A 978,414-nucleotide genomic window follows, 5' to 3' on the forward strand; every position below is an offset into this window, starting at 1 on the left:
CATTTGACGTAATTGAAGAACCCTAATTGACTTACAAAATCGGTTTACAGCTCGTAACGTGATATTAAATAATCGATTGTGCCTTGGGATTACTCGTAACTGAGGCTGTTATAGATGCATTTAATCCCATTAAATTACGAATTACCAAATAAATTAATCTGTTTAGACTATAGACCAGTCATGGACGTAATTTCATTTGATGGCGAAGTGAAGGTTTACGTTAATGTTTTACTTTTCATCCGACGTGAAATGGTTTTAGAACATACTTATTTTTATGCGACGAACTTCAATTTAATACCGAAGTAAAATCACTAGATACCGTCCAACTGAGAAAACAATACATGTCCATTTGCAGTTACTCACCGGTCGTAGTGCACACAGTAATTTAGTGCTGAAAACTGCAAGTAACATGAATGAAAATTTACTAAAAGTTGTCTTTTATTGTTAATTTTCGGAAGTCCATCATTATGACTCAAAATTATTGCAGTAAGTCTAAAAGAGAAAAATTCAAGCAAGGATAGTGAAGATTTATTTCTTCTTGGATATTGAGTCGTGTAGTCTGGTAGATATTGACCGACCTGATTATGGAGGCATGAAGCTCCTCTGAAACGTCTGTCGGTATCTACCAGACAATATGAAACAGCATCCGAGAACACGGCCATCTTGATACTCGCCTTCATGAGAACCTCTCTTCGGGGAGGCCCCACACCCGGATTTTGAGACTTATACTCAACTCCATTACAAAATGACAGAGTTTTCAGTTTAATATAAATAATTCATGGCTGCTTGAATTAATTTAAGACAAGCATTTGAAATCAGAGAGTTAGCGATTTTCAGGAATTCGAAAAAGTTCGACACTTTCTCAGATTGGTGTCTAGAACCCGTTCGATACTTTTCTGGTCAAATATCGAAATCTGTTAACGTGCCTAAGACTGTATGTGATAGTCTCCAGACACTTCCAAGCGAAAGGACAGTTCCTGCAAGATACGAGGCACGTTATTTGTCTTTGGAAACGGAGTCTTGAGTGAGGCACGCCCGCAGGACAGTAGGCAGAAAGTGAGGCTACGTCACAAGTGTAGTGAACTCCCAACTTGTGCCCATATCGAGCACCCACAGTTGTGGTACTTCCGAACGTAGGAAGGGCCAAGTACGCGCCATGCATGCGAAACAATTGCCCATTGTCGATGTCTAACCATGGGAGGCATGGATTCCATTTGCGATTTTGAATCCATCATTAAGGCATCTATTAGTCTGAAGGTGTTAGGGACCACGTGTGAATAGTAAGCATGCACATGTGAACGCCGAATAAGACAATGTCACATTACAAAGGCACCAAAGCTTTCCTCAGTGAAACCGAATTGTAAAACTGTAACCTTTAAGTGTGGTATTTTCAATCCGCGACCCGCGTTAATTTTTCGTAATATTATGTCTGGGATACTGGGAACGACGCATTCTTCAAGTGCCTGAACACTGCGGGTCCCAAATTTTCAGTTGGCTTGATCTCTAGACATTCGGTAGGACTCCTTGGACGAGGGATCGGCCCGTCGGAAGGCCTCTACCTGTACACAGGACAGCACAACACAGAAAAACGCGGACAAACATCCATCCAGCCAATATTATGTCAGCCTGTTTATTACAGATAGTTAATCACTGTAAGAAGACACGATTTGATAATGTCATTGAAGACGATTGTATGTTCAGGGATGTTGGCCATGTATTCTCACAGAAATTTTCCGACGTTTCAGACGTGCTTACGCGGTGACTTTATTACGCTGATTATCGAGGAAGTGAACACGTCTGAAACGTCGAAAAATTTCTACGAGACTACACGGCGAAATATTCCAGAAGACCATAATTTTTGTGTTCACCGCCATAAGAACCTTAAATCTCGCCAATATTGTTAGTTTTTGACATTTCCTCTAGCCGTGACTAATTATTCAGCTTAATGAATTGAGTCACAAGGAGAACTAGGAACTGATGATTCCTTGGAGGGGTGCGTGGATTTCGTATAATTGTTAGAATAAGCAGCGATTATTTCCTTGAACAGCATTAGCAAATTGACATTTGTAATTGAGAAGTGTAATGTTTTCTTTGATTTGCATACTGAATTAGTATTAAATATTATTTAGACGAGCTTCGACTTCGGAGGATCAAAGAACATTATTGAGTTATATGCGAACCTTTTTGCAGTAGTAAGATGTAAGTATGTTTAATAAATTGTTGCGAAACTTTATAAACTGATTTATGAAGATTTTTATTGTTGCAAGATCGGGAATTTAATGAAGGGGTGTTAGTAGGTCTTAATATTCTCATCAGTTCGAATTAGTGTACAGTGTTATGAGAAGATTTTCAATTAACAACGTTTCTGTTACATTTATTATTAGTATTGCTGTTTTACTCTATTACAAATGCTTTTAATGGGCACTGGATGTAACAAAAGATTTAGTATAAATATTTACTATTGGCTATAAAATGTGTTGTTTCTCTCTTAAGTGCAATTTGGGGGATGTGAACATTGTTGTTATTATTTCAATTATGCTACTGCTGCTGCTACTACTACTACTACTACTACTACTTTGTGAAATGGTGTTACCTTATATTAGCAACTCGTCTAGTTTACCAGGATCTCCTGATGTTATAAACATTTGAGTAGAATATTAAGACTAAAATAAACTAAAGATATTAGATAAAATAAATACCGACTTCATTTCTTGAACTTTGTAGTAGGATTTGAGAAAATAAAGTATAATCCTGTGTGATGGTTCTCATTTCATTACAAGTAAGTGCACTGTCATTACTATTAAAATTTTAGTTCCACAAAAAGAAGGCGGCTAAAAACGCGAAGGAAATTCTAAACTCACAGGATTTCCAGCCTGGTTATAAAATGTCTTGTCTGCAAGAAATTGCAGAGGAAATTGATTCTTTTTTAACTGTAAAGCTACAAAATCATTACTCTTCTTGAATACAGCTTTGAACGTAGAAAATGTGAAATTCGCTATATAAGCTTTAAACGTTCAGTTGCTCGCCATTTTACCGGCGATATGATCCACAAAGTTCATCTCTGAAAGTCAGAGGTCAGATGTTGCGCTTAGGAACAGTTTGACATTTCGCTTTGTGTTGCAGTGCCGAACCCCATTTTCTTGAATGGATGTAAAATGTCTGCTTTGCTCGTTTCTTAATGTACATCCCGTTTACTTATATTGGCTCGTGTATGCCTGACTCGTGTGTACTGAAACTACTTTGAAGGAATTGGAATGGCGAGTTGGGGGTTTCATGACTTTGTCAGTCCAGTTCATATTTTCAGGCACTATTTCTGTCACACTGGTTGTTATACTGCCCCCTCGTCTCCGATTTTTGGGAATTATAAAAGTTTATACTATAAAACACCGTGTTATTTCCCCCTTTTTTGTCTTTTAAATGTTTTTGTTGTCTCTCATTCTAATGTGTTTTATTACTAAATTCTACATTATAAGAAATGTCAGTAGCACAAACTACATTACATTAACTGTGAAGTTAAATTATATTACGCGGTTTGCTTCTGTTTAAGTTTACAAAAAGTGTGTTTTATTATACATATAGATTGACTTAAAGTTTCTGTTGCATTAGCTACAAAATTAACTTTTACGATATTTTTGTAAAAATCTGTGCCATTGTTAGTTATTAGAGTTTTGTAATGTTTACTTGAATTTATACATATTTTGTTTATAATCGCAGATTTAAAATAAATAACTTCTTCAAAGTCGAAAAATTCAAATCAGTTAATGTAATGCAATACGTTACGATTTACCGCTGTTATATAATCATAATTGTATGAAAATCCTACTCTGTAGAATTCTAATTCGCCAGAAGTTAGGTTTATTTGAACCAAAATTAAAATTTTGAAATAATCTTGTGCGGCAGTGCACCAATATAAACGGACTCAAGGACTTGTGTTGGAAATGCTAGTATGTGAGTTTATGAAGGGTATCTTCTCCTAATCACAGTCTGTGATGATTACTAAACCATTATTTTTTTTTTACTGTTGGCCTCAACTTTTAACCTCTGAGCTACGTTGTGGAGACTACATTTTGACAGCGTTTAGTTTTGTACTTAAATTTTCAGGGAAGGTAAACCTTTTATCTTCCGATTAATTTTGGTCACATCTTAATCATTTTAGTCACCACAGCAGTTTCCTGCGTTAGGATGCTGCAGTATTTCTGATCCACCCCTCCTCCACAGAAATCTGGTTGTTATGGCGACCAGGATACTCTAGCTCCGGAATCGATTCTCTCTTCGGTCCGGCCCGTTGCTATAGCAACCACTTCGTCTGCAGAATCTAGAGGCCGCCAACGCTGATGTAGATGTATTAAAGAGAGATAGAGCGTTATGATTGTGTGATACGATCATTACCATCCTGCTGATGAGTCGCGTTCTCGAATTAGATTCCAACACATGTACAGGAAGCCACATCATACTTAATTCTGTGAATGTAGATTAACATTTTATAATCTGTTGCGTAATATTCTATACGGTTTCTTATTTATTATTGTTAAAGTCTTGTTAGGCTATTTGTTTTAGTTTTGTATTTATTGTCTTTGCATTTAATACTAACAAGAGAATAGTATATGTAACAACTGTTTCTAAAAGGGAAAGGCAGAGGTGTTCTTTTGCTTAATTAAGCACTATATTGTGAAGATATATGGAGGATTGGAGGTACTGCTCTACTCATTCTTAAACTCGGCAGTAAATGACAGTGAGTGGCCAACTTCACGTTCTAGCTTGTTTACCCTCAGGGAGAAAGTGGCAGGTATCCATTAGTATCGCTTCAAAACGTAGTGTTAATCACATAATTATTGTTAGGTTGATAAAATAAACAGTGAAACCGGCGGGGCATTTACGGCGCAGAGAGAGACGAGAAAACATAAAAATTTTGGTCCTAAACCTTAAAGGAAGCTGACCGTTTCACGTATTTTGTATTAAAACGTGTTTTGTATAGGGCGTGAAGATATATAGACTGAATTAAATATTTTAAGATTTTGGATTAAAGATACTCAGATTAGGGACCAATGGCAAACGTCTATTAAAACGGTAATGAACGTTTTGGTTCCTTTAAACGCGGGTGGTGCTGCTGCTGCTCAAGAAAGGTTTTGTGAAATAATAACAGCAGTAGCAACGCTTGTAGACTTCGTGTAAGATTAAAAATGGGGTTCACGTTGCCTTAAAGTGACACGGAATACACAAAGATGGCGAACTTGTAAGAAAGGAACTCTTGATTGCGTTAAATTGAGATCAGAGAACTGGCTTTTTGCTAGTTTAAGTCAGCGCTCTGATGTAAACGCTAAAATTATTCAGCATTACTGTGTGTGAAGTATACATATGATATAGACTCGGCCATAAAAGCATGCTAAATTACATTTGATTGCTGTTACAGGGAACCTACAGCGTAATTTTATAAAATTACATGAAATTGGCACATCTCTGTAAGATAGGCACATCTGTAAATTGGTGTTCTGCGTATAAGGATTGTTAGTTTGAATGCAAAGAATTAAGTAAAAGTGTTTGTCATAGTAAGAAGCAGGGATAAGCTTGTACCTTCTGATTGTTCAAGTTTATAGTCTTTACTATTTACGTAATAAAGAGCTGGTTTATTCATATACTATAAAGACGCCGTCAGTGTGAAATTGTACCGTAGACTTAACTTGCTTTTGTTTTCATTCATTATTGTTGCCTCAAGATGAGAAGCTGACATTGAATTAACATTTTAAAATTTAACATTGGTCAATTTTGCGAGGGTAGTTTATTTTCAGTTTTTTTATCTTTGCGTTTCGATTTATCATCTTTGTGTCCTAAAAGATTTCGAGTTTGGACCTTTCAATGTTGTGTAAAGTTAGGTTTAAACAAAATATGAGATACGAGGTTTTCACTTCAGTGAAAATGTCGATGTCTGTCTTCTGGATTGGAACACCGTGTGGTTTCAACGTTTCGGAGACATATACTGTCTCCATTTTCAGGAGAGGCAGTGCGTTTATCCGAGAAGTTGGTAACTGCCTCCAAGTTTGCATGGCGTCATAACCCAGAAGACAGACCTGGACAGTATTGTAAATGTTTTGACATTTTGTTGAAAAGGTTAAGAATCCGTTCTTCCTCTGATAGTTCTGCTTCACTAAAACATGGAAATTATATATTTATTGTTTCACCTATAACACAGTACCAAAGATACAGTCTATTTGATACGATCCTGGACCAGTTCCAACCACGTTCCATCCTCACAGTGCACCTGCCTAAGACTGAACATGATTTTTATCAGTTCTTCAGAAATCACCGTCTGAGTAGACACTGTTTAATAACCACAGTCACAAGCTACTTGTTTCTTTATGGATCCATAAGATTTTTAGAGCAGGGGTAACATGTACACTAATGAAATAACATTTTTTAAGTCGACAGTAATCTACGTCACGTGAAGTTATTTCAGACACGCCAGCTCTTTATATCAGTTCATTATGTTTTCCTTCTTATACCTCTGATTCCCAAAGGGGTATTTACAAAGTACGAGTAGGAGGATTGCTAAATGAAGAGTCATTGTCTCCAAAACAAACAGAACGAGTTTCTCCTTGACACTATACTCAATCATCTACCCACTTCTCCATGTATCATGTCATTAGTCACAACCTGTACTATCGGCTTCCACTGAACGCCGAGGCAGAGTGCCTTGCACTCCTGCTTCGTATTCGGGAGGTACAGGCTTGAGACTGACTGTCCTGCGTGAGATTTTTCGTGGTTTTCCTAAGTCCTTACAGGAAAGTACAGGAATAGTACAACAGATTAATGCAAGGCAGCTTCCATCCATATCATTTCGACATCGTTATTAATTAATCATCCTAAAATTCGACGCTCTATAGTCCTATCTACTGACAGCGTCATTAAATAAACAAACAAAATACTGGCTTCCGCCTTGGCTACATATTCCCCTCTCCTCATACACGCATGCACGCAGTCTGGTCCCTTCAAATCCTCATCGAACCCCTGGATTATTGACCTCTCCCGATTTCACTTCCTTGGACGTGCGTGCTCTTTTCTTTCACTCTATCCCGTTCAATACGAAACACCGCGCAGATGCAAGAGCGATTTGCCAGCCCCCATGCGCGCTTGGCAACAGCTTCAGAAACTGTTCTTGCTTTTATGTTTCAAGGGGAAGTCCTTCCTGTAAAAATTCCACCACAACAAAAATTAAGAGTAACGTACTGTTTTATATGAAACATTAATTGTATCTGTTGTTTTATATTGATCTGAAACTTGGTCTTTTGCATTTCGTAAAGACCACACCCTGAGAATATTTGAGAGCAGGGGCCATGAGAATGTTTTGACCTCACATAGTTCATGTCGTCATACTAAATTTAGTATCAAACGAAAGATCAGTAATAAGCCATTGTTATCTGTGTTGGTTGAAAAACATGATTTTGTAACAATTAATTATTATTTTAGAAATTTATGAAAAGACCAGGTGTAACCATGCTCGGTGCAGCTGCTATAAACGGTTGATCAACCCTCTGAAGAAGAAATTCGTTTTTATAATGTATACAAATGTACTTCCTACTTCAAAGCAACCTATTAGAAATGTCAGTTGCGAAATATCGTGGAGGGAAATAATAGTTGTTACTTCTGAGAGTCAAATGAAATCACTATACTATAGGAAAAATACAGATTTACTGATTGTTAAAGCAATTGGTATATACTGTTTAATTTACCACTGTGTTTTAAAGAGTTTGAGGATGGCGGAGTATAACGAATTATACGGGAGGCCTTTATTAAAATTCGCATTTTTCTCCACGAGTGACAGAGGTCAAGATTGAGTTTAAAATCCAACCCGAAGTGTAACAATGATATGGGCGGACAAGATTGAAATCGGACACCTGAACATGTAGGGTGGACACTGTTTAAATTAGTGCGCATTTGACAGGTTCGTGACCAAGCGGCCATCTTTCTGTGCCTGTAAAATGTTGGGCTTGGTTCTTGAATATTTCGAGTTGAACGTAGGCTGACTGAAATAAATACCGAGGAAGTACTCAAAATTGACACTAGACAGTATTCAACATTGAAACCCACCTTATAAATTGTGACTGAAACGAAAGATGGTGTGATTGTATTAAAGAATGAGTGGATAAATATTATATCTACATTAATGCTTGCAGCAACATGAAGAACATTGCGCCATGGAGTAAACTTGATATCAGAATATATTATCTACAAGAAATGTGCAAAAAGTGAAATATTACGAACCCAGTTATAATCAGCTGGGATGTGAACTGCTAAGTGTCGACCTTGGGGTGGTCTTGACCCTTTAAGAGATGAGACTTATCAGGGTAAGACAACATGTTGGAAGCATCATCGAGCAGTCAGCAGGGTCACATCTGCCAGTCAGAGGTACGGTCGGCGGCTTCCAGTTGTGTTCTGTCTCTCTGTTTTACTGAACAGGTAGTATGTATGCTCGTTTGTATGTAACTGTAGCTATATGATCGCACGTGAGAACTTGTGTGGGTCAAGGAGGGATTAGTATTCTTTCACTTTACCAATGGCTACCGATTCCTTTTGGGGTAAGTGCCCTTCTTTACGTTGCAGCATATAAAAGTAATTATTTACGTCAGTGTTCTAAACAGGCAGTAGCACTAGAAATCCTCAAAAAGTGTTTGTTTATTTATTTGTGCCTTAATTTCTTCTTTGTTACTTTCTTTCTTTCTTTCCACCTTTGCTTGTTTGTTTCCTTCCTTGCATTTAATGTCCTGTGAAACTGATCACCCATCTAGCATCAAAGTCGAGAATACATGAAACTACACCTTCACGTTCCTACACACTGATATTTAGATATTTATGTACTTGTTTCTAAGCAATTGTGAAAATTCATTTCGATGTCGACTTATGCAAGAACATGACTTATTACAAGGTCACATTTATCCTAGGCTGTGTCGCTTGTTCACTTTAAAACCATTTTTATGAACTAACACAGTAATTACGACAGACTGTGACGTAAATGACAGTTTACATGCTGTTGTGAAACTGCTGTGGCATAATATAGGAATTTTAGTTTGAATGTTTAGAATTTTATTAGAATGTTTCGTGACCTGGCCCCAAAGGTCTTTATGTCGAGATTTCCACAGTTTTGTAACAAGGGACCACTCGAAACGATCATACTTGAAATCACAGTCATAATTACAGAAAAAATATAATTATAATTACGAAACCGAACGCGACTAAGTGGATGACAATATTTATTCTTATTCAGGGCTGCCCTGACAAGTTTTTTTTTGTAGATTTCCTCGTCTTTCCAGGAAAATTCCGTTCAGTTCCTTCAATTAGGTCATGACAGTTTCGTATATCCTTTCCATTTAATTAATTATTGACCGCTGTGTAGTGTACAACATAGGCCTAACTATGAAAATAAGTGTGCATATTTAGGATGAATGGGAAGGCATGGATTTGAGTGTTGTACAAAATGTGTGGGAGCTGTCATCATGGTGACTAATCCCATGTGATAACAAGTCTGGTCTTGGCCACGTCGTGCTGAAAACATTTGTCTCAGGTTTCAGTTCTGGACGGCATTTCAAGTCGCACGATCGAATCCGTAGTCAAAAGCATTTTGAATGAGTTTTAGAATCAGTAGTAAGTTCCTAGAACTGTGACGTCACCCACACGCTAAGTTGTTTGCCCATATCTGTACAATGAAGAATGCTGTCCGACTGTTTAGAAGTCCTTCCTGTGATCAACTACTGAACGAAGGAAGTTAGAAATTGTGTTCCACAGGCGTGCTTGTCTTTGCCGTAGCTTGTTCCAGTAGACTGCTATGCTAGATTGTTTTGTACTTGTGTCTGGATGACGTAGTTTATTGTCTTGTGACAGATGACAAACATCCTCTTGATTACTGGCTGGGTAGTGATTTATTACGAATGTGAATTATGTCAGATGATGGGTCAATGGTATTCAGTCTACACAATTAGCAACCCTTATTTCCTTGCAATTCAAAATAGGTCTGTTGTTTACTTCTACATAATTGACCAAAGGTTGTGTGCTTTTGTCAGGTTTTGTAATACATAAAATCGGTCTGTCAACGGCTTTGTGGTGAGTCTGTCTGTCTGTCTGTCTCTCTCTCTCGATTTAAAATGAATATGGTATTGGGGCCTATTCATTAATCGTTGTCTGGCAAATTTCATTTTGATAGACTGTGTTCAGAATTTTAGCTGCCACTGATATCGGAATATCAGTTACGTAGGCATCGACAAATTAAAATAATCCGTAAACCCAAGTCTTCTTACCAAATCTTACCAAATTTTAGGAAAAAATACCGAACGCTCAACGAAACAGATTTTTGTACACCCAGTTGGACATATTCCAGGTCTGCCCCAGGTTCATAGCACATAGAATACTTCTGATAGCTGTAATGCACGATATTGCAAATCTACTTGCTGCAAGACGTGTGTAATTATAATTTAGTAATTAAAATTAATATAGACGTGCCATTCGTGTGTGGTCATATTGATTGCGTTTCTCTCTGGAAATTCTTCCAGCACTGGACGCGGATTATCCCCGAAAACCAACCACGAAAACACAAAGGCACGTTATACCTAACCTAACCTGCCCTGCATACACGGAGTACTGACAATAGATCAAATTACCATGAAATCCCCTGCCTTTTATGAATTCTGAACGCTTGTTACCGTATACATAGGGGCCCGTTACTGCATCTTATCCTGAGCCAGTTCAGTCCACATCCTGAAATTATTTATCTAAGCTTGGATTTAATATTATCTTTCCATCCATGATTGATTCCTAAGTTAGCTTGTTCCCTTCATGTTTTCCTCTTATTTCTTACCGTCTTTCCCTTGTAAGTATTTTTGTGGGGGGGGGGGTGCCTTCTCCTTTCGTTATATATCCCACCCAACTGAGTGTATGCACCATTTTATTTTCAAATTGAATGGACGTTTAACCAAAACTCTGATTTATAATAACAGCTGTATGTTCACAGTAATACAATAGTGATATCAAAACTCTTTAGTAATTTCCGGCATACTGAATCAAGGTCGACTTGGAAAGTTTGCGGAGACTACCGTTAGTACGCGTAAATCGCACCTAACGGGGCGTGATGTCACAACTATCAAGTATCGACTTATTTTTATCTCCAACCTCCGCTCCACCACAAAAACGGTTCTGAGAACACGTTTTCACTGAATCATAATAAATGTGATTCTAAACATTTTCGATATTTGGAGCAGAAAGAAAACATTTTTACTGTTTGGCAGTCGATCTCAGCACTAAATACAGTCCACGACTGTAATCTTGAGACTTGAGAGGTGAGGAAGTGGGGTCCCTTTAACGCTATGGACTTCCTGCATTCCTTGCAAGTCTCAAGATTACAGTCGTGGACATCTTTAAACCGGAGCTCGTTACTTAACACGGCCAATCCCCGTAATACCAGTCTTAATGTTATCGTACCGTCTCTACAGTACAAAATAAAAACGATGCTAGAAGATGATTTGAAACTTTCACGGTGACTGAATTAAGGGAAGTCTTTTTGGACGATCAGCCGTGTGAGAATGGAGAATGTCTTGTCTTCTGGGCCGTAGCTCGTTGCGGTCTGGTAAAAGTTAAAAAGGGACGACCTGATGATGGAAGCAGAAGGACCTCTGAAACGTTGGTAAACTTCTACCATATTACACGGCGCTATAACCCAGAAGATAGCCATCTTCTTACTCACCGCCGTCAGAACCTCAAATCCCACGTTGGAGAAATGAGTTTGTTCCTCTTCCAATAGCACGGATCCTGACTCAATTCTCCCACGGCTGATCGCCCAAAAAGACTTCATCAACAGATTTACACATTTCTCGCGTTCGTTCCCATGCTCCGTCTCGTATGCCGTCACAAAAGTGGACGGTTTTAATGCGATCAACTGGGACCATGGGCTCCAGAGGTTCGCTGTCGGTAGAGTAGCTGTCTGTACACACCGGTAACGCTCACCCCCGAATCTTTTCAGTACGATCACAAGCCCGAGAAGTCTTGACGCATCTTGAAACGTTTTGCGACAACTTCCTTCGTAGCCTAGATCTGCTGTTTTATTATTGCCGAGACTCGTGATTCGTTATCGCCTTATCCACTGCGAAGCCTTGCAGCCACAAGAACAGGCCGGAGTGAGACCATGTGACGATGATCTGTTCGTCAGCAGCTCAGTGTCTCGAATCTGATAGAATAAATGTATCATTTGAAACGTCTGTCACTGCATACATATTTGCGTTGTCTTCTTTTTTACTTGCGTCAGTAAAGAACGGCAGTGCGATAAGTGTGACCAAGAAAGAAATATTTAAAATTTACGTGAAACTAATAAGCGAGGTGGGTGTTTAAAAAACAGTTTTATTACCGATTGTCGTTTTCCAGTGATTAATATTATTATGGATCTGAAAATTAGAAAAAGCTACTGTTGGGTTTTTACTTCAAACGGAGTCGTTTTTGGCCGTAACATATTCGACGTTTCTTATCATAAGATGGTACTCAAATCAGGTTACGTTCACTTGTTCCAACGAAAGTCTGACTTTGTTATCTTAATAATAAAAAATAATAACAAAACCAGCAGCAGCCCAGTTTTCTCTCCTATCACAAATCGTACGTCCATTTTATTCCAATACAAATTCATTCTTGGCGTTTCTGCTGTCGTAGTGACAGGTTGTGCTTTAATTGGTAATGCTGGTCTTGTAAGTCTAAGTCAGTAGATAAGTGCTTAAAACCACTATTCCGCTATACGTTATAGCGCTGTTGCCACATAAGCAACAGTTAATGTCGATCGTAGTTTTCCTAAATGTCACGTTCAACACCGCATTCAGTAACGTTAAAATTTCAACTTACTACATGGTATATTTACTTTTATTTTTGTTTAAAATATGTTCCGACGTTCAGGGGTGATCACATAGTCGCAGGCTAATAACAGTTATCACCAAGAAACGCTGAGAGCGAAATTAGACAAAGATTTTTTGTTCTCGTTCTGAGATTTGAGATTCTTTTCGTGGCGAGTATTGATGATGACTGTCTTGTGGGTTGTTACGACCGTTTCAGAAGAAAGAGAGCATTTAACTTGCTTATCAGAATACATTCTTTCACGAAATACATAAATTTACCTCTCGCATCATTATAAACACTATGGTATCTACAAATTTCCGGCCACATTGGCACTTAGCAGCCTCGGTTAGCCCACATATCTTCGCGGTTCAGGACATAATTCAGACTCCCGGCTTAGACCTACCACACTTACTTACTCTTCGTTGTAATTTCATCTGTCATCCAGCACGAAGTTTCTTAAAATGAAACTTATTTCAGTTATGAGACAGGCTGAAACTCGCCTGAATAGTATTTTAAAATGTAGTTGATAAAGAAAGCGTAATGTTTTTTCATTACAAATATAGGTGAACTGGTTAATGCCGTAAGTCATCAGTACATTCCATGGGCAAAATTCAAAATTACTGATTGTTAAATTATGTGGTATATATAGTTACCCCGGGGTTTAAAGTGTAAAAATAATTTATCTGTAATTTAGTACTTATGAGGATGATCTAGCGCAACGTTGTAAACTTCATTTTGTGTCCCATTTTTATGATGATTTTTCTAGCTTCCGGCAGCGACGAAGTGAGGTTAGGTGAATAAAACAGCAAGCGCTTTACAATTACAATGCTTATATTGCCAAGTCATTAGCTGCCGAATTTCCATGCCTAGTAGCGTCCTAGAAATTTTGTTAGAAGTCGCGAGTTATGTACTTCTCGATTGTGACAACCTTCTCTCGTTGACAGTGGTTTTTAATGGGAAACAGCTTACTCAGTTGGACACGCACAGTACTATAACACTTTTTACTGTCTGAAAACAAGTCGTCGGTTTGTGATTTTGCGTTTCTGATCTTTGTACTAGCTGCGAACAGTGTCCATTTAGATTAAAAATATAAAGTACGTCATATTTTACAATCAGTATGCACTGAAATGCGATGTCGAGAACCACTTGAATCTGAATTCGGCTTTACAAAGAAATAACGTTTTCAGGTAATCGGATGGAACCTTTTGATTCCTGAGTTCTTTATGTTGGAAGTGAAACCCCTGATAACCAGACTTCTGGAATTGTGCGACCGGAAGTGAAAACGTTACATCACACTACACGTCATTAGTGACGTCACAACCACAATGATCACGGCGTGATCGGATTGTGGCACCAATGTCTCGCATGAGTAACGACGTGTACCGCTGCTTTCAAACTCAGCGCTTCAACTGTTTTGTGTGGAAGAGGTTGGACGATGACAGCAACGTACCCAGAGTTTTGTTAAGATGGAGCTTAAGGCCGCGATATATGAGACGTAGAACATGTCAAGGGACAGCGTAACTCTTTAAAACCGAGCCGTACTATCTGATTTATCAGTCTTGACCGCTGAATTTTGTATTCATGGGTTCTTTATGATTCTTCGGTGTCAACAGGGATTATTTCCTCAAACAGAAATTACCAGTTGACCTTTGTAACGAGGAAGTGTGGTGCTGTCTTTGACGTACGGATTTATATTATAAATATTATTTAGTGTAGACTTACAACTAAAAATTGGGCTGTTTCGTTGTTCAAACCGTATGAAATTTAACAAAACAACATGAAAACTACTGTGTAATTAATAACTGAAATTTGAAAGCTAACAAACAACGTCTTTATATTAAACTTTGTTTTCCGTTTTCATGTAAATACCAACCACAATATTAAGTTGAAGAAACAGTTTCTTTATTGACCACGACAAAGATATGGAATGGCAATGCAGATCGCGATAATGAAAAGGTTACCGACCCCTGACGTACAGTATTAAAACGCAGTACAACTGATAACACCCCGCCAGAAAATATGAATAACAGTAAGTGCATAACTCCAACAATATAGTCTTTGAATTTCGTGCCATAACAGTGGATGTGGCGTCTTTTTCTAGTCACGAAGTTAGGGCAGTTGATGATGACCTGTTTTGGCCTCAAGGTTGTATGCGTTTGGTGTTCTTTTTAATGGCCGCCAAGGTCTTCGATTTTCTGCAGATCAATATGTAGCTGAATGTATACAAACGTTTTGTAGTCTGAGCGTAAAATGGGACTCGTGACACATTCGTCGCCCTCTCTCGTAACCCCGTCTCCCCTCTCTCATCGACTAAGAGCGGTCGTGTGCTTTAAGAAAACTATTTCAGGTCTGGAACGGTAGAAGTAGAATCTGATTATTGGCTCTTTGTACCCCAGTCACCAATTCTGCTGGGCGGAAGGCAGAAAACTATTTCTGCCTGTGCCCCATTTTTACGCTATACGGTCATCGAGTCGTTCAGGTGGGCTACGATTCAGTTCAAAAGAAAACGATGAATTGTGCAATGGTCCGTTTCTTGCTGCTGTGGTGAAGTTTAATAGAAAGTTTTTGTTTGTCAGATACTGATTTAGACCCATGACCTGTCTTCACATTCAAATTGGTACTTTTATTTTCTATAGATGCCCGCGCGTGTGCAGTTCATGTATTTTTAGTGCCGTTAAACACGTCCACCGCGCAGTTGGAGAATAGTTTCCTTTCTGAGCTGTCATGTGGTAAAGTTCATTACGTCTAGGATTGACAGTAATAAATCAAAATTAAATTTAGGAGGAAATTAAAGCAGATTCAGGAAATCAGTTTAGTTAAGAATCTTGAAATGGAATAGATTAAATTTAAATTTTCTGATCTCTTTGAATCCAAAGGTTAATCGCCGTGTTTACAAAAACTTGCCACTGGATCCTGTCATAAGTCAGATGAATCCAGCCCTATGGTATTTCTTGAAGATGTACTTTAATATTATCTTCCTATCCATCCTAAATCTTCCAAGTGCTTTCTTCCCTTCAGCATTTTGCCAACCAAAAATTTGTATGCATTTCTTATATTTCCCAAACGTGCTACTTGCCTTTTCCATCTCATCCACATTGATTTGATTAATCTGATAATATTGATGAAGAGTAAAAACTGCGAAACTTACGAAGATGTCTCTTAATCCTCTTTTCATGCCCTGTCTTATTTTCATTATTCTCTGCACCCTTTCCATCGTGGATATATAAATTGCATACATATTTCTTCTAACATAATTATGATCTTATACTTGACTGTTAAAGGTTTTCAACCCAACAGCCACCAGAGAGGAATGAGCGAGGAGACCTCTAAAGTAAAAACTGGTGGAGTCCACAGCCCCGAATCCGACTGCAACTCAAACCACACCAGCAACATTGTTGCTGCAGCCGACAAAAATGGCGAGACAACCACAACTTCAAGTTTCATCAGCAATGCTTCTTCACAGGATGTGGACTTCATTCAGGACAACTCTGATTATCAGTGGTTTCTTGAATATGGGTAAGGTGTTGGATATTAATTAGCTTATATACTTATAACTGCTATTGAAATGACTGTATATTAATCCTGGTATTCTCAGGGTATGAATCAGCATGACAACTGTGCAAACTTACAAGATGGGAGTGTCAACATGTCACGTCATCTAGGGACCTAACATTTTGCATTTGTTGAGTTTTCATTTTAAGAATTTGAATATTTTACAGCATTTGTGCACAAACTTTGTTTATGTTTCAGTTTTATGACAGTAACTAATGAACAAGTGGAAAATTTCAAAGTTTGTGTGGAGGTATATTATGGTTGGTCACATGAGTACGTGTACTCACACCTCATATCCAGAATCAGGCACATCTGATCTGTTGCGTCGTATGTTGTAAGGCAAACTGCAAATAAAAATAATAATTCATATTTTGTCATGTACACACAATAAATTAAATTTTATTTTAAAAAATACGACCCATTTTATTTGGGATAATTTAAATTCTAGAACTTATTGTTTCAGGAAATACAAAAACAAATATTTAATAATACGTTATTAATTTATGTGGCTATGAATTTGAGAAAAGGAAAGAAAATTAAACTCGTAACTTGTGATTATTTATCAAAGTTATCGGGACGGATCGTCCGCCACCCATCACTCACTGCACCATCACACCAGCGTTCTGTCATCTGTAGCAACATCGTATGCTTGTGATGACCTCACATATTATGATGACATGGCCAAGAACTTGGATGCAAACTTAGCTGAGGTGGACATGGAAGACTTCCGTACTGAAGATATCCATTCAATCCTCACCACATTACCAGCCATGTGCTGTGGAGAACTTCAGGTACCGGCTGTTAAATAAGTGTATTAAATGGTTAAACTGACTTGTCAAATTAACGTGTGTGTTCTGTGTATCACATGTCAACATACTATGCAGGTTTTCAGAGAAATATTCCTTCAATATTCATTGAGTGTTTATTTTGTTGAATTCCCGGCAAGTAAGGCACGTGACATTCAGACATTTCGGCTCGCTTAAAACTGTTGATGAATTTGTAACAGAATGCTGTTAGATATTAGCACATAAGCTAATTATATATGCCCAAACAAAAGAATAATACAGCGTTCAAGGCACTTCTGCAATCTGAAAGTTGTTTCAGATCTAAACTCGAGATGATGTCAGATTGTTACGTACATCAAATGTTGATTTCTAAATAAGAACTAAGTACCTCAAACGTTAGATTTTATTGAAATCTGTTAGTTATAATGAGAGTGTTGCAGACACGAGTAGCACAGATAATAATTGCTACCTTTTTTTATAAAATTACCCTGTTTCTTCGAAGATTATATTTACATTTCATACTACAATTTATTCTGATTTTGAAATCTTTTTAAATTTTTTATTACTTTGCCTTGTGGAAAATGTGTTTGAACATGTATGTTGTATCCTTGCCATAGTCCTCTGTGTTAACCAGAATTTGTTATTTGACAGTCCGAACGTGAAGGTGAGATGTTTGCGAGTGTCTCAGGTTCTATGATGACCAAGTTTGATCTCGATTCCTCCATAAGCCCTCACACCAGCTCTCAGGTATGAACCTGAATAATATCATTATCTACGTAGTTATAAATATGTAGTGTTATCTTTGAATATTACTGCCTCTTATAGGAGATTATCCGCCACGGTGGTCTAGCGGTTAGAACGCTGAGTTCGATTCCCGGCGGTGCTCACATTTACAACTTGTGTTGGGCAAGGCCGTGGTCCAGGCATCACAGAGTTTTCCTCCGGGGTTTCCCCGGTTTCTCTGTGTTATCCCAACAAATACTCCACTTTCATCGTCTCGCAAAAAGGGGGGCAAAGCAGGAGCGTTAAATGTCGTGGTCCCGATCGAACCCATGTACTGATGGGTTGTGAATCCTGCTAACCACCAATGCACACCATGTTTTATTTCTATTATAATCACACTGTTTGTGATATTTTGCACTCTGAGATTTTATTTAAATTCTGATCGTCAGTGAGCATCGCTGGTATTTCAAATGGTAGCCCAAAGGTTAACGTTTAATATAAGGAAGCAGGGGATCTGAAGCCTCATACTTGGGACTGGTGGCCAGACTTCAGTGGTTCAGCTGCTTTGATGCACAACAAACTGGACCATGCATAAGTTATGACACGTGGTCAGTAAAATTTAATTTGTACGTGATCAGTGTAGTTACTCACTGCATAGCAACCCAGCAAGTGTCTTTCTCATATTTTGTAGCAGACACACAATTTGCAGAAACATAAACACTAATTTTTTTTCATTGCTTGTAGGCTTTGGGCAATGTGATATGAAAATTTGTTAATAACTATGTACGTGTGGGTTTATAAGTTATGAAAAATAGATTATAACATTTTCTTGTATGAAGTTCAGTGGTTTACTTATTTTCATTCATGCCGACCTGGCCTCCTGTCCAGTGAGTGCCTAGGGTAAATGGCCAGAGCATGAAGTTGGCCGCTTAACTTAATATAGTGCAGTGGTTATGAATGTGTTGAGCTATTCCTCCATTCCCGCATCAATCTTTATTGCAGGGTACGAGAGGGAAAATCACATTTTACTTTTATATAGTCAAGATTTTGTTCAAAGTAATTCTGCAGAGAGAAGTCTCAAGTGGTAAAACACCATGAATATTATGAAAAATTTAATAAAGAATTGTATATACATGCTCAAAATGGATCTATTATGTTTATATGCTTTTGCTTTCTTTGATGTTTCTGATGAAACAGTAGTTTATCTCGTTGGCTATATGAGATAATGCAGTTCTATGAAAATCAATCCACGATGCTTTTCCTGCCATCACCTTCTTCTTCTACGGCTCTCTGGTCTGTATTCGGTCCATGGCCTCCTCAATTCTCCTCTTCCATTCAGTCCTCTGTTAGGCCCGTCTGTCCGAGGCTTTGATCGAGGTTTCGAAACATCTTCCTTTTTACGGTGCAAGGTTGTTCGCCTTGCGACCAACCCCCAACCTGGAGGACCAGGGTACCTGTCTTAGTCTGACCTCTCCCCCTACCAGTAGCTATGCTACCGCCAGCATAGCTCTTCGGATCATGCACGGCATACTTAATTGTTTCTCAGTATGTAGAGTATGAATTTAAAAAGTTCTCATGTATATCTCTAAAACATAACGTATAAAATACCGAAGCTACAACTGAAACGAATTGCTTTAATTGCATTTAATTATTCCTCAAAAAATGAAAGATCTTCTATCGTTATATGGAAGACACTGGAAAATGTTGACATCAGGAAACAAGCAGGTGATTTCTGCAAATTTATGTATTTTATTATGTTCTGTCACTGTAACTAGGGAGAAGAGGATTCTGCAGGCTCTACAGACACCATGTCCATCTGCAAATCAGAGCTGCTGTTCTCACCAGTGAAGGAATGTCCTCTCCCATCCACCAACTTCAGCGTTGACTCCCTGGACTGCGACCTTCTCACAGAACATGACATCATGCTCACTTGTCAGGCTAATAAAGACAACTACACCATTGCCTTTGAGGGCAGTATGACACTCTACTCTGAAGATTCAGACTACCATGAAGCAGGTATTCAGGTTCTCATAGTGGCAAGTATGCAGATATCTGTCTCCTGGGATGTTGCACCATGCAGTCTGGAAGAAGTTTGCTGATGCTTCAGACTTGCTTGCTGCCTCCATCAGGGCAATGATGCAGGCAGAAAACACCTTTTATATGTCAGTAAACTTTACCAGACTACATGATGCAGGAGACAGATATCTACATGAACATTATTCCCAAGTTGAATTCTGTGGTGTTAGAGAAGAGGGTTAAGTAAAAATAAATAAATATATCCATCTTCAGTACAGTATGTTCCTGCAAAATCTTGATATCTGCCTACTATAAGTCCACATGACATTAAATCCCAGAAGTTAGATATTACAGAATTTGTCTCATTAAAAGGATCAAGTGAAAATGGAGTTGTGTCATAAAAGAACAATACTGTCCATCTAGTGGTATAATGAGATACTTATTTATGTATATTACTGCATAAATATGCGTAATATACATATTGTTCTCCAGAAAAAAGATATAACTTAACCATCATTTCCATAATGTTACAGAACTGATTGATTGATTGATTTATCTGTATCTTGCTTATCCAGTGGTAAACTGACTTTGATACAGCTATGTACATAAAGGTAGAATTTCATTTAGTACATTTATCTAAGATGCCAAAAATATACAAATGTATCTTTATATTATATTATTATAATATTTATTTAAGAAACTCAAAAAGATCTAGATCAGTTGGATAAGGACCTCATACTTTTGTACCTTGTTAACTGTATTTAAATGTGGTGCTGTCTAAAACTCATGTCACTGTAGTCACTGTTTTCAATTGAGCACTTCAGTTAAGTAGGTAGTAGGGTAGTAGGAACATAGTAATATGTGTAATACATATGTTCAGGTACATGAATTATAGTATTCATTATATTTCCTTCAGGTGAAAGTGAGGCCACGACATCAGGGAGCAACAATTGGTCGAGTACCCGATTTGTGCATCCGGCAGGTGGACGAGGTGTGGGGGGTAGCCGTCCATTGGACACGTCGATGGCTCGCTCAGATTCCGTCTATACAACATGGAGCAAGTTAAAAAAACGTTCAAGCGAGGTGCAGCTAACACGACACCCATCCGGGAACAACAATACTACTTGCGCTGAGGGAGCATGCATTCCTAGTTTTCAGCCTGTGGATGCCACAGCCCTCAAGAGCCAAAGTATGCCCAACCTGTCACGACAACAGCGCAGGTGTCTGTTGGCTTCCGTGAGCAGTTCATCGATGGAATCAGAACCAAGAATGAGACCACATTTAGGGGGTTGTGTGAAGCTTTATGATGTTCATAACCATCATAACAGCAGCAGTCTTCTTTCAGCACACTCAGAAACCAACAGTTCACTGGATGGCGCCAGTAGCTGCAGTGGCGGAGGTGGCCGGAAGCAACATAACTTCAGTCTTGTCAAACTTTATATGAAACAGAAGAGTGTTAGTAATGAGGGAATGTTTTGTGCTATGGACCAGTCGTCTGTCAGTGAATGCTGGCCAGCTTCTAACAACAGCCAGTCAGAAGGTGAGAGTGATTCGTATAACCAAGACTCCATGCGACAGAGACCTTGTCATGTGATCAACATTGCTCCACCTGCCAGCCTTCTGAATGTTACTCGTGGCCTGCACGTTACGACGGACCATGAGAACGGTGCCCTCGGTTGTCTTAATGATTGCTGTTGTGAACTGCACGATACAGGAAACACCTGTGACAATGGTAATAAGACCAGAACGGATTATGGTACTGAAAATGGAAATGATTGTAAAACATCAATGGCTGATACTCTGGATGGAGCTACCAATAACTGGATTCGAGCAGATGATGCTACAACTGACTATTCCACGTGTTGTTTTGAAGATAGCCTGGTGGAACCGAGCAAGAAGGAGGACTCATACACTCATAGGCAGCATGAGCTTATTGAGGAAGAAGAGGAACGTGACTCAGACCAGTCAGAGTCAGTTGAGCAGTTGTCAGAGAGTGTCTCAAAGATTGAAGAATCCACTTTGGATATAAGAGCAAACAGCTGTATTAGTGATCAGCAGGAAGTACATTCTTTAAACTCTAGTCACACCAACATGTACAAGTTATTGAAACCAAAGTATAGTAGTAGCATTGCGAAGAATATGACAATGTTCAATGTAAACAACAATAACAGTATTGAGAGAGAGGACATCCAGATTCTTGGAAGGAAGAGACAGAGACAGGGAACCCAGACCAAAAGGTTGAATAGTTGTGGTAATTCCACACCTTCATTGTCTGGTGAGAGTATAAGTAACTGCAGTTCCAGTGAGGAAACAGAACCAACAAGATTACACATCTTATCACCTTCTACAAGAAAAGCTTGTAGCAGTCCAGCTACCATTGCATGTACCAAGAGCACAGCAACTCAGATACCAGTGCATCTTGTGCATCGAAGTATCCAAACTTCAGGGTATGCTGATGTTAACATGCTTAAGGCAGCTCCTTTCAAACTGCTGGAAAGTCCTATTGGAACTTCTCTAGTCAAGATCATCCTACCTAATGTGAAAACATTTCCAGGAGAAAGCAGGCTAGGAGATGAGGCAAAGAAACCTGTATATGTGTTTTATCCAAATTATACATTACCTGATTTAGCTTTCTTGAAAGAGAAACAGAAAGATTTAGATGTAGCAAAAGTATTTCTAATGCCTCAGAAATTCTCACCTCCACATACTCATGAGTCTGATAAATTGAATTCTCAGGCTAGGGCTGCAGGTAACAAGAAGATCCCAAGTACTGGTAAACCTCAGCGACCCTTCTCCTGCAATGATGTGGAGGCTCTCCGCAAGAAGGGTTTTGCTCACATCCGAGACTGGGACTCTCTAACCTTCTTGCTTCCAAGAGAATATCGTCAGATATTAGCTGAAGTTCCAGAAATTGTACATCACATGAAGGGAAAGAATGAAGATTCACTCCGACCTCTGTTTTGTGTGTCTCCTCCACTACGTCCACGCAACAAGATTTCAAGGCCAGTGAGCTGTGACTGTTCATCACTTGTAACAACTGCAGAAGTGAAACCCCTTCCAGTTGGCAGTAACACAGCAACAAATGTATCCTCATCATCTAGCACTGCAACACAACCATCATCAGGCTACCGTGGTTCCTCCACCATCCTCACAGATTCATCTTCAAATCACAATCAAAGCAATTATAATCCTCTTTTTGTATACCGTTATGACAGCGTAAGCTCGGAGTCTAGTCTTATGATGAATCAGCAGAAACCGGCAAGTGCCCAACAGCCATCATCACCTCCACTACCCAAGCGTTCAGTCTCACTCTCAAGTGGAGGAGAAGCATCAGGTCCTGAAAAACATGAAGACTCTGGTATGAATTCACCAACACCACCTAGACCACCACTCCCTCGAGGAATTCTGCGTAAATCCCTGGAAAGCAATAACGGCAATGCAGTTCATTATAATTGCAAAGCCCATAAGAATAGTGCCAACAGCAAGAGGTATAGTATGTTTGAATTAGGAGGCATGACAGAAATTTGCAGGGATAGCAAGAAAATGTTAGTGCAGAACAAGCGGCAATCTCTGCAAGATACTGACTTTTCAGAATATGCTGTGCTATCAAAGAAAACCACAGGAAACTGTAAAGCAGCTGAAGGTACATGGAGGAGAATTCCATCAGAGAAAGATGTTGATGAAATGGAAGATGAATATGATGATGAAGGAGTAGATGCTGGGACAGATACCAGCTTCGAGGAAGGTCATTTAGATTACCAGGTAAAAGTTTATTCTTACCCCACAAGTTTGTATTGACACATCACCATCCACCTCGCTTTCTTTCTTTTTAAATTCTGTTTACCTCTCTGTCTCTGTCCATGCACCTCCCTATTTATCTATGAAAGCATCTTGACTCAAATTCAAATCACAAATGAAACATTTTCATTATCTTTATACATCCAAGAATTCAATGCCACTTAATTCATCCTGATTTTCTGATTAGGAAGAAAAACCCGTTTATTTAGGGTTTTTATTTCCGGTTATATCTAATATGTTTCATCTCATGTTAACAAAATATTGCTTGTTGAAGTTCTGAGTTTTATTATTTTTTCAGGTTCGACCTCCAACACCACCCATCCCAAGGACACCTGATGTAGAAGATAGGTACTGCTTTACAAAATCAAAGCCAGAAGAGCAGCCCAGGGATGAAGATGAAGTGCTCCAGTTGGAGGAATTTTTACAGATGAGTGGTCTGTCAGCTGTCTGCTCTGCTGAGAGCCTTAAAGAATGGAATGAAGCTGACACGATAAAATTACGTCAACAAGTCAGTAAGTTCCTGTCTTGCAAACAAAGTAAAGACACATCATCCCATCAAGCAACTGGTGAACTTGATGGTAAACCTGGAAGAACTCCAAACAATACTCCAGAGCACCATACAGCCTGTGACTGCTCTAGCAGTATCAAGACAGCAGGACAAAAGAAGACTGTAAGCTTTGCTGAGAAAGTGTGTGTTCATGTCCGTGAGGCAAGTACACCAACTGAGGCTGCTAGTGATAGAGTTCTGTCGCACACTCCTCCAAACTCTCCTAATATATCAACAAATCTTGGGACACACAAAGCATATCAGGTACATAGCTTCATTATGATTGTCTAAATGTTTGTGACAAAATCCAGTGCCCTGTTATTATACTGAACATTTATCAGTCGTCGTCTTCTAGGTCGTAGCATGTCTTGCAGGTGGTTACCAGCTTTTCAGAAGAATGTATCACTTCTGTCAAGGTTAAATGAGTTGGGATCAAGATCGTCTCAAAGCCATTTTCTCACTTTTCAATTTCTCTCCTGTCCTATTTTCCACCCTACTTATATGAACATTTTACAATCCGATCCTCATTCTCTGCACCCTGCAGATTCCTTTAAAACACTGGTAAATGAACAATTTCATTGATATGAGAACTTCAAATCTCAGAAGTAATGTACTTTGTTTATTGTAGCCTCTACAGTGGCCTAATGGTAGACATTCATGATTAATGTTCAGAATTCCATGTTTGATCTCTTAGATCAGATGATGGTGATTGGTGTCTAGCTTCCAACAAAATGGTACCTTTCTGTTCGTTCTGTAAAACAGTTGCTGGAAAAATGCTGATATAATTTTCATGCTAACAGTGCAAGGCAAATCCCCCATTGGTGGATATGCCCATCCGAGAGGAAGTAGAGTTAAGTCCTGATGGATATGCCAGCCCACCATCCGAAGGAAGAAGGGTAGCCATAGTGCCAACCATTAGTGTGGCCCAGCGTCCCATTCCTGTTGACCTGTCTCAGAAAAGGGGTGAGTTATAGTTTTAAGAAAAGTAAATCTCTAGTGAATAATGGAGGGCATCTTATTGCAGAAGGATTTGCTGCTACAGGAAACAAGTTCTTCTCTAAATTTATTAACCATGCTTATGATTCTGAGTTCAGCCAAATGCACAACTTCACCTTTTCCTTTTTGATTTGATTGCCCTCATTCTGTGGTGAGGAATACAAACCATAAAGCACCTCATAATGCAGTTTTCTCCCTCCTGTTACTTCTTCTGGCTTAGATTAAAATATTCTCCTCAACATTTTATTTTCAAACACTGTCAAACTATTTTCTTCGATTTAGTGAAAGACAAAATTCTGCACCCATACAAAACAAGTAAATGTAATATTTGTCTACTGATTCATCATTCCAGACCAAAAGCTATTTCTAACAAGACAGTGTGAAGGAACATAAATTTTGATATGACACTGACTTTATTAAAACTTATATATTGTAAGATAAAATTACAGTAATATATTTTTAGGTGTTCTTCATGCTAAGGCATGTCTGTCTGCGTGTTTCTCTCATGTTATTTCTAGGAGGTAAGAAAACTGCATGACCAGGGATCATCGTTGTGCAACAGTGGAGACCTATTGTTATTCCTCTTCTTACTTATGTTACTGTTATTCCTTGGCCTTGCCTTCACAAGGCCAGACATTCCTTTTCCTCTATAAACTCATTTTAGATCATCTAGGCCTCAGGAGGGCCAGGATAGCTTCTGAGGAGCTTATTGCATTAGTACAAGAATGGCCTGCATTATGTGGCATGAAGAATGACTTTGAAATGTCAGTGTACTCCAAAGAGTACACCTTCTAAATCATGTAGTATATTGTGTCAGAATTTCCCTCATAAGTGAGAAACCAATCTTCAGACATGTGTGATTAGTGTGATAATGTAGTATGGAGCTTGGTCTACTGGGTTGTGATGCTGTGTAGACCTGTAGCTGAGTTCCAACATTTTAGAGGTGTATGTCCTTTTCATTTTCAGGCCCGAAGTGCAGCACTATGTTCCTCTCAAATGTTGGTACCGATCTACGAGACCACACAGCATCACAATCCACCTCAGAAAGGCCACCATGGACATTTTCACCACAGTGAAAACCTTAAATCTTTTATAATATTGAACTGTTGCTTACAGAGCTTGTGACTGCAGTCAGTGATGCAGTGGAACAGATAATCTGCCACTTCTCAGCAGCTCAGAACCAGGCACACCTCAACACGCTGGGAGACTCAAGTCACACCCCAGCCTGTGCCCAGTTGGCACTCGCCAAACTGTGCCCTGCTCTGTATGCTGTTCTGTGTGATGGGCTGCAACCCACTCTGAACACAGCTTTTGGTTCCATACAGAACTCAGTGTGGCAGGTTGTGGAGGCTTCAGCTCAGCAAGGTGAAATATTTGTTTATATTATCTTACGTTAAACATTACCAGCTCACATACAACACATGGTTCTCTGATGAAGGACCATCTCAGTATTAAAATTGATTAAAATTCTCCCTGGCTTTCGAAGTATGTTGATGGGGAATGGGAAATACATAAGGGCATCATGTCAGATGGGCATATCAACAAAATACTTGATTTACGGGAAACTAAATTCTTATGTCTGTTTGGTTTGAAAAATGTGCATTATTAGTGTTCATGTGCCCAAATGTAACTGTATCCCTTTGTAGAGCAGCATCAGAATTATGCCCTTCTGGCATGGCATACAGCCGATTGTTTTATGAAGATGTATATCTTCTGAGTTGTTGCACCATGTAGTCTGGAAGAAAATTACCATCGTTTCAGAGGTCCTTGCTGCCTCCATCATTGCCCTGATGATGAAGGCAACAAGGGCCTCTGAAACATCAGTAAACTTTTACCAGACAACCATCTTCAGACTCACTGCCATGAGAAACTCAAATCCTACAATTGTTTTATGCTGTTAGACCAGTTATTTCTAATTATGCAAATATGTTTATATGCCCTTTAGGCACGATGCCCTCAAAATTAATTGTTATTGTAGTAACCCTCTAATTCCTCTTAAAAGAAAAAGAAACTTATGATGTTCTAGTGCAGGTAGTTTAGTTATAGCATCTGATAATATGTATTGTCCACTCAGGTCCCATGACAAAGGCTCTTAGTGACTTGGTCCTGAGGCTGAATGGTGAAGATGTCCTTACAGAGGGTCTAATGAAGTTCAATGCATTTGTTTTTGGACTCCTGAAGTAAGTACATTTTCTCAGTATTTAACACGCTTAGAGTCAGACTTATGAGCTTTTGCAGTCCCGCAATCCCTGAAGCCTGGCCATTTTCCAAAAATAATATTTTCCATTAGAAAAGCATTATGCAGAAATTAAATTACACATGTACAAATATCATAGATTATGTTGTTCAGCATTATCTAAGAAACACTGCTCCTGTTGAGGTATGACTTATGACTAGAGTCAATTGTGTTGTGACCATTTTGTAAAGCCTATGGCAGTTTCTTATATACGCAACGTCATAATTGATGAAAACAATCTTTAAAATGTTTAACTTTATACTGTAACACATTCCAGAAAACCATCCTTCTAGTGCTGGAGTTATGCGTAAGCTAAATAAACTACAGCTTACAGAACCACAGTTTGAGTGGCCTTCAGATACTGATATATTTTTTCAGATAACTATAATATATGAGGGGCTCTTTAAATCCAAATTCATGCTGAAAAGATCCTGAGACAAATAAACTGTACTTACTTACTTAGAAGACCTGTTCTTCAGCAAGGACAATTGTCCTTGCGCAGGTCCCATAAACCGTAACTGAAATCTTTTAGTATTTAAAGTTGGATGTAGGCTTATGTCAAAAGCAACCTATGTAATGTAAACAAAATATGGATTCCAGTGACTTAACAGGTAGAAGAACTGAACAGTTTAGCTGGCTATTTTCTTTGACTTCATACCTGCAGTTCCAGATGTGTTTTAATTTTAAGAATGGACTCGCACTACATTGTCAGTTGTGAAGAGTATACTCAACATAGTTAACCCCATGTCCATATTAATGTTTTCTGAGAAAGCAGTGATCACTCGACAAACAGTTAAATCCATTTTTTAAATTTTTATAGTGGTCTCATCTTTATCATTGCTTAGGTCCTTATCAAAGTATTAATATGGCCCTGCATCCTTCACTTCTTCCATTTTTGATTTCTTAGGTAGCCCTTCCCATCGTACCAAATTCATGGAGCAGAATCCTTATTCCTTGCCATTTATTAAACTTGAAGGTTGTTACCCTGTTTAAAAAACCCACCACTATTCCCTAGTTAAATCCAGTTTACATCGTCACCCTTATTTATTTAAGATAAAATATTATTCTCTCATCTGTGGTAATATACTAGTAAGTTGATTGATGGTTCTCCAGATTAATATTGCATAAACTTGTTTTCCATAGTGTGCGCTCATTAGATGCATGGACAGGATATCTGCGTACAAGAGAAAGTGTCCTGCGCAAGCATTACACAACAGAGGGTCTCTTTTTGCTGGCAAATACTGCAGGTGCCTCTGTAAGGGCACTCACAGACCAGCTTCTTGCATCTCTTCAGCCTTTGTCTCTTCTGCCATTCAAGTTGGATCTACTGTTTGAGGTTCGGCAGTTGCACCTCAGTCTGCGACGCATGGGCTCCCTTCCTCAACCAGACGTCTCTAGCCAACAGGTATCATGTATTGTATGAACAAATAAGTGGCACAGATGACAAGTTTTAACTAACCTACAACATGGAGCAAAGCTCTTCTTAAGGAGCTGAAGATGATCAATATATTCCCCGCCTTTTATGAAACCTGAAGGTTCATTACTGTGTTTTGAAGAGCCTACCACTGGATCCTGTCCTTAGCCACATGAATTTTGTTTATTCCTTCATACCTTATTTATTGAACATATATTTTTATATTACCATCCCATTTATGTTTAGTTCTCCCAAGTAGATTCTTCCCTGCATATTTTCCAACTAAGATTTTGCATAAATACCTCTGTTCCTCCGTCTTCCGTGAAAGGGACGTCTTGAACATTTCACAGTATTCAGCTGGTAAAGAAACTCTCAGTCTTTCATGGAAGCAAAAAGCTAATTTCTCAGCATCTCCTTAAGGACAGGATATGCGTCCATTGGCACAAACATCCAAAAAATTCAACAACTGGAGATTGGTTTACCATGTTATGCCTTGGCTGGATTTCTTCATAAGATACTGAGCATGCTTGCTGGAAAATCAAAATCTTTTGTGAAGAATTCAGACCGGTTCATATAATTGTTAAAATCAATAAATCTAAAGGGTTCTCAAGGAAGGGTAGTTTTTACTTGACAGACTCTTCTGAGTACTTCCATGGCTCTGTTTTAGGGCTGTATTCTAGGGCCACTGATGACACCAGCAGTAGGCATATATGATAGAGGACATAATATTTTGTATTTCTCCTTCACAGGGTTCCTGGATTGGGTGGTTTTGGAATTGGTATATTTTAATTTCCATTTCCACATTTGCTTTAATCTTGACATTCATATGCCTTATTGGAATTGTTATTGTTAATCTTATCATTATGTCCCATTGACGTAACCCAATCTCAGGTTCTTTTGCACTTGCAGTTGTTCTGACCTAGACCGTTCAGTGAATGAGATTAGCTCATTCTGTTGGACCACACAGAGTAAACGTCCTTCCCCTTCATCACACCCGAAGACAAGAACAGATCCAGCCCTCGAAACATTGTATAATTTTATAACACCAGATGATGGACAAATCCAAAAACCCAATGGTCTGAGAAGCTAATTTTTGTATTTGCAAGAGCCAACCACTGGACCATGTCCTGAACCTCATGTATATGACTCCAAGAAGATTTTGATAATGTATTAGAAACCAAGGAAGACTTTTATGTAAACGTGTAATGTGTTATTTCATATTGGTTATTTTGCAGTCTTCCACATCATCTCCTACAAGTGGAAGACCCTGGACCCTGATGAAGATTGTACGATCGATTCAGAATAGTCTTAGTCAGTCTGGTGATGAGGAAAGCCAAGGAGGCTGGTACCATCGCAGACCAGTATCATCAGAGCTGTTGCCACAAGCTGAAGAAACAGCACACCATCCTAACTGCACTTCAGGCTCTTCAGGCAGTCCTCCTCTTCCAGATCTGCTGGACTCCTCTTCCTGTCCTCACAAACCATGGACTGGGGAGGATAAACCAAGACCTCGATCATGTGTTGATAATACAGTCCAGGGAGGAGGAGGATTCTCACTTGTAACAGACATAGCAAGTACAGTGAAGAAACGTTGGAGTGGCATACAGCTTAGCTCCAAGCTTTTCCAAGCATTTGACCGTCTAGCAGCAGAGGACACAGAGGAGGAATATTCAGACAGTCTGGAGAATAAGCCAAGAGAAAGGAAAAGACAGACATCTAGTTCATCAAACAATTCAACTAGTGACGACTATGCAGATAACATCAATAGAGATGAGTCTGCTTCACCAGCACCTATGTCGGCTGAGCAAACTGTGAAGACTAATGAGACAAACTCGGAAGAGTCTGTACCAGAAAAGAAGCCTGCTGCTGGAACTGGAGGAGGCAAGTTTAGAAGGTTGCAGATGAAGTGGGAAATGTTGAGTGGTAAAGAAGTAAGTACAAATGAGAAAGTTTCACCAGGAGGATTGACTTCACCAGGTCAGACTAGTGATAGTGCTGGTGGAAGCACCAACACCAGTGTTACCGGTAGTTGTCGATCAAAGATACCACGTCCTGTGAGTTCACCTATTAGAGCTTCAAGTATCCCTGTCCTGTCTCCTCAACAATCTACTCGCTCTAAGAAGACTGCTTCAATGCCACCTACCCCTACAAGCTCATCACAACTGAAAAGGCCAAGTAATGTCAGTGCCAAGATTAAGATCAGCCCATCAGGTATAAAAGAAAACAGTGATGGAAAAGACAGTACAGTTAGACCTCAGACTGGTAAATCTGCAAATGTAAATATTACACCCGTTGTGAAACGTCAGCCCTCGGCAGCGACACGATGCAGTAGAGTGGATCAGTTGCACAGTGAGGAGCAGGGACATGGTCCCAGGGTACATGCAACTAGACCAAGTAGCCTGCCATATAGACCAGCCAACACAACACAGGGGAACAAGAGTGGACAGGCAGCAAGTAAGACAGAGGTACAGAGGAGAGCTGCATCCTCGTCGCTTAATAGACAGAGGCATGGCGACAGTCAGGATGGGCCAAGGTAATGTGCTACTTACTTACGTTGAAGGGCTTCATGTTTTGGTAATATGAGAAGCAAATTGTGTGTATAGTGGTGCTTTGTTGGAAGCCAGGATTACTATTATACATTGTTGAAGTTCTTTAAGTGTAATTATTGTTCTGACCTTTCTTGTAATTCCTGCCAAAAGTTCTGGTCTCATTGCTTAGGAACTTCCGTAAAACTTCATTTCTTTACTATTACTAGCAAGAGTGCACATTTTGTTCTTAGGTTTTCCTGGGTTGTGATGGCATGTAGTGGTGGTTACAATCATTTTGGAAGAACATATTACCTCCATCTTCAGCATTAAACCCTTAATCCCGAAGATGAAAGTGATATATTCCTTTGAAATGTTGATAACCACCTGAAAGACTACATGGTATCACAACCCAGAAGACCACATCAGCATGATACAGCGTAAGATAAGCAACATGTTATGACTATGATATAGTTATCTACATGGCACATTTACTAAAACTCTTAATTTTTTTCTAAAACAGTTTCCAGGTTTCTATTGCCTGTGGTTTTAACTATATTGTTGCAGGTATGTTCAAACATTATATCATCGCCTACCTTCAGACAGCGGTCACTTATCGTTCAACGAAGGTGAACGACTGCGCCTCGTATTGGAAGTGGATGAGAAGTGGCTACTTTGTTGTAGGGGCAATCAGAAGGGGCTGGTTCCAAGAACAGCTGTAAATGCAGGTCTGGTACCAAGGCAAGCTGTGATTGCAATACAAGACAACATCTCAAGATTTTAATGATGATCCAGGATATGACAACACAACAGTGTCACAAAACCCAGCTTGTAAGACTGTCTAAGGCAAGAATATTATGAGGCATTTCATACCAAGAATAACTTTTATATACAAATATAATATAAATAAAATATTCCCATTCTTCAGCAGAAATGTAACTCTTATAATGGTCTCTGTCTTACTGTATAGTATACTAACAACACATTCTGCACAGTATATATATATATGTGGGTACTTCGCTTGTAACTATAGTACAACATATCTTATGTATCATGCAATGCTGATTTTGAACCATAATCTTGTGACCAGCTGACTGCTTCTTGATATGAAATGTCTCATTTGTCTGAAAGGATGCAGTTTCCTGCCCCATATTATTATATTAAGCACAAACTAAACTTTAAAGACTTTTCTTGTGAGATGATTGCAAAGTGTGATTGTGTCAGGTAAAAGTGAAAGAATTAAGGGAAGAAGATTAGCTTCTGAGTGTTGTGGCTTTATGATGTCAGGGTATTTGCAGATATTGATGAAATTAATTGCCATGCTGCTTGGTCCTGTGTTGTACTAAATACTTCTTTATTATGATGTAGAAATAATGTGTTAGATCTGTGTTCCCTGTATAAGCTAATGACAGAGAATTGATCTTAATGATAGATATTAAGTTTGCAAGTAGTAGAATAAATTCTTGCAGCTGCCAAGAAATTTTTGACCCCAAGTTACTGATATTGTGATAATCCTGTCTTAAATTTAATGATCCTCATTTCTTATGTCTTTATGTGTGTTCATTGTTCTTGTCACTTCGGGCTTGAAGCTGCTTGTATGTAATCTCTTTAACAGCTTTAGCTTTGTAAGGCGACCAGTAGTTGGCACCGTTCTGTAGCGTTTATACTGCACCTGAGCTTGCATGGGCCAGGTATATCCCGTTGATACCTTGTGGACCCCACTCCCAGCTCCCTCTCTGTATTCATTCTTGTGTAGAATTTCTTCTTTGTGTTTATTAAATTTTCCATTCAAATTTATTTTTCCAACTTGTTATTTGCTTCTAAATAAATGTTTTACAGTTATCAGGAACTGAAGATTTTTCAAAATGGAGCTCACAGCTACAAATACAAAACTTTGAATTTAATATTTAAGCACTGTTCCATGGTTCAGCACTGGATAAAATATTAATAGGAAGAACTGGAAAAGAGTAAAAATATCAGTTTCCTTGTTATTTATGTATAAAATTAACATGAAATGTGTCACAATAAATTGGAAACTAAAATGTGTTATTTTTGTTCAGGCTTGCAAAGAACAGATCATTCATTACAATTTTATATCAATTCTGCTCATGAGTTGTGCAGCTGTGCTGAATATTGCATGAAATAATTGTACAAAAATTGACAAAATTAATGTACGATAGGTGAAAAATGTAGGACGCTTATACAGCAATTTACTGATAGACATCAACATAAGATGTTCTGACAATTTGTCTGTTATGCGATTATGTTAAAGGAATGAGAGGCATTCTTGTGAAACATTATCTGCAGTAACTAAAAAAAATATGGAGTACTTGTATTTTAATACTATTTTAGAGACTGCAGGAAGTTCCTTCACAGAGTATCGTAACTAGAGCATTTATCAATTCATAGAATTAAACGGTATTTTTAATTTTCAATAAATTTAACTGAATACACACCAGTTTTGCAAGTTTGTATATGGCTGATAACTTCATATGATCTCCATAGATTTATGAAATTCTGTAATGTCAGAATATTATGACAGCTGTTAGAATTTATTCTTGTGCAAGGTTGCTAGTTCTTACCATAATGAAAAATCTTTCTTTTTTTCTACAAGTACAAATACTGGTATCATGACATGCATGTGATGCAGTAATGTATGCAATCCTCTCTGCACTCCCTAATGTTAATCTGTTCAATGTTACCAACCCAAGATAATATAAGACCAAATATGTGGGAATGAATAGCATAGTTGTTATAACAGTATGTGATATATTTATATTCTAGGGTAAAAACTCATCCCATATCCCTTGTGACGTATATGTAGGTTTTGTTTAACGTAGCAATATATAGATAATATTCCAGCAAAAGTGACAATTGACTAAGTAGGATTTTAGGTTCATGGCAGTGACTCCCAAGATGACTCTTCTGAGCGTAGCACTATGCAGTCTGGTAGAAGTTTACCAACCATCAGAGTAATGAGTCACCCTGATGATGGGGGCAGCAAGGACCTCTGAAATGTTGATAAACTTCTGCCAGACTACATGGTGCTGCAACAAGTTTTTTTTATTACTTTTTAAGTAATTTCTTTGTTAAGGTGTAGCAGTTGTTGAAAAATGTTTAATTTAAAAAATAAGATAACCTTTCAAGCTTAAATATGATTCCTTTTATATGGTATTATGGACGTTAGCACTAGTACAAGAAAGATGCAGTGAGCATGTAAAATATATTCTTAGTTTCCTTGCCTACAGATTAATTTCTGACTAATGAAGTCTGATGTGGTAAATGGTTATACTTTCATTGTTTTGACTCTTTGATTACTTATGCTGATGAGTAGAAACATCTGCCTTACTTTATTTTCAATATAGGAACTGTCTTTGTTTAGTACTCTTAAATATCAGTTTATAAAATTTGTTTAAAAATATAGGCACTGAAATAAGATATAATAATAATGGAATGTACCAATCTCATGCTGTAAACAAATTTATGCTTATCTTCACAATGATGATGATGATGATGATGACGATCAAGATCAGGTGATATGTAATTATATTCATAGACCTCAGATATAGGTAGAAGGTCAGATTGGGCACATTCCAGGTTTATGTAGAAATCCAATTGTCTTTGATACATATAAACCACAAATACTTGTTCATGCTATAAGAATGAAATTGTGAATGCTTCAAATTTATTTGAGAGTGATTGTAGGGGGTCAAACAGTGTTACTGGGCTGACCTCTCCTATCAAGAGTCTGACCACCTACCCCTCCCTGTGGCAGCAGAGAAGTTGTCACAGTTACTGAGAAATCGGTTTATTATTAAATATCTGTCGATTGTAACGTATACTTCATGTAAGCCACAGTGGGATCACTCATGTACTTAACACAGCATAGGATGCACACTTGCCAACTCTGAAAATAATTGGCAACCCTGTGAAGTCATAATCAGCATGGAGATGTACAGCCCATGCAAACCAATATTCTTAAGTCTTATTTCACGTTCAGATGCAATGTTATTCAAAATTCTAGTCATAAAGAAACATTTTCACTTTTTATTTGATTTAGTCCTCTTACATTGGGCCTTATGCAAACTGTATTTATGTCTGTGTGGATATACTGTAAAAGAATGGCGTGGTACATTGATCATTTCAGCATATAATCAGTTTATTTTAATTTTGTTTTTCCATTACACCACAAAATTTGTTTATATAATTTCAAGTAAATTTCACACTGATGTGCAAAACTTCCTCATAGGAACACTACATATGTTGCCCAACAAATTATTTTGACTTTTATCCAGTAATATTTCACAGCTATCAAATATGTAACCTAACAAAATGGGTTAGAAGACCATCTTATTGCAATTAAACTGATTTTCACTTTTTATCAGAATGTCAAAATGTGTGTGATGTATGGAGTAGTATGATTGTGTGGTATTTGAATGTATTAATTTTTCTAAGACTACATTTGTCAGGTTTGCTGGAAAATAGAATATTATAGTTGTACCTCAGTAGCATTTTGGATAGCTTCAAGTCTTATTACAGAATGAATCAGTATCCTCTGTCCATTGATAATTGCTATGCTATTTGTAGATTTAACTTCAGTTATAACAATTATAAATTAAATAAAATGTACATCTATTTTTGGGAGGGTTATCTGTGGCCTTTTTATCAGTAACAAAGTAACACATTCTCTGAAGCCTGGTATGAGCCTGGTCAAGGAGATAGGAATTCAAGTACGAAAAGCCAAAGGTAGGACTTACGCACTGTTGCATCCTTTAGAACAATGCACGAAGACTTTAAGGCTCTTGTGTATAATTGTGTCCTTGTCTTTTTAGGTATGTATGTAGCTATGTAGTTTCATTTGGTGCACAGTCCACTCTGTTACTTCGGTAAAAATTCAAGAGATGTGCATTTTGTTAATACATAAACGAGAAGTAAGTTGTAAAAAGGGGGATTTTTTAATGTCTTCAATTAGTTTAATAAATATTACCTTAGGATCTAAGGTATATTAAGTTTTGTTAAATTTTTTACTTTTTCTGCTCTATTTAATTTCTCTTTTGTAACCTCAGTGTACATACAAAATATGATTTGTGTAAATAGAAAATTGTTTATAAGGAACAAGAACCTTTATTAGGATTTCATCTACATATGTAATATGAAATGACAAGAGTCATCCACATATACAAAAACTTCTGTAGTAATGTAGTACTGTATTCAAAATATATTACTTAGGATTCCTGTGGCTTGTATTGTATGTAGATGTTGGTGTGAGAATCATTGCAGAAACTGAAAGGCATGAACAAGGTGTTGGCCTAAAAGTGAGTAAGAAATAGACACACATTAAAGTAAGTACTTTTATGAAACAAAATAAGCCAGCTTGCACCTTTGGATAAGTAATTATAATTTTATTTATGCTTTGGACTTCATCACTACATCAATAAATGTCTTTCGCAGGGAAAACAGGTGGTACCCCATGCTTGCTGTTCCATATTGTAAAGACTAGCAAACAAAAGGTTCTTTCAAGGCAGATTAGATATTACTCTTCTAATTTCTAGAAACCCTGTTGGCATTTCTATTTTAAGAACAAATAAGATCAAGAACAAAACATATTATACAGCCATTTTCTTAGCAGAATGAATTATACAGAGGACAATTCTGCACATTTCTTGTAATTATAAATAAAAGGCAAAGTCATCAGTAGGGTAGCAGGTAAGAAAGCACATACTGTCGACACTGTAAACATTTTTCAGTGACAGTACTTTGTAGCTTGCTGTCTCTGCTCCTGTGTCAGTAATGTCTTTGGTTTGTGTACTGTAAGCATTTGTTTTCATTCTACCTACTAGCTAGAAATGTAGGCAAAATGCAGAGTTTTGTCCTGGCCAATACACTAATGTGAAATGAATGTCAGATATGTTGTTTGAAAGTATATACAGATTCCCAATTGCATTTCCAGTGTCCTGTTAATGACTTCATTTCTATTGAAGGAATAGTGTGGATGAAGTATTGCTTATTTTTCTGTAAAGTGTAATGCTGAGCTTTTCAATTAACCCATATGTTAAATTTTGTACTTTAGAAAAATGAAAGGTACTTTTTTTAATATACGCACACAGTGATACATAGTGATTGTCTGAAAACTGATGGACCTTTCAGTTTCAGTATGTGTGTGGCATGTACCATTGTTAAGTTCCATACATTTGACCTTTTTGCCAGTAATTAATATATTTGAGACCAAACGACAATACATCTGATGTGTCCTTATATTTATCATAAGCATTAATATGAACAGACATGATTATCATGAATTTTAAAACTATCCTTACCATTAGTTCCTTCAGTAAGTTAATAGACTGCTGATCGCTGGTTTGTAATGAAACAACAATTTCAGAATCTCAATGAGGAATTTTATGACAAGCATTTTGTAAATGTAATATAAAAATTCTGTGTCAGCAACAATAGATTGGATCACACACAGACAATACCAGCTGTTAGCATTTGTTTGTCTAACCTTTTAAGTGCTAATTTAAAAACAAGATGGTGTAAATCTCTTTAATTTTTCACACTTACAAAACATTGAAATAAATTTGACTGTACTACATAATACAGGTAATGTATGTAGTATGGTATTAGATTGATGGACTCTGAGCATAATTTGGAATGTGTGTGGATAATATTTTTAGTTATTGCTTGTTAAAAAATCTCTGGAAATATTCAAATGGAGTTATGATAAAATACCACATTTTTAATCACATCTGTTACTTCATGTCTTAAGAAATTTATATGCTTTGTCTTTAGTGAGTGTGTAGGGAGAGGGCATGTTTTTGCAAACATAGTAATTAATATTCAGGTTCCATAAAAGGTGGATAACATGTTAACCTGAGTGACCGTTATCATCGTAGAATAACGTTTGTAAGTATCTGACATGAAACACTGATGTATAAATTCTTTGGATACTGAAGTTATTATAGACCAAGGTGGTGGATGGCCCGCTAGGTTTGTCAGGACTGTTATGTTCAAGGGCATTGAATGCTGTAAGACTTATGATACCCCTAATTTCCTTGTGAATGTAATTTTAACAATTCAGAATTGCATTCATAGTGAAATTAAGGGCAGATTCAATTCAAGGAATGCTTGCTGCCATCAGTTCAGAAACTCCTGTCTTCCCATGTGCTGTCTAGAAATGCAGAGATTGAAATAAAACAAAACAAAACAAAACAAATTTTACATGTTACAGGTGTGAAATTGAGTCTCTCACATTAAGGAAAGAACACATATTATGATTAAGAAGAGTGGACGTAGGATGGATGAAGTGATGGGAGGATGGAGAAAGCTGCATAATGAGGAACTCCATAGTTTGTACACTTCACAAAATATTATTGTGATAAATCAAGGATGAGATGGGCAGTGCATATTTTGGGGAGATGAGAAATGCATACAAAATTTTTATTGGAACGCCTGGAAGGAGAGGAAGGAACCACTTGGAATACCTAAGCGTACGTTAGAGGACAATATTAAAATGGATGTTAGGAAAACCAGGTTTGTGGGTGTGGACTGGATTCATGTACCTCAGAATAGGGACTGGTGGTGGGTTGCTGTGAATGTGGAAATTTGGTTTCATAAAATTCGGGAAATTTCTTGATTAGCTATGCATGCTATTGAAGAAGGATGCTACTCCATGGAGTTTATTTTCCATGTTCTCTATGAAAGGCCTGATGTATGGTGTGGGGCAGCATTCATTCATAATTTTTAAAGATATACTAGTCAACCACAGTTTATTCATCTTTATTCAAAATAATTTGAATTGAAAGACAAGTGTTTGCCATTGTTGATGAACATTATCATCTTCAACTTGGGGAGTAGAACCCATCATAAGTTTTAAACCCTGACTATTATTTTATCATCATCTTTGTTTCATTACTTCTATTACAGAATTATAGAACTTAAGTGCAATTTTAGAAGAGGAAACAGTTATTACTGGATCTTTATGTAAATGTAAATTAGTGTTGTAACAAAACATATTTTAAAGAAATGAAAGATACCATATTAAGCTTATGTGATTGATTTTATATTAATTCACAAGAACTGAAATTTTGGTATGGAATGAAGATTAAGCACTGTTGAATATTGCGGTAAATTTCTTATGGAAGTTCAAGAATGTTCATCCCAGATGAAAGTCATTGTCTACATGATGAAACAAAATCACTATTGTAAGGCTCTCTTAATCAATGTATAGAATTTAATACAAAGTGCAAAGCTAAGGATGGGATGAACAGTAGATCATAGAAAGACATGGACTTGATCTCCTACCCCTCTCTCACTTATTCAAGTCACTGTCTATAAGTATAAAGAAGTATTGCTCATACTGTAATAAAATACCATCGTGTTATCCAGAAAGTATGTCTAATGCCATGGGTACGGCATGCCATTTCTGTAACTTGGTGCCAACTCTAATGGAGTTTTTCCATTCTTGTCACGTACAGTAATGTCTGCTCCATTTTGTATGAGAAGATCTGCTGTTTTCTGTTGTCCAACTTTCTCAGCCCAGTGCAGTGGGGTTTGATTCTCGTCACTAGTGGCAGCATTTATATCTGCTCCTCCGTCTAATAGCAGTTGGACCAAGTCCATTGATCCCAGTGCTGCTGCTTCATGAAGTGATGTCCTGTTATCACCATTAATAACTCTGGCATTAACCGCAGCTCCTCTGTCCAGGAGAAAATGAGCTATTTCCAGCCTCTTATTATGCACAGCTGAAAATAATGGTGTGGCTCCCAGTCTATTCCTAACATCCACTGTAACTCCATTATCCAGCATCCAGTTAACTATGTTCTCATGACCATACGCTGCAGCTAAATGAATAGGGAGATCTCCAAATTGGTTTACAGATAGTGCAGTCATATTTGCTCCATACTGCACTAACAACATCACAAGCTGCAGGTTTCCTGCAATGGCAGCTCTTTGCAAAGCTGTGTATCCTTGGTTGTCCACTGTATTAGGATCTGTTCCTGCTTCCAGCCACATTTTTACCACTATGGGATCTCCATATGTGACTGCCTCTGGCATAGACCACCACCTGTAGATGCCATTGCAGTTGTTCTGCAAGAATGTTAGGAATTGCAACAGGTCCTTCTGTTCAGCTTCCTAGAAAAAAGTTGTTAAGTTAATTTAAAATTGAAATGTTCTAGTTGAATAATTAAAGCATGTAATGATCTAGCCTGCAAGTACATATGTAGAATCTTAAGATTGATAATACTTGCTGGACTTCGTCTGCAATTACCCTTGAGTAAAAGTGCTTCAAGTATGAGATATTTTGTCAAAATATTAATATAATCATTCATTGATCTGGCAAATAAGTAACTACTGACATATTTTAAAATTTACTTTTCTCAGTTTGATCTACAACAAACCTTTATTTGGAGAGGAACAAAACTGAAGTAAGACTGTGTTTTCAGCTTTCAAAAATATGAAATACTTTAATAGGCCATTTTCTTTGTTCAATGTTAGCTTGTTTAAAATTAATATGCAGCTGATTTACTGTATGAAAATATTACATGGAAATGTTATAGGTGTCATTTGAAACTGAGAAAGAATAGGAATTGAGCAGGAAGGAAAAATACAAGGAGACAGTAGAACGTTGGAGAAGGGAAGATGGACAAAAGGTTGGAAGATTGTAAAATCTTATAGAATTATCTGAATTTTATGTAAGATTTTAGATTTTCACATTGATTTTATACAGTTTTCAGAGTTTTTCTTTTGGGTTATGTTGTCATGCAATAGTGAAAAAGGTTTCCAACATTTTGGAGGAATATCCTGCCTCCATCTATAGAGTAGAAGTGATAAGACTGGAAGAGATGGTTGTAGTGAATGTTAGGCTGGGGTTGGACTGCCAGGAGACACAAATAATAATATTAATTTCAATTTAATGTGCCTGATATGCATTTGTCTCCCTTGTAATAAAGAACTTTATTTGTAAATTTTGTTGCAATGTGAAGTACACTTCTAATGTGGGAAAAAATTCACATAGAAATGAACTGTGCATATTGTCTTTGTATTTTAAATTTAAACCGTTATTTTTATTAAATTGTTATACTCAGAAAGTTGTATGTATATACTAACCAATTTCTGCTCTGCTTTCTTCAACTGCTGTTGCAAATTCTTTATTAGAGTATTATTCTCCAAGCTTGATGTAAGGTTTTGTAGTTGAATTGTCTTGTTTCTCAGTTCTGTGAGTAGGTTGGAGATGATAGTAGAACAGTTTTGTTCACTGATACTTTGATTTATCAATTTTGAATTAAGCTTTTGGATATAATTTGTTTGAGTCTTGAGTTCCATTGATAGGTTTAATGAATGTGTTACACACTTATTAAGTTTGTCTTCTAACTCATTATCCTGTAATTTTGAAGTTAGATCTTGTATCATGTTTGATTTGTTATTCAATTCCTGGAGTAAGATAGAAGAATTATCTAAACATACTTCCAATTGGTCTTCCAGTTTATCCATATTCAGTATCTGTTTTCTTTGGTTTTGCAGTTCTACTAACATAGAGGAAGAAATGTCAGAACAGTTTTGTAATTTCATATCATAATTGTTCTTATTCTCCAGTTCGAGTTCATGTATTTCTCCAGTCCTGTTTTCCAGTTCCAACTGTAATACTGTTAAAATGCTGGTGCAGTTCTGTAGCTGTACTTGACAGATTTCTTCCTCTGTTAATCTAGTTTTTAAGTAATTTATCTCACGTGTTTTGTTTTCTAACTCTGATACTTGTTTACTTCTTTCAGTGGAACAGTTTTGTAACTTGACTTGTAAAATATCCCTTTCTTTCAAGGTGGATGTTAAAAATTGTATTTCCCTTGTTTTATTATTTAATGTTAACAGACTGCAGAAAGTCTCATATGAACAGTTTTGTAGTTTTGTAGTTGTTTGGTTATGCAAGTTCAAGGTGGAGCAGTTTGTTGTTTGGTTTTTCTCATGCAGTAATTTAGAAATCTCGCCTTTCAAATTACTTATATTAGTCGTTAATTTTGAGAACTGAAATGATGAATGATTTAAACAGTTATGCAATTGCATTTCCAAAATATCTGTGTATTGTAATTTGGACATCAGTTCTTGCACCTCAATTGATTTGTTTCTTAATTCGAACTGCTGTTCTGCTTTCTCAGTGGAACAGTTTTGTAGCTGAGTTTTTAAAGTATCGCGTTCCTTCAGTAGAGATATGATGAACTGTATTTCATTTGTTTTATTATTTAATGGTAAAAACGAAGAGGATGAGTTATCAGAACATGACTGTAATTTTGTTTCCATGCCTTGTAATTTTGACACCTGTGCTGTCAAATTCTCTATTTTGTTTTTTAATTCAGAGGAGAGAATTGATGAATAAGTGGAACAGTTTTTTAATTTTATTTCAAGAATATCCCTTTCCTTCAGATTCAGTGCCAGTTGCTTTGAGTCATTTCTTAATTTTAGTAATATGGCTGAAGAGAAAGTGGAACAGTTTTCCAGTTGAGTTTCCAAAATATGCTTGCTCTCCAAGAAGGATCTGAGAATCTGTGTTTCGCTTCCATTATTACCGAACACGGACGAGTTGGGCATTAAAGTACAGGTTATGTTTTCTAACTTTGCCTCTTTATTCTCCAGTTTGAAAATCAGTTCCTGTATTTTATTTTCTTTGTTTTTAATTTCTGACAAACAGACAGCTGAAAGATTTGTGCAATTTTGTGATTGGTTTTCTAACAAAATTGCACTCTTCACTCTGGATTTCATCGTATTAATCATCCTTGTCTTTCTCTTTAGTTCCAAAAGCCTAGAAGAAGATACGTTGTTGCATGACTGAATTTGAATTCTAAGTCTATTAATTATTTCTTTTTGGTTCTTTACTTCATTTATCAGTTGTACTTCTTGTCTCATTTTGCTCTCTAAATACTTCTCCAACTGTTCTTCATGTTCCTGAAGGTTGATCATGTTTAACCTCATTTGATTGACAAGAATTTTTTGGTTTTCCATTAGTGCCATCAATATGAAATATATGCTGTTTTCACTATCAAGAAATTGTTTTCGCTGAAGATCGTGTTTTTTTCTCTCCAAATTTTCATAAGAAATATTTATTTGATCCCATGTAGGCGTTTCATATGGTATCCTATATTTAAACTTCTTGGTGTGCATTACCGGACTCTCAATTTGTGTTTCGTTCTCTGTGGAATTATACAGTTCTTTATGTAATGAATTTAGACTCATAAACCATGTGGCAAGCATTTCCAAGTTCTCCGTAGAATCATTTTCATTTTCCTCTTCATCAGTGTTAACATCTCGTGTTGACTGTACCAAGTTTTCATAATTCTGTATTAGCTGTAGGATCTGTAATACCATAAGCTGAAGATGAGGATCTGATGATAAAAACTGGCTTAATAATGCGTGGAATGAATCTGTAGACATGTAAGGTGTCAGAGTTGTGTCAGAAACTTGAAGAGGTGTGGCAAGTGATGACTCCATTATTTATAAGACTGCTGCAGGTGAAAATGTGAAATATGAAATCAGTATTTTGTAACATTGTTTTTAACAAATATAAGGTAAAAACTGTTCTGTAATAGGCATATAAACATGAAATTATATGAAGGGGGAATTTGTACAATTGTAGGATCGTGGTCTGGTGGGCCACTACCAACCACAGCTGAGCATTTGCCACGGTGATGATGATTTACTTTAGGTTCGAAAACAAGGCGACATTTTTTGATCAACTGATGAACTATCAATAATTGTTCACCAAAATGCTGTATAATGGAGTATTTTTGTGTATGTCAATGACGAATTATTCTACAACAGCCGCAGTGTGGGTTTGTTGTAAAACTTGTTCCTTGTGAATGTAATGTAAAAGAAAACAAGTACTGTCAGGTGACAGAAAATTTCAGACCGGTTTACCACGTGTTGCTCATATCACATTCCGTGAGTGGGACAAGGTTAAAGATATGGATGATATTAGAATATATTCTTTACTTAGGAAGTAGTGTTGTTTTAAATGCTAACGTGCTGTGGATAAGAACTTTCTTCGAGACCAGCCAAGAAGCCGGGTGAGACATGAAGCCCTAGAGTAACGACGAGGGAACAGCAGGAAGTTAATGGTGAAATTTTGATTTTCACGGAAAACTGAAGTGTTCGTAGGGGAAAACCTTCTTCAGTGTCACTTCGTCCGCCACTTCTCATTTGAAGTCATCAGAGACTGAACCCGGATCTCCGACGTGGGAAGCCAACGTCTAGTCGCCTGAGCTGTGGCACAGGACATGAAATTTCTGGCATAAAACTAAATGTAATATAAGTATCCATCTTAAAAAACGAGACTTAGGATACCCGGAAATTGGCAAATAAACTTAAGCACAAAATAATTTACCACGCAAAAATATTAATATGTCTGTCTTCTGGGATTTTGTGCTGTGTAGTCTGATATATGTTGACCGACGTTTCAGAGGTGCTTACTCCAACACTCATTACCCTGATCTGAAAACGGCGGCAGTAAGCTCCTCAGAAACACCGGTTATTATTTTTACAGACTGCCTCCGTGCAACATCACAGAAGACAGCCAAATTCATGTTCGTCGCCATGAAATCCGCAAGTCCCACACACTCGATCGTAACACCCGTGTTCTATCTAACTCGATCAACTTGAGAGCAGGGTCTTTCGTGAATAGTCGCCCAGGTTGTCAAGAAATGTCCCGCCATGTACAGAATTCGAAGGTTCATTACTGAATTCACAAAAGCCCGCCATTGGACCCAGCTGACATACTAAAACTATATTTATTTAAGATCCATTGAATATTTTCTCTCACGCCTTCTGCGTGTCCCGCCCATCTCATCATTCCTGACATGATCGTCCTAATACTATTTGGCGAAGATTATAGAATCCCTAATTATGTAATTTTCTCCACTTCCTCTCACTTAGTTTCGAATATTCTCTTAAGTACTGTGTGCTCAAACGCCAATCTATGATTTTTCTTTAAGAAGAGAGACCACGCCCTAGCTTAATATGGCGAGTAGAATTATGCTTATAGATGTGGGGAGTCATGTAGGTGCCTCCGCATCATATGTAGTTTCCAAAACTATTTAACTTTAGCCAATTTGAGGTGCGGGTTATATACCAAAAGTAGTCTGTCGGATTTAATCTTGGTTCGTATCGACCTCACATGAAGGTAAGTGCAACCTTTGTCTATTTTATTAAAAACAGTTCATCGGGAGATAAATTGTGCATGACATAACACTTATATTCCATAAGTACTCACACAAAACTTCTATATGTGTACAAAACTTATCTGTGAAACATTTTTAAGTCTAATATATGACGAAGTACAAGTAATTTATGTTTCAGTACTATGTTACCGTTTTTTGGCTTCACAATAATGCATATTCCGATAAATTGGCACAAGTCGAATGGAGTGTACAAAAAACTCATTTTTGTGCTGAGTTTATTCACAATACAGAAGTAGACCATAGAGCGTTTACTATCGTATAAGCATGCTTGATAAATTCAATAATTTCGGGAAAAATCGTTGGCTGCCTTTGATGTAGCGCTTCTATAAAAAACACTCACCAGCGTTTGCACTCTTTCCCCGCTGTGGGTGTTGTTACTGCAGGCTTAGTTACGCTACTGCATTAATATATAAATATGTAATTGGAACAAAAGAAGCACAGAAAACTCTCGGGGACACGAAACTGTCACTGCGACAATGTTTAGCTTATCCTTCTGCTGTGTTAATGAAGAAGGCGGGTACATGTGACTAAGGAGACTCAGTGGCTTCGAGCGATAAAGTACTGGTAGACAGGCTGTGTTTATATCCTTGCATTATGTCTCAGGGCCGTCGAGAGGTTCTTCCCCCTACGTATGAGGTTGACGATTCTGCAGTTAGACAACACAGGTGTCTAAATGCGAAATGAACATTAAAATGAATTAATATTCAAATGCACGATACATAATGTACCTGCAGCATGCAAGGCATTCACTACAAAATGTAGCATTTATAGTATAAACCATGCGCACAAACTTTTTAACGTTAGCTGGCAATTGCCTCAAGACTAACGCATCATCGCGCAGACGATTGTAGGTAATTTGCTCAGGAAAATACAAAGTATGTTTTTGGTAAAACAGAAGTCCATACAAAATTTCGTGAAAAGTATTTCTGACATTCTCAAGTTATTAGATCCTTACATGCATACTTACAGACAAATATTACCGGAGGTGACATCGAAGCCACCTTTGGACTCACCGCCCTGAAAACTTGAAACCCTACGGAAATGACAATGACGTCATCAAGACTCATGACGTAATTACGCAGATGTAGCATGTATCACATTGGTATAACCAATTGTCGACAACTGCGAAGTAATTTTGCCTAGAAGGCGCCAATTAAACAATCTTCAAGCCATTTTTTTAAATCCGTTTATCCAATTCTGGGTTATAGGCTCAATCAGTAATTTGTAAGACGACTGGTAGAAGGCAGCACGGCCTCTTCGGTTGACACATGCGATAACCAGACGGACTAACTGAAGGTACCCTTATGATGATTTTCGCTTAAGCTGAAACGTAAATAACACCTAAAAACTGTGGTTTCCTTCCGAATCTTAAAGTACATCGCATGAAATTACCACGGATCACAAACATAAGGTATTACCAACCTTTGATAACCAACTGTGATTTCCATGATAATATAATCCGTCAGATGGCTCTGATTGTGAATTGGCCGCTTGTTCTATTTTAAATTAAAGCCGTGATTATTTGCCGTTAGAAATGCTTATAGTTTAGAAGTATGAGTTAGAGGTCTTAAATATACTTTAAAATATTTATTACTCGAATGGAAGTAGAATGGACCGCAATAGCATATGTCGGTTACAAGGTATGTTTCAATGAAAGTATATTTCTATTTGACGGTTTGTATTGCCAGTGATTTAATTTGATAATAAAATGTTCTTGTTAGCTACAATATATATGTTATTAACGTTTCACACACTAGTCACCTGTCATATAGAACTGCTCCAAAAGCGAAATACATCTGCTTTAAATTAGCCATTTATGAAATTTAAAACATTTAGGTTAGAATCGATCTTTGTTTTTAGTTTAAAATAACCCTATTTAATATAGTTACAATTCTTGCCGAAAAGAAAACATGCATTGACATTAAAATGTTTCTTTTGTCTATTCGTTGGATTCCTTGACAGTGGAAACCCGTGCTTTTTATAAAATTGCGTAGTGGAAAATGTAAATAGTTTGTAGGATTGTAGCCAAGGTTAATCAAACTTAATTTCAACTAGGATTATTTAAGTCCAGTCATGTAAGTAATTTACTTTAATAATTGCATGCACACTCGATGCTTAGCTTTATGGATGATTATTCATATACGTTGCAATTTTATAAAGTACTGAATATGTTGTGGTAATATGTAAATGGCATAATGATTAATTACTGTTTGTTAAAAATTTTAGTCCAGATACAAGATATGGAATATAAAACATCAGTTTTCAGAGGTTTGCCTTTGAAAATTAAAACAGAAGCCTTGGATAACAGTGAAAACGTGCTCAAACCTACAGTGAATGTAACAACAGATATCGGTAAAGCAAAGTTGGAAAAACTGTCGTCTCTGAGAGCTGAGGTAGATAAAGCATGTAGTAACTATTTCCAGCATCGGCTTCTGTTATCTGCAGTGAAAGAGGTCGCTTGTGAAAGTGATTCTGAATTTCCACTGATTACTCAGAAAGTTCAGCAGATTATTGCATCACAGAAGGTGGCAAATATTGCAGATCTTAACTTTGGGAAGAGTGATCATCTGCATGAATCCTTGATGGTTCTTGGATTGGAAGACAGTCATAAATGTGGTTCAAGGACTGTGCTGTCTTATACTGAGAAGATTAACCTGAAGTCTGTGGTAGAGGACAAACTTCTAAGGAATTGCTCCAGAATTCAGAACTGTATATGGAAAGGAGGTAATGCTATATCAATTTACATTATGTTACATTAGAGAATTAGAGAACCATGCCAGTCAAAGATTTTATGAACTAGAATTCTTAAATGAATGTACTAATTTCAATTTAAGAACATCAGTTGTTTAGTTCGTATTGAATATGTGACTAACTTATTTGCTGTCTGTGAAAGTGTGAAGCAGATCATACAAAGTACAAGCATCCTGTTTGTGGTGCATGGGCCAACATTGATTTGTATGAATTAGTTAAAGTGTAAAAGGAAATTGCACTCTTAAGTTTAGAAGGATATATCAAATCTGATGTCATGTTTTATATTTGAATTTCTTTTCAGGAAAGGAGTTGCCACAAAAAGTAAAAATCCATAAGAATGTTGTTACTTCTGACAGATTTGAGCTAGTTAGATCAACAAGTTCACAATTTAAACAATCACATGAGAACTTAGTGGCAGTCATAAGCCTTATAAATGAACTGCTTGACATGCGGTTGACATTCTCAGAGACAGTCAGGACAGAAGCAGTTCCATGGTTTGAAGCCAAATGTGAAAGTTTGGAACTTGAAGCAAAGTAAGTGGAATTTGGATTATAGATGACTGGATTTTGTGTAAAGCATATATACAGAGATGATCAGGTTCCTTTTATTCTGAGATTTTAGGTTCTTATAGTGGTAAATTTGTTGACTGTGGTCTTTTGCGTTGCAATGTCATGTGGACTTGAAGATGGTTATCAACATTTTGGAGGAATGTATTACCTTTATCTGCATTTTATATTTTTATGTTTACTTCTTTGTTATAGCAGTTCACTCTCATTCTTCAAGGTTGTTTTGAGTTGCACTTTAATCCTTTCCACAGAGGAACACCATGAGCAAGACTCAGTACATGCAGGCCAAAAGAAGCTGAAGGGTTTTCTTTCTGGGAAACTGCTCCATGTGGTCTGCATCGTACCCTTTCATACTATCACCTAAAATTGTGCTTTGAAGAACCACTTAAGGGATCTATACCATACAGTTGATGTTTCAATCCATGTAATGGTGGATGGGACAGTAATATATTTATACGATACATGGCCTCCCCACCAAGTTATTTGTGCAATTACGGAGTTGCTTTGGTATGGCACAATAATTTTAGCTTCAAAAAATAGTTTACGCTTGAACTTAATGAACTGCATCAACCATGTTATTTTGATGACAAGAACTGTGGATATCCGGGTGCCTTCTAATTCTCTGATTATTAGTAGGATAAATGTTTGTTGGTTTCAGTGTTTTGGAGGAACATATGGCCTGCATTTTTAGGGAAAATTGGTAATCACCTTCAAGACTTCACAGCAACACAACCCAGAAGTCCATGATTGACATCTTCACTACCGTGAAAACCTAAAATCTCAGACAATGTTCCAGATGGTCACATTATAAACTCAGATTTTCTATAAATTCATTATGTATTGTAATACAGGCTGTGATTACAATGCTTCTTTTCTCTGTGGGTTCTTGTAGTGGCACTTCTGACCTTCAAGTGCTTTTGTTTTTAATATTTATGTTTCATTTCTAATGTTTACAGAATTTTGGAGCTACAAATTTTGGTTCACATGCTCAGTGAGAATCAAGATATGCCTGAAGCAATGAAAAGAATTGATGATTATTCACAAAAACTCTATGAAGAAATGAAGTCAGAACTGGAGAAACTTATGGATGATGAAAAAACATATGATAAACTTACTGGCACAGAATATGATAATGTTGTAAAAAAGTATAAACAATGCAAGCAAGAGTTAAATTACAAAACATGGGTGCTGAATGAATTGTCATGAATATGTTTATGATAGTTTATTGAATATAAAAATATAATTGTTCTCTGTAAAGTTTCCTTCCTGTGGAAATGAAAGTTCTCTAATCTGTTTTTGAATGATTGCTGCAACATTTCTCATACAGTTTGTCATTTATGTCATTTTACGTTACTGTGGTGTGGTCCCTATGACAGTACTATTAACTGCAGAAAATTGCTACAGTTTTATATATGTTAATTTACAATAGAACAGTGATGCAGAGGATGAACAGAAGAAGTGAATATGCAATCACTTTTGTTCTCTTACAATTTGTACATTTCTGAACCAGTAATATAGATACAAAGATGGCTATCTGTTGGATTGTACTGCCATGTAGTCTGGTGATGAGTCATTACCTTGATGATGAAGGCAGCAAGGTACTCTTAAATGTTGGTCAACATTTACCAGACCACACAGTGCTACAACCCAGAAGACAGTCATCTTCATACCCACTGCCATGAGAACCTCAAATCCTGCTTAATATGGATATATTTAGAGTTTGTAACTTTTTTATGATTGTATATGTATGACTTTTTCTAAATCAAAAATATGTGATTGAGTCAGCCTAGAAACAATCAACGTTTTTATATAATTTATTTTCTAGCTGCTTGTCTAGTGTTTAAGGTATCCTCACCTCATATGTCAATTTAGAAGGCAGGCTAGTGTAAAAAATAAAGAATGATAGGATAATTCTGCACATAATATGAAATATCCAATGTTTTATTTGAGTATCATGAGGAGCATCAATATCCTGTCCATAGTCATGGTGGTAGCTGTTACAATTTTTTTTGGGCGGGGGGGCCTCCCTTACTCGTAGGAATGTTGCTTGAATAAAATACAATCTAGTCACAAAAGATGTCACTAGTCGTCAAAATCCTACTCTCGTCAAGAACAATCAGGAAGTAACTGCGTTTCATCTTCTGAGGTAGTAGAAAGAAGATGCGGGCGTGTGATACTTAATCTGTGACCTGCTTCCAACCAATAGCATGAAAGAAGCACTGCTTTGCTGTGTAACACTCGTGTGAGTTTTGGGTGTAACAATTTCAAATTCCTCTGTCGAAATAAATATGATCATGAAGTGTTTTTACGAAGCAGTTTCTGTATTGTAAAACGTCTGTGTATTTTATGAACTTGGAATGCTGATCAAAAATGGAAAATACCGAGAAAGGAACTTTTATTACCCTATTCTATCTCGTTTTCAACACAATCAGTTCTATTGTAATAGTATTACTGAATAAGTGGGTGTATAAATATGTAGGTTTTCCCAATTTGACATTGACGTTTCTGCATTTTATCGTCACATTTTGTGGGTTGGTTCTTTGTCAGAAATGCAACGTCTTTACTGTGAAAAGTGTGCCTTTAAAAGATATGATACCACTGGCATTCGCTTTTTGCGGATTTGTAGTTTTTACGAATTTAAGTTTACAAAACAACACCGTCGGAACTTATCAAGTTGCTAAAGTGATGACAACACCATGTATCATCGTGATACAGATATTTTTCTACAATAAAGATTTTCCACTAAGAGTTAAACTAACACTGGTAAGTGTATGGGAGAGTTTTGTTTAATACTCTTTATGCCAAAAGTATCGAATTATTCAAATGACATGTATCTGTTGGTGTGTTGCGGTGTCAGTGTACCATAAAGTGGAATAATTAATGAAATAACAACTTCATAAGTTACAACTGCAAAATGCTGCACTGAAACTAAGTAATGCTTTGACTTCAAAAATTTCATTGTGAGGTGCACTAACACGGGAATGATTTAACTGAACAACTGTCCAATTCGTGTATATAGTCTATATGTTTGGTTCTAAAATTGGATGTAGTTCAGAGAAATGTAGATTTGCTTCATAAACATTCTGTGGCTGGTTCCAGATACCCATTACTTTGGGAGTATTTATGAACTTCTACTATGATATCCAGTTCAATATCCTTGGAACAATTTATGCTACCCTAGGAGTTATAGTCACATCTCTGTATCAAGTGGTGAGTAGTTTTGTATTTATAGTGTTGTTCATGCTTTTTGTAGAGAATTCATCAAGTCTAATACCAGCATTTCATTGGCTGCTTTTGCATTCATCATTTGAGATTAATTTTAAAAAAGGAAATAGTATAAATGAAACACTTCATCTTAATCCCTGGAAACAAATTTTGCCTTGAATCTTCCTTCAATAAATTATTTTAACTCAAATTTCGTTTTGGTCTGTATGTTAAAATTTGCACTACTGCTTTTCTTTAAATTCCTGTTTTGGAGATGTTTTCATGATCTGTTTTCCAGATTTTAATGAAAAATGTTGAAACTACTTAATGAAATCTGAAATCCACACACTGATGATCGCCAATAATTACATCTACGTGTGGACTTAACCTCCAGGGAAGGATGTTGGATAAAATTTTGTATGAAGTTGATAACAGTGATATGCCTCAATAATTACTACAGTCAGTTTTATCGCCCTTCTTGTTAATTGGTACAATAATAGACTCCTTCCACTGCTGAGGCAATTCTTCCTTATTCCAATTAGAATTAAGGAGACCATAAGATTACTGATTACAAATAAGATTTGAGGTTTTCACTGCAGCAAAAATTTATAATGTTGTCTTGTGGGATATAATGCCATGTATTATTGTATTTACCAATATTTTGTAATAATCTATGCTCAGACCCTGAAGATGAAGGTGATGGGTCTCTCCAGAACATTAACCACTAACAATGTGAAAAGGCCTCATAAGCGAGAAGGCCAAAATAAATGTTATTGAACATATTCTGTATTGTGTCTCTTGGAGGCTTTTAAGTTTAATAAATGTCTTTGTAACCTGTTACACATTTAATTTGGAAGGAATTGATTCTTAAACATATATATATATATATTTATTTTGGTTCTTAGTTGGTGAGCCAGAAACAACATGAGCTACAAATGAATGCAATGCAGCTTCTATATTATCAGGCTCCATTGTCAGCCTTAATATTACTGATGATAATACCTGTCTTTGAACCAATAAGCACCACCATCACAATACACTGGACTGCAGAAGTAGTTGTAAGTCATAAATTTGCATATATTAAGTATTATTTTATTACTTTGTAGTGATATATTGAGTTTGTGCATATATTTTTGGTGTGTTAACAGTTGTTTTTACAATTAGTAGAGGAACCATCATCATCATCATTATGAAATCATTGCCACCATCACCACCTTATGGTTTGTATTACCCTCCAAATAAATATAATTGATGTATAAAGTGAAGCTTTTGTGGCAACTGAAGTTGCTACAAGCCGCATCAGGTGGCTGAATGGTGAATGCACCACACCATGGTACTGACTGGCATTATATGACACTTGACATAACATATTTTGAGAAAATCTAGGAGAACTGACTGTAGCCTCAGGATTAGGACCATCTTGGAGGCTGGCTGTGCTGCTATATCAATGAACTGGGCCATGCTCAGTGTTGAATGGGACCTCCATCCTCTGATGCTCCTACTTAGATCCTCAAATTGATGACTGTTTGACTGCTGTTTATCACTACTGAATTTGCTGAAGCAGATGAAGTGTTTAGCTGGCCATTCACCTCCGTTTGGTGTTGGTGTTGAAAACTCATCAGAATACACTGATGCTGTTTACGGACTGTTATAGTGAGATGTATGGGCAGAGGGACAGCTTTACTTATATTCATGTGTACTTCTCTTTCTTACTTCATCTCTTTCTGTGTCTTGCAGACTTCAGGCAAACTTACAGTGTATTATTGTCATAATTCTTTTGGAGCAGTGATAAAACTATTTCAGCATTTTTGCCTCTGTTTGTTATCCATATTTTTCTGATTTCAATAGGAATAGTAATGCACATACTGTACTGTGATCAATAAAACGTATTGCATATTTAAAAATTGTTTCACATCAAGTTTGTAATTCATGCCTGTATGATTATTTAATACAAGACATGAGCTCTCATATTTGTTCCTAGCAGAATGTAATAAAACTCTTTTGCACCATGTGCAGTAGTTACACATTTGTCTCTTGTTGGTGGCTCATACCTATTGTATTTTCTTTCTGTATTATTTCAGGGTTTAGTGGCAAGTTCATGTATAACAGCATTCTTTGTTAATCTCTCTATCTATTGGATAATTGGAAACACATCACCACTTACGTATCCTTTTAAGCGACTTTTGCCTTAGACATGGATTCATTGTGCATATGTTTGGTAAGATTCGTCACTTTTATGAAACATAAACATCACATGGAGTATTCCGTACCAACTAAATTCATTTATCAAATATAAGTTTGTGTGATATGTTGATGATACCAGTAGCACATGAACCAAAGTAATGATTTTTTATTAATTGTTAAAACTTGGTGTTAATATAGATAAAGATTTGTAATATGAGATGTTTGGTGATAAACTTGCAGCAGTATTAAGGAAGTAAAACAGGTGATTCAGAGTTTTGAATAACTGTTTTAACACTTAAAATACTACTGATAAAAGTTTTGCCTCTAGCTTGACTATAAACCAGTTTATCCAGCTGTATACACATTTTTCATGTTGTATGACATTAAGCTGTCATGATGAGACAAATAACTCCTGCTTTCTTTTGAAGGTGGTCTCCTCTCACAATAAATGGTAAAGACCTTTGTTGGAAGAAGTAGGTGTATTTTTATTCACAATTAGGAAGATAAAGTCCTGGTAACAACAATGAAATGGTAAATTTGGCTTAGCACTAAAAGGTTTAATCATAAGTCCAGCCTACATGGTGTATAGTGGGACAACTTCACTCTTTTTTACTTTTGGTTTACACAAATGTTAGAATTCTTGACTCTGCAACAAGATACAACATGGTGGGCCACATCAAGTTTTGTCTCACTGTACTTGGTGGTGTTCTTCTGTTTAAAGAGCCATTCCATGTGAACCAGGGTGTTGGAATCATACTGACCGTGTTTGGAGTAACAGCTTATGCACATGTAAAGGTACAGAGCTCTTATGTAAAATCTTGAGGTGGTTTGCTGATTTATGTTTCTTATATATATGTGTGTATAATCAACTACTTATCTACTAGAATCTCAGATGTGTGTCTCTGATACTCAATGCAGGTCTCCCTTTATGCTAATTCTTATTCTGTTTGGTACATGAAGGTAAGTCTTAAGTTGTTAGGATTTTTTTAAAATGAAAGTCATAATTACAGATCATTGCGTACATAATATGCTGTCCTGAAATTTTAATTAATCCATATGTTTGTCCTGATTTCCTCCTGCTGTGCTGTCTGAATTTCTTTTTCCTGCCAAGTAAGTTAATAAAGTTTAACCCTTTAGTGGTAACCATATTTACCACCTGCTTTGACAGTTTTATGTTTTGCCCACAGATTTTATTTATTTGTGTCATATGATTCTTATAGTACACAGTAATTACAGTATTTCCATAAACAGCATTAACCATTTGATCTTTGTAATGGTTATGGTTTTTTTATATAAGGAATATATCAAGGCGATCTTCAGCTTCAAAGGTTAATGATGACATATGCATATGCAGCAGTTTGATCTAGAGCAATATGGATTGTAGATACACTGCTGTTGCTGATGTGAATATGGAAAAATAATTTGTTGTGTCTTATGTACTAGGGTCATTGAATAAAATATAAATTGTGTTAGACCTAATTTGATATATGTGTAGTAGTCTCATATTAAAAGTTTTGAAAATTAAATATGGGATGATAACATTATGATTGATCTTATGGAGGTGCAGTATGGTTGTAGTATGTTGTGAGGATGCTTCAGGACCACGTTCAGTCATAAACTTTGGTATTAGTGGAGTTAAATGTTAGGATCCTGCTACCGTAGTGTAGGTTAGTTACAAAGGCCAGAAATGACTGAGACTATAGGCATCACTGTATTACACCTGGCAACTAGGCTCTCCACACACACAGACTTGGGTTAGTCAAACATTTACATAGAAGGTGACGGCAGCAGTCATCAGCGGTGTCCTGCAACAAATTTATTTCTGAGTTCAGTCACACGCATTGGTGGACATGTCGTTGAAGGTGATTATCACGGACATTGTTGCACTATGTGGTTCCTGTCGGCTTCTTACATCCACCATCAGCTAGGGACAGTGCGAGGCAAAGCTGAACCTGGCTGCAGTAGTCTTCCGATGGGTGGTGTCCAACAGTAGAATTGAGATTGTGGAGAAGGAAGTCAGGCCAGGCCAACCTGCAAGCAGTCTTTATCCAGCGTGTCTCTGAGATCATGGAGGATAAATTAATTTTCCATAAAACAGTGTGTTTACCTGTATGTGTTTAAATACAGGAGTCATGATAGGAAACCATCAGATATTTATGGGTTTAAGATTTTGGGCTGTACAGATTGGAGCAAGAAAGTGACATGTAGGTGTCTGTTTCAAGTCATAGCCAGGTTCTGTCTACCCTGACATGCTTTTGTAGGTTTGCTACAACAAACTTTGCCATTCATATTCTTATCATGTTTTTTTCAAAACTACACAATATTTGCAATTGTTTTAAAGTGTTGAAGAAATTTACATCAGTTGGTTGATCAACTTAAATTTGTATCTTTTACGGAAATGGAGTGAATGTATTTTTATAACTGTCAAAAAGTGGTCCACAAATAAAGAAGTTCTCAAATTCTTGACCTCACTACCTATATGCATACTTTGTTATGTTTCTGAAATTTCGTAGCTCATGGTTCACTGCTTGGACATTTAAAATATATGATTATTTAGTTTTAGCCTCTTGTTATGTTATGAAGCTTAGTGTAGTGTATTGGTTATTTCTGCAGTTTAGCAGAAAGTATTTCTTTAAACTATGTGTAATCTCCGACAAATTTATCCATTTATGTGAGAGGTATTAAATGTATGTATGATTTGTTTAACATTTATTGTCCATGCATCATAGCTCATACATGATCTAGTTGGTCATGTGTTGTATGAATATGCATCTAAACCATTAACCCCAGATTTGAAATTTGGCTAGCAGCCCCATTATACAGGAATTTAAATACCATGTTCCAATGAGATAAAGGTTAAGTCCAGTTGTTCTTTGTACTCAGTGCTAAATTATTAATGCTTATGGACCTTTCCCACACAAAACTTTTCAGCACATAAAGGGCTTAGTGGCCCAGGAGATGAAGCCCATTGAACACCTCTGTTACTGTTTTAGTTGTCTATACATCGTTTTCAGCTTCAAATGTGTGCATATGCGTTTATCTCTTGTGCTGTCATTAGTTCATGTATGCACTAAGTTATGTGCATTTTGCTTTTTGATTGTCATACATTTTAATAACTAGATGGCAGTATTCATAATAACCTTTCAAAGCATGCAAAATGCATGTAAAGATAAATAAATCCCTTTCAGAAAACAGAATTCATGCTTAATAGAGGTCACAATTTATCTTCTACAACATGTCACTTCTGTTATTAGATAGGAATATTTAGTCATGTATACTTGTATTTCAGGTTTCTAAAATCAGATATTTTAATGCATATAGTCCTATTTATGAATATATTTTAAGTTTGGACTGCCTGTGGATTGATAACTGTCATGTAGATTTGGCATTGTAAGGAACATGAAATGTAACAGATTTAACACTACAACAGAAGAGGAAACTAATTTATTGGCAATGATCATTGTCCTCATTTTTGGATTTATGCTGCTTTTAGCTGAAGTTGCAAGCCTATAGTTTTATTGAAGGTGACTGTCATCTGGGTTGTTATGCCCCTATCATTAAGGCCCCATTACCCTGATGATGAAGGCAGCAAGCACCTTTGAAATACCGGTAAACTTTACCAGACTACACGGCACAACTCAGAAGACAGCCATGTTCATAATCTCTACTGGTTCTGTTATAAGAGTAATGTGATGTGTGGAATAAAAGACTTAACAGAGGTGAAACGTGGAGGGTAGATGCTACAGAACCAGTTACAATTTCTGTAACGGCTTGGGGTTCTTTAGTTGATTCAATGATACAGTTTTAAATATATTTCATCTCCATATATTAATTCTATGTTCCATGTATGCCTTTGCTTGTCACAACCTGCAGCAGCATCCTAAATGTTAGGTGCACAATCAGCATTACTGACGGCATATACTTTGAAAACTTGTACTAAACATAAACCAAACTTAATATGGAGTAGCAAGTTGTAATTTTTATTAACTAACTCAGTGGAGCAGAACCATTCTTGAGAAGGTGTTAGGGGACAGATAATCGTACTTGAGTGTCTTTTGTGGAACTTGAAGGTTATTACTTTGTTTACAAGAGACCACCACTGGACCTTGTCTTGAGCTGAAAAATCCTGCCAACTCCCTCACATCTTACTCCTTTAAGATCCAATTTAATGTTATTCTCACTTCTATGCTGGTATCTCTGAAGTGATCTCTTCATTTCTGAATTTCTTAAATTTTGTATCTGTTTCTTAACTCTTCATTTCTGCTCAGCACCAGATTCTCAGATGCTCAGTTAATTCTCTTCCTATAAGGTGATAGATCATGTTTTACACCCTTATAAAGCAGTAGGATAAAGGATTTAGAACCATTTTGTTTCAAAACACCATAAATTTAAATTCATTTCATTATATATACCATATTCCAGATTATGACCTGTGTTCATTCTTAGCCTTTAATACTTTAAATTCACCATATTTCAGGCTGGAAGTGCCCTGGGACAAGGCAGCTATTATCATCATTTAGGATGCACAAAAAAGTCATCAAAAATAGGGCTACTTTTTCAGTCACCTCCTTAGGGATGGTGTTCCTAGTGTTGTACGTGGGACTCTTCAGCCTGAAAGAAAATATTAAGTGTGCTTGTACAGGTGTGTCAGAGGAGTCATATATTTATTTAATGTAATAAATTTTAATGTACTTATGGTTTTGAACAGTTAATGTGCATAGATGAGGCTTTATCTGCCTTTAGAATTTGCTTGTTTTACATAATCTATGGACTGTTACTTTGAAAAAGATGTAATCAAGATTTTAAACACTGAGTGGTCTCATGTCTGTTGGCTTTCTGAATTCCATCTGATAATCTGCTTCAGATTCTATAAATGCTGACTTTTCTAAATGTACTAATTTATGTTGGTTCACAACAACAGTTACAGTTCTATTAATGTTTAAAATAAAGTAAAACACAAGTACATAGTTAAAGGAATGCTTGAAAGACATGTTCACTATAGTAACAGTTATTAAATCTAAGATTTGGGTTTCCCAGAATGGTGATGGTCTTTTGAAGATCGAGGCAACATTCCTCCAAAACCCTGGTAATCTGCTACAGGACTATATTGCATCATAGCCCAGAATTGACAGTTAGTTAATTCAGCATAGTTTTGACAATTCTGTAACTTTTGTGAGACATACTAGAATGTGGATAACCTCTATTCTGCTCATGCACATATTTCAGAATAGATGAATTGGGGACACAATACATTTCTTTTATTCATGGTTCTGCTCTGATATTATTTTAGGTGCATAGGAGATAAGATTATAAATTTGTTATAATTTCTACTGTAGTTATATTTGAAAAGGTACTGTCCTCTAAAAAAAAATTTGTTCCCCTGTTATTGTATGGACTTGGTGTGTGTAAATTTCACATCATATTGCCCTGCTATCCTTTTCCACAGTTCACCAATCATTCTTTCTTCTGCCTCATAATAAAAATGCTCCACTGGTTCCAAAATTATTCACAGAAAATATATGTTGAGTGGTTTTAAGTTGAATTGAAATGAAATTAACTTTATGGGGTGTAATTTTATATAATCTGAAAACAGAAGTCAGTTTATTTTTATATTTGCATGTTTCTTAGTACAGGACTTCTGAAACCATGACTCATAATCTTACACACCCCTCTGCAGAGAGTTTGAAGAACCTTTGAATGGTATTACAGACTTCTTGAAATGTCACAGTTGAGGCAAGAATGATTACTGTTCTCATGCATTGCCTGTTAGCATTTTGGTTAGCTTCTCTCCTTCTGTGATGACACTTGTTCTGACAATTGCATGCACTGAAATTGTCTAGTTCATACTGAGTCTTGGTGTGTAGAGGTTAGGGAAGTTCAGTGCCAACAGGTATTATTAATTTATGATGTTATTAATTTTACTTATTTTCTCACCCCTGAATTATATTTGTTCAACCATTTAAAATTTTCGACTTTATACTTATAGAGAAAATGTCTTAGGAAGAAGAAAGTTTTAGACTTTGGGGTTAAATATGAGAATAGTCGAGGATGTTATAAAGATGCTACAATTAGTAACCCAAGTGAAAGTAATAACAAATCAAACTGGTAAGAAGTATTTACTACTTGTTTTTTGTAGTCTTTGTGTTGATGGCAAGGAATGAATGGTGGATATTTTGTCACTTAAATCTTTTTCTACTAGCAGTATGAAACCAAGCAAATTAAAATTGCATCTAGAAATAAGTGGCTAAAAAAATTCTTTTTGTTAAAGACAAGGGTGAATTTTACAGTAAAGCTGGGAATCTAGGCACATTTCAGCAACCCACTGTTGGATAACACCGTGCTTTACGTATAACTTTTGTGAAACAGATGACAAATCTCTGGCTTCAGTTTTCAGTTTAGGTATGAAGAAATTATTGCAGATGTCAAAATGAACTTCTAATTTCTATATAAAGAGGGGAGAATGAGCTTTTAATTGAGTGAAAGTAATTCATTTATTTTTGCTTTGGAGGAAAGGTAATAGATTTTAGATTGTCATTCTGGTTATGATGCATAATATAGTTTCACAAGAAACTTGTAGTTTTCATAGTTTATTGCAACTTATTTTTTTTATTACAAATGTCAGTGACAGTAACCAAAGGACCTTGTTTTTTATTCCCAGTATACAGTTGGTAACATTAATTTTGATGCTTTTATGGTATTGCCATACTGAAACCTTACTTGTCATGTTGTGTGATGGGTGGGAAGTTAAATATACACTATGTCGACTCATTAGAACCAAAGACCTGCCTACTTTGTACAGGAGTACAAATACATTTTAAAAACTATTGTAATGTATGTAGACTAAATGAAAAAACAGGCTTATGTTATTGGAATTTTGTTTGTTTGATCAAGTGTCATAATGTATACAGTAGACCCTTATTATATGGTAGATGTTGAGGAAAGCTTCAATACCCACATTATAAGGAAAAACATGTATCTAATTTTCATACCTGTGCTCTATTCAACTCCATGGTATAACATCTATTGTAACTTAGAAATTTGTTTGTTTTAAACTGCTTAATTAAATTGTTTTAAACTGCTTAATTAAATTGTTTTACATTTTTATGCATGTCAGTAAAAGTTGCAATTCCAGGGTAAAGATGAAGTAGAGTTTTGCTGTTTACATCACATTCCTTAGGGAACAGATCAGGATGTTTGTGTTGTAGATTATAAGACATCATAGGCTTTTACTTCGTTTGTTTATGATGCGAAAGAATATACATGGTCGTTGAAGCAGTTATGTTTAAAAGAATGGTGAATTTGTTTATAAGTTTAATTGTTATTTTTATTTACATTCCAGAGATATTCCATATTTTGGAAGTGGTATTCAGCTTTGTGTGTGTACTGTATTGCATGGAGAACATAACATGTTTTTAATTGCATAACTGTAATTATCCTAATTCATACTAGAAAATAAAGAGCCAATTCTGTGATGTAATTCATTTTTGTACAATAATTGTATTCAACTTTTATACAAGAAAGTTGTTGTCATGCTAGTATTATGTTGAAGATGGTTGTCTTCTGGGTTGTTGAGCTGTGTAATGTCGCAAAAGTTTACTAACATTTCAGAGGTTCTTGCTTCCTCCGTCATCAGGGCCCCATCAATTTAAACTTCTATCAGACTTGAGGAGCACAGCAGGATGCTGTCTGAGCACATCGTTTCCATAGTAGACATTCTGCTGAGGAAAATCTTCAGTTTTATTCAAACCATTGTGGACGACCTGTCCCTAAAAATACTGTTCATAAAAGCATCCATGTGAGTGTGAGATGGTTTACATTGGACAAGTTGACAATTACGTTGAAGCCAGGTTTAGGCAGCATAATTGGGAGAAATCAGCTGTGGCTGAATGTAGCATGAACCTGAGTCACCATATCCTCATATATGACACCAATGTTTTGGCCAAGATATGCAGATGCACGGACAAGATTTTCAGGGAAGTGATACAGATCGAGCTTCAGCCTGACAGCACGGACAGAGGATGATTTCTTCTTGAACAAGTCATGGAAGCCTCTTGCATAAGACTCTGCATGTAGTTAATCTTCTGGTATAATTCTTGCATAATTAAAAAAATATTTGTGATATAACAGTCTTTTCAATAAAATACTCTTAGATTCATATTGGTCTGTGGTGTTCTTGATGTCAGATATACAGTGTGTCCACAAAGTCCCTTCGGGGTTTTGAAAAATTGAGCTAGCCGCATGCGGTTTGCGGCAGATTACAGTGAAACTCTCGAAGTTTTTTACTGACCTTAGTAGACCTCGATGTGGGCTCCCGGTAGCACGGAGAGCGTCCAGACGATATTTGAACTCTTGCCATGTTCTGTAAAACATGCCTGCTGGAATAGCCGAGATCGCATTCCTGATACGGGTATTCAGGTCATCAAGTCCGTTAACTGGTGTTCGGAACACATTGCCCTTGACATAACCCTACAGGAAAAAATCCAGTGGTGTTATGTCTGGTGAACGTGGAGGCCAAGGCATTGTTTGTCTCTGCCGATCCATCTTCCTGGAAATGTCCTGTCTAGGTAAGCGCGTACCTGCAGACCCAAATGAGGTGGAGCACCATCTTCCAGAGTGTGGCTAGCTCAATTTGTTTGCGCGCCACAATTTTTCAAAACTCCGAAGGAACTTTGTGGACACACTGTATGTTGTGTGTGTTTTCTTATGATTGTTATGTATAAAAAGGTCTACTTTCTAGGAACATTCTTATTTAGTTTCTTTGTAACTGATTTGTTTGTGGGTTTGGTCATGTTCGTTGCATTGCATACACAACTTACTTTACGCTTACTTGCTGCATGTATTAATTGACATCTGTGCATGCTTCAAAGTCTTCATATATAGTGCATTAGCAGTTATTTAATAAAATGTATATAATTATTTAAATCTCATTTTTATATCAGAGTAAATGCCATTATATAAGTTGTAGTCTTCTAGGTTATGCCATGTATCTTTATAAATGTACATAAGTAATTTATAAGAACTTGCTGCCTGTATCTTCAGAGGGGCAGCATGTACTACCAAATGTTTAGTTTTTGTCTGCTAGATTAAACAGTGCAATAAACCAGAATTCTGGAATCTGTGGAAAATTTCAAGGCCTGCAATTTTGTTAGTGTCTAAGTTTATATAACGTTGCATCTTATCTACATAATTTATTGTTTTGAATGGGAGAATATATGACTTGGGAATGATATGGAAGGAAGCAGTCGTTGCCTATTAGGTACTAGCCCAAACATTTCCTTGAAGGGGCTGAGGTAAATCACAAACTGGAGTCAGGTAGCTGGCCTCTGTACCAAGGATGTAACACGGGACCTCCTAAATTCAGAGCAGGAGTTTTAACCAAAATACTCTGATGTCTGGTAATGATAACCCAGGGCATTAAATTCTGTTGGTTTCAGATAAAATTAACTCTTTCTTAATCTTGATTCACACTTAATACCAATAAAACCATGTTGTTTAATGAATATTGATTTATGTTAATACAGAAATATTTTAGGTCATTTTTTGCTATGAATGTAGTATGCAGTTTCAATAATTAAGAACTTTTTTTGAAGATAAATGCATATTCTGTAAGTTTTAGAATGTTATGCATGTAGCTGTAAGTCCTGCATGCTTAATTATTTTCTTTCTTCATTCTGCTTTATTTTGTAGCTAAAGAAACACGATGATCAAGCGGATGTGGAAGAGCCATTAATAGTTCAAGATAATGACGAAACACCTAATTTCACGAAAACCATCTAATATGTGAGTTGTCAGATATCCTTCATTACTGGATTTTCATTGCCAGTGGAGAGTCACTTTCTTTTATTTACTTAAATAATTAAAGTAAAATAAGTTATTAAAGTTAAGCTGGTCAACTGACAGTCAGTAAACGTAGTTGTGGGTAAGATACCATAAATACAACATGAAATATGTGTTCTACAGCCAGGATCAGTATTATTATTCTTTTGGGTTTCCACGAAGTTTGTATTTTGGAAATGTTTAGCTATTTTATTGTTTTTTTCCTCAGAAGTAGACTGCTGACAGGAAACTACAGTGGTATGTGATTCTAATACGTCACTGCCGATAGTTTAGCATTGTCATTGGCAGCTTTTTTAACGCTTGATTTTATTGATCAGCAGATGTACAAATATTAAGAGACCTGGTAGATAATCTGTAGGGCTAATGGTAATGATTGGTTTTATTAAACAACCGTTGAAACTCGAGACATTTTATAGGTCACAGATTTTGGTCCAGATGATGGACACTGTCCTAAGAAATTCTTATATTTTAATGGTATTGCTGAAATACCAGGTTATTTTATTTAATTGTAGCCTACAGTAGATGCTGAAGAAAACAGATTGGTCTGTAATAATTTAATAGTCATTGATAATTATTTAGTATATATTATCATTAAATTTCAAAAGCGATATATGCAGTAGTCATTGAAAGAGCCACAAGTATACGAGCACATTTGTAATAATTACAGGTTTTTGTTAGATGGTTTTGGCAGTGAGAGTGTTCTTTCTTGTGGCCAGAGACGCGCACTAGTTTCAGTGAGCGTAGAATGCGATGTAAGTTTTGGCTTATAAGAAGTTTCAAAAACTGATATAGTCATACGTAATCAAAATATATTCTGTTCAAGTTTTGTTGAAGTGTGCTTAGAATGTGTTTGCCTTGTTTCTATATGCTATGTACTTTTTATTTTGTTTTATGCTTTAATACAGTGGTATTTAACCTTTTTTGTTCGCGTACCCCCAGATATAATTTATCTTCAACTTTGTACCCCCAAAGATGTTGGTGTATAATTCAAGTTATACGTAGTATATAATCTACATCTAAAATAAATTAAATAAATTACATTACTTATTATTCAGTGTTTATAATAAATAATTTTTTTTTTTAAGTTTCACGTACCCCCTAAGATATCTTTGCGTACCCGAGGTTGAATACCACTGCTTTAATTTATTGCTTTTTCACATTATTGTGAAAAAATATAAAATTAAGAGTGCACAATACCCATAATACGTTCTTAACCATATTGCTACAGCACTGTCAGAGACTGAAAATCATGTTCTGAGAAAAAGAGGTAGAACACTGCCAATTTCAGTCTTTCACGTAAAGTGCCTCATTCTAAGAACTTGTTTCGAATACTTTTTATTGTAAATCAATTTTAACATAATGTCTTTACATTTTGAACTATTTTTACAATATATACACACAGACACTAATATTTATTACTGTTTTTTATAAAAAATAATTACATAATTATTATAATTAAATCGCATGTAGTCTGTGATTATAATAGGGTTTTATATCTGTTTTTCAGGTAACAGTATAGTTTTCAATCCTCATCAGATTTTTAAATGTTCAGGTTTATATCTACTAACTAACTAGGTGGCTAATGGAACCCAAAGGTTCATCACCGAATTAACCATATCTGCTAAATTACTTTATTCTGAATATGGAATCTAAAGAACAATGTTAAAATTGATGTATTATTTGTGAGAAAATCAGAAAAACATGTAAGTGGTATAAGGATGTAGTCTTCACATACTGGATAGATTTAAAGGTAACGTTAACCACATTGTGGTGGTGTTATGTCATATAATCCGCTTTACATATTCAAATATTGTCTTAGAAGGTACAGATCCTTTGAAATAATTGAAGGAAGGCATTTTAATGGTTGTGTTTAAATATTTTGAGCTATATGTGTGATCTTAAAATATTAATAGTATTGTGAAGGTGTACTTTTTGGAAACATTGGCATTTGACAGTTTTTCACGCTACATCATATAGGTTTCTTTTTACTTTCGTATCCAGTACACACTATTCAGCATGGTGTGCATTAGTGCTTAGCAGGATTCACGGCCCATCAGTACATGGGTTCGATCGGGACCGCGACATTTAACGCTCCTGCTGTGACCCCCTTTTTGCGAGATGATGATGAGAGTGTAGTAATTGTTGGGATGCCACGAAGAAACCGGGGAAACCCCGGAGGAAAACTCCGTGATGCCGAGACCACGGCCTTGCCCAACACAAGTTGTAAATCTGAGCACCGTCGGGAATCGAACCCGGGACCACAGTATTACAAGCCCAGCGTTCTAACCGCGGTATATAGATCATTGTTACACTGACAGTGGAAAACCTTGGATCCGTCTGTTGTGAAAACCACAACAGACACAAATACGTAGACCTGGATGGGCCCCATAAGTTGTTCTTCCTTCAAGGTAGAAAATGAAGAACACCTAATAATAGAACAAAATTTGGAACAGTTTCTGTAGTACAAGCAAAAGTCCGTTGCATTTAAATCACTGCCTTTTGTTATGAAGGCTGATCATGACAATAGAAATGTAATTATTCTAGTCATAATTAAAATGTTTAACATTTTTATTTACTTAAAATATAGCTGTTAATTTTTATGTATGTGATAGAAATGATAAAGCATTTGAGGTTTAAACATGAAACTAAAAATATCCTCGTTTAAAGCCGCTTGTACTGGCTGCACGAAATGCTCTCGTATCTTGTTGTAATGTGGTCTTCTGGAGCACCTTCGGAGTAAGATTACTAATGTGATCCAACTAAAATTCTCTCATTGTAACGGGGTACAATATGATTTGTTAACTTCATGCCCAAATATTTTAATTTTGACAAATTTTTAAAGACTTTAGCTAGAAAATGTTTTTGTACAAAAGTAATGTAATTCACATAATATCAATAAGGGACCAAGGACTTCAAAAATGGTGAATATGGAGGACAGTTCCCTCTCCCAACATGTTTTTTCCTACTTCATATCCTACAATATTCCATTCTGGAGTTTTCTCTACCCCCCATCACCACTTTAATTCATATTCGAAACTGATTTGTATTCTTTATGGTCCATGTGTCCTGAATATTATTCAGTAACTAATATTTAAATGCAATTGTATATTGTTCTTAAAACTGATTAAAGAAATGGCTTAAATTAGTTTCAATGTACCCATACCTGTAAGTATCCGTGTATTGTTCATTTAATGTAAATCATCTGGAATTAATTTAGTCTTGTGTACCACCTCCGCAGCCTTGTCATCTGTCTCGTTACTGTACTCTTATGATATAGATTACTCCATTGTATTTTTTAAACCGACATTTTAATGAACTGTGGAAGTCATGGCCATTTCTCCACCCATTCACTTCCTGTGCATTCTTAAGAATTGCTTCCTGTTAAGGAACCGCCTATCCCTAAATCGAGTGAAGACAATGTAACATTGCTTGAGCCTTTATATCAGAAAAGTACTTCAAAAAGTGTACTTCTCTTGTTGAGGCTAGGATGCCATCATTCTTTGGACAAAATAGCTGTAGCATAGTTTGTACAGGAATGTTTATGCAATTTCTGAGGGAATTGTCAAAATACACTACGGTAACAATTAGAAATCGTCGTAATAAATGATTATATGGCCATCGAAATTAGGAATTTCAATGGATTTTTTGCGTGTCTCTAAAACTGGTTTTCACCCTTCGTGCTCCCTTTTCTTCTGTGCATTGGTATTATAATTGAGAACGAACATTTATAATAAAGAGTACATTTACTTTGAAGTGATTTTTCACTGTCACGTTTTCTTTTAACAAATCTGCCCATTTTTAGGGGCACTGTTTGAAATAATTCTCATTTAACGGAATTTGTTTCCAACAAAGGGCCCTACACTCAACTCGTTTGAGAATTGAGAGAATAAAATCTTGCTTACACATGCGTAGATATTTACTGTTCTTTGCAGACTCTGTCATCAGAGTCTACGAATTCATTTGCTGCAGGGATTGGGGCGAGGCTCGTTCATAGCCATTTTAGTAACACCACCAACAGAGCGGCTGCCTACAGTGGGCCTATTTTGGAAATGATTACGGCTTCATTTTAAATATCTCAGTATGGAGTCTTCATGTTTCCTTCCCATTCGACGCTCTATATTGGAAAGTACGTCATGTACCGACGAGTCAAATCCGCTGCCATCGTATAAACCTTTTCCAAACCTGGAGCCATATTATGTATGAGAACAATTTATTAAAATGCCAGGGCAGTTTGTTAAAATTCTGTTGCAAGCAGGATTATATGTTCCTCCACAATTTTCTTGTGCAAATTAAGTAATTGGTAGGATATTTATAGTGATTTTAGTAGAGTAATACTTAAGTCCAAGATGTCCGCTGTTACTGCAGTTGGCACGCGTCCCTCTAACTGTTCATAAGACGCGTCCTACTTCTTAATTTGACGTTCTTCGTTAAGCAACACGGTTGCTTACGGCAATAGTTATTGCCAAATACTGACGACATTAACAAAGCGTATTTTGTGATGTAAATATTTGTAATCACTAGATTATACTGGGGCGTAAGTTTGTGGATACAGTTATATATACGTACTACCTCCTGTGAAGACGGTTAATAATATTTTCTAATTTTTAAGAACCCAAAACATTTTATTACAAAAATGTTTGTAGGCTGCGGACGCAGGGTCAGACATGAAAAGATAACACCTGTAAATCTGAGATAAGACTACATTATATAAGCATATGAAGCCTTGGATGTTTACTGGGATACGTTATCGCAGTCCAGTGGAATTAGTTTGAGGAAGAACTTTCTTTTCGGATACGTTTGCAGATTTTAAAATTGTGTTTCTATTAAGGTATACGACTGTACAGATAAAAAGTAGGTATAAAATGGTATTATTTATTGCGAAAAAACAGTATTTGTAGGAATACCGATACTTAAAAAAATTCTCGACTGAAATAATGATAGCTGTAGGCTCTTAAGTGAAGTGACCTTTAAATTTTTGAAATCAGTACCAAAATGGCTCCACAAAATTTAGTGTAGGTATATCATATACCGAGTTTGATAAAAATCAGTAAGGTACTTAGGGCTCTGAAACTGACAAATGGTTGTATGAATTATTACTAAGTGCTCATAAAAAAGAAATCTCACGGCTGCCATATTGGTGCTGTTGACGATGAAGGAATTAAAAGGGCAAAGAAGGGACTTATTTTTGCCATGACGCCCATAAGGAGCTTTAGGAAAGTAGAGAAATTGGTTCAAAGGTTATAACATTCGGGACAAATGTACACATTGGAATGACAATGCCGTAAGCTTTAAATTCCTTATAAATGATAAAATAATCGAATCACTGTCGACAACGATATTTCATCTGATGGTCGTACTTTTGAAACACCAAGTGTAGTGTTAACTACACGTTTAAGACGCGTACTTACAAGTGAAGTTTCAAGCAACAGGTATGCATCTTACGTAATCAACTTGACAATCAATTTTTGCTGTATAAGTATTTTTAAGTGTGTAGTCTCTGTTCCGTCATTTTGAAAAAAATTGGACTGTGCAACATTTGTTTAAACTTTAATATCTCCGTTAATACTTACTTTCATTGATACATTTTTAAATGTAATTGAACGGGATATTTGTGCAATATATTATTATGAAGTATGATTGTCATTGTTTATTCTTTATTACAGATGGGTTTTATTGTTTGTCACGAGGTGTATAAAGTGTCTTTTTCACAATTTACATACATATACAATAATTGTGTATGATTTAAGTTGGACTGGATCTACAAGTATCCTCATTCTAATGAGATACTGACATTTAAAGTTGAATGGGATTTGAGGACTTAGTGAAACAAAGTACTAAAGTCACGAAGCCTGACCGGCAATGCCTGAGAACAAAGAGAAGTACGAAACTCGAAGTCCTTCTTCTAGAAGTTAATCGTCGCTTAGCTGATCCAGCAATTCCTCGCCTTATATGGAACAATATTGTTCAGTACCGTGTTCACAAGAGCCTATCTGTCCAGTCCACATCCTCATATGCTACTTCTTTAGGGCAAATGTAAAATATTCCTTTCCGCGTAAGGATTCCAAGTGATGTTTTCTCTTGAGGTATTTCCGACTAACATTTTATATACAGTTCTTGCTTTTGCTACGTGTTCAGTATGCCCACTTATCTTGTATTAAATTTGTCGAAATACAGAATTCGACTTATTTCACAAATGTAATAATAGTAAGGTAACTTTCATTATGTCGGCGCATATGGTGGCCTAAACACACGGCGCACACAAACCGGAAGTGACTGCGACTGCAGTGTTTTGTCATACAGCCAATCAGCTCTGTTTGTGGGGTGGTGCGGGTTGTTATGGTTACCCAGGCGGGGGAAAAGCAATATTTTGACATGGCCAACTTAACTGTTTGTAGAACAAACACTAACGAACCTTTTTGTTCGTTGTGCTAGTCCTGGTACTTCGGGTTAATAAGTTCGTTGTCGCAACAAGTGTGGCAGATCGGCAGACTCTTCTCGCGTATGAGTTACAGGTGGGATTCAGCAACAGGTAAGACGCTGTGTCTTAATTTATTTAACGATACTTCTTTTTTAAATGCGCTTCTCAGACACGCGGTTTTGAGAAATGCGTACATTTTTGTCATAAAACCTGAAGGGAAGCCACCTACCAGAAGACCTAGGCGTACATAGGTGAATAATATTAAAATAGATCTATGTGGACTGAATTCAAGTGGCTCAGGATGAAGTCAGGTTGTGGGATCTTGTGAACCTTAAATTTCACAGAAGATCAAATATTTTTATAGCTCAGCTACCATCCGCGGAAAACACTCCTTCGTATTTGAGAGTACGAAGGTTCATATCGCAGTCCGAAGTCGGCTATCGTACCTCATGGTTTTTCGTGGTTTTCTCAGTCCCTTCAGGTAAATTCTGTGAAAATTCGGGCAAATACCTTAAATTCGTTCACGACACCTTTATTACACATGCTAGATCACACTATAAACCAGCGTTATACGAATTGATATATTGAAAGTGTAATTAAAAATAAGCCGACGACTGTAAGCTTCTGAAGGAGTCAGCTCCGTGGGGTTAGCTGTTTATTTATTTGTCAGTTGTGTAATGTCGAACAATGGAATTGTGATTAATGAACTAAAAGGTTGTGGTTAACGTTATGTCTTAAGGTGCAATCTAAAAGTGTGTGTGAAGTGACAGGAAATCATAAAACGCTGACGATAGTTGTCCTCCGGGCCGATAAGAGAACTCTGAGCCAGCTGAATCTAGTACACACCCAACACACACTTCCTTTGCGATCCACTTTAATATTGTCCTTCCATCTGTCGCCTTTCAGATATTCCAACTTTAATTTCGTACGTTTTTTTTCATTTCCCCTATGTGTGCTAGATTTCCCGCTTATATTTTTCGCCTTTATTTGTTTACCATAATAATATTCGTAAGACATACAAATTACAAAGTTCTTCGTTAAGAAACTTTCTCCACTCTGCCGTTAGATCCTCTCGTTGTCTGTTCTAAAATCTCCCCTCTGTACCATTTTCTCAAACACCCTCAATCCCTTGGCATGAGAGACCGTAGTTCACATCGATGCAAAATAAAGCGTACGATAATTGTCTTGCATTTGTTTATCTTTAAGTTTTAACAGCAAACGCGAAGACAAAATAATATTAACAGTATTGTAGCAAGCATTCGCTGAATTTAATCTACTCAACTTTTTGTTAAATATGTTTCTGTTTTATTTCTGTAGTGCCCAAATATTTACAGTCTGCCAATTTTCGAAGGATTCGTTAACTAGCGTTACGTTGTAATTTTGGTAGTTCTGGTGGCAAGACATGAATACGAACTAGTTTTTCTTCTGTGCTTCTAGAGCAGTTATAGTCTACTAGCATAAAATAAGAATGCTTTTTTTTCTCGTTTCTTGATGTACGAGTGTTACGCGGTCTGCATGCGGGCAACTAATTATTCTGGTATATACTAAATAGCGCCCGTAACATTTAAATTGAATCTTGATGTAAGAACAGCATGTGTTACCTTCGTATGAATTAATTAAACGAGAATACGGGCGCTTGTTATTACAGGAGTGTTTTGTTCCAAATCAATTTCCTAAGCAAATATCGCTCACATGTCACTGAATTGAATTTAACTGGATTTTTAATACGAAGATCCTCTGGTATGAATTAAACTAGATATTACTTCAAAGTAACTTTCTGATAGACTAATATTCTGTTAAAATATAGAAGATGCTGTGGATTTCCAGCTACCTAGAAGATTAATATCGACAAGATATAAACAGAGTAAACATTATACAGTGCCAGAATTCACCATTAAATGTAGTGTCAACTGATAGTTTAATATATTTATTTCTTATATTTTCTTATCGGTGTGCTGTGTTTACTGTAGTTCTTCAGATATACCTTACTTAATTCTGATAGCTGACTGTCACAAGGAGTTGTAATATGCGAATGTTATCAGATGCGTTGTTTTAATAACGTTGCACACGTTACTTTTGTAATTAAATCCCTGGGCGTGCCGTGAGCTCATCAGGACGATGTCAAATGCAGGCGAGAGGACATTGAAACTGAACATTTGTACTGCATTCCTGCGGGCATTTGAAAATAGTTATAGAAGATGATTACAAAGAAAGTGTGATAGGGGCCCAGAGATCTTGATGTGTTGGATGCAGCTTCCGACTGCCTGTTACTTAACGCTACAAACAGAAATACTTAGACGTTAGCCGCCATATTAGTACTATTGAAACGGTCTGAAGACGTTACCACTGATTTGCATGTGGTTTATTTATCGACTTTGTTGATGAATAATGAATTAGAAAGTATGCGGAAGGAAGTGGTCTTGGACTAATTTAAGGTGTTAACGCGGCATGATCCAGAAACTTCCCATCTAATATGAAACCCGAAAGTTTATTACCGTTTTTAATGAACCTGCCACTGGACATATTCTGAGTCAGATGAATCCAATCCACATCCTCATATCCTATTTCTTTAACGTTCATTTCAGATTATAGTCCATCTGCGTCTGACTCCCAAATAGTCTCGTCACTTCAGATTTTTCAGACAAAAATCTTATTTATTTCTTATTTCTGCCATGAGGTTAAATGTCCCTTCAACATAAACACTTTAATTGTACAGCAGTACTACATTATATGGCAATGTTTAACTCTCTGGTGTCTCAAAGCACAACCCATTTAGCGGTTTGTGTATGGGTGACAAGTCCATATTGTTTATGCTTCCACACGTCCCATTTTCATTGTTCTGGTCACCTCACGAAGCAGAATTTCGCTTGAAACATGCATAGATACCGGCTGTGTTTTACCTAGTAACAACTGACTCGTACTAATTTATATATAGTGGACAACACAGGCATAATTATTGATCCTTACAGTGTGACTGGGAAATACCGGAATTATAGTCTGATGTGCGAGCATAGTTCATTCCTAAACGAAAAAAGAAAGTTCGCTTGGTATAAAACTTAAAATGAGTCTGATAAATATGTTCCCCTTTAAGGTGTATTTTGAAATAAATAGGAAACTATTTTATTAGTTCCGTCATCCTAACCGCATATAATAATAGCCTAGCAACATTCACCAATCTAAAATATGTTATTAAATTTTGTAGAATATATTTGATTCTAACCTAGTTTGGTTAATTTTAAGGACCTAAAACTAATTTTTATGTGTGTCTTTGGAGCATTGTCATATATCTTGATGAAATTTAATCTAATGACACTTATACTATATGAGTTTGAGCATGTGCAATTTGTATTCATATTAATGCACTTTAATGGCCACTTTTAATTACATATATATTCGCCACGCTCTCAGACCTGATCAACTAGGGCCTCGCTAAAAAAAATCGCGAACTATTTTGGACTTTGATATTAGCGGAATAAATGACGCGCTAATAAACTGCAATTTCTGGTACAGAGTGAAGACACATTTATTACAGTGTAATAACAACGAGTTACTCAGCTAGCTTCCTGCAATTATTCTGATAAAAAAAATGCCGGCATTCGAATGATGTCGTATTGCACTAGGTACGCTTGCACTGGATGTTGTTTGCCTGGCGTTTCTTCTGTCGTAGTAAAGCGATAGTGTTTTTCCGTTGCTATCGACAAGTTGTGTAGCAACGCCTGTTACTATCAGATATGAGGTATGGCTTTCATTTCATTTGTAGCAACGTTCAATATGTCTGGGCTGAAATAAAAATAAAGACAGACATAAGTCAATAATGTTCTGTCGGCTTACAGTGAATATTGCGTCTTGCTTCCTTATTCTCTGGCCGCTGTGTTCTAGTTTCGATTCATCTCAATTTAGTGACGAGTATAAATTAGTGGAGCTTTGCCTCCACACGTCCGTTTGACTTTATCCTTTTTTACTTTATGGTGTGGTCTCTCTCATGGAGTTAAATGAGAGTGTCTTGATTTTTAACTTGCTTGAGCGCGTTCCTGGTTTATAATGTGGCGCGAAGCATTTGGAAACAAAAACATTAGCATTTTTTACGCAGTGGCAACTTGTTGCCGACTGATCGTCTAATGATTTATTATTGTCTTCGTCGTTGTTTGTCTACTTGAGTTTCCTTTTTATTTATTTTCTTATTTTACAGTGACTTTTTAACGTTTCTGTGAATATCTGACATATTTTATGTTTTATTGAACATTTATGTTTGCATATTTTTAAACTCGTGCTTAATGCGATCAATATAAACTGGACGTCGAGCTCGTTTTATATATACGCGCGCACGCGCGTTACTGCCAGTAATATTTTGGTAAAACCATTTAAAATTATACAATATAAAATGTTTCCGCGGAAATTATTGGGCAAAGGGATTTTAAGATTTAAAAGAACAAAAGAGGTCGGCGATTGAGAATATCATATTAGTGACATTCGACATTAAAGAAGTCAGTAATTTCACATCATGAAATTATTCATTCTAACCTCACCAAACTACATTATTTTTCTAATATTTTAACACTAAGGAAAATTAAAAAAAATTGTACACTTATAAAAGTTTTATATTTCTGACCGTCACAGATTACTTTTGTTGCTGTTCAGTCAGTAAACATTTTTGTATTTCATCCAGTTGTCATGTTACTTTCTTATTTTTATTTATTTATTTATTTAGTGTTCTGTCTGACGACAGGTCCATATGAACAGGATCCTTCCATCCTTTTCTCTGACTGGGACCTGTTCATATACGTTCTTGGCAGATGATCCAGAAGTGGTTTGCCATTGCCTTCTTCTGTGTGTGAATGGAGTAATTGTTGGGATGCCACGGAGAAACCGGGGAAGCCCCCGGAGGAAAACTCCGTGTTGCCTAGACCACGGCCTTGCCCAACACAAGTTATAAACTCGGGCACCGCCGGCAATCGAACCCGAGACCCCAGGATTACAAGGCCAGCGTTCTAATCGCTAGACCACCGTGGACAATCATTTCAGTTTCCAGGGGATCTTAAGAGCATAAACAATTCAGAAATGTCTCAATATTATCGTGTTCAAACCACGGCATATGTTCTTTGCCCCTTTTGAATATAACTAAACAGAAGGCGGAGGAATACATAGCTAACTGGCTAACGAGGGCAGTACAGTACAAAAGGATGGTAGCTTCTTGTGGAGAAAAGGCACTGCGGAAGAAGGTAGGACTCATTGCTGAGATGTTCAATTGAACCTGTGATTAGATAAGGCAAATTTGAGCTTTTGCAAGTAGATAGTTAACGAGGATTGTACAAATCAGGCAGAGTTAGTTTAAAAACCCAAACACTAAGTGTGGAACAAAAATTAAGGCTAGGGATTTTATTTAGGCGTAGTTTAACTAAAATTAATGGAAACTATGGGAAGTTGAGGTTAGGTCATTAGTCAAATTGTCTTCCCATCTCCACCGTAGATTCAGTTTTTAAGTAATTTCTGGTCAGTACGTAACAAAGCTCAAGAATTTCACCAAATAGCTGTGTTGAAGGTTTAGATGGGAAGTTAAATGTGACAACAGATTTGTTCCTTGATTTAATAAATCTTTGTTAATTCAACGAGATGCTTGGCGTCTAATAGGATAGTGATTTATTATAATGAACATTGAAGATATGAAATCATATATTTTTAATTTTAATTCTAACGTTAACATGGATGAAGCCTTGGGACATTTGACCCCGTAGAATATGAAGCATTAGTCCTGACCACTCAAGAGCTACGTTCATCTAAAACATGTTATGAAATAGATCGTGTTGATGTGATTGGAATGAAATGAAATGGTCAATGATAGGCTTCAATAGCGGACTGACTTCCATGAAGTGTGACCAGTTGCTTACTTAACTGACTCATTGCAAAAGCGCAATTAAAGGGCCGTGTCATGAGCGGGCCGGGGGGCAGGGAACCTCAAAAAGCCCAGCGTAGCCACGAAAGCGTGCGTCTGTCTAGTTTTTTCAGAATACAGTAAAATTGAAGGCCGTCGCCAAGTTAAAATCGATTAAACTTGGAGTAATAAAGTGTTACAAAAGGTAATTTGATTAAATCTACTTCTTATGCAAGCTCCATCATGACTGTAACAAGACAGCGTAGAACCTTCGGTTTCACTTCGTTGAAAGTTCCCACAAGATGACCCACGAGGCTCTCATCTAGATACCAATATATTGATTTTAGAGAAAATAAGTAACAGAAAAATAGATAAAACTGCATTACGAGGGGACCGGTAATTTGTAATCTTTACAAGATAGTGTTAGAGTGATCAAATAAATGATAATGCGGTCGGTTTATGTAACACGCACGGAGATTTCGAATGCAAACAGAACTTTCTCAGTAGAAAAACCCCGAGTGAAAATACAACTTTGAAGACTTGAGCGAAATGTTAAGATAATATAGGTTAGAATTATTTTAAAGGAAAACGTTACAATATGAATGGATTCAGCTGGCTCAGGATAGAGTCCAGTGGTGGGCTGTTATGAACACGGTAAAAGGTGGGGAATTTCTTGACAAGTTGAAAGTAACTATCAGTTTCTCATTTCGGACTATCCTCAAATGAGTTACTTAATTGACTTAATACCCTCCTCTGTAGAAGCCTCTAAGTTTAAAAGCATACAAACACAACGATCTATGCAATATAAATATATTCCAAAGACGTGAAAATTTTGATGTTTATACCTTCAATCCGGTTTGAATTGTTAAATAATTTTCTTCTTTAACAATACCGCAATAGCTCAATTTTTTAATTAACATTGCATGCGGCTCATAAACGAGTATTTTAAAAATTAAGTGTTGTGTTCTACATTACGAACGTAATAATTTTACGCACTGGTAAGTTTGGTTCGTGATCATAAACAACCAGAAGTTTTCCCACACCTCAAGTACAGTCTGTGCACAAAGACCGACTTTGTCTCTATACGGACCTTGTGAATTACATCACGAAAGAGACTTGACCAGATTAAATTCAGAGAGTACTATCAACCACTTAGTTTATAATCCTTTATCTTTCCATTACCCACCAAAATTTAAATGATACAGACGTACAAAATATCGGATTACCTGTTGGTTTTATAGATATAAAATTTGTTTCTCACTCCAAGGGAAGAACAAAGATTGATGATTTTTATAAACAGGGTGCTGAGAAGGGTATTTGGACCTGATAGAAAAAAAATAGATGGACGAGACATATAGTACGCATGGTGAGATGAGAAATGCCTGAAGTAATGGGGCCATTTGAGAGACGTGGTTGTAAAATGGACTGATAATATAAACATGTATACTAAAGAAACGGTGCATGCCAATTTATAAAGACAGTTCTCTGACTTTGGACAAAGCAGTCTGAAATATCTGGACTTCATATTCAAGCTCCCTCCAGGCCTTCGGATTCGCCCTTGGAGGCAGGTATTTTTAGAATACGATAATATACGACTTCTTGTTAAAAGAAATTAGAACGTAAAGATCAGAAACGAGGATCCACAGAGTGGTCTCAGGATACAGAATTACTTTAGGAAGGAGCATTGTGAGGGCAATAAATACATTATCAAAATAAGTGAATAGAATACTTGGAGAAAAAATGCTTGAGAACTGAATTTTGAAGCTGCTGTGCCAGTATGAACTGAAAAGTAGGATGTGTCAGGGAAATTTTTCAGTCCTATTAACTGGAATAAGCTGATAAATTAATCCATGACGATGACGCGTTGAAAGAAACGGCGTAAAGCTATTTCGAGGCGTCGAACATAAACTGAGAAATTCCAAAAATTAGTAGATCCACACACTTCAGTAAGCACGCTTGCTTATGCTGGTGAGTTTCGCTGCATTTCGTCACCGAACAAATAAAGCTATAGAAAGCGTAAAAAATTATTGGAAAACCTTTGCTCTGATTTCTTCGCGTTATCACTATGAAGCAGATGCGTCCTTGTGCAGTGAAACTAAGTGAACAAAGCTATGTTTCGAAAGAAAAGCATAAAATTCGAGTGAATGCCATAGGAAATCTTTTAGGAAAGTGGACAAAATACCTTACGAAATGTCTTTGAAATTCTCCAGTACTCCCATCAGCGTTTTCACGTTTGAAAGTCAGGCAATGAATACTTCAATACAGTTAAACAGCATTGAAGTTGTATACTGCATTGGAGATTAGAATGGCCACGAACGTAATCTATGATTTAGTAAGAAACATTATGTAGGACTCCGTGGATCCATCGAAGGGCTTCTGCCGACACAGGACATCACGGAAGAACGTGATACACTGTAGTCGGAGCGAATCTGTGCGTCTTTAATACGTCACTAGCTTGTAAACGGAAGGGAAACACAAACTACCTAAACCAAAGACATTACCGACGTACAGACTGAGACAGCGAGCTACAAAGTTCTAAAACTAGCAAATGTTTACAGTACGAACGATATATGCGTTCGTATCTGCAACCGCTCTCATCTGTCTTATCCCCTTCTGACGAGTCTCGAAAAACACAAATTCGCCCTAACTACAGTGCGTAAGTTCTTTCAGCGAGTTCTGAACCAGTTTCAATGTCCGAGCGTTCAAAGCTGCTTAGACTGATCAATAACTGTGATAAGCCAGATCAATTCATTTTATTAAAATTCGGGTATTTCAAACTTTATATGAATATCGTGACGGAGGACAACCCAGCAGCTTAGAGCACGTTACCTAAAGTTTACTGAAGCTCTTAAGCTAGCCTGCAATGCAGCAAGGGGATAAATAACACACTGTGGACAAGGTTACTGATGCCTATTGATTTCTTATCATCTGGCCGCCTTCATTTTTATTGTGCGTTGTAAAGGAAGTACACTTTCTCTTCAAGGTCGCTTCCATCGCAAAACAGATCAATTCAATGAGGTTGATTCCTCTTTATATATATAACTGAGGACATAGAATAACCTTTCATTGCAGATTAGATATGCCTCTTTGTTACCAGTCCAATTACCATAGTTTCAAACCTTAGGTCATCAGGGTTTCCACATATGTATGTATATTGTTCGTAAGCCAGCGTAGGTTATTTTGTGTGGAACTAAGTAACAATTATATGTACAACACATTGAAAGATCGTATGTTGAAGCATTTCTGTTATGTTTTACTTGTATATTATTCAATTTAATACCAATACAATCTTCATAACTGTGTTATGAAACATTGGCCTATGGCGATGTGTTTCGACATGAATTATGCCAAAGATCAGGTCATTTTTCTGTGTTCTAAAGCTACATTGTACGCAGAGAAAAGTGGCCTGGTGATGACGTCAGAAATTGAACGTTGTTTGTAATCCTGTGGTTTACTTAAGGTTACAAAAAAGGTGCTTGTAACGCTTGACCTCTGTTGACCTCCTAAGACACCTGTAGATGGAAACTGTAGAAACGAAGGATCATGAATATGTAAAGCATGCAACAGTGTTATCACATCGACTCATGAAATGCTGGTGCCTTCCGTGTAAATTTCATAGAGCTTTCGCTTTCATAAAGAGAAACGAATGTAGCGTTTATATGCATTGGGTCTGTTTAAGAATTTCAAGGACAAAAATTAAGCTAATGTTGATCGGACTCCATGGACCAGAGCCTGTCTTTAGAAGATAATAGTCGCTCAGCTGAAGGTCCGCTACTGCTCATATCCCGATAAAGACGAGTGTAGTCCCCACCCTCGTATGTATTTACTTAAGGAACGTATTAATATTATCCCCCCATCAGTGACTGGGTCTACCAAATGGTCTCTTTTCTTCAGATTTTCCGACTATAATTCTGTGTGCATTTCTTATTTTTGTAATGTGTATAACGTGGATATGCGACCATATTTCTTTTGTTATGTTTTTATTTATTCATTCTTTGGTTTTGTTCTTCCCTTCATTTTTTGTATTTTAGTAATAAAACGTAATTATTCTGCATTGCATTGTCTGACCATACCGAAAAAGGTAATAGAAGAAATTTCGAACCTTTTTTTTTAAACAGCTTTGAATTCGGGAATAACCAAGTACATAACTTCACAGAGGATAAGCTAACCTGGCTGAGATTTTTCGTGATTGTCCTCAGTCTCTGCCGGGGTTACCAGCATAATATATTGGCATGTATTTTCAAATTTACATGTCATGCCTTTAGACGCTATATAACCTAGGCAGTTGAGAAAGTGTCGTTGAATGAAACATGAATAAATAAAGTATCAGGGATGACGAACCTTTTCGTTTTCTGAGCACAAATTAAAATCAAAGGCTACTTGTCAGTAAGACGTGTCAGCCATCTTAGTTGCTCAAATATTGATTGATAAGCATTTAATGAGATAAGCTTATCTAGTATTGAGCATTTTTAGGCTTTTATTAAAATTATTGACTTGTTTGTGGTTGTTTTAGAACGAAACAACTAGAACACGTATCATTTACCTGACAGTCTCTTAAATTTAATTTTATGTATTTCATAGACAATTGTAATTAGTAAGTAGTTTATTTTCTTATAGTTTATATGGGTTATGCTAATTTTAGTTGCACAAATAAACTTCTGGGTATCTTCCGCAACAGAATATAGCTTTTTATGTTTTGAATTGTAACATAAAACCTGTAATCACAACTGTCACGCGAAATTTCAGTCTATGCCAAACGCACTGTATTAAGTCCACAGTCCCTGACAAAAATGTCGAACAGAAATAAAAGTTACGTATGGACAGTGACGTTTTCAAGTTGACGTTGATCACAGTTCAGACTAAAATGAAAGAGATAACTTCTATGAAGTCACGAATAATACAAAATTGCGTTTATTCCAGTAAATTTAAAAACGTCATAACAAAATGAAATTTGATATTTGTACATAAGGAAGTCCGGAATCGGCGAACGTTGCTGGGATGAAGGTATCCGCCTACAGTTTTATCTCTGTGCTCATGCGCAGCTAGAATCTTTAATCAATATCCGAGTAGACCTAATTGAAAGGTTCATTCACAAAACTTGTTACATTCTGATTATTACTAAAATGATGTACAGTCAATTAAATTGTCAGAATTGCCGCTGCTGCCAGCACAACAAGAAAATTGACAGGCTGAAGGAATTGGCACAATCTGAATTTGTATAACACGTCTTTTACATTTTATTGTGTATAATTAAACTATCATTAATGGTGGTTTTATAACAAGGCATTATATGATTAAAAATTAATAGGCCCATCACAGAAAGACGTACAAAATTCAGAATTATTGATTGTTAAAGTAGGTAGCACTGCGCCATATTGGTCAAAATGCAGTGTAGTGTAATAACGAGTTGGCTTTAAGTTTTGAGGTCTCATGGCGATGTGAGGTTAGATTCTGGTCTTATAGGTCGTTTGATCGTGTTGTTTTCTGGTTCAGTGGAAACGCTGGCGACAGGGAACTTCTCTCATTTTAAATTAATATAAAAGTTAGAGAGCTGCAAGAAACACACTGAATTGTTTGTATTTGTGTCAGTAGATTCAGGTTACAGGGAGGCTAAGGCCCTACAAAAGGGCTGTAGTGCCAGGCATTGTCTCCAGATAGGACCCAGTGGCTGGAATTAATGAAGACGGTAGTGAATGTTGAGTTCTTATAAAATCGGGGACTTATTTAATAATTTCAGATGTGACCTTTACGAGAAGTACACTGCTCCATGAAATTAATTTACATCATCACCTAATAATAAAAGTAACCGTCGATCTGTTTAATAAATACACGTTTCTGTAGTTCTATTTATTTTATCGAACGTCGCGGCCGAGTGGTTCGGATCTCTGCTTCGTAGTCGGGAGGCCACGCTTTCATATCCCGGTTCGGACACCGGCTATGCTGTCTGAGTGTTTCCATCGTTTTATTTAGTTACTCAGACAAATTCCGGAATATTATCTGCCTTAAATTAGGCCATGACCACTTCCACATCCTTTCCAAATCATTATTCGCTTATTGTATGATTAGACGCTATATAATCTGGGGTATTTTCAACGTCGTTAAATAAATTATATATAAATGCAATTTTGGAATGCGCCGAAAAAACAATTATAATGAAGATTTTCATCTGGGGTGTGAGGAGGGTGAATGAACTAGGGTCCTGTTGACACCGCCCATTCTGCTGGTCTGCCTACATCGCAGGCGAATGGCCGGGCCAACGTCGAGCCGTCGTCAGGGGTAGGAACGACCCACGTAGCTTAGTTCATCTGCCGATGAATGTGAGACTGGTTGCATAACTACTATACTCGCATGTGGCACAATGTCGACCGTGTTTCAGTGCAAAGTGTTTCTGATATGAGCACACAATGAAGCAGTTTGGATATTCTCAGTGATAACTCTTCCTGCCATTTCTGTTGAAATTCTGCAGTGTTCAGTTGATAATAACATGATGCCTAAAAGACAACAGATTACGTCACATAGTAAGTTGTTGTTGTTGTTAAATCTATTGTTTTGTGCTGTATTACTAACTCCTTGATGTGATCATCATAACAATATTTGGTGAAGATTACACATTATAGAGCTAATCGTTATGCAGTTTTTTCTGTCCTCTTATCACTTCCTCTCTGTTAGGTCAAAATATTATCCTCAGAATTTTGTTCTTAAACACCGTCAATTTATATTTTTCCCTTTGGGTCATACACCGTCTCATGGCCACACACACAGCAAGAAACATGAAACCCTCCAAAAGTAAGTTTATTAATTGTATTGTTCTAATTTAATCAAGGTTCCTCGTTAAAAGTATCAAATTTGATACATTCCCAGTTTATTATGAGAGCTTCTTGTAAATTAGTGCAGTTCATGGTCTTTGTATGGGCATGTATTAAAAAGAGGGCGAACCTTACCGGAAATACTGTATCGTACATTGAAAATTTAGTGTTATCAACACGAAAACGTTTGGCCAATTTTTTTTCCAGAAATCTCCCCCCCCCCCCGGGGGGTGGGGGGTGGAGAAGCGACTAGACTGAATGTAGCACGTGTATTATCGGTTGTACCCAGTTCGAACACACTTCGTGTTTCTTTATACTTATTGATTTCTTCGGTGTTTTCTTTGTGTATGCGTACAGATGCCGCGAGTTTATTGTAGAATAGGCCAATACATGTCTTCTGTGTCACTGTGTAGCTATTTTGTAATTTTACTGAGAACGATTGGTTTAAAGGGGTAGTGCTGTGAGAATGTCCCATCGTAAACACACAATTTAGAGGGACCATTTTATATTTTTCGCACAAAACATACTTAGTAAAATTAACATGTGTAATCGTTAAATATGCCAGTACTCTTAGGTACGAGTAACCTTTATGAATTTAAATTTCACAGAATTTCACTTCTGATTGTTAAAAACAATAATTGCCATCTTTTATTGACTCATGCATACACAGACGGACATGTTCAAATAAAAGTCTGTATTTTATTGTAAAACAAGGAAAGCGGAATAATAGTTCTTATATTAATTGATGTGAATTACTGTGATAATTTATATTTGGCGAAGCTTGGTTTCGTTGATTTCCGCAATCTGCTCACTCGTGGCACACCCTAATTCGTCAAAGACAAGTAACGCACGCCACAAAATTTCGACTCACGAAAAGGTGGTACGAAACTATACATGGCTATAAATATAGGTCTATATATATAAATCCTTTCTCTTTAAGAATGCAGGCATACAATAACAAATAATATATGTTTAATAAAACTACCGATGATGAACCTGTGTATGTGTGTGTTTTCCGATTGTAATTTCCAAAGATAATATATTGTTTTTTTTATAATGAAACGTGCGAATATAAAATTTATTATAAAAATTCGCGGTACACTGGTGTAGAAGTAAGGTCGTTTTGAAGTGCAAAATTGCTAGTCAGACAGGAGCATTCAACACAGATAATAAATGTATTAATGCATTTGGTTTCAGGACAATGTTGTCTGGTCATAAATTTTGAAAATTGCCTATACTATTTGAAAAAACATTTGTTTGTCTAACAAAAGCGAGACAGTGGGCGGGCGAGTCGGTAAATGAATTGATGTCTTAGAGGCCTACTTATCGATCCGCACTGTGCCTCACTTCCGCTCAATACCGGCCGTCGAATATCGGTCAGTAGACTGAGTCGATCAATAGACTCGCAAGTGACGGGTTACGTACAACCGGGCTTCCTGTTCCTGTGCAACCAAAATTACTAGCTACTATTTCCTGGAAAAAAAAAAGAACAACGCTGTCCCGCTACACGCATGCAGTCGCTTCGGTGAGATGAGGGGGGGGGGGGGGGGGAGGTATAGCTCCTACTAATTCTTAACTACGGCACTAGATGGGAGTAAGTGGTCAGCGTCACGCCCCGGCCGCGCTTTACCCCCGGGAAAGGATGCTGAGTGGGCGGAAACAAGGTCAAAAATGTTTGCTACATTTCGGAGTAAAAGTTTCTAAATTTGTTATTTTCAAGTTTGTTCTCATCAGTGTTTTTGGTGACACTGTAATGTATAAAAATGCAAGCGATTTGTTTTAGTTTGTATTTGCCGGAAGTACCAGCAGAACATCTTTTGCGTGAGCAGCGACCTGGCAACTAGGGTGACCTTGACTCGAGTGTCAACGGGAGAGGTTCAAGGAGTATTTTATTGGGGCGAACCTACTTCTGATTTTGTTTTTATGTCATAGTACATGATTGTTGGACTGCTTTCCAGATGACCCGCTGTGTAATTTTTGTATCGTCCAAGTAATTCAGAATTACATACAATTTCAATAATGACTATATTCGGCCCTCATTATGAAGTAGCAGACAATAGCCTACACATAGCTGTGTGTCCTCATTACGCTGAGGGAAATCCTTCGAGCGAGCATGGGAAGCCAGATACAGCGTGAAAAGCCTGTCCAAACAACAAACGATATATTCTATTCTATGAATACAAGCAACATCGATACAATTTCGACATTACAGGTATTGTCTACTGTGTGCGTAAACTCAAGTTAACATTAAGCTCCGGCCGCGTTAACCCCCCACCCCCCACTCCGGTATCACGGTAGAACACTAATTTCATTCTATAATAAAATCATAAGGCAACATACAACGAAGATATTGGGATTTAACCCACTGAAAGCTGGCTTCTGTCTCCATGCAATCATTAAAACAGAAGGTTCGCTTAGTTGACGTGTTGTATTCTTTGACACAAACGGAATTTTAGTCAATATTGGTAGACTCTATAACTTGACACCAAATAAGTTTTACCTGTCAGCTTACAATAGTTCTTTCCTACCTCAAAACTCAAAAGATACGAACAGTCATATTCTTTATGGAGATCCTCTGTACAAAATGCCGTTGTAATCAGCCAATTATAATGGGAGATTAAACAAACACACGAACAGACATGACATTCTGACATTCTCATAATGGGTTTACTTTGTATACTGAGTGTAAAAAACGTATAACACGCATTGACAAGGCCATCAGTTGCTTTTAGTCAAATTTATCTTCACACAAGACTTAGTTACTCTTCTGCATTGCTTCCTACAACAGTGTCCTTGTCAGTCTGTAGAATACAGCGAAAGTAATCGCAAAACAGACACTAAACGAGGCTACTTCGTAATTATTATGAACTGTCATGAAGGCCTGACTATGATCACATGCCAAACGCATTAGGAGCCTGCCACTTTCGACATTCTACACGTTTCTGATTTTTGTTGTTGTATATTTCAGGAATGTACAACAGGCCACAGTCGGCAAATGCGCGCCAGGAAGCCGAAATGGTAGACAAGGCGAAACGGCAGATGACAATGGTCAAAGATCCAGTGGAGAAGCTTCGTCTTTTATGTCTGTCTCGAGGGACAACGGGTATCATGGGACTTGGCAGGTGAGCAGAACTGCCATAAGGACACAGCAACTTGAGCGCCGGCAACGGGAAAAATGTGGTTTTGAATTAGAAATTGAATTTGTATTTTATTCTTAGTGTTCTTATATTCACTCGGTAATTTTTTTCTATCGAACGTTCTGAAGCCGATATGGAGGTATTAGAAATGTTTCTTGTTGCTGGAATTTTATTGGCGGAAGGAGGAGAAATGATCTTAGATGAAGTTCCTGTCTTATTTGATCGAAAATGCTTAATGAAATGTTAGTTTAAGAAAATTTTTTGCCTAATAGTAATTATAATATCAACCGATGAATTAAGTGAGTAATTCAGGATCTTCCACTACGAAGAACTTTGTTATTTTTTACAGGTTACGCGTAATTGAGACAGAAATACAGAGGACTACAATGATTTGAGCATTTCAGTAAGATGAGTGACACAAGGAATGCAAATAAAATTCTGATTTGGAAGCTCATGAGAAACGTTCTCTAGCATGAGAGAATTGTAGATTTGTGAATAGCATTATGATAAATCCTATGGCGATGAGTTTTGTGGAGGGAACTAGCTCAGCAATTCTGTCCATTGGCGGACTGTGATATTTGCGATGTTCAAATTTTTTATTCTTCCATCAAAAGTCGATTGGTTGACTGAACAATTAATAGTTTTAAAGCTTAAACTTATGTTACTGGATATTTCCCTTCGTCTGTTGATTAAATATCACACAACGTTTATGAATTTGGTTCTGCTTCTGTCATTAAGTGAAAGCATAAATTCTAATCTTTAGGGTCTATTGGATGAAGCTAACCTTAATTCCCGATTTAAAGTATATTCAGTTGCAGCAATTACTCGTAATTACTCAAGCAGATCAGGGAATCGGGAGTTCGAGGTGCTGAGCTCTTGTTATTATTTTTATTCTGCTCCATACACGATATTTATTCTAGCCCCCACGATATATTTAAGTCTTCCTAATTTCATCAGAATATATTATAGTCTGCCAATATTTTCTAGTGCGATATTTTGTTTAGTATCGTGATCAATTTTCTTTAACACTGCTGAATAACACTAAAGGCCCGTATCTTTAGTTCCTTTGACATACGGGTAATTTACAATCTTGATAGTAAATTTTCTAATCTCATTAAAAGAGTCAGACACTACCCAGCACATTCACGTTAAAGGAACAAGATATATTTACGCCTCGTTTTCAGGAAGTGTTCAGCAGAATGGAAAGTTTGTTCATTTAGATCCGTGGTATTCAACCTGGGGTACGTGTACCTCCGGGGGTACGCGAAGACATTTTATGGGGTACGTGAAATTTAAATATATATTTATATATATATATATATATTATTTTATGATGAACACTGAATAATCAGTAATGTCATTTATTTTAGATATAGATTATATACTATGCATAACTTGAATTATACACAACAACTTTGGGGGTACAAAGTTTAAGAGAAATTATATCTGGGGGTACACGAACAAAAAAGGTTGAATACCACTGATTTAGATGAAGCACCAACGAAACCTGTAACTTACTGTTTACTTTATGCGTTGGGTCAGAATTTTTACAACTCTTACTCATGTGTTTACTTTGCGGTTTTTACGTCATTCACACACGCATACATTCACGCATCGTAAATCTTCTGTATTAAAATGCATTTAATAACGTCATTTAAATTCTGGAAATTCCTCCCGTGTTTCCTATTTCCTCATTTCAGGATATTTCGACGTATGGACGATGACGGCAACAAGGCGCTGAATCTGGAAGAATTCGCGGAAGGAATGAACGACACGGGAATGGAACTGGACGAAGGGGAGACAAAGGAACTGTTTGAGCGTTTCGACAAGGACGGGAACGGTAGCATAGACATGGACGAGTTCCTTCTAGCCATTAGGGTGAGGCGCCATGCTTTTCTTAGTTTATGAGTAAAGACAGATTTGTATAAAGTGAAGCTTTCGCGACGACCGAAGTTGATGAAAGACTCTCGGGCAATAAACCGCGTCAGGTGGCTTAATAGTGAATGAACCATTTCTTCCGCCCAAGTTTCGAGAGCAATCTCTGCTCTCATCCTCAGGATGGATAGTTCTGTTTGGTAATTAGTTAACCACTGGAGAAATGTGTGACATTTTACATGCACGTAGATCGCAGACTCTCCATGGACTAATTTTACTATGGCATTAAAAACAAATATGGCGACAGGATGAAATGTTTGGGTTATGTCTGGAAAAATTAACGTAGTTGAAATCTATATTAGAGTTAACTGTGAAAAAAGACTAACCAAAATGCATAAATACCAGTTCATGGTTACTGTTGGCCTCACCATACAGATTAAATCCTTGCATATTTATATTTTCTCCCATGTGATTTTACATATCATTTCGCAGCTGATACGGCATCGTTAAATAGTCCAAGAATTCGCCAGTAGATTTTGACCTTCGCAGACAACTTATTAGTGTCATCTTATAGGCTAATTAATGTAGCTGACTGGCGTGAAGAACCCCTTTGAAATTTTAATGTGCTCCAAAGAGTACACATTTTAAATCTTATTAGATAGGAGACTGGTAAATGAGTCCGAAATGAATGGTCACAAGTATTTCCCGAAATGGAGGTGCATTTAAATGAACTGTTGTTTGATACTGTCGTTTCTGTACCAAAATTTGTCTTCGAGCATGAAATATGTCTTGTTTTACGACTGGAATTGCAGAACGTTATCATTTCCGGGCAGATAACACCGTTTCAGACTCTCAGATCAGACTAAGAGACATGCCACAGTGGCCGCATTAAAAAAAGTTATTTATAATAATAGCGGAACGTTGACAAAAGTACCTTATTAGAACTACTTAAAATAATTATTCTGTTGGGTGTAATTACTGATATGGTAATTTTTAATGGTATAGGTTAAATACGTTTTGGATGATGAAATGTGCTCGTGAATAAGGATGTAGGTGGACGCGGTGCTGAAGTGTCCTTTCTTCCAGCACATTGATGAGAGACGAGTCATTTCACGAAGTCATTCGTGACGTCCAAACTGCTGCAATGACGCAGTAAGCAGCATGCCATCTTGGTTTGTTGAAATTCATGTATGACAAGTCTCAGTCTCCAGTACAAGATATCAGAAACCTTAATTGGGAAGACAATAGAATTTCCATCACGACGTCTTCTAATTATATGAACAACAAAATAATGAGTGCAGAGTGTCTTGTAGTCGATATAAAGCCGAGATTCTGCTGGGATAGTAAAACAAGTTCATAACAGATTCACAACAGACTTAGAACTTTTCCTGGTAGGGTAAGTTTCGGCTTAACCCGGATATTAACGTCGAGGCCGTGTGGTTAACACTCCTGCTTCGTATTCGGGAGGTCCTGGTTTCAGATATCGGCCCGGAGACCGGCTAACCGGTATTTTCGTGGGTTTTCCTCAGTCCCTCCATGGAAATGCTGGGATAGTTAAATTAAGCCTCGACCGCTTCCTTTCATATCATTTCCTATTCACTATCATAATCTCATTGGACGCTATATAGTCTGAGCTAGTGAAAAGCGTCGTTAAATAAGCTATAAATAAATAAACACTGATATTGCGCCTACTTAACCCACGTATTTATGGGCTCAGGAGTGGAGCGTTCATGTCATCTGTGTTTGCCGTGTGGAGAAGTCTGTGTTCAAACCATGAAAACTGCAATGCGAGGATGTACGAAATATAATAGTTCAAATGTTTTCAGCCTCCAATGTCCAACTCACGACTGAAAGTGATCAGTGATGCTTTTAAGAAGTTGGACAAAACTGGAGATGGAGTGATTACTATAGACGACCTCAAAGGGGTGTACTCTGTTAAGATGAATCCTCGGTACATGAGCGGGGAGGAGACAGAGGAGCAGATTCTTAACAAGTTCCTCAACAATTTCGAGAAGGACGAGATTACCAGAGATGGCAAGGTAATCTGGCCATCAGTGGCGAGAGTAATGACGGTCATAATAATTCAATTTTAACGTGCTTGACAACCGCTGAAAAGCTAATTACATTCAAGCACTAAAATAAAAAAGGCAATTAAAGACGGCAGAAAACCTAAGAGATATAAGAGAAATATGTATTAATAAAAAAACTAATATCCGTAAGCAATTTAAACCCTTGTCAAAGATATCAGTAGCCCTCGAGTGACCTAATGGTTATGCACAGACTAACAGTTTGCAAAAGAGATTAGTAACTAATTGTGCTTCTTCGTTAAATGTAGTGTTAAAATGTCTAATCTACCTAAAACGTCGTCATATTTTAGTCACATACGCTATTAAAAAATCTGGTGTAATAGACAACTGCAAATTTCCATTGAATTCTTTCGTGATTAGACGAGTCAGTAATTATAATAGCCTTCCAGGCAACAAATGCTTACTCAGTCTTGCAATGAATGAGTTTACTAAAAAAAACCAAAAGTCAATCAAGAGTGGAGGTGTAGTATTGTAAGGAATCAAACCCATTTTTAAACGTTTTGAAAATACGTAGTTAATTTTCTGGTGAAAATAGAGCTTGTAGTCCAACAGAACACCGAATTGAATTCCTTATTATTAGTGCGCTGTATCAACAGCCAGAAGGCCAATTACAGATACAGCACAGGAGACGACAAGCACAAAAATAAATATAAAAAGGTAGCGACAAAGATATTATCAAAAATTACATGAGTGCATAACACATTAATACACAAAGGCAAATTACTGCTGAATACATCAGTATATTTGTAATACTAATTTAAATAAATTAAGTAAATAATAATATTATTATTGTTATCGCGTTTTTGGCTATCTCCACGTTGTGCCAAGGTTAAAGATGCGTTGAAATTGGCCCACATTCCAGCACAACTTAGTATTTCTCTTCACTATTTGGCTTAAAACATTGTTATGTGATGCTTCCAGGTGACGCAGGAGGAATTCCTCAACTATTACGCTGGAATCAGTGCATCTATCGACAATGACACATACTTTGACTTGATGATGCGTCAGTCATACAAACTGTAATTGTCACGTGCTGCATCGTGAATCATGACCGCGTGTGGTAGAATGGTGACCCAGCGGCCAGACGGCAGCAGTCTTGGAATACATACGGCCTGATATCATGAGCAGAGGAAATTTCTACTCGAAACCAAGTATTCTCGTCATCAGGCATGCTTGTCAGGTTTCGTGGGATACGTCTCTGGTTTTATTTACCAAATGCTTACATTAAATTTCTCATCACATATTCTCGAGAGAATCGTTGAAATCGGGCTCTAAGACTTTGCGGAGTCCAGCTCTTTTAAACTCTCAGACCACCAGCTCGTTAGTTCCGAAAGCTTTGGCCTCCTGAAACCCCATGTTTTAACACGTAACACTAAAAGTCCAATTTATTTCGTTTGAATTTTAAGACTCGGAATGGGTTCTACATAGAAATGGGATGTGTTTTGTGGAATATAATACCAAGTTTCAGTGAGTCAATTTTTATTTTTGTAGTCAAGATTATCGGTAACGTCACTTTTGAAAATGTAAGAATTATTTCGACAGAAGACCTTAAAAGTTACACGTATTCATAAACTAATCTGTTGCCGAATTGCAAGAATTGACTCGAACATTTTTTAATAAAGTAAAAATTATGCAAAACGTTTAACAAAGACGCATAGCCATATTTACGTTTCATGCTGTGCCGATGCGGACCTATTGAAGTGATTTATTTGTGCAAAATATTAGTTCCGACAATATCAGCCTGTCAGAAATCAATAAATATTGGAGTATAGGTAGCCTAATAATTTGTCAATCTTTGCGTTGGTTTCAATAAAATAATAATATACAGGCTTCAAAACATCCAGATTGCGCACTTGCATATTTTGGTGATAAAATTTTTATAAAAACAAATATTAAGACAATTTCTTTTCTCGCTCACAGTAGTTTTAGGATTCCCAGTTTTATAAATATGCGTTTGTTCATGCTGATTTTATCAAAAACTTAAAAGTTGTTTAACATTGAAGAAGTCGAAATCTGGGGTAAAACACTGTGTAAAATGAAAATTAACAATTTAACTGTCAGCGTTCCTTTTTCAGTATCAATGAATTTGCGGAGAAAAATATAATCACTCCAACTTTTTCACAATAATTATCTGCATCAGAATACTGCAAATGTGCTTATACCTGACAATATTCCACTCATCTGCGAAGTTATTTAATGTTTTTTAATAGTGTTTAAGCCTTTCTTTCTCTGTTAGTAAAATATTAGTTCAAATACTGGGTCAGGCTGTCAGTCTGTTTCAGTCACGTTTAAACATGTTTAGTCTTGATATAAAATTTTTACAAACTTTTGACTGTGTAGGTTGCGCCTATTTATAGCCCAATAAAAATTTGTAATTACATAGGAAAATGAAAGGGAAATACAAAATTTATTTAACATATAAATGTTAATTAACGAAAAGACAAACATCAGAACGGTTTAACACATTTGTTTTTCAGTACTTTCTGGAATTTTACTGGTTAGGAAAACAGCTGCTCTGTTCTTGACTCTTCGAAACACGTAACTTAGTTTTAATGACATTCGGAATAATTTCTTATGTTCACCACAGATTGGATTCTCATATTTTGCAGAAAATTGTTTCACATTTCTGCCCTTCGCCCTTAGACATTCTTTACATCCTTGTTGGCCTTGTTCTGTGTTGTTACTGCCAGTCTCTGTAATCTCATCTTAATAATCTTCTACATTATAAATTTTTACTAGTCTACAACTTTTATTCCACCAAACGTCGTAGTTTTATTGTTGGTTGGATGTCCCGGGTTCAAATCTCGGCCTGCAGACCGACTATCCTGACTGAGGTTTTTCGTGGTTTTCCTCAGCACCTCTAGGATATTACCTTAAATTACGCCACTGCCGATTCCATCCATATCCGTTTCGATTTATTATTCGCCATCATCACATCAGCGAAAGCGTCTTGAAATAAACTATAAATAAACAATTAACATTTAGAATTAACGAGTTAGCCAAGGTATTTCGACGAAACAAAGAACAGAAAAGGTAGCCGACTTACTGTGCACTTATAATAACCTAACTCCAACCGTCCGGAGTTCAATTATACATCATGCTTTGCAGTTGTTGAAACCCTAAGTATATTTTTGAGTGGTTGTTAGCATTGGAGTGTTTAGTATTGGATATTCCTAAGTGTGTACTGCTTTTACATCGTCCCTTACCTCCTACAGATAGAATACGTCATAAACGACTTCGCAATATACATATTACGTATATGAAAATGTCACTTCAGTTAAAAATTTCCCTTTGTTCACAAACTAGCTGTCAAGATGGAAGTGTGGTGTATAGAATGAGATGGATGCGAAGTTTCGTAAATGTATTTGTGCTGTAAAATGAGTGTATATAAAATGAATGTTTCATCAGAGAAAATAAACGTCATTATTTAATTATGTTTTAACAGCCACTTAAAACTGTCGATCTTTCTTAAAAGGTTTAAGTTGCTGCAAGAGTTGCTTTAAATAGTTTCACCCTATAAAACTTCCAGGACTGCTTCTTGCGAAACTGATAGTCACTCAGTTAGTCAAGAAGTTATCCAACTGTTACTGACCCCGAAAGTTCCTTACCGTGTACGCATAAGCCCGTCACTGGACCATATCTTGAGCCTGATCAGATGAATTCAGTCCATACTCTCAAACACGTCTTTTATCTACGTTTACGTGTCCCAAGTGGGTTTTACGAAGGAACAATACGACTGCTGAGTTACTGTTTCCAAGAACGAGCAGGCCAAGTGACAAGTGACAGTCTAGTCACTCGCATAGAGCTGTGATTATGAAGGGGGTTGCACTGAACGTCTTCATCGAGTGGTTATCACTCCTGCTTCGTATTTGGGAGGCCCCGAGATCAAATTTCAACCCGGAAAGCGGCTATCCCGACTGAGGTTTTCGTGGTTTTCCTCAGTGCCTCCAGGCAAATGCCGGGGTAATAAATTAGGTCACGACCTCTTCCTTCCACATCATATATTTATTACTCATTATCATTATCTCGTTCGACGCTATGTAATTTGTGCTACTGAAAGCGTCGTTAAATACGCGAGTAAAGGTTTGAATAAGATTTCAGGCTCTCACGGCGGCAAATATTATGTATGGTCCTGATGATGGAGGCAGCAAGCATATATGAAATGTCTGAAAACTTCTACCGGACTACGTGGAGTAACAACGCGGAAGACAGCCATCTTTAAAAGTTTGAGAATCGCTAGTGAGAAGAGACCAGGAAAAAACCCCGGAAAAACAAATCGTCTTCGATTCGAATACGAAGAGACGAAAGAAGATGTGGTAACTACTGCACCTAAATTCAGTATATTATTTTCAAGTAACACGATATTTAATTTACATTACTAGAATTAATAATTTACTTGGAACTTCTTGTAAGACGTGTAAATACCGGTAAGTACAGAAAGGGATGATAATATTTTTGCCAATTAACACTCATTTTTTAAAGGAGTATCCACGATTCCATATAATTTCTTCTTACATGTTGATGTTTTAATTAATTTTACCTCTTCGTATACGAATTTTAAATTTAAAAGATGTTCCTTCAATGTTCTGAGTTCCTGGACGGTTTACCGTTGGACTTATTTCTGAAATTATTCGTCTTTTACTCTCACAGACGCACGCTTCATATAACGCGGATTTCTATAGTCAGAAATCTTTTAAGTGTTGCTGTTCAATTGACAAAATGTACTACAAGAATGAATATTGTGACGTAACAAAGAAATGTCATTAAACTTTCGGCTGAGTGAATACAGCATCTAAGCAAGCATGTACCGAGACGTAACTTGGGCGGGGGGTGTTGGTCGAAAAACGGCACATGTCCAATTCCCAGTAACGTCCATTTTACTGCTTACGGAAAGCAGTATAATAAAGCTTAAACCGAGTTTATTTTGTCATAAGCATTTCGTCGTTCAGTTGTTCTTTGGAACTATGAACATCGTTAAGTGCATAGACGATATTCCAAAGTGTTCCGCTATTTGCCAATGTTTCAGAGGTACATACTGCTTCCATCATCAGTAGACATACTAAAAATGATTGAGGCAGTATGTTCTTCTGAAGCGTTGGCAAATAGCTTACTGCACGCAGCAACAACCAAGAATATCATCTCAAATGTTACGTCGTTAAGTGTTAGACGAAGTGAAATGTTTCCTTTCTGTATGAGTTCTGAAAACAGTCACTTTATCATTTTATAGGGCAGTGTTGCGCAACCTTTCTCCACAAGAGTCATGGCGGCACAACAACCCCATTTTGCATATCGGGGGGGGGGGGGGGTAGATGATTTATGGCATTGATTGGCCGTGACAACTTCTTATAAATCGACCCCAACCGAAATACTTTCTATTTAACGTTCATAATTATCCATCTTTATTATTACGTCATTTATTTTAAATATTTCATTATTAAAAATAAATTAAAATATAATATTTCCCACCTTTTGATCCAAAATTTATTAACATTCAAACTTAAAGATACTTAATCATATTTTTACATGTCGATCGCAGAAAAATACATAGAGTGACAATAAAAGTAAAGAGGAGGTAATACACATGTTTCGCTGCAAAGTGGTTGTGTTGGTTTCCAATTCCATTTAGTAGATCTTGTTTGTCCTCAGTCTACCCGATCATAATGAAGGAAATTAAAACTGAGACAGAGCAGAAAACAAGGTTAAGAGTTATTTATCTCATTATGGTTATAATTATAATATGAGGGTAAAAATTTCGTGGCACACCTAGATGCCTCCGCGGCACACCAGTTGCGCATCACCGACATAGGGCATCAACCTTTACAGCATTCATGCGGGACCAGCAACTCTGAAACTATGATTCGTGCATTTGCTGCAACGGTTTTAGTAAAGGTTATTGAATTTACTGTTAATCATATCTCTTGTCATATGTTTTAGTTGTAATACTAACATAAAGAAACACTGGCTTATATTTCAGAGCAGAACATTTATTTAACGCTTTAATATTAACTGAGTAGTTTCAAATATTAAACAGGCAATTAAATGTATTAATCTGGAAACACAATCCGTTTCGCTGTCATGTCAACATGACATCGTCGTAACATTTTGCTAGTCATAATATAAATATTATTGCGCCCTAATGGCTCTTCCTAGGTAAAAAATCTGACACACGAGATTACAAACACAAGGTTTGCAAAAATGGTGTCTCTTTTTTAAAAAAATCCTATATTTTGCCAAATAATGGAGTTCTCCTACTGCTCCTGACTTATGGAACACTATACATCGAAGAGACGTATTGAATATAATAAAATGTTTGAATAATTTCGTAGACTTGGTCACGATACTGCAATATATCAGAACAATTTTATATTTAGTTTACAAGACCTATCCAGTAAAATTCTTTACTGAATACAAACAGGTAGCATATTTCGTAACTTGGATTCATCAGTTTCCATCGTCACGTTATTCTGCAAGTACCATAGTGCTTCAACACTGGGTCCCTAGCAACATCCAATTGCGATGTAAACACGTGTCACACGCCATAAGTACCATCTTTCGATACATCTCTGCACCATTGCGATCGTGTCTTATGGTAATGCTTATACGTGCAGCAATCTCATTTCCCCGGAGCTCCATCGGACAGTGGAAATTGCTGTCAAGGCCAGTAAACAACTTATCAAACGAGTTGTGGGAATCGAGATTGTTTTCCTTCTATACGCCTATATAATTGACGTCGAGAATGTTCCTCCAGTGCTGTGATTGCATTTAATGCAGATGGCGTGTTTTAATCTTCCGAATGTGAAAGATGCGAACGAAGGCGGGTAGCGCAGATTTCAGAAGATAGATACAAATGGCATCTGCTTCACGCATCAATTGACTGAATACTTTATACACTAGCTTCTTGATTGGTTCACGAGGGCACGTGATAGATGCGCAGATGCGTCCAAAACTCAGCTACCGTCGGTCACTTTTTACGTTATATATGTTTATATATTCCTCCTTTATGAACCGCATCTGTATGGAACAAGTAGATAAATGATTGGGTGTGTCTTCGACTAAACTATGCCAAATCCGGTAACTTTAAATCGTAAGGAATATTTTTTAACACCTGTCTCTCATTGTTTAAATTTGTTAGCTTTGTCTGCAATAGTTATGTAGTGGTTTTTCTGCCCGTTTTTATTATCAGTTTTACAATAAAATAAAACTGGTGTTAGTATACGCATAAAATTGGATTAATATAAACATCCAAACAAGTCAAGTTGGTAAATATTACTCAGTATCAGATTGGTACAATTTGTTTCCATCACATATTTCGGTTCAAGCGAACTATCATCGGGTGGACAGTCAATGCTAAAGGAGGAAGATATTAGTCTGAAATTTCGAAATGTTTACGAGCATTAATTGCTAACGGCAGTCTTGATTTCCGAGTGAAAGTACAGCGAGAGATAAGCCAGAACAATGTAACGGATGTGTAATGGGCGTATCCGTTCTCCACCCTACTGCTGATACATGAAACTGGCCACCTAAAGCGTGGCAGACGCTGGCGGTTGCTACATGCATCAGTCTGTAGATTAACTTATTCACATACATGCATGTTGCAAATTATAATACTCCTGTATTTATCCCTTCTCAAGAGTTTAAATAAACTTTTAGGATATACAAATAAGCTGGATAAATATATTCTGGTGGCATTATACAGATCAGGATAATTTGTTACTCTTTATCGACAAATGCACGTCGAATTACGTGGAATCTAAAGGTTCATTAGGGCCGATTATTTTTGAAAGAACCCACCACAGACCCATTTCCTGTGCCAGATGGTTCAAATTTACACTCCAGACCCTATTTGCCTTAGGTCCATTTTGATAGTATCCTCCCATCTATACCTAGGTCTTCAGACTAACCTCTTCCCTCCAGGCTTTTCAACCAGACATTTGTACGCATTTCTTATTTCTTCGTTCTCTATATGTATCCTCCTTATATGGTAAATGTTATATTAATATTTTAAGAAGATTACAAATTAAGTTTCTGATAATTTTTCTGGGTTTCAACACCGTGTAGACTCGTAGGTAAATGCCAACGTTTCGGAGAAACATATTTACTCCATCTTCAGGACCATAATCCAAGAATAGCATCATCCTCGCCGCCATGAAAACTTCAAATGTCACACACGGAGTTCCTCACTATGTAATTTTTTTTCAATTTTTCCGTAACTTCATCCCTCTTATAAACAATTATTCTCCCAATAATTTAAACATTTCGCTTTTTCAGACAGGAGACGGGAAGGCAGAAGAATTTAAAGCATTTGTGGTTACTATTCTCTAAATTTAGTCTGCTTTGAATTTCCTCGTAAATGCAATTATTTGTTAACTTCGTTACCAGATAGTCTACGTCAACTTTTCCACTGGTGACGATACATGAATATATACTTTGTTACGTTTATTTCTTATACGTACAAATGGCTTAGAGATCGAAGCAAAAAATATAACTTAGCCTTTGTGCTATGACGTCATTTGAAAACGTAGTTCAATGAAGGCCGCCATATGAATAACGAGGACTATGTAATGTGAACTTTGGCGTCAGATCGTCAGTGATGAAATATGCTCTTTGAAGTTAATTTCAATAAGCTCTTACCTTTTTTCCTTAATCATGATTATTATGTGCGTACCTAAACAAATTCACAGCCAGTCAACTATGAGTGGGATAACCGTCTCTGAAAAATAGTCTATTAAACTATTGCTTCTCCAAGAAGATAAATAATTCTGTGCCCGTTATTTTTTTACGGATAGAGTAACAAAGAAACGTTTTCCAGATCTCTTGAAACAACCCCATTTTTTAATATTTACGAATGAATTATGAGACTCTTAATTATATTTTGGAAAAATTTTGATCTGAAAGGCTTTTTATTTGTAATAGACATTGAGTTAAAATATAGCGATCCTTATTTCATAGAGACGGTCGCAGCAAAACTGATGAAAAATCAGACGGTTTTGAAATATGTACTTGATCGTAAAGTTTTATGTTGGATCGACTGTACTCGCCGCAAGCAGTGTGAACATTCTCATTGTTTTTCACATATTTGTTTTATTTGCACGGAAACCTGCGAATTCCTGCGATCAGTAATCTCGTGTGTTTGCATCCGATACGACTACAGCCTTGCGAATCAAAGCTCGCGGAAGCTTTCAGAATGCAAAGAACGCATGTAGAAACTCTGTAGTCTGGTGGGTAATGTACCGTTAGTCTTTTGTAACTAGAATCTTACGAACAAAGGAATCACTCAAATATGGTAGAGTTTCTTTTGCTGCTTTGTTGATAATATTTTATTCGTTAAGGTTCATAAATAAGCACTTCCCACTTTATGGCAATATGGTGGAGTCTGTGCCGTGTAGTTTGTGTCTAGTTTACTGACGTTTCGGAAGTGTTTGCTGCTTCTGTCATCAAAGCAATCAAAACTTTCGGTAGTTTAGTTGAACGTCCTGACCACGACGTCTTAAATAATACACAAAGTGGCGGTATAAATGAGGATTTTACACGAAATGCTACCGGAAGTATACGTCATGTTTTATGTTTATTAGGACGTGTGACTGAATTGTGGCAATAACTTGAAACACTTGAGTCAGACAGACTAATCCTCCCGGGTTCGAATCTCTGTCTGTAAATTGCTGTTCGGGCAGCGGCTATTCCAATTTTTTTCCTAGTGCCTTCAGGCTAATGCTGTACACTGCACGTCTGCTTGAAGGCATATCACTCTTACTGGAGCATGTAAACACAGCGTCTTAGAAAATGTTGTCTGATAGTCAATTATCTCACGTCTCTTCTGGATTTTGTCTCGTTTTCGGCATAAACGTGTGTATTAGGGCAAGAGACATGTAAATCCATACTGGATATACAATATTAATCTTAAATTTTAAATTAAGAAATAGTGTCAAAAACCTAGACTTAAATTAGAGTATGCTATTAAAATGGATATTCAGTTTAAACAGACTAAGGATTGTGTAAAGTCGTGGGCTTTTGTGTACACGGTGACACACGCTCATGTTCTGGAAAAGACGGAAATTGTCTTGGCCAACTGAGCAACCACTAGCTTATAAAGGAGGACCTAATTTATTCTGCTAACTTGGAGAGGTTAATTCTTTCTACCATCGTAGAAATACTTTCAAATGTAAAGAAGAACGCTGTGTTAGGCGTCTGGTTTATGTAAATATACCTTTATTCTTTTGATTCTGCATATATTAACCACAGTAATTGATTTGACCCAGTTAGTTCAGAATAAGAAAAACGAGCAATCGGTTCTAGTTGACACATTACTTTAATTCATTCGATCATATAAGCGACTGATAACAAATCTACTTTTTATCTCTACGCTGAAAGACAAACCTGAAGTCAGCATTCTTTCAAAAGTCCATCGCATTTTGGTCTTTGGACAGAAAGATTAAAAAGAGCAGAATTGTCAGACAACAACTGATGCAAACAGATTAACAGTTTATCGTTCGTGAATTTAAATAAAGATAATAAAATACTATAATTAAATGACTTAAAATATCAATAAAATAAATTTACAAGTCTGAAAATAAGAGCCCTAATAAGGAATCAAGTAAAGAGCAAAATAAACATTTTAACACAAAATTGTTACTATTAATCGTTCAAATTATAATACAAAATTAAAAATGTTTTCATGGCTCTTTCCAGTTGAGCAATCCCGACAGATGTCTCTGTACCCAGGATATTCCGCATGGAGGAGTATTCTGAGATTACTAATTTTTTACCCAGAAATTCACAATCTGTATCTTGGGCACTGTAATAACACAAACACAGCTTAGATTACATTTCGCACTGTAATGTTTGAAACACGGGGTGTGTTGCCAGATTATTTAACAGAAAATAATCAGCGAATTAAGAATTAATCCCATAATCGGACTGATACATATCTGTATATAATCACGTTTCTTATATCTTAAACAGCGAGTTGGGCAATGATGGTAGCAACTATATGAAATTACTCTTTGTCCATAAAGCAGAGTCTGTCGTGAGATGACGATAGTAAGCAGTTTTCTGTGAAAAGACTGTACGATAATTCTGTTCCTTCTGTTGAAATGAACTTAAAGCTCTGGTGTCTAATGCCTATGCTGAACACAAAAGTAGTTACCGAACATACGATAATCCTTTATTTACAGGAACTGAATGCTGTGAACATCCGTGGCAAGATCTCTCATAATTGCGTTAAAAGACGAAACACAAGATTTTTCAGACTGAGCTGTCTGAAAGCTATACTTGCCAAGTACTTGGTAATTAAGAAATGCCCTTCACCTTTCTTAGGTAAGGTATTTGAGTTTGTTGTTTTTAAGTGTCTGCCATTTAACCCTGTCATGAACAGATAAAATCGATTCACACCATCGCTTTGTGTTCCTTTATAACATTGCTAGCAGGGACATGACTTGTAGTTTCGCAACAACGCCTAATGTGAGCTGTGTTTTTGAAAATACTGTTATCTGCATTACTGAAAACGAGACATTTTAGCATACACCATAGATTATACTCTTCTGTTTCTCTTCAATACAGAATGCCTGATGAATAACACTTAATAACCGTGATTGGCGGGACACATAGCACGCAAGGGAGAGATAAGAAATGCATTACTGAATTTTAGACTGAAGAGCAGAGATGAATAGATCATAAGTGTTGATGGGAGAATAATATTAAAATGGATCTTAATGAAATGGAATACCAGAGTGTGGACTAAATTTATCGGACTCGGGATATGGTCCAGTGGCGGACTCTTGTGAACATGATAATGAATCATCGCAATCAACAAACGGTACGGAATTTCTTTAAAAGTTAAGCGACAATTAAGAACTCTGCCTTGTGAAGTAATGGCGAAGCGACAGACCCCATTCTGTCATTACATCATAAGAAGTTCCTTAATCGTGACCCAGGTTGTTTGGTGCCATAGGCATGATGACAAATTTACATGTTCATGTAATGGACACAAATTAAAGAGTCGCATGTGTGTCCTTGAAACACAACAAGGATACTGAAGTGCTTTTATCTTTATTTCGTGAAGGTCGTTATTGCAGTGATGTAACGCTGACCTTAAACCCCAAAAAACAGGTTGTTAAATTGTATCTCCCTTCTACTGGGCCCCCATTCTCATCAGACGTACGTTCCTCGAACTTCGTATACACTCGCTAACAGGACCGTGATTGGTCAGTAAACTGAGAATCTCAGATCCAGGTTAAAGAAGTCTAGATTATTTTCTTCCAGGAGGACTTAGGGACGAACCGAGCAACTTATCCGATGTCTTGTTCTTACGAGAGTAAAGTTGGCCTGGGGGTGAAATTTACCACTCATCTCCATCTAATGACAAGGATAACATTTTTCGAGATTAACTTTGCTAACCATGTGTATCTTTATCACGTGATTCTAAATGCTTGAATATTTTTTATCTTTCGTTGAAGTCTCGTAGTTTTATTTTGATAATGATGATGTAATATTAACTTCTGTTGAATATAAAATTCATATTTACGTTCAGTTTTCCGCAAAACTATAAACGTTATTTTACTAAATACGCCAAGTTTCTTACAGTCTACGAGTTTTGTGATCATGGTTTTGCCAAAACAATTGCTATGCAGGGATATGGACCTGCGATATGTTTGATATACGCAATTAGTGTTATTTTTCAGTTTATATGCCTTTTTAAAATTCAGAATTAAACAGTGAATCCTTAGTCATTTGAAGAGTTTCCTAAACGGAAAATCGATCAGTTGCAATGTTAGCGACTTAACACAGAATAACACAACACAAGAAAACGTAGACGTACATCCATGCCTTAAGTGGGATTCGACCAGGCTGTACCGGTGTTCTAGTCACTGTAATCGACGTAATCTAATGGCGTGTATCACCATTCAATTGTTTTTAATATTATTACACTTTCAGAATTTCTGACATCGACTATCCGGGGTCATGTGCCCTGTAGCTGTCTCGTGATATTGCTGTTGTTGTTGCTAACTGGACTGGAGGAAACGACACATGAAAGTATGTTTGGTTCAAAGTAGAATTAGCAAGTCCTCTCTGTTGCTTGCGTCCGTGCATTCGTGTTGCGTTATTGCTGCATCCTTGACCCTTCGAAGCCGAAGATCATTTGAATGACATATAAGAACTGAGGTCGTACCTCAAGGAAAACAACGCTTCACCGTTACAAAGACCAAATGGTACTGCTTGAGGTCCGTGGAAATATCCTCTGTTTATACTGGGAAGCATACGCGACCCATAAGCACAAAACGAGGAGTTAACTGAGTGTTAAAGCAAGTTCTGTGTTCGGTTCCACTGGGCTTTAAAGGGTTGAACTATGCAGACACACACACGATGGGAAATTCTAACAAATCGTGCAGTTACTCGTCAAAATATGGGAATTCGGATGTACAGACCCGCTAAAAGTTGGATTCATTGTATCGTTGAATTTATTCTCCAAAAACTTACGCCATGAAAGGCAGAAGGACCAACTTTTCCGAGCTGTAGCAGTTACTGTTAGTTGGGTGATCTAACAATTAAAAATTAAGGAAATAATCCAGTAAGAATAACTTTACAAGTATTGTGGCAATTTCTGAAAGGCAAGAGCTTTATGAATATGTAAGTAAATGTGTGTGTATATTTCCTCCACGAATTTAAAATATCAAATATAACTTGAAGATTCAACGCTGTCAGTACCAAAGAATTCTGTCAGTGTACGCGATCCTAGGACAGTTAACCCATTAAAGCATAGTGGTAACTATATGTACCACCTGCTTTAATGATCAGTAACTATGTATTTTGCCCAAAGAGTGTATTTATGGGCTTTGTGTGATTCTCAGAATAAACAGCGATTATACCCATCAATGACATTTATCAGTTTATCTTTGTAATGACAAAGTGTAGTATTTTCTTTGAGATACGATCTGAATTGTCAAATATTATTTAGACGAACTTCGACTTCAAAGAGCTAATTCGGTTAAAATCAGAAATAGCTTCTGCGATGTGTATTTTTATCCTTCCATTTGCAAACCTTTATTAGGGCTAACAGTTTTAAACAGTGTACATTTTTAAACCTTTGCATTGGATTGAGATGAGTGATCCGTGCCATTACCTGAGGGAAAAGGACAGTGTACCCATAGAACGGGGAAGTGGGTTGACATTAGAAGCAATCCGAACGTCGCGGTGAAGAGACAGATATTACTGCCCCTTTTCGGGAACTGAAGTCAATTGTCCAGTCTGTAACTAGCCATTTCACTGACTGACAAAACCAAGCAGTGTGGCTATTGATTGTAACTTTAGAGGAAGGCAGGGGTGACCAACCTTTCCGGATCGAGGACTAAGTTCACTCTTGCTTATCGATTCGTGGGCCGCAAGGTCATAAATTAAGTCAATTGAGCCTATAGGAACTTCGTGGCAATCTATTAAACGTGTTATCAACTTACTATTACAAACAGGTTCACATACCACTCAGTAATTTTCTCTTATAAAATCAATATTTATAGACATATTTAAACCATTTTTATTAGAGTAAAATCTGAATATCAGGTTTAATTATAGCTGTAGCAATTCGTTTACATCCCTCTAAGTGTTTAATGTAAGACACATCATTGTTCTTGATTTCTTAACTGGGCAGGAAGGACGGAATGGTAACTTTGAGACGAGAAAAAGATCTGTTTGGGGCATCCGGTAATTGTTAGGAGTATTTCAAACGCTAGCAAATACGCTGAGTTAACTTGCTCGGTTTATTGTCCTGATGTCGTACTGCATTATCAAAGAATGTGTTGCTCACGGAGAAAGCGAACTTTTCGTTGTGTTGACTTGGCCACCTGCGTCCATTCTTTGCAGCCACAGTCGAGTCGTCGGTCTACCAGACCGATAACAGCGCACTGGAAAGTTTACACTTTCTACGGGACATGTAAACTATGTAACAACCATTCCTTAGTTTCGACGCGATGATGATGCATGAAACAAAACTTTTTTTCTTCGAGGTACTTTAGACTTATTAGAGTCAGTTCTCTGTCCTGTTGATATATCTGGCTCCAGGCTAAAAGGCTATCCTAATTACTACAAACTCAAGAAACAAAAAAAGAAAGTTTTGGGAAGTCGGTACAAATTAAATTTATTAATTTTCTAAAAGAGTTACACGATATGATGTAATATTTATATAATTCGTGTACGATTTCGTGAAGGACTTGGTTCGGAAATTGAATTTATCTGCTTCCTGTCCTAACTGCTCTCAAACACAAAGCAAGTTTCTCTTGCAAAGGTCATCGTCCTAGCCTGTGAACGATACCAAGAGGCCGCTTTGTGAAGCTACGAGGTAATCTTCATCGAGTGTTCCCATGCACTCGTAAATGTTAATCACTAAATATGACATGTTAAGGGGACTTCACAAAACAATAATTGACCTAACTATAAATTACATGTTCAATAAATAATAGCCTAATGTCAAATTCAGAAGAATAATTATAAGAAATCATCTCATAAGGTGAATACATTCATCGGCAAAAATGGGATGACAGCGTCAGCCTAAAATTAAAAACATTGAGACTATGGTCGGAAGCCATTACAAGTAGAATATTCACAGACAGTAAAATAATACAAGCTCAATTGTCTCGGATGATCAATGTCATATGAAGAAGAACAAATAATAATAGTTAAGTGTCTAAAAGTAGATGAGAGGGTTATTGGATGTTGAACAAATTGTGTGTTGAGATGTGGACTGAATTGGAATTTTCTGCCCTAGGATAAGGCCCGGTGACGGGCTGTTGTAAATGTGGTAATAAACCTTCCGGTTCAGATAAGTTACGAGAAATTTCTTGATGAAATGAGAACGTCCTGTGACTGATTTCGAATGTAGTTTTCATATCATCTTCCCCGTAAATCTGGATAACACAAAGAATTTCCTTAACCTTGCCTGTCATATCACACGAAATAAAAATCTTCAAAATAACCTGATGTTCATACAATTGATGTAAAGCTTCCGGTGAGATTGCTTTGTGTTTTGACATATTTATGAGACATTTTTAACATTTTAATTTTTGACTGATGTGTTTTAACGGTTCCATAAATAAATACTCCAATCTCGATGTTAATACTGATTGTGTTCAGCCATGAGTTTTTGGAAGCTACTTGTCACACTTTTCAATAAAATGCACTGTTCTGGAACAATGGGTCTTTGGACGCAATGGCGAGAGATCGTAGTTTCACTTTGATTTCTTAGGTTATCAGTAATATTTTACACAACTTTTATTTATCCCATGCTCACCTTACCGGTAAAATAAACCTTAGCGTTTCGGTAATGAATTCCTTCATCACATATATCCTTACAGTCAGTCGTTATTGTTATCACTCACATTGTTTTATATGTTATTATGTAGTCTAATCCGACCTAAATTAATTAGCATTACGAGCAACGAAAGAAAATACAGAGGGAGCGATTCCTGGAGCCCTGAAATGGGATTTTCTACTCAGTCCATGAAACGGAAGAAGAAGAAGTAGCCTACTTGTAAAACTTCCTTACCCATTAGTTTTGTGGATAACTACGAGACTTAATTGCGCCCGTATAATTTTATCGACCTAGGTATAGAGACAAGGTTCATTCGAGCGATTAAAATCGATCTTAGAGAAATAGAGTGTGACGATGTGGACTGCATTTATCTGGCTAATGGTACAAATGACGAATGTAAGTTGGTAGTTCTTCAAGAACTTTGCTCCCTGGAATTATTTTAATGCAGATGACACAAAACAGGGCGCAGATAAACTAGAACTGCATTACTTGATGCATTTTTCTTTGAATATTATTACTGCCCACCGCATTGCTGAAAATTTGTGTCAACAATAGAGTCTACTACATTAACACAAAAATTCACTAATAATACAATTTATATCTTTTTGTAGTATTCTGCGACTTCTGATTATTACTTTTTTATCACATGTTCCCACCCTGAAATTCTAGTCGTACTTTTTATTCCCACATTAATATAGTTCCCTAATTCTTGTAGCTGATTTTTGTAGTTATGGTCTACTTATTTTATAAGCACATAAAGTACAAGATGCACTTTTAGTATTGATGCAAACATTTTTAAATAGGTGGTTATTGCTTGATATATTCATCTATTTATTCTTAACACATTTAACGAAAATGTTTCAAATACATAGGTTATGCAGTGTCTAAATGGAGAAGAGATGATTATTGAAGTGACTCAGTTGCATCCTATTATACCTCTTCTTTGACGTAGGCCTCCTGCCTTCCTCCAATGGATTTACAGCCAGAAACGTTAAGGGTAACTGACCTTCGTTTATGACAATTTAATAAAAGTATTGATCTAAAAAGAGAAGAAAACAGCAATCAATGGAATATATTTTCAGAGGAAAGTACTAATAATATTCTGGATTAAACACTTTTCGCCCAACAACATCATTCGATCGCCCTCAGTTTTATAGAAAATTTAACATAATTACTAAAGGTGGCCTTTGCTTTGCATCTCAACGGTCCTCATTCACAGTTCATTATTTTATCATTATTCAATAAGATACGTCAGCGATGCTTACTTAACCTTTGCTCTGGAAGTCATTACAACATACATTCCACACGTTCGTTACAAATTAGATCAGTTGGTACACCTACCTTTAGACGTACACCACTAGATGGCAACAGTTTTCGAGAATCATTCGATTGCAATTATTCTCGTCTATTGATCGTTTCACACTTCACTTCAGTGAACATCTGTGTGATTATCTTGTATTAAGTAATACGCATTTATAATGAAAGAAATACTCTGTAACTTTTGATTTTTACGTGTTTAATATGTTGCTACTTTATTGTACACTTTTGTAATATAAATTAATTCGCGTGATTATTTGGCGCCAATTCGTTCGAATTTCTGACCAATAAGATTCAGGTATTATGAAACGTACGAAATCAACCTCTAGAGAAACTAGAAGAAAGGCAAGTGCTGGTATGACGCAGGAAAATTTAATATCAGTGCTGAGTAGACACTGAGGTGAACAGCTTGTGTTATGAGCGCGGTGTTCGAGTGTTTGAAGTGTGTGTATTGTGAACGTGTGTAGTTTTGTTACTTGAACAGCCTACGTTGTGTTTTGTTCATTATTATTATAAGAAGACGCATTGAAAATTATTTCTGTTTATAAAAATTTGATTCTGTCTACTCTATTTAAGATCAGTCTTGTAAGGAATCTTTAAGTGAATCTTGTTGAGGAAGTTTTAATATATTCAGTGACAATGAAGTTGAGTGTAATTTCTGCAATAGTACTGATTGGTAAGATTGCACAAGATTACTCGTTACTTGTGATACTATACTTCACACATACATTTTTAAGCTCATAGTGACAGATATCAGTTGCCAGTATCATTCTCAGCAGTAACTTCTGAAGTTCAAATATAAAACAATATTCAGTAGTAAGCTCGAATAAACAACTTTCAGCTGTCGAATAAACATCATTAAAACTACATGAAAATCTGCTCGAATTACCTGCCTTTTAAATATGACGAATACAGTTTTAATTTTGTATTAAGCCCTGTGGTTATTTCAGCTGCGAATTTTCTGTATATTTTCTAGTTTTTACCTCACAGTGGCTTGTGTTTCCACAAAGGCACTTAATACATGTCAACATGGTATGGAATAATCCAATTTCTTACATATTAGGATCAAAATTTAGATTTTATTTTACTAGTTTCAGAATGCAATATAGCTTAACCTTTGCCAAGGAGGCAATGCTAAAAATAGCAGTAATACCTATTGCTTATAGGATCACAGAAACCATTAAAATTCCAATGTGAGTTCAGTTCAGGTTACAGCTTGCTACTATATCTGACTGTTTCAGGTTTCAGTTACAGTTATTGTATTAACATACATCGGTCTAGCCTACCTAACTCCATCTGCCTAATTCTTTCGCTTATTCATGTCTGAATTCCTTAACACAGCCTCTCTTTTATTTCATGGCGTAGGCTTTGTGGCATATGCCTTTCTTCTTCTTCCTCATGTTAAAAAAGAGAGTGAAACAAAAAGCCATGTTAGACACTCCAGAAGTTTATACTTTCGATATTTATTTTGGAGAGTGAAAATGTATTTCATATGCATCATGATTGCAGTGAATTGTTTTAAGATAGGCTAAAATCTGTTCTGCATGAAGGGATTGATGAAAATCACAAACCTTTTGAGGTATCATGAACTTGACAAATATGAAACTGTGGTGAGAGAAGCAAGTGGACTTTTAATGGAGAAATCTAAAACATTTTTCAATTGAAATGTGCTCTGTGGATGGTAGAAAGCTGTCCCACTATATGCCACTAGTTGGAGTTGAGTGGTCATTGTCACGCCCCAGCTACACTTTACCCCTGGGAAAGGACCCCAGTACCCATTGAACAAGAGGCTGGGTGGGCTGCAGAGCCAGTCTGGACACAGAGGCCAAAGGAAAAATCCTCTGCCTCTGTCGGGGATCAAACCCTGGTTGTCCTATCTGTATCTATTCACTGAGCTACCCTGATGGCAGCGTAAGAAATATGTTTATGCTTATTTATTGGCATTTTGAAGAAACATGAGTTCAGTAATTTCCATTAATGATGATTGTAATGACAGTTAGAAAGCCTTCTGATATTTGTCTGTACATGCTGTTTATTATCAGGCAGTATATGCACCTGTGAAGTATCTTTATTAATCAGCATGGTTGTGCTATAACTCAGACAGTCATATGGGCTTCTTATGATAAGCCTCAGGCTCATGTGCAGGGTACTCAATGTGGAATTTATGGTGGACAGAGTGGTGTTAGTGTAGGCTTCTTTTTCCTAGTTCTTCAGTTTCTCCCTCTTAGTATTATTCCATCATTGTGTTACATCCAGTTGTATCATATGGAGGATGGGCTCGTTAGCAGCAATTCCTTTTTAACAGGAACAGTAACGTATGTAACATACTGGTAGAAGGTAATTATTGGTCAATAATGGTATTCACATTTGAAACTACAGTAAGAATCAGTCATATCTTTGACTTTATTATATATTTTTATATTAATTTCTTCTGGCTTCATGAAATTCATATAAATATTATGCATTTTATGGGATTTTGCAGTTTTATGTTCTGTAAATTTCATTTTTCCATGGTATTCACTTACTGGCTAGTGTGTTAAGAATTATCACAGTGATGTAGATGTAGGGTAGGCAGTGTTTAAAATGATACAATTTTGTACATCTAGCATCGTGTCATTGTTGATCACTGGCAGGATGTTGAGTTATAGGTGCCAATAGCAAATTTATCAGGTACTGTGTGGAAAGGTTGTTTAATGTTTTAAATTTTGTTATGTCATGTGATTCTAACAGTCAGTGAGTGGTCATGGAGGATTTTGGACTCACAGACTTTATCCAGTTATGACTTAGAATTCTTAGATTTCAGAGTTTGGTCTTACTGTAATGAAGAACATGAATTAGAACTGCCATACTTTATTCAGTACAACTGAATGTCGTGGTCAAGTGGTTAAAATGCTTGCTTCATATTTGGGAAGTCCTGGGTTCAAATGTTGGCCAGGAAACCGCTATCCTGACTGAGGTGTTTGTGGTTTTCCTCAGTCTCTCCAGACAAATGCTGGGATAGTACCTAAAATTAGGTCATGACCACTTCCTTTCACATCCTTCCCAAAAAATAATCACTATTATTCTTTGATTTGATGCTATATAGTTTGAGCTACTGAAAAAATGTACTTAAATAAACTATAAATAAATAATATATTCATCACAGTGGGCAATTTTTGGTAATTCAGATGTATAACTTACAACAGCTTCATCTAGAACCTGAGAACATTGACTTCATGTAATATACTTGAATGATTACGCACCACAGTTCACTGTATGGTTAATGTTCTTCACCCACTCTTCATTTATAATTTATCAATAAACTTGTAACTTTGTTCCTCAATAAATCCTTATTATATCTCTAAGTCATTTAATATACCTTACTTAGTTATTGATCGGTAAGGTCTTATTTCTGTACTAACAAAAGTGTGGTGGCATTCTGAAGTTTCTTCTCATTAAGAAGATAATTTCCTTCATAGAGACAGATACCCCATATCATGTACACTTAAGGCATTTTATAGAAAATCTTTTGGATACAGAGCTGATTATGTTATAGGTTCACAAACTATTTTCATAATTTATCTGTCATAAAAATCTAAAATAAAAGTATGAAAACCTCTGGCATTTTAGTAAAGACATATTTATCAGGAGATCCCAGGTTTATGATCAGCTGTTGCATTTGTGATGGGGTCATACGAGGTGCGATCGGAAAGTTTCCAGACTGTGTCAATAGAGGGCGAACCGGATGTAGTACGAGCTTCTGCCTTTAGGGGGTGCGGCCTACATTCATAGTGAATCAGTGTGCCAGCCGGCATCATCGAATTAGCATTTGTTTCTTAGTTACGGGCGTTTTGGTAGTGCATTACACCAACCCTCCTGCGATTTCGGAATGGCGTGTGCATCAAATTTTGCCAAAGACTCGCCAAAACGGCTACGGAAATCTATGAAATGCTAAAGTAAGCATTTGTGGAGTCCGCAATGGGTCGTGCACAAACTTTTGTGTGGCATTCACGTTTTAAAAATGGCCGAACCTCTGTCGATGATGACGAGCGTTCTGGACGACCATCTTCGAGCACAACGCCCGAAAATGTTACGAAGATTCGGCAGGCCATTCACGAAGATCGACGTCGTACCATCAACGATTTGTGCGACATTGTTGGGATAGGCTATGGGACCTGTCAGCTGATTCTAAAGGAAGAACTCCACATGCGACGCATCATGACAACGCGCCAGCGCACACCGCCCTCAAAGTTCGGCAGTTTTTGGCCTCAAACACCATGGCCGTCATCCCGCACCCTCCTTGTTCGCCGGATTTAGCTCCGTGTGACTTCTTCCTCTTCCCAAAGATGAAAATTCAGCTAAAGGGAAGGAGATTTGAGACGATAGAAGAGATTCAGGCAGAATCGCAGATGGTGCTTGACAGGCTGACAAAGAAAGATTTCCAGGGATGCTTCCAGGCTTGGCAGCGGCGCTGGGATCGTTGTGTTCACTCCCAGGGGAACTACTTCGAGGGTGATGGATGAATTTAATACCTGAGATAAGTGTACGGGTTTTTATAGGCGCAGTCTAGAAACTTTCCGATCGCACCTCGTATATGCTGGAGAAGACCTACCTAATTGAAGATGACTGTTTGAAGTGCTGATTACTGCCTCTGTCATCAGGGCAATGCCCGAATGGCTGAGGCAGTAAGCACCTCCTGAATGTCAATAAACTTCTACTAGAGTACATGGTTCAATAACCCAGAAGACTTGTACTTGTTAACAGGAGAACCTGAACTCACTTCTCAGTTTCTCTGCACCAATCTATGTTGGTGATTATATACCTCCCAATTCAGCATTTGTGAAGACACTGACATCTTTGATCTTTGTAATTGACCTTCATATTTTGAATTATATGGTCACCACCCAATACCGCTAGGGTGTTCCGTGACCATTGCCATACCAACCAAGCTTAATAAATACTTAGAATGGACTATAACTGTTAGTGTGGTTTGTGCTGTGAATATAAAATCACATTTATTATGACTGGTTCTAGCTACATGGCATTGTAATATGAAATTTAAGCAGAGTAGGAAAACAGACTTAAAGTGAGTTTCCTATACAGAATATCCATGTATTTTTTATAATGCTAATCTTGACTTATCTACGTAGTGTGATTTGTTTGCCTAAGCAAGGCAAAGTACAGTCTATGTCACTTTGTTCATTTGACATGATCTGTTACAGTGTTCACAACTGGTGGTCTGCAGACCGCTGCTGCTCAGTGGGTTAATTTATGCTGGACTATATATAATTTTCCACAGCAACTAACTAGTTTGAAGATGACTGTATTCTGGAATGTAGTACCATATAGTCTAGTAGTTGTTTACCAGAATTTTAGGGGTGCTTGGTTGTCCACGCTGAACTTGCAAAAAAATGTTTATAAGAAGTCTTAGCAGAAGTTTGCATTCAAATTTGGTTTTATTAAAATTTTGCACATGTTAATATGTGTAATGTACTTATTTTGTGATATTGTTATATTTATAAAGCTATGTAAAATTACATATTTATTGGTTTCTTAATTGACCAGGTGTCTTTGTATTCAATGTTATATCATGGTAGCCCATTCTCCTTGAGCCTATGTCATGTAAATAGAATAGAATTTATTTACATTTTATAGATCCTTCATAGGCCCAAGCCAGGGGTGTAGTACATGTCATAGCACAGATACATTGCTTGTTTATAATGCAGATATAGATTACATAGTTATGACGGTGAGCTGCAGTATTACCACAAAAACAATTATACAAGAAGGCATAACCACTGTTGCTTACATGTGATTATAATGGCTGAGAATTTTTGGTTGAGGAGGAGTGAAATAGGAGATACTCTTTTAGTGCTGGCTTAAACTTCTTTATATCATGATTCAGACTTTTTATAGTGGGCAAAGATTAGTGAATAGCTTAATTTCATTGTAATAAACTCCTTTTTGATATTTACTGTATTTAGTGTTTGGGATGTGAAGGTGTGAAGTTTGTGAAGGTTATATATGTATCTTTACTTATATTGTGGATATCTAGGTTTGTTTGAGAATTTTCTGTTTGTCCACTACAAATGATTATAATGAGAGCAAGAATTTGCAAGATAGTGGAATAAATTAAATTTCCTAAACAATTCCCTACATGACACTCTCCCTTTAGTGCCTACCATTACTCTAATGATACTTTATTGCTGTCTTTTGAGTTTCCCTTGAAAATAATTCCATATGACATGATTGAATGGAAGTAAGCAAAGTGTACTACTTTTAAAGTTTCTGTTTTCATTCAGTGATGTGACAGTCCCCTCATAGCATGCTTAGTTTAGGCATAATGTATTGAATGTATGTTTCCCAAATGAAGTTATTGTCAGTTTGCAGACCAAGAAATTTTGTTGTCTTTTTTCCTTCAGTTATTTTTATTCTCATTCCCTATACATGTATTAATATAATTTTTGTTGTAGTACGAAATTTTCATGACATTTGCTTTGTCAGAATTTATTGCGGATTTATTGGCTTTAATTCATTTGCTCAAGCTAGCAAAGACATCTGTCATGCAAATCTGGAAACAATTTCTGAATGTGAAATAATAATAATATTAATGTTATCTGCAAAAGGTATGGGTTTAGACTGATAGTTAATGGTTGGCAGTAAATCATTGATATATATATGAGAAAAAGCAGAGGACTGAAGTTTCAGAATGTCAGATTTTGGGTTCTCATGATGATGAGTATTTAGATGACTGTCTTCTGGGGTGTTATGCCATCTGGTCTGGCAGAAATTGATAACATTTCAGAGGTGTTTACTGTCTCCGGATGATGAAGGCAGTAACCACTTCTGAAACATAAATTTTTACCAGACTACATGCACATCATCTCTGAAAACAGTAATCTTATGTGAATTTCAGTTCTTAATTTATACTGGTATTTCCTAATTCTGGAAAGAAGTTTATTCTTCTGATATAGATCAGTTAATTTTCCCCATAAGAATATATTTTCCATTGATGAAAAAGTATTTATATTGTTCTTGAATTAATATTCAGTTGGATAAATTAATTGGGTTCAATGCCACGTTTTTCTGTGGTGCTGGTTCTTCAGTAATAATTACACTTTTTTATGACATGTAGTCTGTGTGTCAACTTTTAATTATAAATTCTTTATAAAATATTTATTGATTGTTACAGTTCAGTACATTTTGATTGGATCAATAAACACACTATTTTGCTGTAATTATATAATAGCCCATGCAGGTCACATGTGTTGTAACTCTGTCAGTTGTCTCTCAGCAGTCAAAGTGCAAGTGTGTCTTTTTCACAAGTGCAGTAAGTGTTCATTGTCAAATACTTTCCGGAATCTTATTCCTACTTAACGTGCCAGAATGTGTTTAGGGATACATTTCCTGATTCTGCTATACCAAACAGATTGACAGTATCTTTTCAGGTAAACTGTTTTCATGATGCAGAAAGTTTGTAGGACAGAAAGTGTTCCATTATATCAAACATGAGAAAAAGAGTCAATGCATGCACTGCTGAATGCTGTAGCTATTTCCATCACTTACTATTAAATTGTTTTTGTTTTCTGATTTCATTCTAATTTACTTTTTTGCAAATAGAACATGTGTCCGAAATGGATTCCTTGACTTTTTGATCACTGTGCATAAGTTTCAAATAAAGTAAATTAATGCAACTCAAAGCACTACTTTCAGTTTTATTTGCATTTCTGAACTGGACCACAGTAGAAATATTTTAGTCCACTGAGGTTTTCCCTTTACTCTTAACCTTATTCTGTCTTCTGGATAGTTCACTATTCCATGTAACATCTTTTTAACGGTTTCTTAACTAATAACAATGACTTCATTTCTTTTCAAGGGAGTACGGTCTTTGCAAAAATTGGTGATTCGTCTTCACAAGCCCCAAATTTACAAGATCTCAACTTTGGTAACCTCCCAGGAAATTTGTCAGTGCCTAGCAATCTTCCTGTCAACATCAGTCATGTCCCAACTGTGGAGGAAGGTGAGAAGATATTTGAAGAGAAGTGTAAGAAGTTGGGACATCCAGAGGCTTACCAAGCTGCTCAGGTATGTACAAGAATCTTTAGAAGAATCATTTAGTATTCATTCTGTATGTTAAAATTATTTAAAAAGGACTGAATATATTCAGATTGTTAGCAACACTTTTAAATCCTTAAATACTTGTAGAAATATGCAGGGGCAGACTTCAGACTTTTGGGTTTGATATTTTCACTTTGCATTTAAATTTTAAGGATAGACTAGTTTAGATTAAAATGGATTTGCACTAACAGCCCATGCATTGTGACTGCATCATGTATCTATGATTTAACCTTGTAGTAGTCTTGCACTTTAAATGAAGTGCAGCATTTTGTTTAATGGAGCATTATGATAATAACATGGTTCCATGAAGTTAAAAAGAAAGATAGCTAACTACCCCTGGGTTACCCATTATGCAGTTTAATGCAGATGAGTAAAAGAGAAGCAACAAGAGTACTTAACTTAATTGTACAGGATATTTCTTGAACAGTGGATAGTTAATGAGGTTGAGATTTTCTGTTGTTAACCTGAAGGTTCATTGCCATCTTCACAAAATCCTATTGTGAGTCATTTCATTCCATGCCATAGCTTCACAGTCTGTTTTTTTAAGATTAAATTTGTCATCATCTTGTGCATTTATTGTTACTCCATCATCTGATCCATTTTATTTGATGTCAAGTGAAGAGTAAGGCAAGAATAGACCTGTCTTTTCACGTAGATGGAAAATTATTCTGTTGTTCTGTTTGGCAGTAGTTTGTGAGAAATACTAAATTGTAAGATAAAAGATAGCATTTTCTTTATTCTCCCATAAAGATAAATTGTTATACTGTAATATTGAAAATGACTTACTCTTTCATATTATTCAGTATGAACTTCTTTGGGACTACTTCCTTAAAATACTGTGATGATGCTTCAGTGTCAGGCCCACCCAATAATTTCCCTGTTTCTTGTTTATTTCATGAATTTGTTCTTGTACCATTTCTGTAACTTTTAATACAAGGACAGTTTAACCAAAATTTTAACTGGCATAAAAAGTTATCAAAATACATTTTCATATTTATGAATGTGTCCAGTGCATACCATTACTGGCATTTCATTTTGTATGTAGCAGGATTTTTATGTTTACTTTTAAAAAAAGATGGTTTCATAAAGCTGAAATAAAGTGAGGGGAAATTATTCCAGAGAATTAAGACAGTAAGAGGACTGCATCTGCTTTGGGAACTATATATTACACATTTTATAAGGTACTTTACAATTGGTTGGCAAGACATGTCTCCTGAATTTAGTAATGTGTTTTTGAGATTTGTACCTGGTAAAAATGTGGTTCTCCTACAGTGATTACTCATATGTTTTATTTATTTCATGATTCTTTATTTTATAGTCATTTTTCTTTTATGTTGCTGCAGGCTGGGAAAGAGGAGCTACTAGAATGTTATAATAATCTTGTAAATGTAACGGAGCTTCAAGCAGAGGTGGAGAAGGCCAAACCTTCTGGTGACCTGGATATTGTATTTCGCAAATATTGCAGGTAGATTGTATATAGCATGAATGAACTTGGGATTTAATATATGGATAGAGATGAGGTACTGGATTATCATTCCACCTAAATTAGTTGTCTTTATTTACATTATTACATTATTATTGTGTTCTTGTGTCCCTCTCTTGTGCTATATCTGTAATTAGCCTTCTGGCTGTTGAAGCAGCACTCTAATAATAAGGAATTTAAGTGAATTATATATTTTTTAAAAGTAATAGTGCTTCTAGTGCCAAATTATGGTTTTATGACATGTATTTTTATTCATTTATAGTTTATTCAAAGATGCCTTTTCAATAGCTTATACTATATGGTGTCAAATGAGGATGATAGTGAATAGTGATTTGGAAGAAAGCGATCATGACCTAATTTAAGGTATTATCACAGCATTTGCCTGGAGGGACGGAGGAAAACCACAAAATCCCAGTCAGGATTGCAGGTCTCTTAGGCTGACATTTGAATACAGGAACTCCTGAATACAAACAGGAGTTCTTTGCCTAAACATGTTACCATGAATGTTTGCATAAGACAGTGGGAAACACTCATTCTGCTGTCATAATAATTACTTCACACCTGAGTATCTTACAGAGACGAAAGCAAATTTGAAGTGTTTTCTCAAATGTAAAAATTCGAAGCCCCCCGTCACATTGTACAAGTGTGAATTATATTTTTTTGAATGTGAAACATGATTTGCATATGCTCCTCCATACAGTGTGATGTGCTCCAATATAAATATGTTTGCAATTTAATCATTAGTCTCATTTTGTATTTCAAACAGTTTAAAGATATGGGTCTCTTACTAATTGGAGTGATTTGCAAATATAAATTTGTGCTTTGGTTAAGAATTTTGAAACTGTTACATTAAGAATATGGCTGTCTTTTGGGTTGTTGCACCATGTAGCCTGGTATAAGTTTATGGACATTTCAGAGGTGTTTGATGCTCATCCTGATGACGGAGCCAGCAAGCACCTATGAAATGTCAGTAAACTTCTACCAGAGTACATGGCACAACGCCCCAGAAGACGGCCATCTTCATACTTTCTGCCATAAGAACCTGAATTCTTATCTTCATTTGTCTGTTGTCAGTATACTTTTTTCTCTTCATTTCTTTTGAGTGTGAGGTGACACCAGTCATTAAACTATGGCATTTTTAAAACACCAGAAAAAAGATAGTAAGTGTGTATGTGTAAAGAAACTTTAATTTGTTTAATTTATTTAATTGCAGAAAATCTCCACAATTGAAGCATTGTATCACCAATTTCACAGCCACTCTTGAACCATGTCTTGAAGAAAAGGAGAAGGAGAGCAAATACCTGATCCAGAACATCACTGATTCAATAATCAAGTTTGTCTGTTTTAAAGAGGGTGACCGGATTGCTTGTAAGTAATTTGTCAGTCCATTTCAGTGAAAACTTATTACAGAATTTTACCATTTTACACTGAAATTTTATTATATCAGTGTTTGTTTGCATGAGAGGACATGGTGCCAGTATGACATTCATTATACTGAAATTTTACTGAACCTGCCTTCAGTCTCTGTTAACTCACCCTGTTATCTGGTCATATGTTTAGTTTGTAACATACAGTGGTGTTATAATGCTGCACAGTTCCTTCAGCTTCACTTCAAACTCAACTGTGCTTGCTCATGGATTTTCGTAAGAGATTGCTGTTCTTGTAAGCTTGAGGGAGGGAGATTGCCTGTGTGCATGCGATTTAATGTGTTATTTCATAGCACATCCTTTTTTAAGTAATAATAGTATTTGCAAGGAATATGATACTTTACTAGCTGTGATGTCCTTTTTGTCCTATAGTGTTTATTGCTGAAGGTGGTCCAGAGTGTCTTAAAACAAATAATGAAGCTATACAGAGTTGTGTCAACAAAACAATCTCTAGGAATTTACCTACAGAGCCACTGTCACTCAACAATTTGCCATCTCTGGTCATTGAAGAAGAACAGTGCAGGTAAATTTCACTCCCCATCTTCCATTATGACCAGGATGTTATATTAATTCATTTTAAAGTTCTGTAGAATGTTGTATGGTCATAACATATTCTTGGAATAGCTTACTTTAGACCACATACCAAAGGAGCAAGGTTAGGCAAATTTGTTTTTGTAAATATTGGATCCGAAGAAATGTGATGTTTGATTTTATATTGTTAAAATGAGAAGATTAAAAATACAGTAAAGTAACTCGGCTCTTAAAACAGCTTTTACCATTGCAATTTTATGTGAAGATCCTATACTTTCATCATCAAATGAATTGGATTTAATTAAGTAATTAACTGCATGGCACAGAGTCTTCCTTGAAAAGATTATAGTTATGCAGCTGCTCAATAAATACCCTGTTTTTATGGAACCAAAAACTTAATTATTGCATAAACAGCGGCTGTTATTTTACTCTGTCCTGGGCAAGTTAAACCAGTTTCTTAACCCTCACAACATATTTGCCTAAGTTATACTTTATTTAGAGTCTGATGCCACACTTAATGATGAAATGCTGTCAGACCTGCTCTTAATTTTCTCCATATACACACTTACAATGTTTCTGTGTAGGAAACAGGGTTCTACTGAGATCCAATGTAATTATGCATCTCACTGTACACTTTTGTTTTGTAATTGTATACCTTAGTGGGGTTTTGAAGATTGTTACACATAAAAAACCTGATTTCTTTGTGTCTGATAATTACAAATTGAAATACTCTGAATCTTAAATATCAGTGCAGTTGTCATTAAAAGGAGAAAGAACATTTTTCTAGTATGCATTATTGCTATATGTATGATATGCTTGACATTTTATATAAGTGCAGTCCCAGAAGGCCCAAGTCATGATTAACATTCAAAGAGGTTTCTGTACTGTAAGTTCTACTGCACACAATTAGGAAAGGATTATCAGCATTTTTCCACATATTTTTTATTATGCATTATTTTGCTATTGGATTTCTCCATGAAAGATTTTCACTTTCACATGATTGCTGACTCTGACATTATAACTTCTGTGTAGGAATATATTATGTGATCTTGCTACCAAATTTTATCTTCATTACAAATGTTTCTCTTCCTTTGAGTTTGAGTGTATGGATTTTTTCATGTCCATTAATTTTAATTTATGAAGTACTAATTAGATGTTTCATAACTCTTTTTTAAGTAACAGTTGATTCAGATATCAGATAACTTGATTTTGATTGTCAATGTCTTTGTTTTAAGTAATAGCTGTAAGCATGTTCACACAGTGATGTGATGCTTGAAATGTTTGTCCTTTTCACAGAGATATGACAGAGCTGCAGAAATGTGTTGTGAAGGCCCTGGAAACATGCACTGAACCTACTCCTGCAAATATTGTTGACAGTATGTTTAATTTTGTGCGTAAAATGACACCATGTGCCAAGCTCAAGTCTGATAATCATCGTAGTGGTTACGCAAGTGTAAAAGACAGTGCAACCACTAGTAAAATTACAGGAGTAACAATCTTAATATCAACATTTGTTACTGTTATTGCAAGAAAAATACAGCAGTCACTATAAAAATATTTTATAATGTTATTGTCTCAAAGATCAGACTCAGTTTTAATAAATACATTTTCAGTATAGCAGTTGAATTTTATAATAATTAAAATATTTTATTGTATCTTAGTTCTAAATATTTGTGCAGTATATCATTGTCATATGATCACAATGTGTTAAGTAATTTCTTATGTTAATATTTATGATAATGTTCAGTTTTTCCTTGAATCCTGCTACAATAAAGAAAGTCCAGTCTGAAAGGCTGTAACACATTGGGATAATATAAAGTAGAATTTTTTTTTGGAGGTAGTTGAAATATTGGTTTCTTTATGCACGCAAGGTTGTATTTTAGTTCTTTCCTATTGTTATCTTCATATTCTGTAAACAGAGTAGTTCACAAGGTAAATTGGTTTTTTACTGAATGGAACATGTGGGATTATAGTTCCATATGATTTATTTACATTTTATTCTTGGTTTATGTGTTCTTCATAAAGCATTTTTTCTGTTTTATATGAATCAGTGGTAGTTTTATTTAATAATAGTGTTATGTCCATACCTGCATTACATGAACCCCTCATTTACATTGGTCTCATATTTTAATGTTGGAGATGTGAGGGTTTAGAATATTACATCATGTGTCAAGTCAGTAGTTTTTAAAAGTGTCGATCATTAAACTACACCAGCTTCAGACCAACAAAGAATTCCCAACATATCTCAGATTATGTATATCTGGGATATCCAACTTATAATGAAACCTGCTATGACAGCATACTGCAGCAGCAGGGAAGTTATTGGGAATTCAGTCATAATGCAGAACATAGCCATTGCATGCTAATAGGTGGGTTCTAAGTTGCGTAGGATTCTCTGTATAAAGGTATATATTTTATTAATATGCATTGAATGCCTAATTAATGGTAGTGAGCTTCATGAAAAGTACCACATTTATATATGTGAATATCTGTTACATTACAGTCTGCTATTCTAAAATAAGTGTTTTCTTTGTTTGTTTTTGCATTCATATTTTTATATTTTTAGTTACTGTTCATTCCAAAATCTCTTTTCAATTTGTATTATATTCTCTTCTTTTGGCATTCATGTACTCAAGAAGAATGAGGGAAAGTATTAAATATATTATATTTGTAAGCATGTTCTGGCACCGTGATTTGATTAAACTTGAATCAGTGCTCAGCACTGTATGACTCAAAACAGCATTGGCCTATAATCATAAGTTTCCAGACATGTTGACACTAGTCACACTGTGCTTGGACCACTACAAATTGACAGCAGTGCTACTTTCTTCAGTACCATGACATTTGCAGGAGGAGCCAGGAATCTTTAAATCACACCATGTGCATAGCATGAACATCACTATGACTAAAAGAAAAAGAATTCTGTTTAAATTTAGTCACCACCCTATAAAAAGATCACTGTTCTAAAGTATTTTATTGCATGTTGATTATATTAAAACTGTTGGCATTACATTTTTGGTTTTTTTCCATTTATTTTATTTATTTATTTACAAGTTCCAAGAATCCAATAGTGGATATAGAACACGTTACAAACTCAAGTATAAAAACATAAAATACATACATTAAAAAATTACATCTAGACAAGCAGCGTACTAAATTCAAGACAATATAACTGAAAATCCTAAACAGTGAGTATATAGTAAGTAATGTCTCTGAATTGTAAAATACATTTATTTAATCATTAAAGTAATGCTTGCCAGTTACTTGAATTTCAAATTTCTGTGCCAGAATTTATCAATAATTCTCTTTTTTTCTCACAATTTTGGATAATGAGAAGAAAATAGCATTTGACAATGTTTTACAAAGGATTTATGCCACTATTGGATTTTACCTTATTTCATTAATTTAATTTTGTATTAACCACTGTCCAAATGATTTATAATCTGAATATTTAATGTGAACATTTAATTTTCTTTTTAAACAGAGTGTAAATAAATATTAAGATCATTTGTAAACATGTGTCTTTAATACGATAGTATTATGAAATCTTTTCTGGCATTTCTGTGATATGAAGAGTATGCAGAATGTTAACAGTACTCTACAGTCTTTCAGAGATGTAATAAAATTTATTTTAAATACAGGAATTTATTTTAGATATCTTGCAACCTTAAAATAAAGAAAATATAAACTTTTAACTGAAAACTTGAATTTGATATGTAATCAAGTGTGGGGATTTATATACATACCCAAAAAAGTTTCTATCTGCAAAGTTACTGATCATAGAAACATCTAGGAAAGTATAACATCTTATCTGAAATATCTAATAATCAGAAAATTTAAAGTGTGCTTTCATCATATGTGCTTTATTTTCTAGTAAGTACATTGTGAAAACTATTGTAAGCTTAAAACAGTGATTTATAGAAAGAAATGTTAATTTAAGTAAGAAGAGCTGTATGACATTTCTTACTAGTTACTACAGTTACATTATATGTGTATAATTTAGAACATCTGATCATTCACATATTATGTATCAGTCCATATGTTATCCGTTGTTATTTGGATCCAAAATATTGTATGCAGTTAATACATACTGCAGTCTGATGACCAAATACTCACACTTGTTAATAAAAACATAAAATTATACATTACAGAGTTTACAGATCCTACAAGATGAAGCACTCAATATAAATGAAAAGGAAGCTTAAGCATTTAGCATTTTTGTCTGTCTGATATCAAACTCAAATTTGCTTCATATTACTCACTTTTTAGGTGTCTATTAGGGTCATTATGTAGATGACTCTGTTGGCACAAGAATCAGTAAATTAAATTTCAAAAGTTGTGTCTACTCATGAACTTTATAACCATACCAGGAAGCAAGCTACAAACTTTAGTTCCTCAAATAAATAACTTCTTGTTTAGTAAGATTTCAGGTTTTCACAGTGGTGAGTATGAAGATTTCTGTCTTCTGGGTTGTTGCGCTGTGTAGTCTGGTCGATGTTAACCAATGTTTCAGAGGTCATACTGCCTCCGTCATCAGGGCAATCGCCCTGATGACAGGCAGTATGACCTGAAACGTTGGTAAACGTCGACCAGACTACACAGCGCAACAACCCAGAAGACAGAAATCTTCAACTTCTTGTTTGTTGGTTTTTATATCAAAGCCATTGTACATGCTTACACATTGGAATAGGATCCTCATTTACTGTTTCTCATTGTGATGTTTTTTATGTAACTTTATTTTACTCCATTTAAAGGTTTTGGAACTGTTATTTAAATCGCCTGCCTTCCATTAAGTTTTTATTTGAGAAAATGTATTTTGTAATGCTTTTCACTTAGTAAAGCACTGATTTTAATGGAAATAACTTTGCAATTGGGAAATAGTTCCCCACTACCAAAATAAAATTAACATGATTTGCTCACTGTGAGGTGCATAAATATGAAACATTTGGTGAATTTAATGTATGTATAGATTAATAGAAACTTGATTCAGGTGCCAATGATTTTATCCATCTATAATTAACTTTTCCTATGGTATAACTATTTTATATTTAAGTTCAGATGTTTTGAGAAAAAATAAAGGTTCCTACAGAAAGGTACAGTGACATAAACACTACTGTAATCAACAGATTTTTAATGTCCTGCCAGTGTAAGAACTCACAAATTGAAGTTTGAGTGTTTGTAATAAGCCCAAAGGTGGCCTATAATGAGTGTTTCACTTTCTGAAAAACATATGATTACAATGCTATAACATCTTTATACATAGTTTTGTAATAAGATTTATATTCTACATATACTCCACATTTAAAGCTTACAAGTGATTTTGACTTATTTCTATAATTTTGTAACCACTTTCTGTATATTCTTAGCAATTTATATGTATTACAATTAGGCCATTAGCCCTGCGACATGAGGTTCGTGGCCCCTGGGGATCCATACCTCCCACACTGAGAAATGTTTTTTACATGGACAGACAGTGTATGGCATCATGTCTGTATCATAACAAACTGATGAAGGATACTTAATTTACTTAGGAGTGTGATTACATAATTTTTTGTAAACCAGATCTTACTAAGATATTTATAACCATTATGTCTGTGACAAATTGTATAATATTTATCATATTCACAGTATCTATAATTTTATAAGGAAATCTTGCTTTATAGAATTCTGTTAGGAGATGAGATACTTTGAAACTTAGATCTCTGTTGTTTACAATTCCATTTTACTGAGCACTGTTTTTGCTTATTTGAAATACAGAGCATAAGTTTACAATATAGTAATGAATAGGACTGATTAAGTTACTTATACCCATAATGATGCATTTATTCACATGTTATTAGCATTTTCAAGTCATAGAATTACATTCCAGTCCTGTATCAGAATCAGTCCAATAATCCCAACAGTTTGAAAGTTCAAAACTACATTTATATTTGTCTGGTAGTCTTGTTACACAGTTTAATAAATAGACCTTAATGAGATCCTCTGTTGGATTCACCAGACGTTTGGAAAGTTATGTTTGAATTCAATGTAGAGTGTAGTCCAGTCATTTTTAAATTCTAACAAAATGTGTTTGACCTGTGAGGTGTCATACTTTAAAATATGTGTACCTCAAAGGGTTAAAAGAAGAAAAGGCAAGTGTGATTCTCTTTCTTAGATAATGAAGACAAAGGAATGTCTTTAAACCAAGGCAAATGTATTTCTACTTTGTTATTATGCAGTGTAGATTTTATAAAATTTTGTGTGTAATTTGTAATTTGGTCAATCTTACAATATACTATACCTTTTCTTGCATGTTATGATGTTGCTCAGAAAAATTTAAGTCTAATAACATACACACAATATTGTCAGTGTTTTTTCGCTGTGAAATGTTGATCTAGGCTGGCTGTAGTATTCAATCAGTGGAACATTTTATTACTTAGAGTAGCTTTTTATATGTAAAGGTCAGAGTATGACAGAAAATACTGTAGTAATTATTATAATTGAACTACCTGAAGTTTTTGTGGCAATTAAAATTTAATGGATATTTGGTGTCAGGGATCTTTAAAATTGCTTTTGCTCTTATTCTAAATCTGGTACTGCAAGAGCTTGAACTGAAGCAGAATACATAATTGTCTCCTTTAATAAGGTATGTAGTTCTCGTACTTTGATCTGTTTCAGAAGTCCTGAGTGTTTCTTTGGTTTAAGTGAGGTTTCATAATCTGCAGAGTACAACCAGTTGGTTATGACATAGGTTATGTGCTTTATGCTAAAGACAAAACTAATATTTGGTTTTTATATTTACATGTGGGAGGACAGTAATGTGTGAAATAGATCTCCAAATTTATGTTGGTGTTCAGGAATAGAGTCAGCTATCAGAAATTTAGAGTAATGATTGATCGGGGGAATAGTCTTTCTCAGACATTCTAAATTATGTATCTCCAAACTGCTCATTGTCAGATGTCATAGATCACCAAAATACAATTTACAGAGATAATCAATTGATAATGTAAGTCTAAGTTAATCAAACTGTGTAATCTTATAGGTGGTTACCAATATTTTGTAGGAATGAATCAAATGTATCTTTAGGATTGAAGTGAATCATTTATATAGTAGATTGGCCAATGAGAATGGGGAGGAGAGAAAGGTAAGGGTAAAGGGAAGTGAAGCAGGTGTGAAATAGGGCAAGTCCTAAAGAAAGCTCTGAAAAGGATGACCCTGTAAGGAAACCAGTAATAGTAAGTAGTGAAAGAGGAAAAGGTGATCTGTCAGGACAGCCTCCAAAGTTTATGGTAAACACAAGATTATATGATATTACAACCCATACCACAGCTGACATCGTCACCATTGTCTGATATTAAATTTTTACAGCTGTGCAAATAATATTTCTTTAAGTTTTGTAGTGCATTACATATTTCTTGTATCTGTTGGGAAGCTTGAATATTATCAATGAGGTATACACTGTCTTATTCTTTTAGTATTGTACAGATATTTGCTATAAGTTACTGAACTGATGTACAACAAATAATAAGATACGATTGTTGTATTATACACTATTTATCACTATTGAAACATACAAAAAGGAAGAAGGTTGTTTTTATAATGATCATGATTTCTTAGTGGGAGAATATTTTAAATGTTCTGTTTCATGTTAAGATAATCCCGAGTCTAGTCCAAAATGTTGGGCATTGCTTGCCACTGCAAAATTAGGGACATTTTCTCATTGATACACAGATGATAAAGGTTAAAGATAATTTTCAAGCCATGGACTTAGATATCTGCTTACTTCTGTGGCAGAAGTAGCTGCACTCATGATTTGATGTCATTCAAGTCTGATATATAAGTGAGAGGGGGCAGGAGGATTATTAAAGTAAATTTCTATTCTGGAATGTGTAATAAATAAAAGTGCCTAAAATAATTTGTTATTGTTACCCTCTCCTGTCAGAAATGAAAACTTTTGAAGTAGTGGTATGGTAAGAAAAGTGCTGGTCATTGAAATTCTATTTCTTTGCCAGTATTGGCTAAATTACCCTACAGTGGAACAAATGACTAACCATATGCTTTTCATTTACCAGAAGATGCTGTCAATTATGTATATGTGAAATATGATATCTATTTGATTCATTTAATTTAATTTGTTGGTCACAATATTCTCTTAAATTGCCACATTATCTGTAATGTTATAGTATGGTATGTAATGAAATGGGTTCAGAATCCAGACTGAAAAAATGTTTTTGTACTTGAAGTTGGAAGAACGAATTTTCCTATTTTTATGACAAGAAATAAAGTGACAAGATCAGAAAGGGTTCCAGTGATACTTCAGGTACACAGAAGTGTTCTGTGGTCTGTTAATTTGGGAAACACTGTAATTTATGAGGTGATGAAATCAAGGAGGATATGAAGATTAGGACTTGGGGGGGGGGAGATATTAAATTCGTGCAAGTGTTTATTTTGAGAACCTGAAAGATTGCTCACGAGATTAAATGCTTACAGCTTGGCATTTAATGAAGCTTTAAAAACCATGAGTTGGCAGTGTTACTTCGGAAGTTTTATTGGGTTTTTCATCTGTCATTGAGACTACTGCAGGTTGTTAAACGAATTAGATATAATTCGTTACAGAGACACAAGGCTAATTTTCACATTATAATTAAATTAGTCATCAATTATATATAGCATAACACTCGCTCCTGCCAATTTAAGAGAACACATTGCGCAATGTTGAGAAATGTTACAATTTCAAACGTTGGTAGGAATATTGTGTCTATGGTTACGCCACCCAGAATCCTTTGCGCGATTATTGGCCGTGAAGGCTGGCTTTGCATGTTGTGAGGAGCATCATGTTTATGAGTTTTTGTGAAATTTTATTTATATGTCAAGTATTAAATATACGTAGGCCACAAACTATATTGAATTGTTCACCGTCTTGATTAAGTGTACATTTTAGGCCAGTTTGGAATTCTAGAAGTCATGCCGAAAGGAAAGCGAAAGGGAAAGTCAGGTGAGTGCCATGCTTTCAAGACCTTGGTGTAGGAATAGAACATTATGGCCGATGACTCCACGTTTTGAGAGGTATACCATATGAACATATGGCAATGTAATGTATGTGAGGTTGATAATAATGCATTATATGATTTATTGCAGGGCTATAGCTGGTCATTACCCTGTTGATAGTTTGAAAGTAAACCACGTCCATGTTTGGAATTTTCTAAATATTATTTTTCACGTTTGTGGTAATCGTTTTGGAAAAAAGGACATTGAGCATTGGACAGTTAATTTTATTTGTGAAAAAAATAATTACATACGCGAGGAATAAGAATTCTGTGGGAGATAAGATACATAGTGTAGACATTACAAGAACTTAGATGCGCGCACCATATAGTCATTCGGTATCTTAGCATTCTCAGTAATGTAGTAATTTAATATAGTCTCGTGTATGTAAATTAATGTCTTCAGAATTAGTAATTGACATGACTTGAACACCAAGGTCAACTGTGAAAAAAGTTTAAAATTTGAGATGGAGAAAATCAGAATTTAGGTGTATTTTGACATATCTGTGCTTATGAATCAAGAACATTCATCTGGTAGTACATAAAACAGTAAAGTAACCTATATAAATTTTAACTGCGTCATAGATTTGTTACAGCAGTTGTAGATATTCAGACTGTGATATAAATTTAATTGATGTCAGTCATGCACAAATGCACTATAAATGTAGGACCCAGAATATACATCAGAAATTAAAATAACATTCGTGTCAATTTGCACACTGCCACTGGAATCAGAACTACATGGCATAAATTTGTGAATGTTACATAATATTATGCAAAGATACAGTACCATCAGAATAATATGCAGAAAATTGTAGGTGCTGTCATGAAAATGTTAGTTGCCATAGTGACCTGGCACCTGACGCTAGTGCGCCTATGACATAGTAATATTAATACCAATACATTTGTCTTACAAGCGAAGTAATTATGTTATAAAATTGTTGGAAAAGGTTGCCGAGTATTAAGTGAAGGTACATTTTAATGGTTTTGTAGTAAGAATGGACAAACGTATAGAGAAGAACATGCAGCCAGTAGTATTGCATCCATGACACTTCAACACACATGAAGCACTATTTTGTTTCAGATTCTATAACTTGTCAATAATACAGAACCAGAAACATGAGCTGATGCTTCATGAATTGTCAGTAAGCATTTTTGGGGTCTTAACAGCATGCAAATTATGAATGAAAATAATAAAACAGATGAAATATTGTAGAAATAAAATATATTGATATGATTGAGGGAACTATGCTTTATAAATCTAAATAAATTTACCATGACCTCAGCCATCTAATGTTCATTTTATGCTGTCTCTTTTTCTAGCACTTATGATTCTTTATTATTTATAGCTTCAGATTATTCTTCTTACGCAAGGGAAATGATTGATACACAATTGTAAATGTGTTGTGCAATAGTTAGTGCTTTCACTGCATCCTGTGTTGAACTGTATAAAATATTTGTGCACATTATGTGGGACATTGCATTTTATCATTCTGTTACAAATCTAATTTGTTCTGGAATTTCTTTTAGCATTTGTTCAGAAGTCCCGTATAGATGCAATTGGACTAACATCTGATGAAGATTCTGTCAATGACAATGCAAGTGTCAACAGTATTGTGTCAGAAACAAAGAGCATTGCCGAAGAAGGTGAGTTATAAGCCCTATAATTCACAGCTTTCTTTCAACTTTTTTCACATTCCATAGAAACAAATTGGATTGCTACAGAGGTTCAGAGCAATGCCTAATATCTGAAAGGGATCCAAAAATTTAGCTGATGTGCTATGGCTAAGGACTACATTTTAATGTCAGTTCACTTGCAATGTGGTCATAAGGGAAGCCATTTATTGAAGTGCAGCAGGATTCCTGGAGTATATGTTTTGAAGGTGAAATCATGTAATGCTATCTCTAATATTAATACTAGTATAGTTGTTTTAGCTTTTCTTTATGTAAGAACCTATTCCATAAATTATACAGAGCATGTGAATAGTAATAATGAAACATTTCTGAGATTATTTCAGTCTCTGTAAATTTAATATAATTATATGAAATTCTTTTTCAGTTATTTTGAAAGTTATGATATTCATTATACTTTGTTTATAATGTATCATGTGTAAGATTTCAGATGTGTTTGCCCTTGAATTCTGTAACACCATCTGTGCCTGCAATATATACCACTTGTATAAACAAATGGAAAACCACTCTAATGTAATGGATCTGTACACAGACTAACAATTATTGATACCCTCTTGTTATTTCTTAATTTTTATTATTTTTCACCCATGTCAAAGGAACTTTGCCAAGAAGTTAAATTGTTTTGTTTTTTACCATTTTGCTCTTTCCATCACATTACATAAGGTAGTATCCAAAGAGAAGTTGATAAAAATGGGTTTCACCATTCAATTTCAAGTACCATCACTGTTATGTGCCTTCCCATGACATCTGGTAAATAATTACATCTCCTCTTGAAAATTAAATGTTTATTTACTGGCAGTAATTAAATTTAAAATAATATTGAAAGAATTTCTCCTGGCCCACACTGTTTATGCCATAGAGGAATTTGTACTACTAAAACTGACTGACCATTTGTTTGTAAATTTTGCATATGATTTTATATTTGTGAATAAGTGCATGCAATTTTATGCATGTGGAGATTCTCCAATAAGATCATATTTTTGAATGTAGTGAATTTGTGGGATGTGTCTAAATGTAATGTAAACTGGATAAGCAATTGTTAATAATGCGAGTGTATGCAGTTTAGTCTGTTGGTGTATTCTGTTCTTAAGAAATGTTTATATTGCATTTGTATTTTCTGGCTATGATGTATTTGTCTTACAGTTTGTTTCATAGGGTCTATGGGATGCGTCTGTGTGAGTTACCATTTGTTTATCCTGTCATTTATCATCTGCATATTTATTATCATGCAATTTTTGCTATCTAGTTATGGTGAAATCAGTGTCAGAGGTCAAGGAATGTCATTCTTTATTTAAATGCAAAATACTGTATGTTTGAATAGTACATGCAGTCTCCAGAGTAGTGCAGACTGTACACAAGTGGTTATCCATTACTGATGTAAAATCAAGAGTATACTGTCTCTCTCTTGCTCTCTCCTCCCACTACCATCATTATGCTCTTATTAGTGATTATACTATAGCTGCATGTATGAATCATTAGGATTTGGAAGAATTTTGTGAGTACATTTGGTAAGGGCAATGAATATGCATCAAAATTGTATTAATCATATGGCAGCTGCATTTGTTAAGTAGCTAGTGGGTTTCTATTATATAAAACAAATTCTTAGTCTTAGCATTAAATACAGAGTACTTTTGTAGAGCAGATTTCAAATATGTTCTTTAAGATTTTGTGTCCCTGTTCTTGATTTTCACTTACTGCATTAAAATGCTTTTGGTGATAACTAATCTTTGGCATTGCATAAAATGCTGATCTTTTGGTATTCCTAGAATGCCTATGATTTACATGTAATGCTTAGGAAAAGTAAAAACGATGCAATAACAATCTGTTCATTGATACTGACAGCTGACGGACATTGTGTAAAAAATGCCTAGGAATTCTGTTGAAGTACAACACATGAGATGTTTTTTTGTAACAGTGTTATGGTAAATCTGCATTTTTTATTTTACCTTAGTAAGTTAACGACCACTAATTGAATTACAAACATTCATAACTACATTATTGCAGGAGGCGATGAGGTGGATGAACAGACACAGGAAGAGGTATTTGAAGAAAAACTGCGAGAGGCAATTGATGGACTCAATCAGAAATCAGCACAGGGTCGAACATTATCACTAGAATCTGTTACCAAGGCATTCATAAAGAAGTGTATACCGGATTTTGTGTCTGACAGGTATTGTTTGTCATTCTGACTAGTGCCTGAGATTGAGTTATCTCTTCCTAAGATGTTTCCGCTGCAGATGGGTCATCTGTCAATCGAGCCTCTTCATTTATTTCTTGTATTCCCACAACTCATTATTTTCTTCCCATGAAGAAATGTTTGTGTTGAGTCAGTAACATATTACTTTTTACTGAAAATAGGAAAATAAAATTATCATTTGCGCTGATTTTTTTTACATAAATCTGTTTGATAAACTTCTGAGGTCTTGTTTTTATTTCAATTTTTGTATAGAAGCATGTTAGAAAGTGGGTGGTGTGAAATGCTACAAAAGTCACAAATGTTATATGGAATTGCAATTTGTTTTACCTTTGCATGCCATTTTAGTATAAAAATTTATCAGAATATTATAACTCACGAAGGCATGTCATGTGAAAAATATGACAGCATTTTTTTTTTCACGTGGCATGTATTGCATCTTTCTGACTTGCTGTAATCTCTGTCCCAAGAATATCAGTGCCATGCATTATTTCTTGGACTTAGAACTGAGTTTTTCATGTTGTCAGTAATGTCTGCTTCCAGGCCTCTGAACACATTTTCATGAGAGGATTTCAGTGTTTGCATGCTCTTGTAAATGATAATTGATATCAATTTTTTCTCATATAATTCTATTTTGATTTTCTTTATCACAAAAGTATTGTATTTACATGAGAAGTCACACCCCCTGCTGCATGGAAGAAATTTGGTATTCTTACTTTTCAGCATTTATTTCAATTCAGTTTATTTGACATTAAGGATCGCCACCATGTTTCATATTACACATTATTTTTTAGTCAACAGAGTTATGTGACACCATTTATTTTCAAAAACTATCCTTTTCAATTTCTTTGTCAGCCCCATATGCAAATGTTCTTTTTATTGCTAACAGTGCCATTAAAAATTTTGTGGTCAGTATCTGATATTTTCACACCTGCAAGTTAAAAATCATTGAGTGTGTGCTGCTGTCTAAAGCAGGAATTTTGAGTATAATTCATTTCAAGAATATCTTCTGCATATTCATATTTCTCAGACTGCTTTTATCAAATATGTCAGTTGTATTGTGAAAGGTAATCTGTAATAAGATCAGAAGGCACCTCAATTTTACTTTTGTCCCTGAAATCAAGATTATATTTTTACTTCCACATTTATACTAAATGTTTTTAAGACATTTTCGTTTTATGGGGAATGTTTCTTTTGTCTGTAGGCGTCTGACGCTAGCTGATGGAATTGAGCGAAGTTTGAAAAAGGGTCGTGGATCAGAACAGGCAGCAGCAGCACAGTTAGCTCCTCTGTTGTGTGTCCAACTTGGGGCTGGAGATGAAGCAGAGGAAGTATGCAAATTACTGGCACCTGTGCTGTCTGTAGTGGCCCATGATACAGCAGCATCACCCAAAGCAAGAGCAAAGGTGATGTAGCCATTTGTTTTGTTGCAGTGGAACCTTGGATATTTTTATTGCACTAATTGTTTTAGTACCTCTCCCACTTGTATAAAATTAGTTATTACAAAAATGCTTTTTAACATGAAATTACTAAAATATGTCATGGTGAATAAAATGAAAAAGGTAACTTGTAAAGAGAATTACAATGTTGCAAGTAGATGAAATAAACATATATTTATGTTTCAGTGCTGTTGGGCACTTGGCTTATGCAGTTTCCTATCTGGAGGAGAGATGGCTGATGTTATTCATCTGATGCAGTCATTGGAAACAATCTTCTCAGGGTCATACTTGAAAGGAAATGGAACCATTCCAGTAGTATCTGCAGAGCTTTCGTCACTGCATGCTGCTGCTCTCTCCGCCTGGAGCCTCCTCCTGACTCTGATGGCACCGAGCGATACTTACATGCTCATGTCTGAGAATAGTGATGGATTTGCCTCGTAAGTCTTTGGTTTAGTTTTTAACAGAATTATGTATGGTGTTTAAACTTTGCATACTGTGTAGTGTATTAGAATATAAAATAAGTAAACAAACAACTATTAACACTATAAAAAAGACACTATTGCCATACGCATTTCAATCTCAAGAGGTCATCATCAGTGGCAACAGAGAAATTCATTTAATCAAATGGTTTAAACTGGATTTAGAAAAGAAATAATGAATAGGGTATTTAACAAAAGTATTTCAAGCGACACTGCACTAGATGTTGTTATTCATAAGGGTTGAACTCTGCACTTAGCTATTGATCCGATAGTCCGGTGTCCGTAGCTGGTCTGCGGCGATCTGTGGTTGCGTTGTCCGTACCTGTGAACTCTAGAATTAATAAATTTCCCTGATGACCTCTTGAGGTTGAAATGCGTATGGCAATAGTGTCTTTTTTATATTGTTAATAGTTGTATGTTGCTTATTTTATATTATGTATGGTGTATTTGGAATGATGTGGGCTGTAGACTCTTTGTACCCACCGCCATGAAAACTTCAAATCCTACAGTATAGTAGATGTTTCCCTTTCATGAGTTAATGGGACTGATCCAAATTTTCATAAATTAATTCCATAGCTTTTGTTGTTCAGTGCCCTGTTGACCATCATCTTTCAGTAGAAGTAACAGTGGTAGTAGTAGTAGTAGCAGCAGCCGCAGCAGTAATGAGGGCTCTTCTCACTCCGAGAAAAGTCATTGCGCAAAAAGTTATTAGGTGTGTGTCAGTCTCAACTTCCAGGATGGTATTGAGAAAATAATTTTAAGTTGATTTTTCAGTCTCAGTCTTTGACAATTTTTAGATAACAGCTTTTCTTTGCACAGCAACATGCAAACTATCTGATCTATCATGCTTATAATTCAAGGTAATTCTAGCATGACCCACCTTGTCAGTAAAGAATGTAAGTCTGTCTCATTCCCTCTTCATACATCTTTATTCCACGTGAGGCTTTCCCTCTCCCAACAGTCAGTTCCTTTTAACAACAGCAATGCCAACTTAGGAAATATGTACTCTACTCTGACAGAAACCAGTTGTGCTTTAATAAGCAAAATTTATTTCATGCCATGAAACATATTGAAATATTCCAGATTAGCAAGTGGTTAAATCTGATATCAAAAGGGATAAGTAGTACACTTCAGTGCATTATTCAAAAATTGTGTTATATATTGAAGAAGAAGTCTGATAGAGAAAATTCTTGTTCTGTTCTTGTTTTAGGAATTTTCCAAATTTTTTGCCACAGTCTCATCTCAAATTGAAAAAGTCAATTCACACATGCCTGAATGTTATCAACGTTCTGATTGATTTTGTTCAGCAGTACTTTTTCATTTTTGGAGTTTGCGGAAATTTATAAAGATCACAGAATGTGACATAAGCTTTTAGAAGAGTACATAGGTAATTTTTTAGCATTTGTCTTTCAGCAAAATATACCAGCTGTCTGAATTGCTGGATTCAGCTCATTTGGATGTGCGAATGGCAGCTGGAGAGACCATAGCCCTGGCTTATGAACTTGGTCGAGAACATAATGATGACTTCCAAAGAGCCACCACACCACAGCTGGTAGATAAGTTGCGACAGCTTGCTACTGACTCACATAAGTACCGAGCCAAGAAGGACAGAAAACAGCAACGATCAAGCTTCCGTGACATTCTACACTATGTTGAGGTGATTACTGCAGTAATAATGCTGTAACTGTAGGCTTGTAATAGTGTGGACGCCTCCAGTAATTCAGATTTGTAATGAGAAGGGGATGGTTTGAAATTAAAACTTTTAATTTCTCTGCAAGAAATAAATCATTGGTTTCCTGCTTTCTCAAGTTGTTACCAACAAACCTGTGAAGAAGACCACTTTATAAGGTGGAAAGAAACATGGGTTGCTATAGATTGAACCAAACAATAGATGGCATGCAGTCAAAGATAGGGGAAGTCCATACAGTGTATCTGACGAACAAATCAACCGTCCCTGTATGGAGATTTTTGCCTGTTTGGGTTTCCATTATGAATGAGATTAGCTAGATATAGAGTCTTTTACTTAATTTCTTTGTCTGCGGAAGCTCAGTCAGTATAGTGACTGGCTACGTGCTGGATGACCGTGGTTCGATCCCTGACGGGGGCAGAGGATTTTTCCTCTAACCTCTGTGTCCAGACTGGCTCTGGGGCCCACCCAGCCTCCTCTACAATGGGTACCGGGGGTAAAGCCGGCCGGGGCGTGATGCTGACCACTCACCCCATCTAGTGCAGAGGCCAAGAAAGAGAGGAGCTATACCTCCACTCACCCCAAGTGCCTATATAGCACGTAGCGGGACAAAATTAACTTCATTTCTTTGTCTTTTGCAGGAGAGTTTCACAGGTTGATACTGCATTTAGTGCTGTACACACTGTTGGAGGTCTCTTTTCAATGTTGTTCGACTGATACCAGTTTCTTCTTTTAATTCCTGAATGTTCAGCCCCCAGTAACTTGCATCACCTCTTTTTGTTTTAAATTATTGTATTTATGCTTCTTTTATTTTGCAGTTTTAGTCTGGGCATGATATTCTAATGTTTTAAAACTAATTTTATTATTGCATAGTACAGGTGATGTTGGTATATAAGCTAATCTGTTTGATTAGGTTCCCCTTCTCAAGCATTCCTGATGGTGATAATAGTCCCAATTCCAAAATGTTTTTTGTATTAGAAAAACAAAATTAAAAAAAAGCATAATGTGTTTCAAATGTTGCTCTTAATTTGTACCTACTGGTTTTTATGTAGTAACTTACAGCATATGCATCTTCAGTGTTTGAAATAAACATAAACCATGCTAGTTGGGCTTAATTTACATAAGAAAAATCTATTAGTTAAACAGTATGTGCAGCATGATAAGCACAGATAATGTTGAAGCGCACCATTCTGCATTATGTTAGTGTCTTTAAACCTTTGAAGCCCAGTGGTAACTATGTCCAACGTGTTTCAGCAATCAGTAACTCTTCATTTTGTATTTATGCGTTTCATGTGATTCTCACTGTAAACAGCATCAACCAGTGGAACTTGGTAATGGTGAAGAGTTGCGTTTTCTTGCAGTGCAGACTGAATTCTTCAGTATTATTTCTTCTGCTTTAAAAGGTTAGAGGTAATAGGAGATTTCAGCTTTGAACATTACAATGCATTGGAAAGACTTTTAATTTTTCTTTTTGTTTCTGTCCAGGTGTTTTTTTGAAAGACAGGTTTCTCACTAATTGACGTAAAGTAGGGTGTGAGTAATGAACAGCATGTGAAAAGATGAAGACATCTTAAGACATTTGTACGGGAATATTCCAGAAAGAATAATGTTGTTTTGTTCAGGGCTTTTCTTCATGAAATAATGCTTGTGATTCCAGGATGGTGATCCACCAGACATCCAGGTGAGATTTGGTCAAGAAATACTTGCACTTGATTCATGGTGTCGCAAGAAACAATATGATGCATTCTGTCAGGTGCGTTTCCTTCGGTATATAATACAGCAAATAGCAAGCATAGTTTCGGTTGTTGTGCGTTATCTTCCCACTGCCAAAATGTTAATGCACAGCTGAGAGAGACTGCACAAGACCTAGCATTGTATCATGTCATGTCATATCTGTGCTTATTGTCAACGGGATCATTATAGTGGCATGCATTAGTAAGAATATTCTACCGTAGGTTATAATAGTCAAAATTGTATTATCTTTCTGCTAGTTAATATATGTTATCTTTAACTAGCCTATTCTAAGGTAGAATGTTCTTAGTGATGGACAGAACAAAGATTTTGTAATGAAACAAAAAGTTAATAACATTAGTATTATTTCTGACCAACATATTATGTGCATTTATAATATCTCCCATGACTTACATGTTGTGCCCATGTCATCTTCCTTTGATTTAATTCAGCATCAGTACATACTAAGAAACACGCCTAAGTGGTTAGTGTGCTTGCCACTGGACCCAAGGTTTGTGGGTTCAAACCCGACTGAGGTCGATGGATGTTTAAGGGTTATAAAAATCCGAAGCACATCTTCCTTCGGAGGGGAAGCAAAGTTGGTGGTCCCATGTCGTAGATTTACGACATGTAAAAGAACCTTACGAGCATGAACAGAATGTTTCGTAAGCACAATTCAGCGGCCATTTCTTACCTGATTCTCTACTAGATGACTCTAGAAGACAAATCAGGATTGAGTATAAATTGTGCAGTCAGTGGGCTTGCCTCTCACTACTCAAATAAGGACAAGTTGCCTTGAGCAGCTGTCCCAGAATGGGTAAGTGGCCCATTCCTTGAAGTGGAAGTGAATGAATGAATTAATTAATATTCCACTTAGTTATCAGAAACTTTCAATCTTTGTTCTTTTCTTAGAGGGAGAGACCAGGATTTACTTCCATAAGAAACAAAATGTAAAAATTGCAGTTTTGTATACTTCAGTAACATTAGATTTTTAGATACTGGTTGTAGAAATGGGAAGATTACAGGTTGTGAAATGAATGGTAGCAAGAATTTACCACATTTATTCTGATGCTGATGCAAATTAATTAAGAAGTAATATAAGTAAGAGAGACTTTGTTCTAAATTTATAGACCATTATAATCTTGAGTTGATCATTCTCTTCTTTTTTTATATCTCAGTACTTCACAAAGTCATTTAAGCATAGCCTTATTGTTTTACGAGTTTTTTATGTGTCAATTTTTTCAGGTACTGGGATCTGGGATGAACTTGCATTTAACTGAGAATGACCTAGTGCGGGATATTTTTGAGCTGGGTGAAAGGTTGTCTCCACCATACTATGCAGCAAACAAGCAAACAAAACTTGAACGGGTAAGTTAGAATTGAGATGTTCATAGGTTTTTGTAAAACGTGGCAGCGTGGTTCAGCAAGGAAATAAATGGCATAAGGTTTTTTTTTCATATGGTGGCTCTATCTAATATGGAAATTGATGAAGTCCTAAAATATATTTCAAAATTAACTTTTCATCAGTTTTTTGAACCCATGAATAGGAGATGAAACTCTTCCTCACAACCCATAATTTTCTGATGCCAGTCGCTTAGAGGCATGTGGATCAGAGATTATGGAGGTAGCGCCACTTACCCAAAAATACCCAGAAGGGGAAGCAGAGGAGAAAGGAAACACGGTTTATTTGTGTATCCAGTGCCTGTTACAGCCCAGAAAGTCTGTTGCTAAGAAAGCTCAGTATCCGTGGGTTTTGAAGTTTTGCCACAGAAATGTTTGTCGTGTAACACCGAGCATGTTTCTCTGTCACCAGATGGTGCTTGAACCTACCTTTTGGAATTTCTTGAACAGACAGATTGACATTCATTTCCTTACTCTGAAATACTGTTGCTTTGTACTGATAAAAGTTTCTGAGATGATTGGTAAGCCAGCAGCAATTTTCTGTTTATACTTCTCTCTGAATTGCTGTCATGTTTTAAAACTGTTGTCTTCTGTCCATGTCATTCTTTGTCTCCTGTATTTGAAGTCTACCACTTTCAGACTCCCTTGCTATCAGTGTTACCAAACATGGGATTATGCTGGGAAACCTCCATAAGAACTCGGCGCATCTGATACACTTCCCATACCAGTCTGTATTCGGTAGCATTGACTACACAATGCACCTTTTCTTTAATTCAGATTTTCATACGGTATTTCTTGTAAGTATTAAGAGACACAGCATCACCTGTAAAATATGAATAAACACACGATCTCTCCTTCATAAGTCTGGTAAATTGATTGTAACATGGAGTTTATGATTCTGTTCTTTCTTTGGTTTGACTTTGTTTTCGTTGTATTTGCAGGGGAAATAAATATTGCTTGATTAAGTGTATGAATTTGTATTTTATATACTTTATGTTTTCAGCACTTGATGAATGCAGCAGCTTACAAAGCCAGGACAATATCACGAAACAAACATCGGGACAAACGTTCGTCTGTCGTGGCTTGCTAAGACTTTCCCTCTTACCATGGCATGTTAAATTAATCTTCTGTTTGAAATGTAAAGGTTGTAATTGTAAAGTGGATTGGTAAATTATATAATTATATATTAATTGCTGCAGTAGCTTATATGTGTAGGAAAGGTACTGTTGTGTACAATGAAGTATTGTACAGTCAGCTGCAAAAAAACTGACATTTGAGAGCTGTCTCAGTCCTCATCATGAGGGCTCTGATGTATGCAGAGCCCAGTAGGTGTCATATGTATACCTTGACTGCCCACTTTTCCAGTGACCACCCAGTCCAGGTGGGTATATTTATGGGATTTCCTGGGCTTCACAGACATCAGATCCCTGAGGACGAGGATCAAGACGTTTCTCGAAACATCGGTTTTTTGCAGCTGATTGCCCGAGAATGCTTCATTGAACTCAGTTACCGCAAAAGCTATAGATCATGTATACTGTTGTGTAGTCTATAAATTTTGAAGAAATTTTAGAAATTTTCTATGATAATAGTTGGGATGGGGAAATCAGTAATTTTCAATTGAAATTTCATATTGAAAACTTTTGTAAGTGCTATGTGTACAATATTTGAGCATTCAACTTTGAATTGCAATTTAAATTTTCTTAAACCTATTCTTACAGATGTTCTCAGTTGCTGACATTTGTAGCTTTTTAAAGTAAATGTAGTTATTTAAATTTTAAGAATAATTAGAATACTGTGGAATTAATGTTTTACTGAGATGTTTTGATTTGAAAACAAATTAGCTGATTTGGTTTTTAATTTACAGTGTTCTGTTTGATTTATTAAGATATGTCTTGTAGATGAAATGCCAACTTATATAATGTTTTTACTTGTGGGGAAATATTCTTCCAATAAATTTAAGAACGGTGTCATTAAATGCTGTTCCCTAAGCCATGCACAATATTTAATAGTGTAAAAGTAAATTTTAGGTTCTTTCTGCAGTACCATACATTATTTAAATTATTGTCTGAGAACTGGATAATTATGTATTTGTTGGTGTTAATGCTGTGTACTATATGTTTGGCTAAATGCTGTTATGTATTTGTTATTTTTTGATGTATGGTTATTCCGCTGGGTAAATACACTTTTCTGAAATTTCTGATTTTGAATGTAGAATGTACATTGAGGTTTGTATTAGTGTTAATCTATTTAGTTGTCTTTCTGGAGTTCTTGACATGCAGAAGCATTTTGAAATGAATGTGTCATTGCACTATGATGCTCAACTTTTTCATGCTTTGTTCTAAATAGTCTTTACTTGAACGTTAGAAATCCTGTGTTGGGATTGCATAAGTAGTATTTGTTTTTAAATGACAGTAAAAATGGAGCCATCTCTTGGAAATTGAAGTGGCTTTTTTTAACACTGAATCTTTCACACAGGCTAGTGACATATGTACATATTGATATCGTTGGGTAGTGGTCTGATGTGTCAGTGGCTCCTGACTGAGTGACTTGTGTCATTTCAGATATGTTCTGCCTTTATTCATACATCTAATTAATATGTTAGCAAAATATGTGATTCAGTTTAGCTTACGATCATTGTATACAATATATATTAACTAAGCTTTAATTGAATCCCCTGAGTCGATAGTTGATCTGTAACAGCATAATTTATAAGGTTATTATAATTACCATATACATGTTGGCACTAGTGAGCTCTCATGTTCCATAAAGGGCACATATTTTTTTGATTAACTGAGCAACTATTAGGTTCTGAAGTATATGGATTTAATTTAGTTATTTTTATGTTGGCCCAAATTCATATTTTTCTAGTGCAACTCTAAAATGAATATAGAATTTTTCCAGGAATTGTGTAATTTGAGGTTCTCGTAGCTGTGAAGATGTTGGTTGTTTTCTTCGTTGTGTCACTCTGCAATCTTACGGTTACCAGTGTCCCTTTAGAACTTCATTAAGCACCTACAAAAACCACATGGCATTACAATGAAGATCATCAACATTTTCAGGACTTTTGAAATTTGATGTTTGTATAGTGGTGACAGTGAAATGATCTGAGTTTAGGTACTGTGTAGACTCATCTAGATGCCATTGAGTCCAAGAAACAGTCCCCATCATCAGGGCTGAAGTGATGGTAGGAAGTGGAGGGATTTCTGGGATTAGAGGAAGCACCCAGCTGTATACCTGCTTGTCGACTCCCCGTTGGCTTGGACCTTTTACCCTCCTTATTTCTCATCTCTTATTGGCCCACTCCCTCAGCCTTCTGTTGCTGTAACGCTATGCAAATCCCTCCACTTCCCAGCATCAGCACTTTAGCCCTGAAGATTGAAACTCTCTGAAGCTTTGGAGTCTACCAGTGAATCTGTATAGTGCCAAAACTCTGAAGAACATAAATCATTTTCAGGACTTGGTCACCATTTCAATAAAGTATATTGGAATGTGTGTATGGCAGAGTACTGTTATAGTAAGATTTGAGGTTTTCACAGCGGTGAGAATGAAGATTTCTGTCTTCTGGGTTGTTGCACTGTGTAGTCTGGTCGATGTTTACCAACGTTTCAGAGGTCATACTGCCTCCGTCATTAGGGTGATGAATATGCCAATAGGGTGTGTGGGACTAGGTTTATAGGTGCCAGAATGTGAATGGAGTAGCCTGCCCCGACCACACTACACAGCGCAACAACCCAGAAGACAGAAATTTACTGTTATAGTGTTAGGAGCCATTGATACTTCATAGAAACAAATAGGATTTTATACTGTTCTGTGTGTGATATGCAATTACATTGACTGAGGTGGTGTTAAGAATGTTATGTAATACAAAGTATTCCCTGAGATTGATTTTAGACATTTAGAGTTGTGATACTTAGTAGTCAAGTTATGGCTGGGCCATTGGGAATTTGGATAGAAGTCATAATGTTCCTTGAGATTTAAACTAAGGCTCAGTCTTGAGGACTAAATGTGCTTCCTCCTTTCGTAATATTTATAAATATTTTAAAAAAATTATGTAAATACATTATTAATTCATGAGAAAGTGATATGGTAATCTACTTCCATTAACCCATTTGTGTACTGAAAATGGCTGTCTTTTGGGATGTCACACCAAGTTGGCAGTAAGTTCCTGTCAGTATCTACCAATGCTACATCCCAGTAGCCATCTTCATACTCTTTGCCATGACAACCTAAAATCTCACCATTTGCATACTGTTTGATTTTGTCTGTTCAACGTTTTTAAAATGTGAATAATTAGAAAATATTTAAAAATTATCAGAAAACTTGTGTATTGGTATTGTCAGAAGGAGAATGATTCTCAACGCGTGATATTTCAAAACAGCCAGAGTAGCCCACCTGAATGGATGGAAGTCCTATGGCCATCAGAGTATGTTAGGGTTTCAGTCATTATGGTAAAGCACTTTTTAAGCAAAGTAATTGCATACAGAAACTTCAGTGATAGGGAATGTAGCATTTGTCAGTTTGTTACTTAAATGTTTTTTGATAGTCTGGTTTCAAAAATCCAGTTGAATTATCAGAAGTTTAATTCTTTTAGAAAAATGCTGTAGGCTGTTGAAAATACACTGAAATTTCAGGTTTCTGCATGTTGATTGATGTGATTGTTAAACTTGCATACACACAGAAATTGGCAATTACAGTTCTCTATCAGATTATTTTACATTTACTGTAGTGATAATTAATGCACTCCATGTTCTGAATTGGGGGATGATGTTCTTCTGAGGATATAGTCTTTTATTTCTGGATGTAACAGATAAAGTTACAGTTTTGTGGTGTTCAAGGCATCTCTCTTGTTCTTTGGATTTATCTGTATAAACTATTTGCTTCCAGGAAAGATGAAACCTGGAATTTGTCATTGTATTTAAGACATAGCTACAAGATGGTTTGGAAGTTTTTAATGGTATTATATGTGCATATATAAGTTTAAAGAGTTTAATGTACTGCAGGCAGTGCTTCTACATAATAGAACTTAGATTTATTGGTTTTTAAGTGTTTTAGAGTGTTATAATCTGAAATATGTTGTCAGTGCTCTGTGTAATACCCCAGACAAGCAACCATAAACAGACAGCTGATATATTGGAAAACCATACCTGTAGATCAATGTGAAAGAAGATCAGAATTATGAAAGCAGCAGACAGTGAAGTCTTGGATGTTCGGTCTCCTTAATCAGATTCAGTAAAAAAAATTAGTTCCAAAAATTGACATCTGAAGGTATTTTAAAAGTCTGCTTTGAAATAATTTAGCAGTGCCCACAGATTTGATGTTGAAGGAAACATCAGCAAATCAATTTGACACCTCTTTACTGTTTATTTAATCTGATGGAAAGCTAAGCATTCTTAAGCATAAAAGTTTTAGTTAAGTTTGACTTGTGCCAACTACTCCTAGTCCATACAGAAACATATCAATTGTTTCAATGTGTACAGTACAATGGAAACCCTATGTCGTATGTTTCGCATTTATAACCCAATTCCAGTGATCCCATGTAAATAATCTTACTGCTGCATTTCCATCATGTAAAGTTCTCGGTTTGCTGTTGAAATCCAACCTATTCCCCCCTCTAAGAGGAATCTCACATATTTACTCGCCAGTCTTATGATCTTACACCTTCAGTGGTTGTAGGTTGTTCTGGCAGAAGAAAGACAAGTCAAATTTGATGTTATGCCTTGTATCTGTGTCACTAGTGCTTACATGATGTAAATTTGTTTTTAATTTATTTGTTACTTTGCTGAAGATGATGTATGTGACAAAACAGGAAATTTCTACATTTCTGTCTAAGTCCCTTTTTTCTGGGCTTCCCAGAAAGTGATGCATTATTTTTTCTTCATTTCTAGAATCAAAATTTTTTCTAAGACGCGGGAAATTTTCATGAAATGTGACTGGGTGTATTAACTACACACAATATTTACCCACGTAATCTGTCCAGCCCAGTGGCCTCACACTTGCAGGATACTGGCATGTGTTTCTTTACTTGTATTTGTTCTTTCCTGCCTCATGAAGGCACTTCATCCTTTGAATCATCACATTATCATCCTTAAAAATTGTGCCACAGTTGACATATTTCAGGCACCTGCAAATGTGAAGGTTTGAAGGTACGGGTTTTAAGCTGTTTGCTGGATGGAGCACCTTCGTACATTAAAGTTTCGTGATTGTTTACTTGGTCGTTATATAAGTATGTGCATTGCTGCAGAGAAATAGGACATGTGCTACATTTATGTAAGGTTTAATATGCTGAAAATGCTTCTGGAGTGTTTTTGCTGTGTCACTCTTTAATATGTGAAGGAATTTCCTTAAATTTATTCTTTGAAGATTTAGGCTTCTTCTGCCTTGTAGTGTTATCAGCTGCAAACAGATTTTCTCGTGCTGAATTTGTTTTTGGGCATTAGCTGTTGAACCTTAAAAAATCCAAGCATTGATTTATGTTAATTATTTATAGTTGCCAGTAGTAGTGTCAGCTCCCTGGTTGTGATACATCAGTCGTCATTACATCAGCGCAATTCAACATCTCAAATGTTGGTACTTTAGGATGAGTACGCAGCTAATCATGGAGTTTAGCTTGTCCTGGCAAGTAACAATGCTTCTGTTTCACTGTTGTCTCCATAGACATTTTTGGTGAATGAGACTTGGTTTTTATGACAGGTAACTCTTATGTAGGGTATAAGTGAATATTCAGTATAATAATTTAATATTTCTTAATTTTCTTATTATTACCATACTGTTCACAAAGAAGTACATGCATTAAAATTCCTTACGTTCCTACTCACATATCCCGTGTGGAATTTTTTTTCTTGAACATGGTGGTTTCTTATATGAATACTATCAACATCTTTAGCCGCATATGTGCTTTTCTTGGCCATTTTCCACAGAGGATGAATTTAGGTGATGCTGGCCAGTGAAATGGAACCATGACCAGTCTCTTTTAAGAAAGGGGTTCGTTGAGGGGATAACGTGATGCTCTGCCATCTTGTTCGAATTATCCAGCGTGTCTGGTGTAGTATGTCAATATATTCTCTTAACATAAACATGGTCCTTGCTCTTGATATTTTTAATGGAGAAGAAATGCAGACCAAGTATGCTAGTAGGTGTGATTGCACACTACGTGTTTACACTTCCCAAATCCCTTTCATATTCATCTGTGACTCGTAAACTTTTAAAAAATGGAAACAATAAATAATTGTCAGTTTACTTGACCATTCACTGGCTGCTTCATCACTGAATATAATTAATAATGACTGTTCATGTTCATTGGCTTTTATCGCTAGCAGCGTATTACTACACTTATCATGGTACTGCATATCACAGTTGGATTATGCTTGTACTATATGTATATGATGTGGATGAATACTTGGATTTTTAGTTAATATCCCCCAAAAAGTGGATGGTGTGAGTTAACTTTTGATGGAATGCTTGGTTGTGGATATTTTAGGAATTTGTATTAAATTACACTTACATGATTGTTGCCTTGGTTCATGCAGCTCTGTGGAACTCGGCATTGAGTAACTTTGTAATTGTCAGCAGTAGACCCAGTGTGCACAAACTTGTCTTAAATACTAAAAATTTTCTTCTACAAGACAGTTTAATATTAAAAATATTCTGGAGTGGTATGATTCTGGTGACTGGAAGATTTTAATTCAGTCAGCAAAGTTATTTCATTGTTGCTACTTTAATGTAGCAGCTGTGTTGATGGTCTACTGCAGTTCAAAATAAATATATAAAAGTGTTGACATTTTTATAAATGACCTCGTGTTTTCATTCAGTTTTCCATAAAACTGAGTCATTAGATGTAGAAATATGATTGAGATATTTGTAATATTTATATAATTTTCTTCATATTTGTAATCACATTATTTTTGTGGTCCTAATGTTTTGATCAGCATTGTTTTACATAATACTGTTTTATGTAAGGTAGAGTTGCATCAACATCATTTTAAAGAAAATTATTGGATAACTAATGTGCTGTCCTTGGACTTCTATTGGTCCTTAATAACAGTGGTGACAATAATTTGTTGAGTTAAAACACTTTAATGTGCATGTCTTAATCTTGTTATCCTAATGAATCAGAGAAAGAATTTGACAAAATGTGTGTTGTAAGATCATAAGTTCTGCATATGAGTAATAAAAACTATTAACATCCATAAAAATTGAAGTGAATATTGTAAATATGGCTATGGTTGATTATTTAATCGCTGACAATTTGCTTTATTTGATGTGAAGATATGTTTTTCCATGCAAGCAGTTCTGTTCATTTGCTTGTGTTTTTTATTTTAAAAATTCCCTGAACCATCTTTTTCTAGGTCCAGACTTTGAATCATATGCTAGATTTGAAGATGATGATGTGGGTTATGACACCATGTAGATAGGTATGAACCACCTCAGCCTTGAGGATGGAGACAGTATATTTCTCTGAAACTGGTATTTGTCTATGAGTTTACACTGTCATACATATCTATCAATCCATCCATCCATATTACATTCCATGGGTCTGTAAGATAGATGATAATAGGATGTGGAAAATGTCATTACTATAATACATATGAAGTACAATTCACACTAATATATAAATTTCACATAATGCAAACAAAGAGTTCACCTAAAGTAATGATAAGTTACAAATAAATCAACCCATTAGATACAGAAGATAAATTATCACTTATCTGTAAAGATATGTAGATGAATAAAATTACGTTTTACAATGTTTCTCGTACTGCTGCTTATAGTAAATCGTATTTCTTACATCGCTGATTTTGAATAAAAATTATACAGTCATCTCTGCAATTACGTATGTTTCGTTAACGCGAATTTGCTCCGATGAATCGATAAAGGCTGCTTGTGAAATGTAAACTTTCTTTTGCATGTGCGAGTTTGCTCTTGTGCTACAGCGAAGAGGAGCGTTATGGCATCCATGAGGATTTATCGCGAAATTTTGAAAGGAAGAAAGAAGAAATGACAGTCCACACTACATGTCTTCTTTAAAAAACATGACGATCCTCAACCAGGGACTTCGTCAGAGAACTAACGCCGCGTCATCACGCCATCGCCAATTGTAAGTGTATAAAATATATTTTTAAAATTCCCTTTATTTTATTTAAGTTATTTCAGAGCTTTAAATGAAATGTCATATTACTCATCAATGTTTGGACACTGGGAACGCATGTCATTGACTTCCCATTGATTTACATTATAAAATCGTTCGAATTTACGCCGGTTAGTCCAGGAACACATCCCCAGCATAAATCGATGGCTACCTGTAATTAATTTACATTGAAAAGTCTACTGGATAACAATGAAATCCTGAATAATACTTTGTTCGGGCCATATCTCATGGTAAATAATGGTTAATGTTTTCTATCAGATTTGTAGCTGCTCTGCCACTGCCACCAACATTTGAACTTGTTTCACTTTCCACCCATTTTGCTATCTTCCTTCCCTTTGTATCTCCTCTTACACTGGACAAGGCCCATAAATGCCTCTGTGAACTGGAAAATAAATACTTTGTTACAGTATGGTTAAACAATGAAATTATATAGAATAGTTATAGGTATGTGTATTTTGTAATAGGTAAATGTTTTACTGTGTCAGTCTAAATATGAATATCCCTTTTTATATCTGGAATATGTTTGATTCTATTAATGTATTTAGAAAATTATTGATTTATTTCAGTCTTTGTCCATCCAGTATGCAGTTCAGATGTTTCAAACTTGAATTAATTTCTAAAACTTTCTATAACACAATGAGAGTTACTGTCCAGAAAAAGGTTCATTATCATGTTCAATTAAATTGTTATATGAGTAGAATAATTCAGACTTATTTTATGATTTGTGTCTGAAGGGATAAATTATATTTTCAGCCATAGAAAAATGTAAATTTATTCTTTACTTTTGCCACCGAAGCAACTTTAAATGTTGCCTTGCCACTGTGTCACTGATTTGAATGGTTTATGGTACCTTTGTGGTATGATATAATTTGTTGAAACATGTCTCATTACTCAACAAGAAATACTTTATTTCTTGTGATTTTCAGATTAATCTTGATATATGAGTGTGTTAAAATAAGAACTTTAATTTGGTTCTTGTTCCTATTATATCAGAAATCATCTGGATTACAAGTGTTAGTAGTATAATAATATAGCTGTAATAATATATGCCTTATAATATCCGTACATCTAAGTGCTCGAATCATTATTTACGAAAAAATGTTACATGGGAATCTTATTTAGCAGGTGCTATTGCACTGTTAAAAAGCTTTTGTAAAAAACTTCATTTCAATTTAACATTATTTAGAAGGTAATTACACATGATCATTCTCCATTTACTAAATGCATTGAAACATCATTTTTGAATCACCAAGCTTGGATGGTTCAGACGTTCTGTGGGCTTTGCTATCGGCATCTTCGTTCTAACAAATTGACAATTTTGATTTCTGTTAGGTTGGTAATACATATTACGAGCAGTTAGTACTTGTAAAGCTTTGGTAAATTATGAAATGGGACAAAATTTAATTTTCATCGGATTTTTACGCGACTAGTCACATCTTAAAATGTGCCTAATTACAAAACCTGTTTTTATTTGGGAGAAGTTAAGCTTATTTTAGCAGAAAAAAGTAATGAATTACTAAATAAAATTTTATATTTTTTGTTGTTTTCTTGCTTTAAGTATTTTCTCCTGTTGTGGATATTTGCTCTGCACATAAAAGGACGCATTCAGTTTTTACACTCGGTTGTTAACAAGTGGCAATTGTGTTTGTGCCTGTCCTCAATTAATGATAAACTATTCATAACGTAACAACAACATTGTAGCATATGCTAAGGTAATGCAGTCCTCCAAAGTACATTACAGATGCAGTCACTTTTAAAATAAACTTCTCTTATCTTGTAGTCAAGGGTAGGAAATGTTTGTGGGCTGTTGTGAGGTTCTATAATAGGTTGGGAATTTCTTGACTAGCTGAGTGTACTGTTAGCTTCTCAAGAAGGATTCTGTTCTATGGATTTAGTTGGTTAATTTATAGATTGTATGAGAAGATGGGGCAATGAAGTGGGACTTCGACCTTCGATAAACTGGGAAATGGTTTTCAAAAGAGAAAAGCGTTAATGCATATTTTATTAGAACGAAATATTCTACTTTCTCCCAAACAAGTAAACTATGAATAACTTTCATTACTATCATATAGAATAAATGTAAATTATATTTATTTCCAAGTTTAGAAAACATAAAAATGAAAATGTTGACTTTAATAAAGTCGAGACTATTGAAGTAAGTGTCCATAAGACGACATACTGTATTCTTAATGCTGGTTGTTCCGTAGAAATGCCCAAAGTATGTATAAAGACCTTGAAAATAAATCACGTGCAAATAAATCTTCATAAGTGTGTGACGGATTTATTGACAAGGTTACGCAAATTATCGATCACTGGATTGCATCAAATTTCGCAAGCATATATACATGTTGAATCAAAAGTATGTTTGCAAACTTCGTGTGCACAAATGTGTCAATGAATGGCTTTACGTACAAAAGTAAGTCCCGCTACATGCCTATGCAGGCACTTGGGGGGAGAGGGGGTATACCTCCTACTCTTTCTTGACCTCGGCACCAGATGGGGGTGAGTGGTCAGTATCACGCCTCGGCCGCGCTTTACCCCCGGGAAACGACCCCGGTACCCATTGGAGAGGAGGCTGGGTGGGCCCTAGAGCCGGTCTGGACGCAGAGGCTAGAGGAAAAATCATCTGCCCCCTTCGGGGATCGAATCCCGAGCGCCCAGCCCGTAGCTACGTACAAAAGTACTGCATATAAAATAAAGACATAAACATTATGGAACACACGGAATTAAAACTATAGAGAAAATACCAGGACGAAAGTACCAGAATTGTTATATTATGCGTACATTTCCTGGATTGTTTAAGCTATAATCTACCTCTACGTCAATATTTCTAAAAGAAACATTTTGGAGTAGAATTTAGGATGACTTTTGTGATTTGTGTCAACAAAGGAGAGTTTCTTGAGAATCTTACACATTTCCTTGTATACCTACTTGTTCTGTTCACGTGATTTTAGCATGATGTAATTACCAAACATATAAACAAAGGGCTCGTATTAAGAAAGAAGGTTTGAATTTCAAATTATCTCCTTAGTATTGATTTTGTCTTTAACATCTTTTTGGTAGATTGCAGTCTTCTGGGTTGTTGCGCCGTGTAGTCTGGTTGATTTCCACCGACGTTTCAGAGGTCATGCTACCTTCTCATCAAGACTAAACTGCACAACAACTCAGAAGACTGCAATCTTCATACTCACCGCTGTGAAAACCTCAAATCCTACAAGTTTTTGGTATATAACAAACTTCCTTTTACACAAATAGGCCTATTCATTTTTATATGTATATATCTCCCTGATTGGCAATTATATACCTAACTCACGAAGATATAGAAACCAAACCTAATTAAAGGGTATAAAGTCATTGTTTAATAAACCAGTGCCATTGTGCGTCTGTTTGGAAGCGTTCGTCTTGATAGCATCGTATGATCTATTGCGTACTATTGCAATGTTTGGTATGTTCCGTCTGCTGTAGATTGAGTGTCCGAAGCAAAACTAATGTATCTGACATTTTATTCTTAATGTGAAGAGTATCTTTATAATACGTACTCCACCAAACATTGTTTGATCAAATCAAGGAGAATGGATGTGTAGGGCATGAATACGAAACTTCAGGCTATAATTCTGAAGGAAACATAACTCTGTGGAGATAGATGGGAGGATAATATTAAGTAGCTCTTATTCAGGTTCGAATCTGGGTCGTTATATCCACTATTCTAAACTTTTGTGATTTTCTTCAAACCCTCCAGGAGAATTGAATGATGGTGATTTGATACAGCTACAGTGATGAAATTTACTGCGTTAAGAAATATTATTGTCAGTAGCACGTTACAATGTTCCCACATCGAAAAAATTTGTAGCCTAAATACACTTCGATTTCCCGCAAATGTAAAAACACCGATCTTTTATAGGGATTGACTGTGATATTAACATCTCAGCTTCATAATTTTTACTCTTCAACAGAAATTATTTGATGATTATTTCGAAGAGGACAGAGAAGGTATGTGGTAGGCCCGCACATGGGACGATGAGAAGTACGTACTAACCGTTTAAAGGTCTGTTGTTTCGATTATATGCACATATTACTTTAACAGTCGGCAAAGCTGCGTTTGTCCGTAGAGAAGCGTATATTTATGGGTTTCGTATGTTACTCAAAATAAACTGATCATTTCTGTCAACGGAATTTTCAAAGTGATACTTGTAATGGAAAAGTGTTGCATAGTTCAGTTTTCTAGCTACGTCCTAGTTGCTACCAAACAGTCGCAGACTATCTAATAGGCTCCATGTTAGTTTCGTGAAACCAGCAAGTCTGTGTAACACTTCATTGATTACAGAGACTATCAAATGGCAATAAGATAAAATTTCATATATGCAAGGATATCAAAGCTTATTTGAAAGAATTACAGATTTCTTTGCATTCGTGCTAAAATTTGTCATCAAATATGTCCTGTTTACAAACTTATCTGCGATTCCTTAAGCCAGCGTGAACCACCAACTGGCGGTCCGCTGGCCACATCCGGCCCGACACTACTTGCTACCAGACTGCCCACATAATTGTGTGTTAATTTGTTACGAGTAACTACAAGTTTATTTTATTTTATTTACTCCAAACGATTTGAAAAAAGTCGTCTGTTTCTTTACGTACAAGTGCTACAAGTGTCTTTAAACCTTATCGTAAAACTTAAGATTTCCAGCAAAAAATTGTGTCAGATACAAACTTACATTTAAAACAATAAATATCTTTATAATAATTTGTGCATTTTTCAATATCGTTTATATTTTAACATATAGACATGCTATGGTAACGAAAATTGGCTATTAGTTTATAAAAAAGTGCCAGGAGGCTGAAGAAATAAGTTGGTTAAGCACATATAAATATAAAAATTGGCCCTGGGGTTAAAATGCTACAAGGCCAGCTTTTGTGACCGCTTTTCTGTTTGCACAGATTCAATCAAACATGAGTAACATACGTCGGTCCACAGATTACATCAGGCTGTAAAGCTAAAAATAATCTATAAATATCCACAAATGAACGAAAGTTATTCATTCGGCCCTTTGCTCATAGGCAACCTTCGAATTAATATTTTGTTTTTCTATTTGACAGCAGCGTAGACAGCGTTACACTACAAGTTTCTCATGTCAGTTACCTAGGTGTGAGCGTATTGAATTTTGTAAGTGTTATAAAATTCATAGAATTATAAGAGTTGTTTCAGTAGGTGAGGAATGAAATGAAAACGTGCCCCTTGTAACCTCACATCGTTTCCAACGCTAATGTACGGCTGTGAATTTATTCACCTACGATAGGATCCGTCCGCAACCAAATCAAGTAGAGTTTATATCGCCACACCCTGTTTATTTAATATAACATCTACGTCTAGGTCGCAGAAGTGTTCTCTTACCTTCACGTTTCCCGACTAAAATGTTTTATACGTTTTTCATATTTTCAAGCGTGTTACATTTCCCTCTGATTTTATACTTCTTAATATAACGAAACTAGAGACTATTTTAGAATTTTGCATTGTATAAAATGTAGGCATTTTATATATAATACTAGTCACATCGAAAACTACTAATGTTGTCTACAAACAGTTTCTTTGGAAACTTGAATTTTGAACGAAATATATGTTACAATGAATAATACTTGAATTTTTCACAAACTTTATCTGAAAGCAACATGCAAAATGAAGAACGCGCGTCTGTCCTCTGTAGCCCGTAGAAATGCACAAGGCGGACAAGCGAGAAATGGATGATGTCTCTCTCATGAGAGTGTGGAGGGCACAGCGTAAGAAATTGTCTCTTCGGCCGTATAAACTCTAAGAGACTTTCGTACCGATGTGTTGAACCACCCCCTCCCAGTGACGAGGCTGCCATTTTCTGATTAGGGAATGAAAATGGTCATAATTAAATCATTTGGGGATCACAGAATCCACACCAAGTTGCTAATCATGTACGTGACAGTCTGAAGGTGAAGGTTGTCTGTGATGTAAGTAGAACACAAGCTTTCGCCGAGGCTACCATTATTAGTTACATGCTTTCCGATATGCTGAAGAACTTCCTCATTCCACAGTTGTTTGTAAAGTCCGTAATTTGACGACAAGGTGGGGGCCATGATCTGTTATTAAAGGAATGTGTCGCTGTACCTGTACCAGACATTCCCGGAAGATAAATAGGTCATGGGAGCTACATTCCTTGGTCACCCAGATCACCCGACCTGAAACCCATGAAAGATAATGTTTACATTCCACCCTTCCCAGTGGTCTTTCAAAAGATGTCACTTTCCGAACAAACTGTGGGTCGAATTAGAATGTCGTCTGGTTATCTGTCGCATAACCAGGGGTAGCCGTATTGAACACTTGTAAAAACAACTTTAACAAATTCTCTGTAATAAACTGTGACGTGAGGTTTGCTGTCTTCTAGGTTGTTGCGCCGTGTAGTGTGGTAGATGTCCACCAAAAAATCAGGGGTGCTTGTTGTCTGCATCATCAGGGCGATGAGTGTTGATGGACGAGGCAACAAACACCACAAGCCTACACGACGCAATGGCCCAGAAGACAGCCATATTTATACCCGCCATCGCAAGAACGTGAAATTTCAACTGTGTTGTGATATGTATTATTGTTCGATTGGTCACAATAAATTTTCAGATTTACGCGATATATCCTGTGCTTTCAATAGCCGCAAGTTTTACATAACCAATTTACCTGTTAAACATTTAACCTTTAGCTTTAAAATCCCCGTTCACCTGCTCGCCCAATTGAAATCCCTCAGTTACGCTACGTTGTACATGTTTCCATAAAACAATGTATGTTTATTAAAAATCCAAATACAGCACTGAAATAAATTACACATTGTTCATTAGAGGGCCGAAAGATTATTTATAATTGAAAGGAATATCACACTATTTACATTTTATGCTATTATTAGATTAATATTTTATAAAATGTGATGTTCTTAATAGGGGAGATTGGGTAAATGGTGGTCACTTAAGAGAAAAGCTATATGAAACGAAAAGTATACACAAAGTTGAAACTTTTTATAAACTGGCATTTAGTCTGAAGGGGCAACTTCTAAAGTATGCAGTATTAAATGCGTTGAACGTAACACAAATTCTGCAGGAAATGATAACTGAAGACGTAGCTTCGACCGGTGTTCCCCACCCTTAGGGGTAATGACGGTCACTATTTGAGCTTCAGGATGCCACTGAAATAAATAAGATAATGAGTAAATAAAATGTGTTTTCTTAGTAAGTAATAGGCATATATCTTAGTTTACAAAATGTGTACACGGCTAAATCATTTGAACGTACAAATTCTAACGGAATGTTAAGATAGAAGTCTTCAATAACCTTTTTCATTTTATATTTCTTCTTCTCAAATACAGATCACAAAGATAACCATCCGGAAATTCCCAGCCACTTCATTCTCCATGTGCCCAGATATCACAGCCTGTGCATCTGTACCAGAGTTCTCCGCCTTTTTCAAATTCTTCACAAATGAAACATATTTCACAATCTGTTTCTATGTCATCCTCTTCATTTTCGTCACAAATATTTCGATCGTTTACCTCGGTGTCCTCTTCTGATGGTCAAGTCCAGCTTTTCTTCAGATTCTTCCTGCAGCGTTTTCTCTCTCTTTGGGGCTTGTTTCCTTATTCTGCCTTTTCTTTGGAAATATTGCTGTTTGCCTACTTCTATTCTGTGCTTCTGCATTTCTCTTTATTGCTTTCCTTTCTGAAGAATCCTTCTTGGGTGTCCCTGTCAGAATCTCCGAATGCTGCTTGCCTCTGCTTTTTCTGCAATGTGTCCGTGGACCCACCGTAGGTAATGGAGATCCTTGACCGCCATTACCCCAAAAGCGTAACCTCAAACGAAAGGCGTGTTGCCGTGAACTAGCACATATTTATTCATAACCATCTACGCAATTATAACATCCAACTCTCACATGTTATGTACACCCACAAGAAAAATTCATATACTTCAAAGAAAGTCCACTCACCTCAGATATTTCAAAGTAAAGTATTAGATCCCTGGAGCACAAAACGGACACATGCAACTATCTAGGTAACTGCAATAGAAGCAAATGGCTAAATTCGCTGTTGAACTTCACTGAATCAAGCACTGGATGTAAGTACCAGTCTGAAGTATCTATCTGATTCCGTTCGTCACAAAATTTCCTGACCGGCATTACCCCGTCTTCCCCTATACGTAATCATATACCAGTCTAGCACTTGAGGGTCAGTTTTGCTTGTCACAGTTTCCAGCACGACAGGCCTCAATAGAATATGCACTCATTACTTATTACTGGCATTGTTTCAATGGATTAGAACCAAAATCAATGACCACAATTCCATGTTACATGATGCGATGCGCTCCTTTTACGGTGGGAAAACTAAGGATACCAGTGACGTGTCTTAAAACATATCCAGCATGCATTTTAATATTCTGGTATTTACAATGCCAACTTGAATTTACTTATTTCATTAGGCTGCATAATTTATCTCGAATTTGTATAGGACTAAGTGCCCTTATATTAAATGCAACCGAAGTCCACGTGACCACTTACATGAATGCTGCTGACTGGCAGACACGTGAATCAAATTTAACTGCTCATGTTGCAAAAGAAGTCAAAATATTTTACAAGGGGGCCGGGAGCACGATCGGCACTAATGTTGGCAAGAGTCGTGTCAAGCAACTTGAGCCCCGCCTCGCTTGCTACTTTATTTTGTTCTTATTTGATACGTAATACACATACATAGTATTCACTCCGAAATGTTGCATTCGATTTTGCTTCCTACGAGATATAATAAAGGCGAATACACTTGTTCGGAAATGTGTGAAACTTAAGCAGGTTATATAAGCAACTGTCAGACTTCAGTGAGATTTCAAGTTCTCACATTGGTGAAGATGTCTGTGCTGTCCTTCTGGGTTGTGGCGCAGTGTACAGTTCGGCGTCTTACACATGGTCGCCGTAAAGACAATGCGCCACAAATTTTGACGAGTCCAGTGACAGAGGTAAGAGATTAAAGGAACACGTGGGTTAGTTAAGCTAAAACTTAAACCAGTGCACCTAGAATTTTAATTACCACTACTCTTCTCCTCGCGCACTGCTCAGCGGTCACGTCTGAAAAACTGAACTGCAGATGTCAACGTTTGGAAGTATTATAACACGGCATCGCAGACCAGAACATGACGTAAATTTCTTTATCATCTTGAAGAATGTTCGAGTCTATTTCATAATTGCAGGAAACTATCTTAAGTTTTGTAACACTAATATGAATATTTCAATCTAGTAATGCTGTACCAACTGGACGTAGGCCTATATGAATGGTTTGTTACTAATGAGAAAAGCTTTGACCTTGGAAGAGCATACACACGTGGAAGTCCGATGACGATAAATCTATAGCCAGAAATTTTATCAGTTTTAACGCATTTGTCAAAACGCTACATTATGCATTGTTACAGCTTTCTGATGAGGTCCACCGCATGTCATCCTCCCCCCCCCCCCCCCCCCCCCCACAACATACATCTTCACTGCCAAGGCAGAAACCTTTCTCCACAGTAACTTGAAATACTTGTGTGTTTATTTGCGTCACTGGCTTCTTCCGATTTCCATTCGCCATTCTTCTGTTTTTATCCACTGCCCTTCTTCCACTCGTCTGTCAACCATTGCATGATGGAGTTACTTATCCATCTACATCTTGGTCTTCCTCTCCTTCTTCCACCTGTTAGCATCGACTCGAAGTGTCATCTGCTATCTGCCATTTTTTAGGTATTCAAGGGTAATAATTGTCTGGTTTTCATATAATCCAAAATATTTTAAAAGCTATTTTCGCTGTCGGTATTTTTCGTTTGTTTTCTTCTTAAAATCACATTATGAAACCATACAATGCTATAAGTAAAGCTGTCCCGCTACACGCCATGTAGGCACTTTGGGGGAGAATATGTAAAGCTCCTCATTCTTAACCTCGACACTACATGGGGTGAGTAGTTAGCGTCACACCCCAGCTGCACTTTACCCCCAGGAAAGGACCCCGTAACCCATTGTATAGGAGGCTGGGTGTGCACCAGAACCGGTCTGAACGCAGAGGCTAGAAGAAAAATCCTCTACCCCCGTCGGGGAACGAACCCAGTCCGTAGTCAGCTACCCCGGTTCCCATGCGATACAGAATTTTTCATTATTTTGTGTAATTCTCCTTGTAACTTTTCCTTTTATCACATAATATAGGCGTAATATTCACAATGGAAATTCCACACTGTCTCAAATTTATTCTGACATGAATTCTTCAATTATGGATTCCAGCTTCAATAGTTTCAACCACAGAATATTTGTAATTATGACAGTGTTTTATAGCTCTTTCCTTTGACGAATAAAATGCATCATGATTTCTGGGTTGATAAATAATCCCTTTGTTTTAAATTCAATGTCAAAAACGAAGACGTCATATGTACTGGGAGTTTACTGTTTGTTTGTTCTGCGCGTCAGAAGGAAAATTTGTGCACTCTTATTTTGCGCAAATATTTGAGGCCCTCCAACCGTATTCTCTAATATTGGAACTTCACTGTAAATAGGTGTTAATGTTTAAACAAAAAAATTCTGCACATCGAAACGTCTGTTGTACAATCTACTCTCTTTTTTTTTGAAAAAATAAATGACATTATTTTAGTGAAAAAAAAATTATAGTGCTTTCCTTTGACTGCAATATTCCCCACTCTTTATGTTTATTCTGTGCCTTTACAAGCCGGTACATAGTGTTACGTCACCACTTTAGTTAGCTTGGACAACAAATTGTTTTCTGGTATGCCATGAGACCAGTGTGTGATACGCACTGCTTTATCCGCCTTTAGCCTAATTGCTGGGATTTCTCTCTCTTACAAGCAAAGGAAATTCAGAATCGCATCTGAATATTGCAAATGACCGAATGAGGAAATTATATTTTATGGCAAACAATCCCTTTATATTATACATGGGATGCCATTTCTGCGTTGTAACGAGTGGAAAAAAAAACTTTTGTTTGTCTCAGTCGAATAAGAAAAAGTGGCTTATTTCCACGGTGTACGAAATGTTGTGTACATTATAAAACTGAAATTGTGTGTGTTTTTTGCGTGCGGTTATAGCTCGAGAACAGACATACAGATTTTCGCCAAATTTTGCATGCGTATTCCTTGAGACCAGGGAGATATTTTAGAAAAGTTAAAACTCCGAAAAATGTTATGGGATTCGAAACCCTGTGATGGCAGTTTCTGTATCTTGGAAACTAAGCACAACAGAAGAACTTCGCCAGGACCGAAGCCGTTTGATTTAATGCGATTACAGGAACAACGCCACTACCCCGAGAAACTCTCCTGGGTTCTAGTCTAGGTGAAGATGGTTTTTGTAGCTCAGAAACTAAGCACGATGTAGGTCGTAAGGAACAACTGTTTGAGCGAGATTACAGGAGCTAACCACTGAACAGTTCTGAGTTCGAGTATCGGCAAAGGCGTTGGGTCCAAGGATGATGATAATAATAATACTAATAAATTTTTCTATTATATTAATACGAATCAATATAGATTGATGAGACCTACGTTAAGCTTTCGGGAAATAAAAATTATAAGAAACGTAAGCATTTGTCGACTTACTCCGTGGTAACACTGGTGGCATTGTGCTGGTGGTTTCTTATACGTAAGGAGTCTGTAGGATCTGACAAATCAAATAGATGATAAATTTAATTCATTAAACGTGAATTTTAAAATTGCGTAATTTTGAGCTCGCATAATTTTCGATGTGTGTGTTCTTTGTTTGTTTGTTTGTTTGCTTGCTTGCTTGTACTCGCACTGTCAGCAGTCTGTTGGAGCTGTTGGTCTGAGACGACAGAACAATTACAATTTGTTCTTTGCTAATATTGCTGTTTCTTAGATTCTGAAGTGTTTGAAGAATAATCAAGGACAGGCAGAAAAATATGAGAAATGCATACTAATTTTAGTCGAAAAACCTAAGTAAATAGGCCACTTCGGAGATCGAGGTGTATTTGGTTGGCTAATATAAAAATGAATCTTAAAGAAACGGGATACTCGGTTTTGGGCTGGATCCATGTGGCTGTTGTTAACATGGTAATGAACCTCGGGTTTATAGGAGACGCTTAGTTTCTTCAGAAGCTGAGTGACTATTGATTTCTGAAGAGTACTCCGCCGCCGCAATCGACCTAACTATATGAAGTACCAAACTGTGTTTCCGTCCCAGATTTCCGTGTTTACCAGCCTTGCCAATCGATTTGTCCTTTCCGTCAAAATACCCTTAACCTGAAAGTCAGTCAACACAGGTTCCAACTCCTCTCTATTCGCTACTGGAAGTGTTAAAATGCTGAGTGTATTCTTCAAAGGCTTTCAACACAAACTGAAGTCTTGAACATCTTATCGTAATCATTTTTATTTGAAGCCCAAGGGATGGTTCAAAGTAGTTAGTAGGTGGCGTACAATACAACGTAACACAACACAGCACAACAGAATAAAGTCTGCCAGTTTGACACAAACGCGTAAAAACTTCTGATGATTACTAGCGTGTATTATGGGCAAGCAGTGAGCGCTCAATCAAAAGTTAAAAGTTGTTTAATAAAGAAGTTACATTCTTTTTCTGAAATTATCTCATAGAACATACATGAAAATTTACACTTTTATTAATTTTCATGGAATCCCAAGATTTAAGTACGCAGCATCAAATAGAATATTTCTTACAACTATTTATACTCCATATTATGATAGATAGTTTATTGATTGATTAGGGGTGTTACCATTGAGCAAGTTACTTAGTGCTGTGACAGGAGTTTGCAAAGTGTGAGACGAAGTTCGCATTTTCACGCTGGTTGTCATTTTATGGTTTTATGTGATGAAAAATATTCTAAATGATATTCATGATCAGTGACACCAAAGACCGGATATCCTGACACGTTTTTCGTGGATTTCCTCAGTCCATACAGGCATCTTCCGAGATAGTAGCTTAAATTAGGCCACGACTCCTTTGTTCCACGGCCTTTAAAATTATTTAATTTGTAATAATTTAACGGTATATAATTTGAGACATCGAAAGCATTGTTAAATAGGTGACATTTCAGGTTCTCATGGCTAATATGAAGATGACTGTCTCATGGGATGCTTTGCAGTGTAGTTTGGTAGAAATTGATCTATTTTTCAGAGGAGCTTACTACTGCCATCATCAAGGCAATGATCACCCTAACATTTATATCTATCGCTAAAGAAATTATAAACACAATTAAATCAACTGCATAGATCATGTAACATGGAGTGATAGGATGTTTGTAAAATGTGAAATGGAAAGGATTTGGGGCAGAAGTAATCGCGGCTTATTTTATTCCGGTATTTGCATCGAAGGACTGAGGAAAACACGAAAAGGCTGTCGGGGTTGCTTGTTTCTGTGCCAAAATTACAAACCGTGACGTGCGAAAGGGTGTTAAATTATACTATGTGACTTTCGATCTCCAGTATCGAAGATAACTGTCATATCGATTGCGTTAACTCTATCCTTCAGTTCAAAAAAATTCCCAAAGAAATTTGTCAACGTAAGATTTGAGGTTTTCACAGTGGTGAGTATGAAGATTTCTGCCTTCTGGGTTGTTCCTGATGACGGAGGCAGTATGACCTCCGAAAAGTTGGTAAACATGTACCAGACTACACGGTGCAACAACCCAGAAGACAGAAATCTTACGTTTGCCAACGTTAATATGGAATTTGGGATTTTCCAACTTGGAATTACCGACCAGTCATTGAACAAATACGGACTATACCGTTTGGCACATTCTGAACGCTAATGCGCAAGAAAATATATTAAGCCAGAGAAAATGATTGCGCCGTTGTAATGTAATCTTACCGAGAACGAGTTGTTCATAAAGTATTTTCACCTGCCTCCTAATCAAACCACAATGATCTGTCTTTGAACACCAAATTAAATTTGGGCTACTTCAAAAATCTGTTTAGCATGGCAAGAACATCTTGACAGGCTGACAGGCTTCTAGAAAATAATTTTACTTCGTGAGTTGTTAATAAACACGAACAATGAACTGGGTACTATAAATCGAGAATCCAGTTTACTCTCCGGTCGAAAGCTGAAGAAATGAAACACACTCGTTTACTTTTGAAATGTCAGCAGAACACTTAAAGCGTTAAGCTGTACGTGTGATTTGCTTATTTATTGATGACATCACTTTTGGGTTTTCTGTAAGAGCCAGTTTCAAGACATCGTTACATTCATGTATTTACATTCGCTCCAAAGTCATTGTTAACGATGTATAATAAATGTTTATGAATCCATTACCGACTTACGAGTCATGTACCACGGACTGCACCTGGTCACAGATAATAACAAGAAAGATATGGATTTCCCATCCATAGACAATGAATAGGTTACAGTGAACCTTGACGGTCTTAGTATGGATTCAGGAAAAACTTCGTTTGAATGTGGATCACTTAACCAGAACTGGGATTTTGTCTCCAGTCAAATGTCTGGATAACATTCTGGAATATGCTTTAATTACTAACGTCCCATTTGAAATAGCATTCATAACCTTCATCCATTTTTTATTAGACTCTAAATAAGACCAAGCTGTCTTGAACACACAGAACAGAATAGATATACTTGTAATTTATAATATTAATACTTTTGTATTAGTCAGTTTGTTTGATTTAGTACCGTAAAATACGACCTTTACTAACATCGTCATCACACTTTTTCACAACCTAAGGTTTGTTAGCGTTCCATATTTGTTTATTTTTTGGCCATGCAGGACTTTATATTGGCAATACCGTTGTATTATTCAACGATGGTGCTGATAAAGCCCAGACGAATTGCGTCCGCAAGACAGTTACGAGTACAAATATTAAAAAGTCACTGAATGTCATGTTTGCATTTTCGAAGATGGCTGCCTGCTGGGTTGTAACGTCATCACCAAGGCGATTGCTCTGACGGTGGAGGCAGCAAGGGCAAATGAAACGGTAAACTTTGGAGCCACATCCCAAAAGACAGCTATCTTAATACTCAGTGCCATAAAAAGTCAGATGGTAACGATATTTTCTTTAGACATGGGGAATCTTCTAGTCTCTAATTGCATAGAATATAATTACGAAGAAGCTAATAGTTACTAGACTAGTCGATAGATTTCCGATTTATATAGAACCTGAACGTATAGCATAATACCTCGCAATAGCCCGTCCGTATCTTGGGTCATTTGAATCCAGTTCATTGTTTTTAATTCCATTTTAATAGCAGCTTTAACATAATCTCCCAAGTGGTTCTTCCTCTTATGTTTTCGTATGCATTTTTTGTCTCATCATGTGTGATACATATCCCTCCAATACTTCTACTGATCTAATGGTGTCAATTACCGATTATGAGCTTCTAATTAAGTATTTTTCTCCAGCCTCGTGTTACATCCTGTCTCTTAGGTCCGAACATTCTCCCCAGCCCTATATTGCCAAACATTGTCAATTTGTCCTTCCCATGGGGAGAGTGATAATGTTTCATACACATATAACACGACAGGTAAAATTATGGTTTTGTATATTTATGTCTGCTTACAGATATGATATGAGAAGATTCTAAACGAAAGTGTTGCAAACGAGTAGTTCAAAGGGAGGAATAAATGCACTGCAAATTGGTCCTTACTAACAGTTACATACACGTACTTTTATCGATACCTCTATAGTGAACATGTTTGGAATGTTTCCATTATAGGGCAGCTGTATTTTTGTATGTAACGAACTGACCACGAGCTGATGAGGCTAAAAACGCGCGTATTTCTGAGTTTAGAAACAGAATCTAATAGATGGTAGACAAGAGTCAGTAGACGGCAGAAAAATCCCAGAAATGACGTACAATCGTAAGGTTATTCAGTTTAAATATTTGAACAAAATACGCGAAGTGAATTCGAAAGAATTTTTTTGTTCAAAGGAATATGTGAAAATAACAACTGAAGCAAATATTTAAAGAAACGAAGTACATTTAATTTTCAATAAATGTTCTCTGTTGTATATGTTAGCGAAACGCAATAGTGTTTGTTTGTTTGTTGGGTCGAGCTACGACGAAGTACATAGTCGAGCCAACAAATAAGTCTTTAGGCTCAAAGTCCAACAGAGCTCAAGGCCAATATATAACTTCATGGAGATGATAGTTATTCAGATGGTCAAACGATTTCTAGCCTTTTATGGAATCAGAATGTTCATTACTATATTCACAAAAGCCTGCTACAGGATCCTCTTCTGAGCTAATTTAATCCAGTCCACATCCTCACAGCTTCGTTTGTAGATTCATATTAATATTATCCACCAGGCTTGGTATCCCAGTACGTCTTTTCTTATACACACATTGATACTTAAAATTTTAGTTTTTGAAACTGACAAATAGTCAACGCACTCTGTTCCTACTACAAAATGTATGAAAAGTGGGCACGAAATGATAAAATGAGTAGTGTGATTCAACAATAATATCAATTGTTGCCACCAAAGTATCATCGCGTACTGCCTTAAAGTACACTCCGACCAACATACATTGTTGCGTTGGGAATGCGTAAAACTATGTTTACCAGGTGACTTGACTTAAAAGAGCAATGAAGCAGTACAAGTTCAATATCGGGTGACGTAAAAATGACTTTTAAAAAACAATACTAAAATTGAACTGCTCCACGGACACTGGTGTAAGTTATGTAGAACATAACTAAGTCTGTGTACAACTAACTAACTAACTAGATGGCTTACGGAACCTGGAGGTTCATCACCGAATTAACCAAAGCCCTCCACCGGTCCCTGTCCTGGGCCAACAAAATCCAGTCTCCTTCAACTCCTATCTCCCATAGATCCCGCCTGACATTATCCTCCCATCTACGTCTAGGTCTCTCCAGCGGTCTCTTCCCCTCAGACTTCCCAACCAATACCCGGTGCACACCTCTTGTCCCATCCATGCGCGCTACATGCCCAGCACATCGCATTCTTCTCGACTTAATCACCCTGGCAATACTGAGGGAGGAGTATAAATTTTTCAGTTCGTCATTATGTAGTTTTCTCCATGTCCCATCGTCTTCTGTCCTAGGCCCAAATATCCTCCTCAACACCCTATTCTCAAACACCTGCAATCTGTGTTCCTCCCTCAGAGTGAGAGACCATGTTTCGCACCCATACAAAACAAAAGGCAAAATTATTGTTTTGTATAGTGTTCGCATCGTTTAACTTGACTTCATACTCTGCTCAGTACCATCCAAAGCTACATACGAGGTGCGATCGGAAAGTTTAAAGACTGTGTCAATAGCGGGCGAACCGGATGTAGTACGAGCTTCTGCCGCTTGGGGGTGCGACCTACATTCATAGTGAATCAGTGTGCCAGCCGGCATCATCGAATTAGCATTTGTTTCTTAGTTACGGGCGTTTTGGTAGTGCATTACACCGACCCTCCTGCGATTTCGGAATGGCGTGTGCATCAAGTTTTGCCAAAGACTCGCCAAAACGGCTACGGAAACCTATGAAATGCTAAAGCAAGCATTTGGGGAGTCCGCAATGGGTAGTGCACAAACTTTTGTGTGGCATTCACGTTTTAAAAATGGCCGAACCTCTGTCGATGATGACGAGCGTTCTGGACGACCATCTTCGAGCACAACGCCCGAAAATGTTACGAAGATTCGGCAGGCCATTCACGAAGATCGACGTCGTACCATCAACGACTTGTGCGACATTGTTGGGATAGGCTATGGGACCTGTCAGCTGATTCTAAAGGAAGAACTCCACATGCGACGCATCATGACAACGCGCCAGCGCACACCGCCCTCAAAGTTCGGCAGTTTTTGGCCTCAAACACCATGGCCGTCATCCCGCACCCTCCTTATTCGCCGTGTGACTTCTTCCTCTTCCCAAAGATGAAAATTCAGCTAAAGGGAAGGAGATTTGAGACGATAGAAGAGATTCAGGCAGAATCGCAGATGGTGCTTCACAGGCTGACAAAGAAAGATTTCCAGGGATGCTTCCAGGCTTGGCAGCGGCGCTGGGATCGTTGTGTTCACTCCCAGGGGAACTACTTCGAGGGTGATGGATGAATTTAATACCTGAGGTAAGTGTACGGGTTTTTATAGGCGCAGTCTAGAAATTTTCCGATCGCACCTCGTATTATCCGTTTTACGCACAGAATAAGCAATGTGTAATCGGGCAAACCAGCCGCGTAGAATGTTTTTTGACCGGCATTGCCATCCCATTGCTTAAATCAGGCAGTGACGAGTTGAATCACACTCGCTGCTATGGCGTGAAGACGCCAAGTGAACTGATGCGGATAGTAAAGACCACGGAAACGTGATCATTTTACATCTTCTCACAGCATGGGGTGAAATGAAAACAGCAGGATATTTGAGGCTGACTTCACTGATGCTGATAGGCCTATACCAAGCCGTAGTAACGAAAATGTAGTTACAATGCAAGAATTGTGAACTGTATTTTGAACGTGATTTAAGAACTAACACTGGAATACTATGATGGACTTAAATTTGCTTTGACATTCCCGTTCTGTATTTATGATACTAGAATTGCTGTATCAATTTAAAATAAATTTTATTCTGTTTTAAACGTAATATTTTTTGTCTTGTTTCTGAAACTGTACAGATCATTTATGAAAGTAGAAATTATAACTCTCAGAATTTGCTTTGCATTATATTTTATCATTCTGTTATAGACACATCAGTAATGTTTATGGGGTACAGTAACTAGAATTCGTACTATGAATCCTCTTCAACTTAATGACAAAGTCATCTTCACATAATAGACACTATTCTCACGAAAGATACTTTGGTAACCGAATCATGATAATTCAACCTTAAGTTAGGTTCTTCGGTTTTCTTCACTGTTTATAACCACAAATAGTTGCGGTGTCTAGAAAATACAACAGAAGAAATTTCACAGATATGTAACACCATAGAAGATCAGAGGAGAAGTAGCCGGTGTTTCTGAACAAGAAATATTCTGAATATCATGAAAAGGGTTAAATTAGATTCAGGCAATGTTTAAAGAGAAGGGGCGGAATAGTTATGACCTAAATGAGCCCCATTCTTGGTCCGTGCTAAAGTGTGACATATTTCTCGATTGCATTTCATCATGTTAAAACATGCTTACGTTAAAGAGAAATCTTAAAACTTTGCATACCGTGTAGTGTATTAGAATATGCCACTGATGATGACCTCTTGAGGTCGAAACGCGTATGACAATAGTGTCCATTATAGTGTTAATAGTTGTTAAAGAGAAAGGTAAATGCTTTGCCATGGACAGGGATGTTTTTTCCTGTTTCTAGATGTATGGTTACATTGCGTGTGCTAAACGAACAAACTGTAACAAAAAATTCTGAGAAGTCTTCATGTTTTATTTCTGTATTGTTTACTTGTTATGTGCGTTCTTGAATGCAGTGCTTGTTAGTGCATTTATACCTCCTGCAGTCGGTACTCATGTAGCGATTTGCACATTTTAAATCCATAAAGCGTATGGCGTTAGCAATAGTTGCTTACTGTTGCTGTAAAATATATTTGATATACTGGGATTAAGCCACGTTTTTTGAAGCCCGCCACAAATATTAGCCCTGAATATGGCAACTACAGTGTTTGCCGAACATTGGGAAATCTTCAAGATTCTACGCGGCCTGTCCCCTAAAAGATTCATGACATACTCCAGTGGCGGACTCTTCGTGAACACGGCCATGAATCTCACATTTCCGTTTACTAGTTGAACGACTGTCAGACTCTGGTCCACGAAGTGTGAGATTAAATGGAGTTAATAAATACTGTGGACGTAATGGCGAAGAGAAATATCCGCATTGACTTTGAAGAATATTGAACTATGATCGTCTATTTGTGGTCCATCAGCAGCTGGACTTAACACAAATAAAAGTGAACATCTGAGGCACACTATTAGTGCAGCAACTGCAATGAGTCGAAAAAATTGACAGTTTAGTTTAATATAATTTTGAGTTGATTTTAATTACTAAGCGCACATTCGTGAAATGTCTAGTACGCAGTTATATCCTTATTATTACTAATCACCGTTTCATGCTGGTTTCAATTAAGACTGTGAAAATATTCAATCATCCCCCACTGTGTCATGTTATAGAATATTCTAACGGATGTATCTGCGACTCGCTGTCTGAGGCTTTTAAAACAGATGAACTTACATCTGTAGTTAAAACAAAATCAGAATTAAGAGCAAAGCGAAAAAGAATTAACTATATATTACAGGAGAAACACAGAAATAAGGATGAGTCAAAAGTATATTTACAAACTTTGTGTGCGTGTTCCAGGATCAAAAATAAGAAATAATGTACGCCTTTATTTCCAAGTATAAGGACAGGGATGTTTTCTTTGTAACAGATGCTCAAAGGTTGTTCCTCCATTCTCAACACAGCACAAGAAAACAACGAGATAACATTCACTCTCTGAGCATCATTCGAACTCAATAACCCAATGTTTGAGCACTCCAAGATTCTACACTCCTTAGCGACCGCTCCACGATTGAGTTGTGGTTTCCGAGTTTCTGTAGCTGGACTAAATAGTATTGAAGATTTCAGTTCGTGCCGCAAAGAAAACACCATTATAAAGATCAATTGGTTAACGCTGTTTAGGGAAATAATCTCTGTTTGTTGAGAGTCATGAAACCCATTAATACACTCTGAAAGTTAAACCAGGTGGCAGATGTGAATACAATTCGTCCTCAAAAGGCTAAAGATTTGATCAGATTGATCCATTATTCAACCCTACCTTAATAAACACACGTCCCATGTCCTAGAGATACGTTTGCACATATACACGTCATGCACATCAGGGATACATTTAATTAAAAACGTAAAGTGTGTGCTGTGAGTCATCGTTGCTGAATTTGATTTGTTTTTAGGTCGAATCCTGCCCAAGGCAAGCTTATTTCTGAATAACAGATCTTACAAATTTTAATTACAAAACCATTGTCCATCGTCACCACTAGACATCTTGAATCGTGCTTTGAAAAAAAGCCATAAACAAATAAGAAATTATACTTAACAATGCAAACTAAAATACAAAAGAATGGATTGTAGAGTGAATGGCGTTTGAAGAGCGTTCTAGCATATTTATTCTGCCAAGTAGGACCACATTGACTCTCGAAAGAAAACAAAACATTGGTCTTCATCTCAATAATAGAAGTGACCTTCTGTTCAAAGCACCTCTATGCACATCCTTAGAAGCAGGTAAATAAAGCCAACATTATACCAAGTAAAGATTAATAAGAAAAGTTTGAGGTTCTCAAGGCGGTGATTACGAGGTTGGCTGTCTTCTGGGTTGCAGCGCCGTGTAGTCTGGTCTTTGCTGCCCGTGTGATGACATACTGACAGAGTCATTAAGTATATTTTAGATTTTGCATTCGGCTGACATTTCTTTCATATAAAAAAAACTTACCAGGATTTGCATATTTTTCCAGGAAAAGTGGCAAAATTTCAGCATTCTACTCAGCTTGTGCCTGACATTTCCATCTCTGCCATGCTCATCGGTCGCCATGTTTGTGTTATTGCTGGCAGGGCACTAAACCACATAGAGCTAGGGTGGGCCTTCTAATATGCTACAAGTTTTAAAATCCTTCGGAACACCAAAATGAACCTCACCTCTCTATTGAACGATGCCATTATCTTACACAAATATACAGGCTTATCTATGGATTTTATATCCAATTGTATGCAAAGTATTTGTTGTTGATTATTAATATAGCGTGGGATGGTTCATTTTCGAGCGATCAGCCATGTAAATACATGGAAGTACAATCAAACGTTTCGGAGAATTTCTCTGCCTCCATCATCAGTGTAGACATAACTTGATGGATACAGAGGAGGTGGATTGTAACTACATAATTTCACGGCTTATCGTCTGAAAATACTTCATTTCTCAGGGTATTTCTTTGGTGCTCATTATGAAGGGCTGAAGTCAAACATGATTTGTAATGACTTAGGCCCTTCTTACTGAGCACGAGAAATTCCATGGCACTTCTTGAACTGTCGTGATAAGTGGAATAGTATCCACAGCAATGGCGGAGAGGCGTACCAGATACGATATGGAACTGTGAAGGTAGAACAGTCAAAGATAGCTCGTAAGGCTAGCCGGAGAATAGTAACACATCATCGTAAAACGTCAAACACGAAATGTTTGTTACACAGAACTGCGGACTTGGAATGGATATTTTGGCACGGCCAAAGCAACGGAAAAAGACATGACATTTTTATTTTGTCACCTCACGAGGTTAACTGAAATTTTCCATCTGTGATAAAGTTTCAGATTTCCGACCATAATTTTGTACGCATTTCTAATCTCTCTCTCTCTCGTGCATGATGCATGACTTTCCCCGTCTCCGTCTACTGCTCTTTATGAAGATGACCGTCCTCTAGGATGTTGCGTCGTGTAGTCTCGTAGTCGTCGGCCGACGTTTCAGAGATGCTTATTGCCTGTCTACCCATGCCGATGGAGTCAGTATCTTTCAATCGGCAGTCCACTTCTACGGGACTACACGACGCAACATTCCAACAGACAACCATCTTCTTGATGCAGATTGGTTTAACTCTCGCAGCCATTATTACCGCCCTACTATCAGCCGACATCCACCTTCTTACTAGATTCATAGAAGAGATTCAATTTGTTGCTGAATGCCATTGTCATTATATGATTGATTGTCGAAACAGTGAACTGGCCCAGAAGAATAAATTGATAGATTTTAATCGGAGGAGCAGTGTGTCATGTATCTTGATGGTACGTCGGATAGTTGATCATTAGAATGATTTATCCGTGGACGGTAAATGGGAACATAGCAAGGAACGGAAACACCTGTTACTTAGCAGGATCTGCCTTTCAGTCTTAAAGCCAGCAGCTGCGTATCAGTTGTCCGATCACTGGCAAATATGAAGATAACTGTGCCCTATCATATACATTATCTGTTTACAGTTATTCAACTTGCTGACATCCTAAATGTGTAACACTTAAGCTTCTCACGTTGGTCTACTTTCATCGTAGATTTTTGTGGACGTTGTAAAGTGTTAAAAAAATAGGAGCAGAAACGTGTACTCCAATCTGGAGTGTATCTATTAATATTTCCAAAATGCGTTCGTTTTCTGTTTTGCTTACTGCTTTTCTCTTAGTATTACTTTATTTCTGATGCAAAGATTTTGGCTGTATAATTAAAATATATGTGTTTATATAATTACATGTGTAATATAATTATGTAAATCTCTCTGAAATATAGTTCAGTTCCTTCACTTTAGTAGCCTATTATATCAAATGTTTGGGCGCTGCATCCAAAGCACCATTCAGGCAAAGTGGTTGTAATATTAAAGTGTTCGCCTAAAATGAGTGTTAATTATTAAGTTTCCATTTTGCTTTCAAAATAATTGCTTAATTTGTTAAATATAATTCAGTATTTAAATACATATTCTGAATTGTCTTCAGCAACAAAATGAGAACAAATTTGTGTCAACAACATTCGTCCCTATTACTTTGCAAGATACATTTAAAAAAGAAATTTCTGTATAGATTTGAGGCATTTCTTCATTGCAGTTCGTTAAATATTTGCATCGACGAAAACTGTATCGAATAAAAGCTGTGGAGTTTAATATTTTTAGGATATTTACGTAGTATATTTTATATTAAATTACAAGTTTATGATTTGATGTTGCCTGTTTCTGAAATGTACATGTGTTACAATTAAACCATTAAACCCCACCACCACCACCACCACCTTGAAAGAAACTTCAAGGCCACATTGGGGTCGCAGCTTCCGCTTTGGGAAACTTTGCGGCATAGCTAGACATTACTCGTTTGAAGTCGAAGCTCGTCTAAATATCGTTTAAGAATTCTAATCGAACTTCCAAGAAACCCAACGCATTTCCATTACAAAAATAAACTGGTTACTGTTGTTTACGCAAATAATTAGCTGTTTATTTTGGGAATTACAGGAAACCCACAAACACAACTTGCAGATTTGTTAACTGTTGAAAGCAAGTGGTACATTAAGTTACCACTGTGATTTAATGGATTAATTATCTAAGCTGCGACATGTAGGGCTATGCCAATAGAAGTGAGAAGAAAAATGTAAACCTGTTGAGAGCTGCTGTTGACCTGTCGGTTAGTATAACAAAAAATGACAATCTTTTTATTGGCAAGATTTTAGACCATCAGAAACCGACACGCACTTAATAATAACAAGCCATTATCCCACTTAATACAGGGAACCGTTAACTCTTGCGTTAGTGTGTCGCTCCCATTACGAAAACTTACGCTTCATATTGGAGCATTCGGCAAGGAAAAACTCAGACGTGCTATTAGAGATTGGTCTTGAAATAAACGCACAGGTTCTTTATATTCAGGTATTTTATTTGGAGTGAATGACAAAATAATTATCTTACTTGTAACTGTAGGCATACCGAATCAATCCTTTGAAAATGTGGCAAAGATCAAGTATTTGTGGAATTTTGTTCGTGAAAAAGTTCAGAGCGGATTAAATTCGGAACGTTTCTGCTACTGTTCGGTTTAGAATCTTTTATTTTCCCTTATTCTCTCTAACGATTGAAAGATTCGAAACATGGAAAACTGAAATCTGACCTAAGTAGGATCTAAGGTTCTCACGGCGGTGAGTACGAAGATGGCTGACTTCTAGGTTGTAGCGCCTGCGTAGTGTGATAGAAATTTACCAGCGTTTCAGAAGTCCTTGCTGCCTCTATCATCAGAATCATCGCCCTGATGACGGAAGGGTGCTTAGGAGAATATTGTTGCATCATGCTGTACTCTAACTAACTAACTAGATGGCTTACCGAATCCGAATGTTCATCATCGAATTAACCAACGCCCTCCACCGGACCTTGTCCTGGGCCAACAAAATCCAGTCTCCTTCAACTCCTATCTTCCATAGTTCCCGCCTGACATTATCCTCCCATCTACGTCTAGGTCTCTCCAGCGGTCTCTTCCCCTCAGACTTCCCAACCAATACCCGGTGCACACCTCTTGTCCCATCCATGCGCGCTACATGCCCCGCACATCGCATTCTTCTCGACTTAATCACCCTGGCAATACTGAGGGAGGAGTATAAATTTTTAAGTTCGTCATTATGTAGTTTTCTCCATGTCCCATCGTCTTCTGTCCTAGGCCAAAATATCCTCCTCAGCACCCTGTTCTCAAACACCTGCAATCTGTGTTCCTCCCTCAGAGTGAGAGACCATGTTTCACACCCATACAAAAGAACAAGCAAAATTATTGTTTTGTATACTTTAATTTTCAGGTTCTTAGAAATCAGACGGGAAGACAACGTGTGATAGAATTCAGCCTGTAAGTTTGCATAACAGGCTACTCTCTGTTACATCTAAGAAACTATGAAAGTATAGTACGTGGTTTTTGATGTTTTTACAGATTTTTGTGTATTGAGTGCCGTCTTAAGAGTTGTTGCGCAATGCAATCTTTTGCCTACATACCAGCGTTTCGGACAAACAAACTGTCTCCGTCATCAGTATTGAAGGTGCCCCTGAATATGAAGACAATGTGCTCTTTGGAAACAGCGAAAAGATTGCATGACGCAAGAACCCAAAAGACAGTGCTGCATTGTAGGACGGGTGAGATCAGTAAGTCTGACTTATGTTCAGTCAGCCATTATATTTTAATTTGCAAGATAGAAATTTGGAAAAGGCTTCGGCTGCTTTTTAAAATTTCCATGTTTTTGAAATCGCAAATCGTTATGAAACTCAGTTCGCCGTCACTTAATAAAAACACATGTCTAGTTACAAAACTATTTATCATAATCACAAATTACGTTTAATGAAATGATTAGATAATGGGATGACACTTGTACGAAGAAACTTATTGACATCATATGAATCATAAGAACGCTGGAAATAATAAAGTAATGCTGTGACGAAGACATCTTCGAAATAATTCAGGTGTTTGTACGTATCAATATACCACGAATTTCCAGTTCTTACTCCAGTCTTTAGTGTACATTCATCCAAATAACTGTTGGTTGGATTACTAGGTAACAGACATATCTCGTAATCACTAATGTGTGACTAACCGATGTGAAATTGTTTATCGATATAAAATCATATTATCAGTTTAGAAACTCGTAAATTTTTCAAGGACAGTATATACCTACTTAAACCTAAATTCAGTCTTCGAACCAAAGTCTACATTGTCACTAATTAAAATTTTTGAAGTTATTTCAATAATACACTTCAGTCTTCAACATTTTTCTCGGCAATGGTCAGCTTTTATATGAACACCTGCGTATACAACAATGTAATAAGAAGTATTGGAATTTCTAAACCACAACTGCAACAATATTGACCGAGCATGCAGTATAATAGACTGAATAAACCGTATTACACTCCATTCCTTTACTAATTGTTACGTCATAGTTTCCTTCGGCATTGTCAACAATCCGCTTTCGTTAGTGTGGAAAGAGCTGAGCTGTGAAACGCTTGTAGGAGAAGTGTGTTGTAGACGAGATGCTTTTGTGTTTTTAAAAGTCTTTCACAATAACCAAAGTACTTATCTTCTGTGAATTACTAAGAAATTCTTGACACTGGCCTTCACTCTCCATTTTATTTTGCCGGTGGACATCGAGCTCTCTTCCTCTTGAAGAAAGAGTGAGGTAAGGGCATCGTATTTATTATTGCTTATAACATTTACAGGTTTTCATTTACATTTGTGAACTCTTGGAAGAGAATTAGGCTTGTCTTCTTTCTAACACAAATTCAATTTTGTATTCCATTGACTTCTGTTTGTTTACGGCATCATTTATAATCAAATAATTAAACAGTGTGGGATTCGAGTTTCTAAAGCAACAAGACATGTTAGTAGCCGAAATTCTTGATGAAACAGTTTAAACCCTTGAAAGCCTGGTGGTAAGTATATATACCACTTGCGTGCTTTAACAGTCAGTAGCTATTTATTATGCATTTGTCGGATTCGTTTGATTCTCAGAGTAAAGAGTGATAAATCGTATCCTTTAAATGCATTAACCGGTTGATCTTTGTAATGGTGAAGTGTAATGTTTTCTGTGCGGTACGGACTGAATTTTTCCAATGATATTTAGACGAACTTCGGCATCAAATGGTTTATAAATGGGGCCACTGTTACGAAAGATAATTCTGTCACTTTAGATTTCTTGATCCATGAACTTTGTTAGAGCTTTTGAGCGAGCTGCAAAGAATTCATTTTATTTTTATTAATAATTATCTGAATAAACTGAAATGCACTCCATTCTGTAACCGTCCACTGCTTAAATTCCAAGGTGCCGCTGGTTGACACCGTCCAGCAGCAGCCGTCCGGGGGTGGACGCGATGTTGGTGTTTCTAAAATGGAGAATGTTTTTAATTTGGGAGCATGTGATTGAGGCTGGGTATCCAACAATGCCTCGCAGATCTGAATTGAGTTTTCAGTTGCGAAACATTTCAGAAAATAATATCGGGAAGTACTTTCGCTCTTTCGGTTCGCTTCGATGTAGTGTGCGCCGGCCTTACTTCCACTGAATGTAATAGCAACCCAAAAAACTATTCTAAATTCTGAAGAAAGTGTGTCCATGGAGGACAGTCTTTCTAGAGTTACTGTTAGTCGCTAATATGATCTAGAAATTTCACGAATTTTATGGAACTCGAAGGTTCATTACTGTGTTCACAAGAACCGGCCACTGGATTTCATCTTCAGCCAGATGAATCTAGTTAGCACTCTCGCATTCTTGTTTCTTGAGGTCCATTTTAGTATTGTCCTCCCATCTACCTCTAGGTCTTGCAGTTACTCTTTTCATTTTGTAACTATGTGTTTATAACTGCAATAAATTAAGATTAAGGGTGAAAAATCGTACACAACCCTTCAGAAAAAGCTAACCAGTTACGTTATTTTCAAACCAGTTTAGTTTGTGATGCTGTTTAATGGCTGGCCTTAAGATGTTTAGAAACGAACATCAAATCGTATTCTTAATTGTCATAACAGTAAGCTCGGTGACAGCCTTGTGTCTGTACAACAGCGTTGAAAACAAATGATCGGTAATGTTTCGAAACATTTAGAACCATCTTCATAATTAAATATTCACCAATTATATTTTGTGTTTTGTTTTGACTCAGTTCTTTCTCTATGATCATATTTCTCTGTACTCCACTGATTCTACAATGGAATTACCTTCTGTAAGTCTGAAACAACCCGAGAACGGATAATTTCATACAAGTTGACATTGGAGAATTTTACGACATATTGTCGAGCTGTATCAATTTTAATTTGGATCGGACAATTTTAACGACTAACTCACATAAGAGCGTAATACTTATTTGAGTTTATCTCAAATATTTTCAAATAAATTTACGTAAACGGACTGCTTTATCTTACTTGGACAAACGTGAAAACGTTTCGCAAGCGAAGTAAAATAAAATCTAATTTACTTCGATAAACATTCATCGCAGTATTAATTAAAATTGATCATTAGAACTGAATGTGACGACGTGCACATTTCAGTATTTGTCTTCTAACTGGATACACCTTGTTTTATCTCACTACGTACCTTAAGCGGAATTCGTTCCAATGAAATAGCGGCCTGGCATAGGGAACAAATTCACTCTTTGTTTGGAGCGTTTCGGGCCAAAAAGCAGAAAATCACCCCGAAATTTTGTCATGTCCGTCCGTCCATCTAACTCTCCGGAAATAACATCGCACGAACTGCCTTACCGACATCAGTCGCGGATCTGAGTATTGTGTGGAACCTCTTATTTCAGTTGTATTAATTTTAAAGACTACATTGGAAGTTATAAATAAACTTTATCGGAAATAATTTGTCCTTTGAAATATTCAGAAGAGACTGAACAGGACCTATAAGGTACTTCTGTTATAAAAGTGTTACCATGTGCAAATTTAATTTAATATTTTAAGGATTGATGTTCCTAATTGAACGTTTATGCGTGCATTATGAGTCCTTTGATAGATTTCTATGAAAACTGATGAAAACTACTTCTGTTATGCAAGTATTAAGGTGTATCATGTCCCTTTGTCCATGTATGTGAATCGATTTCCATAAAATGACTATCTTATGTTATGGTACACCGAGTAGTCTTGTAGAAATTGACCGACGTTTGAGACGTACTTACTACCACCATCATCAGGGAGATAGTGATTATGGCAGTAAAAACCTTTGAATCGTTGGTCAATTTTTGCGACACTACTCGGTGCAATACCCAATATTCGCCGCCATAAGTACCTGGAATCTCGCTTTGATTTCCATTAAAATCAGTGCAAACGCCGACATTGCAACTACAAGCGTCTCCACTTTGTAGTTCTTAATTCAACATGACGTGATGGCAGTGCTACTTTTATTGCTTTGAAATTGTATATGGCGATGCTGTCTTAAAAATCGTATAGGTTTTAGGTTCAGACAAGATGTGAGTACGAATTACAAGACAGAAGAGAAAACGTCTAAATGCACTAATTAGGAATTGTAATGGTTGGTATCAGTTGGTATCATTTTTAACCCAGTTTTCATGATTATCTGTTCATTCCTATGGGTGCTAGGCCGTTTATCGAAGCAGAATAACTTGACTGTTGCTTGGCTAGGATACGGACCGAACGATTCTGAGGAGAAAAAGTATTGTAGTTGGGTAGTAGAAGGGAGTATCTCACAGGTAAGCCTACAACAAGCCGGTCCGGAGGGGTGTCGTCTGTATGACGCGAACAGCGTTCCAGGCGGGGAAAGAGGGAAGTACTGTGTGTGACGTCATTCAGCTCAGAGAGTTTCGTTGCAGGGAAAGGGGGCAAGGCCCGCTGTAGTCCATGTTCTCTGCCAACGAAGACTGTTGTGGAATCAGACGGCCATTAGGAGCCGCCGAGGCAAGCTGTGTGTAGATAGGTAATAGTAGTTAGTTTAGTCGTCTCTGATCTATTTGGTTTGTAACTCTCTCAACCGCTTACCAGTGCGCGAAAAGTCGATAGTTGAATCTCGAATTCAGAAGAAAACCCGGCGAAGTGGGTCAGAAAGTATAAACGTCGTTTGAGAATAGTGCTATCGCAAAATTATTACCCTGTGGTGCATCCAGTTTTAATTTTCCCTGGTATTTTTACTTCGGTCAGCGAATTAGCATCATCTAAGGTAAGTCTTGATGCAGCATTTTGATTTCCTAGGCAAATAAATTGAAACCGGCTTTTTGTTGGAATTAGTTATAACCTAGAAGCAGTTCACGTGCACGTGTGTGCAAGTCCGTTCCAGTGTTAAGATATCACATGGCAATAGTGAAGTCCATTTTATTGGTATATCTACAGCAAGAAGTATTAGATGAGTGATTTTTAATGTCAGACTGTTAAAGACAATCACCTGCTAGTAGATTCCACGGAAATCCTAATTTGAATGATGTAATCCATGTAGCATGAGAAGCTTCTAGTCCCTAAGCAGATCATGAAATTCTCCATGTTTTATTGAACCCAAGGTTCAGTATAATTCTGACGAGATCCCACCATTTTAGCTTATCTCGAGACAGTTGCTTACATTCCACTTCCTTACGTATTCTTAATTTTTAGCAATGATTTCGTATTAGCTTATGTCCAGGGCTTCAAGTTGGTTCCCTGGAGGTTTTCCGACTACAATTTTTATGCAAATAGCTTTTCTCCATTTGTCATTACATGCCCCGCCCATCTCACCCTTAGTGACTTGATGACCCAAATAACTTTTGTGAATTGTATAGATTATGTAGTTACTCACTAATGTAAATTTGGACGGAAATGTTTATGAATCGTAGAGAATTCCTTATTGGGGCAATCTTGGGCGTTTAAAAATATTACCAGTTTGTAGCATCGTTGGAAGGAATGAGAGAGACGGAAGATGAACAACAGTGCTATATTTGGGTTATATCCGCGGAAATTTCACGTGTAAAATTCCTATTTAGAATTGAGTTTTATTTTTATATATATATATATATATATATATATATATATATATATATGTGTGTGTGTGTGTGTGTGTGTGTGTGTGTGTGTGTGTGTGTGTGTATGCGTGCGTGCGTGCGTGAAAAATTCTGAAAAAAATTGTTTTTACAGAATTTGTTTCGCACATTAAAGTCTACAGAAATGCGACATAAATATGCATATATCTGCCATGTGAACTTGTTATAAATTAAATAAGGAAGACTGTTATCGGAATGAATCATCTGATTCATACTACGAAGATGAATCGTGGTGTCTTATTTAAATAAATTATTTTGGTACAAAATGCGCAAATATGGAACCTGTACAAAATAAGCTTGCCGCCTGTTTATCTGTGACACAATATAGACAGAAAAAATACTGTGGCATTATTTATCAAAATGTGAAAACTGACGTACAAATTGCGCGTGGCATGTTAAAAAGAATTCTGTTATCCTGTACCCACAACAAACCGAATTTACTCAAACTGACTCATGTGGGGAGTATTATCCTGAACTAGCAAGAAACATAGCATTTTTTTCAAATCGCATGTAGTGACAGTTTGTTTGACGTCCATGTATGTGGGCGAAATGAATGGAGGGCGTGGATGCCTTTTGTGCTCGAAAGTCCATGTTTTGTGTTACTTGATATGAATCCCATAAAATTTGTGATTATTTGCTATTTTTTTAAGAAAATATACAAGTTCCATGAGAGTAGACAGTTTGGCACTCTGAGTTACAAGTTAAACGTCGCAACGTTTTCAAACGGGGCAGTAACATTCACTACGAGGTATACAAAACAGTTAACACCACAGTCTTGCTCGGATGGGAGTACTGAGCTGTCTTCACTCGCCTGAGCTCCGTTCTTGTTGCAACGTTTCACGATATTGCAGTGACCTTGAAACTTGCATTTCGGTGGTTACTACTATTTCATGTTTCTTGTTGTTCTACATATGTAGAAACATCCTTGGAATCGGCATAGTTCAATCAGTAAAGCGGGCTGAATGACTGGGGTTAGAGTCCTGTCCGTTTTTTCCTTCCTTCTTCCCACTGCGTCAAGACCATTTCTGTGGGCCAACCGGCCTCCTGTCGAATGTTATTCACCCGGAAGAAAGTTGTCCGAGGGTAAAGGTGACCACGTAACTGACGAGTTACGTGCAGAGCTTTGTCTTCACTTATAAAAGTAAACGGCTGCAAGTCTGGACATGATCTTCAGTTTCTTGTACACAGCTGCAGCGTCCGGCTTATGAGCCCAACGAAATGTCAAGTTCTGCGCTCACTAGGTCGTTTTCTTACATTGATACGCCACTGCATATTTATGTACTGTTCTTAAGCGCGACGGCAAATTTGTGTACGTGTTTAACCAAGATTGAAAGCTTTCACGGCGGCAAATAATCGTTAACAAGGACGTTAAATTTACCACGTGGACTACGACGAAAGAAAAGTATGTACTGTTGTGATTATCAGTAACAAGTGTACATTGGAACATGGCAAACGTGATGCTCGCTGTATGCAGACGTTCGTTACAATTGAAAACTAAACGTCATAACGCTTATCTAAAATCCAGATTAAGATGTGTCGACTTGAAGCGATTACTATATACATTTCGTAATGACACTCTTAGATGGACTGAAAATTATGAAAACTTATCAGATTCTTTGAAGCGTTCAATGGAAGAATTGTCTGAATTCCGTAAAATAGAAACTCGAAGCTTAGAAACGGAATTCATACAAGCACGGGGTGAAGAAGATTTCGTGTGGCCTCCCTCTTATTGGTTGAAATATGTACAAGAATTGACGGTATTGAAATTCATGATGCTAAAACTGTTGCTTACAGGGAAATCAGTTGTCAAGTACAGACATCCATAGTATCGGCGAGCCGCGGGTTGAGAACATCTGGTCTTGTATGTGTTATCAGCTGAAAATGATTAACAGTTTAGTCGAAATGTGAAATGCATTTGCAAGAAAGAAATACAACCACAAATATATTGGCGTATGGGTTTATTTTTCTGGGAAGGCAATGTTGGGTGGAAAAAACTGTCATTCTACTGCCCAGGATAGTACAGTGACCTAGTAGCACGTGACATTGCCATTAGGGTGCTCCACTGACCACCCACACTTATGGGCGGTATTAGGATAGGCGTCAGTGTCTGTTATGCCACCATCTGAACGGATCCACTTATTATATCTGTACTAAACAAATCTGCTTTTTCTGTTCCTGTAACGTCATATTTTAAACTGCATAATGATGAGCTTAAAAATCTGTACTGCTCTCCCAGTATTGTCAGGGTGATTAAGTCGTGAAGAATGAGATGGGTGGGTCATGTAGCGCGCATGGAACAAGAGGTGTGCACCGGGTATTGGTTGGGAAGCCTGAGGGGAAGAGGCCGCTGGAGAGACCTAGACGTAGATGGGAGGATAATGTCAGGCGGGATCTATGGGAAATAGGAGTTGAAGGATTCTGGATTTCGTTGGCCCAGGACAGGGTCTGGTGGAGGGCTTTGGTTAATTCGGTGATGAACCTTCAGGTTCGGTAAGCCATCTAGTTAGTTAGTAATGCCATATTTTGAACCGTTTCCCTGTTGAGTGCAGAGAGCATAACTTTGTGTCGAAATGGTAACAGTCTACTGAATTTTCTGACGAACTCCCTCCTTCAGCCTTCGCTCGAAGGGACGGAAAATTTACGCTGTGGAATTTATGTGGAATGTAATAAACGTCACAAATTGTGATTCGCCAGACGCAGACAACGGCCAAGAATTTTAATTCGTCACAGTTGAGGCGCGTAATGGTCTGGAATGGCCATCCACTCATGTGACAAGTTGAAGCTAGTCTTCTGCCCTAGGTCAGCTCTGACTACAACCAGTGTTGCTGTTAAACTGGTAGAGTGTCAAGTTCTGTACTTACACGTGAGATTTATGTTATTTTTCTGGAAAACTTCTCTGTGCTAATCCGTGGTATTGATCGGAACTTCGATGTATTCGGAGGCAAGCCTTCTTCCATTTTAATTGAGTTTGGATCGTGTTGTTTTTTTCGACATTCTGTCTTATGATGCGGTTTCGATATATCGATATCCCGGTTAATATGTGTTTTGGAGAAGAATACTGTGGTTCAACGACCCACTTCTCGGGATGGTAAAGACTTACTTGGCGTGAAGTGATATATGAGGCGGTTAGGATGATGATATACTTGTGGGTTTTGACGCTGCATAGACTCGTAGGACGATACCGACGTTTCAGAGAAACATCTTGTCTCCATCTGTCCCCAAAAGTTTGGTATGTGCTTATGAGTCCACGCGGCGTCAAAACCGAGAAAAACGTCGTTGTTTTGATCAGGGGATTCTATGTGGCAAGCATTCACTTGAAACGCTGTAGATATCAAGGGTTCTCAAGGGTCATGATAATCTTGATGGGTGATTATGATCATATCTTTACATCAGAAAGACACTGTTTTAATCTGAAGCTTGAAGCATGTCGAAATAATTCTCCGGAATTGGGCGAACTTTAAAAGCGTTGTTGCTTCAGGTCTGTTTTCATTGTAGGTCGCAGATTAGAATTTGACTAACAACGTGGATATTTATGCAACTTTCGCATTGCCGTAATGCATTCCGTTCTTCGCCATCACTCCCCCCACTTTGGGGTTCCCCATTACGTAACTCGCGTAAATTGAAGTCATAGCAAGTCTGGGATATTATTCCTGGTACGTCCGGGAACAAAGTCTAACCCCTTCGCTCTTTTCCTCTCGCTCACTCTCTCTCACTCACTCACTCACACACGCACGCACGTACGCACGCACAACAGTCCATGCTTACAGTTAACAGTCCTGCATGACCACTGATACCACTTTTCAGAAGGCCTGAGATTTTTATTTTATTATTATTTATTTTTGACTGCAAATGGGTTTTTACCCGGTGGCAGTGGTCCTACAATAAGACACAAAACAATGAGACAGAACAAAACAATAAGACACAAAAAACATAAGACACAACAAAAACAATGAGACACAACAAAACAACACACCACACTCAAAATAAAACAACTCATAAGATTACAAAACCATATAACCTAAAGTAGGCCTACGCATAAAATTGAGCTCGGTGATGGCGGTAGGCAGTCAGATTTGCTGATTTAACTTCTTCATCCTGAGCCCAATAAAGCGACGAATCAGAGGTTAACCCCCGATCTAAGAATATGCTGGCCGATCTGGTCTATCGCCTATCGGAAGCAATGACATGGCATCAGAGGAATGGCTAGTGACCAGGTAATATCAAAGTACTCGGAGAACTACCTCTCTCATTGCCGCTCTGTCTTCTTATTCCATATTGGCCGCCAGTGACAATGAAATCGAGAAGCTGACAGGACAATCACTACTTTCACCTCAGTTCCTATTCTACACTTTGCTTAAAACTCGCTTACTACTATAACCTAACTAGACGGAGAGGAGTCGTTGTTCAAACATCTGGATTTCTTAAGCTCCGTTTTTTGGGACCACCTGATTATTAAAAACTTGCACGAACAACCATTGCACTCTACTCTATTGCCTGCTTACGGACACCAATTTTATTCCCCTACCTGTAAATTTTGCTTTATGTATGTAACCCTTCTGGGAACAACCACCCATTATGTTCTGTTGTGAAGATGGCTGTCTTCTGGGTTGTTGCCCCGGGTAGTCAGGTCCTTGCTGCTTCCATCATCAGGCCAAGATAATCATCCTGATGATGGAGGTTGCAAGGACCCCTGAAACTTCGGCGAGCTTCTACCAGACTACACGGCACAACCCAGAAGACATCTCGTTTTCGTCTTCTTGGAGTTCTGTTTAAGCATACAGACTTTGCTGTTAACTCACCCACTCAGACGGTGTGCATGACAGGAGTTCTAAAAAAATTACCATGCTGACTTGCTTGTATTGGCTTGTTGGGAGCTATACTTTAAAATACGAACCTGTTCTACTAGATTTAGGCGTACTTTTTACTTAATCATCCGCTGCCTCGTACTCGTGTGCTAGTTAATTTAGTGAGGAGGCATTCAAGTGCCGTGTTGTGCATGGCTCTTCCTTCTTTCCACACTTCCTGACCAGACAGGAACCGATCGAAGGAAGTTTTACATCTAAAACTATGGACGAAAGTCATTTTGTTCAGCACTCCCTGTATACGCTGCCAGTTTTCCTTGTTAATAACTAACTCCATACGGCTTTTCAGGAGCTGACACGTTCTCAGTTTACCAAATTCACTTTATACCTCTCATGCGTCCCAAAGGTTCATCATTCTGTACTCAAGAGCTGTCCATTGTATGTTGTCCTGAGCCAGTTGAATCCAATGCACATCCTCACGTTCTTAAGATTCTTTTAAATATTCTCCTAGCTATGCATAAATCTCCCGTGTAGTTTCAAATAAAATTTTGTGTATAGTTCTTGTGTGTCTGTTAGTACTACATATCTCCCCCCATCTCAATACTCTTCGATATGACCGCTCTCTGACGAAGAGTACAAAATATGAAACTCGCTGTTTCGTAATATCTCTGTCCTTCAGTTACTTCTCAGCAGTCTGCACTTTGTGTTTTGTATTATCCAATAAAACGGGGGTTGTCAATGACTTAATTACCGAGGGCCTTAGAAAAAGATGAATACCTTATATCATGGACAGTAAGCCAAACTATCTTTAACTTAAGTAGTATAGCTGGTATTTACTTGAAAACGAACAAGAGCTGTATTTCTGCATACAACAGTTTACCTCTAGCTTTCAGACAGTTGTGATTTCAAGTAATTGTTAATTTGACAAAACTTCAGTTATTAATACCACATAAATCTTCACATTGTTTTCTTAAACGTCACCTAGGTCGAACAACGGAACAGTGTATCTTAGCAGTAAAGCTGTTTTAACGTTATACGCCTACATTGTTTTGTTTTTGTTTCATCAAGTTAATATGCGATTTGTTTGCTGTTACACGCAGAAAATAATCGTCAGTGTTATTCGATAGCAGAAACGTTTTGCCCTTGTCGCGTTGGCTGACTCCCAAAGCATGAGTCGGGCTGCTTGGAAAGGTTGCGACGGCCAGAAGCGGACCTCATGTTGCGATCATCATCGCCCTGATGACGGAGGCAGCAGGACCTCTGAAACGTTGGTGGACATCTACCAGATTACACGGTGCAACAACTCAGAAGACAGAAATCTTCACCCCGTGGTCTACCGTGTTTTTTATTGCCAACAGCAGATTTCAAACATTGAAGGTTCTTCATTTGTATAGCGTTCTACCAATTGTGGTAGCCTATTCGGATTTATATATTCGCGCATTTTAATGTTTACAGACGCGACTTCCTTTGCAAGAGGCAAAGCTGCAGTGGTATCGAAATGTTTTCAAGTTTTGCTCTCTACCATCGCCGTATTTTCATGATAACATTTATGCACAGCCGCAAAAAAATTTCAAAAATGTGTCTCTTAGCTTCACCAGTTGAGTCTGTATAGATGCAGTAACTCGAGAATGACAACTTATTTTGGCGTATTCTGATACTGGGAAGTTTTTATAAAATTTGACTCCTGATTATCTGGGTTGATTGGGAAATATATTTTTTTTTCGGAAAATCGAAACCACGAATAATCCTCAAAAATGAAAGAAAAACGCGCAGATTTATCAAATGCCCAAGTTATTTACAGACATACACCACTTCAATGTTTAAAGGTTTACTAATGGCAGAAAGAATTTTATATAAAATTTAATACAGCACATAACTACTTGTTAAAAATGGTTCCAACGGATAATAATAACGTTATAATGTCGTAAACTTAAGGTTTAGCAACAGTTGATTTATATTTTTCGTTAAATAATATGTCATAATTGTATCTATTCCAAACTTTACAGATGTTCTAACTTTTACAATATATTTTCTAAATTAATTAATGCTGAGGCCTGGTGCACTGTAGCACAAGGTCAGGCAGTGCCATGTTGCGAGTGTGGTTCATTTGTAGTCCGTTTGTGCTGAGAGGTGGCATAAAGATGGTCGCTACACAACAGGTTTACACCGTGTACGAGCAATATCCATGTCCAGCATTGCAGAATTTCCTTAATAGTTGATCGTTCTTTGAGGACGCTCCAGTGATTTTGTTCGCTTGCTGATATGCGTGCATCAACAGCACTGGTGCTTGTAAAACAGTTCTGTGTACAGTACGTGTGAATAATACTCGAAAAACTTCGAGGGCCGGACTGAATTTCTTTGCGGGCTGTCTTCGGCTCTCAGGCCATTGTTTGAGTGATGTCCCGCACTTGGCGTATTGCGGTCTTGTCGTTGTTTAGCTACAGGGTTTCCCACGTCTTGTTTGGTCGTTCTATGAAAAGAAATACAATTAGCACTTCCTACCAAAATAATACGACTTATAATAACAAACATGCAAGGTTCCGGTTAACAAAACCAACCAACGCCTCGACTAACTGTTTACAATTCCTCTTTCTCCGGAACGTTGGTGTCTACCTACGAGTCAACACGGTGTTACATTTCGAACAACTTCGTTAAATAGACGACTTTTCGACGTAATTACGTCTATGAGGAAGGGTCATTCGGCAAAAAAGTGGAACGAAAAAGGGGAACGAAAAAATGTAACTTCATTGTTATGTTACCTAGGAAACGCCGTCTGTTTACTCGGCATTGTGTTACATTACAGGCTTCAACAATCCTGATTATAGAATAACTGCAGCTGAAAAGGGAGGTGATATCTGTGCGGCAGAGTGTATGGTCAATGGTGAAAAAGTTTTAATTGTAACCCTGTATATTTGTAACCACACACCTATTGATGATTATAAGAGATTTATTTTGAGTCATTTGAGAAATTATACAAAGATGTTTTCAGTTATGGCCACTGAAGATCCTAATACAATGCCGATAATATTGACAGGAGATTTTAACATTGATTTAAAGAAGGAGGAAAATCAAAGCTTTGTCACATTTATGGAGGAAACGTTTGGCTTAATGTTGATGTCAAATCCTGAATGTAGTACTACTAGATCAAAATCTTGTATAGATATGGTGTTTGCACGAAATGTTGATACTCTAAAGTGCACAAATTTTATAACATATTTCAGCTACCACAGACCCATCTTAAGCGTAACTAATTGAAGTTAAATAAACAATGTCTTAATCAAACTTTACTCAATTGTAAAGCATGTATAAAGTAAATATTTAGAATAAAGCCAATATATAATCTTCCTTTCCGTATAGACGTATTTACGTCAAATTCTCCGGAACCGTGGTTCCACTGTCACTTTTAAACTTGTTTACTAGCAACATAACTGCTTTTATAAATCAATACAAAACCGGTTTTTGCATTACAAGTTCGTAATCAGTGACCATATGATAATTGTAGCCAGGCTTGTGGTGTTTTATGTGAAGATGTGTCGCGTCCTGTTCGGGACTTGGCGACTCTGTGAAGAATCATTTCGAGGGGAAATCATCAACAGAAATTATACTGACTTGTATAATTAGAGCTTTAAGTAATTGCTTGTATACAGGACATCAGAACTCGAGATTCTGCCTTCTGTCGACATTAGCAACACACTCCACAGATGACCTGTGATTGATTACTTCCGTAGCTTTTCCTCGTCTCAGCCAACTCTAGGGAAGCGTGTACAACCCATTTCTGTTGTGGGGGCGGCCTACCCACTCATTACTCTAAATGATATAGTGATTATGAACTAATTGGTTGGCGGAGAGGATGAGAAAGGAAATCGGCATAACGATAATGACCGGGGATCGAGTGAGGTTCCAGTGTCTTACCGCGAGACCACCAGAACACAAGTCCCACAGTGTAAGATCCTGCAAGTGTGTAATTGACCTTGCAGAGAATCTGGAGATAAGTTGTTTTGCACCACACTCGCCTAGAATTCGTAGTGGCAGACGGGGAGTATTGAACGCTGTAGAAGTTAGGCCAAAGGGTGGTCAAACACAGCACTATATCAAACAACCATGTGCCTTTATCTGGGGCAGCTCGCGGGCATGCGCAGTACATATCGGGGTCGTGGCAGCTAGAATCCGTCCCTTTTCATTCAGACATGCGACACTTAGGGCGGTATCGCACTAGGATGCCAACGGGAGGCCGTGGCGCAGCTGCCAGCATCTCGGCCAAACTTAATGCATTAATTTAGTAGTCATATAACGCACCTGGCATCCGGCTGGCAGCGCTTCCAACTTGACATCGCTGCCAACCAAGATGCCAAGTTCAAATGCTACTGGCATCGCTGCCAAGGCCAAATCAACATCACATGACAGTCTGGCCAGTCCATTGACGTCCGTGCTTGTATGTGCTTGTGTGTATTTCTGTTTCTTCCAAACATGGATAATTTCGACACCGAAAGATTGATAATTGAAATTCAGTCCCGACCATCACTATGGGATTCATCTTATTGAATACGCAAACCGGAACTTGAAAAAAAGAAACTGGGTAGAACTTGTGGAAATATTTGGAGGAGATTTATTTACAGTAGAAAATAAATAATTAGCTAAGAAGTGTTTCTATGGCTTTATTTGTGGGGCCGCTTTCCAATATGGCAACTTGATTTTTAAGTTTTTTTGTTTAGCAATCTATATATCTATCTATACGAGGTGCGCTCGAAAGGTTTCCAGACTGCGCGTATAAAAACCCGTACACTTATCTCAGGTATTAAATTCATCCATCACTCTCGAAGTAGTTCCCCTGGGAGTGAACACAACGATCCCAGCGCCGCTGCCAAGCCTGGAAGCATCCCTGGAAATCTTTCTTGTCTTTTCCCTCGACCTTCGGTGTAGAAGCAACATAGCGCCTCGTAGTGTCTGGTTGTGCGTGTTGTTTGGTGCCTGTATTTGGGTATCAGTCGATCGTTATTGGGGCACACGTGCTTGGGCCTTGTACATACAATAAATAGAGTAAAACCTTAGATTTCTAAGACAAGTTTAGAAAATAATCTTCTGGGTTGTTGCGCGCGTAGTCTGCTGGTTCTGTGGAAATGTCAAATCCTATAAAGTGAAATATGTTAATAACGGAATCCGTGTTGAGACTAATACAGATGATAAGCACCTAAATTTCCCGTCAAGAATGACGGGAAATCCTGAATTGGTAAACACACACAGTTATAAATATTTTTCAATAAGGCCAAAAATCCCTTAACAGCATTACCATGGCAACGGTTATAAGAACACGTATTCATAAATATATCCCACAAGGTCTAAAAATACTTTAACAGCAAATGATCACTAACATTTGACTGTTATATAAATATATAATTTAATTCTTAATGAAGGAAGGGACAGAGAAAATCCTAAAGTATTTTTACAAGTACCCCGAGGCCCTTTCGAAAAAGGAACTGACCAAGCTGTAGCCCGGTTCTGTCCAAAGCCTGCTAAGAAAGCTCTTCTGCACTCGTTGTATGTCTCCGTAATTCGACTCTTACGGCGCTAAGTGACGTAAGGTAAAAGATATTTAAGTCGAGTGAATTTGTCCGCCGTGGGACTGGGTCATTCTGCCATTATGCCATGCGTTTGTGAAGAAAACGGCATGTGTCTGGAAGTAAATGAGGAAGTGAGCTGACAGACTCACGGTGAACAGAAAACAAATTTGGAGCGGTAATGTACTGTACACATTGTCGCATTGTCTACATCCGTAATTGTAATGCAAATGAACTAGTGTAAAAATTCCTTTGGAATTCAACGGGAAATTATTTATTTAGTATCTTCATTCCTCTTTCCCTTGCTTTCGTTCCTTTATCCATTCCGTCATTCCTGCCTACCTCCTTTCCTTTATCCTTGTCGTATTTGCCTCGTTCCTTCCGGAACACACCGTTACAGAATAATCATACAAAATTTCTTAAATACGAAATGCTGCGTTAATGATTATTAAAGCACGTGGTATATATAATTACCACAGACCTCAGGGCTAATGTCTCTAATAAGATATTCGTTAACTGAGTTATAAATACGTATAAGGTTTACATGCGTCATGTTTGTGTTTTTGATTAAAATATATAATAAAATTCAGGTCAATACACAAAACTTTATTTGGATGTTAAAATTTAAAATTTAAATGTTAAAATTTTAAATTTTAAATTTGCGCCATTCATCACTATAAGGATGTTACATTAGAGCGCTTTCATTCATTCCACAATATGTTTCGATGTAATACATCATCTTCAGGTGTTGTTTTTTAAAACTATTTTATATTATAATGCATGCCTTTCAATATATTCATTATTGTAACATGTGTTCCGCTGATCCTCCCGTTTTACGCATCTTATGTTTGTTTTGATTATTCATAAGTCGTGTTGTGTGGTGTATCACGTCTGCTCGGGTTGACTGTCTGTTCATGGACTCCATGGAGTGGAGCAGACGTGATACACCATACAACACGACTTATGAATAATCAAAACAAACATAAGATGCGTAAAACGGGAGGATCAGCGGAACACATGTTACAATAATGAATATATTGAAAGGCATGCATTATAATATAAAATAGTTTTAAAAAACAACACCTGAAGATGATGTATTACATCGAAACATATTGTGAAATGAATGAAAGCGCTCTAATGTAACATCCTTATAGTGATGAATGGCGCAAATTTAAAATTTAAAATTTTAACATTTAAATTTTAAATTTTAACATCCAAATAAAGTTTTGTGTATTGACCTGAATTTTATTATATATTTTAATATAAATACGTAATTATTGTGGATTTTGCATAAATAACTTCCAGCAGCGGCCTCTAGTTTTCGTACATTTACTTTAAAATTTTAGTTGTGTGTATTTAAATATAAATTGCTGCATTTTAGTTGCTGAGAAGGAAGGGGGGTGTGTGTGAAAATTTAGCATCATTTTAAGCATGACTTAAAATGAAAATTACTAATTTACAGTGTCCCTAAGAAAATCTGAATTTATTATAATAGGTTCAGATAATTTTACTACATGTCTATAGGTTTGTGATTCCTATGCGACATTTAAATGTCTGCATCTTTCTTAGGGTCGTGTCCAATGACTGGCTTTTGTACGAGCGATGTTGAATCTCTTCGAGTTTTAATACCAACTGTATAGATCTGTAGGACAGAATCTAAGTACCATATACCTTATTATACTGAAATATTTCATTGTGTTTACTGAAACCAGTTAATGAAATATGAAAGTGATTTCGTGACAGCCTGGAAAATGTCACCGCCATTCTGACTTGGAAGTGGAATGCCGGATTTATATCTTATCGGTTTCACACTGTTTTGAGTACAATGCCAGATTAATTATATCTTACAGATATCACACTGTTTTAAGGAAGTACGTTCAGAAGTATGATTCATGATTCTGTAACCTTGCTACGTGGGTTGGTTGAATAAACGCGTACTCTTGGAGGCCTGAAGCTTGCGTAAATAATATTTATAAATCGGTCTGTGTCTCAAACAAAATACAATGCATGTCCATTGAAAAGATCAATTGGTTGATGCTGTTTGGGAAATGATAGTGGTACGTATTGTTATCTATACGCCTCAAAGGGTTAAAATGGCACTGAAAGGTACAAACAATGACTGAAAAATCACATTGTAGTTTTCGTCTTGCCCGTTGTAAGGCGATTCGTGTATGGCTTTAGTTAAAAGACTCAAAAAATTATTGTAAAGAAAGTGTGAAACAGTTGTGCTTACTTAGAAATTCTATTAGCTTTCCACAGTTCTGTCTTGCTCATAGCTTAGTCCATTCTTTTTATATTTTTCATCCACAGCTACTGAATAAGTAAAGTAGAAAAGTGATAACATCGCTCCACGTGTCTGTTCCAACAAAAGAAACACGCAATTTCCCTGTGAAAACGTTACACAAACACTGTTGGAGCTCGTATGAGCACTCTGGATGAAAGACTGAATTGTTACCAAACGATTCTCTTGTGCTGGGAGTTTAGATATTCTTTAGAACGATTTCTATGCTGATGCGCTGTTTTCTGATTGAACTAACTCCGTCGTGCAGATTCCTTAAGAAGCTAAGTGTCGTTCATGTGATAAATAAATTAATTATTTTCTCTGGAATTGGAAGCTTTATTTTCGTGTTTACAAGAGCTCGTCACTGGACCCTATCCTGAGGCAGCTGAATTTAGTCAAACTCGATTTTATTATTTAAGGTTAATTAATGTGTGTCAGTGTTTCCCAAATGATGTAGTTCCTTCAGGGTTTCCAACCATATTTTTATGCATTTATTATCTATTACAGCCGTGCTACATGCCCTGCCAGCTTTGTTCGCCTTGATTTGATCGGTCTAATAAAATTAGGTGAAGGGGTTTAGCCTGATTCTGTTTTTTCTTATCATGGAAAATTCAGCTTTCTATAAAGGTTGCAATGCAGGGAAATTGTTTATCCTAGACAGTTAAGTTTTTTGAAGCGAAACAATTTACTACAGAAACCGCGTTGTTATTATCAGTTTAATGTAAACTCGCTTTTTCGGTTGTCTGTTGGAATTTTTTGACGTAAATACGTCTATAAGGAAGGGTCATTCGGCAAAAAAGTGTTACGAAAAAGGGAAACGAAAAAGTGTAACTGCATTGTTATGTTACCTAGGAAACGTCATCTGTTTACTCGGCATTGTTGTGTTACATTACTGCCGTCAACAGTCCGCTTTCGTTATTGCGAAAAGAGCTTAGGTGTGAATCGTTTGTAGAAGAAGTGCGTCGTGGAGTAGATAATTTTGTGCTGGTAAAAACGGTTTACAATATCACAAGCACTTATCTTATATAAGAATTATTAAGTAATCTATTGTTGCGTTAATTTGTTGCGTGATACTATGTACAAGATGGATGACATTGAAGCTAAAAGACTCCATAAAGAAGAATATATGAGACAGTGCAGAAAACGTAAAAAAATAGAAGTATCAAATAATTAACCTAAAGTTCCCCCCCCCCAAAAAAACTACCAAAAACTAATGCTGAATGTATAAGGGAATGCAGAAATCGCAAGAAGCAATTAGTACAAGTTAATGCTTCCACATCATTAGCAAGTACAAGCGTTCCTACAAGAATCGCACAACCAAGGTATGACAATGCAACAGAATATTTTCATAAGCATTTTAATGAAAATAGATTTGGATACGCTTGCGATGTATGTGATCGGTTATGGTTTGAAAAATATTTGAAACAAGTTACTGAAGCCATTTAGATACATTGAGTAAGGAGTTTGTAAATGAAAATGTATCACAATTTAAGGTATGCACAACATGCTGGCTATCTTTAAATAAGCAGCAAATACCTATATTGTCTAGGAGTAATGGATTTGTGTATCCACATTACACCACTGATTTGCCTCCTCTAGATTGCATAAGCGAAAGATTAATATCTCCCAGACTTCCATTTATGCAAATTAGGAGGTTAAGACATCGATTGGGTGCATTTGGGATACTGGGACAAGTAATCAATGTTCCAGTAGATGTTAATAATATGGTAACGCTACTACCTAGAGAATTGGACGATGATTACAGTTTCAACGTCCATATAAAGAGAAACTTGATTCACAAATCTACGTATCTGGAAGGAACTGTGAAGAAAGATACAATAAAACGTTGGCTTACTTATTTGATTAATACTCCATTGTACAAACATTACAATATTAGAATTAACGATGCATTTTTCCAAAAACAAGAAACTACTGAAGAAGAAAATAAATGGATAGAAGACATAGAATTGTCAAGTGATGTAGAATTGCTGCTAGCTCAACAGCAAACTCTCTTGTGGAATGAGGATAAATACTTGGAAATTGCTCCTGCACAAAGTAAGACACCCTTATCCATCATATACGATGAACACGCAGAAGAGTTATCATTTCCAGGCATCTATTTAGGAAGATCGAGGCAATTTAAAGAACATCACAAGGTAACACCATTCATGATGGCAACCAGCGAAATTCGACGTAGCGATAGAAGAGGTGTAACACCTCAACACATATTATACATGGCAATGAAAATAATGCGGTTGCGAGTTAGCGAAGGCTTGCACAACACGTTCAAATGTATAGGAGAAACAGATAACATTACCATGTTGTAACGTAAATACGTCTATAAGGAAGGGTCATTCGGCGAAAAAGGGAAACGAAAAAGTGTAACTGCATTGTTGTTACCTAGGAAATGTCGTTTACTCGGCATTGTTGTGTTACCTAGGAAACGTTACTTGGCATTGTGTTACATTACTTTCGTTATTGCGGCAAGAGCTTAGCTGTGAATCGCATGTAGATTAAGTGCGTAGTGGACTAGGTAATTTTGTGCTGGTAAAAACGTTTTACAATATCACAAGCACTTATCTTATATAAGAATTATTAAGTAATGTGTTGTTGCGTTAGTTTGTTGCGTGATACTATGTACAAGATGGATGACATTGAAGCTAAAAGATTCCATAAAGCAGAATACAAGGTCTTAAAAAAAAGAGAGAGAGAGAGAGACTGTGCCTATAACTCTTTTTATTTAACAAATTCAGAAAATCAACTACGATCACCTTCAAAATAGTTCCCTTCTCAGTTGACACACTGCTGCATATGATGCTGCCAACGTTCAAAGCAATTCCGCAGGTCATAATCTGTAAGGCTGTTGAGGATCTCCGCCATTTTTGTTTTCACATCTTCTAGCGACAAAAAATGGGTTCCTTTGAGCACCGACTTCATCTTTGGGAAGAGGTAGAAGTCGCAGGGAGCGAGGTCTGGCGAATAGGGTGGGTGGTCAAGCACAGTGATGTTTTATTAGCTAAAAACTGCCTCACAGACAAGGCATCTGACAGAATTTTTGGAACTATTTTTGCACAAACCTTTGTCATGTTCAAATCTTCCCTTAGAATTCGTCGAACACTTTCCTTGTCCGAATTGACTTTCTCAGCTACTGCTTGAACATTCAACCTTCGGTCTTTTCGAATCACATCTCGCACTTTTTCAATGTTGTGATCGGTAACAGCTGTGGGTGGACGTCCTGGGCGATCATCATCTTTCACGCATTCTCTGCCTTCCGAAAATCGTTTGTGCCATTCAAGAACGTGTGCACGAGACATGCAATCTTCACCGTAAGCCTCAGTTAATAATTGAAAAGTTTCCGTTGCGGATTTCTTCAGTTTAACAAAAAACTTGATGTTAACACGTTGTTCACTTTTGCATTTTCCGGCCGATGGTAAAAACACGTCTGTACAAAAACACTCGTCCGCTGCTACTGAGTGAAGCACACAAGTTGAAACTTGCGTCACTGGTAGACAGATCAAGGTCAAATGTGGTCTGCTTATTTTGCCCTCACCATAATTGTTTGCCTACTTGCAGCATCAGTCTCGTTATTTTTGTGGCAGACCTCGTATATGAGACAGTACAGAAAACGTAAAAAAAGAAGTATTAAATAATGAACCTAAAGTTTCCCCCCCCCCCCAAAATACCAAAAACTAATGCTGAATGTATAAGGGAATGCAGAAATCGCAAGAAGCAATTAGTGGAAGTTAATGCTTCCACATCATTAGCAAATACAAGTGTTCCTACAAGAATCGCACAACCAAGGTATGACAATGCAACGATACAGAGTTGCTATGCAGCCCTTTTAACTACTGTGCCGTAAACTCAGATGGATTCAGATGTGTGCAGCCATCATCCCGAACAGGAATTTACATCCTGACAAATTTAAGATGCATGTAAAAAGGCATGTTTTGGGACGTGTTCCATGAGAAATAGGCAAGGAAACGGTGGCTTGTACACACGTATCCTTCGCAGGTCTCTGACAGAGCTTGAACATGAATCCTTTATGTTGCTGTCAGCCTTAAAATATAATGTATGAAGTCTTGTCATGAATGTCGTGTTTGCAAAAATAAGTTTAAAATAATGGAATAATCCATTCGAAATGTGTGTATATGCGAAATAATTCTTGACTTAACAAAGTCAAAGAGGTATGGAGAATGTTTATAAATAAAATATACCATTTTATAAAGAAAACTCCGTATGTGTTTATATTTACTTGCATATCAACATGTCTGGACGTCCGGGGTTCGAAGACAGATTTTGCTCTAGCCTCTGCGTCCGGACCGACTCTGGGGTCCACCTAGACTGCCACTGGGTACTGGGGTCCTTTCCTAAGGGTAAAGCTCGGCCGGGGCGTGACGCTGACCACTTACCCTACCTAGTGCCGAGGTTAAGAATGAGTAGGAGCTGTACTGCTCTCCCCCAAGTGCCCATAGGGCGTATAGCGGGACAGCTTTTACAGCTTTATCAACATGAAATATGAAAATCTATATCAATTCATCTGCCTACGTATTATATCTTATCTTCTCTTTCCTCTTCTATAGACAGGCAAGATTACGTTTCTGAGTCACATTACGAAGAAGGCCGACAGTCATAACACGTACCCTTCCAACTCCCGATGGTGGGAGAAGTACGTTTGTAATTCAGTGTTGAAACTAAATGCCTTGTTTTAGAGCAGGGACTTCTTTGTAATCTTACAGCAGACGGGGTCCATGCTATATACAGGATGGTTCAAGGTTCTGTTACATTACTTAAGGGAATTATTGGGGAGTGACTACGTTTTAGCTGATGTTAAGTATTTTGCTGTCGCTTTGAATCGTTTTGTGTAGGTCAGGCGGCCAGATTTGGTTTCTGACAACAGATACTTGGATTCCAGTGATTCAAGAGCACAGTATCACACACTGGGTCCTAAGTTAGGGCTTCATTTCTGACCTGACATTTGACTGGTTTCTGAGTAAAGGCAGTGTAGTTTACAGCAAGCAAGAGTTGTTTATACGAATCTGTTGATAAGTTATTCTCTGATTACTTAGTGTTCCAAGACTCGTGCTTGAAACAGTGAAGCTATTACGTAATAACTGGATAATAGTCGTAATCATAATACTTTTACACGTGTGTTGTTAAACAAGGTTATTCACGTATTACAAAGTACAGTTTAAACGTGCATATCGCCATACGATAAAAGCTTTTTTTTCTTCGGTGAGGTTTTTGTACCCAGAAGGCGTCAGCCGATACGTGACTACGCCAACAATAGCGGTGGTAGGTGTTTCTAATTCTGACGGTAGATGACTTTGCCAACAGTATAATGTAGACGTAGGTCCACATGATTGCTGGCGTGAAAGGAAAGTTAACGTTGACACCTCTCTAGCCATATCCCGAAACTTGGGAACGTAAACTTAACCCTTTGAAGAACAGTAGTAAATAAGTAACTAGATAGGATTTAAGGTTTTCACGGCAGCGAGTCTGAAGATGGCTGTCTTCTGGGTTGTTGCGTCATGTAATCTGGCAGAAGTTTATCGACTTTTCAGAAGACAGCCATCTTCAAGTAACTAGATGCTGAACCTGCTCCAGTCAGCAACTCACGTTATATGAATTTGAGGCACATTTTAATATTATCTTCACCTTTGCACTGAAATATGTTATTGTAACTAATTAATTAACTCCATGGTGGAGAAATTTTGTTGAAGACGGACAGTTACTCAGCTCATCAAGAAATTTCGTTGCTTTCATAGAACCCAAAGATGCATTACCGTTGCAGTTATAACGCGGGTCGTGTAACGTCTGTATTTAGGATCAAGCGTTTATCGAATTTTTTCGGTTCACTCACAGGCTCCTGGAAGGTAAGTAGGCCTATATCAAGCCTGAGACGTTTAACAACGGAATATGTCTTGCCACCGGAGAGAGACGTTCTGTTCCAGTCGTCTCTCTGTATTGATTTACTGACGATCCGTGAGTATTTTGCTTATACTAGAAGTTGCAGATTGCAAGTTAAAGACTCTCTACCAAAAGTTCGTTATATTTCGTTCATAAAAGGTTTTAGAATCGGTGTCTGAATATTGAATACTAATCAGCGGTCATGAGGGTTTCTCTACCACGTAAGTGCTTTGAAGTGGAGGCTCAGGTTAAATCAATACTGTAAAAGGATGCTTCTTCCCTTGTCATGTCCGTCACCTGTTGTACATATAAAGTGTAGTCTACATGTGTTAGATTTCTAAATTTTTACAATTTGTTTTCATCTCATATGTGGATATGAGTACATGTACATTTTGCAGATATGGTTTTAGAATGCCCCATCTAAAACTATCGTGTTCACGTATTAAAAGTATAATCTAACCAGGTATTCTAAACATTATTAATAGTTTAACTAACTTCATGGAGCAGAGTCCTTTTTAAGAATATAATAATTACACACCTGGTCAAGAAATTCCTACCTCTTTTTATGGAACTTAAAGATTAATTTACTGTTTACACGACCGTCCACTGGACCCTATCCTGAATTAGTTTAATCCAATCCAGAGCTTCACTTCATAGTTCAAGATGCATTTTAATATTATATTCCATCTGCGTTAGGATCTTCAAGTTGTATCTTCCCTTAGGATTTTTACCGCTTAAAGTATGCCTCTTATATGCATTGGTGGGTCATTATGTAATTTACTTTATCTCCCCTTACTTCTTCTGTCTGTGGTCAAAATCTCAGCACTCTGTGTTCAGACGCCCTTAATCTGTGCCCTTCCTTTGGAGCTAGAAACCAAGTTTCACACCTGTGTAAACCGTCGGGTAAAATGATAGTTTTGTTGGCTAGTGCTGCTTTGGGAAGAACAGAGTTCCCTGCGTTCCTTCACTCTTGGTAAGTTCTGTACAAGAAGTAGGAAATGGCAGGACGGGAGATTCAGGGCCCCACCCAGCTCGTAGAACTTCGGAGGAACACTAGTATCATTTCGCTGATACTGGGCTGTGCTCAAACACAGCGCTACTCCTCGCTTTACAATGTTCTCATCAGGGACCCCCGAAACAGGCATCTGTCTTATCGACCTACAGAAAACCTTGTTTCGTAATGAAATTATCAGAGCAGAGGAGTGTAAGATGTGGCGTTTGATGTCAAATTCTTACAACCTGCAACTAATTTGTCGCTTCCTTCGGGGACTGTTTTAGAGATGAGCCTACATATCCGATGTTATGTAGAGCGACAGAAAATGTGAGTTCTTTTTACCGATTACAGAATTCGAATGTTTAATATCGTGTTCAAAAGAGCCCGCCACCGGTCCTTATCCTGACCCCTATATATCCAGTCGACATCCTCCCATTTGATTTCCTTAAGACTCATTTTAATATTATCTCTCCATGATAAGTGAGACCCTTGCCACAACACCCTGATGCGTCTTCTGGTTGTGAATTGAGAAGGCCTCCAGATGTGGAGGGTAGCTACGAATGTATTAACGAAGCGGTCGCGCACAGCCGATAAGGGATGGTTCTCTAGCGCGGGGGGTTGGAGGGAGATAAAACTCCTTACCGTGAATAACTAGCATGTTACGAAATGCTGCCATAAATATGTTAAAAATATATTTTAATATTATCCTTCGGTCTACGCTTTTGTCTCATAGATGGTCTCTTCTTTTGAGATATTCTGACCGAAATTTTGTCGATCTCTTTGGTTTCTCGTATCCCCGCATATGTAACATGCCCTACCCACCCGCCCCTCTCATTTCATTACTTGGTAATGGTGGTGACCAACTCATGAAGCTTCTCCTTACGAGTTTTTCATCTTCTTGTTACTGTCTCTTAGGAACAAGTATTCTCCTTAGAACTTTGTTCTTGAACGTCCTCAATGCACAGCAAGTTTATCCATATAAAGCAACAGGTGAAATTTGTTCCCATTTTTAATAATTAGAATCTAGGTGAGGAGTCTGAAAGTACTAGATTCTGAACTGAAATGTGTAATGCGTTCTTAACTTCTTCGTGAATGAAATTTAGATATGTAAGATTTGAGGTTTTCACAGCGGTGAGTATGAAGATTTCTGTCTTCTGGGTTGTTGCCCTGATGACGGAGGCAGTATGACATCCGAAACGTTGGTTAACATCTACCATACTACACGGCGCAACAACCCAGAAGATAGAAATCTTCTAATTTAGATTTGTTACAGTATTTTACAGTTATTCGAATTTTGCCTCATATTCGAAGGGTTACTTGTCTTTGAATCATAAATACGTCGTGATTTGTGGCGTCTAGACAGGGACATAAAGCAGTGGTGAATATTGATCTGGAAATCAGGCGTAGAAATGGAATATTATTCAGTCCCCTCAACAATCACACCACAGTGGTAAGGTATTTTTAATATTATCACCAGTAACAACAACAACAACAGTGCTGTTGTGTTGTATAGTAAAACATTTCTTTTGTATTCCCCAAATATTGGTGGACTCGCGGTGTACTACTAGTCTGGCTGGAACATTCGCTGCTGGTTTTGCCAGTAGTTCTGATTTTTAATATATGTCGCAAGCACTTTCAAATAAAGTGATAATGTAAACAGACCAGGACACAACAATGGATTTGCATACAATTCAGTTTCACTCCCCGTATACTGGTGTGAGAAATTCTGCAACTGACGTTGCAGTTTGGAATAATATTGGATAAGAAGTTCCATAGTTCTGTGAAGTCCCTTTCTTATGTGGTGTGTGTGTAAGTGAACGTGCATTATTCATACTCGAGGGTCCACGTGTTGCTATGTAGTGTTTAGCAGTTCTCTTGCGTATTCGGGAGACTCCACTGTAAAATCTCTGAGGTCTTTAGCGGGTTTTCTCTGTCCCCCCAGATAGATCCCGGGATAAACACATTAAAGTAGATAGTGACTTTCTTCCACAGTCATCCTAGGTAAAAATTCAGTGTCATACATCATTTAACATCGTGCGACAGCTAGTAGTGTTGAAGAGAATATTCTGAACTAGGCAACGGAAAATAACAGGACATCGGTGAAAAATACGTAAGAAAGAGGCGATGATGATGATGATGATAATCATCATCTGGCTTATGACGCCGTGTAAACTATGAATTGGGTAGCCCAAGATCGTCTTTGCTGGAAATTTTGGAAAAAAACAAACAAAGATTTTACATCCCAACAAATTCACAATTAACGCTGTCGTGGAGCTGAAATTTGGAACCATGCTTGAAAGCGATTTCATAGTCTATTTCTATAAATTTGTTTAACACATAACACACTGGATAGTTTATAATTGTTGTAAGGAATCGTCAAAATGATTTTCTGTGGAAAAACCCACACATTTTTTAATAGACCTATTATTTATTTTTAGGAGCAGAAAATCCGAAATTTTGTTTTCCAGTATGAATAGGATGTTAATAAACATCTCTGTAAGCATGTGACGCCCTGAAGATGGCTGTCTTCTCGGTTGTTGCGCCGTGCAGTCTGGTAGAAATTTACCGACGTTTCAGAGGTCCTTGCTGCCTCTGTCATCAGGGGACTACGCCGTGCAACAACAAAGGATACAGCCGTCTTCATACTCACTGCCACGAGATATTAGATTACGTCGTGTTGTGTCGGTTAACGCAGACGGTATCAGCGTAAGAGAAAACTACTGTATCATTCTGCTTAAGTCACTCGAGTCATGCGCCCAGAGTTTGTTGACGTGCAGAAATGTTCTCTGTTCATGCCAGTGAAAAGTGGTACACACGTTCGGTACGAATGTTGTGGTGGTACGCAACACCTATGATGGGCAAAACGGGATTTCCATTCATGCAGACTACAGCGTGCTAAGCCGAGTATGAACTAAATTTAAAAGAATTAAACTCGCCTAAAACCGTAATATGGAGATTCCACAAGATGGCTGTCTTCTAGGTTGTTGGCCTGGTAGAAGTTTGATGACATGTCGGAGGTTGTTAGTCGGTAAATTAATATCAGACAACAAGGTGCAACAACCCATAAGACAACTATCTTCATACTCGCCTCCATGGGAACCTCAAATCTCGCTTATTTGAATTTATTTTGTGTGTCTGTAAAACTTGGCCTGTCGCACACAAGGGAAAAACATTGATTTTACTTGAGAAATCGATGCTGAGATTATTTGGACGCAATAAACAATAAGATTGGAAGAAAACATAATTTGTACTGTTCACCAAATAGTTGCAAGGTTATCAAATAAAGGAGGATATGTTGGACCGGACATGCAGCATGCACGAAGCTCAGAAATGTTTTCCGTGTTTTGACCGGAAAGTCTGCAAGGAACAGATAACTTGAACGACATAGGCGTAGAAAGAGATAATATTAAAATGTATATTAAAAAACGGGATATGAGGGTACGGACTGGATTCGTCTGGCTCAGGATAGAGACAGGCGGCGGCTTCTTGTGGACACGGCGTTGAACCTTGGGGTTCTCTATAAGGTGGGAATCTATGGCTGGCTAAGCGACTATCAGCTTATGAAGGAGGACTGTGCTACTTGGAGTTGCCAGTCTCTCCAAGAAAATACTAAGATAAAGGTTTAAAATGGGCCACAACTTAGTTTTCGCTCCATTTCCGTCTCACCATTTGTAACAATTTCGCAATTTATTGCAGTGTATTGAAGTTGAATTTGAGTCGTTTAATTACCAAGAACTTAAACAACCAGACTAACCTCGATTACTTAAATTGGAAGCATATCGCTGCATGTATTACAGAACTTGTTTCTTGTAATTGTCTGTCTACATTCATCACAACTCCTTTATATTGTGCAAGATTTGCAAGACGCGTTCACGTTCTAACCACAAATGTTAAACCATGACAAAGTAGCGTCTTCTGTTTCTTTGTCTTGAGTTCCAATAACAGCCCATAAGTACAGGCGCTTCCAAACAATGAAAACTCATTACTACAATTAAAAATGAAGTTTGATTTTGTTAATCTACACTGCTTTCGAAATTCTCCACTTTGAACAACATCAAGAATATTTGGATTATAAAAACAAACAGGAATCAGCAGTTTAATAATACTTCTTAAAATTGACACAGTCTGTTTTTAACTCGGCCACTTATTTTATGTTAATTCTTTTGCTTATAAATACGTAGGAAGTTAATGAAATTAAAGTAATTAATTGTTAAATTGCACTTTCGCAGCCATAAATGCTCTTTGAACCCTTTTGATTCGGTAAGAGTAATTTCATTGTTTTCCTTTTTTATTGTGTGTTGTGTGCATTTCGTTGGTGCCTGGTAAGAAGGGATGAAGTAAAACGAATTGTGTTCACTTAAGCCTTTATTAAACGTATACGAAAGATTTAGTATATTTCACGTTTCATTTCAGTTTTTGTTTTCTGTATTTTGTAAAGTATTTAGTGTGAAATTGGTAATTGCTCTAATCTAAAGAAAAAAGATATTTTTTCAAAAGGCTGTAAAATGTGAACGAAAATTACTGTGCGAGTCATAGGGCTCTGGGGATATTAATGAGTAAAAAATTCACTGATTAAAGGAGATTTTAATGAGGTCAGACTGATGGCTCTGTCAAGTACATATTTTGTTAGGCTGTCTTGTTATTCGAGACGACGGAAACAAAATACCCCTAGAAAAGTTTGCTCCACTTCAAATTTTAAGATTCTGTAGTGTGTGACTCAAGTGTTAACGGGAATTAACTGATGGAAGGCAAACGTGCCAGTATTACCTTCGTGACCATTTGCTTCAGCTGTATTTTGCGCAGAACATCCGTCCCCGACGGGTTTCTGGTTTTCGTCTCTTGATATAAGGAGGAGGCAAATTAGAGAGAACCGGATTTTATAATGATACTTTTCTTGTATATTGAACCCTGTCGAATTTCATGATGGCGAGGCAAGGCATGATAAAGTAAGCCGTTCTGACTTTTTATAGATATTCTTTTATGAGGAACTGGGGCGGAATACGAAATTATTCTCTGTCGCCAAAGGTATATAATACTGATGGGATGTTGCAGTTAGCAGACCTGTGAAATTATCTTTGTACGATGGCGTAACGTTTCGAACAAATTATAAGTACTGTAAATGTTTTAAAGAAACGTACATTGTGAATACAAATGCAAGACTTTATAAGTATAAATCCGAATTACTAGACAAATTTTATTTAATTCAGTGTCACGCCGTGAAGGTATATGACGGTGTGTAGGCAAAACTCCATTCATTCGTCAGTGCGTAAAGGAAAGTGATGAGCTTGACGTTTCATCCGCTTTACTCCCTGGGAAATAGCCCATGGTACCTGTTGCATAGGAGGCTGGGTAGGCCTCAGATCAAGTCTGAATAAGAGGAAGGAATAGTTTAGGAAGAAACAATACCGGGTGACCAGAAAAAAGCGGACGATTTGAAGGACGGGTACTTATTTATAACGCATACAAAAACGTATGTACTACACAACACTGAAGTTTTTCACATGCAACGGCAGTTCATTCATACATTTTTCGTACGTGTTATAAATAAATAATTACACGGCTGTCAAATAGTCCACTAATTTATGGATAGACTGTATTTGGGCACATGATGGAATAATTATAGAGTGAAGGATAGCCTAACGAGAGAATTTATAAAGCTTTATTTTTTGTTTTATCAGACCAGATTTCCTATAGCTTACCTATAACTAGGAAGTATGAAACAAAATTAGTACAGAATTTTGGCAGGGAAATTTTAGAAGGATGGAATTTAAAAACTGGAAAGGTGATTAAGAAAACATTGATCATACAGTGGTAGGTTATTAGAGTATAAACTAGATAGAGCTGGTTCGTTAAAGAAATTAAACGCAGGTTATGATATTAGCGATGTCGAATCATCATTTCTGTACCACAGACATTGGTCGGTAGTATAATAGCTGGTTACATGCCCAGACGTAGGCCAACGGGGTGAGTAGATTGGTAAGTAGACGTTTCGGTTTATATATATGCATATGAGCTGAAACTACCTTTGTTTAAAAGTCACATGGATATTTTGTAATTCTGAGGGGGATGTGGTACAAGAGGCAGACGAGACATTACTCAGCCCTGCTTTCAAATCAGTTAATTTTGGCGAAAAGAAAACCGGACCTCGTTCTGATACTGGACACTAGCCAAAATACGGCTTCTTGTAATGGTTGGAGTAAGGCCGTCTCTCTGTGGAACTGGCCGCTGACAGATCCATCGAACGACGGCTTAGTCCATCGATGGGCGGTCCGTCATATACCAGGAAGCAGTGTGTGCTGTTTTAGTCGCAGTGAGTCAAAGTCATGCTAATACAATGACTCAGATCAGTGTTTCTGTTCTGAGGGCGGGTCAGTTCAGAACATAAACAGCAAATACTGACATCGTTCCAAAAATATGAATACAGTTATTCAATGCATGAAATAAAGACATGTCAATAAACCAAACCATTACATACATCAGCATTGACAGCTGATGAATTAGCGTACCTTATTTAGGTGTTCAAAATGACCACCGTTGGCTTCGTGGCGCAGTTGACAGCGGTGAGGAACTGACAATCGGCAACCGAAGTTGCTGTTGTGTATATATCTTTTTGAGACACTGTGTGTACTTAAACCGGTTAATATAAATGTGGACTTACAGTTATTTTTATGTACTTAGTTTTCGTTTTTTCTTGACCAATGATTTTTCTGTAACATATTTACGAAAGCTGGATTTTTAGAATGTACCAAAGAACGTCAGCCAAGTAAGTCAGTCGGCATAGCGAGTGAAAACGTAGAATTTACCGAAAAATGACATCTCGCTATGATGAGAGCTTGTGTGAGACAGAGGGTAGGTTACTAAATGTAGTGCGTTTATTGACAAAGTTGAACGCAACCGTCACTTCCCGGCTGCCGGCAGGAACTGCGATAATAGAGGTAAGTTGATTGTGCTGTTTTTAGTTCCAACCGGTAGCCTAGAAGTGACGTTTCTGTTCCTACGTTGTCAGTGAACGCACGTAGTAGTGAGATTAAAATGAGCAGAGATGGGTAATTGTGACATTCTGGGTGGTTAACATGGGATACGTTAGATAACGTTGAGGAGATACTAAACACTAGTGACATTTCTGAGGGCTACGCACATTTAGAAGTAAAAATTTGCTATGAAAACTGTATATTCAGGAACAAATTACATTTTACGGTCTTGTGTGTCTGGGACACAGTGAGCAACTAATCACAATTACTCCTTTTTTATACTTTTACTGCACTCCAAGTTTCCAAGTTGTACAGAAGGATCTGATCTGTATTTAGAATAATATTTCTCATTCTCGGGATACGTTTTTAAGTCTGCAGAATTTTCGTGTTGGTAATTATTTTACTTCCAGCCAAGTTCCGCCAACTCAGTGTTATGGTTTCTGATTTATAATTAATTTTCTTTGAATATAGACCTAATATAATGTCCGTGTAATGAGAAGTTTTAAACAGATGCATTACAAAGACAGCAAACAAACATTTAGGTACGTATGTATTAGGATTTGAGGTTCTCCCAACTGCGAATTTGGTACCTCGACAGGGAAGGAACCGCGGGCGTGTAGTTGATCCGTTCGGTACCTCAATCTTAGTAGGAAAAACGACAGTGGACTCCTGAGACATTTAATGACGTTGCACAAATGTTTAAATTATACAGCTTTTGATGACGAAATATTTCAGTGCAGAAAGTCAGATGGCCAAAATCCGGTCGTGGATCTACTGAATGAAAGCCACGAGTTTGTTCTTTATTAAAATTAAAATTATTCACCCCCATTTGTTATTTAGATTGCTCAGCTACCTTTAGGTGGTTTGTGCTAAGTCATTTTAAAGTAATTTAGAACGTAACTCCGTGGAGTCGTACGCAAGAACTCGCCACTAGACTGTCAAAAGTTATTTAAATTCAGTGCACATTTACGCATCTTATTTCTTTAAGATTGGTTTTAATATCCTCGTCCCATTTACGCATACTTTTCCTAAGTAGGGAATTTAGAACTTATTTATTTTAAGAGACATCAAATAACATAGGTTTCAGTCGTTCGTTAAAATCGTGACTTGATACCAAACTGACAGTAAATAATTCAATTCATACTTTTGGATTCAGTAGATAATATAACTCAAGAAAAGTATGATACTTTCACTGATTCGCCTACTCTCTTGTCATATTAATACGACAGCAGCAAGTAGGCCTACATTAGTGAAAGCTAGCTCAGCTCTTGGACTTGCCAAATGCTGAAGCTGGCAGTGTGATTCGGGGGGGTGGGGGGAAAGGTCCTCTTAGTATTTTTCATCTCAGCATTCTAACGAAGTTCTGGGGAATTCAGGACGTGCTTTGGCCATGATTTTCAACCACTTAGAAGTAAACACAATTATATAAAAAAACAATTTACTTTGAATCGGATTGTGCAAACTTTTTATTAACCGCTAACCGCATTTGTTATTCCTTTTCTTTTGTCCAGGGCTGCAGGCAAAATAATGTCGTGGACAGTAAGCGAAATTGTATTTCTGTATTTGTTAGCTTTCAAACAGTTTAAATTTAAGTTATTGTTTATTTTATAAAACTTGTTATTCATACTACAGCTATTTTTATACTGTTTCATTAAATTCCATCTTATTTGAACAACGGAACATTGTGCCGATGATGATGAGGTGGTGATTACTGTACTGAATTCGAACCACGTACCTCCCAGCTGTAATGCCTACCTTACATCTATTCATTCTGCTGACCGTATCACCGCATAAGATACTTCCAAACGTTGTAATGGCAGTTAGAAGATTACCGGGATTCTTCGTATTTCAAATGCGATAGAGTCCTTGAGAAGCTAATCGCAGAGTTGGTCAAGAAATTCTTGCCATTTATAGATGAAGATGGTTTATTACCGTGTTCACAAGAGTCCGCCACTGGAACTGAACACGCAATTTCTTTAAAGTCGAAGTAAATATATCTTCCTATCTACGCTTGTATTTCCCGAATAATATATTTCCTTCAGCTCTTCCGACTAGAATTGCATATATATATTTCATATTCTTGTGCGTGCTATATGTCTCGCCTATTGTATCCTCCCTGATTCGCTTACCCTCATTGTGCTTAGTGAAGTGTAAAAGGTAAGTCAGTGTAATGGAAGAAAATTAATATCACAATTAGTAAGTACGCTCAGCATTTGGAATTCGTCCCAATAATAGGTAACAGGTATGGAGATTACTGTCTTTTTCGCCGTGTAATGTGGTAGAATTTTACCTACCTTTCCGGGCTGCTTACTGCCTCAGTCTCAGAGCGATGAGTGACGTAATACTTTAAGGCGTTGATAAAATACGTCACCTTTGTTTCAGATAATACTTCCCGCCCAATCTTAATCATTTTCAATTATGACTGATGCATGCAGGTATCGGTGGTACCGATTTCAAAGACGCGATTTCATTATCAAGTTGGTATTGAAATAGTTTCAACTTTGGCACTGTCTCGCCGCTAATTACACGAGCCGTGTAATGGATGCCATTCTTGTATTAAATAACAGTTCCCAAGTAAAAATTTATATATATATATATATATATATATATATATATATATATATATATATATGGTTACGGAGTTCACCTGCAAAAACAGGTTTAGATTAACTCGTTCCTCGTAATTGAACGATATGTTGCACATGCATTAGGATGATAACTTGAATTTGCGCAGTTGACCTTATTACACGTACTCGTGCAAGCGACAATGTAATTGGGTTAATGAACTTTGTTATTGTGGCAAGCTCCTTGAAGGAAAAATGATAAGAAACGAGCGTTCTGTGGGGTCTAAAGTTGGAAAAAGACTCCAGCCCCACACCATAAAGAAGGATGATGAGGTATTGCTCCATGCGCTCGTAACTTCTGCACTAAATGAATGTGAGTGGTTGATTTCATACCCTGGTCTTATGATCCCAGGCAATTGAATAAAAGTTTGAGTGCATATGAGAGTCTGTTTGGATTTTGTGGCAAAGGGAAAAAATTCCTTTATTGACGAAGGTATATCGTAATACGCTTGCGTAGTATGTGTACGGTGTGGTAGATTATGTAAGTAGCATTTAGAATTTGCAAAGAACGCATCTGTGTATTCCCCGATTGATTGCGCTTTTATAATCTTGTTGAATTTCATCTTAGAGCTTTTTACAGGATTAGCTGCGTTCCCTCAAATCCACTTTTGTTAAACATTTTTTATATTGGGATGTAGCCGCTGTAGAATCTCAGAGTTAGGGGAGAGATTAGGGCGACAAGTAGGCCTTTTATAATCGTGGATGACGCAATCACCCATGCCCTTAACGCCTTTTGAATTTGTGATTCCAGCTATCGTTTTCCATATAGTCATTGTGAGTTGCTATTTCTGAGTTAAATATGCAGGCAGTCTGCTTAGATATGTGCAGGCATATGGTACATATAAAAAATGGCTGTGTATCAGTTGCGTAAATCATCGACTTTACGGACTGGGTCCAGTGACCTGTTTAGTCAGCATTAAAATGTCCGTGAGCATGTCATATTTTTATTGGTCTTATTCCTTTATAGACTGCAGGGGTGGAGCGTTTGTGTTAACCGCTTTAGCCCGGCTAACACTTTGAAATAAAATATCAAGTCTTCTGTCTTTCGTGGTTCTGTGGCACTCCATACATTGGAATGTGGCAGAGACGACCAGAGAAAATGCGTCGTTAACCAGCTGTAGGCAACCAGGCATTGTTAGCGTTGCTTTTATCGAGGTGAGCGTAAGCCTCAACCAGCTGGCTAACAACGCCTGGCTGGGACTTGCTGACGATGCATTTTATGTCATCGGCCGTGCTGTGTTGCAGTGCATGGAGCACCACTGAACCACGAAAGGAAGACAGAAAACTTTTTTTTTGTGTTTATTGTTAGCTCGGCTAAAACGGCTAACACAGTTAACATGAACACTCCGACCCTGATAGTCTATAATTTATAACTGTGATTTGGGATGAGGTGGGGACGTTAACGTAGAGAAGAACTTTATAATTTGCACTCTTCACCAAATATAATTAGTATTTAAAAAAAACCAGCTTTTTTTCTTTGTTGTCAGGGGGGCATGCAATCTTGATGTGGCATGTCCTTCTTTCCTTGTAAAATAATGAAAGAACACCAGAAAGCATATTTAGGCATAATACGATTTTATGCTTCCATGTTGACGTGTTGGTGCTGATGTTGCATGCTGCTGTGAAATTTCAAAATGCTTTGTTCAATATTGCTCGTATTGTTAGGGTAAAAAGCTTGAAAGAGGACATGATTGTCCCTCTCAACAGCTTCCTACATTTGTCTGCCTGTCGTCGATCCTGTTGTGGAACTGACGGCTGGAACCCAGCCAGTTACCGCATGGGAGATATCGGAATGCTTGTAGTTCAATAATTGTCATGGCATGAATGACAATTTAGCGTATTTTGTTTTTCACAGAGCTGGGCACGTGGGAGTCAGCAACGGTGACGTCATCTTTCAACCATGGCTGAACTCGTGAGGGACATAATACATGGCTACCGAGAAATCATGGACAACAAAAGTGGTGAGTACGACCTAATTGAATATCACAACAGCGCAACAGATTGGAAGTTAACCATCTTTTTGCTTGTTTGAACAGCATTTTCGTATGCTGTTACAGCGCGTTGGGCAGACTGTGTTAAGTGGATTTTAAACGAATGTAGTGTTTAAGGTTATGGACTTCAACTGGCTGTAGACCGTTGTTCCACCCAATATCAGTAAGCCAAGGAGACAGGAGACCCGAATAGCTGCTGCCCTATAAGAGGTTCTGACGGCGGTGGGAATGTCGATTCTCGTCTTCTGGGTTATAACGCCGTGTGGGATTGTTGGTAGACACCAACGTTAGGAGGAGTATACTGCTTCCATCTTCAGAGTTGAAAATGGAGACTTTTTCTCTCTCCGAAACGTTCGTATCTACTTTTACAATTCCACACGACATTACAACCGAGAAGACCAATATCGACTGACATGCTGCCGGTTTCTAGCCACACCCTCCGGTACATGAGTACGTATTCTCTTTCTCACGCAGACACAGACAGAGCTTGAGCCTAACCTTAACCACAACTTTGAATACCAGTTTGCCTTTCTTGGGCGGTGTTTTTTATGTTTATTTACTTGGCTGCCAAACTGTCTATATTCCTTGTATGTTCATTGATGTCAATCAAAGTGTTCTGGGCAGATAATGAAACATCCATTAATAAAACTGTTTATTTCGTGTTACATATTGTGGTACTGGTGTGTTCTTAAAAAGATTACTCTTTTTCTGTAGAGCTGATGATTGTTTCATATGCAGAATTTGTTATAATTTTAGGTGTTTTTAAATTCTGGTTTTATGTGAATCTGGATTTGTTGATAGTCTTAGATAACCAGTATGAGTGATTTTTTAAATTTTTAATATAATCAAATGTACTGTAAGTTATTTTTCTTGTTGACATGTAATGGTGAAATGTGAATTTTAAAATCAAGGATGACCAAATTATATTGTCAGAAGATGAATGTGGTACTGAAGATGGTTTAATTAAACCGAAATGCGTGTCTCATAACTAACTAAAACTAACTTCATTGATCAGAGTACTTCTTAAGAAGCTGATAGTACTACTCAAGAAATTCTCTAAATGTTATGGGTCCCGAAGGTTCATAATGTGTTTGGAAGAATCTGCCTTACGTCAAATAGAGCCAAAAATTTCAGGTTCTCACGATGGTGAGAATGGAAATGGTCGTCTTATGGGTTGTGGTCGGGTTGAAGTTTACTGACGTTTCAGAGACGCTTGATGCATACATCACCAGGACCGACCTACGTAATAATGAAGGCAGCAAGCACCTCTGAAACGTCAGTAAACTTCTACCAGACTACACGGTGCTATAGCGCGGAAGACATCCTTTTTCGTGTTAAGAGCTGTTGCTAGAGCAATGCAAATAATAATGTAACCCAAGATTAGTTAACGCTTGCGAAGTAAAGAGCACTCTGTCAAAATCCATTATCATCCGTTATCGTAATAGGCATTAATGGAACCGTCTCATCAGCTTGTTAATGCATTTTTCAACATCAATTTCAAAATCTTTACTTAATTTAGGGATTACACGTTGTATTATAGAGTAGTGAAATGTGGGTTATGACAAGATTTTCGTTTCTTACGAGCATTACGGGGAGATTTAGACACCGATTGAAAGCTGCTTTGATGTTTCATGTGTCATCGCATGCAGCTAGGCCCTGGATAATTCACTTTTCTTGAAGTTGCTCCTTGGCTAATGCAAGTACAGTTGTCAAAAATTTCAGTCTTGTTATGAAGTGCGGCAAAAACTAGAATTATTCCAATCTGTCTTCTTGAAGTATACGTGGCACTAAAGTGGAGCCGAACGTCACGATCGAGTGGTTAACACTTTTGCTTCGTCCAGGGTTAGAATCTCGGTCCGAAGATCGACTGTCTTATTGAAGGTTTCCATGTGTTTTTCTTAATTCCTCCAGGAAAATTCCCAAGCTCTCATGGCCGACATATCGGTTTTATGGCATGTTTAATGGAAAATCCTTAGTCCGTTGAAAAGTTATTTGTACGAGGGTGGGGGCAGGGAGACGGATACGTGATACATAATATTCCAGTAACCGCTATTATTTTGTATACGCAAATATGGATAACAAGACGTTAAATGTGCTAATAGCGTAAGCAAATCTGGTGGCATAATTTTGTGAATTGTCATGGAGTTCCCCCGCTGGGGATTAGCTCCCGGTAACTTCCGCATGGAGGTCTTAACAAACAGTGTCCATTATTGTTGCTTAATATTAGCCGAAATTGGAATGCGTGCACAAATATTAGTGATATTCTCTAGAATGAAATTTAATGGAAAATCCGTTCAGTGATTTTCGGTTTGTTACGTGCGGACACACAAACATGACGAAGCTAATAATGGATTGTTTTGAATACACATCGACTTCTAACGTCTGTCGTCTCATGAAGAAGTATTTTAATCCTATGGTGTGTTCTCTGTGTCTTTCTGAAGAGATCTGTTATATGAGTTTAATAGTCATGTAGCTGCTTATTGGCGACGCTCTCAATAGCTCAAACTACATAGCGTTCGAATTATGAGATGATTAATGGACAGTTATTTGGAAAGAATATAGAAGGAAGCGGTTGTGGCCAAATTTAATTTGACTGGAGAGACTGATGAAAACCATGAACAATCTCCTTTGGGACAGGCGATTTCTGGGCGGACATTTGAACCTAATTCGAAGCAGGAGTGCTAACCACTTGGTCGCGACGTTCCGTTAGGTAGACTCGTTATCGATTTTGTATTAAGCCAACACAGCTGGTTTACTCTACGGCCAGTATTTCAGTGCGGGTTCAAGTGATACAAAGAATCTTGTTTATACACTAAGCAAAAATTCATGATAGAGACAGTAAATACCTCTGAAATTTTTATCAAAATCGACCACACTAAACGACAAGGAATTCCACATGTCAGCCATCTACATCGTGAAAGTTCTCATTACCTTCCCTGAGACCACTGACCGCCTAATACCTTTAAATGATCCACGGTCACTTCGTTATACGTCCTTCGAGAATAAGCAGTCATACTTTGCTGCCATCTTTCAGCATGTAAAGGACTGTAATTTATTTCCATATCGCCTCTGAGACGTTGGCTAGTACCTACATACTACCCGGTGGAACATTAAGAATATATCCAATTATGTACTCGTCACCATGAGAACCAGAAAGCTCACTTTATTAACTCTTAGTATCACTATGAATGCGATCTCTGAAATGTTCCACTTCATTAAGGATTTGTTTGCTGTCTTAATATTTTATTCTTGTTAGTATACAGGAGCTTGTAGATTTCTCTGCGTCTGTTCTGATAAAGATTTGTTTGGTTTATTCAGTTTCAAATTATACGTTTAAGAACATCTGGAACTTTAAACTACTTTGTTGCATCCGCTGATGGCTTTGGCAATGCTTCTATATGCGCATCTCGGTTTCCTTGTGATGGCATATGGTTACATTAAAATCGTAAGATTAGAATCTCACTGTTTATTTCAGTACCTCACTTAGGCATTTTGACACTTTTAAACGTTTAAAGTCTTACCTTTTCTAAATAATATTTAATAATTCAATTCGTACCGCAAAGAAATCACAACACTTATCCATTACAAAGATCAGTTTGTGAACGCTGTTTAAGTAATCACTGTTTACGCCAAGATTAATTTGAAACCATAGATAGAAAATTCAGCTTTAGTGACACTTAAGTCTGGTGGTACATATTGTTACCGATCGGTTTTGAATGATCGAGGAAGTTATTAACATAGGCCCACTCAAAATTAGCGAATGAAACACAGGTGTTTACTGGGGAGAATAAGCGTATAATAAAATAGATTTTTTGTTTCGGAACTTGTTTGATTTAAAGGAAGTAAATGTCGCGACAGTAGCTGTCATGGTTTTACTTGACAGGAAGTCGCCAGTTGTAACTGCCAAGGCAGATAAGGGCATAATGTAACCGCGCCGTTGCTATGCAACGGCAGTGTTTTGAAACTGCGAGGAGGCTATGCCCGTTTATTTGCTTCCATTGTGACGCGATGAAATGTACAAAAAAAATTGTTTTTTGTTTCTTAATTTAATAGCATAGGGTTTTACCCGTCAGAGTTAACGGGAATGAAACTTTTTTGTTTTTTGAACAGTAACAATTTATTACAGCATCGCCTTTGAAAATCGCATTTAAAACACAAAATTAAAAAGGGTTTTTATAAAGTAGACCAAATGTGAAAACGTTTTTGCATTGACTGTAAAACGCAACCAACGCAAAACCATCCACCTGTCCTGATTGTAGGCTCTCACCAAACTCAACTCCGCCAGGCCCCATAATAGGCACCACCATAGCCTTATTTGAATTTATTGCCACTAGAGTCGCCACTGTCAGAAGTTAATTTCAATTTTTTCCCCGTATCGCACGAACGACGCACTTGTCCAGTAGCTGTCGTATTAGCATTAGAATTTCATGGCCCAATACGAAATCTATTGTAGGTCATGAACAGTTTCCCATAAGTTCACAGGATATTCGGAGCAACTGTATTGCCATTGTATTAGGTTTACATATGAAGTTATTTTATTGTTCCTTGGCGTATATTAAATGGCAGTGGTAAATTATCATGAAAAGTAAACATTTTCTACGCATGTGAATTATCTTTGAGTTAATGTTTTGCGTCTTTCAGTAACTTTATTAAAATGCTTCAGAAAGTAACGAAGTGTGGTATAACAACTGACAGTTTCGTGTATATTAATTCGAAATACTATAACCTAGATTCTAAGTTTTCTTCTGTTTTTACTGATTTTGATTCGTATTGGTTTCTCGAATCTGTCTGGATTATTAATTTTTTTGACGTACATACGTCTATAAGGAAGGGTCATTCGGCAAAAATGTGTTACGAAAAAGGGAAACGAAAAAGTGTAACTTCATTGTTATGTTACCTAGGAAACCTCATCTGTTTACTCAACATTGTTGTTACCTATAAAACATTACATTACATTACCTTTCATTACATTCAGCTACCACAGAGCCATCTTAAGCGTAACTAATTCAAGTTGATTAAGCAAAGTCTTAATCAAACGTTACGCAATTGTAAAGCATGTATAAAGGAAATATTTAGAATAAAGCCAATATATAAACTTCCTTTCCGTATAGACGTATTTACGTCAAATTCTCCGGAACCGTGGTTCCACTGTCAATTTTTTTGTTCAGTGGTAGTCTTATTCCTGTGATTGAGCAGAAGTGCGACGAGAAATCCTCAACGCTTGAACTGTTTATAAAACACATACTGCGATCTATTTACAGTATTGTTCCGCGACTTTTATAATTTCGCACGGCGAACTAGGACCCGTTTTTACGAGGGATAATACGAAACAGCTTTTGACATTTCTGGTGCCACAGTACGTGATAGCGCTTTAAGGTCGTTGTTCCCAAGTGCCTTGGGCAGTAAAAGGGCTTTGCATCGGTGCCGTCATTCAGTAGGTCACGATAACATTCGGTTATGGAACTGGTACAACGGGTTTTGAATGCATCAAAAAGTGAAAAGAAAGAATAAAAAAATGTAACAAATCGTCTTTTATGATTGATAGGACCAGTTTCATGTATTAATTATTTCATAATTAATTCTGAATTGGAACAGGTCAGGTTAGATTTGAGGTTGTTTTTATTTCAGGTTTGCAGGTTAAAATCTTGTATGCATTCGTTATCTGTCGTGCAACACGTTCCTCCAAGTTACTTCTGTTCGGTGTGAACACCATAATAATTTGTGGCGAAGAGTTTAAATTGTTCTTTTGGCCCCTCTCAGTTCCAAACTAATTGTTAAAACACGGTATTATTTTTAATGCTTGTTTTTCATGTCCTCTCTTTGAGAACGTGAGAAATATTTCAATGAGTGTAACATCCCTGCTCTGCCCTGATGTTAAGAGATGAGAAAAGCCTAAGTTGCAGTTTGTTGACAACTGGCGGGAAGAGGAAACGCTGATCTCAACGTTACATACGCTGTTCTCATTTTATACAGAGTTACGCTTGAAATTACAGCCGTTCATGTCATACTTCAGTTTATCAGCAAATAGAATTTTCGCGTAAAGCATTGCTGTTAGTTTGCACACGAGCATTTGAGAACGGAATGTAGGCGAAACGCCTCCGGACGTAAATGCAATCCGCTGTTGTCACTTTGCGAACACAGGTTGACAGAAGATAATATGTCAAATTCCTTGTACTTGTAATGAAACCTTATTTTCCAGGAAAGTTTATGAACATTGCGTATCAGGTTTTTTTAATATTTTACTGATAATTTTTCCATTAATGAATAGGAACATGGCTGTCTTCTGGCTTGTTGCGCCGTGTTATCTGATAGAAGTTTACCGACGTTTTAGAGGTCCTTGCCGCTTACATTATCAGGGCGAAAATGGTTTCTTACTTGCCTACAAATTTTGTGCGACTCATTTTAACATTGATCTCTCGTACTTCGACAGGAAGCAATGATTTTAAGCATTGTTTCGCCTATCCTGATTGGGGTTTGATGACATTAAAGCACTCCTCAAGTGAAACCAGGAAAACAAAACCATTCATCACGCAAGTAAAATTCCACTGTATCTGGAACATGCTTGTAACAAAACGTGTAATTTCTTATAACAAACTCACGATGATAAAATCATGTACAAAAGTATTGCCATTGATAAAAGACTCTCGGGACAGTGAACTGGAGTTGTAGACCTATCTGAATCTGAGTTTCTCTTTGTTATAAAACTTTACTGGTTCAGGTCATGTGGCCTCTTCATATGACCCGTGATATTTTTTATAGGGCTCCTTGGATGAGGATCTGCCATTGCACAACGCACAAATGCGGATATTAATTCATCTATGCTTCGACCTGGGTCCGAACCCGAAATTCTCACCGGTCGAGCGTTGTAAGAGCTATAGTCTCCGCTGTCATAATGACTTGCTTTTTGTGGATTGCAGCCTTTTGGGTTGTGACATCGTGTAGTCTTGTAGGTGGTTAGGAATGTGTCGGAGGAACATATCACCCTCATCTTTACTTCTGTCCTGAAGATGGAGGCGATACGTTTCTCCGAAACATTGATGTGCATCTGCAAGACTGCACGGCGCCATAAACCAGAAGAGTGCACTTTACAGTTTCACAGTTGTGTGAACTTAAAATCTCATATTTGTTTGTACTTTGTGTCATAAGCTATAAAAGCAGTAAGTACGAAGTAGAATGCTTGTAATTTTGTAGCATTCTGTTTTTGTATGTGTGTTGGGTACTAGTATGTCAGCGCGATAATGTTTTACTGATCAGACAGTTGTTTAATTAGATTGGCTGGTGAATGTTAATTTAAAAGTTACGATTGTTTCGCACTTTGGCTAAACGGCCTTCTGCAGGGATGTATGCACCTGGTTTTGACCGAAGCGCGAAGTTTACTTACAGGTAGAACTTATTACATTTGCAAGTCAATCGTGTTTTTTATATTAATACCTTCTATTAGCAGCGCCCGTTTGGCTTAGGACGTCATTATGAGCAAAAAGGGCACAGCGGATGCAGCTTCGGAAGTGCTTTTGTAAAATTTAGAAGAAAGAAATTCAAGGATATGTTTCAACGTCTCCGAAATGTGAAATGGTTTACTGAAGGAGGTTTGGTATTTTGCACACATTTGGAGCACATGTCTCGATTCGAAACAAGGCTCGGACGCGTTTGAACGCCACAAGTGTGGTAATACTACTGTTCCTCGCTGGTATAAACAGTATTAGAGTAAATCGTATTTTTTATGGAACCTCACACGGTTGTTGGAGTAAGGTCCGGTGATCGTGGTGGCCACGATATAGAAGGAGACTGCTCCACGAATGTTAGTGCTGCACTAATCTTATGTAATATGATTTTACATTTGAAGTGCGAATTAAATTTGTATGGTTGCTGTCATGCCAACCTATGAAAACTATTTACACTTGAAACGTGCGGGTTTCAAGTAGTTTCTCAAACGTCTGTGACATATCCTGATGCTACCTAATGTTTCCTAAATAACCGGTGTCAATCATATGTTACAGTGTTGCCATTGGTCACGAGTTCGATAGGAAGCCACTCTTGACGAGAATGAAATTTTTGTTTTGCTCGACAGTCGACGAAATGGCGGAGTAAACATTGTCTTACTGAGATAGCGCGCGCGCACAAGGCTTTGCGGTTTTGTCACGATAATTTCTGTGTCGAGACTAGGTGACGAAATATCCTCTTGTGATATGTTTATAATCTTCCCGTGCGCCTGAAATGCACAATATGATTTCTCCACTGAGGAGTGCTTCTGGAGCATTTGTCGATCGACCATGTTCTGAACATGTTAGCTGCCCTTGTGCTGTTCTGTTGAACACAGTGACTGCAGATTGCAGCCTGTCTCTGTATTCTGCTGTTTCGTGCTTCTGCAGCTCAAAACTTCACGGAAGGTAGCTTAAATATCTGTCACTTCCAGATCTATATAAGAACTTCCTATCACCCACCCCCAGAGTTTCACCTTTTTCCGAAACATTGGGGAAACCTTCACTATTTGCTGAAGTCATACATTTGTTGTAAGATGTTCGTTGTAAAGATATGAATTTCCTGTTAATTTAGTTTAATACAGTAATTTGGGTCACATTGAGGGTCTTTCATAAGCAAATGATTTCTGGTAAAAAAAATCGTCGTTTATGTAGCCTGGATGCTTATTACTCTGTTCACAAGAACCCACCTTGGATTATCTTGAGCCGGTTGAATGCAATTCACTCTCTTCTACTTTTATTTCTGAGTCAATTTTAATATTATCTTGCCATATAGGCTTAAGTATCGCAGATAATCTCTTTCCTTCAGATTTTCGTAAAATGTAAACTTTACCCAGTGTCCAAGCACGACTCCATGAATCCGTTTCGGGGACCTAATGCTTGGGGTTGTCGCTTGTCGTCTGTATACTTAATTTTCGGCTTTTCATCATACCTTGTTACCGACCCAAGATTTGTGTACATGTAATTAACATTGTTGCTGTTAAGTCAAAGTAGTTTCTCTCTCGACATAAATGAACGGTCAATAGACTGAAAAGCTTGGATCTAAAGTTCCACAAATCCGTAGTATATACAGGGTGATTCAGGATTCTGCCGAATTTCGTGGGTTCATTTAATGACTTCGAGCAGAATAGGCTCCAATTCGGAAACGATGAGTCTCGGAAGTTCGAAGGTAATATATAAAATATCATACAAGAGGTAAGGCATTTTATTGAAAATTTCACAATAAGTTTATCATAAATTAATAAAGGGATTGCTTCGAAGGCTATGTAGTGTCCACCTGCGATTTGAATGTTTATTTGAGTACGGCGTGTATCTGAACAATAGCTGCACTGCAGTATTTTGTGGAAATTTCTGGACGTTTTTAACACGTTTAATTACTGAATAACACTGTAGTTTTAAATCGGAGTTATAGCGAAATTTATAACATGTTTCACTTTTGAATAACATTTTCTTGTGTTTGACATTAAGTCATTATAAAGTTTGCCATGAAACCCAGTATTTGTGGTATAGATTTAGTTTCCGAACTTCCCTGACTTTTTTTATCGTTTCCGAATTGTGCCCTTGCTTATGGGACTTTTTCTTTACTCATGCACTTGGTTAACGTACCCACGAAGCTTATGAAACTGCCTAATCACTCTGTGTAAGGCGCGAAAGGAATGTGGTTTTGTAAGACGCACTGAGGCAACAGAAGAGTGGTCCAGTGTTCAGCTCATTCGCGTGGAACTGAAGTTCAACTCAGATTATTCTTCAATGGCGTGACCGCCGAATAGGGGAACCATTGGGGGGGGGGGGGTGAGAACCCCCTGTACTTCCCGTACATTCAACTTGCCTTTTAAACTATTTCTTCACAATTATTTTTAATCAAAATACATGAGACTCATCTGGGTCCCGACAAAATTTGTGTTGTTTTAACGACGCCTCCGGGCCTCCGCATTTGTATAGGTAATGGAGCTGACTGAGTTATATCTGTCAAGTTTTGTTTTGACTAAGAAAATTCTTGGAATTTAATAGCGGCAGAGGCGAGTCAACAAACACTAATTTGACTCCGTTCATTCGTCGCCTACGTTTTGAATCCTTTGAGATTGTCTGCCGGGATAATTTGTAATTTAAACTAGAGCACCCCCTGAAATTTTGAAAATCCAGCGTCCATGCTCAGTAATACATACTTTGACATTGTATGTCTTTACGAAGGTCGTATAATATGATTTACCTTCGAGTAAAGTTAATGGTTTGGTCACGTACAATCGATATATACAGAGACAGACAGACAGCCGGGCGGATTCGTCTAAACACTAGGTGCAAGTGCTGACGTATGTAATGATTTCGTTTATTAAAATGTGTTCATTTCATTAATGAAGTGTCTTTATACATCAATTTGGGACACTCTGTTTGAAAAGTGTCAGTAACATAAGGCGTCTTAAAAGTTTTAAAGGTGGTACGTAATTGTATTGATTAAATAATCCGAGATTTAAGATTACTCATAAATGCACACTTCAAAGACATAGATACCTCGCACATGGGAGGGGGCCAAGGCTCGACTTAGGGCTGTTGCGCCATAGAAGAAGAAGAAGAAGAAGTAAGACGAACGCAAGCAACAGGAATGAAGTGTTGAAGTTGCAAGTAGATGTAGGATAAGATAAGGAAGCAAATACTAATAAGATTATACTTCAAGAATTGTATACGTACGATCGGAATGAAAAGATTAGAAGTTATTTTCCAAGACGGAATTGAGCAGAGATTGGCAGTACAAATATTCTTACCATCAACAAGGAAATGTAAATGTAGGTCGTGTAAGTTGAAACGGACTGAACAGCACAGGATCAGGGTCAGATGGTCTGAACCCACAACAGGAGGATGAAGAATGTTTGCGTGCTGTGAAATAGTTAATATGAATGAGTCGGTATGTGCAATATCCTGACTTATGGTGTAGTTAGGTCACTTGTCTGTGATAGAAAAAGTATACACGTGCCGACCTTATGACTTTGAATTTAATTACGGGACTTTGTACTTACTTAATAACCGGTGTTATGAGAATTCAGCCGTATATTTATTTCCTTAGATGCTAATTCCCCGGCTGTACTTATGTCGTAGAGGACTGCACAAACCGGTCCAAGCCCGAAGTTTGTCTTCAAATATATTACCAATACCCCACCTAAGTCTTACTTTCATTCCATCGGGGTGAAGTCCGATCTATTCACAAAGTACCTTGACTATTGTATCAGAAACACGTGTTTTAATGCATTAATGCCAGTAATTCTTGAATGAATTACTATTTAACGACGGTCAAACATCTGAGGTTATTTTGTCGGTTGAGGAAATGTACGAAAATATCGGATGCCAAGATTGTAAGGTGTTATCTGGAACTTTCTGGGAGGGGGCAGCTAAGGAAACCCCCGAAAAAATCAAGGCAGTGGGGTTTGTTACCGGAGTCCGACAGTGTCACGACCATAAGGTGAGCGCAACAACGAATAAGCTTTTCTTTGAGGAGAAATAATGGCCCAAGAAAGCCCGAAATATTCTATTTTACGTTTGATTGCTATAATTTGAAACAAACTCTAACTTAATTTGTGCTACCAGGCCCGGGCTTCGCCTTCGGGTCCGTTCAGACCTCCAGCCTGTCCAGATTATTTTATAAGAACTTATTGCAACCAGTTTAAACTTGTAGAAACTTGACGAAACCAGTCTAGACATGTATAAACCTCTCCTAGTTTGTCCAAACAATAGTTGATCTCTTAAGACTAGTTTCTGCGATCCGTGTAAAATTGTAGAAATATCTCATAATTTATCGTGAACTTAAATAATCTGTCGTCATGTTTAGTAACGTGCCCTAGAAAAGGAGATTCCGTCCTGTCGCGGTTCTACCCGAAAGTACCCGACCCAACCACACCTAAAACTTAAAAATGTAAAAAGTTGTCAAGTTCTTAAATTTAGTAAATTTTCAGTATTAAAAAAATTGTGAAAATTACCCAAAATTTTAATGCGTTATGATGTGAAGCTTTCACGGCGACTAAGAATAATGAATACTTCACGGGCTGCCAGCCGTGTAAGGTGGTTTAATGGAGAAAACACCAAAGTTTCGAGAACCATCTTCGTCCTCGTCCTCGTCCTCAGGGTACTGAAGTTTTCGCCTTTGAATAACTTTACACGGCTGGTTACGAGAATAATTAATAAAAATTGCAATAGTTAATTTTTTTTCAGAATATAAATAACTGACAGAACGGTAGAACGATTGAGGCTTTTGGAAATTTGGAATATGAAAGACTTAGAAACTAACAGTTTGTATGATTTAATGTTTAAAATATTTTTTAGGTTTCTAAATTTTAATTCTTTTTATAATTTTGAGACGTGAAGGAATTATAATTTTAGATTTGAATATATTTTGAGTATTGGAAAATTGTGATTAGAGTGACGTATACAAACACAATAGTACACCCTGCCACATATATGTTGTACATTTTTGACTTGAATGTTTGAAATCTGGTCACGTTTTGTTTTATTCTCAGTAAAGCTTCTGTAATCGCATGAGATTACTATTTGATATGGAACGTTTTTTGCTTGTGGTAATTTCTGTTCGTTATGTTTGTGAAGCCGAATAATCTGTGGCCGAATGTGTTTCTCCACATTTATTCGTATTGCATTGTGATGGTGGAATGGGTGATTTATGATCGGTTGTTACATGTCCAGTGAACAGTGTTTGTAAGGGCCACTGTAAGCCCTTATGATTAGATCAATATTCTACGCAGTGACATGATTTATAAATTAGAATTAGTATAAATTGTACTCGAATTGTGGAACACACAGCCTGAGTATGATTAACGTCATGTTACAGACACTTAAGTCTCAAACAATTCGTGTAAATGCGTGCATTAACAGAATAGAATAAATTCATTTTGCTTGGTATGCAATATCCTCTATTGTGTGGTGGGAAAATTTAGTTTTCTGTCACGAAACCAAAAGTATTACTTACAGTTACTACATAAAGTGATCCATCTTATCGCATTTAATAGTACCGGGTAGTTCTTCATAAAGGTACAGTGGTCATTTTTCAGTGGCTAGAATTGCATATTTTGTGATATAAAGTAGACCAACTGAGTAAAAATCAGCAAACAATTATTGGATCATTGTAAATACGAGCGTTGTGGGACTTACAAGTGTACGTGTTGACCTTGTACGCACTATTCATATGGGTCAGATGGAAGTGAAGTATTCTGAATTTGACCTAGAAATTGCTTTTGTAGTTCAATTTTTATGCATGTCACATTCATGTCTCCTGATCCTGATGAGTTGTCGAATATTACTTGTGAGATGCTTAGTGGTTGTAGCTTTCGACTTTGCGGATTTACCTTTTTCGTTCCAAAGCATCTTTTCGAAATACCGAAAGTAGCCTACGTATCTTTAAATGATTATGGAGCTGTGTAAATGAAGGAGTTGTGTTTATTAAACTGACAAAGAAACTGAAGCTGAAAGGCTGCTCACATTTGTACTTACTTGTACCGCCTATAAGACTCGCAGACCCTGGTTGTCCTTTGTTTTCTGCAGCGGTGTTTTAGATCTCCTCCCAGTTATATCAGACTCAGTTTTTGACTGCGCTCAAACCACATTATGATTAAGTTGTAGGAAGGGCTAAAAGTGCATTTTCAGTATTAACGAAGTTGTTACAGTTTCTTGACATCTGTCAGGGTTTATTTAATAGCATATAGAATGCTTGACATTATTTCGCGTATCACACTTTGGTTTACGCTGCCTTACAGCAATATAATAACGTTGGATTTGGTTTAATTTTTCAAAGACAATTCTTATGGGTTTTTAGCTGTGCTTTGAGGAGGAGAAGAGCAGTGAGTCAAAATATTTGAATTTATTTATGACCAGAATGTCTGTTTTTAGGCTCACACCTCGTTCATCTCCTGTTCGCACTCATGAAACACGAGAATGAATAAACCGAACAGATTTTTATAAAATTTGATATTGTCACATTTTATTAAAATTGTCGAACCATGTTAATTTCCATTTGGATCGGTTTTAGCGACTAGTTAGCGTAAAAGCACATATACGTTTTTGAGCATGTCTCAATATGGCTGCAGACGGCACTTAACCTGGTTACCATGGTTACTTTGGAAAAGGGCGTCCTTCTTGATGACATCACACAGCCAGACACCTCAGTCACACAAGGGCCATATACCCCAGCAATTTATGTCACTGTTGTCATTCGTGAAGGCTAGACCAAATCCTAGCAGACGCGACATAATTCTTACACTACGCTGCTGTTCTTCTGCTATGAAGTTATCAATATTCTGGTTTCGTTTTCGGTGCAAAGTCGTTTATAGTGTGCTGTTAAAATTCATTTTCTCATGTTTATAGTGTGATTGTGAAAAAAAATTGAATGTCGTAACGGATAAGTAAACTTTAGGACTGTGAGTACAATACATGATATTTTAGTAATTAGTTGCTTCAGTAGTTTAGCGTTTTTTTAATCCGCGGGTGTCAGGTCAGTAACCATGTGTGATCTGAAGCTTTGACGGTGACTAAGAATTCATTATAGGTTAGGAACCATCTTCTTCCGCTTTTAAGCCATGTGGCCTGTTTCATTCTTGAATTATTTCTGAAACATATAAGCTTAATATGACTTCATGGACCAGTGGAGCATCAATTAAGCCTTATGAATCCTCCTATTAAGCAGAACTAAAACCATTAGAAAGTAATAGTCAGTCTGTTTCTACACACCACGGATCCGCCTGACGAGACTGGAAACCTTATGGCATAGTTGAGGCACTTTAGGTGGGTGACCTTGGACTGGAACAAACTTGGCCTTCTGAATCGTTTTTATGAGGTGATTTACTTTTTTGTATTTTTGCATTTCTGCATATGTTTTCCATACTTATTGATTTAAATGAAAGGAAGGTTGGGGAATTAATTCCATGGAGTTGGATTCTTGAGAAGCTCACGGTCATTTAACCGGTCGACAATTTCGCGGCTTTTATAGAACCCGAATGTTCGTTGTCGTGTCCACAAGAACCTTTATATGGAGCTAGTTGAATTGAATCCACGCCCTCACCTCCCATTTCTTCTCCAAAGTGATCTCCCCCTTTCAGATATTTATGCTATATTTTTCCCTTCTCCACCACGCCCACGCCCTTCCTTCGGACATAAAGCGGCCGGGCTATGAAGCTGACCTCCCAGCTCCATCTAATGCCGAGATTAAGAATACGTGGAACTATACCTCCAGTCCCCTTATATCAGCATGGCGTGGGGCTTCCTGCATTCCTTACAAATCTCAAGATTACAGTAGCGAACAGTAGTAGTATAGCGTCAGTTCAGAACATATTGGCCGCTAGTATGCTTGTGTAGTGCTCAAGTCAACTGAAGTGGAGTAATCGTGTTTGTATTTGTAGGTTTCATTGGAGTGCATCATTTCAGATCACAGTGACCACTGACAGATTTCTTTATTTAGTGCGTGTGAATTCGAGGGTCTGTTGTAGTAACTGTGTTCAGGTAGAGTACGAAAATAATGTCGCCTCCACGGAATGTTACCATTCACCGGGAGGATACGGAAATAATAGCAAACGTAATTGAGAAATGTGATGAAGAATTATATCAAAAAGTATTGTTGCCGATTAACAAGGCAACAGAGGGCAGTACTGTACACGATGAAATTTCGGGTAATCTATATTGAGAATCAGGGAAAGGACCAGCTTCTGAAATCACCAGGAAAGAAGAGAGGAAAACTTTTTGTTTGTGGCTGACTTTGATAAGTGTGTTATCAGAAATACAATTCAGGATTTAGATATTCAAGGAAAAAAGTGTCAACAGTACAAAAGCTGCTACTCATTATCAGAAAGAAAATGCATTTTCATTGGGGACGTAAGTCGTTGGAGAGGATTGTAAAGAGCCTAGGATTTAAATGAAGAAAATGCCAGTCGAACCGCAAAATTCTGATAGAGAGGAAAGACGTTGTTGACTGGAGATCAAGATATCTTGTGAAAATAAAGGAGTACCGGTATAAGGGACATCCAATATTTTATATTGCTGTGTCATGGGTTGACAACAACCTAACCTTTCGTAAATGCTGGCGGAACGAAAAAGTCAAGGGCGTCCAGGCCAATGTGAACTCTGGAAACAAGCTTATCATGCTGCATGTAGGAGGAATTAATGGGTTTCTTCCTTATGCAGCACTTATTTATAAGGCTGGAGGTGCAACGGGGGACTACCATGGTCAGATAAATGGTGCAAATTTTGAGAAATGGGCGGTCGAAAAACAGATTCCCAATCTTCCCTTTCAGTCAGTAATTGTCCTTGACAACGCACCGTATCACTGTCTCCAGATTGACAAACAGCTATATGCCTACGCAATAAAGGTAGACATGATTTCCTGGCTCCGCAAGAAAGGTGTGAACTGTAACGAGACCATGCGATAAAATGAGCTGTATAACCTAATTCTGCCACTGAAACCCAAAGAGAAGATCTACAAAATTTATCACATCGTGGAAAAATACGGCCATACAGTTGTTGGACTATCTCCATATATGTGCGATTTAAGTCCCATAGAACTTGCATGGGCGAAAATACAGAGAATCGTACGTGAAAACAACGTCATAGGAGATCTGAGCCTGCAAAAATTACTACAAGTGGCGAAAGATGCAATGGCACTTGTGACAAACGAAGACTGGGAAGGGTTTTGTAGAGACACAACAGTCGAAAGCCAGTATTGGGAAAGAGACGGCATCCTTCCAGATGTGATAGACCATATTGTCATTAATCTGAATCCTGGCAGCTACAGTTACAGTGATAACGACAAGAGTGAAACTGCCAGTGAGTACAATGTTACTAAGCCTGATGAAGACACTATGGAGTAAGTAGTCAATATTTTGCTTAGGTATGATAGTTTATCTGATACCTGATGTCTGCCCAGGCTTTAACGCTTCGGACTTAATGCATTCTTTGCAAGTCTCAAGATTACAGTCGCGAGCAGTACATGACTCTCGAATCTCATATTCTCGATTTTATTACCGTAATGTATTTTGTAAAGTTGTAATTTATGAATTTCCTCGTTATCCATTCTACTGTTACTTACTCTTTCTTAGGTCCAAAGGTTTTTTGCTTATCTTTGTTCTCAAAAACCCTCATTCTGTAAAGACGACGACGATAATCTGGGTTTTGGCATCGTGTAGACTTGTCGGTAGATGCCAACATACTGTCTCAATCTTCAGGGCTTAAGCCTTCATCCTCGTCGCTGTGATAACTGGAAATCTTATCCGCAATATATGTTAGTCCTTTAGGATGAGAGACCAAATTTCACACCCGAAAAAAATGGCGCTTGCCAATACAATGACTCGTAGATCTGTTTGTTGTTAAGCATTCGTAGATTTTAAGGTGGTGTTCTTTTCCACAGATCCTCGGGTGAACCACTGGTCCATGATGAGCAGTCCGTTCCCGACACTGGCCATCTGTCTGTCCTACGCGTATTTCTCCAAAGTGCTGGGCCCCAAGATCATGGAGAATAGGAAGCCACTTAACCTACGTAACGTGCTTATAGTCTACAACTTCTTTCAGACAATCTTCAGCTCTTGGATCTTCTACGAGGTGAGTTAATGAACGTCAGTTATGTCCCTGATCTGAGAACCAAAGCTTATGTTAATCAATAAATGAGCACTGCTAACTGAATTCATATAATTTGGTTGTCTTTAATAGTCACACACTAACCACTGCTTCTATTTACACGATGCCATAATTATTATTTTATATTTTGATGCGATTACTTTCGTTTATGCAATGACGTATTTATATGCTATTAATTTTGTATTTTTCGCCGTTTTCATTACGCATTTAGTATATTTTATAGACCCATTAATTCTCACGATTTCATTTGCGTAACCGGGTGTTTTATATTTTCATACGAATGCAGGGGTAATACAAACTTGTAAAATGGGCCATTATCGGTGTTACGAAAGATCTCCGCCAATGATTGCCTTCCGGGCCTTAATACGCAACCAATTTCATGGGTTAGAGAACTTCTTGAGGAGCTTGTAGTAGCTCAGATGGTCAAGAAATGTTCCGTGGTTATGGAATCGGTAGGCTTATTACCAAGTCGACACGGGCTCGGTACTGGTTCTCGTTTTGGGCTGTAGGTTAAGTAATCAATCCCGCATCTACAGTTATTGATTCTAAAGATGCACTTCAACATCCTCTCATCTACATCTAGGTCTCCCTTTGCATTTTCCGACTAAAATTTTGTATCTCCCTGTAAAACGTGTGAAATGGGTAAGTATTGGTATTATACAATAAATTAGTATATCCAGCCTCCTAAAGTTTACATATACGGGATTCGGCAGTGGAATTTTAATTTTGCTAATGAGATTTTGGAGCATACTGAGTGAAGTGAAACCGAATTGTCTGTTAGGAACAGGTATATTGTAAAACGTATAATAATAATAAACAGGTCAAACGTAATTATTATTAATCGCGGTACTTTACTGTTTTTTCTGTCATTCTTATTATATATTTAACAGTTCCTTAGCGACTGCTTGGCGAAATCCTGAAATTAACGTTTGTGATCAGAAATCTAGGCGTGTTCGCAGTACGATAAATATTCCAACACTTCGCCTTCATCGTGTTTCACACGCGTTGCTCTATATTCAGCTATCATAATACATATTTTTGCTTACATAATCTGATACTTGTAATGCGTTATTTGCATGATGTGCACGGAATGAACGCATATTGGACTGACGATGTCCGATTGTCTGTCAGGGTATCAGCGTGATTCTACTCGAGTACCGGTGTACTGATTGGATGAAATTTGGTATGGGCATTATGCCATTGAGGTCTACTCTAGAGTAAAAGTAAAGTTTGTCCCACTATACGCCATGTAGGCGTTTGGGGTGAGTGGAGGTATAGCTCCTCTCTTCCTTGACCTCGGCACTAGATGGGGGTGAGTGGTCAGCATCACACCCCGGCCGGCTTTACCCCCGGGAAAGGACCCCGGTACCCATTGGAGAGGAGGCTGGGTGGGCCCCAGAGCCGGTCTGGACGCAGAGGCTAGAGGAAAAATCCTCTGCCCCCGTTGGGGATCGAACCCCGGTCGTCCAGCCCGTAGCTAGTCACTATACTGACTGAGATATCCCGGCTCATCTACTCTAGAGTCATCCCTTTTTATTTTCTGCAGTCTGTAATACCAACATGGCGGATGAGCGAACTTATGAGGTGGTATAGACGCTACCACCACTTACATTATTATTTATTTATTTAGTGTTCTGTCTGACGACAGATCCATATGAACAGGATCCTTCCATCCTTTTCTCGGACTGGGACCTGTTCATATACGTTCTTGGCAGATGATTCAGAAGTGGTTTGCCATTGCCTTCTTCTGTGTGTGAATGGAGTAATTGTTGGGATGCCACGGAGAAACCGGGGAAGCCCCCGGAGGAAAACTCCGTGTTGCCTAGACCACGGCCTTGCCCAACACAAGTTAAACGTTAATAAACGTTGATAAACGTTTAGTGTTAGAAAGAGGGTGAAGATCAAGGGAAATCAAATGGCTGAGGCGCACTTAATACGTACTTTCATTGAAATCAGGCCAGTCCTTTGACAGAGTCGGTAAATACCACAGTCCTCATGAATATAAGCCTTATACCACGTTTCTTTACATGTATATGTAGTTTTATAAGTTCTCACACTGTGTAGTCGGAAGACCCACATAATGATGTATGGTAATGGTTGTTCGAGAAATTAGTTACTTCGGTTCTGTGTTTTATTGTATAATGTAAAGCAACATGGCGGCTGCATGAAACAAAGGAAAGTGTTGTATTATTATGTATGACAGTAGTAGGAAGCTACGATACATTACACCTGTAATGTCAAACTGGCAAACTCACTCATTACAAGTTAGAAAATGTACGCACGGCGCACAACTTCTGGAGAGTTCGGTAGAATTGACCTTTGACCTTTGCCCGAGGTAACCATAGTAACCACGGTAACAAATGTAAATTCCAGATTCCCCGCCTAATCATTTCGGCGAGCAGAAATGTATGTATGTCTTTATGTAACATGCGTGTTATTGCCATTTAGTTTTAATAAAAATTGGAATATATAAACAGAGTTTATTAAAACTCCAGTATAGAATTTCAACAAAATCCGTTTATCAAGTCTCGAGTTGTTTAACGTTTATGAATAGACGGAGGGAGCTATGCTAATAGGCACTCTACAGCGATGCGAACCTCCTGTTTAGGTTACAGGGGTTGAAAATGTTCTATTATCTAATCCAGTGTTTCATATGGCTCGACCTTTGTGGTACAGCGCCCTCTTTCCCAAAATTCTCATACATTTTGATTAAATGGAATAAAAAATATCTAAAATACAGACAGTATGTGAAGTTTTTTTCGCCTTGTTTTACTTCATTGTAGAAACAAAGAATATGATAATAAACCCTTAAATCAAAACGTAAAAGTGTAGAATCTGCTCAGATTGGGGGATCCCCAGCTGAGAAACACTGTCCTAATCGGACGTCCCTGGCGTCTCTACGATTCTATCTTATCGACGAGCAACTCCGAGATTTGTTCAGTCATAAATGTTACAGAGCTTAGGAGATCATCATTACGGTACCAGTCTTATTTTTAGACGGCCTTGTTCGATGAAAGCAAAATACATGGTACACAGGATGTAACTCGAAACAAATTATGTTGAACGAGTGGGCACCTTGAGCAATTACCATTTTATTAAATAAAAAGGACAAATAGTCGGGCTCGTCAAAGTAGACTGGACTGAACTGAGCGGTTTTCCCCCGCTCAGCAGTAATACAATTTATTACATTGAAAGTACATGATTTACGAATTTACACTGTAAAGTAAATCAAATGTCTAAACATCTTCATGGCTACTAAGCCAGATCCTTGCCAAACGTCCGCAAGACGCAGACTCTACCAGATCCCACCACAGCTTCGTTTACGTTTCATGCTACCAGAGTCGCAACCTCATTGCACGAACGACGCACTCGTACGGTGTGACGGACATTGGCTATTATCGGGTTTACTGGGTTTTTTGACTTTGGCGGTTGTCTAAGGTTAAAATGTATACGACGTTTCGAAAACCGGATCCGTTTTCGGCTTCAGGTGCACATTTTAACCTTGGACGATGGACAAAGTCCAAAAACCCAACAAACCCGACTATATCACACCATCGCTAGAACCTTACAGAATTCATTTGGCTATTATATTACGAGTAGGTAACAAACGAGGAGTCGGTTGAATCTGTAGGTTTACATTTCTTACCTCTAAGTAATCCAACAGATTTTCACAGTAATAACTGTCAAGAAGAACACACTTTGAGACGACAGTATACGCCGTGACGTTGAATGTAATATTTTGAGCAAAACGGAAAGTTTCAGAAATAGACTGGTTTGAACTCAGGTAATTCCCACCTTTTCAGCCGAGAACGGGAACAGACCACATTTCCAAAACGTGTTCTTTTAGAACACTTGATGGGTAAAGTGCAGTAACCCAGTAACACAAATAACACTGATGTTAAGAATGCTTGGGGGTGTTTTTCCACATCTACATGCCTTAATTGCAAGGCGCTTAATTAAGCACGGAGACAACTTTACATTTGGTTCTGTATTTACTCCTCGCAGGTGTTTACGCGTGTGTGAAGTTGATATACTTAGGTATAACTAGGCCAATTGGAATTGCATGTGCAGCGGTCAAATTAAAATTCTGGGGCATGTGTTGGCTAATACGTAGTAATGAGTGACCTTAATTTGCTTTTAGGCCCGTAATTTTTTTCTCGGAAACTCGTTACCCGGGGGGAAAGAATCTCCATGTGTCGGCAGTGTGGTCGCTGTGGCTGACAAGAACGAGCTGAGAAACTATTCCATACGGCATACACATTATATCCTCATGCATTCACTGATGTGTCATCTCGGTTGTCTACACTGATCGTTTTGAACGAAATTAATTTTGGTCCAATTTAACCCCCAATTTTTTAGTCATTAGTGTCTATGACGCTGTGAAACAATTTTCGGTGTATTATAAATTCATTCAAAAATACAAGTAACAAATGATTCAATAGTGCTGTGCATTTATCTGTGGTGTGATTATCTTAGTAAAAATACGCTGCCATGTAGGCACACTTTAATGTTAAAAGAATCCAGTAAATTATGAAAAATCACGAAGAACGTATTTTGAAGATATGCGACATACAACATGGAAAGTGCAGGTCGTGGTCTTCTGCCTAGAAAATGTAGAGGGTATATGCTTCCGAAACGTCGACAACCAAGTTCTTGGACTGCACTGCGTCACGATCATTCGTGTAACTTCATGAACAGCTGACCGACTGCCAGATTCTGACGAAGTAATTTGTACCATACTTTTGATTAGGACGGATTTAAAACTACCCAGAAGCTATAAAGATGCAAAAATCGGGGTTTAAAACGTCGTAGAATAACATCTGGGCCAGGAAGAAGACGATTGAAAATGATTAATTTCATTACAATAATTATTTACAGCGTAGACTATCGACGAAAAGAAGCTAAAACGAACATTAAACAAAGAACACATTAATTCAACGCGTTCAGGGATAATGCGATATTCATTTAGGCTGTCGATTTAATTGAACGAGAACCAACAAATCAGATATTTGAGATCTGAGGATCTCACAGCGGTGAAGGTGTTGATATTGGTCTTTATCTCTGAAGATGGAGACAATATGTTCCTCCAGAAGGTAGGTATCTACCTGCAAGGCGACAAAGTTTCTACCCAGAAAACCAACATCGAAAACAAGTCACTAATTTGAGTCGTGATTTTTGTTCGCACTGTCCATAAGGTTGCACGAGCGTGCATAATAAAATAACTTATTCATGTATTGATTAATAACGTGGTTGCGCCTACTGGTACTGCCATATGCAGACCGGTCCTCGTTACAAGAATCAAGTTACTGCTTCATACCAGTCATGAAATCAATGTTTATACTGACGTCTGTAGCAATTCTGTTCGTGGAAAAAGGCACAAAATATCGCTTCTAACCCAGACCACCACCATTGATCAGTCGTCGCTGGTTATCGCCCAGCGTGGCTTTTAAACTGCATTTCTCTGCGTGACAGCTGATAGTATCTCAGCTGTTTATGCATCTTTCCTTCATATTCCCGTAAATATGTACTCGCCAGGGTCTGTAGTCAGGGCAGTGCACCGGGGTTTTGCCGTGATACTCCTTATAAGCATAGTGATGTCAAAAAGGCGTAGCGTAAGGGAAAGGGATCTTTGAACCCCCTGCCCCCTGCCCAAATTTGAGATACAGGGTATTTTCTTCTGTCTGCTTAAAAAGTTATGTACTATAACATTTTGAAATGGTTTCTTTAATTTCCGAGGCTGAAGCGTTAGATTGTTTTCAGTCGGTGATTTTAGTGAGCTGTACTTACAGTACGCGACTGTAATCTTGAGACTTACAAGGAATGCAGGAAGTCCGAAGCGTTAAAGGCTGACGCTATCTTTCCTCCTTCACCCCACTTCATCACCCCGCAAGTCTCAAGATTACAGTCGCGAACTATACGTGTATGAAGTTTTATCTGAAGAGCGCCTGTCTGTAGATGTGTATTGGTGTTGAATGACGCATTGAACAGTGTTTTTCTCTTAAGGATCGGTTTTTTTTGTGCTGTTTTGTGCTTGATTTGTGAGTATTCTATGTATACTTCTAAAATTGCATTACCGTGGTCTTCGTTAAATTTATTCATATGCGTTCTTTCAAAGAGAACGGCTTTATATTATGGTTCATGTCTGTTTCTTTCAACCTGGAACTGCGTGCCAGACTGCTCCGGCACGTTTAATTTTAGACTACATCCCTGCAAATTCTTGTAGATTACTTGTTATTCAAAACTATCACACTAATGTTCCTTAAGACGTGTAGCAAAATAATGAGACACGTGGCTTTACGTTGTAACTTGAAGATTGTACAAGATAACATAAGTTTTTACTTTTTAATATTGTATGTGCAAAATGTTGATAACTTCAATCCCAAAGGACAGTGGTAACATATTTATACCACTTAACATTCAGTAACTCTTTCTTTTGTCCTCTGTATGTAGTATGGGTTTCGTATGAATCTCAGAATCTTTTAAACAGTGGTTATTTTCCTAAACAACATAAGATTAGACTCTTTAATTGATATTTCTTTGTGGTAAGAACTAAATGTTAAGATGTTATTTAAACTAACTTTGTGCTTCAAAGGGTGACGCAACTGAGCTGATGACAGTAGATGTACCTGAGAGCAAATTTTGGGTTTACTTTCTCCATCAATTCACTGTCGTAGCTGGCATTTACGTGGTTACTCTTAGGTCCTCGGTCCTTGTTCGAAATCACTGCTTCCCCACTCTCTCCCCTCACCAGTTCCTCCAAATAAACGAAGAAAGCTTGCTGACTGCATATCAGAATTACATTTTCCTCGGAATTATACTGAAATGTGTCTCCGTGCCTCTAATAGAACCTTTGGCCCATAGGCAGGTTATTCATAATTCCCTGACTAGACTTGAATGGTGCAATGGATGGTAACATAGGACATGCCGATAGAAAGAGAAACTCTCAAAGTAGGTCTACGTACTTTGTAAAGGAGTAACATGAAAGGAATTAGTTTTACACATGCTTAATGATTTGCTGCAAATTGTACACAGATTGTTGTTGCAAACATTTGGGCATGTGACCACAGTCGCAATGACTGACTGACTGATTGTTAATACTCATTTAAAGGAAGTGGCGTGTAGAGATTTATATTAAAACCTGTCAGAGGGCTCAGAAGGTTAGGTTATGCTCGTTTAAAGAAAAATAACCTTTTTAAACAAATAAAGTAAATTAAACTTACAGTTGGTAAAACAGAAGTGCCGTATATGAAATTTAATAAAAAATCTGTCACGGTGTAATCAGTTTTAATGCTTACTAAAGGACTTGAATATATTTTAGGCATATCTATCCTAAGAAAATGTTTTTAATAAAAATTAAAAGTTGTTTAACAGAACGTATGTATTTAAATTGTTGATATCGAGTAAATACATCGCTGCTGTAACATAGCAATACGCCTTCTAATTGCCACCAGAGTTGTGTATTTTCTTAATCTTATTATTTAGTAGTAGACACGCACAATTTTCTATATTTCTTGGCTGAGCCTAGATGTCAGGTTCAGTTAGATAACCTTGAATGTGAAAACCGATTTTATTAGACCTCACAATTAATGGCTTGTAAATACTCCCACGGGAGTACATCTAGGACGAGGGAACCGTCTTTTCCAAGGTTCTTTTACATGCGTATGAGACACAGAAACGCTGAAACATTCATGCTCCGAGCGGCAATGAAATCTGCGCATCAAGACCGCACACTCTTTTGATCGCCCGGCAACTGTGAGCGACTTTAACTTAATCTAGGTCACATTATTTATGATTTGTAGTACAGTATGAAGTAGGGTGTATTTTCAAGGAAATGTGTTTGGGATTTGAAAAGTAGGCTGCATGGATCGCAGAAAGGTTTTAGGTTATCACGGCGGTGATGACAAAACTGGTTGTCGCCTGGGTTGTAGCGCTGTGGTGAGAAACTTGAATCCTTGAAGATTGCTGTCTTCTGGGTTGTTACGCCGTATAGTATGGTAGATGTCCACCAACGTTTCAGAGATCCTACTGCCTCCGTCATCAGGGCGATGAAACGGTGGACATCTACCATACTACACGTCGTAACAACCCAAAAGACAGCAATCTTCAAGGATTCAGGTTTCTCACCACAGCGTTACAACCCAGGCGACAGCAATCTTCTTACTTAATTGTATTACACAGTCAAAATTGCAGATGAATTTAGTGTAGAATAAGGACGACATAGGTGCTGAGTTTGTTTGTTTTTTTGCAAAGTATTTTAATTGCATAACGCTAGTGAATCAGAGACAATTGTGGCATTCCACAGTCTTATCTTAAACCTGTAATTTACAGACGTAAGGTTTTTTTTTGTCAAGAGGATATCGCAGGACTCTTCATTTATGTTCCACCGGAACCTTACTCAACTTGATCATATCCTCTGTACTGTGCTATGAAAAACGATCCTACTCCGTGTATTTTATAATAGTTCTACCTGTAACTATAACTACGTGAAACTAGGTCTCTCCAGCACAAAGTACGAACGCTGAAGTTTTATATTTGGACCTAAAGTAGCGGAAGTGACCGGAGGATGGAGAGAACCACGTAATGAGAAGGTTCATTTTCTGAATTCTTCGCCAAGTAATAAGGTAATTAAATCGAGGATGAGATAAATATGACAACTTACGAGTGGATAAAATGGGAAGTGAATACAATACTTCAGTCTGCAAACGTGAAGAGACTGTTTGCGAGTCCTAGGGGTAGATAGAAGAAATATATTAATGTCTTAAACTGTAGGGTACATACGAGTGAACCGGATTTAACTGACTCAGGATTGGGTTGAGTGGTACGCTTTTTTCAATGCTGTAATGGACGTCCGTGTTTTGTAAAAGATTTACAATCTGGGCGACTGTCAATTGGATAGGTCAAGGCAATATGCAAGAGGAAACCTTCCGCTGTAACTCAACGCCCACTGCCTCCTTTACATTTCTCGGTCCCAACTTCAAAGAAAGTCCCAATTAATTCAGACGTATGAAGTGTTTTTTTTTCTTCTGAGTTGCCGATTTCGTCACAACTTTAAGCATGTTGTTCGTGAACCACACCTTACTCAGCAAATCATACATTACACTCCAATCCTTTGCGCTCCTTTTTAAACAAATCGAAAGGACACGCAACTCGTCCTCAGAGACGCTGTTATTTTTTCAGGCGGTCATAGTAAACAAACTTTTGTAATACATTTGCAGAATTTTCTTTCAGTATTATTATTCAAGGCGTGTTTTGGCTGCGTAATAGTTAACAATGAACTTCGTAAAGGCTTGTAGTACTATTTCAAGGTTTAGTAAACATAATACAACATTTTGATTCAGAAAATAAAAAACAAAACTCTCTACCGACTTAATGGTATTACACATAAAATTAAGTGGCTGAAAGTTGTTTAAAACCAAGGTGAAGTAAAGGGTTCTTCGCTTGGCAGTGGAAACGTATCTTTACGTATTATTGTTGCATGCCGGTATTTTTCTGGACATACAATTTTACTAGTTGTAGCACGCATGGGGAAGATGGAAAATGTGTACTATTCCACAGCAAAAAGTTATTATTCGGTTTTCTAATTGATGTGTTCGTATTTCTCTTGTGTTCATGCGTGCGTGTATGTTTAGTTTCTTGTGCTACATTTTATTTGAGTGTTTCCCTGTAATTGGGCTGTTGTCAACGACGTTAATAAATAATTACGCTAACAGCAGCAACACGCCACTGGACCCAAGGTTCGCGGGTTCAATCCCGGCCTAGGCCGATGGATTTTTAAGGGTGATTAAAATCCGTAGCACAACTTCCTTCGGAGGGGAAGTAAAGCCGGGGGTCCCATGTCGTAGATTTACGGCGTGTAAAATGACCTTAGGAGCATGATACGAAATGTTTCGAAAGCATAATTCAGCGGCCATTTCTCACCTAAGTCTCCTGATTAGCTGCTAGATGGCTCTGGCAGCCAAATCAGGATTGAGTAGAAATTGTGCAGTCAGTGGGCTGGTCACTCACTGCTCATAATAAATGCACACTTCAAGACCAAGAAACCTCCGAAAAGGAGGCGGCGAAAACCCACAACGGGGTTGTGGAGCCAAGAAACAACAACAACAATAACAGTAATGATGATAACTGATTATTTGTATGCTCGAAACGGATCAAATCAATGATCCCTTGATGTAGTTAAAGCGAGGTTTGTGCATGTGTACATGAGCAGCGTTTGGTACTGTTGGATAAAATGAGGGAAATCTCTTGACCAACGTAACGTTAATCAAGTTTACAAGAAATACTTTGCTCCCTGTTGTCAGTTGGGGTGGCTGGATTTGATTGTTTTGTTTTTAGTGCGCCATGAAAGGGAAGGCGTACAATTGTAAAATACTAGTTTTATAGGTTTGTACCCCCCGGCACCTGTCTGTATTCCTTGCCGACTAAAAACCACGAAGTCTATCATAACCATGCGACCAACAACTGTCTGTTAATGAAAGTCGATATTGAAGCGTGACGCAGTTGCCTTTCATGTGTTAATTGGCAAGCAGCAAGCGGGATGTGACCTAATGGGAATTGTTTTCAGTAATTTGAACTCTCCTGTTGTCGTTTCACTTGCAGTACCTGGTATTATACTGCTTGAAGTTATTTTCATCTAGCGAAAGTACACAATCTTCATGTAGGTTTTCTAAATAAATTAATTATTTGCTTTGTATTACACACCTTTAATGCCCTATTCTTTAATGCTTGGAATTACGTTATTAATATTCTGCACGTGGCAGCACGGTCTGAGGCGTGGGCCTTGTGCCGCTTGGTCACTGGGACCGTGGGTTCGAATCCCACTCAAGCCATGGATGTTTGTCCGCGTTGTCCTGTGTAGAGGTAGAGGCCTTGCGACGGGCCGATCCCTCGTCCAAGGAGTCCTACCGAATGTTGTTAACAGGGTACGATCACTTCTTAACTGACATGAAACGTAGTGCACTGTAAGAAACAAACCCCGAATTACCCTTACTTAAAATTAAGTAAAAGTTGTAAAAAAAGCAAGTATATTGTATCCATTACTTATCGCCGTAGCTCCTCATTCACATGAGTTTTAATACCACCAAGCGGGTATTATGCAGTGAATCGTATGTAGTTGTTTATCGTCCAAACAGCTGTGAGCGCAAATAGAATTTATTAAACATTTAACTGCCTTTGTCTTCTGATAAGACACAGGATGAGAAAAAACGAAGGCTACAGAAGCATTTTGTATTAGACTTAAGAGTAATATTTATCCGTTTAAAGCCGAAGTTCTCTTAAATATCACCAAAAAGAAGAAATCACCACCCTATACTGTTGCGAAGGCCAGTTTGTTAACGCTTTTGAAGGAAATGATTTCTGTTTACACTGAGTCATACGAAAAACACAAGTAAACTATTCGAGCTTGTTGATTGTTAAAGCAGGTGGTACCACCAGTTGTTGAAGGGCTGTCGATGTTTGGCAGGTTGTGGAATCAGTGTCGGTGAATACAAAGTGATACTGACGTGGACTAATTTGATTCAAAATTATTCTGAGTCTTTGCAGAGCACAAACATATACGCTTTGTTACATCTCGTGCGAAATTTCTTTCTACAATGTATATTGTAACAAAAAGAAAGTATAGGATAATTGGACGTTAGAAACGTCTGACATTACAGCAGCCAACTATTCTATATCGATTCTCCGTGCATTCGGATGCAGATGGAATACGAAGAATTCATTCTCGCAGCAATCGAGGAAAAACATGAAATTTAATTTCATGTTCTGCGTGTTATGTAGCAAGAGTGTAATATCATTTCTAAATATGCAATTTTATAATTTGTTGGTTATTGGCCTTGATGTTAATTTGTTGTAAATTAATGTTGCTATTACAGTCTCACAGGGATAGAGACACTGCCAACTTCTATTGGTGATAAGTAATTTCTCGCACATCTAAGTAAATATACACCAGGTGGCAAACTACGAAGTATAGTCAAGAGTGCAAATTGTAAGGTATAGGGCTAATAAGCCCTATAGGTGGAAGTTAAATTCGCTCGACAGCTTTTAGTGTAGACCCCAGTATCAAATTGTATCGAAATTTCTTACGAAGTTGAAGATGACAATCATTCTTATCGTAAATTAATTTTGTCCATTTTCTGCAGAGAACGCATAAAGGTGAAATTCTTGATTAGTTCACATTGTGGATGTTGGTGCAATTGAAAGTCATCAAAATAATTTACAGTCTTACAGTAACATACAAAATTATACAAGGTTGTAAATTTTGTTTCAGTGTTTATCAAATATAATTGTCTGTTAACCTTTGAAAGTAAATACAAAGTTAAACAACATTTAAATATTACAGAAATATAGCAGAATAAATTTTAAAAAATAATGCTACCCCAAATTTTTGTATTTTTATTTAACATTAACACGTAAAAAATTATGGCATCACGGGACGACCAGAGTTTTGGAAAAAAATCAACCGATTGTTTTATTTACTAGAGTGTTTTATCAACAAGGACCTAAGAAGCCGGAATTATTTTATCGATTTATAAACGATTATTCAGACGTCAAACAACACTGGGAAGTTGTAGCCTGGTCCAAGTTTTAGTACGTTTTGAGGTGACGATTACATAAATGGGTTTTTCTCTTATTGGGCTTTTATCCAAGTAAAAATTTTGCTGTTGTTTTAACACTATCAGGATAAAGTCATAAATACCAAATGTCAAAAAACTGGAAATGTACAATATCAACCAGTCTCTCAGTTATAATGGCTCGACTAAAATGTTCAGGCCCTGCTGTTAACCGATTTACAGACGGCTTTGAACATAATAAATTGTTTTTGAAACTTACTTTTCGAAAGCATCTGATGATTGGGGTGACGTTTCGATCCTGTTATTTTTCAATGGCAAACATGAAGAAGATGTGTTTTGGTTATTTTAAGTTATATAACATTGTGAAAACACAGAAAAACTTTGAAACATCACTAAATATTTAGTTTATACAAAATATTTTGTGCTTATGGGTTATCGGGACACACAACGAGGAGTCAATAATAATTTGTCATTTATTGAAATAAAATATAATAACTTTCAAGTATACGTTATTTAGCCACACACATTAACCTAACGTAACCGAAGATAACCTAACCTAACCAATTTTTAAAGCGATGTGTCCCGATAACCCACAAGTACAAAATATTTATTTACTATAGTAAATGGTATTCACAAAAAATGCTTATGAAGATCTTAAATGAAAGAAAAAGGTTGGTCTCTAATGGAGGTTAAATGGAGATCGAGTTTTTACGTAGCTTTGTGTAGATTCATTTGCAATTTGTAGTTATGACGTCATTGTCTCACCAATGTCTGAATTTAACATTCACAGTGGTCGTTAAAGAACCCTCGTGGTTTTAGCAGGAACAAATCTGTGTCAGGAGTATTATTGGGATCCAAAGCGTCGATTAATAAAATGTAAAATCCGACTGCAAGAACGCCGTTCTATTTTGAAGTGGTACGTTTTTCCTCTGAGCAACAAACTACCGCAGTAGGCGAGCGTGGTTATGAACTCGCTACGCGGACATCGTGTCCTGAGATGCGTGTTGCTTATCACTTCGACGTGTTGACGCCACCCTACATTCGTTATAAGGCACTGCTGTGCTCAGTCGTTACATGCTCATTCCATTTCATTGCAGCAAACTTCTGGCGAGATCTGACCTAATAATGACTCCAGCGCAATATACTTTTTGCATTTCGTTCTTCTTTTTTTAATTTTTTTCTTTATGAGGCGCATTCCCGACTGAAAGTTACCCACATGCGCTTGATAGAAGTGCCATATCTGTCTGTTCCTTATAACGTTTCGACAACCACTTGGATTTTCACTAAATTTGATAAAATGGAGTTTTATAAAAAGAAATATTCGACTTTCCAATTTTGGTTAAGATAGGAGAAAAGTGTCGAACGTTTTGCATGAAGACCCACGTTCTTCTTACGCTAGTTGTGGAGAATCCATACTCCGGGGATTTCTTAGCAGTTCACAAAGTTTCGAAGGAAAGATTAAGGGGAACCTTGCAGAATTGTTATGCTGTGCGTATATTTCCTAACTTGTCTTTCATAAGTTCTTCTTTTCTCTTGTTCTTGTACCCCGGCATTTCTTTCACTTTTACTTGTTTATTTATTTCTTTTTATTCTCTATGCTTTTTGCTGTGTTTGTTTCCTTCCATTTCTTTTTCTTCATTCCTGCCTTCCTTCCTTTCTTTCTCCCGTTCTTATTTTATTCGATTGACCACATTCCAGTTTTGAAATTCCAACATGTCACAATGAAGCTGTATTTAATATTCGTAAGTTGACATGTTTTTTGTAACATTTCCGGCTGTGTGGATTATAAAATACAGTGTGTTTGCTGATAAAGTTGAACGCATCTGTCGCTTTCCCGGCTGGATCTGCATGACTCACCGCCAGGCGCTTCAAGTTTTTCCCGATACTAGTTACGTATCACTCCGTATAAACAATAACATCAATTTACCTGTGTTATAGCCGATATTCCCGACATTTGTGTTTAAATTTCAGTGAATACACTGAACAATGAACGACGAAGGTAATTCGCCTTGGGCGTAAAAGTGGATATCACCGGTGATGCAAATTAAGGGAAGATCTAATTGCCGCCTTTCCAAAAGAAATTTTAAATTACGTATGCAAGGCAATATTGTTTTCCTAGAATTTAACTAAAATTCAGTAGTAATCGATTTATACGGGTTGACGAAAATCTCCTTGTAAGATTTCTTGGCTTTTAAGAAGCCATCCAGAATATGTTTACGTCTGTCTGACTCCACGGAGCAGAATCCTTGAGAAGCAGCGAATCGCTTTTGCAGTCAGAATTGTATTAATGGACTCGAAGGTTCATTACCGTGTTCAGAGTGGCCTGTCACTGGACCCTATCGTGAACAATTTCGTTTTCTTTACATCTTTATTGAACAAGTCAGTTGCATCCAGTGTCAAACCAAAGGCTTCAAAAGCAGCAAAATCGATAAGTACAAGGAGAATGTACTTGGGAAGGCGATGAAATGGCAAGATGTTTGAGAATATCGCTTAACGAGGAGTTTCGTAATTTTTACTGATCATCCGTCGCTATTATTGTGATTAAATCAAGGGAATTAGGTGGTCATGTGACACTACAGTAGCCGGGACCAAATCGTGCTTTTCGCCTACTTCAATTGGATCCTGGTAGAAGGAAAACAAATTTATATACAGTAGAGTCCCGATTATCCGACCTAAACGGGACCGATCGATGTACGACCAGATAATCGAAAATGTCAGCCCAATTTTTACTCAGTTTACGAAAGAATTAGAATATAATTCGCCATCAATTAAAAAAATCACAAAAATAGCATATAACGTAATGTAAATCTGTAAATGAAAGTGTTAATTTTCTTGAGAAATGAGTAATGGGTATTTGCTTATGAGCGTCGGATGAAATGAAATGTATGATAATCGAAGGTCAGATAATCGTGATTTTGCTAGTCTAACTAAAGCCATTACTGACATAGGCGCTGGGACAGAACTACATAGTACTGCCGCTTTGAAATAATCGCGTATATTGTGGACAAACTACGCTTTCTTATCTGCTACCTCCTTGCCTTTCACTCCTAACAACCCTGGGACCTACAGATTATTCCCAACTACTGTAACGTACATGGAGCGGTGAGAAATTTATCAATAATTTTAGTCGGAACACCTAAAGAGACAGCTCATTCCAAACAGCGGGACATAAAATACCAATATTGGTCTCGTAAATAATAATAACAACAATAAATAGTGTATGAGGACTGGTTTCAGCTGATTTAGAATGTGGTCCAGTGACAGATTCTTGTGAATATGATTATGTAAACAGTTAGGTTCCACATAAAGTGGGGGATTTATTGATCAGCCAGGTCACTACAAGCTTTTACTCTTCCCCATGGAGCCAGGTTAAAGATAATACTTGTCTAATGAGCCGCGTGTTGTTAACGACGGATCCGGCCTGCTCTAACAACGTCACGTGGACTGTATTGACCTCATCCTACGTAAATGAAACAGCGAGGAGTTGCAATTTTAAACAGATTCTCTGATGGCTGTTCCTATAGCCGCATGTAGCTCGTAATGATAAAATGACGGCGAGCCTGTCTCATCACACGGTAACTTATAGAAGTCAATTTCCTTTCATTAAGTTACGAGGTAGCGCTGCGTCTTCCACCGGAAGCGGAAGTTCCGTCGGACCCCTCGTTGCTACCAACAGCTGCACGGAGCTGGCAGAAAACGTGTAGAAACGCTGAACAGAGTGACACATCTTGTTATTTGTTCGAACACAGTTTCATTCATGCGCCATCAGCAGAGATTGAGTCACTTAGCTCATCCAGTAGACTGAGTGACTACAGGGTTTGATTCCAAGTAGGGGTAAGGATTTTTTCTTCTCGTGTAGACAGCATATGTACTTGCCTACTTTTCGAAATAATGGTTACCGGAGCCACTTTTCCTCTCCCTGGTGGTAAGGCGGACGGTGGGTGAAGCTGATAATTCATTTCCCTCTATTGCTGATTTTCAGAATGTGTGGAGATTTTCTTCAACGCCCTCTGTATAGTGCTGCTTAAGTACAATGGCACTTTTACTTTTACCACTCCATAAAGGTGTATAGTTTCCTCTTGAACTTTATTGTACTGTCTTTATTTCATATTTGGAGGTACTCTGTTCGAATCTCAGTTGATATTCTATTTGGTACCGTTTTTCAAGTGTGTTAAGGTACAACCATAAAATAGGACACAGTAACCACTTTCCTGTCCCATAAAATTATAAGTTCGTATTCACCGTAGATTTAATCACGTATGATTGATTTATTAATTATGTAACGAATGTCACGTGTACGGTTTAGAGCCTAAAAAAGATGCTCGTTGTGAAACGAAGCTGTACGACTTTTTAATTAACCGTTGAGTGTGGAGATAATTTTGAAACCGGTTATATGTAGGCCTGGTTAAGCATCTGTTGTTTCGATAGTGATTAGAAAGGATTAGTGATATTGTACCCGCCAGTATACTTGGCGTCTGCACTCCATTGCAGTGATTTTGGCTCGGTACGGCTCGGCGGTCCTCTCTCCACGATGTGTACAACAGATAAATGTTATTTTGTCAGTAGTACTGAATTGGGCATGCGCAGATCGTGTCATATTAACCTTAGTCCTAACAGGTTACCCTTCTTTAAGACGCCAGGATAAATGTCACAGACATTAAGATTTTACATTGTGATGAAATTTTATATAAAGTGCACTTATTATTGAGAAAGTTAAAACCTAATTTCATGAACAGTAGAGGTAATATCGAGACAATATTAATAAAAATTAAATTTTCCAGGTAAATTTTAGTATACAGCTCAGCATTAAATTTCGTCGGAGTACTTCTAGTTTTGGAGATCAAACATACGAATGGAAGGACATGTTGGTTTCATGCAATTCGTGCGAAGAACGCATAAAATCTTACATTCTTAACGAAAGAAGAAGTCTTTCTTCGAGTTAAATAGTCTGTAGTAGCAAGCCCGAGCTGTGTAATAGTGTGAGATATGTGAAAGTATTAGTTCCGTAAACACAGGTCATAACCAATAACATCCCTTTCTAAAATGATGATTTAGCCGGGAGCGCAACTCTATACGAGAAGAAATGTGGAAAACAAGGCAAATGAGGCTTGCAGGAAATTATCTGGTTGTCGATTGTACAACGATAATTCCACTACTTCTGACTTCCCCGCAACATGACAAGTCCTGGCAGAAACGAGCAGTTGGCAAGCGAACCTAGTAGAGTTGCAACTATGATCGCTTGAAGTATGTGTGCGTGTGTTCGATATTCTTTCAAAAATTGCAACACAGCATTTCTTCTTATATTAGGAATTTGCTGACCCTAGTGAGTGCCATAAGTATTTTGAACGCCCAGTTTCTGTCCTACATCAGTTTAATTTTATCGAAGAGAATACCAGTAGAGTGTAGTTTAAATATTTGACTCTTAAATAGCGATTTCCCGAGAAAGCTACTTAATATAGTAAAGAAATTCCTGAAGGTTAGTTAGTGTTCATAGAATCCGATCACCGGTTCCAAACGAGAAAAATATGTGGCCAACTGCCAATAAAAATTCAAAATTTATTATATAATTTTCTGTATTCTATAATGTAACATCTTATGTTATTCTATGGAGCAGAGTCCATCTCAGAAGCTTAACCAGTGAAGAAATTCCCCGACTTTTGTGGAACCCAGAGTTCACAATAGTCGGTCACTGGATCTTATTTTAAGCTAGGCTTCGTCAAAGAAAAGTGAGGGTGTGTGGATTAGACTCAATTTTGTGATCACGATTGTAAACTTCCAGGTTCAGTAAAAGAAAGGGAATTTTTACCAGCTTAGCTACTATCATATTTTCTGTTCGAACTCTGATACATTAGTTAGCAGTCTAATTATTGCTTACTTTTGCAATGTTCAGACATCTTGCTGTAGTAAATTGACTGCCATGTTGATATTTAAATACAGCAATAGTAAGAATCACGAAAAACGAATGGTAGGTGCTGAAATGTCACTTTACCATTATAAAGACATCCCAGCCATTGCATAAAATTGGTGACATTTCATTAAAAGGGCAAATATTAATGTGAAATTTGATGTGCACTGTTAAATATAGCTACTCTGATAAAGCCAACGCCCTCCCAGGTCAAGACGCCATGCTTTCCCGCCCAGTCTACATGTCATGTAGAAACATTTCAAACCATTAATTATTCCATCCCTAGGTTAACACTTCATTTACACTAGAAAAATAGAAGTAACTCCGAATAACGTACTATTTTCAGTTTTCGGATGGAGAAGGCTTCCAAATAATGAAAGTTTGTTGGAAAAGCATTCGCGGACAGTCGATAAGGGTGTTCATCCAGGGTGAGGGCTCAGCGGGTGGTAACCAATCCTCATCGTTAGAAAGCTATGTTGTGTTGTGAAGTTGCGTCCCCTAAGCGTCGAAGGGAATGGATGTCAGTAAAATAAGATGTGATGTAGGCCCAATTCAACTTGTTCAGGATAATTGAGTATTCATGTGAACACGGTAGAGTGATCTTAGGGTTCTGTTATGTAATGTGATAGCGGATTTCAGACTTGGACGGATTTTTTGGTTAGCTGTTGTGAACACGTTAATTAACTTTCGGGTTTTATGAAATGTGGAAATTTTCTTAACCAGCTGATCGAATATCAGCTTCTCAAGGACCTTTGCTCCGTGGAGTTTCACGTGACCAAGTCTTAACTTGATTACATAATGCACCACTTCTTAAACTTTCTCTCAGGCGACCTTCATGCCACGAAATCATGGCTAGAGAGGCCAACAAGTGAATTTGGACCACATTTTTGACTTCTTACGGCATACTTAAATCGCCTGTCTAGACTTAAGTTTCGAAACCGGTGTCATTAAATACTGGTCCTCTAACTAAATTTGGTCACGTTTCATGTGTTTATCATAAACTAATCTAGTAATACTTAAAATTATTCATTGTAAGGACTTTTTCCATTGTCTGTTCTTTAAAACCACGACGTTGTATTATGTCTATCTAAGGGACCCAACAGAGTAGGCACCTCTCACCCGAAGATGGAGACAGAACCAGCCTCCGAAACTTCGTGGTTTTAAAGTACAGACGATGGAAAATGTCCTGACAATGAATAATTTTAAGTGTAAACTACCGTCGTCAAAACCCTTTAGAAGTAATCTAGAAATAATTTTTTCTATAGGTTTTATGAAAAACTTAGGCACTGTTTTGTATTTCAATATACTGATATAATGTATGCATACATAATTATCGAGTACTGAAATAAAATGTTTGGAATTGAGAACTTTTTAAAAAAATAAGTGAGTCGGGTTATCCGAATCAGTAAAATTACTGGCTGAACTGGACTACTGGGGCGCATTCCCTGACACAGGCACGCTAATTCCGACTTAGGAAACATCCAACTTCATGTCTTCCTCGCTCCAACACGTCTTCACGGCGTGATGTTTGAGAACTGGAAAAATTTCGTAACTAGGTAGTCTTATCATGTTTTGAGGCACAGAAACACGTTTCTTATTGTATTAATCTTTAGATTACCGACCGGTTGGGAAGTGTGACGTGTCGTTTTCCCAAAGGCATATTCTTCAAGGAAAGGTTGCCACATAATACTTACAATGATAGCATTGCATCTTGTATGAAGCATGGGACCACATTCAGTCTCCCGAGAGAAAGTTATAGGTTCGTCACTGTGTAGCTAGTCTGTCTTATGTAACTTCCGTGTAAGAACGGAGAAAGTGGCTGTCGAGTGAAAGTATTTCTCATAAGATGTAGGTCCTAAAAGAGCCTGACTGAATCGAACTTGACACAGCTTGCGTAGCGAGATGTTTGTACTTAACCATAAACGTTAAAATGCAAATTAGTGAAACTTTGTCTGTTCTCTAAGGAACTTAAAAATCAGAAGTAATTAACACCCTTTAAGATTTTCCGTCTGGAAATAAGGAACAAACAATCATGTGTATGCAAATTAATGTATCTTTGCTGTTCTGTAACGAATCTAACGATAAAAAATAATTAAGCTACACTGCAACATTTCCCCCCGGAAATAAGGAGCAAAATATTCGTGTTTATGGTCTAGGAATAACTTTAATTCCTTGAAAACCATTCTCTTAGTACAAGGGTGGTAGGACTGCGGCTTTTAATGCTGCAGTTACTTTGTTCTGTTAGAACATTCGCGTCCGACTCCGATTAAAAAACAAGCGACTGTTCCAGGGGTCATCACAATCTTCGGGAAATCATAACCACCTGTCGGTAAGAAGTACTAATTCCATGTTATTCGGCACTTCCTTGTGAGGATACGTATAGCTAAATGTTTCACGAACAGCTAAAAGCGATTTGGATGCGAAGTCATGTTCATGAATGAACAGATGTTCTGTTCGTGATTACATCATGTTCGCACCCGCGCAGCGGCCTAGCAATAAAGGTGACCTTGACCCCGAATATTACGCGGTGTAGACTCCATATCGTAGTGTGTGATCGTTGTTGCATTGCGCTTTGAACGGTGCGTTCTGCATTTCTTGGAATCATAATAATATCAAAAGATATTTCAGACGAAGTAGATTTTAATCAAATGCATATTTTGTTATATGCCTATGCAAATTTTTGTATTTCACCTATGTGGACTGAAATGAATTTCTCTCGGCAGCCCAAAAATCCGAACTGTGTGGTGTAAATAAACCAAATAACAGTACGCGCATTGTTAACTGCTTAGAAGGTACTGTAGAGCAGAGGTATTCAGGTCAGAACGTCAAGTTGCCTTCACCGGGCTGACCTTTATTCAGTCAACTGCCATGTGTCGACTCATTACGTCTAACCTTGGCACTGCATGATGCATCAAAGTTAAAATGTTCCAGTCATCTCAGGAATAAATCGTATTCCTTTTACATTTCTATTTCTTGGTCGTTAGGCGAAGGCCTGTGTTATTTTATCCTACAATACATTTTTAATACTGATTACATTTCTTATTTCTTGTTTGTGTGGACTGTTCTCCTTCACTTCCACGACAGATCGATTCTGAAACAGCGGAATCGAACTACATGACCGAGTGGATAGCACTGCTACTTTGTATTAATCGTTCATGGATTCAAATCTCGGCCAAGATTTTTGTGATTTTCCTCAGTCCTAGACTAATTAAATTCGGTCACGACAGTTTCCTTCCATATCCTTTCCAAGTCCGTATTCATTGATCATCTATGATTCGATGTTGTTAAATAAACAATTAATAAGTAAAATATGAAATAATAAAGCATATAGATTAGCGTGGTTTAGCTTTGGCCCGCGTGCCACTTATAACCACGCCCGCGAACTTGTGTGTTAATTTGTTACTAGTTGCACATGCTACTGGCTTTAAAGCCCCACCGTGAAATGTAAGTTTTCTGAGTAAAATCGTATCAGATGTACGCTGTTACTAGAGCAGATTACAAGTGATTCGGAAATCCATAGCAATTTGTGCATATTTCAATTAACCTAACATTTGAACGTACAACTTACTGCAGGAATTTGTAGTTCGAATCGAAAAATAGTGCCGGGAGGGGTTGGATTCAATGGTAAAACTATTCCTGGCCCGAGGGAAGGAAAAATTGGACCTCCCTGAGCTCTTTATACTTGGAAATACTCATTGAATAAACCATAAATTAATAAAATATGAAATAATACATTTTCTGGATTGTTCGAAATACTTGAGCGACTGATAGACACGTCACAGGACTATCTGCATAAGACGAAACGACACAGAAATTCATTGGATTAGGGATCAAACCCGTGACCTCCAGTGTGATTGGCACAGATCTGACTTTTACCTTATTTGTTATGGTTTCATCATCACAAGATTACAGACATTCGGGCCAGAACAGACCATGAATTGACGTTGATTGTGGTTGTGGTGATGATGTGTATCATTACATTGTAAACCCTCGGATCTGACTGGTACAAAGCACAGCACGGAAATGTACTCTATCTCTCTCTCTCTCTCTCTCTCTGTCTGTCTTTCTTCTCTGAAGGCAGCGAAACTTGTAATTCGGACTTCGTACAGAAAAGGAGTAGGGACACCATCAGGAAATGGCAATGGTTATCAATGCCGTTTTGCTGGAGAGAAAGTCATTCTGGAATTGAAAATGAGCTGTGTATATATTTACACCTAAACCCCCATATCCTTTGTGAATGTTTTTGACAGGCGTTCGTTCATTCAAGTTCTGTTGAACCGGAAGCGATGAGAGAAGGCGGTTGTCACTGTATCTCTGCTGTTATACGAGATGGATGTTCAGAAAGTAACAGGACTAAGAAGGAACTTTGTCGCGTTAAATTTACTTGCTACCCATAGAAATGTTTTACTTGTATCTAGTCCACCCATTCGGAATTATCAAACTCAAAATTGCGATCGCACAATTTGTTTCATCTTATCGGGACAGGAAACGACGTGCGTAACTGGAGAATCCGGTGAATGAACCTTCATCTGCCTGCCTCCCTGTCTACATTACTTATTTGTAAATCCGTCAGCGAATGACATTATTTACCAGGTATTATTAGGGTGATTAAATCAAGGAAAGCCACATGGGCGGGTCATGTTGCATACGTACATGGAAGAGATGGACTGTAAATACAAAGATTTATTCCGAAATTCTGAAGGTAAGATACTTCTTGGGAGACCAACGCGTATATGGAACGTGACTGTGGCACTGGATTTTAAATGTAATGTGAGGGTGTGGAATGGACTCATCTGTATTTTGATATGACACAATGGGAGAATATTATGGATACGGCAGTAAAGTTTCTGATTCCATAAAGGCGGGGAATTTTGTGACCAGCTAAGTGACTACCAGTTTCTCAAGGTCTACACAGATCCCCATAAAATTACGTCGTCTGCCTGTTTCCCCGATAAAGTCGGATTGTTCCTTTTTTTAAAGTGGATGATTATCAAGTTAATCTATAATCATTGTTCCGGGCATGATGATATAACCCAAGTTCTGGGAAGTAGCCTCCGTAGACCCCAACTTCCCTTTAATCGCTTCGACCCGCGTTTGATGGAGTTCAGCCAACTTGCCAGCCTTTATACGTAAGTCCAACTACCCGAAAGTTTCCGGATATAACCTCAAACTTTTGCACCGAAGTGTAATTAAGTTGCGTATAAAGGCACACATCGTAAGAAATCGATGCTCAACTTTTTCATTTTAATTGCTACAGACGTTGACACATCACATTATATTTGGAACACGGATACGTTATAAACCGTTTTCAGCAATACATAGGCCTCTACTTGTCTGGTAGTATAAACCACAAGTTCAGCAACGCAATGTAGCGAGTGTCGTACGGTACTGACAACCGGGTTCGACTCCCGATACTGCAGAATTTATCTGACCACAACGTCCACATCGGTCTCCTCTCCATTGAGTCCCGGGGTTATTTCCTCTTGGGTAAAGCGGCCAAACGTGAAACTTGAGGCTAAGAATTCATTGATTATATAATAAATTAATTTTGTCGTTTCGTCTGATACAAATTCTAAAACAAGCTAGTTAGTTGCTAGTTAATGACTGGAAAATCGAAAGTCATCAACACACAGTCAGAAATACTCTCCCTTAAGGCCCAAAATCACTTAACATTATCATGGCAACGGTTGACACCACACACATCCATAAATATCACGTAAGACTCTGAATCCCATAACAGGGAATGATCACCAATCAACACTTCAATCAGATTTTGACACAACATGAAAAAGTATGTTTTTACTTTATCACGTTGTCTCCCCGTCGATCTGAAGTTAAAACGATTTGCAGGAAATGCTTTGTGCAGAAGTGTTTGCGCTCTGACAGCTTAACTAGCGTGTGGTTCAGTGTGACGTTACTCGACTTGCACACTAGAGCCGGTTGATGCAGAAAACCGTGCCAACAGCTTCTTAAAAGTGAAAACATAGCCACTTGTTTTGTTTCTGGACTCGTGCCTCAAGGGACCTCGTTAAAAGGACATGCGTTTCTGAACTTGGCATATAAATATCCGATGGCTGATTTGGCTTTGTGCCTTTATGTTAGATTGAATCGCTTCTTAATTTTCTCTCACTTCATTATACTGAGCTCTTCAATCTCCAGGTGATTGCGTCCTCATACTGCGTCTCCGAAACTAATGAAGTATTAAATTTGAAGATTTCTGTTTTCTGGGTTGTTGCGCTGTGGAGTCTGGTAGATGTTTACTAACGTTTCAGAGGTCATACTGCCTCCATCATCAGAGTATGAAGATTTCTGTCTTCTGGGTTGTTGCGCTGTGGAGTCTGGTCGATGTTTACCAACGTTTCAGAGGTCATACTGCCTCCGTCATCAGGGCGATGAGTATGAAGATTTCTGTTTTCTGGGTTGTTGCGCTGTGTAGTATGGTAGATGTTTACCAACGCGCCCTGATGACGGAGGCAGTATGACCTCTGAAACGTTGGTTATCATCGACCAGACTACACAGCGCAACAACCCAGAAGACAGAAATCTTCATACTCACCGCTGTGAAAACCTCAAATCTTACACAGTATTAAATTTGTTACCGAATGTCAACAGTTAAAGTTGTAAGGGGGATTTTAAATTTGATTAATATCGGTCAAAAACATGAAGCTCAGATAGGCCTAACTTTTACAGATTTTATAAAAAATAGGCTCATAATACAAGAAATTGGTACAGTCTGTACGAAGATGTATAAAGTCTGTTTGAAATGTTTTTCGAAGTGACTATTTAATATCATTTTAATAATATCCTCCTGTCTTCACCTCGGTTTACTCCCATCAAGTTTTCGATTAAAAACTTACATTGAAACTGTCAAACTGTCACAGAGACAAAATCAGCAGGAAGTTAAACAGTAATGAATGAATTAATGGGATGCCTATTTGATCATGAATAACGAATAGATTTTGTAAATTGTCTGAAATTTATTTGATATTATTTTGTCGCGTTTTCGTGATTTTGTGGGTAATCACTGGACTGAGACTTCTCTCCGCCCTAGCCAAGTTAGCAACAAACGTAATCATTTAATAATTCACCCAACTTGGAAACTGATGAATCATTAATGCTGTCGAAGATTGTCTTGCAACCACTTACGCCCACGCAGAAAGCAACTTTATTTGATTGAAGACTTATTAAACGCCAGCCAACACGTAATTTCGTTTTAAAAATACTCATAAATCTTAATATTTATTTTTTCCCATGTTGTTATTAATATATGTGCTTTTCTGTATACATTCCTCGATAGTTTACGGATTTAAACTTTAGCTGTAAATTGTATTGATATTCATCAATAATTGTAGTCCTGTATAGCTCGTCTGTTGTACGAAGAATCCAATTAGGGCCATGTGGTTTCTGTATAAGGGACTATCTGGTTAGGTTGAAGGGAAGGGCTGTGTTATACTATTTCGGTTGTGGTTTTCGGGATTCAACTTAAAGATGGACATTACTCCGAAATGTCACACGGCATTACAACCCATAACACACCGAACGACATTTTCACTGTCGTGAGAACCACAAGTCTTTGAACATGACTGTCTTCTGGGATATTGCACTGTGTAGTCGGGTAGAAATTGACATGTTTCACAGGTATTTATTGACTCCATCATCAGGGCTGTGATGATGGAGCACCTCTGAAACATCGGTTCTTGTTCCGTACATGTCATCCTTCTGTTCAACTAAAATCAAAAAGCCATACTCTGCACAATGAATGGTAACAAGTTTTTGATATACAACTTGAGGTGTGTATCTGCCTCACTCGATTTCTTGGGAAAAATAAAAATTTTAAAAATTAAGAAGGAAGAAATTTTGCAAATATTAACACCAAAGATTGCTATTATTTATAAATGTTATTATGGTGTCCTAAATACAGAAGCGTTTAACAACTTCCCAACAAGATCGGCCTTACACTTTAGTTCGTAAGCGAATTTCCTGGCTGTCCCCGCCTATACGTGGGCCTATTATGACCTAGCGGAAGCCTGTTGTGTCTTAATATGCGCTGTTGTCACTGCAAACGATGCAAATTCCTCGGCGCTCGTTACGTGCTTCGACAACTGCTGGTTCCAATTCTTGGACGCAGAACTCCGCGCCTAGTCTGAAGATTTACTGCACCCCCCTCCCCTTCATGTCCTCCGTGGATAGTCAGGTCACATACGATTTGTTTTGTGCGGCCTGCTTGCATTTTATCATTCTGGAAAACACGCCTTATTAATATCGTCAGTATTCTGGAGTAGGCCTGCCTGTCTCTGTGAACAGTTGTTTAGCGTAATGAAGAACATCAAGTCCAGAATTAGAAGGCGTCGTAATAGTTAACACTTCATGGGAGCATGCCAATTGCAATAGAAATTAAACTTCGCATTGAAAGAAAACGCAAGGAGAAACAGCGCTATGTACCGTACTTATAAGTCATATGTGGACCTATTCGCAGAAGTATGCCGTGGTGTTTCAATAGATTTTCCTCATTTGCGGCCCACTGGTCGATAAAAAAAGGTGGATGTGCCCCCAGGTCTGGGAGAGATTGACAACACCTTGATTTAAATTTTCGTTTCTGGCCACACAAGCCAAGAACTGTAGCAGTTCGGTGTTCATAGGCACGAGAAACAGTCTGAATGTTATTCTGCTCTGAATAACCGTGGACAGATTGAAGCCAAATGCTTATTAATTATGCATTTACTGTCGCTTGTTTCTAATAACCAGTTCTTTCATTACATGTTCCGGTCCTCGGACCATCAGTATCATTTGTCCCCATCTATGGGTCTCCATACAGGGAAAAGTACGTGTTTGTCAATTTGAGGGGGGGGGGTTGTTTACAGGCTGTCCACAGTTCCGTGAATGAAGGTCGTTGTTCTCATGATGGTCTGAGGGCCAAAATATGTTGCAGAGAAACTGAATTTAGTCAAAACACATGTTGTTAGATGGTGGTGATACGAAATTCGAAGTGCGAGTAAAACCGAGGCCGCATACCGTGTTGTGTGAACCAGGCTGCTGATGATCGCTGGGATGGAAACGTTTTGTGAATCCATTCATAATTTCTTTTTCCATACCTCGCCTGATCCGTCAGCGTTATTGGATTACAAAAGCCTTTTTTATGCTCTCCGAGTGGAGCCTGCTAGAACTGTTTCAGTGTTTTAAAATTTGTTTACAGTCGATTCGATGGAGAGAGAGAAGTGTAACGGAAATACGTGGTATGGAGGTCGAGAATCGGCCTAAATGCCGATCGACTTAGTACATTTCATGTCACACTTCGTTGTCGGGTGACAAAGTCGACGCTGGTACGATAACTGCGTCTGCGTAAAACCTCTTGCAGAAGGTGTAGCTTTTATCCCTTTGAAGCCGAAGTTCGTCTAAACAGTAGTTAAGAAATTGGTCCGTACCGCAAAGGAAACAACGCATGATCATTGCAAAGATCTACTAGTTGATGCTGTTTAGGGAAATGATCACTGTTTATTCTGAGAATTCTAGAGATCCCACAAATACAATGTGTGAGTAAAATTCAGAGTTACTTAATGTTAAAGTATGTGGCACATAAAATAACTACTCAATGGATTAAACTCGTTTGTACGTATGAGTCCGTTATTCAAACTCGTTACTTTGCCTTTTACACCTTTTTTCTGTCCCCGAACTTCCTAATTTGCACTTTCCATGTGATCACATCGAGGAGGAACAGATGGGTGGGACGTAATATCACGTATGAGTAAATTAGAAATGCATACAGAAATTAAGTCGGGAAACCTGAATTTCTTCCAGATTACGCGGCGTAACGCCCGCCGTGAGAACCTGACAAATGAACTAAAACTAATATTACAAGTTACTTTTAAGTACGCAGTGGGACTTCGATTAATCGAGGTGAACTGGGCCGTGGCTGCCTCAGATATTAGAAATTCAATTTCATCTACTTTTATAGCGGTTCGAAATTTGTGCATAACGTACACTAATTGCAGTAAATTAATAACTGATTCAAACCAAGGAGAGATTTTCCTGTCTGGCAAGTTTGTAAGGAGCCTGCGCAGAAACACGATATGTCCACGAATTAATCTTCTGGAGAGTGAAGTTGGTAGGACCAATGGCGTCTCGGCTAACAGTCTGCTGTATTTAGTTGAAAATGGGACAGTAGAGATCCCACTGTAATCAATAAATTTATTCAATTACTTTTTAAAAATATTGTTGAAACAGTCTAACAGAAAGCAAAACAAGTTAACCATAGTAATCAAAGTAACCCTCGGATTTTACCATCCAGCCACTTCTGCGTGCAGAAATGCATTTAGATCTTAATGTAAAGTGTCCGTTACTGTTGTCCGATTTCAACCAAAATTCGAAAGTGTCAACAGATTTTATCCAATGTACCTACCCATAAATGGAACTTACGCCTTCCAGTCCGTAGATCGGGTTCACCTTTTCAGATGTAATAAGATTTAGGCGAAGAGAATACAGTTCCTGACTTTGTTGTGAGTGTATGGTGAACGTCACATTGCCCCCGCGTCCCCTCCCATTCAACGCGGAAATGCTTTACAGCAGACTCTTAAAATTCCGGTTGGATCTCGCGGACACGTTGGGACAAAACCCTGGGAAGTTCGAATAGATTCACGCCAGAGTGCAGTAATGTGCCAGGAGCTGTGGTTTGATAACGTTGACTCTATTATTAGATCACCGTGGTAGAACGTGGTTTCGTAATAAGAAAAATGGGACTGTGTCGGACTGGTAGACTTGTTTTGAAAGAAATTATATTGATCGAGGAATCTCTCTGATATTACTTTTATGTAATTCGGGATGTCTGGAATTTAATCCCCCACAGGCCAGATGTCTGTATTTCATTATAATATTAATGAAATAAATTGTTTCTTCCCATACTGCAATATTCCTCATGCGTGATCAAGGGATTATGTATGGCTTGTTAAAATGAGCTTGTATTAGCATTATTGTATTCCACATTTCCATTTGGCTTTAAAAGTTGCATGTTTTCCGTGGTCTTCAAAACATGAACTTCCTGCAAGATTTAGTGATCAGCTACTTCCTTTGTAAGTTACTAGGGGGGGGGGGGGGGACACTGACTCAGCCAACATGTATAGTGATTTCTTTTGTTTTAACTATATAATTTCATACGTAGCAAGAAAGGATAAACATTATTGTGGTTCATTATTTTTACTAAGCAGTAATACTTTCAAAATATTTTAAGAGAAGTGAAACATTTTCAGTATCGTCAAACTAACATGCACAGGTTATAAGTGTCATTCATGTGGATGGAATCTTTGTTAAATTTTTAGTAGATTTTGAAAAGCCAGCGATGTGCATAATTGGAGTTAAAAATAATGGATAACTTTTGGAGGAGACCATTATCATTTTATTACTCTTGTTTTATAAAGATCACTTTATTTTCGCCTCCCTTAATTTCTTCCTTTATAGATATTCTACTCTGAAGGTCGTTAAACCAGCTAGAAGTGTGATCACTCGCTGTATAGCCTTCGTAAAGTAGTCTGTAAAACTTAAAACAGAAAGAAATGGTACATTTGTATCTTTGATATGAAATATGAACTTGTTGTTTGTTTCAGTATCTGGCCAGTGGTTGGGCAGGCCACTACAGTTTTCGCTGCCAACCTGTTGACTATTCCAATAATCCAATGGCTTTGAGAGTAAGTACCTCACATTTAATTCAGAGGATTAACACTAACTTCTCAGTCATACAAACCAGGACTGTGTGTATACACGCACACATGCAGGGATGTAGACAAAATTATTAGAATTCAGTAGCATCGTCTTCTTTATTACGCCGTCTCCTTTACAGGAGGTTGGCGACATATTATGAACAGGATCCTTCCGTCCTTTTCTCGGACTGGGACCTGTTCATCTATGTTTTTTACGCAGGTGATACAGAAGTGGTTTTCCATTGCTTTCTTCTGGAGTAATTGACAAAGTCCAAAAACTCCGTAATCCAGACTGAACTAGTTATTGCATGAGAAGCATATATTACCGTCGCAAATGAGTGGTCTTTAATCCCATAAATCAACCAATCATAATAGCAAAATTAGCTTATGATCATAATCACCATTGAATATGAAGTCCATTTTAAATAACACGTATTTCTAGTCGAAACTTGCAGTGTGTATGTGAGGTACAAATGCTTTTTTTGAGGTTATGAGGGTTTTTGGCTTATCCCTTCAGCACCTGGCACCATTCCTATATGAGGCATAGGAGGTGTTTTAAGGGCCATTGGAAAACAGTTACTGAACACAGTTAACTAATCCAAGTTGAGAAATGCTAGTTCCCTCATTACAATCGCAGTTTAATCACGTTTAAAATGACTGAGTATAAATTCAGTTCATAATATAAAATTAAATATTTTTCTTTTTTCAGATGGCAAGGACATGTTGGTGGTATTACTTCTCCAAATTCACAGAATTCTTTGACACGGTAAGAGAAATTCACATATTACTGTAGCATATTATATAAGATTTGAAGCTTTCATGGTGACACAATAAAATCATCTCAGGTGATCAACCATGTACTCAATTAATTTTCAAAGGTTCATAGACTGTGTAGGATTTGAGGTTTTCACAGCGGTGAGTATGAAGATGGCCGTAGTCTCTTAGAAGTTCTACCAGACTACACGGTGCACCATCCAGAAGACAGCCACCTTCATTCATAGACTGTCTCCATAATCAGGAATCAATATCAGTTAATCACGTGGCTAATGATCACCGAAGAAGACCTCACTGCATGTGTGTTATTTCATGAATTTAATATCCTGACCCCAATCATAAATATATAAAACACTCAGTATTTTTACGATTATGTTTACATAATAAGTGTGTTTATTTTCTAGTTGTTTTTTATCCTTCGAAAGAAGAATAACCAGGTGTCAAATCTCCATGTTATACACCATGGTTGCATGCCAATGAGCGTATGGATGGGAATGAAATTTGCTCCTGGTGAGTAAGTTTGCATACAAGATTTGAACGCATAAATATCTATTAAAATATAACTTTCGCCTGAGTTGTAACGTGATTAAGAATCCTGTTAGCATTGTCATAGTAGGAGGAGTAGCTGTTTCCCAAAAGAGTTATGATTCAGCGTGTGGTTAAAAGTGAAATTTACACAAATTCTATACTTACTAACCATTCAGGTTCCTTCTGTACTACAGTATAGCTTTGAAGGCTTACAAACCTGCAGTAGTAGCCATCGTAATAGCAATAGTAATATAACCGTTATCATCCGTGTATCACGGCTCATGCATGATCCAGCTGGCCATGCACTGCACTAGCATACTGCTAAACCATTAACCCTGGAGTTATAGTCTGTTGGCAGCCCTGTAATATGGGGGTTTAAGTCTCCTATTAAGCGGCCCATTCACATACGAGTCTGGCTCAGCGAGCTTGACTCGTGAGCCGGGCTCGGATATATTTCACCACACATGCATAGCAGACTCGGCTCGTGACACCTCACCCACAAACGAGTTTGGCTCAATGGAACCCGAGTCGAGCCAGACTCGCAAGCCAGACTTTTACGTGGATGGGCCGCTTAACTATGTTATGAAGGTCAATCAACAGTAAAGACACATGTCCCATTTGTAAATTCGTTGCAGACTTAAGAACGTCTAACATACATCACCTCTTCGTTGCACCATTTAAATTCAGTATATTTTGATATTTTGTTTTGTGTTGTAGGTGGCCACAGCACATTCTTTGCACTGCTCAACACATTTGTACACATCATCATGTACTTCTACTACATGGTCTCTGCAATGGGACCCAAGTATCAAAAATATATCTGGTGGAAGAAATACCTGACAAGTTTCCAAATGGTAAATTTCATTGCATTTGTTTACAAAAAATATGACTTATTAAGATAATTGGCACTATTATTATTAATATAATCCGTGGCGTAACAGCCCTCGAGCCAAAGCCGACTAGCTGGCCTCATGTTAACATGCCTAAGCAGAGGTGAACAATCATCCAACCAGATATAGGGTTGCGTGTGGTCAGCCCGACGAACCCCCAGCCATTGGTAGTTTTCATGACCGGATTATGCTACCCATTGTAGCTCCCCAATTTCCTCACCGTCACCGGTCCCATACACCGGTCAAAGATCTCATGAGAAATCTTTCCCCGAGACTCGAACCAGCGTGCATTCTGTATCACCGGTCCAAAGCATGATGCCTCAGACCGCACGGCTATGACGCGGGACACTATTATTATTATATATAATAATATAGTTGCTAAAGAATCCTTTGAGTACAATGACTGTGACAAAAGTACAGTAGAGTCTTGATTATCTGACATTGTTTTATGTGATGTGCCATGTCAGAATGGCTAACTTTATCAACAGTTAACTCACCATATAACAGAATGAACCACACCCCCCACAATGCACTTTCTTCACTTTATGTACTCAGTTTCTGCAGACATATTACTGTTCAGGCACTGGCATGACCTTAGGGCAAAGAAAGTGAAGGAAGGTCACAAGCAAATACCAACTACTAATTTATTTTTTATATAAAAAGTTTCATTTACAAATTTACATTGTTTTTTTTGGTATTTTTTCATTTGATGCCTTACAGTATTTCCTTTGCAATTTAATATCGTAAATTAAGTTGGTATTTACCCTCATCTTTTTCATTAGTCTTCCATATTATCCAACATTTTCGATTATCTGACTGTCCTTCATTCCTGTTTAGGTTGGATAATTGGGACTCTACTGGAAATACTTGGAACAAAAGCGAGATTCATGAAAAAATTACAATATGGAAATAAACTATTCATTTCATACCCATTTATCTATTAATTTCTAAGAAGTAGAGATTAAAATATATGAAACTATTTCACATTTGTTACAATTTGGGTTGAAAGATTGATTCAGGAAAGAACAATGCTCAAACAATGTGACGAATGTAGTAAATTTGTCTTTAAGACAGATGACTTAGTGGCAAAAACTGTTTAATGAGGAACTTACCACAACAAATCTGTTTTGCTGTGTAATCTAAATGACTTGTGCTATTAAAATTGTGTGTGTATTTGCAGGTGCAGTTTGTGCTGATATTTGCACATCAGTTCCAGATACTGTTTTACTCAGACTGTAATTATCCTAAAGGTTTTATGGTCTGGATTGGTCTCCATGGAGTTTTGTTCCTCTTCTTGTTTTCGGACTTTTATAAAACAAGCTATGTAAAAAGTGAGAGGTTGAGGAACACCAATTCTGGGGCATGCATGGTAAGTGGTGTAAAGTGTTAGAGTTGGCAGTATGTGAATGATACAAGTTATATGAAATATAAAATTACCATAACCTTTATTATATGAGAGTAGTGGGTTTAACCCCCCACCCCACCCCAGACTACCAGTTGGACTTAAATCTAGTGTTAATAGTTTAGCTGTATGTTCGCGCAACACATGGTCAACTAGACTGAACAAAAGGCACAACGCACGGTTGACGAAGGTTAATTTCAGGCATGCGTGACTGAATTCCACAGACTCAATTTGACTGAGGCAAAGTACTGGAAACATTCACAAAGAAATATCACCAGACATTTGCCTTCATATTAGGTTCCTTGTTGAATGACGATTTATCAACTGGATTTGTTTTGTAATGTTAAATGGAAAATTGGTTATGAGTGATGAAGGAAATGGTTGTATTCTGTTTTAAATTATTATCTCGGTATTTGTCTGGACTGAGACGGGGAAGAATCACGAATATTAAAGTAAGAATCGAACCTGGTATTTCTTGAATACGAAGCAAGTGTACCGATCACTCAACTGCGATTTCTTTCTGCAGATGTTGATGTGACAAATAATATTAAGACAAGACAATTGCTACTCTGATTCTTAAACCAGCATTTTTGTTTTCTAGTAAACAAATTATTTAATTGCTTATAATTTATTATGAGTAGCACAACAACTAGTGAAAAAATTTAGCAGTTGAATTATTGTGTGATTAATTGCATGTAGTTTGTGCCATGTCTAGTTAACAACAAAATTATGTATTTTCTTTCTTTAAGTCCCAGCTTCTGGTTACAATTGAATGTGTTTTTTCTTCTAAAAACAAAGTAAGCTGATGATTAATCTTTTGTTACTCACACTTTCAAGAAGATTACTGCAGTTAGTATAACTAACTAACTAGATGGCTTACCGAACCCGAAGGTTCATCACCGAATTAACCAAAGCCCTCCACCGGACCCTGTCCTGGGCCAACAAAATCCAGTCTCCTTCAACTCTTATCTCCCATAGATACCGCTTGACATTGTCCTCCCATCTACGTCTAGGTCTCTCCCCCTCAGGCTTCCCAACCAATACCTGGTGCACACCTCTTGTCCCATCCACGTGTGCTACATGCCCCGCCCATCTCTTCTTCTTGACTTAATCACCCTGACAATATTGGGGCAGTTAGTATTCAAATACAAATATGCAGTGTAACCTTTCTAACATACGATTATTTTTATTCTAGCCTCTAGTGGAAGACAAGATGACAGACAGCAATGGCAATGGTGTTACAAACCACAAGTTGGCATCAGATTACAGTAGTGAATATTCTAAAGCATATTCCAACTGTTATTCAAATGGAGTGAATAATGGTTACATGGCCACTGCAGCTACAAAAAGTGACAGGAACAGTAATTCTGACGTCACACATCGCACTTCTTCAATGCTACATAAAAATAAATAGCGGCACGATTTATTTCAACAGGGTTAGATTAAAAACAAACTCATCCAGGTTAAGAAAAATATACACAAACACAGGATTTTCATGGAGGTAACTTCGGTAAATATATTAATTTTCTATGGGAATACCCAGAAATCAACAATGCAGAAACCTCAATAAAGAAACCGTGATGTTTGTAATAATAACAAGAAAAGTGTTGTGATGCAAGTGGAAACAAGCTCTTAAGAACTGGAACGGTTCTGAATCTGCTGAAGCTTGACTAGGAACTTATTTTTTTAAACTGAATGGCAACCATGAAGACTTTTCATCCATTTGTTTGGCTACCGTGAGTTTTAATTTGTAATTACACGGTAAACAGCATAAAAGCATGTCAATTCATTAATCCTTATCATACCAGGCTGAAATATCCCTAGCAGATGTTCTCAGCCTGATATAAATTCAGGAATTTCATTCAGACACACACTTCAGTGGCATAGATGGCCCATTTAGACCATTCACATTCCCTTTCTGGTTACATTCAGCTGATGCGTTAATTTTTGTTCCTGTACCTACATGTACACTTAGTAAGGTACATGTCTAAATTACAGTAACTACATTTGCTAGGGTGTAACGTGCATTAAATTAAAAAGACTGCAATGGGCGGGGAATATTCAAAGGATGGATGGCACAAGAACCCCTAAGAAAGTCCTAAATGCTAAGTATGAAGGGACAAGAACGGTGGGAAAACCTAAAGGAAGAAGGGAAGATGCTGTGAGACGGGATGCTGCCTTCTGATCCAATGTCGAAATTGGAAAATGGCCGCAAATAATAGATCTTCATGGAGGCAGAAAATTGAGTAGGCCAAGGCCCGATATAGGCTGTAGAGCCATTGGATGATGATGATGATGACGACGACGACATTTGCTAGGGTATTTAAGATCAGGTGTTCTATAAAAAATGTCTGAAACTGGACAAGTATTTTTTTAATTCTAGAAAATGTAGTTACACTTTCGGTAACAAGTGGATGAAATTTTGTCAGTAGTAATGGATTACATTCAGACAGTAAGATCCATAAACATTTCTTCTTCTGCAGGGACATTATAAGAGTAACTCAGCGTGTATTAGAAATAAGAAACGGAAACTTTGATTATCATATTCTTCATAATACACCTGTCTTCAACAGTGGACTTTTATGATAATCCTGTTAAAACCATATATATTGTGGTGTTGGTATATAAAAAAAGCAAGACATTTGTTTTGCCACGTACAGAACTGACCATGATTAGTTTTTCCAGAGCTGAAACCTGTATGAATTACTAGAGCAACATTGTATTTTTCTTTTCAATGATTTGTGTGGTTCAGGGAAATTCTGGGTATCATTGTGACATATGGCCAAGTCTTATCTTCCTTCATAATGTTTATATGCGAGAGAAGTAAGATACATATTTCAGCCAAGTTCCATAAATATTAGAACTTCCTTTTTTTGATACTTCTTTCACATTAAACTTCATGAGAATGCAATTTATGACAGTATATTGAATACAAACTGGTGTATTCTCTCAAAATTTATGTTTTCAGCATATTATGATCTGAAGATTTGTCTTCTGGGTTGTTGCGCTGTGTAGTCTGGTCGATGTTAACCAACGTTTCAGAGGTCATACTGCCTCCGTCATTAGGGTAAACATCTATAAACCCAGAAGACAGAAATCTTCATACTCACCGCTGTGAAAACCTCAAATCTTACATATTATGACCTGTTACCTTCTACATAGAAAACTGAATGCAGGGCAGTAAGCAGTCATTTTAATTTAAACGTACTAGTAATATATTTAAATGAACAATTTTTACATGTTTATATTATGAAGTGTTCACACACATGATAATATTGTGAGAGCAGAAGAGAAGTTCACAGAGTACTTCATTACTCATTTTGATATGAAACGCTAAGAAAACCAACATTGTGCTTTTCCTCAATAACACATTGAATATGAAACTGCATTTATTCTTCTGATTTAATAAAGCTGAGTGCAATGTCCTCATTTGTCCAGTCAGAATTTTTATTTGTAGTACACTGCCTTCTTTGTATGTTATATTGTAACAATAATGATTAGTCAAATTAGAATAAATCAGATGAAAAACTCAATCACAGGACAAGTAATTACTATTTTTAAATCAATTGTCTATGAATTATTCTAGAGAAGATTTCTAGGATTTTTAACATCAAGTCAATTTAAGATAGTAGATTTTAAAATTTAAGAGTTTAAAAGCAGAACATTCAGTGCCTTGTGATTTTTTTATGTAATGCAGCCCTAAAGTATATGAACATCTCTGGCCTTGGTCTTCTGTGAAGCACCTGGTATGGAAACAGATTACTGTCACAATGTATGCTGCACATTAACCAACTTTCAGTTGCTGGTTTGATTGTATACAACCTTTGTGAAAACATTGTGATAGAATAGTCATTTTCAGAATTGGAAGGTACGGAATAAGGGCTGGGATGATGCAACTAATGAGAGAGTCCCCACAGTAGCATTTACTGGCCCAAGGAGGAGGTTACTAGTTTTAACACCTGCTGTAATAAAAAATAAAAATAAAGACTTATGTTTTCAAGTACAAGTGAAGAGAGTAAAATGGCTGTTGTGTAGGACTGCACAACATAAAAAATTGTGAGGCATTCAACAGCCACCTTTGGGGGGAGGGCAGTGGAAGATAATCATAACTGTTACATTCCTCAACATGAGGATTAAATAGACAGCTACAAGCTACACGTTTGCTGTTAAGACTACAAGTCATATTCTCCATAAATATGAAGTTAGGATTGTTAACATAACTAAATTATAATTAAAGACTCTGACTTGGATCTGTTGGATATGGATATTGTAAATACATGTAAATATAATAAGTGTAGCAGGTTTAATATGCCAGTGTTTTGTAATTTGAAAGTATCCTTTTTAATTGTGAAATTGTTATTACAGATGTTAGTCAGATTCATAAGTTAGTACTTGATACTGTTGCCTATTTAAAATATGCTTTCCAGTCTTATGATGTTAGATATTTCTTTTTTATTTATTTTTCCAGGTACATTTCTTCAGACCCATAATCTATTTCAGCCATGTTAGGTTCCATTATAAATTACCTTCTTTTCATTTAAAATTTGTGATGTTTATTGTATGAAATGAAAGCCCTTCAGAATATTCATTTGAACTTCGGCACATTACAGAGTGCTGTATTTTTATAAGGCTTCAAGTGTTCACGGCAACTGAACTCAATAAAATCTTCTCGGGTAACAAGTCATGTCAGTTGTGGACAAAAGCCCAATGTTTCAGACTTTCACTTCTTCCACCATTAGGGAAATGATGTGACGGTTGATTCCTGATGATTATATATGTGGTTGAAGATTCCCCCTGTACAGCCATTGTTTAATGGGGAATAACAGCTCAACCTGAAGTTCAGGTGAATCTTGAGTCAAATTTGTCTGCTATTCCCAATTAGCCAATGGCCACATGGGGAACTTTGACCACATATATAAACATCTTCAGCAGTCAAACTTCATATCATTTCCCTGATGATGGAGGCAAAGACAGTCTCCATAATGTCCACAACTGCCATGGCTTGTTGCCTAGGAAGATTTTATTGAATGAAGTATTTCTATTCATGACTTGAAACATGTGATGGCTCCAAGCCATGCAAAGTGTAAGCATATTTATATATGTATGCAAGTAGCCTTATAGACGTATAATTCTGTCTGATAAAAGTAGTTTGCAGTTAAGAAACATTTTGGTAAATAAAATGATTCACTTGAAATGGTAACATTTTTCATTGGTTAACTGGTGAAACTATGTTTCAGCGTGTTATTGGCGATTCTGATTTTGTCAACCGTACTTGTGATTCTTTTGTACAACTGTTGAAAGGAGTACTGTATACTGATAGGTCCTATTTTCATTCTGTGATATCCTTCATAGTACATTTAACAGTCAAATGCTTCAAATTTTTCTGAAGGTTGTGCTTTATAAGTCTTTTTTCTCTCCCTCCATTTAAAATAATATGTTTATTTTCAATTCTGATAAATGCAACAATGTGTGGCTTATATTATTGTACCATTTGCTTCACATGTGTGAATTCTTTTTCCTACAGGCAGATATGTATGCACTGTTAATAAATCAGTGATAATTTATGCAAATAAATACTCAGAAATATAAAACATACTTTATTTCAGCTTGAAACTGAGGTACTGGATATGTATCGATGCCTTGTGCTGAATGCAGTAATTTAATAACTGTGCTGGCTAACATTAATTAAGGACTATCAGTTTTATGAATGCAGTGCAGGAAGTATACATGTAAGCTGTACAAACAATTCGCAGCATCTGGAACGAATATTCAGTAAAAAAGTAATAAGTGTCTCTTTATTATGTATATAAGTGTAATACAAATCTTGAGAATGCAGCAAAGAGTTCAACGGTATGCTAAGGTGACACATGGTATTCTGGATTACACACAAACCATGGTGCAGATATGATAAAGGCTAATTGTCTTGTCATTATACACACATCCTTTGTCCAATTTGTAACGTGTTTGAGAAAAAATGTTTGTTCATTAAAAAAGTAGCATTTTATAAGGCGAAAATATTTCTGAAGATGACATAGCTATGCAACATCTCACTTTATCAGTCATGCTAAATCTTAGTTTTATTTTGCAGTAGTACTTCATTACAATAACTTTAAATGTGACAGCTTATAGTATAATACATTTGTTTCTCTAAATGAATTATAGAGTCAATTTTTCTCTGTCATTATGGCTGAGTGTCATACTGGCATACAGCTATACTGTTATCCCCAGAGTTAGTCTGGCTGGCAGCCCTGTAATACAGGGATTTAAATTCCCTGTTCTTATATGAAAGAGATTTATCATTTGAAAAAAATTGTTAGGATGCTGGGGGATTATTACCATTCTGAGAATAACATGTTTTTGGCAAGATACAAATAATTTTAAGATTTGTGGCTCTCAAGGCAGTGAAAGTGTTGGTCTTATGGATTGTGCAAGACCATTGTTACCGCCCAGAAGACAACATTGACAAAATTATTTTGGTTGACACTGGGGTCTGTGTATAAATTACTCTGTAGCACTGATGCTTCCATAGCGCATCTTTCATCAAAATAATGCATTACTGCAAAGAATATTGCTTACTATTGGAACTTAAATTGAGTCTAATGCCAAAGTAATACTCTTAGCTCTTGCTGTCTATTCACTCACCACACCTTATGAAGTTTTGTGGGCATAATCTTGAGTAATCTCTATAACAAACTTATGTGGTGGATCATGTAGGTTGATTAGTTGACTTTAGATGTAAGAATATTTTTTGGCCAAAAGTGTAACATTCACTGGAAACAGATTAACTCTGAGCAAAGTTTGTGTGACTCTATTAACTAAATATTTATATTCTCACATGTACGCCTGGCTTTTAATAAGTTTTTCCTTACAGATCGGTAGAGTTATTTCAGACAATAAGAAAACACTTTACTTCATTTTTAACATAAATTGGTGGAAAAATATTTGTCACCGGGTCAATAAATATTACATATTCATAGTTTTCACCTGCCTCCTAATAGTGCATATTCTAATATTCCTGTTTTATATAAATATGGTTCCAATTCTTACAGAGGCAGAGTTTTTAAATATATATATATATAAATAAATTAATGGGTGGCCTTGCGACGGGCCAATCCCTCGTCCAAGGAGTCCTACCGAATGTCCATAGATCAAGCCAACGGAAAGTTGGGACCCGTAAAAGGGTACCGGAAAATGTATAAACATTGTTAAACCGGAAATAGAAGAAGAATTAATGGGTTAAACAGTGTTAAGTGAAAGCTATTATTGAAACTTACATTCTGAGTTGGCTATGCTCATCTTAATGGATGAATAGGATGTTACATTACTTGATCTGGGTTCTGAAATGTTACTGTTCTTGGAAAAGTGAACTTCAGTGTACTGTTGTCAATCTTAATATAAAACAGTGAATGCTGCTAATACATTTGTATGCTATTTTGTACTTGCACAGAAGGGAGAAATATTTCTTATAAAGATATGAATGCAGTACCTAGACTTTAATGTTATGCCTGATGATACATATGGAATTGATCTGAATAGTTTATTGCTGCTTATGTTTATTCTTCTTGAACACTGTATAAATATAGTTGAATTCTGGTATAAAAGTGGAAATATTTGTATGATCTTGCAATTCATCATGATGAAAAATTAAATTTGTAATCCTGGATGTAACCAGAATCAGGTTGGGTTAGAGGGTTCAAACCAGGAAGGTCTTAGAGCCAAAGAACTTCCTCTAAACATTCCTTGCAAGTATTTAATTTTCATACTTGTCATTATAGACATTTCTTACAAACAAGTTTTTAAGTTTTACGGTCAGCATATTCAACATGTTGGCAGTATCAATTCGAAACGGTTCTGGTAATGATATATTATGATTATTATTAATGAATTTCTGGATTTTCTCCATCTACTTTTAGAAATTGAACACATCATTTTGGAAAATGGATCTGTTTCAGTCCTCAGGTAAAAAGGATGGTCTGTTAGAAAACGCTAACCTCAATCATTGTTCTGGTAGACACTGATAACTTAAGGAAAGAAACAGATCCACTTTCCAGAATGTTTTGTTCTGTTTGGAATGCTAGACAATGGTTAAAGTCCAGAAACCTGGTAATCCTACTATCGGCAGTACTCAATTAAAACGTGCAGTTTGAGTCACAAGAACTCAGTGGAATGATGGGATACAGTGTGGATAGCTGGTCATCAGTTGCTGTCAAGGCAGGCACTGAATTTTTTTTTTTCACTGCCTTGTCTAGATTCAATTCTAACACCCATCCAATGGGTGATATGAATTCTGTTACTGCTCCTCCATCTAGTACAGAGTATAAGAATGTGTAGAGCTTTACCTTCTTAACAAACCTTACTGTCATGGATAGAATAAAAACAATTGAAAAAATAATCTTATCATAGCATCTGAAGTTTAGGGATGATGTCAATGAAATATACAAAGAAATTTCCTCGTGTTTCAGAGCCAATCCAATTCTGAGTTACATTATGGTATTTATAAGTGTGTGTTATTTCATTATAGAATAGAAAGGCCAGTGGCAATGTACCACACTTAAACATGGTCTCTGTGTTCTTATCTGCTCCTATTTATGTATAAGATATGATACATTTTACATTTTAATTATTCCAGATGTTTGTTCATACACATCATGTAAATCATACAAACATTCCTTCTTCTAAAAGAAAACTGCTTATTTATTTCATGTGATTTACAGCACTTCACTATATCCCTGTGTTGCTAAATCTGAAGGTTTTTATTCAGAGATTTCAGTGTATCACCAAATGACCTTCATATGAGCTGTGTGTAGAGGTATAAGTGGTCTTTATGCCTTCCATCTTTTAGTTGGATTACAGCCAAATTACCATGGTCTAGCGGTTAGAACGCTGGGCTTGTAATACTGGGGTCCCGGTTTTGAATCCCGGCGGTGCTCAGATTTACAACTTGTGTTGGGCAAGGCTGTGGTCCAGGCATCACAGAGTTTTAATCCGGGGTTTCCCCGGTTTATCCGTGTTATCCCAACAATTACTCCACTTTCATCATCATCTCGCAAAAAGGGGGTCACAGCAGGAGCATTAAATGTCACAGTCCCGACTGAACCCATGTACTAATGGGTCGTGAATCCTGCTAACCACCAATGCACACCATGCTGAATGGTGTGTACTGGATACGAAAAAAAAGCCAAATTTTGTTGAATAATAAAACAGTAGTCTTCGAACGAAAACCAGTGGTACAATGTAACTTGGCAAGTTGATTTAGTAGTTAGATTTCTATTTAATTTTGCTTAGAAATAAAAATTATGAATGCATAATAATTTTTTTTCTTGGAAGTTCCATTTGTTGGGAACTTATCAGTTATCGTCAGGAATGGTCATCTGTCTCCAGTGTAAGGATTTAAGGAGAGAGACATTGCTCTGCTGAAATCATTCGGCTTTCCATAGGAACAGAAATCTCTGAGTGTAGGAACCTTTATATTAACAGCTCATGTATAGAGGGATATTGTGAAAAATTTGCTGGATGTTTGTTTTCTTGTAACAATCCTTTGTACAATTTATAATGCATACTTTTTACATATATGGACAAATCAAAAAATGAACTTATAAAAGTTACTTTAAAGGGAAAAATTATTTTATCAGCAGTTTTTTTACAACGAATATAGCCTTAAATATAAATGGTCTGTTGGAATGCTATATACTGATGTACCCATGGTATGGGACCAAAATCAAAAATCTTTTAGATTTTTAAAAGTAGGATGAACTCCTGCAATGCATTTCAGTCTATATAACCTTACAAAAAGGCTGCAGATCTTGTATAGAAAGTTGTAAAAGTCTTTGTTGCAAAAGTGTGCATAAGTACATGTTTCTGTAAGCTTTAATGTTGCCAGGGGTGGAGTGTTAGTGTTAGCATGACTAACACTTAGAATAGTAAAATTAAAAAGTCTTGTCTTCCTTTCATGGTTCAGATACACTGGAACAAAGCAAAACCAGATAGAATGCATCATTTGCCAGCTACAGCATACCAGGCATTGTTAGCCAGCTAGTTGAGGCTTACATTTACTGTAAGCTAATGATGCAATTTATCTGATCAGTTCTCCTGTGTTCCAGTATTTTGAGTACCAATGAACCATGAAAATAAGACAGAGGACTTTTTATTTTTTGTTTTTAGCTGGGCTAATGTGGTCAAAATGGCAAACATGAATGCTTCACCCCTGATCGATGCATAAAATTGTCAAACATAGTTTTATTAACAAGGATAATGAGGGGTGAAGAACAAATTCTTGAAAGAGAGAATTTGTTGGTGTTTATCTCATCCTGTATTACTTGATTATATAATGAGTTATTTTTAATTATGTTAGACTGATGCAAAAACTTTTGTCTGTCATCTGAATAGATGTACAAATTTTGTAAGTAAGAGTGAACTCTCTTTCATTCATTATAAGCAAACTCTATGACAATTGAATATAACATGGCTTAGAGAGTGCTGCTGTATTATATTATACTTGTAGGTTTAATCATTCATTGACAGAAATACACTACTTCTTTGTATAATATTAGGGTTTAAATTAATTTTAAATACCTCAGAATTAATCTGCAACATTAAAACTTTATACATTCTCAATAGAAGATCTGGAACCATGCAAACATTTACTGTTTCATATATTTTTAATAAATACAGCATCAAAGCCTCCTTGGCAAACTCTGGTATTTGAAGAGGAGTCTTTGAAATATGAGGCTTTTTTAAACCACAGCAGTATGAGATGATACTAATCACATTTCAACATTCTGAAGCTCTTCATTAAACAGTTACATATAATATTCCTTACAATAAGTTGAGGTTATTTTTTTACTTCAGCAGTAGACAGCATTATTACATGTTAGCAAATCCTTTGAATTATTTTCTCCAATTTGAAAACCTTCACCATTGTTGAACTTTTTTAAATTTCATTTAAGGTGAAAGATGGTTACAAAAATACTGAACTGGAGTTTTGGAACAGTGAATGTTCTGATACAGAATATTGTTAAATTTAGTTCATATTCTACCTGGTGTCCCTGGTTAGAGATCTGTTAACAACTTGTATGTATATATATGAGCAGATATTTTTGTATATAAGATTTGGGTTGAAAGAATTTTGGAGAATATTAAATGTTATTTACAGTTGTTTCTATTTCAATTATATTATTTTGAGGTTCAAATATTTGGCCTACTTTTTCTAATTTCAAGCTTAAACATAAGATACACTTTTATTTCCTCTGTTTTCCCACAAGTACACACAATTTAATTTCATTGGAACACATTTCCACTTGATTTAACTATAAACCAGCAGTACACAGGTAGCTAATTGACATTCATTTGAAACTTAGTGTATTAAAATTGGGACATTTGGGGCTTAAGTCAGATGGGTCACATAAAACATAAAAGAAATCTGCATGCATTTCGCAGGTTTTCAGTTTGACATGCCTGGTATAGTCAGCATATTTGTACCATTTTATTTCTGTATTCAGTATTTTGTTTGTTATTTAAGATTAAGCTATTTTTGCTGCTGAACAATATCTGTTATGAGTAAGAAGTGTATTCTCAATTTTTGTACGGTTCATGGATAGTTTGTGAATATTAATGAATGCTTAACATTTTTTTCCAGATTCTTTTCTGCTGTTGACGTACAAGATGGCTACTGTATGTGGTACTATCATTTGCGCTTGTCTGAATTATTATTAACACCATTTTTAATTCATTGATAATACAATGTAAAATAGAGTTGAGCTGATCACTGAAACTAGTGGAAGTGAGTATGAGGTTGTGAATGTCTGGAGGCAAAACTGTTCAGTGTAACTCTACATGTCCAGTTTTGAAAATGTTAGTTTTCCTTAACAGAGCTTTCTATTGCATGTTAAAGGAGTTTCTAAATTTGATGATTAATTTATATGCCAAATATGATCTTATATTTATATGAGACTGAGGAGTACTGTAGTGGTGAGTAAATTATTCATTTAATGAAATATATTAAATGAGAAACAGTATGGAATAAAAATGCATGTTCAGTTTTAAGGTAACATATTCAGTTTATATATTTCTGTTTGAGGAATGAATGTTGCTTTGTATTTGAGGGGTCCCAGGTTAAAACACTAGCCTGGTGACTGGCTATCATGACAAGTTTTTTATACTTTCCTCAATAATCCAGGCAAATGTTAGGATAGTACCACAAATCATACCACCCTTCCACATCCTTTCCAATTCATTAGTCACTAACTGTGCTATCAGTCAATGCTCTGAGCTATTGAAAGTCATTAAATCAAATAAATAAATTGTGTTGTTCTGTAATGTACAAATTTGTTTAATGTTGATGACATTTAATTGCATGTAAGGAAATTATTTCAGTGACTTTGTTGGTTAACTCAAGGGGTAAACAGTTTTTTGGGTCTTAAAGGGAAAACAAATTTTATTCTTGACACAGGGAAGATTTCTCATTATATCCTACAAAGTAAAGCTACCAACATTATAGTTTGCTTGATAATACAAAATAATTGAAATCTGCATGATGCTGAAAATTCAATGTGTGTTCAAGCTAATGGCTACATTTTGTAATGCAGGGATCTTAACTAACAATTCTTTAGCAAAATTAATTTTGGTCCGTATTGGACCAATATAAACTGTGTTTATATGAATTTGTCATCCCATAGCCCTATTAACAAAACATAACCTAAGACCTTTATTATTCAAACAAACAGTGCATATTTAATTAAATATGAGGAAAAATAACTTACACCCGTCTGCAGTGTAATAGCTGTCAGCAGTAGAATAACGCTGTGCAGTGTGTTCTAGGAGCTTTATATTAAGTCAGTTATCTGAATTTAGATGACCACAATTTATTCTAATGAAGACAATTTTAATATTTTAACCCATAAAAATGTATAACAGTATTCTAACATGTTTAATTCAGTAGTATATGAGGTTCCACAATCCCCTTGTGTCGGAGATGCACACAGTTCCAAAGTAAGGCCGAAATCAGTGTTTAGATGAAGTTACCACAAACCTGTTTGTTTTTAAAATGTATGTATAAAAACAATGCGAACTTGACTTTTTCGATCCTTTAATAGAATAAAACACGTTCTAATTTGTCAATAAAGCTGAGCAAAGATATTAATGAAATAGCATATTCATTGAGATCTCATGTGTCTTTTAAATTAAGCATCTTTCAACCTATCACTTATATTCATAAACTGTTGGTATTCAAAACGCAATACAATACTGCCAACGTGGCAACCTGTTAAAAAGGAACAACCTACATTATGGCCTTACACCAACGGACCATGTTGAAAGTTTCTGTGCTCTGTAGTGGCAAACTTTATACTCCAGAATTGCAGTGGAGTCTCCTACAGTCTTTGAAGTGTAAGTAGGTACTCTGTGACAAAGGAAGGAACGTGTGTGGGCAGGAGCACGTGTGTCTGTTTTAGGAAGACGTTGCAGAAATGTCTGATAGTGAATCAAATATTGAAGATGTAGAAAGCGACTCTGATCTGGAGGTAAAATAGAAAATTAATTTTTTTGTGATGAGGTCTGTATAGATTGTGTTATGTAAATTATATTTGCCTAGAAAGCCTGCATTACAGGCGCATAGGTTGTAGAACGTCGAATGAGGCAGTTGAGAAGGATACTAATGGGATATATGTAATCAGCTTTTGAGTGTATAGCCGCAGAAAATCACGATAGATTTTTTTAGGTTAATGTCTAAGTAAAGATTTTAAACTCATGCCTGTTGAATACAAATATGTGGTAAACTTCTACCAGACTACACTGTTCAAGAACCCAGAAAACAGCTATCTTCAGACTCACCGCTGTGAAAACCTCAAATCCTACAAATATGTGATAATCTGTAATATTTAGAATCGGAGTTCACACAGTTTACACAAAACTAAGATGCTGTTTGAGCAAGGAGTAAAATCACCTTCACCTCATACATGAGTAAAAACATGTTTTCCAGGCAACTCAGATGTTGTTTACGGTTGTTATATCTACGCTACATTCTCACTTTGAGGGAGGAACATAGATTTAGGATCTTTGAGAATAGTGTTGAGGAGGATATTTGGACCTAAAAGGGAGGAGAAAATTGCATAAGATGAGCTTTACGGCCTGTACTCCCCACTTGATGTTGTTAGGGTGGTTAAATCAAGGAGGATGAGGTGGTCGGAACATGCTGTATCCATGGTGGAGGGGAGAGGTGTTTATAAGACCTGAAGGGAGGTGACCGCTGGGAAGGTCCAGGTGTAGGTGGGAGGAAAACATTAAGATGGACCTTAGGGAGGCAGGAATTGATGGAGTGAACTGGATGCTGCTTGGGAATTGATCAGAACTGCTGTCACTTACTGCTGTGCACCTGTACATTTACTCTTGTCCTATATAGCAGATTGAATGGTTCAATTCATTGGTTCATTTAACTTTGTAGATTTGTTTTTGTTACTTATAGTTCAGTTGAATGAGTTCTTCACCAAGAATAAATACTGCAGCTGGTGTAGAAAAAGTGCCACTACCTAAATATTGGTTAACTTGGAGTGAGATTTGAGGTTCTTACAGTGATGAAGATATAGGTCCATATAGTGTTACTGCCTGTCAAGTTGGTATGAGTTTAGGTTTTGATTGTTACAGTATTGACAGTCACAAAGAACCATTTCTGTTTGATTTCAAGGCCAAGAACCAACCAGCTTTTGACAATTTTGTGTGCATTTAACACACTGTATAACTAGTAAGGTCATACATGGCAAAAGATATAGAGAAGCCACGACTAAAAGTCGTGTTCTCATCTTTATTTTTATACAGTGTGTTGACAGCATGAGGGAACAAACTAAGGACTATAATATTAAATGGATCTGGCACTTTGATGATGAAGGTTATTTCGAATAATATTGTTACATTTTGAGAATGATTAAAAAGTTCTGTGAAGTACATTTATTTTTTTACAGTTGCAAGAAGCATTTGCAAAGGGACTAGTGAAACCAGGGTTGAATATAGTGTCCACTGAGCAGAGGAAACACTATAAAAATGATGTGGTAAGTAAGGAATGCTAATCATCACTTGGTGACTGGAAAAATTGAGATCTACAGCTGTTATAGAAGTATGGAACAGTTTATTAATGAGAATATCATGTATTATATCAAGGGGTGGGTGCTGTGATATTATTTGAATGTACACGTACTACAAAGAACGATAAATCTTATGATGTAAGGGATAGTTTTTGTGAGGAATGACAACAAGTATTCAGTTTCATATTCTGTATGAAGAGTTTGTTAGAAGGCTTGAATAGTGTTAAAAGGAGGGTGAACATTTTCAGACATTTAGGAGGGTTTGTACATAATTATTGTGAAATACAGAAAGCATCCATCTTTTATCCTTTTTTTGAATCGACTATACTAAAGTAATGAAATTGCCTAAAACACCCAATTTTTTTTATACCTCTTTGTACTTCTACCACTTGGGTAACACATGAAAGTTAGTGAACTGCAACTTCCATTATCAGATTTAAAAAACGAAGGGCTGTGTTATCACAAATATTTTATGTTATTTACTACTGGGGCATTGCATGTGGAATCTTAGCAACTACAGGAGGACAAATCTGATATTGTGTATAGTTTAGTGGGACAGTTATGAATCACAATGGAAAATATGTGCGTGCATAAGCACATGCCTCATTATGAGTGGTCCTTATATATATATATATATGCGAAAGTTGTCCTATGAAGCTTATATCACTACATACCTAATTCATGTTGTTTTCCTGGTTTATAGGCTGAACTTAAAAGGAAGTTGTCAGACATAAAATTGAAGCTTGACTGGATTGAATGTTTGGATCTGGTAAATGGTCAGGCACCCCTTGCACCCGAACTTGCGCTGAAGGTAAGCCATATTAATTTTGAACTTGAGAATTATATCCTATGATGTGTCGTACCATAGTACGATGTGCAGTCATTGCCGGTAGGAAATTTATATTGTTGTATATTATAAAAGTTACAGTATTTGACATGGGGAACTGAATGCATGTTGCAATTAGAATGCCTGTAACTGTGACAGTTTTACTCAAAATCCAACTTAATTTCACTTGAACTTTCAATTTTAATGCAGTTACACACTGTCAGAGATATTTATCATATTTTGCTTCTAAGCTCCCATTTATTTATATGAATTTCAAAACATCGTATGTTGTTTACAGTCTTTTGAAGTGTACTAGATGTGAGAATACTAGACAGCAGTGTTATGTTTAGTTAACACAGACTAAAATTAGATTAAATTTGTATTACATAATTTGCCCAAATGAAACTAAATATTCAGTATGAGAAGTAAAGCCTGTAAGACTGAACACTATTCTTATTATAGTTCTTCATGCTGTAACATTTTAGAAAGCCCAGGTCCCGTTATTTGTTTGTGTTGCCCCTTACTAGGTATTCTTTACTCGGTGTGCACAAAATAAATACACAACTGTGTCTGTCTGGCTGCCCATCTGATTAAAATTGAAAACCACTGGATGGATTTTTATTAAATTTTATATTGACATTATGCCATTGGAGGCTACACTAAATCTGAGTTTACTATAAAGATATGTGTTACCTTTCAGATAGTTTTGATTTCAAGTCATTGTTAATTTTATAAAAGTTCAGTTATTAATACCACAGTAATTTTCATATTATTTTGTTCAATCTTACGTGGTTTGAACAGTGGAACAATGTACCTTTGTGCCATAACACAATTTTCACGTTATAGGTCTACACTTATAAAACCTGTGTCATTAATTTTTTTCAGTTGTTTTGCCTTTATGCTTAAATAATGTACTTTAATATATAATAGTGTAATGTACATTTATATTGGTGTTCCTCAGTGACACAAAATGTTTCCCTTGCATTGGTTATTTCCCAAATCATATAACTGGCCATGTAAGAAGGTTGCAAGAGCCACATGTGGTATGCAGGCTACAGGTTGCTGGCCCCTGCTGTGGTGTAAACTTTATCCATGTCCAATACAGAGGGAATTTTGTATAACACTTAGTCACACATGAATACTGCAAGGCAGTTTAATACAGTTACTCTTATCACTGCTGCTGACTTACAATTGATGGATGTTGTGTATAGTGGAAAGGCCATTCCATGTCTGGTGCCATATATCCTCCATGTAGAATTCTTGCTAACACCAAAATAAAACTGTAATTTCTAGTTAAGTCCTGCGCCGTCTGAGGCATCATGCTTCGGACCGGCGATACGGAATGCGCGCTGGTTCGAGTCTCGGGAGAGAAGACATTTTCTCATGAGCTTTCGACTGGTGTATGGGACCGTTGCCAACCCAGCATCGTGTGGAAATTGGGGAGCTACAATGAGTAGCGTAATCTGGTCAGGAAATTAGCAATGGCTGGGGGTTCGTCATGCTGACCACATGTCACCCTATATGTGGTTGGATGATTGTTCACCTCTGCTTAGGCATGTGAACGTGAGGCCAGCAGTCATGCTAGTCGGCTTTGGCTCTCTGGAGCTGTTACGTCACGGATTTAATTTTATATTTAATTTCTAGTTAAAGATGTTATCCTGTAGTGTGGTTTTGTCTAGGTCAATACTGAGGCATCTGAGACTATTGTTACACTTTATAAGGTAGCAATTTGATGGGGAAATACAGCTTTGAGTTGAGTACAAGTGTTTGTTTCTTGTCCTTATATACTTATTTCATGTGTTCACAAGTTACAAGAAGAAGAGCTGCGGCATGAAGCGAAGTTTATGAAAGTTAAAGGAAAGGGTCAGAAGTTGCAGAGTGTCAAAACAGACGATCTAGCTCTAAATGATTTCCGTCGGGAAACGATGTTCCATCGCCAAGCGCAGGCAGCTGTTCTCATTGCTATTCCCAAACTTAAAGAACTGGGTGTGAAGACTAAACGTCCAGATGATTACTTTGCTGAAATGGCAAAGTCAGATCAACACATGCAGAAGGTGAGTGAATATATTTTTATATCACCAGCAGTGTTTTAAAGGTTAATTTCAGTTGTATATGAAAGAAAGTGATGCATTGTGCATGTTTATTTGTTATGAAAACAAAATATCATTCTAATAGTCTGTTTCTTTTAGGTACGAGATGTTATGATGAAGAAACAGCATGCACAAGAACGCAGTGAACGTGTACGTCAACTGCGTCAGCTCCGTAAGGTTGGAAAGCAGGTTCAGAAAGAGGCTAAGGTCCGCCAAGCTAGTGAAAAAAGGCAACTGTTGGAAGAAGTGAAGAAGTACAGAAAAGGACTGCGTACAGATCTGGACTTCTTGGAGGAGAAAAAGAAAAAGCAGAAACCATCAGCTTCTCAAGGAAATAGGAAGGGGCCTGTAAATAAAAAGTAAAGATAATTTATATTTTTAGTAATGTCTGTTCTGGAGTGTTCTGTCAAATACTTTGTGTGCTAAAAGTCATGCAACCCAAGGTTGAATGTTATATTTACTATATACCAGTATTAAGCTATACTTGCATATTAAGGTTGTAATTACATAATTACAACATGTTTAAAATGTTCTCCAAACTGTTGATGATATAACTGAACCCATTTCAGTATGTTCCTAGAAACTTTATGAATAATGATACCATCGATTTTTTTCCAGTCTTCGTCCCATTTTTGGTTTTTAGTTGCTCTGATATTTGTGGATTGTTCTTGTAGACCAACTCCATTAAAATGGTGTTGAACAGTAAATGCACGCTGCACTGTTGAAAGTAATATAATGTTTGTTGCACAAAGAATTGGCTAAGAAGAAACTGCACCAACCACTGAGTTATTGGGGTCACAGGAGTCCAGTATTACTATTGGGCATGGAAATTGAAGTTTTCCAATCACATTTACAAAATATTTGTTTTTGAAATTTTGGTTTGTGTGAGTTGGGATACTGTGTATTAAGAATTACATTTAAGTAGAATGAACAGACCGCTACTTCTGTTATTGGTTAACATTTTAGCTACATGTTCACCATTATCAGTTCAGTATATACTACATGATTCTTAATTATGCCAAACAATGCCTTTAGACATTTCTGAGTTATTACATATTATATCATAAGTTACTAACAGTCACTTTTGGTTTTTGTCATCTGGTTAAAACACTATAAAAGCTGTGATTCACATTCACAATTACAACATTTAAAAATTAAATAAAACATATGACATTCCACATTTACATTTTTCTGTTTTTGTTCAGGTTGCACCACTGCTTCAAAGTCTTCTGTGTAAACTGTTATACAGATGTATTCATGTACCCATTTTAGGTGTCTAGATATCACTCTTGTAACAATACTAGGTGACCTAGGTGGCATTTCAAAGTTTATTATTATATAATATTCTAAATAGCCAACTTAAATATTGTTACATCCACATATTCTCCTGAGCACTTTCATTTCAAGCCTTTGTAATTTGTTTTTCTCTAATAAGAAACCACATTTCATGCCCCTATGAGTACAAATAGAAAAAATATTTGTAATATCCTGGTGTTCAGTGTTTTGTAAAGTGAGTGAGATGGGGAACTGAAAAACAAGAATCATTTTTAGATTCTGTTCTTGTCTGAGTTTCTTCAAGAACCTGATTATTATGTGTTACTTTTGAGTCTAGATACTTAATGTTTCAAAACAGTCACATTTACCTGTGACATAAATATTTGTTCCATGTCACGTTCATATAATTTGTTTCATTATTTGTCATGGTTTATATACGTAATATTTGTATGAAATGTTACAGGGTTCAAGGAAAACGTCGATATAAAGACCAAAAGTTTGGGTATGGTGGAAAGAAAAAGGGAATGAAGAGAAATACAAAGAACAGTAGTTCAGACGTTTCCGAGTTCAAACGGCCAAGCAAACTAAAACGTCCTGGAGCTGCACAAAAGCATCAACGACCAGGGAAAAACAGACGTTTAAAAATGAAAGCTGGAAAGAAGTAATTTTTTCAGTTACAATCATCTAAATGAAGGTACTATCACACTGTTCACTTGAAGAAGAACTCTGTAGTTAGAATAGCCAGTGCTGTCAATCATCTGAATTTTAAAACCCTTCTGTTCCTTCCGTCCTTTATCTGGTTATTGCTGGGAGGACAGTATGCTGCATAAAGTAATTTTTTCCCACTGCTTTGTTCTGGCTAGGCAGGCATATACAGTTCAGTAGTACATAATGTAATTTAGTTGGTAATTACAAGCCTTATAATGTGACACCGCAGCAGTAAATAAGTGAATGGATTCAGGTGGCTATCTTCTGGGTTGCACCATGTAGTCTGGTAAAAGTACAGACATTTCAGACATGCTTAGCGCCTCCATCACGTGATGAGATTTTCCTGATGATAGAGGATGCCAGCACTTCTGAAATTTCGGTGAACTTTACCAGACTACATGGCACGACAGTCTACATACTCACCACCACAGGAACCAATTTAATGTTGAATATAAATAAGTCACTGTTTGTTTCTTGCAGTGTGGTAATGATTTTGTGTCATTTAAGAGATTATCCTTATTATGGCATTTATCATAATCTGATTGCAGTTGTGTTCAAGAATTGCATTATTTCTGAAGCCACTTTCTGGTATAATCAAAGTTCAGTCGTTGTTTTTGTTGTAGGCTACAACACCTTGTGAATAAAGTTTTATTTTTATCACATTAATTAATTTTAACCCCACATTCCTAGTCCATTCACCAAAATTACCATCACCTCACCCGATGACAATGATACCTGTATACAAGTCTCTGCAATGAACTGTAAATTGCATCCAGTCAGTAGTAATTGGAGATACAGTTGAAAGCTTTCTAAACCATCACCTCCAAGTACGGCATGCGTTTGTGTTGCCTCGAGCCCTGTCTCACTCCCGGGACCTACTGTACTAATTTACTGTACAAGTTAAATCTGCTGTCTGTGGCTGACACCAGTCACGCTATTAACCAAGACAAGGCCGTGGATCCACGTTAAGATTGAGTTCATGCAGTACATAAAACATTGACCTCACAGCACATGCTTTCTTTATGCTTGCCACTTGGAGCATAGTACCTAAAAGACGCTAATGTGAACCAGATAGTCTAGGCTGTTATTGTTTTGTTCTGTTCAGGCTCAATCTACCAAGCTAGTCAGATAGTGTGCCGTAGTTTTAGCTGATCATATCACAAAGCTGTCATCATCTGGAAATGACTGCCCTCCAAAAGTGAAGGTTCATAGCCAAATTGCCCTCACAGTACAATAAACAATTTTCATGTATTCAGCACTTGACACATCACTGACTTGTATAAATGTAAGCAGCTGCTGATTTACTCAGAGAATATTGGCTCTAGCCTAGATATTGGCACACGAATTCCTTACTGCGGTAACTCGCCATCAACGTCATTCAGCTACTGTAATTTTATACATTTATTACATTCTTTAAATTTTCCAAAATTATTAAAGGGGACCGTTTTAGCACAACGCCGTGCAAGCCGAGCTATCCACATTCTTTATGGGTCTGTTTAAGATGGTCTAAAGCAGGGGTCGTCAACCTTTTTATACCTACCGCCCACTTTTGTATCTTTGTTGATGGTAAAATTTCCTTACCGCCCACCAGTGCCGCACGTACTGCCCACCACCATGAAAGAGGTACAGCTCGAAGACTGAGTGATGGCCGGTGGTAAGCCCCGCCCTTGTTATGCACACTAAAGTCGTGCCTTTGGCTATGGAGCTCATTCGTTGCTCCCTCATCCACGAGTATACTTCGAGAAGTGTCCGGTGAATTATTATCTATATTCAAAGTTTAGAGACGGAATTCAAAAGTAAATTGCAAAAGCATATTTTAAAAAGTCAAACTCGCGAAGTTGTTACCTATATATTTTATATATAGGGAGGAAGAACAAAATTTGTAACAACGGACAAAAACCGCCATCACCCACGATGAAAGCTTGAATCGCCCACTAGTGGGCGGTAGGGACCAGGTTGACGACCCCTGGTCTAAAGTGTTTATGTTCCTCCGGCTCTTGAATATGTGCTGCCACATAGTTAGCATCGTGCTTTTTTTTTCCAGTTGTTAAATTTTCCAAATATTGCCTGATGGCTGGAGGTCTTTTCAACATCTTGAAGATGGAAGAATTACTACTGTATATAACATATTGAAATATCTTGTACTACCCACTTCAGCTGTCCACCAGTAGCCCATCCTTGCAAGGAGGAACAACGGTAAGGTAAGATATGATTTTATGCATTGTTGTAATCACACATCACTAAAATGTAGAAGGCATATTGAAGTTTTAATATTAACAATTAACCATCAGGTAGGTAATTTATGCCATTGTATGATGTTTTAATGTTGATTAACTTAGGTGGGACAGCATGAATGTCTTGCTCTCAGGTTCCGTGTGAAAGCAACGATTTTGCAGCAGACATTTAATTGTTCGTTCTGAAAACTTTTTAGGAGTTTTATCTTTGCTCTTCGTATTCTGCCTGCGTCTATCTTGGTCTGCTGATTTTCTGCTGTGTTAAAATATGCAAGTTACTTGTTTTGGGTAATATTTTTAACGGTCCGGAAACATTGACTCCGTGAATTATTTCTATAAGTTTGTCTTGAATTTTACAATTTATGAAATTATTTCCAAAATCAAGTGTTTATTTTACATTTTTAATTTCTTGCATCTCTCTTTTTGGTCGGTTTCCATGACTGTATTCGGCAAAATATTTCTGACGTAAGATTCTGAGAACTGCTGAATGGATTATTATGAAATTTAATGTTTTTATCACCACATTCCAATTTTGGTTAAAATTAGGCAACAGAAATGAACACTTCATATAAATATCCACACGCAGGTCTTTACATCTCATTTAACTCACTAAATATTTATCAGAGTGAAAAATGTTTGGGACAGTAGACATAGAGAAAGGTAAAACATTTTGTACTCAATGCACTTTTCATAAGCCTTACAGGTTTGGAGATAGTTAAAATGGATTTCTATCGTATGTGTCTCATAACTTGGGGAACTATTGGACTGATTTTGATGACGTTTTGTGTAGAAGGTTCTTGATAATCTGTCCCTACTGCTTTTTACTGTTTATGTATAAGAACGTGAAGTAGCATTCACGAGTTAAAAGTCTAGAGCAGGGGTCGTCAACCTTTTTATACCTACCGCCCACTTTTATATCTTTGAGGAACAGAAAATTTACCAGAATTACTTTACGCATCAAGATCCTACTGAAACTATTGGCATCATGTTGAATCATAATGAAAAGGATTATGTGACAAAATAAGCTTCGGAAGCATTTCTGTCAATGTTATATTTTCATGCCTGAATGTAAGGAGCTGATAGCCTCCCTAACATTTCATGTGCGTTCAGTCCAATTCTCTTGCATATCTAGAAATAATTAAAACTGATAGAAGCTTTTTAGAAAGTATATGGAAAGTCATCGAATCAAATTGCTGCTTAAAAATACTTCAGTCACTTGTACTGTTAATGCTTTTTGTATGATTTACTCAATCAGGAAATGTATGAAACTTGCAGACCATCAGGATAAATGACATTCACAGTTGTTATAAAAAATTTTATTAGGGTTTATTTTCAGTTAATAACCCTAATATATATATATTAATGTAATACTAGTAATTAAACTATTCTAAAGCAAAAAAAGGAATTGCAATTTTTGTATTAATAATGAATTAACTCATATAGATAACAGCTTTGTGTATTCAGTAGAGAATTAGTTTCTGGTCATCCCCCTGCCCCACCCCAATAAATCAAATACTTTATTTTAAAATGGTATATCGAAACATGAAATATCATTTTCAGAATTAATTTTGACTGTTCTATAAATATCTCATTTTAATATTTTTACATTAGTTTTTTTTGAGCATTCATGAACATTATAAAATAGTAGGAATAGAGGCTTTATCGAGCTGTTATTTACACTTGAAACAAATGATCCCCTTCCTTTGCCCCTCTAGTCTATTCCGTAACCCAACTAAAAAAAAAGCACTGGGGTTAATAAATTACTATTTACTCGCTGTGTGTAAACAGCCAGCAGCAAGGGACAAAATTAATAAAAGGTCATTTTAGTGGTTTTCTCTGTACCCTCTCCTCACTAACAGCCTTTCTCATACACATTTCCTGTCCCAGTCTCTCTCCTGCTGTCTCTTTCAGTCATCCCATTTACCTTTCCTGTTTTGTATCAACTTCATGTGTAAATTATTCCACTTGAAAAGCTTGTAAGAAAGTTTGAATTCGGTACTTCACAACACTGGAGTCATCAAAAAGGATCAGTCGCATCAGAGGCGTGTATATAAAACAAGGAAGAACGTTCATTTTATTGAATTTTTAACACTTTATAGTTTATTTTCATATTATGGTTTAAATTGGTTTAAATTGTAATTATTTATATAATATAGAACAAAACAATGAACAAGCAGATTTTGTACCAAAAGAAGGCCCCGCAATGTGATAGCTTATTCTCATTTGTCAAAACTGGTCTGCAAAGGGCAGTCCAGCGACCTGCTGGTATACTGTTGATTGAACATTTTACCAGTTGATTTATCTGAATTTTCTAGTTACTAGTTTTAAAAAAAAATTACAAATAAAGGTTGGACAAAAAGATTTGCGTGAACTTGAATGTGAAATTACAAGGGCAGTCAGAACTACGTTCGAAAGCGCGAGTTACGAGTTGAGCTGAAATACAAAAGTTCTTGTGTTCGTGGAATCACATTTCGTGTTTTGGTTTCAAGCTTATTGTTAATCTGAAGATTTCTGTCTTCTGGGTTGTTGCGCTAGGTAGTCTGGTCGATGTTAACCAACGTTTCATATTCATCGCCCTGATAACGGAGGCAGTATGACCTCTGAAACGTTAGTAAACATCGACCAGTCTACACAGCACAACAACCCAGAAGACAGAAATCTTCATACTCTGATGATGGAGGCAGTATGATCTCTGAAACGTTAGTAAACATCTACCAGACTCCACAGCGCAACAACCCAGAAGACATAAATCTTCATACTCTGATGATGGAGGCAGTATGACCTCTGAAACGTTGATAAACATCTACCAGACTACACAGCGCAACAACCCAGAAGACAGAAATTTTCATACTCACCGCTGTGAAAACTTCAAATCTTACGTATTGTTAATCTGTTTTTGCGTGGATTAGCTTGACGTCCGTTTATGGATCGCTGTGTCAGACGTTTTGATTATAAGATGAACAGTTTTTTTAAAGGTTAGGATTATTTGGTTTTAATAAGAAAAAAGCTGCATTGAATCTGTGTGGAGTTAGTTTGTGAACATGCTTCTCAGAAGTGTGTGGATCGGGGGACACGACCGACTGACTCTGTTGCTTTCGGTCTCCTTGTTGAGGTACATCTTCACGCACTTTCATTCCCGTCTAATCATTCATCATCAGTGTTTTCTAAGTACTGCCACATTTAGTTTCTGTTTGGATTGAAACACGTAGTATGACCTCCCTTTTGCAGGTAACTTGTTTACATTAGTTGGCTCTTACTGCCAAATGAGAAGTAGCAATTATCTAATTGCTATACAAACAAAGTTAGAATATTTTAGGTTATGTTCTGACATTCACTTTGATTTCCTCGTAGAAGACTGAATATGTACTTTAGAGAGTGGTTTTGAATAGGACAACAGTTTCTTTTGATGAACAAGAGAAACCAAAATGAAATGAGATTTAGAGTCATCAGCCATCCTTTTTACTCTCTGAAGTTCGGTTTTGGCTAAATTGATTTCTTAGTCAATAATGAGAACGTGTGTGATTATATATAATCATAATTTTTTTATTCTCGTGGGTAACCTGCAAATGGATGTGAAACATTATCTTATGCTCTGAGGTAATAATAGTGTTTGATAAGAAATTGCTCAGGTGAATATTTGGACTGAAGTGGCATGAAATAAGAGGGTAGTTCAGAATATTATGCTGTGAGGAGCATCAAAATGTATGTTAGGTTTTTTAAAAATTGAAGTTATTTATTTTGCGTCATTACAATGATGTTGTGTAGGAGGTTACGGGGAGCTGGGATTTATGCAATCAGTAATGTGTACAGTATTTTGGAGGGAAAATCTTTCGGAAAACAGCCATTTAGAAGACCAAGAAGGAAGTAGTATATCAACTTTTAAACGGATCTTAGGAGAGTATGTGGTGATGTTGGGCCGTGCGGCAGGTTGGTAGGTTTGTATGTTGAGTGTGTTTCAAAACATTATTAATATGATCAAAACAGAATGTTCCAAATAATTGCATCTGTTCCCGTTGGACGGAAAGGCTAAGGTTAGAAATGTTGCTACGAAGAGTCAGTAGTTCGGAACTCAAATGGACATTGTATTTGTCTGAAAACCTTTTTATTTGAAGCACATAAGTTCGTTTGCGATTTCTCGTGTTTAATACGGCATTGAGTCATAAGAATATTTTAATTTATATAATATTCTCGTGTGAGGAATTGTATTACTTTTAATGACAACTAATGAATTTGAAAATTCGGTGTAGATTTAGTTGTGATTGAAGCAGCAGTTATAGAAATGTTTTCGTTAGGTATGCATGAATTGCTCAAATGTTTTTCAACTTATCAAATACATGTTTCATGTTTGATTGTTCCGATTATGACAAACCAGTGAAGTGGCATTGCTTTTTCGCTCAAAACCGGAAATTTATACGTTTTGTTCTCTTTAAAATCAACATTAAGGTCGTATTCTGGGTTATGACACCTTGTAGGTGATTATCAACGTTTCGGAGAAACATATTGCCTCCATCTTCAAGGTTCCTCCGAAATGGTATAACCACCAACAAAACTACACAGCGGCTCAATCCAGAAGGCCGTGAAAACCTAAGATGTGTTAAAACATCGGCCTGTATTTCGGTCCTAAATGTAACACAAAGAGATGAAGTAGCCTGTGGGAATTCATCTGGCTACCACATTAAACGCATAAAGCAGTAGTCAAACCAATACGGGTATGCGGTAGCAGTGGCGGTACGTGGAAGCTATGCCTTAAGGGTTAAAATGACATTAGTGCTCGCATGATGTGGCGTACCGACACGGGTTGGCGGTATTGTCGCGGTAGTTTCAGAACCGCAGCGTGGACATTCTCTCGCATTCGCACAGAACCACGTATCTCAAAAGTGTGATGAAGATGGATGTCTTCTGGGTTTTAGCGACGTGTAGTCTGGTAGAAATTCACCGACGTTTCAGAGGATGTACTCTTAGACAAACAACTAGCCTGAAAAACCCCGTTGCTATAGTACCCAAAGAATAACTTTTCGTGACTTCACATCTAAACTAATTCCAAGGGGCAGAGTCGTTCAGAAGGTAATGGTCGCTTAGCTAGCCAAGAAATACCACACCATTATGGAACCCCAAGTTTCATTACCGTGTTCGTAAGTTCGCGCCACAGGTTTATATCCAGAGCCACATGAATCAAGTCCCACAATTTCCCACCGTATTTCCTTTAGATTCATTTTAATATTATTCTTCCAGGGACATAGCTATTTTCCATCATTGTGTAGTACTTGTCCAGTCGACATAAATGTTACTGCAACCACTAACAGCAACAATAATAATACGTTAACAGTAATACCAACAGAAACAGTTGAGTGTTGGCACCCTGCTTCTTATTTGGGAGGTCCCAGCTTCAAATCTTGGTGCAGAGATCGTGTATTTTGGCTGAGATTTGTGTAGTTTTTCTCAGTTCTTCCAGGCAAATGTGGGGTGGTAGGCTTGCCTTAAATTGGGCCACGGTCGCATATTTCAGTATCCATTCTAATTTATTATTAAAGAATCTTCCTAACAGTCGACTCTATGTAGTCTGAGATACTGACAGGGTCTCTGAATATATATATAAAAATAATAATAATAATAATAATGTGGACTTATCGTCTTCTCATTTGAAGATGACTGGAGCATTTGACTGTACTATAGCCCTAATTTACAAGATGACATCCTGTCTGTTTGGTAACTTGGTAATTAATTACCTTCATTATACAGAATGAAATAAGTAGAACCAGTTGGCATTTAACTGTCTTGTTTGCAGCGAAGTTTCGTGTCAAAGCAAATATTTTGTTTGCGTGTCTGTTTAATACCGAATATTGAAAGAATGTAGGTCAGACTAATGGTATGAGTATCGTGTTAAGTTAGTGTTTTAACGTACGATACTAAACGAAAAGGATTTTATTTTTAGATATTTTAATGGTGCTGGAAGGCCATGCTGTAAACCCACAGGGCATGAAAAGACATAGTATTAATTTTGACCATGGGAAACTCTGTCTATGAATGCAGGTGGCTTCATTAGTGAAATGAAATAATGGACGTATGCCTGAAAGCAATTCATTATTTGATGCCAGCTCATGTACAAACATCACAAATGACCCCACACGGTTTGAAGTTTTGCATTAGATTTTGATATGGGCTCCAGTGTGAATACTGTAACGTTTTAGCATTAACCACCGCTTTTAATTTTTGTAATAAACAGAGTAAAACTCTTTTAAACATTACATCTCGTCCGGATCAAAGCATTTTATGCGTAGTATGTTAATGTGCATCATGACTATGTGATACAGAATTGTGAAGGTCGTGACGAAAGCTGTATGCTTCCCGTAAAAGGGATTTTAAAACTTATTTGTAGAATATGATGTTATTTATACGCAGTTTTGTTCTCTACCGTCTAAATAGTTTGCGATCTCTATTAGGTATGAACCGATACCCTCACAGCAAAAACATGTATCGTGCCAGCGTACAATCGATAACTCCCTAACACATATGACATCACTCGTCTGCTCACCTTTGAATCGTCTTACCCATTTGTAAGCTTTCCTCTAGCTCATACAGTTACGTCATGCTAGGCCTAGTCTGTAGTTACTTCGTAAATGTAGCTGTTGTTCAAGCTCCCTGAGTGCAGAAATGGAATCATAGATCGTTGTTCTTCCATCGGCGTAGCGGCCATGGTAAACGAATCAAGAGTTAAAAGCTTAAAAGTTACTGAAGATTGGTTTATTTTATTATTTAGTGTTCTGTCTGACGACAGGTCCATATGAACAGGATCCTTCCATCCTTTTCTCGGACTGGGACCTGTTCATATACGTTCTTGGCAGATGATCCAGAAGTGGTTTGCCATTGCCTTCTTCTGTGTGTGAATGGAGTAATTGTTGGGATGCCACGGAGAAACCGGGGAAGCCCCCGGAGGAAAACTCCGTGTTGCCTAGACCACGGCCTTGCCCAACACAAGTTATAAATTCGGGCACCGCCGGGAATCGAACCCGAGACCCCAGGATTACAAGGCCAGCGTTCTAACCGCTAGACCACCACTTATGTTATGTATAACCACAATTTTCAGTGCTGCTGGCACCACATTTGACGTAAACTAAAATTTCATTTGTGAGATTTGAGGTGAGGATGGTGTTTTGGTTTTTGACGCCATAGGTAAATACTGACATTTCGGAGAAACGTGCTGTCTCCATCTTCAGGGGTGAAGTGAAGATTCAGGGAAGTGGAGGGATTTATTTTGGCTCATGCCTCATTCTAACTAGCTGTTCCTTCATCTGATCTGTCTCTAATCGTTCTACCTACGAGTCGACACGGTGCCACACCCCAGGAATTTTCGGTTAATCTCAAATGTGACAATTTTCAGGACTTTTTTTTAACAAACTTCACATTGACGAAGGTGTGATTGTAGATATCTGTAAACGTGAAGTAGGGTAATTTAGGGATATCTCGACACCTTAAGAAAGAACTCTAGGTTTCAGGAATATTTTTTGAAAATTAAAAACAGAAATTTTCGTATATTATCCAAGGAGGTATGTTTTATTTGTACTACAATAATAAAGCAGGTAAGTTTAAGGGAAACAGTGCAATTAACAAAAAAAGAAATGGAAGCAAAATGTCGACTTCTCCCTGTGTTTGGGGAGATTTCGACATGTGCATGGGAAATATTAGGAGACTGTAACTACTGAACAGAAACAACTTGAATTCATAAAATAATGTCAATAAACAGTAAATATGCAAAATTAAAAACAGGCGTTACATGTGAACTGATTATCTGCTCCATTTTCCACGCAAGTTTCATGAAACCATCTTCCACAGTCGCCGAGACATTTAACCCATTGTTCGCCAGCTTTGTCATCGTAATAGTAGGCACTGCACACACCACAGTAATTTTCAACACGGTTGATGTTACCTGAGGAGCTGGGAACATCCGTCCCGAGCCGTCGCTTTGAATGGCGGCTAATAATTGTCTTCATTTCAATACGCCTGTTTGGCTTTTCACTTTTCTGTCTGCTCTCTCTCAGTTTTGCCCTGAAGGCTGCTGATGTTACAACAGCCGATTCCTGTTTCCTCCTTCCTTTGCGAATAGAGGAGTCACTTCGGGATTTTACCACTGGAACTGGTGACAATTCTTCAAAGGACGTAGACGTTGATGAGGGTGCAGGAGAGTCAAGACGAACAGGATCTCCACCATTCAGAGCTGGCACAAGCTCATACTCGAAGACATCATCTGCCAGTACGCCAGGGTTGTATGGGTAGATTCCACATTTTCGAACCCCACTAGTCAAATTACCAACTGTTGCTGACTTATCCCATGCCAAGTGAACACCGTATCATAAGGTTCATAACCAGAAAAAGATATATTAGGGAGAACTCAACATGTCGAGTTCTCCCCAGTACACTGTGTCGAAACCTCCCTGACTTACACGATTACAATACACATGTCACCACTGGTCACAGTTGAAGTTTTTGTCAGTTCACATAGCATGGCTGTCCTTTAGAAAGTGCGAGTTGTCACCACAATAACTATTAATCCATAAATGCCATGTGCATCCAGTGTAATTATCATTATCTGGAATGTAATTATTATAGCATGTGCTATTTAGGGTATGTAAAACTCACCTGGTCGTCTTTGAGGGTTCCGTACGAGGTTGAGACTTGCAAAAACAGACTCCTTTGAAGTTGCACGTTGATCGCAGTATGGTAGGCTATCTTCTGTACAATTACAGTCTTTGCCACTACAGTGCAGCTGTCGCTAGAGTGAAATTTGTTAAAAGTGTCGAGATCTCCCAGATGTCGAGATCTCCCTAAATTACTATATTTCGAGGTTAAGGGTATGAATGACGAGGAAAACGCTGGGAAGTTGTGCACCAGAGCAAATCTGTCCACTCCAAAAATATTATTGAACTGCTGAATTAAAATTGGGTTCTAACTTCAACGTAAACCTCATATAAACGTATTTTTTTCTTATGCATTCTTTATATTCGCGTTTCTCTTCGTCGGTGTATGTATTTTGAATTTCTGTGACACACGGTATTCTAATTAGATTTTCGTCTTTTCTCTAAAACATGTATTCATTTCTGTTCTCTGTTGTCTTAACAAAATTCACATGTGTTTAAAAATTTAAGTTTTATATTAATTTAATTACAGTTATAAAATGTACATAAGAATGAAGTTATAAACTTTGTAGAATGTTTACGTCACTACAGTGGCTTTTATTCGTGCAAGGAAAGTTACTCTTTCGAGAGAAACTTTTCTCATATAATCACCATATCTTGTGTACGTTAGCACTTTCTGTTTGTGTTCGTACTGGACGTGTGAGCTAGACAGGGTGAATATGCAAAGTAAAGAGTGAGTTTTAATTCCTGTTGTTGCTGCCTTGTTTCTCATAACGTCCTCCTGAGAAATGTAGCTCTGCGGATGCAATATTAAACAGACATTCCTTCTTATGCTTGTGTTTTTGCGTTTTAGATTACAAGACGTCATTTTCCACCGCTGGTAAATTATTGTAACGAACCATGTGGGTTGTGTGAATTACCTTGTTTTAGCGGGAAGTCGCGAGTTGATTTTTAAATTGTAACACTTTTTTGTTCCTGTAAATTTATTACTAGAGATATGTTTAGCCGTTTAATTAACTTTAATTTTTCAAGCTGTAATATTTAATGTGTAGTTTTAGATGGGAATGTGCAGTGTAGCTGAGAATATATGGGCCTACTGAATAAACAGAAGCGGATAGCCGATAAGGGGCAGTACTCGAAATTGGTAGTTGGGCGAGAAGACTAACTCGAACTAATTTCGAGGTGGGAAGGCATGTAGCACGCATGGGTGAGATTACAACAGCATGACAAATTTTAAAGCCGATTGTAAAAGATTACGTGGATGACCTAGTGATAGAGGGGATTTGTTTTAAAAAAAATGGTGTTGAAGAATTAGAGTTTGAGGTTGCGGGCTTGAAGTACCTCGAGGAAAGGTTCAGTGGACACGGTGATGAACCTCCGTGTTACATATGAGGGTCGTTCAAGGATGTGGAATTTTCTTCTTGTAAAATATGTCTGCAGCAGAATGACGAAATACGCTTTGTGATATAAAATGACATCGAACTCTGTCATTCAGAGTGTAGGAATAACACTGTATCATATCATAGGTACTTAAGAAGACAGTCTTAGTTGAGCCGATCTGTAGGTTTAATTTGGCATCTTAGATACTTCTTCTGTTCATTACTGCCTTTTGTTACTAATTACCTAGCATTTTTGAGTTACACAGTATGCAACGGAATCAGAATAAGACATCAGGTTTTTTGGTTACCATTTTTCTTTGGAAGTTTGTAGGCTGTGCCCAATATTTACGTATGTGTACTTATTACTTAAATGTGTCTTGTATAGTAAACCTAACCGATTGACTGGATCACACCTGCATTTTTCTTTATCGAAAGTAAAAAATGATAGCGTTGGCAGAAGAATATTTTTTCAGCTATTGTACTCCTATTTTTCTCAGCAACGAAACGTACCGTCAATTCAACATTTTCTTTGTAGTAATAACACATTTTACTACTGCAAATGGGTTTCCAGAAATCCCTTTAGAAACGTTTTAACAATTTATTTTCTGTTTTATGTCCTTTCTTAGCTTCCGTGCTATACCTTTGCCGTTCGCCTTTCTTTGTCCGCGGTAGTCATGGTTGTCATGGTTATCGAAATATCTGTGGCTACTCGTTCATGATTTACAATTTACATTTCTGCGCAGTATCACAGGAAACATGCAAAGACTTACGTAATTCTCATTAATGTCTGACATGAATCTCACGCATGACCCGGAGTCATTGTTGGAACGCACACTGCCCATAAGTCCTACATTGTCACACAAACTAAAGTTTTAAATTATCCATATTGTGGTTTTCACCAGTAGTTATTCTGTGTTCTTTGCATAATGTGCACGAAATTATGCAAAGTAGCTGTTGCCTATTTCGTAATGTCGGTACTTACTGGCCCCCTGAATTTCGGCTCCAAGTGGTCACCCCGTTCGCCGCCCTACGGTTGATCAGTTATTTGTCGAACGTGAACAGATTTGTGATGTACCAGTGATCGACTTGTTCCTTGCTAACAGGCTGTTATTAATTTTTTAGAATTTTAAAACGCCTTGCATTGGATATGAACAGGATATTGGATATGAGCCTGCAGGTAGTTGAGGCTCAGAATTATGTTTTCATTTTTAACAGAAACTGTAATGAATGAAAATCTGACAAGTGGAAAATGTCAAAGATGATAATAAGGGGAAAGCGTAATTATATTCAACACATTACCGTCGTAGAGAATATTTTCAGGCCGGGAACATCGAAATTGTAGTGACTTGAGGAATGTGTTTGGATAATGTTAAAATTCTTTTCAAAACAAAGTTTTGAGATTTGGTGACGTGGGTTCAGTGTCTGCCGCTGGAAGATCTGTGCACAAAGGCGTGTCCTCTCCGTGGTAAACGCATGGGGAATGCCTAAGATATCTTTGCGAGTAATTCGGATAATTTGTTACAGATGCTGACGAAACTTGGCATTATGATTACTTATGAAAGTGATAAGTTATTAGGAAACTGTTTTGCGTATAACTGAGGCTTTCTAGACGATAGGGCGGGAAACGACAGATCAGGATTCGCTCTCCATCGAAATTTTTCGTCGGATAGGTATTAAAACTTGTCGAAAAATGGAGGCTGCTTTCGTATTACCTCAACACTTAGGAATGCCATTCAGTCAATGGACAAAACGAAAAACTTGTTAGATTATGCTTATGTCGGTGACTGAAAGTAACCTCAGTAATAAATATTTATATACTTTATTCTATAAATAATTCCTTGAATAGTTATTTGCATGCGTACAGAAGGACATTTATACAGCTTTTAATTGAGAACGCGCGCAAGAATTATTTTTTTAGTCTGTGTTGTTTTATCTTATTACATTCACAGAATATTTTAAGTATAAAGTGACCTGGCACTTGGCTGTTCTCGGAGTTAGATAGTTTTAATTAAAACGTGGGCACATTTTAGATTTGAAGCTGAAGGTTCAGTCTTGTAGGTGGGTACCAACGTTTCGGAAATAAGTATCGTTTCCATCTTCAGTTGGTTTCTATCTGAAAGACTACAGAACATCGCAAGCCAGAATACCACGATTGACAGACGAACATTCTTGCCAGCGTTCTTTGTATTTTTACTGACAAAATTTCTGCCTGTCTCATATGTAATGAAACGGTGAACGTCGCAACGGCTTTAGGCTTGCATAGGCATAACTGTGTTTAGTAAGACAACCTTCCATACATATCTAAAAAACACACAATATTTCTGTCTGACTTTCAGATTGACATTATATAGTGTCTGGAATAAAGAGATGACGCTGACTGTTCCCCGTCAACATACACGTATATAATCTTGCGCTGTTAATATTGCTGTGGTATTTTATTGTGGTAAACTTTAAATCTCAGTGGTAATTATATGACCCACATGCTATAAGATTTAGTAACTCAGAATTTTGCCCGCAGGGAATGTTAATGCGTTTTATATGATTGTCACAATAAACATCGATTATTCTGTTGCAAAGCTCATGTTCTAGTCACCACTTTCATTAAAGTACTTAGGGTATTCAGAAGGTGCAGATTTGTTATTTTTTGTCCAGACGTGCGAGGAATGAAGTGACTTGAAATTATTCTTGCCAGTTTCTGTGTTAAACATATGAGGGGTGTCAGACTTTATTGAGTAAATTAATTTTAAATTGATCACCCAAGGCATAAGATCTAATCCATAATAGCTGTACGGACAGAAAGATTAAAATGACCGGAAATATGGAATGAATATTTAAAATAATCCCATATGACTAAATTACCCACAAATCTGTTGTTGACAGGCTCTTAGTTTATCTGACAACTATTTTTCAACTGAATAATAGACTTCTATTGTAAAATGAGAAGTTGAGTAGTTACGTATTTGGAAGAAGAAGAATGTGATATTTTTCAAGATACTTTCTTGATAAATTACTGGAAAAACGAAGAAATACACTATAATATTTGGATAGCTAATAATCCGATCTGTTCAAAACGGATACAAATCTAAGAGTATTATTGGTACAGTAATCTACTCGACGAATGATGTTTTTAAATAAACTTCTCAACAGAATATTATCTGTACTTCGAGTTTTGTATTACTGTACATTTCACAATTCCTGTGTGACTTGTCTAGACATGCAGAGGTCAACTGTAGACATACGTTATAGAACGTGAATAATAATTCGTAAGACCAGGCGTTCTTTATGTCAGTAACACTTTTTAGGGTGTTTTTCTTTTCATCAGGCCGTCCGAAAGTTCTAGAATAAATATCAGACTCAAAATCGGTACAGGGCATATGTTTCGTATGAGATTCCTGTGATGTGTGTCTTCACTTGAAGCTGGTGGTAGGACAAAGTTGTCTCAATTTCATCACATTACATCACGTTAACGACATACAAGTTGTTAAAGTATTATTTTTTTTTGTGTTGTGTTTTAAGAACACTGTCAATAACATATAATATATAGCGTTGAGTGGTAGGGTGATTAGTGAGTAATAAATTGGAAAGGACGTGGAAAAGTCAGTTGTGGCCTGATTTTAGATTCTGGAGGGATTGGAGGTATTGAGGAAGCTATGAATACTGTACCCTATATTTGAACCCGGGACATTTCAAATACAGGAGTGCTTATCTCTCAGCCGTGATGAAGGAAGGGACATTTTTCTTTTGTTTGAATACTTGAGTATCATACACACATAAAGTATAAGTAAATATAAATCAGGTTGGGTGTGTTCATTCGAAATTCAGGGAGAACGAGGTAAAGTTTTCAGATCAAAAGCTGCTTTCTGGATTCCGCGTACTATATTCATAGGTCGGTTCCATAATTACCTTTCATCAACGTACCTTGTTTGTTTGTTTGTTTTGATTTAATTGAAAACTGCAGCCCATGAAACATATGAAGTACAGCCATGCAGGATTTACCCAGAGGCACATCCGGTAATCACTCCCTGCTCCTAGAACTGCGGCAACCCCCGAAACTCTCATTCATTACAACAAAAGCAAAATATAAAACATATCTGCAAAAAGTAATTAGTTCTTGCAACCAGGCAGTAAATTAGATTTGTATTTCGTAAAATGTAAATCAGCGAAATTATTTCATACGATTTTTGAAAGATAACTCTAACGTTTTCAAAGCGGCCTAACTGTCGTTCACCATACTTTTTTTTCAGTTGATACAGTGGATCGTTATTTGTTAGAACTTAGGTCAAATCGTACTTTTTAAAAGTTACGGCGCTGTTGCCACGTTGTCATGTTATCTAGTTTTTGGGAGTTTCCTGATTTTGTAATTCTTGTGTCTCCTCTATCACCCCTTCTCCCTACACATGTCAACATGGCGGTAACTTTTTGCAGCTTTTGTAAGGAGTGTATCGCCTTATCGTGGATAAACAAATATTCCGACATTTGAGATTAGAAACGCGTGATTCCCAACAGTTTTTGCCTCTTTATATGTTCCTGTGGTCCTGGCCTTATGTGACGCTTGTAATTGTTATAACAATAACGGAGTTGCTGTATGATTTGAGATTTTCACAGCGGTGAGTATGAAGATTTCTGCCTTCTGGGTTGTTGCGCTGTCATCGCTCTGATGACGGAAGCAGTATGACCTCCGAAACGTTGGTTAAAATCGACCGTACTACACAGCGCAACAACCCAGAAGACAGAAATCTTCATACTCATCGCCCTGATGATGGAGGCAGTATGACATCTGAAACGTTGGTTCACATCGACCAGACTACACAGCGCAACAACCCAGAAGACAGAAATCTTCATACTCATCGCCCTGATGACGGAGGCAGTAAGACCTCTGAAACGTTGGTTAACATCGACCAGACTACACAGCGCAACAACCCAGAAGACAGAAATCTTCATACTCATCGCCCTGATGATGGAGGCAGTATGACCTCTGAAACGCTGGTAAACATCGACAAGACTCCACAGCGCAACAACCCAGAAGACAGAAATCTTCATACTCATCGCCCTGATGATGGAGGCAGTATGACCTCTGAAACGCTGGTAAACATCGACAAGACTCCACAGCGCAACAACCCAGAAGACAGAAATCTTTAAAGGAGTTTCTATTTTCGTCATAAACATACTTGCCTGGAATAACTTCAATTGCTGGACTTCGCAGAACCCTGCAAAAAGCATTCATGTAGAGCCTACAGACGTTTGAGCTGGTTGTAAACGGACTTCGGCTAATCAGTCTTTTTCCTGGTTATCAGTATGTTTAATAAGGTACCATTCAGTAAAAAAAGACATATTCCTTATATCGAATGATTTTATGTGAAGAATGTTCAAATAAATGTAATCAGAGGTTGTTATGATAGCGGTATCTCACGGCGAAGATAATAATTGGAGAGAATTACGAAACGAAGAAATAACAGTGCACGAATGAGTTTAATCATAGTTCGAAATGGTGCGCGTGGTGATTGTTTATTTGTTTGTGTTCTTATGCTTGACAGTAAAACAGGCGAGGACAGAATACTGCCCCAGTAATTGTACGTGTCTAAGTAAGTCAGGGGCAGAATGTAAGGATCTGTTAATTGATGGAATAATACCAGAAGAGGAGAAAATTAAAACTAATGTAACGAAACTCCACTTCTCTGGAAATAAAATTGGTTTATTAAATGGTTCAATCTTCTCAAAATGGAGTAAATATTACCCGCAGTTTATTAATCTTTCTGGCAATAACATTGTTGAAGTCGAAAAATTTGCTTTCAGCGGATTTTCAGAACTTGAGGATTTGGATTTGTCAAGAAATAACATATCTGGTATTGATTCAACAGCATTTAGTACTAACCCGAAACTGGTATCTTTGTGGTTGACAAATAACAGTTTAACAGAAATCCATAATTCCACCTTCAGCAACTTAGAAAATCTACGGAACTTGAATTTATCTAACAACATTATTTCTTCAATAGAGCCAGAAACATTTCATAACAATGATAATCTTGAATCTCTGTGCTTGGCCAACAACAGATTAACAATAATAGATCCAGACACATTTCAGAAACAGTCTAATCTTTCATATCTTGATCTGTCAGGAAACAAAATTCGGCAAATTGAAGGAAGAATATTTTATAACAACACGAAACTTAAATCACTTTTGTTAGCTAACAACGAAATATATTCTTTTAATTTTAAAGAATATCTTCCTTTAAGCATTACGCATAATATCTCAGTTAAATACTTTGAACTGGATCTCTTGGATTTGAGCGGTAATTGTTTATCAGCTCTGGATGACACGTCAGTGAATTTGTTGCGAAATTCTACAGCCTTTGTGGATCTTACAGACAATCCTTGGTTTTGTGACTGCTCCTCATCAAAGAGTGTGTATCAAATATTAAGTGATAACATAACGTTAAACTGTGCTACTCCAGAGCATTTAAAAGGGAAGATATGCCCGGATTTGAAGGATCCTTGTCATAGTGTTACGTCTACTTCAGAAACTGTTAGTAGCTTGGACCATGAAACACAAGTGGGTTCGACAGAAGATGGCGAAAATGAAAAAATTGAAAACATGACTAGATCAGGACCTCTTCTGAGAGCAAATGTTGTTATTTTTGGAATTTATGCATCCACAATTTGCGCGGTAATTATCGTGGTTCTTATTATTACACGCGCTGTTGGTAAACCTGAACCAGATGAGTTTTGGTGGGAGGATAAACTGGCTAAGAGGAATTCTTAATTGTTACCGTTTTAAGACCTTTTATTTCACTTTTCTGTAAAGCGTTTGTTTGTTCGTTACGAAGTGTGAATGACAGATGTTTTTTAGCAGCAGATTCAATACTGCTAATTAATGTATATTGATTGACATGACTGCATGATACAACAGCTGTGTGTCGAGTGGTCCAGTTTATTTTGTGATTAAAGTAACTGTTTAATTGTTAGCATCTCTTTTTTATGGCAGTTTACAAGGAGAAAATAAATTTGGTTATACCGTTCAGCAATATTTTTATAAGATGAGAAACTGTTGGAAATAGCATTCACTGGTGATGCGACCTTAATATTCCGCTACATCCAGAAATTAATTACTGACGTCTTTTCAGTGGATATTCCGAGACTGAAAAAAGCGCAGATTTAAAAATCAAATATGAAAACAGTTCTAAAAACGGAATTGCCTATCAGAACATTTTCCCTGAAAACTGTCAGTAAAAAATCTTTTAAACAACAAACTATTACTTGAAGAAAAGAGGAATTCTGACAACTTGGAGTGTTGTATCCCACGACTTTCTGTCACCGAAGAAGGCTGTCTTCTGGAATGTTGCGCCGTGTATATTGTGCGACGTTTTATACTTGCCTGTTGTCCCCATTATTAGGGCGACTTATCACCCTGGATTCGGAAGAGGCAGCAACCACCTCGGAAGCGACGCTGAATTTCTAAGAGACCATGGCGTAACGTCCCAGAAGACAGGTATCTTCATACTCCCCGCCGTGAGAACCTGAAGTCTCACTTCTCTTACCTTGTTTGACGAAAAATAGTTACCCGAATTTATAAAACATGTCGTGTTTGCGCGACAGTATTTTGTTTTGACATGTTCAGTTCAATGAAGAACGTTCAATCAGAAGGTAGAACGCGTCTTACTTATGAACACACGAATCGGAAAAAAACCCCCTGAGAATGAAAGATCACTTCAGTAAAAGCAATGTCAAATATACTGATATAATGATTTTATCAAAGAATATTATTGTGAACTTGTTTGTAATGGTAAGTTAGGAGCGGCCCGTGAGGCGATTAGCGAGGGTGATGCGGCCCTATGTCTGCAAAAGGTTGGGAACTCTACGTCAGAAATAATCGTGTTTATGTCTTTGCGTATTAGGTCTTCCAAAACACTTTTAAACGAATAGACGGACTGCCGTGAACTTTATGAACATCGTGCAGTTAGATTCTCACCACCTCCATGGTGTCAATTCTCGATCATCAATAATGACATAGTAATTGTACCAACTGTTAAGAAAACCGACAGAAATGCCAATTAATGTGTGGTATTGACATTAGTTAACGGTTTTTATTGCTTTATTTTTGTAGAATATGAAATATGAACAGAGCTTCAATACCCTACATCGAGTGGCGCTGGTGTTGATTCAACCTTACAGGCTACCAACGTATCGACCTGTAAAAGAGAGATGGGGGATATTAATGTGTGATGGACAACATTTTCATGCAGAGTTTCACGAAAATATATCATTTAATTTGTATAATTTATCTTGTTTGAATCAGGAAGGTCGCTGGACATTGTACGACTATTTTGTTCTTAAAATCTGTTTGGTGTGTTATGTAAATGAACTCATAGTAAAGGAAACGTCTGTATCATTACATAAATTTACTTTGCCCTTAATAATTCCAGCAAGAAGGATACTCAAAAGACAAAGCTGTTGTGGTTTTCTGATGAGTTTACTCCCTTCAGTGGTTCAGTCGGGTTTGTCTGAGTATTGCCTCAGAGTCTGTGTATTGGAGGCTTGGTTTTAAAGATTTATTGTGTGGTACTGACGACAATTTCCTGCAGTGTCACACGAAGACTACTTTATATCGTTCATATGATACACACCAGAGTCGTAATAAAAGTACTTCTGAAGATTGGTATATTTATTGCAGTTTAAAATCGTAATTTGAAACTTGTTTAGATTTAGTACAAATGTTCTTTCTTGAAAGTTGGTAACCTTGTTTTACAGAAACCTGAAGTAGGAGAAGTGTTTAAATAAGATAATACTTGGCATATTGATTTTATTCGCTATCGTTCGTTATCGTCTGCTTTTCCTGTATTAGGAACAAGCTTGTTTGTTCAAAAGTGCAATAACTCTTATCGTTCCAAGTAAAGATATCGATTTTTTAGTATGAAAATTGTGTTCTGTTATAATATTTAACATGTCATGAACTGATTTGATGTGACATAACCTAACTTTCCTCCTTGTTACCTTCTTCCTGGTTGTTCACTGTTTCGTTTCTGACACCAAAATGTTCGCCAAGAAACAACAACAACAACAACACCAAACTGCAGGTCTCTCGAAACTTCCCGCAATGCAATTCACCTATCGTTGATATTGAAACGAATGTCTGGTTCTCCTAGTAGAATCAGTATAAACACTCTTCGAACGAATTAAAGCGAGCCACCTCTGCCGTGTGACCTGGGGCTTGGACGATCCCTGAACTACCTTTATATTCAGTTTAATTTTTACACCGTATCTCCACAATTATTTTTTAATCAAACATTAGTTGATATCGTTTTTTTATGTTTACAGTTTTTCAAAACGCTTTCTTCCTCCTCAATTTTGGTACTTAGTGGGTTCGGTTGAGTTGTATCTGGTCAATTTTGTTTTGACTAAGGAGATTCTTGGATTTTAGGTTTTTACGACGTTGAGTCTGAATATTTCTGTCTTCTGGGTTGTTGTACCGTGTAGTCTGGTAGATGTCCACCAACGTTTCAGAGGTCATGCTGCTTCCATAATCAGGGCGATGATGGAAGCAACAGGGACCTCTGAAACGTCGGTAATCTTTCACCAGACTTTATGAATCTACAACCCAGAAGACAGCCATATTTACATCACTTTTGTGAAAGTTTTATTTTAATGTATATACGATTTTATTTAAACACATGTCCGAAAAACAAATTGTTGCATAATATTTTACGTGGTCCACACTTTCTCATTGCTGTAATTGAAAATTGGCAGTATATTTGATTTCTTTCAGTAATAGTTCTTGTATGTCACTGACGTATCACAGTGTAGTATGTTGCATTTAATTATTAACTGTGACATTACCATGCCATATACTGCTAAAGGATGATGATTTATTTTACCTTTGGTTGTTCTTTTGAAAAAGTTTGATGTCTTTGGAGTGGAATGAAACGTATTCCAAATTGAACTTAACAAAAGTGACAGAGTTGTGCGATTTTTTACACTTAGCCTACTGAATTTTGTGGGTGCTTCTCCAAACATCGCTCTCATGATTTCATGTTTAGTCCACTCGGAATGAGTACACTGTCGATCTTAGGTGATGGTTGAGACTGTTTCGCATCAAGAGGAACACAAATACGGAAACAAAATTACTTATAAATTGTAACTTTGATCAGTCTTCTGGTTTCAAGATGGCTCCTAATGGCCAATGTTGCCGCAGCAAACATTTAAAATATAAGTGTTCTAAATTTTAAGTTAAAGAAACTTAATACGGTATTATAACTCACTTTAGTTTTTTTAAGTCTTTACCTGGGATTGGCCTTTAGACGATTCCCGTTTGTTGGTTTTGTCCGGATTGTTATGATAGACTCACCCCAAAACATCAGTCATCAACACAAATATGTCTGTTCTTGTCTCAGACAAAACACTGTGTATTTAATATCGACCGATACAATATGGGGCCTGTTTTTAGCTAATCATGCGGCATTGGACGCTGATAGCGTGTGGGAACAACAATTTTATCGGATCCGCAAGTCTTTGAAAGGCATCTGTTACAAACAATGTATGTTGTGGTGATCGACTTATATTCCGGGACTTTCACTTTTTGCCTTTTCCGGAGATAGGGATTAGCTCTATCGATTGGGCCCAACAGAATAGGTTACCTGAAGACGGAGATAGACTACCATCTCCGAAACGTCGTTCAATTCTATTATTTTATTAGACGATGGAAAACATCCAAACAACTTTTTATTTAAATAACGCGCATCGTCACAAACTTTTAGATTTGAGCTTTACTGTACTTACTATACGTTGCGTTACTGATGATAACGGGATCGTTCTGAAGTGCAATTTTTATCTCTCTTGTGGCTGCTAACGTATTTCCGCGTGTGCATTAAAGGTGTTTACTGTGTCTCGTAAGTTTGTGAGGTCGTGTGTCATATTCCCGGTACATACGTTGTTCTTGATGTAATTGAAGATTTCTCCATTTGCTGACCAATGTTAACATTAATTTCTATCGGTAGTCGTGCTTGCTTAATTTGTGTTCTACTTCTGTGTGAATGTGGGGCGTTGTTATGTCCTAGTCCGATTTCAAGTGCTATAAAAGATGGCGTTAAACGTATTCAAGTGAGTGCGCTAGATTTGTCCCAGAACGGCTTGACATACATTTCCAACAGTACATTTTCTGGAATTTACTTGAAACTTGTGAATCTCAGCTTGGCTAACAATTTACTTTTGTGTGTCGGTCAAGATTCGTTCTCGGGGTTGGCAGTACTGGAACGACTGGACCTTTCTGGGAATAATTTGTCACATATTCATGTGAATACATTCAGTTGCAACCTCAAGTTGTATTGGTTGTCATTGGCTGACAACAAACTGTTCACATTGCCTCCTCAGGATGCATTCATCCACGTATCTGCTCTAACGTTTCTAGATTTGTCTAATTGCAGTGTAGTAATCATTTATGAACAAAGTTTTAAAGGCATAAACAACGTTATATATTTGAACATGTCTCACAACTCAATTTTTGATATACAACAGAGAAGTTTTCGCCCATTAAATCAACTTAGATGTTTAGACATAAGTTTCAACGATCTGTCATCTTTAGATGTTGATGTTTTCATCAGTAATACAAATATAATTGGTTATAATTCAAGTGAGGGTTGTGAAACATGGTTAGAGACGGAATATACGTTACCAGTCAAACTGAAAGCCGACAATAATCCATGGCATTGTAACTGTGCAATGAAGATTTTATTTGACTACGTTTCTGAACATAATTCATCATCATTAGACTTGACTTGTAAGGAACCTGCAAGGCTTGAAAACACATCCTGGAAGGAGTTAAAACACTTAGATTGTACAACAACTTCTACAGCAACAGCTGTCAGACTGGTGACAGAAGAATCTACACTTGATATCCGCATGTTTACCCCAACTACTGCAGTCTCCAACTCTTTAGAACAGGCGGTCATAAATATATTAATATTAGTATTGACAGTATTTGTCGTCATATGTGCAGTTCTAGCTGTGTGTGTATATAAGCTTAGAAAACAACAACCACGCATGCGTGTGGACGCAGGAATACGGCGTGAAGAAGAAGAAGAAGAAACAGTGTTGTGAAAAAGGTTTGGTCTTGTTGGCGGCGAAAGTTTCCACGTCTGCAGTCGGAGACTGTAATTATTGAAAAATTCTGGGACGAGCCTAGATCAGCCAGTACAGACTGGAATCGGGCTGGACGAACTTGTTTTGATTCCCGACATCGGCATAATTTTTCTTTTTTGCTACAAGCTCTGGGATCCACTGAGCCGCGTGTTCAGTGGCTGCTGGGACCAAGATGGTAGATTAAGTTCTAGAATGCTTGGAGCTGTGCCTCCACGACCCCTCCCTCTGGGCGTTTATGGCGTAATCCGTAATCACAAGTACAATATTACGTGGCGGTTGTTGGAAAGATTAGTAAAAGGAGTGGCAATTCTTGAGTGTATTCCGTGTGTACTTGTTAGCACGCCTGTCATGTATTTGAGAAGTCCCGGGTTTAAATGTCGGGGCTGTAACTGGGTATCCTGACTAAGGATTTCTTCAGTTTCACCGGGCATATGCTGAGAAATTATCTTAAATCAGGCCACGCCCACTTGTTTGCAAATTATTACCAGTTTATTAATAATGTCATTCAGTGCTGTGTAGTCTGAGCTGCTGCCAGCGTCATTAAGAAATGAAATACGATCATTAAATAGAATATTAAATCATTTTTCTTGGTTTAAGTAGTTTCTATGACAAAGTCCAACTTGCGATTCTGTGTTGTGTGACCTTAGTCAAGATAAAATGCACAGTGCAAATTCTTTGTCAATCACCTTGTTTCGAAAGAAATTTTGATTCTTTTTAAGAACAAAAAGTTAATATACATGGGTTGTGCAGCAAAATGAGCGTGTCTTTTATTGATAATGAAACTTGTTCTCGTTTTCACCCTGCGGGAAGAACATAAATCCAGGGCCCGAAGATGGCTGTCTTCTGTGTTGTAGCGCCGTGCAGTCTGGTAGAAATTTACAAACGCTTCAACGCTACCAGTTCTACAACCCAGAAGACAACCATCTTCGGACACAACACCGTGAAAACCTGAAATCCTACACGTATTCTGTGTGTTTGGGATAGATTTATGAGGAAATATTTAGATTTACGAGAGAAAATTAAGAGGAAGATTAAGATAATGAGGAGTTCATAATTTGTTTAATTTATTTCTAGTAATTGTAGCGGTTCGCGCTCTGCTGCTGTGGCATTATGCCATGGCGGTTTCCGCTTTAAGTGGTACACTTTATTGAAGCGTCCAGTATTAAAAAAGAGAATAAAATAGGAAACAAGTAAGTTGTGACTTTCGAGCTGGTTTCACTTGAGGTCAGTTAAATGGCCGTAGACATAAGCGTTGCTTCTTACGATATGGTGCACGGCAATGCTTCCCAGACCTGGTTAAATTACCCAAAAAGGGGTAAAAGTGTTTTTTCCTTGGGTAACGACACACTTCGGAATAAACATTAAAATTTACCGTAAAAGTGTAGAAGTACTCTGAAGAAAGCGATCAGTCATTGTGCACCGAAACTCTAAAACAGTCAAACAAGTATTTATTTGCTATTTAATAAATACGCCATACGCTTGTTATTATATTCAATCATTTTTGCCGCGATCGCATGCACGTGGAGAATTTAAAAAATACGTCCACATGTACCGCCCCCCTAAACTAAAGTCAGTGAGTCTAGTTGTCTAGTCTAAACTTTAGGTGCAGTGTGTTGGTAGCTATGGCGGTGTGAGGTACTTATCTTGCTGGCTGTGTTTATAAATCGTGTAAAGATGGAGCAGTGGCATTATACTCATTAGCTGAGACCTGGGTGATGAAATATTCATGATGAATTATTCCCAAAATTTTTTGTGGCTACTAAAATGTTTAGAGATGTTTAAAATAAAGACATTGCATCAAACATATTGTTTGCTTCGTATTTTTATCGATCGCTCTTCACTTGTCATATATGTTTTCTGTGCGGTTAGTGTTTTACCTACATTGGGTAAAAAGGACTTTCTCATAAGCGGTTTTGGGTAATGAAGGAAAACGTTTTGGAATTAGTGGTGAACGGCGACCATTCCTTAAATACTTTAGTTTTCCTGTATCTGATGAAAGAAGTTTCTGGGCTGCATAGTAAGAAACATAACGTAATATATTAATGGGTTTTACAACTTTTCCTTCAAGCGCCAACTCGTAGTTAATTTAATTATAGTTTAATCCCGATGCGAACAAGTAGGAGACACTTCCGCTCCTCAAAGTATTCACCTCGTTTGCCATGTCGTTGTGTACATGAGAATGTAGTTTGCGTTTTCAAGAAGGAGTCCCTCATCTGACATCACATTTAGTAATATCTCAAATTTTAAATATTGATTCTTAAATGTAAGTATACACAGCGCTGACATATTTATATCGGCTAGCACAATACAACTGTACTCAGATTATAAATCTTATACGTAGCCGTGGCTTCACAGTACAGTTGTCTGGAAGAAACCGCGCGTTTCACGACCGTTAGTAGAATAGTAGAGTACTTTTTTCATCAGTCTTATATTATCGAACTATTGTTTGGTTTCGTTTGGGTTGGATAATCGGGACTCTACTCTAAATATAAAGGGAATCAGAAGGGAAGGAGGAGACGATTGGTAAGGAAGCATGTACTGCCCAAGGCATGAGCATTATTACCAGTGACAATGGTTTATAGCTGGCTTTCTCAATTCCTATATTAGTAACGTTTTCGGTCCACCTTGTTCCTATACTGAACTTAGTTCATTGATCCCCTACAGGATTTCTGAAAAACGTACCGGATATTAAAGTTTTCTGTATGTAGTATGTTTTTTAAATCGTACGTTATATGAACCCTGTAACCTGGTAAAATAAAGTATGTACAGGAATATAGCCACACATACGAACGTGCTATAATCATCAAGGACTTACCTGCTGGACGGATAAAACATTTATCTCATTGTGCTAATATTTAGATTGTGATAAACTGACACTAAGTAAACTTCAACATTGTTTGAGTTGTCAGGGTGATGGCAACTTCGGCGTGGTTTGAGGTAATGCCTGATGTGTGAACAGCACTTGCAGCTCAGGTAGATACATTTCTGTATCGCGAGTAAAAGTTGTTGGCGTTCGAAATTTATCTCCCATTTAATGTAATATGCGTATGAAATGTATTCAAGTTCGAATGTAGTATTTCTAGTGAATATTCTGGTATTAATTTTCTTGGTGAAGGCAGTCATCTCTGTCAAAGGCCATTGTCCAGCTCGATGTGTTTGCAGTACCATCGAAGGAAGTTGTGTGGCGTTATCTCTTACGAAGTTCCCAGAAGAAAGGTTTCCCGGAAGCCTGATGAAACTGGATATCTCTAGAAACTTAATCTCCGAGTTAGGCGAATACACCATCAGGTACTGGATGATTGTTTCATTGAGAAAACTCAACTTATCCAATAACGCTATAAACAGAATCGATGAACAGTCACTGATGGGACAGAGTGGACTAAAGGAATTAGACCTATCAGGGAATGAAATTACCACCATTCCTCCTAAGACGTTCGTCTACCCACCACATCTGCAGTGGCTTTCCTTAGCTAATAACAGAGAACTTGAAATGCCAGAAGACGCCCCTCTCCTGGAAAGCTCCAGTTTGAAAGTTTTGCATCTGGAACATTGTAATATAGACAGAATGTCTATTATAAATTTACAGAAAGTCATGGAACTTGAGGAATTGTACATTTCCCATAATAGAATTGAAGCTATAGCAACCGAAATTGAAGGAGAAACAAGTGTTTTGAAAAATTTGAAGGTTTTAGACGTAAGTCACAACCAGCTACAGGAACTACCACCAGAAATATTGGCATTTCCTAGCCTTGAAACCTTGAACCTGAGGAAGAACAAGTTGAAGGTGCTGGGTGAGGTGAAATATTCGGGTGAATTCTGTGAAAGTTATTTGCATGCAGAAACATACATTAAAACTGTGAGTAGCTGTTAAATGAAGTTATGTTATGTGGTCACGAGCAGTTCCTGTCAGATGTAAGCAGGAATTAAAACAGTCTTATGGAGATGACGGATGAATTATAAATTTTTAGTGGTGATTATGTTTGTGCATCACTGGGCAGGTATTTGAATAAAGATTTTAAACTTCCGTAAGATGAGAGACGAATTAAATTACTGTGTTCATATAATTTGAGAAAATAAGTTCTTATGACGTTATTTAGATAAATAATTTAAAAGAGGAATTCCATATTTGTTCCAAAATAACCTAGTTTATTGGCGATAAACCTAATATTGGGTAGGCCTACATTTTCTTATTTTTACATTGAAAGACATACACAAATAAACATTAGTTTAAGACATTCTGTGGTGTGTTGCTTGTGTTAGTGTTGTATTTATTAGATCATAATATATGAGTATATTAACGAGTTTAGTGAAGTTTATCGTCATTATATGGCGTTCACAATCTCAGGTTCCGAAGTCCATCCATATTCTGGAATGAAGTGTTATGATCTGCTTCAGTTCACTTAACTTTTCATTCTTACAGTGTAATTCTGCATACGCATGTTGCACAAACCATGACATTTTCTTATTGCTTGTAATATTAACACTAGTTCAAATGAATAGAAAATTGTGTGTCGTATATTCTCTAAGTGAAGGTTTCCAAACACATTTCATGGAGCTGGGTTTTACTTTTGAAGTTTCGACTTTAAAGAAATAAATTCCGAAATGGCATTCATTTATGAGGATTATGAAGAAATATCTGGACCATCTATGTACGCGGTGTTTTGCTTTTGTGCAACTGAAAGTGATCGATGCAACTAAAAGTGATCGATTTAATGCGTCCTGATCAGAGCGAAGGGACCGTGTAAAGCGTCTTTTGAGTTGTTCCCCGTCCATCCGTCCGTAGAGCTTTCGCTAGTTAGAAGAATGTCATCAAAATGTACATCAGGTAAATTGGACAGTCTAAGAGTGTGAACTGGTTGTATGGAGTGTCCTGCTGAAGACAATAACTAACTAACTAGGTGTCTTACAGAACCTGAAGGTTCATCATCGAATTAACCAAAGCTTTCCACCGGACCCTGTACTGGGCAAACAAAATCTAGGTGCCTTCAACTCTTACCACCCATAGATCCCTCTTGATAATGTCTTCCCATCTACGTCCAGGTCTTCCCAGCGGTCTCTTCTCTTTAAGCTTCCCGACCATTACCCGGTACACACCTCTTTTCCCATCTATGCGCTCCAAATGCCTCTCCCATAACACTGTTCTTGACTTAATCACTTGTGGTGGTAAATTAAAACTCATTTGTAATAAATTCTTCTCGGGCTATCAGCCGTGTAAGGTGGCTTAATGAAGAAAACACCAACGTTTCGAGAACCATCTTCGTCCTCGTCCTCAGGTACGGCTGGTAGCCAGAGAAGGATTTATTATTCTTAGTCGGCGTGAAAGCTTCGGACCATAGAGAAGACGCTTTGTTAGTGAAAGAAATGTGGGTCAAGTGAACTCTCATTAACTGATTGGATAGAGCAGTTACAAAAATTTTATTTCCTAACTAGTTTTTTACAGTGTTTGCAATTTTGTTATTTTATATATGGAATTTTCACCTTTTTGATTAAGAACTTAATATTTAACTTGAATTATAAAAGAAAATTGTTTTCATTTCTTACAATTGATTGTTAATTATAATTATTATAGATGCATTCATTGAGGTTGTTATAGACAGTTGTTTATTATGTGTTTACATAGTATAATTGTTTATGTTTATTATAGATACGTACAGTAATTGAGGTTTTAATAAAAACAATTTTTTTATTCTGTGTTTACATAACCTCTAACGATTATACTGCAAATAAATAATTGCTTAGCAACGTAAGCATTAGACTTAACACTTAAATAGTAATAATTATAACAAAGTTATAATGTTTCTATTTTTAATATTATGTTGTAATATCGCTTATGATAATTTAATAATTAATTTTTAGTAACATTTATTTAAGCCTATCGACCTGCGTGCAGTTTATGACCCACAATTGAATTTATCCTTGAAAAATTATAGAACCACCTGAAGACGGTCTTATTATAGACCGAAACATGTAGTAATCGGAATGGATAAAAAGCAAAGCAGGAATTGTCGTGTAAACGGATTTAAGTAATTAGTTTAATCACTACGCACCAGGATACTTTAAATTAAGTCTGTGTGATTTCTCTTTACCTTCTAAATGATGTTTGTGTCTCTTGGTGCATTAATCTGTATAATATTAAACAATTATCGTAAAACTTTGATTAGTTTATTTTAGATATAAGAATTAAGGAATTCGTCACTGGTGGAGTAGAATTAGGCTACAAGACAGCAGCTGATTACGTTTTATATTCATCATTGTTGCTGCCTGATGTGTGCAATGAATTTGAATGTCATTTCTCCGCATAAAAGAAACATAATCGATAATGTAGCTATTGTCTCAAGAGGCTTCATTTTATTTGCCCGAAACTGCTGCCTTGTCAACCTCATCTCTGACTGGTAATTTGTAAATAATGCGGTAAATAATAACACGTAACAACTTCTAAACAAACACACTTGATTTTTATTCTGGAGATATCTTTTATAACCTTGAGGCACTGACCGCCCTGAGTGAGGGTATTGGGTCTTTCCTGAATACTTTCTTGCAGAGGTCTCCACGGGTCCGGGCCTCATAGCTCAGATAATTTTCGGGTTCGAGCCGGGTTCATCCCTGGTCCGATTGATAGCAATCAAACGCTTTGTTATAAAGAACACTTCGGGCTTTCTCTGGCAATTTATTTTCGAAAATGAAAAGTTACTCGTAGTTGCGCTTATCTTATGCTGACGCAATTGGGCTCTGGAAAAAAAGAAATCCCACCGACATCGTTTTCTCTGGAGTTTTCGTAGCTGTCCACTCCCAGAAATAATTCGAGGGAACATCTTACAAATTTGGCATCCGACACCCTTGTACCATTCCTTAAACTCTAAAACAACTTAGCTTAGTTCCTCCTAAATTAGATGGAATCACAAGCTGAAATTAGAAGTAACTTTGCCGCAGGTTAAGAACTGGGGTTTCAGCGAACCCTCTTCTGTCAGGAAGACGTAACTGTCTATGTCGTTAGCTTGGACCTCGAAGTGCTGCTTATCAGTGGGACTGCAAATGGTGTCCAGTTTGAAGGAACGTTCCCAACAAACTCATAATGACCGAGACCGTCACTTTCACAATCTGTATCTCGATACAGACTTGCAGTAAGCAAAATTTCTCTATTGTTTTTGCTGCGTAGTCTTAGAAGCAGTACAAGAAGGACAACACTTAGGGCAATGAATGCACACAAAAGACCGCTAATTACATAAAGAGACAAATGTGTAGGGAAGTCCAGGTCATCCGGAGCTGTTGGTTTTGTAATATCTTCTGCCACGTACATAGAAATTTCGGAAACATTTTGTGTTTTTGGTTCACTTTTTGCTGTAGTTCCATTTGTTGTGACGACGCTTACGGTTACTTCTGATTTCACTGAAGTTATTTCATTTTGCTTCTTTATTTCTTTATAACCACAGTCGTTATTTATGTCGTATTTTGCATTGTCACATGAAGATTGTAATTCAAATTTTGTGTTACGTTTTTCGAGTAAATTTCTCATTTTATAAAACTGGCAGTCACATTTCAAGGGGTTTTCTGATATATTAACATAAACTAGTTTGTTGAGAGTTCTAGCAGAAGCATAACACTCGTTAGTCAGCTGTTGATCTGGGAATATTTCTGTAAATACACTGATATTTAGATTTTTGAATTTGTTCCTGTCTAATCTAATGTGTTCAAGATTTGGCGCACACCAGAATGCATCTTTGGATATTTGGGCTAAATTACAGGAACTCAATTCTAAAGTCCTTAAATTTGGCGTTTCTATGAAGTGTCCGTTCCCTGGTAACTTTAACATTTTGTTGTTAGAGAGACTGAGCCTTGTTAAGTTCCTGGCATAACTAAACGTCCATGGGTGTAGAGTAGTAAGTTTGTTGTTTGATAAATTCAATTCATTTAGGTGAGTTAAACCGTTGAATGCAAGTACTTCAATTGAAGCAATTAAATTATGCGACAAATTGAGAGAACGTACCTTTACCAATAAACAGTTCTCAGCTAACGTGTAGTTCTTTAACGCTGTGATGTTGTTGAATGAAGCATCAAGCTCCCTTGTGTAGACGTTGAAGCCGTATGGAATTTCCGTCAATGCTTCTTTACAGATGACAGAGATCATCTTAGGTGATTCAGGTGCACTCTGACAGGTGCACGGCGTTGGGCACTTGGGTGCGCATGTGAATTCCTCTATTACGATGAGCGTAAGTACGATGTATTTCTTGTAAATCGACATTTTCTGTTAAGATCTACGAAAGATAAGTATTTGATCCTGGAGAGACTGTTAAAATGATTGGTAAAGTACCTTTGTATTTCATCTAATGTTTGGTAAAGTTATTGATTATTACTAGCCGCTTATTTGAAAGCAAATTTTGGTAATAAAGTGTAAATAAAGCTGTTACAGTAAACGTCAGAGATCTTAGGTGATTCTGGTGCACTCTGACAGGTGAACGGCGTTGGGCACTTGACTGCGCTTGTGAATTCTTGTGTTACGATGAGCGTAAATATGAGATGTTTCTTGTAATTCGACATTTTCTGTTGAGCTCTGCAAAACCACACGAAATGTTCGTGGGGAGACTGATGCCACTTCATTTGAATGAGATGATCGAGAAACTAAGTGGTCTAAAGGCTTTACCTGTTATATGTATGATGCTCATATAATGATAAGATTGTATGATAAGGATGATGAAATGATGAAACATGACATATCTTTAAAGAAAGTGAAGATTGTTCAGGAATGTAGAGTAAAGTTCAGCCGTCCTGCTACACGGCACGTAGGTCGTTTGAGGGGGCGGTATAGCTCCTCTCTTCCTTGACCTCGGGACTAGATACGGGTGAGTGGTCGGCATCAATGCTCGGACGCGCTTTACCTCCGGGAAACAACACCGATACCCATTGAGTAGAAGGCAGGGTGGGCCCTAGAGCCGGTCTGGACGCAGAGGCTAGAGGAAAAATCCTCAGCCCCCGTCGGGGATGAAAACCATAGCTAGTCATTATTCCAACTGAATTATCCCGGCTCCCATGTTTAGTGTGTTGATAAGTTTATTAATTTCACAGAGAGAAATATCCTTAAAGAAATATGGCATTGATGCTGTGCTTGGTGCCATACCAGGAAAATTTGTAAAGCTCATTCCAAAATTGGGTGTAACTGATCGTAATTTCGAAGAAGTGCGATGCTTATAAAGCACTAAAAAGATCAATATTTATTCTAGGTAAACCTTAATTATTTGTAATGATGCATTTTGTACGGAATTAAAGGAGTGTAGAAAGGGTTAAAGGTATTGAGGATTTCGTGGTTTACCACATGTATAAAATCGGTTTTCAGGGTTATTGGCGTTTCAAAGGTGCATGCTGCCTCCAGCATCATGAGTCATCGATCTGTTGCATCTGAAACGTCGGTGAACATTTAGAAGGTTACAGTAGGCAACAATTCAGAATTGGATTCTATAGTGTTCTGACGATGGTGTGATATAGTAGGAGTTGTTGGGTTTTTCTAAACGTCGTGTCAACAATCCGAAAGTCAAGTGTCTCTGGTTAATCCAACTACGCTGTTATTTTGACGAATTGATAACAACCATGATAATTTATTGATTTAATCTTTTCCCTTTTTAACTGTTTTTTAGATATTTATTCATATTTTTAATTGCATTGTATTAATTATGTTTACTCTGCATCTAGAAACGAAGTGTGGTTGTTGAAAGCTGTGTAGACTAAGTGAAATCGAATTTTGATTTGTTTAGAGAATCCAAGTGATGTACCTGACACATACGTTTAAGTTACTCTTACTGGCGATATTCTGTACCGAGTGTTTATGTTGCCCTTCTGATTGCAGGTAAGTCTGATTGATGATACGTGTACTCACACTGACAAAAGAATAAAATCCTGTTGCACATTTCACGTATTTTATGAGGCCTCACTTTCTTTCAAACGCTATTTATGTTTCTAAAAGCTTTAGATCAATGAATTTGATGATAAAAAATTATCTAACGTGTGTAAATAGAATAGAAATCAACTCCGTGTTACTGCCATTGCAGTTAACGTTTGAGTTGCTGCGCCCTTAGAAACATTTATTAACTGCCAAAGCATACACATAAAATTATTGCTGTAAAAATTATTTAGGTGTATAACGTTCACACGAATTGTTCTATTTTGTATTTGGAGGAACGCAGTGAAGAAATATTTATATCTTCCCTGAAGTTTGTTCGAAATCATACAAAACTCATTTCTACGCGGTTTTTTTTCTTCTAAAAAAGACTCGTTAAAGTCCTCGTGGAACCATCATCAGCGTCAGCTTATAAGCTTTGTTCAGGCCGTTCCACTACTTAAAATAACATCTTGTTAACGACAGTGTAAAAAAATCAGTACGTAGAATCATATAGTTATTTAAGTAATAAATAAAGAATGTGTAACATGATTGTATATCATACACAATAATGCCAAATTGCACAGTAATTACAATAACTTTACATTTTAATATTTTATGTATTTGTTATAGATTGTTGGTTATTTTTGTTTTATAATATGACGTTGATAATGTAGTTTTAGAAACTGTAATATAATTATTTTAAATACTCAAATGGCCGGAAGCAAGTCTGTAAGATAGCACTGATGATGGTCTGATGAGGACTGAACCGCATTTGTTGTAGAACAAAATAAATAGTGTAGGAAGGAAGTTTTTTTCAAGATTTCTTGAAAATACCGGCACAACGTGGAAGGTTGTCATATCTACTTTTGATCGTCTCTGTCAGTGGTAGATTTGTGTGTTCAACAAGTGGACATAAAGACAAGCACAAGAGTTTAGAACTTAACAATAATTGAAGAAACGTCATGTGGAAATTGTGCTCGGATGTGAAATACATCGTATATTTTTAATCTAGTTGTTTGTTTTGGGTACGTACATACGTGCCAAGTTTTTGCTTTGTAGACTAGGAAATGGTGAAAACCTTGTTTGTCTATACGAACTTTGCAAACAAATTTTGAGAATTCTTAATTGGGCCCTGAGGTACCTTTATGTATATAATACGGATACTTCTGCCGTCCGTTAGTGGGTTACGAGAGCAATCTTAAAATGCTTTCGTGTTTACAGATGTGAAGCCAAAGACAGAGTGGTGAACTGTAGTGGATCCGGGCTGTCTGAGCTACCACGCTCAGGATACGACAGACACACGAAGACTATTGATGCGTCTGGTAACAAAATAGAAAATCTTAGAAACCACACTTTTTCTCGTCTTAATATAATTGCTCTGGAAGCATTGTATTTGAATTGCAATGTAATAGTGACAATTGAACCTAGAACGTTTGTCGGGCAAGGAATGATGAAAGTGTTGGATCTCTCAGAAAACAATATCACATTTATACACCCAGATACTTTCGTGTTTACCGATAATCTGGAAGAACTCTCACTGGCAAAGAACCCTTTTTTGAAGCTGGAGGGAAATGAGTTTCTAATCGATAAACTTACATTTATAGATTTAAGTTCTTGCGGTTTAAATCGCTTTCCCATTGATTCACTTCCAAATTCAACAGATAGTTCTCTACGAATAGATTTTCGCTACAATAGTTTACTTTCCATCAGCGATGACTCACCGTAAGCCCTTAAATGTAATAATGAACGAAAAACCAGTGTTTGGAAGCTGTTACGTTTGTGACGTAAATTTGAAAGCGGCGTGTGGGCAGTCAAAGGCGCCAGATGGAATGTAGTGAATGACAACGAAGGTGATTTGCTTGGAATGTTACACTTTCATGCAATATTTACTTTAATTGGTAGCCTATAGAAACATAAATATTTTAATAATTTCCTTTGTTTTTTTATTATGCTGATTCTTTAAATACGAGCTGGTTCTTGTAAAATTGGGCCACGAATAAAACTTGAAAATCCCTCTACTGAATATATAATTAATTATGTGGAATTTGAGGTTATCACGGCGTTGGCGGCGCTTTGTAACATGAATAGATGCCTGATAATGACTACATTATTCGAAACATGTCTCTATTGTAAGATAGCGTCATTTTAATCTTTTTCTTGAAAAGAAACCACATTAGAAACTGACTTATTATCTTCTGAGTGCTTTATCAGACAAAACTCTTCTGCCACATCATTTGTCTGATTCTATAATCTTGTTCTAATCGTCTTAAAAGATTAAGCTTAAGTAAGATGTTTTTGTCTCAGTACATGTAAACAGGCCTGCAATTTATTCTCTAGTGACACGAAATGCACACAGAGTGTTAAAGAACGTTTTTGTTAGTGGTGCAGAGATACGAATGTCGCTAATCGTTTCAGTAGGCCTGCTTATGAATTAGTCACTTTGTTTCAGGCGAGTGGTTGAAGTTGGCTGTCTTCTGGGATGTTAACCGACGTTTCAGAGCCCTTTGCTGCCTCCAACATTCGCCCTGATGATGGAGGCAACAAGGACCTCTGAAACAGTGGCAAACTTCTGCTAGACCACAGAGCCCACAAGACAATTATCTAGATGTCAGTATGGGTCGTTTTTAATGTTGTCTTCCACTTTTCCATGAGGTGTGAGGTCATAGATGCATGCAACAAATTGGTTCCTTTTCAGAGTCTGAATGTCATTTACAAAGGTCCGCCGCTGGACCTTCCCCTGAGATAGATGAAACCAATTCACGCTCTTGTGTTTCATTTCATTACCAATTTGGTATAATATTTGATTATGTGTACCCAAAACACATGTAATAAAACAATTAAAGGAGTTGAAAGGAAATGCGTGTAACATTTCTGTGTCCGTAATAAATTATTTAGAATCGTATGGTGGGTTTACACAGATTTCAAGTATTTCAGATTATTAGACGAAACAGGGATTGTCCGGCATAAGGCAAACTGCTGTGCCAGTCCAGGTCTGTGGTTCAATTCCCGAACGGACTGATCCTTGAGATGAAAGGTAAACCAGGCTTCGGCATGTTGATCTGGCTTATAAGAAAAACGAAGAAGGTGTAATTACATGATTTCTGGAACGCCTTACTTCACCTAAATTAGACTGAATGATTAATTTTGGCTTTGTTAAAAACATTGAGTTGAAGGAATGTGGCCCAGCTGGCCACTTGCGGGTCACCCTCCTCGGCCTTCCTTCTGTCCCAAGGGAGCCTGAAGTAGAAACAAAAAATGGGCAAACATAAACGAACAAAGGAAATACTTAAGCCACCCCACACATGGTGTGCATCCCTTCCAGATGCGGGGTGATGACTGCATTACGACCATCGCATCATTGCGATGGGCCAATTGACTTTGAGCTCAGCTTAAGGCGCGTTCCCGCCGTTGTGGAGGAACGAATCAGGTCGCAGCTGTTAAGCCAAATTCAATGACAAATTACGTAATGCAGGGGTATTTAAGCGCGACCGTGGTTGCGGGGCGCTCTCAAAAAGTTTTGGTCCTTCGGTTGAGCGGGGGTGTTTTTCTTAACAAACGTACGACAGAACAAAGGAACAGCCAAGCCATCCAGCTGCCTCCGTGAATAGTGCTTAAAAGATATATATGTTCCTGCGCGTATTAAGGAAAAATAAAGTGTCGTCGATCAGTGCAACACAGAAAGACTTTGTTATCCATTTGTGCAGAAACCTGCTCCACCTTCTAATTCCCGTATATTCCCAGGGAGTCGGAAACTCGTGCTCACCGACAACCTCACACCACATCAACAATCCCTTTCTGTATCTTTATACATCCCACGTCAAGAAGCTGTAACCATATGAGCAAACCAGGCTACGACTACGAGTACACTAAACAAGCAGTGTGACGTGTGGTGGAAGGAAAGGGACGGTTACAGCGAATTTGGCGCCCAACGTGGGGCACGACGACTTAGAAGTGGGGCTTCCAAGGAAGAAAGGCACGACGACGGAGAAGTGGCTCGACGACGAAGGAGCAGCCACGACGAAGAAGCGGCGGTCAGGAGGACGAGCGGTAAACAAGTCTCCACGCCGTTCGCAGCAAGGCCGAGGGACAACGACCGACGTCGAACCGAGAGCTACAACCTTCGACGACATCCCTATTCAGGCAAGCCTACAGACATTCAGGTGGGTGAAAGGCAATATGGCTTTCAGGGGTCTTCGAAGTAAGAAGGCATTGTGCGACGAAACCGAGGAGAACTTGCTAGGAGATTGGCCGTGCGGACAGGCTACTGAAGACGAAGAAGTAGTGGACCATCCAGTAGTCGAGGCCGAGGAAATATTTGAGCGTAACACAACAGGGGGAGAAAATTTAAGAACTGTAGGTACAGTTGAATTGAGTAACAAAACGGGGGGAGCAGCAGATAGAGTTGAACAAACAGATCTATTAAACATGATATTGCAGGCTTTGCAGGAGAACAGAAAGGAAAATGAAGGGTTCAGGGAGGAAACTTTACAGATTTTGCAGGAAAATAGAAAAAGAGACAAAGAGGAAAATGAAAGGATTAGGAAGGAAACTTTAGAGACACTGCAGGATAGTATTTTCAGAAATTCAGAAGTGTTATCTGAAAAATTCAGGGCCGAGGTTAATAAAATAAATGAAAGTATTAATAAGAGAATAACATATGAAAATAATGAATTGAAGCAAGCTGTTATCTGTCTGGAGGAGGATACTCAGCAACAAATTAGAAGTGTGAATAAAAAAATAGGCCAAGTGAATGAAAGTATGAATGCAAAATTGAGAACGCAAGTGTCTGAAGCCAAGGCTGATCACGAAAGGCTAGGAAAGGAACTCAGGGATGAAGTGGAGACAAATATGAGAAATATTTATAAGGAAGTTTCGAGCCTAAAGGGGGGAGTGACGGAGGAAAATATGAACCTGGTTCAAGAGCAAGTGAAGGCTGCTAGCAGGGACAGCGTTTTGAAATTAGGAGAAATTTCTAGCAGGATAGACAAAATTCAGGAACAAGTAACTGCAGTGTGTCATAGCCGATCTGGCAACGGGCACCCATCTCTTAATAGCTCGGAGGGGTGCACGGAACGAGGTGTGCCAACCCCGTTACAAACGCTTGGCTCTGGACACGAAGCGAGAGGGCGTGAGAGAGTGTGCGAGGTTCAGCGGTGCCCAAATGAGGGACCTACTGTGCCATTTACATGTAGTAGTGGGGGTGACCTGACGCGCACCCATGAGTTGGCTGGACTAACCAGTAGTGTCTTAAACGATCTAGTTCTACCAAAATTTCATGACAGTAATCAGCAAAATATTTTGCAGTTTCTCGCGGAACTTGATGACTACAATTCGTTGAAGGGGGTCCCAGAACGTTTGAAATTGCCTATAGCTGTCAAGGCTGTTACGGATAACTATGCAAAACAATGGTTTACGGCAGTATACAAGGACTTGGCTGACTATAACCACTTTAAGCAATCCATTACGGAGCTATTATGGAATCCGCAAGTACAGTCTCAAGTGCGTATATCACTATATCAGGACAGGTACGACAGAAATAAAAATGAAACCATGTCGGCGCATTTCTTGCGATATTCTGTGTTAGCAGCCAACCTATCACCAAGATTGGCAGAGCTACACCTCGTAGATGCAATTTCCGGCCATTTCCCGCCGTATGTGCAACGAGCGCTTTTGTCTGCTGGCGTTCGAACCGTTCAGGACGCGTTGACTTTTCTACGAAAAATGGAAACTATGGAAAATTTTGACGAGCGGGGAAAACAGAGTTCTGATGCGTCGCACAACGCAAGGAACATGCAAGGAGGTTCAAATGAAAGGGGACAGGGCCGATTTGATAGGAGCAGAAATCATCCCCACCAAGTGAGGAGCACAAATTTCCGTGAGAATCAGGGTTATAACCGGAACAGACCATACTCGTCACATGACGGAGGACAAAGGGGCCAGTTCACCTCTCGGGAAATTACAGGCACTGGGATGCACACTAGAAACAACGGCGGCTACCACGAAGGTTTGAATCCAAGAGCAGACCCCTACGACCCTAACAGGAACGACACGCCTGCAACGAGCCGAGGACGCTCATCAGAACAAACTCCGGGAAACGAACCCAGGACGATGTAGAGGACCGCCCATTGTCCCCCGACGACGGCCTAGCCCAAGGTCCAGTCATGAGATCGAGAAATGCAACTAAAGATACGGTAGAGCCTGAGGAAATTCACGATATTCTTAATTATGTTTCTGAGAATCCAAACCAAGAAAGTGAGATGACGATTTTTTATATAAACGAGGATAATCTACATGGTTGCCCTCAAGCTAAATTGAAAATCGGGAACAAGGAAGTGATAGCCATCTTAGACAGCGGTGCTGAAATTTCGATTATTTCGGAGGCATTGTTTGATGCTTTGATAGAAAGTGGGTTAAAACTATTACATATCCCTGTAGTAAACGGAGTGCTGATCTCGGCATGGGGTTCGCGGACCAAGAGGATAAGAAAACAAGCGTTGATCCCGATCAAAATAGATGATCAAATGTACGAGCAAGTTTTTATGGTTGCCCCTCAGTTGTTAGCGCACGCTATATTGGGAGCCAATTTTTTGAATGATTTTCAAGTTGTTGTTGATTTCAAAGAAAAATGTTTCACGACAAAGCAGGATGGAAAAAGATCCAGACATAGTTTCATCTACGAGGATGCGGCAGGGGGAGGAGACGGGAACAGGCCGATTGCGAGCTCGGACCTGGCAGCTTATGATCATCGGTTCATTAATGGAATAGAACGTGGACGGTCGGAGAGTCGAGTAGCAGCCACTTATGATAACGATAATAGTACAGGCAAGTGCGTTAAAAGTCACAGCGGGGAGACAAGTACCGCTTTATTCGTCGGTGTAGATGACTGCGAGTCAGATATAAGTTACGAGGGACCAGACATCTCTGGTTTATTTAATTTACGTCGCGTTAATATGAGTCAAGTGGACGGATGCCTTGAAGATGTAAAACGCATTGTTCGACGAAGTAGCTGTGAAGGCGACTCGAAAGATCAGGTACTGAGATACCGTCAGGAAACTGAACCGATGGACGCTAGGGCCATCCCTATCCGAGACCTGCGCACTAAAGTGGATGAGGCTGCGAATTTAAATGCAATACAAAGGGAAAAACGATTTGACTTGCTCCTAAAATACAAGAATTCCTTTACGACGAGACCGAAAAAAAAAAAAATCTTATAAATTTGATGTGAACTCTCCGGGCCCGCTTGTTGGTTACAGCAGACCAATACCCTTCTCCGTGAGGAACGAGGTTCGAGCCCAGATTGGACAGATGGAAGAAGGCGCGGTGTGTTCAACAAGCTAGCGCTGAAACCGTATTTGAAGGACGAAGGAGACGCTATAAAGGACTAGATAGCGGAAGGCAAGGGTTGATGGAGAGACCACAAACCGATGCCATGTTTTGCATAGGCTCGAATGTTAGCATGCCTGCTATAGAACTAGAAAAGTTTTTTTGTTTGTTTGGGACAGATCAGTTTTCTTGTGTTGAACGCCTTGTTGCGGTCATGGATTTTACTGCCACTGTGCCAGTGATTCTAATGTATTCACATATATCCTTATGTGTTAGTATAATTCTAATTAAAGTTAATCAATTAAGTGAGTAGTTAAGTTTGAGTATATCTTGTAGGCGGATGACGCCAACCTTAATAGAGTAGTACTTACAAACCTAGATGGATGTTGTGTAGATTCAAAGGTGTAAAGAGATGGTGTTCATTGTATTTCTCTTAGTATTAATGATAGTGTTCAGCTATTTTCATGTTCAAATGTTTTGTGTGTGTGTTTCTTTTTGCTACACCAGATCTGAGCTGCATAAATGTAACAGCCTACTCTGTTAACCTAACAGCCGCATACCACGTGGCAATAGCAGTAAACAGCTGGCTGAGCTGCTTGGGTTTGAGTTTCAGTAGAAGGAGGGTTGGAATGGTTTGGTGTTAAGTGAAATATTGTAACGACCTGTCACGGGCAGTTGAGATGAGGCTGGCTGTTTGTAGGTCAAAAGCGCATCTCATCTCAAGGGGGAGTGTTGTGCCAGTCCAGGTCTGTGGTTCAATTCCCGAACGGACTGATCCTTGAGATGAAAGGTAAACCAGGCTTCGGCATGTTGATCTGGCTTATAAGAAAAACGAAGAAGGTGTAATTACATGATTTCTGGAACGCCTTACTTCACCTAAATTAGACTGAATGATTAATTTTGGCTTTGTTAAAAACATTGAGTTGAAGGAATGTGGCCCAGCTGGCCACTTGCGGGTCACCCTCCTCGGCCTTCCTTCTGTCCCAAGGGAGCCTGAAGTAGAAACAAAAAATGGGCAAACATAAACGAACAAAGGAAATACTTAAGCCACCCCACACATGGTGTGCATCCCTTCCAGATGCGGGGTGATGACTGCATTACGACCATCGCATCATTGCGATGGGCCAATTGACTTTGAGCTCAGCTTAAGGCGCGTTCCCGCCGTTGTGGAGGAACGAATCAGGTCGCAGCTGTTAAGCCAAATTCAATGACAAATTACGTAATGCAGGGGTATTTAAGCGCGACCGTGGTTGCGGGGCGCTCTCAAAAAGTTTTGGTCCTTCGGTTGAGCGGGGGTGTTTTTCTTAACAAACGTACGACAGAACAAAGGAACAGCCAAGCCATCCAGCTGCCTCCGTGAATAGTGCTTAAAAGATATATATGTTCCTGCGCGTATTAAGGAAAAATAAAGTGTCGTCGATCAGTGCAACACAGAAAGACTTTGTTATCCATTTGTGCAGAAACCTGCTCCACCTTCTAATTCCCGTATATTCCCAGGGAGTCGGAAACTCGTGCTCACCGACAACCTCACACCACATCAACAATCCCTTTCTGTATCTTTATACATCCCACGTCAAGAAGCTGTAACCATATGAGCAAACCAGGCTACGACTACGAGTACACTAAACAAGCAGTGTGACGTGTGGTGGAAGGAAAGGGACGGTTACACTGCTATTAATTTAAAATCTATTTTATTATTACTTTACCGTCTACGTTTGTGCATCTCAGGTGGTCTCTTCCTTTCAAATTTCTGACCAGATCGTCACATGATGTTCACTTTACGATTTTCAAATTCCACATGAAATTGCACCCAAATCCATGTAGTGGTCTCCAGTTGAATCTACTCGACAGAAGGATGGATGGATGGATGGATGGACGGACAGACGCGACCAGCAAAGAACGCATAAGAAATGATAGTAAAGGAAGAGCCCTTCCTTTGAAGAATTTGAAGGTTTTAGACGTGACTCAGAAGCAGCTAGAGGATGTACCGCCAGAAATATTTGCGTTGCCTAGCCATGAAAAACTGTGTGAGTGCATGCAGTAAATGCAGTTATGTTATGTGGTCAGGAGCAGAATCTGTGAGATGTGAGTAGGAATTAAAATAATATAAAGGAGATGACGGATTAATTATAAATTTATCTTGGTGTTTATAGATATGCACCTCGGCGCAGGTAAATGAGAAAAGATTTTAAACTTCCTTAAGATAAACGAATAATTAACAAAAATAAGCTTTTATGACGTTCTAGGTTTGTTCGAAAATAACCTCGTTAAATAGCGATAAACCTAATATAGGCTAGGCGTATATTTAATTATTCTCACAATGAAAGATATACACAATTAAACATCAGATTTGTACATTCTATACTCTGTTGCTTTTGTCAGTTTTGTATTTATTACTGATGTTGTTAGAACCATCAAATTTGTTTGAAGAACAGAAACTGTATAAAGAGGCCTTTCTGTTGTTTGCCTATGTTATGTATCATTGGATTATTTTGTGTTCTACGTATGTTTTATGTAAAAAAAAATTGTTTTTATAATAACGAGTTTAATGACGTTTATCTTCATTGGAAGTTGTTCAGAATCTCAGGTTACGAAGTTCATATTCAGGAATGAAGTTTTATGATCTGCTTTTACGATTACCGACGTTTCACAGGTGTTGCTGCCTCCACCATCAGGGCCATGATTCATCGATCTGTTACCTCTGAAACGTCAGTAAACCTCTAGAAAGTTTCAGTGCTCAACAATCCAGAATTTGATTCTGTAGGGTTCTGACTATGGTGTGATACAATATGGTTTGTTGGGTTTTTGGGCCTTGTCCTTCGTCCAAGGTTAACATGTGCACGACGTTTCTAAAACAGTGTCCGTTTTCGTCTTTAGGTGTATGGGGCAGGAGCGCCTACTCAGTTTGGTCTGATAGAAAATCTCAATCACTGCCCCTTCCTAATACACTTGAAGACGAAAACGGATACGGTTTTCGAAACGTCGTGTGCATTTTGTCCTTTTACGTCGGCCAAAGAACGAAAACCCATCAAACCTAACTATTTAGAAGAAAGTGTCTTTGGTTTTTCCAACTACGTTGATGTATGGAGGAATGGATAATATCAGTGATAATCTTAGATTTGATCTTTTTTGCTTTGTAATTGTTTTTTCGTATTTATTCTATCAACCGAGTGTTTATGTAGCCGTTCTGATTGCAGGTAAGTTTGGTAGAAAACAGATATAGGGGTGACCAGGGCAGAACGTTGCCACGGGACAGAACAGAGTATCGACTTTATTTTGTCTGCAATGCGTTGCGATCTATCGGGACCGGGTGAAATACCATTAGCATACAGCACAGGGTCATGACATGCGATTCAGCGTCATTTTGTGGTTACAGTTTCTGAAATAATCACCCATGCTGGATTTTGCTCCTAAATTTTATAAATTTTTCTCAACTTCCAGCGAAGGTAAGATCTATTCATTATTTGTATCCACTTCGTTAAATGATGCATGTTACAAGGTGTTTTCTTGAAATTCTTAATCACAATATTTTTATTTATTTCATTATGTTATTTTTGTTGGGACAATCCTAATTTGAAAGAGTATACTCGGGGCAGGATGGGGTAGGGCAGAATGGGGTACCCAGATCAGAGGATCAAATGACGAGTGCCTGTAATGTGGCGATGTCTATTCGCAGTCTATTGAAGGGTGGATCCGGTGTTCGTCTTGCTTGAAATGGGCCCATAACTCATGTGCAGGTGTTCATAGTCAATTTTATATCCTACGTCATAATTATTAGATTATCTGTGTCTTCTTACAACTTTTTGTTTTTATTAACCAAACTCCGTCTTGCCCTGGGTACGGGGCAAAATGGGGCAAGTTACATTCTTGTAAAGATATTAATAACTCTTAGAACTAAACTAATAAATTATTATAAATCTCAAATAGACAAAAAATCCACACAAGGTTTCTCCATGTGTTATGTTTATTATTGTCCCTTCCACATGCCTCCAAAGATTAAGTTCCCCGTTCTGCCCTGGGCTCCCCTACTCATATTGACAAAAGAATAAAATCCTGTTTGCGGATTTCACGTATTTTTACGTTACTCACTTTCTTTCAAACGCTATTTGTGTTTTTAATACTTTTAGATGAATGAATTTGGTGATGAACGAAATTATCTACCGTTCACAATCGCATTTTTCGAAGTCCATATTCTGGAATGAGGTGTTATGATCTGCTTTAGTTCACTTACCTTCTCTAACTGAACTTAACACATTTCTTACTTTGTAGTTCTGCGTACATATGTCACACAAAGCACCAAATATTATTAATATTTGTAATATTGCCACTAGTATAAATGAATAGAAAGTTGTTTATTTGTGTGGCGTATATTCTCTAACTGAAGGCGTCCAAAAACATTTCATGGAACAGGATTTTACTTTCGAACTTTCTACTGAAAGTAAATAAGTTTCGTAATGAAATACATTTATTAGGATTATGAAGAAATATCTGGGCCATCGATATGTTGCTTCTGTGCAAAATTAAGACGTGCTATGCAACTGAAAGTGATCGATTTAATTCGGCCTTATCAGAGCGAAGGAACCATGCAAAGCGTCTTTTGAGGTGTTGCCCGTCCATCCGTCCGTAGAGCTTTCGCTAGTTAGAAGAATGTCATCAAAATGTACATCAGGTAAATTGGACAGTCTTAAGAGTGTGAACTGGTTGTGTGGAGCGTCCTGCTGAAGACATTAACTAACTAACTAGGTGTCTTACAGAACCTGAAAGTTCATCATCGAATTAACCAAAGCTTTCCACCGGACCCTGTACTGGGCAAACAAAATCCAGGTGCCTTCAACTCTTACCTCCCATAGGTCCCTCTTGATAATGTCTTCGCATCTACGTCCAGGTCTTCCCAGCGGTCTCTTCTCTGTAGGCTTCCCGACCAATACCTGGTACACACCTCTTTTCCCATCTATGCGCGCCAAATGCCTCTCCCATGTCATTCTTCTTGACTTAATCACTTGTGGTGGTAAATTAAAACAAGTTTTATAACAAATTCTTCTCGGGCTACCAGCTGTGTAAGGTGGCTTAATGAAGAAAACACCACCGTTTCGAGAACCATCCTCGTCCTCGTCCTCAGGTACGGCTGGTAGCCCGAGAAGAATTTATTATTCTTAGTCGGCGTGAAAGCTTCGGACCATATAGAAGACGCTTTGTCTGAAAAAAAATATGGGTCAAGTGAAATTTCATTCAATGGTTGTTGGATAGACCAGTTGCAAAAATTTATTTCCTAACTAGTTTTTTTGCAGTGTTTGCAATTTTGTTATTTTATATATGGAATTTTCGCCTTTTTGATTAAGAACTTAATATTTAACTTGAATTATAAAAGAAAATTGTTTTCATTTCTTATGATTGATTCTTTATTATAATTATTATAGATGCATTCATTGAGGTTGATATAGACAGTTGTTTATTATGTGTTTACATAGTATCATTGTTTATGTTTATTATAGATATGTACAGTAATTAAGGTTTTAATAAAAACAATTTTTTTATTCTGTGTTTACGTAACCTCTAACGATTATACTGCAAATAAATAATTGCTTAGCAACGTAAGCATTAGACTTAACACTTAAATAGTAATAATTATAACAAAGTTATAATGTTTTTATTTTTAATATTATGTTGTAATATCGCTTATGATAATTTAATAATTCATTTTTAGTAAAATTTATTTAAGCCTATCGACCTGCGTGCAGTTTATGACCCACAATTGAATTTATCCTTGAAAAATTATAGAACCACCTTAAGACGGTCTTATTATAGACCGAAACATGTAGTAATAGGAATGGATAAAAAGCAAAGCAGGAATTGTCGTGTAAACGGATTTAAGTAATTAGTTTAATCACTACGCACCAGGATACTTTAAATTAAGTCTGTGTGATTTCTCTTTACCTTCTAAATGATGTTTGTGTCTCTTGGTGCATTAATCTGTATAATATTAAACAATTATCGTAAAACTTCGATTAGTTTATTTTAGATATAAGAATTAAGGAATTTGTCACTGATGGAGTAGAATTAGGCTAGAAGACAGCAGCTGATTACGTTTTATATTCATCATTGTTGCTGCCTGATGTGTGCAATGAATTTGAATGTCATTTCTCCGCATAAAAGAAACATAATCGATAATGTAGCTATTGTCTCAAGAGGCTTCATTTTATTTGCCCGAAACTGCTGCCTTGTCAACCTCATCTCTGAGTGGTAATTTGTAAATAATACGGTAAATAATAACACGTAACAACTTCTAAAGAAACACACTTGATTTTTATTCTGGAGGTATCTTTTATAACCTTGAGGCACTGTCCGCCCTGACTGAGGGTATTGGGTTTTTCCTGAATACTTTCTTGGAGAGGTCTCCACGGGTCCGGGCCTCATAGCTCAGATAATTTTCGGGTTCGGGCCGGGTTCATCCCTGGTCCGATTTTAGCAATGTAACGCTTTGTTATAAAAAACATTTCGGGTTTTCCCTGGCAATTTATTTTCGAAAAAGAAAAGTTGCTCGTAGTTGCGCTTCTCTTATGCTGACACAATTGGGCTCTGGAAAAAAAGAAATCCCACCGACATCGTTTTCTCTGGAATTTTCTTAGCTGCCCACTCCCAGAAATAATTCGAGGGAACATCTTACAAATTTGGCATCCGACACCCTTGTACCATTCCTTAAACTCTAAAACAACTGAGCTTAGTTCCTCCTAAATTAGATGGAATCACAAGCTGAAATTAGAAGTAACTTTGCCGCAGGTTAAAAACTGGGGTTTCAGCGAACCCTCTTCTGTCAGGAAGACGTAACTGTCTATGTCGTTAGCTTGGACCTCGAAGTGCTGCTTATCAGTGGGACTGCAAATGGTGTCCAGTTTGAAGGAACGTTCCCAACATACTCATAATGACCGAGACCGTCACTTTCACAATCTGTATCTCGATACCGACTTGCAGTAAGCAAAATTTCTCTATTGTTTTTTCTGAGTTGTCTTAGAAACAGTACAAGAACAACACTCAGGACAATGAATCCACACAACAGACCGCTAATTACATAAAGAGACGAATGTGCAGTTAAGTCCAGAGCTGTTGCTTCTGTAATATCTTCTGCCACGTTCATCGAAATTTCGGAAACATTTTGTGTTTTTGGTTCACTTTTTGCTGTAGTTCCATTTGTTGTGACGACACTTACGGTTACTTCTGATTTCACTGAAGTTATTTCATTTTGCTTCTTTATTTCTTTATCACCACAGTCGTTATTTATGTCGTATTTTGCACTGTCACATGAAGATTGTAATTCAAATTTTGTGTTTCGTTTTTCGAGTAATTTTCTCATTTTATAAAACTGACAGTCACATTTAAAGGGGTTTGCTGATATATTAACATACGCCAGTTTGTTCAGAGTTGTAGTAGAAGCATAACATCCTTTAGTCAGCTGTCGATCGGGTAACATTTCTGTAAATACACTGATGTTCAGAGTTTCAAATTTGTTGTTATCCAGTCTAATGTATTCAAGATTTGGCGCACACCAGAATGCATCTTTGGATATTTGGGCTAAATTACAGGAACTCAATTCTAAAGTCCTTAAATTTGGCGTTTCTATGATGTGCCCGTTCCTGGCAACTTCAACATTTTGTTGTTAGAGAGACTGAGCCATGTTAATTCTCTGGAGTAACTAAACGTCGATGGGTGTAGAGTAGTAAGTTTGTTGTTTGATAAATCCAATTCATTTAGGTGAGTTAAACCGTTGAATGCAAGTACTTCAATTGAAGCAATTAAATTATGCGTGAAATTGAGAGAACGTACCTTCACCAATAGACAGTTCTCAGCTAACGTGTTGTTCTTTAATGCTGTGATGCTGTTGAATGAAGCATCAAGCACTCTTGTGTAGACGTTGAAGTCATATGGAATTTCCGTCAATGCTGCCTCTTTACAGATGACAGAGATCTCCTGAGGTGTTTCTGGTGAACTCTGACACGTGCACGGCATTGGGCACTTAAGTGCTTGTGTGAATTCTTGTATTACGATGAGCGTAAATACAATGTATGTCTTATTATTCATCATAGTGTCTTTGTGATATGTAAACGGGCTGTTGCACAGTGATAGCATAATTGTTTTGGTTACTCATTTTACGGTGTTTTGTGAGATTGCAGAATAGTTGGAACCAATGGTCGATCAGTGAATTGATAATGCTCTGTTATTTATCGCAATACACGCCATGAAAATAGCTTTCGGGTGGGGGAGGCTGTATGGCTCCTAATCATTCTTGACCTCTGTACTGTGCGTCAATATAATGTGTTCCTTAAAAAAGGACATAGACTCTTGAGGTTTCCAAAAGATAAGGTACTTGGCTTAAGAGACTGATATCACCTCAGATGTATGGGGTGATTGATGAACTGACTAGGTTAAGAGTTTACTTTTAATACCAAACATTATCTCATGTGTGTTAAACTTATTGACTGTATCTCTGTGTTGAAATTTTTTCATGTGAACCAAAAGGTCATGATAAAGTGTTGATAAAGCTGTAAAAGCTGTCACTGTATATGCAGTGTAGGCGCTTGGGAGGGGAGAGGTGTTACAGCTCCTACTGATTCTTGACATCGTCCCTTGATGGGGGTTAGTGGTCAGCATCACGCTCCGGCCACGCGTTACCCCCGGGAAGGGACACCTGTTCCCATTGGATAGGATGTTGGGTGGGCCCAAGGGCCTGTCTGGACGCAAAGAGGAAGAATCCTCTGCCCCCGTCGGGGATCGAACCTCAGTCGTCCAGCTTGTAGCTAGTCACTATTACTGACTGAGCTATTCCGGCTCCTATGTTTAATGTGTTGATAAATTAATTAATTTCAAAGATAGAATTATCCTTAAATAACTATAGCATACATGAAAGCTGATTCTATGCTTGGTGGTATATCAGGAAAACTTGTAGAGCTCATTCCAAAATTTTATATAACGGTTTAGAGGTGCTTGATGGCTCCACCATCAGGGTCATGAGTCATCGATCTGGTGCCTCTGAAACGTCCGTAAACTTTCAGATGGTTACATTGCGCAACAATGAAGAATTTGGATTCTGTAAGTTTCTGACGATGGTGTGATACGCTAGGGGTTGGTGGGTTTTTGGACTGTGTCCATCGTCCAAGGTTAAAATGTGCACGACGTTTTGAAATCTGGACCATTCCGTCTTTAGTCATAGACCTGAAGACGAAAACGGATTCGGTTTTCGAAACGTGCACATTTAACCTTTACGACGGCTAAAGTCCAAAACCCCCAACGATTCAGGAGACGATTAAATTGGTGTCTATGGTTTTATCTATACGGTGATAATAGGATGAGTTCATAATTTTTGTGATACGTTATCAATTTTTTGTATTTGTTTTCTAATTGTTTCTGCATTTTACTTACATCAAATCTAAAACTTCTTGACGATGGTGAAGAGTCAATTGAATAAAAATTTACTTGGATATTATCCATCGTCTAGTAATAAAACGTAAAAAACGTAAAACGACGTTTCGGAGATGAGGCTCTATCTCCGTCTTCAGGTTCCTACTCAGTTGGGCCCACTAGATAGAGCTAATCCCTATCTCCGGACAAATTAAAAAGTGAAAGTCCCAGAATAAAAAGGCATAACCACACCATCCATCCGTGGGACGTAAAAGAATAAATAGTAGAAATAAAATTCGTTAAACACGATAAAGCCAAAAGACACAAACTCACAAAAAGTGCGAATAAATACACAAGAATATTAACTTGAAACTCGATGCCCACCTTGGATTTCTTGAGAGATGACAGGTATCCAAATAGGAGATAAATCCAAACTAGGCTGGCTGATAGGATTGGCGAGTAGTGCCATGTGTGCCGCCTCCTTGTATTTTCTGTAGATGGTATTGGGTTCAGTTAATAATACTCTGGCCCCATCCCAACAGACATGATGATCTTCTTCGTACGCATGTTGGGCCAATCTGGATTTCTCCAGCAGGCCCTGTCTGAAATTATATTTGTGTTCTTTCAATCGTACCTCCAGAGGTTTGTTGGTTTCGCCGATATACCATCTACCGCAATCACATGGTATTCCATACACACACTGCCTATTCTGTCTCTCGGCTATTTTTGGTCTCATGGAACTCAATACACCACGGAGAGTGTGTCCGGTTTTAAAAATTGTCCTGATGTTGTATCGGTTCCCAATTCTTCTAAATTTTTCAGAGACACCTTTGACATATGGGATAACCGCCGTACCCTGAGGCGTTCTGTCAGGAGAAGGCCGGATGTTTTTTTCTGACTTAATAACAGATTCAATTAAATGTCGGGGATACCCATTCAGAGATAGATCATGTTTGATGTTCTGAACTTCTCTGTTGAAATTGTTTTTTTCTGGACATATGATGTCAGTAGTAGATTTGTGTGTTCAACAAATGGGCATAAAGACAAGCACAAGAGTTTAGAACTTAACAATAATTGAAGAAACGTCATGTAAAAATTGTGCTCGGATGTGAAATACATGGTATATTTCTAATCTAGTTGTTTTTTTTTTTTGGGTACATACGTGCCAAGTTTTTGCTTTTATTCCCACTAATAGTTATAGACTAGGAAATGGTGAAAACCTTGTTTGTCTATACGAACTTTGCGAACTATTAATTGGGCCCTGAGGAATCTTTGGTGTATATAATAAGGGTACTTCTGCCGTCCGTGAGTGGGTTACGAGAGCAATCTTATACTTCTGTCATGTTTACAGATGTGAAGACAAAGACAGAGTGGTGGTTAACTGTACTGGATCTGGGCTGTCTGAGCTACCACGCTTAGGATACGACAGACACACGAAGACTATTGATGCGTCTGGTAACAGAATAGGAAGTCTTAGAAACTACACCATTTTGTATCTTGAGATCACAGGTCTGGAAGCATTGTATTTGAATTGCAATGTAATAGTGACAATTGAACCTCGAACGTTTGTCGGGCAAGGAACGTTGAAAGTCTTGGATCTCTCACAAAACAATATCACATCTGTACACCCAGAAACTTTCGTGTTATTGACAATCTGGAAGAACTCTTACTGGCAAAGAATCCTTTTTTGAATCTGGAGGGAAAAGAGTTTTGGGTCAGTACATTTACATTTATAGATTTAAGTTCTTGCGGCTTGAATCGCTTTCCCATTAATTCACTTCCAAATTTACCACATAGTTCTCTACAAATAGATTTTCGCTACAATAATTTACTTTCCATCAGCGATGACTCAGTGGATGCTCAAAAATGTAATAATGAATGAAAAACCGGTGTTTGGAAGCTGTTACTTTTGTGACAGAATATAATAACATGAACTTGAAAGTGGCGTGTGGGCAGTCAAGGCTCCAAATGGAATGCAGCGGAAGACAACGAAGGTGATTTGCTTGGAATGTTACACTTTCATGCAATATCTACTTTAATTGGTAGCCTATAGATATATAAATATTTAAATGATTTCCTTTGTTGTTTTCATTATGCTGATTCTTTAAATATGATGTGGACCCTGGTAAAATTGTTTCACGAATAAAACTTTAAAATCCCATTACTGAGCATGTAGTTTATTATGTGGAATTTGAGGTTATCACGGCGTTGGCGGCGCTTTGTAACATGAATAGATGCCTGTTGGTGACTGTACATTGTTCTAAATATGTCGCTATTTTAAGATAGCGTCATTTTAATCTTTTTCTTGAAAAGAAACCACATTAGAAACTGACTTATTATCTTCTGAGTGCCTTATCAGACAAAACTCTTCTGCCACATCATTTGTCTGATTCTATAATCTTGTTCTAATCGTCTTAAAAGATTAAGCTTAAGTAAGATGTTTTTCTCTCAGTACATGTAAACAGGCCTGTAATTTATTCTCTAGTGACACGAAATGCACACAGAGTGTTAAAGAACGTTTTTGTTAGTGGTGCAGAGATACGAATGCCGCTAATCGTTTCAGTAGGCCTGCTTATGAATTAGTCACTTTGTTTCAGGCGAGTGGTTGAAGTTGGCTGTCTTCTGGGATGTTAACCGACGTTTCAGAGCCCCTTGCTGCCTCCAACATTCGCCCTGATGATGGAGGCAACAAGGACCTCTGAAACAGTGGCAAACTTCTGCTAGACTACAGAGCCCATAAGACAATCATCTAGATGTCAGTATGGGTCGTTTTTAATGTCGTCTTCCACTTTTCCATGCGGTGTGAGGTCATAGATGCATGCAACCAATTGAATCCTTTTCAGAGTCTGATTGTAATTTACAAAGGTCCGCCGCTGGACCTTCCCCTGAGATAGATGAAACCAATTCACGCTCTTGTGTTTTATTTCATTGCCCATTTGGTATGATATTTGATTATGTGTACCCAAAACATATGCAATAAAACAATTAAAGGAGTTGAAAGGAAATGCGTGGAACATTTCTGTGTCCGTAAATAAATTATTTAGAATCGTATGGTGGGTTTACACAGATTTCAAGTATTTCAGATTATCAGACGAAACAGGGATTGTCCGTCATAAGGCAAAGTGGTATTAATTTAAAATTTCTTTCAATATAATTTACCCTCTACGTTTATGCATCTCAGGTGGTCTCTTCCTTTCAAATTTCCGACCAGATCGTCACATGATGTTCACTTTACGATTTACAAATTCCACATGAAATTTAACCCAAATCCATGTAGTGGTCTCCAGTTGAATCCACTCGACAGAAGGGCGGATGGATGGACGGACGAACAGACACGACCAGCAAAGAACGCATAAGAGATTATAGTAAAGGAAGAACACTTCCTTTGAAAATTTTGAAGGTTTTAGACGTGAGTCAGAAGCAGCTAGAGGATGTACCGCCAGAAATATTTGCATTGCCTAGCCTTGAAAAACTGTGTGAGTGCATGCAGTAAATGCAGTTATGTTATGTGGTCAGGAGCAGAATCTGTCAGATGTGAGTAGGAATTAAAATATTGTAAAAGAGATGACGGATGAATTATAAATTTTTCTTGATTTTTATAGATATGCACCTCATGGCAGGTAAATGAGAAAAGATTTTATACTTCTTTAAGATAAATAATTAACATACTTTCTGTTCATATAATTTGACAAAAAGAAGGTTTTATGACGTTATTTAGAGAATGAATTTAAACGAGGAATTCTAGGTTTGTTCGAAAATAACCCCGTTAAATAGCGATAAACCTAATATAGGCTAGGCGTACATTTAATTATTCTCACAATGAAAGGTATACACAATTAAACATCGGTTTTGTACATTCTGTACTCTGTTGCTTTTGTTAGTGTTGTATTTATTACTGATGTTAGAACCATCAAATTTTTTTGAAGAACAGAAACTGTATAAAGAGGCCTTTCTGTTGTTTGCGTATGTTATCTATCCTTGGATTCTTTTGTGTTCTATGTATGTTTTATGTAAAAAATCTGTTTTTTATAATAACGGGTTTAATGACGTTTATCTTCATTGGAAGTTGTTCAGAATCTCAGGTTACGAAGTTCATATTCAGGAATGAAGTTTTATGATCTGCATTTACGATTACCGACATTTCACAAGTGTTGCTGCCTCCAATATCAGGGCCACGATTTATCGATCTGTTGCCTCTGAAACGTCAGTAAACCTCTAGAAAGTTTCAGTGCGCAACAATCCAGAATTTGATTCTGTAGGGTTCTGACTATGGTGTGATACAATATGGTTTGTTAGGTTTTTGGGCCTTGTCCTTCGTCCAAGGTTAAAATGTGCACGACGTTTCTAAAACAGTGTCCGTTTTCGTCTTTAGGTGTATGGGGCAGGAGCGCCTACTCAGTTTGGTCTGATAGAAAATCTCAATCACTGCCCCTTCCTAATACACTTGAAGACGAAAACGGATACGGTTTTCGAAACGTCGTGTGCATTTTGTCCTTTTACGTCGGCCAAAGAACGAAAACCCATCAAACCTAACTATTTAGAAGAAAGTGTCTTTGGTTTTTCCAACTACGTTGATGTATGGAGGAATGGATAATATCAGTGATAATCTTAGATTTGATCTTTTTTGCTTTGTAATTGTTTTTTCGTATTTATTCTATCAACCGAGTGTTTATGTAGCCGTTCTGATTGCAGGTAAGTTTGGTAGAAAACAGATATAGGGGTGACCAGGGCAGAACGTTGCCACGGGACAGAACAGAGTATCGACTTTATTTTGTCTGCAATGCGTTGCGATCTATCGGGACCGGGTGAAATACCATTAGCATACAGCACAGGGTCATGACATGCGATTCAGCGTCATTTTGTGGTTACAGTTTCTGAAATAATCACCCATGCTGGATTTTGCTCCTAAATTTTATAAATTTTTCTCAACTTCCAGCGAAGGTAAGATCTATTCATTATTTGTATCCACTTCGTTGAATGATGCATGTTACAAGGTGTTTTCTTGAAATTCTTAATCACAATATTTTTATTTATTTCATTATGTTATTTTTGTTGGGACAATCCTAATTTGAAAGAGTATACTCGGGGCAGGATGGGGTAGGGCAGAATGGGGTACCCAGAGCAGAGGATAAAATGACGAGTGCCTGTAAAGTGGCGATGTCTATTCGCAGTCTATTGAAGGGTGGATCCGGTGTTCGTCTTGCATGAAATGGGCCCATAACTCATGTGCAGGTGTTCATAGTCAATTTTATATCCTACGTCATAATTATTAGATTATCTGTGTCTTCTTACAACTTTTTGTTTTTATTAACCAAACTCCGTCTTGCCCTGGGTACGGGGCAAAATGGGGCAAGTTATATTCTTGTAAAGATATTAATAACTCTTAGAACTAAACTAATAAATTATTATAAATCTCAAATAGACAAAAAATCCACACAAGGTTTCTCCATGTGTTATGTTTATTATTGTCCCTTCCACATGCCTCCAAAGATTAAGTTCCCCGTTCTGCCCCGGGCTCCCCTACTCATATTGACAAAAGAATAAAATCCTGTTTGCGGATTTCACGTATTTTCACGTTCCTCACTTTCTTTCAAACGCTATTTGTGTTTTTAATACTTTTAGATCAATGAATTTGGTGATGAACGAAATTATCTACCGTTCACAATCGCATTTTTCGAAGTCCATATTCTGGAATGAGGTGTTATGATCTGCTTTAGTTCACTTACCTTCTCTAACTGAACTTAACACATTTCTTACCTTGTAGTTCTGCGGACATATGTTACACAAAGCACCAAATATTATAAATATTTGTAATATTGAGTATGCTTCCGTTGTTTGGAACTCTATTACTAATACTGATTCCTTTAAATTGGAAAGGATTCAAAGGAAATTCGTAGCGATATGTTACGCTAGATTCTTTAATGGCGTTTGTGCCTATAATTATGATGATATATTAATCAGGTTAAATTTCTTATCGTTACATTTAAGGAGGAAGCTTTTGGATGCTCTTTTCCTCGTTAATGTTTTTAAAGGAAAAATTATTTGCTCATCTGTTTTTAATACAGTTAGTCTCTGGATACCTACTAGGTCTATCAGAGACTACTCTACCTTTACTGTACAACGTAATTTCAAGGCCAGTCCCTCTGCCAGATGCGTTTCTGCTGCCAATGCAGTCTGTAGGAGCATCAACATCTTTAACAAAGATCGTATTTTGCTTACTGATGTTTGTCAGCTTTTTAAACAATAATCATCGTTTTTTGTTTATTCACTTGCTGTGCTGAATGTATTTTAGTTTGTGGTATTAATTTCATAAGTTTTTTCTGTTTCGTTTTATTTAGTACTATTAATTGAATTATATTACTTAGGTATATTTAGTTCATTTACTTATTAATTATTTTGTAATAAATTAACACTGTATATTTATATATTTAGTTTATTGTTTGTTTGTTTTTGTATTGTAATGTTTGTATTGTTAGTGCTTGGCTGTTATTGGCCTTTTTGGCTGTTGTTAAGCACTTTAATAAATTAATTGAATTGAATTACAGGTGCAGTAATTTGTTTACGTAATCAATGTTGTTTTTATTATTATAGATGAGTACAGTAATTGAGATTTTAATGAAAACAATTTTTCATTCTCTGTTTACATAAGCTCTAACGTTTGTACTGCAACTAAAGTAATTGCTGTTCAACATAAATAGTGTTTACATGCTCAAATGTGTAATAATTATAAAAAAGCATAATATTTTTATTTGTATTATTGTGTCGTAATTCAATTAAATTAATTTATTTAAGTGTCTGCCAATAGCAAGAAGCCAATAACAGGCAAACACTGATAATTCAATTCAATTCTTTTTAATAAAGTGCTGCATCAACAGCCAGCCGGCCAATTACAGATGCAGCACCACATACAATAATAATGAAATAATAATGAAAAATATTACATAAACAGATTAACTAAACTTATACATGTAGAGTATTATACAGCCAAACACAGGCAAGCCCAAAATAGAAACAATATTATACACAAAGAATAATAAATGTAGGAATATAACTAAAAGCAACAAATCCATCTAGGGAACACTAATATAAATGTAAAACGTTAAAGAAATACAAAAAACAGGTAACCAAGCTAGATCATCTACAAGACAACCTATTTAGATCATTTCCCTTATTGAGAACGTGCCCTCTAGGGATACAATGTTTATGCTGAATACGTCCAAAGATTTACATACGTCATTTGCAGCGATGACGCACCTGGCTGAAGGACTATGTCTTAGCGCACTGCTCACACTAAAAGTGGAAAATTCTCTTATTTGCCTCGCATGCACACGTATACCAACAGCGTCCATAATGGAATGGCAATAGAGTGTTCTCAGATTTAAAGCAGTGGTCCCCAACGCGGTGCCCGCGGGCGCCATGGCGCTTGCCAAGGCTTTTTTGGTGCCCGCGTTGTTACGGAAAGAGGTTATACTGAATAATGAAGGCCGTTCAACCATGAACATTATAAAATCAAAGCGCAGATCTCGACTTACTGACGCCCATCTTGACGACTGTTTGCGAGCAACAACATCATCCTACACTCCCAAATTTGAAGAAAAAAAAATGCTGATAAATGCAGTGCCAAACATCGCACTAACTTCCCACTTGAGTAATAATAATTGTACGTATAAAACTACGTATTTTTGATTGCGTTGTTTCTTGTATCATTAAACGTCGTGTGCTTTATCTTTACCTTCTAAATGATGTTTGTGTCTCTTGGTGCATTAATCTGTATAATATTAAACAATTAATCTAACTCGTACTTATCTCGGCACTAGATGGGGTTGGGTGTAAGCGTCACTCCCTGGACGCTCTTTACTCCCGGGCAAGGAACCCGGCACCCATTGGATAAGAGGCGGGTGGGCCCAAGAGCCAGTCTGGACGCAGGGGCTAGAGGAAAAATTCTCCGTCCCGTCGGGAATCGAACTCCAGTCGTCCTACCCTTAGCTAGTCACAATTCTGACCGAGATACGCCGACTCCCCGTAAGAAAGGATACGTAAAGAAATGTTCACACGAAATTGCTGTCTTCTGGGTTAGGATCTTAGTTCCTCCTAAATTAGATGGAATCACATGCCGAAATTAGAAGTAACTTTGCTGCAGGTTAAAAACTGTTGTTTCAGCGAACCCTCTTCTGTCAGGAAGACGTAACTGTCGATGTCGTTAGCTTGGACCTCGAAGTGCTGCTTATCAGTGGGACTGCAAATGGTGTCCAGTTTGAAGGAACGTTCCCAACATACTCATAATGACCGAGACCGTCACTTTCACAATCTGTATCTCGATACCCACTTGCATTAGGCAAAATTTCTCTATTGTTTTTTCTGAGTTGTCTTAGAAACAGTACAAAAATAACAACACTCAGGACAATGAATGCACACAAAAGACCGCTAATTACATAAAGAGACGAATGTGCAGTTAAGTCCAGAGCTGTTGCTTCTGTAATATCTTCTGCCACGTTCATCGAAATTTCGGAAACATTTTGTGTTTTTAGTTCACTTTTTGCTGTATTTGTCAATACTTGTGATATATTTGGCGTGCGTGGTTCTTCAATTGCTCGTAATGGATCTGATGTAAGTTTAATTACGCTACTTACTGAATAATTTTCTCTTCCATTAACATAGGATAATTTGTTGAGAGTTCTACCAGAAGCATAACATCCTTTAGTCAGCTGTTGATCGGGGAATATTTCTGTAAATACACTGATATTCAAAGTTTCAAATCGGTTGTTATCCAGTCTAATGTATTGAAGATTTGGCGCACTGCAGAATGCATCTTTGGATATTTGGGCTAAATTGCAGGAATTCAATTCCAAAGTCCTTAAATTTGGAGTTTCTATGAAGTGTCCGTTCCCTGGCAACTTTAACATTTTGTTGTTAGACAGACTGAGCCATGTTAATTCTCTGGCGTAACTAAACGTCGATGGATGTAGAATAGTAAGTTTGTTGTTTGATAAATCCAATTCATTTAGGTGAGTTAAACCTCTGAATGCAAGTACTTCAATTGAAGCAATTAAATTATGCGACAAATTGAGAGAACGTACCTTCGCCAATATATAGTTCTTAGCTAACGTGTTGTTCTTTAATGCTGTGATGCTGTTGAATGAAGCATCAAGCACTCTTGTGGAGACGTTGATGTCATGTTGAATTTCGTTTGGTGCTGCCCTTTTGGAGATGACAGAGATTTGCTTAGGTGATTCTGGTGCACTCTGACAGGTGAACGGCGTTGGGCATTTGAGTGCGCGTGTGTATTCATCTATTACGATGAGCGTAAATACGATGTATGGCTTGTAAGTCGACATATTGTGTTGAGATCTGCAAAAGCCAACGAAATGTTCGTGGGGAGACTGATGTCACCTCATTTGAATAAGATGATCGGGAAACTAAGTGTTCTAAAGGCTTTACCTGTTATATGTATGATGCTCATATGATAAGATTGTATGATAAGGATGATGAAATGATGAAACATGACATATCTTTAAAGAAAGTGAAGATTGTTCAGGAAAGTAGAGTAAAGTTCAGCCGTCCTGCCACACGGCACGTAGGTCGTTTGAGGGGGCGGTATAGCTCCTACTGATTCTTGTCTTCGGCACTAGATACGGGTGAGTGATCAGCATCATGCCTCGGCCCCGGTACCCATTGGATAGGAGGCTGGGTGGGCCCTAGAGTCGGTCTAGACGCAGGGGCTAGAGGAAAAATTCTCTGCCCCCGTCGGGGAGCCAACTCATAGGTAGTCACTATTCCAACTGAACTATCCCGGCTCCCATGTTTAATGTGTTGATAAATTCATTAATTTCACAGAGAGAAATATCGTTAAATAAATATAGCTTACATAAAAGTCTATTCTGTGCTTGGTGCTATACCAGGAAAACTTGTAGAGCTCATTCTAAAATTGGGTGTAACGGATCGTAATTTTGAAAAAGTGCGATGCTTATAAAGCACTAAAAAGATCAATATTTATTCTAGGTAAACCTTAATTATTTGTAATGATACATTTTATACGGAATTAAAGGAGTGTAGAAAGGGTTAAAGGTATTGAGGATTTCGTGGTTTACCACAAGTATAAAATCAGTTTTCAGGGTTATTGGCGTTTCAAAGGTGCATGCTGCCTCCAGCATCATGAGTCATCGATCTGTTGCATCTGAAACGTCGGTGAACATTTAGAAGGTTACAGTAGGCAACAATTCAGAATTGGAATCTATAGTGTTCTGACGATGGTGTGATATAGTAGGAGTTGTTGGGTTTTTCTAAACGTCGTGTCAACAATCCGAAAGTCAAGTGTCTCTGGTTAATCCAACTACGCTGTTATTTTGACGAATTGATAACAACATGATAATTTATTGATTTAATCTTTTCCCTATTTAACTGTTTTTTAGATATTTATTCATATTTTTAATTGCATTGTATTAATTATTTTTACTCTCCATCTAGAAACGAAGTGTGGTTGTTGGAAGCTGTGTAGACTAAGTAAAATCGAATTTTGATTTGTTTAGAGGATCCAAGTGATGTACCTGACACATACGTTTAAGTTACTCTTACTGGCGATATTCTGTACCGAGTGTTTGTGTTGCCCTTCTGATTGCAGGTAAGTCTGATTGATGACAGATATACTCACACTGACAAAAGAATAAAATCCTGTTGCACATTTCACGTATTTTATGAGGCCTCACTTTCTTTCAAACGGTATTTATGTTTCTAAAAGCTTTAGATCAATGAATTTGATGATAAAAAATTATCTAACGTGTGTAAATAGAATATAAATCAACTCCGTGTTACTGCCATTGCAGTTAACGTTTGAGTTGCTGCGCCCTTAGAAACATTTATTAACTGCCAAAGCATATCGTTTGGAGAACCATCTTCGCCCTCGTCCTCAGGCACTGCTGGTAGGCCGAGAAGAATTTATTGTGCTTAGTCGCCGTGAAAGCTTCAGATCATACAGAAGTCTGAAAAAAATATGAATCAAGTAAAATTTCATTCACTGGTTGGATAGACGAGTTGCAAAAATTTTCCTTCGTAACTTGGCCTTTTGTTGCAACGAATGCACTTGTCTTATTTTGTACGTGGATTCTTCGCCTTCTTGATGAAGAGCCTAACATTTAATGTGGATTATAAAAGAAAATTGTATTAATTTATTATCATTATTTCTTTATTATTATTATTATTATTATTACAGGTGCAGTAATTTCTTTACGTAATCATTGTTGTTTTTTATTATTATAGATATGTACAGTAATTGAGATTTTAATGAAAACAATTTTTCATTCTCTGTTTACATAAGCTCTAACGTTTGTACTGTAACTAAAGTAATTGCTGTGCAACGTAAGCGTTAGACTTAACACTTCAGTTGTGCTTTACATGCTCAAATATGTAATAATTATAACAAATGTATAATGTTTTAATTTTTATTATTGTTTGGTAATACTACTTATCCTAAGGAAACAATTTTTGGTAACATTTATTTAAGCCTATCGACCCGCGTACATGTTTATGACCCACAATCGAATTTATTCTTGAAAAATTATAGAACCACCTGAAAACGGTCTTATTATGGACCGAAACATGTAGTGAAAAGAATGGATAAAAAGCAAAGCAGGAATTGTCGTGTAAACGGATTTAAGTAATTAGCTTAATCACTACGCACTAGGATACTTTAAATTAAGACTGTGTGCTTTCTCTTTACCTTCTAAATGATGTTTGTGTCTCTTGGTGCATTAACCTGTATAATATTAAACAACTAACCTAAAACTTCAATTAGCTTAGTTTAGATATAAGAATTAAGGAATTCGTCACTGCTACAGTAGAAGTGGGCTAATAGACAACAGATGATTACGTTCTATCTTTAACATTGTTGCTGCCTGATGTGTGTAATGAGTTTGATTGTCATTTCTCCGCATAAAAGAAACGTAATCGATAATGTAATTATTGTCTCTAGAGGCTTCATTTTATTTGCCCGAAATTGGTACCTTGCCAGCCTCATCTCTGACTGGTAATTTCTAAATAATACGGTTGACGCTCGGTACATGTCATGTTCCACACTTAGCAACTTCAAAAGAAACGGTTGATTTTTATTCTGGAGAAATCTTTTAGAACATTTGGGGCAATGACCGCCCTGAGTGAGGGTATTGGGTTTTTCCTGAATACTTTCTTGTAGAGGTCTCCACGGGTCTGGGCCTCATAGCTCAGATAGTTTTCGGGTTCGGGCCTGGTCCAAATGATAGCAATCAAACGTTTTGTTATAAAGAACATTTCTGGCTTTCTCTGGAAATTTGTTTTCGAAAATAAAAAGTTACTCGTAGTTGCGCCTATCTTATGCTGACACAATTGAGCTCTGGAAAAAACCTACCGTCATGGTTTTCTCTGGAATTTTCGTAGCTGGCCACTCCCAGAAATAATTCGAGGGAGCACCTTACAAATTTGACATCCGACACCATTGTACCATTCCTCAAACTCTGAAACAACTTAGCTTAGATCCTCCTAAATTAGATGGAATCACAAGCTGAAATTAGAAGTAACTTTGCCGCAGGTTAAATCTGTGGTTTCAGCGAACCCTCTTCTGTCAGGAAGACGTAACTGTCTACGTCTTTGGCTTGAACCTTGAAAAGCAGCAAATCAGTGGGACTGCAAATGGTGTCCAGTTTGAAGGAACGTCCCCAACATACTCATAATGACCGAGACCGCCACTTTCACAATCTGTAACTCGATACCGACTTGCAGTAAGCAAAATTTCTCTATTGTTTTTGCTGAGTTGTCTTAGAAACAGTACAAAAAGAACAACACTCAGGACAATGAATCCACACAACGGACCGCTAATTACATAAAGAGACGAATGTGCAGTTAAGTCCAGGTCATCCGGAGCTGTTGCTTCTGTAATATCTTCTGCCACGTACATCGAAATTTCGGAAACATTTTGTGTTTCTAGTTCTCTTATTTCGGTATTTTTCAATACTTTTCGTGATATAATTAGCATGTGTTCTTCAGTTGCTCGTAATGGAGCTGATGTAAGCTTAATTACGCTACTTGCTGAATAATTTTCTGTTCCATTTGTTGTGACGAAACTTACGGTTACTTCTGACTTCACTGATGTTATTTCATTTTGCTGGTTTATTTCTTTATCACCACAGTCGTTATTTATGTCGTATTTTGCATTGTCACATGAAGATTGTAACTCAAATTTTGTATTAACATTTTCGAGTAACTTTCTCATGTTATAAAACTGGCAGTCACATTTAAAGGGGTTTGCTGATATATTAACATACGCCAGTTTGTTCAGAGGTCTAGTAGAAGCATAACATCCTTCAGTCAGCTGTCGATCGGGGAATATTTCTGTAAATACACTGATATTCAAAGTTTCAAATTTGTTGCTATCCAGTCTAATGTATTGAAGATTTGGCGCACAGCAGAATGCATCTTTGGATATTTGGGCTAAATTGCAGGAATTCAATTCCAAAGTCCTTAAATTTGGAGTTTCTATGAAGTGTCCGTTCGCTGGCAACTTTAACATTTTGTTATTAGAGAGACTGAGCCATGTTAAGTTCCTGGCGTAACTAAACGTCGATGGGTGTAGAGTAGTAAGTTTGTTGTTTGATAAATCCAATTCATTTAGGTGAGTTAAACCGTTGAATGCAAGTACTTCAATTGAAGCAATTAAATTATGCGAGAAATTGAGAGAACGTACCTTCACCAATAGACAGATCTTAGCTAACGTGTAGTTCTTTAACGCTGTGATGCTGTTGAATGAAGCATCTAGCTCTCTTTTGTGGACGTCGAAGTCATGTGGAAGTTCCTTCAGTGCTGCCTTTTTAGTGATGTCTGTGATCTCCTGGGGTGATTCTGGTGCACTCTGACACGTACACGGCGTTGGGCACTTGAGTGCGCATGTGAATTCTTGTATTACAATGAGCGTAAATACAATGTATGTCTTATTAAGCAACATAGTGAGTTGCCGAGAAGTAAGTATTTCGCCTGGGGAGACTGAGAGAATGAATGGCATGGTAACTCATTTTATTACTTGTTATGTTTGGTAAAATTATTGATTACAGATTTATTTGGAACCAATGGTCTATCAGTGAATTGATAATACTTTTAATATTTATCTCAATACACGTCATGTAGATCGCTTTCGTGGGGGAGAGGCGGTATAGCTCTTAATCACCTCTGTACTGTAAAGTGTGTCTTGAAAATACGCTATTCTCATTAGTTCTCCAAAAGATAAGGTATGACTGTTTAGAGACTGATATCACCGCAGTAGTGTGGGGTTATCGATGTTAAGAGTGTTTATCTTTTATAACATACATTATCTCATGTGTGATGAAATCATTGACTGTATGTTTGTGTTGAAATTTTTTTCATTTGAACCGAAAGGTCATGATAAAATTTTGATAAAGCTGTAAAAGCTGTCACTGTGTATGCAGTGTAGGCGCTTGGGAGGGGAGAAGTTGTTTAACTCCTACTGATTCTTGACATCGTCCCTTGATGGGGGCTAGTGGTCAGCATCACGCTTCGGCCGCGCTTTACCCCCGGGAAGGGACCGTGTTTCCAATTGGATAGAAGGTTTGTGTGGGCCCCAGAGCCGGTCTGGACGCAGAGGCTAGAGGAAGAATCCTCTCCCCCGGTCGGGGATCGAACCCCAGTCGTCAAGCCAATAGCTAATCACTTTACTAACTCAACTATCTGGGCCCCTATGTTTAATGCGTTGATAAATTCATTAATGTTACAGAGAGAAATATCCTTAAATAAATATAGCTTACATAAAAGCCTATTCTGTGCTTGGTGCTATACCAGGAAAACCTGTAGAGCTCATTCCAAAATTGGGTGTAAGGGATAGTAATTTTGAAAAAGTGCGGTGCTTATAGAGCACTAAAAGGATCAATGTTAAACAATATGGACATGATCTATGAATCTGTTAAGTTGATAACCGGGAGGTTTATGGCTGTTTCAACTTTACCGACGTTTTAGAGGTCCTTGCTGCCTCCATCATCAGGCGTGGATATATTTCCATCGCATCATGACCACCAACCTTCGTATGTCCAAGTTCTACCGGCCGGACTCCGACCTCAAATCCTACAATTTTAAATTTCTGTCAATTATTACATTACTATTTATTTACTTCCTGTTATACAATTTAAAAGTACACCCGGTGGTCAATATTTATTCGGGGCAAACCTTTTTTTCTTTTGTAATGAATCTTTTTATACGGAATTAATGGAGTGTCAGAAAAGGCTAAAAGTTACAGAAGATTTCCTGGTATACCACCAAGTATAGAATCGGCTTTCAGGATTATCGACGTTTCAAATGTGCTTGCTGCCTCCACCATCAGGGCCATGAGTCATCGAAACGTCCGTGAAAATTTAGAAGATTTCATTGGGCAACAGTTCGAAATTTGATTTTGTATGTTTCTGACGATGGTATGATACAGTAGTCTTTGTAGAGTTTTTGGAATTTATCCATCGTCCAAGGTTAAAATGTGCACGACGTTTCGAAAAAGCTGATCCGTTTTCGTCGACAGGTGTACGGGGCAAGTGCACCTGCAATGTTTGTTCCGATCGAACGTCCCAATCACTGCCCCTCCCCGTACACCTGAAGACGTAATCGGATCCGAGTTACGAAACGCCGTGTGCATCTTGTCTTTTTACGTCGGCCAAAGAACGAAAACCCAACACTCTTATCAGTTCAGAAGATAATTATCTTTGCGTGACGAATCGAATACATCAGTGATAATTTATCGATTTAATATTTTTTGCTTCTGACTTGTAATTGCTTGGTATATCTTTTTTGATATTATTTATTGCGTTGTATTTATGTAGTTTTAGTCTTCACTTGAAACGAAGTGTGGTTGTCGAGCGCTGTGTAGATTAAGTGAAATCGAATTTTGTTTTGTTTAAAGAAGAAAAATGATGTATCTGAAACATACGTTTCAGTTACTCTTACTGGCGATATTTTCTGTCGAGTGTTTATATTGCCCTTCTGATTGCAGGTAAGTCTGATTGAAGACAGATATATTCATATTGACAAAAGAATAAAATTATGTAGAAGATTTTACGTATTTTATCGGGCCTCACTTTGTTTCGAACGCTAATTATGTTTCTAAACGTTTTTAATCACTGAATTTGGCTATAAACGAAATTATCTACCGTTGTATAAATTGAATAGAAATCAATTCCGTGTTACTGCTATTGCAGTTAAAGTGGGAGTAGCTCTGCCCTTAGAAATATTTATTAACTGCCGAGCGGTACTCATAATATTTACGCTGTTGTAATTAATTAAATGTATAACGTTTATACGAAATGTTTTATTGAATGTTTTATGCAGGGTGGGTCAAAAGCATGTTTACAAACATGGTGTGTGTGTTCAAGGAGACGTGGTAAGTGTCTTCTTAAGAATCGTGATGGAAGCATGTGTGGACCAATGAGCATGTCGCCAACAATTCCTGACCAAACGTTAATTTAAAATATTCACTTTGATATAATGTCATTCATTGAAAGTTATTATTGGCTATTATTTCGAAAATGAATCATTTGCGACCCCATATTCATAGGAAGATTCTTTTTATTTTTGATTCTGGAACACGCACACAAAGTTTGAAAACATAATTTTGACTCAGCCTGTATTTAGAGGAACGCAATGAACAATTATTTGTATCTGCCCTGAAGTGTAAGGTAACTATTCGTACGAAATCGTGCAAAAGTCATTTCTAAGCAGTTTATTTTGCACTACAACAGACTCGTTAAAGATCTCGTGGGACCTTCACCAGCGTTGCTATTCCACTACTTAAAATAACATTTCGATAACGATAGTGGGAGAAAATGAGTACATAGTAGCATATAGTTATTTTATTAATACATAAGGAGTGTAGAACATGACTGTATATCATGCACAAGGATGCCGAATTGCACAGTAGTTGACAATAATTTTACATTTTAACATTTTAAGGATTTGCTATGGATTGTTGTATATTTTGTTTCGTAATATGACGTTGATAAGGTAGTTCTAGAAACTGTAACGTAGTGATTTTCAATACTCAAATGGCCGGAAGCAAGTCTGTAAGATAACACCGATGATGGTATGATGAGGACTGAACCGCATTTGTTGTAGAACAAAATAAATAGTGTAGGAAGGAAGTTGGTTTCTCAATATTTCGTGAAAATACCCACGTGACATGGAAGGTTGTCATATCTACTTTAGATCGTCTCTGTCAGTAGGAGATTTATGGGTTCAACAAATGGACATAAAGACAAGCACAAGAGTTTAGAACTTAACAATAAGATATTGTAGATGCGTCATATTGTGATTTATATAGTATTAAAATATATTTATATATATTTTAAAACTTAACGATAATTGAAGAAACGTCATGTAAAAATTGTGCTCGGATGTGAAATACATCGTATATTTCTAATCTAGTTGTTTGTTTTGGGTACGTACGTGCCAAGTTTTTGCTTTTATTCCCATTAATAGTGTAGACGAGGAAATGGTCAATACCACATTTGTCCAGACGAACTTTGCAAACAATTTTTGCGAACTATTAATTGGGCCCTGAGGAATCTTTGGTATATATAATAAGGGTACTTCTGCCGTCCGTGAGTGGGTTTCGAGAGCAATCTTATACTTCTGTCATGTTTACAGATGTGAAGACAGAGTGGTGAACTGTAGTGGATCTGGGCTGTCTGAATTACCATGCTCGGGATATGAAGAGAACACGGAGACTGTTGATGCGTCTGGTAACAGAATAGAAAATCTTAGAAACTACGTCTTTTTGGATCTTAATATCATTGGTCTGGAAGCATTGTATTTGAATTGCAATGTAATAGTGACAATTGAACCTGAAACGTTTGTCGGGCTAGGAAGGTTGAAAGTCTTGGATCTCTCAGAAAACAATATCACATTTATACACCCAGATACTTTCGTGTTTACCGACAATCTGGAAGAACTCTTACTGGCAAAGAATCCTTTTTTGAATCTGGAGGAAAATGAGTTTCGGATCGATACACTTACATTTATAGATTTAAGCTCTTGCGGTTTAAATCGGATTCCCACTGATTCCCTTCCAAATTCAACAGATGGTTCTCTACAAATAGATTTTCGCTACAATAATTTACTTTCCATCAGCGATGACTCAGTGGATGCTCAAAAATGTAATAATGAATGAAAAACCGGTGTTTGGAAGCTGTTACTTTTGTGACAGAATATAATAACATGAACTTGAAAGTGGCGTGTGGGCAGTCAAGGCTCCAAATGGAATGCAGCGGAAGACAACGAAGGTGATTTGCTTGGAATGTTACACTTTCATGCAATATCTACTTTAATTGGTAGCCTATAGATATATAAATATTTAAATGATTTCCTTTGTTGTTTTCATTATGCTGATTCTTTAAATATGATGTGGACCCTGGTAAAATTGTTTCACGAATAAAACTTTAAAATCCCATTACTGAGCATGTAGTTTATTATGTGGAATTTGAGGTTATCACGGCGTTGGCGGCGCTTTGTAACATGAATAGATGCCTGTTGGTGACTGTACATTGTTCTAAATATGTCGCTATTTTAAGATAGCGTCATTTTAATCTTTTTCTTGAAAAGAAACCACATTAGAAACTGACTTATTATCTTCTGAGTGCCTTATCAGACAAAACTCTTCTGCCACATCATTTGTCTGATTCTATAATCTTGTTCTAATCGTCTTAAAAGATTAAGCTTAAGTAAGATGTTTTTCTCTCAGTACATGTAAACAGGCCTGTAATTTATTCTCTAGTGACACGAAATGCACACAGAGTGTTAAAGAACGTTTTTGTTAGTGGTGCAGAGATACGAATGTCGCTAATCGTTTCAGTAGGCCTGCTTATGAATTAGTCACTTTGTTTCAGGCGAGTGGTTGAAGTTGGCTGTCTTCTGGGATGTTAACCGACGTTTCAGAGCCCCTTGCTGCCTCCAACATTCGCCCTGATGATGGAGGCAACAAGGACCTCTGAAACAGTGGCAAACTTCTGCTAGACTACAGAGCCCATAAGACAATCATCTAGATGTCAGTATGGGTCGTTTTTAATGTTGTCTTCCACTTTTCCATGAGGTGTGAGGTCATAGATGCATGCAACCAATTGAATCCTTTTCAGAGTCTGATTGTAATTTACAAAGGTCCGCCGCTTGACCTTCCCCTGAGATAGATGAAACCAATTCACGCTCTTGTGTTTTATTTCATTGCCCATTTGGTATGATATTTGATTATGTGTACCCAAAACACATGTAATAAAACAATTAAAGGAGTTGAAAGGAAATGCGTGGAACATTTCTGTGTCCGTAAATAAATTATTTAGAATCGTATGGTGGGTTTACACAGATTTCAAGTATTTCAGATTATCAGACGAAACAGGGATTGTCCGGCATAAGGCAAAGTGGTATTAATTTCTTTCAATATAATTTACCCTGTACGTTTATGCATCTCAGGTGGTCTCTTCCTTTGAAATTTTATACCAGATCGTCGTATGCAGTTCTCTGTACGATTTACAGCCGCCACATCCAATTTCATCCAATTTCATTTAGTGGTTTATTGAAGCATCGACTGGGTAGAAGGTCTAACGGATGGACGGACGGACAGACACGAGCAGCAAAGAACGCACAAGAAATGATAGCAAAGGAAGAACACGTCCTTCTAAAAATTTGAAGGTTTTCGACATAAGTCACAACCAGCTACAGGAACTACCAGCAGAAATACGAGGTGCGATCGGAACGTTTCCAGACTGTGTCAATAGAGGGCGAACCGGATGTAGTACGAGCTTCTGCCGCTAGGGGGTGCGGCCTACATTCATAGTGAATCAGTTTGCCAGCCGGCATCATCGAATTAGCATTTGTTTCTTAGTTACGGGCGTTTTGGTAGTGCATTACACCGACCCTCCTGCGATTTCGGAATGGCGGATTTTCATGAACAACGAGTGTGCATCAAATTTTGCCAAATACTCGCCAAAACGGCTATGGAAACCTATGAAATGCTAAAGCAAGCATTTGGGGAGTCCGCAATGGGTCGTGCACAAACTTTTGTGTGGCATTCACGTTTTAAAAATGGCCGAACCTCTGTCGATGATGACGAGCGTTCTGGACTACCATCTTCGAGCACAACGCCCGAAAATGTTAAGAAGATTCGGCAGGCCATTCACGAAGATCGACGTCGTACCATCAACGACTTGTGCGACATTGTTGGGATAGGCTATGGGACCTGTCAGCTGATTCTAAAGGAAGAACTCCACATGCGACGCATCATGACAACGCGCCAGCGCACACCGCCCTCAAAGTTCGGCAGTTTTTGGCCTCAGACACCATGGCCGTCATCCCGCACCCTCCTTATTCGCCGTGTGACTTCTTCCTCTTCCCAAAGATGAAAATTCAGCTAAAGGGAAGGAGATTTGAGATGATAGAAGAGATTCAGGCAGAATCGCAGATGGTGCTTGACAGGCTGACAAAGAAAGATTTCCAGGGATGCTTCCAGGCTTGGCAGCGGCGCTGGGATCGTTGTGTTCACTCCCAGGGGAACTACTTCGAGGGTGATGGATGAATTTAATACCTGAGATAAGTGTACGGGTTTTTATAGGCGCAGTCTTGAAACTTTCCGATCGCACCTCGTATTGATATTGTCTAGCCTTGAAAATGTGGACCTGAGGAAGAAGTTGAAAGTGCTGGGTGAGACGAAATATCCGTGTGAATCCTGTGAAAGATATTTTTATGCAGAAACATAAATTGAAGCTATGTGAGTAGTTGATAAATGCAGTTATATTATGTGGTCAGGGTCCCGCGCCGTAGTCGCGCGGGTTGAGGCATCATGCTTCGGACCGGCGATACGGAATGCGCGCTGGTTCGAGTCTCGGGGGAGAAGAAATTTTCTCATGAGCTTTCGACCGTGTAGGGGACCGGTGCCAACCCAGCATCGTGAGGAAATTGGGGAGCTACGATAAGTAGCGTAATCCGGTCAGGAAAGCTAGCAATGGCTGGGGGTTCGTCGTGCTGACCACACGTCACTCTGTATCTGGTTGGATGATCGTTCACCTCTGCTTAGGCATGTGAACTTGAGGCCAGAAGTCAAGCTAGTCGGCTTTGGCTCTCTGAAGCTGTTACGCCACGGATTTAATTTAATTTTGTGGTCAGGAGCAGTTCTTGTCAGATGTAAGTAGGAATTACAATAATCTAAATGTGATGACGGATAAATTATAAATGTTTCTTCTTGTTCATAGATATGCACCTCTGGGCAGGAAAATGAGAAAAGATTTTAAAGTTCAGTAATGTGAAAAAAAAATTAATTTACTGTGTGTTGATATAATTTTTATAAAAAAATTTATGACGTTACTTAGAGAAGGACCTTAAAGGAGGAATTCCATTTTCGTTCCAAAAGAACCTGGTTAAATGGCGATAAACCTAATATAGGCTAGGCCCACATATTGAAAGGCGTTCAAAATTGAACTCCAGATTTGGACATTCCGTAGTGTATTGCTTCTGTTAGTGTTGTATTTATTAAATCATGTTGGAACCATCAAATTTGTTTTAGGCATAGCAATTGTATAAAGAGGCCTTCCTGTTCTTTGCGTATTATATCTATCCATGGATTCTTTAGTGTTTTATATGAGTTATTTATGTTTTATGTAAATTATTTTCCTGTGTTTATAATAACGAGTTTAATGACGTTTATCTTCATTGTTTGGTGCACAGAATCGGAGGTTTCGAAGTCCATGGTATGGCATGAAATGTTCTGATCTGTTTTACTTCACTTACCTTCTCTAACTTAACTTAACACATTTCTTACCTTGTAGTTCTGCGTACATATGTTACACAAAGCACCAAATATTATTAATATTTGTAATATTACCACTAGTATAAATGAATAGAAAGTTGTTTATTTGTATGGCGTATATTCTCTAAATGAAGGCGTCCAAAAACATTTCATGGAACAGGATTTTACTTTCGTACTTTCTACTGAAAGTAAATAAGTTTCGTAATGAAATACATTTATTAGGATTATGAAGAAATATCTGGGCCATCGATATGTTGCTTCTGTGCAAAATTGAGACGTGCTATGCAGCTGAAAGTGATCGATTTAATGCGCCCTTATCAGAGCGAAGGGACCATGCAAAGCGTCTTTTGAGGCGTTGCCCGTCCATCCGTCCGTAGAGCTTTTGCTAGTTAGAAGAATGTCCTCAAAATATACATCAGGAAATAGGACAGTCTTAAGAGTGTGAACTGGTTGTACGGAGTGTCCTGCTGAAGACTCTTGTGGTGGTAAATTAAAACAAGGTTTATAATAAATTATTCTCGGGCTATCAGCCGTGTAAGTTGGCTTAATGAAGAAAACACCATCGTTTGGAGAACCATCTTCGCCCTCGTCCTCAGGCACGGCTGGTAGGCCGAGAAGAATTTATTTTGCTTAGTCGCCGTGAAAGCTTCAGATCATACAGAAGTCTGAAAAAAATATGAATCAAGTGAAATTTCATTCACTGGTTGGATAGACGAGTTGCAAAAATTTTCCTTCGTAACTTGGCCTTTTGTTGCAACGAATGCACTTGTCTTATTTTGTGCGTGGATTCTTCGCCTTCTTGATGAAGAGCCTAACATTTAATGTGGATTATAAAAGAAAATTGTGTTAATTTATTATCATTATTTCTTTATTATTATTTGCTGTTGCCAAGCACTCAAATAAATGAATTGAATTGAATTGAATTATTACAGGTGCAGTAATTTGTTTACGTAATCATTGTTGTTTTTGATTATTATAGATATTTACAGTAATTGAGATTTTAATGAAAACAATTTTTCATTCTCTGTTTACATAAGCTCTAAAGTTTGTACTGCAACTAAGGTAATTGCTGTGCAACGTAAGCGTTAGACTTAACACTTCAGTTGTGCTTTACATGCTCAAATATGTAATAATTATAACAAAAAGTAGTAATGGTTTTTATTATTATATGGTAATACTACTTATACTAAGAAAACAATTCGTTTTTGGTAACATTTATTCAAGCCTATTGACCTGAGAATTTATTCTTGAAAAATTATAGAACCACCTGAAAACGGTCTTATTATAGACCGAAACATGTAGTGAAAAGAATGGATAAAAAGGAAAGCAGGAATTGTCGTGTAAACGGATTTAAGTAATTAGCTTAATCACTACGCACTAGGATACTTTAAATTAAGACTGTGTGCTTTCTCTTACTTTCCCACGAGAAAACATTCTACGCGCCGTGGCATGTAAACCAACGTTCTTTACTTTTTATATTAGTTTTATTAAGCAAGAACAGTCCAGTATAATTATCATATAATAAATTTCTGATAATTGTTGTAATAAATACTTTTTTAAAAGTTTATTTAAATCTTACAATTATGTCCACTATACGTTGGGCATTTCGTTTTGTAAGGAACTCTATCTATTGGCGACTTTAAGAAATTTTAAATGAATTGTGACGTTCGTTACAGCGAAAGTTCGTAAACCGAGATTTGCCTGTATCACTGGGCCTGCAAATGGTGTCTAGTTTGAAGGATCGTTCCCGACGAGATTGTCACTTTCACAATCTGTATCTTGATACCGACTTGCATTAGGCAAAATTTCTCTATTGTTTTTGTTGCATTGTCTTAGAAGCAGTACAAGAAGAACAATGAATCCACACAACAGACCGCTAATTACATAAAGAGACGAATGTGTAGTGAAGTCAAGGTCATCCGGAGCTGTTGCTTCTGTAATATCTTCTGCCACGTTCATCGAAATTTCGGAAACATTTTGTGTTTTTAGATCACTTTTTGCTGTTGTTCTCGATAATTTTGATATATTTAGCCTGTGTTGTTCTTCAGTTGGTATTAACGGAGCTGATGTAAGCTTAATTACGCTACTTGCTGAATAATTTTCTGTTCCATTTGTTGTGACGAAACTTACGGTTACTTCTGACTTCACTGATGTTGTTTCATTTTGCTGGTTTATTTCTTTATCACCACAGTCGTTATTTATGTCGTATTTTGCATTGTCACATGAAGATTGTAATTCACATTTTGTATTAACTTTTTCGAGTAACTTTCTCATTTTATAAAACTTGACAGTCACATTTAAAGGGGTTTGCTGATATATTAACATACGCCAGTTTGTTCAGAATTCTACCAGAAGCATAACATCCTTTAGTCAGCTGTTGATCGGGTAATATTTCTGTAAATACACTGATATTCAGAGTTTTAAATTTGTTGTTATCCAATCTAATGTATTCAAGATTTGGCGCACACCAGAATGCATCGTTGGATATTTGGGCTAAATTACAGGAACTCAATTCTAAAGTCCTTAAATTTGGAGTTTCTATGAAGTGCCCGTTCGCTGGCAACTTTAACATTTTGTTATTTGAGAGACTGAGCCATGTTAAGTTCCTGGCATAACTAAACGTCGATGGGTGTAGAGTAGTAAGTTTGTTGTTTGATAAATCCAATTTACTTAGGTGAGTTAAACCTCTGAATGCAAGCACTTCAATTGAAGCAATTAAATTATGCGAGAAATTGAGAGAACGTACCTTCACCAGAAGACAGTTCCTAGCTAAGGTATTATTCTTTAACGCTGTGATGCTGTTGAATGAAGCATCTAGCGCTGTTGTGTGGACGTTGATGTCATGTTGAACTTCGTTTGGTGCTGCCCTTTTGGAGATGACAGAGATCTTCTTAGGTGATTCTGGTGCACTCTGACAGGTGAACGGCGTTGGGCACTTGACTGCGCTTGTGAATTCTTGTGTTACGATGAGCGTAAATATGAGATGTTTCTTGTAATTCGACATTTTCTGTTGAGCTCTGCAAAACCACACGAAATGTTCGTGGGGAGACTGATGTCACCTCATTTGAATGAGATGATCGAGAAACTAAGTGTTCTAAAGGCTTTACCTGTTATATGTATGATGCTCATATAATGATAAGATTGTATGATAAGGATGATGAAATGATGAAACGTGACATATCTTTAAAGAAAGTGAAGATTGTTCAGGAAAGTAGATTAAAGTTCAGCCGACCTGCTACACGGCACGTAGGTCGTTTGAGGGGGCGGTGTATCTCCTACTGATTCATGATCTCGGCACTAGATACGGGTGAGTGATCAGCATCACGCCTCGGCCGCGCTTTACCTCCGGAAAACAACACCGATATCCATTGAGTAGAAGGCTGGGTGGGCCCTAGAGCCGGTCTGGACCCAGAGGCTAGAGGAAAAATCCTCAGCCCCCGTCGGGGATGAAAACCATTGCTAGTCATTATTCCAACTCAATTATCCCGGCTCCCATGTTTAATGTGTTGATAAATTCATTAATTGCACAGAGAGAAATATCGTTAAATAAATATAGCTTACATAAAAGCCTTTTCTGTGTTTGGTGCTATACCAGGAAAACTTGTAGAGCTCATTCCAAAATTGGGTGTAACGGATAGAAATTTTGAAAAAGTTGCGATGCTTATAGAGCACTAAAAAGATCAACGTTAAAAAATATGGATATGCTGTATGATTTTGTTAATTTCATAACCGGAAGGTTTTTGGCTGTGTTATGTGTTTAAGTGTAAGAATGTAGCTGTCAAAGTCAAAACAAATCTTAAAACTGTCTTAGGATTTAATGAAAATATTCCGAATGAAAATTAATTATAGTGTCATGTTTGGAGAAAATAATGTCGTACAATATTAAGAACGAATGAATTATTGAAGTTTTAAGTTTGAAGATTGCTGTCTTGTGGTTTTTTGCGCCGTATAGTCTTTTGGGACTTTACCGACGTTTCAGATGTCCTTGCTGCCTCCATCTTCAGGCGAGGACATATTTCTCCCGCATCATGACCACGGGCCCTGGTATGTCCGAGTTCCACCGGCCGGACTCCGACCTTAGATCCTTCAATTTCAAATTTCTGTCGACGATTACGTTACTATTCGTTACTTCCTGTTATACAATGTAAAATTACAGGCGGTGATCAATATTTATTCGTGGCAAAACTTTATTTTTTGTCATGATTCTTTTTATAAGGAATTAAAGGAATGTCTGTTAGGGTTAAAAGTTATGGAAGATTTCGTGGTATACCACCAAGTGTAGAATCGGCTTTCAGAATTACCGACATTTCACAGGTGCTTGCTGCCTCCACCATCAGTTCCATGAGTAATCGATCTGTTGCCACTGAAACGTTCGTGAACATTTAGACGTTTACAGTGGGCAACAATTCAGAATTGGATTTTGTAGGGTTCAGACGATGGTGTGATACAGCAGGATTTTTTTTGTTTTTGGACTTTATCCATCGTCGAACAGTAAAATGGTCACGACGTTTCGAAAACGGATCCGGTTTTGCGAAACGTCGTGTGCATTTTAACCTTGGACGACGGTCAAAATACATGAAGGGAACAAACCGGTCAATCCAGAAGACAAGTTTATCTGTTTTTATCCAACTACGTTATCTTAAAGAATTGATAAGGTTCCGTGGTAATTTAAGGATTTAATCTTTTTGCTCTTTGTCTGTTTTTCAAGATATTTACTTATATCTTAATTGCGTTGTGAATACACTTTTACTGTGCATCTAGAATTGATGTTTGGTTGATGAACGCTGTGTAGACTGATTGAAATCTAATTTTGATTTGTTTAGAAAATCCAAATAATGTACCTGAAACATAATTTTGAGTTACTCTTACTGTATATTCTTTACCGAGTGTTTATGTTGCCCTTCTGATTGCAGATGAGTCTGATTTATGACAGATATACTCACATTGACAAGAGAATAAAGTCCTGTTTGCAGATTTCACGTATTTTATGAGGCCTCACTTTCTTTCAAACGGTATTTATGTTTCTAAAATTTATTATCAGTGAATTTGGTTTTGAACGAAATTTTCTATATATAAAATAAAAATCAATTCCATGTTACAGTTATTTCAGTTAAAGTTTGAGTAGCTCCGCCATTATAAACCTTTATTAACTGCGAAAGCGTACTCATAAAATTAACGTTGTAATAATTATTTAGGTGTATAACGTTCACACGAATTGTCTTATTGTGTGGTTTGTACTCAGAGGAATGCAATGTAGAAATATTTATATCTGCACTTAAGACTAACGTATCCATTCGTATGAAATCATACAAAACTCAGTTCTGCGCGGGTATTTTTCTTATACAACAGATTCCTTAAAGTCCTCGTGGGATCATCATACATGGAGCTGGATTTTACTTTTGAAGTTTCTACTTTAATGAAGAAAACACCAACGTTTCGAGAACCATCTTCGTCCTCGTCCTCAGGTACGGCTGGTAGGCCGTGAAGAATTTATTGGCGTGAAATCTTCAGGTCATATAAAACACGCTTTGTGAGTAGAAAATGTGGGTGAAGTGAAATATTTATTCATTGATTTGATGGAACACTTGCAAAAATATTTCCTTCGTAACTAGGTCTTTTTTTGGAATGTTTGCACGTTTCTTATTTTATATGTGGAATTTTCAGGAAATTTATAGCCGTTCTTGGTGAAACATACACAACAGTTTGCTAATTTAGTTTCGGCAGTGATTTCTCTTGGCGAACGCTCAAATCGTGAATCACTATCAACTTGTTCTTCGGTCAGTATGTGGTGTCTATTTTCAAATACCAAACTGGTATTTTTGAATGTGGATTTTTTCTGCGTCGTAGCGCCGTGGTTTACTGATTTGCCGGAGGTCCTCCTTCTTCAAGGATGGACTGACGGTCGGACACGAAAAACAAAGAAAGCACAAGAAAGAATACTAAAGCTGTCCCGCTATATAACTTGTCGGTGCTTGAGGTGGAGTTAGTATTACTCCTGTTGATCTTGCCACAAGATTGGCGTAGGTGATTAGCGTCAGTCTCCAGCTGCGCTTAACCCCCGGGAAAGGACCCCCCATTGGATAAGATGGGGGTGTGCCACATATCTGCTCTGGACGCAGAGGCTAGAGGAAATATCCTAACCATAAAAATGGATACGTAAAGAAATCTTCACACTACATTGCTGTCTTCAGGGATGTTTCACCCTGTGGTAGGATAGAAATTGATGGACTTCTCAGAGGAGCTTAGTTCCTCCATCATCAGATGGAATCACATGGCAAAATTAGAAGTAACTTTGCTGCAGGTTAAAAACTGTGGTTTCAGCGAACCCTCTTCTGTCAGGAAGACGTAACTGTCTATGTCGTTAGCTTGGACCTCGAAGTGCTGCTTATCAGTGGGACTGCAAATGGTGTCCAGTTTGAAGGAACGTTCCCAACATACTCATAATGACCGAGACCGTCACTTTCACAATCTGTATCTCGATACCGACTTGCAGTAAGCAAAATTTCTCTATTGTTTTTTCTGTATTTTCTTCGAAGCAGTACAAGAAGAACAACACTTAGGGCAATGAATGCACACAACAGACCGCTAATTACATAAAGAGACAAATGTGTAGGGAAGTCCAGGTCATCCGGAGCTGTTGGTTTTGTAATATCTTCTGCCACGTTCATCGAAATTTCGGAAACATTTTGTGTTTTTGGTTCACATTTTGCTGTAGTTCCATTTGTTGTGACGACACTTACGGTTACTTCTGACTTCACTGATGTTGTTTCATTTTGCTGGTTTATTTCTTTATCACCACAGTCGTCACTTACGCCATATTTTGCATTGTCACATGAAGATTGTAATTCAAAATTTATATTAACTTTTTCGAGTAACTTTCTCATTTTATAAAACTGACAGTCACATTTAAAGGGGTTTGCTGATATATTAACATACGCCAGTTTATTGAGAGTTGTAGTAGAAGCATAACATCCTTTAGTCAGCTGTTGATCGGGTAATATTTCTGTAAATACACTGATATTCAGAGTCTTAAATTTGTTGTTATCCAGTCTAATGTATTCAAGATTTGGCGCACACCAGAATGCATCGTTGGATATTTGGGCTAAATTACAGGAACTCAATTCTAAAGTCCTTAAATTTGGAGTTTCTATGAAGTGCCCGTTCGCTGGTAACTTTAACATTTTGTTATTTGAGAGACTGAGCCATGTTAAGTTCCTGGCATAACTAAACGTCGATGAGTGTAGAGTAGTAAGTTTGTTGTTTGATAAATCCAATTCATTTAGGTGAGTTAAACCTCTGAATGCAAGTACTTCAATTGAAGCAATTAAATTATGCGACAAATTGAGAGAACGTACCTTCGCCAATATATAGTTCTTAGCTAACGTGTTGTTCTTTAACGCTGTGATGCTGTTGAATGAAGCATCTAGCGCTCTTGTGTGGACGTTGATGTCAGGTTGAATTTCGTTTGGTGCTGCCCTTTTAGAGATGACAGAGATCTTCTTAGGTGATTCTGGTGCACTCTGACAGGTGAACGGCGTTGGGCACTTGACTGCGCTTGTGAATTCTTGTGTTACGATGAGCGTAAATATGAGATGTTTCTTGTAATTCGACATTTTCTGTTGAGCTCTGCAAAACCACACGAAATGTTCATGGGGAGACTGATGCCACTTCATTTGAATGAGATGATCGAGAAACTAAGTGGTCTAAAGGCTTTACCTGTTATATGTATGATGCTCATATAATGATAAGATTGTATGATAAGGATGATGAAATGATGAAACGTGACATATCTTTAAAGAAAGTGAAGATTGTTCAGGAATGTAGAGTAAAGTTCAGCCGTCCTGGTACACGACACGTAGGTCGTTTGAGGGGGCGGTGTATCTCCTACTGATTCATGATCTCGGTGAGTGATCAGCATCACGCCTCGGCCACGCTTAACCCCCGGGAAACGACGCCGATACCCATTGAGTAGAAGGCAGGGTGGGCCCTAGAGCCGGTCTGGACACAGGCTAGAGGAAAAATCCTCTGTCCCCGTCGGGGAGCGAACCCATAGCTAGTCACTATTCCAACTGAACTATCCCGGCTGCCATGTTTAATGTGTTGATAAATTCATTAATTTCACAGAGATAAATATCGTTAAATAAATATAGCTTACATAAAATCCTATTCTGTGCTTGGTGCTATACCAGGAAAACTTGTAGAGCTCATTCCAAAATTGGATGTAACGGATCGTAATTTTGAAAAAGTGCGATGCTTATAGAGAACTAAAAAGATCAACGTTAAAAAATATGAACATGTTCTATGATTCTGTTAAGTTCATAACCGGAAGGTTTGCGGCTGTGTTATATATGTTTAAGTGTAAGAATATAGGTGTCAAAAACAGAACAAATCTTAAAACTATCTTGGAATTTGATGAAGTCATCCCGAATGACATTTGCTATAGTCTCATGTTTGGAGTGAAAAATGACATTCAATGCTAAGAACGAATGAATTATTGAAGAATTTTAAGTCTTGCTGTCTTGTGGGTTGTTGCGCCGTATAGTCTAGTGGGAGTTTACTGACGTTTCAAAGGCGCTTGCTTCCTCATGAGTCATCGATCTGTTGCCCCTGAAACGTCCGTGAACATTTAGAAGATTACAGTGGGCAACAATTTAGAACTGGATTCTGCAGGTTTCTGACGATAGTGTGATACAGTAGGGTTTGTTGGGGTTTTGGACTTTTTCCATCGTCCAACGTTAAAATGTGCACGACGTTTCGGTAACCGTATCCGTTTTCGTCTTTCGGTGTATGGGTCGGTGGCTCCTAATCTGTTGGGTGCGAACGAAATTCTCAATCACTGCCCCTGCCCATAAACCTGATGACGAAATCGGATACGGTTTGCGAAACGTCGTGTGCATTTTAACCTTGGACGGCGGCCAAAGTACAAGAACCCAACAGACGTGCGATCCAGAAGTCAAGTGTCTCTGGTAAATCCAACTACGCTGTTATTTTAAGGAATTGATAACATCCGTGATAATATATCTACTTAATCTTGTTTGCTTTGTAAGTGTTTTTTTGCATATTTTTATATCTTATTTGCGTTGTGAAAACAATTTTACTGTCTATCTAGAAACAAAATGTGGTTGTCGAACGCTGTTTAGACAAGGTTAAATCGAATTTTAATTTGTTTAGAGAGATGTACCTGAAACATACATTTCAGTTACTCTTACTGGCTATATTTTCTACCGAGTTTCCCTTCTGATTGCAGATGAGTCTGATTTATGACAGATGTACTCACATTGACAAAAGAATAAAATTCTGTTTGCAGATTTCACGTATTTTATGAGGCCTCATTTTATTTCAAACGCTATTTATGTTTCTAAAATTTTATATCAGTGAATTTGGTGGCGAACGAAATTTTCTACCGTTATATTCATAGAACAGAAATCAATTCCGTGTTACCGCTATCGCAGTTAAAGTGGGAGTTGCTCCGCCCTTAGAAACATTTATTAACTGCGAAACCGTACTCATAATATTTACGCTGTTGTAATTAATTAAATGTATAACGTTTATACGTTTTTTGAATGTTTTATACAGGCTGAGTCAAAAGCATGTTTACAAACATGGTGTGCGTGTTCCTGGATCAAAAATAAGAAAAAATGTTCATATGGACATGTGGTCGCAAATGCACTTTTTTTCAAAATAATAGCCCAAAATAATTTTCAATGTACGCCTTTACTGCCAAGTGTAAGGACAGGAATATTTCTTTATAACAGATGCTCACAAAGGCTGCTCCTCCTTTCTTCACACATGCCCGAGCACGACGTACACAAGACTGACGGATTCGTTCGTACACACCTGAGTTTCCTCGAATCATCTGGCATGCTTTCTGCACACGTTCCCAGAGGTCGTCTTCATTGTTTATGGGTGTTGCATAAACGACGAACTTCAAGTAACCCCACAGATAAAAGTCCAATGGAGTCAGGTCCGGTGACCTCGGAGGCCATGCTACTGGGCCTCCACGTCCATTCCATCGCTGAGGGTACTGTTTATTCAGATGATCTCTGACGCGATGGGAGAAGTGTGCTGGGGCTCTGTCGTGCATAAACCACTTTTGTCTTCTTGTATTCAAGGAGACGTGGCAAGTGTCTTCTTAAGTAGCGCCGATATGAAGGTCCTCTTAGACGTGATGGAAGCATGTGTGGACCAATAAGCATGTCGCCAACAATAAATGTTTGCTAGAAGCTGGATTCGCTTTGATATAAAGTGAATTCATTGAAAGTTATTTTTGTCTATTATTTCGAAAATGAAACATTTGCGACCCCATATTCATAGGAATATTTTTTTCTTATTTTTGATTCTGGAACACGCACACAAAGTTTGAAAACATAATTTTGATTCACCCTGTATTTAGAGGAACGCAATGAAAAATTATTTATATCTGCCCTGAAATGTAAGGTAACTATTCGTACTAAATCGTGCAAAAGTCATTTCTAAGCAGTTTATGTTGCACTACAACAGACTCGTTAAAGATCTCGTGGGACCTTCATCAGCGTTGCCATTCCACTACTTAGAATTAGATCTCGATATCGATAGTGGGAGAAAATCAGTACATAGCAACACATAGTTATTTTAGTAATACATAAGGAGTGTAGAACACGACTGTATATCATGCACAAGGATGCCGAATTACATTGCAGTTACAATAACATTATATTTTAACATTTTAAGGATTTGCTATGGATTGTTGGTTATTTTGGTTTCATAATATGACATTGATAAGGTAGTTTTAGAACTGTAACATAGTGATTTTAAATACTCAAATGGCCGGAAGTTAGTCGGTATGATAACACTGATGAAGGTCTCATGAGGTCTGAAACGCATCTGTTGTAGAACAAATAAATAGTGTAGGAAGGAAGTTGGTTTCTCAAGATTTCGTGAAAATACCCACGTGACATGGAAGGTTGTCATATCTACTTTTGATCGTCTCTGTCAGTAGGAGATTTATGGGGTCATCAAATGAACATAAAGACAAGCACAGGAGTTTAGAACTTAACAATAATTGAAGAAACGTCATGTAAAAATTGTGCTCGGATGTGAAATGCATGGTATATTTCTAATCTAGTTGTTTGTTTTGGGTACATACATGCCAAGTTTTGCTTTTATTCCCATTAATAGTTGTAGACGAGGAAATGGTGAAAACCACATTTGCCCAGACGAACTTTGCAATCAATTTTTGCGAACTATTAATTGGGCCCTGAGGAATCTTTTGTGTATATAATAAGGGTACTTCTACCGTCCGTGAGTGGGTTACGAGAGCAATATTAGCATCCTGTCGTGTTTTCAGATGTGAAGACAAAGACAGAGTGGTTAACTGCTCTGGATCTGGGCTGTCTGAACTACCACGCTCGGGATACGACAGACACACGAAGACTATTGATGCGTCTGGTAACAGAATAGAAAGTCTTAGAAACTCCACTATTTTGTATCTTGAGATCACAGGTCTGGAAGCATTGTATTTGAATTGCAATGTAATAGTGACAATTGAACATGGAACGTTTGTCGGGCAAGGAATGTTTAAAGTCTTGGATCTCTGAGAAAACAATATCACATCTGTACACCCAGAAACTTTCGTGTTTACCGACAATCTGGAAGAACTCTTACTGGCAAAGAATCCTTTTTTGAATCTGGGGGGAAAGGAGTTTCGGATCAGTACACTTACATTTATAGATTTAAGTTCTTGCGGTTTAAATCGCTTTCCCATTAATTCACTTCCAAATTCAACAGATAGTTCTCTACGAATAGATTTTCGCTACAATAGCTTACTTTCCATCAGCGATGACTCACCGTAAGCCCTTAAATGTAATAATGAACGAAAAACTAGTGTTTGGAAGCTGTTACGTTTGTGACGTAAATTTGACAGCGGCGTGTGGGCAGTCAAAGGCGCCAGAAGGAATGTAGTGAATGACAACGAAGGTGATTTGCTTGGAATGTTACACTTTCATGCAATATTTACTTTAATTGGTAGCCTATTGAAACATAAATATTTTAATAATTTCCTTTGTTTTTTTTATTATGCTGATTCTTTAAATACGAGCTGGTTCTTGTAAAATTGGGCCACGAATAAAACTTGAAAATCCCTCTACTGAATATATAATTAATTATGTGAAATTTTGAGGTTATCACGGCGTTGGCGGCGCTTTGTCGTGTGAATAGATGCCTGATGATGTGCACATTGTTCTAAATATGACGCTATTTTAAGTTAGGAAATTTAAATCCTTTCCTTAAACAAAAGTTAGGGGAGCCCATGGCAGAACGGGGAACTTAATCTTCGGAGGCATGTGGAAGGGACAATAATAAAGATAAACACATGGAGAAACCTTGTGTGGATTTTTTGTCTATTTGAGATTTATAATGATTTATTAGTTTAGTTCTAAGAGTTACAGTTTTTTTAAAAAATATCAATTTCTTTACAAGAAAGTTACTTGCCCCATTTTGCACCGTAACCAGGGCAAGACGGAGTTTGGTTAATATATGTTTGAAAAAATTGTAAGAAGACACAGATTATCTAATAATTATGACGTAGGATATAAAAGTGACTATGAACACCTGCACATGAGTTTTGGGCCCATTTCAAGCAAGGCGAACAACGGATCCACCCTTCAATAGACTGCGAATAGACATCGCCACTTTTTCAAATTAGGTTTGTCCCACCAAAAATGACATCATGAAAATAAATAAAAATATTGTGTTGAAGACTTTCAAGAAAACACCTTCAATAAAATGGATATGAATAATGAATAGATCATTCAACGAAGTGGATACGAATAATGAATAGATCTTACCTTCACTGTAAGTTGAGAAAAAATTGTAAAATGTAGGAGCAAAATCCACCATGGGTGATTATTTCAAAAATTCTAACCACAAAATGGCGCTGACTGACATGACATGACCCTGTGCTGTATGTTAATGGTATTTCACCCGATCCCGTTAGATCGCAACACATTGCAGACGAAATAAAGCCGATACCCTGTTCTTCCCCGTGGCCCCGATCTGCATTATAAAGGGATATATTATCTTCTGTGTCCCTTATCAGACAGATCAACTCTTTTCCTAGTTTATTTGCTTGTAGTCTCGTTTTTATCTTCTCAAACGGTTAAACGTAAGTAAAATTTTGTTGTCTCAGTTCGTATAAACAGGCATGTAATTTATTCGCTAGTGACACGAAATGAACACAGAATCTTCAAGAACGTTTTTGTTAGTGACGTAAATATGCGAATGCTACTAATCGTTTCAGTAAGCCTGCTTGTGCATTAGCCACTGTTTTAGGCGAGTTTATGAAGGTTCTGGCCTTATGTGACGATTGTAATTGTCATAACAATAACGGAGTTGCTGTATGATTTGAGGTTTTCACAGCGGTGCATATGAAGATTTCTGTCTTCTGGGTTTTTGTGCTGTGATCGCCCTGATGACGGAGGCAGTATGACCTCTGAAACGTTGGTTAACATCGACCAGACTACACAGCGCAACAACCCAGAAGACAGAAATCTTCATACTCATCGCCCTGATGACGGTGGCAGTAGGACCTCTGAAACGTTGGTAAACATCGACCACACTACACAGCGAAACAACCCAGAAGACAGAAATCTTCATACTCATCGCCCTGATGACGGTGGCAGTATGACCTCTGAAACGTTGGTTAACATCGACCAGACTACACAGCGCAACAACCCAGAAGACAGAAATCTTCAAAGGAGTTTCTATTTTCGTCATAAACATACTTGCCTGGAATAACTTCAATTGCTGGACTTCACAAAACCATGCAAAAAGCATTCATGTAGAGCCTACAGACGTTTGAGCTGGTTGTAAACGGACTTCGGCTAATCAGTCTTCTTCCTGGTTATCAGTATGTTTAATAAGGTACCATTCAGTAAAAAAAGACACATATTCCTTATATCGAATGATTTTATGTGAAGAATGTTCAAATAAATGTAATCAGAGGTTGTTATGATAGCGGTATCTCACGGCGAAGATAATAACTGGAGAGAATTACGAAACGAAGAAATAACAGTGCACGAATGAGTTTAATCATAGTTCGAAATGGTGCGCGTGGTGATTGTTTATTTGTTTGTGTTCTTATGCTTGACAGTAAAACAGGCGAGGACAGAATACTGCCCCAGTAATTGTACGTGTCTAAGTAAGTCAGGGGCAGAATGTAAGGATCTGTTAATTGATGGAATAATACCAGAAGAGGAGAAAATTAAAACTAATCTAACGAAACTCCACTTCTCTGGAAATAAAATTGGTTTATTAAATGGTTCAATCTTCTCAAAATGGAGTAAATATTACCCGCAGTTTATTAATCTTTCTGGCAATAACATTGTTGAAATCAAAAAATTTGCTTTCAGCGAATTTTCAGAACTTGAGGATTTGGATTTGTCAAGAAATAACATATATGTTATTGATTCAACAGCATTTAGTACTAACCCGAAACTGGTATCTTTGTGGTTGACAAATAACAGTTTAACAGAAATCCATAATTCCATCTTCAGCAACTTAGAAAATCTACGGAACTTGAATTTATCTAACAACATTATTTCTTCAATCGAGCCAGAAACATTTCATAACAATGATATTCTTGAATCTCTGTGTTTGGCGAACAACAGATTAACAATAATAGATCCAGACACATTTCAGAAACAGTCTAATCTTTCATGTCTTGATCTGTCAGGAAACAAAATTCGGCAAATTGAAGGAAGAATATTTTATAACAACACGAAACTTAAATCACTTTTGTTAGCTAACAACGAAATATATTCTTTTAATTTTAAAGAATATCTTCCTTTAAGCATTACGCATCATATCTCAGTTAAATACTTTGAACTGGAACTCTTGGATTTGAGCGGTAATTGTTTATCAGCTCTGGATGACACGTCAGTGAATTTGTTGCGAAATTCTAAAGCCTTTGTTGATCTTACAGACAATCCTTTGTTTTGTGACTGCTCCTCATCAGAGAGTGTGTATCAAATATTACGTGATAACATTAAGTTAAACTGTGATACTCCAGAGCATTTAAAAGGAAAGATATGCCCGGATTTGAAGGATCCTTGTCATAGTGTTACGTCTACTTCAGAAACTGTTAGTAGCTCGACAGAAGATGGCGAAAATGGAAAAATTGAAAACATGACTAGATCAGGACCTCTTCTGAGAGAAAATGTTGTTATTTTTGGAATTTATGCATCCACAATTTGCGCGGCAATTATCGTGGTTCTTATTATTACACGCGCTGTTGGTAAACCTGAACCAGATGAGTTTTGGTGGGAGGATAAAGTGGCTAAGAGGAATTCTTAATTGATACCGTTTTAAGACCTTTTATTTCACTTTTCTGTAAAGCGTTTGTTTGTTCGTTACGAGGTGTGAATGACAGATGTTTTTAGCAGCAGATTCAATACTGCTAATTAATGTATATTGATTGACATGACTGCATGATACAACAGCTGTGTGTCGAGTGGTCTAGTTTATTTTGTGATTAAAGTAACTGTTTAATTGTTAGCATCTCTTTTTTATGGCAGTTTACAAGGAGAAAATAAATTTGGTTATACCGTTCAGCAATATTTTTATAAGATGAGAAACTGTTGGAAATAGCATTCACTGGTGATGCGACCTTAATATTCCGCTACATCCAGAAATTAATTACTGACGTCTTTTCAGTGGATATTCTGAGACTGAAGAAAGCGCAAATTTCAAAATCAAATATGAAAGTAGTTTTAAAAACGGAATTGCCCATCACAACATTTTCCTTGAAAACTGTCAGTAAAAAATCTTTTAAACAACAAACTATTACTTGAAGAAAAGAGGAATTCTGACAACTTGGAGTGTTGTATCCCACGACTTTCTGTCACCGAAGAAGGCTGTCTTCTGGAATGTTGCGCCGTGTATATTGTGCGACGTTTTATACTTGCCTGTTGTCCCCATTATTAGGGCGACTTATCACCCTGGATTCGGAAGAGGCAGCAACCACCTCGGAAGCGACGCTGAATTTCTAAGAGACCATGGCGTAACGTCCCAGAAGACAGGTATCTTCATACTCCCCGCCGTGAGAACCTGAAGTCTCACTTCTCTTACCTTGTTTGACGAAAAATAGTTATCCGAATTTATAAAACATGTCTTGTTGGCGCGACAGTATTTTGTTTTGACATGTTCAGTTCAATGAAGAACGTTCAATCAGAAGCTAGAACGCGTCTTACTTATGAACATACGAATCGGAAAAAAAAACCCTGAGAATGAAAGATCACTTCAGTAAAAGCAATGTCAAATATACTCCGAATGATTTTATCATAGAATATTATTGTGAACTTGTTTGTAATGGTAAGTTAGGAGCGGCCCGTGAGGCGATTAGCGAGGGTGATGCGGCCCTATGTCTGCAAAAGGTTGGGAACTCTACGTCAGAAATAATAGTGTTTATGTCTTTGCGTATTAGGTCTTCCAAAACACTTTTAAACGAATAGACGGACTGCCGTGAACTTTATGAACATCGTGCAGTTAGATTCTCACCACCTCCACGGTATCAATTCTCAATCATCAATTATGACATGGTAATTGTACCAGCTGTTAAGAAAACCGACAGAAATGTAAAGCTGTGTGGGAAAATTATGTTGAAGAGCTCTATGACACGGCCATTCGACCGGATGAGATGGAGATGGAATTGGAGCCAGAAGAAGAAGTAGAGGAGGACGACAAAGGTCCAGAGATACTGAAGAGCGATGTAGAGAGGGCCATAAAGGATATGAGAAGAAGAAAAGCTATGGGAGATGATGAAATCCCATCGGACTTATTGAAAGAACTGGAGAGAAAGGAGTGAAGGTTCTTACTAGACTCGCTAACAAGATATACACCTCCGGTGAGTGGCCCAAGACTTTCTGGAAGTAACAATGATTCCATTACAGAAGAAAAAGAATTTTAAGAAGTGCGGCGATTACAGGACCATCAGCCTAAATTCACATGCGGCGAAGATAATGACTAGAATACTGACTAAAAGACTAGAAAAGAAGATAGAGGAAGTGATGGGAGACGACCAATTTGGATTCAGGAGAGGAAGAGGAACCAGAGATGCCATCGGAGTTATGAGAATAATTTCAAAGAGAGTTCTCGATGTCAAGGAAGAAGTATGTGCCTGCTTCATCGACTGGAAGAAGGCTTTCGATCGAGTAAAATGGAAGAAATTAATGAGGATCCTACAGAGAATTGGAATTGTTTGGAGAGATAGAAGACTAATCGAAAACCTGTACATGCAGCAAAAAGTCAAAGTGAGACTGGACTCAGGAGACACCAACAGCATTGAGATAGGTGGAGGTGTAAGACAGTGATGCTGCTTATCACCAATTCTTTTTAACCTGTACGGGGAATGGCTTGCCAAGGAAGCTCTGGAGGGAACAGGAGACTTCAAAATTGGAGGAAGAGTGATAACGACTGTAAAGTATGCAGACGACTTAGTAGTATTGTCGAAGGAAGAGGAGGAATTACAGAACATGATGGACAAGTTAGTGGAAACAGGTAGAGAGTATGGAATGGAAATCAACATTGAAAAATCAAAGGTAATGAGGATAGCACCGAGAGCAGAACCATTGAACGTTGTAATTGGAAACCAACAGCTGGAGAATGTGGAGCACTTCGAGTACTTGGAAAGCATAATCACGACGGTCGCTCTATGCACCAAGGAGGTAAAAGCAAGGATAGCCATGGCCAAGGCAGCTTTCGTCAAGAAGAGGATACTTCTCACTAGCAAGTTGGGCTTGGAGATGAAGAAGAAACTAGTGAAGTGTTACGTATGGAGTGTCGCGCTGTATGGAGCAGAGACTTGGACACTCAGGAAGAAGGAACAGAAATACCTGGAGAGTTTTGAAATGTGGTGTTGGAGAAGATCAGGTGGACGGATCGAGTGACCAACGAAGAAGTATTGAGGAGAGTCAACGAGCAAAGAAACATTCTGCAGGCGATTACACGAAGGAAAGCTAACTGGCTGGGACATATTATGAGAAGGAATGGATTACTGAGTGATATCACCGAAGGCCAGGTTGAAGGAAAGAGAGGACTAGGAAGAAGATTGATACAGCTAACCGACGATCTTAAACAAGGAAAGAAGATGACGTTCCAGGAATTAAAACGAGACGCCGAGAAAAGGGAAAACTGGAGAGCTCTGTTTGGGCAGAGCAATGGACCTGTCGTAAGACAGAACACTAAATAATAATAATAATAATAATTGACATTAGTTAACGTTTTTTATTGCTTTATTTTTGTAGAATATGAAATATGAACAGAGCTTCAATACCCTACATCGAGTGGCGTTGGTGTTGGTTCAACCTTACAGGCTTCCAACGTATCGACCTGTAAAAGAGAGATGGGGCATATTAATGTGTGATGGACAACATTTTCATGCAGAGTTCCACGAAAATATGTCGTTTAATTTGTATAATTTATCTTGTTTGAATCAGGAAGGTCGCTGGTCGTACGACTATTTTGTTCTTAAAATCTGTTTGGTGTGTTATGTAAATGAACTCATAGTAAAGGAAACGTCTGTACCATTACATAAATTTACTTTGCCCTTAATAATTCCAGCAAGAAGGATACTCAAAAGACAAAGCTGTTGTGGTTTTCTGATGAGTTTACTCCCTTCAGTGGTTCAGTGGGGTTTGTCTGAGTATTGCCTCAGAGTCTGTGTATTGCAGGCTTGGTTTTAAAGATTTATTGTGTGGTACTGACGATAATTTTCTGCAGTGTTACGCGAAGACAGTACTTTATATAGTGCATATGATACACACCAGAGTCGTAATACCAGTACTTCTGAAGATTGGTATATTTATTGCAGTTTAAAATCGTAATTTGAAACTTGTTTGGATTTAGTACAAATGTTCTTTCTTGAAAGTTGGTAACCTTGTTGTACAGAAACCTGAAGTAGGAGAAGTGTTTAAATAAGATAATACTTGGCACATTGATCTTATTTGCTATCGTTCGGTATAGTCTGCTTTTCCTGTATTAGGAACAAGCTTGTTTGTTCAAAAGTGCAATAACTCTTATCGTTCCAAGTAAAGATATCGATTTTTTAGTATGAAAATTGTGTTCTGTTATAATATTTAACATGTCATGAACTGATTTGATGTGACATAACCTAACTTTCCTCCTTGTTACCTTCTTCCTGGTTGTTCACTGTTTCGTTTCTGACACCAAGATGTTCGCCAAGAAACAACAACAACAACAACACCAAAATGCAGGTCTCTGGAAACTTCCCACAATGCAATTCACCTATCGTTGATGTTGAAACGAATGTCTGGTTCTCCTAGTAGAATCAGTATAAACACTCTTCGAACGAATTAAAGCGAGCCACCTCTGCCGTGTGACCTGGGGCTTGGACGATCCCTGAACTACCTTTATATTCAGTTTAATTTTTACACCGTATCTCCACAATTATTTTTTAATCAAACATTAGTTGATATCGTTTTTTATGTTTACAGTCTTTCAAAACGCTTTCTTCCTCCGCATTTTTGGTACTTAGTGGGTTCGGTTGAGTTGTATCTGTTCAATTTTGTTTTGACTAAGGAGATTCTTGGATTTTAAGTTTTCACGACGGTGAGTCTGAAGATTTCTGTCTTCTGGGTTGTTGTACCGTGTAGTCTGGTAGATGTCCACCAACGTGTCATGGATCATGCTGCCTCCATCGTCAGGGCGATGATGGAGGCAGCAAGGACCTCTGAAACGTCGGTAATCTTTCACCAGACTTTATGAATCTACAACCCAGAAGAGAGCCATATTGATATCACTTTTGTGAAAGTTTTATTTTAATGTATACACGATTTTATTTAAACACATGTCCGAAAAAACAAATTGTTGTGACATTACCATGTCATATACTGGTAAAGGATGATGATTTATTTTACCTTTGGTTGTTCTTTTGAAAAAGTTTGATGTCTTTGGAGTGGAATGAAACGTATTCCAAATTGAACTTAACAAAAGTGACAGAGTTGTGCGATTTTTTACACTTAGCCTACTGAATTTTGTGGGTGCTTCTCCAAACATCGCTCTCATGATTTCATGTTTAGTCCACTCGGAATGAGTACACTGTCGATCTTAGGTGATGGTTGAGACTGTTTCGCAGCAAGAGGAACACAAATACGGAAACAAAATTACTTATAAATTGTAACTTTGATCAGTCTTCTGGTTTCAAGATGGCTCCTAATGACCAATGTTGCCACAGCAAACATTTAAAATATAAGTGTATCTAAATTTAAAGTTGAAGAAACTTAATACGGTATTATAACTCACTTTAGTTTTTTTAAGTCTTTCCCTGGGATTGGCCTTCAGACGATTCCCGTTTGTTGGTGTTGTCCGGATTGTTATGATAGACTCACCCGAAAACATCAGTCATCAACACAAATATGTCTGTTCTTGTCTCAGACAAAACACTGTTTACTTAATACCGACCGATACAATATGGGGTCTGTTTTTAGCTAATCATGCGGCATTGGACGCTGATAGCGTGTGGGAACAACAATTTTATCGGATCCGCAAGTCTTTGAAAGGCACCTGTTACAAACAATGTATGTTGTGGTGATCGACTTATATTCCGGGACTTTCACTTTTTGCCTTTTCCGGAGATAGGGATTAGCTCTATCGATTGGGCCCAACAGAATAGGTTACATGAAGACGGAGATAGACTACCATCTCCGAAACGTCGTTCAATTTTATTATTTTATTAGACGATGGAAAACATCCAAACAACTTTTTATTTAAATAACGCGCATCGTCACAAACTTTTAGATTTGAACTTTACTGTACTTACTATACGTTGCGATACCGATGATAACGGGATCGTTCTGAAGTGCAATTTTTATCTCTCTTGTGGCTGCTAACTTATTCGCGCGTGTGCAATAAAGGTGTTTGCTGTGTCTCGTAAGTTTGTGAGCTCGTATTCCCGGTACATACGTTGTTCTTGATGTAATTGAAGATTTCTCCATTTGCTGACCAATGTTAACATTCATTTCTATCGGTAGTCGTGCTTGCTTAATTTGTGTCGTATTTCTTTGCTGTGGACCGTCGTTATGTCGTACTCCGAGGGCAAATGCCATAAAAGATGGCGTTAAACGTATTCAAGTGAGTGCGCTAGATTTGTCCCAGAACAGCTTGACATACATTTCTAGCAGAACATTTTCTGGACTTCACTTGAAACTTGTGAATCTCAGCTTGGCTAACAATTTACTTTTGTGTGTCGGTCAAGATTCGTTCTCGGAGTTGGCAGTACTGGAACGACTGGACCTTTCTGGGAATAATTTGTCACATATTCATGTGAATACATTCAGTTGCAACCGGAAGTTGTATTGGTTGTCATTGGCTGACAACAAACTGTTCACATTGCCTCCTCAGGATGCATTCATCCACGTATCTGCTCTGTCGTTTCTAGATTTGTCTAATTGCAGTGTAGTAATCATTTATGAACAAAGTTTTAAAGGCATAAACAACGTTATATATTTGAACATGTCTCACAACTCAATTTTTAATATACAACAGAGAAGTTTTCGCCCATTAAATCAACTTAGATGTTTAGACATCAGTTTCAACGATCTGTCATCTTTAGATGTTGATGTTTTCATCAGTAATACAAATATAATTGGTTATAATCCAAGTGAGGGTTGTGAAACATGGTTAGAGACGGAATATACGTTACCAGTCGTTAAACTGAAAGCCGACAATAATCCATGGCATTGTAACTGTGCAATGAAGATGTTATTTGACTACGTTTCTGAACATAATTCATCATCATTAGACTTGACTTGTAAGGAACCTGCAAGGCTTGAAAACACATCCTGGAAGGAGTTAAAACACTTAGATTGTACAACAACTTCTACAGCAACAGCTGTCAGACTGGTGACAGAAGAATCTACAGTTCATATCCGCATGTTTACCCCAACTACTGCAGTCTCCAACCCTTCAGAACAAGAGTTAATAGGTACATTAATATCATTATTGACAGTATTTGTCGTCATATGTGCAGTTCTAATTGTGTATATATATAAGCTTAGAAAACAACAACAAATGCGCGTGGACGCAGGAATTCGCCATGAAGAAGAAGAAGAAGAAGAAGAAGAAGAAGAAGAAGAAGAAGCAGAAGAAACAGTGTTGTGAAAAAGGTTTGGTCTTGTTGGCGGCGAAAGTTTCCACGTCTGCAGTCGGAGACTGTAATTATTGAAAAATTCTGGGACGAGCCTAGATCAGCCAGTACAGACTGGAATCGGGCTGGACGAACTGGTTTTGATTCCCGACATCGGCATAATTTTTCTTTTTTGCTACAAGCTCTGGGATCCACTGAGCCGCGTGTTCATTGGCTGCTGGGACCAAGATGGTAGATGAAGTTCTAGAATTCTTGGAGCTGTGCCTCCACGACACCTCCCTCTGGGCGTTTATGGCGTAATCCGTAATCACAAGTACAATATTACGTGGCGGTTGTTGGAAAGATTAGTAAAAGGAGTGGCAATTCTTGAGTGTATTCCGTGTGTACTTGTTAGCACGCCTGCCATGTATTTGAGAAGTCCCGGGTTTAAATGTCGGGGCTGTAACTGGGTATCCTGACTAAGGATTTCTTCAGTTTCACCGGGCATATGCTGAGAAATTATCTTAATCAGGCCACGACCACTTGTTTGCAAATTATTACCAGATTATTAATGATGTCATTCAGTGCTGTGTAGTCTGAACTGCTGCCAGCGTCGTTAAGAAATGAAATACAATCATTGAATAGAATCATGAATAATTTTTCTTGGTACAAGTAGTTTCTATGACAAAGTCCAACTTGCGATTCTGTGTTGTGTGACCTTATTCAAGATAAAATGCACAGTGCAGATTCTTTGTCAATCACCTTGTTTCGAAAGAAATTTTGATTCTTTTTAAGAACAAGGAGTTAATATATATATGTATATAGGTTGTGCAGCACAATGAGCGTGTCTTTTATTCATGATGAAACTTGGACTCACCTCTCACCCTGAGGGAAGAACATAAATCCAGGGTCCGAAGATGGCTGTCTTCTGTGTTGTAGCGCCGTGCAGTCTGGTAGAAATTTACAAACGCTTCAACGCTACCAGTTCTACAATCCAAAAGACAATCATCTTTGGACTCAACGCCGTGAAAACCTGAAATCCTACACGTATTCTGTGTGTTTGGGATAGATTTCTGAGGAAATGTTTAGATTTACGAGTGAAAATTAAGAGGAAGATTAAGATAATGAGGAGTTCATAATTTATTTTATTTATTTCTAGTAATTGTATCAGTTCGCTCGCTGCTGCTGTGGCATTATGCCACGGCGGTTTCCGCTTTAAGTGGTACACTTTGTTGAAGCGTCCAGTATTACAAAAAGAGAATGAAATAGGAAACAAGTAAGTTGTGACTTTCGAGCTGGTTTCATTTGGGGTCAGTTAAATGGCCGTAGACACAAGCGCTGCTTGCGATGTGGTGGACAGCGATCATTCCTTAAATACTTTAGATATCCTGTATCTGATGAACGAATTTTCTGGGCTGCATAGTAAGAAACATAACGTAATATGTTAATGGGTTTTACAACTTTTCCTTCAGGCACGAACTCTTAGTTAATTTAATTTTAGTTTAATCCCGATGTACACAAGTAGGAGACACTTCCGCTCTTCAAAGTATTCACCTCGTTTGCCATGTCGTTGTGTACAGGAGAATGTAGTTTGCGTTTTCAAGAACGAGTCCCTCATTTGACATTACATTTAGTAATATCTCAAATTTTAAACATTGATTCTTAAATGTAAGTATACACAGCGCTGACATATTTATATCGGCTAGCACAATACAACTGTACTCAGATTATGAATCGTTTACGTGGGCGTGGCTTCACAGTACAGTTTTCTGGAAGAAACCGCCCATTTCACGTCTGTTAGTAGAATAGTAGAGTACTTTTTTCATCTGTCTTCAGGATTATCCGACATTTTCTATTATCGAACTATTATTTGGTTTCGTTTGGGTTGAATAATCGGGACTCTACTGTAAATATAAAGGGAATCTGAAGGGAAGGAGGAGACGATTGGTAAGGAAGCATGTACTGCCCAAGGCATGAGCATTATTTCCGGTGACAATTGTTTATAGCTGGCTGTCTCAGTTCCTATATTAGTAACGTTTTCGGTCCACCTTGTGCCTAAACTGAACTTAGTTCATTGATGCCCTACAGGATTTGTGAAAAACGTACCGGATATTAATGTTTTCTGTATGTAGTATGTTTTTTAAATCGTACGGTATATGAACCCTGTAACATGGTAAAAAATAAAATATGTACAGAAATATTGCCACAAATGCGAACGTGCTATAATCAAGGACTTACCTGCTGGACGGATAAAACATTTATCTCATTGTGCTAATATTTAGATTGTGATAAACTGACATTACGTAAACTTCAACGTTGGTTGAGTTGTCAGGGTGATGGCGTCTTAGGCTTGGTTTGAGGTAATGCCTGATGTGTGAACAGCACTTGCAGCTCAGGTAGATACATTTCTGTATCGCGAGTAAAAGTTGTTGGCGTTCGAAATTTATCTCCCATTTAATGTAATATGCGTATGAAATGTATTCAAGTTCGAATGTAGTATTTCTAGTGAATATTCTGGTATTAATTTTCTTGGTGAAGGCAGTCATCTCTGTCAAAGGCCATTGTCCAGCTCGATGTGTTTGCAGTACCATCGAAGGAAGTTGTGTGGAGTTATCCCTTACGAAGTTCCCAGAAGAAAGGTTTCCCGGAAGCCTGATGAAACTGGATATCTCTAGAAACTTAATCTCCGAGTTAGGCGAATACACCATCAGGTACTGGATGATTGTTTCATTGAGACAACTCAACTTATCCAATAACGCTATAAATAGAATCGATGAACAGTCACTGATGGGACAGAGTGGACTAAAGGAATTAGACCTATCAGGGAATGAAATTACCACCATTCCTCCTAAGACGTTCGTCTACCCTCCACATCTGCAGTGGCTTTCCTTAGCTAATAACAGAGAACTTGAAATGCCAGAAGACGCCCCTCTCCTGGAAAGCTCCAGTTTGAAAGTTTTGCATCTGGAACATTGTAATATAGACAGAATGTCTGTTATAAATTTACAGAAAGTCATGGAACTTGAGGAATTGTACATTTCCCATAATAGAATTGAAGCTATAGCAACCGAAATTGAAGGAGGAACAAGTACTTTGAAAAATTTGAAGGTTTTAGACGTAAGTCACAACCAGCTACAGGAACTACCGCCAGAAATATTGGCATTGCCTAGCCTTGAAACTGTGAACCTGAGGAAGAACAAGTTGAAAGTGCTGAGTGAGGTGAAATATCCGGATGAATTCTGTGAAAGAGATTTGTATGCATAAACACACATTAAAACTGTGAGTCGTTGATAAATGCAGTTATGTTATGTGGTCAGGAGCAGCGTCTGTCAGATGTAAGCAAGAATTAAAACAATCTAAAGGAGATGAGAGATGGATTATAAATTTTTCTTGGTGTTTATAGATATGCACCTCTGGGAGTTTATATGAGAACAGATTTTAAACTTCTGTAAGATGAAAGAAAAATTAAATGACTGTGTTTTCATGTAATTTAAAAAAATAAGCTTTTATGACGTTATTTAGATATATAATTTAAACGACGAATTCCATTTTTGTTCCAAAATAACCTAGTTTATTGGCGATAAACCTAATATCGTCTAGGCCTAAATTTTCTTATTTTCACATTGAAAGACATACACAAATAAACATTAGTTTTGGATATTCTGTAGTGTGTTGCTTGTGTTAGTGTCGTATTTATTAAATTACTAGAGCAACGCGCTCCTTTCGGAGCGCTTTCTCTGGAGTCGTTCTTTTTCGATAATTTCGCGTTTTTCGTCTATCGGTTTCTGTTGATATTTAATACTTCGTTTTTCAGCGTGTTGTTTTCCTTCGCTCTTCTGTTAAATAGGTCTGATGTTTTAGTTCTTTACGTCGCTGTTTAGAGGCCAACTGTTCTTGGTCAGTCAACTTTCTACGTCCAACTCCACCCTTGCAAATTTTCGTCTTAAAGTCGATCATAAAGTCAGTTTTCATAATAGTTTTCGTATTCATAATATATCGAATGAGTAGTATGACTTGAATGAATAGTATTATTAGTATCAGTTTACCTTGTTGGTTTTCAATTCAATTCAATTCAATTCATTTATTAAAGTGCTTAACAACAGCCAAAAAGGCCAATAACAGCCAAGCACTAACAATACAAACACATTACAATACAAAAACAAACAAACAATAAACTAAATATATAAATGTCAATGTTAATTTATTACAAAATAGTAATCAGTAATGAACTAAATATACCTAAGTAATATAATTCAATTAAAAATACTAAATAAAACAAAACAGAAAGAACTTATAAAATTAATACCACAAAATAAGATAAAATACAGTCAGCACAGGAAATGAATAAATAAAGAAAACGATGATTATTGTTTAAAAAGCTGACTGACCTCAGTAAGCAAAATACGATCTTTGTTGAAGATGTCAATGTTCCTACAGACTGCATTGGCAGCAGAAACACATCTGGCAAAGGGACTGGCCTTGAAATTACGTTGTACAGTAAAGGTAGAGTAGTCTCTGATAGACCTAAAAGGGTATGCAGAGACTAACTGTATCAAAAACAGATGAGCAAATAATTTTTCCTTTAAAAACATTAACGAGGAAAAGAGCATCCAAAAGCCTCCTCCTTAAATGTAACGATAAGAAGTTTAATCTAACTAATATATCGTTATAATTATAGGCACATACGCCATTAAAGAATCTAGTGTAACACAAAACTACAAATTTCCTTTGAATCCTTTCCAGTTTAAAGGAATCAGTATTAGTAATAGAGTTCCAAACAACGGATGCATACTCAATTTTGGAACGAACTAAAGTACTGTACAAAACCAATAGGCTATCAACAGTGGAGAAGGAAGGAGTAATATACCGAATCAAACCTAGCATTTTTAAGCTTTATGAATATATATAGTTAATGTGCTGATGGAAATAAAGCTTACAGTCCAGTAGAACACCGAGATCTTTAACACAATGGGAGCGTGCCACCAGGTTGTTACACAATTTGTAATTAAAGTAAATACTGTTTGTCTTTCGGGTGAACGATATAACAGTCGTTTTACTTAAATTAAGTTGCATCCCATTCTCGAGACACCAATTTTGCACTGAATGAATATCATCCTGTAACAGTTTACAGTCATCAACAATCATCATATATTTAATTCATCAGCAAATAAAAGGCACTGTGAGTTATGTATGGAGTCGCAAATATCATTAATAAATATATTAAAAAGTAAGGGGCCTAGGGTGGAACCCTGAGGCACTCCACACTAAACACGATAAGGATACGAAAGAGTTCCAGATACACGAACAAAAGATTGCCTGTCAGAAAGATAACTATGGAACCAATCAACATAACTGGGTGATAGTCCAAAGTTTCTAAGTTTCCCAAGAAGAATATTATGAGGGACTAAGTCAAATGCTTTAGTAAGATCAAAGTATACTGAATCTGTTTGTCCTTGAGTACTAACTGAAGGTAAAACGGAATTAATGTAAGTAACCAAATTTGTTGCTGTGGAATTAAATTTACGAAAACCATGCTGTGTGGGACTTAATCTGTACTTAAAAATTTTTTGCAAATGATCATAAACAATAAATTAAAATATTTTAGAAAAGTTATTAAGAATAGAAATGGGTCTATAATTACTAACAGTGGAACTGTTTCCTTTTTTAAACACGGGAACAACAGCAGTTTGTTTCCACCGGGACGGAAAGGTGGCACTATTTAGACTTAAATTAAAAATATAGGTTAATAAAGGAGTAAGAATATCAGAACAACCCTTAATTACTAACGAAGGAATTCCATCTAACCCCACACCCCTCTGAGGCGCTTGATCGCCTTGCTAACTTCAGTAGGAGAAATAGGAGCGATGGGCAAAAAATCTGAAGTAACAGTATCCGTAAGAATAACAGACCGGAAAGAAGTGTTAAAAATTGATTCAAAATGGGTAGCAAATTCATCAGCAATGTGTTTGGGGTCAGTGACAAACTGATCACCAATTTTTAGCTGAATAAAGGAGTTATCTTTTCTTTTGAAATTTGAAACGTATTTCCAAAAATGCTGAGGGTGAGTTTTAAGACTGTCATCAACAGACTTTATCCACCGCCGCCTATCGGACTTAATGGTAGCCTTAACTAATTTACGAAAGTGCGCGAAATAGGTATAATGTTCATATGAGTTGGTCTTTTTGAACCGACGTAAATAATGATTCTTTTTATTAATGTAATGTTTTAAGGTACCGGAAAACCAAATAGGAAATTTAGACTTACTAGAATACTTAGTTGGAATAGCTAAATTTAATGCATCAGTAACCACCGACTTGAGCTGTTCTACGGCGGAGTCCGCAGAGGACACATTGTAAACGCAGGACCAATCATAAGAAAATAAATATCTATAAAGTAGTAAATAGTCAGCACGCGCGTAATTACGGGAACAACGAGAGGGCTGTGAATTGGTAGTCAAAAATATATTTTTAAGATCCACCACCAGGGAAGGATGAAAAACATCAGGTTTAACCATATCGTGATTAAAAATCGTAACGTTGACAGAGGAAAAATTAGCAAAAACAAGATCAAGCAGATTCTTGTTTTGAATGGTGAGGTTGTGCTGAGCAAGTCCAAGGAAACATGCAGCACTATGAACGACATCCCCTCTAATTTTAATGTAGTGATATGAGTTAGCTTGAGGGAAGCCTTGCACCCAATCAAAACCAGGTATATTAAAATCACCTAAGAGAACTACCCGAAAATTTTGAGGGTTTAAATTCTTTTCCAGAGAATTAAAATAATTTTCAATAACTTTAACATCGGTGTTAGGCGAGAAATAGTGGTTTCCAACAAGTAAGTTGAAACCATCAGGAAGAGGAACTTCAACCCAAACACATTCGCTGATAAATTCAAGATCATACCTACGTTTACAACCAACCTGAGATAGGTGAACTGCCGTCACAACACCACCATCTCTAGTTAAGTTAAGATCGGTATAACCTCTGTCAGCGCGGAAAACGAGATAGTCTTCAGGAAACAAATTGCGATTACAAAACGAATCATTAAGCCACGTCTCGGTAATACATATAATTTTAAAATCATTAATACATACATTATCATGAAAGTTGGTACATTTAGTACGCAAACCTCTAACATTTTGATAATAAATATCAATAAAATCCAAACACTTAGAACCAGACGTGGTGAGACGATCCGAAATGGTGGCACAACAGTTACATAACATAATTAAGAGGTACTGGCACTTCAAATAGTTGATAAGGTCTTCTTTCACTTTTCTTTATTTCTTAAATAGGTCTGATGTTTTAGTTCTTTACGTCGCTGTTCGGAGGCCAACAGTCAGTCAAATCTTCATTTTCAAGAATGCGATGTGCTGCTTCTGGAGCAATGATCATGCGACTTTCTTGGTAGTTGGTGACCTCGTCGTTGTGAAGCTTTATTTGTTTGATGACGTAATTGTTTGGCGACGACGGGGAATCACGAATATTATATTAAGAAGATAATATATGATTATAATAACGAGTGTAATGAAGTTTATCGTCATTGTATGGCGTTCACAATCTCAGGTTCCGAAGTCCATCCATATTCTAGAATGAAGTGTTATGATCTGCTTCAGTTCACTTAACTTCTCATTCTTACACTGTAATTCTGCATACGCATGTTGCACATACCATGACATTTTATTATTACTTGTAATTTTTGCTGTTAGAACGCTGGCCTTGAAATCCTGGGGTCCCGGGTTCGATTCCCGGCGGTGCCCGAATTTATAACATGTGCTGGACAAGGCCGTGGTCTAGGCATCCCAACATCCATACTCCATACACACAGAAGAAGGCAATGGCAAACCACTTTTGTATCACCTATATAACATATATGAACAGGTCCCAGTCCGAGAAAAGGATGGAAGGATCCTGTTCATAATATGTCGCCAACTTCCTGTGAAGGAGACGGCGTAGAAAAAGTAGTAGTAATATTAATCCGTGGCGTAACAGCCCTCTGAGAGCCAAAGCCGACTAGCTAGCTGCTGGCAGAGGTGAACGATCATCCAACCAGATATAGGTTGACGTGTGGTCAGCACGACGAACCCCCAGCCATAGCTAGTTTCCATGACCGGATTACGCTACCCATTGTAGCTCCCCAATTTCCTCACGATGCTGGGTTGGCACCGGTCCCATACACCGGTCGAAAATCTCATGAGAAATTTCTTTCCCCGAGACTCGAACCAGTGTTCATTCTGTATCACCGGTCCGAAGCATGATGCCTCAGACCACGCGGCTACGGCGCGGGACACTTGTAATATTAACACTGGTATAAATGAATAGAAAATTGCTGGTTTGTGTGTCGTATATTCTCTAGGTGAAGGTTTCCAAACACATTTCATGGAGCTGGGTTTTACTTTTGAAGTTTCGACTTTAAGGAAATAAATTCCGAAATGACATACATTTATGAGGATCATGAAGAAATATCTGGACCATCTTTGTACGCGGTGGTTTGCTTTTGTGCAAAATTAAGACATGCCATGCAACTGAAAGTGGTCGATTTAATGCGTCCTGATCAGAGCTAAGGGACCGTGTAAAGCGTCTTTTGAGTTGTTCCCCGTCCATCCGTCCGTAGAGCTTTCGCTAGTTACTAGAATGGTATCAAAATGTACATCAGGTAAATTGGACAGTCTTAAGAGTGTGAACTGGTTGTATGGAGTGTCCTGCTGAAGACATTAACTAACTAACTAGGTGTCTTACAGAACCTGAAAGTTCATCATCGAATTAACCAAGGCCCTCCATCGGACCCTGTACTGGGCAAACAAAATCCAGGTGCCTTCAACTCTTACCTCCCATAGATCCCTCTTGATAATGTCTTCCCATCTACGTCCAGGTCTTCCCAGCGGTCTCTTCTCTTTAAGCTTCCCGACCATTACCCGGTACACACCTCTTGCCCGTCCATGCGCGCCAAATGCCTCTCCCATGTCATTCTTCTTGACTTAATCACTTGTGGTGGTAAATTAAAACAAGTTTTGTAACGAATTATTCTCGGGCTATCAGCCGTGTAAGGTGGCTTAATGAAGAAAACACCAACGTTTCGAGAACCATCCTCGTCCTCGTCCTCAGGTACGGCTGGTAGCCCGAGAAGGATTTATTATTCTTAGTCGGCGTGAAAGCTTCGGACCATATAGAAGACGCTTTGTTAGTAAAAGAAATGTGGGTGAAGTGAACTCTCATTAACTGATTGGATAGAGCAGTTGCTAAAATTTATTTCCTAACTAGTTTTTTGCAGTGTTTGCAATTTTGTTATTTTATATATGGAATTTTCGCCTTTTTGATTAAGAACTTAATATTTAACTTGAATTGTAAAAGAAAATTGTTTTCATTTCTTATGATTGATTCTTTATTATAATTATTATAGGTGCATTTATTGAGGTTGATATAGACAGTTGTTTATTATGTGTTTACGTAAGTATAATTGTTTATGTTTATTATAGATATGTACAGTAATTGAGGTTTTAATAAAAACAATTTTTTTATTCTGTGTTTACATAACCTCTAACGATTATACTGAAAATAAATAATTGCTTTTGCAACATAAGCATTAGACTTAACACTTAAATAGTGCTTTGCTTGTTCAAATATATAACAATTATAAGAAAGTTATAATGTTGTTATTTCTATTATTGTACTCTAATACTACTTATGTTAATTTAACAATTCGTTTTCAGTAACATTTATTTAAGCCTGTCGACCTGTGTGCATGTTTATGATCCACAATTGAATTTATCCTTGAAAAATTATAAGACCACTTGAAGACGGCCTTATTATAGACCGAAATATATAGTAAAAGTAATGGATAAAGAGCAAAACAGGAATAGTTGTGTAAACTGATTTAAGTAATTAGATTAACCGCATGATTCTTTAAATTAAGGCTGTGTGCTTTCTCTTCACCTTCTAAATGATGTTTGTGTCTATTGGTGCATTAATTTGTATAATATTAAAGAAGTAACGTATAATCTCGATCAATTTAGTTTGGATATAAGAATTAACGAATCCGCCACTGATACAGTAGAATTAGGCTACAAGACAGGAGCTGATTACGATTTATCTTCAACATTGTTTTAGCCTGATGTGTGTAATGAGTTTGATTGTAATTTCTCCGCATAAAAGAAACAAGATCGATAATGTACGTAGTTATTGTCTCAAGAGACGTCATTTTATTTGCCTTGTCAGACTAATCTCTGGCTGGAAATTCCTAAATAATACGGTTGACGCTTCGTACATGTCGTGTTCCACACGTAACAACTTCTAAAGAAACACACTTGATTTTTATTCTGGAGGCATCTTTTAGAACCTTGAGGCACTGACCGTCCTGACTGAGGGTATTGGGTCTTTCCTGAATACTTTCTTGTAGAGGTGTCCACGGGTCCGGGCCTCATAGCTCAGATAATTTTCGGGTTCGGGGCGGGTTCATTCCTGGCCCCTAATTATAGCAATCAAACGCTGTGCTATATAGAACATTTCGGGCTTTCCCTGGCAATTTGTTTTCGAAAATAAAAAGTTACTCGTAGTTGCGCTTATCTTATTCTGACACAATTGAGCTCTGGAAGAAACCCACCGTCATGGTTTTCTCTGGAATTTTCGTAGCTGCCCTCTCCCGAAAATATTTCGAGGGAACAGCTTACAAATTTGGCATCCGACACCATTTTACCATTCCTCAAACTCTAAAATAAGTGAGAATTGCTGTCTTCTGGGTTGTTGCGCCGTGTAGTATGGTAGATGTCCACGAACGTTTCATAGGTCATGCTGCCTCCGTCATCAGAGCCATTAATGAGGCAATCGAACGGAAGAGGCTAGGTTTATAGGGACTGGACAGTGAACGGAGTGGCCTGATCCTAAACAATGGGAACTGGTGTCAAATCAGGCGTGGGTGTAAATGTTCTCATGTAACTCATCTCGACACTAAATGGGGTTGAGTGTAAGCGTCACTCCCTGGCCGCGCTTTACCCCCGGGGAAGGAACCCAGTACCCATTGGATAGGAGGCTGGGTTGGCCCCAGAGCCGGTCTAGACGCAGAGGCTAGAGGAAAAGTCCTCTCCCCCGTCGGAGATCGAACTCCAGTTGCCTACCCTTAGCTAGGTCACTATACCGAGCGAGATATCCCGACTCCCCGTAAGAAAGGATAGGTAAAGAAATCTTCAAACGACATTGCTGTCTTCTGGGATGATTCAGCGTGTAGTAGGATAAAAATTGACGGACGGCTCAGATGAGCTTAAGTCGCCCATCATCAGATGTACTCACATGCTCAAATTAAAAGTAATTTTGCTGCAAGTTACAATTTGGCGTTTCAGCGTGCCCCTGTTCTGTCATAAAGGCGTAACTGTCTATATCGTTGGCTTGGACCTCCAAGTGCTGCATATCTGTTGGCCTGCAAATGGTGTCCAGTTTGAGGGAACGTTCCCAACATACTAATAAGAACTGAGATCGTCACTTTCACAATCTGTATCTCGATACCGACTTGCAGTAAGCAAAATTACTCTTTTGTTTTTTCTGCATTCTCTTAGAAACAGTACAAGAAGAACAACACTCAGGACAATGAGTCCACACAACAGACCGCTAATTACATAAAGAGACGAATGTGTAGTGAAGTCAAGGTTATCCGGAGCTATTGCTTCTGTACTATCTTCTGCCACGTTCATAAAAATTTGGGAAACATTTTGTGTTTTTAGTTCACTTTTTGCTGTATTTGTCAATACTTGTGATATATTTGGCGTGCGTGGTTCTTCAATTGCTCGTAATGGATCTGATGTAAGTTTAATTACGCTACTTACTGAATAATTTTCTGTTCCATTTGTTGTGACGACATTTACGGTTACTTCTGACTTCACTGATGTTGTTTCATTTTGCTGGTTTATTTCTTTATCACCACAGTCGTCACTTATGTCGTATTTTGCATTGTCACATGAAGATTGTAATTCAAATTTTGTATTAAGTTTTTCGAGTAACTTTCGCACTTTATAAAACTCGCAGTCACATTTAAAGGGGTTTGCTGATATATTAACATACTCCAGTTTATTGAGAGTTGTAGTAGAAGCATAACATCCTTTAGTCAGCTGTTGATCGGGTAATATTTCTGTAAATACACTGATATTCAGAGTCTTAAATTTGTTGTTATCCAGTTTAATGTATTCAAGATTTGGCGCACACCAGAATGCACCTTTGGATATTTCGGCTAAATTACAGGAACTCAATTCTAAAGTCTTTAAATCTGGAGTATCTATGATGTGTCCGTTCCCTGGTAACTTTAACATTTTGTTGTTAGACAGACTGAGCCATATTAAGTCTCTGGCGTAACTAAACGTAAATGGAAGTAGAGTAGTAAGTTTGTTGTTTGATAAATCCAATTCATTTAGGTGATTTAAACCGCTGAATGCAAGCACTTCAATTGAAGCAATTAAATTATGCGAGAAATTGAGAGAACGTACGTTCGCCAGTAGATAGTTCTTAGCTAACGTGTTGTTCTTTAACGCTGTGATGCTGTTGAATGAAGCATCTAGCACTCTTGTGGAGACGTTGAAGTGATGTGGAAGTTCCTTCAGTCCTGCTTCTTTACAGATGACAAAGATCTCCTTAGGTGATTCTGGTACACTCTGACACGTGCACGGCGTTGGGCACTTAAGTGCTTGTGTGAATTCTTGTATTACGATGAGCGTAAATGCGATGTATGTCTTGTAAGACGACATATTCTGTTGAGATCTGCAAAATACCAAGAAACGGTAATGGAGAGACTGATATTTGAGATCTGTGAATTATCGGTAAACTAAATGTTATTTAGGCTTTACCCGTTATATCTATTAAGTTCATATAATGATAAGGCTGTATGATAAGGATGGTGATAAGTTGACTCGTGATATATTTTAAATGAAAGTGAAGATTGTTCAGGAAAGTAGAGTAAAGTGAAGGCGTCCTGCTACACGGCATGTAGGTCGTTTTTTGGGGATGGGGCGTATAACTATCCTTCCTCACTACTTTTATCTTCTTTGTTCTTGCAGAAAGAGATAGTTATATCCCGAACTAGAGTCAGTGGGGAACAAGGATCACCTCAGGGTTGACGTGGTAATTTTGATGTATATCAATAAATACAGGAACAACAAATTTAAGAAACCGAATAATTTTACTTTTGAAATTAAAGAAAATCTTGTACACTATTTCCCTAACTGGTACAAAAGTTTGGTTTACTGTCTGAAAGCCCGCTGTAGACTCTGTCCACTCGAGTACTGCCATGTGTTTTGACCTGCAGACCAGATCCCTTGCTGGCGAGGGAATCTCCACATATGGCTTGCTAGCGGGGGGGCCTTCACCCCTGATCTTCCGGCCAGTTCAAATTTCAAGTCAAACAGTTACAGGGGTTCTGGACTGGTATAGGCGAGGGATGTAACTCCTGTTGATTCTTGATCTCGGCACTGGATACGGGTGAGTGGCCAGCATCACGCCCCGTCCGCACTTTTCCCCGGGTAAAGGACGCCGGTACCTAGTGGATAGGAGGCTGGGTGGGCTTCAGAGTCGGTCTGAACGCAGAGGCTAGAGAAAAAATCCTCTGCCCCCATTGGGGATCGAACCCCAGCCGAACCCATATCTAGTCACTAACCAACTGAACTATCCCGGATCCTATGTTTAATGCGTTAATAAATTCACGAATTGCACACAGAGAAATATCCTTAAATAAAAGCCTATTCTGTGCTTGGTGCTACGTATACCAGGAAAACTTGTAGAGCTTATTCCAAAATTGGATGTAACGGATAGTAATTTTTAAAAAGTGCGATGCTTATGAGGCACCTATAAAAGATCAACGTTAAACAATATGGATATTCTCTATGATTCTGTTAAGTTCATAACCGGGATTTGATGAAGACATCCCGAATGACAATTATTTATAGTCTCATGTTTTTTTTATTATTTAGTGTTCTGTCTTACGACAGGTCCATTGCTCTGCCCAAAAAGAGCTCTCCAGTTGTCCCTATTCTCGGCTTCTCGCTTTAATTCCTGGAACGTCATCTTCTTTCCTTGTTTAAGGTCGTCGGTTAGCTGTATCAATCTTCTTCCTAGTCCTCTCTTTCCTTCAACCTGGCCTTCGGTGATATCACTCATTAATCCATTCCTTCTCATAATATGTCCCAGCCAGTTAGCTTTCCTTCGTGTAATCGCCTGCAGAATGCTTCTTTGCTCGTTGACTCTCCTCAATACTTCTTCGTTGGTCACTCGATCCGTCCACCTGATCTTCTCTATTCTTCTCCAACACCACATTTCAAAACTCTCCAGGTATTTCTGTTCCTTCTTCCTGAGTGTCCAAGTCTCTGCTCCATACAGCGCGACACTCCATACGTAACACTTCACTAGTTTCTTCTTCATCTCCAAGCCCAACTTGCTAGTGAGAAATATCCTCTTCTTGACGAAAGCTGCCTTGGCCATGGCTATCCTTGCTTTTACTTCCTTGGTGCATAGGGCGTCCGTCGTGACTATGCTTCCCAAGTACTTGAAATGCTCCACATTCTCCATCTGTTGGTTTCCAATTACAACGTTCAATGGTTCTGCTCTCGGTGCTATCCTCATTACCTTTGATTTTTCAATGTTGATTTCCATTCCATACTCTCTACCTGTCTCCACTAACTTGTCCATCATGTTCTGTAATTCCTCCTCTTCCTTCGCCAATACTACTAAGTCGTCTGCATACTTTACAGTCGTTATCACTCTTCCTCCAATTTTGAAGTCTCCTGCTTCCTCCAGAGCTTCCTTGGCAAGCCATTCCCCGTACAGGTTAAAAAGAATTGGTGATAAGCAGCATCCCTGTCTTACACCTGTTTGCAGGAAGAAAAAGACATACAATATTAAGAACGACTGAATTATTGAAGATTTTTAAATTTGAAGATGGCTGTCTTGTGGGTTGTCGCGCCGTTTAGTCTGGTGGGAGTTTACCGACGTTTCAGATGTCTTCGCTGCCTCCATCATCATGCGAGGACATATTTCCATCGCATCATGACCACCAACCTTTGTATGTCCGAGTTCCACCGGCACGATTCAGACCTCAAATCCTTCAATTTCAAGTTTATGTCAATGAATGCATCACTATGTTACTTCCTGTTATACAACGTAAATTTACTTGCGGTGGTCAATATTTATTCGGGGCAAACCTTTATTTTTTGTAATCATGATTTTTATACGGAATTAAAGGAGTTTCAGAAAGGGCTAAAAGTTACGGACGATTTCGTGTTATACAACCAAGTATAGAATCGGCTTTCAGGATTACCAACGTTTCACAGGTGTTTGCTGCCTCCACCGTCAGGGCCATGAGTCATCTGTCTGTTGCCTCTGAAACGTCCGTGAACATTTAGAAGGTTACAGTGGGCAACAATTCAGAATTGGTTTCTATGGTGTTCTGACGATTTTGTGATACAGTAGGGTTTGTTGGGTTTTTGGACTTTTTCCATCGTCCAACGTTAAAATGTGCACCACGTTTCGAAAAGTGATCTGGTTTGCGAAACGTCGTGTGCATTTTAACCTTGGACGACGGCCAAAGTCTAAGACCGCAACAGACGTGCGATCCAGAAGTCAAGTGTCTCTGGTAAATCCAACTACGCTGTTATTTTAAGGAATTGATAACATCCGTGATAATATATCTACTTAATCTTGTTTGCTTTGTAAGTGTTTTTTTGCATATTTTTATATCTTATTTGCGTTGTGAAAACACTTCTACTCTCTATCTAGAAACAAAGTGTGGTTGTCGAGGTGACTAAGTGAAATCGAATTTTAATTTGTTTAGAGAGATGTACCTGAAACATACATTTCAGTTACTCTTACTGTTGATATTCTGTACCGAGTGTTTATGTTGCCCTTCTGATTGCAAGTAAGTCTGATTGAAAACAGATATATTCATCTTGACAAAGGAATAAATTCCTGTTTGTAGATTTCGCGTATTTTATGAAACTTCACTTTCTTTCTAACGGTATTTATGTTTCTAAAAGTTTTAGATCTGTGAATTTGGTGGTGAACGAAATTTTTTAAAGTCCTCGTTGGACCTTCATCAGCGATAGATTATAAACTTTATCATGCCATTCGACTATTTAAAATTACATCTCGATAATGACAGTGTAAGAAAATCAGTACATTGAAACACATAGGGGAACCGGCGGTAGGATATGGCCTCGGGGCGGAACAGGGTTACGGCTTTATTTAGTCTGAAATACGTTGCGATCTATCAGGGCCGGGTGAAATACCATTAGCGGACAGCACAGAGTCATGTCATATCAGTCAGCGCCATTTTGTGGTTACAGTATCTGATATAATCACCCATGCTGGATTGTGCTCGTACATTTTATAAATTCTTCTCAACTTCCACTGAAGGTAAGACCTATTCATTATTCATATCCACTTTGTTGAATGATGCATGTTACAAGGTGTTTTCTTGAAAGTTTTAAACACAATATTTTTATTTATTTTCATGATATCATTTTTGTTGAGACAATCCTAATTTTAAATAGTATAATCGGGGCAGGATAGGGTAGGGCAAAATGGGGTACCCAATTTTGGCCCCAGTGAAAGTAGAGAAGAAGATCAAGATGACGAGTGCCTGTAAAGTGGCGATGTCTATTCGCAGTCTATTGAAGGGTGGATCCGGTGTTCGTCTTGCTTGAAATGGACCCATAACTCGTGTGCAGGTTTTGATAGTGACGATTATGTAGAGGTGCACATGTGTGAAGTCTGTGTTAAGCCTAAGTAGATTTAAAATGTGTAGAATTTCGACATTTTACATAGTATACTTTATAATTTTTATATCCTACGTCATAATTATTAGATAATCTGTGTCCTCTTACTTTTTCAAATATATATCTACCATACGCTTTAAAGAAACTAACTCTTACAACTAAATTAATAACTCATTATCAATTTGAAATAGACAGTAAATCCACACAAGGGTCCTCCATGTGTTTGTCTTTGTTATTGTCCCTTCCACATGCCTCCAAATATTAAGTTCCCCGTTCTGCCCTGGGCTCCCCTAGTTATTTTAGTAATAAACAAAGAATGTATAACACGATTGTATATCATACATAAGGATGCCAAATTGCACAGTAGTTACAATAACTTTACATTTTATGTATTTGTTATAGATTGTTGGGGAATTTTGGTTTATAATATGACGTTGATAAGGTATTTTTAGAAACTGTAACATAGTGATTTTAAATACTCAAATGGCCCGAAGCAAGTCTGTAAGATAACACTCATGATGGTCTGATGAGGACTGAAACTCATTTGTTGTAGAACAAAATAAATAGTGTAGGAAGAAAGTTGGTTTCTCAAGATTTCGTGAAAATACCCACGTGACATGGAGGGTTGTCATATCTACTTTTGATCGTCTCTGTCAGTGGTAGATTTGTCGGTTCAACAAATGGACATAAAGACAAGCACAAGAGTTTAGAACTTAACAATAATTGAAGAAACGTCATGTAAAAATTGTGCTCGGATGTGAAATACATGGTATACTTCTAATCTAGTTGTTTTTTTTTTTTGGGTACATACGTGCCAAGTTTTTGCTTTTATTCCCATTAATAGTGTAGACGAGGAAATGGTCAATACCACATTTGTCCAGACGAACTTTGCAAACAATTTTTGCGAACTATTAATTGGGCCCTGAGGAATCTTTGGTATATATAATAAGGGTACTTCTGCCGTCCGTGAGTGGGTTTCGAGAGCAATCTTATACTTCTGTCATGTTTACAGATGTGAAGACAGAGTGGTGAACTGTAGTGGATCTGGGCTGTCTGAACTACCACGCAAGGGATACGACAGACACACGGAGACTGTTGATGCGTCTGGTAACAGAATAGAAAATCTTATAAACGACACCTTTTTTACTCTTGAGATCACAGGTCTGGAAGCATTGTATTTGAATTGCAATGTAATAGTGACAATTGAACCTCAAACATTTCTTGGACTAGGAAGGTTGAAAGTGTTGGATCTCTCAGAAAACAATATCACATCTATACACCCGGAAACTTTCAAGTTTAACCTCAAATTGGAACGTCTCTTACTGGCAAAGAATCCTTTTCTGAAACTGGAGGGAAATGAGTTTCTAATCGATAAACTTACATTTATAGATTTAAGTTCTTGCGGTTTAAATCGCTTTCCCATTGATTCACTTCCAAATTCAACAGATAGTTCTATACGAATAGATTTTCGCTACAATAATTTACTTTCCGTCAGCGATGACTCGCCGGAAGCTCAAGATTGTAATAATGAATGAAAAACCAGTGTTTGGAAGCTGTTTCTTTCTTGTGGGCAGTCAAAGGCGCCAGAAGGAATGTAGTGAATGACAACGAAGGTGATTTACTTGGGATGTTACAGTTTCATACAACATTTACTTTAATTGGTAGCCTATAGAAATATAAATATTTTAATGATTTCCTTTGTTGTTTTTATTATGCTGATTCTTTAAATACGAGCTGCCTCTTGTAAAATTGGGCCACGAATAAAACTTGAAAATTTTATTACTGAACATTGAATTCATTATCTGGAATTTGAGGTTATCAAGGCGTTGACGGCGCTTTATCATATGAATAGATGCCTGATGATGACTGTACATTATTCGAAACATGTCTCTATTGTAAGATAGCGATATTTAAATCTGCGAATGCTGTTAATCATTTCATTAAGCCTGCTTATGCATTAGTCATTTTGTTTCAGGCTAGATTATGAAGTTGGCTGTCTTCTGGGATGTTGCGCCGTGTAATCTGGTAGATGTTTTCGACGTTTTGTGGGCTCTTGCTGCCTCTAATATTCGTCCTGATGAAGAAAGCAGCAAGGACCTCTGAAACAGTGGCATACTTCTGCTAGACTACAGAGCCCATAAGACAGTCATCTAAATGTCAGTATGGATCGTTTTTAATGACGTCTTCCATTTTCCCATAAAGTGTGAGGTCATAGATGCATGCAACAAATTGGTTACTTTTCATAGTCTGAATGTCAGTAACGTGGGTCCACACTGGACCTTCCCCTGAGTTAGATGAAACCAATTCACGCTCTTGTGTTTTATTTCATTACCCTATTAGTAAGATATTTGATTATGTGTACCCAAAAGAGTGTAATAAAACAATTAAAGTAGTTGAAAGGAAACGCGTGGAACAATCCTGTGTCCGAAAAGTAAATTGTTTGGAATCGTACGATGGCTTTACATAGATATCTTATATTTCAAAGTATCAGACGAAACAGAGATTGTCTGGCATCATACAAAATGCTATTAATTTAAAATCTATTTTAGTATTATTTACATTCTACGTTTGTGCGTTTCAGATGGTCTCTTTCTTTCAAATTTCTGACCAGATCGCTGTATTTACTTCTCTTTATGATTTCCAACCTCCACATAAAATTTCATCCAAATCCATTTAGTGTTCTCTAGTTGAATCTACTGGACTGAGGGGGGAACGGATGGACGGACGGACAGACACAAGCAGCAAAGAACGCATAAGAAATGATAGTAAAGGAGTAACACGTTTTTTGAAAAAATTGAATGTTTTAGTCATAAGTCACAACCAGCTAAAGAACTACCACCAGATATATTGGCATTGCCTAGCCTTCAAACCTTGGACCTGAGGAAGAACAAGATGAAAGTGCTGGGTGAGGTGAAATATCCGTCTGAATCCTGTGAAAGATATTTGTATGCAGAAACATAATTTAAATCTGTGTGAATAGTTGATAAATGCAGTCTAAAGGAGATGACGGATGAATTATAATTTGTTCTTGGTGTTTATAGATATGCACCTCTGGAAGTGTATATGAGTAAAGATTTTTAACTTCTGTACGATGAGAGAAGAATTAAATTACTGTGTTCATATAATTTGAAAAAATAAGCTCTTATGACGTTATTTAGATAAATAATTTAAACGAGGAATTCCATATTTGTTCCAAAATAACCTAGTTTATTGGCGATAAACCTAATATCGGGTAGGCATACATTTTCTTATTTTCACATAGAAAGACATACACAAATAAATATTAGTTTTGGACAGTCATTAGTATGTTGCTTGTGTTAGTGTTGTATTTATTAAATTATAATATTTGAGTATAAATAACGGGTTTAATGAAGTTTATCGTCATTGTATGGCGTTCACAATCTCAGGTTCGGAAGTCCATCCATATTGTGGAATGAAGTGTTATGATCTGCTTCAGTTCATTTAACTTTTCGTTCTTACAGTGTAATTCTGCATACGCATGTTGCACAAGCCATGACATTTTATTATTGCTTGTAATATTAACACTGGTATAAATGAATAGAAAATTGCTGGTTTGTGTGTCGTATATTCTCTAGGTGAAGGTTTCCAAACACATTTCATGGAGCTGGGTTTTACTTTTGAAGTTTCGACTTTAAGGAAATAAATTCCGAAATGACATACATTTATGAGGATCATGAAGAAATATCTGGACCATCTTTGTACGCGGTGGTTTGCTTTTGTGCAAAATTAAGACATGCCATGCAACTGAAAGTGGTCGATTTAATGCGTCCTGATCAGAGCTAAGGGACCGTGTTAAGCGTCTTTTGAGTTGTTCCCCGTCCATCCGTCCGTAGAGCTTTCGCTAGTTAGAAGAATGTTATCAAAATATACATCAGGTAAATAGGACTTTCTTAAGAGTGTGAACTGGTTGTATGGAGTGTCCTGCTGAAGACTTTAAGTAACTAACTAACTAACTATGTGTCTTACTGGGCCAACAAAATCCAGATGCCTTCAACTCTTACCTCCCATAGATCCCTCTTATTAATGTCTTCCCATCTACGTCCAGGTCTTCCCAGCGGTCTCTTCTCTTTAAGCTTCCCGACCAATACCTGGTACACACCTCTTGCCCGTCCATGAGGGCCAAATGCCTCTCCCATGTCATTCTTCTTGACTTAATCACTTGTGGTGGTAAATTACAACAAGGTTTATAATAAATTATTCTGGGGTTACAAGCCGTGTAAGATGGCTTAATAAAGAAAACACCAACGTTTCGAGAACCATCTTCGTCCTCGTCCTCAGGTACGGCTGGTAGCCCGAGAAGGATTTATTATTCTTAGTCGGCGTGAAAGCTTCAGATCTTATAGAAGACGCTTTGTTAGTAAAAGAAATGTGGGTCAAGTGAACTCTCATTAACTGATTGGATAGAGCAGGTGCAAAAATTTTATTTCCTAACTAGTTTTTTGACGTAAATACGTCTATGAGGAAGGGTCATTCGGCAAAAAAGTGTTACGAAAATGTGTTACGAAAAAGGGAAACGAAAAAGTGTAACTTCATTGTTATGTTACCTAGGAAACGTCAACCTTCATTGTTATGTTACCTAGGAAACGTCATCTGTTTATCAACAAATAAACAACAATGGTTACCTAGGAAACGTCATCTGTTTATCAACAAATGAACAACAATGGTTACCTAGAAAACTTCATCTGTTTATCAACAAATCGACAATAATGGTTACTTAAGGAACATCTATTTACTCGGCAATTTTGTTACCTAGAAAACGTCATCTGTTTACTCGGCATTATTGTTACTTATAAAACATTTCATTACGTTACCTTACTTTACATTATATTACCTTATCACATTATCCGCCACGGTGGTCTAGCGGTTAGAACGCTGGCCTTGTAATCCTGGGGTCTCGGGTTCGATTCCCGGCGGTGCCCGAATTTATAACTTGTGTTGGGCAAGGCCGTGGTCTAGGCGTCACGGAGTTTTCCTCCGGGGGCTTCCCCGGTTTCTCCGTGGCATCCCAACAATTACTCCATTCACACAAAGAAGAAGGCAATGGCAAACCACTTCTGGATCATCTGCCAAGAACGTATATGAACAGGTCCCAGTCCGAGAAAAGGATGGAAGGATCCTGTTCATATGGACCTGTCGTCAGACAGAACACTAAATAAATAATAAAACCTCACATTACATTACATTACCTTACCTTACATTACATTACATTACATTACATTCAGCTACCACAGACCCATCTTAAGCGTAACTAATTCAAGTTAAATAAGCAATGTCTTAATCAAACTTATCTCAATTGTAAAGCATGTATAAAGGAAATATTTACGTAGAATAAAGCCAATACGAGGTGCGATCGGAAAGTTTCTAGACTGCGCCTATAAAAACCCGTACACTTATCTCAGGTATTAAATTCATCCATCACCCTCGAAGTAGTTCCCCTGGGAGTGAACACAACGATCCCAGCGCCGCTGCCAAGCCTGGAAGCATCCCTGGAAATCTTTCTTTGTCAGCTTGTCAAGCACCATCTGCGATTCTGCCTGAATTTCTTCTATCGTCTCAAATCTCCTTCCCTTTAGCTGAATTTTCATCTTTTGGAAGAGGAAGAAGTCACACGGAGCTAAATCCGGCGAATAAGGAGGGTGCGGGATGACGGCCATGGTGTTTGAGGCCAAAAACTGCCGAAATTTGAGGGCGTTGTGCGCTGGCGCGTTGTCATTATGCGTCGCATGTGGAGTTCTTCCTTTAGAATCAGGTGACAGGTCCCATATCCTATCCCAACAATGTCGCACAAGTCGTTGATGGTACGACGTCGATGTTCGTGAATGGCCTGCCGAATCTTCGTAACATTTTCGGGCGTTGTGCTCGAAGATGGTCGTCCAGAACGCTCGTCATCATCGACAGAGGTTCGGCCATTTTTAAAACGTGAATGCCATACAAAAGTTTGTGCACGGCCCATTGCGGACTCCCCAAATGCTTGCTTTAGCATTTCATAGGTTTCCGTAGCCGTTTTGGCGAGTCTTTGGCAAAATTTGATGCACACGCCATTCCGAAATCGCAGGAGGGTCGGTGTAATGCACTACCAAAACGCCCGTAACTATGAAACAAATGCTAATTCGATGATGCCGGCTGGCACACTGATTCACTATGAATGTAGGCCGCACCCCCTAGCGGCAGAAGCTCGTACTACATCCGGTTCGCCCTCTATTGACACAGTCTGGAAACTTTCCGATCGCACCTCGTATATAAACTTCCTTTCCATATAGACGTATTTACGTCAAATTCTCCGGAACCGTGGTTCCACTGACAACTTTTATTTTTAGTATTGTGTGGTAATTCAACTCAAGTCATTTATTTAAGTGCTTGACAACAGCCAGATAAGGCCAATAACAGTCAAGCACTTAACAACAATACAGGATGAAATATAAAACAATAATTACATTCATTTCGATAATAATAAAAGTAAAACATAACATACAAAATCAAAAAAATGAAACTAAATATATAAATGTACAATATTATAAATAATAATAATGATTCAATTGAATTCAATTCATTTATTTGAGTACTTGACAACAGCGAAAAAGGCCAATAACAGCCAAGCACTAACAGCAATACAAACATTACAATACAAAAACAAACAAACAATTAACTGAATTAATAAATGTACAATATTAATTTATTGCAAAATAATTAATAAGTAAGTAAGCTAAATGTTATGGATAAGTAAATGACGTCATCAACAATGTCACCTTATAATTGTTAATACTCGGCATTGTTGTGTTCTACAACAATGCCGAGTACAACACAACAATGCCGAGTAAACAAATATAACGCTTCACAACAACGAGATCAACAACTACCAAGCCGGTCGCATTATCACTGCTCCAGAAGCAGCACATCGCCTCCGGACAGCGACATAAAACTATTTAAGAAATTAAGAAAAGTGAAAGAAGACGTTACCAACACCAACAAGGTAATCTGATACTAATAATAATATTCATTCAAGTCATACTGTTCATTCAAGGGTTAAAACACTTGAATAAGACACTAAAGATTTTAAAACGCAACCCCCCCCCCCCCGAAGGGGCGGTTGGTTGCGTTTTAAACACTTGACCAACCCTTCCCCCGAGGCGCTCCGGAAGGAGCGCTCTGCTCTAGTTGTTTAAAAAGCTGACTGACATCAGTAAGCAAAATACGATCTTTGTTGAAGATGTCAATGTTCCTACAGACTGCATTGGCAGCAGAAACGCATCTGGCAAAGGGACTGGCCTTGAAATTACGTTGTACAGTAAAGGTAGAGTAGTCTCTGATAGACCTAAAAGGGTATGCAGAGACTAACTGTATCAAAAACAGATGAGCAAATAATTTTTCCTTTAAAAACATTAACGAGGAAAAGAGCATCCAAAAGCCTCCTCCTTAAATGTAACGATAAGAAGTTTAATCTAACTAATGTATCATCATAATTATAGGCACAAACGCCATTAAAGAATCTAGTGTAACATAGAGCTACGAATTTCCTTTGAATCCTTTCCAATTTAAAGGAATCAGTAATAGAATTCCAAACAACGGATGCATACTCAATTTTGGAACGGACTAAGGTACTGTACAAAACCAAAAGGCTATCAACAGTGGAGAAGGAAGAAGTAATGTACCGAATCAAACCTAGCATACCGCTTATTTGAATTCAATAATTAATTTTTATTAACATTTCTCTATTCCTATCGACCTGCGTGCATGTTTATGACCCACAATTGAATTTATCCTTGGAAAATTATAGAACCACCTGAAGACGGTCTTATTATAGACCGAAACATGTAGTAAAAGGAATGGATAAAAATGAAAGCAGGAATAGTTGTGTGAGCGGATTTAGGTAATTAGTTTAATCACTACGCACCAGGATACTTTAAATTAAGTCTGTGTGATTTCTCTTTACCTTCTAAATGATGTTTGTGTCTATTGGTGCATTAATCTGTATAATATTAAAGAAGTAACGTATAATCTCGATCAATTTAGTTTGGATATAAGAATTAACGAATCCGCCACTGATACAGTAGAATTAGGCTACAAGACAGGAGCTGATTACGTTCTATCTTTAAGATTGTTGCTGCCTGATGTGTGCAATGAATTTGAATGTCATTTCTCCGCATAAAAGAAGCATGATCGATAATGTAGGTATTGTCTCAAGAGACGTCATTTTATTTGCCTTGTCAGAATAATCTCTGGCTGGAAATTCCTAAATAATACGGTTGACGCTTCGTACATGTCGTGTTCCACACGTAACAACTTCTAAAGAAACACACTTGATTTTTATTCTGGAGGCATCTTTTAGAACCTTGAGGCACTGACCGTCCTGACTGAGGGTATTGGGTCTTTCCTGAATACTTTCTTGTAGAGGTGTCCACGGGTCCGGGCCTCATAGCTCAGATAATTTTCGGGTTCGGGGCGGGTTCATTCCTGGCCCAAATTATAGCAATCAAACGCTGTGCTATATAGAACATTTCGGGCTTTCCCTGGCAATTTGTTTTCGAAAATAAAAAGTTACTTGTAGTTGCGCTTATCTTATGCTGACACAATTGAGCTCTGGAAAAAACCTACCGTCATGGTTTTCTCTGGAATTTTCGTAGCTGCCCTCTCCCGAAAATATTTCGAGGGAACAGCTTACAAATTTGGCATCCGACACCATTTTACCATTCCTCAAACTCTAAAATAAGTGAGAATTGCTGTCTTCTGGGTTGTTGCGCTGTGTAGTCTGGTAGGTGTTTACCAACGTTTCAGAGGTCCTTGCTGCCTCCGTCATCAGAGTATGAAGATTTCTGTCTTCTGGGTTTCGCGCTCTGTAGTCTGGTCGATGTTTACCAACGTTTCAGAGGTCATACTGCCTCCGTCATCAGGGCGATGAGTATGAAGATTTCTGTCTTCTGGGTTTTGCGCTGTGTAGTCTGGTCGATGTTTACCAACGTTTCAGAGGTCATACTGCCTCCGTCAGCAGGGCGATGAGTATGAAGATTTCTGTCTTCTGGGTTGTTGCGCTCTGTAGTCTGGTCGATGTCCACGATCGTTTCATAGGTCATGCTGCCTCCGTCATCAGGGCCATTAATGAGGCAATCGAACGGAAGAGGCTAGGTTTATAGGGACCGGACAGTGAACGGAGTGGCCTGATCCTAACCAATGGGAACTGGTGTCAAATCAGGCGTAATTGTAGATGTTCTTACATCGTCCTTAAGTAATTCAGTCAAGAATTATTGGAATTTGTACATTAAAATACATTAATGAAACGATAATCACGGCCGATTGGGAATGGTTCCAGATTATCTCGGGCTGGAATGAAAGGAAGTCACATTTAAGTTGGGTACGGGAAACTTGAACTTCTGCTAGGGCCAAATGTTCCTCTGGCTGGATAAAATTCTGAAATTTTGGCCCATGCAGACTTCTGCATTTTGCTGCAGATTTGCATTATGTTAAATATCATTTTTGTTTATGAGATTTTTTCATTTGATGCATCATTTTAGATGCAAAATTTTTTTTCCTGGTTGTCAGAATGTTTGGATTGCTTCACTATCCAACGACTGAAGGGGATTTACATGAAAGGTACGAAGTGAAATTTATGTATATTCATAAAGAAAATGGGGTTTTTAACGCTAAGCGTGTTAAAATCAGCACGTGAATACACATGGTGTCTTCAAGCGTTCTTTTCTTTACGAGTTTAGTTTCTCCTCCATCAGATGGAATCACATGAAGAAATTAGAAGTAACTTTGCTGCAGGTTAAAAATTGGAGTTTCAGCGTACCCCTGTTCAGTCAGATTGGCGCTGGTTTGAACCTCGAAGTGCTGCATATCAGTGGGACTGCGAATGGTGTCCAGTTTGAGGGAACATTCCCAACATACTCATAATGACCGAGATCGTCACTTTCGCAATCTGTATCTCGATACCGACTTGAAGTAAGCAAAATTTCTCTTTTGTTTTTGCTGCGTTGTCTTAGGAGAACAACAGTGAGGGCAATAAATACACAGAGAAAACCGCTAATTATAATAAGAGGCAATTGTGTAGTTAAGTCTAGAGCTGTTGTATCTTTAATATCATCTGCCACGTTCACCGAAATTTCGGAAACATTTTGTGTTTTTAATTCCGTAATTGCTGTATTTGTCAATACTTTTCGTGGTATATTTAACGTGTGTGGATCTTCGGTTTTTGCTAATGGATCTGATGTAAGTTTAATTACGCTACCTGCTGAAGAATTTTCTGTTCCATTTGTTGTGACGACATTTACGGTTACTTCTGACTTCACTGATGTTATTTCATTTTGCTGGTTTATTTCTTTATCACCACAGTCGTCACTTATGTCATGTTTTGCATTGTCACATGAAGATTGTAACTCACATTTTGTATTAACTTTTTCGAGTAACTTTCTCATTTCATAAAACTGAAAGTCACATTTAAAGGGGTTTGCTGATATATTAACATACGCCAGTTTATTGAGAGTTGTAGTAGAAGCATAACATCCTTTAGTCAGCTGTTGATCGGGTAATATTTCTGTAAATACACTGATATTCAGAGTCTTAAATTTGTTGTTATCCAGTTTAATGTATTCAAGATTTGGCGCACACCAGAATGCATCTTTGGATATTTTGGCTAAATTACAGGAACTCAATTCTAAAGTCCTTAAATCTGGAGTATCTATGATGTATCCGTTCCCTGGTAACTTTAACATTTTGTTGTTAGACAGACTGAGCCATGTTAATTCTCTGGCGTAACTAAACGTCCATGGGTGTAGAATAGTAAGTTTGTTGTTTGATAAATCCAATTCATTTAGGTGATTTAAACCGCTGAATGCAAGTACTTCAATTGAAGCAATTAAATTATGCGTGAAATTGAGAGAACGTACCTTCACCAGAAGATAGTTCTTCGCTAACGTGTTGTTCTTTAATGCTGTGATGCTGTTGAATGAAGCATCTAGCGCTCTTGTGTGGACGTTGAAGTGATGTGGAAGTTCCTTCAGTCCTGCTTCTTTACAGATGACAGAGATCTCCTGAGGTGATTCTGGTACACTCTGACACGTGCACGGCGTTGGGCACTTGAATGCCTGTGTGAATTCTTGTATTACGATGAGCGTAAATGCGATGTATGTCTTGTAAGACGACATATTCTGTTGAGATCTGCAAAATACCAAGAAACGGTAATGGAGAGACTGATATTTGAGATCTGTGAATTATCGGTAAACTAAATGTTATTTAGGCTTTACCCGTTATATCTATTAAGTTCATATAATGATAAGACTGTATGATAAGGATGGTGATAAGTTGACTCGTGATATACGTGGTGCGATCGGAAAGTTTCTAGACTGCGCCTATAAAAACCCGTACACTTATCTCAGGTATTAAATTCATCCATCACCCTCGAAGTAGTTCCCCTGGGAGTGAACACAACGATCCCAGCGCCTCTGCCAAGCCTGGAAGCATCCCTGGAAATCTTTCTTTGTCAGCCTGTCAAGCACCATCTGCGATTCTGCCTGAATCTCTTCTATCGTCTCAAATCTCCTTCCCTTTAGCTGAATTTTCATCTTTGGGAAGAGGAAGAAGTCACACGGAGCTAACTCCGGCGAATAAGGAGGGTGCGGGATGACGGCCATGGTGTTTGAGGCCAAAAACTGCCGAACTTTGAGGGCGGTGTGCGCTGGCGCGTTGTCATGATGCGTCGCATGTGGAGTTCTCTCTTTAGAATCAGGTGACAGGTCCCATAGCCTATCCCAACAATGTCGCACAAGTCGTTGATGGTACGACGTCGATGTTCGTGAATGGCCTGCCGAATCTTCGTAACATTTTCGGGCGTTGTGTTCGAAGATGGTCGTCCAGAACGCTCGTCATCATCGACAGAGGTTCGACCATTTTTAAAACGTGAATGCCACACAAACGTTTGTGCACGACCCATTGCGGACTCCCCAAATGCTTGCTTTAGCATTTCATAGGTTTCCGTAGCCGTTTTGGCGAGTCTTTGGCAAAATTTGATGCACACGCCATTCCGAAATCGCAGGAGGGTCGGTGTAATGCACTACCAAAACGCCCGTAACTATGAAACAAATGCTAATTCGATGATGCCTGCTGGCACACTGATTCACTATGTATGTAGGCCGCACCCCCTAGCGGCAGAAACTCGTACTACATCCGGTTCGCCCTCTATTGACACAGTCTGGAAACTTTACGATCGCACCTCGTATTTTAAATGAAAGTGAAGATTGTTCAAGAAAGTAGAGTAAAGTGAAGCCGTCCTGCTACACGGCACGTAGGTCTTTTTTTGGGGATGGGGCGAGGGATGTAACTCCTATTGATTCTTGATTTCGGCACTAGATACGGGTGATTGGTCAGCATCACGCCCCGGCCGAACTTTACCCCGGGTAAAGGACCCCGGTACCTAGTGGATAGGAGGCTGGGTGGGCTTCAGAGTCGGTCTGAACGCAGAGGCTAGAGAAAAAATCCTCTGCCCCCATTGGGGATCGAACCCCAGCCGAACCCATAGCTAGTCACTAACCAACTGAACTATCCCGGATCCTATGTTTAATGCGTTAATAAATTCATGAATTTCACACAGAGAAATATCCTTAAATAGAAGCCTATTCTGTGCTTGGTGCTACGTATACCAGGAAAACGTGTAGAGCTCATTCCAAAATTGGATGTAACGGATAGTAATTTTTAAAAAGTGCGATGCTTATAGAACACCTATAAAAGATCAACGTTAAACAATATGGATATTCTCTATGATTCTGTTAAGTTCATAACCGGGATATGATGAAGACATCCCGAATGACAATTATTTATAGTCTCATGTTTACAGGGAGAAAAAGTTGTCAGTGGAACCATGGTTCCGGATAATCTGACGTAAATACGTCTATACGGTAAGGAAGTTTATATATTGGCTTTATTCTAAATATTTCCTTTATACATGCTTTACAATTGAGTAAAGTTTAATTAAGACTTTGCTTATTTAACTTGAATTAGTTACGCTGAAGATGGGTCTGTGGTAGATGAATGTAATGTAAGGTAATGTAAGGTAAGGTAAGGTAACTATGTAGGTAACTATTGTTTATTTGTTGATAAACAGATGACGTTTCCAAGGTAACATAACAATGAAGTTACACTTTTTCTTTCACTTTTTCGTTTCACTTTTTGCCGAATGACACTGACCCGAAAATATAGACTTATTTACGTCAAAAGACATACAATATTAAGAACGACTGAATTATTGAAGATTTTTAAATTTGAAGATGGCTGTCTTGTGGGTTGTCGCGCCGTTTAGTCTGGTGGGAGTTTACCGACGTTTCAGATGTCTTCGCTGCCTCCATCATCATGCGAGGACATATTTCCATCGCATCATGACCACCAACCTTTGTATGTCCGAGTTCCACCGGCACGACTCCGACCTCAAATCCTTCAATTTCAAGTTTATGTCAATGAATGCATCACTATTTATGTTACTTCCTGTTATACAACGTAAATTTACATGCGGTGGTCAATATTTATTCGGGGCAAACCTTTATTTTTTGTAATCATGATTTTTATACGGAAATAAAGGAGTTTCAGAAAGGGCTAAAAGTTACGGACGATTTCGTGTTATACAACCAAGTATAGAATCGGCTTTCAGGATTACCAACGTTTCACAGGTGTTTGCTGCCTCCACCGTCAGGGCCATGAGTCATCTGTCTGTTGCCTCTGAAACGTCCGTGAACATTTAGAAGGTTACAGTGGGCAACAATTCAGAATTGGTTTCTATGGTGTTCTGACGATTTTGTGATACAGTAGGGTTTGTTGGGTTTTTGGACTTTTTCCATCGTCCAACGTTAAAATGTGCACCACGTTTCGAAAAGTGATCTGGTTTGCGAAACGTCGTGTGCATTTTAACCTTGGACGACGGCCAAAGTCTAAGACCGCAACAGACGTGCGATCCAGAAGTCAAGTGTCTCTGGTAAATCCACATACGTTGTCATTTTAGCAGTTGATAACATCCGTGATAATATATCTACTTAATCTTGTTTGCTTTGTAAGTATATTTTATTACACTAGAGCAGAGCGCTCCTTTCAGAGCTCCTCGGGGGGGGGGAATCAAGTTTATAAAACGCAAACCCCCCAGAGGGGGTTGGTTGGTCAAGTGTTTAAAAAGCAACCAACCCCCCCCTTCGGCGGGGTTGGTTGCGTTTTAAAATCTTGTGTAACAAACTAAACTAACCCCCCCGAATGGTGGTTTAAAACACTTGACAAACCTCCCTTCGGGGGGTTTGGGGGTTTGGTTGCGTTTTAAAATCTTGAGTAAGAAAATAAACTAACCCCCGCGAATGGAGGGTTAAAACACTTGGGGGTGGAGTTGGTTGCGTTTTAAAATCTTGAGTAAGAAACTAAACTAACCCCCCTTCGTGGGGGTTAGTTTAGTGTTTTACTCAAGTGTTTTAACCCCCTTCCTTTCATTGTATTTATTGTCTAAATATAATTTAAATACAGAGACGACAGTTCTCGTAATCGTAATGTATCGAATGAGCAGTATGACTTGAATGAGTATTAGTATTAGTATCAGTTTACCTTGTTCGTGGGCGATGTGCTGCTTCTGGAGTAGTGATCATGCGACTGGCTTTGTAGTTGGTGATTTCGTAGCTGTGAAGCTTCATTTGTTTACTCGGCAAATAACGTGACATGGTCTCGTCTATCATTGTAAGTCTTCTTTCGCTCTTCTTTATTTCTTAAATAGGTCTGATGTAGTAGTTCTTTACGTCGCTGTTCAGAGGCCAACTGTTCTTGGTCAGTCAACTTTCTACGTCCAGCCCCACCCTTGCAAATCTTCGTCTTAAAATCGATCATAATAGTTTTCGTAATCGTAATATATCGAGTATATATGAGTAGTATTAGTATCACTTTACATTGTTGCAATTGTTGGATTTGGTGCTTCAAATAGTTGATAACTTCTTTTTTCACTTTTCTGATGTTTTAGGCCAACTGTCAGTCAATTTTTAATAATGCGACGTGCTGCTTCTGGAGCAGTGATAATGCGACTGGCTTGGTAGTGAACCGTTATTATTTGTTTGCTCGGCATTGTTGTGGAACACAACAATGCCGAGTAAACAAATATCTGTTTACATTGTTGATGACGTCATTTCTTGAAGACAACGAGGAATCACAAATTCTTATAGTAGATATTTACTTATACTAGAGCAGGGCGCTCCTTTCGGAGCTCCTAGGGGGTGTTGGTCAAGTTTGTAAAACGCAACCAACCTTGGTTAGTCCCAAAGTGGAGTTAGTTTAGTGTCTCATTCAAGTGTTTTAACCCCTGAGTAAGAAACTAAATTAACCCCCCCGAATGGGGGTTGGTTGCGTTTTAAAATCTTGAGTAAGACACTAAACTAACACCCGTGTATAAACAAATATAAGGTGATATTGTTGATGACGTCATTTTTTGACGACAACGATGGCTAATCCTTTCGGAGCGCTTCCTGTAATCTGATATTTTACTTCTTTACGTCGCTGATCAGAGGCCAACAGCTCTTAGTTGGTCAACTATCTACATCCAACCCCACCCTTGCAAATCTTCTTTTTTTTCTCTTCTGTTTTTTGTTGAATAGTTCTGATGTTTTAGTTCTTTACGTCGCTGTTCAGAGGCCATCTGTTCTTCATCAGTCAACTTTCTACGTCCAGCAACACCATTGCTAATCTTCGTCTGTTTTTTCTTTTTCTTTTTTTCTCTTCTGTTCTTGTTGTATACGTTTTTCTGTGTTTATCAATGTAACTCTCCCTTCGTTTTTCTTTATTTGTTAAATAGGTCTGATGGATTAGTTCTTTACGTCGCTTTTCAGAGGTCAACTGTTCTTGGTTAGTCAACTATCTACGTCCAACCCCACCCTAGCAAATCTTCTGTTTTTTGTTGAATAGTTCTGATGTTTTAGTTCTTTACGTCGCTGTTCAGAGGCCATCTGTTCTTGATCAGTTAACTTTCTACGTCCAGCAACACCATTGGTAATCTTCGTCTGTTTTTTTTCTCTTCTGTTCTTGTTGTATACTTTTTTCTATATTTATCAATGTAACTCTCCCTTCGTTTTTCTTTATTTGTTAAATAGGTCTGATGGATTAGTTCTTTACGTCGCTTTCCAGAGGCCAACTGTTCTTGGTTAGTCAACTATCTACTTGCAACCCCACCTTGCAAATCTTCGTCTTATTTTCTACGTGTGTTGTTAATATGGTCTCGTTTAACAATGTAAGTCTTCTTTCGCTTATCCATATTTGTTAAATAGATCTGATGTCTTAGTTCTTTACATCGATGTTCAGAGGCCAACTGTTTTTAGTCAGACAACTTTCTACGTCCAATCCCACCCTTTCAAGTCTTCGTTTGTTTTCTTCTGCTCTTCTGTTCTTGTTGAATAAGTTTTTCTGCGTTTATCAATGCAAATCTCCCTTCGCTTTTCTTTACTTGTTAAGTAGGTCTGATATTTTAATTCTTTACGTCGCTGTTCAGAGGCCCACTGTTCTTGGTCAGTCAACTTTCTACGCTCAATCCCACCCTTGCAAAACTTCGTCTGTTTTTCTACATATGTCGTTAATATGGTCTCGTTTATCGATATAATTCTTCTTTCGCTTTTCTTTATTTCTTAAATATGTATGATGTAGTTCTTTACGTCGCTGTTCAGAGGCCAATTGTTCTTGGTCACTCAATTTTCTACGTCCAACCCCACCCTTACAAATCTTCGTTTGCTTTTTTTCCCTTCTGTTCTTATTGAATACGTTTTTCTACGTTTATCAATGTAAGTCTTCCTTCGCTTTTCTTTATTTCTTAAATATGTCCGATGTTTTAGTTCTTTACGTCGCTGTTCAGAGGCCAACTGTTCTTGTTCAGTCAACTTTTTACGTCCAGCCCCACCCTTGCAAATCGTCGTCTCAAAATCGATCATAAAGTCAGTTTTTATAATAGTTTTCATAATCGTAATATATCGAATGAGTATCACTTTACCTTGTTAGAGTTGGTACTTCAAATACTTGATAACTCCTTCTTTCACTTTCCTGATGTTTTAGGCCTACTGTCAGTCAATATTCAAGAAAGCCGTGTGCTGCTTCTGGAACAGTGATAATGCGACTGACTTGATATTCTTGATTGATTGTTGTGAAGCGTTATTTGTTTACTCGGCATTGTTGTGTCGACATCAACAATGCCAACAGATATTTGTTTACACGGCATTGTTGTGTTCCACAACAATGCCATGTAAACAAATATCTGTTGGCATTGTTGATGACGTCATTTTTTGAAGACAAATTGGTTGAAGACAACGACTAATCACAAAATTTATAGTAAGCTAGGGGAGACCAGAGCAGAACGGGAAACTTAATTTTTGGAAGGACGTGGAAGGGACAATAATAAAGATAAACACATGGAGGAACCCCTTACCCAGGGCAAGACGGAGTGTGGTTGATATATGTTTGAAAAGTTGTAAGAAGACACAGATAATCTAATAATTACGACGTAGGATATAAAATTGACTTAGTATACAATGGAAAATGTCGAAACGTTACACATTTGAAATCTACTTAGGCCCAACACAGACTTCACACATGTGCATCTCTTCATCACCGTGTCTACCAACACCTGCACATGAGTTATGGGCCCATTTCATGCAAGACGAACACCGGATCAACCCTTCAATAGACTGCGAATAGACATCGCCACTTTACAGGCTCTCTTCATTTGATCCCCTTCTATGGGTACACCATTCTGCCCTACCCCATCCTGCCCCGAGTATACTCTTTCAAATTAGGATTGTCCCACCAAAACTGACATCATGAAAGTAAATAAAAATATTGTGTTTAAGACTTTCAAGAAAACACTTTCAATAAAATGGATATGAATAATGAATAGATCTTACCTTCACTGGAAGTTGAGAAAAATTTCTAAAATTTAGGAGCAAAATCCAGCACGGGAGATTATTTCAGAAACTGTAACTACAAAATGGCGCTGACTGACATGTCATAACCCTGTGCTGTATGCTAACGGGCAAGGAAGGTTGAAAGTGTTGGATCTCTCAGAAAACAATATTACATCTGTACACCCAGAAACTTTCGTGTTTACCGACAATCTGGAAGAACTCTTACTGGCAAAGAACCCTTTTTTGAAGCTGGAGGGAAATGAGTTTCTAATCGATAAACTTACATTTATAAATTTAACCTCTTGCGGTTTAAATCGGATTCCCATTGATTCACTTCCAAATTTACCACATAGTTTTCTAAAAATAATAGATATTAGGAAGAATAATTTATTTGTCATCAGCGTTGACTCACCGGAAGCTCCAGAATGTAATGCAAATTTGAAAGTGGCGTGTGGGCAATCAAGGCGCCAGAAGGAATGCGGCGGAAGACAACGAAGGTGATTTGCTTGGAATGTTACACTTTCATGCAATATGTACTTTAATTGGTAGCCTATAGATATATAAATATTTAAATGATTTCCTTTGTTGTTTTCATTATGCTGATTCTTTAAATACGAGGTGGCTCTGGTAAAATTGGACAACGAATAAAACTTGAAAATCTCATTACTGAATATATAATTAATTATGTGAAATTTTGAGGTTGACGGCGCTTTATCATATGAATAGATGCCTGATGATGACTGTACATTGTTCGAAACATGTCTCTTTTGTAAGATAGCAGTATTTTAATCTTTTCCTTGAACAAAACATGCATTAGAAATTGATGTATTATGTTCTGAGTCACTTACGAGAAAAAAACAACTTTTTTGGCATTTATTTGGCTGATATTTTTGTATTTTTGTTAACTTAAAAGTTTAATCTTAAGTAATTCTTTTTTTCTCAGTACGTATAAATAGGCCTGTAATTTATTCTCTGATGACACGAATTGCAAATATAACCTTCAAGATCGTTTTCTTTAGTGGCGTAAATATGCCAATGCCGCTAATCGTTAAAGTAAGCCTGCTTATGCATTAGCCACAGTTTTAGGCTAGATTATGTAAATGGCTGTCTTCTGGTTTGTTGTGTTATAGATTCCGATAGATGCTTACCGACGTTTCAAAGGCACTTGCTGCTTCCAACATTCGCCCTGATGATGGAGGCAACAAGGACCTCTGAAACAGTGGCAAACTTCTGCCAGACTACAGAGCCCATAAGACAGTCATCTAAATGTCAACATGGATAGTTTTTAATGATGTCTTCCACTTTTCCATAAAGTGTGAGGTCATAGATGCATGCAACCAATTGGTTACTTTTCAGAGTCTGAATGTCAGTAACGTGGGTCCACACTGGACCTTCCCCTGAGATAGATGAAACCAATTCACGCTCATGTGTTTTATTTCATTACCCAGTTGATATGTTTTTGATTATCTCTACCCAAAACAGTGTAATAAAACAATTAAAGGAGTTGAAAGGAAATGCGTGGAACAATCCTGTGTCCGAAAAGTAAATTATTTGGAATCGTCTCGTGGCTTTACACAGATATCTTATATTTCAAATTATCAGACGAAGCATGGATTGTCCGTCATAAGACAAAATGGTATTAATTTAAAATCTAGTTTAAAATTATTTACCGTCTACGTTTGTGCATCTCAGGTGGTCTCTTCCTTTCAAATTTCTGACCAGATCGTCTTACGCATTTCTCATTTACCCAGTGCATATTTTGACCCCCTTTATTTCGGAAACGTTTAATGCATAAACCGATTATCACGAAGGTAAATAAGAGAACACTGATAAAGTTGTAGGTATATCCATAAGGTTGTCATAATTATTAACAATTTTCATTGTTTAGTTACAGTTTGTTTTAAGAAAATTCCGGACCCTTTCGCTGGTTGGACTGTAAAACTAATTCCGTTGGTGTTCGTCAAAATGAGTTGAAAGTGGTGTGAACCATTTTGCACCAAGCATAAGTTTCTCTGTTACAAGTTTCAGGAAGTGAAATTATAAAAGAATGTGGAATACGAAAAGTAAGCTTTTGTGATTTTTCAAACGATTCTGTGAACGATTTCGTCTGATAGGAATTCTGTCTCGACGCTTCCGGATCAGACCTCTTATGCATTCAGATGTATATGTGCATGTTAGGCTGTATTAGCGGAACAGAATTTTTCTTGAAATTCTGAAAGTCGCCTAGCTGTTCGAGAAATACAACTCCATTTTTTTTAACCTCTAAGGTTCGTTAGCGTATCTTTAAGAGCCTGAATCTGGCAGTGAACCAGTCGAGTGAAGATCACAGTCTCACATTCAATTACTATCAGACTCGTTTTAATATTATCCTCCATCTGAACCTAATTATCTCATGTATTCTCTTCACTACAGGTTTTACTGATTATAATACATAGTGCATATTAGGCCACCCCCACTAATAATTCTAAATTTAAGATAATCGATTTCAGTTGTCTTTGGAACAAGGAATTAAAACTTCTGAAAGTCAGCTGTCGGGGATGCGCAGTGTCGGATGTACAAGGTTTTTCAACGTTTCGGCAAATATTGTAGTTGCCATCTCCAGGGCGAATATGTTGGGCGTTTTTGGATGCCTTGCCAAAACGTTATACAGCCTTCAACATTCTGTGCTGCTCGTCTGTGATAGCCGAGGTTTTACAATGAACTTCTGACGCGAAACCCGAAGTTAAGAACTTGTTCTTCTGAATGGTTAACAGAGACATCTATGCGACAGAGCCACTACTATTGCGGTATATTGATCAGTTATCTGGGTTTGTAGTGCAACATTCTGCCACCAGTGTTGTTCACAATCATGGCATTCTCAACTCCTGAGTACTGCGCGTTGTACAATGATTTACTTCTACCGTGGCGGAATTTCTGCAATATAGCACACATGCAGGATGCCTGCATAGAGCAAACTCGAAAGTTAGGTTGGACTGCAGAACGGTTTCCTAAAAACAATTTTAAAAAATAAGAAACCAACGTAGTACTCAGAAATACACCTACCTCTCGATTTCTGAACTTCTGATTTACGAATTTTGTTGCAGTGAATTATGTAAATTTTTAACAGTTTCCTTTTGCGAACATTATTTTCGCAGTTACATAGAACCAATGCATTTATCATTATTTATGATTATTATACGTAGAGCAAATACTTTTTCAATAAAACCAACACTTCATTGGTACATTACAGGGTTAAATAGGTAATTTGTGTAATTAAAAAGCAACACTGTTCTTATTTTTATTCTTTCGCAGTCTTCTAACATGTGAAGGAAAATATTGAGTGATTTTTCTGGGAGCCGGGACCTAGTCAGAATTATTTACAATGAAATTAATGTGAAGTGCATTTTCGATTTACGAATTTTCATCTTGGACAATTTTAGTCAAATAAATTACGCTCGTAAATCTAGAAACCAATATTAAATCTATGGATATTTTAATTCCATAGTATGGTAGATACGTGCCTGATTTCTTTAAATATTATATTTTGTCATTCTATTCACGATTAAAAACAAATACGAATGTGGGACAAATTATTTTACTTATTTCTGACATGCTAACTTAGTTGACAATACGTGAAATAATATTCAAGACACTTGTTTAAAAGCCGTAGTTTTCAAAATTTATAAAAAGAGCGTATATTTGTTTACTTTATTCTCAATTTTGTCGCAGGACTTCGTGACATAACTAAGGATGTTGGAATTACACCAGGGTTTTAGCACATTGAAGAAAGAAACCCCAAAACTTCCCAGGGACTAAGGAAGTTACAGGCCGATGGAGAAATGCTGGCACTTGCGCAAAGGACTTATTTTGGTCGTATGAAATGGACCCGTCCGAAGCTTCAGTTAGTTCGTAGCTCTAGCTGTGTTTAGTTCGGTGCGTCACCGCAGCTGAGGCTGTGCGACCCCCACTACTACCGAACTCCCCTCCCTCGGCTTACACATCGCGCATTTAGGTGCCACCACTACTCGCGCGACCTCTACTAACACGCAACTACACTACACCCCACGCAACATTTCCACGTGGTTAGACATAAAATAGACTTACCATTTAATGATTTTCTTCGTTACTTAATTTGTAATGGTTAAGGCACTTCTTTTAAGCACTGACTTGATTTACGTAGTCTTTATTCGTCTCTTCTTTAATTTACGTCTCCATTAGTGGTGTCATAAAAGCGAAACAGCTTTTCCTTATTTTCCTAATTTTTAGTGATTACGCTTTATGGACTGTTCCAATTCAGAAATACTTCTGAAATTATGAATACGTTTTAGATATTCAATAGGACTATTTGTCTGTGTGCCAGTCCATAGCAAGATCAAGTAGATGATGACAGCTTAGTATCTTTAACCCTTTGAAGCCGATGTTGGTCTAAATATTGTTTAAGAATTCAGTCCGTACCGCAAAGAAAACACACCACTTCACCATTACAATGATCAACTGGCTGATGCCGTTAAAGGAAATGATCCCTCTTTACACTGAGAAAAATACGAAATCCATAAATACAAAATGCAAGCATTGTTGTTAATCGTTAAAGCATGTGGGTCTTAAAGAGTTAAATAACAACTGGTCCACTCACGCTCTTAAACGCATTTTCCAGTTCGGTATCGTTTATACGCTATTAATATTTAGTTATAAAACATTCGAGAATTTCTTGTAATGGTGCGAACGAAGTGCTGAAACTCAGAATGAATCCCCATTAATACAGGCAGTGTGAAATGCAGGTAGTAATATACACAAAAATACTATCGAGTGATGCGAATAGTCTGCTTGGATGGGAGGGGAAAAAAGGGGAAAATTGCTTTGCTCTTGAAACACTAAATCACATTTAATTTCCTCCAAGTAATAGAAAAAAGAACAGAAATTAAGAATGCAAGACTGAAGATGAAGATTGCTTACTTGGTGAGAAAACCAGACAATTCGATCGCCTCCATTGAATCCTATCACTTCGGTCTCAAACCGAAATAATCGATTAGTTAAATGCAATGACAAAAACATTTTAACAGGATTCCATAATAAATACAAACTATTAAAATATGCAGATAATGATCATGGTAAATGAAGTGTAGAAAAATATGGCCACATGACACTTTTGTCAGCTATTTATCTGCAATTTTGGACAGTTAGTTGCCGTTGGCTTCTTACTTCTACTTCTTTAACCGAACTTTGCGGCCGAGTGCTTAACATTTTTCGATCGTGCTGGAAGGTCACGAGCAATTCTCCACCCGGAATTTGGCTATCCTGACTGAGGAATTTCTTCGATTTACTCAGTCGCTCCTGGCATATGTCAAGATATAATTTAAAAATGGGCCACAACAGCTTTCCACATTAACTTATCATTCACAAATAATTCTAAGGTCGTCGGTACATAAGCCAATAATTAATTAACCTTCTTCTTACCATCCCGTTGTGCATCCATATTCCATGGAAACCGACCATGTTGTTTCGATCTTTACAGAATATTATTAGGACAATAAATCATTAATGATAATGTGCGTTTTATGTAGCACGTATGGGGGAGGATAATTACATAAAAATTTTAGCCGGAAACCCCGAAGAGAATATACCTGAAGGGAGAACTAAGCTTAAATAGGAATGCGTTTGCGAAGAAATATGGCGTGAGGTTGGGGGCTGGATTATACTGGCTCAGAATAAACCCCAGTGACAGACTGTTGTCATGTTAACACGATAACAGTGGCTATCAGAATCTTAAGAAGGAACCAGGACTTTTAAAATCGGTTGTTGGTGTCTGTGGTCTTCCATTTAATAGACATGTTAAAGAAAAAAACTCTGTTTGTAAAATTTCTTTCTTTCTTCTATGATCGAAACGATTGCATTATCTTGTATTAAAATGTTCACCCCCGAAGATCGTAGTCACTTATTGTCTCGTCATAAATTTGGTTATAACATGGGAATTTAGTTTAAAGAAAGGTACGGTATCTGCTATGGTTGGTAACTGCTTGAGTAACAGCCTGTAGTGTTTTGTTTTCCCACCCGCTGGAATGTACACACAAATTGCACTTTAATTCCATGCAATCTGGTTTTAATTCCATGCAAGGTGCGTTCTGCCTCTGGCTCGCAGTCTCTCGTTACAGGCACATGAAAACATTCCATCCTTTCCCATTCCGAACGTAATTGAGATTTATAACACTATCGAATTACTCATACGAATAATTAATGTTATTTAAGAAAGGGGGTGTAATTGCACTGAGTTTCATGTTACCCTGCAAGATTTAACCCGAGTTTGTAAAAAAGTAACTTTATTAAGTAATATTAATTTGCCTTCTCCACTTTCTGTAAACTGTAATTTGGGGAGAGGGAGATTTTGAAACCGCACAGACATTTTGCTCCTTAAGAGACGTGTTCTAAGCCACGTGCCAATGTTCAAAAGTTGAACAGGTGATATGGTGATATAATACACGCTGTTTGTATACTTACTTTTGTTTTAGTCTTAATTTCGCCTTGGTTATGGAGGCAGCAACACCTCTAAAACTCTGAAATTTTCTACCAGACTACACGACGCGACAACCCATAAGACAACCATCTTAATTTCACTTTATCTTACTTATAATTTTTGTCAGTGTCTTCGACAAAGTGTGATGTCTCAGCTTGAAATTTGGGCGGCGTGTGTTTCATCTTGATTGTATAAGATCGCTTTTATGGCGTGCTTTTACATTTTTGAATAATCTGCAATTTGTCCAGTTATTCAGTCGTATTCAACTGCCTATGTGTCAAAGGAGGTAATCCTGCCAGTCCAACACGTTTTTAAATGTGCTTTCACCACGATCGTGAAGTGACACATTAAATGTTTATGACGGGAGTAAAACGTCGATAAATTAGTGTCCTGTTTTCCTGCACTCACTTTTGTCTACTCTTAATTATTATTCTCCCACCTAAGTTTATTTTTTAATTTTTCAGTTTTTAATTTTTTTATTTGATATTAATGCAAATATTTAACATTTTTATTGTAGTATTTACATTTATCTGCAGCCCGTTTTATTTTTTCTGTATTTTAAAATTAAAATGTTGTGTATTCTATATAAAATTTGTCATTGGTATCGTTTGATTGCATAAATGAAAGTACATTGACTGATATTTATTCTAGATAATATGTATGGTTAGTTTTCTTTCAAATAGTTCACGAACGATCATCCCACTTTGTCTCGTTCGATGTTGTATAACCTCAGCATCTGGCACAGCATTGTTAAGTAAGAAGACTGCAGACGACAAAAGTGTAGTAAACACTGTTTGAGGGAAGCATCCTTAATTAGGACCTGTTGGACACGATCCTGAACCAAATAATTCTACCATTCTCACAATCTATCTTTATCTACCTTAATGTTGTCCTCCCATCTCTTTCTTGGTATTTCAAGTGACCCTTTTTCCAAATGGCTTCCCCACCAGTCCATTGTAATCTCACTATCTTATCAGCACTTGTAAAAGGCATGCAGTTTAAGTAAGGTTGAATATTCTACAGCAGTTGTGACGGAAGTTAAACACTTTTTGTGATAGAGACTGGAATGTAAGATATTAGGTTCATATGTAAACAAGTATGAAGATGGTTGTCTTGTGAGGTGTTGCGCCCTGGTGATAGAGGTGGTAGCATCTCTAAAACGTCGGTAAGTATCTACTAGACTACAAGGTTCAACAACCCAGAAGACGTCTTCAGAGATCGCAGTATTTGCATTTGTAACTGTGTTGACAGTTTCATCCAGCTTTGGAAGAATCCGTTGTATTCTTCTAATACAATTAAGCAGCGCGTTGTTTGTGAATCACCCTACATTCTCGCGCTCAGGTTTTCTCTAACTTCTGGGGTTGGACGCTCATCTCGTGCTGGTAATGATAGCTATTAAGGGCTAATACCTACTTTGGGAACATAGCAATTTCGACCCTAGTATATCCTAATCATCCTCAGCCTACTAATTGAGGGGTACGACGGGGCGGGAAAACGCGCAGTCCAATAGAAAGGATGAGGGGGTTTCCCGCTTTGATTGCCTCGCAAGTTGCATTAAAGATCCTTTTTTTTTACAGGTACTGACGCTTCTAGTCGCTTTTAGCTTCCTATCATCATATATGTTCTCCTTTTTCTTACGTAAGAGAAAGAGTGGGCTGTACAGAAGAATTAGCTTATAACTATATTTCGCCTACACTCACAAAATTAATGGATTGTATTGTTCGTAAAACATAAACACACAGAGGGATTTAACTGGCCTTGACGTAATTGGGGAGCATTCCCCTCTTCGTCTTTAATACGTTATACTGCCGGCTGTTTAAGAGACAGCCTTCTCTTTGGAGCAAAGTACTCTGGTTATTTATATAACTTTAAGATAGTTGACTGCTATAAAACACCTTCAAATTGTGAATAATTTTTAGATACTAAAATTTACAGTGTACGTATTAAGGAGCTAGTTCTGGGAAGATCCTTATGGTACCTGCTGTCTTTGTGGTGCTTCAGTATGTGTAATGAAGCTAGGATGAATTATAATGTAATTATATCTACAATGATTCATTTATGTGGAAAACTTTCACTAGTACTGACATCAACTTCGTTATTTTAGCCAGATAGATTTGCATCGTTGCAATATTTGTATGTGAAAGGTAATTTGCATACAGGCTCATGATCTGCCCATTTCAATACAAAATATATGTATAGCTCCAATGGTTTATGGGTTATGGTCATCATGTAACATTTTTTGTATAAATATCTTTAAAATTATACAAAATGTTGAGATTCACGCGAAATCTACATCTTTTTGTTTCGTGGTGATAATGAGAAAACCACAAAATTAATCATGTGAAATTTTGTATGGACGTATTCCATAAATATGCCCACAAATTTCGTATGAAATCTTGTTTATGTCTCAACAATTAAAAGATGGCGAGTTTATAAAAATTTGAGGTCGTATGTATCAAATTTAACGTTGTAGAAATCTGACTAGTGGAAAAAATTCCTGTAAATGAATTACTGATCTGTTCAGTTATTAATTTTTACTTCTTTATTGACTCTTCTATATGGACTGAATTTTCCTTTCAAAGTAGGCGTCATAACGTCTTCCAAGAACCCTTGAACCAGGTTTTCTTTACTTTTATAAAAGCAAAGTGTCAGGACTCAGTACTGTTTGCGTCTCCAAAGAAATATGAGAATTCAATAACACAAGTTCATACACTTTGTAAAATCTATGGACCTAATTTACAATGTAATTTGCTTGAATTGGTTTACAGGATCGAGTACCTTTTATATCCCAAGATCATATTTAATTGGCTTAACAATTCGCCTGTTAATTATTTAACAATAAACTGATTATTTTATTGTGTTATGACAGCGATGAGGTGTTAACATTTTAACTTGGATGTTCCTCAAAACATGTCTTGTAAGTGAGGATATTATTCTTTGTTTATACTTTAGTTAATAACACGTACATACATCGTTATATGAACAATTATTTTTGTTTCAGTTTTTAATTACCCAACGAAATCCACGTTTAATCCTCGCCTTCAATGATATGTACATTAATCATCTGTACCAGGACCGATAAACGCGAGAGGAAGCTTACAGACCCACACACACACACAACTGCATTGAAGCCAAAACTCCGGGCCAGCTTGAAGCACAGAATTCTGTAATTGAAGTCTACGAAGTGTAAACGATCCAAGCGCCATATGTGATGAGCGTCGGAAGGCGGTAACATTTGAAACGATGCTCATGTGTATCAGTCTGCTTTATGAGATCTACAGTTGCATAATAATGTTTCCGTGTATCAACTGGTATCACTAGTAAGTAGACTCACGTTCTATCACGTGACTGCATGGTTAGTTAGTTATGTATCAAACAGTCGACGTTAAGTTTGTTCTGTGGTTGCAGAAATTGTTTTATTAGTGCAGTGTTTCGTTTGCTAGTTTGTAAACAATTAGGTATTTTGTATGGACCACAAAGAAATAGCCGAAGTTTTCCACGTAAAAATCCAGAGATACTAGGACCAAAAATGTGCGAATTAAAAAATAAAAGATAAAATTATTCTTACCTGGTCAGTCACTCAAGCATTGTGCCAAAAACTTTTAAAACATTTTCGTGGAAACAATAAAAACTGTGAGAATAAGTGCATTTTGACAATTCATAGAACTGCATGTCAGCCGTTAATGACTTTTTCTCTAGAAACCCTTATTACACAGAAAATATATAAGCCTCTGGATTGTAAGACATATATATTGTACATACATGCACAATATACTTATGTAAAAACAACTAATAGATGTTATTGTTTTGTCTCAGTGACAACATCTGAACGATCAAAATTTCAGTAACATGCTTCTAATTACTGTGCAATATTCGTTACGTTTAAACATTCCCGCATGGATTTGAGCCTCGTAATAACGATTTTTAGCGTCATAACCACTAACGGATTTTAAGCCATCATGGAGTGATTGAAGCGCTCGCTGTGGCCAACGGTAGAAGTTACTAGCACGCGCGCGCCACACTCGCCGGCAGCAGACGACAGCCGCAATCAGTTTTGGAAGGACTGTTAGGTGTGTCGGAAGTGTTGCAGTTAGCTCCGCATTTCCGATGCTAAAGCTGTCAAATTGCCACATTTTGATGTAAAAACCCATGACACAAGATCATCACTACCGTAATCAGGTGCGAAGAAGGCAGTGCTTATAAACAAACACAAAATATTTGATCGAAACTTGAGTTTGATGTTTGAGTATTTATTAATTAGACTGTCGGATATAAATGCGTATTTAACGGCTTATGTACGACTATTATTGGATTAGTATATGTTTTAACAACAATTAACATTTGATGTGTGTTTGTAGGAAAGACCGTGTTGGTTATGTAACTATTTACTTGCGTAGATAGACCGTAGTGTTGTAGAACGCTTTCGAAATTGTAATAGACGTTGAGTGTTTTTCACTAATTACATAGCATGAGTTTTAATTCTATGAGAACGAGAGTTTTCAATGTAGAATGAAGTAAACCAGAGAAATAATTTGAAACTTAAAGCTGACCTTTCCATAGAGGAATAATTGATTAATATAGATCAAATTTGATACGTAGTGTGCGTTGAATTTGTGCTTGATATAGCGAATAAGGGAAATCGACGAGGCATGGAAATTATACCAAGTTAACAATTTATAGTCTGCGTTTGTAAGTTACGTGATTTTCCGTAACTAAGAAAGTTTCTGTGTCTAGATATTTATAAACATCGTGAATATATACAGAACTGTCTAAACGAAATTCACGTGTGTAAATCAAGACAAGAAGATATTTCAGCCGGAGACATTTGCTTACATCAGCTTGCATCACTGGTAAGTTGTTTTCAATGGCCTGTATAATGCACCGAGATTCCTGGGCTTGTGGCGCGGAGCTTTCAACTACACAAATCTTCATTCGGTTTTAAACAAACTTTATTAACAGTTCTCTGGGAAATACTTGCGCACGAGCCCTTTATTTCAATGTTTCTCGACTGGTATTCCAGGGGCCGTTACCTGTCCGTGAAATAATTTGTCAGCCAACATATTTCATTTAGCGGTTGTTATACACAGGTGAAAAAATAATACATCCTCTTTGGGTCTAGTAACTCTTGTAGCGTTATTTCTGGTTTTCGCCTGTAAATATTGCCGCATAGCTTTTATCATTTATCTGTTTTGCATCGTCTTAATGATGTTACCAGCGTAGTAGCGAGATAATGGAAATGTTTCTTGAAATGGGAGCAGAACCCCATTATACACCCTAGATCCATGGAAGACGGATATGTCTGACATATTAAATTATAATATTGATGCATTGATAATTATTATTTGCGGATGTTCAGTGTGGGTTATTATGACTTTCGTTATATTTTAATACAATATTAAACGGCCAAGCAGGAGTATATTAGTATTATTTGGTTTACTATTGAAAGTAAACATATTACGAATAATTTGACTTGTAATGAAAAATGTGACAATATGGGACCGCCCTTAGGATATCCTGTGTTATTATTCTGGTCCATGAATCAGAACCTTTACACAGTGGTATTCAACGTGGGGTACGCGTAACACCGGGGGTACGCGAAGGCATCTTAGGGGGTACGTGAGATTTAAAATATATATATTATTTTATGATAAACACTGAATAATCAGTAATGTAATTTATTTTAGATGTAGATTATATACTATGCATAACTTGAATTATACACCAACTTTGGGGGTACAAAGTTGAAGAGAAATTATATCTGGGGGTACGCGAACAAAAAAGGTTAAATACCACTGCTGTAGACTACTGTTGTCGGTGGCCACAGTAAACATGTCACATCATTAATAGGCCATATTACTAACTGTGGGGTATTCTTGAGCTGATAGTCTCGCAACCGATCAAGAAAATCTCAACACGAATGTTGATTAGAGTGTCAAAAAGATACCGTCATTGAACCCTATCTTGAGCCAGCTGAATGCAGTCCACACACACATGTCTAATTTATTTTAATATTATCTTCTCATCTACACTGTGAGTCTGTGTATTATTACTTCTGTGAAATGTTAAAGTAGCATAGACACGGGGCGTTATAAGTTCAGTGGAACCAATGTAATGAAAAATATTTCATACTAATGTTATGTAACCCCAGCACTAGAAAGGTAGATCAATAAATAAAGACATTACAATTTTTTACATTTATAAATGATACAGTAGAGTGTTCGCAGGGGATGGGCGATAGTTGTTTGTTGAGTAGTGACAAATGATATCGCTTTGAGGCCCAGTTTGACAGAGACATAATGTTACCCCATCGCAACAACATGCCGTGTTTTCTCGATTTTAAGACGTACTTTTTTATTTTAAAATTTTTGAAATTGGGGCGCGTCTTATATTTGATGGCGTCTAAGAATCGATATTGCGTTTTTCCCCCCTGAAAACTTGTTATTAAATAAATAAATCAATCCCGAACCAGTTTCTTCAAATTTCCGTAAATGGTAAATAATTTAAAATGACTGCTTTATATCATAAATGTATGGAGCAGATATTTATTCACGTCATGTATTGTTTGGGTATGGTGTAATGTGGACTGGATTCATCTAGCTAAGGGTAGGATGCACTGGGGGTCTCCTGTGCCACTGTAGCTTTCAGTTACATAAAAGGTGGAATTTCTTTAACTAGTTGAGTGGTTATGAAAAACCACTGCTCTATGGAGTGAATTAATGCTGTAGTCGGGGCGAATCTGTACGTTTTGCCTCATTACTAACGTGCATGTGTAATGAAATCGCACATACTACGTATACCAAATACATTACCAACATAAGGACCGAAACAGCGAGCTACAAATTACTGCAGCTGGGAAATAATGTTTATAGTATGGACAATACATGCTTACTTATCTGCTATTCCCCCCCCCCCCCACTTCTGATCCCATTGCCTCTTAATTCTAAGGGTTTTAGAGCGCACAGATTCGCCCCGACTACTATATTCGTTTGTATGTGATCCTACAAAACAAATAAACCCTAATGATACAGCTGTTCTGCCATGTTGCACTCTGGGTTTATGATCTTAGAAGAAGCATTAGTTGCACTGAACAACTTTTCGCGATGTTCTGTGGCTTCCTTCAGTTTGTTTCTCGTCTTTCATTCTGCCCCCTTAGCATTTTAATATGACAAATAGCGTGAGACCTGTTAGTGTATTATTTTTAAGTCGGCTCGTTCTTCTGTAGAAGCAACTTCATAATATAGCTGCAAGTAACTGAGTAACCAAGCACGTGGTAGAAGAACGCGGACACGCAGTGCATATGATGTCAAAACCAACCTGTTATAAGATCCCGAGCCATTTCCGCCCATTTATTGTGATCCCAGTCTTTAATATATTTCCCTACTGAAACGCGTATGAATTTCTTGTCTCTTCCATCTGGTCTGTATGTACAGATAATCTTATAATATAGTTCCATTAACGTATTATTAGACGAGGAAAGTGTAAATATGATATAGTCTTGGTAATGTGGGATGCCTTAACATTGTAACTGTAGGTTTCAGAATCTGAAAAGCCGTAAAGTGTTGTTGCGGGTAATATGAGAACCCTCTGTATTTCGTTACCGGATCCCGTGTCCGTATTTAAATCTGATACGTATGAGTGGTACATTAAACCAAATTTGATTTTAAAATGACAGGGGAAGAAGGAAAGAAGTTTTTGTGGTGGCCGCGGATGCAGTGAAATCAAAAGAAAATGGTGCTGTTATTGCCCTTAAAATCTGTGGGTTTTTTTTATTTCAGTAATATCAGTTTGCTTTCTCAATAGGCCTATATTATTTTGTAATGAGATCTTTATTAAGAAACTGTTTGAATGTACCGTTCACTAATTCACTGTTTTAAATGTTGAACGCCATTTTGTAATATTATTTTTGAAGATTTCTACATTTTCTTATTTTTTATCGAGAGGATGTTATGCAAATTTTTCTTTTTCTTAAATATTTTAAAAATTGTTATTAATACAGAACACTAGGTTTCAGAGCCCTTTAACTGGATACATTTGTCACCGTCTTATTTAGTGGTCTTCATTATTCGTGGAGTTACTTCAGAGTTAGATGTCAAAATTAAATGATATCCCATAATTGCACATGTCGTTCTAAATGCTGTCATCTTGAGGTTTACTTTTAATCCTTTGAGTGTTGAAGAAATATGTCATGATGCTTCTTATTCTGGACACTTCTCATTCACAAGCCATGCCTGAAGAGGTTTTCGAACTTGCGAACTCAGAGCTAGAGCGGCCTAAGGACCTATCATACTCGTCATATGGTCTTAGATGAAGCAGATAAAAACTTATATTACAAAAAACATTTTGTATGTAACAGTGTACAATTCGAGAGCAAAAACTAGTCCGATATATTTGACAAAGAATATTAGAGGATGGTGTAATTAATTTAAAATATAACATTATTTTTAGGAAATCATGGCTTTAAGTCGATCCCAGTGGCCTCTAAATCTAATATCCACACGTACCTGAATTATATACGCAGAAGACATCTGTCTGAAAGTTTCGTTACAGCCTCTTGTAGCTATTTTATAAACACATTAAATTTAACTTCCCTGCCACTTTTACCTTGATAATTGTGCACTGGTGTCTTATTGTTGCTATTTTATAATAATTTATATTAATTCTTTGAAACCGAAGCCAAATAATATTTAAGAATCACTTCTCCATTACACATATCGACTGGTTTATGCTGTATAAGGAAATGATACTTGTTTACGCTGATAATTATAGGAAAACCATTTTTAGGAGCATAGTTATTGATTGTTAAAGCATGTGTTACATGTAATTACCAGTGAGCTTTAAATGGTTAACTTTCCTGTTACCTTTGTCTTACAAATTGTGCATTGATGTTTGAAACATGTTACTATAGCAACAGTATATGGTAGTAATTGCAAGTGGAAACATGCATCGGCTTTTCACTTTGACGATGACTGTCTGAATGGCATCACCTGTGAGACAGCTGAAGGGAGATCCATTTAGTTCGGTCACTAGCTGAGTGCTAGCTCGCTCGTATGTTGTACTGGGTACAGCGTTAATGGCGTGCTGAAGGCTGGTGTCCCGCGGGTCTGAAGGGGAACAGCGTCTAACGCATAAATGACTCTGGAAAATGGCGCACGACATATTTTCTCCTGGCCTATACCGATGTGTGCTATTGCTGCTACTCGTATCATACACGCGGTTTTCAATGACGACATGTTTGTTCTTGTTTCTCTTCTCGGTTATAGCGTCGTGTTGTTTGATTGAAGTGTACCAACGTTTCAGAGGTCTTTGCTGCCTCCATCATCAGGGCGACAAATTGTTTCTTTCTTTCTCATGTAGCACGCATGGGACATGGAATACACATGAAATATTCATAAGAGTCAGATGGAGATAGACTAATTAGATTTTTATGCGTCGGTAGGAGGATAATATTAAAATGTATCTGGACGTACAATAAACTTACAATGATGGTAATTTATTGACCAGCTAAGCGACTGTCGCCTTGTCAGGGAGGTTTCTTCACGGTTTCTTCATGTATTTCTTCTTTCTTTCGAATAATTACTATAGATACGTAGGATTTGTGTCGTCCCAACTTAACTATAGCTCATTATACGTGGTACTAATTAATGACAGAAGTCCGTTACTGGAACCACATAAAAACATAATTACTGAGCAGATGAATGACAGGTGGGGCTGGCTGGATCGCATTGCGTCAGACATTCTCCAGAGAAGCCGACTATTGACAGACTCAATGGGGAAGGTCAGATGCATCAAGACAGAACTCCACAGGGAGTCTGCTGGTCGGATCCCACTCAAAAAGAGGAATCAGATTTATTTCTTGTGCTTTTGAAGGCGAATCGGGAAGTGGTTAACATTTTTATTTGCAGTGGAGCCGAAAACCAATACTAAATCAGTGTCCAGTCTTGTCCTGTTGTATGTGTGTGTGGTTTCAGCGATAGTATCATTAGGCTCTGGTCATTTGTTTTAGTATTTCTTTAAGTTAACAAGTACGCCATCAGTTATTTTGTGCCGCATTAAAATAATTAATCACTCGAGACCAAGCGATAGAATTATAAAGAATATTATGTTATCAGTTATGACGAATCGAAATTGAACGCAAACCTTTTTAAGTTTCAGTCCTTTTGTTTTCGATTTAGAAGAGAAAGTTTTTATTCTTTAGAAATGAAAATTTATTACTTTTTTTCTGAACAACACAGCTCCATGATGAAACATTTGCATAAATATATCCCAAAGTCTATATCCGAAATTGTCTGTCATCACAATAGTTTATCGTGTGTTTTCTCAGTTCTTTGTCTTGAATGTCAGACAGGGGATGTCATAAACAAGACACTGCCGCGCTTTCTGCACGCCTACCAACGTTCCCATTACATGAATGTGCCAAAGAACCAGTTGTTTTCTACAGTCATATTATTTTATGGATGCCAATGTGTTTTGGCTGCCCAGAAACGTGGCAGAATCCACTTTCAAACTTCACAAGGGGTGTGTGTGTGTCATGTTGGAAGTGAAGATACCAGTTATTATATTATGAATATGAAAAATGTGCAGTGACTTCGGTTCACTGCATTGAAACTGTGATAAAGTTGAATTTGTAAATAACTTTCCTGTAGCCTACGTAACGTCGCTGTTGTTATTTCAGAGCGTTTCTGGTACTTGAACCAATATCTTCCGTCCTGCCTCCACTTTGGCGTCCATAACACGTTGATATCTAACAGATGGATTGAACGTAGCGCTGTACCCTGAAGTTCTGAACGAATCCTTTCAGCTAATTTATCATTTTAAGATGAGTGTCTTCTGGGTTGTTGTCTGGTAGAAGTTTATCGACGTTTCAGAAGTTCTTACTACCTCCATCGTCAGGGCGATCACCCTCTCTAACGTCGGTACTCTTATGTCAGACTACACGGCGCGACAACCCAGAAAATAACCATCTTCATATTCGCCGCCGTGAGAATCAGAAATCTCACTTTTTCTTTTTGTTAGTGTTGGTCCCACATAATTAAATTCTTGGAAAAGTAATTTGAAATTATTTATTTAATGTAAGGCCTAATTGTATTTGAGTTTGTTGCTGGGTTTTTGTTACGTCACTTTCGTGTATTGAAGTGAAAATGACCTTGTTTTTTGTAGAAACACTTGCTTAATTTGAGAAAACTAATTTTCAATTTGTTCGCATGAAGTTCCTTAATATTAACTACTACTTCATCGGCCTTTTGGAAACAGATGGTCAAGGCTACAATATTGTAAATCGTGCTTAAAATGTAGAAATGGCGCTTCTGTATGACACTAAGAATCGCTTTCTAGCCTTTCACCCGCTTTCTTATGTTTCCATTCATTTTCTGCAGGGAGGTTGGAAGTTATCAATTTCATTTCTTCTTTTATTAGCTATTCGTTCGGTTGAGCGATCCGGCTTAGTGCGCCATTGTACACGCGCGACGTCATCTTTCACTGGCCACAGGACAGCTGACCTAGACTTCTGAAAATAAATGGCTTATTGGTTCTCTGCGCTATGACCTTGATTTCTAAAGGCTCCTGAAACTAATCTTGAACTCTCGTTTTCATTTCAATAGGACATGTTCAACCAACGGACGTAACATTAATGCTTTATTTTTAACAGGGCGAAATGAAAACAACAAGGAATGATCCACGAGAGAAGTTTCTGTTTCATTTAAAGTTTTTCAGGATATTTATTGTTCTAATTCATTTCCTTACATGTTTCTTTATTTATATATCCAGTTCTGGTACTTTGGTGCTTACGTGGTCGAAGGAGAATTAATGTTATTTTACAAAATACAATTTTGGGAGAAACGGGACATGCGTATTTCAGACTACTTGGGGGCGGGGGCCCTAGAAAAATTATGTTCATGGAATCCGAAGTTTTGCTATAAAGTTCACAATAGTTCGGCACGGATCGTTATCACTATCTGTATTGCAAATTGTTTATTCAATATTCACCTTAATATTATCTTCGCATTTTCACGTAGGTCTCTTACAGGTTTTATACTAATACATAATGCACTTTGCTTATTTCTACCTTGCGTGCTGCAGTGCCCAGACACCCCATCCTCCTCGATTTTGTAACCTTCGAAATATTTGTCGGACTGTATACGTTTTGAGGCTCAAAACTGGAATTTCCTGCACCCACCTGTTACGTCATCTCTTACGAGAGAGCCGTTAATACTAATTCAGATTTAAATGAGTACTGTTCTTTATTTCATATAAATACAGATGTTGAACCACTTGCATGGTTTATATTACTGTCCTCGATTTTAAAACACGGGACTAAATATTAAAATATATTAGCTTAAACAGATGGCTATCTTCTTGAATGTTGTGTCATATAATCTGATAGAAGTTTACCGGCATTTCAGAGATGCTTATTGCCTCCCCGCTCTGATGATGGAGGCATCAAGGACCTCTGAAACGACGGTAAAAGCTACCAGACTACACGGCGCTGTAACCCAGAAGACAAGACATCTTCAGACTCACCGCCTTGAGGACATGAAATCTCACTACCCAAGCTTAAGAAAAACTATAATTTCAACAGTTCCTTTATGTTTTTGAATCTTTATTTCTTGCCCCAGTGAGCGCTGGAGAGAATTCGAGGATGTAAGAGAGAGAGGAAAGAATTCACAGAATGATAATCAAGATTTTTGTCGGAATACCTTAAGGGTTGAAAGTACATGGAAGCTGTAGTCTTGGATGGAAGGATAATATTAATTTGGGTCTTAAATAAACAAGAGATGGGAGTGTGGACTGGAAGCGACATGCTCAAGTTACTGCCCACTTGAGGATTTTATTTCTTTGAATACGCTAATTAAATTTCAGATTTCATAAAAGGTGGTACGTCACTATCCGTTTTCTCAAGATGGACTCTGTATCATGGTCTTTGCTGTGAACACATTTAATACAGCAGGTTACCAGAAATTCGCTACTATTGTGTTGGAATGAAGAATTATTTTAATATTGGAAGACATGAATGTTATTTTAACTTAGTGTAAATTTTCTGTCTAGATCGGCTGATGAAATCTTAGGTGGTGAAGTCAAGATAGTTTGTTTCTATTATGGGTATCATTTAACTACGGAATTCAAACATGAGTGCGCATTCTGATTTAGGTAGGAAAAGGTCACAGAGACTTGAAAGTAACATTCTATATTTTATCGTAAAAAGACTCTTGAGCGTGTGTGTAAAGTGATCTGGAAGATGGAGAAATGAAAGGCACAGATAAAGGGAAAGGAAGCAGAATTTATATTTACGGACGACCAGGTAATAACAAGATGAGAAGGTTAATTGGTTAGATCGTAGGAGAATGTAAAACGGAAATATCAGCTGTAAAGCAAAGATTCGTTCATTCAAAAATGTCACCATTCAAATCGAAAATTGTGCTGAATGACAGACTAATTGAACAAGTTATGTACCATACCTGGAATATAATATAAGTCTTAACCACTTTAGTGATTTTAATATGAAATTGCAACTTTCAATGTAGGTTTAACGCAGTTAAGAGAAGGCCTGTTTAAACAGAGCAGGTAAGGTTCCTGTGGACTGTGGAACAGATTAGAGGATCATCAGAAACTGAGAAACTAGACACGACAAGACCACCAATATAAGATTTGAGGTTTTCACAGCGGTGAGTCTGAAGATTTCATCGCCCTGATGACGGAGGCAGCATGACCTCTGAAACGTTGGTGGAAATCTACCAGACTACACGGCGCAACAACCTAGAAGGCAGCAATCTTAAGACAAGACGTTGTAGGCAAAGTAGTTGAATATCAAATTAATTGGTTCCATCGCTTGAAAAGAATGGATGAAGGCAAATTGGTTAAAAGGTTTTCCCAGAAAACAATAATAGGTAGCAGATGAAGGGACAGATTTTACAAAGGACTGAAGAACCGATTCTGAGCTGAACCACTGAGCTGGAATAATCTAATAAAACTTATCCTTGTGTTTGATGATGTGAAGAACAGGAATCAAGGACTAAATAAATAGGACGAGGAAAAAGGAGAGGTTTTGGAGATGTGGTTACTGAATTTAATTAATTTTTAGGAATTCTTAGGTCCGAGTTACAATGATTTTGCCTTCTTTCAGCAGTGTGTAAGCATACTTTAGAAGTCCGACGTTTCATACCGAAGACTACTGGACCGATTTCGATGAAATTTGGTACACAGTTTGACATAAAATTTGTAGAGCTACTCTGACTTTAGTCTCTGTCGTACACGACTTTATATTAATATAAAATCGGACATTATCGATTTATGAGAAACAGTTTGGTGTGCATAACAAAGTATGGAAGTCATTACACTGTAAGAATAGTTCTCTTCGGTGTTGTGGATATTAACTGAGTAACAACAAACAACAATTTCTCATCTTCTAGATTGAATTTATTTTTATTTATAGTTTATTTAAAGATATCAGTGTATCTCAGACTGTGTAATGTATAATAGCAGGCCAAAATATATAATATAATTCAGGTCTATACACAAACTTTATTTACAGATGTTAAAATTTAAAATTTAAAATTTGCGCTATTCATATTTATATATATATTTAAATAATTAAAAAACCCGATATTAACACAATACAAGTTATTGACTCAAGCACCTGACACCCTCTACCTATATATACGACCCGCATCTATACACAAAACCAGTCCACGAACAGACAGTCAACCTGATCAGACGTAGATACACCGTACATCACGATTCATGGTATGTTATTGTGTTCTTACTTTTACAAATATAGAACAATATTCCAAACTTATTTACATATAAATAAATAACTCCTATGTTTATTAATTTTATTCACAGAATAATGAAAAACAAACATAAGATACATAAAATAAGAAGATCAACAGAGCACATACTATAATAATGTACAAAACGGATGAATAAATTGAAAGACTTGCATTGTAATATAAAGTAGTTTTAAAGGAAAAACCTGAAGATGATGCTTCGAATCGAAACATGTAGTAAATGAAGGCGCAGTATTGTAACATCGTTGTAACGATGAATAGCGCAAATTTTAAATTTTAACATCTGTAAATAAAGTTTGTGTATAGACCTGAATTATATTATATATTTTGATTATAAAACACAAACATGACGCATTTAAACCTTAAATATAATAGCAGGATTATTAATGAATTGGAAAGGATAAGGAAGGAGGCGTTCGTGTTCTAATTTGAGGTAGAGTCCTGGTATTTTCCTGGAGAAAATGAAATCCCCTAAAATCTACCAGGGCACCCGGTCTCATTGTCGGAATATTTAACCCGGGACCTCCCGAATACGAAACAGGAATGCTAACCACTTGGCTGGAACATTCTATCTTTGCAACAATACGTGGGGCTGGCTAACGATGTATTTTATCTGATCAATTGTACTGTGTCCAGTGTATGGAGTACCACTGGACCACTAAAGTAAGTCACAGGACTTGATATTTTTGGTTTTTCAAACTGATGACACGATTAACATAAACCCTCTGCCCCTGATATTGGCGTTCATTTGCTTTTATTTCTGGCATAGTAAATACACACGCAAAACAATATTTGTTTTCTAGGGAATTTGTCTCTTACCTAACACTTGGCAGGTCTCATAAAGACAGTTTAGTTAGTAATTGTTGTATGTAATTTTATGAAGTGTTCTATTGAAGACAGTGAAAGATTTTGTCATTGAATGTAAATAGTTACCATGATATTAAATGTTTGCACAGGCCTGTAGTAATCAAGAGGCAAAGAAATATGACTGTTGAAGTAACGGAATTCGATTTATTTCAAAAGTAATGTTCTAATCTCGAATCTCAATCTGATTATTGGACTGCCTGACTAATGTGTTTCATTTTCCTCGTATTTTGTCCAAAGGAATTTCGGGGCATTGCCTTAAGAATAGTTTCTTTTTAAGTTTGTACATACTCACCATTCTGGCTGTCTTCCAATGCCATTGCTTGTTTTAACGATGTCATTAACCTAACAATGAATCATAATGAAGGCTGCCACCCAATCAGTACTGTTTTGTAAATAATTTTCCATACCTTGCGTCGTATTTTAATCTGTGAAAAACCACGAAAGGAAATTATCTTATAATAAATTATTAATCGATTAATTGAACCGATTAAAAAACAATACAATTGAAAATAACAATAAGTGTCCAGCAAAGAACCAGTTCTCTATTTCGAATGCGTTTCCAGATTACAACAGAGATTCTTGGTAAGCAGAGATGTAAATATTGTTATCGTCTTTGATTTTATTTAAAACGAAGAAGGTAAGCAGAATAACAAATCCTTTCCAAGGAGGTACGTCTGCATTAAGCTCACAGACCAGTGGATTTAAGTATTAGAAAAGTTAGATTGGGTGTAGTCTGGGTCTTTCTTTCTACTTTATAAAATCTTATCGAGAATCTACAAAAACATTTAAATTATTTGTGATGTAATTTACGTATGGATCCTCTGTTTATTCATGCTCGTTTATGTAGATCGACTCTCTGGTACATTTTCATCGTGGTACCAATGAAAGATATCAAAGTTGTTTGCATCCGAACCTTTACCATGCTGCAGCAATTGGTGCAACTGTAGCTCGCCCCGCAGCAAGCATAACTTTTTGTGATCGGGAATATTCGCGAACTAAGCCGAATTATGACGATTTCATGAAGCGTGAAGGAGGCAGGAAAGTTCGGTCCTACTCTTGCAAGGTTGGTTGTGAAGTTTTAGACGTTTTGTTAAACGTAAGTTTTCTGTTGAACGTTGTATCGTTTTAGTGTTATCAGGTGTGAAATAATATTCTTCGACGTGTGTTACAGTACTTGGATTTATAAAACCATTATATTAAAGACTAAGTGCAACGTAATATGAACTTTATCCAGACAACGCGATGGCTGAGTAGTTTGCGTCATACTTTTGATTCAACGTAAAATGGAGTACCTTCAGGTAAGGGACTGGAAGTTGTATATAATGGAGAGAATAGTTTAGTAGGTTAGTGCTGATATGAAAAGTGTAGTTATAGTGTTTCAACGTTAACTTAGTATACAGATGGGTTAATTAGGATGTACGCTACGGTTAATAAAATTATGGTTATTTCGTATGCAGAGTATAAATACAGTGTGGAGCAGAATCCTACTTGAAAGGCTGATAATTACGCTCAGTCAAGATATTCCCCGTGTTTACAAAAGTTCGTAACCGGTTCGTATCCTGAGCCAGATGAATCCACTCCACATTCTCCAACTCTGTTTTCTAAAGATCCATTTTAATATTATCCAACCATCTACGTGTAGGTCGTTTGAGTGGTGGTATCCCTACCGGCTTTCAAACTTAATTTTTTTGTATGTTATATAAAATTATTACGCGATGTTTATGTGTTAACAGCAAAACTGTTTCTTCGAAACGCAAATAGACTACGTGTTATAATAATTGTTCCTGGTTTTCTAGTGGTTTTCATTAACGTAATATTGTATATGTACGTCGTGATTCTGCTTGCTGGTTGGAATAAGTTATAATAAAGAGTCGAGTGCTCATTATACGGTTAATTGTATTGTGTATATGTCACGTATGAATCGAATTGAGGGTAGTTTAGTTCAACTACAGAAGTAACTCGGAACGATTTCTTTTAAATGGACACATTCGTGCAGTGAAGGTTATATACGATACATGCAGTTGAATCATTACAAACTGTTCAACTGGCAGTCAAATGCTCCCCAGAGCCACCTACATCGTTCTTTGTCCCACTTTCTTCTGACATTACTTTCCCATGCGTCCTGTTTTAGATACGTAATTCACCGTGAAATACAGTCTTAGCTTAACTCTAATGTAACTTACCGTGGACCCTGTTTCACACTGTTAACGTATCTCATTCACTAGTTTGTGCTGATACTGCTTTTTTATAAGAAAGCATAATTACTGTCTTTAAGTACTTGACAGTACAGGAGAGACGGGACATTTTATGCGTTGTTTAACACAGTCTAATAGTGTCCAAGTTTAATGAGTTGAAGAGGAACGAAACACCACAAGACTTAGGACGTTGTTAAACATTATGGGGTTTTCAGAGTTGAGATATACCACGCCATCTGTTCCCGAAAGTCGATCTTAGAAGTTAATTACCAGCGCGGTTGACTCGTGTTCTGTATATGTGGAAGCCCAATAGTGCCTAATGTTTAATGGCGGTAACACGTAATGGGATACGGCATTAGAATGTATTTTTCTAGTTTAGGGAGATAAAGAGAGTAACACTGTAGTAGCAGAACCCGAAGAATAAACACGCAGATGCCAAAAGCAATAATCGAATGCTATCCAGAGCTCCCAACAAATTACTCCCTTGCTGTGGAGGCCACTACTTTACACAATCATTATCCACATAAATAAGTACTTTGGTTAAGCCATATTTACCAGGAGTGACAACTTAGCTGTAATAAAGGAAATGACCGTGATTTGCGTATAACGTTTTCGTTCTTACCGAAGTTAACCGCCATGTCATAAATCGTTTTGGTAAGAATGAGGACTACTAATGAAGTGTTAGTAGTTTTATAGGCCGTGTGTTAGATTTAATTTGTGTAACATTGGGTGTTTGAAGCTCATCACACCAGGAATACGTATGCTTTTCAGAACGATGGTTTTTAATTTGTAAATGTTACAAAGAATTGGAATTATTTTTTTGTTTGTTTGTTTAACCTCGCCCTTTGCTGCATTCGTGAGGATGAAGAACATGTTAAAATATTCATAATATAAGAGCGTCTGTATATAAGCTTATGCGTGTCATTAAATATGTATATCGGAAAACGTTCGAGACTAAACCTGTGGATCTTAACGATATCTCTATTTTGTCATATTTTCTACATCGATCTGTTTCAGGGAAAATATCGAAGTTCAGTTTTATTATCTAAAGTTGCTGTTATTCTGAAGCGTTTCAAAAGAGAATTCGGATCATTCAACAATTCTTAGTGTAGACACCTTTTATTAATTTGTTTCTTGTACAATTGCCCGCAGACTGACAGACACGCGCACGTGTGCCAAGAAATTATGTCTATTGTGTGTAATTATAACTCATAAAATATCTTCCATCTTATCTCCCCCCCCCAATCAGGAGCATGATTTTTCAACTACGATTTGTCTGTGCATTACTACACAATCAGAGGTTATCCCATAGTTAAATGAAGGGCACAGTCAATTGTGAGGTTGAGGACGACTGACTGACTGACCACTTATACTGTCCTGACATTCGTCTTGACAGACAGCAGGTAAACGCTGTCCAGGCATTGTCTGAGTAAGTCAGACTTGTTATCATTTCTGTTTTGATTCGTACGTACAAAACGACGCGATGTACATTATTGTAATTTTGTGTATATACCTGTTCGATATTTCCCATTGTTTTGTGTGCATTTTTAATATCTCCATTCATAATTATTCGGTTCACAGATTCTTAAACCCTAAATTTATTTTTTCGTCCTTAAATTTCTTTCTTAAACAGTTATTAATGCAAGTTTTGATTCTAGTGGAACGCTTTCTGACAATGCACGTAGCAATCCACGTTGGTCCCGCATGTTTCACGTCACTTGTTTCGTATTTCCTGTATTCAAGAATAATGAACTTTTCCTGAGGGAGGCTTACATAGCCGCCAGACTAAACGGATTCGGTCATTGTTATTTAATGTTGGTGTTTGAGATTGTATCTGGTTGTAGGGGTGAATGAGACCGCCATAGTAAGGCCGTGGACTCTGAGTGGATGGATTTAAGAGAAGACAATCATTGTCTGCACTGTTCCATCTTTCGTCTGGAGAAACTGTGGACAACCACGGAAAAGCTTTAGTCGTAGGAGCCAGTAACTCGGCCGAAATGAGAATACGAAGGGCGGGGGCTAAAACCTTTCGTCCCTTGATGCTTCAGGCTTCGTTGGCTTCACCACCCCACTCCACCCATCGCACAATTCCTTAGTTCCGTGAACAGCCAAGTCCCGTCAGTACCAATGTTCGCCGCATTAAGGTGTTGGTGGTAGACGCAGTCGCTAATACTCTAATTTAAAGTAGAAAAAAGTAACATCCCAGACTCTCATCTTCACTACTGGCTGTAGAGAACAAGTCTGGAAATAAGATGTTCTCAGTTGTTAACGTCTTGACACATTTAATGTCGTACTTATAACCAACCAGTCCGCAACCTTGTTGATAAGTAATAATTAAAATACAACACGGTGAAAATTGTGTACTGTCGATTGGCTGTGTGGTTAAACTTTTAATTTGGGATATTTTAATGCTTGTTAAAGATCAAACTGCGAGAGGGGTTATTTGGAAAGGAGACAGAGAAAGCAACAAAGGTATGGAGAAAATTACGTAGTGAGGAGCTTCATAACGTGCAGCTAGAGTTCGCCGAACATCATGATGGAAATCAAATTAAGGAGTATGAGAAAGTGAGTCTGTAGAGTGCGTGCAGTCCATTAATAGTAACATCTTACGGAAAGAGGTCATTCGAACGACTTAGATGTAGATGGGATGGCAATATTAAAATTAATTTTAATGACTGTCTTCTTGGTTGCTGACCCGTATAGTTTGGTAATGATAACCGGATAATGGAAGCAGAAACCACCTCTGAAACGTTGGTAAACTTCAAATAGATTACTCTGTGCAACAACGCAGGAGACAGCCATCTTCAAAATCGCCAGCGTGACAACCTGAAATCTAAGAATATTGACCAGTGACGGGCTCGTGTGAAACCAGATGAGCGACTATCTGTTTACCAATGTTAACTCTGCCCCATGTATTTTTTATTCATTTATCACTAACAGCGTCTAAAGTTTATATACTAAAACCTCAATATTATAGACAAAGGGTTTATTTAAATAACTTTTATAAAAAGGGTAATTTTTATGCATTTTAATTATTAAGCGACGCTGTCAGTGGCTCAGACTGTCAATCGTCGAATATTGAATTCGGAATGATTAGTATGGAAGCGGTCGCGGCCTAATTTAATGTGTTATCACGGCATTTTCCTGGACAGACTGAAGAAAACCACGAAAGACAGTCAATATAGCCGGTCTTCGGGCCGAAATTTGAACCTTTGACCTATCAGTTATGAGGCATGAGTGGTTATTCTTTTCTCTCTCTCTTTTTTTTTCCTAACAGTCTGTGAGGATTATCTGTCAGAAGGAGGTAATTTTAATGTTGTACATTTTCGCCCCTTGTGTCAGATTTACCTTCCGCTTGTTTTGAAGTGATGTAGGTCTTTACTGATATAAACTTAAGGGTCACTGATATCTTACAATCAGCGAATACTTGCTCCGTTGTAAGTGGCGTAGTAGCAAAACCACCAAGCAGCGAATATATTTGAAGGACTGGCCATTCTTTCCGTGTCAAATGAATGTCGTGAGGTCAGTAAATGGGATTAGCCAAGTGGGAGACGCGTGAGATAAAAGCACAACGAACTTACCTGACACTGTCATACGCTGCATTATCTTTTAACTCAAGATCTTGTGAACATTATGTGTATGACGCATTTACTCGAATGACCACTTGTGTTGTTACACCTTCAGACATTCTGGCAGTATTTCGTGAACAACGTGATAAATTGTTTCAAATTTCAAATATATATGACGTGAATTTACAGTATCAGGAGAGAAATTCTGTAAAACTAAACAGCGAAAATGTACTACGGGAATAGAATTTTTAACACGCGTGACCAACTGTGACGACCGTGGCACGACACAGTGCTGTTATTTTTAAAGTTTATTCCCTTGAAGACCGGTGTTATGTTGTGTGATTTTGGTGTATGAAGATAATATTTCAGTTTACAGAAAAATATTATATTCTGATTATATATTACATATAGACATATTTCGGTCTCTATTATAACCACCATCAGATTACAAAGGTCTGCTTCGTATTCGGGAGGTCGCGGGTTCAAATCACGGCTTGGAGACCGGCTATTCTGAGGTTTTAATTGTTTTCCTCAGTCCCCCCAGGCAAATGGGGGGTAGTACCTTAAAGTAGGCCAAGACCGCTTCCTTCCACATCCTTCACTGTCATCCTCTTATTCGATGCTATGTAGTTTGAGTTACAGAAAAAAAGTGTCGTTAAATAAACTATAAATAAATTAGAATTAACATGAACATATCACAGGACCCAGTCCATAAAATCTGAAGATTAATTGCTGGGAATGTCGAAGCGTTTGCAGATCTAAGTTATTTTTACGTATAATCGTTATTGATATTGACTACAAGTTTTATATTCAAACTGTAGAACCAAAGCTTACCTATACATTTATTTTAGCATAATATTTCACTTTATGAGGCGTACAAGAAACCCAGCTAATGGAACTATGGCGCACAATTGCTTTTGTACATTGATAAATGAATAGTCTGACAGCAAGAAGATAGAAATGCGTGAGCTAAATATTTAAACGTTCAAGTGAAGGTCTCAGATGTGTTTTGGAGTCCCAAAGCCCACTCGGGGGCTCAGTGGAGGATCTTTTAATAATTCGGTAGGGTTTTGGTGTGGGAGGGTTGCGCACATGTTAGATTGTGCAGTAATTTCGATAATATTGGCATTATTGGTTTCGGATGGCTTATGTAAATGATTTATGAGATACGAGACTACGATATGTAAGCCCAATAATAGATTCAGGTACACTCTCTATCGGGAAATGTTGTACTGACATTTGTATTGCATTAGGTCTAGACTTGTCTCTGCTATTAGAAAAAGTTGATAACGTTTAGGGGGAACCAGTGTAGAGATAGTTAGGTTCGGCATAACAAAACGCTACATTATTGTAGGTTACAGAGTGCACTGCAAGGATATTTATGATATTTACAGAAATTGACATTAAAACATGTTTAATGCTTATTCATTATACTTACGAATGTCATTTTACATTAAATTAAAACTATAACAACAGATATTTGATGAAAATGCTAGACCAAGGAACCTTTAGGGATTGTGTACCTTTACGTGTTTTCTAACAATAGACTGGGCGACATTTATGGTGTGATGAACCGCATATTATGGTAATATTCAAGATTTAGTAATTATCATTAGAATATTAATAACTCTTCATATGACACTATTAAATAACCGATCTATTAACCGAATAATTTTACGCTCTGTTGCGTGGTCTGAATAGTTCTGAGAAATTAATTACCACGCAATGAAAATGTATGGAGGAGTGGAAGTATAACTCCTAGGATTTTTGTAATGTATGAAAATGAGTGCTCAGCTGTATTCTCACGGCGTAATAAGCTCTGGTACTCACTAGGTGGAACTCAGTGACGAGGAGATAAATTTTCATTCATACCGGGAATCGGAATCTGATCTCGACTAAAATATGTACACATTCTTTACATTACATAAAACTGGACATGTGATCATGAATGGGAAAAATTGCATGCTGAGTTGATTTATCTTTACAGATATGTCTATTGTTTTCTTTTAAAGTTTTAATAATTATAAGGTGCACGAAAAAATGATAGCGCGTCTGAACAACAACAGAAAGAATCAATCGCTGGTGCTATGAATACAGAAAATAATAATGCTAATAACTCCACAAAATTTAAAACAATCAAATCATTTGAACTTAAGTCATTACCAAACGTGTGAGAGATTATATTTCAGAGTCAGTTCAGAACACTAAATAAGATATTTATTATTTCCAAACATATCTGTAGTACTTTGTAAATACTGTATAAATATATCATTTCAGGCGCAACTAAAATTTGTAAAAGTACGCCCGTCTATTATCTCGACCCTCCAGAACCTGTCAGGATAGCTGGTCTCCGGACAGACCCTTGAACCTGGGACTTCCAGATTACAAACCAGGAATACTAATCTTTCGTCTGTGACCTTCGGTCTGCCGGAACAGATATGTATAGAGAGAAATTTCATTCAAAGTGTAAATCTTACTTGATCCAAATTCAATACAGGGGACCTTTTAAAAATTTTGCCAGGCTTTAGATTTCCCACGATAGTTTAGTCTATAAGTAGCTACTGGTAAGATGTCATAAAACGCGACGTTTTGAGTCGATATTTTTTACACCTCTGTTCAGTGATATTTATAAACATAATTGCATGGAGTGTAATAATTTTATTTCGAGAATTTGCTACTCATAAGTCCATACCGTATGAATTTATATGCTATCTTCAGCACAGCACTTTTAATGACAGACTGGCAGATCATATTTTAAAGGAGGTTTAATAAATTTCAGATTAACGTCACGAGGTATATAACCTTTGATCAAAGACTTTTTGGTGTTAAATTACTTCTATGCTTTAAGATCCCATGGATATTATTGATTGTAATAATACAATCGTTGAATAAAACATGGTTTTCATACATACCCCTTCCTCTTTTAGTAGATCTGCATTATGGATTTGTCTACAACATTGATTTCATGCTGCAATGTTTTTTTTACTTAGGGGGGCTTGCTTTACACCCCTCTGCTAGATTATCACATCTTGTCACGCGACAAGTACTGGAAACTCACCCCTCCCCCCCAACATTTTATCGCCCCCACTGCCACGCTTCTGAGAAGTTTAAAATGTTTTAAAAGTATTTTGAATGTGTATTAAAATTAGTTGCTTGGGTAAGGTTCTACAGAAATTGGGTACTTTGCTGCAAGGCAAATTACCCCAGTCTGGCCGAGAGACTGAAAAATATAGAATTGTTTGTACCCTGAATTAGTGTTTCCATTATATCGAAGCAGATGCAGTTAAAATACTTTTAAAAACCCTTTTCGAATGAGTGAAACATAATTCTCTTTAGGCGTTTCTCTTCACTCATTTGGATTTTAAATGTGCTTTACTCTGTTATATGTTTGAAAAATAATTTATCTGTAGAACTCACGACTTTTAGGCGATCTTTTTCTGTCATTATTTTTACTGGTGCAAATTTAAACCGCTTTAAATTTGCCCAGTTTCGCACCGACTGTGTGTTTTTAAGATGTTGATACGGAAAAAATGCTTTAATCAGGTGTGTTTATATATTATCTCCGTGTTAAATTTTATGCATGTAACTCAAGTGCTTCATTAATTTTTGGCGTCAAACCTAAACGTAAATGTAGATTTCGCGTGACCGCCATGTTATTCTTCTTCTCCCAGACTACAAGGCCCAACAACCAAGAGGACAGCCATCTTCGAACTCATCGTCCTGAAAACATCAACTATCTTATGGCGTGTTTGCCTGACTATAATGTCAAAAATTCTAGAACCGTCAAATCGTTGAAGAGTTATTTGGGTACATGCATACAGACATATTGATAACGTAAACGAAATGATCTTCATTGGCTTGGTTGCTTGTTAAATTTTTATGTACTGAGTTTTACGAAGAAGAAATGTTTTCCTTTGTTTCAGTACTTATACGTATGACTAAAATATAACGTAATTTTCTCAGATAAAACGCCACAGTTGGTGGTATTTATATACACTGATATTGTTAAACAACAATGCTACAGAGAGAAGTAACTTATGGTCTTGAGCGAGATAGCTCGTTTGTAGCACTTGAAGGATTAACAATAATTCATCAGAGATTTTTTTCGTCTCTTGTGCTGGTTGTAGTTTTCTTTAAGAAACAGAACCTTATTCTGTACACGTTTTGAGTTGTATTATGGTATAGATTCAATGAAAATAGGATGTTTTTGGAGTTCTAGGTTTTCTATGAAACTTAGGTCAGTTTCTATCAGTTCGCACGACGTAACATTTCAGAGTACTTCATATTCGCTACATATTCAGAATCTGTGGAGCTACACATCCACTCTTTCCTGTATCCTTATGGTGTGGTGCTTAAGTAACCATTGTGACAACTTTTATTTTCAAGAGACGATAGCTTTTGGGAGACTTAGGCCGAGAGGAAGGATAATATTAACATGGATCTACAGGATGGGTGGGAAGTAAGTAGGCATTAAATAATCGCTATAGATTTTGTAATATTAATGCAATCATAATGAAAATAATGGGTACATATACGTCACGAAATAGGATTTCGTAATGGTGTTAATAGTTTGTTTGCTTTTTTTATATTCTAATACACTACACGTTATGCAAAGTTTTAAGACCTTTGATAACTGATAATTAACTGAAGTAACTACATACAAATGCCTTTGTTATAAACCAACTGTAAACCACATTTATTTATTATTGGCAATAGTAGTGATTTATATGAATTGAAAATAGCTGCATTGGAATGATCTATGAGTAAAAGTATAAATTTTATTAGATTATGATGTTTTTACGACGGTGAAGATGTCCACGTAGGTCTTCTGGCTTATGATGGCATGTGGACTCGTAGGCAGATACCAACGTTTCGGAGGAAAGTACTGCCTCCATATTTAGGTCTTTAACCCTGAAGGTGATTGTCGTGTATCCCTCGGAAAGCTTTATATCTATTATACCTTTAAACCCACACCGCGTCCGAATCTTGGATACCGACGTGGACAGCGATAATCGTTTTATTACACTTATGCATGCAGTTGTGGCCTGTAACAAGTTTTGTGCTGCACCTGCCAAGTTCCACGCTCGAAACATTGAGTTGTGTCAGTCGTCCGTCTAGTGCTGTAACAAAAAGAGGGGAAGAGGAGGAAGATATGAAAACCTTAAAAATTTATCTGCCGTTTTTCTATATAGCATTATTATGACATGAAGGGGGAAAGAAAGAAATATCGCGTTCCTACCCTGTCTCTCGTATTTTTATGCCAATTTATATTTCTTGTGTGTGTGTGTAGGCAAACGCACGCACACAGGAAGGATTTGGCGGAAACCAACACACGTTCACTTCAGACGTGAATCAATACGGAAACTGTTGTACGTTCGCTGTATGAAGGGACCTACAAACAAAAGTGAAGAAGCTGTTACTATAAAACTCGGCAGTATTCGGCACTTTTATTAGCAGTTCGGTTTTTGTCGTGATTTGGAAACCAGTACCTGTCAGTGAAGTAAAACTTCCTTGTCGAGGAACATGTAGTTGCTCACTGTTTCAGCCACGAATGCCGCGAGATGGCTGTCTTCTGGGTTGTTACGCCGTGTAGCCCGGTAGCAGTTTACCGACGTTTCGGATGTCCTCGCTTCTTCCATCATCAGGGTGATCGACGTAACAACCCACAAAACATTTATATTCAATCGATCATGAATGTTGTTTCATAGCGCATACGGCGAATGGAAAACGATGCGAGAACATAAAACGTTACAGAAAAATTGAAAAGTCACTGGCAATAGCATTTTTTTATGCATTCCTTGGCCCCCATTCTAATCACATGTCCAGCCCTTGAATTTACTTTTCTAAGAGTAAGAGGTAATTTGTAGACCGATAATGGATTTCCCCATCATGGTTAAGCCTGTTCTAAGAAGTAAGATGATAACTTAATGTTCTTTAGGCCCAAATAATTTTTTGAGGTTTTGTTTTTAAATAATGTAGTTTCATTTTTATCGGAGTAAAAAATAATTGTTTTGTGTATTTGATTTTGTGTATATCAAATCTAAAAGTTCTTGGCGATGGTGATGAGTCATTTGAATAAAAATTTTCTTGGCTATTATCCATCGTCTATTAAGTAAAATATAAAACGTAAAACGACGTTTCGGAGATGGGGCTCTATCTCCGTCTTCAGGTTCCTACTCCACGGATGGATGGTGTGGTGATGTTCTTGTATTCTGGAACTTTCACTCTTTTACTTTGTCTGGAGATAGGGATTAGCTCCATCTAGTGGGCCCAACTGAGTAGGAACCTGAAGACGGAGATAGAGCCCCATCTCCGGAATGTCGTTTTACGTTTTATATTTTTTTTACTAGACGATGGATAATATCCAAGAAAATTTTTATTCAAATTATTTTGTGTAGTTTGGGAAAGTATACTATATTATAATAGTTTTAGAAATTATTTAGCGTCTTAAAATAATTGTACTCTGCCTCAGCAGGAAACTAGGAATTTTCATCTCTTATCAGAGATAATTATTTTCTAATGTAATTGTAAGAGTCCACGCCGCATAAATTTACTTTTATTGTTATTGAGCCAGTAACAAACATTATAATTAGCACATTATGGTTCAGTTTCAATTTACATTTGTTTACAATAGAGTTAATCTCATACAGTGTACTTAAGCCTGCAAGAAAATATGCTGGACGGTAAATGCAGGAACAAACATCATATCCAAGAAACAATGATACGCAGTCTGTATTTGCTAACGGAACTCGAAATGTTGATTTTAACGAAAGGAAATATCTTTAGAGAAGGCAATTTGGAAGTGGACAGATTTTGGTTCCGGTATATGCTTACTGAAATGTGAAAATCGGAATAGGGGTACGACTGAGGGTTAATATGCAGAGTGTGGGGGAAGAAGTCCGTCCGCCCCGTAACAAATACCCCACCCTTTGACAGTGATAATACTGCAGTTTAGTTACCCAGTTTCACAAAATAATCCCCCGGTTCGTTCCACTCGGTCCAACCAAGCCGTGGTTTAAACACAATTTAATCCCGATAACTTGATGTACTTCTCCTTTCTCATTAATCACGATCAAACATTGAAGAACCAGTGTGAACATAGGTTAAATTACAATTGAATATTTGATTAAGAGATTTCCCATCAACAGTATTATCATCATCATCATCATCATCACCATTATCATTATCAACAACAACCGGCTGGTAATGACAGAAGTGTGAAACTTAGGTCGCTCCATTATCTGTCCAATCACATGCTATTGGACACGTGACCCCGGCGCTGCGTGCCATGTTGACGTTTTCTCAAGACGCACGGAGTCTAAATTATTGCAGTGAAACGCACAGCGTGTTTGGCTACCAGATATCTGATCTTGAAAGACAGATTAACCAATATATTTTTCGAAGTTCGCGAGTTCGATCCCAGCTGTCGCCACTAATTTAAAAAAAGATTTGTTCGTACATTAATTTAAAAATCTGTGGAAGAGAGTAGAGAAAATTCCTGAAACCTCGTTTGCGTCAAATTCACTTTAGGAGATGGAGAACAGAATCATCTGTCGCAGTCACAACTTTACAGGATGCACGTGTCACACGGTTCTGGATCTGTAGGAATCCGTCGATCATGCGTACTCTTCGTCCTTAATTTCATAGTAACGATCGTACTAGGGGCAAAAGTGTGAAACGTTACATACGGAAAGGATCATATTTCCATTTGTATTATAAGGGCGTACAGGGGAAAGAAATGAGACGAAGTTTTTGAAGACTGCGTTAAAGGGACGAATACTAAGAAAATCCTGACAGAAATGAATAGACTAACGGAAGCACCCGACCTTGGCCAGGGTTTTTACAAAATAAACTACTGAAACGACAGATTGTTAATTTATTGTGACAGTTGCGTGAATATATATTTGCTTTGGCCAGAAAAAGTGACTCTGTTGGACTGAAAGTGATAGAATTGCTTATCTTATAATACAAAATGTGTTCGTCCATTTGTCTCACTTTGTTTCAAACAGTTGCTTATTTTTGGCTTTGGCACTATACCAGAAGAAGTATCACACGTCTTTGTAGTCAGACTGCAACCTTGTTTATCTTAACATGTTGTTGGCAATCAAACAAACGACGTAATTATGAAACACTTTCAAGGATAATATTAATTTGATCGAATTATAGAAGTAAAATTGATTCTGCAGTGTTCGCCTTTCAAAGCCACTGGAACTTAAGTCTTGGCGTCTGGATAAGCGGTGGTACGACGTACTTTTAAAATTCCTTATTATGACAATCTTAATATTCCCAGTGACCATTGTTCTGTTGTTTACTTCTGTGGCGTCACGTATTGATACTTCGATGCATTCATTGCGTGGAAGTCGACTGAGGATAGTTACTGGCGTAAACAACGAATTGTTATGTCTGTATTTCTTAATACTGGTCTCTGGACGTTTCCAGCTATTTATCACAGTAAGTTCTGTCACACTCAAATTGTCGGGAAAAAAGTCGATTTCACAAATTTTTGCCCTTCGAATTCTGGGGTAGACGATATTATGTCGTACTTATTTATGTCACTTAAAGAGATACACATGAAACTATAAAGTTATATTGTTATTCGTGTAAGCACAAGGCAGTTATGTGTGGGTTATCACGTGATTATTTAATCTGTAAATCAACAGCTCTTACGAGAATTTAAAGCAACAGGTATGCCTACACGTGGGTTTCAGATGATACACGAAAACCAATGCTATGTACAGATGATAAAATCCTTTTAGGTGAAATGGTTAATGAATTGTAAGTCGCCACACACCAAATAGACGTCATTGCAAATAGATTTAAAAATGACTACCATCAAAACTAATTCTGCGAGACTATGCAGCAGTAAATAACTAGGGATGAAGGGCCTCTTGGGATTTCCTTTTCACGCGGTTTCGAAGCTCAGTCTGTGCAAGATGAGGGACTGACAAGCCGCGTTCTGCGTCGTTGTGATGGTGTATTTATGATCGGAACGAGTTTATTTGCGTTTATGAAACTGTCTGTAATCTTGTCAACTTTTTATGCTGTCTGTAACATGTTCCCTCCGAGGAGCAGCCTCTATTGGAAGACCAACAGTCGCACGATGTGCAGGAATATGTTTAAGGACTCGTGTTATTGTCCAGATTTTGTACTAATCGGCGAAGTTATAGAGAAACTGTTAGTCGCTCAGGTGGTCAAGTTATTTGCCTATTATGAAACTGAAACGTTTATTAGAAGGTTAACAAGGTCCCGCTGTTACACTCCTGTCGTGGTACAGCTGAATCAGGTCCACGTCATCTCAAAATTTAATTAAAATAAGTTTAATAGTACCTCTCTATATATGAAGCCGGGATAGCTTTCTTTCTGATCGGAAGTTTCCTGTTTCGATTCTCGGTCCTTTAAGTCCGTTGTCTGAATTTCTTTTGGTTTTCGCAAAGAAAATGTTGCCAGTTTTCCTTGTTTTGATCGTCGTAATAATACAAATTATATAGTTTTTCATTATGCATATTTTACCATCCTTCTGTTCTTCACTGATAGCGACAGCCCCAAGGTCAGATTTCTATGCGGTTTTACAACGATTTGTTCAATCGTGATAAGTTAATCGTAAAATATAACAGAATCAAACATCAACACTTTCAGCTTCGAGTAAAACTAACGAATTGTGAAGTGTTGATAATAAATGTTATCCTGCAGTTATTAACGTAGGGTCTCTGCATTGTTTCGTTTCTCAATTCGAAGTGTATAAGCCATATATCGTCGACTGGGAGGGTGACTATAAACTAGGAATGGACAGTGACGCGAAAGGCAGAGGCCGTGGTATGTTTTAAGTACTATCCCAGCATTCGTGTGGAAAAAGTGAAGAATACCACGAATAGTATCTGGCCTCCGCAGTGTGAATGACACATCATGACGTTTGGTGACATTTTATATCATATTTCAGGACGTCACTGCTGCTTGTGCCTTTAAAGTTCCAAATCTCTTGATTTAACCAGAATAAATTGTACAGAAGACTTACATATGGATTTTTGTATAAAGCACGTCGAAGGGAGAGATTAGTTACTTAAGTGACTGGTTTCAGATGAACTATATGATTTAATTTTCCTATAAGAGAAGATGAGTTTTTTCTACACCATTATGCCAGCAAATCTAGCTCTCTATCCATTTCATTAAGGAGACTCTTTCTTTAGGAGGGTGCTTAAGTAACGGAAGCGCGAACTTGATTACTTACCTCCACCAACTGCCGTGGTGAATGTGCGGATCTTAACCTTCACGCCCTTCTGGTTTTCACCATGAGGAACATCAGCTCTGGGACGTATGTACTGTTTGTGACTCTTTATGTGTTATACGTGACCACTTTGTATTAATGGCGTTGGGAGGTAGAATGTTCCATTTTACAAATGCTGCTACCTTTATGTAGCTTTTAGAAGTACTGTACTTTAAATTTGCATAAAAGTTCGAAAAGAATGAGGGATTAAGGAGAGGAGATATGGAAGAAGTTATTCCCTGTTGAATTTCAACTGGCCTTTTCCAATAGTTGCGATTTTTTTGTTTTGTTTATTGTGGCATCAGTGTTTTGTCAATTTCTGATCTCTTTAGGAGCATTGTAAAACACTTTTTTGTGTCAACTATCAAAGGAAACATTGGCACGCCATTTAAAAGTAAATGTTTCACCACTTGAGCACCAAACTATTATCGCAGCCAGTGGATGTAAGATAACAGAACTTGGCAGTGGAAATAGTTTTGCCTGTCACACAGTGCCTTTTATTAATGACACATCTGTCTGTTACTGAAAAGAAACAGCAGACAGTCCCTGTCCCTGAATAAAAAAACACCTCGCTCCGCTCTCTTCTGCTTTTATTATTGATTGCATTTCACCCACCTAGTACATCCATATGTTTTATAAAAAAACAACTGCTTAATCAACTGCGTATTTCATAGCGTTGATTACAAGAGAATACAGAATAATGGATAACATAAAATGTTCTCATCCTCCAAAAATAACAACCCCCTAGAACAGAGGGTTATTCACAACGGTCACACCCTTCCCGCAGGCTAGGGGTAATAGTGGTCTACCCCATCCCTTTCTGCCTCACCCCATTCGTATAACCAAGAGAAATCTGTTAATGGATGAAGCAGTCCTAGCGTACCAATGGCCTAGTACAATAGCCTACACAACAATATTTACATAATTGGATTAGTGTTTACAGGGCATGCTTTGATGGACCTCCACTCGCCTCCTCCCTTCTCACAGAACCACCCTCTATAACGCAGAAGCATCGAGTCTACTATTTTCTCTGACACACTCACCTCTGTGGAAATATACGTCTTCTACAACTTACACTCCCCCAGCGCACAAATAAACACGGTAAGGTCCCCCTTATACAGTGCGGTTTATTATCTGTCCTGTACTTCATTTTTACCTGTCTCTGTCTGTCCTTTATTTCCTCTCTCTTATGTAGTCTAGCTTTGGAATTTTCTGTCTACCATGCATGTGTAATATTAACTCGTTAAAACTTGGTTGTAATTGTACGTACGTCCTGTTTTAACAGCTAGTAACTCTACGTTTGTCAATTTATGAGTATTTACTATTCTTAGTGTAAACAACGATCATTTTGAAGATTTCTGTCTTCTGGGTTGGTTGTTGCGCCGTGTAGTATGATAGATGTTTACCAACGTGTCAGAGGTCATACTGCTTCCATCATCAGGGTGATTCATCGCACATCAACCCAGAAGACAGAAATATTCATACTCACCGCTGCGAAAACCTCAAATGATACAACGATCATTTTCTTGAACAGCTTTAACGAATTTGTACTTGAAATGCATAAGTTGTGTGTCTTCTTTGTGGTAGGGACTTAATTATTAAATATTATTTAGGCGAGGTTCGGCTTAATATAGTCAGGTCGTGTCACATCTCAGGTGACTGGTCGCTGGCTTCTTATGACATGGTCCCGGGTTTATTTAAAAAACTGGAGTATGATGACGTGGAATTGATTCAAGTGATTGTAGACATGGGCAGAAGACAGGCTCTGCAGAATGAGATGAGAAGGCGAGCTGACTTTCGGGGCCGAATGGTAGACAATCCTGCTTCGTATACGGGAGGACTTTTCTTCAAATCTCGGCCCGGAGACTGGCTATCCTGTCTAAGGTATTTTTTTGGTTTTCCTCACTTCATCCATGTATCAATCAGGATAGTACCTTAAATTATGCCACAACTCCTTCCTTCCCCATCAATTCATTCGTTGTCATAGTCTGTATTCTGAGCTCTTATCATCGTACCTAAATAAACCACTAATAAATTAATACAGAAGGCTGGTAATTATTAACCTGCTGAATTACTATAAGGCTATCAAGAAGCACCATTTTCCATGTTTCTGTTTGGTGCTTGCTGTTTGCCCTCCCGCTATGTCATCAAAACATGTTAAGCCACGCCACACCACACCACACCGTTCTTTTTCCGGAAGACCTGTAATTTACGAATTCTCGTTACAATTTCAACATCTTCCATGTCCTAATGAAAACAGCAGAGTAATAACGATTACGATGTATAAATTTATAAACTGAAAAATTCTACGTCAGCTGTGACCTGGTTAGGATGTTTAATCTCACTTCTTCTTCTTCTTCTTTTTTTTTTTGCAAGATCTACTATGTCAACTGAGGAGTCTAGCTTTGGCTTAAATTAAATAAATGTACATAGAACCTAGACTACAATCTGAGGTACAGCTTCAAGAACTTATTTCTTCACTGCAACTGGCTTGTACATCCAGTCGACATCATAGTTTATACAGGAGACATTCCGAGGGAGTCTTGATTATTTTATGGAAGGTATTCAATATTTACACTACGTAATTGAGAAAAAAAACATAAAGGAATTGTAATAAGCATTGGAGAGTTTCTGCTTCTCTGAGTCTCTGTCCAAGTAAAAATGACATATGACAATAGTGAGCTTTAGGTAACAACTACGCCTTCTTGACACTTTACAGACACTGGTTAGCCTACTAATTTATTTAAGGTGAATGATTAAATTAAGTCCTGTAATCACATGTATATGATTTCCAATTTTCGAGTTTTAAACCATGTGATTATTTTAGTAGCTTTCCTTGCACGAAGTTCATAGCGAGAACTAATTAAGATCTGGTTGTGTCTTTCCATCCGCCCAGGCGATTTACCACGAGAATCACTGGATGGATTTGGATGAAATTTAATTTGGAGGTTGTGTCATTCTGCACGACTTCAAAATCGTACTTTTGAATATCCTACAAGCGGTGATGACAAAATGACGGATGAAGAAATTTGTGAGGTAGACGTTAAGGCGCCGTTTCGTGAGAGTAATTCGTTACCCTTCACAGTTATATGTACAGGGTTATTCAGTATTGCCTTTCGTAAATCTGGGGATCTTCAATTTTCCATCTCATAAGTTCGAACATTTATTATGCTGGAATGTATTAAAAACGAACGCTGTTCTGTTTCCAATAGTGTGATATTGTGCCATGTTTAATGTAAATCGTGCACTTCTTTCAAGAGTTGGAAGAGAAAAGGGGACAACTGTATTAATCAGAACATTACTTCTCACCGAACGTCGTAGAATAGTATCTAAAATAGATAATCTATAATCATATTTTATTTAAATGTTTTCTAGCATGTTTTATTTCTCGCGGACAGTTTCATATCCTGCAGTAAATAACTTACGAACCGCTATTGTAAATTAATATTCTAAATTTATGCTCGTCACCTGATAAAATCAACTGGATCTCGAGCGAGGTAGCTGCCATCTTTTTTTCAGACGGTACACATTCTGAAATGTCTTATCTACTGTCATGTTGGCGTCGTCGGGGAGCGCTTTCTCGTCATATTAAATGCGGTTCCGACGAAAGTTACGAACTTAGCAGGTAACCTGTTTGTATAGTAGTTTCAGGAATGCGGTTGAGAGTCGCAAGGAAAACGAAATACCATAGGGATTATCTCATAATGAGATTGTTGAATTTTAACGTCACTTCCATTTCTGGACTGATTTGGAGACGCATTAAAACTGACATGGCTTAAGCTGCCACAAAACTATTATTTACGCACATTATAGAGGTAGATTTATTGGAGTGGAATTTAATTTAAAACAATACCCAGCATGTTTGATGCGAACCATGAAAGTTTCTCTCTGTTTTGGTAATTTTGGCTATGCCTAATCATTCATCTATGTTATCGTAGATGAGGAATTACTAGTAGTGTTAGCAGACAGATACAAAGGACTCTAGCTTAATCGATGACCTATAATTTATCTTGATATTCTGTGATAGTATGTCTAATAACGATCCACTATCAGTTTGCTAGCTCATTGATTACCAGTTCAAAACAGCAGTAAGTGCACCGGAAAGGATTATTATCCTTGTACGGTAAATATAAATAATCTTCACGCTCAGTTCTTATCATGTCCTTAATTTTGTTGTGTTTGTAACCTTTATTTTATTGTCCTACTTTCCTTGTTAACAAGGATTCCGTGCCGGACACACAAGTCACTTAATCTCCTGTAGTACCAACTGGAATAACACAGCGGTAAAGAATGTGACCTGCATTGTGAACGTAATCGATTCAAAAGCAGTCAGCAAATTGGCTGGCTGTCACGCCGAGCTTTTTTGTGAATTTCCTCAGTCCATCCAGTCAAATAAAAGGCTAGTACCGTAAAATAAGCTACGACCACTTCCTTTCAATTAACTCCAGAATGATTGATTTGAATTAATTTCAAAATACTTTATTCGATGTTATGTAACTTCAGTAGTTGATGCAGCTCTAAAATTTGATACAATAGAGTCCGATATTCAACCTAAACGGAACTGAAGCGCTGTCGGATAATCGGACGTGTATGGAACCGGATGTTAGTTACAGTGATCACAACAGTCCCCACTCGTCGCTATCCTGAGCCAGATGTATAAAGTTCATATCCTCGTACTTTGTTTATTTATTGTTCATTTTAATATTTTCCATCAATCCTCGCCTGTGTCTTCCTGTGTTATTTAGACTAAAGATGTGTATACATTTCTCATATCTACTATTAATGTAACATGATCCTCCTTGAATTGATCATGCTAATACGAGTAATATTTGGTGAAGAGTACAAATTATAAAGGTCCTCATATGAAATTTCGTTCAGATTTCTGTTACTTTCTGCGTTTTAGGTTAATATATTCTTCTCAGTTTTCTGTTCTCAAACATCGTCAGTCTGTGTTGTTTGGTCAGAGTGACGGACCATGTTTTATACTCACACGAAATAAGGCAAAAATTACTTTCTCTCGTCTTTAGAATTACGACAGGAAGACTAGAGACCCGGAAGTGAATGGTAGACGTTATTCTTAGAACCGAATCAGCTCTTAATTTCTTCGTTAATGTGATTCTGATCAACTCTCTTCCCCAAGAAGCAGCGATACATATTTGTCTAATATGTATGTCCTGTTTAATTTTATTTCCCTTTGTTTTTAATTCGCTCCTTTTTACATTCTTTTCTTCCAATTTGGGGTCCGCAGTGGCCGCGCGGTCTGAGGCGTGGGCCTTGTGCCGCTTGGTCGCTGGGACCGTGGGTTCGAATCCCACTCAAGCCATGGTTGTTTGTCCGCGTCTTTCTGTGTTGTGCTGTCCTGTGTAGAGGTAGAGGCCTTGCGACGGGCGGATACCTCGTCCAAGGAGTCCTACCGAATGTCTATAGATCAGGCCAACGAAAAGTTGGGACCCGCAGTGCTCAGGCACTTGAAGAACGGGTCGTTCCCAGTATCTTACATCTTAGTTTTACTCCGAGGTCGTTGTATGAATAATGGCTATAACAGAAGCGATATGGTGTGAATTAAGAAGGAAGCTTTGTGGCCTGTATTATACTTCAAGTTTCGCCTTAGATATCAAGGATCAGCCTTTCTAATGACCGAAACCAAATCCCACTATAGACAAGAGAATGCTATAAGCGTGGCAGTAATTTAAGCTATCATGCCAGCCAAGAGACTTCTGGCAACATTTTGTGGCATGGCACATGTAATGTGAATGCAGTAAGTAGATCGGATATAACCGCTGAAAAAATAAACCGTACATTTTATTTAATAAACCAAAGCTTGATGCAAGGTTTTACTGTGTTTATCATCGTATTTTATGTCAACCTTTAGCAGGAAATGCTCGTGAACAGGGGTGCAAGGAAGAAGAATATGATCCAACAATTTTTCTTTCATCTCGGGTCCGATTCATTGCGTGACGTTTTAGTTGGTGTGTTCAGAGTAAATAAAATAATTATGACAGGATGGTTTGGTTCGAAGGCAGTATTAAAGTTACAGCGTTCTCTACCGGATGTATAATTCTTGTGAAAATATGAACTGTTAATGTGATTTGCTTTTATGTATGCTTTCCAGATGGAATCATACTCGAGAATTTGTTTTGATGTGATGTGATATGCGAGTTTTATGACGTGTTTCACTACTTTTTATGAAGCTGTAGTTTGCCAGCTTATATTGATATAATTCATTATAATAGTTCGATATTGGTCCAGATTAAATTAATATTTCATTTGTCTGTGATATGGCTTAGCTTTCTCCAAAAATGTGTTATACACATACACACACACAAATATATATATATATATATATATATATATATATATATATATATATATATATAAAGTGAATTTTAAACTTAAGAAAGCTATCCTAGAGTTGTGTTTACAAAATATTAGAATGATACCAATTATGTAATTTTGTCAGTCACTCCGCCTCTATAAAGTATATAAGATTAAGACAGAGCCTGTTCAGTTGTGTGTAATTCTTAATTCTCAGTATGATGAATATTGTATAAAAGGAAAGTCATTTTTGATTTCGCTTAGACTGAATAAGAGAAATACATCTACGAACGTGCGGAAATAATATTGGTATTAAACGTAGGCGTATTTCCTTCCCTGTTGTCTGTTAAAAAAACACATTATAGTATTGCAAGAAAATACAATGATTGATATTTATAATTGACCCTTTAAAGCCCAATGGTAATTATGTGTCCCACCTCCGTCATCAATCATCGACTCTGCATTATGTATTAAGTGTTTTGTGAGAATAAACAGCAATTATTTTCTTGAACGAAGTCAACGAATTGATCTTTGTTGTAGGAAAGTGTTGTTTTCTTTGCCCTACGGATTGGATTCTTAAATATTATTTAGACGATCTTTGGCTTCAAAGTGGGAAAGTAACTACAATTGAAACAGGCATTGAAAGGGAATGTGAGTCACTTATTTACGTCTTGTTTATTCAGTATTTCAGTATTACGTCACATGAATAGTTGCTGAATACGTAAGCCGAAAGGAAAATTACAAATTATTGTTCAAGTAATGAAGGTTAATTTGTTATATATATATATATATATATATATATATATATATATACATATACACTAACCGTGGTATAAATAAATATGATTACACTTTTAAAGTTATTGAGAAAAGTAATCTTTGTTCCTCGACTTAACACCTTTTAATCGAGAACAAATATGTTGGAAGGCATTCTGTTATATAATCGACCATATGAAATGGTTCTGATTCCTTGGCAAATACTGCAAGTAAGACCTCAACTGCACTTTGTTTGTAGTCGTAAATCCATGCCCATTCGTATTGGAATAAGTCTGTTGTCTCTCTGCTTGATCCTTGTCTGTATACGACTCAACATGGGAAACCATAATAAACTCAACATTTTGATAGCCTTTCATTTCCAGGAGGGCAAAGCAGCGTGTTTAATAATGGACACACATTTCTTCCCAGACAGCATCAGATGGCTCCATTTATGCAGATCATTTCCCACCCCACACTTTCAGATGTTTTAACGTCGTTTGCAGGGGTTTTAAAGGGTGTTTTCTGCCTTGTTCCTCACTTTACATCTTATCTCGAAGTGTCTTTTGAGCCCTGTGGACGATTCCTGTCTAGAAATATATTGTGGAAGGGAGTACTTGAATCTGAAAGAATAAAATATTACTATCACAGTTTGGCTTGTAAAACATTACGGAATAAACTTTTCTGTGTTTAACACTAATACAATTTGTTGAATTTTATCTTTGCAAATCGCATCGAAAAAATTACAAAGTTTCTTTATAAAGTAAACTAAATGTTAAAAACATCTTCACGGTGATTGTCAAACGCAGACTTTACCAGAACAAACCATATCCTCGTTTGCATTTCTAAATTTCGTTGATATCTCTCAGATTAATATCCAGATTTTAAGTTACATATGATTTACACGGTTCAGTTTTATGTAATATATTTGTATATCTATACAACTAAATGTTAAACCATCTTCACGGTGATTATCAAACGCAGACTTTACCAGAACAAACCATATCCTCGTTTGCATTTCTAAATTTCGTTGATATCTCTCAGATTAATATCCAGATTTTAAGTTACATATGTTTTACACGGTTCAATTTTGTGTCATATATTTGTATACCCATACAAGTTATTCTGACCCCGACATATATTGCTTTTCCTCTACAGAATAACAACTACCCATCAAGTACGAGGAGGCATAATTACCATAGAATTTAGCCTGACAGGTGATATTAGCTTCCGATCAGTATAACAACATTTTCACTTAACCTAAACATTGAATGGAATAGGTACTGTAGATGCTATTAGAATTACCATAAATAATTTACAGATTAGCGAATCGAATACTCTCGAGACGGAAGCGACGGATGTTCTCACTAGGGGCGCGGATGCATGGGCAAGGGCTTATTAGTTTCAACGCTGCAGTCTAATTACGATAGCGTTGAAGACCGTCGCAGTGATTATTATTGATTGAATATCGGAAGGGACCGATGTTTCTAATTGGCGGTTACATATGTCGACAGAAAGAGGAAGAGAGAGATGGAGAAGTGCAGAAAGATACGCCGAATGATTCTTTACATCACAAATTCCGGAATTGGATTTTAGTGCCTCTGATTCTGACTTCAATAACGGGCTCATGTTGACAGAGAATTGGATAATCGTTGCCATGTGTAAAATGTTACTGACGAAATACGTATGTTTTAATATAGTAGCTACTTGCATGTACGCCTAGCTCTTTCAGGACATCATCCCTTGAAGTTTTCTGACTAAAATTTTGTATGAATTTCTCACCTTTCCCATGCATGTTATATGACCCGCCTATCTTTCTTCTCTTGATTAGGTCATCCCGTTAATTTCAGGCGGAGAGAACAAATTACTGAGTTTAGTACAAATCGTTCGTTAAGAATGAGGGGAAAATTTAAAGTAGTAATTAAAAGTGTATATTTCTTTAAAAGTATAACAAAACAATATAAAATTTGAAGTAATTGTTTTACCTTAATAACGAAAACATTAACACGTAAATATGTGTTTTGCTGCGATGTGTATAAGTACACGTGTATAGTAGGCCATGGATGAGTAAACAGTCTTTTGTTTCAGTACATCGTATCCCCAAAGCAGCATAAAAATAATAAAATTAAGAAACTTTGAAAACAAGAAATTAAGTAATGACGTATATTAACGTAATAAAAAATAATTCTATTTAATATAGGCAGTGTGAAATGTGATTTTATATCGAGGTTGTAATAACTGTGCTGTGTTGTATAGAGGTAGGCCTATAGGTACGAGTGCATAGTAGGCCATGATAGAAGTCCACGTACGTAATAGGCCATGAATGAATGATCACCGACAGTTGTCTGTTAATTAGAGAGATCATATAGCAGCTTTCTGTGTTCTTCTGTGACGTCTTCACTCTTAGACGTACATATTCTGTGTAAATTTAATGAAGATAATGTTTTAGGATTTTCACGTTAATTTTACAAATGGCATGCTATATTTGTTCGACATTCTCTTGTTTTGAAGATTATAAGTCATAGAAATGAGAGAAAATTGGAAAGCGAGATAGGTGAGACATGTAGCACACTGGGGATAATTAGAAGTGCATATAAAACGACTGTCATTACCTATAACTTCAACAGCGAGAGAGCACTTGAGAAACTTCAGTATAGATATGTGGTTAATATTAAAAAAATATCTTTGAAGAATGGAATTTGAAGGAGCGGGCTTGATTAATTTGGTCCAGGTCAACGTACAGTGGCGAGATTTTGTAAACACGGTAATGGACATTTAGGCTACATAAAAAGGGGGTATTACTTTACCGACTGACTAGCAAGATATTTACACATTTTAAGGAAAACCTATCCTATGAAGTTGGTTGGGCAGTTATTTTAGGCCTATTTAAACTTGTCTTTTCCACATTATAGTGCTCTCTTAGTAGATTTGCATTGTATTTCATTACTGTTTAATTTCACAAACACTAACCAGGGTTCAAATAATGTTTAAATTAAAAGCATATCTAGCCAAAAGTTGACAACATTCAATAAACCATAACATCACAATTTATTCATACGGTATATTGGCTTTGAGGTGCAACAGTACAACATAAACGACTCATATGTAGAGGAATTAACAGGTATCTTAATTTTTTATAGATCCAGCTGTGCTATTGTTCAAGTCATGAGAATTTATATGTACAAGATGCGCATGTCTGTCGCTAATTCTGAACACACAGTTCACTAACAGGATTCCACACATTCACTTAGGTTCATTTGTACGTACTAAATTGAAATCGTGTTGTTGTGGTCGGATTTGTGTGTTAACACAAGGAACTGTTTCACGCTGATGTTGGCTTTTGGAAGGGAAATCCGTAGGCTAATTAGTCCGTCCATGCCCGTAGGGTAAGGACAGTGTTTGAAGTAAATCTTGTTTCCACTTTGGTTAATTTGTGGCTTATTTAAATACACTGTTTCTACTGAATAGGATGTTTGGTTTCGGATGAGTTGAAACGGAGATTGTGTGCATTTACTTGAAAATAAAGAGATAAAACTATAATTCAATTCTAAAGGGTTTTGACGACGGTAGTTTACACTTAAAATTATTCATTGTCAGGACTTTTCCCATCGTCTGTTCTTTAAAACCACGACGTTTCGGAGGCTGGTTCTGTCTTCGTCTTCAGGTGAGAGGCACCTGCTCTGTTGGGTCCCTAAGATAGAGCTAGTCTCTGTCACTGGACAACTGTCCTGCCCCTTTTCAAGGTAATGTCTTGGTATTAGCAAACTGGGAACAGGACAATGACTGAAGATCTTCCAGTAACCTGTATCCAACCCGGGATTCCAACCTGGTTCCTCAGTAATGCATGTTGGGTGCATTACGTTTGAGATAACCTACTCTATTATTAAATTTAGTTTTACGTACGTCATTATCTGTGCGAAGCGCATAATAACTTCGCTTTCTCCTTTCTCCTTGAGAATTGCTGAGCAGATATTAATGAAATTTGGTTCGAACGTTATGTCATTAGATACTACTCCAAACTTGTACATTTCAATTTCCAAGCATTTTTGAAACCAACGTGACGGGTGCTCAAACGCGTGAGGTGGGATGTTAAAACTCTTTTATAACCCATGGTCGCCTGTGATCGTACATCACGCATGTAAGAACTCCGGAAGGGCTAGACGGGATTTTCATTAAATTAGATATGGACATTATGCCACTAGGGTTTACTCCAAGATCCTCGGCAAATTTACATTGTTCCTACCGTTGAATGGCGAATGGAAAAGGTGAGAAATGCGTACACAATTTTAGCCGAAAAAACCCGAAGGGAAGAAGCCACCTGGGAGACCTAGACGTAAGTGGTAGCTTGATGTTGAAGCTTATTTTAAATGAATAATTGTGTGTACTGGATTTATTTATTTGGCTGTTGTAAGAACCAGTGACAAACTTATGCGAAGAAGGTTGCAAACTTTCGAGTTCCATAAAAGATGGAACAGTTCAGTTAGTTTCTGGATGATTCTGGACATGGGGTTAATCTGAGGTATTGTTAATGCTATGGGTGTAAAATTAGTTGATACCTTTCTTCATTCATACATAGGCCTGCTATTAGTGACATGAGACAAAACGTAACAAATCATGGGCATTAAATCAATTGTTAAATGACAGAAAGGAAATTAGATTTGGAATGTTTTAAAACAGAATTATATTGTTCATGGGTTTATAATAACCATGATGTTCTATCTTCCGTGATTTATTAGACGGTAAGATTATTACTGTTAATCCAGGTGACTCATTATTGTATTTTATTTAGTTTGTCTCGTCGTATTTCTGAATTTGTGCACTGTAACTAGGGTTTTCTGTGAGGAGACAGATAAACTCGAATCTAAATGATAATAAATCAAGTTATTTAGGCTTATATTTTCGTCAACGTATTAAAAATTATGAGATATCAGGTTATCATAGAGGTGAATATAAATACAGCTGTCTTCTGGTATGTTATTGCCCTGATGGTGGAGGCAATAAATACCTCTGTAACATCGGTAAACCTCTACTACGCTATGCAGAGAACATCTCAGAAGAGTCGTCAGTATTTAAAACAAGTTTTTTGAGGAGGAAGGTTTGACGTAAATTCTTAACTCACCCGTATGATAATCTTTCCAGATAATGCTTTTGTCTGACACAAAGTAACAGTTTAACGTACCTGTAATATCAGAGCGAACCAATACTGTACATATTTAAATGCGAGACCAGTAACAAGTTTCTAGAAAACGGTGGTGAAGTAATCATTAAAACTACTGAGCCTATTTCACTGTCGGCCTATCAGTTTGACGTAATAGCAGGTTAGCTCGTCCCCTCTTGTTGGATATAGGAAGACAACCGACGCTGTCGTGAGCTGAACCATATACAGACTAGAACTCTCCAGGGTTTAAACATTTTTAATGGCTTGTTCGTTAGAACATTTTGTCTGCCTGGTACCTGCAGAGTTTAATAAAAAATCATTTACAACGAAAAACAAGTTGAACTCCATGACGTTTCTGATACACTCCTGTTCGTTGGTCCAGCATAATACTAAATAAATTAACTCCAAGACAGCTTGCAACAGTATGTCGGAGTTGAGTGCTGAACGGGTTTCCATAACTATTTTATCCTACGCAAAATGTAGTGTTGCCTTCATAATTTTGTTACAGCTTACATGATGACGTTAAAGTTACCTCTCATGATATATTGGAGTGCTGTTTACCACAGCGTTTTTGTGCCCAGTAGTAGATATTTCTTGTATCCATTGTTTACCTGTTGTGCTCCACCTTAAGTCAGGGAAAATGAGTTAATTCTACCGGATACCACGTGGTAAAAGAAGAATCTGATGTCCTTTATTGTGCCATATGGAACAGGATATTTGCCTATACAATATTTAAAAATGAAGCTTTCTTAAATCTAATAAAATTTGCCTTCGTAACCTAAATTTGCCACTGGTTTTAAGAAAATTATCCCTGTTTATTTTGAAAATTGTCAGATATACTACACAGTTTTTGAATGTTATAACGGATGGTGCATTAGTTACCACTGTGAATTAAGGCTGAATATTATTTACTTCCATCTTATTCACTATTAATTGAATTCATTTAAGCATTTACTATTATATTTTAAGACCTATTTTTTTGTTGCTTTGATTTTTAAATGAAAATAGTTTTAGTACGGCAATAATTTAATTATGAAATATATAAAAGTAACCTCTTTTCTTTGTTATAGGTGCCTAATGATTTATTAGTTTGTTCCTATAATGCATAAAGGAAGTAAATTTTCAAATTGAACCCTATGCACTCAGATAACATTAAATGTTAAGTGTAATAAGGAAAGGTTTTCATACTAAATTTCCCGTGGGATTTGTTAACGTGTAACTTTTTTCTTAAAGAGTTGTGCTGTAATTACTGCTCTTAAGAGTAAATTGCGGATAAGGAAACATAGCTCATAAAATGACTGTTTTATTTAATTAGTATTTACCTAATCTCAAAGAATCTTCCAGGCAAATCATTTTTGCTGTCGTGTTATTCAAATCAGGTGGTTGTATTTTACTGCGCGCTCTCTACAATGAAGTGCAGATCACTGTTACATTAAAATTCATTACTAACATAATTCAAAGTATGATGCTGAACACGAAAAATAAAAGATGATGCTAAAAGTAAATATTGTAGAACACACACAGGATTGTCTGTGGCTTCCAAAAGCGGGCAAACGTTCACGTGAAGTGCTACTGGACGGCAGCAATAGAAGTTTGAGAACATGAAAACTCAAGTAAAATATCAAATTTCACTTTTGCTTTTTAACAAACGTCAGGCATTTTTGACGCATAGTGCACGCGAACTATTAGCAACGAATATCTAGAACGCTCATCATGTCAGTGAGTAGAACCTTATATATGTCTCAATCAAAAGTCATAACCTGTCATCCACAATCTGTTTCATGAAATATGAATACATTTTTATGCTTTAAAGTGGAAGTAACGACTTTTAATTTCGAATGTGGTTCAGAAGTGTCATTTCAAAGTGCAATATTTTTAAAATGTTCCAGTTTTGAACGACATATGAATGTAATAACTGTGAGCATGATTGACTCATACACCTTTAATCTCTCCGACAGATGGATGGATGCAATTTGTGTCGTTACGAATTAAAATTAAATTATTCTGTTCGTGACCATTAAAGTGCATACAAAATAATGCTGTTGTATTATAATATACTTTACAAATCTCAACTTACTCTCTAAAACATTAATCACCAAACTCTTGTAAATATACCTGATTTGAAATAAAAGTATTACATTTCTGTAGCGCAGTTTTACTTAGGCTGGACGTACACACATTAGTGTAAACAAGACACTTTTAGTTGTCTTTTATGGGGAAATGTACACAGGTTAGACACATGAATGAGACTTGTATCATCGTGTTTTTTTGGCTTGTTTAATGACGTAGAGCTTGCATCATTCCGGTTTTGTTTTAGACAACATATGACATAGGCTACAATTTTATTGTGTTCTGTTATGATGCAAATCAAAATTTGGCAGAACGCTTTTAGAAGTAAAATGAATCCAAAATCTTGTCTTGTACTGAAATTTCGACGCTTTAACATTCACTCCCTTCGATTTCCAAGGTGATGAAACACGCCAGTTACATACAAGTCTTTACAGATCCTTCCCCACAAGGAGTTTAGGTTGTGATGAATTTAGAATATACAGTTAGGGAATATACCGGCAGCTTAATGTTGAAGTGAATCTCAAAGAAATGGAGTGAGAGAACGTTGCTGGATTATGATGTGGAGAGGTGGCGTTTTTAATCAATGAATATTCGGGTTCCATAAGAGGAGGAGACTTTTTCTATCAACTAGGCATTGTCATGTTTTGAATAAGAATCCCAATCCTCGCACATGTAAGCCTAAGCGAAGTATCATCATTATCATAAATTTCACAATGTAATTGGGCTATGTGAACCCGTTCATGTATATCTTTTTTTTCATGTCCGTTGTCCTTGGCTTCTTGTTTAGTCCCACTTCATCGTTAATTTAAGGAATTTATAATGCATCTTTAGTTGTGTGCGTTTCGTAATGTATCAGTTTAACCTTTCGACTCTTGCTGAAGTGTAATTTATTTCTTGCTTTGGAAGATGGTGAAGCAAGTTGCAGAAGATGCTAGGGAAATCTGTGTCTGGGATCAAATCTGAGAGTTTGTGTCTGTGGTGTACTATTACCATGGTAAACTTGTTAGACACGATCAATCATTCTAATTTTAATTAAAAACGACGTTTCGGATACTGGAATCTGTCTGCGTCTTCAACTAAACTTTAACTGTTGAACCCAACAGTGTGTGTTTTACCTGGGGATGGAGACAGTTTACAGTCTCCGAAACGTAGTTTTAACTGAAGTCAAGACGATGGATAATGTCCAAGAAGTTTGTCTTAGTACTTTAGATTTCTATTTGAAATCGAACTGGTTACGAATGAAACATGTTCACTAGTTAAAATACATTTCTTGTCAATAAAGAAAATTTTTCGTAATTTGATCGTTGAAGTTATTTTGGGGAATTCGTCATAATAAATATGTTGACACAAGCGCCGCGTCGTGGGTCAGTGGACGTACTGCTGTTTATGGGTCGCTAGCTGGACATTGTTTTTTCAATATGCTGATGTCAGTAAAAACGTGAACTTTAGTTACGCTGTGCTCTTAGATCTACGAACAAGTGAACATTAAAGCGTCAAAACAAAGAAAATGGTTGTTTTTTGTTAGAGTACTTATGGAAGTCTAATAAATAACTTATATTTTACTTTTTTGTTTTACTCGTCTGTCGTTAGAAACGTCGAGGGAAGTAAGAGCATTGGTATGATGACAGAAGCTTTAATAATTGTTTATCGGATTGCTCATTAAAATCTAATAAATAACCTGTATTTCAATTTTCTCGTTTTAACTTGTCTGTCGTTTAGATATGTCGAGGAACGAAAGAACATTACTACAATGACAGAATCGTGTGTGACTGACTGGCGTCAATCATCTCAGTCCATCGTTAGAAGTTTAAATTGTTCAAGGAACTTCCCACCTTTCATGCACTCTAAGATTTATCATCATTTTAACATAATCCGCCACTGTGCTCTACCCTGAGCGAGTTGAATCTAGTCCATACCCTATTTTTAAATATATTTTTAATATTATCCTTAGTAGGATTTGGGTTTCTCACGGTGCTGAGTACGAAGTTAGCTGTCTTCTGGTCTGAGATCCTTGCTGCCTCCATTATGTGGGCTGTGATCATTCTGATTATGGAGGCAACAAGGACCTCTAAAACACTGATACAGGGCAACAATTTTTCACTTTTTCCGGTAACATGAACAATTTTCAGTGTTATTTACTAATTTTGGGGCTCTGATTTCAAATATGACCTTGAAAACACCTAACACGTAAGATGTTTTGATACGATAGCTTTTAATTTTTCTCGTTTCCGTACGCAGTACAAAGTTTAGCCTACTACTAATGTCATTTTTATGGGTTAATTTTCAAAGCTGCTAGTAGTTTTCTTCCTTTCGCTTTCCAAGGAAACCTTTCACCACAGATACAAAAGATTTCCACGCTGCGAGTTCTTTAGCAGAAAGTCTGACTTCAAAATTTCCATCGTCCAACAGTTTTCTGATCTGAGGCCCGACAAAAATTCTTTCTTTCAACTTAGCATCACTAAGATTCGAAAAAAATCCCCTCAGATATTTGAATCCTTGTCCATTCCTTTAACAACATTTTTGATAAGTCCTAGTTTAATATGAAGTGGTGGTAAGAAAACATTTTGTGGGTCAACCAAAGGCTTGAACTTGATATTACTTTTTACCGGAATTAATTCATTTCTTCCCGGCCAGTCTTATGTTTCATAGTGCCTCTCTGTTGCTCTACTGTCTCACATTCAGAGCAAACAGAGTATTTAGTGATCCCCTTTGGAGACCGAGTAACAACGCTATGACTTTAAATCACCGCAAAGCTGCCACTTGTGTTCCTCGTACTTAACACTTTTGATGATTCTTTCAATATTTTTATAGGATTCTTTTAGGCCTACAGAATGTGCTACTGGAACTGAAGCCTTTTCATTCCCATTGTGTAACAGCACGGCCTTCAAGCTGAACTTTGACGAATTTATATATAGTCGCCATTGTTTTGGATCATAAATGACTCCTATTTCTTTCATAAGGCCATTAATGTCATTACAATGGCATGTGCTTAAACGCCAAAACTCTTACTTTAAGTGAGGTTATGGGAGACTGCCAGTGTAGCCAACCTGCAAAAAAATATTCCTATGGAATCAAGAAATTCACTCATTTGGTAGACGTTAAGACAAAATAACACAAAAATGTTCAAGGCCATATTTGAATTTTGCGCAAAAGATACAATATGAAACACATATTTTATCTATGTTACCGAAACATTGTTGACCGGTGATAATTTTCTACCAGACTACACGGCGCTACAACCCAGAAGAGACCCATCTTAATATTACCCTTACATTATACTCCCACAACCCCCAAGAGTTTCCTTTCCTAGAGGTTTTACAACTAAGATTTTAATACTCTGAATTTTTCATCTTCTCCATGCATGCTGTATGTTCCACCCATCAGATGTTACTGTCATTCTGTTAATTGTTTGTTTACAAATAATGAAGACACCCATTATGAAACTTACCACCTTCCTGTTACTTCCTTGTCATATATACAAATATCCACACAAGGACTTCGTTTAGAAACATTCTCAACTTAACTCTTGCTGTAGGTGACAGACCTAGTTTCACACCCATATAAAACGACAAGCAGACTTAACAGTTTTTGCATAATGACATTTATAGGTTACCTATTTTCTTATTTCATGCGCATCTGTTACATTTTTAGAAACGTATTACACAGTCTGTTTTATTACAAGGCATGCCCTATTTTATAAAATATTCAATTTATATTCCTCTGAATATTTATTTAATTTACATGTTATTGAAGGCTAAAAATAACTTGATCCAACGTAAAATATCTGAAGTCTGTTGAGAAAGTGCCCGGTTTAAACCCAAGATCGGAAACCACGTTTCTGGCCACCGTTTTGTTATTTCAAAAAGTTTTTTAGAGATTTGTGTGTAGGCCACGACCTCTTTATTTTCAGTTTATCTTTTGCCTGGAGACGCTGAGGAATGCGCCGACACTGCAATCAGGAAAATGTTTCTGATACAGGCCCTGTGCTTGTGCGTGCTTATAATGCGAGGCGCTCGAGACTGCACACTGCAGGAACTCTCGAGAGTCAGTGATATGTGAATTAACGCTATAATTGATTTTCAGATATTGCTACTTGAGTGGTTTCAAATTTCGAAACATGGGTTCTCAATTTTTCACTTCGTAGTCGAGTACATGAACTAAAGGGGAAAGAGAGAATGGAAAGAAAAAAACTGGGATGAATGGTTAGGATATGTGAAAAGAAGTGTTCGTGACATGTAAAAATTTAACGTTACATGCCCGGTTGAGCGTATCAAAATGGCGTTAAATGTGTGTATAATGCAATCAGCACTTCCTCCATTCGAGCTTTATCGAACGGAACTAGTAGTAGTCGCTATGAAAGCGGTTCGCTGAGATCTGACGTTGATGAATGATCCTGGTTATGAGTACATCTTGAAATAATTTCCGCGTTGTTAATATTTGTTGTTTAGTCTTGCACTCAGACGAGTGACTCAGGAACACTCGTTGTACACGAGGTAATTAAAGAACACATCGTACCACGTGTCTGTAACTTTGCACAACAGAGAAGAATGTTAAATATACTCTTAATAGTTTCATGGTTTTATCTCCTTAACATCCAATTCATAAGGAAGATTCAGTCATGTGTAGTAAGAGATACAAATGAGAAAAAAGTGTGAAGTAATATAAAAATAACAAAAAAAATTTATAATCTTAGCCTCCTCGTTTATCATCTTTCTCTTGTTATCTTTCGTAACCTATCATTTCATTCGCTTTCTCCGCCTGTTCCTTAATATCATTCTTTCATCCTCTTTCGTCGTATGTTTCTCTCATAATCCTTGTTTTTTTTCCATGTTCTCCTCTGATATTATCTTACTCTTTTCTTCTTCTTATCGTTTGTCTTCTTTCCCTCTCTGTCCATCACTTACATTATTTTTCTCTTCCCCAACTTCTACCAACTCCTTTATCATCCTCTACTTTTATCATCCATCTGTTCTTCTTTGACTTCTTCAGTGTTCTGCCTGACCAGCACGCTTGTGCGGTCAGCGTTTGATAGGGTTCACCGAGGCTGTTGCAAATCATGGATGATAACAGTGAAGTGAGATACACGACGTCCATTATGTGATCATTTGTTAGAAAACTAACTGACATTGCTAAAATTTAAGTGACATTCCGTTGTTGTTAAACACTAAAATACATTTATCTTACGAGTTTATTAATTTGAATCATTCATAGGTTATTTAAAGACAATGTAACACCTGTGGATGTTGTGTATGTATAATGAAATAAGGACGATTTTAAATCTGGATTTATTTGAAGGAAAGACGAACTACACAGAAAAGGATTTAAAAATTTAAGATATTATGAAAATATGACCTGGAAGATGGTCTTTCGGGTTCTGTAAAAGGCGGTTTATTCCTTGATGCGATAAATAACTGTAGACTTTTAATGAGGGTTCTGCTACGTGTAGTTAAACAGCGTTTATATAATATACTTTGACCGTTCTGGGCAAAACATGTCATTACACATGCCTTTTAATGGACAATTTATGAGGAATATATAAACAGCATTGTTGGTTGGTAGCTTGAGTGGTTGATGATCATTTGTTTTTAAGGGATTTTGGGATTTATGAGGTAATATCTATGATGTGTATGTGGTTATTACAGTTACCACGGTGATGATGTTAAGGCATTTTGGGCATTATGGGGGTAATATTTACGTCAATGCATGTTTCATACTTAAAATTTCCGTCATTCTTGACACACAGTTTACTGGCAATTACATAATACACATATTTGGGTTATGGTATTACTCATACTCTTGAACGAACTCTCTGAGGTATAACTAATGTCGGCAGATACAGTGAGCGGGATACAGCAGGAAGAGGGCACGCCAACTCCCTTCTGAACCGAGATCTGAAAGGTTAATTGAAAAGTTGAGCTGAGTCCCGGTGAAAAGCAACGCAGCGCAAAGGACAAGCGAGGGGGACGCGATATCAACATAATAATAAGAATGTGCCATTGAGGGATGAGGAAAAATAACCCTCAAGATGAAAATCTACCCCCGTTTAGAAAACCGTTCGATTTTTACTGGATAATAAAAGCGATGATTTCTTTAAACGTTAGCAGAAAGTTTATCTTGGGTGACGTCAGTGTTGAAGAACGTGGCATCCGGATGTTTTTTACTTCTCTTTAATAAAGATAGAAATGATGTCTCATCTCTCAGGCTTACAGTCTTTTATAGAACGAATTGTCCCAATTATCGTCGTCGAGGCTTGCAGCTGTATTTCAGTTTTAATATAATCTTTTAGTTCCGAAATGAATAGATGCATAAGAATTAGTGGTGTTAGCACAGCTTACAAAGAAGGAAGTTAACACAACAAATATAAGACTGAGTGAGAACAAGACGGGGATTTTTGGCTTGAACTCACGAAATCTTTCCCGTAGACCAGTTTTCTAGCCAAACGCATCTTGTGATATTTATGTAATTTAAGTTTACTGTATAGCAATAGAATACAATGTAACGCATGTATTGGGGTTCTTGGCTCATGCGCAAATATTCTTACGATCGAATCTCGTTCAAGTGACATTTTTAATTAATGAAAGAATTATTCTTAGGTATACTTTCACGATGTATCTCTCTAATAAATTTCAAATGTCTAGCTCCAGTGGTTCGTTAATTATCGATGTCAGACTGGAAGATAAATGAAGTTTTAATATGGCCGTCACGGTTTGTCTTTTACAAGATAGTTGCTGTAAATAATTATATGCTCCTCAGTAACATGTTGGCCTCATTCGTAATTTTAGGAAGCTATATTAAGTGGCGTTAGTGTCGCGTTTGCGCATTGGAAATTAAAAATACGAGGTTCTTGGGCCTCCAGAGGTATGAAATTCATAAAATCGGTGAGTTTGTTCGAATACGGACAGCCACAGACATCATGGTAGTCTCTTAAGAATATTTATTCCATAAACAAAGGGAAATAGTCTAGAAAGACAAAGCAAAAGGGCGGAAAAATCAAGACTGATACAAAAATGAAAGTAGAATTGTAAATAGAGATAGACTGCTACAGGTACATAAATGAGATATTGTGTCCGTCCACCTGTCCACATATTTAATCGTTGATAATACTCGATTGATTCAGATTAAATTTAGTATTGGAACTGTATAATAAGTTTTAAAGTAAATTTGATTTTGATTTAAATTAGTTTATTATGACTCCTACTTTACACGGAACTGTTATAGAAGTTCATAATTTTTCTCAAACACGGCCCATCGTAACAAAATTGATAAGTGATATTTTTTGAAGTTCTCTGTAAAGCCTGCTTTCGATAGTAACTCTGCGTTTTGTGTTTATGTGTTTCGTATGATTGTTGTAAACAGGGGTTATTTCTGTAAACAGTATAAACAAGTTTATCTTTGTGCGGAAACACGTTATGCTTTCTTTGCGGTACGAACAGAATTTTTAAATATTATTTAGACGAGCTTTGTCTTCAGAGGATCAGAACCTACATGTTTCTCTGCGAACATTCCTTTGGTGTTGTAATTATTTAACACAGGCATAAACGAAAAAAGAAAAATTAGTTATTTTGCTGTGCTGGTGTAATACGAATGGCTTTGCAACAACTTTTATCCGCAACAAATAAACATCAAGCCAATTAAGGTACGCAAGTCGTAAATAACATTTGGAGAAAATTTGTACTCCATTTCAGAGTTTGAAGTGCACGCATATCCTCATCTTTTCACTGACTCCGTCATCAATAAATGGGCGGAAAATGCTCATCCTTTTTATTATAGAACACTTATAGGGACGGCTGTCTCCTATGTGTCAGGCGTATTAAAAAAATTCCGACAAACTGGAAACCGTTTACAAAACTATACAAACCTTTCGTGAAACACTATTGATTAAGAGACCAAACAGGGATATTTAAGATACGATACAATGGGTATATCGCATCCTTTATTTTGGCCATGTTACTGCTTGTAATGTAAAGTGTTGTGAATCGAATGCATCAGTCTTGTTTGACGACATCTGGCAGGTGTTATTCTTAACAATTAACTTTGTTATAACGGTCTACAATAATGGGAAACACTTGTCTTTCAATTCACATTACTTAGAATAAATTTGAATAAACTGTGGTCGACTAGTGTATATGTAAAAATTATGCATGCACGCTGTCCCATTCTGTATAATAAAAAATCAGCAGTTAATGGTTGGATCATGTGGTGTTTTCATACATAACTGAACAATATGAAGGAGTCTATACATAAAAGATAACATTTCACGCCCATACAAAACAATAAGTAAAATTTTCATCTATAAGCATTTAAAATAGCCCTATAGCAAAAGGGAGCACAAAATATTGCGAACTGAATGTTAGCAGCCATTATCCGAATATTTTCTGTAGTACAGTAACTAACTACAGAATTGAGGACCGGAGTTCGATTTCCGACATGGGCAGAGGATTTTTCCTGTAGCCTCTGTGTCCAGACCGGCTCTGGGGTCTAACCAACCTCCTGTTCAATTTGTACCGAGGTTCCTCTCCCGGGGGTAAAACGCGGCCGGGGCGTGACGCTGACGACTTATCCCTATCTAGTCCCTAAGTTAAGAAAGTGAGTGGGAGCGATACACCCTGTCCCCCGAACGCCTACATGGCGTATAGCGGGACACCTTTACTTTTTCATTTTGATTTGTAAATGTTTTCCCTTAATATTTGCCCTATGGCTCGTTTTTAAACGGTTTAATAGCTATATTTATAGTTGTATTTTTTTTCTGCATGCCGGCGACGAGATGTGAACACACATTTAGTTTACCCAACAGAGTTTCTGCATTTTTCTTTGTGGTACGCAAGTTACAGCCCAGTAAATTCGTATCGGCGTAGGCCAACGGGTGATTAACCCCATTCACTTTGCATTCGTCCTGGTTTTCCTAGCTCTTCCCAGTATCATATTGAAAAGGAAAGTTGGTAGTTTCAGTGGTGATAAAGCACGCCCTCTTTAAAAGCCAAGAACGGTATATAAAGTGTCCACTTGCTCCAATATAAAATATTAAAATATAGTTTCCTTCTTGCGTCTTCAGTACCTGCGAAAGACGTGATCGTTTTTAAATCTTAATTTCCATTTAATTTTATTTTGTTCCTTTGTGATTCTTTTAAATTATCATGTGAGAGGTGAAGATGCAGGTATCTTGAAACATAGATTATATAAAATAACCTGAACTCTAGAGGTTGGTGAAATGGGTTCAAAGAATCAGTCGTTTAAATTATAAGATTGCGGAGGTTTAATTTTAAAATTAGCTGCTGTTATATTTCAAATAAACTAAAATAAAATGTTATGTGTTTCACTTCGAGCTGTAGCTCAATAATTAACTTATCAGGGTTTCTTCTAAATGTTACCCTCCATTTTATAAGCCCTCAACCCAAATCTAGTTCGCCAGCTTTGTACTTCATGGGTCGGACGCCTGACAGAGGGTGTCATGTAGATCAACCCCCCTTCCAATCCACGCACTAATGGTCAAGGATACGCGGACTGCACGTACTAATGAAATTTAACATCTGATTAATAACGGAACTGACATAGATGACAAGTATTGGTATTCGCTAATTAAACTCAAACGTAATTAGTGGCATTGTGGAATGGTAATGTGTGGCAGTCGTTTAATTGCTCATGGTGACTTTTATTTTATTTAGTTTTGGAGTGAAATATAATTAAACTATGTCACCTGTCGCTTATATGACGGACGTGAACATTTAATTGATGTATTTCCTGGAATTTGAGTTTGGAGGAAAGAATTTTTGTTCTTTGTTTGCGTTCAGACTATACTGTACGATTAAAATAATGTGGTAGACTCTTCTGATTTATGTATTACATTTTTAAGTATTTCCATGAAATTATTTAATTCATGAAGATAATTAAAAATGTGTTAAAACTGTCAATATTCTGATCTGATCTTTTGTCTTCATCTATTTTCTTATATGCATTACGTAAAAGTCTGGTTGGTTTGCCTCGATGTTTTCAACGCATTCAATAAAGGATGTAAGATCCTTGTAATGGATGTTCTATGCATTGCGAATTGTATGTATAATTCTATTTAATACGAGTTTGTGAAATTATTTAAAAAGAAATATGGCATAACCAGTCATTTAGTTGGTTTTAGCTATACGTATTAAAGGTAATATAGTTGAGTTTGCTTTGCAATGACAGCGGGAGAAAAGGAGTAAAGAGACAGACGTAGGGAAGTTTTAAATGGAAGGAAATAAAAGAATGAAAGAACCAAAATAAATTATTTTGTGTTGAATCTCGACGGAAATTTGTTACTTTACCGTTGTATCTTATTATACAATGGGTTATGGAAAACTCTTTATACAAAAGATGGGAAAAGTAACGTAATGGTCTATTATAATTTTTTGAAATAATTTTCTGCACTGTACGCTTCGTGTTTCTAAAGTGTCGTGACTAATTGTTTGCTACATCTGACGATTATTTTACAGATACGTGCGAGCACCATGCATCGGCCATTGCTGGTAATGTGGTGGTGGATTCTCTGTTCCATTCTGGTCTCATCAGAGAGTGAGTATACCGCCATTGCATCCGTATTACATGTTATTTGTTGTACCACTGTGGCTGTAATTGAATGCTCTTTGCCTTCATGTAACTCGATCTTCGAAATTCATTAAAATATGTTAGCTATTCACTTGGAAATAAAAATTAGAGCCTGAATGTATAATGTTAACGTAATTCGAATATCCGGAAATAATAATGAATTTGTTTTATATGTGAGATAAAGTTTGTTATTAGAAAAGTTTGCGGTAATTTACGAAGGATTGTAATTGAATGTAAAATTGGTCCAGATGTGTTTGCTTATTACGTTCAACTGTTACGCAAAACAAATTATAACTAAGGGGACATGAGTGAAATTGTTTTAAAAGAAGTGACATTTTTATACTAAGAAAGACGCACAAGACTTGTGAACACACTCATAATGCGACAGTTACGAATGTGGTCTTTTGGGTTGTGACCCCATGTGGTCTTGTGGGCGTTTAACACTGTTTCGGGTGAACGTATCGTTGCATTTCACTCTGAAGATAACATGTTACTTCGGAACATAGCTAGCGATCTACAAGACCACACGGCGTCACAAACCAGAAGATCACCATCGACGTTCTGAAGTCTATGAGAACCCCAAATCTCATATCGCAATAATTATTAGAGTTTATCATAAATTGTTTGTAAATGTGGCGATGTTTTTACTAACGGCAGGTTTATTTCGTTGTCTTTTTTTCACACACACTGTTCACTGTCCATTTGCTTGAGCAACATGTTTCCGTCCAATGCGGCCTTCATCAGGTTAAGTTACCTTTTTCATGTCATTGCACTGGGAATTGTATTTTACTTATTTCTGTCTGTGTTTATTTCATTTACATATTTCTCTTCATTCTCTTCTTTCCTGCCGTAACAAATCAGATTATATTTATGAAATTAAGAGCATAAGAATGTCGTGGAATGGATTATAGTCTCTAATTATAACTCCCTTGTTATCTTATATTTTCAAAAAGATACGACTTCTTGCACCAAAGAGTGAGAGAGAGAGAGAAAGAGAACAGTGCATTTCAGGGAAGTTTAAGAACTGTATTTTTCACTAAACTGATACATATTTTTGGACAGTCTGCGTTGAGGTCTGCGGTGTACGTAGCAGGATTGGGATGATGGAAATGCATACTAGATTTCAGCCGGTAAACCTGGCAGAAGGAGATTACTTCGGAGACCTAGACATAGAAGGGATGATAATCTACCTGAAATATGCATGAAGTAAGACGTGGACTGAATTCATTTGTCTCAGAATATGGTGGGTCTTGGGGACACGTAAAGGGATGGGAATATCTTGGCTAGATGAGCGACTACCAGTTTCTCCTAGGGGTAGATAATTCTGTAGCGCTTGAACTCCTTTTTGCCTGGTATTTTTTTAAATTTTAAATAGCTAGACCATCCCTAGCAGTATACACTGTGCAGTTAACACAGACTTGTATCAGAAACGAGATAGGACGTACACACGCTGGAAATGGTTTCGTTGCATATTAAGGATCAGTATGAAAGAGAATGTTAATAAATATCAAAATGAAGTGATCAAAGAAGTGATATGACAGTGGAAATGTAATCCTCTTTAATCTATTGCATTTAATTATGATTTCGAAGGGCAGTGTGATTACTACATCGACGCTTTACATAAATCTAAAATTCTTCATTAACCATCACTGACAAATCACATCTGTTTGTAAATGACATGTTACTGAGGGCAGATGTACTTTCATCTGCTGAACCGCCTGTGTCAGTGTGGGATATGTTCGTGATGCATAATGCTTGTAGTTATTTTACAATAATAGTAAATAAATATTATATTTAGACAGGTAATACGTGTTTAGGCCAAATTAGTTAGGGTTGTTACCTCAGGCCTACATGAATAGAACCAAATTCTCACTTTAAATGTAATAAAGGCTCATAAAACACGAAATAGAATATTCCTATTTCTTTATAAATTTCTTCTTATTCTTTCGGAAGAATAACGATTTCAGGTGACTATTTGTTTGTTTTTTTCAGACAGATGATGAATAACAATATTCCCTTCTATAGAACTTAGAGTATGGGAGTTAAGTGATAACTAAGGATGGCCAAATTAAGTAAATAGGAGTGCGTTAAAGGGTAATTTTAAAATTTAAGGTAATATTTTGTCTTAAATAAATAGAATTAACCAGGTGTGGACTGGATTCATCTGGTTCATGCTGGAACCAGATGACTGTATTCTGAGATGTCGCGCCTTCTAGTCTGGTGGACATTTACCGAGACGTTTCAGAGGTTGTTACTGCCTCTATCGTGAGTCATCGCATTGTGAACCATCAGGTCCCATAAAATCTTATTTGAATTTATTTGTTGGGCGAATGAGTTTCATTTTCTCAGCGACTCTTCTTCTGGTTTTTTGCTGTGGGTGAGTGATGTGGGGAACGCAGTCCAACACGCATGAAAGACGTAGTGATTTCTATCGGAAAGTATAATAGGATAATATTAAAATGTATCTAAAATAAATGGGGACCGGATACAATTTGTTCAAGATAATATCTGTTAGGAGGCTCTCATGAACACTTCGAACTTTTTGTTTCACAGGACAGCCGTTATTTGGCCAGAAGAACGACTGTCATGTTCTTGAGGTAGACTGTACTGGATGGGGTTATTGAAGAAGTTTGAGAAAATATGATTCAGGCTTTATTTCTGCAGTCGTCAGTTTGAGGTTTTAAACTAGCCTTTTGATTACTTGTAAGATTGTTACGATGCTTCGTGCACGTTTTGAATAGATTCACTATCAGTGATGTGATAAAACGTTCTCTGTTGGCATATGAAAACGTCGTTCTTCACGTAGAGAAAAATCAATTCGCCGTCTACATTTCGGATTTTTCTGAATTCAAAAATTCTTAGCAGTTCTTTTCTGACAGTGATTTTCAGCCTACAAACAACCCTGCTGAACTTAAAAATAATGTAAAAGAAAACCGATATTATATTTTACTTCCCCCTTCCTTGTTTTCCCCCTTTCCCTTCGTTTCTTCCTTTTCTTTGCCCTCCCTTACGAAATTAAGCTTATTATAAATGTAAACTTACTCGCTCGACGTGAGGACCCTGATTACTTGATACTTTGATACCACCATTGTTGGTTATGAACGAAGTGACTGCGTTCTGCCACAGGTAAGTCCGTCTAAATTAGGTTATGGTTCACACGACATAATTACGTAGGTATAGCATATGTTGTTACAGTTTATTATCTTATGAAGCACATCTTTGCAGTCTGCAACCCTAATACGGTGGCATCTGGAGACAAAAGCCACGTTATAATACAGAAACTTTTGTGCCTGAAAGCAACTAAAATTGAAATTATGCAGGACATTCTGCACACGACGGTGGAACTGAAGGGTGTTTGCAGCATTACGTATTAACTATACGTGTGAAATAACATGTCATATGACGAAGACTGTATAGTAGTGTGACGTAATCGATTAATGAAGGAGAACAGAACACTGTTCTGGTCATAGACTATTACTGTTGACAGACACACGCATATGCGGTGAGACAATAGTATTTGTAACCTTGTTTCCCCGAGCATAAATAATAGCCATTTACAGCCCAGGTGAAATTTAAGGTTCTCACGGCGGCGACTTTGAAGATGACTGTTTTCTGAGATGTCGCGCCTTCTAGTCTGGTAGACATTTACCGAGACTTTGCAGAGGTTGTTACTGCCTCTATCATAAGTCATCGCCCTGATGATGGAGGCAGGAAACACCTCTGAAACGTCTCGGTAAATTTATACCAGGCTATACACGACATCCCAGAAGACAGCCATCTTTGAACCAGACTGTAATAGGCTCAAGTGAATCAGTTTGAATTAATTAAGCTAAACTGGAAAGTATTGTAGAATGAAATTGAATTAAAATGTGAAATGAAAAATTAAGTAATACATTAAATGGAATTCGAGGTTTTTACTAATGTGAGTCCATCATCATGGCTATGAGTATTCATCGCCCTGATGATGAAGGCAGCAAGGACCTCTGAAACGTCAGTAAACTTCTACCAGACCTACACGGCGTTACAACCCAGAAGACAGTCATTTTCCTCTAAGTAATAAATTATTAGACAAAACAAAAATTGTACTTTAAAGTAAACCAGATTAAATATTAAACAGTGATTATACTCGAGCCGTATCTGACTCGTTTTCTGTTTCTCATATCCTCCACTGACCACTGTTCTGATTATCGTCACTAACATAACTGATACTGAAATAACCTTGGTAGTTATTAAAGAGCCGTTAAATAACCTAGAGGAACACGAACACAGATTATCAATTGTTTATATGGAGTTGTAAATCTCGCCTTTACAGCTTTTGCATCATGCAAGAACAAGCGCTGCCGTTATTGTCTGATTTATTCATCGGACTTGATCAAGGGGAAATGTCTCACGGTTCAGTTGTAAGCGTGTTGACCCCTGCCATGAAAAGCATCGTATGTACAGAGAACATATTTTCTGAACTCATTCGAACCAGGGTTGAAAGTTCCACTTACATTTAAATAAAAGCGTTGTAGTGAGAAGTATTTTATGTTCTGCCTTGAAACACTGAAACGAACTCATTCGGTTTTGAAAACATGAAATTAATATTTTCTTGTTGATTTCAATGGGCTTTATGAACTAGAATGCCGCATTGATCCTGTACGACAGGTTCATGTGAATGTCTGAGAGTCGTGGCTACAAACAGCGCAGGTGTATCGGACAGGCTGTGCCCCCCTACTGCATTGAGGTATGTTCATACTTGACTGAATCAGACATTGCCCGACACTCAAGCTTTGTTGCAACGCGTGTATGCGGGTTGTAGTTCATGCATGACCTGCTACGTGTATGGATCTGCACAGTTCTGATAAAAAGGAACTCAAAGCCCTAATTTGATTAATTTTTAAAAATTCAGGTTTTGCTTGTGTTGCTTTGCTTCAGAAATAAATGTCTGCAACTGAATTTAAAAGTCACTCAGTTACAATTTTGATATGTTATACCATTTCTGTGAACTGTCGATTGTCAAAAACGTTTACGTACGTATTAATGCCATCTACATTTTATTTTTAAAATTGTTTCACTTGTAATGTCGGAATTAATTCAATCTTCCGTGTACGAATGCAGTAGCTAATCGATTCCCCCGCTGTACAGCAATGTTATTCTCGTCGAAGTTTGAAGGTTTGTGACGATGGTTGGGTGTAGAATGTAAAATTGCTTTTTAGGGCTTTAACCATGATCTTAAGTTACAAAGTAATAACACGTTTTGGAACCTGTGTCTGCTTCTTCATGCAAGAAAGTTGGAAAAAGAGGACAGAAAGTCTATTTGATGGGCTCCCTGGACTAGGTTCTCTTTTTACCTGAAGACGGAATCAAATACAGCTTTCGAAACAACGTATTATTAAAATTAAGACAATAAACATAGTCCAAAAGAACAGTTTTACACACTATTATTCTAGCAATGACGTAGTTGTTTTAAACAATCCGTTGCCAAAGTAATTACATTCCTTTTTAGTGTTATTTAATTGTGTATTTATGTGCTATTGTATTTATCGTACAGATTCTTAGTGAGGAGTTTAGTACCAACATGTTGTTACCAAAACAAAAATATTGAATTTTGCAGAAAGATAAACTGCTACAGAAGTTTTATTTTTAATTTGACTACGGAATAAGTATCACATGTTAAGGGCGTGGGAAGTAAAATTTCTTACAAAGCTAACTATCGTGCAAATGATAACATACATTTGTATTAAGAAACACGAGAGACTATAGATAAAACACTAAATTGATAGGTAATGTTAGAGACAAAGTTGAAATTTTGTAAAATGAAGGAAGTGCAGACACTCTTATGAAAGCATAATATGGGTTAAGAACAAAAGTGACTGTAAAACTGTAACAGCAAAATTACATTTTTAAGATGTGTCAGCATAGGTACCAAAACAGACCAAATTAAAAAATGAAGATATATAGAGCCTTTATGTTGGAGATAAGCGTTGAATCATTAAATGAAAAGACAGGTAAGAGAGACAGATGGTTAACGCAGTTGAATAAAATGAAAAATCACATGCTTTGAAAATTTACACTTCGTTGCGAAGCGAAGTAATACAAGGGGTTATTTAAGATGGTTAATGGCTTAATCCATTGAGGGCAGAAGAATAAAACAAACCATTCTGTTATTTCTTGTCATGATACAGGTCATAATTTCGTAGGTCTTACAAAAGAGAACATTCCGTTTCAATTCAGTTTGGTCGTTCGAAGGTGATCAATTGTGGTTCCTCTTATGTACTCTTGTGTAATTAATTAAATTATGTAATAATGTGAGGGCTTTTTGTCGCTTCATTGGACTGAATAATATCGAAAACCAACAGTTCCATTTCCACGTCATTGTGCAAAATGTGGAGAAAAATTGCATGGCGTAAATTTTTTTTTTTGCGTATTCTGTTTAGTTATGTTTCATACATTTTCGGTGATGAAAAATTTTCTGAGCCTTCCATTACAAATTCACAAAATTTTGAGCGAAATAACTATCGTACAAAAATAATGTGTGTGAAGAAATTTGAGCCGATCTGTGAAAATAAACGCGGGAGATAAAAGTCTTATAACTTATCAATTAATGCGTCGTGCAGTACTGCATAAGAAGTGTTAGTTTGAATTCATTTTCCTTTGCTTGTTATGAAATACGGACAGAACTGAGTGTATTAATATACGTCTCTGTCTGAAACTGTTCCGAAAATTTCTTTCGTTGAAGTCCTTACAGTTTCAATAAACCATTCACGTGCATGAGAGGAGCTGAGTTGCATGTCACATTTGTCTTCGAATATATTTCCTGAAATGAATGTGGCTGTCATGTCCTACATTTGCCTGTGTTTTTAGAGAATGGCTGTATTTAGGATCGAAGCTAGAGCGTTTTGTTCGATAACTCTCTGTATGCAATGAGCAGCATGTTAATTTATTATGTATGATTTCTTCCGTCTTTCATTGTGCAAATACATTTCCTTTCTTCTAGTATTGATCTTTATGGATAACGTATTTCTTCTACCTTTGCGTTCAGGTTATATACACAACATTTCCGTAAATATTAAGTGCATTGCTGTTATCCACAATGGAATCTTTCCTTGTCATTTTTATACATTTATTATGTATCTTTCCCCCTCAGCGGACTCAAAACCTGTTACGAATTCATCGCCATCTCTCGAATGTTCTCTGTGTATTTCTGTTAGTTTGAAATGAAGTGCAAGTTTTGAATCTGAATAAATGTCTAACTCGTTAGGCATACGGCATGTTCGTTGTTAACGTGTTTAATGCGGTGCATATCTTTACACTTTTTAGCAATTTAATTTCCGCTGTTTCAGTTTTGTTAAATGTTTTCTTCTTTTCATTTCCACACAAAACTGTCAAAACTGATGGATAACCTTGCCACTTAATAAAATTTCAGCTTTACTTTTTACACACGCGTTGTTTTTAATGTTGTAACTTATTTATCATGTCTCATTTTTTTGATATTGATGCGAATTATTAATAGTGCCAGAGTTAACTTCATAAGAAGCAGATAAAATATTAAAGTTATTGTTTAATATAACTTAAAGTAATTATTTTGTAACAAATTAGATATTTTTCTTCAAAATCCATTCGTCTTGTGATATTTTAGGTTTTCACGACTGAGACCGTAAAGGTGACTGGCTGTCTTCTGGGTTGTTGTCCCGTGTAGTCTAGTAGAAATTTACTACGTTTCTGAGACACTTACTGCTTCTATCAGCAGAGCGAGGATGTATCTATAATCGCCCTGATGATGGAGGCAGCAGGCACCTCTGAAACGTAATAAATTTCTACTAGACTACACAACGCAACAACCCAGAAGACAGCCATATCCACTTTTCTTGCCCTTAGTAATGCTATTTACATGTTAAACTTTTCCTCAAAGTGTTACACAATAAAAATTGAACTTTGTACATTTCCCTCCTGTTGTTTAGTTATAACATTTATCATGCGGTATATGGACATATTTATCAATCTTATTATATGCCTAAGGAAATTCTGTAAGACGTTTTAATATTATTATAGTTGTTTTATTGGCACTTTTTAAGTGTTACACATTTTCTTTTCCACTCTTTTGTGTTTAATTTTCCCTATAGCGTTAGCATCCTCCTACGAATTTCATTATAATTTTATGTTTGACTTTTTACCCAAATGAATGTTCCTCTCCTAACTTTGTTGATACTTGCCAGAAGATAAAAGGATAGTACTTAAAGGATAAAAGTGTATCATGAGGAAAAAAATGAAGTTTAAATGATCAGTGCATATGCACATTTAACATATTATATAATCAGTCATATTTCACGCATTTTGTTGGAGACAACAGCATCCAAACCAGTGTCAGAGACGGAAATTCATTCTGAAGTTAGGTTCTAGCCATACGTGTGTGATGACTTAAATAATTTGTCTTGCGTTTCGTTCACATTTATTGTTAAAATCCCTTAAATATATAATAAACTGATTGTTTTGAAGTATGGTAAACATGGAGGTCACGCGCTTATTACACATTGTTCCAGAACATTGACGTGGGAACTAAACACTGTTACAGTTGTTTTGCAAAACTGATTGGATTTTATTGAACTAGGCAACGGGTTTAAAATAATGTAGTAAACGTTAAACAATCACTACAGAAGATTGAAATAATAATCATACATTTTAACCATAGTCTAGTAACCCGTTACTATTTTAGGTCCAGTAGTCTATACTTAAACAGATTTATAAAAGTTGACAACAGTTTGTTTTAGAGATTCAGTGAAATGTCAATACACCCCAGTTAAGATTTGTTACCTAACGATGTATACGCGAGTGACTAGAAGTTTCTCGTAGATAACGAGATGAAATGCAAATACCAATTTGTTAAAAAGAGTTTTATTCGTGACTTTAATGAGTGATACTTTAATTTAGGTCTTGGAGATGAATGCGACTGTTTCATTCATACAATTTATCACTATTATACGTAAGATACTAAACGAAAATAACATAACATAAAGCAGTGGCTTATAGTTTATGAACTGGATTATTATATGGTGTAAAATATGGTTTAGTTTTCAAAAGAAAACATCTAAATTTGCAAGTGTATTTCTGCGAATCTCTTTACATGTTTATTCTCTTAAACCGAGGATGATTCTAAATTTATTTCCTAGCATAACTTTCTCTATGACGGTCCATTTGGATTTGCATGTAGGCATTTATTTGTATATACGTAATATGGAATGCTATTCTAATTTACTGTCATTTTAAATTTACATTACTATTACTGTTTTATGTATACGCGGACTTCGAAATATGCAGCACTTTTTATAAATTTTGGTTAGCAATATATAGCTTATGTTTCCGAAAATTACCTGAGAAGTTTCATAAGCAGGCTCTCAGTATCACCTATGTTATTAAACTGTTCAAGTAAATAGCTGCATGGAGCAGTGTCCTTGTTAACAAGCTAATATTTATTGACGCTAGTCAAGTCATGGAACGCAAAGGTTTATTAATGTGTTTATAAGAGCCCGCCAAGACTGAGGCCATATACAATAGTTTATAACATACTAGGTATTTACGGTCACGGGTTTAGTCCTCGCCCAAATCCCAAGTTGGAAAACTCTCTCGTATTTTATGTCCACGACTGTTATACACTTTTAAACCTAATGGTAAATAAATGTTTCATCTGCTTCAACAATTAATAACTTTTAATTTCTATGAGTGGGGTTCGAATTATTCTCACTGTAAATATGGATTATTTCCTTAAGCAACATTAACCAGTTGATATTTGTAATGGTCAAGAGTTGTTTTCTTTGCAGTATGGACTGAATTCTTAAATATTATGTAGGCGCCGTGTTTTAATAAAAAATGGGACAATAAAAGTGTCCAAATGTTTTGTGAACTTCGTAACTACACTTAGTATTAATCATTTTATTTTCATGTCCTTTTCGTTAGATCACGTAACTTTTCGTTTGCAACCCAGTTACATAATTTGACGTATGTGGGACGTCCGCCTATTCGGGTGAAATTAATTACTTTAACGGTTGTTGAACATCACCGAACGTAAGCAGGAATCATTCGATTTCTGCCCATACAAGTCATTTTATATTCAGTTGTTTTACGGGTCTTTTGTAGCGTTTTTGAATTAACTGGTGCCGAAAGTGCTCGAACAGTTTTTTACCTATTAGTGACTGTAATTGCCAATGCGAGAGCATCGGTTGATTTTGCTATTTTTTCATTACTGGGTAGAGAGGACGGAACGGTAGGTATTGCTTGGTGGTGGGAGGATACAATCACTGATTCGAACTCTAAATGCGTTGTTTCACAACCATTATTTCTGACTGTTTATCAACCATGAGCTTCCCGATGTTATGTTAATTATTCAACGAGTAATTAGTACAGAGATTATTGATGGCGGTGACGGTAGCTATGATCTACTCATAATATAATAGTCAATGTCCGTCATGCTTGACTGTACAACCGCGCTGTTTGTGCGATGCGAAAAAAATTGAAATTACGTCTGACGGCGACGACTATGTAAGCAAGAAATGCAAATGAGTCTGTTGGGGGCCTATTGTGGGGTCTGACGGATTACGCGTTTGGCAGAAGTGTGGACTGAGGCTTGTGGATTTGTGTTACTGCGTTTGGAAGGAGGTTGTGTTAGGTTAGATAGGGTAAGGTTGGGTTAGGTTAGGTTACGTTGCTTTAGTTTGGCGACCTGGTGTCATTGGCCGTGAAGGTGTTTTATACTTAATATACTTTTTGAATATTTTTTAAATTCTGTATTTTAAGTACGATTTTTTAAATATAACGCTGTAGTAAATTGTGTTAAATTATATTAAATACAACCACAAACTTTGACGGGTCGTACTACGCTAATAATCACTATACGTTCTTGGCATATGTTGGCCTTTGGTGTACATTCTCTGCTAAATAACTGGTAGAAATACCATTCTCGCTGTTTAAAAGTTTATTTAATTATGTTGTAGGATTTCGCTTTAAACGTGTTTGTCGAATTAATATTGTATAATGTGTGTGACTTACTACCTCATCTTGTTAATTATGAGGCATCTCGCTTGAAAGCAGGGATTATCTTGACTTGGTTGAGAAGATCAGCAAAATATTTTACCCCGTCATCTATGAACAGGTGTATATGATACATTACCATGAAAATATACTGAAAGAAGATTAGTTTTCGTCTACGTTCCCTGAAAAAAATGTAAGTTCAAATGGCTGTCTTCTGGGATGTTGCATCAGGTAGTCAAGTAGCTCTTGACTGGTGTTTCAGATTAGCTTACGTACTGGATTGTCAGAATGATTGAGGCAGTCACCTCCTCTGAAAAATCGGTGTACCAGACTATTATGAAAAAACGGTTTTGAATATCTGCCAGCGCAAGATCCCAGAATACAGCCATTTTCATACTCGTCGCTGTGGGAACCTGAAATATCACAAATATGGAGACCTAATTTAAATATACCAAACACTAAATTGCTGTTTATCAGATCGTCTGGTGTGTCATGCTGAGTAGAAATAATCTGCCAATATGAAAGTGCATGAAGACGACGCTTCTCAGCGAAACCCCCAGTTTCACTCGGTTCGTCTCTTATCCACAGATTTTGTGATTATTTCCTGATGTAACACATTACGCTACTTAGAAGTCTCGTGTTTTTCCCTCATTCCACCCTCTTTATGTGACTCCCTTCTCTACTTATCCCCCTCCTTATGCTCTCAGACAGGATTATTCTTACTGTCTGTGAAGCCGAACCATCAAAGCTTTTCTGTAAATTTCTTTTCCTCATTTGCTTTTTACCCCATTTTCTTTTGTTCCGTTTTATACCTCTTTACGTTGGGTTTTTTTTAACACGGCATCCTACATTTATATCATGTTCTGTCATTCCTCATATATCATTTATATTTCTGTTCTAGCTTTCTATTTTATCAACAATTCCCTGTACTGTTACTCTTTTAATTTTATCATTAATATTCTATACATTATAAATATCGCTTTCACATTTATGTACCTCATTTTACTAAGTACATGTTTGTGCTTTCCCTATTGTGAATGTTTTCAATTATCATCCTACTTAGTAACCTACTTAATTTTCGTTTTTAAGTTGAATTTCGTTACTTAATCATCTGTCCTTTCTGTGAAGTCACCCATGTCTCTTTACTCTTCTGTCTGTAGTTTACTTTCCAGTACCTTATAAAGTCTTTATATATTTTGTACAAATTCTTTATTACCTTACTACATCTAAATATATTTTCTTCTCCGTTTCCTCTTGTGTTTGTATTCCAGCATTCTTTTTATATATATACACACTACATTGCTTCCTCGTACGGGCTAATTCCTCCTCTTTGTGTGCAGAAGGGGAGTGGATTCCTGGGGGAAGAAATTGCGCGGCTTTTCTCTGCTTTCTTTACCGGATTCACCCCCCTCCCATTTCTTATATCAACTACACAGAACTGAAATCCTCAGACCTCTCAACCTGCTGCATAACCCTGTTCCCCGATTCACTTTCCCAATATCCTCTCACCCACTCACTATGTATGTAAGCTTTATGTCGGCTTGCTATTTTGTATCGTGGATAGTCTGCATGTAAAACAATAAATTCCTACTTACGCTTTCGCTTCGGAAGGCATTCTGTCATACACGAGTACTTCATTTATATGAATTTGAGCATTGGCTATGTGAAGTTAAGATTTGAAGATGGCTGTCTTCTGGGTTGTTGCGCCGTGTAGCAAGGAGCTCTGAAACGTCAGTAAACTTATACCAGACTACACGGCGCAACAACCCAGAAGACAGCCATCTTCAAACTCACCGCCGTGAGATTCTCAAATCCTACAATTTCAGATTTGTCAAGTAATAAAAATCTGATTTACATCCATAAATAATTACAAAAGAAAGTCTTTACTGTACAATAGTGGTGCTGATACTATTAGGTATCTTTTAAAAGCAGTTATACGTTTAATATTAAAGAAAGGGGGGACACGTAACACGGACGAAAAGGATAAGGGAGATGAAGAAATGGAGCGATGAATAAAGATACAAAAGAAATAATCCACCGTTGAATTTCAACGGATTTTTTTCCACTAGTGTAATATCACATGTCTCGCTACGCTGTAGCGAGATGCGGGTAGGAAAATGTTAAGAATTTATATTAAAATAACGGAAACTTTTAAACATGTGCAGCGAAACAGCTATTGATTTAACAGCATGTTTACGCGTACTGAACTCTTGATACAGTGTAGCGTGTGTAAAATAAGTAACTTTTTCGGAATAAAATAAATCTACGTCCTCGGAGACCAAGTAAGTGTTGGGTCGTTGAAGTTTCCAGCCATTGACGAATTCTGGTCTAGATGTCAGGTCGTGCAGGAATGCGACCTATTAGTTCAGTTCATTTCAATTAAATTAATCTATTCATGACCTTTGAAACAGTCGAAGAAGGCCAATTGCAGTCAGGCATTAAAAGAAAGTGTTCAAGATAAAAGAAAACGCTCGTACGACTCAAGAGACTAAGAAATAACAGTAGCTATAAAAAGAATCTCCTTGAAAATGTAAGAAGCCTAACTGTAAGTAATGTTATATGTTCGAAAGCGAAATAAAATCTTTTTTTTAAAATGTCGGTGTTCTTTTAGTTAGAATTGGCAGTAGAAACACGTCTAGCTAAGAGACTGACCTTGAAATTATGATTTGCCACAAATGTGTAAAATAATCTATAATTATTCTTGTAGGTACACATGAATTGTATTCTGTTGACGTCAAATGTCATCAACGGGCGATAAATACGGAAATGTTATTAAAAATTAAAAGCAAATATTTTCTTCTACTTCCCTTTTATACTTGAATACTCAAACAAGTCCAGTTCCAGAAAAGTTATGTTTGGGAAAGCCAAGCCGATGGTGGTTAATGTCCGGAATAATAGTCATGTTAAGTTGGTCGGCAGTTTTACGTTTTTATATGTTAATTATTTGTAAGTTGAGTTCGTACTACTTTCATCTTCAAAAGGTATGGATAAAAGTTGGAATAAATTGTTAATACATCGGTGTGATGGTCTTTGCACTTTAACGTCATTTATGTCAAACAGTTAAATTCCTCTCGTTTCTAAAGATAAAGGCACAAGAAGGAGTTTGATTCTTTTGCCTTCCTCGTTTTCTTGTCTTTGTATCTTGCATAAGAAGCTTATTGCAAGTGATGTTAAAAACAATGAACAGAATGTAATAATCCTATAAACACTCTACGCAAGTTGTTACAGATACAAACATCTTGATGTCACTTAAATATGCAACATTTGTTAAGACCTTCTTGTATCTTTCCTCTATTAAAACTCAGAAAACATGCTATAATACCTTTTACTTTGTGACAACATTTCAAGTTAGTTATTGAGAATTCCTTTTTTTTTCGATCGATGCCATCAACTACATAACTAAATTACGTGACTATGGATATATAATAATAACATGATATGCTAAACATATCTGTTTATTGTTTTGTAATATTAAAAGTGTAGGTTGCCAGTTGTTCACAAAATAGAAACATTTCCGAAATTTCATACTGACCAAAGAAACGTACATTTTTCGTAAGAAAAAGTACGAAGATTTCTGTTTTACGGGTTCTTGGGCTCTGTAGTCTGAGAGCAGTTTACCGGTGATGGAAGCAGCAAATATCTCTTCAACGTCTGCAAACTTCTACCAGACTATTCGGTGCAACAACCCAGAAGTCAGCCATCTTCGTACTCACCTCCGTGAGAACCTCAAATCTAGTTTAGTTTCTTGTGTTGGTTAAAATGTTACCATTGAAACATCACCGAGAAAAATATTTCGGATTGTTTTATCGTAACGCGTAAAAATAAGAATTACAATTTGTGAGCAAAATGCAATTATTCGTTATTAAAGAATGTGGTACATATAAGATTGATTTTTAGAATAAATTTAGGGCGGAACAGGCTAAAGAGTCTAAGCGATGAGCACGATGTTGACGATAATTAAAAAGAAACGCTATCGAATGTAACTTTTATTAATGGATATACATTTAAATAATCCGCATAAATTTAGGTACCGTACCATACAAATATTTTGACCTCAACTGTACACTTAGTACACTAGCACGCACGTACAATATACAAGAATAATACTCAATGCCCACAAACGAACGTAGAAAAATACTTCTTAACAATTATGCGGAAGCATTGGTTTTTCGGGTGAAGTTATACTTCATTACCCGCAATTTCCTTATGGGATGAAAGTAAACCTCGGACTTATTGTGGGGGTCGGCCTGTACATTATTTTTCTCCGTATTGAGGCGTATCCTTCTGCGACTGTCATGACCTCGGACGAAGCAGATGGATGAAAGCGAAAGAGGTTGTATCGTGTGAAATATACATACGGCTAAGGGTTTGCGTTCGATATTATCGTGTTTTGCGTGAAATTGTACGCCTATTTTGATGTTAGCCAGTTGCAACACTTGACAGTTTTCTCACACTATATTATCCCTTTTTCCTTACAGGAAGACAGAGAAGAGTGAAGTGACAAATAATACCGACAAGAATATAGGCTTTCGCTCCACAAACGTGTTCTCTATTCGACGCGAACATTGTCGTTAATGTATGAAAAAGTGGCATATGTCTAAAATAAAAGTGTGTAATGTAGACATCGAATAACGTAGTTTTAGTTCTAGTTCTTTGTTACATGTTACGTTCTTAATTTCAGTATTTATTGTGTTAGATTAATAATAATTTATTCAGTTAAAATATTTTATTCGAAAATACATATATTCCTGACTACGTGTCGAAAAGTGGTCGATTTAATAATAAAGTCCTAGTACTGAAGCCACGGATTGTATAAATGTGTGCCTATTAATAGGTATGTTTCAGGTCCGATTTGTATTGTATAATTTATATGTCCAGTTTGTAGGAAGCTCATATATTCGTTTATAAATCACACTAAAAAAAGTTGATTTTACGAAGTTAGTTTGCTTGAATCCACACACTAAAGCATTTCCTTAACTTCTTTATCGAAGATATAGCGAAAAGAAGACCGGGGTTCTGTCCTAGACGGGGGCAGAGGATTTTTCCTCTAGCCTCTGCGTCCAGACCGGCTCTGGGGCCCACCCAGCCTCCTCTACAATGGGTACCCGGGTCCTTTCCCGGGGGAAAAGCCGGCCGGGGCGTGATGCTGACCACTCACCCCCATCTAGTGCCGAGGTCAAGAAAGAGAGGAGCTATACCTCCACTCACCCCAAACGCCTACATGGCGTATAGTGGGACAAACTTTACTTTACTTATAGCGAAAAGAAGACAAGCTGAGATTTATCTTCCATAGAATATTAACAGTCTTCGAAGTTGTTTGCCCCTTTCATGTTTATTTACTGAATATGCAAATTTATTGTTGAAAACATAATCACACTGGAGTGTACACCGTGCGACTTTCATCCGTTAGTATGCTGTTTCTTTAAGTATCACAATAATGAAAAATATATCAAAATAAAACTTATAGAGTTTGATTATACCTTAATGTTAAGGTTTATATGTAAAGCAGTTCTTTCCCCTGTGAGGCAGTTTTGAGAAAATCGTCAACGTTCATTTTAAGCTTAATGTAGAATCGAAGTTTTATTGGCTCGATTAGAACCAAAATTAAATTCACGCGATAACTTCCAGGTCATGTAATCAATATCAAATGCCAACGAAATCCGTTCAGTAGTTTAGAAAATAATGATTTTCGGACCGACAGACTGGACCATCGCATCACTTGCATTATCCGTTCTCTTTTAGTCTACACTTCTAGTTCTGTTCCAGTTGGTAATTCATTTTATGTGCTTCATGCAAAGACGACGAGGCTGTGCTCTTACAGCGGTTTCACTCTCGTCCCAAGTAATGCGCTCTTGTGGGCTTATATTAAATTTATAGGTCACACTCTTATGGCCTCTTGTAAAATTATGTTGTAGCCACATATATACATCACGAAATTTCATATTGCTATTTAACAAGCGTATTTGTTTTGTTGATAACCATAAAATGAGGTAGTGGAAGTGTGTATCAGACATACAGACCTTTTCTGAGAGCAAATTGCTGATCAAATTTACACAGAAGTAAACTTCAGATATCTATAAAATAAAAGACACGTAAATACGAACTTAATTTAGGGATGAAACCATTTGGTATATCGAAATTGAGAAAACTTTATCCCATTGTATGTTTCATAGCAGAACTGATGGCGTATTTCAATATGATTCGTGTAAATAAACCTTATTCAGTTTTGTTAAATTAATTTGAATTAATTACGTTGATCAGTCTTGTTTGATAAGATGAGTCTAGTTGAATTAACAAAGGAATTCATCGTCTTTCATAGAAACAGGAGGTTCAGCATATTCTCATATCGAACTACTTTAAGATCCATTTTAATGTCATTAAACCCACGCTTGGATCTTCGTAATGGTCACATAAAATTCAGGCCCTGAAATTTTATATGCAGTAGGTTTAGGTTTTTCAGAATATTTAGTTATAGAGATCTATTGGTTATAAGTGCATACTTCGGTATATTTTAGCGGTGTTTTAGCGCGTACTCGGCAGTTCAGTATTTTGTTTCATATTTTTACACTTTACGTTTCTTCTCTGCTGCATGTAAAACCCTCTTTCCGTGATACCACATCATCGTTTATGTCGCCTTATAAAGACAAATAATTGAATGGTATCAATGAAACACATAACCCAAATTGCGTGAAGATCGTGTCACGCCATGTATGCATTTTCTATCATGTGGCTTTATTCATTCACGTTAAATGTCTAAACAAACTCTGAGTTGTTTACTGAGTACTTCCTGTCTAAATGGACAGAGGGAATTGACAACTTTAACTGTAACTCCTGGTATAATTCAAGTACAGTGCCTAATGTTCATATTGGTAAATAAATCGGTAGTTACTATTAAGCTGACAAACTAAAACTTTACGCTGCCCTGAAGACTCAGTATACGGTGTAAAAAAAAGTCACGTTTTTCAAGATACGAATTACGTTACAATTTTATTTATTTTTCTTCTTGGTCCGATTGCTAGGTTCCCATAACCTTCTTCTTATATTACATAAAATAGTCGCATTGAGGTGCCTTGGTGATATATAACATAAAATCATAAAACAGGAACATGTATTTATAAATCTGTTTATATTTGTTTACGGTTTATTTAATGAAGCTTTATGTAGCTTAGACTACGAATAATAGGATTGTTAATAATATTTATTTGAAAAAGATCTAGAAGGATTCATCATAGCACAACTTAATATACTATGCCGGTATTGTTCCTATTTATTTATTTAGTGTTTTGTCTGACGACAGGTCCATATGAACAGGATCCTTCCATCCTTTTCTCGGACTGGGACCTGTTCATATATGTTCTTGGCAGATGATCCAGAAGTGGTTTGCCATTGCCTTCTTCTGTGTGTGAATGGAGTAATTGTTGGGATGCCACGGAGAAACTGGGGAAGACCCCGGAGGAAAACTCCGTGTTCCCTAGACCACGGCCTTGCCCAACACAAGTTATAAATTCGGGCACCGCCGGGAATCGAACCCGAGACCCCAGGATTACAAGGCCAGCGTTCTAACCGCTAGACCACCGTGGGGGTATTGTTCCTATAGGACTGATTAAAACCACTAAAAATTTGAGTTAGGATAGCAGGTCTCTCGGTCAAGATTTGAACCCAAGACCTCCAAAATACGAAGCAGGAGTGCTGTATTCATGACTTTCATTATAAAAATTTACGTGTAGATATTAGGAGTGAGTTCAGAATATTTTGGCCTCCCGCCTGCTGTAAAGTTTTAAATAGGAAATAATTGTACACATTGCATTGAGCAGGTTTGTGATATGGCTTCTCACCTGAAGGGAAGAAAGATTGCTGTGTCTGACAATAGTTTCCAGGCGAGAATACTTGAATGTAACAAAAAGTTGGGAGTAAGTGATTGGAGGCAATTACATAGTGAGGCACCTCATAATTTGTCTCCGTCGAATATTTTTATTTGTTAATTTATTTAATTTTGTATTTAATACACTAGGATTCTCTTACTTAACTCCTATTATTGTGATATAGGTCCCGTCTCTTAAATAAGATCTACGTTACTTTGATATACAACTCAACTACTCTTCACTCTTATCAACTAGATTCGATACGTCAGCTGTTATTTTTTGTCACGGTTAACTCACCTCGTAATTTCAAATTGTTGGGGCGAATCAGGATCGGTTTTCAAAGTGGAAACTCGGTTACCGATCAAATATTCCTCATCGGGATCCCCTACAGAAAGATTCTGAATTTTGTTTTACTTTCATTAGTAATTTATAGACTTTAGAAGTGCCTACGAGAAGAGAGCTGAACAAAATTCTTATCGAATTTTGATTTTGTTAAGTGAAGTAAAAAATATTAAAAGTACTATATTAAAGTTCGTGTGGGTAAACGTTTTCTTGGTACATTTACTATTTATAACGGCGAAAGACAAACAGATAATTAATCGTCAGCGATTTTAATTTTGCTTCAGGTTATGTACGTACAAGTAAGTAAAGAGAAAAGTTTACATTTTATAAAATTTTGTCAATTACTTTTATGTGGATTTGAAACCTGGATTAAGAACATAATTACTAGTAAAATTCATTTAGATGTTAATAATTTTATTTCAAGCGTCAAGGAACGGATGTCTGAGAACACAGTTCTCAGTGGAATATTTGGTTTTAAGAGAAAAGTATTCACGGGAAGATGAAAAAGTAACATAATAAGAAAATATGTAATTTGTTCCACTTTACAAAATACAGTTGGCGCAGTTTAATTGAGGAGAATGAGTTGGGCTGGACATGTAGCACGCAATAAACCTAAAGAAGAGATAATATTTGAGACATTCAGGCGTCATTGAATGTATTTAAGGTATTAAAATAGGTCTCAAGTACATAAAGAACGGGATTTGTCTATCTCATAATCAGCGTTCGTACTTCTTAAGAGGCAGGGATATATTTGATCAGCTGAGCAATCTTCAGCTTCTAAAAGAGTGTCCTCTCTATGGAAATTATTGTTGTATTGTTATTTTTGTTATAAGTACAAAAGACCATTTGTCTGCATTGACATCTGGTGACACAGGTATATTTGGTAACGCTTTTTACGTGGCCGCAATAGTATGTCTGCAGGACCAGACAAAGCCTGAGGAGAGATAATTGTCACAAAGTGCTACATGCAAAACCTCTCAGAGTACTCCGACTCCACTAATTTCAAAATATCTCTGTTTGTTTATGTGCTGATTACGAAGACAGGAAGTTGCACACCTGATACTGGCTGTACAAGAACAACAGATTTGTTTTGCGCGTCCTACAGAAGGAAACATTAAATATTCCCGTGGTGTAATTACCTATAATAACATTAATTTGTTATATGACGTTCTAAGATAAGACGCAGTGGGCATTTTTGCTTATTGTGGATATAATTAATGTTTGATTTATTTTTTGTACTTACTCTTCGTTTCTTATTTTACCAGAGAAACACAAAAAGGGATATGACAATATCAACGGGAATATTTCATTAGAAATAAAGCGTTGGGCAAGTAATTTATGGAATTTAATATTAATAAAGAAAGAAATGCGTCCTTGCATTGAGAATTTATGGTACTTTGAAATAAACTGTACTGAAATAGTATCACATAATAATATGGTCTAAAATGATGTGTCTTCTGCTCATTTTAAGATCTAAAAATATTCTAATTTTTTCTCATAAGAATTTTTATATCTTGAAATTAATCCCATAACATTTTGTACTATAGTTTACTGACCATCAAAAAACTCAATGAATCCCAGTCTTTATTGAGAAACCAATAGTTCTTCAGACAGCTAAAGAATTCCCTGACATTCATAAACCCATAGATTAATTATTGTGCCCAAAAGAACTCTGTACTGGATCCAATCGTGAACACTTGAATGTTATTTAGACACTGTTTATTTAGTATCCGTTTTAATGTCATGCTGTAATCTATATCTAGGTCTCCCAAGTGGCTTCGTTCCTTCATGTTTTCCGACTAGAATATTGTAAACATTTCTAATTTCTGGTATACGTGCTACGTGTCCAGCCCATGTCATCTTTCTTCGTTTGATGGTCCTATAAGAACCGTGGTGTCATTTATCCGTACACACGTCTAATTAATAATAGCGAATTTAAAAAGTATCTTACCGTCTATCATCTTTCTACTTATTTCTCATTAGATGGAAAACCATCTCCGAAATTTGTAGAGCACTGTTATATAAAAAAAGAAACTTAAACGAAATTACTTACCTGCATAATAGCCATGCCATTTTAATTCATATTGTTTAGTATGCTACTTGTATTATCCATAGCTTTGAATTCAATCAGCTTAATCCTGCCGGCTGGTAAAACAGAGTGCCTATTTTAAAATCAATGGAAAAAATTAACTTGACTAAAGTTGTGTATAAAGTATTTATTCGTTTAGTTTAATTTGTTACAAGGACGTAGTTATATTATACAAAACGCAAAGGTTTTATTTTTCCGAACATAAAGGCTCCTTCAGTTTCCGAATAAACCTCAGTACGCCTTTGTAGGAAAATTGTATATTACCTTACATAATTCTGTAATTTGATATTCATGCTACATGGATATCACGAAAGGAGCATATTTCTATCAGAAGTTGACAATAAGATACCAGAATATCAACTTCATGCACAGTAAGGTCGATGTGAAATGAGAAATCCACAACCAAATAGTCCTTATGGTATAAATGATGATACAAATGTAACGTTACGTTGCTATGGCAGCCTATTCATTACTTTTACAACACATTCATAGAATGTTGAATAGTAATAATATGAGCGGTAATGTATGTAAAAGATGAAGCGATTAAATATGTAACAGTCAAAGTCAACAGAAATTTCAGCTCATCTTTAAAGTTTCTGAGAGCATGTATTTGAATGATATACAGTCTGCTGTAAAGAAAACTCGACTGGAAACTTTGTCGGTATTTCGTAGAGCCCATTAATATGAAGTAATCACTTTATATGGAATGTATATCAGTAATAAATGCGTTCATGCCAGACTTAGAATTAAAAAGGTGTAAATATTAAATCGAATGATTAGATGTACAGTCTACGTACCTCAGCGTGAGTCTTTTTAAATTTTCTGCTAAGTGAAAAGGAAAGGATTTAAAACTGTCATATTCCTATCACCTTGCTTAAGTATCCCAATCACACTTTACCTCTGGGAAAAGAGGGTCTCCCGAGGATGGATGGGCCCCAGAGCCGGTATGGACACAGAGGTTAAAAGAATAACACTTCGCCACTGCAGGGGATCGAACACCGGCATTCTACTGAGATACCCTGGCTTTAATTAAGTCCGTGCCTCAAAGAAAATACAGCATTTCTCCATTACAAATATTAAGTGGTTAATGCTGTTAAAGGAAATAATCCCTGTTTATTCTGAGAATCATACGAAACGCACAAATACAAAATGCAGAGCCCCTGATTATTAATTAACCATCTCATCTTCAAATTTTCTGCCTTTAGTCGCTTCGTACATCTTTCTTAGCCTTTGTCTAGCAATAGTGGAAAGAGATTTTGTGTGTAAGTCCACCGCAATCCTCTGTGACTTTTAGAAAGGATTTTGAGAGTTGGAAATCGTAGTGTTTAATTATTTAAACCTCTGACGCTGAGATTTGGCTTTGAAAAGTGGCGGTCTACTTTATTCCTGCTTCCCTATATCCGCAATTCCTCCACTCCACGTGTCCCAGTGGTTTATCTCGTTCTTCCTTCAGTGTGAGGAAACGATTTTATCCGTTAAAGTTTAACGGAGCAGAATTTGGTAGCGCCGCTTTTATACCCAGATAGATATATACACACACACACACACACACACAGAGTGCCCATAAAGGATTTAAAAGCTTCATTTCAGTGCTGTTGGTACCATCGTCCTTAGAGATTAATTTAAACTCTATGCAGATAAAAAGACTCGTCAGGGACATACTGACGCTGATCTGTCAAACACATACCTAGGAGGAGTGTCAAGAAGGAGAAACATCCATTTTGTGGAACATATGACAAAGTATAATAACAGTAACCTATTGGCATACTTTTAAGAGCTTGAAAATTTCGATTGCTTATTTTAATGGCAGTGAATCGCCACCGAATTAAAGCCGAAATAAAAATAAATGTGCTCTGGGATGTTGAGCCATGTAGTCTGATAGAAATTGACCGACTTTACAGAGGTCCTTATTGCCTCCATCATTATAGGTCTGATGTTGGATGAAGTAACCACCTCCGAAACGTCGGTCAGTACATACCAGACTACATAGCGCAACATCCCAGAGGACAGTCGACAGTCGCCTTTATACTCGTCACAGAAGAAACCTGAAATTTCATCAAGTTTTAAACAGCTTGTCAGACAACATTTACAGTAATCTATGATTTGACGCTTTCACGGCCATTAAGTATAATGAATTCTTCACGGGCTTTAATGGAGAAAGTACCAACGTTTCGAGAACCATCTTTGTCTGTAAGCACCCTTAGGACGGAGATGAAAATTGTTCTCGAAACGTTGATGTTTTCTTTATTAAGCCACCTTACACGGCTTGTAACCCCAGAATAATTCATTATATTTACAATAAACCTACATATCTGGTAATGGTATGCGTTTATATTTAAATAATTGAATTAGTTTTATATCAGGAATTTTGAGTATTACAAGCTGTGAAATGAGATGTTTGGTGTATAGGATACTAAGTATAAGAATCCAGATGGAATTTAGTATAGGTATTTGATTTATTTTGGATTTTATTGCTACCGCTAGATTTAATAACATTTATACACTTAAGTGATTAGGTCTAATGACCTGTTTTGTTAGTTCTGATGCAAGCTGCAGAACTTTGTGATGGAATGATAGATTCTATTGTCCTACATTCTGGTACCTTAACTGGCAAACTTAAAACTACTTTCTTGTTGCTTATATTTATAATTTACACATCTTTTGTTTTAATGTAAAATTTAGATAATTTAAGTTTATAATGTAGTAATAAAATTCAATGTAGTTTACGAATTAGTTGTCCAGGCTTGTGCACAGATGGTCATGCGATTGAATTCCCGTCGGGTCATATTTTGTAATATTGTTTGCAATTTTAAATATTCAATTTACTTTACCATAACATAATTTCAGGACCCTAGTGGTAGCCGTTCTCCTTTGTACGTGTTCACTCTTCATACTTGTCGTTATTACATATCATAGAAAATTAACAGTTCGATTTGATTTACATGCATAGAGTGTACCAAGTATTTTATAATATTTGCAGTTTCTATGCACGTAATTGTTTATAAATAGTGTTAAATTACTTTATGTAATTGAATATTATAATTTTAAAACCTGGGGGCTACGGAGCAGGTGAACATAATGATCACCTAGTGCAGATTTTTCTGTTTCGCCGTGGCGTTAGTGGCGTGTTTTTTGAGCGAGGCTGGTCCCGGACACAGATTATATTTTCGATTTGATAACACGAACACAAAGCGGTTCTCTTTACAAGAAGCGAATGTACTTGTTATGTGTCGATGAAAGCACACCAGTATGCAACAAAATTACATTTTCCTAGTTTTATCAAAATATGTGTTATGTAGATTTTCTGTTTATAATCATACTTCATTAAAATCAGCGTATATTGTTGCATGATAATGGGCGAATACTGCATTGTTTCCAATGCCCTTTTTTATTTTATTTTTTTTTCAATTTCAAAATCTATATAGTCTCTTTGAATTTACCATTCGTTCAAAAGTTTTGCTTTGTCCTTTTAATCATGGTATATGCGGCGTATTTTCCCAAGAGTAGGGCTGAATGCTTACCTCATAATAAAGACATTTTCATTCGTATTAACGTTTTAGTTTGAAACATAATGTTTCACCTTGCAGAAACTCCAGGCAGTGCTTGAGACGATTTTTACTAGGACAGAAATGATTTACTTTAATAACTCAGTAAGAATCCCATACAATTTAATCGAACTAATGATAGTCGTTAGAACTTGAAACATAACAATATTTCTGTAGTTTTACAATACGTTTTGTCAACCCCTGTATTTTATTGCTGATTTACAATGAGTTTTTTACGTAAGGCTGAAAGATAGGTATATTTAAGAATTTTGATGTTGGACTCTTAGAAGGCTGAGACCATATGATCCATGTCTTCGTTTACCTTAGTTTCTCTAGGCGAATGCCTTGAAATGAGGCACGACCGCCTCCTTTCAGATCCATACGTCAATTATTACAATCATCGTTCGACCCCGTTTGATGCCATATACCACATACAGTTGAACCAGCATTGCCAAATATCCTAAGAATGAGCCGATCGTTTAAATTGTGTTTAAAATATTGATACATATTTAAAACACACTGTTTGTCTTTAAATTTAAGTTTTTTTGGTATTATAAAGCAGAAATTGTTTTTGGTGAAGGAAAAAGAGAGTCCAACACTTCTTTTAATTGATTTCCTTTTTGTAACTCGTTTCTTGCCCGTTGAAACTAACTGTCTCTTTCCTGCTTCCTTAGAATCTGCTCTTCATTAAACGTCTTCGCAGTGTCATCTCTGTTAATTTAATTTAAGTAATTAATACAAGAACTTGTAAGTGTTGTGGTCATGGTAGTAATGTATATTTTAATTACAATTTGCTAGCAAATTCGAAGGAAGAAACACGGATCTTCTTTACACCAAGTTCGTTGCTTACTTTCGTATGTTTTTGTCCATCTTCGTTCTTTTTCGTGAGGTTTAAAACTTGGGACTTAACAGTGTAGAGTCATGATAGTGTTGCAAGAGAAGAAATTTGTTTAAGAATTAATTGACCGACAATTTCATACCGAACTGTAATATAACACTAACATTAATGTTTATGGTATGTAAGCCCGCGTTCATAGATTCCGTTGGTTCATTTATATTATGGGCATCGTATAATGTCTGCATTTTCAAGTTATTATCCAATTTGATTATTAATGTAATTTTCTACCGGAGCGTTTGATTATATCTTAGCGGATTTTCAAGTAACTCTACGTATGTGCCTGAAACGGACTTAATAAACATCACGACTTTTCCATTACTCTTCGTAATTAGCATTATCATTTTACCCTTAACTGTCGAATTTATTAGTCTCGAAAGCAATTGTGTTAGATCCTATGTAGCTTGCAGAGTGAAAATTATGTAATATTATTAAATCAACACTGACAGAAAGAATGTCGTGGCCAAGTGATTAGTATCCTGCTTTAAATTCTGGAGGTCCGCGGTTTGTGTTTTGACCCGGAAGTCGGATGTCAAGATTGAGGTTTTTAGTAATTTTCCTCAGTTTATGAACACTTGCCGGGATAATAATTCCTTTTATAAATTAGGCCTAATGCATCTAGGAAGTAATAAGTGTTTGTCAATTGCATATTTTTCTCCAAATATAAAATAACAGTGCAGTTAAGACGCACAAAATTATTAAATTCCATTACCCCGTCTAAATACTTCTTGGCGTCTGTGGTTCTTAGAAGCTAAATTAGTATGTGACATGTTGTATTATAGGTAGTTTAGAGTAATATTTACTTATAAAAGTAACTTTATGAAACAGCAAGCTACAGCTTACTTGTTAGTCACTCTTTGCACATAAATAAAATAAATCTCCTTAACTTTATCTTTATTTTTCTGATATGATTTCAATTATTTAACATCTGTAGTGCTTTGATACAATTTGTTGTATGTCTATTAATATAAATAACAAAATTTAAATTTTGGCCTTTTTGCGTGAAGGATTAATCCTCATTGTGCTACGAATGACTTATTCACTTTGTAAGCTTAATGCTTGGAATTAGATGAAAAATATGTTGCACATGGTTTTTGGACAAGCTCTCGCCAGTTAAAACGTGAGGTTCCATATGATCTTTGCACACAGGATGAAACACTCAGACTTTTAACTACATATTTACTAAACAGCGTATAAGAGCAAAGTAATTTACATGTTGAACTTTGCAAAAGTAGGAAATCTTTCAAATCATTAAGGAGGAATTTGAATTTTGTCAGTCTAATGCATTTTTATATCGTGTAGGATTAATTTAAGTTAGCGACTTCTTAAACCAACATCACTAGTGTGTACGGGTGAGTCTGTTAAAATGCCACTAGCCTGCTTCTAACCTAAGGAATGAGTGTCATGACGATGATGAGTTAACGAGAACTTCATAAATCCCAAGAGGACTCCGGCCTCTCAGGCCAAAACACTCTCTTCTCTGAGAAGCCAACTTGAACAAGAAATGAAGTTGGACACGATGCTGAAATGCCCAGGAGGAATGTAGAGTGTACCATAATATAGCGACAGAGTAGTGTGATATATTATCTGAATTTACAGTTTCAAACTGCAGTCATACAATTTCATATAAATTCCTAATGACAGTTATATTGCAGACTTGATACCGCATAAAGCAGCACTAACGCTCAATTAATTAAGCTGCGGATCTGTTTATAAATATTGCGATAATCGGCTTATTACCTGTACATTTCGTCACTCTAATTAGTGGTGTTTATTTAGTGAAATTGCTGTGATCTTTCTTACTTGTAGGAAATTTCCATGTCACAAGGAAATATTAAACATCAAAGAGTGGTTACGTACAATACAATACGCAAAACAAAATGATGTGTCTTTATTTGTTCTCATTATATGACTTATATACGGATTAACTGTGTAATTCTTCAATTTCATTTGTCTTTTCATGTGTTTATACGTAGCTGTGCAACCATATACAGTTCAATGCATACATCGATCTGTTTGATATTTATAAGTGTTATGTGGCACCACGGTGTGGTATGATAGAAAAGATCCATATTGTCACTAATTATCATTTCTAGAATTTAAAATTAATGATATGTGGGAATGCATCATTATATGATTGTTACACTTTGCTAACTTTGTTTACCTAATTTAATGTTTAAGGTAGCGTTGTTTATGAAATTTATTAAAGATGCATTCAGGAGATTAATCAGAAAAAAACGCGTCTAATTAAGAGCGTTAAGTAAAGGCTGGTGAAGACCTGTTATGATTTTTAATACATCTGATTTTAATAGATTTTATTAAAAATTACAAAGAATTGATACTTACCCGTCGTCCTACGTAAGCGATGAAATGCGACCGGTGCGGGTGGCGTGGGCGACGCGGAAATATCAAAGTGGCTGTTTTAGTGTCGTAGCACGGGGCAGCGTAAAGGTACAATTTGGCTGCACGCGACAGAGACAAGCGACCGAGGCAGGCGACAGAGACGGGAGACGGACACATCGCAGCTTGTCGCCACACACTTTTAAGGTGACGACCGAGACATGCGGCAAAGTGTTTGTTTTCTTTGTTTTGTTGAGACATACGTGCACATATTCTGTGAAAAATGAGTACAAAAATGCTTCTAAAAAGGTTACTCGAAGAAGAAGAAGATGATGATGTGTTGCTGTGTTATTTGTTGCGAAAGAAACAAAGAAAACCTATGAGTTCAATATTCAAAACCAGACATGAAGAAGGATCTTTCTGTCGGTGGTCAGTGGTCGGTTTTCTGCTACTAATTCTACCAATTGCTCATCTTGGTCACCAGTAAATTTAATTTCTGCCATTATTTTACTCAACAACACACGTGCTGCCTGAGCCCGTCGCGAGACACTACTGGTCCTAGAGCGGTCTCCTGTGCTTTGTCTCTGTCGCCTGTCTTTGTCTCGCCCTCGTAATTGTACTTCATACGATTGTACAGACAGCAGACAGGAAGCGACCAGTCTCGGTCTCGTAACTCTGTCGCCTGCCTCGGTCGCTTGTCTCTGTCGCGTGCAGCCAAATTGTACCTTAAGACTCGAGTTATAGAATCGTTTCCACGTACCATACGGGCGTAACTTGCAACTTTTTCCCTACGTTATTTTGGTGCTTGCAACACAGCACAGTAAATGCGTCGTATTTAGGAAGGTCGCCATAGGTCTGTTATTATTTTTCGATTCAGAGAAAAAGTGTTAGAATAATAAATTCGGGAAGTCTGCGATACACCGGGCGTGTGGCAAGGATACTGCAGACAATGAATGCATATAGACTCATAGCGGGGAAACGTCTTGGACAATGTGAGTTTGAAGACTAAGATGAGAGGATGACACAAATATGGATCGTAGGGAAGTAGTTTGTGGGGATATTAGTGGATCAGAGTAGCTTCCAGTGGCTGGGTTTACTAATAATAGAGTCAGGTACCAATATTTGGCACCGTTGTAGCTCATCACTGCAAACTATTCTGTGCCAGTTCAATCCAGTCTCATCCTCACGACTCATATCCCTAAGATCCAGCATAATGTTGTCCTTCAAACTCCTCCTTGGTCATACAAGTGGGCAGTTGCCAGAATTCTTCTCAGAAATTCTGTTCTTTCTTTGGCACTCTCATTCTAGCTGCTTGGCCATGTCATAGTAGAATCGCTGACTTCGCGATGATAATGATACTAGGAATCTGCGTAATTTACGAAGTTTCTCGTTTCCTCTCCAGAATTGTTCATTTTATTAATATTTTATTTTGATTTTGATAATGAATTTAGATAGTCGTCCATCTTAGGAATAGATATTTCCCTCAGCACCTTGTTTTCATACACCAACAACAAGAGTCAGAAGTTAAGTGGCAAAATATTAAAAATTATACGTGATACTCGAGAAACAAATTTGGCTAATTAAAGGTTCATATTTCTCGGCAGCTCTGTAGCAACGCTGTTTCTACAACCCCCCCCCCCCCTCTCCTCGTTTACTGACATATGATCTTTCTGTATCTTAATCCTTCAGTTACCTTATCTTCCATCCCGGTTCCGCGCAGGCAGAGTTCATTATAAATTAACTGAAAGGTGAATAACAGTTTATTTTGTTTCCTTTTCCATTGTAGCATGTTCATTTGACCCACATGCTCCATTATCAGTTTATCAGACAATGGACAGTGATGGTTGTAGCGCCGTGTAGTCTGGTACAAGACAGCCATATTCAGACTCACCGCCGTATGAACCTCAAATCCTACAGTAGGTTTGTTGTTCCAACACACATTAACTTCATTTTTAATTGGAATAAGGTAAATGTTCTGTACTTAAAATGAAGAGAAAGCACTAAATATTCATAAATTTTTGTGTTAAGCAGTACCGATAGTTGTTAACTGACTGGCCTTCATAATGGTGAATGGTTTTATTTCCTTTGCGTACGGACTGATTTCTTAAATATTATTTAGACGAACTTCGGCTTTAAAGGGTAAAACTTATCATTAATTTTTCTATTATAAATAGGCACATATTTATGTAAGATTTGAGGTTTTCACAGCGGTGAGTATGAAGATTTCTGTCTTCTGGGTTGTTGTGCTGTGGAGTCTGGTCGATGTTTACCAACGTTTCAGAGATCATACTGCCTCCATCATCAGAGTATGAAGATTTCTGTCTTCTGGGTTGTTGCGCTGTGGAGTCTGGTCGATGTTTACCAACATTTCAGAGATCATACTGCCTCCGTCATCAGGGCGATGAGTATGAAGATTTCTGTATTCTGGGTTGTTGCGCTGTGGAGTCTGGTAGATGTTTTCTAACGTTTCAGAGATCATACTGCCTCCATCATCAGAGTATGAAGATTTCTGTCTTCTGGGTTGTTGCGCTGTGGAGTCTGGTCGATGTTTACCAACATTTCAGAGATCATACTGCCTCCGTCATCAGGGCGATGAGTATGAAGATTTCTATCGTCTGGGTTGTTGCGCTGTGTAGTCTGGTCGATGTTAACCAACGTTTCAGAGGTCATACTGCCTCCGTCATCAGGGCGATTCTTAGTATGAAGATTTCTGTCTTCTGGGTTGTTGTGCTGTGTAGTCTGGTCGATGTTAACCAACGTTTCAGAGGCAGTATGACCTCTGAAACGTTGGTTAACATCTACCATACTACACAGCGCAACAACCCAGAATATAGCAATCTTCAGGCCCATATTTGATAGACACGTTTTAGTAGCAGTTTGATAAGACATTAGGTTCTACATATAGGCGTATTAATATAGCCTATACACACGATAATTTGTCATAAACTGTTTTTATAACAAAAGCTTGTGCGTTTGTAGTAAAATTGCATATGTTCAATGGATGTAATAAATTTATTTTAGTAGATACACCAAAATTGTGTGATTTAGAATTTAATTTCAACGTAGCTTGTGTTTCGTCTTCATCAGTATGTCATTAGCTCCAGAGCATTATATACTTCTCCGCCCTAGCTCTCTACGGATATGCCGAGCGATTTCCATTTATCTTTCTCAGAGCCGAATGTATATTCTGTTTTGATCTCTTTTCCGCTGCATACTGTGATGAGACTTCTATTGATTCTATCACTGTGCCTATTAAGAGGCGTTCAGAGAACTGCGGGATTACAGTCTATGCTTTTAAGTTGCATGAATCAGTTGGCAGGGAATGGGACATATAAGTTCGTCTGAGGAAGTGATGTTCACGCGTCGTCATTTCGCGGTAGTTTATAAGAGGTTTTCAGCGTAATGAGGAGCCCCATAATTTCGCTTCTTCCCCAAATATTATGGAGATGAACAAATGTGTTGGGCGGGGCATGTAGCGCGCGTTGGGAGATGAGAAATGCGTACAAAGTTTTAGTTGGGAGGCCTGAATGAAAAATATCACTGAGGACATCGATATACAAGAGAGGATAATAGGAGTCTGTTAAAATGGATATTCAGGAGACAGTGTGGGAGGGTGTGAACTGGATTCAGCGGTCTCAGGGTGGGGACCATCTGTTCAGGGTAATAAATATTTGGCTTTCAAGAAAGGTGAGGAATTTTTTGACTAGCTGAATGTACTGTCTTCTCAAGGTCTCCGCGCGGTTCGTTCAACAAATTAATGTCGTAATATTTTTGATCATCGTTTCACAGCCTAGGGGCCTCTGTAGAATCTGACGGGATACGTGTGATTCAAAATTAAGCTAGTAGGAGAATAGCAAAGTACGATTATTTCACCTGTATGTTATCAGAATTCCCTACCTTCAATGGCCTCGACTTACTTAGGACAACTTCGGAGGACATGGATTCCTATTCGAAAGTTGTTCTCTCTAAGTCCCTCTATACGCTCCTTCTGTTTGGCCCTAACCTTTTGAATTACCCTGCATTTTAATGAGGAAATTACCAAGCTTTCCATAGCCGTCATGTTGGCATTGTTAATGGTAACTGAAAAGTACTAAGGCGGGGCTGCCATATATGTCGATCAGTTGGATAAAAATTATTATGGGATGATGATATAGCGATTGTTGTAAACTATGTCACCTTTTGCTATACTTCCTTTGTCATTACTGCAACTGTCAGTATGCTGTGTACATCATGGAATAAAGAATATTCATTGAGTTGTGTCGGTAATCTGATAACACTGGAAGATTAATGTCGGTACCAGCCCATACGATGAACATTTCGCTCGCCGTATTGTTCCTTCGTGTGGGGTCTGAATATGACTGCTTGTGATATAGGTGCTGATTAATCATGTCACGTGAAGCCTACACATGCTACAGGCGTAGATCTGCTTAGAATATTCATGTCGCTTCCTTCGTAAGGAGTTTCGGAATAACATTAAAGGGTAACTGTAATATCTTGTCCTCTATTCAGAGTGACAATTTATTTATGATTACAGTGGGTTTGAGTGTGCAAGTAGAGTTGACAGATCCACTAAAAAGTTTCAGTTTTATACGTATGCAAAACGAGACACATATACACGTACGAAGAAATGTAATCCACATAAATGGAAACCTGAACAAGTGGTTTTCAGTAAAGAGGTCAATGGATCTGCCTCCTTTGCCACTGAAAGTAATAGAACGATTATTGAAATCGAAAAAAAAAAAACCAAGTTTTAAGAAGCTCTAATTTTTATGCTGAAGTTAGCATATTTCTGTTATTTTCTGATGCATTTTTGTACGCAGTATCTGCTAGTAAAGATTCAGAATATGTTAAATTTATCATTTATGTTGTCCATATGGACACTGAAGTTCTCATGCTTAGCTTTAATGGTTTGTTACCGCCAACAGATGGTATCCTGCTATTGTGATGCTATTTTACATTCCGCAGTTAGGATCTTAGTAAAATACGCATATTCTTGAAGTTCTGTTACCATAGAAAATTTCATACTCGAGTTGGGTGTGTTTTTACTACCACAAATAAGCGAGCAATATAGTATCTATCCCTGGTAACATACAGAGTCTCACTAATATAAGGCCTTAGGGTCTTCTTACAGAAATTAGCCACGCTGGTGTTTTAACGCGTGTTAAATCATTTGCCTACATGATTCAACAGTTTTGTATAAAACGGTCCTTGTAATTCGGTTTAATTTTATTTACAGTATGTGTTTTGGTATGTTTGTCAGTGAGAAGACAAAAGAAATTTGCTTAGTCTTTTACGCAAATTATTTAAAAGAACTAGACCATCTGGAAAACTAGTGATGAGACAAAAGATTTCCAAGCCAAAAATACACGTCCCAATAACACACAACTATCACATACGTCAGCATTGTGTATTCATTTTTGGGGCACCTGTTTGTTCAAATTAGAGGTCTACAATTAAATATTTAGTACATATGGATCCCTTCCGATTCTGTAACTGAGATAGTAGTTTGTTACTAACATTAGCAAAGTAAAATAAATATAAGATTATCGTACGAACCTCTGGATTCTCTGATGTCATCTGATTGGTAAGATCGAACTTTAATTGACGGATGTTCTTAACAATAAAAATTCATAGTTTTCTTCATATAAACGTCACCATTTCTGTTTGAAACTTTTGCCTTATTTACCATTTTAATTTCATTTTTTTTGTCGCATGAATGGTGTACTGCTGCAGTTAAGCGAGACGGAAGTTGCTTTTGCATCGGAAGTAGATTATTCAAAATGAGCCCTCAACAAAATAATCTTATTCCAGAAGCGATACGTTTCGAGCCGTTTCATTCTTAACATTAAGATGAAACGGAATAAGCAAACGTACATCAAGCCAATTGACTTGAATATAATCGGGCAACAGGCTCTTGTCACTGACTGAATTCTATCACCTTTTAATGTAAAATTGTTGGCACCTAATTTTCCTCGTACTATATCGTGTAGAGACTAATTTAATTTTATCTTTTAAGCCGCAGTAAACAAGACTGAAGTACTTATTATATTTATGGACTTTATAACATGCTAATATGTACAGGCCTACAGTTAATTTTAGCTTTCATATTTGTATTTATAATTTCAAAAGGATTACGTTCCTCGCTGAAATGGAATTAATACTGTGTAGTACCGTGCCAATATATTTGTAGAATAAAATGTGATTGTAGCGGTAATTCAGATGGTAGTTAAAATACGCTCTCTATTAGTCTTTGTCCTTATTGAATTACGACTGTAATATTGACATAAATTACAAAAGAAATTGTAATTTAATACACAGAACTTCGTACACAATTACTGTCCTTTATCCAACCAGAAAACATTTGCTTTGCACATGAATGTTTCCTAAGGACTCTGTTAAATGGCTCTGTAATTTTGTACTCTGCTGTTTTTTATCCGTTTTCCTCTCTGTCCTGAATGATGCCCTTTTCATGTAATCTGGTTTTACATCATTAGTGGATACTGAAATTGCCCGAAAGCCAATGGCAGCCCTGTGTGTGATATTTTAGTATTCAATCACTGGGTGATACGAGCATTAACACAAGATAGAACAACCTCAGAAACATGGCTGTTTCAGAGCTTAGGTAAATAGTATTTGTAAGTAGAGTCCATGCTATATCCTTACTTCTTCTAGAGAATGCTTGTAAATTTATAGCAGCGGGCTTTAAACTTTACGGTCAGTGTCAGCAACGACGCTTTCCAACCCATGACCAAGCGTATCTTCGTCTTAAAGGTAAATAGTCGTATTTTCAGTAAGCTGTTTTGTTGTAATTGTTTTAATGAAGTTTAAAATGAAATGTGGGCCTATTTATTTGTGCAAAGAACGAAATACTGCCAGTGAAATCAGCAAATTTGAGACGACAGGAATAATCGTAAATGTCATTTCGTATAGTGGTAAAGAATGGAGCTCTAACTTTCTACTGAAAACGTAATTGTGAGTTGTAACTATTTGTCTTTGAGGTTCCTTTTAAATGTAGTTAACAAATCCTACTACTGATAATCAGTATAGCTTATACATTAAAACGTCGTATGTAGAAGAGGAGTGGCCGGTTTTATCACATTCGTGACCAAGAAACAAGCTCCAAAGCAAAAATTGAAAACCCTTTTTTTAATATTGGGTCAGTGCCTAGTTCATAATAGCGACTGGATACGCACGGAATACATATTAATAATCACGCATTACTTTCACAGACGTTTCGGCACTTTGGCGTTGCTTATCGCGTGATTCATTTGGAATAATAAACCTACTAGTATACTGAATGGGACCAATTATATTGGGCCTAGATTTGGTGGGACGTTTTGTGTTATATGTACGAAAGAATTTTTTTATAACATAAAATACTCACTTTATTAATTATTGATATTCATATCATATCATCCCCGTGCTGTCAGGCGGATCATAGACAAAATCTCTTCATGAAATCGGTTTCATAAAACTGGAAATCGTGGTTTTATCAAACGAAAAAAAATTCCATTGCAAATTGAAGGTCATCAAAAGATTCACATTAAAAAATGTTTGTGAAACGGTTGTTTCATGACTGTGAATGATAATCAATTTAAAATAACTGAATACTTTATTAAACCATAGTTTTCAGATCTGTTACACTGACAAAATGGTTTTCTCTACCACCTTACACATTTCTGTCTTCGGTTGGCTTCGTCTTGGACGAAGAGTTTGGTATTTTGGTTGGTTATAATTTAGGCCTATCTTCCTCAATGACATGAATTAACCACTATTAATGAGATTGTCTTATCAAACTAAGCATGAAATAAAATAAAAGTTTTGCATTATTTTAAAATTAGGTCTTTTCTATCACTATTGGCTATTTACTGATAGCAAAATTTATATGAACGTTTATGCTGCTATAAATCCAAGTACCATTGCATCTTATATGCATTTCGCGTATGTCGCCCAACGAAAATGTATGCAGCTGAATCGCTGTGGAAGAAACAAGAGTGACAACGTGATCACCATGACATAGTACGTAGTGTCTTTTAAGGGCTTTCCTTTATAACTCTGCTTCACCTTAATGTGTTAACACGCTGAATACAAATTAAAGCTTTGTTGTAATACATTCTTTAGCAGATGCAGAGAGTGAGTACAGGATTGATCGTAAAGGTGTTCCCAAAGCGAAAGTTATTGCACAAACAAAAACATCGCATGTCTACTTTAATGTAAATGTCTGTGTTTGTTTGCAGACTAGTTACCATAGTATCGTATTTTCGAGAGTTAAAACGTGGAAGAGAGAGTTTTATCGCAACTTAATTTTCTTGATGACTAATTACGTATAGTGGATGACGACGGAGGACTCTCTTTTCTTCTTGATATCTTGCAAGTACTGATAGTATTGATAATATTTTCGTATGTGGAGCGTGGTTAGCATTTTTAATGGAATATGAATTAGTTTATATGGATTTATAGCATTCCTTCGAAACAGGAACCTAGACAAATCATGTTCAGCACAATTGCATCCTATCGATCTAATCTGCTGTTATTATGTACTACTATAACATTCCGTTAATTTAAATGGCAAATTATGTTTTTTCTGTCTGTTTTCTTTCTTTCTTTCTTTCTTTTATATTTTCCGTGTTTTCTATCTCTTCTGTATACCAGTTTCCTTGGTACTTCCTACTGTTCACACGTCACATTGTCTGAAAGCAGATATTTAAATATACCACATCTACTTCTTAGTTTACTTCATATCGTGTCAAATCTCCCCGATGATGTAGGCAGTAAGCATCTCTGAAACGTCGGTCAGTTTATGTGAGACTTTGCGGCACAAAATACTTGTGACTTAAAAACCTGAAATTTATTGCAAGGAGTCCCTTACAAAATGAATGCTCTAAAGGAGGGGAATGATTAATACCTTGTACGTCTTTGCCTGAGATACTCATTTAGAAACTAATCTGTGTATTGTGTTTGTCTCCACACACGCGACATCTGTGCGTTGTATTGAACTTCGTTTATTTGTTACACAGATCAGACTGGAAGAGCTTCCATTTCCTTTTCACATAAGAGAACGTCTTGGTGTACGTATTGAAATTTATGTGTGACATGCAGTCTGATGTGATTTACAAAAACATGCAACGGAGTTGTATTAAAATCACGTATAAAGTAGAGTCGAACGTCCCAAAATAATACTTATATGCCGAAGGTATTTCGCTGCAATGTACAGCTTGATGGGATGCGAACTGTTGTCTAGATGGAGTTGTTTTTGGTATGAGGTGGTAACAGTAGCTGACACTTCTACCGGTATAATGAAGTTGCAGCGCCATTTTCAAAGTTAAATGTGGTTCTTATATGGTTTTTTTGTGCTGTTGTGAATACCGTAATGAACGTTTTGTTGCTATAAACGCGAGGTATTTTTGATCGGCTGTGTTAATATCAGGTTCTGAAGAAATACGCTGTTTCATACGGTTGAATTGTCGGATACACGGGATTTCGATTTTCATACAAGGTTCTGAATAAACACTTTTATTAAAGGTTCCTTCATTACAAGCTGTACACGTACAAACAGTCTCAATCTCGTGAATATACGTGCTCCACTGCATATTTAAGCATGCTAATCTCTTGACAGAGTGACTAACAATATAACGCCAATATATCACGTGATACGTATGCGGTCTAACCTCGGTACACTCATGTATAGTGTGTCAAGTTAAACTCGATTGTCGTTCCAGAAATTGGAGGATGGGGTGTGGAATGATACGACTAGTGTAATAAACCCTTTTCCAGAAAATATAACGGGACAAACATGAACAGCACAATTATCGTGTGCTACACGGTCTGTTACTGCTTTTTTGTTTTGAATTTTAGCTATAGTTTTTTAAAGTCCTAAAAATCTTAAAAACCAGAAAAAAAAATCATTATGTTTCGAGGGATGTATCTTCATTCGCCTTCAGATAAAGCAAAGAGACTGCGTCTCACCCTTCCCCCGTATATTACTTGATCAAGAATGAAGATATTATTCTAACGTAGTGATTATTTTTAAAGTTTTAATGTCTTGTAGACTTCTTAGAAACGCGATGGATTTTGTCTAAAACAAAGATAATCACCAAATACATTCAGAGGACTACTGCATGTTCTGTGTTCCCGCAATCCTGTTACCGAGACTAAATACATTGTGCTGTTCTTTCCTGAAAAGACTATTGCACAAAGCCGGGACCACACCTGCGAATTATGCTGTAACGTAACCGCGTAATGTAACAAGGGATTCCGGGGTTCATATCTGGACGACACGGCTGTGTTGGTGGCGTAACGCAACGTACTTTGGCATTTGTGATCCTTGGTTAACTTATCGGCGATAGTGGGATCTTCGGATGTCGCAGCTATACTAGCGCACTTAATGCAGAGAGGCGTACTCGAAAATTTGATGGTAATATTAAAATGAAATCGAGAAAAATTTGATGTTCCCATGAACATTGGATTCATCTGACTCAGGGCAGTTCACGGTGGCGGGCTCATCTGAACACAATGGCGCACTTTCAGGCTTCGTAAAAGAAGTACTGTGTCTTGATTAGTAGAACGATATTAATCTTCTTAATAATTATCTGTGCATGCATGGCATTGTTTAGTTGGTTAATTAATAGACTTTTGACAAATGTGAAACTTCTGTTGGGGCATTTTTTCTATTAAAAATGTGAAACCGCGTGTATATCTCGCGATATGGGTATTGTTTTCTGTGTGATGCCAGCAACTAACAAACCATTGTAAGGTGATATTAGAAATATTGTACATACATACATACATACATACATACATACATACATACATACATACATACATACATACATACATACATACATACATACATACATACATACATACATACATACATACATACATACATACATACATACATACATACATACATACATACATACATACATACATACATACATACATACATACATACATACATACATACATACATACATACATACATACATACATACATACATACATACATACATACATACATACATACATACATACATACATACATACATACATACATACATACATACATACATACATACATACATACATACATACATACATACATACATACATACATACATACATACATACATACATACATACATACATACATACATACATACATACATACATACATACATACATACATACATACATACATACATACATACATACATACATACATACATACATACATACATACATACATACATACATACATACATACATACATACATACATACATACATACATACATACATACATACATACATACATACATACATACATACATACATACATACATACATACATACATACATACATACATACATACATACATACATACATACATACATACATACATACATACATACATACATACATACATACATACATACATACATACATACATACATACATAATGAACGTAAGTCCTGCTTAGAATCTGTGTGGAATGCGTTTTATATAGTCAGTTTCAGACATGGCGACAGTGCAAATATTTAAGGTTGTAATTTAACGCAGTAAATCGTGTAATCTCTCATTATGTTATGCCAGCGTTTAATTTTTTTCTATCAAATAGTTGTAAATTATGTTTACCTTTATCAAGTGAAATTGTGTCTTTTATTAATATTTTTTTACAATGAACAGGTCATAGCTGAATTGCTCTCCCATCATGATTAAACGTGTTAACACGAATATTGAGGGCCGATATCGGACAAAATATTATATGCGTAAATATTGAGGTACAATCTGTTTGGTATTGTATAAGCCTTATCGAAGACATGTTATGGAGAACGAACACTTGGTTTTAAATTTTGTTTTGCAAGACAAGAATGCATTTAAAAAGCAATATTGCTTCAGAACGAATGATAATCGATATTTTCGATAGTTACACTATTGCAAGCCAGATAAAACCAACGTAGCTTGCGAGTTAATTAAATTTTCCGGCAAGCAGAAAAAATCTCTGTTAATAAATGTATATCTGTTTCACTCATGACACTTATTGGAATACGTCACCGGCCACAGTGTAGTCGGCGGCCAGAGGCAGCGCTTTTTTATGCAGATGCATGGAACAATGCCCACTAGACTTTCCAGTGAGTAGGATAACACCATAGCTTCTAGGTTTTGTCTTGTAGCCAGTTAAGCAGTTTATATGTTGTGATGTAACTAATCAGAGACGTATCAGGCACTCTTGGTACTCGTTACGAGTTTCATTTTATCTTACATTTTGATTAATAGACTAACGAAGAAGTTACATAGCAGGGCTACGAGTACCTAATGCTGATGGTTACGCAGCGTACCAATAAGTTTTGAGTTATTGATTTGGAAGGTTTATTTTTGTGTTCACAAAAGATAGCCATTGGATATGTTTGCTTCGTAAGTCCATATTTTCTGTGAGGTGCGTTGTAATATTGTTTTACTCCCTGCCTCTACGTTTTACAAGCCTTAGGTACCTTCGAAATTTCTCGACTAAAGCTTTGTTTCATTTAGCAGTAGATGTAGTAATACATTACTAAATTTTCCTTTTCATTAATGGTTTATATAACGACACTGTCAACACCTTGTATTGTATAGAATCGATTGGTGGTGTGGATAATGAACAATAAATAGGAAAGGATGTTGAATAAACCGGCCGTAGTTTAATTTAAGATAATATCTCGACATTTGTCTGAAATTACTGAGGACAACAAAGAAATATTACAGGTTAGCCTGTCTGTGGGTCGAGATTTGAATCCGGTACCTCCCGAATACGAAATAGCGTTACTTACAGATCAGTCGCGATGTTCGATTGATTACATTTACTAACTGGGCAAATGTGTCGTCATTGTGTGGTGAATAGTCCTTTTTCAGATATTTTTACGTAAAACTGTGGTTTTGTATCTTAAGACGCGACAATAGACCATTTGGGGCCTAGACATAGATGGTATGCTAATATTACAGTGAATCTTAGAGAAATACTTGTGAAGTCGTAGATTGAGCGCAAAAGGCAAGCTTTTGTGAACAAGGTGTTGTTATTTAGGTTCCATAATGCACGACAATTAGTGACCAACTGAAAAGATACAAAATTTCGAGAAAGGTCCCATATCGGCTCATTGAGATTGGCATTCATCAAGCGATAAGCCCAATGCACGCGTATAAGCGTAATGTTGAGAGCGTCTCGTGTGGAAGCTGTGGAAAGAAAGTACTTTTGGAGACCAGAGAAGATTTTGTCGTTTTAAGTTACAAATGCGGGAGTGAAACATTCTCTTCTTACTTTCATTTCCTACGTTCTCCGCTTCGAAGTGGAAAGACGGGCGATAAGAATCACCAATGCAAAAACCCCTCAGTCATTATTATACTGCAATAAGAACCATGCGCAAACGACAGAATAACTTGTGAGAATTGAGTTTTTAACATCGGTGATGATGATGATGATCCGAAATTTGGCGCTGTGCAGACTCATAAGTAGCTGCATGTAGCTTCGAGTCTACTCGGCGTCATAAACCAGAACAAGATCGACATATTAACTTGTTTCCTGACACGATGCACCTAAATTCTCTTAGAAACAATGTTTTCCCCACTTTTTTTTGTTATTTAGTAAATTAGGCTTTCTTAGAAAAGTCTGGGTTCTTGGTGTCAGCTGCTGAATCATCACGAGAACTGTGCTGCGGGCCTATCATCAGGGCACATCTTGAGTGAAGACTTCCAAGAAACATGCGGGATTTAAGGGTAACTCACATAAAAATATCTAATCGGAGTCAAATTTTGAATTTATAGAAAGAATTATAGTTTCAATGTTAATTTAGAATCCACTATGTTTCAACCTTAATTGGTTATCTTCAGGTGGTTCTCTTTTAAGTGTGCGAAAAGAAAAGATATAACTGCTAATTTGTGTACACATTTTCTGTTACTGACTTCACGTAAAAGACTGTCGAAAGTAGCTCACATATTTTAGTAGAGTTGACTATTTAGGTGTAGTTACAGGTGGCAAGCTGTAGTTCAGCTAAGTAAGCTATTTACGATTACGTGGGGAAATCAGCAACAGAAAATACAAATTAGCAGTCACATCTATTAGTTTAGAATAAACTGAAGATGACAAATTACGATCTAAATATGTAGTGGATTCGTAATAAACATTGAAACTGTCATAAAATCTTGTTGTGTAGACGGTCTTTGAAATTAATTGCTCCATATGTGTCGACGTACAACGGTGGGTCAAGGCTTACAAATGTGAGAGGAAAGAACCTCTGATTTTCGACATATCGCACCCTTAGAAGAATACTGTCACAACTCAAAAATACAGATTTTCAGCAGAGAGGTAAAACCCAATTTTAATTCAATTTTGTTGAAATGTGAAGAAGCTATTGCAAAATGAGCATATTTTGAGTTGTGACAATATTCTTCTAGGGGTGCTATATGATTCAAACTGTTTTGTGGGGCTTCCAGGAACTACGAGATGTGTATAATTTACACTAGTAGCAAATATTCAAATTACGTTATATTTGTGTGATATGACGGCAAATATTTGGCCGTGGTCGTGTTTATAATTATTAGCATATGAAAGTGCTATCACAGAATTTATAAATATGTTTATTATCTACCTTCACACAACATTTCACATAGTTCAGTAATTGTTTCCAAACCGTAAAGTAAATTATTTCGCGCTTCAGCCATGTTGATCTTTGCGTTACGTAAGTAAATTTCCTGAAGTTTTATATCTTTCGATATTATTACCAATCAGAATTTCCGAAGCCAGCACTAAATGGCGCTAGTGTCTCCGCCACCTCAAAAGTTGTCACAGTCGCCATGTCGGCGTTTAAATGCAAAACGTGAAGTTGCGTTATGTTTATAAGTTTCTTTAAAAATAGTTTTAACAGGCCTGTCATTGTATTTATGCCCATTTGTCGCAAAAGTAGTCTTCCCTTCAGATTTCCGACTAAAGTTTTACAGTTATATTTATAATATCTATGCATGCTACATATTCCACTCATTTTGTCCTTTTCCATAATATTTGGTGAAGAATATGAATTGAAATGGTTGTGAGCCTCCGCCTTGAAATTCACATTTTCAAGGTTACAGTGCTGACAAAGACTTGTATGGAACTATGAGCACGTGTTCAAGTTTCTCTCATGATCTCTGTAACAGGCTCATACAATGAGAGAATTGAAAATTTTTAGAAATGAGCCTGTTTGAACAATTTTGTTAGAAAGTTGAATAACCGCTCAGATTAAAACAGGAGAATTGAGGATGTACGGAGAAAGTTAGGCATTGATTGTATTTGACTTTTAAAAAGTCAAGTGAAATATTTTATATGATTCCTCAGGTTTAATTATCATTGTCATCAGCTCCAGGTTTATAAAATTTATGGAAACATTAAGTATCGTCGTGTATCAGTGGCGAGAGAATTTGTCTTAGTCTGTTTTGAGATAGAGATGAAAGATGTTCATTATTATGCAGTTTACGAGGAACAGATACGTTTAAATTCTAGTGACCTTTTCAGTCCCAGTTTAAATGTTTCGTTTAATTTAAATCATGAAACGAAATTAAAAAATGTTTTCAATCTAATTTAAAGGTTCATATATAGTACTTAAATTTAGATGTGTCCTCTTCTGATATACAACCACATCCTGTGCTTTGTAAACGCATTCGTTCATTTAAACCGCAAAGATGTGCTTTTGTTCAGTTATTGCACCTGATTTCTTATTGTTACATGCAGAAGTAACTAGATAGGAATCAGTCCTCACCCATTAATTGTTGTAAACTGTATATAATCGGGCAGAAACTCCGAAATTTGTTCCTTCACATCGCAAACTTTTTTCTATCCGAGAAATTTGATTTAATGATTTTTGTTTATGAAAATGGGGATAGTAGCGTAAATTAGACCACGGTCGCTTTCTTATATATCTTTTCCAATTCATTAATAGGTGCTTTATTATACTGCGTTGAACGTGATTAATATTTTAACCAGCTGAGAGACTGGCAGCATATAGAAGAGAACTCTTCTCTGTGAATTAGATTAACTTTTGTACCTATTGTGTGTTATAGAGTAATTACTGTTGATACTATAGACAACAGAAATTCCAGTGCTAGCTTCAACACAATTTAGGTAATATCTAGGATAGCGAATAGGTGTAATGTATACACTCATTATTGTCTGTACACCAACGAAACTGTTAACTTCACTAAACAAACAAGTTAGGTATGTAATGAGTAATAAAAGAAAAATAAGCGAAGGATAGTTAGTGTAATTAATGAAAATTAATGCCGTAACTCTCCCTCTCTTTGACCTCCTGTGTTTATGAGGATTCTGTGAAGGCAAAGTTAAAATATGTACCGCAGTTTAAAATGTAGTTCATTGCTCGTTCTTTATTCTCTGGAATTTTTAGCAGAAAGAGAGTTGAGGCTTAATGCCTCACTTCATAACCTGATTGTACAAACCGCGAATAAAATGTTAATTATATTTTTATGTTGTTAATGTGGGTTTATGAAGAAGCATCAGTTACGACATAAACCATATATTTCAGGTATTGAATCCAATTGCGGAGGGAAATATAATCGGCATACCCACATGCAAATTTCTTTTTTACGTTGTGTATAAAGTCAGGAACTGTTATTAACGAAGGTAATTCTAAAGACATGACACCGTGTTCAAAAACACTTTTTAAAAGAGTATAGGGACATTTGCCTGTCATTGAAAGAAAGGATAAAGTCAAATGAGTAAGGATGTCAGTTTCAACATAACAGTGATACAGGTAAAATGACCCAGGATTTGAACGAAAATAACGTTGTTTTATGTGCTTTGATCCGGCCGTGTAGGACCAAATGTTTTGTGAATGTTCTGTACATGCTGACTGTAATCACATTTGTTGATATAATGCCGCGTTGAATCCAAAATAGTGTTCAGACACGTTAATAAAATTTTAACCCGCCCGTTGCTATAAGCGCCATACGTCTATCTTCTAGAGGAATGTAAAGTAACTTCAGACAAAACCACCTTTTGTTATTGAATGGGGAGAAGAAATAATTGCAATGCAAAAGAATCCGCCCTGATGACGGAGGCAGCATGATCCCTGAATCTTCAGAGTTGCTTGTAGTTTAACTGTCAATTTAAGAGTGTAAAGCTATTATTATGTAATAATGAGATCAGCCTCATGGTATTTTCTTGCAACCTGGAACTACATGTCATTCTAGTCTTGGCTCTTAATAGTTTTAAGACTGTAACCATGCCCAAAGTTCTGGTCCAGTCGTACATGAATCCTCACCAAAAATGAACAAATTTGACAGGCCGAGTACTCTGTATTTGTTCGTATTCTTGCATTATTTTCTCCATTGCAATGCCATCTCTGTATTAAATTGAAAGTCTCAGCTGTAGAGAGATAGTGTTAATGATTCTTTTATATTTACGTAGTCATCTTAGATGGAGAGTGATATAGATATCTATACTTTTGTGAATAACAAAGCTGTTGAAGTAGGACACGTAACTGTGTATCTATTTTCACTGTTTAAACTTTATCCATGAATGTTTCAGTATAACAAGCGTACTTATTTAATTCGTATTCGATTTACTGTATCTCAGAAGTGTCTTCAGAAAGAGAATAGGAAAAAGCGAGTACATGAATGTAACTGTTTTTGATCTTTGTATGAAATATGATTCAGGAGGCTTACTGATCTGATAAATTGGAAGATGAAATCAGCTCGCGAAAATTTACCGCCTGAGTACTGGAAGGAGTAGCTATAAATTTAAAATATAATTTTATCGTGTTTATTCCCTTTAAGCAACGTCTCCTTGGTGTGATATAAATCTGTGGTACAAAATTCTGTTTTCCTTTGTCTCCCGTCGTATTTGCTTAGTTGTTAGCTAGGGGAGAATACACGGTGTAGTGAATAAAGTGATCTATGCCCACCATTGCTTCATTGCTAGGCAACCGTAAGCTGTTTAATGCATCAGTCGATTTATTTACTAGCCTTTGTACCATGTAGTTGTATGACGATGTGTGATAGACTAGACGCGATGCGTATTCCCGTATGCTTTAAGTTATGTAACTTGAATTTTAGGATAAGATTAACTGAGTCTTAGTTTCTTGTGTTGTTTATTTTCAGATAATGGCGTTCACTGTTATTGTTTATTGTGTTAATGCAGTTTATTTAGATTCAAGTAGGATTTGAGGTTTTCACGGCGGTGAGTCTGAAGATGGCTGTCTTCTGGGTTGTTGAGACTTTTAGTCTGGTAGATGTTTACCGACGTTTCAGAGGTCCTAGCTGGCTCCACATCGCCCTGATAATCATGATAACAACAACAACAACACAACAATATACTTTATTAGACTTTTAACATAGCTATCTGCACGAAATTATAATTGTTTTATCTTCCAGAACTGCGATCATGTTAGTCTGCATAAGGCAACTGAAGTATATATTTTTATCTTCGTTTGTTATGATTTTTATATATCACTATAGCTAGTCAGTTATCGTTTTACGAGTGCTTGGATTTGTGTAAACGCGATTGCCCGTCTCACAGCAGTGGTGACGCCGTACGGCCATATTTTTCAATTACACCGTGTTTCCATTATATTTTTCCGTGGGGACAATTCTGTTCATCAGCTTAATTACAGCTGTAATGAGAAAAATACTTCAGTGGTTAGAGGGTGGGAAAGCTTGGTACAAAGAGATTTGGCCTAGGACTTTACTGCGTTTTTCAGCTGAAACTAAATAACACTCAGATTGTGTCGTTATACCATAACTTGACTGAGGCTTATTTGTAAGTACAGGCGAACATGATACTGAATGTAAGTGCTTTCAGGAGTGGAATAATATAATATAATTTTATAGAAGGCTGAACATGAAATTTTCAGTTTCGGTATTCGGTACTGAATATCTAGTTTTTCTCAGCGTTTATTTAAATGATAGGCTTAATATTTTATTTCGTTGATCACAAATTTTAGAAACATTACACTTTTATTAAAGTAACCTTTCCTGTTAAAGAACATCAAAATAAAAAGTGTCGATTATATGTTAAATTAGAGTAAACTGGTTAAAGGCTAGATCTTACAGAAAAGAGGAGGATATGTGTGAAGGCGTGTCATTCCTGCGTCCATTATCAGGGTGATCGTTCATCGCAGGATCACAGAAGACAGCCATCTTTATTCTCGTCGCCTGAAATCGAACGACGTGGTGGAGTGATTAACACTCCTGCTTCGTGTTCGGTAGATCCCGGGTTAAAATTTCGGCCCGGAGACCGGATATCCTGACTGTTTTTGTGGTTTTTCTCAGTCCCTCCAAGCAAATGTCGGGATAGTATCTTCCACATCCTTTCCAACTCATTATACACTATCATCCCCTCATTCGACGCAAAATATAGTATGAGCTACTGAAAAAGTACTTAAATAAACTATATAGTCGCGTGAAACTTGTATTCAATACTGGAATTGAAGTGCTATCACACTGTAGGGGTCTACGTTTCATTAATATGGACACTGTAATAACCATGACCAAATTGCGTGCGCTGTACCAGATCACCACTTCAGCGTTTTTTAGTTTTGTTACACGGCGAGTTCTCATCTGTCTTCACTCGCTAGAGCTAAGCTGTTCGCGTTGAAGTGCTGTATGATTTTACTGTAACCTTGAAGCATGCAAGTTAGTGACGACTACGTTTGTCTACACAATTTGGTAAACAAGAGTTGAATCTCGCTTAGAGTAAATATCTGTGACAAAAGGAGGATGGTAATTTCGTTTCTTGTAAGCGTGGCGATGCAAAGGAAATTGTTATCTACTTACACTTCAAATTAAGTTCGCTCGTTAGTCCGGTTGTTGGAATGAGAGGAGAGCCAGTTAAACTTGAGGAGCTACCAGAGCGAAATGACGTTCTGAAGTGCTCCAATGAAGGTCTTGCTCAGAAACTGGCGTAGAAGACGTCTCTTTTTAACCATACTTAAAGAGCATAAGCTGAAAGAGGGGTTTGATTCAGTCTGTATAGAGACATGCATTTCACAATTTAAAATATTTCTCGAAACAAAAGCTAGCACCAACGATATATAATATGGATTCTGAAAGCGTCGTTAAATAAACTATAAACAAATAAATAAAAGCTAGAACTTGCATTAATTTTATCATTATGCCTGTTTTTAGGGGTTTTAGTAATAAATAACGAACCGTCATAGTGTTTGTGTGCGCGCTCCCTTCTTGTGTTAAGGAACTTGCTTGAGTATCACGACGCCTTAAAGAAAGTCGCTTGCGTCCTTTATTTTCGCTTTTATTACGTAGTTCTGATAATTCTTAAAATAAACTGTGCCAAAATAATAAAATCTGTTGCCCTTAACAAGAGAAAAGTCACTGAAAGAGAGAAAGAATGTGACGTCATACATCTTTTGTGTTATGCTAGAAAATTGCCTGTCAGTAATTAAGGGAACAACTGAAGTAGTACTTAACACATTTTTATTTGAAAGTCTGACAACAGTATCTTATGAATGGATAACACATGGAAAGTTCATGGGCTACTTACGTTACGAAAGGATTTGGTGTACTTTGATTAACGTTTTTAATTGAATAATTTATTTGAAAAATCGCATTTTTTGTTTAAAAGTTTGTATCTTGCTTTGTGCTTTGCCCCTTTAAATTATTTGTTTGTTCTGAATTCAGGTTGTGTTAAGTTTCTAACTCCTCATTCTTTGTTTATCTGTTTATTTGTAAGTATGGATCCATACCATACATGTAATACCGTCTAATTGGTGTCTAAAATCTAAAGTTCAGTGTATTTTGAACAACTGAAGCAGCTGGTGGGATGATAACATTACGATGGATGTTCAAGAAATAGATTGAGAGTGAAGAATGGATAAAACTGGCTCGAGATAGGCCTTTGCGGAAAGGTAGTGAAACTTTGTTTTCCTGAAATGTAGTACTTTCTTGACTACCAGAGTGACTATTGCCTTCCCATTTAGAACAGCCAATAAAACACCGAGGGTGAGAAAGACTGTTGCATGTGGTATGAACGCAACAGAAGACTTGAAACAATAAAGAATCTTTGTTTTCAGTTCTGCTTTGGTTATGCATTGTTGCTAGGCCTGGTATTGTTGAAATAAACGTCGCTGCTTCAGTCGCCTTTCTGTAGTGTTAACACTGTGTATGTGCATTCACCGATTTCGCTAGACAAATACATAATACAATGTGGATAAAGAAGGAGAGAGTACAAGCGGAGGAAACCGGAGACAAATACTGTTCGGATAAGATGGAATGATAGGAAAGGAGTGAATGGAGGGCGAGAGGGTTTGTTAGCAATCTCGACCAATTTGCATGCTATTGTATGACCCCAGCAAATATTTCGTCGTCTCAAACGAGCGTGCTTTAACCACTAACCCTCTTAACCCCCGTTGCCCTTTATATTAACAGGTTCTGGTGCTGCTGCTTTCATTTTACCCTCGCCACAGCCACGAATCGGAAAATCAAACTTTTCATTTGAACTTCCCGACGTCTTGTTGACAGTGAGAAGGATAATTTAACAGGGAGTTTCAGATAAGCGGCAAACTTGTAGTAAGACGCCTGTGTTGAGGAAATTCAAGTTGGCGATGTGTACAGGGCAGATGGATGTGTGAGACTCGGCGGACCCGTTGGGTGGCCACCATGCTTACCATATTTAACACCGTTATATTTCTTTCTTTTGGGAACAACAACGGATGAAGCTTATCAGAAATAACAACAACAGCAGAAGAAATTTATCAAAGCATTAGTTATGTATCACTTCAGACTTTGCTATCAGTGAATTTCCCGCCAATGTAACGCTTCCGAAATTATATTGATGTCAATGTTTACAATTTTCAATAATTATTACTTTAACTTTTGTACGAACATTACAATTTTCGGTGTAAATACGTATCGATTCATTTGTCCTCGTATTTTGAGTGGTAACATCTCAGTATCTGTTCATAAAACATGAGTGTTTTGTGAACTCGTCTCAAATATGACTAGTTCTGGCTTAAAAATGTAAGGGGTTTTATTTAAAACGGAAGGTAGCCTATATAACTTCATACCGATTCCGTAATTATTATTTATCGCTTAATGTTTACCACATTAGACACTGTGTACATTTTATTTGAAAGATTTTTTTGTGTATGTTATAATGAGAGAAATATTTGAGGTCGCAAAGTTAGGTTTACCACCTCTATATAGCCTGTCCAGTCGCTACAGTTGAAGAGAATTTGGTGTGAATTTTGTTTGCGAGTTATGCTTTATTTTTCGTGTCCCCTGAGTTAATATTTAGAAAAACGAATTTATAACCTTGAGATACGTGGACTAATAATTATATATTTGCCATTAAAGTTTAGTAACTTTTCTGATGGTAATGCGTATGTTTATCAATGGAAATAAAATGCATTAAAACATTTTACCGACAACTGCTTAATTTGAATGTCAATGCGTCGGCATTTTTCTTTAGTCATTTTGAAGGTCTTGTTTGAAATAAGAAGTGTCACGTCGAAAATGCAGTTGGCAACACTTTCATTTTACGGTTGTGGTTGGATATGTATTCACGACCCAGAGACTATACTAGGAGTTGCAGAACAATCCCCATAAATCCGTGTAAAATGTTAGAAAAATGGATTTGTAAAATATAAATAGCGTCTAATAGTCGCAGTGTTAGCCAGGTTAAAACTTTTAAAAACGTAAAATAAAAAGTCTTTTGTGTTACGTTCTGACGTAGTAACTGTGCATTAACATGGTAGTTTGCGCCTGAAGTTCTCCGTACACGAGAAAACCAAATTTTATTGAATTCTATTCAGTATTTTTTTAAATCCTTACAGGCACGATCTGTCCTTTATGGTTTATCTTATGCATTTTATGCAAATATAAAAATGAAGATGGCTGTCTTCTGGGTTGTAGTGCTGTACTGTTTGACAGACTGCATTTGGCAAGAACCCATGAAGACAGCCGTGAGAACCTCATATCTTACTTGAAAAATAAAAAGAAAGAAAGTGTATAAACCTGCCAGGACAATGCACACAAGCTGTCAGCGAATGCGATATTATCGGACACATTGGTGTGGTGGAGGTTACATTAGGTATGTATTCAGAAAGCAGATAGATGTTTCGAATTACTGCCTGGTAGAGGTGGTTTTCGTATGTCTTCTGCCGAATACCTGGTAATATATTCAACATGGCGACTACCATGTTCTGCCTCATCTTTCCACATCAGAGTTCACAAACCACACAGCCACGACCTAGGAAGTTAAAAAAAAACATCGTTAAATTAACATCGATGGCTACTGCCAGGAAGACCGGATATCGATTCTGGGACCATAGATTTTTGTCTTCGTCACCATGTCCAGATTGGCCCAGTGGTCCACCCAGCCTCTTCATCATTGGGTATGGGTTTCTTTCCCCAGGGGAAGAACTACCAAAGTGTAAAGCTGACCATTCACATCCATTCATTGCTGAGGTTGAGAATGGGCGGAGCGCTGTCTGCATTTCACCAAAAGTCTTCATGTCATCTTGCTAAAGCACAGGGAAGTCTTTTTTAATGATGGCCGTTTTCTGGGACGTTGATTTGTCTCATTAAACTTAATTGATGTTTCAGCGGTGCGTACAGCCTCCATTATCAGGGCGATGAGCCCTGTTGGTGAAGGTAGTAATAACCTCCGAAACGTCTGTGACGTTTAACAAGACTACACGAAGCAACGTCACAGAAGACTGTCGTCTTCATACTCACTGGCGTGGAAACATGAAATCTCAAAACTTTTTGTACAAACCATTTAAAGCTCAGTGCCACTTGATTCAACAATCAGTAATTGCATTTTGTATTTTTTTGTATTTTGAATGATTTTCAGTGTAAGAAGCGATTATTTAATCAAACACCGTAATCAAACTGAACTTTGTGATGGAGAAGTGTTGTGTTTCCTTTGTGGTACGAACTGAATGTTATGTAAACGAGCTTGGACTGCAAGGGATTGCTGTTCTACGCGTTTGATACAGCGAAGATAAATAATCCCACTAGCAAACCAGTCAGTCCCCATTTCACATAACGTCTTCACATACGTGCTTTCTTACGAGGTAATTTAAAGTGGAGGTATGCACGATACGACTGAACCCTGATATCACCATGGCAGCGAGGAAGAGCCCATTGCCAAGCAGTCAGCGGTAATGAAGACGCATCACACTCAGTAACTGGCTTGTTTGACAGTCGAGTCATTTGATTTGTAGTCGCAGGACGAGTTTTTATTGTGTTGTTTGTTTTTGCTTCGACTCCATCTGCTGAAATTTCACCTAGACACACCTCTTTCTCTGCACCTATAGTATTCGGTTTCCACCCTAATCTTCTGAAGCCTAGGATCCTGTTCCTGTCTTCACTACAAGGGCCAATTGTTTAAGTAAATAATTGCAATTTATATTGAGAATCTTTCGAAACCCATAATATTCTCTGTTAAAAAACGTTTAAGCAGGAGGTACAAACATTTACCACTGAGTTTAAGTGTTGATTTGACAACAGCGTTATTTAAATACAAGAAACAACTTTAGATGCTTGAAAGTAATAGCAGAATGTAGTGTATGAGGTTTTTACGGCGGCGAGTCAGAAGATTGCTGATGATGGAGGCAGCAGGGACCTTTGAAACGTCGTTAAACTTTTACCAGACTACACGGCACAATAACTCAGAAGACAGCGATATTTAGTCCGTATTTTATCAGTGCATTTACTTGTAGGCTTACGTGTTTTAATATAGGTCCAGTACATTGTACTTAGTATTCTGCTGGTCATATATTTGTGCTTAAAATTATCAATATATTCTTAAATTCGTGTGACTTCGTTTTATTTCATGAGGGGCCCGATGAAATCGTGTTTCCTCATTTTAAAAGGGCCTGAAACAGTTTATGCGACTTGGAAACAAATGACTGAACGTGAGATAGTGAACGGTTTTTTAAGTGCTTCTGCGTGCGTGATTTAAACATATGTTGTCATATATGAGCTGCTTTCGAAGTTCGATTTCTTCAGACTGATCGCTCCTGTTTTAAGCATGGATGTGTTTAATGGGAAGAAAATACGAACATAACAATCATCCCAAAAATTGAACATCACAAAGTAAAGGGAACTTTTAAAGTACATCGAGGAATAGAAAGGAATTACAGAAATGGGTTGTCGACGCTACTGAGAATCTCTGTTCATTTTTGTGCTGTTTTTTTAAAGTGTCGTCAATAGTGTTGGCCAATTCACGTAACGTTTTCATAAGAAATATAAAGAAAATGGAAAAAACGCTTCACTTCGCACCGAAGAAACATTTTAGTTACCTTCCAGATTTTATTTTTGTTTTGTTTCTTACATTCTCATTCACTTCTTTTGATCTCTTTCTCTGTCGAAAATTGCTTCTCTCCTTTCCATTTGCCGCCCCCTTGGCCCCGCACCAAACATCTACATCAAACGCTTTGTTGTACAAGGAATGTTGCATTTGTCGATAAGTATGTATATACACGCAGTTTTTATGTTCTTAGAAGGGACGTGGGGTGTGGTGGTAGAATCGGAGGGTGTTTCTCTTCTTACTTTGCTCTGTTGCTGCTTGATTCTATGTAAGTTGTATATTTTCTACTTTATAAATCATAAGGTAAGGGGCCATTTTTCTCCCAGATACTTTCCATTATGTGTATGTCAGAAAGGGCCGCCATACTCGTGGAAAACGATGCGACTGCGCACGTTTGTATGCACGTATCTGTGCTTTCTCAGTGTGAACCTATGACTAGTTAAGGTACCTGTTCTTCACCGAAGTTTTATTTATCATAAAATGTATTTAAATGGTGATAATTTTATTATTTAATGTGTCTTAATTTCTTAAATTTTAATAAAACGTATAATAAACCTAAAAAGTATAAATATCACTTAAATCAGGTATTAAAGTTACGGATTTGCAAGAAATACCTAATTGTGTGATATCTGAGATTCTCACGGCTTTGAAAATATCGATTTTAGCGTTATGAGTTGTGACACCATGTTGTCTCTACATGGTTACCAACACTTTCGATAAATTTGCCGTATTCGAAGCGTTGGTTACCACTACAAGGCAGTAAGGTGTCAAAACTGAAAATACCACAGCCGACAAACTTTGAATTACTTAGAAACTTTTATTGATAACCTTTTGATTTTGTACAGTACCCTAGTCCGTTCCAAAATTGAATATTCATATTGCTTCGAACACTATCACTATTATTGACTCCTCTAAACTGGAAAGAATTCAAGGGAAATTTGTAGCTTTATATTACACTAGGTTTTTAATGGAGTATGTGACTATAATTATGATGATATATTAGTCAGATTAAATTTCTTAACGCTTCATTTAAGGAGGAGGTATCTGGATACCCTTTTCCTCGTTAATGTTTGTAAAGGCAAAATTAGTTGCTCATCTGTCTTTGATACAGTTATTCTGCGCATACCCACTAGGTCTATACCTGTACGTCCTAATTTCAAGGTCAGTCCCTCAGCCAGTTATGTTTCTGCTGCCAATGCAGTCTATAGAAGCATCGTATTTTGCTTACTGATGCCAGTCACCTCTCTAAATAAAAATAATTGTTCTCTTTTCTTATATCACTTTTCTGTTTTTAATTGTATTTTATTGTGTCTCATTTTTTCTCCTCTGTATCACCTTTTCGTTTTTAATTAATTTTATCGTGTTTCATTTTGTTTTTAATTTTAGTGCTTGCCTGTGATTAGCTCTAGAGCTGCTGTCAAGCACCTAAGTAAATGGATTGAATCAAATTTAATTGAATTATACTTATAAGTTTCATATTGTACATCTGGGTTATGTTTTGTTAGTTTCACAATGTTACTTCTTCATTTTTAAGGCACTAGTAGATTTCAGTGCATTATATTTTATCCTGTACTGTTGTTCAGTGCTTGGCTGTAACTGGCCTTATCTGGCTGTTGTTAAGCACTTAAATAAATTAATCGAATTATTATTATAGTTTTTTCAAACACGACGTTTCAGAAAATTAATGATTACGTCATCAGATAAGAGGGGAATTTTCCTGCTTTGCTGGACGTCTTTAAGAGAGCCAGTGTCGATCCATTTTCTGAAACATCGTGTTTAAAAACCTAAGACGATGGAAATTGCCCTAAATATAATAATCATGTTTATGATCACAAAGTATCGTTAAAAGAATTTGGTGTTTCCATGACTTATTCAGGTTCTAGAAACGAAATAATACATCATACATCTCTTCTGTTGTGCACCGCAGTGTCGCTGTTTCGTCTTAAGTCCTTTAAAAACCAGATGTACCTGTTTCTTCATTAAACTACATTTATTTTCCTAACGGCGACTGAGAAATAACGTATATCGCTGTATGCATTATCATACCCTATATCGTCTTATAGCAGGAAGATTGGGCTTCTGAGCATTTAAATTGCGTTAAACAAAACGTAGCCAGAAAAAAACTCATTCAGTACAAATTTTATTCACGCAAATAATCTCAAACTACGCCATTTTTTTCCAGAATGACGCAGTACAGGTCTGTATGCGCCCTATGTGTATGTACACCCCTATCTAGCTTCATTATAAATTTCACATTCAAATGGAAAGGTCAACTGTGATGAAATTGCAAAATATCATATTAAAATTATAGTAATGCAGGTATTCGTAAACATTTTAAGTTTTGTTTCCAATCTGTATGCTTACGACTTGTATAAATCGCCATGTTAATGTTTATTTTGAAATATTTTGATTACCAACACTTCATTCCCATGGATTGATATTCGTTTCAAAACACTTTAGCAAGTTTTTGGACACCAGTGGCATTAATTATCATTTAAGAATGAAAATAATTTTATGGGCTTAATGCATTTGGATACCAATAAAACTTCACTGACTTCGTAGAGCAGAGATAAAGACGTTTTCCGTCTTTTATGGGTCTTAGAATTTTATTATTGTGTTCACAAACTCCCACCATTGTACGTTATACTGAATCCAAGTAACACCCTCATAATTTCTTTAAGATCCGTTTTAATATTATCCTCCCATCTACGCCCATCACTCCCAACTTGTCTCTTACCTTCAGGTTTTTCCATTATGTATTTTATGAAGATTTTATATGTTTTTTAATATCTTAAATAAATCCGTTATAAATAAATACGTTTTAGTGTTGGGTGTTCAATGTGCGTTAACGCTGGTTATACTAGTACATGAGATTTATCTCCAGTTACGGAACCATCAGCGGAATATGAACTCTGACCTGTCGCCACCTTGCGGTGACAACTGTGGCATTGACTTGGTGCATCGAACCGAGAAGTTAGTGAACTTTAAACATCTCTGAGGTGGCAAGTTGTTAGGCTTACAGAGTTTGTGCATTAACGTGATGGATGCACGATGTTCGCAAATAATGAGCACAGGTCAGTCCGTTATTGCAAAGTTCATTGCAGAGTTTCATGTTCTATTGGTCATGTACTTGTTCCACGTGACGTTAGGCAAGTCCTGTTGTCATCTTGAAAAGTACGAGTTGATAGCTCTCTACAGTGATGAATAGTGGATAAATGATACGCTTTAATAAATATACGTCACTGTTCTTTACCCACTGAAATGCTGTTTTGAGGACGAAATACATTTTAAAGTAGTATACATGCGTAGAATTTGAAGTTTTCACGGCGGTGAGTCTGAATATTGCAGTCTTATGGGTTGTTGCCTCGTGTAGTCTGGTAGATGTCATGTAGATGAATTTATCGCCCTGGTGATGGAGGCAGCATTGACCTCTGAAACGTTTGTGGACATCTACCAGACTACACGTCGTAACTACCCAGAAGACAGCAATCTTTAGTATGCATACATTTTACCTGGGGAGACTGAGTAAATCCACAAAAACGCCGGTCAGGACAGCCCATTTCTTGGCAGGGATCCGAATACGTAACCTTTCGAGTAAGAAGCAAAGTGCTAACTACTGTGCAGAGACGTCTTGTCATCATCTTGTAGCCTGAATAGATTATGTCTATCGACGAATTTTTAAAGAGGGGCATGATATAGATTACGAATCACTTGAAATTTATTGTTATGCATGTTTATATTATGTTTTTAATGGTAAATAGGGCATAATGGTCGACAACTCTGGCCGTAGTCAGGAAGTGTTCAGAATTGTTGTTTTGTTGTTCACGAATTTCTGTGGAACACAACCATGTTTAAAACACCTAACCAACTTTAAATTAATATAGAAATGTTTTTTCAAGTTAACACCAACATTGTAAGTCACCACTAAAAGTAATTAACGAAAACACATCAGTCGCGGACACACAACGATCCAAAACCAGTTCAGGACCTATAGGCACATATTAATAATAACAGTGTTGATTTAAGTAATATGTAGATAAAGTATTTTACTTTCAGATTTGTTGAAACTTAAAACGTTAAGATTTGTAGGTATTCGTAAAATATCGTCATTGCCCAAGTGTGCCGTTGCTTTGCTTGTTCATAATTACCTGCAGTTCATCCTGTACAGACATGAGAGCCCTCGTTCGTTTTCGTCTACTGTGCTGCCTCTCGTCTGCATTGTTTTACATTTATTGTTATTCAGTAGTCAAATTGCGGAACCAGATTTTTTGTTGTACACCACTTTATCCACTTACGGAAATTTAATATCGTTTGGACGACTAATTAATCATTTGTGTCTAAGTTAGCCCTATATCTACAACATTCTGCCAGCTTTCGCGTCAATCAGTGCTGGCTGGGATTATGTGCAATAATCTCTTAGCCCCTCCTATTAAATCCGTTAGTACGAAACTTGCAAGTGAACTTTAAGCTCGTCTAAACGATACGTGGTCTTCCGTTATGTTTTGGTCATTAGCGACAATCCCGTGCTTAAGTTTATCTGCTTGCAGTGCTGTCAACACTCCCATAATTAATATTCGTGCTCTATTCAGAGCGTATTGTGTGCACGGAAAGAGAGCTCAGTTTTTGGTAAGGACGGCGTAGATCTTTGCTACATAAGATTTTCTCTGACCTAACTCACGTTGAGAGTAGACTGTTTCGTTGACAGCATTATAAAATGTATGGGAATGTTAATTCTAATAATTTGTCCACTTAAAGCTACGTCAGTTACTGTGTATTCTACTGTCACACTGAAAAACGGTGTAAGCAATGTAAGATTTGAGGTTTTCACAGCGGTGAGTATGAAGATTTCTGTCTTCTGGGTTGATAGATGTTTACCCTAATGACGGAGGCAGTATGACCTCTGAAACGTTGGTAAACATCTACCATACTACACAGCGCAACAACCCAGAAGACAGAAATCTTCATCGCCCTGATGACGGAGGCAGTATGATCTCTGAAACGTTGGTAAACATCGACCAGACTACACAGCGCAACAAACCAGAAGACAGAAATCTTCATACTAAGAATCGCCCTGATGACGGAGGCAGTATGACCTCTGAAACGTTGGTAAACATCTACCAGACTACACAGCGCAACAACCCAGAAGACAGAAATCTTCATACTAAGAATCGCCCTGATGACGGAGGCAGTATGACCTCTGAAACGTTGGTTAACATCTACCAGACTACACAGCGCAACAACCAAGAAGACAGAAATCTTCGGTGTAAGCAATGTTTAACATTGTCTTCTTATGAGAAGACTATGTTATACATTGTCAGTTGTCAGAGGTATGTTTCATACACGCGACGTTTCTGGAGTTGGCTGCACTTCCGAGTTCGTATGATTGGTTGTTAATATATCGATAGATTGTTTATTACTTTTTAAGCTCTTTCGTATCTTTGTTATTCACCTATTACATTTGGTGTACCCGCACGCTTGTCTGTCCGGCCATGGGCGTAAAATAACTCGAGGACGGCTGAACGGATTTTTATAAAATTAGATATTGGGGAATTTGAATTAAATTTGTCTTTTCGTACCACTTTTGGTTAAAGTTTGGCAATGATAACAGTTACTTTGCATATATACCTACATACATTTTTGAGGCCCGAAGTGACTGGTTGAGGGCTTTTTAGATTACGTGTTTCGTTTGTATAGGAAAAGAAGACGAACGTTGGTTCCATATGCTTTTCCTCATAAATGTAGCCTATGAAACGTAGCTATGTTACAGCTGTGAGAATTTGACTTCGTACGGGTGGTGACATTGGAAGTAATGACAAATAACATAACACAGGCTATTATTCTTAGCGCTTAATGTTCCTTCGGACCATAGTAATGAATGTATTAATATTTGTCAAATCGCAGTATATGGGTGTGTGTGGAAAATTAGTTGGACATAAATCAATCAAATAATAAATGTATGCACTTAAATCTGACACAAAACTCTCATATTAGGTCATTATTCCATTACGGTTATTCGGAATAACCTTTCTCTTGCCGAAATGCAGAAGTGTGTGAAGAATAATTTACGCGTGAAGCAGTACTCAATAGATTCGATACGTTATACTTAGTAATGAGGAATAAAAGGAAATTTTGCTTGAGTAAAGTGGAATTGTTTCTTAACGTGTCTTATATTGACCTGCGTTTATTGTATGAAATATTACATACTTTAATATTATTTATTATGTGATGAGCTTCTTAACTAATATGCGTTGTCCATCGGATATCGTTACAGTGATAAAATAAGGAACATGAAATGGGAGAATCATGTAGCACGCACGTACCTAAACCTAAGAGACCACATGGAGGCAATACGAACATATTGAAAAACTAAAGGAATCAGGTGTGAGGATATACAGTGGATTAAACAGGCTGGAGAGAGTCGAGTGACGAGCTATTGTAAATACGGCAATGAGCCGTAGGTTTTGCTGAAAAGGCCGAACAGTATTGGATTAGTAGAGCAGATGTTTACTTCTTAAGGACTAGTTTTTGTGTAATTAGTCAGATATATGCCATTTTCTCCTTAAACTCAGATGTTTTCATTTATGCTAAAGGCAATAAAAGCAGGGTTGGATGAGTAACACTGCATTTATTATTTTTCCGTGACGTCCTCGTAATAAACAAAAGACTGCGTAAAGTCAGCATGTGAGCAAAGGACGCGCTTTGTCCTGTGCTGTTGTCGTTCCCCGCAGGAGAATTGATCAAACTGAGCAAAAAAATTCAAAGGTTTGGGATTAACACAGATTCCCTGAAGTGTGTAATTGACATTGGAAAATAAAAACAATAATCATGAAACTTTGTATATTTTATTTTAGTCATTTCTCTCAGTGCAGGACTGAATTCGCGCACTCAGTTGCGGCGTCCGGCTACCAGCATAACGCGCTTTCAGCTTCTGCGCACGCAAGGTCACGTGCTTTCTTCTAGCAGTATAGCTGCAGAAGTGTTGTTGTATTGTTTGTGTTGAGGTGCTTTCTAATTGAGTTAATTTAAAGTCTCTTAGTGGTTACTCTTATAACATTTCTAATTGAATCATTACTGCGAGTTCATTGTACTTACTGTGAAGTGCCGGTTATGTCTGTCTGTAGCTATTACCCGTGTGGACTTCGTTCCACAATACAGTGCAGGTAACTGGGTTCTGTTCTAATGCGCACATGGCCATGTAACTGAGTTCTACTTTCGTCACATTCTTCTATTAGTCGTAATTGAACAACTGAAAATAGGTCGTGGAATGATATTAACATTATTAGAAACCGCTGTTAGGTTATCATTCATTATTACAATTATATATTATTCTTGGAATGATATTTTATACAGTGATTTTTTTGAATACAACCTCAAAGATTTGCACTGTCGCCATGTTTATGATTGTAGGATTTGAGGTTTTCACAGCGGTGAGTCTAAATATTTGTCTTCTGTGTTATTGCGCCGTGTAGACTAGTATGCTACCAACGTTTCGGAGGTTATACTACCTCCGTCATCAGGGTGAACATTTATTGCCCTGATGATGGAGGCAGTATGACCTCTGAAACGTTGGTTAACATCGACCAGACTACACAGCGCAACAACCCATAAGACACCAATCTTCATGTTTATGATTGTTTAAATACAAACATTACTTTATGCATAGTCTGTTGGTTTGTGTATTACGTGTCTCCATATAAAATTTCGCTTGGTTACCTCCAGTGGTTCATATTTGCCACTGTCAAACTAAAAGGTAATTCGCATGGCCGCCATGGTGTTGGTTTGCATTATCCCCCTCGGCAAAGTTGTAGCATATAAATACACAAAAACATTGAAATAGTAATGTATTTGTAAACATCCAACCAAAAGTCCCATTCATCAAAGGGGTTCCTTTAAAAATGTTACGCCAACTGATGTAATGCAAATTTCTGATGTAACAGTCTTATAAATACGTATTCCGGTTAATAGAAAAAGCAGAAAAACCCAAAATGATATCACGTGTTTTTTGTTAAGATGTATGTGCCTCCGTGGAGCTACATACTGATTGATTTATGAATTAGAGCAGTGGTTTTGAACCTTTGACGACCTCGGGTCACATTCATTTCTTATCAGATCGATGACTGCCGTGTTGTAAATAAAGACAATCCATTGAAACTTCGTCGTAATTTGTTACAAAATTCCAACTTATTATCGCAAACACGTTTACGTAGTTTGTTGTTTAGTTTCTTGCTTTAATACATTTGATGATTTCCTTTATTAATAATTATTCACTTAAATATCTTTAAATTTTTAATTCAAATAATGGCTATTTTTTGTCGCACAGGGTAATGCAGTACTAGGAGGGCTGAGAACCTCTGCATTAGAGAAACGGAACAGTGGTGGATGTATATCGCTTTTTGCACTATAAAAAGAGTGTGTTCGTCTAACAACCAGATCGGAGACAGCGAATCTGGGAAGCCGAAAGGATTTTGTAAACAACAAAACGTACCAAATCCAGGTATTCGAGGGTCTGAAACTTCACGTCTGGATAATTCTGTCTAGGTTACGGGCGTTGGTTGGTGATATGAGTTAGAAGTAGCCATACCGTAAGTTGAGAGACCTTTTCTAACAGATTTAGACGATTCCTGATATATGGCCACAGACTTTGCCATACTGACGTTTCCGCACCAACATGTACATTGCAGGACACGGACTTTCATTAAAATAAGTTAGTTTCCGGAAGGCCTCGGCTGTTATTTGCGATACGGTTTCGGACATAAAAGAAGACGTTAGAATACAATAAAGATGTTTCCGATTTATAACCGGAATTGAGTACCAGGGTCTGATAACCTCTATCTCTATATAAGATCGTAAAAGGTAGAATCTCAGATGCTGTTATCGTATCTTGCTCGTGTTCCCCACATCTCGTTGAGCTCAAGGGGATGTTTACTGTCTCCATCACTAACAAAAATAATGCGAGAGACAGGATTCTCAAGCCCAAATATTCACCACACAGCGTGCATAGCTGTGGGCATCGTGTTTACGTTCTTTTTCTTCTTCTTCTTCTCTTGTATAGAAACAGGGATTGTGATTTGTCCATGTTTATTCCTCATAAATATCTCTGATTCTTAACTCGGCTTTTTGCTTACACTACTTGCATAGTTGCATCTGTAAAACAGTAGGATTTTGGCCTTTTATAGAGTGCAATTGTTATACAAGAAGTACAAGGCATTGTTTTCACACAATTAAGAATTTATACGTTTGTCTTGGTAACTGTACTATAATTCTTTTTAAAACTAAGATTTCCAAGGCCCCTATAAAGTGTAATGCCTAACTCACATTACGTAAACCAACTATAAGGTTTAATATAAGCTCAAATTATGCAGGATGATTGTAGGATTTAATGCAGAATCCACTATCAGGTTTGAAAACTCACATAATATAAGCGCAGTATGTTTTAATATGGAACCCTCATTACGTAGGCAAACTGAGTGGATCTTGTGTGACACATGCACTTCTGTGGAGAAAAAAATGCTGAAGTGAAGAACGTGTACAAAAGAGTAACATATTTTTCCGTTGTATTTCGTTAGAAACTCACAGTATGGAATATTTTTAAAAAATAAATGTTGTGGAGCCTAATAGTATACAGTTCACATTATGCACCATTGTTTTATATGAAGATAGTTTCAGAAAGAAAATATTTTCGGTTTGATGCACAAAATTGTCATTTTATCGGATCGATTCGAACTATGTTAGTTATATACTGTTTACTAGCCACTACTTCGGAAAACAGTGTCAGAATATACCCCGTGCAGTATACATTAAACAGAATTTGTAAAATTAGGCTTGGCTGGCTGTTTTTGGTGTCTTAATGGTTTTTTTTTCGGACATCAAGGAAATTCTCGACTGAATTTTCCCTACTCTTTTCTTTGACGGTGTTTCGCAGGGTTCTTATGGTGGTTGGATCAGATTCACTACTGACCGCAGAATTGTATTGCGTGACGGCCAGTAGCAAATTATCTAGTATAGTACCATACTAATAGTTGAAGCATTGTCAACAGTGGCGACAATGGTAGTGGTAGTAGTGGCAACACTAGCAATTGCATTCTCAGCTGAGGCTGGGGGTTCGCCCCTGGGGCAGTCCACGTGAGATTTCTGGTAGACAAGGTAGCAGTGGGACAGATTTTAGTCCGAGTCCTCCAGTTTGTCCACATCTGCTCTTTATTCGCTCATCTATTGTCTTGGGGCCGGAAAAAGGGCCCCTTAGCGGTCGCAGTTGCACAGAGACGTAGTCTCGTCCCATAGCAAAAATAACCAGCAGTAGACTTGAAGGGAAAATGAAAGTAATTTGTTACAGAACAACAGAAGTTTCTCAACACGGGACTCTGGCCGTAGGTCAGAAGAACAGCTTTGTCTGGTAAATATTTTTGTTGGTTGTAAAACATTACTTCTGTGTGGAAACTTTATTTTGCATTTCATAATATTTAGAACCTAAATGCTAAGATATAGATGAAAATTAGGATTACATAATTGTGCAAATGTTTTTGTAAACGTTTATTTTTATGAATTTAAAACGTAGATAGAAAAGAGTAGTAACATTTCGCTGTTGAAACAGTCGTTGATACTTCCAATATTGGTCGAGTATCAGCTCATGAAAGATGTGATAAAAGTTCAATTTCAGATGCAGTGTCCAGTTACGGTGTTGCCCCATCACAAGCACAGTGACATGCGTTGTCACTCGGGTAGCAAATGCAGGCTGCCTGTCGAATTAATTAATCACAGCCCTGTATAGCAAATAAGTGGACCAAATTGGTTCAAAGAGATTGTATTATTTAAACCAGTTAAACCTGTAATACACATGCATATTACATATAGAAAATTAAGTGATGGGGCCACATATATAAATTCGTAATTATCACATCTATCAGGTCACTGAATTAGAGGGGCTATGATTTGTTGCTAATTAACTAATTATATATTGCATTAAAGCGGCGTACACCCTCCAGTAGAAGTGGAAGTGTGAGAATTCTGCCCTGAAACAAATTTTCGTTGATAATAGTATTGTTAAAATAGTTTAAAATTTGATGATTTCTTTTACCTTAATGATCGAAATTAATAACAATGTTAGGGCTATGAATAACATCGGTATGTGTGCCGATATGGATTCTGAGCTATGTGACCGTAGCGTAGGTCATAATGGTGATACCCTGGCAAGCAGCGCTGGAATTTAAGCTCCATCTGTCATCAAATCTTGTAGCACATATCTCAGTCCTTGTGAAACTTTATTCCTTCACATAAGGTTCTCAAATTTCATATGCAGCTAGGCGCGGTGCTCCGAAGTTTGGAAATTTTGGAAACCGTGTTAACTCACAATAAACCTGGTCGTTATGGTGCTCAGATTTAACCTGGCTATTTTTTGGGTAGGGGGAGCTACTGAAAACCAAGTATGAAGAATTCTCGCATTATCGACGAACTCAAATACAATTTTGGACAGGAGATTGCAACCATTTCTCCGGATATGTTGCAGTTTGTATGTATGTATTTTGAAACATCGCATTCATGGACGTCGGGGGTGACCACTTTCATCACCTTATCTAATAGGATGCAGTTTTACAAGTTTTGAGGTGTGTACCTACAACACTTGATGACCATCGGTGCATAAACAGGCCTATTGGTTTTATTACTCAGCATCTGGTATCTTTAGCGAGAGGTCTACTCGTTCATGTAGGCCTCTGAAGATAAAACGAAGGAATAGTATTATTAATAAATGTCTGTCAGATACATCTTCATCAAAAAACTAGCTCGTTTTAACCCGGCCTATTTCTTAAACTGCGCTCGATCAGTATAAGTGACTATTTTTTGTGACATAAAATATATTTGGTGCTCGAAAAGAATTAATTAAGTCAAACGTAAGTTTTATAGACTTAAGCCCTTTTTATCTAGTACCAAAAATACATTCCTGTCCGTCAAATCTGTGATACACTGTTGTGGTAACGCTTTATGAATCTCGGTTGCCAAGCAACGAGACATCAGTGGACTTAATACACGTTTGCACTATAAAACCGATTATGAACCCATAGCTACAAACCTTTCGCGGAGATAAACTGAAAGAGAAACAGTTGGTAGTATACACAAACGTACAGATTATCTCTTAGCTTTCAGTGTTTTTGAACTTTGAAATTATCGTAAGATCGGTTTTGTTTAGTATAATTGAAGCCATAAATACACGTTTACATTAATTACACAAGTAAGTGTTAATAATCTGAACTTATGTATTTTGTGTGGGTATAAATGCCACAACTATAGCTAAGCTGAAAGTGACTGGGTTGCAACGCCGTGTAGTCTGGCTACACGGCGCTGTAACCCAGAAGACAGCCATCTTCAGCTAAGCCGTTTGTGACATTACAAAATTAGACCTTTGTTTTGATTTCGTCCATGTTTGGCGGGTCCCTGTCACCACGGCATGGCATTTCCTCAGGTTTGCGGATGGAGGAACAGCCTCCAGTTATAGAGGTTAGCTGTGAATATAATGAATAAGCATTGATGACTGTCTTTACAGCTTGGGGGTTGGGCGTAAGGCTAACAACCTTTCACCGTAAAACTGTATTGTTACGAAAAATTTTAGGAGATTGGATTTTTCTGGCCCAGGACAGGGACCGGTGGAAGGCTTTGGTTAATTCGATGATAAACTTTCGGGTGCTCTAAGCCATCTAGTAAGTTTTGATTTCGTGAAATGTTAAGTTCAACAAAATCAGTGCAAGATAAGGACAAGTGCAATTCATATCATACTCATTTCTTTGTATAGTAAGCCTTTAAAATGAAGCTAAACGTAGTCTAATTATTTTTTTTATATTTTGTGTTCAATAAGGTATTACTTAGTACCGTGTGATTGCATGCTTCTTCTGAAGAATTTTCAATTTTTCAGATATACAGAGTGATTCAAAAGGTTAGGGCCAAACTGAAGGAGCGTGCAGAGGGACTCAAGAGAGGACAACTTTCGAATAGGAATCTATGTCCTCCGAAGTTATCCTGAGTCAGTTGAGGCCATTGGAGGCAGGGAAGTCTGATAAAATACCGCTGAAATAATCGTACTTTGCTATTCTCTTACTAACTTAATTTTATTCTTTGGCTTCGACTGACTCAGGATAACTTCGAAGGACATGGATTCCTATTCGAAAGTTGTTCTCTCTGAGTCCCTCTATACGCTCTTTCAGTTTGGCCCTAACATTTTGAATCACTCTGTATAATACGAATCAGAGATGAAACGTAATTGGAATTTCTGTATACTCCAATATGGAGTGCATTCTTTTCTTTTTGTTATTAATATGGGTTAAATATTAAAAATTAATGAGACCACTTTTAAGGTCGCCAGTAAATTTTTATAAACTACAGTTAAATTCAATAACAAGAGTTCAGACTAAAAAGTTTCAGAAGCCGTAAATTTACAACTTTTAAAAAACGATTAAATGTAGAAAGCAAACACAGAACTGGCTCTTCGGAACAAGGTGCACAGAATTTAAAACGCGAGATAACGCGGTGACGTGGGATCAGCTTTATATGAAAAAAGCAAACACTGACCAATCTTCATTTGACGGCCGTTAACAAGCAACACCCACATTTGCATGTCTTGACACGCTGAGGGATGTCTTCGTATGATGATAGTGTGTCGTATTCGGGAGGTATCCAGTATTTTTCCTCAGTCCTTTCCAACGAGAACCAGGACCGTGTTATAACAGAAGCTACGAACAATTATCACATCACATTGATAATTCAAAATAATTTTACAATGCCTAATTTTAACGTATGTGACATAGATGATTCATGGTCGTAAAGTAACATGAAAAGAGGCAAGTTACCAAAAATTATAATTAACTCTTCTCGAGCTACCTGTCTTGTCAGGTGGTTGAATGGAGAACGTTACGAGAACCATCTTTTTTCTCGTCCTCAGGGTAGTAGCCCGGTAAGAATTCATAATACTTAGTCGCCATGAAAGCTTCAGATCATACAGTACCAGAAATTATAATATTTGACAAATATTTAACAAACATATGCGTTAATAGTAGTGTATGACTAAGCATAAGATTAACGACATTGTTATTAAATGTTTTAATAAAATAATCACACAGCAATTAGACCTGTTCTCGATGAGATTTCAGGTTCTAACGACGATAAATATGACTGGCTGTCATCTGGGATTTTGCGTCTTGTAGTCCGGAAGATATTGGCCGTGCGTACTGCTTTCACGAGTCATTGCCCTGATGATCGGGAAAGGAAGTATGACTGAAACGTCGGTCAGTATCATCTTGACTACACGGCGCAATATTCCAGCAGAAAACAGTGCTTCATTTCGAACGGTCCACAGCTTACCTTGATCCACAGAAATTAGACGCTGAAGATTGCTGTCTTCTGAGTTGTTGCGCTGTGTAGTCTGGTAGACGTCTACTGGACTACACGGTGCAACATCCCAGAAGACAGCAACCTTCAGACTCACCTCTGTGAAAACCTCAAATGTTACTAATAAAAACGCTTTCTGTAGAATCTTAAGCCATTTTAAGCCTATTATTTCCGCGAATATTGCTAATTTTAGATGTGATTCATCGATGCCGTATACGCTGATAGATTTGTTGTTTAACGTAAACACATGTTACATGTAGTTTATTGCGGTCCAGAAGGCGGTTAACTTCGAAGACTAGTCCGCGTGACTCTTTCCGCCCATTCGTAAACTTTCCCGTGGCTTAAAAACTACCACAAGGTCGAATCAGTGGCAGATGGTATTATTCAGTGCATACCATCAGTGGGTAAACAATGTTAAATGTGCTAAAAGAAGTATCGTTTCTCAAAAGATAATAAAAAACGGCTGTTTTTCATCGCTACCAACATAAGTAATGATGTTCAGTAAATTTTCCATTGTAATGTATTGCTTTTAAGTCATAACAGTATTTTCATTTAATCGTGTTTGTATGCGTTAAAAACAGTGATTATTTATATCAGAACTCAATTTAAAGGGTTTAATGAATTAGAAGTTTCTTATTTTAATGGCATTAAAATCAAATTTATAATTTAATGTGTGTGTCCACTTTTCTTTGATTCAGTGTTTATGGAATGAACAAAAAGGATGTAGACTACTTGACTTGACAGGGTTAAAATATTTTACTTGTTATGAACTTACTCAGTAATTGCGTATCTCTACACGTTGGTTTATATTTGGGTCTGTTAGTTACCGTTCAGTTATTATCAATGTAGTTTTAACTTTAATTTTTGTAAACTTTGTACTTAAGTGTAGCTTTAATATAATTTATTTGTTGGTATTAAATGTTCTTCTTAAATATATTTATATCAAATTATTTGGCATATTAAGAGTCGTTCCCTTCTCTGCTAACCAATTACTTCTTTATTTGATGTGAGTCTGATCGTCCATAATCGCGGGTGTTGACAATGGGATTTGTGTGTTTGTGTCAGTGTCCATCTGTCTGTCTGTCTGTCTGTAGACCGACACACGAGCCATGCTGAACAAAGCCAGCGCATGAACATCAATATGTTTGATCATGACCATGCCTTGCGGGCAGTATTACCGACACAAGGGGCGGGAGGTGGAGAATAGCCTATGCATGCGAACACAACAGCGCAGGGCCTGTGTCAAAAACCCCTTTTATATAGAGGTTAAAAGAGAAAGGGGGTGGCGAGGTATCAAACATAGTAGTGTGTAGGTTATAGCTTTGATGGGAGATCATGTTATAGAGAATGAGTGATCTAAATAGGCAAAATACGTAAAATATCAGCGCCACGGTATATGCTGCTAAAGACTGTGAAAGTACAGATATGATCTAACGTTAGCACTTTAGTAGTCATGGTTTAACAAAATAGGGTCGTGACGCGAATGTGTAGGTATATGGAGTATCGATTATGTAAACTTATGAACGATATTCGTTACATTTAGATTTGATGCCTTATCTGGTGGCAGTAACATAACGTTTTGCATAAATTTTCACATCTGCTCTGAACGAAATGCTGACAGAATACGCTGTTGAATACTATATCACATGAATAACTTGTATACTCATTTTATTAGGTCTATTAAAATTTAAGAATTTTTATTCTGTACTGTGATTCAAATAACAAATCCATGAGCCAAAAGAGAAATTTAAAGTGACATTTATAGACTCCAACATACGAAATGCGATATTCACTTAGTGTGATTCAGTTACATTCTACAAATGAATTTTGTTTCGACTTTTACAGCCAGGGAGTGATTTTGTTAAGTAATTGAAATAAATACAGTCATAGTCACACTCTTCGTTAGTTTAGTAATACACGTCAGATATAAAACTATAGACATCAATAAAAATCTTATTCAGACTAAACCCATGCTTAAAAGTGAAAAGAGTTGAAACAGCCACGTTCAAACTCGCCGCCGTGAGAACCTCAACTCTCACCAAGAAATGCAGTTGAATTCCGATTATGTGGGTTGATCTGAAAATGTATTTTCCCGGATAATCCGCAAAAATAAAATAAAAATAAGCAAGTGTAATATATACGCACGTTTATTTACACACATACACTACTTAATTTTTTAATACTTGCTGATAAGAGATAGGATTTATTATAAAATTTAATACAGTATATACAAGCTGTTTTTTAAAAAAGGGATTCTGCCTGATTGTCATAACCTTCTATTTTCAAGAACTTAGGTTTTAGCAACAACACATCTATATTAATACGTTAAGTAATATATCATTGTTATATTTATTGCTTTATTTTTAAACTTTATGAGTTTTACATTAAATTTTATAAATTAATTTTTAATTCTTCTTTAAACTAGATAGACTCCAGTTAATCCGCTCCCGAATAATCTGGAGTCTACTGTAAATGTGTTGCTAATTCCTTTTGAAACAGTAATGACATCTGCCTCTATTTGCATGAGGGCCATATAATAATTTAGTAACATGCCATGAAAAGTATTGGATCGTGGAGGTATAGTTAAACACATTATTAGCTCTGCACTAGATTGAGGAAATTTGTTACCTTCAGGCTGTAGTCGATTTCCCCCTAGACAAAGGGCTCCTTGCTGTACATGATATTGACTAGATAACGCACTGATGAGTGTGGACTTGATAACAAAGAGAAATCTCCGTAACCTTTCCGGGAATCTAACCTTCGACCGCCCAGCTCATAGCCAGTCAATATTATACTGAGTTGCCCCGACTCATTTAGGACACATAATTTAAGATGTAAGCTCGTCCATTTTAAGATTGTTGTTAGACTATTCTGTGGGACCTTCATAAAGGTTATTACACATCACATAACTGATTGATAAATAAATTACATTGCGGAAGACAAAGAGTGTTCATATATCACGGACATAGGGGTAGTGTTGCATAGAATTTGAACTTCACTTTATTACAAGGATCTATAAAATGCTTGCTAATGGAAGATCTAGGATATATTTTGTTCCTTATTATGTACATCAGATATATCATCTACAAGAAGTTGGAATCTTGGCTGAGATAATTGTTACTCTTTCTATAGTTATCCAGACACAGCTGTAGGCTGTTCATTTACCACTAGCGGATGACGACGACGTTAAACACAGTAAAAATATTTTACTGATAAAGTATATACATTATATTAGGTCTGGGTCTTTACGGGGGTGATTGTGTCAATGGCGGTTTTCTGAATCTTGACGCTTTGTAGACTTGTAAGTGGATGCCATACAAAATGTAGGTCTACGATGTCTTTTTTCATAGATATCAGAACCGGTACAACGTGGCTAGGTAGTTTTAATTTGAAGAATTCCGTCTTCTGAGTTGTTGCGCAGTATGACCTCTGAAACGTTGGTTAACATCGACCAGACTACACAGCACAATAACCCAGAAGACAGAAATCTTCATACTCATCGCCCTGATGACGGAGGCAGTAAGACCTCTGAAACGTTGGTTAACATCGACCAGACTACACAGCGCAACAACCCAGAAGACAGAAATCTTCATACTCACCGCTGTGAAAACCTCAAATCTTACGAACTGTATCGCCCTGATGACGGAGGCAGTATGACCTCTGAAACGTTGGTTAACATCGACCAGACTACACAGCGCAACAACCCAGTAGACAGAATTCTTCATACTCACCGCTGTGAAAACCTCAAATCCTACATAGTTTTAATTTATTTTCTAAGCGCATCTTAAATGGAGAGGAATATCAGGGTATTGTAGTTATCAGAATTGTACTTTTGTCAGTGTGTTTCAACCAGTAAGTCGTGGAATAAACACGGTTTAAATGGGAACACAATGCCTTGCATTGGAAAGCGAAACGAGCTCAAAGCAAGTGGCACGAATGTTATTCGGTCCTTGGGTTACTGCGAAGATGCTCTCCGGATCAGGTTACAGGAAACTAGACAATAGGATTCGGATCCGGTTCCCTGCTACCAGAAACCAGTGCGAATATTTTCGCTGTGGAATGCAGTGAGCTCACGGCACCAGGGTTTTACAGTGTTCGCTTACAGAGTTGTATCAAACAATGTTATCGACGCAGAAGTCTGAACAATTTGGAAAAAGGCTATGAGAGTTGGGTACGTTATTTGGACCTCACAGACATGAAGTAATAGGAGGATTTAATATATTTTATTGTGAGGATTTTCACTTTCTGACGTAAGAATAAGAGATGCTATGAATAGAATTTTTACTTTGACCACAATCGAATCGCTACTTAGCAACGTGTCATACCGTCTGCAGAAGGCACCTTTGAAATAAATGACATCCATTACACGTGGCTCCAAGCATTAAATTATTGAATCGCATACTAAGACATACTGAATGAGACATAGCCTGACATCTTGAGTTTAGTTTCTTGCTTCTTAAATGCATGTTTGAGTACTTTTGTAAATCTTTCATGGAGCTAGTTTATTACCAGGATCACATTACTCCCCACTCAAGCCATATGAATCCATTTCACGTCCTCGTTTTCCTTATGATATGTTTTAATAACATTCTTTTATCTACGCCAAAGTCTCTCAAATAGTCTCTGCCCTTCAGGATGGGAAGGCTGAAGTTTTATATACACAATCAAGCAACCTATATTAAAATATTTAATGATGGTTGCAATTTAATACAGTTTGACTGGACTAATGATCAAAATATCGCTCACGCCAGTACGTCAGTTGTCTTTAAACAGTCGAAGTGCAAGGATGTCTTTTTCACTGTCGAACACTACCAGGGATCACGTTCTCAACTTACCAGAATGAGTTTAAGGATACATTTTCCTTTTCTCTTGTAGCAAACAAATCGACAATTTGTTGTCTAGTGGAACTTTTCTGATGACTGCAGAACCTAAGAGAAAACTCCTGTTTCAGTTTTACACGCCCACAACATTCAGTTATGTAAGATTTGAGGTTTTCACAGCGGTGAGTATGAAGATTTCTGTCTTCTGTGTTGTTGCGCTGTGTAGTCTGGTCGATGTTAACCAACTTTTCAGAGGCCATACTGCCTCCGTCATGATGGAGGCAGTATGGCCTCTGAAACGTTGGTTAACATCGACCAGACTACACAGCGCAACAACCCAGAAGACAGAAATCTTCAACATTCAGTTAGCGTTTAAAAGCTTTTATTTATATGATATTGCATTTCAAATACATTATTTTTTATCAAGTATGAATTTTAGCTGTTAATCAGAGTCATAAGTGGTGTTTTCTCAATTTAACAGAAAACATTGATTTTATCGGTAAGTCTGTTTATAAAATGAAAATTTAATTATTCATCTCGGAAATAAATTCGATAACAAAAATTAGCAAATTAATTTTGTCCTGATAACTGAGGGAGTTAAGGACCTTTTAAACGACGGTCAGTATCTACCAGACTATACGATATAACATCCTCAATACAGCCATCTTCTCAACATTAGTGTTGCGTGGAATGTACAACGTTTTAAGCAGGATTTGAGGATCTTTCGGCAGTGAGTATGAAGTTGTCTGCCTTTTGGGCTGTAGCACTGTGCAGCCTGGTAAGATTTTACGAACTTTACAGACCCCCTTGCTACCTCCATCACCAGGGAGACGTTTTGAACTGAACGCGAGTGAATGTGGGGATTTCTTGACGTCTAAATGACTTGAAGTTCTGAAGGGGCTAATAAGTTGATTGTGGTCTATGTTTTGTGCTGAAGTGTGGTCCTGTATTTATTACGAAAGTTCCAGAAGAATGCGTCGCGTCCATATTTAGGGAACATGATGTCACAGCCCAGAAGACCACAGTCGACTTGTAAATGAAAATCCGCTTTTCAAGGACCCTTGTCCATGATTATCTTTGGTTTTAAGCTAGTTACACCATGATACCTGAAGGTAGACGCCAACAGGTTAATAATTCTGGCATGTGATAAGTTATCGGTCTGACATAAAACGACCGAAGTGTTCCTGACGGAATGGTCTGGCCACTAAACGAGTATTTCAGCCATGGCGTTGATATGTTTCGTATATTTTTGAGCTATTTTATTTCCGATAGCCACAGGATGTTTATGGGCGGTGGGACAAAACCTCCCTTTCCCACACACAAGTCCAACACAGATTTCACCCTATCCAATTTTTTGTGTTCTAATGGCCTCGTGTTTTCCGGATGAGAACACATTTATGCCTGAGGCATCTAAGTTCGCTAATGCAATGCGAGCTGCTGGAATACAATAGAGGACTCCATTGGGTCCAAAGTGGGAGGTGGGATTCACATGGATGGATGGATGTATGGCTCTAGGGGTTTACAGGCATAGATGAGGGGGTGCTTTGCTGTGGTCATAAGCAATGACTAGTGGAAGTTTTCAATTTTGATTCTGCGCTTATCTCGTGCTTTAATCTCACAATTGCATAGAAACCCTTTCACTCTTTCCTCAGTTACACCGGCGCAAACAATAAGGAACTCCATCGACAGGAAAAAAAAAGCGGTGTTTAGAACAGAACATTTTTAGTGCGATCAGTAGCTGTGTAATTTGTAGATAATTTTATTATTTTTAGTTAGTCGTATTTATTATTTTTTCAGTGCTTTATCTGTAATTGGCTATCTTGCTGTTAATGCAGTGCATTAATAATAAATAATTTAATTGAAATTTGAGTAGGATAGAATGTCGCGATATTGTCACACTTGGGTGAGATGATAAATTAATAACTACCTTATAGACCAGAATACTTTTTAAGGAACTAATAGTCTCTCATCTGATCAAGAAATTCCTCTGTCTGTATGGATCCCGAAAGTTCATTGCCGTTTTAAAAGAACCTGCCACTGAGAACGCGTAGACGTGAATATTTGGGCTTAAAGCGAAGAGAATTTCAGTCAGGAAAGTTGAAAGTAAGAGACCCTTTGGGAGACTTAGGGGTAATTGAAGGATAATGTTTAAATAGTTCCTAATGAAGTAGAGAGTTGGCTGTGTTCAGTTGATTCAGTGTAGAAGTTGAAGGTTATTGTGTAGACGGTAATAAACCTTCGTTTTCTATAAGAGGATGGGAGTTTATTGCGTATATAAGAGAATATATGGCTCTTAAGAATGATTCTACACGAAGTAGTTAGAAAATTGACACGTAATATTGTTTTAAGCTTCTTATTGTATTTGAAAACGCTGTGTGATTACACACAGGGAAAAATAGAAATATAATAATTACTGTGAATGCTGAGATGAAAATATGTTGTGAGGATGAGGCCATATTATACAACCACAGTAGGTAAATCGGCCGGATCACAGAGCTAATATCCACCTAATGCCAAGGTTAGAATAGTAATGAGATAATAGGCCTGTGTTCTCCCATCTTCATGACGTGGTGTTTGAGCACAGTGGTAACACATCCATACCTTTTGAATTTCAGAACTATCAGAACTTTAGTTATAAATTGTTTTCCGTCCACATTAGTACGTTTATATGTACGTCATCATCCGTTTGTTTTCTCACGACTACCCTGTTTGTGACTTAACTTTTCTAAAACATTCTTTATCCCGGTTGTAAATTTAAAATAATCTATTAAATTAAACGAATTAACACACAAGACAATCAATACATATCTGTAATAAGTGAATTTACCTCTGGCCAAAAAAATGTGTGAGAATATAATAACTTTGCATTGATAATGCTCTTCGATTTCAATAGTATCGATGTCAGGGACCTGGTTCGAGATTTCAGTTACAGGAAGTACTGCGACTGGATCACTTCGATGTGAGACTTAACATTTTGCCTTACAAATAGATATTTTTAAATCTCCTTTTATGTATTTTAAGGAAACATTTGACACTAAGACAGCTTTAGAGCGACAGTTGGTCAAGTGAGAAGTGATAATTCCTAGAACGTGTAGAACTGTTTCATCTTATAAGATATTGTAGGTGCGTCATATTGTGATTTTATTTAAATAGTATTAAAATATATTAAAATTGTCCGTCAATCACAATAAAGTAATATAAGATACGATGTACTTCTGATCTCTCCTCTTACAACTTCGATATTACTTCTCTGACCAATATACGCAGCATTAACATCATTCCGACAATACGACTACATCAATGTTATATAACACATCAATAAATGTTGATACAATGAAAAACGAAGAAATGATAAGAAAATTAAAAAATTAAAAATTAGTAATTGAATTAAGAGTTTATAACATACACCTGATGACGGCTCTATGAAAGCCGAAACATGTCGAAAATGCTCCATATGTAAATCGAGTACTCGATACGGAACAAAGGATAATATTTTAACCATCTAATTATCTTATATTACTTTATTGTGATTGACGGACAATTTTAATATATTTTAATATATTTTAATACTGTTTCATCTTGTTGCCTTAGCCACTATATGAAATCTGCGTCGAAGGGATAAATATATGTTTCTGTTAACAAACTATAATAAAATCCGTAATTATCAGACCAAATTGTGAAAGCTTTAATGCTAAGTTCAGGCATTGGTCAGTGTTACATTTAGGCATATGTTTGATTTTAAAAATTCGTAATTGTAAAACAAGCAGTGTACAGAATGGAATTGACAGTATTAAATTTTAATAAATAATAACCCATTTACGTTTAATTTAATTTTGAATTTATTATATAATTACAGTTTAATTAATTATGTAATGTTAAAATAATATATGAAAATTGTTGTTCAAATAACACATTTAAATATAATTTAAAATTAAATCTGAGGTAATCATACAAGCACTAAGTATTCGTATACTCTGTAGTCAATGGAATATGAATTGTTAATTTGTAAGGCCTTTCGATTATTTTGTGATACAGCTGTCCTGGATATTTTATCGTTCTCTGAATTTAGCTTTAAACAAATTAGGGGCTTCGTGATTTGTATCCTTCATCAAATATTATTAGTGATAAAAAGAAGAGTGGCCCATGTGGAACATAATAATGCACCTTCCGGTTCCTTAAACATCGTTGTTTAATTTCTTGGCTATCTAAGCGAGTATAACATTTCCAAGCGGGATCCTGACCCTTGATATTTGATATTTCTTTAATGCCCAATGATAAATATGCCTCACCTACTTCAGCAGTAAGTAACTTATCATTTTGTACTTAATTATTTTAATGGTTCTTACTGTGACAAGGGATTGTTGCTTTGAACAGCACAAACCAGGTGACTTTTCTTATGATAAAATTTGATGTTTTATTTGCGGTACTTAATTCTTAAATATCATTTAGACGAGCCTTATTTTCAAACGATTTTTTAGTTAGTTAGTGTTTTAATTATTTGTTAGTTTGGTTAGTTTTAAGTAAACATATATATCTGGGTTTTACTAGTACAACTGTTCAGATTTATTCCTTAATAAGATATTTGAAGTAGAAAAAGGATTTCGAGGAGGAACTGCAATACTCGGACACTTATCTGAACTAGAACACAGACCAAAACCTGTCCACCCTAAAAAGCAAAGCATAGCCGTAATGAAACTAAACGTGGCCTGCTAATACGTTCTTGCACTTTGCGGAAACTAATTTTGTTTCCCTAAATTTGAAAGGAAGTGATCGTAGCTTATTTTAAGTTACTATCTCAGCATTTTCCTGTAGGGATTCAGGACACCACGAAAACTCCCACTCTTAACCCTGAAAATAGAGGTTGTACGTTCCTCTTAAAACTATCCAAATTACCAGAATTGACATAGTGTGTCAGAGACCTATACTCTGCAAAACGTAATTGAATTTCTCAGTCTGTAGTTGCTGGGAGACTATAACTGATTTTATAATACAAAAAAATTATATCAGCCGCTGTTCCATTGTTTGACAACGTGTGCTAAATGATGGAACATCAGTCTTCGGCAAACTATAGGTATTTAAAGAATTAGTTTCTTGATTGTAAAAAAAATCAGTTGGCTTGTTGTATATTATTTTTAATTAATTGCATCATATTTTCTTCATGTAATACGCATAATTTGCCGATTTTCTTCCTATATTAGTTTCTTTAGCACAAAGTGAGTGGTACAGGTCTGCAATTTCTTTTCCTCTCGGGGAACAGCAAAGTACTTGGGTGTTGTAGAGCGCACAAGGCTAAACTAATTAGTACCATTACTGTGACTGGCATTATTGGGAAACGGTATGTCTAGAGAATGCGGGCTATTGAGTTATATTGCTTAGTAACTCGGTAGGCAGCTTAACCTACGGATTACAGCTTCTAGCTTCATTGGCCTAAGAAGCAGCATTACTCAAGTTGTTTGCTGAGAAGTGGGGCGAAATTTGCCTCCACTTTCCTGCTACAGAACAGAGCTGTTTTATAAAATGTAGCTCCGATATCATTTATATCAGCGAAGTGTTTTCTGTTGTCTGAAATAGATTCCACACTATTCGACGTCCTTCTGTTGCAATGGATGTTATTAATTAATTTTATTTTAATACATGCTTTATTTGTATTATATAACACTTCTTCAGTAAAGTAGCATTTGCTTGTAAATGTAAAACTTGGTTTTCGGGGATGAGCCGCGTCTAATGTCGAAGGTTGTTCAACGTTTCGGCAAGCATTTTAGTTTCCACCTTCAGGACTAACATGCACTTTCATCGTCTGTCATTGTCTATGTCACCGAAGTCTCCTTCCTCCCTTATGTTCTATGCCCGGTTTTCATACGCCTTTTCATCCCCTCTCGTCCATCTTATCTTCCTTAGCATTATTATCCAGATATTTGGGGAGAGTACAACTTTATAGCTTGTCAGTGTGAGTCAGATTTCCTCATTTCTTCTGCTGCTACTTCTTTCTTGGGGTCTAAATATTCTTCTCAGGACCTTGTGTTCGAACATACTTAATCTACAGTGTTATCTTAGATTGATAACGTTTTACACCCTTGTAAAACATCAGGCGAATTATAGTTGCACGAATTTTGTTTAATCTATAGTTTTTATATAAGAGATGGAGAGATAAAGGATTTTGAACTGGATAGTATCAAGTATATCTCGAATTTATTATACTTAACTTTAATAGCTACTGAAAACTGCTAGTAATAGTATTGTTGAGTCCACTAGTGTGAATTCGGAGTTTGTAGTTAACTTGTGTTGAAATGATTTTGTGTGGCACAATGAGGTACATTTTCATTTCGATTTCTGTGTGTCAGACATAACTTTATTTGAGATCTTCATCTCTATTATAGAGCGTGGTGTAGGTTTTTTTTTCTAATTACAATTACGTTCTGCTGAACACACTTCAGCGTGTCTGAGCTGTAACTTTTGGCTCCTGTTTTTCGTAATGAATTGCCTTTTAGTGAGATTTAGCAAAGGTTATACGTTGCAGATTCCGGGAGCTATGGGAAGTTTTCGTATCGACAAAAACAATTCTCTCACACCACGCGATATGTTTCCACTTCACTTGAAGAGGTTTACAATATATTCACTGAAATATAGACTCCTTTTTGTGCAGTCAACAGACGTATTTCCTCGAGTTGGAGTGACAGACTTAGATTAGTTTGTAGCGGCTTTGTTTTGTGTAGGAACTTTTCCACTCACAGTTTTCATCAGCGGAATTATAAAATGAGTTTTCATACCTCACTGAGCGCCGTAGCCCACGGTCGTTGTGTCTGCTTTAACTGCTAGTGCTTTGTGTACTGAATCCCGAGGCCAGATATCGTAACAAAGCTTTATATTATGCGATAAACTACATCCAAATGGAAACCGTACTGGGCTTATAGGCTCTAAGGTAAAGACCTTAAATCAAACCTCTCTACTTCTTGCAGAAACATTTTCTGTGGTCTCTGTCTGAATAGGCGATCACAATAACCTCCTGGGCTTTGACTCACCTGGTGATCAGCTATAGTGTCTGACTTACCACGACATGAGGATTATTTTGACCGGACCAGTCACGTTCCTTTATGTTAATAGAGCATTATAATAAAAGGTATCCATACTCCTTCAACCATTCAACCGTGAAGAAGGAGACAGTAGGTTTCTAAAAATCGTTCTTGTTTATAGTAGGCTACTTGTATTTCTTGTACGATTTTGTGTCCAGAAGACGAATATTAAATCAAACTTACATTTGCTGAAAATAAAAATGTCGTGGTTTGTTAAAGTAATACTTATTACTATGTAGTAATTATAAAAAAATCGAAAAACTTAAGTACATACGTGGATATTGAATATCCGAACAGTTTTCGGTGAATTTAAGTCTGATATAATGGTAATATCCTGGTCACAGAACCGTGCAAAGATTTTCCTGTAATCTGTTATTAATTACAGGGAATTTTTAAGTTATATGGAATACATGAGAACGCTGTACTTTAATTCATGCTATTTCATTAACAGTTGTCACTATATCAACAAATCTCCGTAGACAAAATATACCCTGTGCAATGAGTAATTCTTAAAGTTTTAATATTTTTATTCCTACTTATCACCCACTGTAATCAATAAATTAATGCATGACCGATTGATACACCGAATGAACGGATTTTACAAAGGTTCATTTAACCTAGGAGAGTTATTTAGTTGAAAAACACTTTGAAGAAAGAAAGTTCTTTTACGTGTTCTCAACTTCTTTGATATTAATCTTGCTTTGTACTGTTAAACGAGAAACGTCTTCTGGAAGCTTTTAAGGGGATAATAAAGCTACTTTTCTTGTATAACCCATAGCTATCACTTAACAGAGTTGAAGGAAAAAGTAAGAAAATTTGCCGTGTGCAGTGTTACTGAATTTCACGTTGTTGTACGTCATACCGATAACTGAACGACTTTTTATCATCTAAAATCCAATGTATCTGTAATGTTCATTCGGCTTTTATTACGTTCGAGCAATTTAAAACACTTTATTCCGAGCCATTCTGTGTTAATTGTCTGTCCGTTGCTTATCGAACATGTAGTTAGCCATAAAAGTTTGTTTGGTTTAGCCTTAGTTAAGATAAATCTGTCATGAGCTCTAAAGACCCGTTTCCTGTATTTCTTTGTCAATCAGGACAGCTGTCAAATTGACTGATTACGCTCTGGACGACCAGTGTTCGATTATTGGTAGATGCTTAATCCTGTTACTTACAACTACTTCTAATGGGCTCTGGAACCTTATGTCCGGTGTGTACCAGGTAATCGTTCTGCGAGGAATTAATGCCACAGATCTTGCAATTGAACATCGGTCTCCATCCAGTGCCAAGTTATAATGCCACCCACACGTTTCGTAGCCTGGCATTTAGACGCCCTGACAACTTTCTTTTTGCTAATATTCTGTAGTCGATCAGCAAAACACACAATTATATGGGCCGCAGTGGTACATCCTAATGTCCACGTCTTGTGTACAAACTTGTATTATGTTTTTCCTATCCCAATTATTTTAAATATAAAAATTAAATTCCGTCACGCAAAACACCTTTCTCTTGTTACATTATTTTGTGGCTACATGTTCTGGCTCCTTTCAGGCCATACAACAACCATATCTGGAGCAAAACTATACGAAAAATTACACTTAAAATACATAAAACTGAATTACTTTCTGGAGATATCTTATTTAAAAAGTTAGATTAAGTGATTTGTTATGGTGCGTGAATTTTACCTTATAATATTTTACGTAGAACCACAACTTGATGCAAAGAAACATGATTATTGTCCCAAATATTGATTGGTGTATAAGTTTCGGGTTTTCACAGCGGCGTTGTCTCCTGGTTGTTAAACAGGTTAGACTTATAAGTAGATACCAGTGTTTTTGTGGAACGCAGTGCCTCCGTATTCAGGGCAGAACAACATTTATATTGTATGATTTGAGGTTTTAACAGCGGTGAATATGAAGATTTATATTGACGCTTAATTACTCCAAACACAAACAATCACTGATCTTGATTATTATCTTTGTTTTTACCATAAAAATAATTATTACAGATCCCAGCATTTCGATTGGTACTAAACGCCATTGAATCGACTTATTTCATAAATCTCACAAAAGTTCCACATGTCGATATATAGGATTTCCCTTAAGTCCGGAGCCATGCGAGAACTCTCTTATTTGTCAAAATACAATAGAATACAAAGAGATAAAAGTTTTTGCAAATCATCGTTTACAGTAGCAAGTACTGGAGTGCTTTATCTAGGACAAGCCGTTGTGGCACTACTGTTTCTACATTATCAATAGTAAAAAGTTAACAGCAATGTTGTCACGTTTACATTACAGTTTCCTGTTAAACCCACCTTTCCTTCAATACATCTTTCCTTTGCTCTGGAAACGTCCCATTTTCGCTGGCATGTCAGTGTGACAACATCGCTCTTAACTTTTTACTTACTATTAGTAGTGTAAAGAGTGTAGCTCCGTAAAAGCTTGTCCTAAGAAAAAAATTCCAACACTGGACATTTGAAATGCATGATTTACAATAATTTTTTCTGTTTACATTTTTCCGTATTTTGCCAAATAACAGAGTTCTCCGCTGGTTTCTTACATATGCGCCCTTCAGTTTCGTTTGTTAGTGTTGTTTACTGGAACTTAAATCTGAATATTTATTGCATGCAGTTAGAATTTGTCTTAAATAATGTGTTTGCTTTTGTACTCCTGTTACAGCCTCCGGAAAGACGACTTCATTTTATATTTGGAATCTGTGAAAATTTTCCTTCCCTTCACGTTTTTGTGTGTGACGAGTGTACACTATATAGTATGGCTGAAAATGGTGTTGAATCTCGAAGTGGAAACCGATGTTGTTTATATCGATCTGGCTTACGACCTCTCAGAACCAGGTTTCCTCTTTCTTTTCTGTCATTTCCTTTTTTCCGTGCTTTCTGTATTTTCTTCCAGTCCCGTTTACACGATAATAGTAAGTAATAAATAATATGTAATGTTTTATACACAACGACTGTTACCTCATTTTCGTAGATCATTAATGTTATATTCTACAGTGATGTTCGTTGAAACTTCTATTCGTGAGATCTTAGATTTTCACGGCGGCAATTATGAAGGTTATTTGTGTTCTGGGATGTTGCGTCGTGTATTCTGGAGAAAATTCACCGACATTTCAAAGGTGTTTAGTGCCTGGAACATCAGGGCGGTAAGTGCCGCGCGCGTGCAGTGAAAGTAAAGTAGTCTCTAATTATCCCATTATGATTGCCTCGTCTAAAGACAATTCCAAGTGGAAGTGTAATTAATTTTGTTTTAATAACGTTAATGCCGAATAGAGCACCAGTATTCTGCCATTAATGCAGCCGATCACAGAGAACGCGCAGCTCAGACACTCCAGAAGTAGCATCGCCTGATCGAATTGATTGTGAATCCTAAGCTTTCTGTCTTGTGTTATCCTGCGTAGTTAGGTCCTTTGCGATGGATCAGAACCTCGTGCAATGTGTTCTACCACACGTCCTTGCTTATTCGCTGTTTCAGCCAATTTAGAATCGCTGTAGTGGTGCGTCATGTAGTCTGGTACTGACTTTTCGGAGGCCTCTGCTGCCAGCAAGGGACTCTGAAACTTCGGTGAACTTCTACCAGACTACACGGAGAAACAAGCCAGGAGACAGCCATGTTCGAGAACACACTCGTGTCTGATTCCTTGGCGGAATTCAGTCTGCTACAAACTTAAACATATTAAAAAAAATGTTACGTTTAGGTTCGTGTCTGATCTCCAGATGAGTTTTAGCTACAAGTAAATAGAATGATGAAATGCTCACAGTGTTTTTCAAATTAAATATACAAGATAGGTAGCTCACTGCTCATGAAAATTAATAGATATGCGTTTACCACTAGCGAAGCATAAAACAGCTATTGAGTCATTCTATAACCGTTTGCAGGGGGCTAGTGATGGACTGCGTGCTATTTGAAAGGTGAAGACATCGGTGTGGGTCGCAGGATAAAGTGTTGAGAACACGTCAGTTTCTGATGCCTGACGTTTTTGGTTGCTGTTACATCGCAGATTTCAGCACTAGACCGACAAGCTCAATATCCACTGACCCCTTCATATATTTCTGATAAATCTTAACGTGCATCAAGTTTCAAGTTTTCGATCGTGATTTAATTCATTGAGATATTTTATTTTGTCATTTTTATTCTGTTTTATCATTCGACAAGGAGCATCTGTTTTTACTTTTTGAAATGAGCCGGGTTGGCTCAGTCGGTATAGTGAATGACTGAACGACCGGCGTTAGATTCCTGTATTTTTCTTCCAGCCTCTGCGTCCAGACCGGGTCTATTGCCCACCCAAGGGGGCTCTGTCTTGGAGGTAAAGCACGTCCTGACAATAACGCTGAACACACCCCCATCTAGTATTGGGGTCAAGAACGAGTTGAAGCTGTGCCGTCTCCTACCCAACCTTGGCGCATTTGGGGTGTTTACCGCGGGGACATTTACATTTTAATTTGTAATGTTCAGGATACATCAGAATACAAGTTTGATTGTGAAGCATACCATGCACATGAGCGAGATCATTTATTTTATTTTATTACTTCGGTTTTCTTTTTGTTATTTTGCCTGTTAATATTGTGAATATTATTAATTTGCATTGGCTTTGTTTCGTATTCATTTCATGGAACATAATCATTCTTGAGATAGGCAGTCGCCTGCTTGGGTAAGAAATTATTCGCCATTTTTGGAATTCGAAGGTTTATTACCATGCTTATAAGAACCCATCACTGGATCCTGTCCTGAGCCAGTTGAATCCAGTTCGTATGCGCACACCCTATTTTTATTTTCGTTGTTTAAAAGTTCGTAAAAATCTGAGACTCTGTTTGACATTTCATAATATTTTGAGTTTTTGAAGTGAGAGAATGTTAGTCGGTCGCCCAAACCCTAACTCCAAGTATCGTCTCTTATTTGTCCTGTGCTTATACTTATTAAGTATGTCTGTGGCTATCTTTAGTATTTGGTTTTTTTATCTTCCACTTGATACCTGAGTTCTTGCAATGTATTGGTACCCGTGTCATTAAAATGCTCGAAATGTAGAAACTGGAAGAAAAATCCTTTGCCTGTGCCGGGGATCGAGTCACGATAGTCCAGTTTGGTAGCCACAAACTGCACTGAGGCATTTCGGTTAATGCCTACAATCTTTTTTTCTGTATAAATATCATAGTTTCATTTTTAAACAAGAAATCTCATTGTGTTGATGTATACTTTATGAAGGCGATGAAAGATAAGCTTCTTCTAGGATGAGGCCTGCTTGTGGTGAATAACTGTCCGATGTGAAATGTGGATAGATTTGAAAGTTTAAAAAATTCTACAAAAATATGTAAATGAAGCTTTTGTGCATGTAAACCACGGAAAGGCAATATATTTAAATGAACAAAAAAATACTTTGATGTACTGGATTATGTTGTTCAAAACTCGTATTAATAAAGAACAAATGCAACATGAAGTGTCGAAAAAATTATGGTATTAAGAGTAAGCTTCAGAGCGATGTATCAACCGACAGCAGACCACTAATGGACTCATTTGTTTAGTAATATAGGATCTACCCAAAATTCTTTCTCCTAGACTATGTTGTTCCGCATTAATTTAATGAAGTACTGAATGCTGAGGTAATTTAATATAAAAGCAACATGATGTTGTAACAATCATTGATTAATTTTTCAATGAACTTTAGAAACTGGATCAGTTCTTACAATAGGAGACGTTCACAAAATTGTACTCGAAAAACCACATCGGATGAGCCTATATGAAAGACCTAGGCGTAGATGTAAGGATAATATTAAAATTGATGTCAAATTAATGTGAAGTTAAAGTGTGAACCGAATTCATCTGGCTTATGGTAGGGAACACGATCTTTTGGAGGTGGTAATGAACCTTCTGGTTCCAGAAAATGTGTCGAACATCTTAGCTGAGCTTTATAAAAGTTTTCCTGAAATCATCATCAAGCTCAAAATTCTCATGTTTCAAATCTGTTGGAGTGCTTTCTTAACAATCTTGCACATAGGCCTATTGTAGATATGCTGGACAAGTAGAACAGTGACTTTTTGTCAGTTATGCACTAGTTATCTGTATGTTGCTTCTTGCTTTTCTTACTGACACGTGTTTTTTTATTAAAACATTTATTTATATCGTCCTTAATTATTTATAATGTGTCATTTTAATTTGCTATATCAAAGCTATTATTCACATTATTATACGAAGTCTTCCGTATCTATTTATCATCCTTTATCACTTTCTCTCCCTTTGATCCTCGTTTACTCACCCTTTTATTCCACAGTAAGTTGCCTCGAATTTCTCACAGTCGAGACGTTAGCTTCCTGCTGTTTTGATTGTAACATAAACACAGTACTGTAGGTTGTAATTTTTGGTGCGGTGTGAGTTATAATTTTCGCTTTCTCGTTAAAACACCGTGAAATAGGTTCTAATACAAAGAAACTAACGTGCTCGGTTTGGCTTTTTTAACAAAAGGCAGAAAAGACAATCAAGGATAGATAAAAAAGACGTACAAGAATAAAAGGCTACGGTCATGAAGACGGACAAAGGGAAAGGCAAACGACATATAAATGCACGGATAGACGAGGAAGAGGACAAGGGACAGAGCTTTGTGCCTCGAACAAGTTCATTCTCTCTGGCGTTACAGGACGCCAGGAGTGCCCCCCCCCCAAAAAAAAGAAGTCGGAGTGCGAACTCATTAGAGCTTCTTTTTCACAAAACCTGTACTCGCTCTGCTCTTATGTCTGTTGTACCTTGACATGAATAACCATCACTTGAAGACGTCCATGCGTGTTGCAGACCAATCACGTTTGTTTCGAAAGTGTGTGTTACTGTAATAAGGTACTTTGATGTTTCCATCTCGCTTGTGGTAAAAGACTCGTACATTCCTTCTCGTTTATAAAAAAAACATTAAAATGGCTGTCTTCTGGGGTGTAGTATCGTATAAGTATACCGACGTTTCAGAGGTGCTTTCTGCCTCCATTATGAGGGCGATAAGCACTCATTCTACTGATAATGGAGGCAGTAAGCAACTCTGAAACGTCGGTATGCTTCTAACAGAATTGACTATGCAACAGCCCTAAGGCAGCCATCTTAATTTTCGTCGCCGTCTAACCTGAACTTCACATATAAAAATTGTATCTCGTTGTTTTATGTGTTATATTTGAACTTTTCAAGGGAGAGCGAATACAAAAACAGAGTGTTAAGGAGGGAATAACAGTGAGGGGAAAGGAGCGATAGAAGGATGATAATAAGATCTTCTTCATTAGCATTACTTGAAAGTGGTCTAATTGTAGATTTTGAGAGGATGAAGACATATAGCACGTATGGAGGTAATGAAATTGCAAGGAAAATATTAGAGAACTTGAATGGAATGATCACATGTGAGACGCAAGTATTTGGGATGATGAAAATTGGACCTCCACAGAAACGTGGATCTTGGATCTATAGAAATATTGTGGGAGAGAGTGTCGTTCATTCTCTTTGGCTGAGTGTACGCTGTAGTTTCTGTGCTGGCTGTCGTGAGCATGGCAGTAGTGACATTTCAGAATTGATTATCTGAGCAACTCATAGCTTCACAAGTGTGAGTATGTTGCATGAAGTTAGTGAAAAATGGACTACTAATTTTCCATCCTGTTTCATAGTCATTATTTCTCGTGTACGTTTTCCTGTTCACAGCTTTGTACGTTCTTATACTCCGTTATTTCGGGTACGACATGGCAAATTTGTGGCCACAGAACGGAAGTTAGGGCGCTGAACGGACTCATGCGCGATTGGCGAATCAGATCATCAAACGACATACAGACAAAGAGTAAATATTTGCTTTGTGTGATTGCTGTTATTTACCTCCCTTCAAATCCAATACAATTTCGTTTGTACCTAAAGGAATTTTTTGCTCTCACTCGTTTTGGATTCAGTGTTACAGACACACGAAAGATAAAATAAAATTACTTTGGCTCTGTCGGTTTGTTAAATTCTGCCAACATAACAACGTATGTATATTTCGATTAAACTTAACTTTGTGTGTTGTAACCTAGTTCGAATGCCATGACAATGCACAATACTTTATTCACAGTGTCTCAACTATTATCCGAGGTAAGATTGGTTTCAAATGTGAAGACAACATTGCATAAATAATTATAATAATATTAAAATGTTATACGTTATTAGAGCCGGGGGTGGCTCAATCTCTGTCGCGTCCGATTACGGACTCGAGGACCAGGCTTCTATCCCCGGCAGGGTCAGAGGATTCGTCTAGCTTCTGCGTCCAGACCTGTTCCGTGGTCCACTCAGCGTCTTGTTAAGTGGTTATCGGGGTTTTTTACCTCGGGAGTAAATCACGGTCGGAACTTGTGACCACCCACCCTCACCTAATGCCGAGGTCAAGAACGAATAGCAGCTATATGTCATCCCCCCTTCCCCAAGCGCCACCTTAGCGTGTAGCGGGATATTTTCTCCATTTGTTTATGTTATGAATTTAGATTTAGAACGGATACACTTTAAGATCCATTAAAATTGCCCACCTGTCTCTCACTTGTCTTTAAAGTGGTGAAATTCTGAACATATTTCTTATCTCACCATTCTAGTCAAAATACCAGATCATTATTATCTCGTATATTTTACTGTACTAATAATATAAATAATTAAATACATTTTTATGTAATTAATCCTGAATTCTCCTCCATATCTTTGTTTGATCCTAATATTTTCCTGAGAATTTTGTCAAGGATTTGTAATTTATTTCTTTGAAAATAAAACAAAATTTCAGATCCATGCAAAATAAATGGTTCAGTTACCGTTTTACACAACATGATTGTAAGCATTGTGGAAAGTGGACGGTGTGATACGTAAGATCTGCGTTCCCAGAAAAATTAGTCACCCTAGAAGACAGTTTTATAACCAGTGAATGAATAATTTAATGTTGTTCCGGTACAGTATTGTCACATTATTTAATTTAGAATTTCACTTCGAATAAATTAGTCTTTATTTATAACCACACATTGTTTTTCTGTAAATGTGGAATAACAAAATGAATAAAATTATGGATTGTTTTCTCATGAAGTTCGATCCCATTAAATTTTCATATAAATTGTTGATTTATGACCTTTAACGTCTCAGTATCCCTGCTTTGAAATATATGTTTATTCCATTTGCATTAGTAACATTAGTAAATGTAGATACCTTCCGAGATGATGCGCTAGGTAGTCTTTTGTTTGTGTACAACATTTCGGATTGGACTAACATAGAGGCCACTGAAGATGAAGGCAGTATGCTTCTCCGAAATGTTGGTATACAACCAAATGGCTACACAGCGCAAAACCCGAAATCTTCACCTTCACTCATACCGCCCGTAAACTCAGCAACCGATGAGAAAGTTAAAACAAATCGAACCATGTGTGACTTCCAATCAAAATGTTTCTTATAACATGATTCATACTTATAATTTCCACGCTGCGATAATTGTAACTGTAAGTTTATTAACGATATATTTTGATAGGCTTACTTTAAAAAAAGCTAATGACCCAGGACATAATATCTCTACGAGCGCTGATTTGACCCACAACTGTAATATTTATATATTGGGATTCCTTATCGATATAAACAAGAATAAATTGAACGAAAGCAAATAAATAACATACAGAATATAGCCTCATGTACAGGGATGTATTCCAGAATGATACAACACATGCTGTTTGTAAAGTAATCCAACCTGTATGAATTTTAATTCTACCTAAAATGGCATACAATTAAATAAACACCAAACGTGTAACCTATTTAATTATACTGAATGATCGGCTAACACAACTTTGTATCATACGATTTAAAGCTCATAATATTCTAGTTTATTGTCACGATACGATTTCAAGTTCTCACGGCTACCAGTATGAAGATGGCTGTTTTTTTTGAGGGGGGGTTTGTATAATTTAGTCTGTTAGACACTGACCGATGTTTCACAGGAGTTTAATACCTCCATCGTCAGTGCGATGGAACGTATTTGCCAGAGAACACAATGGAATATCTCAGGAGACAACCATCTTTGTCTGTAATCACATTTATCTCAAAGAAGCGTGTTGAGGGGAGATGCATTGGTCATGATGCCACGTCAGAGTTACATTTGGCCGTCTGCATATTAATTCATTTCCTTTAAGTTCAGGACGAAGGATGTAATTTCAAAGACTTTCTTCTCAGTCGTACGAGGATGGGGGTGAAGATAGTTTAATTATTTAATTTGCACATGAAACCCGAAAGTTGGAGGGAAGTCACGTGCAAGAAGCGAGTACAATAGGATTTGGAACGAATGGTTTAAATTTCTGAATTTAAGGGTAATTAGAGCTCTTATATCAACCTTGCAGTAAAAGAAAAAAATCAATTTTAAGGTTGGGGATGTGGTAGTTGAAAAACTTTTCTTTTTATTTGTTTCATCCGTTTCACCAGAACGTTGAATTAGCCAGATTATTCTCACTTGTTCGTAAATCTGATGAAGTCGGTTACTGTGGCAACCAGAACGACTCTTTGGTTACAAACTCGTTTCGCTTCTGTTCTCTTCGCCCATAAAGTGGGGTAAAAATGTGCAAGCATGTCGCGATAGACGCCAGTTGAATTAGCACACATGCTGGGCTCTCATAGCTGCGCGTTACATACATTTATTTACATATCCTAGTGTTATGCATTTATGCGCTTTGTCGCGCTGTTTTATGTGGAGTGTATAAAATGAGGAAATAGTCCTCTTAATTTTCTTATTATCTCATAAAATCACAAAGCTTGTGCTCGTATTATACCAGTAGAGATCTTTGTAAAGATTAGACAGAGATTTTGCTCATTTGGGGCTTTCCAGTTCAGAACAAACTATGAAATTATAAACCTTTTTCGATATTTGTTAAGAGGGCATGAACGGTGATTAGTTTATCTTACACAACACAACACTGCACAGTACAACGCAATGCAGATAAAAGCGGATACGTATCCATGCCTGAATATACAAACATAGTTTCTAAACGCTGTTATATGCAACAAGAAAGATGGCCGACCTACGTTGACATATTGATTGTAAAGAATGGAAAACAACAAACACATACATATGTATTTATTCGTTGTGTACGTACGCATAAAATCTGCAGTCCATATTTCTGCCAGGGAAACGTGTTAATATTCACGTTTGACAGGAGTTAGTATTCAACATATTGTAGGATGACAGTTCAATCTTTGTTGTTGTTTTTTTGTTGTAAAAAAATGAATAAATGTTTTCAAATCATAATGCCTAAAAGTCTGTTTCAGTTCGTCTGTTGAAGAGAAAGAATATTTTAGCCTCAGAAATACAACATAAAGAGGATAATGGAGCAGGTTGCATAATGATGAGTTTCAAAACTTGTACTATTTATCACATGTTATTGGGATGATTAAATCGAAGAGGATGAGATGGTTGTGGGATGTAGCGCTCAAAGAGGATAAGCGTATAAAACATTATCGTCAGAAAAAATAAAGGGAAGATGCAACTTTGTAGATCTAGGCACAGATGGAAGGATGGTCTTAAAATTGATCTAGGAATTGTATATTGCCAGAATTTCACTGGCTCGCTATAAGATCCAGTGACATTTTGTGTACCCTGCGATGAACGTTCGGGTTTCGCAAATACTAGGAGCTAATCGACATCCTCTTTTTAAAACGGATCTGTTCCGTTGAGCTATTTACTGTTAATGATACGTTCTAGAAGCTTACTCCCTGTGGTACCTTAATTGACTGATTTAAAAACAGAGGGATTTACAGAGATATTAAAACAAGCGCCACTAGCTTACTGTATTTTGCCAAATAATAAAGTTCTTCTACGGGCCTGGTCTTAATGGGAGACACTGAAAAATTAGCGAACTGTAATTTGACGCAGTAAGTAACTGGCGTTGCAAATATACGAAAAAACATGTCTATAAATTTATGCATACATCACGTATTTGTGGTGAAGTTAAGAAGCGAAATATTTTGTCATGAAAGTAATTATAATTGAAAATTAATATAACATAAAACTTTAACAGTAAAAAATTACTGGTTTGCATTTAATGTAATGCGACAGTGGGTATAATCAATAGTAGTCCAGCCGTAGGATCGTTGGAGCCGGCTCTCAGATTTCCTCTTGGTTTCCTGCAGCTTTCATTGAAGAGAATCTTTTTTTTCTTTCACTGGCGAGATGAACACGCGCTGACTAGCATCAGTATAGTTTAAGCACAGAGCTATTATATAAAATAATGACGGTTGACCCTAAAGCCACGACAAATAGGACGTGTCTCGTGGCTGGTGGATTTAGACTGTCTTGATAATATCCAAAACAAAACACTGATACCACTAAGTACTTCGAAGATGTCTGTCTTCCGGGTTGTTGCACCGTGTAGTCTAATATAAGTTTACCAATATTTTAAAGGTGTTTGCTGCCTCCATCATCGTCACTCGTCTTCCTGATGAAGGAGGCTGAAAGAACGTAATGAAACGTTAGTAAACTTCTACCAGACTACACGGCGCGACAACCCAGCCAGCCAGCCAGCCATCTTCATACTCATCACCATTAGAACCTCCCTTCTTATACACCGTTATTTGGTTGAGAGTTATGAGATTCTTTTTACTTGCGATGAGTGATTTATCTTTATGAAATCACTTTTGTACACTGTTAAAATATGAATAGAGAACAGGTAACTATAAAACAGTTCGACGTTTTGGCGGAAAACTGCGTGAACTTAAGTACGTGCCATTTTCGTAGACCCGCCACTGAGTGACAGCTCGTTTACGCGCATTGCATTATGGTAGCTACCAGAACAACAGCTCTGCGCTTTTAATGGGAGTCACTAATTTGTATACCATATAAGCACTTTCGTTTCATGAGTTTCCTTTTGAAGAGTGTAAATTAAGGGACATAATTATGGAAATATGATACTACGTGAAACTTAAAATATATATTATTATGCATTGTGTGTGTGTGTGTGTTATGAATATACCAATTTTCAAGTTTTTGTCATCATTTATCATCGTGGACAATTAAAAACAAAATATGAGTACCTAGTTTGTTCTTCAATAATTTTTCATGCTGACAAATTTTGTCCTTTGTTAATGCAAGGATATTTAATAATTATGAATTCACATAAGTAATAGCCTAATTGATTCGAATTCGTGTTAAATGAAACAAAAGATATGGTGTTATTTTCTTATGTTTTTAAAAATGTATCTTATATTTCTAGAAAAACCTTTTTCGTCAAATTTCCTATAACGCTTCAACATGATAAGGTAATATATAGAAAATGTGCAAGTTAAAGAATTTTAGCAAACTGTTCATTGAAATTTAACGGTAGTACAATAGAAATGAATTAATATTTTTGTCTAGGTCTTATTAGATTTATGCAGTATTTTAGACCATATTTTAGCAATCCGTGGATAACACTGACAACACGTTACTTGCTGTCGTCTTTATGAAAATCATGGTAATAAATCTTCAGCTCTATGAAGTATTATGTTAGCTGTGTATTCTACCATGTGTATTTTGTTGTAACTGCGGTTAGGAATACATATTATAATTCTGGTACAGTTTTATACAGTTTGTACACTAGAAGTCAATATTTCTTGCGAGCATATTTTAAGCACTTTTTGCCAAATATTATGTAAGAAATTTATTAAAAATATTATTTTCTTAAAATTTCTCCTCCGACTTAGAACATAATTTCTATCGATCTCATGTTACAATTTAGAAATACTTCTGAAATTATGAATAAGTTTAGACATTTTGAAGAACACATTCGGCGGTTGATCTGTTTATACAGGATAGTGCATGTGAGAAAGAGAAAGAGACACGTCCGTGTCTTGGGTGCAACCCAAGTACCCAAACGGCAAAGCCCACACCCGAGACCGCCTGATTACTGAATTCAATCTAAGATATTTCATATAATTTTACGCAAAACGAGATCTGTAGACGCTGACAGTTTGAAGGAAGATGCGCTATAGCTTTTGAAACACATTATTATAGCCTTCGAAACGTAATGAAACTCTCCTACATGTATAATGGGACGAATGGAAACTAAATTAATTTAAAAATTCAATATGTGCGTTGAATAGCCTCCTAAGTGTCGTTTGTTGGTATACTTTGCCTCGCAAGAAGCCCTTCGCTATTTCTTGCCTTAGAAGTAAAAGGCCTGAAAAGACTAAGGGTGGCTGCCCTAAAGTTGTTCTCTTTAAGCTAATGCAAGTAGAACCATGGAAAGCAAAAGACAGTGAAGAGAGAGAGGGATGGAGTTTTAAAAGCTAGCTGCAAGCTCACAAAAGCTTCAGCCATGGAAAGTGGTCACGTTCCAACATACAACACTCCTTCTCTTTCTGTTCTTTACACCCTTCGACTACCCCCAGCTTTTTAACTCGTCGACTTCAGCAGACCTCCACGCGTTCCTATCAAGCAGTGCACTAACGGCGGTCAAGAAATAGGCAGCTCCAGAAGTTATATGATTCTTCTAATGAAGTTTTTGTGAAATGTAAACCAGAGTTAAGAGTGTATGTTGTTTTGCTTGTCGCATGCCATAAAACACCCAGTTCGGTTTTATTTTGAGTTATAATTGATGCTGAAGAGATATGAATCGCTGAGTGTTTTATCAAATTCTGAAAGGGTTGCCAGAAATTCCTTTCAAAAGCAGCTAATTTAGTTTAAAGGCTTGCATTGCATGTTAAACAAGGAACAAATACCACAGTATTCGAAGAATCTCACTTTATCGACTATATTTTATCTAACTTATCATGTTCTGTGCTTTCGTCAGATGCTAGAGCAAAGTGAGATTGTAATAGGACAGTACAAGAGCTATTTATAGAGTTCACAGTAGTTGTCCTGTGACTCAGTTTCCAGAGGACCCCCCCCCCCCCCTCTTCATTAAAGTGATGTGTTGTCTTCAAATAGTTCACAACTGCTTCGTGTTTCATCGTTCACAATCATACTAAAGTTGGAAGCTTTTTAACTTTTACAACTGAGAACGTCCAGTTAAATAAAGTTCTTGTCGCTACCCTTTCTTAACATCCTGATGTAGCGCTTAACCTTCTTCATTTTTAGAACCCTGTTTAAAACGCAGAATAACTGGAGAGCGAAACAATTTTACAGACTCAGGAGCTTGATTTCGGTCTCACAACTGACAAAGGACACGCTGTTCGTTATTAATGCTCCGAAAGAACTGCAGATGTGACGGAAATCATTAAAAGACTTGAGTGGTTTTGAAGAAGTCTATGACACGATGGTGAATCTGTGGAAAACCCGTGAAGAATAAAATATATGAACTCAATTTCCTTCTTGTAAATAACTGAGATGAAATAGATGACATTCTGTTCACACAGATAACTGATGTTTCATACGTGTTTTAAAACTACGAATTAATTCCCTTCTTGTAACAATAATTTCTCTTTTTAAATTTATTTTTAGAAATAGGAATAAGTTAGTATTAGTTACTACTTTCACTTGAATATCTATAAACTACAATAACATTAAAATAAGATGCAACTGCACCGTAAGAAATGCACGTGGTAATAACAGGTTTGCACAAATAACAAATATTCTAGAAGAAAGGTCTTCATATCACTAAAAAAAATTAAATTTGCTAAAGAGAATTTAGCTATACAGGAAATGTATCACACATAGCTTCGTCCTTAATAGGCAAACTGTGAATGAATAATGCAACGCATGGACAAAGGAAGTAAAATTATTACTAGAAAGTATGAGGTTTTGTAATTTGTTATGGACACTACGGTAGTCAAATTGAAGCACAGGACGCGTGTTATAAAGTCAGAAATTGGGTAAACTATGCGAAAAATACTGAAATAATGCGTAAGTAAACTGTAATTTTCTGGGGTTACCCAGCGATACAGGGAGAACATTGTAATAGGTCTATACCGGCCAAGTACCGATCCTTGATCCAAATATTTAACTGTCATATATTTTATGAACGGTTACTAAATACTTGTGTATAGGTTTAATATTTTACGCGCGTCTTTTGCAAACTTAACAGGGATACACAATGTTGCCATAACAGGTTACTTCAACCTCTTAACTTACTGGTAGATAGTGATATGGAAACACTAAAAGATTGTGGTTAAATTTAGTTTCTAAACACGAAAACATAAGTCAATCGTATTTTATGTTTATGACCGTGTCTGTTCATACCAATGGCTGTTATAAAAGCCAAATAGATCATTTTAAGAATTAGGTCAATTTACTAGCAACCGACAGAAATGGAATACAATGAAACACAAACGAACTTGATCCTGCTCTAAGACAATGTCGGCAAAATTAACGACTAAAACGCGAGGAAAATGTTATAAATTCTGATGTGCCAGTACTGGAATACAACATATAGCTATAATACAGCCTGTGGTGAGGGAGTAGTCGTGCGTACAGCTACGTGGTTGGAAGAATTCCCTGTTGGCAGGAGACGACATAAAATACATACCGAGTACGTAGGGCGATAACATTAAACAGAACTTAAAGAAATAGTGTCTGAACTTGTGTCGGTTGAATGCTTGTGTGTTTTCAATTTCATTTCTTGTCTGTGGCGTTTATGAATGACTCTTCAGAAAGCTAGTGCACCAATATGTCTCTACATTAGGGGACGGACGTGGATTGAGGGTTTTGAAAACAGACTGCTGAGTGGATTAGTTGGACAAAGGAAGTAAGGGAAACATAATATTAAAAAATAAGGAGCTTGTGTAGGTACTTTTTCCGGATATTATTACTGAGGTCATATCAAGGAATATGAGAAATGTAGTCAGAAATTCAGTAGGAAAACCTTAAAGATAGAGATCACTTGGAAGACCGAAGCATAGATGGAGAGACAATATTATGATGAAACTTATAGGAAAAAGGTTGACGGGTGTTGATTGAGTGGCGATCTCTTGTGAACACGATGATAAAATTTGGGGTTCCAGAAAAGGCGATATACTTTTTGAAATCTTAATCAGATATTGACTTTCCACAATGTACTCTATTTTAGGCATTTACACAATTTGGTATACATAAGTGTAATATTTTGATTTCTGTTGCCCAGTAGCATCAACTCTCTCAGGCAACTTAAACATATTGCGTCTTCCGGTCTGTTCTTATGTACAGAATGCCCCAAAAATGCATACACACATTCAGTGAATGAAATGAAGACATGCCAATAAACTAAACCATTGCATACGTGAGCATCGGCACTTAATGAATTAGCTAATCTAATATTTCTTTATTTCCTTCTTTCTCTCATCCTCTTTTACCCGTAGGTGTCGAGGTTTTTATTTATTCGATTGATCTGTTTGGACAATGGTAGGACTCCTTGGATGAGTGATCAGCCCGACGCAAGGCCTCTACCTATACAAACACAGAAAGACGCGGACAAACATCCTTGCCTTGAGTGGGACTCGAACCCATGGTCCCAGCAGTCAGGCGCACGAGGTCCATGCCTCAGACCGCGTGGCCACTGCGGCCGGCCTAATCTAGTATAGGTGTCCAAAATCATCACCGCCCATCTCTTCGTTAAAGACAACACACGGACATCAATAACGAGATTAATATTCCACATTATAATATTTATGCATTTTTGGGACATTCTGTATTCCTGCCCGTATATTCAGTAGATACGAATTTTGGTACCTTTGTGACTTTATGGACGCACTGTAGTAACTGAAGTCCGTCATTTCTATAACTGTCATACTTTGAGACTTAAATTTTCATACCATACCGAATGAGAGTTATTCAGTTGAATTGTAATGTACGTGGTTGTGATCCGTGCGTGTTCACCCTTGAAATTTCACAATCATTAATCGAAAACGCATCGGACTAATGAGGGTAACGGATAATAAAAACACGTGATCTGGGTCACTGGTTCCACTTAATGGATGATGCATGAGATGGTTTGTATATACATGTCATCAAAGGCAAGTTTCTGATCCGATTATGACAGAGCTTACTACATAAATAATTGTATTCATTTATGCAAATTATTTAAGTTGTCGGATAACAAGACGCCTTGAATTCCTCTTGACTATGAACTTAAAATGTTAAATGACGTCTTACAGTTGTGTTTCTCCAGTTACTTCCAATCCCCTTCAACACATTGTACCAGTAAATCTGTCCGTTAGTCCCTGCTTCTATTATCTGTTCTAAGAACTTCATACTTGATACAACGGAAATTAATACCACAACGTTTTACCTCATTCACTAACAATAAATCGCACAAAATTTTACGTTCTTCACACACTCAGTTACATCCTAGGCTACATATTTGCCAAGAATACTGCCCTTTATAACTTTCTTCTTACAGACTATCTGTTTATGGGTGAAATCTCTTGGAAGACTTTTAGTTGCAAGACCGAGAAGGAGATGGAAGAATATGAGGCTCGTATCTAATCGTGGGTCTTTCTTATTAGAGGTATCAAGGTTTTGCGTTTTGCTGCCTTTGTACTGTTTACCTCTTTCAGTGGCCACACAAAGTGTGGCTCTTTTGTGTAAATGTCAACTATATGCAAGGAGTGGTATACGTAAATTACTGTAAGTCTGAACATGGTCTTCATCTTTGCGCACGCAGCTGTAGCGTCCGACTTAAGTGCACAACACATTTTCAACTTCTGCGCACCCAAAGCCATGTGTTTTCTTAAAGCGTAAGACCTTTACTGCATTTCGAAGGCGGCTGTACTAGATCGTAGATTTGTCCTTTGCCTTGCTTCTTCCTCTACACGAAACTAAAATTCACTCCAGCAAACAAACTTAACAAACAAGCGAGGAAACACAAAATGCAGCAGTTGAGCGATAATGTGTGTATGAGCTGCTAGTGGCGTTTTGTGTACACTGGGATTTGTAAGTGCTGTATCCACTTCGCAACAAGTTTATACTGTAGGAAAACATGGAAGCCTGTGTTACAGTGCTAAGCCTGGCTCAAGACCCACGTAGGAAACTGGTCATCTAGTTTTAAAACGCTAGCTACAAGACGGTGTGCAAACTGCTGCACTCATGGTAGCACGTGTTTGCCTTTGTGTGTCCCTACTCCTCGAACCATTACTGCCGGATTAAACTACAACGGATTCTGAACCTTCAAACCCGGATTATGTATAGATCTAGTGCTAACATTTTTTTCCGCAAACAACCCAAGCTACAACCAACATACTTATTTATATTAATGCCTGAACAAGTAGAAAATTATATAATGAGAAGTTGTATACATTTTACGTTTCGACGGGAAACATAGTTGTTATTTTTATTATTGATAGTAAGCCAACTGGTGTAAGTGAAATGCAATATTGGCTTATTAGAAAATTGTTCATATTTGAAGTAGTGGAGCGTTCCAACACGGCATGTCGGATAATGTGGACTGTGCGTAAATTATGCCACTTTTGTTTAAGTTTGTACTTGCACGCATAAGATTGTCCTTAAATGATACAGGCCTATTTGTGCTTTTATAATTTTACACTTAAAGTGTTCAGTCCCGTAATTAACCTCAGACTTAAGGTTTTTCAATTTTTACGAGTCTGATACTTTATCTGTGCCTTCACTTTTTCCTTCTGTATTCTCAACATTTCTTTCACTTTAATTCTACATTCTATTGTAGTATTTATGCTAATGAATTGCTTTTGAGCTTATTTTTACCTTTTAATCCCATTCACCATTACTGTGCAATGTTGTTTTCCGATGATTTATCAGTGGTTCCATTACGCGCTGTTCTATAGCCAGTTTTCTACCTGTGGATCATCTTGCGTTCTGTAAGGCGGTGAATGGATATAATGTGAAAATATTTTCTGTATTCTGTCTTCCTTTTTTCAGTCCGTAAGTTCTTATTCTATTAAGTCTGTTTTCCAAACTTTGTTGCTGATTGTATCAGGGTTTCTAACATCTCTCGCTCTAGTTCCATGGCCCCTATTATAGTTTTGATTTGTCTTTCCTATTTTGGTATTATGCCGGTTTCCGATACATACATTCTTGTTCCAGTAAATGTATCTTGAAATATTTGTTGTCTTTTCTGGATTATTAATCTTGTTACGGATGTGTGTTATTTGGGAAAGGAATTTTGTAGGTCTTATTTTCCGGATTGAGGCAAATATTTCACGATGAGTTGTTATTAATATTGTATAAGTGTCTGAAGAATTCCAGTGTGTTCTGCGAAGCGTGAATTTATACAACTTATGTTCTGAGGTAATATGAAGGCGAAGTTGGTTGTGCATAGTTCAGTATCCTATGTAGGAGGAAATTAAATTGTCTTAAAGTGTTTCGTAATACGTTTAAAACGAAAAAAATCTTTAGTTATTATTTGTACTATTATGCACATAACTATATGTGACTTTAAATTCAAAACAATCTTGTGTTTTCACATATAAGAAGAGAACTTCAAAGGAAGATAAAGTTTGTAGGCACTGCTGAAGGAAACATTGCATAAAGAGAAATATCGTGAGACAAACACAATGACACTCGTACTTATTCGTAATTACATGGCAACAGCATTCAAGATTCACCAGTAGCGGTTAAAATGGGTGGTTTTCATAATTTAGCAACTAACGGCAAACTTTGAGGAACACCTTTCAGCTGTTTGCATTTGTCTTTGTTTTGAGAACCGTGTCATCATTTGTGCTGATGTATTTGTCGTTTACAGTAAAACATTTCGGTATGGAAAAATATAATAGCCTACAAGTAAACAAACATTATTGCATTATGACCTATTCACATAGATCTGCTCATTGTCTGTGAATATGACATGCACAAATAATATAACATTTATCCGAGCCTAGATTATAATAGCTTATATTATATTTATAAAAATGTTGCCCGTTATGTCATAATTCAGAAGAGAATATTATAGTTTCTATACGCCATTTATTCAGTTTAAAATAATATTTGTATTCATAGTCATTTAAATTTGATACGTTTTATTACAATGCTTTTTGATATAAACTATACCAAAGTTCAGAGTACTGAAATAATGCTAATTAAACAGTCGGTCGTAACACTTAATTCTCCCCAATTTTAAAACCTATTAGCATATTTTAACAAATAAAATGTGGCAGCAAATTGTGGAAAAACTGTCGGGAGAGAGTAAATGAAAGTCCCCAAGATTTTGGGCTGTTTTTCTGTTAATGAAAATTAAAAACTTTACATCGTGATAACTGATCAGTTTGTTGCTTTTTAAGCTTCTGTGGTCGAATGTAAAAACCACCTTAAAACAAAGAGTCATTGTGAAATATGTATTTTATGTATTGCAGTATTCCTCTGTTTGTCTGTATTGCTAATATTTTAATAATTCCTTGTTGTCGAAAAGATGAGGTGGTCGATGTGACACAGGGAGCAAATTTTTAAATTAATTACGAATGATTTCATTAGTGACCCAGAACTTTATATTTAAAAAGAGGGTTGATTTAGTTACAGTAGACTCCCGATTATCTGGATTGCAGATTTACCGGGGTCTACCTTGTTTTTAAAGAAAATTGAAAATTAATATATTTTTCCGTGCAATCAAAACCCCGGATAATCTTCAAAATGAAATAAATACACGCAAATGTAACAAATACGTAAGTTTAATTACACAAATACGCTACATATATTTTTAAGATGTTATGAAAGTAAAATATTTTACATAAAATTTAATACAGTAGGTACACACAAAATGTTTTTACAAGTGGATTCCAGCGGGTAGTAAAACGTTCAATTGACATAAATTTCAGGTTTGAGCAACAACTGATTTATGTTAATACTTAAATAATATATCATTATAATTATTCCTTTCTTTTTAAACTTTTTTTACAACAAATTTTCTAAATTCACTTTTAATTTTAGTTTACACCAGGTGGACTCCTCTTAATCTCCCCTGGATAATCGGGAGTTTATTGAGTGCTACGTCAGCTCAGTTGCCTTTATTATGATAGTATGTAGATTTTTCTTCTGTCAGAAATGAAAGAAGTCATCAAAATAGTTTCTCCATTCGTGTAGACATGAATGGAAAAGAGGGAAGGTTAGACTAGGAAATTTCTCAGTTACGTGAAAGACGCTTGAGTAAAAGGCGAAACTTGATTTTGGAAGATATTCTTAACCTAAAAATATTCCCTGAAATATCTTCTTAGTCGAAACGACTTTACGTAACCTTTGCATTAATATAAAAGTTAGATACTTGAAAATAATTGGTTAAATAATTATTATATGTAATAAATCTGTGGAAGAGAATATGAACCCTAACGTAAAATTGGACATAATGGTTACGTAAATATTGTGAGTCTGAACACTTACTACAGGACTGGAGTCATAATGAAACGTCTTAAGTGAATTAAGATCCATTTCGAAAGTGGGTAAACCACGGGTTGGGAGGTACTGAATAACAAATGTAGAAAGCACGGCGCATTTCACTGTCAAAAATTTCATATGTTACGTTGAACATCTACAGAATTTCATAACATTTAAATAATAACAGAGAATGACTACTATGAGAAAACTTAAAATAATGCAATATTTTAATATTTGTGGTCCCTTCCATACAATGATAGGCATGTTATTTGATACAGCGTAGATTTCATAGTGGCTCGGATATTCATATTTTTAGTGATGACGAGTTCCTAGGATGTGTGGGGCTAAGATAAAATTAACCATATTTATTAGCTCAGTCATTTTTCCACATGTGTGTGTTAGAAATATATTTTTCTTCATAAGTAGGTTACACATGTAGAGATACCACTTAAAAGTTGTGTATGAAGTTGAAACAAGTTGGAGTCTGATCGAAGAAGTATGAAAATGGCTGTCTTTTTGTTTGTTGCGAAGTGTAGTTTGGTAGAAGTTTGCTGACGTCTAAAAGACGTGGTGCTCAACTAAACAGCAGGGACAACTTATCAAATACATTAATATGCTGTGTTTTCAGTGTTTAGTAGAAAGTGGAAACTGTAAGTACTATATATAAATCAGTATTATACTTTAAATAAAGTACTAGTTACACATATAAAAAGTCTCGAAACTTCTGAAAGTCTATACAACATAATGCAGTTTTTTTCCCACCTCGTAATAGGAACTACAAGAAAACTCTGTCAAGTGTAAGTGAACAGACGAAATATTTTCCCCCTGGAATCTTGTGTTACCAAGCACGTGTCGTCCTCGGATTATATGGATAGAGATGTGGAGGGGGGGGGGGGGGCTTGGTTGTATTGAATGAGTAGGCAACGGGCGTCGATCTTCCTGCCTTGGGTTTGGTGGAAGGCAAACAGCCCCTCCCCACAATATTAAACTAGGTGTTACAAGTTGGATTTGAGGTTTTCACGGCGGTGAGTCCGAAGATGGCTGTCTTATGTGTTGTAGCGCCGCGCAGCCTCGTGGAAGTTTACCAACGTTTCAGAGGTCCTCGCTGCCTCGATCATCAGGGCGATGACTCATCGCAATGACCTCTGAAACGTTAGTAAACTTCTACTATACTACGCGGCCCTACAACCCAGAAGGCAGCCATCTTGGGTGTTACAAAATGTTTCGTGTTGATTCGCCCTTTATTCTTCTGCAGTAGTGTCAGAGACCGTGTTCTAAACCAATATAAGCAGAGGGTATAATTATAAATTCATTTTCTCTCGTTGTTCTTGGCGTTAGAGAGAACTCGAGAGGTGAAATATTATTATTGATTAACCGCATTCATTTCTTGTCATTACTGTGCTGTTAATTTAATCATGAATATATTTCAAGTTGTCTTTTGTATCTGTCCAACAAAGCAGTAAACACTGAGCACGAAATATGGATCGATTACTGTAATAAAAGGGTAGTGTAATAATATTTCTATAAGAGAATCAGCTGACGCGACTTCCGAAGTAAATTATTTATATATAAATATTTACTTTTTGCTCCTTTATATTTTCGTTTTTTATCAAGAAGCATTTGAAGTGTACAGAAGTTTTACCGGATTTATTCCGTATAGGCGTATAGTTTGTCACCCACGTAGTGTCACTTTTACATTTCGAAGCAATTATTTGTCTTAACATTAGTCCTTTTATAAACACATAATACGCACAACGCGTCTGATATTCCAGTAGCTAATTAACTTCTCATTTTCAACATAATCTGGGGTAGAAAACGAGCAGTTTTTTAAAATAAGATGAGCTCGTACGTTTCTCGTCTGTACCTTAATTTGTATCGAAGATGGCTGTCTTCTGGGTTGTTGCGTCGTGTGGTCTGCTATAAATGTACCAACATTTTAGAGGCCTCATTTAAGGGGATGAGTCACTCTGTGAAGTTGGTAAACTTCTACCAGACTATACGGTGGTGCTTCAACCCAGAAGATCGTCATCTTTATACTTACCGCCCTGAGAATTTCAAACACTACTTAATTTATATGAACTTAATCGAGCGATATTCCATTGGATCTGGAAAGAAAATAGGAAAGAGAGTATTGCAGAAAACGTGTCTAATATACGTACTTCTTGTACAAAATCCGGTTTCCGTGTTGTGTTTCGAAGTTGTCCGATTCTTTTTAAATTAATTTAAGTCATCGTGTGTAAAGTACCGGTGGTAGGGTCGTTTGGTACAGCATCTGGTTGGTATTGCCTGCTATTAAGGTGCAGTCTACGCTAATCCAAAGGAGAATATGCTGTAACTGTTACTTACTTAATAGAGACCTACAACAGAGTAAGAGGAGGGGCTTACACAATGGCTTCACCGTGGCGGACTGGCATGCAATATGAAGATGGCTGCCTCCATCACCAGGGCTGTCACCCTGGCGATGTAGGCAGCAAGGATATTTGAAACTTTGGTAAATTTTACCATACTACATGGCGTTACAACCCAGATGACAGCCATCTTCGAACTCAGCCTTGGAAACCTCGGATCGTACTGCAATATGTTCATCATACTTCAGAGTACGTATCAGCAACACTGTTTGCCCGTTTCCCCCATTTTACGTCGCTTATTTGCCTTTTTTAAACACAGTTTAAGCACACCATTACCAGTATAATTTTTTCCCGTAAGCAGTGAGTTTTAATTTCGTTCTAATGCAACTATTCTGACCCGAGCCATATTTATCCACACTTCATTCGGAGTTATAGAAATATTAAGGCCCATAAACTTCTATGGTTATGCTGTAGCTGCGGTTTGTCTTGTCATGGTACTATTACATTACAGTTGACTTGGATCATAACGTCAGCATAAATGTATGCAGCTGAAGATTAAAAACCAAATTCATCTGTACGAAACTGTACGAGTCTTGAATTGTAATTTCCCGTGAATGTTCATAAAATAAAAAAGAATATACATTTTTATGTGATAAATTTTAGTAAGAATGGACTAGTGTACCCTAAGTATTGTTGTTATTTAGATTATTTTAATAAGTACCCTTAAAGAAATACAGATGTAATACAAACAACGATAAAAGAGTCTACTTGATCTAATTCTACGTATACAGAATTGTTTTATTATGAATTATTTCTTCAATCGCTTGTTACACAACGTATAAAAATATGTGGTCATTAGTAAACGTTCCTTGCATGTATTTAAATTTGAACCTTGTTAAACATTTTAAATACAGATTTAAGTCTAGCTCAATGATAATGATATTTTGTGCTATTTATTTTTTTTCTACTGTGAGCACTTTTGGAAACATTTTCGTAGTTTTTCTAGCTTCGTGTGAAGTAGTAATTGTATTGTATGTAGAACCTAAGGTGGGTTTTTTTTTTCATTTGAATTTATTTCAAGTCTACAATGATAGGTTACTTATAAAAAATATTGACTAGCCACCTTGTTGCCACGTTGTTAATGACCTGCCTGTTAATGCCTGTTAAATTCATTGCGTCTTCCTACCTTTTCAACAGGATAGTACGAATAGAAGCGTGAATGTAAATTATGATTAGAGAACAGTCTGGAATAAGCGATATTGGGATGTTTTCACATACTGTTCCAGAATTTGCCACGACTAGCTGCAGAAAGTCACGATAGTCCTTAGTTGGGATATCCGTCCTGCAAGCGGCAAATATAACCGAGGACCTTGTGGAAATGGCGAAGTCCATTCCATCATTATATTTTTTTCCATAATTATTTTAATATTTCTCATATTCTTTTCTTGTCGCTCTTTATAGAGTGAAATTTCTGAATTATAAACTCTGTCATCTTCACTTTCTTAGTCTACAGTTATGATTATAAATCTTCCTTCTCGTCGTCTGTGTGTTCATTTGTTTCTGACAGTTCGTCTGTTTTGCCCACGTACAAACTTCTTGATCCTCGTATTAATCTTCTTCAACGTCTCTTCTTGCTATCTTTTTATATCTCCTATATTGTTATACTCTCTTCTTTGCTATATCCTTTCCTTCTCATCCTATATATACATTCTTTTTGATGATCACTCTTAACTTTCATACGTCTTTTTCCTGCTTCTCCTCATTGTTTACCATTTCAGTGCGGTTAGTTTCTGCAGATGTTCTGACCAGACGCAACGCATGGTGCGTACTACGTGTTTTGCGTTAGAGGCCAGAAATCTGTGTTAATACAAAATCCTAGTGGAAGACTAACATAAGATATATATGCAATCGATTACGTCAACCCGGAATTTGTTATAGAGTAGCTGTAGTAACACTCGGGGTTCGAGCCTGGCTAGAGTGAGGGACTTTAATCTTTCCTACCGCTTCCTGAGAGACTCTAGGTTCCACCCAGTTCGTAGTAGACTTCTGGGGCTACTTTTCTCTCGTGTTTAACGTCTGGAGCTTGAAAATGATCACTCCCTTCTGTCTTCTGACAAGGTTAAGAGTGCACAAAGTATTTACTGCAGTCCTATAATGTCTTATACGCCCTTGTTGTATAAAAATAGCCATCCATATCTTCTGTACTTTGAGATGTCAGGAACTCGATTAAAGTGTTCCTGGGTTATGTTTCTTTATTTTGTTGTGGTTTATTTAATTAAGCTGTCAGTGTCTCGGACTATAATTACAACGTCGAATGATAGAATTGTTAGTGAATTATGAATGACAAAGCATGTAGTGCTATTTAAGACGCTATGCCAAAATTTATGAAGATTTACTAGGAAAACCACAACACCCCTCAGTCAAAATGGAGTCTCTTCGGACTGAGATTTGAATCTGAGATATTTTGAATTTGAAGCAGGCATGTTAACCATTTCATCACTACTTTCAGTCTAGTGAATTGTGGCGCCGTGTAATCGTGTAGGTTTGAAAGCTTCGCTCCTCTTTTCACGGTGATGGGGTCAGGGTTCAGCCCTGGAGGAGGTTGAGGCAAATATATTCCTTCGAAACGTTGGTAAACGCCTACAAGACTACACGGGATCACAGCCCAGACAACACATTCGGTGACCTTATCTCAGCTTTTCTTGCTTCTATTAAGTTGTAGGACAATCTGACTTATAATTTCGCCTGTCTTAAAATTTTTCTGGAACAAAAATTAGACACTTGTTTCTGATGAAAAATTTCGTCTACTTCGTGCATTGAATAAAAATATTTAAAAGTATAAATCAGGGATAGGACTGCTTACAGTAGTTAATAAATCTTGTGTAATTATTATAAATCTAAAGAAAAATAAATTGTTAGAGGCGTATGGGTTGTAAAATAAATGTGTCAGTGCACTGGGTCTCTTTTTGTATTTCAAAATGTAGCGGGTGTATGTAAAAAAGACCTAAGATAAATACAGTGTAACTGACATTTTTGTGTGTAACATTTGATATACTGTATTCGCGCATTGTTCTCCAAACCTTATATTTCATTGTGTTTTTGTTTAAACACCAATAAATATAAGTTTGACAGTTTGGCGTAACAATAGAATTGCGCTTTAGCATTAGTCCTGCAGCTCAGCTGTATGACCACTGTTTTTGTTTCTTTGCACTTCGATTTCTAAAATGAAATTCGGAATTGAGGGACAAGATGCCGCCTCAGAGACTGCAAATTCGGTGATATCTCCTTCAAGCCCTCTAGATGTACGTACACAGGAAATGAGAGATTTCGTACCTCTAATTAATTTTGCGAATTATCTAGCGACTTTGTCAGTAACTGAGACACTATTGCATCGGATAATAGGATAAATAATGAATGACGAATTGGAAAGATACGAAACGAAGCGCTCGTGGCCTAGTTCCAGGTACTATCCAGGCATTCCCTGGAGGGACTGAGGAATGACCACGAAGGTTATCGGTCAGGCTAGCCAGACTTCAGGACGAGATTTGAACCCGGAACGTCCCGAATACGAAGGAATCGCCATAGCTCCTTGCCACGATAGTCGTGCGAGTAGGCATATATACAAGTGTTTTACAAGTTTTAGACTATTGCAGAATTCCGTTATTTGGCATAATACGTAAAAATATAAAGAAGGCGAAATTGCTGCATATCGTTTTATGAAATTTCATTTGTTGAATTTCAAAAACCTAGGACGAAACGTTATGGCGCTGCAGTCTTCATATTATCAGTAGTTCCGTTGACTTCGTGTTTTCTGCACTTCCCCCCTCCCCACATTACCACTTCCCCGAACTTTGGGATCACAACCCTCTTTGACTGTCATGCCAAAACTGCAACATCGCAGTGACTTTTTGCTATTCGTAGTGTAAAGAGTGTAGCTCCGTAACGGCTTGTTCTACGTAAAAATTTCCGACACTTGACATTGGAAACGCATGATTTACAATAATTTTTCCCTGTTTACATTTTTCCGTATTTTGCCAAATAACAGAGTTCTCATATGCATCCCGAATTATGGAACCATCTGTTTATAACCAGCTCTAACAGCCTCAAATTAAGCTGTTCGTTGAAAACGTTTTTAATGGGCGTGCTTCAGTAAATGTGGATTATAGCCCCAGGGGACGGCCATATTGATACATAATTAACATAATGGATTTTCATCACACTAGAAAGGGTTCACAATTTTCCTATCAGTATTTTTGTTTGAATTACTTCAGTTTTTAATAATGCCGTACAAATTAAGTGATGGAAGAGTACAATCTACGTTTTTATTAATGATATTGTACCATCAGTACCCATCAACATTTATCCCTGTTCACATTCAGCCGTTATCTAATCGGCTAGATGCACCAGTGAAAAAAATTACTTAATGTTCTGCTCATTTCGAGTCCCTTTTAGCATACATACTTTATTTTTTGAAGAAAAATTGTCTTACAGCAAACATTATCCACCACACATAGCCCACTTGTAACTTATTTTGTAACCAGTTGGTCGATTTTCATGAAACTTGGTTCGTTATTCCATTACATGTACATGTAACAACAAATCCCAAACGAGTGTTTCACTTTAAAGCGTGTCATTTCACTTATATTATATAAATTCATTTTGTGTATAGTATGTGTCAGTTCATGCCAACACGTGTAAGTGCAGACTTATTTGTAACATATTTTGAAATATCAGAGCATTTACATGGAAGTTTTCATCATATTAATTCGACAGAACAAATTCTGCTACCTAGCTACACGGCCTCGTGTTACATTAAAATTTATTCTGTAATATGTTCGAGTAATATAGCAGGATTGGATTATGTGATTAACCCTTAAAGCCCAGTAGTAACTATATATGCCACCTGTTTTAACAATCAATAAATCTGCATTTTGTATTTATGGGTTGATTCTGGTGTGTCTCTCATTGCAAATAGGGATTATATCTAGGAACATTAGACGAGCTTCGACTTTAGGGAGTTCTCATAATAAATATTTTGTAGAGAGTGTTAAAGCTATTGTTGCGTCTGAAATTTTGTTACATAATGTCAGAACTACGCTCACGTAAAGTGAATAATATACTGCTTCATCACCATCAGCGCCGTGGAGGAATGACGAGAAATTCCAGACCAGCTGACGAAGTGAAGAGTTTTTAGCCTCACAGCAGCCAACAGTTTTCTGGAACAATGTGTGGAATTCCGTGCCATCAGCAGTAAATCAGCTCCGAGGAAGGGCATCTAGCAGGTCAGCTTGCCTACCAGGTTCCTTGAAAGGCACAGGATTATGCGTTCACTGCCACAGTCATGCGCCTCATTTACGATTTAAATAAGCAACAAGTAGCATTACTCACCACCGCCTGCCGCAGAGTAATTAGCACTCATGCTTCGTATACGGGAGTTCCAGGGTTTATATCTCGACACGGACACTGACATTCTTGAAGTAGGATTTTTGTGGGTTTCCTCAGTCCCTCCAGGCAAATTCCGGGATGGAGCCTTAAATTATGTCATGATAATATCAACATCATTTACATTTAATTAATAATCCTATCGTCTGACGTTGTATAAATTGAATTGTTACTAACTCGTTAAATAAATAAATCATCACTATCATTAGGAAGTTATTACAATGCTTCCTGGAATATAATACCACCATGTTCATGAGAAACGTATATCTACACTTATTGGCGTGATTAAACTACACTAATTTTAATTAGACTTTCCTGCACTTATGTGTGAAGTTTCATAGTTCTGTCACTAAGGTATCTGAAGCTGTTGTAATGGAAGTATATGATGTATTAAACAGCGTGCGGTAACTTCAGTGTTTGACTGCCGATGCAGACCTCTGACATGCGAACCTGAAGCACAAACATCATAGCGGGAGACCGCGGGCAGAGCCGATGTGGCGTACTGAAATCGCGTTGATGAAATGATGAGAGAATCATCGCGTCTCTCAGCACGCAATAGCAAAGTAAATTGCCGTTTCACGTGAGCGAGTGCAGGCGATAATTGCTGATCTCGGATACCGAAAGTTACGCCCGTGGTGGGTTCCCTGAATTACTCTTGCAATATGAATGTGCAGGCGACTAATTCTTGTACAGTATTGTTAAGGCGATAAGGTGAAGACAGTGACGAAGATGTGGGACGGACTCATGAAATGCGTGCGTATATGGACCGCATATTTGATAATGCTGAGAAGTAAATGTTTAAATTTACAGAATGAAATTATTTTGTATTTTTGTTTAAATTAAATATCTGTTTCTGTTATGGAGAAAATACTTCGTTTCCAGCACATTTTAATTTGAAGTTTTAAATGAATGTGTAGGCCTAATCCCCTGAATATGATTTTACAGAATAAAAATAATATTATAAAATAGGCTGAATATTAATTAGACAGTGATAGATACTATACATTTTAATTAATTTCTTTTAACCCTCTAAGGCGAGTCTCATCTAAATATTTTAACATTCATGTGTTACTGCAAAAAGAAACGCGTCTCCATTGCAAACATCAGTTGATTAATCGCTGTTTATTCTGAGTATCATAGCGAAACTAATAATGCACTCTGTGAGAAAAATACGAAGTTATTTAAATGAGTTTATGGTTTCAAAGTGAAACATATAATATAAGTTGAATATTCTATTTTACTTGGATATAGACTAGTCGCTTGATTTCATGTGACTGGAACATACCAGCCAACAATGCATTCGGGAGGAGATTCTTCAGCCCTGATACCCCGAACTACATCTCCCTTTTATTTTCTGTAGTTCGTCTCCGATAATCCTAAAATTATGTCTTTATATGGATAATTCGTTTTCTTCTCAGTCCGATGAATCATCGGGTTTACAGCAGTCATACATACGTGTGTCAGTGATGGAACAAAACTTTTAAAGTACTCACCAGTGTGGAATCTTCCAAGGAGATGTAAGAGTTCTGACTCGTCATTGGGTCGGTGTCTTTTTTGAAACAACTCTCAACACATGCGAGATGGCGTGTGTTGGCTGGATGACGTTGATGCATGTTTAGTATTTTTGTTAAGCATTCGATGGAAATAAGTTTGTTTTCCGGCTCCGTTAAATATGTTATTGATGTTTGTTCATAAAGAATGAGATCAAATTTTCACAGATATTTCAGAGAAGGAATAACGAATTGGGTCATCCATTACGACCTAGAAACAAATCGACAAAAATTTCCTGTGGAACATTCCACAGTTTGCGAGACTGATGAAAGTATGAATGGAAAAATGAAAATCCATGTTGAACGCTTTTCTTTTTCTTGTTGTATCAGAAGAATTGTCCTGTCCAGATTTTGTTCCTTGGAAACAGGGAACCACGCATTCCACCTTAATGTTCTGGAAATTAGGGCAGTACATTAAAAGAGAACTACAAACATTTAGTCGAAAAATGTTTTTCACAGTGATATATTCATCTTTTGATAAATCGCTTGTGATGATGAGATTTTTGTAGTAAAAGAGAATTCCACTGTTGCGTTGAAACTTAACCGATTTGAAACTGAGAGACTTTTTCATGTCACCCAAACATAACATATTCTCTGAAGTTCTAATTTTTAATATTCACTGAAATGTACCTACGGGACTGAAAGTTTAGTGGGAAAATGATTTTGAGCGATGTTTCTCTCCGTGTCACAGACTTTGTAATAATGTAATGTTAGTAAAGTTAAGTGGCAGTTTTTGTTTTGATATAGAATCGGTCTGGTGAATTGTCAGACTTTGTTGATAGATGACCTAATCATTAGGTCTATTAATTATCCACACGTCTGTTTTCACTGTACTATACGTTAATGTATCACGCAACAAATAGGATGATTGGTGGAACGAGGCTATGTTGAAAAGAAAATACAATTTAGAATTCCTTTTCTTTTTGATGTAAATGTAGGTTATGCTGCAAATAATTCTACAGTGGATTGCTGTATTAATATAGCCTGAGTAGTTTTTGAGGGCGTGATTCTGGAATCTTTTCATTTATGATGACATTTACTATGCATTTTTAGCGAACTAAGAACCGTAACTTCTGCCGGCTCCTCTTGACTGTCTCGGCACAGCGCGTCAAGTGTTGAGAATTACAATACGTAACTTTGAATCTATAAATATTTATAAAGCGCCACTCTTTATGTTCGTAAATGGAGGATTTAAGGTCCATTGCCTCCTGGCATTGTCTCCAAACTTTGGGCTCCATATTGCTTTCTCCATTAACTGCTGTATTCGCCATTTCGATGTTGTCGTGGGGGTTGAAGTGAAAATAAAAATGAACTGATTTTGTGTAACCGCTTCAATTTCTTGGTTTATGTAAGTGGTTGAAGTAACTTAAACTTTTGTAAGTGCACAGAAGTATGTACGATCGATTTGGAAACAAATATTTTTTGTCTAGGTTTTCAAACGTTGTAGGCCACGTTGAACGGCCTTCCTCGCCATTTGTTGTTACACAGTAACGGAAGCTGGCTTCTGTATTTAGATACGTTAGTTTATATTACATTCGAAATAAAATTCATAAACTTTTTGTACACTTTCGTCGAGTATTTATTCAGCAAACGGTATGCATAGGGCCCGTATAACACACTTAAGTCTCGTGCAGACGAACCGTTTTAAGGCTTTTTCCAGGTACATTTTATATTTTTTTTCCTTTCCATAAGTTTAAGAATATGAAAAGAAATGAACGGAAGGTGGGGTTGAACCGAACGGTAACGTGACCGTGTTTATTTTTATAGGTACTTAAAGTTTATTCCAAAGCCAATAATTCATAAGGGGTAATATCGACTACCCCCATGAAAATCTGGGTCATGTAATAGTGGTGTATCATTCTATAAAACTGTAGCACCAAGTAGTTTACCTACCGCTGGGAAACTTGTATCTGCAAGGTTTCACAACTTGGCTAAAGTTATAAAAGTTTACAGCTTCCGCGTTATTAAAGTGTAAAGATTTTGGTATTGTGGCAAATGGTACGGAAATTCTTACTCGTTTTATTTATTTAAAATGGGGGTATGTCATATTATCAGTAACGTAAACCGCTCAGACCCTGGACGCCCAAACCTCCCTTCAAGGTCACGGACACGGAGGAAGGTTTTGAAGATGGAGGAGGTGGAAGATAAATTGAGACGAGTGTCCAGCTTCAAGCCTGTCGCCACTTTGTCCCCCAGAAAATAACACCGAGTAAACATTGGATAGGGGGCACTTTGGGTCCCATTGCTGATCTGTTTCTGGCGACGAGAAAAGAAAAGTAACCCTATCGGGAAATGAACCCCGGTCAGATTTTCAGGCCGTAGGAATTTACCTATATTACTTAGCTATGCTTCGTTTTGTAAAATGATTCTTCACAAATATGTTCTTTATTAATATTACTTAATCTATTAAAGAAACGTGTGCTTGGCGTCTGCTGGAGATTTAAATTCCATTAAATGAAGAGAACTCAGGAAAAGAAACTCTGTAGCTTAGGTTATTAATACGAATTCTTCTGGAGGTACTGAGATAAATACCACTAAAACCTGTTAGGATAGCTGGTCTCTTGGCCGAGTTTTCAACCCAGGACCTCCCTGTTACGATGAGAAAATGATAACAACTACACTGTGACTAACGGTTTCCAAATTTCGACAAAAGCTTTATACGTATTTCGTTTGATATAGGCTCTGCCTCATAAGAATTCAGTAACCTAATATTAAAACGAATTTAAGACCGATATTAAATTAACTGCACTGTTATTTTGTTCTTTATTTCCAAGAGGTTTTTCATGTTGGTATTATGAACACGTCTCATACGTTACAATTTTATTTTGCTGGTTTACTGAGCCGTTGCTACAGAATTTCGTGGAATAAATTCGTAACTCTCTAATATGAATTTAATGTTAAATTATTTTCTATTCCGCTTGATGCCCTTAATTTTTATATCATGATATTTGACCGAATGTCAGAATTCAACTTGTGGTTTTTTTAAAGCACATTGCAATTAAAACAATAAAATGTCTTCAAAGCTGTCACAATGATTTCCAGGTGCTTTCATTAACCGTTCCGTCACTGATAGAAGAGAGAGAGACAGAGAGAGAATGTGGGAGGGGAAGGGAGGAACAGACAACGGAGAGAAGGAAGAGGGTTACATGGCGACTCCGAGCAAATTTATGTCCTCAATTACATACTTGTCCCCTTTTTCTCTTGCTTTCTGTATTTCATTCTATCTCCTCTATAGCATGCCTACAAAATTCACTGAAATATACCTTCATCTTTTTCGACACCTGTGGGATGCTCATAGCATTGATTTCCTTGCGTCTTGTTTATCAAGTTCTTTGTTGTTTTGTGAATTCTGGTTGGTATTCCTTTAATTAAATGTGTTTATCATTAAGATGCTCATATTTTATAAAGTCAATAGCTTGTTGCATTATTAAACTGGCTAAAGTATCCTTTCTTTTACTCGGAAATCTTTTAAAATAAGCTTAATTTGTATGGTAAAAGTACTAGATGGCGTCTGTATGTACCTTCGTCAACAATCAGTAACTCTTCACTTTGCATTTATGGGTTTCGTATGATTGTCAGTGTAATCAGCGATTATTTCCATAACCAATTGATCTTTGTAATGATGAAGTATTGTGTTTTATTTGCATTATGGACTGAATTCTTAATACTTAGACGAGCTTCGTCTTTAAAAGACTAATTTCTAGATATATCTACGGTAAACTTTATGGACAGTTTTAATAATAATAGAGCAATTTAAAATCTTAAATGACAAATGAGAGTCGTGAACTAGGAAAATAAAAGGATTATAAAAACAATTCAGAAAGTTTTTGATCTAAAACGAAAGATGGTATCACACAAATTTGTTTTTATTTCCACGGCGTGGCATGGTGATATGGACTGTAAATACGAAATTGATAGCTTTTTGCATTGTACCTTTATAACTATCTAGCAATGGAAAATAAGAGGGCGGACATCACTTCAGACATTATACCTTAGGCCTACATGGTCTCCTTGGACGAATTTGGACAGGCATGACGGATAAAACAGGGAAGAAAGATTTTATGTTCAAATATTCTTGGTCCTACAAGACAGATATCATGACTGCTGTGAGCTCTTCGGATAAAAATTACTCAGTTTCATTTACATTTATTACTATTCTATTGTGGCCGATAAAACCAGTGAAACCGTAATAAGCCTGCAAAACACTAAGTGGGGACTATGAGCTTAGATTCCCTAAGTTTGATTCTACAGACTTCAGGGCCTTCCACAGGAAAGTTTTACCATGTGTTTTCTGCGGCGTAACTTACATAATAGATCTGGACCCAGTTTCTCTTTCTATCGGCATGTCCTATGTTACCATCCATTGCACCATTCAAGTCTAGCGATTTTTTGTAATGTGTCAGGGAATTATGAACAACCATGTACATTCACCCCCCCCCAATAGACTTTTGTCATGGTGCCTAATTAAACACAGAGATATTTATTTTTACCATTCCGTAATGGTCATGAAAATTAAAATAATTTGGAAATGGTAGACAACTTATTACAGCTTATATTTTGGAAGCCTCTTTATGGCTTTAAGCAAACATACCAGTGCAGTGTGGTGGTATACATGCGCATTGTAAATAGATGCTGGTCAGTGTAGACTTTGCTGTGTAAGAAAGAAAATAAATCCGCAATGGGAAACTTTAAAACCGCATTGCGTTCGGTTGAAACGTACAGCTGTGGCGGAAAATCGATAAAAGAAATCGGAGGGGCTTTCAGCTTACATTGAAGTATTGCAAAACATTTACCAAATTGAAGTGTTGCTAGCTGGCAGTATGGTAATTTATACTGGGAGGTCGCTAGGGTCCGCTGCCAACACCTTCAGTTTTTGGGGCGTGAGTGTAACAAACAAGAACGAAATTTTGATTATATTTGCTCAACCCATCGACTAACTAAATCGTTCCATGGAGAAGAGTGGTTCTTGAGAGACCCTTTAGGATTTACAATATTTTTCTTAACATGTCCCACTTATCTCTTCATCGAAATACAGAATGTAGCGTTCAAGTTAAAAGCACTCCATTTTCTTATTCAGGACATTTCAGGTCCATATCTCGGCAGTGCAGATATACTATCCAGAGTTATCGTGGTTTTCCTCAATATCGCTACGTAAATTCCTTGTAATTTCTTAAATTAGGTCAAGATCGCTTCCTTCCATATTCATTCCCATTTTTTCCATTAATCTTATCATCGGTCGCTATTATATCATCTGATGTACGGACAGCGTCGTTATATAAACCACAAATACTCCTCGATCTAAGTTAACGGGGAACACAGTCATGAGCCACTTTGATTACAAACTTGGCAATTTCCCTAGGGAGTGCAAGGGAAGACGCGAAAAGGATTGTGGAATAGCCGCTAACCTGGTCAAGACTCGAATAACGAGTGGTTGGCACTCCTGTTTCATATATGGAGGTTTCCGGTTCATATCTCCGTCCGGAGACCAGCTATGATGTCCGAGATTTTTCGGGTTTTTTTCCTCAGTTCCTCCAGACAATTGACGTGATAGTATCTCAGATCAGACGACGTCGCTTTTTTCTGTGACCTTTTAGTTTTATCATTCGTTAATCGTCGTCTCATTCGATGTCACATAGTCTGAGATGTTGAGAGCGTCTTTAAATAAGCCACAGACAATTAAATAAATAAGGAAGATGGCTCTCTTCTGGGTTGTAGCTCCGTGTAGTCTGATCTCCGCTCTGATGATAGAGGCAGCACGGACCTCTAAGACGTCGGTAAAATTCTACCAGACTACATGGCGCTACAACCCAGAAGACGGCCATCTTTGGAATCACAACCGTGGAAACTTCAAATTAATTAAATAAATAAACATAACTGTTCTTTACAATGCCGTTAATTTCCGTACATTTACGTAAGAAAAAATGTCGTTACTGTAAGGAAACTGTTAAACAGAAATACAAATTTGTTTTTCGCCATCGTGTCGCTGTTGGAGACGTTTCTGTTCCAGCAATGTTTTGAAGTTAAGCATACTGAAGTGGTTACACAATCGATGTAATGTAACAGTAAGCGAATAACTAAGAGAGCTCTTAGCTTGATTCGTTTGTCCGTCTGCTTATTCTATTCACATCTTTTTTTTTTGGCTATGTTTATGTTGTGCTTTTTGCATACACAATTTACTTAGGCGTTCAATGTAGGTCAGAATGGTAAAGACAGAAAGAGAGATAAATAAGGATTGAGACAGGACAATGAAAACTCCGTTGTCCATACGAGGTTTAGACGAAGTTACTGGTAGTTCCGTGTATTGTAGTTTCAACTTTGATGAAATTGTCCACCGTTTATTAATTTTCGCAAAATGAAACCTTATACTGCGGGTTTTGTGTGTATAGGCCTACTGTAAGTTAGCCATGTTCCTAAAGTTACTTTACCATATGAACTGGTCAGAGCTGAAGTCAACAAATGTGTAGAAATATTTTAGGTATGTTTTAATGATTCCTTGCAAACTATGAAAACACATTTGTACTGTACCTGATACAGTTTTCTGGAAAGCACATTAAATTACCCTACATTTTTCATTTGGTATTAACGCGAAACTTAATTGTATACAACGTAAAAGATGAACTTATGTGACAATATGTCTGAGGAGTTCTTGTGCGTGTATGAGGACACATAAGATATTTTTGTGGATAATCGAGGTACCTACGAAAACATTACAGGAAGTCAACACAGTGGCGTTATTGTGTTGTTCGTAGTATATTTTCACATGTCTTATAGAATTGAAGGAACCAAGTTGGCAGAGGAACGTTGGTTGAGGCACCGAACTGTTGCGTCGGAGGTGACGCATTTAGCCTCTTCTTCCGTTCCAGTGGTTTGCTCTTACTGGGTGAAATTACTGGAATTTGCTAAAGATTTTTTTAGAATTTTTACAATGAGTTTGTGTCTTGACGATCAGTCACATTTCGCCTGTCTTGAATTGTAACTTATGACAATAATGTAGTTTATATTTTTGAATGTACAGTTTTGCTGGTTCTGTTAAAGGCATCGGAAATTATTGTTATCGAATAAATGGACTGAGGAAATCCACGAATTATATCTGGATAGTTAATATCCCAGCAGAGATTCGAATCTGACAACTTCCGAATAAAAGTCCTCTTCAACCAAATATCTCGTCATGTTTGATTTATATTATTATTATTTTAAGAACGATTTCATGTTGTTTACTGTGTCTGCTTCCCAGTCAAATTAGTTTTACTCTTCTGTTATATCTCATTTTGTTTTTAATTGTTTCGTTGTATTTTCCATTTTACTGCCTGAAATTGACTTTTCATCTGTTGTCAAGCCCATTATTATATATTATTATTATTGTTATTTAGTAGTAATCGTGATATAGGCCTTTGCTTTGTACAAAATTAACTGTGTCTCCCCGATTGATATGTAACTAGGATACCTTCGTAGTTATTCAGTGCAAACGTTTATATTTACTACAGTTTTCTGTCTTGACAAAATTTAATGCATAAAACGACCAATGTGCTGCTACACTATAGTAAATAACAGAAGACTGGTAAGAGGGAATGCGTTTTATTAAAACTAGTGAAATAAATAATTTATTTTTCAGTGTAGATGTATTTAAGAAAATCATGGTCGAGTAACGGGCTATTTTTCAGAACTAAATTGTAAAAAGTAAGGTAGGTGAGAAGATAGAAGGACGCAAGGTTCTAAATATGTATTCAGCAAATGGAGGAGTAGATATATCAGAGGAAAGTGGTTAATCCACTTGAACGAAAGGGACAGTGACAGTCTCTTTCAAACTTGAGCTTTCGTACTACACAAAGGGAAGTAGAGACACAGGGAGACTATTCAAAAGATGGCTATGAAGTCGGAAAATGCTTCAGTCTAATGCGTTCGGAGTATTAGGAGGAGGTACCAAGGAGTTTAATCCTGAATCTTGCCTTCTTTTTTCTCACCAAACACTTTTGTCTAAGAGTAACGTACCAGATTTGCCTACTTCAAATTTGTGCCTCATTTCCGTTTAGTCCGACATGTTTTCCAGTCTTCTGATTCAAATACAGAGATAATTCCTTCTTATACTTAACAATTTCGTGTTTCAAATTTCGGACATTCACACAATTTATTATAATTTCCTCTTTAAATTCGACGCCAAAAGTTATATGGAGTCGAAACAGCCAACTGTGTTAAATAACGTAATAATAACAAATATATTTCCTTTCAACCAAACCCTCTGATATCTAGTGATGGAACACTTCTCTGTGCCATGCCTGTGTATGGTTTTATATTTAGATTATGGTATTTGTTATAGCAAATACAGTGGGTGCCAGAAAATTGCTTTTAAAGTAAATGCAAATATTGTTGATAGCGAGTTTTACAAATGGTGGACAAATTCAGTAATTTTCCACACGCGAACATTGAACACAGTGGCGGATAAAAGCCACGCACACATCGACCGATACAAGTAAACAGGAATTGGGAATGCAAATGCTTTTACCCCTGTTTACAAAAGAGAGAATTAAGTTTTTATTATGCTGACATTTGCTCGTACAAACGGAAACGGCTACTCAACTTAGCGAAACAGGTCACATAATACGTAGACACTACAGACCATTTGTAGGCATGTTTCGTGCAGGTTTATTAGTTTTGTCGTCCTCATTTGTCTCTTAAGAGCGCAAAAACACGAGTGATTAAGCCCGGAATGCTATATCTGTGCTGAATACATTCCGACAATTTATTTTTACTAGTCTTTGGAGACCCTTGCAAAGTTTGATGAAATTTGGTTAGAACTGAGGTTCTCGCGGTAGCTAGTATGAAAAATGACTATTTCCTGGGATATTGCGCCGTGCAGTTTCGTATAAATTAACCGACGTTTCAGAGCTTTTTACTGATGTCATAATCTAATTTCCTTGATGATGGAGGAAACAATTACGTCCGAAACGTTGGTAAAATTTTACCAGACCAGGAAAAAGTCATCTTCATACTCGGCTTAGTTAGAACCTGAAATTACAGCTGTCAATTAAGCTTTCGTCAGCAATCATAGCCAATGCGTGATAGCGTCGATCACATTCATCGAATTCCCAGATTAGAATCCACGGAGCTGTATCACCACCCCCTCGCCATTAAGCCATCATTTTGTGTTACTTTAGCTCGATTTTTTAGATTTGAGGTTTTCAGTTTATATTTTTGTCTTAGGGTTGTGACACCGTGTAGTCTTGTAGGTGGTTACCGACGTTTCCGAATACCATTGAACCTCAGTCCTCTGCACTGAAGATGATAAAATCTGCATGTTAAATTTTATACCTGAGTATTGAAGTAGAATGTTCCTTTGAAAGTCAGTAATAACCAAAAAGACTGCATGATGTCACAAAAAGGTCGAACGAAAACATTTTATGCTACGTTTGTTTTGGGCAGTAACTGGAAGGATGGTGTGTTATTCAGCAGGTTATTACATGTAATATTCAGACTGTTAAAAGATGTGGAAGAACTTGTCATAACTGCAATCAAATATCCTGTAACGTAGACAAAGGACGGGGTTATGCATGAAAGTTCCATAATTCTAGTAATGAAAATCTGAGACCGACATGCCGGCAATCAGGTTTTACGATAGAAGAGAAAACGAAGAAAACAAGAGAAGGGAGACAGATGTTGGGGCTGTTTTTTTCGTTTTATTTTCTCCGTTGTTGCTATGCAGACTATGCCGTGTTACACAGTGCATAAGGTGTTTTCATACAGCTGATAGCGTCATTTTAGACGCTGAAGGAGTCCATTATTCTAAGCTCGTCTGAAGACCAGTAACGTCAAGCTGGAATGTGTTGCAAGAAATCTTAGAGACGCCATTCAAATCTACTTGGATTATAGGGGTGTCTAGTACCCTGATATAATCCATTACCCTTTTATATTTATTAATTTTAACGCATGGTATTGGAATGTTTTGGGGATATTTTTCATTATCGTCGTTCCTTATAAAGCTGTTAGCTTATTTTGGTCAACATTATTAAATTTGTTCTATCGTTGTCGGATATTCTTATCCACTTCTGCTCCGGTTTGTACTGACAGAGCATCTTCCGGATTAGGTTTCTGGGTGTCATGTTAAGCAATTAAGTAGTTATTGCCGTTTAATTTAATATGTTTGTAATTATTATACTGTTGTTAATCCCATTTCCTCCCTTGTGCCTTTCTTAATTTTATTATCGACCATTACAAGCAAACACATGTTTTCCGTCTCCATTCTTTAAATTTCATCCTTCGGGAATGGACGGCAAATGACTGTGCTCGTACAGTTTACGTTAAAATATTTTATTTCATGAAATATCAAAAGGAATCGTTAAAGTAGTTTCGTTACTAACGTTAAGAAAAATCCGGAGGAGAATGAAAACTCATATTACAATTCCAGAACAAGATTCAACGGACTTTAACAAAAGTATGACAGCGGTTCGGACAATTGCGCATTGTTTCTTGCAGCCTTATTCGAGTACACCTCGGTGTGCCCTGTTTCTAACTTGACGGTTTTGGCCATTATGTGTAAAATACGGGAATGGGGATTGTCTCTGGAAACATATTGCTGGATATCGATTTCAGATATGTGAATGCACGAATTGCGATAAATGAAATCACAATAAACATTATCGTATTTCTTCTCAATGCATCATAGCTATCGACAAACCTTTTGAAATTATCAGTAACCGGTCTAGATACAAGTTCATCCTCAGATACTCATTGTATCTCGAAACCCATCCACAGCTTGCGTGGAATCGATAATTTAAAATATTATCCAGTGTGCATATTCATACGAATGCCTTTTAATATAATCATATAAGTTATGTTATTTGAAATGTAAGACATTATAACACCTACAAACGTCACACTACATCACAAATCTATTAATTTAATAGATATTTAATAATACGGCTTATGTTATTTTTATGATACATGTTCATACTTAATTTCCCTTAACAGCACTCAGTGTTCTGATATATTTTACCGATCACTTTAGCGAGGATATTGATGTATTGAGTAGGCAGAAGGTTTCATTGCAATATATTTTGAGTCATTATCATTTCTTGATGTATTGGTTGTTAGAAATTAATTTTATTTATTTATTGTTCTGTTTTAGTAATCAGCCGTATGGCTGTTGATTCAACATGCAAATAATAAGAACTGAATTATAACAAAAACCTCTAGAAACCTAAGTACAGCATATTAATAGAAAAGAAAATCTAAAAGATGGAAGGCGTAGTTATACTTGAGGAAACTTCTTTGCACAACTGTAATTTATTATTTATGCATTTCTTCTGGTGAAATACCGAAAAATGTTAACCGTTGCCAATATTTACATTTCTAAACCTACGTAACCGATGTACTTTACATCCCTTATGTACTTTCCCCTTCTTAAAGCATACCCCACCGTCTTTTACTCCGTATCGTCTCGTCTCCACTCTCACCTTCCCCCTTATTTTAATTTACTCTCCCTACTACCGGCGCATCGTTCGGGCACATTTTTCATTCCAGCAACAAGCTTGATACACTTTAGGTTAAACACGACCACCGCTCTTATTCCAAAGTATTCTCTCGCTTCTTATTCTGTTCCTCCCTTGCTCTTACTAACACTCTGCTAGTGCCTTATTTTCTTCTTCTGAGCCCCGTCCTATATTAGGCTACAGGATAGGTCATTAATGTCATCCACTTTCACTTTGGCTCCGTGTCTCCAGAGTTTGCGTATTCTTGATCAAAATAATTTATGGTCTTATATGTGTTTTATACTACGATGTAATACGTAATTTATTAGTCCCGTGTGAATTTTCTTGAGATTTTCCTTCACCAACTAAATGTCTTCTTCCAGGAATTTGTTTTCAATATTGGGGGATTCAGTGTAATGGGGGTTGTTTTATAACTACACATTAATTTGCATTTTTATTTGACAACGCAAAATTAGGATCAAAACTAAATTGATTTGCAAAGCGTACATTCTCTAAATTCCTAATCATAGTACAGCATTATATAACAGACTTACTTTAACTTTGAGGCTGAGTTGTTAGAAGAAGTTGTGTCTTGCGATTAGTAGTAGACAGAATATATACCGGAGTTATTAAAATAAATGTTACTATAAACTTAAAACTGCTAAATTTTTTCGTGATTGCTTATCTCTGTTTCGAAAACTCATTTAACCTCTACGGCTACTGTGAAGTGTGATTATTTTCAAAATTATGATCCCGTACATAGTGGTAAGTGGTCAAATTTCGGCTCTAGTCCCTTTATCTTGACAGAAAGTGTCTAATAAAGATAAGTCGCTAAAGGCAAAGGTGGCTTTCTCATTATACGTATGAGGAAGTAAAACTTCACGTATTATTAACATCTAAATTAGATTTGACTCAGTAGCTGGTCATCATTATGCTAGGACCGCTTTAAAATGGGTATAGAAGTCCCAGAACCTTCTGTATTATAGGTCGTTGAATGTAATATATTGCGCTCTGGTTTAAATTTTAATATATCGCTTCATTATTGTCAACTCTTTTTGAATCCATGCTATACACTGTACTTAAACGAACTTCTATGTCATGGCTGTAGTGTGTATTGATTTGCTTAATCAACTTTTTAGAGCGGATTTGATATTCAGAAGTCAATAGTCACTAAAGCGCCCAACAGATGCCCATCTTCTATCGAACCTGAAGGATTATTCAAAGTTAAGAAGATCCCACAACAAAACTGTATCTAAGCCATTTCAGTTCAGTCGAGAAACTATTTCACTTTCGTTTTAATATTATTCTCGTCTCTGTGACTGTGTGTCCCAAGTTGTCTCTTCTCTTCTCTTCAGTTTTTATAATTAAAATTCTATGTGTACTCCTCGAATTCTACATGCGTATCTGATCCTTCTTTCTTTAATCACCTTAATAATATTTAATGAAAACTGATGTTCAGTTCACAACTCTGAGAAGTCGAAAACAGCAGAACGAATTTTCATGAAATTTGGTAGTTGGGAGTGTACTAAAATTTGTCAACGCTTTCGAATTTTGGTTGAATCTGACAACGGTAACGCTCTCCTTACACGAAGACCTGCATGGTTGTGGGCCCGCGGAAATTACTGGATAATGAATCCCCAAACCAGGGAATTGCCAGCCATGTGCCTAACGTGATGACGGCTTCACACAGCCGGGCAGGCGCCGGCCATTCTGCCCACACACAAGTCGTTAACACCAGAAAATCTCTACCCACGTACGTCACTGGTTTCATTATAAAAGGCCAGTGATCAGATTATGTCGAATGCCTTCAGTTATTACGCTGTTAGGTTATTTTATAATCTGTTAATTTCTGTGTTAGACATATACAGGGTATACACAAAAGAATGGTGCGGTTTCAAAATTTAATTGGTATTCAGTTGGGGTAACAACCAGCTTTCCGCACCATTCTTTTGTGTATACACTGTATTATACGTTATGCAGCTGAACTTCCAGAAGTTACGTCTACACATGTCTTTCTGTCATTTTAACCATTTTGTGCAGAATTTAGTGCTTGAAACTTTGCTGTGCGCTCTTTGACACACATACTGGACTGCCTGCCGTGTGAGGCAAGACGCACAACGGCAATGTCAGAGAAGTTGCCGCTCAGCACGGCGCGAACTCTTGACATGGAGGACAACTGACGATTTTTTCTTTGTATACCGTTTACAACTACAAATGCACTGTTGCCAAAGTATGATAGTTGTTAAGCTAAAAAGTGATCACATGTAAAAATAAATTTCAGTTACACTTCCTGACTGCGCTATATCAATTATGTATATAACATAACGTCCATAAATAGGATGAATGTGAATAATTAATTGGAAAGGATTTTGCAGAAAACGACTGTGGCGTACTTTAAGAATTATTCTAGAAGTTCTGTGTAAGGGCTGGGGAGAAATGAAAACTTCATTCAGGACAGCCGATTGTAGGATTAAGTTCTGAACCCAGAAATTTCCTTATAAGCGGAAGATATGTTTTCGTGTAAACTGCGAAATTATATGCTCTAACGTTCGTGTTGTTGATTTCGTAATAGTTATGCTCAGTACATAACATGTGGTGGCAGAAGGTAAGGAACAATTTCTCCTAGTGGTTGCTAATATTATAATCAACACGTGTCACACTGAGTTTTATGAAAACTAAATGTTGGTGGAATTGTAGCGTGTACAGAAGTGATTTGACAAGAAAATGGACGAACAGTGGAAAATCAGTAATTAGTACTGTAACTAGTTTGGACATGTAGAAGCAAGAGGCAAGCATGAGCTTAATTAAGACTTTCGAGTTAAAAAAGCCCTTTTGGTTATGTGTACCGAGCAATACATAATGTTTAGATAGTTTTAATCGAGCGTTGATGAGTAACAATAGAATGGAGAACATTATAAGATGAGATTTATAATTTATACTGTTCAACGAAGTGTATTAGCATGTATAATGGTAAGATTCATTTGAAATGAAGCATACATCTTGAATATGAAATGCAAATAAAATATAGTTTGAAATTCTAAAGAGAGGGAATTTGGAATATATTGGATTGTTATAATGTTTAAATTGACCTTAGGAAAATATGGTGTGAGGATGTTGACTGCATTTGTCTGGTTCGTGTTTGAGTCCAGTCGAGGACTGTTCAGAACACGATAATGAACGTTCAGATTCTGCAGAAGTTGAAAAATGTTTTTACCCAGCTGATCAACTATCAAAAACTTCTCAACAAGAGCTCTATTGTATCGAGTCATTAGTTAATAACACGGTTTATAAGAAAATACGTTTTGAGGTTGTGAATTAGTAACATTTGTTCTCTTATGTGAGTTAGTTCTGTGTTTTAATGCGGATAAAATGTCTAAATATATCGGCGGAAATAAACTGGAAGTGACTGGAAGCGGAGTTGTGAACTGAATGTAAAGCATATGTAAATATTTCCTGCATTGAAAAGGTTTTCATATTTGATACGGATTTAAAAAGAAATATGTTATATGAAGGAAAGATAAAAGATCAGTTTTATTTTAACTCGAAAGTGATGTTGGTAGAACTGAAATTTACTGAAGAGTAAATGTAATTGTGTAGAAACTCCTCAGATACAACATTCAGCAACTGAAACTGTGTTTACTCCGAGACCAGCTAACTGCTGGGTCAGAGATGAAGCCTCAAACTTTGAACCGAGTGTATTATTAATGTCCTGTTTGTTCAGGGCTACCGCACACTTGAATATAAAGCGCCATTCTGTCGCCTCGCAATAGATTTTTAGGTACAAGGTCTTTGAATCCTGTTTCTTTTATCGACATGTGAGGACCATATGCGTGTTTGCTGTAAGCACAAGAATGGCGCATTTTAAATTAATCTTGTTTAAATTAAAGTTAAAATTAAAGCAAGAATTCACCCGTTATCTAAATGTGTTTTTTGCCTGTTGCTGACACAATATATGAAGGTTCTATCTAACGTTGTTGGGCCCGTTACAAATCACACCCGCGACATGGGCATTTGTATTGCTTCATTTCAATTGCGTTGATTATCATCCGCCTCATATCTCAGTTAGATTGGCTCTCAGATAACAGATACAATGCTAAATCACCATTAATAAATGAATGAATTAGCCGTTCAATCAATCAGGCGCTGAATACGAGTGTGGACTGGCGCATGGCACAATGGGTCCTGTCCACGTGTCATCAGCTAATGACAGCCCTGTCTTTCAGAATTGAGAACAAATGACAGTGTCCGAATATGGAGTGCTGGTTGTCATAAATTGAACACAGTCCACTTACTGATTAATGCATTTAAATTTATTTGTATTCAAACTGAAGAGATTATTTGATTATTGCAATTATGATGATAATGATGAGTCTCTTGCTAACTGGTGCCAGCTCCGGGCGATGAAAATGGTGGTACATGCATGTGGAACACTAGGGAAATGATGGCTGACAGGAGAGAACCCAGATGTTCTGAAGAACACACTCCATTCCATAAATATCGCACATTGATTGCTTTGGTTTTAAGACTTCAAGGTGAGAAATCATCAACAACGTGACATATTAGTTACAAAGTATTAACCCCATGGAGCAGAGTTCTTTAAATGCTCAGTTAATCAGCAAATTCCTTAATTCTAATCTAATTCGAATGTATATTACCACACAGTACGTTACTGGATCCTTTCATAAATTACGTGAATCAGTACAACCCTTAGAATCATGTTTAATTTCTGGAATGAACTTTAAAGTTATCCTTCCATCTACATTAATTCTCTCATGTGGTTTTTTCCCTTCAGTTTATGCAAATAGGAGATGGTGTGAAGATTTCTGTCTTCTGGGTTGTTGCGCTGTGTAGTCTGGTAGATGTTTACCAACGTTTCATAGCCCTGATGACGGAGGCAATATGACCTCCGAAACTTTTGTAAACATCGACCAGACTACACAGCGCAACAACCCAGAAGACAGAAATCTTCATACTCACCGCTGTGGAAACCTCAAATCTTACACAGGAGATGGTGTGTGTTTTTTGAGTTTCTCGCTTAGATAAAGATGTCAATGCCAATTTTCTGGGTTGTAACGTCGTGTGGACACCAGCGTTTCGGATAAATATACAGTCTACGTAGCCTTTTCAAAGACATGGGATTTTAGATACAAGACGCAAGGTGTTAAAGCGCTGAAGATCAGTATCAGCAAAGATTTGGCATGCATTGATAATCTCCACATGTTGGCTATGTGGAAGTTATTTTTATTTGTTGGCACATCCCATAGTTAGACGTTCATGGCTTGCCATGACGAGTAAACGTACAGCGATCCCCTATGACGGTCTCAGTTGTCCTTGTAATTCTGACGTTATTAGACCAACGCCAAAGGCTTTCGTGGTACTTTTGAAGCAACAGAAACTTATCTTGGACAATGACTCTCTTTTGAGATCTTGCACCGTGTAGTCTTCTAGAAGTTTACCAATGTTTCAGAGGTTCCTGCTGCATTAACATCAGGGCAATGAGTATTCGTCGTCCTGATGATGGAGTCAGCAACTACCTCTTTAAAACGTCGGCAAACTTCTACGAGTTCACAAGGCTTAAGATTTCAGAAGAAAGTCGTGTTTGCTACCGTGATGACTAGAAATCAGACACGTGTATCTTTTGGCTAAAGCAAGGAGACTTATACGATGACTGCCTTTGTGTCTACCCTCGCTCTAATCATCACGTAGAGAGTTTTACGTTGAAAACAGTCGCAATGTTAAGTGCGTGTACATCATCCATACAAAATTTAGAAAACGCATACAATTGTAAGGATACACGTGATTCGTGTAACATTTTATTCGTGTTATTTACTCTGTATGAAAATTCTCTTCGATGTGAATTTGTAGAATGCCGTTTATTTAATGCATTGTGTGAGACATAAACGTTCTGATATCGACATTAGGTCTACTGTAAGGACTTTACCTCTGAACTTTCTGAATTATTCAAATCTGAGCCATCATCAGGCTTCAGTCGACATATTCAGTTAGTTGCATGAAAAATGTTACGTCTGTACTTTGGGCGAAGCCTGAATTCTTGATGATGAGTTTCAATCGAATTTCACTGCCCTCCTACATATATATTTTGTTTCTACGTTGCTTTAAATTCTCTAAAGTAGTACAGTTTTAATTTATTATGATTGTAAGTAGATACGTGAATTAATTTTGTGTGCTATAAAAATAAGTAATTTAATTACCCCGGCACAGTTCAGCCATACATAATAATATGGGACAAGAAAAGACATTCGTTAGTTCGTAACAAAAGGAACAACTTTGTGAGACTAGATAGTGTTTCTCTCTGAGCGAAGTTGTGAGCGTTTTGCAGAAGTTGGCCCAACCCTGGCAAATCCCAGGTTTGCATTACGATGTAGTTGAATGAGAACAAGCAAAGTAAAGCTGATACAAAAGTTGTTTAAAAATTAATCTTAGTTTTGGAAATATGGGCTGTAACCTTACGTGGGAAAGAAATTTAATCTATTATGATCAAGTTTGCTTGTACCTCCTGAGAGTTGGTGTGTGCGTGTTTGCACGTTGTTATCTTACTGTCATATATTGACCACTACAAATGTCGTACATTATTTATAGTCACCCTTTCAGAATGTTCAGATCCGTATTCTTCTTGGCTTGAGCTTTTTTGCAGCTTTAACTAACTTCTCTGGTGTCCTGTTTAACTCCCTATTTTGTCTAACACCCACGACATTCTTTTTCATCTTGTAAAGAAATCTTTAAATGAAGGATAACGTATGGATGGAGGAAGGAAAAAACAACTAGGGTTAAAGAGCAGAAGAGAAGAGAACAAAGACTTGAAGAAGAAAAAGGGTGAAGGAAAATGCTATTTGAAATTCATAAAACAGTTGAAAGACGAAACGCGAGGAGAATCTACTTGATGTCGTTATAATTTATGCTAAAACATCGTAACATTGTATAGTCGAGAGAAAAACATGGTTGGGAATTCAGAGATTAATATTCTGACAGGAATGGGAGGTAATGCTTTATGTTTAAAGTTATATTTTAACTCCTGAGATTATTTAGTTGATAGTATGCTACCAAATAGACGACTGCCTGCCTTTTATTGCGATAAAATTTAAAGTGTGATGCATCACATTCTGAGTTTAACACTTCTGTTTTGACCCTTTTTTGACACATGAAAATAATATTTATGTGAAATTAAAATGGGCCATGACTACCATTTATTCATGTCATTAGTATCATATTCAACTACTTTTCTATACTTCATGTGCTTAATGTTATGGATGAAATTTTGTTTTATAATTTCACATAGCGAATTTATAAAAATTTAGTGAGAAAATAACAGACAGACGTAAAGGCAGACAATTTGGGACATGTAGCAGTAGATAAGAGGCTGTTATTAAAAAGGATCTTGAGGAAATCGCATACGAATGTGGGCTGAATTCAACTGTGTCAGATTAGGGTGTAGCGTCAGGCTCTAAATGTGCAATGATGAATATTCAAGCCTCCTTAATTATATACATCTTATTGGTTTTCGTAATAACTTCTTGTAGGTATAAAATCCATTGTCTCTCATTATACGTATCCCACATAAAGACTTAGAGAACTAGCGACAAAGCAGAGAAATGTTTCTTAGTGACAAATGAGTATCAGCAAACGCATGCTAACAGAGTATCATACTGCTTTCAGGGTGACGAGGATGATGTAATAATTTAATTGCGAACACGAATTTCAAATTGGATGGCATTATCTTAAGCAGGTGGAAAGAAAAACACTTGCCTTTATTCATTCAGTTTTAATTATAACTCCTCATAAGAAAACTTGCACACTGTGACAAAGAAGTTTCAGACTTCTTCCTGATTTAATACTCAGGATTTCTAAATATTCGTAAACTGAACCTCGTATTTCACAAATAATTCTATTGGTTTCTGCCCGATGAACACTAATACTATCCCCGAAATAGTCCCATTTTAAATGTATATTTTCTTCTACACGACTGTCAACATTATTTAAGGTCTTAGCAGATTATTGCGTGGGATTATCAATTTGTTTATGTCCTGTTTGAAGTAAGAGCGAATGGAGATTAGGTCTGGTAAAGAAACCAGTTAGCTTTAAAACTTGGAACCGCCCTGCTTCTTTCCTCTGTGCAAGAAGTTCATAATTCTCTAATATCGCCCATAGTGTCATGAGAATACACTTGTAATCGCGTCGGCGCATTAATTTAGTTGGACCCTGTTTCGGGGCGGGGTTAGTGGTTCTGTGAACTTATTCTGAGCAACATGGAGACAATATTGGTTTGTACTTTAAACTAGAACCTTGATCGCATCGTTGCAGATTGATTCCTGGCCATTGTTAATTGTCTATAATACACGTACTTATAATATAATAATTTACTTAAGTACATTGTCCTGTGAATAATCACTGCATACTTATTCAGTCACAGGTACTTATTGAAGTGTTTATAAGTTTAGTTTCGGTGTTGCATACAGGAAATTCAGTCGCAGTTTTTATTTTGTAGGGCCAATTGTAACGTATAAATTCACTTTGCTGGGAAGTGGAAATGTCAAGAGACAGGAGGTAGGTGTTTTTCTGCTGATAATGTCACACGCCGAAGATACAAATAAAATGAATGGTTTTACCGTTACGTATCTTGTTTCTAGCATGGTTACTATTAGTATTTTAAACGAACCACGACACTCCATGCCCATTCTGTACCTGTTCACACTAGTTCTAATTTCAACCACTGTCTCTGCATATCTGATAATAAAATAATGGATAAATAACTTCAAAATCACTCAGTGTCCACAAATTAAATGTTGTAAATGGGCTACATAATAGTTATTAATTTCAAATTAGATACAAGTTTCATCAAAATTAAATTTATGATTGTGATCCACGTAGAGAACTTTGTTGTAGTTTAAAGGTGCTTTGCATATATCGGGAATTCGAAGTAGAATATCTGTTTCGAATTTAAGTTTTGTTGTGCGTAGTACAAAGGAAACGATGTTTGCTTCAGTGCATGTTCAATTATTGTTCTTGACAGATACCCTTCTGCTCTCAAAGAACAAAGTAATTTCAAGACAAAAGATAATTTACTTACAGGTTTGTTCTTAGGAAACTTTAAGCGCATGCGCTACGTCACATTAATACCAATTGCTCAATAAAATACTTTGTAATATGACCGACTTAAGCACATAAACGCAACAAAATCATCATTATAAATGCTGTAGGATTTCAATAAAATCCTCTCGGGCAATCAGCCGCTTCAACTAGTTACCGTAGTAAACCGACGTTTCGGCAACCAGTTGACGCGGCTGATTGCCCGTAGGAGAATTTATTGATTGTACTCGCCGCGAAAGACTCAAATGCTGTTCAACCAAGTAACTAATTTAATAATTTTATTTAACAGGCTCTTTAATCGAAAGCTGTTAGGGGTTTAGCTGATCAAAAGTACTCTGCATTTTACAGAGCCCAGATGTTAAATTTCCGTAATCATAAGAAGAATGTACTTGAATCTGTGTTGAGTAAGACGGTTTGGTACCACGGCCGATTTAACATTAGAATTAATATTTTATTCCCATTCACGCAATTGGGTCTCCCAAATAGTATGTCTGCTTTCCATATTTTCTGACTAAAGTTTTCTGTGCATTTCTTTGCCCCTCTCACCTCTCCCGTCTTGATTTCATCTTATTAATAATATTTGCTGAAGACTATGAATTATGAAGCTCTTTATTATTTATTTTTACTATAATTCTCTTAAGCTATTGCTTTCTATCTTAATTTACATAATTCCCAGAACTCTGTCATTAGTAGATCGCCCTGTTGATGGAAGAAATAATCATGTCTGAAACGTCGGTAAACCTTTACCACAATACACGGCGCAACATTCCAGAAGATGGTTATTCTCATACTCGCACGCCTTGAGAACATTAAATCTCATCTATTGTTTTCTAAATTATAAATACGTACTCCGATAAGGTACATTGGAAGTTACAGGAAGTTTCCGTCATGTGTGGTCTGTAATTAGTATCCCTTTGTGTATCTGAATATGCTTAGGATAAAACAGTGCTCTAAGTTTCAACGGCCTCACAACACGTTCCCCTTGAACTAGTCTTTTCATTGAGATTTTGTGTGTAGCTGTTTCTTTGTTCAGTGCCCGAACTACGAATACAACGCTGTCGTACTAACTTGATTACAACGTGCAGCTTTGTTCGCGAAGCCATGTCCAGCCCAGACCGACGAATCTGAAAATCGATACTATTATAACTCAGCATACGCAGCGACGTGCTTCCCGACTGTAGTTGTCTGGAGGTGAAAGTAGAATTACATGAAATAGTGTTGTTTAATGGGGTAGTTCTTGTACAGTGTGAAGAACCTGAGTTCGAATATCAGTAGTGACCAGGTTCGCTTCCACAGTCTCATTATGAAGGTCGTCTAACAGTCTTGAGAAAATATGCAGAAATACGCGATATTTAAACGCGAGAGTAATGTCCACGAGGTAGAGTTGTGTCAGTTTTTGGAAACAAAGTTTGAAGGGAAATGCGAAGTAAGAAAATGTTAATTTGAAGTTTGAATATACTTAGGGATAAATAAATAAATAAGGAAAATTTTTGTAAAAAGACGAGCATTTGAGGAAAAGTAAGACAAAATACAAATTCTCAATAGGGAGGAAATAGAATATTAAGACAAGTATTACGCAAATAAAAATAGTAACTGGATTTGAGGTTATCACGGTGGCGAGCCTGAAGATGGCTGTCTTCTGGGTTATAGCACCGCGCAGTCTGGTAGGAGTTTACCGACGTTTCAGAGGTCTTTGGTTCTTGCTGCTCCATCATCAGAAGATAGCCTTCTAAAAGCGTGAGTGGTGATGGTGGTGGCAATGCAGTTGATAAGAATGGGTTTATTATTTGCTTGATGGGTGTTTATCATCTCAAATTAATGTTGGGTTGTGGAAGAATGTCGAGTGAGAGACGGCTCTGCCACTGTTAGACTGGCAAAAGACGGCTGTGGGGCGGATTAGTGCTCTTATTACTCCATTCCTTGTTGGTCTTGGGAATCCAACAGCGAATCGTGAAGATCATATGAAGATCTAGGAAAATGGGACGAAAAGTGGAAAAATTGTCTCTGCCGAATACACTCATACACTAACCGCGTTTACCGAACTTAAAATATGATTGTCAGACAGCAATTCTAAGAAACGACTTTTTACGGAAGTCGGTAACTGATGTTGGAACAGATACATTTTTAAATTTCTGATTCTCTGTAGACTGTAATTACGTGACGTAGTTTCTTGCACCCACTCGGTCTTTTACGCCATTTATTACGCAGTTATTGTATTAGCGTTTTTCGTTCGGATGTTTTCGTATCATGAAATAGCAACACAAACTATGAATAATAGTTTAGTTAGCCCGCACAAAGGTATCTATAATAATGACAAAATCCTACACTTTTAGAGCAGCTTGAAGCTAAATTTGCATTTTAAATTGACTGTAGTACTTCTGTTTGGTAACGACTTATTATTAGGAGAAAATTAATAAGAACATTCTGAACGTTACAGTTTGTTCCATGGACTGTCTCAGTTTAGGGATCTTCCGTCTTTAGAAACATTTGGTGCCCTGACAAGGACTGTTTTGGCCTCTTCCAGGAACCTCACATAAGAAATATTTGGAGCTGTGAACTAGAAATAATTAAGATCCCTGAATCGGACTTTGCTCTCTGATACTCCCGTTAAAATCATCGGGTGTCTCTGACAGGGACTTTGGTCTTTTCCAGAAACATTCTGTTAGAAATATTTGTAGCCTCTGACAGGGTGTGTGATATATCCCAGAAACACCCCATTATAGACATAGGGTGCCTTGATAGGTACTGTAGTTTTTAACAGAAATCACACGTTAGATAATAGTGTTATGATTGACGTTATAAAAAGACTTGTATGTTTTATTTACATTATTTTATTGCAACAGAACATGTCTCGTTATTATATTATTCATTTAATAGAATTAATTATATGTCTTTATTTTAACGGAATCCCTCATTGAAAGTGTACATCATTCTATAACGTTTTAAATGAGAGAAAAGCTGTGTAGATCGAATGTCTGGACTGCTGACTCTGAAGTATACTTTGGAGCGACGAAGTAAACACATTGCTAGCTTCCATCAATCAGAGCTAGACTACTAGCCGAGACACTCATGGAAATGGCTCTTCCAACTTGTGTGATATGCAACTCTGAAGGAGGTCCAGCCTACAAATTTATATACTCATGATCCTAAAATGTAAATATGTTACAGCGCTCATCAATCACAGCGTCTATTTCTAGGAAATGGAGAAGAATTACGTTCTACTTACGTGCTTATACGAACTTCTGTTAAAGGGGTTGAAGTAGAATAACATTACTTTCTGAAATATCTTTATATTTCATCGTCCCTTTTGCTGTGATAAACCTTGAAAATGAATAATAGTATAAACGTAGTGGGTTTACAAGAAAATATACAAAATATTTCTAGTAACTTTAGAATTTTCTGCGCCTTCTTATTTAAACATTACGACAACTTTAGTATTGTTCCACTACACCATTACATTTCAGCCGCAGTAACAAAAATTAATAGATTAACGTGTTGCCATGTTAGGATTTGGAACGCGTTTTAACCCTCTCGTTATAATCCAAACTGAAAAACTCCATTTTGTTTGTGAAGTATGAATATTTAATTGCCGGCAGATTTTACGCTCGTAATATAAAGGAAGCAAAATGTAGAAGCGCATTATTGTTTGATAATATATTTTTAATTTATAACTACTGTACTGTATTACTATATGTTCTAATCCACACAGACATGGATAAATATTTGTGAATTTTATTTTTCAGTTTATGAGGTAGTAAATATCTACCCCATTTTTAACAAAATATTTCGAACGTTATGCGTGTGTATAGCCTGTTTCTTCCATTAGCCAAGACTGATTTAAAATTTCCGATCAGAAGCACAAAGATAAGTATAAATATTAATTATTTGTTGCCCAGTTTTGTTGTTCTTTCAACCGTCGATAATTAATATCAGGGAAACTTCTATCCGTGAAAATGAATGGAAATACAAAGTAACTCTTAATAGGATCTATTTTTAATTCAGAAAGGGATTTTTAGGCGTTTAAAGTTCTTACACTTATTTGTCGTATTAATTTAAACTGTAAAAAAATTAAAAACACGTCTTATTTGCCACTATTGTCAAGGCCAACGATGTCTGACCTATTTCAGCCTGTTAGACCTAGAGTAAATTGTGTTGGGATATTAGGATTTATCAATTATTTTATTTTAAGAGTAATTTTACTTAAAAGTCTGAGTAAATTTGTACTTGTGCTTCTAGAACTTCCACAGGTTTCCCGAAACGTCATAGCCTGTACAACGTTAAAGTTAATCAGAATTAATTAACTTCAGTATCTTTCTTGCTACGGGACCCGCACTCAGTGTAAATTGAACTAAGGCGTTTTCACCCTGACATGATCTCCACCTGAGCTCAAGAAAGAAGCAAGCCAAGTTTGGTAAAATTCGGTATATCCGTTCCCGGGCTATAAGCGAACAAACGCGTAAACCACAAATTCAACTTCATATGATTACATAGGCGCGCTTCGGTTTTAGAAGGTTCAGTAATTAAATTTATTCAATTAAAGAGACGAGTTCACAGTTCCAATATATGTGATACATTTTGACGAAGTTCCCTACCATTACCGATTTGTGCTACATGTTTCTGTCAGCCATAAGACCATTTTAAAGTCTGTTTATTATGAATTATGGGATGTTTACATACTGGGGTCTATGCGTTTTAGAATTTTTGTGCAACTCTGATCTCGTAATTCTGTCGTTACAGTTTCTAAATCGAACCTTTTAAATTTTGGAATGACAATTATATGACATGTTTGGGTTTGCCTCGAATAGTGGACTCTGTGACAGAACCATAGGGAATTGCACTGTCAATGCAGTGATGACCGTCATTATGTGCATTGTGCTTGGGTAATGAAGTGTAGTCATGCCACACCCACTCCAGTGTCACAGACGGGTTTTGAACTCGGTGCTTTAATCCCCGAGATTAAATATTGATCCCAGCAGTCCGGGTGTGTTCTGAAAACCAAATCTCGCAAACAGATTGAAATTACTCTTACAATTTTAACGCGAAAATATGAACAAGCCACATGCAACGTTGACACAGTTGCCAGTTTGGTGTGTACAATACTGGAAACCAAACGTGTTAACCTGTAATCAGGAGCTAACATGTAAAGGTAATGTTTAACCCCATGCTTCAGCGCAGAAAGGTGTGAGCTAACGTGCCAGTTAGGTGTTACAGTAGTGTCCTGTAAAATTGACTACAGTGTGCAGTTTGCGTGAAAGCATCCTTTTACACATTTTAAATTTCGTAAGTAGCCAGATTTGCGATAGTAACAATAGACAATGCTAAAAAAACATTCCGTACGTACGTCTAATGGCCACCATAACAAACACACACAAAAAGTAATCGAATACATTTTACGTTTTGTTTTGATTGCTTGATTTCTTGTCGTAAAATGTCAGTGTATGGTGTTTTATGACAAGGTTCTTTCAGTCCTCAAAAGAAAAAAGACTGACATATACAAAAAATGTTTTATTTGTTGTTTTATCCTTGTGTGAAACTTGGTCTGTCGCCACAAGGGAAGAACGTAGACTGATAGGGTCGACTTCGGTCTTCTGAGTTCTACTGAAGTGAGGTGTAGATCCACGGAATTATATATCATAATAAACGCGAGAAATGTTATGACCCATTGCCAGTGTGCTAATTCAGGTCACCTCTGATACAGTCACTGATCTTATCAATATAATAAACAAATGCACGGTGACTAATGTGACAATAATTTTCACAGATGAAATAATTCTGTAGTCGTTGTTTTCTTTAGATTAATTTGATTCCAAGTTACATAAATGCACATCAGTTATCTGTTCTACAATGACGTATCTCTTTCTACCCTGATATCCTTGAGATTCAATCAATATGTTTTGAATTGTTTTATAGGAACGTGGTTTAATTGGGGCTTCTGGTTTCTGTACATTAGGAGAACCATTCATCTACATTTTAAATTAATTGCTGTATTTAATACGAAGATGACCTGCTTTATGCAGCGGAGCATTTTGAAATTTTATAACTTACACGCCATAGATCTTAAGACCACAAATTTGTCACGATAATGCACACATAGGAAATTAACATGCCTTTCTGACACATTGGCTCGGAGTTTCAGTTCAAGCACTTTATCGTTCATAGATTTCCATTTGCTGCTACCTCTCAAGCACGTTTTGAAGTTTGAACAAAGCAACATCAATGGGCGCTGTTCAAAACCGCAGCAACTAGTTGCAAAACAAACGAGCCGTGCTATTCGTAACCGCAATCGAACGAAACACAAGCGATTTCGCAGATCAAAATAGAAGCGACATAAATGGTCCAATAAAAATCCGCGAGTAACTAAAAGAAATTATACGGTTTAGGATTTTACACTTCCCAAACGTTATTATAATTGTAATCACATCAGATATGTCCCGTGATTCTATCTGGTACTTTCCTTGTCGTCAGTTTATGGTCACAGAATTTAGCATTTGTGTGCCACGTGTGCCAGGATTCTAAAGTTAGAGCGAAAAGGTACTCCAACGGAGTATAATTGTTTTATAAAATGTTCTTTGCAAATGTATAATATGCCCGTGTTTATTTATTGTAAATATAATAGAAATGCATGCGTGGTTTAACACAAATTTTTCTGAACTCATGGGATGGAAATCAATATATATATATATATATATATATATATATATATATATATATATATATATAGAGCGAGAGAGAGAGAGAGAGAGCAACGTTCGAGTTCTTTACTGACAAATACATTAAGACGTATATGGGTGCATTACATTTCCTTTCGATTGAATTATATTTTTTAGATCCAAAACATTAGGAAGAGGCGAAGTTTTGTTGGTTAAGAAATGACACAAATATGAATTTTGTATGTCTGTAAACATTATTAGCCACCGCAAATATTTGATAGATAATTAACCACACTTTGAACTACACAAATGTTTTCGTGAGTATGTCCAGTGGGCATTTGTCCAGTACTGGCTTACAGGAAGTAGGTGTACGTTCAGTGTACACCCTTTCCATAGTGTTTGACTTTTGTACGAAATATGCCAATGATGTTGACTTCATCTAGCATGTAGCTTAATAAAACATTGCTATTTACTCATGAATCTGCCACGTGTCAGTAGATTTAGCAACCTATTTGCTTATACGTGAAATAATTATACGTTTGTAACTAATTTTCACTGCTCGTGCGAGATTATTATCTGAATAAATGTTAATCTATCGACCGCGAGGTTAGATTTTCAAGCAGAATCGTGGATGTTTTTCATGTCTATGTTGGCTGAGAAGCTGCAGAACTGAATTAAATATTTCTTTACCAAAATTATAAAGAACTGCGATAATATTTATGCGTGTTACAAAGTTAAAGCTTTTGGTGTGAATAACAGCACTTTATTTATGACCTCACGGTTCCCCAACAAAGTTTGAAGAATCGATCACAGTAAGGCAAGAAGCCAATTAAAAGTTGAGAGTGTAATTCAATTTATTTATTTAAGTGAGTGCTAACAGCAAGAAGCCAATAACAGGACAAACACTGATAATACATACAATAATAATGAAATAATAATGAAAAATATTACACAAACAGATTAACTAAAAATATACATGTACAGTATTAAATGTAACAGCCAAATACAGGCAAGCTCAAAATAGAAACAATATTATACACAGAGAAAAATAAATTAAGAAATATAAATAAAAGAAACTGATCCACCTAGGAAAACAGTAATAGTAATAATAATACCCAAAATTTGTGTTTGTTTTTATTATGGTTGACTTCAAATACTCACGCCCGCTCAAGAATTGTATGCAAAAGGTGTACCCTTTAAAACAAGTCAGAAAAGTAATCAGAAGAAGACCCTCCTCCGATCCTCAACCTCTCCCATGACGGTGAAGTCAAGATCACCGATGTCGCTAGGCCACTGCTCACGCCAGCAGCTCAAAAGCTGGAAAACTGCAAACACGTTTTATTCACGAGCAGAACATTTATTCGGTCTCTAGCATTACTTAGCATCGACATGTTTTATTGTCGTTTGTGGAGCATTTATTATTGTGTTTCTCGATAAAGAAATAACGAACAAGACAACATTATACCGACTGGTAACAACATTTCCGGACATATTATGTGTTTATCTGTAACAAGTGCTCATTGAGCGAGAATCAGCTCAAATTACGGCCGTGCCGATTCCAAGAGTGCAACAACGGCATATGTCTGCATGAATTCAGTATTACGTCTGGTTTCGACATTCTGTGTGCGTGAAGGGGTTTATGTGTAATAATTAAGAATGTGTTTTAAATATAACACACTGCTTGATACAACGTTCAGTTTGAAGGATTCTTATGGCATATGTAATTCTAGAATATTTATTAAGAGTAAGAATTTTTGAAATTCAGATTTGTAAATATATTGCAATTGTGAATCCTGTAGTTGAGACCAGCAAAATGTGTCATCAGAACTATCATAGAAAGATGGACCATAAACGTATTGAAGATAAAGAAGAAAGAAAAGAACTAGAAATGACAACAATGAAATATCATCGAAGTAATCAGTATGCCCGAAATATTTTGAAAGATTCATAATAAATATTAGAACTGTTACTATTTTATCACATGTTTTTGTTTTTATGAAACGCGTTTGAATGAAAAATCTAGCATCTATGTATCAGCGTACTAAATTATTTCCGTTAACTGTACAAACAAGATAATTTTAATTTTATGCATGTTATTGGAACGTCATATCCTCTTTATCTTTGTATCTTAATATCTATTTTATTATGACTATAGATCTAGGAAGTTATTATTCACTCGTCACGTGGCTGGGAGGGGCGAGACCAGAAATGCGGATATAAATTTTTTGGGCAAAACCTGTTGAAAAAGGATCATTTTAAAGACTTTGAAGGAGTTGTGTGGGAATTATTAAGATGGACGTTAAGGAAAGTGTCTGTGTAAGTGACAAGTGAATGAAGATGGCTATCTTCTTTGATATCAAGTCGTGTGGTATTGTATCAATCGAACGAAATTTCTAAGGTGCTTACGACCATTTTCCAGAAAGCGGACACGCGATCCTCTGTAAAGACGCGTTTGTGTCGGACGTGATCCTGTCCAGCACTGTTTGTCTGAAATTAGTGCAATCTCGATGCTCGATACGGCAGATGAATTATCGGTACTAGTTCAGGACCTGTGGCGGTATTTGATTTAGCAGTCCCTCAGATTTTAGTGCAAAATAATTAATCAGTACAATTAGTACTTGTATTCATTTTACATTCTCTTCGCTATAACAGACACGCTTGTTTACGTGCATTCGTGCACATATTGTAAATACATACGCCTATGTATGTAAATTAATTCCCAGCGTTCTGTCAGTCACTAGAACACGGCGGTTTTGAAACACTTTTAACATGTGATGAACTCCTTTTGTATCCTTCCTGTAACCAGGAATTATGTTAACAGTAGCAAAATGTCGTTGTAATGTTTCTAAGTGCTACCATTAAATTCAGTCGCAAGCGGTAGCCTATGCTTAATTCGGTTTATGGCAGCAATAGATGATGAACCTGCCATATCGAGGTCTGCTCGTCTATTCGTTTCATATGTTGAGCTAGTATTGTGATGACGTTCATAAGCCAGGGGTCATTAATTTTAAAGTAAACAAGAGTGAATGTAGAACTTCATAACCTTAATAGAAACGTAATATCGCAACTTCTATGTATATAAAATGTTTAATGTCATAGTGCCATTGTGTTCATCAAATTATAATGTTTGTCGAAAGAAGAAACCTGTTCGGTTTTTACTCGTTCATTGAAGAAATTATTTGCTCATTAAGTTTAATGTATTTCTTATTGAACATAGTTTGCATTTTCTGTGCAGGCGTCCGCTAAGTATGGATTACAGTTGAGTAGAAAATATTTAAGATTAGGTAACACTGAAAATGTTTGTTTTATAAATTTACTTAGTGGATTTCAATTCATAATATTAAAGTGTTGTGCACTACCATGTGGCAGATTTAATAGAAATTGTCACATGTCACAGAAGCAACATCCCAAGCTCTTTAATACCGCGTCATATATTATGACAAGCACTTACGAACATAAGATATTCATTTCACTTTTATTTATTCTTTGTTTTTTGTGGTCTTTGAAAGTATCACTCGGCTATCCAGATGGGTGTCCAGTAAAAGGACAGGTACATGGGAGAAGCAAATAATAGCCCACAACTTGTACAAGACACCCATGGGGCAACTTCTCAAGTAGAAGAACACGACACATTCAGAGTTTTGGGCCCCTCATCTCAAGAATTATCCGGGGAGCTTGTAACTCACTCAAGTGAACACACATATATTTTAGTTTCATATTTTAGTTTTGCTATGTTCATGTAATGTACATGCAGGTTATCTTGGTAGCTAAATGAGTTACTGGCGGTGGGAGGGTTGGTACGAATGTGGTAAGAAACACATGCTTCGCTCCGATATTTCGATTACTTTATCATAGTACTGCGTACGGTGGCGCACGTTAGTAGTAGCTAACATCAGTACAAGTAGGTTTAACAAAGTAGTTAACAGTGAGAAAGGACAGGGAGATCATTAATAATAACGATATACTCTACGCATGTTTTCTTAACAGTCAATACGAACGTCTGATCGCGTCACCTTAACTGGGCTGGACAGACTGAGAGGCAACTAGGGAAGCAACTATCGAGGTAAATTTCTTCTATAGCAGTCAGACACGACATAAATAGTTCTTTCCACAGAAAATGACATTCTAGAGCATCTATTGTGACACGTAGTTTTTTATGTGGGTAACCAAAATGCTCCATTCTACACTTTTCCGAGGGATATCGACTGTCCATTGTCTTTGCTTGGTAAAAGTTTTTGCACGATTAAGATTTCAGTTCTGTGGATCGCCAGTAACATCTTCTGTACTTCAGAGTTTAATTTGGATAATCTTCATTCCATGCTTAGCAAGTCAACAGGCTGGGACTTTTTTAGTGTCTTAATTGTTAACACGTTAGTTGACCAAAACAGAAAAATCTGACCCTTCCTGTGCTGAGATTATGAAAATAAATAAGGCAAAAGAATTTTATAAGTCTTATATAGCCATGATAATTTGTAATGTTCGTTGTTCAAAATCCACAAATCTTGAGTATAAATTTTCGAAAAATGAGAGTTAAATATATTAATATGCTTTACTGATACCGTAAAATAATTGGAGTACAACGAGAAAATAACTATACTCAGCAATATAGGTACTCTTTAAGCAAGGCAGTGTGATGTTTCAGCTAGTAGACACGAAGTATTAAAGGGTCGAATATAATTATTCCTTCCTTTCTTTACAGAGATGTGCAAGTTCCCATTGAACTGGTCAGGGCGCTGGTTTCAGTCGGGATATCCCCAGCTTCTGACAATCAACACAAGTGTCATCGAAACAAAAGGGATTTGCGTGGAAAACGATGGAGACAAATTTATCATCGAGGACAGGTGAGTAACAGAACCTAATTAGTTTCAGTTCGTCATTCGTGGAGTCAAGGCAAATATACAAACTTGGCAGTGCAATTTATCTTATTGCTTGTGCAGAATTTTGCAGGTTCAGTATCTAGAAGAACAAATTTGCTTCAGGTCAGGTGCTTACAGACTTGTAAATTTTACTAAGTTTATTCGTGTCTTTCTTCTTCGTTTGTAAATGTTTATTGATATTATACAAATTAAATAACGGCTGTATTTGATACACAATTGACTAGTAAAGTAATAATATTCAATAACCGGAATTCTGCTGTGATTTGATTCAATAGAAATGTAAACGTATTTGATGCGGTTTAGGCGTGTATTAGTTGGAAGTAAAACACCAAGTTTAAGTTTTATTCAGATTTTTTATTTTAATGTTGCTTTAAAACGTGTTGAACATTCTGAATCTTTAGTGTTTTAAGTAGATAGCGCAGTTTCCATCTTCTTATTCCATAAAATTATTTATTCTTAACATTAAGATGCATATGTATCGGTTACGATTTATTTATCTTACAGTAGACATTCTGCTTTTCAAAACCACTGGACTTAGCGGTATAACAACCTTTGATGACTCAGCAACGAACGGAAAGTAAAATTATTAGTCCAGAACATACAAAATAATATATATTTTGTTTTGACAGGGATAGAGATCGTATAGACTTGTAGGGTGTTGTATTTTATTAATGGACGTCAGTGAAATAAAATACATAACGCCGACCATTGTTAATGACGCTAGCTCGCAGGGCAATTTCCTTTTTATGGTGTCGTTTAGTGGTGATACTCCCATTATGGTAAAGTGGCCAGAACTTTACACCTTTACCTTTTAAGGGCTGTATATATTCCTTATGGCCATACCTCACCTCTTCAATACAGTGAACATTAAGACGTTATTAAACAATTAATGGAAATGCCGGCCCTCTTAATTAGTCACTACGACTATTCCGTTTGACTTCCATGAATGTTAGGCTGATGTGAGTAGTAAAGTGATGCTTATGTACTTACGTAGTTTATCTGCTTAAACCTATTTGAAAATACTTTCAAAACTCTCAGTTATTTATGTAGGAGTTTTGCAACTTTGCGTGTATAATGATTGCATTTAGGTTAGAATTTAACGAGTAATTTGACTACTTAACACTCCCCGCAATAAAGTTATTTAATCGGTGACGAAAAAATAGATTCAGGGCAGAATGATTTGCTGACGTTAACCGTAGGACTCTGATCTGTAGATGACAGGTTGCATCTAACTACTAAAACTACTTCTCATTAGGTCTTTGAATATTTGGATTTGTCTTGTAGAATATCAATTATTCTGCCGGAAATTTTGTATGGGTTTATTTACTTTAAAATGACTTTTGTCGGTTATTGCGCCGTGTAGCCTGGTGTAAGTTCATGGACGTTTTAAAGGCGCTTACTCATCGCCATGATGATGGAGGCAGCAAGCACGTCTAAAACATCAGTAAGCTTCCACCACGCTACATGGCGCAACAGCACAGAATACAGCCGTCTCCAGCCAGCTGTTTCCCCTGAAAATTACTGTGGTTATAGGATCCACGCCGTGTTATGTGTCAGATAATTTTGTTCAAATATCGCGTTAGTATCGTGCTCAGTATTTCTGAAATAACTTACGAATTACATCACTGTTGTCATAAATTGGAAATGAAAGCACTCTCATATAGAATAGCTACTTTATAAATGGGTAAGTTTTAATTTACTTTGAAGTTATATTCCTAATTAAAAAGAGGTTTTTATTCAAACACCAAGATATATAAATAGGCTCAATTGAAATGTAATGGTGAGTACATTATTACTTGCTTCCTAAAATTCCTTTGACTTTGTACCTAATATAAACAAGAAACCTCTTTTTTATATTTTTACCTGATAGTTGTATTCAACACGTTTTTGGTTACATGTTCATGTGTAAAATGAGACGAATTTCCATCGGTTTTACTGAATTAATGTAACAGATCAAAACCACTTCATTTAGTTCCATTTGGGCGGATTGGCCATATAAAATATTTAACTCAAGAGATAAACTTCTGGAAGTACATGACAATTTAGCTAGGATCAGAAATATTTTATTTTTTGTTGACATGCAAATAAGTGTGTATGTTTCCTTACTCACGCTAAGTAATTATAAAATATTAAAAATTTTTTCCTTTGGTAGAAATGTATTATTTAATTCCCTCCTTGAGCTGATGAGGGCAGGTTTCTGTGTGTTGTGGATAAATTATTAGAAGTGTAAACAAACTACACCGTTTGACAACTGCCTCTAGCAATATAAATAGAACATTAGAGAAAGTGACTATTCGAAGTATTGCATCATTTGTTGCATGAGAGAACTTGTATTGTCACGACATGTCTTATATTCAGAGCGATCAATAACAGTAAGTTTCACAGTCATACTAACTCATTCAGTATCTGCTACTTCTCTGAAGGGTAGCTTACTACGTCAATATGCGAGGTTTTGTTGTATATCGTATATAAACATCTGTAATGAAACCTGTCTAAAACATAACTAGGATTCTAAATGGACTCCTGCCATTATTTGAAAATATTTCTAATCCCGCGAATATATGATGAAAACAAATATAAAATTTCCCATGATAAACTTAAAGAAAATATAAATTTAACGGAAATTGTTCTTACATATTTCTTTCATTGTTTTCTCCTGGAATTTGAGAAATATATTGTATAAATCATTAACCCTTGAAGAATGACGTTCGCTTGAATAGTATTTAAGAATTCAGTTTATGCCTTAAAGGAAACAGAACACCTCTTCATTATAAAGATCATTTTATTCTCATAGCAATACATAAACCATAAATTCACTCTGCAAGCAAATACAGATTTACTCTATGTTAGAGCAGGTGGTACATTCACTTACCGCTATGCTTTAAAGAGTTAAGTCCAAACCTCAATGAAATAACGTGCAGGAGTGAGAAAGAATAAAAGAGAAGAGGAAAAGGGAGAAACAGGGAGAGAAGATGGAAACTGATAATGTGTAATGTTTTATAACAGTGCAGTCTTAATTTTTGGCTTACAGTTGTTTACATAATTAAATATCTATGTTTAGATAAATACGCAATTAAGATAGCTGTTCTCCCGGTCGAGGTTAGAATCAGAAATTTTCCGAAGACGACTAGACCTGCTTCGGGAAGTTTAAGTCTTTGCAAACAGTCTATGTTGTAAATTTAATTCAGTTCATGTTTAGGTTCATAAACTGATTGAGATTTCGTTGTTCGACATATTGCAATATATTTTAATAAGTCTGAGAATTTCAGTTTTGGTCAACCCTTACTGAAAAACTTAAGTCCAAAGTGATCTACAAATAATCATAATTTGTGTCTTTATGGAGGGGAGGCATTAGTGTCAGGCTGAGGACGGGATTCTTCACTCGTTGAATAACTTGTTGATGAAATAACAGGGGGGGGGGGGGGGTCTTATATGTTCGTTAAACAACTCAAAGCCGAAATAAATGCTTTAACATCTGTAATACTCCAATTTAAAAATTCGCTTAACCATATCCCCGCACCAACTATACGCCCAACCAAATCCATTTGGTTTGCTTCTCTGCTAGGGTTAATATCAAAGCACATCGCGGAACCGATGAAGTGGCTAGTAACAAACTTACGAATCAATTAATCGGAAAACACTAAGCGGCTAAAAAATCTGTAATCACTGTCCACTGCTCTATTCCGCATTCACAGTGTATTACAAAACCATCTGATGTTTTAAAACTGTAGGTTTCCATAAAAAAAATGTTCATGACCCCCATTATTAGCTAATTAAAAAAAGAAGACAAATGTCTGTTAACACTCTGATACTTGGATAAGCTTCGAAAGCAATTTCCTGGGCGTGGCTGCTCCGGACACCGTCCACTCCAGTCCAAAAAACAAGTTACAACTGGAAATTAGTGTGTGTAGAAATACACAGTTTGCGAAATTAATTACTTGTTTTGTTAAAATTAAAGGGAATGTCATCATCGGTTTCTGCTGACTTGCGTACTTATCTCCAAAAATAAAGTACGTACGTAGTTTCAAATATCTGGTCCCAAGCTTTACGATACAATTCGATGACTGAATGAACTGCGTATTGATGAGCTTTATATTATGCGCTGTTTACGAAATGTTATAGATTCAAAGACGAAGACATTAACGGGGGATAAGAGAAATTATTACATAATTTTTGTCGGAAGACGGAAGGAAAGAAGGAAAGTGGTTAGGAGATAATCTTAGAATTTACCTTCAAAAAAATTTAGGATAGGAGTGGATTTGTCTAGTACATTGTTGGGTCGTTGTGAATACGGTGCTAAGCCATAGGTTTATGAATTGTGGGGAATTTCATAACTAGATAAGCTACTGTGAGCTTTTAAATATGAGCTTTGCTATGGTAAGTTATACTTTGCTTGCTCTCAAGACGTAATCCCAGTCATGTGGGTTATGGAATATGTGGTGATGTACGAGAATACGTGCTCTGTGTGAATCACTCCGCTTAAATAAGTCTGTGTCTGCTCGTGTTAAGAATTGTTGTGTTCTGCTATAAGATAAAGTCGAAGGAAGAATGATTACTTCCTCAGTCCCTTTCAGCGCGAATCTTTACCATCTTCAGTACGTGTCGCTTCTCTTTAGCTGTAGACAGTCCGTTAACATGAAAACAAATTCCGTACTTTCAACTCTAAGCATAATCGTGAACCTTTTTGTGTTTTAAAAACAATATGGATTTTCTGGATTTTAAGGTGAATGACTTATATGTAGGCCTAAATAAAATTTTGTTTGGTTAATGTTTGTGTACATATTTTGATGTAAAACAATTTCAGCCTCAGTCTATAATTTTCATATGCATATTTAAAGATTCTATCTTTCCATAGCAAAAATCTCATTGTTATCCCACAACGACTGACGGCCTGAAGCTTTGTGATTGCAGAGTTATTGAATTAGCAGCAGACTTAAATTACCATCCATCACACCCAGATCTGAAGTGCTCTCAAACAAGTGGAGCTGTCAAATTAACCGTGATTAGTTCCATTAAAATATGAAATCCTTCCTATAAATTATTTCCGTATTTCTGACATTTGAGAGTTTCTAACCGAAAACCTATAGAAAGAATCAGAATGGTGTGACTCTCCTGTCTACGTCATATTACTAATAATACGTCAGAAGTCGAAAACCGAATGTCTGACTACGACTCTTAGCCTGCATTCACACAGCGACATGATATGGCATATTTATTTGAGTATTCATTTGCAGTATTCAAGACTAGTTATTTATGAGGTATGAAGAATCTAATATGTTCATTTTGTATTAGACAGATGTAAAAGTAACAGCTTGAAGAGTGTGGAAAACGTTTTGGAGTCTTTATAAATTAATTAAATACATATATATATAGTAAGTAGTGGGTTACGATAATAACTCATCATAACTTCAATACAGTAAGAAAGCTCAGTCATCCACATATGTTGGGAACTTGTACTCGAAACCAAAACAACTGTCATCTTGATTTGAACCGTTATTACGATGAGTTAAGTTTGTATTCTGAAGCACTCTTAACTCTCCTCTTTAAGAAACGTTCTTTTGTTTAGTAAAAACGATTTTAAACAGTGAACACTATGTAATGTCCTGCGGAGACAAATAAAGATCATAGGATTACAACAGACGAAACAAAAACAATCAAATGCAAAACATTTCCGATTGTTGCAAGTTAAATACTAATTTCCTGTGATAAAGTGACTTATCTATTTATCCGTAATGAGGTGAAGCGGAGTGAGAGGTGAGGGAATGGTAGAAAAACAGTGGATGATGTATGTCGATTACGGACAGGTAATCGATATAAACTTGGCGGCTTCAAAAACAGTAGAAGACAGACAAGCACAGTCAGTCGAGTGACGCTAAGCGATTCTCTTTTGTCTGCAGTGACGCGCGCGCGGTCCCCTTATAAAAACAGTTGAATAGCAGAGGGGAGCGAATTAGCGTTAACGTTCCGCACTTTGCGTTGCGCTCGCGTTTTTCGTTTCGTTTTTGTTTGTGTGTTTTGGAACAGAACAAATGGAAGCCATTTTGAATGGGCGTTGGTATATATAGTAACTCTTCTTGTGAGTGGAGAGGGCGAATAAAAACAATGGAATGGCGCGGAAAATAAAAAAAGGAAAAATGGAAACGAATCATAATAGAAAAATTGTAAAAAAGGAGATGAGTACAATTTAAATAAAAAAAAACAAAAGATGAATGAATTGGTGGCTTGTGGTTGGTACGTTAGGGAAGTTGAGGTGTAGGCCTATCAACATTTCCGGGTTTAAGTTTTGAGCCCCAATCAGACTAGAGTCTCAATTATCACGTTGTGCTTAATTGTCCCGCAGATACGAATGGAAAACATTCTGTTAAATCATCAAGTAATAAAAACGTTCTGCTGTGACCTCAAATTGCATTAGACTCTTAACTTGTGAGGACACTTGCAAGGCCAAAATTTAATAACCAATAAAACGTGGTCACGGCATTGTTTGTATTTGGACTGCGTTAATAGGTCTCACACATGTAGAGCGCACTTTTATTCTTTACATCGTTTTGTCAATCGACTGTGTGAGCTTCATATTGGCATTCTCTGTCACTTCCATTGCAGTGACGTGCATCAGCGAGAAAAGAGTCAGGTGTTGTAACTGTTTCCTCTCTTGGGCAAGAAAAACCTAATTCTTTCAAATACTAACAACTTATTAAATGTGACTGCATGTTTGAATGAACTATTGATTCTCAGGCTCTTTCTCGACGATCGTTGGATGCGCTGGTTAGGTTCTGTAGAATTCAGAGACGTTGGAAGTCGGTGTTGAAATGTATGCAGGAATTTGAAAGGAGACGGCCATAACCTGTCTGAAGTTAGTGCTGAGGCTTTCGTCTGGAGACACTGAGGGAAATCACAAAATAACTCGGCCATGATAGCCAATAAAGTGACCGAAAACCTCCCAATTAGACCTTTCTGTATGTCATATGTGTGCGCGCGCAAACACACACACACATATATATTTAATTATAACTTTTGGCTTTCATGTGATATACTGCTGCCATATTGGGCCTTGCTTTAACGTGTTTGCGACTAAGAAATAGCATAAATACGCCTATAAGCTTTGCCATGACTTTCTATTCGCTTATCAGCACATAACAGCTCGAGAACTGCTCAAGGGATTTGATTGAAATTTGATATTGCGAAGTAAACGTTCTTATGTTTTTGTTCTGATTAAAATCTGATATCAGTGATAGACACTTTGCATGAAGAGCTACATCTTCCGCGCTCATATCAAGCGTAACACACTAAGTTATTATTGAAGCGAGAAATGTTTCAAACAAAAGTCGTAGAGTAAAGTAAAACGCGCGTTTTGTGCCAATTGCAATTTTTCGTGAGTCTCATGGTTTTCGACGTAATTAAAAAGATTTGTCATTTTATCTCAAGGAATTTTATATTGGAGGTTCTTTGTTAGTCCCGCCTGTAAGAGAATATCACACTCAAGATGAATTGAAAACCAAGAAGCTATAACAAAGCGAACGCTCCAGAATCTTTACTCAGTGTGTAAACTTCGCAGTTAGTTGTAGCCAATACTGTAGCCAGTCTGGCTTGGGCTGGGTGTCTCGTGTATTCAAACTGGAATCCTGAAGCCATGAAAGGAATATATAACATCATTATTTAATTAAGCGTAAATACCATTGCTTCATTTTACTTTTACCATTGTTCTCAAGCCCTGGATTGGCTCGATATAAAAGTGGTTCTTGAATAAATATATCGGTGGCAGCGTACTGATGTATTTTACGTCAGAATGACATTAAATCTGGATGACACTGAAATTATTACGAGTCATTTGTACTTTTACTGTGTTTGTGATGTTGAGAGACGGAGATATTTTAGTAATTAAATAAACTATTCGTACTTTTATATTTATGACAGTGTTCTAGCGAAGGAGGTGTTTATTTACTAAAGATGTTAATTAAATATGTAGCGAATGTTTCTTAGGGGAAACTAAATTACGTGTCGCATGTTGTATATATGACCCTCCTGATTAAGGTGTGTCGGTTTTCATCGGTGCGATGTTTATAGAGGTAAATGGGGGGGGGGGAATGTTGCATGTAGACTCTGAGCTATAAAACAACAACATTGTTATTTTCAACTAGAATATTTTTCTAACTAAACTAAGCATACGTTTATACAGAGTCCAGCAGAGAAGACTGTCGTTTTTATGTTGAGTTCTATGCAACAAAGATTTTTTAATGGCTATAGCTGTGAAGGGCCTGTAGGATAGGTTGTTTGGATCAGTTACATGATACAATGTAGTGCCAGTAACATGGCGAGGTGGTATGAAGAATTTGAGGTTTTCAAGGTGGTGAGTCTTAAGATGGCTGTCGTCTGGTAAGAAGAATTTGCGCGAAATTTTCCGCGTCTTCTCATCTCACCAGGATCTCATGATTTCACGTCCCTCGGCTATTTATTTGTGATTTTATCTGAAGAGTCGCGTATTCGAGAAGCGTCCCGCCACTTTATGAGAAAACCGATTCATATCGTGTTGCAACATGATTTTACTAAGCTCCTCCAAGACGGCATCGCCGAGGAAGCTGTGCATTTATTGCAAATTGTTTCCATATATATCAGACTTAATTACGAGGTTTTATGTTACATGCTAATATGTCAGTTTATATTGTATACTCAACGAAACCAAATTACTCTGTGTCATTGCTGTGTGACTTTGTCAGTCACTACATATGCCTGATTAACTCCATGAATTTCTGTTGCTTTTGCATTTATCTAATCAGTACCTGGACTTATTTTCCTGGGGTAAATCAGCTGCATCATAAACCGTATCACACACCTCCATCTAGTGCCTACTTCCAGAATATGTCGAACTTTGCCCTCATTCCTTCATACGTGGTGCAAAAACACAGGACAGTTTTGCTTTTTTTCTTGATCAAAAATATTAAGAAGCACAAGTTATTGTCTGTTATTTGCCCGTGAATTATCTGTATATATTAACAATAATGATTTTCCACCAAGTGGCTAGGTAGGCCGCCACGTGGTTCCCGCTGGGGTAGATTTTTGTAATGTCCGATGATACAGTACAACACTGAGCAACAATCCCGAGTTTAATCTCTTAGAATACTTTGCTCTTGATAACGATACACCATCACAACACATGAATACAACTGGGCGATACTGTTAAATTCCCGAACCATGACACTCACTGAACACTTAAAACCGAGATGAGTCTGTTTTGTTTCATTGCAATAAATACGCTGGAAGAGAAATCATTTTAAGGTAATCTAGGATCCTTAGCATATAAAACAAGTCTCGTCATTTTTTTAATTTGTCTCAGTTGAAAAATCTCGTAACACATTTTTACCGGTGCAGTAAAGTTGCTGTCCATTAATACAGGCGTTTTACATCTGTTCATTAGTTTAACACTCTTTACTATATATAGTATGTCAAAGAATGTTCATCGAATCATATTGTGTACACATCTACGTCTTTTCTAAAATGCTTGTATCTATAATGCATTAATACAGCTTACCCCCATTTGCCTTAAGTATTTACATGGATTTATTAAATGGACAATGGATTTCAGAACCGAATGTTGGTTTGTTAGAATTCAGTCTGTAATACATGTGCAATAACAATGGGGCTTTCAAGAAACCCGTAACTCTGAGAACACAAGAGAATAATAGCAAAGTTCAGGCGATGTATCGATCAAAATGCGGTTTCTCACAAAGAGGAAAAGCACATAGTTCTGTACCTTACATTTGTATTTGTGTCAGTTATAATATTTAAACAAAATATTACAGTGTTGCAAATCCTTTAACTTTTTATACATTTTTATAAGAGACGTACGTAAAATATTTTGGCTTTTTTACTATTTAAATGATATGAATAATAACAAGTGAAATTCCGTACCTGTATGAAAACTCCTACCAAAATGTAATTTACAAACTTTTTCCCGAATATACCACTTAAATAAGAAGTATCATTCTTATGTAATGATTCCTTTCTTTGATTTTATTTCAGCTGTTTAAAAATTTAGTTCAGTCGTTGTTGAATGAAAACAAGATAATCGGTTGCTGTAACTTGGAATTAGAAGCAAAATACTGAAGAAATATGCCTTAAACTTCAATGCTATTGAATGCGTCTTCGAAAATTGTTTATAAGGTTAATGCTGTAAAAACTGGACAGAACGAAACAGAATTCAGTGCCCTGTTTCCTTTTGTTTCCTGGATTTTAAATTCTGCCTTTCTGGTTTGAGTAACTCTACTGTGCATTCCTTATAGGTCTATATTATGAACAACCCGGTTTTGTATATATTCAGTGCAGTTAAGTTAGCTAAAATTTAGAAACGCGCGCATTAGAAGTTTCGTAATTTGTACTGTTCACAGGATATCAATAAGGCGATCACATCAGGGAAGATAATATTTGCCGGACATTAGTATGCATGGGCGAGATACATTCTCTCAAACGTTTAGCTGGAAAACTTAAAGAGAAAAATCATTTTGGAAACCCAGGCTTTTCGGAGGGTAATATTAAAATATATTTTATCGTTATAGGGTTGAAGGTGTTAATTGAATTTATATGATTCTGTATAGTGTCCGGGTGGCAGGCTCTTGATAAAATTTTAATGAACGTCTGCGGATTATTTCTTTACTGATTCAAGAGAATGCCAGTTTCTCAAGGATAAATCTGAAAGCTCTTTCTGCCAAATTAATGTGGATTTTAAAATATTATAATCTGCTTGTTTCAATTTATAATCAATGTAAGTCATGTCTGGCACCGAGATTATATACGTTAAATTTTTTTAAAGCGCATTCTACTGTCCAATCCAGTTAACTCTCCCTCAGACGATGACCAGTAACAAAAGAGCACATACAGCTTCTGTTGTTGCAATTTACTCCACACTTTTTCAGTTCATTCATTAATCAGTCTCTTTGAAAGTTTTCCACATGTACTGGGAACTGTTGAATTAAATATGTTTTTGTTACTACATGAAATCCGGTTTACTCTGTAAGCGATGTTATGTTTTGTTTACTTACGCGAATGTGTGTTAGCAATTATAGTCTACATTTTGAAATTTGTAGGCTAAACAGTGTAATCATGAGGATTGAGTTCTTTCCCATTCGGTATCAAATGCTCTCAATTTTTTTTTTGTTTTTGTTTCCGGAACCCGTCCAAGGAATATATCTTGAATATATTATGACATGTTCCGTGTAAAATCCCAAGAAGTTTAATGTTCCTATTTATAACGGCCGCATAGAAACTGTTATATTGTTAGTAGTTTGAGAACATTAAGTTTTCTTTATTCCCAAAAATAAGGCCATGGTACATGACATTATGAAAGCAGTTTATGAGCTATAAGAGCAGAAATTTTTCGATTATAAATTAAAATAATATGGAAGAACGTTACACGTCATCGGTGTCTTCATTGCAAAGAACAAAACTTCTGAACAAGTAATAGTGTACGTTGACACTATTTAGTATAAAACCCAATTTCCAAAGCTCCAATTAATTAAGTTTACTGGATTTCTTCCATAGACAGTTTCCTGTTATCGTATTTTCCCTGTAATTTAAAAACAGGCCACCTCGAATCAGTTCTTCGTGGAGAGAGCTACTTAAACCATCAAAGTAATTACATGTTTATTGACTACCAATTTCATACTGTATATTTCTCAGCTGTGTAAGAAGAATGCAATGTAGTATGTTAAAAGAGAAATCGTTAAGCGAAATTATTCTAATAATTCTCATAATTTTCTTTGGATTTGTTGTTAGGGGTTGAAAAAGGAATCGTCAGGATTCTTCAATTAATTGTACCGATCTCTTCATCACTATCAGGAAGCTAATATAAATATATCATATTTCCTTCATTTTAAGACGCCATCACATGAGAGATGCACCCTAAATTTTAAAATTTTAAAAATTTCGTCTTAAAATCTCTGAAATACGATATTTAAAAATCCATCATTTTCCTGTCTACAGAGAAACTCATTTCATCTCTGTTAGAAAGACCTGTTGGTTGGTGGTATTAGGAAAAAAATATTATTTACTCTGAAAACGAAACTACACACACCCACACACGCTTAACAATTCGAGTTCCTTTTCTTAAAATTATTGCATACGGTAGCACCATGCTTCTAGTAGTTATTTCTATATCAGGGAGCGGTAACGTACAGCAACATAGAAACAGCTAACTTTATTTTCGGTGAATTCTAATGAAGTCAATTTGTCTAAGTTTTTCACTGAGATCTCGCGTTTTGGGATTTCTCCGTCAAACTACTTAATGCTAGACGTTAAGATCGCTAATATGACATTAATTTTTAACGTATAACAACATAGTATAGGCCGTCCATATGCATTATAGACACACTTACCACACTTATAAACATGCATATCAAAATAAACTTAAGCAATACATTTCTGAAGAAATTGTGATGCATAATCTCTACAATTTATCACTATCCCCTATATTCGAACTTTAATGTGAAGACACCATTTGCTTCAGAAAATGTACTCGTATTATATTCTACTACTTTCTCGACAGTTTACACTTTGTAGTCATTTGCTTTTAACTACTTGTCAAAATAATGTGTTTTACAAATCCTTTATCAGCTATTACTTCATAGAGGCTGACTGCATGAAAAGAGATGTAAACAAGGTTTCCCTGTTACATTTTGCGTGCAAGACTATCATAATTTGAAGGAATAGATGTTTATTTTTGTTAAAGTAAAGTTAGAACGAGTAGGTCCTTAAACTACGATCCTCTACAATTATCTTACAGAAAATTACCAATATAGCGCGAGAAAAACTGAAAATATGTCTTCGTAGCTTTGATGGAGTCGAGCCCAAAATAATTTCTTATCATTTACAAGTTACATTGTGGACACGCTATGTAATATGTAACGTACATTGTTCATGTAGTTATGTATTGGTAGCGAGTACAAATTTCAGTTGAATTGGATTTTGATGAAACAGAACTCAGTTTTACCGACCCAGAAGCTCCGTGTCATACGTGACATTCTAGTCGAGTCTGTATTGAATATCCGATCCATGTATGCATATCCATGAGAAACCGGCTTCTATATAAGCCCCCCGCCCCATTTACCTGTTCTGTATTCAAACCCGTTTCCATTCCAATTTCAAACCCGACGCGAGCGGAGAAATGTTGCCAATGCCAACTCCATCCTTTCGGTATTCTGTGTCTTCACACGAACCAACACAGGCTTATGTCACTTCATGTTAAAGTGTCTCACAGTTGAAAAATGGGCTCGCAAATGTTTGCAAACAGGAGGGAAAACTAACAAACAATTACATAACTAGGCAGGCAAATTGCCTTACAAACCTCAATCCGAATGTCGAAATACATATGCGGCATTATAGAATGTACCATTTAAAACGAAACCCAGCGACATTCACGAACTGCGTCTGTTAGTATCTCCCAGCCTCTTCCTTGACATTCGAGAGTCAAGGAAGGTCACCTTTGTTAACAGGCCGCTGCTCGAGTTAATTGCGCAGAAGCTTTGCAGGTGCTAACATGGTGTATTGGCAAGCACAGAGTATATTCAGAATAGAACATTACTGCGCATCGAAATAGTTTTCTGTTGTTTTTAAGCATTTAGCAATGTTTTTGCTGACAGTGAAGTACCTAACAAGTCAATAGTACACCGACTGTTATATTTGTAACCAAAAGTTAACAAATGCTGTTGTAGTTGGTTTCTTCAGTTGGAATCCACTGTGTAATGAGGTAATGCAGATTGAGTATGAAGGCACGTGTTCGGGAAGCTCTAACCATTGTCAAGTAACGTTAGCTTTTAGTTTAGCTTAAAATTTAATTTCGTGGAAATCAGCCCCTAATACGCTGATAATCGAACTTCTGGTCAAGAAATTTTATAACGATCGCAACCCCACCAGCGTATCGTACACAGTTCCGGATTAATTCAGACTAAACCCTTTAAAATCATCGTTACACTCTCCTTTATAGCTGGGTCTCACATATGGTGTCTTTTTGTCAGGTTTTCCGACCAAAATTTTGTGTAATGTGTAACTGACACATACTTGCTGTATCACTCCATCTTATCTTCCTTGATACAGTCAGGCTCATAATATTTTTTTATAAAATATACGAATTGCGAAGCTCGTTTTATACGATTCACTCGATTATTTTATTGATTACTCTTCCCTTCTCTCTTAAGTCCAAGCATTTCTCTCAGATCTCCTACAACCTCTATTAAGATATTTTATATGGTGAATGATTGACCGAACATAAGCAATTCTTATTTCTGGCTGTATGTGGTGTAAATTGTTTCGCAAATATACATTTTTATATACTAGGTAACGAAAATATTAGTGTTTATTTGTTTAAAAAGCATAGTCAGATGTTATTTTGTGATTTAATTTATTTAATTGAAGAACTTGGAATGAATTTTAATATGATTGTCATTAAAGTTATAATTAGTCTTTATCACGTTGTGTGATTGTTCACTAGATGTAGCAACCGTAAGGATAATACAGAAAATCGTTCATGTAAAGGACTCATTTGTGCAGGGAAGCTGCAAGTATGTTGAATAAGCTTCTCAGGAATGTTATCAGCTATGGGGTTGGCCGTTGGGTCAACTCAGCCTATATCAAACCAGTGTTTTACAAAACAAGAAGTATCCGGGTCCAGTGGTCACGTTTTGTAACAAGTTGACGACTTTTCGGCGTTTACGAACGAAACTAAATAAATAACTTCTTTGCGGATAAATAAGTACGATATTTTCAGGACAGAGTTTCTATAATGGAGACTGCTACAATTCTCGTCATTGTCTGCAGACGCTGAGTAGAGCTCTAAAACCAGGGCTGAGGACAGTTTCTAGTATGGCCAGACCGGAACCGGCAACCTCCGGAATTGCGAATCCACAGCACCACACAAATTTGCAAGCTCGAAATGTTAACAAAACACAATCCTGATAGGAAGGTTGGAGAAAAATATGAATTGTAAACCAAATATTCTATTCAGGATATTGATCCACCTCGGTGCCAGCAGCGCGTACCACTGGATTAATTCTGTTGCTTTGTGCGGTTTTTTCTGTGAATGAGAAAACGTTTCTCACTGGAGTATCGAAATATACAGTAGCAATAATTACACTGTGTATTGACTGAAAACTTTTTGTTTTTGTTTTTGTTTTAAACATAACACAGTCGGGTGGACACTTCATTATATTCTGGCATTTGCAGTTAGCTACACGTGAGCACATTTCAGACAATCTCAATTACCAGCTGTTAAGTTCAGTTACTGATACTAATTGAGTGAATACTTTTATTTTACCTGTCACTCGACATTCACTTGTCTCCATGAAAGCATATCGGACGAAGAAGTAGTAATTTATAGTAAAAGCATTCAAGGGATTTTATATAGAATCCACGAGAATACATTTTAAGCGTGCCTTGTGCCTTACGCAAATATTCTCAAGTATTTACTTTTTGCTGTGGGCGCATGCAAAATATACCTACTAATGTACATTCGAAGTTTCTGCACAGTTCAAATGTGACCAAGTCTACTAAGAAAAATGGTTGGATTATGAACCTGATAACAAAAACAAATTTGTCTCTTTTTCATATTTTATAAAGAAAAATGGTGTCGTGTTATTGTCTCAGCCACTATTTGACGAATTATATAAAGTTTTGTACTAAAATATTGTTATTATAGGTCACCCAATCTTTATACTTTCTTAATTACTGACATAAAATACCATCACAAGGACCATTCAACGAACGTGTTTGGGTGAAAGCGACAAATCGCAGTTTGTTTGTTTTTGTATTGTTATTTTTAGTGCGTGGCTGTTATTGGCCTCTTTTGGCTGTTGCCAAGCACTCTAATAAATGAATTGAATAATTAGTTGTTGTTTTTTTTTTGTATTTTAATGTTTCACTTTAGGCATACTGTTTAGCCAATTTACTGTTAATTATTTTGTAATAAATTAATTAATTGATATATTATCATTATTATATTGTACATTTATATATTTAGTTCATTGTTTGTTTGTTTGTTTTTGTATTGCTATACAATAAATATTAATTGTTAGTGTTTGGCTGTTATTGGCCTCTTTTGGCTGTTTCAAAGCACTCTAATAAATGAATTGAATTGAATTGAATAAATGAATTGAATTATTATTTTTATAGTTGATAATGATATTTTCTCTAATACTTTTTACGCGACCATTTTGATTGAATTTAAGAGCTGTATTCAAATAGTTGATATTGGCGACTCTGATGTTCAGAAGTTAATAGCAGAAAATGAAGTGCTGTGAGGTTGCGAAGTTGGACGTAAGCCGCTGTTTGTCTGAAGCGCTGGAGTTGTCATGTCTCACGTGGCTCTGGGTTACGTCAACTTTTGATCTTGTTGCCAAGGAGAAGCTGGAACAAGTGAAGTGGTAGTGGCGTCTGTTCCTGTGTTGCCACTTACTGAAGAGGGAACGTATAGGACAGAGGTGTCAAACTCACTTTGCAGTGGCTGTGGACTGCATTCATAATTCAAAATGGAAGCACGCTGCTTTTCCTAAGGCCATCAACAAAGTTAAACCCTACTGCTTCAGTCCCTTTCTCTGCCGTCTTGCCTAGAGTATTGATTTATAGGTTTAAATGAGACCGTTAAGAAATTCGATTTTGGAACATGTTTTATTTAATCCACGGTAGGGTAAGCCTTGACTGCCACATATGTTGACAGTTGAAGATGATTGTCTTCTGGGGTGTTGCGCTGGGTAATGTGGTGGAAATTTACGGATATCGCAGAGGTGCTTGCTGCCTCCATCGTCTGCGCGATTGCCCTTATCAAGCACTTTTCAGACGTAGTCTACAAGACTACACGGCGCAACAACCCAGAAAACAGCCATCTTCATATACGTCGCCGTGAGAACCTGAAATCTCATTCTCATAATTCCTTGAATGTGTATGCCTCACAGTTTTCTTGGGATAGCGTGGTGTACTGATAATTATTTGTAATGATTATAGTTTGATGTAATTATAGTATTTTCTTCCAACAGAGTGCCGAAAATTATGTATACACACATTAAATGGATAAAATAAATACATTTTAATAAACTAAACCATTACATACGTCAGTGTTGGAACAGTGAAATAGCCAATCTAACGTGGGTGTTAAATAGGACCAGCATTATCTGTATACATTTTTTTTAAAACTATTTGGACTTTTAGCATATTAATGTTAACATGATGGCAGTGAGAATTTCTTTCGGTTTTAATGGCACTAAAACCACATGATGTAGGATGTTGAGATTTCCTTTCTTAATGAAAAATTAATGAAAAAATATTCGCGTTTCTTTAAGATTTTTTTTATAAATAAATCAAAATGTTTCGCTCGAGAAACCTTCATCTGACATTTAGTTTGAGATGGTAAGGAAACCACTGAAGTTAGACAACTGAAGAGAGACCATAAATTTTCCCGCACATTCTGTATGAAACATTATTTCCTTATCAATGTGTTGAGAGGGTCCCTTGTCGACAAGGCATGGCAGCCTCCAGATGTGAGAGTAGCTGCTAATATAATGTATAAGCAGTCGCTGACAGCCGATAAGAAATGGTTCTCCAGCTAGGGTGTTGGACAGGGGGCCGGCAACTCCTCGCTGTAACAGAACAGCATGTTACACAGCTCCCGGATTTCGGCCTGTTGTAAACACAATAATGAAGTTTGTATCCCATAAAAGGCTGTAATTTCTTGACTACCTTAATGACTGTGAGCTTCTGAAGAAGAAGAATTCTGGTCCATGGAGTTATCGACTGTTAGAACCGTTGTTATTGTAAGACAATTTGAGTTTGTAGGACTTGCGTGATAAACTTAATGTATTCTTTGTGTCCCTTCGTTCTGTACAGCTTTTAGTACAACTTTTCGTTCATAATATCAAAATTTGTATTTGAAATGAATACTTCCAGACTAAATGTAGTCGGAACGTGTAATAGTGCAACATTCCAGATGTCATCTTTGGGGTAAAATACTTTATCCTGATCGAGGAAACTGCAATTCTTGCCGAAACCGTGAATAGTATTAAACCTCGATGTGGCTTATCCCCGAAACCCGAAGTTGTACACTGAATTCCAGCTTCCAAAACCCAAAGAAAAGGAGGAACAATCAGGTTCCTAACTGCAAGCCTGTAGAAACTTCACTACCAACACTTTGGGACGCAAATATATATTTAAATGCTTCGAAACCATTTAGTACTCAGCATTCTATAAGCAACAAACCAATTTCTTCTTCGAAAATAAATACGCCTAAAATTATACTTAAACGTATGCATTTATTTCAATACCCAGAAGGCATATATACGTATATTCAGTCTACGTTTTTAAAATCTTCTGTCTTTTACGATGCTGACTTCGTGCCAAGAACCCGTTCAAGCCCAAGGCCGTTTATGACATTTCATAACATGCTAGCTTTTACGGTGTGTGTGTGTTGTTAACACCTCGCTCATACCCCCTCCCCCTCCTTGAAACGCGAAAATCGAAGACCGCTTTGTTCGGTTCGTGACTGCTCATTCAGCATATTCGCAGCTACCCTACACGTCCAGATACCGTGTACTTCGTCCGCGAACTGACGAGGCGTGTGAAGACAGCGAGTGGGGGGGAAGGGGGTAGCGATACCATAATTTTCCGTGCCCCACCTCTACCTCAAGGCGTCCTTATTGTAAGTAAATATCGGCTGTGTTGTACTGTACTAAAGGTATAGTTCCGATTCACATTGAACATGTATCAAACAATTACTGAAAGTATTCTTATTTCTCTGAAATGATTTACAAGAAATACATTCATCTGGCAGTCAATGTTTTAGGTGTAATGTGTATTTCGTATTATGGAACAAGTCTTCGGTTTCTTCAATTATCCTTTTGTCCACGTCTTCGCTTGAATTTGACATGTTTGGTGCTCAGTCTCTGTGTTACAGGTCCAGTGTGACTGAAAAGTAAATACGAGAATTTGCCCCAGAAAATGTTCAGCTCTTTTTGGGTGCAATATATAGTCTAATATTAATCACTAATCGAAACTTGGTTGATTTCCTGTTGTACTTCTAATATGTATATTAAAGTGCTCGTAAGTAGCATAGTCATAACCTTCTGGTCTGATATGGAGCTTTGCTTATCGAGTGCCTAGCCGAGCACCGTGTTCACAGCCACAAGGCTACGTCTACTAAACACTCCCCCTGTCACTGAAACTACAGTTAGACCCTTTCACTACGGTCAGGATTGTCAGTCACCAAGTAACCACAGAGACAACCCTCTCTGGTGTTAACTGCAGGAGACAGTATACCGCAGGGGCCTCACCGACGTAAGCATGCTGAATTTGCTTGTCAATCTGTACTCCCTAATGCAAAACTAACACCAGTTAATTATTCAGAACAGGAAAACCTTAGATCTCTTACTGTTGCTTAACAAACGCCAACTTTTACTAACTAGGATTAGAATTAAATTCTAACTTTGTCTGTTAGAAGGAAGCGAGCGGGTGGCAGAACTACTTCAGTCAGTTGCCGGAGTGGAAGCAAGGTTTTCCTACCGACTGTGTCGTTAATGCACTTGCTTATTATTCAACGCATGCTCGAGAATTAAACATAACAAATACGTTCATAAACCTTTGAACTTTGCTATTGGTAGTCAGTATTAATGTAATTACCATCAAAAAAGTCAGTATAAACAATATGGGCCTGAAGATTTCTGTCTTCTGGGTTGTTGTGCTGTGTAGACTGGTCGGTGTTAACCAACGTTTCAGAGGTCCTACTGCCTCCGTCATTAGGGCGATGAGTATGAAGATTTCTGTCTTCTGGGTTGTTGCGCTGTGTAGTCTGGTCGATGTTAACCAACGTGTCAGAGGTCATACTGCCTCCGTCATCAGGGCGACATATTCCTTTCCCTGATGCCAGAGGTAATATGACCTCTGAAACGTTAGTAAACATCGACCAGTCTCCACAGCACAACAATCCAGAAGACACAAATCGTCATACTCACCGCTGTGAAAACCTCAAATCTTACAATATGGCGTATATTTGTTTCTACTCTTGTGCGTCATCAGGCCATTCTTATATTGGGTCTCTAGGCCTCATCTAACCCTCTGGTCCGGTCAAGGTTCTGCTTTGACCGAGTACTATACATGTCAAACCGAATTCCCTCTCGCGCGCGGCTTACTCGTTGCCCTGATAATGGAGGCAGCAGGAACTGCTGAAACGTCGGTAAACTTCGGCAACAACCCAGAAGAGATCCATCTTCGTATCCGTTACAATTTTAATAACTCCGCTAAATTGGAAGAATTAAATTTATAAAGTACATGTCTGAATAAAATTAACTTGTCATATCTGCTGGACGAATTATTGGTGGAAGGGGCGTGGTAGAGTGATAGCGGTCGCTTATGTCCACTCTGCATTGATGCATCACTATTTGTTTATAATTCGTATGTTTTAATTTCCACAGCTCTGGGAATCACAGCACATGTTTTAAATAACATAAAATCTCTGAAAGGATGATTTCAACACGTTCCAAAAATATCAATATTTTGTGTTTGTCACGTTGTCTGTCAGAAACCCATAAAAATTAAACGGATGTACAGGTTGTTCCAAAAACTAATATCTGAAGTAAAATTAATAGAAGTACGAGGGAAAATAATTCACATTCAACGCGTCTCGAAACCGAATCAAACGGAACAGTGGGAGTTAAGAGCAAATTACATTCATTAAGTCCTTGTAATTACTCATTTCAAAATCTGTTATCTTTCCTATCATTTCAAAACCCTATGCAGTAAAATATATTAAATTTCGCTGTAACCACCAGATAATGGTATTGTAAGTTATAACTCCATGCCTGTTTGTGTAACCACCTTTAAGTCCACATGGAGTCACTACCCAAAATACCACCATCGACATCATTATGTCTCTGACAACCTCAGATCTCAAATCAGAGTTAATTTAAATTTTAGTCACTAGTGGAAGGGGTAGGGTCCAGTGTAAATATTTCATCTTATCTTTGTTGTGTTTATCTGTCAACAAGTGTTGTTGATGTTCGTATTCATTAATGTGTACTCAGTTGTATAGTGAGTGTAGGAACATTCACTGTCCTTATGACAAGTTCATCGTTGTAAGATTTTTATTTACATGATAGTTTTATTTGCACCAAATATATAAGTGAAAGCGAAACAGGGAGGTTGTGTTAGTCCGAGTTATTTTATATCCAGAATTCTTTATGGATTTAGATGGAAATCAGTATTTGGATGCCAAACCACGTATTTGTAACATTTTCAGTACACACTAGACTCAAATCATACATATGGATTTGCGCAAAACCTTTCTCACATTATACTCTTTCGTTACACTGATATCTTTTTAAGTTCTGACATTTTATTTGAACATTTTTTGCATATGGAACATTTAAGGAACTTTAGGGAAACAATTTCTGATAATTTGCTCTAGGGATTACGTTGTGTGGTCAGTTTTGTAAGAAGAGACATATTTGCATTAACAGTCTTATAACTCGTTTTCAGCGTGCGGTAGTGTATAAAATAGTCATCAAACCAACCACTTTTACGCACTATTTTAGGGGTATATTCGCCTCTCCGAGCGCATTTCGGTCCTGCCGGGGTCATCATCAGTGATGAAATTCACAGTATTTGGTTTAGATGCAATATTCGAAGATGTAACGATTTGAGTCATTAACGTTATTAACAACGCAGAAAAATAGTGATAAATTTAATAATATTTTAAAAATACTCGTTAAAAATAGTATTACGCTCTATTATACACATAGAATTTTGTGAATAAATTTATGAAACTCGGTTTGCGATTTGTTACTCCCACTTAAAAAAAACATTGAACTGAAAACAACAGGTGTGTTTGTGTATGTTACAGTGGCTGTGTATTAAACACACAATGTCACCATATTAATAGCTAACACAATCATCTACGATGTATGTATTACAGTATGCATGGATTGCATATTGAAGATAATACGTATGTGTGCATATGTACAAACAGCGGATTAGACTTTCGTTTCATACATCGGTTTGAGTTTTCATATTCAATGTAATTTTGAAATCAATTTTGTCTACAGAATTTAGTGTATTGTGTAAGCACTGGCATTGAACTTTATACACGCATACAAATAAATACGAAAAACAAAATAAAGCCTAGTAGGAAATGTATGCAGGCAAGTACTCTCTTACAGATGAAGAAGAATTTAGTTTGTCTGTATCAGAAGGTACAATACAGGTTATTATGTGACACGATTTTCCGGATTGTGACGTCGTGTGATTATAAATCTCAGACATGTGGTGGACTCCGATGGTATTACATCTATACTAAATTTAATCAAAATCTGTCCAGAAGATATCGAGTGGAAACAGACAGAGCCAACGAACGTATCGGCCGGTGGTTATCACTGCTGTTTCATATTTTGGGGTCCAGGGTTTGAAACTTTGTCAGAAGGCTGGTTATCCTGACTGATGTTTTCCATGGTTTTCTCAGTCCCTTCCTGCAATTACCTCAAATTAGGGTAAGGCCTTTCAGTTGACCCTATTATTGGATGCTATTCTAGGTATGAAGCCTGAGCTACTGACGTAATTGACTATAATAGCTTTAAATAAAGGTGGACTTTTCAGCCTATGATAAACATAATTATGTACGTTGTGTTTACGTTTTGGAGATAATTATTAGTTTTTGAAGATCTGCTGCCGTACATGTTTTTAGGATCCCGTGTTAAATGGCGCTTGATTAGATCCCCTTTTACAAGTTCCCGCCTTCGTCGTGTTGTTACTAAGTTACTGTAAGAAATAAAATGTACGAGGATGGAGTGGCAACAAAGATCATAACTTTCGTACCCGGTTCGGTGTAAATCGATCAGCTGATTTAGAATTTTAAATGGGGAGACACAGGCAACATAATGCTTATATAAAATTATTTATCCTTAAGAAAATAAAGTATGCTAAAATAGCCGTGTAACATTTCTAGTTTTTACGTGTTTGTTTTTCTGTTCTATTGCACTTTTCAGCAATTAAGTTAGTTTCCTGAAATAAAAATTGTTTATTTAGTTTATCACTTGTTTCTGTTTTACCTGTGTGCCTTCTAACAGCGTATGACATATTTTATAAAATGTCTCTGCGAGTCGTAGAATTTCAAACAATTAATCATTCCAATCACAAGTATAATCCCAGTAAAGTCTAAACCCGTAAGCAAAAAATTGCTACAGAAATTATTAATTTCAGTGTGCAGAGCCCGTATATTAAATTTCATACGAGTCTTAATTACCGGTTTGCATAACTCTAAATCATGATTTGTACAATATATATTCATAATGGGGCAAATCGGATGAAATTCGAGTGATTAAAATGATATGCACATTTAAGCTACAACTCTTTGTCCACACAGTCTCGAAACATTTCAATTCATCCTGTCCATATATTAATGTTTTAATAAATGGTTGACGCAGGATTAGTGTTTTTTAATTAACATAGCAATAAAATATTTGTTTGGAAGCACACAGATTCGCCGAGGCTGTCTTAGTAAATAGGAACAAAGCTAGCATAAAATGACGACTTTCTTTGGTTTTGGCGCCATGTAGACTCATCGCTAGACGCCAGCATTTCGGAGAAGCGTGCGATTTCAATCTTCAGCCCTGAAGATGCAGACAGTAAGTCTTTCCGATATGGTGGCATCTACCGACGAGCCCACATGGCGCTACAACCTGAAACAGCATTACTATCCTCACCGCCATGAATACCTCAAATGTTACATTTCATAAAATTATCGAAATTGAACTTCATAATATTTTAGGAGTTTGCGAAATAGACCGAGCAAAAATTAAGGTTTTAACCAAATTCAAGGCTAATTTAGGACACACAGCTCCGAAAATTATGTGGGTTATTTATCATGGTGACTTAGTTAATCGATCTGAGTAAATTTCACGTGCCGATGATCTTAAAATCGAGACGGCAAGTTGTTGTATTTTTAAATTTTTATTTGCCAGGAAGAACTTATAGTTTAGCTTTGCAGTAGATGCTGAAAATGTCCACCACTTTCTGGAAAACAAGAATCCGTTTTTTATGCGTTTCGTGCACATTGTGAAGTGTTGGCAACAGTTTTCTCAGTATTGTGTTCCATTTTCTCCAAACTTCTTCGGTTATTCGAATTAACTTTCTCTGAGGAATCCCCACAGTAAGAAGTATGGAGTTTGCGGTGGTCATCAGCGAACTCTTGGAGTATAGGTGTTTTTATGTCCGTAGTTTGGGCCTTCGCCCCATCATGTTGAAACAAACAAACAAACACTTTCATTTTTCTCGAAAATATAAATGAATTGTGTCGGAAGATTCTGATAACCATTTCGCATTGTCTCCTCAAAAAAAACAGTGGTCCCAGAATTCGCCTTCCAGACACTAATTCAGTCTCTTTTTTTTATTATGTAACCGTTCAAGTCTGTCTGTCGGAAAAAATGACTGTCCAACATATGAACTCCTCCACGCATAAAAAGACGAAACCATTAACAATATTGAACTTTTGCAGCCGTATTCTATTGTTGCATCTGATGCACTGTTTGACATCGGTACGACCATAATTTCAGCTGTTTGCAGTTCGATGAAAAATTGTAACAGGCAGTTCATTTTGCTGGTACAATATTTTTAAAGATTTCTACAGCCGTCGTGTTGGTGTTTCTTTAACGTATCAGAGCGTCTCACTTGTCAACACTGACAGACGTCGGACATGTTCCCCGTCGCAAACACTTCCTGTGTCCCGATATGTTGTCACCAGGCCGTGTATTGTTGTGTTATTCTGTACTACTCGTCAGGATACGAGCCGGGATAGCTCGTCAGTATAGTAACTAGCTACGGGCTGGACGGCCGGGGTTCGATCCCCGACGGGGGCAGAGGATTTTTCCTCTAGCCTCTGCGTCCAGACCGGCTCTGGGGCCCACCCAGCCTCCTCTACAATGGGTACCGGGGTCCTTTCCTGGGGCTAAAGCCGGCCGGGGCGTGATGCTGACCACTCACCCCCATCTAGTGCCGAGGTCAAGGAAGAGAGGAGCTATAACCCTCCCCCCAAGCGCCTACATGGCGTATAGTGGGACAGTTTTACTTACTCGTCAGGATATGCATTGCTAAATGTTTCACGAACAGTAACAACGATTTCGTTGCGAAGTAACGAAGAATGGACACACGTTCTGCTCCTCGATTACACCATGTTTGCACATGCGCAGTTGGTGTTATTGGCGGCGTAGCAACAACGGCGACCTTGATAGAGTGGCACGGGGAGGTTGGGAGAGTCTGTTACATGGAGGTGGACATGCTTCTTATATCAGTTTTCTATCGTAGTGCGTGATTATTGTTGAGTTGCGTTTGAAATGGTACCTGTGTATAAGTAGAAAATTGAAGACGGAAGGTATGTAATACAAATACTAAAATACGAATAAAACCTGTAAATAGAAGATCTGATTAATTTTCAGCACTTGGAGACTGAGTACTTGTATGTGTGTGATTATTTGTCAGTTACTTTTTTACACTTTTCTTTATATTCCTTTTAGAATGTTCCAGTGTGGTAAACTTAGTTTTTGTTTTATATTATTTCTATAGTGTATATTTAATGAAGTTTTTAGAGGTTTATGATAAAATGCACGTGTACGCTCTTAGATCAGATGGAGGAGTCATGACATGAATAGACTGTAGTATTCTTTTTACAAGGACAATCATGAGAGAAAAAAATCATATTAAAATGGACCTCATTGAAATAGGATGACATTCAGAGATGACTGGGATTTATATCTTCTCAACCTCAGTTTTCGCCATGTTTCTCCCTGTCTAAGTACTGTCTCTTATCCCACACTTTCTCGTGTTTCAGGTTATTCACACAAAGCTTGTGACTCTCCTCATATCCTTGGCTCCCTCCATAACATAGCAGACATTAATGTTACTCGATACATGTAGCAGGCTTCAGTTTCCTGGCGTCACAAACAAACCATTGACATACAACACTATGTTTAGAGGGCGTTACAAATGTACGCGCTTAATGCACACAGACGGAAAAGTCCAGTTTTATTCAGAGCTATCATATTGCGTTTACACTGAACTAATGTTGTGGTACTATCATGTTTACATTGCACCTGTTATGCTGTTGTTGCAGTAACATAACTTTACGTTAATGTAAGCGCTTTGAATCTTATACTTAATTACAGTAATTATTACGTTATAATTCATGAATCCGACTTGGTTCCTTACTCTCTTACTTCTGTAATGTCGAGTTTAATAACTTTCTTCTGCCTGTGTCTGGGGCTCCCGTGCAATCCTTGATTTTTAGGTATTTTATCTCCATTGCGTATTAAATTCCTCGTTTATCTGATTCTGATTGATTTTATCGCCCGGAAAGTATTTGATGAAGAGTGGCCTACAAATTGTGATGCTCTTGAATTCAGTACGCAGTCTTCTTGTATCATCCTCCCACACAGTTACAATTTTCCGAAAGTCCCGAAATCTATGCTCTGCCCCGAAGGTGAAATATCAACTTCTACACTCATAACAAAAACAGGTAAAATTATGTTTCAGTCACTACGAATTTACAATACAAAAAATTCTAACAGAATGGTAACTCTGCACTTAATCTGCTATTAATTTATTTGTGATTCTAGTTTTGATTTCTTATTATTGTTACCATACGTATTGACTTCACCAGTTTCGATGATCATTAATTCTTCGTCTCTCCTTCAAACTTTGTTCATGCAAAAAATAAATAACTGTTTATACTCTACAGAGGTGTATTATCGTCTGAATGAGAAATAGTTTGGGAAGGAAATTAAGCTATGTACAATCAATAGTGTATACTTGTAATTTACATATACTTCAATATGCCTACATTTTACATCCAATAGAAACATTTTCTACTACATTTTCGTGTTTTATAGAACATGTACTCTCAGTGCATGGAATAAACGTAATATTAGTTTACTTTCTAACACAATTACGATGCATTTTTATGTAAATTTCATTACCCATCGAGGCTTTATATAGCACTGCTGAAATCACAAGGTAATTTAGTTACGCAATTACTGTCGTGAGGCGTGTTCTAATCCTTGCAACCAATCTCTGTGATATGGCCTACAGAGTCTAGATTTAAAATGCACATAATTTATAATTTCACTCCTGTGTTACTAGAGAATCAGTGATATTGTAAGACATAAAGGGACGGTAAAGGCTAGGCGAGCAAAGAGAATGGAAATGACATACAGACTATGGTATGAACGGGCACTCAAAGACATAGACGTATAGATAGTTAGACAGACGAACAGAATATAGCGCCCCTCACATTCCATTTGCCAACGGTTCGGGATCTGCCACAGTAAGAGGGATGGAGTGGGAGAGGGTGTTTTAATTAATGTAATGGAGAAGACTACGTGATTAGCGTGGTAACCAGACACGTCGGGGTTGAAAAGAAGGGGTAAGTCGGGGTTGAAGTTGGGGCGGCTCCTACCGATATAGATAAAATGTGTGGCAGCAAAGAAATCGAAGAATGGAATTTCAAGAGTTTTGGTGCCTGTTGTTAAAAAATTGGAAGGTTATGTATTAACAGTTACATGCTGCTCGTTTTGCAGAAAAAGAATTTTTGAGTTGCAGGGGTGTACAGCCTGAAGATTGCTGTCTTCTGGGTTGTTGCGCCGTGTAGTCTGGTAGAAGAAGATGATAGCCCTGATGATGGAGGCAGCAAGGACCTCTGAAACGTCGGTAAACTACCAGACTACACGGCGCAACAACCCAGAAGATAGAAATCTTCAGACTCACCGCCGTGAAAACCTCAAATCTTACGATCTACAGTTTGTAACATTCCATTGTTTAGCGAGTGAACGCGTAAAGTCATGTCACATTTTAATGACGAAGTGATTGTTCTTGCCATAACGACTAACGCAGTGGTACATTTTGACTTTAAAGGTACATTTATCGCTAGAAGTAGTCTTTTACATGCGGATTACGTACGATGATCCTATATTACCACTGTCGCTGGAAAGAACGGCGTTAGGACAGGCGTTCTACAGGCTTACTCACATTGTGTTGGTCTGTCTGTACAGGCGCACGTTCATTTGTTCGTCCATCTGACAGTCTGGCCATCTGTGTCACCCTGTCAATCAACCTTGTCAGTTTGTGCCTCTATGCGGGGTCTTTCATGTCCTGAACGCTATTACATTGTGACTCAATTTCGTACTTAGCTCTTTTTAAGCACGAAGCTTATCTGACTAAGTAAAATTTAAAAATTCATTTCCTATCTCATGATTTTTATTGTAGCAATTATTTTATTAGTTAATTTTACTTGTTATCAAGCGTACAGTTTGCACTTCAACTAAGAACCTGAAGATGGACGCTTATGCCTGAAACATGTAGCCCAGTATCTAACAGTTTAGTGAAAAAAGTGAGTGATACACAGAGAAAGAGAGAGACATGTACCCTTTTGTGTGAAGATGGTTAAAAAGAGAGCTCACTGTTTCTTATTATTGTTTCGAAATGGGATTTTTTTACAAAATCAAAGCAATTTCATGCACTTTCAATGTCATATTTGATATCTACACGTATATTTACATAGACCTTTTAAATACAGTGTGTTGATAAGACACGTAAACGTGTTTTTCATACAATAGAGTATTTTAATTCCATTTCATAGCTGTAGATTCCAAAGTGTGTGTCTGATGTCTTAGAATCATTTCGTTGGTAGAGGGGTTACATTTGCTGAGATGTAACAGTATGTATTTGACCAGCATTCTGTGAATAAGAGCTCTCGCAAACGGGAATGGGTAGCAGATTCAAGATTTTCCGCGCAAATTGTCTCCCTTCTCTAAATCTTCATTCCGTCCTGCTGAAAATCGCCTCCCTGGCAGCTCCGCGTGTAGTCCGCATTTGAGTTGTTAATGTTGGCAATTTGTGTCAACTCTGACACTTGTCATAACCATTTATATAAGAAAGTTAAGTTCGGTGGTAAATTTAATGTCATTGTCCCATGCATACGCTAGGGAATTTCAGATCCAAAACATTTTCTGGTTCTCAGGAGGCAATTAGCACCGAGTGACTTCTTATTACGTGAATGTGTCAGCTGCGCAAATGTTTCAAATAGCTTCACACTGAGCCCTTATCCTGTTTTTCCAGTTGCCTGTGAGACTTTACTTCAGTACACCATCAATTTCGTTCCAAGATTATTAAGACGGTGAGGTGCAAGGATTATCTTTAATAACTCGAGATAAAAAGGTCCTTGCCTGTGAGTGTTCGATGGCTTTTGGTTTATGTAATTGGATTCTGGTTAATTGGGACACATCGGGACTAGAACACCTTGTCCCAAATAAACAGCTGCCCCCATTAACCGATGGCTCAATTAACCGGAATCTACTGCATTTAGTTCTATCCAAAATATATACGTCTCTTACACTGACCTTGTTCAAAGTGCTTGGTATGGAAATACACTGCGCTTGCAAGAAAAGTTTTACATTAACCAACTAAAAGCCAGTTGGTGGTTTGGTTATATACGACCTTTGTAAGAACGTAATGGAGTTCAGTCACGTTCAAAAATTAAGGAATGGAATAAGGCACAGGATTAAAAATCAAGTAAAACTTCAACGTCGTTTGATAACATGGCAAGAAGGTCGCCAGATCGAACACTGCTGTATTAAGAAGTAAGGAATAATGGTTCCTTTTAAGAGCGTGAATGGTTGTCGTACGCGACTGCATGACTTAAAAAATTACTCGAATATATTGAACGCTCACTCTATATAGTTCACTTGATTCATAGCAAAATATGTGACTAGGAAATTTAGTGCGTGGGAATGAGCCACTTGTAGCCGAGATTATCCATGTATTCATCGAGGCACAAATTAGATAATTTAAAATATTTATTACATTTACAGTTAGTGAAGGACAACCTCTGAAAATGAAAAATGCCTGCGTAAGGTAAAATATGTAAACTAACTGCAGAAGGGAGGAGATTTAAAAGAAAATGTATAGAAGGAAAAATCGAAATTAAGGGCATAAGGAGCAAACAAATTGGGGAGAAATTAAAGATAAACACCGTAGAAGACAAATTAACAAACAGAAGAATGAGATGGCATAGACAAGTTGCAAGGAGGATTGCGAGAGAAAAAGGAATACGATCAAAAGAGAGACCGATACGAAGGCAGGAACAGCAGGAACCACGTCATACAGAAGGACAGTAGGAAGGAGGGAAGGAATGGAGGAAGAACATGTTAGTAAATTGAGAAGAGCTGTGGGAAGGAAGAGATAGCCGAAGAGGATTGGTTGTCAGACGACCCACATAAAGTGGAAACGCCTTAGGAAGAAGAAGTAGGTAATACATTTCCATGCGACGTTAAACCTTTAAAGCACGTTGGTAACTATATTTACTGCCTGCTTTAATATTTATTAGGCCTGCATTTTGCCCAAACAGTGTATGTATGGTTTTTGTACGATTCGCGGAATAACCAGCGACTTTTTTCTCCGACAGTATTTCAGTAATGTTTTTCTTGAGATAGGAACTGAATTTTTGTATACTGTTCTGCGTTTTGTAAACGATGTGCACAAAATTAAAGCATATGTGAACGATCTGCTTGTTTAAACTCGAGAACCGCGGAAATATTTCATGAATTTTTGCCATTGGGGGCTAAATTTTAAAAGTTTTTGGTATAAACATGGCTGCCTATAAGATGGAAGCGACACAGGCCGCATTTATGATGATAAAATATTTTCAAAATATTTGCAAATTTGTATTGTTTGTTTGTTTATTTGTTTCTTTGTAGAATGTAGTTTAACATCTTGGAGGCTGCACGAAACTCATATTAACCGAATGGACCATTGGAGCTAGATATTTTAAATTCTGTACAATGATAGATTGTAAACATATCTTCGAGCAGGTATTAACTACTTACTATAAGTCAACACGTATAAATGTGTAGATTGTGTGAATCTTGGGAGTTAATGTCCAACAAAATCTTTTATGAAGAACTAAGTTCTTCCCAACAGAACTGTATGATCCTCCCACTTTTTGGCAAACAACTGTCGATTTTATTTTCGATATTAACTGTAAAAATTAGGATAACGCGAAACTCACTGAATATCATACTCATATTCTAAACAGCAGGCAGCTGAAAGTAAATCAATACATGTCAGTGTAACGACAGACTATAATTTGTATACGGGGCTAGAACCAATTCCCGAAACATAATTTATACTAATTCTATTAACCCTTTAAAGCCTAGTAGTAGCTACATGTTCCACCTGCTTTAGCAATAATTAATTGTGTATTTTGAATTTATGGGATTTTTATGATTATCGCTGTAAACAGGAATTATTTCCTTAAACAGCATTAACCAGCTTAGCTTTGAAATGGAGAAGAGTTGTGATTTCTTTGCTATAAGGACTGAATTTTTAAGTATTACTTAAGAGTTAATGTAAAAATTTGACAGTTTCAGTGTACATCTGCCGTTTTGTTGAATACACTTTGCAGTCAACAGGTACCTTGCTAAATTAGAATTAGTAAGTACGTTGGGTGACAAGTATCCTGCTTTGTGAAGTGTATGCAAGCCAGGTGCCGTCGTACTGTCTAACGAGGGTAAGAAGAAGAACAAAAAATATATAAAAGTTTATTTCTGTTCCGAAAGGATCACAGGGAAACGTGTGTTTGTGCCAACCAGACGTGTTATAGAAAAAAGCAAAAAGCGACGTCTTGCAAATATGCTTCGTGGGCTTGAATAGAGAGTGCATGTAAAGTGGAAAAACCATGCTAAAGTCAGTTTGCGGAATTCTTTCACACCGCGATGCTGACTTATTGCTGATACAGCTCATACAGATCTTCATCCCATACCAGCACAGCACTACCTGTGTCAACGGAAAGATTTTCTGCGTTCCGTTTACCTCTGCTCACCCAGAATAGTCAGAATGAAGTTTCTCAGAGTACATCAAGGTGAGACAGCCATAGTTTATCGTCTGCGTTTAACATAAATCTGTTACCAAATCTAAAAGTTCTTGACGATGGTGATGAGTCATTTGAATAAAAATTTACTTGGATATTATCCATCGTCTAGTAAATAAGACAGAGATAGAGCCCCATCTCCGAAAGGTCGTTTTACGTTTTATATTTTATTTACTAGACGATGGATAATATCCAAGAAAAATTTTATTCAAATAAATCTGTTACGATGAACTGAAGAAGACTTAATCGAATTAACCATTTAAAGGCTACACTTTTGGTGGATTTTTTGGGGTAAAAAGTGGTTTTATTGAATGAATTGTCTGAGTTATCATACAAAATGCACTTTACCTGTCTGGATGAATTCCGCAAACCTTCCGAATTCTTAGAAGCAACAGTATTTGCTTGACATTTGTTTTGGTGGAAACTTACTTTGATACGGAAAGACAGACATGATATTGAATATGTTATTCGCAATGATTTCGTCGTCACACGTTGTGGACCCTTGTTTCTAGATCGTGCTGTGAGATACAGGTCTCTTTACAAGTCACTAATTTTTCCCATGATACCAGGTCAGGCTTTTCCAGCATTCTTGTTGGACATCTGAAAAATATTATTTTCTCCCAGTATTTCTGTTTGCCGTTGATATTTTTCGGCATAACTTCGGTACAGACTCCAGCATGCATGAGGTTTGTAAGTTGGTGTACGGAACGTTGAGTCCTGTCGTTCAGTTACCAGACTTCATGTGTATAACAGTACACAATACGTCAGCAAACACAATGTGATTGTGATTCACTACGTGTTTCAATGCATTTATGCACCTTCAGATGTAAATTGCATCGAAATGCATGGTGAATAAACAATCACGTTGTGTGTGTAGACGGGTTGTGTGTGGCTGTTACTAACGATGTTTATGGTGCATAAACATTCTTGAGGTACTTACACTCACTCAGCTGGTCAAAAAATTTCATGCTTTTATGGGATCGGTGGGTTTATTTCAGTATTTGCAACAACCGCAATTGGACCCTATCCAGAGCCATTTTAATCTAATCTACATCCTCATACACTGTTGTTGTTTTAAGATACATTGATAGTTTGCGATCAAAATATTACGTGCATTTATTAATATTTGTTGAATGCGTGCGCGTATGTGTTTTTGTATAATATGTTTTTTTATGTCGTAAATAATATTCTGTGTGCATACTTATTTCAGCTGTAAAATTTTACATTAAAATTTAATTACATATCAATTTTTTTACATTTTTATATTGTGGCCACAGTCAGTAATGCTACCTATTGGAATAGAACAGCTAATGTTCATACGTCCGTCTTTGTAATGTTGAGTCCTGGAATGATATGACTGTCATATTAAATCTTTGAAGTGCAAGTTGATATAAATAATATTTAAAGTTTAAAGTAACTAAGAAAAGCTTCGAAAGTTACAGTTACATTGCGTGCATTTTTATACGCTGTTCTAAGTTGGTAAAATTTGTTATCCTAATGTTGTTCTCGTTTTTGATGTGGTTCTTTTGTTTCTGAAGTAATTGCTGAAATTTATCGTTGCTGTATATCTGTATATTTGTAAACTGGTCTGAATGGAAACTGACGGATATAAAATGCAAGAACAAACATGTGCTTCTGGCGGATGAGATCTGGCGTTTGGGTTGAGAGACCCAGTAAACTATACTTATTTATTTACATGGGGAGAGACGTGGTATTTACAGTTTTAATTATGCATAAGTAGAATTTAATCATTGGGAGGACTAGAAACAATTTAATTTTAATACCTTACACAAAATTTCGTTACAGCAGAAGTTTCTAGATTGTGAACATACTGAAATGAAATACAAACATGTTCTACAAAATTTTTATTTGGCAAAACTGAAGGGAAGATACCATTTGGGAGACCTATTCACAGGTAGGAAGACAGTATTAAAGTAGACCTTAAATATCGTGTGATGCTGTGGACTGGACTCAGCTGACGAGGATAATTATCGGACCAGTGATCTTCATTTATCTCCACTTCTTAAGTTTTCATAGCCTGGAACTGTGGCGCCACTCATTAGTGGGGTGTGGCAGTGACATAGGATCGGATCTGCGGGGAATGATGGGATATATGAGAAATTAATACGAAATCGTATTCGGAAAAACGAAATGGAAGAGACTACTTGGGAAAACCAAGCGTTTGTTGGAGGATAATATAAAAATGAAATTTTAATAGGATGAGCTAAAAATAAGTGGAAGCATTTTGGACTGGGTCAGGCTGTAATGAATCAGAAACATTCACGGAGGCCATGCAAATGATCGCTAGATCACAGAACCATGTTTAAATATCATGATTAAATACATTTCGTTGAAAATGCCTTCTTGTCGTATGGGACCTCGAGAAAATCTGCAGTGCAATACAACGGTCATGTTTTGTACGCATTTGTAAGCCTTAACGCTTCTTGGTGACTAATAACCAGTGGTTCTTTAGACCGTAGTAATGCAGACGGACGCCCACTGTTCTTATTTCTGTGTGTCCGGGAATAATCATGATGTAATGTCCGTCACAGTTGCGCTGAAGGACCAGTGATGACGGCATGAACCTGTAACAAAGCCAAGTTGTCTGCTTTATTCGAAAGGGCAGCATGCATGTTGTTGTGCTGTTGCACGAACCAGTTCCCACACTCCACAGTATTCTCCGCTTGCGAAAGTATTCTTTGCAGCATGTGTGAGATGCACCTGCTGTGAGGAAGTCTTGTCGATGTGTCCGCGTGGAACATTTCCGAAACTAGAGGACGGATTTCTATGAATTTTGGTATATCTAATTGTTTTAATTTCCAGCCTTACCTATAAAGGAAAACACCTGTAATAACTCATACTTATCTCTAAGATGTAACTTAATAAATTCTCAACATGGCGGCGCATTGTAAGAAAAAATCAGAGAATGTAGACAGAACGTAATCAATTTATTTTATCTGAATTTTCAATTGTTGTTATAAATACTTTAAAAATACGTGTTGTCCAATATACTTCATTCTTTCACTCTGACTGTAAGCTGTACGGTTTATATTTTATTTAAACGAAAAGATCTTTAGTGAAATAATTCTGTGGTGTCGTAGTTCACCTGCCTACACAGAACATCGCAGTAGTCTACTTATGTTCGTGAGACAGTTTAAGGTCCTTAGACACTACCGTCATTGTGATACACTCAATTTGTTTCTGTGAGAAACAGTTATTAATTTTGTTTTTTTGCGAGGGTTTTAAATTGTGCTATCCCAAAATATTAATGAAATGAAAAAAATATGATTATAATTAGCGAACCTGGGTTCAGGTACACAACTAATTAACTAAATTTGCCTTCGTTCTGCAGGTTTGCACACTACAGTCTGTCCGTTAGTATGTACGTAGTGGACGATACAACTCTAGGCAATATTTGTATGCACCTAGGGACCAACTTGTCCGCGTAGTGAGTGGGTTGTGGTCACATCGCGTTCGTCACACACGTCCATTCCGATAAAATACAAGGCTTGAGTAGAAGAAGAGGCACTTTTGGTGCGAGATTTACTTGAAGGTCAGAACTCTAAATGACGACGACCTCGATGAGATGTTTATAAAGACAGTTGTAATATTCATTCGTTAAATAATGTATATCGCTTCAGATAGACTACGTAACAGTTTTCTCCTGTACCTTACTGCTAATTGTTTAAGAAGAATTAAACCAGATTTCTGGCGACTTTGTAGTATTATCTTGGCTTTTATGATGCTTTCAGTAGCTTGGATATTTGGTTATTTGTACGAAAGTTTAAATTAATATGCCTATGTCTTGATTAAGCCATTCTTACTGAGCACAAAATTAAGGAAATAGTGAATAATTTTAAAAAAAGGATTCATGGTCTAAATTAAGGTATTATAACGGCATTTGTCAGTAGTTACCGATTAAAACCACGAAAAACTGGATGATGTTTCAGAGGTGCTTGCTACCTACATCATTAGGGAGACGAGTCATAATTAAACGCCAAAAATAAAAGTTTAAGTCGCCGCAAAGTTTCAGAAGTTGAATGCGAAACTGGCAGTGGGAGTTATGCTGTTGTTGCTGTCATGCCCACGCACTGCAATGTGTGCCAAAGTACTCGCTTAACAAAAGTAGAAACAGTCTTATGACGTGAGCGAACCTACAGCTAAGGTTTAAACAAAGGGAGACATACGTGAGAGAAAAAGTGACCTTGATTTTTCTCTTGTTGTCTGTAAGACATTTCCGCAGCTCGACTGTTACCTGTTTCATTGGATCGGGGTTGGAGCTACCAGAACTTCGCTTAAAATGTCCAGTGTTCACTTGGTAGAAGTACACATTGCTTCTCATCCCCCGCTGTAACAGAGAATGGCTGGTTCAAAATAAAATTAACGTACCGTAACGTCACAACAGTTTTATTGTTATTTTGCAGTGGGATTGAAGCCATGTGTTTTGTTTGCGTTTTATTGCATGTAGTACTAACAGAAACTCGCCGTCAGTGAAACTTTTAGATTCACGCTCAACGTAATTAGTGATTCTCCCTGTGTTTCTGAAAATATTGTAGGGCTATTCACGGTGATGGCTGTTAAGATTATGATTAGTCACATAAACGCCAATCATATGTAAGATCAAACCAGTTCACATCTTGGTTGAGTGATTTTGGATTATTGAGCGACGCTTGGATTACGTGGCTATTATGAATTGTAAATTGAAAAATATGATAAAAGAAGAAGTCGTTTCCTTTCCTAAGGCACTATCCGTTATTTTTCTGAACAAATAAGAGGAACATAAAAAACTTCGGTCAGGAAAACCGGTCTTCTGGTCGTAAACTGCTCCCGTGTCTTCCCGATTACAAGTGGAAGTGGTTTTCGCTGGACGGTGATCTCGTGTTGCAGGATACGTGCATTCAGAAATCGTTTTGAATACGGGCAGATAAAAGGGGATAATGTATGAGAACTGAAGAAGTAGCTCAGTACTTTTACTGCAGATATTGCATTTATTTTTATCTTAGCACAATATTATCTAGGTCAGCATGGTCAAACTGGGTGGCCCGTGAGCCATATGTAGCCCGAGACCACTTATAAGAAGGCCCGCGAAATTATTTGTTAATTTGATGCTAGTTGCTACAAGCTCATTTTCTGTACTCCAAGGGAGTTGGAAGGAAAAGATTGAGATTATCATCTCGTCTGTTGCTTTACTTACAAGTGCCACTCATCCTACTGACTTAAAGACCCTGCCGTGAGATGTACGAGGCTGGTCTACAAAGTAAGTTTCCCTGGGGCCGTTTACAGAAACAAAACACAATTTCATGGAAATATTTATTGCAACAGATACAGCAAGTGTCCAGCTATTTTTCAACATATTCGCCACCGGAATTGAGACATTTGTCATACCGTGGGACCAACTTTTGAATACCTGTGTCGTAGAAGTCTGCCGCCTGGGATTGGAACCACTGTGTGACAACCATCTCCGCCTCTCTGTCATTCTCAAAACGCTGACACTGACCGGACAGGAATTTCTTGAGATGTAGGAAAAGATGGAAATCACTGGGAGCGAGGTCCGGGCTGTAGGGTGGATGATTAAACACCTCCCAGCTGAACCCCTGCAGGAGACTTGCTGTCCGTCGAGCCGTGTGCGGCCTAGCGTTATCACTGACCGCACTTCATAGTCGGCGGGAGCTGGAATAAGAATCTCCATCTTCAACAGCTGCAACGATGCTACTGTGAGAACGCGGGAAGTGCCGTTAGTGCATGCGCCATGCTACGTCATTGCTCTATCACGTACGCAAAGTCGCTTCGCGCAATATAAGGTTTGCTAGCTGTGGGACGAGTGGGAAACTTACTTTTGGGACGCGCCTCGTAGGTTTCCCAAGTAAGACTGTGTCAGAAGAAAAGTGCAGACGTGAAACTCTGTGGTAATTTATACACATTTCGAATAACATTTATATTTGATTATGTACTGTGGTAATTTGTAATTTCTGAGTAATATAACTAAAATTGTTATTGACTTTCAAAAATAGTACAGGAAGGGTTTCTTGACCCTTGGGCCCAATGGAAAAACTATTGTTGCCCCGAGAAATAAAACATTTTGACCATAGGCCGTATTGTATAAAAGTATGTCGTTTGTTGTGTTACACTGATATTAACACGCGATGTGGAAACATTTATGGGAACGTTACAGGGTCCGGTAACTGGAAAGGAAAATTATATGGGGGAGACCGTAGGGCCGTAGCAAATGCCGCTTACTGCTTGAGAATGTGTGTTGTGTACCGATTGAAACTGTAATAACGTGTGGGAAATGGCTCTCTTGGGAAACGTAATTAAAGTTGGTTACTTCTCGACTTTAACTTTCCACACACTTCGGCCACACGTGTAAGAGAGATATTCGTAAACGTGATGAATATGAGCTGTTAGTGTGAGTGTAAATGTTTGTGTTTTGTTGTGAATGTGTTTGGTGTTTCGAAATGTGCGTAGGTTTATGTTGAGCACTGTGAAGTTTGGAGCAGAGAGCTGAACATGAATTATTGTTAGTGTCTTTACAAACTGAATGGAGGTACTGCTCGGTACTCGGAGTTTCCAGAACGTAGTTCTCTGCATTGTGATATGCACGTCCACAAACGGAGGCCTTCATGCCACTGTTATCACGAAAAGTATGGCTTACATATTTCCATATATTCACAAACGGCATGTAAGTGTCTTTGGACAAAATGCGTTAATGTGAATATCACATGCAGACTGATATCTAAGACACACACATACCTCAATTTACGAACGTAATTCGTTGGATGAAAACTGTTCATTAGGTGAAAATTTCGCAAATCGAAAATTATATTCTTATTTACTGTACGTATAATCATCATGAAGAATCAATGATAAAACGTTAATTTGTGTTTTCGTTATAGCGAAAATAATTTCGTAAATTTAAAAATCAATTTACATTGTTTACAGCAGAATTTGTAAATTGAAAGTTCGTAAATCGAGGGATCAATGTTCTGCCCATTCTTCCAAATAACTTCTGAATCCCTTAAATTTCGCGTTTTCATCCATTTTATGTTCGTAATTCTCAGTACTACAGTGGTGAAACACTATTAGTACCTAATGTTTGCTAGAAGGAAGTTTTAACGCTTTTCAAATTATGACGTATAGGCCTCTATTTTATGAATATTTTCACGAAATAGTGAAATTAATTACTCGCGACTCATGCGTTGGAAGTACGTTGATTCAAGATAATTCAACAATAAATACAATTATAACGCTATAGCATAGGAGTCGATGTAAGAGAAATATTACGTTCTGTTAATGATCAGTTAAATTTTTATCTTAAAATGAAAATGTGGCGTATATTCTTGTAGTCCACCACACTTTCAGGGTTAATTAACATTAATTGTAAAGTGTTTAAAATTATAGACAAATTTATCTTACATAGTCTCACCTTCAGACATTATTATTTGTGATAACAGTTATGTTTTCAGTTCTTTGTTTGTTTGCTTTTGTATTGTAATGTCTGTATTGTTGTTAGTGCTTGGCTGTTATTGGCCTTTTTGGCTGTTGTCAAGCACTTTAATAAATGAATTGAATTGAATTGAATATGTTAGTTATTTGATATAGAATAAATAATACAATGGTAATATGTACGCCACTAATTAAATAAAACAGTACTTAAATATTCGTTATTTTACAGAGTCATTTTACTACCCGGATTTTTATATATTTTGTCAGAATCCTGTAATGTTTGCTTGCCAAAATGTAATATTTAATTCCGCGTTAAAATACTACTTGTATCGCCATAGAGATTGTACATACGTTTGTTTCGATGGCATTCAATTTTCTTCACGATTTGTTTCTAACGCCTCACACAGCGGCTTATTAATGAGTTGATTGCATTTATACCTAGAATCCATTTTGTTATTGTTAAGTGTTAATTTCGTTTACATTTGTAAATCATTGGCAGAAACAAATTTCAGCTGATTGTAACAGCATTTTCAGATAATAAGATTCATATCTCTGCTCTGCTTTATAGCTAGTTGGGGATTTTCATGTGTCAGATAATTCTGCCATAGCCCTCCGAGGCGTTTCTCTACATCAGAGTATGAATTTTGTGTGATGAATTCCTTTGCTTTATATAGTTATTAAGACTTGCGGAAGAAACTTTGGTGTACAGAATGTTACATTATTATTTATATGTGAAGGCGATAAGTTGCTGTCGACTTTCTAAACCTCTTTGTGCTTACAATTTGCATTACAGAAGTAAAGAGATCGAGGTAAGGTGCTTGTATGCTGTCAATATTTTAGCCTAATTTTATTTCGAGCAAGTAAATGAAGATTGTTACATCATGTATTTTTTTAAATGTGTCTATATGTAATTAATATTGAACTGTACGTAAACATTAAATGATCCGTCAGATACAATATGTTATTAGCCAGATTTTGTGTTACTAATTAATACTAATTAATTAATACCATCAAACATGTTTCGGTCCCTACGACTATCATAAAGGTCTCCTTAACATGCATTGCAAGATATTGGCTTTACATGAAACAACATTGTTATTTCGCTAATTATACCCGTATTATTTTCTTCTCATACTACTGACTGAAACAGTGTATTTGAACATTTGTTCTTAGAGTAGTCTTAACATGTAACAGATGTAATTTCATTGTTTGAAAATTTACTGTAAGGAACGGTGTACTCAGACATTAGTTCTTAATACAAACGTTTTATAGAAGGGTCATAATTTTAATATTATTAAATTTAGTATTTAAAAGGCTGTTTAAACATTTATTCAAAATGGCCTTAATTAATACAGAACTCGTCTTATTGCGATATTAGTAAATTCGCTGTGTGGGACAGAAGTTTAGATTTGTTATTAAATACACCATATGTGTCATCCGTAGTTAGTGAATTTATTTTCTGGAATTATCGGAGGCCATTAGGTCTTGTGTTGTTTAGTTTAACATTAATTATAAGCAAGTTATATGAAATCGATAATGAAAAGTTCCCTCCCGAACATAGCTAAATGCCTTCTCAGTTTTGCATCCCGGTTTAAAATTACCTTATACGCTTCGCTCGCTCCAGGGGTTATTCTACCTGCCACTGTGCTTCATTGGAATGTCAAATAAGTTGCCTACCTATCAGGTCCTGTTTCCGAGAGATACGAAAGGCTCATATAAGTACGTAGCGTACTGGAAGGGCCAGATTGCCACAATGCTGACACTAACTTCTGCATCCAGTTTACCGATACAATTTATCTGTACGTTCCAAGATTGATTTTACTGTTTTGCATTATTCGGGGTACAGAAATACCTGAATGTAGGAACGTGGAACAGGGGTGACAAAATTGTCTCCTTACACCGTGTCATAAAATACTGTCTCATATCCATGATTCTTTGACATTCATTTATACACAAGGTTTTATATGTGTTTTAATTTGATTATATTTGTAGTTTAAAAAAAAGTTAAACACGCTTTGGTGAGTGTATAGCAGTTAATTTAATTTAAATTTGTCAAGTAATGTATTTGTTTTATGTATTTACTGTGTGTAGCGTATAAGTAAATAATTTTAGCGAGTAAATTAGGGTTAATGAAATTCGCATTTGAATCGGTTATTTGTAAAAGCACATTATTCAACAAAAATTAACTTTCCGAAAAATAAAAAGAATGCTATAAAACACATGATTTATTTTACGCTTGATTTATTATTTCCCGATAATAATTTGTAATTATCGAATATTGTAGACGACAAATATTGCCTACCACTCGTAGAAAAGGCTTAGAATAATGTTCTTGTGCGAAACGATGCTTTTATCCTTGGTGATTTCTACTGTAACAATAGCTCAATCTTCTCAAAGGTTGACTCATGTATGGAAATGACCGGTCCAGTTGACAATTATTTTGTTGTTATTTATATACTTCATATCATTTATATATATTAATTATATTTGATGATCAATTTAATCAACATTGTTCGATGGAACCACGTAATGGCATAATGCATTATAAATTACTAGTTTTTATATTGAGGGCAAGATTGTGGAGTGGCAAACTGTACTCGATCTACCATCTTATATATCACATTTCATTGGGTGGACCGAATGTAGGCACACGTGGAAAACATGGAAAATTGCGTGATCGTCTATCACGCAATTCGCCATGGAGAGAGGTAGCGTTGCTGTAATCCGTCGATCATCTGTACATAACTATCAGTTTAGTGGCACACTCTATCGGAAAATTGCGAAATGACCGCAATGCTGCCATTAGCAATCGTCATTATTGCGTATGAATAAGTGATGTTAACGAACTCACCCGTCACACGGTGTGATATCGAGCACGGTCAGCCATCGCAACTACTAGGCTGTGTTTCTATGGCAACTAAGGCAGCAAATTTTGCAACACATATCACTCATCAGTTCTTTCATTTTTGGCTTTAGCACCACTTTTGAGTTAGCTTTATTTATTACACTGTGCATACTGAAAGTAAAATTTTATTTTATTCATATTACAGACTGTAACGAAATTCATGGATAAAAGTACTTCATGAGAAAGTGATGGTCACTGAGCTGGAAGGTTTATTACTGTATGCACAAGAGCTTACCAGTGGTTATTATCATAAGACAATTGACTCCCATCCAAATCCATATTTTGCATTTTTAAGATACGTCTTAATATTAGGTATGTTTGCTTATGTACGACTACGTCTCTGCTGTACAGATTTTTCAGTAAAGTATTAAATAAGGCGCATATTTGGTACCGGACTACACGACGCAACAACCCAGAAGACACCCATCTTCAGACTCACCGCCGTGAAAACCTCAAATCCTACATATTTGGTATCTTCTATTCGTTCTAATGCTATCAAATCTAATGTTATTTCATTTCCTAATCTGGATTTTATTACGTGAAGAAATCAAATTACGACAACTAAGTAATAAGATACAAATTGGTGGTTTTACATTTAAGCCTAATGGAGAAAATATCATTTAATGGAACAATGTTGTACGTTCAGTTAATTCTTAACGGGCATTAGCCGCGTCAGGTAGCTGTAAGGAATCGACGTTTCGAGAACCTCTCGGTCCTGGTCGTCGGTTTTTTCTGTCGTTAGACGCGACTGATTAACCACGAAGACTTCGTTGAATAAATATTGTGCTTAACGTTTGAATCTTTAAGGAGTTCATTAGATTCCGTTTTAGTGGTGTCATTAATTCTTTGAGGTGTATTATGTTTATAGTTATTGTTTGAGCCATATTAGAATCACGAATTTTTATTATTTTCCATTTTTAATTTAAAATTTAAACCTTCTTGCTAATTCCTTATCTGTTACTTTGTAATTCATAGATGCTATGAAATAATATAAAAAGTTTTAATATTTTATTTACAATTCAGTAAGTCCCTGTTAACCATGAGAGTTGTTTTGAAGATGAATTTGGTAAGAACAGATAAATCTTGCTTAACATAAACAATTTCGATAAAGATAAACATTCATATATTTATATTTCCTTCATAAAATATGTATTTTTTAGTTTAAATATAAACGTGGATATTTTTTCTGATTAATGTAGTCACATGAAAAAACATGTTTTAAAAGACTTTGATGTTTAATTATTGATAGCGATGAAATTGCAAATGTGTCCGGCTTATGTTGGGATAAGTGGATACAAACATTGCATTTATTTGTACGTTTAGTTTTAAGCGAAATAATCAAATATTTAAGGTTTTAAGTATATCACGCCCGTGCATATACAAATGTACAAATATAGGAGTTAGAATTTCAAATATCCGATCCACTCTAAATGGCACAAAATTTCTAACCACTAATTCAGTTTTATTATACTATTTATTTAAGCTCTGGAGCAGAGTGAGTTTTTATGTTAGCTTACATCTAAATATTTCACCAATTCCAGTTGTAAGGAAATATGAGTCAAAGTATCAAATGGTGTTAACCTTGCTTATATATTTACATATTTGTGGGCTTTATCCTTTATTGAAACGAAACTTTGTGCATGGAGGCATTTTTTTTAAGTTTTATACAGTACAGCCTCGCCTTTCGTGGGGTAACATACTCTCGCGAACGGAAAATCGCGATGCACAAATTTAAGAGCATGTAGAAAAAAATGAGGTCAGGAGGTCAAATTCCGTGATCCTCATTATGCTCCGATGATTCCACTTTTACCAGAAGTAAACCTTTGCTTTAGTGACCACAAAAAATGTCGTGCAGTTTGTATGTGAACTAGTAATTAGAAACTAGCTCTTGATCAGTTGATTTTACTTCTCAGCCTTCTGACTATACGATGACACTGGACTAGCGTTTGGCTCCAAATTAATGTGCGTAAAGTATTTTTGTTTTGCTCGTTAACAAGTTCTGGGAACTGTGATACTTCACTGCGGAACAGAAAAATACCCTTATCGGTGGTTTTAATAAGACGATCGGTGTAAATTAAGTAGGTGGTATGTAGAGTTACCATGTGAAATTCGGCTGAAGTGACTGAGAGACACGATGAATTAACCCCTCTTTACTTAAAGCAAGCTGGAAGAGAAACATGGTTCTAGGGAAGTTGATCAGTGTTCATAATGAAGTTATTTTACAGCTACATTTACTGCATACAAATTTGCTGAACGTAACGCAATTTAAGCGTTTCCTTAACAGCTTAAAATAACAATTAGCGTACATAGGCCAACCTCGAAAACACACACAATGAATCAGGACATGCTTACGCATATATTCATGCATAAATACATAAATCTGTACCGGTATATACACATATAGAGAAGCACGTATGTACATACATATATTAATGCATATATACAAATACACACAGACCCATATATAAACTTTTAAATATGCGCACACATACCTACATATATTTCTGTATATCTAAAGACCTACTGAACTTCAGTAGTAAAAGATTACTTCAATATGTTTATAGGTTATTAATTGTATTTTTGTTTGTTTTTATAGACGTGCTTATAAAAGCTGCTTAATAATAAGCTTAAAAGGACAACTGTATGTTTGATAAGGGCATTTGGAGAGCGACGTAGAATTTAATGAAGTGTGTTTAGTTACATGGAACAGATGAAATGAGATGTTTAGTACACTTTGTATCACCCTGCATCAGTAAGATAGTATTATTAATATTAGGTTTAGCGAGATTGAAACTTAAGTACGTTCAGTTTAATTTAATTCATATCTGTCGTGTTTGTTATAATTTATCATCATAATGAATATCATATGTATTAGGCATGTTACATTTTTATGTTTATTTTCCTACGCATTTGTCATCTTCCAATCATCACAAGTGCACACTTCATATTGCCTAATTATGGCAATAAATTATCATCACACATTAATTTTTTCCCAATTTCAGATAAACTCGATGGTGGAAAAAGGTCTCTCTTCATTCTCTTGCCAATTTTCAGTATGAGTAAGATGATATCGATGTTAAAAATAATTAATACCATGAAATATTTTTTTTAAAAAACGGGAGTAGTTACTGTTGAATTAAAATCAGAACAAAAAATTCAGTAGTCTAAATGTGCTATTTAGCGAAACTCCTAGAAATACACCACTTTGTCAACAGAAAAGACGAACTGATAGTCAGGAATGAAAAGCGACGAGTAGACAGGAAAATTAAATTTTCCGAGCTAGTAGGCCGCTACTGTGTAATGTATGCCTCTGACTTGTTAACAGCTTTTATCGCCATATCAACTATAAAGTGCAGAAATCTCAGCAAACACACAGCAGTACTGTAGTCTGTGTAAAGTAACTCGAAGTTTAGTTTATTTTTATAAAAATATTAATTGTGATTTAAAATTAAGATAAATGTTTTTATTTCAGACAATAGAACACAGTTCCGTTTGGCGAGTTTGGGGGGGGGGTTGTTTCCCTTGGGGATACGGTAGGAGGAGGATTCTTTTCATCCCAGGGAATGTGATAGCTGTTGGAAACTGTAGCCTTGCCAAAAAATCCCCCCTCCCTATAGCATTTTAGCTGATGCAAGCGGAAAAAAGCACGAGATCGTAATGGTGGAAGGGCGGAATGAAACTTACCGTCTCCTTCACCGTTTTTCACACAACCTAACATGGTGTCATCAGTGCGCCCTGTCTACATGAATGTCTGTCTGGCCAAAATAAATTCCCGTCGACTGCGCAGGAAATTGGCGTTGTGTAATTATAAAGTCGGAAGAAGAATGGAATCGAAACAAGGCAGATCATTATGAGTCCCTGTCTGGCGTTCGAACAATCGTGAAGAATCGATGACAAAAAATTCGTTGTAGCCAAAAATTTGTAAATATGAAATTCTTAAATCGCGGGATAGGTTTCTATTCAAAATGAAGATGCATATGCTATTATTAAATTTCAGAACGTTTTATTACGATGCCAAGCGAACATGAGGCATTTAGAAACTTGAAAACTTTTATTTCATTCACAAGCGGTATTGCAGAAGGACCGATTACCGAACGTGCCAGGTCTTGTGAGGTGTGTGTATGCCTTAGAATCATATGATGCTTATTCCGTTTTGATTCCCCTTATGACAGTTTACTTAAATATGAAGATTTCTGTCTTCTGGGTTATTGCGCAATAACCCAGAAGACAGAAATCTTCATATTCACCGCTGTGAGAACCTCAAGTCTTACTTACTTAAATATCTCAGCAGTGTGTCAAGGTATGCCGTGATCTTCCCTTCTTAATTTGACCGAAAAAATGGAATTAATTTTTTCTTCAATCTCCGCTCTGTGAGATGGTGTGAAGTGTACTAAATATCACATCACAAAATAAAGAACCGCTATAATTTGGGATCGTATCCAATCCTGTACGACAGTGACGTGCTCACATTATCATCAGATGACCACATAAAATATTTTCTGCGTCATGGTGTTTTGTGACAGTTTCATTATAAAATGCAAATTGAATCAGGCCTAACATTCTGATCTACTGTCTATCCTTCCATGAGTTAACCACATAATTACTAGCAGTAGGAGCCCGTTATCATCATCACATGCTTTCTACTCGGTATTATGCAACGTGCTAGGTATCTTTCTTCTGTGAGGGGTTGTAGGATCCTGCCAAATCCCCATGTGGAGTATGAACATTTTTCGGATGTCCCAGACTGCTTAGTCAGTATTATCCAGTTATCTTCCAGTTCAAGAAGCCAACCTCTCTGTTTGCAACCTGACAATAAACCATACTGTGAGGATTCACTTCACACGATTTCGTGTTATTCATAAAAGTGCGGGCTTTCATGATCATCTAAGGGCTTATCGGCTTCTCTGGAAGGCCTGTATTCAATGCATGGATTTATTATTATCCAATCTATTCACCACTTTATGGGGTATGTACTTCCATGTACCCGAGACAGACCTTGTCCCTAAGGTACATAGGGCAACAGCTATTCCGGGATACATATTGTTTTTAGCAAGTTCTACATGTATTATATAATTTTATTTTATGACATTATTATTGTTATTATTATTAATTTAAAGAAGGGTAAAATATTTGACTGTAGTAATTATCGAGGAATATCACGTATCAGCTTTATATAAAATGCTATCCATTCTTCTGTCAAGGTACGTAGACGGTGATATTGGGTATCTTCAGTGTATATTTCGACGTAGTCGAATGAATATTGAACATTTATTCTTAATTAATCAGATAATGAAGAGAAGTTGGAACACAGTGCTACTGTAATAATGTGTTGGTAGACTTCAAGAAAAGTTATCATTTAGTTTAAATGAAATCTAATTGTTCGTATAAGTAACCAGTTATGTGATGCACTTACTGTTCATAATGACCTGAGAAAAGAGATATTTTTTCAACATAGCTTTTTAACTTTGCTTTAGAATATAGTATGAGGAAGGTCCATGAAAACAAAGATGGGTTAAAGTTGAATGGGGCGCATCAGTTTCCTGGCATGTGGGAGACGAGAATTGTGTATAAAATTTGTTTGGAACTCCTGAATCGAAGAGATCACTCGGAAGTCCTAGGCGTCGGTTGGAGGATAATGTTAAAATGGTTCTTAAGAAAATTGGTTTGGTGTTGGATTATATTATCTGGCTCAGGATAGGGACAATTTTTGTGCTTTTGTGTGAATACGGTAATGAACTTTTGAGTTTTTCTTTCTTGTGGTAAAGTTATTGGCTTTTCAAGAAAAACTTCGCTTCATGGAATTACTTTATTTAGTTAATTTATTAGTTAGTAAACAACGACATTTTGTTCAGTTGTGATATACTTTATTGAACCATTCATTGTAAGTTGAAAATTACATTATTATACTAACATTCTTTGTAAGGATCTGGACTATAACTCCGAACTTTTCGTACGTTTTATGATCTGTAATGTCATTTCACTTAAGTCGTTATTGTAAATAAGTTCGATTTCGGATTTGTCAATATACGGTCACATGAAAAACGACGGCCAGTCTTTTTAGTAGCGTAAACCCGAATACACACTAACGCCATTCAAGGCTTTTATATTAAATAATTATATAACTTAAAGTCTGTCGTTTCCAACATAGATGTGTTTGAAAACGGATCCCTAAAAGGTTTGGACAGACCTGATCTGGCGTCTCTTGTTGGGGCATGTCTGTAATCGGAACACCACCGATCTTACGACATGGCGGCTATTCTAATCGGAGACCCGGTGAGATTTTCCTCGGTACTTGCAATGATCCCTCGCTGGGGTTCCAATTCATCACTGCCGATAACTCACCATAGTCGTCTGCGTTTCCACAAGTCACGTAGTAGAAACTTCTACAGAAACCGCAGAGCCAAACCGGTTGGCATGTCAGCTGCTGATTAACAAGATAGCTGAGTTGCAGACTTGCGGCTGAGGTCAGTATCAGCGAACGAAATCTGAAATACAGAATCGAACGAACCACATCTTTTCTTACTACGTTACAATTAATTAACACTTCTATGACTGTTATGTCTAAATCCATTGAACAGAGCTCTCATTGTGTAGCTGATGATCGCTCAAAAATTCCCAGACTTTTGTGGAGCCTGAAGTTTTGCCACTATTGGCTACTACCCTAAACCATTTCAATTTTCCCCAAACCCTCATACCTTACTTGTTTAATACCAATTTTAATATTATCCTCCTATCTACTAGGACTACCAGTTGATGTTTCTAGATTCCACGAATAGAATTGTATATGAATTTATAATTTCCACATGCGTGCTATATATATCACGCTTGTCCAATCGTCATTGATTTTATCACCCAAGTGATATTAGTTTAAGAGTAAAAATTAGGTTTCTCGTTATGTAATTTTTATCTTCGTGTTCTACGTGTCATGGTTTAAAAAAAAAGGATTTTGGCACACTCAACAAATTCGTAGGAAGACACGCTGTGTTCATTCACTAGTATAGAAGCGTCGAAGTTACAGAATCGTCTTTCGTGCAGCTGATCACGAAACAGTAACTTCTATTAGGACGAGGTAAAATTATGTTTTTCACGGTCTTAGAGGCTAGCTAACATCATCATGCAGAATGATGACGAACCTCCAAGTTTCGACAGTGACACTTGTCCTTACCCGACCGGATTAGATTTGTTTCGTTGTAGCTAAGAAAATCTAGAGTATAAAGTTTACTTTAAAGTAACGTCGGTGTAAAAATTAAAACGATGTAAATAGTAAGAGCTACAGTTGTCTGAGTCGTCAGTGGCAACCGCTGAATTACAGGTTCTGTGTGTTAGAAAAAATACACCCAGAATAATAATACTCAGCGGTCTATAATTTGATTAAATTGAAAAATAATATTATAGAATATCTAGACACACCTCTTAGTTGTGTTGTGTGTGTCGGATGAACTGAATCGGCATTTTTCACCATTTTATTACAAGGCAGACACGCATGAGCTGTCACATTTGGTAATCGAACCGCGGTCAGTTCTGTGACGGATACTTAGCAGATGCCACTTGTGGATGTAATGAAAGTGTCGAGGCAACTCGACGCCTCGTGTACGCTTGGCGCCGCTGTGACGATGAGGAACAGAAATTACCAACAGCACGAGTCACAGCTATCGGACATGGCGCGTCGTGACGTCACTATTCAGGCGAGGTCGTCCCAAAGACTGATGCAACACACCAGTAATTTTTATTTTAGAAAATTGCGATGGTCCTGTGTGGCATCGCAAACGTCTCAGTTGCGACTGTCTTAGTAAAATGATTGGAATATTGTGTGGTTACCCTCAGTCGCTGTAGAGGCTTAGAGGTTGATGGAGCGGTAACACTTTATCTATATGAAATATGAGGTTTACACAGCTGTGAGTATTGTGATTTTGTGCTTGGTTTTTGTGAGACCGTGTAGATTCGTACGTATATCCAAACGTTTCGGAGAAAGAATCTCCATCTTCATGGCTGAAGTTGGAGACTTTCTTCAGAACATTTAGAGCTGAGGATAGAGGCAGTATGTTTTTCCGAGACTTTTGAACCTACCTACGATTCTACACGGCATCACAATCCAGAATTACATTTCGAAATTTGTGTTTGGGAGGGCTTCGGTTCGAATCTATTACCCTTTAATTTTCAGTGGCTTCCTTCAGTAATCCAGCCGAAGGCTGGATATCTTAGATATGCCTCTACAGTCTCGTTTCAAAACCTTCCCATGATTCCATTCCTAACTGTTTCTGTTCCATGTGACTAGATATAAGTTCTGCAGTTTAAAGCGCTCAATTGTCCTTTTGAAGCCTAGCGGTAAAAGCTACGTTAACAAATATTAACTTTTCATTTTGTATTTGCATTTTTAGTGTGATTATTACTGTAAACAGCGATTATTTCCTTGAACAGTATTAACCAGTTCATGTTTGTAATGGTGAAGTGTTCTTATTTCTTTGTTAATATAATTTTTATTTCTTACTATCGAAGGATTTGTACTTTGCTTTATCACGTATATATTTACATATTTATATCATCTGTTCATGTACTTATAGAATATATTTATCACCTAAAAACAATTCATGCATCAGTGTCTATTCCTGTGGTTGAATATTCATTCTTCTGTGTCTGAACGATCTGGTCGCTTTTCCATGTTGCTTTGCCGCCAAATTAACCCCTGGGCCATCATATTGGAGTCCAGTCAGTTGAACGAAACACGGCTGTGGCTATGGCATAAAACGTTCTGCAGCAGAATTCATTTCAACAATTTTTGCGTTTATGAAATCTCTTGTTTTTATTACACAATCACCTGTTACTCATTTCGTGAATGTGAAAAAGCTTTTGAATCCATAGGTTACCAGTCTGGATGAAAATAATGAAAAAAACTACCTAATAAAATAATGTCATTTGCATTGACCGAACTCTGTATGGCAGAAAATGTATCCAGTTTACTAACTGCATTGATTAGTAAATGCCGCTTTGAAAATATGCAGTACGTAGCAATTTTGAGCACAAATTGTTTTAAGTGATGAAGTCCGCATGGAACGTCGTGAGAACTTGGTAATATAAGGGTTGTATTGTTACATTCACGTATTTATAAAATCCTTCTGCCCCTCACGCTTCTTTCCACTGTCAGTCTGATGGTTATTAGGACCATACCATGATTGTAAGCAATGGAAATATGTGGCATGTTTCACATTTCATAAAACCTGAATTCCAATTAAATTAAGAGTAGTTGATGGAAGGCTCTCAGGCTACAAGCCGCGTCAGATGGCTGAAAGGTGAATAAACCATATATTCTGCCGTTTCGAGAACAGTCTCTGTTCTCATCCTCAGGGCTGCTGTTTATGAAGTTTAATACAGGCTTACGCAGAAAATGAATTAATTTTAACCGTACAGGTACTAATAGGATATATATGAGTTTATTAAGAATGTACAATATAATAAATAAACACTTTAATTACTTTAATAGGTACATTATGTTTGAAGATAAGCCTTGGTGAAAAACGGACAATCTGAGATTTGAGGTGAGATTCATGTCCTAATTATATTTCAAAATAACTTCTTTGAACATAGTTTGGACCTTGTGGGCTGACTGCTGTGCTATTAGTGCTTTCAAATATTATACAGAACCACAAATGTTTTAAAAATATTTAATATAGACTATGGAACAAAATTAATATTGAAATACCTTCGATTGTTTATTATATTAAATGAAAGTACGCCCTCGTACATAGTTAAGAGTTCCAATAGAAACATATGAACCAAACTGTAACATTCCCCGCAATATTAATGAAAACGTACGTCATTAAACCTCGCCCACATCTGTCAGGCAGGCCTAATTAAGATAATTGAACATATCGGGGGACACATAGCCAAATATTTCCCCATTGTTTGATTATTAGCCTTGTGTTGCCCTTCAAATTTGGCGGAATTTAACTTTCTTGTAATATTAATACAGCTTATTGCAGTATTACCTTTGAAAAATGCATTGACACTAACATCTTAACGGTGACCGAAGCCAGATTTCTGCCAAATGCAGCAGCACAAAAACGATCGCCTGAAATGCAGACCCCACTCTTCCCCACCGTAGAAGCCACCACAACCTTGTTTTAATTTCTTGCTACCAGAGTCGCCACCGTCATCACACGAACAGCACACCCGTAGAGTGTGTTGTACCCTTTGGATTTGAGGATTGTCGGTGCATAAGCGATGGCGCAGATAAATATCCCTGCCCGCACCGGGAATCGAACCCTTGCTCTCCAGCGCGTCGACTAAATGAATGAGAACATTTCATGTTTAATATGGACATGCAATTTCATATTATACTGTAGTATCCTGTAATGAGGATTTTAGCATTACACATATTAATGCAGTTTCGTGTGTTGAGTGTGTATTCCCGTTCAATTTTAAGTTTTGAATTCTGTGGTAACACACATGCATATAACGGCAAGAGAATTGACCTCAAAATTGTTTTTGCATCATGCCAATATTACTCGTGAATTTTAACCACGGCGTATCGATCTGCTCTGCCGTATACGAGGTTTCGTTTGTTTAACTACCATTGATTTACACATTAGAGGAGTTTAATTTTGTTAAAGGCAACAGTTATACTGCCCACGTAATGACCTTTTGGGCGAAGAGGATGAGGCATGAAGTTCGTCATCATCAGTGTTCCATATCCTGTTCCTAAATATTCAAATATTCTCCTTGGACTTTGTTTTCAGACACCTTTAGTCTGTGTTCTAAATTTCCTCTGTTAATACAGCACATGTAGGCCAATTATCAGAAAAATATTATAGCTCTGTTCATTTAAATCTTTAGAGCTTAAGTAGCAGGTGGGAGAAATTATGAATGGAATGGTAGCAAACATTCCTCGAAATTTATCTTTCTGCATATTTTCGTAAATTTCTGGCTTCCAGTTGCTTAACTTTCCACATTTTGGAAAATATATAAGTGTTGAATAATCTTGTCGTTTATTCTTGCAAGACTTTATAAAGAACTACGTTGTTTTTTCTGCTTTATGATTGATAAAGCTGATATAATTAAACCTAGATAAACCCGTTACAATGAGACGACACAATACTGGAGTTTCTGACGCACAGAGGGTGAATCTCTTACATGGAAGGGCTGAAGGGTGGGGGGTCAGTAAGAGTGTTGCCTTTTGAGATAGTTCAATTGTCCAAATGGGCTGAATGTCGTGAGAATGTAATAAAGTAATTTGGCTGCCGTGTTTGCGTCATCAGAACACACTTCACACGCCACTCTCGCAGATTAGGTTTGGTCGGCCCTGTTCCTCTTTGCAGATGGAGCTCTCATCAATTCCCACTCCGCCATTCCCAAACTCTTTCGTCTCTCATTGCTCTTTTTACTTCTACACTTTTCCTACCCTTACATCATGTCATCAGTGTTCCTTGCTGGCGATGTAACCCCGGTAGTTTTTTCTAGAGCGAAGGTGGTGCGATACCCAGGCCATCTTCCGGTTACTTACGGGACCCTATGTAGTCAAAATTTTTGAATTGTTATTTCACAGACAGTTGCTCAGTTTCATATACTTATTTTTCCGTGCAAATTTTGCAATCAAGAGATCATGAAGATCACCTAAAATACTCCCTCGCTCTCCTATAGGTGATTAATTATGAGCCACTCTGTACTTACACAGCAAAATTGTGACTCATGTATCGTTAATCAAATCTTACTTTCGAGATCTGCAGTTCGACTTTATATTGCTTCCTACGTACGTCGTAACAGGCAATGTTATTACAGTTCTTTTTCGTTTAGTCTGACAATTATCTCGCTCTACTTAAAGAGATGTTGCCTTGCAGTAGCTGCAGGATGAGTAACTTTTGATATTGTTTAGGATTATTCGGAATTTTGTTACTGTTCTAATCACAGTCATGTTGTCACTTCCTTACGGGTTATTATTTGATGGTCAGTGTGACTTAACAGGACTGTTATCCACGCCACAGGATATCTGTTATGAAATTTAAGGGTACTTATGATGAGCAAATTAATAGTATTTTGTTTCTCACGAATCCTTCTTGAGAAGCTTCTCAGGTAATCAAGACGTTTCTGGTCCTTTGTGGCCTTCTATACCTTATTTACAACAGACAGACTTTACAATAATTTAGATGAACCCAATCTCCCTCCCTCACCATACACACACGCTCCATTCTTTTATAAAAAGTTCCACTTTTACCATTACCTGTTTGCCTATATCTTACAAGTGGTACAATATCTTCAGGTTTTCTAGCTCCAGTCCTAAAATTTTCATAAGCCGTTATAATCCTAACAACACAGACCTCCACAAGTCGAGTGCATAATTTTAACCTAGAGGACCAGTGAAATGGTTGTATAAAGATGCCCTGTTTTCGTGACACCCACAACTTCAATGAATCCCATTTCCAATAACATTAACATACGTGCACAAAATCACAATTAATGTGTCCTGTTACTGATTCGTTACTTCAAGATATTCATATTGTTTCTGTGTTGTTTAAAATTCCGTTTTCTCTGATGTCTTCCATCAAGACTGAGCCGCCTTATTATTGTTATGAGATCATCAGACTGGTCGGAATTCAGATCTTATTGTATCTCAGGACCTTACGTAAGGAGAAACCTCGTCAAGAACACTACAAGAAAACTCTTCCACGACTCTAAGTTGCCACCTAAAATTAATTCTTTTAAGAAAATGTTGAGAATAGAAAAACACATGCTTTAATCCCATTCCTGCTTTTTACAGCTGTTGAAAATTTGAACTTTCTCATCCCTTTGTAGAAGAGGATTTCAAACAACCCTCACACCAGAACGAAGAAACATTCGGCCTATACGACGTGAAAAATTCAATTATTTCTCTTTCGCGTTCTCGCGTCTCGTTTGTCGTTTGTTTCTGGAAGACTAATCGCCTCGTCGCGTGATGGCGCGCACGTTGGAACACATCTTGCTTTTGTTTTTAACTTCTACTTTTATTTCTTCCTGCTGTCTTAGATAATGTAGTTGTGTCATTCATTTTGCAAAAGAATGAAAAGTTATGTAATTTCATTCAGTTTTTCGTAATTAGTTTAATTTGCTCGTATTAATGACGAGGGAAGAAGAAGACTGGGTTTTGAAATAGCCCATCAGTGCAAGAAGGACGTATTATTATGTTTCGGATACTATAGTCATCACAACGAAAAATGAAGGTAAATATATTAGAAACCTGTTCTCTGTTTCTTCCATAATGATATCCTGGACTGAACTGTGCTATATAAAGTGGCATATCTCTTCACAAGTAATTCTGGTCCATGTATTTCTGTGTACACAAAACAGGAGCGCAGAAATACAAGGTTGGCCCATATTGTGGACCAGCTGTTGTAGGAAGCCAGTTCTCTTAATGGATCGATAAAGTAGCTAAGAGCTCTCCCACCGACTCAACGTTGCTAGGTAACGCAGGAATAGTTAAAAACCCAAATGCTATAAATGTTTCTTGCATTCTTATACGTCTGTCAGTACATGGTACATCTCACATGGATTTTGATACCGTAACAGAAGTGACAAATATTTTCTCTGTTATTCGACTCATGAGGGTATCTGGTTTAGGATAAGTTGGTCTTTAAAACTTAAAACGGTATTATACAATAAATGAAATATTCCTGTCTCCCTAAAATGTGTTTTGATTTATCTCAAGCCAAATAAGATAAAGCTGTCTCTTCGTCAGTTAGAAGTTCTCAGTAAGTTCAAATGGGACACAAAACAGATTCAACTGATTGAATTTGGTTCAGAAAACACGGTGCTGAAAGTCGTGATATTCCAGTCAGTAGAGTGACTACGCTACAGGTAGAATGACTGGGGTTCGATTCCCGGCAGGGTAGGATCCTTCTATTCGCCATGTCTAGACTGAGGTCAGCAAAGGGTGCCAGGATTCTTTCCATGGAGGCAAAGCGGCTGGGGCCTGGAAATAATCACCCACCTCCATATAGTGCCGAGATAATGAATGCTTTGAGATAAAACTCCACTCATCTCTATGTCTGCATGGCGTGGTACTTAGTTCAGCACGAGTGGTCAACTTTATTTGTGCTTAACCCCTTTGTGTAATACTGGGCTTGTATGTGGGAGGTACGGTGGTCATTTCGAAACTCGTGGCTACTGTTAACCGTTCTTTATCTCATCAGAAGACATGTCTTATTAGTGTCGTCAGCTTTTAGCAGTGCCGATCGCTGTGAACAACGTTGTGGGTAAATTAATAACGTCAAATCAAGAACCATGACGAGTATTATTGATGAATGCTTGAAGGAATTGCTTCCGAATTGTAACAACAGAATTTATACTTGATATTGAGAGATTTCGTAGGCCAAAAAAATGAAAGGTATCTCGGTATTGACTGATCTTACTCAAGGAAAGTTTTGAGTAACATGTGAAAATTTTTGGCTCAGCATAGAAATTTTAATAAACTGCCTTGGACCTTCAGTAAATTATTCTCATTTATAACTTTGCTTCCCGCGAATCGATAAGAAATGGTGAATGTGACCCCGGGTCTCCCATGGTTCGAAACTTCAGTTGTACGACGTATGCTATGAAGTAACGTTTGCATATCGGCTCATTTTGTTACTCGTTGTAATGATTGTACTGCTATCCTGACACCCTTCTTCCTTCATTCTTCTACCTGAGGGGGTCTTCGAAAGTTTCTTCTCTCGGGCCAGGAATAGTTTTTCTGTTAGACCCCAAGATCCAAGAAACCCCTCCTGCCACGATATTTAAAACTAATGGTCAATTTTCCTTATCGTTAACAATAAATCTTCAGAATTGACAAATTACCATATTATGTCCTGAAATATAGATTTATTGGAATGTGCATAAATTATGACTACTATAGCTATATATTATTTTAAATCTTCTCCTGCAACAGTTTGTATCTGACAATTTTTACCCTGAAAACTTAAAATTTTCCGGCGGAATTTTAAAGCATATGTGTAACTTGTCCGCGTAAACCAGCAGGCGAGATAATCACGTTTTGTTTTAATCCTTTGGTGCAAAGAAAATGAATGAGTTTGTAGTAACTAGTAACACATTAACAATTAATTTCACGGGACTGGTTATTAGTGGTCTCGGATCGGATGTGGCCCGCGGGCCGCAATTTTAACAATCTGGCGTATCTGGCTGATCCATTACAAGCGTTCTTGTTATTTGTCATAGGCGTGATCATAATCATGTCGTCTGTGCTCCTTGTAATTGCTATTGCGGAGTTGAATCATAGCGCAGGAGGTTAGCCGCCGGCTTCTCACAGCGGAGACCCTTGTTCGTTCCCAGGACTTGTGATGGAGAGAGTGGCACTGGATCAGATTTTCTCCGAGGTCTTCGGTTTACCCCCGGCAATATAATTCAACCACTGCTCCATATTCACGCTTGTATCATCTTGCGGCTAGACAGTGAGTCCGCAGGCAACCGCAGTTCCAAAGATACGTAGTTTCACCTCATCGTAACATAGAAAAAGGTTACCGCGACATTTATCTTACGGACTGAAAGACAGTGTTAAAAATTTCTCAGGCATGATAGTCGTTATCGCCGTAAGTTCAAGGCGGATGCAGCCGGTACACAAGGTTAGTGACCTTCAAAGTGAGCTAGGCCGCTGGGACTCCAGCTGCTATAGAAGTATGAGTCTGGTGTAAAGAGGTTATGATATTTTGTTGGGGTCAAATGAATTCCCATACTTCGTGTTGAAGTGGGTTATGATAGAATTAAACTATCTGCTAGAAGAGAGTAAATTTGTATACGAAAGTGCAGTAGATGAAAGTTGTAACTTGAGTTATCTGTGATCCATATTCAGTGAATAAACAAATGCCGAGGTGATAATAATAACAACAATAATACTGTAACATATTGTAATGTTTTGCTTATTTCTGTTCGTTTAAATATAACTATAAATGTCGAATGGCCTCGCCTGTAATGATCAGGTGCTCAAAACAGAAATTTTTCCAGATCTACTCCCCTTCGTAATAGGCCACAAATGAGTTTTCCTATTTGTTAGGTTTCCTCTTTACGAGCCCAAGTATTTTTTTATAAATCTCACGTTATATTTTGGCAATGTTTACCATGTTCTAAACTAAAAGCAAAATTTTCAATATACGTAGCTCAGATGGTAGCCGCTAATTTAATGAAGAAATACCTCGACTTTATGAACCGCGAACGTGCGCCATTATATTTCAGAGTAACTGGCGTCTGTAATCTGTCCTGAGCGAGTTAAGTCCAATCCACACCACATTTCTTTCAAATCCATTCTAATGTTATCAAACCATCACGCCTAAGTCTTCCCAGTGGCCTCTTCTTTTGATTTGTTACTTTGCTGGTTTTTCAAATATATTAGTTATATTATTTTTTTGGCATTCTGGCTACAAGCCATGGCACGAACTTTGCGTTTGGTTCTTAAAGAACTTTATCACCATCGTCTAATAAAGCTTCCTGTCCATACCTCGGAGTAATCTCCCTTTCTGTTACGCGTGTGGGAAATTCAAATCGTCTTATTTCCAGTTTCTGTGTTCTCTTACAAATGCAATCTCTTCTGGGCGCCCTTTTTCATAACGTTACTTGTGTACATATGAAAGGCTGAATATTTAATTTTAAGGAATGCATCCTGTTTCATTTTGATCGTTAGAATTACAATCAGTCTACACAACAATTTTTATTATAGTCTCAATGTTTATTAACATCCCCTACATATTTCAACCTTAGTTGGTCGTCTTCAGGTGATTGAGTTTGAAACTAAAACATATGAATGCTAAACTGTTTACATTTTTGAAACAGGAGAAGACGTCTGATTGAGTTACAATTGTTCGTAACAGGTATGTACCTGGAAACATAGGAAATTTGACCTAGAATAAAATATATTCTAAAAATGGAAAGAAGGAGATTGTAAGTTGTATGGCTATTTCATTAACGTTGGTTAAAATATCAAACTATTAGAATATTCAAGCTGTCTTTATATACATTTAGAATGTAATCAAAAATTGTTTTGTAGATGGACTGTAAACTTAAGGAGTGAATATTTACTTGCTAATATTACAGTACCACATGTTTATATGTCGAATTAACGTCTGAGACACTTGAACGTGACGCTGGCCTTTACGTATATTTGATGAAGTAATGTATTGGTTCTAGTGTCTCTTGAGTGGTTTAATTAACAACGCCACTACTAAAGTAATTTACTATTGACAGTACTAGTAACTGCAAACAATGGGAAATACTGAAATTGGAGGAGTAAATAATAGAAGGTGAAGGGCAGCTTTGTACAAAACACACTTGAACGTGACGGGAATCGAACTTGTGTACTTGATGTGATAAGCTAATGGTACGGTCGGTAGATTATTTTGTGGTCCATCATCATGATATATAATGAAGATTGTTAGTCTCTCCTATGTAAGGATTATGAATGTGAGAACTTGATGGTGGCAGTAACGAGTTACCTTGAGGGTTTTACTTACATTTTGTAAGTTTTATTTATCGCTGTGCCCTTTTGTCTTTGTGAGATATTTTATTTGCTTCTAGAATGCAATGATAACCAAGGATGTCGTTCTGCACTACGTACAGATCCGTTCGATTTCTCTGACATGGTTCAAAGCTTCTGTTGTCATTCTTATTGAGATTAATCTGAATGGAAGTTGTCCCCTATGACATAAAAATGGTAAACGCTGTCTATTGTTTGGCATGTTTTTATTTAAGTTTCTGTCACATGATTATATAACAGCATGTCACAAATAATGTTATTAAGAAGGACGCCTTAAAAGTCTAATGAAGTGTTTTATTTACATATGTAACTCTCAAATTCCATGTTTATAAAAAGTTCTGTCTCTCCTAGTTCGCTCGTTGTCACTTTCCATTCCATACTGTGTGACGGTACACGATTTAATGTTTCGTGTATTTCACATTTAAAAGCCGTATTAGTGTACGGCGCTCGGCGGAAAATAATATATAAGTGGCTTGCGATTCGGTTTTAGAACTTGAAATTAATATAATTACAAACGGATCTCTGTTTCTTGTCTGCTTTAAAGCAGAGTCACTTTAGATGTCGTGGCGAAGAGAAAAAGATCGAATCCTGTGCATATAAAATGTAAATAATTATTTTCCTCAGCAGGCTTATTGTTTGATTGCCTTAGCCCATATTGAAACGTGTACTACTACCCAAGATATAAAGTAATAGAATATTATACATTTTAAATTTGACTAGTTGAAAAAATTAATTGTTTTAATAAATAATTAATTTGACGTATTTGTTTTTAGAAAAAAATATTTTTATAACTGGCACGAATGTGAATTTAATAATTTTGTTTGTAGACAGAAATAAAACAAAAACCGTATGCTATTATACAGACACATTACTGACTGGGCTATCCCAGCTCACTTCTTTATAATTAATGAACGTAATCATTTACAGTGCTGTTGTATTACAGATATTTATTTATGTATTATCTGTTTTGTGTCATTTTCCAGTTAGACTGAATCCGCAAATGCAATGCGTAATTAGGAATAAATGTGTCCAGTTATTAACAGAGGCCTAGCTATATTTTAATGCTATCAGAGTATTTAATTTTCTTTGTTTTGGTGTGACATTAAATGGGGTCCATCAGTGTATTCTAAAATAAAATTCCGGCCTCATGTGTGTATCGTCAGAAGGATCTGTTACGTTACACATTTAATATCAATAAAAACAGGCTAAGAGCTGGTATAGCTCAGTATAGTGACTATCTATGGGCTGGACGACTGGGATTTGATTCCCGACGGGAGCAGAGGATTTTTCCTCTAGCCTCTGCGTCCAGACCGGCTCTGGGGCCCACCCAGCCTCCTATCGAATAGGTACTGGGTCCTTTCCGGGGGGTAAAGCGCACTTACCCCCATCTAGTGCCGAGGTCAAGAACGAGTGGGAGCTATACCTCCCCACCCTTTAAAGACTTACATGGCGTGTAGCGGGACTGTTTTACTTTTTTTACTTTTAAAAACAGGTTAAGGGGAGCACTCCTCAACATCCGAAGTTATCTGATTTAAACATTATATGATCCGTGAAAATATTTGGTTTTGCTCCCCTACTTCTAGAGCGCCAGGCCTTCGATTTTTGGATCGCCCACGAGTTACGCTAAGAAGGATGTCGGTGAAAGGAGCATTGCTGTAGTGTAGTGGGTTAGCTGCTGGTTGTCTGTGTCCTCTCTGTTCTCTGTCTTTCTGCCCCTGTTATTGATTTGCCGAGAAGTGGGCTCCAAGCTTTAGTGGCTGTATATATTCTCTGTAAAGTCCTGAGTGTGGGCGAGATCTCTCGCCCTGCAACAAGAGGCTATTCTCACACGAGAGCAGGTGCTCCGTTCTCCTCTTCACGTTCTCTCATCGCCGAGTTTAGCAACGTATATGCTCTCCTGTAATTAAGTTATTTTTTAACATTTGTTATTAGTAAAGTAATGCCTTTTTATTTTAACTACTTAGGGTGGTGTCTCATACGTATCACCTACTTTAACATTCGGTAAGTGCATTTTACACATCGGGTGTAGAAATGTTTGTGGTTTTCAGTTCGTTCTCGGAATAAACATTAGTTGTTTGAATTAAACAGAATCGATCATTCTGTCTTTGTAGAATCGCGTTGTGTTTTCTTTGCGGTAGGAACTGAGTTTATAAATATTTAAATGAAATTCGTGCTTCAGAGCCTAATACATTTCAGTTTTATTACAGGGAGTCATTTGTAAAGATATATTTGCATTCACTGTCAGATTGTAACTTGTAAATGTTTGTAAAGCAGTGTTAAGAGTCCATGATTGAATACCTTACAAATGGCCAAGCACACATTTGAAAACGTAAAGAATGAAATACGCAAAATTGTAAGCATATCTTGTACATATTATGTGGGTGTGAAACTTGGTTTTTTATTCTATAGAAGAATACAGATTAAGGGCGTTTGAGAATGGGGTACTTTGGGGGATGTTTTAATATAGGAGGGACAGTCACAAAAGGCCGGAGCTTATTGCGTAATGAGACACTCCATGATTTGTACTTTTACCGAATATTATTAGGTGAGAAAATAAAGGAGGCAATTATAGGCGGGGATATTTAGCACGCATTGGGAAGATTGAAAAATGTGTACAAGATTTTGGTTGGCAAGTCTGAAAGGAAGACGTAACTGGGAAGACCTAGATGTAGACGGGAAGATAATTTTTAAATAGATCTTAGGCAGATAGGAGTATGTACATTGGATTCATCTGGTTAAGATAGGTACAGTTGGCGGTCGTTTGTTAACACGATAATATACCTTCGGGTTCCTAATTGGCTAGAAATGTTCGGAGTTTTACAAGAAGGATCCTGTTACATGGAGTTGGTTACTTAGAACTTAAATTCTTCGGATTCTTTTATATCTAGGCAGAGTGTACATAATTACGGAAGACGTAGAGGGCGGCAACCCCTCGTACCGTCTTTCACTGCTTGAATCCAGGATTTGGGTTTTGTGACGCGCTCTGAGCTTCAGTATGTGTCTGGGTTTGTCTTTACTCTTCTACTGTCTGCAGGTAACAATGGCTGATTCTCCGCCCATGGGTTCTCACCAGCTAACGAGGCTTCATAAGTTCAGAATTAATTCTGAATGGAAACGCTACAGAAAGCCTAGTTTGTGACAACAGAACAAATAGGCATCTTCGTCTGTTAATTACTCTGAAACACCCACGTCATTTACCTAACTTTTGTTTGAAGCGTCATAATTTTAAAGGAAAAAATTGGTGAAGTGAGCATGAACTTCGAACTTTATTCCTGCGTTCGTGAAGTATGACCTCCATGAATATTGATCCAGTTTCTGAAGTAATTAATAGAATGAAGAGCGTTAATGTATTCTTATATGCGGACTGCCTTTCTTCATTCGTGCATTCCTGTTAGCAAAACAGATCAGGTATACAGTGCTAGAAACGGAAGTGTATTCCCCTAATGAAGGCAGTTTTAATTCTACTGGCTTTGTCTTCCTAGTTACTATGTTATTGACAGTTAGGGCACAGCAGCGAGGTGGTCTTCGTCAAACCCTTGTCCAGGGAAGGTATTGATTAAATCGAAAATTAACATTGACTGCGGATGAGCAGTCACACTGGATCGTATTTTCAGGGCACAGTGCCTGCTCCGGGAAGTGTATTACCAGAGCACTTAGCTGAGCAATGCAAAATGAGCTTGTATTCCTGTAAAGTGAGGTTTTCTTGGCACCTCATTTACAATTGAAACTATTCTGAAAATAGCCATCATTATTCATCATATACTAGTAATAAGGAAATGTTATGTATTGAACAATGCATTACGTAGTCCAGTTTTACCACGAATACTGAGTGGCAGGGCAAGTGAGTGGGTGGGTGGAATTAGTAACTGAGTAAACGAGCGAGAATGTGAGTGACGGGGTTTGATTAAGGGAGGAATTAATTAAATAAGCGAATGAGTGAGCAAGATACTGAATAGTTGAAACTTCCAACCAGGCAACAAACAGATCTATACTATATATTTAGTAAAAATTTAACATAACTGCAATTTGGTTTTGTTTTTTATCACAACACGCAGTTTTTTGTTCGGCGTCTTATTTATAATTTTCTGGACGTCCTGGATATATGTCGTTGGTCCTAGATCCCTTTGGCTCTTTCATAAAACATAGTTAATAAATACAGGTATTCTAATTAAGTAAATGAAAGTCATATAACAAAAAAGTAAACCAGTCTATTTGTCTTCTGCTTTACATGCTTTTATGGGTTATTATTATTATATGTATTTTATTATTTTTGTTTCTTAATCTCTTAATTGGATTACAAAATTCTATTTTTTTGTTTTTGTTTTTCCTACATAATTACACTTAAACATTTTAGTCATTTCTCCTGTTCCATATCACGTTCATATATATATATATATATATATATATATATATATATATATATATATATATATATATGTGTGTGTGTGTGTGTGTGTAGTTTTTATATTTACCTCTAGACTATTTCATTAATGACCCGAGGGACAGTTTGTGTCCTTTGATCTTTATATTCTCCACAAAAAAATTAAAATAGGCAATACAAACATTTTCCTGATTTAGGCGACTGAATTCCATTCCTTCCAGCTCCTCGGAGGACAGCGTCATTAAGTAACATTATCCATATTAGAACTAGGTTAAGTGCACATCTCGCATAATATACATCAATTATGACTTTCGACGTTTGCTATAAGACACTGGGTCACTCAGCAGGATTCATTTATCTTCTCCCATAATTTCTTCTCCGCCCTTCCCTTCCCTTCTCATCTCATCTTTTATTTTATTTTATCTTCTCTGATATTGTCTTAATTTTCGTTATTTTTTCTCTTTCTCGTTCTATATTTAAATGCAGACAGGACGTTTTGCACTTGTGATTAATGTTTTATTTAATTAATATCAATCATTTCTTGAAATCGTATTTCGTAAAAAATGTGCCTGAGTTTGCGTTGAGTGTCAAGTGGGTAGGAATTGGTAGTTACGTAAATTTAATATGAGCAGGTTTAGGAATAAAACTTTTAAAACGTGTTTTTGGTCTAGCTTTTGTGACCTGTAGGAAAGGATCCAACCTAAAATGACCCAAATAGTATATCTCAAAGAATGTTATCATAAAAACCATTTGGGCGTAGTAATGTGGAACATTCCAGGAAGAAGTGGGAGCATTCCATGTGTTTCAGAACGGGCCTTGAAGTTGATGAACTATCTCAGAATTCATTTTGAAGGACTTCGTAAACCTACTAGAGCAGTGGTGAACAACCTGGGGTACGCGTACCTCTGGGGGTAGGCGAAGACATCTTAGGGGGTACGTGAAATTTAAAAAAAATTATATGATAAACACCGAATAATCAGTAATGTAATTTATTTAATTTTTTTAGATATAGATTATATACTATGTATAACTTGAATTATACATTAATTTCTTTGGGGGTACAAAATTGAAGAGAAATTATATCTGGGGGTTATTTGTAGTGTTCTGTCTGACGACAGGTCCATATATTATGAACAGGATCCTTCCAACCTCTTCAGGTTGTCAGGGACCTGCTCATACATATATACGTTCTTGGCAGAGATGATCAGAAGTGGTTTGCCATTGCCTTCTTCTGTGTGTGAGTGGAGTAATTGTTGGGATGCCACGGAGAAACCGGGGAAGCCCCCGGAGGAAAACTCCGTGATGCCTAGACCACGGTCTTGCCCAACACAAGTTATAAATTTGAGCACCACCGGGAATTGAACCCGGGACCCCAGGCTTACAAGGCTAGTGTACTCGAACAAAAAAATGTTGAATACCACTGTACTAGAGAATTCATTGTAGCTGATCATTGCCGATAATTTAAAAAGAAGCATTCCACGTAAGATAATAGAGGTGACTGCATTTGTAAATGTATTTCTTTACCTAAAATAGCTTGTAAAAACGTTTGAACACAATGACGAATTGTTTCATGAAATTTGATACAATTTTCGTGTAAGTATTAAATCATTCCACCTTATAATCTATTTTAATTTTATACTATCAGAATGAAAATATTTTATCTATGCCATCTTTTGACTGGAGAGTGAAATTAGTGCAGTGCACAGCGAATTCCTGGGATGTTGTATGGTTATAAATCTTATAACATTATGTAACGTTATTGGTGCATTTATATGGAGTCTGAAAGAATAGTATAGCGGTCACTGTAATTTTATATTTAACTTTTCCGTTTGATGCCAATATAGAATTAAACTTTATATGCAGACATGCGAAATTTTGTATGGACGTAGATTATAAATGTACCTACAAACTACGTTTGAAACCTTTTACATATGTCAACAGTTACAAGTATGGCGGCCGTGTGAATGTGTTAGGTAATATCTTTATTATGCAACATAAATGTGAATTTGTACTAGTGGATATTATGCTCGTGAATGGTTCCCTATTAGTGTAAATTGTTAATTTTAATTGTCCTGCTAGCCTCTTGATTTATACTGAATCATTGAAGAGAAGTAGGCGTCTAAAGTTTTCCCAGAAGACTTTGGTGCTACATTTGCACCAATGACGACATCTGGATCCCTCTATCTGATAGATATTCCGCAGATTTTATTCAAATGTTACTACTTTTAGTTGAGTGAACTTCTCTCCTGGCATTGTCCAGCACCCGTACGTGCTTCTGTTTCAGAGTTCTTCTGTCAACACCATATTGATTGCCTTCTGTATGCAAAACTTTCAAGAATTTTGTTCTCCAATCGAGTCTGCAAACGGAATCGAACCTTGTGGTATTTCACGTTCTCACTGTAATAAGCACGAAAATTGTTGTCTTCTGGTTGTTGGACCGTATAGTCAGGTAGAAGTTTATCGACGTTTCAGAGGTGCTTAATTCCACCATCATCATACTACACGGCACAACGTTTCAGAAGACAAATACTTAAATGTAGTAGTTGCCTGTTGACGGGACGTCTGTTTTATTTTCAAATTGTCATGCTACTGCCATGTCAGTAACTTGCACGTGACATACACACTTCCTAGTTTCTTCAAAGCTACGCACAAACGTCGTGGTCTACTTAAGTAATTATTCTTACAAACAAACGGTCGTTAAATAATTAGTTTACTTTCTGCGCTTTTTGCAAGAACTCATTACAGGGAAATCTTGTCGCCTTTTCGTCCGTTTATACTAAACTGACGTCGATTTCTGTACTTTTTGCAGTGTATTTTAGTGTGAAAGAGTAGATGAGTAGGGTTGACAAGATCGGTAGTGTAGTCCGATTAAGTCTGTGTTGTACAACTAGGCGTAATTATGTAGCTAAGTAATATGTGTGATTAGTACATGTGCGTAAAAGTATGTGCACATTTTAACATCCCTTTTTGGACATTCAGACTTTTAAGAATACTTTTGTTTTCAATATTCCAGATTTTGAATCGAGGATGTTTACATTTTAAGAGTAATAGGCACTTCTTATGTAGGCCTTAAAGTTAGTTTGACCTACTTACGAAGACATGCAAAATGTTTAGAGGGAATTTTATAGTAGGTCTTGAAGACATCATCCTGGTTTTGAATGATTGTTTGCTATTTGAAACATTCGTAGAGTGTGAAAACAATGGAAGTGAAAAATTTTAAGGTAAATTTAGTTTAAATCAAATGTTTTATTGACAGACACTGGCCGTTAAAAAGGTATCATCATAATTGGGGTGTGTGATTAAGTTTGAATGGTCATCAATACAATTAATTGAATACTAAGATTTTGTCAGGTGGTCACCCATCCATACGCATATTTTACACCAGTGGGAATTTTTGTGATTTGCATAAGACTCTAAAATGCCTATGGACAGCTTATTAAAACCTCGGGTCTATTTCTTATCAGTGTTCGTCAAATTGCTGTAAATATGGTATAAATAAACTCATTTATAAGTACCCTATATGTAAATTTGTTGCTCGTCATTGTAAGTACAATGACTGAACATAACAAAGAAATAAACAATGTTCTCTAGAGCGGAATCATAACAAAGTTTTATTTAATTCCAAAGTGGAAATTACATACATGTTTTAAAGCCCTGTCGGTACAAGGGAGTTCTGTGAAAATGTGTAAGCTTCACAACAGAACAGAATTTTATTAAATATTAAACTTCTACTGTAGTTCTGTAATTACACGACTAAACTGTCATTACGGTCAAACAGGGAACAGAACTTACGTCACGTGAAACAAATGACCGTCGTTCTGGTTCTGCATTTCGTTGTCAGTATTTGACGAAGTAACTTCCATTACAACGCAGTGTGACAAAGAAATCGACCGGTTTCCTACTCTGTTTCTCACATTCACAGTTCCATTTTAATAATAGCTATTCGCAACTCCCATGTGATCCAGTATGGAACACTGACACTGGGTCCGCGTGTTCGAATACCAGTTGGTGTCTTGATGTACAGGAACCTACCAAATTTCTGATATAAAAGTTGTGGAAAACTTTACACTCTTAGCAGATAGAAGTGTGCGTACTTAACAAGCATCAGTTGACACGGAGCGCTGCGGTCGTATTGTTAACAGTCCTGTTTCTGAGTTCGATTCTGAGCTCGGAGACCGGATAATCTTGCAAGAATTTTTGTGACTTTCAACAATCGAATTTTGTAGTAATTAAAACCTTATGACTGTGACCGGTTCCACCTTATTCTTCTTTTTTTATCATTCTACTCTATACAACACGTGAAGTTCTAAAGCGTCTGTAAACGTTACAGAAACACCCAGTTAAATAGATTGTAAAACTACAAGAACATAAAAAATATATACGGTCTAGTTTTGTTTTTGTAGATGAAATACGGCATGTTTGCCTTTCTTCGTTTGTTACAAAGCACATTTGTGAACATCATTGTACCATTAGCCGTATTAACGATGTATGAAAATCTAATTTAGTTGTCTGAGAAAAAATACGTATTTTCAGAGTAATCGAATAGCAGATTGCAATGCAATGATACCTAAATCAGTCATGTGGGTATGACAATTCAAAACAGCGTGTATAATGAAGTCTGTGTTTAATTTCATATGACAGGAATGGAAAGTCGTTCTGCACATTGCGTTTAATACATTTATAATCCCAGTATATTCCTATGTTGTAAATATAATCTATTGAAAATTTATTTTGGCGTGGCGTGATAAGTTTTAAGTTATTTTCTGCCTAAATATCGAACGGTCAGTAGAATAGACCTTGCATAGCTGTTTTGCTTTTTGAGTCTTCCGTGTTTTTCCATAGTCCAGATAGCCTATTCGTCGTTGGACGGAAATATTAAATAAGCAAGCGAACCATTCGGAAAATATTCAACTTCTTGTATTACAGCTCTTAAACTGATAGTCGCATACCTGGGAAATACATTGTCAGCCTTTTATTTAACACGAATGTTTCGTGTTCACAACAACGCGCTAGAAGACTCTGATACCGAGACAGTTTAATGTAAACACACTCTCACAAGATCCATTTTAATATTATCCTCTCATATAGCCCATGTGTGTCAAGTACTGTCTGACCGAAAGCTTTTGCTATTAAAATTATGTGTGTGTTAGTTAGTTAATAATGTGTTGTTTGGAAATGTAAGGGAGCAGTTGTGGTCAATACATTCATCTCGCGGATTATTTGGTGCAAGTTGCGGACCCCCGGTTGAGAACTACTCCAGTAGTGTATTCTATAATATAAGCTATTTATGGGGCGGCATAACACTCAGCCAAATTTGGTTAAATAACAGGGGAACGCCTCTCCATTCGCAGACCAAAATACTCCATACCTAATAAAACCCTCGTACCTAATGTCATTGTCAGAAACGAAACAACAATGGAAACCTGCGGTGTAATTGGTTAAAACTTGATAATAGTTACACTCTGCGTTGTGACGTAATATTGACACTGATGGGCGTGTCATCCAATTGCATCAGTAACAGGGAGGGTCGAATGATGGCGTGTTTTTATTAGCACGAACCGTCTCATGCTGTTGGTTCTCTGAAAGCATTTGACTGCACATTACACGCAGGAAACTTAAAACACTTGATATTTTCAACTCTGTAACGAAAATTGAGCATATGTTTTACTGATGATAGTCTTAATACATGGATGTGAATACATTTGTATTATATGGTAATGATAGGACTGCTTCATTTGATATAGCGGTTTTTACCCATGTGTATTGCTCGCTTTGGTATGCAAGAGGATGTCGCATTCCTAGTTCTCATTAGGTAATAGCCAGGTCATTGTTCTTATACAGTTTCAAATTCCGTCGAGGTGAATGATGGAAAATTAGCTATAAATTTACGTCATGAGTTAAGTCTTGCGTCATCATATTCATCATCGGACATCTCGTGTTAAGAAAAATCCAGAAAACTATACACAAATTAAGTAGTAATTGCAATTTATTTTCGGCACATGGGTACATTTATTTTGTATTTAAAAATTTACATAAATAAATTATTCATAATTTATATTTCTAATGTTGTGATATTGTTCGGGTGTTTAAACAAATGAGGATGTGATATTTGGGACATCAATGAACGGCGAGGAATACGTATCAAATACTGGTAGGAAATAATTATCAAAAACAATCCAACATTTAGACAGACTTCAGTCTTAAGCGATCTGGTCGATCCGATTATGCACGGTGTATATATATATATATATATATATATATATATATATACTAACCTATTATATATATATATATATATACATATATAATAGGTTAGTAGTCTAGAAATTACGAAAGAGTATGAAGAAAATATTGCGTATACAGCACCGGCTGTGAAGGTACAGAGTGATGATGAAGATATAAGAAGAAATTTATTTCGTCATTTGTGTATTCTGTGACGTACGTAGCATTGAACAATTTTCGTAGATGAATATGATAATGAACCTTCTGGTTCCCTAAAAGCGAGGATTTCTTGATTGAGCTGCTGCGAACTTGTCAAGGAGATTGTACTCCAAGGAGATTATTTATTTATCTAGTAACGATTATGAATGGGCAAGACAAAGATTGCGTGGAGTAGATTTCCGGAATGTAAAACAGGAATGCAAATCACAACACGTTTGGTGAAAAGAAAAATTGTACATGTTGTAAAGGATAAAATGAAATAACCCAGACAAGAAATTGCCTTACGGTCATCTTTATAAGGCCTGTCAAGAAGGGAGTCGTCACAAAGCGGTACCCCAACATATTAAGGGCTCAAAAAGATACTTCTGAGAAGAAATGCGTGTCGGTGTTTTTGAAATGAGCTGCTTGTATCTTGCTTTATTTAAGGACGATTTATTGACAAAATAGATCAAAGAACGGTTACCATGATTGGATTTTTTCGTTGTTTTACTCAGTCTCTCAAGAACAATTCTGTAAGTGTGTCATGACCTCTTTCTTCCATATCTTTCCCCATTTATTATTCACATTATTCCTACCATTTAACTTAAACAGCTCCAAGAGCGTCTGCACAACGCCAGACCGTCTTACGTACGAGGTATTGCCGGGAAACGTCTTGTAAACAAGGAGAGCTGTAAGTCCTTCTGTATCGGTTACCAGTTACAAGCTTCTTGTTTCGTCTGGAGACAAAAGCCTTACGTTAGATTACCTCTCGTTTCACAAAAAGCAGCGCAGGGCTTCTCGAAAATGGGAAGGATGTGCTGCTACATGATTACTGAGCATCTGTTCAAGGCACAAGTTGAGATTTTGCCCAATCAGGACGTAAGTGACCCTGCACCCGTAGAAACAAATTACAGGCGTGCGCCACATTTCGAAGAACCTCGCCCGTGTTTCGTTTTATTTATAGAGGGAGTTGACCCTGTATTGACCCGACACACAGATGTGACGTCAGATGGGTCTCAGGTTGACTGATCAATTGGGTTTTTTTTCGGTTCTCTGTATGTTTAGGATCAAGTTGCTAACAATGACATGATTAATTACTATAAGTTGCTAGGACAATGCTCTGTGGGCTAACTCCCATTTATATATATATATATATATATATATATATATATATATATATATATATACATACATGTAATATACACACACATTTTTGTCAGAAAGTTACAAGAATGATTAAAATACAAATTTCCGTTCGCATTGGCTCAACAGTGGGTACATAACGAATTGAAAGATTTTGAGTTCTCGCTGTACTGAGTTTGAAGGAGCCTGGTACTAGTTTTCCGACGTTTCAGAAGTACTTGCTGCCTGCAGTTAACGCTATTTAGGAAAATAATTGATGTGTGCACTGACAATCGCAGGGAACGCATAAAAATACATATTTCTTGATTGTTAAAGCAGAATTGACATGTATTTACCACTAGGCTTTAAAGAATTAATACAGTCGTTCCTTGAAACATACTTTATATCTTGGTGATGATTCGTTATTTCATAGACACACTGGCTATTTTAATTTTTATCATTTCTTTGCGGCAAAAGATTAGTAAATTCCTGTTCATTTCTTTTAGGCTTACTACTCGCTAAATTTAATTTAATTGGTAAATACCGATTTTGTTCCAGGTTGACCTCCAGATTGTACAAATATATTACTACATTTTATGCGAATACGTCATAATTTGTAACATACTGTGCCGAGATAAAACATTATAAATCCCGTTTCTCTTGTGTAAAGTAGCTGATGCAACAATAGTTGTGGTATTAAAAACCCTGCTTGATTACTGTACTTGGAAAAGTTTTTGTCGTCCGAGGCCAGTATCAGTTAACATTGCCATTACAGAGATGCTTTTGTCTCAGCCGACATATTGGGTCTGACAAGTGTTTTAACGTCAAGAGAACAGCCTCCGGGATACATAGAAACATTATAATTGGCAAAACTGCGCAGGGCCACAGTATGAATTTGTGAGCCACGTTCCTCAACAGACGATAATCGGAAGACTTAAGTCATTTTTAGAGAATCATTGCCGTTGAAGTAGGGAATCTAGAGGCCTTCTCTCTACACCGATTCCATCCGTTCGTCCTTCCGTCCTCTCTGCCTGCTCGTTGCTAGGACACCAAAAGGTGTAATAATACAGTTACCAGGGTATGCAGATCCTGTAGTCACAGATGGTGGAGGCGGCCTTTAGATATGGAGGGTAATTACGGGCATATTCGAAGTTTGAAGGTTTTCGACGACGGTACATTATTATAAATAAACTTGCTTCTTTGGACGAAAATATATATATAAGAGGGTTTTCAGAAACGTTGTTACAGATGAAAGGTAATAAGAAATCGTCTTGTGATATTTTATAGTATTGAATAAATGAATCAATCAAAATTTCAATTATTACGTTGAGTTCGCTTATGTTGAAAGACTAGTGGCGAGAATATACGATGATACGGTAGACCTCATAATGAATTTTAACCATCAATCATAGGATGTTATAAATATCCGACAGTCAGACCACGAGCTCTACGATCCTGTTTGATCACACAGAAACAGCCAAAATTAATCACTTGAAGAAACCTGTACTAAAATGTGTATATATTGAAAAGTACAAAATGGAAATTTCACATTTTTACGAAACGTATTTTTATCGATTGTTATAGAATTCTGATTTCCATTTAAAAAGTCTGTATTTTATTCACTTTTTTTTTCCTTTTAGCAATCTTTTCGCTCAGGATTTTCGTTGCGTACCACGTATATAAATTTCAACTTTATTTTTAGTGGAAAGAAATTACCGCGTATTAAATCAGATAGATTAAATTACAAAACGTTAGTAAGAGGAAAAATGTAATAATTGAAAGAGTCATTTCAGTTTTAGATTAATACTCAGAATCTGATTAATTTACAGCGATGCCTTTAACACTTACTTGTTTTAAATCACCATCAGCTGTTAGGGATTAGGCCTTGTGGCGTGTTCCAATTTATAATAACTTCTGAAATTATGAATCAGTTTGGACATTTGGTAGAATTCCTAGGACGGGTGCTCATCCTGTCGCGTTGCGTCTACCAGCAAAGGACAGCACGGGGGACAGAACATCCATGCTTTCAGTGGGATTCGAAGTCTTGATCCCAATGTCCAAGGGTCCGACAACCACACCCTAGACTCCGCAACCACTTAAGTCGGCATTTGTTCTAAATCTGCATTTATTTTTTTAATAGCTGTCAGCAGAGTGACTCATTAAGGGTTTGGTTCTGGCATGGACAAGAAAATTTGTTTTCCTACCACTTTCAGACCGACTGGAAGGCTCACTCAACCTCATGTCAAGTGGGTACTTAGGGCTTCACTAGCGGGTAGAGAATGAAGCTGGCCGCTTCCATGTAGTACGGAGATTAAGATTGTATGAATTTTTACCCCTGCGCTCCTGTCTTCATGGTGTGATGCTTTGGCACAGTTACAAGTTTAGCATTACACTTACATTTCAAGGGAAGCCTTTTCAAACGACGCAGGGCTGCGACTTTAACACACGACATCTTATATGTTTAGTGTTCAGTTAAGTCGTTACTTCGATAAGTAAATAACTTACCAAAATTGCTTATTGGCACCAGTGTTCTTAAAATGTTCTGATAAATATTTCAGTGTGACGTGTATTCTTATCAAAGCAAAATAACGGTGCTTCTGTAACTTATAAATTATCATTAGAATTTATCTTCTGCAGAGTCCTTCTATGCATATTGCTTGCCTTTCCAGTGCCGTATTCTGATATATGTTCACTACCTTTGTTGGTTTGCCATGTTGCTTTGAGCACATGCGTCATCAGCCGGCAAGAAATTAAATTGAAACGTTTATTAGAAACCGTATAAATAGTAAACCACGTGTGGAGGTCTTGTAATGACGCTGGAAACGTTTGTATGCGGCGTCGGTCATCTGAACCCTCGCACTCGACAGACATTGCCACAAGGCCTTCTGTATGAACATGGAAACTGCTTCGTGGTATTATGACTAGAACAGGATGCTCCAGGTCACGTCCAATGTCCGCTTTATGCTTTGCATATAATTCTGCAGTAATATTAGTTACGAAGTTACGGAACACAATGTCAACGACAACATTGTCCAGCAACGTAAGCCTGTACAAAAATGTATTGTTTTCTATTTCGCCTCTTCTGAGGGCAAGAGACTACTTAAGAGAACCAGGCATAGATGGAATTAATGTCTTACGGTGGATATATTACAGTAGTGTAGTGTGATGATGTGCACTTTAATACTGGCACAGAATTATGCTCAGTGGTGTGCTTTTGTGAAAATGGTAATGAATTTTCGGCTTCAATAAAGGGCAAATATCTTCACCAGCTCAACGACTGTAAGATTTCCACGAATGTCCGTTTTCATGGAATCAGTTACTTGGTTCCAGACACATCGGAACTCATCTACACCTCTCATCTTTGGCCGATTTAAGAACAACAACAAAAACATTCACCAACAAAAAAGATTACTTAAACACGACGCACATATGTAAAACAACTTCAAATATATAAAAATGGAATCTGGAAGTGAACATCACTATTAACTGATAAACAACTATAAAAAGTTGCATACAATAAATTATGATTAAGTTTTAAGTTTATATAATTTTAATTAATTTTTATACACCTGAAGATGGTTCATTTAAGAACCGAAACATGTCGTAAGAAAAAGATGTTCTAAATGTAAATCGAATGTTTCGATATGAACTTGACATGATATTTTAATTATCTTAATTTTAATTTTAAATTGTGATTAGACGGACAAGAATAATTAATTAAGTAATGAGAATTGTTTTATAAGTTGTAATTAAATACTAATATGAAACATCTATATCTCAATAAATTATTTCCTACGACACTTTCCGACATGAACGAAGGTGGATGGCGCAGGTATTTTATATATACATACGAATTGCCTTTGCTTCGCGCTTGAAGTAACTGAGTGCTTTATACACCAACTCTCTGGCCTGCCTGTATAAAACCTACGACGTTCAACTTCCATATTTTAACACACCAATTGTTTATCTAATGCTGAATACCAACAGTTTTTTTCGTAAACAATATTCACATGGAACATAAACAATACTGTACCCGAATCAGCGTACAGTAAGTGGCTGCAGCTGATTGGCTGACGAGGGCACCCGACAGAAGCTTCCAAAACTCAACCGCCATCTTTCGTGTCGCACATTTTAGTTCATTTAATAGCTAAAAACAAAGTCGAAAAGGCAGTTAGGTCGGCGTTCCTGTTTATTTTATCGTACTTGCAGAGATTTAAGTTTGGGGGGGGGGGGGAGACAGAAATTATCATAAAATGTTATAATATACGCCCTATGTTGACATTGTTTATCTGGTCTTCAAAGTGAGTACGTATGAAATTCAGTGAAAAGTGCCTTAACGCAGAGCTGGAACTCGCGTGTGTAATTACATTATAATTCATCGACTTTATATCCCCTTCCTCACACGACCTCTTGTGCGCGATATGCCCGTGTGTTTTTTTATTTCTCATGAGCAGACAACATTCGTCCAAAAATTTAACACAGTTCAGATTCTGGAATGCGAAAAATATTTCAGTGAAAATCGTTCTTATGAAATCATAATACAATTTTACATCATAGTGAAGTAGTGGCCAGTGTTGAGTCACTCTTAAGATGGACACGGAGAGGACTGACATTTAAAACAACTTTAAAACTTTGGTGTAAACAAAAATAAGCAAGACAGGAGTACCAATAGTATTGGTTGGCAAGTCACGTGTTGAATGCTCGCGTTGTTGTATCAAAAAAATTTAAAGAGTAAAATAAAATACAGGAACTTTATTTCATGCACCATATCAGGGAAGTTGACTTGAATTTTAGTCATTACTGATACTTCAGATTTGAAATCATGCTATATTTTTTTAAAAAAATCTTGACGTAATTTGTGCTCTCTACAGTATATTATTGGGGTGAGAAAAAAATAATCAAGTTGACGAGAACTGAATATGTAGAATGCGTTAGAGAGATGATAAATGCGTGCAGAATTATAGTCGGAAGTCTTGAAGGGAAGAAGCTTTAGTTTCTAGCTTACAAATCATTTGTTTTTAAACGTTTTCTTTAAGGCTTTGACCGGGATGTTCATTTGTTAAATCTTATGTGGTACCGCCTGATTCGACTTCTAATGGTTAAGTGAAGTGTTTTCTTCGCGGTACGGTCTGGATTCGCAAATAATATTCAGACGAGCTTCGGCTTCAAAGGGTTAGGTAAAGAAAATTAATAGCAACGTGATGCATTCCGAGTTAGTTATGAGAAGGAACAATGATTACGATAGCCTTTTTGAAAGAGCTGTTGAGATATGTTGGGGGGGGGGGGGGGGGGACATATACTGTCGGGACAAATCTGTGCATTTGACGTCCGTTAGAAGTAAAAGGTAAGAGGATCAAAGGGTTAAGAGGATAGCAGATAAGGAACAATACTTCTCGTACTAAATGTTTTTTACCAGCGGCAGTATTTTGTGGCTCGCCGTCTCAGTTCTCATGTACTATGTTGTCTTTGGACGACGTAGGGCATCGTGTTGTGTAGGCAAAACGCACAGCTTTGTCCCGGGTACTATACGGAGAATTAAGCAATGCACAGAACGGTCACTTGGCTATGATGTAAGTAGCGAAACTGGAATAACAGACTAGCTAAGCGGACTATAGTTGGTCAACAAGCAAACACCCAGTCACTCGGGAATAGCAACCCTCACGAAAGAGAAAATGCTCTTATTACGATTATAGCAATAAAATTGTATAGTTACAGAAGATGTAGGATATTTCCGACTGTTTTCTCTTCAATTTTTAACAGCAACATGATTTGAAATGAACGTATTATGTACACAATATAATAAATTCCGACGCTCATCACCGCTACAATAAAACATATATCAGGTGCACGACAAGCAAAAGAATCAGGATTTCTTGATCATATCGGACTTGATTGTCCCGTGTTTAAGTACCACGTCAATGAAGACGTGTGGTATAGTGTAGGTAGCTTATAGAGACAAACTTTTTAAACTCAGGAATAAATGGAAGAGGGTGGTTAGATTTACAATCCGATCAATTTATATCCTGAGGAAGGAGCCTCCGGTCCAACCGCAGGGCATACTTGAGGGGGGCCAAAATCATGTTTGGCTTTGGAGGCGAATTAAGTATTTAGCCGTGCCTGGAATCGAATCTAGGTTTGCTAGTCCATAGCCAAGCACTGTACTAAGTTTTGCCTGTAATTTTTGAGCAAGTTTATTCTCAATCTCGGCGATCACCCTGAAGATGAAGACTATACGCATATCTGAAACGTAGTCAGTTTATACCAAGCTACACCACGCGATAAACCAAAAGATTGCTATGAGAATCTGAATTCTCACAAACCTTAATTCATTAATGTAATTATAACCTCGTTTTGTGTATCTTCAGTGCAGTTATAATGTTCGAAAAAGATTTTAAATTTATATCTCAGTGTTCTGGTAACCCGGAATACATATTTCTTAGAGGAGAGTCATGTTTGAAAAGCTGATAGTCCCTTAGCTGTTCAAGGATCTCCCCGGCTGTTGTCGAACTAGAATTTTTATTACATGTTTACAAGGGGCTTGATCTGAGACAAATTAATCTAGTCCACACCCTATTTTTCTTAACATTATCTTAATATTATCGTTTCATCTGCTTCTATGCCTCTTTCCTTTAGAACTAAGGACGTGCTAACATTGTTTATTTTCTTCGTCGCTGTCAATTTTTTTCTAGATGTTTAGATCAAGTTTATTCTCAGATCATAAATAGGAAGTTGTAAGCCTGAATTCTGTAAAGACTTCTTGCAGAATTTATTTGTGAAGGAAAATTCAAACATGTTGTGTGTTTTATGTGTTAATGTACAGCTCCTTTTCAGGCACTTATTTTGGCGAAATGCGAATATAGTATTCTCAGACTTTACATAAAATCTAATATGCGTGTTAAAGGATAATACACTTTCGTAATACAACGTACTTTCTGTGAGTTGGTGTTTCGCTGATACCAGTAGATGAAATAGCAGACAAGTCAGGAAAACAATTACTTGGTGCGTGTAAAAAAGGTATTCACATTGGTCTTAAGTACGATCAGATAATTTTGTATTTGTGTGTCATTTGTGTAGTTGTACTTCGTATTCGTTATCATTACAACGTGTTTACCAAAATGAAATTTGCGATACCTGACAGGAAATAATATTGTTTGTAGTTTATGCTTGTGTCTACAATTATATGACTAATTTATTAGAATAGTCTAAGGAAGTTTTAGCCGCAACCATTATATTTATTAATTTCCCTTGCCTTTTTAAAATGATATGTAAAGAAGTGTAGACCTTATGAAATGCACTCGCATGTTTTCGTAATCATAAATTGCATAATAACATTTACACATTCAACATTTGTTTTGTAAATCTAACATATGTATAATCCATTACTGTATTAAATAGGTTTCGAATTAGAATGTCCAATAATTACGATAATGAAAACGTACTGCAACATCAAGCACTCGTTTACTGAGTCGCTTGTTGAAGCACAGCCTCAGTAACACATTCAAGAATTCACTCATTTACAGTCACTTTCTGTTATTTGTTCACCCGCTCACTCATTCATAAATTAAATTACTTCCTCGCTGTCTCAGGTTATTCCCATTCATTTTGAAAAATTGGAATTCTAAATTGTCATAATTTTTTATTACGTACCCCCAATGTGTATTTTCATAAAAATAACTCAAAGATTCTTGTAATACCGTTACCATGGCACCATTTTGATGCAATTATGAAAGCAAACGGCTCCTAAAGTGTTTTGTATTCAAAAAGACAATAATTTTTAACGAGACTGTACATACATTGATGTAAACTATGCTGCTGTCTGATGCTCCGGATAATCAGTCTTACGTTACAAAATAAGCACTGAAGCTGATAGTCGCACAGCTAATCAAAACATTCGTGCTGTTTATTTGGGATCTGAATATACATTTCCTTATTCACAAGATCCCGCCAGTGGACACAATCCTGAGTCTCATGAGTCCACTCCACATTCTATTTCTTCAAAATTCGCTTCAGGTTTTGGCCCTGTCTTGCCAAAAAACGGCTACATCTGCAAGTTCTTAGTTGTTAAAGCAGTGTGTATTCCTGCCACATAAGATAGATGTGTTATTTTAATCCCTCGTTACAAAATTTAGGTTAATTGCTCTAACGGAAGCTTGCAGCGTGAATAGTTGCTGTTGTACTTAATGCCATACTGTTCCCTTAATCTTATATATAGTGCTCCCACTATCATTACAGTTTAACCTCATTGGCAAGTAATACCTTGCCTAATAGCTGAGATCAAATATTTGTGTGGTCTGTTCGTAATTTCTTCAGAGTCTGTCGTATAAAACTTATCCTGGACATTCCGCATTGGTCTACAGTCTAAGGTTATGTAATTTCTTTTGAATGAGAAGTATCTGGCCATCGTCCATAACAGTGTGAAAGAACACAGGATGCCGATTTGCATATTCAGTTCCCTGTCTGCACAATATAGTGTATCTCCGAAATAAATAAAATGATATCACTTTTAAGGTTTTTAATATCTTACGTGAAGGCAACGTTTCTCTCCCTAAGAAGATGAACATATAACACGTGGGAAACAAAATATATACCCAAATACATATCTGAAGCAAACTTTCTTAGCAATCTTAGTTGTTAAATTATTCAATGTTCATTTATGTTTTGTTTGTTACTTGTGTGTATATATTTATTACTTTACCATACCCTAGAAAACTCGGACTGATCTTGCGTTCTTAATAAAAATTCTGTTGATGCTGCAGTTAATAATCTCACGGCTACTGTGTCGAAGGCTATCAACCTAGCTATTCCCTTTGTTAAACCCAAAAATTCTACCTATCCTCATTGGTTTTCCAGAACTCTTGTCTATTACATTAGAAAGAAGAATGCATCTCTTAAGCAATTTAAAACCATCTAAGTCTGATTATCATTATAGCGTTTTTTCATATTATCGTAAACTTGTTAAAATGACTATTAAATCAGATAGATTGGTTTGGTTAAAAACAATTGAAGAATGTGCAAATGTGAATTGATCCTATCTACTTTAAATTTTAGAACACTTTATTCCAGACGACGACATCTCGATGCGTTATTTCTTGTTAATGTCTTTAAGGGCAAAATAAATTGCTATTCCATTATGGACGCTGTTGGTTTACGTGTGCCGGCGAGGCAAATAAGAGAATTTTCCACTTTTAGTGTGAGCAGTGCACTACGACATAGTCCTTCAGCCAGGTGCGTCATCGCTGCAAATGACGTATGTAAATCTTTGGACGTATTCAGCATAAACATTGTCTCCCTTGAGGGCACGTTCTCAATAAGGGCAATGATCTAAATAGGTTGTCTTGATAGATGATCTAGCTTGGTTATCTGTTTTTTGTGTTTCTTTAACGTTTTACATTTATATTAGTGTTCCCTAGATGATTTGTTGCTTTTAGTTATATTCCTACATTTATTATTCTTTGTGTATAATATTGTTTCTATTTTGGGCTTGCCTGTATGTGACTGTTATATTTAATACTGTATATGTATAAGTTTAATTAATCTCTTTTTGTAATATTTTTCTTTATTATCTCATTATTATTGTATGTATTATCAGTGTTTGCCTGTTATTGGCTTCTTGCTGTTGGCAAACACGTAAATAAATTAATTGAATTGAATCATTTTATATTATTCTGTTTTATGTGTATGTCTTTCTGGATTATGTAGCCATATTTCATATAAAACCCTCACACGTGACGTAACATCTTGCATAGAAAGAAAATAATGTGAAGAGTATACGCTCAAATAAACGTGTAGTATTACATTTGGCAAACTACATATTTTAGTAAGAATTTCTGGTACCGCATTTATTCCATTAAAATGCGTTCATTCGGTGCGTATTTGGTCTGTGTGAACAATCATATGTGATGAAAACCTACAGTCAAATAGGCCTACTTGATTTTATCTACTCGCGGTATTGCATAACACATGTTGTAACTTGTCAAACGTGTACCACGAAGTGAACCTTTTCCCAATCGAATAACTGCACCACATTAACGTTTTACAACTACAGAAATACCAGTAATGTTATATACGTCCTATATGTGAAGGTGTGGACGCTCTTATATGTAAATAATACAGATCCTTGAATTTTTATAATGCCAATCTACAAAAAATATATACAAATACAGCTAGTGTTTTAGTACGTGACACATAGAATACTTTCTGATAAGGGGCCATGATTCCGTTAGTAAGCTCCAACGCGGAATGAATAACAGACGTACATTTTACTTTAAAAATGGAAGTTATTTTGTTCAGATCTTTCATATATTTTTTCCCCATTCCCTGTTGCAGGTAAGACGTTGCTGTATGTCACGTTTACGAATTTCACTCAGATAATTTCACATCTTTATAGCAAAAAAGTAAGTAACTGGCTTGTCTTTATAAAACTTCTGTGTCTGATTTGTATTAACGGTATTTAAGATGATACAAAATGATCTGTGTATCTTTGCCCCTGAAGTGCATTTTCGTGTTAAGTGATTTTAATGTGTGACAGTTATTCTGTTTATGAAGTATCAACCTATTTATTAACAATAGGCTAATACATCCTTTGTGCTGTATTTAAAAGATTTTGAATGGCCTACCCCTGTGCTTAGGCAACGTGCAATTAACAAATATTAATTAAGTCATATTATAATCTCTCAATTGTGCGTTTCAGTTATATTTTATATCTGGCTACCCGTTCTTCGTGTGTTATCTATAAATTTCACTCTTCACTGCCACCTCTGTAAATGAGGCTAGGAAACAAGTCATTAGATTAGGGGTTTCAATTACATAATGTAATATCATGTTTAACTGAAGCGTAAAGTTCTGTGCCGAAAGTGAGATAACAGGAATAATGTGTAGAAGCATTAACAGAAATTATAAACATTTGTAGAAATGTCTCGGAATTGTAAACACAAGAGCTGAAGTTTTTAAATTTAGGATTTCGGTCTGACAGAGAAATTAATATTGCTTGCGTTTTCTGTGTTAAGTCATTTTATAGAATATTGAAAACAAAATCTTTAATGAAAATTGTACACATACGTGTGTGACCGAATCATAACTTGGAAGATTGTGGTGTCAGACCATTTAAAACCAACCACCTTATTCACATTTACTTGGAAAGGACGGTTGGAATTAAAATTGCTGTCTTCTGGGTTGTTGCGCCGTGTAGTCTGGTAGAAGTTTACCGACGTTTCAGAGGTCACACTGCCTCCGTCATCAGGGCGATCATCGCGTAACGTAAAATTATAGTTGCGTTAAGATTTTGTCCTGCAGTCTTGTCTCGTTTGTATTCTCTGCGTTTACTTCCAGACATATTTCCTTACTAGCATCTAGTAAAGCTTCGTGAGTGTAACTGGTGTGCCCCATTCAATTCCACTGCTTTGTTCTCCTGAACCTTCGTAAGCAAAGTTGAAAAGGGGTAGTGTTAACTATCTTCATTACTGAGACAATGCTAACTAGGAAATGCATCAGACGAATGTTTTTGCCTGTAAAACCTTACTATATATTTCGTTCAAGTGCAATGTATTAGCCTAATCAGTTTTATGAGTAGATCCTGTGCCAAATTCAGTGATAATATTGTATTGTACTTCTCTCCTAAGTAAATCATACTTTTTTAAGTCTGAAAATAGCTGATATATTGTACTGTTATATTTTCATCCTGAGTAATGCACAATACCTGATCACTAGTTGATAGGTTACGTCCAAATAAACACTAATGATCGCTGCTAATTTCGTCAGCGTGTGGATTTAATGAGTAAAGAACTTCAAATAAAAGTTTGTGCCTAATATTATGAGGCAGGGTGTAATGGGCGGCGAAACATGTAACACGCAAGGGGAGGTGAAAAATTCGTAAAAAACATGAATCTGTAAAACCTAAAGGTAGAAATCAAATGGGAGACCTGGTTGTAGTTGGAAGTATAATATTAAAATGGATATCTTAGGCACGTGCTGTGGGTGTGTAGACTAAATTAAGGTAAATCAGAGTGAGGTCCGCTGGTAGTTTGTTGTGAACTTGATATTGAGCCTTCCGGTCCCATAAAGGGCAGGAAATTCCGGTACCAGCTGAGCCACTGTTAGTTTTCTAATGATTCTCATTCTGATATTACTGGTTATTACTACTATAAATAACATCAACATACAAAATACATCGTGGAAAATGGAAATAAGATGAAGTGTTGTTAGTTTTAACTCTTTTAAACATAATGGTAACTAGATATACCATCTACTTTACCATTTATTGTCTATGAATTGTATACACGGCGTATTTCTCGCTCGACTTTATGTTGCACAGGGTTAAACTGTCTGGACGTGGCAAATAAACATGTATTTTTCTGTTAATTTTTCTCCCACGAAAGTTTGAGAATTTTAAACTTTATGTTTTAAAATGTTTAGTAAAACAGTCTTTAAAATACACCGATTTTTATTTCGAAGTTCTTTACACTACAAGTGACATTGAAAGTTCTGGAAATTTTATTTCGATCTTTTGTTGTATCCAGACTTTTCTTTGTTCTAGTGTTGACACACAGCGCCTCACGTTTCATTCCTGGAAACCTGTACGTTTTGAAAACACGTTTACAGATAACATCATTTGAAACATCACCTTCTTCCCACACGTGCTTACTAAAATGTGTTACGACGAATCTTAATATAAAGCTGCGAACAAATAACGAAGCATCGCATGGAAAGTTACTCCATTTCGTAGCACATCGAATGAGTGTTTCATCTTTCCTTTTCAGTCTTATATTAACAGGAGTGCTCCCTTGACAAACTGTAGTGAACAGAAGATAGGGGTGAAGGGAAAGTAGATGACGGGTGAGAGAGGGGAGGAAAGGAGGGGGTGGCTAATTAGTGAAATTGGCAATTAAATACTTAATGAGTTTTCTGCTAGATGGTAGCACCCATCAGGGGCAGATGGATATACGTATAGGCAAATGCAAAGACAGACTTAACTGAACATCCCAACGCAGGCAAACAAAAACAGCAGCTGAAAAGTGCTGCAACTTATTTTATTTATATTTATTTTTTCTTCTTAACCGAAAAGAAGCTGAAGACATACTAAATAAGGCACGTTGATTTACAAATAACTTTTGTTTTATGGTCAATTATTTCGTCACTATTTGAAATGTTCTCTCAGTGTTGAAGATGTCCATGTTGGTCTTCTGAGTTTTGACGTCGTGTGGGCTCTTAGGTAGACAGACTAGCAGATATAAACAAATAATTTGACGTGTGGGCAACATCAGAACTCTGGGAACTTGATAGCTATTCTACTAGTCATTTAAAATGCACTTGACCTCGAAGTAAACTATTCTAATAAAAATATAATACACTTCGTCAGTAAAATTAAATCTTTAAACACAAACAGAATGTTTACGTAACTCTCACTATAGAGTCGACTGCTATCCAGAACTGAAATTTGAGACAAATTTTTTCCAAGACTTGAGACGTGGCCGTTACGAACCCCTCTCAATGGTATCTCACGCGCCTAGTAGCTTTCCTATAATTATATTAACGTTTCGGCGTAATATTCCATTAGGTTTCCTAGCAAATGTACGCAATTAATTTAGTTTTTACTTATGAACCTTATTTTCGAACCTTTGATCACAACTTTTTATTAAATATTATAGACATTAATAGAGTTTTGTGAATTATAAAAAAATACTGATAGACCTACATTTTCTTGAGATATATACAATCATTACGCTGAAAGTAAGATGGAAATAATAAATGTAACTTATTATAATGTATTGTAAGTAAATGACTGACTTGGTTGTAATCCCTTTCATATGAATTACATAATTGTTAAAAATTCAATTTTTGTTTTATTCCTACTACAATGCATTGCGATAGAACTTCTGTGGAATAAATATTTAAATTCATGTCAATTATGAAGTATGAGCTGTTTTAAGTAGTTTGTTTCATATTTTAAAAGTTCCGAGCTAGTTCACAAACTCTGAGAATAGAAACACTGAAATATTGTATAAAATAGGTGGAGACTAATTAGTTCTGATATGAAGGAGACCCACTTAGAAGTAATTTTCAACACAGAATTTTAAAGGAGATAAATGTTAAAGTAAATCGGTGTCTTAAAAGAGAGAAATGTATAGTAGTATATGAACATCGTAAGAACAATTGTGAAATATAGTTGCTGTAATTCTGTTATGTCGAGGCCCCGGGTATCAAATTAGAATTAATTACGCTAATGCTATAAGCCTACCAAATTAACTGTTATATTTAATCATATCTCTGAAACTTTATCAAAGAATAACACAGTTTGACGATGTTGGGTTTTTTTCGCCGTGTTTGTTTGTAGGTAGTTACCAGCTTTTCTAAGAAATATGCTGTCTCTCTCTTCAGAGTTTCAGGGTATCTACGAGTCCACACAAAGTCACAACCCAGAACAACATTGCCATTTTTAGCGCGGGGAAAAACCTCAATTCTAACAACACAATCTGTTGTATTATTTCTTTAAACTCATTTGTAAGAGGAGTTTTGAAACGGTACCAAGTGATCTTTCAAATGTTGATGTCACACCGTGATATTCAAGGGCTGCAATTGAAGTGCTTATTGTCTGAATATCCCCGTAAGTGGGTGAATGCGGTTGTACAGTGACAGCTCTTGTTTCTTCTTGTTATTTTACGCTTAAGTATTTCGACTTAGACATACGTTACGTGGTTAAGTTTTAATCCCGTTTGCTAAGCATTCTTTGGGCCGTTCTTTTCTAAACTCTAACCAAATTTCCAAACTAAAATTAATTTAGTCACTATAGTTCTTCTATCAACGATTAAAGAGTCTTGGCACTATTATGTATATTATTCAGGTAGTATATCGAGAATTTCCCCGCCTATAATGAATATTGTAGGCTCGTCACCGAATCCAAAACGGCCGGTCACTTGACCCTAGCCGAATGGATTTATTCCACACACTTATAAACTATTTGCTTAAGATCCATTTTATAACTGTCCTCCAAACCAAACCTGGGTTGCTAAGTGGTTTTCAATGAATTTGATCTCCATTTTTATGTTATTCCAAAAAGTCGTCCAAATCTGAAGCTCTGTCTAACATTTTTGAAAATGCAAGTTTTTCGGTAAGTTATTCTTACTCATCCGGCCCTATCACAGCTGAATTACCACCCCTTTTTGGCTGTCCGCGGCTGCATATCCTTATAATTATATTCATTACTGCCTTTTACTTCTAGATATCATCTACGTCTTCTTGCTGATTGTACGTCATGTCACGACAAAGAAGGGGTCCACATAAGAACAAAGTTGAAATTACGCTGTGGAAAATATCGATGTTATGAAAGTTTAAATACAGTTTGCATGTTTGTCATTGGCTGGCTACTTATGTTCTTAGTACGTAAATATTATGTTATATTGAATCAGTATTTACCGATTTCCAGTTTCGTGCCGGTTGTGGTGCGCACGCCACATACTATCAACCGACTTTCAATTCGGTAAGAATATTTCATGAAGGAAGTAGAACAACTCCATGAAGAGCACTTATATTTTATGAAGGTCTTAAAACTCGTTTTTTCTTCTGTGAGGGACTTAAATGACGAGTAGTGTTTGAAGTCGACGTCCTAAAACCATTAAATGTTTTCTAAAAAGTCAATAATTTTCTGTTTTGTTTGTTAACGGCCCTCAGGGACAGAACGTCAAGGGGTAAAAAGAGTAGAAAAGAACGGTCTTTGCATAATTGATGTGGCATTGGATAAAGCAGGCGCCATGTTCTTTAACTTGGCATACGAGGTGGGTGGAGGGCGACGCATACAGAGTCGTGTCTCGTAAGATTTCAGAGCAACAACAACTGAATTTTTCATACTTTTATAGGAAACACTTGCTTTCTCCCACCGTCTTTTTTTTTCTTCCCCGAGGATGAAACAATATAAATATCTTGTACCATCTCTTTGCAAGATCATGAATAAGCTTTGAAACATTTGATTTGATTAACTGAACTACCGTCTGAACACCAAATCGATGGGCCCGTGTCAATAACTGCCTCTCTCTATGTCTCTCAGTAACTGATTACCCTGTCTGTAGATATTCTTGACACTGATTCAATACGCTGTCAGCTGTCCTTGATGTTAAATCAGTGCTTCGATATTAAGACCTAACAACTTCTTACAATGTAGACCTTCCCTTGATGAATAAATACACAAAATATAAATAATATTTCAAATTATGGCCATAGATTCAAACAAAGATAGCTGAAAAATAATAAAAACTGCTAGTTTTGAAACAAATTATTCTGCAGAAATGTTTAATATAAATTTTAAATTAAACTCACAAAACAAAATTCCTTTTAGCTAAAAAAACAAAATTTGTACATTAGTAATATATTATTTCCTTGACCTTTTATTATTTTTTAATGCTTTATCGGCAGCAAAATAAGCTTTTCATATGTTTGCAAAAAAGTAAGAATAATAACATTATTACATTTAGAAAAGCAAGTATCCCTTTTTTCTTCAAATAACATGATTTTAAACAAAAAATATAATTAAAAATATTTTAATACATCTGAAGTTTAATAGTACGCAGAGACTTTGCCCACACACGTTTTCACGTATCAAAAGATGCAGGCTCATGCGTTGTTTGTTTTTACTGGTTCATTACTGAACACTTTCGAAACAAAATTGTCGTCTTTGGCGGTTTATATATCGAACTATGATGATGCGCAGGACGTTAAATGGAAACTCCCTTTGACAGCTAATATCACAGTGTTACTTGTTAGAGACAAATATCTGTAAATGGCAGTCACATAGTTGTGGTTGCTCAATCCTTGCTGCATATGAACGTTTAATTTGCATATCAAACAGCTTTGTGCAAATAACGGATGAGGCAATAATGCTCGTTATAATTATGCGATAATGTCGACTAAGCTAATGACATTGACGTTTGAAGTCATGAAATGTCTGAACACGTTACATAAGTGAGCTGGAAGTTAATGTGTCAGAGAAATTAAACTTCAAATGACATTTGCACAGAGTAAAAAATCTAGTTATATGAAGATGTCGTTTATATTTCATATAAAATAAAGACTTTTCTCGTCGTATATTTTAGCGCATCGTCGAGAGACGGTGTGTTTGATCACTAATAAATGAGTCACGCCGTTTCGTATTGTAGCAAAAGTGACTTACGAAATGTGACCATTAAATTACGAGACGGATTCTGTAAAATTTATATGCCGATAACCTTGGTGAGGGCGGTCGCCTTTAAAGTATTCGCCTTTGGACTTAGTGCACAAAGTATATTTCCTCTTCCATGCTTGGAAATATTAGTGTCTAATCAGGTTGCTAACTAACTCTGTGTAGCAGAATCCTCTTTGCGAAGTTAGTAATCACTCAGCTGGTCAAGAAATTACTCATCTTTCATGAAAAATGAAGGTTCACTACTGTGTAAACAAACGTTCGTCGATTTATCCATATTCTGAGCCAGCTGAATACAGCCCGTACCATAATATTCCCTTTTTGCAATAGATAATATCTTTGGGTTCTTTTCACATTCGCTTTTTATTAGGGGTGCAATAAAGACTGAGCTAACCTATGACAGAATGAGGCCTACTGTCGTGGCTGGTATTGCATTATCACTTCTTTCGTCTCGCTATGAAGGATATTATTTATACAAGAGACTCAGTTCTGTGCAATGATTGAAAAATAATTATTTCAGTTTAGCTCAAAAAAAAATTTCTTCTGACTTCTGTGGATTTAAAACGAGATTTCTCCGACTTGATAAGTACTTTTTAATGGACTTAATACATGTCTACATCATTGATGTTTATGTCGAAGTGCATATTTCTCACATAAAAAAATATTTAATCGATATTTATTCTGACAAGCACACGAATCCTATACATACAATGTGTAGTAAAAATTCAGACTTACTTAATATTGTAGCATGTAGTGCATAGACATATGGTACCAATGTTGGTTTAAAGTTTTAAAATGCCAAGGAATAATAAAGAGTTAAAATTAGAGGCTCGAGGCAAGGACACGTTCATTAGATATTCGAAGTCCTCTGCCTCCAGAGAAGATTTGGACTCAGTTTTGGAGACCAAAATTCCTGCCCCTTCATGAGATCGAAGTTCGGTTTTCCATTGAGCTGATACTTCATTCACGGGGTTGTCCCACCGGTGTTAGCGGGACCTGCTGGCAACTGCCCTTTTATTTAAAAATAGCATTCAACTGGGAGCCGGTCTAATGTCTATAGGTTTTACTTTTTATTCCCAAGAAACCAATAAACTTCGCGTGTGACAATAATGACCGTCAAGAATTTCACACCCTGGAAAAAGAACTCTGGTTTGCGATAACTGTTAGCCAAACGAAGATGCCAGTGATTTTAAGGCGTGTCATGAAGACATTTAGGCCGGAAATACCATCGTAATGCTTATAATATTTTATGAATTACAGAACACATTCCTAAATATTATCTTGTTATATTATTGATTCCGACGTGTTTCAGATTCACACGTAAATTACATTGATTTAATCGTAACACCCGTCTGTCAATTGTGACATCTTATAAACAAGGGGAAGTTAAATGAGTCGACTAATCGTGCTGGAGTCTGGGGTATTAAGTCGATGTTCGCATAGCATCGTCCGTAATCCCTCGAATTTCGCGGTTCTGAGGGCAGGGGATGAACTGTATGTAGAAGAAGAGAGGGTGTGACCAGACGAAGTAAGGAAAGGGTGCGTATCCCCTTCTGGCTTTTAGCATTTTGTACTCACCCGTGGTGACGTTGCCTCTTATCTGTCAATCAGATCGCTGCTTCATCCGCGTGTTTGCTTCTCTTAGCCCCCTTACAGGGTATTTCAGAGAAATGAAGGCGGTAACTAAATATGTTTGGAAGAGCCATCTTACCTTCTCCACACACACACTACAATACAAAGTTTTCATTTAATTAATATATAAAATTTTAATGTAGATTTGAAATACAAATCTGGTGTCTAAATCTTTAAATACAACGTATTTTTGTAGTACGCTAAAATAATTTTGGTTAAGATGTTTGATTCCTGCCTTACTTCAAGGATATTTATTAACTGGATAAATTAAAACGTTTAATTTCCAATTATATTTTGAAACTACATATCCACATAAAACACATAGTTAATTGCTAACATTGCCTTCTTTTCCCTTATACAGCAGATTCGCCTGCCTGATACTTTGGGACAAGTCCTTAAAATATATAGGACTTGAGGTTTTCGCGGCGGTGAATGTGGATTGGATGTTTATCAGCGTCTTAAGACCAATTATTTATTCCTTGGGATCAGTCTGCTCGTTGCATGCATTTGTAACTGTAGAATCGCATGATTCTAGCGTTGCTAGTTGGCTTATTGCAAACAACGGGGTAGGATTCCACAAGAGGATGCGCTTAAGCTGTGTGATTGCATTGCTTTACTGATACAAGTCCTTTGTCCCTAACATATTATTTGCTTACAATTAGTGATCTTTTAGGTATAATTCTGTTGACGTCTAAAGAGAAGCCGGTTGTAACTTATCCTGTGTCGTTCCATGCTCCCTTTTATTGCGATGAATCCTGTACACCAGAGCGAAACATTGATTGCTTTAGAATTCCTCCGAAAGTGTCATTTAACATAAATCCCCCTGTGTTTATCGGGCTTTATTGCAGCAGTATTTTAAAGAAGCTTCCAGAGAAGATTAAAGTAAGGTAGTAGCAGATTGAATGGAGTTGGTGTGTAGGTTATTCACTGCTCTATGTAAGACGCTGGCAAGGTTGGAAATAATTTTATCCGAAGGTATATTGCATTTGCTTTATACATACTTAATAATGTTGTAGAAGATTATCTGTAAAATTTAAGAGATAAGAAAATAACATTTTCAGGTCACATTTAATTCAATCTGTGTTCAAATGGTCTTCTTTATTTTGTTATAAGAATTTAATTTTACGGTTACGTATTCTGTGTGGACTATTTTTTTAATATGGCAATTAAACTTCCCAAAGAAACAAGTAGGTAATAAAGTAGGAACGTCAATACATAAATACGGTGACATCGAAGTTTTATATGGGTAGAAAACTGTGTCTTTCATCCTAAATGAAGAACAACGTAGATTAAGGGTGTTTGAAAATAAGATGCTAGATAATATTTGGGATTGAGAGACAATATTACCGGATAATGTAGGAAATTTTAAAAAAATCTTGAAACAAAGAGACGATATCGGAATTTTAGGCGTAGTAACTTCGTTAGATGCATGAATCAGTAATTTTATTGGACAAGCTGTTCTGTGTTTATTTTCTTTCATTACTTTCAGAGGTTTGAACAGCCGAATAATGACTTTAGAGCGACAAGACCATTACAACGCACTCAACCATTAATTAATTGTTACGATCAGTTTCACGTTTTTCCTGCTAATAACAACAAAACGAGGTGATGAGATAGGACTCGGTATCCGTCGTCAGACGAGGCCCCCGGGGTATTCTGTGATCGTGCTTAAAAAAGAACGACGAAACTTGTGGAATCACAGCAGCTGGAACAAAAACCTTTTCCCTTGTGAATGTCATGGCAACGCGCCGTACGTATGATGGAACTTCCAACAAAGGAATATCGAAATGTACTCGACAAGGAGGAGAGATAAAACAGGAATAAAAACATTAAAAGTTTAACTTCATCGTCATTATGTAGCAAAAAATTCGATGCTTGATTTACAGATAATTTTAGTTAGTTTCTTTAAGTGAACATGCATGCCAAAATTTCCTGCGTCTATAAAATGAATATTATTATTAAATTCTTGTATTAATACCGTTTCTAAGCAAACATACTGCTAACATAAATGTGAACAATCAGCTACTTCTTTATACCATATTCCAAATATTTCTAATTTTGTTTTTTGGTAAAAGCACTGATTTTCCCTTTAAAACTAAATATTGATAATTATGCCTATGGTGTCTTATGCTTGGAGAAGTTAAATCCTTAAGATTGAGACAGTGTGTTCCCCCGAAACGTTATCTCCATAAGAGTCTACACGGCATTGCAACTTGGTAGAACAGGATCGTAAATTCGGAATCGATAAATAGTAGTAGACTGCCAAAAAGTAAATTATTTTCGCTTGTTACAAATAAATGAACGTTTATGATTTGAGGTTTTCACAGCGGTGAGTATGAAGATTTCTGTCTTCTGGGTTGTTTGCGGAGGCGGTATGACCTCTAAAACGTTGGTAAATATCTACCATACTACACAGCGCAACAACACAGAAGACAGAAATCTTTAAGTTAACGTTATTTCGAAAACAGAGCTTTGACTATGCTTGCCTGCATTATCATGTAGATATTAATGGAACATAATCACGTGTCTTTCTTTTGAAGAAGTTGGACTATATTTTTAAATTACCACGTTATATATGCCTCTCTGTCTTATCAAATAGCATCAGTTGCAGTCTTAAAGGAAAATATAATAAACACAGCTACATGGTTTTATTCTTGCTTTCGCCCTATTTAAATCTTGGCGTATGTCGCTGAAACATTCAGATAAAGATTTTCATCTTTACTCAACCGTAAGAGCATGTGGAACATAATTTGATTGTAAATAAAAGGCCCATTACCCGCGGGTCTCGACAGAATGATCTTTAATTAGAACAATTAACTTGAATCAGATTTCTATACCAGCTAAGAAAACGTCAGTTTATCAAAAATGGGTCTACTTTATGAATTCAGTTACTTTGTTAATTTTTTTCTGTATTTTCGTCAGTCGCATTGGCTTATTAGTATTTATTATGTAATGGGTGTTCCATCTTGCATTTGTGTAACTAAAATATCCTACACCACTTGCAGGTGAAGGTTTAACCCGTGTTAGATTAGTTACGACCTTCCTGAGTTTGTAAGATTCTCAAGGTACGCATTCATTCTACTGAAGCTTGTGTTCTCTGTGTTGTGATACACGAAGTAGGTCTGAGTCAGGCCAGTATCAAGTGTCTATATATTTGCAACGGTTTCAGTCCATTTCTCTAAAGAATTACTGGTGTGTAGTTGGCGGATTTTTTTAACACGGTACTGAACATTTCATTATAATAAAAACAAGAATTTCTTGAAAATGTTTGTCTTCTGGGATGTTGCGCCGTGTAGTTTGATAGAAGGGTACCGACGTTTCAGAGATGTTTGCTGCCTCCATAACAAGCCCTGTTGATGGAGGAAGTTAGCGCCTCTGAAACCTCAGGAAACGTCTACCAGACTACGCGGTGCTACGAGGCGCGTCCCAAAAGTAGGTTTCCCACTCGTCCCACAGCTAGCAAACCTTATATTGAGCGAAGCGACTGTGCGTACGTGATAGAGCAATGACGTAGCATGGCGCATGCACTAACGGTACTTCCCGCGTTCTCACAGTAGCATCGTTGCAGCTGTTGAAGATGGAGGTTCTTATTCCAGCTCCCGCCGACTGTGAAGTGCGGTCAGTGATAACGCTAGGCCGCACACGGCTCGACGGACAGCAAGTCTCCTGCAGGAGTTCAGCTGGGAGGTGTTTAATCATCCACCCTACAGCCCGGACCTCGCTCCCAGTGATTTCCATCTTTTCCTACACCTCAAGAAATTCCTGTCCGGTCAGCGTCAGCGTTTTGAGAATGACAGAGAGGCGGAGATGGTTGTCACACAGTGGTTCCAATCCCAGGCGGCAGACTTCTACGACACAGGTATTCAAAAGTTGGTCCCACGGTATGACAAATGTCTCAATTCCGGTGGCGAATATGTTGAAAAATAGCTGGACACTTGCTGTATCTGTTGCAATAAATATTTCCACGAAATTGTGTTTTGTTTCTGTAAACGGCTCCAGGGAAACTTACTTTAAGGACGAGCCTCGTACATCCCAGAAGACAGCTAACTTCATATTTTCTTGCTAAGCTGATCGACTGTCCGCTTCTTAGGAAGGACTAAGCCACTACCAGTCGTCATAATGTTACCGCACATTTCAATTTCAATTTCTCAGTCTTTATTAAACTTGTCGGAGGACTTTTAAGCTACAACTTTGCAACTTCACATTTCTTCAATCATACAACTCCGTGTAAGATGTAAATAATTTTAAATAAGTGCACATGACTGGAAGTTTTATAAAACTTATCGGACAAAATTTAAATCGACCAAACTTTGTGTTCTCTCCAGTATATTTTTCAGCTGCCTGCAGCCATTATATCTTGTAAGAGAGGAAAGCAAATTATTAGCAAAAAAATCCCTCGGGCATATTTATTGATTTCTCTGCTACGTGATGAATGCTCTGTTCGTATCAAGTTCTGGCGCACTTCCTGTATGTTTTTTAATCTTTAGCATTACTCATACCACCTGTTTGTATCCTCGGCTGGTCTGTCTTCATCAAATGCTCGTGTTACGTTGAACAACTTTAGGATTAGTAATGGGATCATTACTTCTGTCTGTACTTAGTTTTCTTGTTCTTCCTTCTGTTCGTGAGGCAGGCGTCCAAGATCCTGGGACCGATGTATGGACGGAATCCTTCTTTGTAATATGATTTACTCCATTACTTCTGAAAGTGTATCACCCACATCCATTAGAAATATTCTTTCGTGTTCATTTTCTCGTCTGGAAACCGTGTTCCATTACTTCACTTTGTAGATGCCAACGGAAAGCTCTACATAAAGCTATTGTGCCATTTTATAGTCTCGTTTGTTGGAGAGGCGGCCATAAACCCCAGCTACATCGCTGAAATTGAATTATAGTTCATGCTGGGGATCGTTGTCTGCTGCTGATAAATGAAGTGGATTTAGTGAAAATTTTCAAAATTATTTTGGTGTCACTTTTATTGTTTTTATTATTATTATTATCATTATCATGATCGTCATTGGTATGTTATGTCTTTGTTTTATCTTTTTCCTAGTTGTTTAGTGATATCTGCGTATTCCCTTATCTTTATTTTCTTAATTCGATTTTTCTTCCTCGACTCTCAAGTGTAGAAACCAGAACATGTTATTGTTAGGTTGCTGTATAAGTTATACACCCAACGCATCGTGAATATGAGTTTGATTGCGATGAAGTGCGGTAAATTCCACCCAGATCAGTGCAGATATTCTGATTTACTTGTTAACGCCTGAATATAGACATTCTCTTCACACTATTCCAATAAAATAATAATTACTAAAAACTAATACAACTACTAAAAGTGCATATGGCTTGTCTTGATGACTGCATCTCTTAAAATAAATTCGCCGGTGCCAAGGTAAAGGGGTTTGAGTTCTAAAAGTTCAGGAAACGAAAAATATTTGTCAGAAAAAATATATAGAAATGTGATTATGCAATTTTGAAAATGGCTATCTTCTGAGATGTTTTGCTCCTTGTAGGCTGGTAGATTTTGACCGATGCTTCAAAGCAGATTACTGACTCCATCATCAGGACGCCCTAATTATGGAGGCGGTAAACTCTCGTGATATCTTTAGTTTTTGTATCATAACATATTGTTTGTATCTCTCATATCTTCATGTTTCTTTTGCTGTTTTATTAATATTTTGCTTTTCTTATGCATCCAAATCTTTAATATAAACCAAGCGACTTTACAATACACCAAAATAAGTTACTTTTATTGATCATTTGTAATTATATATGTGTATATATGAAACAGTAATTCTTGAATAGCACGTGTCGATGCGTCTCCATATGGAATATCGATACTGTGTACTAGATCATTAGTATCGTTGTGAGCACATTTCATGAAGATACTTTTAATCCTCTGTGTTTTGTTTGTTTTCTTGTGGTAAAGTTCTTTATTTGGTCTTGTATACAGTACTTACTGAAAGGTGACATTACAGTATAATTTCTTTTTAAGAATAAATAGTTTGTACGTCGCTCTAGACTGTTCTCTAACAAATTCAAACGTACGTAGTATCGTAAGGATTTAGATAGAAAAGTGATGGCTGTGAGCTATGCGAATTGTGTGCCATGACTTTGTAGTTGGAAAATGTTAAAAGAAAAATCAACTTCAAAGTTTTGCCAGTGGAAGAGAGGGATTCTTTCTCGACCATGCGTGATTATAGTAAGAGAACGCAATTTTCATGCGTGCGACAATCTTTTGGGGGCACGCCTCTAGCGCCATCTCTTGTGTCAAAGAATCTGCCCGATGCTGCTGAGCTTTGAGGTTATGATTCGCTTTCCGCTTCTCTTCTGTTCCAATTCTCAGTTGATGACGACGTTTTGGTGGGGATTAAAATTGCTTTGTGGCATTCTGTACAAGAGCGGGTTGCTTTCTTGAACCTACCCAATTAAAAGAGAATGTCATTTTTTTTTTCTTTTACGCCACTCAACAAAAGTGAAAAGAACTTTCCGATGATAAAAGCCGCAAGATACTTTAGAAATGGATGTAATACATTTATATAGACTATATATATTTTCTTCCCCAATCGTATGGTCTTTTCACATAAATATAATATTACAGTTTTAAGAGGATTAATTGTATCTGGCTGAAGTAAAGCTCTTTAAACACGCTTTGTCAGAAGAATATAAAGTACCGAAGAAGATCGCCCTGAATACGAATGTGTGTTGTTGTGGCTGTACTGCCTTCTTCATTGAGACAAGCCATAAGGAGAAGACATAAACATTTTAAGAGTAAAGTCATTATTAAGCTGTATGAATACTCACCCCCCTTCTATAATAATCCCATAATTAACAGACTGAAGTGAATATGTTACAGTGCAGCATCCAGCCATTGAACCCTGCAGACAAGTTACATACTTACGTTTTGTGTCGTATTCCATCAGAACAATAATCCCTAAATTCATGTTAGCTTCGTGTTTGTTTCAAGGTTTCAGTAAAGTTAGAGCAACGTATTAAACCTCTTACTTTATCTCCCTACTATAATTAGCAGTTCACGCTATATAACATCGAGTGAAGGAATGAATAGGCAAGGATATAAAATAATATAAGGTAATATCCAGGAATGTTACCGGAGGGGCTGAGGAAAATATGGAAAGTCTTTGCCGGGCTAGCCGATGTCGTGACTGAAATTTAAACCCGGAATTTTCTGAATACGAAGGAGGGCTGACCATTCGTCCTGGATGCCGGGAAAGTAATTAAATCTCATACGAGAACCTTTATAATGTGTATTCGAAATCACATGTCAGGCTTGTTGAACACACGCTTTAAGTAAGTAATGCTGGAAATTCGAGGTAATTTTAACATTTGTTCCAACATTGACATTTTGAAGTACTTTTGCAACCGAATGGTACAAATTCAGATGTGATACGATCGATCCATGTATTATATTTGCGCTAAATAACGAATTTTAATGTTGCGAAGTTTGTGGTTAATTGAGTATCAAAGAAAGAGGAACAAACATACAGCATCCAGAGACAACTGGAATAAATGACGCAGCGAATGCAAAAAACCTTTATAACGGCTGTGTATTAATTAATCGGTATAAACACACTTTTGGCACAGCGTTAATGTCTTTCCTTATTTAAAATTTTCACCCTTTTGCACAAGTATTTTAATCTTTTTGCAAGTTCACTACAATAATTCTGTTAATACTACTGGTATTTAAAAACTTTACATCTACGAAATTTGTCTGAGTCTTAGTCTGTCTCTGTTTACATGAATTAAAAATATCCCTTATCTCTTCTCCAACTTTTGAATACAGAAAAAAGCTTTCTAATATATAAATATATATATATATATATATATATATATATATATATATATATATGAGATTGTAAGCACTGGTCCTGAATACATTATCTTTGAAAATGAGAAGATGCATTATAACTCTGAAGAGAGGAACTTGGAACTAAATACACAACAACGTGAAATTCTATTTTGGATATTTGTATTATGAGAAAGTGGGAGAGGAACGGTCCAAGAGAAATAAAACCAGAGACAAAGAGAATAATATAACACAGAATTTAGTGCTCGCTGTACTTAAGTTTCAAAATCTAATCTTTGAACGAAAGCACATCAAAACGGAGACATAAATCTCACGACCTCCACGTCCAAGCTTTGTCTTTCCATTGACATGTCTTGTCGAGAGAAGCTGCATTCTTTTTTACTGTATGCGCTGTTAATGTGTATAAAGAAGTCAAAGGATGATTTATTTTAACAAGCTTCAAGGCTCACTGAAAATACTGCAGAGAACATCAGGAATATTATATTCTGGCAAACACGCCAGACACGAGATCTTTCTCCTCTGTCTTCAAATTTTTCACAGCATAAATATGAAAATTGTTCAGCAGACTTATAACCTGCAATTTTACGATGTTTATAACTCGGCGTACCACGTGCGTATTGATTTATAGATACGTACAGTGAACTGGAGACGAAATGATGTTGAATTTTTAAATTATTAGGAAAACTAGGTGGTTAAAACTGTATTTCACGTACATGTTAACGTTTTAAATTGGGAGGAGGAAATATTTTCTGTAGTTCAACGATTTTCAACCTGTAGGACTGTGAATAAAAAGACCAGGGATGAGTATGTGTCATATTCTGGAATTTTTACTTCGAAAATATCCATCGGAGTAGTGGAATTGAAACCACCAATAATCATTCATCGTCATAGTTTTCTTCTGCCTTTCGAATATTTAATTACAAACTCAAATTATGTTGACTTGTGCTCAGCTTTTTAAACCGCTTCACATGGCAAACTTATAATCCATCTCATGAAACTTGTTTGATGTAAATACGAGTTCGAGTTTCAACTTTTTATATCACTTTTTTGTAATATCATCTTGGCAAATCGCAATGAATTGCAGAATGTTTAAAATGTATAGCAAATTAAAACAGTGCAAGCCAGAGACCTGTTAAACGCACCAACATGAAACTCACCGGCTAACTTCAGACTCCGCCAGACCCCACCGTAGCCTCGTTACATTTCTTGCTGCAAGAGTCGTCACCGTCAGAATTATGTTTTTGTTAAATAAAGGAATGGTTGCCGGATGAAAAGCGGTCGGAACGTGAAGCTTACCGCTCACCTCCGGCCGAATTCCCTGGAGAATGCGTGGAGCCTCATCACCATATTCTCAATACGTACTCGTGGCGTGGTACTTAAGCGGTGTCAGGCTGATTTGTCTTTTACCTTTACTAAAACCAACGTGCATGCGTCACCTAATAATTCTGGCGCTTGAATTTTTTTTTGTTTGATCCTCACTTTGAGTTCGTGAATGCCAAACTTGTGATGCTGTGTAATAAAATTGTAAAACAAACCGGGCGTATGAGCAGTGACCGTCAATATAAAATTTGATCAAAATCGGTTCATCGTTTTTCAATTTATGAAATGATAAGGCATAAAATTACCTTTTCTTTGATTATTTTTTTAAAAAAAACAGAAGTTACTGAAAGTGTATTTTGGGAGTAAAATGTGTTTATTTTTTCTGTGCAAATTGTAGATCTTTGTGTAATGTTAGTTAACATTACCCGATGTTAACCAACGTTGAAAAGTGTAGACAAATTCCCTATTATCGAATTTTTATTAAAATCCTTTCGATTTTTTCACGGGTTGTTGACAGGCTGACATCAGTGACAAAGCTAATAGGTGCATTTTTGTCACTTTGTTGCGAATGATCCTAAAAAGATGGAGATTCTTGAAGAAAATATTAATTGCGAAGGAATGAATTCTTTGTTGTAATGTTGGAAATGTGTGAGACAGCCAAGGGACTTCTTTCTAAGTGTGACGACATTCTTAATGCATGTCATTCTATATTGCTGCCAGCGTGTTCAGAACGTGAAAATCATCTTTGTTTCTTTCGCCCTAAGAGGTTTGCATGTCTTTGATTGATTGATTGATTGATTGATTGATAGATAGATCGCCCGCTCAGTCGGCTTGTTTGGTAGCCCTGGGAGTAAAACTGCTACGGGGCCTTCCCTTTTCTCCGATGCTACGTGTACCATGCATTTTGTAATGATAATAAATCAGTTCCGTGATAGTATTTTTGTATTAGTTATAAATCGGAATTTGTGTGCAGTCTTCCCCTTTTCCGTTTCTTTCCCTCTTTCTTCGTTATATTTCTTCTTCCACCAATGACAAAGCAACTTTTCTCTCCGTCAAAGTGTGGCTTCTTCTGCTTTAAACAAGTAAATAACTGTAGAATTAAGTCAGCAAATACACGGAAGCAATAACAACCTTCATGCTGAATTTCATAACTGTAGGGCTTGTAGTTGCTTATAAAATTTAATATTATCATATTTAGATTTGTTAAAATTTACATTGTTAAGATAAGGCTTAGAACCTTCCCTTAGTGTTCTTTAAATAAGAGCAAGGTTACTTAAAATATTGCTCGTGTGTCATAATTTGTTTTTATAATTGTCCGAATCATGTGGAAACTGAAGTGAGTAGACAGCCCCCCCCCCAAAAAAAAAAACTGCACAATACCAATTTTGTGAATAAGCGTTCGGCCACTCTGGAGTTTTTGCATTCGTACAGACAGACACGTGGACAGAGCTAATTTAATGCGCGTTCCGCAGGATTGTGTGCGCACTTAAAAATACATGTTTTAAATTACACAATCTTCATAATAATGAATAGCCCGTAATGAACAAGATCTTATTCAGTTTTCGTTGTAATGAACTCGTGCCGAGCGTCTTTTTAACTGATATACACATTTGTTGATTTCCGAGAATTTCACAGTAGCTCTGCTTTATTGACAAGCTAGCTTGGAACACCGTGCTACTTGTCATATGTAACACAGCAGACTATTCAAACTAATACAACATGCTTATTCCCCGCCAAGGGAATAAATAAAAAAATGAAAACCCTATGACCACGGCCACCTGGGTCCTCTGCAATATAATCCCATAAAATTGAGAGTCGCTCTTCCAGCATAGGGACCAACGTTAGTATCGGATCACTGTCACGTTGCATTGAAAAATGCATGGACCATCTTACTGGGTAATAACTCTGTTCGTTCTCAGAGTATGAGCGGACTAAGAAGCTTCTTTCTGCAAGTTCGCTTTGCTTTGTTCGTTTCTTTTGTTACATGCGTGTTCCCAGATTGATTAACATCTGTAATTACCGAATACGAAAGTGTTTTTCCTTTTTGGAAGTATTCATCTTTTCTGATATATTAACAGCGCCATCTTGTACCACAAGGTAACAGAGAGGGTCAGAGCTTGAAGCTACTCATCTACTGTCTATGGTGACGTAACTGCTAACAACACAACTATGAATCTTTGATACTTTTTGTAACAGTTTTGGATTTAACAGTGCAAAAATTCCGTGATTTTATGTGAGAGGTGCAATGGATTGTGACAGCAAAACGTTATCTGAAATGGCTACCCATACTGCGATTTATTTTTTGCTATGCTTCCCGACTAATTAAATATATCTATGAAACACGAACATTTCAGAAGCTGATGGGCTCTCAGTTTGTCAAAAATTTCTCAGTCTTTAATAGAACCCCAACGTCTACTTATCTTGTTTACAAAAATCTGTCACTAATCCCTGTTCTCATTCAGTTGAACCTAGTCCATACCATTATACCATTTTTTTTCTAAGATTGGTTTTGATGGATCTCTATTAGTCTTCCATCTACACTTCAGCCTTCACTGTGGCAGAATTGTCGATTAACTAGATAAATAAATTCCCATTCAAAATGCTCTGTTTGACGATGTGAATATATTTGTGCTGATGTTATTTCTTGAAAATTCGTAACTTCATTTTTACATGCACTTATGTCACATAAGAAGACTTGGTACACATCACTTCTCCCCCTAATCACCAAAGATGTTTAAGCATTTGTCCCACCGTGACACCAGAGATTCTAATCCGACGTGGAGGAAATCTGTATCAAGGGCATTTAGCCCAGGAAACGACAATGTGCTTTACGTAGCCGTCGGTTGCAAATTGCCGCTCAGCCAGATGCTCCTCCAGGAATCCAGAGTAGGGAGTCTGGACCACCTGCCACACATTCCCGGTCTTGCACCAATTGACCTCTCTCTTTCTAATCCTGAAGGACCACATGGCTTATGTATCGACAAATTACTTGAACAGAACTTAAATTTATTGTACATGCACCAAGGAAGAATGAAGTCAAAGACGACTGTCTCCTGGATGTTGTGCGGTGCAGTCTGGTAGAAACTGAACGGCGCAAAATCCCAAAGACTGTCATCTTCAAGCCCGAAGCTGTGAGAACCTAACGTGTAATAAATTAATAAAGTAGTAACGCGATGAAGTTATTCACGTAGAAGTACTTGTTGCCTTGTTTTTAGAAACACCGTCACACGTGGCTAGACAGACAGACAGACACACTAGTTACGGAGATGAAATATGCGGATATGTAGGTGCAGAAGTCCTCAGCATATGAGTTTCCTTTGAGCAAAATACACATTGGTTAACTCTTAAAATAAAGTCGGGAAATGTCCAGTGTGTAATAACTGATAAGAAAAAGTAATTTTGCGACGCGGTGTGACCATAAAATTAACATAATTTAAAAAATAACTTAAATTAACTTAAAAAATAGCAGAATATATTTTCAGTATAAATTTCACGTACTAGATAATGGATTCTTCAACTAATAATGTGTTGTTTCTGACATTTCCATTAAGTACGCTTTTATGTTCAGCCGCAAGACATGTTCAAGAAAGTTGGAAAATGTTCTTTGTAATTGTCTGCAGTATAAATATTCCGTAATGTAGTGGAATATAACAGCCACTTTACATTCCATCCAACAATCTCTGACGGTAATATGTCCACAAATTTATAAGAAAAATGGTATGTTGACCACCTGGTAGAAAGTAAAAAAGTTTTTCTGGTGTTTCATAATGCCTAACGGGAAGACGTTTTTGTGAGGTTTCAGGGGTGTTGCGCCGTGTATTGTGGTAGAATTTTACCTACATTTAAGAGGTACTTGCTGCCTCCATTATCAGGGCATTCAGTCTCTCTGAAACGTCAGTAAACTACCAGACTTCAAGGTTCAATAACCCAGAAGACAGTCTTCTTCAGATGAGGTTCATTTGAGTACTGAATGATTAGAAATGTATTTTAACTGCAAAAAAGGTAGTGACGGGAGACGAGGGTCACGAGGAGTAGATTCATACACATAATAGTAATTGGTTGAACAAGGCGAGAACGATGAGATGGACGAGAAATATAGCACGCATTAAGAAAATGGCTGTCTTCTGGGTTGTTGGCCGTGTAGTTTGGTAGAAGTTTACCGACGTTTCTGAGGTCCTTTCTGCCTCCATCATCAGGGCGGTGACTCATCGCCCTGATGATGGAGGCAATAAGGACCTCCGAAACGACGGTATACTTCCAGAGCACGCAACAACCCACAAGACAAGCATCTTCATAATCACCGCTGTAAAACCTCAAATCCTACATAGTACACATTGGTATATGGAACATTAATATACGAAATAATATTAAAACGAACAAAGTAAGAACATGAAATGGCGGTGTACAAGATAATGTTACGTTTTAGGGATGAAACAGTTCATTTAAGTGGGAATACATTTACTACGGTGCAACTTTACATTTATAGCTGTAGAAGGTAAATATGAAATAAATTCAGTACATGTACGTTTCATTTAAATTTGCTAAATATAGTGTAATAATTTATATTTTTGTTTAATTTCTATTGTTGTTGCATAGAGCAGGCCTATGACGTAAACACTGATATGTAAATGGCCTGTATTGATGGATTTGCATATGATAATGAAATGTACTGAACTCTGAAACAGTAACTGCAGTGCCAGTATTCTATCGTCTTTCTCAAAGCTATTGTCTATGATACCAATAAATGTATTACAATGGAAAGATTCATTACTTATTTCATCCAGAAGTAATGTTATACCATCATAAAATAAACGTACCTAATTCCATTTTATTGCACTAACTGTTATGAGCTTGTATCATGTCTACATCGCTGGGTGATTTTCATTTGGAAATATAATAATGTATTTTGATGATCTTAGATAAACTTGTCTGAAATTGTTTTACTAGACAATCCAGTCTCTTTGAAATAATTGATTGCTAATATTTTTTTTAAACTGTGGCTGCCATGTTTCATTTTTAACCAGAGTATAGGCAGTTTTTCATAAAATAGTAAAATTTGTTGATACTCATGAACGTACAAGATCTTGCTTTACAGAGTTATAAAATTACAGGGTAGGATGTTATAACTCTTTTATTGGTTTTCAAAATTTGGTAACCTCCGTGAGTATTTCATAGTTTTGCGGCACGTTCCCTTCCCTGTCCCTATAAACATCAAAATATTTATAAAAATATCTTGCGTTGGGCTGCAAATGAAGGAAACAAAAAGTAATACTTTTAAGATAATACTGCTGTTCCTATAAATGGCTTCAAGCTAAAACACTAAAAATATTCGTTCCCAAACAAAATCAGAAAATAAATTGAGTGGTTGCGATATTTGTAGTCATTCTTGTTTCTGAAATAGAACTGAAGGTAACTTCAGTATCCAGTACAGACAGGTAAGACCATTAAAGAAATAATTACTAATTTTATTCGAAATAACTTCTGTTATTGTGCATTTTAATATGAATTATGAATTTGTATTCTGTCTCTGTCACCCGGTAAAATTATAATTGCGTTTAATCATTTTTAATAATAATGATAATGATAAATGTATTGTCTCTGTGTAATCACATTTGATTCATTAGTGAAGTGACTCGCTGCATACATTCGTGGCTTTGATATGAAGCAAATGTTGGTAGATTATTTGTATCCTGTGTGGAGTCAGTTTTACAATTAGGCCTATAAATATACTTATAACACCGTTGCTCTTGCTAACGAAACAAAATTTGTTTTACTTTCTGACAAAATCTGTGAGAAAGCATTATTTTGTGCCACCTGTAGGTGAAATTTAAAAAAAATGTATAAAGACAAAATTGCTCCTAACGTCCTTGTTGCATTTAAGAACATTTTTTGGCGTGACTAAGTGATCACTTGATCTGCAGTGACCTGGAAAAGGCAGACGAGTATTGTATGAGCAATATGGCAAATAGAGCCACTGCACCTGCTGCCTTTAAGCTATTTTACTTTATCTCGAACATTTTTTACTTTCTAACATTATAGCAAAACAGTTCGTGTTGGCGTGTGTGCGGGGTCATTAATTTTTAGCCTAAACTCGTTTCTCAATCAAAAAACAACAGGTCCTATGAGGTCACTGTGTTTTCCGTTTTTTTCCCTAGCCTTTAACTGTTGAATCACTTGACACTTTTTCTCTAAATTTGGTATGGACGTATGACATTGGACATCACTACAACCTTGTAAGTTTTAATGTCCTACATTAGTTATTAATAGTTTGGTTAATGCACAGAGATCAAAGTAACAAAAATGTCACTTAGTGTAGGGTCTTGAAATAATGTATGAATACGCAACTTTATCAACGAATTTTTTGTAAAATTTAAAAAAAAATGGCAGCCGTACAGAAAGTTTCTATAGCTTTAAATTTTAAAGTATTGACAAATGAACCATTATTGGGGCTATAAATACGAACGAAATATTATTTATAAATTTAAAATTAACAAATATTTGTCGTAGGCCTGTACAGAACCTTTGCTTACTTAATAAGTTTTTGTAAAATTAAAAATGAAACGTAATGGTGATATTAATATAACTACAAAATTAGCTGCAACACACAACACAATATTTAATGAAAGCAACACAAACATTCTGACTGTAGCACGATTCAGCCCCCAAGCTCAGAAATCTAATCAGTGAACTAGGGTTAATTGGTATTTTGTTGTATTGTTGAAAACTTGCGTTTTTAAGTAAAATATTAACATTATCTGATTTTTGTGAACTGGAAATGTGTGTTTTACGATATTAGGCTCTGTTAGTTCTGTCTGAGACTCTGTTATATTATAAATGAATAATTCTATGTGATCTATGAAGCTTTTTTGTTTGCTGGTATTATTATTTTACATATGACCGTAGTTATATTAGCATAATGTGAAATTAATTTTCGTGCCTTTATTTACATAAATAAATATATCAAGATATATGAAATAAACAATCCACCCCACTCTACTCATTGAAAATGCAGTCATTTTAATTAAAACAAAAATTTAATCTCCCCTGCAAGCCGAATTTATCTAAAAATATAAAAAAATTGTCGATGTAAGAAACTGCACAAAATTATTTTCAAATTTAAGTCGCTGTTTCTTCGTGTAGTAATTAAAAAGTCAATTCGGTGATTTATCCAACTTGTGTAACACGGTAACAACTCTTTATATTATGTCAATTGTTACTAACAAAACTGGATAATGCATAGGGATCGCCTATTTAATAACAGTGTAAGATTCTATCTTCTATTAATTATCATTATTATTGAAGTTCCTAATCTCTTTTAAATATTTTGTCCAAATTATAAACCGGTGACAGACGGATATGTCTAGAAAAAAAAATGTCTGAAAAAGAGCTAGTTAATAATTTTACAAAATTGGTTAACAAAAAGTCCGAAATTATTGTATTAGTATTTTACATGAGAACTAGCGACCAACGTTTATGGAAATACGTTCACTTCGAATGCAGTTTGTAGGAAAAAAAAATGATAGGTGCGAATACACCGTATTAGGTTTGACGCAATGTTAAATATCCTGCAACAACGCCTCTGAGCACGTTCTCGTTCAATAAGTGTACATCTGTCGATAATGTAAATTGATAGTCTCCGGATTTGTCCAGTTCAGGATCTGGTCCATTCGCAGGCACTTGTGAACATGTTGATGAATATTTAGGTTCCATAAAAGGTGGCCAGTTTCCTGTCCTGTCGACCTCAAATAAAATGAGGTGTTTATTCCGATATCGTGAAGTATAAAATATTTGTAATTAATATTTTACATTAAGTAACACAAAAAGATAATTTTGAAATTGTGATTGGAACGATAAACCTTGAATACACGATTTGAATTTCGTTTTTATAATTTTGACAGTGGGACTGTGTTCATTTGGATTAATTATTCTTCTATTTGACGACCGTCTCTGAACTGGTTTCGCTCTGCAGCGTCAAGTAGTGGGAAGGATGTAGAAAGAAATAACAATGGTTTGTTAAAATACTGTTTCAGCGTTTGCCTGGACGTGTCTGAGTAAAACAGTAAGAACTTCAGGCAACATAGCTGATCGCCAAGCAAATTTCTGAACCTTAAATACAAAAAATAATTTTAACTTCTCAACCGCTGTGCCTGCTTATTATCGGCAGAGTTTTAAGAGAAACAAGAATGTGGAATATCTTTATCCAATGGGTGTGTAAGCTATTTCCCCATATATTTTCTTTTTCTTGTTTTAGCAGCAAAATGATCCTTGTTTGTTACTGTAAGGAGCCGGTGGAAAAGAACTCTCTGGGTTCAAGAAGCAATAAGACCTGAAATATGAAACAGAACAAAGTAGTTTTTCAATATCTGTAGAAACTTCCGAAGTTTGTGCTGTGTGTAACCCTGCAGACATCCAAGAGGTATTAAATTTCGTCCCAGGTACGACGAAGCTTGTCTGGAGTGTCGCTAGAGTGGCGCACAAATTGTCTCTCACTGGTAGCGTAAATCAGGGTTTTTCTCTACGTGGACAATGTCTCTTCGTACACCCGCACATAAAAAAACAGTGGTGTCAGATCTGGACATTTGGAGACCAGAGTATTGGTCCACTTCTTCCAGTCCATCGTTTAGAAAACTTAGCATTCAGAGCATGTTGAGCAGTGGTTCTCAACCTGTATACCGCGGCACGCTAGTGTTCCGCGAGACTTTGAATTGAAGAAAGGTTATGTGAAATTAAGTATACAAATTTTAAAAAAAATCGAATAATTGTTAATATCACATATTTATCCGTAACTGAGTATGTTTTAATAATTAAAAGATACCATTAAACTTGGAAGCATAAATTAATTACACCAATAGCAACAGTTTATATTGGTGGTGGTGTTACAATAATGGCTGTAATTGTACATCAGCCCGCTTCTTGCTGCGAATTAATTCGTTCAGACTCCGTTTCTGTATAGGATCTGCCACTAACAGTAAATATCTACGCTTGTGTCTCTCGGTTCTTAAACTAATTGTAGTGAATTTGGTGTTGCCCTTCGTTGAAAACGTTTCCTTTGAAAAACGGAATTATTTCGTGTAGTATCCTTAAAAATTGACACTTTTTACAAAAAAGTGAAAATTGCGAAGAAAATATTAACAAAAGAGAAAGTACAAGCGGGACCAAGCCAAGTGGAATTTATAAAAAAATTATCTACTTTTATTATAAATGTTAGTTTTCTATTCTAATTCTGCTCTGCCCTCTCCCCTAAAAATTAATATCTCAAGTGCACTCGAACACAGAAAGGTTGAAAACCACTGATGTAAGAACTTAGAAAAATTCTACCACACGAGCAAATAAGTTACAAACATTACATTATTTAATTTAATACTTTATACTAATGCTTCGGATGTTTAGGTATTTTAATTGTATTTAACTCCACATTTTTACATATGTAGACTGATAATTTAGTGACCTGTCTACTTTAAAAAAATTCTCTCTCCCCCTGGAGTTAGTTCAGTTGAGGTGTTTGTTTCTTAAGGTTAAAATTTAAACGAGAACCTGGTCTGTTGTCAAATGTGGCTGGGAGTGTTTGAACACCAACGTGTGATTCAGTATGAAGGCATTATTGGTTTTATGAACACGTAGACGAATAAAATGAATACATTCATAACGAGAGTTATGTACTGAAATGTGTGTTATCGTTTCTGAAATGTATTATATCTGTTGCATCTTTTATAACCGAACAGTTTTCTGTTAAACCTCGCGTATTGTTGTTTTATTACTTCACATGGCCTGCAGCTTTTGAAGATGGGGCCCATGTAAATTCTACATCATAGATATATTTTAAGCCAATGTCAATCGTGAATAATTTCGATGTAATGCATTTCATATGCCGTTCTAACTCGTTTGCGGTGAATGATCGGTGAACGATGCGAGAGACTGAACACGATTGTATTCACAATTTGTTTTCTGAACGCTGCCACTGCTCACGTCATCACATCACAAAACATATGGCCCCGTTCCCGTGCTACATTAGTGCAACAGTGAGTTATAGTCGTGGTGTTGTTAGATGAGGAAATATTATTTTATATGCCTGCTAGAAAGTTTCCCGTCAGAAATGACGGAAAAATGCATTTATTGGTCAGTTTGTTATGCAAAGTAAAGGCCCTGTTAATCTGTGCTGTTCTGTAAAGAATCAGTTTACGATAATTAAAAGAAGATGAAGAAAATGTTTGGCGAAAAGTTAGGAACTAGAAAGAAATAAAGCAATTGAATATTCTGATGTTATATAACAAGGCACTGTACTCAGTGACCTATACAGGGCACCTTCGGTTGTTAAGACAGTGAAATCTAGAAGTCAGTGGTCATTACGTTTGTAGCTAGGATGGAGGATACATTGAATGCGTGCAGAATTTTGGTGTTGGATCTTTGAGAGATAGGATGGAAGTTGGGTAGAATAAGATCAGGTAGATGGATGGAACTGGCTCAGTTTTGTGTTCAACGGAGAACTCTGATATTAGCTTTGTTGGCCCTGCGTGTTATTCCGTCAGAGTGTTAGTTGGTTAATTATGAAATATTTGTAATTCTATTTTAATTTATCTTTACAGTATTATGCCACGTTGTAGGTTACTGAGTGTGAGATATTCAAACAAAAAATATTTCTTTCAGTCGCATGTATTGCTAACTTTACGAGTCCAATTCCGGCTCTTTTGTCTTTGTGGTTTAGACTGTTTGAAACAGGCTGTATATTACCCATAAAAACATTGTATCTGCTAATTGTGTCGTGCAGGATCTGGAAAATCGAATCATATATATCTGACAGACATACTGACAAACAAGGAACGGTCATGCGTTGTAAGTTTGCGATAAATAACACTTGGGGATGTCCATATGCAGTTGTTTAGGTTACGTAAACAATTACCACAAACCGCAGCATCACTCTTCCGCAGCCCTCATCCTCATTAATACCTGCCCCAACGCGCTTATCCCCACAATAATTAACGCTTCGTCATCACCCTCTACCATAGGAGCATCACCACCACAGTGCCAACACGCCACGCCTCCCTACACATTTCTCTCTCTTTAATCATTATGTTCTCTCTCTTTAATAATTGTTGTTCTTATTATTTATAACATTTATTTTATTGTTTATTTATTTAATATACAGTGACTACATTTTTCGTTTAGTATTTTGTTTTTGCATTACTATGATTTACTCTCTGTTATACATATTGGCTTCTTCCTGTTGGCAAACACTTAAATAAATGAATTTAATTATATTTTCTTCTTTGGGGCTTTTTCATTCTTAGTTTCCAAAGCAATTATTACACTATTCCCGCTAACCTTCAATACATACATAGACGTCATACGTTGTATATGAACCTTCTTGTTTTTTTGTCTTTAAAGATTTATTTTAAATATTTCCAAAACTCTGCGTGTTATTTACAACACTGGCGTACATACATAAATCAGTAATAAAAATCTATCAAAAGAAGTGGCTAGAACCGGAAAGGATGAATGAACATGGACCCCAAACCGTGGCGTGTAAAATGGAGAGAAGTCAGGCCAAAATATGAAATTAATTTCAACTGGAACATACTGACAGCTTAATTCTTGAAAATGATGTATCGGTGTTCAGTACGGACATAATCAGGTGGCGGTAAGAATAGGAAATGTATAATTAATTAGCTTATTTATGGTCTTAAAAATAAGGAAATGCAATTGATAGAAAGTTCGCCACATAAACTTAGGCTGCTTGAGTTGAATGTATAAGGTAAAGCTAAAGCCATTCCGTTCCGCGCCATGTAGGCGCACAGGGGAGAGGCGGTATAGCTCCTACTTATTCTTAACCTCGACATTAGATGGGGGTGAGTCGGCATCACTCCCCAGACCCGATTTACTCCCGGGAAACGACCCCCGGTACCCATTTAATAGGAGGCTGGGTGGGCCCTAGAGCCGGTCTGGACGCAAAGGTTATAAGAAAATCCTCTGTCCCTGCCGGAGATCGAACCACGATCGTCCAGCCCGTAGTCAGTCACTATACTGACTAAGATCTGAGTTGAATGTACTGTGATTTAATTATCTCCAGGTAGGAATATGATGAGAAATTAAAATTCTCACATTCAGTTTAGCTAATAAAGTGACAACTATAACATTTATGTCGTTCATTAACGCATACATTCTCTTTACAGGAGTGAAGATCTGCTAAAATAAACTTTATTGTTTTTATCCGATAAATACAACAAAATTCAGTGTAACTTTTTTACCGACCTTCTTGGAAAATTTGTTTTTCTGAAAGAGTTCTTTACTTATATTTGAGGCACATTGTTTGTGACGCATTATATTTTATTTAGTGCCGGTCTGGTCACTAGCATTCCCAAAGGATTATAAAACGTATTTCTGAAATAAACCGAAGGTTTACAGACTGGACGGAATATTTGTAATTACATTAGAAGATAACCACTATAGAGAATTACAGTTAAAAATGTTCGACTTAAAAAAGCATTACGTTAATTGAAATGTGAATGGATAAAGCAAACATGGAGGATAGATAAATATTTACCTCACAAAATAATATTTGAAAATGCTTAAATTGACACTGTCACAGCGTTTTTTTTAAAATTTAACTGTAACATAAGCCATCTCGAATGCCCAAGTGAATACATTTTCATGGCCTGAATCTGTCGCTTGCTAATGCTATGTTATTTATTTTTGTAAAAAATTATTTATCAGCATTTGTATCTGTGTTCTTAAGCGAATAGTGGCGAAATGCTGTTTAATTACTTAGTTACTATGCCTTCGTACCTTGGATGAGGCGCTGATAATTAAGTGACATTGCACATTGTTATCGGTTCTGAAATATCCTAAGTTCTTATTCTTCAAACCTGACTTAAATAACTGATAAAGACACGACATCTAGAAACAACCTTGGGTATAGAAAGTAGATGAGAATATGTTTAATCACGAACAGCCGACAGGGGTTAGCCCTCTAGCACTGTAAATGGATCGCCATGTTGTTTTATTGATAACAAAGCACGTTTTCTTCTAGTTTGATAATGTTTGTGCAAAAATATGTTCTGTGATTTGTTGGGAGGCAAATTCACGGACGTATAATAAGCCTGTTTTTCTTTATAAGGAGGCCGACAGTAATTTCTTTAAGAATAAAACTGATCCGAGAATGAATACGAGAATATTTCCACTGTAGAAAGGCTTTCATGGTTCTTCGGTGTTGTGTTTGTATTTTAAAATGCTAGAATGGATTATTCTTCGCTTATATTTGCTCGAAAGGAAAAAAAAGTGTAATCTGCGTTTTTACATGTTCTCGAATTTTACATGTCAGAATTCCTACTTTCCATCTTCCCGAACACTGAAAACATGTTCCTGTTCGTTACTGGCATGTCCTTTCAGTGGCAAACAGTAATTTGACATTAAAGCAATTTATGGCTGGAATACACTTCATGTTTATCGTGCCATACACTGGACGTATTAACAACAAACAAAAGTACAAAATATAGCTGTGTACAGGAACGGTAAGCTGATAAAGACACAATGGTATCCAAACATGAAAAAAAACTCGTGTCATTTATATTTGATTTAGTAGGGAAGTACTGTTTCAACTTATATACTAGTAAAAATTCTTTATAAAATAATTTCGTGGCTAAATCTATCTTTGAAGAATTTAAGTGGTCTTTGTCTAATTAATTTAATAGCTGCGTCGTGGGTAGTTTGTTTTGTCAGCAGGTGAGCTTGTTCAATGTTGTGTGACTTTTCTTACGTACATATAGGCCATTTTCAGTGACATGCATTTCATTAGAGGTTAATTTACCAATTGAACTGAATGAACGTTCTGTAATATTACTAATGTTATTCTAACAAGTTAGCCTCTATTTACAACACAGGTCTGTTGCGTTGTGGTTTAATTTTAGTGAAAGCTCTACCCGAGTCTACAGTAACGAGTAATATACGCGTCCCATGTTTATGGGAGGGGTAGCAGGGTTGCGTTGTCAGACACGAAGTCTGCAGTAGATTTTTTGTTTCGTTTAGAAAGATGGGAAATAAGATTGTATTTTATTGTTGTCAACGAACACGCAAATGCAACTGACCTTACATACGTGCATCTAACCTAACCTAATCCAGTGTTTATTGCTACAACGTAACCATGGCAACAGATGGGACTAATTGTATACTTGTTTAATTAGCGGAACGAAACCTTATCGCTCACAGACCATTACCTCTACAATTGCTTATCATTGACGAAACGTGAAGACAGAAAATATATCATTCTCTTCTATTCTCCATTTTTGAGCGTTACTTTTAATGCAGGACAGAATCTTAACATGAAGGAAGGTAGCAAATTCGTAAAATGCGTTACAAGTTCACATATATTGGAAAGAGACCAGTAAATCGGTATCACGTTCAATTAAGAGTTGTGTCGCTTGCTACCTTGTTTGGTAACTACGTCGCTTGTTACCTTACTCGCTAACTATGTCGTATGCTAACTTACTCGTTAGCTGTGACGCTGCCGTAACAGTTCAGAATGGTTTCCTGTCTCTGCCCTAAATATTAATATAGACTATATAAGGCAAAACATTAGCTGTCATTATACATGAAGAACACAGATCGAAGGAGTTTAAAAATTATCCTGAGAGGAAAATTTGTTCCCGAGAGAGGAGAAACAGGAATACTGAGATTATTCCATATTGAAGTGCTTTATAAATTAAATGTTTCACCAGATAGCATTAGGATGATCAAATTAAGGCAGATGATATGTACGGAACATGTAGCATGCATTGGGAAATGAGAAATACGTACGAAGCTGTAATCAGAGACCTGACGAGAGCAGACACGTGATAGTTCCACAAGTAGATTGAAGGATTATATTGAATTATAACTTAAATAGTTAGGGTATAAGTAAAGTAAAGTAAAGTAAAGTTTGTCCCACTATACACCATGTAGGCGTTTGGGGTGAGTGGAGGTATAGCTCCTCTCTTCCTTGACCTCGGCACTAGATGGGGGTGAGTGGTCAGCATCACGCCCCGGCCGGCTTTACCCCCGGGAAAGGACCCCTCGGTACCCATTGTAGAGGAGGCTGGGTGGGCCCCAGAGCCGGTCTGGACGCAGAGGCTAGAGGAAAAATCCTCTGCCTCCGTCGGGGATCGAACGCCGGTCGTCCAGCCCGTAGCTAGTCACTATACTGACTGAGCTATCCCGGCTCATATATTTAGGGTATGAGTCAATGAATTGTATTCAACTGGCTCACTACGGTAGTTAACTTTCGTGTTTCACAAAAAGGCTGGGAATTTCTTGACAGCTGAGCCACTTTCAGCTTCTCGGTATCAAACAATCGATATCTGATCAGTTATTCAGTAATGACGCATGGGAAAGGACGAATAGAAATGGCCCGGTATTTTAATTTTGTTTACGTTGTGCGAAGAACGACTAAAAATCTGAAGTACCCAAACGTGGAAGAGTTTAGAGCAGTACTGACTCATGTCCGAAAAGCTGACGAACAGAGGCGGCGAATTTTAAGCACGTGCGACATAATTGGCAGGAAGGACTACTGTGATAGAATCGTAGGCGCTCTGCAGAGAGACTAAAATATCCCCGAGTTTATCCTGCATCCATCGCTGTCATTAAGCTGTATTCTTTCCTATGACGTAATAAATGAAACGTAATTGGAAACACGTGGTGTCATATGTATCGATCCAGTGCAGTGAACCGTTTCCACTTCCCTCTTTCCATACCAGACCGGCCCTTAAGTCTTTAGGGCAAGGTGTAACGCCTTCAAGAATTTAATGGATGTAATAGATGAGTTGCCTTTAGATTATTTAAAAGCTTTACTAATTAATGAATACGGATCTTTTGTCCTTATTCATTAACTCTGAAAATATTTAGATGAATAATGACGTTATTAAAATTCTTTGACATCTTTGTTCTTCAATTAATCTTCTGCCAATTTACAACGAGAGTCAGCTCGCTGAGCCTATTGTTCTAGTGGTACAACTTAATTAATTGCTTAATAGGTGGAGTTGAATGTTAATTTAGCAGAACTCTGTGATACTGTGTATTTGACTATAAACGGTTGTCAGTGATTTTGATATGTTATGTTAAGAATCGTATGCCACATATTTTATAAATTATATTATACAAATTCTTAATTGTGTGATATTAAAGACGGTTTATTATGTTTTGTATTCGTTGTGTGATATTAATTTAAACTCGCTTGTATGTTTTAAAAACATATTTTGAAAGTAACATGTATTGTACACACAAAGAAATATATTTTACCACGACATATGACGTGTCATAAACAGTAGGTTTAGTTTGTCTAAACGAAAATTCAGCCAGTTGTGTGACACTCGTATTTCTTTAAAGTTCCCATAGTTAATGACATTGTGTCTTAATTTTCTACATTTTTCATATTCCTTTTAACAGTGTTGCTTGTGGCCTCAATTCTTACCCAACGCAGTACTAATTATATTATGTTTATTAATTAAAAATATAATGTATATTACAAATGGCAATGTTAATGATATAAAGTGTTTAATATCGCGTGCATAAGCCACATGAAACATTTAATTAATTGGTTGCGTAAGTTCTTACCTTCAAGCTTTAGTTCCGTATAACCTACCTAGGCTTCCGAGACGAACTCTTGCGTTTCTGGTTAGGTTATTGCAAATTATAATGCACCCCCGTCACACACATACACGCAAACACGTGTCCTAGTCATTATGCAAATTGCAAAATGGTTCACGAATATTAGGAAACTATTTCTGTATCAATGTTAGAAAATGTTCGCATTTGCACAGTTTTTGCGCAACTAACGTGAGCAGCAACCTAGTAACCTTGACTCGAGTGTCACAGAGCAGGCTGGAAGAGTCAATTTATATTTTATATTTATGCGTCTTGTATGGTTCTTAATGTAAACAGTGATTATTTTCTTTTACAGCATTTTTAATTTGCTGTGGTAAAGCGTTGTGTTTTCTTTGCGGTATGGACTCAATTTATAAATACGAATTAGACGAGCTTCGGCTTCAAAGGGTTGAGACAGTTCTACAAGCTAATACGAATGCAAGTTGTAGGTTATTTTTAAGAATAAGCAACGGTAACTTCCTTCTGTTCTTTCAGTGTTGGGAAATGAAAATACTTAAGAGCAATGCAGTTTCTTTAATATCACTGAACAGCGATTTAAATAAAAAATAAATGTAAAGAAAATTTTGCGTGAATTAACATATTTTTTGAAACATTAATCCGAACTAGGCTGGATCGGTACCTAAAATTTTGTTGATTTCCTGGTTTAATTTTGTTGTTATTCCATATTGGCTGATTTCATGGCTTGAATTAATTATCGGCCCCTAATTAAGTGTCGTGTACACATTGTGACCATTTGTACAAACAACTCCAGTGACAGATCGTATTTATTCGCAGCTCCACTGCTACATATGGTCAACAGTGGAACAGCTGAGTTTCGTTTTGTTTTGTTATTTTTAAGCTACATGTGTCTTTTGCAGTACGAATTTCGTATGGTTTTGATATACATGAAAGTTGTTTAACGTTGAGACCAAGCGCCAACAACAAATTGACCAGGACTAAAACAAGAATCTGCAACTATTTGTAGTTGATTCTTATTTCCAGTTACGTTTTGTTATTGTTATTATTATTACTATGTGCTGAGACAATCTCTTTGTAAATCTGGGCGTCTTAACAGGTCCTTTGTTCATCCCCTAGTTATTAATACATGAGTTAATATGGAGCAGCTGTGGAGTGGTTTTGATATTTAAAAACAAAGAACTCGGAAGAAAAATTGTCCCAGTGCCATTTTGTCCACCACGAATCCCAGATGGAAATTACGTCTAATAGGATTTGTGATTTTGTGTCAGGTATTGAGTTTGCGAAGAAATACTTCACTCGTAAAACCTCTACCCCTTGTTCGAGCTGAGCTAGTCTAAAGGGGTCCAAGGTAGATACCAGATGGAAGTGGAAAAAGCTTCCGAAACGTCGTAGTTTATATAAATAAAATTTTGGCTATAGATAAAGAAATTGTTATTTTTAAACATTATATCATGCCGTTATCAAGAATCGGGCCAATATTCAAACTGTCTTAGGACTGCGGAGACAAAGTCGTTGGAAATAAGCTGCTCTGGGTGTTGGTTAATTTCTTGCAGGAATTGTCCCATCAGTCGCCTGGAAAGCCTGAAACCAAACCGTAAATGCAACGACGTAAATCTATCTTGGCAATCATCGAGCCGAAAATGCATTTTCCAAGTTTTCTAGTTTCCCTACTACAAGAAGAAAGTTCATCCCCCTGACTCATGTCAAAGCCATCTTAAGTTTAAGAAACAAACTTTTTGAACATTATCTATCATCCTAAATTAATTAAAAACGACGTTTCGGAGACTGGGATCAGATAAAGTCTGTTTTATTTTGATTAATTGATAAATCTAGTTCCTGACTACAGATAACAGCGGTAATGTAAATAAAGGTATCCTATTGTATTCACCCTGAAGATGGAGGGTATATGTTCCGACGAAGGGATTATAATGATTTACAAGATACACGGCGTCACAGTCCAGAAGAACATAATCTTTTTCATCACTGCCGTGATAACGTCAGATCTCCTATAATTAACACAGACAGTGCCCCTCTTCAAGGGACGAAAATGAACTTGGGCTTCCTAGAGTTCATGAAGTAAAATGCGCTCCCTTTCACGTTCAGGTTGTAGTAGGGTGGGGCGAGAACACAATTCGATAGCATGTGGTGCCTTTAGAATAACCAAAACTTCACTTGTTATTCAGATGGGATAATTCTGTGTATTTTCCTCTTACGTAAAATTCATTCTCATAAGTTTCCTGTCTTCTTCTTAGCAGATCCTGCGCTTACGGAAGAACCAATTTCAGAACTTCTGAGTGTCCTCTCTTTATATGTGCCGTTAAGCCTATAGATATATTGTATTCGTTTTATTTCCGACACACCCTGTTTTTAAGCTAAGAGGATTATTCCCATTGGTCCATTTCGTTTCTTCACCCCCTTCTTCTTTCCCGCCCTGTGCGGTGGTAGTTATGTAATGGGGTGAACTCGGGGCGGCTGTTTACGACCCTCCACGGAGCTATAATGGCGACTAACGTTATCCAACGGGGACCTAGACCTCCCCATATCCACTTAGACACAGAAAACCCACCTAACCTATACAGGTTTCCCTTCACATGGTAATGATCCCTTTAGAAGATGTGGATAAACCCGATTAAGCGAAATTCGATTATTCATAAACGAATAGTTCGAGGAGAAACTGCTTATTGTTAAAGTGTACACAGTCCAAGTGGATTCTTGCTGCAACCGCTAAGAAGCTTACCTCCTCATTCTAATGTAGACGATAAAACACTGTTTAAAGTGAAATGTAAGTGTTTGTTTGTAGTAATTTGTGATAGTTGTAGGCGCCATACGTTGAACTATAGTTCGGAACCAAAATATTCGTTCCTTAATGGAGGTTCTGCATAGAACATGACCTTTTTCAAAGCACAGAAAATCAAGATTTATAAAATATGTCGATAGTTTCGTATGGATGTGAAATGCCGTCTCTTACTTTGAGGGGTGATGCTTAAAAGCAGTGCTTAAGAAAATATTCATACGTGAAGACAAAAGACAAAATTAGCCACTTGGGATACATTACGAGAAATGAAGTGACTTAAAGAGATCACCTGGATAGTAGCATCTAGGAGACTTGGGAATGGGGGACTCTGTTTGTAATTATGTTGCGGAAGACAAAGAATTTATACAGAATTGGAAACGTCCACTTGAGAAGGAAATTACAGGATAACATTAAGATGGATTATAGGGAGACAGGTTTAGAGAAAGGTTGATGACGGAACTAGCTTAGGCCTTCCTTGCTGTTAACGCTATTTCGCTTCGGTTCATGTTGTATTGTTAGTTAAATGTTCATAAAATTATTATGCTGTAAACAAGATAAAGTTAACCATAAGATTGTCATAAAAAATAAGGTGTTTCGTTGTATTTTTCTGTCACTGCAGTAAGTATATCATATAGTATAATTAAATATCTGCATTATAATCTCTAGAATAGTTTAATGAAGTCGTATCTTCATTTTCGGTATATCCCATTGACTTCAGTGATAAGTCCTGTTGCATTTCTAAAATGACGTAAAATCATGACAGTTTTCGCGTCGCAAAATTCCGATTTGAATTAAAGAGTTTGTTCCTATCCATTAAAGGCCACTTATTTTAAGCTAGAACCTCAGTTACGTTAATAATTTTAACTTAGGGGTACCTTACTTTCAAAGGGAAACGAGCTTACATTGTCTTTGAAGCTGAAACTCAGTTCGTACCTCAAAGAAAACAAAACCCATAACCATTACAACGACCTTTTAGGGAATTAATCGCGTTTTAGTATGAGAACCGCATAAAACCAAGAATACACTTTGTGAAAAAACGTAGTATATCGATTGTTAAAGCGGGTGGTATGTATTGTTCCCACTAGGTTTTTAAAGGGTTAATATTTTAGTTCTCGGACAGATTTAGAGATGGGTAGGCATGTTGCATACGGGTTTATCTGTGAAGAACGAAAACATTTTAATTCATACATTTCCAGGCTACTGGGTAGAAAGTAGGAAATGTCACATTGAAACGGAGAGGTCTTAGCACTTCGTGAAGTTTGGAGTAGTTGAAAGTGGAAGCAGATCGTTCATACAAGAAACATGTGGGGATTGAACGGGATTGAATTATAGGTATAGCAGAATATTGACAAAATTACGGCATTGGAAGAAGGGAACAGAATGAGTAAGAGGGAGCAGTAATTGAAGTGTTGGTGGTCGGCTCTCGAATATTAAAACCTCGTGTTCCTTTCATTTTTACGTATTGTTGTTTTTTTTGTAGGAAATAACTTGCTCTACCCTTCAGGTTTCTAGACTAAAATGGTGCATACCGTTCTGTTTTCCTCATACCCCGACCATCTTGTCTTCCTAGATTCGATTATCTTAATCAGAGTTGGTGAAGACACTTGTTAATACAATTAAGTAATAGGTTCGAACCTCGTAATCACTCCTACGAACAATTCCGGAAAGCAGACTTAACGTTTAAAACTGATTATGTAATTAACTCTTTAATATTGGGCCTGGAAGTTATTACATGACTAGAAAATAACCGGCACAGAGATTATATATAATGTGAATATTGTTATTATTTGCAAAAGGTCGGAAGAACACAAATATGTCTGTGTTTATCTTTTCCATGCCGATAACAAATAAAGTAAGTAAGTAAAAAAGTCCCTGCTTATAAATGTTACGTTTTAGAAACTTATTCGGCCAACAAGAGAATTATTCAAGGAGTTCCAATAAGGACTTATAAAATCGACTTTTATTGTACACATACGTGTATTTATAGTCTTATAAACACTTGTGTTGTTGTTGTTATATGACTTATTTTTTATTGCAAGTTTTTTACAACTGTAGGGAGTAATGAAATTTAGCCTATGGATTAGTGTTGAGGATTACACTCGAGGCGATTCTGTGTTTCAGTGTATGGAGTACCACTGAACCAAAACGCAAGACAATATTTTTTATCTTTTATTTACTCATTTTCAAAGTATAAGCCGGGCTAACACGGTTAACATAGACGTTCATTGCCCGGTAAAGACATACAGGCAAAGGAATTTCCCAAGGATTTGCGAACCTACCGGAAAGAAATACTTTTTCTATAAAGGTTGTCTGGTTTGTGTACCATGCCACTATACTTACTGAAGAACGTATCGTACATAATGAGTGAACGTCCATCTGTCATCGTTTGACAGAGCCTCTTCGCCCTAGTGTGGGGTGGTGCTTTGAGTTGCCAGTGTGGACACATACTCGAAACCATTCAAGAATATCTCTTCAGCGTCGCTGTAAATTGCGGAGACTGGACACGCCACTCAGCATTAGTCATCACATGAGAGTAACGTATCGAACCTCAAACATTCCGTTTATTGACCAGAATAACATTTTTTAGTGCGCCCCGTTTGTACAGGAAGCGAAGTTGGTAACACTAATTTCGAATTCCAGTGGCTGTGTGGTTGATTATTTTGGTTCAGAGGACGGGCCGTGCTGTAGATGTTTTTGTTTATTTATTTATTGATGTATCCCTAGCATATTTATCGATACTTTTAGTTGCTACGTTTGTATAAAGCCGAATGATGCAATGCGTAGTGAATTGAAGGGATATGAAATAAAGCGGTCGTGTCCCAATTTAAGATACTTTTTCCGGAATTTGTCTGGAAGAACTGAGGAAATGTAAAAGAATCAGTGAGGATGTCCAGTCTCCGACCCCAGATTTGAACCCGGGACCTCCGGAATATGAATAGAAAGTACTAAAGTACTAACCATTTGACGGAGACCGTGCTGTAAACAGTTTGATGAAATACATAACTAGGAAATGAGTGTGAATTAAAGATATTGTTGATATAACCTGTTAAAATTATGAAAATTTGGCGTGTTGTTTCGTGTTCATGTTTGGTAAACATTTAAATTTCTCAAAAACTGAAACTGGCTTTGTTTTGTGTCTGTCTTTCTTTAATTCACACAGCTCTGAATTGATTGCACTTTCTCTTTTTATACGATGTTTCCTTTTCTTCACTTCTCCTTCGACTTCGATTTGAATTGTGTGTCGAGCGTGTGTTGCGTTAGGCCACAATTACATTTTCAAGACAGTTAGGTTCGGCACCAAGATGATGGGGGCAGTGAACTTTTCCAAAACGTCCGCTATCTTCCACACGGCGCAATGTTCCAGAAGGCTGTTTTTTCGTACCATGAAGTCCTTCTGCCTTTTGCAGGTCAACAGTAACAGATCTTGAAGCAAAAGTGCGAAGCGTTACATGGCGCTGTGCTTCACTACAACGCCGTGCGCCCTCTCTGTTACTAATTACCCCGGGTTCACCCAGCACGTACAGACTGTCATCAGCTGCATCTAGTATCTTGAGGCAAATCTCTGTATTTATTTTCCCAGCTTCATTTGGTTTCTGTGCAGCTCTCCTCCACTCGACCCCCATGTGATTCAGTAATGAATCCGTCCATTAGTTCCTCTTCGTGCAGCGAGCGTGACTCACTGCAGGATATATATTCTTTATTTGCAGACAGTGCGAGGCCTTTATTTCTTCTGTCAGTGCTCCAGTACTCTGTAACAATATGATAATGGTGGGTCACTGCTAACGACTTCCTGTCGAAAGTCATTTTGTCTTACTTCGATAATTTCCAACCCAATTTTGAAGGGGGGCGTGTACTGATTTTCAACACTGCGGTCATAACAATAATTTTGCCTGTTGTTTTGTATGGGTGCGAAACATGGTCTCTCACTCAGAGGGAGGAACACAGTTTGCAGGTGTTTGAGAACAGGGTGCTGAGGAGGATATTTGGGCCTAGGACAGAAGACGATGGGACATGGAGAAAACTGCATGATGACGAACTTAAAAATTTGTACTCCTCCCCCAATATTGTCAGGGTGATTAAGTCGAGAAGAATGAGATGGGCTGGGCATGTAGCGCGCATGGATGGGACAAGAGGTGTGCACCGGGTATTGGTCGGGAAGCCTGAGGGGAAGAGGCCGCTGGGGAGACCTAGACGTAGATGGGAGGATAATGTCAGGCGGGATCTATGGGAGATAAGAGTTGAAGGAAACTGGATGTTGTTGGCCCAGGACAGGGTCTGGTGGAGGACTTTGGTTAATTCGGTGATGAACCTTCGGGTTCGGTAAGCCATCTACTTAGTTAGTTAGTCAAGGAGAATTAAAATATTAGAAGCCTATGCATAGATGGAGAATATTAAACTGGTCCTGATGACGGAGGCAGTATGACCTCTGAAGCGTTGGTTAACATCCACCAGACTACACAGCGCAACAACCCAGAAGACAGAAATCTTCAAACTCATCGCCCTGATGATGGAGGCAGTATGACCTCCGAAACGTTGGTTAACATCGATAGACTACACAGCGCAACAACCCAGAAGACAGAAATCTTCATACTCATCGCCCTGATGATGGAGGCAGTATGACCTCCGAAACGTTGGTTAACATCGACCAGACTACACAGCGCAACAACCCAGAAGACAGAAATCTTCATACTCACCGCTGTGAAAACCTCAAATCTTACAATATTAAACTGGATTTTAAATACATAGAGTGGAACTGTGTAGGGTTGTTGTAAACATGGTAATGAACCTTTGTGTTTCATAATTATCCGGAAATTTCTTGACCAACTGAGCGACTGTAGGCTTCTTAAGTAGGTCTCTGCTGCAGGAAGTTAGCTTTGACGCTGCTCATGTAGGTCTGAAATGACGTTGGTATTAACAGTGATGCGTCTTGTCAAATTCACTTTATTGCTTATGGCACAGTTTTTCAGTACTTTGAATATTACTCCCAGTGTCAGTCTGGTATACAGCGATTGCCGAAAAGCCTACTTTCTGTGAACATTCATACGTGACAAGCTGTCATGTCTGTGAACTTGTCCAGTAGGACAGATGTGTAATGATGCTGACAACAGCTGGTGGATGCTGTTGGCTGCTGGAGTCAGTGTTGGAACAGAATGTCTTGTGCAGTGAAAAACATATTGAAAGCTGGGTCATTTATGGCGGAACTTGCAAATTCTCTACTTCCATTGTATTTTGGTCTTATCCTATTGGTTACTTTTGTCATTTTTTCGAAGACTGTTCAATGCACATATTTCGTGGTTATCTCTTCACTGTTCTTCTCATAACTACCTGCACTGTTTGCCCTGATATTGATAAACACTTATTTATGATTTTGCAGAAAGGGTGTCAGTATAATGGAAGAAAAAAATTTGCGATCCTAAGCTACGTCACAGTAAAAGGGGAAGGGATGATGGAAAGGGCAAGGGAACAGATGGACTTTTTATGCTATATATTTTCCCCTTCCACCCCGTACCACTGCTGACTGGCCACCAACGTGTGCATTAGTTACTGCTAACGAAGCTCGGAGATATCTTGCGCCAGGTATGCTGTTACTCGGGCGTCAGTACTACTTTAGATTAGATTTACAGTTGTGAAGAATATTTTTCCTTAATCACCACGGAAACGTCATGTAATATAGCACATTGGGAGACTTAATTACCAGTTCAGATATCCGTAATTTATGTGGAATATAATATTTACATGTAGGCTGTTTAGTTTGAAAATATTTGAAAACAATTGCTCACGATAATAAATTGTAATTAATACGATTAAATAATTTGACAATAAAGAAGATAACGATATGATTTATACAGACGTTCAATTATTGGTATGATAGTGAAATCCAAGTGGTTTCTGTGGTTCAGTGATTCAGTTAGGTTTGCAGAGACGGTGAATGGTTACGGAATTTTGGCGGGAAAGCCTCTTGAGGAAATGTAACCTACAAATCGAAGAATGGAGGGCATCGGTTGGTAACACTAAGATGCCTCTTATGGAGATACATTGTGGCACTCGGAGGCGAATGAAACGCCATGAATTTTTACAGTGGTGGAATAAATTGTATTTAAATACAAAATATTTGTTGGTGCAGTGTAATGTTCGATTATTTTCCCCTTTGAATAAAACTGTAATCCTATATCCTACAGTCTGTATCCAATACGTGTTGTAATAGTGAGTTTATGGGCCAGCACGTTACGGTCTTACAGTTAATGCAACTTTGTGATAGGATATTTTTATTATTTTCAGAGAATTCTGGTTATGACCCATAAAATGACACTCAGTTTATTGTGTAAAGCGATTCCAGTTTGATTTACTGTCGATCTGAAATTTCTTAAGGTAATTGGTGTCTTTTACTGTCAACGTGACATTTTTGTTCTTTATATCCCACCACATATATCGTAAAGTGTCTCCTGGAACATAATTGAACATTTTGGTCTATATTTAAAGGTGGCTAAATCGGAGTTGACACCTAGGCACGTAGCATTAATATCACACATTTTCCAGGCAGACCAATGGATTTAACTCCTTTGTCAGGGAACAGATTCTGATAGGATAATATCAAACGAAAAACTGATAAAATTCACGATATTATTCAGACAGTGATTAAAGTATGTGCAGGACATACATCCTTAAACTTTACGTCGATTGAGATCAAGTAATTCCAAACATAATTGGGGCATCATTATGTGTTTTCATTAACTGTGTTTCATTTTCCGTCAACAAAATAGAATTGTATTTTTTCTCTTCGGACCCATAATCCTACTGTCAAACTTTACTCAGCTTAAACCGCATGGCGCCATCATCACCGCGAGGTTGTATAAATACTGTAAGTTCCTTATTTGATCTGATACGATTCACATTCAGCTACAAATGAATAAATGGCTTCTTGGTGCCGTCTCGATCGCATGGCGGTAAAGCTAGATAATTTACAAGATCGTGGTTAACAATAACTGCCTCTGGAGGCGTCCTTGCCTCAGAGGGGTTTAACGGCTGTGTCACAGCTCCACTGAAGGTCGACGCTCACATTGTCTCGTTTCAAATCGATTTTAATAAAGTTTGTGATTATTGTTCCACAGATTAACGGGTTAATTCACAGCCGGTTTGCAAGTGAAGGCATAGAATTTTCAGCGTCTTGGTAACCTTCTTTACAGACAATGTTTTAAGCGCGTACACAGAACACAACAATATATTTCAGAATTCATATTTTAATTGTATAAAACCCGCCGTGATGTTTAATATTCCCCTTTAGAACAGTTTAAACATACCGAGAATTTCCTCACAACCCACGCTCTGCTCCGCGGAGGTAAAGTATAACTGTCATGAATAGAAATGAGACCCTTTTTTAAAATATGAACACACAGCACAATGATGTTGAATTAATTACCCATTGCAGCTAATTTCTTGAATTAAATCTTGCCAGAATGTAATAATTATAACCGCCTTTCAAATTAAACAAGTGTATGTAAACAAGGTGTGAACAAACTACTGTCATTTTGTGGCTTGTTTAAAATTCGCCTGTGTTACGTCATATTTCAAAATTTTATTACTCTTGAAAGCAGTATGCAGATTTTATTCGAACGTCATTTTTGTGAGAATTTGTTGAACGTTGAGTTAAATTTGTTTCTGAAACATTGTTAAATAATGTAATTGTGGTTTCATAACGAGTGTTGGAATGAGTCTAGTTTCTAGTTAGTAAGTAAGTATTTTTGGCCGTTGTGTGGTTAAAACAGAGTGTATTTATGAAAAACAGTTCTAAATACAACCCAATTACAGAGCGCAGTTCTTGTTCTCTGCGAGAGCCAGAAATGTAATAAATAGTATTCAGATGGCTGAGGGTAAAACAGTGCGAAATACGTTTTTATTCCCGTCGTGAATTTCGGATCGTTATGAGATGGAAACCAGCATGTTCATTTACATCTCGTAAAATGTAATGGTTATATCCAAAACGGGACTAACTTACATATTTTTAAATAACTCTTTCGTCTATAGTAATGTACAGAGTGATAGAAAAGCCACGAAACACATTCCTGACACATGTTCTATTTGGCAGAAAATAAATTACATTGAAATTAGAGAAAAAACTGTGTTGTATTAAATGTTGCAGATTTCCACTGCATTTAGCGATTCATGTATTCAGTATTTTCCTCGTGTTTGATGCAGCCCGGTGAAAAGTTTCTATAGTAAATGGAAACGTTTAACCAAACGAAATATTTTCGATTTGTCTGGCATATGAAAATCAGGAAATGTATCCCCAAAGTCACTCTGGCAAGTAAGAACAAAATGCCAGGTAGTATTCGACAATGAACACTCGTTGGACTTCTGAAAAAGACATCCTTGCATTTCGACTGTTGAAAGACGACTGACTGGCGACAGCAGGTTATAATATGACGTAACCTGCGTGGGCTCTTGTATTGTCACAGGGATATTTTGTTTATTAGTCTAATCGAATTGTGTAGAATTGCAGCCAAAAATAGATGAATGATTTGAGGTTCTCACAGCGGTGAGTGTGAAGATTTCTGTCTTCTGGGTTGTTACTCTGTGTAGTATGGTAGATGTTTACCAACGTTTCAGAGGTCAGTATGACCTCTGAAACGTTGCTAAACATCTACCATACTACACGGCTCAACAATCCAGAAGACAGAAATCTTAATAATAAATGACTTTCCAAACAGCTTGTATATTTCCCTTAATGTAAATTGTTGCTTGAGGAAGGAATATATGGTTGCGTTGAGCTGGACATTATGGACTTGTGATGAAAATTTAGAAGAAAGTCTACAACTGCATATTCTTAAATATTTCTTCCCCAAATTTACTATTTTGTAAACGGTGGTATGATGTAATTCACGTTTAATGCTATGGGTTTTTTTCTGATTTATTTCAGATCGGAGAAATGTTTTCGCTGCGTAGTGATTCACGAGAAGCACCGCAACGTTTTGCAGTACAAGGAAAGTAAGTACATCCACCTTACATCCAGATTAACTACTAAATTCATCGATTCATGCTTAAGCGCAGTAGTGTTTAGTGAATTTCTTTATAAGACGTTACCTTTGGCGTTCGTATTCACCATTAACGAGCCATATACTATTTGATAATTTTATACGTCAGACATCGTCAGTTGCCAGTACCGCTCTTACATACTTCATTCTCCGGCACACGGAACTTAAAAATATTACGAACTTTAACCAGCTTCGTGTGATCTTTAAAAAGAATTATGGCTGTCTTCTGAGTTGTTGTGCCGTGTATTCTTGTGCTAGCATTAGAGATTTGGAAACATCATGGCGGTACTCTCATGGAAGTCTGAGGTGAATCATGAAAAACATGAGAGGCTGAACCATATGTGTTACTGAATGGGCCCGGTAGGTTATGCAGTCGCAGATTATTACAAGATGCACCAGGTGGTAGGTGAAAAAGGGAATGCAAATAATTGAGTGGTATGAGCCTCCAGTGGCGTGTGTTGTACAGTTCTGTCCTACATGGGGACTGTTATTCTTTTCTCACAAAACAGATCGCCACCGGAAATTAGTACAGAATTTACGTAGAGGATAAGAACATTAACGTATGCGATAATTAAAGTAGAGAAACGAGAAAATGGTTCTCATATCTTCATCTGTCTTCTACCTTGGTTTAACTGCGAACATGTGTTCCTTTAACATCAAACGACACGTAATCAAGAAATTTAATGTGAGATTTGAGACTTTTATGTCAGTGAGGATGATGATGGTGTTCTTAATTTTGGCGCCGTGTAGATGCATTGCCACTTCAACTCTGAAAATGGAGGCAGTATGTTTCTCTGAAACTTTGGCATGTACCCATGAGTCTACACGGCTCCTAAACCTAATACAACATTTTAAAATGCCTTACCGTTGACTTATGTTATACTAATGTTCCGTATGCTGATTTTGACTTTATAATCGAGGGGTTTACACACTCCTACCCTGCCAGTGACAAAAATAGCACTCGATTTTCTATACGTTTATCTGTTCAATCTCTAAGCTGTTGTTGATCCCAGCTGACAACTCTTCCATTTGCTAGCGTGACAAATATGACTTAGGACAACCTGCCCCTCCATCAGTGAAATATGCACTCCGCGTCGCTATGACTGATTGACAGGTCAATGTGTGCAGTCAGTTTGATGAACTCAAATCTGTGTGTTGAATTTATCTCCACCCCAACAGAGATCAGTATTTTCTCTGTAGCGTTTGCATATAATTTTGACATGTATGTTGGTCTCTTGTTAACATCATGCATTGCATAGTGTATTGTGTATTGGTATGTTTCCATCCGAACTAGATTGATCCTGGTAATGACTGTTATATTATAAACAGGCGAGAGAGGTAAGGTTAAGAATATGTAAATTCCGCACTGCCTCAGAATTATTCGGAAGAGGTATCGTAAGCCTGCCTCACATACCAGATGTTGCGATAAAATTTCTTAAAATGTCAGTTGTTACGTCTACCTCGTGGTAACGTTTTATTTGCTTATAAGATTTATAGCTACTGAAAAATAGATCTATGTTTAAGTATATCCGGAAATTGAATCGCATGGATTCTTAATTTTACTTTGCAACGATCACAATTTGCGATAGGAGTCCTAGGCATTTTTCTGTAGCCCGGAGGTGGTTATGTAGCACTAGGTATCAGCTGTATGTTGGGCAACCATTGTTGTTGACCTCAGCCTGACAAACATGTTTTTCCTTTATTATTAACGTGCCCACATTTTGGTATCTAAAATTTCTCTCCTAAATCTTCCGTCTTACACGATGCCTCAGAGATCACAAATATTCTGCTCTTTGCATCTCTTAACGTATTAATACACCTGAAACGTAGTCTAATCCTAATGCATACATAGAGGTACGCATTATTCCCCAAGGAACAACCAAGTCCCTTGAACTTCGAAATCCTCAAATGGAACATTCTTTTCCTTTTGAATCCCGTGTGGTTCAGCCAGTAAAGACTTTCTGTGCCAACGGTCTGTAATCCAGAGTAAACTGTGCACCTGGAACAGAAGTAAAAACTTTCTCGAGAAGGTCCCACATGTTCAGGTAATCTTCTGGTCTAAATCTGGCGTAGCAAAAGGATATTATGATGTAAGCAGAGATTTCTCTTACGTCAGATGTATAGTGATATGAAATTGTTCCTACGAATTTACGTTCTCAAATTTGAATTACTTTTAACTAGGCGACATACTTTGCAATGTTAGTATAAAAAGTGTGTATGTGGGGGGGGGGGGGTGACATGTGAGTACTTGCATGTTGTGCTTTGTATCACGAAGTTACCGAGATGTTCCATTTACGTGTAATAATTTCGTTAAATATATAGTTCTCTTTTCTTTTCTTTCAAATCCGTTTCCAAAGAACGTCCAGCTATCTGTATGTGTGCTGATAATAGCGCTCAAATTACCTGATGAGTTTCGTTCCAAATATATTCTTCGATTCTCACGAAATGTTGTCGGTACACAGTAATTTAGGTTTAATTTGATTTATCATGTATTATAGTTTTGTATGATACAAAGCTGTGTAGTATTTTGTTAGTTGCAAACGTTTCAGAGGAGCCTACTGTCTTTGTCTCTTCATATTCCTTTCTCAGACACCTGCAGTCTAGGATATGCAATACGTAGATTTTCTTCTCGTAATACGTGCTTGATATGTCCTAATATTAATTGGTATTAAGAATGTGATTTGGAAAAATATATGTATTACAAAAGGTGAGGTGATGTCAGTGCTTGAATGAGTTTTCAGATTGAAGGCTGCAAAACCGACTGAGACACTGCACCCCGGTATGTACGTGTTGACGGTACCCCACCGCACAATTACCGGCCCCAAAGCGCTTTCATTTGTTTCAATTACAGAGCCGCGCTTTGTATTGCATATGAAGCCTAACCTTTCATCGTGGAGTCTGCAAAGAAAAACATGACGTTAGATCGAGTACTTGGCGCAGATGTTCGCAGCACATGATTCAATTTTAATGTCGACTAAGATATAAATACGGTGTTTTAACTTCCGTATTATTGCTCTACATTTAAATCTTGGGTTGCTTCATTTCTTGGTGAGGGTGGTATCTGGTTGCATTTTCGTATGTATTCAAAGTTGGTGACGAGAGAATGTCACTGATTTATATGTAATTTTTTTAAAACTTTGAAATCATTAGCTAAGTCGCTACTGTTAATGTTGGTAGCTTTTGTTAAATAACTTTTCCAGAATTATTTTTTTCTTAAGTTATGTGTAGTACGAATAATGAATAGCTAGGATTGTTTAATTTCATAATTATCGGTATAAAAATGTGTGGTATTGTCAGAAGAAATTAAAGTTATTTCCAGCATAATAAATACTGGAAGGAAATTTTATCCGTCTTGTGGTACTGTGGTTGCTTCATACGCCAGAGAAATTACAACGAATTGAAGCAAATGCTAAGTTATTTTCACTATAACTCTTATGTTATGCTCATGTTGGTAATGATAATTTATTGGACGATAAGATAAATAACGTATTGAGAAATGCAGAAGCTCTCTCTATTGGACGCCAGTAAAGATATGGGGCTATAAACAACACAGAAAAGTCAGCAATTGTGTCAATATTCACGCCAAACAGACTATAATGTAGTTCCCTTTTATTTTGTCAAGTACTCGCCATGTATTTCAAATGAGATATGTCATGCACAGGTACGTTATACTACCATCACCCACCCCCACCGCGCTTTTGTTATAAAATCAAAAAGTCTTGTCTTGTATTTACTGTGAAGTAGATATTATATTGGACCGATGAACCAAAATTAAATTGGCACTTCTCAGTGTGGACCTCCATATGAAATTTAATTAAAATCTTTCCATCTGTTTAGGGATTTTAAAATGTGGAAGAACGCGCAGAGGGGCACGAACCTTTTCTGTACAGATTACTTCATAAATTACATACTAGCAAAGCAATAATACTTAGCATAAACTCATAACTGTAATAAGTTAATTGTCTAAGATTTGATGCGTTCGCTGTAAATACGCTGATTGTGATCTTTTCTTCGAAATTTTTGTGGCTACGTGCAAGATTACACAGCGTCGAAATTCAAAGACTGCAGTCTTCGTAATACAATGTGCCTTATTAAAAACTATTTAAATATATAATGAACATTTGAGTTCAACACGACCAGTGGTTAGTATACGAGACATTCAGATGTTTACTAGTTTGATTTCAACCGTTGTCACAAACCTCGGGAGACAGGAATAGCTCCCGAATCGTGGAGTAGGGCATAGAAACGTAACTCAGGGAGTGAACAATGTTCACCATAATTGGAGTTCAGGGTACTTGGCTTTGTGTGTCTCAGCTACAGGAGGTTTTCAGTGCCGTATCGAATAAGACGACAAGATGATTTATAAGGGTGAGTTCTGAGGTGGGTCTCCTTTTCATTGTCTCCTCACAAAAACCACGAGTTTGTCCACAATTTAATATTTCCGTGATGGATTTCGTCTGTGTACGAGCGATAGGACTTCTGCACAATCTCATATCTCCATTACCTTACAGGTAGATGAGAAACTTTCCACTCCAAATGTGTGAACTTCGTTTTATTTAGAAGGAATTATAAAATATATTTGTATTTGGTGATGACACATCTGTCTGCATAATAAGCGAGTGTTGGTTGGTGAAAGACTCTAGCTACAAGTCGCGTCAGGTGGTTGAATGGTCAGTACACCATATCCTTTGCCAAAGTCTCACTTTAAACATCGAGTGTCGGTTGGTGGTTGTTTGTTGTTATGATTTCTGGGCCACAGGGGATAATATTTATGAATGTGTATGTTATAGCAGTTGACATTATGATTCTAATGAGATATTTTGGGCCTTATAGGATATTTTTTAAAAATGTGTATGTTGTCACCGTTACCGTGGTAATGTAAAAACGTGGATTTGGGCCTTATTTTACAATATTTATGGCTGTGTGTGTTTACTGCTTTAGATTTTCCTCTAGTTCTTGACGGGCAATTTATTGGTGCCTTGTATTCTGTGCGCTTACTTCTAGACCACCTACCTTAATAATATTCCCGGGAATTAGTTCACCAACGGCGGCAAAGTGCCTCATTATAGATGCTTCGTCATGTTACGTTTTTCAGTTTGTGTACATACTGAAAGTTCCTGGCAGCAATGTTATTGATGACAACATTGGAAACACTTGCTCAACCACTCAGCGCTCATGAAGCAGATGTAAACTTCGTTACTGTACTCACATCTCACGTTTCCCTCAATTGGTTGTGTATGTATTTTCATTAACATTTGAAGCTTATATTTAGAGGATCTCTTACTAAGAGAGTACTCTAATAGTTAAGCTCGCTGTTGTTTACTGTAACATGACCCACAAGCTCTCCTCCAGGCCCCGAAACTCTGTAGTCCTCGGGTGTTGATCATTTCCTGTCTAGAACGTTTAGGTTACAGCTAGAAGATCCAGTCGTGAAAGACCGTTAGAGAACGGTTTATCGATATTAAGCTATTTAGAAAATTACCTTATGGAACCCGAAATGTTATAACCGTTCCAGCAGAAGGCTACTTGCTGACCAGTCCGTCGAGTTTTGATCCATCTTTCCATCGTTGTGTTTTAACTTGTGACTGACGACTTTCATAAGACTTTCTTCCAAAAGAAAATTTTCCATCATGTGTTCTACTTGGGCGTATGAGAGAGTGGACATCAAACGATTTACATTGGTCATATAATTATTTTTGAGGCGTACATATCATTTTATTTTACGAAGTTTTTTACACCGAGGTTAGTGAAATTTGTACAAAACGACGTTGATCACTACTGAATGCTCGTAGCTGACTTGGAGGCATTATGTACGTTACTGTAGGGGAAGGATAAAACTTGAGCGTCGATTTATTAATTTTAGATTTGACGATAATATGCTCATTGGAAATTTATAGGATTACAGTTAGAAGAGAATCTCATTAGACGCACGCGGGGCAGAAAATTGCATGCTTAACCTGAGGAATGGAGTTAATCGCATGTAAGACACGAACAACCGGAAGACTCCAGAGAAATGTATAATTTAAGACAGCCGTAGACCGGGCACTGTTTTTCGTGAAAGCCTGTAAGCGCTGAATCCCTTATTACAGACAGGTTATACAACTTCGTGCTTGTATGAACTTGCGATCTATTTACACATTTCTGGTTCATTCAATATTAAATTTTATTTATTTATATCGCTTTTTATTATATTTCACACCCAAGTTGCCTCTACTGTCACATGTTCTTTTAGTTAAATTTGCATCGTGTTTTAATCCTCCAAATTTAGACCTGTTGTCCTATTTTTATCGCCCCTATATTTATTTTCCTCGTGTCTCTCTCCGAGTTCGTTTCTCTCTTCCCAGCTTTTCTTCCTCGCCCATTGTCTTTAATTATGTATCTCCTTAGCGTCCTCTCGTCTTGTATTGTTCTGTCTTTTGTTTTCTGCACTGCTCTTTCTTTCGCTCCGTAGTATTCAATTCATGAGAAGTGTCAGATAAACTCGTTCCTTCACTTGTGTTTCATGTTGCTCTGATCTCGCGCATTGCGAGAGATGTGTCTGTGAATTAGTTCTTAGTTAAAAACGGAGCATAGTTTCGGCCTTTCTCAGCAGTACAGTCATATTGTATGTTCAGAATGTGTTAATCAATTTGCGAAATAATTGTTAGCAACAAGGACGGAAATAAGATTGTATAGGTGTTACTCCGTATCTACTACCGAATGTTGACAACGTACGTAATTTGAGGCTTTAGAAAGTAAGACAAAGTGGTACATTCGTATTACTTTTCATTTTTGGGTTCGGCCGCGCAAGAACTAATTTTGCAAAGATCTGAACTGAGCCGTTTGAATCTATTACGTGATGTCTCGTTATCCTGTAACTGAAGCGTTTCCATAGATCTGGGGACTTGTTTGCATCGCTACTTTATAAATCACTCCAGCTTCCTCTGTGAAGAAACCAACTCAGAGAAATTTATATTTTTAATCTTTTGCCGTACATTTTCAGACATTTATCCATTTCTTTACTTACTCCTCGTACATCAAAACAGGCATAATTACATATCCTCTTTTCTATCCGATTGACGAATTAAGTATTCTTCTAACATCCTTCATAAAGATGTATGAGAAGCTGTAGGATGGGATTCTGTATTGTGCTAGTGTCATTCCAATGGAGAATTTCATTAAATTTTATTTAATTAAGATCGTACGACACCATTTCCAATTAGCAGTATCAATATAATGACCCATTTTTCTAGGGTTCATAACACCAGAGAGTATAATCTGGAAATATTCGTAATTATGACGGTCCCCGACATGTTTCTCTTTTTATTATCCGTTTATTTATTTGTCAATTTATTATCTTCATTAGTTAAAGTGTTCGTGGGTCCCTCGTCCATCCGCACATGACATGCCTTCCAGATACAAAGAATGGCTGCCACTATGTTAAATAAGCAGCCTGGGACAATCGACAAGGGGTTAATCTCCTGCAAGGGTGTTAGGAGGTTGGTTTATAAACTTCGTTATAAAACGTTCTGTGCCACGGAATGTTCACGATAGGGGCAAAATTGTTGGGAAGCGTTTACTTACAGTACGAAGTCGGAGATGTGATAACATTAAGACGGATCTTGTGGAGACGGGTTGAAAGGATAGACAGTGCGTGGTACTGGCTCAGGAACGTGATCTATGGTGGCATTTGCTGTTAACGTTGTGCGAGCCTGCAAACACTTGCTACAACATTTTAAGTTACTTTCTTTGTTCATAGTTAAGTATTGTATCAAGGTGGGTTAACCGCTTAGAACTAATCCCCTAACATGCTATAAAATTTATTTATATTAATTTATAAATTATACAAAAAATTTCTAGAAAACCTGACGAAGTGCAGCTAATCGCAATATAGATTTGCCTAGATTGGGTGACTTTTCATGGAGTAGAATCCTTAATGATAAGCCTTCTGAGGAACCTGAAGGTTTATTGCAGTATCTAGTGTTCAGAAGAACCCGCCAATGGACCCTCTCCTAAGTCAAATTGATGTAGCCCGCAAATTCACACCCCCTTTCTCTAGCAACCTTTTTAATATCATCCTCCCGCCTATGCTAAGATCTGTCAAGTGGTCTCTTCCCTTTATATTTTCGGGCTATAATTTTATTCGCATTTATCGTGTCCCACTCATCCCACTGTCCTCGGTTTGATCACCCATATTATATTTCGCCGACTATAAATTGTGAGACTTAAGTAATTTTCCTCTTATTGTCTTGTTTCATTCTCACTGAGGTCCAAATAATTTTGTCCTCGTATTTGTTTCTCTCAGTGCAATAGTGGTCTATGTTTCAGTAAGAGAAATCGTTATGAAAGATGAATAGTCCATTTCTTAATAACATAATAAATTACACAAGATGCTACAAAGCGAAAAAGTGTGAGTGTTACTACCCTGCCTGACTGTTTTTGGTAGCTTAATACATTTACGTATATTTTTAACTAAAAGTAGTGCATTAGGATCTACATCCCAACCCATTAACGCATTATTTTCTTTGTATGAAACAAGCGAAACGGCCTAAGACTGATCAGAAATTTATAGTAAACAGAAGAGCTCCTGATGTGGAAAAAGTGTCCCTGTTTTCATTAGCATAATTCTGCTATTGAAAATTCTTACATTTTCAAATACGCCCTTATATATAACATTAAGACAGTCAGAGATTTCAGGTTCTGACGGCGATGAAGACGTCCATTGTGGTCTACTTGTTGTGACGCAGTGTGGTTGTAGATGGTTACGAAGATTTCGGAGGAGCGTATCACTTCAGTCTTCAGGGTAGAATGTGGACGTAATACTTCGTCCCGAAACATAGGTAATCATTGTAAGATTACACGGCGCCATAACTCAGGAGACTACAATTGAGAGTTATTAAATAGAATGCCTCATTTCTGGTAGAATGGAATTATCCTTTTGAAAAGCATGCGTTTCGAATAGAGCTTTATATAATTCGTATGCCGACAATTTTCGCTTTCGTTTTCAGGCGATGAGTATGAAGATTTCTGTGTTGTAGGTTGTAGTGCCGTGTAGTCTGGTAGAAGTTTGCCGACGTTTCGGAGGTACTTGCTGCCTTCATCACCCAGAAGACAGCCTTCTTCTTCTTGGCGTTCGGCCACTGTGGTGCTCTTCCGTCGAATTCGATTGAAAGGGCACTGCTAGCGTTGACGATAAGATTTGCATTGAGAGGCCTGTTTCAAAACGTGGTTGCGTAATGAATAAGCGCTTCACTTATGGTCTGTAATGTATCTGAATTGCTATTATTAATCATGTTGCGGCGTTGTTTTCATAAAAGCATTAGCATTTTCTAAACTTCGGATGACGCATTTCTACGACAGACAGTTTTAAATTTCTTATACCGTCTATAGTTTCCCATTTCAGTCCACGTCCAGCGCCAAGCCGTCCTGATTCCAAAACGCCATTGTATTTATTACCAACGCGACACTGATGGTTGTACATTACCCATGAAATCATAACAGTACGTTGTTGGAAGTTGAGTTGATACTTATCTCGTTTCTCCTATACCTGTCCTCCAGACACACTCCATTATTCAATTGTTTTGTAATATCTAGTAGCCTTGAAGCAAGGTAGGGGATTATTAACGACGGACTAATTAGCTACTCCCTGTTGTACCTACGTCACGTTTAATAATTAACCGCGAAGCCGACAAACACACTCACATACATACAAACAAGATATTGATTTTCATGTTGCTGCGGAAATGCGACGCTCCCCTTACAACGGTTGCAGATGGTACAGTAAATTGCCAAAATATTAGGCTTACTTCCAGGTACAGTATTTCAGAAACCTTACACTTGACATTTTATTCAGGTGTGCACTGTTATGTTGCTGATCGCAAAGAAACTACCTAGGATTGTTTTAATTTGTTCTGATTAGACAAATTTATTAAATAGTACAAATTTTCAGTGTTATATGCAGATAAGTAGAGACGTACAATCTTTATCTTTTGATGGAGATTTTAGTTATGTAAGGTTTATTGTAAAGCTCGATCAAAACGATAAGAAATGAACTTACAGACAGTATGAAAATGATTCTTTCTGCTACAGACAACGAAAGAGATTTGTCTAGAAGTGAATGCAGATACAAGTAAATATATTTACCTGACGAGAAAAAGTCAGCAGCAGAGTTATCTTAGCCTGTATGTGTAACAGAAAATAGTTTAAGAATATGTCAACATGTAAGTTAGAAACAGCACAAACTGGTATGGTTAAAGAATTTTATCATTATATAGTTAGAGTTGGTTTGGCGTGTCCTTACTCACTGATCAAGCTAGTAATACGAGGACGTCTGTCTTTTGGGTTGTAGCGCCGTGTAGTCTGGTGGAAGCTTGCCGACGTTTCAGAGGTGCTTGCTCCTTCGTCATTAGAACACAACATTGCACCGCCGCGTGAACCTGAAATCTTACTGAGATTGTAAATTTTTTACTTTAGAGCAGCATTTCACCAGGGTCTCCTACAGTGCAGTTTATCTTCCGTACCGGCCTGCCGAGTGTAATCCTGGTCTACCGACCTTGCAGGCTTAATGCAATCCTCTCTTTACTCGCTCCAAATTCTGCCTGATGGTAAAGGGAATCTGTTCTCTTTTACACTGTCTCTTAAAAGGACAGAGGACTTATCCTAAAAGGTACCAGATGGCGGTGTGAAGTATAAGCCTACTGCTCGTCGTACAAAAGCTCTGGGTGTAGCAATCGCGTTCCGTAAGGGATCGATTCAAAGACGAAAGTATAACATTTGAGTGTTTGAAGTTTGCCTTTGCTACGAGGTCTGATGAAACAGTGAGATGTGTTCTGATAGCTAACGAGAATCGTGCGTTGTTTATGGGCCATTTCTTCAAAATGTATGCAAGGGGCACGTAGAGTGGTGGTTGTGACTGTCCATGGGCACGTTTTAACCCAAATACTACTAAATGGATTTTAGTGAGATTTGACAAAGCGTAAATTGTGTAAATTGAAATTTCAGGGAATTCAGTTTTGTGCGGATTGGTCAACGTTAGGTTGAATATTGCCAATTGACTGAGGTATATTCGAAAGACACGACCTGTCAGGAGTTGGCTGTACTCCTGTTTTCAGGTGATTGCTTATCATGATAATGAATCTTAAGGATGAGTATTATCACTATTGATTATTATATCTGGGATGGAACCCGAGACCTTCCGAACATTAGGTCGAATGAGCCAACCATTGGTTTGTTAAGATAGGTTGTGTTAGTTTGTTTCAGTTTGGTTTAATTTGGGTTAGGTTCGACTAGGTTGCGTTACGTTAAGTTACGTTAGTTGTTAGTTTCCTATAAGTTATATTAAGTTAAATTAATTTATGTTGCGTTAGTCTGAATTACGTTTGGTTAATTCTTTGTTTCTTTGTCTTGTTCGTCACTTTTCAAACACCCAGTTCACTATCCATTTGCTATAACATGTTTCGAGTCTATTGTGGCCATCATCAGGATGCTACATTACACGAACCTTCAAAGAATCACTTTTTGACGCATCCACTTTATTTTTCACACATGTATCTGAATACATCAGAATAAGGACATTGTCAGTGTTTGGTGAGAATATTTCAGATCAACGCCCATAATTTCTAACTGTTGAAGTTAATACAGCATAATTAGATAAACGACAGATTAGTTAATCATGTTGATCGTCACTTTCTAAGGCCTAATGCATTTTTTTATATCGCTGGACTACTCTGTTGCTTAAGGGCGACCTGCAACAAGAAAACAAACGTTTTACTTTCAGAAAACGTCTTGGAACTTTGTAGGCCTGTGCCCTGCGGGCCCAAAACGTCGTTCTCCCATCGTGTGGTCATCACAGATGCCGGGATTTCGGAGAAAAAAGATCTTTCAGGATCGTAAGAGCTTGAATCTCTTCACCATTTAACTTTGGTCGGTTTATAAAAAAATGTCCTTTTTGCTTCTTACATTCTCTTTCAAGGATTTTGTCTGTGACATCTGAAGCCTTCAAGTGAATGCGGAATTTCCTATTCCTATCCATCTCTCCTTTGTCTTCCTTTCGCATGCATCCTTGTTGCCCCCTCACCCCCCTCCCCCGTGTCCTTTGTCCCTGTCAAGTCCCTTTCTCTGCGCTGCGTGATATAAAGTGTAGCGGGTTGCATACACCACCGCCGCCTGTATCTGTGTCACTACTGAACAATAGCAACACATTTGCTTTTCTTGTTGGTGCTTGCCTTCTCTTCGTCTCTCTTTTTTATTTTATTCAGTTTCTCCATTTCCCCCTTTAGAAGCAGTAAAGAAAAGACCCATCTCTGCAAAAGTAGCGCCCCTTGTACCATCTTGAACTTGTATAGAAATCTTCCCTCATTCTTTAGCCTCCTGCACACGATAAAGGCGTCATGATAGTGGAATTTATCTTTAATAATAGATTGATGACTTCATCCGGACTAATGTTGCGCTGTCGTAGTTCAATACGGACTTTGAATTGAGAACTTACAATGTATGCCCGTTCCAGGCTGTCGTAAAGTTATTGAAGTCTGCACGCGAGACATAGGCTTACGTAACAAGTACATAAGCCTGTCGACACAGACATATTCTTCTTCTTCTTCTTCTGTGTCACCTGCATCGGTATTCCCTTGTACATCTTTCGTTCTTCTTGCATGATCCACACTTTTTGAATGTACTCTTACTCAAGAGGTGCTAGTGTCTTAAGTGCGCTACTAGGCGCAAAAGTGGGATACGTTACTTTTATGTTATTTCGTAGCATGTAGCCGCTTCGTGAAATCATAAATGGCATAAGGAGCCTGTTTTAATTATCCCCAAATTCTACGTGCATTAGATTCTAACGTGTCTTTGTATAATCTCATTGCTAGTGACAAAATTGCATCTGGTATGGAGATGATGTTCAGAAATCCTGAAGATGATACTGTAATTTCGAAATATGTCACGGTGGTCTAGCGGTCAGAACGCTCGGCTTGTAATCCTGGGGTCCCGGGTTCGATTCCCGGTGGTGACCGGATTTATAACGTGTGTTGGGCAAGGCCGTGGTCCAGGTATCGCGGAGTTTTTCTCCGGGGCTAAGCACACAGAAGAAGACAACGGCAAACCACTTCTGGATCATTTGCCTAGGAAACATATGAACAGGTCCCTATCAGAGTCCACCTATTTCAAAGTATCCAAACATTGTTTGTGTAGATGTAAATGTTAATTGTTATTTTAATATGTTGTTTTAATGCATAGACAATAACATTATCATCAACAGAAATATATGACTCTTTTTCATATTCGGCATTACGACAGATTCTTGATGACTACTCGTTAGATCGTTTACTGCTTATCCTGATTTATAGGATGGTAGTGACTTTCGCTATCTTTCATTAGCCCACAGTATAAAATTTTCCCATTTGATGTGTATTTCTATGTAAGAAAATTTAGTACGCATCGTGGTTAACGTAATCGAAAAATTTCAAATCTAAAACACAAATTATAAAATTCTGTGGAATAAAGAACTGTAACACGGTCCTGTAATTATTCACACCTACTCTTAGGCTTTTCTTTCTGTTATTATTAGCGCAAAGAATTATGAAGTGGAGAAGAGTTAGTTATCTAGTAAACCCATACAAGACTTTCAGCTGAAAAGCCTGTTTTTTGCCATTTATATACGTAATAAGTTCAGTAAATAGTACACCCACCAAGTTGAGTGGAATGTATTATACGACGAATGTATAAAGTGCCCAATGACCTATCTGCTTTTGCACATATCACTGCAAGGAATAAACTTTGAACAGAAATTGTGGGGTCCTTGTACGTCGCAGTTAATTTATTTACTTATTTTTATAATATATATTTTATATTTGTATTTAATCAGGTGGTCAGAAAAGTGTTTGAGCCCAATAAGAATCATGACGAGTCACTTTAATGAAGGTCCACGTTCTTTCGCCTCTTAAACACTCGTGTGTATAATGAGATTAGCTTTGTAGCAGTGTTCTTATATCTGCAAAAGTAGGTTGTATTTGCTCTTGAACTAACTGTACTTCAGGCTTAACCATTAAAGTGTTGCATCTGCATTAAAATAATATCAAAACCAACTATGTATTCAGAAATACGAAAAAGAAGACATTTATAAATTTTAGGCCCTTATATTCAAATCTGAGTTCAGTTTCCGAGTTGGTATCAGTCGTGTCATCCTAATCAGTTCTCTGACAGTTTGAAAGTTAGTCAAATCCAGACCTCCCACACTAACTGTAATATGTCGATTGTCGCTTCTGCCGTGAAGATGGAGACTGTATTTATCCGAAATGTTGGCATGTATCTACGAGTCCATTTGTCCACTTGGTGCCAGAACCCAGAAGAACATTGACATTTTCACCGCCCTGAGAATCTCTGTCCTCACTATGTTAGTTGCTTAAGTGAAATTCTGACATCACAACAGAGAATCAGCGCTAGTCCTGGTGGCTTACTCTGTGCAGCATTGCAGGGACCATTGAGAAGAATAATCTGAAGCAACGAAAATCAGTGCCGAAGCGTTCTGGCTACCGTTTGACGTCACTAAGAAGATTAGGGCAGCCCTTGTCAGATACAATTCGTTACTCTCGTCATCAGAGACTTCGTTTCCTATGGGGTTGACCTGCGTTACATGTGGACATCAGACGTGAAATAACACCCGTCTGAACCGGGTGTCGTAATCTTCCTTGAAGCAGCGTCTGGTTTTATTCTCAGAAGGACTTAGCTGCCTGACACAACTCTTGTTCTTCTGCCTCTGGTAGTCTGTAAGATACTGAAGAGATAATGCCACCTCACAGATATGTGAGTTACAAGCAGAGCTCTCTCTATAAAGTACACAAAGTTCTATGGAAATATTTCGTTCTGATCTATCTAGTTATTGTGTTCAGGAGTTTACCCTTAAGAGCGAAGGTTCCAGGGCGACCTGGCACTCAGTTCCGAAAGAAATAAGCTTGATTCATAATGCGAAACCATTCTCGTAGTTACTTAGTGATTGCTATAGATTTACAGGCTAAATGCAGCATTAAACGACAAATATCACACAGAGTAACAGATAAGTAAATTATATAACTTAGGAAATATTAATTTTGGGCCGCACTGGACAGCCCTGTCCATATCTACAGAATCGGCAAAGGATTCTGTATTTTAGTATTAATTACTTTTTAACTGCTTCACATATGGGAGGAAATCAATGAACATGACTTGTGAGGACTTCCCGATTTCTTTTTTCATTTCCTCTGCTCTTAAGACTTTTTGCCCTGGCACCGACGAATTTTTCTTAATCTTAACTATCGGTTATTCTAACAATAATATTATATCAATTCGCATTTGAACAATGCAATTGTCTTTCCGTCTGGCGACACACCAAATGGAAGCATATATTTACAATAACCATTTCGTAGAAGTGGGCTCCATGTGAATGGTTGTCATGGCAGCAGTATAATAACAAATATAATTACTAATAGAATTTCAGTTGTCCTCATTGAATATGGGTCCTTGAGTCCGTTTTGGACGTCGTAGCGAAGAGAAGCATGCCTGCCTCTTCTGGGAATTGAATTGCAGTCACTTTGCTGGCTGAACTCTCTCTGTTCCAAAAACAGAAGTTGTCTTAGTATTTACTTATGCTGATCCTGAAACCTCTAAATCCACCGAACTCAGCCTCTTTATATGGAGAGTGGCAGGAGAAAAACTAATCTTTTTCTTGCAGTTTTGTCCTAGTTGTAACAGCTTGTAGTGTGCGCTCCAGTATCTGCATAGTTCTTGTATATCCAGGGCAAGTAACGTAAATACCATGATAATTTTCACATCTGCTTTGATCTCGTATCTTGTAGACATCTGACAAAAGCTGTATTCAATTTAATTTGTACTTTAGTTTGAAACAAACATTTACTTTATGTGTCTTACAGCTATGTCTTTAATTCATATGGTTCTTATTTGAACAGCTCTGTTTGTATTCCTATAATCTGTCCCTCAGGTCAGGCCCGCCCATGTTTTAATCAAGGGAACATTTGTGAATGTCTCTTAACCTTACGGCTTAGGGAGTTCTAGAAAGAGTTTGTCTCGTTGTTATGTAGTCATTCTGATGTGGTAAATAAACGTATTATTACTTGCGAAATAAATTTCATATATTTTGGTTGTGATTATATTTTAATTTTGAGTTTTAATTTACTTTAGTGCTTCGTTGTATCTGAGTAAACTTTGTTAGTAACTTGACTGTCAATCACAATAATAATAACGCAGTAATTAAATATTCTTCCTTTAAGTACGCTGTACGCATTCTGTTTCTTCAGTTTATTTACAAAAAGTTTTTATTCTTTTATGTGTGAACAGGTTTGTGGCGTTTTTAACTGGCTACGTGTAGGACAGATTATCTTCAGAAGCTACTAATGAATTTCCCGCCTGTTCTGATACCCGAAAGTTCATTGCCGTAGGATTTGAGGTTTTCACGGCGGTGAGTACGAAGATGGCTGTTAGTTATGGCCCAGATGATGAAGGCAGAAAGGACCTCTGAAACGTTGGTACTGACCAGACTGCAGGATGCTACAACCCAGAAGACAACCATTTTCGTTAATTATTATGTTTATAAGTGCCGATCATCCAAGGCGATGAGTAGAGTTATGGTGATTGTTATTGATGTTAAGGGTTGATTTCATCCAATCTGTAAAATTATAATACATTTTTAAAGGAATCAGTTACTTAAATTAAATACATTAAAAAACAGAATATAAGTTCAAATCTTTTAGAAAGAAATGCCCCCCCCCCCCCGAGAATAATTAAGGGAACGCCATTTTCCCTACCAACTGTTACCTTTTTATCTACTATCATTTAAATACTCAAGCTATTTATGTTCTGAATATATTGTTTATTTCCTTATTTTGGACTTAACAATCATCTGGTTAATTTGAAGTTCAAAATTATATCAACAAGAACGGGAAAGAGCAGAATTAGGGTCGAAACCTCGCTGGAGATATCCAACATTTCAAAAAGACGTTTATTGAAAATTGCTGCATCTATGAGGACAGGCAGCGAACCCAAGAACCCTTAACTCCATCACATCAACACTGATGATGGAGGCAGAGACAGTATCCGATTGCATGTCAATACACGGCTGATCACCCGAGAAGAAGTCATTGCAAGTAGTTAGTTACGTGTTTAGAGAATGTCTAAGATAATCCTGCAAGCAAGAGAAAGCAAAGGGGAGAGTCTATCTTTGGTGCAGCTGATGTTTTCGCATTATTCTTAGGCGAACAACATTTTTTAACAGAAGTTCAAATAAGCTGTGAATATCTCTGGTTTAATGTACTCGAATTACACATTTCGAGGAACTTAGTAGGCAAATTATGCAATGCAAGAGAGACTCAAGATTCTAGCTGCAGACTAGTTCATCTTTCGTTTCTTTTTGTAAAATATTCCCTTCAACGCGTTCTGCGTCTCACAAAGAAACTCACACCAAACATATACTGAATAAGGAATATACATCATAGTCGCCTTAAAGGATATTCACAAAGGATACAGAAAAAGGACCAAGCTTAAGAAAGACACTTTATTAAAATCTCGCAAGTAAACAAAATAGTGTTAGTCATCTAAACTTCTTTAAAAAACTAAAAAGAATTTGTAATATGCTCTTTTAATATAACTTGTCTACTTATTATTTTTACTGTTTACTTTGTAGAAAATCTGTGTTCGATTTTCGTCCACAGTAACTATATTCACTTGATATATTTCTTACTGAACAACAGCTGATCGTGTTCAACCTTGTCTGTTATCAATTTAAGATAGAATATTGTACTTAAGGAACGTTTGTTTTCAGTAAGAATTATTCATCTTCAATCTCAGAATTATTTTTATTGGGACTTTTGTTTTCATTATGATGTCAGTCCTGTAACGAATTTATTTATTTGTAGTTCGTATAACGCCATTGTCAATACCCCAGACTATAAGATTCTAATGGTAAGGTGGCTAATGAATGATGAATTTGAACGTGTATGGAAGGAAATGGTCTTTGTCTAATTTAAGGCATTCTGGAGTTTTTTTGGAGTGATTGTGGAAAACCAAAAACCAAAACGAGAAAATTTCGGCAGCAGTTTCGGGGCTTAGATTTGACACTTTTACATCCTGAACATGAGACAGTAGTGCTCGTCACGCATCCGCTAAGTTCGTTGTAATAAATTAAAACTGGAAACCGCTATACGTAACAGAAGAATGCGTGTCGTCTATTCTCTGTATTCGTTAAATTAGTCGATTTTGGTCTTCTGGGTTGTAGCGCCGTGTGGACTTGCAGTTAGATACAGTCTCTGTCTTCCATATTTGGAGGTCGTCCTCTCTAACCACAGCCTGAGGACACTCTATGCTGTGGTTACAGAGAACCCACGTAACACTCTAAAATAATATAGATATCTTTAATGTCAGCTTTTTGTTTTATATTTAGTTTCAGCCCTGAAGATGCAGACAGTATATTCCTCCGAAACGTTGGTATCTAAATACAAGTCCACAAAGAGTTAAAATCCAGAAGGGTAGCATCGACATTTTCACCGGCGTAGGCACAGGAATCTCAGTTTGCACATATCTACATTCGAATTCTAGAATTGCTGTCTCTTCTGAGACAGTCCTGACTTAGTTTCTTATGACGTTTCTTCCTTTCCTTGTGAACATCGGGAAAGTGAATTGAAAGGATCTGTGTCCCTGCCTCTCCAGTGTGCAATTACCTATCCCATTTGCTATGCAGTAAACCAGTTCCACGCTAAATGCATTCGCTCTTCCTGTTCTTATTTCCTTGTCAACCCTTTCCGTCGCTTTAGTTAATGACGTGAGGTTTCTGTTTCATTTAATCTGCTAGATATTTGGTAGGGCTCTTGAGTGGAAAATCGATCCATCGCAAAACCTTTGACTGTACAGAGGACAACGGAGAAAATCGCAGATATAAATTACGTCAGTACCCGGAATATATAGGATTTGAGACTTTCGCGACGAGTACAATCAATAAAATCTTCTCGGGCAATCAGCCGCGTCAACTGGTTACCGTAGTAAACCGACGTTTCGGGAACAAACTCTGTCCCCATCATCAGGGTTCTGATGTGACTGGATACCTCGGAAGTCGCCTGTGTATTTACATGCCTGAATGGAAAACAAGTAGCTGAACTTCAGATATTCTGTATTATTTTAGTACTTCGGATGATTTTACGAAACGTCTATAAAAATGTGAGATCAGAGGTTCTAACGGCGGTGGAGATGTCGATGTTGGTCTTCTGGGTGTAACGCCGTGTGGACTTGTAGGTATATGTTACGGAGGAACATACTGTGTCCATTTTCAGGGCTGAAATAGAGACGGTATGCTTTTCCTGACAGTTGGTATCTACCTACAGATCCATACGGCGTTAAAACCTGGGAGACCAGCAGCTTATGAAAATGTTCTTCAACCAGAATAGATAGAATGAAGAAATTCAAGCTGACGCAAAATAATTTTTCGGTGTGATGTACAAGACAGTATCTGGTATCGCATTACATGGATTTCGGTTTTAATATAGCATACAGTAAATGTGATAAAAATAATACGGAACCCGTTTTCACTGTATTATGTACTTTCATAATCACAGCTTTTGTTGTAATAATAGGTAGGAGGAAATGTTAGGCCCATTCACAATAAATCGATTCTTAACTCGATTATCATTTTTAGCCGTTTGTAGAGTTCTCAATTAATGCACTTTTCAATATTTGAATGAGCTAATATTTAAATAAAATTCACTAAATGTGTGTTGCTGTTACAGTATATATGTATATGTGTACGCATATAATGTAATAAAATGTAGGCTGATACGTGCGTTTGTATTTTGCCACAGAAATATGTTTTGTGTCATCATTACTCATATTCAATAATACAAATTTTAATCTCGTAGTTTCTGTATAAAAAGTGTCATAGTGCAGTACTTCATCTGCGAAGATTATGCAGTCAGCGATATGCATTAATTGTGATTGTGTGTTCTGAATAAATATGTTCGTGTTTACACGAATGGCGTGCAGACATCTGTAGAACAGCCACGCTGAGAAATTTGAAATCGGGTCATATAAATCCAAGGACATTGAAGTGTCCGACTGGCAAACGCTTGCTTAAGAGACGTTTCCCGGAGTTTTTTAGTGAAGGAACGCGTGTCTGTTATAATCTGCGTGAAACAAATGAAAATGTTTCAATTACCTGTGACCTTTCTAAATGAGTTATTTTAAAAATTGCATAAAATTACAATAACAAAGCAAGTGCCCGCTTGTCCTCCTGATTGTCTGCAAAGAAGGTAAGACGTTTGCAGGTGGAGAAGGTAAAGTGATGGGAGATGGAGGAAGGAGAGGTGTTGAGGAGGGTCTTTCTGCTTTGGATTAAGAATTGAAGCCGGAGGTTTAAAGAAAAATATGTTCCTCCCTTTAAATATGACGTCCCTCCACTTTCTCTTCTATCAATGTATCTCTGTCTCTTTTTCTGCCTCAAAGGATAAAGTGTGGGTCGCGCTAGACAATTAGATTCGTGTGCTTTGGCGTGTTTCAGCTTACTGCGACAGAAGAGACAGCCTTGACAACCTCTGTGGGCAGATCACTGGCGACGCCACTCTGTTCTCCATGTTCCGGTCCGACGCAGGGCCCACGGAATGCCCTTTCAGAGGTGGACCGCCCTTCACCTTTACGTACAACAGAGGTTACGGGGAATGCAGCAGCCCTGTGTCCAGGGTGGACTCTTGTACTGACGAGTCGCGGCTGCTGCTACGCTACCAGGCCTGTCCCGACGTGCCTGGCACTGAGAGTACAGGTGAGCTCAGCTCGGAAATCCATAAACCTATTTTGTATGTCCTGTGGAAACTCCGCTTTTGAATGTTCTGTGACGTGCTTAAAAAGTGTGTCGGTTTATCCGAAACTCTGCTTGTCCGTGTCTAGTTCACAAGAGATGGCGTTTCGCAGTTTTTATTGTCGTATTCTGCAGTTTTTGGCGTGTTCACATAGAAAATATTAAAAATTCGCTTGATGGCTTCACCGTGCCTCTTCGTATGCCTTTATGTAACAGTTACAGAATTTCTAAACATATTTTTATGAAATGAGATTTTGGGGGAGGGGTTACTAAAATTTTGTGACATATTGCAGTTTTGGCTAAAATCAGACCATACATACAGAAACGTCACGTAAAGACACAAATTCGCATCAGTACTGATCTCGAGCGTAACTCGCTAACATTTATTGAAGCGAAATTAGTTTTGAACAAAAATTGTGACCTGTTTTACGCCCTTTTTATCTTTATATTTGCCCAAATTATACGGAAAATTGCAGATACAGTACAATAAATGGCATACTCTACCAACATTTCTGATTGTTTTTATTATTTATTTCACAATTGGAGCAATGCTATTCGGTCTCTTCGATATACAATAATTACCAACATGTAGCGACATTACGTAACGAGGGCATTCATAATTTGTGCTTGTCAAATGTTATTAGGGTTATTATATCAAGGAATATGATATAGGAGCGCATGCGACCTACATAAGGATGAAAAGAAATGCATGAAAAATTTTAGTCTTGAAACCTGAAGGTAAGAAGCCACTTTAGACACTTAGGTATAAATGGGAGTTAACATTAAAACATGCGATAAACTGATTGTGAGAATGTGGACTGGATTAAAAGCTAACCAAAACAGGTTTCTATGTTAACAATAATGCACATTTAGGCTTTGTGTAAATGATCAATTTCTTTACCACCTGGGCACGCAACATGCGTTCAATAAAGACCAAGTGACCAATCTCGAACCCATTTTTCTTCTTGACTCCGTCAAAACGGGATCTGGGGGCCATCCAACCTCCTCTCCAACTGGTATTTTGGTTCCTTCTCAGAAATTCAGCTGCCAGGCCGTAAAGGTAACCTACTTACCTCCGAAATGCCTAGAGATACACCTCCATAACTCTTCTCTGTATGGAGTACATCTTATAAACTCGATAAAATTGTTATTGAGAAGGAATCATTTCGGTTCCGTTACCTGTAATGAACATCTGGGAAGTCGATATATTTTTATCTCGCATGTCTCTCCACCGATACTCATGCCCCTAGAGCGTGCAGTGAAGCCAGACATCGTTAAGGACAAACAAACTTTGCGACAAATCACATGGTCGGTGACCAGGGTATGATGGGCACAGCGTAAATGTGAGAATGTGTTCACTGCCCTCTGCGCTCGAGATATTGAAACCTGCCAGAATTCTTATGTGTGTAATAGACAATGTTGTAAAATTTTTATTAGATTGCAGGAAATGTAAAAACATAACGAACGAAAGAGTTATTAATCAATTAATTAATTCGTACATACTTTTTTTATAAATCATCTTATTGACAAACAAATGAGCGAATTACAATATAACGTATTATATTGATTTATTTATCCATCAAAAACTATTTGATGGCAGAACAAAATAGATTCAGATAGCATTTATTTCGTATTAGAAACTGATCGATGACTCTGTACCCACTCATCACAAATTAATTCTGAACGTAACATTCTTGGTCCGTTTTAGCAATGATGTCAGACGTAAAGCTGCAGAATTGGTCTTGAAACTCTGAGGAAAAGAGCTGAATAATTACTGAGAACAGGGAGCCAATGGCATAAACTTAGACACATAAGAATTTAACTTAGAAATACGCGCCAAAAGAGCAACTAAAGAGAACATTATGTCGATTGGTTTCCACATCCCCTCGTGTAGATAAATAGAACACATGTCGAGTTGACTGCCAACAAGTATTATTGTTGTTGTGAGCAGTTGATCGTTCCCAAATGAAAAATGGGCAGCATCTCTTCTATCCCTTTCTTCTACTCTCCGGGGGCCCCGCCCCCCGCCTGGCGTAGCCCCTCTCGCTATTCCCATGCCATAATAATAGGGGTTGAAGCACTGTCATGCGATCCAACACTTAACAGTGAGACCCCTGACTCACGAGCGCGCTGTTTGCTGTTACCCCCAAAGACGAGAATCCACCTCCTCAGTAGTCACAATTGTAATATTGTTGGTTACAACACCAAATCCAAAAACTTAAGCCGTAAAATGTTGGTGTATCTGCACCTACTTTTACTCCTACACTGAGATATCGCTTGTGTTCTGGCGTAAAAGGGAAGGTCTTAAAGAAACAACGTTAATATGACCAGCGTCATCAATTACGGTTGTTTAATTGGCATTTATAAAAATACTGAAGGTTTTATGTGCTCTAACTTGCAACGGCGCCACCCATTCCGAAGATGGCTGTCTTCTGGGTTGTAGTGCCGTGTTCTCTGGTGGACTGCATCCGTCATCAGGATGGTGGCTCATCGCCCTGATGACGGAGGCAGTATGACCTCTGAAACGTTCGTAAACACCTACCATACTACACTGCGCAACAACCCAGAAGACAGAAGTCTTCATACTCACCGCTGTGAAAACCTCAAATCTTACATACATTGTTTATTTTGTTCTGAAGTACACTGAGAATAAATACATCTTTTAGCAGCAGTAGAACACGTGATCTGGAGTAATATTAGCTTATTAGCGATATTTGTTCCCTCGTAGAAGTAACGAGAATCCAGTAACAAATGAATACGCCTCAGTTGATACTCATGTTCTAAGAATTACACGAACAATAGGGGTAGAAATATGTCTGTGGATCTTTCCTTGAAATTCGAAATCATCTTATTGTATATACTGTATTTCATTGTGTAGGATCATTTTCATATCTTCTCAGGCAGTTTTGTTCTTTTGCTTTCAACCAATACCAATTAGCTTAGCTAAGTTACTGCTGCTTCGTTTTGGTTTCTTTGTTCTTGTAAAATATATAACACTCTCAGCTGAATGAAAATTTAAATCACGTCACATTACCATATAAATAATTTATTTCTCGTTATCTGGTTCTCGATATTAATATATTTCGTATTGGTTTTAATTACTTAGACACCTTCAGGTGCAAAAGTCTTCATTTTCTTACGGTTAATGCGTGTCTCCTATCCTGGCTGTAATAAATTCTTCATTACCTTGAAGGTAACAGCAGTCTGACAGAAAGAGATTAATGCATTCTAATACGTGAAAAATAAAGATATGTGGAGTAAAAAGTACTTACTTTTATTCTTACCTATGTTCATTTAAAATACCTATTTTAAGGTCTGTGACAGTGCATTCCAATGTGTAAAATTGTTATTTTAGTCTTGACCACCACCGAAATTATAAAATACGACATTTCGAAAGCTGGATTCAGATGATGAATAAAGTCGAAAAGAATAATTGTACATTTTCTGTTAAATTGAGCCGGGATAGCTCAGTCAGTATAGTGACTAGCTACGTGCTGGACGACTGGGGCTCGATCCCCGATCGAGGCAGAGGATTTTTCTTCTAGCCTCTGCGTCCAGACCGGCTCTGGGGCCCACCCAACCTCCTATCCAATGGGTACCGGGGTCCTTTCCCGGGGGTAAAGCCGGCCTGGGCGTGATGCTGACCACTCACCCCCATCTAGTGCCGAGGTCGAGAATGAGTAGGAGCTATACCTACTCTCCCCCAAGCGACCTACGTGGCGTGTAGTGGGACTTCTTTAATTTACTTGACTACTGAAATACTTTCTTTATTAGATTCCCCTTCAAGTCCTTATATTCGTGTGTGCATACGTGTTTGTACGTTCGTGTGTTTGTGTGTGAGCTTTGAAAAATGTAGACCTAATGTTTTTGTGACGTTAGCGCTTATACCTGCCCGTTTACCTCCACTAATGGGTCTACATTACTACCTGCAGGGTTTGCCGTTATTGTAATGCAGAACATAACAAAGTCAACCCCGATGTCGTTATTCTGCCTCTGGTCGCGTGAAAGCAAAATGCCCTTTTGCCTTTCGTCTGTTTCTTTTTTCCTGTCATTAATAAACCGAAATGGTAATTTGACTTGCTTCTGCATAAGAAATTTCTTTGTATCATATTAGCGTTAATAATTTACGACGTTAAAATCATTTTCCCTTTGTTTGATGAGCCCGTTATAACTTCATGTGCATGTACTTTGTAAGATGTATAGTTAATTTTCTTGTACTTTTGTTGTGTGGGTGTAGACATTTTAGTGAAAAATGACGAACTTACCCCGCATACTTAATTTATTTTGGGACATGCGGTTTAATTTTAACTCAAGTCTCTGATCTGGTTTCCAGAAAGAGATTTCGCTATAAACGTTGTAAAATTGAAAGATTCTATGCACATAATGTATGTTTCTATGTAACGAGTGGACCTATTTACAGAATGAAAATCTTTGGTTGTACTAAAATTGTGATTATTTTATCTGCACATAAATAGACCAATTCTTCTAGAGTTGTTAACTTACACTAGTTAAGATATTGCTTTTATTTTGTACTTGTAACAGTTAGTAATGTCGAAATACAATATCAAACTTCCTGGGTACTTAACCATACTCTGGTAGAAAACTTTATAAAATGTTTATAATTCTCACAGGTTTTCGTTAATTGGTCAGTAGTGAGTGGTCTAACATAAGCATACATCTCTGTATGTGTTAATTTTCAGTTGTAATAGACTTGAATATGGTGTTAATTCAGCGTTTCGAAAATATTTGCCCCGGCAGAACACATATATTAAAATGAGATTAACATAGGGGGATTAATTTTGCTGATGTTATTCTTACAAAACCAGAATTAAAATATATAAAATTATAAGGCTAACAGTCCTGCCTGTTTTCTTGCAGGGTCTTAAACTTGATGTCTTGCCGTGTAGGTAGAATAGGTACTTCCTCTATCATCACGGAAATTGCCCTGATGATGGAGGCCGTAAGAACCTCTAAAACGTTTATGACCTTTGCCTGACTACACGTCGCGACAACCCAGAGGACAGCCGTCTTTAAACTCGCCTCCTTGAAAACCTGAAATATCAGTGAGAATTTTGTTTATTTTTTTTATAATTTCGTGAAAATCAATGCATATTATGTAATCAGCAATAGAAGGGGGCTTTTACAGTTTCAAAATCTGTCGCTGAATATTTCATAATAGTTCGAATGACACTTATACTGTGCAGACCACATTGAGTGTAAAAAAAATACTGTGTGATCATGCAGCCAAATAAATGGATTTGCGGAAATGATTCATCTGTTCCATTTAGGATAAAATCTATACAACTATGATTTTCGTGTAGTCTATTAAAAAAACATTTAGGTTGGTTGTGCTCTTACCGTCTGTCGGAGCCTGCACTGTAAGGCGTGATGACTTGTCTGCATGAACGACGTACGGCTAATTTACAACAGGCTCTTAATGTTACGTCAAGTTGTTCTTGCAGTTGATTTAGTGTTGGGCCGCCTTGATGAACTAACGTCCCTTAATCATGTCCACACTTCAGGTTCTCACAGCGGTACTGCTGCACTTCACCTGATCCAACTTCATTTCCAACCCATATACACCATCTCTGTCCTCACCATCATTTATCAGCATCGACCGTTATTTTGCCCTGCATGTTTTCCTGTTCGCTCATTTTCTCTGTTCGCGTATAGATCTACCATCTTCTGCAATCACAACAGCAATACAATCATCAACGCTCTAACCATAACATCCCAAACATAGATCAGTCTGACAATTGTTGCATGATATTCTCCCATTCCAAAATCCATCGCATCGATCTTTGAACAGTGGGTGGGATATATTATCACAGAATTTCTTTGAAAATAGTTCTGTGATCATTTTGGGCGAGTTTTACCCAGTTCTTCAGCAACCAGTCCGCGATTCGCAATGCTGTTGTAATCCTACAGCGAAATCTCTAAAAATCGACCAGTGCGTTTTATAAAGACCTATTTTTTCTCGCATCCATGTCGCTGAAAATAAAAATACTTCGTATTAGCCATGCGAGTTGGATCTAAAAGGTGCGAAGAGAGAAGTGCGTATTTAAAAGAGTATATATAGTTATCAGTCTGTGATCAGGTTTACTGTCTTCCCACGAACGTATATTTAGCGAATAATGAGGTTCGTCGGTCAACTTAGAGCATTCCGTCAGTATTATATCAAATACCTCTACGACAATCAGCCAAAGTTCGTATTTTATTGATTTGTAGAAGAATGGATGTGAGAAATATGAACTAATACTTAAATACGTTATTTGAATGTGGATTGGAAGTTGCATTAACTTCAATGGATAGTCGATAATAAATTATTACTTATGTGATACTTTTGATTGTTACAGTGGTCAAGACGTCGATATTGGTCTGGGTTTTTAATGTCTTGTGGTCTTGTGTTTTCCTACTACAAGTCCGTATTGTTATTGTTTTATATTCATAGAAATAGCCCGTGAACTTAATTTTTCTCTAGGTTCTATGATTCTAAACCGCAGTGGAGCTTTTGTTCCCGTAGTCCTCGTACCAAGTACTGAAACACTCGACGTGCTCAGGCGATGTGCACTGTGTGATGTTAAAAATCTCCAGAATGGTCTTTGTCCCTTTGAAGCCATTCATAGTAACCATAACCCGTGCCTTCGTAAAGGGATGTAAGTCCAAAAACTACAACCGAAGTATGATCGCTGCTTTACAGCCTATATTTCATATTACCTGAAACATATCAAAATTATCTCTTGAACCTTAAGTTCGTGTGTAAATAATATAATTATATTACTGTTTTTTTTTTTTTGTAAAAACAAATAAACATTATTTGTGAGAACCTTGCGAAAATTAGTTTTCGTTTCCTGAACTTTTAGGCCTTATACATCTTTACCCCGGCACCAGCAAATTGTTAGCCGCAAATAATTCAGATCTTGTGTGAGGACAAGGATAACTTTGCCCGTAGCACCACTTGTTATTCGTGAGTACAATAACGCACTGCTCAGTGCATACATCAGGCCGAACTAAATCCTTGATAGCAGAACCCACAGGTCCAGCACCGACAACACCAAAGCCCGCCACCAGCCACAATCCTGAGCCAACTCCATCCATTTACCATCCTCACAGCTCACCTCCCTAAGATCCATCTTTAAATTATCCTCCCATCTCCTTCTTGGTCTGCCAAGTGGCCATTTTCCAAAAGGATTCCCTACCAAAATTCTGTATCCACCCCTTGCGTCCCTTAGGCAACTGAATTCTTTGCATTGAGATTCTCCTTCTTCGTTCTGCAGTACGGAAAAAATAGTCCTATGTAACACTGCTCATATTTCGAGGTGATTACAGTGAAATTTGTGCTGTTTTATGCAGTAAATAAAACGCAATGAGGTGGTCATGCCTGTCCAAATACATTTAATGTCTCGTCTATAATAGTACTGAAATAATGTGTTTAAATTGCTACGGGTTCCAAACAAAGATGTTTGATGAATTTAATTTTGTGAGATTTGAGTATCTCGCGCCGACTGTCTTCTGGACAGTTGCACCGTGCAGTTTGGTAGATATTAACCGACGTTCTTTATAGGAGGTCTATAATTTGTAACGAAAGCACGATCTTTGCATTTCGGTAGTTGGTGCTGTTGTTTCTTACGAAGACGAAGAAGTGTAGCGTGTTTTAAAGTTATATGAAAAGCCGCACATTTAATTGATTTTCATGATGTAATAGCTGAGCAACGAACTGATTTCCTAAGATGTTGACATTGATGTCGTGTGATAGGTTTTCTATACCATGACTGCATTAAAATCCAATGCGAAACACTTTTTAGATGTAATTATAGGCCTATGAGGAAAGGAAATTGAGCAGAATGAAGTTAATGAATTTCAGAGCGAATGGTTGAGTTGTACGTTACAACTCTCCTTAAGCCCGAGCGTTGTTATGTTCCAGCACCAAGCCTGTTGAAAATTCAGACACGATCGGACAACGTTCTTGAGGTCCTTGGCTTCTTTAAGTGAGAATAAAGTAATCAGTTCTGAACGGAAGAAGGGAATAGTAAGTAGCTTGTTTCTCGCCACCGAACAGGTTTAGTTTAGCAGTTTTCAGTTGGCTGGGATTCAAAATGCACCCAGTTCAGTTACCGTCGAAGGACCGACTCTCCTGTTTGTAATTTCATTATAGAATATATTTTCGGCTTCTGTGAACACGGTGGTAAGGAACCATTTGGTTGCATAAATGGCGTGAAATTTCTTGACCAGCTGAGCTACTATAAACTTCTCAATGAGACCAATAAATCCATGTTCTTAGTCGGATTGACGTAATGTCACTTTTCCACAATGTATAAAAATCAGAATATGATAGAACGAGAATTACTTTTCGGAAATTGAATTATATTGAAAAGTGTATTTTCGCTGTTTTATGTTAGTGTGGAATCCGATGTCTCACATTAAGTGAAGAACATAGAGCTATGTTATGGGAGACAGGTAATATATCAAAAATTTGATCGGGAAACCCCTTGGAACATTTTGACTTGGGAGACCTTGAAGGAGATGGGAAGATAAAATTAAGATGTGTCTTAAGATGGGGTATGAGGCTCGGAGGTGGATGCAAATGGCTCTTGATCGTGTTAATTTGCAGGCTTTGACTCTGCTGATGCGGTTATTGGTTTCAAAATATTTCATAATAGAGTGGTTTGCTTTGATGATGATTTCAACTACAAAATTTGAAATTAAAATTTAGCCTAGCTGTGAATACAGAAATGTAATCACTTAACATTTTTGTCTTTCCGCCAGAGTATAATTCTGAACATGAATTTCATTATCAGTAACCGTGTTAGTTTTCTAAATTATCTCACTTGTTTGGGAAACGCCTATTGCATGAAACATCTCTTAATCATGGTAGTGTTGAATCCTAGTCAAGGGTGTATTTTCGAAGAGGTGTTTGCTTGTCTGTGTGACAAGGTAATTACAGTGAGCGATTAGTGCTGTCTGGTCGATACGTTTCTTTATGCCCTGCACTGCGCCACTGCGAAACACTATACAGAATATGCGGCTTAATCATAACGTAAGCTAACGTCGACAGTTCTGTAGTTGACACTTGTCTGTGTATCTTGACATAACAACGAGGTTTTGGAGTAAGCAGCAGGGTAGGTTTGAGCTGGTTCATGCGAACAGTGTTTCAGAGCATAGCATGTTGCAAAACTAATACAGGAATAAAACAAAAACATCAGGGCAAAAATACAAAATTGTAAGTTATATGTAATGAAACGAACGTATGTCTTAATAATAAACTAAAATCAGGCTTCGTTATGTTATTTAGTATTCATTGCCGTGATTATAGTCAGCAAGAACCTCTGAGACGTTGGTAAACTCCTGCCAGACCACTCGGCGCTGCAACCCAGAAGACATCGTTTCACTCACCGCTGTGAGAACCTTCTGGTTTGTAACGCCGTGTATGGTATGCAACCCGAAAGAACACATTCGACATTTTCGCAACCATGAAAACGGGTGTGCTGCATGGGGCTGGAAGTGGCTTTCATGAACCCTTTATTAATTTTTGGCCAATAACACGAGCCCTTTGTAGTCGTCCCAGAAGAACTCAGTTGTATTATATACACCATTGTAAAAATATCGATACACATACATCCATGTATCGATGGTTACATCTTGCCCTTACACATTGCTACAGATTTCCTGAAGCCTGTAAAAAAGAGCTATAGTAGACATCACGAAATTGCATGCGCGGTTACTGCCTTTTATGCGCTGCGAGTTCTGAGTTGTCTTCATTCACCGGGCTTCACTGATCGTGTTGCTGTGACCTTGAAACATGCAATTTTGTGACGGCTGCTAGAAAACTAATGTAGAAGTAATTTAGCAGTAGTTGCAAAATAGCAGTTTTATTAGCATTAATGGCAGCAGCAGTAGTCTGTTGGCTGTAATGGCATTAATCGAGTGAATCGAACCAAATAGAAATAGCAGGTTCACCTTATGAAATCAGTCTCTTCGGTTTTTAGAGCATTCTGTATACCGTGGTTAATATAGTAAATCAGAAGTTATTTTTTGAAGTTGTTTTCGTGTTATACAAGATATACCGACACATTTTCCAGCTTCCTCTTATAGTGGCATTGTAATTAGCGTGCTCGAAGCTCTACGAACGCCCCAGCCTGCTCTCAGAATTTGGGATCGCTTTGAGGTTTAGTTGTAAGAAAACAACACAGACTTCATTGAAGTGGTAAAACAAGTTTTAGGCAGCACTGTGAAGGCAGACGCAATGAAAGCGGAGACAAGTCGACTTTTCGAGTCACATCGGAAGGGTGTGGCACACACAGTCTATGCATGTGAGTTTGGGCAACCAGCAGACTGTATGGAACAGAATCCTTCTTGAGGAGTTAGTGGTCGCTCAACTCAAGAAATTCCCCCCCTTTTATGGAACCTGAATGTTCCTTAACCGATGGTGTCATATACTGTCTTATGAGCCAGCTTCGTTCTCATATTCTTCATATTAATGTTATCCTAGTATCTGTTTTCTGGTTTTCAAAAGAGTTTCCAAACCAAAATTTTATATGCATTCCTTATTGCCCTATCCTAACCATATATAAAACCCATCGTACGTTTTAGGTTTAACTGATACATTTCGTTATTCTAATCATGCTACGTGATCTGTAGAAACCTTGACATTTATTTTAATGTGATATCACAAGTTACTCACGTTACCATACTTAGAAATTTTTCATCATGATAGACCTTTGTTTCTGTCATGTTGCAGAAATGGAACAATTCGCTTGAATATATGTTTTTTCTTTTGGTGGCTGGCGACATTGTGGCCACTGAACTAGGCATTTGAAAAGGACATTGTACATGGTAGGCAAATGACTAACACGCTGTTTTTACCTGTTTTTTTGCCTTTAAGTTACGATACAATGTATTGTTTAATGAAAGAAGGAAAATACAATTGTATTTGCTCTTCTGTTGTTCATTTTTGTCGAAATTTTCCTCGTTTGCTTTACTCGTGATTGATGTCGAAATTTCCCTGCGCGTAAGTTATTTCACTCAATCAGACACAAAGGTTTAGGTTTGATTTTGGATTAAGTGAACTAGCGATTCTTTTCACATTATACAAAATTCAACTCAGCGGACGATAAGTGCGGTGTGACCGTACCTCCATCACGTGGTGGCGGAGAGAATTCGAGTAACAAAAGAACCGCAAATTGCGCGGTCACTTCATTGTTGTGGTTTCATGCCTATCCGTATGGTTTGTTCTGATTTTACGTAGTCAAATCCCCTGAAAGCAATTGGGGAGTGACCTGCTTTTGGGGGTTGGGGAGGGGCAGGACTGAGAAGTTAATTAAAACTTAAAGAGGAAAGGGAAGTCTGAGGTGTGAACAAGTCTTGGGTACTCCATTCGTTGGTCTTAATTTGTTCACGCTCTGCGTTCCACACAAAAAGAAGAACATTTGATGTGGTTCAAATGCTATTTTGATGTTGCATTGTGTTCCATGAAGTTGTAAGTCCACAAAACACTAAGTAAAACGAAGTTCAGTCTAGAGAGCCCTGATTTTGGCTGTGATCAATGGCATCCGCGTTGGTGGGGCGTCTAACAGGGTCGTGTCATCAGAGAGGATTCCCCTTCCTCAGGTAACCATGGTAACAAATAAACTGTAACCTGCAGTCGTTTTGAAGCAAAGAATTATTTATGCTCCTATAAAGCAGTCTTAAGATAGTCCTAATGGAATGAAAATGGAGGTGGCCGGATGATTTTTTTTATTACCATGCACTAAATTTCATTAAAATATGTTTATCCCTTACGCTGTCAATAAACTTCAGGTTTATGAACGTTTCTAAAATCTGTGTATGAAACATAGAATGTTTAGAAATACTTCAAATGTGCTTACGTTTTGACATTCCCACCATTTGACTCCTACTTTCTGAAAGGCTAAAATGTTCTTTCTTACCGTCAGGATTTCTTCCTTACGACGGTCTAACTAAAGATATTAATCCGATAGGTAAAAAGTATTATAAACTTTTTTTTTAGTAAAACTGGCAGTTATCGGTTTCCGTAATTTTGTTTTAAGCCTACACACTAAACAAATGTAACCCGATAAATCCTGATTTTTATTACGCAGAAAAAAAATCTGACCTCGTTTGCACTTGACATAGTTTTTGAACACTTGAATGGCTTTCAGCAGCTGTTTCTGCCGTAATTTCTCTCTTAAGCTAAAAACGGTTTTGTAAGTTGAATAAAGCAGAAATTCGGTTAAGATAGAATAAAATGGAACCTGGCTTCAGATTGAATACTGTTGGTACTTGAAATTGCGTCAGCGTTTCGGGGTTTTTGTGTTTTAAAAGTTATATAACGCTGTCTATACCAAATTTTATTAGAATGATAAATCGAGGAGGACGAGATGGGTGGGGCATGTAGCGCGCATGATAAAGTGTGTACAAGGGTTTGGTTGGAAGTCTGAATAACTCGGCATAGGAGGAAGATGATATTGAAAAGAATTTTGCGGAATTAGAGTTGAAGGGCGTGATTTTCATTCATCTGATTCAGGATGTGGACCGGTGGCGGACTCTAGGGAACATGGTAATGAACATTCGGGTTACATATAAAGCGGGAAATGTCTAGACTAGCTAAGCATAGGCCTAACTGATAGCTTCTCAAGGGCACTACTTCGTGCAGTTAGTTTCTTATTTTCACCGAACCTAATCTGTGAAGCTTCTAATTACACACATTTCGCAATCTTCACTTCTACTGTCTTAGGTCCAAATATTTTCCTTGGCGTCCGGTTTCAAAATTGTTTTAGTCGATTCCCGTCACTTAAGATGAGGTAACATAATGCCTTTTTACTGCATTAGATACTTCTATAGAAGTCGGTGCAAGGAAGTGGATAAATGGTGCTCCTCTTTATAAATTTCAGAATACAGAATTTGGCATGTAACTGCCCTAGACCATCCGCAGTTATAAATAACAATACACGCTATTTGTTAGTGACCACTTCTGAGTGCATCAACTTTTTCTACGGACTGCAGTACCGGAAGCCATTAGGGCTTAGGCAAGATTAGATTCTAACGACAGGAGACGCTGGGTAGAGTGAAAGCCATTAAGAATGGCGGTGTCCTTTGTTAAGTTAATAGCACGATTGAGTCACGTCTTACCTCTGCAGTCCAACGAACCAATCCCAAGAACTTGAAAGGGAGGATTCTCTATCTTCTGAAGCTAACGTCTTCGTAAATGTACTAGATGAACTGAGCTGATTCCGTTTCCCAATCCTCTTCCTTAACCAAATAGTTTCTCCCCCCCCCCCAACAATAAATTTGATATTTCACACAGTTTGAGGGTCCGGGGGAGGGGGGGTAGAAGCTACAAGGACAGCAGAAAGCGTTATTTCAGTTGTCGCCACTTTATTTTTATTTTCATGTTGTGAACTTGCATAAATGTGAACATAAGCTTGGATTTATGGCTCTAAAACTCAAGTTACTTACATTCAAGTGTGGGCGAAATGGAAGAGAGACCATTGGGCGTCATATTCCAAACGTTCGTTCGAGTAGTAAGCGAAATCCATTGTAGGGTGAGTATGGTACAGCAAGGTTGTGTTACCCCCCTGTCAGTTAAATGCCAGATAGGTAACCAATATCATTACACACACGTCAGGACAAGTAGGGATAGTTATGAACCACGATAATGTGTCTGAGCTTGGAGAAACCCTGCTTGATTTTAGATCAGTTACAGTCTATGTTGGTGCCATCTGTGATTAAGGCTCCGTCTGGTAACACATGTTCTCGTGCATCTGATCACCATCATGCACCAAACAGTTGGCAATATTGAGATCTGAGGCCCCCACGGCGGTGAGGACTTGCAGAAGCCCGGAAGATGAAACTAGTGTGATACTACGAAACGTCATGTACCTAGAAGTCCGCAACCCGGAAAACAACTTTGTTTTCCTTTTGCCTATATTTCTCTGTAGCTGGATGTCCAGTTGGTTTGACTTTGACTGTTGATTCGGCCCACACCGTCACATTTAATGAAGTAGCAATAAAATCTGGGCGTGATGTATGCGTGCTAACTTGTGTCATCGCTTGCTTTCAGTCGAAGAGCTGGTGTGCCTAGCCTCGTGGAAGGACGGTTCGACGCGCTACCTGGTGGGCAAACTTCATCATGCCATGGCGCACAGCGATGAGGATCGCTATCGCTGCTTCGTGTATGAGCGCAGTCAAGGGCAGGGCCGAGAGAGGCGCTCGACGTACGACGTAGCGCAATCGGGAGATGCCACGTGCAACGGGCTGCTCTCCGCCAAAGAGGGCTCCAGGACAATGAGGCTAACAAAGGGTGAGTAACGAAATTAACAAGGAGAGAAGCTGGTCAAGAGATTTTCTGTCTTTTTAGGTATAAACTGTTAATTGCCCTTTCACAAGAGCCCGCCTCTGGTTCATATCTTAGGCCGTTTGAATCCAATACATACTCTCAGGAGTTCAAAGTTGCTCCTGGAATTTCCGAAGACGTAATTTTTATTTTTGTGCGACTAACTGGTTCGGTAGCCTAAGTTCACGCAGCCGTCCTCCATGCCAAAGACTCTGTACCCGCAGTCTGAGGAGTAAGCAGGGGGGAAATTATAAAGACGAAGAGCTACTTTGACCCAGAGTAAACACTTGCATGTCATTGCCTATGTCTTCAATACAGTACTTAGCCCACTTTTCAACTAATTCGATAAGTCAAATTGTCATCCTAAGGCAGGGGTTTAGAACCGCCAACCCATCGATGTGTTTTGTACTAATCGTGACAGTTTGCTGATGTCAAATACTCGCTTCGTTATTGTCTTCCGTGTATGGTAATGATTATGTCTGTTAGCAATTGTAGGCTCAGGCACAGTTTAACCATGAACGTCAAATCAAGAACGAAGACAGGTCTTTCTCATGAGCACGTAGACGGATGCATCTGAATAACGACAACAGAAATTAGAAGTGGTGTTCAAACAATGTTCAACACAAACAACGTCAAATATCTCATTAATGACTGATTTTTAAAACAAGTGTATTAAGTGAGGTGTGAATCTGTTTGTTGGTGGGCCCTAATTTTAATTAAATTTTTATGAAATTTTCGTTAAATGGTTCTCATTTATAACCATGCAGCTCGCGAGCAGATAAGCAAATGCAAATTTGACCCTCGATCTGGAAAAGTTTGAGAACCCCTGCGCTAAGGTACAACTGTGTGAGTAAGACATTTAAGCAGTTAATAACAAACATCACAAGGAAAATAATGGCGTATGTGCCGATCTCAGGTCTTCCGCTACATAATGCAGCAGCCGTCCAAACTATGGAATGAGGTATTCCACGAATTCCATGACATCAAATCTCATTTGAAATAGGAATTGCGTTTTACCATTCGCATGACAAACATAAAAGTTGATATTCCACTGGCATTTTGCTTATAACAAATACAAAAATGATGAACATCAGCGCACCGTCATATTCACCTTCCCTAAATGTTACGCAACTGAAAAAGGCTGTTTTATATTTCAAAAACCATACAACCATACCAGGGCTGAATGAATTCATCTACTCGTAGTTTAGTATGCAAATAAATCTAAATAGGACCTATACAACAAATATACAACATTCAAGTAGGATTTGAGTTTCTGACGGTGGTAAGGACAAATATGGCTGTCTTCTGGGTTGTAGCGCCTTGAGGTCTGGTAGAAGGTTACCAACATTTCAGGGGTCCTTGCTGCCTCCATCATCATGAAGGCAGCAGACCTTCGTGAAGAGAACGTATTATAACTCTACGCCATGTAGGAAGTTGGTTGGTGGGAGCTGATTAAGCCGCCGAATTCGTGGACCCTCGAAGTGTATCGCAATAACCCAGAATCGTTCGGAAATTTTATTCATCTGGAATCCACGGATCTAAAATAGCATTGTGAAACCTAGTGTAATTTGGACACTAATAACAATGTAAGTGTAATAGTTTTATTTGTCCTGAAATTAGAAATGTGTCAGGTGACGCGTAATTTTACGCACTCCAGTTACATTTGAGTTAAGAGTTGCAACCTGAAAGCATAAAGTCGGTGTAAGTGAGATTTAATTCATCTTAAAGCAGTGATTAGAGGTACGACGTCTCGTGGTAATGCTAAATAAGATAAATATATAGTACAAATACCTGTATATTCTTATTTGAAACAGCAAACAATACCAATTAAATATTAATTAAAACTAACACGAACAGCGTAAATAGAGAAGCGAACAACAGACTGTGGACAGGAAATCGTGAAGGGCAAGATATTTCCAGATAAAACTGCTAACGACCTGTGTGCAGAACTCATCACAGTAGGAAGATAGCGACTGAATGTGCGGAATTGAGAAGGCGGGATAATTGTATGTAGGATTGTCAGCAGCCTCCTTCATTGTAGATAAAATTCATTAGACCCCACTAATTAAGTAACTCCATAAGACATTATTTCTCCAAAGGCTGATAATATCACCGATGATCAAGACTTTCCCCGTATTTTATGCAACGCGAATGTTTATTATCGTGATCACAAGGGGTCACCACTGGACCTTATCTAAAGCCAGATTAATCCAGTCCACGTCATTACATACCATTTTTCTTTAGATCCGTTTTGAAATTAAAGTCCATTATATGCTGAGGTCTCCCAAACTGTCTCTTCCCTTAGGGTTTGGTGACTAAAATTGTCGTATACATTTTAAATATTCTTGACGCTCTTATGTCAGCGCCTAAGTCACCCGCCTCATTTTTATCGCCCTAATAATATTTGGTGAAGAATACAAATTATGGACTCCTTCGTTATGTAGTTCCCCTCTTTCAGGGGCAGCTGTTTTCGTCAAATTACTCTCAGACTGCTACGTGGGAAGCGTCTTTTGACGTTTACAAAATGGCTGCGCTTTCATTTTCTTTGTGTTTCTTTCTTTTGCAGTTCTAAGGAGATGCATTACATGCCCTCAATTTTCTTTCGACTTCTACGTCTAAGTTTAACAAAAGATAGATCTTATTTTCATTAAGCGGTTTATGTTACCTATCCAGCAGAAAGGTATGTAGGAGACCTATCATTAAGCCGCGAACCGAAATATTTTGCTTTGTTGAAGATGAGTAACAAGTTAGTATCACAAAACTATCTTATATTTGTTGTACCTAAAAAGCTAGTTAGTCTAATTAAAGAGGTTCAAGTGAAACCTCTAGCAAAATTCGTGTAGGTAAACATTTGTTCGTTACCTGAAACAGGGAGACGCTCTTTCGCCTCTGATTTTCAGTTTTGCCCTAGAATATGCCATCAGGAGAGTCCAAGAAAGTCAAGGCGGCTTGGAATTGAATGGAACACATCAGGTTTCGGTCTGTGCTGATGATATTAATTTGTTGGTCGATAATATAAATACTTTAAAAGCGAACACAGAAACACTTTTAAGGGTTAGTAGGGATGTTGGTCTAGAAATAAATTCGGAAAAGACGAAGTGTATAATCATGTCTTGGTATCACAATTCAGCACAGAACCAGAATATAAGGTTAGCTGACGATTCGTTCAAATGTGTGACAGAGTTCAAGTACTTGGAGATGACACTAACAAGTCAGAATGACATTCATGGCGAAATCAAGAACAGTTTAAATTCAGGGAATGCTTTGCTATCATTCGGTCCAAAATCGTTTGCCCTCCCGTATCGTATTAAAAAAACTAAAGATTAAAATAGACAAAAGTGTGATTTGTCAGTTTTTCTGTATGGGTGCGAAACTTGGTCTCTCACTTTCAGGGAACAAATATATTGAGGGTCTTTGAGAACAGAGTGTTAAGGAGGATCATGGAAAAAATTGCTTAATGATGAGCTTCACGGCTTGTATATTTGGGTTATGATATCCATGTTGACAACTTTGACTCATGTCCGTTTAAAGTGATCATATTGTAGTCTCATTTAATTCTTGTTTCGATTTTTTGTTTTGAGTTCTACAAAATTTCATTGGAGTGTCACACAACACTATTCAATAAGGTGTCTGCTCTTCACTTCGCGAATCGCTCTCGTGACATGGCAGTTTTAAAAAGTGGTAGAATTTCTAGGTCAACCTCCTTTCCTGCGTTCATCTGCTTCCGAGTGTCAATCGAAACGTGGAGCTTTAATACTGTACACTCAGCAACTTGAACTGCCGATGTAATTTCCCTCAGGACCCGGTGTGCTGGAACAACTTAGATGTTCCCATGTATTTATTATATATTCGATTGCAGTTCATAATACTCATAACTGTGTTATGCATTTAAATTGCTGGACATTTGGGATTCTGAGCATGGAACTACTTGGGTTTTACAGAACTTTGTTTCGATTTGCAGGTTTTAATTGTTTGGTGTAGTTAAAAATGTGATTCTGGTATAGTAGTCTGCGGCGATAAATTTAGTGTTCGATGTATTCACTAATTAGGTGGTTATACATACAGGTCATTTAACACTCCGCACCCAGTATTACCCTTTTTGTCTATGAATGAATACATATGATTTTTTATTTTTTATTTGTAATAAATTATGACAGTCTGTTGTGTGGGTATTATTATTTTCCATTCGTAGTATTGTAATGTGATCATTATACGGCATGAAAACAGAACTAGCAATATCCATAGCTGAGCATAATAAATTATTTTAAAATGTTAATAAATTCAATTATGTTTGACCAACACTAACAAATAGAATTGGAATTCGTGATGAATTTGCTTGAAGGATACACTCTATAACCCTTGTTATTATTCAGTTTAAAAGCTGTCGTTTTTTATCTGCTTCACAAAGCACTGAAGGCCAGTATTTATAAAACAAAAACAAAAATGTATTAGTAAGTTTACATCTAATATATATTTTAAGCGTTTTTGAAACAAAGGTCCACGGAAAATATTTACACGTAAGGAGGCTTAAGTAATATAACCAGTTTAGGATATTCAGTCACGAGAAACTGCTTGATTTGAACGTGAAAGTGCTATTAGGATACTGTTACCAAGGAAGCTTTGATGTTTAAGCATGCAGCTAAGATGGGAGAGACAAGAAATGCTTACAGAACTTTGGTGGGAAATCGTTTGGTAAACAGGCACTTTGAAAACCGAGATGAAACTTGGAGGATAACACTAACGTGTGTCTTAGTGAATCAGGTTCTCTGGCTCAGAAGTAGACGGAATTGAATCTTAGTGTTCAGTGGCTAGATTTTGTGTTATTAATATTTAGTAATCGTATTCTACTACCAGAAAATAGTTAAATGTGTAGCGTGAGTCTCAGATCAAATCTGACAATAGCATAGATACTAAGTTGATATACTGTAATTATTTATTTAAACATTACTGATTACCAACTAGATAACCCAGTTCATAGTATGAGCTGGCTGAATGTTTCACTAAATTGTCTGAATGACTAATGAAAATAAATAATTAAAATTTGGAAAATTTGGACTATATTCATTATCAGAGCAAAACCAAATAGCAGCTTTGTGTAGTTTTTCGTTTCAGGCAAACAACAGATTTAATAAATTTACGTCGTTTTCTTTCCAATGCTTATTTTTCAGACTTCAGTATTGTGCATTTCAACCAGTATAATAGCCATGCTTTACACGTGCTGTCACACTTTTAAGTATTGCAAACTGCCGTCGTAATTTTAAGTAAACGTGTGGGAAGTGAGAGAGTTGCTAGTTTCTGCATTGGCCAGGGTAATATACGAATTTAAATTGACCGGAGGTCACTCAACGATACTACATCACCTGAAGATGGCATTAGAATCTAATGAATGATCACGTATAACGAAATTTGAAGGACTGGTCGTGGACCATTTCAAAATACTGGTTTGTGTTCCAGCCGGGATTCTAACCGTTTTATCTTCTAATAATATTCAGAACTGTTACACTTTTAGCTATCTTTTGTGGTTCTCTTATATGATATTTCGCCCGATAAGTTTGGTTATTGAAGGTAATGAGCAGACGTGACCATAGAAATTAGTAACGTTGCATTTTAAGTTATTCTCTTCAAAAGAGAATAACAACAGATATGAACCTGTTTCGTGCTAGCTGTAGACAGATACTAGTTTCCTTGCTGTCCCAGTGCAATGTAAGATGTGGACTTTGTATTTGGCGTCTTATCCATTACTGTACTCATTCACAGTGCACCCTTTACGTCTGAAATAAAATTCTTTCTGATCTGCGCCATAAATATACTAATTTCTGTTACTTAAATGAAGTTTCTGCGCCTCCATGAAGGAAATATTTGACTGCAATGGGTTTTATGTCCTGTTTTTATTACGCAGGACAAATTGAACTTCAGATAACTTCCATAGAAATTCTGACAACTTTTGCAGATTTCTTAGTTTATTTTTACTGTTTTGAAATTTTTGTTATATTATTGTTTTCTTGTTCATTTTTTATCTGTCGGTATTGGCGTGGTCCTATTACAAATATAATAGGGAGTAACGTTTTTGAAAACAAAGCGAAATGTAGTTCTGTAAAATGTGCATTTTCATAATTTTAATTTAAAATAGCACAAATGACATCTGCTATAAAATAAGATCTGGGTCATGTGTACTAACGCTCCAAATAAGGCAAAAACCGCATCTTTCCACACCTTTTCGAATTCATTAATCACTAATTATGCTGTCATTTAGCGGCATGTAATCTGATTTATTGAAACCGTTGTTAATAAACCAAGAATAAAAAATACATCTCCCATCTATCTTATCCTCCTTCCTTGTTCTATACTTAGCAATATTTGTTGAATATTATAAATTATTAAGCGTCTTGTTTAGTTTTTTTTTATTTTCGGTTACTTCCTGTGCCTCAAGTCTGCAAATTGTCGTAACTTCGTAATTTTAACTTGCGTCAGTGCCTTTATACTTGCAACAATTCTTTTAGTTGGTTTCTAATAATTTGTTTCAAATTAAAATTTCTGTCACCTCAAACGGAGTCTGAATCCTGGTCACTGACACTTCTTTAGACCCGTCACTAGAAGTTCTTTCAATCTGTAACTCCCACGAAGTGGAAGGAATCTATTTGCAGCTCGCTGACATTAGAGCGTCAAAACCGTCTGGTAGGTGTCGCTGCAGAGCGTAGGTCCACTCCCGTACCAATATTAGTTGCTTATTCATACTCCTATAATAGTATGTGTTGTGGGTGGTACTGATTTTTATGTATGCTTGGTTTAAGCATAAATAAATAAATAGTGCATAAATAAATATACATTTTGTCATGTTGTCTTCAAAATTACTATTGTGCTTCAGATAAGTTTTAAACCCCTACAAAATGACAATCACCGGATTTACCCAACTTAAGATTTGTCTCTTTCCTTCTATTGATTCTCTAACGTAGTAGGCGAATTGCAGGCAACTTTAATCCTGTTTTATTCACATAAACTACTTACAAGTATGGGCCTGCGTTTCGGTAAACAAATACGTAGCATTAACTTCAGTGTTTGCTGCATTACTAAAAGGATGTGAACTCAGTTTGGAACGCGAGACCACCTCAGGAAGTCTGTATTTACAACTGATTACATAAACGTGCGAATCAGCACACATATTTATAACCAAGGAACAAAGAAAATAAGACGGACATATAAAATATTATTACGTTATCCACATTTTGAAAGTGATAAAGATAATTTTGACGCTGGCGGGGCCTAACTGTTGATCTGACTGCAGGTAGGCTGTTCAGAAATTTAGTAGATCGACGCCCAGTATCAGGTTAAAGTAGACGCCAAATTTAATTATAAAATATTCCACCTTGGCTGTAATTACAAATTCTTCAGAAGATACAGTAATGAACTACTTAATCTCTTTATGCCCATGGACATTAAGCTACCTTAATTATTTATCCAGACATTTTTAAGTTAGAATGAAGTTGAATCTCTTCTCCGTTGTGATTCCGTGTAGTGTTGTAGATTTTTAACAACGATATTTTTGGTTCATGAAAAGACAAGTTATTTCTTGACCAGCTAAAAAACTATTAGCATCTGAAAAAGGGTTCTGTCCTTTAAAGTCGAATTGTTAGTTAGTTGTTTACTTATGGAACCTCAAAATTGTTTTGATTTTTTCATGGTTGTTAATGTACCTCTGTTTTACTCGTACAGTATCGTTAAAACAGATTAATTGATGCCATCAATATCATAGTATTGATATCCCTTAATTTGTAAAAGAAACTCGTACACTGCTAGACGACGTTCTGCAAGATCGTTTCCTATTTCATAACCTTTGAGCATTAAAACGTGATTACGTAACGTGGATAATTAACCGGCTATGTGTCTTAAACGTTTGGCATCGGTTGTAAGTGGAAAAATACTACGTTCTGGTATGGACTGGAGTGATTAAAGCGAGCCGCCTGGCTGAAGCTTCAAACAAGCGTGTGAACAAGAATAGGAACACATTTTATGGATATTATTACACTAAAGTACCTGTAGGTGGTAGCCAGGTCGATCGCTAGTCACGCGAAGGATAGGAATATAATTTTAAGGTGTTGTAAAAATATATAACCCATGTCTTAAACATGTTCTAAGTTTCTCCGGTTTGCAGTTTGCCATCTGTTAAAATGATGTTTTATTGTTGTTGTTATGGGTTTTATAACATTGAGAGACCTGGAAGAAGGTGAAAAGATAATAAAATTAACCCTAAATAAATAAGAGTGTGAGACTGTGGGCTGGATTTCTGGATTCAACTGGTTGAGTATATAGTCTGGCGGCAGGCCTTTGTGAACCTTCAGGTATCACAAAAGGCTATTGCATAAGTGTGTGCGTATTTTTTCATTTTTATATATTTTATTCCAGATTGTTTTATTCAGAGATGGGAAAACCATACTGAAGTGAATTATAACAAGTATTTCCCGAATTTTATTATAAATGTATCTTTGGCTCCTTACTGTCGATTCCCAGTACGTCATTTGCGACAAAATTTTGAAAAACAACGTCCTCATATTTGAACAGAAATTATTGTTATATATCAACAAGTTTTTCAGTCTTAAGAAACATGAAGTTCTCAAAATTATTTATTTTATTTGGGAAATAAATATTATGGGATTAATGGGAAAAACACCTACATGTTGATCTCGATCATTAATCTTTATAATTATTTAACAGGTACAATATCATAATTGATCGAGTATTCCATATCATGTGCACGTACACGCCACATAAACCGACAGTTTGTATCAAACCAGTGTGCACAGTTGACAGGACATGATTCATCGTGAGCAGAAGAGTAATGCAGTATCAGATGCAGCTCTAACCAGCCCCCAGTGTTCAGTGTGTCAAATTTCAGTGTATACATTGTCGTGGAAATTGGGACAACACTGATAATTGTATGAATGAATAGTCAGTCCTCCGTTTAATTTGCTAAAGAATTGTAAATTATTGTGTCGCTTTTGAAGAACATATTTTTGCTCTTAATTTATAAAACTATTTAAATGTTTGTGATGTCAGTGAGGTGGAATTTGGTTAGTTTTATAAATGTATTTGTTGTGTTCCAGTGGAAATCATATTTTCTTGGTAGTTCTTTCTAACTTCTTGACATTGATAGACTTTACCTGGACGTCGTGTGAACTTCTGATAAAGTTTGAAGATTTTGTATTTTTATGAGATAGTAGACATAGAAAAAGTATAGACCTACATCTTGTTTGAAGAAAATGTAGTAATCTTATTTATTTCTAATTCGCATTGTATGTGCTTTGCCAAATTAATCTTATAGAAGATATTCATCCTTATGGGTCCAGTAATGCCCAGAGAATATGTAGGGTGGTTAAGATGAAAGGACTTGTGAATTTTCTAAACAAATTATTTGTCTAATGAATTATCACACACATATTCCGCAGTACAGTAGCAGCGAAGTGTGTGTATGGTTTTTTCTGTATTTCTGGTTCAGCCTGCATGGTTCATCCATCACGCAACTGATCGTGAAACATGAAATCATCTTTACAGTAACGCCCATTTGATGTCAGTAGTACATACTCGTAAAATAAACAAGAAACGCTGTCGTGTTTGGAAAGGGACAGAATTGTCAGGTAGCCTCTACATATGTCTCATATCCACGCGGCTTACAGTCCAACTGAGACTTGGAGATGAATGGCTTTCAAAGTCGTGGAATTTTCTCGCATTGGACAGCCGTGAAAAACTATCAGATTGACGGATTTCGTGACGAAGACCATACTGCCAGGGCTACATTTATATTTTCTATATCTCTGTTTGTGGGGGTTGGAATTGCGAGGGTTGCAGTGAATAGTGGTTTGAGGGATGCAGCCCCCCCCCCCCCCCCCCCCCGTGCGGCTGGCTGGTACGTTTCTCACGCCTTATCACTCACACAGCTCTATCCACGTGGCCCTATCTCTTTCTCTAGCAGTCCACAGAATCTTTCCTTGTCTAGCTTCACGTTTTCGCTTTCAGTTCTTCATATATTTGTACCACCAGGGGTATCAAAATCATAAACCTTAATTTGAAGTACAGCAGGATTTCTCGTGCGGGGATTTTCGTATCGAGGTTTTGTTTATTCGCGGACAAATTATTGTGATAATATTTTTTGCTCATCGGCGTAAATCCCTCGCTCTTGCGCAGGCGCGCGGAGTAATACACAACAGCCAGAATCCGCCCGCCTGTGCTGCGTAGACATCGTGCTACACCGAGTCTACTTCAGCTGTACTTTTCGCAGTTTTTCGAAATGATTGTTGCCCTTGTGTTCGATCATACTGGCAACTTATCCCGGTAAACAGCAGCAATAATATTTGCATGCTTATTAGCTATACATATTAATATTATGTTTCGCTTGTCTCTGGTCCTCTTCACCCCATTTTTACCCATAAGGCTAAACTTCGCGGGGATTTTCTAGAACTAACTTCGGCGAAAGGCTAGTGTCTTTTGTATTCCGGTAGTCGAAGACACGGAAATCAAAAACATATTTTAGTGACAGAAAACTATGATCGTTGTAATGAAATCTGAAATGTTTAAGTGTTTATTTGGGTTGATGATATATACCTACTTAGGTAGAATTATGGGCGTGATAAATTTATTTTAAACAGAGCTGACAGAATGTATATTTATAACTGCAAAAATTAAACTCGCGTTTTTGGACAATCCTCATTTGGTTACGTACGTAGCAATACGATATGCAGTGAACTGTTAAAATATAAGTGAAATAAATAATCCAGGAACAGATAAGCCTGCATCTTTTTCAAATGAATCCAATTAAACATCTTCAAAATATCTTAACCCACAGCTCGCTTTTTGCTGTACAGAACTATGGAGTTATAAAATATGAGGATTTGATAATAGCTATATCTGTGGTTTGATATTTATTGTGAATTTCTTACATTGTGATCTGTTATCTATGGATAGGTTCTGAACTGCAGCTGAAAGTCTTGTTCCGTTTTACTTAATTACATACCACTAAAACAAAGTCATTAACTTTCCTCTGAAAGTTATGTATTAAACGCAAGGCGTAGTCTTCAAAGCCAGGCAACTTTCTATATGTGAGTGTGTTGATATGTATAATTGGTTTCGGCTTTAGAAGTTGTTAGCGGTTTGGGGCGTTGGTCTCAAGTCTCGGTTATACAATAGTTGGCCTTTACTGGAAAGTTCTACAACTCGTGTGCCATGTTGAAATTAACTTCATCAAGTATAACGCAGATACTTAGTTTCTGTTTACACTGGAGGCTGGACTTGTACAAATATTTTTCAACGTGTGACGTCCAATCGGTGAAGCCGCCATGTTAGTTCATGTTCGGTGCAGCTGTTAATTTTTTTACCAGTGCTGTCTTTGTCGTGGTTTATTCGAAGTCTGCTTAATACATATAAATGTTAAAATGCAAATTATGTTCTAATATATCTTGAACCATATTATGCGTTTATTTGATTTATACTTTTATGTCTGTATTTCCAGATAACACATTTGTCGCAAGGTTTTTATAGTCATATGTCTAACAAGGAGGGACGACTTATTATTTAATTAAGAGTACAAAGTCTTTATAAAGAATAATCTTTCTTGAGAAGCTGTTTCTCGACCAGCTGGCCCCAAAACTTTGTGTCATTTATGAAACCTACCGTTCTTAAAATAGCCGGCCGTTGGACTCTATCCTCAGCCAGCTGAAACCGAATTTATACCAATTAATTGACAGGAGAATAGACAACCTGTGGCTATCCCATTTTGTAAAACTGTTATTACTTGATCGTCGTGTATGTGTGTTCAGCCTTTATGGTTGGCGTCAGTGACGTCAGAGTTATATGAGCGGCTGGAGATACCGCACGTAACCAAGGTAAACAGTACTCATGGATGCCATGGTAACCATTGAAACTATAGTAGCCGAAGTTGCCACGGTAACAGAGTTGGCTTGGGGATTTCCCATCCGCTCGCATGTAAAGTGGCTGTTATTGTTGCCTGATTTTAAAAAATTGGAATGTGTTGACAAATTATATTACATCTTAGAGTATCAGATTTTATTCAAATCCATTCAGCCGTTATGGAGTTATTACAGACATTCTTGCAACTCTTGTGAAAAGCTCCTGAAAAGGAATAAATGAATGAAAGGACAAAAGAAGTAACAAGAATATAAGCAATTGAAGATAGGAAAATGAAATAATAATTTATTCGACCAATTAAATGTAGATAAAGACCTACAAAGCAAGCAAGATGCAGTTCTGGTTTAATTCTAGCTTTTTCAATAGTTATCGTATTTAATTTCCCTATTACAGGAGTTTTAATGCATCCGTCGTCTGTTATTTTTTTCGAACGTCACTCGGTCATATATTTTCTTTCTGCGTTATTTTAGTCACATGCAATCCGACTTAACGTGTCGCATAGATAGTTGTTGCAGTGTCTTATGAATGAGTTCCCTTATACCACTTTCACTGTGTTAAAATCCCGAGGTAGGAACTCAGGAAGGAAGATATTGTTAACACTCCGATTGTTCCGTCCGCCCGTCTGTCCATTGTAGTGACGTCATGCGTGAGTTTGAGAGCCGATCGGTCCGTAGTTCAGTATCAGTCAACTTGAGGCTGGACGGAAGAAATAAAGGGGGAGGGATAATGGATAGATGAAGGATAAACCCTTCAAATGTGACGTACGAAGTTTTCTGTTCCTTAATAATTGGAGCGAATGTTGAAATTTTAGACTAGCTTAAAATAATTAATATTTGAGTTAATCATAGCGGGTAGGATGAAAATATTGTTCTTTTGAGTTGTGGCGCTATTTAGACTCGTAGGTAGATACCAACGGTTCGGGGAAACTACTGTCTCCATCTTCAGCTCTGAAGATTAACACCACTTCAGTCGAATGCTCTAACGTACTTTGAAGGAATTATTAACGTCTTTAAAAATGTAGTTCATTATTCCTTGCTTTTTGTTCGGTTTCCATATCTCATGCATAGCTTCTCGGTTTTTGAAGTCAAAGTTCAGTTATCTGTATTTTCAGTTATTATGGATGTTTTATTGTTCTCAGGCTAATAACGCGCTCCAAAAAGTCAAACATAAGTCAGGTGGGTGAATTATCGACATTTATCGATTATCAAGGGTTCTGGCGATGGTGATGGATTAATAGGATTTTAGACTCTGTTCATCGTATATTTTTTATCAAATACACGTTTCCAATACCAGATCTGTCCTCGTATTCATTACCATTACAAGAACAGTGTGCGTGGTAAGGAAAAAGACTCGAATGTATTCGTCAGGTTTTACTGATATTTTTGTGTGATCCTGCATCAATGTCAGATGGGTCGTCATCTTCTCCTCCCCTTTTTTCTCTGTATTGAGCTTTGGTTTCGATTCTGTCGAATGAAAGCGTATTTTTGTTTCGCTCCACATACAACCGTTTAATCTAACCTCAATAAAAGTTGGAAATTTCATAAAGGTCTTCTCTCCCGCATTTTGTATGGCAGAAGTATTGTTGGATTATTTCTGTGAAAAACTTGTCCACAGTTTTAAGAGTAAAAGTGATTTAAGTGCGTGGTTTTCGAACGTAGTTTCTATATTTTCATTTACAGTACCAAATCTAAGGCTTGAAGTCAATAATTTTGTGATAAGATGGTGTATGAACTTAATCCGTTTTTGTCCTTCAGTTGTTTGAGCAGCTTTTGCTTCGATCTACGGTTGGGATGGTCAGATGCTATAGGGCACAAGTGGAAGGAAGATCTATATAGTGGTCCTCTACTATCTATTTCAAGAACATTTGTTTTCTTCAACTTTTAGTTCTTAACTGTAATCTACCGTTCTTGCTTGAAGATCGTTTCCTCTCTTTCATTATACATGCCTGTTTTCCCTTTCGTTCATTGTGCAAGGTGCAATTTAATGTACGATAAGAAATTATTAGTAGAACTTTAACAGACCAGAGACGGAGACAATAGGCCATATTATTTTAAGATATTTTTTCAGTATTTTCATTGAACCGAGCTGACCGAAGTAGTAGATACGATATCTTTGATCATGGACTATTCCTCTCCCTACTACACCAAGATAATAAACTCGTTGTTTTCTTAAATTTAATTAATTAAAAGCGTGACATATGAGTCATGTTTTAAAGTAATAAACGCCTCGAGCTATCCCCAGTAGGTTTCATTTTTCCTCACCAGAAATTTTAGCTGAGAAATGTTTATGAGGTACGTACGTAGTTCTAATGAAAAGGAGGGTATAATTATATTTTGTAATTCATAATAAAACCTGCTTGCACTGCCTCCATGTAACGTGTTTAGTTACAAATCATACGTCAGTCTTTTGCATCACTTACGACTGCGTTTAGTGGCGAACTGTTAAACCACGTTAATGATCCTTCGGCTTCCATAAAAGAAGCAGGATTTGTTGATTAACTCAGCGCGCGCGTTTTGATTATTTGTGTTCTCGCCGCCATGAGAACCTCAAATATCACTTAGTTTTAAGGTATGTGCGATATTTCCGACTTAACACTTTCGTCATAACAAGTTGCTTCATCTCAGTCTGCCAACGTTGTCTCTTTCCCTGAGATTTTTCTACCAAAATATTGTCTTTATACTGTTCTCACGTGTACATGCGTGCTACCTGTCCTGATCTTGTTATTCTCCGTGATGTAATCACCACTACAATTTTGTAGTTACCTTTATATGCATTGGACATATGCCCCCCCTCCCCTTAAGAAATGGAGTAATAAAATTGCTTAATTATTATGAAAACATTTTGAATATAACCTATGCTCACGTTTATCATTATTGTCCTATTTGATTAAGCCACGTACTGTTCGTCATTTCATTCAACTGTTACTAAAAATCTAAGTTGCAGTGGACATAGATCGCTTTCGCGCTATAAATACAGATTATAATCTCATAGCAGCAAGGCTATAAGCCGTGTTTGCATTCATCAAAATTCGCATTCAGTTAACTGAAATTCGAGTGAAATGAGAGTACTCACCAGACACTTCGAATTTCATCCCGTTTACCCTGGTAAAACACGTGATCTGTTTCGAGGTGAGAGCATTCGAGTCTGGTTTCACGTAGAAAAGAATGCATGACAGCAAACCACGTTACATTTGCTTTATTCGCTCTTTATATGTTGGTTGGTGTTCCCGATTTCTTAGAAGCTTCTAACCTTTCGTAGCTCTTCATAACACGTTGACCGTATGTTCGTAATTCTGTTGACAACATCTTTGGACGCCTTGTGTGTCACAATATCTTTGTAAGCACTTTGAGGAGGTTCTTTAGTTTTGTACGCAACTGACGTTTTCTGCTTCTGAGAACCTATTCTTTTGGTCTTCTGAGACTGCTACGCCTTTGAACAATAAACAACAGCGAAGCATTTAGCAACTCGACCGCTGTACTTAAGCTACTCCTCGACATACTGGCCATTTGCCGAAAATGTAAATTAGTCAACGAGCTCAAATTCTCTTAGTTGCAGGTTTTTTTAATTCGCGCTCGTTTTCTGGTGAAAATCGATTGTGAGGTCGAATTACTGTAAACCAAAGTTAAAAGGCGGAAAAACACGGATGAGCAGCTGCACGATTTGAGGCTGTGATCTTCTGTGTCATGGCGGCGTGTACTGTTGTAGGTAGTTACGAATATATAGATGAAACTGTCGTTTTCGAAACGTCGGCAACCAAACTTGGTTTTTGAGGTTCCGGATCCAACTTTTGAGCTTGGGTCCGCTGTCCTATTTACCTCACGCCTTCACCCCCCGTCGTCCAAAACCAACGCCGAACCTAAACACGCCAAAAGCCCGACGCCTCCGTTATCAGTTATTTAAATCGCAAAAAACATTTCTAGTAATCTTGAAGTAATTTTCTTTCGAAATATTTTTCGTTTCTGTTTTGTTACATATATAGTTATATTGGTGATTGAGGTTAAAATACGTTTATAACATTGATATTATTTATAATTAAATTATGACTTTCTGAAGGCACTGGGGCCTCCTGATGTTCGAAGCCTGTACGCGGCTAACATTCTTCTATATATTAGTACATGTAATGTTATATAAGGTATGTATAATACTATATACTAATAATTTATAAACTGGAGGTCAGATTCGAGTCTGATTACCAAAGTTTCTGTTCACTCCTTCTCTTATTTCTAACAAATTTTCCTTTTGTCACTTGTCATATTCTTCCTGTTAATATTACCTGCCATAAAGAGAAAACCAAGTTAGTCGATTTGACATTCACATTTGTATATGTCTACGTACTTCTGGGACCTTGTACATGCAGGGATACGTGTGTGTCTTCTAAGGAGAATGACACCTTATGGGTGTATGTAATACGAACGGTTATACCTCAATCCATCTTCAGAATCGGTTACGTCCCTCAAAAATAGAACTCCTTTATTAAATATTGGGCGTCCTCTCGTGCGTGGTGGGTAACAAGATTCCAGCGCTTTCGATTCTAATATTGCGAGATTCGTTGGACCATGCATATTATAATCGTACGGTCAAGTTAGTCCTCTTCTGTGACATTACATTGATACCTGAAGAGTATTGCCAGGATGCCATTCGAGTTGTACACGAACCTATGCCTGAAGAAGGTATTCAGAGATGAGAGAGCTACTGTCATGTTAGTGACGAGGTTTACGTAATATATTTTAACCATAAAATGGCCGAGGTGGGTACTGTTAGGATATTTTTTGAAATTTGATTTATTACTATTATTATTATTATATTCATGGCACAGAGTTCTTATCGAGAAGCTGATAGTCACTTAGCTGGTTAGAATATTTTTGTACCTTTTGTAGGACCCGAAGGTTAATTGTCGTGTTCACAATAACCCAGCACTGGACAAATTCTGGGTCGGCTAAATGCAATTCACACCCTCTTTATACAAAACATGTCTCCCACGTTGTCTTTTATAGCCAGACGTTTCGGTTGAATGTTCTGGGCGCTTCTCATATCCTCCGAACGCAAGAATGTTAACTGTGGTAGCTTATATAATGTGTAAGAATTGTCAGCTAAGCATCCTCACCTTGTCAACATCTATAGTCGTATAACAATATGTGGTAAATGAACATCTCCAAAGAGGGTTGGTGAATAGTAGGTGAATTGAAGGCCATTTATATGAAGTATATCATGGATTTTTTTTTCCAAAAGCCTTGTGCTCAAACTAACATGAAAATAAGCTTGCGTCTTCACCGGACGGCACGAAATTTTCCATGCTTGTAGTGTGTTTGTTGAGAACCTACAAACGTTACTTTTCTTGTGCCTTTCGTTGTTAATTTGTTTGCAAAATGCTTGTTGGGTCAATTTTAATACAACTGTGATATGAACCACAGTATTCAGTCAAAGCAAGGAATCGATCCCACGGTCTGATGGAGTAGAGCCTACAAGTTCTGTTATGAATTAATTAATGGCATTGCTGTCATTCTAAGCGCCACTATACTGGCTGCGTTGCACAATTACACACGTTGATGTTCGAACTTCAGTAGGCGTTGGTTCTAAATATGAGGTCGGTTTATATAGTTCTTTGTTGATCAAATACTACGAGCGGATATGCTGTAGGGACAGACAGCCAGAGCGGAACACTGGAACGACGTATCTGATTGGCTAATTTAGCTGTTCTTTATTCTTAGTTTTCTTGGTGCAGTTATGTCCTGATTTCGGAATATTTTGTAATCTTTACAATCAAATAATTTGAAGTGACCAACGTATCGTTGAGGTCGTGTACAAATAAGGTCATGTCACAGACACGACGAGGTCTGTGGATTCGGAGTCGGAAGGCAATTTTAGGTGGAGTCGAAGTCCATAAAAATGTACCGATTCCACTCCGACCTCGATATAAAATCTTATGAACAATTTCTATACCGTGTGAGCCGATAGCGGCCTCACGCTTAGGGAGATTCAACGACGCGTTGAGCCACATGGTGTGGGAATAATGCTCTGTGACTTTGGCCCCGGTACCTTAAGAATACAGTCTGTCTACAAATGAACCGATTTCTGCAATAAACATTAGACGTAATAGGTCATAAGTCTAAAAAGTAAGATGATGATTCACGTGGTGGTGATGAAATCTCTTGTGGTACCATTTACCATTTTGGTAGGTTTAACCTTATTAATACATGTTGAGCTTTTATGCAGGAGTCGGAGATTTTTGTACCGACGCCACAGCCCTGCCAGTAACGATAATGAAATTCCAAATTCTGTAAAAGGCTGCGAATTTCTTGACCTCTTGAGCTTCTACAGGGTACACACAAAAGAATGGTGCGGTTTCAAAAGTTAATAAAACATTTATTTCTCACCTTACACGGGCACAACATACACCGTCAGCGGTGGAAACTGTCCAAGTTTCTCATGCGTTAATTACAGTCCTTCAATGTGTGCACCCTGGGTCACACATCCACACGGTATTTGCTTCTCAATATTAAAATTTAACTACTATGTCGGATCCTACGGCAAAAACTTAATACACGTCTGGAGAATAACATGTAACATTATATTGTAAACAGATATTAAATAGGCTGATTTCTTTTGTTTTATTATCATTTATTACGCTTACCAGAAAAAGGAAAACATATACGAGCCACGTATTAAAGAAGCGCATTCTTGTCTTGTTATAATAAAGGTAGTTCAAAACCATGTTCGATTCCAAGTGGAAGCACCTATTGGCTGATGCCATACAAAGGAACTGCAGTAGATGCTTCTAACATGGTGTAGAATTCCTGTTCGTAGAGAGTCGCAGCCAGACGGCAGCACTTGCCAGGTCTATGCTTCTTTATCTCCGGACCTCACACTTCTTGATTTTCATTTCGCCAAACTCCTTACTGAAACTGCGAGACAGAGTCCGTGATGTGGTAATGAGTGTCAATGAAGTTATGTTGCATGTTGTATGGGATTAGATTGCATTCCGATGTGACATGTGCCACACGTCTAGCACCTACAAACAAAACTTTAATGTTGTACCATTGTTTTCGAGAAGTTCTTTTTTCCAATACGTGATCTTTATAAAAAGTTGAAAGCCTTTTAATCTGTACTGCAATCTCTGGTCATTCTGTTTATCATGGTCCGTAATTTATTTTCTCTGTTGCTCATTTTGTGGTAGACAGACCATAACTTTGTACTTCTTACATTATGTCTTTGTCATCGCTTTTAACTCAGTAATATTCTTTCTTCTTCACACTACTTCTTCCATTTCTGTTTTACCGTCTTGTCCCGCTCGTCCTGCGATCCTGTCACTTGGGGATCTTAGCAAGAAGAGAGCCCCATCCCACTGTTTGCTGTCCAACATCCATTTCTCATCTTCAACCTCGTGCTATTTGTTTCTCCACCTGGTCACTCCATTAGTACCCGAGTGTTGTAGTTAGGACTTCGACGAAGAATCTCGGTAACAGCTTTGTAAACGTTACACAACGTTTCCACAACTTACTCTGCAGTAAATTATACTGCTGCACATTAAAAAACGTTTGTGATCCACGTGTTATAAAATATATCTTCTCTGAAATGGAGAAAATGGCATGATGATGAGTGTAATCTTTGTCGAATAGATATATTATTAAAATAATAAAATGAAGAAGGATGATAGGCGAATGGAAGAGATGAGAAATGCGTACAAAATTTTAATTGGGAATCTTGAATGTAAGAGACAAGCTAGAGACAGACTTACGTATATGGGAGGACAACGTTGAACTGGATCTTAATGAAACAGGTTTTGGGGATGTTGACTGAATTCGTTGGGCTCAGAAAATACAAGGTATTCCCCCCGACACTTTACTGGGGGGGGGGGGGGGGCTGAGTAAAATCACAAAAAACGCCCATCAAGCTAGCCTGCCTGTTTCCAGACATAGACATGAACCCGAGACTTACCGTACATTATGCAAGATCTCTAATTACACACGGTTTATTCCTACATAAAACTCCTTTTTTTGGCAGATTATTATTTGCGGTGGAGAAATGTATGTTGTATTTCTTAGTTTAGATTTTTGTGTACGTATATTTATTCCATTATCGTGTAGCGAGGTCTCTGCCCTCACGGCGAGAGACAAGTGCGCTGTTATTCCCTGAGGAAGAGGGTCTTTTTCTCGGGAGTGATGGGATGTGGACACGCCAGGCGCGGCTCAGTCTCTCCTGAGACTGAATAGTCCACGTTATCATGGCCCCTGACTCCGTGTGATGCCATTTTAACCAACCACAGCCTTCTCGACACCACGCTTTTATAAAGAACACATTAAATTACAAGATACGATCAACAATGTGAATAGCTGGTTCCCAAGTGTTTTATACTTTTATATTTTGGTTGTCATCTTGTTGATACTTAACGATCGTTTCTGTGAAATTTAGACCTGTCACCTCCATCTTCAGAGTCCATTATAATTAAATAATTATTTTTGAAATGTAAGAATTGACAGAAACTAAAACTCTTTAGCTACTGAGAGAAGATGATTTGTACTTGCCCTATGAGCAAAAAACTTACGTCATTTTTTTAATCAGACTTCTGACAATTTATTAGTCAATTTAGTATTGTATTTCTTATTTTTATTATTTTCGTCGCCATCATTTTATGACTTGCGCTATTTTTAAAATATGAGGCTTTGACGCTGTAGAATTTGTTGAAATTATCAAATATCTTATCAAAAACCAACATGTATTACAGAAATATTTGCATAATTGGAAATTATGCTTAACAAAATAAATATTTACGTTCCTTAGATTAATATGTATAGTATTTCCACGTCACATTTCAATACTGTATGTGAACCTCAGGTTCATCATCTTTAATGCTTTTCTGGGTAACATTTGTATGGTTTGAACTCCATTCAAATGCTTTAAAATTGTATCCATTGACAGGCTCTTGTATAAAGAACATCAAGTTCGTTTAAGATGCAGACCATTTTTGGTTTTGTTGATACGTTGAGTTATTTTGTAGGTCCTAACAGTACACTTCAGCTTTCGTTAAAGTGTTGTTATGTGTGCCAGAGCCACGTCGAAAACTAAAGTACGCGTGTTTCATATCGCCGCAGTCTGTGTTTCTTTGAATCTCAAGGCAGTCGCTTCTCCCATATCAGAACCCACATTGCTGCATATTATTCCATCATTTATAATCAACGTTCCGAAATGTTATAATTAATATGCGAAAATAAAGTAATGTTACGTTGTTAACAGAATATTTTAATTGTATGGTGAAATACGAACATAAAAAGTGTGTAATTAACATATAATTTGATGTGTGTTGAGCTGGTTTACATTTAATCGCGTTAGTTACTGCCTTAATAATTACTTTACGTTGCGGTAATCTTTATACTAGATACGTATTCATGTAAGATAACGTCATCAGAGAGCGCTATAGGCAAATTGCAAAACGTATTTTAGTTATGGCATTTTAAAATTACAGAATGGCGTTTTGTTTTTATCTTCTATAGCTAATTTAAAATTGCCATTGGGGATATGTCGTGTCTTTAATAAGTGAGTTTTAACGCCCACAGACCTTTTATACAGCAATTTTATTTACTGTCATCGTAACCATGGAAACACATGAAACGTGGGCCTGTATCAAAATAACTGTATAGCCTTTGGAGTTCATGCTAGTAACAACACGCATAATTTTTTGAGGCGTTCAGAAAGTTTAATGTGGGATCTTCGTCAACAGGATTTAATTTGTAGCGGTTCTTGCTGAAACTCGGGTCTGAAACATTTGGCTTAAAAGTTACATCACATTTTCAATCTTAGTTTACTGACTGGGAGATTTCCCATACTTTGGAAACAGCCGGCTGTAGTGCCTATATTTAAGAAAGGAAACAGAGTTCTTGGTAACAACTACAGACACATTTTGATTTTAAATAATTTTTCCAAAATTTTTGAGTAAATTGTACACGATCACCTTTCCTTCAATTTCAAACTTAAGTTACATCATAGTCAGCACGGCTTTATTAAATCATCATCTACGGTAATAAACCTAGTTACTTATCTAAATGATGTTCTACCATCTGTCTGTTCACAGGGAGAGTTTGACTGTGTATATTTTGATCTTAGCCAGAACTTCGATAAAGCACCTCATACTCTTCTTTTGAATAATCTCGATAATTTTGGGCTGTCTTCACTTTAGGTTAAGTAGTTCCAAAGTTACTTATCACCTAGATCTTTCTTCGTTTCAACCTCAGGAAATTCCTCTTCTCCCTATCCTGTGTTACGTGGAGTACCTCAAGACTCTACTACTCTACTCTACTCTCCTAATCAATGTACTTATTTATTAACGACCTTTGTACCAAAAATAATTTTTCAATATTTCTCTTAATTTCTGATGACCTCAAATTATATAGAGACATAAAGTCAGCTGAAGATTGTATATCTCTTCAAGCGGATATTCATTCGGTACACCAGTGGTGCGATGATGACCTTATGGAAATTAATATTCAGAAGACTAAAATTATATCTTTCACACGTAAGACCAACAGTATCCGTTTTAATTATTATGTCAGAGATGCTTCAATTTTGCGTACCGTCTGCATAAAAGACCTTAGCGTCATGCTAGATAGTAAATTGCACTTTCTTGTTCATGTTCATTATGCATATTCTCTAGGACTCGGAACGCTAGGGATAATTCGCTTTATTACGTCTAACTTCTCTTCCTTAGAGAGTTTTGTTTGATTTATACAATGTTTAGTTCGGTCTAGGCTCGAGTATGCTTCGGTGGTATGGAATAATCTTACTCTGACTGATTCTAATAAATTATAGAGTATTCAAAGAAAATTTGCCAATCTCTGTCATTATCGGTTCTTTCGGTTTGATATTCCTCGTAAGTACGAGCTGATTTTAAATTGCTTAAATCTTAAATCGCTTTGTTTTAGACGACATCTCGATGCCTTATTTATTATCAGTGCTTTCAAGAGCAAAATAAATTGTCTTTCAATCATGGACAATGTTGGTATACGTGTGCCCTGAAGGCAAATAAGATATTTTTCTACTTTTAATGTGAGCAGAGAGCTAGGTGCGCCAGTGCTATAAATGACGTATGCAGATTTTTAGGCATGTTCAGCGAAGTCAGTGTTTCCCTTGAAGACACTTTCCATGTACAGAAAAGGGTCTAGTCATTGTTATAATTTTAACTATGTATATTATCTCTGTGTTTGCCTGTAATTGGCTGTTATATTCAATACGGGAAATATTTGATTGATCTATTATGTACATTCATTTATATATTTAGGTTTGTTTGTTTTGTATATATGTATTTTCTGTGTTTGCCTGTCATTGGCTCCTCGCTGTTGACAAACACTTTAATAAATGAATTGAATTGAATTAATGTAGAAGGTCTTGAAGTCTGTCACTGCTGTTTTCAAATTATATTTATTCGTGATTGGGATGCCCTACGCGCACCGGATGTGTATTCTAGAGAACTTCGTTTAATCAAATCCACAACGAGCTTACTCGTTAATAACACCTAAGTGATGTAGGCTAGCCTTATCTCCAAGTAGAATACGTTCGTATCCTTTCGAACATTTATATACTTACTATTATCGCGCCCATTTTATCAGTGAAAACTTAAATCCTGTGAATAAATTAACACGGTGTTACACAGTAGGAACAAAATGTAACTTAATTAAGTTAGAATTTTGGGAATTATTCAGAGGAAAGAACACGGACTGAGGGTGTTTGAGAACAAGGTTCTGAGAAGAACATTTAGATTTAAGTGGGAGGATATAACAAGCGGACATAGAAAATTGTTTCATAATTATTTTTTAATTTTAGTCACATTCCCGTAGCGATCATATCAAGGAAGTTAGAAGGTGGGCCAGGAATGTAGCCATGTAGGTGAGATAAAAAATCTTAATACGAAAACCCAAAGGAAATAAAGAACTTGAGAGACCTAGGAATTGTTGGAAGGATAATATAAATATTAATGTTAATAAATTATGGACTGGATTAAGCGGAGTCGTTAATTGGCTCCGTGAGCGTTGCAACCAAAAATATTTTAAAATTTGTGAGCGACGGACCAAATGCATTAAATAACGGAGTCTGTGATTACATTGAAAATGTGTGCTGGCATGTATAAATTACCGGAAATGCGTCTAAACTAGTCTGTCGTAGGGAATACTTAAAAACTCCTATCGCTATTAGGAGTTAATGAAATTTCAACCTAACCTAACCTATTTCACTGTAAGGACAGTCACTTCAACAGTTACAGTTTCAAATGTGAATGTAAATGCTACTGGAAATACCCTAAATTCGTCGACGGGAGTTTTACTCTTGCCTAGGACAAACTAGTTTAGACAGATTTCGCGTATTTCCGATTAACACGTGATTACTTTCTTAAAACGTATAATATTTTTTTTTCCTTTCCTTCATAAGTTTTGGTAGTCGTGGTCTGATACAAATGTGTTCCCGCACGATCAGTTTCGTTCTCAGACAACATTCTTCGATATGGCTAAGCCGCGTTCATTTCCAACTTGCCCCTCACCCTGTGGCTTCTCTCGTTGACAATTTCTCTAACCCTATACTCCCAAAGGAACCCACGAACCCTCGGCTTGATACGACTTGTAAGGGATGGAAAGACGCCTCTGGTTCTGCATCACACGTCCCCCCAACTGAGCCAGTACGTCTCTTGCAACCCTCGTGATCGTATTTCTTCTGGTAGAAGGCGTGAAAGTTCTATTGAACTAAAATTGGCGTCGGTTATAAACAATTTTATGTTCCGAGAAGAATTATATGTCCACATTCCATGAAAATTTTCTTCCCGCTGAGTTTTTTTTCTCGAATATACTGAGCATCTGCGAAGTTTATTTCATATACCTCAATACAAAATCGGCCTAAAGAAGTAACCCTTATAATCTGTTACTGCAGTTACGTCTGTATAATGCCAGATACTTTTGTTACAGCTAGGAATGTGTAGACACAACATACAGGTTTGTAGAGAATACTAGCTAGAATATCCGCTCCTCGCCCTGGTGTGTCTTAGTAAAAACTGTATTTAAATTAACATTTCCCACATCACAGATCTTTAAAAAAAAACTTTTTAATAGCTTTTAAATACATGCAGGCTCTGTTAAGATACATCTTATATATGCATTTTTGATATACTTCATAATGTAAATAGTAACAGAGAACTTCGCTGTTTAAACTGGCCACAAAAAATACACCGGATTATTTTTACTTTCCATTAAATTTAGGTTTTAAAAACGGAAGTCTGTTAATTTTTTTTATTTCCCGCAGGAGAGCCCCTACGTGCAGATACTAACAACATCGAGCGAATTTTTAGGTGAAACAGTAGCGTATGGTTCGACAGAATTTACTAGAATGAAACTTTTGTGCTGAAAAATAGTACACTTTATTGTAGCATAATCCCTAGGAATTGCAATGAAAGTACATAATTTTACGGACATCGACTATTAATATTCTACTACCATTCCGCGAGAACCAAACTACATTCTCGACTCGTTAGAGTTTCTTTCTACCAGACTTTCCACTGTTTTATTTATAGTATGTGATGGTAATTATTTCTAACGAATCTCCGTGTTGAAAATAAATGTGAATCTTATCTAATACAAGAATACCTTACTGTTTCTTCAAGCTAAAATTGTTTTCGAGTAAACTACGCTATGAATCGGAGTTTGTGTATTTCTTTAGCCTTAAAAGTAAAGTTATTAATAAAATTAAGTATATTATTAAACACTTAACTTTTATAAAACCCTTGATGTAAAATTGTTACGAAATCTGTTCAGTCTAACTTCTATACATAGGTAGTAACGGTAAGATCCAGCATAGACATGCGTTTCTATAAAAGGGGCCTAGACGTAGCAGCTAATTTCCAACACTATTTTGTGATAAACTTCTCCCATTAGCTACAAAGGTGATGACTTTGAGATAAGGTATTACTCAGTAATAGTGAGGAAACGAGAGAAATCTGTCTGTATTTTATGTAAATTACATTTTCATGGAGTAACTTAAAGTTTATGAAGTCGTTTAATTAGGACACCCGTTTGTATTGAACAGAATCAGAGATTAAGCCTGAAGGTTTCTGCCTGTGGTGCGTTTTACTCTGTAAAATTGTTCTTTTGGAACTTGTCCATCGTCTAAATTACAAAATAATACAGTCGCAACGTTTCGGAAGCTGAGTTCTGTTTCCGTGTTCTAAGCCTATTTGTTGGGCCCCTTCCTGGTCGAGCTCGCCTCAGACCTGTCGGAACAGTTTCACGGATTAGAATTGGAGATGATTCATACAGGTTTGCTGCAGGAACCAGCATTCTTTGCGTCTTGGTAATTACGGCAGCTGCGATGTTGTGCAAAGCCAGACAGACAACGGCGTATCGGTTGCCCTTCGTTGTAGCCAGTGGCGTAACATATTCAAAAATAACGTGGATACACAGAAATGATTACATCAAGTTCCACAACATGTAATGGATCGCGGGATTGGAATCTAGCCGCCAAATACCATAAATCCCGCCTGGAAATTATATAATTCCCAGTGGATTCTTTCTGCGCCTTACAATTCACCCAAACACAGAAGACATTTGAAATAAAACTAGGGCTAATTTAAATAACGAAGACCATCCTTCTGCTATCCGTTTTCTTCTAATTCACAAATTATAGGTATGTTATTGTCTATGGAATGTATGTTGCAATGGTGTTCCATTTCTGTGCAAATCCTTATAAGCATACTCTCGTGTATTTTTTGAGTCTTGTACAATCCTAATCTTCAGCACTTCGTTGCTGTTTGACACAGGAGGGTCATTAGCACGTCTTTCACGAAGTCCTAATAACGAGAAATCCTAGGCAGTGAAGTCAGGTGACCTAGGCGGCTGTGTGATATGGCTACCACTGCCAATCCATTTTCCTGGACACTTTTGTCAAGAATGTCGATTTCTTGGGATTAAGTATACTGTCCACGCAGGTGCATGTTATACGTTTTTGTTTTTACTAAAAGCTGCACAAAAAGTTTTTGAACTTGTTAAGTGAGTTTATAGTTACTGTGTTATTTTTGGGCTGAGTTGGTTGACGTGTGTCACACCAGCGTTTGTGAATTTGATACTCGATTGTTTCAGTCGACAGAAGTTTGTCTCGCTGTCACTTTCCGACTTGGGTGACGGAACACCATGTGTGGCACACGCTGGATCACCAGCGCAGTTACCACTTCTCTAAACACAACGCGACTCTCAGGATAGCGAAAGAGGCAGCAGCCGTAACGCTGAATGAAGCCGTGGCGGGGGGACATTCCCGTTCAGAACATGGAGGGGGCGGAGGGGCCTCGTCGCGCTCTGGCTCCGTCGAGATGAGAATGGTGTGCCACTCGGTAGAGAGCAGCACCGAAAAGGAAGAGATGATTGTCGCCCATGTCACAACCGGATGGTGAGTCTGACGTTCAAGTATTACTTTTGATAAAGTTATATGTGAGCTGTTCTGCCGTGTTTATAATTTCGTTGGCGTATTTAAAATCAACAGGCCCAGACGGTCACTTTACTAATACAGCTCAACAAATAATAAGGGGAGACTTTCTGTGATGATAATAGATGGAGTTGCTGGGCGAAGAAAAAACTGTTTTCTGTAGTTCACAGGGCATGGTCTAATTTTGAATAAAATATTACAAGTTTCTGCTAGGTTATGGTCGGTCATTGTTTCAGTAAATAGTCTTTCGGATGGGAGAAGTGATATACGATTATATTTTTGTTAGAAATCCTGAAGAAAAGAGGCCAGTTGAGATGCCTAGGCTTAATTGTGAGAATAATATCAATATAGGATGTGAGAAAGTCGACTGGATTTGTTTGGTTCGACATAGAATCCCGGTAACAGGCTTTGGGTTTCAAAGTCTGATAATTCCTCGGCCGGTTGAAAAACTATCGGTTTCTCAAGAAGGCTGTTGGTCCATCATGAAGTTAGTTTGTTGTATGGCCATAGTTAACAGAATTCTGACGGCGCTTTGTGCTAACCTCGCTTTATATATGCAGAATCGGCCACTGTATCCGCTGGCAATTTGTGTGGCAGCTGGCGAGAGCTGCAGTTCCGGTTGGACGTCTGCCACGCAACAAATAGAAGTCATGTAGGCATTGGCTACGTAGACTCAGTGAAAACGAGGGTGATTAGGTTGTGAGATTTAGTCTGGTAGAAGGTTGCCCACGTTTTCAGCCTCCGTCACCGGGGCAAACTTCTACCAGACTACATGGCGATAAATCAAATTGTTTTCGCCTAGAAATGACGATCGGATCAAGTTCTGATAGCTACCACATAGTTAGCGTCTCTTCGTCTGACAGTCTGCCATCTAAAACAGGAAATATTAAAACGTACAAAAGTAGTTTATGATGATTTTCGTTTCGATTAATTACTCCACCGTTAGACATCATGTAATCTGATATATTGAAAGCGCCCTTACATAAACCACAAATAAATACGACAGCTTTGTCTTTCGTTGTGTTGGATTGCTGTATGCCATTGTTGTCCGTGATATTGTGTGTTGGCAAGCCACTTCTGGTCTCCCGAGGATTGTAGACAGGCATCAAAGCCAAAAAGTCGGGTAGTTCTAGCCGTTCATCACCAATGGCTGTAGACATCCGCAGAGAGAGAGAGAGAGAGAGAGAGACATAATAAAACAGGAACCAACAGAAATAGACATGTAGCTAAATAGGGAGGCACAGAAAGTAGCAATAATACAACCGTAAGATGGGGAGCAGGTAATGATGTAAATATAGAGACAGGACAATAATTTGATGTGTCTGCGCTCACTGACGTCGTTAATAATGTACAGACGTTTGCTAAATCCAAGAAAATAATTTTACGTATTATAGTTCCAAGGTAGTTATCCGAAAACAATTCTTTCTTGCTGTCGTGGTTGTCAAGCGCAAAGTCTGTTCTAGTTCCGCAATTTGGAAGACCATATCTAGACACTTTATTGGCATTGCCACTGCTTCAAATATATAAAAAAATATATCGGAATTGAATTTGCCTCAAAGGTTTATTATATCACTCATCTGTTTCCTCTTACAATTCCTTCATGAACCTACGGTTTATGATTCATAATAGTCAGTATTTTTTTGTGAACACGTTGATTACGTTATTGACTTCAGTTTACCGCGCGTCAGAGTAAACTTAACCTAAGTTGGAAATACGTGTAACAGCGTCGTTTATATTTGGACGAGAGTACTCGGGTTTAGATATCGCACAGTTCATATAAGCTGTTTGCATAAATTGTTTGCCTTAGAAAGTTTTATTGCAATTTCAATAACCGCAACAGTGGCAAGTTGTTTGCGTTGCAAACAAGAAACATTTCCTCTGGAGTGCACAGCTCATTAGACGAAAGTACTGAGACAATTTAAATTTCTACAACGCATTCTAAGAATAATTATTATACTGTAAACCTGTAACAGCAGGAAGTGGCTTTAATAAAATAATTGCCTATCACAATGCACATGTTATTGTAAGTAAAGAGAAAACGGAGTGAGAGAGAAAGAGAGATAATTGAAAGACATCAGAAACATGAGGGTGATTGAGGGAAAGGAATGAAAGAGATTATTGCTGCAAGTAGCTGCCCCAGGGGTTAGGGGATGCCTGCCATTGATGGTTTAAGTGAAAAGAATGAGAAGAGACAAACGGTGGTTTTGCAATTAGACGAAAAATAAACGAAAATGGACTTATGGTGCTTTTCTCCTGCCGTACGTGGACAGAGAGAGAAGAAATTTCTGTACGATAAATATCAGACATGTCGTGGCAAGTTCACAGTGACGAGTGCTGGTGGATTTCTAATTTGAATAAAATTTCGTGACACGGTAATAAAATAAATAATATTAGCTGATAAATGAAAACGTGCCGGAATTTAAAAATTTGGAGATAGAAACGAAATTGAGGTTAGGTGTACAAATTAGTTAGCGAAATGATTTTATATCACGCCTCGAAGAAAGTGCGCAAGGATTGACGGTGGTTGCGAAGAAGGTACTGAGGAAAATACTTGGAATTAACGAAGGAAAGAGTAACAGCAGGTTCGATAAAATTGCATAATGAGGAGCTTCGAATATATCACGCATGGGACACTTGAGTAATACATACAAAATTTTAGGCATAAAACGAGAAGATACTGCTTTGGAGACATATACTTAAATGAGATCATAATATGAATTTGATTTTAATTAAATAGGATATGAAAATGCGCATTCTATTCATTTTGATCAAGATTGGGTCCAGCTGTTGTGAACGTTATATTAAGCTTTCGGCTTCCATATACAAGGCGGAGAATTTATTGACGAAGAGAACTTCGCGAAAGTACTGTGTCCCTAAAAGATGTGAAAATGTCTAAATCAAGGGGTACGATGAGCTGTATATGTAACTGGTGTGAGGGAAATAAGAAACGCATTCAGATTTCAGTAATTTGATCTGCCTTCCTGTCTGTCTGCCTGCCTATCTTTCCATATTTCTGTTTGTCTATTTTCAAAGGAAGTCTGCTTTCTCTCATCTGCAGACTTTTCTTATCTTCAATCTTGCGAACTGAAAGTTAGTGTTGGCACAGTTAACAGAACATTCCATATTGCTATCAGCAACCGATACAAGGAGAACTCTGAGTAACCTAGCTGCTGCAGTGGAGTTTAACTTTTGACAGGGGCCTTACGACCCGCCCAAGAATTGCAGAAATGGAGGGTGGATCTTGCTTGGTCTTGATTACTAGTTGGAGACTTAAGCCGACAGATGGGAGTAATTTCCTGCCAAACGACGGACGCGGGACCTAGCGAATTACATACCAACAGACTTACGGAAGGAAAAGAAAGAACGCTTGCCAACATGGCGGACACATCTATCGCCTTAGAGACAGTCTCAGCTGTCCGGTCCAATTGCAGTAGGACGCCTCACTTCCTGGTCGTTCGATTTATGTACAGGTCTTGATGAAACATTCGAGCCGACGGCTGAGGCATAGCAGCTCACGAGTTGTCAATTACATTCCTATTTTTATGACCAATTTATACCCCAAAAGGCTAAATGTACAAACACTAGCTTCAACTTTGGAGGCTGTCATACGCATATTTACCAGTTTTCTATCTTCATCTTTTATTTTGTTCTACAAAGTCACATCAGCCAAGTGTTACAGAATTTTAATTTATTCCGTTCGAAACGTGAGTTAATTTTCTATTTGTCTGTCTGTCTGCCCTTCCAACTTTTATCTCAGAAAGTACTCGAGGGATTTCGATTAAATTTGATAATTGCTGTCTACACTAGGTCTTACTTGACGAATTTAATATATGAACCAAACGTCGACACTGGCTGTTAATTTTTTTGTTCTATTTAAGTTATTGTAACCCATTTCTGACATATGTTCAGTTTGTCAGAAAATTAATTACGTCGAAATTAAGGAACAAGAACATTACAAATATATAGTTTATTCGTGAAGTTTCTTATGATTGCTTATGCATCATGAAAATGTATCGTCTCCCTCGTTTTTTATAACAGGTAGTTATTTTACAGGATTTTAATTAAGTTCTTAGTCTTTTTACACAGGTCTTTATATTCTAAGCAGTAATGATAAAGTTCATTTCATTAACCACTAAATGTTCAAATAATGTATCCTTATCCTAGTCTCACTCTAATAAATTAGAATTTTTAGAAAACACAACATAAATTCTATTGCTTTTCCATAATTTAATAAGGAGAAGTGTCTTCTAGTGATAGCGACAGTTACTTATATTACTCAAGAGTTTATAATTACTTTTAGTTGGATTTATATAGTTACTTTGGTTACTACAATTATGTGGTTACTTTATAGTTACTTAGAAAATTGAAGTAATGGAATACTGAGATATTTGTATCGTAATTTCTCGTGTATAACACGCGCCCTTGTTTGTCTGTTGTTGTTTTTTATTGGAAGAAAAAAATCAACTATTCATGTATAACACGCTTCAAAGTAAGTCAAATATAGGCAGCGAAAAAACATTAAAATAAGATTGTGTAGTACGAGATGTCTAAATATTAGGCTGTAAGTTGCAGATAATATTTTGTAATGAAACTGACCCGGACGCAGTCATATTTTAATTATGGCGTAATTGTTTGCTGCTTTTCTTTGACAGCAACAGAAAACACAAAGTTCGTAATTAGAAATCGTGGACACACTCAATTTCTCTGCAGACGTCTTCTGGATCGTTGGAAAAGCTCTCTCAAAAGACAAATTTACGCCACGAATTATTGTAAGATTATAAAGAAAGAGAGTGAATGACTGAGCTCATCCTCCAGTGGTTGAACGTGATGGGGTTGGTTTTAGACAGCTTTCGTGGACACGTGACAGAAAGGGTAGAAACAAAAGTTAACGAGGATTCTGATCTTCTTGTAATCGCCAGTAGGATGACAAAGGTTTCGCAACATTTGGCTGTCACTGATCGACCATTCAAGGTCGATTTCTGGCGCCTTTATAACCAATCGATGACAACTACGACACTGACAATGAAAGTGAGAGTAATGATAATGGCGATGATAGCACTATCGATAGCGATCGATAGCGACAGTGAATGACACGAATTGTTGATTGATGACACCTTTAAGTCACACCTTTAAGTCAAACTGCATATTAGTAACAAATAAATATTAGCTTTGAAATTGTATCCGATAATAACATTCTACTGTACACAGTGCGCAAAAAATAATAACACTTCCTTCCCCCCTTTTAAGAACGAATTATTTTGAAAAAGAAACTTTGTTCTACGGGAGTAAATACTGTAATCCATGAGGTAAAGAAACTGTTCTACTGCCTGATATAAATTCATTAGAAAACATTAATTCAATTCTACGACGGTAGTTTACACTTAAAATTATAAATTATCAGGACTTTTTCCATCGTCTGTTCTTTAAAACCACGACGGTCCAGTGACAGAGACTAGCTCTATCAAAGGGACCCAACAGAGTAGGTACCTCTGACTTGAAGACTGAGACAGAACCAGCCTCCGAAACGTCGTGGTTTTAAAGAACAGACGATGGAAAAAGTCCTGACAATGAATAATTTTGAGAGAAAACATTAAGTCTGTTGTGAGATTATTTATAAAGTAAGGGATGCTTGTGTGTTACAGTCAGAGTGGTTATGTTTGTATGGTTTTCTACAAGAGAGATGGCCATGTCATTGAGCTTCAACAGTCTAGTAAGTACTGCATATTAATTAACTGTAATTAAACTTAAACTTTGTATTATTTCGACACTGACTTAATTAGAGCTCCCTGTAAAGATAGTGTTATATTTGCCTGGCACTGAAAACACAAAATTTCCCCATTCAACATTAATTCTGTTAACTTTCTGAAAAGATTGCATTAAAAATAACTGTAGTCTGTGTTACGACAGCAAAATTTCAAATCATCAGAATAGGTACGAGGACCTCTGTAGATAGATGTAGTATTTCTTTCATCGAAGATTTTGGTTAAATTAGTTAATATTGCTTATATGACAGTTACGTACTATTTACAGCAATTTTGTAAAGCCATTGAATTATTTTAATAGTCAGTAAAGTTACGCACAAATATTTTGACTATGTAACACACAAAATTTGATAGTCAGATTTCTTATGTAATGTTAACGTTCGTTGGTTCATTTTTAAGTTACAGGTTTCTACAGTTTCATTTTGGTTTTCAGATTCGTTGGCTCGTGTTCCGGAAGATGCTTGTGACTTTCCAAGTTTCAACATACTTAAACTGCCTTACATTACACTCATCAGTAAGTTCAACAAATTATAGCAAGTAGCGTACATGGCAATTGTACGTTTAATTACGTGTTTCTCTCACGTTCTCAATTTTTGAACTTTGTAATTAGGAGATAAAAATATAACGAATACCGAACCTTACACTGTTGGCTAACACTTGTGTTTTCTGCATTTAACATTTTTATTCATACTTTTATATATTTTCAATTTTCTGGTCTTGTTGGTAAATATACACAGAAACAAGGATTATACAGTCACCTTCAAACCACTCTTCATTATTTTCAGAATAAACTTTCTCATAACCTTTCCGACGCAGCAAGATGGCAGCAAAATCGTCTGCAGCGATTCCTCTAGTGGATGATTGAGGGTTCATTATACTACATTTTAACTTGCGAAAATGCCATGTTTTGTAATCATAAAGTTAAATTAGCAATCCAAAATGTATGTGCAGTATACCTCATTCCACACTAAATAGTATCACCCTAGTAATGTACCACTGAACATCATGGTCGAGTGGTTAACAGTCCTGCTTCGTATTCGGGGAATTCACGGGTTTAAATCTTGGTCCGGAGATGGGCTATCTTGGCTGGGGATTTTTGTGGTTTTCCTCAACCCCTTCAGGAAAATTCCAGGATAGTTAGTCTATGACCACTTTCTTTTACATTCTTTCCAATTCATTATTCACCATCATCCTGTCATTCGACGCCATATAGTCTAAGCTACTGAAAAAGCGTCGTTAAATAAGCTGCAAATAAATATAAAAATACCTGCCCTTTAAAAAACAAGACTGATAGAAGTACTGCATATTAATTTAATTTTTTAGTAACGCTTTTGAAAGAGTAAGACACTGGAATAATTAATTTGAATATATTTTTAATTGTTGTTGCAAAATAAGGGATAAAACTAATTTTAGTAATTAACCATTTAACTAAGGCTATTTCTTGTCATTGTTGACAGCTGCAAAACCGCATTTACGCCCTTGTCCGTATCTGGGCCGTTACATTGTGACGGGCCTGTCCCAAGGAAGGCATTTTAGGCCGAGTGGTGGCACCCCTGTTGTCTCTGACACTGAGACAGCTGTAACTCAGTGCAATGACCTACAGTTCCAGAGCTTGACTGTAGGGTGTTCTGAAGTGAACACCATGCAGTTTCATTCTTCTTGCAGTGTTGCTGAAACATCTAGTAAGTTCTAATAGCCGCTGTTTATTTGTACAATTCTTTGAATGATTTTGCTGTAAATCCAGGAACATTGGATAGATGACCTACTGAAACACTAGTTCCCAAACACTCAATAGTGTGAGCTTATTTTGAACTGAGTTTACAGGAAAGAAAAAAAGTTGAGAGGCCCCTAACCTATAAAAGTGACAAACTGCGATTTAACAGTTTAAAAAAAAATTATTAATGAACCTTGCACGTACTTATGAAGTAAATTTCCTGTTAAAAGTATAAACGAGAAACCTAAGAAACTAATACTGTAATCTTTTCTTAGACTAGATTGAAAAAAAAAATAGAATAATGTCTTTGTTATCGATTTTTGTGAATATGGTAATGAAACTTTGGGTTTCATAAATGGTAGAGATTTCTGACCAGTTGATCAAATGTCAGGTTTGTGCTCCATGTGGTCAGTTCTTTTTTAGATTTGATATGAAGTGGTTACACATTCTTAGAATTTGTTTCTGTTATCTTAAAAGTAAGTGGGATCCACGGGGCACTCAGGTATATTGGCTGTGTGTATGTGTGTGTGTGTTTTAGGAGCTGTTTATCTCAGTCTGTCTTGTAGTAGACGCTGCATATGCAGTCTTTTTTGGTCATTTACAGCATACTCTTGTCATGGAAGTTGGGAAGATAACGGCACAAACTATTTAATTGCATCTCCAACAAGCCGAAAATCTGTAGGAGCTCGTCGATATTGCTTTATATATATGGCAACAGATACCTCAGCTTCTTCTGGTGGGGAAGATGGAGGAGGAGGCAGTCCCCTGCAGGTCGCAAGTGTTGCAGAGAGCTGTAAGCGAAATATTAATCCAGCATCCTCAGCTGAATGGGCCTTCAACCTCACTCTAAATGGTACGTAGTGTATGAATAATTGGTATAAGAGACGTCTGATATCAGGTTTTGCATTGAAAATTAAATTTTTTAATGTTTTTTCACACATTTTGGCAGAAATAAACTTGAATTTGTGTATAGGAATACAGGTTTGCACTTTGTTTCAGTTACTGTAAATAATATTTTAGGCATTGAATATGTTACTAAATTATACAAATATTTCTCTTTTATTTCTGCAGGACAGTGCGATGAAAAATCACTCGCAGCTGGCACAGCAACATCGCTACTTCCTATTGTAGTATTTGTAGGAATTTTCATGATCATGCTCAACTCCAGATGATGCTAGATTTGGTACATAACCATTCAGTATTCTAATTTTTAGGGAAAGTTTAAATTTTGTAACAAAAATGCTGAAATATTGGACAAATTTATTCCAAAATGGAAGTGATAAAATACTGACTGTATTGCTGTAAGAAGTGGAAAACTAAAAGAGTTAGTGCCTACCTTGTGAATTTATGACTGAGATCGAAATTCTTAGCTTATATCTGGTTTGTTTGCATGCAGGGTTCTTGGATACGAACGGATAAGAACTGAGGTTCCAATCAGTTTAATTTTGCCCATGAAAAGTTACGTAAAGGAACAACATATCTGTCTTCAAAGAAAATCTTCTTGAAGTTAAAATCATAACAAACTTAGATAAAACATTTAAAGGAGACCTGGATGAACTTTGGTATTTTTAATTATGGTTGCTTAGATAATTTTTGGGCGTAGCATAGTGTTATGATGCTTAGCGCTGACAGTGGGATACTGGAAAGGTGTGAATTTGAATAAAATAACTATGATAAAGGCCTACAAGATGATGTCCTGACAATTTCCTGCAGGGACTGAGGGAAATCATGAAAGCCTACTCAGGAAACCTATCTCAGGACTTATCTACTAACCTCCTGAATGCAATGAGAGATGCTAGTCCTAAACCATAAATTTTAGTTCTGACTGATGAATAAATATTCACTTCACAATTTATTCCATACTTTGAGAGCTGATTAAAGCATCTGTATGTTAGATTAATGAATGTAGGTGTTTAACTGTGATTTTTAAACTAAAATTAGGTTCTACATTATTTCATTCACCAAGTTGTGTATTGGTGTACATTTTTGTTTAAAATGTTATCTTTCAAAACTGTAACTATCTGTTTGTGGATTTACATATGCAACATACAAGTTCACTAAAAATTGATAACGATTTTTGTTCTAATTAGAACATATTTACCAGAGTTCAAATAATGTTTGACTAAAAAATTTTGTTCTTATGCATTCCAGGTTTTCTGCAAATTTTGACATACAGGTGTTAATTTTTCACTAAATGCTTAGAAATGGTCATATTCTAAGACAATGAATTGAGTGAACTGTACATTTGAGAACTGGTGAAAGGTAGGTTTTATCAGTTTCTTAGGTAAATGCCAAGTCTGAGACTTGAACTCAAAATGTAGAGTGGAAGACAGCTGTCTTGATAAAGTAAAAGAAATCCTTATGAGTAGTAATTCTCTACAGAGCATTAACTTTTATATAAATTGAATGATAATAGTTATTCAAAAAAAGACGAGCTCAGCGTTTTTTATTATGGAGCATATATTATTAGATACAAATACAGAACAACAGCTAAAATAATAGCTCTTAAGGTTTGAAGTGTTTGAGGAAATTTTGTCTCCATGACCTGTTTCAAAAGGAGTAATTTTTATCACCTATAACAAACAGATACTATTAACCTGTCTTAGTACTTTGCACACCTGTAAGCTACTATATGAATTTTGAAATAAATTATCACTGCAAAACAAACTGATTGGACCCTTGGTTATAAAATATGACAGATATATTATTGCAGAGATTTGAAACAATGTAGAAGTGACACATGTAATGGGTTCTGTCCAGAATCCAAGTGAATATTTTTATACGGGAATAAACATAGCCTGTAGGTAAAACTAATTGGCCAAAAAAGTAATTAGTTTCCAGTTGAGTAAATATAGAGCCTATTAATAATATTAATTACACATACTCTCAAAACACAGTCATCTTAATTGAAGATTAGTGGGCGGTGCTAAAGTTATAAGATACATAAATTATACAACATTGTATTTAGTCGATAACAGATGGTATCTAAATAAAAAGTAATTTATGGTAAGGTTTTATTTCGCCTTGTGAATTGTTGCATCACATTTATACATGTATTTAAAGAAGGCTGAATTTATATTAATTTTTAATTTAAATGACAACTACATGAATAAATTTTCAGTCATTGCATGTATCAGTGGTGTTCGCTGTATGGCTATAATTGCGTAATGACTGAAAAATCTTTGTTATGTTCACATTTTTAGCAGAAATTGAGAAAATTGGACAGTGAGGGACTTAATAGCTCTTGTAGCTACTAATATTAGGCTGTCACGAGATAAAGAAAAGATGTAAGAGATTCAGAATCAAACCTGTGGTTGTGAGGTTTATGCCCTTGAGTAAATGAGCTACTGAAGTAAATTGCAGCATAGATGGCAGTTCCTCATGACGAGAATAAAAGCTTAACTTCACTGATAAACTTACGGTAGAAATTTTAATCTTGAAAATCCTGACAAGGCAATTGATTCATAGATACGATATTATAAATTCCTTGTCCAGACTACTTATATTCATTCCTAGTTGAGTGTCGGCATTTGAAACTGTTTAAAATATTATGTCTGTCAAATTATAACAGAGGGAAAGGTATGAGGTTTGCAGTTTTATATGGAAAACTACTTCAAAAATTACAAACTGTATGTAATATTTTAAGTTTCTCTACAAAGTGATCCAGAAAGTTGTTCCCAGAAATAATTTGTTCCACCATCATCACAGAAATTTAAGACATGGAAACTTAACTTTTTTCAGTCTTATGAATTTATCTTTACTAGCAGATTATGAAAAGTCTAACAACGGGGAAGTGTAAACAATGTCAACTACTTTATACCCCATGTAGGTAAGATGAACATGTTAAGGAGAACACATCTTTCTTGTGATGCCTTCAACTTGAAAGAGAAATATCATTACGATAGTGCATCTCCATTCTGGTTCATTGTTATTTATAATTACTCTCATATACCACTAGCTGTAACTTATATGACGGATGATGACCATCTAAATGCCAGAAAATAAAACATAAAATGGTGTTGTTATGCATGCTTTCCTTGTCAAACCATTACTACATAAAATCTTTCAAAACATGTAATTACAGTCCTCCCCCACAAGAGAACTTCCATATGTGTGATTCATCAAATGATGTTTAATGTCCCTTTTGATATTACAAGTGAAGTTAAACTTCACTGTCAAAGTGTTAGTACTGTTACGTGCATGCATTCATGTGCAGATATGTGGTAAAAGTATTTGTCTGAAGTTTAATTTAAGAAAATGTGGACATGCTGGAAAGTGCACTAAACTGCCGTCAAGTGCGGAGTATGTGATGCTCTGACTTGCACTCCTCACTCTTTTGTAAGGTCTAGAAATGCTGTTATTCTGCCAGAAGTCTTAATTATGGTTCTCAGTTAATTCTGTTGTCACATTGCACAGATACATTCATGTGATTACTTGTGTGTGCTTGCGCACACACAGAGAATAACACATTTTACTTTTTCAACATGTTCATTTTCCCTTAAGGAAAGGAGTTGCCCAGTTAAATCAGTGAGCAGATATCGAATATTAAAATCTATGACAAGAAGAAATTGCTATATTTTGCAGAGGGCTCATTTAAGGAAGGAATTGGACAGATATGGCCTTATTTATGGTATGATGATCTTAATTTTTTCCTTGATACTACTTAGTGAATTTAAAAAAACATAAATAAAAAATGAACAACATTGCTTAACTTTAGTCTGTACCTCTAAAATTCAAAGTAAAACTGGGCTACAGTATTTGGTATGAAACAGATTGTCTGTCGCTGTCAGTTATCTTGACGTGACTGTTGTATTAACAGTACATTGTAAAATTCAGTCTAAAAGTGAAGGATTCAACCATAAGTATCTTGGGGATATATATACAATACTGTTTTCATTTTCATTACTGTGTACAGGTATATATTTCAATTTTGAACACATACTCTATATCAGGTTTGCTTAAAATACAGAAATCAACAAATTAAACTATTTTAAATGTCTTAATTTTTTTGAAACATAAAAGCTGAACATAGAACCATAATTTTAATATGTATTGGTTAGAAAATTATGATGAGATGGAAATGTTTGGTTTGGTAGATTACTTTATTTTACTGCAGCATTGCAAGAGCCATATATAAGAGAACTGAGTTAAATGCGAAAGTTGCTCAACTTTTATGGCATTTTAACCCTTGCTATACTATGCATGAGATGGTTTGCACAAAAATACTGACTCGTCTGGTCTGGATTTATTTTTTTCATGAAGATAATGAAAGAATTATTTTCTGAATCCATCTATCAGTGGTTAACTTTATCAACCTTGAATCATGTCTTTTGCACTTTGGTCATGCCACCATGCTGTTAAAATCTGGAATTAATGTCTGACCAGCATCCCTGGTGTACAGTGATTTAATCTCCTTTTCCCATATGATAAAGGCTAAAGTTTCATTGTTTCTCAGCAGTGAAAATTAAACATAATTACAGAAATAAATATTAACAGATGAATGTTTTCTAATTAAAAACCAGTTTATAAAGGGCTGATTTAATGATCAAGAAAGTAAGGTACAGGATAGTTGTTTGGGTAAAGTAACTTGATCAGTATACGAGAACATTCTGTATTATACAAAGCTAACCCACAAAGTTAAGGTATCCAGTCACCCTGGTTACAATGAAAAATTCAAATTGCCTGACACTGCTGTTTTTCTTACATATAACAAGTTATTTTCAGGAACAACATTCTTACTAATGTAATAAAATCTCGAGCAACAAGCCGCGTCAAGATGTAACGGTTCCATTTTTATGCGGCTTGTCACCCGAGAAGATTTTATTACATTTAGTCGCCACAAAAGCTTCAAGTCGTATAACATTCTTATCAGTTTGAATAATTTGTTTTGTTGTAATTATAACATAAATGGAATTGGAATTTTGCATATTCAGTTACTGTGTTAGGCCTGTTTATTTTTCACAATTGTCAGTGGAAATTTGAGTGAATACCACTAATATATGGTAACTGAAGATTTTGGTGAAAAGGCATTGCAAGTCACATTTCTATGAAGATGTTCTTTACCAGGCACAACTAGATCTTATCAGTGTGATACATAAATGGAAAAGGGTAGATGCCACGCAGTTAATATTTCCTGTACTGGTCTAAGAAGTCATATATGAATGAGAAAGTTGTGTGACTTGTAATGTTGTAATGCACTTCACCTGTTTTACTTAATATGTTATGATATTATTAAATCATAGAACATGTGTTTTAACAGATTACCCAAAAGGCTAATCACATTTATGCTGAATGACACATTTTCTTATGAGCTATATAAAGAGGAAATGTGTTGGTAAGAAGAAAAAGAAGACTTTTCTAACATTGTTTGGTATTGAATGATGTTCGGTGGAATTAAATGATGAAATTGTAGTAAAGATCTTGCTGATGGTAACAGGCAAGTCTTATTCATGCTCAAGAATGTTTCAGCATTGAGTTACCGTAATGGGTGCTAATTTGCGAGAACCCCACCATTGATATTTGAATGTTGTCTTGGGAGTTCAATTAAGATTGTGTAACAATACTGTATTTTTCATCATTGTTCTAATGTTAGTTTGTCCATTCATAACTTCTTGCAGTGAATTTGCATGTAACATCTCATATTCATATATGTACTGGGTGAAGAAATGTATTACTGTATTTTGAGTACACATAAATTGTGATATAATGTAATGAGCATTGCCACAGGAAAGATACCACTGCTTGGTGTTTGGTAGTCCAGAATTAAGCAGTGCCTTGAAGGAGATAGTTTGCAGATTGTTTTTCCTAGATTAGGAATGAGTGCCAGATTTTTCCTGCACAAAATGTTCCAAATATATACAGTGAATTCCGGTTAATCGGAACTAGAACACTTTGGCCCACGGCTGCCCCAATTATGCGAAGTTCCACGTAAAGAGTTAAAAAGGTTTGTTCTTTAAGATCTGTCCCAAATAAACGGCTGCCCCGATTAACTGATGGCCCAATTAACCGGAATCTACCGTAGTAGAATTAATGAAAATTTCTTGCTGCATAGAGCTTGTCAATAGGCTGCTTCTGATCATTATTGTTGAACTCCATAATATGTGGCAGCAGGCCAGACTTTGGCTCCATAATTGATGGCTTAGCAGTATTCTAATGTGACATATGGCCAGCTGGATCGTGTATTAGTTTCATTGCACAGATGATAAATTTATGGTTATTTTGAGTTTAGCAGCCTTCTACCCCTAATTATATTGGGTCTTTATTGTTTTTAAATTCCCTTCCATTCATCAGTTAAATACGAGGGCCGCTCATTAAATAATGCCCCACATTTTTTTCCTCAGAACATATTTATTCAAGACGGCTCAAATTTAGTGACAATATAAATCAATGTTTCCTTTACACATACTATTTTTCCACATAGTCCCCATCAACTTGTACGGTTTTACGCCAGCGTGGAACAAGTGCATGCATGCCTTGCCGGTACCAGCTCTTGTCCTGTGCACGTAGCCATGTCCTCACTGCTTGAATCACGCTCTCGTCATCTTCAAACCTTGTTCCGCGGATAGCATCTTTAAGTGGCCCAAAGAGATGGAAGTCGGAGGGTGCCAGATCTGGACTGTAGGGTGGATGGAGCAGCACCGTCCAACCCAATTTGGTGATTTCTTCCCGGGTTCTCAGACTTGTGTGAGGGTGTGCACTGTCGTGCAGGAGCAAAATTTCTGCTGGATGTTTGTGAGGCCGAACTCGTCGGAAACGCTTCTTGAGGGTTTTCAGGGTCCTGATGTACGCGTCTGAATTGATGGTCGCACCTCTTGGCATCACATCCACAAGAATGACCCCATCACTGTCCCAAAAGACAGTCATCATGACTTTTCCGGCGGAGGGAGTTGACTTGAATTTCTTCTTTCTCGGTGATTGAGGATGATGCCACTCCATTGACTGCCTTTTTGTCTCCAGCTCAAAGTGGTGTATCCAGGTTTCGTCACCTGTAATGATCCGGGACAGAAAGACCTCTCCCTCAGCATCAAAACGCTCCAACAATTCAGAAGAAATCGTTTTCCTTTGAATCCTGTGGTCTGCTGTGAGACTTCGTGGAGCCCATCTTGCGCACACCTTTGAATATGCGAGAGCCCGGATAATTGCAATCACACTTCCATTGCTGACTGAAAGCTGTTGGGCCAATTGTCGAGTTGTGATGCGCCGATCCTCACGAATAATGGCATCCGCGCGGTTCAACATGTCTGGAGTGGTGGCTGTGGCAGGACGCCCAGAGCGCGGCAGATCACGGAGCTCGGTTTCTTCACTTCCTGAAGCTTTAACTCTCTTAGCCCAGCGACCAACGGTGCTCCTATCGACTGCACAGCTTCCATACACAGCACACAAACGTTTATGAATGTTCACCACCGTTTCTTTTTCAGCAACAAAGAATTCAATTACAGCTCGTTGCTTGTAACGAGAGTCGTTCACAGACGCCATTTTAACAGTTCACTACAGCTCCGCCATCGGTTGGAATCATTTGAAACTCCGTACACGAACGCGGGAAACATCAAATCTCAAGCATGTAAAAGTACACTTTTCTATCTTCATTATTGGCTGAGAAAAAAAATGTGGGGCATTATTTAATGAGCGACCCTCGTACTATATCACAAATTAGACAGGTATTATATTTAATGACTAAAATAATTATTTTGATTGAACTAACTCTCTGGTATTAGAGTGTGAAGGTCCAACACAACAGACACCAACCCTAATGCTGCAAAATTTGAATTTGGTCCACATCAAAAAATAATCTTCTCATTTTACTGTGACATTTGACTTCACTGTCTGAGCTATAAAAATGCATACTTATTTATGTGTATAGGCTGCTGTCAAGTGTGAAGAGCTTGAAGTTGTATATAACTGTTACATTGCTGCCATGCTGTTAAAAGTTTGGTGTTTTGAGTGTTATTTAAATACTTGTATCAACATTTCTCAATTTAAAGCAGTCATGAGATTGTGATAAAATGTTTTGTAAATATAACATTGAATATTTGATAGGTGTGATGGTAAACTGTGTTATTTTTGTTTATATACTTACAAAATAAAATAATCTAATTCTCATGATGATTTTAGGTTCTTACCTTAAGATTACATTATTTTAGGAAATCAGTGTAAAAATATTGTGTAACATAATGGCTGAAGCATGCCATTGAATATAATTTGAAACAATTTCATACACCTCCCCTCTTCACAATCTGTTTTCCCTAAAACATGGGATCTCAACCTTTTGAAACCTTACTCACCCTTTCTTATTGATTCATTGGCCAATGGGTTATAAATAATTTTTGAAAGTTAATGACAATTATTTAAAATGTGATATGCGAACAAGTTCACATATTACTATTTTCTCGAACCAATTTGACTTTTTGTTATTTAGTTAAAACAAAATATTTAATTTAGGCAGTAGCTATTTATTAAATGGAGTGATGAAGTATTACAAAAATGTACACAGGTCACATAAAAGTACACTGGTCTTTCCAGCATGATTATGTATGCAATTTTTGTCTGTCCATCTTAAGTCATATGCCATATTCTTTGTAGCCTCCTCAACTTCCAGTAGTGCAACATCACAAGCTTGTAGCTAGAGAGCCTGTAACACATTTGCCTGATAACAAAAATTGTTCTTGAAAGTCTGATACAATCCCAAAGAGACACCTTCTGGACTGCCAAACTATAAAAAGTTCTACTAATATTAATACGTAGTGATGTATGTTTTAAGGAGTTTACATATATACTTTAAAAATAAAATTCAACAGGATGCTGTTAAATTTAGTTACAATGCACAGGCAGCAGATTCCCATAGTATTTTAAATGGGTGGAAGAATTTCTTTTCCCTTGTATAGAATTTGCATAGGCTTAACAGTGTTAGGCAGGCTGAATTATGTAAAACTGAAATATTAGTACCTGAGCCTAGATCTTTTGAGGTTAAAATTGCTCTTGAAAAGCTATAAATTGTCAGGTATTTACCAAATTCTGGCAGAATTGATCCAAGCAGGAGACAATATGTTCTGAGATGCATAAATTGATTAATTATATTTGGAATAAGGAAGAATTTCCAAAGCAGTGGGTATATCTATTATTATACCTATTTATAAGAGGTATGATAAAACTGATTGTAGTATTTATTTAGGAATATCAGTGGTATCAACTACATTCAAAATATTGTCCAACATACTTTTGTCAAGGTAAATTTCATGTGTCGACAAAACTGTTTGGAATCATCAGTGTCAATTTCAGTGCAGTGATCAACAACTAATCTCATATTCTGGATAAAAAATGGGACCTCAGTAGGACAATACATCGCTCTTTATGACTTCAACAAAGCCTATGATTAAAAAATTAGGAAGGTAAAAGAAAACAAAGAGAGATTTGCAATAAGTGGGACACATCAGCTTCTGATCTATGCTGACAATGTTAATTAATTGGGTGGAAATATAAAAATCATAAATCACTGGTCTGTTAGATGCTAGCAAGAAAATTGGTATAGAAGTAAATGTATAGAAAATTAATTATAGACAAATTACAGACAAAGCCATTTCTAAAGATATCTAATAAATCTCTTGGAAATGTGACAAAGTTAAAATATTTGTGAATGATGTCAAAAAATTAAAATTGCATTCATGAGGATACTAAGAGCAGACTAAATTTGGGGAATATTTGCTACCATTCCAGTTCATAACTTTTTGTCTTCCTGCCTGAAAATGTAAAGTTTGAAATATACAAAACTGTAATACCACCTGTTGTTTTGTTTTGGTGTGAAACTTGTTCTCTTATCTTGAGGGAAGACAGATTGAGGATGTTTGAGAAGAGAGTGCTCAAGAGAATATTTAGACCTAATAGGGATGAAGTTATGGGAGGGAGTAGAGAACAGTATACAGAGGAGCTCTATCGTTTGTATTCTTTACCAAGTAGGCCATAATTTGGGTGATCAAATCAAGTAGGATGAGATGGGCAGGGTATGTGTCACATGGAGATGAGAAATGCATACAAAATTCTGGCTGGAAAATCAAAAGGGAAGAGACCACTCAGAAGACCTAGGCATAAGTGGGAGGACAATATTAAAATGTGTTATTGTTGTAATGTTTTATTCTGATGGTGAGGTTATAAAGATTAAGATTATTGGAGAGGACCTAATTCTTTTCATGGACCTTTAACTCAGATAATGGATATGATATTCTTTATATTCATGAAGTTTTAGTGTTCACATGCAGAAATATTTTCAATGGATCTGGTTAATCTTTATGTATGTAGTGCCAGCATCTTACAGTAGATCATTATCTCCCAGAATTAAATGTTAGGTCTTGTCAGGATACACTAAAATTATATAAAAATTAAATATTTATTTTAACAACAAATAACCTTCCATTTGGAGTTTATAGTTGTTGATTTCAAGCAGTGGTACTGGAGTACGTAAAAATTGTTTTCTGTAATTGTGGGGGAAGATGTTTATTTTCCTAAAGTTGAAGGTGGAGCTGAGGCTAATACTGCAAATGTCTTTTCTTCCACACCTGTATACCTTCATGATATGGTGCTTAGGCATATAGGTTGTTTTAGTCTTTGGAAAGTATCATTTGATTTAAGTTAACTTTAGATTCTGTAAAAATGAGTTTGATATCCTCAGAAATGTTTTGTATTGCTTTCATAAACCAAAGTGTTATGAAAGCAATGCAGTCTTGTGCTTTTCTGTTTAACCCTTGACACATCCTTTCAGAGAATTCCTTAAAATAATATAGGTGTCATTCATTGATAAGTAATAACTAAATAGGAATATAAATCTTGGGTACTGAGACTAAAGAACACACACAAATCTTGAAATTTGTTCACATTCTGATATACAGAAGTATAGGAAGTTGAGTTCATTACAGTTTGGTTTAGAAAGTCAGGTTCTTCTATATCATCAGTGATGTATGGTAAATGTTGCTGAATCGGTTGGGTAACATGTTTCTGAGCCTATTATGTAAAATGTTTGATATGCCTAAAAGGGAGGGCATGTTTTTGTAAAACTTATTACAGGTTGGAACACATTGCTTCTAAATGTGTCTAAAATTGATTCTAAGGTGTGTAAATATTATATATATAAATACAGGGAAAAATATATATATATACATATTTCACTCCACATTGGAGAATTGTATTGCTGACCCAAAAATATGTACATTGTTTATTATATACAATTTGTACAGTGCTCTTTGTTTTTGGGTGGAATTTAAACTTTGATTGTGAACAAAATGGTGAGTGATTTTTGAAGATCTTTTTCTTACAAATGTATTTTTTGTGATTACAGTGATATTATTAATGGTGTTTCACACTACATATTTTACTTGGATAAACTGAATACTTGTTTTAGGAGAGATTTATCCAATAGTATCCATCTTAATCTTTGTTGTTGCTTAAATAGTCTGTAATTTTTTAAAAATATTATTATTATTATTATCATCATCATAAATATGTATATTAAATGTGCATCACTATATTTACAAGTACCAGTACTAATGTCTTATTTCTTATACCTGATCTCTGTGTACCCTTAACAATCATGTCATATAGATTAATTTAACATACATTTGCTTTTCTATTTTACAATCAAATTTAGGGAGTGTGGGTTATGTTTTGTACATGTAATTTCACATTTTCTGAACGTGCTACAGACATGGTAAAGAGTTTGTAAGTTTCCACTACTGCAATACAGGGATACAGCATTATTCCTCTCAGCATGACACTAATTTGCTATATTTATGAACATTTAGGTAAATCGTTCAGAAGTAGAGGGTTACACTAATTCTAGAAGTAATGTCTAATACTGTTAATAACAATAGATGTTTAAATTTACAACAACAAAACATGCTGCAGCTCACAACTCCTAATTGTGTTTGACTTATAGAACACGATGTTGACAAGTTCAGTGTATACACTAAAACAGCAAAGAATACATTCTTTGCAGTATATACCTAGGTAAGTGCATAGCTTTGGTAATATTAGGTATAGAAGGGGTGGCTGAAATGGCACAGAACTTTATAATTGATCTAAGCCAATGTAGCATATCTGAAATAATTCTAAGAGTATAACAAAGAGAGGTTGTTTGTATTTTATAATTTTATGCAGTATTCCTGTGCTACAGACTTTCAGTTTTTTATGATCACAGTATTTCAAGACAGAAATCATTACACACTGAAATTCTTCAAAAGGGAATTTATGTTGAGACTGAAAGAGTGTTTTTTTCTCCCATTGCAACATAAAGTAGTTTCTGAATTCTCTTAATTCTCTTTATTTACTTAACTTGGATTGGGTTAAAATACTTGTATTTTCCTCCTGATTTTTGCCTTCACCTTTATCAGCTGTGTCACAGTTAATGCATGTTCTCACTCACTATGTATTGCAGTACCACACTGCTGAACCATTACACCCCAGAGTTGAAGTCTGGCCAGCAGCCCCAGTTGCAGAGGTTTATGTAATAACACCAGAATCACCCAAGACTATGGTGTTAATATTGTGCGTATAATTGTAGGAAACTAATAGACAAATTTTGAACAGCCTCTAATGACAAGTTAGTGAGGACTTATACAAATTAGTTTTCTACTATACCCATAATAACATTTTTTCAAGCTCTGACCAAGCTGAAAGGTAAGACAACAGGAGTATAAAAGACCAGTGTAGTTTATGTTATGAGGTGGATAAGATCTTGTAATAATTGAGATTTAATTTCCTCATCGCAGGGATTACAAAGATGACTGTCTTCTGGGTTGTAGCGCCATGTAGTCTAGTAGACGTTTATAATTATACAGGCAGCATGGTCTTCTGAAATGGTGGTAAACTTCTACTAGACTGCATGGTGCTACAACGCAGAAGACAGCCATCTTCATCCCAGAAGACTCATCTTAATGCATAGTATCACAGCTATATTGATACATAAGTGGTTAGGACAACAGACAACATTTACGCCTAATAATAGATATGTGGTTTAAAATACTTAAGTAAGAAAACCTATTTCACAGGGGGAGCTCTTTCAGGTGGTTACCACTGTTCCTTCAACATATTATCGAAGCCCACAAGACCATAATCAACATCTTTTCCACTCTGAGAACCTCAAATATCAGAGTCTACTTAATGTTACACCATGAAGAAAATTGTACAGCTTTCCTTTACAGTTGTTAAAATATAAGAAATGTAGGTTGAAAAATTTAATTAATTACTGTATCTGAAGATGCCTCTATCTGTAAGCATCACACCATAAAGATGAATGAAAGCTATGTGCATTCTTAATCTTCAAGACTAGATGAAGGTGATGATGGCTGTCTTCTGGGTTATAGAAGACAGCTATCATACTCACTGCCATAAGAACCTCAAATCCTATTTAGAGTGAGTAGTCAGCTTTTATTCTGGTCATTTTACCCCTAAAGTAAATGCTCAAGGGGCCCATTGCAAAGGAAGATGGGTAAATCCCAGAACTAGTATGTTTTGTTTCATTATTGTACTTGTTTTTTGTTTTATTTAGGCCTGATACAGTACTTAAAGGTTTTGCAGAATATATTTCTCTGAATAATTCTATGAGCAGCAAAAATCATCAAAATGTTAAAAAGAGAGCAAATTTTCATACCTGTATATAGACTTAACACATCTATATCACGTTCCATGGATCCATAAGTTTGTCAGATGATAACAGGATGTTAAAAATATAAATCAATTTTTGACAAATTCGTCAATAAACAATCCTCCACGACCTAACCCTTTGATTTTAAACAATTTGCCATCTACCAGAGAAACCTTTAACGAACACTTTCATATAGTTTAATGACGTTCATATAGGTGGCAGCGGAATTGTTTATTTAGCTAGCGATGCGGTGGCCATGGCGGGTGCCGGGGAAGGGTTGGAGCGGGTATGTAAATTATTGTTATTTACCATTTAATGTTAGAAATTTTCACATATTTTATAATTCTGGTTGTGATTAGTTTCGTAGTTTAATTATTAAAGTAATTTCAGCTCTATGAAACGCAAATTTTCAGCTTAAACTGTTGTCATGTTTTGATTTTGCCATGTCTAATTGCACCAGCTGCGATTATTTACCTTTTGTAAGGAGTAAATGATGTGTTAAAATAATGGAAACATGGATGTAAACTGTGTGTCACATATTACAGCGAAATACTTATAATTTGTAACATCTGTCATATGATATGAAGTTATATTCCGAGACGTACATAAAACGGTTTGCAACACAGTAAAATGTATATTCCTTAACTGTCTGTTTTAGTTTTGTTTCATTCAAACTCTTGAGTTTGTTTCAGTGACCAATTATCAAGCTGCGTTAGGTGGATACACATGATAGGGTACTTAATAAAAGTACAGAAATATTTGTTTACGTGAAATAATGTACAAAAACGAGTTTCTCCAGCCTGTTATAACTGTTAGGCATGTATCAGAAAATTATATATTATTTTAATAATGTACCAACATCATCTCAGTAGATTTATGAGCGATGATCTATTGCCGTTAAAATTGTTTGTACATTTGTACCTGTTTCCAGTTGTTCTGGTGCTGCTTTGGCATGAATTCCCTTGTGTAACAAATGTAATTGCCAGTTTGATACTGTAGCTATCTTTAGTCATTATGAGCCTTTATAGACAGTGCTTTAAAGTTTGTTAGTGGATATAAAAAATTCTTTGTCTTTCAGCATGAGTTTATGCAAGACTGGATTCAGTTATCCCAGTTTCAGTAAAAGCGATTTTAACTTATTGTTGTTTTGAGTATAATTCTGTTTGAGTATCAGTTGTAATCGAATTCATATATATGAGACATAGTCACATTGTTAAATGCTTTGAACATATTTATTTTACTGTTCAGCTAAGGCTGATTTTCTCTGGCATCATATTTGGTTACCAATTCCAAACCATTTTGACTGGAATGTTGCTTACCAGTAAATAACTTATTTTAGGTTAAGGTAGGCATGAAGAAAATTAATTTACGTCTGCTGAACTCATTAATAAAACAGACATTAAATATGTATATGCTAAATATTTATTTGGTGTTTGAAAGGATTGGTTGTTGTTTCTTTCAATATAATGTTGGCACTTACAAATGTTTTTTGACTACTCACATATTACGCATTCCAGAGGATTTGATGCATCTGTAAATTACCAGAACAGATTTGAAACAGGATCTATACATATTTATTATTCTGTATGTGTTATTCAAACAAAAATGTACAGAACCTTTTTTTAACATTTGAATACCAGTTTGAAGTTTAAATGAGGGTAAATCATTATTTGTTCAGTGGTCTGTTTACACGAACCTCATACTGATTTCTTTTTTAAACTCATATCACTATAAAAATTTGTGTTCAAAGACCTTGACATGTTTAAAATCTCTGAGATGAATAGTAGATTGAATGTTGGTTTACAGCATTTACTTATATGTAAATAGATGGACTACCTGTTGGGATTGTTGGGTAGTTTGAAGACCTCCTTTGTTCTCCCTACAACCAATATTTTTGTATGTGTTATTACATAACCTGCAGTTTAAACATTTTGCAGACTTTCATGTTTTAGAGTTCAGGAAAGGTAGGAGTCTTTGCTTATGAATTTTATGAGTAATTTACATGTCACTGTCATGTCATGTAATCTTTTATGAAATTACTAATAACTAACCAAGCGCAAAATTAATTCTGAAGTGAAATGTCAAGAAACGTTAATTATTGGGCTGGATTTTATGTCTGCATGAATATATTTATTTCAAAAAAGGGACCTTATAGGGGATAACAGTTTTGGGACAAAGTTAAGTAGGGTTTATATGAACTGGAGAAATAATCAAAATCTTTAGGGTGTATGTGAAATATTTAAATTCTTTGTTCATGAAATATGCAAAAAATATGTTTTGCTCATTCTTTGTAATTGTTGCATATTAGTTGGAAGAGTTATTATTCCTGTTTCTTGATAAAAATGATTTTATTGTTGTTCATACCATAGCAGAAAATTCCTTTTATTTTAGGGTGTGTTTGTGTGGGGATGTAGTAAATGCATTGTGTTAATTTGTTTATTCAAATTTTGTATCCTATACCCATACACTTGTCAGTAGAATTATCATGTGGACACAATTTGACATTAATTTATGTTAATTATTTTTTATTCAAATATTGTACTCTGTACACATACAGTTGTCATTGTCATTGTCATTAGAATTATCTAGAATGCAAAAGTTTTCATTAAGTTCACAGTTCCATATGATCTTGCAGAAGTTTTATAGTCTTGATAGCAAAATTTTTTGGTGCACCGAGTACTGATAGTGAGTCCATAAGCTATATGGGAATTAAGAACAATAAATGTTTCATAAATTATCCAGCCTGGAAGATTGCTTGATGGACTTTTTAACGTTGCTTACATTGTTATTCATGTTTTATATTCATGGAAGTAAATAAAATAAGTAATAAGTTGGTGGTATAGGAAACTGGGGAATCCTGAGAAAACTGCTCAGTGTAATTTTGTTTGTAAAAATCCCATGTGGTATGATGATCAAAATCTACAGAGATGAGAAATCATCAGGCAGTATAAAATGAGCCATAATAGGGAAGAGACAGTCGAAACATAGCAAACACATAACTAATTGGTTAATGGTGAACCATTTTTTATGTTATTGTTGAACTAATTGCATTAAGTGGACACAAGAAAAATTAATTTCTGTATGCCCAAAATTTTATAATTCTAAAACTTCATAATAAATATTTTAGTTATATTAATATATAGAACCAGTACAATATCCACTTTGCATACATTTTGAATCAAACTTTCTCTCTTTTGTCAAAGATGTGTAACAAAAAATTATTCCACATAAAACATTGATATTGTTAAGATATACATCTTATATTTGGAGAATTTTTCGATACGATAAATATTTAACGTTGCCTAGCATTCTGGCAGTGGATTTGCATTTGTTGCAGGATGATCAAACAGTTACCCAATCCATTTTTAAATATTTATTTATGGTTGCAATTTAATACAAATCGATTAGCTCAATAAACATATCGCTGTGACTATACCAGAGCCCTCGCAGGTCACATTATGTTGTAACCTGTTCACGCCAGTCCGTCAGTTGTTTTCAATCAGTTGAAGTGCAAGGGTGTCTTTTTTTTTACAAGTGCAGCGAGTGTTCATTGTCGAATATTACCTGTCGTCTCGTTATTTCTTAACTTGTCGGAGTGAGGTTAGGGATACATTTCCTGATTCTTCTGTGTAAAACATATCGACAGTATCCCGTTTAGTGATCCGTGACTCAGGAACTCGGCATCGGGATGCACCAAACATGAGGTAAATAGTGAATGCATGCATCGCTTAATGCGGTGGGCATTTGCAGCGCTTAATATAGCTCATTTTTCAGTCTAATTTACTTTTTGACAAATTAAACGTGTGTCAGGAATGTATTGCGCAGACTTTCGATCACTCTATATAATAGATTTTTATCACTTTCTACTCTTGTCCAACAGTCAAATTAGCGTGTCTGGTGCACCAGGATGTAGGCCGTTGTGGATGCAGCCCTAAGGCAAGTTATCCACTCAAAGACATACTTGGGGTTTCATTCTGTGAAACTTAGTTTAGGACATCACTGCGTTCTTCGTAAAGACTTTTTGCTTCAGATCCTCTGTTGTAGTCTGCATGCTGCAGGTGTTTTCAGTCCGATGTCCTTGGGCAATATCAGCAACATCTGCACCATAATTACGTAACCGGTACTATCATTTGTACTTGTGACAGAAGCACTTGTTGACAGGCGTATAAGCATGACTCATATGCATGCTTATCGGGTACGTGAAACTTCACTAGACCTAGCAGCGGCTGAGTGGTTAGCTATTAGTGCGGCTTCGTATTGGGATGGTTCCGGGTTTGAATATCGGCCCGTAGACCGCCTATTATGTCTGAAGTTTTTCGTGTTTTCCTTCAGGCCCACCAAACAAACGGTTATTAATAATGCTGTTCAACGCTATTTAATCGTAGCATTTGAAGTAGTTTTTGAATAAGCAAGGAATAAAAATAAAAAAACAAACTTCGAAGCGTTAGTATGGCATCATTATAAGAGGGAACCCACAAATAGCCCAGTGACAGACTTCACATATCCACCATTTTTACTTACTACACAGAAGGGCACTTAAAAATTTCTCAGCTGAAAGTCTGTAGCTCAAATTCATGCTTATCTTACTATATCCCTGTGTCTGAATACAAATAATAAAATTTCCTCACACATTTATGAAAAGGAAAAGCATCCACAATTTAAATTGACATATGAATGGATATTGAAATTTTTAAATTATCATACAGATTATAACAGTGGATCCATGCATGATAACAGGTGCCTTGGCACGAGTTCCGAGTGCTTAAAATAAACATATAATAAAGAGGGTCCACATTCGTCTAAATTATTAATTCTTGAACCTGTTGATCTGATTTTGATTAAATTTGGTGTTGGAGACCCACATCAAAAGGTAAAGGTATTGTGATTTCAATATTGGTTCGTATTATAGTACAACCCCTATCTTACAAGAAGTTAAAATTGAACATAAAATATACAATCATGAGTAAAAATCTATAACCAATAGAAACATTTTCCAGAGTGTGATTTTTAAACTTAACGATATGAAACGAACAAATTAATCCACGAATGTCGCAGTCAAGTCGAGAGCACGTTTCGTATTCGGGAGGTCGCAGGTTCAAACTCGGTCTGGTGACCAGCTATCCTGACTGAGGTTTGTTCGTGGTTTTCCTCAGTCTTTCAAGGCAAATACCGGGATACTACCTTAAATTAAACACAGACGAAAATACAAGGAAAGTGTGTTAAACTGTTCTTTTTGACTTTGCCCATCGTTTAAATATATATTTACAACGTTTCGAAGTTGGATTCAGTTTCTATAATCGGGTAAAACACTACAGAATAAACGTATCAGTTGGCCCCCCTGGCTGAGCCAGTCTTTAGGATTGAGACTGTCTCAGCAGATAAAATTTTCTGTCCTTTGTCTGTGATGACGGAAGCAGAATCCAGCTTCTGAAACCGTAATCTTGTAACACAAAGGAACGCAGCCCGTAAAGAACATTGGCATTTGTGTGTAATTAGGTCTGTTCTGTTGGAGTTCATATTTCTACTCATTGCATTGTTGTACTGCATACCCTGTAATTGGCATTTTGGTTGTTGAATCAGCACGTAAGTAAAGAATGTAATTGAATTGTTAGGATCGAACGATATCTTATGTCTTTGGCAATGGCTAGTATTAATACTGAAGACTAATATATCAAGTTGAAATCTCGAATAGGTTTCGAATTTTAGAGACACATAAAGATAATGAAAATGTTAATATCAATAGGGAGTGGGAAAATGTCAGAAACTGTATCAAAATTTCAGCCAAAGAGAAACTAGGACACTACTAGAGAAGGCAACATAAGCCATGGTGCAAGCCATCTAGTTAGTTAGTTAGTTAGGCCTGAATATGAACAGGTGTAATTGGCTGTCGGTTTATTCATTATTTTACTATTGTATTTATGTATGTCCCGCAAGGATTCGTTCACTGAGCATGTATAAAACTGAATTATAATGCAGTATGTTACTTTGATATTTTGGGTACTTTATTTAATTTTGTGGCAATATTCTAAATATATCACCCAGTTTATTACGCAGTCCAAAAACCAGGTCACATTCCACCCCGAATCGAACACGAAATTTGATGATACCCTCACGTAGAACTTTATAAAAGGGGAGTACAAAAGTACTTGCCAAGAAACTTCTCGCTTTGATTCTGTGTGTGTTTAGTAGCCACGTGCGCCTCGCATGGAGATATTGTACCGACTCTAAGAGCCAGCCCATCCTAAAGTCTGCTAAATATAACCTGCAAAATCACGGATATACATCACAGAAGTTTCCTATGTGCCACGTTGTCCTTACAGCATGTTAGCCATGGGAGATACGGAGTGGGTAGATAATTAATTAGGTACGAAGTTACAAAGCTGGAAAACCCAGCTGCAGTACCATTACGAATTTTCGGATTTTTCTCAAAATAATCTACTTAAATAGTAGCATTACTTGTCGTAATGACAGTTTTGTGAATGTACCCGTTTGTACAAAGAAAAGGTACCTAAAATGTGAAAGACTTTGACATCACACACCTTTCCTTATTATTTACCGCCGCGAAGCCAAGTAATGATTGGTTCATTCATTAAACAATTACCAAACTAGGAAACGGCAGTGTGCATAGATCGCTTTATGCATTATAGAACTATGGTCGTCTATTAGAAATACCACTACAGATAAACAGAGAAAAATGAGAGACGACGGGACTTTGCATTGGAAGAAGATATCGGAGTCAATAAAATATGTAATTGAATGGTATGACGAACTAAACAGCAAGAACTTGACATTTTTGATGTGGTTTATGAAAGTTGTACGTATTTTAAGTGAACCGTCTTAATGAAAGCAATTTTTTTTACGGTTAGCCTGCGTGAAATTGACATTTAGTATTTTGAAATAACTTTTGAACTGTTATCACCTCAGCGAAGATTTGCGTAACTGGAAGGTAACGTAGACATTTATTACAGTCGTATGGTAGTCTGATATAACTTATATGTCTCTGAAATGCCCTTCAAATTTTCCTGTCTCTGTTAAGTGTTATAAGAATGGCATTGCCCTAACTGAGGTTGAAGTTTAAAATTGTGACGCACACTCACAAATCCTGTTTGATACGCATACATACAAACATACACACATATTGATATAAATGCCATTTTCACCAAGACGTTGGATTAATGATTTTATTATTACGATCAAAATATTTGCATAAAACAAAGATGTGAATTTGCAGTATTCATAAGAAACATAAACATGACTGTCACATGAAATATATATATTTGCTTTTCGATTGCTTGCCAATAATATGCTTGTTATTGGTATCAAAAGTATAAAGTATACCACATGAATACATTATTGTCGTTTCTGGATATATTTAAAATTGTCAACATGATGACTGCGCGACTTTGAAGCAGTAACAAAGTTGAACGAAAGGTATTATATGTTTAAGTAGTAGTGTAAAATGTACGACAGGGACCAGGAAAATGTATCTTCCCCTTTATACTCACGTACAGTTAATTTTACAATTTATTTTATATTTTTCTGACACGTCTGTTTTATCTATGTAGGATATTAATATTTTATCAACCGATTAAGTGTTACTTGCACTGATAAAACGTCAAATTTAGTATCATTCAAACATCCTGAATTAAATTATAGTGTCTGGAAATATCACTGATAGGTGAATGTTATCTTATGTTCATAAAAATTAATGACAGCTTTGTCTTGGAAACGTGTCGTCTCTTTCACAGAAAATACAATTGAACAATTCTTCCAAATGCATTGTCTTCATTACAACAATGCTCATACGGCCAATACGTACCGAAAGTGTTTCGTGTTACATATTATGAATTGTGACATAGAATGTCTATTGGAACTAGGCTGCGATTTCTCATTTCCTGATTCGGACAAATTAACGCAGTAACTCTCTAAATTTTATCAGCGTCGTCCGTAGAGTTACCACCAAATCATATGGCGCTTTATCAAGTGTGTTTATCGTAGGCTTGTGTAGGGTAAAGGAAAGTTCTCTGTGCCTTTACATTTACGATATGTTGCACATAGTGTCGAAAGAAAAGACGAAGAAAGTTTATGCTTTTGTATTTTCATCTGTTCGGATTTGTTTTACATAACGTTCACAAATTGAAGCATGTTGTATAGGTGTGTTTAAGTGGTATGTTTTCAACTTATTTACCGTAATCAATTAAAATACAATTGTAGTACAGCTAACAAATTTTCCTAAGTACACCCCATATTTTTTTATTTGGTATTAACGAAAACTCTTATTTTATAGATAAAAAAATTAACTTATACCACTTTAGCTCCGAGGGGTTTAGTTTTTAGAATGTAAATGATTAATTAGAAAATTTAACCGATTTAAAAATCGTGCGTTTGAGCAGCCTTTTGGTATCTTGTTTCCCCACCAAAATTCTGCATGCATTATTTGAATCTGCATGCTCAGCCCATCTTACTGTACTGGTTTCCACTTTCCTAACAGCACTACGTGGTCTGATAAATCACGAATTTTTTTTTTTTTGCGTGGCGTTGCGGAAGAATCCGCCCAATTCTGAAGTTTCTGTAAAGACAACATTTGCTGTGAAGTGTTGTAAACCCTACGCTCATCCGCCTGGCCGCGACTGCTAATAAGTCTGGAGGCCCTCGTGCTAAGAAAGAAGAAGAGAAATCATATTGCACGGAACATCTTTGTATTAGAATAGTATTCCTCGCCGTCCCTTGGTGTTTTACTCTCAAAAGAGATTAATTTCTTAGTGAGATCTACAAATTTTAAAATTTTACTTGCCCTTTTCGGGATCTCGGTCATATCAGAATAGCTAACTCATAAGCAGTCGAACTGCAATATTATTAAGCTTTAGGAACGAACGTAAAGGCTGTGAGGTAAGCTAAAATGTACAGAAACTTACAGTTTTAACAGAGTTGTTCATCTCTTTTTATATTGGAGTTGATCTGTCAGCAGGTAGAACTCGTGAACAATTTTTAGGAACTTCTTTCCTGACGAGTACACCTTGAAAATTCTTTACCGTACCTCCATACTGTCCTATGGGAAACGCTGTGTTTGAGGTGTCGTATGGTAACATGTATGTTACGTGTTGCTGGGTATCTGGATTTTTTTATGTGGTTGTCACTTTCGTATAAATTCGTGTAAAAGTTTTTTGATTGTGTGTTAAGATGAGATAGAAATTAACTTTCTGAAGCTTTAAATATCCGTTCCTTGCCCCAAAGAGAATGTGACACAGTGAGAATTTTGTGAAACCTGTATACACAAAATTCAGTTATTCATTATTGAAGCAGTTGGTACCACTGAGCAGAAAGTTTAAGGTGATTGGTTATTCAAATGCTGTAATATACACCAAATATTCATAATTTAGCTGGTGTTTTATTTTACACAATCTTGCCTTTAAGCTTTCCTGGGTCATTTTGTCGTCGATATTCATCGATACAGTTACCACAGATCGTAGAGCATTAGCCACATATACTAATGCTCGGGAATTAAAATCCTGTTAATTGCAAAAGAAATTGTTTTAGTGAACCACTGAATACACAACCTCTAAGTGGAGACGTCAGATTGTGTGTTTGCTCGTGCGTGCGTATGCGAGAGTGTGAGAGAGAGAAACAATGAGGTGATCAGAGGAACTTTTGACCTGCGATGTTAATATTAATCACGTTTTTTATGACAGCGGAGTTTTTCTTTGGCTTTCGAACTTGTAGGCTAGATTTAACCAGTCACAAGGGCGGAGGGCCAAAACCTAAGGCAAGAAATCTACATGGAAGATAGCGCGTGTACATGGTGCAAGAAAGTTCCATTTCGCTTAGCAACAGTTCCGTAATATTACGCAGTTAATTAATTTAATTGTTTGGATGCAGACTTTAGTATTTACATTGACGGAGTCTAGCCAAATCTTGGATAATCGAATGGCGTTCTTCAGTACTAAGTGTATAAAGAAGAGAAACATGAAGATATGGATTTAAAGATTTTCCTGATGAATGAAAGAGAATGGGAGAGAAGTGATCTGTTTTCCTGAAGTCCTGGCTCCAGTGCTGAAGACAGCAACGAAAAGAATACTTGGGAAATTGTTGTTTTGTGAAATGTTCCGAATCCGTCTATCACTCGAATTAAATCAGATACGATGTCGTCTGCGTTACACACTCTGATATCGATTTGAACATCTGAATTGGAAATTTCTTTATTTGCATATTTGTCTCCTTTCTGATATTTGAACCGACTTGTAAACACCCGCTCGTCTTATGTAGTAAATAACGGACACATTTAGTAGTTACGCTGTATTATTATTATCCCACGTAATCACCATTTTGCAGGGTATTTACTTTTGTGTACCTGAGACAAACCTTGCCTCTGAGGTACATAGTGCAGCAGCTATTTCTGGAATACGTTTTATTTTTAATACATGTTACATGTATTATATACTTTTATTGTGAGGCATTTTACATGAGCGTCTTTCGAAAGATGTATTATGTTCCTAGAATGGCGGTTTTCTGAAGTTTCTTAATGTCGTGTTCGCCCGGGATGTTGGCCAAATATTATTTCAGTGACTTGGAGACAGTTCCAGTTGCTCTTATTATTAATATTGTTGTTGTTCTCTTGTGCTTTATCTGTTAGTTGCATCTGACTGTTGACGCAGCATTAATAATAAAGAATTGAATTGAATTCCTGTTGGCGGTGGAGATATAATGGGGAGGCAAGGATTGTATACTGAGTTCTGCAGAAGGAATCGATGAGGTGAGAGGAAAACAGAGGTCTGGGTTGCTAGGTGAGGATGTTGTTGGAATCGGCTTGGAATCATGTCAAATTGTGGGCTTTCTTGTAAGCGGTATTTGTATTCTGTTACAGTGTTGTTAGGTATAATTTGTATTAATATTTAAAATTTGTGGGGGTTTAATTATTGAACAATTTTTGTGCTTAGTTTGTCCTTTATCTTTAATAATATTCATAGTCTACCGTTTATCATTGTGGCCGTTGCCAATCTGCCTCTTGGTTCATGTAGTTTCTCCATAGGGCCTGTTCCTTTTAGCGTATTGACGTTCTGCAAGTACCAGTGATTCTCACTCCATTATCATTGAGCAAACCTTCATGGCGAACAGCTGCCAGTGGGTTCGAAATGCTGAGTTCAGCGCTTTTACTGTGGTTCATTTGTCAGCTTGCCAGGAAGTCTGACTTATCCCTTCCTTCTTAATTTCCGTTGGTAAGGGGAATTGTGTGTTGCCCCGATGGCTTTGTCTGCCGTTCCACCTGCGTATAACATGTGACATCTCGCAAAATTGCTATCAGTCGGACACAAATTTGCAGTGTATGCTTTGTTTTATGTTTATGTAGAATTCAAGAACGGAAGTTTCACATTTCCTTTGCGATATTTCGCCGTACGTAAGCGGTTTCCCTGCTCTACCTGATGCCACGAAATTGAATTGCGCAGTTCTATTCGCCGTCGCTTAGTCGCATGCTTACTCTAACATATTCACTTAGGGACTACGCGTGGATGTCTGTTTTCTTCTGGTTTCGTTGGCTTCTACCTCAAGTAATCGAGATCTTGAAGAGCATTGCCACAGGCTTTCTTGGCTTCTGTAGTGTGTTTGATTCCTGCTGTGGTCAAGATGACATATGGGAACATTTAAGTATTCTTTTTATCTGAAATAACGTGGCGTAAAGGATAAACAGCATCTTCACTTCCTCGTTACAGGTTATACCTTGCTTAAAATATCTTATTGTGTTGCTGCTTGATTAATTAATTGTGAAAAAATTTAATTATGTGATGCAATGATTACGTAAACTCGCGTAAGGCGTCCTACCAAATGTCTAAATAACGAAACTTTAAATATGTGAAGCGTCTGTGGTCCTTCGAGGACTGTAGAGTCACGGAGTAAGTGATTAGTTAAAGTACAGGTAGAAATTGCATTTATTATGAAGTTGACTGTGAAGTAAATAATAAAATATATCGGTATGAAGGAATATGTCGGGCGGCAAAGAATATTTAAACGACAAATTAGAATAAAAGAGATTAAAATGTTGTGAAGTGTTGCAGTTCTCAGACATTTGTATGGAAGCGGTACTTGGGTAAAATGTTAGTAATTTCGATGTTATTTTATGCTTCTAAGTTAGTTTGGGAACCTAGTTTTCAGTCGAATAAGTCAGTCCGTTCTGCTGCTTCTTTATACACTTTTCAGCAACGATTCGGAAGCGGTGGTAGATGTTACAGCGTTTTATTAGGAATAAGGAAATGGCTTGTTTTAATGTACAGTTCTGGCATTCTCTGGAAAGGTAATGGAATATCTAAGAGAGTGTAAATAAAGGTACATGTTCTCTCCACCGAACTGAAATTCTGTATTTTAAAATAAAATCTGTTAGAAGTAATGGAACTATTGAAATCCTTGAGAATGAAATTTACAAATGTTAGTCCACGGATTACCAATTTGAGACTAAATTTGTATTACAGTGTGTGAGCAGTGTTTTAGCTGTACTAGCTTCAATCCTGTCGCTAATCATGATGTTTTTGCTGATAATTGTAACAGTAATATTTTTGTTTGGTTTACAACCGTTCCATTAAATAACAAATTGTAAAAGCCGTTTTCGGAAAGCTAAAATATAGCACGCAGTGCATTGGAGATATTTAGGACATGCAGAACCAAATGATTCTTGTGATCGAATTCTTATTGTCTATGTCTGTTGTCTGTCACTCGGGTTTTCTGTGATGGGGTATTGTTTATGATTTTGGCACTTTCCTCAAAGTTGAAACGAGACTGTCATTACGAAATTGCTATAACGTTAAATATTGAAGCTTTACCTAGACTCCTAGAATCAATTATAAGAAGCAAACATTGCACAGCCTGTAGTTTATTTAACGACGCTGTCAGTATCTCAGACAAAAAAACGTCGAGTGATAGTGTGATTAGTGAGCAGTGAATTGGAAAGGATACTAGAGGAAGCGGTCGTTTGCATAATTTGAGGTAGTATCCCTGAATTTTCCTGGAGGGACTGAGAAAGATCACGAAATCCCTCTCTCATGATAGCTGGTTTCTGGGCCTAGATTTGAACTCGAAGCCTCCCGAATACGAAGCAAAGAGTGCTGTTTACTCGGTGACGACTTTTGATAATATTGGTATGAATTTTCCGATCCTAGTTCCATATCAGTAATGTTTGAAACAGTGTTTTGTGTTTGGATAAAAGTATGCGTGTGTATGTGAATGAATGCGAGACAAAATGTATTTGGATAGGGAGGAATGTTATCAGAAACTGAATTAAGAGTAAGAGAAATAAATGTATCGAGACCAGGACGGAAGTTTATAGTTTCCTTGCGGAAGACAGACGCACGCTGAACAGGGAACATGTTGGAAAGTCACTAAAGTCTGGAACTTGAAACCTTGGATTTTCTACATTCCAAAAGTTTCAGTGAAAGCTTTGAATTGAACTGTAATAACTATAATAATTCAATTATTTATTATATTAATAATTCATTTAAATCCAGTAACAAAAATAGTAGTGCCGCTTTAATAATACATTTGGATCCCATTTTTAAAGTACAGAACTATTCTCCACCTACAGGACTTGAATAACGCTGCATATGTTATCTAACATTTAATTGTTTTGTTTACAGAATCAAAATCTGTTCGTATACGATTTAATTTGTGGTATGTTGAATGTTAAGCTGTGGAACGTGATAACATTGAAAATAACAGCCCGTACTCTCAGACACGCCATTCGCTTTTTGTCTAGGACTTGTGTTTATAACTAATTCCAGTTATTACATGTTTTGGCTGAAATGCAGACCTACTGAAAATATCAAAATATTGTTTTTATTCTTCTGTACTTCTGTTGCAAAGTGCACTTTTAGACGGTCCCAGACCCGACATTAATTTTCATCGATTTGTTTTATGTCGATTTCTGGTCTTCTGGGTTTTAACGCCGTGTGGACTTGTATTAATAGATAGCCCTGGAGATGGAGGCTGTATGTTCCTTCAGAACGTTGGTATCTCCCTACAATTTACATTACGTTATAACCCAAAATACAAACATTGACATCTTCGCTATGAGAACCTCAGATTTCAGATACTTTTAATACTAGTAGCTTGCAACGCCATAAACAAGTAACTCGTTTAAAATAACGAACACGAAAGACGTATTTTAGGTATAACAGCAACAAAGAGTTGGTGCACCTTTTTAGGGTGGTACTGCTATTTGCATTTAGGTAGAATCCTGACGAATATCTCTGAAAATAATTACAGTAAAAGATACTGTAAAGACAAATGTTCTTGGGTTTAGGGTTAATAATTTTTACTACGATTTCTAGTAAGAAATATCGATAAGAACTTTCTAATTTCTCCGCAGTAACACTGCCGACATTGCTGGTTATATATTTTTTTAAAATCAAAATGCTACATCGGTGGCATTCAGGCCTAAGTGTAATAGAACTGTAGAGCCCTAAATTTTACGAAACATGAAGTGTGCATTACTGCCGAGGTGCCCTGTATTCTAAATTCGGATGAGGCCAAAGACTCAGTCGTTCGGGTGCAGGAGACCGTTGCTCTCTACGCAAATCTGCGCGTGTTGGTGACGCCGCGGAGGGAGGGGAGGAGGTTCCTCGAGGACTTCCGCGAACCGCCTAAAATATCCACTGTTTGAGAACGAACGCACGACCTGGCCTTCGTTATACATCGTTAACTCCGCAAAAGAACCAACAGTTTTGCCAGGAAGGTAATTTTGCTTTTATTGGTCGAAGAACGTTCCATTTTGCTTCTAACGACGGGACTTAAGGGAGATGAGAGCATTGCAGTGGCAGAACTAGGATTTAAAATCGTTTCGCGATGAATTATAATTCGCTTTGATGACTAATATAAAGATGGATAATAAATTCTTGAAAAACGTGTCCTTTTAATTATTTTGGAACGACAGTAACAAATTAAAATTTCATGCACAAATAAGTTAATAGCATATCAGAACTCCTGTAGGGCCTTCTTTAGGGGTAATTCATTGTATGTTTCTTTCACGTAACTAACTGCTTATTAAGTTTCTCTTTTGACTTTGTGTTATTATGCTGTGTAATTTTGTTTAATCACGTTAATGTTTGTCTAAACGGTTTGGAGGGTGTCAGAAATGATGTCATATGGATAACATTACGATTATAAGACGTAGAATTAGTACTGATATAGAGGTACAGAATTAAATATAGCGGTCTAATGGAATATCACGTGGATCCGCTGGATATGTGCCCATTTACATTACATGGCTGATGCAACTTCGCACAATGTGACACTCAGATGGGAAAAGAGCCGGGAGTTGAACTCGGATTTCTGTCGTCACTGTGCTCGTGACTCCCTATCAGCGTTGCTGTTTGACGTAAGTAACCCTCGCGTACTTGAAGATATCCACTCGTCTTTGAACTGCAATTAAGATTTTCCGCTCTGTTCATTACGTGAGCAAATTAGTATGAACTGCACGATAGGAAAACGCAATGGAATTGCCGTGTCCATCCGGCGTGTTTCATTTCCGAAATGCTTAAAGAATTTCTATGAACGTTGGTGTTCGGCGTCTGAAGTAGACGTTCGGCTTTCAAGGTGCTAATCAGCACTATCGAATTCTACTCGCCACCTGCTAACTGCCTTGTATACGGCTTCCGAAAACGCCAAACTTCTGTACGTTAACCCTGAAGATGACGACTGCAATGTTTTCCGAAACGCTGGATAACTTTGAACATTCGACTCGGCCTATCCCCGAAAGGTGAAGTTAGGCTACACGTTAAATCGAACTTACCAGTGTCATTAAAGCCGCTTCATCGCACAACTTATTGGTAGCCTGCATGACACTAGATATAGAGTTTGTTAAAATATACAACTTTTTTATGTGGTATATATTTATATTTAACGAATTACAGTGAAGGAAAAATATTTTTAGACTGGGCGTTTTGGTATCTTTGAAGCAACTTATAAGTTTGTGTGTTCGAAATAAATTGGCATGAATTCCACCGACGTGTACAAAATTGCAGTAAAAGCATTTTGAAAATACGTACGCTTACTGTTTTTTTTAGTTTTATCTGTGTTTACTTCTGGGTCGACTTTTTTGTTAAGGTACAATATAAAACATTTGTATGTAGATTTCCATCCAGTAAATTGATGCTATCAGCACATGCATGCAGTAGAATTAAGTAATTAAATTCTAGATATTTGTGATTTTTAAGTTTCTGTAATGGTATATCCTAGAACAGAGGTTCCCAAACTTTTATACCTTGCGTCACCCTTAAAACATTTCATAAATTTCACGCCCCCCTTCCAGAACAAGTGCAAGCAAACAGATTTGACATAAAATTTAGCTATGAGTATGCAGCACTGAAAGACAACTAAACTGCCTCAACCAAGCAAAGGATGTTAAAAATGTTACTCCATATTTCGTTAAAACATACAAACAACACCCCCCCCCCCCAGAAAACCCCTCGCCACCCCCCGGGGGGCGCCCCACACTTTGGGAACCTCTGTCCTAAAATAAAATTGAAACAGATGACGGGAGCAGTAAGCACCCCTGAAGCGTCGGTCAATTTCTACGAGACTACAGTGTACTACATCCCAGTAGACTCATCTTCACACTTACCGCTGTGAGAACCCGAAATCTCACTAAAGGCAGCTTTAATTCAAGTTCTGACACAATCACGTCTTATTGTACTACGTAATTTCACTGTTTCAGGTGCATGTGGACCAAAGGTTTACAAGTTTCATGATCCTGTCCGAATAAAATGTTTTTATTTCGGTCCTATGCCATTATTTCACCGCTTCTTTCCACGAATTATGCTCATTTCAGATTAATTTTATCCGTGTTGCTTCTCCGTGATTTGAAGAACCATTTACTAACTCCACAGAGCAGAATCGTTTTTGAGAAGCTTAGAGTTGCTCGGCTAGTCCAAAAAAAACTCCCCGCCTTTTGTGTAACCATGTTTACAAGATCCTGTCAATGGGCCGTTTTACTTGCGATGACCTGAATAAACTTATATGTATATTTTTTGAGTTCATTTGCAGATTTTGATGGAACTCTGTACATTTTTGTTATGGGAGACTTCCAGTGATAATGCTGTTGTGAATAGGATAGTGAAGCAGTTCCTTAAAAGTCAAATAATGTCTTAACTTTAAGAGTGACTATCTGCTTATCCAAAACTTTTTGTTCTCCATTTAGGTAATTATTTAGGGCTAAATTCCTATGTACAGTCGTCATTCATGAGAATATTTGTAAAGGCGTTGGGATGGTAAATGAATTTTTAGGCTGTCATGTGGAAGTTCACATAGGCCTAATTATTTCATCCATATATATCACAGTAGGAATATTGTGGTTTCGAAAATTAGATTTTTCATTGTGACAAAGTTTACTGTTTTCTGTCTATGTAATATTTCTGTGCCTTCAGACTACTTGGAAAATACCCTCGTGTTTGACTTCGGCACTGCAATCTCGAAGTGGTATTTTCATGTAGTATTTCTGAATTACTACGTACAGATGTGCAAATTAATGTTGCTGGTTGGCAACGCAACGCCGTGTCCTTCGGGGAGTGTAAATAGAACATCGGCGTAGGCGGGAAAATAGTGTTATAGTGGTTTTAGGGAAATGAAATGTGGATTGGATTGAACTGACTCCAGTTTGGGTCTGGTGGTGGGCTCTTGTAAACACGGTAATGAACCTTCGAATTCCATAAAATACGAGGAGTTGACAGGCTAAGCGACTGTCAGCTTTTAAAGAAGGATTCTGTGTGTAAGCTAAGCTGAAAGGAGGCCTAATCTTGTTTTTGTCGGGGTATGCGCATTTACGGTACTGGTGTCATTGGATTTAACAGGTCATCTCACCTTCAGCAAACTACTTTATTCGCTGATGTACTGAGCCGTTTTACTAAGAGGGCCGGTTTAAATATGTTCTCATTCCCTTTCCGTAAAAAATATTTTATTTTTAACGATCACCATGCTCAGCCATCCTAGTCCTACCACATCCAGTTCGTACTTCGTTACCTTCGCATCCAACTAGCATTTTAGGCACGAATTTTCATATCCTTTAAACATGTTATGTATCGTTTCAGATAATCCTTGCAATTTCGAGGCGTTGTCTTTTAGAACGCGCATAAAAGCGATGCCAGGCAATGGGGATATCATTCGAAGTTTCGTTACTTAACACGGCGTTCAGGTTGACTGTACTGGTGGGTTGCGTCACGTCTGAGAGAAAGGGAAAGATGTTTTTATAATAGTTTATAATCGAGATGTCCGTACCTTTTAAAATATTTATCTGTGTATCATGGAGTCAACATTTATGCTTTGAATGCTGAGACGAAACTCGGTATTAAGCTACGTGTGTCCCGAAGTTTAAAAGTAAATATTTTGATAGTGTGATAGGAAAGTTCCCGGTTGCAGCACCAGAATCCTGTTAATAAAAAGGCGTCTGTGGTTTGGGTTGTCGCATTGTCTTCAATTGTTTGTTGTGTTGTGCAGTGTGTTTAGTGTTAAACATTGTTTTCGAATGTAATCGTATGAAGTAGTTAAACTGCACTTACATTTCAGGTACACTTTCGTGATGTTGCTGCACCAAACACATCAACGACTTTTCGACTTGTTAATCAGTTGCGCCAATCTTTTCAGAGTTTCTGCTAATATGTTAAAACGTATTGAGTAATGTATTTTCCAGGGTTCGAGACACTTTCGACGTATGTTGTAATGATGTGAGAATAACGTTAATATGTCATTATCATCTAATATAGAATAAACGTGACATTCAGAGTTGGGTTCGTGACTTTTGGGACAAACCGTATTTTGACTGTGATGTGCACAAGTATTTTCGGCCCAGAAACGTTTGTTTGTAAACTTGTATCTGCCGAGAGAGATAAAGGTAGAATGAACTCGGTGTGCATGGGGTATATTTACACAGCGGCTTGAAAGTAAGGATATTTCAAAACACTACTTAATTGTGATGTATTGGCTAGATAAAACCATGAACCCACTTCGACATATTAAGTAATAAGTATAGGTTAAATTCTGCATGTTTACTGAGAGGCGGACGGACAGATTGACAATACAGGTCTCCCTGACCTTACTTCGTATATAGATACTTCTTTTGGAAAAGCACATCTTTCCTTGCCATTAATTTGCTGTCAGCAGCATCTGCGGGAATGCAGTTGATAGAGCAGAGGTGAAGTATGCTATCATTATAGTTCAGTAAGCTCTAGATATAATTATCATGAACTTTTTTATATTTGTATAAAGTACTTGCCAAGTGACCGCTACTTCATGTGTCAAGTAAATAAATAACCACGTAAACAATAATAAATATAAATTAATCTGTATTTAAACAACAGTGTTTGGTAGTGAAAACGTCATCTTCGTCTTAATAACGCCATGCGGTAAGTGGTTGCAGAGGCAACGAACGAGTAGCGAAGTGAAAACTGGTTGTGGTAGCAATGCTGCAGCCAACTAGGTTGGCTGAGGATGGTGGTCGTTAAAGGAAACTATTTTTACCGTAGGGGAAGGGAATGAGAACATCTTTAAAACTAAAACGGGCTTCTTGGTAAGGGTTCGGTACATCAGTCTCTTGTGGCCGTGATTTGAATTTGAGACTACAGACACGAATCAGTGAAAATAGTCTGTTCGGGGTAACTTGTTCTCGAATAGAAAAAATTCAGGTCGATTTTAGATTAATCGTCCCCTTAACTAATCAGGGATAGGCCCTACTGATCTGCGTATTTAATTATTTTTTTTTAGGGTTTGAGCTCATTGTTCAAGTTTAATAGAATAAGGACTTGTTAGGAACCGATTAGACTTTCTGAGGATATGGAAATTTAGATGTGTGAATTGATCAGTGTACAAAGTACTGGCGCTTAATTTTACATTTTAATAATTTATTTAATGGTTATATGTTTTAAAACAAGGCGAGATTGTCTGCCGTCTTTTCAGAAATAAAAACAGTAGCTTAATAAGAGCAAATATTCGGAATCCTATTTTTTAATAACGTGCCTCTGATAAGTAAATGGTATTAACTTTCCGCATAGTGTTTTTTGTTAGGCTGTTTGTGTTATTTGCACGGAGTTCTTAAAATTAACTCATGTCCATTATGTCTGTTTCGCATTTAATTTTGATTTGTATAGGTCCCATATAAAGCCTGCTGCCGTACAAGAATCAGAAATTGAGCTTTGTCCGTTTTCTGATAAAGGACCCGAATATGTAGGTACTGTGTTCCTCCGGTACGTTGTTGTCTGCCTACGAGTTCACGCGGCGTTGTAACCCCGTAATACCAAAATCGACATTTTCACTGCCGTGAGCGCCCCAAATGTCACGCGAACTCTTGCTGTGTAATTCTATAAATGTATTACTTAAAGCACTATTAAAACTAAATTATGTCTGAAGCATTCAGTGCCATGTAATGTTTTGTCTGTAGTAGGCCGACTTTTGAATTTGTATATTGATGTAGGCCGATTGAATCAGTAATATGTTATATAACGCTGTCCATCTAGTTTTTGCGCATTGTGAACGATCTAGCTGTTTGCACAGATGTTTTGTTTATTTGCTTTTGCACTGGGTCTCTGTACGTATATTGGTCCTTGCCGAAAAGAACCATCCATCTATCCATGCTGGTTTTTAGACGTAAAACCGTTTAGGTAGTGGAAGTTAAAAGTTGGTATAGTTTTTTTTATTAAGGTCGTACCTTTTTTCTTATATCTTGTTATGAAAGGTTATAGTCCGAAATATCTAGGTTCTGGATTATTGAACTGCATTACAACAGTAAAAATGTGTCGACTGATGTTACCACGCTGTCTTTACATTAGGGCGTGTTCTGTTTACGAAGTGGCTGTAGCGTACGTCAGCGTTACACAAATGTCATCATTTTAAACCATCTTGTGGCTCTATCTCTTGGTACTTGACCTATTAAAACAAGCAAGATTAACTGTTAATTCCTTTATGTTGTAAACATCATGCGATTGCTTCCTGTGCGTTATATTAACACTTGGATTTGTGTACGTAGACGTAAGGTAATGTGGAGAAGAATGCTGTAGAAATTATAGACGTTGGGTGACGCGGGGAAAGTGTGCAGAGAATTTATACAGTAAAACCTCTCTAAGTTGGACACTTGTGGTTCCACGAAAATGTGTCCAACTTACAGAGGTGTCCAAGATAGAGGGAAAGAGAAATATCAGATTGTGGTCTAATTACAATATAATATATTTACTTACATACACTAACTGCTGTAGGCTTACTTAAATTAAGAATTAATGACAATAGAAGCCCACTCCCATGCATTGCACATTACACCCCAGCCTCAATAACATTTTCTAAAGTTAATTCCACTAATTTTCGCTTCCCCATCGCAAAAACAAAAATTCCATTTCTGTTAACACAGTCTGAACTCAAATGCAAGCACAGTACTGATGGAGTTAAAAGTGTGTCTTCTGCAATACTGTAGTCCAGTTAAGGATTCAGCAAAAGAATGGTTAAACACTTGCAATGCATTCCAATGATGGGTTCAATGTCCATACGTAAGACAATCCTCCGGAGAGGAGGCATTCATCAGTCAGAAATTCAAAATAACAAAATATGTAACTGAAAAAGTTTCCCTGAAAAGCATCGAAGTTAAGTGCATGAACCTGTCCTACTTACAACAAAAGGGGTGACCAAGTTCCAGGATAAAGGGGTGTCCAAGATATAGGGTATTGTGGACATGTAAAATTATAGGATATTCGCCGGTTCCAATTAAAAGGGGTGTCCAACTAGAGGGGTTTTACTGTATATGCTTCGGTAAGAGTGGTAAAGCTGTTTGGTTAAGAATGTAGCACAGTTAAATTTTACTCAGAAAGTGACGAGAAATATCATAACATTGCTCATGCAGTAGTGCCCAGAACCAAATTCAAAGGAAGTTCTGTAACGTTTATGACAACGCTAGAAAGTAGAGTTGTTTAAACAATGCAGCTTTGCTATAAGCTGAAATGGATATATCATGGCATTGTAGTGACGAACAATTTTACTGTACATTTCGTTTAACGTTTATTTAACCCGTCTTCTGGAAACAAAATCACTTTTTTTCGCGTCATGTTTACTCGGCGTTCATATGCAATATAATGCATTAGCGATCTATGTCAACAGCTGTTTTATTTCTGTGTAACTGTATACAGTTTAACTCATTAAGCTATGTTTAATATTTCCTAGACTTATCACCTTGCAGCGCTATGGGTGTAAATAATAGAAACGATGTGTGAAGTCTACTTTCATACATTTAATGATAAGTAATAATATTTCTTAATGTACTAATTTTCATGTGACTTATTCTTTGTATTTTGTTTTTTATTAAATTTGTATATAAAATATTACTCTAACGTAAGTATTACGAAGCTTCTTTCAACACTGTTTATTTGTTCTACAAACAAATACAGTGTAAAAGATAAGTTGGTTTGTGTGTTCTGCGTGAAGGTTTATATATAGCGTAAGTGTTATGTAAAAGTTCATTATCATTATCTCGGTACAGTCTGTTTTAGGAACTGCCTGGGCGAAGAACGAGTACTTTAGCTAGAATGTAAATCCACAAGTTCACTGAACATCTATGGGAATGATTTGATATTGTAATTTGGTGTACGTGCACTTGTGGTGATGGTGGTGTATATTTTAAGTTTGGACGAAATCGAGCCTGTCAGTCCATTAGTTTCCTGCCACCGCCAAGGACATGGCTGCTTTAAAGTTGCATATCTAGGGGTGAATAAACGTGTTTTTCATAGCCAGTCATAGAACATAATCATTCGTCATTCGATTTGTGTTGTATTAGAAAGTATAATAAATACGTTTATGTATTTTATGAGCTGATGGAAGTGAGTATGGAAAAGTTTAGTGAAGTCACAGTTTTGAAAATGGTTGTATGCAATTTACTGCGAAAATACTAGACAGTGGTTTTTGGATCTGTTGGATTTAACACCATTTGAAGGTGGTAAAGATTTTATCGGTTTCGAGGGGAACTGTTCCCTGCCTTGACTGTTGGCCTCTTATGAATTTCGGTGCGTCCTATGAATTAATCAGATAGGAAGGTCGTATTTTGCCGGTAACGACAAATTACACCCGTTATATATTACTTCCGTTATACAGGCCTATGAAGTCTGTGCGTAGGTCGTTTGTAATTATTTTGCAACAAGATTAGTATGTTCCACAAAATTTTACCTGAAACATTTTTCTGGCCGATCAACACTGAACATTGATTTGTGTATCCAAATAAAGAGAGTTCGCCTAACGGGTCTTCTTGTCCCGAAGTGTTAATTTTATCTTTAATATTAATAATACATAATTGTCAATGTAAAGTATTATATACGTCCGGTTTATTCATACATCATTACGAACTGATACGGCAACAATAATTCGTTCTCTTTTTGAAGTATTCAGGAAGATGATAATACCAGTAATATTTAGGGGCGCAGATGCTCTGGCGTGGTTGTTGGGTGGAAATCTGCCTTCAGGTAGCCTAAATTATCTAAATAACATCAATTTTGTCGAAATTTGATATTGTTCTCAGTAATAATATAGAATCGGGCTAACTCGACATACAAGAGCTTTTCTAGAGAAGATGATAAAGCCTACACTCAGCTAGTCAAGAAATTCCCCTGCCTTTGATGAAACCCGAAAACTCAGTACTTGATCACAAGAACCCGTCACCTGTTCTTATCCTGAGTGAGAAGAATTCAATCCATACTCTGCCATCAAATTTCCCTAAGGTCAATGTTAATATTCTTCCTTATACGCCTAGAAAAAAATGCATCTTGTTCTTGTGGTATCCAACATTAGAGGAGTAATCTGTTTTATTGGCCTCTGTGTGCACCTGCGTGGGCCCACATTAACTTCATTTAAATGTGGGAGATTGTTCTTACGCGTTGTATGTTGCACTGATAGAACCTCCTCCGCGGAACTCATTCGTGCATGTGACGTTAGTTTCTTGGCACTGTTTGGAAGAAATTTTCCATGAGTGTACTTCTTCAGAAACGTTCAATTTTACAGGAGAGTTGTCAGGTAACTTCCGGCTTCATCACTTTACTTCTTTTGTCGTCGTTTCGTCATCTACTTGTTCAACATTCTTAAAATAACTTAGAAATAATACCATCATGGTTGCTTAACGAAGACCCCGAGCTCGTGTTCGCCTTCGGGGGTTGCGCCCTGTTCTGTTCTGACTACATGGAATATTTTGAGAAGGAATGTGTGAGCGTATGGATTGGATTCATCTGGCTCAGAATAGCATCTACTGGCAGACTCTTGTGAACACGGTAATGAATCTTTATTTTCCATAAAAGGTAGGGTATTCTTTGACTGACTGATAGCATTCTGAAGAAGTTCTCTGCCCCCTTAGGTCAGTTTCTTTGTATTTGGGTAAATACCACGTTAATCAGTGTTCTTTATTAGGCGTTATTTGCTCGAAACAAGAATGTGATAGGCCTTCTTATTTGGAGGTCGTGTTGATCCGTGACCTAATATCAACCTTGGTGTGGACTTTTTTGTTGTTAATTTCTTATTAAAACAAACTCAAAATAGTGTTTTCTCGTGTTTCAAACAATTACAACTGCTGCTTTACTTCATCATTTAACATTTTAGCTATCAAGGATCGTTATTTTGAAAGCGAAATTTGCATTATATCCGAGTTGAAAGGGTCAAGTACACTTTTTATTTTTATTTTGCTGAATGTAAGAAGGGAAAATATTTGTAAGTTAGGCGAATAGAATTTAATTATTTTAAAAAAGTTTTATAGCTAATGAACCGTTATGTGAAAGCATTATGACAGTTTATTGCTATATTGGTCCATCCGTTTATATTGTAAATATGATTATCATTGTAGGTCACGGACACAAAGTAACAACAGGAAGAAATAACAGTTCTACGTCCAGATATTTTCTGACTTTGTGGAGTTGGAATGTCCAAATTATTTGGAAATTTTCTTTTTTTAAATCTTAATTGAACTGGGTTTTTTTTTCTGGGACTCAAACTTGTGGTTTAATTTTAAAATTACCAGCTGTTTGAGTATTCTCATTCTGAACACTGAGTTTAGAATTGTGAAGAATAATCTGTTTCTTTATCATTTCATTCCACGAATTGATGAGTTGGCGTCTGACTTCTGTGAGTTACCAGATTTTTCCATTAAGTTCATTTTAGTGTAATGTAAGTTTCTGCTGAAGGTGATCAACTTATAGTGACGTATGAACTTTTTGCTTATCAGCGAAGTCATTGACTTTTAATACAATTCTTCATATTGCACCGATACCATATCTCTTGCCATGTGTGGTTTGTTGGAGACTGATGGCGTTTCAGATCAACATCTTTTATTTTTTCATTTCTTCAAGTGCATGATTTATTGTGCTTCTCCCCTCCAACCGTGATCTACGACATGTTTATTTCTGTGTTCTCACAAGACAGACGGGAAATTAACTACAGTAAAACCTGTCTAAATCTGAAACCTTCCTTTTTCTTCTGTTTTGAGATGTAGATGAAAATCAACGTGAAATTGTCACCAGTAAACGGAGATATGTGTTTATGAATATGTACTGTTTTCTGTTCTTGTTAATTTCTTTATTGGAAGATATCTGAGGAAGAACGTTCTTGTTCGAAAAGGGGAGGAATTGTATATGACAGCGTGCAGAATACTTTAACCTTTATCCTTAAGACGTAGCTTACACGCAGTGCAGCTGGCAGTGCGTCGCATACCGCTAAATCGTTAACCCCAGAGTTAAGTCTGGCCGGCAACCCCGTAAAACAGGGATTTAAACCCCTCATTCCAGAATGGGGATCTAATAGGTTGCGGGAGAGCTGTCAGTAAATATAAAAGATATGAACATCATGCCATTAGAGTCAATTCCAGCTTTGTAATTTCTAATTTCCTGTCATCAGTATTAGCAACATGGCAGCCGTTCGAACTTCTGAAGCTGGAGTGACACTGTTGCCACTAACGCAAAGTCCTGATTTCTTTTATGTAAGCCTCATAAATATTTGCAAGATATGCAGTTTCTGTTAATTTAGTTTTTTTACAGAATGTAAAATTACGTTTGGCCATGTGACGTTTGTATTTTGCCTTCCCTTTGACTCCGGTAGCTAATAAACTGTTCCAGCTGGGCATTTGAAATGTTTTACCGAGATAAATAATTCATCTACATTTTCCGTATCAAACATTTTTATCCGTTAATAATTACAAACATGACGTTTGAGCTGAACTTCAAGGTTATATGGCAGATTTGACATTATGGGAATGTGAAAATTATGCACAAAAATGGTTCTTCTTAAGTGTAAATTTTTATTTCATGATTCATCGTATCCCCAACGATATAAATTTAATCATTTAAAGAAATGTAGGCCGAGTACTTTCTTCCCATAAATTATCCTGTCTGGGTTGCATTTAACGAAATACGATTCCGCCCAGAACATGAAGGCAGTATGTTTCCTTGACACTTCTGTATCTGCTTACAAGTCCACACGACATCGAACCCGGAACAACAACATGAACATCTCCACCGCCGTCAGAACTTCAAAACTCATGGTTCTTCATTCATTCGTAAAATCTGAAACAGTAAGAAGAAAGCATTTTAATCGCAAAATGTAAATCCGACTTTGACCGAAATTTTCCTGGGACACGTACTTAAATTTTCATGTATAATATCTACATCTGAAGGCAAAGGCAGTATGGCCTCTCTCTCTCCCTCCCCCGGAAATTTGTATATATACACAGGGCGTCACAACCCAGAAGAACAAATCAATGAAGGACACTGTTATTTCTATCTTAACATCGCCGCGGGCCGGGCTGAATATTTTGAAGGTCCCTTCCGGCCAGTGAGTCGAACTTTGCACACGCCTGCTTACATCCAGGAACACAGGCGCCTGTTTATTGTCTACGACGTGACTGTATTTTCTACCGCCGACCACAAATCAGTACAAGTCGCTGGTCAGATTTGACAGTGTGATTTCTCAATTCTCCATATTTTGATACTGCTTCCAGATAGATAACCTGATATCGCGACACGTTCTAACTTCGGAAGTATTTTTTCCACTTTGATGACGTCCAATGTTTGATTGGCCTAAGATGTTGCTGTTTTTGACTGTTTGGAAATAGTGCTTACGTTAGGAATATTTTGTATGTTGCTTTAATGTCTTGTCTTTTGAATATCGTCTTCTGCTACTATTTTCATAGGTAAAGGCCTCATCTGTGAAAGGTGACACATCACATGATTCGGCCTATGTATTGTGGCTGTATCAGCTCCTCAAATTGTTAGCGCTGATGTTAAGTGGTGAGATTATTGTTAAGGGACTTTTTATATGGCCATGGAAATAGGTATTTCAGGGTTCTGTCTTGGTAGATGTAAAGAAGGTTATTGTCGGTGTTTGAACTGACGAATTTGTGAATAGCCATGGTAATGTTGTTAAGGGATTTTGGGCCTTATTGAATGATATTTATGACGGTGTTTTCCCGTCATTCTTGATGGAAAATTTATTAGTGCCTATATAAAACAAAATTATATTGGAGACTGAGATATTCTGAACTGATTGGTGCAAGCATTTACACTTTCAAGAGAACACACTCCGTCATAAATATCGTCCAATAAGGCTCAAAATCCCTTAACAGCGTTACTTGGTTAGATAATTTGAATGCAGTAAATGCGGCATGATGTTTGTTGTAGCAGCCGGTTTTGTGAACAGAACAAGTTTAGATTTCTGGATCTTACAACGATTTTTATGAAGATGTATGTTCCGCTGTGTAGTCTGGTGGATACAGACCGATGTTTCAGAGGACCTTACCCCCTCAGTCATGAGGGCTAATCGTGATGATGAAGGCCATAAACGTTGGTCAGTATCTGCTAGACTAAAAGGTGCAGTATTCCATAAGACAGCCATGTTCAAAATAACAAGTTTGTTACAAATGTCCATAAATATTTCTTCTTTTGATCGGAGTTTTGGCATACAGCTCTGCCAATAAAATACATCCGAATATATAATTCAGTAAACCTACTTCCTTTCGATAAATTGTTTGATTTAGCCTGTTTCTGCCAATAAACATTACGTGTATGCCAAATTCTAACAAACACAGTAGAATTGATGTCGTGACACCATTTAAAATTTTTTCAGCTGTTAAGTTCTGTAAAGTGGCTGCATCTTAAAAGCGGTTCTTCCATCTCAGGAGGTTGGAATGGGACTCCGGGTATCTTGTTCCAGGATTGGTGGTGGTGACGACGTGGGTCTAGCGGTAACTTCTGGAACTTGTAATCATTTGCTTTTCGTGAAATATCTCCGATCAATACTACTTTTCTCTAGTATTTTTTCTGTCGTGCGGAACATGGCTGCCTTCTGGGTTGTAGCGCGATGTAGTCTGGTAGATGTTTACCGACTTTTCAGATATGTTTGTTGCTTCCATCACCAGAACGTCCTTCTTTATTAAACATTTCCCTGGGTCCGTAAAATTCAATATTGGTTCTTCATATTTTCTGGGTCATAACCAAATAAATAGTTACTATCTCCCAACATCCTGCAGATAGAGACAGTATATTTTTCCGAAACGTTGTCATCCATCTGGCGAGTCTACACGGCGCAGAAACCCAGAAGAACATTAGCATTTACCAACTGATATATTTAATTACGAGAATTCAGAATATCAGGATGTAAGGAACACTTTGCTCATATCGAGTGTTGTTACTGCTTTATTTAATTTTGTAAAATTCACTTGCGTTGTCACGTGATATTTTCTAATTGTGCCACGATTTTGAAAGTCGAAGTCCAGACGGAGATTTTGTCTCGTAGAATTGGCAGGGTCTAGGGGGGAACACCTGACCTTATTTTAGTGAAATCGGGACACCGCCTGTTTAATCGACTGGCTGTGTACATGTACGCATTTCGGAGTTGATTCCACGTGTTCGCCTCCTGGCAGAAGTCAGAGTGTATGTTAATTAAATAGACCTGAAATAGGAGCGTTTAGTACGTAGTTCGCATAGAATATCGAGCTTACCTATGTAGGCCAGTTATATTTGTGTGGACATGTGCGGGAGTGCTACCGAAATACTGAAGGTACGCAAAAGTGGAGAAGGCCTGTACATTATTCATGCCCTTTTCGAGGCTTTGCTTCATCGTTGGCCATGTTGTTAATTTATTGAAAACGCGCCACGTGCTGCATATTGGATAGAAACAGAAATTATTACCCACGTATTTCCTTATTATTGTAGCAGATAATGTTTTAAGTAAACGTTGTTGGAATAACGATATGTATAATTTATATTATGTTCCAATAATTTTATATGATGAACCGTTTCTGATAGAAGTGATGAAGCTCATTTTAACTTCATATAAAGTGTGGGTTATGTTGGACCGATTCGAACAAGAATTAAATTTGCCAAAAATCTTTTATAGTGATATTTGAGGTTCTCACGGTGATGGTGTCAATGCTGGTCTGGGTAGTAGTGCTGAATGAACTCGTAGGTATATACCAGCGTTTCAGAGAAACATATTAATTCCATCTTCAGGGCTTAAGTTAATTTGATATCTACGTGCAAGTCAACACTGCTTCAGTACCCGGAATACAAACATCAACAATTTGCATAGTCTCAGCCCTCGCTGAGAAGCTCAGTCGATTTGCCTTGTGTTGCTGACGCACTGATAAGATCCCCTCTCACGTGTTTACTTCTTGCATGTGCAAATAATGCAGTGAAAAAATACATTTTCATAATACTAGAAACGACTCCCAAAGTCATGTTCTTCAGTTTAAGCGAATATTTTTGTAGCTTGTGAGAAACTGAATGAAAATATTTGTCTGCTGAATCACGATATTGCTCCGCTGCTTTGTACATGGTATACCATGAGCTCTTATTTCTGGAATATGAGATTTATTCTACATTTGTTCGCAGATAAGGAAGACGCCATCTTTTATATTCTGTTTTGTTGCTATATTTGAATGTATACATTACAAATTGCGTTTTTACAGCTAAGTACCTTTACTAATATAAAATAATGGTGGCAGAGTGGCCAATGAGGTCTCTAAGAACGCATTTGGATGTGTTTGTAGACCTTATTCCATTTGGCAAACTTAATTTTGTTTCCATGTCATAGTATCGATCGTCGAAACCCCGAAATCGTAACAGAAGCTGATTATGACGTCTTCTGTTCGAATGTTCCAAGAAAATGATATAGATCGTGGTGGATGAGATGGATTACCAGCTTACAGAAGGAGTTGTCTGTAAAGAATTCATTGTCCTACAGCAATCGATCTAAGTTGAACGGGGTCAATGCAATGTAGAGTGCGCATTTATATCAGTATTGCCATTCTTCAACATGATCAATGATTCACGTCAGTTTGTATGGTATTATACAGATCGGCTTGAACTTGAGATGTTAATACAAGTCTAGATGTCTATGATTCCTCATGGCTAACGTATTATTCAACGTCCACTGTTCTCACCTCCTCTGTACAACGCAGCGTTTATGAGATTATGATTCCGATGCATTCTTGAGAATCTGATAGTCCGTCAGCTGGACAATAAATTCTCCGCCTCTCATGAAACCCCGGAGGTCACAGGACCCTATCTAGAGCCACATGAGTCCAGAACATACCCTCGTACTCTATTTGAGTCGTTTCAGTGTTTTTTCTTTCCTCATGTACATGGCTCCCAAGCAGTCTCCAGGTTTTCTCGTTAAAATTGTGTTCACATTTATCGTGTCTCATGTCACCCCGCTCTTGGTTTGATCTTCCGAATAATTGGTGAATATCGATTTTAGAAACTTCTGCTGTAAGAAATTCGTCTGTGCTATGCACGCCCTTTCTGTGAACCGATGAGTGATGTTATGTAACGTAAACCAGTAATATACTTCGCCAAAAATTTGTAGGAGACTCAAATTTGCAATTGTCATTGTCGTTAGGTTAAGCCATTTAAATTAGGGGACATTATTTTCGTTCGGTGCATGTAAATCATAACTCCTTACCCAACAATGGGCTTCTTTTTGCAGTAAATAAATTTCAAGGTTAATTACGTAAGCAGAATAGCGTCGAACGTGTATGCACTCCTGGGCTGGTGTTCATCTTTCCACAACTAACTGCAGCTAGTAAGCAGCTGGTGATGCTAATTACACACATTGGCGCAGCTAGGGACGGTGTTTCAGAACGGTCGGCGGACAATTTAGTGTCTTAATAATGAAAATGTTTACGACCGCCAGGCTTGTATAATTTAGAGGGACAGCAGTGCCTCGCCTTTGTATGACGTCACATCCCAACCTTGTTCCTTAGTGATCAAGTTAAAGTTTTAGAATTATAAAAATTTTGGCTAATAATTTGTTATTCAGACTCACTGACGTAGTTAGCCTTGGGGGAACTTTGGAATAAACGATTTGGCTGAGTTTTGCGCTTCGCTCCTAGGTTTTGTGTCGCCATTTTGGTTTGGTTTAAATCCTTGACTTTTATCGTCCAGTCTGGCGTGTTTGAGAAGAGACTGACAAATTCTGAGAATACAGTGAACTTAAGATAAGAACCACAAACTTCCGGAGACTGTGTTATTTTCCACGTTGTGGCATTTCCCGCCGCCTGAGACTTGGATTCGCCAAAACATTTCGCTACTAATGTTTTCCTTTGTGTGACTGAAATTCTATTGCACTTAAAACTGAGGATTTAATTTCTCTCATTTATGTAATAGACCTGTGTATTTTCTTAAAATGACCAGATTAATAAGTGCAGATACGAGGGTTAAATGGCTCAACCATTGTTTAGGATGAATTTCGTTATGTATGTATGTATGTCAGTCGGAGAACTATGAAATGAAATTTGTGAGTTGTAATGAAGAAACAGAAAGTTGGAAGTTTTATGAAAGACGATTATTTTCAATATAATTTCGAAATTATAAAACGTTTTTAAAAATTTGTATTTAATCCTTGATAAATGTATCAAAATTAGACCTAACATGGAACATGGCGTATATATGACATTTGAATAGAGCGATATTAATTTAGGAGATAAGATTAGCAATATTTAGAATGTTGGAAATTTCTACTGTGGAGATGTAATCAAAGAAAGGCGGGCTGGGGATGTATCACGCATTGAAAAATTAATAAAATTTTAACGCTGAAAGCCAGAATGGATGACCACTTCGAGGACGTAGGCGTAGATGGAAGAATAAGATGATAATGTTGATTGGATTAAGTCTGGCTGAATGTAGAGTCGAGTGACGAACTTAACGATAATTAATTTTCGATTTCATAAAAGCCGAGAACTTTATTTACTAGCTGAGCGACTGTTAACTTCTCAAGAAAGTTTGTACTCCATGCGGTTCGACAGAATGTGTTAATGCCTGTGTAACTTTGTAACTTTAAAATTATTGACCATTACAGATATATTGTTATATTTGCTTTAAATTTGAAGTCTGGTGATATACGAAATTTCAGTCGCAGTGAGCTTTTGTGCGTGGGGAACATTTTTACGCAAACATGATTAATTTTCCAGGAATTTTTGCACCTTTAGTAGTCTCTGAGCTGGAAGAAATATGTGCCTTGCATGCATTAGTATGTTTGGGGATACCATGTGCCGATCTTCACTTTAGTGTTTTTACACGCTTTGGACATTGGCCACATCTTGTAGTTTTTATCTTAAATAAAACATCGCGTGCTTTTAAATTCGTACGACTCCGTCAAATGTTTCAAATTAAAAATAGCATTTACATTCTCCTTGAAGATGAATGTGTAGTTGTTTTTTTCACGCCATTTGGCTACGCAGTTTGCAGTTAGTTTGCTTAGTTGAAAGGTGACCTATCAAGGTCGTTGTCGTCTTTGTGCATTAGTGGGATAAGACCATATTTTACTTTTCCCGTGGCTTTAGAATACATTGTATAACCTTCATGTAATTCGACAAAATTAGCAGCAATTGAATTGTGCTTTTATCAGTCAAAATAAAGATCACAGCAACCAAATTAGAAGGGGGATATTCAATTATGTGTTTTCAGTCTTAAATATTGAAATCTTTAGTCCTTCACGTTGCGTTTGAAATAGAGGGAAGATTTATTGACTGTAGCACAGTTCTTGTTTAAGGGGTGTAACATTTTTAGAATGCGGGTCACATTGGGAGGTGTGAATGTCATTGCATACGAATTTTAAGTTTTGATATCCAGTTGTGAGCGCATTACTGTTTGTTTATTTCATTTGGTTGAGTTATTTGTAATAATTACTTGAATTCATTAGTATGTACGGCAACTTTAAACCACACACCTTTATTACGGGAACCGGCTGTGCTTATTTTTCGACAGTCTATTTAATATTTGTGAAATGTCAAAAAATATTTGAGAAAATAGCTGGTTGTATTTCATTCTTGTGTTGGCCTGACTTTTACAAGCAACATTACCCAATAGCCTGAATCAAATGCGGGCTAAGATTTCGACAGACAAGCAAATCTTTTCACTTGTCTGTTCGTACGTTTTTCAGTCTACAAGTTTCTGAGCAGTATAATCCACGATAAAATTTTGATAGTTTCAAAATTACTGTAAAGGATTGGGATTTGTTTGGCATCGGGGGGGGGGGGGTTGATCATTTCTTAAGAAGACGTAACTTACGATGTATTTTTACGTTGGAAACATTCTTACCTGAGAACTTAAAGCTCATTATTTTTTACCTCTGTTCTAATAATTAAATTACCAGAGGCTGTTAAAATATATCAGGAGCTTAATTTTTGTCCATTTTCACAGGCTGAAATTCCTGTCTCGACTAAAGACACGAAACCCGATTAACTGACATTTGTCTGCCAACAGGAGGAGGGTAGATGGCTGGTAACCAACGGATATGTGTTGCAGCAGCCGCCGCGGAACATGATGCTCATAGAGGAACCTCACGTGCCGCTAGCTCATCTCGAGGACACCCTGGAAGGTGAGCACGTCACTTGTGTTATATTTGTATAAGGCAGTTGATTTGTTGTCAGTTTACCGCGACTTATAAAAATACTGTTTTGGACAACGAAGCTAACCAACTACCTCTGGAACAGATTCGATGGAAAATAAAAAGCCATTCAACTACTAAAGAAGTTCCCTATCATTTATCATGTCAGTCTTCACAAGAGCTTGCCACTGGACCGTCTTCTTGAGCCAGATGAATCCAGTTCGCATCCTGTTCGCTGTTTCTTTAACCCTTTGAAGTTTGAGCTCCTATAACTAATATTTGTTAATGCAATCCATATCGCAAAGCAAACACAACGCTTCACCAGAAGAAAGATCAGCTGGTTGACACTGTTAAAAGAAATAATCACTATTTTCATCACTATACGAAACAAATGCAAGATGAGTTACTGATTTTTAAAGCAGCTGGTACATTTTTTACCATAAGGCATACACACAATTATTATTCGCTTTGCCTGCTACATATTTCGTCTACCTCATCCTTCGTGATTTGAACACGCTGACTGGATTTGAGGAAGATTACAAATCTTTTCCCAACGTAGAAGCTCAAGAAATCTGTAGACGGGAATCGAATCGGTATTCCATTACTTTTCCAGTTCATTAGCCAGAACTTAGACGACAGTATCTGTTAACTTGTGGAAGAAAGATCTTTTGTGTGAAGTTATTTCGTCAGGAGTCAAGAAGAAGAAGAAGAAGAATTGAGCTGTTTATCACAGGAAGCATGTTGGCTATCTTCCCTTCCTAGTGTTGATAAATGATAACACAAGATTGTAATTATAATACGCAGCAGAATGACAGAGTAAACAAGATTACTGCCTATATAATTTATTCCTGAAGGTTATAGCACCGTTCTGTTATGAGTCACGTAAGCCATATGTTAAAACTGTTACAGACACTTAGTGTACAGAGAAGAAATATCGAGATCGTTTGCTAATAATCGACCTCTAATTGCACGTCCAATAATTTTATTTAAGCGCAGCTTTCGCTAAACAGCTGAACATCTTCACGGAAATTGTGAATTTATAGAACTCTCGGCTTTCACCCTAGCCCCATTTTATTGTATTAAACTAAAACATTTGTCTTATTTGCACCTATTATGTGCGTAGTGTACATTCGTAAACATGTGTTTGTTTCTAAAAAGTTTATTTAGAGCGTTCAAGAAGTCTCGAAACGGTAGATTCGTAGTTGAAGGTGAACAACGTGCCGAAACTGACAACATGGTTTGTTTTTTGTCTTGGTTGGTAGCATGGGTTTGTGACGGTTGTTTGCTGTTGACGTAACGTTAAATGTAAAATAATGCGATTTCCGGTACTTATTGTAAATAAATGTGAGTAAATTGTTGTTGTCTACTGTACAGAAGCTTTCTGAATATTTTGCATATTAGTGTGTCACGTCGTGTTAACCGGAGGTTATAAAAAGAGGACGGCTGAATTAGTGAGTGCGGTGGCTGAAGGGATTCTGTATCCTTTACCCATCATTGATTACGTTTTTAGATAAATAATTCTAAAACAATGATTTGTAGGCATTTCGTAGGGCCTGAACCGACCGCAAGGCCTCGGTTTTCTCACCCGTTAACGACATTTATATATCGCGTATCGCTCGCGACGAAATCTTGTTGGCAAGTTCGTTCAGGCTGGGTCGTACCAATTCTGATAAAAAACATCGGGTGAACACGAATAATTTTCATTGTTCTCATGCTTCGTTGTCATCCTCTGAAGTTGATTTCTACCTGTTTGTTTGCATTTCGTATTGCAGTTCTGAAGTTATTTTCATTACGTAACAGTCTGCTTCCTGGTTAATAAACTGTGTTTTCTTAAGATTTTCAACGTTACTATCAGACACTCCTTTCTTATGAAGTCAGATACATTAGAAGTTATCTGTTGTTGCCGTCTGTTAATTTTATCCTCATTCAGGACAGTTATAAAGCTCGCCATTGATATTTATTAAATATAATTAAACCATGCAAACAAAGGACAGAGTAAACATTAAACATTCCTATCAGAATGTACGCAGAACGACTTCCGAAGGCCAGTGTTACATTCGAAACTGAACTGGCACTGTCTGTCAAGGAGAACAGCCACAGAGTTGAGTTGGCGGAAGCAGACAGTGGGTATTTTTGGAACATACGGGAGCACTCACTCGCTCCCCGTACTGTGAATTCGACATCAGCGTGGTTGGTCGCCTGACGCAGGGTTACGAAGTTCTTTTCCGACTTGCAACAGAACAGGCTTCTGTACATGCAGTCTGCATTGAACTCAGTGGCCTTCTTTATGGTTTATCGCAAGATCCATCTTGTTTTGCGGAAGTGGGATTGAAGATTATGACAGGGGATCTTCTCAGTCTTTTGAGAAGTGGAGTCACTTTCTCCCTCTGTTTTAGACTCCTAGGACGCCGGACGACAATGCTTTGAATCTTCGTGACAGTTCAATAAAAATATTACTAACTCTATCTCTAACCGAGAGGTTACGGAGCTACTCAGAAATTTTCTATAACAAATTTGTTGACGTTACTTTCATGAATGAATTTTAAAATTATACATGTGATGAAGGCGGCATATATTTTCTCATTACGCACGATGATACAGTATTACAGAAATGTATGGGATCTCGCAGAAATATTGGCGTGCCGCGGGTTGAGAAACTGAGCTCTGTGGGGGGGATTGTGACAGTGGATAAACTTTGTTTTTACGCCATGTATCAACAAGTGTCCATTTTATAACGTTATTACTAGCGAATTGTAAGTAATTTTAGAGACAAGATACTTAAAATAAATTTACTCACAGGGGTGAAATTAAGGTTACATTTTTTTATGTACTGGTAGTGACTTTATAGAATCATGCACACACCGAAAAGATTGTACCTTTTATATAACTTACGCATGTATCAAGGGGGTGAGATGAGTGGCACACGTAGTACGCATAGGAAATGAGAAATACAAAATTTGGCTAGAAAACTTGAAGAGATCAGATCTCTCGGGAGGCCTATGGGTTAAAATGGGGATAATATTATCTTTTCTACAGCCGTATATTGATATTATTGTCATATTTTTCTTGGACATTATCTGTTGTCTGATTAATTTAAAAATTACAACTGCAATATCCACTACGTTACTAAGACTGGCTTGTCTTCGTCGTTAGGTAAGAAAGTGCGCTACCATTGGCGGCTTTCAAACCAGCTTTATGGGAATAGGTTTGAAATGAATCACCCCACATACCGAATTCCACATTTTATGTGTTTATCGCATATGCTGTAACACTTGGTAAATGGGCTTCATGCTTTGATTTCTACAATGGAAGTAGAGTAATAATAAAATAGCATAAATGAAGTTAGAAAGTATTTAAGGTATGTACCGGCAGTGTTTCTGCTTTCAAGGTTGTAAGGCTGTTAACTCGTTTGTATTGAACTTAGCTAAGGAAGGCGCTAGGCCATCGGTTACATAACCTCGTGTTAAATAAGTATGGCGCCCGGTAAGACCTTTCCACGCAAAGTCATTGCTTTTTGTTCGAAAATAACTTGTTAAGTATTCTTTATACAAAGAGCAGAAAATTTCTCGATCATTACAGTCCGTATTTTACATTACGTCTGTTGTTAACTTTATCAGTTTTCACAAAACATTCTTCATTGTAGGCTCAATGCAGATATGGCGACATGGAAATATTTGTTATGTAAGTGGAATTTGAGGTTCTCAAGGCGACGAGTATGAAGTTGGTTTTCTTATCGGATGTTGCACCGATTATCTCGATGGTGGCGACAGTAAACTCCTCTGAAACGTCGGTCAGTTTATAACAGACTACAAGGTGATAGAACGCAGGAGACAGTCATGTTAAAAAAATGTTGCCCCCTGTGCAATATCGTTGTTATCGCTTGTTATTTGTATCTGCAATAAATTGTCAAGGCAAATGTGTTATAAAAAATTACAAAGAACGCGTTTGCTGGATAATTCATGTATGCCTGAAGCGACTTCCTCTTAGAGGTAATGTTCGACTGAAATGAGTCACACTCCCCACTTGTACAAATAATTCGTCATTAATGTGTGATTTGTTTCATAAACACAAATTCAGCGCGGAAATGTTGAACATCAATCAAATGGCTTGTCATTTGAGCTGTGTGGGCCGAAATAAAATAAAATTATCCGTTTAACATAAATATTAAAAATTACAAAAACTGAAAGTTCTGTGGTCTCTCAGTCCTGTCAAAGTAGCTGATATCTACAAGACCTGTGTACGTCTCACAGCCGTCGAAGTATACGAATGGATTAAATATATAAACATTTTATCTATTTGTGGTTTGTTTAACGATGTCTGTTGGGAACTCAGACTATATGGCGCCGGTGAATCTGTTAGTAATGAACTCGTTAAAAAACAGTATCCCGTGTTTGAGATCGTAATTCACAGTTCTCGTTAAGAAAACATAATCGATAATGCCTTAGTGCAGATGACGCCGTTGGAAGTGAATGCTCAAAGACAATGTAGCGTACTTTTAACACTAAATTCACCATGATGCTTCAGTGTGTGTCATCTGTTATATCTGTATGGTTGAATTACTTTGGAATTTTTATGGGACTCATGAGAACGGCTGAAAATCCAATACAAATTGAAGTAGGCTATATATATATATATATATATATATATATATATATATATATATATATATATATATATATATGGAGGCATTACTAGAATAGTTTGACCTTCATACATAAACTGCGTGATAGCTACATGAGACAGCTTTTTCGTTACAATGGTAGGCCGACAATGAGTAACGCACGTGTGAGTCGGTAGAAAGGTCTGGACATGATGTGAACTGATAAATAAACCTGTGGCTTCAGATTTGTGTTCCCGTACACGAAGTTAACCCATTAAACCCTGCCTTCGTAGTCTCAGTAACTCTGTATCATGCCCACAGAGTGTGCTTACAGGTTTCTTATGATTCTCAGAAAAAAACAGCTGTTGTTTTATTAAATAATATCAACCCATTGGTCTTTATCATGGAGACGTGTTTTCTTTACGGTACGGACTGATTTTTTTTACGAGCATCAGCTTTGAATAGTTGATCTTTCACATTAAGAGATTGAAGGTGGGTATTAAGGAGCGTATTAGGCTCGAAGAGATAAAATAACAGGGTAATGGAGAAATTGCTCTAATAGGAACTTCATAACTTGCCCTCTTCACTAAATATTACTAAAGTTATTTAGTCACGGATGGTGAAGTGAGCGAGACATGTAGCACGCATGTGAGCTATGAGAAGTGCAATACAGTTTTCGTCGGAATACTTAAATGGAATGGAATCGTTCTAAATCAGCTGCTTAAAAACGACGCTAAACAAGCAGAATTGCCAGAGAACAGATAATCTGCATCCAGCTTTTAATATTAGTGTTTTAGAAACCTGCTTCATAGCCCGCAGGCATTTTAAGAACGAAATTGCAAAATATAAAATGTGTGTGTGTATTATTTTTGCCATGTCTGTCTACCTGTAACAACATGAAAATGTGTGAAGTGGGTTAGCGTGATTTAAGTTAGTACTTGGACTGCGGGAATTATTAACGACGAGGTAGCTAATAAGAGGGTGATAAACGATACCAATGCTATAGAATTAAGGAATGTAGGATAATATTTGTGTAAAGGTAGAAGCAAATGAAACAACAAAATTAGCAAGATGTAAGTGGGTTTAGAGGTTTCTAGTTATAAGGATAAAGTTCTTGTAGCAAGAGACTACATCTTTTGTGTATAGAACTCCAGATCTTTGATACTGCCCTGTGATTAACACGGCATCCACAAAATGTATACTACATAACAAGCGTGCTTTTTCCTTGTTAAAGTAATTTTTGTTTTATTAGCGCAAAGCTTAGTTTTTATTTATGTATTTGTTTATTTACGGTTTGTTCAGTAATGTACTAGAACAGAGCGGTACAGGTCTAGTGTAAGATATCCTGGCATTTGTATGGAAGGACTAAGGAAAACCACGAACAAATACACTCAAAGATAACCCGTCTGCCGACCGAGATATGAACCCATTGCCTACCAAATACGAAGCAGGAGTGCTAACCACTTGACTGCGATTTTCGCTAACATTAAGCTATGCACCAGCTGTATGTGGAGTCACTGGCCGATTGAAGTAAAGAATTAGGAGGAAACAAAAAGCAATAATAACTTTTTTCTTACACACTTCAGTGTCTTGCTGCAAAGTTTGATATCGATATGACGTATCAATTTTCGTCCAGAATTTTCTCTTACGTGGGTATGTGGCATTCGATCGAAAATTGAACAGCTGAGTTGGCAGTTACGTAAATATTACGTGTCAGCAGTCTACGTGTGAAGCGGAAGGGAACTGTTTGCTACGTGTTGCTTGGTATCGGTATTATTCATCACTGTATTTGTCATTTCGTAGTGTGGTTACAGATGTGTTATTACTACTATTAACGCAAACGATTGTAGCAATTTCATCAGCCAAGTAACCGGTGCCTAACCACGCGACGGCCCCAGGTTACACTCACATAACTGCTTGTTGGGGGGAACTGGTTTGTGTTATGGCCCAGTGTTCAGGAATACCAGCTTTAATGTCTGGCCAGAATACACATTCTTTTTGAGTAGATAATTATATTTAATAATACGGGTTAGTCCGGAGTGCTTTGATTGTTATCGTACCGTCTACGAGTGGCTGGAAAGCTGGGGGGTCCCGAAACATATGTGCTGTGTTCCGGCAAGTGTTGTTTTAAGGTTGGCAATGCAGAGTGACGGAATCTGGTATGACTCGGCTTTCTTGTTGTGGTTGATAGAAGTGTCTTTATGTATTAAGGTCTTTGAAGCACGTGGAGTAGACTCTTGGTGATAGAGAAGTGTATAGAAATTTCGCGATGTACCAGTGCTGGAGTCCTTGAAGGCGCCATATACGCCTTGCTTTCTAGAACACAAGATAGTTTTTTTTTATTTCTTCAACAGCAAGTGTTTAATGACGGCGCTGTTTATCAATGACTGCAGAGTCGTCGTCAATACCATAACTTTCTTTTACTAACAAAATTGTTGCAATTTAAAGTACCTGAAGAAGGAAAAAAACTCAATAAACGTATAGGTCTGTTCATCCTTCTTGTTTATATTAAACTCGTGTGATTTTATTTTCGTAGCTAGATTAACTAACTAAACTAATTAAATGGCTTACGGAACCTGGAGGTTCATCACCGAATTAACCAAAGCCCTCCACCGGTCCCTGTCCTGGGCCAACAAAATCCAGTCTCCTTCAACTCCTATCTCCCATAGATCCCGCCTGAGATTATCCTCCCATCTACGTCTAGGTCTCCCCAGCGGTCTCTTCCCTTCAGGTTTCCCAACCAATACCCGGTGCACACCTCTTGTCCCATCCATGCGCGCTACATGCCCAGCCCATCTCATTCTTCTCGACTTAATCACCCTGACAATATTGGGGGAGGAGTACAGATTTTTAAGCTCATCATTATGCAGTTTTCTCCATAGCGAGATTGCCAAATTAAACATAAATGTTGGCCCGTGTTTCACAATTACCGTTCGTTTTGTTTTTCTTTAACTAATTTTGGACAAGCTTTCGTAGGAAGGCCTTAAGTTGGTACAAATTTCGTTTGACATAAGCCGTTCTTACCGAACTCCAAAATTATTTGCCCTATATAGCTGTATATTTTGCATTAGATTTCGTAACCAATTTCAGTTTATGCATTTTTAAAAATTCCCTACATCCGATATCTTCCTGCAAGAGAAATTTACGATGAATGTTTCATCGCAGTCACCGTCGAAAAATAATCATTACGCAGATGATGTAACGTATAAACCTCGACGTATCAGGCAAATACCCCGCAAAACTTGAGCATGATTCAGCCGTTAAATTGATCGTGCTTTAGTAGATATGAACTATGAATTCGATCCTAGGTCTGTGTAGTGACGTTTCACTTGCACTGACCAACATCGCGTTGCTTAGGTGGCAACACCCCCCCCCCCCCCCCCCTGGAGTGGATAAATGGACTGATTCTCTGCTGTAGTGTATTCACAGAAACAGAACACACATCCGTGCATTTTTCCTTGATCTCGTGCGAGCACTTCTAAGCAAAGCAAACATATCAGACACATATGAACATAAAGTCAGCGGTAAATACGTAACAAATGTTGTGGAAGATCGATCTAAGTCTTTAACTCCAAATTAAATATTTTGATTTTAAAGTACATGGGTTATTTTACCACGAAAAAAAAGATTCACATTATTTTTTTAGTGTGGGAATTATTTCTCCCGGTTTACTGAAGTGTTAACAGGAGGAATTGTAAACAGCAAAACAGCGCTCACTGCTCTTGCAGCTGTCTGTGGGTTACCCCAAGTTCAGGTGATGCGTTTCAACTCTACAGTGCTGACGAATTTTTCCTTCTTGCTTATATGTGTTATATCAGCGATTGTCAAATGCAGTCGCCAGTTACTTGACTAACACGAAAAAGTAAAACAAAACAAAAAACACTTAGATTTTTGATAATACCACTTCTTGTTTCAGTTATTGGAACCAAACTGTTGCTCGGAACTGAATGTCGGCCACGGATAATTTTACTTTACTTTAGAACATATTCTGTAATAAGTTATCTGTTGATAGAACCCGAGATTTCACACAGAAACCCACCGATGGAGCCAGTTCAGATAATTCGTCATTACCGAAACCTATTTTCTGAAATTCTGTTTTCACACTATCCTCCCATTGCTGCCTTGTTCTAACACGTTGTTGGTTAACACAAAACCCGTCTACACTTAATCACAGATCTTAGTTTTCGTGGAACGTACCACTCGCCTCCTTTGGGTGCGAGTTTAAGAACGCGTGAGTGTTTACCTTCAATATCGTATGTGTCTTTTTAAATCTTTCTTGATTTCTAGTATCATTTCTTGCTTGAAGTCTGTGCAACCAATGAGGGTAGTAAGAAAGACTCAAGAATCTGTCTGACCTTTTGTGGAAAGGCGTTGCCAGTAGCTCATGTATGCCGTCGAATGATATGGTGTGAGATTTCATGTTCTCATGGCAGCGAGTATGAAGATAACTACCCAGGTGTCCACTGCATCGATCGTCAGAGTGATGAGTATTGATGATTGAAGCAGCAAACACCACTTTGATGCTCGTAACTTCTACCAAACTACACAGCGCAACATTCCAGAAGACAGTCATCTGAATGATGTGTTTAACAGTCGTGGCCAAATTTAAAGAATCATCCCTGCATTTGCCTGCAGGGATTGAGTTAAGCCACGAAACCGCGTCAGAATATCCGTGCTGTGGGCCGAGAATCGTGCCCGGGACCTCCCAGATACATAGCAGAAGTACTCTGACCACTCGGCCGCTGTTTTCGGTAATTGTAACATGTAAGAGAGATTTGAGGTTCTGACGGCGGCGAGTATGAAGATGACTGTCTTCTGGGCGATTATGATCGCCCCGATAATGGAGGCAGCAAACGTATTTGAAACGTCGATAAACTTCTGCCATACTACACGGCTCAACAATCCATAAATTTATATTTGTGACATATTTGTCTTTTGTTTTCATATTGCTATCTGGAATATGAACTCATAGTAAGGTAAACAATGCGCTGTGATGTTCGTTGCGTCGTTGGCTGCAAACTATGTAGTGGCGTGATTCATTTTCTATCCTTGTCACGTTTTGTGATGTCTTTTCTACCTAAGCTGTTTGCGGCAGCCAATATCTGCTGCTGTTTGGCATTCAGACACGCAGTCGGGCTCTGAACATCGTGGTGATTGGTAGAAGTAGGTTTCGAATGGGTTAGTGTGTTGGAATAAAATAAAATCAAATCGGTTCAGTTTAAAGGGAACGCCTTGCAATTTTTGGTTTGTCAAAAGTTTGTTTTCCTACACATCAGCGATGGTTGAGAAAATCTTGGAAGAAGTGCAAGGGTCTGAGGCAGAGTGTTGTAAGTTTTTTATTTCATTTTGGATTTATTGTTTACCTTCGCCGACATTAGTTGTGTGTAATTAATTGTATTGGCGTACGTTTGGAATAACATGGGTAGGATTGTCTTTGCCAGATTTCGGTGAAATGCACTGTTGCATTTTTTTATTGAATTTTATTTGTAGAATAACTGTAAGCGCAGTTGCTCCAAATGATTGTTGTATAAGTGTATAGGAGTAATTAACAGAACTCCAGATGAAATGAAAATTACACTTGAAATTTGGTAATATTGAAGAAACGTGAAAAGTGGAGCTGAGGTACAATCTTTACCCTTCTACCCCATTGCGTGTGTTGAAGATAAAGTTGTTCCTGGTCCCAACGTAGAGTCATTTATGGGGCCTGGAGGTGTAGCTGTACGCAGTGCAAACAATAAGACTGGTTCACAATATTACAGCAATTATAATTACACAGGAAATGTATAATAAAAATGCATATTTGAATCGTCAATAATTGCCAGAGACAGCTATAATTAAGCTATCATTAGACCTTTGGAAGACTTTTTTCCTCCCCACCACCAGTGTTTGTGATCGTGGTTGAATTGGAGTTACTTGTTATGTACATTTCTGTTAAGGATGGTGCACTAACTTCATCATTCTAAACTGGTATAAAATAAAATGCTGTCTTGGTGAAATTATTATGTTTATATTTTTGGATAAGTGTGGCCGCAGTATAAGCTGAGTATGTGTGTAGCACATCAGAAAATTTGTAAAAAAAAAACTATAATTTTATAAAATTACTACATTTAACTGGTTGATGTGGTTGTCTGGATTTTGATGCTGTGTGGTACTGAAGATATCATTTTGCTGAAATGATGGTGACTACTTGCAAGACCTCACTGCATAACTACCCAGATCACAATAGGTATCTTCACCCCTATGAGCACCTCAAATCTCATTATTTAACTGGAATTTAAACCTATCTCTAGTATGAAAAAATATTGAGAAATATATTGTTATCAAGAGATATTGAAACTGAAAATTTTTGTCAGATTTATTAAAATCTGCCATTTCGATAATTTCGTATTTGACTGGCATTTCACTCTTAACCAAGTCCATGTCCAAGTAAACATTGTTACCCTATCTCACAAATATAGTATTGTACTCATTACATTATTTTATTCTTCTGATTGGTCATCAATATAACAGACAGCAGGATGTATTACAGGTGATGATCAGTGAATCTGTTTCAATCTTTTTAGATTACCATTAAATTTGTGTTGTTAGAAATGGGGTTTATTCCCTGGATCATTGTGGTACTTACCAGTTTCATGTAATGTTTACAACACTGTCTGTGAGTTTTGTACTAAAAGTATTAAAATTTGTGTGATAAATCATGAAGACCCATCGAAGACAAACATTTAGAAACAGCAGATAATTATGTTAGGTTAGGTTTATGAGCATGACATTTTCTTTAAGCATGTTGAGCAGTTTGGCTTGTTCAAGAAGCACAAAATGGACAGTATTAATTTCAGTGTTTCAGTTGTTACTTCCTACATTTTAAAATATTTCTATATTTTATTACATATCCACTAATTAGTTAAACTTGTAGGATTTGAGGTTCTCATGGTAATGAATATGAATATGACTGTCTACTGGACTCTTGCACCGTATACTGTAGTAAAAATTTAGCAACGTTTCAGAGGTCCTTGCTATCTTAATGTTTATTATTATTTTGGTTTGATTTGATTTGTTGTTCAGGTGAGGTTCTGTCTGCTCTGCGAGGGGACAATAAGACAATGGTGACCGGTACTAATGAATGCCATAATAGTGTGCAGCAACGTAAGGAGGAGGCGCGTCGCAAGCGCAGGAAGAAGAAAAGGACAGGCTCCAGCCTTGTGTCTTCCTGTTTTCAAGGTAGAGATAAAGTGTTATTGCTACTGTTTAATTGATGGCCATATTTTTGCATTGTGTGCACAGTTCCCAAACAGATTTTATAACCGCCACGGAGGTCTAGCGGTTAGAACGCAGGGCTTGTAATACTGGGGTCCCGGTTTCAAATTCCGGTGGTGCTCAGATTTACAACTTGTGTTGGGTAAGGCCGTGGTCCAGGCATCACGGAGTTTTCCTCTGGGGTTTCCCCGTGGCATCCCAACAATTACTCCACTCTCATCATCATCTTGCAAAAAGGGGGTCACAGCAGGAGCGTTAAATGTCGCAGTCCCAGTCGAACCCATGTACTGATGGGTCGTGAATCCTGCTAAGCACCAATGCACACCATGCTGAATAGTGTGTACTGGATAGGAGAAAACAACAGATTTTATAGTGCAGAAGATCTGGGAGCCAGAATAGCTCAGTCAGTATAGTTACTGGGGTCCTTTCCTGGGCGTAAAGCGCAGCCAGGGTGTGACGCTGACCACTTAACCCATATCTAGTGCTGAGGTTAAGAATGAGTTTAAGCTGTACCTGCTGTCTCCCCATCTGCCTACATGGCATGTAGTGGGACAACTTTCATATACTGTTCACAAATAACAGAATTTACATATGTTTAAAAAAACATGAAATATGTTAGGACTGCTTTTGAAGTGATGAGTGCAATGATGATTTTGAATGCCCCAGAAAATTACAGAACTCCTGTTGGGACATGAACTTACGCATTGTGAGCTGGCAGACACCCCCCCCCCCCCCAACTCTAGTTCATTGTAGTTCCTCTATCTTATAGTAGACTGCCACCAAACTAATATTTTCGAGTGCTGAGCTATAGTAATACATGTTTGTAATAGAAAATTGTGTGATTACTAGTTTTATTGTCGTAATAATTATTGTAGTAGTAGTCATAGTCGTAGTCTTTGCCCTTCTTCATCTGTTATTCTTTTTTGTCAGAACTATTCTTGCTGTGTTGACACATGTTGTAGTCCTAATGTGAAAGTAAAGATGTATTCCATGCCCCTTACCAGTAGAGGATTGAATGGGAAGTCATGTAGCAATCTGTGATGAGTAATTGGTCAGTTACAAAACCCATTGGCTATGCTTCATTGTGTACAGTGGGTGGCAAGTGGTAAGGAGTTAAGGTGACCACAGAAACTAGAGTTTTTTTTATGCAGATGCACATAAATATGCAGTACCTGCACCTTGCTTTTAAGTTCAGACTTTGTCTGTCTTGAAATTGTCTTCTGCCACCCACCCCCCCCCCCCCACCCCCCAATAAAGAAGCCCTGAGGAGAGGCATCTTTAAACAAAGGACAGAATGAAGGTTGAAATTTGACTGGTGTTTGTTAACTTTGCTGCTTGTCTTTCCATCACATGTTGGTCTGTCTCTCTCTAATATCTTCATTTTCAAGGTCACTGTGACATTCAGCTGTAGTGGCTCTTAACTGTCTGATAGTACACATGACCCTGGTAACTTTACATTTCCTGTGTTCTGTTAACAGACATTACATCTTGTAAACACTCTTCCATTGATAGCTGAGGAAGACATGTTACTGAGGTAGACCATGGAAACATAGGCAGTGTTGATGTATGGCTTGAATTTTGTGGGCTTGTATTTTTAAATGTTGGCTTCTAATTTGTGTTCCCTTACTGGTTTCAGAACTGTATAGGTTGACTGGGGAGGTGCTCGGAGAGGGGGCATACGCATCTGTCCAGACTTGTGTTAATATCTGGACAGACCTAGAGTACGCTGTGAAAATCATCGACAAAATTCCGCGTCATAGTCGCGGCCGAGTGTTCAAGGAGGTGGAGACTTTTCATCACTGTCAAGGTCATCCCAACATTATTCAGCTTATAGAGTTCTTTGAGGATGAAGAAAGGTAATATTTGTGTGTGTGCGCAAAAGATGTGTGATAGCTTTAGGTTATGTACTATGTATATCTTAATATAACGTGTGCTTGAAGAAGGTATTGTCTTGGAGGAGTAATATTACATATTCACCTTTTGTTATTTTATGTTGGTAAGAATGCAGATGGATGGTGTTCGAGAACGGTTCTGAGGAGAACATTCAGATGGAAGGTGGATAAAATGGCACAAGGCTTGAGAAAATTTTATAATGAGGATCTTTTTATTTTGTTGGTCTCCGAATGTCTCTGGTGATGTTAATATTTTCTTCATTTTTGACGTCATCTGTTATCTTTTTTGTGTCTGAAAAACTTAATGTAAAGGGTGGATTTTGGTTCATGTTTAGGTAAAAAGGGGCGAGACACCTATTCTGTTGGATATAGTACACTAAACTGTTTCCTTACTTTTTTATACTTTTAAAAAAAAGGATACTGAATGAAGTACAAAACAAAGAAAATAGTTTGTAGGTTTTTACTCTTCATCAAATATAATTAGTATGGTCAAAGATAAGGTGGCAGGGCATTTGGCATTCATGGGGAAGATTGGATTGGAAATGTCTGAAGGGAATGGATAATTAAGAAGACCTTGGTGTAGATGGGAGGATGATATTATTTGAGAGGTTATTGACTGGATTCATTTAGATCCTTTTAGGGTCTTATAGTAACATGGTATTGAACCTTCTGGTTCTGTGAAAGGTAGGAATTTCTTTATTAGCTTCTGATGAAGTAAAATAAAAAAAAATGTGGTGAGGCATTTAAAATGAATGGATATCATAACAGCCCCAAGAGTATGTATTGAATGAATATTACAAAATACTTCAAAAGCCTTGATGCGGATGCATTGAAAGGAAAAATGTTGAAACAATTCATGGTTTCTTGAATACTGTATGTCTTGATGTGAAATCCATTTTTACAATTTAAAACTTTGGAAGTTTTTCATTATAACATATAAATATGTGTGTGTCATTGATTTATAATCTCTGTCCCATATTTTTGAAGAGTTGCTGTGCACTAGTCTGATACATGAATTAGCAGTCGGTAACTATAAATGATGTTCAAGCAGTCGCTAATTTTCTTTGTTTCAGGTTTTATCTAGTGTTTGAAAAAGTGAATGGTGGGCCTCTTCTGACCCGCATCCAGGAACACATCCACTTCACTGAGCGAGAAGCAAGTCAGATCATTAGAGATCTGGCCAGTGCACTGCAGTTTCTGCATGTCAAAGGTGAGTTTGTTGTTTTACTTAAAGACTGTCTGTTTAGTCTTCATAGACTCTCTGGCTAAATGTGTGCTTAATGTTTAGAATCACTGATTTTAAACTTTCATAGTGATTTTTTGTTAATATTATATGAGGGGCAGTCAAAAAGTTCCCGGAATTGTGGTATAGCACTGTAATGGTAGGACATATGGCATCGCTTACCTAATCACCTTCAAAGTAGGACCCTTGCGCATTCGACACATCGCTGGTTGTGCAGCAATTCCTCGCCGAGAAAAGCACTCCCGTCATCACCCAACCACCATACTCTCCAGATCTCGCTCCGAGTGACTTCTGGCTGTTCCTTACTCTGAAAATGGGCCTCAAAGGGACGCGTTTCACAACCATGGAGGACATCAAATCAAATGTGACGGCCAAACTCCGGAAGATTCCAAACGAAGAATTCCGCCGGTGCTTCCAACAATGGTAGGATCGATGGAGCAAGTGTGTGTGCGCAAGGGTCCTACTTTGAAGGTGATTAGGTAAGCGTTGCCATATGTCCTACCATTACAGTGCTATACCACAATTCCAGGAACTTTTTGACTGCCCTACGTACTACTTTAAGGTGCTGGCACCGTGTGGAAGTCGGCTGCATTGTCACAGTGCCAGCGCCTGAAAGTATCAGAATCATTGCCTTCAGTGGCTTGGAGTATTACAGCAAAGTAATAATAGTAAATTGGTAAATTTCTATATAAAATTAACTAGCATTTCTCCAAAACAGGAAACATAAGAATTGAACATCATTTTATTCATATCTGGAAACTTGTCACAAGAAAGTTATGGGTGTTTCTTCTTCTTCTTCCTTGCTGTTTTATTATTCCATTTTTGAATTTTTTGATTTCAGGTATCGCTCACAGGGATCTGAAGCCGGAGAATATCCTTTGTGTTTACCCTGATAAGTTGAGTCCAGTGAAAATCTGTGACTTTGACTTGAGCTCAGGGATTAAGTTCAACTCAAACCTGGCTTCTCCCCTCTCGACACCACAGCTACTTACTCCAGTAAGTTTATTTTGCAAATCTTATATTGGCCTTATAACGTGCCAATAAATATAATGTATCATTGGCATCCGGTAGAATCATTCTAGTGCATGCGATTCCAGATGAAATATTAGATGATAGTTATGAATGATCAGTCTGGTAGGAACCTCTTTTAATGTGTTTCATGTGAGACGTTCAGGCATTTGAATGGAGGATTTATATTATTCAAAACTTAATGAAAACCATGCTTGTGTGGAGCAGAGTCCTACAGAAGCTACTGGTATTGTCAGCTTGTCAAAAAATTCCCTGCCTCTTAAGGAACCTGCAAGTTTGTTACCATGTTCACAGGAACTTGGCATTGGTCTTTTTCCTATGCCAGGTGAACTTGATCTGCACCTTCCAACCTTGTGTTCGTCAGAGGTGTTTTAATATTATCCTACCATTGTGCCTAGGTCTTCCCTTCAGACTTTCAAACATTTATCTGCTCCTTATATGCCCAGCCAAACTCATCCTCCTTGATTTGATAATTTTAACAATATTTGGTGAGAGTACACATATGAAGATCAAGTGCCATAAAATGGGAGGCCTTCTTTTTGTATTCACATCATACGTATACTGTTCATGTACCATGCAGCGAATGTAATTGTGGAATTATAAAAGTATATGCAGATATCTCTTATTTATTTCAGGTTGGTAGTGCAGAATTTATGGCTCCTGAAGTTGTAGAGGCATTTATTGGTGAATCTACGTCATATGATAAGAGGTGTGATCTCTGGTCACTGGGAGTGATTATGTATATTTTGCTTTGTGGTTATCCACCCTTCTATGGCAGCTGTGGGTCTGACTGTGGGTGGGAAAGAGGAGAAAACTGCCAAGCATGTCAGGTAATAAAATGTTTTTTAATCTCTATCTTCTGTATGTAAATGCAGTTTAACTACAAGCACAATACAAATCAAGTAGCACTTGAGTTGAAGTACAGATATTTGTATTGTACCAATCATTTTTAGTCACGATAGTTTTTTTACATGTGCATTTCTTATGAGATTGTCTGTGTTTAGTCAAAAATGTCGCATTTGGTCCATCCTTCTCACATCACTATAAACGGTAGGTTTTGCAAGAGGACGGAGACAGATTCCAGTCTCCAAAACTGATTTAATCATATTAAGATGATGGATAATACCAATGAACTGTATTTTAATTCATAATGTTTATGGATTCATTAGGAGCTGCTGTTCACAAGCATCCAAGAAGGTTGTTATGATTTTCCTGATCGTGAATGGGCAGATATCTCGGAAGAAGCCAAGGACCTAATCCGTTCATTGCTTGTGAAGGAAGCGAGCCGCCGTCTGTCTGCAGAGTGTGTGCTGACTCACCCCTGGATGTCTCCCAACTCATCTGGTGCCACCCTGACAGCACGATCCCTGGTTACTCCTCATGTCATCAGGAGGTAAGCGATCTTGGCAGCAGCTCCAAGTAATGACACATAACCAGTTTGCCATTGAGCAACGCTTCTCAATAAATGTATTTGGACGTGATTGTATGTATAGTTTGAAATTGTTAGATAGTATAACTCTTTCTCAAGCAGCGTAATTAACCCGTTAATTGAAAGAATTTTTTTTCCTTTGTTTATGTGTAGTTCTTAACATGGTTCCCAAGGTCATTGTTCTTTTTCGTTATACCCTAGTGCAGTGGTCCCCAACCTTTTTGTGCCTACGGGCACATTTGAGTGTTTGACGGGTTGTCAACCTTTTTATACCTACCGCCCACTTTTGTATCTTTGTTGATGGTAAAATTTCCTTACCGCCCACCAGTGCCGCACGTACTGCCCACCACCATGAAAGAGGTACAGCTCGAAGACTGAGTGATGGCCAGTGGTAAGCCCCGCCCTTGTTATGCACACTAAAGTCGTGCCTTTGGCTACGGAGCTCATTCGTTGCTCCCTCATCCACGAGTATACTTCGAGAAGTGTCCGGTGAATTATTACCTATATTCAAAGTTTAGAGATGGAATTCAAAAGTAAATTGCAAAAGCATATTTTAAAAAAGTCAAACTCGCGAAGTAGTTAGCAATGTATTCGATATATGGAGGAAGAATAAAATTTGTAACAACGGACAAAAAACCCCACCGCCCACCATGAAAACTTGAATCGCCCACTAGTGGTTTATGAGATCGTGGCTGGCACCAACCAATTAACAAAGCCAAATTTTCTTTTCTCTGGACAGATAAGATATGGACACCAAATAATACACAAAACAACACAACGTTTAATGATACAAGAAACCATGCAATCAAAAGTACGTAGTTTTATAAGTACAATTATTATTACTCAAGTGGGAAGTTAGTGTGATGTTTGGCACTGCAATTATCAGCATTTTTTTTTTCAAATTTGGGAGTGTAGGATGATGTTGCTGCTCGCAAACAATCGTCAAGATGGGCGTCAGTAAGTCAAGATCTGTGCTTTGATTGTATAATGTTCATGGTTGAATGGCCTTCATTATTCAGTATAACCTCTTTCCGTAACAACGCGGGCACCCAAAAAAAGGGCTTAGCACCGCGTTGGGGACCACTGCCCTAGTGTAATGGATATACATATTTCTTATTTTACTGTTCTATGCACGTTCATATACACGCATTCCAGTCTTCCTGAAATACTCTTGTTATTAATTCTTTGTTCCAATAGTTATTGGTACAGCCTCATTTTGCCTTTCTATTCTTTTCTTCATGGTTGTAGAAGACTTCAAATGTGGAAAAAGTTTTATTCTTCAGTATTGTGTGTATCTTGTCCCGCGCCGTAGCCGCACGGTCTGAGGCATCATGCTTCGGACCGGCGATACGGAATGCGCGCTGGTTCGAGTCTCGGGGAGAAGAAATTTTCTCATGAGCTTTCGACCAGTGTATGGGACCGGTGCCAACCCAGCGTCGTGAGGAAATTGGGGAGCTACAATGAGTAGCGTAATCCGGTCATGAAAACTAGCAATGGCTGGGGGTTCGTCGTGCTGACCACACGTCACCCTATATCTGGTTGGATGATCGTTCACCTCTGCTTAGGCATGTGAACGTGAGGCCAGCAGTCAAGCTAGTCGGCTTTGGCTCTCTGGAGCTGTTACGCCACGGATTTAATTTTTAAATTGATTGTATCACTATGTAACACTATTAATAAAGGGATATAGACAAAACATGCTAATTATTACACAACTGTTTAATTAGGTATTCGATGAATTGGCAAATTGTTGTTTTGAACATGCTCCTGGCATTTGTGCAGTAATATGCGTAACCCTGAAACTTAACACATTACTGCATTTGTGTAGTTAAGGGTTATGCAGACTGTCATTAAATGGAAGAAAATGGGATGGTTTTATGGTAACTTAGTTGTCTAAACACACATGCAAACCGCCCACCCTCTACCCCCATTCCCAAACAATGTGGGGCAGTTTTCCTGTGGCTCCACTTCAAATATCGTGATAAGAGAAACTATGGTTGAGTATTAACCCTTTGCTATGCCTTTCACTCTACTTGGTAAACAGAAATGTCCCCAGCTGTATTTAATGTACTAAAATTTGATGTAGAAGTGGTCTCAGAGTGTCAGGATACTGGGAACGACCCGTTCTTCAAGTGCCTGAGCACTGCGAGTCCCAACTTACCGTTGGCTTGATCTATAGACATTCGTTAGGACTCCTTGGACGAGGGATCGGCCCGTCGCAAGGCCTCTACCTGTACACAGGACGGCAAAACACAGAAAAACGCGGACAAACATCCATGGTTTGTGGGATTCGAACCCACGGTCCCAGCGACCAAGCAACACAAGGCCCACGCGTCAGACTGTGCGGCCACTGCAGACCCCGTCAGGATACAATTATATTATATGTTCAGCAAATGTTTAATTTGTATGTCATTGTCACACACTGGTGTAAGAACTGCTGTTCCTAAGAGCTACAGTCACCTTTGATTGAAGTTTGGTTTAAAACTGTGCTAATTTTCTCTTCCAGGAATAACAGTGCTCGTGAGTTATCTGCATTTGCAGAAAGTGCAATGGCTGTGAATCGTGTTGTGTTGCAACACTTCAGTATGAACCTTGAGCTTGGTTGTACTGAGACTCCATCTTTGTTTGAGCCTTCTGTAGTCCTGGATCCAGGTTTAAATAACAGAGCTACTGAAGGCACAGCCTTATTTGGTCTTTCTCCTCCAAGTGAATCAAGGTTGATCCAACGCCGCAAAGCTCAAAGTCTCACCAAGAAATGTAACAGCGACGAGTTATTAAAAATGGAGGATAATAATATATTGGGCAACCACATCACAGCCAATTCCACCAATAAAATTGATTCTACATCTGTTACCACAACCCTAGAAGGTAAGAAGCTAGGGAATCTTCTTGTCGTCGCTTCCTCACCCACATCTACTCCAGCACCTGTAGTTGTGGTGGCATCTCCTAGTGGCTGAAATCAGAAATGAATTTGTGCCAGCGTGCGTACCTGATTTATTAATTATAATTTCTTCACAATTATTTCATGTTTTTTTTATTGCAAAAACTATTAAGTAAGTGTAAGCGCCAGACTGAGATTTTAGAGGTGTCTCTCTAGGTAAGGTAGGCTTTTTAAAAGACTTCTAGACCTCTGGTGTGCTGTTTGAGAACAGGCAAGTCTGTTTGGTGGCTTATTATTTTTGTTGTACTGAGAGAACCTCCGTGATTTGTTGAGTAAATAAGAGCGGAGAGAAAGACTGAGTAGTACTGGAAACTACAATTCAGTATTTGAATCCCTTTGAAGTGCATGATGGTGTACATCAGTTTTTGTAAAATACTAGCAGTTTCAGTGTGGCGTTATAATGCCATGCTGTACATCATTCTTTATTGGCTTCTTATTTTGTCTGGGAAAGAAATTGCTAGTGCTGTAAAGTGGGGTATTGAGTGTTTGCTTCAGTGATCATTGCATATTGAAGCAGGTGCAACCTTTTCCTTTTGATTGATGTAAAAAATGGCATCGATATCATTACATTTATTTTTTTCTTCAAGACATTTAAGTCATTTTCATAAACTGATGAAACTGTCGCATTTGAAAGGGTATAATAGCTTCCCTCCTCATGAAAGTTGAGTCAATCTTTTGTAACATCAAGTGGTAGTATTTTCAAAACAATTTAATTGTGCTTGTCATGGCAATTGTGAGAGATCTTGTGTTGCATAATTTGTTTCATGGGCTACAACATCCAGTCTCAGACTTGGAGAAGGAAAGTAAGCAGAAGGCGCTTAAAATACCGTATTTACCTACATCAGTGGGAAAGTGTGTGACTTTGATTATGAGTAAGACATACCAGGGGAAGAATATTGAACAATATTTGTCTAGCCATTTTTTAACATTGAAAGTCCCTACAATTTGTTATGTAGTCATAAAATCTTGTTTTATTTTTATTGTGTTAGGTTGTTTTGTTACAATTTTGTCCTTCCTTTCAAATATGATTTTTTTTGTTGGTCCTTCGTTAAAATTGTATGTTTTTTTATACTGTGCAGATTCCAAATGCCATTCAAATACATTTCAGTCCAATTTTCTTCTTCAAGTGAGAATGTGTATTTAGAATTGGGGGGAACCCAGCCTCATTCAAAATTATGAATGTTATTAAATTTGTTCTTGTTATAGGTGTGTAAATACGGTATTTTGTAATTTTTTAAAGTGAATACTGTGGTTAATATTATTAAAACACTGTATAACTACTCAGGGCTATATAATATACAATTCCCCTCCCCATTAATCTTTGATTGTAAGGGTGATTGACAGGGACTCTTGCTTTATGATTACCAGTTTGCCATGATGGTGTATTACATTGTGAGCTTTGAATGGTGGAAACATCAGCTAGTGAAATTACAATACATGTTGGTTGTATTGAATAGACTGTTTCCAATGTGTGCATGAAGAGAATTTCATTTCAAAAACATTGTATGGCTTAATATGGCAAGTGTCATAGTGAGTCCACATCGTAACCCATGCCAAGATCTTTGTATGAAAAACTACATAGTAAACATACATACCTGAATGGTAATAGTTTCCTGAAGTAGGTGTGACAAATTAAGTAGGCATGTCAATACTTGTGTCGAGTATGATATTGCCTGATGACATCAAATGGGTCATACATTATTCATCTTTATCACATGAAATGTTTTTGGGTGTTTATTATTCTGCTCTACTTTTTCTACAAGATTATATCTTAAGTGTATCATTTGATGTAAACTTTTAAGTTAGTTTATGAAAATCAGAAAACTACCTTAAATTCTTTGTACATTACATTGTTTTCCATGGTATATCTTGTGACATTATAGCTACTATAATCATTAATCAGTCATACAATAAAATACATCAGACATAATCAAGAACTGAATTTAAAAAAAAAAGTATGCAAAATTAAATACGATTTACCAAAGGTTTATAATAATTTGAAAAATGTTATAATTAAACCAGAACACTTATATAAAGAGATTTATGGCTCGAATTTTGCTGTTCTTTCTTTTGTAACGTGTGTGTGCGTATGTATGTTTTATGTTCTTGTTTTAGTCTGTCTAGTCTAAAAAAATCCTGAAACAGTAAATTTGTTTTGAGGGATCCAGTCTTATCCAGCATTCAGTCTCTTGATGTATTCTAAGTTAAACTGAATTGTGAAATGAGAGAGTGTGTTTCCTTATTAAGACTTGTTACTTTTTAGTTTCCAAGGACATTGACATCAAGTGTGCCAGAATGAGAATTTGTGTGACGCTGTGCATAGAAAATGTGCATAGTTACTTTTTTCCTTCAGATACAAGTGTAAGTTTACGTGTGCAAGCGCGTGTGTGTGCATATAAATATATATATGGTATTATGCTAAAATGCAGTGATTGTGAAAAATCCAGAGTTTATAAGCATGTATGATTAATTTTGCATCAAAGAAAGCATTAAAACTGAAATGTGAAAGCAGAGTAAACAACTTCTTGTGGAAGGTGCAGCACAGTCTATACTTACTTTGTGTACAAATTTGGGAACGTTCATGTTTTAGAGGTTCTAGAGATTTCTTCGTGATTGAAATGCCAGTTACACCTTTGGTTGGAAAAAATAAGGAAGTAGTAATCAGTTTACAAAATAGACATATCAAGAATGATAACAGTTTAATTTTAGTACCAGAGCATGGTGTATTTTCGTAGGAAACACTTAAATATGCAGGTGATACGTTATTTTGCAAGTAGTGTAAACGCCAGTGCTGAATACTAGTTGCTAAGTTGTACCTGAGAACCATCAGACATAATCTTGATATTTTTGCAATGGTATGAGTTATGTTCCAAATTGAAAAGTTCCATAATTCAAACTTACGGCTACAGATTTCCAAAAACCTTCAAATATTAAAATCGAGGAATGAATTAAAAATCTTTTGTGATGTTCTGTCACATTTCTTTGAGAAGTGTTAACTGTGTGTGTGTGTGTATATGTGTGTGTGCGCGTGCATGGGCACGCAGCTTTGTAAAGATGTCACGTTATTGTTGGATGACGAGACATTCCATCAAAATAGACCAAATCTTTACATAATTGATGCAGTTGTAAAGTCAAGATGGTTTATGAAACAGCTGTTATTCCTAGTGTTTCAGACCTCATTGAACCGAGCTATGAGAGTTTGAAAGCACAAGTTTAGTATGTTTTAAGAATGGTGGTAATGATCTTAACTAATTCTGATGTATGAAGGTACATTGATCTTTCAAAGTTCAATGATCATATGTGACAGGTAAATAATACCTTGAATGGTTTATTGAATAAGTTTAGATAAGTTGCTGTTGAGAGAGAGTGATCCTCTTCCTGTGTTGAAATGGAAAACCTTAGTATTTCTGCAAGATGTTGAAAGATACAGCTATGGGGTTCTGACAACTGTTTACTACTCTTAGTCATGTGGATTTATCTTTTGTTCAATAATATGGAATGTTACTGAGAGTTGCTTGTATGAAAGAGTCAGAATATGAGGTGAAATATAGACCTTTTGTAATACCAGTTATCTTGACTGATACCATACATAGGAACTCCATAGCAGAATTCTTTATTTTCTTCCAGGCTCCTAACTGATTGAGGATGATTTAGTATTAAAAGCAACTTTGTAACATGTTATTTTGAAGATTAGTTCTGGTCACTCGCCATCATCTTCCAAGAAAGTGCTTTATTATGTTTTTAATTTTTGTTCCATACCTTTTTATAAACTTAACATTACTGCTAAAACAAGAAACACTGAACATAATATGGTGCTTCATTACTAAAAGCACTATATCTGTGATATTAAAAACTCATGTAGAAAAAAAAATTAAATAAATAATGACATTGAACAGTGCTTCATATTTGTTCACCCAGTCACCCATGCTGTTCAGTTATCCTGCAGTTTATGTGTTTCATTTTTTATATTTCTCACCTGTACTGATGAAGTGTTTAGTTTGTTACATTCTGTTATGTGACCAAATTTGATGTTAGTTGTGTAAATGCAAAATTTGTCAATTTTGACTTGCATTTGACATAAGCCATTAGTGTTACTATTGCTACTAGAAAAGTGCTGATATTAGTGAGATATTTGTCTGGCAATGTATGGCTCTGAAGTTGTAAGCTGGGCTGCTACAGCAAGTTCCACTGTTTCAGCATTTCAGATCATCTGGAGGGCTATGATTTGCCAGTAGTTTAGCTGGCTCTTAATTGTGCATATGTTTTCTTCCCATATTTACTCATTAACTTGTTTATCCTCATTTCATTCACATTTTTTGTATGGGTTGTAACTTCGATTATATTCAAAGCACATAAACTGTGAACAGATGTGTTGAGGAAAGTGGGCACCGTAGTATGGTTTTCATTGCTTTGGCATTGGATTTGTAGGCTTTAATCCTACTGCAGATATTTATTTCTCATGTAAGAGACTCGAATGTCTGTATTCATAATTTCAGTATCCTGAATTAGAATAGGCAGAGAGCCTTATTCATGAAAGAAGAAAATTAAATGGTCTAATTTATTTGAGTAACGAAGAGTATGCATAACACCACCACATGAGAATGGTCAGAGTTGAGTTGTTTTGGCAGATCGTGAAATATTGCAGTGGTGAGTTGTTTACAACTAGGCATATGAAAACTACAAGAAACCTCAAACAGAAGAGATACAGCTATTCCACCATGATTATCACTTGTGTTGTGCCTTATAGTCTGCTAGTAGTTTACCCATGTTTTAGACTTACTGCATCCATCATCAGGGCACCTCTCAAATGTTTGTTAATTTCTACTAGACTAGACTGCACAACCACCCAAAAAACAGCCATTCTTACTTGCTGGCATAAGAACCTGAAATATCACTAAGAAGTTTCTCTCTTGTTTTAAGGATTATGCCAATGGTCTGTTCAGATTCTGAATGTCTGTTGTTTTGTTAGTAGGTCAAGATTTTTTAAACCTCATTGTATTGAACAGCATATTTAGGTAAACTTATAAACAGTCATTCCCTGTCTTCTCTAGGGTTCTTAATCTTAAGCTGCATGTTTTTGTCCTTTTCTTGGTCGACTACAGGTGTCAATAATCTTAGACATTGATTTCTTTGAAATTTGGTACAATAAAATGCTGTTTGAGGCCTGCAAACCTTTGTACTTTTTTAACCCATGATGAAACTGAATGTCATGACTGGTAGCACTTGTTTCATTGGGGGTTTCCTGGTTTAAAGCTCAACCCAGATACCAGCTCTCATGACTGATTTATTTTATGGTTTTATCTCACCAAACAAATGCTGGGACAGTACCTTAAAATATATCGACTGCTTTCCATTTCCAAATTCATAAATCATCCAGTCAGAAATACTATATAGCATTGAGCTAGTGGCAGTGTTATATAAACCACAATAAAAAACCAACCAATGGTATCTGTTTAATTTACAATAAAACACCCAGTCTTGTATGAAAACGTTTATTATATAAGTTCACTGTATTTAGATATGAATGAAGTGGTGACAGTTACAAGAATATTGCTGTAGGTAATCAGATTATTAAATTGAAATTACCATTTCCAGTCACTTGCAAGCTTTAATTTTTAGCAATTGGTAATACAGGAACATCATTCATTGGAAACAGTTTACTTATAATGGGTACATCTGTGCAGGCTTCAACTCTACTGAGTTCCCACTTTGTATGTACTGACCATGTGCACACAAAATGGCTACCTTGACTCCTTGAGGTCGGGACACTGATCTAACAATATTTTGGTTTCTTTGCCAAGATTGTCACAGAAAGAGTTTGAGAGCGAAGTAGAAATCGTATTCATGTTTTCGTAGGCAGAAAGAAGTTGCTAAACCACAGTAGTGTTTGCTGTTTGAGTAATAGGTTTATAAAAGGTTAACATAGATTATGCAAAAAAAGGACGTGTGATCTCTTCTTGGTTTAATTGTGCTACTTCTTCTTTGTGCGGAATTTCGTGTTTGCCAGGATATTAATTTAAGTATTTAATTTTAAAATGGTTTCAACAAGAATTGTCACGTGCTGCACTAATGTATTTGATAGTCATACGCCTTTGTGCTAACCTAACCTGCTTTCCAGCGCAGGACTGCAAAAAGAGCACACTCTTTTATAGCATAGCTAAGTAGCAAAATCCGGTGATGGAAGGCCTCTTAGGCAGCAAAACAGTTGGCATAACCCAACCTAAGGTGAGTACAGAAAGACAATTTATGCTGTGAAATGATTTTGTTCTTGTTCCTTAAGACACCATAATATTGAGCCATCCATAAGTTGAATGTTAATTAATTTGCAGTGTATCTCTGTTCCTTCACTGGTTATTGCAGGCACTTATATTTAATATGAAAGTATTGCAATGTCGAATACATTCCAATGGCTTATTAAATTTTGTATGTTATAAAAACCAAGAATGTTCTATATAAGAATGAAACTTAAAAACCCTGGCAAACTGTATTACAGCTGGCCATTTCCTGATTTTGTTGAGTTTTAGGTTACTGGTCAATGCTGTTCCAGCTTCGTGTGTTATATAGTGTTGAGCGAGATGGAAAAAATTATCATGAATAGTGAGCAGATGATATAGAAGGAGGAGGTCTTGATCTAGTTCAGTGTACTATTGCAACATTTATGTGGCGAGAGAGAGGAAAAACCAGTAGACTGGCAACCTGTCTTGATTCTGAGGAGATAGTATTGTGCTTGGGATCATGGGTGCTGAAATTTCATAATTTTAATCTAAAAGAATTCAAAATGCAGATGGCAATAAAGAGATGGCACCAGACATGCTAAAAAATATTTTATTCTGCTTTGGCTTGGATTACTATGTAGTAACAAATCAAAATTGTCTTTTCCTGCTTCTGGTAGGTATTTTTATTGTTATGACACATAATGTGGTAAGCCTACTTTAAATTAGTTCTCACAGGGAGGGAGAACTATGTCAACTTTTTATACTAATGTTCTTTTAACTGTACAGGGCAGTGTAGTAGGTGTTATTGAATTTCTTTGTTTTCATGTGTGAGGAATTGATCACCATATGTGTGTACAGACACCAAATCCTGATCTTATGTATACAATGCCCCAAATGAATCAGATAAGCTGTGCTAATTCATAGTCTGGTATATCCGTGTATTGACAGTTTTGGGGCACACTTGTGGGAAGTTCATAGCAGCATGTGTTCTTCAAAATGTGGAAGAACTGATGGAAAAGGTGGAAATTGTAGACACCAAGGAAGGTGAGTTGGTAATTACATTTACAGCAGTTTTCTTCTTGGCTTTGACTCTGATTTCCAGTATTGATATGCCATTGGCATTCTTGTTACTGTAGTTTGTGCTAGTATTGACTCTTTAAAGTTAACGTTTGCGTGCATTACTGAAGTTAGGTAATGAGATTCTATTCTTATTCAGGAAATAGGTTAGTTTACAGTGTTGGAAGACATAAGTTTTTTGAGGATTACCAGTACAGACTGAATACAGAATTGTGAATGGTAACACCAAACTGTTAAATGTGATTCCTTGCTTGAGGGAAATACAAATGTTTGAAAACAGTGTCCAGGAAAATATTTGGGCACAAAAGGTATGAAATATGAAAATTTTTAAAATATTATATCATGAGGAAATGTGTGATTTAAATAGGTTACCAAGTATTGTTAAGGTAGAGGCATATAGGTTATGTTGGGCAAAACATGTTGCTTACATAAAGGAGAAGAGAAATCAGTACCAAATTTGATGGGGAAAGCTCATGAAAAGCAGTTAACATAGAAGACTGGGAAAGAGGTGAGAGGATAAAATGACAATGGATCTTAGGAATGTTGGTTGAGAGGCTGAGAGGTGAATGGATGTAGTTCAGGATTATGTCCAATGGCAGGGTTTGGTATTAGCAGATTTGAAACTTCATAAACCCAAGTTTGATTAGTCTTGAAAAGTTTATTATGGAATACTGTGTATAAATGTTGTCGTACCTTTAAGTAGTGGTCCTTAAAATGAAGTAAAGGAATGCATGTTACATGTGGGAATATAATAAAGGAGTCATGTATGAAATTTAAACAGGAGTGTTAAAAATTTCAAAAGATGTACATGAAAGTTTATTTAGGCTCTTAACTGCAGTGTCTATCGAATTGAATTAAAGTGATTAATATAATAGTAAAGGTGTCAATTTTGAAGTAAAACTGTGTGAAAATAAAATAAAATATTGTATGCTTCAAAATTACAGCTGGAAAATCACATACATGTTTGCCCAAAGTTAGGTAGTTATGAAGTGGATTGTAGACAGTTGAGATACACAAATTTTTTATTTTAAACATTTTTGATATGGCGAATATAACAAAATCCTAGGAAAATCATTTCTAAGTTAGAGCAGTATGATACATACATAGATTTATATATGCAGTAAATGAACATCTAGATCATTGAGGTATCCACATACCAAGGAACTACACAGAGCAGAGTCCTTCTTGGATGGTTTATTACTCTGTTCACAAGATTCCATAAAGAAGTTTTGAGTCCTGATTGCATTTTCTGAAGTCAAGCCTCAGTGGAGTAATCAGATTCCATTACGACAAACAAACGTGACCTCTCCAAGAAGTTGCCCTGCCGTCCCCATTAACCAATGTCAAATGACGCCTACTCGTGTGGAAAAATCTGAAGCACTACGGGTTTTCGTGTTGATTGTGTCGCGTGCTCTTTGGATCACAAAGTCGTAACCGTGACATATTGTTTAAAAGGAAATAGTCGATTTATTGTTCTGTGACACTAACCGCAATTTCCATTTCTTGGAAACGAATGACGATAGTAGGTATGTCATTTACGCTGCTTCAGCAATGGGGAGCTCTGTCGTGTCTGGCTATGACCCAGTGTTATCAGCGCTGTAAAAAATTTCTCTTTTAAAACAATGAATCCTGGTAAAAATTTAGCATGGGCTGGACTTGATTTACTAATGATGTCTGTGCAAAAAAAAATCTTCTGCCTTATAAATAAAAAAATTGTTCAGTTTGTATCTCTGAATAAAACACTGTTTTCCCTAAAATAGGGGTGAGCAATTATATTTTATTTGGTGACGGGATAGATTTCATTTCGTAGTGACTGCTGGCCAGAGAACGTCGCGGAAAAATAATTGCTGTCAAGAATTGTGAAATTATCCGCAATTACTGGTCAATCTTGATAAGTTGTATGATTTTATCGGGTTGCTGAGACACGCATTAAAAGTTTCTTACTTTTAAAATATTTCGACAGTGTGTTACGAGAAATTGGAAGACGAATAATAGACCTTATTATTATTATTCATATTTGAGTATCGCAGTGACCCGGATTGAATTTTTTTTCGGATCGTAAGATGATTTGACTGGCAATAGGCACAGTACTCGGGACGAATCTGTGCGTCACACGTCCATTAAAAGCAAAAAGCAAGGGGTTGGGAAGGGTATCAGATAATCATTATTTCCTAGCGGCAGTAATTTGTATCTCGCTGTTGGTTTTGGTTTACGTAGTATATGAGTTTTTTTTCCTTCTACCACTAGTTAGTGACGTAGATGAAGCGCACTGTTTTGTCCCGGCCACTGGTATATAAACCTGTAAGGTGTGTGTATATGTATTCCAATTTATTTAGATCGCTAGGAACATGAACGTTTCCACTGTTCTGGACATTCGTTTGTAATTATTCAAAAAGGTATTTTTCGACGGGTGGTAAATGGGTAAATTCGATGGATACATATTGCATTTCCATGTCATAGTTACGGGACGGAAGTTGCTTTAAACAAAAACAAGAAAGTAAATACGTGGCATTTTCGTACTTCTGTGAAAGACATTTTACATGGGATAATTTTAAGCAATTCTGTGGCATTTTGTGGTAAAAGCGTTGTTGTACAAAACATTATAATGTGATTGCGATAAGTAACATTAGTATGCAGGTATCACCGACTTGCTCAGTCAATCTTAAGATGTTTAGAGAGGGATTTTCAATATGGCGTGAAGATGAGCGTAGTAAAACGAGAACGATCGGTTGATACTGAGAGAGGAGAGCGCTGAAGCGGACTTGCGCCGCGTGAGGTCTCTGGGTTTGCCTTCCAGCGGGTCGTTACAGCCTTTCTCATCTGGAATCGTGCAGTTTTGGGGTACACCAGATCATGGGTGTCATTGTCTGCTGTGTCATTCTGTGTATAATCACATTTTAAGGATTCGTTAAACACTGTTTTACATACTACATTTCTACAGCTAATGTTTTCTTTTAATTGGTAAAACAAGTGTCGAAACGTGTATTAAATCTTACACGCAAAGTTCTTGATAAAAATCAAGTTTTAATCTGTGTTGAAATATATACATACTTTTTAAAATGTTAGCAGGTATAATATAAGAAAGTGCTGTGAACATTTTTACTGAGTGGAAACATTTATTGTTTATGTTAACTTATGTGTATATATAGGTAATCGTTGACGTGATATAGTTCTGTATATTCTTTCGATTGTAAAATCATGATTAATAATTTCGTTTGAGCGAATTGTTATTTTTTGGGAGACTGTAGAGTAATTTAAAACGTTTATATCAACGAATTTTACATTTCCTAATCGTCAATCAGTCTCACTTAAAAATTTGTTTTGTAGAATACCAAGTTTTAAATTTAAGTTTTCAGACAATTTCTTATTGACAGTGAGTCGTAATTAATGCTGATAAAATTGTTACTAATGGATTACAAATATAGAAAGCGGCAGAGTTATTGACAGGGGGAACGAGAGAATTCGAAAAAAAAATGTAAGTGGATCTTGAATCACCATAAATTCTCCACAAAATCACAATCTCGATCCCGTGTCCGCTTGCTATGGAGCCCGTACATTAAACAAAACAAAAATTCACGACGTGGTTAAGTGTTTTCGTACTGCTAGGAGGCACATATCATACATCCTGTACTAAACCGCACTAAAACAGCATCAGAAAAAGAACCATACTGTTTATCTGATAACTAATAAATTTACGTCACTGTGAATTTGACAGCTGATTACTACCGTACCTTTCTTTTGGATTCGAATATTCAATTCAATTCCTTTATTAGTGTTTACCAACAGGAAAGAACCTATGACAGGCAGACACTAAAACAAAAATACAAGCAAAAAAATTCAAATTACATACAAAAACAAATAACTACCAAACACTAATATAAATGTAAAACAAAAAATACTAAAACAATACAAAAAATAAAATCAGTAATCAAATTGAAACAAATAACCAAGCTAGATCCAATCTAGGCCGCTATCTAGATAATTTCTCTTAATGAGAAAGTTCCTCAAAAGAAACAATGTTTATGCCAAACACGTCCAAAAATTTACATACGTCATTTGCTGCAATGACACACCTGGCTGAAGGGCTATGTCTAAGCGCACTGCACACACAAAACATAGAAAATTCTCTTATTTGCCTTGACGGCACACGAAAAATGGAATTACAATTTATTTTACCCATAAATAACATTAATAAAATGCCGTCGTCTGGAATGAAGTGCTCTGAAATTTAAAGTAGTTAAAATCAATTCATATTTACGTGTAATATTAAACTGAAAAAACCGGTAATTGCACAAATATAATAATAATAAAACATATCTGTTTAGCATATTTTGAAATAACGTATCCTAACATAGGGCACATACGATATCGTTATGTTGTTCCAGGAGTGTTGTTTGAGTTGTATAATAAACAGTAAATTCAGTGAAGCAATTTAGGTAGACATTCTTTAATTTGAATAATGCTTCAGAATTTTCTTGATAGGTATACAGATGCTTTTATCATTCTGAAAATATTTAAGTCTCAAGAACAGTGATTTTTTAACTGCAGAGTAGAGAAGCAGACAAAGCAGCGAGTAAACTGATAACAGCTGTTACATTTCTGTGTACGATACTACAGTCTTTAAGCACAACACCCTCTGAAAAGTAATTGTTTCACAAAAATATAATTTAGTTTAATCTGTGATACCAAAATTGTCATCACACTTCTTTTGGCAGTGAATGCGAGTCTTTAAGAAATATTTCAGCACAAATTAAAACCTTGCTATCAAGCATCTCTGCAGTAAGAACATATTTACCCGTTTAAAAGAACAACATTATCGACAACTAACAATGCTGTCACAGGAATCTAAATTACAGGAATTTCTTTTTACCATCTACGACGAAATGGATTTTACGTGTGTTTTCCGCGCGTGTAACAGGAGAGTGCTCAGAAGTGAGAAAAGGCCGTGCTTGTTCTAAAGACTTTCCAACAGATGATGTCTCGGTCTACGTTGACCGGAACTGACTGAGGTTCGAAGGGTAGATGAAAGGGTGACACTCAGAATGAGACAGGCTGGCAATGGTGATAACGCCGTCGTATTTCTCGTTACCGTGAAGAGAACCAAAACGACAATGAGATGACTTGTCTGATGTGTCACCAGCTGGTGGTACATGTGTCGGGACCGCCATCTCGCGACCGCCGCCATAATTTAAATCGATTATTTATATTTTTTCTTATGTGTTGCTGTTATTGTACCGCGGTCGTGCAGCCATTGTTGCAATTAGAGGAACCAGAATTGTTACTGCAACGTCGTGAAACGTCTGCCCAACAGGACTATTATCGTGATGACGACGACCGTGGTTCAATCAACGAAGAAGAGGGAGAGGAGACTAATACTACGGGTAAGACGCGATATTAGTTACATTATTTGAGGTCGTTCATGTTAAATGGATGCCTTATCAACACAGCATGGCATAATGTGAGATGTACCATATAAAGACAGGTCCTCCCCCATGTAACAGACTATCCCAACCTTGTCACCCTTGTGGCTAGGCCGCTGCTCACTCCAGCTGCGCAAAAGTTGTGGTGTATGGTGCATTGGCGCTCAGGGCGGGTTTTTATTTTCGTACTTCGCATCAAAATCGTTTACTGCTCTCTGTGAAGCATTTCGTCTGCATTCATTGAAGACTGGTGTGTGGTACGCAGAGTCTCGAAGGGGAATTGTGGGACCTTTTTTTGATGCAATGCGGAACGGTATCTGTTTTGTAATTGAAAGGGGTTGCTGTCTTCAGCATGATGGGGCGATTGACCAAACTGCGAGAACAGCAGCTTTATTGCAAACTTTCTTTGGTGAGCTCATTTTTGGGCGTGATCTGCAGACTTTACCTCGCCAGACTTCGTTCTCAGGGAATTAAACAAAGGAAGTGTTTATTCGAATACCCCACGAAGCTTGGAGGAACTGAAACACAGCGTACAGATGCTTTTATAGTTAGGAACACTGAAAAGATCTGGAACGGACAGCATGGCTAAGGATAATATTTGAACATAAAAGCGATAATTGGCAAAAACGTGGATGAAATTACGCGAAAATCGTGGTGCAGGCTTTGTCTTTACCCATCGAGAAGTAATCTCACTTCGACGAATGTGAAGGTGACCATATTTTGGGATGTTACGCTGCTAAGTCTTACAAATTGGCCGACGTTTCAGAGGTACATATTCTCTTCATAATCATGGCGATCTCGATGTTAATAATGATGTACATTATTTAACTTAGGGGAAATCGAGATACGAGTAGGAAATATAATATTAGGATTGGCATACAAATGGACTCTTGATTTTAATATATGTTGATTACATTCGTGCCCAGTAAAGCCACACTGCAAGTATATATAACCTATGCAGATTTTACTTCTTAGGTGTAAATACAAATGTTCATATAGTCGTCTTTCGCTTTAATACAAAGAAGTGAAAAAAGGAAATTAATCTGAAGAACAGGTAGTGGTTTTACGTTTCTTGTAACATGAACTTGGAACGTCGAAAAACAGCTCGTTTATTTTATACAGGTTGTCCCTCTTAACGTGGAACCCGACACGGCAGCATGCCGCAGGAGCAGCGAGCGAACTGCCGGGAAATGACCCGGTCACAACGCAGAACATAGCAGTCGCATGATAGTAGGTGGGTTCCGAGGTATGTGGGACTCTGCCCGTTCAAATTAATAGGGCCTATCTGATGATCCGCATCAAACTCGACATGCTGTATGGTGGATCTACACAGAGTTTTCTAGAGCCATTTTGATTCTGGTGTGGTTTAGGGTATATTAACTTTAATTCATTTCAGGGGTATAATTGAACTCTTTGGCCCAAAATTTTCAGTCCTTTGATATACGTCGTTTGATGTACGAGTACTGCAAAATGATTTTCAATTCTTTAAGGTCATTGTTATGTAAGAGACTAAAACACTCCGTGGTCGTATCTCGTAAAAAGAGCGCTTTTAATAGAGTCCATAAGGTGTGCACGTTGTTTTACAAAAAATGCACTGATTGTAAGCATGCAGTTGATATAATAGCAACATGTGTGAAGTGTGTACTATAAAAGGCGTTGTTCAAAGTCCTGTTATCGTCGTGCCGTGTACTGTATGTGCTTGATGTAATGTAATGCTTACACGAAAATGATCTTTTTAACGTCATCCCACGTGAGTAGTTACCTGTTCCCGTTTCTTTCGTTATCGCAATACAATTCCGGGCAATGAAGTAGATCGATCATTCTTTGCCATTAACGGGGATCACGTTCCTGAAAAAAAAACTGCCGTTTAACAATACCAATATATTATGGGAAACTGAAGTCCCGTTATAGCCCTCACCCCAGGAAATATGGGTCTCTTGGTTTGGAAGCCACCGATGATGGTTTTGTGTAGGACAGAAATAAAAAGCTGCAGAGCATAAAACCAAATACCGCTGTTGACAAAACTGGATACGGATGAAAAACCACTGATACTTTTATCGACGTGGTGTGTGTATTGAGAGATTGCTTTATTGTAAAACAGAACTTAAATAACTATTGTTGTCTTCTGGGTTGTTGCGCCGTGGAGTCTGACAGACGTTTACGGACGTTAACAAAGGCAACAAGTACCTCTGAAACGACTGACGTAACAACCTAGAATACAACCATCTTCATACTCGTCGCCGTGAGAACCCGAATCTCACCAATTATAATATTTTGTTTTGTCAATAATATCACCAAACGATTTCTAAAATTGAAACTTGGATATGATCAATTCGCAAATATTTTTATTTCCTGAAGCACTGTCCGCTGTTGAGAGAGTCTCTAAGTCGCTCGTCAAATAAACCGCATTAATTACGAGCTACATTTGCGCATTGCGTTCAGATTTTTTTTTTCTGGTTTGGAGAAAGTTGCGCTGAAATCATAATGTGTATCTACGATGCCACAGTTCGCCGTTTTTGTGATTATGCTGTGAATCGTCAAAATGTTTGGGTAATCCCACTTCACATCTGTAATCGTTGCATCGTTTATTTAGTCGTTTCATATAGGCTACATGATGACACTAGTATAATAGAAGTCCAAAGGGACCTGCAACGAGTTTTATCAATATCTATCTAGAGACTCATAATGATACACGCAAATTTTTATTTCGTAGCCCCCCCCCCCCCCCCTCAAACCCCGGTTGGACGTAGCGTAAGCAAACGGCGTTTACATGACACTGAACTTAAGTCTTATTAAGTTGATAACGTTCCTTTTAATGACTAATGCTTTTTATGTATTTTCCATCAAATGCAAGAGAATAATGTAAATTATATGGAGACACATTTTATACTTGGTCTTACAAATTTAAAATTTTATAGTAATTTAGGATTTCAATAATTACCTGAAGTTTCCATTAATCATGCTTTAGTTGCTATTGGATTACGGCGTTCTGTTCAAGGATTCCACAAGATAATTTTCGAGTTGTGTGTTGAAGAATGTTTGCACATAGGCAGCATTTCAAACAAAATCTGGTTTGAATTTGCCGAAAATTTGCACAAAAGGCATGTACGAGGGTCGCTCATTAAGTAATGCCCCACATTTTTTTTCTCAGCCAATAATGAAGATAGAAAAGTGCACTTTTACATGCTTGAGATTTGATGTTTCCCGCGTTCGTGTACGGAGTTTCAAATGATTCCAACCGATAGCGGAGCTGTAGTGAACTGTTAAAATGGCGTCTGTGAACGACTCTCGTTACAAACAACGAGCTGTAATTGAATTCTTTGTTGCTGAAAAAGAAACGGTGGTGAACATTCATAAACGTTTGTGTGCTGTGTATGGAAGCTGTGCAGTCGATAGGAGCAACGTTGGTCGCTGGGCTAAGAGAGTTAAAGCTTCAGGAAGTGAAGAAACCGAGCTCCGTGATCTGCCGCGCTCTGGGCGTCCTGCCACAGCCACCACTCCAGACATGTTGAACCGCGCGGATGCCATTATTCGTGAGGATCGGCGCATCACAACTCGACAATTGGCCCAACAGCTTTCAGTCAGCAATGGAAGTGTAATTGCAATTATCCGGGCTCTTGCATATTCGAAGGTGTGCGCAAGATGGGTTCCACGAAGTCTCACAGCAGACCACAGGATTCAAAGGAAAACGATTTCTTCTGAATTGTTGGAGCGTTTTCATGCTGAGGGAGAGATCTTTCTGTCCCGGATCATTACAGGTGACGAAACCTGGATACACCACTTTGAGCCGGAGACAAAAAGGCAGTCAATGGAGTGGCATCATCCTCTATCACCGAGAAAGAAGAAATTCAAGTCAACTCCCTCCGCCGGAAAAGTCATGATGACTGTCTTTTGGGACAGTGATGGGGTCATTCTTGTGGATGTGATGCCAAGAGGTGCGACCATCAATTCAGACGCGTACATTATGACCCTGGAAACCCTCAAGAAGCGTTTCCGACGAGTTCGGCCTCAAAAGCATCCAGCAGAAATTTTGCTCCTGCATGACAATGCACGCCCTCACACAAGTCCGAGAACCCGGGAAGAAATCACCAAATTTGGTTGAACGGTGCTGCCCCATCCACCCTCCGACTCCATCTCTTTGGGCCACTTAAAGATGCTATCCGCGGAACAAGGTTTGAAGATGACGAGAGCGTTATTCAAGCAGTGAGGACATGGCTACGTGCACAGGACAAGAGCTGGTACCGGCAAGGCATGCATGCACTTGTTCCACACTGGCGTAAAACCGTACAAGTTGATGGGGACTATGTGGAAAAATAGTATGTGTAAAGGAAACATTGATTTATATTGTCACTAAATTTGAGCCATCTTGAATAAATATGTTCTGAGGAAAAAAATGTGGGGCATTACTTAATGAGCGACCCTCGTACTAACACATTTATCGATCGGATCTTTAGTATGCCAAGCTTTACCAAGTATAGCTTTATGCTTTATTCAGTGTTCCTCTTTGTCTCGGATGCATATATATTTTGTACATTAATAGTACAAGTCCTCAGAAAACACCCTATTTATGATTGAAACGCATTAAATATTTTCTATAAATAAAACCTTGAAGGCTATTTCGATTTGCTAAGTACCAATAGCACTTGAATGTGTTAAATATAAATAAAACGTTCTCACGGGGTGTATAGTTCACTGAAAAGGCAATAAACAACCTATTGAGTTCCCGTTTCTACTCGGAGTTCTCTTAAACTCTGCCGAAATAATTAAAATGCGTATTTATTACGTCAGTTCTGTGAATATATTTATGTTTGCCGAGAATGAAGACATAGGAAAGCAAATTGGTTTAAAAGGTAAGGGATGTGATGTCTCATTCGATTATTTATTGCCGTAGTACTGCCTGATGATCGCTCCTTAAGGTACAATTTGGCTGCACGCGACAGAGACAAGCGACCGAGGCAGGCGACAGAGTTACGAGACCGAGACTGGTCGCTTCCTGTCTGCTCTCTGTACAATCGTATGAAGTACAATTACGAGGGCGAGACAAAGACAGGCGACAGAGACAAAGCACAGGAGACCGCTCTCGGACCAGTAGTGTCTCGCGACGGGCTCAGGCAGCACGTGTGTTGATGAGTAAAATAACGGCAGAAATTAAATTTACTGGTGACCAAGATGAGCAATTGGTAGAATTAGTAGCAGAAAACCGACCACTGACCACCGACAGAAAGATCCTTCTTCGCGTCTGGTTTTGAATATTGAACTCATAGGTTTTCTTTGTTTCTTTCGCAACAAATAACACAGCAACACATCTTCTTCGATTAACCTTTTTAGAAGAATTTTTGTACTCATTTTTTACAGAATATGTGCACGTATATCTCAACAAAACAAGCATGTCTCGGTCGTCACCTCAAAAGTGTGTGGCGACAAGCTGCGATGTGTCCGTCTCCCGTCTCTGTCGCCTGCCTCGGTCGCTTGTCTCTGTCGCGTGCAGCCAAATTGTACCTTTACATTAAACGGTTGCCAAATAACGAAGCAGATGTCATGTCTTTATTCTATGTCCGCTTGGCAGCTGGTCCAGACCAAAGACAGAGAAACAGAGAACGTTGGCGAGAACAAAATATTGACGAAAACTTAACTCAACACTTTGTTATTAATTGTACTTAACTGATCTTATGTTGTGCTTTACTCGCAAAACTGTCGCTCCAGTGTCTGATCTTAGGACTCTCCTGGATATGTCTGTGAGTGCTAAGTGAACGAATGTTGACTGATGTCGTTGAATGACGTTAAATCAAAAGACAATGTTCCTTCTAACTGTGTTGGTTGACCATGGGTTGTTTAAAAAGATTCTGAGGAGCAGAATATGAGATGGGCCGGACATGTAATTGCCATATTAATTAGAGCGGCGTGAAGAAGTGGTACTCGGCCCTTAAGTAAATATTTGGTTACTTCCGACGCACGGAATCTGAGATGAACACCGCACAGTAGTTGCGGGTTTATTGCCGACGCATGCGCAGAGAGAAGTCTCTGGAAATTCGTTTTGTGGGCAGTAGGGGTGACTCGGATAGCAACTCGGTTTGGCCTACATAGTACGCAACCCTTCCTACAGTTCCAGATCGATCCAGTGCTGCCACCGCCGCCACAATAATTGCCCTTCTCCCCATTCCCTTTCCAACATCCATCCCTGTTACATGACATTAAAAACAGCTCCGACAAACATAACGGCGACACGATTATGTTCCTAACTCCGTTGAGATTTGAAGATAAATGACACTGTGTGATGTAAAATAAATTTAAAAGCGTTTTACCTTTCAAACACCACAGAAATATTACTTATCCACCCTACTTACAGTATAATACTGGATTAAACAGCTGTTTGTATAAAAAAAATGTTTAACGTAGGCCTGTATTGGAATTAAGGTTTTATGGTACGTAATCTTGTGCAGAAAATTCTGAATTCCGAGTTGGTAGGCGATCGTGCTGTTTCCTTTTGTGAAAATGTAATGCATAAATCCATCATTAGGTGTATATGGCGCCACGGCGTTACTAATAGAACATGAATATATATACATAAAGTTGTAATTACTCGACATAAATAAGCAGCTTTATTTTTTTCGGCACATCTTATTTGAAAAATGATTCTGGAAAAAACCGGGCGCTTTCAGTAAGAATAAACGGATTTTCATATTTTTCAGGAGGAAATAAATTGCAGATGTCAGCATTGGTTGTAGACTGTATATTGGTATCATGCATTTTGGTTAATTCCTTCGCTTAATTTTCTTATTTTATAACATAAATTTGAGTTTTAACCACGTTCGAAACTAAAAGCAGTAAAAATACACCTATTTACTTCGCTGATTGTATTTTAATGCGTATGATTTAGGGTGGTTTTAGTGTTTAAAATGTAGGTGCCGAATGTGTTGAGATGCGAGATAAATTGCCAACATCATTTATGTTAGTTTGGATTAATACTCCTAGACGTAAGCATAGATTGTGTTATTTACTAGCTGTTCGATTCCCAAAACTTCGAAAGTGGCATGAATGCACTCTTGGGTCTTCGATATTTTACAGTGCTCTTTCGCTGCCTCGCCATCTTACTAGCCCATAGAACGAATTTAATATGATTTTGAAATCGTGTTTGAAGTTACTTTCATTATTATATGGAAAGAACTTTTGACATTTATTAAGATGTAGTAGATTTATTCGAATCAGAGTTTCTGGCAGTCAGGTTTCCTGGTAATTTCGAGGTAGATGTTATCTTTCTTCTGTCATGTTCTCAGTCGTAGGTTTAAATATTTTTCCACCGTGTTCATATCGCCACTATATACCACCCAGTTTAATCTGCAATGGGTACTCAGGTTTATTTACCTGGGGGTAAAGGTAGCTGGAGCGTGAAACCGATCACTTAAATGTACCTTGTGACGAGACGGAAAATGCACACAGCTTCGCCTGTCCGCCTCTTTCTGAGATTCTTAAGCAAAGTGAAAGCCGAAAGCCACAGATGAGCAGGAAGTGCTCCCCGCACCTCTACGACCTCGGTAGGCGCCATATTGATCTCTGCTCCGACCGTCTCCGGGTCAACGGTCAGGAACTTCATCTCTTTAGAGAACTGCAGGCAATGTAGCAAACTGGCGGCTGCAGTTTTCGTGTGTTAATATGGACATTCCATACCAACATGCCAATAAACGCATCGAAAAATGGACATTCCTATGTTTCAAACACAGCGCAGTAGATGGTTTATTTCAACAGTAAGTCTTGCTCTTGAAAAGAATACATGATTACAGTAGAGTCCCGATTATCTGACGTAAACGGGACAGAAGGACGGTCGGATAATCTAAAGCATTTGTATCCAACCTGGGGTACGCGTACCCCCGGGGTTACGCGAAGACATCCTAGGGGGTACGTGAAATTTAAAAGAATATATATATTATTTTATGATAAACACTGAATAATCAGTAATGTAATATATTTAATTTATTTTAGATGTAGATTATATACTATGTATAACTTGAATTATACGCCAACAACTTTGGGGGTACAAAATTGAAGATAAATTATATCTGGGGTACGCGAACAAAAAAGGTTGAATGCCACTGATCTAAAGTGTCGAATAATGCGGAAGACTAATAAGAAAAAGTGGCGAATATATATGAACTCGATTTGTAACTCAATTTACGACACGAAGAAACTACAGCACGGCATAAAATGAAAAATTCCCACAAACAAAAATAGTTGAAAACATAACGTAAACTTACAAATTAAAGTTTATTTTTTTAAGAAATCGGTAATGGGTGTTTGCTTCTGACATGAGCCTCCTTCCTTCTTTTTGCGGCAAGGTATCGCCAGTGCCTGAGTAGTAGCGCGTTTGTAACAGTCTCGCTTTGTTGTTCAACGTTAAGTGCCGTCTGGATTGAATCCAGTTCCTCGTTATGACTCGGATAAAACAATGTCGGATAATCGTACTCTGCTCGCCCCTGAGATCTGTATCAGTTTTATGTTTTCCTAACACATTACGATACATTGTGTTCACTGGTAAAGTTGAAGGTAATTACTTTTCAGTTTCTGACTGGTACTGCATGACGCACCGCCAAGCACTAAAGGTTTTCCAGATACGAATCGAAGTACACGATAAAATCAACTTGCCAGTATTATAGCAGTACCTGCCGGTAGCCGGGAAGTGACAGTTGCGTTCAACTTTATCAGAGAACGCGCTGTATGCTGTAGTTGGATGGACATTCGTCGAAATTGCTTACTGAAACAACTGCTGCTTGCAATCTCGCCCTAATATTAAACTCAGAATTACTGGAGTTACGTTTTTAATATAGTCCACAAGTCTGTCGCAAATCAAAATGTTCAGAGAAAATTACGTTAGAAACGTGGAATAAATTGAACAGTTAACGTTAAATAATGTACCAGGCTTCAGTTAAACTATTTATCCAAATCTGTTGTTCTAAAACAGGCGCATTGGAAGAAACATGCTAGGTTGCATTTAAAAAATAAATAGTAACTTACATTGTTATTTTTGAGTGTGTCAATGAATTTATTATTCAGAAAATTAAAATTCAAGCCAGTGCGAGGCTTACTATAAAGTTATCCTCCTCGAAATGTACAGAGCACGGAAAACATTTTAGTGTTTATTGTAGCCTTATCACGTTTATTGACTTAAAAGTGTAAGGGGTTCGTTCATTCTTTCCAACAAAGCATTACTGGGATGTTAACAGGATAATGTACTGAAAGTTTATCATCTCGTCACACTGATTAGTATGTCATAAGACGTCTCTCTCTCTTTATTACATCAGACATTTCACAGTGAACTTCTGAAGTGTACTGTTCATATTTCATAATTTGAAGCACAACATGTACATAACTTCGACAATGTAATATCGTTAGCCAGCAGACGTGATTGTCCGACATTTTGCTACGGATCAGAGCTCCCCTTTGGTCAAACGAGGGAGATATTTGGTCTGCAAACTGCTAATGTAGGAGCGAGCTGACTGTCGTCTAACTTAATAGAAACATTAACCTAGAAATTCTGTCTCATCTTGCAACGTAGTTTCTCTGAAGTACCAGTGGAACAACATCGTCCTGCACTTTGTTTAATTTCGTTTTAGGCTTGTGCCAACAGATTAAAAGTTTGTATTCTTTTCCAGAAAAATGTAATGGAGAAACACGTGTATACCTATTTGAATAATTTTACCTATTTGTTTTAAAAATTTAAATATCGTATTGGTGCTTCATTATTTAAACAAAAGCGAGCAAAATTGTTGGAAGAACAAAAGGTGCGAACTACAAAACCTTCAGATACTTCTTTTTATATGCTGAAGATGACAAGAGCTATGATTTACTACTTACATAATGCATGTTGTATATATCCGTTCGCCTGTCCGTTGTTCACCCTGTTCCTCTCAAGGAACGCGTCGTAGAAGAGATGGCAAGACGAAAAATGTCCCTCTTGGAGAGACATTCCGAGAAAATTATTACCTTTATTCTGTTTCAAAAATAGGCACAGGTATGTTCAATATCATATGCAAAGCCGTGTTTCTCCAAAATGGCGTGTTGCAGAAAAACATTGTGAATGCTGAAAATAGGTTCCTCTTGGAGAAACAAGCGCGGTTAAGTTATCGACTTGCCGTTTCTAAAATTAGGCTTAAGAGCGTCCAGAAAAGTGAAACAACGGCTCCCATTACTTTGTTTATCATAACTTTTATAATGAATAATAAACGTAATAAAGACATATTTTTTGCAATTGTCATGTAGCTTATAAACTACGTATTTTTTGAAAGCTTAATGATTTCATCGTTTTATGGCACTCACTGTCGCACTGCACAATAGAAAGAATAATTTTGGCCAAGGAATATATCGCGTTAGATATGGTATTCTATAGAATTATTGGTCATTTTATAAAATTCTTTGATAAAGTGTATAATATTTGATAAAAATCTTTAAATTTGTAGTTTTTCCAAAATGAGTATGCCTGTATACTGCAATATAATGCTTGTATTTCATACATTGCTTGTACCTAATATATATATATATATATATATATATATATGTGTGTGTGTGTGTGTGTGTGTGAACGAATGGGTACGTAAAACCTTGAATTTTTGTGCTGTAATTAGAAGCCCGTTTTAGAGGCCTGCACCTTCCTTAATGAGGGGTAAATCTGAGAACGTAATTTAAACTTGCGCATTCCCATTGTTTATATGGACCCTATGTTATTCCTACGCTGTCTTAAATTATCCTGTGCTGTCGAAGTTATTTAGAAGTTTCATTTATTGATATTTTAAAATCCCGTCGAGTTTCATCGGCGAATGATTTCTTTCGTATCTTAATCCACAATCCTCTTATTTTTTTATCCGTTTCATACCTTTTTATTCCCTTCCCTCCTCCTTTCCATATTTCTTTCTCATCCTTTTCGCATCTTACCCTCGCCCTTCCTTTCTATCGTATCCACGTTTTTAGTTCACATATCGCTTCACGTTAACTAAAACTAATTCTCCGACTGGACCACAAAATGGAAAATGGAAATTCCACCCACTGGGTGTTCCTATGTAAATGTGGATTTCTGCAAAGGACAGGACGGCCAAAGACCATGCCTGGGGGAATAAGACATACAGGAGAATCATTATAAAAGTTGAAGAGAGGCTCGTTCTGTAAGCTTATATTTTTGGGGAATGAAGGGCTTAAAATTGGAGAAAAAACTGTTAATATCATTCATGTACACTATTATAAAGCAACGCAAAATATTATATTGAGATATTGACATTTCGTTTTAAAACAATGTGATTACTTATTCAGACATTTAATTATTTCCTTATATTTGTATGATATACTTGTTTTGTGGGGGGTTTATTTAACGATGCCGTCAGTAGCTCGGGTTGAATAACGCCTAATTATAAGGATGAGTAATGAATAATGAATTGGAAACGATGTGGAGGGAAGTGGTTATGCCCTAATTTAATTTACTGTTCCGGAATTTGCGTTGTGGGACTGAGGAATGCTATGAAAAACCTCAGGATAGACAGTCTTCGTGCTGACGATTCAACTCGGGACCTCTCGAATACGAAATAGGAGTATTAACCACCCATCAGTTCCTTGTATCCACAAATAGCAGTTTTGTCGAGAACGAAGCCATTGCTGCTTCTGGTGTGTTCGACATGCATCCGCTTCCTTCGTGTTACGTAGCCTGTTACAGGGGTATATAGGCCTGTAATATGTGAAAGAAACTCGTGTATTTTTTAAATATTAATCGACGTTATGCACTAGCGAGGGAATTACATCATTAATCACGTGTACTGTCACTAACAGAATGACGATCCTGATACTTCTTCGCCCTGTTACTGTCTCTGGTCTTCGTGACGACTCCATCAGTTAAAGTTTCACTGCCTCCACTTTATATCAGTTCTGCCAGAACCTTTGTTTTACTAGTCCCCGTTTCATTTTTCCTTCTTCATGCAGCCTTCACGAACTCAAAATTGCAGCATTAAGATGAGGGATGAAGCAGTCTTGTATCCTTCACATAACACCGCAGGTCCTTACACTTGTAAGGGATATTTATGACGTGTGTTGCTCGCACAATCCTGTACATCGCATAAAAATATTTCCCGTTTCGGAATAACGGTCGGTCGTGTAGCCTAAGTTCGTCGCTGCCAGTGTTTGTCAATGGAGTTTCCGTGAACCCTTAGAGCAGTGGTTCCCAACGCGGCGCCCGCCAAGGCTTTTTTGGGTGCACGCGTTGTTATGGAAAGAGGTTATACTGAATAATGAAGGCCGTTCAACCATGAACATTATAAAATCAAAGCACAGATCTCGACTTACTGACCCCCATCTTGACGATTGTTTGCGAGCAGCAACATCATCCTACACTCCCAAATTTGAAAAAAAAAATGCTGATAAATGCAGTGCCAAACATCACACTAACTTCCCACTTGAGTAATAATAATTGTACTTTTGATTGCGCGGTTTCTTGTATCATTAAACGTCGTATCTTATTTGTCCAGAGAAAAGAAAATTTGGCTTTGTTAATTGGTTGGTACCCGCCACGATCTCATAAACTCTCAAATGTGCCCATAGGCACAAAAAGGTTGGAGACCACTGCCTTAGAGGTTCGAACGTAGAACTGCTCTGCCTTAAATTTTATTTATTGTATAATGTGTTTCAAGTGAACTCATATTGTGCAAAAAATTAAAATTTGAAGATTCATGTGTCATTTAGAAAATCTCCAAAATGATTAAATGAACGGTGCTGTAGTGCGAAAGAGCGAAATTGCCAGCTTTCAGCATTTCAAGCTTACTAGGCTAGTTCTGAGTCAGCAGCTTTACCGTATTTGTGCATAAGTGGTTTTACTCTATGATTTTTTAGGTCAGTGGTCCAACATTTACTTCCGTCGGACCAAGAATAGTTTTTCTGTTGAACGTAAGGGCCAAGAAACGTCTCTTGATATTATTTTTGAAAACTGATAACCAATTTTCGTTATATTTACTTAGAAATTACTAATTACCATACTCAAATATAAATTCTATTGAAATATATAAAAATTACTGTCGAGTTACATGCTATTTTAAATATTCTCCTGGAACACCTTGCATGTGACACAATTTTACTTGGAAAACTTACGGTAGGGTTTTAAAGTCAGTAGCGTGTGGCATCTGTACGTAAAGCGGAATAATAGATACGAAACACGATTTTATCAAACCCTTCGGTGCAAAGAAAATAAACGAGCTTGTAGTAACTACTATGAAATTGAAAAGAATATTTCGCGGCCCTGGTTGCAGTTCATCTCGGGTTTTTCCGTAAACGAACCGCTCAAATGATTAAAGGACAGCTATAGATGTGGTACGTCGATTATTAACGTGCAAACCTATCTGTCGATTTTTGTAGTTCCATGTAAGAAAGAGTGACAGCAAAATGAAGAGTGATGTAGAATGCCGTAATTTTCCGCCCTCACGTCATAAAAGTTTGCTCAACAACCATGTTGTTATTTTTCTTATTCTGAAAATAAATAAAAAAAATGTAGGCCGTACCTTCATACCGTAAGCTTCGCAATATTTTGAGTGCATTTGTTCAGTTTTCACCGGGAAAAATGCTTTTATTGTGCGGTTTTGATGGCACGATATAGTTTTCTACAGTTGTGTCGTATTTCGATCGCCATGATAATGAAAGCAGTATGTACCTCTGAAATGTTACTCCTAAACGGCGTAACATCCTATAAGACAGTCAGTCGTCATCTTTTAAATTACTTCTAACACACCCTATGCCTAAAAATACTGAAAATGTCAGATGCACTTAGACATGTGAATTATACATACACGTTTATCATACGAGGAACATGAGCCCATAGCATCCTGGTACCTAGCAGCATTGCTGCTACATCGCTTGAAATTTCGTCTGCGTATTTTATGTAGCTAAATTTTCTATTTGCCCAAATGCGAATGAAATTGTAGATGCTCTGAAAAGTGTCTCTTCGATATAGGCTTGTATCACCTTACTATCATACTTCATGTGGGGCACGTTGTATGTCCCATGTGCACTAGGTGTCCGCATTATACACAGTATGTTCCAAAAATGTAAACACATTACAATAAGGAAAAAATACACACACTCCAGATCCGTTAATTCACTAAGTACCAATGATGACGAATGTAATGGTTTAGCTTATTAATATTTCTTCATTTTATCATTTAATGTGTGTATAAATATTTTGGAACATTCTGTATATGCAGGGTCTATATGATGTAATGTAATTTGAAAAAAAAATGCATTTATTTTAAGGCATTTATAGGTCGGATAAAAATACAATTCACATGAAATAAAATTGGTGCAACGCACAAATCGAAGACGAAGACAGCCACTCTCCGAGTACAAATTCTCTATCCAGATATTGGATAATGTCTGATAAAAATGCCTCTACAACTGTACCTGTTACAAAACTTAACAATCCACCTTAATATTTATTTTTTACAGTTAATGCCACAAGATTATTACGATTGTTATGAACACGTAAGTGTAGGTCTGTGAAGTATTCGCGGGTTCTTGTAAACTCGGAAATGGACCTTCGGGTTTTCAGAAAAGGCGTGGAATTTCTTGATTCGCCGAGTGGCTGTTAGATCTCAAGAATGGCTCTGATCCTTGACGTTTGTAAATTAAATTTGTTATACGTAGTGAATTAACTAAGCGCACTGCGCCGAATCTGACTCCGCTGTACCTAGTGACGTCACTCCTGCGTCACTTTCAAACTGATGACGTCAACATCCACCTGCTTGGTAGCAGTTTTATATACCAGTCTAGCCCTGTTATATTAAAGGGGAAGAATTACTTAGTTGAATATTCTGCTTGGATATTAATGTCTTTATGACTAATTCACGACCCACAAGGTACAAGTTTTTGTTTTCCGATTTAGGACGAGGTAAACTGCGCTGTGGAGAATATTTTGACTTAAGAGGGCAGAGTAATAAGAGGATGGAGAATGATTCATGATGAGAAACTTTGTAATTTGTACGTTTTTTTGAGCATTACTAGGGCAATGAATTGAAAGGAGAATAAAAATTGGTGGAGCATGCAGCATGCATGGGAAAGGTGATAAGTGAATGCAACATTTGGGTTAGAAAGCCTGTAAGGAAGAAACAGCTTGGCGTTGATGGTAAAATAATAATGGATATTTAGGAAATGGAACCATTTATCTGGTTTAGGATGCGGACCGAAAAGTTCACTCACAAGAGGAGTGATATAGGCCAATCGTTATTTACCTATCCCGTCATTTGATTCGGTATAATCGGAATGACTGAAAACTCTGTTAAATAAAAGAATAATGAATTAACTTGTTGGGTGCAACACAGTGTTTTGGATTGTCAAGCTGAGGAGGTAGATTTACTCGTAGGCTTGCGTGAAGAAACGACATGCACGAGTAATCCTAGAAGTGAACGTAAAGAAAATTGAATAACTGTTATTTTAAAGAATAATTTATCTTATACCCGGTTATAATGGCTGCATTTCGAAATAATGTGGAATCACGTGAAGTAATTTTAAAATATAAACACGAAATCATTTTCGAGAACAGATAGATCAGCCTTCAGAAAATCAATAGGGGATGCCAGACAAGGAGAGTTCGGAGTACGTTCCATTTTCCGTAACAACGGTTACTATGGCAACCATCATCCCACTAAATTCTCTCACGCAACCCCGTGCTCTTCTTCCTTCCTGTGCCCCGCTTTTGCAAATGCGTAATTCTTTGTTCTACTCCATTATCTTTCTTTTGTAAATTTCCGCCCGTTCATATTTAGTCCTCATTTTCACTTGAACCTACTCACCCACAGTTTCCTTTTGTATTTCCAGTACTTTATTTGATCTGTATCCAGTCTCCCTTATTTCATTCAGTTTTTTTATTTGTCACTGCAGTTATTTTTACGTTAGTAGGCTACTTATTCGTTTAACATCAATCATATAGCCTTACTCGTTATTTAGTATCCGTATGTCTGTAATATATAGGGCGTATTATATACCAGGTGGCGCAAAAGTGCTTTTTTAAGAACAGTACTAAAAATGGCCGGCTTAACTAATTGTATCGAAACTCCGGACTGAATAGTCTTGTTGTACACAAACGTTGTTATGTTACACATAACTTATACGAGTTTTATTCAGACCCGTTTATTTTACGACTGTTTTAAGGTATTTTTGCGTCACCCGGTACGTGGATTCTTGTTATAAAAATCTGCAGAAAGTTTACGAAGGTGTCGCTGAGGACCTACTTGGTTTCTGTGAACAAACTGGGACTTTACTTCGCCATCGCAATGACGATGTACTATATTAACCCAAAAAATGTAATGATTAAAACGTCCGAGATCATCACACTGTCGCTGTTGTCGCCTATTTCTGCGTTTTCTAGCCCTGGTTTGTTGGCGCTTTCACGGATGGAGGTTTTATTGAAGTTTTATTCGGCTGCCGCGACGGAAGAAGTGCGTTTATTGACATTTTAACGTAATTATTTATTACGGGAATGAACAATCGGGTTCCATAAAAGACTAGGAATTTCTTGACCGAGATCCAATTATCTTCGCAAGAAGAATTCTGCTCCATGAAGTCCATGTCATTACTTTACATGAGGCAGCCTTTAAAGCAGAAAGTCTGCTGGTAGATAGCGAAAGAAAGTGTAAGTTTACTTGCTTTTTCAAAGTCGGTTGCATAGAATAGTTATTACAGCCGATCCTTTTATAGAACACGATTAGTGCCACATTGCACCAGGTAATTCTTTTCTGCTATTTACTCGTGATTATGGGCACGTAAAGCAGCACAGTCAATGAACCAGGCCCTCAGAATGCCTGCGAGATAGCGTGTTTTCTGACACAACGTACTTTGCGGTTGTTTTTAAATGAAACTGCTTCAAAAGCCTTGCTACTACACGATAAAAGTGACAGTCAGCTAAATTATAGGCGGAAAGAGGAGTGCAAGCGACGGGGCATTATTTAAATACCGGGTCTACAATTTATGACTTTCGGGGCGTGCTTGCATTGCGTGGTCGGCCGGCGATCTGTTGACGTGGGCGGGACTTGTACGCTTGAGTCACGGGCGAATCAGTTTCGGTGCCGCTAGTGACAGCGAGCTGCGAGTGTTTCTCGTCACTGATACATGTTATTACATTAATTGTTCTTGCCTTAAATCACAAAAGATGTTCAAAGTGACTTCCTTGTGCTTGCAGGCAAGCTTCACATCTCGTTGACATGTTTCGAAATACTCGACGAAGTTCTTCTTAGGATATTGCCGAAACCAATTGTCGAATATTTTCTTTAAGTCCTTCTGCAGTGTGCGGATTGTTTTCATAAACTTTGTTCTTCAGCATGCCCCACAGGTAAAAATCGCACGGGTTCAAGTCTGGGGAACGCGGAGGCCACTGATCGATAACTTGTTCACCAAACACTTCTCTTAATGCTAACATCGACCGATCAGCTGTGTGAACTGTAGCACTGCCTTGCATGAAGAAACCGTATCGGCCATTTCTTAGAAAAATTGTCTAACTATTAAATTTACACAACGTTCACAATTTATCCGCACACTGCAGAAACACTTAAAGAAAATATTCGATAATTTCCCAAGAAGAGCTTCGTCGAGTATCATTTATCATTTCCTTTGGTATCTATTAAAATTTTGAAAATTGATGCAGAGTGTTCCAGCTGTAACCTTAACAAATGCTCTACGCTTAGGTCCTTGTCACATGTTCTCTGACTAACAAGTGGAAAGCTATCGGTATTACACGTAAGTTTTAAAAAGGAATCAGAAAAACTTTGTACCTACAGCTGTAGACTAGAAGGCGCACAGAATTAGCAATCTGTGTTACAAAAAGCAAAGCTACCTTGAGCGACTCGAATCCCGTCCTCGCTCTCTCAGTCTCTTTCTGTAATAAATTACAACGTGATCCTGGTATCCGGCCTTGCAATATCTCAGGTGGCTAGGCCCTGGGCTCTTATCGCGGAGCCGTGGCTTATATCCCGCGGAATTAGAGTGATATTTCTGGTGGGCGAAGTGACACTACGGGTTGTGGCGCCGTTTTATCTGGTAGAAGTTTGCCTACGTTTCGGATGTTCTTGCTGCCTCCATCATCAGAACGATCGCTTCAACCCAGAAGATAAATATTATCGTGCTCACCGCCGTGACAACCACAAATCATATGAAATGACACTAGAACACAGTTTCTGGTCCCCTAATCATTTCACTATTGCTTCTTGCTCGTGTAACACCGCCCTGTGGCAGAACACTAGCCTTCCTACGTGAGGTTAGGTGTTTCTTCTCTGACCCAGCAGTTGGCATGTTACTACGTACATACTCAGGCTATTCCATTGACAGATGCACGAAGTGTTCTTGTTTTTTATTTCTCTGCTGGTCATAGGATATACAAGACAGCAGTTTTTTTTGTAACAGATCTGGAAAATTCTGCAAGGGGAGCAGTTTCTAATCCCCCATGCATTTCAGAGCCCTTGCAGCACTAATTGTTACAATTAAGAGGCCTATAAACTCTGCAAGAACCGATCACCCTTTCAGCGCTGTGGTAGCAGAACGTGAAGGTTCAGCATCCCTGTTACTAAAGCCTGTCTTTGTGCAAGATCCTGAGCCACTTCCCCCCCCCCCCCCCAGTCTTAACGACCAGTTGTTACAATTCCATTCCCTTCTTTTACTTCAAGTTGGTGCTTTCCATTTCCTTCTACTCTTGAAGTGAGGTGGCTTACAGTCGTAGCACTCCTCTGTAATAAACAAGGTGTGTTAAGCATTGTAACATGAAGACGTAATGGATTTGCAGGGAAACACCGAGTATTTTAGACTTCGGGACTAAACACAGGTGCCTCTTTCCCATGGGTGGGGATGTTGATGAAGTTTCCCCTTCACTCCACATCTGGTTTGGATGTGATAGTGTGGTCCACTGCCTGACAAAGTTTTAACTGGACAAGAAACATAGAATTCAAACTGGGCATACTTTAAGGCAGTGGTATTCAACCTATTTTGTTCGCGTACCACGAGATATAATTTCTCTTCAACTTTGTACCCCCAAAGTTGTTGGTGTATAATTCAAGTTATACATGGTATATAATCTACATCCAAAATATATTAAATAAATTACATCCAAAATAATGTATTAAATAATAAGTTTTAAATGAGAAACAGGAGAATCAAGTTATTAAATAACAAGTATATTATTGCCTATCATATAAAAATAATAAAGGAACAAAGGTATTTTAGCAAAGCAAAATTATATGTTTAAATCATGCCCAATAGTGTTCAGTCAGGTTCCAAAGCACTATGTGGAATAAAATGAAACTAGCCGCCCAGATAAAAATCTCATAAAGGAGAGAGAGAGAGAAATGGCGCTCCCAAAAAAGAATGTCCTTACGTCCGGTTCTCCTGTGGCTAACCCTAAATCTGGCCCTGATTATTCAGTTTTTATCATAACATAATATTTTTTTAAAAATTTCACATGCCCCTTAAGATGTCTTCGCGTACCCCCGGAGGTACACATACCCCAGGTTGAATACCACTGCTTTAAGTTACTAACCCTGTGTGTACATCACTTTTTCATTGAGAACAGTTTCTAATAAATTTTATTTGTAAGTCATATCAAGTTTTTATGAGTTAATATTGATACTATATGTTTTGCTCAGAATCCATTGGAAAAAGATTAAAAAATCATTTGATACCCTTACAAAAATGTATTGAAAAAATGCAAATTTATGCCATATCACTCACTGTTAAATAGATCTGGGCATACCTTTAGCCCAATAAACAGTAATTGTCGCATAAGCTGATATGCGATGAAACATACCCAAAAACTTATGAGATTGTGTTATAATATTTAAAATGTAATTATTTATTGCAGTTATTTCAATAAAAACCCTAGTGTAGAATTGACATTTTTACCAATATAAAATGAACCATTTGTTTCACAGAATTGGGATCATTCTTGGGTGCACCTTGCGAAGCCACTTGTGATCCCGACCTTCCCCATGTCTTCTGTGACCAGATCACTAGGCACTGTGAATGCGAGAAGAAATATCCAGTCAAACTGGGGGCCAAAAAGGGATGTGCCAAACGTAAGTATTGCCGTACAAAAGCTAAATGTTTCAGATAAGAACATGTGACACTACCTTTCCTCTGAAATGCTTGAATGTGTATGGTGAGGCTAGCGGACTTGGAAAATTAATAATTACAAATTCTAGTGATACATTTCTATGCTTCTTTATAATTTATACAGATTACCACTATGTTACATTTTTCAGATATAACCTCCATACTTGTAATTGTTAATTTTTAGACAAGTTTTATGAAGACTTTGTATGTGTGCTTGTTACTTATCTTCATCATGATAGACGATAGGCCTTTGTATGTGTGCGTACATGCATGCACATCTTCTTCTTTTTCCAGTTTAACAATGTTTGTACATTTTCCAGTACCCTTTACGGGTCCCCAACATTTTTCAATTGGCTTGATCTGTGGACATTTGGTAGGACTCCTTGGACGAGGGATCAGCCTGTTGCTAGGTCCTCTACCTATTTACAGGACAACACAACACAGAAAAACATCCATGGCTTTAATGGGATTCGAACCCACTGTCCCTGCGACCAAGCGGCACAAGACCCATGCCTCAGACCGCGCGGCCACTGCGGACCCCACATGCATGCGCATGAAACAGTTAAACTTACATTATAAAATAAAGTATAAGTATGTAATTTATATTTCTTTCTTTCAGTATTATTCCTGGATAATATTCATGTGTATTCCTCGTGAATAGTTGACTTAGGTTGGATTTGAAGTTTTTACGGTGGTGAGTCCAATGATGGCTGTCTTCTAGGTTGTAGCGCCATGTAGTCTGGTAGAAATTTACCAACATTTCAGAGGCCCTTGCTGCCTCCATCATTGCCCTGATGATGGTGTCTTTCATATTCCATGAATTCAGTTATCCTCTGAAGTTTATGTACACTTTGTTCAACATTCTGCTCATTTGCCCATACATTTAGGCGTTACTACCTTGATTTAAGGTGTCTGCATTTGTTTACAGCTGTGCGTCTGGGTGACCAATGTTTCTACAGGCAGACTTGTGCTTTTACTGACCAGCATGCCATCTGTATACAGATCAAGCACAATGCTGTGTGCCAGTGTAAACCTGGATACCACACAGTGGCACTTCAGAGACCCACGAAGAAAGTTTTCTGTTCTGAAGGTATAGACCTTGTATATGTGTTACTTATTCTTTAATAACAGTAGATATGTCGGATTATTTACGTAATGAGGGTGTTCATAATCTATACTGACCAAATAATATTCAGGTGATCAAATTAAGAGTTGGGATGGGTGGGAAATTTTGAGCATTGGGGGAAATTACATACAAAATTTTACTTTGAACATATTATGGAAAATCTGTGGTCCAGTACATAATAGTGATGGCTCCTGGAGAATTAGGATTGTATCATACAGGGAGCAGATATCGTGAGGCTTATCAAAAACAAAAAATTAACTAGAAGAGTGATGGAATGGAGACCGATGGGAAGAAGGATGAGAGGGAGACCACGGAAACGATGGATAGATGATGTGGAGGATGATGGGAGTGAGGGGATGGAGAAGAATTGTGAATGATAGGACAGAATGGAAAAAAACTCGTTGAACAAGCTAAGACCAACATAGGGTTATAACGCTACAAGAAGAAGAAGATTTTACTTTGAACACCTGAAAGAAAGAAATAACAGGAGATATGTATTGAAGGAAGGGTGTAGACTGGATTCATCTGGCTCAGGATAGAATCCATTGCTAGCTTTTCTGTGAACATGGCAATTCTTGACCAGGTGAATTATACTCAGCTTTGTAGGATTTGAGGTTTTCCTGGCAGTGTGTCTGAAGACTGTGCTTCAAGAAGTTAGGTGGCTAAAATTTGTGTACAGCCAGTTTTGAATTTAGGCCTTTGCATAGTTGTTTTTACTGACAGACAGTATAATTTTTGTAGTCCCTCCATGAGTTCTGAATTATTATGCCTTTCAGCCTTTCTATTTTGTTTGCAGTTTACTTGTTTGTTATGGGTCTAGAAAGCCATATCAGCTACTGTGTGGAAAATCATAAGACCATTACTTTTTGTCCTTTGAAATAATCAAAGGAGTATGAACTTACAAAATTAAAAATTTAGACACTACTTTACCAGAGAGCATAACAGCCAATAACCACAAACTATCTCAACATATTTTCCAGTTAGCCTGTCAAGCATTTCCTTCCTTAAAAACAAGTACTACTAAATCTGTCGAACATGTAAAGCCAAGGTGAATAAATGTAATTAATTTAATTTTTCATGTACAAATTTTTGGTAATTTCCCTAGTGTACACTGAAGGATATTTTCATTGTTTTCAGACTTGGTGATACTGACAACAGATGTACCAACACTATTTGGTGTTGCTACAGGGTTGGCCATTTTTACAGCACTAATTTGTTTTGTGCTGAAACTATTCAGCAGGGCACGCTACTCCAGACCACGGCACTATGCTAATGCAAACCTTGCGCCTCCAATCCTCTTCTCCAGTGAGACAGGTCAGTGTGGCATTTGCATAACTGTTGTGATAGTCCTGTAATGGAATTGTGTCATGCTAACAGACTGCTGGTAGTACTTGCTGTCTACAGCCATTAATACCAGTAAAATTTGTTGGATTCAGGCTGATCCCATGAAACTAATTTCCATTTTTTAGTAATTTAATTTGTTGACAACCCATATTTCTCGAAGGGTTTTTTTCTCAATCCTCTTGTCAGCACATTTTTTGTTTAAACAAGATTTAATTACTATAATGTATAGGTACAGGTACAGGTACACAGTATTTATTTTTAACTCAAATTATGTACAAGGAATAGTAAATAAAAATCTGCATGTCGTACAATAAATCAGTACAGGAATTGAAGGATAAGATATTTCTGGGTTTCTAAGTCAGTTGTCTGAAGAAATGTGTATGCTGAAGGAAGATTTTCTGTAGTATTATTTTGATATGATAACATCAGTGAAGTTATACTTATTATTTAATTAATTTAGTGATAAATTGGGAAAAGAAGTCTCACATCTAGGAAAATTGAACAGTATTTCAGGTCTGAATAGACTAATTTAAAAATGCTGAAGTATGGTTATAAATAAATGTTACAGATTTATGTAACATCACACTATTTTTGCCATAAATTAACTTGATTTCAGTATGGTTTTACTCCTAATATGGAAAATGTGCCCCAGGTACTTCAGAAATTTATGGCATGCCCCTTTATTATGAGAATAGCATATCACATCCACTGATGTATATTTTCCATTTTGATATTTTGCTAAAACATTAAATAGTGCATTATTTTCTATTGTTGAGACCAGTTTACCGTAAGGAAAACAAGTAATTTTTATACAAGTTTAGTGTACAATTTAAGCTTTAAGTATTTTTACAAATTTGGGAGTAACTCATATTAAATTTCCTGTCTCAAATTATGAATGACATTCCTTCTTTAAATGTGATAGATAATAATGAATTCCAAATCGCTTTCACTTCAACTTTTATAATTTGTTGTTTTAACTGAATAGTTAATAACAATATCAAATCAACAAATTTGTTAAGGATAATAATTTAGTGGTGGGTATGTGGACCTGTTTGCCTACCACTCTTAATACATTTCCATGAAATGTTAATAAATGGCCCTTATTTATAACTTGGCAGCCTAGAGTCACTAAGAAAGGGTAGGTGTGCCCCCGATCTTGAAAAGTTGGGAGCCTCTTATACAGTCAGAAGATTAAAGCTAAGAGATTTGGTCTAATAACTGGTGATTTACTTCATGCTCATTCAGACATTTACATGTTTTCTATTTCAGAATAACTTGTATGTATTGCCTCATTAATTATATAAAAAAGTCTGGAGAGAGAGATATATATTATTTGTAATTCATTCTGCATATTAGATTGATAAAGGAATTTTATACAAACAAATAATTCCACTAGCCATATCTGTGAACAATTTTTTAACAGCTCTCCCTCAGATTCTTCCCCATGTTCTTCCATTATTCTGTATGATGTTTATCTACATTACCTTGAAATATGTTTCAAACTGTGTATAATTCTGCCACATATGTGTAATAATAATGATGTGCTCATTTTGAGAAATTGAATCGGTGCCATATACCACATATTGTATTGCTATAATAAACATTTCAACAATATTTCTGAGGGATGTTAGGACGACTGTCCATTGTCTGAAGGGTATTTTATATTAATACGAATACCTCAGAAGATGGACAGTGCCATAAATAGCATTCCTGTAATGAATCAACTCTTACAGTATCATTTCAAAAGGACATCAGTTATTTCTGTGCATTGATCAATTCTTGTAGGTTTTGTTAACATCTGTGATACAAAGTTGACATAACTTGGTAAAATAAATAAACATATTTCTCACTTAAAACTTTGCATACCGTGTAGTGTATTAGAATATAAAATAAGTAAAGAAACAACTATTAACACTATAAAAAAGACACTATTGCCATACGCGTTTCAACCTCAAGAGGTCATCATCAGTGGCATCAAGGAAATTAATCTTGAGGTTGAAACGCGTTTGGCAATAGTGTCTTTTTTATAGTGTTAATAGTTGTTTCTTTACTTATTTTATATTTCTCACTGTAATGTAAGTTAAGAGAATGCTTTAAATGGCTTGGATAATTTCGTACACATGGTCTATGAACACAATACGCTTTCCTATCTTTGGATCATTCTTCTATAGACATTTTGTACATGCACTGCATTGTTAAATGCCATATGTGGACAACATGTCTGTTTTCCATAAGCTTAATGTTATAGATGTTTACCACAAATGTGTTTATTGAAAATTTGTAGTCAGAAGGTCCTCTCATTAAATGTTACAGTATAAACGTGCATCTTTCCATTCTTTATTATTTTCTGTGAAGCATTTCTAATATTTTGTTACTTTCATAAATTTGACAGTCACATAGTGACCATCTCAGTTCTCTGGAATTAAACTCATTCTTTCCACAAGTTATTCTTGTTTTAGTGTAAACACACATTGCCTTGTCTTCCTGTCATCTGGCACTATTGGCTTACAAATGTAGTAGCACAACTAGTATTTTCTTGTTATTAAACTTGTATTAATTAACCACGTGCAATTGAATCCTATTTGAGAAGCCAGTAGTCCCTCAGCTAGTCAGTAAACCGTAGTAGGATTTGAGGTTCTCATTGCCCTGTTGATGGATGCAGCAATGACCTCTGAAACGTTGGTAAACTTCTACCATACTACACAGCACTACAACCCAGAAGACAGCCATCTTAATAAATACCTTGTCTTTGGAACTTGAGGGCTTGTTACCGTGTTCATAAGAGCTCACAACTGAACTGTATTCATTTCAGTCTGCATCCTCATACCTTTTCCTTTAAGAATTAGTATTAATATTATAAGTCAGGTCTTCTAAGTGATGTCATGATAACATAATAAGAAGTTTGGTGAATTTTATATATTTGTGTTTAAAATATATTGTATTAAGCTAAACAGGCAGGATATCAAGTTATATGCATAGAAAAGAGTTAAGAAATTAAATTTTGTGCTTAGTTGATTTCACTAGAATTAAATTAGACCTGTGTATCATAAATAGATGATATACAGGGTTATTCATAATTCCCTGACACATTGCAAAAAATCGCTAGACTTGAATGGTGCAATGGATGGTTACATAGGACATGCTGATAGAGAAACTGTACAGGTTTATTTTACATACCTCATAAATGCTCTATGTGTCCGCCCTTTGTTACGAGGCAGACGTCAAGCCGATAATACATTTCCGCCCAAACCTGCTGCAGCATGTCACTATCGATTTGTGAGATGGCAGCGATGATTCGTCTTTGCAGTTGAGGCAGATCCCATGACAGAGGCGGTACAAAGACCTGGTCCTTAACGTTCCCCCATACGAAAAAAATCACATGGCGTCAGGTCAGTGAGATGGGTGGACAAGGAAGCAGCGCATGGTTATGATTATCGGCTTGACGTCTGCCATGTCACAAGGGGCGGACACATAGAGCATTTATGAGGTATGTAAAATAAACTTGGAGAGTTTCTCTTTCTATCGGCATGTCCTATGTTAACACCTATTGCACCATTCAAGTCTAGCGATTTTTTGTAATGTGTCAGGGGATTATGAATAATCCTGTATATAATGTGAAAGTACCTGTACCTCATAGCATGCTTTGCATGTACTGTAGACCTTTAGCTGGAACAAGCAGCAGGATTTGAGTTTTCATGAGGAATTTTAAACTTCTTATATGTTTGCTGTGTCTGAACGGTTGTTATGCCTAATTTAATGTATGTATAACAGATAATAAATTGTACAAGTGGCATATTTACACAAAATAACATTTGAGCACTGAAAATATTATTAATGTATGTTTCACTTAATATTTACAGTGGCTAAAATTGTGATGCAGGATTCTATCAGCAGATCACATTATAAGCATAAATTTGTAGAGCTGCAACCATATTATCATGAAATCACTAACTCATTAATAATTTTTAAAGAAGTATGATGTAATTAAGCCACAATAAATTATTTATGATGACATTTCAACACAGTACCTAATAAAATATTTATTTTACTAATGTCAACATTTACTGATTTGTAATAATTATTTAAATTTATTCCTAATAGTAAGGGAAATGCCATAACTCTGTGCTATTTAATGGTGTGTACTGTACTGAATGCACTGAGGATCAAGGGTACGTAACACTGTACAATGCTTACAAATATTCCTACATTACAGATATAATTAACTCAATCCTGCTCCTAAGTTCAGAGAGATATAAGGGGCAGCAGGCACTAGTTCCGCTCTGCTCCATTCATCTCGTAGGGGTAATTAAGATGCTGTACAAATGACTGCAACCCCACTCTGGTCCACTCAATTCAGGCCATCAACTGTTCTCAGACTAGAATATTTTGGCAGATGGTTAAAACATGGGAGATCTGGCAGCAGACCAAGATAAATCAGAAACAGCTGGGCATCGACTAAATTAACAGGTGCATTATGTCAGATATAGTGCAAGCTTGTATCATGTCATTTTATTAGATAGTACATACTACAGTGAATGAAGAATTGCTGAACTAATGAGCCAGTTCAGTTCATTTAAACTGGTTGGAGGTTGTTATCTTTATGTTTCAGAAGAATAAATTCTGTCATGACAGTAGGAAAAGAATGTGTGCGGTTAAGATATCCATATATCTAAAAGAACTTGCTGCCTAACATCTTAATGTTTTTTGAAAAATTTGTCGTCATCCCTAATTAAGTAACTGTTCTAAAATTGTTTGATCTTATTCCATTTGACACAAATTGCATGCTTTCAAAATCAGGCCCATTTTCTTCTTCTTCCACATAATATCTATACTTTGTGAGCATAGTCTGAATGGACCTAAAGTACTGTGTGGACGACCACCTTAGTAGACTGGAGCAGAGAAGAAAGTATGTGCCTTCCTTAATAATTTGTGCCATTTAATAATGTTGTGTCTAGTGTAGAATAACAGTATTTTGTTGTTTGTTTGTTTGTTTTACATGTCTCCCTGTACCTCTTTAACAATAGAGTTTGAGAACCTCTGTAAGTGTTACTCCTTTGCTTAGTATTAAATACTCTATCCTTTCTATAATTTAATTTTAAAAATATTTTGATAAATAATTTGCATTAATAAATCTTCAGGCTGAAAATACTAGATTATTATAGTATTTAGTTTGTTCAGTTATATCTGTTTAGAAGTAAAAAGATAATGAATTGTCACCATTATCTTAATCAGTGATGCTTGGAGAGAACTATTTATGACCTGAAACATACTTATGTATGTAGATGTATATGCATGAATACACACAAAACCAGTTTAAGTGTATATTGCATTGTTGTTTAAAAAAACTCAGTATCAACTGTAGAGTAATGTAAAACTTTGTTACACCTTATTTACAGGCACTAACTTTCTTATTTAGATATTCCTGACATATGAATAGGTTATTTCTGACTGTCTCAGATTAGTTGTAATCAATCGGTACTAGCATTGCTTTTCTTTCTATTATATTGTAGGACATTGAAAGTATGAGATTAGGTTCCAGTAGCATAATGCTCATACAAAATTGTGTGAACCTATGGTACGCGTACCACTGGTGGTACACGAGCCAATGTTGAGTGGTATACAAACTAAGTAAGAAAATAAAAGTTAATATTAACATAAATAACAGTTTTCTCTGAATGCATTTGGTTAGTGGTACATTTAATGTGTTAAATTAGACTTAGTGGTGTGCCAGCGAAAAAGGTTGAGAACCCCCTGCTTTAATTGGAAGGTATAATATACATATTTTGTTATACTGCCAGCAAACTTTTATGGAAATGACAAAGATCATTTGGGTTTCATAAAGGGCAGAAAATGATAGACTACCACTTTCTCAAAAACGTCAGCTTAGTGAGCTGGTTTAGTTAGATTTCATATAAAGAAATTCCATTTATTATGTAATGCTCACTCTGCAATAATTTTGTTTATGTTACATACTAAATCTAGTTATCAATCTGCTTTTGCCGACTGGATGCCATACTGATTTCTAAATGGCTTAACTGTAGTTTCATGTCAAACCCAATAATGAATTTTTATAACACAAATTGGGATAGAGGTCTGAAGAAAGGTTTTGATTGAAAATTTGAATTTGCCCATGCTATCACTGTAGTAAATATGCCAAAAGTAGGAAGTTTTGCCAGTATGTTGGGTTGTTCATCAAAATGAGGTTTTCTTGTTATGTTAAATTTGATAAAGATCATAACCATAATTTATCCATACTTGTACAGAAATTCTTATTTCTATCCTACATGAGAACTCTGAAAGTCTCTCCCAGTAAATAAACAAGGCGATCTGCTTCTTCATGAATTTATATTTGGACTGAAGTTTCCACAACATTATGAATATGACTGAATCTGAACAATGGAAGCTAAGAAAATAAATCCCATGATGCTTGGTAAACAGCAGTTGAACAAAATTTGATCCACAACAATAAATTGGTCTTTGATCTGACTGTTGTGAGGACGTACTACTTTACAGGGATTCCTTTGGCGGTCCATGGAGGACGTCCGTCCTCTCGGGCATCCAGTCAGCGTAGTGTTGGGACTATAGCGTCAGGTTTCTCACGGCGTCCAAGCAGCGGGGGTAGCCGAGGGGTGCTGGTCCCTGCGTCGCGAGCAGGTGCGGCACGCGCCGCCGCCATCTTGCTAATCTCATGCCATCTCACAACTACCGCGGCCACAGCGGCCTCTGAGCAAACTAGCACTGACGACAACAGTCAGCCAGACCAAGAGCAACAACAGCGTACCGGTAAACTTCCTCCGAGCGTTGATGCGTTCCCCCATATTCACCAAAGTGTTTGTGGTGTTATGAAATTGGGTCTGTGACAGGGTGTTTTTTTAATAGCACCAAGATTTGTAGCTTGTAATATGAAGATGTGTGTTTAACATTTTCAACCAATTCTTTGTCAACTTGATACAATGAAAACCTAGAGCTCACAGTTGGTGAAGTCTTAGTAGGACAAAACACAGACACACAAGTTAATTACAAGCTCGAAGTCCTGGAAATCTTGTTGATAAATCTATACCCTGACTGACCTGTTGTCAATAATTTCATAATAAAACAAACATTACACACATTCGTGAACATACATAATTGTATAAATGCTGCGTTATACCACATATACATCATTAGTCGAAGTCTACATCTATTTTAATAATGCTTTTATCTTCTTTCCTTAACCCAAGTTTGGTGATACCAACAACTTACCAGATTTTATATCTGAAATATTTAATCTATTTATTTATGGTTTATTTAATGATGCTATTAGTAGCTCAAACTGTACAGCATCAAGTGACAAGGCAGTTAATGAATAATGAGTCAGGATATGGAAGAAAGTGGTTATGGCCTAATTTAATGTACCATTCTGACATTTGCTTGGAGTGAGTGAGGAAAACCACAGAAAACCTCATTAATGGTATTTAACCTCCATGCTGCGATTTTAAACTGGAACTTTCTGAATAAAAAAAGGAGTGTTAGCCATATGGCCACAATTTTTTAAGGTACCTGAAATGGGTGTGAATTAAATCCTGTTGAAACTTATGAAAGTATATATATCTTTAGATAAATTGACATCAAATCATTTTTTGTCCCTGTTGTATGAAATTGCAGGCCTGTTTTTCCTGTCAACTGAGGCTTGGGTAATCATTCTGCCCTGTGTATTTCAACTCTTGCAGGCCATCAGAAACTCTAACCATTATTTTCAGGAGCTGTTGATTTCACATTAATAAACTTACATGCTTTTGAATTGTACAATGTGATAAATATGACTATATACAAACCACACTGAGGGCTTATGCCTCATTGTGTGTAATTGCAGTTAATGCAGGATTTGATTAATCAACTAATCATGCTCACAGTCGTATCCAAATTTGCTTTACGTATTTTCCAGTCAATTTCTTGCAATAACAGAAGTACTTAAAAAGTTCAAAAAGGTAACACTGCTGAAAAATTTATGAGAAGCGTAGAACTGCTTACACATTCCGCATTGTGTTAATAAGCTGTAAATTTAAGATATTAATTTTATTTATAAAACCAGTATGCACATCAACTTAAAATATGTAATGTTCAGTTTCTTACTATTACAACAATTATTTTAATTCATTTGCAAACAAATTGTTTATATCATGAAAAACTTTCACACATATACAGAATAATTTTATCGTAACTCTATTTTTTTTGTGTTCCTTCTTTCTCATTTTTCTTCTTTTGTATACCCACTGGAATTCTTAATATCACTAACAATCTTTCAAAATGAATTATTTTTCATTTATACAGTGAAATTAAAATTTCTTAACCCATTTATGTAGGTGAACATGTTTTTTTTCTTTCTCAACTAACTACACTTTTTAACATTACTTAAGTCAATGAACTCATAGTTATGTTGTAGGAAAGGTGTATGCAAACAATAACCATAGCAAAGAACACATAATACACATGAAGATGGCGAAAGGAAATATGACAGAAAAATTGTTGAAATGATTGAACATGCTATAATGTAGAACAAAAACCAGGAATACTGCATTTTCTCACAAAGAAAATTGTTTTTGCATAATTATCCTCCTTTTAGAAGTAACACAAAACATACCATTACATTCCATAACATTAATTCTTACAGTTATATGATTTTGTAATAAAATTCAACATATTTATATTTTAAAAATTAAAATTGGTGAATACCATTCATTAGTTCTTTGACTGGCTATAGAGCTGTGCTAGTCCCCATTGATTCTTAGAATGTGATAACACTTTGAATGAGTGTGGTGGTTTCTAGATACATTGTAGAGAATTTAAATTATAATTATAGACATTAGTTATGTACTTATTCTTACGAAGTCAGATGTGCTCGTGGCAGTTCTGTGTCATGATTAAAAACAAAAGCAAGATGGCAGTGGTGACATACGTGTTTTGATGTTTTGCACCCCAGTGAAGCTTGTACTACATGACGACACTGAATGATATATATATATATATAATCATTTATTTGTCAGTCAGTTATTGTATTACACCCATGTATGTCAGTTAAATACAAAATTGTATTTCAGTACATAGTTACAGTAGTTAATTTCAGGAAATAAGATCAATAAAAAGTGAGTAATTATATTATTGTTATTTAGCCCACATTACAATTTTGTTCATCTTATTTTCCACAGACTGAGTTGTTTATGTTTGTGTGAAGTAACATGGTTGACACCATTGTTTAAGTCACAACATAATTTAGAAAAGCATTCTGAATAATACATGCATGTGGCAGCTTTAATTTGTAATAGTTAGGCGTACTTATGTTCCACAAATCTGGCCTTATTTGTTATATTGTATTGCTTTTACTTTGTAATTTTACTGTAATTGTTTTAGAGAAATGTAGATATGTAGAAATATTGTAGAAGCATTATGTTTTGTTCATATTGTTCACATGGGTAGTACGGTTACAAAATGCTTGGTATGTTGGTTTGATGCTCTTCACACTCACACACATTATAATCAATAAAGGAGAAACAGTTATTTTTGTACACATTACCATCTCAATTTTGAATGAAATATTCTTCATCACTGCTCTCTTGCTGCTTGTATTCTACTTCTGTGTGCATTTCATTTCTATTGTGTAAACATGTCTGTAATTTGCATGAATATTAATAGTCTCAAAAGGGTTGATGTTATTAGTTCTTTCTCTGACTACACATTTGTGTCAGAAGTTATTTGATTTATCAAACTGGCTCATTTTCTGAAGTAATGGTCATTCATATGGAGTGTACATGAAACAGTTACATGTTCAGAATTAATTAAAACCAAATCCCAATTCCTTTTCTAATTTAATACTAGTATATGTCAGTTTAAATATACAATATATAATTTAAATATAGAAAAGTACTGTCCTGTTTATAAATTATATGCCTTTTTGTGCAGTATTTAACTTGCCAAACATAGAAGTTAACAACAAAAATAAAAGATTTTATACAGTATTTTAATGACATTGAACACTGAAAAACAAGTTTAAATTCTAAATTCTGTTACGAGTTACAAGAAAGTGTCAAAAATAGTGCAAATTAAGATACTGTGAAAAGTATGTGTATTAACCATATTTTATGGATTTAAGCACATATTGAAAATATGCTAATATAATCATTAAATTAGTTTTTCCACATGGTGGAGGTAAAAAAAGTCAGAACTGTTAAATTAATGTGTTTTGTTTTATGAGTTTTCAGAATTGCTTATATTTTCTTTTCCCTTGGTCTCAAAGAAAGGTAGTTTAGTTTTATATTCAGTTATATGTGTAAGAAATTTAAACATTAATGGTGGAACAATACATTTACAAGAGATTTGGCATAAAATATTTTATTATACAAGATACATAAATACTTGCATGCTGATTGTAGTGTTTTGTTTTCCTTGCATGTAGTTTTAATGATAGAGTTGGAAATCTATTATAGATACAGGTGTCCCAAAAAGTTGTGTACACAAGGCTGATGTTTATGTTGGTTGTGTGTACATCTTTTTCAGACATCATGTGTATGTGAATTTTATGTCAGATTATAGCTTTCCCTATCACCAAGTGTATGTTGTGAATAAATGTGTCATAGAGCTTCAACTTATCCCATTTTGCTTGCCATTCATTCCACTCTTCTGTATGGAATCATTATGAATACTTCGACTTAAGCAACTCAGTTGATAATAAAATTCCACTACTTTATAAATAATTAACTTATGATCTTTGAACTATTTATTGAAGGGATTAAAATTTAAAAAAATATTTGCCAAACAGAGAAGTACTTAATTAGGCTCATGTGATTATTGTCACAAATTTCACTGTGTACAAGAGTTTTGAGAGGCTTCTGAAGTTGTGCCAGATGCCTAGATATTAGCATTATCATATGAAAAATGGGTCCAGATGACTGCAAATGCTGAAAATTATCAAACATAATCTGAAAGTTGCTATTTCTTTCTGTGTATTAAATAAGTTTATTTAACAGATTTTATTTTATTTTTCTAGTTAGATGCCATTCTAATACAATTAAAAATTGTAAATTTTCAAAGATGAAAAATGACTTATCTTTTAGGAGATCCCAAAATTGTTATGCCCTGACTACTTAATGTTATGGATTTATGTATTTATTACTCTTCTTCACCCCTAAAATAGATACTGATATTTACTATTTTCATTCTCCTCACTTACAATGCTTTTGAAGCAAACAGTAAGACTTCATATGTGTGCAAATAAATGTAAAGAATTATGAAAGACTTAACTGAATGTTATCCTTATTTATGGAAGCTTGTGCATCCATTACATTTGCTTGGAAATATCTGCATGTACAGTTTACATTTATGGCATGTTTTATTTATGTAAGTGCTTAAGGCATGAGTTGTTGATTGGTTTTGCATCCTTTTAATCAAATTTATCTACAATTGAATTGATAATTCAACTAAGTAGGATCTGAGGTTCTCACAGTGGTGAGTACGAAGATGGCTGTCTTCAAGGTTGTAGCACTCTGGTACAACACAAAAGGCAGCCATCTTTGATAATTCAATTGTTTATAGACACTGTCATAAATTGTAATTTATGGCAGTGCAATCATTTGTAACTCCTAATAATTTTGTCTTAGTGGAGATTCTTTTGAAATCTTCAAATAAATACCTACTCGTATGATTGGAACAGTGAATTGAATTTCACAAAAATATCTTAGGATGAATTATCAACACAATTATTGTGTTGTTTAAATACTGACACTAGCATTTTAAATTATGTGGTCAGTGCAAGAAACTGTACATAAAACCTTTTCTAACATACTCTGTTAAAATGTAAAACTATAAGCCAAGAATGGGTATGTTTAAAGAAGGTGTGACTAATATAACAGAAGAAGGCTGGACTGAGTTTATTTTTCATCACATTAACTTATTGATACTTGATTATTATCAGTTTTTTCTTTTCGTGGACTTTGTTCGTTCTCCTAATTTTTTACCCACAACATTTTTGAAATGGGCTCTGCTCCTTTAGGTGAGAAACATCCTATTCTGTACAAAGTTCAAGAGATGAGCCATAAACATTATGTTACACCGTTGTCAGAATCCTTTAAACATAGGAATTGTTCTAGCATCAACCAGCTGAGTAGTGTAAATGCCCCTAATCGTTATTTGTACAAAATTGTTACAGTTGATATGTTTTCTACTCAACGTATATAATATTGTCTGAGAGTTGTAAAATGTGTGGCACATCGTTCATCTAATATACTTAGAGTTTTTAATAACTCAAAGATTGCTACTCTTTCTATTGTACATTTCCAAGTTTTTCTAAATTTATTTGTTTCAAGTGACTTTTAAGTGTGGCATTTCACCAAGGCCATGCATGCTATAACTCACACTGTTTGATCCTGGCTTCTCAACATGGAGACCTGGGTTCAATAACAGGTGGTCAGTTGAGATTTGTGGTTTATGAAGTGGCACTAGTACAGGTTTTTCCTCCAAGTGCTTTGGGTTTTATACTGATGGTCTTCAGATATGGGTTTTGTCTCTGACCCAGAAATTCACTGATCTCTGAATAAAGGTAGTTGAGTTTTATATCACCACCCCTCTAAGTAAAGTTTGCACTTCATTTTGAGGCGCAAGACTGCTAGAGTGTTAAATACAGAAGATAATGCACAATAGATCATCAACAATCATGATGCTAGGATCATTATTCACTCATCCTTATCCATTCGTTCATTTATATCACCCAGTAGGCCTTCTCTCACATCTACCCTGTGCCATGGCAGTGATTCAGTCTGAAATATACCAGTGTCAAAAATCAAATTAAAAATATAATACCAATCAGTGATGTATTGTCAGTAAATATGATCAAATCCTCTGGTTCAGTAGCTGGGAATGAACAATTATGTTTCCTCTCGTAGGAAGTGGAATGGATATTTGAACACAGTGAGGCCGACAGACATGTGATGGAAGTATTTAATCATTTTCCTCTTTCCATGTGTCTGTGTGTGTGTTTGTGTGTCTACAGGCTGTTACTTTGGTCTATCAAATATCATTTGCTTTAAATGTGTTCATTATGCTAGGTATATATTTAACTGATGTCTATAGTTTCTGAAAATAAATCTCTAAAGATGTTAACATTTTTAAACAGTTTTCTTATGCTTATAATATATTCTGAATCTGTCCAAAGGAATATTCAAATATTGCAAAAAAAATGTTCAGGGTATAATTTATATCGTAATGGAATGGAAATCTTAATCTCATTCAATGTAACACATAATAGTATTTTTATTTATGTTTTTGATATATTTGTATAGTCATTAATACTAGAATCTTTTTGTTTCTTGGCACACTGAAGTAGATACTTAATGTATTTCATTTTATAGATTTATGTGACATGTAAGTGTTAAGACAACACAAAATGTAAAGTGTCTGAACACACTATGACAGCATAGAGAAGATTTGGAGTCTGCTTTGTCCTGGGATAAATGGTCTTTAGTATCTAGTTAATAAACCAGTTACACATATCCAGCTAATATTTCATATTCAGTGTGTATTTATAAATGAATTCAGTTCCATTAAATGTGAACGCATTCTAGCTACTTGACATGTGCTAGTCCACAAAATACATAAATATCCTAAAGTATAATTTTCATCACAGCAGCATTTCATGTACTTACATATAAATCTGCTGATACAATAAATTTAATAATGTGTAAGCTGGAAATTGAGAAATGAAATCAAACCATACACATTAAGAATAATGGTATAGTGATCACAAGCCATAAAACCTATTGAAGTGTAAACTTTTGTGTACCCCCACACTCTCATAAACACCACTCAAATTTGCCAGTTTCACATTCACAGTCTGCATTTGGTGAAAACTTAGTCCATACTTATAACTATATTTATTTAAAAAGATGTAACTTGTATATTCTTCAACATAATTTAGTATGGAATTGGGAAATTTGTTTTATGTGATGCAATTAAGAATAATTAAAACCATGTAACAGGGACACAAAATATTCTAAGAAAACCAGGGTTGCCAACTTTAATATTAATAATTTTCTATTTAGTTCTGTTTCAAGAAATGTTTCAGCAGTACTAACAAAAGGTTGAAGCTGTACTAACAAAGGCTGAAGCATATATTTACCTGGTGCATCAAATCCAGAAATCCTTTCTTTCAAAAGTCACTGGCTGCAGCTGAACTGTATTCTACCTATGATGGATGAAGAATGAAATAAAATCAGTCTGGTTACTTTTTTGTCACACCTCCGTATGTCTAAACACATTTTGCATTGTTTTGTGTTTGTTATATTATTCAACTTCAGGTTCTCGTCGTCCAAGCATCACATCTATACACAGCAGTGCTTCTTCATCTCGTAGTTACAGCGCTAGACGATTTGAACGTGAAAATATGCAGAGGGAACAACGTCAATTGCAGCTGCAGATGCAAATGCAAATACAAGATAATCTGAAGCCAGGGACAGCACCAACACCTAGCCCGAAGACGCCATTGTCAACAGATGAACTCCTACCATCAGTCAGTGAGGTCAGGGAGGTGAGAGAAGATGATCACTGCACGTGTCCCCCAAAAAGTACCCTCACAAATGCATTATATTAATCTTTGTTTTCCAAAGGTTTAGTGTGGCAAAAAAGTACCGGACTGATGCACAAATATAGTATGTTTACATTCGCATTTGCACATATTCTATGTTTTTTTCTGAAGAATATGCTGTTATTTTAATGATGATGTCCAAACAGTGATTTTCCATCAGTTACATGTTTCTTCTTGGTAGAATAAGAGGAAAATTTGTTTCTTTTAATACACAAATTTGGAATTCACACCTTTCACAAATAAATTCTTTGAAATTTTTATGTTCAATTGGTCTTCATACTCATTTACCGCAGATAAAAACTATGTTCAGGATTAGGAGTGTTTGTATTAAACACATCAGCTGTGTGATTCATTGCTACTTTATACACTGAAACACAACATAACTAATAACATAAAATTCATTATTAGCCATCTGTTGTGAGCCAGTCACTGTTAGTGTAGTTCATTTATATTCTAATGGCTAGCTCATGTGATACAACTCTTTTTCTCTGTGTGACATGGAGATATATACCAACAACAAATATTTCTTAAGACATCTCATGGTGTTACACATGATGCAATTATCAATGAGAGTACACAGTTCAGTTGCACAGCCAGTGGATATTATTATACTACAAGGTAGGTTCATTTAACCTCTGTTTTTACACTTCCAAAAATTATTTTGCTATACTGCTTATTTATTTTTCTTTCCTTGTGTTTTAAGTGGGTTGATACTAAACTTCAGCAAAATTAACAAAAATGTATTAGAGCTATTGAATTTTAGGACATAAGTAATGTTACTTGAGTATTTATCACCCTTCCATGAACAGTCAGCGAATTACCTTTGTTGAAAATATAATCAGTTTCTTCATTTCAGTAGACTCCTGGTTATCCAGGTTGATTGGTAAATATATTTTCTTGGATAACTGGATAATCAGCAACAATAAAAGAAAACGCACAAATGTAACAAATACTTAAATTTATTTACAGACATACACAACTTAAATTTTTAAAGATTTACTAATAACAGTATTTTATATAAAATTTAATACAGTACATACCAACTGTTTTTAAAAAGTATTTCAACAGATAGTAATATCATTTTATTGCCATAAACTTCAGGTTTTAGCAACAATTGATTTCTGTTACTACATTAAATAATATGTCATTGTTATATTTATTCCTTCTTAAATGTTCTAACATTTAAAAGTTTTTTAAAATTAGTTTTCATTTTCATTTAAACCAGATAGACCCTGGTTAATTCACAACCCAATTAATCTGGCCCTGGATAATTGGGAGTTTACTGTTCTAATGACATTTTTTGCAGACTCCTTGAGATCTTACCCTGTCAGCTACCTTAGATTACTGTAGCTTTAATTTTAGAAACTGTTCTAAACATCTCATGCACATTTATTATACATTACATGTAGTAACATTGCTTTGCAATTTAAGATTCAGTATTTAGATGTGCATACATCAAATTAAACATTTCCTAGAATAAATGCTGAAGTTTTATGTGATAACACCACTCAATTCTATTGCTTATTTTTTTAACATCCATACACTTTCATGCACACAATAACAGTCATGTTTACTTGCTAAAGCACCTGCTTTCAACAACATTTATGAATAGGCTAGAGCATTGGCTTCCATTTAGAGCTTTCATAAAACTGAGAAATAAAAATGAAGTTTAATATGGTAGTTGCTTGTATGCTGCAATAATGCTCATTTTTATGCAGATGTGTTAATTTCCCCTGGAAATCATGCTATGCTGTAGGATTGAAATTTATAATTTTTTAGGATTAATTGTGATAGATGAATTACCTATAAATGAAAATACATTACAGCTAAGTTCTGAAATATTTCATTGACTGACTTAGGAATTTATTCTCTTTGATTAAGTTTAATATTAGCATTCAGAGAAACCAAAATTAAATATTTTTCACTGTAAGTTTTTATGTGCAGTCTTTCAGAAGTTACAGAGAACTTAAATTTATATCCTACAATTCTAGTTTCAGTAGGCTGAATGTAATATCTATCTCTATTTGAAGTGTTATAATGAAAAATTATGTCTCAGCATTTCTCTTACATGGCAAATAAAACTGAAATACCAGTGCTTTAATTTTGTTTTCAGCATAGAAAGAAAACTGTACAATAATTTTATTCACCGTCTTTACACAAGCTTATAGATTGTTAAAATCACATAAAATTATAACATTTCAACATTTGATATTGTTACATTTTAAAATGACGACATGTTTCGATGTTCATTCCATCATCGTCAGGTCTATCAATCAAAATTAAAAACTGTTGCATCTGCTGCTCTGCGTATACAGTTTTTAATTTTGATTGATAGACCTGACGATGATGGAATGAACATCGAAACATGTCGTCATTTTAAAATGTAACAATATCAAATGTTGAAATGTTATAATTTTATGTGATTTTAACAATCTATAAGCTTGTGTAAAGACGGTGAATAAAATTATTGTATTGAAGAACACAAGCATGACGCAATTAAGATATAAGTTAAAAGAAAACTGTGTTAATTACAGCATTGTTTCAGTCCGAGATGGATTGCATTAACATAATATGAAAAATCAAAAAGAAACAACATATTGTTTTATATTTTATGAATTACGTTAGAAATACTGAACAGTAATTTTAATTTATTTTGTGGTTTATTTAATTATGCTATATAGCATTGATTTGAAGATTTAAAGAAGGCAGGACTATGTGATTTTCCAAATTACTGTGACTTTTTATTTTTCCTTGCTCTTTACATGCTACTAGCATATGCCATTTTAACATTTTATTAAGTTCTTAATGGTCATGCCAAAGGAGATATTGTAGCTAATTTTGATAAATTCATTGTCTCATTTCTAGTACCAGGCACTGGAGACATATTTTTCTGATTATAAGAGCTATTGAAACATATTACTTCGGGGGGATTAAACTGGCACACAAAATTGCATTATTTATATAGGTGGGCACAGACAGAAGCGCCTTCTGCCTTATTAACATCTGGCCATCACTGCTGTCAGTCAGTGTACCTTCTGGTACATGTGAGCAAATATCATTTTATATCTGCTCATGTGTGATTTGCAGGTGTCATATATATGATTAACATTCATCTGTCACATTTAATAGTTTCATAGTTCTATTTTTCTAAGGATAAACCAGTCTTGCTGGATTCTGACTTTCTGTGTTTCCTTACAGGAGAGCCATCACTCCACACCAACAATGAACAATGTGAGCAGCAGCAGCAGTAAGGGCAGTGCCACTATGAGCTACCAGGGTGAGATAGGCCCCTGTACCTCCGCTGATCTTCCCCCACTACGCTAATTCTGTGCCACAATTTTTAACTTTGTTACAGGAACACATAGAAAGCACTATGGAAGTGGAATTATTTTTATGAAGTTCAGATGTTAAAAATGAGTCTTTCGGCCAGTGGTATGTCATCTACTCATGCACCCCAGGTTTTAACATGAATTAAAATTAACTCTTTTGAAATTAAAATAATTCTCAAACTGCAGTAATTGGGAGTCATAATGATAGTTGTTTGTATACAAAGCAACGTGATGTGTGTGCTTTTTTTTTAAAGTGTTCTGTCTGACGACAGGTCCATATGAACCAGCTCCCTCCATCCTCTTCAGGTTGTCAGGGACCTGTTCATATACATTCTTGGCAGATGATCCAGAAGTGGTTTGCCATTGCCTTCTTCTGTGTGTGAGTGGAGTAATTGTTGGGATGCCACGGAGAAACCGGGGAAGCCCCCGGAGGAAAACTCCGTGATGCCTAGACCACTGCCTTGCCCAACACAAGTTATAAATCTGAGCACCACCGTGAATTGAACCCGGGACCCGCTGCTAGACCACCGTGGCTAACTTTTCTTTCCTTTTTTCTTTTTGATGACACCAAGATTGACCACATTTATTTCAAACATAAAATTCATCAACCTACATAAATAGCATGCCTGTATCTTTGTGCACATTTACGATGTGCCATGTAGTCCGGTACAAGTTTACCCAAGTTTTAGGGGCAAACCCTGCTTCATCATAGGGCTCTCATGATGGAGGCAGCAAGGACCACACGGCGCAATAGCGTAAAAGAAAGTCAGTTAATTTATGTGTTTACATTTTACCAACAGATCAAAGTGACATCTATAGAGTCTTTGATGACTTGACAGAGTGTACAAATCTTTGACCAAAGAAGAAATATATACAAAAGCCTATTTCACTAAACATCACATTCAAGATATGTACAATATTTCAATGGAAATTGTGCGTAATGACGCAGCTATTAGGACACACTACGCCCCTCTGAGTTCACGGGTCTGAATTTCTATGACGACACCTGCAGCGACCGGGAGACACCAAGTCGAAGACGGAGATAGCGTTTGAGTGATGTGCTACACAGTAGTAAAGTGTGGCAGTTTAATTAGCTTTTATATTCATACATGTTAAAATCATTGTGTGTAATTCAAAAGCATGACCCTCCTTCAACGAAAGAAGAAGTTGGTAGAAAAATGTGACAGTGAGTACTCATAAACTTAAAACATCGTAGTGTGGACAATGTTGCTATGTAGCGATGCCCTAGTAAGATATAACAGTGGTATATGAAACTGGTTTCTCAATTAATCCTAAATGAGGATTATGTAACTAACTATATATACTGTACTTTGATATGAAATATATATAAATTTCTTTTGGTCTAGTTTTCTTAGCTGATTGTGATTCCAGACATATCTGGTGGGATATACAGAAATTATTATGTATTTAAATACAATTGAATAATGCGTAATATTCCATTTAAAAGTATTATCTCCTTCATCACTTTTTGAATCAGCAATTCATAGCCTGTTAAATCTGCCTGTATCATTAAGGCTGCATTGAGTTCATCACACAGTAGTACATAATATTTCCTAGGTCTTTGAGGACAGTTTTACACAGCAGAAGTATTTTGGTCCTTGTAAACATTTTTTAATTCTTAGGTACACTGCCATCCTGCACTGCTATGATGTAAAAATTGACTGTGGTAGATGGATGCTAACTGGCATTGCTGTTCATAACAGAGATAGACACCAGACAGATTTAAGGGTAATTGTGACACCACGTCATGCCAACATCTTTTAAAATTTAACATTCAGTAAATATGTTCAATATCTGTTTAATTTAATCCACCATACAATTCAGAATTTGTTCTTGTATGTGAATTATATCTGACAGTCTAAGACATCCTTTATAAAAATAATGATGAATGTTATAAAAATAACCTCTCCATTATAGTTGACATTCAGATTGTTAGAATGATTGCTAATCATTTTTGTTTCATGAACTTTAAATGGAGTACATTACAAATCTTTTGGCAGATGTCAGGTTACCATAAGTGGTAGGTAAGCCATGAAATTAATTCATCTAAGTACTAAGATTTTTTACACAGATTGCTACATTTTAATGCATCCTGTTCACTGTACAATGAAATAAAATGAATGTCTGGCTAACAATTCTGTTGTATGGAAGCTGATTTTATTTGGAAGTTGTAATATGGATGGAAGTGTTAAAAGTTATAGAACACATACATTTGTAAGATTAATGTATGTGAGTAACAATCAAATTTCAATTAAGTAGACCAAGAAGCCTTAAAACAGCTCTTAATTAACTGTGTCGCAGTGAAAGTTCCAAATGAGAAATGGCTATTTATTCAGGTCATAACACATCTGACTTTATTGCTCATATGTTTTAACATCTTGCACTTCCGTTGTCAAGATTTTAATGACAGTCTTAGCCATTAGTAGAGTATTAATTTGCAGAACTCACTTAAATAAAACAAGTGTCATATTACAGCATTTCTAATTTGATAATGATTATCAAATTCTTTTCTTTCAAAGGAAGAAGGATGATCAGAGATGACATGTGAAGAAACTCTGTTTCAATTTTGTTTATTTGGTTTATTACAACTGCTTAGGTTATGTAGCATCAAATTAAATGTGATCTGATAATTGTGAATATTTGGAAGAAATTTTGAAGGAAACAGTTATGGCCTACATTAAGGTATCCCAAAATATGTCTGGAGGGAGTGAGGGGAAAAAACAGTAAGCCACGATATGGGTGGATTCATACTAGGTATCTCCCAAATGTGAATCTTGTTTGTTACCATAGTGCCAACCTACAGTGTTTTTAAGTTTGTACATTTTAGATTTCTTGTAATGTATTGTCCTAAAATTATTATTTTTATGTTTATTATTGTAAATAAACTGAAGAATTATGTATCAGCGAGAATTATTTGAAGTGAAGGAAGTTATTATGATGTGTGGTGAACATTATATCGTTGAAATATCATATAAAATTAATGATTTTATTTTCAGTTGCAAAGCGACATTCCCCCCTTTAGTAGTTACTAGTATGTCGATGTTGTCATGTTTAATTATTATTTATGTTGTGCACGAGAGACTTTTCAGACCTCATGAACACAAGTTCATGTATTTGAAGTATGTTGTATGTGACACAGGATGATACACAAAAAATTGTAGTAACTAGCATAACACATATACTTCATATGTGGACCATAGTCTTCTTGGTTGTGATGCCATATTGTCTTGTAGATGGTCAACAATGTTTTTGAGGACATTGCCTCCATCTTAAGGGTAAAACTGAGAGGCAGAATGTTTCTCTAGAAAATTCTAACCACTTTAAAGATTATATGGCATTACTACCGATGAGACCATAGCCCATAATTTCACCACCACAAAAATTTCAAATTCCCAATGGATAATTTACAAACCAGAGAAGGAAAACAGAGAATTGTGTAAGGTTTTGTTACAGTCACTGAATCTTATTTTCACCGAACTACTGAGAATAGGGTGATGTGTTCCCTGCTCTAGCAGCTACTGTGGTAGTTTGTATCATCCTTAAACATTTTCATATTATATCTACATTTTTAAAAGATAAAATTGAACTCTCAATACAAAATATGTAGAAAAAATCTATTAAATACAGTTAAATTAACTTCCCCAGCACCAGAAGTATTTGAATTGCCATTATGAAATCAAAATATTTGTCTTATTTAAGTCACAAAATCACATTTTGTTTATGAGAGAAGTGGCCTTCACAGTTGTCACACACTTTATTCAGTCAAATAATACTGTGGTTCATCATCACTAATATCAAAATCTATATTAATATTATTCTCTCATCTCCTTGGTATTCCAAGTCGAGTTATGCAAGAGGTTTCCCCACCAACATTTTCTATGCACACCTTATTTCCCCATTCTAGCCACATGCCCACTTTATCATAGCCTCGTTCTCAGTCATTACAATAATAGCAACCTGCATCATTCATGAATTGTTTTAATTATGCAATTCCTACATGACACTAATTTCATTCTTCTTAAATTCATATAGATTCCTGAATCCTTTGTCTTCAACACTTCTATTTTATGTTATTCCTTTTGTCTTAATATTACAATTAAATACCATACTAAACGATGCTGTTTCTGCCTTCATCTCAGAAGTCATTGCATTAGTATTATTGTAAGAACTGATAAAATTATGGTCACAGAATGGCGTTGTATGGTGTGATTTGCGTGTCAGATTTAAAGAAAAATACAGATGGACCCAACAGTATTAGGAAAAACATTGTCTTTAGGTCAGCACTTCCCTGTTTAATAGGAAAGAAGACTGAAATGTTGGTGCTTTCAGTATGAAGTCCACGAGGTACAAATGAAGCATAGAATCCAATTTTATTCTGTACTGTTCGGAATTAAACTTGTTCTGACACTCTGAGTTACATGATTGAACCTATGCATTACAGAAGAACTTCTGTTATTGTCATGTACATACTCATTTTTCTGCTACATAATTTCTAATGCCATACTTTTTAATTAGCAAATAATTTCTGTCTGTTATAATCACTTGCTAGTGCTGTGTTGTCACAAACTTATTCTTCATAATTTAAACGTTTTTGAACAAAAACTAACAGATTTCTGAATTGTGGAGAAGGTAATGTTGTTTCTCCTTATTTTATATTTTTTTTTATTTTTAAAAAAGGACCGACAAACATTTATTTCATTAAAGGTCATTTTTTAATTATCTGTTCGCACATAACACTTCATGCTCATGCATCAAACTGACTACCCACCTCCATTTAGTGCTGAAGTTTATATTATGAGGAAATTTGTTCCACCATTACTCTCTCATGCCATGGTTCTTATGCACGGGTAAATTTACATTTCATGAATATCTTAATGCACAAATTTGTTTAGATCTTGAGGTAAAATACCATCATTATTTTCCTTTAAAAATTAAATTTTGTGACATCCTTTTTGCTGTTCACTGCAAAGTTCCAACCCCACATATCATATATGTAGTTTGATCAAGATGATATTCTGGACACAACTATCCTGTAACAATGTCTGGAAAGAAACAGATTTTGGACTTACAGGTGTAACTGTGGCAATGTAGTCATTTAAATTGAAGGTCATAAGAAAGAAAACAATTATACTTATTTGCAAATTAGAAGAACAGAGTAATCTTAGTGATGTAGAACTACCATTATGTTACAGCACATTTGTAAAGTATCATAAATGTTTGGTATCCAAACTTAACTGAACCAAAGATGGGAAATGCAAGAAGATTCATAACCATGTGAATATTTAGAATAAAAGAATTAAAGTACACATCTATATGATGCCTTTGCCATTAATATTTTTCTGATGTAATAGTTTCTTGGTGATTATTAAATAAAACGTGGTACACTTTGATGAAATGTTAGAGATATGAAATAATTCCTGTTAATAAGTGAAAAACAGACTAAGGAATATTATTATAAACATGCAGTACTTTAGTACTATCATTTCTTAGTTTGACAAAGGAAACAGAAAACAATTAGAAGAGTTATTTTCTACAAAGTAAAGTGTTTCATATGGTTATCATAAACATATGGTATATATTACTGTTGTTATGTGGACTATAATAATTGTTTTGAAATCTCTTTAGGAATATATGATTTATTATTAAATATGAAACAAAACTCAGACAAAATGCTGATAGCTCTCAATATGTATGAGATTCCTACAAATCATTATTTCCAGTTATGTATGTATTATTTTCTTTGAAATTTGGACCTGGACAGTTTTATCAGTACAAGAAACTACTGATTGCAGTGGTACAAATTAACAGACAGTGGAAAGAAATAAAATTCCTTTGAAAAGATAAGGAGTAATGTGATATAACTGTTAAAGTTGTTCTCTAAGGTTTATTCAATAAAAGTTGTGTTATGTTTCCATATGTAATCATCTATTCTAACTGTTTTAAAATATATCCAGTCCTTTAAAGAATGAGTTGATAAGAGGCTGCAATCAGTGTCCTCAGACCAATATGCAATATTACACACCTGGTAAGATTTGTCGTTGTTGGCCTTGTGGGTTGTAATGTCATGTAGACCTGTAGGAGGCAATATATTCCTCTAAAATGTTATTATCTATCTTTAAGTCCATATGGTATTACAACCCAGAAGCAATGTCATCATTTTCACTGGCATGAGAACCTCAGATCTCATACTGTGAAATTTGAGTCCATAATTTTATAACTTTATTAATTGGTTCCTTGATTCTATTGGCAAGTACTTTTAGTGCCATTGCACTCATACAGATGACAAGAAATATAGGCAGCATTTTCACTGTGTGGAAGTTTGGATTCTTCGTGTGCCTTTTAATGGCATTACTGCACATATAAGGTGGTACTGTACCAATTTTTAATTGTGATTAATTCATTTTCTACCACACTGGACACACAGAATTTATAATGATAAGTTTGTAGTGAAATGTTGCAGTCATTAATCCATGTAAGCCTGACTTGCCAGAAACTGTTCCACATTTAAAATAATATTTTGAATTTATTATGGATTTTTCTTTAATATACATAGTTTCATTTACTTTCTATTATTTGATTTCCATGAAGAAACATAACGGAAAGATTTGCCACAGTATAAGCCTACACTTTTAGGCAATTTGATTCATATTGGCTTTCTTGTAAAAATTTATTATTGTCAATCATAATTTGTAGTAGACAGTTACTTTCATCATTACCTCCAATTTGCAGCAAACTACATTTCTATTTTGTAAAGTACAATTCAAACTCAAATTCATTGCTTTTGTAAGAAGCAAAGAAATTGTGAAAATCAGTATGTGTTATATTCCATGGCATAACATAAGAACTACATAATTTTCATAGTGCAACAAAAAAGTGGCGAAGAGTTGACTGAAGATACAGGCAGTACATTCCTCAAAAACGTTGGCACCCATCTACAAGTCCATATAGCATCACAACTCAGAAGACCACTATGGACAGAGATAGAGATGTCACAGAAAATCAAATCTATAGCCAGAACTTCCCTACAGAGCTACTCTGTGCTATGAAATATTTTCATGAAGTTGACTCTGTATTTAATTAAGTACCACACAATGAAGATATATGGATGAGTGGAAGTGGGTGGTCATCTTCATGCTGTAGCCACGTTATTCCCAGAAAAAGGATCCCCCGCTACAGATTTGATAGTAGGCTAGATAAGCCTCAGAGCTAGTCTGGGCACAGTTACAAAGGGAAACATCTCAATCATGTGGGAATCAAATCCCGGTCCTAGTTATTATACTGACTGAGCTGTTTTGATTATTTTTAGTGATTATAAAATTTTCAATGTACTGATAATTATTATGATGGAAGATATATAAATTATGAAGTTTTTATAAAATTAATTTCACATTTAAGTTTAATATCAGTATACCAGTATTAAATACTCTCAGTATGGATGACACAACCTCAGTCTGATATGCAGAATTTCATAATCGTATAACCTAATTATGTCATCAGTTGTCTTTACAATGAATGACAGTACTGAATTAAAGAAACAGTAATTACCAGTAATATACTGATAATATATTCTTATATTAGACCTGTAAACTATAATCTTTTAGGTATTTCCACGGAATCTGCAAGATCAATCAATGATCTCAGTTTCACCATTTCTGAAGTATGTTGTGGAAAGTACAGTCTTCTGTCTCTTCTGTCATAGTCTAGCTCAGGATTAGTGTACCAGCCATACCTGTCAGAAAATGTATGTCTTCAGTTATTGATTCATTTTATTTAATAAATGAGTCCATATAGCAGCTTATCAAGTTTTCTCAAACCCTCTCAACAGAATATTGGTATTCCTATTGTAGTTTCAGAAGGTTCTTACTCAGTATCTCAGCATGATCTGGGAGAAACTGAATCTCAGAGTTCTTGTATTCATGCTGTTGAAACTGTTTAGTTTACCTCTGATTCTCTGTGGCAGGTTCAGCATATTTTTCTTTTGGTCCACTCTCTCGTAACATTCTCAGTTCCTCGAAAAGTTTTGGATCTGTATGTTCAACCCCTTGACAGTCATATTTTGAATAAAATTTTGAAGCCACAACAGGAACTGAAAGACAACAGGGAAATACTTCAAAAGCTAGATATGTAGAAATTTACACAGGTTTAAGTATACATTAATATAATACAGTTCAAAACTTCAAGTGAGGTTATGTATCCTTTTTGTAAATTTTATTTTTAATTTATTTGGGTTCTAGAGAAGGGGCAGGAATGGAATATCAAGATTAGAATAAATGACCTTAGCAGATGGAAAATTAACTATGAAGTGAAGGTAATTTATTCTAATCCTAACATTCCATTCCTGCCCCTTCTCTGGAACTTGAAAGAAAAAAACTTTCCAAAAAATATCTAACCCCCCTGAATGTTTTGAATTGTGTGAAGGTGAGATTTGTTAATGTGTGCCAAAACATGATTAAATAGAAATTAATAAAAGATATTTTTTTAATACAGATATTTATGTTAGGAACAATATTTATCGCTTTCTTCAGCAAAACCTGAAGTGAAGAGACCACTTGGAAGGTCTAGGCATGGTGGGAGGATGCTATATTAGAATGACAGTTGGATTCACCTGGCTGAGGATATTCTAAACAGAATTCTGTACTTTGGGTTCCATAACTGGAGGCAAATTTCTTGTCTAGCTGGATAACTATTAGCTTCTCAAGGTCTCTACTCCATGGGATTGCTTACTTTTTCATTATAATATCTGAAGGAATTAATGAATAATGTACTACCCCTATTCTTCACATTCTGCCTTAATATTCATGTTACTCACATGCAAGCTTTCTTTGTCTGTATGGTAGTATATATGATCTGCCTATTTCTTCATGTAGAACAAAATGTAATTTGAATGATGGTTTTGAATGAGTCTTCTTTGATTCAACAGTTGATTGCTTTATAGATGTTTCAGACATTTCTTCTGGCTTTTCATGAGTTGTTTTACTCATTCCTGAGCTGAGTTACATAACATGTGTTTGAGGCAATTTAAAAAAATCCTTTATTGATCAAACAACTTTCCTAGTTACATCTTCTCATGCTCTCTCCATTCATTTCACATTTGTTTTTATATGCGTATGATTTATATGAGAATTATCTGTTGGCTTCCAAAGACAGTGCCCTTCCCAGCTAATTTGAGAATTTATCTGTTGACTTCCTATGATGGTATTATTTCTTTCTAAGCCAATTTAAGTGGTTTGTCATACAGCCTGAAACTTAACACAAAATGTTTGAATCACCTGAGATTCATGTGACTTAGGATCAGATGGGTTCTTGTTTTTCGTTCCATAAAAGAAAGGGAATTTCTTGACTAGCTGAGTGACACTAAGCGTGTAATGGATTCTGCTCCATGCAATTAGTTGTAAAAATTTACAATATTGTATACTTGAATTAGCCAGCTCTTGGATTATGCTACTGTCATCAAGCAAAATTACCAATGCTGATTCAAGTTAGGCACATTCTGCAGCGCAGGCGATATTCGATTGATACGGTTTCCAATTAATGTTGGGGGGGGGGGGGGCAGGGAGATGTTTAGGCAGGTTGTAAATTAGAGGGTACTGATTCTTGCTACCCCTGCTATGAAAAATTGGAGTTGTGGCAGTAGTAAAGTAATCAGATTTGCAAATATGTCATCGCGAATATGTCCACTTGCCCTATTTGTTACAAAAAGGCAATAGGGTTCATCAGTATATTTCAGACTAAGAATATTGCTTTATACTGCTAGTACATCCAGTTCTCTTTTTTATGAGAACATGAAGCAACAAGATTTATGTTTGTACTTAATAACCACTGCCTATCATTACTGATTAACAAATGTTGGTATCCCTGAAGATTATGTTCAAGGAACCGAAAAAATGGCGACGAAAGAGGAGTCTGTATTTCCGCAGGTCGGGCAGCAAATTGAGTTATCGAACTTGAGTCTTCAGCAACTCACGCAATTGAAACAGCAGTTGGATCAGGTAATTATTTAATCGTTATACTGTAGTTTCATGGACATACTTTGTACGTACAGCATGCCATGAAAATTACAACGTGCATAAGGTAATTATTTTTCAAGAATTTATTTGTTTTAGGAGATACACGTTTTCCTAGAGACATCACGAACTTTAAAAATGGCACAGACGAAATTTCAAGATTCAAATGACTGCTTGGAGAAGATAACACCAGACTCAGAAGGAAAAAACATTATGGTGCCACTAACGGGATCTGTATCCTTTGATCATTCACGTAACAAACCCCAACAAAATAATTTCTGAAATCGAGAAGAATAACAGCAGGATCTGTTTTCTGCCAAATATAGTATGCAGTACACTCATGTTCAATTTATTTATAGTTTTGTGGCAAAAGCAATGTTAGTGGGACATTTCTCTTGTTTGGTGTATTGACAGCACAAGGCAGTTTGTAAAATTGTTAGGAATATTTCTTGTTATTCAGTGATCACTCATAACTATCCTTCTCTTTGTCTCTGCCATACAAATATAAGAATAAGTATTATCTCTGAGACAGACTAAATCCCTTGTCTGGTTTAACTTTTAGTACTGCATGTCATAATAAAAAGAATTACATCTACATATACTTTTGGCTCGGCTATGGGTATTTTTGAAGGTATTTTTGTGGGATTTAAAATATAGCTGGTCACTGGTTTAGATTATGCCATAGAAGTAAATCACTAGATTTAAATAATGCCTATTCAAATTGGGGCATTATAAAACATGGAGTTCCTCTAGGTTTGATACTTGGTCCGTTTCTTTTCCTCATAAAAACATGGTGTTCCTCAAGGTTAAGTACTTTTTCTTTGCTTTGCATCATGTGTGTGTATATATATATATATATATATATATATATATATCAATAATTTACTGCCACCCATATGTCAATATCTGTGCCATTATCAAATGTAATTAAAACTTGCCAAAATGTATGCAAATGTTCATTAATGCCCTTCATTATAATATTTCTTTATATGAATGAAGCATAGCCAGAATCAAAAAGGCAAAAAGGGTCTAGTATTTGGCTCAGGACGGTCTGGTGGAGGGGTTTGGTTAATTCGGTGATGAACCTTCGGGTTCGGTAAACCATCTAGTTAGTTATACCAGACAGATGAACTTGATGAAATATTTGTTTTCAGATAAGCTTGTTCCACACGTTGCAATGGAATGGTTAATATTCCATTTTAGAGATTCTGAATTCAAATCTCAGCCTGACAGCGAGTGCCTTGGCTGGGGTTAGTTTTTTCCTCAGTTCCTCCAGAAAAATGACACTGTAGTATTGCTTCCTTCCATGTCCTTTCCAATTCATTATTCATTAATTGTATCAATACTGTGTAATCTAAACAACAAATTGTCATTCAATAAACCATAAATAAATAAATGGAATATGTGTGATAATAGTAATAGTAACAGTTAATAGCCATCAAGACCCTACTTTACAGTATCATGTGGTGCTGGCATTGATTAACCATAATACTTTCTCAGTTTTGTGTGATACTCATTATGGTGATGGCCACTTATTATTTCACTCTTCATCAATATTTTACTACTGTTGTCAAGCACTTAAATAAATGTATTGAATTGAATTAGTGTTTCAGTAAATGCACATATAAATGAACTTTGTTTTAATCTTTACTGAAATGTGCAGAGGCAAAATATAATTTATGATCGTGCTTTAAGATGATACTGTGTTGTGATTTCCTTCATTCAATTGTGTTTCCTTGACTGTGGTACAAAGATGTATGTACCTGGGAGAGTAGCAAATGGAAAGTCTGTCATCATAGACATTGGAACTGGTTATTTCATACAGAAGGTATGTAATATTTAGAGATTAACTGACTGGAGACTAAATAATAGTATATATTAAGGAACTTAATGATTTATTATTAGGTTAATTTAATAAGAGAGCTGAGATTAAAACTGATCAGAATATAGTACAGGTATGGGAAACAAAGAGTTTTGAGAGGCTCTTTCAAGATGACACTTGGAAGGCCTGGGAATGTCATCTGTTCGTATCACATTTATCTAAACTAACTCCATGGAGCAGAGTCCCTAAGAAGCTAATGATTGCTCAGCTAGTCAAGATATTTCTGGCCTTTTATAAGACCTGGAAGTCCATTACTGTGTTCACAAAATAGGTATGTGAAAAGTGTCTGCCCTGAGTTGCATGAATCCATTTCACATTCTCACACCATTTACTTTACATTCCATGTTAACATTGTTCTCTATCTGAGCCTAGGTCTTCCAAGTCATCTCTTCCCTTTAGGTTTTGTAGACATGCATTATGTGAGACATGATCAGTCTGTGATGTGTAATACTTGTCTCCATCGTAATGAACAAGAAAACATCGAACTAACAGTTATTAAAATGTGTTACTTTTCTTCACAGTGATAACATTTACTGTGAACTGTAACATAACTCATACATCTCTTTAACACTCAGTATGAATAAATATTGCTAGCTGGTTAGAAACATCTATACTAGTTAAACCTAACCAGACCAAACTAAATTACCAAGGTAAATGACAACTGTTGTCCTACAGACTCATTAATAACACCAAAAAGAACTCCACTTATGTGCCAAGATTAGTTATGGAAACTGGGATCTGTTAGTTTGTACTTGTATGTCCTGGACAGTATTATGCTTGGATTATAAAGTATTTCCAAGTGTATTTCAACTGAAGTTGTACCAGTCTACTACAGTATACATAGCAGTCTTCAGCTCCCTCTTGGTATTGTTCTGCATGAATTCTTTTGTCTTTGAATTAGCCAGTAGGACATCTCTTAGATATCAGGTTTGAATGTTGCAGCCAGGTACTTGCTACACTTCCATGGGCAAGACATGATAGCAATGGTAGTGCATATTTTTTACTGCCAAACTAAAGAGGATAAATAAAAGTATATTAATATGTGACACAGCAAATAGTTACACTGAAATTTGTTGTTTTCATGGTGATGAAGATGTCAACAGTAGTCTTCTGGTCTATGACACCTTGTGGACTTGTAGGTGGGTACCAGTTACAAGTCACATGACATCACAACCCATATAACCATAAAACATAGCTTAATTAATTAACTTACTAGCAAACTGGTGTTTATCATATTACTGCAAATACAATATATAAAAAATAAGTATATTTGCATAAAAGACAATACTCAGAATTACTCTTAACATAAATAGTACAAAAGCAAATAAACATAATAAAATCAGGAAGTATTGCTAAAATGGTTACTTTCATATTACATTGTCACCACTGAGGTTCAAGACAACACATGACAGCAGAGTGAAAGTGATGATGTGAGGAGAATTATACATCATCATTGAAACTGGGTGCATATTTGCTGTAGCCACTCCTACAAGCATCCATTGTTATATACTATAACAGTATTATAATGTTCATGTTTTAGGATATTGATGGAGCCAAAGATTATTTTAAACGTAAAGTCAGTTTTGTGGGAGAGCAGATCGAGAAGATAATGCAGGTGTCTGTGGAGAAGAGTAAATTAAATAAAGGTATGTCAACATTTTTTGAGCTTGCAGGTTTTGTAAGTGATGAATTATTTTACACCCCTCTAATGGTGTGCCTGTCCCATAATCCCAGTAGTATCCTTCAACAATTTTGTAAAATCCCTTATAACTTGAGCTGTCTGTACATTTCAGTAGTTGTCCTTGACTCTTTTTTGGGTGAACTATTAGCTTATATGGCAGCATTATATAACTTGTTTTTATTTTTGCTATGGGGTGAGACTGTGTGGAACTGGGCTGCTAATGGGCCCATTGTCCATCCTCCAGATGATAAATGAGTGAACATGGAGCAGTGGTGGAACAATAATGACAGTGGAAAACCAAGTTCTTGAAGCTTAAGGACAGATTGTATGTTCATTTAGCATAGTCACATGTATTTGTTGATTTATAAGTACTTCATAAATAATTTGTGTGAATGTTTGTATTTTCATACAGAATTTCTTATTCATAGCTCCTGTGGCCTATTAACTTTCCTGTCCAGGCCAAGAACAATGTACACACAGCTACCACATTGTTATTTTAGTCTACATAAAAGTTAATTTAATAAGCATTGCTCTTGTTTTATTTTTTTTAAAGCTATTACAGTACTACATTTCAAGATCCTATATTAAATGGTACCTTTGTCATTCCCACCTCACAAGTTTGTGTGTCTGCCATTTTGTTGTTGGTGATTGTAGGAAATCAGAAAGATACAAGGTTGGGGTGTCCTCGAATGTCATAAAGTTTGTGTTAAGTGAAAACTGTAAGAACTGGTCACTGAAAGTGGGGGACACACACAGCCTTGTGAACTCATTGTTTTTTCTTAAAGAAGGGAAGTAGGTTAAAATGATATTTGTGCAGCCATTTTAATACTATTGTCTAAATTATTCTGAATTTTGTCATTTTCCTATCATATTTTATTATCATTTAAAAGTCCAATTGTAACTATGAGCTTTAGCTTCAGAGGATTAATGCAATCTGTTTACAGTTGTGGCACAGAAGATACAACTTCAGCTACAGGCACAGTTAAGCTCTCAGCAGCAGAGCCAACAGCAGGAGGCTACCAAATCATAACCACTCACATTTCATCTGCTTTTGTGCACAAATACAAGCAAGAAATGAAAAAATATATACACCTGGTAATGTAGAAGGAACATAAATTTGGTTTATGCAAAGGATTTTTGTTAACCATGATTTATTCCATTATATGATACAATCTTCCAACATCTGTTTATGAATACTCTTAGTGCTAATTTTTGTATAGAACCGTATTTATAACATATAAATGGTACACCAAAACCAATAATAGTTTCAGTTTGGTACACATTGCTTCATTCTATGTTTAAAGTCTGAATTCATTAATAATTCTTTAAATACTTCATTAGTGATCTAATTATTAAAAAGTGACTGAATTATCATGACATTTTAGTAAAAATATTTTTATATCTTTGTGCTTTTAAAAGTATCACATTCATCTCTCTTTTCTCCTTGTCCACTTCAAGATAAGGTGTCTTAGTTTAACTAGCACAGTCTTCAAATCTTTGCAACATTATAAGAATGATAATATGGAAAGAGTTGTCAGAATAGAATGTTGAAAAAGTGAGGACATACATATAAGAAAGAAGATTTTCACACTCATTTACAGCCAAGAAAGTTCATATATCTGATCAGAGGTGAAGATCTCTGGAAAATCTAGATATAAGACTACAATTCTGGGAGTGAGGTAAACATATTGTAAAGTTTCTAATAGTTCAGATTCCCAGGTACTTAATGTTGTAGTCTGCTGGTTGTCAAGACTGGTTATTAGAAATAGGCAATAATGAAAGTTTAACACGGATGTCCTCAAAGAAAAGTGAAATGTGATAATTATTATGTTCCAATGTAACTGCAAAAATTGTTAATTTACCTATTATTGCATATGATTTTTCTATATTTGACATTAAATTATTTGGGCATTAAGAGGAGTAAATTCTTGTTATAAGGAATATTTATATAAGACCAAAATTTTAGGAATCCTGTTTTATTTGATTTATGTGTATAGTTTTATTTCATCACGACTGATTCGAAGGTTTAATGTTGACTTAGCCTGTACATGTTATTTGATAGTCAATATAGGAAATTAATTACAACCTTACAATATCTATATATAATATCTTACCTCTTATGCCACTTTCAAATAAAATACATGGCTGGTTTTGATTTATGTTACCAGAAGAACACTCAAAATCCAATATGTTGTTTGAAACTGTTCTGACCCATATAGGTTATTTTAACAATTATATGTATAATACAGTCAATTACAAAACTACAGGTTACTCTTTTCTAATGTGAAATATTTTGTTGTAAAATTAAGACTTCAGAAATTGCTGATTAAATTCCTTTTGAGTATGAGATGTAAGTACTTATCAGCTTTAAACATTACTTCAGTCTTACGGACTGTTCATTCTTTTTAAATAATTTTTCTTGGCAGCACCATTGCAATATTAGTAGCGTAATGCAGGCCATTTAGGTGCATTACAAATTACAAGATAAACACAGGTACAGCACAGTCACATATTGAAATTAGCCTCTCTAATCGTTTTATCATCTAAGACAGTAGATTTTCTTGTACAAGAATAAGTATAAATATATTTTATTTCAGAAACATCTTTTTTTACCTGAAATTCTTAAAATTTGGTAGCCTGAGCAATTTCACTCCCACTTCACTAATTTTTTTCTTTGGATTTTTAATTTCAGACTAATTAAGCATACTCGGAACAATTTGTTGTTCTTTGTAGTGAATTATTCTCTGGCTACCAACCGTGTCCGTGTCAGGTGGTTGAATGGAGAAAGAATAGTGTTTTCTCCAACTACCTGACAGCTGGTAACTTGAGAATAATTTATTATACTTACTTGCCATGAAAGCTTCAGATTATTGTTGTTCTTTGCTTCCAAGCATATTTGTGCTTTGCAAAACCATCATTATGCACAAGTCATTCACATTTCAACAGTAACACAGAAGAACTAAAACTGTTACTCTTTGGAGCATGTGTGACTGAGAAACTGTACAGTACTGACATGGCATGTTTTTTTACTTCATACTTCCAGCCAAATATGAAATTAAATATGCATCTGTAGAAAGTTCTCTAAAACCTCAACTATGTTCAGAATGACCTCCAAAACCAAATTATAACAAATAGCTTCATCCACGATGGTTTACATCTTGCTCAAAATTGTTCCACTTGGAGGTTCTGTCCAGCATTCCAACCACTTCACAAGTGCCAATTGTGACCCTGTGTAAATCTCTCCATCCCGCCAGAGGTCCATGTGGAACATTCTGTGGATGTTCAGTTCTGCAGGGTGGATCTCCCCATATTCTCCAACAACAAACTGATGTATTTTTTCACCGTCATTCTGGCCTGATCTTATCGATTGTACATTATCTCGTGACAGCCATGTACAAGCTTGCACCTCCTTAGAGTCTAACTATAAGAAAATGAAGATAACATATAAATTCTTCACAGAGTATAAACATTTGCCTTTAAAGCAATTTATTTTCTATTTCTTTAAAATGTGATATTGTGAAACTTTTCTGTAGTGGTAGGTGGTATAACATACTGGTACATCTCACATTTCAATACCATTGAGTATCAGTCATTAATGTTTACTCCAGAACTGTTACTTATTAAAGATTAAAACTGACAGTTCCTTTTGAGAGTTGTTGTTTCTGTTCATATCCACACTTGATATCTATTTTCACAGAAAATTCTGCTCCTGTACTCAACACTACAAAATATGTGTGTGTGCGTGTAAATATGTCCTCCATTAACCACTAGTCAGTGTGTGTTGGCTGTTTCAAATTATCATTTAATTGTAAGATTTGGGGTTTTCACAGCGGTGAGTATGAAGATTTCTCTGTCTTCTGGGTTGTCACACTATGTAGCCAATTGGCATATTCATCGCCCTGATGATGGAGGCAGTATGACCTCGGAAACGTTGGTAAACATCGACCAGACTATACAGCACAACCCAGAAGACAGAAATCTCATTTAATTACTCCCCTTTGTTGAACCATCCTGCATTACCACCTCTCTGTACATAAGAATGTTATGCTGTGAGAAATTGTGGTAATACAAAGAGTCTGCCACATGATATAATAAAAACAATTACCCGCAAAAATGAGTGCATTTATGAATACTGTTGAAGAGAGGTGATAATACACCATAAGAAAGTTACGGTACCAAGGAAAAAGTAATTAAATTGTCGGGTTTTGTTATAATTATGGCACGTAGCAAATATAAATGAAATTTGGATTAGGTATGAACTTGACATGTGGCTATATGAATGAAACTCAGAACAATGGTGAGCTACCCAGCAATAGGAATAAGTTATCAGATATGCTAGAGAAAATGTCTCATGAAACCGTTTTATTGAGACATGTAGCATGTGAAGTGTGTGAACATTGGTGCAGTATAACTATGAAACATATTCTTATAAAAACATACTTTTGTCATATTTATGTATGTAAGAAAAAAATTTTATCCCTGTTTTTTAGTGTGCATTTAGAAGACTTAACTAAAGTAAATATGAGTGCAGCTCACTTTTATTTTGGCTTGTAATTGCTTCCAAGTTTCTGAGGATTTTGAATGGAAGTAAAGGACAACATGATGATTCTTAGGCTCGCCCAACACTATCAGAGGTGGAAAAGCAGACTCCCAGAGACAAAGCAAACGAGTGTTGGTGTCTCTAGGATCCAACACAAGTCCTGCCTCCTCTTCTAGTTCTCTTAATGCACCATTCATGATTGATTCTCCCACTTCTGCAATGAATCGGTCACTATAGTAGTAATTTGGTTAAAATAAATGTCCTGATAGTTGCAATATAAACTGTGCAAAACTTAAAGTTATATGGAGGATATAATTCTTTGTCATGAATGAGGTGTCCAGTGATCAATTGGCATTACTACCAAGCAATGATAACTAACATGGTTCACTACATGCGAAGTACCTGATGATGGTGCACTTACAATCGTCCCAAAGTTCAGTATTGCATTACATCTTTGTTGTGGGGGGGGGGGGGGGGGGGGGAGCAAAACAATTATTGCCAATGCCATATTAGTTAGCAAAACCTGTTAGAAATCTTGAGAAAGTTAAAGGGGTTCTAGAGAAACTGTTTGGCTGAGTAATAATGAATATAAATTGCTTTATACACAAAGCCTTTGAAGGAGTTATTTTATTCGGTTAAAAGCCAGGTATGTACATCTTAAGTGTATTCCACAGATACATTGTATGGTTGGAGCTACAAACCTAGATGTCCCCCAGGTGGTACCCAAGCTCTAGGAAATGAACGCATGTGATCACAGCGTTGTGTCATCAGGACATGTGAATCAGATGACTCCACAAGAACTGCAACTCCAACATGTATCCCCCTGTTTTGTGGTGTTACAGGTGTGCTATATTCATGTAATTTCCAAAGTGGGCATTCTGGTGAATGCTGCAAAGAATGAAATTTATGTAAGTATAGAGTTCTATTTAAGTTTGTTAGTAAACTTAATGTTATGTATACATTTCTGTAGTACATACATAAAGTGTTACAGATTCCAGTTCAGTTCCACTTAGTGCTCCTGTATTTTGTTTACATTTATCAGTGAACTTGTTCCTCTGATTTGGATTGTACAACACTAGCATATCATCTTGAATTTTGCAATTTATTGTTGTTGATATCTCATTCGGTGAGAAATGATGAACTAAGCATGTTAAGAAATCAGCCACCTGTGGTTTGTCATATGTATCGTGGGCTCTAAAACCAACGAGTACTCGTCTTAAATTAGATACATTACTTAGGACATTTGCCATTTTCTTCCACACGTTCGACCCACGAATGCCTTGTAAACTATTCGTTCAGTTTTTGTGTGATGCGTATGATTTTTACAATTTATAGTTGATCTTGTTGATTGAATGGCATTACGATTCAAATCATAATGCTCTCGCTGTTGTATTTCCACATTTTGCATAGTACATTTCCTGGAAATTTCCAATTCATCTACAAGTATTCTAATACTATGAATTTCACAATGCGGTGTTGAATAACAGCAAGTGCATAACTGCACACTAGCGCTACTGGAAAGCATTCTTTTTAAGCTATGCGTGCAATGAACGCAGGGCTAATCATATAAAACTGTCTGCTCGCATGGTTCAACTCGTTCACTGGACGGATTTGAATGAAACTTGCTGTAGGCGTTATGCCATTTGGAACTTCCCTAAGTCATACTTTTTAATTTTCTACAATTTGTAATACTAACATGACGGAACGTTGCTGTTGTGTTTACTTGTGAATTATTCACAGGTTGCAGCAAGTTGTTGCTTCGCCTATCATAGTTTTTCAGTCCTCATTAATCTGTGGTACATCCTGAGCCATGCTGAAACTAAACACCAACCATAGGATAACTATCAACTGTAACCAACTGTGCAAGAAGGTCTGAGAAAGGTGCCACCTTGTGTTGTAGAAACGACACTCACTATTGCAGTCTGTAGTAATGAAAGTAACTAATATGCTCTTTTTCAGCAGGTCCTTAATGTTATATTTAGCTGTTACTCGTTTACTGTATCATATGGTTATCCAAACTCATGTCTGAATTCGCTGTGAACTTATGTGGTGAAATGTACATTGTGTTTGTTTTTGTGAATAGTATGTCGAAGTGACAATTAGCGAAAAATTTCTAACATTATACGAAATAATTAATGTATCCTTCGCCGAATATGTTGTTTGTTTTATGTACCTTATTCTGTTCTGTGTAAATGGTGGTAATTGAATTGCTGGGAGTGTTACAGCTATGGCAAAAATGCCCAGTGTTACTCTCCCAACTTCTTCATTGAGTTCCATAAGTACGGACTGGGACCCAGTAACCAATTCTGATGAGAAAGAAGTGGCGTCGCATCAATGTTTATTAAGAATCAAGAGGTAAGTAGAATACTTAAGCGTCTTGCTCTGTTTCAGTTCTTGAGAAGGTCTTATTTATTTACTTTTATTATTTACTTTATGTATTTGCTTAGTTTTTTAACAAGCAATAATAGCCTATTGTGAGATAATTGCAGGTTATGGTTTGGTTTTGTGGTTATTTTGGCATGCTGGTTCACTCTTTGTGGATGGGGTGGTGGTGGAGTAAAAGAATTATAAGAATGAACCCAGAGTGACTTTTACCTTGTTTGAAAGCTTCCTAATTGTGTGGTGGTGTGTTGCTTATGAGTGGATTGCCAAAAGTGGGCATGGAGTGTTATACATATTTGAAGATAACCAAGATTATTAAAGTATTGGTAAAATGCAATCACTATCTTAGGACTAGTTTTTATACCCGATGTAAGCACAGAGCCATGTTTTCATTACAGACACAATTATGTTTCCCTTTGAGGTATGAGGTTTTGAAAGTGGAGGAAATTTGGTTTGTCTTTTGGGTTCTCACTGAGAGGGGATTTCAAAAGGGGGGGGGGGGCAGGATAATCCCAGTTGATGAACATTCAATGGCAGTAGTCCTGTCTATCAACATTGTGGTCACCTACCACATGCATAGGGTTGGATGAACTAATATTGGACACATCAATATCTTCGCTTGGACCTTGACCACTGTGTATATGAGACACCTTTAGGAAACATTTATTTTATGTCCTGAACTATTCTGACTTGGTTTTGTCTCCTGATGTAACTCCAAAAGAAAAGTACATAATTTGGTACCATACAACTTCAGTACAACTACAAGCACAATCTGGATTGTAGTTTTGTGGGTTATGGCACTCTGTATGAGATTGCCTGGTTACTGCAAATATATACATTTACAGTCTGCCATGTTCATGATTCAGGCATTACAGGCTGTGCCTCTGAATATCATTGATCATTGTCCACACATGGGTGGAGATCAGATATCATTATCTTTGTGTCTAATGGAACCCAGGCAATGTTTGGCCATAATGCTGCTCTTATAGAATTTTCCACCTATTTCATTTTTTTTGGCTTGTGGTTTCCTGATGTTAGTTATGCTTTCAAAGAGGTACATTGTTCGGAAAATCCAGTTTATGCATTTGTGCATTATGTAATACAGAAGAAGGTAGCAAGATGAGATAGCACTCAGTGTATCATTGCAAGATTGGTGTTTATAGATAGAACAATATATGGACAGTGGCTGTTCAGTTAATATTTTAAGAATCTTACGAAATTTAAATAAGCACAATAAATTGTATATAACAAATTTCTGAGTTGAAAATACAATTATATTTTCCATGTCTTATTACTTGTTATTTTCAGAATAAATTATTTGCAAGGTATCAGACATTATTGTATTATTTGAGACCATTCCTTTATCCCATATATTATTTATTTTCACAGGGATATGATGTCCATATACAATGAGCCACCACCAGGTCTATTTGTTGTTCCTGATGAAAAAGACATGACCGTCATTCATGCGCTTATCACTGGCTCATTTGACACTCCATATGAAGGTGGATTTTTCTACTTTCTTATCCGGTGCCCATCTGATTACCCTATCAGGCCACCTCGAGTGAAGCTGATGACCACAGGTGCTGGAACTGTCCGTTTCAACCCGAACCTGTATAAGTGTGGGAAGATATGCCTTAGTATACTAGGGTAAGTCATTTTTGTGATGTCATTTTTATGTTTTGGTAAATCCTTTTTGATGATAATTTATAAGGGTTTCAGAACTACACTCAATGAAGACTGGTCCCCACCCAGCTACCATCTTTTGCCAGTCTTAAACATGTTTGAAGCTGTACCCCTACTCCCGATACATCTTTATAGCATTTTGCTTAGTTAAGTGCAGGGACAACTTTACATCAAATTTATGCATTGACTGAAGGTATGGAAACTGTTTCTGTGTTCCATCAGAATGAATGAGTATTAGGGTGAAAATTTTGCTAGTAGAACATCATATATCATACAACTGCTTCAGGTTGGTTATATTTCAGTAGATTTGCTGTTTTAAGTAACCAGAACACTTGTCTTTTCTAGGAAATATTAGCATATGCTGGTCAAAGCAGTGAAAGCTAAAATCAAGTATGTGGAGCTTGTACTGATAAAAATTTCCTACTGTTAGGGTTGAACATGTCTTACTATGTTCATTGAAACTCATTTATGAGCTGCATAAGTTATGCATTCTGTACTTCAGTGACTGAGAATATGTGATTAAGATTTAAGCCCTGACCTTGGAGATAAATTTTCATTCTTCTTGTTCTGAAATATATTTTTCTCAGTAATGACAATGGAGGAAGAAATGTAATTTGGTATTTCTAACAGTACATGGACAGGCCCATCCTGGAGTCCTGCACAGAGTCTGTCCAGTGTCCTCATCTCTATTCAGAGCCTTCTAAATGAGAAACCTTACCACAATGAACCTGGCTTTGAAAGAGTAAGTTTATGTGGTTGTAATGCACTGTTACTTGTGAACACACACTAATGAATAGAATGATAAAAGCTGCATATAAGAATGAACAGATGATGCATGCTCTGGTTGCCCATAAACATTGCTTGTTAAAGAATGTGGTACTGTCATTCATGATGTGAAAAGAATGATGATTCATGAGTATGGTAAAACTTTGTATTTCTTACAGTATGTGGCTGATGAATTTATTTTAAGGTGTGGGAGTAAGGAAGGTATTCAAATAATGAATTTGTTATTTAATAATTATTTGTTATGAAAACATATTAAAGGAGTTCATGGCTGTTGTAATTTCAGCCATAGTTTATTTACACCAAAGTCATCAAATGACTAATGCAAGTTTTTTTATACAAGGTTAATATTGAATATCATGAACATTTTTTTTTTGTAATGTGTTAACATTTTTGTTGCATGAAGAAATAAGAACCAAAAATGTAATGTAATAGTTAGTTAAATAAATGTATCTTGTCCCCAAAAGTCTGTTATGAATGATACAGAACCAAGAATATTTTAAGATTTAACATAAAGCAAATCATACAGCATTTGGCAGGTTACAACAGCATAGGTGAGAACAAAAGATAAATTAATTTCAAGCTGATTGTAATGCAGTATATTTTCTGTAAAATATTATATGATGTGTTGATTTTGAAAAGACAAATAGAAATGCATGCTACTTTTTTATGATGCATATTGCTTAACCCTTTCCTTCTCCTTCCATATTAGTATGTAGTAAACTTGCCTCTTCCAGTACAGTAAAAGTTAGTCAGATTTCATTTAAAATTTGAATATCCAAAAAAGTTTGACCGATAGTGTCACAAGGTAATCTTATAAATGGAGTCAGAAAAGAATTAAGAGCGTTACATGAAAATAATACATTTTTCAAAAGTCATTTCTTGGATTTGTTTTTGTAATGCAGCATTATTAAATGATCTTGGAATTAAAAAGTAGAGGTGCAGGTCTTTGTATTTAAAGGTATTTAATTTTGTTGTCCTCTGTGGATGCCTGTTTAGAGTGATATAATTACTTTTAAATTTCACAGGAGAAATGTCCTGGTGATATAGGACGCTACAATGACATTATCCAACATGAGACACTGAGAGTGGCTGTATGTGGCATGCTGGAAAATGATACTTGCCTTACTATCCCTGAGGCACTTTGTGAAGTAATGGATAAAACATTTCTTGAATTCTATGACTATTATGAAAGCACAGTCAGGAAGAAGCTTCACCTCCATGGACAACATATGCAGGTAATTAAGTTTAAATTGTTGTTTGTTTTGCCTATATCCTTCAGAAAACCTTGAGGCTTGCATTTTGGATGTCTGGTTTGAATTTATGACTCCTGTTCAGACTTAGATTTTCAGTAAAAACACCCTCTTTTGTGTGATGGGAATTTACATAAATTCACTAATATCTGTGTGCGCCCATGCATGCGTGAATGCATGCACTATCTCGTAATTTTCTTGGAGCAGATTATCTTATGTGAGTTCAGTAATCACATCATAATTTTTCTCTTCACCATGTATGTCCATAACAGTTGGTCCTCCAGATCAGCCCCCACCCATGTTTTTTTAATAGTCTGTTACATTCACTGGTTTGTTTGCCTCCTGACCTTTATTTGTTTTGTGTGAGTGGTATGGTGACACCTTGATTACAAATTTTGTAATGTGTTGCAAACTTCTAAAGTTTAATCTTTATATTAAATGGCAGTTTACTTTTCAGGACCCATTTGGGGAGGACAGAGGTACATTCCAGTACCGAAATATACTAACAAGATTGCAGGCATTGCATGTAAAGCTAAGTGCAAAATGCAACAGCATTAGAATTCAAGGAGATAAAACAGTCTCAGACAATGAGTGTTCCAGTGATGATTCTGACTTGGATCAACCTGATGAACCACCGGGTTTAGTGAGCAGTTGATGATTGAGGTTACCATTAAGTCTGTGTACTTCTGTTGTGTCATTGACTTACATGACTTTGTGGATCCTAGGACCAACTGCTAGTGTGGAAAAAAGGGTTCCTTGTTGTTAAGTACAGTACTTACCTTTGTTAATAGGACTGTGATTATTGCATCATTGTTTTAGGGGCCAGTCTGTGTATTACAGAACAAAAATTTTCTTGAGGGTTTGAAGTTCTTGTAAGGTATTTATGGGTAAAGATGAGAATAAGGCCAATTTAGTAGGAGTATAATAATAATTTTAATTTTTTTCCGTAGAAATGCTAAGTTGAAAATTCTCCAGCTTCTGCAAATTATTTCATCCTTTTAACAATGGAAAAGTCTTCTAACTTTCTCTCCTATGTTGAGAAAATACCAACAGTCAAACAAGCATTTAATTAATAACAGTATTACTTTTACCAGATTGTTGCACATTTACCATCCAACTTTCTGCTAAAGCGTCATTGACAAATCCTGACTTATTTCTCTTTGTCACTATGATATATCAGTATCTGTTATGCTCTGACATTAATGTTTTTATATCCATTGTACATTAGCATTATGTTCATATCTTTGGAGAATGTTAAGTGTTGTACTTGAATGGTAGCGTGGAAAGAAGGTACTGGCATTATTCCTCGGCCGGTTTGAACCTGCAAACTTTGGGTCTAGTGGCAAGCATGCTAACCACTAGTCCACTGAGGGCGACAGTGACATGTTAATATCAACAATGAAATTATTAGAAATTGAGCTTTGTTGTAAAGATGCTGCAGAAGTCAGGTTGTTTGATACTGATAACAGAGGAGATTGTAAACTTCACCTGTAATAAAAACTGCCCAAACTTTCATATTTGGAAATCACGTCTTTGTAATACCAACTAGGAATTTGGACTATGTCCTTCATCTTAATATAATAAAATTAAAGAATTTTTGAAGTTGGATTCTGCTTCTGTTATCGGGTATACAGGAAGACAGAGAACCCTAGGTATTGTAGGAATTTAATGTTAGATATGAAAACTAAGTAATTTTTAAATTACATAGTTGAAAATGTCTGTATTGTATTTGTATATACTACTTACAGTTTACAATATAACAAAAATGTTTTGTTATGTTGTCTTTCCTGAAGTGAGGTTGGTTCATAGTCATACCTGTTGTATTTTTGTGCTGTTCTTGAGAGAAATCTTTTATTTACTCCAACTACAAACTCCTTTACTACCAGTAGTGAAATATATAATTAGTACTGAATTACTTAACCTTAAAGTGAATGTCATTTCATTGCATTTAATGAGTTACCATTAAACTGCTGTTTTCACATAATCCATTTTAACAAGAATTGTCATATGCTTTTGCCATTTCATTTCCCTTGTGATGGATTTAGAAAGATAGAAAGGAAATTAAATTTTTCTAAGGCAACCCAGCAGTTCCCTGATATAACCAAAAGAAATCTTTTTCTTCTTAAGCAGTGAAAAATATCCTTTAGATGCCATTAAGGATTTAGTACTAATTCATGTTTATGCATTTTTAAAAGACAGATTTCTGTTTCCTAGACTTCACTTACATGATGATATCCCTTCATTTACAAAAGTGCCTATTGGAAAATTCAAATGTATTTCTCCTTAATTGAGCTTTCTAAATTGGGTTGTGAACCAGCCTTTATTTTGTTGTAAACATGACCTGTCTGAATATTTTCTTACCATTCCTTCATAGTGTAGACTAGATCTGGGGAATACAACAGAGTTAAATCTTGTAATCAAATGCTGAAACCTTTGTATGCCTCTACCATATAGGCAGATTAATGAAATTTTCACTTTATATTCTTTGCTGTACATTATTTTTATTATTACACAGTAGCTCACATTAGGTAAACAGTCTTTTGTTTCCATGTATTATTTATACATTCTAATAGCTTATAATATTTTGATATGTGAAGTGTAGTTAGCATTTATTATCAAATTCAGGTTAGTTTATAAAGATTTCAGTTTCTCATGGCAGTGAAATGTCATTGTTGGTCTTCTTGGTTGTGGCAGTGTGGATTTTTTGGTAAGTACCAATGCCTCAGAGAACATACTGCTTCCATCTACAGCCCACATGGCATTACAGTCCAGAAGACAGGAAACTATATGATGTCCATATAGATCAATTCAGTAAAATCATATTCTAGTGCTCTAGTCTGAAACTTTGGCCTGTTGTATATGCATTTGTGACATTATTGAATAAATAAGATTTGAGGTTCTTACAGTGGTGAGTTTGAAGATGGTTGTATTCTGTGTTGTTATACCATGTAGTCTGCTAGAAACATCAGTAAACTTCTACCAGACTACATGGTGCTACAACCCAGAAGACAACCATTTTCATTATTGAATAAATAAATCCTGGGTCAGAAGATCAAGAGGTTTTGGCCAATTCAGGCAACTAAATAGTACAGTGGCTATGTATTTATCACAGTGGCAGTGCCAATACTAGGCTTATATGAGATTTATTGAATTCACATCATATTCATGATTATTATGTGTTGTATTTGAGTAAACTATGTCCATATTTATTTTAAGCACTTCTAGCAATTTTATATTATATATATATAAATTCCACTGGGGAATTTTGTCTTTGCTTTATGTGTTTGAAGTTTAACCCCTCTGTAGATTTACTAGTAATATTTCTTCTTTGATGCTGCCCAGCATCATTATTTCTTGGGTGTAAAATTGTATAATGAATTCCAAGAAGGCTTTCTCTATCTTTAATTAACAAGGCATACAAGTTATTTTGGATTAGAAGCAATGTTATTGCTTAAGTGTGCATGATTTAAATAGCCTTTTTTTACTCCCAAATCTCTCATCTTGTTTGATTGTATCAAACATTCTCAGCCCTTCAAGGCTGGGGTCACACTTATCTTATCTTATCGACTTGTGGGCCACTAATTTATAAAGCTGGTCAGTTTGTTGAAACTAACTAACTAGATGGCTTACCGAAACTGAAAGTTCATCACCGAATTAACCAAAGCCCTCCACCAGACCCTGTCAGTTTGTTGAAAGTCCATGGCAAACATGTTCACATATAAATCCCTTATTTTCATTGAGAAATTTGTTGTCATTGTTAAGTTGCACTTAAATATTTAACTGTGATAGTAACTAACTCAGAGTGATATCTTCTTACTATAAAAATTTGTGATTCCTCGTCGTCAACCAATTTGTCGTCAAAAAATGACGTCATCAACAATGTCAGATATTTGTTTACACGGCATTGTTGTGGAACACAACAATGCCGAGTAAACAAATATAACGCTTCACAACAAAGAAATCAAAAAATATCAAGCCAGTCGCAATATCACTGCTCCAGAAGGAGCACTTCACATTCTTGAATATTGACTGACATCTGGCCTAAAACATCAGATAAGTGAAAGACGTTATCAAGTATTTGAAGTACCAACTTCAACAATGTAAACTGATACGCATTCGATATATTACGATTATGAAAACTGACTTTATGATCGATTTTAAGACGAACATTTGCAGGGGTGGGGCTGGACGTAAAAAGTTGACTGAACCAGAATTGTTGACCTCTGAACAGCGATGTAAAGAACTAAAACATCAGACATATTTAAGAAATAAAGAAAAGCGAAGGAACACTTATCAATGTAAGTGTTCCTTCGCTTTTCTTTATACCAACTCCAACAAGTTAAACTGATAATCATTCGATATATTACGATTAAGAAAGTATTATGAAAACTGACTTTATAATCGATTTTAAGACGAAGATTAGCAATGGTGTTGCTGGACGTAGAAAGTTGACTGATCAAGAACAGATGGCCTCTGAACAGCGACGTAAAGAACTAAAACATCAGAACTATTCAACAAAAAAAGAAGATTTGCAAGGGTGGGGTTGGACGTAGATAGTTGACCAACTAAGAACTGTTGGCCTCTGATCAGCGACGTAAAGAAGTAAAATATCAGATTACAGGAAGCGCTCCGAAAGGATTAGCCATCGTTGTCGTCAAAAAATGACGTCATCAACAATATCACCTTATATTTGTTTATACACGGGGGTTAGTTTAGTGTCTTACTCAAGATTTTAAAACGCAACCAACCCCCTTCGGGGTGTTGGTAAAGTGTTTAAATCCCCCATTCGGGGGGGTTAGTTTAGTTTATTACTCAGGGGTTAAAACACTTGAATGAGACACTAAACTAACTCCCCTTTGGGACTAACCAAGGTTGGTTGCGTTTTACAAATTTGAACAATCCCCCCTAGGAGCTCCGAAAGGAGTGCCCTGCTCTAGTAATATAAAAATGTCTGCTGGTTGCACAGAAACAAGCCAAAGGTTGAGAACTTCAGACTATGATTTAATTCTCCCACGTTGTTTGTATTTCATACCTTTTAGTTTATGGGGTGACTTTCTCTGGAATTACATATAATGTATATGAGGCCAATCAATTTAAGTGGGCCATTTTTTAGCATTCATGAAATGCATGTTAAATTTACGATCCATCATCACCCTTGATAAAAGAAAAGCCAGTCAGCTTTGGCTGTTAGAGGGCTGTTATGCCATGGATTATTATTATTTAACGAGATTTGAGGTTCTCAAGGCAGTGAAATTGTTTTTTGGGTTGTGTCCCTGTGTGGTTGCTGAAGATGGAGTTGGTGCTCTTCTCCAAAACGTTAGTAACCACTGGAAAGACCACATGGTCATGACATCTCATTCAGGAGATTACAGCTAAGAATAACATTTCTTTTTTAAGTAGAATTTGATGTTGCATGGTGCAACTACTTAGAAAACAGCCGTCTTCATTTTTTAGCTCCAAAACAGCCAGATTTTTTGGGAAGCCCATTTGTCAGAAAAATCTGTATTTTGATTTATATTTGACCCTTGTACACCATTAATGAGTTACAGGAGATGACTTTTTAATACAGGCAACTACTCAGTTTTTGTTGTTTATATTGTTGCACTGTTCATTGCCCTTGTTGATGCGGTATGTCAAATCGTTAATTTAATATTTTTTTTTGGGGGGGGGGGGGGCGATTGAGATGTTAACGTTTTTGCTTTTCGATGAGAGTTACCCATGGATGAAACAAAATTTTGGATGGCGCCACGTTCCTCGTCTGTGATTGATTAGCTGTGTAGTATACCGTGTATGGACGAGAGAATGGCATCTACTTAATGTTGACAGGTTTACTGGTCCGTGCTGGAGTTCTGTGACCTGTAGAGCAGCTGGTGGTGTGTGCCAATGTAAGGCATAGGCAATTCATATATGTGGTTATGTTATAATACCTAAGGTGTGGTATATTACAGAGTAGTGAACGTTTTAATATGTTCTAGCGTGAAAATTGTGAATTCCTTATTTCAGATGGGAAAATAGTGAAATTGTTTCTAGTCTGAATACTTACGCTTTGCTTGTTAGGTAATTCAAGTGTTAGTGGCTGAGGTATGTAATTAGTTGAGTTTAAAAAGGGAATTGGATTAAGTTTGCTTTTTCTTTTGTGAGAGTATAGTGAAGTACTTTTCACGCCATTGTGGATTTATAATCACAGATTCATTTATTGAAGTAAAATATGTTGAACTTTTGACAATTTTAGTGAGCACAGAACTGCCTTGTCTGATTTTCAGCTTTCATACGAGTTTATTGCGTTAAGTGAGAATGTATGATGTGAACGCATTTATGTTAGCGAAGTAGCCACAACATAAAATTGCCACTCTTCGTTTCACAATGATAATCACCTGTCTCTGCATTGGATATTTATATGAGGCATTTGGAACCAGTTCTGATTCACTTCTGGCTTATTTTATCGATGTTTTCTCTTGATACAGGTGCACAGCTGCCAGCTGTGTTGGGCCAAGAATGTTGTGGTGTGTTACTGCAATATATTATGTTTTATTGTGGTCTCATTTATTCCCCGTATTCTCTCGTGAGCCAGTAGGGATACTGGGTGCAGTCCGATGCTGTAGTAGCTTAACCTGGACATATTGATCTGTTTGCTGTTGTTGATATTTTCTTTCATCATTGCTGGATGTCCATACTTGTTGGAGAATGTTGATGGCTGGGTTCTGGGATCAAGTAAATCTTGTGTCTCTGTTGAAGTTGTTAGGTTGCAATTGGATCTTATTGGCAGTCATGTCACTAATCACATCTGCCCTGATTATGGAAGCACAGTCTTTGAAATGTTGGCTTGTAACTTCATACTTACACATCTGATTGATTGTGGACAAAAGTTATAAAATGTAATGAGCTAAATGTTTCATCCCTTAGTACATTTATGTAAAGATGATCCATTTTTTAAAAATAAGATGAAGTGGATAATATGAAGAAGTCCTAGAGTTTTGGCTTGTAATATTCATTAAAACAGGAAAGAGGGGGAAGCACTATGGCTTATTTTATTGTTACAGCTTGAGAAGATGGCAACTGGGAAACAGTTTGATGACTTACCAAATGAAGTACTTCTGAAGATATTCTCATACTTGAGCATTGAAGATTTGTCAATGTCTACACACGATGTGAGCATACGCTGGAGAGAAGTGTCACAAGACAATAAATTATGGAAAAATGCTGTCTTCAGTCCTCGAAAAGAGATAACTGATAAAGAAATAATTAAATATCTAGAAAATATGCCAGCACTGAAATCATTTTCTGCTACACGAATAATGGCAAATATAGTAATTGATACTTTGTGTAGGTCTTGTAGAGCCATACAAAGTATAGAGCTTCACACTTCACATAACATGAAAGTTCCACTTCTGCAGAAAATAATACATCACTTTCCACATATTGAGTCTCTTAAAGTTCCTCTTCCATATCCTGTGTTACTAGAGCAATTAAAATTTGCTGAACTTATTGGACAGTGTCAGTCATTAAGAAGATTGAGTTTAGATGGAAACTCTGGGCACACATTCATACGTCAAGGAGTTTTGATACCAATAGCATATGGATGTCCATCACTGCAACATATGCATCTAGGAAATTATGGCCAGATAGATGAAGATATCCAAAATATATTACAGAAAAAGAGACATCACCTTCTGTCTTTTTCTTGTAAAATATTTGTGACAAAAGATATAGCAGAACATATAAGTGAATGCACAAAACTTCAACATCTTGAAATTGAGAACTATAATGATCATTTATTGTTTGATGATATTAAGTCTCTTTTAAAAATAACACATTTGAAATATTTTACGTTCCGTTTTTGTTCAGAAGATGTTGTAAATAATCTGCCTTTGTTCTTTCTAAGTGGAATGTTTTCACAGATAGTACACCTTGACCTAAGTGAATCTTATTATATTAATGACATAACTGTGACTACAATTTGTGAGACATGTCCTCAATTACGACATCTGAACGTTTGTGGTGGTCAGAGCCTACAGAATGATGGACTCCGATATATTGGAAAATGTGTTCATTTAGAACATCTGGATTTATCTGTGTGTATGGATCTTACAGATGGTAGCATGGAGTATGTTGGTTCAGGCTGTCACAATCTGAAGAAACTTGATATATCAGGATGTTATAAGATGACAGACAGGGTGATTGAACACGTTGTGAAGTGTACAGAGTTGCGAGTTCTAAAATTCAATTACAATGACCTAACAGGATCAACTTTCCACCTTATCTCAACTCATCTCCAGCACTTGGCTGAAGTACACCTTGAGAACTGCATGTATTTGGATGATGTATATGTAGATGAACTCCACAAACAAATGCCACGCTTGAAGATAATAGTGGCACGGCGATGTAAGGAACTATATCTTGATCCAGAAGATGCTGTACTCTTTGATTATCTGTGTATATCAGAGGAGTTGTCACTGTCACAAGTGTAAAGTAAGATACAGAAAGAGTAGTAGTTGTAGTTGTGTACACATGCACGTATAAAATGGGAAACATTTCTAAAGATCAGTTGGCTGATAAAAATACAAGTTTTTATCATGAATTTTCAAAATTTGTGTTATTTAACATTGTACTTTCCAATTACAATAGATAAGATAGTGTGGTGACTGGTGCAACATAAACACTTCATTTATCACCTGCATGCTTATCACATAATCTCTATTTTAATGAAGTGAAAATTAAAGTTGTGTTTGTATATCACTAAGAAATTGCTGATTTTTATTCCTTGTGTTGACACTGTGTACAGCAGAATTAGTTTGAAAGAGTTCTTGGTTATTTACAATAAAGTTCATTAACGAGAATATGTATTCACAAGATAGAGCTAAGATCTCTAATCTCTTAAATAGACTTCTACATGAATTTCTAGGTTTTACACCAGCCAATAATCTAATAATTTTCTTTTGTAAAGTGAATATTTTTTTACTGTTTGATGAATGTCCCCCAAAAATTATTCCATACTTCATTAAAGAGTGAAAATAGGCAAAATATACTGATCTGAGTGTGTCAGTGTTGCTGACATGCAACAGAGATCTAACTGCATAACATGCGCCACTTAACTTAGGTATCAGTTTATCAATATGATTTGTCCAATTTAGGTGATTATCAATTTGCAAACCCAAGAATTTTGTGTTTATTGACTCTTGTATATACTTCCCATTATAACCAATACTTAAAGCAAGCTGTGGTGAGTTATTTGTTATAAATTTTATTATATTCGTTTTATCTAGATTTAGGGCCAGCTTGTTAGCAGTAAACCATTTACTCATATGAGGTTTTTCATGAGTACAATTTCCAGAAAGTTAGGGACATTAATTTTATTACCACTAAAGTTTTTCACATACTGTTCTATTCAGTAATTTGTTACATAATTTTCATAATTGTGAAAGCACATAGTGACAGTTGGTAAAATTGTTTAGCTAAAGTATTTTGAAATGTGGGTAAGAAGTAAAATCAAATGTGACCTTTAAATGAATTTCAGTTACTCATACTTAAGGTATGCAGATGAATGAAGTCAGCTATTCATGTAAGGTATTTTGATGAGTACAAAGCATTTTCACAAAAAAGAGAAGCCTGCAGTTGTTACAGCAAATGTTTGCACCTTATTTTTAAATCAATAAGCATTCTTCTTCTGTTTGCAAATCAGTTACTGAATGTGAGAAAAAACAGTGACATGAGTGGTAACACATCTTTCAGCAAAATATTTGTTTTGAATTGTGGGTATGGAGTAAATTGTGATTCAGCCAAGAACTTTTCTGCATTTCTGTTAACACTGAGTACTACTTCGATCAGTATTTGTATCAACTGCATGTATAACTTGGGAATGACAGTAATAAATCAACTTACATTCATAAAGAAATTAACAGGATATCAAATTTAGGGAATGCTTGCTGCCATTCAGTTCATAAACTATAATTTTACCTGTTGTTTTGTATGGAACTTGGTTTTCTACCGTAAGGGTGTTTGAACAGGATACTGAGGAGAATATTTGGACCTAAGAAGCAAGAAGTAATATCAGATTGGAGAAAATTACATAATGAGAACGAGGATGGGATAAATAGAGCATGAAGAATGAACAACAGAGAAGAGAAATGTGTAAAAATTTTAGTCAGAAAACCTGAAGGGAAGAGATTCTGGACATAGATGGGTGAGTTTCATAAAGTTCAGTGTTTGGAAGACAATGTTTGGGTGAATGTGAAATATTTTATGGTTTGGTCTTTCCTTTACATGAATTATTAGCCCTCTACATACTATATTTTTATAAGCTTTTCTAATGTCTTGTGCAGAGTATTTTTATATTACTGTATCTGAAATGCTTCCACCTTATCTTTGTCTTATGACTGTAAATCTGATCGAGAAGGCTTGCAGACATATTTTTAACTACTGTGATTGCTGTATTACTATGTACACCTTCATTGTTATCATCTATGTCTTCAGTGTGTACCTTGCAAACTGACATCTGTTTTTCAGATGCAAAGCTTACCCTTCCAGTGAGAGAGAAGTGTTACTGTGCAAGTGAAAAGTACTTCAGTAGTCTGAACTGAATACTTATGCAATAAGGAGGGTTGTGTGTCAGGTGCTTTATTTTCGGCATGTAGCATTGGTGGCATGGAAATGAGCTCGTTTCTATAGAAGCATGTATTACTTAATGGGTTAATGATTGACCACGCTAAGGAAAATCAGAACTAATTGTGGAAACAACCCTTTCAACATTAAAATATTTTAGGGTGGACTTTCTAAGGTTTATTTAAGATGGCTTAATATCAGTAGCAACAGGAGGGGTGTTAACACTGATGTTTGAAGTTTCATTATTGTCTCTGATATGTCAAGGAATTGTGGCTAGATTTTCTTGCCTAGACAGTTGGGCATTCATATAAGGTAGCCCTCGATTTACGCCGGGGATGCGTTCCTGGATGAACCGGCGTAAATGGAATCGGCGTAAATTTAAACTCGTTTATAATGTAAATCAATGGGAAGTCAATGACATGCGTTCCCAGCAACCAAACAATGACGAGTAATATAATGGCATTACATTTAAAGATCTGAAATAACGTAAATAAAATAAAGGGAATTTAAAAAATATATTTTATACACTTACAATCGGCAATTCGTTGGCTCCCGCGATTGATGTGTACAGTCATCTCTGCTGTTATGTGATAGTTGCATTCATGTAAGACGCCGACCTATAGAAAATCACATAGTAAAAATAACCCCGGTAACTCCGCAGAGATTAAATTAGTCCTTTGAAAGTTTAAAGCGCCAGGAATGAAATTTCATTTCACAAACAGCTTTTACCGATTCATCGACCTCATTGGAGCAAATTCGCGTTAACGAAACATACGTAATTGCAGAGATGACTGTATTTATAATTTTTATTCAAAATCAGCGATGTAAGAATTACGATTTAGTATAAGAAGCAATACGAGAAACATTGCAAAACATAAATAATAGTAATTTTTTCACTTTGTGACTTGCTGGTTTCAAAATCGGCGTTATTCTGAACCGGCGCAAATCAAGGGCTACCTGTATTATAAAAGTGGTTCAAATTTGACCCAGAATATTCATTGTTCCTTGTAAACAATAACATGATAAAGTCAGTTACTTTGAACACCTCATCAAACCCAATAAATAAAATTACATGAAGGGGTAACAGTTTCATGTTATTTAATGCTTTATTTTTTTATTTCTACAAAGTGCAACTAAGCTAATGAAAGAGACACTGTTAGGCGACTGATATAACATAGTGTATTTGGTGATCTGAGTAAATACAAGTTTCTGTGTATGTCATGGACCAAGTCATATTTTGATTTATAATTCTTAATATTACATTAACATGATAGTATATCACATAGCACCACCCAGATATGCCTGGAAAAAATTCAGTTGGGAGAACTGATACAATAAATAAGGGAAGATTGCCTATATTTTCAAAACAGAGCAGATGCCAAAATATATGGAGAATTCCCATGTTTATATACCACAAAATGAAGTTCCTTTTATGTTATAAAAGGTGCAGAGGCATTTCCAAGAAACAGGCAATAATTTCTTCTGTAAGTTTGCTGTCTTGTCTTGTTCATTTTTACTGAAAATATGTTACAATAAGCAACAGAAATAAAAATATTTTCCACAACTGATCCAAATTGTTGTCAGTGATTTCCAATTAGTGATGTACATACTGCATAAAAAACATAATTGCATTCAAACAAATGACTTTAGGATGTCAATAATGTGGAGACAGCATATGCACATTATGAAAAAGGGTTTTTTAATCACAGTATAGAATATTTTGTTACATTATTTTTCTTTCTTTCTTTGTAGACCATGTCAAACCTATTATATTTTACATCACTTTCATAATAACTGAGAAATGAAGAAAGTTGCATCTGCTAGGTCAACATCAGGTTCCTCATTGTCTGCATGACTTCCTATAATTTTCAGGTGTGGCATTTCTTCCTGAAGTTTGTCCAGACACTTGTCATCTATAGAAAAACAACCCTCAACATGGAGTTCAGTCAGACACACAAGGTGTGAAGGAATCATATGAAAATTAATTCCTAATAGATTCAAATTCCACATTAGATTAAGAACCTGTAGTTCTTTGCTTCTGAATATGTTTTCCAATACTTCATCTGTCATTTCAGGACACTGTTGAATATCAAGGTACTTCAGTTTCTGACAACCCGTACAAACATATTCAATGCTTTTATTTGTAAACCCAGAGCAATTTCCAATATCAAGATGCTTCAGGTTGGGACATCCAGCACCAACATATTCCATGCTTTTGTCAGTTAATGAAGCACAAGAAGCAATATCAAGATGTTCTAGATTATTGCAGGTACCAATGTGTTTGAAGCCAGCATCTGAAAGATCATTTCCACGAAAAATAAGAAATTGGAGTTGAGGGCAATTTGTCAAAATACCAGTTAGTGCTGCATCATCAAAACCATCACAGAAACATATATTTAATTTAATTAATCTAGACAATGACTGCTTCTTAAATATGTTCTGTATATTTGTTTGGCCTTGTTTAAAATATGAAATTGTCAAATTGTGCAATTTTGACAGCTTTGAGAGAAACTGTATGTATGTACTTGGCAAATCTTCATTATAATTTTCATAAAACAGATATTCCAGATTACTACATTCTGTTAAGAGTCTGTGCGCTAAGGTTGATATGTAGCATCTGACAGAGAAAGACAGAAGTAGTTGTCCCTTTCTTTCCAGAAGGTATCTAACATCCTGATCTTGGAATGTGGTATTTCCTAAATCTAAGTGTAATAGAGATGGACATCCTTCAGCAATTGCTTTGAGTACTCCATTTGCAACTGTGTGAACATACTGATCAGTAAAACTTAATGTTGTGAGATTTTGAAATTGTCCTATCATACCAGCAAAATCTAATTGATCTGATTCTTTGGGGACAGGTATATTTAGGTTCTCTATGTGGGGATGATTTTTAAGAATGTCTTGCAGTCTAGAATTGCTCAGTCTGTGGGACCACTTGAATTCTATGTGTCTAATGTCTCTACAATATTTGCACATTGTATCAATGATGACTTTTGTCTTTGTTCCTCGACTAAATATGAAAGCTCTTAGTGCTGGCATATTCATAAGATGTTTTGCTATTTCTTCATCACTCATCTTGTACCGCGGACTGAAAGTCTGATTCTTCCATAGTGACTCATCTTGTGACACATCCTTCCAGTGTAAATTAACATGTTGCACAGACATTGCAAGGTCTTCAATATCCAAATTTGAGAAAATCTCCAGTAACATCTCATCTGGTAAATCTGTAAAACATTTACCAGAGGCCATTGCTGGGGTGAGAAGAGATCCACAGTCAGCAAACTGAAACAGTGTGAAACAAATCAGGCAGTGCCAAACACTGCTCTCTTCCTTGCAGTATATAATGAACAAACATATTCTAAATTATTTGAATTTCATACACATATACAGAATTGTGTTTAGTTGAAAAGTCATGTAATAATAATAAAAATGGGTCAAAAATACATATTAGGGGTTTATAAAGCTGGTGTTTACATTTATATACTTGCAACCATACACTACCACACAAATTGCCAGCAGTATAAGCATTACCTCTCACATTTTGTTTTGACTTAAAACATATGAACTGAAAAGAAAACTAGGAATGAAACTATAAAAATGTTCATAAGACAAGACTGTCAGGATCCTCCTTTCTTGTAGGATTTGAGGTTTTCATGGTGGTGAGTTTGAAGATGGTTGTCTTCTGATAACCATCTTTGCCTCTGTCTTAATACATCACTAATATTACATTTTATAGAATATTAAAATGTCTTCATTAATGCTAATAAAGTGGGTACTTTTGAGCAGACTATATGTATTAATACAGAACACTGAAAATCCTTATTCATTCTGTAATGAATTCATATCTACACAGAATTCAAAGAAAGATCACCATACACTACTCTATGGGCATACATTGCTAGAATATTCAATATAGACAATCAGTTGTGTTGGTTTGTTCTTAAATTGTGATCCATTACATGGTATATTTCACTGCATCATAAATTAAGATTACTATTATATTCTGTGGCAGAAAAAAATTGGATGACACCACTTATTTTTGAATTAACTAGTATACTTCAGTGTAGTTAGACTAACCTATCAGTAAGACATTTCCATATGATGCTAGCATAATATAGATGTGTAATTTAAAAACTTGTTGTTTCATGATATTCACTTGCAACCTGTGTAAATCAACTTGTAGCTCTAAATTCTTTATTTACAACGTGAGGTGCAATTCTTAATAACAGATGGTAGGATGTGCAATACTCGTCATAAAAAAATAACTCATGACGTTTCAAGTGACGTCCAGTAATTGTATAAACTGATATGAACGACATTATTAACGTTGCCCGCCCCACACAAAAAAATTGACATTGACTGTAAATCTGCGACCATTAGTCACATTCAATTGCACATGTCTTGAACTATATCAGACAGCAATCTCGAGCATCTGTGATCACAGGTACCTTTAGTTGTGCATTCCTCGTAACATTTCTGTTGTATGTAAATAGCAATACGGAATTTATTATTAAAAGGAGAAGTGTAGTCACATGATCGAAGGGAAATACAATTTGTACATCAATAATTACTGTAAAACTACGTATGTTCTATGAACCTGATTGTAGCAGGAGTGTTACTTTACTATGTAATTGATCGATTAATTGAACCTAATTTTTCGGTCGTCTGGTTATGGGAAATAATACGTAAAATTGGACGTAGAACACAAATCTCAATGCTGTAATATTACCTTCGTCTATGTTTGTCCCAACAGAAACATTTGTCGAGACGTTTAAATAAATAAATTTCCCGTGGACCAACGGCTTTCACTTCACAGCCATACATCAGCAGTTCACAGCACTACTTGATTACGTCTTCCCCATTTTATTTTAAATGGCTGAGGGAATTGCACAATATGTATGAGACATGATTTGAAGACAGTTACACCACATTACGCTATATTTTCTTGTGCACTGACGACAAGAAAATGATTAATACCCAAACAATTTATATATATTTGTACATTATAAATCGAATATTGACTTTCTAATAAAACATAAATGTGTTCATTGTATATAAACGTACATCTACGTCAAAAATACGGATAATGCATACATTTCTGTTACGCATATGAATTCAAATTTCATGTGTGAGAAACTCATTTTGTGGGTTAAAACTTTTCGTATACGGGCAGAACTGAACGATGTAGAGGTTACGTTTACTGCCGTCAAGCGAATTAAGGATTTATTATTCATATACATTATGTATGAGTTCTGGTGAAGTAAAGGTAATCATACATTAAGAGCAGGATTCTAGGGCCAGTATTAATAAACTTCCATAACCATTTACAATCCGTACAGTAAGGATGTACATAGATGGAATTTCAAATGTAGCTTGTTCGAACTCGTTTTAGTAGGTGTATTTTAAAATTTAATAATTTAATCGATTGCTATTGGTACTTACAGTTTTCTGTCATCATAATGCCTTAAAAAAAGTGGCTATATTGTTGAGGTTATGTGTTGTTAATCGACACAAGTGCCAATTTGCAGAAAGCATGTTTTTAATTATATTAAAATTATTTGTAACAACATGAGAAATTCAGAGGACATTTTATACTCCCTTGTTCAGTTGCTGTGAATTGTTAAATGTGATAGGTTGTACTGATAGTTCTTTATCTCTTTGGACTTCAAGGACAGTAATCTAGAGTGTAGTTGTTTTTAAGATACTGTCACAGGTTCCAAATTATTTTCTGTCAACATTTTTTATATAAATAACTGTTATACTGTTACTAAAATTTAATGATCACTTGTGTCAATGAATCAGCACTGTCTGCATAGAAATAGCATTGGCTAAGAGTTATATGTATGCATATCACCATCTGCCTTTTGCACAATGTTCTTTATTCATAAATAAAGAATGTTATTCTGTATTTATGAATAAAGAACACTGCATATGCCAAAGGCACTTGGTGATATACTGATGT

The 978,414-nt window shown here is 36.9% G+C and overlaps 28 protein-coding genes and 3 long non-coding RNA genes across 108 annotated transcripts in view; 19 read left to right on the forward strand and 12 right to left on the reverse strand.

The window, feature by feature from the left end:
• The window catches only part of LOC110829924 (uncharacterized), a 79,101-nt gene extending 42,422 nt beyond the window's left edge, over positions 1 to 36,679 (forward strand). For 4 of the 11 annotated variants that reach the window (XM_087342894.1, XM_087342895.1, XM_087342899.1 and 1 more), the window contains exons 2-14: positions 8,169 to 8,400; positions 16,134 to 16,368; positions 16,973 to 17,195; positions 17,841 to 17,936; positions 19,688 to 19,928; positions 20,845 to 23,690; positions 24,025 to 24,537; positions 25,074 to 25,236; positions 26,386 to 26,634; positions 27,344 to 27,449; positions 28,649 to 28,910; positions 30,155 to 31,452; positions 32,012 to 36,679. In XM_087342894.1, coding sequence (XP_087199020.1) covers positions 8,325 to 8,400; positions 16,134 to 16,368; positions 16,973 to 17,195; positions 17,841 to 17,936; positions 19,688 to 19,928; positions 20,845 to 23,690; positions 24,025 to 24,537; positions 25,074 to 25,236; positions 26,386 to 26,634; positions 27,344 to 27,449; positions 28,649 to 28,910; positions 30,155 to 31,452; positions 32,012 to 32,228 — 6,525 coding nt within the window. In that variant the 5' untranslated portion in view covers positions 8,169 to 8,324 and the 3' untranslated portion in view covers positions 32,229 to 36,679. Of the gene's footprint in view, positions 1 to 8,168; positions 8,455 to 8,533; positions 8,571 to 16,133; positions 16,369 to 16,972; positions 17,196 to 17,840; positions 17,937 to 19,687; positions 19,929 to 20,844; positions 23,691 to 24,024; positions 24,538 to 25,073; positions 25,237 to 26,385; positions 26,635 to 27,343; positions 27,450 to 28,648; positions 28,911 to 30,154; positions 31,453 to 32,011 lie in introns of those variants that run through there. The other 7 variants (XM_087342913.1, XM_087342892.1, XM_087342893.1 and 4 more) reach the window with 4 other exon arrangements.
• Positions 36,680 to 39,204: 2,525 nt separating this feature from the next.
• LOC110829937 (serine/threonine-protein phosphatase 6 regulatory ankyrin repeat subunit C) lies at positions 39,205 to 46,801 on the reverse strand. 7 transcript variants are annotated; one of them, XM_022064175.2, is made up of 3 exons: positions 46,634 to 46,801; positions 41,552 to 43,786; positions 39,205 to 40,576 (listed from the first exon to the last, which is right to left on the reverse strand). In XM_022064175.2, the coding sequence occupies exons 2-3, from the start codon at positions 43,682 to 43,684 to the stop codon at positions 39,839 to 39,841; spliced, it is 2,871 nt and encodes a 956-aa protein (XP_021919867.2). In that variant the 5' UTR covers positions 43,685 to 43,786; positions 46,634 to 46,801; the 3' UTR covers positions 39,205 to 39,838. The 7 variants fall into 7 exon arrangements, with proteins under 7 accessions (XP_021919867.2, XP_021919865.2, XP_021919866.2 ...); XM_022064173.2 differs by having other exon boundaries at positions 41,552 to 43,935; XM_022064174.2 differs by having other exon boundaries at positions 41,552 to 44,692.
• A 68-nt stretch (positions 46,802 to 46,869) lies between these two features.
• Positions 46,870 to 50,913, forward strand: LOC110829938 (uncharacterized). Of its 3 annotated transcripts, none has more exons than XM_087342982.1 (4): positions 46,870 to 46,962; positions 47,893 to 48,390; positions 48,719 to 48,950; positions 49,940 to 50,913. In XM_087342982.1, exons 2-4 carry the CDS (start codon positions 47,907 to 47,909, stop codon positions 50,187 to 50,189), a joined length of 966 nt encoding a protein of 321 aa, XP_087199108.1. In that variant the 5' UTR covers positions 46,870 to 46,962; positions 47,893 to 47,906; the 3' UTR covers positions 50,190 to 50,913. The 3 variants fall into 3 exon arrangements, with proteins under 3 accessions (XP_087199108.1, XP_021919869.1, XP_021919868.1); XM_022064177.2 differs by having other exon boundaries at positions 46,946 to 47,077; XM_022064176.2 differs by lacking the exon at positions 46,870 to 46,962 and adding an exon at positions 47,111 to 47,306.
• A 99-nt stretch (positions 50,914 to 51,012) lies between these two features.
• LOC110829939 (solute carrier family 35 member E3) lies at positions 51,013 to 67,354 on the forward strand. 4 transcript variants are annotated; one of them, XM_022064181.2, is made up of 6 exons: positions 51,013 to 51,746; positions 52,083 to 52,193; positions 53,093 to 53,245; positions 54,269 to 54,351; positions 55,028 to 55,166; positions 64,059 to 67,354. In XM_022064181.2, exons 1-6 carry the CDS (start codon positions 51,354 to 51,356, stop codon positions 64,146 to 64,148), a joined length of 969 nt encoding a protein of 322 aa, XP_021919873.1. In that variant the 5' UTR covers positions 51,013 to 51,353; the 3' UTR covers positions 64,149 to 67,354. The 4 variants fall into 4 exon arrangements, with proteins under 4 accessions (XP_021919873.1, XP_021919871.1, XP_021919872.1 ...); XM_022064179.2 differs by lacking the exon at positions 64,059 to 67,354 and adding an exon at positions 61,980 to 62,526; XM_022064180.2 differs by lacking the exon at positions 64,059 to 67,354 and adding an exon at positions 58,849 to 61,848.
• A 1,583-nt stretch (positions 67,355 to 68,937) lies between these two features.
• Positions 68,938 to 93,834, forward strand: LOC110829936 (calcyphosin-like protein). Of its 5 annotated transcripts, none has more exons than XM_087343005.1 (5): positions 68,938 to 69,059; positions 86,270 to 86,423; positions 88,139 to 88,316; positions 90,140 to 90,352; positions 91,322 to 93,834. In XM_087343005.1, exons 2-5 carry the CDS (start codon positions 86,272 to 86,274, stop codon positions 91,421 to 91,423), a joined length of 645 nt encoding a protein of 214 aa, XP_087199131.1. In that variant the 5' UTR covers positions 68,938 to 69,059; positions 86,270 to 86,271; the 3' UTR covers positions 91,424 to 93,834. The 5 variants fall into 5 exon arrangements, with proteins under 5 accessions (XP_087199131.1, XP_021919863.1, XP_021919864.1 ...); XM_022064171.2 differs by lacking the exon at positions 68,938 to 69,059 and adding an exon at positions 70,584 to 70,737; XM_022064172.2 differs by lacking the exon at positions 68,938 to 69,059 and adding an exon at positions 75,769 to 75,845.
• A 13,667-nt stretch (positions 93,835 to 107,501) lies between these two features.
• On the reverse strand, positions 107,502 to 108,175 carry LOC147875195 (uncharacterized). The gene is made up of 2 exons (XR_015533672.1): positions 108,036 to 108,175; positions 107,502 to 107,733 (listed from the first exon to the last, which is right to left on the reverse strand). It is a non-coding gene; the product is annotated as an uncharacterized LOC147875195 (long non-coding RNA).
• Positions 108,176 to 108,353: 178 nt separating this feature from the next.
• LOC110829929 (27 kDa hemolymph protein-like) lies at positions 108,354 to 121,596 on the forward strand. Of its 2 annotated transcripts, none has more exons than XM_022064160.2 (6): positions 108,354 to 108,687; positions 115,867 to 116,075; positions 117,452 to 117,573; positions 118,805 to 118,959; positions 119,391 to 119,541; positions 120,846 to 121,596. In XM_022064160.2, exons 1-6 carry the CDS (start codon positions 108,651 to 108,653, stop codon positions 121,099 to 121,101), a joined length of 930 nt encoding a protein of 309 aa, XP_021919852.1. In that variant the 5' UTR covers positions 108,354 to 108,650; the 3' UTR covers positions 121,102 to 121,596. The 2 variants fall into 2 exon arrangements, with proteins under 2 accessions (XP_021919852.1, XP_087199143.1); XM_087343017.1 differs by lacking the exon at positions 108,354 to 108,687 and adding an exon at positions 115,221 to 115,320.
• Positions 121,597 to 128,299: 6,703 nt separating this feature from the next.
• On the forward strand, positions 128,300 to 141,392 carry Ifrd1 (Interferon-related developmental regulator 1). The gene is made up of 9 exons (XM_022064182.2): positions 128,300 to 128,523; positions 130,103 to 130,219; positions 132,269 to 132,434; positions 133,663 to 133,864; positions 134,084 to 134,334; positions 135,790 to 136,033; positions 137,721 to 137,816; positions 139,040 to 139,162; positions 140,199 to 141,392. Exons 1-9 carry the CDS (start codon positions 128,493 to 128,495, stop codon positions 140,283 to 140,285), a joined length of 1,317 nt encoding a protein of 438 aa, XP_021919874.1. The 5' UTR covers positions 128,300 to 128,492; the 3' UTR covers positions 140,286 to 141,392.
• A 6,686-nt stretch (positions 141,393 to 148,078) lies between these two features.
• LOC110829941 (very long chain fatty acid elongase AAEL008004) lies at positions 148,079 to 272,921 on the forward strand. 3 transcript variants are annotated; one of them, XM_022064184.2, is made up of 9 exons: positions 148,079 to 148,289; positions 210,282 to 210,387; positions 227,782 to 227,972; positions 258,074 to 258,154; positions 258,876 to 258,932; positions 259,345 to 259,450; positions 260,186 to 260,322; positions 261,539 to 261,727; positions 262,956 to 272,921. In XM_022064184.2, the coding sequence occupies exons 2-9, from the start codon at positions 210,327 to 210,329 to the stop codon at positions 263,172 to 263,174; spliced, it is 1,041 nt and encodes a 346-aa protein (XP_021919876.1). In that variant the 5' UTR covers positions 148,079 to 148,289; positions 210,282 to 210,326; the 3' UTR covers positions 263,175 to 272,921. The 3 variants fall into 3 exon arrangements, with proteins under 3 accessions (XP_021919876.1, XP_021919877.1, XP_021919875.1); XM_022064185.2 differs by lacking the exon at positions 148,079 to 148,289 and adding an exon at positions 174,949 to 174,968; XM_022064183.2 differs by lacking the exon at positions 148,079 to 148,289 and adding an exon at positions 178,112 to 178,445.
• On the reverse strand, positions 183,106 to 195,385 carry LOC147875196 (protein GVQW3-like). 9 transcript variants are annotated; one of them, XR_015533678.1, is made up of 3 exons: positions 194,702 to 195,385; positions 188,876 to 189,062; positions 183,106 to 186,564 (listed from the first exon to the last, which is right to left on the reverse strand). XR_015533678.1 is itself a non-coding variant. In XM_087343028.1 (3 exons), the coding sequence occupies exons 1-2, from the start codon at positions 195,242 to 195,244 to the stop codon at positions 188,883 to 188,885; spliced, it is 417 nt and encodes a 138-aa protein (XP_087199154.1). In that variant the 5' UTR covers positions 195,245 to 195,385; the 3' UTR covers positions 183,106 to 186,564; positions 188,876 to 188,882. The 9 variants fall into 9 exon arrangements, 2 of the variants coding, with proteins under 2 accessions (XP_087199154.1, XP_087199161.1); XR_015533677.1 differs by having other exon boundaries at positions 188,876 to 189,110; XM_087343028.1 differs by having other exon boundaries at positions 195,008 to 195,385.
• Positions 272,922 to 275,110: 2,189 nt separating the features above from the next.
• On the forward strand, positions 275,111 to 421,516 carry LOC110829932 (putative rRNA-processing protein EBP2 homolog). 2 transcript variants are annotated; one of them, XR_015534848.1, is made up of 8 exons: positions 275,111 to 275,277; positions 276,712 to 276,798; positions 277,535 to 277,642; positions 279,466 to 279,711; positions 279,847 to 280,106; positions 281,486 to 281,716; positions 283,775 to 283,931; positions 420,729 to 421,516. XR_015534848.1 is itself a non-coding variant. In XM_022064162.2 (6 exons), exons 1-6 carry the CDS (start codon positions 275,224 to 275,226, stop codon positions 281,685 to 281,687), a joined length of 957 nt encoding a protein of 318 aa, XP_021919854.2. In that variant the 5' UTR covers positions 275,111 to 275,223; the 3' UTR covers positions 281,688 to 282,387. The 2 variants fall into 2 exon arrangements, 1 of the variants encoding a protein (XP_021919854.2); XM_022064162.2 differs by lacking the exons at positions 283,775 to 283,931; positions 420,729 to 421,516 and having other exon boundaries at positions 281,486 to 282,387.
• LOC147875197 (uncharacterized) lies at positions 291,470 to 300,935 on the forward strand. Its single transcript, XM_087347461.1, has one exon. It carries the CDS (start codon positions 299,459 to 299,461, stop codon positions 300,731 to 300,733), a length of 1,275 nt encoding a protein of 424 aa, XP_087203587.1. The 5' UTR covers positions 291,470 to 299,458; the 3' UTR covers positions 300,734 to 300,935.
• On the forward strand, positions 304,320 to 306,857 carry LOC147875198 (uncharacterized). Its single transcript, XM_087347493.1, has one exon. It carries the CDS (start codon positions 304,936 to 304,938, stop codon positions 306,058 to 306,060), a length of 1,125 nt encoding a protein of 374 aa, XP_087203619.1. The 5' UTR covers positions 304,320 to 304,935; the 3' UTR covers positions 306,061 to 306,857.
• LOC110829933 (chaoptin) lies at positions 308,870 to 310,087 on the forward strand. Its single transcript, XM_087347576.1, has one exon. The coding sequence runs from the start codon at positions 309,155 to 309,157 to the stop codon at positions 309,971 to 309,973; it is 819 nt and encodes a 272-aa protein (XP_087203702.1). The 5' UTR covers positions 308,870 to 309,154; the 3' UTR covers positions 309,974 to 310,087.
• On the reverse strand, positions 311,710 to 314,341 carry LOC147875199 (uncharacterized). The gene has a single exon (XM_087347467.1). It carries the CDS (start codon positions 314,339 to 314,341, stop codon positions 313,085 to 313,087), a length of 1,257 nt encoding a protein of 418 aa, XP_087203593.1. The 3' UTR covers positions 311,710 to 313,084.
• LOC147875200 (uncharacterized) lies at positions 339,101 to 343,223 on the reverse strand. The gene has a single exon (XM_087347485.1). It carries the CDS (start codon positions 342,016 to 342,018, stop codon positions 340,858 to 340,860), a length of 1,161 nt encoding a protein of 386 aa, XP_087203611.1. The 5' UTR covers positions 342,019 to 343,223; the 3' UTR covers positions 339,101 to 340,857.
• LOC110829529 (uncharacterized) lies at positions 343,213 to 818,549 on the forward strand. 7 transcript variants are annotated; one of them, XM_087347243.1, is made up of 13 exons: positions 434,379 to 434,437; positions 434,546 to 434,672; positions 474,159 to 474,237; positions 617,379 to 617,520; positions 745,469 to 745,536; positions 766,087 to 766,344; positions 780,437 to 780,676; positions 807,724 to 808,027; positions 813,706 to 813,773; positions 814,259 to 814,339; positions 815,283 to 815,507; positions 816,144 to 816,392; positions 816,611 to 818,549. In XM_087347243.1, exons 2-13 carry the CDS (start codon positions 434,658 to 434,660, stop codon positions 816,709 to 816,711), a joined length of 1,830 nt encoding a protein of 609 aa, XP_087203369.1. In that variant the 5' UTR covers positions 434,379 to 434,437; positions 434,546 to 434,657; the 3' UTR covers positions 816,712 to 818,549. The 7 variants fall into 7 exon arrangements, with proteins under 7 accessions (XP_087203380.1, XP_087203361.1, XP_087203377.1 ...); XM_087347254.1 differs by lacking the exons at positions 434,379 to 434,437; positions 434,546 to 434,672 and adding an exon at positions 343,213 to 343,301; XM_087347235.1 differs by lacking the exons at positions 434,379 to 434,437; positions 434,546 to 434,672 and adding an exon at positions 421,770 to 421,906.
• Positions 343,845 to 346,708, reverse strand: LOC147875201 (uncharacterized). The gene has a single exon (XM_087347343.1). It carries the CDS (start codon positions 346,704 to 346,706, stop codon positions 345,291 to 345,293), a length of 1,416 nt encoding a protein of 471 aa, XP_087203469.1. The 5' UTR covers positions 346,707 to 346,708; the 3' UTR covers positions 343,845 to 345,290.
• LOC147875202 (uncharacterized) lies at positions 354,581 to 357,768 on the reverse strand. The gene is made up of 2 exons (XR_015534892.1): positions 357,229 to 357,768; positions 354,581 to 355,147 (listed from the first exon to the last, which is right to left on the reverse strand). It is a non-coding gene; the product is annotated as an uncharacterized LOC147875202 (long non-coding RNA).
• On the forward strand, positions 367,927 to 369,812 carry LOC110829925 (uncharacterized). Its single transcript, XM_087348035.1, has one exon. The coding sequence runs from the start codon at positions 368,562 to 368,564 to the stop codon at positions 369,810 to 369,812; it is 1,251 nt and encodes a 416-aa protein (XP_087204161.1). The 5' UTR covers positions 367,927 to 368,561.
• Positions 375,350 to 379,946, forward strand: LOC147875203 (uncharacterized). Its single transcript, XM_087348051.1, has 2 exons — positions 375,350 to 376,630; positions 379,062 to 379,946. Exons 1-2 carry the CDS (start codon positions 375,480 to 375,482, stop codon positions 379,861 to 379,863), a joined length of 1,953 nt encoding a protein of 650 aa, XP_087204177.1. The 5' UTR covers positions 375,350 to 375,479; the 3' UTR covers positions 379,864 to 379,946.
• On the reverse strand, positions 388,049 to 389,323 carry LOC147875204 (uncharacterized). Its single transcript, XM_087348064.1, has one exon. The coding sequence runs from the start codon at positions 389,321 to 389,323 to the stop codon at positions 388,049 to 388,051; it is 1,275 nt and encodes a 424-aa protein (XP_087204190.1).
• LOC147875205 (uncharacterized) lies at positions 808,025 to 830,346 on the reverse strand. The gene is made up of 3 exons (XR_015534893.1): positions 830,172 to 830,346; positions 809,046 to 809,213; positions 808,025 to 808,934 (listed from the first exon to the last, which is right to left on the reverse strand). It is a non-coding gene; the product is annotated as an uncharacterized LOC147875205 (long non-coding RNA).
• A 22-nt stretch (positions 830,347 to 830,368) lies between these two features.
• Lk6 (MAPK interacting serine/threonine Lk6 kinase) lies at positions 830,369 to 888,295 on the forward strand. 6 transcript variants are annotated; one of them, XM_022063291.2, is made up of 9 exons: positions 830,369 to 830,451; positions 863,894 to 864,008; positions 875,680 to 875,835; positions 877,508 to 877,727; positions 878,837 to 878,973; positions 879,848 to 880,002; positions 880,671 to 880,865; positions 881,205 to 881,428; positions 883,968 to 888,295. In XM_022063291.2, the coding sequence occupies exons 1-9, from the start codon at positions 830,422 to 830,424 to the stop codon at positions 884,416 to 884,418; spliced, it is 1,683 nt and encodes a 560-aa protein (XP_021918983.1). In that variant the 5' UTR covers positions 830,369 to 830,421; the 3' UTR covers positions 884,419 to 888,295. The 6 variants fall into 6 exon arrangements, with proteins under 6 accessions (XP_021918983.1, XP_021918986.1, XP_021918985.1 ...); XM_022063294.2 differs by lacking the exon at positions 830,369 to 830,451 and adding an exon at positions 833,657 to 833,869; XM_022063293.2 differs by lacking the exon at positions 830,369 to 830,451 and adding an exon at positions 841,669 to 841,870.
• A 1,792-nt stretch (positions 888,296 to 890,087) lies between these two features.
• Positions 890,088 to 940,552, forward strand: LOC110829507 (uncharacterized). 19 transcript variants are annotated; one of them, XM_087347417.1, is made up of 9 exons: positions 890,088 to 890,627; positions 891,566 to 891,661; positions 917,034 to 917,177; positions 918,143 to 918,304; positions 919,478 to 919,654; positions 924,709 to 924,723; positions 926,198 to 926,467; positions 934,006 to 934,235; positions 937,491 to 940,552. In XM_087347417.1, the coding sequence occupies exons 2-9, from the start codon at positions 891,628 to 891,630 to the stop codon at positions 937,614 to 937,616; spliced, it is 1,158 nt and encodes a 385-aa protein (XP_087203543.1). In that variant the 5' UTR covers positions 890,088 to 890,627; positions 891,566 to 891,627; the 3' UTR covers positions 937,617 to 940,552. The 19 variants fall into 19 exon arrangements, with proteins under 19 accessions (XP_087203543.1, XP_087203527.1, XP_087203564.1 ...); XM_087347401.1 differs by lacking the exons at positions 890,088 to 890,627; positions 891,566 to 891,661 and adding exons at positions 894,432 to 894,655; positions 896,551 to 897,075 and having other exon boundaries at positions 934,006 to 934,226; XM_087347410.1 differs by lacking the exons at positions 890,088 to 890,627; positions 891,566 to 891,661 and adding exons at positions 894,442 to 894,655; positions 896,551 to 897,075 and having other exon boundaries at positions 926,198 to 926,338.
• Positions 940,553 to 943,650: 3,098 nt separating this feature from the next.
• LOC110829514 (uncharacterized) lies at positions 943,651 to 947,406 on the reverse strand. The gene is made up of 3 exons (XM_087347611.1): positions 946,452 to 947,406; positions 945,584 to 945,728; positions 943,651 to 945,371 (listed from the first exon to the last, which is right to left on the reverse strand). The coding sequence occupies exons 1-3, from the start codon at positions 946,621 to 946,623 to the stop codon at positions 945,230 to 945,232; spliced, it is 459 nt and encodes a 152-aa protein (XP_087203737.1). The 5' UTR covers positions 946,624 to 947,406; the 3' UTR covers positions 943,651 to 945,229.
• Positions 947,407 to 947,479: 73 nt separating this feature from the next.
• On the forward strand, positions 947,480 to 954,859 carry Pfdn5 (prefoldin 5). 3 transcript variants are annotated; one of them, XM_022063257.2, is made up of 5 exons: positions 947,480 to 947,631; positions 947,746 to 947,880; positions 949,400 to 949,474; positions 951,069 to 951,174; positions 952,154 to 954,859. In XM_022063257.2, the coding sequence occupies exons 1-5, from the start codon at positions 947,527 to 947,529 to the stop codon at positions 952,237 to 952,239; spliced, it is 507 nt and encodes a 168-aa protein (XP_021918949.1). In that variant the 5' UTR covers positions 947,480 to 947,526; the 3' UTR covers positions 952,240 to 954,859. The 3 variants fall into 3 exon arrangements, with proteins under 3 accessions (XP_021918949.1, XP_021918952.1, XP_021918953.1); XM_022063260.2 differs by lacking the exon at positions 952,154 to 954,859 and adding an exon at positions 951,408 to 951,736; XM_022063261.1 differs by lacking the exon at positions 952,154 to 954,859 and adding an exon at positions 951,638 to 951,736.
• On the reverse strand, positions 952,342 to 957,354 carry LOC110829511 (m7GpppN-mRNA hydrolase NUDT17). Its single transcript, XM_022063255.2, has 4 exons — positions 956,727 to 957,354; positions 956,451 to 956,637; positions 955,746 to 955,963; positions 952,342 to 954,630 (listed from the first exon to the last, which is right to left on the reverse strand). Exons 1-4 carry the CDS (start codon positions 956,997 to 956,999, stop codon positions 954,361 to 954,363), a joined length of 948 nt encoding a protein of 315 aa, XP_021918947.2. The 5' UTR covers positions 957,000 to 957,354; the 3' UTR covers positions 952,342 to 954,360.
• Positions 957,355 to 957,438: 84 nt separating this feature from the next.
• LOC110829512 (ubiquitin-conjugating enzyme E2 Z) lies at positions 957,439 to 964,758 on the forward strand. 6 transcript variants are annotated; one of them, XM_022063256.2, is made up of 6 exons: positions 957,439 to 957,685; positions 957,975 to 958,104; positions 959,521 to 959,781; positions 960,448 to 960,559; positions 961,629 to 961,838; positions 962,299 to 964,758. In XM_022063256.2, the coding sequence occupies exons 2-6, from the start codon at positions 957,977 to 957,979 to the stop codon at positions 962,506 to 962,508; spliced, it is 921 nt and encodes a 306-aa protein (XP_021918948.1). In that variant the 5' UTR covers positions 957,439 to 957,685; positions 957,975 to 957,976; the 3' UTR covers positions 962,509 to 964,758. The 6 variants fall into 6 exon arrangements, with proteins under 6 accessions (XP_021918948.1, XP_087203687.1, XP_087203690.1 ...); XM_087347561.1 differs by having other exon boundaries at positions 957,439 to 957,630; XM_087347564.1 differs by having other exon boundaries at positions 957,439 to 957,619.
• Positions 964,759 to 967,543: 2,785 nt separating this feature from the next.
• On the forward strand, positions 967,544 to 976,239 carry LOC110829518 (uncharacterized). 5 transcript variants are annotated; one of them, XM_087347330.1, is made up of 4 exons: positions 967,544 to 967,738; positions 968,894 to 970,322; positions 971,858 to 972,033; positions 972,357 to 974,020. In XM_087347330.1, exon 2 carries the CDS (start codon positions 968,903 to 968,905, stop codon positions 970,319 to 970,321), a length of 1,419 nt encoding a protein of 472 aa, XP_087203456.1. In that variant the 5' UTR covers positions 967,544 to 967,738; positions 968,894 to 968,902; the 3' UTR covers position 970,322; positions 971,858 to 972,033; positions 972,357 to 974,020. The 5 variants fall into 5 exon arrangements, with proteins under 5 accessions (XP_087203456.1, XP_021918965.2, XP_087203448.1 ...); XM_022063273.2 differs by having other exon boundaries at positions 967,544 to 967,785; positions 968,894 to 972,033; XM_087347322.1 differs by lacking the exon at positions 972,357 to 974,020 and adding an exon at positions 974,528 to 976,239 and having other exon boundaries at positions 967,545 to 967,738; positions 968,894 to 972,033.
• LOC110829517 (F-box and leucine-rich repeat protein 13) lies at positions 973,534 to 975,701 on the reverse strand. The gene has a single exon (XM_022063270.2). The coding sequence runs from the start codon at positions 975,699 to 975,701 to the stop codon at positions 974,238 to 974,240; it is 1,464 nt and encodes a 487-aa protein (XP_021918962.1). The 3' UTR covers positions 973,534 to 974,237.
• Positions 976,240 to 978,414: the final 2,175 nt, after the last annotated feature.

Source organism: Zootermopsis nevadensis, unplaced genomic scaffold, assembly GCF_977971745.1.
Source record: "Zootermopsis nevadensis isolate Lab colony 2312 unplaced genomic scaffold, Znev_1.0 Znev_ptg000001l, whole genome shotgun sequence".
Classification (NCBI taxonomy): domain Eukaryota; kingdom Metazoa; phylum Arthropoda; class Insecta; order Blattodea; family Termopsidae; genus Zootermopsis; species Zootermopsis nevadensis.

Excerpts from the sequence above, each read along its gene's own strand:
- LOC110829937 (XM_022064173.2), bottom strand. The coding sequence starts at position 43,921 with ATGGAGTCATCACTTGCCACACCTCTTCAAGTTTCTGACACAACTCTG. Across the intron at positions 40,577-41,551 it reads AGAAAGCAGAGCAGAAATTG|GAAGCTGAACAGAAGGACCT; the intron begins GTTAGTATATAC and ends ACTTTTTTCTAG.
- LOC110829938 (XM_022064176.2), top strand. The coding sequence starts at position 47,276 with ATGGACCGCAATAGCATATGTCGGTTACAAG. Across the intron at positions 47,307-47,892 it reads TAGCATATGTCGGTTACAAG|TCCAGATACAAGATATGGAA; the intron begins GTATGTTTCAAT and ends TAAAAATTTTAG. Across the intron at positions 48,951-49,939 it reads AGTTTGGAACTTGAAGCAAA|AATTTTGGAGCTACAAATTT; the intron begins GTAAGTGGAATT and ends TAATGTTTACAG.
- LOC110829939 (XM_022064179.2), top strand. The coding sequence starts at position 51,354 with ATGGAAAATACCGAGAAAGGAACTTTTATTACCCTATTCTATCTCGTT. Across the intron at positions 51,747-52,082 it reads TAAGAGTTAAACTAACACTG|ATACCCATTACTTTGGGAGT; the intron begins GTAAGTGTATGG and ends GGCTGGTTCCAG. Across the intron at positions 55,167-61,979 it reads CAGCTTATGCACATGTAAAG|AGGTTCTTGCTTCCTCCGTC; the intron begins GTACAGAGCTCT and ends CTAACATTTCAG.
- LOC110829936 (XM_022064170.2), top strand. The coding sequence starts at position 82,980 with ATGATGCCTAAAAGACAACAGATTACGTCACATA. Across the intron at positions 83,014-86,269 it reads ACAACAGATTACGTCACATA|GAATGTACAACAGGCCACAG; the intron begins GTAAGTTGTTGT and ends TGTATATTTCAG. Across the intron at positions 90,353-91,321 it reads AGATTACCAGAGATGGCAAG|GTGACGCAGGAGGAATTCCT; the intron begins GTAATCTGGCCA and ends TGATGCTTCCAG.
- LOC110829929 (XM_087343017.1), top strand. The coding sequence starts at position 115,254 with ATGTGTTGTAACTCTGTCAGTTGTCTCTCAGCAGTCAAAGTGCAAGTG. Across the intron at positions 116,076-117,451 it reads AGGCTTACCAAGCTGCTCAG|GCTGGGAAAGAGGAGCTACT; the intron begins GTATGTACAAGA and ends ATGTTGCTGCAG. Across the intron at positions 119,542-120,845 it reads ATTGAAGAAGAACAGTGCAG|AGATATGACAGAGCTGCAGA; the intron begins GTAAATTTCACT and ends TCCTTTTCACAG.
- Ifrd1 (XM_022064182.2), top strand. The coding sequence starts at position 128,493 with ATGCCGAAAGGAAAGCGAAAGGGAAAGTCAG. Across the intron at positions 133,865-134,083 it reads CACCCAAAGCAAGAGCAAAG|TGCTGTTGGGCACTTGGCTT; the intron begins GTGATGTAGCCA and ends TTTATGTTTCAG. Across the intron at positions 136,034-137,720 it reads ACATTCTACACTATGTTGAG|GATGGTGATCCACCAGACAT; the intron begins GTGATTACTGCA and ends TTGTGATTCCAG.
- LOC147875196 (XM_087343028.1), bottom strand. The coding sequence starts at position 195,244 with ATGTCTCGTGCACACGTTCTTGAATGGCACAAACGATTTTCGGAAGGC. Across the intron at positions 189,063-195,007 it reads AAGATTTGAACATGACAAAG|GCACCAAACAACACGCACAA; the intron begins GTTTGTGCAAAA and ends ACCCAAATACAG.
- LOC110829941 (XM_022064184.2), top strand. The coding sequence starts at position 210,327 with ATGGCTGAACTCGTGAGGGACATAATACATGGCTACCGAGAAATCATG. Across the intron at positions 227,973-258,073 it reads GCTCTTGGATCTTCTACGAG|TATCTGGCCAGTGGTTGGGC; the intron begins GTGAGTTAATGA and ends TGTTTGTTTCAG. Across the intron at positions 258,933-259,344 it reads TCACAGAATTCTTTGACACG|TTGTTTTTTATCCTTCGAAA; the intron begins GTAAGAGAAATT and ends TTTATTTTCTAG.
- LOC110829932 (XM_022064162.2), top strand. The coding sequence starts at position 275,224 with ATGTCTGATAGTGAATCAAATATTGAAGATGTAGAAAGCGACTCTGAT. Across the intron at positions 275,278-276,711 it reads AAAGCGACTCTGATCTGGAG|TTGCAAGAAGCATTTGCAAA; the intron begins GTAAAATAGAAA and ends ATTTTTTTACAG. Across the intron at positions 280,107-281,485 it reads AAGGGGCCTGTAAATAAAAA|GGTTCAAGGAAAACGTCGAT; the intron begins GTAAAGATAATT and ends GAAATGTTACAG.
- LOC147875197 (XM_087347461.1), top strand. The coding sequence starts at position 299,459 with ATGGTGCGCGTGGTGATTGTTTATTTGTTTGTGTTCTTATGCTTGACA.
- LOC147875198 (XM_087347493.1), top strand. The coding sequence starts at position 304,936 with ATGTTAACATTAATTTCTATCGGTAGTCGTGCTTGCTTAATTTGTGTT.
- LOC110829933 (XM_087347576.1), top strand. The coding sequence starts at position 309,155 with ATGTATTCAAGTTCGAATGTAGTATTTCTAGTGAATATTCTGGTATTA.
- LOC147875199 (XM_087347467.1), bottom strand. The coding sequence starts at position 314,341 with ATGTCGATTTACAAGAAATACATCGTACTTACGCTCATCGTAATAGAG.
- LOC147875200 (XM_087347485.1), bottom strand. The coding sequence starts at position 342,018 with ATGTCGACTTACAAGCCATACATCGTATTTACGCTCATCGTAATAGAT.
- LOC147875201 (XM_087347343.1), bottom strand. The coding sequence starts at position 346,706 with ATGCCATTCATTCTCTCAGTCTCCCCAGGCGAAATACTTACTTCTCGG.
- LOC110829925 (XM_087348035.1), top strand. The coding sequence starts at position 368,562 with ATGGTGCGCGTGGTGATTGTTTATTTGTTTGTGTTCTTATGCTTGACA.
- LOC147875203 (XM_087348051.1), top strand. The coding sequence starts at position 375,480 with ATGTTAACATTCATTTCTATCGGTAGTCGTGCTTGCTTAATTTGTGTC. Across the intron at positions 376,631-379,061 it reads GAAGCAGAAGAAACAGTGTT|ATATGCGTATGAAATGTATT; the intron begins GTGAAAAAGGTT and ends CCATTTAATGTA.
- LOC147875204 (XM_087348064.1), bottom strand. The coding sequence starts at position 389,323 with ATGTCGTCTTACAAGACATACATCGCATTTACGCTCATCGTAATACAA.
- LOC110829529 (XM_087347233.1), top strand. The coding sequence starts at position 536,018 with ATGTATATCGCTTTTTGCACTATAAAAAGAGTGTGTTCGTCTAACAAC. Across the intron at positions 813,774-814,258 it reads CATTGAGCTTCAACAGTCTA|ATTCGTTGGCTCGTGTTCCG; the intron begins GTAAGTACTGCA and ends TTTGGTTTTCAG. Across the intron at positions 815,508-816,143 it reads CAGTGTTGCTGAAACATCTA|CATACTCTTGTCATGGAAGT; the intron begins GTAAGTTCTAAT and ends GGTCATTTACAG.
- Lk6 (XM_022063291.2), top strand. The coding sequence starts at position 830,422 with ATGGCGGGTGCCGGGGAAGGGTTGGAGCGG. Across the intron at positions 830,452-863,893 it reads CCGGGGAAGGGTTGGAGCGG|GAGGAGGGTAGATGGCTGGT; the intron begins GTATGTAAATTA and ends GTCTGCCAACAG. Across the intron at positions 864,009-875,679 it reads TCTCGAGGACACCCTGGAAG|GTGAGGTTCTGTCTGCTCTG; the intron begins GTGAGCACGTCA and ends TTTGTTGTTCAG.
- LOC110829507 (XM_087347355.1), top strand. The coding sequence starts at position 896,811 with ATGACTTGTCTGATGTGTCACCAGCTGGTGGTACATGTGTCGGGACCG. Across the intron at positions 926,468-934,005 it reads AGAGCAACAACAGCGTACCG|GTTCTCGTCGTCCAAGCATC; the intron begins GTAAACTTCCTC and ends ATTCAACTTCAG. Across the intron at positions 934,236-937,490 it reads CAGTCAGTGAGGTCAGGGAG|GAGAGCCATCACTCCACACC; the intron begins GTGAGAGAAGAT and ends GTTTCCTTACAG.
- LOC110829514 (XM_087347611.1), bottom strand. The coding sequence starts at position 946,623 with ATGAGTAAAACAACTCATGAAAAGCCAGAAGAAATGTCTGAAACATCT. Across the intron at positions 945,729-946,451 it reads CAGACAAAGAAAGCTTGCAT|TTCCTGTTGTGGCTTCAAAA; the intron begins GTGAGTAACATG and ends GTTGTCTTTCAG. Across the intron at positions 945,372-945,583 it reads CCTGCCACAGAGAATCAGAG|GTATGGCTGGTACACTAATC; the intron begins GTAAACTAAACA and ends ATTTTCTGACAG.
- Pfdn5 (XM_022063257.2), top strand. The coding sequence starts at position 947,527 with ATGGCGACGAAAGAGGAGTCTGTATTTCCGCAGGTCGGGCAGCAAATT. Across the intron at positions 947,881-949,399 it reads TGGTGCCACTAACGGGATCT|ATGTATGTACCTGGGAGAGT; the intron begins GTATCCTTTGAT and ends TGTGGTACAAAG. Across the intron at positions 951,175-952,153 it reads GAAGAGTAAATTAAATAAAG|TTGTGGCACAGAAGATACAA; the intron begins GTATGTCAACAT and ends ATCTGTTTACAG.
- LOC110829511 (XM_022063255.2), bottom strand. The coding sequence starts at position 956,999 with ATGGCAAATGTCCTAAGTAATGTATCTAATTTAAGACGAGTACTCGTT. Across the intron at positions 955,964-956,450 it reads ACCACCTGGGGGACATCTAG|AAGTGGGAGAATCAATCATG; the intron begins GTTTGTAGCTCC and ends GATTCATTGCAG. Across the intron at positions 954,631-955,745 it reads AATTACAAGCCAAAATAAAA|TTAGACTCTAAGGAGGTGCA; the intron begins GTGAGCTGCACT and ends ATTTTCTTATAG.
- LOC110829512 (XM_022063256.2), top strand. The coding sequence starts at position 957,977 with ATGGCAAAAATGCCCAGTGTTACTCTCCCAACTTCTTCATTGAGTTCC. Across the intron at positions 959,782-960,447 it reads ATATGCCTTAGTATACTAGG|TACATGGACAGGCCCATCCT; the intron begins GTAAGTCATTTT and ends TATTTCTAACAG. Across the intron at positions 961,839-962,298 it reads TCCATGGACAACATATGCAG|TTTACTTTTCAGGACCCATT; the intron begins GTAATTAAGTTT and ends ATTAAATGGCAG.
- LOC110829518 (XM_022063273.2), top strand. The coding sequence starts at position 968,903 with ATGGCAACTGGGAAACAGTTTGATGACTTACCAAATGAAGTACTTCTG.
- LOC110829517 (XM_022063270.2), bottom strand. The coding sequence starts at position 975,701 with ATGGCCTCTGGTAAATGTTTTACAGATTTACCAGATGAGATGTTACTG.